The 1135045-nt window shown below is 41.0% G+C and overlaps 9 protein-coding genes and 5 long non-coding RNA genes across 32 annotated transcripts; 6 read left to right on the top strand and 8 right to left on the bottom strand.

Moving 5' to 3' along the window:
• Nucleotides 1–2457: 2457 nt before the first annotated feature.
• On the bottom strand, nt 2458–28301 carry ENO4 (enolase 4). 7 transcript variants are annotated; one of them, XM_081005253.1, is made up of 14 exons: nt 27701–28295; nt 26026–26154; nt 22280–22470; nt 21205–21347; nt 17349–17518; nt 16585–16716; nt 13686–13751; nt 12832–12888; nt 10023–10190; nt 9620–9745; nt 6636–6825; nt 5794–5861; nt 4662–4779; nt 2460–3001 (listed from the first exon to the last, which is right to left on the bottom strand). In XM_081005253.1, exons 1-14 carry the CDS (start codon nt 27881–27883, stop codon nt 2889–2891), a joined length of 1854 nt encoding a protein of 617 aa, XP_080861379.1. In that variant the 5' UTR covers nt 27884–28295; the 3' UTR covers nt 2460–2888. The 7 variants fall into 7 exon arrangements, 6 of the variants coding, with proteins under 6 accessions (XP_080861380.1, XP_080861379.1, XP_080861381.1 ...); XM_081005257.1 differs by lacking the exon at nt 27701–28295 and adding an exon at nt 27376–27588 and having other exon boundaries at nt 2461–3001; XM_081005256.1 differs by lacking the exon at nt 27701–28295 and adding an exon at nt 27437–27588 and having other exon boundaries at nt 2461–3001.
• Nucleotides 28302–70756: 42455 nt separating this feature from the next.
• On the top strand, nt 70757–119528 carry HSPA12A (heat shock protein family A (Hsp70) member 12A). Of its 2 annotated transcripts, none has more exons than XM_081005248.1 (12): nt 70757–71197; nt 81064–81149; nt 82573–82697; nt 89423–89609; nt 92684–92788; nt 97038–97151; nt 107622–107793; nt 109403–109489; nt 109623–109727; nt 111074–111332; nt 111897–112000; nt 112329–119528. In XM_081005248.1, the coding sequence occupies exons 1-12, from the start codon at nt 71170–71172 to the stop codon at nt 112961–112963; spliced, it is 2007 nt and encodes a 668-aa protein (XP_080861374.1). In that variant the 5' UTR covers nt 70757–71169; the 3' UTR covers nt 112964–119528. The 2 variants fall into 2 exon arrangements, with proteins under 2 accessions (XP_080861374.1, XP_080861373.1); XM_081005247.1 differs by having other exon boundaries at nt 70758–71197; nt 82570–82697.
• LOC308477094 lies at nt 101076–105008 on the bottom strand. Its single transcript, XR_013986365.1, has 2 exons — nt 104937–105008; nt 101076–101225 (listed from the first exon to the last, which is right to left on the bottom strand). It is a non-coding gene; the product is annotated as an uncharacterized lncRNA (long non-coding RNA).
• Nucleotides 109422–119569, bottom strand: LOC308477093. The gene is made up of 2 exons (XR_013986364.1): nt 119430–119569; nt 109422–109555 (listed from the first exon to the last, which is right to left on the bottom strand). It is a non-coding gene; the product is annotated as an uncharacterized lncRNA (long non-coding RNA).
• A 155-nt stretch (nt 119570–119724) lies between these two features.
• On the top strand, nt 119725–129227 carry SPMIP5 (sperm microtubule inner protein 5). The gene is made up of 6 exons (XM_081005333.1): nt 119725–119876; nt 120837–120907; nt 122704–122925; nt 126145–126331; nt 128164–128261; nt 129038–129227. Exons 2-6 carry the CDS (start codon nt 120850–120852, stop codon nt 129205–129207), a joined length of 735 nt encoding a protein of 244 aa, XP_080861459.1. The 5' UTR covers nt 119725–119876; nt 120837–120849; the 3' UTR covers nt 129208–129227.
• Nucleotides 129228–136347: 7120 nt separating this feature from the next.
• LOC308477639 (inactive pancreatic lipase-related protein 1-like) lies at nt 136348–155563 on the bottom strand (the record flags this gene model as incomplete). Its single annotated transcript, XM_081006369.1, has 12 exons — nt 136348–136503; nt 138104–138271; nt 143165–143276; nt 144009–144138; nt 145748–145866; nt 148924–149043; nt 149132–149251; nt 149728–149836; nt 150901–151035; nt 151935–152060; nt 152584–152738; nt 155476–155563. 12 exons carry the CDS (start codon nt 155561–155563, stop codon nt 136440–136442), a joined length of 1446 nt encoding a protein of 481 aa, XP_080862495.1. The 3' UTR covers nt 136348–136439.
• A 4835-nt stretch (nt 155564–160398) lies between these two features.
• Nucleotides 160399–194002, bottom strand: LOC308477444 (pancreatic lipase-related protein 2-like). 2 transcript variants are annotated; one of them, XM_081006019.1, is made up of 14 exons: nt 193408–194002; nt 176455–176541; nt 173978–174026; nt 172353–172507; nt 170869–170994; nt 170328–170462; nt 169092–169221; nt 166648–166764; nt 166452–166565; nt 165493–165611; nt 164126–164255; nt 162800–162911; nt 161546–161713; nt 160399–161080 (listed from the first exon to the last, which is right to left on the bottom strand). In XM_081006019.1, exons 2-14 carry the CDS (start codon nt 176455–176457, stop codon nt 161017–161019), a joined length of 1422 nt encoding a protein of 473 aa, XP_080862145.1. In that variant the 5' UTR covers nt 176458–176541; nt 193408–194002; the 3' UTR covers nt 160399–161016. The 2 variants fall into 2 exon arrangements, with proteins under 2 accessions (XP_080862145.1, XP_080862146.1); XM_081006020.1 differs by lacking the exon at nt 193408–194002 and adding an exon at nt 182325–182461.
• LOC308477456 lies at nt 161729–164118 on the top strand. Its single transcript, XR_013986577.1, has 3 exons — nt 161729–162065; nt 162134–162208; nt 163785–164118. It is a non-coding gene; the product is annotated as an uncharacterized lncRNA (long non-coding RNA).
• A 13309-nt stretch (nt 194003–207311) lies between the features above and the next one.
• On the bottom strand, nt 207312–236205 carry CCDC172 (coiled-coil domain containing 172). 3 transcript variants are annotated; one of them, XM_081006038.1, is made up of 8 exons: nt 235928–236205; nt 234822–234907; nt 231123–231239; nt 229233–229398; nt 225296–225397; nt 224321–224423; nt 209694–209781; nt 207312–208054 (listed from the first exon to the last, which is right to left on the bottom strand). In XM_081006038.1, the coding sequence occupies exons 1-8, from the start codon at nt 236004–236006 to the stop codon at nt 208019–208021; spliced, it is 777 nt and encodes a 258-aa protein (XP_080862164.1). In that variant the 5' UTR covers nt 236007–236205; the 3' UTR covers nt 207312–208018. The 3 variants fall into 3 exon arrangements, with proteins under 3 accessions (XP_080862164.1, XP_080862165.1, XP_080862166.1); XM_081006039.1 differs by having other exon boundaries at nt 207312–207777; XM_081006040.1 differs by lacking the exon at nt 235928–236205 and adding an exon at nt 235534–235904.
• On the top strand, nt 215853–251656 carry LOC308477455. The gene is made up of 4 exons (XR_013986576.1): nt 215853–219756; nt 235260–235368; nt 238817–238878; nt 251529–251656. It is a non-coding gene; the product is annotated as an uncharacterized lncRNA (long non-coding RNA).
• Nucleotides 251657–277771: 26115 nt separating this feature from the next.
• Nucleotides 277772–474975, top strand: GFRA1 (GDNF family receptor alpha 1). Its single transcript, XM_081006021.1, has 9 exons — nt 277772–279377; nt 280598–280900; nt 282483–282566; nt 395341–395680; nt 420672–420781; nt 429470–429604; nt 432812–432990; nt 472272–472325; nt 474758–474975. Exons 1-9 carry the CDS (start codon nt 279338–279340, stop codon nt 474926–474928), a joined length of 1416 nt encoding a protein of 471 aa, XP_080862147.1. The 5' UTR covers nt 277772–279337; the 3' UTR covers nt 474929–474975.
• A 994-nt stretch (nt 474976–475969) lies between these two features.
• Nucleotides 475970–500413, bottom strand: LOC308477454. Its single transcript, XR_013986575.1, has 3 exons — nt 500304–500413; nt 498113–498194; nt 475970–476611 (listed from the first exon to the last, which is right to left on the bottom strand). It is a non-coding gene; the product is annotated as an uncharacterized lncRNA (long non-coding RNA).
• LOC308477450 (uncharacterized protein) lies at nt 499467–619389 on the top strand. Of its 7 annotated transcripts, none has more exons than XR_013986566.1 (9): nt 499467–500731; nt 507528–507686; nt 527641–527764; nt 540402–540552; nt 597255–597500; nt 602068–602158; nt 613499–613721; nt 617535–617640; nt 619168–619389. XR_013986566.1 is itself a non-coding variant. In XM_081006041.1 (9 exons), the coding sequence occupies exons 1-4, from the start codon at nt 527522–527524 to the stop codon at nt 597488–597490; spliced, it is 438 nt and encodes a 145-aa protein (XP_080862167.1). In that variant the 5' UTR covers nt 527495–527521; the 3' UTR covers nt 597491–597500; nt 602068–602158; nt 605907–611129; nt 613585–613721; nt 617535–617640; nt 619168–619389. The 7 variants fall into 7 exon arrangements, 1 of the variants encoding a protein (XP_080862167.1); XM_081006041.1 differs by lacking the exons at nt 499467–500731; nt 507528–507686; nt 540402–540552 and adding exons at nt 527495–527529; nt 551927–551996; nt 605907–611129 and having other exon boundaries at nt 613585–613721; XR_013986567.1 differs by lacking the exon at nt 507528–507686 and having other exon boundaries at nt 499477–500731.
• ATRNL1 (attractin like 1) lies at nt 580966–1101976 on the bottom strand. 3 transcript variants are annotated; one of them, XM_081005955.1, is made up of 31 exons: nt 1100198–1101976; nt 1042959–1043042; nt 1040578–1040691; nt 1039675–1039803; nt 1037985–1038193; nt 1020225–1020399; nt 1019461–1019548; nt 1013431–1013686; nt 1001563–1001746; nt 1000795–1000949; nt 989939–990023; nt 988091–988299; nt 984176–984294; nt 974668–974800; nt 973445–973626; nt 969340–969553; nt 966545–966733; nt 952868–953086; nt 949023–949160; nt 932387–932480; nt 890464–890516; nt 869585–869679; nt 867050–867128; nt 864113–864270; nt 828838–828899; nt 813205–813283; nt 717322–717429; nt 647086–647200; nt 587671–587721; nt 582381–584224; nt 580966–582033 (listed from the first exon to the last, which is right to left on the bottom strand). In XM_081005955.1, exons 1-30 carry the CDS (start codon nt 1100500–1100502, stop codon nt 584100–584102), a joined length of 4206 nt encoding a protein of 1401 aa, XP_080862081.1. In that variant the 5' UTR covers nt 1100503–1101976; the 3' UTR covers nt 580966–582033; nt 582381–584099. The 3 variants fall into 3 exon arrangements, with proteins under 3 accessions (XP_080862081.1, XP_080862082.1, XP_080862083.1); XM_081005956.1 differs by lacking the exon at nt 587671–587721 and having other exon boundaries at nt 1100198–1101974; XM_081005957.1 differs by lacking the exons at nt 580966–582033; nt 582381–584224 and adding an exon at nt 586538–586587.
• Between the last annotated feature and the right edge of the window lie 33069 nt (nt 1101977–1135045).

The following is a 1135045-nucleotide window of genomic DNA, read 5'->3' as shown; positions in this document are numbered from 1 at the left end:
ATCAAGTATAGGTAGCAGCTTCTGTCTGTTTTAAAAGGCTTAAGAGCAGAGTAATAGAATCTCATATGGAGACCACCAAAATTCCTTTCTCCATTAATTCCATTAATTCTCCATTAAGAAACATTGGCATGTGCTGTTCTGCTTAAAGAATATTTACTTGTAAACCAACATGTACATGGCCACAAAGCACCAGCCTATATATCAGGCATGTCCAACCAGTAGATCATGATCTACCGGTAGATCCCTGGCTGATCCTGGTAGATTGCGAGATCATCCCCAAAAGCTCAACAGCTCTGCAATCCTACCCCCCAAAAAGCTCAACAACTTTGGGCAACCCACCCACCCCCTCCCACCCACCCACCCCACGCACACTCCTCCTCCCTCCAATGACAATGGGTAGATCACTGCCAGTTTTTTTTTTTATACTAGGAGTATATCACAGTCTCTTGGGAGTTGGACATGCCTGCTATATATGTTGCAGTTCTTCAGTGAATCAGCATCAGGCTTCTTTTATTCTACTGTAAAATGACACCTGAAAACAATAACCTGTCAAAACATCATGGGGTTGTTGTTGTTGGGTTTTTTTTAACTAGGTGAAATAGCTTACATAGCACAATTATGACATCACTCATTTCCCAGTGAAGACAGTGACAAATGCGTTTTTTACACAGTTTTCACGTTTCCAAAATCAACATACTTTTTACACTACAGTGAACAGGTGCAGTCAGGACTTTCTCCTTTAAAAAACAAAAAACACTTGAGCAATTTAATGTTAGTTTGAAATTGGGTAGTAATGTTCTTGAATGCACTGTGAGATTTTAACGATAGGAGACAATGATCAGTAATTAGGATTAAATGATGAATGTGTTTGGTTTGTTAGCTTGGCTTTATAGTAGTTGTTCAATGCTTATCTCCTGAAAAGCAAAATCATTAAAAGCTATAATCCTTACACACTTCCCTGGGAGAAAGCCCCACTGTCCGAGTCAGGGCCAGCCCTGCCATTAGGCACAGTGAAGCAGCAGTCTCTGGCAGATTTTGGATGCCATGAGAGGACAGCAAATAATTATTTAATTTATTATTGTGTTTTTACTCCCAGGAAGAGGTGGTTGAGGGATTTTCTGCCTCAGATGTCAAAGTAACTTGACCAGCCTAAGGTACATATGCACCATGACCAAAGGTGCACAATTTGCTTGCACTGCCTCAGGCAGCAAAATGTATTGGTCGAGACCTGCCCTAAGTAGATACATTTAGGACTGCATTGTTAGTGTGGTAACGGTGTGCGTAATTTTTATTTTTATTTTGCATGTTTGTTAAGCAAATAATGGGATCGATCTAATCAGTTAACTGTTTCATAAATATGGGGAAACATGTCCATTTGCTTTCCATGAACTTGCCCTTCAGTAGGTTTTGTTTCCTACTAATTGCTTTTGCACTTAGATATCAGTTTGATTACAATGAATTTCATATGACAATTTCTAAATGTATTTTTCCTTGAATTCTTACAGGAGAATATGCAAAAAAATTGAAAAATGTATTTCTTTCTAGTTAAATTATTTGTTATACTATGATATAAATTATTTATCTTTTTAATGCTGCTTATTAAAAAAGGTTTTTGACTTTTTTCCCAGATATTGTGGCATTTTGTTGTTCTTTCCAGCTTTAAGACAGGGGTGGCCTGTTACATCAGTTTTTAGTCTGTCATGTAGCAAAACTGGTGACTGGCCGTAAGATACAGGAACCAAAGACGGGTCATTATGACAAACAGAGCCCCAGAAAAAGCACGGGGCTCGCAGACAGTAATGAAAGCCAGCCCAGTCAAGGTCATATGTATGTATGAATGAAACTCTTTTGTATACAGGTTATATCATACCAATTAATATCCATGGAAGGAGTCAAATCAAAATATGCATTCTTTGTGTGCAAAGATAGAGGTCTTCTGTTGAATGGGAAGCATTTGCTGAGAAGGTTACTCATTGCATTTGGTTGCACAGCTGCATTTGAAAATGACCACTGTAGACTCCAGGGCTGGGACATGTTTTTCAGACAATGGGCAGTGGTGGTGGGTGGGGTTAGAGCCAAAAATGAGCAGAGCAATGGATGTGACTTTCGCCTTGTACAACAGGGTATATTCCTGCCACATCAGGCATGCAAAAGGCAGTATAGTTCAAGCATATTTAGTCAAGCCAGGCAAAAGCACTTGAGGGAGAGTACAGAGCAGGACTGGTGAGGAATGTGGCCTGGAAAGAGTCTCAAAGGCCAAATAAAGAGGCTTGGGTGGCCACATTCAGCTCTGAGTTAATTTCCTCACCCCTGATCTATTCAAACTTTCAGAGAATTTTACTTCAGAGATATATAAACCTGAATTGTACTTTGACTGCTGACACTGTTAATGGAAAGGAAAATCAGCTTGGCAAAGTGATTTTTAAAATTGTGTGTGAAAATTAATGTCCTAAAACAAAATTATGGCAAACATTTTAAATTTTATTATTATTATTATTATTATTATTATTATGCTTTGGAAAAAAGGACTCAAAAGTGAACACTGCATTAAAAAAACACATTCATAAATGGAGTAACAGACTAGTAAAGCATGCATTACTCATGGATTCTGTGGTCCTTCTGTCCTACACTGTTTCCCCGATTCAGAGTGCTGTCATATCTTTATAGAACAACTGTTATTCCATATGGTAAATTCCCATTAAGCTGTGTTAAAGGATGCATAGCAGAAATATAAACATTTTAAAGGAAAATAAAACCAAAGGACTGACTGTGTCATGCCAACTGTTGCCCCATTGTGGTAGTCCTGTAGGAACATGTTGTTGGCCTCAAAATGAAGAATTTAGGGGTCAGTTCTGGGCCAAAAAACGCCAAGTCTGAAACATCACTTTCTATGTAGCAGAGCGCTCTGTCCTTGCAGTAATATCAGTAGACTCAAGTTCTTCCTCCTCCTCTTCTTCTTCCTCTTCAGTATAATCAACAAATTCATGATCCTCTCTGTCACCTGAAATGGAATATTTGTATCCTGAGTATTTTTTTTTTAAAAAGCATATATTTACAAAAGTCTTTCAGCAAAAGCAATGTGATTTAAAAGTGTTTAACTTTAGCAGGCATGTACCTATGGAGATTAAACTGGTATGGCTGGGATCCTGGACATACTTAACTAGGAGTACAGATGTAGAATTGCGCTGTTAAGTCACGTGCAGTGTAATGCCAGGCCTTCTTGCCTCACAGCTCACACTCGTAGCAAATACACTACACCGACTCTGTAGAAGCATGGACTGTTATTCCATTCGTAAACAATTCTATTCTACTACATCTGTGAATCTGTGAATACAGCATAGTTCTTTGCATACGTGCATTTAAACAGGCGACATCCAAGTTGTTTCAGGTCAATCTAGGAGATGGGAAGCATATATACTCCTTGTTTATTCATCCAGCCCTCCTCACTCTGCTGAAGGAATGTGAACTTCAAACTCATGTTCCTTAGCTTATAAGAGAGGCTATGGAGTTATGCGCACATACACTCATTCCCTGTAATGGCTTGGCACAGTGCCTGTATCTGTGTGTATGCACGAAGAAAGAAAGCGGGGAAACCAGGCCTTGGCTATGCCATTTGGGGATTCCTGCATAGGGATTGTGCCCATAGATTTTGCACAGCCTAGGGAACAGCTGACAAGTATAAAATTTCAATGACATGCCATGGGAAATATACAAGGAAATACTGTTTTCATTTGGGTTGATGCCACTGGCAGAATGAACTGGAACATAGGAAGCTGTCGTACACCGTGCCCGATCATTTGTCCATGCAACTGCTCTTTCCAGGGTCTCCGGAAAAGACCTTTCCCATTACAGTGGTACCTCGGGATGCGAATGGGATCTGTTCTGGAGCCCCGTTCGCATCCTGAATGGAACGTAAGACACGATAGCGCATCTGCGAGTCGCGTTTTGCCGCTTCTGCGCATGTGCATGACGTCATTTTGAGCGTCTGCACATGCACAAGAGGCAAAACCTGGAAGTAACGTGCTCCGTTACTTCCGGGTTGTCGTGGAGTGCAACCCGAAAGCGCTCAACCTGAAGTACATTCAACCCGAGGTATGACTGTACGTGCTATCTCCTTTTAGTCAGACATGCCACAGATTGAACCTGGAACCTCTGGGTGCAAAGCCTTTGACCAATCTCCAAGCAGGTCCCTTACCAGGACTGCTACCACATCTGATATTCAATATGAAGTTGCCATGTAGCTTTTTCACACAGCTATATTTCTGCATCTTTATATGGAATGCTACAGAACAATTTTCAAAGCATCATCTGCAACATGCCTGCCTCCAGCTAAAATTCTGTGTGAACAAAAAAAATCCCAATAACATTAAAATGTTCTCCATTGGCCTTGAAGATTCCAACCAATTAATTCTGATCATGAAAAGCTTGTTGTAGGCTGTGCCTAAAGGATGTCTTATTTTAACATTCAGGTAAACAGACAACTCATTATAAGGACAATGTACTTTGTGGCAAATGTCATCCTGTTTTTTGCAAGTGCTTATTTATAGTCTTTTGATTCTCCTTCCCTCCTGCAGAGTGTTTTCAATCACTCCTTTTCCAATCTTTGTATTCTTATTCATTAAACACCGAAAACAATGTAAGAAAGGGGTGTGTTTTTTTACCAAGTCTTCCATTCTTGCCGAGTTCTTCCTCTATTGCAAGAAGACGGTTGTATTTGGCGACCCTCTCGCCACGTGAAAGACCTCCCAACTTGATGAACCTAGTTCTCAGTCCAACAGCCTTAAACAAAAAAAATTACCATTTTAAACCTCCAGTGTTGAGGGGGAAAATGAATCCCCTTTCCCGCTATTTACATAACTTAGGTGCCTTAGAAGCAGACTTTGATTATGTAACATTCATATTTCCCATCTCTATGTGGAGGCCTACAATTCAGCATTTATGCTTGTGTTTGCAACACTGCCATATGCATGGCCGGAGCATTTATTCCACAGGACAGTGAGTGTGTACTGAAAATGTCCTTTGCTTTGTAATGCTGTGCTAAAATTTGGCTTCTGGTTAATTTTTTGCTTCCTACATGTAAACCCCATGACCTTCATGTAAACAGGTCATTGACTGGACTGCTGTAAGGTCATAGAGTAAGAGTCAGGCGTGGCATTTTAACAAATACCTTGGCTATGATGAGTCAAAGGAAAAACTCTGCTAGGAGGGAATTTCATGCAAGCTCTAGCATTGGTGGGATAGGTAGGGAGAAAGAGCTATCCAAGCCAGAGAAGAGGAAAGGGAAACCACATTGAGCTGAGAGTCAAGAAAACAGTATAGTGCTGAAAGGAAGGGAATTGGAAGCTCAGGAGACAGCAGGAGGCAGGGTAGGGTGACTGGGAGGGGGGTGGACTAAAATTCACACATTAATTTTAAATAAGTGGCCAATTTTTAGTGACATCCTCTATGCAATTATGCTTTAACACAAAGAGACTAGCCTGAGTCCATTAAGACCTGTTATTCAAGAAATACTGTCAGTGCTCTATGTTTTGAATAATTTGCTTAACTTTTCCTTAAAATGTCAGCAAGAGACAATACATATTTTCACTGTGCTACCATTGCCTACTGTTGTGCATCTCTCCCCCCCCCCCCATAGTTCAAAGATTAACTCTCTTTAAAAGGCGACTCTCTCAAAAAAGCCAATTTTCTAAAAGGTTACCTGTGTTTCAACTACAGACAACATTTCTAGTGTGGGCCACGTCAAGATAAAAAGCAGTATTTGAGCAATTGAACAGCTTTCGCTACTTTACTTGCCAGGTCTACAAGACTGTCATCCGAAGTCTCTCCATCTGGACTGCCTAAAATGGAAATGCGCTTTCGACCTGTATAGGATGGAAATGAAAAGTGCTTTTTGTTTCTTCATTTCTCTATCCGGCCAAAAGACTATCTGTTTTCCATTGTTTGCCTTTGGCTATTACAATAGTTTTTTTTTTCTTTTTTCTATGTCTTCTCTTGTTCTGTTAAATCCATGGTTCATAATCCATTTGAGTTTTGATAATTTAAGCTCACTTATTTAAAAGGACTTGAACTCATTTAACTCAGTGTTGGATTGTGGGCATTCTGTATAACAGCTGAAATACTTGCTCTGTCACTTTCTACAACTACTAATGACTGAACATATCATTTTGGTAGCATATTCAAGACAAAAGTGAGGCACTGAGGCATTTAATTTAATCTAAACTTATACAAAATATAGCTGCAGATTAAAGAAGAAAGGGGGAAAACCACTTCTCTAGCTAGTATAAATTATATTCTGAAGCTTAGAGTTCATTTATTTCAGCAGCTTTGTTACATTTTGAAAACTTGTAAAATGTCCATAGAAATATACAACAGAAACGATTCATATGAGAGATACGCCCTGTTACCCTGGCTCTATACAGCACTTTGAGCGGAACTGTATTCCAAGAATTCATTTAATATATTTTGAACATGAGCCCACAACTCTATTGTTGTGCCATGATGAGAGCCAATTATATCTAATAAGCATTTCTAACACTGTCAATTACTGTATTTAAGTATAACATGTTACATCCTTTTACAGATCGTATAGGCAAACCTATAGTGTATACTTCATTTTAATTCTGTTCTTTTCTCACCATCTAAAAGCTGAGTTATTTTACAGAGGTCAGAAATTTTAGCTTCATTGGTATATTTTAGGACAAGACCACTGCATTTTGGTGTGTTGTGGTTCTCCATAAGTTTAGATACACTCTTGCACAATTCTTCTGCAAAAATATAGCATTTAGATCCCAACGTGTTGCGTAATGTGATCCACTGCTGGCAGTCCTATACAAATAGCAAAATAACGAATTAAGAATTTCAGAAGTTAATGCCAGAAACCAGATGGATACTCTGTATTTTCAGTATAAACTTCAGTATGTGCTGTTTTAGAGAAGACAAATGGGCCCCCACAACTAATACCTGCAGCCCTACAGAAGTGCTTCTGTCCAAGGCTCTAACCTGCTTGGAATAGGAACCCAAAATACGCATTTTTGGGTTCCCATTCTTCCCTCGCTACTTCATATAGCTGGGACAGCCAACAAGGGACCCTCCAGATGTTGCTGGAGTTCAATTCCCATCAGCACCAGCCAATTGGTGAACGGTCAACCCTTCTAATCAGATATTTATCCCAGTTGGTAGTGGGTTTGAATTGAGTATGTGCTGTTTTTGTTTTAAACTATAAATATATATACTCGGTGTGTGTGTATCTTAAACATGATTTTACACATGTAACTGTTTTCTCTCTGTTTTTATTATATTGCAAATCACTTCATGAATGAAATAATTATAACAACCGCCATATATTTGATTGCTATACAGGAAGGTGGGATGTGAGGGTTCTCCAAAAGTCACACACCCTCTTTACAGGCCAGACCCTGCCCCCCACTGGCCCTGCTCTGTGCCCTTGAGGGATCTTGTTTTGCTGAAATGTATTCTTTAACTCTGATGTTTCTTGCAGGTCTGAGGATGGAAAGTGTGTATATGTGTGCTGTGCATATAAACCGCTGAATTTTGTCAGACTGATACGGACCCAACCATACAAATGTTAAGTCATTGCTTCCCCCACTTTTGGCCCTGTTCACTCTTGGCACACAGTCCCTGGAAGGTTGCCCACGGGGATATGCAGCTCTTGGGCTGAAAAGCGGTCCCCATTTCTGCGTTGGACCTTTTCTTTTCCTTTTCCCACTTGGCTGGAAGGTGTATGGGAAGCTGCCTACAGACTTTAGCATAGCTATTACTGAGCAACAGCGTGTTCCCATCCAACAAAGGTAGCAGCAAAGGCAGTCTCTGGCATTCAATGTAAACTCTGAATTCCCTCTTCAGACAATAAGAAAGGTAGTTTATCTCTAAGCCATCAACATTCTTTGTGGTACTGGAAGCTCACAGGACTATATTGTGCTATTTATTTAGCCATTTATTTTCCTTTCCTTTTCAATACCCAGAGAGGCATCAAGTAAACAGATGAATGTGGTAAAGCCATAGTCATCTTTGTTCCTAATAGGAAAAAAAAAACCTGCCATCTTCCCTATATTTAAATTTGTTCTTGTTACATTTTTTTATACACAAAAGAGAACAATTTATTTTAAAACAATGCATTTTTATATGACAGTAAAGCAGAATTAATAGTTATATATTTAACCATATGTAATGTTTCCTGTTTCACATTTCCCCCCAATGTACTTCACAACACTTTATCCTTTTTTTAAAAAAAAGTAAATGTGTTTATATTTATGTGTAACAGTTTGCAACAGAAGGCTGATTTTTTAAAAAAAATCAATAGAGTGAATTTTCCCGTCTCATTTAGGTCTAAAGGAAATCAATGTTATCCATTATGCTTTGTCTGCCAACATTTCCTTATCCATACCTCTACAACGGAAACTAGTATATTTTACCAATATTTTGCTAGTAATTCTAAAGCAGCAAGATATGTATTTCCATCCTCTCTCGTATGTCTCCACTATGATTTCTGAGAAAGACTGACAAAACATTTTCTCAGTATACAATCTGTATGCCATGGGCATGTACCGCTTCTTAATGGCTGCTCCACAATTACAGAATTCTCTCCTTTTGGAGACTTGCCAAAATCACAGCCTGATTGTCTTCCCAGAACTATTGTAAGACCTCTTAGTTTTGTCTGGATTTTAATGGCCTGCATTAAGAGGGGACTGGAGGCAGTTATATTGGGGAGTTCAGTCTTGCTCAGATATGAAAGCATTTATCCTATTTTATAGCAGTTAGCTGGCAACTAGACTGTCTGACAGTCCAATCGAGGATCAGTATCACAAATTTAAAACTTTGAGGCTCTAAACTACTTGCCTATTCTTTGGCCATTTGGGCTCTGATGGCAATCTATGTTGTCATGTGACCTGGGATAGCTCAGCTGGTAGAGAACGAGACTTGTATCTATAAGCATATATCTATTAAATGTCTTAAGTCTACTGAGGTAGACTTAATTCAAGGTAATGGCATTGCCACTGATTTTTACTTTAATGTATTTATTTATTATAGTCACTTATAGCCCTCTTTTCAGGATACAAATCCTTCTAAGGTAGTTTACAACAAAACACAAGTCAACAATATATAGAGTTAAAATATCAAATAGTTGAACACAGAAATGTGGCAAATATTCTCGTCCTAGTTAATTGTGCCGCTGTATTTTGCAATCCTTCTCTGAAAATGAGACTAATATGATGCATGCTTCTCATACATTTCATACAAACAGGCCCTCAGCCATCTAAAGTTTGATATCAATGGGAATTAAGCATTATAATGGAGCTTAAGTTACAACAAAATCCTATTCTTGTCTACTCAGACATATCCCGATACAGGATTGTCATCTTAGTCAAAATTCTGTCAGATTGATTTCAGTAGGACTGAAGTGTGTCTAACTTTAATTGGATTGGGGCCACAATGCTGAGGAATGAAGCTCAGTGAAATTTTCTTTCCTCTATGACTTCCTCTTTTCTATAAAACGTACCCCTCCCAAAGTTTAAGCACGTTTTATGTGTTTCTTTTATTGTTGGGTTCTCCTCAGGGACAGTGATAAAAATACCAAAACAAAGAGAGAAAAAGCTCCTACCTCTTTCCTCAGTGGATCTATTAATGTCATAATAGATGGGAATTTACGAATTAGGTCCACATACACATCCACCATTTCATCAGGGCTCTTGAATGTTCCAAGTATCACTTCATATTTTCCCTTAGACTAAAATTAAAAATACTGAAAGGTAAAAATCACTATCAGAGTTGAAGGTGCTCACTTTTCTTTTTAATAGATAATGATAGGAATAAAGTACGATAATTAGAAACATTGAGGTGCTGCAAAGGAGCCACTGGTCTTTTGCATGAATGAAATCTGTTGATAGACTTCTTTCCCTTTACAGAGCCCACCCCCTTGATAGATCCCTTTTGGGGAGAGAGGGAGAGGTACTGAAAAAGACAAAAGAATGTTGAAAATAAAGATACAAAAAATTAATGCTTACACAGTCGATTAGTTCATGAGCAGCACAATTTATTCCCAAGTATACATCTATTCCTAGTTCCAAGGAAAGGTGTGTACAAGCAGACTGGATCAAAGCCAGAGGTTGTTCAAGACTTTCAAACCCTGTTACCAGGCAGCCTAAGTGAGACATCTTTTTAAGAACAGGAGACTGTAAATGAATTTAAAAACACTGGTATTAATTTCATATAGCCATGTACAAGAAGTGTTCTGCCAATCTCCAAATAAGACCCCCAAGCCCATCCCCTGCTGCATTATATAGGTACCATACTGTCCTACAACCTAACCAGATAGGATATTCTCTCCCTGTATAGCTATTTTATAATTCAGTTTATGACTGGATTATTATTTTGTATGTGCATCAACTGTATATAAATTATCAGCATCTACATGAAGGCAACCAGTTTCTTGCAGATGGCCTGGCTAATGTTCCCAGTTTCTATGAACAGAGGACACACAGAGATAACAATACTATTTCCAAGCATGCTGTTTCATACATTCAGATTTGACATACTTCCACAAAGTTGAAAAGGGAGAAAATAGAAATATATTGTAGTCCTTAGGCAATTAAACAAAAGAAACAGGATGAAACAACTCTGTTGCTTCCAAATGATGCAATATTCCTATGAAGTTTAATAAAATATGAAACAAAAGTAATGGACATGATTCACTTAAAATGAAGCATAGTTAATCTGATTCAGTTGGAGAGATTTAACCATGTGCCGAACTCTTCCACTGAAGTCAATTTAAAAGTGGGCAATTTGTGCCAATAACAATAGAAACAGAAGCCATCTTGGCCCTAGAATGCAAACAATGTAACACTGAAGGCGTTGGCAGAATCCTACCAACACCAGGTGTTGTAAAATCCTACGCGTATCAACCCAAAAGGCTGCAATTATATGCATGCTTATTTGTCTCATCCCCCAATCCTACTAAATCAGTTCTACGCGGGGCTGCCCTTGAAGCTGACCCAGAAACTCCAGCAGGTGCAGAATGCCGCGGCAAGGCTCCTTACGGGGTCCTTGCCACAGGATCACATTCATCCAGTGGTTTACCAGCTGCATTGGCTCCCGGTGGAGTACAGGGTCAGGTTTAAGGTGCTGGTTTTTACCTTTAAAGCCCTATGCGGCCTAGGACCCTCGTACCCACGGGACCACCTCTCCTGGTATGCCCCGCGGAGAACCTTAAGGTCCACAAATAACAACACTCTGGAGGTTCCGAGCCGCAAGGTGGTTAGATTGGTCTCAACTAGGGCCAGGGCCTTTTCAGTACTGGCCCCGACTTGATGGAATGCTCTGTCACAAGAGACCAGGGCCCTGCGGGACTTGACACCTTTCCTCAGGGCCTGAAAGGCAGAGCTGTTCCACCTGGCCTTTGGTTTGGACTCAGTCTGACCCTTATGTTTCCCTCCCCTTATGGTTTTGATTTATGGGCTACTATTAAAATGAGGCTGCATTTTAAATTGTATTTTAACCCGTATTTTAATTATTTTTGTTGTTGTTGTTTTCTTTCCTATTACGTTTTATTGTAATTTTATTGGTGTTAGCTGCCCTGAGCCCGGTTCTGGGTGGGGTATAAATTAAAATTTTGTTGTTGTTGTTGTTGTTGTTGTTGTTGTTGTTGTAAGAAAAGTCTATGTAATTATCAGTTATGTGCAAGTAAGTGCTACTTAGAGTAGACCCACTGGAATTAATAGTGCTAAGTTAGTCATGTTCATTCATTTCAGTGGGTCTAACTCAGAGCAGAACCAATGTTAAATATGATCCTGTATATTTTTATTTTTCACACTACACTTTTCACACAATATTTATTTAGTTTCCTCTCTTACCTTATAAAAATGGTTTTTAGCAACGGTTTAAATAAAAATACATCCATTTAATGTAATCATTTATTAAACATTAAATCTAAGAGTATTACAGAGAAAACATTTTTAAAATGCAATTGTACATGTAAAAATTTCCACTTAAATTTACCTGCTCTTCTCTCCCTATCCTGGAGAGCATCCGCTACTCACCATCCAACCTACATAACCCATATTTGTTCATACATACATCCTCACAGGGGCATTGCTAACTCCCAGTCTAATTAATAAAATACAATAAACATGTTCTACATTTTATGCTTTTTATAATTTTATGATGTTTTAATTATTGTAGTGTGCATCACTATGATATTTTTATTGAATTGGTTGTTTTAGGAATGCTCTTATGAGAAATAATTTTTAAAAAATCATTCCTATCCAAATTGGCTATCAATAATAAGTAACTCTTACCGGTACTGGATGGTTTCATATTCTGCTTTTGAACACATGACTGAACCTAGCTCATAGGCAGTGGATGCACCACATTTTGAGTCACTAGAATACCTAGGAAATCGCAACCTGTGGACTGATACAGATCCAAGTAACAGGATCTAGAGACAAAACCAGCATGACTTATTTGAGCACTATGCTGCCATCATCACAGGAGTAACATTGGTTCCAGGTTTAAGAGACAGTGTGTGCCTCCATTTCCTTCTTCAATCAGTGTGAAGTGCAGTAGGAATTTCTACAAACCTGAGCTTCTAATGGTTGATATAATTATGTCAGAAAGGGTGATTGATGGAAAGCAATCTTCTGTTCTATTCACAATATAGTATAATATAAATCCCTCCCAACAAATAATGGTACACAAGTCTCAATACATCAAGGGCCATCACACTTGCTAATAAACCTATCACCTTATGATTCTAACAACTGTTTTCTGCAATAATCCACTCCTCAAGTTGAAAACTGTATTGTTATTTTTTCTTACCGGAGCTTTTTTTGCAGCATCCCGTGAAGTCTTTTTACCTTCTCCCACAGAACTAGGCTGTTACAAAGGTTTTAAAAAATTGTTTAGAAACACCAACATTATATATTCAGGAAAAATAGTAACCAAAAAATTAGCCATCTTTTAAATACCGTAATAGCTTCAAAGATACTATCCAAGATAAAGGTTGGGTATAGTACAGAACACAGAGTTTGAAACAGAATGTATTTATTGCAAACTGACAACAGATATCCAAAACATCACTATGAATAAACCTCCCTGATTTTGAACAGATTATTTGCAGCAAACAAAATGAAGCACACTAATGACTTTTTTCAGAATTTAGGCACATGAAATATAAATGACATATATAATAGTACACCACATCCTAAGGGCATCTGGAGAGGTTGTATTTGTCAAAGCAAGTAACAGATATGTGTCAATAAATAAACGTGAACCGTAAGCCAATGCAAAAGCAGCTAATCATTCATTCTATTGAAAAAAATTTAATAGACAACCTGGCACCTGCATAGAAATGTGAAAAACAGACACAATAGTAACTTGAGTCCCTAATTAAATGGGTCTCTCCATGAGTTTGAGGTGGCTTTCTTGTTTGGTCTTCCTGGTGCATAAATGAAATAAATGATTGCCATACTGTATAAAAAGATAATGGGTTTGATTTACTTCTGGTGGCTTTTACTTGAAAGGTTAACTTGTCAACCAGGGCAACAGACTGGACTTATGTATACCTTCTGTAAAGCAAGGTATATATGCACACAAACATACACATAAACATATACATAAACACACACACACTCCTGAAAATACAAAAATGATTAATTTATAACTTATCTTACCATGTTAGTAGTTTGACTCAGCAACTTCATTACTTCTCTCTGAATATCCACACATCTTTCTACACCCTGCAAAATAAAAATAAAAAAATCCCACAGAACCACAATTTTTTTCCCTATTAAAAGTAATTGCCCTGGCTCCCATCCCAAACACAGTGACAGTATGTGTGTAAGTAAGCTTTATTCAAGGCTTACAGCAATTTAGGCCACACTACAGCTGCAGATCACCAAAGGCAGTCCTAAAAGTTCATGAGTGAATGAAAGCTAAGAAGTCTTTAAAGGGGGGGGGGGGGGCACAGCCCTCTACCAGTTTCTAAAAGTGAGACATGGTCACTTGCGACACAAGCCTCTCTCCCAATGAGACTGGTGGCACACACTTCTCCAAATGGGGCATGGGCCTGTTCCCAGTGGTGCAGGCAGCACTGAGTTCTCTGTGAGAGGTCAGAGGTCAGACCCTCTGACTCCTCCAGCTGTCCAACCGCCCCTCCTGACTGGTTGATGCCTTCCCCCATTGCTAGGGAATTCCTTCCCTGTTTGTACGGGCTTGACAGGGAGCCAGGGGCAATGGAGCTCGCGGCATCACGCCCCTTGGTCCACTCCATGCTGTTGACATGCTTGCACTCTCCTCTTCCTCTGACAGCAACTGCCATCCGTCCCAAAGTAGCCAGGCTCACAACAATTACATTCTGAAAACAAGTGACCTTTTCCAAAAGTTACTAGGTAAAGGTAAAGGGACCCCTGACTGTTAGGTCCAGTCGTGACCAACCCTGGGGTTGCGGCGCTCATCTCGCTTTAATGGCCAAGGGAGCCGGCGTACAGCTTCCGGGTCACATGGCCAGCATGACTAAGCCGCTTCTGGTGAACCAGAGCAGTGCATGGAAACGCCATTTACCTTCCCACCAGAGTGGTACCTAGTTATCTACTTGCACTTTGACGTGCTTTCGAACTGCTAGGTTGGCAGGAACAGGGACCGAGCAACGGGAGCTCACTCCATCGCAGGGATTCGAACCGCCGCCCTTCTGATCAGTTACTAGTATGCTCATTAAACTGCAGATATTCACTTTAATAGACATGTTCCAAGTTGAATGAGAAGTTTTGGAGAAACCGCAGCACCAGTGGCAATGTTCTGAGTGGATTAAGAGTATCTTAAATCCTGCCAAGTAGGTAAATCCAGGTATTAGCAGGAGGGAAAGCAAGTATGAGCATAAAGAACACCTTGCATGGTAGGCAGGGTATCAGGACTACAACCAGCGAAAAGTACTAGCCAGGCACCTACTAACTTCTGAAATAATACTGCTTTATTCAGGTATTATCATTCAAGCTCCATGTCCTTGAAAAAATGGTCTTGTCTTTCACATTATTATTATTATTATTATTATTGATTAGATTTATATACCACCCTTCATCAAAAGATCTCAGTGTGGTTCACAAGACCTTGAGTTGTGCCTTGATTTTGAAGAGGATACAAGATTATCATCAGCTGTGCCAACATGCAATTATACCTGAGTTAATTTTGTTTACACACATGATGTGAAATGGAATGAAACATTTGCTTTAACCATTTTTTCCCCATTTAGGAACTGGTAATTGGGGATCTCTGCCAATTCCCACCTGATTCAAAAGAAGATTACCATATCTAGTTAAATCTCTTTCCCATCTCACCCACTTCATTGCTCTCAGTTGTTCTATCCATGAGTGTACCATTATACATCCTTAATCTGAGAGGAGTGAGGTGGGATTGAACAAAAGGTGCCTGGGAAGGTGATTTGACAAAAACATTAATCTATGAAAGTGAAATTTTAAAACTTATCTTCAAGGTATTTGGAGTCATCATAATAATGACCTTTCAGGAGAATAACTCATTCGTTCTATATGAATGTGATGTCTCATTTTGTGAAAATGAAATGCCTACTATAACAGAACGCTGCTATATCTTTCCATTGTCAATATTACTCACAAGAGACACATCCACGGGCAACTTCTCAGATGTAAATGAATGGGTCTTGTGCATTAAAAGCACAGCCATTTATTACACACTTCCATATGCATGTTTCCTCCATATACTTATAACCAACTCAGAAATGTTTTAGATTCAGTGAGGTAACCATGTTGGTCTGATGCAGTCGAAATAAATAAAAAAGTATTTGTCCAGTAGCACCTTAGAGACCAACTACCGTATTTTTCGCCCTATAGGACGCACTTTTTCCCCTCCAAAAATGAAGGGAAAATGTGTGTGCGTCCTATGGGGCGAATGCAGGCTTTCGCTGAAGCCTGGAGAGTGAGAGGCGTCAGTGCGCACCGACCCCTCTCGCTCTCCAGGCTTCAGGAAGCTATCCGCAAGCCTTGCAAGCCTGGCGGGAGTTCCCGTGGGCTCGCAAAGCTTGCGGGCGGCAGCCTGCAGCCCGAAGCACGGGGTGCCCTCCAGAGGGCGCCCCATGCTTCGCACAGGTGTCCGCAAGCCTTGCGAGCCCAGCGGGAGTTGCCGCCGGGCTCGCAAGGCTTGCGGATAGCAGCCTGTTCTGGGGGCTGGGGTCGGGGGAAGCTCGGGGAGTGGATGATTTTCACCTTTATCACAACTGGAGAGAGTAGACTGAAACCACATACTTTATTCCTGAGGACAATGCCCTCTTCCCACCTAATGCCTGGTATTTAATATGTGTAACCCCACATCATCAGAAATTATGCCACGATTGTAACAAGTAGTGAGGCAGTAAGGCTTCAATCCTACACCCTGTTCACTCTTACTCCAACTGAAGACAGCAGGTATAAGCGTAGAGAACGAGAAGTTGGATTATGCCATAAAAAAGCAATTAACTTCTTACAGGTTGATTAAAATATGGCCAAGTGCTTTTTAATATTGTGTTTTATTATAAACAAAAGGGAAAACAGTTGCACATGGTACCTGTTTAACTGGTAACCAGTGTGGAGGTATAACCATCACTTCTTTCAATAGATTCAGTTTTCCAGGTGATGATTTTCCACAACTCAAAACTGTTGCCATTGGAAGTGGCAAAGCCAGTTCTTTAGGCGATTCCTAAAGTGGAAAAAGTCATGTGGGAACTATTTTAGGCTTCACTTTGAAAATTATCCGGAACAGAAAAATGATTACATATGCCCCCAAATACTATGGACTGCTGGAACTGTAGATGCAGCTTGATTGCTCCATATTATTTATTTACTTAATTTCGACATTTACATACCATCCCATCCCATGCAGTTCCCTGGGGGGCTTACCTGCTGGTCAACAGCACCCCCCCCCCATTAAATTAAGTAAGAGCACACTAAGCATGGGGCAGCATCGACTACCTGGACGCCTTTAGAATTAAAACAAAAGGAATTAACTGCTATGTCACAAAACATGACACTTGCATGTTAGTGACCAAGGGCACAAATTTGCACAGCAATACACCAGGTGATGACTAAGCCCTGGCTCTAGCACAGAGATATCTGCCAGATTCATTATGGCCATTACTATGGATTCTGGTGGAAGAAAGAGCACAGAGCTAAGCCATACTTGTATAATAAATGTACTAGAATATGGTTGCGATACAAACCACATCAACATTGAGCAAAAGGTTCCGCAGAACTTAGGCTGCACGTATGTCTGGATTACTTCTTATTCCTATCTTGAGTGAGAATTCTGGATGCTAAAATCCAGACAAGTACCTGATCGTGTTTCAGCAAAGCGATATGTAAGTACAAAGGCATGTCACGAAGAGTCGCAGCAGTCTTTGCAAAAGCAAGAGATGTACACCCAATAGCCATGCTACCCATAACTACAGGTTCCGTGGGTTCTGCAGGAGGGATTGGCTTCTCCAGCACAGACATCTTCTTTGCTGAGAAAACAAAAACATGTTTATAGTTTTCTATTGACAATATCAACATCATAGGGTTAAGTAAAATATGGCTATGAAGTCAATTAAAACAAAGAATCTGGACTTCTTATTCTAGATCAATTCTATTGGCGTCAAAGGCACTGCTCCAGAGATAGGTGTTTTGAGGACTGCCATCTTAACCCCTTATAGTAAGACACTTCTTCTAACGAACTTTCTAACACTAATCTCCTGTTGTGATGGAACAGGACTTTGAAGCATTTTGTTTGTAACTAGGCTGTAAAATGGTTGCCCTTTATGTTGAAAACTCGTGTATATAGGGTTCAAAAAATTGCAGGAAGGTGAAACATGCAAGGGATACTAGTTCGGGAAGTTTTGCACGGGAACCTGGTAATTAAGGAGAAACAGAAACCTAACCAAGACTCTTGTCCTCAATGGGAGGGGGTAGTTAAAATATTCCATATAAAAGTTGAAGAGTTGCAAGAAAGAAAAGGGGCTTGAATTAAACTGTAAAATTAACTTTTTTTCTAAAATAATTTCCCCCAAAAGTGTTTAACTTGATACATTTAATAAAAGCATAGCTTATTCGGGACCAGGGAATTTGGTCTGAGACCTTGTTATTCAACTCACCCCTGCCAATTTGCTACCAAGCTAGATTCACGACCTTGCTACTGGTATAAGAATCCCTATACAGGTGGCGACCATTTACGCATGTCCAATTAGCACTCAACTGCCGACGCACAGGTCTTTTGCACCCAGAAGAGGGAGGAATGGGGGCAGAACAGGGCAGGCTTATGTGTGCTCCGCAGACACGTGCTTTGACCCAGAATACAACAGCTGTGGAAACGGTAATTGCCAGTGCAGTTCTGCATCTAAGAAACCACCTCTCCCCCCTACATACCATGCTGGTCACTTAGATCTAGGAATAGAGATCTGTTGGTATTTATAGCAAAGCATGTAAACCATGCTGTGACTTAGGCACATGCTCTGAGAACTGTGGCACCAGTTGTCTGGAATTCATCTTCCACAGATGGGAAACAAGCCTCCATGTTGTCATGTCAAAAACTTTTCGCCCAGCCCGTCCCAAATTAGTATATGTCTGCAGTTTTCAATAAATAAAATTTATGTTTTTTTATCTGCTTTATATTTATTTCTCTACACCATTTCCACACTACTGAATATAGGAGCAGTTTATAAACCAATTAATTAAATACCACTCCTCCCAATATAGACAGGAGCTGGACCGCTTAAAGTGGTCCAACAGAAAGTTGAAGCTGTTGTTTAGTCAGGGAGTCAGAGGAGTCAGAGAAGAATAAACGTCATCCACAGTGGCAATGGTGAGAGGAAGGTGGGGTTGGTTTGGCTGGTTGGCTTGCCTTCTTTCCCTCTCATGATGCACGCTATAACTCATGCTGTCACACCTAACCTTTAGGCTTAAATCACATCTGTTCTTAGACATAATAATCTGATATTTTGACCTCTGCAATGAAGGCTTGTTTCAGTCTTGGATAGAACCCTTCTCTTTTATTTCCTTTTCTCTTCCATTGCTTATTATTATGCCCTTCATCTACCAGCACCCTTAGATCCAGACTTTCCAAAGAGCGTTTTATATGCACAAAACTTAAGAATCCAGAGAAGATTTTGAAAATTACTTGGCTCTCACTTGGACACCTTAATAATGGCTGGATTTCTGAAGCACAGAGCTTAGCAACCATGAACTCCCACTGTGACATTTATGTCCTCAAGTCCTCAAATTCTTATCATCCAATGGCTTGCTTTGACTCTAAAATAGGAGCTGGCATCTTTTGAAAATCCAGCACTAGTTGTGGGTGCTGAATGCCTTTGAAAACCTGACCTTTTAATCCAAGCACTTAACAGAACTTTCGAACAGCAGAACATGAAAGCTGTCAAGTGCAGCTATGGAACTCTATGCAGACACCCAACTTAAGTGTTTGAAGAACATCATATATTTGATCTTCCTTAGGTCAGGAATGCACAGCAATGAGTGCATTATGAATGAGGTGTCAGGCATGAAGCAACAGGCTGTTCTCCAAAGTTTCTCAAAAATCACCTTTATTCTCCATAAAATGACAAATTCTACTCTTCAGAAGTTCAACTTCTCTATAACGGCTTCTATTGAGACTACTGAAATTCCAGTAATTAAATATTTTCTCCCAGAAAAGTAAAAATGATTTTGTTATATTTGCTAAGAAATCAAGAATGGCAATTAAAATTATCAGTGAGGCAAATGCAGCAATACAAACTTCTGCTACAGTACTACTTTTAAGCAAATTTAACTCTGAGCAGTATTTTTAGTACAAAATGGGGTGCCAGTACTCATAATCTTCATAAAAATGCCACGGACGCTGGCATAAAATGGCTGTCATGAGCTGCTACAAAAGGGGGGATGGTACTCCATACTGGTGAGTACTGTCAGACAAAAAAGCACTGCGAGAATCATGAAAGATACGAAATGTTAAAGAGTATACGAATAAGAACACTTTCTTCTTATCATGAACAGGTCACTGCAATTACGCAAAAAGCCAATAAGAGGAGAAACATTCGACACATTTCCCTCGAGTTAAACAGTCAATGGGTGTTGCATCCTTAAGACTCTTGCTCTCAAGGGTCAGTATGATCTGGATGTTGTTTCCATTAGAGGAACGTTACTGAACGTTACAGATAACAAGTGGCATGGCCCTGGCTGGCAACTAGATCAGCTAGCAGTTCAATTTAAAGCCAAAGGGTGTGGCTAGGAGACACCCTAGCCCCCTTCCACTGTGCTGTTTTCCTGCCCTGCCAGATCCCATTAAACAAACATAAACTTCACAGCAGGTGTGCTGTTCCATGTCCCTCTATTAAACTGATTCCTAATAAAATGAACAAATCAACATGAGACAATGGAGTGCATATTCACATGTCAAGACAAATAATGCAGTCTGATACTCAGATAAGGCATTGCCCAAGAAAAGAGAGCTAGGTATCCAGATCAAGTGTTTCCCAATCTTTTTCTTTTGTTTTGCCTGTGTGATTCCCATTTTGAAGCATCACATAGCAACAAAGGCAAGCAAGCCACCCACCCACACCTCAATCTACAACTGCCATGACTTTACTTGGGATCATTAAGTCCAGTATGCAGAGTGATATGGGAATATGTTGAAGGGTGGAAAATCCAGGAAAGCATAATGGGTTATGTGCAAAAGTTTCGTTTATTTATTTATTTATTTATTTATGTATAACATTTTATACCCCTTCCTATAATAATAAGTGGCTTACTCAAAAACAATAAAAATGCAACATTGATAACATTTCTATAACATTTCATAAAAATGTGATAGCAGAAGCATGCTTTGAACTACCCTTCCCTTCCACAAGCTTAGGTAAGAAAGTAAATGTGGGTCCTTATCCCAGAAAGGACTCCTACTTGCAGAATAGAACTTCACCATGCTCTCCTCCCCAGGTGGCCTCCCAAATCTGTTCTGGGAGTTCCGCCAACCCTCCAGAGAAAGATTTGGGTGGGTGTGCAAGGGGCATGTAGGAAGAGAAGACGGAGGGGAAGTTCCATTACACAACCAGAAGTTGTAAGAACGGGACAACTTCATTGGATACAAGCCTGAGAGCCATGATACCCATTTGCTAAATGGAACGGGATGCTATCTACTTTATAGATACAAGGTCTATTCTATAACCTGCTTTGTTTGGCTTTTTTTTTCCAGAAGGAGCTGGAGCAGCTGAAGCACCAGAAGCCTCTGCTTCCTGGATTTCTTTCTCTTTCTCCTTTTCAGCTTCCCTTCTTTCTTCATCTGCTTCTGCTTTCTTTGCAAAATATTCACTGTAATAAAAGGAAGAGCAGTAACCGCTGGTTGCTTTAATACTTCAAAAAACTTCTTGACACACGCAAGTCAGGGTACACTGAAATTTGTTACCTTCACTTCTATAAATAGTAATACATTTCTGATAAAACACATAACACAAAATTAGAGAGGTATTTTGTATTTGCCGGGGGGGGGGGTCTTTAACCTCCCCACTCGCACTTACTGTGTAGTTATATTTGCAGAAAATAACTTCTAGGGAGTACATGAACTCAGAGAAACCCACCACGGGAAAGATGTTTCCTGGTTGCTAGGTAAAAAGGAAGGGCAAACTATGGAGATTCTAAGGACTACTAGAAAATAAGGCAGAAGCGGATAAAGTACATGAAAGGGAAACAGCAACTCTTTCGGACCCAAGGTATTCCCATTGCCTGGTGTCCAAGCAACTCATCTATCACAGCTCTAATTTTACTCCTACCTATCAGTGGTTTTAGCCCATGGGTGATCATTTCACTAAAATTGCTTAGAAGGGTACCTGCACATTTTGCTTAACTTTCTAGGAGGGCTTAGAGACTTACTTTTTTATTTAAAATAAAATGGCAGCAGGCTCTGACACAGTAAAGTTTTTCATGGGTTCCAGGCTGGTATCCTCCAAGGTAGATGATAATTATATTTACAGACTAAGCTTAAACTCAATCATAATCTGCCTCCAGACCACCAGACTGTTATGGTTGAACCACAGCCATTTCAAATCCTCAAGTATGCCACATGCTGGTAAGCACAAGTACAATCCAATACAAGTCTGCTCAAAAGTAAGTCCCACTGAGTCCAAAAGGGCTTACTCTCAAGTATAGAATTGCAGCCTGAATTACAGTCTTGTAAGTGCAACATAATGGATTTTCAAAAGAAATGAATTGCTATATAACATGCAGAATAAATATGTGAAACTTACCCTAGAAGTTCATCAGCTTTATGCTGGTCAGTAGGTTGAAGGCCTATGAACATTTCATTCAGTGATTCATTTATCCATTCAATTGCTATCTTTATAGATTCCTCTCTTTCCCTTTCATCAGCATCAATTGCTTCTGGTGAAGCATTTTCAAGAATTTCAGCATGAGAAGAGATCATGCTGGAACAAATCCTCTGCAGAACAGTATTTAAAAATAGATTCATCATTGAAATTTCACATAATAAACACTACATTGAAATCATTTTGTGCTAAAGGTTTATTTAAGCTTTATTTTTGATGTATGGAGAGGGTTATCACTTTCACTGTCGAATGTTATAAACTCCACATGTCAAATCTTTTGACAAGGTATTTAAAAGAATTTTATTGCTAGAGTAGAATTCTTCACAGCTCCTTTCATTTCAATTTTGTTTAGTCCATATGCTTCTTTGACCATGTAAACTACACTGTTTATATGAACTTCTGAATAATGCAAATGCCTCTAGGTTATATTATTAGAAAATCGTAAAGTTGGAAGGGACCCCAATGGTCATCTAGTCTAACCCCCTGCAATACAGGAATCTCAACTAAAGCATCCATAGACATCCAACCTCTGCTTAGAAACCTCCAATGAAGGAGAGTTCACAACCTCCCAAGGGAGACCGCTCCACTGTCAAACAGCTCCTACTGTCAAACAGCTCTTCCTGATGTTAAGTTGGAATCTCCTTTATTGTACAGTGGTGCCCCGCAAGACGAATGCCTCGCAAGACGGAAAACCCGCTAGACGAAAGGGTTTTCCGTTTTGGAGGTGCTTCGCAAAACAAATTTCCTATGTGCTTGCTTCGCAAGACGAAAATGTCTTGCGAGTTCCTGCAGGGGTTTTTTTCCTCCCCCCCCCCTTTTTCCCAAGCCGCTAAACCGCTTATCAGCTGATGGCTAAGCCGCTTAACAGCTGATGCTAAGCCGCTTATCAGCTGATCGTTAAGCCGCTTATCAGCTTATCCTTAAGCCGCTTATCAGCTGATCGTTAAGCCGCTTATCAGCTTATCGTTAAGCCGCTTATCAGATGATCCACTAAGCCCGCTAAGCCGCTAATACTGTAGCACTAATCCGCTAAACCGCTAATGGGCTTGCTTCGCAAGACGAAAAAACCCGCAAGACGAAGAGACTCGCGGAACGGATTCTTTTCGTCTTGCGAGGCACCACTGTAATTTGAAGCCATTGGTTCGAGTCCTACAATCCAGAGCATGAGAAAACAAGCTTGCTCTATCTTCCATGTGACAGCTCTTTAGATATTTGAAGATGGCTATCATATCTTCTCTCACTCTCCTCTTTTCCAGCTAAACATACCCAGCTCCTTCAACCATTCCTCACAAGGCTTGGTTTCCAGGCACTTGATCATATTAGTTACCTTCCTCTGCACATGTTCCAGCTTGTCAATACCCCTTGTGGTGCCCAGAATTCTAGGTGTGGTGTGACCAAGGCAGAAGAGAACAGTACTATTACTTCCCTTGATCTGGATACTATACTTCTATTGCTGCATCACACTATTGGTGGTCCACTAAGACCCCAAGATCCTTTTCACATGTACTACTAGTAAGCCAAGTGTCCCCCATCTTATATTTGTGCATTGATTCTTTCTGGCTAAGTGCAGAACCTTACATTTGTCCCTACTAAAATTCATTTTGTTAGTTTAGACCCAGTTCTCCAATCTGTTAAAGTCATTTTGAATCCTGATTCTGTCTTCTGTGGCATTAGCTACCCCTCCCGGTTTGGTGTCATCTGCAGACTTGATTAGCATCCCCCTCATGGGCGTAGCCACGTTTTTTGTTATGGGGGTCCCAAAAAGTTGTTGAGCTTTTTTGGTGAGATCACGGCTAAAATTCCCCCTAAAAGAGGGCATTACAGGGGCCAAGCTTTTGTTAGGGGGCAGTTAATTAAGTATTTTTTTATGCTTTTCAATAATTTTTGAGGATTATAGGGGGCAGCTGCCCCCCCCCTTGGCTATGCCTATGATTCTTCCCCCCACCCAATTTCTTCATCAGTTGTTTATAAGGACGCTGAACAACAACGGGCCCAAGACAGAACCCTGCGGCACCCCACTTGTCACTTTTTTCCAGGGTGACGAGGAACCATTAATGAGTACTCTTTGGGTTCGGTCAATCAACCAGCTACAAATCCATCTAACAGTTATTTATCCTTTGATTCTCTATTGAATATACCTTAATATTGAATACACCTTAATATACATTTTTGAAGAGCAAATACACAGAAACACTGGGTGTCTTCTGCCCTTCCACTCATGCCATTTCTGTTACCCAAGTGAGGGATATGTACTCATGGAAGTGTAAACTTGGGGCTACCCCTCCCATGATCTCAAGTGGCACTCTGTGAGGGGTGGCAAATTTGCATCTAGGTACAGGCCACACCTCCCTGCTTCCTCCATGGAGCAATTTCTTCAGGAATGCAGAAAAGTCCCCCACCCTACCCCCGCACTTTCATTCTCCAGATCATACTTGTTTTCTGGCTTCTTTACTTTCCCTCTCCTTCCCTGCTCTTTCCTTCTCTAGTTCACCCTCCCTTGTTTCCGACATTCCTGTTTCTCTCTCCTCCCACCCCTGTTATCCATCTGCATTTAGTCCCCCTTGCTTCACCACAGCACTTCTCCTCCCCATTTCACAACATCGTCTTTTCCGTAAATCTATCAAGCCACTAACCCCCAGAGTCCTGCTCAAGTGGCACGCTGCATGCGCAGCTGCCTCCTGATGGACAAGCTCCCAGCTTTGCAGGAGAGAAGCCACGGTTTCCAGTAAGCCATGGTTCAAAGGCAAGACAGAGGTCAGCCAGCAGAATGGAAAGAGGCAGTGGGTTTTGAGGGGGGTGAGATGAGCCCTACCCCACAACCACAGTACCTTCTCTCCATCCAGAAAGACATTTCAGTTAACAAAAAAAACAAAGAAAAAAACCTCAAAGAGGATGCAAAGCAGGACTGAAGAGGACTGGCCTGGACCTCAACAGAAAGGCCTAGAGGGCTGCATTTGGTCTCTGAGCCTAATATTCCCTGCCCATGCCCTAACCCAGCACTCTTAACAAACCACAGTTCCCAGGGGGGTGCCATTTTCTGGTTCACCTCAGGCAGCAAAATGCCTTGGGCCAGCCCTGTGTAGACTTCACTGTTGGGTGTCTCATCCTTATCCTTATCCCTCAACCCTAGTGAAGACATTTTATAAAAAGTCACAGCAGACAAGACCCTTCCAAATTTCAAAAGGGTATGATGTCTAATTTGCCCCTAAACTTTTTTTACACTCAGGATCATGGTGCACAGGCAAAGGAAACATTACCACTTTCTACCATGCAGTAGTCCTGAAGAAACGCTCCACCAAAATTGCTACCAGCCCTAGGACACATTCATTAGATTCTGTTCACATTAATAGCATGAGGGGGGATTTTCATCAAGGAAAAAAAGAAGTATTGGAAACCCTTCTCCAAGCACCATGGTCCCAATCCTGACACACACATAACACACAGCAGCTAGTTAAGGGGGAAAACACCTAGATATGTTAAATGCCTTGACACATTTTAACATCAAACCTACTTTGGGCCTTTTGGTTTCATCATATTGAGACAAAAATTGGCAGGGGTTGACCAGTGTCCATATAAGCTCACGGACAATGTTATTTGCAGACAGCCCTCAGTCTGGCAGTCAGATATCTCTGGATCAAATAGAGAATTAAGCACATAACAGTTCATACCTTGACACAGTTCCTAACTCGGCATGACACTTCCACTTCTAACGTTGGCCGACCAATCCCATCAAGCACCTTTTTCCCAACTAATTTGGTTATCACTGGAGGCTTTGATAATTCAGAGAAGTAGTTTGCCTGGAAGATAACAATTATAGCAATTATTTCCCATATATTTAAAATGAGATTTCTATTCTCCTAGTACACAGTCGTCTGCAGTGAAACTTTTCCCTGACATTTATCAGACTGCTCATTTAGTAGTTCCTGCACCCATGGCTTGGGATCATACCTATTACCAACAATATTATCTCCTTTCTTTTTAAAATCCTAATGGTACCCTCTTGGCTTTCACTAAAACTTCTGGAGTATGGTAAACTGTAATGATACCAGTTCATCTGTGATGAAGTCAAGGATGGATCACAATAAATTCTTGGATTGTGCCACTGACATTGATTCTGCAGGATCCTAGCCTGCCCTTTGGACTAGCAGGAATTAATACAGGGACCAGCATTTTCCCTGACACACGCTAGTATAGGGCATGCTGCCTGGCAATCAGGAGAAATGATCGATCAGGAAGCACTCCAAAAGGCACTATGATGTTTTGTACTGATGGCTGAATTTCAGAGGTAGAGGTCCACAAATTTTGGCAGGTCTTGGTAGCCTGCCCAAATGTGAGCTTGCTATGACATATAATACTATTTCTGCTTCCGATGACATATGGTATCATAAAAAGTATGTTCACATTTTCTAATTCCCTCTTTTATTACCAATCATTTAAATCACATTTTCTAGTGGGCTTCGTGCATTATAACCCTTGTTTTATTACTATCCGAATTAACACTGAGATTATGTCATAAGATTACCATTTTACCAATGGGAAACAAAGGCAGATCATGACATTTACTGTATATGCTACAGTATATTGTTCAGAGGAAATTCATAAGATTATACAGCATGTAAGTATACTCTGCCAACCTACCAGTATACAGTCATGTGGCATGAATCTCATGAAAGTCCTCTTTACAATAGACTTGCAAATTGTACAGGATGAGAACCCTTCTACCTCCTAAGTGTGCCTTGCTCATCATAATGCAGGTGACAGTACAAATTATACTGATATGTAGCAATGTTAGCATATGCTAACCATTCCCTGCCCAATTTACTTCTATGTTGACCTGCACAGGATTGCTCTGCAAACAAATTTATTATGGCACGGGTTTTCATGTACCAGAGTGCACTCTTCACATATGATGATGCAGATTTCAACCCATAAAATAAATATTTTGGTGTTTAAGGTGCTGTCAAGGCTCTCGGTTGTTGTTTACTTAAGCAGTAAATTTGCAGCCACTATATACCCACTTAGCTAGGAGTAACTCTCGTTGGATTGAATGGGGACACACAGGAGCTCAGTGGGACTTGCCTCGGAAATATCATGGAGAAGCTCGCCCTGTAAAGGGCCAAAATACTACCATGCAGATGCACACACCAGGAACACACGACCTGCATTAAGGTCACTGGGAGTTCTGCACTCCCACAAAGCCGGTCCCACACCTAAGGCGTCTCCCGCCGCCCCCCCCCCTACTCCCGGTGCGCGTGCGCACCAGGCACACATCGCACCATCCTCCGGTTTGGGCCAAAGGCGCATGCGCAAGCGGGGGTGCCGTTACACAGGGGTCCGGCTTACCAGGTGCCCGTAGAAGTCCTCTGGGCGCTGGTAGAACATGGCGTTGAGCACCTCCTCCAGGCGCTGCGGCACTTCGTTGCTGCGGTAATACTCCGCAGCCTGGTGTTTGAGATCAGTAATGGTGAACCGCCGCTGCGGCTGCTGCTGCTGCTCGCCCGCAGCCCGGTTCCCGCAATACTCCATGTCTCCTCGGAGAAGCGCCGGTGCTCCGTTGCTAGGAGACGGAGCACGCGCGCCTCCCGCCCCGAGATTACCGTGTTCTCGCGGGATCGCGTTCCTCCCGTTTCTCCTCCTCTCCTCAAGTTCTTTCCTTCGGGCTTCGGTCGAATAGTTGTGCCGAATAGTTTAGCAGAGCCCATTCGGAATCCGTCAGCCCCGACTTCTGAGGGAGGACCACGACGAGGAGGTTCCTGCTGAGCCCTGTTAACGTCTCCGGCGCGGCGCCGGCTGATTAGGTTCCTCCGGAGATTGAATAAACTTGGGACACGGCGGGTTGTAGCGCCACCTGGTGCCCAAAGGCGGGAAGCGCAGTCGAGTCTTTGTCAGCTCAGCCGGTTTCCTGTCTTCACCTGGGACAGACGCCTCTGTGCGCATGTGTGTGTGAGAGAAAGAACGTGTATGTGAGAGAGAGAGAGAGAGAGAGAGAGAGAGAGACACCCTCCTGTCATTCCGCTCAGGCTTGTGATTGCATTTTGGTCCGTCCCCGCAACCAATTCTGTGACCTTTTGACCAATTTTTCAACTGCTGTTTTTTGCCTCCGATTCTGTTTTCGTATGTGCGTCGCTTTTCCATTTGCTTGCTCCCTGTGTTGTTTTTCCTAACTTTAAAAAACAAAAAACACTTATTTCCCTTATTCAGCCCTGTTTTCTCTCCCTTGTCTCGGTACTTATTTGTCTGGGACTCATGCCTTCTTTCATCAGTGCTTGCAGCCCAAGCCTTCCCCCTTTCATGTCAGGCAGGGAGCAGCCAGAGTTTTTTTTTCTTTCAACTCCACACTACAGGGAAATCATCAGGAAGTGCCCCCAAACCGCACTGCCAGGCATTGCTGTACCAATGGAGCCCCACTTGGACTTGGGGGCGATGGGGGAGCGGCAGACAAAATGGCAGTTAAGAGCTCTGCACCCAGCTCTGGACATTCTTTGGCTGTTTCTGCTACCACAGCGCACAAGTGTGTCCTTGCCTGTTGAAATCTTTTCCAGCATTGCAGAGGGCACATTATATGGGAGAGCTTCCTGATGTCCTTTCAAGGGGCCTCCTACATGGACAAGTAGGACTCCTTTCAGAGGAGGATACTGCATCCCAAGTGCAAGGGGCCTTGTAGACATGACATCATCTTCCACCCATGAATTTTCTGGTTTTACAGCATCCCCTCTAGCTATTACTTTGCTTGCTTCTGCTGCTGGCCAGCCTAACATACCTGGTATTGGGCAGCCTCGTTTATTACCAGCAGCTCAGACACTGCAGTTTTCAACCTGAATAAGGGAATCCTTAATGGGAATTTCCCAGTACCTGCATGTGCTACCCATGCCGGCTGCTCAGCCAGTGATACAGCCACCTGCAGCTGCTGTCACACAAGCTGTTCTATCATTCCTCACCATTAGCCATGCAGCCTGAGGCTCATGGGAATTGGACTCCCCACTGATATCTGCAACACCACAGGCTCCCTGTCACTCATTTAGAGACACTGAGCAAGCCAGACAGGTGCCAGCTGGTCCTGCAAGGCTTCTTACCTGCTCTCTTCCTTTGAGTGACACAGCCACCCAGAGGAGGCTCAGTGAGCCCCATGGTCCTTGCTGCAGTTTCCACAAGGAAAGGTGGTCCAAGACAGGAGCAGCCTCAGCATGACCTCTCTTTGTCTCCTGTGCTTTCCCTTTGGGTGGTGAAACAGCCTTGATTAGGCCCAGTGGGCTTAATTCTCCATGCTGCTGAGACTAAAGTAAAAACCAGCATAGGCAGTGGCTTTTACTGTCATTAACTCAGCAGTGCCATTGTATCCAGCCTTGTAGCTAGCAGAGGCCTCGCTCTTGTTTGTTCCTCTTGTCTTTGCACAGCACCACAAGCCACATGTTTCCCCACTAGGCCATCCAGAGGGTGAGAGAGAAGCAGAAGCAAACCCCTCCTGTTCCGGTTGAGTCACTCACATGTGCTAAGCAGCAGCCAACCATATCTGCCTTCATGAAACTCCATTCCATTTCACTTCTGCTGGTTTTCCATTCCCCTGCCCTCCGGTCAGCATCCCATAGCCACTGAATGTGTTCTGGTTTTTTTGGTATTTTGGAGGTTTCTCACCTTTGGCTTTTTCCTAAATATTTGTTGTCCTTCTGCAAAACCTTTGGGTTTCCTCAGACCTCCTAATATGCCCTTTTATGCAGGGATGGTGTTTTGTCTAAAAAAAAAGTTTGAAAACAGAGGAAGTGGTTCACCTGTATCATGAAAGCCCTCCTGCAGCTCAGCTTCCAAAAATGATAAGCGGCCCACTCCAATTTTCCAAAGAAAGGATCAGATTAATAATAATAACAGCAACAATTTTTTATTTATATCCCATCCTCCCCGGCTCAGGGCGGCTAACACCAAATATAAATCACAATAAAACGTAATAGAAAAAAAACAATTAAAATACGGCTTAAAATGCAGCCTCATTTTAATAGTAGCCCCTAAATCAAGACCATAAAGGGAGGAAACACCAGGTATTCACCCGAGACAGCTATCCGTGCTGGTCCTACATGGGCCACCAAAAAAGCCAAAGGAAAATTTATATACCAAATCCCATATAAGGTGTCAGAGTGAGTCTAAGCCGAAGGCCAGGTGGAACAGCTCCATCTTGCAGGCCCTGCGGAAAGATGTCAAATCCCACAGGGCCCTGGTCTCTTGTGACAGTGTTCCACCAAGTTGGAGCCAGTGCTGAAAAGGCCCTGGCGCTAGTTGAGACCAATGTAACCTCCTTGAGGCTCGGGACCTCCAAAGTGTTTTTTATGGACCTTAAGGTCCTCTACGGGACATACCAGGAGAGGTATGATGGTCCTAGGCTGCATAGGGCTTTAAAGATCAAAACCAGTCCCCTAAACCTGATCCTGTACTCCACCGGGAGCCAGTGCAGCTGGTAAAGTACTGGATGAATGTGATCCCATGGCAAGGACCCCATAAGGAGCCACGCCGCAGCATTCTGCACCCGCTGGAGTTTCTGGGTCAGCTTCAAGGGCAGCCCCACGTAGAGTGAGTTACAATAATCAAGCCTGGAGGTGACTGTCGCATGGATCACTGTGGCCAGATCAGGGTGAGAGAAATAAGGGACCAACTGCTTAATACGGCAGAGATGGGAAAATGCCATCTTTGCCGTGGCTGCAACCTGTGCCTCCATAGAAAGGGTGGCGTCAAAGGTTACACCCAAACTCTTGACAGAAGGTGCTGGCACTAATTGAGCCCCTGCAAGAGATGGGAGTTGGATTAGTTGGACAGATTAAGAAAGAAAGTTTCCCACATTGCTATAGGATCTGGCTTTATTCACACATCATGACAAACCATGGTTTATTATACAAACTGCTGTGAGTCTTGGACTCATTTGCTCTTCACTCTCCTCTAGCAGAGTAACAAAAAGATCAGAAGCTTTCACTTCCAGTTTTGATTGACAAGCTCACTTCATAATTCATGGTTTGAATTTGGCCTGTTTTAAACAAACCATAGTTAATAAGGGAGTTTGGGGGAGGTGGGAGACACACTGTGCTCCTTCTGGAGTAGTTTGTCTACCTTTGATCTCCACCCTGCACTCAGCTCTCACCTGTGACTCCTAGAAGCTGTCAGCCTGCGACAGTGGCCACATCAGAAATAGCTTTGTCTGGCTGGCTAACCAAGGTGAGAGTAGCCAATGGGTCTCAAACCTTCAATGAGCTAGGGACTTCCCTTGAATGTGAAGACCAGCTCTGGCAGATTGAGTAAATGAGACCAATAGTGGGTCCAACAGTCAAGAAGGCAGTTTCTGCAAGTGCTGTAAGGGCTCGTCAACCTGAGAAAGCAGCACATCTAGGAGAAGGAAAACTGTGATCCTAAACCTCCACTACCTTGCAGTCTCTTTGGGAGAAGAAAAGGCCAAGAAGTAAACCCTAAACAAATCTGAAGTGAAGTCCCTCAGAGGGTTGGGTGGTGCCTTGTACGTTTCCTTCTGGCAATTCCTGCAGCCAGTTTGGTCCAAAGACACTGCACTGCTTTCCTTTGAGCCACATCAATGAGGCCGAGAGGGGGTTCTTGTCATCTGGGCAGCCCAGGACCTCCATCACACTGCCCAGGCTTGTACCCCGGGGAGGTCACTTCAGTGCTGCAAGTTAAGAATAAACAGATTTATTTATTTGTCAGGTTGAGATTAAATGATGAACTGCAGTTAATCAAAACCAGAACTATTTGCAGATACCCACAGAGGGATAAGGAAGGGAATGCACTTAAACCCAAGGCTCTCTGTGGTTCATTCTCATCATGATAAGCCATGGTTTACTACAATGTTCAAACACAGCCATAACATGTCATTTGTTTTACTCTGTCCCTTTCTACATTTGCTCTTTCATTCAACTGTGCAAAGAGGTATGCTATAACTGCATTTCAACATTTGAAGCTGTTTATACACATCACAATAAATTAGGCACTGTAATGTTTTCATATGAAAATGGTTAGTTCTTTCTTCTGTGTTGTCATTGAACCTTGATGCATTGCCTTCCGTAGACCATTTACTTGAACTTCTGCTATCTTAAACATTTCCATCTATAAAATGGGAATAACTTCGTAAGGACTATTTATTGTTGCATACAGAAGGGCTACAGAAAAATCCAGGGTTATACTTAGTTATTTATGAAGTTTGACAATATTCATAAGCAAGCTTTAAACTGCTATTTTTTGTATAAACTGCTTATTGCAGAAAGCTTTAGGCATAGTTTGGTTAGAGATGTGTTCGGCCTTTTTTATTTTTGAACACAAAGTGTACTGTTTCTCAAGACTTCTCAAAGGTTGGTTATGATCTTTATTGCTATAAATTTTCTAGCAAGTACCTCTTAGGATCAAAAAAAGACTCTTTGAGCAACAAAATTGCTGAAGATTACCATCCTGAAAGGGACACAGATTACAGCTTGCAAAATGTCTAGGAAGGATAAAGCAAGCAAAAGCCCCACCTGACTTTACTTCTGTATTTAAAAACCCTTTACTTTTCATGAAAAGAAACATTTCACAATCTAAATGATCACTTTTAGCCTGCAATTTCCCATAAAACTTTCACTTTGTTTCTTTTTTCATTCGTAATGTTGTTGAACTAACTGAAAATTGATACACTTAAAATGCTGTTAGCTGTATACTTCCTCAGATCTAAAATCAATGTTTGTGAACCTCCCTCATTGTGTGCTCACTTTGGTGGGCTGGGAAGTAATGAAGAAAAATCTTCACTGAATCATTTTCTTTTCCTTTCACATCCTTTCTGAAATATCACAGTATCTCTCCAGGGAGTTAATCCCTCCTCGTGTCTCTGTATTCACCAAAGAAGTTTCTAAATTGAAAAGACATTCCTTAAAGGAGGTGTGATTGTGATTGCAGTGTATTTCTACATCCCATGAGATCTGGCTAAATTGTGGAAAAGTCTCCTGCGACATCACTTTCAGTTCCATATGTCTCCAGATAAAGTGACTGTCTCAAACTTTGGTTAGTTTCATTTCCTCTAAATTGGGTTATCCTTAAATTCCTGCTAGATCCCCAATTCCAATTATGTGGAATTCACATTGAATTGCAGTTTGGAAGGAACTGTTATGCTTCCCATTGGAAATTTCATTTCAAAGTTACATTTTTGATAATGGGGCAGCCAAGCAATCTGAGACTGCACATGTGTGACAATAATTTCTCCTCTGCCCTCTTCATGCCTTTCCTGGTTCTGGGAGACCAGGGTAGCTTGTCACTGCAGGAGAGGAAAACATCTGTGCCTCTTTACTCATCTCTGCCTCTTGACTTCCCCCACCCCACCCCACTCTCCTCCTCCTCCTCCTCCTCCTCCTCCTCCTTCTTCTTCTTCTTCTTCTTCTTCTTCACTTCTCTCTGCCACAGACTCTCCCTGCTCACTAATCCCCGTTACCTCTTCAGCTTCCAACACCTTCTATTTCCAGTCTTCTCCCTCGGACCACTCATTGTCATCCCACCACCATTCCCCAGGCTCTGAGCCTTCTTCCCTTTAGTATTCCCCAGCTGGTCCCATCCCCCCCACCATCATTCCTCTGTGTCCAACCAGTCCCTGACACCATTTGATGTTCTCTAGTCAGTTCCATTTCTTCCCTTCCAGCCAAACTGGTCTGCAAACTCCAATAATTTGCAGGCTGGGGGACTGCACTACTGCTGTCTTCCCCTTTGATGCCTGCATGTGTTTGAGGAAAAGGTGTAACTTCTTACTGTATGACTAGTACCTAGACAGCAGCATTTTGATTCGTTTTCTCAAGAAAATGAAGTTGCACTTAAACTGCACAGAAACAGCTCAAGGCTCACCAGCTACAGAGTAGTCATACCTGTGCTGTTGCATTTAGTGTTCTTTTTAAAAATGATGACTACATAAAATTTATAACATGGGGGTTTTAATTTTGCATCAACATAGCATTTCTCCATAAAATGTTATCAGGAGTAAGGGGTATTTAAAGAATATTTTTTCCTGCCAGTTAGTATGAGATGGCCTTCCAGCTTGATTAATGCTCTGGGATACAAAAAAACAACTCAGACATAATTGCTTAGTGTTCAGTACAACTCCCATCACAAACTTCTTAGCTTATGGGAAACCAGCAGCAATTTCCCCCTAATCCATTTGGAGACTGTAGTGTGTACATTTGTATGTGCTGTACAATATAGGTTATTTACATAGTAAGAGAATGATCTCAAGTCTCACTAGGATTCTATTGTACTGACATTATGAAGGAGCTGTTGTAAGCTATCATGTCAAGGCTTACTTAAAGACTTATTAGTTCAAGGATCATTGACACAATAGACTATAATGACTCTCTTGGCAATGTTGTCATTTGTTGCGTTAATGGGCTTGCAGACTATAAGCACAAAATTTACATTTTGTGCATGTGTGTATGTTTCTATATCAACTATTGCTATGCCTATGCAAAACTCATAATTTAATCACAATTTCAAAATGGAAGATCAAATTTAGCTTAATAGAATGACAAAACTTTTTGACAATGCTATGATGAAATATTAAGATACAAGCAGTAACAAATTTGGATGTTTGGCAAAATCCACGCTGTTTTTTTCAGGTGAACTCATGCTACGTTAAGGTAAAGACAATAAAATATTTTGCATCCTGAATTATTCGTACTGTGGTTTTTGAACCAGATGATGTTAATATATATTCTAAAGGTTTGAATAGCCATTTAAAATAATTGTAGGCTGCAATCAGTCATTCACTTACCTGGGACCAAGCCCCCATAAAACTCAGCAGAGCTTGCTTCTGAGAAGACACACCTAGGATTACAGTTGTGCTTATTGTAACCTAACTATGATAATATTGAAATTGGTGACTGGAATGAGACTTGATACAAGTCTTAAGATCTCCAATAGACTATTACCTCTGCTGGGAGATGTGGGTTTTCGGGAACATTTTGAATCTAAAGATATTCTGATATCCTAACTCAGTTGAGATATGATTTAGCATATTTGACTCAGTGAACAAAACTTTTAAAAGAAGCATATAATGTTAATTTTGCATGGTGTTAATGTCTCAGTGTTTTCCTTATTCCCCAAATAACTGAAGTTTTTAATAATAATAATAATAAATAATAAATTTTATTTATATCCCGCCCTCCCCAGCCGAAGCCGGGCTCAGGGCGGCTAACAACAATCAAAATAAATGTTTCATTTAAACAAATTGAGAAGTTTACTGGGAAGTTATCTGTACTGGCATCCTTATAGTAAGTATTTTAAAATATGACAGTTAAATAATAATAATATTAATAATAATACGGTAATAATAATAATTTATTTATACCCCGCCCATCTGGAGTATAACATTCTCTTATTTTCTTTAACTTTTAAGGAAAATAAAGACTGTATTTTTTTATATAAAAAAGCTGAGATAGATATTGTGTTCTTCGATTACTACAACTATGACATGTGTTGTTTAATTCAATATTTATAGCTGAGGTACCAAAGGTATATTTAGCTTAAGTGACTATAACAATTGTATTAGTAACTTGCCTCGCTCTCTATAGCTGCAATCAAAACATGGCAGAACCAATTTGTTTTGAATTTGTTGTCCATTAGTAGTTTTGGTGTTGCAACTATCACTAACCAGTGGCGTAGCGTGGGGGGTGCAGGGGGGGCCGGCCGCACCGGGCGCAACATCTGGGGGGGGCGCGCTCACACTCGCAGCTCTCTGCCCCTACCTGGCTCACTCACTCTCTCTCACTGCAGTGCTGGCTGTGCGAATCCGATCCAAGCCGCTGGGTTGCCGCCCACTGTGGAGGGGGTGAGTGCCAGGCGTGCGGTGCGGAGAGAGAGCGAGGGACTATCTGGGGGAGGGACAGTGCAGCGGCCGCCCAGTGCAGCGCTGAGCGTGGGAGAGAACCACACCAGACCAGACCAGGCAGCAGCAAGAAGAAGCTGGCAGCGGCGGCAGGTTAGGGGTTAGGGGGCGCAAATTACTTGCCTTGCCCCGGGTTAGGGGGCGCAAATTACTTGCCTTGCCCCGGGTGCTGACAACCCACGCTACGCCGCTGTCACTAACTGAAGAGGTAATCCACTTAAAACTGCACCTTGACTCTTCTGTAGTTGAAAATTCCAGAGAGGAAAGAAAACAGATGCACTGCTGATTTATTATATTGTATAATAATTGTATACTTTATATAGAGGAAATTTGGCAAAGGAACAATAACTTCACTATCGTAGGTCATTAGGTAACATGGGACAAAAAAATAGGTATCTACTTCAATTTTAGCAGTGTGATAGGAGTGAAAACGACTAGGGCTCTGGAGAGACATTTTACATGAAAGGTAAAAAGAACAAAAACAACCCCCAAACCTAACACATCTGAAGAGAAGGAGCTGGTGTCAATAAGCTGCCACTGCTGTCTATTTTTGGAACAAACTGGCCTTTGCTTGAACTCCCAATACACAGAGAGTTCATGTGAAAAGTTTAAGCAACATTTTATGCAATTCTAGGAAATGGTTACAGACAAGAAGGAGAGAAAAGAACATGACAAGTGAATATATTGCTATAGTAAAAAAAAAACTAAAAAACAAACAAAAAACTCCCAACACTAAATATCAAAGGAATTTAACTTGTCTTTGCCCTTTATTCCCCCTCTTGGCATATGCCAAAATTGACACACAACAAAGGATGATGGAAAATGAGCAACTAGCAGGAGATGCTATGCATTGTTAGTCATCCTCAGAGTAGACCCACTTAAGTCCTTAAACTAACAGGGCAACTTCATTGGATATAACCTTTAGTATAGTTCTTTCCTCATGTCAGATTCTTACCTGATTTGGTTTGAAATTACCAGTGTCTGCTGAGATAGTGGTCCCATTAAGATGGTCCATTCCAGAAGATTGATGAATCCAGATGGTTTCATGATGAATCTTGGGATTTTTTTCTGTCACTCAATTTACAACCTTGTTGAAGCCCTGGTTGACCTCTGGAATAAGGAAACAACTCAGGCAGTTGATAGAATCGCTCCTGAACATCCTTTCCCTGCTCATGCTATGCTAGCTCCTTGGTGGTCCAAGGGTGTGGCAGCAACAATATGGCAAGGATGACAACTAGACTGTGGCAGAAAGTCTAGTGACAAATTCAATCAAACACAGGCTGCTGAACATCTTAAAACATTATTCTGTGGTAACAGTGATGATGTTTTATTTTCTGCCACCATTGTACCTGCTCTGAGTTGTCCAACAGAGTTGCTCCAAGTGGTCAGAGAGGTTTTGTATCTTAATCCTTAGGTTCAAGAGGAGAACAGCAGTGAAGTGTCTTTATTGCGGTATCTTTTTGCATTCTGCTGCTTTTTAGTGCTTTTGTTTTTGTTTTAACGTATTGTTAGCCACTTTGAGCTTTTTAAAGGAAAGGATCAAGGAGACACAAATTCAAAATTCTCAGTCAACCAAAATGCTTACCTTAGGCCACTTTCTCTCTGCCTAACCTACATCACAGATAACATGAAGTGGGGACAAGCATGTACACTGCCGTACATGAAATAATTTGCTTAGCCAATTCCATGGAGCCAACACGAACATTGCAATGAGGATGTTTATGCGACCTTTCTTTTCTAGAGCAGGTTACGCATCTCTGAGGTGAAGACTTCAAGAGCAGGAAGGCTTATTATTAATTATACATTGATTTAAAAAAAATAAAAAATCCCAAGATACCAAAAGTAAAAACCATAAAACCAAAATCCACATGCACAAACGAGTTCATAATGCAAACTGGGGTGAAGGAGACTCCTTGCCCCCAGTTGCAATCTACATTCCCTCAGGAGGAATTGTTTGGGGTTGTATCTCTGTGGTGGGCAGAGTAAAAAGACACAGACAGAGCCAAAGATGAGTATAATTTTCAGCATTATGCGATTTCATAGTGCTGGCATCTCTCTCTCTCCCTCCCCCTTTCTCTTCCCGACTCCACACCTCTTTAAACATTTTAGCTCTCCCCTTTTTTGCCCCCTTCATTAACACAGATTGGAACTGATCGCTTGCAGTGAGTTCCCCTCCCCCTGCCACAATTTTCCTTATGTTTTGGTTCTGCCCGTTTCTGATTTTCCCCCTCCCACCACTCTATTTCTTCCTTGAACCCCTTCTCCTTTTTGGGGGACATTGGCAGCTGCATCTCTAACCATCTTTGAAACACAGTGCAGAAAAGGAAGCTATTCTCAGGGGGAAAGAGTGGGTGTCTGGACGTCTGGATGGAGTTAGTCTGCATAGGACTTCTGGGCCGCTGATTCTCCACTCGTGATCTAAACCCATTAGCAAGCCAGCTGCACACACAAAAATCAAGCTAATCCCAATGCCATTCATGTTTCCTCTGTTGCAAAGCTCTTGTGCCCTCCGAACCCAGCTGTCAAAAGTAAGAAGTCAGAGCTAAATATATGAAATATTAAAAATCCCAGCAGGGAATCAACCAATATTCTGAATGCTCAGACATTTCTGCAGATATTCTAGCATTTCCCCTCTGTTAAAAGAACAACCCCTCTTTGTTAGGTAAATGTTACTGCTATTGTATAATGTTTTTCATTTTTAAATAAACAAATATTGAGCTGGGAATCCTGTTTAAAATTGCAACAGCTAAGTTGGTGTTTTGTTTCAGTTTTTGGGTTGTTGTTTTTTTGCAAAATCTCTTCAGTCTGAAGAAAGGTTAGGCATGAAATGGTAGCTCTCGCCAATTCTGTTCTTTTTCACACCTGTGGTGTAATAATTAGCTATTAACAAGATGAAATTTGATTTGAATAACTTGTTGGCTCACATAATATTCCTCAGGAAATGGTGGTTGCCTATAGCTACTGAGCAAATCTCTGTAAAACTGGGATTTTGGCGTCTTGTGTGTCAGTGCTGCCACCAAGTGACGGGCAGGGAGGACTTCATAGGATCTTGATAGTGCAGAGCAGCAAGCAGTATCTGAAATTTCTGTTTGCTCTTTTCCAAGTTTTTCTCTGTTGTATCCCAGGGCTTGCTCAAGCTTTAAGGTGACCCTGAGCAAAGTGCCCTCTTATGCCTCTGCTCACACTAATGAGCACTATGTGGATAATGCCATCATACAGCTTAGTCACTAGGTGGTGCTGTGCGTAGGTGTATCTGAGTGAGATCAAGAGTTTCCTATTGCTGTTCTGTCTTGCTTAAGAGAGTGAAGTCCTTGTCCAGATTACCCACTGGCGTGGCCTCTTAACCTACCATTAAAGGTCACTTCATTTTTACCTGACACTGGCAGAAGGGCGCCCAGGATGGCTGGGAGCGGCTATTTTCATTTCCCACAATGCTGCAGAGTGCTCAGTGTAACATAACTCCTGGGCACTGGAAAAATGAAAGTAGAACCTTGCAGACCCAAATGTTTGATATGGAGGCAGGGGATGGTGTTGACAGACTCTGGTTGTCTTTGGATGTCAGGTACAGGCACCAGGCAGGATACTTCCTATATATGTGTGATATTTCATATATGTTATATATATATATATATATATATATATATATATATATATATGTTTTGCATACTGTTTTTCCGAGGGGCATGCATTTTTGTATGCTACGTTCAGCATGTACGTGCACATTTTACCCTGGTATATGCATTTTTGTGCACCTTGCTTGGCTGGAGAACCGCACTGCACTTTTCAGAGAAGTGCTCATTTTGAAGGACAGCTGTGTTTCAGTTCGCTTAATGTTTTGGAATGTGCAAATCAGGGAGCTTTGCCTTTAAATGTGAACTGAACCTGTGTATTCCCCATCCCTAGGACAGAGTTCCATAAGCGAGGCCCCAATACCAAAACTCTCCTTGACTGTGTATGCATGTTAAATCTTGAAATTGAAGGGAATAGCTAATTCAGTGGCTAGGATTGCAGCCTAAATCACACAATCCTGGTTAGGATGCTTTGTTTATTTTTATATATATATTGCATTTGTATCCCTCTTTTTCTCCAAGGAGCTCAAGGCAACACACATACTTCTTCTCCCCCTCCTCATTTAATCCCCACAACAACCTTGTAAGGTAGGTTAGGCTGAGAGTGAATGACTGGCCCAAGGCAACCCAACAAGCTTCATATATGAATGGGGACTTGAACCCTGGTCTCCTGGTTCCTAGTCCAACACTTTAACTTTTCCACTACACTGGTTGCTTCCATTCCTGAATCTGGCAATGTAACTTCAATCCTACGTGTGTATACTCCAAAGTCCCACTGAGTGCAATGAGACTTACGCCCCAGTAAATATGCACAAGATTGCAGCCATGGTCTTCTTCCAGGATTCATGTACCCTGAATTAAGCGGCATTAATGTACATTAACAGTTTGATTCTACACATTTTCTCATAAGCAAGTCCCACTGTGTTTAGTAGGACTTATTTCCAGGTAGCAGAATAATGATGATGATGATGATGATTTCCCCTTCCTTAAATTCTTTCCTTAAAATTCTTGTCTTTATATCCTATGGAAATTCCTGATTTGCAGAGGGAATGCTCAGGGAAAGCTGAAAACAACTTCACTGTTATTCCCGGCACATGCACGAAGGAGACATATCATCCATATGCAGAAACATCTTTTTTTTAGCAACCTTGCTCTTGAACTGCCCTAAGAGCTTCCCAATCACTGCGACATTTCCAGGAACAGTTGTTGCAAAGCAATGTTTCCCAGGGAATTGCTTTATCTGGTCATTGGAGCAGCCCTGTCTCCCTTCCCCTTTATCTGCAGCAGTGAAAGGAAGGAAAGCCGATCAGGCTAAACCATTACACAAAGACAAGATATGCCCACCGTGTGGGGAAGATGAGGGAGCTTCATCTTGTTAGCAGGTGCCTGAGCCACAGTGCTTAGGGTTGCGTTTAACAAGGCTGGCCCTTTAAGACAATGCTGCAGGCTTACCTCCTGCAGCTGTTGACAGGTTTGATTCATCTCTCCCAGAGCCCATTGTGGCCACAGTGGGAGGCTCTTGCGCAAATGTGCTAAAGCAAGGCAGGGAGCCAGAGCTTTTCAATGAGCTTCCCAGCTGGAGGGCTGCCCCCTAAATGGCTGGGTTGGGACGGGTCTGTGATGGGAAAGGGGTTAGGCACCTGAGCACCATTGACTTCCCAAGTACTCTGTGCTTAAGGTTACTGGCTTCCCTTCACTGTTTTTTCTTCTTTGCTTTAAATGCTTGAGGTATTTAGCTTTAAAGCACTAAATGCTCCTTTATGATGGGCTTCTTATATTCTCCATGGTTACCCCACCCCCCAATCATCACCCCTAAGTGTATCTTGCAGAATTTCTGTTGACAATTCCGCCCTGGGAAGGCCAATGGGAATGTTATCTCTGTCAGCCTGTCATTTGCATGCAGAGTCAAAATAAGGCATCCCTTTTATTTACCCAGTTTGCAAAGCACAGACACAACAAGCGTCCTTTGGATTATCTTGAAAGCAGGGATTTGCAGGCATTATCTATTTAAGACCCATCTATATATGCACGTGCTACTGAATACTTTGGTTAATGGCTGGAAAAATGAAGATTCTGGTGTGAGTGACATGCCAAGACATTTTTAAAAGTATTTTCCTTAGGACTGAAATATTTAGCAAGTTCATCAATTATATCAAAAAACATCCAATTTCTGTAAAAGAATGGCAGATGAAGATGATGGACTTTTTGGAGCTAGCCGCCCTGACCGGAAGAGTCCGCGATCAAAATGAGGAGGAGTATCAGGAAGAATGGAAGAAATTTAATGACTATTTAGCTAAATACATAAAGTTAAAATAATTGGAAAAAGCTTGCAATTACTAACTAGGCCTAGGATTTAAATAAGCAATGTGAGGAATTATTATGTTTAATGCTGAAATGGGAAGATTGACTGATGTTAAGGGATTAAGTTAAGATTTTAAGAACTTTGATTTGGAAAACCATTAAAATGATTTGCATTGAAACGAAACTAGGGGGACACGAGGAAGTCAGTTAACAATGTTAAGAAGATTAGTTTTAATAAGGATATGATTTATGTTTGTTTGTTTATTTGTTTGTGTGTTTCTTAATTTTGTGAAAACCCAATAAAAAATTTTGAAAAACAAAAAACACCCAATTTCCTAAGTGGTGGATATTATTATTTTTAGGACAAGTACTTACCAACTGTATTAAAAGCAGCTCCTCCCCTGAGCTGATGAAGACATGGCTCTTATATGACAAAGTTTGCTGTAACACAACATCATTTGAAAACAAAGAAACCACATTTTTCTTTAGAAGTGTTGAATTTATAGTCTTATTATGCAAACTTATGCAGATTTGATCAATTGGCTAATGAATTAATCAACTAATAGGCTGTGGACTCTCCTCCTTTGGGGGGTTTTAAGCAGAGGCTGGACGGCCATCTGTCATGGATGCTTTAGCTGAAAACTTCTGCATTGCAGGGGGTTGGACTAGATGACCCTTAGGGTCCCTTCAAACTCTACAATTCTATGATTAATCAACTAAAATTTCTTCAATCAGCCAGTAACCCTAATTTTAGATCACTGCCCCATTAGGTTACAATTTTGTGTGGAGCATTACTGATAATCCCATGGGATGGGGACACAATCAACACTACATTCTGAATTTGCATGAGGACTTAGCTCAGTTGGTTAGAGCATGGTGCTGATAATGCCAAGGTTGCAGGTTTGATCCCCGTCTGGGACAGCTGCATATTCCTGCATTGCAGGGGGTTGGACTAGATGATCCTCAGGGTCCCTTCCAAGTCTACTGTTCTATGATTCTATGAGGAGAGGACACAGTTCCCCCTTAGGCTAGTCGGGGGCTCTCTCACCCTCCATTACCTCAGCTCTACTCCCAAGGCACAGCGAGGAAGACACTTCAGTTGTCTTTTGGTTCCTAGAAAACAAGTTGTACCTCTTCCCCTTCTTTACAAATTAGCATTGCCTGCAATGACAGTCTTTTTTGCCAGATCATCCCCAGGAATGTTCAGTGTCACACCTCCAATCACACAGAGGATTCTAGCCCCCCACAGCCCCACTTCTTCCATCCTGGAAGGCTGTAGCCCATTGTCATGGAGGGACCTTCTCATAAGTGGTCCAAAGGCTGTGGGAGATGTTCTGGTCCATCTCTGTTGGACACTTATGGAACTGCGGTTGTTTCCCAAAACACTTTCTGAGACACTTCAATTTCTGGGTGATAGACCAGGTTTGTTAGGTTTCGTTGTTCAGTTAGTTATGATGGTGATGTTTTGTTTGAGAGGATTGTTTGGAAATTTATTTTTAATACAACTGTTTCCCATATGTTAGTTGTTAGTTGCACTGGGGTTTTTTTGTAGTTGCACCGGGGATTTTTAATTGAAGATTAAATGCCTGTTTGAATGAATGAATGGCACTCTTAATGTTCCCTTGAAAATCTGTCCAAACAACCCAAGGGACCTGGAGAGAAAATGAATATACTGAGTGCTCACTTTTTCGAAGGGAAGTGAATAGGGATGATCAAGAGAGCCCTCTTGGATCAGGCCAAAGGCCTATCCAGTCTATCATCCTGTTCTCACAGTGACCAACTAGATGCCCATGGAAAACCTGCAAGTGGGACCAGAGTACATGTGGTAATCTCCCTGCATGTGCTTCCCAGCAGCTGATATTCAGAGGTTACTACCTCCAAAAATGAAGACAGAATATAGCCATCATGACTAGCAGAATGCAGACTGCGCCAGCTGTTACTGGGATATATCATAGGCATAGCAAGCATGAGCGTAGTTGTTAGATGTGTAAGGACTAGAATGGTGCAGGGTAATTTTCTGGTTGTACCTTGCAGGCTCATTTCTACACATTTCCACACTGCAAATATGTACACATCCTGACATGTCTTCTGCATGACTCATCAAAATACCTGCAGGGGAAAAGTAGAATTATAAGATTCTCCCCTTTGGACCCAAATGAGACAAGTTAAGAAACAGATACCGACATGAACCTGTGCATGAACTACATAAACAGTAGTTCAAGTGCAGCCTTGGCCATCTATTTTGGAGGCACATGTGCAGTGCTTTTTTCTGGGGGTACGCAGGGGTACACATACCCCTAAAAAATTTGTGAATCTTTGTACTTTTGTCCATTTCCTGTATTTATTTTCCCTGATTTGAACTATAAAATGGTGATTTTCTTGAGTTAAAATGAGAGTAGCACAAAACATTTTTTTTAGGGAAAAAAAAAACACTGCATATGTATAACATGTTTACACAGCTGCAGAGTTCAATATGTTTACTTCATGGTCATCCTTCAAGTATTTACACATGCTACAGCAGATACTGATGTAAAAACTGCACTAACTCCTATTCTCCCTCCCTGTCCCTCCACATGTAATTCCGTGTGTGATGAATAGACTTAACTCTTGGGAAAACACTGATTTTGACTTCGCAGAAGGAGTGGTGCTATCTTTTAAGTTACTGTTGATTCCCACCCCTCTCCTTTCATCTCCAAAGGGCAGGAAGGTTATCATGTCTGGCCTTGCTTTTGCTCTGCATGTGTCTGGATCGGCTGGTGGATCCCTCTCTGCTGCACACACATCCCGCTGTCCCTGCTCCTCCAACTTTTGTGAGTACAAGCAAACTATTCATGAAAAAAATATGCCTGTGTGAGGTGGTGTGGGGGACGATGCCACTGACATTCCCTATTGAAATACTCTGGCTGTTCATTTACATTCACACTTTTAAAAAAAGAAAAAAGAAAAAGAAAAAAATGTTAACTAATGATGTTAAATGCTTTGCCAAAGGTCTTAGCAGGTCAGTTGCAGAAGGACTATTTCGGCCTAATTAGAGCTCTTGGGGTAGCCTGGGGGCCTCCAGATACAGCGGGTGACAAGCTGGGAGATGACAGCTTCAATTGGCTGCAAGGGGAAGGTTGGACCGGTCATGTTTTCTAACTGAGCCAGGTGTTAGCTGAATGGGGGGTGAGGGGATGTGGCCAGCCTCAAGCTCTTGTTTGATCTCCCTTTCTTTTATTTGCTCTATTTTGAGTCCTTCCCCTTGCCTGTCCCATCTTGTGTCAAGGTCAAGAATGGCCTTCGCTAAATCAGGAGTTTCCCTCCCCCCACCCCCGGGAGGTCATTAGCAGCAATCCTCCTCCTTTGCCAATAAACCCAGAGGCGTTGGGGCAGAAACAATGCAGAGGCTCCAGAAAGCCACCCACTTCACATTGTGAATCTGAAGCCAGATGAGATGAATGAACATGGAAGGTGGCAGAGCCCAGCCACCCCATGAGCTGTGTTTAAGCCACATTAGAAACCAAAGCTAATATTGTTAGTCATGCCTGCACTTATCAAATACCCTCTACCAGACCAGCCCTCCATCGTTCAAAAGGAAACTGCATCCAAAAATAAAGGCCCGGCTTGTCCTATAACTTTGCATTTCACAAGCACCTGGACAGAGTGACAATACTGATTGCCACACCGACTTTTAGGCCCCCATCCAGCAATGCCATCTGAGCAGCAAAAGTCTGTGGAGTGTTCAGAGTTTCCTTGGCTGCAAAGCCTGCCCCAGCCATGCTCACTAGTTGGCATATTCGGTGTGGAAGATTCTCACTGAGGCTCAGAGCAGCTATGCTGAAGAATAGCAGAGTCTAATCAAGTGTAACAGATGGCTCGATATAACTATAATGTTCAAATGGTTAATTTTGTCATGAGCCAGGTTCCGACACTGGAGGGGGAGGGAGAATTATGGGAAGGAACAGGGATCACCATTTTCCAACCTGACATCAGCAGCTTTGGAAGGGGGAGCAGGGGTGCTGCCCCCCTCCCTCCTTTCTTGCAGAGCAGAGAGCCTCAGTGGAGGGCCATGGAGGTGGGAGCAGGAGGCAGTAGTGACTGAACAGGAGCCTGAACAGGAGGGTGCAATCTTGTTGCCTTGAATCAAGCAATGCCTTCACAGGTGAGCAATGACCCACCCATCCTGACTGAGCATGCATCAGCAATCCTGACATTCCCACAAACCTCATGAGTCAGCAGGTCACTTCTCGCCTTTAACAGCTTGGTGAGTGGGGCATGGAAACCTGTTGGGATATCTTCATTGCTTCCATCTGGTTCTGAACTTCTTGCCCTGCTCTTGAACTCCTGAACTAAGGCTCCTGAGCCCTGTGTTTTCTGCTGGGCCCATACTGTTACCTGTCTGAAGAAGGATCTCTTTCTTACTTACAAGTAAGAGCCTCTGCTAGCTCATTTTGGGGCGGGGGCCAGGACAGATTTCAATGAAACATTTTTTACCTGACATGTACATTTTGCAAGATGATCCTATGAGAATGCAGCATACCTGTATTTGTTGTATACACACGGTGTTCACTTACAAAAACATACGAACAAGTGTAAGAAGAGTGGAAATACGTTGGGTCACAGCACAGCATTAACTAGACCATGTTCACCTCCCCCATCTCCATAGATTTTTATCCTCAGAAAGATTTACAGCATTCTGCAGGAATGCATTTCTTTTCTATTCTATTATTCCCAGCTAAAGATGCACAATATTTCCAAACAGTTTCGAAAGATTGCAGAGAAAATAAAATGATTCAGCGCAAGGGGGAAAATCACTGAATGCTTTTAAAAAAACAACCTCACAACCACCACATACTGTATGTCTGTGAGAACTAAAGCTGCCTTTAAATTCCCTGCTGGTTTAATGAGAGCACCCATTAAATGTTCCGGGTTTAGAAGGATAATTTGCCAAGCAGAATCCTCACTGCAATGCATTGGCTGCTTTGTAGGGTCTCCCCCTCCCCTCTTTCTACAAAATCCAGCTTCAGTTTAAATGAACAATTGATCTGTATGGTCACGGGAAGGTAGGAAATTGTCTTATCTGTCACTTGTTCAACATTGGCTTCTTTAAAGGGAAAACAACAATCACAGTCAAAGATGCTTCACTGCCAGGAAGAAAATAGAGGCTGTAAGTGGGCAGATGAATTATGCTTTTCCAGTGGGTTTTTTTCTCTCTCCAAAAGGAAGCATTTACTGAGGGTGAAAATTGTGGTGGTTTTTTTTTTTATCTTATAACAACTGAAGAGTAGAGCTTGTAAAAACATGGAACACCTACACAGACACTTAATTTTTGTTGCATAGGAACACACATCAAATAGCTTTCAGCAAAACTAGGTGGGCAATGGGCTTTTCTCATTGTTTACCTCTTACGTCAAGATCCTTAACAAATCCCTGTCAATCATCTGCGAGACCTAAATGCACCAGAGTTTAAGCCATTACAGTCATAAGAAAAGAAAAGAAAAGAAAAGAAAAAAGCACAGTACTTGTAGAATACCCCGTAAAATAGGAATAACAAATCTAAACGGCAGGTGGATGGAGTTTAAATTTTGCTTCGCTGCTCTTGAAAATGGTAGCCTAAAATCAGATTTCCGAGGCAACTGCCATTTACAATTCAATCAGGAGTGCTTTAGCTTTGTATACACAGCAGACTTCCCTTTGGGGGGCCAGTGATAGCTAGGAAACATAACCACGTTTGTTGCCACTTATAGCTTCTGGCTGAAACCACTCCAATGTATTTTCTATGATCTACCACCCATGGGCGTAGCCAGGGGGGCAGCTGCCCCCCCCAGATCAAGTAAACCAATAGAAATACTTAACTAACTGACCAATCATGTTGCTTCTGCTCCCCCAACCAAGTCCTCCCCCCCACTAACAAAAATACTGGCTACACACATGCTACCACCCATCTTGGTCATGGACAATGCGCCCTTCCCTCTCACAGGCCTTGGATGGTAGGCCCGTACTGGATGAAAGCATCTGTGGTGGTGGTGCCTCTTCAATTAGATGCCACAAAAGCATTAAAAAAAAATCATCCCACACTTTAAAATATAGATATACTGTATACCACATGTGCCACATTCAAGGCCCTTGAGCAGAGGCAGAGAGCCTTCCAGAAGTTGCTGCACTACAGTTCCCATCATCTCTTACCATTGTCCAAGCTGACTGGAACTCATGGGAGCTGGAGTCAAATAATGGCTGGGGGGCCACAGGCTCAAATCACTGCTCTAGAGGATTGTATTTGTGGCATATCCGCCCCGTCCCTTCATCCTCAGTGTGGCACACTTTCTCACACTATTGCTCCCTCCCTCCCTCTTAAATAGTTATGCAGTTTTAAATGGCTAAGAACAATTCAGTTCCCTCCTCCATCAATATGTGATAGGCTCATAAGGCTGACCCACCTAGGTGCAAAAGAAAACGCAGAAGTGGAGAAACGAACACGCAGTTTCACCGAGGAAACACAATGAAAGAAAGATCAGCAGGCTAACAGAGGGAAAGTATGAAGTGATTAACAATGTTGTACTATGTGAAATGTGTCCCTTTCATCATAAAGCCATTTTTTTTATTTTATTTTATTTTATTTTATTTTCTCTTCTCTTTTTCCTGTTTTCTAAACTGCAATCCTTTATTAGTTAAATTTTTCAGTACTTGGTGCAGATATAATATGGAATAAAAGCCATTTTCTAAATAAATTTAGATCTACAAAGATTGAGCTAAAAGGGCAATCACAAGTAGGGAAAAAACACACTGGTATCACAATATTCAGGACATTAAAGTCTAGGCTGAGCTACAGCTTGCAGATGAGTCAGAATCCAGACCTTTGAATGCTATGCCTTGAGTGGAATGCCCCACAACTATCTAAATCCCACTGAAAAATGATGTTCTTGCACATAACATAATGCACATATCTCTGGCCATTTACTTTGGATTAGTGCAAGGCACAAAGAACAACATATGCAAATTCAGTTACTACATCAGCCTAGGTAGGAAACAGCCTACAACTCATTTATTCTGCTTGAAGGAGGGTTGTTAAGTGCTCCGAGTTTGAGTCAATATAGAATATTCTCAAAAGCTTCATGTTTTGACAGCCCATCACCTCTGTGTGTGTATATAGAAATGTTCTTCATGTGCCTGTAAAGCAGAGGTGCAAATTACACAGAGAAAATTATGGATCAGGAAGTGCTCTTCTTAAACGATACGACTGTGCACAGTCCACTGCAGGACGGCCTGAGCTGACACATGCACATTTCCATACAAATTACAGTATACTGCTGCCAAAAGATCAATTAGAATGTCTGAGACCACAGCCTGCCACTCAAGCAAAGGGTGGTGGGATGCATGCATTGGGGATAAAGAACCAGAATTTTCCCAGGCTCAGGGTAGAAACAGATGGGTGGTAGTGTTCCCTGCAGGGTGAGGCTTGCAGAATCACTGAGAGCAGCAGAGCAGAGGGCTTTTTTTGGAGGGTGGGGTCCAAGCAGTTAACACTTGGTTTCCAGCTGAGAGAAGAAATTACATCCTTTTAGCGGGGTCTTGTGCTGAGAGCCCAATTCCACCCCCACTCTGAGTCCAGGCACCAACCTTGATGAACACAAAGCTGCCTTCTGCTTCAGAATACACAGTAGCTTGGGCTGCAAGATCATTTTGTTTTATCTCACCTTTCCTTTTTTATATAGCATTGGCTTTTATAGCAGTGGCTTAGGAGAAATGGCCATGTTAAAACAATGTTACTGTGAGTACGTGTAAAAAATATTTCTCTACGCCTCCCATTAGTTAGCATAAAAGAAAGGCTGTAGGAGCCAGATATTTCGTTTTGGTTTGATAAAACCAATCCTTGTAATGAAGAGCCTGTACCGTATTTTTCCGTGTATAAGACCAAAAATAATGTCCAAAATTTGGGGGCGTCTTACACATGGGGGCCATATCCCCCCATTTTCTTAAATCAGAGTCCCCAAAAATAGGGGGCGTCTTATACATGGGGGCGTCTTATAGACGAAAAAAATACGGTAATTAAAAACACAGCACTGATGTAAAGAGAAGATTCCTTTTTCCTAATTAATTATTCATAAAAAGATCCAACTGAAGGTCAGCTTAGAAAAATCTGTTTCATAATTTCTTCTTGAAACTTTTGGGAGGATGTGAACATTGAAGCGTTGGAGTTCTAAATGTTTCACCCTTTCCTGGATGCTAGCTGAAGAACTGATCTTAATTAAAGTATTGAGGCTGGAAGATATCTCTTCACCTGTTCTGGTGAAGACAAGCTAATGGTTTTATCATTTCATCTGTCCCTTAAGCGCGCTTTTTTCCCCAGCCAGAACTTGCCAGAAGTCAATTCCAGTATCTTTCAAGTGGGTACCATTGCCATTATAAGAGAGCAAGGAAGGCGTTCATGGTGAGTTCCAGCACCTCTGTTTCAAGAAAAATAGCACTGCCCTTAAGGAGGAGTCATTGCTCATGAACTGTGCTAAAATGTTCATAACTCAGTCGTGATATGAAGTACAGTCCTAACAGTGCAATCCTGTACACTTTTACACAGAAGTTAGTTCTAGTGAGTTCAATAAAGTTAACACTTATGTTAGGTGGGTATTGGATTGCAGCCTATAACAACTGAAGGATATCTGTGGATTTATTTGAATTGGAGATGCAATTCATCTAAAAAGGTAAAGGACCCCTGGACGGTTAAGTCCAGTCAAACTTGACTATGGGGTGTGGCGCTCATCTCACTTTTCAAGCCGAGGGAGCTGGTGTTTGTCCACAGACAGCTTTCTGGCTCATGTGGCCAGCATGACTAAACCACTTCTGGAGCATGGAACACTGTGACGAGTGCCAGAGCGCACGGAAACACTTTTTACCTTCCTGCCACAGCAGTACCTATTTATCTACTTGCACTGCTATGCTTTCAAACTGCTAGGTTGGCAGGAGCTGAGACAAAGCAACTGGAGCTCACCCCATTTTGGGTATTCAAACCACCGACCTTCTGATTGGCAAGCCCAAGAGGCTCAGTAGAGCCCAAGAGGCTCAGACAACAGCGCCACCTGCTCCCTAATTCATCTACGTGTATATGAGGGTGCTATGCACATAGTTCCTTTCTAAATTCAGATGCTAGGGATGTGCCTCCCCCCCCCCCAAAAAAAACAGATTAGCTGTTCAGGATGCAAAAGATGTGCAGGAATGTAGTGGGATGGCCCCTATTGTGCTCTGTGAGTGCAGTCATTCCTAAATTCAACCGCAAGATGGCAGTGCATTGTAGAATATATAACAGCTGGCTGCTTTCATTATGTGTAAGAGGTTGAGACATCTCCATGTCTAATTTTAGGAAAGGGTGACTTTAATAATTACTGGGATGAATGGAAGCCTGGGTTTTTGGATTTTGGCATTTGTGTAAGGTTAAACAAACTACAGACAAGAACAGAGAAAGAAAATTAATAGGCTAGCCAAGTAAGTCAGCACATAAAACCTCTTCAGAGGGATGTTTAGCTACTGGATGTTCAAGACTCCATTAGAAATATTTCTCAGGGGAGTTTTAGAAGATCTCTGACATAAAACTGAATGTCTGATTCTGTGCTTCCTGTTTCCTAGCCAATTCTCACCCTACACTTCGTTTTTGGATACCCAAATACAAACTCTATGAACCTCTCAAGTGTGAAGACCACACACATCAAATCCCTTTAACATACTTGGAACAGATGCTTGATCATTCCGTTACGTTGCCTTTCAAGAAGAGTTGGGAATACACGACAAATTTCTCTCGTATGGACAACTGGCCTATTTTGCTTTGTTTTCCTTGGGTAACTATAGTTGCATACAACAAGCAGAGTGAGCATTATGTCCTCTAGCATTTATGTACTTTTGATACATTGATTTATTAGGCTCTAATAAATTCACTTATTTGCGGGAAGTGTCCCTGAGATAATAAAGTAGCCTCTGTTTCTGAAAAAGAGGGAAATTGTGCAGTGCAAACCCATGTATGTTTATTCAAAAGTATATTAAAAAAAACCCCACTGTCTTCAACAGAGCTTACTCCTATGTAAGCCTTAGGATTGTAGCTGTACAAAGATGAGAATCCTTTCAAAGAAGTCTTTGGGTACCATTGATCATTAGATGTGCTTTAACCTGTCTGGAGATGGGATTTCCAAATACAAATATTATGCCATATTTGGCATCCATTTGATGGAGTGCTATAGCAAGAAGAAAGCTCAGCTGTGAAAAATAAGTGTCACTTGTTACATGGTGCTATTACGAACTGGAAATTAAGTGATAGCTGCCTCCAAGATAAGGGGCATCTGGCAGGCAGTGGGGCATAAAGCTTTGCAAAAAGAGCTTAGCACTCAAGAAAAGATAAATTGCTGTTAGAAGCAGAAGAGGGTTAGAAAAGGAACCTATGAGCGCTCAGAACCTTAAAAGCATCAAGTAATAATATAACCATGGGGGAGATCATTTCCTGACAGTTAATGTCTAAACGATGACCTTTTGTCCTCTGCACCAGCTGCCAGGAAGTGCATTCCCTTCTGGTTACTAAACTTGGAAATGCAATGTAAATATTTTAAGGGGAAAAGTGAAGTAGACTAGTAAACATGAAAATAGGATGTCTTGCAAAGAGATGCTGATTTACACCTCTTTACTAATCCATTCCTTCCCATCCCAGATTTGAGTAAATGTTTATTGTATCGATCATTAAGCCTTCCCCTGAGCTTAGCTTATTGCTTCATTATGGAACAAGGTTCATCTTTCCTTTCAAGGGATTTTGCTGGGTGTTGTGGCTTCTCTCCAAAGGCCTGCGTTTTTCTCCATAGAACTTGATAATAGTGCTAAAAGCCACGGGAACTTAACTTCTCATTTTCCATTGCAAAAGGATGAAACTGCTTTGGGTATCAATATGAGGGGAAACAACAACATCTGAAATTGTGCAGTATGAATGGCCACACATTTTTAGATTAACCTCTTTGGAGAGCAACAAATTCATGCAACCTAAATGAGAGCTACATGTCTAAATGTCAGTTTCCTGACAAACAGAACCCAAGGAAGGACAGTGTAGATAGGCAGTGACTGGTTTCTTGATAAAAGGTAAAGGTAAAGGGACCAGTGACTGTTAGGTCCAGTCGTGGATGACTCTGGGGTTGTGGCGCTCATCTCACTTTACTGGCCGAGGGAGCCTGCGTACAGCTTCCAGGTCATGTGGCCAGCATGACTAAGGTGCTTCTGGCGAACCAGAGCAGCGCACGGAAATGCCGTTTACCTTCCCACCAGAGCGGTACCTATTTATCTTCTTGCACTTTGACGTGCTTTTGAACTGCTAGGTTGGCAGGAGCAGGAGCAGGAGCTGAGCAACGGGAGCTCACCCCATCACGGGGATTCGAACTGCCGACCTTCCAATCAGCAAGCCCTAGGCTCTGTGGTTTAACCAACAGCGCCACCCGTGTCCTGATACAGTATCTTGATATCTCCTGTCAGATGTCATGGGACAATATAGTGCTTTACCCAAGGTACTGGCCTTATTGTTGGAACAAGGGCACTGGAATTTGACACACCATAAAATCATAGGATTGTAGAGTCTGAAGGGACCCTGAGGTTCATCTAGTCCAACCCCCTGCAATGCAGGAATCTCTACTAAAGCATCCCTGACAAATGGCCACCCAACCTCTGCTTGATAGACTTTCTCCCTCCCATAAAACATGATGGCATTCTAACTGGTACAAACATCATTCCAGACCTATTTGGGAAAGACTGGCAACTCACAAAAGGGACCAAGACAGGAAATCACCACCACCACCATCAACATGCTGACTCAGGTCCTGAGATATTTTATCTCTCATTCCTACCACTTCTAGATCAGTGTATTGGCTTCCGCTGGATGGTTCCTCACAACTAAGCAGCTCACATTGACAGCAGTATCCTCTGCTTCCTTACCAGTAATTGCAGCTAGTTAAGCAAAAACTACCTCTAGACAGAAACAGTTCAGCTTACTCTTTCCTAAGTGCCTTGCATTGTACTTGTTTGCGCAAAGTATTGATCAGGCATCTTATTGCAGTTTGTGCTAGGCTGGTGTAAAGCCATCCCTCAGACAGCAGCAGTGCCTGCTACTTACGGTATGGTATATTTTAAGGAAATGCCAAGTAGAAGACAAAGAGGCTGACATGAACGGTTTCTCCTACATGTCCTCTGCAAAGTTGTATGTACTTGTTGGCTTTCTGTCTTTCGTTGACAATTGTGATACAGCAACACCAAATGTTTAAACTAGTTTTAGTGGGAGGTAACTTTGATTTCAGTATTTTATATATACATTTGATAAGGTACACTTGTGGTTGAATTTCTTAAACAGGTGATCACTACGAAACTCAGGAAGGGGTAGAATGAAGATACACACAGACACAAGCCATCTTGTCTGTACTGCTAGATATTTCAGAATTTCTGTGTAAAATCATGGGTACATCTGCCAAGTATTCTCGTTCAGCCTTGGAGTAATCATACATTGTAAATTTGTCAGCTTATCTTTGCTTATATTTCCTGTGTCATTAATCACATCTGGTCACATTTATGTAGAACCATACAGGTGGAGGGGACCCCAAATGTCACCTAGTCCAACTTCCTGGAATATAGGAATCACGATTAAATAATCCCTGACAGATGGCTCTCCAACCTCTAGTTAAAAACCTCCAATGAAGGTGCAGACCTCCATGGCAGCTATACCCTGGAATAAAGAAGAGAGACTCAGTTAACTGGGTGTTAAAAAGCAACCCATTTAAGGGCACCACCCTCAGATTTACTCATGATGACTCCGGGCAAGAGAGGAGGTGCTGCTTAAAGCTGGCACATTGCATAAAAGAAGCATCCACATCCTAATTAAGAAATAGGAAGACAGCTGGCAGCACCTTAAACAGAGGCAAGTGTTTGGAGAGGGACTAGAGAGGGATATTCCTGTCCTTCCCCATTAAGTATTTTCTGCTTCTACCTAGTCTCTTTATTATTATTACCTTGCCTTTTCCCCTGATGAGACTCAAGGTGGCTTAGAGATAAATGTTGAGAATATAACTTGCTGCCCCCTCTGCACATGATGCTTCGCTCCTCAGTTGGCCATTTGCCTCTTCTCTTTCAGCACTGGCTGCAAAAGCACCACCTCAGGAAAAGGGAATCTGCTCTTTTCCATCCTTCCTTTCCTGTTGTTTGTTTTTCCCTTCTGCCTTGAGTCTTGATTGAAGCTTTCACACTGTTTTCTTCTCTCTCATCAAAAGCCATTCATCTCGATGCCGCTATAACCATATTTGACGGTGGTTTGTTTGAGATGATGAAAGCAGGCAAATTGGAAACAGACATTGTGGTGCTCTAAGCATTGGGATCCACGTGAAAACACTCAACACTAGGTGTATTAGAAACTGAAGAAACACCCAAACCACACAGCCAGAATGGAAACCCACGGTACATTTCATCCATGCTGAAGTGTCTTACTTGACATCTGTCCCCAGATCCATCCCATAAATGTGTGGGGAGTCAGAGTATACTTTCCATTCTCACTGATCTGCTGTACATGCCCCACCTCCAGGGATCACATCCACACCATATATTTAAATTAGATTGCTTCCCTCAAATAACCCTGAGAACTGTTGTTTGTTATGGGTGCTGGGAATTGTAGTTCTGTGTGAGGTGAACTATAATTCCCACAATTCTTTGGGGGAAGTCATGTGGTTTAATTGTGCCTTGAATGTATAGTGTGGATGTTCATGTAGGGGGTATAGCATTAAATAAGCCCCATTTTTTTCCCATCCAGGACCATTTTATCAAATGGACAAATGGGACAGTTGCTGAGCTTCCCACGTCTATCAGGGCTGACCCAGGCTAAGAGTCAAAGCTTGTGTGTGTATGCGTGCGTGTGTGTGTACATACAGAGTATATATATAACAAGTCTCTAGTCCTTGTAAATTCAGAGATATCGATCAAAATACGCACGCATTATCATCTAATTGTTTAGCAAGAAGAAACTAGCCGTTGATGTAGTTGATTTGCTGTAGTCAGTGAGAGAAGTCACAGCTAGGATTTGCATGTAAGAAGAACAGTGGTGTTCATAGTGACAGGAAAGTCTAGAGTCACAATTCAATTCTCTGGAAATAAAATTGCTTGTTCATTTCTCTACTATTTGAGTTACCCCTCCCCAAGCAACAATAAGAGCTGTCCATTTTAAAAAAAACCCATGGATTACCAAGCAGCAACATGTCAACCCAGAAATAAAAGATAGGGAAAACAGTTATTCATGCTCTGAGTCAGGTTTTATTTTGTGCAGGGAAAAGTTTTGAAGGTCATTTATGGGTGGGTGGGTGGGTGTTTTTAAAAAGTTTTTAAGCATTTAAGAACTTGGGAAGGGCCCTGCTGGGTCAGACCACAGACACATCTAGTCCAGCACAAGACCCACAGGCGGGTGACACAAAGGAGGTGGAGAAAGTAGCAGCAGCAGCAGCAATGTCCTCTTGCACAAAAAGACTCACTCTAACTTTTCTGGATCTACAGTAAGTCTGTGTCTTTTTCCCTAGTAGTAGTTATCATCTGAAAATCTCAGAAAACTCCATTTATGGTTGCTGATTTTCATCTCTCACACAAGCTAAGCCCCAAAGGTAATAATATTTCCCTTGATTTTCAGTCAGCTGAATGGACTCCATTAAATGCTTGAGCAAATTGCTCATTTTTATTTTTCTGTTTTAAACATTTGTCCCTCGTATTATCTTTACGAACCGTTCAAGGCCGCTATGAAAAAACACTTGCATGCCTGCTGTGAAATAACAATAAAACCACAGCATAAGCAAACGAACCAAATTACACAGCAGCAAAAGTGTACGCAAGGCAAACCATATAAAGAACCATCCAATAGCCACAGTGTAGGACTTTGATGCTACAGTATGCATTTGATGTGAACATGGCCATTAGCTGCTGGTGCTGCAGGTGTGGGGTACAGAAAAGCCACAACAATGTGATGTTAGGATGTCAGCTGCACTTGATACAAAGAGAGGACAGACTAAGCAAGCAAACTGCTGTTTACAGTAGCCATTGGTTACAGGGCCGTCTTTAGCATATGCACCGCCGGGGTGCAAAGATCCGTCCAGCGCCCCAAAATTTAGTTTAGCTGCCCCCAAATTAGCTTTTATTGAGCTTTTTTGGGGAGGGGGGAAGCCAAAGTTGTTGAACATTTTTAGGGGGGAAACAGCTCACCTGTAATGATGCATCGGAAAAAACTGCTTTTGTTTCCTGACTCGTCGGGAATATTTGACACTATAGAGTAACAGAGCAATGGAGGGGGGGGGGATTTTCGCTCCATTGCTTTTCACTGCCGCCAGTTGAGAGGAACCAATATACAGTAGGTATACATTTGGTGCCCCCCAAAATTCAGCGCTCAGGTGCCCCACACCCCTTGCATCCCTGGGTAAAGACGGCCCTGATTGGTTATCTAGGATCCTTGAGACTGGATCACCAACCTAGACAAGAAAGACACACAGTTTCCTGAACAAACTGGGCTCTGACAGCTATCTAGAAGGAAAATGCTGTATTGGGATTCAGGGAGAAAACAAAACATAACTAGGCCTTCAACATACTTTATTCCAAATATTTTCCTATTGTTAGGAGACCACTGTTCCCTTCACAGAGCTACAATTCCCTGGGAAGAGAGATTGACTGATAAACCACACTGGAAATTGTAGCTCTGTGAGGGGAATAGAGGTCTTTGAGCAACTCTTAACAACTTTTCCCAAGGTTCTTTTTGAGAAAGCCAGGACTGTAAAAGTGGTATAATAAATAGTGCTTTAAAAATCAATGGTGTGTGTTTCTCTAACTTCCATTGAACTCAATGGGGACTATTTCTGGGCAGACATACTCTGTACATTTTCCTCAGCAAATGTCTACTCAGAACTTGGTTAGCATTTTGAAAAGTCAAAGCAAGCACCCACCACCTTTCCCTCTGGTCCCATGTCTTTGTTTTTCCATCTATGATGAATCTGATAAGCTTTGAGAGCAAAGCACCTTGGTGAGGCAGAAACTGACAGAGAAATTCTACTTTTGCCAGCTCAGTCCTTTTGGCTCCATTGGATATGAAAGGATACAAACCTAGCCTGGAATCTGAAACCTTGCCTGCAGTGACCTTGTTTTAGCAAATTCTATTCTTATCTTCTAGTACTCCTTCTTGTCTGTGCTGCCAGTCTTCGCTGTTTCTCAGCATGTATGATTTCTACTTTTAGAAAGGCCTTTTCTACGTCTCTTCACTAGATGTTTGCATTTGATTTCTAAGGAATGGGATATGGCCATTGTTCACTCGTCTTCCCCATTAGCATGTATCATTACTACTCTTTTTATCCTACCTTCCTCAAAGGAATTCTGGGTATTCCTGTCTTTTATCCTGATAGCAATTACAGTGGTACCTCAGGTTACATACACTTCAGGTTACAGACTCTGCTAACCCAGAAATATGGTAGTACCTTGGGTGAAGAACTTTGCTTCAGGATGAGAACAGAAATCGCGCAGCAGCGACGGGGCAGTGGCAGGAGGCCCCATTAGCTAAAGTGGTGCTTCAGGTTAAGAACAGTTTCAGGTTAAGAACAGACCTCTGGAACGAATTAAGTACGTAACCAGAGGTACCACTGTACAGGATGTAGGAAAGACTGAGAGAGACAGCGTACCTAGAGTGCAAGGTCACCCCAGTGCCGGATTTATGTATAGGCTAAGTAGGCTGAAGCCTTGGGCCTCTAAATCTAGGGGGCCTCACCAGCCTGCCCTCTCCCCAGGGCTGCAGTCTCCCCTCTCCCAAAATTGTAAACCCAAGACTTCATGCAAGGGCAGGGCAACTCAGGCACAGCAACTATTAGACTCAGGGCTAGCCAGTGGGGCCCAATTTGAAGCAGTGGGGCACAACTTGATTTTTTTTTTTTTTTTTTTTTTTTTGGTAGGGCTGCAGTTCACAGCCAAAGTCTGCAAAATCTTATAGATATACCGTATTTTTCGCTCCATTGGACGCACCGGACCATAGGACGCACCGGATCATAGGAGCGGGAGAACAGGGAAAAAATTTTTTTTCTTGTACTCCCCCTCTAAAACAAGGTGCGTTCAAGGTACATTCACCAGAGCTTGTGGGGCTGGCGGTGGGGGGAAGCGCTGCTTTCCCCCACCGCCAGCCTCAAAGATCCCTGAAGCCTTTGGAGCGCAGCGCCCCGCTGCCCTGCACAGGTTTGCGCGCAGCCGTCCCCAAGCTAGAGCAGCGAGACGGAGCCCTCCGTCTCGCTGTTCTGGCTTGGGAACAGCCTTGCTAGCTTCTGCAGGACAGCGGGGTGAAGGGACCCCGCTGCCCTGGAGAGGTTTGCGCGCAGCCGTCCCCAAGCTAGAGCAGCGAGACGGAGTGCTCCGCAGTGCTCCGTCTTCCTGTTCTGGCTTTGGGCTTAGCGGCGCAGCCTGCATTCGCTCTATAGGACGCACACACAGTTCCCCTTAATTTTTGGAGGGGGAAATGTGCGTTCTATAGAATGAAAAATACGGTAAATAAAATCCATCTAGCTTGTCCTGGTGCAGGGGCCCCCTTAGGAGCAGCACGTGCGGCCCAATTTGGCCAAATTGCTCCAATTGCCTTAAGGTCAGCCCTGATGAGACTGTGCAGGGGTTGGACTGACAAGCCCTACAGCTTCTAGGTCCCTGGTGTCACCATTCAGAGTACAGACTCAAGGACTTGTTATGGAAATAAAGGGGAGGGCACTTATTGGAAATCAGTTTTGTCATCTCTTCCCCCCAAACCCCGAGACAATGAGCCCAGCCAGCTTTTATTCACAATCGCATAAGCACTACACTACAGCATGGCCATAAACTTGTATTTTCAACCTCTGAAATATACACCCAATATATAGCAATGGAGATTTATGTTACTGCTTTATGAATGAACACTGTGTTTTATGAATGGACTCTGTATTTTGTGAATTACATAACAGCCACCAATAGGGAGCTCTAGAATCTGACAGCTAACCAATTGGGTACTACGAAAACAGTGACCCCTGTTGTTGAAAGCAGGTAACCAGCAGGGAATTCTTCAGCTCAGCCTTTGCATTGTTGACTGAACACCCCCTGCTGTGCAGATAATGGAGAAAGCTCATAAATTGTATCCCTTCTGGCATCCTGTTTAGGGAAGCTTTTAATGTTTGATGTATCATTGTATTTTAATATTCTTTTGGAAGCCGCCCAGAGTGGCTGGGGAAACCCAGCCAGATGGGCGGGGTATAAATAATAAATTATTATTATTATTATCCTGGCTGACTCTACTACGCTGGTGTAAACCCTGGTGCACCAGAAGCCCAGAATAGCAGCAAATAAAATCTGCAAAATCCACAAAAATAAAATCCACTCATACATCAGCGACTGATAAGACTTGTCAACCAGTTCTTCCAAAATCTTCCAAAATTATAAAGCTCCAAAATACAGGCCAAAAGAGAGCACATCTAGGAACAGCGAGGCATACAATGGGCACCACCAGTGAAAAGGCCCTGCTCCATGTAACTCCTGCCCTGCCATTTGATAGAGTGCCCACTTGCCCTCCTTCTTGACATGGGATGCTCTCTATTAGAGTCTCCAGGTCCAGTACAAAGACCATAAGAAGGGAGAGCAGGGATCTTGAAGTTCCCAACAACTGTTAAGCAAGCAAGCAAGCAAGCAAGCACACGGGTCACCTTTGTCACAGTCAGGATGCCTATGTCCTGGCCAGACCTGCACCCAAACTTGTTTTTGTACAATCTTGTTTGTCCTCTGTAACAAAAATTATATTAGCAACATATACAAGCAGAAAAGTTGTTTTCCTTCATTTGCAAGGAATCATATAAAACCAAGTTTGCTGACCGAACCCAAAGGGTGCTCATCAATGGTTCCTCTTCATCCTGGAGAAGAGTGACTAGTGGGGTGCCACAGGGTTCTGTCTTGGGCCCGGTCTTATTCAACATCTTTATCAACGACTTGGATGATGGACTCAAGGGCATCCTGATCAAATTTGCAGATGACACCAAACTGGGAGGGGTGGCTAACACCCCAGAGGACAGGATCACACTTCAAAACGACCTTGACAGATTAGAGAACTGGGCAAAAACAAACAAGATGAATTTTAACAGGGAGAAATGTAAAGTATTGCACTTGGGCAAAAAAAATGAGAGGCACAAATACAAGATGGGTGACACCTGGCTTGAGAGCAGTACATGTGAAAAGGATCTAGGAGTCTTGGTTGACCACAAACTTGACATGAGCCAACAGTGTGACGTGGCAGCTAAAAAAGCCAATGCAATTCTGGGCTGCATCAATAGGAGTATAGCATCTAGATCAAGGGAAGTAATAGTGCCACTGTATTCTGCTCTGGTCAGACCTCACCTGGAGTACTGTGTCCAGTTCTGGGCACCACAGTTCAAGAAGGACACTGACAAACTGGAAGGTGTCCAGAGGAGGGCAACCAAAATGGTCAAAGGCCTGGAAACGATGCCTTATGAGGAACGGCTAAGGGAGCTGGGCATGTTTAGCCTGGAGAAGAGGAGGTTAAGGGGTGATATGATAGCCATGTTCAAATATATAAAAGGATGTCACATAGAGGAGGGAGAAAGGTTGTTTTCTGCTGCTCCAGAGAAGCGGACACGGAGCAATGGATCCAAACTACAAGAAAGAAGATTCCACCTAAACATTAGGAAGAACTTCCTGACAGTAAGAGCTGTTCAACAGTGGAATTTGCTGCCAAGGAGTGTGGTGGAGTCTCCTTCTTTGGAGGTCTTTAAGCAGAGGCTTGACAACCATATGTCAGGAGTGCTCTGATGGTGTTTCCTGCTTGGCAGGGGGTTGGACTCGATGGCCCTTGTGGTCTCTTCCAACTCTATGATTCTATGATTCTATGATTCAAGTGGCACTAATAAATAAATGTTCCAGGGTGGCAACAGAAAGCAAACTAAAAATGCTTTTGTACTTCATCAAAACTATTCAGCAATATCAAGTTACAGTATAGGAAAACTTGTGCTATAAACAGTAATCCTTCTAGTTGGTTTAATTGGTTCGGCAACTTCCATGCACATGACGTGTGATGCTAATTATTTTCCCCGAGAGTTAAATGATAACTATCAGAGGCAGCTACAGGAGAGCTATGAGATTCAGGTGAGGGTCAGATGCCTTGTCAATCCCACCAGGTATATAAGAGGCCTGCGGCCTGCCCAGGGACTTCTCTGTGGCAGCCCCCAAGTTGTTGGATTCCCTCCCCACAGAAGTGTGCCCGGGTTATTCATTATGCAGCAAATGCTGAAGGTGCACCTCTTTTCCCAGACCTTTGACACATGGGATGTAAGTTTCCAGGACCCACCCTGTTCCTATGATCTTGAATTTTAAATTGTTGCATGCTTGGGATCGCTTGGAATCATCCTCCAGAACATCTGTGGGCTGCCCCCTCACTCCGTATGTTCAAATCTCTCTGTGAAAATGTTCTTCTGAGGCCTTTGGGTCTGTTTAGCTACTCTTATTATACCCAATGCAATGGTTTGTGAATTTTAATTCTTTTAAAATAGCATTTTAAACTATTGGTTTTTATTGCATTGTTTATATTTGTTGTTTTAGACTGCATGGCTCTTTGGGGTAGAATTTCTTATTTTAAGTGTGTACAGAACCATGTACATTGATGATACTATATAAACAAACAAACAACAAACATAATAATTGTAACCCACTCTGGGACCTGTTGGTGATGGGCAGGTCATACATTTAACTACAACACTGACAGCAGACTCCAAGCTTCGCAAAGAAAGCAGGCAGACAGCACATTGTGGTAGTCACCAATGTAGATACCGCTGAGGGGTGTAAAGGCAGCTGTGCCATGTGTGGGGGTGTGGGTGGGGGTGTGTGAGAGAGAGAGAGTCCCCTGCCCACAACAGCAGAGGTGACATCAACCACTGGAAAAAGCAAAATGTGTGCAGACTTCCTACTTCCAGCTGGCTTAGTAGTTCCTGAGGCTTAAACTCACAGCTTCCAGAGGCTGCTTTTAGGTTTAGCATTGGAGAAAAGTTACAAGAGGCTGTGGGCAACTTTGAATTGGTCTCCCAGTTTTCCAAACCAACTGCAATGGGTCTAAATGGTGGGCCATTAACATCAATAAATATAGCAGTAATATAAAATTGGCTCTTCCTTCTTTTTAAAATGTTTCTCACCCGCTGCTCTCCCCTCACTTTAAAACTGTGAAATATTATTACCAGTAGCAATCTATGTGGTAGCCAGAAACAAGTGACATCCCTACTGAGATAAGGAGCAAACTGAAATAATGCCTTATAATCAGTATGGTCAAGGGTAGTGCATGGTATATAAATACTGGTTGCTAATAACTCTTTATTTCAGTTTACTTATGCTGTAGAAACAGGGATTTTTCTTGCCGGGAAGTAATCTGTTTTCTGTACATTCACCCTATCCAAATATTGATTCTCTCCCTCTCCTCTTGCATTCTGCAGACAATTTCAGGAAGCAAAGATTTATGCTCACATCAGAAAACATCTATTTTGAAAACTATGGGAACCTTGGATCAGCAACAGTAGTTTGAGAAGCTCTGAGATGAGGCGCTGTGCTTTCAGGTTGTTTGGGTTTCCAAGTGTCCTTGCTGAGATCAGCAGCCACTGCAGGGTTATGAAGTCAATCTTGTCTTCTTTTTCAGCTCACTTCCTCCCTTAAAAACAAAACTAAACTCTCTGAATGGAGTCCCATTTCACATCAAAGCTAAAGGAAAGCATGTGAGTTGGTGAGCACGCTTCCAATGACTGAAAGCAATCTCATTGTCTACACTAAGTGAAATGCCGTGACTTAATGCATGGTGATAAAGGTTGTGGTAAAGTAACATCTAGGGTGAAACAAGTGAAAGTAAATAGATAACAGATGAACTAGTTTGTAACTGTTACAACTAAATAATAACAATAATAATTTTATTATTTATACCCCACCCATCTGGCTGAGTTCCCCCAAAGACGTTGAGATCAACAGGAGTCTCAATGGCCAATCCCAACTTCATCTGTAGTAAGCGTATAGTGGAAAGTTGAGGGAAATCCACTCTTCTACGCTTGCTTAAGCAATGCGCTTAATCCACATTAAATGAACCTGAGGATGCATGCGGAAAGTACTTGTTACCTTGTATGATACAGTTTGCCTACCCCTATAGCTGAAATCCACCACATTACATTTATACCCTTTCTCTGCTCTATGAGCTTCTTGTCTGACTGGTGATTTGAGCCTTATTGGCTGTGAGTCCTGGAAGACCTACCTGCCTTGCAGACCTTTTCCACCTTGACTGAGTCTGGGGCTGCTGAGCAGAATTTTGGGCTGGGGTATTGTTCAGGGGCTCTTGTTTAGGGGGGTGTTGTTGCTGCTGCTGTTGTTGCTGTTATTTTTTTGTATCTTTATCCTGAAGCTGAGGCTCCAATACTTTGGCCACCTCATGAGAAGAGAAGACTCCCTGGAAAAGACCCTGATGTTGGGAAAGATTGAGAGCACAAGGAGAAGGGGACGACAGAGGACGAGATGGTTGGACAGTGTTCTCGAAGCTACCAGCATGAGTTTGACCAAACTGCGGGAGACAGTGGAAGACAGGGGTGCCTGGCGTGCTCTGGTCCATGGGGTCACGAAGAGTCGGACACGACTAAACTACTAAACAACAACATAGCTGAGTAAGATTGTCTTCCATAAACACGGTTTTAACAATGAGTCCGTAAGTGACTGTGGAGGCCAATTCTGGGTCCACACGTCCTTCCACAGTGGGGACATTGGTTTCCGGGCGGGAGTTGATCACGGTGTGGATTTGCCAAGCGTGCCTTCCTCTTAGCATGTTTCTCCCTTGCATCTTGAGTTCGAGTTCTTCAAAACCCATGACACCTTTGGTAAAGGCCATTCTCCAACTGGAGCGCTCACAGGCCAGTGTTTCCCAGTTGTCAGTGGTTATACTACATTTTTTTAGATTTGCCTTGAGACAGTCTTTAAACCTCTTTTGTTGACTACCAGCATTACGCTTTCCATTTTTAAGTTCGGAATAGAGTAGTTGCTTTGGAAGATGATCATCAGGCATCCGCACAATACAACCAGTCCAACGAAGTTGATGTTGAAGAATCATTGCTTCAACAGTGGAGATCTTTACTTTTTCCAGTACACTGATATTAGTTCGCCTGTCTTCCCAAGTGATGTGTAAAAATTTTTGGAGACACTGTTGATGGAATCTTTCGAGGAGCTGAAGATTGCATTTATAAGTCGTCCATGTTTCACAAGCATACAGTAAGGTTGGTAGTACAATAGCTTTGTAAACAAGCATTTTATACCCCAATCTGGATCAGGACCAGAGTGAGAGCAAAGCTTAAAGCGCCGCTACCACCCACACTATGGTCCCAGTGCAGATCAGGCTTCCAGAAACTGCCATTTGCATTGCCAAATAAAGCTCCATTAAAGGAAGAAATCTTTTTTTTTTTTTTTTTTTGGCAGCACGTAATATATTATGTCAAAAGCTCATCTAGATAGGAGGAGGGTGTGTGTCGAGTGTGTGTTTGTGTGTTAAGGGTGTATGATTTTGTGCATGTCCAGCTCTGTCCACTTTTGGGTCTAGCCCCACCCACTGCTGAAATATGCAGCAGAAAACTTCCCACTGAGGTAATGCAGCCAAAAAGGCTTTCAGAGCAGCTTACAAGAATCATTACTAAGGCTCATAATCTTTTAAATTCACCTCTCCTTAAGCCCTACTGAGTCCCACTGATAGCTCCTCCTTGTGCATGTCTGGTGCCATGTAGTCTACAGAAGAAGCCAGACTTGGAAAATTAGTATGCTGCTCATATAGTCTGGCGTGACCTGCAACAAAATGTTGCAGTCTGCATTGTTCCAATTCAGGGTTCCAGCCAGCCATGCTCTTTTCCAGAATATTCCATTCAGTTTCATCCCCCCCCCCTTTTCAGTTTTCTGTACCCCCTTCCCAATAGTCAGCCAGCACTTCGTTGACATTAAGTATGCTTGATTCTTTTAAGACTTTTTTTTGGGGGGGGAGTTTCCACCCCTAGGGTTCTCTCCCCGCCCCCACTTTTACCATCCTTGGGATTTCCTCAAGACTGTGAAGATCTCCCTTTTGTGTGTTGTTGGTGCCATTTTGATTACATAAGGATGCACACTCTGAAAATGAGTTCACTTTTGTCATACAAGATGATGATGACATCCACACAAATCAGAAGACTTGAAATATGAGCTCTAACATTTCAACAAATCAGAAAGTGATAATAAGAAACTCTTTGATATGACGTACCCCTTGTTGAAACAGAAACAAATCGAGTAGACATCTACTATCGATAATTTCTGCTACATGCAGGCACACATGTCTGTACAAAGCCTTTTTTTAAAAAGCCATTCTTATTTTTTATTTTATTTTTTTTAAAAATTAAACTTGTTTGTCAGGCTTTCCTGGTGTGATACACCTTGCTTGTTCCTTTCTCCCCTTGCACACACAATAATTTTAACAAGGGCTTTTGATGCTTCACTTCTATTTAGAAGCGCCTATATATTTAGAGAAGGAATATCTCTCTACTTCATTTTAAATTGGACCCTGATGGCCAGTGTACATTAGCCCTCACTCCATCATGTGGAGGCTGCTTTAAACGGCTGTGTGTGGCAGCTGTCTCCCCCTAATATATTGCTTCTGTGCCTGTCTTGACAAGCAGTTTGGTTGATTTTCCCCACTGAGCTGCATGATGAGCCAATGCACACCAGCAGTCAGCACATGGGGGGAAATGACACAGGGAGCAATTTAATGCAGCCTGCATGTGGTGGTCACATCATCATCCCTTGCATCCTTTTAATTTGCACGCTGCCCTGAGTACTGCTGTGGAAGGGTGGCATTAAATGCTAGAAATCTGTGTAGTTTAAGAATGCTGAACTGAGGTGGTTTAGTTACTATGTGCCCTGTTCTGACCACAAGCTATGGGGCCTGATGGATACCTGAGGGAGGCTTATCAGCCAGATAGCATCAGGCTAGAATTGCAGGACCTTGGATAGCTCCAGGCAGAGCACCTGTTCAGATAATGTTTAGAGCTCAACTAAGCTCTAAATGCAGGTGGGGCTGTGGTCTAAACCATAGAGCCTAGGGCTTGCTGATCAGAAGGTTGGCGGTTCGAATCCCCGTGATGGGGTGCGCTCCTGTTCGGTCCCAGCTCCTGCCAACCTAGCAGTTCGAAAGCACGTCAAAGTGCAAGTAGATAAATAGGTACCGCTCCGGCGGGAAGGTAAACGGTGTTTCCGTGCGCTGCTCTGGTTTGCCAGAAGCAGCTTAGTCATGCTGGCCACATGACCCGGAAGCTGTACGCCGGCTCCCTCGGCCAGTAAAGCGAGATGAGCGCCGCAAACCCGGAGTCGTTTGCCGGGTTTGCGATTGGACCTAACAGTCAGGGGTCCCTTTACCTTTACCTAAGCTCTTCTGGGCTTCTCATGGAGCTGACTACCTCTCCTAGGCTCAACTCCATCCCCAAGGCGTGGAGGACCTTAAAGTGGTAGGTCTCTGGCTTGGAGTCTATAATTCACACACTACTCCATTCATTCCCACATAGAGCTCTGGCTCTCAGATACTGCGACCAGCGATCCCAGGTCAGGGGTCTATGACTTGGGAGGCTCATCACTGGCAGACTCGGTCTCAGTGTCCTGGCCTATGATTGGTGTCTCTGTACCTTCCAGAGCAGCAAAGCTCCTCTTCCTCTCTGTCCCCTGAGTCCTGGCTGTCTCTTAAGGTGAGGGTCACGCCTCTACAAATATCATAACTACCTGACAGGTTAAAACATGATGGCACAGGTGAAGCTGATAGATTTCTGGGGCTCTATCTTCTTGTTTCTGGACACACCAGGACAAAACTGGTAGTACTCCAAGAAAGATTGCTTACAGGGACTGTGCTCAAAACACAGAGGTAGGTACAATATTGCTATACTACAATATATCTATCAAGTCAGCATAATGTCTTGTCTGAGAGCTTCTCTCAGTCCCTGAAAGGCTATGTCATTAAGCGCTGATGCCAGAGGAGAAAATTTCTGGAGCCAACGACTTGTCTGTATTTTCTCCAAAATTTTCAACTTAACTTCCTGAGTTTTATTTGATTGCCCTTTCCCCATATTTGCTAACTCAACCAAATCCAATCACTGTTAGTTTCATAAATACCTTCTTAAAAAAAGTAAGTTGCTAAGCTTCCAAGAAAAACGTTTTATTTCTGTACCCACTCACAACACACGCAACCATACTCTTTTTGCCTTATTCACAACACCTACAATCAGGCTTGTAACTTAGGAAACCTGACTTGAAACAGATTAATGCTTTTGTGTGCTTGACATTCAGAAAGATGGCTCTATCCAACAAATTCCATTTTAATGTGGCTCTTTGGGTTGTTTCAAGTGGGGGGAGGGGGGAAGGATGCCTGTCTCTGTGTTGTACTTCCTATTACATTTATTGTTGGTGTTCTCAAATATCTAATTTTAAAGCCAACAACGTAATACGTATCCAGGGGTCTGTTAATTTTTTATTTTTGCTGTTAGGAAACTCTAACATGAAATGAAAGTTGTCCTGGTTTCCTGTTTCCTATGAGTTTGCCATCAGATTCTAAATATATAACTGTGGCAGGCTAAAGGCCAGATGTTATTCTCTGCTGTGTGGTATCGAAGGGGAGGAGAAGGGAACCCAGAGCTCCACAGCCTGCTGTCCTTATCTCCCTGGGAATTTCTCTCATAATGATGAATTGCAGGGTCTCCATTGCCAGAGCAGCTGATGCCTAATTTAAATGCTGAGGCTGAAATCCTTTATGACCACTGATGTTCAACACATAAATATTTCCAAAGCTTTTTTTATCTATATAAACAATCTGTGCAGACATTTCACAATTCTGCCTCCTGTCCTATAAATTTGTCTCTTCAGCCTTTTGTGCTATGGTTGTTCCCAGGGCTTAACTTGACCCAAGGCCATGTTTTCAGCGGCAGGGTTCACTGAAGGAGAGGGGGAGGTAGATCTTTTCTGGACTCAAACTCCCATCAGCCTCTGCCAGCATAACCAATTGTGAGGGGTGATGGGAGCTGTAGTCTGAAGACACAACACTGGCTTCAATGTGCTATGCAACTTTCAGTTTACACCTAGGGATGCTGTGATAATCTTCAGTTTTTGGAAATATAAAACCTAGCAGTTATATCTGAGGTTAACTCAGAGAGAATCTCTTTCTGAGCATTTGCAGATACCCCTCGCCAACAGTCGGCCCCCTTTTAAAATGCTGTTTTTTGTGGAGTTTTTGTGTGTGTTTTTTAAGGACAGAGCTTTCAGTTTTCCAACAATTTTGTCTGCTCCAAGCAAGCACTGTGAGCTTCTGGCCCACTGGTTGTCCCCTGATGCCGATTATGAAAAGGACAAGCAGATAAAACAAATGTATCTTTCTTTTGCTATGTAAAGATCATATGCTAGGTTCTAGTAAAGCATTTTATGGCCCTCTGAGAGATTTTTCATTGTCTAAAATAAAAATAAAAATGCCAGTTTGGCACAGTTGGGACTCATTTTCCCGAATGCTGTTTTCAGCAAACATACAGATTCCCCCCCCCCCAAAGAGATGTAACCTCCTATCCATGAAACCATCTTTTCTGAATGCAAACATTTATGACAAATAAACAGCTTTGCTCACCAAGCATGTACTAGATCCTAATATCTTTCCCCTCAGTGATTCCTTGTCTACTGTATTTGATCATACAGTATACCTCTGTGAAAAGCAGTATTCTTTATATAAAAACAACAACATGATCACAAGACATTGTAAGATGCATGAACCCTGTCATTTGCCCCTTAACTGTGGGGAGTTCTCCTTCTAAGGGTTGTGTTAAGCGGTTAGCAAGACACCTTTGCACAATAAAGATGCATTTTTCCATTGCAAGGATGTGCTGTATTGGCTTTTAACACGAAGTATTTTTTTAGCCTAGGAAATGATGCATGAGGAAATGAACAGCGGTGGAACATCCACCGCTGTTCCACTATGCGGAATGCAAAGTCTTCAGGACATAACTCATAACCAGCAACGCTACACCTGAAACCAAGACGGTCACCACTCTGTATCCATTTATGTTTTATTTGTTCTTAATTCTCTCAACCCTGCACACCCCTTCAGTGCGTATAACTGCATAGGAGTGCACATCCAACCAGTTTCCATTTAATGAATGGCAGCAAGCAGATTTTTTGCTGCTTCTCCATCCACATGACAAGCCTATATCTCATCCCTAGTGGGCCGATGGGACATCTCGCCATGGACACTGCGTCCCCTCTTATGTTAATTTTCCGCAGTGGCTCCAAGACACTTTCTGATGCACCTTCCATGATCATGTGAGGAAGCCCGCAGACTGGAACCGGTTCATGTCTGGCAGACGCATGGAGATACCAATGTGTCTGAAAGATGCCTTAAGTGGTCAGATGCATTAGGTACAGGGATCCTAATTGTAGCTGCGATTTAAGTAAATAAAAGCCCAAGGGACAACCTTTGGAATTAAGAATTGTTACTTATTTTTTATTCTTTTAAGGCAACGACAGCATTCTGGTTTGGGCTCGTCCAAGCCTATTCCTTGGAGATCTCTATTGTCACTTGCTGCCACGATTCCCTCCCGCGCCGGTGCGTGAGGTGGGGTGGCAAAGGGGAGGGGGGACAGGCCGCTCACTTCCAAGGGGAGGGGCTCTGCAGAAATCCGAGCAGCCAGAGCCTTGCAGCAGGGAAGAAAAGGCTGGTGAACACACTCGCAGAGAAAGAGACATAGACACAGGGGTCAAACGCTAAGCCCGTCCCTTTGGCTGTCTGCACAGCCAGCCGTGGGTGGGGAAGGAGGAGGAGGAGGAAGGCGAAGACGCGAGCAGACAGAAGCCTTGGCGTCGCCGCTCGCCTGCAGAACTGGGAAGGGAGCGACTGCAGCGCAGCCACCTCGCCCGCGCTCCCAATGGCTCCGGCTGCCGAGTGAAGCGAGCGACGAGCTCGGTCCCTGGCGGCTGAACACGCCTGGCGAGGCTGAAGGACGGAGCCGAGGGCGCAGTGAACGCCTCCAGCCATGGCGGGGACGGAAGGCGTCACGGCAGGTAATGGGGCTTGCGGGGAGGGTGGGCAGCGCGCCTCGCGTGGAGGGGGCTTGCCTTCGGGAAAAGCGCACCTCTCCAAAATGCGCGTCGTAGGCGATGCGGGAGGGGGGGGAGCCCCAGATGGGAAGGCGCTGAGGGTCTGGGCTCGTGGGGTACGAGGGAGCGGGGCCGGAGGCAGGAGGGGGGCTGAGGGCCGCGATCGACCCCCGGCTACATCGTGGGAGCCGGATGCCGGCGTCGCGGTTTCTCTCCGCCCCATCAAGGAAACTATCAATAGCGCTGGATCTTGGGTGGTTCTTGCAGGAGACCGTCTAGATTCAGAAATGAAGCCGAGTCTCTGGGTAATGGATGCGCAGTCCCTCCCAGAGGCAGGTATTGCTTGGACGCCGCTGTGTCAGCAGCCTGAGCTGCATATCTGGAGGGTATGTGCAGAAAACGCAATGCACCCACATGCATGCATGCACGAGTTTATGCACACGTGGGATGTGGCAACGTTTTGTGTACGAGTCATATGGCGGCAGGAAGGTGCATACTACAGGAGTCGACGTGTAAATGTTGCTTTAGGATTTGCTTTTGCGCAAAAGGCATCCTTAAGGCAGGACTTCCCTTCATTCGTGAACAGACCTTGCACAGTAATCAACACCTACCTATGAATTTGCAACGCGGCACACGTAGGGCAGAGGATGGTCGCAGGCAGCCTTTTATATTTGCGCGGCTGCTGCGCGTACGTCTGGAGACGCCTCGGTGTGCAAGTCCAGTTAACAGCCCATGACTTGACTCCACTATCCTGAGCCTCCGGGACCGTCTAAGCAGTAGGAAGTGGGCGGGGGCAAGATCCTTGAGGAGGTGATCTTGGGCGGGGGGGGGGATGCCTGAGGCTAATAATGATTTTTTTGGAGAGGTGCTTTTTCTCCCTACTCCCACGCTTAGTTCCCCCACCCAGCCCCACTTCTCTTCCTTGCAAGTTGCGCTCACAGAAGAGAGCAGGAGTTACTATACTTGCAAAGTGCCTCCGCCCCGTTTCTGCAAAAGCCGGCCTGCCGTCACGTGGGGCTTCGGGGGGAACCGATTGCGCCAGATGGGGAGGCGAAGCGGCCGGCTATAAGATCCAGGTGAAAAAACAATGCGGAGGAATCCGAGGCGGGCACGTCCCCCGCCTCCGCGGCGTTTCTCTTTCTCTCTCTCTCCGGCCAGGCTGCAAGGAGGGGGTGCGCCCCACCTCTCCGCATGTGCTCTGCGGCTGGGCGGGGCACTGAGCCAGAGATCGCCCAGGCTGGCAGTGCAGCGAAAATTTCCCAGAAGCTGCGATGGCCAGCTCCCTTCCTTGCTCCTCTGCCTCTTGCGGATCTTTTCCAGGAAAAAAAAAAAAAAGCGGGAGGGGCTTCTAATTCTCAGGATTCAGGAAGGATATGTGAGGGAGCAGACAGAAGCGACTGAGATCATGGCGAACAGGGATTGGAAGCGGATGGGTGGGAAACCTCATTCTTCCAGCGGTTCCTTTTGCAGGCTTTTTTTTCTCTTTGGGAATCGGACACTAGAGTCGCACCACCCAAATCGCCGACAGCCTCGCTTAGCTGCAGTGGCCGGTTCTTTCTCCTTCACTGCCGGGCCCTGCTTTCCCCCTATTCCTCACTTATTCCTTACTTATAAGCAGTGGCATAGCGTGGGTTGTCAGCACCCGGGGCAAGGCAAGTAATTTGCGCCCCCTAACCCGTGGATTTGCGCCCCCTAACCCTAACCCCCAGATGTTGCGCCCGGTGCGGCCTGCACCCCCCACCCTACGCCACTGCTTATAAGAGGGCATGCCATTCAGCACAGTGACACTGCACTTTGCGCAGCCTCTGTGAGGTTACAAAGAGCTGGTCCGCAAGGGGACTCTTAGGATGGCTTCATTGGGTGCTCTGCCTTGCATTTCCACGGTATGGGTGGCCGGAAGCTGTGACCCACCTGATGTTGTAGATAGCTCAGTGGGTAGAGCGTGAGACTCTTAATCTCAGGGTCATGTTGGGCAATAGTTTCCTGCTAGATGACCACTGGGGTCCCTTCCAACTGTACAATTCCAAGATTGCAGCTCCCTTCAGCCCCAGCCTGCATGGCCAACGGCCTGCATCCCGAGGGCTACAGGTTTTCCCGATGTAAACCTAAACCAAGTAGAAAGTAGAGCATACACCCCCACTTAGTATTATTTCAGCTCCATTTTTTTTCAACACTGGTCCAAACGGCAATTCGGCTAGTATAATTTCTGGGTGAAAATGTCACTGCCCCCATTTTGCAACTTGCATATGGTTGGTGGTGTGCATTCCTTTCTAAGGGGTTATCCGTATTGCGCCCCCTTTCCCTTGCTCTACCTGCCAACCTGGCCCCTCATGTCCCTGCCCCATCACTGAAGGAGGCTCTGTTAATGGTCCCCCATGGCTCAGATGCACAGCTTGTAACTGCTTGGACTCCCCAGTTTGTGGAGCTCCCTTCAAACTGAGATTAGACAGACCTCTTCGTTGTCAAATTTCAGGTGCATGACTAAGACTTTCTTGTTCCAGCAGGCATTTTACAATAAAGGTTTATTGTTTTAATTGTCCCATTTCCCATGGGCTGTACACCACTGAGAAGTGCAAATAATTAAGTAGTATATGCATGTATATTATTTAATAGATCAAGGAGAAGAGACTAAAATGGGGGTGGGCATAATGGGCAATTGGACAACCCTAGGCCTGGCCCTGTTTTCTCAAGATTCTGTGGTGTAGGTGTGGCTGGTGAAGAATTGTGGGCTGCTTGAGGGTTTCTCAGAAGAAACCAGTGCTTCTTGATTTCTGATGTATCTGATGGGCTGGCTGGACTGATAAAACACAAGCAGGTAATAGTGACGCTTTAACCTGTGTAATTTGCTTCGTGGTTGTGAGTTTCATAGAAAATGGGAAATCCTTTGTCTTTGAGTCCTTAAATTTGTACCCGTTTACATTGTGGTGACAGTGTAAAGAGAGACTTAAATCTCAAAGCCGCTTCATCTGTATGCAGCCTGCAAGGAAGTGGTGCATAATCAAGTTATTTAAATGCAGGGCACTTGAAGCAGGGAGGAAAGGACATCATTTACGGAAAGTGGAATTGTGAAAAGTGGGGGGGGGGGGGACAATCTTTAAGATAGTTGGTTTTTATTTGCTGATAGTGAAGAGTGCTGGAAGCTAATAATATCTATTTACTTCCCGCAAATTTAAAAGAGTGTTGCTCTTTTAAATCTGTCTCCCAAATATCAATTTGGAAATTGCTCTTTTTTGGCTGAACATGTTCAAAGCATTAGAGAGAAATGGCACTGGAGAAATGAGAAAAGTGGAAAAGCTGGTTTACTCAGCTGTCATATGATGGATGTCACATATTTCCCCCCACATGATTGTTGAATCTGGTATAAACTGATGCTAAAAGAAAGCCAAGTAGGAAGGCTTCTATGGTATTCAAGAACTTGATTCAAGTAGAGTACCCATTTGTCATATATGCAATGCTGACGTCTGGTTTATTCACTGATATACATAGTGAACAACAGTGTTGTTGTTTAAAAAAAATGTAAATAATGATGTTGCATTCTGAAACTGTTACATGGCAGAACTAATGGTGATGAAATTTGATTGTAGTAAAAACTTTGCTACGAAGACAAAACTGCCTAAATCAAACTCAAGCAGTAAAAGATTGCAGCAGGCATCTGCTATTAATTATTTTTATGGTTCCAGGTCCTACAGCACTGCGGTCTTTTGAGCATAAGCCTCAGACAGACAGCAGAGTTGATCCCCTGAAGCTTTAGATACCACCAACCCAAAGAAGTGCAATGCATTTGGCTTGAATGGTGTCTGTTTAGCAGATCTTTTAGCTGAAACATAGCGCTTACAAATATAGAGGTCCAGACTGTAAAAAAGAAAAAGACAAACAAACCAAAGAAACCTAGGGAAAACCTGTTTGGTCTGCCCTCTCCAGAAACACTGGAAAGTGTTGTGCGATGCTTATTGGGTGGTCTTCTGTGGGAGTGAGATTCAAGGACATCAGCTGCAGTGGATCTCTGAAGTCGCAGCACAGAAAAGGAGTTTGCCTTGTACAAGTGAAAAAAAGCAATTAGTAGCTTGCAGAAACTTTGAATTGTTTTTTTTGTAAAGGCAGAGTTGGGGAACTTGTTGCCCAGCAGCTGTTGTTAGATTCAAGTGCCCATCTTCCCTGATCGTTGTGTCTACTGGCAGGGGCTGATGGGAGTTGGAGCCTAACAACATTTGGAGGGCCACAGTTTCCCCTTTCCTGCTTCCAAGCACAGGAGCCCTGCTGGGTGATGGGAGAAGATGCTCTCCTGCTGGAACAAAGTGGCAGAACTTCCTGTGAGAAGTAGCACCTCTGTTCCAATATACTGTCAGTTCCATTGATATTAACTGTGGTGTCAAAGACTGAGGGGCAGGATCTCATCCACAGATAAAGCTCCCTTCCCATTATTTCCCCAGAGTCTAAATAGAAGCTTGAATTACTGCTTGTGGGCCACTCTGGGGGCACCCCTTTCCACTGGGAACTAGGATAGAAGGCTCTGGTGAGATCCTATCAGAACTCACAGTAGGCCAGCAGGACTAAGAGCAACCTTTGGCCCTCCTGATGTTGCTGAACTACAACTCCCATCAGCCCCAGCAAGTATTGCCAATGGGCAGGGGTAATAGGAGCTGGAGTTCAGCAACAGATTAAGAGGTGGAAGTGGCATGATGAATTGGTATTATGAAACAGTAGTGGGTGGGTGGGTTGGTTGGTAGGATGCTGCTGTCACCTGACACCTGGTGGCATTGCTGTTGCTTACTGCCTGGAAGAGGGGAAAGGTTGGTGTCCAAACGCACCTGTGGATCCAATCTGGAGCTCCTGCCAGTGAATTTGCACTGTGTTCACCTTGCCCCCCCCCCCATGGTAAACAGCAGCTGTGACGGACCAGATGACGGTGATGGCCCAGTACAATGTCCACCACTGGAAGCAAGTGAGGCACCGCTGGAAGAGATGCTGTTCTAGCATTTGCCCTGGATATGTCAACAAAACATCCCTGAGCTAGAAAGTAGCATAGAGTTCCTCTATCCTAAGGTTGCAACAGAAGTATTCCAGTATTCAAGCACAGATCTTGTATTTGCGCATCAAGTCTCATAATGCATATCTGTATGTTCCAAATATGAAATTGACACTGTAGGAAGTGAATCATTGTTTATTACATTTAATTAAATGCTTTTACAAAGAAAGGTTTTAAAGGAACCGAAACCTTTTCATTTAAGACCCAGTAGAACTACAGTGCTTTATTAACAAAGCTTTATTTCTTATTTGGTCTGTGTACATCTAATCAATCCTATTCAAATCTCCAGGAGTTAAGTACTACATAATTTGGTGGGTCTTACTTTCAAGAGCAGGGACGCGGGTGGCGCTGTGGGTAAAACCTCAGTGCTAGGACTTGCCGATCGCATGGTCAGCGGTTCGAATCCCCGCGGCGGGGTGAGCTCCCGTCTTTCGGTCCCAGCTCCTGCCCACCTAGCAGTTCGAAAGCACCCTTAAGTGCAAGTAGATAAATAGCTACCGCGTTATAGCGGGAAGGTAAACGGCGTTTCCGTGTGCTGCGCTGGTGCTGGCTCGCCAGAGCAGCTTCGTCACGCTGGCCACGTGACCCGGAAGTGTCTCCGGACAGCGCTGGCCCCCGGCCTCTTAAGTGAGATGGGCGCACAACCCTAGAGTCAGACACGACTGGCCCGTACGGGCAGGGGTACCTTTACCTTTACCTTACTTTCAAGAGCATGCTAGATAATTATCCATAACTGGTAATAACAATTGATAATAACTGGTGCAATGGGCAGAAAGGAAATATGGGGCTACCACTGCTTAGGAGCATCTAAAGGGAGAAATGCCCATGTTCTTGCTGTGAGAGTGTTGCAAGGGAGGCAGAGGCAGCTGTGGCAGCATAGGTTGATGGCATCAATGCACCCCTTGCCTGCGATGGGTGCTTCTAGTGCAAGGGTGAGGAACTGGATCTGACTGGTGGGTTGGATCCAGACCCCTCCCAAGCCCAGCAGACCACTTTGACAGGTGGTTGAGGTCGCCCACTTCTCAATTACTGAAGGGGAAAGACTCCCCGGACTAGGAACCTGATCCACCCACAGTACCTCCATCTTTTCAGGACATTATATGGCACTTGTAAAAGTGCAGGTCCTGCAGATTGAAGCGGTCAGGTTCTGAACTGGGGTAATCCAATTAAGAGAGTAGAGATGCCCATTCTTTATGCAAGGAATCTCCCGAATCACTATGAAGACAGTCCAAAAAAGGCTGATTCAAGTTGCATTGGTATGGAAAGCACATTTCACCCCAGGGGCATCTAAATCTAGGGCGGCGGTTACAGCAATTACCATTAGGAAACATTGTAACACTTTTGCAGGCTGAGCCTTTGCATAATTACTCAGAAGGAACTCTCAATGTGTTCCGTGGGGCTTATTCCCAGGGAAGTATGCATAGAATTGCATCTTTAAAGCCGCCATCTCTTCTCTGAAGTTGTAATCCTGTATTGTATACACTTACTGGGAGAAAGCCTGATTGAACTCAGTGGGTCATATTTCTCAGTAGACATATGTATACAGTGGTACCTCAGGTTACAAACACCTCAGGTTACAATCAGTTCGGATTACAGACTCCACTAACCCGGAAATAGTACCTCGGGTTAAGAACTTTACCTCAGGATGAGAACAGAAATTGTGGCGGCAGCAGCAGGAGGCCCCATTAGCTAAAGTGGTACCTCAGGTTAAGAACGGTTTCAGGTTAAGAACGGACCTCCAGAACGAATTAAGTTCATAACCAGAGGTACCACTGTATAGGATTGTGCTGTAAAGTGTCTTTATTGACCTCTGTTTTCAAGTGTGACTATTTTTCCGAAGCTTTCATCAAATTGGAGTTTGTGGTTTTGAGCTATTTCTCTGGGTAAGATCTGTTCATGCGGTTTTCCTGACAAAGATGGTCTGCTCATAACATTTACTATTCCCAATAGTATGTAGAAGCATTTCCTCCTCTCATTTTGGAATGACACAAGCCAATGGTTCTGCCATTGTTCATGATGCAGCAGTTCTGATGATACAGGTAGTGCTATAAAAATTAGGAGGAAAGAGGGATTAAAGACCGAGAACAAACCCAATGCAAGTTGCTTTAGCAGCAATTTGTGACTTTTAAATCCCTAAAATGAAAGAGCACTGCCGGTGCCAGCAGCTGCAGAGGATCTCCAGCTTCTGAGCTTGCATCTGTAAGAAAGTAGGATGGATCATTCATGTCCTGGAGGGCAACATCGGTCTTCACTTCTTGCAGGATGATGGAATAGCCACAAAGAGTGGGTAGTTCTTATAGCAGGGATGGGGTGCCAGTGGTCTTTCAGATGTTTCTGGATTATAGCTCCCATCATCCCAGAGCAGTGGCCCATGGTGGCTGGGGCTAATGTGAGTTGGAGTTCAGCAACACCAACCTTCCCTGTTCTTGTCTTAGAAGATGGTGGAATATCTGAGGAGGCTTTCAGCCATGGGCTGAAGCGGTCCTTTCTGCTTTGTGTTCACATTACTGTGCGCCATCATCTTTGCACAGAAGGAGCAGGAGATTTAACCATGTGAACCTATACAGGGTGATTCTAACCCCCACGTTTATTCAGTGGGACTTGCTTTTTTCCAACTGTACATTGGATCTCCAACCTGGATGACAACAATCCTGAGATTGCTTCTAGGAAGCAAGTTTCAAAGCTCTGCAAATGAAGAATGCCATAAAAATAAGATGAAGAAATACGGTTTTGTTAAGATCAGCCTGACTGCATTGATGCACTGGAAGAAACTAAATGCTTTTTGACCACATATGAAAACTCCCAAATAAATAATGACCTTTAGATTTCACTGTCTAGGCTACTGAGGACTTGATGAGGCAAAAGCAGGGAAAGGGGAAATGCTGTCCTGGCTGCTTGTTTCTTGGATGCAAAAGCCTCTTACGGCAGTGCAAGCTTTAAGCAGTACCCCCCACTGTTTTGATTACAGGATGTGTGCTCCACTGTGGTGTCCATGGAAACCCCAGAGAAGAAAGGTGCAATATTAGCTAAATTAAGCTACACTGGAATACAAATCAACCTCTTCCTTCTTGAGAGGTGTTAAAAATAAAGTAGTAACAGGCACATGGCAAACATCATGTTTTTCACACAGGTTTCAATATTTGTGAAATTGTCATAGTCGGAGCATCAGTGCATCATAGTCCATGAACTGAGTCATGTTCAATCGCGTGTGGCTTTGCAATGTGTGATATGCGCCAAAAGAAATACAGAATTGCCACGTTGTTGCCTATCTGGGCAGTTTTTTTCTTTTAGAAATAGCAGCTGTGTCACTTCTCACAATCCATGTCATGCAGGGAGAGGGGACTGATGCTTTCCTCTCAAGCCATTCCCCCCTGCCCCATTCCCTCCCAGAATTACTGTTTCCCTGGAGATGCCATTGCAGGAAACAACATCATTTCAGGGCTATTAGCAGCATGGTCAGCAGGTAAATGGACGCTCCCTATGCACTGCTATTTCAGCCTGATTCTGATGCCTGCTGCCCCAGCTTGTATTTCTGAAAGTAAAAGAAACCTGGGATCTATAACCATGTGGCAAACATATCCATCTAATCCAGTTATACGTTCCATGTTTAGATCCAAATATTAGGAGAGAAGTCTTGTAAGAAACCAATGCAGTTCTTTTCAAAGAGGTAATAATGCCTTAGACCCATCTTTCTACATGTCAAAGCAGAGTTAATTCCCTTCATCATGTCCAGATCAAGTTTTCTGCCTTTAGGGTTCTTTGGTACCGTGTTAAGCATGGATGTGTCAGTTTCCCCGTTACCTGTCAAGATGGGATTCCAAGCTTCAAAATGGTTCCTCAGATTTCTTCCTTGCAAGTTGGGATCCCCGAGTCATATCCAATATACTTCATTTAAAGTCAGGACTTTTTTTCAAGGTGAAACAATGTTGATTTTTGCCATTTGTTTGTCAGGGTTTGGGGAGAGAAAAAATTAAACAACCATCTTGGTTGCATGACATCACCACTCTCCAACTAGTGCAGTTCTTAAATTACCTACAAAAATATTATTATACAGTGGTACCTCGGGTTAAGAACTTAACCCGAGGTCTGTTCTTAACCTGAAACTGTTCTTAACCTGAAGCACCACTTTAGTTAATGGGGCCTCCTGCTGCTGCCGCACCGCCAGAGCACGATTTCTGTTCTGTTCTGAAGCAAAGTTCTTAACCTGAGGTACTATTTCTGGCAGATCTGTAACCTGAAGCGTAAGTAACCCGAGGTACCACTGTATCCTGAAGATGGTTCTTCACAGTTATAAAAGATCAGTCAGATAACCTGTGATCCAACTCCAGTTTCTCTACTTAACTCCCTCTGAGCTGGAAAAGAGGGATGAGGCATGCAAGACATTCCAAAATAGACAAGTGTCAGGTCAAGGTAAAGTCCAAGTCCAGGACTCTAACCACTACACCACACTGGTGCAGCATGCAACTGCATGCAAGAAGTTTCCAGAAAGAGCTTCCATCTCTGCTGCCATTTGCATTTCACTCTCTGAATCATTGGCCATATGCTTAGCTGCCTTTGAAGACCAGTCAAAATGAATTAGTTTCAGTTCATTTGTTATTAGAAGAATGTAATTTAATTGTCAAATTTAAATAATTATGTCATTAATAACAGAGACAAGTAACATAGCACTGATGTCTTTATTTCTGTGACTGTTTTTGTCACATTTGACAAAGTTCGTGTCATGAACTAACATGCGTCTTTTTCACTTGTTTATCTGCTCTGAAGAACATTCAGCTGACTAAAAGGCTCCTCATATTTTTTTCAGATATCACTTCAACAGCTGCCTATGCATCTCCAGCTAGAAGTCTGGGAGACCCAGGGATAACACCTCTGTCCCCATCCCACATTGCGGTGAGAAATGTAGCCTATATATTACTGGTATTATTTTCTCCCCATCCATGGCTAAGAGTTTATTTTATTTCTTTTAAAAAAAATATATCTATAAACCACACTTTCATATAAAAAAATCACAAGGTGGGTTACAGACTAAAATGATAGCATTATAGTAACTGGGTTACCTTGGGCCAGTCAGTCTCTCAGTCTAGCCTCCCTTGCAAGGTTGCTGTAAGGTGAAAAATTGGGAGGGAAAGAATAGTGTAAATGTACGAAATGTATAAATAAACAAAGGTTGAATTTGCTGCAGGCAGGGGAGAACTTTTGGGATAGATCCTTTTTGCTACTGTCCTGAAGCCGAGGATGAAAATAGTTTGTGTCAGCAGCACTGACCTTCAGTCTATCAAGGCCTGGAATAGCAGACCAATGTGGTAATGTTCTAGACTGAGTGATAGCGTTGCATGACAAGGCCAAGAATGTTCTGAGCTTGCAAAATTTCACAAAGTCAGGCTTAATCTTCCACAGAGAGCCCTATTTTGACATTTCGTGTGGCTTAGTTAACGATCATTTACAGTTTTTATTGTGATGGTGAGTGAGAATTATGCTTCATGCTTTGTATTATAACTTCACAGTTATTTCAACGCCCTTTTTTCTCTATGAAAGTTCATTTCTCAAATGAAATTTCATTCAAGCTAGAGACTCCATAAGAACAGATGTTTCTTCAGCAGCAGCCAACCCCAGACTGAGCTTTTAGTAGAAGTCTTGCCTGGGAGGAGCCCTTTTTATTTAAATGGACCCAGCCTGCTTTAGTAGTTGGTGGCTCTGACAGAACAGGGGCACCTGAGGTGGAGACAGAGAAAGGCAGCACAGTCTCTGTAGGCCAGAGAAGTAAGGGCACATCTGGGACTGATCCTGAAGGCAATTCCTATTCCCATTCAGAATCCAGATCACATCCCCTAAAGACTGATCCCAAGGTCCTTCTCTCTGAGTAATGTCTACAGGCTCTTAGGAGGAGGTAAAGAAGATAAACATTTCCCCCACTCATGGCAGGTTCTGATTTGAAGTGAGTTACCTTATACGTTAAAAGTACATTGATTTAATAACTACACGCCATTGTGAAGCTGGAGCTTGCTGTTGTGTTTTTCTCACTCTTTCCTGAAATCAGTGGCTGACCCATTTAGCTTGCAGAACGTACAAAGAATTTTGAGTGCAGCCATCATTCTTCTGAGGCAGCATCACAGTCACAAAAATTAAGTATTGGCTTAGTGATGTGCTAAATTCCCATTCCAGCTAGCATCTGGGGCCTGATGGTATTTGGGGATTGCCAATTTCTGTCACTCCAGAGGAGATTATTAGTGTCGTGCTTGGCATTTAAATAGAGCTTGCAGCCCTTTCTTGAAATCACATAACAGCAAATATATTTCTGTTCTTTTGACAGAAGGACTCTGATGCAAATGACGCAGAGGAGCAGTCCTATCCTGTTGTTGTGGCTATAGATTTTGGCACGACATCCAGCGGCTACGCCTACAGCTTCACCAAGGAACCAGAATGCATTCATGTAATGAGGTAAATGTCACCAGTGCAGCCTTATGTGCATAGTGAGTGCAGGGCCTGTGCGTATACACCAAGGGTGAGGAGCTCTTTTCTGTGCAAGGGCTGCGTTCCTCCCAGGGACCTCTTTCCAGTGTGGGGCAGGGCCAGAAGGAACGGTGTGCAGGGCAAGAGAGGCTACTCTTACCTTTTATGCAGGAGGCAGCATTCTAGCCAAAAGCAGAGGATTCTACACTGACACACACCTCTCCATCCTCCATTCAGATAAGCAAGAGCAGTTACCTTAGTTTAAGGACACATTCTAGCCAGAAAACCAAATTTGCCCAGGGCATAGGTGTGTGGTTTAGAAGGGTCCATGGCGTGTGGACCAGATAGAGAATCCTGTAGGGCAGCATTTGACCCTAGGGTCTGAGGTGCCTCGCCTGAGCAGCATTTTCGCCACTTCAAAACATTAGCTTAAGAAAACCCTGTGGGAAGGTCATCAAATGGTTGGCAGTGGAACTGCTGGGAGGTTGGGGTGGTGAATGTAATATCCAGGCTAACTCAAGGATTGTGATGTGAGTGCCAGGCAAAGAAAGAATTCCATTACTGGGCCTTGGAAATATGAAATGTATTTCACTGAAAAAAGAGTTCAGAATAGCTGGGTAGTTTGGGGCAATGGGCATTTTATTGTCTTGCACTACCTGTACTGCTGTACTGCAAACTGATAGTTGCAGGCTCAGGAAGTTAGTAAAATGAAATCAGTCCGATCCAGTCAGCAGATCCAGCGGCTTCTTCTCTTTCGGCTTTGTAACAAGAACATTTGGGGGAGACAATCTCATGAGCGTGTTAAACCTTCACATCTTTATCAAATGTGAAGCTTCACATTTAAACTGTAACATACAAGCTGCGTGATGACTGGTAGTGTAGAGGGTATTTTAAAGACAATATTGACATTATTAGAATCATTAGCAATATAATATTTATGTACAGGAAATGACATTTCTATCTGCAGTGCTCTTGAGAAATCTCAAAGTTATAGCCCTGCTCTTTTCAGTTTAAAAATGGGCTGCTTTTCCTCCTGGTGTATATCAATCCTTTTTCTGATATTTCCTTTCCAGATCTTTTTTTAAAAAATTTAAAAATGCTTCCTTGTCTTTAGTTGTTAATACAGCAACAGCATAAATCAATGAAGTGAGTCACGCAGACAGATAATCGAGTGTGAAGCTTACTGTGCACTGACAGTAGGCAAATGAGAAATCGCGAAGCCAACCAAAATCATGGAATCATTAAGCTGGAGGGAAATTCAAGGGTCAGTAATCCATTCCACTGCACTAGCCCGATTCGTTAGACCTAAATAATTCCTGACAGATGCACATTCACTCTCCCGTTCCAAAAAAAAAAAAAAAAAAAAAAAAAGAAGGGGGGGGGAATACACCTTCAGGGAAGATTTTATGACTTTCCCAGACAACTTGTTTCATTCTGCCATAGCATCCATTGGCAATGCAAGGGCGAAGATTGGACAGCAGTGTCGCACTCTGTTTCCACCAGTGTCAAAAAGTTTTCTCCTGTCCTCTGGATTCACCAGCTGCTGCTGGTCCTGCTGGGAGGGGTGGGGGTGGGGTAGGAGTGTTCTGCATTGTCGTACCAGATGTGCTGCCGTTCATGCAACCAGCAATTGTGGGAATGACTTTTTAAAAGTAAATTGCAGGCATGGGACCTTGAGTCCAAATTAAGGCCCTGGCATGGGGAATATTAACCCTTTGCCCTCCACCCCCGACTGCGACCACATTCTGGATTGGCGGGTCCACACCTGATATTTTGTGTGAGGGAAAGCCTCCCTTTAAGAAAGCTATGCACACAGTCCTCTCATCCAGTTGAGCCTGACCTTGCAAAGAACCAGAAGAGAAAGCGGAATCCTTCTTCTGTTGCTTAACATTTCTTTATTACTAGCAGAATAGTCTGCAGAGAACAGAAGAAGTCCCTATCCAGAGTTCTCCTAGTCTACATTAAGGATGAGGCGGTGATGCTCAGGGTTGGTAAATGTGCAGTGGGGAAGAGAATCAGGAAAGTACAGAGGTCCAGAGATGGTGAGGGATAGCTGTAGCTCAGTAGTAGAGCACATGGTTTGCATGGAAAAGATTGCAGGTTCAATACCTGGTCTCTCTAGGTAGGGCTGGAAATGACTCCTGACTGAAACTGCAGAGAGTCACTGCCCATCAGCGTAGACCAGGGGGTTGTCAACCTGGTCCCTACTGCCCACTAGTGGGCTTGTCAGGATTCTAGGTGGGCGGTAGGGGGTTCTACAGCACAAGCTGAATCCTCCTGCCATCGAGCACTGGTGGGTGGTAAGGAAATTTTACCATCAAGAAAGATGCATTAGTGGGCGGTAGGTGTAAAAAGGTTGACTACTCTTGGTGTAGATCAGGCATAGGCAAACTTGGCCCTCCAGATGTTTTGGGACTACAACTCCCATTATCCCTAGCTGACAGGACCGGTGGTCAGGGATGATGGGAGTTGTAGTCCCAAAACATCTGGAGGGCTGAGTTTGCCTATGCCTGGTGTAAACAGCCCTGAGCTAGATGGACCAAGTGGTCTGTCTTGGCATAAGGTCCCAGAAAGGTTTTACTGAAAAGGTGGGTACAGTGGTACCTCGTGTTACAAACACCTCAGGTTACAAACACTTTGGGTTACAGACTCCGCTAACCTGGAAGTAGTACCTTGGGTTAAGAACTTTGCCCCAGGATGAGAACAGAAATCGTGAGCTGGCGACGCGGTGGCAGCAGGAGGCCCCATTCGCTAAAGTGGTACCTCAGGTTAAGAATGGTTTCAGGTTACGAATGGACCTCCGGAACGAATTAAGTTCGTAACCAGAGGTACCACTGTATGTGACAAGCTAGCTTGATAAAGAGAGGAACAACTCTACCGTCGGAAGCACCGTGGCCTAAAACATGCCCTTTAGGTTCTCCTTCCTTGCTATAATTAAGTCCAAAAGTTCTGCTAACTAACGTAAACAGGCATTGCTATGCTATTAATTTTCACCAGTGGAATCCTTTCTGGAAGAATTTTCTTCGCTTTTAACCTTTGCACGTCATCATATAATGAGATCTATATGGATGGCTCACTGCAGCTTTTGGTGAGCTCACAGATATGTATTCACTGGGGATCACAGACATTTAAAGCCCTATTTCCCAGTAGGGTTATCTTCGTCTACATAAACATCACTATGAGTTAGAGGCTAGGTCTACAAGAACATGGCTTGGAAGGAAATATTCCTGTAATAACAAAACAGTAGCATTAGATACATATTTTAAAAAATGAAACATGGCCCTAAAGGCACAAGACTCCTTCAGTTGATAATCCTAGCCCAGGGCTTCCGTTCCATGCCAACAATAATATTCTGTAAGAAATGGGCATATTAAGAATATTTATGCACAATTTGTTCTTCTTTTCCTTATCATACTGTGGTGTAAAGGACTGAAGTCTAAACCCTGGTCTACCCCCCAAATCCTCCTCAGCCCCTTCCCTTTCCTCTTTAAGATGTCATGGTAAAGGTAAAGGTACCCCTGCCCGTACAGGCCAGTCTTGGCAGACTCTAGGGTTGTGCACTCATCTCACTCTAGAGGCCGGGAGCCAGCGCTGTCCGCAGACACTTCCGGGTCACGTGGCCAGCGTGACAAGCTGCATCTGCCGAGCCAGCGCAGCACACGGAACGCCGTTTACCTTCCCGCTAGTAAGCGGTCCCTATTTATCTACTTGCACCCAAAGGTGCTTTCGAACTGCTAGGTTGGCAGGCGCTGGGACCGAGCGACGGGAGCACACCCCGCCGCGGGGGTTCGAACCGCCGACCTTTCGATCGGCAAGTCCTAGGCGCTGAGGCTTTAACCCACAGCGCCACCCGCGTCCCTTAAGATGTCATGAGGCATTGCATATTTCCACCCTCATCTATGTATCCTGCTATATTGTATAAAGGGGTGGGGGAGAGATTATCTGGCAGCTGAATTGTATGTCTGTGTACTGGTTTGTATTAGTGTCCAGTGCAATCACTGAATGCACACAGCCTTGCTGTAGCATCAGATTTTGGGCATCCAGTGTATACTACAAATTAAAGGAATTGTGTTTTCCAAAGACTAAATCTTTGCAAATATTAGCCATGATACCAGTGAGATTACTGATGCTGATGGAACTAAAGTTCAAAGATGTTCATCCCAGAAAGGGGTCTAATGCAGTTTCTATTTAGGAAGGAATAGATGGCTGTCACAGTTATTCAACTCGTAAGTGCACTTTCTATTAACATAACACTCCATGAATGAGTCAAAATTACAGTCATTAAGGACTCTCAATCAAAACAGTATATTTCTTCTTGCGTTGAATGTGCAGCTGGTGCGTAGGATTTTACAGGCAGCAGTTTTGGTTCTGTCTCTGAACAATCAAGTTTAGAATAGATGCCCTCTTACCTGGGTTCTTCCCTTCTCTCTCCCCCCCCCCCCCGAATATCAGAAGCTCATTAAAATCTAATTAAAGTTTGAAATTGTCCATCTTAAGGTAATGTCATTTACCTTTTGAGCAATAGGATTTTTGTACATTCTGGTGACTACAAACAAACTCACTCAATATACTTGTATCCCTAAAAAAGGAATTAAACATGGAATTGTCTCTAACATGGAATCAGCAGTTTATAGAAATGTCTATAACAATAACTTTATAGCATCAAAAAGAAGAAGAATGTAAGAGTTTTGAAAATCAGGAATTTTTGAAAATCAGATGGTACAAAATGAATTCCTCATGTGAGTGGGATCTACAACAGTTAAATTTTATGTATTTATATTATTTTTGTTAGCTGCCTTCACTATTTTTCAGAAAGATGAAATACAGATTGAATAAATGTCTAAATCACTGCAAGGCAGGTTTTTACATACATATAGCAAACAAGGGAGAAGTGAATAAGTTTTAGTAAAAAACACCACAGAAATAAATAAATAATAATGAAATAAATAAAAATAGAGATGACTTGGGCCACATTCTGTACTCATAGCATTCGATTTGTATAAGCAGATTGCCCAGACGCTGTAGCTTATGACTCCCAGTTAGAGCCATTTTGAGATGCTCCAAAATATAGCCAGTGGACCTGGTCTGAGATCTGTAGCCCCAAATAACAGGAAGAGAAATCAGGAGCTTGCCTTCATAGAGATAGTTCTCAAGAATTGGATGTAATCATTCAGCAAAGCTGATCTTTGCAAGCATGGAGACTTCATTCCTTTGCAAGACTGAATGCACATTTGTAAAAGGGGAATTCAGAGGCTGGGGACGGATGATACTGTATATACCCGGGGAACTTCTTGTGCTTTTTGTGGTGCTGAGAGTGATGAAGCTCTGGTGTGTTAGAGTGCTTTTCCTATTAATGATTTCACTAACTAAACCAAATTTAAAGGCTGTGATATCTAGCTCTCTGGTGCTAGTGCATTAATGATGAGTGAAAAGTGACAGTGAAAGCAGCTGGAAGACAATCTGTGCTGGATGTTGCAGAAGTGGCTCTGTGCACACTGCCAGGATTTTCTTCAGGCCCCTTAACATCTACCCATCTAAATCTCATTCACTTTCTCTCTGAAGCTCATTAACAGTGTCACTGCTTGGTGTATTCATATGCTTCCAGCCAGATTCATGAGTGCTGAGGAAAAGTCAGGCTTCTGCAGCCTGCTTCATCCCTTACATGCTTCTCCAGCAAACCTGAATAGAAAAGCCCTGTCAATCATGCCAAAGGTCTTCTGGTCCAGCATCCCTTTTCTCCCACTGTGTCTAGAAAAACCAGATGACGCTCCATTAAAAAGGGAGATGGAAAGCGCAAAGAGTGCACAAAAATAAAGACTTCAGTGTCCCAGTACATTGTAAAATGCATTTCTTCTTCCATGGCACCTCAAATAATAATAATTGTACACAAATACAAATTATATAATACAATACTATTAAAACAAAGAATCACTAGCTATATTATCTGTTGTATAATTGTTTTAATAGTAATATATTGCATATATATTGCATCATATATTGATGATGATTCTCCAAATTAGAAATAAGCAACAATTTAACAGTGTTATAACGTTGATTTGTACTGAGTACAACATTCATTGTTCTTATTTGTCGTGCCCTTGAAGATTAATATTTTGAAATATGTTGGGCCAGTAACATATAGATTTTTGTGTACCCTTGAGATTTCCTCCCCCGCCCCCATTTTCTCTTCTCCAGGCTTGTTTGCATGGAATGCTAACCATGGTTTATGAACCACGGTTTAGTTAACCATACTAAACCATGGTTTAATTGGTCATCTGAGCAGTTTAACCATGGTTAAACCACACATGTCCATGAAGGTTTGTTAGTTTATAAATCTTGGCTATCATTAAATATTGCATGCAAACCTGAATCATATCCTTAGCCATGGTTACGGAGCTGTCACCACCCTAAAGCTATGCTTTGAGTGATCATCTGCAACATGCTTTTCATAATTTTTCTGAATTCCCCCTTTTTACCTGTACATACCTGATTTTATAAAGCTGTTTTACTAATTTGATGAGCCTGTTTTATTGTTTTTTGTGATTTTTGTATACAACTTAGGGATGTATCACTTAGGGATTTTTATAAAAACTATTAAGTGATTTAGAAATGCTTTTAAATAAATGTATACACTCCAAACAGCTGTTGTACTCTCTGGGCTGCATGTTAAAATATCATAAAATTTCATTGATTTTAAGTCTTTTGTATTTTAGGCGATGGGAAGGAGGAGATCCTGGTGTGTCGAATCAGAAAACACCAACCACTATCCTTTTAACTCCAGAAAGAAAATTCCACAGTTTTGGTTACGCAGCCAGGGATTTCTATCATGACCTAGATCCTAATGAATCAAAGCACTGGTTGTATTTTGAGAAATTTAAGATGAAGCTTCACACAACTGGTGTAAGTAGCAAATGAATTCTATACTTTTCCCTAGGGATAGGGGAGATGTTTGATTCAGCTCACATTTAAAGGCAAACCTACGTAATTTGCACCTTCCAAAACAATATGGCTGTTCTTCAAAGCTTTCATAAACATGGCTTATTGGGAGAATGTCACAATAAAATGCCAAGGAATTTTCAGGAGGACTGCTTTGTGGGATCGGAATGCAAACTGGTATGGAAGTGTGGGAAGTGAACATAAGAGTAGGAAATTGAGAGAAACTGAAGCTGACAGATTTGCTCATTTCTGCTTCTGCATAAATATTTCTTTTTCCTGGTGCTAGGCAGATGTTATCATAATGCACGCAACATTCTAGCTAAGCTTTGTTTAATATGTGAAACTGGTAACTTAATACTTTTCTGCAGTATTTTTCTTTTCCCTCTATCTGAAAGGTTATTTAGCCTTTTAAAATTAATACCATTCATGTCACCACCAGTTAAATTCTGTTTCGCTTCACAAGCCATCAACACATCATGTCATGCCTGGAGGTGGAATTTCCTTTAATACAGGCAGGTTGCAGGAATTCTCACTGATATATGTAGGGCTGGTTCAGACTTTCTGTGGCAGATGTGTCTCCCAGTGAACATCATCAAGTATGAAGGAGACATAATGTCTTGGCAGAAAAACAGGGGCAGGTAGGGGCCATGGATGGCAGTCAGCTAGGTTTTACTCAGAGTAGACCATTGAAATTAATGGACCTAACTTCATCATGTTCATTAATTTCTGTGGGTCTACTGTTACTAAAGTTTAGTTGAATTCCACTCCATATCCTCATCTACTACCACATTTAGGCACATCTTATATCTTACAGCATTCACTATGTCAAACACTGGCATATGCAGAGCTAGTGTATCTGCTGTATGAATAATAATTTTGCATTTAGTGGGCATTTATATAGGACATTTCAATCATGTTTATCTTGTGAGAATGTTAAGGATAATAGGGAAGGATATATTGAATAACTATTATCCTTCCCTCACTCACGCTAGTGAGTGATGTAGCAGAGCAAATTCCCCTCAATATAGCTGGAAGCTATTTTGCAGATTTGTTTGAATCTCTTAGTTATTTCCTGGTGTCCCCTTTAATCCCTCTTAAAAGAATAAAGACACAAGAGTCTTTTTTGGTAAAGTAACAAAAAGTTTACTCACATTTCAGCTCACGATATGATCCCTGAAAGGAAGGCTTTACTTAGTGGTTACACAACAAAGTGTGAGTTCATTTCCTATGGAGACTGAACTCATGTGCTGCTGGCTGAGAGCCTGCAGACAGCAAACTTAAATTAATATAACAAAATGGCTGCAGGAGAACAGCATGGCAGCAAAAGATAAGCAAGCAAGACAAGACATAAGAAGACTGAGAAAAATGGTTGCGTGACTTGGCTCTTTTGCCCATCTCCCTGGTCACATCCAGGGGGAGGAAGCCCCAGACCAGTGGAACAGGAAGTTACACTGACTGGATGTCCCCCTGCCTGTGCCAACTCTAGGAAAAGAAGGAATGTTGCATTTGACTGCACTAATGGATTATATCCCACAGATCCCAGTAATCACTGTGTGGCTGCATGTATAGGGATCATCCTAGAGTTATTTAAAAATACAGATGTAATTTCACCCATAAGCAGAGTGAGAGTTAAGTTCACAAGTAGAAACTGACCATTCAGACACATAACATCTTTTAGCTTGGTTCACTGAGTTCCAGACACCAATTCCCTAATCTTTGGGGAGAAAGTGACAACTGTTTAGAGCAGAGTAATGCAGAGATGGCTGGAAAAATGGTAAAAGTAGACAAGGGGGGAGGGGTGTTACAGGCAGACTTCACAGTAAGCTTTGAACAAATGAGTCTTGCCTTTCAAACCAAAGGAAGAAACATTGGGAGATTTCGGCAACTTCCTTTCCTGACAGTCATATTATTAGCTCTGAAGTTCTAATGTATAACAGAGCCTCTTTGACATGTTAATTCTACCCTCATCCAAAAGAACTCACACTGTGCTTTAAACAGATCCAGGCAGAGGAAAGCATTTTGATAAGGAAAGTAGCCAGAGTTGAGCCCTATGGCTTTTCTGACACTTCTCTTTCCAATACACTTTCCTGTGTTTTATAACTAAGGAAAGCCAAAAGATCTGTAGGTTCTGGTTTCATAATATTGTGCATTCTGATCCTAAGCCTTTGGCATAGTTGTTGGTTCTTGTGCTCACATTTTCGCCAGTTGCATGTCATCTCAGACACTTACAAGAGCACCTCACCCTACATGTGCCCACTTGACCTCTTTGATCGGCGGAATTGGCACCACCACAGGTGCCATGTAACACCTGTTCTGCCTTTGTAAGAACTTGATCATTTGGTGTGGCAGCGCCTTAACTTTGGAACTCTCTGCCTATTGAGATCAAGCAGGTGCCTTCCCTGAGCTCATTTTGGTGCCTGCTAAAAACATGCCTACCTAGATGCTTAGAAAGTTGAAGTAATTCTACGCTGTTTTAGTACATTTGTATGTTTTAAAGTAGGGTTGTATTCCCCCCCCCTTTAATTTTACTGGGTTATCTTTTGTAAAGTGCTTTGAGGGTGTGTGTGTGTTTTTGGGGGGGGGGGTGTTACAATCAACCAGTGTATACATTTTAGGAATTAAAATAATATTTAATAGCTGCTGGGCACACAGAAAGCAGCATAGGGGGTTAAATCTGCCCTACTTTGAAACCAAAACCAACAAGCAAAAAGCTTGATCCTTTATGAAAATGAAAAATGTCACAGCTAGACACCGCCAACCTTCGGATGTTTTTTGATGAGAACTCCCATGATCCCTGGCCATTGACCATTGGGGCTGAATAGGGTTGTAGTTGAAAACATCTGGAGGGCACCAGGTTGGGAAAGGCTGAATGGTGAACTTCACTGTCAAAAGGAAAAGGTGCAATGCTTGGAGTAACATTTTTACCTAAGTGATGGAGCTCAGCAATAGCAAATTCCATTGTCTCCACTTCAGAGGAATGGATTTTGACACTTACCACTTCCTTTTAAACATGTTCTAAACATTTCCTTCCCCCCTAGAATCTCAATCTGGAAACAGACCTGACAGCTGCAAATGGCAAGAAAGTCAAGGCACTTGAACTATTTTCTTACGCTCTGCAGTACTTCAAGGAACAAGCATTAAAGGTAAAGGAACACTTCCTGTCCCCAGCTCTTTGTATTTATAACTGCGACAAATGCTGGCCCAACAAATTTAACCTTGCCATACTTCAGCCTGCAGCAGTTCTTGATGTAAACAAAGTGGAGCAGCTGCAGGAGATGCAGAAACGGTGATGGTGATGAGGTGTCCTAGATACTTAGATACAACCTTCTTCCTCACCAGCAAGACATTTCTGCAGAACTCCATAATTCATATGCTGTTGGTTGTACTCTAGCTCTGTAGGAATTAATGAAAGTCGTTTCCAATATAATTTTAAAGTAACCAGAATATTTTGGCTACCCCTCCAAGGTCCTCCTACCTGCTCCACTCTGGCTTTATCCTAGGAGCTCCTTCTAATAGTCACGGTTACTAAGTGTTCGGAGCCAGTATACCACTGCGTACCAGCTGCCAGAGGTAAACTGTTGGTCTTGCTTGCAAGCTTTCTAGACGTATTTGACTGACTACTGCTGGAAAAACTTGAGTCCAGGACAGAGATGAGCTCAGTGCTCAAAACCGGGGGGGGGGGGGGGGCAACAACCTCCCAAATTAAATCCCAACTTTTGTTGCTATGCTGTGGTATACTTTGTGCTATATTGTTCCTCTCTTCCTGCCCCCCAGACTTTCCAGTCTTTGCAGAAATGAGCAGACAAACAAATTCAGGCAGCCTCACAATGCAATACATTTGTTCTTCCAAACATACATATAATTAAGCTATGGAACTCCCTGCCACAAGAAGTGGCAATGGGGTTGATAAAGATGATGATGATAAGAATAATAATAATGATGATGATAATAATAATAATAATAATAATAATAATAATTTATTATTTATACCCCACCCATCTGGCTGGGCTTCCCCATCCACTCTGGGCGGCTTCCAAGAAATATCAAATACTGTAATAACCTCAAACATTAAAAGCCTCCCTAAACAGGGCTGCCTTCAGATGTCTTCTAAAAGTCTGGTAGTTGTTGTTCTCTTTGACATCTGGTGGGAGGGCGTTCCACAGGGAGGGCGCCACTACCGAGAAGGCCCTCTGCCTGGTTCCCTGTAACTTGGCTTCTCGCAGTGAGGGAACCGCAAGAAGGCCCTCGGTGCTGGACCTCAGTGTCCGGGTAGAATGATGGGGGTGGAGACGCTCCTTCAGATATACTGGACCGAGGCCGTTTAGGGCTTTAAAGGCCAGCACCAACACTTTGAATTGTGCTCGGAAACGTACTGGGAGCCAATGTAGGTCTTTCAAGACTGGTGTTATATGGTCTCGGCGGCCACTCCCAGTCACCAGTCTAGCTACCGCATTCTGGATTAGTTGTAGTTTCCAGGTCACCTTCAAAGGTAGCCCCACGTAGAGCTCATTGCAGTAGTCCAAGCAGGAGATAACCAGAGCATGCACCACTCTTGCGAGGCAGTCCGCAGGCAGATAGGGTCTCAGCCTACGTATCAGGTGGAGCTGGTAAACAACTGCCCTGGACACAGATTTGACCTGTGCCTCCATGGACAGCTGTGAGTCCAAAATGACTCCCAGGCTGCGCACCTGGTCCTTCAGGGGCACAGTTACCCCATTCAGGACCAGGTAATCCTCCACACCTGCCCGCCTCCTGTCCCCCAAAAACAATACTTCTGTCTTGTCAGGATTCAACCTCAATCTGTTAGCCGCCATCCATCCTCCAACCGCCTCCAGACACTCACACAGGACCTTCACCGCCTTCACTGGTTCTGATTTAAAAGAGGGGTAGAGCTGGGTATCATCCGCATACTGATGAACACCCAGCCCAAACCCCCTGATGATCTCTCCCAGCGGCTGCCTTAATAGCCTTAATAGTTCTGAATTTAGATACCTCTGTGTTTTCGATTATTCTGGGGATAAAACAGGGTAAGGCCATCACCTTCATGTCCTGTTTGTGAGCTTGCTGAAGGTGTATGAATGCCCCAAGTTTCCCTTGTTCCTTCCTAGATTCTCTTCAGTTAGCTGTTTCCTCTGCTGCTGCCCCACCCACCACCCATTTTCCTCGTTCACCAGGCAGGTCTGGCCTCCCCATTGGGCAGCACAGGCTGGCTACCTCAGGTGGCGGATGGTTCAGGGAGAGGGTGCAGCGAGGTGTTGTCAGACAGAGCTGTCTGTGCCCTGTGGCATCTGCCTCCCAAGTTAGCCTGCTGTCCTCAGCTGGAGGATGCTGTCCCCTCCACAGTGCTGAAGTTAGGTTCTGCCGCCAGCTTGGCTGTCTTCTATTTGTGTTAGGAGGGCATCATCTTGTCTTTCACACTAGGCAGCACAGTGTCTTTGGCTGGCCCATGTCTGCCCAGAGTATGATTACTTCGCCCACAAAGCCCAAACACCATTTTCCCCATTAGTTAGAGAATCAGGTGCCAGGAGGAGCGCTCCCCTTCAGCCTTTTCCTGCATAGGTAGTGAAATACCTGCTAGCTCTGTTCTCTCTACTCTTTCTCCAGATGGGAGAGCTAAGGTGTGCAGTTTTAAATGGGCCAGCCATGGTTCCAATTCTTTGTCACAGAGCAGGCGCTCATGTGGTGTTCAAGGCTAGTCTGCAGCAGAGCCAGCTCTACATTATAGAATCGTAGAGTTGGAAGGGATCCTGAGGGTCATCTAGTCCAACCCCCTGCAATGCAGCAATCCTTTGCCCATTTTGGGGCTCCAACCCACAACCCTGATATTAAGAGTCTCATGTTTGCCAAGCTTAAATAAGCAGATTGCTAGAAAATTAACCTACTCTGCTTTTGTGTGTGCTTTGAGTAGGCTTAATTTATTCTGTTACATCTTTCCCCCACCCACAACTACAGCAAGAAAGATAGGAAAAAATATGCTACCCGATGTCAGGAATACCAAACTCGGGATATGATTTGCTTGTACAACATCCCTGGTACTTTCTTTTCAAATAAAATAATTTTCTTGTTTACACCAAAACAGCCAGCACACCATACAATTACAAATACATATACAAATAGTGACAAGTATCCCGAATAGCACATAACCCAAATGAAAGTCATGATGCAAGGATTTCTACAAAGGATTGCCATAGCAACGTATCACATTCATTTTGACAGCATTATGATTCATTGGAATGGTTGCCAGCATAAAGTGAGCCCACCCATGTTAGTTATTGGCTTGTGTTTCAGCAGAAACTGTGTTTTATAACAAGATAGCTCTATTGGCAAGTACTATCAGGATGAGTGAGAAACACAAGGGAGCTTGTATAAAACCAAGAGCAAAATAATATGTAACTGAGGAGGTTCACCACTGCAACAGTTCCACAAATGCAGGGTCTTCCTAAGCATCATTGATACATGCAGGGTCTCTATAAACGCCATAGACATACCAAACTTCAATATGTATGACAACACATTTTATTATATAGCCGCAGACAAATAACCAAAACCGAGAACAAATAACCAAAACCATACAATTTCTAACATACATAGAATTAAAATGTATGGCACTTGCTTAAATGAAGGGCAGAAACAAACCAAGATACAGTAAAATTGATGAAATCTCTTGACAGGTCTTGGCAGCAGATTGAAGAATCCGTTAACTGTTTCTGTTATTATTGGGACCATGGGGAGAGGGGAGGACTTTTCTCCCTGTACCCTTTCCTCACTTAAAAACACCATTTGGTGCCGCCTTTTGCTCTAGAAACATTTTTAAACATGCTGGACCTAAGGCCATTTTTAGTAGATTGGTTTGAAATGTGGCACATTCATAGACCTCATCAAGTAGATCATGGGTACCAAGTACTAAGTTACAAAAGCTAAGCAGATGCCATTTTTAATAAACTATAGAGGCTTATAGTGGCAGAGCCTTTTTCGCGTGCATGTCTAAACTAAGGGAACACTCCCATGCCTCTTCAACACAGCAAATATTTCTCAGCCTGATTAATGCTTAGGAGCATCAATTTAGAGGAACCTACCGCTTTCACTACAAAGGCATAAGGTACACTCTTGTATTTGCCTGATTTTGTTTGTGTAAGATGAAGAACTTGCCCTTCATCATGGTATGTTTTCCTATGGACCTCCTTGAAGGTGTAACTGAAACCCAGGTTTCGACATTCTATGCATTTTTGGCATGTCAGCCAGTTATTTAAACAGCCTGACATAGACATAGCAACAGAAACCCTGAAAAGTGCCAAATTATTTTCACAGGAGCCACTGGGAAACAACATCACTTCTAGAAACAGCTGGTGTCAATTTTGCCTCTCACCACAAGTTTGCTTTCTTTTATTCCAGGAGCTGAGCGATCAGGACTCTGGGTTTGAAAACTCAGAAGTGCGCTGGGTCATCACAGTGCCAGCTATCTGGAAGCAGCCGGCAAAGCAGTTTATGAGGCAAGCTGCGTACAAGGTAAGTATTGAAGGTGACCATCAGCCAAAATGGCAGGCAGAGGGAAGCTTTTATAGCCTCTGAACTGTGCATCCTCAGTCAGTTCCCTTGTTAAATGTTTCTTTCAAAAGTCATGAAAAGTAGGTTTATTGTTAGGGAGTTGTTTCATTTGGAATCGAAAATGCAGAAGGAAACAAGATGTTTCTAAACAGCTCCCTACTCTGATGGGCACAAACTTGCTTAAGTTGCAGACTTTTGGGAATTAAAATCATGTTTTCAAGCCACACCCACAGACTTGGAAGCAGAAAACTTTAAAAGCAGTTGTTCTCTAGAATAAAACCAACAGGAACATTTACAGCAGTCTGGACCCAGAAAAAAAAGGCCATCTGAATTTCATGACCATCAAAGTGCTGCCTGTATTCTACCTACCTCATTGGAACATGAACCAGTCACTGAAATATATGATTACAAGAGGTAGGGCTTATGAAAAGCCAATTGGGAGCTGGCTTAGAAAAATGACATCATGCATCATTGGCAGGACAACCTCTGCCTTTAAGCAAGGCGGATTAGCATTTAAATTGAGATTTAATGGTTCATGCAGACAAATGATACACAAAACACTTCCGGGAAGGACCTGATTAGGGTGAAAGGTGTGTGACAGGCAGGAGAACACAAAGGGAATTAAACAACCATGCATTCTAGTTAGGACTGGTTAGTTTGCATTCTTTTCTGACTCCCCAAATTGGAGTGTTGTCCCTTTTAAAATGAAAGTTAGTCAAAGCAGGCTGATAAAAGCCTAGGTCATTATGAGTGTGATGGAGAAGGAAGAATACTTGGTCTTGTGTAGATTCCATTCATGTTAGTAGAGGGGAGTGTTCGAATGGTAGGAGCATTCATTTAAACCCCATAGAAAGTCTCAGATTCTTCATGATGCTTTTGATCAAGTAATCAAAGAAGAAATGACATAGCTCAGTGGCAAAGTGTTTGCAAGCATGAGGTCTCAGGTTTAATCCATGGCATCTCCAGGTAGGTCTGGGAATATTCCCTGATTGAAACCCCAACTTATTGTCAATGTAGGGAATAGAAGGGGCAATACTTGGGTGCAAAGCCTGTGTTCCTAATCAGTGTCTAGTGAGCAGAAAAGGTCTAAATTTCTACTCCACCCAGAATTTCTAGCTGCCCAGAGTGGTTGGGGAAACCCAGCCAGATGGGCGGGGTATAAATAATAAACTATTATTACTCAGAAATGCCAAATTCTCAAACCAGAAAGAATAATTTTGTAGTCAAACCAAATTAGTCATGATTGCCTACATTGACTTTCCTCTTTATTCCAGCGGGGAGGGAGGGTTGTGCAAAATTTGGTGTTATTGATGGGGATTCAGATAATAGACATTATTGGGTGGGGGACATTGAAGGTAACACAGTGGCTGAAAGAAATTGTGGTGTCTGAGGGAGCTGTTTAATTTGCAAAATTCCTGCTCACTGACAGTTGGGAATGCAACACCACAGGGATTATATTTTGGTTTCTGAAACCAAAATACAGAAGAGAATAGGAAGCTGTATCTGCATGCACAAGCACCTGTTTCATGGTCATATTTCATATGGTCTCATTACCCACCTGAATCTATTTCAGGGCCTTAGCTCAGTAGTGTTCTGCTACTTTGCATGTCCAGTCCCTGGCATCCCCAGATAGGAATAGAAGAGATGCCTGTCTGAAACCTTGGACATCTGCTGCCAGCCAGCACTGAAAATAAACTGAGGTGGCTGGAATAATATTTGACTCAGCATAAGGCAGCTTCCTATGCTGATAAGATGGCAGTAAATGGCAAAAGGTGTGATGTAGAATTGAGGGGAAAGAAAGGTGGTGCTCACTTTGTAGCTTAAAGAAGCACATGCCAACCCTCTCACCTTTTGATCACTTCCTTCTTCAATGTTTAGTAAATCCAGAGAGAGGAAATTGATGATCCTTTGTTGAGTCCAATCCTGTTTCAGTTAAGTGATTTTATTCAGACATAAATGTGCCCCTGTCCTTTATTTTAGACGTGTTTGTCTTTGCCATATCTGCCTACCATTTTCCCACTTGGATTTCGCGTATTTGATTGTGTGCAGCTAGGAAGAATTACACAATCCACTGGCAGTAGGGTGGTCAGGTGTAAAAGAGGGCAGGATCCATGCATCCTTTGTGAAGGCAAAATTCCCTCCTCAGCACATGTATTGAAGAGGAAATTCCCTATTACATGGGGCAGAATCCGTGTCCTCTTTTTGCACTTGGCCACCCTAAGGGGCAGTACAACTATGCAATGCATGTTTTCTAAATGTTTGTTTGGGTATTTTGAGTAACCTCCTAAAATGCTGTTTAGACCCCCACAATCACTTTGAATATCTTGTACTTGTCTCTAATGTTGAGCAACATTTTTCTCAACAGTCTGTAGTGTGGGATTGCTAATGCTAGTGCCAGAAGCAAATCACTTAAAGGTTCTCATGGAAGGACACGGTTGTAGGTAAAGCTGAAACATTAGAGACTCGTGTATTATCTTTGTCTGTTGTCGCTTGCCTGTTGTTTGTGTGCATGTGTACCTGTGGAATGGTATCTCATAGCCGCAGGGAGAAAAATAGACTAATGTTCTTGCAGCATTTCCCATCTGTGGCGCAATGGAATGTTGTTGACTAATGTCCGCATCTGTGGTAATTTTTTTTTGTCTGTGACTGTGTGTTTACCAAACAGATCAATAAATAGTGATGAAAGAGAGCTTAGGAAGAAATCACAGGGAGGTGACTCCACAAAAGCCGTATCAGTTCATATCTACAATTGTGTTGTGTATTGTTGTAAGCTACTTTCTGTAACTTTTGAGGATGAAAAGTAGAATAGAAATGGATGGGAAGGAGGAACTAAAATAAGAAATTCTGATACTGGGCAGATAGGACTAAAAGAAGGAAGGAGATGCTGTGGACTAGCAGTCGGCAGTACAGTGATTTATGATCCCAAAGGACAGATATAGGTCACACTGAGCACTCTGAAACGTAAACTACTCCAGACTAATAGTATTCTACATTCAAATAAGTACATTTAAGAAAAACAAGTCATCTTATGTCTGAAAAATATATTTGGCAGAAGGTGCAGCTGGAAGAGAAGGGAGTATATTTTGCATGACGTCCATAGCAATGTATTAGTTATAGTGAGCCATAATGGCACTTGTCGGTTTGTGGAAGTTGTCCATGCACATACCCCACACTAAACAAAAAAGCCATCCTGTTTACTACTAATAAAATGGTGTTTTGCTACCCAGGATGTGTTTGCCTCTAGGCAAATAGTCTACAATATGACAAAGTCCTATAGAAGTGGGCTACACAAGCAATTACATCCCCCATGTCCTTAAAGATAATGGCATCTTCCACAGATACTTTCCAGAGCAGTAATGCTGTGTAGCATCATGTTGTCTTTCATACTTGTGACTGCTGGCATACAAAGATATATCTTAGTGCATCTTTAAGAAAGGATGGGCAATAAGAAGATTATTCATGTGAAAAGGCTAATGAAAGGGATCATAATGGACACACATGCAAATTACATCTGCATATATTTGCTTGAGAAATTTTGGCAAGTTTACATTTTTTCATTAGGAGCTAGCCAGAATATTCTTGTATCCTGTTGTGATTGCTTGCTTCATCTTTTTCCCCTGAAGAAGGGATGCAAAAATGTAGTTCACCAGATATTGTTGGCCTATAACTCCCAGGAAGCATGGCCAACGGTCAGAGGTGATGGGAGTTTGATGGGATATTGTTGGCCTATAACTCCCATCATCCCTGACTGTTGGCCATGCTTCCTGGGGCTGATGGGAGCTGGAGTCTAGCAACAGCTGGAGGAGCACAGGTTCCCCTTTCCTACCCTACATTCAAAACCCTTCAGGAAAAATTGTAATAAAAAACATTCAGCACCCCTAAGAATTGGTTGGCTTTTTGTTTATTTTGATCTCTTGCTCTGAAAGTTTTTTAAAAGGCTCCAGACTTCTTGTCAAATATCCACTATAAAATGATGGATGGTCTTTGAATTCTCTGGTGTTGCCTCTTCCTTGAACTGAGCTTCAGGTGCTTAACCTTGATTGTAGAAAAAGGGAATGAATGCTCTTGGTCAGAAGGGTTTTCCTTCAGCTTGACAATTTTATTTTTTTATTTTTGGAAGGGAGACATTCTTTCAGCTCCCATTTCACTACAAATACTTCAACCACAGCATGTGCACTGCCTGGAATTTCTGTCACATGCCAGTAGAAATCACAATATTGCGGAAGCGGCTGTAATGTTTTTTTGAAGGGACGAAGTTCAACCCTGTTAATCAAGAAACAGCTAGAGGAGTTAAGAAATCTGATGAAAATTATCCTGTCCAGTAATTTCTGCAAGTCTCCTTTTGAGGAAATGCTCTTGACAGGTATTGAGGGCTTACATATTTATCTGTTTTCCTGCCTTAACTGTATTATCTAGCTTTTACCATTCAGTCTATACAGTATGGGGGGGGGGGGCAATGAAGAAAGCTTGAAGAATGCTGTTTACTACACACTTAAGTTATAATTAGTAGGAACCCCTCAGAACAAAACAAACACAGATGATCCGACCAAAAAGGTCTATGTATAGGTCATTAGCAAGTTAAAGACCAAATTGGATTTCAGTTTTTGAATTTACCCAGCAGTCTTGTTTGTGCAAGACTACAATCCCTTCAGCCCAATCCTGTAATCCCATTCTCCTCAGATTACAAACCCAATCCTAAAAAGTAGTGCACTGTCCCTTGTTTTCAACATGTCCGGTGTACCTGACCATATAGTTTCGACTAAGCAGCAACATTTTTCCTTTGCCTCATGACAGTTTCCTCTCTTACATCACAAATAAGAAGTTTTATATGCATGAGCAGAATGGCATCCTCAACTTGAGACGAAGGAAGGCATGGCGTTAAAGATAAACTTTTGGTTTGCGTTATTGCTGAAAGCAGATAGCTCAACACTCTGCCCATTAGAAAGTATCTCATTTCTTTTTAAATTTGTGTGTAATTTGAATGTTATTTAAAATTGGTTATATTTAGCAACACACTAGCCACATACAGCATCAAACACCAGTGCTACCTGCACTAGATCTTTAAAGCAGGACAATGCCACTTTAAACAGTTGTGGCTTCCCCCACATAATCCCAGGGACTGTAGTTCCTTAAGGATGTAGAGAGTTGTTAGGAGATCCCTATTCCCTTCAAAAGAGCTGCAGTTTCCAGAGTTCCCTGGCTAGATTGTTAAACCGCTCTGGGATTTGTAACTCTTTGAGGGGAATAGGAGTCTCCTAACAGCTCTCAGCACCCTGAACAAACTACAGACCCCGACTCCCATTGGACCCAGCCAGCAGGGCCAGTGGTTAGGGATGATGGGAGCTGTGGTCGAACAACATCTGGAGGGCCACAGGTTCTGCACCCCTGCCCTGGTACCACTGCTCCAGGAATCCCCACCCCCATTTCATGGCAAGATATGATGGAATTCTGAAGCTGGAACTATGTTTGCATTTCCTTTAGCTTGTATACATAAACATTTTTGTGATTGGTCTTTGCAGATGCAGCTTTCCTTTTTGAAGGAACTGGAATATTTCAGTGCAGGATTCCTAGGGTCCCCCCCCCCCCGAATATCTGATTTAGTGTTTTCTATTAGTAGAAACTAAAGAAGTATTTTGGAGGGTAGCTAATGTATTTGATATTTGCAACAGGCATATTATAGTTGTTATCAGTTCGTTGCTAATTCCTGCATCTGGTGTAGAAAGGCAAAAAGATATTAGGGAACAAAGGCAAGTGATGATTTAAAGCTGCAATCCCTCACTGCTGCCTTCATTTTCTGCCTGCAGAATATCAAAAGCAGTGCAAATTAGACACATTAGCAGTATTAGGGGAAATGGAGAAATCCACTTAATTGTCACTTGTTGGTAGAGACAGATTGTTGTCAGAGAATGGATTGGTGTTATTACTGCAAGTTCCTGTGGATGTGATTCTTCTGGTTGATACTTACAAATTATCTTTTCTGCATAAGCACTAATGTTTGTTATGAAGCTATAATATGCTATAAGATTGCAGCATTTTTGAAGCCATAATTAATTAAGGAAACTTAATTGATCATGGTGTTAAAATGCATAGAGCAAGAAGCACGTGCTAACAAATTTCAATTTACATTTGCTAATTGCTGTGGTTAGGTTTGCACAAATATACGTTCCAGGCTAATGGAATACGCCCCCGGTCCTTCATTTTTACATGTAGCGCAGCAAACTGCTAATAGCTTAGGTACTCAAGCAGCGAAGGACCTGTAAATGACCAGAAACATTTTAGAGCATTCGTGCAAAAATATGACCTCTGAAACTGAAAGGCTTATACAGACTAAATGAGCTATCAAGTGTTAGCGCTATCTATAAAAGCTGTTTGACTGAGCCTCGGCGCTTCATGGAATAAAATAAAATGCATCGCTGATTACGCCCTTAGTACTATGACTTCATCCATTGCACCAATGCATCTTGTCTGCGTTTCTGCAGCAGCTGTGGTTTGCGAGAAGTAAAAGCCACACTGCTGCAGTGGAACAGAGTTCTTGCTGGGTAGAGCAATGGCTCTTTCCAGCTTTGGAGGGGGGTGACCTGACAGGATCAGAATCTACTGATCTGGTCATTAAGAGGTTTTCTTTAAAGGATTTGTATACCTAAGGTCAAAACAAAATAGGACAAAGTGTTGTAAACAGTGATTTCTACATCATCCTGGTACACAGGAAAAGCACAGGCTGCCTCATTTTTGGTCTGGGATGCTTGGTATATCAGCTTGTCACATGCACAGCAACCACCCCCAGAAGCATCATAAATCCCATAGGTGCAGTGGCAAAGCAATCTCAAGGCTTCTGTATTAGTGTAATAAGTGGTTGGCATCCCACATTGGGCTAATAACACAGTGAACATGATTTGTTGATACTCCAGGTCAATTTTCATGCCCGTTTTTTCCATGTACTGATTTCCTCAAAGCCATTTCCTGTGGAAGCTCCCAGCCTGCTCAGATTTCACTACATTCTTCAACAACTCCCAAAACCAAAGCTTTAAAGCAGTTTTCTTTTTTGAGGAGAGTCTTATGTCCTAAGATACACCACGGTTGGGGTTGGGGCAGGTATATGTTTTGATCGTCACTAGCAACATGGCATGGGGAGGAAGAGTTGTACACCTTAATGTAGTTTTTTTCCTATTGGCTTTGTCACTTCACTCTGGTTCAGATATATTGGCTCCAGTCCTTTCCTACTGGGCCCCACCTGGAGCTCCTGGAAGTGGGTCCCCTTGCTGCAGTTTAGGGTTCCAGGTCTAAGCTCAGGACAAGCTGAAGACCACCAATTTAAATGGATCCAGGAGACTAAGTTCAGGCATACTTCCGTCTCCTACACACATGAGCAGAAATAAATGTCAGAGAAAAACTGGTTCAACTGCCTTCACTGGTTGAATTTATTTTCAGCGTAGCCCTGATGAGCTGTCAAATCAATATTCATGTAGACATGAAAATAATTGGTAGCAGAAGGGCTAAATGCCACTGCTGCCATATATTAGGCATAATTCAGTGAGCATTATTTGATTTTCTGTTGAAATAGTTCATTCCAAAAGTATGATTGCTGCAAAATACCACAAATCCTGAAGACTTTGCTTCTTTATATCTCTGATCCTAAAAATATTATTCAACTCAGTGATCATTACAAAAGCACTCAAAAAACTACAATTTTCAACAACAAGGCACCACCTCTCTTACTCTCTTGGATGCAATTTCCGTGAATCTCACCTGATACAGAAGACAAGAGTGAGGACTGCATTTGCTTTTTGGCTTTCCAAAAATAAAAATTCTCCCTCTGAGCTAGAGATGAAACAAATTTAGGAGGGGATGTCACATGCATGTTTGGTATGTTCTGAGTGCATGTGCCACAGAAGCTTCAGTCAAGTGGTTAAGCTCAGCACATGCAGCAGTTGCTTAACAGAGTTAACTTTTACTTTGCATGCAAAAACACATACTACGACATAAACACACTCTGTAAAGTTGTTACAAGTAGGAATCTCTGATCCCAGAGAGGGTACTTTGCGTCAACGTTCTTGCTGTGTCAAAGTCCCCAGCAAGTCTGGAGTTCAGCTGCTTCCAAAGTTCTTCACAAAGAATTCAATTTTCTTCCGCGTTTCCAATCAGTCTCCATTGCTCAGATCTCCCCAACACTTAACACTATAACTTGAGCTGAGCTAATTTGACCATCTTTCCTTTGCTGGTTATTGCTTCCTGTACTTCAGGACAGGAATGGGAAACCTGTGGCCCTTCACTTGTTGTAAGACTCCTCCCATCAGCCTCAGTCAGTATTTCCAGTGGTCAAGGATGATGGGAGTTGTAGTCCAGCAACATCTGCAGGGCTGCAGGTTCCCCATCCCTTCTTTAGGGGTTAGCACTAAAATGCTGAGAGTTCCCATGTTGAATATGCTGGCTTGTCTCTTTGCTGTTGCCATAGATTCTCTCCACACACACCCTTAATACTGTGGTATGTTACGTAACATACATACAGTACATAATACAACCTTCAAGCTGTTCCCCACAAAGACTGTGCGTGCGTGTTTACATGCACTCTGTCGTGATGCTTCTTTTTGTTTCTCTGTGCTTGTGACACATTGTGATGAAGGCTATTAGGTAGAGCCTCTGGTAAGTATTGCAACTGACAGCTATGACATGACAGTGCAATGCCCCCCAGCCTTGTGTGGGACTAGGAAGCAAGTGTAACTATGGCAGCACAAGCAGATTTTTACAACCATACATATCTTTTGATTTAAGCCATATTATGCCTCTCCTGCTGAAAGAGAAATAAGGAATCTTTAGTGCTGCTCTGTTTCAAAATGTTTGCAAATAGTGTTTTATAAGATTCCCAGCACAAATACTATCTTATGTGCCGGGAAATAATGTGTACGGTGCTTACAGAACAACCTTACTGGTAGATCAGAGGAGAACTAATACCCAAAGCACTCCTAGGAACATGGCCAGAGAGTGTCATGGTATTTTCCTATCTAGGGGATTCCTTTTTAGGTTTTATGATCACTCTCCATGGCTTCCAATGGAAATGCATACATCAGCTCCAGGGCTTGTGTATGTTTCTTACTGTTTCGGGGTGGGGGGTGGGGTCCAAGCCTTCTCCAAGCCCACCTTGGCCTCTACCACTGGTGGTATGTCAAGGGCTGCTGAGGGTTTCAGTGGTGGGAAAGGTCTTATGAGGTCAGACCATGGGGATCCATGGAAGGAGCAAGGAGCATTTGGGTCTCCAGCTCCCACTGAACCATGATCTCCATATCCCCAGCTTTCTTTTAAAGTTAAGTGTCAATTATCTGTAGAACCTGAGTCATGAAGCAAAATGTAGAGGCATGATTATTCTCATTTTTCCATGAAGAAATAGCCTGCTACTCCCCTCTCTAGGGTTAACTATTTCTACCTGAATGGAGCATGGCAAGCAATGAGTACTGCAAAGAAGGAAAACCAAATCAGGAAAGCTGTGTGCATTGGTGCCTTACAGCATTACCTGATGCCATGCTATGAATATTTTATGCTCTCTTGAAAAAAAGAATAGTGATAGAAGTTGCAGTATTTCAGATGCCAAGTCTTCCTTCAGTTCCGTCCTGTATATCTGCACAGAAGTGAGCCTCATTGACATCAGTAAGGCTTACTCCTAAGTAAGTGGGTATGTGATTGCAACCCTAGATACATAGAATCTTCAGCATTCAAGGATTAGGTCTGTGAATTCAGTGTGCATAACTCTGGCAGGAAAGTGTCTAGCGTTCACAAGTGCATGGTTATGTTTTTGAAAGTATTATTGGCTAGCACAAAATCTAGAAAATTAAGATATTCAGGAATATAGCAGGTATTTTAGACTACAATCCTGTACCTGCTTATCTGGGAACAAGCCCTAATAAACTATATAATAAGACGCATATAGGATTGTTATGTTAGCAGCCCAGGTATTTCCATTGCACTAGGCAACCTGCAGAACAGATTAGGTTTCCTTTACATGATTTGGCATTTTATATTCCTTACAATTAGGAAGAGTGTGAGAGCAATGTAACTGTGTTTTAATGCTGATGAGGCAGAGAAGCCAAAGCTAGTTGTCTGTTTCTTTTGGGGAAACTTTTTCATAAAATTGAACTAGATGCTTGAAAAGGAGATGGATTTACTCTTTTTAACATACCTTTTGTTTATTTTGCTATATCATATGCAGCTATGTCATTCTATTCAGTAGGGGAAATGCATGCGTCTCTCCTAGCTATGAATCCTTGAAATGAACTAGATGTTCTTCCCCCCAACCATGATATTTAGCATATGAAAATAAGAGAAGCGAAAAGAAAGAAGCATAGGTGAATGAATGAAAACCTCAGGATTCACAAAGCTACTTCACTGTGAAGGCAGCTGATCATTTCCTCTCCCCTCCTTGTTTGATTCCTTTATTCACAGGCAGGAATGGCATCCCCAGAAAACCCTGAGCAGCTCATAATTGCCCTGGAGCCAGAGGCTGCATCCATCTACTGCAGGAAGCTCCGCCTTCATCAGATGATAGACTTAAGCAGCAAAGGGCCTGTCAATGGTTATAACCCAAGTGAGACCATTGCCACTGGCTTTACACCAGGTAGGGCTGATTTAATTGAGCTATGATTAGTGCTCAACCTAATTTTCTACTCACCCTTTCTTGCCAAAATCTTTCGTAGCAAGATGTTTTCCAAATTTCCCTGCCAACTCTTGATTTTCACACTGGGAGAACCTGGATAGGTAATTGCCAGCCCTAATAATAGAAACTACCCGGTCAGGCTCATTAAAGTGTGAACTTTTCAGCTGTTCCACAGTTTTAAGTGTTTCGGAACAGTGTTATCAAATGTGAGCCAGTGCCAAAGGTGGAATAAAAATTCTGAGAACGTTTTCCAGATGGATAGGGGAATTCTATACCCATGCTGATTTTATGAATGGAAGAGAATGGAAACATGCTTAGGTTAATTGATCTGTGTCCGGTTGGGGGGGGGGACGAGCAGCCAACCCAACACCTGTATTGCTGTAGCTTACCTGGACAGGGGTGGGGCAGGTTGGTTGCTAGGTCAAGGCTGCTTGGACATACCAGCAGGAGCACCACACTGGCTCTACCTATGTGCCTGCACAGCCTTCCCCTTGCCATCATCTCACCCCAGCCCTGTTTAGGGTAAGCTGTAGTGACGCCAGTCTTGAGTGGGTGGCTCTGCTCCAGCACACAGGCCACTGCTGCCTAAAAGGGATTCAAAGTGTGACATAACATCTCTGTTGACGAGTGTGAGCATAAAATTAGAATACTATTTCTTCCAGATTACCTGTTCCAGGCACTGGGGAAACAAATGTTTTGAACATCTGTTGAAACATTCTCATGGGAAAGTTCCATCAAAACAACCAGGAATTGTGCAAGACTGCAATTCTGGGGACAGCTGTACATTAAGCAAGGGAATAGAGTGGATGACCTTCCAATTCTGTGGTTATATGCTACTCCTAGCATGATATTAAAAGAGTAACTTCCAACCTGTTGTTTTCCTTGATCTAAAGAAAACTATGATGCCGCATTCATTCATAGTACAAAGAGTGCTTGCAATTAAAACAGTTATTCTTTCTTTTTTAGTGATAGTAACGAACAATGTGCATATCTTGAGTCCCCAGTTCACAGATGGTTTGTTTAACGTATGCAACTCTCTTATGAGCCAGCAAAATAGAAGACGGGAGTTTGCCTTTATGCTACCATGACTCTTGAGTGTCTTAAAATCAGCAAGCAATTTTGCAGAGAACACAGTGTCTATGGCGCTGTGCATATTTGAAAAATTGGTAACACACCTGATCCCCTCTAAATATATATTTTCATATCACAAGTACTATCCCTTAATACAGATTTAATTTAGTCAGACTTCAAATTCTGTGTTGATGCGCCCTCTGCTGGCAGAATTGTGATTTATTCAGAACTAACGAAGATCCTAACAGAGATTGTGATTTGTTCAGTTAAAAGCCTTTAGCTGCTGCCACTGTCCTGTTTAGAACCAATTTGTTGTAAGAATTAAAGGAATGTCTGTGAATTGGGGTCATGGCTTTTATCCCCAAAACATTAGGACAAGTACTGAGCAATATGATGACTAGCCAGCTTTCAGTGTTCTTCCATTTTGCGGTCTGCAGGGTACACATCCAACTTGTTCATGCTTTCTTACAATGAGTCTTTTGTCTCTGTCATCCTCTAGCTAAAGAACACATTCGGCGTAACCGTCAAAGCCGCACCTTTATGGTTGAAAATGTCATAGGAGAGATCTGGTCCGAGTTGGAAGAAGGTAGTATCCTTTCCTGAGTCACCTTGGCCCTTGCTGCCTTTTGGTTAGACCTGTCAGCAGCAGCATCTGTGCAAAAATGTAGTTATATCATTTGACTCTAATACATGGCTTGTGATTCCTCTTATATTAACAGGCGACCGTTACATAGTTGTTGATAGTGGAGGAGGGACAGTTGATGTTACAGTCCACCAGATAAGGTTACCTGAAGGACACTTAAAGGAACTCTACAAGGCAACAGGTGAAGCTGCATTCTTCACTCCTACTCATTGTAGAACATCTGCATTTAACCAGTAGAGGGCAGCACGGCAGGGCAGTGCTGCTCACTTATGCTCTGGTGGGTCACATAGCTGCTGCTTACCAAACATACCAACAGGAGTGCCAGATTGGCTCTGCTGGTGTGTTTGCACCGTGTTGAACTCACCACTGCCTCGCCTCTCTACCTCCTGATAAGCAACCAACCGGAGGTTAGGTGAGTGGTGGTTCTGTATCATGCAGCCCACCACTGAATTTCATTGTTATTAAATGAAGTGATGGCAATGTTCACAGACATCTGTATGCTCTGTACCAAGGGAACTCTGATTCTGTACCAAGAACAAGCAGATTACGTTGTTGTTGTTACCATCACCGCCACCCACCCTTTACCAGCAGATTCTGAAGCACGTTACAGTAATCTAAAAATCAATGTTAAAAATAGTTAAAACAAATCACAGTCACAGGAATAGGGTGGGTCCTGAAAACACACATCTCAGGTGTCCAAAGCTAGCTGACAACTGCATAGGGAAGGTGTCTGAGGGGAGGGATGTTCATAACTTAGGGGCTGCCACAAAGAATGCCCTTTCCCAGACCGTATGCACCAAACTTCTGAAGTTGGAAGAATGACCAAGAGGGCTTCCACTGCTATCAGAGAAGTCTTTTATGGAAGGAGCCAGTCTTTCAGGTGTTAAGTAAATTTACATTGGTTTCTTTTTATTTAACATGCTTCCCCCATCAGTTTTTCAGGAAAGGCAAAGAGCATTGGCAATCAAAGAGAGGAGGGAGGTTTTGAAATTTTAGGAGGAGTTGAAGCCAGAAGACAAGAAATGGGAACTTCAGGAAAGGGGGAAGAGATTATAAATAGTACATTAAACTTGTGTGCCTGGACCAGAATACATAGTACATTAGTTACATATTCGTGTCTTTAAGTGTGTACTCCATAGGAAGCTTCTCCACTTTGGAAGTTCATGGATTCCAAACAAACGAATAGGGTGTTTGAAATGATTGAACATGGCTGAGTTGGGTCTATTAATTTCAGTAGGTCTCCTCTGAGCAACAGTTGAATTCCACCCATGTATCTGAATTCTGCTTATGACATGCTCTTCCTGAGGATGCTTATGCAATAATCACCCCCCTGAATTCAGAACTTAATCCCTACCAAGTGTGTTTAAGATTGCAGCTCCAAGTTTGCCTCAACTGCACACAGTATGTTTTTCTATGGCTTGATTTTCGAGTGCATATCGCAATGCCCATGCAATATTTAAAATATGTTGGTTGCATCATTCCTTAAGTGATATGTTTGATTAATGGCTCTAATTGTCTCTGATGCAGGTGGGCCGCATGGTTCCTTAGGGGTAGACTATGAATTTGAAAGACTCCTGTGTAAAATATTTGGAGAAGATTTTATTGAACAATTTAAGATCAAGCGACCTGCTGCCTGGGTTGATCTGATGATAGCGTTTGAATCACGCAAAAGGGCGGCAGCACCAGATCGGACTAATCCACTCAACATCACCCTGCCTTTCTCGTTCATTGACTACTACAAGAAATTTCGAGGACACAGTGTGGAACACGCCTTAAGGAAAAGCAAGTAAGTACTTTTAAGTTAACAGAATCCAAAGAGATTCTTGTGTTCATTGCCACACACGCAAAAAAGGAATAATCAGTCCAAGTAAGACTGAAGAAAATAAATTCCTGGCAATATGTGAAGGAGATGGCATTTTATTGTATGACATATACAAACTGCTTCATGGCCTGAGGCATCAAAGATAAAAATACAATCAAACAAACCCAACAAATTCTACAATATCTCAGGATTCAACTTTCTTAAAACAAAAGCATCTTTGGTTGGCACCTGAACATCATGGTAGAAATAAAAAACTGACAGAAGGCAAACCAAAGCAGCCTTTTCTTCAGCATGGGTGGTCTCCCACTTACTCTCCCATTACATGAAGGTGTTCTATTTATCATGGCCTTAGCTAATGTAAATAAAAAATCTCATTGGTTACATAGTGAGGATGTGACATTGGAATCCTTTCATTTCCAGCTGTTTGAAACATCTTGACTTAGTAACATTATTTTTGCTAATTGAGCAGCATTTCATTAAAAAGCATTTCTTTTAAAAGCAAACTTTCTTATCATGTTCTGTTTACAGTGTAGATTTTGTGAAGTGGTCATCACAAGGAATGCTGAGGATGAGTCCCGATGCAATGAATGCTCTTTTCAAGCCTACCATTGATGAAATCATACAACATCTCAGTAAGTATCAAGGGTGTGTTTGAATGTCTAAGGACTTTTAAAAGACCCACCAACATGAACAGACCTAACTTAGTCAATGGGGTTACTCTGAGGAGAACTAACATTGGTGGGAAAGAATGCCAAGTGAGTAGAACTTAGTTGGATACAACATTCTAGATCTGTAGAGCACCTAGCCTACTTTGATTCCTTCACAATGTCATTCTGTGAATCATATTGGATTCCTCTCATTCCATTTAGTGAGTTTTCCTGTCATTTGTCATTCTGTTCTCTTAATACCTGCAAAGGTATTACTGTTATTCTGACCATGTGGATTTCCCTCTCCACCAAGGTGATTTGTTTGAAAAGCCAGAAGTAACTAATGTGAAGTTCCTCTTCCTGGTGGGCGGATTTGCTGAAGCTCCGCTACTACAGCAAGCTATCCAGAATGCTTTCGGCTCCAAATGCCGAATCATTATTCCTCAGGATGTGGGGCTCACAATCCTCAAAGGAGCAGTCTTATTTGGTCTGGATCCTGCTGTCATTAAAGTGCGCCGCTCTCCCCTGACCTACGGGGTAGGAGTCCTGAATCGTTACGTGGAGGGCAAGCACCCTGCAGAAAAGCTGCTAGTGAAAGATGGCACCCGCTGGTGCACGGATGTCTTTGACAAATTTATTTCTGCTGACCAGTCGGTGGCTCTTGGGGAGACTGTGTCGCGCAGCTATACACCTGCCAAGCCTTCACAGCTGGTCATCGTGATCAACATCTACAGTTCGGAACATGACCACGTCAGTTTCATTACTGAGCCAGGGGTGAAGAAGTGTGGCACTCTGCGCCTGGATCTCACAGGAACTGATACGTCCGCGCCAAGCAGGAGGGAGATCAAAACACTAATGCAATTTGGGGACACTGAGATCAAAGCCATGGCAATTGACGTTGCCACTTCTAAAAGTGTCAAAGCTGGTATTGATTTCCTAAACTACTAATGCTCCTCCCCTGCCCACCACCCATTAGTTCAACACTCTGTTCTCTCATTTTTCATGCGTCACCAAAATGGACTTGCATTTCAGCCAGACAGAAAAAGGAGAGAACCATTAGAAAGGAAACATCAGGCATTTTTGTTGTCGTTGTTCTCAAAATTATCTGTTCAGGAATCCGAAATTTACATGGTTATCAGGTGCTAAACATGAAACGGAATAATCCAAAATGGCTAAATGCATTGTGAGAATTAGTCGTTGAAATATCACTGCCCTCTTGATGGGGAAAACAAATAGTTTTACTGGAAGTATTCCACATGTGCTGTATTTGGGGCCCCAAATGTCAAAGCTCATATTCATGGTCCTACATTGAAGACCCTAATGCAGCAAATGGCAGGCTGTCTCACTGACACCAACAAGTGCTTCGGACAGCAGGAGGTCATCACTGCAGCCCTAAGTTAAAGTGGTCCTCTCAAGTGCTGCTGTTAATTGTCAGTGGAGATTTATAGGTCTTTAGCAGTTTTAAAACCAGACCTCTCTTATTTATATGCTTTAATACGAGTGCTAGAGGTGAAGTATCTAGCCTTTCTTTGTAAAATATGAAAAAACAGCACTTACCACCCAGGCAAAGTACATTTACTTGTTGGGGATATATGGTGACTGCTTCTGGTGGCTTTTGCTTCTGTTTTAGCAAACTTCCAAGCCACAAAGCAGATTTGTTAAGGCTGCAGCCCATTTAAAGGAATCAATTAAATTTGCAAAACATTCACTAAGTATTGCAAGGAGCATACATTTCAAATTAGCAGTCTCATCTTAGGACAGGCACATCCTTTTTAGGTGAAGGGAAAAAGGATGATGTTTGCCACCTGCAGTTTGTAGAAGTAGTTTGTATAAATACACATTGTATTTAAAACAATGTGTTGGATCCAGACTTTGTGATCTCTAGAGCAGACCCACTGAAATCAATGGCACAGGCTAATTGATCAAGTGCAGTGATTCCAGTGGATCTACCCGAAGTGTTAATCTAACCTGATTAATCCAGGAATAGGGGAACCTGTAGCCCTCCAGTCTCCACCAGTCCCAGTCAGATCACCAATGGTCAGAGATGATGAGAGTTACAGTCCAACAACATCTGAACGCTCTCCCTGGATTAGCCATTAACATTGCAGCCCAAGTATTTGAGTATTTCTTCTTTTTTGTTCATTGGAAAGAGAAGTTTTTTTAAAAGTCTCCCTTCTCAACAGTTTTTACAAATTTAAGAGTTCCCACCTCACATTTTACTTTGGGACTTTATGTGGTAGGTAGGGATTTTTATTTTTTAATTTTTTTAAAAAAAAAACATACTTCCAGCTAGCTGTTGGGCAGACCTAATGCAAAAGAAATGAAGGGGTATGGTGGCAGTAGCTGCCCAGAAAGCACCTCTATTCTCAGGTTGGAGAAAGCAAGGAGCCATTTTCACTATCTCTCTCATACTTGTTAAGAAACAGGAAATATATACTGTGTTGGTCCTAGAAAGTGAGATCCAGTAAAAGAAAAGGGATACCAGTAAAAGAAAAGGGCCAACTTATTTCACCTGTTCATGAAAGAACTATATAAAATGCTTATTGTTATTTAGAATGATTCATCAGGAAAAAAGAAAACAGGTTGTTATATCCACAACTCTACAGAGAATAGTTAGTTACTGTACCTGTCATTCATTTGCGTCCAAAATACCATATTTTTTGCTCTATAAGACTCACTTTTTCCCTCCTAAAAAGTAAGGGGAAATGTGTGTGCATCTTATGGAGCAAATGCAGGCTGCGCAGCTATCCCAGAAGCCAGAGCAGCAAGAGGGATTGCTGCTTTCACTGTGCAGCAATCCCTCTTGCTGTTCTGGCTTCTGAGATTCAGAATATTTTTTTTCTTGTTTTTCTCCTCCAAAAACTAGGTGTGTCTTGTGGTCTGGTGCGTCTTATAGAGCGAAAAATACGGTACTTGCTTTCCCATTCTCTTCCATTGATGTAACTGTATACCCAGCCCTGAAAAACATAAGCAATGAAGTGGGCCATTTCCAGCTTTCCTCCTCACCAGCTTCTGTGATAAAGTACATCCGGAAGAAGCTTAAAATTTATTGGGGGTTGGGGGGAATTGCCAGGAGATACTGTACATATAGGCAGGACAGCTGTATTGCATTTGGCCTGCAGAGGGAGCATGAACACTGGTTTCTCCAAGAAATGAAGACTCTCCTGCCCCTGCTCCCACACAACCTAAGAAAGGAACAAGGCACATATCATGAGCACTGCCAGCTTCAAAACTCTCAAAAGCTTTAGGCAACAAACTAGATCCCTTCCCGGTGTGAATTAGAGCAGCTGAACATAAGAAATCCCCCCAACACAGAAGTTGCTTTAAACTGTGGTGTGATGTGGCAGTTTTGCCATTACTACATACCAAATGTGATTAGAGGTGGCTTGGGGAAAATATGTTTCTCTGTGCTGCAGGTCCTTCAAGACTGGCAATTTGCAGCGTGGAGGCAGCTTCCATGCCATGCAGTCTAAAGCCACAATGCAGGGCTTTTGATATGTAGTCACTTCCAGATAGACTGGATTTGCAGCCAGACACCCTCAACACCGATGGAGAAGGTCAGCCATGTTTCCCCGCCCACAACATTTTGAAAACGCATTGTGATCCACTGAACCCCAGTCATGCATCCAACGCACCAGAACGTTAACCGTAATTGTGTAGTTACACCCTTTTCCAGTTAGCTATGCATGAGTGAAAAGCCATAGACCCTTTTTACTTTTAAAAATGTAAGATTATTGATCAGGCACTTATATTTTAGGGGCCATTGTGCAAATGCTTAAAAATTCAGTGAAGAATTTTAAAGGGGCCCCATTTGCATTATATCCATTATATAATTCCCTGATAGAATGTGAATAAGCTTTGCTGAATTAGCCATCACAGGAATGGACTGGATAATTCTAGTCACAGTATCTAGCTTGCTGTTCCTTAAATAATTATTCTACTGAATAATTAGAAAGTGTGCATGCTGGCTTTCCTTTGTTTTCATCCTGTCTGCTGTGTTTTAAAGGCAAATGTTTTGTTTTTCTGTATGTGTAAGTGTGTGTGGCCTTCCATGGTTTACAAATAAGCAACTCCTTTGGGTGAGCTATGAACAATATTACGTGATGTATATACAATATTTAAATATTGTACAGATGCTTTCTTTCTAAAGTGCTATTTTCTTGTACAGAGTGCTCTTTACCTCTGTTGATTTGCATTCAGTGGTTAATTTTAAATAACATAGTTTCACAGTCTGCTTCAGTAATTATAGGCTTTTAAAGATGGTGAGATATGAAATGCACAACGATGATCTTGTAATAACAGGAGGGGAGTATGAAGAGTGTCAGACAATCCCACACTCTTCTTGCTATGCAAAGAATAGCATACAGAAACACCTTTGGGTTTTGAATTCTTTTTAACAGCCCCAGTTCCATTTGAAGTACCGTAATGCATAGGAATGACAATGGTTAAAGTCCTTTTGTACATCAGGTCTTCTTCTCCTACCTGAAAACTAGGTGATCATTTGGGGCATTTATTACCCCAAATGATCTCCAGTTTCAAACCGTATGCTTTATTTCAATGATATCTCTTTATTCCTAGATTCAGGCTAAACACAGACCACCAGCCACATATGGAGAGTGCAGCTTGCTGCCTGCCAGGTACTCTAAAAAAAATAGAGGGATTCTCAAGTACCAGAATGGCCACAAAACATGGCCGGTTCATTGCATTTGACTTGGTGATTTGCCAGCCGTGCAGGCCCCTACTAGACTAGAACAGAATGCATATGTCGTCATAAGCTAGAACACCAGGGGTGGCAAGCTGGAATGGCAAAAGATTGCTTGATATTAATTGTGTTGGACTCCTTTCGGTCTTCTACATCTTCTGATAGGCAATTGCTGCCTGGAAGATACAACACAAGATCATCTTGCATGACTGCTTCCTTGCTTTGTGACATGGCTCTTCCCAGAATCCCAGTTGTCTTGGAAGAACATTGTTTCAAGTTGTTGCATCTTTGACATGCAGTCAAAGGAGCAGGGGCCTGGTATAACCAAGCACCTGCCAGGGCCAAGGATTCCACCACCAGTCTTTCAAGCCCTGCTACATTGCTTCCTTTTGCAGCTTGTCCCTGTTCACCTGCCTTCTCTGAGTGAGCAATAAGCAAAAGAGCAGTAACCCAACACCTTATTGTCTCCGGCTGGGAGGTGCTGCACTGGGAAGAGATTTCATTCCGCAGGGACTCCTGCAAAATCCTTACCAAACACTATTAAGTCCCCACTGCTGGAAACTGCCAAGGTGGCAAGAAGGATCCAAAAAGGACATAGATAAATGGATCTCTGGTAGTGAGAATCTCCTAAGACACTATCCAGCCATTATTTCTGTAACTGTCAGTCATTTCTGATCCTTTACAGCAGCAGAATGCTATCTTTATATTCTTGCTCATTTTCTCCTTTCCATAACTGAGATAGTCTCATTTGCTTCTTTTCTCCCAGTCACAAAACATGATTAGATGGCCAGTCCTCAGATTACATTATATATTTAAGTTGACAAATCAGCTCTTAAAATGTTAAACTCGCTTTTCATCACACAGACAAATTTTAAATGTGGAATTCTTCAGTTTTCTAGCATACGTTCAAGAAAATGTTCTCACTACATTGTCTTTAGCCATTGCATCTATATATTTTTAAATATGGGATGTTTCCCTAATACATTGTTATTAGAAGCATGATTCCACTTTCTGTATGGAACACTACAAAGTGTACTATAAAACCTCTTACACTTTCTCTTCTGTGAACAAAAGTATGTAAAAAAATTATGTGTATTAGCATATCTGCATCAGTAGCACATTTGAATGTCTTATCAAAATAGCTGTCATTCCAGGTTAAAAGTGCTATAAACCTGCAATCCTGAGATTTCGGTCTATAAATTATCCACAAAATTATCATACCAAACTTTTTAAGTTTTCCATCCTGTTCCCTAAACTTCTACAGGGATATTATTTCACTTGGATAGTAAGATAATTATATTAATCTTGGTGAGCTAAATTTTGCATAGCAATACAGCAGTTTACAAGAAAGAACTTTCGGATGGAGGTATGTGAGTGATCTGATTAATTCCCCTGATGTAATTTCCTCAGTGTGCTTGCAGCCAATGAAGGGAGGTAACTCGTGGATGGCAGCAGCTCCTTAGAAATACATCATGCAGCAAACTAACCTCTTAAGGCTGTATTCTTGCCCATCTGAATCCCTCTGAAGTACATGAAACTAAGGCAACTGCAAATACGTTGGCTGAAGTACTGTATGGGCTACTGAACTGGCTGTTATGTGTACTGAATATTTAAATATAATCAGACTTCAGTAACTAGTTTTTAAAACTCTGCTATAGTACTGTTGCTATTATTGTGAGATTTATAATTTTTAAAAAAGCTTATTTCCCCCACCTCATCTTCATCAGCCCCCCAAAAGTGGTATAATTTTGCTGGGCATGCTCTCTGCCACTTAGAATCCATCCCTATTCTCCCAAATTATAGCAAATTAGGTTTGGTGTCTAAGGGAACCTTTTAGAAATAGAATGTGATGCTATACCTATAGGCTTTTGTATGAGCCCTATGCTAAATTTAAAGGAAGTGGCACATGAATGTTCACTTGTAAGTACCGTAGAAACTGGTAAAGTGATAGATGTTTGCCAGATGAGAGTAAGAAACACAATTTTCCATGTGTTTTCTGCTGCAGGGTTGGTTGATTGTTGTTTACAGATCTTGATCAATAGAAATTTAAGGGAAAGGTTCTGCTCTGTGCCAAATTACAGAGACCCAAACTTTTACCCTGACAGCAAAACTTGCTTTGCTTTCTGTGGAAGTTTCCATCTGAACCCAATCATGGAAAACTAAAGCAACTTACCATAAACCTGGACATTAAAAATGATGGCAGAGTTTATAAAATACTGTGAGTTGGATGCGGATTAAGTTGAATTTAGTTCCCATTGAAATAAGCGACATGATTTAAGTCATGACAAATGTTTCATATTGATTTCAAAAGGAACTAAATTCAACTAAGTGCAGTACTATACATGTTTACTCAGAAGTAGGCCCTGTTGAGTTGCCAGGTAAGTTGGTATAGGATTGTCTTAAACTGGATCCATCCCAGTGCTATTAAAGAAACCTCAACCAATGCTCTAAGCACCTTGCAGTAATCCAAATAAACAAGCATTGAAATATATTATTAAAAGATGTAATTTTCTTGCAGTGATGTAACGGCAGTAGCAAAACTGCATTATTTACACACTTTAAAATCCACAGCACATTGTGTAAAGGTTGTTGGGCATAATGCTACAATATTCATCTCTGCTTTGATAATTCATCAAATATATTGTAAAAAAATAAATAAACATCCGATCATTGTAATCTCATTCAATTTCTTCCCTGTGCAAGACTACAAACCTCACTTAAAGTCCTGGAGCAGATCACAGCTTTTCACTGTTGCATCTTCTGAGTACTGTGCTCTTCAAAATGTGTCAAATAAAACACAGTAAACTGTGAGGGAAGATGTCTTCTGCTGATTATTTATGGCTCCTGTGTTAAAAGTTATTTCTAACATGATGCACCATCCAGCAGAAAGGAAGGCCTCTTGTACAGATGATCCTAGTCCTGTGCATTGCAGCTACGCTCCGGAAGCCTCTCTGTTCCCTGCACGTGTTGTAAAGGTCGTGTGGATGAGGTCACAATGCCATGGGAGGGACGGGGCACTGTAGCTTGAGCTCTCTTGTAAAGGGTCGCAAGGAAGCAGCCAGCTTGGGGGATGGTATTGCTCGCAGAGCTTGTCATGGTAAAAGGCCCAGTCCCGGCTTCCTGAGCGAATTGTTCGTTTGGGGGATCTCTCCTGTACAGGTCAGCCTTTCCAGGGCTGCTGCATTTTCTTCTCTTTCTTGTCAGTAGCTGACCATTGTTTGCTGCCTCTCTCACTACACCCTTTGTCTTTAGCCCTCACGCGTCTGCATTTGTTATTGCCAATCTCAATACTGTTATTCTCACCTCCCCCCCCCTTCCTATCTCCTTTGTGCTCTGAGGACATGAAACATTGCAGCAGCAGAAGCCAATGGCGCTAGTAAGGTAACGCAGGGCTGCTGGATCCTTTCCGCAGGATGTGTGCCTGTGGCAGCCAGGAACATAAATAGCTTTTTAAAGGATTACACAATTTCATTGCTATCGCTATCCACAGCATAGGAACAGCCTATCAAATCCCCAAATGAAACCTTCATGTTCAGAGGCACTGTATCCCTGAGCACCAAATACTGGGGAGAAACCAGAAGGCAAGCTTGGGTCTAACTCGCAGCTTGTGAGCTTCCCAGAGGCTGGCTGCTGTTTGGAACAGAATAATAGGCCCTTGTTCTCATTTGGAGGGGTTTTGTTCCTCCATGAATTTTTCAGGCTTTCCTGACCAAGCAATGCAGCAATCCCAACAAGCCCCATTGAACTCCGTATTCTTACTGATTGGGCAAGTGCAGGATAACTAGAGTTGCACAGGAAATGAAGTCTAAAGAGTTTTGAGTCTGCTTGGATGACTTGCTGGCCATAGTTTGTTCGCATGCAGAGAGGTGATGGTTCTTTCCTAATGTTTTAACACAGAGAAATGGATGACTGCTCATAGCAGGGGTGGCTCCCTTGTGGTCCTCTAGCTGCTGCCAAGTTATAGTTTCCACCAGCCCCAGGCAGCATGGCTGATGGGTAGGTCTGGGAACTGTACTTCTGCAACCTCTGACTTAAAGGTTCTGACAACCTGAAACACCAATATGTTTTGATTGCGATAATTCTTAGATTCAGTTGAAAGTCTTAACTTTCTTTCATCAGAGTTTGAAAAAGCATGGAACCATTTCAGCGACAAGTAGATGAGTGCAACCCTTTGATACCAGGATATACAGGTAAAAAAACAGAGTCTTGGCCTGAGCTTTGTTCCCATTTCTCAGCTGATAACTTGGCAGAGAGCAAAATAACATGCTAAAAGGGGCAGCCAAATAATCATAGCTTTTCACATCGGCTCCCACTTTGTTTTGATGCACTTTGTACTCAATATGGCAGTAATAAACAGGATTATGATTTTAGTAGCCTGTTAAAGCTATCTATTTGCTATTGTATGCTGTGAGGCAGGCACAGGCAACCTTCGGCCCTCCAGATGTTTTGGACTGCAATTCCCATCATCCCTGACCACTGGTCCTGTTAGCTAGGGATCATGGGAGTTGTAGGCCAAAACATCTGTAGGGCCAAATGTTGCCTATGCCTGCTGTGAGGATTGACCCAGCACCCTAGTTTTGCCTGATGAATGAGGGAAAACACCTTTCAATCTCAGGCTCTCTCCCAAGGGGTGGGAAGCTTATGCGCCTCACGTCTACAAGTTGCTGGGCTACAACTCCCATCATCCCTGAGCACTGACTTACATCACTAGCAGAGTGATAGGATGAGCCTCGAATGCAGAACAACAGCATTATTGGTGAAGAGTAATACTGTACAGTACACAATACTATCTAAATCGGTCCCTTCATAAGGCTGCTAAGTCTAGAGTCTACAACTACCTAACCGCACCACAGATTTCACGCTCCGCTCCTTACACTGTACTGAGACACCAAAACACAAGCGCATACCTAGCTCTCTTTCTGAAGATCTGGATAGCAATTTTATACTGGCAAATTAGGCTCTCTTCTGCACTCAGTATTTTTTAGAGTGTGTTACCTGCAGAGTGTGTGTGTGTGTGTGTGTGTGTGAGAGAGAGAGAGAGAGAGAGAGAGAGAGAGAAGTATGTTGCTGCAGAAATGCCTCTGAGTGATAATGAGAACTAGAATGTTGTTATGAATTCTCTGAATTCTCAGGGTACAACTTGGAGGGTGGTGGTAGTACTTTGATTCCATAACTATTTTATTGAAAATTCTTACTATGAATTCTGCTGAGTTACCTTGTATGACTGACATTATACAATACCTTAAATAAAAAAAAAAACAGAAAGCATAACTAAATAAAATAGGCAGCTACAGTGGGCACACCTGCAAAATCTTGCTAACACATGCTCTATTCTAACATACTTTATTGTCTACAAATGACACTGGCTGTTATGGCAAACTAAATGTTGAGACTCAGACACCTGCTAAATTTCTAGTTGCTTGGGTATAAATCTCAGTGGTTGGTAATGTGACAGTAGGCTTTGAAATGCTAGGAAGGTGACGGAAAGCTGATGTTCACTTTCTTGTGAAGAATTCCAACACTCATCCCTACCCTCTGACTAAAAGCCTGGGAATCAAAAGCACCCAGGTTTGCAGGCATCAGACACTAAATCAGTATGCACGGCAGCTGCAAAACTTTGTGTCTGGAAACACCCAAATTTCATGTTGTGCAAATTAATCAAATGGCAACAAATGTCACAGTGACAAGCTGGCGATGGGCAGGTAAGGATGATCACTCTGAAAAGGGCTGGAGCTGAAAGCCCACGTATATGACCCGCCAGATCATCCTTTTGACGCATTTACTATGAATGCAACAGAATGTTAAGTTGGCTCCCACCATGGACTGTACGAAGCCTGTATACACAAATAATGAGTAAACAGTGGGATTATCCTTATGATAGTCCTGGGGCTGCAGACACACACAAGAAGTTTTGTTAAAGGAAAGCCTAGACTAGTCCGCTGATGGCTTCTTCATGATGCTTGTGAACTTCTGTTGCCCTTTCCAGGCTACATCCCTTATAGATTCTACCGAATTGGAACTAGCTTCGGAAACGATTCTGTGTGGTGTGTGAATGCGTTTCGTGAGGCTACTCAGAGAAAATGTGACCAAATGGAAGAACTGAGGCTCACAGCGGCTACAGCACCCCAGCTGCCACCTCTTTGCTCGAATGAAGAAATAATAAACGTACTTGATGACTATAATAGCAAACACCATCCAAATGTGCTGGGTATAGTATACCTCATTTCTAATTAGTTTGGGCTTAGGATTCCTAAAATACCTTCTCTCCCTTCATATCCCCAGCTGATCCGTGTTCTCTGCAGGAGAGGGCATCCTGCAGGTATTGTCTTGCCAGGAGGCCTGTTCCACTATGATACAGTTACTGGAGATGCAGCTCTTGACCCCAAGTTTCTGCAGAGTAGCAGAGTCCATGTTGTTTTCACATCCACCCCATACCTTTAAAGAACATTCTTTTCCCCAAAGAATCCTCAAAACTGTAGTTGACCCGTTACAGCTACAATTCCCAGTGCCCTTAACAAACTACAGTTCCTAGGATTCTTTGAAGGGGAGCCATGCACTTTGAATGTGCTGTAAGCATATGGTGTGGAGAGGAGGTGGGTCAGAGACAAGCTACCACTCTAGAAAACTCATTGCACGTAGCACCCTTAGAGTCACCGTCATATGTGGCAAGCTTGAATATTTAAGGCGAGACTCAGAGGGGTGGGGGGTGGTTGCTGCAAGCTTGGTGACTGGCTTGCTAGACTGAGTTAAAGTGTATGGTTCCCATTCAAGAGGAAGCCTCCTTTTTTCATGATGCTTGCCCTCTGAGGAGATACAGGGTTACAAAGGGAGCAGATGTCATGTTAGCAGTGAGCTAGCTTAGGGCATGCAACTGAACAGGGGGGGGGGGGAGGAAGAAAAAGAAGCTTGGCTTGGCTTGGCATGTTATGTACACATTGCAGATCTACAGATGAAATTTAGTTCCAAATGAAACCTTCCACCCACCCTGATAAGCATATCTATCCACCATGTTTGCCTGCTTCAACATTTACACGAACAGGCTCTGTTCAAGGTGCTGTACAAGGCGCTGTGCAGTTTGGGACCAGGATTCCTAAAATACCTTCTCCCCCTTCATATTCCCAGCTGATCTGTGTTCTCTGCAGGAGAGGGCATCCTGCAGGCATTGTCTTGCCAGGAGGCCTATGCCATACAAAGTTGGTCTGTTCCACACCTACCTTCTGGAAGTCTCACTGGCTACATATGAGACAGGTGCCATCTCTTCCATCTTCTTGTCTGTTGAAAACTTTCACCTTTAACAAGCCTTCTAAGTCAAGAACTTTTTTATCCTAGTCTGCATCTGTATTGGATTTGAAATTGTATTTATATATTTAACTTTAAAAAACCCCACAAATACACACATACACAGGTCTTGTGAAATTGCTTCACAATTCTTCATAAGAAATGCTTCATGACTGAAATTAATTAATTAATAACAACAGACCCAGGGCATCATCTTTAACCCTAACCTGAAGCATGAGCACCACCTTTAATGCTTTAGCGATTCCATCTCTGTCTCTTAAAAGAAACCCGCAAACTGGCGGTTGTGCCACTGATGTAACCTGACCTTAGATCAGGGCATGTTCCACTTGTGGCTATACCACTGTACTGTTTTGTTCCTGGGCCTGACTAGCCCACATCCAGGTCTTGAAACAAACTTTCCTTCTTGACTCTGTTTCCTAACTCCCTCCGGTGTGGTGTAACAGAGATAAGTCTGAGCTTTCAGCTTTCTGCCATAGGACAGATTTCCATCTTCATTCCTGTAACTTGGTAAGCTGATTGAGCAGTGGAGTAAAAGTTCTGTTGGATGTGAGTCATTGCACACACAAAAAGCTGTCTGTGAATGTTTTCTCTTCTTTTCTTTTTAACAGAATGTGGAAACTTTTAGGCAGTTTTTCATTTTCTTTTAAAGCAAAACACTGACCTTTGTTCCTCTGCTGTCGTGCACAGATGACAAATTCTAGTATCAAAAGCATTTTTGCTTTGCCATAGAGGGAGCTCCCGGCAGTGATCCACATGTGGCCTGAACATGGGAAGGCAGAGGAGATCTTAAGTCTGTTTTGATGAATTGTGGTGGTTAAGGGGGTAATGACGGTTCCCTCTTTGAGAAAAGTACCAGTCACTTTCTCCAGGTCTTTTGAGAGAAACTCTATCTTTGCAACTAGCAGCACTAAACCATGACAAAGGGCTCTAATAGCTTTGTTATTACAGATGAAGAGCAACAGAAATTGCTTTCTGTCCTGAGTTTTTTATCTACAGCTACATGGACCTGCTCCATGACCTCTAAAGCTCAGCTGGAGAAATAGAAAGGAAGCAACGTGCATTTTGAGTTATTTCTTCCGAAAGGGAGGCTTCAGACTTGTAGAAACCTAATATGCAAGTACCATAAGACTTGCAAAAAAATATTGCAGTGTGATTTACTCCCATTCAGGATGTTCCATTCCATTCACCTTCTTATCTGCTTTTCTGTCTCCCCACATCAACCACAACAGTTGGTCAGCTATCCATGGCCACTGAGTCTTCATTGGGCTGTTTGGAGTCCCCCCCAAATTATGTTTGTACTTTTGCAAAATTTGGTCCTTCAAAGCCTCCTGATACCTTCCTGTTGTACATGGGTCATGGTATTTTGGCTGTGCTTGAATAATTTAGATTGCTATTAGTATATATGATTATCTAGCAAATTTGCCATAACACAGACTGATACCCATGGTTTTACTTACTACCTAGCACAGTGGAATTTGCTTTAGGCTCTACTCTTGCTGGAGTGCAGCCAGCACTGGGTGCCTCTACATACTGTAAATGGAGAACTAACAGTGCTTGCAACCTCTAGCTTTGAACCTTCCTTAGGACTTCTTCAGTGGTCTTCTCTCAGGATATTCGGATTCTTGATCCAGCCCATGAATTATATAGAACTGTTATTTCTCTTTCTCACTGATGGGAATTGTATACAGCTCTTTCCCACTTAGACCCTTTCTCTTGAAACTGGAATGTTTTAAAGAGCACCTGTCTTTCTTCCTGTAGTAAATTCTTTGCAATGGTTGGCTGAGTATGCAATGGTGGAGTAATACAAGGTTTCACAGATTTCAGGCTTGTCAGATCTACTTCATGTTTTCGTAGAACCCCAAGATCTACCAACCAGATTCAGGTGAAAAAGACTTGGTGCAAGTTAAAGAACATTGCTAATGCAATGGACCTCATTTGTGTCATTCTCCTCACTCTATGTAGGGTTATTTTTAGCCTCCGTAAGCTTTCAATTAATGCCCCATTTCATCACTTTGTATTTGGTCTTTGGTAAGCTCTACATAATTGCATACAGAGTTGTGTGAGCTTGTGTTTCTTTATTTATCTGTATTCCTTTGTGTTGTGTTTTGCCCATTTCATCACTTTGCAGGGCCTGTGGAAACAAAAAGGAGTCTACTTGAGCCACCTATTCCAGGCTGGACTGGCTTTGTGCCCAGGTCTAAGGTTACAGAGTTTGGTCACGGAGCTCGCTACCATGTGATGGCAGAAAATTGCTATCGAGATTTTCAGAACTCCTTGGACAGAGCCAAACAGGATCCTGCTACCAAGGAATCCATGTATGTTGGCATAAAGATCTTTCACTGGGCTGGGCTGCAGCCGAGAAATCATGTGGATATAATGTTACATAATGTTACTCATTCATCTATTCTCATCTATTGTGTTATTTTTATATCTTTTCCTCCTGTGATTTTATATTATTATTAAACACCTTGATCATTTTGCATGAGCAGCTGTTAGCATGATAAGACAAGATCTTTGTCGCTGTGAATCCTACAAGACCTGTCTCTCAGGATGATGAGAAACTATCAGGGTGGAAATAGTTTAGGGGTTTTTGTTGGTTATATTTGTGGTTATATTTTTGTAATTATGAATAACTTTTGATGTGAGTCATGAGTCACCTTGAACATGGCTTAACTAGTATGGAAATAAATGATGATGGGTGAAAACATAGAAAATCTTGGATATAAATTTCAAATGTCAGGATTGGGGACACTTCAAGTATGGTTGGACTCCAACTCCCATCACCCTTAGCCAGCATGGCCAATGGTCAGGGATGATGGGAACTGTAGTCCAACAGTATCTGGAAGACCACAGGTTCCTCATCCTTGTTCCAGTATAACCCACCATAGGTGTATTAAAACAAACAAACAAACAAACATTGTGAATGTAAGGTGGCAAAAGCTTCCCATGTCAAAATGGTGCCAGGCTGACCCTTATGTCATGATGCTTCATTGGTACCAAGGATTGGAGGGAAGAAGTTTGTTTTAGATCCAGACACACACTGCTTGCTGCTGTTGTTCCCCTATAAAACATCAATGTCAGGCAGAAAATCCAAATGGAATGCATTTACTCTGCCTCTATGGAGCAGGAAGCAAGAAATCCAAACTCCATTGGCTACCAAATCCAGCCAATGAATTGCGGACTTGCATACCATCCAATATTTCTCTGATGAAAATAGTGACGTGCCATTCCATAATGATAATTTTACTATTTATACCCCATACATCTTATTGGGTTGTCCCAGCCACTCTGGGCAGCTTCCAACATATATAAAAACATAATAAAACATTAAACATTAAAAAAAAAACTTACCTATACAGGATTGCCTTCAGATTGGTGGGGGTTGGGTAACTCCGTACCTTCCAACATTTCTCCAGTGAAAATAGGGACATCCTAAGGAAAAGTCGTCGTCGTCGTCATCATTTTATTTGTATGCCGCCTTAAAAACAATGCTCAAGGTGGCTTACAACATGACAAGATTTACATAATTACAAAAGTCATAAACAATAAATAAAACACATAAAAAAAAATACACAACCAAATGGAAAACAGTTTCCACATAAATCAAAATCTAAAACTATGAATACAGCATTAATATCACAGTTTAAAATGACATAGGTAAAAAATAACAGCAATTTAAAACAAACAAACAAAACCCCAAAATGGAGCCCTCTCTGCCCAGCAGCAGCGGCAGCAGTACTTTATGGAGCCCGTCAGGCCCCACCCTAGGCCATATGGTGAGTGGCAGGACTGGGGCCCCCAGGCGCTCAGCAGGGGAGTCCTCCTGGGTAGCAGCAGCAGCAGCCGCAGCAGCAGCAGCAGCAGCAGTTCTTATATGGCCAAAAGTGGGACATTCCAGGATCAAATCAGAAACCAGGATGGCTTCTCTAAATCAGGGATGCCCCTGGAAAATAGGAACACTTGGAGGGTCTGGACTTGTCTTAGCCATATGAAAACCAGAGACATTCTGCCTTCCCAGAAGCATTTGATAAGACTATCACATGCACTGTTTCAGTCATATGCAAAGCTGCACATAATATGTTGATACAGTCAAGAAAGTTGGAGAATGGCAAGCACCGAAACATCATTTATTTTATTTATTTTGTAGGAAAGAGATCCCTGCAGCCAAACTCAAAGAATCACGCCCATACCAGAGATTCTACAGGCCGGAAGGGATGATGCCTAAGTATACTGGGCATATTCCACGTAAGGCTTTAGGATTGTATTATTTGAAACTAGCCACTTACTATGGGCCTGTTCACAAGGCCATGTTCACCTGTCTCAACTTTTGGACTGGAGAAGAAGAGAGTCAGCACCAAAAAAAAGCTGGTGCTTAGTGATGAGAGGGGTATTGCTCGATTTGTTTTGGTCCTCAGAGAAAAAGGTTCTTTATGTGCCTTGCTTGGGCATGTGAGTTAAAATAACTCAGTCAAAGGTTATCATGCTTTCTACTATATCTTCATTGAGTTGATTGAATAGGTGTTCTGAAGCAGGGCACACAAGAGCCCCTTTGCCTCCAAGGAAGACTGTTTTAGTCTTGTAGAAGTCAGTTGGCCCATATCCTGTTATACTGGGCCCACCATCTGTCGCTGATACTACACCACACTTTGACCACTATGATCAGCAGAGTATGCACAGCTCCAGCAAAGCCATCTAGCAGAACATCGGTGTCTTCCTGCTTTCCAGCCTTTTCCAGAGTTCCTGGTTAAGAAAACTCCTTTCCTACACAGTTCAGTTCAAAGTATAAAATGTTTATTGCCTCATGATTCCTGTGTGTGTGCACATGGGTTGTGCCCCCTCAAAATTGTGCACCCACGGTTATGGGCCCTGCTGCCTCCCACATTATCTCCCTGCAAGTACTCACCCTACGGATGGGAGCCCACCAATTTGAACCTCTCCATAAACTGCAATGAACATTTAGACCCCTTGACTGTACTTGTCACATGGCTTTAGGCATTGAAATAGGCCTTTTTGTCTTGTAGATGAACGTTCTGGCATCGGAAAGACCTTTGGTAATGTGAGCAGAAGCTGTTCTGTCTGCAATCACCCGGAAGTGAGCTATGGCATTTATCTTGATAAGAAACGGAAGGCTGTAAAGTTTCAAGAACCGATCAAGGAAGAAAAGATCCCCTTAACTGCAGCAAACAATTAAAAATATACAGAAATACCTGAGATTATATGTGAATAATCCTATCATGTTGTTTGTTTAACCACTTGGTATGAAATAACATTATTTACATTTTAAAATATCAAGTTGTTAGACAGATGATTATGGTTTTGAAACTGACCCTTTAAAAATCTACACCAGTATTTCTGCCTAGAGCACACCTGGATCACAGCTGCTGCAGCATCAGTTACTGCTCTAGCTGTTGACTTCACACCCTATATCTTATATATTTGAGCTGGCACAGAGATCTTGAGACTGTGTGGAAGGTCATTCAGATGCTAAGATGCATAGTTTAAAAACTCTTTGAACTAAAACATAGTAAGACTTTCAACTAGTTTCCTATCCTGGTATTGCCATGCATCTGTCAGCTTCCCATAGTATGATAGCCTGTCCAGATGTGGGTGATGACTCAAGCCATGAGCTGCACATCTCCTGGCTCGGTGCCACCATGGAGTTTGCCTGGTTTGACCTTTGCATCTGGAAGTGACATCAGTCACAGCTGTAGGTAGACTGCAGACTGAGCCAAAAAAGGAGTAGACAGTTTGCCTTACTGCTGCCTACAAAAGAGACTGAAAGGATCATAAGGCAGAGGACTGAGTGAGTGACAGGATGCATCCTTCACAGGTTGACAGAAGTGGTGATTCAGGCCAGTTCAGTGGCCCACCACAAATATGTAAAGGGAGGGCTGTAGTTTATTTAGAGCATTTGTACCCCACTCTTCAGCCAAAAAGTCACCTAGAGTGGCTAACATACAATCAGTTAGAACAAAACAATCCCTGCCTGCAGATTTATAATCTTTCTCTGTATAAAGAAAAGTGACACACAAGGAGAAAAGAACAGGGAGGGAAGATGAAAAAATAAAACCCAGGCACCAATTCTTAAGCAGGTGTTCTTTTAATGAGCAGCTGGCACAGTTCAGGTGTAGATGGTGCCTGATACAGCTGGTGTGGTAGAACACTTGTTTTGAATGCAGGGGAGTTTCTGGTTCAATCTCCAGCATCTCCAGCATCTCCAGATAAGGCTGACAAATGCTCCTGCCTGAAATCATGGAGAGCTGCTACCAGTCAGTGCTTGGGAAATGCTGCGTTCTAACAACAGAAGGGGCAGTTAGTGAAATTTAGGTTCCCTGCAACAATGGTACAAAGAAACAGGCATCTGAAAGAGTTGTTCCAGTGGGTTTCTGAGGCACATTTAAGAATATGTAGATTTGCTTTCAGTGCATTTTTCAAAATTACCTTGGGGTAGTTTTTCAGATTTCCTATCGCAACTGAGGTACATTTATTTTCACCTCCTTTTTCACTAGAGTATTCCTTTGCTTGCATTTGTTTAGTTAATGGAGCAGCCCCCCATTTATTTTATCTAAAATCTGAAGGAAACGTTTTGAGTTCAGCTCTCCTTAATCTGTCCTGTAATATCTGAAGGGTTTGTGTGTATCTACAATATTTGATTTTGTGGGAGGTGGGTTTTCTTTTTTTAAAGAAATGTGTTAATTTAATTACACTGATTGTTGGTGTAGCAGTGTGTGTGAGGGTGTTGTATAGTACCTTGCTGAGCATTTAAGTTCTAAATCTTTGACTTAATCTCGTAACCTTTAGACTTTGATTTTCTTCCTCAGCCTATAATTTGTACAGCCTGCCATCAGAAGAGGGAGGTAAATTAGGCGGCATCTGCTATATTACAAATTATAATTATTAACATTACTTCCATTAGAAGCTAGCTCTTAAAATTCCTTCTTGGTGGAATAGTGCTACTCCAGTAAAGCCATATATGGGGAAATGGCATAGGCCACCAAAGCAGCGGAACTAATAGGAAGAGATTATTCAGGTACACAGAAATAGCAACGGAATATCCCATCCTGGACTTTACCTCTTGAGGCTGAAAGCTTGGGGTTTTCAACATACGAACCTGCCCCTTTGGTGGGGGCACTGGAGAGGGCCTCTCCAGTGGCTGCTCCCAAACTTTGGAACTCCCTAGTGTGGCTCGATTGGCTCCCTCTTTGTTTTCCTTCCACTGGGAGGAAGTTTTATTCCGGCAGGCCTTTGGGAACTGACTGCTTTTGAGGAAAGGGCTTTAAATGGTGCTGCTTTTAGTTCTTTTACTATCTGTAGTTTAATAGATTTAGTTGTTGTTGTTGTTGTTGTTGTTGTTGTTGTTTTTACATTGTTTTAATTCCATTATAGCTTAGTTACTTTTAAACTATTATCTTCTGTATTTTTTTTAGCCTTCTATGATTGTTTTAATTTTTGTAAGCTGCCTTGAGTCCTGGTTCTGGAGGAAAAGTGGAGTGTAAATAAATAAAATAATGATAATACTTCTGAATATTTTTTATTTATTTTTTTAAGAGAGAGAGATTGAAAGATTACAGGTTTAGGGCTGCCTAGCTATCATAAGGCAGGAAAATATCAGACATTGGCTTTTGTAGCTTTGGATAGAGAAGGGCTGTACTTCAGTGGTAGAGAAGAAAATAACCTTATACTGCAAACAGCCCATTCAGATTTAAGTCTTCTGTGTGTGCCTTCAGCAAAGTAGCTTCCACATTTTCCCATTCCCCTAGTCCTGATATTCATTGCTATTCCACCGCTTCCCATCCGCACTGGTGGGCAGAGCTTGAGTGCAGGTATCTGAGCTGTGTTTGTTTCCCCAGTCACCCCTTCACTTGGCTCTCCACTATATTTTTTCATGCTGGGCATTTCTATACCCGTGCACCTACACCTTTTGAAAAAAACGAAAACACCACCAGCCACCAAAATGTCTCCACAAATTGCCCACCCTCCCCGAAAAATACCTTACAATACAATGTAAATGAAATAAAGTTTAGTTGCATAGGAATACTTACAACATACCAGATTATCAATCTATACTAGGATGTTATCACACTGTTCCTTCTGTAACCACAGTGGCAATGTTTTCAGATGTTAATAGTGAAAGCTACATTTTGAAGTCTGAACTGTACTAATAAGCCTCACCAGCTTTTCAAATCAAATGCCTCTTAATTGATACAATGCTGATCAAATCTTGGAACATGTTCCCTTTTAACGTTCAAATCAAAAACTTTGCTGTGAATAACACAATATTAAAGTGAAGAAAGACCAATCTGCCTGGTACATATTTTGAACATGTTTTGTTGCAAATAGCATTCTAACAGATAGGGCTGATTATATGGTAAAGAGCATAATTTATATATCACAAGCAGTGGGGGCTTTTGTCACTGACATAGCTAAGGAATTTGACACCTTTACAAGAGAACAATACATGTCAACCAAAATATATACCAATTAGACCTCAATGAGACACTGAAATGAATGATGCAGGAACATGTTGTATTTACAAATAATATATGGTTAACAGCCACTTGCATTTTCAAACAACAAATCTTTTTGTGTTATTTGGGGGGGTGGGAATAAGCATTTGGAAATGGTCACAAAAATATCTCCATTAGCACTGAAAGCTGTGGAAATGGACAGTAATTTGATGTTCATTTAACTTTGCATTTTATGTGATAGCTTTCCAAAGTGTTTGTTTAAACACTACTCAACAAACTGAATGCTGTTGCACTTCATTATTAAAAGAGGACGTTTGGTAACCCATAGTTAACGGTGAATACATTGATGTTAGGAGCAATTGCACCAGAGGACTTAAATATGGGGCGGGAAGAGGAGGTTTTCTATGGAGGATCCGGAAATAGAGAGGAGAAGAGAACACACTTTCGACCCCACTCTGCTCCCAGTGCTACCCATGTCCAAGAAATGTTTGTAAAATTATACACTTTGCAAAAGTGGCTACACCAAAGGTGAGACTGACGCTTGAAATCCACATAATGTCACCAGGTGTGTTTTTCTTTTTCTCCCAGGTGCTCCTGTGTTAACAAGTTACAATATAACCCTATACAATGGTACCTCAGGTTAAGAACTTAATTTGTTCTGGAGGTCCGTTCTTAACCTGAAACTGTTCTTAACCTGAGGTAACACTTTAGCTAATGGGGCCTCTTGCTGCTGCTGCACCCCACCGCGTGATTTCTGTTCTCATCCTGAAGCAAAGTTCTTAACCTGAGGTACTATTTCTGGGTTAGCGGAGTCTGTAACCTGAAGCGTCTGTAACCTGAAGTGTATATAACCCGAGGTACCACTGTACAGTACATGTCTACTCACAAATCTGCAGGACTTATTTCCAGGCAAGTCTGTGGGATTGCAGCCTTAATGAGAAGCACAAATTTAGCTTTTTCCAGGCATGAAAATGTTATGGTGGGGAAAGAAATCACCTATCAAATTTCTTCTTTCTACAAAGGTAAAATAAAGGCATAGGAGCCAAGTTCAGGAAAACTAGCAGCCTGCATAATGCTAGGTGTTTTCTAAATATGAAATCCATTTCACTATTACAGTATAGGCAAATGTAATGCTTGCTTGAGTTTAAACGAATTAGCAAAGGCAAAAGATGTTTCAACTTCCTTAGGAGGAGTAAAAATGTATTCTAAGTGCACATAATCAATCTAATGTTTATGCACTGCAGCAAATATGCATTTGAAATCACAGGGAAAGGAGCACAAAACATGGCTCTTAGGGTTTTCTCTTGCATTATATTTCCTTGGTTACTTCCTGTTGTGATGTGATATATGAGAACTTTGGTTCCCAATCCGTCTTTCTCTAATAGAGTCAGCACTCTTTGTAGACCAGAATGTGATGCAAATTTCCCAGAGATGGAAATGTGGGCTTAAATATTTTCTAAGGCTTGTTCACCCATTTCACTAACTGCCTCTACTACACATGTACATAAATGTTTGTGTGCATATGTGTGTACACTTGATTTGTACAGCTCAACTATTATTCCTACTGTACAGTGTGGTTTTTGTTTTCAAAGTGGATGTGCTCTACAAGAACACCATTTAGCTACTGCCTATGAATCACATTGCACCCACTTTCTTTGTTGTTCTTCGGGAGCATGTACTCTTACGGCATAAAGGAAGTAATCTACGCAAAGTGAGACAGCCTGGAAGTGCCTGGGGAACTCCCATAGGCAAATCTATAATTTGGCAGATCAGGTGGATTAACCTATTAAACCGGATAACCACATGAAGAAGAGCATTTGTCATAGCACTGGTATATTAATTGAACCAGAGTGTACTTGCCTGAAGCATCAAAACTCCTCTCTGATGTAACAGTGGAATCCCATGTATTATTTAGACATTCAGATGTACTGCTGAACTCAGTGGGAGCTATTCCCAGTTAAGTGTGTGTAGAATGGCAGCCTAAAATACATGCATTTGTAGCTTGCCTTGCTCTGCCTTGCTCAGGTGTGAATTAGCTACTTTTGCATTTTTTGACTGGTGTTATATTGTATATCTCAAAACCTTGTCTAAACCTATCATGAGTTCTTTGTTCTCACCAGACCCATTTTATACATCTTTGTTTCTATAAAACAACAATTGTCTGTATCAAACTCTGTGAGGAAGATGATTTTCTAAATTAAGTGGCTTTCTCCTGTGTGAATAATCAACGCTTCTTGGGATATTAAAAGTCCATTTTCAAGGCATACATAGATAATTACATCCCGATCAAAGGACCTCTTGCTAACACTTTATGCTTAGCTGAGATGTGTGTGTGTGAGAGAAAACAATGAACAGTTTAACAGTCTTTCATGGGTTGTTTTTTTGCATATTCATAATTGAACCACTATATTCTGCAACTAAATTGTTAAACACAACGAATAGCTTCCTCACATACTCATGAACAGCTATTCTATAGCTCTACAGGTACATAATGATGACTGGCCTGGAAAGCTAAAAGTGACAAGAGCCTAACATTGGATGAAAACAATCACAAAATTCCCATAAACATTTTTGAGGGGGACAGAAAATTTGTTTTTTTAAAAATAGCCCTGGGGTTCTCTTCTTCTCAATCAGTTTTTGGCTTTGTGACTGAATATCCCTCTTGGCTGTCTTAAAAGCTTTGCAGTCCAATCCAGCCCTTCCCCAATCCTTAGCTTGGGTGGAGGGAGAGTCCTGCATGCGATGGACAGCAAGAGACTGTTTTATGCCATTGATTTGGTGCCACCTGCAGCTTTGATTAACATACTCTTTCATTCAAGCCATTTATAAAAATATTGAGCAATGCGGTACCCAAGACCAAACCCCAAGGCACCCTCCTTGCTACTTCTCTCCAGGTTGACAAGTTGCTGTTGATGAACGCCCTTTAGGTACAGTCCATCAACCTGCTTGTCCATTTCCACTGCATTTCCTTCAATGGGATGTGTATTTGGATGCAAGTAAAAGGTAAAGGTAAAGGGACCCCTGACCATTAGGTGCAGTTGTGGCCGACTCTGGGGTTGCGGCGCTCATCTCACTTTATTGGCTGAGGGAGCCGGCATACAGCTTCCGGGTCATGTGGCCAGCATGACTAAGCCGCTTCTGGCGAAACCAGAGTAGTGCACGGAAACGCCGTTTACCTTCCCGTTGGAGTGGTACCTATTTATCTACTTGCACTTTGAGGTGCTTTCAAACTGCTAGGTTGGCAGTAGCAGGGACCGAGCAACGGGAGCTCACCCCGTCGCGGGGATTCGAACCGCCGACCTTCTGATCAGCAAGTCCTAGGCTCTGTGGTTAGTTAAGCTTAACCGGTGCTTTTCTTCTGGGTGTACTCAAGGGTACGCAGTACTGGCACCTTGATTTTCTAGAAGAAAAGCACTGGTTAAAGTGTGACAATTACTGTAAAAACTTCATGGTGAGTACTGAAACCCTTTTTCCTTGAAGAAAAGCACTGAGCTTAATTATATACTGTAGTATGCTGGATTAAAGGCCTGTAACCAGTGCATATACAGTTCCTCAACCTGCAAAGGATGCTCTATTCATATTGATAGGGATAACACACATATATTTGCATTTTATGCAATGGGATCTGTGCCATCCATTACAATTTATTTGGCACTTCATATATTCAAGAGCGCATGAGGCTGGAATGTGCCTCCTCTAGGCAAACATTCCCCTGCAGTTTTGCTGCTGTGGACTATTGCAGCTTAGTATGCCTATGTTTGGGTCTTTTAAATGGAAAAGGCAACATTTTCTTTTTTATAAATTAGTCATCTCTTTCACATTCTAGTACAGAAAAATTATCACATAAAATAATACAAAAGCAGTTAACAGCCAAATGTCCTAGAAAGTGGACTGCGGAGGATTATGACTTTTTATTAAGATTTGCATAAAAGCTTTTGCTATTTTTTCTTGTTATTCAGCACGGTGTAAGTGTTTGCAGAACATCTTCTCTCACTGTGTCACTACCACAGAAATTGTATCTGAGGATTAAAAAACACATATATATTCATTAGTTTAAAAGTGTTAATGTTTCATTTTTATTGCAAGTCCATTTTAGTAGGATGATTTAATTTTGCATCATACACTCCCAGAAAATGTAATAAATACAGAGTGTGCATTTATTTAATTTTGTATCAGCATTTTTTATAATTGTGTTGATTTTATCTTCATCTATTGAATATCTCTAATGCTAGAAAAATGCTGTTTATTTAAATAACATTCTAAAAGGTTACTTAAAGAATCTTTGGGGGGTGGGGATTTAAGGCCCAGGCTTTTTGCAAAAGGAATATTATACATCACCACATTGTATCCCTGTCCAGGGCCTTCTTATGTCACTGGGACCAATACTAAAGTACTTATTTCCTGCAAAGAACTACCCATGTTCATTCACTCTTATACTTTGATCATATTTGCAACGTCCATGCAAACATCTTACAAAATTCCTAGCAGTGCACTAAGGCAGGTGTTAGGAACCAGTGGCCCTCCAGAGGTTGCTGAACCACGACTCTCATCATTAATAGTCATTAGCTGCTGGGGCTGATGGGAACTGTAGTTCAACAACATCTGGAGAACCAAAAATTTCCCACATCTGCACTAAGGGAAGGTTTTAGGGGCACACACAGCAGAAATAATTGGAAGGTTCCCAAACACAGTAGGGCTGCCTGATTGCGCTTAGTTTAAAGTGAAATTAGACCCCATACAATCTAACCAAGGGAGGCCCATAAGACCACAAAGTCCAGAGGGAAGGGCCATAAGGCAATTCACTTCAGCGGCTAACATTGCCTAGCTGAATGAATAATGATAACTTAAAAACTTACATTTAAATGTCCATTCCTAAAGATACTTATCTGGGAGCAACCTTTGCTAAACTTAATGGAGCTTATTTCTGAGTAGACATGCAAGGGGTGGTCCTAAAGATTCTTACTTGAGAATATATTTATGTGTCACATGGTTGCTGTTCATATAATTTATTGTTATAAAATTAAATTAATTAATTTTAAATGACACATTGGACACACAGGGGTTTCTGTGTAAGATTGTATAAATCTGCCCTGCACAACTATCAGTTTTAAATGCAACACCCTAACAATAGCTAAATCAAAACCACAAGAGTCAAATTATGTACAACATACACACTCTTTCCAATACTATTTTTAAATATGTACCCAACCAATGCCAAGGCTAAGAGAGATGTGAGACTATGACTGGCCCAAGGTCACCCAGTGAGCATGGCCGAGTGGGGATTTGAACCCTGGTTTCTCAGGTAGGTCCTAATCCGATGCTAAGCACTACACCACTGGTTGTGTAGCATGAATGGCTAGCCTGTGGCCTTCCAGACATTGCTGGACTCCAAATCCCATCATCCTTGACCATTTACTACGCAGGTCAGGATTGGTGGGAACTACAGTCCAGCAAAGTATTCAAAATATACTAAAAACAGGCTACTGATTAGCCTCTTTCTCCTCAAAACCCTCCTGCAACAGTGTTGGGCCTCTGGTATGTTTTGAAGATAATTGTATATCTTTAATAAATATTTATGGGTTGGTGCTTTTTTGTATAAAACAGCAAACGGATACATACACTGTCCCATCTTCTCCATCCTGTACTGTAATCTTTGCTGCTCCCAGTTTGGGCAAAGTTGGGTTTATGATATTGTTGTTCCACAGAAATTTAACCTTAGTAACTGATCCAACATTAAGTTGTACATCAATTGGGTGGGTATAAGTTTCATCAGGTTGGAGTTTCCCCCTTGGAGAGAAAAAATATGATACATATACACAAATAGGTTCTTTTTTAAAAACACTTATACATACATATGTCCATCTTCTCCATCTTGCACCTGAATCTTTGAGGCTCCCAATTCGGGAAAGGTTGGGTTTATGATATCATTGTTCCAAAGGAATTTAACTTTAGCTACTGCTCCAATATTGACGTCTATGTCGGTGAAGTTGATATGTATAGTCCCAGGTTTCAACATTCCCCTTGAAAAATAAAAACAGGTAAGTGATTTCCTTCATTATTGACTGATCATGCTGTGTCAGGTTAATTGACACAAGAGGATGTGTTGGCCATTGGTCCAGCCACTGTGGTTTCTAGGATGTTGTGTTCACAAGTGCACCATGTACTATTCAGTACCTAATACTGTAAGAGGTAACACACATAATCAGATTTGAACATCTCATTGGTATTGTCACATCTGAAGATACCAACACATCGACCTAGCTTCTTTTCCATCAGCTCCTGAGAATTTCACTTGCAATGCAGAAAGGGTGAATTCAGACAACCACTAAGTGAGAAGAAGGAATGCAAGAGTTTACTGCAAGAGTGGTCTGCAGCTCTTGCCCACATGGTAACCCTAGGGTTCCCATCCTCCGTCGACTGTTTTGAAAAATTGGGATTACTCAAGTAGGATGATGAAGCTGGATTTAGTGATTATGGACAACCACCTCTTAAGCTAGCACAGTAAGGTGAAAAATAGGGCACAAGGCACACAATCGGGTATGTGCAAAAGATGCAAGGATTACTATTGCAATATGTACATAAGAATAGAATTCAACTTTAAACTTTCAAAAAATATGGAGAAATGTAATAAGATAACAAGTAGCCAGCAGGAATGCTGAGAACCAAAAATCATGTGACCAGCAACTATACCAAGACCCAGATGCATTTCAATACACTAGTGGTCTCGCTCAGCAATTATTGTTGTTGTTGTAATATAAATTTATTTATTTATATGCCACCCTTCACCTGAAGATCACAGAGCAGTTTACCACAAAACACAAAAATTACCACAATAACAAACAAAAACAATACATCACCCACCCCAGTTTAAAAGGCCATAGACTCTGAAATGCCTCATAACTGCTTTATACAAAGTCAGATAGTCCATTTGGGTCAGTATATACAAATCTCAATGTTGAATGTTACTTGAGGTGAATCATTTGACTGGTCTTTATAGATATCGTGAGCTGACCTGTAAGGTAAACAAGTCTGACTAGACCTGACTAAGGCTAAGGTAAAAACCCTAGTCTGATGAAAAATTATTGACAGGAAAGTATCTTATCCATATATTTTTGTGTGCACATATGGTAAGTCTGGAGATCTATAGGTTGATATGTGTTGCTCTGAGGTGCATTCCAATGCCCCACATTGATTCTAGGCAAGTTTATTTCAAGAGAAGGCAACACTACCACATCTCCACATGGTTAGAATCACCACAGCCAACTAGCACCTTTAAAGTGTGTAAATTATACAAGATGGGGAGAGGAGAAGGGAATCAGGGGGCAGCCCCTCCCCTGACCTGCATTTGAAGATTGGAATGGAACAGTAAACACAAAGACTCTTTGAAAAAAACAAAGATCCTAAAAACTATGACAGCTTTATCCATGTAGATCTCAAAAGGTCCCTCAACTCTATGCATCCATGGAAGACATGACATGGGCAGCATATATAGTTGGATAAGCATAGGCTCATTTAAGAAAGCCTACAGTCCTTCATGTGATTTGGATAAGATTATTATACATTATTGCCTGGGGAGTTGCGAAACCTGCCAAAGGAATGCTATTATCCCAGTAGATAATGCATTGTCTAAACCATGATGGAGAAGAATGAGGGCCAAATGCATGAAAGGGATACAAAAAATGTGCTCTATATATATGTGGGTTTGTTTACTACTGTGTGCCAGAGTTTCTTTCCCCTCCACCATCCTTATATTGCATGACAGACAGGTGATATTTGGCTTAGATTAAAATGATTTATTGTAGAAATCATTTAAAATGTCCCTGCTATTAAATCTACTTTTCAGCACTAAAACACGTTGCTGCTGGCTAAACTAAATAAATAGCAGGCTGGAAAGTGACATTTTTGAATAGTTATAATGTACCAGGGCTTTTAGCTCAGACAGTCACAGCAAACAAAAAGCGGAAGCTTAAAATCACATTTCGGAAAATACCAGAGGGGCGTTTTCTCCCTCTTAACGCAGATGACATTTGAAAATAGAGTGACTAATGTGGAAAAGTGTGGGTGGTATGTGTTCTAAATAATTTATGAGACCAGGACAGTATTCAACAAACAAAATTCCACAGCATTGGAAACTTTGGAACTCCTTGCCTATTGACATCAATTAGGCACCGTTGTTTTATTTCTTTCAGCACCTGCTTAAAACATTTTCACTTGGATAAGCCTATCCAGACACATAAATGTTGGTGTGCTCTAATTTCTTTTTTAATTTACTGCTGATTTTAATTGTTTTAAAAATGTTTCTAATTACTTGTCTTTAACTGTTTATATAGATAATTGTAATATTTCTTGTAAATTGCTTAGAATCGACATTCAATCAAGCAGTATATACATTTTGTTAACGAAATTAAAATGCCCAGAAAAATCCATGTCAATAAACTTGATATCACGAAATTAGATATCACTTTAAATTAGAACCCTGACCCATTTCTAGTTTTGTTGCTAGGAATTTCTTTCTGTCTTTTCAACCATTTATATATCACTTAGCACCATCATCTTTAAGAGTTGTGCAGTATGGTTAACATGATGCAATAAAGATAAAATGACTTAAAACTAACCATGGAATGAGAAAGCTGACTTAAAATGCCCGCTGAAATAAATTTTTAAAAGGGCCTCATTAGTTTCTGGAATTTCAACTGGAAGGGGATCCTTCTGATATCAGTTGGGAGGGAGCTCCACAAAACTGAGCCATGGTTCAGTTTTTGCATCCAAAATTGTTGGTGGGTTCTCAGGGCTGGCTCTATCATTAGGAGGAGTGAAGCAATGGCCTCAGGGTGGCAGAATCTGCTCTCCCCCCTTCCCCCTGTGTGTAGGGGGTAATATATTGCCTTCTCCTGGGCACCTTATAAAACGAGCTGTGAGAAAATAAAACAGGAGTCAATTAAGGAAGGGCTTTTGGTTAAGGAGGGGAAACAGAAAAGTTGTGCGAAAGTTGAAGGGAGAGACCTAACAAAGAAGGGAATGAAGCTGGCAGTGAAGAAAACAGAAAGGCAAACTCTGATAAACAAATATCAAAGGGAGAAACTACCACCCACATGGCAATGGTGAACTGACATTATTGATCAGTTTCTGCTAGAAAGAGTGAGGCAAGTGCCTCAGGTGGCAGACACTGGAGGGCTGGCTGTTCCTCCTGAAACCCTGGGTCATTCTTCTCCGTTGGAAGACAGAACTGGGTCTGCCACATGGCCTCTCCCAAATCCATTAAACTAGGCCGCTGCCCTTGGATACTGTGGGAGATGGCTGTCCTATTGCCAGAGCTGAGGTAAATTTCAACTGCCACACCAGTTGGCTTATGGACATGGGGAGGGTTCTTGTCATTTGCATCAGGGGCAAAATGTATTGGGCTGGCCATATCATCGATGATCTTTTTCAAGAAATTTGAGTTGCCAGCTAACCAGCAGTGGTTTGAGGCTAGGCCATGGAGGGCCATTGTCAGGGATGGGTCACTGTTGGCTGTTGCCAAGCAACCAACTGTGGCAGGGAGCTGGGTCATTTATTCCGCCCTTTCCTCAGTCACCTGAAGAACTGTATTTAAGTTTTATAAAGCTATACTTAAGTTTTATACTGATTATAAATAATTCCAAGCCAGGGACTCACAGGGAAATGTGCAACATTGCCCATGACGTTAAACTGGGGGCAGAAAAGTGTAAAAGAGGGCAGGACTCCTGCAACTTTACAGCTGAGCTGAAGTGGGAATTTCAGCAGGTGTACCCTGCATGACTTCTACACAACTATTAAAAAAAGGTGCATAAGCCCTGTGCTCTTTTGGACCCACCCATCTTAAATTATTTCATTTGAGTTGCTAAAACTGCAAATGTACTGTGAAAACCACCACAACAGGGTGACTGGGCAGCAAAATGTCCGAAAAGAGTTACTGTAATTCAAACTGATGTGGATTAGGAAAACAAACACCCTGATTTGATATATATGATCCCTAAAGTGTCAGCAATTAGTAAATTTTGTAACCTTTAGTGTGCAATCCGAATTCCTGGCACAAAGGTTGGGGGGCTGGTTTAGGCTTATCAGCTACTATACCTTGACTGAGTTAGGATCCAGTGGATCCTTGGCTAACCCAGCTCTGTCCCTTTCTGCCCCCACAAATGTCTTCTTTCAGGGGCTTTTGCTTGCATCTGCCAGCCCACATTTTGGCAGGCATAAGAGGGCTTTTCATACTGGAAGGGTGCACCTCACACTGGTAGAGCCTAGAAGAGTAGAGCTGAGCAGAGCACACTTGAGAAGCAAACTGGGTTTTTGCTGCTCTGTTATTTGTGTTTATTTTTTCATTTGTATCTGCATTTTTGTTAACTACCTTAGAGGCTTTATTGCAGAAAGGTGGGTCATAAATTCATTAAACAAGTAGGATAACCAAAGAGAAAAGAGCCCTTGAGGTTAATGTAGAAAACTCCAGTTGCTAGAAAATTGTTAGAAGATGAAATAGAATGTATTGTAATGGAATATAAATCTGTTGTTTAGCTTTATTTGCATTTCTGTTCACCCCATATGAAAAGAAAAATATATCAAATCATCTTGGAGTGCCTTACAAGTAGAAAAAGAGAAACAGAAAAGCAGGTGTCAAGTAGGAACACATATTTTAAAATCTAATTTTCTACCCACTGTACTTACTTGAAAATCTGATATTGCTTTGTGTTCCCTCCACTTCCGTATAGGGCAATATTTATGTATCCACGGACACTGCTTCTTCCAGACAGAGTGACTGATATTTTGTACCTCCAACCTGAACAACACAAATAGCAAGATTTTGATTTTCATCAGGCAAGTTCCTATGATTCTTGACATTTAACTCTTCTTACTTTGTCTTAATTTTGTGTGTTGATATCAGATATTACTTTTATGTGAAGGATTCAGACCAGGGGAACTTTAGACATCATTTGCAAAAACAAATGTATTATGCAATATCCTCTTTCACTTCAAGTTGTGGAATTAATTGAATATTTGTCTAGGCAAAGAGTATGGCTCCAGGCTATAATTCCTGGCTAGGGCAACTGCTTTGCATGCGGAAGGTCCCAGTTTCAATCCCTGGAATCTCAGCTGGGAACAGCTGGAAAAAACTCTTGACTGAATCCCTGGAGAGCTGCTGACTGTGTAGACAATACTGAGCTAGATAGACCACTGTGAATCAGAACACAGGTGCTCTGAATTATGGCACATTTGGTGTACATCTGTTTCTGATCTCTGTGCACAAAAGCTTGCTTTGTGTGTGGCTCTTGCTTGCTGAAACACTACACCTGTCCAGGCACAATTTAGCAGCATCTGAAGTGTTGTCTTGGCTTTTGGGAAAGATGCTGCCTGTTATCTAGGATCTTTTTTGCTCCACATACAAGATGGAAATCCAGACCAATAGAGCAAACTGTAATCTTTGTAACAAACTATTGTTTCATACAGTTCTCTGAGCTGCCAATATAGGATGAAGGTCAGCCTTCAGAGTTTACTCCAAAAGTGAACTTACGGGCAAAATCCTTGGCATCTCCAGTGTTCAGATAAAGCTTTGTAACTGAAGAGGTGAATCTGCCTTTAGATTCAATTGCATAGTGACCCATTTTAGGGCATCCACCATTTGGACATGGGAAGCAGCCATCCTAGTGAAAACAGGAAAACTCATTTTATTCATATTGCAACAATTATTTCTCTCACTTGTTGCACTGTTGGGAAGCCATACCTAATAACTGTTCAACACCTCTTTCATTGTCCTGCCCTGGACAATTGACTTCTTGTTGTGGCTCAAAGATCAACTTGGAGGTCACGTGCCAGGGTACTGCCAGGTACTTTAAGGACCCAAGACACAGACCCATGACACAAATTTGCATATGCTATTTTTTATTTACAGATTCCCTTTGGCAAATTAAGCTCTGCACTATGGAGTGTGCCAAGTTGTCCTGCAGGCAAAGTGGTGCTTTTTAAAAGGTTTTGCAAAGGCAGGACACCCAGGGCTGGTGCAAAAGTCCTCCTGGCCCACTCACTAATGCCACACCTGACCCATGCCATATTCTCAAGACATTTCAGAAGCAAATTAGCACATAGAAGAGAATTAAGGCAGCCTGCTGTCCTTAAACCTATTATAAAAGTCAAAACGCAGTATCATTATAGAGCCTTTGTTAACTAAGCCTTGATTCTACAGTGCACCTAATCTGCAAGCACTAATTGTGTGTGTCCCTTGAAGTTGTTCTCAGTGGTCTACATTATAAGAATGTTTGCATGGTTGATAACCCTTTAAGTTTAAGATGACAGAAGTTACATTGTACATGTCTTTCCCTTTGCATGGGAAAATAGCACCCTAGAGTTTATTTTAGCACTTTTACATTTGAAGAAGTTGACAGTTCCTATTCAGAAAACAATGACAATAGTAATATGAATCTAGATACAGGTAGGTAGCTGTGTTGGTCTGATGCAGTCGAAATAAATAAAAAAGAATTTAAAATTGTCCAGTAGCACCTTGGAGACCAACTAAGTAGTTCTGGGTATAAGCTTTCGTGTGCATGCACACTGAAGAAGTGTGCATGCACACAAAAGCTTATATGCAGAACTACTACTATTTATTTCAATAGTAATATGAAATTAATGTTAATCAGTCTTCAATTCTCACTGTGACTGCCTTGCATCATTCTGCTACTAGTCCAGTAACCTATTCCCAAGATTCCAATTATTCTTTTATGGACCTTGACCTGTTGTACTGGTACAACTGCCTCAGAGTGAGTTGGTTCCCATGGCTTGGCATTACATGGTTAAGTCTCCACTTCATGTGCTTCCTCCTCCTCTCATTCATTGTGCTTAATTGGTTACTTTCTGGTTTGTGACAAACTACAACTTACAGTTGCATCCCAGCTGGCAAACTATGGTTCGCACTTGCCCTCCAAACCAGGAATGGAAGTCATGATTTGCAACTGGTTTGCAGTCCCAGCATGGAGGGTAGTTGAAAACCAGTTTTGTTATTTGGTAATTTCAAACAATGATTTGAAGCAAATTAAATGGCATATGAGAGGGGAGGAGGAGAAGGAGGAAGACCCCGTGAGCACAGGTCTTGTTCCTGTACTCCTGAAACATGGTTTGGCATTACACATGAACAGTCTTTTTCTTCACACTTAACCTAGTGTTAAGGGATCTTAGCAAACTGGAAAACTGCATTCTACTGCATGTGCATGAAGAAGCAATAACATGAGGTGTTGTTCCTGAGATACACAAACAACATACCGTTTCAAATAAGTTGTATGCTGCGCAGGGGTAACCCAAAAATCCATCTGGGAAGACAATGCTATCTGAATAATACTTGTAGCTTCGCAAGTGGTTACAGGCCACAAAGTCACGGGTTCCTGTGTAAAAGAAACTGCTGTTATGTGCTATAGTTTACTTTTTTATTCTTCTTTGTATCACGTGCTTTGACCAAGGCTATGTGCACAGCTTCTACTTTTATCCCCCTTTCTGAATTTAACTACATTCTTTCTAACTGTTCACAACCACATTTCAAGCTATGGTAGATTCCAAAATACTCCCTTGTAAGATTAAGAATACATCAGCATTGGTGGGATAAGGGGAGGCAAAAGATTGGTCACACTGGGTTACTTTAGCTCATGTTTGTTTTGCTGCAAAACAGCAACAGTTAGTTGCCTCTAAGGTTTGTTCTCAGCTTGCTGCTTGTGGTTCGTTTGGGGAAGATAAACAATGAGCCTAAATTCAGACATAATACTAAGCCCAACCATGGCTCAGGTTCCAGTAGCATGAAAACTACTGCAAAGCATCCATAGTTTTCAAAAACTGCACTAGCACACTTCTTCATTCATACTTAGCCATGGTTTGGCTTAGCATTATGTTTAAATCTTAAATCTGAGATTTGACTTCTAGTAGTATCCCAGGTTTCATATCCTGTATGTAAATAGTCAATATCTGCTGCTAATATAATCCTTGATTCTTGATTTTTTTTAACTTTGATAGTCAGTGTTTGTAACAAAATTGGTATTGAACAGTTCTTCAGTCTTTGACACTCATAGGAAAAGCCACTGGAAAGTATTCTAACCCTGCAATTGGTCCCTGTATCTTTCTGAGTGGCCTGTGCTTTATTAATAGTGCACAAACAGCATTGGGTACTATGACCAAAATTAATGTTGAGGGGTGAAATCTCATTCTTAACATTCAAAATTCCCCTTGAGTGATGTGTGAAATCGGAAGCATGGAAAACTGATCTGCTTCATCCCTAGCTCATTGTATCTGTTAGTAAAATCCCTTGTTCCTTTTCAATTCCATTTTGAATAGAAAAAGACGTGATAGAATTTGATTATTTTCACTGCCAAAAGCAATAATCACAAATGCAGCAACATACCCAAATATCAAGGTCATTCCTCATATGCTAACACCATTGTCTAGCACTGCTGCCAAGAAACTAAGTAAGAGAGATTAATTATGTTCTGTCCTCAGTCTTCAAATCATTGGAATAGTTTAAGCGGTATTTACTTCTTTCATAGGCAGCTTTTCTCAACTGAATTAATTCCTGTTTGTTTCTATTCTGTATGCTAATTAGGGAAAATATTGGATGCAACAGAACTATAATTAAGTAGGTATCTTTTTTATATCTGCCATGATATTGACAGTTTTTATGCCTGTTGAATCAGTGTAATGGAACAAGTTTTTCATAAATGAATCAGATAGGAGGTTTGGGGACATATAAGGATGACAAGGTTTGGGATATTTTACTAAGGAAGATTCATTAACACTTGCTATGCTTCTATAATGCAATCTTGATTTGTGGGGTTGACAAGAAAACACACTGTTTTTATTGCTGTATGTCATGATTTCTAGCCCTGGACTATATTTCATTTTCTTAAATTATCAAAGATTGAAAATTAATAGTAAATTCAAAAAATTCAGAAATAATCACACATGTACTTATATACATATTTGCTAATTATCAAAATAGGTACACAAAATATGTACAACAATTATCTTCCTATCTACTATATATTTTTGAAAGTTGCTTATCTCTTCAGTATGGGTTGTATCCAATGCTAGTCAGAATTGATCAACTGAGATTAATAGACATGGCTAACGTAGGTTCATTCATTTTAATAGGTCTGCTCTGAGTAAAAATCAGGCTGTGTATACATTACCATTAATTCTGGCTTCAGTGCACTCCAATACAACATGTTTCCTGCATCAAGAGTACATTGAAAAGTCTCCTTTCCTCTACTTCTGCCCACCCACCAAATCTGCTCCAAAGGGCCCCCTTAATCCTCAGGATCAGATTTCTAGGGGGCACAGTGGGCTGAGGGTTCCACCACACAAGTCAAAGTCTGATGCATGAACAGAACAGGAGTGTTGGAAACAACCCATTCATCTACACAGATTTAAGCATACTAAATTCCTATTAATTTCAGCAGAAGAGATTTGAGTATGTATTTTATTCTCTCATGGAAGTCAGTGGGATTTAAAAGGCTAAATGAATCTACTGTTGTAAGTATTTTGGTGGCATAACATAAAAAACTAAAGAAGGTATTGAACTGTAACCTCGAGACAGTCTTTGGTGCCAAACCTTCTGTAGCACCAGTGCTCTGGAGCTTAGTCAGCCAATCAGATAGAGGGCACCCCTATAGGCTGCAGTGCTGGTCTTAGTGCTGTCAGCTGACCCTACAGCAGTGGTATCCAAACTTTTTTCGAAGAGGGCCAGATTTAATGAAATGAAGGGCGGTGAGGGCCGACCAAAGGGCCAACCAAAGTTGTTGACCTTTTTTAGGATTGAAGCTGTTGAGCACCTTTAAGGGTTGGAGTTGTTGAGTTTCTTTTAGGATTGAAGTTGTTGAGGTTTTTTTTAGGATTTTATGCTAGGAAATAAACTGCCACAGGGGCTAGATTAAACCGGCCAGACTTTGGACATGCCTGCCCTACAACAGCCTAAAGCTGGTCAACTCACCATGCAAAGCAATCATAAGATCATAAGAAGAGCCCTGTAGGATTAGGCCAAAGGCAGCATCCTATTCTCATGGAGGCCAACCAGATGTCAGAGGGAAACCTGCAAGCAGCACCTGGGTGCAATAGTGCTCTCCCCACTTGTAATTCCCAGCCACTGGTATTCCTCTGCCAGTGGATGTATAGCACAGCCACCATGGCTAATAACCATTGATAGCTTTATCTTCCATGAATTCTCTTTTAAAGACATTCATGTAGGTGACCATCACTGAATCTTGCAGTTGCAATCAAGAGGAAACAGACATTATAAAGCTCTTCCTTATAGGCTGGTCTAGCAGTCAGCAACTGATTGAAGTAACTGTGCAATCCCTCCTCCGTCTCTATCTTTAATCCAGCCTTTGGACTCCAGTCTATTCATGACCACACATCCTACCTCTGTCCCTCTGTCCCTGTTTCCCTGATCTGATACATACCTTCCCAGATTCCATCAATGTCAACTATTTGTGAAATAGGATTCTTCTTACATCCCGGCATATATTCTCCTCCATTTGGATAAAAATCAAGGTGTCCTATAGCTTGACTTATACCAAACCCTGGAAAGTTCATAGCAGATAAGCATATGTTAAATTTGAAAGATCGCATGCATATTATTGCACATGTTGTATACTGCAGTCAACTTACCCATGTATGGAATGGTTGGGGCTGAATCAGTATGAATAATGTCAACAAAATCAGCGTGACTTTTATCCAGTCTGACCTCAGTTGGTGTGCCTTGAAAATAGGGTTGAGCAGGATCCAGTCCTATAAATATTTAAATGTTTTGTTTCAAGAGATGAAAATTTACAGAATATGTTGAACCACAGTTAACTGAAGTAACAACTAACAACATATTATTGGAAATGGGAGCGGAGCTGGGAAAATTCTGATTCCCATCAGAACAACTTTGCATTCAATTATTTGCCAGGAAATCCCCTCAGACAAATTATCTGAACCTGGGCAGGATTGTAAAACACCTGTAGCTGCACTGATCCTGAAATATGCCCTATCCTTGCATCTCCAAGGCAGTGTTATATTGCTGGGCTTTCAAATGCCATTCTACAGTAGACTAGGCTACACCCAACAGCAACACATGCCAAAGTATATTCACACTTTCCCATTCATTAAACACTTTCCCCCCAATATAATGAGCTACTATAATTACATAAGTACAACATGGCAGATAAGATTCAAAGTCCATATTGATTGTCTTGATACCAATTTGCATTGCACCAACCTACCAGTTATTCTTCCAATTCCTGGTATTCTTCTTCCCATCTCACCACCTGCATGTGCCCCAAGGCTGTGGCCAATGAAATGAACCATGGATGGAGAGTATCCATACTTTGACTAAAAAAAGAGCAATTGTAAAGAAAACAGCATACACACTGGTAGATGTGTGTTATGGTTCATTCAGTTTGTAACTCAATCTACACAAACCTTTATCCTTACAAGCTGAATTCAGCTTGGAGCCACTCCATGTGTGAGAGAGAAAGGGGGAGGGGGGAGGGGGGAGACTGACTTTATGGGTAGCTTTAAGGTGCTGAAGGACATTGCAAAACTACAGAGTTGAAGAAAGACATAGCATATTTTTGGATTTCATATCTTTTAAATAAGATGCCAGCTAGGTTAGATCAACTTTCCTCCATATGGTGCCCTCCAGCTGTTTTTGATCACAACTCTCATCAATCCTAGCCAGTACATTGACTGGGGATGATAGGAGTTGTAGTCCAAAACAGCAGGACACCACAACATTGGTGAAGGCAGCATCAGCTCTTAACTGGTGCTTGTTACTTAGCACAAATAATATATATTGAGATGGTCTGTAGCTCAGTGGATATAATACCTTTTGGATTTTGACACAGGAGTTCTGAATTTTGTTCTTAGCTGTGGACTTCTGCTTGGTGGCATTGGGAAAGTCACTATGGTTATTTTGTTTCATTTCTAAACCATTTGTATGTTATCTATGTATTTATTTTATATTAAGGGTTCTATTTTTGTCTGACTGCTTCGCATATTGCTGCATTAAATTTGAATCAAGTGCATAATTAATATATGGCTTTGCAAATCTTGCCCTAGTGCTTGCGGTAGTCAAGAATGCATATTTAAAACTGAAAACTAGGATTATACTTCCTTGCTAAAATTTCAATATTGGCTTAGCTACAAGTGACAACCTTTTCCTCTCCCCAACAAAACATCTTCCCGGAATATGGTAACTGAATTTTGACACTAAACTTACTCTGTCCACCAGATGATATAATAAATTGTTTCTTGTATAAAATAATGCTTGGAAAAGTATTTGGGTGGGGTTTTTTGCCCAGGTTTTATCAAATGATTTAATCTTTCTTGTCACGGATGCCTTCCAGTAACTGTAGGATTCATAACTATGGCATAGTGAATGGAACTGCTCTTACCTGAAGGACATTTACAAAGTAGGCCACTTCAGCTCCCACCACACGGATATTGTTCGATGCTTGGGTGTATGGACACCTGGAACCACTACTCCAGTCTATGCAGATGCAGTTCACATCTTCCACTTGAAACATCCTCTGATGCAAACAGAGTAAAAACAAACTTGAGGGACAGCGTTCTGGCTCCACAAATCCTGAATGTTCTCTTTGTGCTAAAGCACCACTTATCCTATTATTCACAGAATTGTGCTACGTAGCCACCTTGGCTGGCAGCTGCCTTAGGCCATTTTACCTTTGTCATGTTTCATCGTTCATTTCCTTGTGTTATCTATTTTCACTATACTAGTAAAGTTTGGAGGCAAGTGCTACTCCTAAGTAGCCACAGTGGCACCACACACATACATACACACACACACACACACACACACACACACACACGGGAGAGGTATTAGCATACTTGTAGAAACCCCAAGGTTTCCAGCAATACAAAAAAGATGCAACATGCAACCCTGATTTTCAAACCCTCCGAGTCCAATGATCACCGAATGATGAGTGTTGAGGAGGTGGAAACTGGAGAAGAGAGGGGAAATGGAACGGAGTATCCTAGAAAATGGCAGGGTTGGCTGGCTGGAACCCTGAACAAGAGCACTCCACACTGCAGCATTTCTAGGCCCCACATGGCCTAACTGTTTTGCAAGTGAGTCAAGTAAGAGGAAAATCACTTCATATTTTAAGTATCAGAGCCTCAGAAGCATTTGAGTACGACAGATCTGGCTTCATTTTAGGGTACTGGATGACATGATCTTTAAATCCCTCCAAGAAAATACTTTAGTTAATCCTGACAAATGAAAATCTGAACTCACAATTAAGTGCAAGTTCATAATTCTTATGGTTGTTGTTGTTGTTGTTGTTGTTGTTGTTGCATGTTTCCTATGGCAAATTGGTAACAGGCAAAGAGCTATGATAATTGTGAGGGCTATATGTCTGGATATGAATGTATTTCAGAGCTATTTCATGAACATTACATTGTACTGTACCTTGCACATGTCTGACAGCCAGTTTTCTTCACCTTGATCTACAAATCCATGGGTAATGAAGCGAGTTATCTTGCTGGCATTAAAGTTTGAAGAATCAATCGTTTCTGGATTAATTGCAGTGATTTCCTGTGAAAGGTATGAAAGAATATAAACTTTAACTGCTTCTCCCAACTCACCTAAAACTGAGTGAAAGTACCAAACACCATCCATAATGATTGAGATGTGTTTTAATTCACCCACACTGTCTGTGAATTTCTATATGTTTCACAGAGGTGTTTCTCTGAGGCCACCTCCAGATGACCTGCTTTTTGAGCACTCATCCTGATTTGTTTGCAGTGAGATTAGATGGTGTTGGCCATTTAATAGGCATTCATTAAGATCTGAATGTAGGGATGTTAGACAACATTGTTCAACACTTTCCAGTTCATTTTTCTGCCACTTTCCTTATTCCAAAAAAATCTGATACTTTGGGAGAAGTGGGTCTGCAGGGCAAGACCTCCCAGTCAACTATAATTGTGCCACCTGAATTTGCCCATATGTGATTGAATCCTACCTGAAAATAGCAAGCCTGGAAGTGCCCTTAGAGTATTATCCCCTTTTATTCTGTGTATGGGGAAATCTTGAAATTTTACATGGTTGTGGGCCTTACTTGGAAGTTATTAGGGTTCTGCTTTGTGTAGAGAAGGAAGCGAGTGTTTATTCTTGTTGGGGACCAAGGTAACTTTGCGATTGGTCGTTGTACAGTTCCAGCCCATGGTATATCATCTGAAAAGCAGCCCAGTCGGTCATAGCAGACTTCTTTTCCTGTTATATGGGGAGCAAATAACCAAAGCGTGAGTGACCAAAGTACTAAAAGAATTCACAGTCTTTCCTTTTTTGATGTTCAGGCAAGCTCATGTGAAATAAGACAGTTATTTAAGACTGCTTCCAGCAATTGTCTCATGTTCAGAATAGTGGCACAATATAATGCAGAAGGACTTGTACGTGTTAACGGAGCAATTGGTTTGTGAATAAAATGTTTAGATAGGTTCATCTTTCCATTTTGGTTTCTTTCTGTTTTCATTTTTTCAATCTTAAATTTCAATCTTTAAAATTAAAATTCATCAGCATTTAGCATAAATTTCTCCAAAAATACACACTTTTATGTAATTTGGCCAATGCAAACATTTGTGTAAAGCCGTTTTCCTTAATATACTGCACTTTGATGTGTTAATTTCAATAACAAATGCCTTTCATACTTTACCCTAGTATATGCATTTTTGTACACATCACTTAGCTGAACAACTGCATTTCAAAATTTGGAGACATGAATTTTGAAGGATGATTGTGTTACAGTTTAATAATAATAATAATAATAATAATAATAATTTTTATTTATACTCCGCCCTCCCCGGCCAAGACCGGACTCAGGGCGGCTAACATCAGGTATAAAAACAATTGATTAAAATGCAACTTAAAAACAGGATTAAAATACAACTTAAAATGCAGCCTCATTTCAATGTTGAAAAGGCCCTGGCCCTGGTTGAGGCTAATCTGAATTCCTTAGGGGCCGGAACCTCTAGAGTGTTGCTATTTATGGACCTTAAGGTCCTCCGCGGGGCATACCAGGAGAGGCGGTCCCATAGGTGTGAGGGTCCTAGGCCACAAAGGGCTTTAAAGGTCAAAACCAGCACCTTAAACCTGACCCTGTCCTCCACCGGGAGCCAGTGCAGCTGGAAAATCACTGGGTGAATGTGGTCCCGCGTTAAGGACCCTGTGAGGAGCCTCACCGCGGCATTCTGCACCTGCTGGAGTTTCTGGGACAACTTCAAGGGCAGCCCCGTGTAGAGCGAGTTACAGTAGTCAAGCCTGGAGGTGACTGTCGCATGGATCACTGTGGCCAGATCAGGGCAGGAAAGGTAAGGGACCAACTGTTTGATATGGCGGAGATGGGGGGCCACTAGGGGGCGCATTGGAAGATGGCCGACAATACCATCTCTCCGACCCACACGGGGTAATTAAGAGGCTGTTATGGAAGTAGGCAGCCTCCCTTGTTGCCCCAAGGAAATGGGGAACAATGCCCTTGCCTGCTGTGCCCATAAATCACCCCCTAATTCGAAAGAAGGGGGTGAGGGCCCTAGGCAGAATGCCCCCGTGTGGACCTCGGCTCTCCTGGACGCTGTCTCTGATCGCACACTAGTTGCAGCAATTTGGAATAATTAATTACAAAAGAAGCAAATGCACATATTTCAAGTGAAGAAGGGGAGTGAAGTCTGCTAATTTAAGTGACCTCTGCGAAAGAAGACGACGGGCTGGAGAAACAGGAATATTTTATGATGAAGATACACCAAAGGCTGGGTATGTTGACAACGGGGCTGAATGGGGGGGACGACCTTTTTTACTTTCCTTCTATGTGATTTACAAGAACCCCTCCTCATTAGAATCGTCGGTTGAACTGACCCAAGCAGGATGATTAAGGTCTGTGTGGAGATAAACTTTAACCAAAAGTATGCTTTATGGAGACCGAGAAGCAATAAGAGCTTTTGGGAATGGCGCAGCAATTAATTCGGAGTCGCCATCTTGCTAAAGGATTTATAGCCGGGAGGAAGAACGGACTTGTTTTCAGACTGCATTCCTAGTGAATCTCCTCAGAGGTTTTGAGAAAGGAGGCAGATTGGTGAAGATTAATGACGCTAAGACTGTTTTGATGTATGGAAGTGATGTTATATGGAAAACGTCTGGATATGGCTACTGGATAAAAAAAAAAATATCCACGCAGGATTACAAACTGTTCTAACCAGCTTGCGGAGACTATCAGAGGTCACAAAGAGAAAGGAAAAATATATGAAAATAACAACAAGAGATGTGGAAAAATAATAAGAAAGGACTGGATAGTACTGTGAACATCATAAGGTTAGATTTGTGGACATTAAAACGGCAGTAAGAAGCAAGAAGTTGATTCGGAACTTGAAATATGGGTACCCCCAACAAAAATTTAAAATTCGGCTGTGTAATTTGGAATTTATGTAATTTGGTTTGATTTGATGTGATTGGTCGGTTAATAAAAAATTATTCTAAAAAAAAAATGATATGGCGGAGATGGAAAAATACTGCCTTTGCAGTAGCTGCAACCTGCGCCTCCATGGAGAGGGAGGCGTTGAAGGTTTCACCCAAACTCTTGACAGAAGGCACTGGCACAAGTTGAGCCCCCGCAAGAGATGGGAGTTGTCCCCCCAACCCCATGCCGTCCCGACACACCAGAGGTCCTCTGTCTTCAAAGGGTTTAACTTCAACCAGCTCCCACACAGCCATCCAGCCACAGCTTCCAGACATCTGGTCAGTGTGTCCGAGGCCGACTCAGGATGGCCATCCATCAACAGATAGAGCTGGGTGTCATCAGCATATTGATGACAACCCAGCCCAAAACTCTGGACAATCTGGGCAAGGGGGCACATAAAGATGTTAAAAAACATCGGGGAAAGGATTGCGCCCTGCAGCACTCCACACACCAAGCGGTGCTGCGACAACATCTCCTTCCCTAGCACCACCCTCTGTCCCTGACCTGAGATAAAGGAACGCAGCCATTGTCGGACTGTGCCCTGAATCCCCACGTCGGCAAGGCAGTGGTCCAAAAGTTCATGATCAACCATGCCGAAGGCCGTCCCGACCCACCTCAGTCCAGTTGTCTACGGAGATCATCTGTTAGGGCGACCAGAGCCATCTCGGTCCCATAACCAGGGCAAAAGCCGGACTAGAATGGATCCAAAGCCAATGTTTCCTCCAGAAACCTACCAAGCTGTTCAGCAACCGCTCTCTCAATTACCTTACCCAGGTATGAAAGATTCAAAACTGGGCAGTAATTGGATAGATCTAAAGGATCTAATGATGTTTTATTTAAGAGCGGACACACCACTGCTTCCTTCAGCTCCCCTGGGAATGTCCTTGTGCCAAGGGACAAGTTGATGATCTCACCCAAGGGGACCCGCACCTCGTCTGGGCACGCTCTAATCAGCTAAGACGGGCACAGGTCGAGGAGGCAAGTGGTGGGCCTTCCAGCTCGGAGGAATCTGTCCACATCAGCAGGGAGTATCCAGTCGAAATGGTCCAATACTGGACCCAAGGACAGTTGAGGGGCCTCCAGTTCTATTGCTGTATCTAAATTGGCAGAGAGGTCATGGCGGAGCAGCAGGACCTTCTCCACAAAAAAGCTCGCGAATGCCTCACAGCTATGGGTCAAATTCGTATTTAAATTTGGCTGTCCCACTGGGGGCGTTAAAGACCTAATTATTCTGAAAAGTTGTGCTGGGCGAGAGCTAGCAGATGAAATGGAAGCTGAGAAATAAGACTTCTTAACAGCATTCACAGCCATCTCATAGGCTCTCAGTTTGCGTATTGTTTCAGATAATCCAGATTAGGGAGGTTCACCTTTAAATGTGAACTAAATCAAATTTCTCTCCCATTCCTAATAATACATAATTAGGATCTAAATCCCAACACTAACTTGCACCTTAATTTCCCTCTCACCATCTCTCCATCTGCAGTAAGGAAGAACTCAGTCTCTCTTACTACAGTATTACTTCACTTTGGCATCCTTCAGCAGACTTACTGGGATGTGTATCACACTGCTCAGCTCCCTTTCCCTGACGCACCGTATCTCAGAGTTTGGGGATCATGCAATGCCACATTCAAAGTAACAATTGGATCTCACCTGCTGTTGCATCGAGCAGTACAAGTGCCAAGCTCCAAAAGGCAAACATCTGAAATGGATTTTTAAAAGAGTAAAAAGATAGGGCCAAAGAAGGCAAGAATCAGTATTAATTTTGTCAGAGTCTCAATGGCATATTGAAGACAAATACATGCACATATATATTGAGAAGACTGATACCAGTGATAATTACATAAAGGAAAAGGGTTACAGTGACAATTAATAATGCATTGCACTTGACAGTTAATAATGGTATTGCACTTAGTCTTTAAGAACAGACCAACAGGCCGTTTGCCTGTTTTTGCTGCAGCAGACTAGCACAGCTACCCCTCTGGAAATTATTGATTTTGTTCTCACTGTTACAATAGCGTTAGTGCACAGTGAAAATGCATCAGTTGCAGCGCTGACTTGATGAGATAAGATGTGACTTACCGCACCGTCTTTGGATGACTCCTTCCAGCAAAGTCTTCACTACCTACACATGGTCTTTTTATAAAGTGTCATATCCTTGGGGGCTATTATTGAAAGCAAAAAAGTGTACGAAGATAGAAACTTACGTGTATTTCTGATTAAGGTTATCATAAATACACAAAGCACAGCAAGCATATCACAGATAAAATGGACTGAGTGACCAGGCAACATTCCTGAATTACATATAAATGTAAGAGCAAATATCCTGGTTTGCTAGGGAAAGTGATATTGTCCACTCACCTGGGGCTCGGGGGGGGTGGGTGTTTGCTGCACGGCGTGGCTGAAGGTGGTCCAGGGAGGCCAACATAATCCTGTGCAACCAGGAAGGGGATGGCCACCCGGTGCTGCCCAACTGGACCTTCCAGGTGGGTTGGCCTGACCCTCTAGGCCAATTGGGGCAGGGGCATGCTGGCTGCAATATGCCCACCCCTGGCATATTTAAGAGAGCAGCTTCTATTTTTGTGTGTGATTTTCTTAAAAGGGAATTAAGTTCCTTTCATTGCACTCCCATGGTCAAAATATCAAGAATGTAAATGTCAATCAGCAGGACTGCCTTTGGGAAGGAGTATTCAAGGCGTCATATATTGTGGAAAAATATCAAGCCTTCACACTCCTGATTAAAGGCCTGATTAAAACTGTATATAAAGACAAGGCAATGGCATTGGAGAAGACCACAATCAGTCATAATCTCTTCTCAACTGATCAATGTGGTGTTCTGATTGTATAGTGAGCTAACAGCATTTTTATTGTGATCACAAATTTATCCCAACCCAGTTAATAAGAAAGCACAAGAAACTAGCTTTACAGGGAAAACATAGGAGAAGCAGCATTACTGAAGTCAAAACTTCCAGCATTCCATACTTCTTCATTCTTTCACGTTCTCTCTCACCTTCATGCCAACTCTATACATTCTGCTTCCACAATGTGTATGGAAGAAAGCAGAAAGTAACCTTTTAAAAACGTGGATTGCATGTTTTGCAGCAACTCCCTTAATAGGTGCTGAAATGTTCTACTGGAAAAAATACTTGACTGTTCTTCACAGCTTTCACTTCTGAAGCTTCTAAAACTTGGAGGGGTCAGTTTTCAGCCTGTGCTTGCAAACCATCAGTCTCACATCCTACCATAGTAATAGGGGACCTGCATTCATCTGAAAAAAACCTAACATGTACAGGATTTCTGAAGTATTTAAAGAGGACTTTCCCAGTTGCTTTATTTTAGAATTAAGGAAGAAGAAAGTTTTTTTTAAAAAAATAACTGAAGCTGCAATTCTCTATACACTTACCTGGGAGTAATAATAGAACTTACATCCTGAGTAGCCATGTGTAGGATTGTGCTGTAAGAATACACTCCTATTGCATGTTTATCTAGACATCAATCCTATTAAGTTCAACTGAGTAAACATGGATAAGATCAGGCTGTACAGATGACAGAATTGTGATTTGATGACAATGAATTAATATCCTGTACAGAGGCACTACGCAGTAAACATGTATTCTCACACCCCACTGATATGCTTGGGATAAGGTGGTACATATACCCTTTCTCTTTTTCAGGCAATTCCATTTCACCTGTGGTCTTATAGCCAGAAGCAGTATTCCTAGAATTGCATTTTATTGCAGGCTTTGGTAGCTCCAGTCACTAGATGTGTGAAGGAATAAAAGGACACCACCTGTGCACACAAATACGAAGCTGCCAAATTATATAAGAAAAGTTCCATTAAAACCAGCCAGCTGTTTTTGATTTGGATTCAGGGACTTATTCCACCTGTTGCTTAGCAAGTATGGAAGGACCTTCACCTTATTTTCTCAAAATATACTTTTGTTGTTGCTAAGATTATTGCAAATATTTAAGGCTGCTTTTCTGGTCAAACGTCCATCAGAAGCAACTTATGGTTCAAAACAATGACACATAAAAAGAACACAAATATGAAAACCACAACTCAGCAACATTTTATTTGTTTGTTTTTGTCTGTGTGTGTATAAAAACATAATTCAACCAGACTGCCACCTAATTAATAAACATAATACCTGGAAAGCCAACTGAAAAACATAAGTCTTCAGCATCTTCCAAAAACACTCCCACCTGCATGGCTTTAAAAGAGGATTGGACAAATTCATGGAGGATAAGGCTATCAATGGCTCTGTCTTCAAGGAGCAGAAAGAACTGTATGTTCATAAATGTTGCTACAGCTTGTTTTGTTTTGTTTTTCCTGATGAGGAGCAAATCAAAATCTGTAAAGGTAATAGGGGACTTTGCATTTTGACAGACGGAGCTCACCCTCTGAAGCCCCCCATGATTTTTAGCATTGATTATTTGTAGCATATGCTCTGCCCACAGTGCTCTGCCCCATTACTTACACAATGATACAATGTGATGGGGGCTAAATGGTTTGGAACAACTGCAAGTCCTTGATCTCTAGGCTTTTGTATGTGCTGAAGAGACAAAACTCACCTGCTGCAAAATATTTGAACTTATGTGCACAGGGTATCATTTAATATATATGAAATATATGTTCATTTGTCAGCTGTTGTCAGATGATGGAAGCAAGTAAACCATTAACGTGTATTGGACTTCTGCTATGTACAGAAGCAGCTTATCTGTTGCTCTCTCTTTTAAAAAACCCTGAAACCCTCACCCACCCGCTTGATTTGTAGGAGTTTTAGTTCAACAGTTCATACTGTAACCTGCAGAGTGAGCAGATAACTCTGAAGATGTGGCATGTTTCCAAGTTGCTAAAGTACTAGAATAAAGAGGGTGAAATCAATGAACATATTTTAAGCTACAGTGCCCTCCAAGTTACTTAATCTTGAGGTCCCACAGGACCTTCAGTTTATGGAACTAGTCTTCAAAGAACCATGTTGGAAGGAAGGTAATGGACTATTGAAACTCAGGAGTTGAAACTCAAATATGGCAGGACTGTAGTTATTGTGTTGTGTTGTGAAGATTTTGTTGTTGGCATCCATCTGTCTCGAGAGATAATGAAGTGCACCTCTGGGGGTGAAGTCAAACGCTGCATCTGCAGCACCAAAGTGTTCTCCCCTGGGCACACGTGTGGGTAGTGTGTATGGAAATAATCAGGCAAAAAATGATAAAAAGAATAACTGTCTCATGCGTTTTAGTCATGTGTAATCAGATATGTACACCAATTTCTTTCTTTATGAGGAATTAGTTTATAAATTTACTGGATAGATAGATAGATAGATAGATAGATAGATAGATAGATAGATGGCATTCTCTCACCATTTATAGACTTTTGTAGAGAGAGTTTGGGATTCTATCACGGGTACTAAAATAAGAAAGCAAGCAACATTTTTACTCAGTTGTTGCAATATCTTTATTGTGGGGGTTGTTTTGCAGCCATTCATTAATTAGTCTGACAAAAAATGCATACATACCCCTGCTCTTCAGCTAAAAGGCACACAGCTATTGTAACAGAAAATAATATACCATCTCTACGAAGCACTAAATACAATATTTTGTATGAGGGTTCAATATAGTCTGGAGCAGCTATTGTTATGTACATATCATGCTTTGCTACTTGATGCTCAAAATGTGAGGTGGGATGTCTCTGTAGAAATGTGAGCAACAGATTCCTATTAAACATACACATATAAATACACACACGCACACACATTTCACCATTTGGACATATCAATTCAATCAATTCAGTTCTGGATCTGGAATGAACTCCCAGCATACATCAAAACATCCATTTTTTATGTCTACAGTACTTTCATGTATTTAGAAGCAGATAGAAATTATAATAATGACTTCTTGTTTTAAAAACAAACCATGATTTTGCACAGAGCAGACTAAGAAAGAAGCACAACTATGTTTCAAACCTTCAAGCTCTTTCAGTGGCCAAGTGAAAAAAGCAGTTCTATGTTCTTGTAGTTTACATATACATAATCTGCTTCCTTTTAATGCTCAACAAGGTGTAAGTATTTGAGGAACTCCATGTGTTGCTGTCCCACTGCCACAAAAGAAGGATCTGGGAGAGAAAAGGCAGAAACCACCATGTCAATAAATCTCTCACTTCCAATAAGTTTTTCTTGCACCTCCTCAATATATTTCGCTGAATGTTGAAAAGAAGCAGAGATAGCCAAGTGTGAGCATAAGACTGGTAAGTTAAGGAATGTACATGATTTTCTCAACTGGAAAGTTGTGGTTTGTTCCAACAGAATTGTTAATTATTCAAGTAGTCTTTAAAGCAGGAATGGGGAGCTCTGGCCTTGACTACTGAAGAATCTCAGTGGATGCTGTGACTGCAGGGACTGGTAACTTGTAATTTCTGCCTCCTGCATTGTTTTTGCTGCATTCACAGCACCAAAGTGACCTCTCTAGGGCACAAGCCAGGGCAGTTTGCATGGAGGTCCTGGGCTGCCCAGATTACGACACCTCCTGCCCCTGATGGTATAAATCATGAAATCAAAACATTCAGAATAGCCATACTTACTCATGCCCATCCTTTCCACGGACTAGGCGCACTCTTTCAGCTCCCAGTTTAGCCCAGAATGAAGTGAAGATCTTCTTATGCCAAATAAATTCAACTCTTGAAGCTTTTACAGGATTAATTTCGACACTGATGAGCTTTGAGTAGGTTTGCCCTTGGTTAAGGCTGCCACTGAAAATGGGCAAGCAATGAAAGTCATTAGAGAGCATCAATATAACAGTTGTGCTTTGCAATTGTCAATTTAATAGTCAGGTAATCTGCGGAATTATTGTTGCTCATTCACATTTCGTGTCACTCACGTACATATATTTCAAGATGGATGAGCAGGTGAGGCTGAAAGCCTGACTTGTTAAAGATCACCCAATAAATCCATGACATTGTTGCACATTATTATTACATAGCAACTTCTAAAAGAGGGCATCAAGGTGTTATAAAATCTGCTCTGAACTTTTACAGTGCTGTCCGTTCTCCATTGTAAGGACTGGTTGATCATTTAATTGTTTTAGTTGTTTGTGTTATTTAGGCATCATATGATAAGTTTAAATTGAAACAGCTTCCTTTCTAATCTGACAACTTTCTGTTTTTGTTTAGGATTTCTTTTAAGAGAAGCAGGGGTGGCAAAAGACACATACAGAGAAAGAGAGAGGCACAGTCAAAAGAGTAAAAGTAGGTTCCATATTTAAGGTTAAAAATTGTTGGTGTCCATAGCAGCCCTATACATTCCTCAGAGCACCAGCAGGCTGTGGACTGTCATACCTGCAATTATTTAACTGTGACAGGCAGGGCCGTCTTACCCATAGGCAGTAGGGGTGTGGGGCACCCGAGCGCTGAGCTCTCAGGGGTGCCAGGCCGAGAGTCTGGGGCCCAAGAGTAGAATCTGGGGAAGAGCCCGCCGGTCGGTCAGAGCACTGCGGCGGACTCTTCTGCTGCGGGCGGCTCTGCACCACGAGTTCAGGGGCAACCGAGCCAGTGAGATGCTGAGGCGGCCAGCCGGCTCTGCCCTCCTGCACGCCTGGGACTGGGCAACCTGGGGAGGGGCACTGGGCGGATCTTTGCACCCCAGCGCCGCATATGCTTAAGACAGCCCTGGTGACAGGCAACCGAAACTATGTGTACATTAACATCACAGCATATAAACAGAACAGCTGACTTGTGAAATATCTGCACACAACTTATAAACATGTTTAATGATGATTAATTGAATCATGTATGAGCAAAACTGCAAAACCTGCTATTTCACTATATCATAAAACATACCTCCCAATTTGGTATTCTTTTGTCTTTCCATCTTTCATTTGGAAAGCTATGTCCATTTCTCCCTTCACACCTGTCATTCCAGATAGCTTGACCGATATATTATATAGCCAGCCTACACAATAAATATATAATGAATCAAGATATGAAAGTAGGAAGAGCAAGAACTGCAAATAGAGAGGAAGAATTCTATGCATTTAGCATTCATGCCTGAGGCAAATGAAAAAGCAACCGTGGTTACTTTAATAGCCTTTAATTTAAGAAATTTGGGAAGAGGTGAGTTGAACAAGACTTTCATTACTTGAAATTTGGATCCAGGCCACTGTTGCTGTGTTGGTTCGAAGCTTAGATTATTAAAATAAATTTAAAGGTGTATGATTTTAAATCCACTGCAGTGTGGGAAGAGCTTAATTTCTTTAATTGTTAAGAAGCTGGTGCTGTATTTGGCCCAGTTATCCCCCCCCCCCTTGAATTATAAAACTAGCAAAAAGAAAGGGAAAAAAGAAAAATGTGCAGTGCCCAAATGTGTGAAGTATTTCATTGCCTTTCCCCATGTATTTTGCCCATGAAAAACAGCATTTATTTGTACCTCGATCATCAACATTGCCCAATTAGACAATCCTAATTAGGAATGGGAATTTTATGTTTAAGAAATGAATCTCAATGAGGTCAGAGAGATATGCTTCCTGGTTATGCATAATTAGGATTGCAGCATGAAGGTGTGTGAATATTATCCATGCATATGTGATTGCTTCCTGTGCTTGTTGATATGTGATCTTTAATCATTTCACACATTGAAATGCTGTAGCTCAGTGACAGAACACGTGCTTTGCATGCAGGAGGTCCCAGGTTCTATCCATGGCATCTCCAGATAGGATTTCTGTCTGAAACCCCGAAGAGCAACAGCTAGTTAGTGAAGACTGTACTGAGTTAGATGGACCAATGGTCTGACTCAGCATAAAGCAGCTTTCTATGTTTCCTATCGAAGGTTTCACACTTGGAGAGAGAGAAAATTGACCAGGAACTTTGTAATCTGTTCCTTGCAACTTCAAACACATTCTTGGGGCTTTGTACAAGGTCACCTGGGATAAGAAAATCCACAGCAATCCTCCCTGCAGTGTGTTGGCACTTGGAAATGATTCCAGTTGAAAACATGTTCATTTCTCTGCATGGAAAACAATGGGGAAGTCACAGCTATGTGTCCTGTTTTGATTCCCAAAACTGTGATCACTGCATGGACTGCTGAAAAGTGTATTGTATATCAACAGATTTCACGGCAATGACACACATGTGTATCTGTACTGAACTGACTTTAATTTGTGCACTTACTGGTAAATGGCTTCTTAGGTGCTGTATCTAAAAAGTACTTTGGGTTGTTATTCCTCAGTTTATTATGGAACCGATCAGCATAGTGGCCCATCATTGGACAGCCTTCTCTGGGGCATGGAAAGCAATTTCCCTAGGAGAAAATAATGAATTGGTCAAGAGAGCATTTGCTTTTTTCCATTCAAACATTTGTTATGGTGTCAGTTCAAGTATCCTTTGTTGCTGTTCCGCCTCATTGTCTCAAACTATGAGGGGTATGAATTATTATTTTTGTTCTGCAATTTTCCCCATACTAACCTGGAGTACTCAATACCTGCAGTCCTAACCCTGAGTATTCAAAAGCAAGTCTGGTTGAAGTCAGTGGAACTTAATCCCTGGTAAACAAGGTTTGGAGTGCAGCTGATTCATGGGATTGTAACCAACATACTTCTAACTTTCTTGTTCCATCAACACAAGGTTTCTGCTTACACAATGGATCATTCTCCCCTCTCCTCCACCTGCACACTCCCTAAATCTGTTCTAGTGGTTCCCCCAACTCTCCAGGAAAGATCTGGTGAGGGCTTGGGGCATGCCTGAGGAAGGGGGAGGGGGAAGTCCTGTTGTGCAAGCAGAAATCCTTGCACTGATGGGATGTGGTAGTTGAATTGCCCTTAATTTCTACAGTGAGAGGTCTTGGTATTCAAGGCTGCCTGACACTCACATTCTGCTCTGAAAGTCTTTGTGCCTAACCCTTGATGTGTACGGAGTCTGTGCAAGTTTATGTTTAATATTACATAAAATGTTGGATATTTTAAATGCATTGTATTCAAGTTACTGTAAAGAATGTTTAAGCACATGGCCAGTATTTTTCCATGGAACTGGTGTTTTTTCCACTCAAGGTGAGGCAGCTTGAGGTTGTGACTGAATCACAAGGTTTGAATACTATTACAAATGTTTATATATGCTAATGAAATTGCTTGCGTGTGCAAAAACTATGTGTAGTCTCTCTCTCTCTCCGGGCATTGGCTCAGCATGTAGCAGGAAGGAGAAAGAGAGACAGAGTGTTTTGTATTCCTAACTACATTTTAGTAAAATCTGTTCTCAAGTCTCACACTGGGCTCAGTCAGACTGTGAGAAAGAAGTTTTGTAAGATTAACATTTGAAACTTGAGTTCTGCTAGTAAAACTTTGAAAATGCAATGCTTCTATGGAATAAAATTTAGATGCAGAATATTTATTGATTTCATAGATCTGTAGTACATGCTAGGCCCTGCCCTAGTTGCAGAGTGGGGGTGGAAGGCCCCTCATTGGCACTGTGCCAAGTCCTGTGTCCCTTGCCAAGTCTGGTATAGGCCCTGCTATGCTGATATAATCTAATCAAACTAGACTTACCTCTTGGAAGGATTCATATGATTCACATGGGTAAGCAACAAATCCTCCAGGAAAGAGAATGCTGTACCTATAGTACTCATGGCTTCTTGAGTGGTGACAGTTTCCAACACCCTCCATTTCTGCCAAAAAGAAAAAAGAAAAGCCTCAGCGAAGAGCTTTACAACCCCACCCAACATCACTTATGGTACAACAAACACCAACTTATGCAATTCAGGACAAATATGGATGCAACATTTAAGTGTGGTGGATGGTCTTTGTGCTCTATCTATCAAATCTTGTCTACTAAATTCAAGGCTCTATGTAAGAATAGCACCTGCATATTTTGCATGCTACAGCACCATCCTAGAGCTCAGGTCCTATAAACCACAGAGTATGGCAGAGATAGCACAAGCAAAGTAAATTACAAATATACATTAGAAGCCACACGTGGAATGGAGCAAGTTGCCCCCTTTCTGGTTTAAGCTTGCTATATAAGCAGACTCTGCATGTATATGCTATAAACTAGGGCTCACCAGGGCACATGGTACCCACAAACACCTTCATTGGTTCCTTTGCCTTTGACTCTGACCTTTCTTTCTTTCTTTCTTTCTTTCTTTCTTTCTTTCAAATCTCTAGCCCTCCTAGAAAAAAGTTATGGTGCAAAATGTGCAAGTACTTTCTAAGCGATTTCTGTGAAATCAGAATGTGTGTGATGTGACCACCTTCCTGGTGTTGTTGTTACCTCTGTGTGTAATCATTATTATGTGATCTCCACAGTTAGAACCAGTAGGACATAGCTGACTTCCCAAGGTAAACATAAAGTTGTCAGGATGGTTGTCTCTCTAATTTTATGATATGGCACTCTCCCCATAGCAGCCATACTTGTGACTGGTGTCCCCAGCACACTTTCAAAACTTGAACTATGCCCACTGGTCCAAAAAGTTTTGCAACCCCTGCCTATACAATGCAGACAGGCTTACCTGTATCAAAGTCAGTTTCAACTAGTGTTGTATTCTCATCATCACATCCTGGCATAACTCTTCCACCATTGGGGTAAAAGTCAAGATCACCAGTGGCATTGAACATACCAAATCCTGAAACAGATTCATAGGGCAATAAATGGTTTGGTCCATGCTTCAACTTTCAGCACAAAATTCATGTGTGTTTGGCAGTTACCTATTGTGGGAAACGTTCCAGCATTGGTATGTATGACATCCACAAATTGAGCATCGGAAGGATCCAGCCTGACCATATCAGGGAAACCTTCAAAACCTATCCCAGCTGGATCCAAGCCTAAAAAAACATAAAATAATCCAGTTAGGAATTAGCAAACCTGTTTTGTTTTTTTCTGGGTCCAAGAATACAACCCATCAAATCCCTGACCATTAGCCTTGCTGCTTGGAGCTGATGGAGGTTGTAGTCCAACAACATTTGAGATCCCAAACTTGGGAGACACTTCTGCATCCTGATTAGGAATGGTAATGAAGGAGATTTTTCTGTCTCCCTTTATCTCTGTGTTAGGACTCTATTTGGTTTGTTAGAGCTCCATATTTGCTGTGTGCCAAGGCTCCGTGACCCACACTTCCCTAGTGGTTAATAAACACATGGACATAAGTATTTCGGTTTATGGGTTCAAATAGGCCACAACTTTATTGGTTACAGATGTGAGTGGTTTGGCTTAGGCATTGGGTATAGCCAGACTATATCTCTACTCCTGCCGGGAGTCCATCTAAGGGTAAACCACCAATAGGGGGAGCCCTATGACTTACATCAAATATGGACACCCTGAGGGGTCCCCATTGGGGTCATGGCATGGCCCTAGCCCACATCCAGGCATCAGAAAGAATCCACACCCCCGGATACCCTTAATGAGGAGGGGCAGGTAGAGGCTACAACCTCCCCTCCATCCAAACAAAGGCTTACCCAATGCCTAAGCTCACAAAGTTGTGACGATTGCTACAAGGTAGGCGAAAACCAAATGGCTGGTGCCAATTTGCCAAGTGGAAAAAATTCCTATCCAATCCCAACAGTATTGCAGACAACATTTGTCCATAGCAGGGTTGTGTCATTGCAAAGCATAAAAAAGAGGGTGGGTAGAGAGATTCGACAAAGGGCGAGAGAGGAGAGGCCCCTGGCTGCACTGTGGTTTATGTTTCCCACGGCCACGCCCCTACCAGTGCTGATTGGACAGCAGGGCCACCCCTGGGTGTGGCCCCACCCAGTGCCCATGACGTGGTTGGGATGGCACGAAGGGGGTGTCAATCTCTGCCCCCCGCCAGATCACTGCGGCAGCCTGGATGCCTGGCTGCAACCCCACCCACTGGAAAAGGTGAGCGGAAATATTAGCAGTGCTCTTCAGCAATCCATATATGAACCCTCACCAACTCCTCCTAGTAGGAAAAAAAACCCAGATTGTTTTAAGTGGAGATTAAGAAAATTCTGTATTCGAATATGAAAGGATAGAAATTGAGAATACATGAAAGGAGACTAGCTAGGTAGAACAGTATAATTTAATTTTAAGTTAACATAGAGAAAGGATATATTAATAATAAATTATTAATAACAGTTGTTTGTAGAAAGGTAAGGAATAGTTTAATTAATCGAAAATTAATTAAATTAGTTCTTGAAGGATGGCAGTGTTTAATGACATATTATTATAATGAGAAAGTTGGGGTAGGTTAGCTAAGGATCTCTGATTGATTTCAAATGATGACTATGGATTGTAATTGCTATGGGAAAGTTGTTCTAATCCTTTGATTGGTTGTTTGTAATCACAGGCTAGCATAGAAGTGTATAAGAGTTCATGCTCCTGTGTGTCACTTCATAGCCTCTTTATTTTTGGGGCTGTCCCTGTGAACATTTTTATTTCAATGAAGGCCTATATTTTTACATGCAGCCTGCACCCTTTTCTTTGGGTTTCTGGAAGTGCTACCTCCGGTCTAGGAACCCCTTTTAAATTTCTTCAACAGTAACATCTACACCAGGCCTTTATGCTGACACAGTAAATAAGGCTCAAAATGATGGTCTGCTATCACATGAAACTATAGAAACCTCCTTGCCCACCCAGTATCTTTTGTCCTAAAAATCAGGATAAAGCACATCTACTCCCTGTTGCTAGCTCCTTTCTTTTCACTCCCACCTTCTTTTGCCAATCTTCTGCATGGCTGGAATGTGGTGAGAAAGATGAAATGCAGAATGTATGACATCTTTTTCAGTCAGCTATACTGATATGATGTAAAGCTTTGCCTTGCAATTGTGTTACTGTGCATTTTTATCAATGGTCCTTATACTTCCAGCATTTCCTAGTGATGTTGCATTTGAATGAGCTTGGCCATAGGTAAGCATCTGGTTTGCCTTTATCAATCAGATGAGATCCTACATTTTCCCACTGACTATCTTTCACCAATCAAGCTTTCTCATGTGGCATTCACACCATCCATTTAAAGCACATCCCTTGTCCCCCAAACAGAATCCTGGGATCTGTACTTTGCTATGGGTGCTTGGAACTGTAGCTCTGTGGGATTAAACTATAGTTCCCAGGATTCTTTGGGGGAAATGTGCTTTAAATGTATGGTGTATACACAACACAGATTAAAATGCAGTTTTATAGGAATTCATACCAGTTATTCTGCCAATGCCTGAAAATTGTCTGCTAATGCCTCGAAGTCGTCTTCCTACTTCTCCAGCAGTGTGAGCACCAAGACTATGACCAATGAGGTGGATCTTGGATGGACAATAGTGATACGCTTTCTAGTGATTCAAGAATGGGGGTGGGGAATATATAAGCTTAAATGATTAGTAAAGGAGACATCATTATTACATTATGCAGCAGAGAGTTTTGCACAAGCACTGTAATGCAATTGACATTACAAGACTCAGGGCTTATATTGACACTGGCTGCATTGAGTGAACTGGATAAGTTAAGGATTCTTCGGCGGGGGCAGCAGAAGCAAGGTGGGGGGCACTTCCTGTTTTGCCTCAAGCAGTGAAATGAGACATACCGCCCTTGCTTCAAAAGATGAATAAAACTGTACAGTATGTGCAACTTGTTGGCAGTGCAATAAAAACAGAATGAAAAAAATGAATGCAAAAATTACATAAAAGGGTATAAAGTGGGAACGGAATGAAATCTAGGACGTTACATACAAAGTTGGTATCCATTTACAACATGCAGTAATACCTCATCTCAAGTACATTTGACTTGCACAATTTCGGCTATACACAGTTGAAGGTAGACTGGTAGGGTTGTTCTCTTGAGACTCCATGGAACAATTCGACTTCCTCCAAGATCTTGCAAGAGTATCCCTAACACTTCTAGAGTAAGCACAGTGAGCAGGCCTTCCCCAAGAGACAAGGCCAAGAGCTTCAAAGCACTTTTCACAGTGGGTAACTCCAAGCGGTCCTTGTGTGAAAAGAGCTCTGAAGCTCTTAGCCTTGCTTGTGGGGCAATGCCCACTTAGCGCACTGGCTGTGGGAATGCTGAGGGTCCTCTCTTTCCCTCCCCCCTTATAGAAGGCAGGCTTTGTGGGGTGGATCCAAGGGTTTGGCAAGATGCAATTTCCACATCTATGCATAATCCCTGGAACTGAACTCTTACGTAAGATGAGGTGCACCTGCATTTGACCTGGCTGAATTCATATGGAGAAGTTGGTGCTACAGTAACAAAACAGATTTGGGATTTTATTTGAATATACTTGGGTCTGCTATCTGCTTAGAATCTTCTTGCATGTATAATATTTCTATTATATGCATTTTTATTTTCTATACCTATGGAGAAAAACATAAAATATATTTTTTAAAAAGAGCTGATTTGGTAGGATATAGTATCTGGCTCTGAAAGGTAACATCATACTTACCGCTAAAGTGTTGATAAGATAAGCTGTTACAGCCCCTAAAACACGAATGTTGCTTGCGGCTGTGAAGTAGGTACATTTGGCACCATCTTCCCAATCTACAGCAATGCAGTTTACGTTCTCCACCTTCACCAGCAGCTATATCACATGTATGTTTCAGAAAAAGTAATATGTTAGAGGTTGCTAATGCAATCAGAAACACTGGAGGTTCTTTCAAATGTACTTGATCACCAGTTTCAAAGGATTCAAAAACTAGGTAGTCCAATCTCATACCCAGAAGCAGGGCTAGCCTTCTGCCCACCTTCCACAATCCAGTCACAGTGCACAACAAGTAGACAGCAACTGTACAGTAAGGTGTGATTTTAGAGCAAGACACCAAAGACTCTTGCAAACCAATGCATCCCCCGAGTTTGAAGAAGGCAAAATGACCTACTGATTCCCATTGTTATTATTGTGAGCCTGTGTGTTTGCATAATGTTCACCTGTTCCCCATGTCCTAGATTCTGTAACTGAAGAAGGAAACTAGTCAAGATAAATCTCATACCAAGCACATCTCCACAACCCAGCCATATTTTCCAGTACTGGTAAATCCATGGATAACAAAGCGAGTTTTCCTCAATGGAGAGAAATAAGAATTTTGAACAGTTGATTTTTCGGTGTATAACAGTTTCTGTTGGGAATTAAAAATATAAAATTAATTTATTTTAAGGATCTTCAAAGCAAAGAATGTTTTCTCACTTATTCTCAGGTACCAACATCCTCATAAAGTTCTACTGGCTAGAATTGTGCTTGATTTTTCAACTGTTGGCACTAATGTCTTGTGAAAAGATCCTAGAATCTGAGGTTTTCCAAATCCTCAAGTGACTCATATGTTCCTTGCCAATACAGATTTCAATGCTAGCTCATCTCTAGCCTGCTTTACAAGCATATATATATCAATTCCTATACAGTGGTACCTCGGGTTATAGACGCTTCAGGTTACATACACTTCAGGTTACAGACTCCACTAACCCAGAAATAGTACCTCGGGTTAAGAACTTTGCTTCAGGATGAGAACAGAAATCGTGCGGCGGTGGTGCAGCAGGAGTGGGAGGCCCCATTAGCTAAAGTGGTACCTCAGGTTAAGAACAGTTTCAGGTTAAAAACAGACCTCCAGAACGAATTAAGTTCTTAACCCAAGCTACCACTGTAATGAATTAGTTATCCATCAGGATGAGTGAATATCTCTGTATCAGTTTCTCTCAGTTTCTCATTTTCCCAATCTTCAGCTCTCCATATTTCCACATTTGCAAGCTATTTTTTTAATATAAAAAAGTTATCATGAAACTTCTTCAGCATTTTACTGCCAATTTCTCCCAATAGGCACATTTTTGTATGCAATTTGCCCAAAGTACACATTTTTCCAAAGCATTTTCTTCTGTTATGATGCATTTTCTATGTTATTTTCAGTAATATATGCAATTATGTGCACACTTTACATGAGTAGATGCACTTCTGTGCACATTCTTGGCTGGAGAACTGCATTGCAAAATTCAGAGGAGTGTGAATTTCAAAGTACGGTTGCATTTCAGTTTGTGATTTGTTTTGGAAAGCGTGACAGGTGAGTTAGCTTTCAAATGAGAACTGAATTGACTTTCTCTCCCATCCCTCATTAGCAATTATATACCACAGGCATAGGCAAACTCAGCCCTCCAGATGTTTTGGGACTACAACTCCCATAATCCCTAGCTAACAGGACCAGTGGTCAGTGATGATGGGAATTGTAGTCCCAAAACATCTGGAGGGTCGAGTTTGCCTATGCCTGAGATACCATTTTCAATGTGGAAAGAGCTTCATAGTTTCTGTCATTCACAGGCATGGCAACCCTGTCAGATGGTTGATGTTATACAAATGGTGAGAAAAGGAGGCTGAGAACCTCTGTCTTAGCAAATGCCATTGTCTGATTAGACAGGATCAAGCCAGCACATACAGGCATACACAGATATTGCCAACAGTTCTTAAATAAACAATTAAAAAAGGTTGTCTCACCTGTGAAAGATTCCCAGTCTCTCTAGTGAAAAGCAAAAAAGATATATTCATGCTTTCAGGAGATGCTGGTAAGCCAAACAACTTTCTCCCAGGTATTCCTGACCAAGGGGGCTTATCAGAAAAGCAACCTAGATCTTTATAGCAGACTTCATTGGCTAGAGAGCATGCAAGGCAAATTGTTAAGTACATGGCATTCACCAGACATAGCATCACCTATAGCATCACCTATTACAAATGTCTCATATTATTATAGTGAGTTTGATCTACACTTACAGGTAAATGTGGTTAGGACTACTGTCTAAATTTTAGTGGTATAAATTAGCCTCATATATCCAACATGCTTAGCTCTAGTTAATGCATGAAGGGGTTAAGACCATAGATCAAGCTATTCTGCTAGACTTCACTAGGTCACGCACGCTTAACTTGGAACGAAGGAAGTCAAGTTTCTCTATTCACTCCCTTTCACCATGTGAATCTGACCAGAGAAGATGTCTGGGCTAATCACTCCAAGCCCAGACCACATGTTTAGAACCATTTTATCACCAATTTTGAAGCTAAGCTTTACTGCCTCTCTTCTCTTGCTGCTGTATGGAAAAGCACATGAATCTGACCTTTGAAAGTGTTTGTAAGTAAAAAACATTTTTAAACTTTCCAATCTGCATGGTCTTTTCTGTGCTAAAGGGGAATACAGGGGGAACCTTGTAAGTAACTTAAAAAGGGATATTTTAAAAGTCTAGTTGCCTACATTCCCATGCTTTACTTTGCTGGAAGTTTTGTGATTTTAAATCTCTGCTGTAGCTCTCTTACCAGACAGGAATTCAGGAAATTTTTCTTTTATTAACCAAAACCAATCATAATCAACAGTTTTATGCACTGAGTTTCTTGTGAGCCACTTAAAGACAATTGTAATTAAGCAATATAGAAACTGTTGAATTGAAATAAATTATAAAGAAGTTAACCATATCTTAATTCCCATTAAAATCAATGGGATAGGCTAGACATTACTTTAGTAGCATAATCTGCATTTGACCCATTGCACTTGTAAGAATGCATATGTTTAAATGTGTGTCCACAGATCATTTTACGGATGTCTCTGGTTGGATGCTGTAAATGTGTACATGCATAGGTTCTATGCAGAAACCTAATAAATGCGTAGAGGTTGACAATAAAAGCCTATTCTTCCTCCATATGTTTACTATCCTGGAATAAAGGTTGTCCACTCAGAACTGTAACAAAAGAGCCTGGTTGTCACTAAATTTCAGTCAAACATCTCGGAAGTATTGCGACTAGTCCATCTAGTTTACTACACTGACTGGCAGTGGCTCTCCAGGTTTTCAGGAATGGAATCTTTTCCAGTCCTGCTTTAGCAACTTTGTGGATTGAATCTGAAAACTTCCACATGAAAAGCAGATGTTCTACCACTGAGCTGCGGCACATCCCCTAAATGTCACATTGTCATGCCACAAATTGCACAGTGAGTTTCTAGAATGTTTCAGTCTTTGGTTCTCTGCCAGTCAAAAGGATGTTGATGCCATTTGGTGGCAAACTGGGAGAGGCTTTAGCTTACTTTGTCTAATCATGAAATTGTTCTCTTGAAATACATAATGTGTAAAGTATTGCCTCACCTTCTGCTGTGCCAAGGAGGAGGAAAGCACCAATCCAAACTATAGGAATCTGCAATAAATTTAAATATACATGTTATACAATGTTAAATATACATGTTATGCAATAGATGTTATACATCTATGCTGTGGCAGTTTTACTATTCCAGAACCACTCATTTGCTGAAACAAGTTACTTAACAGTGCAGCCAATATCAGCACAGTACAAGGTCCCCTTCCCCCATGAGCTTATATCCTTTCCAGCTAGACATGAAATACTGTGGGTGCTGTTTATTCTCTTCTCTGTAGCAAACATAACTGGGATGCTTTGGGGCTTAGATATGTGACACGCAAAAACAAAGCCTGTCTCGATGGGAGACTTGAGCTTTTAAGGCGGAGACTGTAAGCCCCTAAGGTGGCGAGTGAGTTGTTAATAATACCAAGAATACTTAGTACAACAAAAGCACTGTTGGACTGTTTGCATCATGCGGCAATTACTGGACAAGATGGTGAATGAAAATGGACCAGAAAAGATGAGGTTAAAGAAGACACAGATCCTTTGGAGAATAATATTGATAAAGGACTGCCAGAACAGGAGAGTGGAACACTAAAGCTAGAGGCAATAGATGGTGAAATGGAGAAGACCTTCACACAGGTGCCTAGAGGAGTGAAACAATCAAGCAGTGGAGTTAGGATTTTAGAGGAGTGGAATGAAACCATGGATGAAGAGATTAAGAAATATTCTGAGCTGGTAGAGAAAGAGCTGAGAGAGAAAAGATTGTGTGCTCAATTTGGAGTGAATTTAGAGGGAAAAGCTACCAAGCCTCTGGCAACATTCCTGAAAAAAGAATGAAAGAAGCGGAAATGGAAGGAGTTAAAAAAACAAAAACAATCCAGATGAGAGATTACAGCCAACAGGAAATGGGATTGGAAGGTAAGGAACTGAGTGTGAATTAATGAATATACAATAATAAATAGCTATGGATCACTGTTTTAATAAAAGACCACAGCAGAGAGACTTCTATGTGACTAAAGATGGAGGATATATTATTTTTCAACATGGAGGAATGGTTCTTGAAGTTTTTGGAGGTATAGTTGTTATGCTGGACTGGGGAAGACTTTTTGGCACTTAAGAATAATAATTGGAGAAGCCCTTTAAGACTTTTTGTTTGAAAGGGGAAATGAACAAACTTGAGATGTCTGGATCTGGAGACTGGGAAAATATCACCTAGCAGAACGAGGAACAGCTGCATTTCATTCTGCAATAAATACTTTGAATAACCTTTATATGTATATAACTGACAGAGAATTGGAAGCCCTTTTTATTTCTCCCTCTTTCCCTTTTTCTTCTTTAAGAAGAATCATTCTGCCCGGACACAGAGGTCCAGTGCTGAGGGCCTTCTGGCGGTTCCCTTGCTGTGAGAAGCCAAGTTACAGGGAACCAGGCAGAGGGCCTTCTCGGTAGTGGCAGCTGCCCTGTGGAACGTCCTCCCACCAGATGTCAAAGAGAGAAATAACTACCAAACTTTTAGAAGACCTCTGAAGGCAGCCCTAATAAGGGAAGTTTTTAATGTTTAATAGGTTATTGTATTTTAGTGTTTTGTTGGAAGCCACCCAGAGTGGCTGGAGAAGCCCAGCCAGATGGGCGGGGTATAAATTTTTGTTTATTTATTTATTTTATTATTTTTATTTTCCTGCTTCTTTTTCTTCTTTTTTCCTTGTTTTGGTGTATGATGGAGGAACCCTCCTCTTGTGTTGCAAAAGTCTTTGGGCTTGTAAAACCCAGCAAAGCACTTGTAAACCAAGGCAGGCAGTAGTATCAAATACAGTACATGAAATACCTAATTCTCATTCCTGGCCTCCTACACTATGGCAGTGCTTCTTGGAATTGAACCAAGATAGCAATTAAGAAGCATAGTATGGGGTGGGTGTGAGAATCATACTGCAAAATATTTGATATGAATCAGAAGGCACATGAATGTGGAGATGTCATTAGTTAACCACCACATAGCCTTAGTCTTCCACATAGTCTTCCACATAACCTTCAAATGCTAGGAATTCTGGCATTTCCTTTTGGTTCAGTTTACAGCAGTAAACTGCTGTCATACCTCGTGTTGCATTAGGTTCATGTTGCGTCTTTTCCGCTTGTGAACGCAGCAAACCCAGAAGTGTATACTTCCGGGTTTCACCATGTGTGCACATGCAGAAGCGTTCTGCGAGCTTTGCGCATGTGCAGAAGTCTTCTATTGCACCGCGCACTTAGAAACACTGCTCTAGTTACGGACTTTTCAGGCACCCCGTAAATGGCACCCTGGAATAGATTGAGTCCGTAACTAGAGGTACCACTGTATTTTTTAAAATATCATTGGTTGTCTTTCCATATTAAGACTGGATAATAAAACCTAGTTTCCCAGTTGCATTTCCATTCTCTTTACAGAAAATAGTCTTTTCCACATCAAATAAATTACCCTGAACATCAGTATGTATAAACATTCACTTACCATTCTAAAGCCTGAAGTTCAAAAATGCTGTGAAATCCCCTTTCAGATGGTTCTCTCCTGCTGCTATGCTATTCCATCCTCTCCCTCCTGTGCACATAAGAATCGCAGAGAGAGAGAAGTGACAAAGAATATTCTTCCGGAAATGATATGTCTGGAGAAGATCCAAGTTGGTGGGAGTGTATTTTCCCTCTATGGATGCTAATCATGCAGTTTTATATGCATGAAACAGCCAGGCAGCTTGTAATATATGGGCTTCTGCTATTCCTTCCTGCTTGCTTCACCCTCTGTCATCTTTGACTCATTGTTTGTGGACCGACTCCCTCTGAAGTTTCACCATTTACTTCAATAACAGACATAGGAGGAGCTAATATTTTGTATGTTACTTCCTGAAGTCACATGTGTATTTAAATTGATGAAAGAGACTGTGGGGATGAGAAATATGGAGTTACCTAATGCTTCTTCATCTATGAGTAAAGAGTTATCCAGTTAGGACCCAGGGCCTGTGCTACTTTTGAAACTTTAATGGGGAAGGGCTGTAGCTCAGTGGTATGAGCATCTGCTTTGCATGCAGAAGGCAACAGGTTCAATCCCCAGCCTCTCCATGTAAGGCCTGTTTCAAATCCTGGACAGCCACTGCCACGCAGTGTAGACCATCCTGGGTTGGGTGGGCCAACAGTTTGAAGTCTAAGACACTGTCCTGCTAGCACTCCAATTGGAGAACAGGCTTTACCAAATGTGTCAAGGACTTTGAAGATGAACAAGCTCAGGGTGAAAAGGAGAAATGAGCTAATAGGAAGGCACATTTGGCAGACCCTCACAATGATCAACTCTGCCCAGAAACCTATGTCCCCACTGTGGAAGGATGTGTGGATCCAAAACTGGCCTCCACAATCACTTACAGACTCACTGTTAAGACTGTTTTCATGGAAGACAACCTTACTCAGCTACAAGCGATCACCAAAGAAGATAAGACAGCTTTCTATGTTTCTAGATGTGGTTGCATAATTTCCTAGTCCTTTAAAAATAATTTCGGCTGTGAATAGCCCTTGCAGAGAAAATAACTCATGGTGTAGCAATACTGAAGGGGGGAAAAGAAACCAGATGCTTTCTCTGTGAGTTGGTGGCCATTTATTACATACTGTACGTTAATATTTCCAAAATGGAGAATATTGTGCCTGCTGCATCAGTACAGCTCTGGACTTCCTGATTGCTTTCTCTTTCTAAAATTATGTTTGTTTGTTTGTTTGTTTGTGCCTTATCTCCTTTGGGTTATGAAGACTACTATGATATGGTTTGGGACGTGGGTGGCACTGTGGGTTAAACCACAGAGCCTAGGACTTGCTGATCAGAAGGTCGGCAGTTCGAATCCCCACAATGGGGTGAGCTCCCATTGCTTGGTCCCTGCTCCTGCCAACCTAGCAGTTCGAAAGCACATCAAAGTGCAAGTAGATAAATAGGTACCGCTCCGGCGGGAAGGTAAACAGCATTTCCGGGCGCTGCTCTGGTTCTCCAGAAGCCGCTTAGTCATGCTGGCCACATGACCCGGAAGCTGTACGCCGGCTCCCTCAGCCAATAAAGCAAGATGAGCGCCGCAACCCCAGAGTCGGTCACGACTGGACCTAATGGTCAGGGGTCCCTTTACCTTTATGATATTGTTATGGGTTTGCAGGGGGCAAGGATCACCACTAAAATTCCTGGGTGCCAAGTTCACCCCATAATTTCTGAAATTGTAACCTGAGGTACCACTGTACTAGACGCTTCAGGTTACCCATTTTCGCGTTGCGCACCACGCCAAACTTGGAAGTACTGGAATGGGTTACATCCAGGTTTCGACGCTCACGCATGCGCAGAAGCACTAAATTACAGTTTGCGCATGCGCAGAAGCACCAAATCATGACCCGCGCATGTGCAGATGCAGTGCTGTGGGTTGCGAACACTGCGGGTTGCGAACGTGCCTCCTGCACGGATCACGTTCGCAACCCTAGGTTCCACTGTAAATGCGGGGCTTGAAGTCAAGGCAGCTTCCTCAGGAGCTGGTTTAGAGAGGTGCTATCTAAGAAAGCCTCTCCTCCTACCAGAGGGGGAGGAGTTGTGAGCAGGAGCCGGTTCCCGCATTGGCAGGGGGGCGTATTCGGCCCCCTGCATCAATTTCCCGGCTGCTGCACCGCGCCCATCAGCCAGCCAATAGGGCTGGCTTGGGGGCGGATTTTAGCCACATTCAAGCAGCCACAGCAGCACCGTGCCCTCATGCTGCTGCCTGGAGTCGTCGGATCACCCGCCCACCCTCCCTTTAGGTCAGATTTATGCTTTTGACCTTGCTATGGACTTTGGTTGGTTGCCCTGGTTGCCCAGGGGGCCTGGTAGGAATTTTTCTCCATTTGGCAAACTGGCAACAGCCTCTTGGTTTTTCACCTACCTCGTAGCAAATCGTCACAACATTTCAGGTATTGGCGGTTAGGCATTGGAATATGTGTTGTGTGTTGGAGGGCAAGTTGTGGCCATCACCTACCCCTCCCTTTGTTGGGTATTCTGTTAAAGGAATCCGGCAGTCATGGATCCTGTCCAATGCCCTGCTGGTGGCTAAGGCCATGGCATGATCCCCGGTGACATCAGGGGTAGCTTCCAGTTGTATTTGCATCAACAAGCTCCTACCACTGGTTGTTAACCTTCGGATGACTCCCTGCTGAGTGGGGTGGAGTCATATATAGATTGTTTGATCCATTGCCTAAGCCAATACCACTCACATGCTGTAACCAATAAAGTTGTGGCCTTCTTTAGCCCATTAACCTAAAATACATGTGTCCTTGTGTCTTATTTATCCCTATGTGGGTGGTGGGTCCTCGACTCACAACAAAGGCAAGTGATAGCAGAGCCATTACCCTGACGAAAGGTGAGACAAGAAAGGGGAGGCTACCAGGGGACATGATGTCTCCACAGGAAAAAGTGCCTTTTGTAGGAGTCTTTTGAAATGGAGGTCACAGAGAGATGGTGAGATGCTGGAAGTAGAACAGGATGAGTTGTTTTCTGCAAAGACTTCTTAGAATAAGTAGGAGGAAGTAGGCAGAACTCCATGCAGTGCTGGCTAGAGATGGCTGCACTGAGAGACTGGGAGCCATGACTGTTTTGCACTTAAGTTTGCTGAAGCTATGAGAGGACCAATGAGAGACACTCTTGGGGTATAATGTATAATAAGCATCTGGAACCCCTGGAATCTTATATAGTCACTCAGTGGAGATTCAGGTGGTGTGTAACAATATGATACAGAAGATCCCTGGTGAAGGAATGAGAAATTGGCTAAGTGGTCACTGCCCACCCTTACAAGGGGGCCCAACACAGCTGGAGGTTGGCAGTGTCAGCTATCTCCTCCCCTGGCCACGCTGGAAGATGGCAGCCTCCCTGGACCCACTACGGAGGCACCATGCAGCAACAGCCATCCACACTGGAATCCCCAGTTAGCGGATAATAGTGAAGAAAGTTGAGTGAGGATCATACAATATAATATGAATAAGAATACTTATTTGACATCTGGGAAGTGGAAGGGGGAGATGATGTTCATATTTTTCTTTGTATGGAGGTTATTGTGTTTCATTTATGTGTAGTATTGCAGTTTCGAATTACTGGTTTGCTTTGGGCATTATATGACATCCATCCAGTCTAGGAGAGTGTGGGTGGCAGAGGTTACATCTCCTGTCTCACAGTTGATAGATAGTAAACAACTGTATGAATGTCCTAAGTGCCATTTAAAATACCCAGGGCTGGCCTCACCATTAGACAAAGTGGAGTGTCTTCCTCAGGCAGCAGACACTGGGGAGCAGTGAGTGATACTAAGATGTTGTGGTACAGGGCTATGTGTGCTACATGTGGGCTGTCCTAAGTTTACCTCACACTGCCCACAGATATGGTGGAGAATGCTTTCGTCAGTCTTGAAGGAAGATTCAGCTGCCAGTCTGACTGGCTTCTGTATGTGGAATTGGGAGGGGATGCCATCTTGCCTTTCACCTTGGGTCAGCCCTAAAACTTACAAACATCTGATGCATACGGTCTCCTAAGGTTTTGCAACTGTTCCCATGGTTAATGAGGCCTTTGCTTCTTTGCAATACTTTGTAAGCCTCAGGATGTCATTCACGCCCTTCTGATTGTCATGCTGATAGAAGCCTAATAACCTCACCCATGCAACACTGATATGACAACAGTCACGGTATGGGGCTCCTTGTTAAACACATTATCTGCCTTGCTAGGGATACCTGTTTCGACCAACAGATAATTAAGTCTTATCATTTTCATCAAGGGAGAAATGAACCTGGGGAATGAGAAATAGGTACAATGCACAAAATAACTACAAACAAGCACAACTCATCTGCCCCCAAAAGGTAAGGCTCCATCCATCTAGAGAAGGGTCACAGAAGCCTACCATTTCTAAAATGGCGACAAACTCAAGACGAATGCATATTTCTCTCGAGTGTGTGGCTGCTGTTTTAATTCCTGTCCAGCCATTGTGCCTTTGGTAGAATGCTCAAATGAGCATTTCATAGTGTATCTGAATGCCATTTCTACACATAACCCCACCCCTCAGATCACTCAACTTGTCACAGAGAGTTCAGGTAGCCAGGCGTGTACAATGAGCTCAGACACAAAATAAGTCAGTCAGTGCTTATAAAACTTTATTTGCATTTTGAGTGTGGCAGCTCTTTCATAAATGCCTGAGTTACCGCCTTAGGGTTCATTAGCCCCACAATTATCTTTCAGGCAGTTTCACCTGAAGTACTCTCTTCCTCAGTGTATTGTAGATTTTGCCTTGTAAAGAGCTGAGTTCAAAACATGTAGAATGCTTACTGACTAAACAAACGAACACTGTGGCTTTATTCTTCTGTGGCATTCATTGCAATAAAACATGTGCCACACTGAGGGACAGGCAGTTGAATTAACTCCCTGTGATTTGGCTTATATTTAAAGTTTAACAAAAGTGTTGCTAAAGTAAGAGTAGGGCCCAGAACTGAAACAGGGGCATGTTGCAGACCCTGCTTTTGTTCCCTGGTCTCCCTGATTGAATGAACCGTTTCTGATGGCAAGGAGCTGTTTCAGTATGTAAGCAAGTACAGACTTTCCCCTTATGTTTGCTCTGAAGAGCTGTCATTTCTCAGGATTATCTTTAAGGTACTTAGGGCAATGGAGACTTTATGCAGAACCTGAAGCACCACTTTAGCTTATGGGGCCTCCCACTGCCGCGGCACCGCCGGAGCACAATTTCTGTTCTCATCCTGAAGCAAAGTTCTTAACCTGAAGCACTATTTCAGGGTTAGCGGAGTCTGTAACCTGAAGCGTAAGTAACCTGAAGCATATGTAACCTGAGGTATCACTGTATAAGAGAACAGCGGAGGGGTTCATGGTGAGTTCTGGCACCTCTTTTTCTAGAAAAATTGCACTGGGGAGCGGGGAAAACATGACCCACTACAGCTCCATGATATCCTTTCTAGTATTTATAGTTATGCCTTTCCCTGTCAAACATCATGAAGCATTCCTTCATCAGAGATACACAATACAGAGATACACAATGGAGAAGCAGAAAAACAGGTGTCTATTGCATACACATAGTCTAAACCAAGCCTCCGATACCACAAATGCATTAGCTAAAAATGTGGGGTCTTTTGGAGCTGTTCTAATATTAATGGGCATGCAATCCGTATGAGGAGACAGCCTGAAATGATTACTTGTTGAAATGAAAAACTTGCATTTTACAAGTTTATAAATGAAATACTTGGAGAAGGGCCCCTCTAGTGGTGAAAGTGATGCATTTAACTGACAAGGAAGAATATTTTTGTAAAAACCTACAATAGCAAAACAACAAAAATCCCAGCGGTGTAGCTACCCACTTGGGTGTCCAGTGTGGCGCATCTGCTGTGCAAAAGGGTGGAGGTGGGGTGAGACGCCCTTGGTGCGGGGCAAGGCAGGACGCGCTGGAATCTCAGTGCCCCAGCTGCATTCTGCTCTGGCGCCCTGCAGGCCCATGTTGCTTTTTCGAGCAGCGCGGAGACTGCAGGGAGTCCGCCCGCCCCCGCCCTCTGAGCTGTAGAGTGGCTGAGGGGGAGGCAGCAGGCAGACACAAGCCCCACACTGCTCAAAAAAGCAGTGCGCCCCACCCCACCCCAGCTACACCCCATGCTTTTTTCTGGGGGGACACAGGGATGCATACCCCATAACATTTTGTGAATCTAAGTTTGGCCTCATTGAGGGGCAGTATTTGAATATGAGTAGGAAAATTAGAGTACCCTTAAACATTTTTTAAAAAAGAAAAAAAAGCACTGGCTGCTACGCCTCTGAAAAAACCTAAACCAAAAACCCTTTAAAACCCCTGCATGATTAGTAAGAATATTATGGTGGCATAAGGTTTTGTGGTTGTTAAGGCTGGACCTTTCTCGAGCAATGGGCCGTCTAAGGCCCTCTTGTTCTGAAAGTTATAACTCTAGTGATGATGATAACAAAACATTTAAGGGAACCCATTTTTAAAAGAACTGACCAATGACACCTATAAAGGAAAAATAGTTTATTCTGCATTGTCAGTTACAGCTGGCAAAATGTGTGTTTCATGCAAAGTGCTCATGTGTGTTTCAGCAAAGTGCAAGTTTTTGCTAAATTTCAGTGTAGTCAAAATACAAAATTTCAGCCTCATCAAAATACAAAATACAAGATCTAGAAATAAAAACAACAACTATTGAGTTAATATTTTTCAGGATAAATAAATGGTCCCCCCTTTAAAAAAAATATTGAAAGTATACTTCAATAATATGGAAAACTTGTCTTCTCCCTTTCATCAACTCATCTTAGACCTTCAGGTTGCACTGGTAGTGCTATTAGAGAGAATGATAAACGCTGTACCCAAAATGCAAAATCATGCTTTTAGTCCTTGGGCTACAATCACAAAAGGCAATTCAACTTCAATCTTCACACAGATTAGTGGTTTAATGTTCTATTAAACATAAAGAAGCTACACCATATGGAATTAGCTTCATGTATTTAAATATAATTGCCTGTAGGCAGATGATGTTAATCTCATAAGCACAGCACATTCTTTTAAAAGACTCTATGCATTTATGCAAAGACATTTCATCCATTGTGATTCCTGTGCAGTACAAAAAAAACTTCCCCACATCAGAAGTTAGGAAGCCTGTAGAGTCAAGATTTGCTGGGGTGCATTAAGATAATCCTAAATACAATTAATGCCTTAATACAGTATCACAAATCTGGTACCCCAAAGGTATTCCAAAATGTACACAGAGTCCCCAGCAGACTGCATTCATTTGAAGAGCTTTATATGCACAGAGCTGCCCTATCCACTGAAATGTATACAGCAGCTGCCTTGTACAGTGGTACCTTGGGTTAAGTACTTAATTCGTTCTGGAGGTCTGTTCTTAAACTGAAACTGTTCTTAACCTGAAGCACCACTTTAGCTAATGGGGCCTCCCGCTCCCGCTGCTGCACGATTTCTGTTCTCATCCTGAAGCAAAGTTCTTAACCTGAGGTACTAGTCTGTAACCTGAAGCTGTAACCTGAAGCTTATGTAACCTGAAGTGTATGTAACCCGAGGTACCACTGTATAGGGCCTCTTTATGTCTATACACAGTACTGGTAAAACAATGGTTAGATTCAAATGCACAAAGATGAGCCACAGTGAGTCTTGCCTTAAGTTCACAGACCCTACTCTCTCCTCCTACAACAAGGCCATGAAGACCATTACCTTACTTCTTCCATTTTAGATAAACCATAACTTCCTCACTGGGAGGAATTACCTAGGTGAGCTCTAAGAGGCAACGGGGTCAAGAGGTCTACATGACTATCAGACTTTGAAAAGCTGGAATCACTGGATGAAGTTCATCAGTTTTGTTGAGTTAATTAAACTAAATAGTTTTAATAGGATTTTGAAGGAATGTGCAATTAATTGTTACTGTTTTGAATTTGAATTTCTTATCTTCCTTAGTGGGTTGTGCAAACCACTATTCTGAATAATGCTTTTTATAGTGTAGGGGGGACTGGGGGTGAGTGTATGGAACCAAGTAGGCAGTTTGTCAAAAGTTTGTTGCTGAGTTATGTATGTTGATATCCTGCAGAGCTGCTGCCAATCAGTGTAGACAATATTGAGTGAGATGGATCAATGGTCCGACTCAATATAAGGCAGTTGCTATGTTCCTGTCTGTGAGAAGAAAAATCTGCTTGCTTATTAGCACCAAATAAACTCAAGTACTCCTAAATTCCAAAGAAAACTTAACATTCTGGAACACAATTATATTCACACTTGCCACAACAATGGGCAACTGTTTTAATTAATAATTAAGACTGCAACCCAAACACAGATACCCAGGAATAAGTCCTACTGAGCATAAGCCCTTCTGAGTAAAAATGCAGAGGCTAGTGCTACAAACATATTTGTACCCTGCCTAATGAGCAATGCTCCAAAAACAAACAGACCCAGTGCCATATACCTGTCACTGTTATCTATGCATAAGGCCTGCAGAGAGCAATCCCATGAAACAAAGGTTGTGCCAGTACCCACCATTCCCAAGCAGTCCGCCATTTTTAGTCTTGCCTTTAGTTATTAGGTTTGTCTCTGATCTCTCTCTCTCTCTCATGTGAGCACAAGGTTCCACACTTCCATCCAATCTCACTGATCTGTATTAATATATTTTAAAGGATACACTCAACAGGTCCAGACCAGCTTTCACAAGACTCCACCCACATAAATAACTACACTGTTAATCATAATTATGACATTCAAAGCACACAGGTGCGCAGGTTGTTTTCCTTATTAATTATAATGCACTCACTCCTCAAAATATGAATAGAATTTGTTCATCACAGCCCAATGTTTTCCACAGATTTCCCCAGCAATCATTTCTCTGCAGGATGAGGACCTAGTTTCAGACGAGCTGACTTACTCTGCAGAACAGGGATGAGGAACCTATAGCTCTACAACTGCTGTTGGACTCCAGCTACCATCATGCCTGACCATTGGCCATGATAGCTAGGGCTGAGTGGAGTTGTAGTCCAACAACATCTGGGAAACCACACTTCCCAACCTCTGCTCCAAAACAGCCTCCCCCAACCTCCTGCTGCCCAGATGTTTTGTCCAGCTTTTCTCAATCTGCTACAGTTCCTATTGTCTCTTATCAGTCAGTGGCCATGTTAGCTGGGGTTGATGGAAATTGTAGTCCAAAACAGCTGGAAGTCACAAAGCTAGTTTTCAAACAGTTGGGGGGGGGGAGGGCCCTCAGTGTAATCAACAAGATCTATCCCACCCACCTCCTCCCACTTTTACCCTAATCTCTCTCCCTCTCCTCCGTCTTACCCCTTCTTTAAATATTTGTGAAGGGGAGAATTGTCTTAAAAAGTAACGTTTCCATTTCCCCCATTTGCCCTGGCTGCAAATGAAGGTTTCAAGACCCTGCATACCACTCACCCCACTGTAGAGCAAATATTACAACTCTATAAGCATCTCAGTAAGAGAAAGCTCCTTGAACTCCATGAGGCTTATTTCTCCAAGTAGACATGTACGTGGACTGCACTGTAACTCAGGAAACAGCACTACAAGGCACAGAAGGCAACTATACAAAAACAGAGGGAGTACTTGCCTATGGCGAGGGAGAGGCATATTTGACAACCAGCTGCCTGCCTGTAATCAAGTTCTGATTTGTATCTTCAAAGTCTTTGAGAACGTGTTGTGTACACACAGAGCAACAACATGGGCACAGGGAAACTATAGCTAAGCAGCAGGATCTCCTTGCCCACAGTGCACCAAATCATCTGAACAGTAGATGATGAACAGTAGCCCCCCCCCACTATGATTCTGTGAGTAGCCACTCCGAGCACAGGATGCTGGACTCAATGGGCCATTGGCCCATCCAGCAGGATCACCTTATGCTCTTATCTAAAAGAGGAGAGAAACTTACTATAAAAACTCAATATGCATTGGTTTTATTCTATTGCCCTTAAGATGTCAGTTGCCAAAGCCTCTGGACCCATTGTTAGGGGACATTCGGCACAGAAACATGTGTGTATACCTTTAAGAAGTTTCTGGGATTAATTGGCTGCAGCTGGCCGTGACTATAAAAGGAAAAAAGCTGAGTTTTGTAGCCTGCCTGCAGGAATAACACCCCCCAGAGGTTGTGTTTATTATTTAGTAATAAAGTCTTCGTTTCAGTTTTGGGTTTTTACACCTATGTCTCCTGGAGTCACTCTGTCCTCTGCCACCAGCTGGAAATCCCCCTCCAACAGGTTATGGGCCCAGTCCCCAGTCCTGAGTGGGCAGAGACAGAGCGTGAAAAGAACCCAGAGACTGGAAGCAACTCAGTGTTTCTCAAGCAGCTGGCTGTGTGAAGGCACCGGCAGGGAGTGTCTGTTTGAGACCAGGAGCCGAACATTTCTTCAAGCCACGTGTGAGTAAGGACTGAGTGGAAAGCTGAAAGCTGGGTGGAGCCATGGCTGGACTTGGAGCTGGAGCTCAAGGGGGAGCTTCCTATTTTCCAGTAGAGAAACTGGGAGAGTCCAATTATATGTCATGGAGTTTACAGATGCAGGCGTTTTTAAAGAAAAAACAATGTTGGACTGTTATTGTTAACCCTCCTGTAAAAGAGGAGGATGAAGAAGTAGATGAAGCAGACCAAAGGCTGGAGGACAAAGCCTATGCCAATTAAATTTTGAGTTTAGAGAAGTCTCAGTTATCTCATGTGCGAGACCTTGAAACAACAAGTGAGATTTGGCAAACACTGAGAGCGATACACATTAGAGACACTGCTGGCAGCAAAATTACTCTAATGAGAGCTCTGTGCCGAGCCAGACTAAGTGAGAGTGAATGTGTTTTCAACACACCTTCAAAGAATGCGTGATTTCTTTTCACAGTTAAATGAACTTGGGGGACATTTTTCTGAACAGAGAAAGGTTTATATTGGGCTGTCTTCACTTCCTGTGTCATGGGACAATTTAGTGATGACTCTGGAGGCAATTCCAGAAAGCCAATTAACAATGCATTTATTAACTGGGCATTTGCTTGATGAGGAGGAAAGACGCCATGAGAGGAAGGCCACAACCCCTCACCGTAACTCCAGAAATGGGAGGCAGTCCAGTAAAAGATATGCAACTGATGAGGAGCGGCAACCGAAAGAGGTTGTAGATCACAGAGAGGAAGCAGCTTTCACAGTCAGAAGATGCTATCGTTGTGGGTCAACCAAGCATTTAGTACGTCAGTGCACTGTGTCTGTGGGAGAAAACACAAGAAAAGGGCGGCCTGCGTTTGCTGGGAAGCGAGGAGACAGGAAGAGTCGAGTCCAGTATGTTTCTGCAGCAGTTCAAGGCACCAGTCACGACGTTGGACAAGACTGGATTTTAGACTCAGCAGCGACAAACATTTTTGTTAAGTCTGCACAAACCCTTGTAGAAAAGCAGCCTTGTAAATCTGTATATGTAGTACTAGCTGATGGAACAGTGCATGAGTCAGCTGGAAAGGGTAGTGTGAATATCAACTGTTTAAGTACCAAGTTTACCAATGTTTTATGTGTACCAAGTTTAGAAAATAATTTGCTTTCAGTTACAAGTCTTGTTAAGCAGGGATTTAAAGTAACCTTCTCTGGTTCAGGCTGTAAAATAGAGAAAGCTGGAAAAGTGGTTACAGCATCACTACAAAATGGTTTGTTTGTTTTGAAAGACCAGCTAGTAAGTGAGTCTGGGGCATGTGTTAAAGCCTGTAATAGAGCCTTGCATGATGAGTGCCAGCATCTGTGGCATCGTCGTTTGGGGCATGCCAATTTCCGCAGTATTGCAAAAATGCCAGAATTAAGTAAGGGAATTAAAATGAAAAAATGCTCAGTTTTTCTAGACTGCAATACCTGCAAGGAGTCTAAAAGTAAGCAAGGGTCTTATCCTGAAAGTACTAGAATTAGCAAGAGGCCATTTGCTTTAGTACACTCAGACCTTTGTGGGCCATTTGCAGAGTCTGAAGGAGGAGAAAAGTTTTTTTTGGTTCTTGTGGATGATTATAGCCGGTATACTTGGGTATACTTGTTAAAACACAAAAGTGAAACTGGTCAACTGATTAAGAATTGGGTCAACTATATAGAAAGGCAGTTTTCCTACAAAGTTACCCAGTTGCAGAATGACCGTGGAGGCGAGTTCATGTCTGAAGCCCTCCAGGTAAAGAGAAGTTCTCTTTCTGCAGTTCTCTTACTGCACATAACTGTGGCATTAAGTCTTGCTATGAGAACTATTGCTTCTTTTCTCTTGCATTCTGGGAAGTCTCGCTTCTGCTTCTGCACACACTGTACAAACCTGTTCCAAACACACAAAGACATTTCTCATTCTTCAGTTCATTTCAAGTTCATGAACAAACAATATGATCTGTTCTTAATGCTTAGCTGACCACATCTACGGAACATGATTGTTGTATTCCTTCATGTTATGTTCTCTCAATATTAATCTTTAGTTATAATTTAATTAGGAGGTTTCATGCCTGTCTAGTTCCAGCTCCGTTTCTCAGCCTTTGATCTATCAGTGATAAATGGTTATATGTAATTCCCGCCTTGTACCTATGTGAACCAATCAGCAACAAGTTGCTTTGTGTTTGTATCAACCAATCAGCCACAAGCACACCTGTGGCAATGTTTGTAATATTCAATAAAAGAGAGTTCCCGGGGCTCGCCCCGGCAGACGCCTCTCATATGACACCTGCCACTCGTCTGTCGTGGATTCATTCCAACATCCAGGTCTGGTTGAAAAAGCGTGGTATTAGTCACCGTAAATCGTGTCCTTTTTCGCCTGAAGAAAATTCAGTTGCAGAACGCAAGATAAGGTCTTTGCAAACAATGCTAGATTCTATGCTATGTGATTCTGGCTTATCCAGGAAGTTTTGGGGGGAAGGAATTCTGTGTGCTAACTACATACAGAACAGATTGTTTCATTCTACCATAAACAATACCCCTCATTTTTTGCTTTATGGAAAAAAACCCTTTTTAGACCATATTAAAACTTCTGGTTGCTGGGCTTGGGTTCACATCCCAAAAGGACAGAGAAGGAAAGGAGAACCCAAGGCAAAGAGACTTAGGTTTGTTGGCTATCAAACTTGGTCAAAGGGGTATCGCTTTGCACTAGGGCGTGGCAGAGCTGTGATATCAAGACATGCAGAGTTTTGTGAGCAAGATGGTTGGGTTCGTTTACATGGAAATTCAGAAGTTGTGTTATCTTCTGATGATACAGATAATTGTGAAATCTGAGGAAGAAAAGCCACAAATTAAAGAAAGTTCTAAAAGTGATAGTGATGAGGACTCAGGGGGTGAGGGTCCCAGTACACAATCTCCTAAAGCTGAACCAATTTCTCCTGAGCAAGATGAATCAGAAGGGGAAGATAGTTCAGAGGGGGAGAGTGTTCAAGTTAGAAGATCACAAAGAAGCAATAAGGGGGTACCTCCAGAAAGGTTTACTATACAAGAAGTTAAAACTGTTGCTGTGAAGAAAGAACCTTGTGATTATGAGGAGGTTTTAAAGTTACCACACCAGGAAATAGTAATGTGGAAAAATGCAATGAAAGCAGAAATGAAAACTTTAGCAGAACACAATGTGTTTACCATAGAGCCATTGCCAGAAGGAAAAAAGGCAGTGGGCTGTAGATGGGTGTATAAAATAAAACACTTGGCAGATGCTGGTGTTAAGTACAAAGCTAGGCTGGTAACACGAGGCTTTACTCAAAGAAAAGGTGAAAGCTTTGATGAAACCTTTTCTCCTACTGCAAGGAGCGAAAGTGTACGCTTATTGCTAGCTCTTGCAGCACAACGTGGGTTTAAGGTAAACCATTTTGATATTGAGACAGCTTATCTTAACGCAAATCTGCAAGAAGAAATTTTTTGAGGCAGGTGAACAGAATTCTGTATATAGGCTGAACAAAGCAATTTATGGGCTCAAACAGTCAGCTAGAAATTGGAACGAGTGTCTTGATAATGCTTTAAAAAATCTTGGCTTTAAAAGAAGCTTAGCTGATAACTGCTTGTACACTAAAGGAAAGGGTGATAAACAATAATTATGTCTGTCTTATGATGATGATTTGCTTTACTCTACAAAAAATGACAAGCAAGTGGAAAAGTTTGCAGAACAACTAAGAAAGGAATTTAAAGTAAGAGATTTGGGTCCAGTAAAAAATTATCTTGGTCTAGAAATTCAAAGAACAAATGATGTTTTTTGTTGAGTCAAAAAGATAAAATAATGGAGTTACTTGAAAGAAACAATATGCAAAACTGCAAGGGAGTAAAAACCCCAATGGAAATAGGTTTTTTCAAGGATGAAAGAGAATGCACAGAACCTGTAAATCCTGAAATGTACCATTCAATAGTTGGAAGTTTACTATACATTTCATTGTGGAGTAGACCAGATTTGAGTTATGCAGTTGGAATATTGAGCAGACTAGCAAGCTGTCCCACAGAAAATGCCTGGAAAGGTTTAAAACGTATTTTCCGGTATTTAAAACAAACACTTGATTATTGTTTAAGATTACCATCTTCAGGGTCTACAAAATTGCAGCGTTACGTTGACAGTGATTGGGCCAACCTTCCTGATAGAAAATCAATTTCTGGAATGGTATTTCAATTTGGGGATTCCTTGATAGGTTGGAAGTCCAAAAAGCAAGGTATCGTGACCACATCTTCAACAGAGGCTGAATACTGTGCTTTATCAGAGTTGTGTAATGAAATAAAATTTTATGTTCAGATCCTCAAGGATTTAGATATACAATGTGATTATCCAGTTCAAATATGGGAAGACAATCAAGCTGTAATAACTTTGGCTGGGTCTGAGCAGTTTAGAAACAAATCAAAACATTTAGAAATTAAATATCAAAATGTGGCTGAAAATGTGAAGCAAAACCTGATAATGCTGAAGTATTGTGAGAGTATGCAAAATGTGGCTGATATATTTACAAAAGCACTAACTTTTGAGAAACATGCACAACTAGTGACAAAATTAGGAATTGTTGTGCGTGATGTGTAAATAGGTTCTGTATATGTTTAAAGTACTATTGTTTCTGTTTGAATGAGAGGGGGTGTTAGGGGACATTCAGCACAGAAACATGTGTGTATACCTTTAAGAAGTTTCTGGAATTAATTGGCTGCAGCTGGCCGTGACTATAAAAGGAAAAAAGCTGAGTTTTGTAGCCTGCCTGCAGGAATAACACCCCCCAGAGGTTGTGTTTATTATTTAGTAATAAAGTCTTCGTTTCAGTTTTGGGTTTTTACACCTATGTCTCCTGGAGTCACTCTGTCCTCTGCCACCAGCTGGAAATCCCCCTCCAATACCCATTGCCCTACAGATGAGACTTTCATACTGCATGGGCACTTACACAAGAGTTGGGGAGAGATTTGGATCAATTCCTCTTTCAATGGGGACATACCCTAATTTGCACCTCCTGAAAAAAGGGAAAACTTGAACCCAATTATCCTGCATTGCAGGGAGAGGACTAGATGACACTTGGGAATCCCTTCCAGCCCTACAATTCTATGAGCTTCCAAAAATTCATGATTCACATTTCTCTGGATTTTGTAGTGTAATCCACCAGGGAAATATGTGTACAAAAAGGGGGAAGTGTCCATAAAAATAAATGAAAACAACATACAAAAATGCAGGAATAAAGATGAGCTACACAAACTGCAGAATACGGAGTGGAGCTGAATGTTCAGTGAGAACATTTTTGCTACCCCCCCCAAAACCCCCACAAATATTTAGGTAAGATGAGAACCCCTCTCCCTCTCCTCCCGCCTCCAAAAGCCTACTGTTTACATGGTGGTTCTCTGCTGTTGGCTTCTCCAATTGCCTGTAGATGTGGTTGTGCAACATCAGTGAAGGCCAATAAGGTTGTGAAGAGCTTATTCTGGAGATCCATCACTGCCTGAATGCCCTAGATTTGGGAAGTCATAGTGGAGGAGAACTAGGTTGGGCGAGGAGTGGTATCTGAATGTTCTTGATTGATTGAAGCACCCCCACCCTAAGCAACAAAAAGGAAATAATGTTTCGGGGAGTGTTCCCCAACATTTTTGTACCCCTTTGTGCCCATAAAATTTTTGAAATTGGGGGACCATTTTTAGGCAGCTGTACCAAAATCAGAGACACCAGTTCAGAAACATAAGTTTGCTCAAAAGCTTTTCAACCAGATCTATGCCAATGACAGTGTACAAAAAACAAAGACTGTGAACAGTTTATGGACTGTTGAACTTTCTACCTATTAGGTCTTCTCAGAGTTGAGCAATCTTTCCGGTCAGAATTTTGCAAAGCTCTTACATTTTGCTAATGCAGAAAATTCTCTCTAGATACATGTCTGTACTGCCACCTGGTGGGTCTTATGCCACACTGCAGATTATAGTATCTTCAGTAAAGTGCTAACATTAAAAAATATTGGCAAATTATATCTGAAAAGTGGAGAATTATGGGAAGTCCAATTTAGGGACACACATATACACAGGTGTTTCAGACAACATATGATGAGTCTTCAGAACTATTTGTTGTTGTTTAATCGTTTAGTCGTGTCCGACTCTTTGGGACCCCATGGACCAGAGCACGCCAGGCACCCCTGTCTTCCACTGCCTCCCGCAGTTTGGTCAAACTTCAGAACTATACATAGATTCAATTATAACATTAGGTCTTGCTTGTTTTTGTTTTTGAAATGGCATTCAATTATGTTATTGGTTTTAAAATGTCAAAGCTTCTGGGTCATCTTGAGTTATTGTTTGACACTTGATACGTCACTTAAAAACAGGACAAAAGAGGAAACAGATTTGTATAAAATGTACATATGCTAATACATGTGTATAGATACACATTTACTATAATTTAAATATTTACCTATTTATTACTTATAAGATTATTTCTAAACTGCCAACTCTTAAAAAAATCATTTCAGTGTACAATAAAAGCAATAGAAATAGAAATACATCTCACCATCATGGGGGAAACTGTAACTTTGGTGACCTGTGTGCCTGCCTATTCAGTTTGCTTTCCAGGTGCTCACTGATGATGGGCAACTTCAGAGTCTCTCCCACTCTCCCTTTTTAGGGTTCTTCATCATTAAGTTGGACAGGGAATGGACAAATAGAAGACTCTGTAAAGTAGGACATATGGCCACCCCTATCCCATGAGTTTTGAAAAGGTCCTCATTGTGTGAGGAAACCTTGCCTAATACCAAGAAGCATCAGGAGTCTGAGCTTCAGTAGTTGCGTTTATCCATGAGCATCATAAGCAGCTCAGCACAGCAGCGAGGACTTGTTACACAGGCAAGATTCTGGTTCTGACAAGTTCTTTGGAGGGAACCACATGTAGGGAAGGGAGTTTGTATTGAACAGTCTGTAAAATGAGACCGGTCTCACTTGCTACACTGCCCCCCACGACCTTTCACAGATCATAGATACTTTTGCATATATATATTTGAAGGGCATCATGTTGTGGCCTCTTTTCATCAGTGGAATACACATCAACAGAAATACAGTTGCCACCTGCATCAGTGTGCCTTCCTCTCCTCAACAACCATTATCTAGGGGTGGAAGAAGTTTGAGATACTGCAGCATAATTTTAGTCCTACTGGTATAGATATATATAGATTGTAGATAATATAGATATATAGCCTGGAAAGGGCTTGGTCTTCCAGCCACGGTGCTTAGTCCCCTCTAGTTAGCTTCAACCATTTTCAACCATGCATGATCTTCCGGAGAACACGAGGGAAGTTGTGATCAATTGCTGGAAGGAACATGGCAGCAGGGTTGGATGGTACAGCTGGTTTGACAAGGCAAAGACAGCTGAGACTGAGATTTGCACACGCAAATATCCACATAATGCACCTACTGAATTACATTTTGCATCTGACTTTATATTCTACTTTTCCCCACTAGGTGGACTCATGTCAGCTCACAGTATCTTTTGTGTGCAAAGAAATATAAGTACCGTATTTTTCTGTGTGTAACACGCCATATGTATAAGATGACCCCTATTTTTTGGGACCCCAAATTTAGGAAATGGGAGATTGCCCAGAGTTGTTAAGCTTTTTTGGGGAGGGGGAATGCAGCCAACCTTGACGCAGCCACCAATCACCCGCCCAACTGCCGCAGCAGCAGCCAGTCACCAGCAGGCCCTGCCACAGCCACCAATCACCCGCCCAATCACCGCTTACAAACTCATGCTCGCAGCTAACCCCAATTGCCCGCCCCCCCCTCTGTACTATCTGTGTATAAGATGATCCCCAATTGTTAACATTTTTTAATTAAACAAAATCATCTTATACACGGAAAAATACAGTATATTAAAGGAAAAAGGGATTTCAGACAACCAGTATAAGATAATCTATTTTTTCTACCTAATAAAATACTGAAACAATAAAGAAATAACAATAAGGTGGGGAATTCTAATAATAAGTAAGAACTAAGGTAAAGAGGTCCCATTCTAAGTTTCTATGTCTCTCAAGCCCTTTGCAGCTAGGTGTTACTTGGCAAAGAGTTCTAATTTAGGGGATAGAAGATTAAATAAAATAATCCTTCTCATATCCTATTGAAGGGGGGGAGTAATTAATTTACCTAAGGATAAAATTAATAAATCCTAAAAGCTTCTACTTTGTTATCCAAGGGTAAATTGCTGCAGAATAGTAAACAGTCCTATGTATTGAATGCATGTTGTAATTGTATCAGAAAGGATTATCCACACGCCACACCCCTTGCCAGTGAAGCATTTAAAAATGACACTCTTCACTCAACAAGTTTGTATGTCTGCCAGAGATAAGAAAATTGGCAGCCTCCTGTAGGCATGAGTCAGTACTATTATGTTTCCAATTAAATAGTGTCATTTAGACTTTGATTGCTAAATATCACATTTAGTCTAGTGCGTAACTTGCAGCAGGAGTTTGGTTTTCAGTTCTGTTTTCCTGCGGATTTATGTAGAAAGTCCTTTGATAAATTACATTTTTAGCCTGTTCTGGTTGCACTTCCATTCTGTAAAAGCTTTGTCATTCACAAGCCCTGGGATAGTTTAGTGTGCAAAATCTCACTTGTAAGTGTAATGCATGAAGTTTTGTATGAGTCCTGCTCACATATATTTAACTTCAGATCACACTGTCTCCTGGGTTTATAGTCCCTAAGCTGCAAAAACCCTTTCTTGTTCTCTTACATGCATATTTTCCCCAAGGCAATGCAGGTTTTGATGACATTACAGCATATGACTTGGCATTAAAATGGTAATAATATCAGGAGAATTGCATTTGAGACATGTAAAATGTGGTGATATGTAATAGCAGTGAATGTAAATGCCGCATTTACATTAATTCTGGCCCTCTCATCCTTTTCTGTGTTGTTGGACATCAAGGTGTTGTTGGACAGTTACTGGAAGCAGCGGATGGTGGAGGGGGCATTCACCTGACCTCCAGTCACCTGCTTTGCTGCTGCTGCATACCCTGGCAGAGAGGGAGAGGGGCAAGGCAGTGGTGAGGTCAGCATGGCGGAAATGCATTGGCAGGGCCAATTTGGTGCTCCTGCTGGTGCGTTTGCACCATGCTGGCTGTGCTAGTGCTTCACCCCTCCCACTTTCCATCCTTGTACTGGAGGTTTGGTGGTGGCTGCCACCCTACTCTGCCACTCACTTTTGACAATTGTATCAGCTAATGGGTTAGGTTACCTCTAATCATGTAAGTCGGTATTCAGAACCTCAGGCCTAGAGGCCAAATGCAGCTATCCCTCTCTATCTGGCCCCCAAAGCTCTCTTCAGAACATACCCACTTGACAGCTACACACCCTCTCCCCAGGTCACAACCCTCACCGGTTTTGTTCTCCAACCACCTCAAGAGTTTTGCTGGGCTAGGCTATGGCCTTGAACTCTGATAATACTTGCCTGGATGTATTGCAGGCAAGGTATATACCTTGCAGAGAGGTATATGAGTGTGCAGAAACTATCCTACTGTAAAAAGGCGAGTATTCCACCCAGTTTTGTCTCTGGCCCGACCCACTCCTGGCACACAGCCCCCAGAATGTTCCCCAGAATAGAATGCAGCCCTGAGGCTGAAGAAGGTTGCCTACTTCTGATGGTAAGCTTATGGACAAAGGGTTCAGCGATTTATGTTGTCGGTATAACCTCCCTTTTATAAGAGAATTCTAGCCATGGCCCAGAAGGGTGGAAGCATCAGAGCAGTGTTTCCCAAACTTGGGTCTCCAGCTGTTTTTGGACTACAACTCCCATCAACCCTAGGTAGCAGGACTAGTGGTCAGGGATCATGGGAACTGTAGTCCAAAAACAGTTTGGGAAACACTGTATTAGAGTTAGACTTCCCTTAAAGGTAAAGGGACCCCTGACCATTAGGTCCAGTCGTGACCGACTCTGGGGTTGTGATGCTCCTCTTGCTTTATTTGCTGAGGGAGCCGGCGTACAGCTTCTGGGTCATGTGGCCAGCATTACTAAGCCACTTCTGGAGAACCAGAGCAGCGCACGGAAACGCCGTTTACCTTCCCGCCGGAGCAGTACCTATTTATCTACCTGCACTTTGACATGCTTTCGAACTGCTAGGTTGGCAGGAGCAGGAACCGAGCAACACGAGCTCACCTGTTGTGGGGATTCAAACCGCCGACCTTCTGATCGGCAAGTCCTAGGCTCTGTGGTTTAACCCACAGTGCCACCTGTGTCCCTTATATAGTGGCAAACATTCTGAAGCAGAGTGTTGCACATCTCCAAGGAAATGCAAGTGGTTTCCACGTCACCGCTCCTAATATATACTTAAGGTGAAATTGGGTGCCCTAGCCTGACACAGTTGTTGCTCCCTTCATAAAAGTTTGCAATGTATTAGTAGGAACTGACTGACAGCTGCTGAATAGGTTTAGCTAATAACAGGAACAAGCAGGGACAGATGCAACAGTCATGCCTTCTGTCAAAGAGCATTAATTTCAGCCTTAGTAGCAAAGACAAGTTGCTTGTCAATTTCCATCAGAGACCCCAGACAGTACACCTACATATACTTATTCTAAGTGTTCTCTGTCATTAGGGAAAGTGAGGCATTTCATTTGGGATGCAGAGAGTGCTGGAGCTGAGGTTCACTCAATATCTTGAATGCTATGATAAATTTATATCCCTTTAGATGGAGATTACGCTAACAGCATTGTGCTGCTGCTTATCTTGAAGTATATGTCATCCATCTTGACTGATTACACGGACAGTACATTGCTGACACTTTAAGATGGTAACGTTCTGCAAGCTGACAGCAAAACGTTATCTCTCAACTTCTCCACAGTACTCCTACCTCAGTTAGAGAGAGAAAAAAGTCACACTGAATGCACTATGGGCAGAGTGATGCACCCTAAGGTCATTGATCTGGACAAACCTAAAGGGAGGACGGAATGCGACTGCAATAACTAGGGCTTCCCATTTCCTTTCCAAGCAATCTATCAGAAGCAGTGGCTAAGACCTTTTGAATCTATTGGGGTTTACTAGCTGCAGTCCTATGTATACTTAGCTGGGAATAAGCCCCCATTAATTCAGTGTGGTTTACTTTTGAGTGGACATATATAGGATTGCACTGTGAGCTGTGCATTATAACCAGTCTGGTTCAGATCTTGCCTCTGCTATGACTTGCTAGATGGCTTTAGGCCAGGCAGCCTCTCAGCCTCAGATCACAATTTGGGGGTGGTAATACCAATCAGTTTTACCAGGTGTTGTGACGATTACAGGAGCCATGCTGCAGCAGCAAAAACAACAGAGCTCTGGTTTGTGGCAACAAACAGACCCAGCTACGTCTTTATAAGATAATGTGTATGAGCCCTTTGGACATGTCTGGGGAACTTTTTAAGCTGATGAGAATTCCCCTCCCAAAGCAAGTAACCGTTTTGGTGAATCTATTTTGGGTGGCAGTCAGGGGCACAATAGGGAATGAAAGAGTGAAACTCCCCCTCTCCACCAGCTGCAAGCAGGGCCATAGCTAGGGGGTGGTGAGTTGGGCCCCTGCCAGGGGCGCAGGCAGGAGGTTGCAAAACCCGCTAAAAACATGTCCATAAATATGTCTATAAATAAAAATATTGATTATTGCCTCATAAGAAAAGGTTTTAAATAGAGGGTGAATTGAAGGGGGGCGTTGGAAGGAGAGGTGGAAAGAACAGCTAATTTGTCAGTGGCTAGGGGGCTCAATCTGGACAGTTCTGCCATGGCTCTCACTGCAAGTCCAGTAATCATCATTCTTCCTCCAGCGGTTGTTCTTGCATTTTTGCAAGTAAGCATTACAAATGCAAATCTACATTTGCCCTTAGCCAAACTTGCATTGATGCAGGGATTTTGGGTAGTGGCTTGTGAGCTTCCCCGAGGTGATAGGATGATTCTGCTGAGAACTCCTACTTGCTGCTACATTGCCTTTTGAGATTCATCCCCAACTAATGTGTTTTCTTCTTTGTTCTGGAAACCTTCAGCACAATCCTATACATGTCTCCTTAGAAGTAAGTCCAACTGAGTTCAATGTGGTTTACTCCGAGATAAGTGGGTATAGGATTGCAGCCTTAGAAAACATAAAACATATCAACTATTAGACATAAACCACAGAGTCATTTTATTTCATCAGCAAGACCGTCTTCAGTAAATGGTTCAATTATTTTTTACTGAGTAGTGTTGCTCAGTGCAATCTTGAATAAAGCACTTGAATACAATTGCAACTTTTTGTTGTTGTATAGAATATAACTTCTGGTTTCAAATTCATCCTTTGCTTCTGTCAGTTTCCTAGGAGCTTTGGATGCCTGCCTTCTGTTTTATTGTTTCTTTGCCTGTTGCCTTTTACTACAGTAATGAGCTTTCATGGATAAGTGGATTCTTGAAGGGAGGGGGTTAAACAATGAAGCTTTGAATTGCTTCCATCTCTTTCAGGATAGTTTGCACCACAATTTAGTCTCAAAACTGTTGTTGGCCTACTTTTAAGAAAGCTTTTTTATATCTTAAGCCAGAGGAAGCTGCAGCATCCTTTCATGAACTTTATTTATTATCTCTCCTATAGCGCAAGAGATGGGTGACATGCAGCCCATAGCCTCATTTCATCTGGGTGGCAAGAAGGGGTGAAGGGGGGTTGAGAGAAAAGGGGGTGGACCCACCCACTGCTTGTTTTTTGACTCCAACCCTACTCACTGCTGCTCTGCAGCCCTTGGCAGATTAGCCCTAAGGAAATGCAGCCCCAAACATAAAATGTTTGCCAGCTCTGCTGTAGAAGTAAAGACCAAAATGGGGAAGATATGGGGGGGGTGCTGTTTCACTCATGTCCTGGCTACGGGTTTCCCATGGTGCCACTGTGTATAAAGGTTGCAAGATTAGATGGGCCTTTGGCCTGATCCAGCAGGCTCTTAGGTTCTTATGTATAGCTGAATTATAATATTTTTTGTTGTGTTTGTCCTCCTACACAGAATACATGTAGCAGATTTAGGGAAGTGCGACTGGTTTGGTTGCAGTGGGCATGGAGCCTTGAGGGTGCCACAACTATGATTTACAATGGAGTGTGAGAGGCAGAGGGGCATCAAATTTTGGTATTGCCCCACAGGATGCCACTGAAATTTGAGACCGCGAAATCTGCTACTGCAAGATCCACTACAGCCAATGTGGTGCCCTCCTGATGCTGTTGGACCAAATGGCCCAGCATCCCTGGCCATTGGCTGCGCTGGCTGGGGCGGATTGTAGTTGGAGTCCGACAACCTCTGGGGTGCACCATGTTGACTGCCCCTGGAATACTGAGTTCTATGGCTCTCTGCCAAAGACCCATGGTGGTGTGTGTGTATTTAATTTTGCTTGCCATTCTGGCCTTCTTTGAAAGGAAAGGTGGGATAAATATGGGCAAAGAAAGAAATTCAGAGTGTTTGTTGTGGGGGAGGAAGGGAAAGGAGAATGTTAGCCACTTTATCACTACCCAAAGGGGTCTCAAAGCAGGATAACAAATCCAAACTCCTCCTCCTCCTCCTCTTCTTCTTCTTCTTCTTCTTCTTCTTCTTCTTCTTCATAGACTTGTAAGGGACCATGTATCATCAGTAGCCTGAAGCACCTTTTACCAGCAGAGACTAATACATCAGCTACAGCCTTTCCTTAACAGAAATAACTTGGATATAATGATGATGGATATTCTAGTAACATCTAAAATTGACTGGTGTAACATAGTGCTGCCTTTGAAGATGGTTTGGAAATCTCAGTTGGTTCAGAATATGGCTGGTTCAGAGTATGCTGGTCTTGTTTCTCATGTACCAGATGGAGGATACTGTATTTGGGGTTTAGTGTTTACATAGCAGTTCAAGCCACTAGATGGTGTAGAAGGACTCCTTTCTCTTTGACAGAGAACCATGCTTGTTGAAATATTTCTGATTTCAGATGTTGCATTTAGCTAAATAAATGCAGTTGTTATCCCTGTGTTGTGCACTGTCCATATACCAACCCTCAAGGTTGTGCTTCTGTTGTGGGCATACCGTATTTTCTCAGCATTGTTGTTGTTTAGACGTTTAGTCGTGTCCGACTCTTCGTGACCCCATGGACCAGAGCATGCCAGGCACTCCTGTCTTCCATTGCCTCCCACAGTTTGGTCAAACTCATGTTGGTAGCTTTGAGAACACTGTCCAACCATCTCGTCCTCTGTCGTCCCCTTCTCCTTGTGCCCTCCATCTTTCCCAACATCAAGGTCTTTTCCAGGAAGTCTTCTCTTCTCATGAGGTGGCCAAAGTATTGGAGCCTCAGCTTCAGGATCTGTCCTTCCAGTGAGCACTCAGGGCTGATTTCCTTAAGAATGGATAGGTTTGATCTTATTGCAGTCCATGGGACTCTCAAGAGTCTCCTGCAGCACCATAATTCAAAAGCATCAATTCTTCGGTGATCAGCCTTCTTTATGGTCCAGCTCTCACTTCCATACATCACTACTGGGAAAACCATAGCTTTAACTATATGGACCTTTGTCGGCAAGGTGATGTCTCTGCTTTTTAAGATGATGTCTAGGTTTGGCATTGCTTTTCTCCCAAGAAGCAGGCGTCTTTTAATTTCGTGACTGCTGTCACCATCTGCAGTGATCATGGAACCCAAGAAAGTAAAATCTTTCTCAAATAAGGGAGGCTTTTAACTTAGATAAAAAGATTGGTTTCCAGGAGGAAAAATCCAAATTGGAAACTGAATTGCTAGAGCCTAAAACTAAGAATCTGTCAAGAATGTATAATTTGTTGCTGAAATGGAATACACAGGATGAAACGGTTAAATCTGTTATGATTAAATGGGCACAAGATTTTGGACATAATATTATGTTTGCTGACTGGGAACGGTTATGGACCACAGGTATGAAATTCACGGCTTGTAATGCCTTAAGAGAAAATATAATGAAAATGATTTATAGGTGGTACTTAACCCCAGTCAAGCTAGCAAAAATCTATCATTTGCCCGATAATAAATGTTGGAAATGTAAAGAAAACGAAGGTACTTTCTTTCACCTTTGGTGGACGTGCCCAAAGATCAAGGCCTTCTGGGAAATGATATATAATGAATTAAAAAAGGTATTGAAATATACTTTTCTAAAGAAACCAGAGGCCTTCCTCTTGGGCATGGTCGGCCAATTGGTGCGAAGGGAAGATAGAACTTTTTTCATGTATGCGACAGCAGCAGCAAGAATACTCATTGGGAAATACTGGAAGACACAAGAATTGCCTACCCGAGAAGAATGGCAGATGAAAGTGATGGACTATATGGAATTGGCTGAGATGACCGGCAGAATTCGAGACCAGGGAGAAGGGTCGATGGAAGAAGATTGGAAAAAATTTAAAATATATCTTCAAAAATATTGCAACATAAAAGAATGTTAGAAAGAGGTTGGAAAAAGAATATTAGGTCGTTTTGGCAGATATGATATAATGGATTAAGTAAAAATGAAGTATAGAAATTGATGAGATAGAGGAGGATTAATTATATTATTGAACGTTAAAATAAGTAAATGAAAAGAAGGTTAGAAGGATCTGCTGGAAATACGATTTGAACTAGAAAACAAAGCTGGGAGGTGAGAGGAGGTCATGGAAATAAGTAAAAGGAAAAAAGGTTAGGTAAAGGTTTAATCTGTTTTTTGCTTTATCTTAATGTAATGTATTTTTATATTTTTTGTTAAGTTTTTCTTATTGTCTGTTTTTTGTTATATGTTTATTTTATTTTGTATGGCTTTTCTTTTCTTTTCTGTAATTCCAAATTTGGAATAAATATCATTTAAAAAAAAGAAAGAAAGTAAAATCTTTCACTGCCTCCATTTCTCAGCATTAGGTAAGCTATATTTTGTAGTTGTATTTTTAAGTGTGTTCACAGAGTCTGTGGGGTTTTTTTTTAGAAAACACTTACAGGATTGTCATTGGCACCTATTAGATATCACTTGTGATGTCAAGGGTGACAAGTGAAATAATCCAATAATGAAAAAGTGAACTGCCAAAGTAGACAATGTCCCCCAATACATTCCCAGAAGCTTGAACCACCTGTGAGTTTAACTCATCATCACAATCATCATCATTTTTCAAGGCTGCGTACTCCTCCACTGTACCAGTCTTGCTGGGGAATAGTTAGCTTGTTGGGGTTTTTTTAAGTGAATACCAGTAAAGCTACCCCTGCAAACTCTCAGGTGTCCTGACCCTACCAAGAGGGTCCTCTTGGTAGTTCCACCACCCTCAGAAGTTCAGGGTGGTGGTGGACTGAAAGAGGGCATTCTCTGTGGCAGCTACTAGGTTGTGGAATTTCCTCCCCACAGAAGTGCATCTGGCAGCTTCATTATATAGTTTGCATCATATGCTGAAAACATACCTCTTGACCTTGGGCATCTGACATTTAAGTTAGTTTTAAACTGCTTTTAATACTGAATTTCCAAATTGTTCTGACCTGAGCCCTGATGGTGAAAGGCACACAATAAATTGAATAGCAATCATAATAATGCTGCTGCTGCTGCTGCTGTTGTTGTTGTTTTGCTTTTAATTAGTGCTCTGAAAGATGCGCACTTTCTTTTCAGGCACAATAATGAGCATATAACATCAAATGTATGGCTATTCTGCCCCCATGCTTCCATTCTTTGTAATGGGATATTATGCATTTTTAAAATGAGGACTTCTTGTTAAAAGACTGTAACGGAATAGAGGAACACAATCATTGATGGCTTGGCTGATCCCTCACAAGAATCAGCCAAAATATGAAATACTAATCTATGATACTGTAGGTGCATTTTGTTCATTGTCTAAGCCAGTCTTCCCAAACGTGGGGCTCTCCCAGTATTTTGGACTACAACTCCCATAAGCCATGTTGAGTTGCAGCTGGGGGAAGGCTGATCTGAACTGATACTGAACTGAAACAGTATTACTTATCTAAAGATGGATGCACAGTCTGACTTATCTTTGAATCCTGTGTTTATGGAAGGCAATCAAAGCAGCAACATAACATATTTAGGTGGAATATGTTTGCTTCAGCCACGTTTCCCCTCTTTGAAGCTGAAGAATTACACAAAACGAACACAGGGATGACAGATGTGCATGCTTAGGACCTGTGTCACATGTTAGGGCACACAAGTGGGAGGTCAGGTCCCAGTGCCCTACCAGTTGGGATTCATGGTTATGAGTGTCTCTGTACTCCAACTCAGTTTAAGTCAAGGGATATTATTTAGACATTGACACAGAACAGATCTGGAAGCATATGAGGACAATCATAACTTTTTTGCCTTTCTTTGCTAGCCAAAGTAAACTTTTCCGACATTTTCTTTATTTGCAAAGATTTGTTTAGATGATTGATGTTCTTAATCTTTTTTTGAAATCAAATCTACTGAGTTTCATTTATGAGCATTTTTCTTTCCTCAGAATATCCGGTGTATTGCTAATAATCCCATGTATCCTTAGCAATTTGGAAATGTTCTGTTCCCTAGCATTCTAATTAAAAATGACATAAGATCCATCTTTTCTTTCCTCATTATTTCAAGAATTACTCATCTTTGATTTAAGAATCATAGACGTTCATACACACACTTTGTGCAAGAATAGATTAAATGAGCCCCAGACTGTTCTATGCGTAAGACAATGGTGACTAATTTGAACATTTTCATATACAATATGTCACCATAAACTAAACTTACCCTGCATAAATGTTTCTTTTAACCATAACTGTATTTTATTCCAGTGCTGCTGAGTGATTTGTTCAGACCGTACTGATTTATATTGATCACAATTTTATCTGAGAAGGCTTTATTCCACTTTGTCGTTACACTGATTTTAAACCTTCTATTCATTTTTGTTGGTATAATGCCACTTGTTCTTTTAAACTGAAACACATGCAAAATGAACACACCAGAACTATAGGAGTTGTGAAAACCACATTTGGTTGAATAGCGTTTACTAGTAGAAAATGGGTAGTCTACTGCAAAGTCACTATTGGAAGTCCATTGTTGAGAAAATGAACAATGAAATTCCCTAGCACACTTATTGCAGGCCCAGGTCCAGGCCCAGTAAGTACATGGTGAGGTCTGCAGGTGCCAAGTAAATACTGGGACACATGGGTTGGATTCAAATTGGAAACAACTCTGTTGATTACAGACAAAAAGGTTCGGCTTAGACATTGAGCACGTATCCAATGATCAACCAGCCCACCTTCTGGTTGATGAATATAGATATAGGGGTTCCCCTGCAGTGTGAACTGCATCCAGTGAACCCAGTTGGTCAGTGGGGAGGGGGCTATGGCCTACGAGCCCCTGAGTTGGGTGTCTGGACATGAAACACTGCCCTCCAAGATCCCATGTCCCTAAGGTTGTGATGATTGCTATGAGGAAGGCAAAACCTGCAGACCCAGCCTGAACATTTTGCAGGCAAAATTACTCTCTGGCCCTGAAAACAGCAACTGATCAATATCCATAGCAAGGTCTGAAAACCAGGCTGTCACCCTTATGACAGCCATGAAACCATAGCAAAATAGGGAGGGTGGAACAGACAGCCACGTGGGAACTGCAGTGCCAAGTACAACACAGCCCACATTCTGTTCCCTTTGAGTTACCTGGATGGGTGAAGTCTTCCCCCAGGGCTGCTCCAGTGGCCCCGCCCACTAGGAACCCAGGTTGGTGCTGATTGGCCCCCAATGTCTTGCAGGATCTCCCTGACCTCAACATGGCCACACAGGGTGGGAAACCAGTCTGCCAGTCAGGCCAAAGCTAGGAGCTGGCTCACACACACACCCTGTTATAACACTGAGCCTACAATGCTGCTTCTGGTAAGAAGACAGGTGGGCAGGACAAATCAGCCCGAGTCATGTGGCTGTGCTTCACATTGATTGCAAATTGCATGGAGAGGTACCCATCTGCAAAGTATGCTGCTAGGGTATCATCAGAAGTTCTTACATTCTTATCACACTGTATGACACTCATATCTTTCACCCTATAAAGTTACTGCCTTATGAAGCAGGGGTGATTATAGAGCTTAGAAATGAAATGATGAATCTGAGTTAGGAAGTATCTCAGAACTTGAAATTTCTAAATGTTACTGGGACTGGTATAATTTACTGTGGGTAGAATGGTGGACAGTGTTTAGTAGCGCTGGCCTGCTTTTTATACCCAGGGAGTGGACCTGAGTGGAGACTGTAACACTCAGGTCCTCTGCCTAAGCCCAGCCCCCCAGACAGCCATGGATTGGCTGAATTTGAACTGAGGTCCTGGCAGTGCCCAGAATACTCTGCGGTGGCCGCGAAGAAGCGGCAATGATTGTGAAAACATGGCGAGGCTCAGTGGGCATGGGGTGGCACTGTGGCAGGCCACAACCACCACTCACCACTGAATTGGGTAAGCAGCCATTCCCTTTTTTATTTTAAACAGCACATGAAGTTCCATTCCGTGGATCCTGTGGTATCCCACTATCTGTAATCTGTTTATAAATGAATGTCACAGGCTCATTATTCCATATACAGTGGTACCTCGGGTTACATACGCTTCAGGTTACAGACTCCGCTAACCCAGAAATAGTACCTCAGGTTAAGAACTTTGCTTCAGGATGAGAACAGAAATTGTGCGGCAGCGGCATGGCAGCAGTGGGAGGCCCCATTAGCTAAAGTGGTGCTTCAGGTTAAGAACAGTTTCAGGTTAAGAACGGACCTCCAGAACGAATTAAGTACTTAACCCGAGGTACCACTGTATTGTAATATATATCTGGAATACAAAGCTTACTCTAAAATCAAGCATTGTACTTGTATTCTTCCTATAATGAGGTGCTCTGCCAAAGAAGATTCAGACATGCAGCTACAAAGGAAAATGTGTTCTGCATAACATCCCATATTGACCTTTCTGGCTCCTCTCAACATTTTGCAGTAAAAAAACAACCCCATGTTGATACCAGAGTTGGATCACTGGTATGTTTTTATATACAACTTGTTCTTCCCACTCATTTGCTCATAAACAAACTCAGCTCCAGGCCAAGTCTGCATCTGCCAGTCCTATCTGTATGCTACTGTTGTATATTTCCTCATGCTCCCTCAAACACATCACACTAGTGCCTCTTTACACTGCAGAAAAATGAAATAATGTTCTTTAGTTGTCTCTTCTATTCCCAGTGTGATTTGTGGCTGGTGAAGAAGGCAGAGAAGGTCGAATATAGTACAATGAAAACTAAACTGAAACCTAAACTGTTAGATGCCAGACTTCCCATTGTGACCTGAGCACTCCATTACGTAGCCCACAATTACCAGGGCGAATTCCTCCCTCCCCACATTTTGAAAACCATAATCATATGTTAACTCATGAAAATATGTCTAGAGCGTGAAAATCTAAACTGGTGAGAAAAACCAATCACATGCACAGGTGAAGAACTTGTGTGAAATAATTTTTATATCACAGAATAGTAGGCACTTAAGTGAAGCAATCAGTTTAAAAATAATGATTTTTAAGTAAGATTAATAGACAATATTCATATATGACATGTTAGATCTAAATGACCTTTAGAGAAAGTTAGACTAAGTTCTACCTGAACAAGACAATAAGAAATAACAAGCATCCAAACCTCTGCTGAAACTTATTAAAAAGGGATCACAGGCTGAAATAAATCTACATTAAACACTAAAAGACAAGGTGGCTAAATATTCATAGAAAATCTCCTTCTGGTAGCACTGACTCAGAGGGAGCACCATTGTTTCCTTCTCCTGGTTTAAAAGGGGTCGGGGAAGCACACAAGGAACCTAACAGCACTGGGAAATTGCACAGACAAGCACAGAATTGAGATAATAGTGACAAGGTCCACGTTATGTTGAATTGTGTGCTTCTGCCAGAGCTGGTGAAGATAGAATGCAGGCAGGCTTTTAATGTTGAATATGGGAATGGGAACACTGCCAAAAAAAAATCTCTCAGCAAAAAGAAAATGATTTGTTTACAGTTGCTAGACACCCTTGCTAATGAACAGACGAAAGAAAAGATACAATATGTGTTGCGAAAAACAGGTTCCATGTTTTACTAGCAGGAAATGCAGAGGATGATAAATTTAACAACAAAGGCTTACAAAAGCAGCATTTACTCAAATGCTACAAAGACTTGTTTCTCTGACATTTGAATCAATCCACCATATGTTATTTATTTGACTGGAGATTTTTTTTTGTATAACAGTTTCTGCAACAATAAAAAAAGAGACAGTGGTAAATAGCTAATTGTTCCGAGCATTATCTGTTCTTTACTGTAAAAGGTAAAATAACTAAAGATTTTTTAAACATTCTTTGGTATTTGCTCACACAAGTCTATATCCATGCAAAATCTGTGGAGAGGCAAAGTGAATTGTGAGACAGAGGAAGGCCCCCACTCCGCAACTACAGAGTGATTATTTTGGGATGAAGGAGAGAACAAAAGAATAAGTTTTGGTTCTCCGTTTCTAGAAATGGGGAAGGATTAGGTTCACTCCACAATTTAGAAACCTTCTCCCTAGTCTGCATCTGACGATCAGGCTCGGATCAGAACGTAGACATGTGGCTTAGATCACACATCTACAAACCTTTTGAACAGCATGGTTTGATTCAACATATATTTCTTTGTATGAGGTGATCTGAAGGGCTTCCTGGTTCATTCTTTCTTTTAAACGGCTTGCAGCTGCTTGCAGCTGCTAGAAAGCACAAGGATTGCTGCACTTGTTGAAAATGTTTTAAGTAAAAAGCCCCTGGAAGAAGCAGTACATTATGATGTTCCAACTGTTCCTTGGTAATTGTATGGAGAAAAAGATCACTAACCTGAGGCACTTATAGGGACATTCTACATGGGGGCGGCCATCTTTTCCTCCATACAATTACCCAGGAAGCAAGATTTGTACACAGCTACAAACAATTTAAAAGAAAGAACCAGGGGAACCCTTGCCCCACATCATAAGTACTGTACTTACAAAACAATTTCCATCAGTTGAAAGCATGGGATTATTTAAAAGGGTTTTCCCTTAAAACTTGCATGGATTTGGGACAAGTGAACTATTCAAATGTGTAGACTGGATTGTGACTTTTTTGTCTATCTCAATACAGTGGTACCTCGGGTTACAGACACTTCAGGTTACAGACTCCACTAACCCAGAAATAGTACCTCGGCTTAAGAACTTTGCTTCAGGATGAGAACAGAAATTGCATGGCGGCAGTGGAAGGCCCTGTTAGCTAAAGTGGTACCTCAGCTTAAGAACAGTTTCAGGTTAAGAACGGACCTCCAGAACGAATTAAGTTCTTAACCTGAGGTACCACTGTACTGCAAGACCCAGATCCCTCCCATTTTATATAACTATGGCCTCCTATTGTCCCAACAGCAGCTGTTAGGTTTAGGTTCAGCAATAGCACATGAAGGCAAGTTCAGTTCTTTCTCTGTTTCAATTCCAGGGATCACCATGGATGAGAAGGCAGGACTCACCCAGAAGCAACTGTCAGCAAAGAAGGGAATTATGCATGTGACAGCAATGGTTGGAGCTGTTTTGCAGAGGAGGCAGCATTTTATCTCAAATCCCTAATACTTTCCACTAAGGTAGGGAATCATTATCTACCAGTTCTCCCAAGCAGTGCCTCTCTTGAAACAAATAAAGTCATGGAAGTCATGGGAAATAAAGGGAGTGGCATGGTTATAATGGGAACTAAATTTCTTCTTACTAGTAAATCACTATCTGAAAGGCAAAGAACTTCCACCTGTCTGCTAGTATATTGTTTATTCAGAAGTGTTGTATGTGCAGAAAAATAGAATCTCCCCAACTAAAATGATCAAACATGATAAATGTTAAGTTTAAAGGGCATACCATCTGCAGAAATTCAATTTCCGTTTGAAGAGCCTCACAGGCATTTTCCATTTCATCTTCTCTGTAACTCTCCAATTTCTTTTTAAGCCTGTGCCAACATTTAAAAACAAAACACCTGATATGGTGAGGCTGTCAGCTGAATCTTTCTCTTCTTCACAGCAGTCCTAGTTCTTAATTCAACCTTGATCATCCTAGCTGTCTCCCATTAAAAGTCCTGTAAGCTCCCCAACAATGTGTGGATCACATGTCACTATCCAGTTATAAATCAGAGAGACTAAAGTTTGCTAGATTGCTTGATGTGATTTAAACTGCATTACCCAAGACTGTATAAATCACTGCACAGTACTGGCAATTGTTTAGTGATGTGAAGAAATTAGACAATCTCCAGGAAGAATATATATCTCCATAATAAGTGCTGTAAGACAAGCTTAAGTTAAAAGACTGTATTTTTTTTCCTCTGTGGGTAGTGTGCATATTATAACCTATGACGAAATTATATCCTATCATTCAAAAACTTCATGATCCTTGCCTTTTATAAGTTCTTATGAATCTTGTTCCCAGAGTTAGTGATGTTCTCTGCCTATTGCTTACCTTCTCCAAGGGTTTCAACAATCTCTTTCCCACTGCCAAAAGATCAGGTCATTCTTTAACATTTTGTGGAGCATATTTTAAGTCAGGAGTAGCCAATATGATGCCCTCCAGACACTGCTGTGTTACAAGTCCCATCAGCCTCAGCCAGCATGGCCAATAGCCAGGAATGATGGAAGCTGTAGTCCAAAACATCTGAACACCATCCTGTTGGTCACCATGTGTTAAATAATGGATTGCTGGTGGTGCACCTCTCCTCCAATTTACTTTAATGAAATCTACGACATACATTCGAGGTTCTCAACTGCTTAAAAGGGAAAAAGACATCTAGTGTCTAATATTATAGCTACATGGATCTTCTGTACCGTCTGGATCATGGCACTATCAAATCTCATTGCTTCTCATAAATTACTATGCTTTTGTGTTATTTTACAGCATAAAATTTTTAGAATCTCATGAAAAGATACTGTGTAGCAATATGCATTGCCTCATGACACAGTAAATGTATTCCAGATGCTCAAAGATTTCTTGCTGCAAATGTGTCAGCACCACAATGCACAAAGGTTATGTCCCACTGTTGTCCCATTTTCCAGAAAAGGGAGAAAAATGCAGGCAAAATATGAGGAGCTGACCAATATCTTCCATGCCAGGAGGCAGACCAATGCCATTTTAATGTTGATTGCTGGAAGAAAATGCTTTTAAAAACAACAACAACAAAACAAACCCAGAAATATACAGGCATCCCTCCCACTTGCGCATGATCAACTTGCATGTGATCGTGTATACATGCAACACCAGGAAATAATTAGATGATTTAAGTCATACCAGGAAATAGAGGGAAAGAGCTGGAGAGTCCCCGTGGTTTGCAAGAAGACCCTTCCTGGAGCCCAGAGGACTTCAGTGAGGGAGGAAAAGAGACTGGAGCAGCAGCGGGGCTTTGTTTAGGCTGCTCAGCCTCCCCACTGAACAGCTGGTTTGTAGGGTACTGCAACAGCAGCCACTTTCCTGAGCATCCTCCTGCCAGCCCTAGCTTCAATTTCAGTTGTGGATATTTTTGGTACAGTGTTTCTGATTTTTGGACAGTAGTATTTTGGAGAGAAAACGACAGAGAGGGCATTTAAAGAGTGCTCCCTAGTTATGCAATGTTCAGTTATGCATGCAGGGCCCCGAAACATAACCCCCACATATGTGGGAAGTCATCTGTAGTGTGAATGGGAGAAGAGAATATAAGAGACAATCTCCTTTTCCAAAGGTTACCATGTGTTTATCCCAATCCCTCTGCCAATAAATCCCTCTACGTTGTAGAGAATGTTCAGGCATTTTCTAAGGTGCGCACACTCAATTCCTGTGGGACACACAAAATGTTTTACCTAGAACAGTGTTCTCCTACAACTGCATGTTAAAGTCGATTATTAGTAGTGGCAGGCAAGCGGACATTCACCAATCATCACCTTGAGAAGCCTTCCCCAATGTGGTGCCCTCCAGATGTTTGCGACTCCCATCATCGTTGTTTGTTATCAGGAGGGCATGAAGTTAGGGGAAGTTGTTCTTCAGGAATACCTGGTAAACTTCTGAAAACCTTAGGTTCCCTGGAACATAGCTTCCACATAATGTAGGAAATTGTGCTCTTTGAGACTACATTGCATTCTTACAGAAACATTAGTAAGAGCTTTCCTTGAAAAGAGGAATTATAGTTACAGAGAGCAGCAAAAGATTCACTTTCCTGTTGGACACCAAAAATGTTTTGCAGAACAATAATCAATACTGCACGTTAGTCAGTTTTAGACTGAGCCTTCTTTAAAATGGAAATAAGTTTGAATTTGACAGTAAGTGCCACATGGGGAATGTTGTGAGCATGGTATGCAGTATATGAAGTGTTACACCAGCACAGAAACAAGTTCCTACTTTAACACCTGCATAACATTTCATCAATGGCAAAGAAAGAAATTAATACAGAAACGTCCAATAAATAGGCTATATTTTGGTGGCAGAAGACTAAAGAAATCTACTGATGTTTGGGGATTACGGCCTTTTTATTCTGGCTTGTTCTATGCAGCATCTGGATTGAAGAACAGGCAGGCAGCTCACTGAGTGTCAGCAGCAATAACAAAAGCAGAGCAGAAATGGCGACTAATGGAATGGAATGGAAGCTTCTTTATATGGGATGTCTTCTACTTGGGAATGGAAAAGCTCTGAAACTAAGGAGTCCATATACTGAGTACTACCCATTATATTTGCTTAAGTGGATACTTGCTGGACCAAGAAAAAGCTATTTCAGATCTTTTAATGGTCCACAGTATATGCAGCAATAAAGTTATACTGCAGTCCTTGTCATACCTGCCAGAAGATAGTAAAATGGAAGATAAGTATAAAGTTGTGTTAAACCCATTCATGATAATAGAGGAGCAATTTCTGGGGTCACCGTGGTTATTTTGGGATTGCTAAATGAGCCCATATAGGGAAAGGATTATATTCTGGTGGTAGTAAATATATCACAGTGTGGGATCTCGACTGAGATTTTATATATATTGAATGTTAAGAAGATTCAGAAGCTTACCTTGTATATAAACAGCATTTCATTGCTTAAATATTACTTGGTAATATCTCTTCCACACAAAAGGGTTATGCTGAACATAATGGCAACATGTAACCTTGAATTAAAAGGAGTAAAAGGAGTACTAATCCAAAACCCAGCTCCATAGTTCCACTTTTTGTCTGCTTTTATTTGTATATGGTGGTCCCTATCACTTGCAAAATTGTCTTTCTTTCTTTCTTTCTTTCTTTCTTTCTTTCTTTCTTTCTTTCTTTCAATTACATTTCTTTGTTAACTAGGAACAGATGTATTTTCCCAAGTACAGCTGCAGTGTATGTGCCGGTTTAAAGAAGAAGTCCTAAAATGAGCATGTGCAATACCCTCGATCTTCCATCACATCATGCATTTTTGCCTTTAAAAAAAGGCACAGGCACAAAGCCCCTGAGCCTGATCCTATGGTTGTTTTTTGTTGTTTCTGCTATGCACTGCAAACAATAAGATCTGCCAACCAATTCATTTACCTTACGGAAATATAGTTTCAAGGATGGCAATACTGTTTGTGTCCTGATTTAGCTTAAGCATTTGAGATGGCCACAATACAACTAATGTATCATACACGTCTATGATCTGGTGTACTTTTGCACCTGATCTATTGAGTCAGATAGCGCACAGCAGTATAGCATAAGACAGTCAAACAGCTGTGTAAGACTGGTTCTTTGCTATGGCCAGGCCCAAGGGCCCACACACATCCTTACTAAGAACACAGGACCCCTCCTGGGTCAGAACCTAACAGCCATTCCCTCTTGTCTGTCCCTTGCGTCTGGTGCTCAGAGTCCAGGAAGGCCGCAAATTTGCAGAGTCTGTTCCAGCTGTAGTGTAGCTCAGACGCACATGCAGGAACATGATTGATGTTGAAGAGGCCAGGAACCACCTTGGCTGTGAATCCTGGAACACCTGCTCCCTGCCTTGCAGGCCTTTTTCCACCCAAGTGGAGCCCTGACTGGCCCTGACTACAAAAGCTGAGGCTGCTGAACACTCTTCAGTGGTGTTGCTGCGGCTGCTCCTGCTGTTGTTGTAGTAAGGTGTTGCTGCAGTTTTTTTGTATCTTTGTTTTAGATCTTCTTGTGATTTATGTGGAAATTGTTCTGTTAGGTTGTGTATTTTTTTAATGTTTTACTGATTGTTTAGGACTACTTTTGTTATGTTGTAGTTAAGTATTTTTTTAATGTTGCAAGTCACCTTGAGCATGGTTTGAACAGTGGAAAGGCGGCAAACAAATAAAAATATGGATGTATGTATGTTGCTTTTGCTTGAGCTGTTAAGATAAATGTCTAACTGCTACTTGCAAAGTGCTCTGAAGCTGTAAGGCACTAGATAAACAATTACACATTTGGTAGAAACATTTGCTTTTCTCGCTGAGTTTTGCAAAAGGCAGTAAAAGACATTTTTGTTGCTTCATGCTCCCATTCGGCTGCTTGATTTATATGGTTAATTCTTTGTTTTGTTTTGTTTTAAATAAAAAGCTAGGTAATTTCAATATACCCCAGACCTATCCCTTCAAGAAACAGGGAATGTATCTGAAGTTACAGGCTGCACAATCAATGTTGTGGAGACACTTAAGTAATGAATAAATAATGGAAATTTATCATTAAGTCTGGAGTGAATGAAAATATTTAAAGTTATACTTAACCAGAAATTTGTGAAAGTTTAACACTAAAGTAATAACAAGAATATTAACCATATATAAGGTTCACTATTTGATGCACTTTAAATGCAAACTTTAAATGGGATGAAAACATACTATGAATATTTCGCCATTTGTCTGAGCAGGACAAAATGCATCTCTGAGCAAAGTTATTAAATGCCAAAGACCTTACTGAGCTAATGTGTGCATACTGTGTTTCAACAGTTTGGTCAATTAGCAACATTATATTATGTATACTGTATTTGTTTAATAGTTCTGTGGGTTTTAGGTCTGTTTTACCTAAATTTTTATTAAGTACACAACTTAGAGAGCTCTTTGACTCAGTGTTTTATAATTATTTCTAAAAAATTAAGTAAATAAACAAAATCAGCATGAAATAGCTGGATTTGAAACTAAGGATATTCAATCCAAATACCAGTTAAATGAATGTAGCCTGATACAATCTAAAGAGTATTGTATAACAATGTGAGAGAGTGACTTTTAGAGCAGTCCTTAACTCCTTGCAACATGGATGTTTCTGTTTCCTGTTCAATGGGAAGAAGAGCTTCTACTAGTTATCTTAATATAGTAGCACTGTTCTTTCTATCCTTTTAAAGGAAGGAATAAAGATTCATTTTAGATTCTTAAAGGGTATATTTATATTTTAACTGCCTTTCTCCCACCTTGCTTTTCTCTCGGCCTGTTAGTCTCAGCAATCAGCCTAACCATTCAGTAAGACTGGTTTTATTTTTGCTCTGAAAATCTATGCTTCAATAATTACTGTGAGATTTTGGAAGCTTGAAATGAGTTGATCCAATAAAAGATTATTTCCCATACTATATGCATCTCAACCAGCAGAACCATCACTTTTCTGAAAAGTCTCCACAGCAGGAGCGGAAGATATAGGTCTAGAGGAGGACTGTTCTGGCCTAACACATTTAAAAAAGGGTTACAAACTAATTCTCAGAAACCATTTGCCTTTTTAAAAGACCTGAAGCTTGTGCGTGCTGATCAAAGGGCTTGAAGGGCTGCAGGGGAAAACTCATGAGCAATTGGTATTCTACAGTGGTGCCCCGCAAGACGAATGCCTCGTAAGACGAAAAACTCGCTAGACGAAAGGGTTTTGCGTTTTTTGAGTCGTTCCACAAGACGAATTTCCCTATGGGCTTCTTGCGAGTTTGTTTCCTTTTTCATAAAGCCACTAAGCCGTTAATAGCCGCTAAGCCGCTAAGCCGTTAATAGCCGCTAAGCCGCTAATAGCCGTGCTTCGCAAGACGAAAAAACCGCAAGACGAAGAGACTCGCGGAACGGATTAATTTCGTCTTGCGAGGCACCACTGTATCTCCAAAGCCATGGGTAGGCAAACTAAGGCCTGGGGGCCGGATCCGGCCCAATCGCCTTCTAAATCCGGCCTGTGGATGGTCTGGGAATCAGCGTGTTTTTACATGAGTAGAATGTGTGCTTTTATTTAAAATGCATCTCTGGGTTATTTGTGGGGCATAGGAATTCGTTCATTATTATTATTATTTTCAAAATATAGTCCGGCCCCTCACAAGGTCTGAGAGACAGTGGACCGGCCCCCTGCTGAAAAACGTTTGCTGACCCCTGTGGACCAAAGCTAATGAAGTGACTACTCACATTCTGGTAGTTGTAACAAAGGTCACGAATTGGAAGTGCTCTTCCAGGCACCTTCATCACCGTCCAAATACTGCTTATGCAGTAGTATGAGGGAATTGTGCACTAATACATAAATATCAACACAACCCACTATAAATTAATAGTCCTTAATCCAGCATATAGGCAGCAGGAAGAATGTCCAAAATATTATATTTGTGAGACATATAAACTGGAGTAATGTTTATAGATAACATTACCAAACTGGCAATACAAGGGCATTCTCATGAAGTCAGAAGTTTGGGAACCTGAACCCTGTTGGTTCAGCCTCTTGTCAGAAGTACACTTTTTTGTAAGTAAGTAGTACTCTACCTAACAAGCCTGATATCACTCATAGACAGAATGCTTTCTAATTGAATAATTTTTTGTGAGGCAAAAAACATTAACCAAGTGACTAAAGATGCAAGCATCAAACTTCAAAGCTGGAGACAAATATCACTTGTGTTCATACCTACTAAAACTTACGTAAATTGACAGACAAACTGCTCTCCCAAACTACGTTTCCTGTGTATGCATTTGTGTAAGGAAAATTACTCCCGAGCAAATTTCCAATGACAGACTTTACCCTGGAGCACGTTTTTATTGTTGGATTATAAACCTTGAAATTGGGGTTCATAATAGAAACCCTGACACAATTCTAACTATAATAACCCCACTGGGCATTGGTATAAAAAGTTTTAAGAAATCAGTTAGCACATTGTCATTACAGAAACTCATTCAGCACCCCAGAGATTACTCCAGAGATGGGTATTTCTTGCTTATAAAATTTAACATAAAATTAAATTGAACATATTTGTTCAAAACCAGCAGAATCATGGCCCTCGGCAATGCACTGTTAATATGAAGGATTTGTTCAGCTCTAGTGGACATATTTCCTGGATGATTTATGTGAATGCAGTGTCATTTGTTCTTTCATGGTTTCAATAATGAGCTTTCTTAGGCTATAATAAGAAATGTAAGAAGCAATCCTAGTTCTTTCAGATTAGTCAAGTAAACAAACAAACGCCTTAACTATTAAATAACACAAAGCAACTTCAAACTATTTCAATATTTCCAGGCTTCTGAAAAGAGTGCAGAAGTTCACACTCTAAAAAGAAAAAACCCTTCTCTAAAATTTCCCTCTGAAATGGACTAACAGAAGAAGAATGGGGAAAAGCAGAATGCCATTCAAACTTCTAACTGTAAATGAATCCAGTCGCCTCATATTATCTATGAATTAAAATATGGCTTTAACCTGTTCCTATGGGGGGATGGGACATGAAAGGCAAATATAAACCGAGGTTCTGCTTTTTTAGTATTTGTGCTTTCCCACTAATCTACAATAAATTAATTTTGCATATTTTGATTCGTTCCTCTTTTCACTCTGTTTTTTGTGACTTACAGTTAATAATAATTACATTTTGGTTCACCTTAAATGGGTGGTATATACTGATAAGGTAAAATACATTTCCTCTTCTAGGCAATATACTCAAATGCTTTTAAGGATTGTATGTTAGTAGCTGCAGCACTGATATCCCGATGTTGCACACAGTATGATCTACTACACAATAAGCTTTTAAGGAATGGGAAACTCCAGGTGTTGTTGAACCCTAAATCCCATCAACTGTAGCCATGATTAGGGATTATGCAGGGCAGCTGTAGTGAAGCAACATCTGGAGAATCACAGATTCCCCAATACTATGTTAAACATTAACTCTCCTCACATGCAGTTAGCATCAATGTGAGTAGAGGGTTTCCTGCAGCGTGTTTAAATTGGCCCTGATTCCAATATGTAAGAAGTAATCCTAGTTCTTTGAGATTTGTCAAATAAACAAACCCCGCAAGTGACATATAGGTTTATGCATGTGAAGGACCTCCAGTACCAGGGCCATGTGTAGGAAATAATTTATGAACCAGAGAGTCCATGCCAACACCAAGCAAAGCGGGTCCCACAATTACAAATCAGAATTCTCTCCATTCTTTTTCAAGGAGGGAAACTGTGTGAGGTTTGGTTGTCAGTTTGGATGCCTGGCCCATATGTTACTTCTGCATATGGCTGTGAAAATGGGGCTGCTTTGCATGGGATAGTTTTAAACATATTGTGGTGTTGTCTTCACAAATCATATGCCCACTGTAGGACAGACAAAGCAAATCAGATCATATTATAGGTGTCTCAAACTGACACCATACGCCATATTGCTGGAGAGTTAGGCCTGAGTGGTGCATTCTGAAATACCAATTTGCCCCAGAAAATAAATGTATCACAATAGTACTAAAAGCTTTAGGCAGTAGGTAACCATCTTTATGCTAAACCTTTTACAGTCCCACAAATAAGCTTTCTTCTAAAGAATGCACTGCTTTATGACACGTTTTCATTTGGCTTTTACACTTAACATCTTAAAGCTCTGTATGTTGTTAAAGCTGTTTTGAAGTTGGTGGCTAGCATGCTGAGAATAGTGAGATTCTGCAATTGATTTTCATGGAAGGAAATGGCAGTATTTTGTCCTGACACATGATCATATAATCCAGTAGGATAATGGGCCTTCTTCAAAGCATGCTACATTCTAGTTTGATGGCTTGGTGGATCTTTGCTGTCAGTGGAATGCATTTTGTTACTGTAATATTTCTTTCAAACTAGCAGGACACTTCAAAGCATCTGAATCCTCTGCTGTGACACCTAACCTGCCACAACTGGTGTGAAAATGAAAGCATCTTTGTGAAAATGTCTACTAATATTGAAACCCTTTTACTACTGTAGGCACTTTTCTGAACAAGGCTTTTTTTTTAAAGGACCAATTCTTCTTTCATCATTAATAAAAAAAGATGTCCGTCATGAATATAAATGAGGAAAGGGGAAAACAAAACGCAGGTTTGGCTCCAGAAAAATTGTGAAGAGCAAATTCAAGTTGGTGTGAGCTTGCTTCTGGTTATACCCTGGTAACAATGATTTTAATGGAACTGTGGCACAGGATTGTAGCTTAACAGTCCACATGAAATATGCCGAGCATTTTTCAGGGAGTCATTCTGCTTCTAATGACTATGCCTGTCTCAAGGTCTAGCTTGCATCTTAGTTCTATAATACAGGAAAAGTAGCTAGAGTGCGAAGACCTCAGTATGCACAGTCAGATCCTGGAAAGACTCTTGACAGCAAAGATGGCTGAGTCACTGTTAATTCAAAGGCTCCTCAAGCTGCCAGGTCTTCAATAAACATCATTCTCTCTCTTCAAGATGATACAACATTTTTGCTTTCTTTATTTAGTTACAAAATTAGTAAAAGAAGGGGTTTCAGCTCAGACGTAGATCACATGTACTGCATATGTTCAAGTCCTATTATTATCTTTGTCCTAGACCACTCTTACCTCACTTGACAACCTTTTATTGAATGCTTTGCAGACTAGACGGCTAGGAATAAGCATGGTACCTGACCTGCTTGTTTCTTATCTTTGTTACAGCTACCACCTACAGACTATGTATGCTGGTGAGCACTGGCTCTGATGCGCCAGAGAGGTTTGTCAGTAGAGGTGTCACAGCCTTCTCCTACTGGGACAGCTGCAGGAAAGTTTCTTCCCATCACCTAACATCGTATGGTGCCATGCATGAGACAGGTAAACCCACATGTTAAACTGAAAAAGAACAACTGGGAGTACAATCTTAAGTCCAGCTGATGGTAGAATTTGGTGCTTTTTTCTGTTGCCTTCTCCCAGGATGGAGAAGGCTAAAACATCTCTACTGGTGACAAACATCACTGGTCTTGAGGCAACAGAAAAAACTGCCTAATTGAAAAAAAGGGGTGAATTATAGATGAAAAGAATCAAGAGCGTACTTAAGACAGCTATCCCAATTTTTTTGTTGCAGCCACAGCCTGAATTGGTATGATGTCCAAGAAACCTGTGAGAGGTGGGGGACTTCTGAATCTGGCCCACTGGCCAGATCAAGTTCCACAGCCCTTCTTCAGACAAAGCTAAGTTGTGGGCGCTGCTCTAAACAGTGGCTTGGCTGTGTTCAGCAGCCTGGCTGGCCCTCATTTTCCAAGGGCTTAGCAGACTGCCCAATGGAACAACACATAATGGTAACATAATTCCCAGAGGAATTTCTATAGTTAAAAAAAGAAAAAAACTACATCAAATTGGAAGTACTCCCACCTGAAAGGTGTGGTATTTGACCACCCTCAAAGACTGTACAATCCTGTGAAATTACTAAATAATAATAATAATAATAGGGACGCGGGTGGCGCTGTGGGTAAAACCTCAGCGCCTAGGGCTTGCTGATCGCATGGTCGGTGGTTCGAATCCCCGCGGCGGGGTGAGCTCCCGTCTTTTGGTCCCAGCTCCTGCCCACCTAGCAGTTCGAAAGCACCCTTAAGTGCAAGTAGATAAATAGGTACCGCTTTATAGCGGGAAGGTAAACGGCGTTTCCGTGTGCTGCGCTGGTGCTGGCTCGCCAGAGCAGCTTCGTCACGCTGGCCACGTGACCCAGAAGTGTCTCCGGACAGCGCTGGCCCCCGGCCTCTTAAGTGAGATGAGCACACAACCCTAGAGTCGGACACGACTGGCCCGTGCGGGCAGGGGTACCTTTACCTTTACCTAATAATAATAATAATAATAATTCATCTGGTCTTGGCTGCACAGCAGTCATGTTAGTGAGGCAGTTTCATTAGCCATACTTTGAAACTAAACTAAGCTGTTCTATATTTAATTAGTTCTGTCTCCAACAAGATTCCAAAGTGTGTATTGTCCTCAAAAAAGAAACAATTAAAAAAAATCGAACAATTTAATCAGTCAACCAACTCCTATGGAAGTGTGTTATTTTCCTGCTGAATTGTCTTCTTGTCAGGTCTATTGATGTTATGCCTCTTTCATTCAATGTTAAGAGATACATAATGCAAAACAGCTTATCATTTTGAAAGACCAACCGAAATCCTTTTCCTTCTGGAAACTACCTCTATGCATCAAAAAGTAATCAAAGCTAACTAAAGTAATAGCAACTCTTGGTGCATGTTAGGAGGTATTATCTGTAAGATTACTTTCTTAATCTAGAGATGTTGCATGAAACACACCAGGCTCAGTTCTTCAACTAGTTGTTATACTTGCCTCCTGAATTAAAATTCAAGCCACAGAAGAATTACCAGCATAGCCCACTCCACAAGTGCCAGCAGGCCAACATCCATCCAAACTTCATCTTAGGTAAAGGTAAAGGGACCCCTGACCATTAGGTCCAGTCACAGATGACTCTGGGGGTTGCGGCGCTCATCTCGCTTTACTGGCTGCGGGAGCCGGCGTTTATCCGCAGACAGCTTCTCAGTCATGTGGCCAGCATGACTAAGCCGTTTCTGTCGAACCAGAGCAGCACATGGAAACGCCGTTTACCTTCCTGCCAGAGCGGTACCTATTTATCTACTTGCACTTTGATGTGCTTTCGAACTGCTAGGTTGGCAGGAGCAGGGACCAAGCAACGGGAGCTCACCCCGTCGCGGGGATTCGAACTGCTGGCCTTCTGATCGGCAAGCCCTAGGCTCTGTGGTTTAGACCACAGCGCCACCCGCGCTTTTCCTTTAACCTCAATTTATCCAGTCAGGTCACTGGTAGCAAGAGTAGCATACCAGTCCCAGTACTGGAAAAAGAAAGGTTCCACCTCCACCACCACCAACCTTGGCATGCAGTGTACAGGATAAAAGGCCTTCCTAGTATGTTTATTTTAGGAGGGATTTCAAGACAACCCCCTTCCTAATTCAGAAAGGGGTCTGCATTAAACTGTGGCTAAAACAAAGTCATCGTCCCCCCCCCAACCCCGTTTCAGCTGGCAATTGGGGATTAAATCCTGCTGTATGGGCCAGTGCACAAATAAACCCTACCTCCTGTCCATTAATGGATGTCACCAACTGATGTCAGCTGATTTGACAAGTGGGTGTGGTTTTGGGAAAATCATCTTGTGAACCACACTGGAACCTCTGGTGGGTCTACACTGGCTTGTGGGGTGGAGGTAGCCTACCCCTGCACTTGTCTAGGCCCCTTGCAGATGCTTGAATGCTCTTCTTTCTCAAACTGAGTTTACAAGAAACCCGATGCTTTGCACAGCAGCCAGAGGATCAGAGCAGAACACAACACTCACTGGCTGACCCTTATGTCAATCATGCAGTCACACACACATCCTTCTCTAAGTAGATTTTCAAGTGCCAAAAAATGTCTGGGTTTTAAAATGCTTAACAATTCACTTTAAATCCAGGTAAGTATGTAAGGGGCTTTGTAAAAGACCCAAAGTGGACAGTTTTCCTGAAGCTCAGGGGAAGGTGCAAAGAGGAAGAGGTAATCATTATTTGATTTCTAGTCTGTATGTGCAGTTTGAAAAGGCAGGAAGAAGCACAGTTCACTCCTGTATACAGCTCTTGCATGCAGGTCAGGAACACCACCATTGCCCAGAAAATAAGGTTTAATCCCTGAGCCCTTAATGGCGGTGAAAAGCAAATGTCAAAACATTCTTATTGGTAACAGGCTATCCCACAGTTACATGGATATCTTCCCACTGTTCTATGAACTGTTGACTAAGCATCTATTTTTTTTAGTTAAGGGTACTTCCTGTTTGAATACAGCCTTTGCTGAAGAGGTATCAAGATTTGAGTAATACTGCCATAGGGGACCAAGTTCAGTGGGGAATATGGGGAACCCAGAAATAATAAACTGGTATGGTGTTTATCTTTGTTGTGATATGTTATCTACAATTATTAATGCTGTTCCTTTATTCAATCCCTACAAAATAAAATGTGAGCAGTCATAGTCTAACTGAATTTTGTTGAGTTGGACAATCATTGCCTACTTGCCTTTATGCTATTCAGTAGCAGGGCAGGAGCATTTTAATTGAAATCAATAGGGCTTAAATTAAACACCTTCACAGACCTTTGAAGGGCTTGGGTAAGGAGGTGCATACTGATGCTTCAATCTTAGATTAAGGAAATACAATATACATGTGTAAAATCTTGAATAATGGTGCACTCATCCAGTTCTGCCTCTGAAGTAAGCCCAAGGTGTAAAATGGCAGATTTCCCAAAAGTGCAATCTTTGACGTGGTAGTAGCATTTTGTCTTCTGGTGTTCATCATATGATTTGCAAAATAAGTAACTATATTTATCAATAAATCTTGACAATTCTTTATAATTGCTTTGCATCATATTCAGCAAATTGCAGAACTGCATTGCATTACTTTTCATATAAACATCAACACTTTTTTCAATTATTAAAAAACAAACATACCTTGCACTATTTAAATATCTTACTGATTCAAATAAGATTATAACTCTGCACCCACTTACCTTAGGAATACAGGAAGGTGTCTTAAGCTGAGTCAGTCCATTGGTTCATCTAGCTGATTGGCTGAGGCTCTCCAGGATTTCAGTCAAGAGTTTCCCCCAGCTCTACCTGGATATGCTGGAACTGAACATGGGATCTCTTGCATGCAAGGCTCATGCTCTACCATTGAGTTACTGCCCTTCCCTAAAGGGAACTTACTTCGAGTAGACATGCAAAGGATTGTGCTGTAAGTCATTTGCAAGCCCATGGACACTAACTAACTTTGATCTTCAGCACGTTTATATTCATAGTAAACACCCCTTTCCTAATCATGCTGTATTGAATGTTAAATGACACTGCAATAGCAAGATACTCCAGGAGAAGTGTATTATTCAGAACGAAGATGACAACCTCATACATCAGAAAAGCTAATGTACCATAATAGAATAAATAATGCAAAAGCAAGCTGTAGTGTGCTGTACCACATCAGCTTATGGATCTGCAACTAGTATTATCATTTAAAGTCCCCTTTTGATGTATGTTCCATACATACGGTTTTGCTCCTACACACAAATTCTGAAGCAAAACATTTCATTTAGAAGATTTTGTTCATGCTTCAACTCCACTTGAAGAGAAGGAAAGGGGCTTGGCAGATCTCCTTTGCTTTACCCCTTTAAAATTCTTCATTCCCTATGGAAAAGGTGCCAGGTTTAGAGAATGACTGAGCCTCCTTTTGCTCTCCATGATGCTTCCTCCCATACAGTCACTTACATAAACACACATGCCATATCAACCAGATTCATGTTGTTATTTTGCTTAATTATGAACGCATGTTAGCTAAAACAAAATTCATCTCAGATCTATGCATTTTGGCAGGATATACCTTTACCTTGCACATTCTGGATCGGTCTGCGGTTTTTCAGAAATTTTATTTTTTTCTGTTTCTAAACACTTTGTGGTGTTTTTAGCTTCTCTTATTTCTTCTTCAAGATCTGAAAAAGAAACAATACCTTTCTATTATGATTTTATAATACAGTACTTTATTATATAATGGAAACTGTAAGGAAGGGCTGTAGGTGAGTGTGTATGTAGCTGAGCACATACTGAAGGTCCTGCTTTCAGTCCTTGGTATCTCCAGCTAAGGATGGGAGAGAACCCTGTCCGAAACCCTGAGGAGGAACTGCCAGTCAACTCAGTCAGTACTGGATCAGATGGACCAATGGTCTGCCTTAGTCTAAGGCAACTTTCTATGTTTCTCAGTTGTTTTGCTGCACATTAAAAGAACCTATTATTAGAATGAAAAATTTGGATTATAGTTTTATGACATAAAAAACATTCAGCTGTATTTAAGTCATTCCCACTCTTACAAGAATATGTGATCATATATCAAAAGCACGTGAATACTAAAGGCTAGAATACAAAAAATGATATGCAGGTGCATGGGAGAAATGCATGAAAGCCAAAGCTTCAATAGTGGCACTTGGTGTAGCAGGTCCTATTGCACAAGATACAGTATAGGATGTGGAATGATTCCTGCATTACAGGCAGTTGGACTAGATGACCCTTGGGGGTCCTTCCAATGCTACAATTCTATGACTGTATTATTTTTAAACAAAGCCTTGGATCCAATGCAGTCTGAATTGCTAAAGCTGCAAAGAAGGGCAGAAAATGTTTTAAATCCATATTCTTTAAATTATTTGTTCATTAATGCCTTGATTAATATTAACTAAAAAACTATTAAGTCCATGATATAGATATAAACATTCATCTGTTGTTGAATGTTTTTTTGATCAGAATCATTTATCAAATGCACTCACACTATGTCTGAACATCAAATCAGGTGGTGATCAAGTGAACAATATACCTTTGAGTTTTCTCTGAAAAGTACACAAATCCTTCTTCAGTTCATTCTTCTGCAGCTGAAACATTTTTAACTGAGCATTTTCATGTTTCATTGACTCTATTTCTAAGAAAGTGATAATTTTAAAATTAGGTTAAAGATTTAAGTTTCACCACATAACCAAAAAACTCTGTTGCAACTCTTCTCAAGATGTTTTGAAAAAATAATTACATATGTAACCATATATATAGGCTATGCGCATTTAATAATCCCTTATGTAATAATACCTCTTATGTAGTGACTGACATATGTAAGTTTTACCTATTGCACTTTTGGTAATTCTGGATGACATCCAATGTCATGCAAATTTCTGGATGAAATTTTGGTAATTCTGGATGACATCCAATGTCATGCAAATTTCTGGATGAAATTTTGGTAATTCTGGTGTTTTTTTTAAAATAATATTTATTAAAGTTTCACAAGAAAAAAACCACATTAATAAAGAAAGAATTAACAATAAAAAGAAAAAATACAAAGTAAAAAAAGAAAAAACAATTAAAAACAATTTCATCTTTTCCTCACTTCTTTTACATTTCCTTGTTTCCCGGACCTCCTCTTACCTCCCTCTTTTGTATTCTAATTAAATATGTTAATCCAACAATTCCTTTCCCTCCTTTTTAATCCTAATCTTTAATCTTGATATAATATAACTTTAAATTTTAGATTTTACATATTAAAACCAATTTTTCCGTATTCTTTTGGCCTGTACAGCTAGAAACCCCTTAACTTCAATCCAACATCATTCTAACATTCATTAATTTTGCAATATTCTGTAAATAGTCTTTGAATTTCTTCCAATCTTCTTCCACCAACTCTTCTCCCTGGTCACGGATTCTGCCAGTCATTTCCGCCAATTCCATGTAGTCCATCATTTTCATCTGCCATTCCTCCAGTGTGGGTAGATCTTGTGTCTTCCAATACTTTGCAATGAGTATTCTTGCTGCTGTTGTAGCATACATAAAGAAAGTTCTGTCCTTTTTTAACACCGATTGGCCGACTATGCCCAGGAGAAAGGCCTCTGGTTTCTTCAAGAAATTTTGGTAATTCTGGATGACATCCAATGTCATGCAAGTGGAATTCTCCTCCTCCCTACTGTAGCCCTCTGCCCAGCAACAAAAAATTCTTCTCCAGAGAGCCCCCTAACTCTCTGGAGATTTTGGAAATATACTGGGCGGGGGCATGGTAGCTTCAGAGGAAAAAAGGGGAAATCATTCTGCCAATGGTGTTCATTCCAGTGGTGGACAGATACCATTAGACTTCTGTTGGTGTTGGTGTTGGTGTTGGTGTTGCCAGCTGGCTTGGGCTCTATTTGTGTGGAAAGGCAGAATATAATGTATAAATTTAATTTGGTCCTAAGTGTGAACATGTCTTTTTTAGTTTATTAGAAACTTGGGTACTTATTATCAACAACAACAAAATTACTCAACATACTGTTTGTCAAAAGTAAGAGCTGCAAATGCAAGCAAAGCTAACAAAATTTATTTGTATGATGGCAACAGCTGTGCAGTATACAATCACTGTAGTTTATGTGTTTTGTTGGAGAGCTAACAGCTTTCTATTTGTTCAGGAGCTAATAGCACAGTTTGAACTCTGTTCAATGTTGTATTAACTACTGCTGGTTCTCATTCTTTCCTTCTAAAGCTTCTTGAATTCTTGAGTACCTTGTACTAAGAAGGCAAGATAAAATCATCAGGTGAACTGTGCTACCATAATCCAATAAACTGTCCATGAGAGCCTGGCAAATTGTGATACATTGTTCTACATTGGCACAATCCAACAGGGGGGAAGTGTTTTACTGTTGGAGAACAATGGCAAGTGATTCAACATTTTTTTTGTATAATAGCACAATGATCCTGTGAGTGTCTAAGCATCTTAAATAAAGATTATGACTCTGAATGGGTGAGAATTACAGTGTTTGTATTGTACCTAGTACTGTTGGGAAAGGGTAGTTCTTTAGGAGGATCTATGCAAGGCATTAATGGGCTGATCCAAATGCTACTTGCATTTTTTGTTAAATCATTACATTAAAAATACATTTTTTAAAAAGGCAAAGTTGATAGCAGTGTCAAAATAGAAGCATAACAATTATTGTTATGTAGATTCTTTCCAATAATACGTATGGTTGAATATTTTCTTGAGTTCTGTTACACCAATACATAACAACGCTGCTCCAATTCTCAGTAAATAATTTATCAAGTTGTCTGCCTGCCCTCACTCTTACAACATTAGCTAATTTTATCAGATGAGTCAGTTCCCAAACTCTTACTAGCCAGTCTTCTAACACAGAAATAAGTGTCCTCCCACCCATTATAACATATCTATATGAGCAACTGTTAACAAATGTGTTACCAATTCTGTATCCACGGGAAAAATTCATAGCCTTAACATATCCAGACAATACAACCAATGGGTCTACCATCAAACCATACCCTGCTATGAGTTTAATTTCATCTATTATAGTCTTCCTGAATATCACATTTCAGTTCTCGAATATCACTATGAAGCATAACAGTGTTTGATGCTCCACACCTTCAACATATATTAACTGCCCCACTGCATATACTGCTAAGTGCTGCAGGTGTTAAAAACAGGGAAATGCTAATTTATATTTTTTTAACCCATATCTTATAAATTTGTTCACATTTTTGTGAAATGTGTTGCCAAATCCTTTCCCATACTTCTGGAGTGTTTTGTCTTTGCTCTTGGCCTCAGTTAATTTTATATGTGTTTCTAATTATATCCAGTTATGTGTGACGTTGCAGCTTGTTAGTGTAGGGGGCAAACATGTTGTGTTTGTCAGCTGAAATACAACTTTACTTGGTTTACAGCAAGTAAGTGGGACTGGCATAGCAGTAGAATGTGGCGTTTTTTCCATCAGTCTTTGTTGTTGGAATGCTGGTTGCCATCAGTCAGTTGTGAAGCAACTAATACGTGTTGGCCATCATTAGACCTTGATGTGGTGCAAGCCAGGTATCTGGGGGCCCCTGGGCAAATGAGGGACAGGACTGATGCAAGGCATGGCCCCTGCAAGCTAGGGATCTAATTGGGCCATAATGCAGTGTGTGCATGTTCCATATTTCATTGCCTTGAGAAATGTGACATGTAATATAATTTCCAAAGTAGTATCTTACTGGCTGCATATTGTCACATACTATTGCTTAAGGAAGCAATGGTCAGCTACAGGGGGCTAAGCAGTTACAGTGGCTTTTGAATTGCAGGAATAGATTTGGCAGCAGCTCCCAAAGCAACAACAGTGGGAGATTCTACTACTGTATTTTTGTAATTGTTTGCTGCCTTGGACTCGTATGTGAGGACAGGCAGAGTATTATAATGTAGAAGGAGAAGACGTATTCTTGGGGGGGGGGAGTATTTTGTGCATTTGTTAGAAAAGACAAACTATAGAAGTTAGGCTTTTGATTTGCTAGCAACACATGTAATTACAGTTCATGGATGAAAAATGCAAATGCATTTTTAATTCAGTGTTATCTATGCTAGCTAAAGCTCAAACTGGCTTGCAATAAATATTTGCAATGTCTGATGTTTAGTAGTGAAAAACAGAAAACTTTATACAAAAACTATTCTCTTCAATCTTTAGCAGTGACTCATGGATGGGATTGCGACTTGGGCAAGGACAGGTAAGAATCTTATCTCTGACCACCTGTCGTGTTCAGCAATCTTAATATGTTAGAGTACCATGCAGTTAATGTTCCCTGCAACAAGGAACATGCTTGGTGCTCCAGTATAGCATGCTGTTCTTCACTCTAGGAAAATCATTACCTTGAAATTTAATAGGACTTTTCAGCTTGGAAGAAAATTGTGAAATTGTAGTGTCATGGAACTGCAACATAGTCATTTATATTCTCAGATAGTCCAAGATAAAATAATTAAATTCAAGACATACCATTTCTCAAAACATTTTCTTTTTCCTCTAATTCACATATTTCAGCCTTGACTCTTTTTTTAATTAAAAGCTCCCTTTTGGATGTTAACCCATATTCACTGTTGAACTCTGTAATTTCCTTCAAAAATCTCTCATCTTCTATGGCAATTTTTTTTTTGGTACCCATCTAATGGTGACATAAAATAAAGCAACAGAAAGAAAGAAAGAAAGAAAGAAAGAAAGAAAGAAAGAAAGAAGACTTAGTTAAAATACAATAGAAAACTATATATGAATACTAAATATGAAAATTATATATGAATGTATGTTTAGAGACATGTAAAAGACTACCTGTTATTTATTCTAAGTATTTAGAATCAACCCAGGGTGCAAATATGCAAAATGTAAACCACATTAAACAATAAAATCAAAACAATATAAAATAAAGAACAGATTTCAATTACAAACAAAACCACCAACAGCAACAAAAATTCTAATGCCCAATGTATGTTTGATTAAAGACATATGTTTAATGTTTGATTTGACTACAGGAAATACAGGAACTTCTTCATTCACAAAGATTTTTTTGTGAACATAGACGTTGTAAATATTCACTCTGAATGTGCTATGGAAATGAATGAAACATGCATTTTCCTATCATCTACTATAACATGTTCGCTTATGCAGGGCTTGAAGACTCTGAATAATATTTCAGTGTCATGTTCCTGTCTGTGAACTTTTTCTATAATTAAGCATACTTAATGTAAGGTATTTGTCTTGCCTTTCACCAACATGATCTGAAAAGCTCATTCTGTTATTATCTCAGTTCTCCTGCCAATCAGGTGGTGTTATGAGGGGGTCATACCATGTAAGATAACACACGGTGTTCTGTAGACTCTTGCAAGAAGCACATGACTAAACAAAACATGAATTTGTAGATTCCCTTCTTCTTTTTTTTGTAACATATATGGCATGAAGACAGTACATTGATTTCTGTGCATTGCTTGGGTGTTTTTTTTGACACAGCCATACTGGCCCTGAAAGTTGCCAGAGAGCAAAGAGCTGGTAGAAGCTTCATTGCAAATGGAGGTTGCAAATGGAGGTTTGGGCCTCTTATGATGAAGAAGGGCCGAAAAGGTGTAAAGCAAGGTGCTTTCTGATTGAAAAGAAATAGATGCTTAATGTTAAGAAGATATTTGAAATTTAACAGTGGAAACTTATACACTACTCACTGAGTAAGTCTCATTGGGCTGCATTGGGCTTAGTCCTGCTTGGACCAAAACCTTAGTTAGTAAATATTAATAACTCTTGACAAATCTCAAGAAATTGAAAAAGGTGAGTTCTTTGGGGTCATCTGCATTCCTAGTATCACTTTGTGTGCATGGATCTCCTCATTCCGCCCACTGAAAAGGCTGTCAGGCAGGACTCCTACTAACAGTAGCCCTTTGGAAAGCCCCCATTCCAGAGGTATGGTGGAGCTGAGCCAGCCTAGGGTCTGCTAGATCTTGATCCAGCACCAGTGCTGTCAGTTGGCAGCACCAATGTGGGCCCAATCAGTATGCCAGCTGCAGGCTGACTCAGCTCAGAGAGCATTTTTGCCTGCTGTTTGCCTTTTGCCCCAGAGGGCCTAAGGAATGAGGCTGTGAATGTATATGGTTGGGCCACGACAGAAGTTTGTATTGTTCAGCTAGTTATCGCCAAAACCCACTGAAAGCTATGGGAGAACTTTGTTACAATGAACTTGTTCCGCTGCTTTCAACAGGACATATTCAAAACAAACAAACCCTGAGCTGGACTGGGGACAAAGATCCTGGGCCTTTTGTGTTCAGATATTAGCTCATGTACAATTTAGCTAATGCTGGGTGTCAAAAGGTTGAGGATTTCTGGTCTAGAACAGTCTCACTGAGAACATACAAATGTTTCAAGCAGAATACTCTTCTGATTAAGAAGTTCAGCTTTCTGGCTTTCTAAGCCCTCTTCTCTTTTCTTCAAAAGCTCCAAGTCTAATAGCTTTCCAGATAGCAATTGAGCCTGTAAAAAACACACACAAATTTTAAAAAGAGTCATTAAAAACACCCTGAGTGCAGTTGTAGTTATACAAAGTTATTTTACATATGCAGGGCCTTTTGCATCAGAACTCTAGCAATGTGAGGTCTTCAGAAACTGTATTCTTTATACTGTTCTGTGATTTAATTAACCATACATAAGCAGTAGTGGCTGGTTTCAAGGAGCAGCACCATGGAGTCACTCTCACCAAAGACAACATTGGGATAGGGCAGGGTAGCAAAGAGGTTAGGGTTGTGCAGAAACACTTGTAGGCTCACCAGGTTCTGTCTGGACAGCTATGACCTAACCACTACATAGGTTTTGTTTCTAAAATTGTTTCTAAATTTAGAATTTGTTTCTAAATCAGGTTGTGGGTGCTCAGTTTTACCTGACCAAAGGGTTCCCTCACTACTGATACAAACTTGGCATTATTGCTGCCACCATCAGAAGCCAAAGCAATGGGGAACAACAGGGAATCTAAATTAAAAGTTTCCAATATTTTAACCTCTAGAAGAATACAGTGCCCCCAAATGTCCCTTAGGATATCCTCCTCATGTGACTGCAACCAAGGACTAAACTCTCAGAAGCACCTCCATCCTAAAAGAATTGCAACACAGGAGAGTTTTCTTCTCCCTTTCCTTCATTTATTCTTTACAGCAGCATAGTAATTAGGCATGTTCAAATAGTAGAAAACAAAAAAAACAAGCTGGGTCTTTTAAAAAAGGATTAAAGTTTACTGAGTACATATTTATATAACTACAAATTAACAAATGGAAAGTTCACAAGTTAATGGCAAGCTCTCCTCTTTCCTGCATTTGACATTCCCCCTCCCCTTCCCACCAACCCCTCCATTCTTACAAAGAGTCTGCTTATTTACCTTGGTAACTGAGAATTTACTTCTGGGCACCTTAGTTATTCCCAAGGAATATTCCCAAGGACTATCCTCAGGAGGGTAATCCAGATCATCTCCGCCAAGCTAAGCAGTTGGCCCCTTATCTCTCTCGCCCTGACCTAGCCACTGTGATCCATGCGACGGTCACCTCCAGACTGGATTATTGTAACTCGCTCTACGTGGGGCTGCCCTTGAGACTGACCCAGAAACTCCAGCGGGTGCAGAATGCCGCGGCGAGACTCCTTATGGGGTCTTCGCTGCGAGATCACATTCATCCGGTACTATACCAGCTGCACTGGCTCCCGGTGGAGTACAGGATCAGGTTTAAGGTGCTGGTTTTAACCTTTAAAGCCCTATACGGCCTAGGACCCTCGTACCTACGGGACCGCCTCTCCTGGTATGCCCCACAGAGAAACCTACGGTCTGCAAATAATAACATCCTCAAGGTCCCAGGCCTCAGAGAGGTTAGGCTGGCCTCAACTAGAGCCAGGGCCTTCTCGGCTGCGGCTCCAATCTGGTGGAATGCTCTGTCACAAGAGACTAGGGCCCTGCGGGACTTGACATCTTTCCGCAGGGCCTGCAAGACAGAGTTGTTCCGCCAGGCCTTTGATCAGGGCGCAGCCTGACTCCCTCCTCTGGCAACCTGCACAGAACTTTGCTTAATCGGTTGCCATCAATTTGATTTAATTAATTTTTATAATGAAATATTTTTAGATTGTGTGATTATTTGATTTTTTGATTATTTGATTGTTGTTAGCCGCCCTGAGCCCGGCTTCGGCTGGGGAGGGCGGGATATAAATAAAATTTATTATTATTATTATTATTATCAGCGATGTCGTGAGTATGACTAGGCAAACACTCCTGTTTGCATCTTATAGTTGCAAGTACAACCAATGCAGGCATGCACACATGAGCCTTGAATAGGCTTGTCCTTACTTGCACCTCTCTCTTCTTCTACTAAGCACAGAATGTCACTCCTCCATATTGTGCAAAAGATAAAATTAACGCCACTGCCTGGGGAGAATGCTAGTAGTAACCTGGATAATGTAGCTGCTCTTTTGCTGCTTTGCATGGGCATCCTCCACTCTCTGCTGAGCAGCAGAAGTGAGTCCTCTTAAAACAATACAGGAGACCCTCTGCACCCAAGAACAGTCATTGAAGGCACATATCTACACAGCGATCTGTGCCTTCTAAGGCTCCTGCAATCAACTGTTCATTAAGTGGCTGCCCCTTTCTGCAGGAATATTGGAAATAAAAGAGTAAGCTGGTAGAGAAGAGATAGTGATCTCTCCTTCAGCCATCACATCCCACTGCAATACTGGCTGCTGAGAAAGGGGTTTTCTGGCTGGCCAGCCAGACCATTCAGTGGATCTTCAGTATGGGACTGCTCCCTAAACTACCTATTCAATATAGTCTTTAGAACAGCATTTTTGAAAAGGAAGCATTGAACCTTGAAAGGCAAAATGCTATAATTCAAGTTCTAATTACATGCTACCTAGTTTTTCAGAACACACCAAAAATTTATATTTCCTGGGAGCATTTCCTTGACCACAAGCAGTCTCTGTGAAATAGATGTCAAAACATCTTTGAACTCTGAGGTTCAGCTACATGAGCTTTTTTTTTCTGTGCCCCTATATTTACAGATAGGAGACTGTGCAAATTCCTAGACATATAAAAATGTGGAGTAAAACTTATAGGAATTTGGAAAAGGAACTTATGTGAGTAGCATTGCTCAGTGCTTAATATATATTACACTAGAGATCTCCAGAGAGACTGGCATAAGGTTATGTTTCTGTACTCGGGGGGGGGGGGGATAAGTCATGCCAATTTTAATAGCATTCAGTATTTATTTCATCCAGTTAAGGCAACGCATATTGGCTTTTCCTACACTTATAAGGTGTAGTCTTAAAAAGAAACCTGATACTAACTAAACATGCAAGTTAATAGGCATTGACCTTCATGTAATTAATTCTATGGGTTTAAAGCTTTAATTGCTTTAGGAACGCTTTTCCAGTTTTCCTCATTAGTAATTCACAGTAATTGTTCCCTCACTTTCACAACCCTCTGTATCTACCATGGAAACCATAACTGTAAATTAGAATGAGTCAATAGCAAATTAGTGACATGAAAATAGAATTATGATTGTCATAAATTAGTTTTACAAGCAGCAACACAATGACTGTCATTGTGTAATCTGGCAGAAAGGACAATGGGGCTCCTGTTTTGTGACCTGGGTTTACTGCTAAGGCAGAGGTCATGTAAAATACTCTATGTGATGTCAACCTAATACATACTTCTGCACAGCTCTGTAAATTCTGTCTTTCCACATTAGATCTATTTGGCTTTTCCTACAGATTTGTGGTGTTCAGCAAAAAAGGCCTACTGAACAGGGTAGAAACATTGTGGGCTTTTTTCAAGTGGGAACTCCAGACAGTCCTAGAAACCAGGCAGCTGCTAGATTTGGTTTGAATTGCCCTCAAAATGTTCTTCACTAAAATGACATAGTATTATTAAATAAATAAATAAATAAATAAATTTCAATACCACCTTTCATTCGGGGATCATAGGATTGTTTACAATATAAACAAACAAACAAAAACAATACCCTCCAAAGTTTAAAAAACATAGATGACCCATTTTCTTTAATCTATCATTCTAATTACTATCATCTGTACCTCTGATTCCAACTTTCTTTTTTCTCCATCCAGTTGTTCTGTTAGTTGTTTAGCTCTTTCATTAGCTAGGGTTATTTCCTGTTTAACTGCAACACAAAATGAACTTTTAGACACAAAGAAGATATTTGTGCAAGCAGTATTATAAAATTTGCTGCAAAAGTAAAAAAATAGGGCTGCAAAAGTTTCATTAGTGAGGGACATTTTACAGTGGGAAATTCACTATGAAGTTGAAGGTTGCATGTTTCTTTTATGTATTATGTATACCGCCTGAGAGTTAATTTTATTGTGTACTATTGTATATTCTAATTGATTACTAAATATTTGATTATTTGATTCAAGTTGTTTATTTTAAAGTCATATTTTATTATGACTTATTTGTATGGGATCAGACTGTTATAAGGTGAGTGATGTTTGCTGTATATTTTGTTGTTTTTTCAGCTTTTAATTGCCTTGTGCATATACAGAAAGGTGGTATACAAAGTAAAAGTGGAATGAAATAAGTCTGAAGTCAATGCCAAGAAGAATCACACAGCCTCATCTGAACTCAGTAAGCTGTTCTAGTTAGAAGTTATTTGTGGCTAGCCATAAAAAAGCTCATTTCCCAGAGTTTTGCTTCACTCAACTTCACTCAGTAAGAGTCTCACACAACTTCTCTAAAATCAAAAGAAGATAATCAGAGAAGGGGACACAATCCAAAGTTGTTTATACTTACTCAGAAGTGAGCCCCATAGTGTTTTGCATACCATTTAAATTGCCTATTTTGCATTTTTACTGTAACTCATGAATGCCCCAGGACGGGGTGAGAGGACAGCCCCTCCCCCCCAAAAAACCCATAATTCACTGGTTCTCAGTTTTCATTTAAAATGCTCAAGTCTAGGATTCATAGAACTGGAGCTGTGAGAGAAAATGTCCGGGCGCTATTCCCGTTTTCTGGTGCTGTGAACACTTACTACGCAGAGTAACCCAGGATTGAGGTAGGCATTTAAAACAAAACAAAAAAACACAAGCACATTAGGTGGGTCGAGGGGATTAATTTGGTCCATTTAACGTGTGCCCAGATGGCAAGCGCTTGCTTCAAATTCCACAAGGATGGTGTGGCCACCAACCTTGGTGCATGAGACGTTGCATGCCCTCTACTTTTTGCTCCGTCAGGAAGATATACTGGAACAAGGAGCCTAGGCTCATTTTAGCTGTGTCTGCTGGAAAGGGAAAACGAGAGATGCCCTTTTCAGCCAGAGCGCTGAGCTCAAATATGAGGGAGCTTGCTTGAAAGTGGCGCCTTGGCAACTACTATTTTGTTCCTTTGCTCCTCGCCCACACAGAACCACCCAGCTGCCTCCTCTTTCTTCCTGTGAGGCGGCTCTTTCCATAACAAGGGCTAAGCTGGTAGAAGTCTGGACAGATCCACTTCACACTTCTGGCGGGGGTTACCTTTTATATTCCCTTCACCAACCCCCCCCCCAAACAAATGCCCTGCATGAACTGAACTAGCACACGATGGAGAAAGTTTTATCATAGTTCCTCACCTTGGTGTGTTAATTTATTTACATCCAGGAATTATTTTTTATGACGGGGGAGTATTCAGAAACATGGCCTTACATCTGCTGCTTTGAAGTGGTACAGTCAGCAATTCTCCCTGCTCTATTTACATTCTTATTTGCGAGGTTAGGTGTGTAGTGTATTTACAAAGTGTCTTAACCTTTTTTCTTTCTGAGGCTTCCGCTCATCTCAAGGTGGCTTACTTAAATTTAAATCACAATAAAGCCTATCGGTAAGATACAACAAAATACCAGGTTGTAGTTAAAAAAAAGAAGTACTTTTAAAATAATTACTGATAGAAACGGTAGATGGCAAGCACTATCGTGGAATAGGCGTCCTATCTTATGTACAGCATATATTATCTCAAAAAGTACGGTTTTAATTTATTCTTTGCTTCCAATTGTCTGTTTTGCTCATATACAAATTAAACTGAGTAGTCAGCTGATAAGACTGCAGCCCTACATCCACTTACCTGGAAACAGGCGTACTGTATATGGGATTGTAACTAAGGATGGGAGTGGCCCTACGCCCACTTGCTCAGAAGTTAGTGCCATTGAGATCAATGGGATTTGCTTTTCAGTGCACTTGTATAGAGTTGCCCTGTAAGGCAGCAATTCTTTACACATTTAATTCAGAGTGAATGGCATAGAACAAAATGGAACTTATTTGTGAATAGACATAGGTTTGTGCTGCATAAATTATATGATCAATTTTAATTGAGTGAAAACACTAGTTAGAATAGTGCTTCAATTTAAAGAAAAGTGTGAGAAAAGGAATATGAACATGGGATTAATTCATGGTGGAGAGCACTTTTGTCTTTTTTTTTCACCTGCTACCTACCTGCCTATCTTACTTGGAAGCAAAACTTTCTCTTCTTTTTCCTTTTAAAATGTAGTAGAACAAGCAAGGTAAGGGAAGGGTTTTGAAGGTGAACTTGTAGGACTTGTAGGAAACTATATTTAAAAAAAAAAAAAAAAAAACAGCAGTGAAGCTTTTCAACCTTAAAGGTCAAATGAAGAATATAGGCAAAAATGGAGCTTTAGGATGTCTTGATATACTTGAAAAAGATTGGCGTAAAATTAGGAGAGAGCATAATGGTACGCCTGGCTCATGATGGAGGAGACATTTTCCAACATTTTCAAGATGATATTGCTAAGGGATCAACTGGTGCCTTGATCAAGCTGTGAAAAAGTTGCTCCTGCTGGGCTTGGTAGACACAGGAACAGCTTGCCAGTAAAATAAGTAAGTTAAATATCTTTGGACTGCTTTAGGCATTATTTTCACAGCACAATTGCTGTCAGAATGAAGCACCACATGGATCCCTTGTGTGCTGGAAGCAATGGTTTGTATTCAATGTACATCCTACTCAGAGTAGACGCATTCAAGTTAATAGACATAACTAAATGACATTCTTTTCAGTGGGAATAATAATAATAATATGCCGCCCATCTGACTGGGCCACTCTGGGCGACTTCCAACAAATTAAAACATCAAACACAGTAAAACATCAAACATCAGAAACTTCCCTGTACTGTACAGGGCTGCCTTCAGATGTCTAATGAACCAGTCAGCAGAAGTCCTGTACAAGGATTACCTCTTGTACTTTCCCTCTGCTCACCCCAAAAATGGCTCTGGAGAGGGGGTGGTCCAGAGAACCCCTAGAATAGCATGCAGCGGGAGGAGAGGGAGGATTGTTCCATCTGACAAACTGAAATGCTTGTGCTTTGCGTAGTGCATCATTGAATTCCTCCCTCTACTTACACCTTAGCTGAATAGAACCCCATATGTCCCCAGTACTGTGGTTCACACAGTTTCAACTACAGCAGCTAGTCACTCTATTTTCAGAGGAGGTAACTTTCTGGCATGCAAGAAACTGATTAAGCCATGTGGGGAGTCACTTCACACAAATAACTGCCTGTGTTGAGCAGCATCTGTCTCATGGATGGGGACCTATGCGCCTCCAAATATTGTTTGACTCCAATCCTCATCAACCCCAGACAGCATAGTCCAGTGTGATGGGACCTATAGTATAACAACATTTAAAAGTCCTATGTACTTCACTTCTTCAGTGGCTACCAAAACCACAAAATGAACTTTTAGACACAAAGAGGAAATATGTGCAAGCAGTGTTATAAAATGTGCTGCTTGTAGAAAGATAGACTACATTTGAACCAGGGATCTCCTGATTCATGACTCCATATATATCTACAGTTTTATGTTATGTATATCTTTGTTTTTAGTTCAGCAGGAATATTTCTCTCTCTCTCGCTATATATATATATATATATATATAATGAAAAATATACGTAAAGGGTTGCAAATTAGTGGCCAAATAGTTTGGAAAACATCATAGCTCAGGCTGTTAATGACAATTTTATTGTACATCTCAAAAATAAACAGTAAGATTTTTGTAAACATTTGCCTTGCCCAAAGAATGATTATCTTTTATCTTGTAGGTTGCAAAAGTACCTCCATGCTACCATCTACATCTGAATCTGAATCAAAGAGCTGTAATCAGGTCATGTTTTTTCCTAATGTACTTTAGAACTCATAATTTCCTTTTGCAGTCAGCCAATGTAAGCTTATGTTGTGTAACATCCTGTTTTCAGATAAACAATTAAAGCAGATGAATGTGTAGATTATTACTAGGATAGTAATGGATTATTTCAAGGACAATGTTTGATACTCATAGTGCCAGGTTCTAATGCAAACAAGCCCTTAAATGTTAATGTTTCAGAAGATAATGCATATCTCTCAGAAATGCTTAGTAATATTATTACAGTAACCTTTGCTTCCTTTCATATTCTTTCACATCACCTAGTCTTGCCTAGTCTTGCTATATAATTCTTGCAAATGTTATTACTTAAAACTTACGCATTGGGCCTTTTTACCAATCCAGTCTAATAAATAAATGCCATTTCCCCCTTTGTTCACTGGAGCAAATGCCTCTCTTCCCATATTTCTGTTTCGTGGAACTCCTACTCAGATCCAGTGTACCTGCCAAAACAGATTTCTAAACTGAAATGGATTCATAAATATTTGCAGAGTGTGTATATTGCTTTAGGACTAGGCTTATGTACTCAGCACTAGAATTGTATGAGTGATCCCTGTAGAGGATTGAGAATTATTACATGCCCAGTGTCTGATAGTTCCAGCATTTATTATATTTCATCTATGAGTTTGACCTCATCATCAGCCTAACAAAGACCAACATCCTGGGTCAGGATGTTGTTGGCACTCCACACACCAGCATTGGTGACCATGTGCTTGAGTTGGTAGACGATTTTGTCAACCTGGATTCCATCATAATCAGCAACCTCTCCATTGACATTGAGCTGGACAAACGTATTTGCAAGGTAGCTACGAAAATGGCTCACTTCACCAAAATGCCAACGTCTAATATAAAGATGAAGGTTTACCAGGCTTGTGTGTTGAGCATGCTGCTTTATGGAAGTGAGTCATGGGCAACTTACACATGACAGGAGCGATGCATCAATGCCTTCCATATGTGCTGTGTCAGGAAGATTTTGGGCATCACATGGCAGGACAGAGTCTCAAACAAAGATGCGCTCTCCCAAGCCCATATTCCCAGCGTGTTCGCACTTCTATCTTAGAGATGTCCATGCTGGCTTGGAAGATGGCAGGATCCCCAAGGACATGCTTTATGGAGGCCTGGTCTCAGGCGCTAGGTCTGTTGGCAGACCAACTCTGTGTTACAAAGATGTCTGCAAACGTAACATGAAGGCTGGCAACATTAACCCTGCCATATGGGAATCCCTTGCAGACGATTGCAGTACCTGGATACAGACAGTCAGGTTGTGTATGCACAGCAGTGACCAGAGGAGGAATAACTGCTGAGAGGAGCACAGAGAGAAGAGATGCCATGGTGCACTTGTAGTAGTAGCAAAACTGGATGCTGTCATCTGCCCCACCTGCAATAAAGCCTATCTGTCCCATATCAGTCTCTACAGCCACAACAGGTGTTGTAACTTTCCAGTGGTTTGGCTTTACCCCCAAAGGGGCATTGTTCCATTGTCTCCCGAGACAGGCATGTGCCAAGAACAACAACAAGGGGGTCAGAGCTTCCATTCAGACATTATCAGCCATCCTTGAAAACTGCTCAGCCAACTATGGGTAACTGCTCTAGAAATCTGCAGCTTGCCAATACGTAAGAACAGTAGCATCTGAACAACTGCCCACTGCTGCATAGTGTTATCTTTAGAAGAAGGCCCATGTGTGTCAAAGATATCCTAAACACTTGGCACATTTGAAAAGTACACAGCCAAACACAGAAAGGACCAAAATATGGATAAATTTAAAAAAGGAAGGGAGTGGCTTTATCTACACATAATGCTAAATAAATCTATGGCTTTAGCCTTAGAGTGTATGAGAAAGTGAGAAATGAGTGGTGCACACAGAGAAAAATCAAAGGTGCTTTGTTCCTCTCCCATTTTTGTCCTGCTACCGCAGATATGCAGATGACACAACATTGATGGCAGAAAGTGAGGAGGAATTAAAGAATCTTTTAATGAGGGTGAAAGAGGAGAGTGCAAAATATGGTTTGAAGCTCAACATCAAAAAAAGAAAATCATGGCCACTGGTCCCATCGCCTCCTGGCAAATAGAAGGGGAAGAAATGGAGGCAGTGAGAGATTTTACTTTCTTGGGCTCCATGATCACTGCAGATGGTGACAGCAGCCACGAAATTAAAAGACGCCTGCTTCTTGGGAGAAAAGCAATGACAAACCTAGACAACATCTTAAAAAGTAGAGACATCACCTTGCTGACAAAGGTTCGTATAGTTAAAGCTATGGTTTTCCCAGTAGTGATGTATGGAAGTGAGAGCTGGACCATAAAGAAGGCTGATCACCGAAGAATTGATGCTTTTGAATTATGGTGCTGGAGGAGACAAAGAGTCGGACACGACTAAACAACAACAACTGGAACTTAACTGTGGTTAGGCTTCAAGTTACTTTTGAACCTTTGCTTGTGGTTTATCTTCCCCAAAGAACAAAACTTGAATGCCGGTCATGGTTTCTTTGGATTAAGGCAAACAATGAAGCCAGCTTCAGTGTTCATTGTTCAGTGTTCAGGTTAAACACTAAACCAAACCATGACTTAGCTCCTAGTAGCATGGCAGCAGGAATGGGGGAGAAGCAAAGTGGCTGTGCTTTGCTCACTGTGCACTAGCATGCATTCTCATCCACACTAAGCCATAGTTTAGCTTAGCGTTACATGTGAACCAGGTCCCTGTCATCAGTGATGTCTGGATTAGATTGGACAGTTCTAAACGTGGTTTATTGGGAGTTTGTTATGGGCAATTTCAGAAACAGATTAATTCGATGTACTGCAATATCCTACTACTCCCAGAATCAATGGTGCATTGCCAATGAATTTGATTGGCTGAAACCACAACTTAGTCCTTTGTTAGTAAATTTGTTTGTACTACAACATGCCACTGAATCAACTTGTTCCTTTGGACTGGAAATGAATTACTTTAAATTGCATTTTTTAGCTTCCCAGAAACTGCTGAACTCAGACAATTACAGCTGAGCTATATCCACTTTACTATAAGCTAGTGGGTTCCAAGTCCTTTAAATCTAAGGGTGCTTCCCACAAGAAGTAAATCTTTTTTAAAAGTCACTAGTCTCTGTGTTAATAACATCCTCACTGATATTGCAAGTGTCCAAAAATTAAGTCTTTTTTCATTTCTTAGTACAGAAGAGTCTCATTTCTTTATGACATGAACAAGGTAGTGATTGGCAACCAATAATTTTCGTCTTTAATTTAAATTATTGCTTTCTATTACTCTTCATTTCTGGAAAACTATCATTTGGATTTTTAAAAAAGCTTCCTATATTTCATGCTGTATTAACCATTTTTCATAAGTTTTTTAAAAAGGTATTAGCAATAAAAAGGCATGCTTACATCCCTATTTTTACTTTATTTACTTAAAAGTAAAGCAGAATAATTTCAATAGAAGGAAGATCTAGGTCAGGGTTAGCTTACGTGGTGTCCTCCAGATGTTTTGACTACTATCAGGTCCAGCCAGAATGGCCAATGGTAAGAGATTATGGAAGTCCAAATTATTTGGAAGACACCATCTTTGCTACCCCTGGTCTAGGTCAATGTGCTGAGTCTCACAACTTCATGACAGAACAACATGCTCTGTCTCTACCTTATATCTTCTCTTTGCAAATGAGGCCAAGAAGGTGAATTTGTGAGGAAATCTGTGGGTGAGGGGAGAGCTTTTGGTCCTTCCTTTTGGCCATCACTTCCTCCTTCAACTCCCCTGGCAGAAAAGTCCTCCACCCACACATGGAAGGGTTTTAGATCCATGCTTCATTTACTTGTCACAGCACTCTCAGGTGTATTTAGGATCACTGCCTTTTTGGAATTAATCAGCATGGAAATTAATGGTACTTATTTCTAAGCAAATTGAAGGGCTCACAGGTAATATTAAACCGTGCTTAACATTATGAGGATGAGTCACAGTATTTGTGTACTTCCCCATTCCCTTACCTCCTCCGCTGTGGCCATGAAGAGAGATCAGAAACTTGCAATACCATTTTAGATTAACAACAGTTTAGCATTATGGCTGAGCTCTAAACTGTGGTAAAGCTTGTTTCAGCAAACCATAGTTATAAATAAGCACAGTTTGTCCAAATTCAGATGATATATGGAACTGTGTTTGATTTAAACAGAGACGAAAGCTTCTAAACTAGCATCCATGCTTGGACAGCAGGCAGTGGAGTGTGTGATCTTAGGGCCCCTTCGCTTCATTCTTGTAGAATTAAATTATGCTTTGTCTAAACTATGGCTTAGCATTACATCTGAACCAGCCTAGTGTATTTACTATCAGAGCACGAGATTGTTTAAAATAGCACAACCAAACAAGGTACAAAATAATGTATTGTTGCAAGTGAATATTTTATTCAGCTTGGCTAAAATGGAAAATTGTATTTATACTTCTAGAAGCTGTGATATGGCTTTGTAATAATTGTGTCAGATTATATGGAAATTTATGTCTGTTGCAATTCGAGTGATTGATGTGAAATGTCGTGAAGAACTTGTCTCATTGTGCTTTTTCCATATTAAGAGGCTGTTCAGTGTTTCAAGATTAAGGGAAATGGAATGACTTTGTTAAGTAGTAAGCTGATATTTTTTGACATTTAAAAAAATCTATATGGTTTCAAAACATTTAACACTTGAATAACTTGATGAATGTCTCTGAAAATCACTGGGAAGTGCACCTACCATTTTAGTTTTGCTTCAGAATGAATTAGACTCCTTAGCATTTCTGTAGGAGGTAAACAAATTTTCAGCAGATGTTTTTTGTTAAGGGAAGCAGCTCTTTGTATTTTGATATCTCAATTTCTGTCTTGCATCCAGGATTTTATATAATTCCATCTGTGGGAAAATACATTGGCTCTCTTCCTCTGTAGGTTATTATAAAAGTGAGGATTTTTGAAAACCCTTGAGTTTTCTGTCTATTGTGTTTGTTCGTAATCACACTAACACCTGTTTTATTACTGTTTGGCAACTGTGCTAAAAATGAATAGACACCCACGAATATAACTACAGTATGTTCACAATAAGCCCCTTGATATTTGACTCATTTTGCCCTGTTGATGCATTGAATAGCTGGGCTGTGCCATAATTGGCCAGGTTAAAAGGTGGCAACCCTACTGTGTATGCGTGTGTGAGAAATGAGCACTGTGTGTGTCTGAAATATTTTGCAACTTCTTCTTTGTTTAAATTAACAATGTACCTTTCTAATACGTTGCCCTATTTTGTTTACCACCTACTACTTCGGGTATCAGCCCTTTTCACACAGCTTGAAGTGAGTGCATGGAAAGGAGGGTGTTGGGATTGCACCCGCCAGCCCCACCCTTAAGTACCATGTATTTTGTCTGTACAAGGGCTTGTACACCTGAAATCAGTAAGTTTTGTATGTGAGAGATCTCTACTTGTCATTTTTGCAGGGTGCAGTTTTTACCCTGCAGTCTACACTCATTATGATGAATGTGCACAGTAGTGTTGGATCAGCAGGGAAGTGGTTGCAGGGGAGACAAAAGGGGGCACATGCCCTAGGTGGCAGGTTTGGGTGGAGCAGCAAAATCGGAGGCTATTATTTGGATCTGTCCAATAGCCTTCCCTTTTGGGTGTGCCTTTGCGCCAAATTAACAACACTGCTACGGAGTCCCATTAAATGGGGTTTTGACTATGTACAAGACCACTCCAAGGGTGAGGAAAGAAAAGCAAGATGCCCAGTGGGTGACCTGTTCTGAAATATGCTCCCCACTTTAAAACAATAAGGCTGGCCCTTAAAGCCTCCAGGTGGTACATTTGTTGTCCTGCTGTCTGTGAGGTGTGGTGGTTCCCCCAGACTGCCAGATCTGCTGGGGACTTGTGAATAAAGTCTCTGCAATCCCAAGGAGAGATAAGAAACCATTGTAGTCACCAGTGCTGTCTAGATGTCTGATCTCACAGAACCCAACCAAGGGCTATTTGAATTAGCCTTGGCAATATTTAGAACCAGATCCACCAACTGCTCATTTGCTCCTGCCTCTGAAGGCCTGTGTGGGTCCTGGATGGAGACAGAGAGATGATTGCACAGTGTCTGGAATATCACAGTTCTTCCTCCCCTGTCTCTCCCACCCCCTTGTGTCCACCCAAATGAGCAGTGGTGCTGTCAAGGCAGGATTTTGGGGCAGATGTCCAGGGTTCCATTGAACAGGATGAACAGGACGCCCCCCAACACAGCAGGACTGCCTTACCAATGTTTTAAAGTAAACAAAGGAATATACTGTAGTTAAGAGCAGTAGACTCGTAATCTGGTGAACCGGGTTCGCGTCTCCACTCCTCCACATGCAGCTGCTGGGTGACCTTGGGCTAGTCACACTTCTCTGAAGTCTCTCAGCCCCACTCACCCTCAGAGCGTTTGTTGGGGGGGGGGGAGGAAAGGAGAATGTTAGCCACTTTGAGACTCCTTCAGGTAGTGATAAAGCGGGATATCAAATCCAAACTCTTCTTCTTCAAACTCTTCTAAAAGGTGTTAAGGGTGAAGGAGTAGGCAGATGTATAAGATGGCGTGACTGGGGGTCTCCCGAGAGCAGGAGGCCTGCCTTGCCACATTCTGAAGTGAAATAATACACATTACTTTCCAAAGAACTCCCACACACCTCACAAAGCTATGAAGTCCAAGTCACCTAAATGCACATTTTTAGGAACGAGGGGCAAAATTCAAAATCCCCATCTAGCATTAGATTTAAAATGACACACTCCCAGCTGCTGCTACTAAACCAAGGTACTGAGAATGACAACAATAAGCACAAATTCTGTTTGTGACCTATTTTTGGAAGGGCCCCCTTAGAAATTCCTTGGACAGCACACCACTTATCTTTTGGATTGAATGAGAAGGTCACCAGTGGTGAAATCATACAAATTCAAAACCCCACCTGGGTGAGGATGGCCCAGGAGTGTAAGACTGCCAACCAAAAATAGATCTCACACTCTCTTGCCCTTGTATTTTCTTCTTCCTTCATGTGAATCAACCTCATAGAAAGCAGGAACAAGGCCATAACTTTTAAGCAGCTTTAAAAAAACCACATATAATCCTGCTCCAATTTCAGATGAAAATGAGGGCACCACTAGCAGGCAGAGGAATTTTCAGTGAGACCACAGTGCACAGGAGCAGAGGTTTAATTATTCCCTCCCCAGCTACAATTCCAACAAAAATCACAGCTCTTTTCTAGGGCTGATGACAGAGGAAGGGGGATCATCACTGGGAAATGGTTACCGTAAATTTCCCCAGCACACTGCAGACCAGATGAAATCAGCGCATTCTGTACCTGCAATCTAACAAAAGAAAAGAAAACACCTTGCTGTGCTTCCTGGTGATGCTTTCAGCATTTCATCTTGGTGGTTTCTGGACTAGCCATCAAACCGATTCAATTCATGTTTAGAATCTGGGATATAGTTATCATAAGGCTTTGGTATGTACATATGGCGTCAACATGGCTTCGGCATTCTGTTGGTGGGACTGCCCCGAACATAACTCAAGAACAACGTTTTAATGCCTTTTGGTTTCAATACTAATTTCTGTTTTATTTTGAACAAGAAACAAATATTCTGAGATAGCAATGAATGCAATGTGACACTTCTTTGGGTTTTTTTTTTGCTGAATATCCTGAAATATGTGTCTGACTATTGTAATTTCCTTTTGCTGAATTGAACTATTGATACTGGAAGCATGACCTCTTTTGTGACAGTAGATCTTGACTGAAGAATGCTCCATTACCTCATTTGCACAGCATGGAAAGAAGAAAAATTGGACTATTCATTGGCAGTCATGGGGAATGAGAACAGGAACTAAATACATCTGGGCATTGAATGTAGCTGAAATGTATGGTTTATGGGTTCAGACCAGGTCAACTCCCAAAAAGGGCAATATTTTCTCTGGAGAAGACAGGCATTCCAATCCACAAATGGTGTAAGCTTTCAATGCAAGGGGACTGTAGGGCAGGGAGCCAAGAGGAAAGTGAAGCCATTGAAGAGGACTGGGTGAGGAGCCATGGATGACAAAATATGATTTAGTGCTACTGGATTCTGGCCTAACCAGTTTGTGAGCTGCAATCTAATAGAGAGGTTTCCCTGAGCCAGGCTACAAAAAAATAAATATTGGGGGTTCATTAAAACCTGACTCAAAGGAGAGCTGATCTTTATAAGTCCCAGCTGGATCAAAACTTGAGCCGGAGAAGAATGGTTGACTTTCTCAACCCATCAGTTTCCCCCTGTGGTACGTAATGGAGCAGTACTGCTTTCCAGCTTTTTAGCTACATGCAGGTAGAATGAGCCTCTTGCTACCTCTGAGAAGGTCATTTTTTCAAGCCCTCAGTTTGACAAGGAAAAATCACCAAAGCTCTTCCATATCTTTTTCAGAAGAATTTGTGTAAATTCTGAATCAATGTAAGGAGAGCTTTGGAAAGCACACCCATCTTTAAAGTCTTCTTCTTGTGCTTTAATTCAATTTGACATTTGAATCCCTCCTAGAAATGTGTCCAGAAGGCAAGCCTTTCAAAAATCTGTTCAGCACAAGGGTCTTTAAAAAATAATTTGTAAGTTCATACATTAGTATAGCTCTTTTCAAACAGTAAAAAAAAGAAGACCCATCACCATATCACATGTTTAATATCATGTTAGTTAGAATTGTTATAAAATTAGATATTCAATTATAACATAGAGAAAAAAGCATAAGGTTTGATATGACCATGGTATTTTTTTTAATCCAAAAATGAATGAACAGGATTATTTCTTTATGCATTTATCACTTTGTGGGCTTTAATGACCTCCAGGTCCAGCTATTAGTGACTACCAGTGGCGGGGTAGTGGTGCTTTCCTGGCCTCCCATTGTTGACATTACTGCGGCTAATAACAGGACCTCAATCTTTGATTCTTACATACAAGCGTGGGTGACTGTGTTTTCATGTCTGAATTTCAGTAGTTTCTTTCAAATACAGGTCTCTGTTGGCACACATCATCACACTCTATGCATAGGTGAAGCATCAGTTATGAGAAAAACATCACAGATAAAAACAAACAAGTATTATTTATAAGAATAAGCACTCTCACTATGGCCATTTGAGTCCATTTGATTGTCTGTTCTGCTTACTTATGTGAGACACATAGAAATAAATCTTGTTTTATCTCACTGGAAATACTTTATTTTGGTAGGGAGGAGGAATAGGAAAAGGAAACAAAATTGTAATGAACAACAAATGCTGTTTTCTTGTCCAATCATAACACATTCTCATTCAGATTTCTGCACATAAAAATTACCTGTGTGTGACCTTCTCTTTAAATACAGTAATGTAGAAGATGGCACTATGCGATTAAAGTTTAAAATGTATATGTATTTATATTGGCTTTTGCCATACATCTGTATGAATGATTTTTTTTATCTGATAATAGCTACATTACCCATCTAATTACATCTCCCTCTCCCTCTTGTTTTTGATAAAAGAAGGCAGTTCTTAGACATTTCCATAACTGGATATTTAAAACTGAGGTTAGTGTTGTTTTTCATTGATATTGTCAAGTCGTTCAGGGTATTACAAAGAATAAAAGGAATGGTGTCCTTTTATTAAAGAACAAAGGCACCTTCACGTAACACCCACAAACCTGATCTCCACTATTATTCCACAATGGCATACGTGAGCTGGCATTCTGTGGAAATTACTTCACCCTATAAAAGGAAAGCCATCTTGGATTTTGGGATGGTGAAGAGACAGATACAGTGGTACCTTTGGATGCGAACAGGATCCATTCTGGAGCCCCCTTCGCATCCAGAAGCAAACGTAACTAGTGACGGCACGTCTGCGCACGCGCCCGGCGCTTTTCACCGCTTTGCGCATGTGCGTGACGTCATTTTGAGCATCTGCGCATGCGTGAGCGGCGAAACCCAGAAGTAACGCGCTCTGTTACTCCCGGGTTGCTGCGGAGTGCAACTCGAACGCGCTCAACATGAAGCATATTCAACCTGAGGTATGACTGGACTATGTTTCACAGTCAGTTCTTATGTAGTGGGAAATCTTGGTACAGAGGTCCTCCAGGCCACCAGCAGCACCTACGCGTTGGAAGCTGCGTAAGCAATGCCACCCTGCCTGCACTCTTCTGCTGGCTGCTACTAATTTACCGTAATCCATAGGAAGTGCAGTGAGGGAAGAAGGGATTCCCAGGACCACTGCTTGAGTAGCACATTTAATCTCCATGGCTGCAGCTCAATGGAGATAACAAATTGTGTGCACTTGTCCACCATTACAATTTCTTCTTCACAGAACTCCTTAGACTACTTTGCAGAACAGGGGGACTGTGACGAAAATGGACTCTGTTTATTTGGATTCAGCTTTGATAGGAACTGTTGTTTATTATAAGGGAATGCATCTCCTACTTGGCTGTAGGGGAATTATAGATTTAATGTGCTATACCTGACCTACCCTGAGGCTCAGTTCAGAAGGCAGTAGAACTTCATGGTGGATGTGAGAGATGGCACCTCTCTTGTCTGAGGGTGGTAAAATTAAAAGGCTCCTAGGCTTCTCGTCATCTGTAACCGCCAATTCTTTTCCTAGAATACTCTTTGAGAAATGCTGCTTTAGTTACTGATCCATAATGGAACCTTTCCTCTTATCTGATAACTGCAAAGTTTATTCAGGAGTCTGTGGCGAGGGATTTTATTGAAAGCTCTTTGAAAGTCTAAGTACACAATGTAGACTGGATTAGAGCTATCATATGCTTGTTGATGCTCTGCAAAGAATTCTAAAAGGTTAGTGAGGTAGGACTTACCCTTGTAGAAGCCAAGCTGGTTCTGTTTTAGCAAGACTACTTTTTTCAAAAAAAGAAAATACAACAGATATAAAGCTGTAAAGTAAATCAACGAATACTCCTCCTAAACAATTCACAACTGGAAAAGTAAACAAACAGAAACATAGGTAAAGTAGAATCCGAACATGTACTGAACTAACACATGAATGAATAAATGAAAGATCCATCTCATTTAAAGCACTTCCAATGAACATTTAAAGCACATGACATATCCCAAAGAATCCTGGGTATCAGACGTGCTGCCTTGCCCCATGACAGTGAGTGCCCGGGGCTTGCTGACATCACCATGGTGTGTGCACATGCTGACATGACGTTGGCACACCCTGCAGCGTGCTGACATCACGCATGTGGCGGGAATGTGCGCACGCTGCCAAATAGAACCTTTGAGGTCCTGGCCCCTTCATAAAAAAAATTGTGGGTGCCTGGGCACTCAGGGGCCTGCATAGCTGGCGCCTTTGCTGGGAATTGAAGTTTTCTCCTGACAGAGCTGCAGTCTCCAGCATCCTTCACAAACTACAGTCCCCAGGGTTCTTTGGGGGACGTCATGTGCTTTAAATGTGATTTGGACATGGGTTAAATGTGTGGTGCAGACCTGCCGCCAATCACAATTAAGAATTGCATTAACCATAAATCTTACAGTAAAGCAGGCATGGGGAATCCCTGGACCACAGACCCAATTAGGCCTTGTAAGGGCCCAGTTGTGGCCTGCAAGGCCATTTCCCCAAGGCTACACCCACCTTCTCCACACCTCGCAGCATATAGTCTCTTGAATCTTTCATCCTGCCATTTCTTCCTATCTTTCAGAGTAATCAGGGCTTGTTCTTCATTATGCCTGACAATTCCATCTTTAACAATGCTTTCCACAAGTTTCCCAAGAACAGATGTTAACCTAACAGCCATGTAATTTCCCAGATCCTCCCAGGGTCCCTTTTTGAGAAAAATTGTGTTGCATTGGCCACATTCCTGTCCTCAGGAATGGTTGATTGAGTAGTTATTAGTAGCTCCACAGGACTTGAAATACTGGATAATATTGCGTGTGTGATCCCATTTCCTCAAACACATATGCAGCAGAAAGGAAACAGATGTCATCCGTTTACAAATGCCAAATTGTGCAACACCACATGTATCCATAATGCAAGAGGTTTTGAAATAGCATGAATACACTGCTAAAGCAAGCTGATCATATGAAAACTCAAGTTTTAAACTCTATAATGAGATTGGCCAACCTTTTTCCCTGACAGGGGGAATATATATTGGTGCCTATATTGCCCGGAGCCAGAGCTTAAGTCAAAAGTGTTCTGGATTGCTCCTTTTGTGGTGGAATTACACTGAAAGGAGAGAGGGACAAAACTCTTGGACATAAAAAGCCCTGGAAAATGCTATAATACAAGAAAGCTTCCGCCTCCTCGTGGACCATCTAGTCTAATGGATCACTGCAACTCATGAGGCTGTCTCCATGTAAGGCATCTTCACAAAGATTAAAGCAGGTCGCTGAGTCACTTGAGAATGCAAACGTTAAACTTACATTGTCCAGAAATGCTCGTGTAAATTTAAAAATGACCCCCACATTCTGTCAAACGATAACAATCAGATGATAACATAAATAACAAAAGAAAAGCTTCATGTATGAAACCATGTACAGTCCCACATCACCAGTGGCGTCTGTGGGATATTCCATTCTACATAATGAGGACTTCCTCACTCAAGTAGGTAGATAAGTTGAATTTTTGTAGAAATGTAAGACTCTGTCTTTTTAAAAATAGTTTTTGTTTTTTATTCTTTTCAGTCAACCAGATGTCAGTGCAAAAGAGGTTCTCTTCGAATTTAAAGAATCTGAGCCCAGGAATTTCTGTTTTAAGTACCAGAATGGAACATCTGCATAACAATCGACTCCGGGTTGTCATCGTCCCCCCCGGACTACTTTCTTCATTTCAGCAGTATAATTTTGGGGTAGGGTGGGAGTGGGGTAGTTGTTGGGATTGTTTAAAAAAACTGAGAGTCGGAAATCCTTGTTGATCTACTTCAAATCACCCCAAGATCTACCAGTACCTTCTGGCCACCCTTGCATCAAGAGGGCAAAGTATAACAATATTGAACACATTTCATTAGTAATATATCTGACCTCTAGCAGTCTCCGAAGCTGAGCTCCTTCCTGAATTGCAGATTTATTGCTATGCGCTTCTTCAGGGCCTGGCCCAAGGAGTATTTTCCCACACACTTTACATAGCAAAATAAATTATGAAAAACATATACCTTTTATTCAAATTCAAATTCAAATTTTATTAAACGGTCACAGACCAGGTTAACTCGTACAGCTAGTCAGCGAAGCATAACACCGGAAAAAACAAAGGACAATTTCAATACAGATTAGGCCATAACAGCAATTTGAAATTAGACAGCATAAATAAAATTAAGTATTTGCCTTCGCCTGCATATTGACATTGGAAAGCTCTTGTTTCCTGCGCCTAATAGCGGCTACACAGAATTTAGCAACATTTTATCATTTCTTGAAATTTCATTCTGAATATAAGCCACATTCCCCCCCCCCCCCCAAATTTGGGCCGTGAAAAGTTAAAGTGTGGCTTATATTCGCAACCTTACCATGCCCTCCCCCCGAAGGAAGCAGCCCGGGAGCACAGGGCCATGGTGTGCAGCCTGCCCAGCACTCCCAAGCCTCCCCCGGCGCCGGCTTGGTGAGGTAGTGCCAGGAGTGCCATAATGCTGGGAGGTGGGCTGCACCCACAAATAAGCCTTGAATTTTAAAGACGTGGCTTATTTGCAGGTGTGTCTTATATTTGGGGCAATACGGTAGATTCAGAAATTGTGTCAGATCTCATCTGTGGCTGATTTCTTTAGCACTGTCTTTATGCAGCAATATAAAGGTTACATGAAGAGAACACAATCATTCGTACAGGATATGTCATCTGTCTCCAAACTTGGCAACCCTCAAATAAAAAATATGGAGTGTTATGGTGAGATTAACGATGATGATACAAATATTGTTCTTGCCCTATTATATGTCACTAGAGTTGTGCAGTTTTCAAAAGGCAGTTGTTGACAGTTGGTTTGCATATATAAATACAATTGTATGGAAGCCTTGACTCTTATATAAATAGCAGTGGTAATTGCATTGATCGGTGGAGAGACTAAAAGACTAAAACTGGGATACTTTGTTAGCAAACTTGATTATTTACTCTGGTGTTCTATCTACAGTTCACCCTGGAAGGTCCAAAACTTCAACCAGTATAAACATTGTACACAGCACTTGCATGAATTTTAAGAGCTAAGTTTGGTTGCTTTACCCCTCCAGCCTCACTTTGTTCAAACCTCTGTCATTGTTTAATACTGCCACTTTCCTGTGCTCTCCATCCCCTCTCCCACCCTGACTTCATGCAAATCCAGGATTGTGATGCAGCAGCACAAATCCTCCAACAGCAGCTGTGCAAAGACAGCCTTACAAGTTTATGTATATAGGTATGTGTGTGTGTGTGTATCCTAGATCCCTAGGTTACTTAGCACCAAACACAGCAATTATATCAGTAATGAATTTGTCCATCCATGTCAAATAATAAAACGTTTTAGTGATATAGGTATGTATGTATCAGGCTCAGAGTACCTATTTAGCATTCAACAGACTGACTTGCCTTCCAAGGTTTTGGCACGCTTTTCCCTTTCAAATTAATTTGTGTGTTAATCCCTTGCAAGAAATCAATTTGAGTCCAAAAGCTCATTAGTTTGAATATATATTTTTAATTAAAGTATGGTTAGCTTTGCTTTTTTAACTCCACCAATTTTCCCCCCCAAAGTGAGCAAGCATCTGGGCAGTAGAATAACAATGGGTTTGGGTTTGTTGTTCTTTGCTGCCACTCCCTTTTCTTCCAGTTGCCCCTCTTGTTTCTTAGTGGCAGTCTGAGATTGGAAGTGTTATCTCTAAGTGGGTGTGCTTGAATAATCCACATTTGGCTCCAGAATATGGCATGGATCCTAAGATGACTGTATAGAAGGAAATCACAGAAGGAAAGTGTCCCATCCCTCCATCCCACTGCAATCACTGGCACTCCCTGAAAAGCCTCTCCAGAGGGCAATGGGGACCCCCCTGAAAAATATGGAGTGGGAGAAAGGAGCTAATAGGGGAGGGGGAATCAACCAAAATCAAGCAGAGATTCTCCAAATTTTGGCTGATTCTCCTCTCCCACTGTACTCCCGCCCCATTATTATTCAGAAGGGCCACAATCCTCTGGAGAGGCTTTTCGGGGACTCAGGCAGGTGCCTTTTGTTCACTTATCTTAGAATCGGAGCCTGTGAGAGCAATCTTGTGCACACTTACGTGCGAGTAAATTCCACTGGACACAGTGGGACATAAAAAGGTAAAGGACCCCTGACAGTTAAGTCCAGTCGCGAATGACTCTGGGGTTACAGCGCTCATTTTGCTTTACTGCTGAGGTAGCCGACGTTTGGCGGCAGACAGTTTTTCTGGGTAAAGTGGCCAGCATGACTAAGCCGCTTCTGGTGAAACCAGAGCAGCGCACGGGAATGCCGTTTACCTTCCCGCCAGAGCAGTACCTATTTATCTACTTGCACTTTGATGTGCTTTCAAACTGCTAGGTTGGCAGAAGCAGGGACCAAGCAACAGGAGCTCACCCCATCGCGGGGATTCGAACGGCCGACCTTCCGATCGGCAAGCCCAAGGCTCAGTGGTTTACACCACAGTGGCACCCGCGTCCCTATATAGTGGGACATACTTCTGAGTAAATATGCATAGGATCCTGCAGCATAGCAACCAGTTGTGCTTCAATGGAACCTGAACAATTCACATTTTTGGAAGAACCCAGTGAACTGCGGTTGGTGGAAACTTAGTTGATGAAACCTTGCAAGAGGATAGAAGTGGAGTAGGTTTCTTTGAAGATAAGGGACTCAAAGAGCAAATTGATGAGTGAAGCAACCCAGGATGTTTTAGTAAAACTGGGGAGACTTGCTTGCAAGCAGTAGCTTGGGAGGAACAGAAGGGAAGAACTGAACTCCTCCTATTAAGTTATTTCCAGTTATCCTTTCAAGTGTCTCTTGCTGTGAGTCATCCTCAATTTTGCAAAAGTCCTGGTTTCTTTTTATGTGTTGAGAATGAGATTGTCAAGGGGTTAAGAGGAGGACATGAGGCTTTGGAAAGAGGAACAGCTTTTTAAAAAACGAAAACAGTTCGAGATTTCTTGTAAAAGGATATTGAAAATGTGTGTGGCCAGCCCAAATGGTCTTTTTTTGCTACTCTTTCCCACTACATTATAATTCCACATTGCCCAAATAGTTTTTCTTTTAAAACAGAAGCAGATTTGGTAAGTGAAGGAGCATCTGGCAAGTAGCATTTAACTATAAGAAAATAAAAAAGTTCAGCTGGATCCAAAGGCCGCCTGGTCCAACATTCTGTTCTCACAGTAGCCAACCAGATACCTATAGGAAGTCTAACAAAGGACCTTAGTTACCACAGCATTGTTCCCAGTTATGATTCTGAGAAACTGGAATTCAGAGGTATACAGTGGTACCTCTGGTTAAGAACTTAATTCGTTCCGGAGATCCGTTCTTAACCTGAAACTGTTCTTAACCTGAAGCACCACTAATGGGGCCTCCCGCTGCCGCCGCGCGATTTCTGTTCTCATCCTCTTAACCTGAGGTACTGTTTCTGGGTTAGCGGAGTCTGTAATCTGAAGCGTCTGTAACCTGAAGCGTCTGTAACCCTAGGTACCACTGTACTGCCTCCTGCAGTAAAGCATAACGGTTGTAGCTGCTATTCACTGATAGCCTTCTCCTCCATGAATTTGTCTAATCCTTTTTTAAAGCCATCCAAACTGATGGCCCTCACTGCATCTTGTGGGAACAAATTATGTAGTTTAACTATGTGCTCTGTGAAGAAGCACTTTCTTTTCTCTGTCTTGAACCTTCCAAAATTCAGCTTCAGTTGATGGCCCCAGGTTCCAGTATTATGAGAGAGGGAGAAAAAGCTGTTTCTATCCTCTTTCTGCACACATGCATTTGGAACTTTTGCTGGAGAAAAACAGCTAATTTGGAGTAGAAAAAATTACCAGTAGAAAGAGATAAGCGCTGTGGTTTCCCTTGAAAGAGGTTCCTGTTTTTCTGCCTCATTCACCGGGTGTTTCTTTACAATTTTGGTGGGTGCTGGGTTGCGCTTACCATATAATTTCAAAGTAGACAACATGTGTGAGTGTGTCGCTCTCTGTGTCTGTTTCTTTCCATTCAACAGTTCTCCAGTGCTCTGGCTATCTGTGTTTCCTGGGCTTGTTTGTTCATACAACTCCAACTACCTGCATGACACTTCCAAAAGTATTAGAGGAGAAGTCCCTGCACTGAGGAACATCCAATTGATAATTCATCACGGGGGAAACAACAGAGGAATCAGGAAAATGGAAGCAGGTAATCTGGCCTACGTTTTATAGAGTCTGCAGACTTCTGAAAATGGCAAACATATGTTTTTCCTTGTGTCATCTTGAGATTTGGAGTCCATTTATTCCGAGTGCTTCCAAATGGGACCTTAATGTTCAAACAAATCACTGAGGTATCATAAAATAGTCATTGACAATAAGGTTTTGTTTTGTACTGTACTAATAATATTTTAAGATGTATTGGATTGCTCCCCAATAGGGTAAATTCTGATTAAATGCAGGGGAAAGATGCTAGGTGACTTTTAAATGCCAACAATGTTGTTTTGGCCATGCAAGAAACTTGCATGCAGGAGGCACACCGATCCTACATTAAGCACCAGTTTGGAAGCACCTTCAGTCTCTGTTCTGTTTTCTTTCTGTCATATTTTCTAATTCTTTGAGTTTTAGATTATTTTCTGAAAAACGAGAGTTGTTACTTGCTTTGGTCAATAAGAAAAAAGAAATTGAAGGAAGCCTGCATTTGTTGAAGCTGAATTCAAATACTGAGAGTTGTATTTTATAGAAAATAAATGGAAATCTTTTGTGTTCAATTTGAAATTTCCTTTCTCTTTTTTTTAAAAAAAAGTCATTTCTCTAGAATGATATTTTGTCAGTAATCGAGTCAGAATAATATGTCCATTATTTTAATACTTTGATCACAAGCCACAAAGCAGAGATTTGGAGTTATTGACTGTTTTGCTTACTTTGGTGTTTCAAAAACTATCTCTAAAGGAGGAGCAGGATTTAATTCTCTGCCAGTTGGATCATCAGCGTCTGCATTCAGATGGCTAACAGGTTTGTTTGGGGCTTTCATAGAATAAAAATGGATGTGCTGCATGCTGAATTTTGATTATGAAAACATTTTGACAGATGTTTCCAGACAGACATGAAAGAATTAGACCCTTTTATCACCGCAAAAAAATAACAACAAAACCCTGAGGTGGTTTCAGTTTACATGCTCAAGATTCTTTTATCAAATCTATTACCCATTTTCTTGCCTGGGTGTGCAAAATTTGCTTGTGATGATCACCAACTGAAATGAATTCTTAAGTATTAGTGTGTATAGCTGAGAATTTAAGTGCTGTATTGTCCAGTGGTTAGAGTTCTGAGAATAAAATGGGGTGATAGCTTGCTTCTTAAAAGGGCTTTTACAGTGTATTATTACACTGTAAGGAAAGTATGGTATTTTCAGTCACAAACCTACAGTTCCAAGTGCTGCACACACTGTTTAAATCACATGGGAGTCAATGGGATTTAAGCCTCATAACGATGTTCAAGATTACTCCCTAACATAATAAATTAGTCTATCAGTACATACTCTTTCTTGGAAGTAAGTGCCACAGAGCTCAATGGGGCTTGCTCCCAGGTAGATAGCATAGAATTGCTGTCTTAATTAGCTTTCCTTTTTGACCCATAAAAAAATCAGAATAAGGGTGATTTAAAAAGGACATTGACTTGTCAGGAGTCACCACATTTTCAACTTTTATTTAATAGATCTTGTCTACATTGAAGTGAGCTATTACAGCTGCCCGAAAAGAAAGCACTGTTTGATGTCTGTAAGCATAGTCAGCAATCAATAATTTGAAATTTGTGCCATTTGTACCTTTAAAAACTGGCACGTCGTTTTTTATTCCATTTAATCTGCTTACTGTAGATGAAAGTGGGGGTTGAACTGATGCCACAAAGAACATTTACTCATGAAATGGTGCTCGTTTATCCAGCAGTAAGTATATCATTTTGACATTTATTTGCAATATTAATTGTACTTATTGATTAAATTTTTGCACATATTGTAAATTGATTCAAAATACCGCAGAAGGTGACATTATTCTGGTAGCTGTGTGCTGCTATGGTAAATAATCACAATAAAAAGCATATTGTCCGTTAAATAATATTTTTTAAAAGAAACTGTAAAACATAGAGCTAATAAATTAAAATCTTCTACATATTTCATTCCTGGCAAATTGGAAATGGAATGATGAAACATTAAATTAAGACCTCTAGAGGGGATTATATTGACCCCATCTGCACTACACTTTTAAAGCAGTATCATACCATTTTAAGCAGTCAGAGCTTCTCCCCCACCCCCACCCCAATTATGTGGAAGGTAGTTTGTTAAGGGTGCTGAGAGTTGTTAGGAGATCCCTATTCCCCTTCACAGAGCTACAGTTCCTAAAATTCCCCGAGAAGAGGGATTGACTGTTAAACCACTGTGGAAATTGTAGCTCTGTGTGGGGAGTAGGAGGTCTCCTAAAACCTCTCAGCACCTTTAAAGAACTACAATCCCCAGGATTCTTTGGGGGATGTCATGACTGTTAACAGTAGTATGATACTGCTTTAGATACATAGTACAGATCTCTATCTTGCCCCACCACCTTGATTGCTTTGATAACAGACTTTGAGCCCTGAACCCAGAGATCAGCCCATATAGCGGTGGAACACATGCTTGGTGCTCCTTGTGTGACTCTGGTTTCTCACTCCAATCCAGCAGTCAGATGATGGGCTCCGTTGCTGGATCAAGGAGGCTGTCTGAAGACCACAACAAATCTTATGTTAACAGAAGTGGGTGATAGAATCCCATGAGGTATACTCACCATAGCAGTATCAATTCTCAGTAGTTTTATGGCTTATGCATCCAAATATGGCATCACCTGAATAAAATAAGGAGGTATTGGCTGACTCAGAGGAATTTCCAAGTTTGCTTGCAGAAATACTATGTTAAATTTTTTAGTAAAAAACTTAAAGCTGTGAGGGCTCTACCCCATTTCCTTCTCAATGTAAGCCAGTTGAGACTGAGCATTCTTTGTGGCCATGGAATGCTAGCTGACTGTTGGGGAGGCATGGGAAACTCAAAGTCAAGTGGGACAGGGAATATAATGGAATGGAGTATCTAGAATCCTGAATGGGAAGCACTTCATGCTGCAGTATATTGTGGCAGGTCCAACCTTGTTTATTTACCCTAATGAGTCTTAGGACTTTAAACCCTTAAGGATCTAATCCACAAGAATAATTAGTGTAGCTACAGGACAGCATTTAGTAACCATGCTGAGATTTGGGTGATTGCTGCTAATCATTAGCAGGCAGATGTCCCCCAATTCTCCCTTGACCTGCTTTCCTGCTGACTAACTCTCCTGCTCTGTGCCACATTCACGAATGCTCCAGGCCCAGTGGGGCTGGGGAGAGGAGATCTCTGATAATATCTGCCAGTTGTATTTTGTGCTGCTAGCTTCAGCTGGTTGTATTTTTTACTGCTAGCCTTTGTATCCTTATTCTGCCACTAGAGAAGAAGAATCTCCAAAGCAATGGAAAGTATGTGTCATGTGATATGAGTTACAACATCTAACTATTACATTCTGCCACAGTCTGCCTGGAAATAAGAAATGGGCAGTCCACAGGTTAACTTAAACAATAAAACTTCTGGGAGAGGAATGGCATGAACTCGTCTTTGGGGCTACTCAGACATAACACGGAATTAAACCAAGGTTTATCTGCTAAATGTTAGCATTACGACCATAATCAGGCTTGAGCCTTGGGTTCACACATTCCTTCCTAGTTCCCCTTTCTCCTTCCTTGGCACAGAGATTAGAAACTTCCAGTCACAAGCAAGTAGCAAACTACGGTTTGGTATTTGGCCATACCCAATTAACTGTGGTTGACACAAACCATTACTTGCTTGCAAATCAGGATTTCAAACCATAGTTTAATCCTAGTGTTCAGGCAAATAATAGTTTATCAGGTTTGGTTGGAATGACAAATTATGGTTTCCTTTGCTAAACTCGTAATGGAAGGTGAGGAGGAAGGGGAAAGGAAAGAGTGTACAAGCTTTGACTCATTTGTTTGTTCTCATACCATTAAATCATAATTTAGCCTTACGTCTGAATACAATTCTTATGCCCCAGATACAATATATGTATGCACACATAAATACACACATACCTATATATTACCTGACATGTGAAAAGCCCACCTTCTGTAGACTAGTGAGAGCCACTGTGTGCTGCCTGGGAGCAATATGCCTTGGAAATGAAATGTGACATTTTCCACTGAGTTATTATAGCCACTAAAATAAATGACACTAGATAGAGAGAGCCATGTCAAAAATAAAATTAAACATACAGGAAATTAATCCGTGCAGAACCAATAGCAAAAATTATGGTTCTCTTTCAAAGATGGTGTGGTCTGCTACACTCACTCACAATTATGGCTATGATTGGCTTTGCAAAGCTTCCTCTCCCCCCCCCCCCCATGCCAATTCTCTCCCTTCAAGTGCAATTCTGGCTCAACCACTTAAACTGTGAATAAACAGCATTTTCTCCAGACACATCATCTTTCCTGCTGACTCCTCCTTTTCGTTTCGATTTTAATACAATGAAGAGTTGCTGGAACTCTCATCTTATGCCTTATGTAAGATTTTCTTCAGTGTAATTTCACTGAATGTCCAGATGGAGAATAAAAATAGTACTTTATTAGAAGGGCAGGGGGCTTTGATGGCTAGGCATTGCCCCACTCATCAGACTGCTCTGGTAGTTGTGGAAATTAAAAATGGTTCTCCCACTTGTACCCAGACCTGAGCTGAAAATTGTACAGAATATCTACTTGCTAGGCTGTTTTAGTCCATGCCACAAAAACTTCAGATATTGAGAACTTTGGGGATTACATAGGATATGCTTATAAGAGCACGCACAAAATAAAGCTGATCACAGTCATTAGCTTAAAACTACATATTTCGTAGCTAATAATTCCCGCTCCCCAAAAATGTGCATTTGAAACAAAATGCTGATTTTATAAAAAGATACCTGCAGATGACAAGCACCTAAAGAGACACCCTCTCTCCTTTCACACACAGGACTTCTATGATAGACGTGTGCATTGCCTAAAAAGAAATTGCATTGCATAAAAACAAAGAAAATGTGTGTCTTGGTTCAGAACCATTGTTTCCAGCCCTGTGCAAATATTATTCAATAGACTGATATGGATAATTGGTAAACGTGTCTTTAATCAGAGTCCTAACCGTTGTGGATTAGTGGTTTTCAATCTTCTTACACCCAGGGGTCCCCTTGACTTTTGTGTTGAAGATGCTGCTGGAGTCTGCTCTAGAATGCCTGCTCAGTTCATACAGAGTGCTCCCCATGCCACTGAGGCTTCATTGATGCCTCTTTGGTACTGAGAGAGCACCCTAAGCATACTCTGCATGATGCAGGGGAAGGTGGCCAGTGATGGGGGTCTTTCAGGGAAGCTTGTCCACCATGACTGATCTTCTTATTGGGGAATCTTAATATCCCTGTAAGGACCCACAGGATTCCCTGCAACACTGCAGACAGCAAGGATCCTCTCAAAATACCACTTGCATTATCCACTTGCATGTTTCCCCTCTTTATGCAAGCCATAGATTCTTTAAGCCACAGCTAGGGGGCTCTGCTTGTCCATCTTTCAGCTAACAAGGCCCTACTGGGCAAAAGGAATAGGAACAGGTCACCTGAAAAGTAACTTCTTTCTCTAGGTCTTAAAGAAAGTCCTAAAGTCTTAAATAACAACCCAATCTCATTAATTACATCATTTTAATAAATGACTTGGTATTTCTCTATATATTTAATTCATGTGTGTGTTTTTATTTAATGAAAGATTTAGGAGTTCCTTCATTATTAAGGTTATTCTGTATTAGAATCTTTAATGGAATTTAGAAACTAGCACTGTAATTCTATGCATATTTCATCAGAAGTAAGTCCTAGGTGAATTTCCTCCCAAGAATACACTTTAGGTATATATAGAATTGCAGTCTAAACCATATTTAGAAACAAATGTGTCAAGTGTAAGAGAATCTGTTTTTAAAGAACATATTACTGTATTTTTCCGTCTATAAGACGCCCCCTATTTTGGGGGACTTCAAGAATATGGGGAAGATGTATCCATGTATAAGACGCCCCCTAATTTTTGACATTATTTTTTAGGAAAAAACCTACTCTTATACATGGAAAAATACGGTATTTAATTAATTGTGTATAAAGCTTGGACGTTTAGAGAAACAATTATTTTTGCAAGCTATAAAACTGCATAGGTCTAACTACAATCCACTGGTGGAACATTACAAATGCAAACATTTGCTAGATAGTGGGATCAGCACATCACATAGAACAATGTCTGAACCATGCTACCATGCCTGCAAACAAACACACAACTTGTCATCTGTCTCCAGGCTTGCTAAAAAAAACACACCTCTCAAACCTCTTTCCAAAGACATATCAGTTTATTACACTATTTCTATCCTGTCATTTTTGAACCAGTGAGTCTGCAAGGCAGGTAACAGACTTGAATAGAACAAGAACAAAATACCTATTAAAACAATAATTTTAAAAATACAAAAAACCCCCAAGAAAACCAGCCAGCAACTAATTAGGCAGCAGTAAACAAACATCAAAATCCCAGATGAAGAAAACAAAACAAAGCAGCAGAGTATCCAGAGAAAGCAGGATATTTAAAACAATACAGTCTAAACCGCTTGATGCTAAAAAGCTAACAGAAGAGAACAAGCTTCACAAGGAAGAGATCTCCAAATCATCTATTGTACTGCAACAAGCCTGTGTCTTTCTCTAGTTGACCAATGGTAGAGGGATCTAGAGTAAGGCCTCTGTGGAAGAACTTAAAAATGTTAGTGGGTGTGTATGGGAGAAGGTGGTCCTTTAAGTATCCTGGAGCCAGATCATTTAGAATTGTGACGGGATGGTCCTTCAGATGTTGTTGGACTCCAACTTCCACCAGCTCCATTCAACAAGGCAATGGTCAGGGATAATAGGAGTTGCAGTCTAATAAAAGCTGGAAAGTCAGGGGTTCTCCATCCCTAATTTAGAACTTTAAAAGTCAACCCCAACACTTTGAGTTAGGCTTGAAATCTTATCTGGGAGCTAATTAAGCTTTTTCAAGACTGGCCGTCTGTGTTCCCTGTGGCCTGCCCACCTAACCATCTAGGGACTGTATACATCATCTTTTATGGCATGGCTAGGTCACTTTTGCCTAGGAAAGGGTGCTACAATTGTGGTATCAGCCTAACCTGGTAAAAAGCACCCTTGCCGCCACTACCACATGGGCATCCAGGAGCAACGCTGGATCCAACCCCCCCCCCCCCCAAATGCAAACCTGAGTATACATGGAGACCGCAACACCATCTAAAGTGAATTCCATACCTACTCCAGAATCAACAATGTACTCCATACTTTTGTCTTGTCTGGATTAAATGTCAGTTTGTTCACTCTATCCAGTCCATCACTAATCCAGCAAATGTATTACAACCTACACTGCCTCCTCTCTGGGGTCAGCTGGCAAAGAGGAGTAGAGCTGGGTGTCATCTACTTGCTAATGATTAGCAGCAATCACCCAAATCTGGGCATGATGTCACATGGCTTCATGTTGGTGTGAAATAGTATGGGAGACAAGATAAGCCCTCTTGGTGTTTTGCAAGTCAACAGCTATAGGGTAGATTATCAGCCTCCTAGCATCACCACCCACCCTAAAGCAAGGACTTTAAACACAGCAAACCAGTCTTCACCATGCCAGCAAGGAGACCCAAAGTGATGCCATGATCAATGGTGTCAAAATCTGTTAAGAGAGCCATAATAGTCATCAGGCCATGGAAGCATCCAGCCAGTTTATCTTCCAGCAAAGTTCAGTGACTACAGCAACCAAGGCCGTTTCTTCCCCAAAACCAGCTTGAAATGGATCTCAATAATCAGATTATCCAAAACTCCAGACACCAAAGCTGAGGCAATAGCTAATGTCAGGGACTGGTTGAACACAGAGGAATGGTGGGAGGAACCAGCTGAAGAACCCTCAAGGGAAGAAGGATTAGAGCCAGGGGATTGATGGTGGGATAACGATGAGTGGTCAGAGAGAAGTCCAGAATGAGAAGCTGAAGCAGGAGATGAGGGAGACCAAGGGGCAGAGAGGAGTCCGGCTGGTGAAGAGGCACGATGTCTCCCCTTCCTGCTGCGAGGCATGAAGCAGGAGAAGCAAAGACATAGGTGCAGTCTCTGATTGCTTGGGGAAAGCCCAGGGGGGGAGGAGACTTTGACAGCTGTGGGAAGACGAGGATCTTAAGTCACTACAACTGCTTCATAGGGACAAGACCTACCAAAGAGGAGTTGCTTTGTAGCAACTCCATGCAGATCCTGATTCTTCTAATCAAGAGTTAACTCCGCTTACTTTGTGTGATTTACTGCTGGCTTGCCTCTGACAGCTGTTGAGCATCTTATTGGTGAAAGAAGGAGAAAGCTGTCTTCTAACCTACTTCCTCATAGCTGCATTAATATGAAGTGCCTAAAACTTTTAATTGGAATTCTTTTGGGAGGAAGCAAGTGAAATGAGAGATGCTGTCAGCAAATGCAGTTGCATGGGCTGTGATATTTAGAGCAAGCAAAGCAAACAGGCATCAGTCTCTGGTGATTTTGATATCTTGGCTCTCTGTCACTAATGAAAGGAAAGCTTTCAACGGTGTCATTTTACATAGGCCTTGGACTGCCTGATATGATATTACATCAGTAGTTTAGCCTCGGCTTTAATTTGTGCTTAGGCTGAGCCCCAGAACATAAGGGAGTAAGACAACAATAATGCATTTACTGTATTAGTAAACTCAGGCGATGAGCGGTGACAGGATGGTAGCCCAAACAGGGCCACTGAGTTACAAGAGAAAGGTAACAGCATGTTATTGGGATCCTGGGGTTTGCAGAAGTAACAAAAATAACAAAAAATGTAAGCACCTAAGGAAGGCAGCCCCTGCCCAACAACAACAAAGGTCCAATGAAAACTGAGCATGTACCATGGAGTGTAGAGTCCCAATTGGAAAAGAAAAATGAAATGGGGATGGGTAATGGATTGTCCAGCTTGGAGATACTGGCTGACTGCAGCCTGAACAGGAACACTCTTTTTAGGAAGTGGGATACACGGAAACATTTTACTTCAGATCCCACTTGTCTCCTGCTAAAGGACAGTCTTCAAGGCATTGCCATTATCTGTCAAAGGGCAGGCCCTTTCTCCAAGCGACTTCGCAACTTCAAGGCAGTCTTTTGCCCTCAATCTCGCTTCACTCACCTCTCTGCCCTCTCCTCAATATGTTCCTGCAGTTTCTGGCTTCTCTTGCTAAAAGGAAAATATTATCTGTGCCTTTTCGTTTATTTCACTGAGACTGAGTCTATGCAAAGAGTCCCAACGAGGTCTGGCAAATATGTATCATATTCTCTGGATGTGGTCCAGCCACTGTTAATAATTTAGCCTACCTGTCAATTTAACCTTATGTTGACTTTCACGGTGTCCAGCAGGAAAAGACTTAATAAGAAAATAATCTACACATGGAGATGGCTTGCAAAGCAACCCTAACTGTGGATGAATATACTAATTATTGTGCATTGCCATTTTTTGTTTGTTTGTTTGTTTATGTATATATTCCTGGGATTTTTACCCTGCTTCCCCGCTAAATCTCCTATGACAATCTGTTTTATAAGCTTGTTACCTGGAAGTACAGATCCCCAGAAAGAAAGAAAATCCAAATTGTTCCATCTTAACTGTAGCTCCTTTATGAAAAAATGAAATGAGACTTACATAGTTGGACATAGAACAAGCTTCACTTTTCTATTTTAGGGGAAATAGCAAGGGTTCAGATGAAAATTATTGCACATTTTCAGTTTCCATTTCAGTCTCTCCCCTTCCCCTTCCATCATTCCACTCTCAATTGTTGGCAGCCATTAATAAATTCATTTTTCAGGGTAAAAGGTATTGCTTGGCGTTCAAAGCCTTATACAACAGATGTGAGGGAGGGGGACTATTGAATGTTGCTTTATACTACAAGGCATTTCAGATCTGCCAAATGCCCCTTACACTATTGAAGTTAGATATGGTAGAACTGACAGGGTCTCATTTATCCTATATGTTCCCTACTGCCCCTGTTCCATTATCATCATTCTGTTCTGGATTCAACTTTAAGGAACATTCTCTCAGAATGGGAAACAAAAGGCTACTTTAGGAAGCATGATTTATTTATTTTTAAAAGAAATTATAGATCTATTATTCAGAAGCAGCTTCCTCTGCCCATTGGTGACTTGTACATAGGATGGTTGCTTCTCCTTCAGCTAAATAATCTTTGGTCAGATTCACACATCCACACCCAGGACACCAGGCCTCTTAACAAAGTTATAGGCTTGCAGAACTGTATAAAGAACTGGTATCTATTCTATTGGATAATTTGATAGACTAAAGTCTGCATGGAAGGTGACAGTGGGAGTATTCTGGAACCTAAACAGTGGGATAAACTATTGATGGAGAAATCTGTATAATCTATCTCAGCCCATATGAGGGAGACCACATTATATCAGCAAGAATATCTGACTCCAAATTGTTTAACAATAGAAACAACAACATCCTCTAAATTAGACTACTAAAATGAAGAAAGCTTGGGGGTAACCAGGAATGGATTTGTGTGTGTTGAAGAACTATGCTGTATACTTGATGGAGCCTCCAATGGTCTTGAGAATCAGAAAGAATTCTGTGCAGCTCCCAGTTCTTTTGCAAAGTCACAGTTTATTAATATGCTGCATTTTTTTGCTCAAAGCAATTTACAAAAAATAAACATACAATGGTAGCACTACAGCTGTAACCATAATGCATAATAAGAATCACAATGTTGCTACAATGTAACAGTGGCAATTCAACAATTAACAATTCATTTAAAATATATCAAAATTAAGTAATCATACAGATTACAGTATCTCAAAGTAGTTCAAAAGGTAATAGTGTTAGTACCTTGCAACCCCCCCAGTGTTTATAACTAGACTCAAAAGGTCAGAAGAGTTCTTCTGTCAGCAGCTCCTTTATGAAAAGGACTCTCAGGTCAGGAATGAGGCGCATCAGAGGTGGAAGAAACTACCTTGATATCCAGCATAATAGCCCCCACCTCACTCTCTCCTGTGTCCTCTTCTATATGCACAGAGTGCTTCTCCCTTTCTCCTACTCCTATTTCACTCTGTCCATATTCAAGAGAGTCCTTCCCCAGTTCTAAAGCAAATGTGAAATCATTTCCAAATTCTATCAATATTAGCAAGCAGAATGCTAGTTAAGCACACTGACCATTAAGTGAATCTATGTAAGTATGTCCAGTTTACATAATTGATCCCACTTTTAAAATTGGAGTTTTCCTTCCGGTTATCGGCCCTACACCCTTCTACTAGTGTTTATGATTGCACTTGATAATTGCTTACCGGTGATGTGGTCCTCTTAGGAATCAAAGCAAAAAATGTTTGAATGAAACTAGGCAATCTTCTGAGTATAGGGGTGTTTTGAAGGCATCTCTTTGACGGCTATCACTGCAAAAACTTTTCTTTTTCTTTTAACAAACAATTGACCTGCCAATATGCTGAGTTTTAAGCTCGCTGGTATATTATTCTGAACCATGCTCATATGAATTTTTTTTGCATTTTAAAATAATTTTATACGTTTATATGTTTGTTGAATTTGTGACCTTGTCTTTTTATGTTGTAAATTGCCTTGAGCAATTTTAATGGAGACAAGTTAACATTTTTTAAAAAAATAAATGAATACCAAAATGGAACTGGTATAAATTATTTCATTTCATTTTGAAGTCTTAAGAATTGACCAAAATGAAGCTCATGGATTCAGCGGCCTTTCCCAATGTTTGTTCCATAGCTGTGTATTGGCAAATTGTCAGTAGCCAGATATGTGGTACAGACTTTTATTTCCCTCTGCTTATTTTAAACCTGTTCTATATAGTACAAAAAGGGACAATATAAGTTTGTAGGGAGTCTATTTAAGGAATGACGCCACTGTATTAAAGGAAGTCTACATACCTTGAGTGCACTTTGTGGCATGAGTCCAAAGTGAAAAAGGCTGTAAAAAAAATGTAATCATCTTCTATAAATATAGTATTGCACCTGTATTGTATCAAAAAATGTGCATGCTGATCCTATAGTCCTTCTACATCAGCAGCTGCTATGTCAGGGCTAATGATGGTGTAAGTAGTCATTATGCTATATGCACACTCAGCAGCATAGTCAGAAGGAAACTGGAAAGCAGTCATAAACGTTTCCTGGAGAAGGCAGATCTGGCCACATGCCTGGTTGTACACACACATACCTCTGAAAAGACGCAAAACTGCAGTTAATGCAAAATGCTGCAGCCAGAGTGCTGCCAACAGCCATTGTTCAGAAAATGAGGCTTCATTATTGTTTGATCTGCACTGGCTCTTTGTAGTTTCAGAGCACAAATGTTGGTCATTCAATACCTTTAAAGTCCTAAGTGGTTTGGGACCAGGATTTTTAAAGGATTGTCTTCTTTCTTATGAATTTGCCTGCATGTGGAAGGAATCAACACAGGTCCTGCTCTGGTTACCACCACCCACAGAGGTGTGGTGGGTAAAGACATAACAGGGCCTTTTCAGTTGCTGCTCAAATACTCTGGAACTCCCTCCCCTATGAGACCTATCTGGCTCCCTCTTTGTTGGCATTTGCACAATCAAGTCTGTCATACTATGCTTTGGAATAGCTTTGTTTTTCTTTCTTACTTTGATATTTTGTTATTTTGTGCAGCTGGAGGTTTTTATTGCTGCTGAGGTTTTATGGCTTGTTACTATTTCTGTTAATGTTATTAAAAATGGGGGGGGGGCAGAAAAGTGGTGGGTTAATATCAACAAACAGAGAGAGAGCTACAGAAACAAGTGCCAGAATAACAATGCTCACAGGCACTTATAACTTGTAAATTGCATGGTTAATTGGTGAAGGCAACAAGGACACCAGACAAGGCATGGTGGTGGCCAAATGACCCAATGATATCATCTATCCCAGTATGCACACCAATGCACTACCAGGTAATCAGAAAGAAGACACAGCATCTTCTACAGAACATGCCACCATAGGGCAAGAATAAACACATAGTGCTCTAATCTCCAGGACTCTCTACATGCAGGAATATAGTCCCTTGTCAGCACTGATTCAGACAGCCTTCAAACTGCTACACTTTTACCAGAAAAAAGCAACTAGATGCAAACAGGGAAGGGCTGTTCCAGTTGCATGCATAGTAGGTAGTGTTTGGTCCAAGTCTGGTTTGAAGATAAAGAACCATAAGGGAACATAACAGGGGCATTGAAGTTGTCCATCAATAGTTAGCGCATAAACAGCAGACTGAGCAAGAACAAAGGTCGCCTGGTCACTATCTTCCCCTCTGGTGAGATGTACTGTGTGTCTGCTTTAAAATGGCAGTAATTATAGCTAAATTTGCATCTACACACAAATTAGCCTATGCAAATTTTAGGTATATCTGTGTCCTCTTTCTTGCAATAAGTGGCCACCTTAATGCACAGAGAATCCTAGGGTGCAGCGGAAGGAATCAATTCCTGCTGTCAGAATAATGGTCCCACATCGGCAATTATCAGAACACTGCCAACATCACCACCATATATTGTGTTTTTGTGAGGGGGCAAAGCACTTATATGTGAGAGAGGGCCACATGCACAAGGAAGAAGAGCAGAAATAGGAAGCACCAGGAGTTGCCTGCTAGATCAGAGAGAAACAGCAGTATATGGAAAACAGGAGGTGGGGATTTTAGTCATGCCAGGAGGAGATGGTGGAGTGACCACTGCCAGATAAAGTGTACCTCCTGGGTGTCCTGCTGCCAGCAACAAAGATTTTGGGTGTAAGGATGGGTGAACAGTACAACTAACACTCAACAAGCCACACTATAGACAGATTCCCAAGTCACACAGCTACAGGAGCAGATAGAAGGTAGACTCATCACTGGTCTTTCTAGTCTCCAGCTCATGGTATGCCCCTTTCTTTCTCCTCATCCCATTCATGGCACCCAGGGAGAGCGCCCATATAGACGAGAACCAAAGAGGGGCAGTGTGGGTCTGTAGACCAGCGGAAACGGAGCAGACATGTGGTCCCATCTTAATCCTTGATCATGTTCTCACAGAGAAATGGGAAAAGCCATCCAGATACTGTGAAGGGACTGCTGTAATATAGGGGAGAAAAGAGGATGGTACAAGGATCAATTCAGGTACATATTTGGATTCTAGCAATGTCTTTCTTTTTCAGTCACACCTCCCCATGATCTCTTTGTTGATTTCCCGCTATTTATCCCAGCTAACCTTACTGCCAATTCCCACATCACTTGCGTGCAGACCTCTGCACAGCTTAGCACACCAGCAATAGTAATGAAAGTGAGTGCATTGCTCTGGCCAGTATGCAGATCGCGGCTTCTGATGGAGTACCATGGCAGAGAACCCACTGTTAAAAGTTATAATTTCAATATACATAAAATGCTTTGCTTGGATGCATTGTATTTTAAATGCTGTAATGGGAAGTTTACCTTAGGCAAAAAGGTTCCACTTTGGTAGAAGCATCAGAGAAGGTTGGTCTTCTTACATTAGAGTGAGATAAGCTACCTGATGATTCATCTCCGGAAACAAGAGCTGCAGAGCTCTCACAGCAGGAAGCTGAAACTTGAGAAGCTTGTGTGTGTGTTTGTTGGAGATGGCTACAAATGTATAGTGCGGATGTGGCCGAAGTCTTGAACATGGAGGATAAGGCTATCAATGGCTATATTCTGCTTCCACTGTCAGAGGCAATACACCTCTGAATACCAATTACTGGGCACTGGAGGTTGGGAGAGTGGTATTGCAATCAGTTACTGCTTGTGGGCTCCCCTTGGGCATATGGTTGACCACTGTGAGAACAGCATGCTGGACTAGATGAGCCTTTAGCCTGATCCAGGTGGATCTTATGATTCCCTTCCACTGTATCTCAGCTCTGTTTACTTTTTGCCCTTTCTGCTGGATCTGCTCCTCTGATGTATGACTTTGAGCAGTGGTATCCTCTTGCCAGTACAGCAGTATTACTATACACGTGTATATGCTTCCTGCTCAAGTTATTGTGTTCCTCTGGTGTTGAGGTGTTCATGTTAAGAATGATCCTATATAAATTGAGGACTGGATTGTTCTAAAAAGTTGATTGAAACATGAGGTGGGAAATACGTAGACATATACAAAAACATCTTGAGACTTGAGTCAACAGACAAAATTCAAGTTATACACATCAACCAATATACTAAGGATAACGCAAATTTCTTGATCTTTGCAGGAAACTGTTTAGGTTTAATATTATGCTCATCTGTGAGTGTAGATTATATTAATTATATATGTAATGAAGCTTCTAATTCTTAGCCTGTGTCCTGACTTGGTTTTAGTCCAAATAAAAATAAAAAACACTGTTGGCTTGTTAGGTCTGTTTGGATATTAGTTGTTTATTTTGCCATTAATATGGAGCTGAGTATCAGTTTTCAAGCCTCCTTAGCATATGCTTTATATTGTTCTGTTATTTAACATTTCTGTTGATGTTTTTGCAAATGGTAATTCTCATACACAGCTGCCATACCTCAGAGGAGTTATTGCTGATTTATAGTAGTGATAGGAATGGCTATTTATACCGTGTCTATGAAACCTATTATATTATATTTTCAAAAAATAAGATAGCCGGATCACATCATCCAGATTGTACTTGAAGACATCTGCAAGGTCAATTTGTGGCTATATTTAATTAGCATTTCAGAAGACATGATCACACTTATCTGCTTGGAAAACTACTTAAAATAGCTCAAGTTATGCAGCATGTAACACCCTTGTATTGATATTACAAGGAATTAAGTTCTATTTACATAAGATATTTAAAATTGAAGTGCAAGTCCCACTCTAGATTGTGGGCTTAACCACAAATGTTCCAAAGTCATTTAGTTTAATGGCAAAATAATTACTAGATGCCGCCTATGGTCACAATCCAGAGAAATGAAGGAATCCTATACACCCTTACCTGGGATTACATTTCAGTGAACTCAGTGGGTCTTACATCAGAGTAGACATGCATGGGATGACTGTTAAGGTCCCATTGCACCCTAAGGCAGTGTAATATAATAGGCTGAGAGCTGGATTTGGAACAGGGAGTACAGCAATCTCTGATTAGCCATGAATCTCAGAAGCAGCTTTGATCAGATTACAAACCCTCACCTGACGTAAACTATGTCATGGGCTTTGTTGTGAGAACGATGAAATGGGATATCTCTATGATGGAAGAATGGGATGCAGTATGATCAGTAAATTGTTGTGCATACTTCCGGCTTCGCACAACACAGTGCCCTTCAGATGATGTTGGACTCCATCTCCCATCAGCCGTAGCGCGTACAGCCCATGGTCAAGGGTGATGGAAGCTGTAATCTAAAATATCCGAAGGACCCAGGCTTGGGGAGGCTCATCAGTTCTAAGGGCTCTGGAAGTATAATTAACTACTATAACAATTTGGCATTTGTATTAGCTCATCAGCTATTTTGAGCCACCAGCGTATGTACTGTGTAACATCTCCTTGGTTTGCTTCCTTCGTTTATCGGAATGCTTAGCTATCCATAGGTTTCAATGTTCCAAAGTCATTTAGTTGAATAGGATTTTCTATATGGATCCTCATATAAACAGTGCAGTGGTTCATGATCCTTTTTCCTAAGGCAGATTCGTCATGAGCTGACCAGTCATTTAGCATGTGGCAAAGCAGACCAGCAATCATTTCAGTTCACCTTCAGAGCCCTCCATAACACCTAATTACATTCCCTGCAGTGTGTGAATAGCATTGCATGCATTCTTCCTCTGAACATGATGCGTTTCCCACACTTAACATATTAACAACTTGTAAGAATGCTGGGTATGATCCATAAACCTGCTGTGCCGCTAAGGGTAAACATAAGAAAGTGGCTTACAGTTTCAACTGGGTGTTTTTTCAGCCTAACTTGGAGATGCCAGGGATCAAACGTTCTACAATCAAAGCATGTGTTCTAACACTGAACATTGCCCTTCCCCCTGTGCTGTGCTGTGTCCTAAGCTACACTGAACCCCCCCCAGGCCTTCCAGCCCGAGAAACCCCACAGAAATCTGGGGTCTTGATACCACAAGACTTTACCACTTGCGCAATAATCTCTAAGGCTATTAGGAACAGTCATAACAGCTGCTACCCCAAAATTGCCCTGTTCCCAGCAGAGACCTGTTGCACTAGCAAAGACCAGTCACAAGCTGCATCATAAACTGTGTATGGGCCATCTAGTACCCTCGCAGCATATATGGGGTGGGGTGGCATTCAACTATCTGCACTGCTGCTGGAAGAGGTTGCACCAGTATAGGCCAGCAATATTGTGATCCTATCCTTAGGCTGTAGGACAAAGCAAGGTTACTTTTTAAAGTTAAGCGCCACTGAAGTCACCGTTAAGACTTCATTGACAACATGTGGCTAATGATATGGTCATCTTGTTCCATTCAAAAGTCTATTAAGAAATAATTTGTGGCCTGCATTTGTGAGTTTTCAAAAATAATGTCAAAGGTTCTCTCCTTTGCCATTTAGTCATAATTTACCTCTCCCACTGATCAGTTTAGGCTGCAGTCCCAGGCACAGTTTCCTGGGATTAAGCCCCATTGGATTGACTTAACTGATGAGTAAACCTATACAGTGGTACCTCAGGTTACATACGCTTCAGGTTACATACGCTTCAGGTTACAGACTCCGCTAACCCAGAAATAGTACCTCAGGTTAAGAACTTTGCTTCAGGATGAGAACAGAAATTGTGCGGCAGCGGCATGGCAGCAGTGGGAGGCCCCATTAGCTAAAGTGGTGCTTCAGGTTAAGAACAGTTTCAGGTTAAGAATGGACCTCCGGAACGAATTAAGTATGTAACCATAGGTACCACTGTACAGTTAGGATTGTGCTGTTACCTTTATGCATATGAATAGACACTATTCACCATGATATGAACTCCGTTCTTTAAGTAAATGAGAGACAGTTTTTGTTCTACTGCCCAGGATCTTTGTGAAACTTTTGACTCTTCCTTCCTGCTTCTTTGCAAACGCCACAACATCTGTAAATATTAAGCTGACTTGAGTTTTGCTATAAGTGCAAAGGGGACAAAATCTGGAATTTTAGCCTAATTTGCATTTTTGTTAGACTTTTTGGGGATCTCTATATAAGTAGCAATTGTGTGAAAACAACGAACAGCTCTCTGCTTGAACCATCTGTCATGAAGTTGTGACATATGTTAGCTTTGTCTATTCAGCAGCCAAGTGAAAATTGATACACTGAACTAGTATTTGGCTCAAATTATTGCATATCTGAATATATATCATAACTGCATGCTTGCGCATACATCTCTAAGCCTCATGAAATTTGCAAGAGATCTGTCATTCATGGAAAATTCAGCATATTTTATGTGTAGTTCTGCATATAAGCCAAATGCACACAATAGCTTGCAGTACTGTTCTCTGGGCTCCTTGTACTCTTCAGGCCAGGCTGGCTATTGTGGAGCCCTTGATAGGTTGTGGACCACAACTTCTATCAGCCCCAGCCAGCATGACCAGTAGTCTAGGATGATGGGAGCTGTAGTGCAGCAACATTTGGAGTGCACCATGTTGGCTGATTTTGTCTTGATTTGACAGTCAAATATTATGCATGCTCACTCAAAAAGAAGTTTCACTGTATTCAGTGGGGTTCAGTCCCTAGGAATGGTGATTAGCAAGGGTGCCAACTTGAATAAAATATTGAGGGGGGGGGGTAGGAAAGCCCTGCCCCACATAATCACAAGACATGGAGTATGCACACCATTTGAATAGCAGTGCCCATCAACTGGGGTGGGGGGCTCAAATATTTTATGGTGGGGCACCTTACAGTCTAGTAAGAGGTCCCATTGACTTCAGTGGGCCTACTCTCAGATAAGTGGATACAGAATTGCTGCCTTAGTAGGTAATAACAAAGCTCTTCTGAATAGTCACTTTTCCTCTAAAAGGGGTATGTGTGTTCTCTAACACGCCCAGGGCCAGATTTAGATGAAGAGAGGCCCTAGGCTACTCCACTTGTGAGGCCCTTCCCCACCCCCACCCTCACAACTAGAAGAAAATGGAAGAGTGTTATAAACAATATTGAGTGAAGCCAAGGATGATGACGGGTATTTAAAATTCTGCAATTCACAATTTCTCCTCTAAAGGACATAAGATATTATTGTTAAATACCATGGTGATTTTTAAAAATGCATAAAATTAACACTGAAAAACTTTTGCAATAACTGAACTTTGGGCAGGCCGGGTATTCCTATTATATACCTGGTGGGATTGACAAGGCATCTGACCCTCACCTGAATCTCATAGCTCTCCTGACAAGTGCTTTGGTCTGCAGCCACAGTGTGGAAATAAAGGATGAGATTGCCCACCAGATACCAGGCACTCTACTATTCAAATTAGGCCCCAGTGTTTTTGTTACAACCCCCTTCTCAATTAAGTAATCAATTTTAATCTATAATTTAAATTCTCAAAACTTTCTTATTCTTAATTTGAGCAAGTAAACTACTGCTCTTACTTCATTACAAACAGTATTTCTACGTGTAACACACTTGCAATTAACCAACTAGAAGGATTACTGTTAATAGCAACAGTTTTCCTATAACTTGATATTATTGCTGGATAGTTTTGATGAACTGCAAAAGCATTTTTAGTTTGCTTTCTGTTGCCACTCTGGAACTTTTCTTTATTAGTGCCACTTTGTTTCGTACGATTCCTTGCAAATGAAGGAAAACAACTTTTCTGCTTGTATATGTTGATAATATAATTTTGGTTACTGAGGACAAACAAGATTATACAAAAACAAGATTGGGTGCAGTCCTGGCCAAGGACATAGGCATCCTGACTGTGACAAAGGTGACCTGTGTGCTTGCTTGCTTAACAGCTGTTGGGAACTTCAAGGTCCCTGCTCTCCCTTCTTATGGTCTTTGTACTGGACCTGGAGACTCCAATAGAGAGCATTCCATGTCAAAAAGGAGGGCAAGTGGGCACCCTATCAAATGACAGGGCAGGAGCTACATGGAGCAGGGCCTTTTCACTTGTGGTGCCCATTGTATGCCTTGCTCTTCCAATACCTGCTCTCTTTTGGCCTGTATTTTGGAGCTTTATAATTTAGGAAAACTTTGGAAGAACTGGTTGACAAGTCATCAGTCGCTGATGTATGAGCGGATTTTATTTGCTGCTATTCTGGGCTTCCGGTGCACCAGGGTTTACACCAGTGTAATATAGTTGGCCAGGGTGCCAGAAGGGATACAATTTAGAGCTTTCTCCATTATCTGCACAGCATGGGGTGTTCAGTCCACAGTGCAAAGGCTGAGCTAAAGCATTCCCTGCTGGTTACCTGCTTTCAGCAATAGGGGTCGCTGTTTGGTAGTACCTAATTGGTTAGCTGTCAGATTCTAGAGCTCCCTATTGGTGGTTCTTAGGTAATTCACAAAATACAGAGTCCATTCATAAAACACAGTGTTCATTCATAAAGCAGTAACATAAATCTCCATTGCTACATACTGGGTGTTTATTTCAGCGGTTGAACGTACCGGTTTATGGCCATGCTGTAGTGTAGTGCTTATGCGACTGTCAGTAAAAGCTGGCTGGGCTCATTGTCTCAGGGCTTGCGGGGGGGGGGGGGAGGTGACAAAACTGATTTCCAATAAGTGCCCTCCCTTTATTTCCATAACAAGTCTTTGAGTCTGTACCCTAAATAGTAACACCAGGGGCCTAGAAGGTGCAGGGCTTGTCAGTCCAACCCCTGCACAGTTTCATCAGGGCTGACCTTAAGGCAGTTGGAGCAATTTGGCCAAATTGGGCTCTGGGTGCTGCTCCCAAGGGGGCACCTGCACCAGGGCAATCTAGATGGATTTTATTTATATCTATAAGATTTTGCAGACTTTGGCTGTGAAATGGAGCCCTACAAAAAAAAAAATTGAAGTTGCTCCTCACTGCTTCAAATTGGGCCCCACTGGCTAGCCCTGAGTCTCATAGTTGCTGGGCCTGAGTTGCCCTGCCCTTGCATGAAGTTTTGGGTTTACAATTTTGGGAGAGGGAAGACTGTGGCACTGGGGAGAGGGCAGGCTGGTGAGGCCCCCTAGACTTAGAGGCCCAAGTTGCCCTGCCTTTGCATGAAGTCTTGGGTTTGCAATTTTGGGAGAGGGGAGACCCCCTAGATTTAGACGCCCTAGGCTTCAGCCTTCTTAGCCTATGCATAAATCCGGCACTGATCATGCCTTTATAAATGGCATTTGCTTGCTTTCTATAATCGCTTGCACTGGGTGCTATAACTAGATTTTAAAAACCCCTAGTGGTTTTAATATGATAAAATCTTCGATAATAAAAAACGTGTTAGTGCTTTGCTGTTTAACGGGTAGCTTTAACTGTGTGGCATTAACCAAACATTTGGTATCAACAGCCGCAGTAAATTAAAGCTAGTGGGAGTTTTATCCTTGAAAGGAGGGAAAGGTAATGTTGCAAAACCTTCACTAGAGCATTTCTTTTTGGCGAATCCCCTGCGTGATTTCCTCATAGCCCAGGGCTGAGAGGAATTGCCACTTCTTTGAAGTCTTCCTATCAGTAACAATGATCGAGGCTTCTGAGGCGCGCGAGGAGTTGAGAGACGCCCCTCCCTCATGCGGCGTCGATCCAGACTGCTGCTCCTTCCCCGGCGCGAACCGGGAAGGCGGCGTGTTTCCGTGCGCCTGAGCGCGTCCCCCCAAGCACAAGCACGAGGACCCCCGAAAGGCGAGGCGGCCTAAAAGTTTCTATCCGAGGCAAGTTGGGGAAGGGAAGCGAAGAGGCAGGCGCTGCTGCTGGGCAGTACTTTGAAAACTGCAGGCCTCCGGTCGAAACTTAAGTCACCTTTCCAAAATGGACACCCACCACCTTGGTTTGTTACGAAAGATTCCTTCAGGTTTTGCTTGCGGAAGAGTTCAAGCTCATTCCGAGACGACATTGCTAAAGAGCTACCCTAGTTGGGTCGTTTTTTAAAAAAATAAAAAATCCCGCCCACTTCCACGTGCGAAGAAAAGCGTGCATTGTGGCGCTTTCCTTTGGCCATAAAGAGCGCCAAATGCGTCGTTGAACGCAGATTTGGGAGCTTGCTGCGAGGGCGAGAGAGAGGAAAAAAACTTTGGGGAAGGCAGGTTGGGTGAAGTTGCCCGCCGCGTTTGCGTTCAAAAGAGGGCGACCCTATGGACATTTATGTCTCCAGAGAAGCAAGTCCCATTGAGCTCATTGGGTTTACATGCAGGTGAGCGACGCCAGGACTGCAGCGCTGCCTTAAGCTGGGCGAACGGCGACACCCGGGCGCGCGGCTGCACCTGCTGGAAGAGCCTCCTCCGCCGTCCCTTTCCGCGGGATCAATAGCTCCGTCTGCTTGCTGCGTGCGCCTCGTTCTCCAACAGAGGGGGCAACGTGAGCTCAGAAGAAAACCCCGGCAGCGATACAAAAGGCGTCTCGGAGGGTTTACCAAGCGCAGTCTCTCCCGCTCCTCTGTGTCTCCCCCCTCCACGCCGCCGTTCAATGAGGTGATGGGCAAAGCTAACTAGAAACATTTCTAAAAGCGCCTGCGGACTCGAGGAGGTGTAAACTCCGTCAGGAAAGAGACGGGAAGGGGTGGTGGTGGAGGAGGAGGAGAGGAGGAGGCGCAATCGGGCCAGCCCGGAGCCGCACAGACACCATGATGAGTTGGAGTCGCCTGTAAAGGAGAAGGAAAAGCGGATTTGGCGGAGTGATCGTGTGTGGCCGCGGGACTGGGGACAAGCGGCTGGATATTGATTGCTTTCTACCCCCTCTCTTGTGTTTTTTTTTGTGTGTGCCTCTTTCTTGGAGTCGCTCCCCGGGGGCGAAAAAGTGCCTCCCCTCCCTAAGAGGCAGGCGAAAGCTGCTCTTGTGTGTCGCACTCGCGCGCTCCCCCGGCGTGAGTCCCCCTTTCTCCCCCTCCCTCCCTCCCTCCCTCTTGCTCTTTCCCCTCATTGAGAAAAACACACTCCTGTTTTCCAAGATGCTGGGATGTAAGATCTGAGAGGAGAGCCTTCGTCTTTTTCTTCTCCCTTTCCTCTTTTTCTTCTTGCAGAGCAGCCGCTCTTGCTGGTACTGGTGCTGTTGGACGGAGAGGACAGAGGCGGGCGGGGTGGGGGATTTTTCTCGGGAATTCCGTGGATATGAACTTGGGGGCTTTGGAACCGCGCTGGTTTGGAATATCGACGTGCTGATCGCCTCTTGGAGTGGCAGAAACCGAGCGCACTTGGGGACGACGACCGGCAAAAGAGCAAGATGTCTCTGGCCACCTTATACTTCGTTTTGCCCTTAATGGGTAAGTGTCTGGTGTTTTCAGGCTCGGGCGGGTAGCGGGGGAAGGGGGGCTCTGTAAAGTCCAAGGCTTTGCTTTTGTGGGGATCTGAGATGTGTGTGGACCGCCGTCTGCCAGCCTGCTCTTTAAAGAGGGTTCCCTGAAGTTTTCTGTAGTTTTTAAATCACCGCTTTGGCAAACATCCTTTGACAGGGACAGAGTGCTCATCAAAAGATCAGAGGAGATCTCAACTATCTGTTAGCAAGTTGGAAGGGAAACTTTCAAACCATCTCAACCTTGGCAACTTGCTGAGAAGGGAAGTGGGGACGTTTATGCATGAGATGGATGGTTGCATCTTCTGTTGGGGAAAATGCTTTATGCCACAAATCTGCCCTGTTTTGACAATAGGCATGATGTACAAATGTGTGTGTGCATGCCTGTGTTTCCATAAGCGAGAAAAGAAATACGGTAAGGAGAGGAACTGGGGTGGCTAAGATCTGCTTTGACTGCTTCAGTGAAAAGTCCTGGATGGAGAGCAATACAGGAACAAAACCCTTGTCAATTTGTACCTTTCCTGTAGAAAGTATAGTAATCACAGCCTTTTAAAGAGATCTCTCTCTCCTAGCTGTTCACGACTGTCATTAAAATCACAGCAAACCCTTTGTGAAAACTGAGAGCAAGCACTTAACCCACTGTTGCTGCTCTCAGCAGCGCATGAAGGAGAAGAGCATTGAATTGAGAGAGGGAGTAGCTCTTTTACTACACAAGTGAACCCCTGTGGTTTGTCTTGTAAATTGAAGTAATCTGGGAATTCCTGGTCTGGCTGTAGTTAATCCAATAAAATTAAACGAACACTTTTCTGGAAATAACGTAAAGTCCAAGATCCAGGTGTAGCAAAAATTCAGTTACGTTCCCAAACACTTTTGATGCTGGAGAAACTGGCTGGAGGGAGAACCTCTCTGTATGTTCTATTGGGGCATTCATTTTGTAGGGATGCAGTTTTAAGTACTTGATTTGTAGGGTGGGGGGTAGGGAAGGAAGCTGGATTTTCTGTTGGGAAGCTCTGTTTCCCTCCTCCTCTACTATGCTTGACGGGGGAGGAAAGGGAGCTCGAGTAAAGCATTCACTCCCTTGCTTTCCCCAGTACAATTATTTATGTCCTTTCAGAGTCCCTCCTAAGTTGGCATCTCTGTCTACGCACAGCCTCAAATGTGTTTTCTTCTCCTCCTTCTCTTTGAATGTAGAAGTCCTCTTGTCCGCAGAAGTGAGCGGGCTGCTTGGAGGGGAACGCCTGGATTGTGTGAAAGCCAGCGACCAGTGCCTCAGGGAGCAGAGCTGCAGCACGAAATACAGGACACTGAGGCAGTGCGTGGCAGGCAAAGAGAGCAACTTCAGTCGGGCGACAGGCCTGGAGGCAAAGGACGAGTGCAAGAGCGCCATGGAGGCTCTCAAGCAGAAATCTCTCTACAATTGCCGCTGCAAGAGAGGCATGAAGAAGGAGAAAAATTGCCTACGTATTTACTGGAGCATGTACCAAAGCTTACAGGGTACGTTACAAAACACTGAACCATTCCACACTCCCCCCCCACTTTCTGATTAGCATGGGGTTCCCCACCTCTGCCCCTCTGATCTACCATGAGCTGACCTTGTAATTCTTGTTGTGTTCTAAGGACCTTTTCCAGCCACCCAGGCAGAGCAGCTGTTGCTGCTGCAGTCGCCTGTTGTTGGGAAATGCAGGATAAAAGATTTCCTCCAGGGGGACTCAGCTGACCTTTGTAAACTGAAGTCAAAAGATTGGGGCATTAGGTACTTTACTTCTCTACCCCAAAGGTTCCTCAGCACTTGTTAATGAGATCAAACTTCACAGGGTTGAGGGGTCACTCCTCACCCACTGTGTCAAACTGTAATTAATTGTTTCCTAACTGACCCGAAAAGTTACACAGGGTCTTCATTTTAAAAGCGGCCTCCTTTCCGCTTGTGTACTTACATAAGCATATGGCTTGTAGGATTGTAGATACTTTAGGGAAAAGGGTCCAGATGAAGAGAACCTACTAATTGTTCACTGTTTAGAGTATTGAACTTGATAAAATGTTCATTGATTCCTGATGCAGCAAGACAATACAGTATTGGAATCTGACTCTGTTGATTTGGGAATTTAAGACCCAGTTCTGTTGTCCTTGATATGTTTTATAATATCTCTTCTAAAGCTTCCACACCTGTGGCACCTAATTGAAATCAATATTTTAGTCAATGACAACACTGAATAATTTAATGACTTTGGATTTATTGGTTTTAGCTTTCACACTAAATTATACCTATTACTGGCTAGTCTCTACTGGATATTACATCCTCTCACTTTTAAAGGAGAGTGGCTGCTTTTACTGGGCACATCTGTACCGAAGTAAGTCCCAGTGAGTTCAATGGGGCTTACTCCCAGGTAATTATGTGTAAGATTGTAGCATTTGATTCAGTTTCATTGGTTCCCCTTGTTCCAAGTAAGGGAAGATAATATCTAAATGCAAAGTAAGTCACAACTCTGGATATATGGGAATTTACTTAATAGTCTTATAATCACACCACACCACAAAACTTCCCTCCGCTTGTATCACTTGAAATCAGGGTTATTTCAGGTAACCACCTGTTCCATAATCATTCCATGTCATGGTGGAGGAGGAAGAGGAGCTATTGGCAAAATACTTCTCTCCTGAAGCTTCTGTAATGTGAAAGAAACCAGATTTTAACACTAGCTTCTTAAGAATAAGTGATATAGGATGGGAATGAAAAAAGACCTTCCCTCATTATTTTAGACTATATGCTGGGGTGATGCAGCATGATGCTATTTAGCATTTGTCTTCACTACAGCCACAGTAGGGAGGAGATAGTTCTGTGGAAGCTATCTTTCTATGGTAGAATCACTAACCCTACAGCAAAGGGTACAAGAAGATGGGGCAGGCCTAGGTTTTGGAGAAAGGGCCTGGGGAGGAAGTGGTGACCCAGTTGGGGCAAATAAGTAGTGGCTGGTTGGATTTGTATGTTGAGCTTTATAGGCTGGAACTTCTGGTTGTATTGAGGTTTCAGAAGGCAATAAACATGAGAGAAAAACAAAGCATTTTTTTTCATTGTCCTTAGGGAATGACTTGCTTGAAGAGTCGCCTTATGAACCAGTTAACAGCAGATTATCAGACATATTCAGGCTAGCACCAATTGTATCAGGTAAATGGATTTATGTTTCTTTTTCTGAACTGTGAGCTACTAGCTAACTTTCAAAATTGCTTGTGAGGTTGTTTAATAATGTATTTCCTTCCATTTCAAAATGAGCACAACTGGTTCTGTAGTAAATGTAAGTTACAGTCTGGGTACCTATGGAAAAACCATATGGGCCTACTGTACCACGAATTCTACTTTCACACATGGTACAGTCCTACACAGGTTTCATTGGATGTTCAACTCGATTGTGTATAATGGGGGTTGATTGTAAGTGTGTTTAGGATTATAGCCCAAGATTGCAATCCTAAATGCATTTAGTTGTGTGTGAGCCCCACTGAAAGCATTGGGACTTATGTCCAAGTAGAAATGTATAGGATTGCAAATGTATTGATGTGAGCTCAATCACTGTTTGTCCATTATAAATGCCTGACTCTTTAATAGACAGACTGGGCGAGATTGCATTTGCCTATCTCATCTCTGGATGACTGCAGCATCAAGTGATCACATCAGTTTGTGAAACAGTCATCCCAGACCAAATACCACATACAGAGCATTCAGATCATCTGACATCAACTCAAATACAGTCCATACATTAATTTGTGAATCACCAAGTACTAAGACATCCCAGTGATGAATACGTATTGTGTATGAATAAGATATGTGTCACTGGTATTTATTGGAAATTATGTTTTACTTTTTGTTCAGCATAAGTAGCTATTGTTAGACTGCTGCATGCAGTGTATAAATGATCAATACTTCTTGTAACCTTGCATTTTTTACTTCTTATATTGTGTTATTGGGCAAAAGAAGTGGTGGGGGGGGGAGGCTAAGTACACCTGCAGGTGGCAATCTAATTCTCTGCCTCCAGAATTTACAGTGCAACACCTGGTGGTTAACGTGGCCTGTGTAGATTACCTCGTTTGACACTTAAGCACTTAAGGCAAATGAAATAATTCCCTATCACTTCTGGGAGAGGAAGAAATGAGTGTCTCCTTTATAATGATTTTTTAAAACTGCTTGCATAAATGATTCGTTTTCTCGTTGTTCTTTCAGCAGCTTTGCTTTCAAAAGTCTCTCCTTGTATGATAATCATTAACAAGTCTAGTACTTTCTCTTTTATGGAATGGGACTGGATGCATTTGTGCTTCCAAATTTAAATTACATTTCTTGTGGATAAGAAATATTTACTGACACCATATATTTTAGGCATTGCCATAATCTTGCAGTCTGTTACATTCAACTATAGAATTCACTTTATCCACAATATAGGACATTTCTGTTGAAAACTGGTAATACAGTACCTGAGATACCAGCCAATATAACATTTGCATGTTTGCACTTAAACTCACTGCTCAGTTCCTTGGTGAAGACAGGAACTGTGTTGGCTAGACTGTGAAATGGTGGGGAGGGAGGAGAGACCTAAAATATTAGAGTAGCAGAGTGCCAGGATAAATGGTGTAGAGAGGAAATGGTTTCTTGAAGGCTTTCCAAATAAGTAATATATGACAATTTCATCTGAATAGGCCAATGCAAACTTTGCAAAGTGAGCTCTTAATGTTCCTTTAAATCAATTTAAGATCAATGTTTATCTGCCTTTTAAAATTAATTTGATCAGAACATAAGCTTCTTTTCTGCCTCAGTTCTGATTTCTTTTTCTTTTTTAGCAAAATGGGAAGGAGTGGGTTGGAGGTGTTTTATTTAGGTGTTAGATTCCTGGAACTTGGTGCAACAGTGATTATAACTGATAAGTATGATCTACTTAGGCAAATTGGATCTGTTCAGTATTCCTCAGTCTGGTATTTCCACACATTCAGTAGAAGTTAGAGATGTGCAGGATTAGTTTTGGAAAGAATCACGAAGAAGTTTCATTAGCTTAAGCTTTTTGATGAATGTGTGTGTTATGTCTTGTTTGTGTGTGTGTGTGTGTGAGAGAGAGATAGAGAGGTGTGTTCATTTTCTCAAAATCGAAGGCATAAATAATATTGCTTGAAGAATGTGGTTGATTTTTCCAGTAATAAATCTATATTTATCAGTTTGGAATAAAATTATTGTAAATCTGCTTCCTTTCTTGTACACATATATAATTAGTTCATGCAGTGTATTTTCTACTTCACATAATTTAGTTATTGTTGACAACTTCCAGTATCTGGTGCACCATATCTTTGCTCTAGCCATGATATTTCATATTAACTCTTGGTTTGCCAAAGGCACAGTTTTTGTTGAAGGTCAATAAAAGCACCAAAGGAGCTAAATGAAGTTTAATATCTACTATTTTTTCACTTTTTATAACAATAATTTTCCAGAATTTCTGTGCTAATTCACTTGACCGCAGCATATGAAGATAAGTGTCTTTTTATACTTCCAACTATAACCTGGTTATAAAGCTATTCTAACAGATTGGTAGTATTGAACAGCAGTAGATACCTCTTAATTATACTTTACTGTGCAGCTAAGGTTAAATTATCAAACCCTTGCATGTACTGTACTCTTTCCACTTCACTGCCTATTTAACCAGGGTACCAGAATTTTTGTGCTGTATTCTCTGATTTTGATTTTTGCTGATCTGATTAGCAAACTTGCTTAAGGCAGGGCTTATATCTGCTCTTCTGCCAAACCTGGTCAGTGTTTACATATTAAGCATACTTCAGACAATGCTTTCTCTTGTTTGGGTTATATATAAGTATAACTGAGGTCAGATGTTGTCCCTTTTATAAGACAACAATTTTGTGTGCCTTCTGTGTAGCTTTTCCTTACTGTGCTCAGAACAAGCTTCTTAATAATTTATTTGATGCAATTTGGGAACTATCCATAACTGTCTTTTGGAACAATTGTGGAGTGAACAGTAGACTGATGAAAATGAATTGTTCACTCTTCTTACTTAGTGCATGCTTCTTTAATAAATGCAAGTTATGATTTTCCGGTGTCAGATATATGATGAGCTTAGCAGTTCTCATACTTGTGTGCGTGTGTGTGTGTATTGTTTTTTACTGACTGCGTGGTTGCTTTAGCTGTAGTCGTAAGTGTATGCTGCTGCAGTTGAAAGGCACATTGTGCTAAGCAAATAGGGCACAGTTATGCAGCTTTTGATTTTAGAAATTATTTACTTTTCCATGTGGAGGGATATAGTTGGTAAGAGTGAAGGAGGCTGGACTGTGCAGACTGCTTTTATATTAATGTGGAAGGGGACAACAGCATTTACACCAGCCCTCCCCAACCTAGTTCCCTCCAGATGTTTTGAACTACAACTTCCATAATCCCTGACCATGGATCCAAATCATCTAGGCTGTGGAAACATCTAGAATGGGGAAGGTTGTGTAAAGTAGGGGTGTTGAGGTATTTTTGGACTACAGCTTCTGTCATCCTTGACCATTTGTTGTGCTGGCTAGGGCTGATGGGGATTGTAGCAAACAACATCTGGAGGGACTTTGAATTAGTTCTGAGACTTTAGAGTCAAGTCCTACAAATGTGTGGTAAAGTTGTTGTTTTTAAACCTGAACAGTCTTTCAAATATAGAATTCTAGAATTTTGTGTTTGAATGGACATGTTGTGGAAGGAAGTGGGGTATAGCTAGGTGTTGTGGAGAAATGGCCTCCTTTAATATGTCCTCTCATAACTTTTATCCTGCATCTACCTGAAATACCAGGCCAATGCTTGAAACACGACTTGTCTGCCATCCTTTCCATTATCCTGTCTACGGACCACATGACCTCTGAATTAAGGATTTTCAAGCTGTGCAGAACTAGACCCCAACTTACTTAATTCTTGTCTTCAGAATTTGGATATGCAGCAGTAAAGTACCAGGAGTTATCTTCCAAGTATACTTCAAATTAGATAGAATATTTCTCCTTTTTACCAAGAAAACCACACACTGAATGTCCTTTATTATTACTTTATTGAATTTATATACCGCCCTATACCTGGAGGTCTCAGGGCAGTTCTCAGGAGCTGCAGTAGGTCTGTTTCCTTTAGTGTGGTCATGATACTTCTGTGAATGGATAAGGCACATGAGTCTTGCAAATTATTATTATGATTATTTATTAAATTTCTATACCACCCTATACCTGCAGGTCTTATGTGTTGGTCTTTCCCACCTGATCACCACTGGGCCAGAAGGGATAGCTGTGTGGGGAAAAAGCCGTGTGATCTGTCCCATTCATGTAAAGACTTTCTACACATACAATCCCCAGTGGCAAAAAATAGCGCCAAGTGGCTTCATGCTGCTGTGGATGTGAGAGGAGAGGGCTTTTAAATTCACCCCATTTTATTCTGGTACATTAATTTCAATACTTACTGCCAACAATCTGGCAGTCCTGCTGAAGACTTCTATTAATGAAAACAAACCAATAAGTAATGTCAGCAAGGGATATCCAGGTAGACTTCCCCTTAGGCATAGGCTTCTTAGATAGCTCGATCAGCTCAAACTGTACTTGCATGTAAATTTGGCAATGGCTGCTTGGTATCCTGACCAGTTTTGCTTGGACCCAGTTGACAGGCATGGCATAAACATAGGCAGAAATGCACATGACTTGTGCCCGCTGCTCTACCAGAGCTTTTGCCGCATGAATGAACTGTCAGTCTGAACCTTTATAGCAGGACTGCAGCTCCCATCATCTGTTACCATTGGTCAAACTTCATCTCGAAGGCAGCAGATTAGCGCCTGCAAGGCAGCAACCCTGCTTTATTGGCAATAATTGCTTACTGTGGTGGTCCCTGACTATTTAACTGTAGTGAGGAAAATAATGGCAATTAGGTATAAGTTTGGGTTTTTCTGTCCTACTGAATGTTGGATGGCAGCTGCAAGACTCATTTGGGAAGGAATTTTTATGCATAGCGACCAGAGACTTTTGAGTATCGTTTGCAGTGGCTGATGCAGCATGAAATTGAACAGGCCCACTGAGTGGGTGCGCACACACCTGTACACATTTCTAGATCAGAGGCAGCGTCCAGTGGATCAACTTCTGATACAAGTGTGAAATGAAATAATCAGAAATACAGAGGTGGGTTGTAGATGGTGCTGTGAATTAAAAATGAAGATATATTCATCTACTTTCGTATTGCTTTTATACAATTGTGCTGGGATATTGTGTGATAACAGTTGGGGGTGGGTGGTTTAGAATGCAGGAGTCAGAGCTGTATTTTCATTGTCAAAAATTTATTCTGGAAACTTGATATGGTGGGGAGCTTGCTCTTACAATGCTACTGCGTTGGCACACAGGCAAAACATAGTTTTTAATAGTAGCATTATTGTGCCATTATATGCTTTTCTAAAAATAAATACAACTCAAGATGTACAGAACATAAGAATTCTTACCGAAGTCTTTTCAGTAGCAAAGCATATAAAGTTTACATTTTTGATTATGATTACGAATGAGAAAATGGTTACTTGCTGGTGGTAGCAGATCTTGATACCTAACGTACAGTGGTACCTCGGGTTAAGTACTTAATTCGTTCCGGAGGTCTGTACTTAACCTGAAACTGTTCTTAACCTGAAGCACCACTTTAGCTAATGGGGCCTCCCGCTGCTGCCATGCCGCCGGAGCATGATTTCTGTTCTCATCTTGAAGCAAAGTTCTTAACCTGAAGCACTATTTCTGGGTTAGCGGAGTCTGTAAGCTGAAGCGTATGTAACCTGAAGCGTATGTAACCCGAGGTACCACTATATTAGGAAGCAACAGATAATTAAAGATGTGTGAAATTCAAATATGTTAGATATGCGTACTAGAGAGTAAATTGATGTATAAATTTCACTTGCAAGGGTTAAAAGTCGGTAGAGTGGTGGAGCCATGCACACAAGCCCCACCCCAGTGTCCCCTTCACACACTGGCTCCTCTCATAATTTCATGTGTTGAGTGTGAAGGTGCTTAGAAGCCACTGTGCTGTCATGAATCGTGTTGAAGCAGGTTTCCCTATCCCTTGAGGGCTCTGAAACACATTCAGCCAAACAAACATCGAAGCCTCCTGCAGACCTCCACTCCCAGTGCGCAAAAATCTGAAAGAAAGTCCACTTTTTGAGAATGTTAGCATGTGTTCAATATGTTACTACCTTTCTGTAAAGTGTGTCTGTGCTAACCGTTAATTTTTTATGTTTATACCTTTTCAGAAGCATTTTCATATTGTGTTGGTACTTTTCAGCCAAAGCATTTGTATTTTTGACTTACCTTGAAGGATGAGTGGATATGAGCTATGTTGTGGCATTAAGGATGGGCAAACCTAGCAAGGAGAGACTTGGGGCGCTGGCCTCTTTTGGACCATCCTTCAGCCACCAATATTTGGGTTATCATTTCAACCAGCCTTCCATCCTGTCTAGTGTTATCGCTGCCAGATACCAAACAAGCTCATCATAAAATCACATCTGTAATTTGATGCTGAACACCTTACTGTACCTTTCACCTTCATCTGGCTCTTGTCATATTTGTTTACCCTCCAGTTCTCCATCTCCAGTGATAAGTGTTGTGCTATGGCTTTATGGCTGTTGGAGAAATGGGAGATTTGCAGAGGATTGATATTTAAGAAGGGAATTCTCATGGGATGACACGATTAGAACTCCTTATGCCTGATGATTTCTCACAGTTGCTTCAATCTCACTTGTCGCATACTTCAAATCTAAGGTAGGCAGAGTGAGTGGTGGAATCCTTTACCTGCAGAGCTTCCCTGGGAGTTCTTCATGATGGGGAAGTGGAAGGGGCTAATGTAAGTAGAGGACAAAACTAGAAGGTGTCTGTGATGAATCAGCTCAGTGGTGCAATTTTGAGAAAGGAGAAATCTTCGATAATAAATACGTTGTGGGCAATGACTGAGAAGGGGAAACAGCATAGGACATTTTTCTGTCTGGATCAGAAAAGGGGAAGTTTTATACTGCTTTCACTTTTTATATATTTATGAGTTGTTATAAAACTCATAACATTGAAAAAATAACAACTCCAAAGCAGTGCACAAGAATTTAAAAAATACAATGTAAACACCCAACAGGAATAGGATAAAATACAGTTTTACAGTGCCACAATGATAAGTAAAATACAGGGCACATGTCCTTACTCTAGGAAGGCTTTTGTAAACAAAAAGGCATTGGTTCACTATGCGAAAGGTCCTGCTCTACAGAATCGGGATGATGTGGGAAATGATTATTCCCCTCCCCCAGCTTATTGACTTCCGCTTCTTTTTACCGGAATATGGAACAAAATGTAGGGGCATTAAGTAGACTAGGACCTGGAAGATCAGGGTTAAAATCAGCAATGAAACTCACTGTTTGACCTTGGGCAAGTACTGTTTCTCAGCTTAACCTACCTCAAAAGGTTGTTGTGAGGATAACATGGGGGAAAGGAGACCCATGAATGACACTTGGAGCTCCTTAGAGGAAAGGGGTCATGTAATACTGATAAATAAGATATGGAATCCAGAAAAAAGCTCAGCCTAAAAAAGAATCTTGGATACAACTAGGATATTCAGTCTGTCAGGCTGATGGTGAAACAGGCTGCAATGAACATGGTCAGGGACTGGAACAGCCCATTCTGGCTCACTACAAACCCTGCGACTTTCTCTGCTCCCCTTTGTGGGAGGGGGAACCTTCACAATGGGGGCTGAAAAGCGGTAAATCCTAATACTGAAATGTCAATCACATTGTTTTTCTGCTCAGTGACACATGGGAGGAGCATTTTTGCAATAGGTGTGTGTTTGGATTAGGATTGACAGAATGGTGCAGACACCTGATTGACTAGAGAGCAGGCGATTGACAGAAATGTCTCTGCAAGCCTCTGTAAATTCCCTGAGGTAAATAATGTGTGTGGGACAGGCAGGTGTGTGTGGCTTTGAGATTGGGGTGGGGTGTTGTTTTTTATCTTGGCATTCTTATTGGGAGAGCTATGCTCTGGTAACCCTAATACAGAGCTGTCAAAACTGTGTTGCGACATGTTATTGGGTCAGCTGTGGTGTGTAGGTGTGTTGCGTGAACACTCCGAGTGCTCTTCCTGGGGCCGGAAAGGGGCTAGTTTAACCTCTGGTTTGCTAGTAAAACTGAATTACTGTGTCGCAAAATGATGCATGTCTAAAAAGTGTGTCACTAACATGGAAAGTTTGGAAAGGTCTGTCCTAATAGAAGAGTTTCCAATGCTTCCCACACACAGTGTTGATGGTGGGGCTGCTCAGTGTGACTGATCCCTTTTTATGTGTTTATCTTGCTTGTGCGTAGCATGTATGAAAAGGACTCTTGTGTCACTATTAATAGCAGAAGTTCTGCTGGTCTGCATGCAGCTATAATATTGGAAATGGTGTTGGTATCGTAGCTGCATTGTTTAGAACAGTCCTGTCTATCTTGTAGTAACAACAACCAGAATATGCTTTTGACCTTGATGGCACCTTTTCGTCATACAAGTCAGGCGTCCATTTTCAAGTAGTTTTACATAAGAAGCTGATATGAATATGTGGAAGTGTTTGTGCCCACTGACATTTCTGACTGTAGATTCTGGTAGCAGAGGCAGCCAACTTTGCTTCCAGGCAGACAGCAATTATCAGTGTTGTGCATGGATGCTAGTAGCTGATGCCTTTTTGTGTGTGTGTATTTTGTGTGTGTGTGTGTGTGTGTGTGTGTGTGTGATCAGATTGATCCTTGCAGAGAAGGAAATCTTGTAGCTTGACTGCTTCAGCAACTTGCTGTTTGCATACTTTGGGTTTAGATAGCTTTCTTGGTTCTTATCTGAATATCTTATGTAATGTTGTGAGTTTCTTGGCCTTTTTTAAAAAATGCAGTTACTCATGGAACATTTCCAGTGTCCAGTCTTCCTTTTCTGCTAACGCAGTTGCCTCTCCCCATGAGGAAAGGGATGCTGTTGTGTCAATGACATGTCAAGCCTAAATTCCCCAGCTGAATAACCTCCAGATTATGAGTTGTGGAACACTTTTGGATGGGTTACCCCTGGCTGCTTGGTTGTATATGCATTGAATTTTGCAGAACAGAATATTGCTTCGGAAAGAGAGTGGGTGAAGGAAGACAATAAGACAATCCAGAACAAAGGTCACTTCTCTGTTGTTAAAACTTTGTAAATCATGATTGCAGTGTGTTTACACTTTATAGATTTTAGCTTTTCCTGATAGTCAAATATCTGGTTTCCCCTTGTCTTTTTTATTATACTATTTACAATTTACTGCCTGGAATTACTCTGGCATCAGTTGAAGAGTTTGCAGCATACATCAACTGTTGATGGTTTCTTAGGAACACAAACACAAAGTGTGTGTGTTTTAATAAAAAGAAATAAGATTTCTTGTATTTTAAGAGGCAGTGTAAACAGGCTATTCTGGGATTAATCTTGCTTAAGCTTTGGGAAAGAATATTGTTCTAGTATATAAATTTTAGAAGCATGATTTCATGAACAGTTTTTGCTTTGTTGCAGAGCAGTTTTTCCACAGTAAACTTGACAATTGTTTGTGTGTGTGTGTGTGTGTGTGTGTGTTTTCATATTAGCATTTTGCTAACATTGTAAAATGAGCAACATGGCAGTTTTCTGTAGCTAAAACTCATGCAATTACTTGGAATCATTGCTATTGAAATAAGTCATTAACACAATTTCAGTTATTTACTTGCTCAGAAGCACTTAAATGGCAGAGTCGAGTGAATGAAAGGCAATTTCTGCAAATGTCAAGTTATTGTCCTATGTAGACTGCTCTCACGCTACAAATGCAATGTAAGAGATATGCAGCACAGCACAAAAAAAATGTAATGGCAGAAAAATAGCCCATTTTGGCTTTAGAAATGTAGAAGTGACAGGTTTTTCAAAAGAGCTGATGATATCAGACAATTTGAGCAGCAGAGATGCATCCTTGCCCTCAAAATCTACATGAATCCTATTACTCTCTAGTATCCAAAAATTACATTTTTCCATTAAAGTTTTGACACCAGCTACTGAGGTGCAGAAGATGTTTTTGATTACTTTTTTTAAAAAAACCTTGTCTGTAATGCCTAGTGCTCAGGCTTGGGTATGTCAGCATAGAATTCTCCATGCTTTCTTAATCAAGTGTCCATCTTCATTGCCCTAATGGATAATTCCATTGATTTCACTTGACATTATTTTCCCCCTTCTGCTGTTCATTCCTTACTCTTTTAAATCCAGGCTTAGTGAACTCCCATCAGTTCTTTGGGAATTATCTCTATCTAATTACTCCAGATCCATAGTTCCTTGTGCCTTTGGTTATGTATTGTCATTGATTGTAGCTGCCACAGATAGAGCTCTCCGTTTTGGCCCTCTTCCATTTTGAGTTCGTCTGCTATCATCTCTTGGGCTTCCATTTCGCCTGCAGAGGTTAACTGGCAGAGTCTAAGAAATTAGGCTAGAATGCCTTTGCAGTACTGATACTCTCTGTTGCAGCCTTTACCTTCAGAGTTGGACTCTCAGCTCTCCCTCAGTTCCAGCCAGCAGGGCCAGTGGGCAAGGATGATGAGAGATGTAGTCCAAAACATCTAGAAGGTACTAGTTGGGGAAGCTGTTTGACTGAAATGGAAAAGAGAGTGCCCCAGCCTCTTATATACTGGCCTGGGAACTCTTTGAGGATGCATAAGTCAAATCTCCTCCATTTCCTATTCCAGTTAATGCAACACACTGCCACTCATTAATTATATGAGCTATGGAACTCCTGGGCACAAGAGAAATGCTACGGCAAAGAATTTAGGAATTTCCAAATATGGATTAAGATAGTCATAGAAACTGATGTCAGTATTTGCAGCTGATTGTGCCAAGCTCTACCTCCATCTGCCCACCATTTTATGACTAGTTTAGCCTTCACCACAATTTTGTGATTGGTGGGCCTCAGTAAAGAGATTAAACTTGGGTAGTCTCTTGCTTGCTGTCTCTTGTATCAATGCTCAGAGCAAGATAATTTGCAGATCTGCATGGTTTACTTCGTGTTTAGATGTTACTAAATAAACATACAGTGGTGCCTCGCAAGACGAAATTAATCCATTCCGCGAATCTCTTTGTCTTGCGGTTTTTTCGTTTTGCGAAGCACGGCTATTAGCGCTTAGTGGCGCTTAGCGGCTATTAACGGCTTAGCGGCTTTAAGAAAAAGGAAACAAACTCGCAAGAACTCGCAAGACGTTTCGTCTTGCGAAGCAAGCCCATAGGGAAATTCGTCTTGCGGAACGACTCAAAAAACGTAAAACCCTTTCGTCTAGCGCGTTTTTCGTCTTGCAAGGCATTCGTCTTGCGGGGCACCACTGCATTACAACTAAAATTTCTGTTGTGCCCTAACAACATTAAAGCTATTCAGATATCAGTAATTTAAGTATGGATATTTTATGATAAAACACTGACCCTTTTTTTTAGATCAGTAGGGAACTGATCTAATTTTTGGGAGGAGACAAGACATTTGGAGTGTTGTTATGGGAGAAGTAATGCTTTTCAACGACAAAGCCACAAAAAGTGCTACCTGCCCATTGGCTAGCAAAATTAAAAATATTATTGCATAGATATATAAATATGTAGAGTTTAACAGAGATGAACACTTAGCAGATTTACATTAGTGATACCTAAAGTGGCAGATTAAAATAATCTCAAGCTTTCTGCAGAAATGCTGATCAAGCCCATTGATAATTATTAATAATTATGGATGCTGCTTGATTAAGCAGAAGAAAAGCTATTCAATTTTTCACCTTTTAAAGCTTTTGGAATGAAGTTCTGATCAGGAAAGCAATCCTATATGCTTATTTACATTGAACTGGTGTTGTTAACTTTCATGTGCATAACTGGATGTGGACCCATTTGGGTCTGTGGAATCCTTGTTAATTGTCATTGATGGGTACATAAAAGATGGCGCGTTTGCAAACTCTCCATGAATGCACCACAGATGCTGTGCAAGATTGTGTGAAAGGGTGTGTTTGGAGTAAAGAGAGAACCCTTAGAGCGGAATAGTTGTAGCTCAGTGGCAGAGCCCATGCTTTGCATGCAGAAATCAAACAGTTCTATCTTTTAGCAGGGCTGTTACAGACCCTGAAGGGCCACTGCCAGTCAGGGTAAACCTGACTGGGAATATTTTTTTTCCTATAAAGGACTGTATACCCACAGGAAAATGAGCTGCCAGAGCCAAAATTTGGGTGCAGCCAGGACTGGGATCTAAGAAGCAGCTACGTAGAAGACAAATATAAAATGGTCTTCTGTTTTTGTGATTTATAAAAACATTCAGATATGAGTCCTAGATGTGCTCCTGCTTATGACAAGCTTCATTTAGAAAAAAGGATCTTTTTGCCTCGTTTCCTCTTACTGCAGCCTTTCTTTCTTCCCCCCATCTCTCATGTGTGTGTGCGTGCGTGGCACACACACACAATTAGGTATGCAACCAGGGTGCACAGTGCAGAAGGTTTTTTGGGCATGCTGATGGGTGCAGTGCTGCACACAATGGAATCCATCGATCCCCTGGCCCAACCAAGAAGATATTGATACAGATGCTGATGCTATACTTATGCCCATCTCATTCTCCAGCAGGCTAGGCAGGGGGGATAGGCACTTTGAAAAGGCTTCGTTTGGTAGTAACATAAAGTGCCCAAGAACATTGCCAATCTGAGAGCTCTGTTGCATGCACTTCTCCCTGGACTGATCCTTGCCATCTGCTGATTGCTCTCCCTTGTTTCCCCTCAATCAGAAAAATAAGAGAGAGTAGTGCAGATGCAGCCAAGAGGTACAGAAGAATCACTGCAGGAGCTAGATTTTGGAGGGGTGGGGCTGGCCTGTCAAGTCTCTTGTGTAACCTCTTCATGATGGGGATGAGGACAGCAAGCACTGCAGCCACCTCATGGTGGAAGGAGGAAAACCTTCCGTCTTCTCCAGTGGAAGGAGGAGAACCACCAGAACAGGCTGTCTTGGGGTACTAGATGACATTTAGCTGTGGGCCAGATTTGGTGCAGGAGCCGGGTGCTTCCCACCCCAGGCGTAGATACCAACGGATCTGTGGTCTGACTTGGTATAAAGCCGTTTCCTGTATCCCCAGCTTATAATAAACGTTTCAATAAAGACTTACATCCCAACATTGTCATGTAGTCAAAGTGAGGGGGTCAAAGCTGACATCTTTCCCCTTGCAAATTAATAAAAAGATTTTAAGGGACAGCAAAGGTATTTCCTCTTATAGAAAGTCATGAAAATGATGTGTGCTCTTATATTAATTGAAGGAGACAGAGAAAATGTGGCATTATTTTATTTGGCTGACAGCCATCTCACTTAATTTTAGTTTTCTTAAAAGTGAAATGGAGACTGCAAAACATGAAATGTTCAGATAGCTGATGAAGTAAATGGCTTTGATGCTTGGAGAGGTCAAATTGTATGTGTTTCTAAGCAAGCATTCCCCAAGGCAGACGATGTGCAAGATGTCTCTTCCTGTTGTTAATGCCCCACCTTCACAGAAGAAAATTAAAGAGGATACTATGAGGAAGATGACTATGGCTTTAATCTTATCTGTAATTTTGGTGTTGAAATCGTTGGCAGTTTGGAGAAGTGGGGTTTATTTGACAGCTTTGTAGTGCCTACTGTCAGAGGGGCAGGGGGAAGACTTGAGTTGATCTATAGTTGTGCTCTAGGGGAGATGTGGGAAAGAAAGCAATGATTTAATAATGTGACTAAGTGGAAGTTTTATAGTTTTTATTTTAGTTCATGCAGTTTTAGGTTCCTTTTCAAGCAAAAATCATAACGTTTCCATTCCAACGGCTGCAAACCTGAGTAAAATTATTTTTAAAAAGAGAGAAATTAAATAGAATAATTCATTACATTGGTTCTTCATTTAAGAAAAAGCCATTGAGCAACCTGGCTGCTGAATTCCACACCAGCTGAAATTTCTGAACTGTCTTCAGAGGCAGCCCCATGTATAACATGTTGCAGTAATCTAACTTAGATGATACCTTGATTGCAGACTGAGTTCTTCATGGTATATGGCACATCCTTCCAAGAAGAGGAAACTGTCTTATACTGGTGGCACTGGTATTTCATTATGTTTCCCTTCTGTCTTCTTGTGTGGATATAGACCAGACACGGTCCAGTTTAAGATGTTTATTCCAAATGATCTTGACATCCCTTGAGCTTTACTCAAGGGCAATAGTCACTTGGTAAGTTTTGCACAGATTATATATGGTCCATTTTAAAGTGCTGTTTCTCATCCTTTTTATTGATACATTTCATACAATTTATAAATACCCCTTGAATGCAAAAAACCTTGGGCCTACAAGGAAGGTGGAAGACTACCAGGCAGAGGAGATGCAGCTGGGTGGGAATAGATTCAGTCGTCTCAAACAAACTCATTTACTGTGAATTTGTTTTCATTGTGCCTCAATAAACTTATGTTAGTTTTGTATAATTATCAGTGAAATGCACATTTAAAGAGCCTGAACATCTTCTCCAATATGTACAGTACATCCGCACAGTGTTGTTGGCACAATAAGACTGTGACAGAAACATTTACTCTGGAGCACACTGATGAAAATTGGAAGGTACTACATTGACTTTTGGGAGCTTTGGTGTTTCTGGACCGCAGACAAAACCCTGCACAGTAGGGTTTTTTATTTGTTATTAGCCTTTTTAATAACACTATAATTATGCTTTCCATAGTTAACTGGTGCATAATTTAAATATGCTTACATTTCTGCAAAATGTCAGGTTTCTTCTTTCGTTTTTTTAAAAAAATGATCAGTTAAGTTACACTGGTAATTGTGTGTGTTCCCTTTAAAGAGTTTTAATTAGGCATTTCAGAGTTAATTTATAGCAGGCCAGGAATGGTCACAGTTGGCTGGCTAACTTTGGTTTATGTCCTTCAGTGCCTCTGTCACAGCTTCACAGTATGTAGGTAACTTTCATTAATGCTAATGGAGCTTAAGCTTGTAAATTCTTCATGGTATCAATAGGAGAGTAGATTGCTTTTTATTTCATTTATAGAAAACTCTAAAAGTAATGGGCTGTGGAACTACTTTTATAAATCAATCCCTTTTCAAAGCCTACAAAACAGTAATACACTATTGTTCCATTTTGCCTTATTCCAAAATTAAGACTGCAGTCCCAAGCATATTTACTGACTTCCAAGTCCCACTGGCATCAAAGAGCCTTCCAATTAATATGCTTGGGATCAGGGTGCAAATCTGCAGAACCCCAGCACAAACAAGAGATTACTATTCATTGCTTTAAATGAGCAGGAGATTTAAATATGTGCATGTAATCCCATAGATGAAAGAAAACTAAACAAAAGGCATATCAAGAAGCTAATCAATAAGTAACTATACCCAGGACAGTGACTTGAGGCAAAAGAAATTGATTTGGTAAATAGCAATTTTTCCTCTCAAGCTAAACTCAGTGGGATTTTTAGAAAACAATTGCAAAAGACTGTAATGCAGGCTATAATCAGTGTCTTGGCCAAAGTACTGTAAACAGAAGGAAATTAAGATGCTGTCATTTAAAAGAAGGCTTTGATTTACAAGTTGCTGAAATTATTTTCCACAGACCAAAGAGGACAAATGTTTTCCCCCACTCCTTCAAACAGTAAAGTGCACTAATTTAATAGCTTGGGATTTCGTTGTGGGAATTAATACTGAAGTAAAGTGTTTCTGGGCACTTGATTTACTCTGAAATCAGAGTGACAACAGAATCTGGGAGATAACTGCAGGACGGTTTGGTGCTATGTGAATTCATGGTGGCCAGAGAGGCCACAGCCCTGCTCCAGTAAGCCACATTTCCATCTTACTGCAGACCTGGGCACAGTGTTTCTCCCATGGATAAAAGATGGATGTATTGACAGGATAACAAACTGACACTACAACTTTATGGGATTAAAAATTGGCCAAAACTTTATTGATTACAGATGTCAGTAGGCTTTGAGTATGTATCCTGAATTTGCCTTAAGATTGAAAGCAGAGATTTTGGTCAAGGTCATGCCTGGGTTAAGGACCATCTCGAGTTGCAGGTCGACTAAGCTGACACTCCCCAAGCTGCAGTTGGAATTTCTATGATTCATTTGCCCTCTGCTTGGCTTCAGGACAGAAACTTCTGTCCTTTACTATAGACCCTTTTACCGGGCTACACTGTGGTTTAGCACCTGCATAGGGTTGGGGTGATGCACCAAATCAGCCCCACATCCAGTATTAGACTCCATCTAATGCCTTATCCACTGAAAGTTGTGATGATTGCTATGAGGAAGGCAAAACCCTCAAGTGGGCCCAGTTTGAGTGGAGGCAAATTCCTTCCCAGCCCTGAATATGGTGACCATTTAGAACAACAGCTAGGTCTTGGAACCATAGACCCAAAAGAGCAGTATATAGGGTGGGCGGGAGGGTTGCCATTCTGCCAGCTGCACTGGTTCAAATGTTTCCACAGTGGACTGGAGTGAAGACTTCACTCTGATCTGCTGCTCAAGCTCCACCCCCCCACTCAGGCCATGATTGGCCAATTCAAATGAAGATTTTGATGGGCAATCCCACAAGCCCTCACAGCCAGCCAAGGAGAATTCCAATGGCCAGCTGCAAGGGGAGAATGTTTTCTTTGTGCCCTGGGAAAGCTGCACCAGGCCCCAACTGTTGTCCACCCAGAATTGGGGTAAGACTGAGGAAGGAGCAAAAGAGAAACATGCCTGTAGTTCATACTTCACCATAGTTTGGCTTAGTGTTACATGCAAACTGGCCCCTAAAGAACATGAGCCATGCTGGATTAGACCAAAGGCCCATGTAGTTCAGCATTTTGCTCTCCAAATAGCCATGGGATACCTATGGGAAGTCCACAACCAGGATATGTTTGAAATAACTCCTTCCTGCTCACAATCCCCAGAGACTGGTATTCAGTGACATCCTGCCTCTGATACTGGAGGTAATATATCACCATCATGAGTAGGAGCCATTGATTAGTCCATGATGACCGTCCATGAATTTTACAGCTGCCGAAGTTGGCTATTATCGTCTTGTGACAGTGAATTCCAAGTTAAACTATGTGTTGCTTTTATCTCTTAAATCTCCCACTTGGTTGATCTCAGGTTTTAGTATTATAAGAGTGGGGGCAGGGGGAGGGAAGGACACCCTCTCCTTATCCACTTTCTGCACACCATGCATAATTTTATATACCTTTATCCTCTCCTCTCCCCAGCTCACTTTTTTTCTTTTCTAAACTAAAAATCCCCAAATCTTTTAATCTTTTCTCATTGGGGAGTTCTTCCAAATCGTTGGTCACCTGGTTGCCCTTTTTCCAGTTCTATAATACCCTTTTTGATAGGAGGTGACCAGAACTGCACATGTATTCCAGTTATGATTGCACCATAAATTTGTATGAAGGCATTATGACATTGGCAGTATTATTTTCAATACCTTGCCTAATTACCCTTAGCATAAAAATCATTTCCCCCCACAGCTGCCACACACTGATATTTTTATCAAGTTTTTGATCATGACTCCAATATCATTTTTTCTGGCCAATCACCAGTTCAGACCCCATTACTAGATTTAGGGTTTGTTTGTTTGTTTTTGTTCCAGTGTGTATCACTTTATGCTTGCTTACATTGAATTGCATTTGATATTTTAATGCCTGTTCACATAATTTGGAGGGACCCTTTTGAAGCTGCTTACAGTCCCTGTTTGTTTTACCACCATGAACAAACTTTGCTGCTCATTCCTAACTATTTATGAACAAGTTAGAAAAAGTCTTGGAGAGCCCAACTTCTTATATATCTATATTTTGAGAACTATGTTTATTCCTATTTTCTGCTCCCTAATCTGTAACCAATAACTGATTCATAAGAGGACATGTTCTGACTCAAGAGTCTCTGGTAAGGAAGCTTTTTGAAAGCTCACCATGAAATGGCTACTGGAGTGTCTATTCACCTGCTTGGGTTCAGACAATACTGTCTGTGGTTAGGATGCAAGCTTTTCAGGGCAATGCAAGCCTGAGTACAACCGATGAAGCATGCCTACTTCTAGAATATTTAAGACAGAAAGGCCAGGGGCTTATTTTCAAAATGTAAATTTTGTAAACATATGCAGAGATGCAGAACAGGTGGTAAGCAAATCATTTTTTTGCACGCAGTTGTGCCATCTGCCTACAACCTGATCGTAATCACTTTTTTTTTAAATGGGTATGTGACAAAATTGGGCATGGGCCCATGTTTGATTTTTAAAATGCAATTGTTAAATCCTATTTAAGTTGTTCTAGGAACAAAGACCAAATAGAAACTTAGAACAAATAAAGATTTGAGCTGTCAGCTTTGTATTGACCAATTATTGCTTGACCACATGGGGATGTAAGAGGCTTGACTGCAATTGGGATGCACATAGCCTTTACAAAAACAGTATAGTATCATTTATAGTGCAGTCCCATGCATGTCTCCTCAGAAGTCAGTCTCATTGAACTTAATGAGATTTACTCTCAGACAAGTGCGTAAAGGACTACAGCCTTAATTTGAAAATTTGGAGGGTTTAGACATTTGACTGTAACAAAGTTGTCTGCATATACAGGATAATAAAATAGTATATGGAAATAGTAGTGTACGTGTTGACAAACAAGACTTCTGTGCACTGCTCCTGCATGAACTCGTTCCACCCCACTCATTCCCATGGAAAAGGAAGCCGCACCCCAACATCATTTAGGAAGAAAAAGTCATGCTCGTAGTTTCTACCCAGAAACATTCAGCCATTCTTCATTTTTTGATTGTGTGCAACCTCTGCTTCCTAGCAGAAGCCTTGCTTGTCAAGTAGCAAGGGGCTGAAAAATTCAAGTGGAACAAGTTACTAGACAAGCTGTCAGGTAACAACTGTTGCGTGTTGAAGTCAAGTCAAAAGAGGTAGCTTCTAGTTCACCAGCATTCAGTGAAAGCTGCCAAGGTAGCTCTGTCAATTGCATTTTTGACTTTATTGTTTGGAGCTATGATATTAGTGCTTTTAGATGTAATACTGTTGGCTGATGGTCAAGGCAAGCAAGATGGGACCATTTCACGGGCGGGGAGAAGGTTGTAAATTCATTTGTAACCTGACTTTTTCTTAAGGGCAAAGATTTCTCCTTATTTCAGAAAACACTTCTAGCAGTTTTTACCCAAATTTCTAATAGTGGAAGAAAAGTTGTTCCTTCTGACCTATTCTGTTCTTTTCTACTGCTCGGTGTCTTTTGTCATCGTGGAGAAACTCATTGGGGCTAAATGTTTTATCTCCTCATTTCCAAAATAAATGTTGAAAGGGTAGAGGAAGGCCACCTCTATAAATAAAATATCCCGTCTATCAACAACATATAGAAGGATTTGATTTGGAGGTGGTGGTGGTAAGGGTTTTGCTTTTCAAAAAAAGTGCCTGTGATTTAAGCATTCAGTGGGCTGCCTTCTAGCTGTGACTCCCAGGTGCGTGCTTATAAAACCGTAGCAGCATGTTAGAGGTATCACTTTTTGTGCTTTTATGTTAGGCATGTTTTAGTTATAAAGCAATATTAGCTTGCGTTCAGCAAAGAGAGTATTCGGATATGAGAATGTTCACACTGGTGGACTGCACATACTCTCTTGCTTTCACTTTGAAACCATTCTCCAAACAGGAAAGATGTGTGCCTTGGGGAAACCTTGCACTGACAGTATTCATGCACTGATGAGAACTCTGCTCCCTGCCCTGATACAATCATGTATAATTTTTATTTAATGCATTTTTATCAAGAGACGTAATGTAGTGCCACTGCTAAGACAATAAGGACCCAACTGCACTCAACATTAAAAGCAGTACCAAAGGGGGGGGGGAGCAGTACCGAATCAATTTAAATAGTTATGACTTCCCCTAAAGAACCCTGGGAACCATAGCTAGTTAGAGGTGCTAAGCCTTGTTATGAGACTTCCAGGCCAGGCATGGGTGGGGTGTCATTGCTCACTTGGCTTCCTAAAGCTGTACATCGCCATCAGTTACAAAGTGGAGGAGGGGCAAGGTGGCAGGGAGCTGCATGGGGGGGGGAGCACACAGCTGGTTGGCTTTGCTGTTGCATTCACACTCCCCCTTTTGGTAACTTGAAATGACTCACTGTATTGAAAAGCCAGGTGATCAAGACCATTCTACCCTCGCTGTCCTAAGTGCTACTGATCCAGGCACAGAAATGTGAGGACTCTATGAAGCTAGCTCAGTTAACTATTTTGTGTTACATATTTCTGGATGACTGCTTGCAGTTTGGGAAAAGTTAAATGCTTTTGAACTTGAATGTTGGTAGTCAACACTTGGCTCCTCCATCAGAAGGTTAAGAAATTTCCCATGTAAGAGGAGCCCTGTTCGCCAGAGGTCCATCTGGGCAAGGATTCTTTTCTCACAGTGGCCAACCAGATGCCTATGGAAAGGCCGCAAGCAGAATATGTGTGCAGCAGCATTCTCCCCACTTGTTATTGCCAGCGACTGATATATGGAGGCATATTGCCTCCAACAGCAACGGTAGAATATAGCCATAGTCATCTTTTTGCTGTTTCATTGTACATTATATCTCAAAAAGATACGTGAGCCTGCTGGTGCTTTGTTCCATTGTCCTTTGGTGATGTCATATGCGTTCCTGGCTTTTGAAATGCTTATGGGAAGTAGATAGGATTCCTAGGCCAGGAGTGCTCTGTTTCATTCTTTTGGTGGCTGTTGATCAGGAAGCCCCAAGTATTCTAGAAAGTGTTACAAAGTCAGTTCAAGTCATCACTGAAATACTGGCATCATCATCACAGTCCACAGCAAACCACTCCTAATTATCAATTGCTCCAAAGAACATGGCTCAGCAGAATTCTGCCATTCAATGAACCAAAGTTATCTCCGTCAGCAACCTTTACTTAAACCTTCCAAGAGACATTTTATTCAAAGAGTACTATCTCTCATTGCAGTTCTGAAATGTATCCTAGGATGTCTGTCATGCTTCATTACATTTTATACTATAGTTAAAATTTAAACAAGCATATTTTCAGCATTTTTTCCTTGACTAGAGATTAGAAAATGTGGAGATCAATCCAAGTAAATATGAAAGGTGTCATTTTTCTGTTTTGGATGGGTGGGTGACGGAATAGAAGAAGGTGACATTTTATAGTTTACATAAATAACTTTTTTTGATGCTGGGAAAGAAAAAGCTTTGCCCCGGTTGTTATTCCCTGCATCATATATTAAAAAAAACCCCCACAGCATTTAATACTGTGCTATAAGTTTGGCAAGATTTCTTTTCTATGAGAAGAAGGTGCAGCATTTGAGTCTTACTCTAAAGCAAGTGGGACATAGCTTTTCTCATAAATGTATTTTATTGTGGCTAAACTATTAATCAGTGATATATAACTGTTAAGTTTGTATAACTTCGCATTGAACTATTAATTATGTTTTCCAAATGATGAAAAAACAGAATTGATTCAGAGCTAAGTAAATGATTTAAATCTATTGATACATAGAGAATATGGAAGCTATTTCAGAGACAACGTACATGGGATTTGTGTGTTTCTTTTATATCTTGTATGTACAGTATTGCCGGAACTTAAGAATGTTGTAAACCAAAATCCCCTTTGTGCAAGTAAAATTAACAACCGGCATTTTTTTTAAATGTGTCCTGCTCATCCATGTATGTTCATTACCTAAGCACTGCAGTATCCAGTGATATCTTGCATATGTTTCATGGGCAAACACCACAGGTAGAATTTTATTATTTCATCAAGCACAATGCTTTTTAGTGCAGGCAGTTCACACGTTTAGTCACAAGCTATAGATTCTTTGTTCCCTTCGTGAGGTTGAGATTGCTACTCTCTCTGGCTTGCTCTGCACATCATGTTATCCAAACCAAAGCTTAGCGCAGAAACACAGACTCCGGGACAGGAGATTGCCGCCACTTATTTTATTTTGCCATGTTCATTTTGCTGCTGCGTGGCACTGAGTGAAGTGATAGTTTGCCTTAGATTGTGGCAGTACCTGAACCTGTGCTTTAAGTCTCCCAGACAGACAGCAAATAGGCACCCCTTAGAGCTGGTGCCTATGCTATCTCTCCTCTGAGGCTGAGCCTGCAGACTGACCAGTAAGAGAGCATAGACTCAAAACAGATGTCTCCCAAACCACACCCATCAACCTCGATCCTCTTGACACAGAAACAGACAGTGCTTGTACACCTGCTACACAATGAAAATACTGAGGATCTGTTTTGAATATTTCACAAAAGTCAGGTTTTCCCCCCTCCAGTACAAGAATAACAAGGATGGTGTGTTGGCAGCATGCCCAAAAAAGGGGAAAAAACAACAACTCTACTACTATAAATAGTAAGCACAGAAAGGCCCAAGGTAGCATTACTTTGCTAGCAGACATATCTCTTAGGTTTAAACAATGCCCTAAACTATTAAAGGTTTGAATAGGACAATTTAGTGTTCTAGATTTTATACGTTTAATCATTGTTTAAATATAATTGTAGTAAAAATTGTTCATTTTCCAAATATTTGTTTTAAATTATGTAGTTCAGTATGCTTTCTGAACCAAGCTGATCTGGAAAAATGTGTGCCTTCTAAATACCCCGTGCAAGGCCATGTGTCATTTGGGAAAATTTGTGCAGAGAATTGGCATCCCTAACCACAGGAATTAATAAACGTAATACTGGAAACAAGGGACCTTTTGAACCTCTTTATTCAGAGCAGCATGAATTTTATAACTGCTGAGTGTACTTCTAAGATAATTAACATTTTAAGTCTATACAAGATAATTCTCCCTAGTAAAGAGGGAAATGAAAGAGATTCTAGTGGTTGACAGCCTTCTCTTTTGTTGTTTATCAACATAGAACTGAAATAAGACTAGGTAGCCATCTTTGACTCATAGGTAGAAAAGTTTATTCCAAATGATGTAGAATAATCATTGCACGACAGCGAGGGTAACTTGCCTGTGCCACATCTTTAAGACATTTTGCCCATCATAGAGACATTAGAATTGATGCCATCTTTTCCACCTTGCAATTTAGTTAAGATTGCAATTCACAGGAATCAGAGAGTAGATATCTTAGGGAATGGCACTTAGGCAATGGCTTCGTAGCTCTGCTGTCAACCATCCTTTGTGCTATCGTAGTTACACATAGCTTCAGGATTGTGGTGATATTTCCCCCCCTGAGAATGATGATTATGATTTATTGAGGCTGATAGCAGCTAAGTTATCTAACGGAAAATTGCCTCAATTCAGACATCATAATAAACCATGGTTTGTACAAAAACATCATAGCAAATTACGGTTTAGAACTGCTTTCTTCTTCTTATTTACATCTACTCAGCTCTCACTCAAAAGTTCGTTTATACCTATGGAGCTGCAGCACCTGGAGGCATTGTGATGGCCGTAACTATGGTGTGTTAGTTCAGCCCTCGTGCCAAGCTAAATACTTAGCACAAATCATGGTTTGCAAAGCCACTTCCTACTATGTTTTCTGATTTTGGCCTGTCAGTTGATCATGAACCTTGATTTGTCAATTTGGGCATCACAACAAAGCCTAAGGCAGGCTGGTGGTTAAGTTGAGACTGTGTGGATGTACCAGCGGGAGTGCCAGATTGGCTCCAGCAATGCACCTGTCCAGGCTTCACCTTACCACTGCTCTGCACCAGCACCATCCAGGTAAGCTGCTGTGCCACAGTGTTGGGATCGTAGCTCCATCATACCAGCTGCTATTTTGCATATGGAGCTGCCCCTCCATTGAAGTCAGTAGGAAATACTTTGTGGGAGTGCTTTGTTCACATCAGAATGCATACAAAGAATTGCTGGTTTGGTGCAAATGTCTTGGTCTAGCTCTATAGAAGATTATACACCCCCATATTCAGAGATTGTAGTGTACAATACCTTCAGCACCTTTGCTGACAAAACACTGCGCTTGGTTAGCTTTTGATATGTTGTTGCATTTTATTGTATTTTATTGACTTGTATGTTTGTATACTACTCAGAGGATTTGGTTGATGTGCAGTATAGAAATGCCACTGACAAACAGTCATTGGACTAACAAAGGATGGCTGTGTTTCTATTACTGTAGGATAAAACCCAAATTCCTGGAGGATGCTCTGTGTCTTATTTTGTATTCATGTACATGGAGTGCCTTCTGATTTGAGTCAGATTTTCAGTTTTCTCATTTAGTTCCCCCTTTTCTTTTATGTTCCCAAATATATGTTAGAGAAATGAAAATATTGACCCAGTTAGGAAATGATGAGCTGCTTTCTGTCTTTTTTCCTGTTTTTTGTGTGTGTGAGTATGAACTTCAAAAGTATTTTGTTTCTTTCATGGGAGCGGGGTTGTTCTTACAGCTTTTACTTGGGAAAGACCACACTTCCTCACCCCATTTTCAAATGGTTGACTTAATTTTTAGGTCAACCAATACATCATGTTTCTTACCCTTTTGAAGTCATTAAATTAGACTAAAGGTAGTGTACAGAGCATTTTTAAAACCGTAGCTCCTTAACAGGTGACAATTGACTATATAACGTTCTCAAGAAAAATGAATATTCAGTTGTGTAAATTGCAATGCCTTGCATCAGGGAATTTTTTCTTCTGTATGGAGATAGGTATCAGTTTCCTAAAATTAATTATAGAGGTGTGTATAATTGTGTGTATGTTAACTGTGTATATGTTGAGCTTAAATATCATTTGACAGAAGGAAATTCCCCTTGCAGAGTTCCTTGGGTAGAGTGATTGTCTGTTAAGCATGTCTGCGAGGGGAATAGCATTCTCCTAACAACTCTCAGAACCCATAACAAACTACGGTTTCCAGAATCCTTTTGGGGGAGCCAGAACTGTTTAAGTGGTGTGATACTGCTTTAAGTCAGGCATAGGCAATCCGGGCCCTCCAGATGTTTTGGGACTACAACGCCCATCATCCCTAGCTAACAGGACCAGTGGTCAGGGATGATGGGAGTTGTAGTCCCAAAACATCTGGAGGGTCCAGTTTGCCTCTGCCTGCTTTAAGTGCATAGTGCAGGTGGGGTGCCAGGCTGTAAAAGCCCTGTTTTGAATGCTCCCCTACATAACAAATGCTCTAAAAGTAAAGCATGGGAACAGCTAGCAAAGGGCTTGGATATAATATTGCTCCCTCATGGGCTCAGTTGCCATTTGTAAGGATTTATTTATTTATTTATTTTTAATGAGGAAAGCCGTCAAAACTGGAAAACCCACCCATAACCCATAGCCAATCCTTGCATCCCTTTTAGCATGCTACCAATTCCTTTCCACCGCTTCTCTCATATGTGTAGAACTGTATTTTATGTATCTAATGCTGCACGAGAAGTGTTCCACACACACAACGGGACTTCCCTTCCTTTTTTTGTGTGCCCCAAAAGTCTGCTCCAGAGGGAAGATCCACTGCACAAGTGAATTGGTAGCATCAGATACAGTCTGACGTGGTTCAGTCTACTCTTCCACCTCAGCATTTCACCACCTCATTCTATTGCATGTGTACACCCAGACTGAAGTGCAATGTGTTCATATGGATACACATTGGAAGGCTGTCAATTTGCTGCCCTTCTTTTGAGAATCTGAGGTATCTAGCTGGCTCCCATTGGAAATACAATTGGGTTCACCCTTGGCCATATCAAGTCAATTCTTAAATTATTTTGCTCTTTTCTCTTCTTGCATACTTCTTTGGACCGTAACAGTTCACTCTGTGCCTCTTTATACTTGACATTGAGGTATATTTTTAAGGACCTACTATAGTCGTGACTGTAATTTGTTTTAAAGAGCTTTTAATGTTGTATTTTATATTATTCTGACCTGTGATGAAGGGTGGGTAATAATAATAATAATAATAATAATAATAATAATAATAATTTAGCAGGTAGTTTTGTTATTTTGTAGCTTAAAGTAATGCCACTTGACTTGCAGGACAACTGGAAAATGACTAATCTATTTGCCTACTTCTAATGGTTTTGAACGCCTGTTGACTTGGAGATTCTTCTTTCTCACTTGAACTGCAGTTTGAATAAGGAAAAAAACAAAAAGCATTTCTTATCCTGATCTTAACTATTTTTCTGTGCAAGTCAGATCAGACTCTGCCACTTTCTAAAGCCCTCTCTGCTTTCTGACAGGCTTGAACGAGAAGCAGAGTTGTGTCATAAGTTACACAGTTGAAGTTTTTTTTTTATAAAAAAACAACAACAGCAGAGAATAAATTGCTGCTTTTTCTTAGCTTCTCTGTACTACAACACAAATTAGAGAATTGGCTGTTCCAGAAGCCTTCTGCACATCCCAGAGGTGGGGATGGATTTGGTAGTGAGGATGGATAGAGTCTAGTCTTGTAAGCCAAACAGATAACTGTAGATTTACGGATGTTAATAGTTGTTACACATTAGGAGAGATGAGTCCTCTCACAATGTCTTCATGCAGCTCATCCTTAATTTTTCTGATTGTGACACGAGGTTGGCAGTTTTCCTATGAACCTGCCCACTTGCTGCATTCTCCATCAGAAGCCTTCATCCAAGTGTTGCTACTGGAAAAACTGCATTTGACTGGGTGGCACAACAGGGCCTTTTTTGTTATGGTACCCTGTCTCAGGAATTCTCTCCCTAGAGAAGTCTGATTGGCTCACTCAGTGATTATTTTTGGGGGGAGGGCTCTCAAAACTTTTTTTAAAAAATAAAATAAATAAATTAGTCTTTTAACCTGCTAAATGGATATTTACCGGTATTTCTTTTCTCTGTTTAAATGTTATCTGTTCTGAGTAGCATGATTTTAATGTTGCAGGCTGTCTCAGGGCCCTTTTGAGGTCTGAGAGGCAGGATACATATAATTTTTATACATAAATAAGTAAGTGCTTGCATTGATTCAGAGTTCCCTTTAAAAAAAGAAACAAAGGGGGAAAGTGGCAACAGAAAGAAACAGCAGACGTTTCTCTCACTTTCTATGTCCTTCCTGCCAGTCAGGCAAGGCATTCACTAACATTATTACAGCATCTTTCTCCAGGCAGCTAATCTTGATGCTCTGGCAAAAATCCAATTTTGTTTATTTACTCCTGTGCTTCAAAGGTTTTCTTTTTAATTTTAATAGCTTTGGGTATCCTTCGCTTCCTTTCCTAAACTTGTAATGTAACATCACTGCTTCATTCCTCCCACCTGAGTTGCTGTGGTTCACATCATCAGGACTTGCACTTGAGTGAAGTGTAATTGTAAAATGGCAATAATAGATTGTTTTTGCTAAAGGATTTTGGGTGGAAGAAGTCACCTTGTATAAAGTGTATGTGTGTATACTTGAAACCATAAATTGCGGTTCATCTTTTTTTTTTTTAATACAAGTTTTTAAGACACTTAGGAATGCTCAAAAGAATTTGTTAGGAATCAGTCCAGTCAGCAATATGGACCCAAAAAACCCTGTCTCAGAGCATAAGCTTTAATTACTGCAGACACGCAGAGGCTCTCTGGCTAGACAATGCTTTGGAACCAAGCTCTCTGTGTAATGGCTATTGACATCCCTTTATATATTATTTTAAAATTTGCAAGTTGAAATAAAAGCCTTACCAGAGAGTTATGTCTTATACAGTCAGGTGCAGCAGATGTTTGCATTTGAGTTTACTAGCTGTTAGCATTCAATAAGACCTGTCATATACCCTATGAGCTCTCCATGGGGAGTATGTATGTTTATGATTAAATTAGCCAGTGGACTCATAAATACAACTCAAAAAGCATTTATCTAGAGAAGTCTGAAAATATTGATTTGCAAAGTAGGAGACATGACTTTAAAAGCAGTTTGAGACACATCTGCTTATACGAAGGAGAGGAGGGAATGCTTCTATAAACTCAGGATAAAAATATATAGACTCGTTAATTATAACCTTAAAAAATGATAAAAAGAAAAGAAATTAACTGAGTGTGGCTTTGCTCCCATAACGTTGAAATAGGTCTTTGTTTTGATAGCAGTGCTCATGTACTTAAGGGATGCCCAGCATCCCAGTCCTGTGATCTCCCTAATGACTCAGTAGCTCGCTAGAACTTGCTGTCTTGTGCCAAGGACCATGTGTGTTAATAATAATATGAATAAATAAATAAATAACTTGTATTTATATCCCGCCCTCCCCGGCCAAAGTTGGGCTCAGGGCGGCTAACATCAAATATGTAACATTAGTATAAAATCAAAGAATAATTAAATTACCTCCTAAAAACTCTTTCTGGTACTCGTGGATGGTCTGGTACTGTGACTGGGATGGGGAAAGGAATAGGACAACCTCTTATGGGCCCATAGAATATGCAGAGCCAAGCACAGAGCTGGGTTAACTATAACTTGAGCCCAGTACTGGCTTGTGTTTTGGGGAAGAGCTGTGGCATTGCCTTCGCATTGCAGGCGGTACTGCAGCTTTCCATGATGTAGCTGGGGCAGAGCAGCAATGAGGTTGGGGCTGAAGGCTGCAACAGCAAGAACCCTGGATTGGCTCTGCCATCCTGCTTCAGCCCCACCTAGGTAAGTTGTAGCAACGATGCTTCTGCTTGAGCCCAGTTCAGGTTAACTTTTGTGATGTGGTTTCTGGCTGTGTTAGGCTCCTACATTGCAGACCTGAAGTTTCACGTGATTTGTTTGATTTGAATTCCTCCGCACTCCTCCCCATCTAACATAAAAGGTATCTATCTATGCCAGGATACCATGATGATGGGCACTTTGGGGCGTTACCCATCATATGGGGGAGCCAGCTATGCGGGAGTAGAAGCCTGGATGCATAGCTAGTGTTGGAGTAAGGCAGTTGGGGGGCTTGGGGAAGTTAGAGGTATTCTAGGAAGATGAGTGTTGTTGTTGTTTAGTCGTTTAGTCGTGTCCGACTCTTCGTGACCCCATGGACCAGAGCATGCCAGGCACTTCTGTCTTCCACTGTCTCCCACAGTTTGGTCAGACTCATGTTTGTAGCTTCGAAGACACTGTCCAACCATCTTGTCCTCTGTCGTCCCCTTCTCCTTGTGCCCTCCATCTTTCCCAACATCAGGGTCTTTTCCAGGGAGTCTTCTCTTCTCATGAGGTGGCCAAAGTATTGGAGCCTCAGCTTCACGATCTGTCCTTCCAGTGAGCACTCAGGGCTGATTTCCTTAAGAATGGATGCGTTTGATCTTCTTGTAGTCCATGGGACTCTCAAGAGTCTCCTCCAGCACCATAATTCAAAAGCATCAATTCTTCGGCGATCAGCCTTCTTTATGGTCTAGCTCTCACTTCCATACATCACTACTGGGAAAACCATGGGTTTAACTATACGGACCTTTGTTGGCAAGGTGATGTCTCTGCTTTTTAAGATACTGTCTAGGTTTGCCATCGCCTTTCTCCCAAGGAGCAGGCGTCTTTTAATTTCGTGACTGCTGTCACCATCTGCAGTGATCATGGAGCCCAAAAAAGTAAAATCTCTCACTGCCTCCATTTCTTCCCCTTCTATTTGCCAGGAGGTGATGGGCCCAGTGGCCATGATCTTTGTTTTTTTTATTTTGAGCTTCAGACCATATTTTGCGCTCTCCTTTCTCACCCTCATTAAAAGGTTCTTTAATTCCTCCTCACTTTCTGCCATCAAGGTTGTGTCATCTGCATATCTGAGGTTGTTGATATTTCTTCCGGCAATCTTAATTCCGGTTTGGGATTCATCCAGCCCAGCCTTTCGCATGATGAATTCTGCATATAAGTTAAATAAGCAGGGAGACAATATACAGCCTTGCCGTACTCCTTTCCCAATTTTGAACCAATCAGTTGTTCCATATCCAGTTCTAACTGTAGCTTCTTGTCCCACATAGAGATTTCTCAGGAGACAGATAAGGTGATCAGGCATTCCCATTTCTTTAAGAACTTGCCATAGTTTGCTGTGGTCGACACAGTCAAAGGCTTTTGCATAGTCAATGAAGCAAAAGTAGATGTCTTTCTGGAACTCTCTAGCTTTCTCCATAATCCAGCGCATGTTTGCAATTTGGTCTCTGGTTCCTCTGCCTCTTTGAAATCCAGCTTGCACTTCTGGGAGTTCTCGGTCCACATACTGCTTGAGCCTTCCTTGTAGAATTTTAAGCATAACCTTGCTAGCGTGTGTAATGAGCGCAATTGTGCGGTAGTTGGAGTAGAGCCCGATAAAGAATTGTGGTGTTCTTGCAGCAGTTCCACTAATACTATAGGTGCAGGTGATCACAGGATTAGAGTGCTGGGCTACAATTTAGAACTGATCTCTTCCAGGTAACTGTGATAAGTGGCATTATTTAAGGATGTGCACTTTAAATACACATGGATGTAGTGGAGTGCACTGTCTGCCTGATCAGCATACCACTGAGCTAGAGTACTTGGGTTTAAGCCAGTTGAGTCCTATAAATCCAAGTTTATAGATTGGACTCTTTAATAGTTAATAACTAATTGGTCAAGTTGCATAAGTCTCTCCTAATCTGACCTGGTGAAGGCCGGGGGGGGACGGGGGACGGGACCATCTAGACTTATCCCTTCCATACAGATTTGCATCATTCATTTTGCATTTTTCTGTTGTGTTCAATTGTTGTTTTTCCAACATTTCTTTAAACTCAGCTGTTATGGGAACATTGCACTTCAGAAAGCACTTGAAGGAGAAAATCACTGATATTTAGTAGACTGGCTGTCCATTTTGCATCATTCCAAAAATGATGATTAAGGCTGACTATTTGAAATGGATAGATATGATGTGAAAAGAGCTGTAAAATCACTCGGAACAATAGTATCAGATTTGGGTGCAGGAAACATCTGCAATTTCATATCCTTCTCAAAGGCAGAAATAAATACTGGGGGAGAATGGCAAGTCAAGACTTGCCTAATACTAATAAGGGAAAGGAGGCCAACAACTAAAGAAATAGCAAAACAGTTCAAAACACGTTTCACAAAGGGATTTTGAGCAGCAAAAGTGGAACAATACTGTCATAATTGATCTATAAGACTTGCAAAGAATAGACATGAGGGTCTAAAAAAGCTGTTCTTTTCTGTCCACAGTCTTCAGTGTCACCAAGTTTCGGAAGGTTGTCTTCAGGAAAAAAATTACCTTGAAAAACATGGAACATTGGCATTGAGAAAAATGCTATAAAACAATTTGACTGGTTCACACATTTAGAAGTCAATTCTCATTCTTCTCTGTGTCTCTTTGTCCTTGTAGTTTCTTTCTCTCCTAGTGCAAGCCTGTATCTTCACTTCCTTAGCTCTTGTCTCTGTTCTTCCCCAGCACCTGACTGAAAGCTGAGGCAAAAGTTTCCAAATTTTGTTTTAAAAAGTTGTCAATTCTGCAACAAACCAAGGTTGTAAGTGAATTAAAATGTATAGCACTTACACAATTTATAGCACTTACACAATTTATTCTAGGCAGTTTTAGAAAAAATATTACAGGATTCTAACAGTTTCTTTTCTTACGTCTGTACCAATTGAGTTTGGATAGCATGCATGCATGACAATTAATTGTCCATTGTTCTTATTCAAAGTCATTTCCCTCCCAATTAGCTTCAGGAACTCTCATTTAAGCAGGCTAGCTCCCATTTATGTTTGCAACAGAAATTAGTTTTCTTTGTTTCATATGTTTTCAGGTTTTTATTTATGTATTCTTTATTAAATGTATTTCCCAGTTTTCAGTAGTTTTGGAAGTTACTGTCTACTGCAGTCTAGACCAGTTTTGTTAAAATGTAGCTCCTAGTAGCCGTTGGCAGGGCAGGACCACTCTGTTTACCTGAATCCCATCACTGCTAATGCTGTGGTGTAACTGGAAGGGTGAGAAGGAGGCTTGAGGTGGCAGCAAGGTCAGTGCAGTGCAAACACACTTGCGGGAGGGCTAGCTAGGCTTTCCCAGTGCATAGTTATTTGGAAAAAGTCAGTTTTAATTTATGGCTGCTCCTGTCAGACATAGTGAAAAGTGACCATTAATAAAACAGTAAATGTTTCAGAGAACGTTCAGAACAATCAGATTCTGTAAACTTGCTGTTTGCAAGAATTCCATCGATTGATAGCTTTTTCCTTCTTGTAGTGCCAGAACTCTTAAAACTTTTTAAGAATATGCACAGGTTGGTGGTATACAAGACCTGCCAACAAGTAAAAAGCCACCATGAATCCACAGGTCCAAAGTGTAAACATTAGAGGATTCACCTGTGTTTCAAAGGCTATAGAAATCACTTTATCACTTGGGGACTGAGATTGACAATATTGTGACCAAGGTGGTGGTACCAGGAAAACCGGCAGTCTTAATTGGGCCAAAGCTACGTGAATCATATATGTATATAAAAAAGTCTTCAAAGTACGTCAGTCAGTCCTCAATGAAAAAGTCCCTTTGAAACAATTTAAAGGATCCTCCGACTGCCACAGAACCAATGTCAGCTTTAAGGAGAGAGTAATTGTCTGGTGGATTCATCACTGTAATGAGAAGTTTGTCATACATTGACCTCAGACACATGTGTAAAGTGCAAGTCTAAAGCTATGCATCCCCTAGCCTAGAAGTAGCTTGTGAAATCTACACATCAGAAGTTCAACATCTGACCACCTACCTCACAACTATATTAGTGGGTAAAAAAAAAAACCTTAAAAAATTGCCAAACCTATTTATTCTCTGCAAAATAACCTACCATTCAACAAGAAATCAATAGTTTAATTTTAGCACCTCATGTTCGCCGGATTGCCTCTCAGCAACCACACAGGTTAACAAATGATTACTTCATTTGATTACTAGGTCAGAATGGGGGAAAATAGAAATCAACCCCATACACTTTCCTCTAAAGATTTAATGCAGCACATTCCTGCAATAAAGGCAATTTCAGCATTCTGTGCACATGGGGCCAACGAATATGGACGAAACAGCCCCCACTACTGCAGTTATTCAGTAATCTAAAGTTTGCATACAGGCGAGTAACATCCAAGAATTTTCTGCTGACAGTTTGTTTTATAATCCATGTGTGATTTAAAAAGAGCACTGCATAAGATGTAGGGTTGATTGCTAAACTAAAATAACTCATCTGGATCAATTATTTCAAAATTAACTGAATGAATTAAGCATAGCAGAATTATGTTTTCTGTTGTGGATTATAAAGTAAATTTTAAATATGAATTGAACAATATTAATAAAGTGCTTATTTCATTTATTTAGCTTTTGGACGAGTTAGTAATTTCATTCCACATTTCCCACATCTTAATTTTGCATTGACACTTATCTTCAGAATCATTTAGAAAAAGGGTGTAGAAAGGTGAGCAATGTCGTGAAGTAATCAACATTTAAATATTTTTGGATCAAATTTGGAGTGAGATATAGTACCAAAGAGAAGATCATTGGCAGTAACAGTGAAGTGAGCATTATTTGATCAAACTGCTCCAGAAGTGGATATGATTTTGCAACTGCCTGTGCTTGTCCTAGAAATCACTCTTGAGATGGCAAGAAGTTGACAGGGGAAAAATATACTAGCAGTTGTTGCTCAAATCTAAAAAACAGCATCTCCCCTTTTCCTTATTTCCTCTGAGAGCTTCCAGATACATAGGTGGAAATTGGTGGCTTTCTTACTAGCAAGTGTTTCGAAGATTTGGAGTAGATGCCTAGCACATGGTTTTCTATTAGTTTTGAATGCTGGGTGGCAAGACGAGTAAGCAGAAGGGGCTACATTGTTGACATTGTAGTTGAGACCATACATAGTACTGCAGTGGTACCTCAGGTTACATACGCTTCAGGTTACACACTCTGCTAACCCAGAAATAGTGCTTCAGGTTAAGAACTTTGCTTCAGGATGAGAACAGAAATCGGGCTCTGGTGGCGCGGCAGCAGCAGGAGGCCCCATTAGCTAAAGTGGTGCTTCAGGTTAAGAACAGTTTCAGGTTAAGTACGGACCTCCGGAACGAATTAACCTGAGGTACCACTGTATTTGTGAGAGTATCAGACAAAAAGAATGTCTCTGTATTGGTGTATTACTCAGAAGGCCTATATCTACCTTTCATTCTGCTTAATATTCTCTTTGAGGTTGCAAGTCTGTCGTGGGCACTGACCTTTTGAACTTTCTTTCCTCAAATATGATGGCTAAACCTGTGAGCTCACAGGAGAAAGAAAAGAATAGAAATTCTAAGGTCACAGGAAGGAGAACAAAAGGAAAGACCCGTCCACAGAGGAGGGTATAGTACTTGCATCAGTGAACTGTTGGTCTTCATATGCCCTGAGATACCTTTATTTTTATTTTGTTTTATTACATAAACTTTATATACTGCTTGGTTGTAAAACAAAACAAAAACCCTCAAAGCATTGTACAAAAGTGGTGCTGACTAGGGGTGAGTCAATATTTCAGTTGAGATTTCTCTCATTTTCTCATTTTTCCAATTTTCAGTTCTTCACATTTCCACATTAGTTTGCAATTCTTAAATTCTCTTGAACATTTGTCAGTATTTTAGTGTGAATTTCTTCTAATATACGCATTCTGCAGAGCATTTTTGTATGTTATTGCATCTATACACATCCTTTACCCTAATGTATGGATTTTGGTGCACATTACCTCGCTGGAGAAGTGTGAATTTGCAAGGATGGCTGTTTTGGTTTCTGGGACGCCCCGCCCATCAAAAAGAAAAAGAAAAAGTGAATTAAGTAGGTTTGCCTTTAAATGCAAAGAATCACATTTCTTTCCCATCCATAGTACTGCCTGTTAGAAAGCTGTCAGATTAAAAGCAGCAACAACCTTGACTGGTGAGTGCGTTTGATTGCATTATCATTCCAAAGATTGTCTGCATTTAAAAAAAAAAAAAGTACAGCACATGTGATAAATGGGAACGTATCTTATTCTGCCATTTTTAGACAGTATCTCAGCCCTTCACCACATGGTAACTTTATTTTCCGAGATGCTGTGGAAGAGTCAAAAGTAGTTTAGACCTGTCATCAACCTCAACACCACTTTCTCTAATGGTGCTGAATCTCTGCAAGTTATTTCCAAGAAGAGTTGACGGTGCCTAAGGGGCGCCTCAGTGATTGACAGCCATTGTCAGCAAAATGTCATTTGCCCGTGTCAATAGGATTGGGTTCCTGTTCTTTCTCATGGGGAACCAGTTAGAAATACCCCCCACTACACAGTGCTTGCTGAAATTATATAAAACACAGAATCCTGATTAATTTCTACCCCACTTGAGCAAAAGTGGAAACTCATTTTGATCTCAAAAACAAAATTGTGCCAGTTGTAATAATCCTGGCCAGTGCTGATGTAAGTAATCTTAATTTACTACTTAAAAAGTCTTTATATGTTTTTGTGCTATTCAGCAGACAGTTCATTTTACAGCTGTGACTTCATAGTGACATGTAAAGTGTGTGTGTGTGTGTGTGTGTGTGAACATCGTGGCTTAACCTTTGCTAAATGACAAATGTTCACCCCACTGTCCCCATATCCAGTAAATATTTCTGGCAGCCTGTGGATGAACATGAAATCTAATCATACGCCTAGTAAAACTGACAAAATGTTAATATGGTAAATGAAAATGTGCCTCTTATGTGTGCAAAACTCTCTTTTTCATGTAGCATCATCTGCATCTTGTGTATTACATGGGTTCTGTTTGCATCCTAACTGGAGACAAGATGTCACTTGAAAAAATTGCTTACTACTTCATGGGAGACCAGTATGAATACAAGAAATGTTATGCTGAACTCGAGTAATTTCCCTAAAATGTTCCTTAAACTGAAAATACAGGGCACAAGCCAGTTAACAACCTTTAGTGGGAGTTTTAAGTATGTCTTTATGTTGCTCCCTTAAAATTCATAGGACTTTCAAGTGCTTAGCTTTGGCTGGATGATGTCCATAAGTTCTGTTCCCCTTTAAAACGTTAAGCTAGACAGGCATGTGTTATTCTTTGATTGTTGTAATTTCTCTCTCTTCCCCTTTCCTCCCTTCCAATGCAAGAGGGAAAATGTTGATGTTCTATAACCATCAGCAGAAAATGGCACTTGCCAAGGTTTAAATCACCTGGTGAGGCTCCGCTCTCAACTGACAGACTTACACAAAGACTTTCTGTCTTGTTTGTGTGTGATCCATCAATGAGAAGATAATATGGCCAGCCAGCAGAGAAGACATCAGAGCTTGAAGAAACTTTAAATGCAGAAAGAAAAGTTAACCAATATTTTTTAAAGCCTTCCTCTGCATACTTCCATCATAGCGCCACATCTTTTTGTTCAGCCTCAGTCTGTTCTTCCAGTGACCATTTTGGATTTGGCATGGTGTTCAGTGCAGAAAATGCACTGTGTACATCATTACTGTGTAATGAAGAACACCCGCTCTAGCACACTCCCCGGTATCTGACATTGACATGCTCTCTGGTGCTTAAATTGGCTTTGACTATTTCAGCCACAGTATTGCAATGTGTTACTCTCTATTCCATCACAGAATTACCCCCTACCACTGTATAGGACTTCACCTGTATCTACCCTTTCACTTCCAAGCCTCTAGTTGCTGCTTTATATTGCTGAAGGAATCAGCAATACTGAGAGCCAAATATGACCACCTACTCTAGATAAACCTACTGTTGACCCCAATAAGCTTCTGCTTATAAGGGAAAGCTGTGTCATAGCAACTGGAATTGCATTCACAAGATCAGGAGGAATGCCGTGTTTTATCACAAATAGATAACTCGTGTGTATGTGTGGAATGAGTTAACTTGGAACACAAAAGAAGACCAAGACAGAACAGAGATGATTGATTCAACCTCAGTACTGTGATTCAAAGAGCAATATGCTTTGAAAACACTTGCCTCCAGATATATGTGATTATGAAGCATGCATCTCATGTGTGCAAATTTTGCACATCATGTGTGGAAACATCCCATGGAGACCGGTATGAATACAATAAATTTTGGAGGGGTGGTCCTGTTACTCTCTTGCAGGAAAAATGGCCAAGAGTCATGTCGCAACTTGAAGGCAAACAGATTTAATTAGTTCTTTAAATCATTTTTATACAAGAAATGCCATTCCAATTCAGAATTTGCCTAATATATGATGAATAATGTTTGAACCCATGTCTCCAATAAGCCACACAATAAAATTAGAAAATACAGTAAAGGGGCAAAGCAAAAAAAATGTTGAGATGCATTGCATAGGAAACTGCTTCATGGTCACTAAGAAATGACTGCAAGGGATTTGAAGGGGAAAATTAAATATATTGTATGTGCCAAGTTTATGCCGGGTGAAGAACATGTCATTGAGAAGGCTGCTTGGAACCAACATGGCCACTAATATTTCAAAATGGTGCATAAATTATGGCCTTGTGACTGCATGCCTCAACATTTTCTAATTGCCCTTGTCTCTGCGAGTCTAAATAACTATTTTGTGTGTTGGTGTTTTGTCACTGGTGGTTAAATACTTTTTCCATACTAGCTTTGCTGTAGCTAGATTATTGGCTTCTGAGAACAAGATGCAATACTCCAGGAAACATTCAGTGCTGTTTTTGATGGATTATTCTGCAGTGATTATTCTTGACGTTATGTAAGTGTGAGTGTGTTTATCTGTTTTGGCTGGGGAAAGCCTTCCTATGTGCTTTTTATTTCCTACACACCACCCCTTTCCCAGCTGCTGCTGCCAGCACAGTTTTCACCTCCTGGCCAGTGTGCGTAATGTTCAGCTTCTGTAGCTGCTAGCAGTATCTGTCAGTTACTCAGCCAAGAGATAGGGCACACATACAGAGATGTTTGGCATATTCACTTCTGTTCCCTGGTTACCAGGCACATGCCACCTGCTACCCATTGGCCCAAATTCTTCTATCTGATCTTTGGTGTGTGGCAGTGGGCTCAAGAAATTCCACTGGGCTGGATTTTATGGTGGCACATCGGTATTGGCTTGAGTACTATTGGGTATCAGTTCGTTTAGAAAAGCACAACACCGCGCAATATTGTTTTGCCACTTCATGTGAAACTCCAAGTAGATTTTTGTGCTTATGTGCAAAGCCTGTGGTTTGATGGATTTTAAGCCTCCCCCCACCACCCCAATGACAGGAGCAGCATTCATGCAGGGAGGTAGCACCACAGATTTCTTTGCTCTACCTCCTTTCCAGAGAGTTGCACATGTCCTCTAGAATGTATGGGCTGTATTCCCAGCTCAAAAAAGGAAGCAGATGTATATCAAAGAGCCACAAACTTCTTGGAGCTTCTTTTGTAATTAAGAGGCTGCCCAATTCGGTACAGGGGTTGAGGGAGCATGTGCTTCTGAAGTGTAGTCATGCTTTTAAAAGAAGAGTGGATTTTGCATGGGACATCCTTTTCCATCAGATAGTTCCAGTCACATCGTTTAATATCTCCACCTCTCTAACCACTCAGATACAGTTAGTTAATAATGGAAATTTGATGTGAATTATTACTTTCTAAATTAGGGCCATAGAGTTTGAAGAAAACCTTTATGTCATGCGGTCCAGAACTAGGTGCCCTTCTATAAGACATGGTACCCTCAATCTGGATGCATCCCTAACAGTTGGCCTTTCAGACTTCCTTTGAATAATAATAGTAATAATAATTTATTATTTATACCCCGCCCATCTGGCTGGGTTTCCCCAGCCACTCTAGGCAGCTTCCAACAAAATATTAAAATACAATAGTCTGTCAGACATTAAAAGCTTCCCTAAACAGGGCTGCTTTCAGATGTCTTCTAAAAGTCTGGTAGTTGTTTTTCTCTTTGACATCTGGTGGGAGGGTGTTCCACAGGGCGGGTGCCAGTACCGAGAAGGCCCTCTGCCTGGTTCCCTGTAAGTTGGCTTCTCTCAGCAAGGGAACCACCAGAAGGCCCTCGGCACTGGACCTCAGTGTCTGGGCAGAATGATGGGGGTGGAGACGCTCCTACAGGTATACTGGACCGAGGCCGTTTAGGGCTTTAAAGGTCAGCACCAACACTTTGGATTGTGCTCGGAATCGTACTGGGAGCCAATGTAGGTCTTTCAAGACGGGTGTTATGTGGTCTCTGCAGCCGCTCCCAGTCACCAGTCTATCTGCCGCATTCTGGATTAGTTGTAGTTTCCGGGTCACCTCCAAAGGTAGCCCCACATAGAGCACATTGCAGTAGTCCAAGCGAGAGATAACTTTGAAAACTCTCAAGAAAGGAAATGCTGCCATCTCTATAGGATGACTGTTCCAGTACTGAATAGTCAGTGAGTCCTTCCTAATATTTAATTTCAGCCCTTAAAAAACAAAACAAAAAAAAACCTCCAGTGTTTACAGTTAAACATGGGTTTCCCTCTTCATTTTCTTCTATTATGCTATTACAGTGGGAGCTCACAATCAGCATTTCCAGATATAAATACTTCAATCTGAGTTCTAAAAGAGCACACATTTGCTCTATGATATACGTAAACTTAAATCCTTTAATTGTACAAGCCGCAACAGTCAACAACATATAAAATGTATGTCATTCAAGAGATTGATTTTTCTGAGTCTGTTTAATGTTCCCTCCAAACCAATAAAAGGGGGGATGCATCTAGAGGTTTTATTGACAAGTATACTTTGTTTGACAGGGAATGTAAGCACTATTTCAGCTTTTGTACCATCACTGCCGCATCTCGCATGCTGCCTTCCGCAGGGCTATGAATGCTTCTTTATCATGTGAGGGAATTACTATGTGGTTCATAGGACCTCCCAGGAACTTTTATGTGCAATTACAATGCTTCTTGTCATCATGGCCTGTGATCCCACCCCTCCTGCAGCCACTAGTGCCACCACAGTCTGCTCTGGAGGGCTCTCCTAAGTGTGTGAGGTGACATAGGAGGCAAAGTGGGATGGAGGAATGCCTCCCCAGGACCATAGCTCCTTCAGTCAGTGGAGGGTTTCCCACAGCCATCTGGTTGGCTATTGTGAGAACAGGAGGCTGGACTAGATGGATCATTGGCCTGATCCAGCAGGATCTTCTTATCTTCTCAAGGACCCCTCTGGATCTAGCCCTGAGCATTTAGAGCAGGGGTTGGCAACCTAAGGCCCATGGGCCACAAGCAGCCCATGGGGGGGGTCGTTTAACCGCCCATGGACCCTCCCACCCGCTCGATCGGCTCCCGTGCGCTGCGGAGCAGAGCGGGGACTGCCTTCCACGATGCTGGCTGGCTTCCCAGTGGCTTCAGGAGCTTCCTGCAGCCAATGGGACACTGCACACACCTCCTCCGTGCCAGAAGGAGCACCGGAAATGGCGTTTGTGCGTGCTCTTGCGCAATGCGCACTCCAGCCCACCGCAGCGTCTGTGGGACCGTGAACCGGCCCAAGCCACCAAAACTTTGCCAGCCCCTGATTTAGAGCAAAGCAAAAAGGTAGCTAAGTGGGTGATGGATAATTTCACCATTTGAACAGTTTAGGGAACAATGCTCCTTTCATTTGAGTTTTTAGATGGGCCTCCATCCCATTGTGGAAAGAAAAAATAAAATTGCTAGACTTTATTACCGCACTATTATTACCACAGTTCCATTATTGACTTCATATAGAATTCAACCATGACCCGGTTTATCCTGCCATTCTTTGAAAACTAGGAAGACCCTGGGGGAGGGTGGTGAATATGAATAGACAGAAAGGTTAATTTTGCAAGAATTAAAATCTGGAAGTGCTGCTAAAACGAAAATAAATCCTGTTTCCTTTATATTTTGTATTACTTCATAGAATTCACCTGGATGGACCCTCTTAAATGGGCATTTGAGTTTTTAAAGACTTTTAAGATCAGATGATAAATAGGAGGATCACAAGGAGAGTGCAGAGTAGCACCATAGTGCTGTGTAATAAAGACAGTAGTATAACTTTCCCTGTATCAGGTCATGATCCTTACGTTTTGTGGACATATTCACATGTAGCAATAATGAAAAATATGTCAAGGTGTTTGGAATAATGAGACATCCATTGGGCCTGCTTATTATAATAGAGTGAATCTATTGGAGTATAGCATCTAGATCAAGGGAAGTAATAGTACCACTGTATTCTGCTCTGGTCAGACCTCACCTGGAGTACTGTGTCCAGTTCTGGGCACCACAGTTCAAGAAGGACACTGACAAACTGGAACGTGTCCAGAGGAGGGCAACCAAAATGGTCAAAGGCCTGGAAACGATGCCTTATGAGGAACGGCTAAGGGAGCTGGGCATGTTTAGCCTGGAGAAGAGGAGGTTAAGGGGTGATATGATAGCCATGTTCAAATATAGAAAAGGATGTCACATAGAGGAGGGAGAAAGGTTGTTTTCTGCTGCTCCAGAGAAGCGGACACGGAGCAATGGATCCAAACTCCAAGAAAGAAGATTCCACCTAAACATTAGGAAGAACTTCCTGACAGTAAGAGCTGTTCGACAGTGGAATTTGCTGCCAAGGAGTGTGGTGGAGTCTCCTTCTTTGGAGGTCTTTAAGCAGAGGCTTGACAACCATATGTCAGGAGTGCTCTGATGGTGTTTCCTGCTTGGCAGGGGGTTGGACTCGATGGCCCTTGTGGTCTCTTCCAACTCTATGATTCTATGATTCTATGAATCAATTGGTGTTGTTACACATCCCAAAGCCAGTTACCAGGTATTGAACAAGTGACCTTCAGGACTTTGAATGGATGTCACAAGGAAACATCCACAAAGGCTGGATCTAGACACATCAAAGAAGCGTTTCAGTTTAAAGCGTTGTAAATTTAAACAGGGAAAACAGGTAGAGAAAAACGGGACTCCACATCGCCATCTGGTAGCACAATGTTATATTGCATATACAACACACATAAATCGCTTTTTCTTTACCAGTCTAGCTGAGTCCGAAGACAGCATTGAAAAATGAATGGTGGGTCCTTACCAACTGCTTCAAAATGTTTCCATTAATTTAAGAGACAGGTGTATGTATAATGCAGTTAAAATGCTGCAATTTAGCACATGTAATGCATGTTGCCATTTCCTACAGAGTTAAAGGGCATAGTTAGAACTGTGCCAGTTTAGTTGATGCTGCTGGATATATGAGGCCTCTCCTCATTCACATTGTAATGGCTGAAAACTTTATTACCTGTTGTCAACAAATGTCATTTAAATTTAATTTTTGAAACCAGAATTTAAATCTTAGGCGTGTACTTCCGTTATAATTATATGTACTCATTTGAGCAACATATGGTGAAAATGTATAAAGCTTATCAGAGTTAAGAATAAGAACAAGAAAATGAGGCTTTTATGATGATTGCACCTGTATGGGGGCTTTAGAAGCTTGTGATCTGAATCATTTATAGATGCACACTCAACACGGCTCGAACATAACTAGTACTGTGTGCTTTTATGCTGACTAAATGATAGGCAAAGCAGTTTTCAACAAATGTCTCCCAGTAGGCTGTCATCACAGAAGCCTTGTAATATTGCTTTTTAACCTTCGCGCTGGCAGCTATCCAGAAATTATTACATTGATACCAAAGCGCTTTGCACAAGCCTTGTGCCCTTTGGGCTGTATGGGAACAAATGAATTTTTAAGTTTATCTCTCCCTGCACCTCTTGTGTTTTATGTGATAAGAACATCTTTCAACCTCTTTTTTTGCTCCATGCTTGCTAGAACGTAGGGAGCCAACATAATGCTCGTTCTAAGGGTGGCTCATATGAATTTAATTTCTTTGATAGAGTTAGGGTTTTGCTAACAAAGGATAAGCTCTGCTTGATAATATTCAGCTTGAATGTTGTTCGTTGTAATTGATTTAATTGGTTTAAAAGCCTTGGCTTAAATTGTAGTGTGGGTAATTCAAATAGCACTGCAGTGACTTCTGTACTTGTAAACCTTTTTATTTGTTACTATATGTTTATGAATATATTCAGTTAATATTCATTAAAGCATTATATCACTGGAGGGTATGGAACTTCTGAAGCTATTTAGTTGAAATGATACAAGGAGACAAGCTTTGGATCCGGTTTATGTATCTAAGCTATGTTTTAGGGTCAAGCTATCAGGAAGTGTGTACAGTCTATTTCTTAGGAAGCAGAAGTGTCCACTAGACAGCTTTCTAAATTGGGATTAAGACATTTTTAGGTTCTGTTCCAGCTCTGACACTCTCCTGTGTAGTGACCTTGGGTAAAACAGTAGTGGACTTTCAAAGCCCATTTCGCCCCCAGCACCCTTTGCATTTTCTGGATGATTGATTCTAAAACAGCCTCTTTGAAAATCTAGTCTTCAAAGATTTGTTGGCTGTTTTCTCATTGTATAAGAGAGCAGTGGAAGCGACCAGTGTGCCAAGTGGTCAGAATTTATGTCACAAATTTGCTTGGTCACATGCATGATTGCAAATGGGGTGAGATTTTTGTTTCCTTGCAATGCATTCCAGCACAGCAGTCGCTAATATGGTGCCCTCAATATTTTTTGTTGAACTCCACTTTCCCTAACCAGGGACATTGTTGCTAGTAGCTAGGGATGATAGGAGTTGGAGTCCAAGAGTTGTCCTAATCTGGTTCTAAACAGTGGTAAAAGTTGGGGACCTTATCAGGTGATAAACTTCCTTATATATTAACTACTTGGCAATCTGTAGTCTGTATATTTAATCTGTGGCAGAGGCTATTGAGTGGGGAAGGTATACCCCAAAAGAACTGCTGCTCTCCAGACTCCAAACTTCCATCATCCTGTGCCAGCATGACCAGTGATCAGGGTTGATGGGAGTTATAGTTCAATTTCTCTGGAGAGCACCATTTTGGGGAAGGTTGCAAGCTATAATGGCTAAAGTTGTATTTTAAAGAACAGCATGCCTTCCCTGTTTTTTCTCTGTAGTTTTCATATCTTAAGATTGCTTTTCCAGCTGTCGTTTATGTACGTTGAAAGACTGAAAGATTTGCAGTATTTGCGAGGAATTGGAAATACTAACTTCTCATGTGTTTTGACAGAAACACCTTTTAATATATAAATAAAATACATTCTTGCAGCCTAAGAAAATTGTTTATTGTTGGAATACACGAGGCAGAAACTGAAAGAAACTTCACTTTCTTTCTGAAAGAAGCTTGAGTGCTACAGGTGGGATCTTGCTCTAGCCCAGAAAAGTAGAAGATCCTAAATGTAAATTTAAATTGTCAAATTACTGTAATGTGTTTAAGGGGGTGTCTTTATTTTAAAAAAAACTGTCTGAAATGTGCTTCCCTGAGTGCTGTGCGATGAATGTTGGGGTGTGTATGTGTGATTAATGTTATTTTGGTGTTTTCACAGTTTTAATAGAAGCACAATATTCAATTAGAAAGCCGGAGGGGGGGGGTCCTAAGAGAAAATTGTTGAAAGGGAGAGGAACATGTTTTATTGATTTCTGTTGTGGGAGGTGGTTTGCACCAGTTTGACTAAGCTTAGCCTGAACAATAAGCGTATAAGAGTAACCAGCATAAGGGAAAGAACAACATAAAAGCTACTGCAGCAATGCATGGAGGGATAGGTCTTCATTCCATAGCACAGTGATGGGAAACCAGGAATCTTCCAGATACATTTTTGGACGACAGATCCCATCACCAAAAAATGTTTGGCAGAGAGGACACTGGCATCGCTGCAGCATTCTGGGGCAGAGCAGGGTAGCTATGAGGACGGGGCGCAGGAGTCCTGCCCCAGCACAGTCGCAGGAAGTAGCAGTGATGTTGGTGCTGGGAGGCCAGGTCTGTAATTATGAACCCTCCCCGCTGCCTACTCATGTCCATCATCCTTGGTTATTTGCCATTCCTGCTGTGGTTGATGTAATGTCTGGAGCAGAGTTTCCCAAACTTGGGTCTCCAGCTATTTTTGGACTACAATTCACATCACCCCTGAACACCGGTTCTGCTAGCTAGGGGTGATGGGAGTTGTAGTCCAAAAACAGCTGTAGGCCCATATCTGGGAAACCCTGGTCTGTAGGATAACAGGCTCTCCATCCCTGCCGTAGCAACAGAAGAAGTCAGCAATGTAGGGTGGAGCAGTAACAGCTGCAGAATGCTACAAAGCCAGCCGTGGTACTCTGCATTGCTGTACTTTGCCATTCTTTTGCCAGCTTTGGGCTTTTTGTTTTTCCCAGGAAAACCTCAGTGCCTTCAACTTTCACTCTATGATGTTTATCTCAGGAAACACATAACCTTCTCCCGATTGGTCCCAGTTGGTATTGTATTTCCTCCTGTAAACAGGCTGCATAGGCTTGGATGTTCTCCTTGGAAATATCCTCTCTTTCTCTCTATGGCTCAGCAGACAGTCATCTCTTCTCTTCACTGCCTCCTCTCAGTGCAGCTGTTCCCAGCTGGCTTCTCTCCTGAACTCCCTGGGAGCTTGGCTTGCAGAGTTCTTCAATAAGGTTTCCTCACATGATAGTACTGACGTGCTTTCAGGCAAATTTGAGAAGCATTGCCTAAGAGTGTAGCACTTATCTACTGCAATAAGTGATAGTGAGTGCTTCCCCACCCACCAGCCCTGACTGTTACTGTGATGGGGAGGGGCAGTCCTATGGTCACACTGAGTCCTCTATGGAGTCATCTAAGTCTGAAGATGACAGTGTCATGTCCTCTGGCTGGGGTGGAGGGTGTGCCCGCTGGCCCTCCAGGATCATCAGGCGTCAATGCTTTTGGATGCCTTTCCTCTTCTGTTTTGGAGTCCTCTGCTAATAATAATAATAATAATAATAATAATAATAATAATAATAATTTATTATTTATTATTTATACCCCACCCATCTGGCTGAGTTTCCCCAGCCACTATGGGCGGCTCCCAGTCCATATTAAAAATATTAAAAACTTCCCTTCAGATGTCTTTTAAAGATAGAATAGCTACTTATTTCCTTCACATCTGAAGGGAGGGTGTTCCACAGGGTGGGTGCCACTACCGAGAAGGCCCTCTGTCTGGTTCCCTGTAACCTTACTTCTCGCAATGAGGGAACCGCCAGAAGGCCCTCAGCATTGGATCTCAGTGTCCGGGGTGAACAATGGGGGTGGAGACGCTCCTTCAGGTATACTGGACCGAGGCCGTTTAGGGCTTTAAAGGTCAGCACCAACACTTTGAATTGCTCTCAGAAACGTACTGGGAGCCAATGTAGGTCTTTCAAGACCGGTGTTATGTGGTCTTGGCGGCCGCTCCCAGTCACCAGCCTAGCTGCCGCATTCTGGATTAATTACAGTTTCTGGGTCACCTTTAAAGGTAGCCCCACGTAGAGCCCCACGTATCTCCCGCAGTAGTCCAAGCGGGAGATAACTAGAGCATGCACCACTCTGGCGAGACAGTCCGCGGGCAGGTAGGGTCTTAGCCTGCGTACCAGGTGGAGCTGGTAGACAGCTGCCCTGGATACAGAATTAACCTGCGCCTCCATGGACAGCTGTGAGTCCAAAATAACTCCCAGGTTGCGCACCTGGTCCTTCAGGGGCACAGTTACCCCATTCAGGACCAGGGAATCCCCTTCATCTTCTTAAGAGGACTGTTGGTCCCTGACATTAGCTACCCAGTGAAGCTCTTGTTATTGATATGTAAAGCCCCAAACGATTGTGTACTCATGAGGGTGGTAGATAGTTGGTGGAGGACCCTGAGTGGGAGATGGGGTAATGTCTGTTTTCCAGGGTGAGAGGCTGGGAGGAAAAAGGAAGGATCCCAGGTGAGAGATGGGAGGGGCTGCTACTTTCTGTGTGTGGTGCGGAATGAGAATTCCAGTTAGGAGAGGGCTGCACATTTTACTGTTTCTGTTGTTTTTTTGTAGCTGTTATCCTATTGTATTGTGAAAAACTTTAATAAAAAAATCTTACTAATAATAATAATAATAATAATAATAATAATAAATAAAGCCCCAAACAACTTTGGGACCAGGATAGCTAGTGGACTGCTTCCCTTGACCAAGCCAATCTTTAAGATCTCCCAAGGAGACTCTGTTGGTCATTCTGTGACTGGTGAATTGCCATTTGGCGACAACACAGAAGTGGGCCTTCTCAGTGATTGTCCTCCACCCTCGGAAATGGCTTGTGAGGTGGAGACAACAGTGGCCTTTATATGCCTTTGATATGTTTGCCCAAGTTTTCCTTGTATCTGACTCGATGATAGCACCAGCCCTTTGGTAATTTGTGAGGCAAAGGCACTAATGACCTTCAAGTACTGTTTAAGATCTAAATGCTTACTGAAGTTTTGACTATTAATTTATTTTTGTTTTTGTACATGGCTCAGTTTTGATTGTGATACACAGCTGTGTTTTGTTTTTATCTTGTTGATTTTTGTTGTGTTTGTTTTCATGTAAACAGCTTAGCTTTCTTATTTATTAAGCAGTATAAAATGTTTATAATAAATAAATAAATATTGGTAATAATGGTACTTGCAAGATTCTAACCTATGAACGTGGGTGTGGGTGTCCCTGCTTTTCTTTCATGCTGTGGGATTCTTGTCCACCAGCCAGACATAATCCACAGTATAAAGATGTCAGCCAGATTCCATTAATATATTTATTGGAGTCTCACGAAGCCAAATGCTCCCAACCTTCTTTCACTTGCGGGAAGAACAATTGAGCTCATGAATAAGTAGACTGTCAGACCTGGAGGTTTATAGCCAATCTCCATTAAAAAAAAAAAAAAGAAGCTACTTGAGCTGTTGCTGGGCTTTTACAGGTCATGAATACCTGTGCCATTTCAAGTCACTGAAGACGGGCCAAAACGCACCCTTTAATATAACAGATTTCAATCTTTCTGTCAGGTGCTGTGTCTCTGGGCCTTGACAGGAGCAGACTTCAGCAATTATAGAGGACTGAGGTAGATGGGGGCAAGCTGTTATGAAGGCTATGGTCAGGGGAGATATCAAAATGGTCTTATTAGAATGCAAGGCAAGGTAGGTCAAGGCAGAATAAGCCAAGCAGGTACACAGGCATAGATGCCAGCCAAGTGAGGGTGGGTGAAGATTGTCTGACAGGTGTAGAGGAGCTATGAAGTGCTTCCTGGGGATGTGCAAACTCTATTCATTTAGTTCCATGCAGTTTTCTGCGTTGTCTCCCCATGCTCCCTGAGACTTCCAGAAAATTAACAGAACATTTCAGATATGCTTGTTTTTCCTGTAGACCTCTGTATTATGAAGGAGGTTCCCCCTGAAAATAGCACTTACACAAGTGGTTAGGTACATGTTTAGATTTAGCATTCACAAAAGCATGCAAAATCTTGCTGACTGTGCCACAGTTTCCATTACACCTTGCTACTTTGCGCATGTGCACGTGCACCAAGACAATCTGAGAAGAGCAAAGGAGTATATGCAGGCATTCAGACCATACTAGAAAGTGCCACCTGCAGGGTCAAAAATGTTTTCTCCTGTTTATGTCGTGCATTGGGTTTTGCCCATATTTCTCTAGCTGTCATCACATATGCTGAACTTAGATATGGAAATGCACATTTGGATGCACATCCCAATGCATATTGAAATGTGTGCTCAGCTTCTCTCACTTGATATCCTGCCTCCCAGCCTTCCATGGCAGAAAGTAAATTGGATAGATTTGGCCATCAAGAAACTTCAAGATATTTGTCCATGCTGATGGAGGGGGGGGGGAATCTATGTCAGATTTTGAACCGGCAGGTTGCCATGACATTCTTGTGCTTTCCCTTGAACCCAGGTTGCTCAGGTAAGCATAACAGACAGTCCTGGAGGTTATATACAGTCATACCTTGGTTCTCGTACATTTTGGCTCCCGAACACCACAAACCCGGAAGTAAGTGTTTTGGTTTGTGAACGTTTTTTGGAAGCTGAACATCCAACGTGGCTTCCGATTGAGTGCAGGAAGCTCTTGCAGCCAATCAGAAGCCGTGCCTTAGTTTTCGAACATTTTTGGACTCCCCACCCCAAAAAACTTGCTTGAGAGGCCTTTCTATTTGCACCATCTTTCAGTCAGATAGAAGAGCAGTGGGCCATTGCAGGCAATAGGAGTCATCTGCATACCATCCATATTCCCATGCAGGTGTCCTCTCAAGCAGATTTGTCAAACTCAAAAAACTTGGCCAGTTAGAAGGGGGAAGACATAATGGGGATTTCTTGTTCTCCATAATGGGTCTATTATGCTGCCTGTTCTTTTGCAAAGAGAGTTCAGGCATAATGCTCACACATGGTTTGTTTTAATGTCTGAACAAGAGTATGAAACTGGTTTGTAGATCAGAGTTATTGCTAACTCTGCCTCAAGAAGGTTGTTGAACCATAGGAATTGATGTGCCTCAACAGCCTGCTTGCTGTATCATGGGGATGGGAGTAAACCTATGAAGCTGAGCTCTGAGCAGATGGGAAACAAAAGAAGACAAGTAGCACAATACCGGAATTTCATTTTTTTACACCTGGACGTCTAAACCATGGTGTGGGTCAGCCCAGACTATGGCTTTATGCCACATGTGAACGCAGCTTTTGTGTGTGTGTGTGGGAGGGTTATGTTGTTTTTATATGGTTTTTATGAGTATGTTATTTCATTCTCTTGTATTTAAACTTTATTGTTACTTGTGTTTTAATGCTGTACTGTGTTCTGAATCCTTTAGTTAATAAGTGTATTTAATAAGTGCTAATAATAAATAAAGGCACGGCTTGAGGAACATCAGCTTAGAACTCAGTAATATAAGCAGAACCAAATTGTCTGAAGCTATGTTGCTGCTGGTTGCAGGTGCTTATAGTACTGTGCTTATTTGATTTAGTTTGCAAGAAAACGTGTTTCTTATAGTGCTCTTCCTTTGTTAAAAACATGTTACTTCCTGTATGGTTTGTGTGGCACTGAAGTGCTACGGGAGCTGTGCTTACAATTAATGATGATCATGATAGATAGCACCTTAATATGAGCATTCAGCATCTTTTCATTTGCATGGAGAATTCAAAAGATAATTGGAAGGGAAACAGTATGGCTTTTAATGCCACTATTTTTTTTCTAAAGTGGCACATTCCCCCTCCCAGAGATAAAGAGACATCAGTCTCCTAGAATTATATAATATCATAACATACAAGTAAAGCTAATCAGATATGCCACATGCCCTCATTTTGTAAGTGCAATAACTCATTTGGCTGTTAGCAAAGCTTTGCTTAGTGATGCATCAATAATTAGAAACTGTCACAGTCTATATATGAAATAACACTTTTTCTCCCTTTGCTGTTTTGTCCCTTATTAATAAAACGTGTATATCACATTTTATCTATACAAACATATTTTCACATATTAATATAACTCTGGACTACTTTTAATTCTGTGGCATTTTTAGAAATGTAATTAAAAAAGTCAAGCTAATAAAATTTGTTATGAAGCAGGCAAAGAGGACAGGTTGTTTTCCTAATTTCCTGTGTGCATGCATGTGAGTATGTGTGTAGCTTAATAGTTTGCAGTTTGTGGTGTGTAAGTAAAGCAGATATAAATGGACATTTAAGAAGCCTCTTAAATACAGTATATTATAAGCAGCTATATGCCTATACAGTCGTACCTCCGTTTACGTAACCCTCTGGTTACATAAATTTTGGGATGCGCGTGTGGCAAATCTGGAAGTATTTTACCAGGTTTTGCCGTGTGCGCATGCACAGAAGCGGTCCTCAGGTTGTGGAAACCTTGGGATCCAACCGGACCTCTGGAACGGATCCCGTCCGCAACCGGAGGTACCACTGTACTGTTTGCCATTGTTTTTAGCAAGCTTTGCCTGATGGACAGACTTTTTCTACTGTTGATCTAGCAAAAAAAGACCCAGATAACTGTGATTGTGGTGCAGGTCTCTATGCCAGTACCCTTTAGTGAGGATCTAGAAAGCCTTAATGTGATCAAGTGATGGCACACCTGTGATGAGTATAACATGCAAATCAATCCCCACATCTGGTTCATATGCACATGCTTGTCACATGAGCACTGCAGCATTAATTGGCGAATTACATATGCAAATAAGCCATGACAGATTTAACTTTCACAGTGGCTCACATTGTTCTGTATTTCAAGGTTAGATTAATTGTTTGGCAGAACAAACTGTTTGGCAGCAGTCAAACTGCTGAAAAAATGGCATGGCAAGGGTGCAGTTTGGTGTATGGAAGCAACAGAAAGGGGGCAAGTTGCTTCACCTTCATGCTGCCCCTCCACAGTGGCAGTCTGGACAATGACTGAGCACCTTCTCCTCTGCTACAGTCACTATTCTCCTAACCATACTGTCTTTTGGTATTTTTCAACTATTTAATGATGGTTCATTTTGAACTCTAGTGTGCCATTAAACATCTGGTTTGGTTCTCAACAGAAAAAGTTCACACTGATCCAGCTGAACCAAAATGAAAAACAAAAAACATGCATAAGTGGCCTGTGGTGAGCCTTGATCTCATGTGCCCCCTCCCCTCACTTTTGTTTTTTAAACAAACATAGTGTACCCTGTGACACCTGAACTCATGGAACTATGGTTTGTTTAAATTACAGCTAGTAAGAACAAGGAGTGCATGCCCAGGAGGCACAACCTAGCTCAGTTGCATACTGGAAAAACATTGTTTCCTCTTACATCTGTGTCATCACATGATGAGACAAAATCATGTGAAGCTCTAATTCTGTGTAGTGCAGGGTGTTTGACCATATATTGTTTTATTGGTATTATTTAGATGGCTGTATAATAGATTTAAGAAATAAGCCCTATTCATCCACTTATTGGCATCTGCCTGTCTTGGGAGAGAATGGAAGAGTGTACCTTTGGGGTAAAGTCTAACTGTTGGAGAGTTACAGTGCCTGCTGTGACTGTAGACACTGATATGGGAAAGACAATGATATATTGCAGGTGAGGCAGATGAAGACGTCTGGTTGTGCAGCTACAGGTGCACCATGGCGTTTCTTCTCTTTGTGTTCTTCCCAGACACTATCTGGGTTAAAATCAACTCATGTAGAGGACACAAGGACACACACATTGTCCCCACTCCAATGTCCCTGTCTGTTCCATTTCCAATCTTATGAAAGCCCAAAGGGGGCTTTCGAAACCTTCCCCACAATTGGGGACCCAGTTAATCCAAAGGTGGGAAGTGAAGGTGAGTGGCAGGGATGTTTGGGGACAGGTGACATGTGTACTGCCACATCACCCCTACTAAGGTTTACAGATAACTCCAGGCCTGAATAGGTGTATATGATATCCCAAAATACAACTATACAAAGTACCGTATTTTTCGCTCTATAAGACGCACCAGACCACAAGACACACCTAGTTTTTGGAGGAGGAAAACAAGAAAAAAAAATTATGAATCTCAGAAGCCAGAACAGCAAGAGGGATCGCTGCGCAGTGAAAGCAGCAATCCCTCTTGCTGTTCAGGCTTCTGGGATAGCTGCACAGCTTGCATTCACTCCATAAGACGCACACACATTTCCCCTCACTTTTTAGGAGGGAAAAAGTGAGTCTTATAGAGCAAAAAAAACGGTATTTATTTATTTTTGCTGTTTCATATCATTGAAAAGTCTGCTTTTTACAAAAAAATTGTAGAGATTCTGTTCTATCAGCTATGCTACCGGTATCAATTAACCTGCATTTCACTACAATGATCTGAATAATCTGTGGAATTCAGAAACAAAACACTGGGCTCAAGCCCAGTGCATCACTGATTACACTGGTCAACAACAAATTTGTTGTCTGTGTTTTTTCAGTTGATTTAGGACGAATCTGATGCGCTGAATCCAAAAATCACATTGGTTTTGCTCAATCAGGTCAAGTTTTTGAGCTATGGCCACATGTCTTTTTTATGTTTTTGTTCACATGTACGCTTGTTTGGAGCACTTTAGAAGAAGTTGGTGGGGGTAAAATGCCATGTCGAATAATTGTTTTGACTGGAAATGATTATTTTAATGACAAGAAGTATTCAGGTTCGATAGTTCTGGATGATTATGTCGAAAAGAGATCAGTTTGAAGTCATAAAACCTCGAAATCTTCCATAAATCGGTGCGGCAAAGCATAAAGTTGGGGGATCAAAACTAAGTTAATGCGGCAGCCGCCCCACGAAGAATTGTCAAAGGACTCTGCCGAACTGTTGGCATCCAGATTGAAGGGAAAAAACCTCCTCTCTGACAGTGCTCGCATCAGCTTCTTCCGCAACAGGCATCAAGAGTACCTCCGTTTTTTCTCGGAAGAGAAGGACTTGGTGTACTGTGCAGATATTGCGCAGCTTCTGCTCAAGCTTGGAGTGCCACAGTACGAACCCAAAGATTGGAGACTGTTCATTGACAGCAGCAAGCGATCACTGAAATGTGTTCTGCTACACAACGGCAACCAGTTTGCCTCTATACCCTTGGCTCACTCGACTACACTGAAGGAGAACTATGAAGCGGTGAAGTATGTAGAAGAAGAAGAGTTTGGATTTGATATCCCGCCTTTCATTCCCTTTAAGGAGTCTCAAAGCGGCTAACATTCTCCTTTTCCTTCCTCCCTCACAACAAACACTCTGTGAGGTGAGTGGGGCTGAGAGACTTCAAAGAAGTGTGACTGGCCCAAGGTCACCCAGCAGCTGCATGTGGAGGAGCGGAGACGCGAACCTGGTTCCCCAGATTACGAGACTACCGCTCTTAACCACTGCACCATGCTGGCTCTGTGCTGGAGAAAATTGGTTATGATCAGCATAAGTGGTTTATTTGTGTTGACCTGAAGATGGTGAACTTTTTGTTGGGACAACAGTCTGGCTTCACCAAGTACCCATGTTTTCTGTGCATGTGGGATAGTAGGGACCGTGCTCAGCATTACACGAAGAAGGACTGCCCTGTGCGGGAGGAATTGGTGCCTTGCAAAGAAAGGAACGTCATCAACGACCCTCTGGTGGACAGAGACAGAATACTCTTCCCACCGCTGCACATCAAGCTCGGCTTAATCAAGCAGTTCACCAAGGCTCTGGACAAGGATGGTGACTGCTTCATTTACTTGTGCCAGGCTTTTCCAGGATTGACCATGGAGAAGTTGAAAGCTGGCATCTTTGACGGTCCTCAGATACGTCAGCTCATCAGAGATCCAGAGTTCGCAAACTCAATGAACGAAGTGGAACTGGAAGTGTGGAAGGCATTTGTTCTGGTAGTGAAGAACTTTCTTGGCAACAATAAGGCCAGAAACTACGCAGAACTTGTCAACAACACGCTGACTCCTTTCAGAAACCTGGGCTGCAACATGAGCGTCAAGATGCACTACCTATTTTCACATATGGACCGGTTTCCTGAGAACCTGGGTTCAATGAGTGACGACCAGGGGGAGAGATTCCATCAGGACATGAAAGAGATGGAGACCAGGTATCAGGGTCGCTGGGACGCAGTCATGATGGCTGACTACTGTTGGACTGTGAAGAGAGACCTTCCTGCCGCTGAGCATTCCAGGAGTTCCAAGAAATGGAAGTTCAAGCCCTGAAGTTTGAAAAATGGTGAAGCAACATGCAATTTACGTGTACTTACCTTTATCAATGCCCACCATTCAGTTTACAGTAATCAATGTTTCTATCAGGTAATCAATATATGTTGTTGGAAAAACATTTTTTTCTCTTAAAAACATATTTAGGATGATATGTGTTGACAAAAATCAGCTGATAATGCCACAAAAATGTAATCGATTTTGTCACAAGATCTGATTTTTTTCAAATCAACATAGCACAAAAACCTGACCTGATGGAGAGAAACGGATGCCATTTCCTGATTCAGCAGTGCAAATATACCCTAAATCAGTTGTAGAAATCTAGACAACATTCAAAAAGTAAAAAATTGTTGCCCAGTGTTATAGAAGTGATAAAGGCCACATTTATTAGTTTAATACCATGTTGAGACTACAAATTTATTCCATTGTTATTTTTTTAACAACAACAAAAAAATCAAAGCATCAGGTGATGTTCTCATTGTAACCTTAAAAAATATTGTACCAACCATTCTTTGCTGTTGTTTGGAGGTGCTGTTCCTGAAATAACCCGTTTTGTCGGAACCAAAAGTGAGCAGCTTTAAGTGACACCATCAACGGGGGGGGGGGGGGGGAGAGAGATCACACTTCTGCCTGAAAATGTGTTACTAATGCTACTTCTAACACCTAAGATAACTATAATTGAAAGTGATCTAAGGCAAAACAATTTCTCTGCTTTATCCAGTTGTCTGCTTTGTATGTGTTGAAGGCACTCAGTACACAGCCATTTCCACCATTTCCTGAGCCATTCAACCTTCACCAGGCAATAAGTGGAAAACACGTATTCTTGCGGGAAAGGTAACATGATCATAAAACAACAACCAAATTTTATCCAGGGACAAGAGTAATACCTGTAAGTGTTGGTAGCCATATAAACTATCTTACAAGTGACTGGCTTTTTGACCAGGTTTTGGTCAGATAAGACTTTAGACTGCCATCTAATCGTAACACTCTCAATTATACAAGCTTGGCATGTGGGAAAGCAAAATGGGAGAGTTTTACACACTGCCTTGGGTGGCTTTCTATGGCTGGGTGCAGATCTAAAGTTTTTTGATCTCTTAAACCCCACACGTGTCTCTCTCGCTCCTTGGCAGTAAAAATGCAAGAATAATAAATGGTGTTACTATTCTTTCATGATACCCAAACCAGCTCCCTGAGGCACATGCTGCATTCTGACTAATGGTAGAGCCAACATTATTTTTTTTTGCACTGATGCCAGTTCTAACTGTGGTTAACTTTAAACCAGAGTCTGAAATCAGGGTTTCAATCTGGTTGCAAACTTAAGATGAAAGGGGAAGTGAAAGGGGAAGGGTAGGGGAAATTTACACGAGGAGGAGGAAACAGCTAAGAGATCAGGAAGATTCAAGAAGCTTGCACTGGGCCTCTGTGCATAGAAACAAAGAAGGAACTAAGGGCACTCTTTGAGGATGTATGCCCTCCAGATGAGACATTCTTCTCCCTCCCTCCCTCTTCCTCCTCCTCCTCATGAAAATAATCATTTTATTACCATCTCATGTGTATTGGGTATTAAGGGAGGGGTAGTACCTCTGGTGGGAGACACGTCATTCTCTTTCTGGGGTAGTTTGTCCACTTTGGTCCCCACCCTGTATTCATCAGCTGTGGCTCCTAGAAGCTGTTAGCATGCAACAGTGGCCACAGCATGGAAAATGACTTTGGCTGGCTGGCTAAGCCAGGTGAGGGGAGCCAATGAGACTCAAACCCTCAGTGAGTTAGGAACTTCCCCTGCATGCAAAGGCAGGCTCCGGTGAATTGAGCTGACCAGACCAAAAGTGGTTCCAACAGTCAAGAAGACTGTTTCTGCACATGCTGTAGAGAGAATGCTGGGAATGCAGCCCATCTAGAAGAGGGAAAGCTCTGATCTTAAACCTCCACAGCCTTGCAGGACATCTTTGGGAGAAGAAAAGGCTAAGGAGTAAACTCTACACAAATCCGGAGTAGAGTCCCTAAGGCAGTTGGATGGCACCTTGTACTCCTCCTTTTGGCACTCCTGCAGCCAAGCTGGTGCCAAACGTATTGCTTCACTTTCCTTTGGACCACATCAGCGAGGTCTGTGCAGCCCAGGACCTTCATATACACTGCCCAGCCTTGCGCCTCAGGAAGGTCACTTAGGTGCTGCTAACACAGCAGTTTGACTTCACCCTTGGAGGCGCACTCCATTGTCTCTCGAGACAGACGGATGCCAATAGCCATTTCATGTGACATGTGACATTTGGTTAATTTTTTATTTTCAGGTAACATAGTGCTCTAGTATACATCATCAAAATCAAATATTATGTTCTCTTGCTTGTCTGGACAACATCAGAGCATGAATACTAAATATGTTATTGGTATAGTTGGCAGAGGGGATTGCTGCTTACTGGAGAGATGTTACAGAGTCTATATAAATGCATCAAAATTCTTCATGGTGATTGAAAGACATGCAGGTAATTGAAAGAAGATTTTAAGAATCATGATTGTGTGCGGTCTTAAAAGGCAACAGTTGTCCAAAGCTTCCATTTGTTTCCTTTCCTGTAACATTGTGGCTGGAACTCTTTTGATGTGAATTGTTCTTACCAGTGTGACTGTATTTTTGGCAGTCCATTTTTTACATAGGGTGATCCTTAAATGGCACTTTGAAGCTACATGTAGAAGGAAAAGGTAGTGTAGCTGCCAACTTGTTCAGGAAGTATATTATACCAATTCTCCAAGGAATTCATGGTTTGTCTGGCTCATTTCTTGTGCTGTTCAAGATGTTGCCATCATCCCACTATGGAAGTTTGCTTTCCACCTGGAGCATTACTGCTTGTCACATCTAGAATGGAATGCCTGGAGACTGTACAATTTGCAGACAGTTAGACATGAACACTAAAATATTTATTATATGTGTGCTTTATGTAAATTAACTTGCATACGAACTACTCACAATGAAAAGAGCATGCTGCTGCAGTAATATGGTGTCACAGACTAGGACAACCAGTTCAGCACAGTGGGAAACGTTGAAATGTTTAAAGCATGAATGGCTAGCCCCCAAGGGCCTGATCTGACCCTCAAGGGGGGAAAAGGCAGGCAGGCAGCTGGGTTCCAAAAGCCAGCAGTAAAGGAAAACATAACCATAGAAACCCATAGATGGGCAGGGTACAAATAATAAATTAAAATTACATAGATTCCTCATGGGTGGCACCTTCTCCAGTGGAATGAATAGTTCAGACTAAGGAGTAAGTTCTGAGGCTGGGACTTTAATAGAAGTTAGTGGACAGGGGTTGGCAATTGCAGGTAAGCTCGTTGAGTTCTGAACCAGGTGACAGGGTTGGTACTGCAGTTTGAAGCACCGAGCTCGGTCTACCAGCATTGTGAATGATGCAGAGCACCAGGTTGGTTCATGCAGGCCCTATGTTGAACCCCCACAGCATCTTATTCACGGTCAATCCGAAACATACTTTGTTGGGTCAGACAGGCAAGTGGTCTGACTCAGTTTAAAGCAATTCCGGCGGAGGTTTTTTAAAATAAAAATCCACCTTAGTGCAGGAATTGACTTTCCTATGAAATACAGCATCACAAAGAGCCTTCTATCTAGCCATTTCTCATCAGCTGCTTCTAACAGTATAAATCCTTTTCACTACTGCAAACCCTACATATAAAAATCTAAAACTCTGGATTCTGGCCATTATGTGTTTCTAAATATGCATTGATGTGGCCTAATAATTCAGAATGCACAGAGAGAATCTGCTGGCTCCATGGAACTAAGGGAACAATGATACTAAAGGTCATGGTGCATAACTAGCACAATCTATTCGTTGTGCGGTTTCCTTTTTCTTTTTTTAAAGGCTATTATTCTACTTCAGTGCTTAAAAGGAAGGGCTGTTGACTTGTTACAAAGTCTTTGGACCAAAACACTTAATACTGGAACTTCTGAGGTTGTACCTAGGAATACATGAATATCTTTTGGAGGTGGGGAGTGAATGCATACTATAGAAGGTCAGTAGAAATGAATGAGCGGTATTTATTTCCTTGCCTTTTGTTTCACAAATTGCTTTCTTGTCATATGCACCAAATTTATGGTGAAATGTGTCTGATTACAAAAGAAGTAACATGAATGGTAAGCCTTTCCTTTAGTAAATGCTGTGGCCTTTCCTGAATTCTCACACCCTTCTCTCAGCTGGAAAGGCTTTGGGTCAGGATGCTGTTGTCTGACTAGATTGGATGTTTGATTAGAAAGAATTACCGAGTAGACAAAATGGATTACAATAAATGAGCATGCATTGCCTCCCATCCAACAGAAGGAAAGCTCTGAATTCACCATCATAACAACTAATAGTTTATAAGAGATTAAGTGGTCACCTTCTGCCCCATTTTCCCCTTAGGCATTTGGTGTCAGCAGTTGTGGAAATGCAATGGGGGAGAAAAAGTAAATTGTGGCTGGAGGATAACATTGGGACTAAATTTCTTCGTATTCAGTCATGGATGTGACATGTCCATCAGGAACACGAACTGGAAAACCTGCTATCATTAGCAGGAATCCAGAAACCCACTTGCTGAGCACAACTGTCCCTGAAAGGCACCCAGTAGCTCCCCACAGGCTCTCATTTGTGCTTTGGTCCGAAGAAAATGAGAAGCAGCAATTGTGTCTCCTCCTCTTCCTTATTGTATCAGACTTCAGTGCAGGTGAAATTAAATCCTGTCTTTCTCCTGGTCTTGTTGTCTGGCAGAGGGATATTTTCAGTTATGTTGAAAATTGGAGTAGTGTAAAAAATAAAGAAGACAGGAGCTGATGATTGATTCTAAGATTTTCAAAATTGAAGCAAAAACAAGAGAAATGCTGCTACTTGTTTAAACCTTTAGCACATCCTAAAGGACTTTGTCAGTGGAAGCAGTTGGTGGCAAGGAGTTGGAAAACAGGAGTTTCCTCTCAGTTGTGCTGAGGTGTGGGGGAGATAGAAAACAACAGGAGTCTTTCCCACTCTTTCCTTCTTTCTCCATACTCCAGTGCTAAAATGAGAAATTCCTGCATTTTCCCAGACCAACTGCATGTGTTAAGAAGGCTGGCTGGGGCAGTGAGAGTTAGTGGCCAAGCCATGGTTTGTGGATCCTCGATCCTCGGTCTTAGTTTAGAAATAGAAGCAGAATGAGAGAAAAGGATACACCCATATAGGGAGATGTCTTATTAGTCGATCACACATTGAATTAAATTAATAGCAGCCATCAAATGCATTAAAATAATAAGTTTAGTGATATACATCAAAGTAGTTGACTGAGTGAACTACATCCTACACTGGTTGTGTGTGACCTTCTGAATTACAAAGGGGGAAATATATAGGCTGTCCAATAAATTTTACGTATTCATTGAGTATGCAAGAATGATGGCTGATATTACATCTATAGTAATGATGCCGATACATTCATATATGCATTATTTTTGTTTGATTGACAGAATAATTAAATTTTAAGTCAATATGCCAATGATTAGTTTTTTCCTGAATTCTAAAATCAACCTGCCTGGAGATTTTCAAAAAGTGAGATAAACTCACAACTCTTCCAATTCTTAACATTATTTTTAGTTTTAAATATTTGCAGATAAATCATTTTTTAAAGCTTATTAAAATGTAACATGAATATTTTTCAACTATAATTTATGTTATCACTGGTGCATAACCTTTCAAATGAATAATTTACAGCTCTGAGTAGTCAGTTTTGATAATCTATCATAGTATATTATGTTGGCATTCTACTGAGAGATCATTGGTCAAGTAATAGAAGCTGGGGTGGGGAACTGAATCCATTTGTTTGCCTATCCTCAGCCACAGACATTCCTTTCAATTAAAACCTATTAGTTTGATTTCTGAACTAAAACTAAATCTGTTTTGACTCATTTTGGAGTCTTTTAAAAGAAGAAAATGGAGCATAATATATTGCAGACCCAAGAGTAAGACACTGAAAAATGTTTCTCAAAAAATTAAAATGCATAGTATATTAAGCTGAAGAATGTTTTGAAAAGGTTGGTTGGATGATGCAAGGAATTAATTTGCTCTTGCCTTTTAGTAAATTGGATATTGCATTTAGAAAAGCTGTGGAATTAACAGTGGTTCTGTTGAAAGGAACTGGGTTTAGCTTATCAGATGTGGGGGGAATCAAGAGTGTCCTATTTATTTGTTTTTATTTATTTTAAAATATTATGTGTCTGTTTTTTGGGGGGAGGGTGAAGTCCATTCAAAGCTGCTTACAACAATAAAAAAGAGAAGTTATTACCAAAACCAAGAATAAAACAGATTCAAAATAATAAAACACACTCAGAAGTACAGCAGCATAATAATACTCCAGCCTCCATCTAGCAATTTAGACACAAAAATTGGCCTTCTAAAAAACCTGAATGGTACTCACACACTGCAGTTCTGCTGGGAGGGAGGTCTAAAAGTGTGGAGCCACCATAGAAAAAGCCCTCTGTTGTGGTCGCCTACATCCATAGAAGCCAAGGTCCCCTCCAATAAAATATTTGAGGGGACTGCCGCCCCCCAGTTGATGGGCATTGCCATTGAAGTGGTGTGTTTGTGTGCCATGTCTTGTGATTGTTTGTGCAGGGCGGGGCTTACCAGGACCCCCAAATATTTTATTCAAGTTGGCACCCCTGCCTACATCACAGACCCAGGAGGTGGAGACACCAGAGGACCTCCAATTGAGTGCTCTGTGTGCAGGCAGGATGGTATGAGAGTAGCTCTAGCCAAAACTGTTCAAGGCTTTAATGGATAAAACAGGCACTTTAAATTGGGGCTGGAAATGTTCTGGCAACTGGTATAATACAGATATTGTTGAAGCTGACTGCTGCACACCACATGGAGTGCTTTACAATAGTCTAGTTTTGTAAAGATCACTGTGGCTGGGTCTACCCCTCTCGAGAGGGGTGTGGTTGGTGTAGCAGCCAAAATGGATAAAACCCTTGACTACCAATGTTATGTAGGCTTCTTAGTCACTTCCAAACTTCAGGTTAGGTATTTTAGGGGAGGTACTGCCCTATCTTATGCCAGTTGTAGTCCTCATTCCAGAACTGGCACTCTCCCTACCCACAGCACCTCTATCTCCCCTTGATGTAACCTCGTTGTTTGTTCTTGTCTAATTCAGTGCCTCCAGCACTGCTTCCCAGATTCCGTAGCCCATTTGATATCTGAAGATGGAAAAGAAAGGTAGAGCTGCATGTTATCAACTTGCTGCTGGTGTTTTGCCCAAGCATCCACATGGCTCCATACAGAGGTTTCCAGTAGCATGGGGGCAGAAGTGACAGTCATAGCTGTCAACGTTTCCCTTTTTTAAAAGGGAAATTCCCTTATTCCAAATAGGATTCCTCGCAAGAAAAGGGAAAAGTTGACAGCTATGGTGACAGTACAACAAACTCCCCACCAGTAATTAATCAATGCCAGCGCCCCCTTAAAGTTCTCAGGAACCACTCTTTTGTCCAGGAGACATAATACATCAAAATTTAGAGTCCAGCTAGACTTACCAGTTATTCATTTCTGGCAATAATCTTTTTTATGTCAATTTATGTGTCAATTGCATGTTAGGTCGAATTTTGATATTATTCCCTTATTATTATTGTCCACTTTACATTTGGACTATGATGACAGTAATAATCTTTCCTAAACTCTGTAATCCAAATTGATAGAGCAAAACTTTATTATAAATCTTTATTATAAATCTTTCCTCAAAAATCATTTACTCCTCTCATTTCATTGATGTAAGCTGCTTTAGGATCCTATCCAATCTTTGTAAACTATTAAAAACCGGTGGTTTGATGTTGAAGCACTATACTTCTATTCATTTCCTCCAGTATGCAGTACCCTTGATGTACAAGACTCTTTATAGAGCGAAGAGCCAGTCTTGCTCTAAAAGAGCGTACAGTCTAAATATCTGGTTTTATGGTTTGTTGAGCAAGCACACAGGTGGTTGTTGCTGGAAAATTACTTCCATACCATTGTAACATTGCAGCCTATGGTACTGTCCTGATGAAACAAGCAGATTCAGAAAATTGTATCGGCACTTCCAATTACATTGCTGGAAGCAGTACTGTAGCCATGTTCAAAGCTGTTGCACAGCGCAAAGATAGGGTAGAGCAGGAGCACAGCTATACACATGGTGCATAATAGGGCTAACCTATCCTCCTTTTCTCACACAGAACTAACAGCTTTAGGTCCTCATCTCTTTTGGATTTATATTTAACAAAATTTATATACCACTTCATTGTAGTAAAATGGCTAAGCCATTTACAAGAAATATTAAAATTATCAATACAAAACAGTTAATCTTAATTGTTTTTAAATTGTTTTAAACAGTAGGATAGGTTAAAACGCATCAACATCCATGTGTCTGGATGGGCTTGCCTAAACAAAAACATTTTAAGCAGGTGCTGAGAAGGGTATGGAGAAGACACGCGCTTGATGCCAGTAGGCAGGGAGTTTCAAAATGCAGGTCTAACCACTCTAAAATATTGATTTCTTAAAACTGTGAAATGGGTATTTTGTGGCACTTGTATCAGTGGCTGAGTGTGCATATATGACAATCCTGCAAGTAAGCTGGTCCCAAACAATTAAATGCTTCATAAACCAATAGTAACGTCTTGAACTTGGTCTAGTAACGAATGGGCAACTAGTACAGCTCTCTGGGACATTGGTGCTATATGCTGTTGCAACTGTGCTACAACTTTCTGTGCTAACAGCAGTTTCCGGGTCAAGTGCAAGGGGTCTGAGCCTTTTTGTATTTAAAATTCAACCTTACTTGTGAGCTTAATTGCTTGTCCATGTAAGTGCAGAAATGAACATAATAGTATGTAAATATGTACCGTATTTTTTGCTCTATAAGACTCACTTTTTCCCTCCTAAAAAGTAAGGAGAACTGTGTGTGCGACTTATGGAGCGAATGCAGGCTGTGCAGCTATCACAGAAGCCAGAACAGCAAGAGGGATTGCTGCTTTCACTGCGCAGCGATCCTTCTTGCTGTTCTGGCTTCTGAGATTCAGAATATTTTTTTTCTTGTTTTCCTCCTCCAAAAACTAGGTGCGTCTTGTGGTCTGGTGCGTCTTATAGAGCAAAAAATATGGTACTTCATAGATATACGTTATGTTCACAGAATGCCTTTCCACTAAAGTCAGGACACCCACCCTCTGTTCTTTGGTACAGAGTGGTAGCCTCAATTAGGTTCTGCCCCAGTTGCCAGGATAAGATGCTGCGTTTGTTGCCTTGCTTTGGCAGTAGAAATGGTTTAGGGTCAGGCTGTTAGACTATGCTGAATGCTTCACTTTGCAATAAATGTTCAATAATGGTTTTTGCAAAACAAAACAGCAATGCAAAACAATTCATGATACTCAATAAAATTACAACCATTTGTCATCTGCTAATTTTTGCAAATCATTCAAAGCGTGAGCTGTGCGCCATTTCCCTTTAAGACAGCTAGATCTTTTAATTTAATTTCTGTAACATATTTAAGAAGAGAACAATGTTTTATTGTGCAAGTTATTACTTTAATAATAAGGAACCAAAGAAAAGCCAATATCTTGGATCAGGCTTGGCAGCTGCACAAATATTGAAACTATTGTTTGAGAAAGTGGAAGAAAAATAGTTACTTCAAGGTTTACAGCAAAAAGAGAAAAGGCAAGGGGGGAGGGAGAAGAAGCAAAAGATGTTTAAATTGTACCGTAAGTTAAGTTAAATTAAGATAATCATTGTTACTTCTCATTATGCTGTCTCTTTCCCCCAAGAGCTGTTATTTCTTAGTAAATATTGTTTGATCGAATGCTTAAGGTGCAACCTTTAACATATTCTTTGAAGAAATAAATTCAGCTGGGTGTTCCCCCCACAAAAAAGTAGGCTAATATGGCTGAATCAGAAATAAATGTATAATTAACCCCTTTTCATGAGAAATTAACATTCATTTTCTTGGGATTAGCAGGAAAGAGCATAATACAGGGCAGGTTTAGCATTCTCAGTAACCGTCTCAGGGGACCTTTAACACTCTTACAGGATTAGTGCCGCCAGTGATTCATCTGGTTACCATGCATACAGAAATAGTGCACAGCTTCTGACCATCAAAGAGGCTTTCCTAATTATCAGCTTTTACAAGTGAACATAGAAAGATTAGAATATAAATATTGTAGAAAGATGGCTTTAGGGTTCTTGAGGGAACAAGATAAAATGTGCTCTTCCCTCCAGGGAATAGTAAGATTGTTGAATGAAACTTTGCTGTATTGTTTGTGACATACCAGCATTTGGAAGATAAATCAGAAAGTGTGTGTCCCTTTCTACAAGGGCATTGCATACACATCTCCTCTAACTTGGATTCATATTTCCTCTAAGGAGGTGGTGCAGAAGAGGGCATTCTCTGGGGCAGCCCCAAAGCTGTGAATTTCGCTACTCGCAGAGGTGTGTATTTTATATACAGCTTTCAGCAAATGCTGAAGATGTACAGTGGTACCTTAGGTTAAGTACTTAATTCATTCTGGAGGTCCGTTCTTAACCTGAAACTGTTCTTAACCTGAAGCACCACTTTAGCTAATGGGGCCTCCTGCTGGTGCCGCGCCGCCAGAACACGATTTCTGTTCTTATCCTGAAGCAAAGTTCTTAACCTGAAGCACTATTTCTGGGTTAGCAGAGTCTGTAACCTGAAGTGTATGTAACCTGAAGCGTATGTAACCCGAGGTATCACTGTACTTCTTAACCCTGGCCTCTGACACCTAAAATGTGTCTTTTCAGGGCCCACCCTATTCTTGCACCTGCACTCTGTTTTAACTGTTTTTCATTCTGAATTCGAAATAGTTTTAACCCTGGTGAAAGGCGGATAGTTTAATGATGATGGCGGCGGCAGCAGCAGCAGCGATGGCTGTATAACACAATGATGAGTTAATGGACACTCTAGGACTTCTAACTTTGGAAATTAAACATGGCAGGTGACTGACCTGGATTTTAACTCAGCAGGCATTTACATACTGAAAAGTGAGCCAGTCATTATCAAATTTCTTCAAACATTGTGGTGTCAGTTGCAACCCATTTGATCATTACAAGGAATTTGAGAGAATATGAGTGATGCATGAACATGGTGATAAATTGGTTAATGGCTTAAAATTGCCCCCCTCCTACCTCTTACTGAAATCATTTAATGCAGTGCTGCGGCCTGCTGTTTTTCATTTCTCTGCTCATGTTTCATCAATTAACTTCAGTGACTATATTTTGGTACAGTTAGTCTAAAAGCTGCCTCATATGCTACCTCTCCCTGCTCGTATTTCAAAATCAATGAACTGGACTGGCAAAATGGATCAAGATGCACATCCTTGAAATGTGGGTCTAGTAAGAAAACAAAGTTTGCTAAATACTTCTTACAGAGAAGGTGCACTAAAGTCCCACTGGGCAAAGTGAGTGAAATGGGGATTCCGTGCTAGGTTACATTTTAAGAATGAAGAGTAGGAACAAGTATGAATGGAAGCAGCTACAAATAGCCAAAGCACAACTGTGTCCCCAACACAGATATTTAGAGGAATGTAATGTTCTTTTTGGCAAAAAGATGTTCAGACTGAAGCTTTCTCCATCATTGCACCTGCGGTCTCTCAAGTTGCTAGTTGCATCCTGGAGATGCTGTGTTTATCCTGGCAGTTCTTCTTCACGAGTTCTGTGCAGTCCCACATATGGGGTCCTGTGTAAAATAAGTAAAATCAAGGGGTACAGATTCATCACTGAAGACTGTAGTAGGCTTAAGATCATGCAAATGCATCTTCCTAGTAAATTCAATATTAGCCTTATGTTGTGAAAGGTTGGGTAATGGTGACCTAAAAAGATTGTAGACTAGTGAAGTGGGACGCTCCAAATCCTGCTGTTAAAGAGACTCATCAGCTGTATGCTGTGAGAGGACAGTATCTGCAAAGTAGCATCATGCTTCAACTTTGGTCAGTTAGTCAATGGGGCCATGGAACTCAGGCAACCAGGGAAGGGTTGGAATTCTGGGATTTAGAAGATTCCAACACCATCAAGTCACAAGCCAAGGACTTGTATATAGCAGGCAGGGATCTGGATTTTGAGGAATTTGAATTGGCTGATTTAGACATCACAAGTAACTAACACAATCTCCTCATATTATTCCAGGAAGAACGAATCAAGTTGGTTCACTTAAAAATACAGGTGGGACAAAGTTCTTGAGCATTGCTAGACAAGACTCATGGATTTATGACTTGGGGCTCTTATTTTCACAGTCACAACATTTTTTAGGAAGGGCTTTTTGCTGTAATGTGAACAAGAATGGAGGTAGCAAATACGAAGGATCTTTAAAAGAAGGGAAAATACTGAGAGAAAATAAAGTGAGACAACACAAGACTCTCTAGGGGAAAAGGTCTGTTCGCCTGGTGCTTTCTGTGTGGTCAGAAAGGAACTCTTTGGGAAGGCATTGGCTATCATGCCATGCGTGGAATGTTGCTGAACATGAGTGAGCATGAATAAACTTACACAGCTTTCTAGAGGGTCCCATTTGTGGTCCGCATATGTGCTTTCCTACAACAGTTATAGGAAAGGAGCTCTGTTTTCAGCTGTAATGAAAAAGGATGCACCATGACTTTTCCTTCCTGTAACCCGTCAGCCACCATCTGCTCTCACCTCTGAAGAAAGAAGGACTTCTATTTGATCCGCAGAACTGGGGGAAGAAGAGAGGGTGGGAGGTGAGGGAATAATGGATTTCCTTTGGTACCATTTAACGGTTTAGGAGTCTTTCAAGAAAAAGTTGGTAGCTGTACATCACAGCTCTGTGCATGTTTACTCAGAAGCATGGATGGAGGAGAATTTTGATTCAGTTATGGGTGAACTGACCAAATTTGTTCTTTCTGGAATGATACATGAGTTGAAACACAACCTTCTTTTGAAATTCACACATCTCCAAATTTTGCAGTGCAGTTATTCGGTCAAGTAATGCACACAAAAATGCATGTACTAGGTAAAGCAGGCATGAAAATGACTATATTAGTTAAATAATACACAAAATGCATTATATTAGGGAGTATTGCTTTGCAAAAATATGTACAAGGCAAAACTGCATACAAAAATGTGTGTATTTGGAAGAATTCATAATAAAATCCTGAACATTTTCATGAGAACTTTTTAACAACAGTTCACAAAGTGATGTGAAAATGTGGAGAATTGAACTTAAGAATGAAAAAAATGAGAAGCTGATGGTGACTAAAATGGACATATTCAGGGCCCCATCTCTACTCAGGAGTAAATCCTACTGTGTTCAATGGCTCTTACTTCTTATGTTTAGGTTTCAGTCATACTGTTTTTATGAATATCAAGCTTCCATTTGTAAATACCGTAATTTTCCGGAATGCATTTTAGTGATATATATGACATATCCTTAACCTTCCTTTTCTCACTATTGCAAAATGCAATATACACAACAGTGTAGGAAGCAGAGTAGCTCCAGTGAACAGTTTGTGAGCGAAAGACAAAGATGCATAGAGTACTGTGATTCTAAAGATACTCAGTGGCTCTACATTTATCTTCAGTGAGTCTCTTTCCATTAATCTTTAAGATTGCAGCCCTGCAATGGAATGGGTCATTCAAATAGCTCTATAAACATAAGTATCCCCCCATGGATTTTTTTATATATTTCTAATTATTAAGTAATAACAATTTTATGTTGCATGGGAAAATATTAATTTCTGATAAGTAATAGTAGTCCACCACTCTAATGTGGCTTTGCATATGGGATGTGACCGTGGTTCCCCAGCAGAACAAAATGCAAAGGAACAAAATGCTTGATGCACACAAAACAGGATTTGGGGAATTGAAGTGAGAGATTAAGTAGCTCAATTTAATCACTGAGCGTGGAGAAATTAAATATTAAGCAATATGATGATTAGAAAAAGTTAAATTAGCTAATCTTACTATTTTCCTGAAGTGGTTCAGCTTTTGCTTTCCTGTGCTTTTAATACATTATGGCATATGCTCCCTCAGTGCCATTCTTCTATGTTAATATCCTCCAGTAGTGATTACATATTCTGATGCACTGGAGACAAGCATACATTTACCCAGCTGTGGCCCAAATGAGTCCTACAGAACCTATAAAATGTTTTAGTAGGCTGGTTATAACTTACTGCATTATTATTATTATTATTATTATTATTATTATTAATTTTAGTAACCGTATGTGGAGCTGTACAGATCATCCAAGTGGGGAGTCAAATGGATGCCCCTGGTATCTCAACCTTACGACATCCCTGGAGCCACTAGGAGCACATCAAAATAAATATAATTCAATAATAATTGACTTCACCATTTATCTGTGCTCTTTTACATTAAAACAAAAAGAAACTCAGCCCTATATTCACTAGGTTTTATAGATGTTCATGACTGAGTTTTATGAGATTATATAAATGCATTTTATCATGTTTGTATGGCATTCAGAATTCTTTTAAAAACCAGATTATGCTTTAAAAAGAGATACTGGACCTGGCTGTAGATTTAGTAATGCTTAGAGTAGATCAATTGAAATTAATGTGAATTAAGTTAGTTATTAGTATTGTAACACTATTAATAGGTCTTACTCTAAACATGACTAAGCCTGGATCTTTGTATAATTAATATTTTTAAATGGATATATATTATTTTATCCATCTTTTTAGTGATGCTCATCTGGTGTCTACAGCCATGTTTGGTAGACACTTGATTCTTCACAGTTCTTGGCTCTTTTTGGTTTTGGGTCAAAGGGTCTATGTGGCAATATGAGGAAATCAATCTTAGTGACATATGAGAGAAATCTTCTGCTTTAGAAGGTCTCCTTTGTGCTTATTTCTGTTATATATGACATAACTAGCCAAGAAACAACTTCTTTTGCCTTTCATGTCTGTTTTTCACTTCCTCTTATATCCCTCTCCTTTTTCTTAACACCTGAACTTCTGTAATTACCCAGATCAAACTCTAACATAAAGAAATATGTTGTTACTTGGAAGTAACAGCCAAAGCATAAGTCCATCTGTTCTGTAGTGTTATAGCACAGGGACCATGTTCAGATATTAGCCTATGCATGGAATCTGTTGAAACATGCTGTGATAAGCCGTAGCACAAATGATTTTAAAGGTTGTGACAGGAACCATACCACCTGTGGCCTAAGTTACTCAGTTGGAAATAAACCTACAGGAACTTTAAGCCCTTGCATGCCCACCCAAGGGAGAAGCATGTGAGTAACACTGCTGCCACCTCCCTAGGCCTCTTGGGTTTCCATCTGAGAGGAAAATGGAATCTTGGAAGCAGTCTCATAAACATCTCCAAGATTGGAGAGGATAAATAAATACCAATGACGAAATAAATCCCCTCTGCAGCATTGCACTCCTGGGAAAGATTGCTTGAGAGTTTGTGCCAGACAGTCTTTGCTCTAGAGACAGCGTGCCACAACTGAAAAGGCCCTGTCTCCAGTCAGAACACTCCTTCCTTCAGATGGCAGCTTGAATTGTGCCTGGAAATGGACCATCCAGAAATAGACAATCCGTCCTATGTAGAGTAACCCTTGAATATACAGTTTGGAAACTAGCTAGTGCAGAATGCTGTGGCTAGGTAGTACTTCTCTGTGCAGTTATACAGGCGGAGACCGTTTTGCGTGCGTCCAGCTGACCCGTGACCTCTGACGCACGCATTGTTTTGGACCTGGAAGAGGGCAGAAGGGGAGGTTGAAGGGGAACAGGGTGGAATAGGAATATGCACACTCTGCTGGCATTTGCAGGGACCAGGAACAGAACCCCTCCACAAAATGGTTGCTGCCTGTAAGAACACCTACCTGATGAGCTCTGCACTTGCTGCCTGTATGTTACAGGGCCCAATTTAAGGTGTTGCTGTTTAATATACAGAGCCCAGAATGACTGTGGACCTAGGTATTCCACCTGTCTCCACTCACACTAGCCAGCCCAGGTGCCAAGATCCGTGGAGGGGGCCTTTCTCATGGTTCCACTGGTGAGTGTTGCTTGCTGCTTAGGGATGCAAGACGTTCTTGTTTATAAGTGCACCCTGACAATGGAGCTCCCTTTCCCTAGAAACATGGATGGTTAGTTCTTGGATGAGTTTTTGTCGTCTTCTTAAAACAAATTTGTTCCTCCAGGCTTATGGTGGATCTGGTTAAGCTTGCTCTGGATCACAGGATTTTTGCTATTGTCAAATCTTTGATATTTTACTTACGTTGCATTGTTTTAAATTTGTTACTTTATTAATTGTGTTGGAAATGGATTTGTCACCACACAGTCTGCCAATACTGGAAATTAATAAATAGATGTTGAGGTGTGCCATGGTTGAGCTTTAGTAACGAAAACTTATCCATCGACCACCTGTTTGCTTCATGGATATGTTCCAGTTTTACAAGTCCATATAAAATGTTTTTCCACTCTCCCCAGTCACTCAGAAGTTCTATATATGAAATTAACTAGGGAAAAAGATAGATACCAGTAAGCTGAAATCTGCAGTAAATGCACATATTTTTCTGATTGCAGAAACTGGGGTTTTGGAGTACAAACTTTACAATATTTGACATAACTGTAAGCCAGGTGTTCAGAAAACTAGAATGATGCATTACTACTGGACAGATATAAACTAACATCAATAGCACTGAATATGATCAGAGAAGCGTGGGTCTGTTTGCGCATGAAAATTCAGTCTTGTGAAATTGTATTTTCCCTTTGAGTAGAAACTGTTCATGTTTACCACACGGATGGATCATTAGTGTTGTGCTAGATTGGCATCCCATTTTGGACATGATGTACCTGATTGTTTGAGCAAACCGCAGCAACGTGTATCAATGACTGTAATTATCGTATTTGTCACTGTTTTCTGCAACAAGTAAAGATACATAATTCAAGCTGACAAGTACAAAGATTTTATTGGAATGACCCTCGAAACCCTAACTCCTCATTAATATACAGACGAATGCACAATATCAATTAAGTGTAAGATATAGCCTCAGGGCTTCTTGCCATTAGAAGCAGTTAACAATTAATAGTGTGACTGCAAGTTGTTTTTGTTGCATGTTTCCCGTCACGACATTGATTAAAAAAAAGAAAAACTTTTACATTTTAAAACTCCGTTTAAAAATTAGCATGTGTGTGTGTTCCATGTTTTGAATTATTATTTCCTTTTGTGGTTTTTTGACTCTACCTCGGAATGGAGTAAAAGTGAATAGCCTTTAAAATGAAGCTATTGTTTATTCACAAATCAAATAAGCTAGCGACAGCTGCCCTAGTGGCTTCCTCATTCAGTTAAATTAATGCCTTAGGCCTCAGGGTGAATAGTCTTCTGGGGAGAATGTGGGCATTTATTTTCGATTCCCATTCAGTGTAGGGTCTTTTAATGCCAAATCCTATTTAATGTGCTCATGTTGTGTTGAACTGTGTGCAAATGTATACTGTGGGCCACTTGATAGAATTCATACTGTTAAAGTCACATACAATTTATGCTTGAAAAGTAAGGCCTTCTGTGTGGAACAAGCAGCACATGCTTTTGTTTTTACTTTAATTTAAGGCTCCAGAGAAGCTGGCGAACATTTTATGTGACAGATTACTATGCTCTTTTTAAAAAAAGTTTATAAAACTTAGCTAATTAACCAGGACTTCATGAGCAATTTACATATTTAGTTGTTATATTTCTGCCTCCAAGGAGCTCAGGCAGCATACATTGTTCCCCTCTTCCCCTCAGTCTTATCTTGACCGCAGCCCAGTGAGGTAGGCTAGGCTAGGAGAGAGCAACTGCCGATAAATTTGCATTAAAATGCTGGCAAATATTCATGAGGATTCTTTTTTAAAATTGCTGCAGAAATATGGAGAGCTCAAGTTTTAAGACTGGAAAAACGAGAAACTTAGGAGACTTGAAGTGGACAGATTTGGCCATCCCTAGTGTGAAAGGTGCAAGTATGGCGGGGGGAGGCAGCAGCAGGGCTGTGTATTTAGCCCAACCCTCAGAGTTGTATGGCTCGTCCCGCTTCCTAATAAGTTGGAACGATAATGTCTGAAGAAGAGAGACTGCTCTGCACAGTGTCTCTCTGTCTGATTTAGAACAGGGTTCAAAATTGCATGGAGAAGCTCCATGCAGCCAATGGCAGGAGCTGCACAACTTTGGGGGATGCATGGGCTTTCCGCCACAATTGCCCTCTTCCACGTGGTAATTTGCATTGGTTGTCAGATTCTCAAAACAAATAAAATGGGATAGACTGCAGAAGCATTGTCCCGGCCCATATAAATCAAGCTACTCCCCTGTTACAGTGAAGGAGCGCGCATGCCCTCTTCCCCAGCATATGATGTACTTTTTGGTGCTCCATACCAATGCCTGATCGCTTGGAGGATCTTCTTCCTGTTTTGTTTTGTTTCTTGAGTGACAGAAATAATACTAGCATCAACTGAGCTCAGTATACCTTGCCAGGATCTATTCATGCTAAGCTGTCATGCTCTGACCAAAATATGCACTGTGAAGTTAATTCCCCCCTTCCCACCAGGCCTGTGTCCTCCATTGTAGCCCCATTGATTTCCTGGAGGTCGCTGCACTTTTTGCAGATAGCAGAAACCGTGCAAAAGCCCCATGTGAAATGGAATGAGACCCAGACTGTTCTCCTCTGGCACGTGCCAAGGACTTAGGGAGAGGGAAGGCTTGGTGGCGACCACAAATGCTAGTGAGAACTCCTTTTATCCTATGTGTAGAGAATCATTCGCCCATTTTGGCAAAACCTGCTTAAATATACAAAAGCATGAGTATGATGCCTGCTATCTTTTTCTTTTTACATTGCTATTTACTTACCTATTTCTTTGCTTTGTCTTTCTTACCCACCTGTTCAAATATGACACTAGGAATTGCTTTCCTTTCACACACAAGTAAAAAACCCCAAAACCCTTTCATATTTTTAATTAACCCCCTCTAGCAGGCTAGAACAGAACTCTTCTTGCATATATTTTCACTAACTAGCTTTTTTGTCATTGTCAAAGATCTAAGCAATGCTATGCTTGGGCATAAATTCAATTAGCATTTCAATCTTTGCTTCACTTGAATAGTTCAGCCGTGTGCTTAAAGAAGGACAATTCTGCGACTATAGATAAATAGAGAATTTAATTTTTCTTTCTTTAAAAGAAATATGGCCTAACCATGTCAAGTGAAATTGAAATGGGAAGAGATTAGCCATAGCAGTTACATTTACATTTGTTTTTCCAGCAAGCCTTCGAGATCTCCTTCCGCTTCTTACAGGCTGGAAATTAGTAGCTTATATAAACTTGCTGTATACGCTGCCTAGGAATGGGCTAAATCCCATTTGCGTGTATTGTATTAAAAACATGCCATTCTGCATGCACATACAGAAGTATAATTTTTGCTGCCAGTTGAGGCAAATCATCTAAATGCTTGGATAGTTTCAGTCTTTCTGGGGGCGTGGGGGGGGGGAGCTCTAAGTCTTGGAGTTCTATGTTACAGTAAATAATTTACACATAAAGGCAGCCTTTTGCTGGCTAAATGTTTTTCACTCATCATATTATTTCTTTCTATTCACTCCCCTTTGGAGATGCATTCCAGGGGCAAGATTCACCACTCGCCACTACAGTAGGGCATGGTTAGCGAGAGAAGGAGACTGTGAAAGGAATACTTTGAAATGTTAACAAGCAACTCTTTGGCAATTGTTTTACTGACAGCTCTGGAACTGGGTACTGAATCTTTCATGTGCACTGCCTGATGTAAGGCGGCTTTGTTCTTGTGAACATCCCTTCTGTCTGAGGCAAGGGATCCTCCAAGCCATCCAATATGTAGTTTATCTGCATACCAGATTTTCTTTCAAAGAAAAAAAAAACCCCCACTCTTCTACCTCTCTACTGTGTAAACAATCTTCTTGTGATTTCAGAGTACTTCAGTTTATATCCTCTCTTTGAAAACAAACCCCCTTAATGATATTTGAACATGAGTTCCAGATGTGACAGTTTCCAAGACTCTTCCCATGGGACTTTGCTAGTAGTTTCATTTGCTCAGGACGCTTTATTAGAACAGCCTTTTGCCTTCCCCATTAATTTATTTCTCTTTCCCCCTCTGTACATTGCTCATTCCTAGCAACCATTACCAGATCATATTCATAGCCTAATGAAGTAATGGGAAGAGCAACATTATACAGGCGACAAGCCCTTAAAGTGCCCTCTTTCTCTCTCTGGATATGTGTGTGTGTGTGTGTGTGTGTGTGTGTGCGCGCGCACACACACACACACACACACATATATATGTCACAGTTTTGCCTTTCTGTAGAAATATATTTTTAAAGGATCTGAGGATATTCACTGGCCCAAAACATAAAACTTTTCTCAAGTGAGAGAAATCAGGTTGGCATTGTGTACCAGCCAATATGATGTCTCCAAAAGTTAAATACAACACAGTACAAAAAGATAGAATTGTTACAAAGTACATCACTCCAAAGAACCCTGGGAACTTTAGTTTGTTAGGGGTTCTGAGAGTTATTAGGAGATCCCATTCTCCTCACAAAGCTACGATTGCCAGAGGGATTGGTTGTATAACAACTCTTAGTGCCCTTAACAAACTACAGTTCCCAGGATTCTTTGGAGGGAAACCATGACTGTCTAAAGTGCTATGATACTGCTTTAAAAGTGCAGTGCAGATGGGACCAAAGAATTTGAGTGTGCTTAATAAAATGACACACACATATCACTGATCAGGAAACGATACTCAACTATAGCATCCTGCACAGTGTTCGCTTTGTGGCAAACCTTGATTTTCTGTTGTGCAATGTGCAAAACAACCTTAGCAAACAAGTTTGAACACACACAAGGAAATGTTCTATAAGTGAAGTAATGGGCAACAAATAACTTGGTTAAAAAAGAATCCACTGAATGTTCTTGGAAGAAAAGGCTCTTCCATTAATTAAAATGGTCAGAGCTGTGTACCCTTTCTGACAGTTTGTTCAATATGAAATTGCTGATAGCCATTGATAGAATGAGATTTAGTGCTCTGGGCATTTGCATACATGCACTACTACTTAGCATTTATAGATCACTTTCCTAAGTATTCACAGCACTTCACATATATAATCTAAATAATCTTTTAAAAATATGCCTGAATAGGCTAGTATTAGTATTCCTATATTGCAGCTGGGGAGCTGAAGCTGAGAAAATACATCTGGATATCTTTGAGGTAAGATTTGAACCAACTGTCAGCTCACCAGAGGTGGATAACTCCAGAAATTCAGGCCCCTAAGCACTTTTTCTGTCCTGCAAGACACCACCACTGCTTTTAAACCTCTCTGCCAAACCCTGGGCCCTGATAGCAATGCCAATCACCCACTTCCTGGTCATCGGATTTGATGAGTGAGGAGAAGTGATAACTGAGTCAGCTGAGGGGGCCGTGAGCCATGTGCCTATGTGTGTGCGTGTATGCAGGAGTATGCGTTTGAGTGTAGGTGTCATACATCCTGGAGGTTGTGCAAAGGTGAATGTGGTCCTTGGATCAGAAAAGCTTAGCCACACCTGCCTTAGACCCTATCTGCATTATACGTTAAAAGCAGTGTCATACTATTTTAATCTGTGGCTTCCCCCAAAGACTCTTGGGAGCTGTTGTTTGTTAAGGGTGCTGATAATTGTTAGGAAGCCCCTAGTCCCCTCACTGAACTACTATTCCAAGAGTTCCATGGAAAGAGGCTGATACAGGAGAGGCCTGTTTTGTTGCAGCTGGGCCAGACGAAGGGGTCCGGTTGTGCTGATGCAGGTGTACCATGGCATTTCTTCTCTCTATGCTCCTCCTAGCTCCTCCTCTGGTCACCGCTCTGGATACACAATCTGACTGTCGTCAGGCATTGCATTGGTCTGTAAGGGATTCCCAAACGGGGTTGGTGTTGCCAGCCTTCATATCACATTTGCAGACATCTTTGTAATGCAGAGTTGGTCGGTCAATGGGCCTTGTGCCTGAAGCCAGCTCTCCATAGAGCACAGTTTGATTAATATACCAATCAATCTGGGTTTGAAGATAATAGTGTTCCACCTTATAGGTCTGTTTCACAGAGAATGTATGTAATGTGGTTGAATTCACTGAAGTGCCGTTTGGCCAGTATTATTGTAGGAAAGCAGCTACAAGAAGGGCTGCATTTATCTCCTGTTCCAAGTGCAGGTGTCAATTGGAAACAGCTTTCACAGGTGACACCAAAAATGATTTTGTTTTCAAGTTGTGTTTGTGGTTGATAGGCTTCATAACATAGTCAGTTTAAAACTGGAACAAAAATCCACCCCAGTGTGGCTGTTTAGTATGAATGATCTAACCAACCTGGTGCTCTCCAGATGCTACAACTCCTACCAGCCCCAGACAGTATAACCAATGGTAAGGGATGGTGGGGTTCCACAGTTTTGGTGAGTACCAGATTGGAGAATGCTTCAGTAGGCCATACGTGTGGTAATAGTGACTGATAATAGTTGTGTGGAGCAGCTGCAATCCTGTAGATGCTCAGCTTAACGTTTGGACTCTCTTCTTATGGATGTGCTTCTTCTAATGCTAGGGGCCAGTATTTCTTACAAGTTTGGTATATTGGCATTTGAACATACAGACCTGTGTGAAAGAAAAACATTTTTAAGTTTCTGTATTAAGAGTGGCTTTTGACATGCACCTGGCAAATCTTAGAAAGGCTTAATTGCTACTCACACCAGTGAAACTTGCACTTGACCTTTGACATATGGGCCCCGTATAAAAAGGGAATTGCCCATATTTTAGAATATCTAGCTGAAACATCCAGTGCATTGACTGGTCAGATTCTTTGGTGTCAGCTTTTGAGGCTTGACAGTGTGGACAAGATGCTTGGAATGGTGAGGCCAACTGCATGCCTTCTTGATCCCTGTTTGTCATGGCACAAAAATCTAGCCAGATGGGACAGACTGGGTGGGTCCAAGGACTAGTCAGTTCACCGGTGCATGAGGGGTGGCTTCCCACTCCCTTGAAGGAGACAGTGGTGTGCCTGCCTCTAAAAGGCCCTCCCTGGACCTGGACGATCTTAATCGCCCAGCTGCGAATGTCCCGTTTTGGGATGGGGATTGAGCCCCATGTAGATTGGATTGCAGTAATCCAATCTGAAAGTTACCAGAGCATGGAGTATAGTGGCCAAGTCATCTCTGTCCAAAGGGGTCATAACTGGTGAACCAGATCCTAGTCACTGAGGCTACCTGAGCCTCCAGTGACAGTGTTGAACCCAGGAGCACCCCCAAACTGTGAACATGTTCCTTCCAGGGGAGTGCAGCCTCCTTGGTTAGCATAGTGAATGTGATAGTAATTTCATGGCTAGATCATTGCAATTCATTCTATGTAGGGTTGCCCTTGAACCTGTTTGGAAATACAAAGTTAGCGCAAACTGCTGTAGCAAGACTGCATCCAGCATCACCTTACCATCATTATATATCATTGGTGTTGAAATCTCTGCATTGGCTACCAATACGTTACTAAGCCAGATTTAAAGTGTTTGTTTAGAGCCCTAGACTGCTCAGGACTTAGATAGCAGAAAGACTTCCTGCTCCCTTATATACCTGCCTGGACTTTGAGGGCATCAGAGGATGCCCTTCTCATACCACCACAGTGCTTTGAGATATGCTATGTGATGGCTCTTCAGAAGGTTTTCTCATTGGTGCCACTCTGACTCTGGAATGTCTTCCCCTCTCAGGTGTGAGCAGCAGCAATGCTAATGAATTCTTTAACACAAGGTAAAGAATGTGACTCTACATGTAAGCATTTTACTGAAGTGGTGGCTTTCATTGTTAGTACAGGGGTATCCAATGTGGTAACTTCTGGTATTGTCAGACTACAACTCCATTGTTCATGCTGGCTTGGGCTGATGAGAGCTAGAGTCCAGCAACATCCAAAGGGCACTATGTGTGGCATTCAGTGTCAGTTCTGCTCAGAATAGACCCACTGAAATAAATGGACATGGCTAACTCAGGATTTCTGAGTAGGACTTGTACAATCCCATGTCAGACATCACTACCACTCCATACTGCCATATTGTATGTTTTAAGTTGTTGCATTTAAATGAAATATTGTTTTATTGTCATTCATTTATTTCAAGTATTTATATACCTTTTTTTTTTAAAAAAAGCACAAAGTGGTTCACAAAGCACTTTACAAAACTTAATGTTTCTCCCTCTCAAATTGTGTGAACAGTGAAGAGCAGGTTATAAATGGTTTAAACAAACAAACAAACAAACAAGGATGCCCTTATCTGTCTCCTTCCATCCTTTCCTTTTCAAAACATGTGGAGAAAAGAATGCAGTGAAAATGGTCCTCATTCACATTCATTCTGCAGCACCTTCCATAAATGTGCCCAACTATTTATCTGTGCCATTTTGTGTTTTCTTTGTTCTCCCCAACCATTTTGTTCTGTTGCTTATTTTGTTTCATTCTGCTAGTCTTCCTGTTTGTCTTTTTCTGTGTCTGGAATATCTGCCTTGGCTTCAGCCAGATGTCCTCTTTTCTTCCGGCTTTTCCTGAAAACCCAATTCCCCTACCCCACCCCCCCAGCAAACCTTCCTTCCTTTGTCTTTGAATAATCCGTTCGGCTTTTCTAGTCTGAATTTGTAGTGACATGCCATGCATTTGTTTTTGTGTAACAATTTATTTGATGCATGGATTGTGTATTCCTAATGTTGAGAAAACTTGAAGAGCTAAACAATTCCTTCTGAATGATAATTATTGTTGTTATTATTATTATTATTATTATTAAAATGATGAAAGCAATAGCAATTACAGTTGCCTTTATACAAGTTCACATTTTCTTTCTTATCAGAGGTTTAAAGACTGACGGAACATGCTTTGTTTATGTCAGCTAAAACATTATTCAACTCTGAAGCAAGAAGAATGCTTTGAATTGTAAAGTGAAAGATTAGGAAAAAAATATGAAACAAAATAACTAATCCTTTAGAAAAGGAAGGAAATCATTCAAATCCATAACACAATTTGAATTTACTGTAAATGACTTGTAATTTACTTTTTCTCTCTCCCTGAAATGTGCTTCTGTTGCATTAATCAATTTGGCATAGTTGTGATATATTACATTTATGTTACATTTAGCATTTTCATATCCAGACAATCCTTACCAGTGATGATGCCTTATAGCTAACACAGTTTAGTTAGAATAAGGCTTTAAATAGAATTTGCATCAACAACCAAACAGAATGTACACAAGAAAAAGACAAGCTGTAACCTAATATGTCTTGTTTTATTGAACAGGAACTAGTTGAATCCATTTGCTTTCTTTTCTCATGATGGTTTTACAGCTGTAAAACTGGAAGGAGATGTGGGTGGAAATGGTGGATTTGTTTGTGTGGGCCAAATCATAACCGAAAGCCAATCTTTATGACCAGTTGTTTTTACCAAGTCGATAAAGCTCGATAGATCTGGCCCAGAACACAACTGAACTGTGTTTCCAGATGATGATTATGTTGTTTCATGTTAGCAGTGCCGTTTTATCAGGCAGCTAAGCTTTAAATATTTTACAAGGCATTAAAAGGAGTGCTGTTGTATCCAAAGATTTAAATCACATATAGTCTGTGGATTTTGTTGTCTAAAAATGGTCCTGCATTTTTCATTTATGACCAAAGCAACATTCTTGTAGAAATCGTTAGGGCACTATATCTGGGAGACTAACCAAAGATTAGTCAGTTTCCTTGGGGTCGGGCTTAATGTTCATACAGTTTTTCGTTTTGATTCATGAAACGTGAATCCTATAGCTCACTGGATTACTATTGTTAAATTATGCAAGTTCCTTTAACCTATTACAATGCTTCCATAGTATTTGTTTCAGCATTGTTACCACACTTGCTCTGGACAGTGGATGACTGGGGAATTTCGTCTGGTGCTAGGGGAACATCTTGCCTCCGCAGTGCCTGGCTCTATGCTATCACATCAGTAGAACTGGCCCACTCACTGGCACAATTTGCAAAATTAATATGAGCACAGTGTGGTTCTCATCAGTGGTTCTCCTGCTTTCTCAACTCAAAAAACATTGACTTCCACTGAGAAAGGAAAGCAAAGGCTATCTATCTTGGATCTTCTTGTGCTCAAGGTTTAGGGGGGGATATTGGTGCTTCTCTCATTCCTGCTAATATTTCCTCCAGTTGCAGCCATTCTCCTTTGATCATATGGTTCCTTTTTGCTCCTTTTCTTTCCACCTCTCTCTTCCACATCTGCATCTGTGCCTTGGTGACCATTTTGGAACATCTGTGATCTTTCTGTAACTTTTGCTTACTTGGTCCCAATCATTCTTGTCATGAACAACTTAGTGAAACATCTTTCATGTGCTGATGTTTCAAGAGACTTTTAGTCAAGCTTTGCGACCAGTGCAGATGAGCTGTGTTTGCATGTGACAGAAAAAAATTCTAGCAAAAATTCTAAGGAAAAGCAGTTTAAAGAGAGGGGAAATGGTGTGGGGAGGCGATATTAGATCCTTTCCTATCATTTCTATCATTCAGGAGTAAGCAACCTGTGACCCTTCAGATGCTGCTGGACTACAACTCCCATCATCCCTGGTCATTGGCCATGCTGGCTGGGTCTGACAGGATCTGGAATCCAGCAACATTGGGAAGGGCACAGGTTCCGCATCCCTGCACTCATTCAAGACAACCCAACCCCCTCCAGCTGCTTTCCCTATATATGGATTCAGCTGTGCATTTTTTCAACCAAATAAGTATTTTGAAACTCATGGGCGGTGGTGGGGGGTGGGAGCCATTTGGAAGGATCAGTTTGGAAAGAAATAACAGGTGGGGAAACAAGCACCCCTTTTCCTTGTCATTTCTTCCCTCAAAATCAACTTTTCCAAAACCGATTTCCTTTAGGAAAACTGAACTTTAGGTTAAAAAGGTAAAGGGACCCCTGACCATTAGGTCCAGTCGTGACTGACTCTGGGGTTGCGGCGCTCATCTTCCTTTATTGGCCAAGGGAGCCAGCGTACAGCTTCCGGGTCATGTGGCCAGCATGACTAAGCCGCTTCTGGTGAACCAGAGCAGCGCGTTATAAACAACATATAGTACTGTCAGCCGAGTAGATCTGTACTATGTTGTACAGTACATCATAGAACAGTAGCACACTGGAATAGGCAGCTGGCTGGAGGCGAATCAGTTTGGAAGAGAGAATATCTGTGGCGAAAGAGAAGTCCAGTAAGGCTCTTTTCCTTCAGTCAAGTGACTCTGACATTGCCTTGTGCCTCCAGGAACCAAGGGATGGAAGTACAAACTCCATGATCCCTGGTGGTAAAAGATCACTTACCTGAAGGAGATTCCTCATCTTTAGAACTCTTTGCCTACTGCTATCCTGGTTTCCTTCCCTGTGGTGAATTTGTTTCCTTTTGGACAGGGGGACAGGACTGTGGCCAGTGGAGATTTTGGTGGGTGTTATTAAAATGGAGGGTGGGAGGCTACTTGAGGTGGGCTAAGCTCAGCTGAATTATGCTTGCAGTAATTTGAGCTAAACTGATGAAAGTTGCTGTATCTCAAATTACACCACTGGGCCATCTAACTAACTACAGTGGATGCTTGGGTTGTGAACATGATCCATGCAGGATGCACGTTCGCAACCTGCAGTAGCGCATCTGTGGACATGCGGGTTGCGATTCGGCGCTTCTGCACATGCACGACCGCCGAAACCCGGAAGTAACCCGCTCTGGTACTTCCGGGTTTCGGCAGGTCTGTAACCTGAAGCGTCTGTAACCCGAGGTATGACTGTATTGGCTACACTGACTGGCAGCAGCTCTTAAGGATTTCGGTGAGGAATCTTTCCCATCCCTATATGAAGGTGTTGAGCCTGGGGCCCCTGACGTACAAGGTGTGTACTGCAGCACTGAGCTATGGCCCCTCTCCCAAAGTGAAGCCTCCTTTTTCTCACCCTATAGAATGTGCTTTCTAGGTTCTGTGTTCAGTTTTTGGCATCCCATGTTAAAGGATCTCTGGTTGCACGAAGTTGAGATTCAGTCCATGTTGCTTTCATATGTTCAGTTCAAAGTCTGTGCCTTCCAGATGTTTATGAACTCTAGCTCTCATCAACATCGTCCAGTCTAGTTGATGGCCAGGGATGATGGGAGTTGTATCCAGCAGCATCTGGAGGGTTCTGGATTGGGAAAGACTAGGCTAGCTGCTTCAAGTGGCTATTATCCGTTCATGAAAACTTTTTTTTAAGGCAGCCATCAGACCAATTCATGGAACTATACTCCAGGCAGTCTACACATTGGTCCGGGAGGTGCAGATCAGGTGAGCCTGCTTGAAACCATCAAATTAATCAGGCACCTCTAAAAGCCTAGGAAAGAGTTCATAGTAAAACTCAGGAGAGCTGCTGTTAGTAAGAGACTTCGGCACTAAGTATTTGGAATGCCTGTACAAGTATTGAGAACATATTTCCATCATTAATGTTGTTATATACAGTGGCATTTCTAATAATACTAAATTAAACATTATTTTCTACTTCTGTTCTACTGAGAGAGAAGAGATTGAAATAGTTCTCACGTTACTGGAAAGTTTACTGTAGTTGTTAAATAGAAAAGCAAATATGTTTAATCAAGAAAAATGTGTGTGGGATGAGAAGACGAGCATAGCTGATGTTGATAGATATCTTATTTGGGAAAATCATTCTTGAACAGCTCATCCGTGTGAAAATAAGATCCTTGTAAGACTGCCAAGGTCAGTGAGGCCTGCAGTGATCTGATGAGTAAGTGCTGGTTATGCCTGGAGGTAGAATTAGCTTCTGAACCCAATTCCTCACGATATTTTTAAAATATTTGTACAGAGAGAAATACTTGTCATTCTTACTCATTTGACTGCCTCCGCCTGCTCTCGTTTTCAGACTGTGAGGTGCTCCTACAATATATAAGACTTATTACTGCTATTTTTGTTGTTGTTGTTTAGTCGTTTAGTCGTGTCCAACTCTTCGTGACCCCATGGACCAGAGCACGCCAGGCACCCCTGTCTTCCACTGCCTCCCGCAGCTTGGTCAGACTCATGTTTGTCGCTTCAAACATTTTACCATTGCTATTTTACCTGGTATTTAATGCCAACAATGTGGTGGTTGATGGAGAAAGTGCAGAAGTGACATGGTGCCTGCCCAAGGAAATGGTAATCTAATTTAGATGGGAGGAATGAGGTGTGTGATGATGAAACATAGCTAGTGTAACTTCTAACAGAAAGTGTAGTGGCCTTCCATAAAGAAAAAAACAAACAAGAGGAGACCTTGTAGGACTTTGCAGGATTTCTCTCTTTGTGAATTGCCCGGGATGTATCTGTATGAAGTGTGGTATACAAATACCTTAAAATATCTTCTTCTTCTTTTTGAAAATAAAAATTGTCAGATGTGATGATGTGCAGTCACCCAAGGTTAACGTCTGTTACTTCCTTGCCGGGAACAAGCAGAGGCACTCAAGAGTAGCTCCACAACACTTGCCATGTCCCAGTGTGAAGCCATCAACAAACACCTCATGGGCACTATTACAGAAGTTTATTAAAAGGTGCAGTATGACCTATAGGACATAATTCGCTTGTCAATCCACAGGCATAGTCCATCAAACATAGCCAGAACTGCAGTTTTAATAACATATGTAGGCGAGACTTTAAGCTGACAACTGTCCAGGGTAAAAGCTGTAAAGGCTAGGCAACTACTGTATTCAACAGCCTTCACTGTAAAGTGAAGGTTGGGTAGAGGACAGTAGCAGGCAAATTGAAAACATTGGCTTCTGAAGCAGAAGATGGGCAACCACAGAATTAAGGACGCTTTGTTTTATTTTACTTATTGTTACATTTCCCCACTACCTTTCCTCTAAGAAGCTCAAGGTGGCATGTTTTCTCCCCATCCCATCTCATATGGTGCAATGTATAGGTTCTGATCGTATAAACACGAAACTGGAAACTTACCCTTGTCTTGTGGTTTTAGTGTATTTATCTTCCCTCTTGGTTTTAATGCATCTCTGTGGGGATTATTGTATGTGTGTGTTGTGATTCTTGAAAGTTGCTTTGAGTTGCCCTGGCCAAGATAAAACAACTGACAAATTTAATTAATTAATAAAAATAATATTAATGTACCAATTTTCCAGGCCAACAAATGGTACTAACACCACGCAGGAAAGGAGTACAGTGGTACCTCGGGTTACATACGCTTCAGGTTACAGACTCCGCTAACCCAGAAATAGTACCTCAGGTTAAGAACTTTGCTTCAGGATGAGAACAGAAATTGTGCTCCGGCGGTGCAGCAGCAGCGGGAGGCCTCATTAGCTAAAGTGGTGCTTCAGGTTAAGAATAGTTTCAGGTTAAGAACGGACCTCCAGAACGAATTAAGTACTTAACCTGAGGTACCACCTTACATTGGAGTCTGTAATATTTTGCAGCCTGTGTTCCATAGGGTGGGTGGAACTACCAAAAAGGCCTTCTGCCTGGTTCCCTGTAATTTCACTTCTTGCAGTGAGGGAACCACCAGAAGGCCCTCAGAGCCAGACTCAGTGTCCTGGCTGAATAATGGGATTGGAGACGCTCCTTCAGGTATACTGGGCCAAAGCTGTTTAGGGCTTTAAAGGTCAACACCAACACTTTGAATTGTGCTCAGAAAAGTATTGGGAGCCAATGTAGTTATTCTAGGACCGGTGTGATGTGGTCCCAGCAGCTGCTCCCAGTCCCCAGTCTACCAGCTGCATTCTGGATGAATTTTAGTTTCCAAGTCACCTTCAAAGATAGCACCACGTAGTGCCATTGCAGTAGTCCTATCAGAAGATAACCAGAGCATGTATCACTCTGGCAAGATGTGACTAGGAAGGTAGGATCTCAACTGGTGTACCAGATGGAGTAGGGAAACAGTTGCCCTGGGAACAAAGTTGACCTGTGTCTCCATGGACAACTGTGAGTCCAAAATCATCCCCAGACTGCACATCTGGTCATTTAGGGACAGAGTTATCCCATTCAAGACCAGGGAATCCTCCATACCCACCTGCCTCCTGTACCCCAGAAATGGTACTTCTGTCTTGTTGGGGTTCACTTTCAATCCATCAACCAACATGCACCCTCCAACCGCCTCCGGACACTTACACAGGACATGCACCACCATCACTGGTTCTGATTTAAACGAGAGAGAGAGAGAGAGAGAGCGAGAGCTGAGTACATGCTTATGAACACTCGGCCCAGACCCCCTGATGATCTCTCCCAACATTTTCATATAGATGTTAAAAAGCATCACCTCTTCCACCCAAGTCAGTGTGAAAGTTTAGTTTGCAGCAAGCGTGGACAGCAGTTACTATACTAGCAGTTCCAAATTAATCTTCAAAAGAAGATTAATATGTGTAACCCTTGAGCTGCTTCCCAGCCATTCTCCACATCTTTTGAGAGAACATGGGTGAAACTGTAAGTGCATATAAATTATGTCAATTCCTGTGCCAAATATACTGTTTGGAATAATTCAGTGTGTTATTGTCTTGCTTGTCTGCACAAATTACAGATGCAAACTAAAAGGGGTCAGGACAGCAGGGCTATTGCTGCTACATATATTTAATGTCAGGAATACATGTTGAATAGTACTGAGCATGAAAGTGGTATAGCTCCTGTCCAGAGAGTTTACACTCCATGGTGGATGTACAAGTCAGAGATGGAGAAAGATGTTTGGGACTGGTAATGAAAATCCCTTACTAAACTAACCTCTGTCTCTTCCTAAACCAACAGCTGCTCCTTACTAAACAAACTAATACACACACACACACACACACACACACACACACAAGGTACATGTTTAACACATGTTATCTTCAGGGAGAATTCAGCATTCTTTTAACCCTCCCGCAAGTGACCATTCTTACCAACAAATCTGATGCAACAGAGAGACTGGCTTTCCTGTTTCCTTGAGCTACACTTCCCTTACCCCATGGCAGACAGGTTGAAACAGCTACCACCAGCAGGAGAACTGTGAGTTAAAGCTCTGATTGACCCCACTTTCCTGTTCTAAACTTAGGCTAGCTAAGTTTGGCACTAGCCCAGGCTATGCACACAAGGTCAGGACCATGGTCAGCTCACCATGAAGTTGGCAGGAAAGGACATCCAAGACCAAGACCAAGACCAACAAGAATAGGAATGCATCTCCAGACAGCTTGGAGTCAACTGGGAGTTTTTGTGGAACGCCCTCCCATCAGATGTCAAGGAAATAAACATTTATCGGACTTTTAGAAGACATCTGAAGGCAGCCTTGTATAGGGAAGTTTTTAATCTTCGTTGTTTTACTGTGCTTTTATAAATTGTTGGAAGCCTCTCAGAGTGGTTGGGGCGGCATATAAATTATTATGATGATTACTAGTTATTTATTTATTTATTATACCCCGCCCATCTGGCTGGGTTTCCCCAGCCACTCTGGGTGAATTACAGCAAATATAAAAAATATAGTATTGGTGTCTGTAGATCCCTCCATTCTTAGAAAGGCTTTTGGGACTTGAAGGGGTGGTGTCCTCTTCCTTGACTGTTGGCTTCAGCATTCCTGGGGAGCAGTTTTCAGCAAGGCATTCCCCACTGTACTTCCAAGAGTTCTGATGAGGAATCCTCAGAATTAGAGAAGGGGTTCAGAATGACGTCCCCATGCATAACAGATGAATGCAGCCCTGATTCTTGAGATTCTCCTACCATGGGAATCTCTGGCAAACATTTGAGGCACTCTCAGGGGGCTGTTCCTGCCCCCTTGTCTTTCTTATTCTCTGTGTCATCCAACTCCTCTAATAGCAGGGAGCCCGTGTCCTGGGCCAGGACTCCAATTGAGGGAGATGGTGGGAGGAAAAGAGGGGGGTGGAGGTTGCTGAACTGTCTCCCTCCTTGCACCTCATCTCCTTGCCCACTATCTCCTGATCTTGTGATCCCCTCAGTTGGATTCTTAAACTGGAATTGAGCATGACTGAGAAAAAAGTGCCTGGGGGGGAAAGGCTGGCGGGAGGTTCAGGGCGGTGCGGGGAGAGAGGTCCACGCTTCTCAACCACATACATACATACTTTCTGTGTGATTGGAGTGTGCTAATTTGAGCCTCGGTATCAACATATAAATAGCAAGCTCTCCAATAATGCCAGTCTTGTTTTAGTACAATTGCATGTCTCGATTCCTTACTATGCCATGAAGTCTGAATTTGCAGCGCAGTGTTGCACCCCTTCAGCGTTCCAGTTCTTTGATCCCCTTGCTTATTAAAAAATGCAAATCTAAATTGTATCTTATTAATGTGTTTCTTTGTGTTAAAGCTATGGGGGGTTAAAATCCCAGCTCTCCCAGTGCATTTGGATTTTTAATGTGCAAAGTGCAACGAGAGCTAGACTTTCTGCAGGCTGTATTTACTAATCAAGTGTTATGAAAAGTTTTTATTATGCTTCTACTTCTTGTTTTCACAGAACACATGGATATTAAAAGAGAAATGAACCTCATTGTTATACAAAAGCTGCATCTTGCCATAAGTAAGATGGAGTAGTTTTCTGAAATGTGATTAATAAATTGATAATGGGACAAGTAGAACACACACCTCTCTCTACCATGTTAATATGATTTTTTTTTAAAGGTGATGGTTGTGTGTGTGCTTTCCCATAAACTTAAGCTATGAGGAATATAAGTGCTGTGCAACAGCTTCGTCTTTGTCCAGCTCATATATAGCAGCTTTTAGTTGGAGTCGACTCCCTTTCTCTGTCTGGGGGAATCAGTGGGAGATTGAGCTTTTTAAATATACTGATGCAGTTAAGGCCATTAAGCTGCTCTTGACATTCTTGTATTACTCACCATGACTGCTGTAACTCTACCTACCTTTCTGGTCAGTAAAAGCTTTCTCTGCATGCTTAATGTTTCTTCCCTTATCTTTACAGATTATTTTCCAATCTTTTTTGTTTTTTATAAAAACTGTGCATTCACTTAAGCCATTGAGACTTGATGTGGATCATCCTGACTTAGGGTTTTATGGAAAAGAATCACAGAGCTTGTAGAACAGTGTGGTAAGCCTAAGGTCTCTTGCCTTTAGTATTGATGCTTTTTTAAGGTGTACTCTGCACACACACGTTTATTGCACCCCAAAGTGAGGTTTGTCTTCGAAGGAAACCTCCTTTCGACCTTTAATGAGTGCTAGGGTGTTGACAATTCTTTACACAAGAACTATACCTTGAATGATTAATTGTCAGGGTTTTTCTGCAAAAATCGGGAAGGATATATTCACATATGGTATCATTGCTGCCTTGATCCCAGAGAATAAGAAAAAAGTAAGGTAACAGGAAGCCTTCTGAACAGGGTGTAATCCAATAACACACATCCTTATGCTTGCTTCATCTCTCATGGAATGACTAAAACCAAAATCGGTATTGCATTGGTATTTATATTTGGACTATTACAATGGGTCTTGATTGGCTTCAGTTCTTGGATGTACAGGCTTCTGCTTCTGTAGTGAACAGCAGCTTACTTTCCAGAGCAAACATACATAAAGTAAATCTTGGTCCAATCCACTTTGAAGACCCTTTGATTTGTGAAAACATTGCTGTACTTGTTGTTGTTGTTGTTTGGCAAACATACCTCTCGTGATTATAATGTGTGAGATACAATGCTGTATCTCCCTTGTTTATAACGCCATGTTACATTCTCCCACAAAGTGCACTTAAAAGTGGGGAGGTCTTAAGTTGCATGTACTATATCATCTTCCTTTGTCAGTAAACCCTGCAGCTAACATCTCTGAAATCAACTTTACTTGAATGAGCAATGAGTGGTGCTTAGAGGGGGCCCTGGTAGAGGATGGGCTTCCCCTCCCCACATCCGACAATGGCCACTTTCAACAATCCATCCTTGGTTGCTTAATGAGGACCAGGGTTCCCAGGAACAGGAAATGTGGCACGGGGAGGAGGATGTGCAGTTTTGATTAGAATTGCATTAGGGGTGCACTGCCTGACCCTGTCCCCTCTGTTGCATAACTAGGTCTGTTCCTACCACCCTCCTCATATGGTAACTTCTTAATTGGGGAGCTTGTGATTCAGAACCCAGCTCAGTCAGGGCTCTAAATTGTGCGAGGAGTCAATGTGACTTCTGCATATGGAGGGCAGTGGGGATGGGCACAACAATGTGATGGAGGGGCTGAGACCAACCAGCATGTTTCCACTCGTCGTAATAATATAGGAATATAGGAAACTGCCTTATCCTGAATCAGACCATTGATCCGCCTAGCTGAATATTGTCTACACTGACTGGCTGTGGCTTTCCAGAGTCTGGGGCAAGAGTCTCTCCCATTCCAACCTGGACATGCCAGTGATTGAACTTGGGTCCTTCTGCATGCAAGGCAGATGCTCTAACACTGAGCTATAGCCCTTGAGGAAAACCTAATGTGTGGATATTACTCTTGTTCCATTCATTTATTTTGCTCTTTCTCCTACTCACCCTCCCTCTGATATCAGTTGTTAGCCATCTCTTCCTCTTGACATTTTTTTCTGCTGCTTCTACGTTTATACTCAAATGTCTTGTTACCCTTCAGCTCAGATTTTCTTCTCATTTCATTTTCTTCTGTTGATAAATCTCTTTTTAACTCTCCATTTCTTCCATTCTCTCTCTTTACCTATCTTGCATTTTTGTATTTTAGGAGCAAGCCACAGTTTTGTTTTCCTCATCAATTGTAATGTGCCTTGGTTTGGATGTCATATATGTACATGGCCTTAGGATGAAGCGTGGGGTGTAAACATTAAACAAACATACACACAGTTACCGTACTTAAACATCTCTGCTCCATTGATGGAAGGAAGCTCTCTCAGCTATTGTGGTTGGTCTCTATCCAGTTTACCACCTTTGTCCAGAGATGCATGGTGGACCACAGGCTACAGCCTTTCCTGACATCCCTTAGGTCATTAGATCAAGACCATCTGCTGATAACCTTTCGTGAGCTTTGTAAGTAATCATCTTCATTTGCACAACACTTAAATGAAAATGGCTGAAATCCTGTCTTTGCATCTGCTGGAATGAGAACTGCTGCACTGTGATCCTTATATGTTCCAATTCAGTATTCTGCTTAATAAAACCAGGAGCTGCATAGTCAGCCTGAGATGTGGAAATGTATTGCACTTCAATTTTAACTGTTTCTTCCAAGCTGACTGCTCCCATGCTTTGAAGGTTATCTTCGCACCTACAAAGTCTTGAAACGTCTTTCTCACACTTTTCCTTCTTACTAAAGGGAGATACTTTCAGAATCATGACAGGAAACAAAAAATGCCTCCAGGCCCATGTGCAGCCTTTGGGCTGCATGTGGCTTGTTCCAGAGGCATTCGAGTGGGAGAAGTGTGGCAACGCAGAGTGTCAGTACCATGACAATTCCCTGAATACTTCAGGAGAAATAGAGAAGGCTGCTTATTTACAGGCAGACCTTACTGTGTGGCAACAATAGTATTATTGTACTTCTGTACAGCATAGCAGTTTTGTCAAAGGTGATGATTCGTGACCACTAAAAATGTCCATGTTTTAAAAGGCCACTCCATTACCTTGATCTGAGTTCACGTCAAGGACATGAGGGTGCAATAGGTCACCGGAGATAAGAATAAGACTTAGAAACCTGTGGTCCCCATTATAGACCGATCTAGATTAATCACATGGCTCCAGCTGCCACACACATTAACATTACAAAATAAAACCCAGTTTAACAGCCTAATTAATCTGGTCATTTTGGTAGCTATTCTTCACCAGGAAATCACTGAATGGCCATTCCCTCCAAACAAATAGTTCTCTCTGTGCCCTTTTGTAATGCCCTTTTATTTGACAGCACCCAAAGGTTTGAGTATGGGCCTCCTAATATGGAAAAAATATTCTTTGCCACCACCTTCCCTGAGAGAAAAAAAGAAAATGGTCATTGTTCATTTGTATGTGCCGTGTGTGTATACAGATTTAAAATTGCCCTGGTCAATGGGCAATTTCCAATGAACTACTTCTGCTAGTACAAAGATTTGTGATGTAGCATGTGAAGTAAACCCTCTGAGGATCCAGCTACAGCCCCCCAGCAGTGATTTCTCTCATCTCCTAAAAATATACTGCCACAATTTAAGGAGCTACCACTGAGAAAGTTACTTGTATAGTTTTGGCGGGCTTAGCCCACATGTTGCCCTTTTCCATGTGAATGTGTCATTAGGGACAGCCAGGGTGCATCATATGGAACATTTTCCCAAATGTCTATAGAAAAATTCAGCTATTCAGTGTTTTAGTGCACTTTTTTCACCTATGTAATAGATAGGAGACATAAAATCATTATATGTCACCTATTAAAGACAGAATGTCTGGAAGGTCAAAGTGACCCAGTCATAGCATTTCTGCGAGCCCTGTGTGATGTTTCATGAGTTCGCGGGGCAGAGAAATGTGACATGGAATTGCCCTTGGTTCCCCAGGTGACCTCCAGAGTTCACGGACCTCACTACAGTCTATACATTCTTCCTCAGTAGGCAGTTATGTACAAACTGGCTCCCAGTGTGAAGCTTGCAGAGAGATACAGTGGGGAGAATGGAGGATTGTGTCAGGCCAGATCTGTCCATATTTCAGCATAATTCAACCCTGGTGCTCCCATACAGTGGTACCTCGCAAGACGAATGCCTCGCAAGATGGAAAACTCGCAAAACGAAAGGGTTTTTGGTTTTTTGAGTTGCTTCGCAAGACGATTTTCCCTATGGGCTTGCTTCGCAAGACGGAAACGTCTTGCAAGTTTGTTTCCTTTTTCTTAAAACCATTAATACAGTTGCGACTTGACTTCGAGGAGCAACTCATAGCACGCGGTGTGGTAGCCCTTTTTTGAGGTTTTTGAAGACTTTGGTGATTTTTGAAGCTTTTCCAAAACTTTTCTGACACCGTGCTTCGCAAGACGAAAAAAACCGCAAGACGAAAAAAACTCGTGGAACAAATTAATTTCGTCTTGCGAGGCACCACTGTATTTAGGTCAGACATGGACCTGTTCTGAACTTTTATTTGGTTTGCCTTCAGATCTGGTATGAAGGAAAGAGCAAATTGTTTGCATTGGCAGTGCTAGGGTCTAAAATTACTAAATCATTTCTTTTCTTTGGATAGAGAACTTTCCATTTTTTTTTTAATAATAATACCATTCTCTAAAGCAAAGTGGAATGGTTCAGGTTTTGTTCCCTATCCAGATGGTGGTGCACTAGGGTATAGGAATGGGGAACATGTGGTCCTCCACATGCTCTTGGACTACAACTCCTGACTGGGGTAATAGGAGTTAGAATCTCACAGCATCTGAAGGTCTACAGGTTTCCCATTCCTGATACAGATAATTCACTATTCTTATTGTGAAATATGTTTCAGAAATTCCCAGCAAGAGATCTTCTACCTTGTTTTTGCAAGCTACTTTGTGCCTTGGACTCTCTACTGCAGTTGTGCAGGAAAGGCTTGCACAATCAGACCTTTAATGTTCATTTCATTACAACTTAGCTGTGAAAATGGGTGTTTATCATGGAGTAGATTGGTGGCAATGATCTGGCTTCCAGTATTCATTAATACTTGCACATCCAACACTTCTTTCCCATATTTAAGAGCAATTTTATTTCATTTTCATCAGCTTCTGCAGCCACTATGGCTCTAAAAAGATATGAAATGCTGTCATCAGGTAAAGCATTACAGTTATTAACATGTCAAAAGTATAAGCAAGTCGGAGTGTATGTTTTATGTCATTTGTTCTTCGGCTCCACTAGGCAAGAAGACATGAATTGCAGCCAGTCGTTTTATGCAATTGACAAATAAGTCCAAGTTTTGCTTTCATCTGCTTTACTATTAGTTGTCGTTCTCTTGTAAAGGGATGAATGGATGCACCCCATTTGGCTTAAAGCAGCAGATCTATATACAGTTAATTTGTGGATAAATATGGGTTTCTACTATTGATGTTTCTCAGTTCCCCACAAAGTGGTTATATTAATACGGAAACGTTATTAATCAATAAGTAGCTCTTTAAAAATACATCAGTAAGACTAGCCAATTGCCTTTAAGTACATATCAAAGGCCACAGAGCAATTTGATGTACACTCATGGTCCATTAGAGAATATCAGGCATTTTAATTATAATTTTTTTAAAAGCTGCAATGAGCCTAACAAAGCAATTTAAAATTCCTTCTTTGGGCATGAAGAATTTGCAAGCCTGGTTGCCTCTCAAACCAAGACCCGGTTCTGAAAACCATTTAGCCACATGATCACCCCTGTCTCATTTTCCTGAATAAAGGATATACACATTTAGATTATCGAGATAAAGGGCCAGACCCAAGCAATAAAGCTAGAATAGCTCCGCTGAAGCTTACAGAGATGCTTTGCTTTCATGGCCCTATAATTGACTCCCAATAGTTTCAGAAGAGTTATTCTATATTCACACCACTATAGCAAGACAGAATGTGGTCTATCTTGTATGTACAAAGGCTGCCTTAATTTTGACAGGTATTTGGCTGCAATCAACAAACCACTTATTTTGAAGCAATCTCGGTTACTTTAATAGCTTACTCTGGAGTAAGTGGTGTGTGGATTGCAGCTTTTAAGTTACAGAAGTTAAGAGTACATTTGGTTGTTATTTGGCAGGCCTCTATTCATATATGGTATTGATGGAAATGATATTGTGATTGTCCAGAAAGAGCAAGCGTTAGGAAGAAGCAGTGATTACTGGGCACAAAAGGGGAGAGTAATAGGTGGGCTTCTATATATAGAATGTTGTACGAGCAGAGCAGGTGACAAAACTACGGTTACTAGACATGTACTTTACAACCCAATCTTATAGCCTATATCCCGGTTTTGTCTTTATACACCATTTATCCAGCCTTCCCCAAAATAGCAATACACACGCACAGCCCAGTAGAAATGCAATGCACAGGGTTGGCACAATACATTTTGCTGCCCGAGGGAAAAGACAAGATGCCATTTCCTCCTATTTCATATTCAGATGCTGACTGGACGGGTAGTTGAATATTTTTTCAACAATTGGCAGTGGGGTAGCATTCCCCACTTCAACGGAGGACAACAGGCTAAGTGGTTACACCTACAGCTCTGATCCCCAACTTAGAGGATTGGCTAGGAGGAATAACTGAGGGTGCTGCCAGTGCTGCCATCCTCCCCCCGGCCTGTATATGAGATAATTCGGCATACTCTGCCTAATAATATGGTTGACCCTGGTAATGCATTTAAATGGCAATGGCTTCTTTCCTGTTTGTGAAGCCTAAAATGGCAGGTCTTGCGAGAAGGGCAGAAGAGCAACACACATCAGATTTTAAACCTTGGTCAAATTCATCCCTTAGAGGTCGCCGGCAGACAATTGTCCCTTTCTGTTTTGAACACTTAAGGTATGCTAGCTTAAGACAAGATCCTCTTTTGAGAGCGAATAAAGTTAAAATACCACCAGCAGTGCAGTCCAGCATTTGGACATGTGTGGGAAAGCCAGTACCAAACAGCTGGAGAGAGACCAGGTCTCAGAGTAAGCTGAAACATCATCTTCAGGAGCAGAAAAGGCTCCAGAGTTGCTCCAACAATTGCCAAAGTCAAAGTGAGCTTTTCTATCCTAGTACAAATCCGGCTGTCTTCATAGGTTCATCTGATTTATAATCTGGGTTTGGCTTCCCAGATACTGAATGTTAATTTTATTAGAGCCTCAGGAAGGATCCACAAATGCAGTCACCATCCTGCTATGGGGTACACAATTCTCTTTGATGAAATTTCACTGTAATGTTTGAGAGACAGGCTCTCTGCCATTTTCTTGAGCTTGGAGAAGGGCAGGGGCTCCCCTGATGCCATGCTTTGCTTTGGGGGGTTACTTGGAGAGCAGGAATAAGTCCTGGAAAGCAGCAAGAGGTCTTGCAGTCTTTGAAGTCCCAAAACTAAGCATGATACCAAGGGAGAACATCTACTCTGAGAACCGCTACCCTTATCCAGACTAAAGTGAAGTGTGAGTTCAGGGCGGCCTCTGGGCGCACATTAGCATGCTGCTGACAACATTCGCCAGCAATATGAGGACAGTGCCTCCATAAGATTTGGAGGGGTGGTCTCATACTCTTGCCCTGGCCACTGTTTGAATCTTTCACACCAGGGACGGGAAAGCTTTCTGCAGCCCAAAGGTTGCATTCCATTATGGACAATCATCCGGGGTTTGTGTGTCACATGCCAGTGAAGGGCATGGCCAAGAGGCAAAAGAAGGCAAAGAAAAGAATTAAACTTTTGCCCTTGCAAGAGTAGGCTATATTTACACACATTCACATATCCTTCTCTCCCTTGCATCAAGGCAAGCAAGAAGCAAGATCAGAATTCAAGGTACAAACACGCAAGGGTGTGAAGCAAGTTTGATGAGGGGCGTGTCCTGGGAAGAAGGGTATGACTGGGGACGGCATATGGCTGGGGCAAATCCTCAGGGTCAGACGGTGAGGCCTGGAGGGCCATATTTGGCCCCCAAGCAAGACATTTCCCATTCCTGCTGTAAAGTCTCTAATGGAGCCGTGGTAATTGTGTATATACATGTACATATGTATGAACACTGCCCTGGCTTGCACCCTGCAGAGGTCACTTTGGTGCTGCTAATGCAGCAGTTTGACTTCACTCTTGGAGAAGCTTCCCATTGTCTCTCGAGACAGGCAGATGCCAATCACACAAATACACCACAGCCACACCCCACACACTGCTTCCCCATCCTCTTTATCAGTGCTTTTCAACCTGTCAGCCTCATTGTTATTGGTAGGCATTTATTCTTACAAAGGCTGATGTTTAGGTTTGGTCCTGCACGTCTTATTTTCACTACTCATGTTGTTAATAAAATGTGGCCCTAGTAAAACCCATTTCATTTCATGTGTCTTGTGCCTTTATTTCTGTGTCCAGTCAGAAAAATAAATTTGGGCTGTTCTCTCTTTTGACTGTGCTCTTAAGCTTCTTACAAAGCTCTTAAAGTTTGATGTAATCATACTTAGGATATCCATTGTGTGATACCTCATTTTTTTGTTATAATTTACAGTCAGGCTACACGCTTTCTCTTTCTCTCCCCCTCTCCCACCCCCCATCCAATACATTCTCGAGTTCTATACTGTGCTCCGCTTGAGCTTCCGTGTTTAAATAGATTTTCCGCCCTCTGTCTTCTGTCCACACAGTCCATTATCATATACAAGCAATCTGCTGAGAATAGTGCGAGGTGTAACTGATTGTTGTCCACTGCAAGTGAAATATTTAGGTGAACATTAGTCACTGTTTTAGACATGCTAGCTTGAAGTGGAAGCAGTCAATTATAGACTAGAGGCTTTATGGCTACATTATTACTATCATACTATTAGGTTTCAGTAGCAGTATTCTGTTTGATCGATCAGTTCCTGGGACATTGATGGATCACTTTGTTCTCCAAATGTCAAATATGTGGGACTTCTATGCTCTATATATTTACTGACCCACTAATCTACTCTGGATACCTTTTCTCTTCACTGTGTTTTGCTTTAGTAGGTGATCATTATTCATATTGTTTAAAGTCTCTGCTGCATTTAATAGTATTCTTAATCATGCCATGTCTTTTGAGGGCCTTTGTACAAATGGACTACAGGCAACTGCATCTTTGATACTGTATTTCTTTTGCACAAGATGGGTTTGCACAGAGGTTTGCATAGGCTTCAGATGCACATCCAACCCCAACTAGTCTTGGCCAATGGGTCTTCAGCATGCAGTTGAGAGCCTCACCAGCGTACAATACAGGCAGGAGTAACTCGGCAGGGGTGGTGGTGGTGGTCCTATGCAGGTGGTGTGGTGTGTGACAACCTTGAGCATTTCTGGCTATTTCAGGGACATTGCGCATACATCTGGTTTAGCACTGCAGTGTCAAAGTGGGAAGAGGGGAATATTTTTTGAGCAACGTAGATTGCAGTATAATTGGAGTCCCCCTGTGGAAAAGTGGTTTTTGTACTCTTTCCTTCCCAGCTGCAAATGTGAACAGAACATATGTTGCCAAAACCCTGTCCACTGTTGCATTCTGAGCAAACAAATACAAAGGCAGCCGAGTTTCAAAAGGCAATGTGTAGAGACTCTGACATGATGCATTTGAAAAACATCATTTTAACGATGGCCCTTTACTGTCAAAAGCATTCTGTTAATAGGAAAACGTACATCTCATGTGCTATTAATCTTACTGCTAAAAAAAACCAGGAAGAAATCTTTGAAGGGGAGAAATAACTGCTCACTTCTCTTTTCCTCATATCCTGCTGGCCCTAGGTCAATGACATGTCAGTCTTCTATAGTATTAATATTGCTTATTAAAATGCTTCTGATATATTGTGTGAATGGAGAGGAGGAAAGGCAAATGCAGGCCTGTTGTTCTAGCAGACAAGGTAGTTTCTGGTTATCTTTTCAAATCTGAGGGATTGAATCCAGGCTCAGGGTGCAGTCCAAACCCCTGATCTGCTGTACTGTGAGGTGAGGGTGGATGGGGTGGAGGTCTCTCTCTGCCCAGAACAACTCCACCAGCTTCCTACTCTGGCCATTAGTGGGCTTCCTGCCAGTGGGAACCCATGGAAGACTCCCAGACTAGACGTTGCAGGGACAGGGAACTGTTCAGTTAGCCTGAGATCGACTGGATCCTAAGACAGCCCCATTGTTGTCACTTGACAGTATCAGGCCTGATCTGGGCCCGATCACTTGGGTATATCCTGGACAAAATTTTGCCTGTCCCCTGCCCCAGCTGGCATGAGCAAGGGGCTGCAGAAGTAGCAGTGGCTATACTGCACAGGAACATAGGAAGCTGCCATTTTCCCAAGTCAGACCATTGTTCCATCTAGCTCAGTCTTGTCTACACTGATTGACAGCAGCTCACCAGAGTGTTGGCAGGGAGTCTCACCCAGCCCTAGCAGGAGATGCCAGGGATTTAACATAGTGCCTTCTGCATGCAAAGCAGATGTTCTCCCTTAGAGCTACACCCCTCACACTTCACTATTGCTCAGCCTGTCATGCTTAGAATAGACAGATTTCACCATCTCTGGTCTAAGCACAAACACTCCTGTCTTCTCAATCTATGACATGTTGTGCTGCAGTTTTATTGGTTCCCACAAAATGAGCACCTGTTGATAATTTAAGTGGCCTATCAAAAAAGCTTGTACATTTAAGGAAAGAACAATGGGAACGCTCATCATGTGCCAACTGTGCTTCTTGAATCAGTAAAGAAAAAATGTCACAATGTGAAAGGAGCACACACTTGTTTTGGCTATATAGTTTAGACAAGAATGCAACAAAAGAAAATGACTTCTGGCACTTCAATAATATATATTCTACCTGAATGAAATATTACTACGGGGCAGAGTCTTAAGTTGAAAAATTGCTCCATGGTAACAATGATGGCTTGGGTTATAAGAGCTTTACTACACAGAAGAAAAACATTATCATTTCTTCATCTTTCCTGCCGCTCTTGGGATGGTTGTGGCCCCTCAGCAATGTGGAATGGGGATTGGAAGGTTACCAGCAAAGGGCACCCAAAATCTTGAATCTTATGACAAGGATGTTCACAGAAGGAAGCTTCTCATCTCTACGGCCCCCAGCAGTCCCATGTGACACATCCTATGTTTATTTACAGAACAATAGAACATAAAACCATAAAATAAGAACCATATACAAATTTGATACCAGACATTAAGTGGAAAGATGTGTTCTTAATTGAAATGTTGGTCAGGAGCAGACTTGAAAAAGCTTTCTGAGGCTGCAGGAGAGAGAGTGGGTGAGAAACTTTACTTGCATGAACTTACCTTAGGATTCAAACTGCTGCTTTTTTAAAAGAATGTCTCCAGTGGTATTGTTTCTGAACTTGCCAGATATTAAGGATGCTGTTTTTTGTTTCTGTTTTTCATTATTTTTAAGATTGTGTTTCATTGGTACATGACTCAAGTGACTCATTTACAGAGCTGTGGCTACCTTCTTTTTAAATGATAATAGGTTTGCACCTATCCATGCCTCACTATTACTACTTTTTTTTAAAGGGGAGAAGTAATTAATTTATGGAGTTAATGATTTTGATGGGGGAGAAAGTTGGTGTTGGATTGATTTTAGTTTATTTATATGCTGACTTCCCAAAATGAGCTGTGCCCAAAGCAGCTTATAGCAAAAGTCCACCTTTTAACAAAATACAAAGCATTGGGTGGGGAACAGCGAGCTGAAGAGAAACCAATTTACAAAACACATTAATACATTCAAATAGGGCAAAAATAAGCATCTGCTGAGGAAGAGAAATGGATGGGAGGGCAATTCCAGCTGCTGATGCTGGTCTGAGTGGAGTGATCACACTACTTTACCTACTTATTTTCCCAGGCACTGAGTGCAGGGCTGGCAATGCTGCTTTCTGCAGGGATCAGCTGTGCAATTGAGATCTCCACAGGGAACATGGCTGTGCAGCTGATCCAGGAAGCATGACTTCCTACTTCTGCAAGTATTGCCTGCACAACTAAGTTTCCCCTGGGGAACTCAGTCCCACAGTCACAGCTCTACCTGCCTCACACCTGACGTCACGCATGACTTCAAGTGTGGGGCATGTGGGTGTGGTTTGGGGGAAATGGTCTCACAGGCCAGATTGGAGCCCATGCTGGGCCAGATTTTGGGCACAGGCTAGAGGTTTTCCACCCCTGATTTATACTTTCTTTCCAGTGGAAATGCTTGAAGTGGCTAAAGACATGCCACAAGCAACATCAAAAGTAAATTCCATTGTTAACACAATCAGATAAAATGGAATGTATCACTATGATTCTTACAACAAAAAGATATATAACACACATATTTGCATATGTTGCTTTAATAAGATGTAGTAGATTTGCAGTAGCGCACACCAGCTTGAGTACAGAACAGCCAGTTGCTGTTTGCAACTTATACTGCAGGAAATAAACTTCTCTCTGCCTACTCCCACCCCCAAAAACAGTTTCTTTCAGTTATCAGGAGGGAAATGAAGGATCTGGTTCCTTCAGCAGCTGCTGTAGTACCTGCTGCTATTTCTGTCCCGTGCTTGTTTCACTTTGACAGCTCTAGTCATGTCAGACATCACCCTACCTCTCTGCCTGTTGCAGCATCTGCCCCATCTATCTTGATGATGCTTGGGACAGATCATTTTTAAATCTTATACAGACTTTGTGTCACTGTGTTGACTAGGGGTGGCTCAATCTCCTTGTGCAGACACAGCAAGCAGGTAATTATTTGCTCAGGGCTTGACCCTCCTATGTAATATGCAGGAGTTGCTAGTCGCACTGTAGACACCTTGGGGGATATGCTCAGGGGCTGCCAATGTGCTTCTTGGGGTCACTGTCAGGGATCAGCATTGCTGGGCATCTGCCAAGTCCCACATCCCACATCCCACTACATTGGAAAGGCCCACTGCCAATTCCCCAGACCCCTTGAGTCTGCTTCTGCTTCTCCTTACTCTTGATGCCAGCTCACTTTGCCAAGCCAAGGAACAAGCAGGGTGAATTTTCATGAGATTCTCCCATCCCTGTGTCCAGGGTAGAAAAATAAAAACAACACTGCCCTTGAGGCAAAAATGAAGACGTTTCCCTAGTGCCAGTGCTAATGGTGAGGCCCACCTCTGAGGAACTGTTTGAAGAATTTCTCCTCCCTCTTGAGAATTTGCTGAAATGGTCCCCTCAGCTTCTCTCCCATGTTTTAGGCTGAAGAATTCCAAGAGGCCATTTGTACACAGCTCTCTTGTCAACCTTTTCCTGTAGTTTTCTCTGTTTTTAGATTATCTTTGAAATGAATGCTTTTCTGAATATGTCAAAGATTGCAGGAAAATCTATATCAAATACCTAGATGCTGGTTCGTTTCTTCATACAACCCCTTTTCGGAATAACCCAAGTCAACTTTTTCTTGTAGTACTGCAGAGTATTACTGAATAATCACAGGTCGTGAAAGCAGAATCAAAATGCTTTACCTACTAAGCACATTATGTGAATGATGAAATGTTGTGGACCGTGTTCAGTTTTTATGGAGTCATTTCAGTTTTTCCTGTCCTTACTCAGGTCAAGCTTGGCCCTAAATATTTTCATCCTTGGCACTACTACCGTGTCCATGAAGCACTTGCAAGCTGAGAAGCTTTGGAATTTCCTGTCCTGCTGGGTACATTCAAATGCTAGGTTAAATAATGCATGAACCTCAGATTTGTATAATTGATCATTGTATGATTTATATGGTGTAATTATAATTAGGTTGAGAGAGAAATTTTTGAAAAGCCAGCTTACTGGTAGCCAGAGCCATTAACTAGCAGTAAGCTGCCAAAACAAAAATTAGGTGGGAACAAAGCCACAGAGTTCAAAATATGTGTCCTAGATCTGATTTATAACAGTACTTTCTTCAGAAACATGTACAATACCTTCTAATTTGTAAGTAGCAAGGGTTATTTTACAAATTGGAGGGATAATTTTTCATTTGATTGTTTTAACCTAATCAAATGCAAACAACTGCAAAACTGCAAAGAGCTAATGTATAACTAAAGTAGAAGGTGAAGGAGGTTGAAGAGGTTAATTAAAAATGTAATGATTGCATTTGCTGAGACAGCACTATTAATCACTTAACATATGACTTGCAAACCATTGATTATGTTCAAGCATTTCGTTTCTAATGGTGGAACATTTTGTATACTCAGGAACACTTGTTCACTTCAAGTATTAAAGGAAACAACCTGGACACATGTCCCATCTGAGGTTTGCAACAAAGAAGTCCAGTTTCTGCCAGTTTGGCATAGGAAGAATAAATTGCAACAGTCCCACAAATCATGCCACAGATGTTGCTGATGAACGAGCCATTGATCTACTGATCACTTGCAGCCTTTTGCACCATCAGATAGATCAGGCTTCCTCAACCTCGGCCCTCCAGATGTTTTGAGACTACAAGTCCCATCATCCCTGACCACTGGTCCTGCTAGCTAGGGATCATGGGAGTTGTAGTCCCAAAACAGCTGGAGGGCCGAGGCTGAGGAAGCCTAAGATAGATTTTGTTGGAATGTTGCATCCCTTTCCCTTCTGCCTTTCAGGACCTTAAGCTAAAGTGAACTATAAAAACCCAGGAGCTGAATACACAACAGAGATTGTTTCTTACTGCTCTGGCTTTGCCAGTTTCTTTGGAGTATATTTTAAAACTCCCGGTGAATTCTGTGTGGGGTGTGGGCATTGCTGCAAGAACAGTTGTTGTGTTAGATACAGCTCCACTATCCTCCTGCAGGGATGGCCTAGCTGCAGAGGCAAACTGGATGTGGCTGGCAGAGGGAAGGGTCCTGATAGGGGCTATCCGCTTTAAAACTCTGAGGGCACACCAAGCGCAGAGTCTTGGCAGCCACCCAGAATGCGTTCGCTGAATGTGCACTCTGAGAAAGCGCAAAGAGAAAGTGCTTGTGAAGAGCTGGTCGTGAATAACTTAGTGAGGACGAATGTGAAATTAGAGGGCAGAGAAGTGGTGATATGTTCATCAGATTCATCAATTTCTACCGCAGACTCATTCAGTTGTAGAACAGTGTATTGTTGAGGATTGATGCATGCTCCAAAAGCAGGACGTGCAAAAGAAAACAACAAGATCTGGTATTTTCTAAACTTCTACTGGTTTTACTATCATAAGCTTAAGCAACTAACCTTTTTCACTTTACAAACTCACTCTGTCTTACTTCAGCTTACTAAGAATAACTATCGACTTCATCTAATTAACTGACCCAAGAATTAGTCTTGAAAATAACATATCCAAGATCACAGGAAAAAGAGTCTTAGAAGACTCATCGTAGTAAAGGTGTGGTGACTAACACCTCCATTACTAACCTACTCAATCAGATGGGGGGGTGGAGGAAAATTTGAAGATGAAACACCTTCTCCTTTATTTTTATTTTTTTTCACGGGGCTAAAAAGGAAAACTAACATTCGCTAACGCTAACTGTTTTGGTTTATATCACCCAGGGACTAATTGGGAAGTAACTAAGTAACTGGCTCCCAAGTTATTCTGTAGTGACCAACATAGCATTTGTAAACTTCTTTACATAATATTTTGTGTTTTAGCTAATATTTTATTAGCTTGTGTGGTAACTGGCTTGATCTTCCCTACAAAAGTAGCCATGCCACATGTATTTTAAATGCATTCTCTTTATTGTTCTTGAAAAGATATGGAAAAAGTAACTGCTTTGCAACCTGAAAATTTACCTGTAACTTGGATTATTGCTTTCTCTAAAAGTATGAATTTTAAAACTCATCTGTGACAATATACATAACTAATTATTTTTATGGTAATGTTTATTGGATACTGAGGGTGTTCTGGCAAATGACCTGTGATCAATGTAACATGAACAATGCAGTATGTGACAATTAATTGATATAAACCCACAATCACATGCCCCCAAAGCAAACCCTTTTGCACTTGACACTTTGCTATGCATTCACAGCCTTGTAATAAACTCTGAGGCAGCTGAACATACACAAAAAGTAACTTGAGTTATTAAACACATACAAAAACATACCAAACAGAGTTCTTTGTTTTTGAAACAGAGAACATTTGAATGAGGGAATAAAGCAAGGAAACTATTGGTGTACTAAATAAGGCAGAATCAGCAAAACAGTCACGTCTTCCCAATAAAAAGAAACGTTGACAGGCCATGACAAATGGGAAAATTGTAGTGGAATTCTTAGAAAATTATTCCAACTTAAACAAACAAGACCCAGGAAAAGGGGACATAGAACAGTATTTAGCAGATAAAATAGTGCCATGTTTAACAAAGGGGGAGAGCAATAGAACCTAGATAAACCAGTAACAGAAAGAGAGATATTGGAAGTGATTGAAGAATTGGATTTACAGCATTGTATTATAAAATATTTGCACCACAAATAGAAATGTTCCCATAGGAGATAATGGAAATCATCAGCTTGTTATGCAAACATTCGCCTAACAAATGATTTCCTGAGAACACATTGTGTTGGTAAGTGGGACCTGCACATACTACAGTATTTACTTCCTTCTGAAGGTCTGGTATAGGTTTTTAGCCAATGAAGTCATCCTGTGAGTTCAAGGACTTCCACTTGTGCAATGGATCTCTCTTCCTTCTCCTCCCCCCACATGCCCCCTCCCCATCCTGCCATGGTTTCTTCCTAAAATGGCTGCAGCCCACCAGCTAAAAAGAGGCAAAGGGAAAACTGTTTTGTCCAGTCTCTCCTGCCCTCATATTTGTCCAGTCTCTCTCCCTTCTCACATTTTCAATGGTTTGTGCCTGAAAATGGCTGCTGTCCACCAGCAAAGCACAAACAAGTAAGGAAGTAGAAAAACTCCAGTTGTTAGGGTATCTCAATAAGCCGCGTATATAGCGAGGTTTGGGTATAATTCTTTGTGTTTGGATAAATGAATTTTCACAAAGGAAGCAGTTGGATAGTGTGACCTGCATGTAATCCCAAAAGAAAGACAAGTTGTGTCAAACGTATCTTCTTATCTTTCCTAAATATAGGGAGGAATTCAATGTCTGCTTGGCCTCCCCTCTCCTTCCTTCACTTTGCTGTTTTGGGGTTTCCTTACATTCACCCTAGCAGATTAACTCTAGCAATCTAGGCAATGTTGTGTCAGAATCACATACTAGAAAGTCAGACAGCCCTAATGGGGGAAGAAAAAGAAGGCGGGGAGAAGAAATGTCTCAGAGCTACTCATAAATATGACATGAGGGGAAAACTCTTGGCCGGTCCCAAACAGACAGTTCCTTATTCCTAAGCATAAAGTGGAAACTTCTGCCTCTATTCTCTTCAAAATAGAATGCTAATGTATTGTAAATGTTACACTGGCTTCTGATCTGTTATTGAGCACAATTCCAAGTGGCACTGACCTAGAAAGTCCTAAATAGCTTGAGACTAGTGAGATTACATTTTCTACCATGAATCTGCCAGGCATTTAGATCATTTGCTGTGGCCCTTCTTCCTTCTGAAGCAAGTTTGATAGTGACACTACAAAGGGTTTTTTCAGTCATCGTCCCCTGCCTCTTGGTTTCAACTTTGTTTTATTTTCAGAAGCAGGTGAAACCCTTCTTATTTGTCCAGACCTTTCAGATGCTTTGTTGGTGTTCGTTGTATGTTGTTGTATTAATTAATTAATTTTCTATGCTCCAAAGATCACAGGGCAGTTTACAAATAAAAACACAAAATACACAACATTAATAATAATAATAATAATAATAATAATAATAATAATACACCACCCCAGCACATTTAAAAGGCCATAGATTGTCTAACAGCCAAAGGACTAGTTGAAGGGGAATATTTTTGCCTGGCGCCTAAAACTATATAACAAAGGCACCAGTTGAGTTTCTCTGGAAAGGGACACACAAAGAAGGTCCTCAGATGGTGATTGCAGGGTTTGGGTCGGTCCATATGAGAAGCGGTGGTCCTTGAGGTATTGAGGTCCTGAGCCATTTAAAGCTTTATGGGTCAAAATCAGCACTTTGAATTGGAGCCCAAAACTAATTGGCAGCCAGCACAGTCAGGCCAGGATTAGCATTATGTGCTCAAACTGCCTTGTCCTGGTTAGTTAGCCAGGCCACTGGTGCTTTGATTGTAGGTGTTGTTTAATACTGGTATTTTATTCTGCTCTGCTATGATACCCTTCTTTCTATGATTCTTTAAATTATACATTGTTGATTTGATTTTGTAAGCTGCTCTGAGAGCTTTTGCTGAAGAGTGGCTAAAAACAGCTTTAACTAAATCCACTCCACCCACCATTCTGATTCTCTAAAGTGAAGCAATGTTTCTCACCCACAGTAGGCTTCAGCAGAAGTAGCAGAATAAACCTGGAAAAGAGCCTTCCTAAACTCCACTTACATGGGAGTAAGCCTCCTTGAGTTCAATGGGGCTTATGTCTGAGCAGACATGGTTAAGATTGCAGCTGAAACATATCATTCCCACCCTGCCTTGAAAAGGACTTCTTGTAAATGCTGTGCAGAAGGTCATTCCTGAATTTTGACCCTCTGATAGTCAAAGACTTACTTTGGATTTCCACCCTAAATTTATTCATGGCCAATTCATAGCTAAATCATCCTTGCGCTCACAAAGTCACAGTCCAGGGGTCATGCCTCTGTGCTTAAGCACATCTTCTGCATGCAAAATATCTCAAGTTCAGTCCTGGCATCTCCAGTTAAAAGTTCTCAATAGGCTGAGCCGGAAAGAAACCTCAGCCTGAGATGTAAATTACATATTGCTTTGATCATATTGTGTGCCCTTGAGCGTAACAGTCTTCTTTCACAAAGAGCCACACAGGGAACCTATTGAGAGCCCCTCACTCCCTGCTCCAATGCAGGCAGCAGTTGCAAGGGCCCAGTCTGGATTAGGACCACAGCAATGGGCAAAAATATATATTGCAGTCAAGGGTAAATTGACTAGAGCTTATCATGGGAGGAAGTCAATGTAGTGCTATGACAGTGGTTCTTCCAACACAAGCTTGCCAGAAGGAACAAACCTCTTCCACCCTCTGCATGGTGTTTCAGGGATTTTCCCAATGCCCAAGGGCCAGTTTCAGAGTTAATGGGTGAAAATGGAGGAAAGTCCCATTGCAACAGCAGAAGTCCATGTTCTGGCCTCTGCTAGAGGAATGAGTTAGCTGAATCCTGCCTCGTGCAATTGACTAATGTGCAGACTGGTTCTGAGACCACAGCTTGTTGTTGTAGAACAGCCTTCTCCAACTGGGTGCCATCCAGATTATTTGAACTACAACTCCCATAATTTCTGACCATTTGCACTGCTGTTTGTACTGTTTGTCCATACAGGATTCTTTCCCCTGTGTCTATATCGCACTTTCTAAAGTACATACCATAATTGAGTGAGCATTTATAAAGCTTATTTATCCTATTTATTTTGCTTTAACAATTTATTTATTGTGTGCATTAAAAAAAGAAGTAAGCAAGAATTTAGCCTAGGATCCAGAAGTGCCCACTTTGCCTTCAGCTGAAGTCTCCATGAAATGAATGGCAGCTTTGAGTATAGGAGAATGGTTTTCACCGCTTAGTTATTATAAACTTAAAATGTTGCTCAAGGGGAGGCTTCCTTTCAGATTAATGCTTAATGTGGTTTTGGACACGGGGTGGGGGAACATCCAGGGAGTAGAAATTAATCAGTAAGTAATGCAATCTCTTTGAAACAGTCTACATGACACTTGAGAACTCAATTTGTTGATCAACAAGTGCATTTAAATGTAACATTTGCCAAGTGGCAGAGGGAGAGCAGCAACAGCAGGACCTCGAAGGATCAGTTACAACAAGCACCCCCTTTATATTATCTGATTTTCTATAATATTCATGCAAGTTTTATTGGAAAAGAACATAAATTTGAAAAATAAGGATAATTAAGTGAGGCTGCAGTACTAAAGCAAGGAACTAGAAGCTTTTTCCTGCTTTATTTTGCAGTAGCAGCACTTTAGAGAGAGGCCATTTATAAGAAAGAGAACAGTAGTTATGTTAACATGGTAATTAATCAAGTTGGAAGGAAAGAGGAAACAAGTTGCGAATTGACTTCTGCAATAATAAAAAGGAATACTGAATGATACTCTGTAAATTGGCAAGGGGCTGGTAAACAGTCCCTCACTGTGTTTTGGGGATTTTGCATGCACTAAATCAGCTCTCACTTTGACACCCTAATCCAGCAAGAGAGTTCTGCAGGCAAAAGCCTGCTCTTGCATATGGATTCCCTTACCGCACCGGGGACCACACAAACAGGTCGGATACACAGATGTGTGTTTGCATCTCTTGGTATACATCCTCATGTACATCGTCAACTGAAATCACCAGCATCATGGGGGTGCTTGTTGCCATCTGTCTTGCTATACCGATAGGAACTTGCTTCCTCAACTGCTGTGTTAGGCCATGGAACAGCCTGTTCACCAAAATCTGTGTATTAGGATCTGAATGTGTAGAAATCTCTCTCTCTCTGTCTCTCTCTCTCTCTCTCTCTCTCTCTGCGTGTGTGTGTGTATCTCGACATGCCTTTGTCCTATCTTAACTCTATTCACATCAGCCCTCATCCCACCCATGTTTTACTTGGAAGTAGGGATGTCAGGGAACTCTGACAAAAATGAAAATGGGAGTGGAAATTGCTGATGCTTGCTTATTTGTCTCATATCAAGAACGAATATAAATCCAGTGAGTATGATTGGTATTTGCTGTTGTGGCTGCTTTCAGTCTGGAAACAATGTGTAGTTGTGCCCCTCCCACACCATTTGCATGGTGCTTCCTTTACATGGAAGTGAATTGGAAGGAATAACGTAATGACAATGTACCGTAATTTATGTAATTATGTAGTTTACGTAAGTTACACAATTGCGCCACAGTGGGCAGCAAGAGGAATAACATAGGTTTGGATGGAAGAAAACCTTCAGTGGAATAGAAACAGTGCTGGATGTGACTAATACACAGTGGTACAGAAGGCAATGTCTTTTTGGAACCCTGCTTTGAAGCAAGATGTGACTTAAGCAGGACACAGCTAAAGCGCTTACTGTTCTGTGCTTTCCCCTTCGTGTTTAAATGCACTTATATCTATGGTCCCATTTGAGTGTTTTAGTCACCCATGGGATTATCACTGTGTGAGGGACAGTAGGGACAATGGCATTATCTCCATCCCCGCCATTGCCCTCCCAATTGCTTTCCATATGTTATAAGCAAATGTCTGCAGTCTGGGACCTTGCTCTACTTGGCTAGGTTCCCTGTATGATGTAGAACCTTGGAGAGCCCCCTCCTCACTTCAGAAATTAATCTTTCAGGTAGCTGAAGGTGACAGTGATAAAGGAGAGAGCTGCCATGATCATACCTGCTCTCCCTTATAGCCTGGGGGAATGGATTGCCTAAATTGTGCTCATGTAATATTAACATGCCCACAATCAATAGCCTTGAGTACTTGAGTACTCTGCACATGTGCTAATGCAACCTTTGCCAACCAGGTGCCCTCCAGATGTTTTGGACACATCAGCCTTTAGCAAGCATGTGTTGGTTGTAGCTGATGGGAGTTGCAGTCCAAAATGGCTGGGGGGCACTTGGTTGGTGAGGGCTGCACTAATGAACATTGCATGCTGATGATCCAGTGGCTGTAGTAAATGTAGTTATAAATGATGGGATGTGCATCATGTATGTAAAACAGAAACAGCCACAAGTTGCTCCCCTGCTTACCCCTCCCCTCCCACTGTCATTTCCTCTGTGTGTCAGATTTTAGATAGTAAGCTAATTCAGGTCAAGGACCTGTCATTTTAGTACCCTGTAAAGCACCATGTACTCTGGGTGTGATATATAAATAAATAATAATGTTTTGAACACAGATGAGGTGTTTGCTTATACACTGCATCCTCTGCAAATCAGGCCCCAAAGTCCCTGTGGTGACAGTGGTAATTATTCCTTCATAAATGTGCTTGGGAGAGAGACTTTAAGCATAGTAGTTGGCTTGGTTATGTGCTAAGTCAGTGGCAGAACTGGGAGACGTTTGCCAGAACAAGTGGCCACACTGTATTTTCTAAATTAAATTAATTAATGTGGTTTAGTCAAAGTCTTGTTTTTCTTGCTAAATCACCCATAAATCCTCACCACTGCCTGGTTCCACATAGCTTCCATTTGTGGATTGAGAGTGGATTTCTCTGCCGGATGCATAAAGAAAGTTATTCTGATACATAATTCCCTCTGGTTTAGTGTTGAAATCATATAGTGTAGTAACATAAGAGATAGCTGCCCAAGCCTGTATCAGTTGTCTTTGTGTGGTTTTGCTAAGCAGTTTTGCTATTACAGCTTTGCAACACTGCCTCTCCAGTGAGTTTCTTACACTTCCTTTCTGAGAAATGGAAAGGGAGTTCTCTAGTACATTTCCACAAGCGGAAGCATCACACCCTGTGGCTACATAGCAGGGAAAACAACAACTCATCAGCTCCTTCGTACTAGCTTGGACACTGGAGATAACTCCTCCCAGTGGGGCTGGAAAGGTGGACTTGTGTGCTCATCTTTCCTTCCGTGTGATCAGGATGTAGAATATGAGACATGGGGGAGAAAGGAGTTTCATTTTTTAAAATGAAACTTGGATACAAGCCATAGTTGCAATCTCTGAAATATTCATAATGGTTTATTTTGGAGATATAATCTGAAAGGCTGTTTCAGGCTGCTTCACTTATTGGGATACCAGTATTCTTAGGATACCATATGATCTAGAAGGGCCTTCCCCAACAAGGTGCCCTCTACAAGTTTCAACTGCATCTCCCATCAACCTCAGCCAGCATGGCCAGTGGTTACGTATGATGGGAGTTGTAGTGGTAGCCTTTGGGAAAGGCTGATCTACAACAACAAGCAGTGATCTCTAGGGTGTCAAACTACACATTATGTCATTTACATGGTTTGCCCCTATGTGCAAATAGCCAAATAGCAGCAGCATTTCAAATGCAAGAAATACTAAGCCTAGCTATAAAAGAAATCTAAACATATAAATAGCTGGATATCCATAATTAGGCTTTGTACTCCATCTTAATTCTGTGTTAAACATATCATTGTGATTTATAAAACAAGCCTATACATATTTCTGGGAAACTACTCCCACTGTGTTCAGAGGGATGATCCCATTCCCTAGTAAGTGTGTTTAGGATTTCAGACTTAACATTTATGACCCAAAATTACACAAACCACAATCCAGCAAGGGCGAAGTACTTTGAAGTCCCATTGATTCTTAGGGGAAGGTGAAATAAATTTCTTCACATTCCCTTTGAAATTGATGAGATTTCAAAGTGCTTGACTTTGCCTGGATTGTACCCACTTAATTAGATATAAGATGTTCTTGTCCTACCAATATTAAGATCAGCCAGATTCGAAGGAAATAGTTTTGTGCTGATCATAAATGTGCTAACTCTTTAACAAATTAACAGCCCTCTCTGTGAATCCTCATAAGGTTGTATCTGAAGTCAGAATAACAGGTGTAACTGGGGAAGATGCATAGATTTTCATAAACATTGAGCCTGAACATCTGCTTCTGTGAAAAATTCATCTCATTTATGAAGAAAATAGGATATAAATCACCTAATAACCATCAAGAATGTCCTCAAAGTATTCTGCAGGCATGTTCCAAGTTGAAGTTAATGTGACTTGCATCTGCAAACTGCTCTGAAAATTAAGGGGTGTGACTGTTCTGAACGTTAAATACTTTCATATTTTATATAATTCCAGTTGCTGCTAATCATAAATTTGCATGTCGCAAAACATAGGCACTCTAAAGGGATCTCAATACGTGCAGTAATGCTTTTCTAATCTGTGGTTTGTGGGTAGAATAAGGAGATATATTGTGGGTTGTATCCAGTATCCCATTCACACAAGGAACTTCCCATTCCTCTGCTTGTGTGCTCCATGTCTCCCCTTAAATCTGCTCTGGAGGGTTGGGGAAACCCCAGAACTGTTTTGGCAGCATATTGGGGCGGGGGGAGATGTAATCGTTGGGTGCAACTCATGTTTTTCAAAATGCAATGTTATTTTTGCCTTGACAGAGGTTCTGAAGTTATGATCTATTGCCCAGCAAGAGCTGGAGGGTCACAGGTTGGCTTCCCTGCTTTAGGATTTTTTTAAAAGCCCATGAAAAGTGTGAGATATTATTTGCACCTATCTCATTTTGCTTGTTGTTGTTATTTTTGAACTTTGCAGCTTTACGTAAATATATATTAAAAAGAAAGGGCAACATAAAACTTGACTCTGGGTTACACTAACCAGGCTGTCTTTGTGGGACACGAGAGACTGGTGTGATGGGTAACAACAATGTGTATGTCTTTGTCTCCTCTAATCCTTTGGAGACTCTCAGGTCTCAGTGCCGCTGAGGAAGACTAGCAAGGTGATGAGTAACTGAGACCCAGTCTAGGCGTCACCTCCCCTCTCTATTTCATTCTTTTCTGCAGTCTACTATGGTGGGCCCTGAGCTGATGGTAGTTTAAGAATGTAATCTCTGTTTTGATATGTGACAACTCAGAACCCATTATCCAGTAGATTCTTGGTAACTGCTTATTGAAGGCAGCCTAGTTTAAGGCATCCTGCATAGCATTTGCCTTCCAGAAACAAATAGGCATGTAATTACTCTGTAATCACATAGTAATTAGTGTCTACTATGCCTATATTGCATAATTATATGCCCTGCAAATTACATGGAAATTATACTTGGATTTAGTATGCATTTCTGCATACTGTGTTGTAGACAAAATAAACTTGAGGTTTAATATATAATTATAACTGCAGTAATGTTGAAATTCTGTAGAATGTTGTAGCGATATTTTGCCAGTTACAGGTTTTTACTATGGCATGGGGACTGCCATCCTCAAAGTCCCGTGGTCACACTGCCAGCGACTAGAAGTAGCAGTACATGGCCTAGTGGTGGAGGTGATCATGCATCTAGAACCTCAAATGTGAACCAGGACATATATGAGTAACCCACCCACATGGTCCATGTTCACAAAATCATCCCACTCTCTCTCTTTGGGGGGGGGGTGGAGCTGGAAGCATCGTTCAAGGGGATACACCTAAGTAGGGATTTATGTAGATCCTAGTTTTCATTGAAGTACATTGGGCTGCACACTGCTGCATATATAACCTACCCTCATCTCCAGCTGTTTGCTCACCTTGGTGGCTTGAGGATCACAGCTATGAACTTACATGTAACTCTGAAATCCTACTGCCTATCTTTTAGTTGTTTATGATCAGCTCTGGTGCCAGAAGTTTCTTGAGCTGACAAATGTCCTTGATATCTTAATAATACAAATGTTGAAGCAACTCTATAATCCTATTTCTCTCCTCCCTCCCTTCTTTTTATATATGTATAGTGGAGCCTGCCATATCAAAGGGGAACAACTGTTTGGATGCAGCAAAAGCTTGTAACCTCAACGATACCTGCAAGAAATACCGATCAGCTTATATAACCCCCTGTACCAGCAGTGTGTCTAATGAAATCTGCAATAAGCGGAAGTGTCATAAGGCCCTGAGGCAATTTTTCGACAAAGTTCCCCCGAAGCACAGTTATGGGATGCTCTTCTGCTCCTGCCGAGACGTTGCATGTACAGAGAGGAGACGGCAGACTATTGTCCCTGCGTGTTCATATGAGGACAGGGAGAAACCAAACTGCCTGAATTTACAAGATACTTGCAAGACGAATTACATCTGCAGGTAAGATAGCACATGGCAGTGGAGTGATTAATGAGGTAGCAGAAGGAACCTTTGGTGATGCTGAAATTGCGAAGGCTGGCAAGTAGTATTTTCGCCAGGGAACAGGACAATCAGGAAGGAAAACCTGACATCTTTAACAGAATAATAACATCTCGTTAAGTCTACACATTTTAAAAATACCTGGTTTCCCTTGGAGAAACCTAGGAAATGTACGAACTTTTTCCAGACAGAGTTCTGCTGGTAATATTTTCTTGGCAAATAATCATGAGTGAGCACTTAATTAAAACATATTTGAAAGGATGAAAGAATAATTTGGTAGAATTGTGGATAGTTTCTGGAACAATTTGCAGTTTCTTGTGGATTAACCCCTCAGTTTGGACTCTGACTTGTTACAGCCCTGATAACAGGGCCAAGGAGGAAAGGTATTTAGCAGGCTGAACGGGGAAAGAGATTCCTTTCAATGACATAATGGAAATGACTTACTAAGCATCAGTTTGAGCTATTTTACAACAGAAGTGGGAAATCTGTGTTGCTGAACTAAACCTCCCATCATCTGTGATGGGAGGCCATGCAGGCTGGGGCAAATGGGAGATGAAATCTGTCTAGGACATTGGTTTTCTACCAGTGTGTTGTGGCACCCTAAGGTGCCTTGAATGATGGTCAGGGGTGTGGGCAACACTGACCTCTGTCACTCTTCCCTCCCTCCTCTGATATACTCTCGTGTGTCTGCCTCCCAAAGGCTTGCACAGCTGTTTATTGCAGCAGTGCTGGCTATAAGCTCCATAGGTGAATGGTGCCTTTGGGAGACACCTCTCTTTAGGGCGGCGGCGGGGGGCAGCTCAGAGACCAGGGACAGCAGCTGCCTGGAGAGAGGAGTCTGAGGGAACACTCCACAAGGGAGGGTGTTCGAAAAAGGGTAAGAGGCTGCCAGCTCTGCAGGCAAATAGAAACATAACTGGGCTCCTGAGCCCCACAGGGCTGCCGCACAAAAAATGTAGTTGGTTAAGGGAGCTGTGGACTCAAAAAAGTTGAAAACTTCTGGTCTAGGAAATCGTGTTGTTGCAGTAGATGAGCTCATGAGAAACCCCTAAGCTCCAAGATTCCGATTTCTATTACTACCAGCCTTTTCTTTCTGCAGTCTCTGTGCTATGCAACACCTCTCCACCCCTATGTTAAAGTATCTATACTCAAGTTGCAGTAGAGCCCTCATCTGTCTCATGCATTTATTACTAGCTCTGCTGGCAGGACTCATTAGTTGAATCTGCCCGGAGAGAACAGGCTAGTTTATGCTTGAAGTACAATGTTTTGCGAATTGCCTCCTGTGACCTTCCCAACAACTTTTTCCATAATCCGTCCTTAGCACTAGATAGCATTCCCTTGATATGTAGATCACATGAAAGGCTTGCACTTCCCTATGTATATTTCTGCTAAATTGCACAGTCCTGGAATAAAATACAACTTCAACTTATAGGCCTTCCGTTCCTTCTCTTTTGCTCCTTTTTCCTATCTGAATGGTAGCATTTTCACTCAGATATCTGTTTCATTGTTCCATGCTTGTGGAAAATTGGAAAGGGAATGGTTAACGAAAATTGTCCTCATGTTTGAATGTGCAGCATGAATATTTCCTTTAAGTGCCATCATTACTTCTTGCGCTGTCTTCATTCATTTCAGCGTCCAAGTTGCTTAATGCTATTTCATTTTCTCACTTTTCACTCATCTTTCCTGACTTTACGCCTTTCGTTCTCTATCATTGCACAACCCAGCTTCCTGGTCAGAAAAATGTTATTACTATTTTTGAAAGCGACAGGAGTATGAAAATGGATTTCTTCACAGATTACCGAATGCAGTTCTCTTTCCATTCAAAAATGCTGTTCAGTGGGTTTTGCCTCTGAGAGCCTATCTATTTGGGGTAATTGTCTGAGAGCTAGTTCACACTGGCAAGTCACCCACTTGATTGCTGTAGTGCTAAGTGATGACTTGCATGTGTGAATGAGCCATCTCAGGTTTAATACCACCAATGTAATTTTAGTATTGTCCAATAGCGCCACATTTTTCCTATGAGGCTAATTTAAGAATGGGCAGGTAGACTCACTCATAATGGTTTGGGGGTTTCTGAACTGAGAGAGCTTGTCTTCCATTTCCAATGTTCTCCATCCCTAGTGCTAATTTTGACATTCTGCCTATCTTTTTAAAACAGAGGTGAGGCCCTTGGCATAATTTAAAGTTACCCTTAATATCATTTCATGGAGAGGAGGGAGAAAATTAAGCAGGGGGCAGCAGAGAGAAGAAGCTACATCCACACCATACCTTTAAAACACTATTATACCACTGACATTTATGGCTTCCACCAAAGAATCCTGGAAACTGTGGTTTGTTAAGAGTGCAGAGAGTTCTTAGGGAACCTCTCACAGAGCTACAATTTCCGGAGTGGCTTAATGATCAATCCCTTCCCCCCGGGGAATTCTGGGAATTGTAGCTCTGTGAGGTGAAGAAGGGTTTCCTAATGGCCCTCAGCACTCTTAACTATAGTTCCCAGAATTCCTTTGGGGGAAGCCATGACTGTTAAAGTGGTATAATATGAATGGTGCTGATATGATCAGATAGAGAAAAGGTGACTAAACCCACTTTTGACTCTAGCCCTATACATTTCTGGCTCTGATCTGCCCACTGCTAGTACGTGGCTCCTGCCAGTATATGGACCTCTGAGAGACAAAAGGATGCACAGCCCACCTTTAGGGGCTTGACACATGCTCCCACTGTTCCAACAGAACTGTTTCTCATCTTTCTTTTCTGTTTTCTGCAACAGCCTAGAAATACTTGCAACTTACAGCACATGGGTAAATGTGCCACAGGGGAACCTGGGAGTCAAAAGTGCATAACTGTATACTCTATTGCTTTTTCTGGCCCTGTCAGGGGAAGTTTCTTTTGGACAGCTGGAAAATCCTAGTTGCATAGCATGGAAAAGGAGAAGATCCGCAGCGCTGGAGGCCTTTTATGTAATGGCCTAGAACTTAGCCTGCCAACCTAGCAGTTCGAAAACATGCCGAAGTGCAAGTAGATAAACAGGTACTGCTCCGGCAGGAAGGTAAATTGTGTTTCCATGCGCTGCTCTGGTTCGCCAGAAGCGGCTTAGTCATGCTGGCCACATGACCCGGAAGCTGTACGCCGGCTCCCTCGGCCAATAAAGTGAGATGAGCGCCACAACCCCAGAGTCGTTCGCGACTGGACCTAACAGTCAGGGGTCCCTTTACCGTTACCTTTTTACCACTAGTGCTCTTTCAGAGAAGTTGGGATCCAACAGGGCCCAGTCCTGTGAATGGCTTGTGGGATCCAGACTATTATTGGATTGAAAATCAAATTAAGGTACATAATCCAGCAAGTGTAGCTTCATGGATGCTCTTCATATCAATGCAACTTGCATGGAAGTGCATTTGATTCATTGACGCCAAAGAAGGCAGCAAATCCACTGGAGGGCACCAAGTTGGTAAAAACTGCTCATAACTCCTAACTTACAACTTTCTTTTAACCAACCCCTAATAATGTGCAATGAGGACAGAGAAATGCCCAGTAAGTTTGCCTTAATGTTACAAGAAGATTGGAGTGGCCATGAACAAAAGGCTGGTGTTTTTGGAACATCAGTCCCACCCTCATCAGTAGGAATGTGTTTTGATGAAAGAAGCCATTGGTCCTCTTAACATTCTTCTTTATCCCTTTTCATTGTGGTTCTCATAGCCATATCAGGTTTCATCAGATACATTTGCTGAGGTTTCCCACTCTCTGCAAGAAAGCTGAAGTGAACCTTTCCATGTCCCCATGTCCCAGTATTGTCATACTGTTTGCTTAGCAGTTGCAGGCTAAACAAGCACAATTATATGCAGTGCCCTCTAGACACTTCTTTTGAACAGTGAGAGTTTTGTTTAATTTTGTTTTCAAATTGGAAGGAATAAATCAACTGAACAACACTTAAAAACATGTCTGGTAGCTACCATGATTCCTGGTCTTTTGGGAAGATCATTATCCATTTACATCACACATATTAAAACAATAAACAGAGCAGTTTGCACCTGGGATATATAGAAGTCCATTTCTAAGGTCTTGGAGTACTTACTGAGGCTTTCTATGTACTCTCAGTGTCCATTAAGGCAAAATGGACTTGCAAATGCTGACATGCAGACTGTCTACTATCTTTCTCTTCTTTAGCTGTTGACTGACACTCCTTCCTTAGGTGTGTTTGTGTATAGATAGATAGACGTTCCTAATGTATTTTACAAAGAGTGGTTATAAAGTGTAGTATTACTCAGAGTAGACTCATTTAAATTAATGAACATGACTAAGTTAGGTCCATTGAATTCAGTAGGTTTAACAATGAGTAACACATAGTTAAATACCACCCAGTGGAAGTACTTTCAGTACTACAAGTACTATGGAATCACAACTGGCTGTGTAGGGCATCTCACTTTCATTCATAAGTGTACTTTTATTATCTAAAAAAATAGAGATGTGGCTGAATCAGCTGCAATCCCGAGTTCCCTATGGGGAACCCAATCTTGCAGCTCATCTCTACAGAAAGCAGGCTTGAACTCACCACCCATCACCAGTTGTTGGATTGAAAGTGTTATGCAAGAGACTCCGACATGTAGACAACACAGTTCACCTGTCAAGCATCTGACTGTCATAATGATGCCAGGTGATTGACAGGTGGGTTGTCCCACCCACCTGTCAAAGTTGGCCTGTTGAGGTGGGGAAAGATAGTGATCTGGCCGGCTGGGCCAAAAGGGGTTTCTACCCCTGTTTTACTTGGTGCACAATGTCTGCAGTCTCTAAGCCAGGCAAGTACTCATGATGTCTGACCCAAACCCATCTCTCAATAACCATAATGACCAACTCTCTCACTACCAAAACCCTTTCAAACATATCTTGGATGCAAGAGTATATGGATTTCTTCTAATAAACCGTTGGCTCTTCATCAACACACAAAAATCTTCCTTCTCCAGGACAGCATGGAGAGCTGACAGCATAGGAGTGGAACTCCTCTACGATGTTCCTGAACATTTTGTGTACATACCTCTCTTAGCTTTTCAGGTTACCTACCTTGGACTCAAGGAGAAATACATGTTCCCTAAGAGCCAGGAATTCATTATACTGCTAACACACAAACACACACAGCTGCCTAGAACAGGCACATAGTGATACGTTCCTCTTCCTTCCACATTCCTGTTTCCTTTCATATCCTGTAGGTTGTGAGTCTTCGGACAGGTACAGTCTTATATTTTAATCTCTATGCAGTGCTTAGGAAATGTTAGGTATTTTATAAGTGTTTAATAACAATAGTAATAATAATTCAAAGTGCCTATTCATTGCCAAACACTGAATAACCCCCTTGGCCCTGGTGGTTTCCTAGCCTCTTTACCACTTTGCCTTTATTCCAAAAACTGCATTCATTCTTTAAAAAAGTTATGAGATCAAGTGTAGGTTTTTTTTTAAAAAAAGTTTACTGTATTGGGAGACAGGAGGAATGGTCTCCTTGCCTGCCCTCTTGCTGTTGCTTAATCTGCACTGCTGGGTCTCCTTTGTTCTCACATATCTCTGGCACCCTAGCAAAGTACCCTTAAACCTAGCCTTAGGGTTTCTAGGAATGAGTTATTGCACAGAATTCCAGCCAGCAAGCCTAGCACGAATTGGTTTTATCATATATCTTTATATTTTGATGAAGATGGAAATAAATGTGCCAAATTTATCTTCCAGTTGCAGCCCTTGGTGTCTTGAGGCTTGATTTTGGATTCAGTGGAAAAAAAGTTTTGCTACTTGCTTGCTTAGTTTCTATATATTAGTCTTACCTTATACACCCTCCTAAATTATTGATGTGTTTAAATAAAATTACAAATGGAATGTATACCTAATTGTTTTTAAAGAAGCCAGGCAAGGCTGGGGGGTTCAGTATTAATCCATTCATACAATATAATAAAGATTTGGGGAGAATAGGGAATACAGCAGAGCAGAACAACTCAATATCTCTTAAAATAAAAATGTAATTAAAGCATATTCACATCTTGTCCTTTGCAGCTGCTGTATAGATAATGGTCAAAGGAAACAGCTTGGCTGCTGTTGGGGTAGAAGTAGCCAAAAAAAGATATTTCTTTCTTGGCTTGCTTCAGAATCCAGATGTGTTTTTGTACTTAAATAAATAAAACATAGTTCTTAAATAGGAGTCTCTGCAGCTAGCACCATTAAGGACGTTTTATGTCACATATGCCAGCTCCACGCACCCCTACTGAATACCCACCAAAATTTAATACAACGAAGCAACTTTCAGAGCACAGAATTTAAATAGCATTTATATATATATATATATATATATATATATATATATATATATATATACACGCACTGTGTTTTGTGGAGCTATTTCAAGGATCTTATGCAAATTCTCTTTGTATATTCATTGGCGTGGGTCTCCTTTAGACACAAAGAGCAAACAGGTGCACAATCTGCATGTGAAAATCTTCTCTGAAAAGCACAAAGGAGAGCTATATCCGAAGTGAACAGGAGACAGTTTGCTCCCATATGTATGCGATATGAAATAGTAAACATTGATTTTAATACCAGTTCCTTCATGTTTTGAAAATGCACAAGCATTTCCAGTAGACAGCGGTCTGCAAAATATATCACGTAGCATCCTCTGTAACTATAGGATTGGCTAGCTATGCAAAGCGTATTATGTGTCCCAGTCAGGAGCCCTATGGATGTGATCTGTTCCCAGAGCTTCCATGCAAGGGAGTTTTTGCAGTGCTGTAGAGAACTCTGTACACAAAGAGATTCCTATCCATTATGCAAATGCATAAGCTTGTTTGTGCACCGTGGTTCATATGCTTACAAGGCATTATCTAGCAAACCGCACAGTATTGTCTCATAGTTGAAGGAAGACGAAACAAAAAACACCCCCCTCCCCCATGACTGAGATTCATTTCACGGCCAGTAACATTTAAAGTTCTGGTGTACTTGCAGCGGTCACCACACATTTGTGGGGCTACCCCCTAATATTGTTCCAGAAGCAGCAATTAGTGTGGAATATAGCAGCTAGGTTTTTGAGATAGACCTATAACACTGTCATTAAAGGCATTGCACTAACTGCTGATATGACACCTGAGCAAGTTGAAGGGTTTAGTATAAGTCTCTCAACAACTTTGAACCAGGCTACCTTCTCCCTGCCTGGTCACCAAGATCACCAAGAAAGGCCCTCCTGGTTGTTCCACAGCCTTCATTCATCCATATGGAGATATCTAGGGAAAGGGCCTTCTCTGGGGCGCACACTCTTAGCTGAAATAAGGTAATACACCAATATTGGTGAAGCTTCAGTGCATACTGAAAACATTTTTGTTCTTTCCATGCATAAAAGCATAACCTGCACTGTGCTTCTACAAGCAAAGGAACCTATTGGGAATCGCATAGGAATCACATATTGAGTCAGTCTGGCTGGTAGATCGAATGCTGGTTTGAAGTTGGGTTCACATCCAAGCTCAAAAAGTCTCTCATTGATCTGATTTTAAGCTCCGTTCCTGATAACCAAAATGGGAATTATAGTGACCTACCACATAACATGCAAGGACAAGCAGTATAAAGACTTTAAAGCACTTTGAACATTAGAACTGCTATATAAATGATTAATAGTATATATCAAAGAAGAGATTATTGAAGCATGATATGACTTACGCCAACTATAATGTTCATGTATATTTTGAAACATTTTAAAAACATACATTATTTATTCAGTACAGAGCCTATTACATTTTATGCCACAATTTATGAATAAATCTACAAATGTGTACTGCAGGTTCCTTATTGAAAGTGTGAGCTTTCATGTGTGAAACTCTTTCATTACCTATATTTCAGTTCCTCACATTTTCAAGTTATTGGAGCATTTACAGTGTGCAAAGAATGCAAGGCCAGGCCAAGAGGTTTTCCTGTAGAACATTCTCTTTTATGTTACCTGCATTTGATCTTAGTGATTTGTTATGTACACTGGTTTTTAATGCATCGGGTATATGGGCAGACATTTAGTGACTGCTTATTTTATTCAACTGCTGAACAAACAGTAGAACTAAGAAGTTAGGCTTGCAAGAGGAAATAGTCCTAGAGGAGGTTTTTAGTGAGCATTGGTTATATGGACAATGACAAGTTTTGGGAGGTGCCAAAAGAAAGTGATTTGACTGAAGCCACAAGGTTGTTCATGTGAGTTGTCAATCAAGGCTGCTCTCACACAGCCATTCAATGAGATTTGCACAGAAGTATCTCGTGGGTACAGTTCTAATTTAGGGGATAAAGTTAAAACAGTTTCCACAGCCAGAGGTCATTGGGTTATTGGTACAATTCATTTAAGCCTTGTTGCTATATTTCCAGAAAAGCAGCCTCCTTATTTTAGCTGCAGCATTTCAGTGACATGATATTATAGCAAAATATGAAAATGAACAAACAAAAAGTCTGCCAACCTTGATAAATAACAAGCAAAGAATAAATACTTTGTGTACAGTAAGTGCAATTTCACAACTTTAGTGTCTGAACTACCAGCTCTGAGCCTAGCCTACTTCACAGGGGAGTTGTGAAAAATGGGGGAAGGGAAAGACAGTGTACACAGTCTTGAGCTCCTGGAGGAAAGAAAGAAAGAAAAATATATAACAATCAACAAATATGTGCAGTTTCACAACTCCCAGTAAAATACATACAGAAAACATTTTGGCAACCTTGATTAAAAAATGTCCTTGTGTTTAAACTACAGTCTATAGGAATTTTAATATGTTGTAGCTTTAAGGCAAATAATTATCTTATGGTTGTATTTGCTTTGGTGTGTACACACACACACACACACACACACACACACACACACTACTCCTCCTCCTACTTTTATTGCCTAGCCTTCACCAGCAGAAGTTGCAACAATTCAAAATTTGGTGTTAAAAACAGGTAAAACAAATCACAGTTACAGGAGCAGGATGTCAAAGTGTAGGGTAAAGATGGTTACTGCACATTAATAAATAACAGGCCAGTGATGACAAATAGACTGGTAGTGGTCACATGGGAGACTACTACTACTACTACTACTACTACTAATAATAATAATAATAATTTATTATTTATACCTTGCCCATCTGACTGAGTTTCCCCAGCCACTCTGGGCAGCTCCCAATCAAGTGTTAAAAACAATACAGCATTAAATATTAAAAACTTCCCTGAACAGGGCTGCCTTCAGATGTCTTTTAAAAATAGGATAGCTGCTTATTTCCTTGACATCTGATGGGAGGGCGTTCCACAGGGCAGGCACCACTACCGAGAAGGTCCTCTTTCTGGTTCCATGTAACCTCACTTCTCGCAATGAGGGAACCTCCAGAAGGCCCTCGGCGCTGGACCTCAGTGTCTGGCGTGAACTATGGGAGTGGAGATGCTCCTGCAGGTATACAGGACCATGGCCATTTAGGGCTTTAAAGGTCAGCACCAACACCTTGAATTATGCTCAGAAACATACTGGGAGCCAATGTAGGTCTTTCAAGAGTGGTGTTATGTGGTCTCGGCGGCCACTCCCAGTCACCAGTCTAGCTGCCGCATTCTGAATTAGTTGTAGTTTCCAGGTCACCTTCAAAGGTAGAGCACATTGCAGTAGTCCAAGCGAGAGATAACCGGAGCATGCACCACTCTGGCGAGACAGTCCACGGGCAGATAGGGTCTCAGCCTGCATACCAGATGGAGCTGGTAGACAGCCGCCCTGGACACAGAATTAACCTGCACCTCCATGGACTGCTGTGAGTCCAAAATGACTCCCAGGCTGCGCACCTGATCCTTCAGGGGCACAGTTACCCCATTCAGGACCAGGGAATCCCCTACACTCGCCCACCCCCTGTCCCCCAAAAACAGTACTTCTGTCTTGTCAGGATTCAACCTCAATCTGTTAAGCCACCATCCATCCTCCAACCGCCTCCAGGCACTCACACAGGACATTCACTGCCTTCACTGGTTCTGATTAAAAGAGAGGTAGAGCTGGGTGTCATCTGCATACTGATGGACACCCAGCCCAAACCCCCTGGTGATCTCTCCCAGCGGCTTCGTATACATATTAAAAAGTATGGGGGAAAGGACAAAACCCTGAAGCACCCCACAAGTGAGAGCCCTGGGGTCTGAACACTCATCCCCCAACACCACTTTCTGGACACGGCCCAGGAGAAAGGAGTGGCACCACTGTATAACAGTGCCCCCCGCTCCCAGCCCCTCTAGACAGTCAGTGGTGTCAAAGGCCGCTGAGAGATTGAAGATTAGAGGGTGGGACTGCAATATCATATATATTTTCTCAGTAGGAAGGAAATCTCATTTATTTCAAGGGCATTACTTCTGAGTAAAATATATCAAAACCACCCATTTGTGTTTCATCCTGTAATGGCAGAACACTTGGGGAGTTTTCTTCTTTTGATTGCTTAGCAACAGTGATCAAGTGTCCTTAGCAATGGCGCTGCCTGTTGACTGCCAAAGCATTAGAGCTGCCTCTGTGTTTTGTGTTCTAACTTTGTTCAGAAATATCTGATTGAATTCCTTTAAAAAAAAAAGAAAAGAAAGCTAAGATTCTGGGACCCTAGAATCATAGAATTGTAGAGTTGGAAGGAACCCTGAAGGTCATCTAGTCCAACCCCCTGCAATGTAGGAATCTCAGCTAAAGCATCCAGGACAGATGACCATCCAACCTCTGCTTAAAAATCTGCAAGGAAGGAGAGTCCATACTACTGTCAAACAGCTCTTACTATCAGAAAGTTCTTCCTGGTGTTTAGTCAGAATCATCTTTCTTGTAACTTGAAGCCTTTGGTTCAAGTCCTACCCTGCAGAGCAGAAGAAAACAAGCTTGCTCCATGTGACAGCCCTTGAGATATTTGAAGATGGCTGTCATATCTCCTCTCAGTCTCCTCTTATCCAAGCTAAACATATCCAGCTCCTTCAAGCACTCCTCACCCAACTCCCTCAACTAACTGTTCCTCAAAACGCTTGGTTTCCAGACCCTTGGCCATCTTGGTCACCCTCCTCTGCAGTGCGGGTAGGTATTTTAAAGTGTGGCCAATCCAAACTAACAATAATAATGCAGAGTTATCTTCACTTTGCATTGTTTTTAAAGGATGACCATTTATTAACAGACTCCACAGCTTTCATGAAAATTGGTTATAAGAGAAAGCTTGCTGCTTTCATTCCCAGCGCCCACCCTTTAAAATGAACCAAGTTCCCAGAAGTTCCTTACTTTTTGTTTATAATGACCCAAGCAGCAAGGATTCATATGAGAGCTGGGTCTAAGAAGGAAAAGAGAGATGCTTTGGAGTTTAAATGGAAAACAACATTTCACACTTCCTCCTTCACAGTTTGTGCAGTTGCTTAACTTTGCTAACGTTCTGCTGGGGGAGGTCATGAAGATGAAAAGCCTGGCAAGATGGGGGTGATGGAGCCTTTTCAAAAGAAAGGGAAATGGCAAGCAAGGGGGCCAAAAAATGTAATCACCAATAGTTGCACATTGCTCTTTTCCTTTTAATAGTTCTTCACACAGCTCAGCTTCAAGCTTTAGGAATCAGACAATAGGTCTTTTGTGAAGCTGTTCTGAAAATTGCACAGCAGTATTTTGCTCAGAAATATAGAAGCTTCTCAAAACCAAAATTATCCAAAATGAATGAATGCTGCTTTGTAAGCAAATGACTAAAAATGCAGTGTTCACATTAATATTTGGCCTTGTTAAGTTAGGTTCTGACTTTTATTATATAACTCCTTGATTTGCTATCCTGAACCAGTCAAGTCATCTTTGACACCATCTGCACTATAAATTTAAAAGACTATGATACCAGTTGAAACATTTGTGGCGTCCCCCCCCCCAAAAAAAAATCCATATAAGTGTAGTTTGCTAAGGGTGCTGAGATTTATTAGGAGATCCCTGTTCTCTTCATAGAGCTACAATTTGCAGAGTGCCCTAGGAAAATGAATTGATATTCAAATCACTCTGGAAATTTTAGCTCTGTGGGAGGAATATGGGTCTTCCAATGACAGCCTTAACAAATTACACTTCCCAGAATTCTTTGGGGGAAGCCAAACAGTATAAAATAATAATAATAATAATAATAATAATAATAATAATAATAATAATAATAATTTATTTATTTATACCCCGCCCATCTGGCTGAGCTTCCCCAGCCACTCTGGGCGGCTCCCAATCAAGTATTAAAAACAATACAGCATTAAATGTTAAAAACTTCCCTGAACAGGGCTGCCTTCAGATGTCTTTTAAAGATAGGATAGCTACTTATTTCCTTCACATCTGAAGGGAGGGTGTTCCACAGGGTGGGCGCCACTACTGAGAAGGCCCTCTGTCTAGTTCCCTCTAACCTTACTTCTCGCAATGAGGGAATCACCAGAAGGCCCTCGGCGCTGGATCTCAGTGTCTGGGCTGAATGATGGGGGTGGAGACGTATTTTAAGTTTATGGTGCAGGTGAGTGAGGCCCATTAAGCCCTGTTGAAACCACTATGTGGACAATGGCAATTTTGAGCCCTGTTTTGGTTAAGTCAAATGGCTACTGAAATATTTTGCAGGAGAAACATTTGTACAAAAGCATTTGTTTAGTGGCATTCTTGGCTCACTGCCGTTTCCCCTTTTCTGAGAATTGTGAGGATCTAGAGAGCAATATCCTTCATGCCAGCGGTCACCATCAGGGGTTTTATCTTGAGATCAACAGTTTAGCTAATTTCAGACTCTAATTTGTTTACATGATCAAGTGATTAAACCAAGGCCACAGAAGCAAGCTGAAAGCAAGATAAAGAGACCCTGGTTAATTAGATGCTTCTCTTCCATTGTAGAGTAAGTATCCATATGAATAGTACTTTGATCATTATCACTAACAGAGCTGAGTGGAGTTCAGAATTTACTGCCAGCACAAAGTGACCTAGAGTTTTCTGAGATAGTAACTCAAGAGCAGCCTATGATATCGAGAGTAAAGGTGTCTGGCTTTATCTTACTGGGATTTCCATACCCATGTAAAGGAGGATAAAACTGGATGAACTCGTCCCTGCCCCCTTCCAGCACTGAAATTACTCTTGAAAGAAGCATCACCTGCAGCCAGTTGAATAGTGACATGGTGCACTGTGCCCACAACAATTTCTCCAGTTTGCAAATGTGCCCATGACCCCCCAAAACATTTTGCTATCCCTGCTCTAGCATCTTAGGCAGAGGTTTTGCACATTATCTCCTTTCTTAAACAAGAGATACCATTAATTGAACCTGGAACTCTCTGCAGGCAAACTTACTCTTCCACAGAACTACGTATGATCTCTTCCACTATTCAACTGCCTCTTAATGCCAAATGACTTTTTAAAAAACAGTGATTGCACAGTGATTATCTAATCCTGTCTTTGTTGTAGTTGGATAGGATAGCGACTCTGAATCATCTTCAGAAAGCAACTGCATAAATCCGTATTCAGGCAAACATGTTGTTGTTTACCACAGGAGGTGACCTGGAAAATAGTTATTGACTTGGAAGGCTGGTGCTCATTTCCATGCCCTTTCTATGCATAATCTGCGAGCAATTTGCATGAAATTAGATACAAAACTCTGTCTGGTAGACATGTTGCACACAAGATCTGTGGATCTTTAACTCTTTGATGTGTGTTGCTTTTCAACGTTTACAAAACGGTTAATTAAATATTGCAAAGCACATCAGGCCCAATCTTAGCAGTTCCTCCTTGTCATTAGATAAGGTGACTCAATAGCTCTTCTGATTGTTAAACTCAGAAGGACAAAACCTTGAAATTGCTCCCCTAAAGTATGGAATAAATGTTGGAGCACTAAGATGTAAACCTATAATGCATCCCAAGACAGTTTAGCTTTAATTTCTTAGCTATTCAGACTTTGCTTCTGCAAGTTTTTCTGTGTGCTCAAGTGCATGGTGGGCTACTGTTGTTGTTTCTTTAAGATGGCAATTAAGATTCATTGGCTTTGATTTCTTGGTATTTTAATTGGCAGCTCCTCAACTAAAATAATAAATATTGGATGCTTCCTTAAATGTTGGGTAAGTCATGTGTTGATCACTCTGTTTTGCCTGACCTAACATTCATTTTAATAGAACATCTACTGCTACAACTGATAGTACTATTGCTACTGCTGCTTGCTGCTTCAAGTATAGGTGGCTGTGAAAGAGTAAGCTGGTAAATTATTTGAATGGGGCATGGTGATGAGCAAATAATCCGGCACCATGTAAGGAGATCAGGAGCAAGTCAGCTACTGAGCAGAAACTAACAGATGAGGAACCTCTGGGCCTCCAGATGTTATTGAACTTCAGTCATTCTTGACTGCTGGCCATAAAGGCTGGCACTCGTGAGTCCAAGTGCAACAACATCTGGAGAGTGCCCCATTGCTGAAACAGGATCCAAAATAACATGTGAACTAGCCATTAGGAAATTTCTACCCTTATGAAGAATTGCATACCCATTTGGTTGACTAAAGTGTTCCAAACGCTCAATGCCACTATACAGTAGGGTTAAAATTTTCAAGGAGTTAACTGCAGAAGGTTTATACAACTCTAGGAAGACCTTGTTCCCCATTTCTGTAAGTTAACAGGGATACAAGTGTGCTATCAAATGAGCCTCTGGTGGAACTCACCCTGCGAACTTCCATAAATTGACATCAGGATAGATTTGGCTTCTTGTGTATTGTATTGCCCATCTGCAGGCAGTGTTAAGGAAAAAAAATGTCAGCTGATTCCACCATTACACTATGCTGGGTTTTCTAAAGGTTATGTATATCAGTGTGCATTAGAACATAGAATGAGAATATTTCTTTTGGCAGTTTATATATCATAACAGCTCAGTGAAAATCTTAAGTGAAACTAAAAATAGAGTATGATGTTATGCTTCTCAGCAGTTTATGTGCTTGCATAAACAGGAATGTTAAATATCTTAATATTCATTTTGCATTCAGTTTTAAATGCTGCCATATTTCTGTGCCAACTAAAAAAGGCAAGTTCACTCTCCCAGATTTGAAACAGAAGGTCAGTAATATGCATTGTAAAGCTAAGCTTTGAGTTCCCAAGACTTGGAAGTGAGTGACATAAAAAAGTTTCATGGTGCATATTTAGTCTAGATTTCCTAAATTGGCTGGCTCAGACCATTAAGAGATGATCTTATGTTCAAATATATCTGTGTAGGCTATATTTATTCAAGTACAGACTGTAAACCCTTCAGATTCACACATTCTTATAAATCACAAGAATTGCACCTCTACTCAGTGATATCAGCCAGACATTATTCAATGTTTCTTCATGTTCAAGAGCTGTCTAGGATTCAACCTATCCCATTCATCATCCTACCATTTTTAATCACTCATAATGAAATGCCAGCCTCCATTTCAAAGTACAGATGACTAGAAACACTATGGCTATGACAGCTACAGTTCTGTGGTTGCCAGGCCCATTCACTGTATTGCCAAGTTGCCCTAAAAAGTCTGAAACTGGCACAGATTTCTTCAGAGTTGGTCATTTGAAAATGTAGACAACTCAAAAGTATATATATTTATAATAGACTAGAAAACAGATGGTCTTCCATATTATGAGAATTTGTCAAGCCTTCCATAGCTATACATCAACACTCCCCCTTAAAAGTCGTCCTAAAATATTTCAAGGGTCTGGTGACACTGATGATGTTATGCATTAATGCAGTAAAAGCCACCTTTGAGCTCTACGCTGGAATCTTATCCTGATGACTAAAGTAAAATAGAATTTTTTCATTTATTTTAATGGAGCTAGGATTTCATACACAGACTAAAGCTAAGGCTGGATTTACCAGTGAATGAGCTGAGATTCATGAATAGATTCATAGGGTTCCGACTGTGCGTTCTAGAAACCCTGTACACAGTATGGCAAAAGGCTAACATCAAGTTTCAGATATCAAAGCACCTGCATCCAGCTTGCATACGCAGGTGCCCCAACTCTTCTCGTTGATGCACTGCTGCTGTAAAGTGCAAACAGGAATTTGCACAGGAAAGCTTTTCAAGCTCTGGATTCACATTCAAGTTCACCTTGGGACAGGAGCAGCAGGACCACACTTATTTTCAAAGGAAGCTTAAGATACAAATGGCAGTGGATGCTGCGATGTCTGACGCCACTGGCTGAACAGGAAGGGGATGGACCCAAATAAGAATCCTAAAATATTCTGTGGTTGGTCCCCTGAGCACACTATTGTAGTGCTGTTATTGTTGTGGAGATAGGCTAGGAATGTTAAAGCCACAACCATTACATGGAATTAGAATGTAGGAGAACTTAATGAGGCCAGGTAAAACCAAAGCTTAGTTTGAGCAGAATCTCCAGAGAATAGCCTAGAGGGGTTTTTTTGTTGGGAGAAAAAGGCGAGATTGGGGGCGGGGACATGATAGAAGCATTTAAAATTATGCATTGTTTGGAGAAAGGGGAAAGAGGGAAGTTTTTCTCCCTCTAATAGAACCCTGGCTTGTCCAGTGAACTTGAGCATTGGGTGATTCAGGACAGACAAAAGGATGTACTTATTGAGACAGCACATGAACTGTGGAATTCACTGCCACAGGATATAGTGATGGAGATTAACTTGGGTTTAGACAAATGCATGGAGGATGAGTTGGCTGATGGCTACTCCTCACAATGGCATGATACCTTCAGTATCAAGTGGCATGCCTCCCAACACCATGTGGAAACAAACACAAGTGTGAAGAGTGTTTGGTGTCCTTGTCCTTCATTTGGATTTCCCATAGGCATTTGGTTGACCACTGAGAACAAGATGCTGGGCCAGATGGGACCTTAGTTTGATTCAGCAGGGCTCTTACAATGAATATTCTTATGTTAACTTGTTTTTAAACACCAAAGCTCAACCTGAGGACCATATGCAAAATAATAATAAAGTGTCCTTTTGATTCTGACCAACAAGCATGACATAAAAAAACCTTCAGTTTAAGGTGTGGGATTATGACACAGAGACCATGACTTCTAGGCATCCTTAACTGTGGCTCCTTTTGATTTTAAATAAGTGTTCCAAGCAGAGAGAGGGGGGAAATCAATGTGGCACTAAATGGGGTGTGCACACAGGGAACAACAGGACTCACTCCCCCACCATATTTTTCTTCAACACGCACCCAAAACTATTTCAGGAAGTTCCCACAACCCTCCAGAACAAATTTAGGGGGCATGTGGGGAGGGGAGAGTGGTGGAAAGTCCTGTTCCATGAGTGGACCTTGTTCTGCACATGTAACAACTTAGTTGAATCCCACCCAGGAACTATGTCTCAGAGGTTAAATGCATGTTTGGAACTTACAAGGCTCCATGTTCAATCCCTGGCCTCTTCATTTAAATGGCTCAGGTAGCAGGTGATAGGAAAGACCTCAGCTGGAGACCCTAGAGAGTTCCCTCTAGAAAGCTAGCCTGGCACAGTATGACAGCTTCCTATCTTTAAGAGAAGTTGTGTAAATATTCACAACCCTAGCAGTGTATTTTTATTCAGATAGATACCCCAAAGACCATCTCATCTCTTAAATACCCAATCAATCACTACACTCTGCAGGTGAGGGCCTCCTGCAGATACTATCAGGAGGTCTGTTCCTTTCCATACAATGTAGGAATCACAACTTCAGTGATGTCACCTATTTCCTTCAGTTGAACGTTAGTAGGAGCTTTCTCTCAAATTAGGGTATTTTGGCTATGCGTCTCTCTGTCTCTCTCCTACTGAAAACTTCCATTTTTCAACAAGTCTTTTAAATTAACATCTTTTCCAGTCTGCATCTGTATTGGAATTGTTTTTAGGATGTTTTATCACCTGTTGTTTGCTGTCCATGGCTCCTTTAGGAGAAAAGGTGGGATAATTTAATAATAAATAATAACATAGAAAGCTGAGAAAGAGAGAGATATTTTGTTAAATATATGGCTACTCTATAGCTGTGCTTTCAGAGTAGAGCACATTACAAGATTAAAAATAAGACACCAATAAGAACAGAGGCTTCTTAGCCCATTGTTTTCATCTGGGAAGGCAGAATCACATTATAAATGTTTAAAGTCAATGAAAGGAAGCAAAACCTCACAAAACATGTTTAATATAGGATTATTTCCTGTGGAATGCCTTCCAGATGTTTTCTCACACCACCTTCTAGAAAATATAGTCTGAGGTCATTTTTTTTAAGGCGATAAATAAAGTCCTGTTTTTTGTCACAGTGTCAGAAAATTGTCATTCTTGCGCTTTATTAAATTACCCTGGGTTCATGATTTGCACCATATTTTTCAAAATTGTTTGTTTCACATAAAGGCCAATGTTATAAGAATATTTTTCTGTTGACTATAAATAATTTTCATTTGGACTTACTTCCGAGGCCGACAATTTCCCCTTTGATCTCGTTGCAGATCTCATTGCAGACTTGATCTTGTAGTACTAAGGATTTTAATGCTCAACCGTCATTGGATTACATCTTTGGCAGATTCTTTTGTCTAAATATGTCAGACAAATAACCATGTTATATGCAGAAAGTGGTGAAGAGAAAATATTCTTTGGCTGTTTTAACTTCTACATAACACTTTCTATTCGAGGGCAGCATCAACACAGCAGCAGAGAAATGGGAGGGTACAGTTATTTACTTAGCATTTCTATCATGCCTTTCAATTCACAGTGGATTACATAACAAGATAAACAAGATAAAACACAATCAACTATATATTGCATCTGAATTGCACGCAAGCTCTGGAATATATATATATATATGCCACGTTAGATCGGAACACATCGCTTCCTTCACCTGAAAGGTGGCCCTTTATACAATTTATGCTCACTTGTCATTTGAGCATCTCTTTTTCCTTTGAGCATACAACCATGTGGTTGATATGGTTGTTTCTAGTAAGCATATTAAGGTAGGGGGAACCCTCTCTTCGTACTGTTAGTTTAAAGTAGATTGGCCTTCGCCAACTTGGTCTTGTCTCATTGTTTTGGAACACAGCTTCCATGAGACCCAGCCAGGATGGCTGATGGGAGTTGTAGTCCGAAACATCTGAGGGACAGCAAGTTGGAGAAGGCGGTTTAACTAAAGGATGCCTCTTGTTTCTACACTGGATAGTCCTTTGGTCTGATCTAGTAAGGCTTTTCTTGAAAGCTTCTGTGCCTTGGTTCTGTGCTACCTCATATTTTCATGCTTCTTTTCAGATTGATTTTTCTGATTAAATGGCTTTTATGGATGCTCCTGTCTGAAATTGTCCTTCCTGAAAACTTCAGCTGTGCTTTATTGTAAATTTTGATGTAACATTCCCCTTACGTAAAGGGGGTATGCCTGCCAAATGGTGTCTAGACACTTGAGCAGAGTTGGCTAATTATTAGTCACCCCATGCCTTTGTCCTCAGGAATGGGAGAGAATAGCAAGTGCATCTCATAAATCCAAAATGGAAGCTTTAAGATCTTTTGTTTTGCTTTTTCTTACTTAGCTATCACAATCTGCCTTTTCCACTGGAAGATGTGTTCACAGTGGAAGTTAATCCAGCCCCAACCTACGTGCCTTCTAAGCAGTGCAGGGGTAGCACTGCCTGTCAGTTTCATCATTCTTAGTCCGTGTGTTGTCCTTGTAGAATTCAACAGGTAGGAGGATGGGGACAAAACTAGAATTAGCTAACTCTACCTTTCATTGCTTCTAGCTCAATCTACTGTTTGGGCTCCTTGTCTTCTGCCCTTTCAGTCCCAACAGGCACCAGGCGCTACTGTGTGCTAGACAAACAGGATCCATAGTCACCACTCTTTCTGAAATCAACCTTGGATCCAATCCTGGCTTAGTGGGTAGGATCTGCAGATCCTGTCTTCTGCCATCTTCAAAAGAGTACCAGATTCTGACTGGATTCCAAGAGCCTTTTTTTCTTCCTCATTGTACCATGTGCAAGCCATACACAGAGTCAGATCCATCCACTCACTCAGACTGCAGTTTTGGTTAATGAGGTTCTTGATGTTGTTAAGTGAATTTTACCTCACTACACAAACTGTGTTGCAAGTGAGTTCAAAATCACTTCTGTTACTAATCACCAGTAGATCAGCCAAGGTCTAGGTCAATAAATAAGTATCGAAAGGAAAATACATTTGTAGAAATTTGGCACAGTTTTCCGAACACAGAGGCCTCAGTTCTTTTCAAATGGATAATACACACTTTACAAATACATACACAGGGTTTGCCACAGTTCACTTGAGCAACCATAAAAGGCCAAAGTGATAATTGCTTCAGATAATTTCCAAACATCAATGAGCTTTTCAAGAATTTGGAATAAAGAAAGGTTTAAGGGTCTCAACTATGTTGATTACAATGTCATCACATTTCAATACATACCGAAATGTGTACGGAAATGTAATAAGTATAATTTTCTTTTGTAAATTCGTGGATTTCCCCTGGCCTTTCCGTTGTTATTCTGTGTTTTTGCTCTGCTCCACATACTGCTTTGCATTCCTTCCAGTCTAACATGGAGAAGTACTAAAATTAATCCCAGTATTGTTAGTAGTGGATGCTGTGGTTGGGCTCTATGACTCACCTGACCTCCCTCTGCCTGGGTCACTGCTGCATGCAGGGACAGAGAAGAAAAGGGGCAAGGTTGTCACAGGGCAAACACGCCAGCAGAACCAATCTGGTGGCCCTGCTGGTGCATTTACATTGGGCCAACCTTGCCACCACCTCACCCTCTCCATCCCACTATGCAGCAACAACTCAGTCAGATGGAGGACTTGTGAGCAGCACAGTCCCACCATGGTGTCCCCTACAGATAGGTGCATGTGCAATTTGACACAGTTTTCCATTTCTTCTACTTAACTGCATATTTTTTTCTTTTTCCATTCAAGTTACTGATATGCACAAATGCGTCTGCACATTTATTCAGCACAGCACAAAACAGAAATATTGATGCAGTCACGGGCACCATCACATTAAGATTTGTTTTTGCACTGTGCACTGGTGCACGTTACAGATATGGTTGAGGAAGAATATGAACAAAAGGGAGTGGCAGCTTCAGCTTACTGCACCTAAATAATATCCAAAGCAGAGGAGTTATAGAACCCTCACACTCAGTGATAATCTGCAAACAAGGCCAGGGAATTTGACTTCTGGGGGTTATTTGCATGGGGACAATATTGTATGCATCCCTTCCTGACTCCAGTGATTCACATAAAAGCCATCAGAATAAAGTTCAAAAGTTATCCAAACAGTTTTATTATTCATCTCTGAATTAATCCTAGCCTGCTTCCTTCCTTGATGTTTTGCATCCTACAGTCCCAAGGTCAACACTAAATTATAAAAATTAATCAAGTATATATTGTTCTGTCTAGTTGGCCTGCTCTGCCCTGATATGAACTGTGAACACTGGAAATTTCTGGTTGAATAGGTTCCTACTCCTAGAAGAGTAGTATAACTCTATGTGCATTTAAGATTAGAAAAGTCTTTGAACTTTTGCAAGCTTACCCATCCATCTCTACTTTCAATCCACTCAATAAAGCACATTAGCTCTCTTTACAAGAATAGATCAAATGATAATAGCAAGCAAAATTAATTAGTCTCCAGGGACTTTTCCTTTTAAAAAGTTGCAAGAATTTACAGATTTGTTGTTGGTTTTTTGCTTTCCAATGGTAAAATGTATACAAAGGATAACTGCATAAAGTGACAGCTGACAACTGAAATATTCAGGTTCTCAGGAACCTTTACTTCTTTACAATCACTTGTGCAGGTTTTTAAAATTTATTTTTTGTGGACAAGAAGTAGCAATAACCACAGGCTTGCCCTTGAGTAGGAAATCTAAATAGTTAAGATAATAACAACAATAAAGGGCCAAGGTGGAAACAGAATGGTTCACAGTAGAGTAGCAAGTTCATGGTTTTCCTACATCTTCAGAGAGTGTCAATATGAAAGAGATCATACTGTGTTTGAGGCTGATGTGGAGTTATTGATCAAATGGGCGTGGGGGAGCATGCTATGTCTGTCTATAGTCCCTATAATCTCCTGTTAAAAACTTTCTCCACTGAGAAAGTTCTCTCTGTGTGTCTGCCTGAGACGCAGGAGAGCTGATGCCAGTCAAGGGAGTATTCAGGCATCTCTTGCTCAGAGACTGTGTAATAAGAAAACAGAATCACATCCACTGGCCCCATCCCTTTCATGCTTCCTCTGGCCACAACCCTTTGGGGTTGTATCGGTTCTGGGCGGTGCTTTTTTCCTAGAAAAATAGGTGCCGGTACTAACCATAAAGTTGTTACAGTAAGTGTCGCACTTTTTATCAACAACAAAAAGAGGTGTCAGTACTACGTACCCTTGAGTACCCCTTGAAAAGAAAAGCACTGGTTCTACGTAACAAAATAATGAGTTTATGCTATCACTTCATGGTGTTGGGTGATGGCTGGATGGCCATCTGTCATGGATGCTTTACTTGACATTCCTGCATTGCAGGGGGTTGGAATAGATGATCCTTGGTTCCCTTCCAATTCTACGATTCTGAAATTATTCTTTGCTAAGTCCTCTAAGCACACACAGCAATTGTTTGGTTTTTGTTTTACTTACTCGTCTTAAAATACTATGCAAAGTTCAGCAGGAATGGGTTTCTTATAAGGTGCAACTATAATCATTAAGCAGTGATGACAGTCATGTGCCTTCATTGAGAGAGCTGCTTGTAGGATTTTGGTTTCTTAGTTTTACACATAGATAGGCTATCTCTGAGATGTACCTGTAGCTGGACTGGGGGTGGGGAAGCTCCTCTTTTCCTGCAAAACATTAAGCTTCTACAGTTCTGCCTAGCACAGCATTCATCTTCAGTTTATTACACTGTCAGCCATTTATTTCATTAATGGGCCTAATCATGTGAGTGCAGCATGTCATAGGATTGCGGATAAGCACAGCTGTATTTGCTCTGCCAACAACAAAACTAAATTCTGTGCTGAGGGGAACTGAATTCTCTGCCAAGAAAGTTTTGTTCTTTAATCTGCATGCTTTGTGCCAATCAAACATCTTTGCCCCATCTTCTTTCTTTTAATTCTGTTTGCGCTAACCACAGGGAGGGAAGGAGAGAGTGATAAAAGGTTCAGAAGCTTAGACCACCCATCACTGGAACTCTTAGGTCACATCCGCACCATACATTAAAAGCACTCGTGTACTACTTTAATGGTTGCGGCCTAGTCCAAAGAATCATAAGGACTGTAGTTTGTCACAGAGCTATACTTCCCAGCACCCTTAATAAACTACAGTTCACAGGATTCTTGGAAGGAAGCAACAACTGTTTCATGTGATATTAGAGTGCTTTAAATGTATAGTGCGGACATGACCTTAGTCAGCAAACCTCTTGATATTTCACTAGGTACTACTCACACACCTTTAAACTTATATTTGTGACCATAGAAAGGGTGGAACTATATTTATAAATTAAAATTAAATGTCATATCCCTGCAGCCTAGTTCTGCCTGCAGTGTGTCCCCCACCAGCTGGAGTGTGGTGAATGTCCAGAATGGGCAGGGCCTTTTCATTAATGGCACCAACTTCATTGAACTCCTTCTGCAGGGATTCCCTCCTGGCTCCAGCATTGTGTCATTGTATGCCTGATTAAAAAAAATGGCTTTAAAAAAGGAAAGGCCTTTGGAACTGGCTGGTTTTCTTAGTCCCTGTTTTCTTGCTACTGTGTTGGGGATTGTTTTCCATTTAAATTGATTAATCCTACTGTGTTAATTTGCTGGGGGTTATGCCTCTGATTATTTCTGTTACCAGGTATTGTTGTTCTTTTTGTTAATTGCTTTTTGTCTATTGTTTTAACTTTTTTGCTGTTAGCTGCTCGGAGGTCATTTGAAAGACAGAGTGGGCTATTCATTTTAAAAATAAATAAACTGATACTAACCAATCCAATAATGTGAATGTCAATTTTTCAGCAGTCCCATAGTCACTTTCATGTACTACACCCACAATTGCTGGATTAGAACCCTAAATTCAGAACCCACTGTGCATGGACACAACAAGCACGTCATCACAGTTTATACATTGCACAGTTTTAAGGATCCCTTCCTCTGCCTCAGGCAGTGGTAGTTGTTAGTGCTGAAGCTTTTCTCATGCACTTAAATTATGAGCTGAGGGAGGTCTAAGGGGGGCTTGGGAGTGCAACAGCCATTTTATGTGGCATTGAGCAAGCCATTAAAACTATTCTGCACCTTTCTTCTTTTTGTAAGTGAAAGTACTTTGGGTTTCAAATGACAAGCAAAGAAGTGATGTGTGGCAATTTGAAGGATGCCACTGTAGGTATTTTTCCAGTGTAAACCACTTGACGATGAGGCTCCCAGGCATTTGCTACATGATCAATTAGCCCACCTGCCTGGATAGATCTATAGGTGGAAGAATTCAACATAATATTCCTCCAGTCATTCCATCAATCCAAGCATTTCAGCTTGCCAGGCATAACATTCTTCCCTCCTGCCTCCCAAAAAACACGTGCTTTTGGAATTTTTCCAACACCCCCCCCCCGACCACTTGCAGGGGGCACGCAGGGAGAGTAGTGGGGAAAGCCCCACTGCACAAGCGGAAATCCTTGCACAGGGCTTCTGCTGAAGGGGCTTGTTAGGTGAATCCCTGCCATGGTCTCCTTACATATTTCAAATGCTGATGAAAGAATCTCACCAAGCGAACACTTCATTGATGGATTTAGCTGTTGTCTCTACTTAGCAGGAGCGTTCTGAGTGCTCTGTCATGTATAAAATGTGCATTTTCCAGAGCACTGGCTGTAGGATTTTATCTTATTTTTGCCCGTTTATACCTTAACACTTCTTTGCTATGCACCATTGAGATAAATGCTGTGTTTAAAGATGGTACTCTTAACAGTTTGAATGTGTACAGTGTATGTGTGTAAAGGAGAATTAAATATTGACAAAAAGAGAGAAGAGTGCAAAAGGTAAGACAGCCTGGAGGTTTGGTTTTTAAAGATATGTATTTTTTTTCTTCTTCTTACCACATTGCAGATCTCGCCTTGCAGATTTTTTCACAAACTGCCAGCCTGAGTCACGATCTATTAGTAGCTGTCTGAAGGAAAACTATGCTGACTGCCTCCTTGCTTACTCCGGGCTTATTGGTAAGGCTTTCCCCCCTCCCTTGGGTTTGCTTTTTTAGGGGGTGGGGGTGGATAGGTGGGTGAGAAGTGAGGCTTTTTTTTGGTGTGTGGTATGAAAATGAAACAAAAGGCAAGGGGAACTCCAAGAAGTTGTTGTTGTCGGCATCCATCTCTCTTGGGAGAACATGGAAGAGTGTGCCTTTGGGGGTGAAGATAAACTGTTGGAAACTGCTGTAGCGCTAGAGACATGTTTTGTTGCAACTGGGGCAGATGAGCGCATCTGGTTTCGCTGGTGCAGATGCACCATGGCATTTCTTTTCCCTGCGTTCCTCCCAGTCGTCATTTCTGCTCTGGTCACTGCTATCGATACACAATCTGACTGTCTGTTTCCAGACTGTAGTCATCTGCAAGGGATTCCCACATGGCAGGGTTGCTGTTGCCAGCCTTCATGTCATGGTTGCAGAAACTTTTGTAACACAGAGTTGGGCTGCCAACAGTCCTTGTGCCTGAAGCCAGCTCCCCATAGAGCATGTTCTTGGGGATCCTGCCCTCTTCCATTCTGTGGACATGACCAAATCAGCGTAGATGGTGCTGAGACAGGAGTGCAAGCATTCTGGGGGTGTGGGCTTGGGAGAGCACATCTTTCTTTGAAACTCTGTCGTGCCAAACCCCAACAACATCTCAGGCATCTTGAAGATTTTGTTGAAAAGCAGAGATAAAAGAAATGCTCATGGCCCAAATGCCATCAGCCATGTATAAGCACAATACGAGGACACAATCCATGCATAGCTCAGCTCTTAAAGTTCTTTTCTATTTACCTTTGAGTTAAAATTAATGAAATTTCCAAGGCAGTAAGCCTAAGCCTAAAGTTCATAGAAATGAAAGCAAATGGGCAAAAGGTTTGTGTACCAGGGAAGGAAGAATATTTTGAATGAAAGAGCCTACATGTGAAGTACTCTCAAAGAATTGATTCTTTGAGTCCCTCTAGTTGGGGACTACTACTCACATACTAGTAACTGGTAGCTTTGTTAGGGAATGTCCCTCAAACATCATATCCAGCCATACCAGGTATATGCATGGAAAACTGCTCCCACAAATGGATCTCCTTTGCTGTATTAGATCACCTGACTGGTAAGATTTAGGACCCCCAGAATAATCAAGTATGCAGCTAATCACTATATTATTCATCAGTCTCTGTGCCCCCACTCTGCATTCCTGGTATCTACTCGTGGGTGTGGAATAATGTAATAAGATAATTACTGTGGTGTGGACATGCAGGTGTTACTACTGAGACAGAGACTGTTTACCATAGGGAAGCTATAACATGTTCTGACTTTCTGTTGGCAGTTCACTTTCTTTTTCCCCATATAGATTGGGGGGGGGGGTCATTGCATGCACAGTTAGTCTTTATGTTTATCTGAACTATTGTTTAGAGCAAGCTTTTGAATATCCCACAAGTAACTTGGGTGAAATTTACTTTGCTATGAAAACGACTTCTCCTTTCTAGGGAAAGGATAGTTTCCTTGATGAATGAAACCAATTATCTTCTAATTTGTTTCCAAGAAGTCTGTTTGTGAATGACCCCCTGTGTCCTTATTAAATGGTTTCTGAGGTACCTGTCATTCCCAGTGAAGGCAAAACTATCCCTTCAGATCGTTATCGTAATTAACATTTGGATTTATCATTGCTACTTCTGCTTGAGTGACTGTCAAATACCACTGGCTTCACTTCAGAGCAAGACATTTGCCCACAGTGGACATCCCTGCATTATAAGAATGAACCGCAATGAGCTTTTGGCTCACATTATCCCACAGCAGCCTCAAGGAGGAGTTTGGAAGTTTTCACTTCTGGTTTAGATTAACAAGAGCTAGTGGTGTCAGCTGAACCCAACGAAGTGTTGACTGTTTGAAAGACAGTAAGTAAGCATTAAATGATGGATCAGAAAGCTAGCTTAACAGACTGATGACAGAGATATCTCTTGATTTGGAAAGATGGGTATTACTCAGATGTAGTATTTGGGGTGGAATAATACACATAAGATGAATATCTTGCCATGGATAATTTTTGATGCGTTGTGGTATTCCTTTGTTTTTCCTAAAGTCATTTTCAAAAACATAATATGGCAATTCAGAAGTTTCTTTGTGGGACTTTGCCTCCCTTTTTACTTTAAAAACTGCAGTTGTCAATATTGGAAGAAAGATTTAATTTTCCAGATCTTAGACTGTACCATAAGGCATATATATCTTTTAGCTCAAACAAATGATTGGCAAGCTCCCCCCCCCCCCTTGCAAACAGCTCTGGACAGGTAATCATAAAGATGATATAGTTGGCACCTCTTTATGGATGGATGGCAATAGGGTCTATGTGTATAAAAAGGAAAGGACTATTTCCACCTGCAATTTCAGCAGCTAGAGTGGTGTGGCATATAATGTATCATCAATTACATTTTGACCCATATGCTCATGCTAAATTAACTCTGTGGGGAAGGATTTGGACATAATGCTTAAGTATGCTTAAGTGAAATGAGAAGCAATTGTTCCATTCTCAACCTCACCCCAGAGGGACACCCTGGATGGACTGTTGGGCCCATGACTTGCTGTGATTTGTACTCACCATGTTAAACTGTTCTTTAGGAACATAAGAAAAGCCTACTGGATTAGGCCAGTGGCCCATCTAGTCTAGCATTCGGTTCATACAGTGGCTAATCCAATGCCGGCCTGTGGGTAACCAAGGCATTTGCTGCCAAGGAGTGTGGTGGAGTCTCCTTCTTTGGAGGTCTTTAAGCAGAGGCTTGACAACCATATGTCAGGAGTGCTCTGATGGTGTTTCCTGCTTGGCAGGGGGTTGGACTCGATGGCCCTTGTGGTCTCTTCCAACTCTATGATTTTATGATTCTAACCCGCAAGCAGACCTGTCTACAAGAACACGCCCCACTCCTGCACGCTCCAGCATCTGGGATTCTCGAACATAATGACTCTGACAGTGGAGGCACACTCCATTTTGGTATTATGCTGGTTTCTTAGTGAAAGCACTCATCTTAAGGCAGTGAACGTCCAGAATGTAATAGTCAGATGGCAGACTAGATAAGGCTATGTACACCTTAGCAGCTTAAAATGCAGTCAGGGAATTTCCCCACCGCAGTGCATTTCAAGTTGTATTTGCATGTTGCTGTACACACCACAGAGGGGTGTGGATATGTACACCTGATGAGCATTACATATTTGATTTCCCTGCACGTGCAACACCCCCCCGCAAACTCCTATTCATGTAGCTGCCATCTGTGTGTGTTTTGAGACACACCTCGGCTTAACTGTAAAGTGAATGTGACATACCTTTTGAAATCAAATGGAAATTGGTTTGAGGGGAAAGACATCAAACAGCAATATTTCTCAAGAAACTGCAGGATAGGTATGGATTGTGCCTAACATCATGTGTCTACGAGTTGAAACAACAACAGTGGGAATATGCTTGAGCTAGAGTGAATCGTAATATGTACACCGCCTAAGTATTTATATGTGAGTGAAACATGAGGAGGAAATGGCATGAAGACTTACATATTAGATTTGTTTCAAGCTCAGAGTCTACAGCTGTCATGAAACTTTTCTAGCTGTTTATGGTAGGTGTGAAAACCACAGCTCAACTCCTATAGCTGTTAAAAACATCTTTTCTGATGAGATACCACCTGGGGGAAGCATGAGCAAAACAGAATGCTCTCGCTCAGAAAGACTATGTGTTAAGATATATTACTAGGTTAGCTTTTGTGTGTGTGTGTGTGTGTGCGCGCGTGCGTGCGTGCGCGTGTGTGAAATACTCAGTGCTCCAAATAGCTGTACACCATGAAATTTCAGGGATCTCTCTCTTTGTATGTAGATATGTACAAGTTAATTAGTAGCTTTCTGTTTTTCTGACGAACAGTTCTATGTTATTCAAATAACTGCATACATTTTCACTGACAAATAGTGATCAAGGAAATACAACTACCCAGTTTTATTTTCTTGGGCCAAAATGGCAACACTTCTCGATACTTTTTGGCCAAGTTTGCTAATCATAAATAAGTATGATGACTGGGGAAGTATGGTAGCTTTCAAAAATCTTGGGAATTCCTTTTTTATTGAAGCAAAGGCAAAAGGATGGCTTAACTAGCTGCAGACAAAAGAAGCTGACTCCTGGACAAAGAACTCGTGTATCTTAGACATCAGATCCAATCAAGTGATGTATGGATGCTAGCTGCTGGCAAGAAATAACTTTGGTACTAATAGATAACTCAGAATAACAGCTGCTGGCAAGTAGTTCCCAGACACAGGGACTTTTGCTGAGGATTTTATTGGAGCCATTATGCAATTTAACCTTAAGGATAACCCAGTTCCAGCAGAGAGGTACTTTTCTGTTTCCATGGGCAAAGATACTGCACAAATGCTTGAAGAAAGACTGCAAAAACACTCTCTGGCATCATGATCAAGGGAATGGGTCTCTAAGGAAGCGAAATCAAGTGGAGATCTGACTTTGGAGGGGAAATGCACATTCTTCTTCCTTGCTAGCAGCCCCAAGACACAGTCAAGAGGATGGAAACTGACTAGTGTAACAAGAGTTCATGCCTTGCTTACTGCTGTTACTCTGAAAAACTCACAGGCTTCCAAAACCAGCCTTTCATTTTCTTTGGGATACCAAGAGCTCTTGTCAGCCTAGTATTAATCTAGACTCCAAGGGCATATATGTGCATTCTGTGGTTGTATGGCTACCTGTCCAGGATTCCTTTCTCAACTCTTTTACCATGTTTTTTCCTACCCATATTGAGAGCTAATTATATCCAATATGCGGAGGCTGTCCACATTACAAGTATAACCTTTCAAAACCACTTGCTATGTTCCCTAGCCCAGCTGCATGGAGATTCTGCATGCTGGCAGCATCTACCTCCACAAATTAGCACTGCTTTTATGGATACTCTTCATGTAAATGTGCTAGTGTGCATAGCAAGTGGCTTTCAGATGTTCTGGTCAAGATACAGTATGTGGGGTCCTGCCAGTTATCTCCATGTGGGAGCCATAATATTAAAGTCAAGTTTGAGAATATAGACTGCAAGTGTATAGTGAGCCTGAGAAGTGGTTTTTAAGTGATAGAAAACATTTACCTCTCACTTTTTAGATGATAAGGTGATTGCCGCAGAATGGTGACTTTTTAAGGGATTGTAAAAGTAACTTGAGGTATCTATCAAATAGGAGTCCACTGCAAAAATGCCTTATGACATGGAAATGATGGATAGCAATCACTCCAGCACACATTTGCCACATTAAAGTGGTCATGGAAATTAATATGATACTCTCTGATGCACAGGGAACAAATGCTATGTCCTAATTGGATGTGTTAATGGTGACCAGATAGATCAGTCATAATATATTACTTTTTTCTGTTGAAGAAAAATAGTGGTTTGGTTTTGTATTATGCTTTTAGGAACACTCTAATTTGCATTAATACAAATTATAAACACTTAGTGGTATGTGATTGAAAACGCCAGAGGGACAGAATGCTGCGTGGAGTGCTCCTGTTCAGGGAGCCAGCCAACCATGCCATCTTACAGAATACACCATTTCATTCCCCCTCATCAATAGATAACAGATAGGTAGGTAGGTAGGTAGGTAGGTAGAGATATGAACGAACCTTGGGGTTTCTGTAAGCATGCCAGTTCCTCCCTGTTGCTCCTCAGTAGTTCCATTTTGGCTATATAGCCATCATCACTGTGTTATCTGAGATTAGCATTAGTACACATGACCAGAGAGCATCTTCAAATAGGTTCACGTTGTCTACCACTTCTGAAAATCATGTAATTATCCATGCGAGAGAAACCAAAAGACAATGGGGGAGGGGGCAGGGACTCAAGTCCAAGGTGTTGGCTAGAAGAACAAGTCAAAGGCAGGAGAAATAATCTATGTGCTTGATTTCACATCTGTCCTCAGGTTCATATTCCATATTTATGTTATTTTTTCCAATGTCTTTCTAATAGGGAGCACTAAATAAACATATACTTGCCTTTCCCATCCCTGGTGATACTAGCCATGCCTTGGCAGCATTTCCATAATTGCATTTTATAATTTCATTTTTTTAAATGATATTTATTAAAATTTCAAAGAATACAAGAATTACACAAAAACAAAAAATAAAAATACAAAAAAAAATACAAAATGCAGCAAGAAAAATAAAAAAAACCCTTATTAAGGTATAACAAAGAAATGAAAAACAAAAAGAAACATACAAAATAAAAACAGTTAAAAACACATTAATTTTCCATAGCATATCTTCCTTACACTTATTTCCTCGGACCTCCTCATACCTCCCTTTTTTGTATTCCAGTTCAGTTTGTTAGTTCAGCAAATCCTTACCATTAAGCTTTTACCCATTTGTAAACCTTTTTTCATATCTCTTAAAGCATTACAGCTGGAAACCACTTAGTTTCTATCCAACATCCTTCTAAGATTCATTAATTTTACAATATTTCTGTAAATAGTCTTTAAATTTCCTCCAGTCTTTTCACTGACTCTTCTCCCTGGTCTCGGATTCTGCCAGTCATTTCTGCCAATTCCATGTAGTCAATCACCTTCATCTGCCATTCTTCCAGAGTGGGTAAATCTTGTGTCTTCCAATACTTTGCAATGAGTATTCTTGCTGCTGTTGTAGCATACATAAAAAAAGTTCTGTCCTTCTTTGACACCAATTGGCCGACAATGCCCAAAAGAAAGGCCTCTGGTTTCTTCAGGAAGGTATATTTAAATACCTTTTTCAATTCATTATATATCATTTCCCAGAAAGCCTTAATCTTTGGGCACATCCACCAAAGGTGAAAGAATGTACCTTCAGTTTCTTTACATTTCCAACATTTATTATCGGGCAAATGATAGATTTTTGCAAGCTTGACTGGGGTCATGTACCACCTGTATATCATTTTCATAATATTCTCTCTTAAGGCATTACATGCCGTAAACTTCATACCTGTGGTCCATAACTGTTCCCAGTCAGCCATCATTATGTTATGTCCAACATCTTGTGCCCATTTAATCATAGCAGATTTCACCGTTTCGTCCTGAGTATTCCATTTCAACAGCAAGTTATACATTCTTGACAGATTCTTAGTTTGGGTTCTAGCAGTTCTGTTTCTAATTTTGACTTTTCCACCTGGAAGCCAATTTTCTTATCCAAATTATATGCCTCCATTATCTGATAGTAATGAAGCCAATCTCTCACTTTGTTTTTTAGTTTTTCGAAACTCTGCAATCTCAATTTATCTCCTTCTTGTTCCAAAATTTCCCAATATGTCGGCCATTGCATTTTATAATTTCAGAACCTAAATGGTTTGATGCATTTATTTCCTGTTCTGTTCTGGCCATCTTCGGTGCCATTCAGAAAGTACCCAGAGCTCTTAACCTGTTTTCACGTAGTTAGTTTCCCATTGCTACACTGAGGAGGATCTTTCTTGTTTGCCCTCTGCACCCCCCAAAGCACATCATCATCATTATCATCATATACATTCTACCACTCCACTTTAAATACTCAACCTTACAGTTATTAAACACGTATGGTGGAGTATCTGTGGCAACACTCCCATAGATTTTAATGAGACAAAATTTCACCAACAATGTTTAACACTAGTATGTGCAAACAACTTTAATTTGAATTGTGTCTGATATTCATGGATTTATTATTGCAGACATAAATTCAGAGACAAATACTATTTAGGAGATCAGAATACAAATACAATCCATTTGTAAGCAACCACAGAAACCCATTAAAAAGGGGGAAAAAACCCCACAAGGATCCCTGGAACAGCAAAATCAGACCCTAATATTTAATGAGAAGCAAATAATGAAAAACAAATTTTAACTTTGAATAGTGCCGGAGATCTACCATGCTTCATTCCTGTTGTGTTCTAATAAAATAGGTGTGAAGAACCTCTGGCCTGCTGGCCTTATTAGGCCCAGCACGGGCCACAGTTTTGCCCTCAAGGCTGTTTCCCCCAAGTCACACCCACCAGCCCCACACCTGACAGATACAAATCAGAGCTGGCTGATGATTATTTTCTAAAAATGTTAATACCTTCTCTGTATATTACCTTGTACAAAATACCCCCCGTTCTAAATCAATAAATAGATTTATTGTATTGGATCAGCTGTGGGCATATTTAAGGATTTCAGGCATGTAAAAATAGTCATAATCCTCCAAATTCATTTGGTGCTTTCTATAGCATTGTCATTGTCATTCCTACTTGGATAACCTACATTCCTAGGTTATCCAAACATAATGGTTGTTCCTCGGTATCACAAAATAAGTGTAGTTGCAATGTTATTCAAAATAAGTGATGATCATTTTAAGTTAAATTGTTATCATTAAAATGTTAATCTAACCTTTGGTTAATATTTGAGGAACCACCTGTTTGCAGGCTCAGGACAACATCATTACATCAGTGACAGTTTATGTGTTCTGCCTTCAAACTCTTCCTCAGAATTCATCAGGCCATATTTACACACTCCCACCCCCCCCAAAAAAATCTTCTCATCTCATATCTACTCCAAGCTTACTTGTGTATTTTAGCATTTCAATCCTGTTCTCCTTCCCTCATCTACAAGATGATATTCATTTCTTGATTGGGTTTCTGGGAGGCTGGTGGGTTATTGAAAAATAAATAATCACATGTTTTGTTTTGTTGTTTCTTTTTGTTAATAGGCACAGTTATGACTCCAAATTATTTAAATTACAACAGTCTCAGCGTCGCTCCGTGGTGTGATTGCAGCAATAGCGGAAATGACCTAGAAGAATGTCTGAAATTTCTGAATTTCTTCCAGGATAACACTTGTCTTAGTGAGTACCATATTTATATTCTATAAAATATCTTAAGTGATGTGTTTATAGAACAATATATGCAGCAACCTACAATGTAGGGGCTCATTTACATAATCAAGAATTAACTGGGGGGGGTCCTGTATAAATGAGCACAAATTCTGGGGTGTTTCTTCCACAACATGCCCTTACTATCTATGCTGAGTGATTCATCAATTGCTGTATTTCTCGATGGATGCTCTCAACTCCACCCATCAGCATGAACTACCCTGGTACAGCTTAGATCTTTGTTTATGCTACCTCTGTACAGAAGGCTGCATTCTGGCCATGCAAAATCCAGAGGCTTTTACAACCATACTCACACGTACATTTCTCCATCCTCCATCCAGGCAAGCAACAGGCATTATCACAGCTTGAGGACACATTCCAGACAGGCAAAAACATAGAGCAGGCCTAGTGAGGGGTGTGGCCTAGGGAGGAGGCCTGGTCTGGTGAAAGGCCAGATAGAGAGGCCTGGGAGGCCATATAGGGTGCCTGTGCCTGAGTTTTCCCATCTCGGGTTTAGGGAACAAGTAACTTAAAACCATGGTTTTGATCCTGGCTGTTTCCCTAAACCGTAGTTAAGACTAACCCCAGTACCAGGTTTGCACATAATGGCAAACTACAGAGAGCTGAAAACAGAAGGGAAAAACGTCCAATCTCCTTGCAGTCATGCTAGAGGAGGAATTGGGAGGGGAGAGTGCTGAGCCTGAGGCTCGTACCTGTAGTGCTAAACCATAATTTAGTGTTCCATCTGAACCTAGCCATTATCTCCACATAGGAAAAATGTTGTATGGGAACTGGGAAATGGCCTTGTGTTGTGCAGCTTTAGATCTTGGTTAAATGTGAAGTGCTAACTAGGCTGTCAGACCTGTTTTCCAAATTAGAAACGTGCTTCAGGAACAGTCCACATAAATTGAGTTTAAACTCAAGTTTCTTAAAAAGAAGTAACAATGTAGACGTCTGGATGCCTAGCTAGTTAAGCATCAACAGGTCGCACTCAGTACTTATGTATAAACATACTTAATTGTTTGAATAATTTGCCAATTTAGAAATGGAAGCATTGCTGCACCAATACATGCTCTGTTTTAAAAGAAACACCCCAGTTCCATTGTCCTCTCTCTTGCTGTCGGAATAAAAATGTTAATGAAGATAAAGCAATGACATTAGAGGACACTGTGAGGAAAAATTATACTCACCCTGGCAGAGAGACCTTTTCTTCATGAAGAAATTAAAGGTGTCCCTGTTTTAATAGCATTTCACAGAAGGGGGATAAATGTTCCATTATCCTTTTTTTTGTTTTTTGTTAATGGGCTGACTTTTGTAAACCTTTATTTTAAATAAAAAAATACTAACGATGCACAGTGTATTATTAAGTGTCGGGCTGTTAATCTGCATGTGTTTTAAATATCTGTATAACAGACTGTCACATTCTGTTGGGGCAGTAGCCCTTGCCTCTAATTTTTCACCCTTCTTGGCTACCACAGTGGCTCAAAGGATAGGGCTGTGTGTCATTGTTTTATCGCAATCATTAAAGGTTTCTCAGCCGGCTTAAATGCAAATTACTGGTGCAGGAAAATCATGTGGTACAATTTTCCCATGAATATAGCACTTCAAAATGTAGGTGAAGGGACATCATGATTGAATGAAGAAAATACCCTGCCTATCAAAAGCTACTGCCAAGAATGATTGTAGGTTAACGCTCTCATGCACGCTAGCCTTCTATGTGCACATATACATGCTACTTTTCTGTGTGCAGGTAGTCTCATTTTATTCAGGGGTTCATTAAAACCTGCATTTCCCCGTCTTTATTCAGAAGAGTTACAGCTCCAAGAGGACTGTACCACTGGATCTTCTAAATGTGCACTAAATGGTTTGCACATAATAGTCTTTAGCTCCATGAATGTGGGTGATGGTGTTTTTAACAATGATATGTCGGTTTATTTCATTCAGGGTAACTATCTGTCAGTTCTCTGGGATCATTTTTTAGTTTTCTATAATGTGCTGCAAGGCATGAAAATCCATACAGATTTTCCTCACTTCTCGTCACATCAGCCTGCGCATTTCTGAAGTCTATAAATCATTTCCCACATTTATTAGAAGTTTTTTTTTAAAGTTAGAATTAAATGCATCTTTCTAAGATAAGAAGTAAAAGTGAAATAATTTATAGTAAGTTGTGGATGCTATTGAAGGAATGTATTAATAACTCCTTGCTCACGTCCCCAGTGAAATGGTTTATTTCTTATACAATGTGTTTGAAATAAGAAATCCCTAAATCCATGCTGAGTCCCCAAAGACCTGATTAAAAACTGTTTTTCTATTCATTTGTATGTTTGTTTGTTTTTTAAAAAACCCAGCCAATTTACTCTTACCATAAACAGAGTATTTAATCCCATGAAAACCTACAATAAGCCTTTCAGCTTTTCCATTTTCAACTTCTAGTGTGAGTGTGCTTCTCCCACCTATTTATGTATATTTTGTTTGAAGACTAGAAAGGGGGAAAGAAAAGAAAAATCTTTAAAATACCTCGTATTTTTTGTTGTATAAAAAAGCCATTATTATAAATAAACCAGTCAGTTCCTTGCTATTACCATTTGGCTTATCAAACATATTACATTGATAGTATATCCTGGAATGGTGAGCTCAATTATTTATAGACTACCTAAATGTGGGTTCTCTAGATTTGCCTTAGGCCTCATTTACCCTATATATTTAAAGCAGCATCTTGCCACTTTAAGCAGTCATGGCTTCCACCACAGAATTCTGGGAGCTGTATTTTGTTAAGCGCTGAGCCTTATATTTCCCTCACAGAACTACAATTCCTATAGTGGTTTAACAACCAGTCTTCCCTGGGAACTCTGAGGATTGTAGCATAAATTGGGTTTTCAACTGCCTACAGATGTACAAATATTTTGTGTAAATTCCACACTCGGTGCCTTTGTACCCTGAGCAATCCCACTGCTGATGTGGCTCTATGCTGGCATGTTAAAAAGGCAGCCTATAAGTCTGAGTTTAAACCATTCTATTATTATTGAAAGCATTGCATTCCTTTGTCAGATGAAAATAAATCTGTGACACACAAACTTAACGTTGTAGGGGTATTTCCCTTCAGGATGTCGTTGAGGTAGTGTTGTCCATTTTAAACTATTTGTTCATAAACAGAATTGGCTCTGTAATTTTTTTCTGCAGAAAATGCAATTCAGGCCTTTGGCAACGGTACAGACGTGAATGTGTGGCAGCCCTTACTACCTGTCCAGACAACCACAGCTTTAACTACAACATCTTACAGATCTAAGATAATGGGACCCGAGAACACCAACAATGAAATACCCACCAACAATGACTTACCAGCATGTGCCAATCTTAAGGTAAGGAACTCCTCAGGCAAAGAAGTCTTTGGGTGAAGTGCAAAGAAGGAATAAAGAATTGTGTGTCAAAGGAAGGATGCTTTTATGCACATGCAGAGTAATCAGACAGTCTTATCTGTCCCCTGCTACCTCCAAAATATTGTTGGTGTGATATAGGCACATATTGTATTAAACCAGTCACTCACAATTTCAAAAACCCTTGAATCAATCATAGGCTGAACTGATATAAAAACGGAGGATCAGAATGTGGTACTCTTCCTTGAACTGCAACAGGTTTGCATGGGTTTTTTTTATTTTATCTGCCTGTATAAAAACCAGGTATGGGAAGAATGTAGGTTGTCTTAATGGGTCATTGGTAAATGGCTGGTGACTTCTGGTTGACCAGATTCTTGCTAAGAGAGGTGGGCCTTGACCTGGTCCAACTAGACATTTTGTGTTTTTAAGCAAGTATGTATGCTCAAGATTACTTGAAACAGATGAATTATTGGGGAGGGCCATAGCTCAAGTGGAAGTGCCACAGCTCGGTGGATGGGCATTTTCTTGACATACAGAAAGTCCATGGTTCGATCACCAGGTAGAGCTGGGAATGTTCCCTGCCTGAAACCTTGGAGAGCTGCTGCCAGTCAGTGTGGATACCACAGCTAGATGGACCGAGGGTTTAACTGGGTATATGGCAACTTCTTCAGTGAACCATGACAAGTCTAGTAAAAAATAATAATAGGGAGAGTAGATTGTGCAGTACTGAAGTCAGGCCGCCCCTGAATAAAATGTTTAAAATTCTGTGGGCCTAACTACACACTATATGCAAACATTTAACATAAAAACCACTCCAGACTCATTACAAACCGAGCTCAAGCACTGAAGTTTTGCCTACTCTCATAATCTCACCAGCACAGTTGAAATACTCCACCACCACAGCTGCCCCTTCTTTCTAAACGTGAAATTCTCTTAAACTCCTGTACTGAGTTCCTGCTACTCCGGGATACAGCATCAGCTTTTTGTGCTTCAGCGCCCTAAGTCTGCCTTGGCCTGGCCTCTCTTATCTCTCTGCTCTTATATCTCTCTGCATCCCTGTCCATGACCTTCAGCTCCTCCGCCACCTCTGGTGAATGGTCTCCTGCTCTCTCAAACAACTCTGCCTTTTCTCTGTATCGTTGGAACTGCACTCAATAACACCTACGTGATGTTACATATCTTACCTTGCAGCTTACCTTAAAACCTACTTGTGCCATATTTTAGATTGTAAGCTCCTTGGGGGCAAAGACCTATCCTCTTGCACCCTATATGCCATCTGCACTATAATGTACAAATATATACCGTATTTTTCCATGTATAAGACGACCCCTATTTTTTTTAACCTAAAATTAAGAAAATGAAACCCTAAAATAAAAGTGAAAATCTGGATGATTGTTGGCGGCAAATTGTTGATCTTTTGGGGGGCGATCACCCTCAAAGTTTCCAGCATGGAGGTGCATGCAGGCAGCAACTGGGGTACCACATGCTCCTCCTTGGTGGCAGCTGCTGCTGTGGGGAAGCAGGCTCCCAAGCAGGATGCCAAGGAAGAACTGGGGGAAGGCAGCAGCCGTTCTGCATTGGGCCATGCAATTGAGCAAACTGAGCTGAGGAAGGTGGTGAGCAGGCTGGGGGCAGGGTGGAAGTTTGAGAGGGGAAGAGAAAAAAAAGGAAAGAAGGGCAAGGAGAGGCTGCTGAGGCAGCTCTCAGCAGCTCCGATGGCAGCTGCCCTCGATCCGGTGGTTGAGCCAGCGGGGGTTTCAGGAGGTGAGCCAGTCACCAGCATACAGCCCGGGGGCGGGGGGAGAAAGGGGGGACGGCAGCAGCCTGACCAAGCCAAAATCTTGGACATATGCTTAAATATTTTAAAAATTCCCCCAGATGCCCATGTTCCGTGTACAAGACGACCCCCAATTTTTTACTATTTTTTAAAAGCAAAAAACCTCGTCTTATACACTGAAAAATACAGTAAATAAAGATTTCCTCTGCCATGGATATATCTGGTCAGGCTGCCCTTGGAAGCACCAGTGCCATCAAGTCTACCCTAGACCACAAACGATGACAATGTAAAAGATGGTTAATTTTTTATTACAATGAGGATTCATCCTGAATATGGAATGTTTGTGAGGAGGAGACTTCTGTAGGTGAAATGGGCCTGCTGCCATGTTAAAAAAAAATGCCTTGCATTTTTAAGGGGAAAGCAGCAACAAGATTTCTGTAATGAGCAAGTGTCAGCCTGTTGACCGCATTATGTCAGATAATGCTGAAAATTCAGGGGATAAGTGTAAATCTTCTCTAGTAATAAGCATTTAGCCAATTTTCTAAATGTTTTAAATATAATTTAGTATAAAATGGCAATCTCCGTTTTGCATTCATGCTGCATCTTTTCCTGCAAAGAGACAAATCCTTTCAGAATGGTAGCAACATCAGGAGGAGCAGCAGCTTGCCTGCTCCGGCAGAGCCACAACAATAGCCTCCCACCAGCAGCATCGCTAAGAAGTTGTGGGAGGAGCAACTTTGGGGCTGTGCAGATGCACTGGCAGTCAATCTGCAGACCCACAGATATGTCTGTGCAATCCCAATGTCACCACCTTGCCCTTCCCCCTTTAGGGAAGGGCCAAAGCTCAGTTGGTAGAGCATCTTTGCGTTCAGAATGTCCTGAGTTCAATCCCTGCCATATTCAGGTAGGGATGGAAATGTGCCCTGTCTGAAAACCCTGGAGAGCTGAGCTGGATGGACCAATTGTCTGGCCCAGTATAAGGCTGTGTCCCTTGCTCCCTCATAGTATATGGTAGGGACACTGTTTCCAGAGCCACTCTTGGTCAGGAATAAGCCATGAAAACAAAGGATTTTCCTGAGGAACTGGAAAACTTTGTTCCTCTTACAGGGCAGGAGTACAGGGTACCAAAGTCCCCTTTAAACACCACCCTAGCTGTTCCAAAGCTACTTACTTGTGAGCATCTAGAGAACAAAAGCTCAAAAATAAATTATCAGTGATGTGGGTAGGGGCCTGAGGTTGCTCCTTTCCACAGAACCATCCTTTCCCTTTATGGCTGGATCATTTAAACATTACCCCAGCTTATCAGGAGGTGCCAATGAAGAAACAGCTTCCATGCAGGTAGGGTATTGTTTAAAAAGGCCTCAAAGTTAGAAGGCTAAATTAAAAGAATACTGGAACACCATGAAGCAAGGGGAAACAGGGAAATAACCTTGATAGGGCCAATCAATGATATTTGCCTGCCCTCAGAGGCCAAGACAGTACAATGGTACCTCAGGTTAAGTACTTAATTCATTCCAGAGATCCGTTCTTAACCTGAAGCACCACTTTAGCTAATGGGGCCTCCTGCTGCTGCCGCGCCGCCAGAGCACGATTTCTGTTCTCATCCTGAAGCAAAGTTCTTAACCCGAGGTAATATTTCTGGGTTAGCAGATTCTGTAACCTGAAGCGTCTGTAACCTGAAGCGTATGTAACCTGAGGTACCACTGTATAGACATGGGGAGCCTGTGACTTGCACTCCAACTCCCCTCAGCCCCAGCCAGAATGGTTAGGAATGATGGGAGTCCACAGGTTATTCACCTGTGCTCTAGGGGCTTTTAAGTGATTGTATTCCCTTACCTCTCCTCCCTATTTCCGGCCCACACACTATCAGCATTGAAGCCCACACAGACAGTGACAGGGACCAGTTACAGGCAACTCTTTTGAGCTACTCTGTTCTCCCTTGATCTTAGCAAGTACAGCACCGCCAATGGATACAAATCACGCTGCTTTTTCTTGCAGCCTTTAGAAGATTTGTCCCCGTGTTCCCTCTTCAACAAAACACCTACGTCCCTTGCTGCGTTTCCTATTTATGTTCACCCACTAACCAATTACAAATCCATGAAGCTTCCACACCTGCTGTGGCCTGAACCTCTGAGTGCCGCATTGAAGCTTTTAAGCCCAACTTCTGACTAAATCCTTCATGCCGCTTGCTAATAACAATACTAATAAACACTCAGCTTTAATATAGCTGCTTATGATCTCCAAACACTAGGCATGGTGCTGAACACCTGCAATTTTCACTGAGGCTCATGAAGGGAACCCAGAGCTAAGTGCTTCCCTGCGTGCTGTGAATGGTGCTTAAGCCCTTGTCTTGAAGACTAATCCTTCCCCTGCACTCCCCTTTTAGAGCCTGTTCTTCTAAGGAAGTAAAAGATGATCCACACTTATTTGCACTCTGCACTGAACAGCCATGCCAGGCCTGAGAGCACATAGGTATTATGCACACATTTGTTAATTGCAATATACAATTAATGCATTGTATGTTTCCCAGTAGCGTTCTGCAGTATCATAGAACTGCAGTTAGAATACTCTCAGGCAAAGGTTTTATCCATTCAGATATGTACCATGTGTGCTGTGGTAGAGAAAAAAGAACTATAGGAAGGATTCAGCTGCTGCATCACACATGGATTGTGACTGCAAAAACCCATGAATGCAACCTTAGCTCAAATTTTCCCTGCATTTCTCCTGCATGTTGTGGCTGCCAGAACACTTTCCAGGCAGACAAGGCCACTGAGCCTGAGGGCTCATTTAGACTTCTGCTTGTCCTACTGCATTCCCTCAGGAAAACTCGTTCTTTAGCGCTGGATCAGAGCAAACGTCAATTGGGTTTCCTACAGATGGATGTTTGCTTCAATTCGGTGCTAAACAGCAGCTTTTCCTGGGGAAAGATGTGGAGCAAACAGAAAACACCCTGAATCCATTCCTAGAAAGCATGAGACAAGCAGAAAACTGCTTGGTCCCAGGACTGTGGATGCTCGTGCGGCTGATGTCAGCATGCCCCAGGCGTGCGGACATCACACGCGCACACGCCCACAGCATGCATGGCCCCAGCACAAAAAAATGTGGGTGCCTGGCCCCTTCATGGGGAATGTTGTGTTTACACCCTCAAATCTATGGATGCAAGTCTGCTGGTTCCCTCAACCTTGGCGGCAGCAAGGTCTTATAATGGGAACTCTTGCAAGAGGCTTCCCGTTGATCCTGCAGCAGCATCTTAGGCATATGGATCAATGTGAAATGGATAACAGAATCCATGAGAACTACATTTCCCATGGATTGTTGCAGCTTGGACAGTGCCAATGCAGCACTGAGGCGTTAATAAAGGCCCTACTGGAAGGTCTCTCTGTTGCTGACAGAGTCACAGCCTAAATAAGTTTATAAAGCTTCCAGTTCAATTCAACATTTCATTATTTCAAATTGCAAAGAGATTTTAAAAACATTACGAGAAGAGTAGAGTATTCCACTATGTAACAGAATACTACTATTAAATGAAACCTCATTTGGAAATGATATTAGTGAAGCAACGATTGATTCCAAGGCCTAACATTTCTAACAAGCATCTGAATAATGACTTCAAAGATACTGAATGTGCCATGTAAGCCCTATGAAGACCATGAGTTGTATCTAGAGAGTTAGTTGAATTGAGTTCCCATTGAAATCAATGGTATTTAAATTAAGTAATGACTACCTTGTCCCATTGATTTCAGTGGCACCTAAGTGCAACTAACTCAACCTGGATCCAGCCCCCAACACTTAACAATGGTTTCTTAAGTGTTACGTCCAAACACCTTGGTTTGGCTACAAACCAAAGTATGATTCCATGTTTTGATTCCAGGGTTTGAAGCAAATTTTCAAGTTTTGGTTAGTTAAGTATTCAATCTGCCCTGATAAAACCATAATGGGTGCAAGGTGATAAGCATTCCTTCTGATGTCTCCTAGGTTAAACCATGGTTTTACTGTAGACTTGCTTAGGAGAGGGGGGTAGTTCTTAACCAGGGTTAAGTAACAAACCTGTTAATCACTAACCATGGTTAAACATCCTGTCTGCACAAGGCCACATTATGTTTAACTATCTGTAGCTTTTCCACATACAAGAGCAGGGATCATGGAAATTAGTGAAATCTTTTATTGCTCTGGGGCATTTTTAAGACCACTTACAATAAGCCTGAAAAAAGAATGCATCAACAGTGGCTTAGCCTGTATCATTCTTGCTGATAATATGATGTGCAATTAATTCTGACATGGCAGTTTGGCAGGCTACCTAATGCTCTGTACTTTACTACCTCAGGAGGTTAGTACTTGGCAATTTCTATGACATTTTATACAAATCAATCAAATACTTACCATCATTTTATTATAGAAGAATAATATATCTTCCAAGCACTTTTCAAAGGAATGATTTGTATGTGAAATGCATGCACACCAGAACACCTGCACACACATTGGATGGGTGCTGTGTTGTCCGGTCTTGTAATCCACTACAGTCATACCTCGGGTTGAATGCGTTTCGGGTTGAGTGCGTTTGAGCTGCGCTCCACGGCAACCCGGAAGTAACGGAGCACGTTACTTCCGGGTTTTGCCGCTTGCGCAGACGCTCAAAATGACGTCACGCAGAAGCGGCGAAAGTGACGCGTGCGTGCGCAGACGTGCCGTCGCTAGTTACGTTTGCTTCTGGATGCGAACGGGACTCTGGAACGGATCCCGTTCGTATCCAAAGGTACCACTGTACTCTGCTCTAGAGCATTTTAGAAAGGAGCTTAAAGGCACACTACTCTGGCACTGCTGTTCTGACACAATTCTGACTGGCAGCAGGACACCAGAGAAGAGAATAGTGTCATTGTCTTGGTGAGAGATAATCAGGGTGTATTCAGAGATTTTGCCAGGGAGTCACAAAGAATGGTCAATATTTTCTACTATCCTGCAATCTCACTTTCAGACACGAATGGAAGTATTGCCAGTACCACCCCACCCTGGTTTATTGTGGCACTATTTCTGGGAGTAGAAAATGGGTCTCATGATATATTGTAAATATGCATTTTTTATATTTCTGTTATATGCAGATATTTGGCAAAAAGTTCTGTATGAATTTACTCTCTGTAAGCAGGTTACATTCTACAGTTTTCTGGATCCTAGCAGTGGTCTGTCTATTGATGAATGGGGCAAGTATCAAATGCAGGGGGAAAGAGTATATATATAGACACAGAGCAACAACAGAGGTTTCCATTCCCTGCTAAATAAATGGCTATGTGCTGTACACAGTTAAGTTTTTTGCCTGAGTCCATGTGCCTAAACTATCTTGCTTAACAGTTTCCACCGGCTGGAGCTGTCTGCTCCCCTTTTTCTGATTTTGGTTCCTCCTTCCCCCTCTTTTCCCCAGTAGGCTTCCAAGGGGCAGAAAGCTCATTTATAATGAGCAACACTTATTGCACACTCTCGGGTACCTCCATTTTCTCCTTCTGTACAGCAGGCTCCCAGGAAGTGGGGGAACCAAACTGAAGCAGCTTTGCCAGCCAGCCCTTCTCCTCCTACACCTTCCTTCCCATGACAGGTTCCCCGGGAGTAGAAAAATCAATCAGCAGCCCCTCAGCTCTTTGACTGCTCTCCCCATCTGGATGCCTGGCAGCTGGGCTTCTAGGTTACTTCCACATGGACTCTCACTTTGTTCTCTAAAGAGGCTTCTTACTGCTCACCCGCTCTGTTTTGGTTGGTTTGTGTATTGAACAGCTGTCTCTGCGATTGGTGTGATCGCAGAAGCTGCTCCAGTCTTTGGTTGCTTCTCTGCCTGCTCCATTTGCTGCTTGTGGTGCTCCTCCATCAACTCTGCAGCATCTCTTGGAGTACATGGTGGGTTGTCACCCAGTGATTAAATGGAAGCAGTTCAGGTTCATTAAATTCATAACCTAAACCTCTTTGTTTCAAACTATCCAGGAGATCCCAATTTCAGTCCCTGGAATCTCCATTTAAAGGGACCAGGGGGAGGGTGGTGAAATGACCTCTGCCTAAGGAAGCCAATGCCAGTCAAAGTAGGCAGTAATGAATTAGATTGACAAATAGTCTGGACTGGTAAAAGGCATTGACCTATGTTCCATATGTCAGTGATAGGGACTGAAATCATTGGTCTAGCCTGGAGGTTTTCAAATACACAACTGGAGGAAACAGTTTTGAGTGTGTACTGGTTGGGGAAATGAGAACGGAACTGATATACTGGGACTAGAATTTCTGTGTGCATGCATTATACTTTGTCAACCTATCCTATCCTATTCCAGAGAAGCCAAAAGTCCCTATAGTTCTCTTCTCTTTCACCCTGCAAAACATCCCTTAACTTCACCCTATTCAGCCAAAACTATATAGCCATTCCTTATTCCTTAGTCTAGTGCTTTTGAAACCTAGTTATATTAATTGTTACAGCAGCTTTTTTTGTGACACAGAGATCCCCAAACAATATGCCAGAGGGCAATTCTGTGAAAATCTAAACACATGGAATTTAATGGAACTTTCATCCCAAAGCGTAAATTGTCTTTGGGTCATTCTTTTGAGCTACTTTTAGAAAAACCCATGATCATATGGACATCAGGGACAAATCTGGCTTTGTGAGGCCAACAAATTCATTACTAGTTTTTTAAAATATATACCTTATTTTATATATTGCTATTACTTCATTGGGTCTAAACCAAATGCACAATGGTAGCACACTCTTATCAGCAGTTTAGAATGCCTTATGGAGACATTTTCTATATTTTACTTTTACTATAAACCCAAGGAAACAATTATAATCTCAATGAATTGTAACTTAGCACTTCAGTCATAACATAAATCTAGTTCCCCTCTTTTGCATATATCAAGTATATATCTACATTTTGGATCTTTTGAGTGTCCTGTTCATTTGTCCAAATACAGTGTGTATATGTGTATTATTGGATTACAAAACAGTAGAATTATTTCATCAATAATAAAGATTTTACCATTCTTTAAAAAAGAAAGATTCTAGTAGCCTGAGCATCTTTCTTGTATTATAATACACCATTTTATAGTTAACTGTAAAACCTGAGATTACGCCTTTAAGAATCATGCCGTTTTGTTTTATAGTTTAATAATTGTTCATTTGAAAACGAATGTGAACTTCCTAGAAACTAATGTAATGACTTATAAAAATAGCATTTTGCCAAAAGCTACTGAGCACTTCTAAAGAGCATGGATATTTTACTGTTATAGTTGCTATTCTCAGGGAGTACTTTGCATATCATTCCTACACAAAGGAGAAGCAGGATTTGCCATTAAACCTCAGTTTGCCTTCACTATTTTACTACAAGATCTCCTCCTGTGGGAATAATGAAGAATAGCTAAGCATGGGAATAATATTATATGGCAACATTAGGTCATATTAGTTCATACCAGGTTCTACACAGAGACAAGTGCTACAGCTTTATAAGGCCTTTTGTCAAGTTAAGAGTACTCTTAATGGCACCCTCCTTTACTCCTTGCTTCTGGGTCCTACTACTACACATAAAACAGCTACCACATGGGAAGAGGAATGAATTTGTAGCTATGTGGCTGTTCCTTTCTGCAGAGCGGCAGCTATGCACATTATGTCACTATGCAGATTGGCTGCTGGCACACCTCTCCCCCCCCCCCCAGACACAAACCAGTGACAGGAATGTCATTCTGCCAGCACTGGAATGCATATCTGTCTCCCCTGGTAGCGGAGAAGCCTCTGCTCAGGTGCAGTTTTCAACACAGTGAGACACTGCATGTGAGAAAGGCTTGACCTGGATACCATTACCACAATAAACTAAAGGTAAAGGTACCCCTGCCTGTACGGGCCAGTCTTGACAGACTCTAGGGTTGTGCGCTCATCTCACTCTAGAGGCCGGGAGTCAGCGCTGTCCGCAGACACTTCCGGGTCATGTGGCCAGCTTGACGAAGCTGCTCCAGCGAACCGGCACCAGAGCAGCACACAGAAATGCCGTTTACCTTCCCGCTATAAAGCGGTACCTATTTATCTACTTGCACTTAAGAGTGCTTTCGAACTGCTAGGTGGGCAGGAGCTGGGACCGAACGACGGGAGCTCACCCCACCGCGGGGATTCGAACTGCCGACCATATGATTGGCAAGTCCTAGGCGCTGAGGTTTTACTCACAGCGCCACCCGCGTCCCTACAATAAACTTAGGCCATTCTTAAAACTAAGCATGCAGTAAGCTTACGAAAAGCAGCCTCAAGGTGGGCATACAGTGGGTCTGGAAGAAGGGAACCATAGGATTACCATTCAGTCCAATGTCAGAATTTAATTTTACGATATAACTGGGAGAAATAAAATCACTGCTCCTTATCATCTAAGATACTGTTAAGTCTTTCAAAAGACATGCAGTGAAGTTTCAAAAGTTATCTCCTCCCCCTCTTTAATCTTCCATTAGCGTACATCAGGAGCGAGTCCATTGGAATAAGGAAATATGACACATTAATTCAGATGGGAACATGCTTGTCTATATTTTAATGGGGACAAAACTGGATTCTTTCCTCTCTCTTCTTAATTGCAAGCCCTCTAGCATACTTTGAGCAATGTAAATAATGAGTATAATTTGCTACAGGAAACTGAGTTCATAAGAGTTCCTCACAAACATAAAGTACTTTTTTTAAAAGAAAAAAAGCCCAAGCGAAGGAAATGGCTCCAGGGAAATAAGTGCATGAAAAACATTCACATTTATAACAGTCCTGTTCAGACCAAATTTAATTTTACTAGAACCTTTTGGATTTTTGCAAATGAGATTTCTAGAGGATTTTAATAACCCATTTTCAAAGTCAAAAAAAGAAAAATATCCCGATATCTGTTGAAACTTAAATTCTGCCAAGTATGTAGGGTCTAAGAAATTCCTCAACTGCCTCGCCAACAATTTCATTTCCCAGAAGGTAGAAGAAGTAACAAGGGGGTCATCTTTCTTGGACCTGGACCTCATCAACAGGGAGGAACTGATAGTGGAATAACCTCTTGGGTTTCCTTATACACAGGCAAGGGAAAGCTTAATGTAGTCGGACATCAGCTCCGGTCTTTAAAAAGACTAATTTTGAAAAGCTGAAGGAATTAACTGAGTGAAATCCCATACTCAGAGAGAAGGGAGTCCAAGATGGATGGGAGTTTCTTAAAGGTGAAATATGCAGACAATTCCAACAAGAAAGAAAAGTGGGAGGCATCTAAAGACACCAGTGTGGCTGCATAAAGAGCTTACAGACGAATAAATAAATGCCTCTGCTGTAACATCATGTTTTGTGACATTGTGCTGATGCAAGGGTCACTACTCTGCAGTCCGGCATTTCTTAGTTTGTCACCACATCAGGTCTGATAATCATAGAATGGTTGAACTTGTCCAGATGAAAAAGACAAAGACTGAACTGGCCAGGCTAACGTGCAAGGACATTGTTGACCATACTTCCCAAAGAGGCTTGATATGGCCTCTTGCTTACACAGACCTAAATGTACAGCTTCTCTGACATATAACTCACAGTACCTCTACTTTTCCTAACTCTTTAATTCTATTCAATATATTTCCCCCTTCATTTCAATTAGGGCTGTTTCCAAAATTCTCTTCAGTCAAATTTCTCCATGGAGTTTGAAGTTCTGAAATACATGGCTTTGTTTCTAGGTAGTGAACCTTAAAAAAAAAAAAAAAGATTTACAAGACAGAGTGAGCCCAGGGAACACTGAAAGGAAAAGAATAGGTGAAATCCACTCATCCTTAATTTCAGTAGCACTGACCTTCATATAATGTATTCAATATAGAGGTACAAGACATGGGCTATATGTAGCCAACTGATGAGATATTTGCATTGTTTTCTTCTCTGGATGAAACAGACCTAATGATTCTTTAAAACTGGTATTGAGAATATTATCAGGTTGAAATGTCTATCTTTGAGATATATGATGATAATTACTCCAGAACTGACAGAAGTGTCTTTCATAGAAAAATAAAATGTGAAACTTTTCTTGGGAATGATGTATTCCTTTAATATAAAGAATCAAACACTCATCCTCTGGTTTTCCTCTGTCATCCCATTTCAATTAGGTCTTAAGTATCCAAGTCTCATGCAACATTGGATATATGCCTTTACCTACCTTGGTTCACTAAAATTGGCTTCCAGGAACTGGAGGTCATGCAGATTGCATAGAGCTGAGTTTGCAATAATACAAGGAAGGCCATAGTATGATGTACACAAAGGCACAGAGTTAGAAAGTCCACAGTATGTTCACTTCCAATACCACTATTCCACTTTCAAAGTGCCTGTTATCCAATTAGCTAAATTTATTGGCAGTACAGCCACACTGTATTGCCATACTTGATGCAATTTCCCTGCAATGGCTTCTAACTCTTTTTGTTTAAATAATCATTACCTCATTGCTGCATTCTTTTCAATGAGGGGTAAATTTGGAGGAATGTATCATGCCAGTACACATGGAGGTCATTCACAAATAACTTGCTACACTTCATTATTATTATAATTTTTATTATTTATTAAATTTGTTTACCACTCTTTATCCATAGATCTCAGGGTTGTTCTTTAATCCAGTCCTTGCAGTTGTTTCATTCTTTTCCTGTCTCTTAATTTTCTCTGTCCTCTTCCTTAGTGCTTACAAGCACCCTTAGATTTCACCATTCTTAAAAGAAAATATTTCCCTCATCTTTTTTACAGCTACGGTCCCATCTTCTTAGATTTCATTCATTCTGTGGACTTCTGTGAGAATGCCTTCTTCGATTTCTCATTTGCCACCCCAATAAAACACAATTCACACAGAATTTTTGTTTAAGGTTTTTGGCATAATTTTGGACACAACTTTATTTAAATACAAAAAATGTGAGTGGTTGCTTAGGCATTGGTTGCGACTGTCTGACCCCGCACAGGAACAGACTGACATTCACACGCCCCTGAAAGTCAGAAAGGGAAAACATTTCAGGGAGAGAGATGGAGCTGGGTACCATGCCCTCACCTCTCCCCAAATGCTCCCAGGGGCTCTTGCTTGGCCCTAGCCCCTTGACACGGGTTCGGACAAAAGCATGGCGAGCCCCTGGATTCCTTTAACAGAATACCCTTGCAGCAGCAGCATAGGAGGGGCAGACACAGCCAATTCATGCCCTTCCACCAAGCAATTCATAAAACCAATGCCTAACCGCAACCTTACAAGGTGTGACAATTTACTATGCAGTAGGCAAAAACCAAGTGGCACCAGCCAATCAGCCAAATGGACAAAATTCCTACCAGGCCCCTGCCCCAAAAGCAGACGACCCCATGACAGGCATAGCAAGATCAAGCAAACAACCCTAAATATAGGGAAGGTGGGCGGGTGATCTGATGCACGCAGCGAAAAGAGGAAGCTCAACACTGTACGCAGAGAATATATACCTTATGGCTGTCAATCACAAAATGGCAACATCAAATTCTCCCCAATGACAAGAGGAGCCCAATTGCAATGGTGGCCAACTATCTTTACCCGCCCAGCAACAGTGGGATATCTTGTTAGACCCCACCGCAACACGTGCTCTCCATGAAGGAGAACACGCTTTGCCCCAACTTACTGAGGCTGAAATCCATAAGATATTTGTTATGCCAGAATGGAGATTTGGAATCCCACTGGTGCCCTTGTGCTCACAGAAGGACTTTTGATCCTGAGACCGCCTCTGCCAATGGAAGAAGATGGGAGGGGATTTTTACCAGTTCCTTCTCCTGCCTGCTGTAGCTGTTCCCCCCAGGCCACATCCCCACCCCACTGTTTCTGGACTGCAGGGGAAGAGCAAGTTTACAAAAATGTCCTGTCTTCCTCTTCCATTAGAGGAAGTGTCTGCTTCCTGGATTAAAAGCTCTTCCGTGAGCACAAGCATGCCAGTAGGATTCCACCCCCAGTCTCAAATGTGTGAAGTAAAATGTCACTGCCCTGGAACCCTTACATAATGTTTTCCCCTAATACCAAACCACTCACATTGGATGACACAGCTTGTAAGACTGGTGCCATTTGCATATTTGCATTCAATGCAGCATCTGACTCATTACTGCTGCTAAGTAAACATCCGGCCATTGTGGTTGTCTACAGATGCTCCACCCTCATGGAGTGATTTGTTGCCAGGTAAAGTGTGGCAGCATGGGATACTTAACTGGTTTAAGTTTGCCATGTTCAAATATTTCCTGAGAGCAGGAATGAGTGATACAAGACATCATCACATCAGTGTTGCGGTAAAAATGTAGTAAACAGATCAGAAATACTTCTGGGTTTCAGTATGTATAGACAGAACTACTGAGAGATTTGAGAGACGCTTTGGATGTTTCAAGGAACTAGCAGTAAAGAATGCACAAGTATCCCCTTTCTAGGTGCAGGTGTTCCCCCTTTTGTGTAATACCCAGCAGTGCTGTTTCCTCATATCACGTGAAATGGCCCTGATTTCCGCATGACACTTGGGAGCGTTATGTAAAAGACAGGAATGTCTCCTGTTAACTGCAGAGTCCCTATCCCTGAGAATGCACAATTCAGTCCAGAGAGAACATGCTCCACTAGCAAGACATCTGGTTCTCCAGCTCTTAAAACTTTCTTACATTCTGGGAAAAGGCTTCCTTACTGAAGATTTTGCCTGCTTTCATTTTCTTCAACACTTGTCATGGGGAAAATTATACACAATAACTTGTGTGAATTTTGCTCTCCTCTCTACGAGAGATCATTTCTTAGCCCATTAATCTCTCCTTCTAGGGATACCTAAATCATGCCTCATTCAGACAGGCTGCACTTCTGCTTAACCACCAGTCGCTGTTCTAATCTCTTCACCATTTTCCATATACATTTTTCTATTCCCTCCCCCCCCTTATTTTTAACACTTCCCTTGGGAGCTTGGTGCTGTTTTAATAAAAGGTGTGGTGCTTTACCTGCATGCAGCAATGAACAAAGTATACAGCGGTACCTCGGGTTACATACGCTTCAGGTTACATACGCTTCAGGTTACACACTCCACTAACCCAGAAATAGTGCTTCAGGTTAAGAACTTTGCTTCAGGATAAGAACAGAAATCGGGCTCCGGCGGCGCGGCGGCAGCAGGAGGCCCCATTAGCTAAAGTGGTGCTTCAGGTTAAGAACAGGTTAAAGTTAAGTATGGACCTCCAGAACAAATTAAGTACTTAACCCGAGGTACCACTGTATTTGTTTTTCTGTGTTTTTAACATAGGGGTTGTGTGTTCATCAGCCTTCTTAAATGCTGGGAACAAAGGCTCCACTGCAATCCTGTGTACACTTCCTTGGGAGTAAGCACTTTTGAACTCAGTGGGACTTGCTTCCAAGTCTGCCTAGGATTTAGCTGCATGATCTGAACAGATTTCTCCCCAAAAGTAAGATCAGGGGCTTGGTTAATGAGGCAGAGCCAGGTAATAATCACATAAGCGCACCAGCAGCCACCCTGTCAGGCCTATTGGAGGCGGTGGCCAGCTGGGCCTTGGAGTTCCCTAACCTCCAGAGAGCCAGCGTGGTGTAGTGGTTAAGAGCGGTAGTCTTGTAATCTGGGAAACCGGGTTCGCGTCTCCGCTCCTCCACATGCAGCTGCTGGGTGACCTTGGGCCAGTCACACTTCTCTGAAGTCTCTCAGCCCCACTCACCTCACAGAGTGTTTGTTGTGGGGGAGGAAGGGAAAGGAGAATGTTAGCCGCTTTGAGACTCCTGAAAGGGAGTGAAAGGCGGGATATCAAATCCAAACTCTTCTTCTTCTTCTATTGGTATTGGGGGACTTTAACATCCATGCTGATGCCACTCCCTCCTCACAGGCTCTGGACCTGGTGTCTTCCATGGCGACACTAGGGCTCTCCCAGTTTGTTTCGGGCCCCACACATCAAGCAGGCCACACGCTAGATTTGATCTTTGGCGTAGGTATAGATGTGATCATGTCTCCTTCAATGAAGGTGCCATGGTCTGATCACTACGCTCTGAAAGCCAGGATTGACTTTCCACCCCCACCCTGCTTAAGTGGCGAGCCGATTTGGGCTCGCCCGCAGAGGCTGATGGACCCTGATAGATTCCGCCAAGCCTTGCGGGACCTTGCTCCCCCTGGCGACTCATTGACTGAGCTTGTTGAGGGCTGGAATACCCAGCTCCTGGCAGCCATTGATGAGATCGCACCTAAGCGCCCTCTGCGACCCCGCAGAAACCGGGCTCCCTGGTTTACCGAGGAGCTCCGGAAAATGAAGCGGGACCTCAGATGGCTAGAGCGAGTATGGCGGGGTGCCCGTGACGGAGCCTCAAGAACATCTTATAGGGCTTTTATGAAAACCTACGAGATGGCGTGAAGGCTGCTAAGAAGTCATACTTCTCGGCCTCCATTGCATCCGCTAGCTCTCGCCCAGCGCAATTATTTAGTATAATCAGGTCTTTAACGTCCCTTGAGGGACAGCCAAATTTAAATAACAATTTGACACACAGCTGTGAGGCATTTGCGAGCTTTTTTGCGGAGAAGGTCTTGTTGCTCCGCCATGACCTCCCTGCCAATTTGGATACAATAAAGGAACTGGAGGCCCCTCGACTGTCCTCGGGTCCAGTATTGGACCACTTCGACCGGATATCCCCAGCCGATGTGGACAGACTGCTCCGAGCTGGAAAGCCCGCCACCTGTCCTCTCGACCCGTGCCCGTCTTGGCTGATTAGAGCGTGTCCAGACGAGGTGCGGGCCCTCCTGGGGGATATCATCAATTTGTCCCTTGGCACGGGGACATTCCCAGGGGAACTGAAGGAGGCAGTGGTGCGCCCGCTCTTAAAGAAAACATCATTAGATCCTTTAGATCTATCCAATTACCGCCCAGTTTCGAATCTTCCGTTCCTGGGTAAGGTGATTGAGAGAGCGGTTGCTGAACAGCTTGGTGGTTTTCTGGATGAAACATCGGCTCTGGATCCATTCCAGTCCGGCTTCCGCGCTGGTCATGGGACTGAGACGGCTCTGGTTGCCCTAACAGATGATCTTCGTAGACAGCTGGATCGAGGCGGGTCGGGGCTGCTGATTCTTCTAGATCTGTCAGCAGCTTTCGACATGGCCGATCACAAACTTCTGGACCACCGCCTTGCCGACGTGGGGATCCAGGGCACAGTCCTTCAATGGCTGCGCTCGTTTCTCTCTGGTCGGGGACAGAGGGTGGCGCTTGGGGGGGGAAGTGTCATCGTGCCACTCCTTGGTGTGTGGAGTACCTCAGGGTGCGATACTCTCCCCGATGCTTTTCAACATCTTTATGCGCCCCCTTGCCCAGCTTGTTCGGAGTTTTGGGCTGGGTTGCCATCAGTATGCCGATGACACCCAACTCTATCTGTTGATGGATGGCCATCCTGACTCGGCCCCAGACCCACTGACCAGATGTTTGGAAGCTGTGGCTGGATGGTTACGTGGGAGCCGGTTGAAGCTAAATCCTTCGAAGACAGAGGTCCTGTGGCTGGGACGGGGCGATATGGGATTGGGGGGGCAACTCCCATCTCTTGCGGGGGCGCAATTAGTGCCAGCACCGTCCGTTAAGAGTTTGGGTGTAATCTTCAACACCTCCCTTTCCATGGAGGCGCAGATTGCAGCTATAACAAAGGCGGCATTTTTCCATCTCCGCCAAGCTAAGCAATTGGCTCCTTACCTCTCTCGCCCTGACCTAGCCACTGTGATCCACGCGACGGTCACCTCCAGACTGGATTATTGTAACTCGCTCTACGTGGGGCTGCCCTTGAGACTGACCCAGAAACTCCAGCGGGTGCAGAATGCTGCAGCGAGACTCCTTACAAGGTCTTCGCTGCGAGATCACATTCACCCGGTGCTATACCAGCTGCACTGGCTCCTGGTGGAGTACAGGATCAGGTTTAAGGTGCTGGTTTTAACCTTTAAAGCCCTATACGGCCTAGGACCCTCGTACCTACGGGACCGCCTCTCCTGGTATGCCCCACAGAGAAACTTACGGTCTTCAAATAAAAACATCTTGAAGGTCCCAGGCCACAGAGAAGTTAGGCTGGCCTCAACTAGAGCCAGGGCTTTTTCGGCTGTGGCTCCGATCTGGTGGAACACTCTGTCACAAGAGACCAGGGCCCTGTGGGACTTGACATCTTTCCGCAGGGCCTGCAAGACAGAGCTGCTCCACCAGGCCTTTGGCCAGGGCACAGCCTGACTCCCTCCCTCGGCAATCTTCGCAGAGCTCTGGCCCAATGGTTGCCAGTGGCTTGAATTAATTAATTTTATAATGAATGATTTTAGAATGTTGTTTATGCTGTAATTTTGTACTGTTTTATTGTTGTTAGCCGCCCTGAGCCCGGCTTCGGCTGGGGAGGGCGGGATATAAATAAAATTTATTATTATTATTATTATTATTATTATTAGCTAATAGTGAACTCAGGTTATCCATGTAGCAGTCTTTATGTAGCCAGAATGATATCATATATGCCCAAAAGGAAGATAGGAGACTTGAGGAAGTAAAAAAGAAGGCTTAAGGGTGGGGCAACTTCAAAGCAGCCCAATGAGGCCTGAGCATTGGCCACAGAACACTGGCTGACTGTTAGAGGAGAATGGAATAGAAAGGCTAGAATCCTGAATGGCAGCACATCACACTGCAACGTTTTGCTGCTGGCCCCACTTGTGTATACCAATTAATGGGAAACTCTGTTCTCCAAAGGCCATTACTAATGCAGCCAAAATGACACCACCTACAAACAAGCATGCTTGGGATAAGCCCAAGATTTACAAAATTCCAAAAAAGCCTTGTGGGGGGGAACCTAAATGGGCAAAACCTCCAAAGCAAGACAATAAGAACTGAGCATGTTCAGTGGGCTTGGACTGCTGACTGTTGGGAATGAGAGGTGAAATGGAAGAAGGCCTGGCTGATGGGATGGAATACTCAAGAAAGACTCCAGACTGCCAACATTTTTGGTGCAGGTCCCACTAGTTATGGACTACTTGCCAGACATGGAAAGCGTCTGTAATTCACAAAACTATCATGCAAAGTCCTCAGATCATCCTGGACTACAGAAGAGAGCCTCAAGAATAGTGATGATTGTATGGACAAAGTGCATTTATGGTAGCTTATGGGTTATCAATGCTGCCCCAGTATTACGTCTAATCCTCACACAATGTAACATCTAAAATAGAACACATGCACCTCCCTCTGTACCTCTGAGTCCCTTTGCAAGCAAGTAGAAATGAAGGAGACACTTTCCCAGCAAATATGAGAGTCTGAAGCCATACTCAGCCTGACACTGCCAGTAGAGAACTATACATGCAGAACTTCATCACCTTGGATGAAGGACTGCTTTCCGTTATACCAGGGCAGGGATAAGGAACAACTGGTGAGAATTGCTTGCATTTGTCTGCGCAATAAAGAAGCTTCTGTGAGGAAATTAAAAATTAAAAACCCACCCATATTCTTCCTGAATTTTTCTCCTTCGTTCTCTGGGAGTAGCACAATAGTGTTCCATACAACTGCTTTAAAATGAATGGTTTCTTCTTGCCTAGTTATCTCATGCTCCAGGCTATGTGCATAAAAATAAAATTTTCCTTAGAATAATACATTTGATATGTTTTGGGTTTTTTTAAAAAATGTCAAAAGCCTTAAGTACTAGGTATGAAATTAAACGTCTTTCATTAAAAAAAGAAAAGAGGGGGAAGAAGAGTAACATGGGCATAGTTTTATTTCCACAATAATAAATGATAAAGATGTGGAGGAGCCTGTGAGTGTTTCAAACATAATAATGAAAAACTCAGAAGCATTCATTTCACACCATATGTTGGAATTACTTCATCACAACCTGCAAGGACAGCACATATAGGGGAGCTGTATCTTGCCACTTCCTCAACAATATGCCTGAACCTTTACAGCAGTCAAATCTTGTTCGTAAGAAAATAAGTCAAACACAGCCATTTAACTGAAGTGTTTAACATATGCTCTTAATAAAAGGCATTAGCAGTGCTAAAGTTCTGAACATAAATATATTTTTATTCTGCTTTTAACCTGTCTTCTCACTTTGCCTATAATATTCAGCGTGCATTTATAATCAAAGACTAGAAATAAATCACATTTATTTCATTCCCCACTGACTTTTTATTCCTAGGTGTTCTAATCAGTTGCCTCACCTGAATAATAGATCTCTGCATTACCTTTAGACTGTTCTCCACACATTCCCTCCCCTCCCCTGCTTACCAATCTATTATTTGGTTTCTGGAACACAATGAACTGTCACCCATTTTAGTATCTTGATTTTAAAATCAATGAGAACTTGGAATGCTGTTTATTCCTTCTTTACACAATGAGATTCTGTATATTTCAGCTGGTGCAGTAATAGCTGAATTGGCTCAAACCATCCCAGCCTCCTGGGGCTTTAGTGAGGACTGCAAATAGATTGGCCTTCACTCCTATCTTCACCAGTGCCTATTATTACACCATTTTGTACCAGGTTCTTAAATTGGGGTGTCTGAACGCAGTGTTGTGTTTCGGAGGACGTCGTAATGTATAAATGATTAATACGATATTCCTATTGTAGTTTTATTCCTTGCAGGTAATTTTCTTAGAGTGGTTGTGTGATATCTAAAAGTGAGAGTTGAGTGGTAGAGTACATGCTTTGATCTTCCTTGGAGACCTGGCACTGGGTCTCCTTGTTATTTAAATTACAGTGGTGGGGGATGTTACCTGCATAAAGGCCATCCTTCAATGGCAGTGAAGCTCTGGGACTTCCTCGTGGGGAGATACATTCCAACCCTTTATAGTTGCCTTCAGCATTGTGCAAAGGCTGTGTTCCTCAACATGGCATTTGGGGTCATCTGTGTTTGAGGCAACTTCTCCCCAAACTAATTTGTTGGGCTGTAATTGCCATACTAGGTATCAGGCTTGGAATGAAATTCTGAACATGCACAACCTTCATTCAGTTTAACCCTTCCCTCTTTGTCCATGATCCTGGCAAGAGAATCCTCCCATGATGCAGTTAGCCTTAGGAAAATAGAGCCACTGACACCAATGGGACACAAAGGGTAACTGTAGTATGACAACATCATAAGATCCCTGGTAGATTAAGCCAGTTGGTCATTTAATACAACACTCTGTTCTCACAGTGAAGCCCACAAACAGATGAGTCCAACAGTGCTCTCCACACATGTGATTCTCAAGAACAGGTATTCAGTGGTATACTGCCTCTGATTGCAGTCATGGCTAGTAGCCATTGATATCCCTATCATTCATGAATTGGTCTAATCCTTTCAAAAGCCATCCAAGTTGGTGGCCAGCACTACATATTGTGGGAACATATCCCATAGTATAACAGGGATGTTTGTTGGCATAGTGGCTGGCAAGCAAAGGCATAAATATTCCCTCCCTGCACTGTGCAGTCTCAGTGAAGATCACCTCCCCCAACATCTAGGATTATTATTTCTTAAAAGTTATTCTGGTTGCTGCAAGATATGCAAGTAATGTAATGTATAGTTAGTCCCTTAGTATAAGAGTATTTGTATATAGTGATCTTTGTTGAATGTTACTCAGTTCTCTGGAGTTTTGATTGGGACTGATGGGAGCTGGTGAAAACTGTACTAGAAATACACTGAGGGTTTCTTTCAAATACACACATAAGATTGCATTGTTAATGCTGTTCCACAAAAACACAGCAAATGAAGCACAATATAGTTTTTTTCCTACACATTTTAGCAGTTAAATCTTGTCTCATGAAATTATGACTGGACATACATGGTTTATGCTGAATATTCTCTTCTTGGCAGCTTTCTATAATTTCACTCATTTATGTAGCCAAAACATAACACATTTATTTCCTGTGAACATAATTTTGCATAATCTGATAATTAGAATATAATCTGATAACTGGGGCTTCATACTTTTGTGAAATGTACTGCATAATTATCAGAGAGATGTTATAATTGGTTTTTTGTTAAGTGAGATTTCAATTGTGGGGGGAAATACATTGCATTATAGTTTTTAATTCACCGGAAGATATTAGGAAGTTATACAAGGGAAATGGCAATACTTAGAGCCTAGTAATCAGATCTTCAGACCCACTGACATTACTGGTGCTAATTTCTGAATAATTATGATCTCTTCGTAGAATTGCTTTTACACCCTGTTCTGCAACAATTCTCTCAATGTCCCAGCCACCTTGTCTATAGAAGGAGAATTAAGTAAATTCAGCATTGCATACAGTGCTATCTCACATTAGCGCGGTACTGGCTCAGTTATAAAAACTACTCTGTTCAGATGTGCTCACCCTGTTACAACCATTCTGCAGAATAATGGACTGAGAGTAACCTGTTTCTCAAACTGTAGCTAGATTGGGATCAACACACCCCTGGATTGGAGACCTCCCTGCACTGTTTAAATCAATGCAGGACAGCAGCAAAGCCAAGGTTTGGATGAGCGTGTAATCTGAACACAGGATCATGGTTAAGGTCTCTCCACCTTAACCATATAAGAAAAACCTTGGCTACAGGTTGCAGTTAAGAAGGACAGACCTGCTCCTTAACCACAGATGATACTGTAAGTAGCTTAGATGTTGTGCTGACCTAAAAAGCATATGGAAGAGCAAAGCAGCTGCAATCTCTTCCTTAGGAGCCAGGATGTTTGCACAAAACCATGTCTGGCTTAGCATTGTGTGTGAACGCAACCATAGTAAGAAGTCAGTGGTAGGAGCTCTCTTAGGAAGCTACCTTATACCATGTTAGAGCATTGGTCCATATAGCTCAGTATTGTCTTCACTGACTGGCAGTGGGTCTCTAGGGGTCTCTTCCAGTCCTACCTGAATATGCCAAGGATTCAGCCCGAGACCTTCTGCATGCAAAAGTTCTACCGCAGAGCTATGGCTATTCCCTTCACCTTCATCTTTGACTTCTCTGTAGTTCCTTCACTGCCCTGTAAATTCCTTGAAATAACTGAGACTTGAAACCAGAAGTGAAGCAAACATAAGAGCTAGTGACTGACACTCCTAGTTGTATGTCTTAATGTGAGAATAGGCTTAACACAATTTAAGCATGTTGCTTAGAAGTATGGCTCTCAGCATCAACATATGTTCTGTGAAACCACCAGCTTTCTTCCAGACTAATGTCTTGGCTGTGAAACAGAACACATCTAATTATTCTCCAGTTGACATGCAAGAAATTGGATAAACGCCAACAGCAATGGACCCATCAAGTTGTATTGTACCATGCTGTTGTACCAAAAGGACAATTACTTCAGTGCTTTGATTTACAGAACACTTTTCTTTCTTTTTTTTTAAAAAAAGGTTTGGATATATATCATTGATACCATTTCAATGGTTGATATTCAGATTCATTAAATTACAATTATAGAGCTCACTAAACATTACTTTATAGCTGTCCAAATTATGACACTGGGGGTGATAGCTTGACTGAATACTGGTAAGTTTTAATAATGTTATTATGGGTAGATTATAATTAGGGCTGTGTATAGTCAGTGCCAAAAAAGAATTCATGCTCGTCAGTAGGAAACCCACATTCTATATGCACATTGCAAGGAAAATTAAGTAAATTTATTCCAAGTACAAACTTGGGCGTTTATGATTATAGAGCAGACCTTGACTTTTTGACAAGAACTGATGTGATAAGATTGAAAAGAGGCATAAGAAAATGGAGATTAGTGGACGACAATAACTAATGAAAAACAAGTGAAAATGGGAACGTGCTGTGAAGTTGGGGAGAAGCAGGAAAGTTGTGAGGGAATATAATTTTTAGAACTTTGAGGGCCAGGCTTGGAGCGACATGAAAAGTGTATTTGCATTTAATGTACTCTTTTTAAAAAAGCAACTGATGGGGGCTGATAAGACTGGTCAACAACAAATTTGTTGTCTGCGTTTTTTCAGTTGATTTAGAATGAATCTGATGCACTGAATCCAAAAATCACATTGGTTTTGCTCAATCAGGTCAAGTTTTTGAGCTATGGCCACATGTCGTTTTTTTACGTTTTTGTTCACATGTACGCTTATGTGGAGCATTTTACAAGAGGTTGGTGGGGGTAAAATGCCATGTCGAATAATTTTTTTGATTGGAAATGATTATTTTAATGACAAGAAGTATTCAGGTCCGATAGTTCTGGGTGATTATGTCGAAAAGGGATCAGTTTGAAGTCATAAAACCTCGAAATCTTCCATAAATTGGTGTGGCAAAGCATAAAGTTATTTTGGTATTAAACATGGTGACCAGGATAAAGCTTGGGCGCCACACAAGGTGTGCAAGGCATGCACCAAGACTCTACGTGGGTGGACCAATGGCAAGAGGAGTCTGAACTTTGGAATTCCCATGGTTTGGAGGGAGCCGACAAACCATGCCACTGACTGCTACTTCTGCGCTGTTGATGTGACTGGGATCAACAGAAAGAACCAGAGCAGCCTCAAGTATCCTGATTTTCAATCAGCACGTCGTCCTGTAGCTCATTGTGATGAAATTCCAGTGCCTATCTTCGGAGAACTTCCTGACATTAGTGACGAAGATGCCTCCAGTGTTGAAGGACATGAAGAAGAAGAAGTGGTTCTTGAAGATGATGCTCCACATCCATTTTCCAAAAGGAGTTGAATGATCTAGTTCACGACCTCAGCTTGTCAAAGGACTCTGCCAAACTGTTGGCATCCAGATTGAAGTTAAAAAACCTCCTCTCTGACAGTGCTCTCATCAGCTTCTTCCGCAACAAGCATCAAGAGTATCTCCGTTTTTTCTTGGAAGAGAAGGACTTGGTGTACTGTGCAGATATTGCGCAGCTTCTGCTCAAGCTTGGAGTGCCACAGTACGAACCCAAAGATTGGAGACTGTTCATTGACAGCAGCAAGCGATCACTGAAATGTGTTCAGCTACACAACGGCAACCGGTTTGCCTCTATACCCCTGGCTCACTCGGGTACACTGAAGGAGATCTATGAAACGGTGAAGTATGTGCTGGATAAAATTGGTTATGATCAGCATAAGTGGTTTATTTGTGTTGACCTGAAGATGGTGAACTTTTTGTTGGGACAACAGTCTGGCTTCACCAAGTACCCATGTTTTCTGTGCATGTGGGATAGTAGGGACCGTGCTCAGCATTACACGAAGGAGGACTGGCTTATGTGGGAGGAATTGGTGCCTTGCAAAGAAAGGAACGTCATCAACGACCCTCTGGTGGACAGAGACAGAATACTCTTCCCACCGCTGCACATCAAGCTCGGCTTAATCAGTTCACCAAGGCTCTGGACAAGGATGGTGACTGCTTCACTTACTTGTGCCAGGCTTTTCCAGGATTGACCATGGAGAAGTTGAAAGCTGGCATCTTTGACGGTCCTCAGATCCGTCAGCTCATCAGAGATCCAGAGTTCGGAAACTCAATGAACAAAGTGGAACTGGAAGCATGGAAGGCATTTGTTCTGGTAGTGAAGAACTTTCTTGGCAACAATAAGGCCAGAAACTACGCAGAACTTGTCAACAACATGCTGACTGCTTTCAGAAACCTGGGCTGCAACATGAGCGTCAAGATGCACTACCTATTTTCACATATGGACCGGTTTCCTGAGAACCTGGGTTCAATGAGTGACGAGCAGGGGGAGAGATTCCATCAGGATATGAAAGAGATGGAGACCAGGTATCAGGGTCGCTGGGACGCAGTCATGATGGCTGACTACTGTTGGACTCTGAAGAGAGACCTCCCTGCGGCTGAGCATTCCAGGAGTTCAAAGAAACGGAAGTTCAAGCCCTGAAGTTTGAAAAATGGTGAAGCAACATGCAATTTACGTGAACTTACCTTTATCAATGCCCACCATTCAGTTTACAGTAATCAATGTTTCTATCAGGTAATCAATATATGTTGTTGGAAAAACATTTTTTTTCTCTTAAAAACATATTTAGGATGATATGTGTTGACAAAAATCAGCTGATAATGCCACAAAAATGTAATCAATTTTGTCACAAGATCTGATTTTTTTTCAAATCAACATAACACAAAAACCTGACCTGATGGAGAGAAACGGATGCCATTTCCTGATTCAGCAGTGCAAAAATACCCTAAATCAGTTGTAGAAATCTAGACAACATTCAAAAAGTAAAAAATTGTTGCTCAGTGTAATTAGCAAGATTGCAGCAGGGAGGGAGTGGGAATTTGATAGGGTTTTAAGTGTGATTTTCAGCAGGACCCCGTACAGAGGAGAATTTGTATAATTATCATCCCACCGCCACCAGTGGTTGCTATCTGCAAATTTGAAAATGTATCTGTGTTGCATTTAACATCACATGCAGTTTGGCCTTAAGAACAGAGGTGGCAGGGGAATTACCTTAGATGGGAAGTACTACAAATTCTAGAAGTTATGCAGGAAGAATCTACTTTGGGGCATTGGTGGTAGTGCAGAGGACTGTACTCATGCCTAGTTTGCACCTACATATCCAAAACTTTTGGTCCACAGACAAATATAGCTCTGCAGAAATGCCCTACTCACAAACAACTCCAAGCCTGAAGGTGTTTCTAGTCATCGTCACGCCTTGATGGTGGAAGGAGCCACAATACTAAAATCCACAACAACTGGAATTATTGCAAAGTGACTGTTCAGTTTTATATATGAAATAATAAAAAAAAACCAGTCAGCCTAAGCTGCTGAGTTATTAAGCTAGCAAAAAGGGATTCCACAAATGCTTTTACTGTTCTGTTTTCTTCTTTGCCCTTCTTTATGCAGAAAAAAAGGGTTAGCTGGAGGCAAATCAATTTTTTTAAGGTCATATTATGAGAATGGCAAAATATCCACTAAAAATAGGAGGCATAAAGCTCTAAGAGTTTATTTGAATCAAACAAATGAGTAACTGGAAAAGGAAGCTCATCCTTAGCTGGTGAGTACATCACACTGAAAGGCTGTTACCAGGACACATAGTTTACATTGATAAATCATTATCTGATGAGTTCTGCTTTCTAATGTTAAGCTGCTGCCAGAGAGAGGAGAGCAGGTGGCATCTTAGCACTGGCCACAAGATGTTGTAGATAGAACCATGAATGACATGGAATTCACACTTTGAATCAGTCTGCTGTCTTTGGACACATTCACAGCTACGCAAAGAGAAGAGAGGAATCAGCTTTGGCTGATTTGACACACATACCCTATCCAAGGCTCCCTGACCCAAATATCTGCACCTTAGCAAAGGTTTAAGCATTGGAATTGATCAAAAGAATGGGTTTGTGTGTCTAGCTTGTCAGTTTTGAACTATGCCCTACTTTTGAAGGTGCTTTTAGAAAAGCAGAACTTGCCAGAACAGAAGTCTGCAAAAGACAGCGGAAAAGATTAATTACAATATGAAAGTCCATCAAATGAAAAAAGGACAACAGTAGAGTTGCAGTGAGAAGCAAATGGCAACCAAGACTAGAAGATTACAGAGCAGGAATTTGTTAGCCAGAGAAGTAGCACAGAAAATTTATGTGACATGGGGGGAAAGATGGTAGTTGTGGGAAAAGGCATACCATGGTTAGAAAGTTATTTGCTGACCCTGCACAGAGGGAGAGAGAGTCAAGGTTGATTAGCAGGAATAGTATAAAAACCCCTATCTGCCTCACAGAGCTACAATTCCCAGAGTGGTCCCTCTTTCCAAGGGACTCTGGGAATTGTCATTCAGTGAAAGGAATAAGGGTGTCCTGACAACTCTCTTTTTCTTTTTTATAAGATATTTATTAAGATTTTCAAAATATTACAAAATAAAAAAAAGAAGAAAATACAAAATAAAATTGGTTAAAAACAACTCAATCTTTCCATTACTTATTTTTCATTAGCTTGTTTCCCGGACCTCCTCATGCCTCCCTTTTTTGTATTCCAGTTCGGTTTGTTGGTTCAGCAAATCCTTACAATATTTTAAGATTAAAGACTAGGATAAACAAAGAGGGTAACTAATTTTTTACCTATTAATAATCCATTTTTCATATTCCCTTATAGTATTACAGCTGAAAACCACTTAATTTCTATCCAACATCATTCTAACATTCATTAATTTTACAATATTTCTGTAGATAGTCTTTAAATTTCTTCCAATCTTCTTCCACCGACTCTTCTCCCTGGTCTCGGATTCTGCCAGTCATTTCCACCAGTTCCATATAGTCCATCACCTTCATCTGCCATTCTTCCAGAGTGGGTAGATCTTGTGTCTTCCAATACTTTGCAATGAGTATTCTTGCTGCTGTTGTGGCATACATAAAAAAAGTTCTATCCTTCTTTAGCACCAATTGGCTGACTATGCCCAGGAGAAAGGCCTCTGGTTTCTTCAAGAAGGTATATTTAAATACCTTTTTCAATTCATTATAGATCATCTCCCAGAAAGCCTTAATCCTTGGGCACGTCCACCAAAGGTGAAAGAATGTACCTTCAGTTTCTTTACATTTCCAACATTTATTATCGGGCAAATGATAGATTTTTGCAAGCTTGACTGGGGTCATGTACCACCTGTATATCATTTTCATAATATTCTCTCTTAAGGCATTGCATGCCGTAAACTTCATACCTGTGGTCCATAACTGTTCCCAGTCAGCCATCATTATGTTATGTCCAACATCTTGTGCCCATTTAATCATAGCAGATTTCACCATTTCATCCTGGGTATTCCATTTCAACAGCAAGTTATACATTCTTGACAAATTCTTAGTTTTGGATTCTAACAGTTCTGTTTCCAATTTTGATTTTTCCACCTGGAAGCCAATTTTCTTGTCCAAATTATATGCCTCCATTATCTGATAATAATGAAGCCAGTCTCGCACTTTGTTTTTTAATTTCTCAAAACTCTGCAATTTCAATCTATCTCCATCTTGTTCCAAAATTTCCCAATATTTCGGCCATTTGGCCTCCATATTGAGCCTTTTCGGAGCTTTCGCTTCCATCGGTGACAGCCACCTTGGGGTTTTATTTTCCAATAAATCCTTGTATCTTATCCAAACATTAACATCCAAACAGTTTAAAGTCTGGCAGGGCAAATCCACCCCTTTCCTTTACATCAGTTAATATCTTAAATTTTATTCTGGGCTTATTGCCCTGCCAGACAAATCTAGAAATGTCTCTCTGCCACTTCTTGAAGCAATCCATTTTGTCCACAATTTGCAATGTTTGAAACAAAAACAACATTCTAGGCAATACATTCATTTTTATCGCAGCAATACGACCCAACAGTGAAAGCTCCAAGTTTGACCAAATTTCTAAATCTTTTTTCACTTCGGCCCAGCATTTTTCATAGTTGTCTTTAAATAAGTTCCCATTTTTTGCTGTCATATTAATCCCCAGGTATTTCACTTTCTTAACCACTGTCAAACCTGTCTCATTCTGAAACCTCTCTCTCTCAATCGGTGTTAAATTTTTCTCTAAAACCTTGGTTTTTAACTTATTCAGTTTAAATCCTGCAACCTGACCAAATTCTTGAATCAGTTCTAAAACCCTTTTGGTACTAGATTCTGGCTCCTGTAATATCAATACTAAGTCATCTGCAAATGCTCTCAATTTGTACTGTTTAGCTCCGACTTGTATACCTTTAACCAACTGGTCCCTTCTAATCATATTCAGCAAAACCTCCAGGACCGATATAAAAAGCAATGGGGAAATTGGGCAACCTTGTCGTGTCCCTTTTTCTATCTTAAATTCTTCCGTCACTACATTATTTACAATTAGTTTAGGCTTTTGTTCTGAATAAATTGCACTTATACCGTTTTCAAAGCCTTGGCCTACCCCCATCCCCTGTAGGTTCTTCTTCATAAAACTCCAAGAGATATTATCAAAAGCTTTCTCCGCGTCCACAAATATCAAAACTGCTTTAGTGTTTATGTTCACTTCTAGTTTTTCCAAGATATCAATTATATTCCTCAAATTGTCAGACAAGTGTCTTCCCGGGAGAAAGCCCGCTTGGTCTTTATGAATCTCTTCCATCAACACTTTTTTCAATCTCTTGGCCAAAATGTCTGCAAAATTTTTGTAATCCACGTTAAGTAATGATATTGGGCGGTAGTTCTTCAGCTGAGTCTTTTCAGTCTCTATTTTCGGTATAAGTGTAATATACGCTTCTTTCCACGACTCTGGTGCCCTTTTCCCTTCCAATATTTCATTGCAGACTTCCTTTAAAGGCTGTACTAACCACTCTTTCAAGGATCTATAATATCTAGAAGTCAGCCCATCCGGTCCTGGAGATTTGCCTAATTGCATATTTTGAATGGCACCTTCTACTTCCTGTTCAGATATTTTATAATTCAACATTAATTTACTTTCCTGAGAGATTTTTTGTAGTCCATTTATCTTCAGGAATCTGTCTATGTCCATTTCTTTCTGTGGCCCTTGTGTATATAATTGTTTAAAATACCTCTGGAAACAGTTTCTAATCTCAGTTGGGTTATGTATGTTTTTTCCTTCCACTTCTAAATTTGTAATAGTATTTAATTTTTGCCTTTTTTTCATTTGCCAAGCCAGCAATTTCCCACATTTATTAGCTGATTCAAATGTTTTTTGTCTCATTTGTTTAATTTTCCATTCTATTTCCTGATTCATCATTTCCATATATTGTACTTGATATAGCTTTATTTCTCTCAAAATCTCCTGCGACTTTGGTTTTGCTCTCAATTTCTTCTCACTTTCTTTTATTTTCTCCAAAATTTTATCTTTCTTCTCATTTTGGCTTCTCTTCTTTATTGCATTCTGTTGTATCAGGAACCCTCTTATAACCGCTTTGCTTGTGTCCCAGATTACTCTTTTTTCAACCTTAGTGTTCATGGTTATCTCAAAATAGTCTCTCAAAGTTTTTTGGGCCTTTTTATACACTTGTTCATCTCTGAATAAGGTGTCATTCATCCTCCATCTGAAGGAGCCAGTTGATATTAGTTTCATCTCCATCCTTACAGCATTGTGGTCGGAGCAGGTTTTTGGACAAATTTCCACTTTCTTTATCTTTGGTGCCATTCCTCTAGTTACCCATATTTGGTCAATTCTAGTCCATGTCATCTTGGCTTCAGAGAAGAAAGTTCCCTCTCTTCCCAAGGGATTCTTTGTTCTCCAAGTATCAACTAAATCCAGGTTGTCTGTCATCTCAAAAAATGTTTTCGGTAGTCTACCATCCTTTGTGACTACCTGTCTTTGTGCCTTATCCATATTTGTAGATACTACTCCATTCATATCTCCCATCAAGATCAGATTGTAATCCAAATAGTCCATTAAGGTCTCATGCAACTTTTTGAAGAATTCAGATTTCCCCTCATTCGGTGCATAAATTCCTACTATCAAAAATTTCTCTCCTTGAACTTGAATTTCAATTGCCACAAATCTTCCTTGATCATCTTTAAAAATGAATTTCGGTGATAGTCTCTCCTTTGCATAAATCACTACTCCTCTTTTTTTAACTTTGTCAGATGAAATAAACTCCTGTCCCAATTTCTTGTTAATCAATACTTTCCTATGTAGCCTTATCACGTGTGTTTCCTGTAAGCAAATCAAGTCCAATTGTTCCTTTTTTAACAAATGAAAAACACTTTTCCTTTTCCGAGGAGAGTTGAGGCCATTACAATTCCAACTTAATAGTTGCAGAGCCATGAGGTGATTACTTTACTTTACCTCCAACTGCACCAAGTGTTTGTTCTTGTTCTGTTGGTGATGTCACTTTCTCTGAACCATGCAATCCAAAAGATAAATTTGCTATATCTAATATTCCTCTTTCCAGTGCTCTTGGCTCTTCTCCAGATTCCACTTCTTTCTGTAAGTCTTCTCCGTGGTCTTTCAAAACTCGATCCTTGTCATCGACTGATCTTATTTTTATCTTTCTTCCTTTATATTTAAAGGACAGGCCTTGGGGAAATTCCCACCTAAAGATGATTCTGTTGCTTCTCAACAGGGCGACCAAATCTCCGTAGTTAGATCTTAAATCCAAGAGATGTTTTGGAATGTCCTTAATTATCTCCACACTTGACTCATGTATTTCCAAAGTCTTTCGGAAGTGCAGATTCAAGATTTTGTCTCTCTCCTCTTTTGTTCGAAGGGTAATCAAACAGTCTCTCACCTTGTTCTTCCTTCCTCCTCTTCCAAGTCTAAATGCGCTCACTATCTTAAATTCTTCCTTCCCCAAATCCTGTTGCCAGAAGTCGGCAAACTCCTGCGTAAGAAAGTCAGTCAAGTTATCTTTCTCAAGTTCTGGTACAGCCCTGATTCTCAAATTTCTTTGTTTCTCCTTCAATTCAATCATAGACAACGTCAAACCGTGGTCCTCGAGTTGCCTATATATCGGTGGTATCTTCTCGAGTAGCAGTTGCTATGTCTTTTGCTTCTTCAGCTGTCTTTCGAGTCAAAGCAGATTCCTGTAACAATTTCTCAATAGTCTCTGTATTGGTGTTCACCTTCTGTCCCAAATTATTGATACTTGTAGTATTTTGGTCAATTTTAACTGATGCTTCAGCTACTTTTTTATTTGTTTCAGCTACTTGTTTATTTGTTTCAGCTACTTGTTTAGTTAAATTTTCCAAAGATTCATTAATTTTTCCTAGTGCTAAAGCCAAAACGTCTTCAGACGACATTACTTTTGGTTTAACTTGTGGGGGTGGAGCCCCTGATAATCCAGATGGTTCAGAAGGACCAGATGTTGAAGCTCGACGCAGTATCTGTCCGATAGGGTCTGCCAGACCTAGTAGTTTTTTCCTGAGTCAACTCTAACTTTCCTCTTCCATCTGCCATAACACTCTCATAGAAATCCAATGTCAATCCCACGGCTAGAGTTTGTTTTGAAATGGAAAATTCCCCTAGCCCAGTTGTTATTGTAGCAATATCAAACCTCCTCTAGGGGGACACAGTAACAGTCAAAGCTTGCAACTTTAAAAAGAAGTAGTCCTTATAAATCCCCCAGTTCACAAAAAAAACCAACAGTTTCAATTGCACTTAATCTGTTACTTTAAAGCCAGGAGAAGTCCAGAAACACTGTATCTCTCTTGCAGTTAGCTGTCAAAAGTACTCTATTTACCGATAGTGCTTTTCACAGAGCGGCATTCCTTATCTCAGGGCAGTCCGTTCCCAGGTTCTAAGCAGTGGGTTTTAGCTTCCCTTCCCTCTTTTTTTTTTGCAGATAAATACAGTTCAAACCTTCCCCCCCTCCTCTTCTGCAATCCGGAGGGGAGATCGCTTTTCTGATGTTAGGATTTAAGTCTTTTTTCAAACGTCTTTCAAAGTTTCCGCTTACAGTCTCTTTGCTTTGATCTGTTTACAAGAACGGAAGGCGGACTTCCTGTTTATGCCTTCCCACTTCGGTGCCGAATTAAGTTATTTTTCCCTTTAAATCCAATTTTATCCTACTGACGGGCAGTTACTTTCGAAGTCAAATTGTCCCAGGAAAAAGTCAGCGCTCTCCAATAACGGCTGTGCGGCTTCACTCTGCGGAAGAAGCAGTCGACTCTCAGCACCGCGCCGCTCACCCCGTCTCGCTCCGGAGCCCGTAAAAGGGTCCCTTCGCAGTTTGGGGGGGGCGCAAAAGGTGCCCGCCGAGTCCCCACGTTCACAGGCTTCACCCGCCTGTGATTTTTGAAGGGTCCCCGCTTCGCCGCAGCGGTCAGACCCGATCCCGCGGAGCTGGTCCCTCAGAAACTCAGAGGGAAACCGCCATTACCGATGGCGCCAACCCGGAAGTCCTCCGGGTGTCCTGACAACTCTCAGTTCCCAGGATTCTTTAGGGGAATCCATGACTGTTGAAAGTGGTATGGTGCTGCTTTGAATGTATAGTGCAGATGGGGCCCAAGTCTCTCTTGACGGCTGCTTCCACCTCATTTACCTCCTTGTACCAAACCAGGCCCTCTCATGTCATTCTCCATTTCTGTTTCCCCGACCTCCCCCAAGCATCTAATAGAGAGCTTTGGCCAGCACACAATGTAAGGGTGGGAGCAGGCTGTGTCTGGATGCTGTTGAAAGGCGGAATAGAAGATGACACTTCTGACATCACTGAGCTTCCACCATGGGCTCTTTTGTACTCTGTTCTTCCTTTGCCTCCGCTTCAACAGTAACTTCTACACAAGGAAAGGAAGGGTGAAGTAGGTTTGTATTCAGTAGAGTCAAGCATGTGTGTGCCAAAGCAGAGGGGGTGAGGCCTCCCCAGGAGTGCCCTTGCACAACAACTAGCAATGTTAGGGAAGGGGGTACCATTTTGGAGTGGTAGCCAGAAGGATGGGTGTGATCACTGGGGCCAGCCCCTGCCTGGATGGTGTCCCCTTTTACTACGCTGAGAGGGGGCCCTTGCTTTGATCTCACCTTGATCCTGAAGCCACCAACACTGCCCACCCCAGCCCCCAGCTTCTTCCCTGGCAGTTGCAGATCTCACCAGCTGCCCTACAAAGCACTTCCAGCCAGTAGGAAAGATTGGCAGGGAAAGGCAGCAACTTGCTCTTTTATCTGGCAGTTTCCAGGTCTGATCCGAGTGGATTCCCCACCCCCACCACTGTTTCCCTTTGAACCCTAGAAACAGACCTCTCAGACCTTTTCCTTCCTGCCCAATCCAGGGTCATGCCTGCTCATCCCAGCCCATATGTCACAGGTGGTGTACGATGTATATGGCTGATGGTGATACAAATGCCACCTCCCCAAATTTGCCACACACACCCCAGCAACTGCCTGGTTTGCCATTTAACAAATATATCACAGGGTGGCAGAAAAGGGGAGGGAGACGTGGGGGATTTTCCTACCATTGGCTCCATCTCCAGTTGAATTTTCCTGTGAGTTAGCCCTTCATAGAAAAAAGATTCACCATTCCTGCTGTCAAACCAGAAATTTAAGAACTGTTATTTTAAGAAATAAATTTTTAAAGGAAGTGTATTGCCTAATAATGTTGGTTTGAAACATTTCCCCTTCATATTGCAGTTTTTTATTTACTTTCCTGCCCATGAGTCATAGGGCACTTCTTTTACAGCCTCACTCTCAGGCTTATCACTGCAACCATAAGGACCCCAAATCCTCCCTCTCTTAAATAGAAATCTGAAGGTCTTACTATTTCAACATGAGTTAATGGATAAAAAAATAGTCATATGGGCCATATGTTCTGTATCTCTTGGTTGGATACTCAGGGATTCTTAAAAATGTAGCTTTGAATGTATATCAGAAACTGCACTCATATTTTAATGGACTGGGGGGAAAAGTTAGAGGATTTCTTTATACATCTGTACTAAGGTGCACGTCTAGCTAAAAGCAACAGCTCTACAATATCCAGGGTTTGTATGGGGAAGATTTTGTTATTTGTTTTATCTGTTTGTAGCAGCTTTTCCTTTTTCCAGCTACTTTTAATACAGAGAGAATATTCAGGGCATTTTGTGTTTAAAAGGACACTCTTAGAGGTAAAAATGTAAAGGTAAAACAGTCATTTTATTTTTCACTTTATTGTTAACAAGCAAACAAAAAACAGTTCCGTTTTCCAGTATTTTGTCATACATCCGTTAAAAATGTAGTCTGCTTTTCTTTAATGTCCTGGAAACGAAAAGGAGGTGCATCAAAGCCCCAACAGGTTGACTGTTAAGCAATTCTGGTGCCATGATGCTGCCAATTGAAATAATTTCATTAAGATAACTGAGAAAATATGATCTGAATTGGGCAGAATATTTTTCAGACTAGTATGTAATTATGAAGCAATCGTATTGCCCAATCCTTTCTTGAAAGCAAGTGCCACCTACCTAGTGCAAACAGGACTTACTCCCAAGTAAACCTGTAGATTATTACATTCTTAAGCAATTTGACCACAGATAATATTCATGCTCTAACAGTGGATTTTCCTTACAGCTGATTCAGCACCCAAGTAAAGGTCAGGCTTCTTTGTAGTGCAAGAGTGCAAGGCTGATTGCCTCCACAGCTTAAATAGCACAGCACCTCAGCTTTGTGGACTAGAATTGTTTTATGCTGAATTGAATCCTTATTTTAGCAGGCTCTGCTTCTGATATGCACTTTGCTTGTTTTCCCAGTTGAAAGTAATTTATATTGCAGCGTATTGTTGGATCGCTGGGCTAATAAGAAAACACTATTGACAAGTCTGATAGATGCAGCTTGTGTTTAGGAAGAGCAAAAGAGTTAAACTGATTGCATTTTTACAGTCAAGTGCATTTTGCACTTTATAGTTTGTGTCCTACTGTTAAGAAAACAGGTTGGGTGAATAGTAAATCTCTGTAATCAAGAGAACAAAGGATTATGCAGTGGTGTTTGCTATGAATATTTCAAGGAGATGGTTGGCTGGAGAATAGTTGGGGAAAGGAAGATACTTTCCTCCAGCCTTTTGTTGCAAGGCTTCCTAACAGGGTTGTCAACTTACTACTCAGCCACTGTAGCTGTGACTTTGAAGCACAGCTTGAGGTTTTTATCCCCATACTGCAAACATCTGCTGATTTCTGCTCAGGAGGACACAGTTAAAGGCACAAAAGCCTACCATACGGGACACACACACCCCGCCCGAGTCAACTGGAAGTCCTACTATCTAGGGACACTACCAAGAAGAATTTACCCCCTCCAAATAAAAATGGGAGCGTACAGATTGATGACCATTGGCTAAAACAGGATTGGACATCCTTCTGGAGGATGTCCAGTGGTGGACCAGGTAAAGAGGTAAAGTTGGTGGAGCAAGGGATGTAATTCTAACCCTTGCATGGGAGGCTGCATTTCATCCACACAGAAGTCAGAGGATTCTATGCACACCCATTTCTCTCCACCCACCATAAGACAAGCAAGAGGCATTGTCACAGTTCTTAAGGTACTCAAGGAGAGTGTGTCCTGGGGAAAGGAAGCATGACTTGGGGAGCAGGGACTGTGGATTCTGCTCACAACGTTACTATTTTGTTTCTAATGTATAAGAAGTAGGGTTTTAATCAAATTTAGTTTCAGTTGTTTGATGTTGTTTGATTATACTTGACAAATTATCAAAAAATTCAAGTCAGGTTTTGCTTTTTAATGTAACCACCCCCACAAAAAGACTTGGGGGGGGGGGTTGTAACTGAATTCCACACTAGGAGATTCAATCAAAGCAATGGAGTCATTAGTTTTGTTGGAATCTGCATGCCACATTGTTAAGGGTTGTGGTGAAAAGTTCAGAAAGACAACTAGATATATATAAAAAGTAATTACACATTCTCTCTCTGAATTCTGCAGTAATGTATGGCTTCAAGGCAAAGTAGTGGCGCACTGGAAATCCCTATCAGTTTCACCAGTGCTTATTCAATAATTACATTTCTGAATCTTTCATATTAACCATATTAATGTTATCATTGACATCTGTATTCCAATTGGAAGATACTTTGCAAAACGTTGCCCAAAATACATTCAATTTTGCTAAATTTCAAACTTGAACATCAAAATTAGAAATCAAAATATAAATGAAGAAGTTAAAAGTTCTGTTTTTAACTGGGAAGATATAGTAATTCAGCCTATATACAGTTCCTTGCTCTTGAAATCCTGCTTTGAATTAATGCAACATTATCTCTTGATTTTCTCATCAGCACAGTACACTAGCTTAGTGTGCAAGCCATTATTAGAGACATTAATTTTTCTTGCACTAGAATTACACCAGTTTCTCTTTGTCCTGTAAGATTGGGGCAAAAAAAAGAAAGGATTTGTCCCTCAGGATATAATTACTGGGTATCATGCTCTCTGCACAGAATTTTATATATATTCTTTCCATTGCCTGTGATTTAGTGATACATTGCTACTTTATAGTACAACAGTCTATGCCAGCTTTTCCATTATAACCCCTTTTTACAGGTTTATAACTCAGCAGTAAAATGTACTCTTCCAATTTGAAACTTGGCATGTTACATCTCAGTCTGGAAGCTAACTCCCCACCCCCCACCCCACCCTGAATCTTTTTGCTTTACAGAAATAAAACAAGTGGGCATGTATCTTTATTTCCTCTAACTACAGAAGCTATACTTTACAGGAAGAAAACAGTTTACTGTTTTTTGCTGGTGTTGTTATTATGATCCATTTTATCTCCTAAGTTGAAAAGTAACTGAAGACGGTTTTGCTGTGTAGCTTTGTTCCTGATGAAATTATCTGTTGTGCTGTATACAGGTTGCACCTAATGTGCTTAGTTAAACGAAGGATGGCTAGTTTAATGACACCTTGATAGCTTTGCTAGAGTCTTTCCCCTTTTCATGGAGACCTAGGAAGGTAGCAGGGAGATGGTCCCATGTGCCAGGGTTGCAACATACCTGATAGAAAGTTTGTTTGTGATTTGAAATAGTGTTGTAATTAGCAGTGTTCTTTGGAGCAAACTGGGACGTGGGTGACGCTGTGGGTTAAACCACAGAGCCTAGGGCTTGCCGATCAGAAGGTCGGCGGTTCGTCTCCTGCCAACCTAGCAGTTCGAAAGCACGAAGTGCAAGTAGATAAATAGGTACCGCTCTGGCGGGAAGGTAAACTGCGTTTCCGTGCGCTGCTCTGGTTCACCAGAAGCGGCTTAGTCATGCTGGCCACATGACCTGGAAGTTGGTCACGACTGGACCTAATGGTCAGGGGTCCCTTTACCTTTGGAGCAAATTACTATGCATTGCCGTTTGAACATACACAGCATGTACAGTCTTAAGAATCCTATGGTGCTACTAATGGTAGGTTACTGATGTCAAAAGGTATTTATTGTAATGCCTTTAAATTGTAATGCATTTGCGTTTATTTGGTTGGACCAGGGAAGATCTTGTTCTTAGACCAAAACTTGCACAAAATTGCTTGTAAGCTATAGGATTGGAATAGATTGAAAAGGCTGAAAACATCATAAGTACCATCTTCCTTTCCCAATGAAGCATCTAGCACGCCCTTAGACCTCTAATTGCATACCAGCATGACCCACTACAAGCATCAAACAATATAAAATATTACTTGGAATAGTTAGGTGGGGCGTGTCCAATACCTTTGTGCTTAGTGGTTCAGGTATGTTTTAGTACCTGCTTTGAAATCTATGGCAAAAAAATATCTTAAAGTTGTATTCAGACATAAGTTACATTGTTCCCCCATATAGTAAGCCTGCAATTTATGCACATTTTATTTATGCACTTTGAGCTTTATGTGCTGGGAAAAAATGGAAAAAATAAAAATGGAAATAGAGTGGGTGTCCAAGAAAAAAACTTTGGCAACCCCACCCACCATTGAACTCAATGTGTTTTGACTCTACACAATTTTTGGTTTTAGGCACACTTTCCAGAATGTAACCCCAGTGTAAACTGCAGACTTAAAATTACAAGCAAATGCCAGTCATAGTATGAGAACTAATTAGAGCTGCAGCCTCAGTCAACTTTGGTCAACAACAAAACTACCCACCATTTGATTTGATACATTTATACCCAATAGACAACTGGGTGACCATTTGGGCTATGTGAATAGACCATTTGCTCTTGAGTAATCCAGTTTTTATTATGAGAATAACTATTCCATTCAGGTTAGTGATTTGGGGGTACACTGCTTTTTCATTCTCTTAGAATAATCAGCAATGCCACCTCCAATATTATTGACCAAGTATACTTATATAGTCACCTCTTTGTCTTTCTACAGGTACCAAAGCAGAGTTTCAATGAATCTGTAGCTACGGAACTGTGTGTGACTGGGGTAAGATTTTTCACCTTGTTGTGGCAATTGCTACTAGCAAAAATACTCCTTTGAATAAAGTTTTTGAAGCCTTTCTTCTAAGAACGCTAGAGGTTACACCCTACAGAGATTGAGGAGGCAAATCCTGCCCCATCCCATATTGTTGTAGTTAGTTCTGATAGCAATGACAGCCTTGAGTTCAGTCCCTCTTACTGATTAATCTGCAAGTCCTGCCAAAATAGACAATGCTGGGAAGCAGATGCAGCAGCAAAGTATAGCTTATAAGACCCCCAAGTCCTCCTGACCTTAGTCGTCCAAAACAATTATTGCCTTTAATGAATTCATCAGAATTTTCAGTAATTGTATATTATTATACAATAGCATAGTATGCCCAGTTGGTGTTAACCCATGACATGGCCTGCTCAGTGGTGGTTCTCCCTTTGACAAATACCCTTCTTGGTGAGGTGTGTCTGTCTCCCTCATTACTGACATTTCAGAGGAATGTTTAAACATTCCTGTTTACCTAGGCATTTGATAGCTGAAAGCTACTAATCCTGGCAACACTGAAATCACTGGCTGTGAGAATGTGATTTTTTTTAGAATGTTTTGATGATGTTGATGTGTTTGCCTCCCTGGGCTCCTTTTGGAGGAAGGGTGGAATGTAGATGGAAATAGCAACAACAAACAACAACATTATTATCTTCAACAACAACAACATTAAAGGTGCTACTGGAAGGTGCTACTGGAAGGATTTTTTTATTTTGACTATGGCAGACCAACACGGCTACCTATCTGTAACAACAACAACATTAGTAGTAGTAGTAGTAGTAGTAGTAGTAGTAGTATTGGTTAGGAGGCTCAGATCCATGTCCAGAATTACCATTCACCTTCAGCCATGTAGCAGAAAGGTAATTGCATTTTTAATTCTTAGGAAGTATGTAATTTTCAGGTCACATGATAATTACCCTTTATCTATGAAACGTAATGAACTGATAATCTGCAGGAACATGGCTCTTAGCAAGACCCTTAAGCATAGTCGATCAGATTTTATGGCTGACAGAATACTGATCTTGAATAAATGAAATGACAGTTGCTTAAACCATGCCAGGAACAGGATTGGCCATTGCCTACCACTGATGCTCTCTCCTGTAACTTTTGGCCTTCACCCTTAGGTTATTCTACCACCTGACACTAGCTGAATGTACATACCCGTCAAAACATGTGTCCCCATTTGGTGGGGGGAATTGATCTTTTAAGAGTTAGATGAATTCACTAATTCTTTGGAAACCACAATATAGCTATGAATGGGTCAGAGCTTTGCAGTATTAAAAGATATAGATATAACCCTAGGTGGTGAAGCACTCCTGTCAAGGCCACTTCAGTTTTGACAGGAGCTAGTTTACTTGAAAGTGCCGGCTCACATACAGAAAACCAACAAACAACTGGGCTTTCCTTTATTGAAGCATAGGCTTTCCTGAATAAAAGCAGGAATGGGTAAGAGTCTGGCACCTCTATTTTATGGTCATTAATACTGTGGGCATCACTGGGACATAAATTCCAGTCTCTGACTCTCTTACGACTATGCGCTAAATCAGGGGTGGTGAAACGCAGGCCCAGCCAGCTGTGCCTTTCGATATGCCCCACAGGAGTTTCCCCAGGCTACAATTGTCACTGGCTCCGCTTTGCAAGCTCTGTGAGCCTTTTTGCCTGGCTGAACTGTTTACTTAAGAACTGATAATACCTCTTGCTTGTCTGGATGGTGACTATAGAGAGGTGTGTGAGTGTGTGTAGACAATTAGCCTACTGTACAAAGGTAAAGCTTACATTAGCTGCCCCACTCCTCACTGACATGAGCCCCCAAGGTTGTCCAGAAGGGGATCAGCCCCTGGGCTGAAAAAGGTTCCTCTCCTCTATCCTGTATGGGTTATGTCATTCTCCTGCAAGGCGAGGTCTACCTTGACATTGAGTCTTTCTCGGTGGCCTTACCAATGTGGCCTCAGTATCCTACATCAGTACCTGCACAGCAAACTAATGAGTCTCTTTAAAATACAATCTTTTAAAAAAAAGTTTTTATGAAAAAGCTCTGCTTATCATCTCAAATCACACTTGGAAGTCTCAACCTCCTTTGGATAGAATAAGGGTTAAGATACAACCTTGATAGAAGGCTTTGTATTATTATTATTATTTTCTTCCTCCTCCTCTCCCTCTCCCCTTTGTTCTCTTTTTTAATCTTTTCTCCTTTATTTTTATTTAGATTAGTTTAGCTTTTATTGTATTCTGTGTTGAAAACTTGCAATAAAAAAGTTGATTATCGGATCACGCTGAAGGTAACAAGAGTATTGCCTAAGTAGCTTGCAGGCGCAGCAAAGTAGGGATCATTGAAGAGCATTGAAAAGATGCAAAGATATGCAGGTGAAAATTTGGTGACCAAAGGAAATGATTCTGTTTTGCAGAATGCTCTTGGGAAAGGAAGCGTGGCAGGCGGCTCCACTAGTCACATGTCCTCTGACAATTCATCTCCTCTTCGTATAAGCATCCAGCCAAGCACACTTCTCATGCTGGTGGCAATTGCACTCTCATCTTGCTTGTGCCCACGTTCATCAGAAACCTCATATCTGCTTTAACAAAAGGACTTGTACAAAGAAAAGGAAATAAAATGAAGTTGATTTGTTCCCTGTCCTCCTCTGTTAATTGTTCTGATATAAAAGTTCTAGGAGCTAAGTTGAAGCACTTTGCTAAAAAAAAAAAAAAAAAAAAAAGTTCTGGATTGTCATCCCCGTCTTCATTATATTATATCATATTATATTATAATTTCCTAATTTTTAAAGGACGCTTCTTGTGTTACTTAGGAGCCTTGTGAAATACTTGATGCAGTATTACATTCCAAACCCAGAAGGCTTTGGGACATGCAATGTTTTAAAAGAGATGGAATGTCAATTTGCATGTAAATCATCCAGATTTCATCCTTTCCTTTCTTTCTTGTTTTCCTTGTCCTCGCCTTTAAAAAAAATTAAAAATCTGCCCAATAAAAAAGAGGCCATGTAGCTTAGAATCCTGCTTTTCTCATTTGCAGCACAATTAGCCAGGAAGTTCTCCTGTGCAAGACCCATTGTAATAAAGGGGATCTCAGCCAGAGCATTTGAGTGCTTTTGTGCAGTTTCCAATTATTTCAGTGTAAGATGAGAGCAAAGACACACCTTAGCTGAAATCGGTTCCAAAGCCAAAGTCATGGCTTCCAATTGGAGTGGAGCTACTTTCAAAGGGGATCCAGGATACCCTTGATTTTTCTGACAGGTTTTGGGCCCTTTCCATAAATATTTGCTATGTGGAACTCACAAAGACGTGGCTGCCTGGGAAGTGTCCTGCATACTGAGGAGGCAGCAGTCTTGTCACCTGCTCCCTTGGCAGACCAGAGACCTCTAAGAAGACAAGGGAGGCCTTGCATAAAGAATTTCCTGGTGGATTTTGGCCTTGACTGTTTTTAATTGTTATTATTATTGTCAAATTAAACATATTTTGAAGTATATATATTAAAAAGGGATCAGGCTGTTGACATATGATGAATGTCTTCCTGGAGTGTGAATTTTATGAAACTTCTTCGTGTTTATAGATGGCTACCAATGTTTTAATGTTTTAGCATTCTCTTCCATGTTTATATATGTAAGTGGTTTTGCAGTCCTCGCTGTGAAACCATTGTAAGTCATATACCAATGTAATACACGTTTTCTTCAAAATTTCTGAAGAAATAGAGAGCGATATTAAACTTTCTAACACTGCTTTTATTTTTCTGATTATGATCATTTAGCCATGACAAAAAGTAAAAAAGAAAAACATATCCTATATTAACAAGAAACAACCATTGTGAATATTTCAGTAACCTAAAATTCTTTTATCTTTCTGAGGATATATTTTAAAAAAGACAGAAAAGTTCAGCTATACAACTGTTGGTCTTCTTTATTGTAATTATACAGTTTAGTTATTTTACTGTTGATTGAATAAAAATGACATGAATCTTAATTATTCTAAAGAAACACCATTATCTGCCTATATTTGCTTCTGGGGAAAGAGGTACAATATAACACTTTGGCCATTTTCAGTTCCTTGCCCAAGTACAGGAAACAACAAGCACAGCAGATGGCTAGAAGGTATTGCTCCATTTTCTTCCACACAAACAGAGGTGTGGGTGTTGCTTGACCTTCTACGTGCCGCGCTGGATTGCAGAATATGGAGCTTCCAAATAGCTGATTATTTCACATGCTCAGTATATCTGATGTAGTAACTAGTACAATCTTTGAGCTGAGGTATTCCTGCAGACATAATGGAGTTTCCAACCAGCTGATTGGATATACTAAGTGTGTTAATTTGGCACCCAGTGGTAATGTTCCATATGGACTGTGTTAGGACATCTGAACTAGATCTAGTGTAGCTATGGGGAACCTGTGTCTCACCTGATATTGCTGGACTACAATTCCCCTCAACCCTGATCATTGACCATGATGGCTGGGACTGATGGGAGGGAGTGCAACATCTGAGGAGCAATCCATCTCTGTTCTACTGCAACGAGGGTAAATTGGTGTTAGTGGGGAGGCAGCATCCATTTTCTTCAAATGTGTAGTGGAAAAACTATAACATGATCCAGAAATCAGTAGAAAGGGGCCACAGTGAGTATGAATTAGTGACAGAACTGAGATGACTCATCTTACTACCATGTAGAGGACTCCCTGATCCTGAATGGGGTAACTGTGCCCCTGAAGGACCAGGTGTGCAGCCTGGGAGTCATTCTGGACTCACAGCTGTCCATGGAGGCAGTCAATTCTGTGTCCAGGGCAGCTGTTTACCAGCTCCATCTAGTACGCAGGCTGAGACCCTACCTGCCCGCGGACTGTCTCGCCAGAGTAGTGCATGCTCTAGTTATTTCTCACTTGGACTACTGCAATGCGCTCTATGTTGGGCTACCTTTGAAGGTGACCCAGAAACTACAACCAATCCGGAATGCGGCAGCTAGACTGGTGACTGGCAGCGGCCGCTGAGACCATATAACACTGGTCTTGAAAGACCTACACTGGCTCCCAGTACGTTTCCGAGCACAATTCAAAGTGTTGGTGCTGACCTTTAAAGCCCTAAACCACCTCGGTTCAGTATACCTGAAGGAGCATCTCCACCTCCATTGTTCTGCCGGGACACTGAGCTCCAGTGCCGAGGGCCTTCTGGCAGTTCCCTCACTGCGAGAAGCCAAGTTACAGGGAACCAGGCAGAGGGCCTTCTTGGTAGTGGCACCCGCCCTGTGGAACGCCCTCCCATCAGATGTCAAAGAGAAAAATAACTACCAAACTTTTAGAAGACATCTGAAGGCTGTCGTCTAAGCTTTTAATGTTTAATAGGTTATTGCATTTTAGTGTTATGTTGGAAGCCGCCCAGGGTGGCTGGGGAAACCCAGCCAGATGAGCGGGGTATAAATAAATTTATTATTATTATTATTATTATTCTAAGTGGGATTCTGCTATGACAGAGACAGCTATTTTAGTGCAACCCAGTGAGGCAGATAAATGTTAGCTATTTACAATGACCAATAATTGTCATGTGTAACTGATTGGAGGAGAGTTCTGCTTCTATTTGCCTTGCACAAAGTGACTAAGGCAGCAATCCTATATCTACTTACATAGGATTAATCCCCACTGAACACAATGGGATTTACTTCTGCATAGATATGTATAGGATTACACTGTTAATCTGTGACAACAGAAGCCAATATGTGACATTGTCACATTAACACGTTTAGGATTAAGATGATTTCAGTAGACCCAAGAGAGTTTACTGCAGAATGATACCATAGTTTGAATTGTAAAGCACTAAGAGTTGCAGGCAAAGTATCAAGTTTCTTTTCAAAAACAAAAACAAAAACCCAACAGTAGTCATTTGCTTCCAGCTCATGGGACTGCTGCCATGAAAGGTTTGAAAGATCAGAGCCTTGCATGGTTTAAAGGATTTTATTTGCTATATTGCCCTTGTGCATGATTCAAGTCATTTTGATTTTCATTCATTGAGACTGACTCTCTATGAAAGATCAGGAGGATGTTGTTTAGTGTCTAAAAGGGATTCCTGAAGCCTTCAGATATCATCAGATAGGCAGCATTTGTCCTAAGGACTGTCTTTATTCTGAATCTGGTGGCTTGGTGGCACTTAAAGTAAAGGAGTAGTGGCTACATTATCAACAATGATTAGCTTTTGATGTTATTAAAAGTGGGAGACAGCTACACAAGACAAATGAATTGATTATTTTCCATTTAGTTTGTCATGTTTCCAAGAACTGCATGGCATATCAAGCTGTGCTTGAATTTCCAGATGTATTACATATTTTTACAAGACAATTCTATATCAGATGGGTGGGGAATAATAATAATAATCCTGTAAGTATTCTGGAATAATTTCAGGCCCACTAAACATCATAGAATAAACAACCTTACTTCTTTTAAAGTGATGAGATACTACAAATGGCTTTTTAATAATGTTTAAAACTTATTTTTGCAAAAAAAAATTAGGGCTGTTGTACACATTGACATTACTTGTTTTCAGGGGCAGAAAATGTTAGTTCCAAGTGCATCAACAACAGTTTGAAGATAAATGTATCACATGGGTACAATTGTTTGAAAGCCAGGCTTGGCTGTGGCACCCTGTCAAGAGTATATTTGAAAAACCTGGCTTTGTGCTGTTACTATTACCAGTCAACTTTAGTGTATTTTTCCATGTAGAAACTAATAAAAAAATTGCCTGGGGAGGAGGTAGTGACAACATCAGATTGTTTAATATCCACAACTGTAATTCCTTGTAATGGTTTTAATGAGTTATTTATACACGCGACTTTTTTTACTTTAAGTAGCAGAAACTTGGCATTTCCCCTCCATGCATGCAGCGATACTGATCTACATGTGGAACAAGACTTGAACACAGAGAAGATTCAGGAGAATAGTCTACAGACACACAAGACTGCTGTGTCGGAAGCAACCACCACAAGTGGATAGGGGTATATGCTGACGGATGCTATTGTGTTCAGCAAAGTCTACCATTTGTGTGTGAATTCAGGCAGCCACTAGCCCCTCTTTCCACGAGACATGTTGTTGGTTTTATCAAAGATGACAGTGCTGATCATACTTTTGGCAAGGAAGATCCTTGACTAAAGGTAGGATATGTGTATCCTGTCCCTAAACTCTCCTGAATTCTGGATCAGGGCCAATATCCACACCAATTATTGTTAACTCCAATATAGTGAATTACTTATTCTAAATAAATGGCTTGGACATTGACTGAAATTTATTTCCCCACATCTCTGGATAAATGCAGAGATTTTTTATTTTTATTATTATTATTATTAGTTGACTACAGCATGGACAATGTCAATATAGCAAGGTGACCTTGTCAACATAGTCATTATCTACAGCACTGAAGTAAGCAAATTGGTCCTTTTTTTCTTTTTTGCCTGCTTCCATCTACTCTAATTGCACGTACTGAGTGCCCAGCAAACAAAATAACATTTGATTTTGTGTTCTCACTGTGCATGTCTGTTAGCTACAGAAAATGCATGCTGCACAAATAAGTTAAGAATGCAAGCACCTTTGCATGGTGATGACGACCTGTATTGGTCTAAGCTGATATTAAGGACAGGGAAGCCAAAACCATTTTTAATGCTTTCTTTTAACTTTCATTGTAAGAAAGTACTGTCATTTCAAACTGCATACACACTATACATTTAAAGCACATTTCCTCTTCTCCCAATGAATGATAGGAAGTGTAGTTTGTTAAGGGTCCTGGGAATTGTAGCTCTGTGAGGGGTAAATTACAGTTCCCGGGACTGGGGCTTTAAATGTATGGTATGTATGCAGCCTCAGTATCCCCATCAGCATTTCTGCATGATAGTTTCTCAGATTTGCAAATGCACCGCTTGCTCCAATAAAGCTAGGGACCCCTACCCACATCATTGAACTCAACGGGACTTACTTCTGAGTAGACAAAAGCAGGCAGGATTGCACCATAATTCTTATATTTAGCTGCAAGAGGTGCTTCAGACATTCTATACAAGTAAGGGAAATAAGAAGTACAGATGCATAATTGGATAAAAACCATGCACATTGTGATGCTTTCTGGGGGCTGCAGCTCCAAGCAGATATTTATAATTGCATAAGTTCTGTAAAACATTAAGGTTTATGAGGGCCATCGTTTTGGGAAACAAATTAACAATTTAAGGCATGCTCCATGAACCTGCTCCAAGATCATGAAGTACAGTGGAACCTTGGGTTACAGACGCTTCAGGTTACGCGATTTCGGGTTGCGCACCTCACCGAACCCAGAAGTACCAGAACGGGTTACTTCCAGGTTTCGGTGCATGCGCAGAAGCGCTAAATCGCACTTTGCACATGCGCTGAATCGCAACCCGCGCGTGCGCAGACCCGGTGCTGCGAGTTGCAAACGTGCCTCCCGCACGGATCACGTTTGCAACCCAAGGTTCCACTGTATTAGAGAAATGTATAGAAAACTACTCAAGCTGTGGAAAGAAAAGGAGAACCAGCATCCTTTTTACAAATGCATTCCATCTTGTGCCTTGCAAATTGTGATTTTCTTTCCCCTAATTAATGTTTCTCAAATGAGGCCAGGAGGATGCTTGGGAACAATTTGAATCCTGTGAGAAGCTATTTCCCCAAACTGTTGAATATTGAATTCAACAACAACAATTCAGGGTAAGGATTTGAGAAAGGAAAGATGAATGGAACATAATAAAGAAAATTGATTTTGTAAGAAGATTTGTTGGTGGGTGAGCGAAAAGTCAGAATAGCATCAGTGTCCATCCTCAACTAGTGTGTGGTGAGAGGTTTTGTGAGGGAAATAAGAGTCATAATGGAGGAGTATGAATAGCTTGCTTGGTTAGCTAGTTAGAAGATGAGCAGGTGGGTCTGTACCCACCCCCACCCTGCACCCCAAAAAACATTGCTAACAAACCTGATACTCTGGGATACATTTCCTCTTAATATTAATAGTCAAGAGTGAGTCAGTAAAACTGTCCCTCTCTGCACCAGTTTAGAGTACCAGGCATGCTTGCACATACGTAGAGGGAGATCACCAGTTATGTCAAAGGAGGCAATTGATCCATCTGTGCAAAGCGGTGCACATAGGGATTGGCTCCCTCTGCTATAATGGATGTTGGAGCTCCAGCATCAGATACCTGGATCAGAGCACCTTACTAATTCCTACTTAAATGGCTCCAATATTATGGCTTGGCATTTCCCTCTAATTGCTGACTGAATGAAACAGTTCAGGTTTGCTGGAAAATTCAACATGCTCATTTTTCTCCTGAAAATTGCTCTGTCTTTCCAGCTCTTACTTATTTACTTCTAAATGCTCTGAATAAAATATTATGGCAAACAACCTTTAACTAGCCAGCTCTTCATATACCTGGGGGCCAAGAGATCCCAGCAGTCATTATCTGCCCTCCTGCATTATGCATTCCTCAGATTCCAGACAATGTATGCTAACCCACCACTTTCCACAACATCACCTCAAATAGATTTGCTTGTGATGAACTTGGCAGAAAATTAATCCAGTTGACTGTGAAGGATTTCTCATCTTTTAAATATTTGCTTTTGCTTACCAGCTCACTTCCTCCTATGACATTTCAATTAGCGGCCATTCAGAGTCTCTCTGACTTTGGAAGGTCATTTTACTTTTGTTCCTTCTTGTTGCATTTTCCCTCTCAAAAGTTAGCTTGGCATTTCCTCCCCCTTTCTCCACATTTTATTCTTTTTATGGAATGGAAATTTGAGCAAGTCCATCAACATCTTAATTTAAAGGCTCTCTGATCAAAAGCCTGTGAAAACATGGCTGCAAAGAGGGGGAGGCAGCTGGGGACACTTGCCACGGGCCTTGGATGGCTAAGCTGGCCAGGGGGCCCTGCTAAGGGCCTACCAAACTTAAGGTGTCATGCCAAGAGTGCCCTGTGTCTCCCAGCCGACCGGGAGCTTAATGGGCAAAACAGCCATGGGCAAGATTATCATGCCTGTCTGTATGCACTGCAAGGCTTCAACATTAAATCTGGACCTGAATTACTGTGTACTAGCATGTAGCATCAGATCAGATTAGGTGCCACATGATGGCGCATCTTATGGACAAGACTCCTGCCCTAGGCCTCAGACAAGCTCTGTATGGGCTTGTGTGGTGATTTGCTTTGTTTTCCTCAAAATAAGACAGCTAGGCATTTTCAGCTTTCCTTTATCACTTACAATAGACTTTCATTCATATTTTATAGTAATGGGCTTCAAAACAATCTGAACTGGAATCTGCCCTTTCTGCCACTTTAGTAATTAGTAATGAGGGGTGGCCAACGTAGTGCCCTTCTGGCATTTTGGACTACAACTGCCATCATCCCCAGCTAGCCTGGCCAGTGGTAAGGGATGGTGGTAATTGTCCACAACATCTGGAGGGCACCACATTGACTATCTGTGAATTATATTCACCTCTGTTCATTAAACATTTAACCTGTACTTCTGAAGTTGTTTGTATAGTATACTCCATTCCTTTCCATTTTCCTCTCCACCACCAACACCAAAACCCTGTACTCATAGGTCTCCTATATATTTTCATTCATTGACCTATAATAGTATTTGGGTGTGGGTGTGGGTGTGTGGGTGTGTGTTGGCTTTTGATAGGAATCACACAAGGCTTACCTTGTCCTACACTTTGCTTCTAAGTAATTTAGATATGGGATGAGTAGCATGTGCATTGTTAACATATAAAAATAAGATAATGGGGTAAAGGCAGTAAATGTGGTAGGTCAAATGAGATCAAAATGGATGCTGGGTGGAGAGAGTGATCTTATAGCTTTCAAATATATTTTCTAAATCATATTAAGTCACATTAAGACATCATCTGCACAATCCACTCTCAGATATTTTCAGTGGTTGTCACAATTGGTTGAACAGAAGAGTCATCCGTTTGTGGGTCTTCACTGTGAATGAGTAATTTTAGGTAGAAAGGGACCTGATGCAGTAACTTAGAATTTTATGAGTTGTATCAAATGCTACACCTATTCAGTGTAAACCTACCGAAGCTAATGGACATGATTAACTTAAGCCTATTATATTCAATGGGTCTACTCTAAGCAGGACTCAGATACAATCCTATACTTTTACAACTCACTTTTTTACTCTTTGGCTAGTTCATACTTTGGGACTTACAAGCAAAGGTGGCTATTAGGCAATCAGATATTTAATTCATGCCCCTGCTTTATTAGTTAGGAATCTTGAGGCTTAGCAATAAATTCAATCCGCATTTCTCCACTTTGTTTCATTTGTTTCTCTTGGGATAGGCCTTGAGCATCTGGACTTTATTAAAAGCCGCCTTTTTTATCCTTCTTATTCAGTTCTGCCTGTTCTAAGCACTGCTCCTGTTCCACCAAGGTTTTCCTCCCTAAAGGTTTCTCTGACCATTTGACTACAGCAGCTGCAACTTCTGTCTCTTTTCCTCCATCAGGTGCCAACAGCAGAATTTTGTCATGCAGCCACTAGGAGTTAATTACTGACTGGATATAGCAGCCAAGTTTGAGGCCAGTCAGAATGAGATTTTATTTTTTTTACCCCGTCTTGCCTTTCTTTAATACTTTCACATTCCTGCATATTCGCTCCCTCTGTTGATGTGTCCTAATCTCATAGTTGGGATTTTCTATGACTTGGTGAGAATTGGTATTGTGTATTTAAGTATGATTGGATTTCTTATAATCACCAGAGTACCAGTCTAATCAACCTTCTTTATGATGGGCAAGATCTCCCTTATAATCATAATATCCTGAGTGTCTTCAGCACCTACAAATACAGGTAGAAAAGCAGAGGAAACAAAACAGCCCGCATAGCCACACTTTTATTTCGCCTTGAGGGGGGATGGAGTTCCAGAACAGATAGCAGAGCTGATCTGGTAGATTCTGTTTGTTAGAGAAGCCATTTCCCTTCTAAGGTTGCATTTCCTTCCAAGTGTGAGAGCTACAATTTCCAGAGTGGTTTAACCACCAATCCTCTCAGGGAATTCTGGGAATTGTAGCTCTGTGAAGCGAATAGTGGTCTCCTAACAACTCTCAGTACCCTCAACAAACTACAGTTCCCAGGATTCTTTTGGCAAAGCCATGGCTGTTTAAAGCATTATGATAGTCCAGTTTACTCCAGATCACCCCATTCTGTGGTCATGAAGCTGCAGGTTGTTACACCAATGGATTGTTTGAAATAGTGTTTTTCCCTACACCGCATCCCTAATTCATCCATGTGAACTACTGCAATATTTAAAAGCAGATTTATTCCCACCAATGAAGTAAAACTTCCAGGTATGAAAATAAAAGAAAAATCATTGAGTTTCTATGGTTTTAATATTACCCTCATATCAAAGCTAATTGCAAAAATGTTGTACTTCTTCTAGAGTCATATACAGGCTAATAAAAGATAATGATGCCCCATTTCTCAGTCAACTAACTTTGTTGCTTTCCATTGAAGTTACTATTTTTTTGGTGTTTGAGGGCTGGACAGAAGCTAGTAAGCTACTTATTGTGATAAGAATTTATAGGAATGTTACCATTTTTCTAAATGGCATGAAGCTCTAATCTGTCCCCTAAATTCCCTAAATCATTTCACACTGATGGGCAGAATTTCTGTGAAGCAAGGAACTTGAATGGGTTTCGGGAACTGGTGCTGGTACTTTAGTGACCTTTGTCCTATAAGGTCTTCTCTTTACCACACATACTGCATTGCTTTTAGGTAAGAAGAAAGCCTGTAAATCCAGTCACAAGGCCTACAGAGATTCACTTGAAGACTTGAGGGTGCCCTGGTTTTGCTTAAAGTGATTTCTATGAAGCTGTATCTCTCATTGTGCAGTATTGAAAATGATTAACTGTGATTAATCCTGCTCATGCTGAGAAAAGCTGTCTGAATGCCCCTGTCACCCATGAATTCGTTGGAGTTTGTGTTATTTTTGTATAATGTAAGTAGTTAAGAACTGCAGCAGACAGGAAATAGAATGCAAAGTTTGGATTAAATAATTTTATAGTCTATTAGAATATTACAGGGATTATATGGGGGTAGGGAGAGATCAAATAAATTATAGCATTTGATAGCCAGAATATTAATATACACTGTGAGTGGGCTCTATAAAAAAAGATCTTCCACTCAACTCTGATTTGAATGACAAATTGCCCACCTTAGTTTCTATTTGAAGGCTATCCTCGTAGCAAATATTCATTTTGCTAGCTTTTATAAATGATAAGTACATTGTCCTAGAGATTTCTGTATCCTCCTCCTCTACCCTTCCTGAAGTGTACAGTGGGTCAGGCCTCCTCAATCATTCTGTCACGTACATTGCTGTTAAGGAACAAACACTACTATCCACTGTTTCCCCTTGACGCTGATTTAGACTTGGAGTCCATTCTTTGAACTCGTGACTTTGGAAGCAATTTTGTTTTTCTTTATCTGTTGGTATAATGCTCTCACACTATGCGCAAAAATATACATAGCTGAAAAGGAGAGTGGGGTGGAATACCAAATAAACTTTAGTTCTTTTTAAATTAAAAAGAAATAAGTAAATGTCATCTTTTTGTGGGGGGGGGGGGTCAACAATTCCATTACAGGATAATTACAAATGCTTTGACTGTCTGGAAAGAGGCTGGGAAGAGGCAGTTAAGGAACATTGCATCCAATTTCTGATTGTGGCCTGGCAGACCAAGCAATAGACGGGTGGCCCTTTAAAGCAGCACACACGGCAACTGGCACTGCGCAACTGGATAGGGCGTCCCTCATATAGAGAATGAGCAATGGCTGTCAGATGGAAATGGTTATGTGAACAGAATGGCACACTAGCCATCTGCTCATAGTTTCTTTCTTGCTATCAAAATCCACAGGACAGAAACAAGAGGTGATGCAATTTTTCAACACAAAGCTACGGAAACAGTGGGATATAGAGGGAGATGGCCCTTCAAGACTCAAAACTTTTAAAAAGTTCCAGCCTTTTATGCTGAAATAAACAATGGGCACTCTAACACTGCTTTAAGGAGCTATCCAATGAAAGTTGGGACTAGCACAGCAATCCTATACACACTTTTACCTGGGAGTGAATCTCAATGGGATGCACTTTTGAGTAGACACAAGTAGGATTTTGCTGTATGCTTACTGGGGAGTAAGCCCCACTGAATGCAGTAAAATGCATTAGAATTTTGCTAAACATCTCACTGGTTTCATTGGAGTTGCTTCACAACAATAAGGATTTTGCTTAATTTTTAATGAAGCTGCCTGCCCGTACCATTAAATTATAGCATCCTGCAGTGAACTGCATGACCCAGGAGCTCAGCAAAAACAGGAGCCACAATTTCTGTGAAATTGAAACTTGAATCAGCCTGATACTATGCACACTTACTTCAGAGCAAGCCCCGTGGAACTCAGTGAACTGAACATTTGCTATGTATGGCAAAAGCCAAAGTTCTGTGAAATTTGCTCAATGAATTATTTACAACTGGATTCTTGGCCCTGATTGAGGAATAGGTAAATAAAACAATAGTGTGCACGCTTTTGTTGGAAAGCGGATCATAATCATCAATGGTGCTTTTGAAGAGCACCTTTCTGAGAAAACATGGAGAAGGAGTAGGATGGTTCCAAGCTCACTATTAAGATGTAAGTTACTCTGCCCTTGACAGCACATGAGACATTGGTTCAGAGAGTACAGGACATTTGTTTGGTTATCATATCAAAGTCATGTGATAGCCTACTTAATACCTCCATCAGTACTACTAAGGGTCTTTAAAGTGTCTGGGAGAAAGATATGGGTGTAGAGAATGACAATGCAGTGTAGAATAGAATCTACAATTGGAAACCTTTCAGGTCTGCCTCTGCACAAGTCAGAGAAAATTTCCTTAAATTATTGCAACAGTGCACCTGGTGGGCAAGGGTCTCATTGATGCTGAAGAGGGTGTCCAGCTAGAGGTACTACGTACATCTTTGGTGGGAATGTGTGAAAGTGTTGGGAAGAGAGTACTTTGAGAAATGGAGATCATCAGAGAGAGACAGAGGCCATGGGCTGTGCCTGTTATCTATAGTCATGGATGAGAATGAGAGAACTTTATGTAAGATACAGGTTTTGCTCATGATTGTGGCAACTAGGCCTGTTGCAACACAGTGCTGGAAATATGAATGCTGCATGTCCATTGACAAATGGCATGACAAACTGCTCTGCCTCCGATGGAAAAGCCTTACACAGCGTCAGCATGTTATTTGAGGTCAATCACTTTGAAACAAGGCAAAGCTCTATTTACTTCATGAACAGGACTGATACAAGAAGACATATCCCATCACAGTATGACCATATCTTAAAAGCTTGAACTAAACATTTGGACTCCTCTGACATGGAGCATAACCCATAAAAACAGAGAGCAGAAGCTGTCTGGTACTGGTTGACAGGCAATGTTTAAGTTTTCAAAATAATAATTAACTGATAAAAGTTTAAATAAAAGAACAGATACTGTAACAATGCTGTGAGATTCTTTGCTGTTTTCCTACAATAGTCTAACAAAGCACGACCACTTGAATTTGAACATTAAAATGAACTTTTTATAGATTCAAATTTTACTTGATTTATTTATTTATTTAGTGAGATTAGACATTATTACACTTTTGACTTAAAAAGGAGGGAAAGCATATCCTATTCACAGTCTAGACTCTTAATATGATACTTTAATAGTTTGTATAGAATAAAGCTAGCAACGGAATAAGTGGAATGTTGAAGCTGACACGAGCTAGCAATAAAGCCTAAATTCCTTATATCCTCCTTTACCAATTATGGTAACTCTTATGCTGCAGGATTCTTACATTCAGGGTCGGGGAAAGCACATACTACAGGTGAAGATTCCAACGCTGAATGCTTATTTCAAAAGGGAGGGAGGGGTAGCAACAACAGCTCTGTGACAGAACACCTGCTTTGCCTCCAGAAGATCCTATGTTCAAGCCCTGGTGTCTCTAGTTTAAAACGATTAGAGATAAGGTCACAGGAAAGATCTCTGCTTGAGACCCTGGACAGTGGCTGCTAGTTAGAGTAAACCTAAGGTGGGGAACATTTTCCAGGCAAGGGCCACATTCCATTCTAGGCAACTTTTCTAGGGCCACATGCCCGGGGGGGGGGGGGCAGAAGCAAAAGTGGGCAGAGCAACAAATGCAAATACTACCTTTATACAGCAGGGTATAACCCCTCTATCTTCCACAGTTCAGTCAGGCAAAATAACCTCATGTTGTAAAGCAGAACTGATGAAATAGAGAAGCCTGGGCTATATTTGAACCCTGGCCCTGAGGTTCCTCCTCTCTGAAGCAAATAATATGGAGCAGGATGACCTTGTAGTATGGCCTGAAATAAGACCGTTTCCTGTATTTACAAAAAGTTCTTGTCCAAACAATGGAAAAAGAGTTCTGGCCCAGTGCCACATGATATACCAGGTTTTATGTGTAAGCTCTTTTCTTTAAATGCAGGGTTAAATCTTCTGCCTTTATCTTTGTCCTGAGTTTTAAATACCACCAGTTGGTACAGCCCCAACGCATTAGCCATATCCAGATGTTAAACTGAAAGTGATGCCCTTTGAGGTATGCACACAGCATCTGAAACAGTTGTCCTGTCAGTTCATGAAGCTGCTACTGTATGTGATATGGGAGCAGGCTATGGAAAGGTTGCTTGCTCACTTGAATGCTAGGACTATCCTCTATCAAAGGCAACTATCTCATCCCATAATGATCCACACACAGTGTTCCTCTCTAACAGTGCAGGGTGCACCAAGGTAGGAGAGTCAACAGTGGATGTCATGCAAGGCCTGTGTTCCACACTTGACCTCTATCCAGTTGCTTGCTGCAGCATATTAGGATGAAGAAGGGGAGGGGGCACAGCAGCAGTGATATCAGTATGGTACAAACACGCCGGTAGAGGCAGCCAGCACATTAACATTGCACTGACTTTGGCATGCCCCTCCCTCCTTCTGTCCCAGTATGCTGCAGTGACTCAGCCAGACTCAGCCCCACTGTCCCATCCGCTGCTGGGCAGAGCACACGCTTTATGTGCAGAAGGTCCCAGGTTCAATCCCTGGCATCTCCAAGCAAGGCGGAGAAAGGCTTCTTCCTGGAACCCTGGAGAGCTGCTGCCCGTCAGTGTAGGTAATATTGAGCTGGATGGCTCAGTAGTCTGATTTAGTAGAAGACAGCTTCTTTATGTCCCTAATAAGCCTCGCTCTGAAAATATTTCAAGAGTTTGAAGGTTTGCATACTGATACTGTAGCATTTTAATTATGTATGTCCCTGCCCCTCCCCTCTGATTAGCTATTGTGCTTGCACAAAACCGTCCAACTTGGTTTAGAAAAATGCTGGTAGTAAAAGATGCTGCCTAGTACACATGAAAAAAATCTGTCTGTGCAACCCAGTCCTTGTCTGTGTTTCTCAGTTGCCTCCACTCAGAGGCATTCTGCATGAGACATTAACCTTACATTCACTATCCAGAGCTATTAATTTCACTTGACTTCGTGTCTTAAGGTTAAAATCATTAATCAGAGTTTCTATCATTAGCTCACTTTCCTCTTCTATTAAGTGATTGTGATCACTTACTATTAATGAGTCATGAAGTTTTAATAAATTTTTCTTAGTGCGAGATTGCTAAACAGTAATTATGACACACAAGGTATGGATGGTTTCCTCCTCAATGTAAATTTTTGCCTTATGTTGATTAAAGAAAACCAGAAAACAACTTGTGGTTTGAGGTGCCCATCTCTACCATTTTTATAGGCAATTTAAAAAAAATCTAACACATATCTATTCTTTCATTATTGGTAGATCTGTTGTATATATGAATCTTTATGAATAAATGTTCTGGTTGTGTGTGGTTTACATAAAATGTAAAGAGGCTGATTACAAAGCCCACAATTAAAATATGTAATAGCAAAATCCCATGCATACGTACTTAGAAGTATGTCCCATTGTTTTCACTGGGGTTTATTCCCAGATGTGTATAGAATCAGGTGTTTTATACATTTAGGACATTTATATACTGCTTAATCATTAGCATTTCTAAATAATGGACATAATAATAAACCATACAGAGAAAAAAACACTAAAAAGTCATCATAAAGCCAAACACTACCTTAAAATGCCTGCTGGAATAAGAAAATCTTTGACCTATTCCCAAAGTTTTGCAAGAAGGCTGCCTGCCTAATTACAGCCCAACTCTTCTTGGACTTTTATTTCTTTTGCAGCTGTAGGTGGGCAACAAGATTAATCTTCACCTTTCCGTTCTAATACCAAAACAGCATAGCAGTAGTCATGCCATAAAAGTCATGTTTGCATATATGGCTTAGATTCCACCCCCACCCCCCGCCCAAAAGAAAAATATCATGAGGCAACCAACGCCACATGCATTGCTCTGTCTTGGCTGGTTCTTCTGTGTTTAATTGACTGTTTAACACACAACTGCCACCCTTGCACCCATTTAACCATAGGATACATAAATGTGATATAAAAAGAAGCTAACCTGGACCATGAAACAATGTGAAAGGTGCATTAGGAAAACCTAATTTGTACTGTTTGTAGCTTTACTCCAGCTTATATTTATACCAATATTGGTACTGTGTCTCATTAGCAGTCCACATTTTATTAGGACCATTACACAGGCATTTATTGATGCATAGGAGCCAAATGATCTGGACGGAACAAATGGTAGAAAGGGCTATAATTGTGTCCAGATGGATTCACTAGTATCTTTGAAGACATTATGAGTGCTGTGACTGCTGGAGAATTTGCATTTTGACAGTCTGCTAGAACAGTCTGATAGAAGCTGGATTTCTAATGTCTGACCTCAAATTGTGTCTTTTGATTAACCCAAACTTAGCTTTTCTTATCTCTGGAAAGGTCTCACCATCCACAGAATCACTACTTTGAAAACTTCTCTTTCAGAGTCAAATGTATAACTTGTCTCATATGATATTGGCCATCGGCAACAATTATTTATACTATCATTTGTCATAATCCCTTCAGAGGACCAGTGAATATGTGGAGGGATTGAGGTCCTTGGGATCATGATCCACTCCTGGCTTTCATGCATTCATCTGCTCTTTCAGATGTGGAACACGTATGCATGAAGGCTCTTCTCCCCATGCAACTTGGTGCCCTGAAAATGCAGAATATACACAGAGAAAGAGAGAGAGAGAGAGAGAGAGAGAGAGAGAGAGAGAGAGAGAGAGAGAATATGAACCTACATGTGCACAAGTTGTATATACATGGGCTCTGTTCAGAGAACCAGGTGGGAAGCAGGAACCACTGACGTGAACCTGACCGCTGCCCTACACATTCACTGGTCCTCTGAAAAGCACCTATGCTGTCTGGAATCTCAACTCAGCTTGTTTTCAAAGGTCTGAGAAACTGCTGGCTGTGATCTAAGCAAAGTAAAGCAAGTCACACTGAAGAAGGGGTTGCTGGTGATGCCTAATTAGTTGTAGAAGGGAAAATCATCTTTTGACCCAATTCATGTGACCACAACCATGGGTTACAATGCAATGTGGATGGAGCCCACTCCATATTTCATCAGGCAAAATGGGTTCGGTAATTTGGCCCTGGAAGTCAGATGGTATTCACCTACTACACCATTGGCAGGTCCTTAAAACTTATTCCTATATATAGTTCTGATACAGAGAGATGCTGCATAGAACTGAGAATCTGTATGCTGCCTGCATTCCTTCCTTTAAAGGATGCCAAGTGTCATAGTTCAGAGATTTTGGATGCGTTTCCTTTGTGCCTGGGATAGCAAAAGCCAAATACTGCTAGTCTCATTATCCCAGCTATATAGGCGATTCAGAAGCTCTTGGAAGAAGTAGGAAAAATCTATAAAGTTTATTATCATTCTACAGACTGTCTCATGTTGGCAGAGTTCAGTATGAAACAATATTAACACTTTCAGTCAAAAACTTCTTTGGCAACTAAGGAAGGGCATACATTTAGCACATCCAATGCACATTTAAAGCAGATGACATCCCCCAAAGAATCCTGGGAATTTTAGTTTCCCCCTCAAAGAGCTCCAATTTCCCAGCATCCTTAACAAAACTTAGTTCCCAGGATTCTTTGAGCAAGGTTCTTTGCTCTAAGTATGTTTTGCGGATTTTCTCAAAGATTCAACATAACTGATTTCTGAGAGGGGATCAAAGGAGGTGAGGGGTCTGGAGGCCAATTCAGAAGAGGAAAGAATTAAGGAGTTTGGGTATGTTTAGCCAGGAGGCGAGAAGAGATGATACTGTCACATAGTTGATGGAGCAAATTTGTTCCCTGTGCTTCCAGAGGTTAAGATCTGAACTAACAAGTGCAAATGGAGGATTTATAAGGAAGAACTTCCTGATGACACAAGCTGCTCAATAGTAGATCGGACTGCTTTAAGAGATGATGGATGCTTCTTAACTTTCCACCTGATTGCCACCTATCTGGGATGCTATAGCAGTAGATTGCCTGCATCAACAGGGGTTGCTGACCTTTGGGATCCTTTCCATCTCTGTAATTAGAATACAGGCAGCATGCTTGCACACTGTCCCATGTCAAACTCCCTACCAATAGAAAAGAAGAAAGGTTCTAATGTAGCATTTTCTCTATGCTAGTTTAGTTTTCTGTATGCACCAAGCAAAATGGCACCAGGGCACAAGTAAGATAGGATTGGATCCAAGAACACCTGGCAGAAGGCAGGCAAATAGGCAAGCTATATTACAGTATAGTACATCCCTCCTGTGCTGGTCCAGGGGGGAGGTTACCGTGGGGCGAGGTCCAGGACCTGAGTCGAGGGTCGGCAGACAGTCCTCCACGGGCAAAGCAGGGTCCACAGCAAGGAGCCGGGCAAGGACAGGAACTCGGGGAACCGGACTGGGTGCTGGCCGAAACAGCTCTTCAACGACGTTGCTCCCGCAACCTGGGACCGGGCTGACTGGCCTTTATCTTCTCTGAGGCCAGGGGCGGTCCCGGCCCCCAGGAGACCTGCCTCTTCTGGCCTTAAAGCGAGCACTCCACCTGGGAGAAACCAGTTCCCTCTGCCTCTCTGCCCTGCGCCTCTGCAGTTCAGGAGAGGCTGAAGGGTTACTGGACCCAGGGGGAGACTCACTTGTAGGCACTGAGTCCTCAACCACCTCCGAAGCTAGAGTGGATTCACCTGGTGCCTGCTCCTGAGGATCCGGCACAGGTGCAGGCGCTTCAGAATCAAGGCCCTGCCCCAGTTCAGCCAGCCCTGGAGGCGGGGACTCCTGTGCAGGCTGGGATCCCTCCGGTTCAGCCTCTGAATCTGATTCCCAGGCCATCACACCTCCACTTGGATGCACCAGTTATCATAAATGTCACTTCCATCCGAGTGTTGCCCACTGACATCCCCACATCTTCCAAAGTGATTACATGGGGATTTCCAAAAGTATGAACCCAACTACATTTAAGCCTTTCAGTTTAATAGTACACCGTTATTTAAGCAATAGCTGAACATTAACAGTGGATAAGCAGGATGCCATTCTATCCAAAGTAATCTTTATGCCAAAAAAAGCATTAATAACGGTCATTTTATCACTTTGGGTAGGGATGATTAACTGATTAGGCCAATATTGTCCTGTGACTATTGATTGTTTCTGATTATCCTTTCTAGAAAAGCCTAGGTCCCAGCTTCCACTACTTTGCTGTAAGCAATATTGTGAAACCATAAATTCATAATTCTTATCTTTACTGTGCTGAACAAGTGTCTTTGTGTGCTTTTTACAAGGCCCTGCAAGGCTGTGCGTTTTGTGTTTCATCACTCTCTAGGTACACCTTGCCTTTTTAAAAAATAATGTGAGGTTTTAAGCAAAGAGAAACACCATTTTAATTTGAAACAATAATGCAATACCAAGGGAGTTATGGCTGAAAGTTCATAACCATGTGTCTATCAGAGGTAATTTCAGTTTAATTGCATCTAAAATTGATGACCAGCTAACAAATAGAGAATACTCATAATGGCTTTATTTAAATATCCAAGGTCAGTTTATGTTTATGAGCAGCTTTCAAAAAGTGAGAAATGTGGGCTGGTGGATTCACCCCAGCTTGAATACTAGCGCACTGCAGCAGCTTTCCATTCCAGGGATCCCCATCTACCTCCACCAGTGAATGCCAAATTACAATGCGCTTTTCCAGACAAGATAGCACCCTCTATAAAATCCTTCACAAGAAAAATCTCTTCTAGTTTGTTTTCTGGGCCAGTTTCAGTTGCATCTATGCTTGCAAGCTATTCAGTGCTTAAGTGGTCCTCAAAGGTTACAATGTCCATATAAGTTATAAGACATGATATGGTAACCTAGGACACAACAGGGCTTCCTGAATTAACCCCGTGTTAATGAGTGAAATGGCTGGCCAAGCAAGAAAAGTGACTCCACAACACCATTGCAATGGCTACAACAGCTTCCCTTTTTATTTTATGAAGTGTTTTTCCTATCTTAGTGCCATCCACCAGTGGGAAAGGGCATGTGAAGATTCCAACATCTTCATAAACCACTTGGATTAAGGAATTGAGGGGATGCCAATCAAATTTGCAGATTACACCAAACTGGGAGGGCTAGCTAATGCTGTAGAAGACAGAATTAGGATTCTTGAACTTTGATCCTTAGATACCAAATGGATTTCAGTTTTGGTAAGCTTCTGTCCTGTTCATCATTGAACCACCAGATTTTCAACACTATCCTAGTAAAGCCTGCTCCTGATGTTTTCCATTTCCACCACATTCACTAAAGTTGGCTTTTTGACTTCCCCATAATGGAGAAGGGCTGTTGTTACCCTGACTACTAGTGACAATCTAAGCTTGACAACCAGCTGATATGGAGCGTTGATGGGCCATGCCTGAGTGACCAGCTGTAATTATGTACATGTTGAAAACACCATCTGACAACATGCTGAAGTACACTAATGCATTGAAAACAATTGCCCTTAAGCAGAGCACTCTTCAAAATGAGGGACAAAATGAGGTATATAAAATCCTCTGGGAGGACCTTAGCTGTGAATATGAATTTAAGTGAACCTGAAGAGAAAAAACAGAAACAGGCTTGAGAATGAAAAGTGACATGAGTCTCTCCTTGTGTTTATTTAAATCTCCCACTTATAAAACTAGTGACATTTTACAATCTGCAAAGCCTCTTCACAAAATACCTCAGCCACCTTCTGTCAAACCTCTAGCAGAGGACAGAAACCTTTTGCACAAAGCCCCGTCCCTACAGAACGCCAGGCATTGCTGGGGTTTTTATAAGTGACAGAGGGTGTTTATTACATGGGAAATCACCATCTTTTCATAGGAAATTGGTCCCCTCGTGATTTATGTGTGGATTATCTCCATGCCAAAGTAACAGAAGGCTGAATGCTCTGATGATTTAAACTGTGTATATGTTGAACATTTGTAAGCTCAATGTTTGTGGTCAAAATGCCCTAGAATGGTGATGTTACAAGAAACCAGAGGAACAGAGCCATTTAAAAATATTTATTATGAGGCAAATATCACCTTTTTGCAGGAAACTAAGGAGGAAAACATTTAAGGAAACCTTTTGATGTTCATTCCAACTATAGCAATCAAAGCTTCATTTGAACAGGCACAGTGAAATATGTCATAAATCAATAATCTGCATCATATGCTGACCGGAGGAGGGGATGCTATGTAAATATGGCCTGGACACTGGCCATTTGGCAGAAGCAAGGAATTTGTTTGGGTGAAGGGGGTCCATCAAATTAGCAGATTAGAGAGTATAATTTATGGAGAGAGACTGAGGTAAAATACAGTTCTGCCTTTGTTATCAATCCCCTATTCACTAGTCTTGTAAAATACAGTTCTTCACAGAATCACATTCTCCAGGATGATAATGTAGCCATGAATTGATAATAAATAATCAAGTGGGAAAGGGGAAAAAACATAAGGTTTTTTTCAGGGGGATCAAACTTGTAGAAGATGTACAGTATAATATCTGAGGAGCTAATACAGGCTAAGTTCATACCATACATTTAAAGCATATTTAAACGACAGTTCCCAAGAGTATTGGGGGGGGGGTTCAATGTGTGGTGTAGATGCAGCCCTAGGTCCTGCTCCTCAATATCTTTAGCAGCAAGGAGTCTAAATCTAAATCTTCTTAAAGGTAAAAAATTAAATTCCAGTGCTTGTGTGGGGATTAGGGAGGGTAGAAGGGGGGAAAAACCCATAGGATTTCATTTACGGTAGTTTAAGTATGAACAATTAGAGAGGATAAATTCTTGTTATTTCATTCCAAAATGCTCTATTTTCTGTTGATACTTCCCTAAATGAAAGAATGATCACACCAAACTATAAGCATACAAATGTAAAAGGGTGTTGGAAAGGAATAAAGGAGCAAAAAAACAAAACAAAACAAAACAGGCATCAGAGCGAAAGTCAAACAATGCTTCCTTGCAAAAGAAAAGTTATCCAATTGTCCATGTAGAGCAGTTCATGTAGGGCAGTTCAAAGGTGTGCTTATTCATCTCCCTCTGTGATAAATATCTAAAATTTCTATTAAAATGTAATGTAGCCATGAACTGATAATAAATAATCAAGTGAGAGAGGGCAACATACATCACAGTGCTGTGTTTGAATGGGATAATTCTAGAAGATCTGTATGTGTGTTCTCCTTGCCTTACCCCATTTCACAAAGGATTGAGGCCTAGGGTTGCGAGGTCAGGAGATCAAAGACCCTGAAATTTCAAGGCCCAAATCTGATATTTAGGAGTAATCCTACTGATGTCACAAGGAGGGCCCCTGGTGGTATCATTAAGCATGAAATATTAACCCTGAAACTTAAGTTTGTGAATGGCTCTTATGAACAGCAGATGTTAATAATGCAATTGCCAGTTAGTACTTTAAGCATTTAATTTCCTTCTCACCTCACTATTTACCCACACACACCCTTCACCAATACTTATATCATTATACAATTGACTACTCTTTAAGGTGCCCCACTACATTCTTGCTTGTTCAGAATAAAATAAAGAATATACATTGGAACATGTAACTTTAATAACAGCGCATGAGATCACCTGCAGTGCAGGTCTACCTTTCTGGCATATAAATCAATCTAGAAGAAGAGAGGAGCGATTAGGGGGGCGTGGTGTCACTATCACAAAGGAAATTAACATTCTGAACCTCTTTCTGAAATCACAATTTATTTCCCAAGCCCTGTGTTTAAGGCACAGTATGTGATGGGTGTTCCAGTCCACTTAAGTAAAGATGTCAAAGATACTCTTCACCTTTCAAAACTTCTATTTAATAATAATAAAATAATAATAATAATAATAATAATATCTTTATTATCATTGCCCCCTTCGGGGACAACGAAATTACTTGACTGCTCTATAAAAACACTAATTAAACAATACAGTATAATACAGCAAGGGAGATTAGATGACTTTCAAAGTCCGGGCTTCCCATTCAGGGCCGAGATCACTCTGGAGAAGAAGCTGTTCTTATTTCATGCACAGACGCAATTTATTCCCCAAGTTCTGTGTTTAAGACACAGTTGGAGGGGCCAAAAATACCACTGGGCTAGCAGAAGGCCCCTTTCAATCTAGATTTTATTTGAAACAGTCCTGGTGCTGGAAGGGAAAAAACCTTGCTGGACTGGGATTGGGAACTTCCCAATTCAGCCTTTTATTTTCTTCTGCCTCAAAGGCAACTCCCACATCAGTCATTTACCCCTGAAATGATTTTCTAGTCTCCACTTCACTCTAAATGAAGATAAATAAATAAAATACCTTTTCCAGGCTCTCCAGTCTCCACTCAGTCTCCCAGCACTCCTGTCTCCTTGGGTCAATGTTTATCCTTGCCTCCTCAGAGCTGGATCCAGAAGAAGTAGTCATCCAGTAATTGTGGAAGGGAGAAGAGGCAACAGGTTTGGTTCCTGCTGCTGCTCTTCTTCATATGCTTTGTTACCTTTTGTGCCCCCCCCCCATGCCAGGCTCATATGTGCACTCATAACTGATTGAACTCCCCTAAATCTGCCTCTGCTCATAACCTTCTCCTATTTAGCCCAGTCCATTTTTTCTCTCTTCTTGTACCATCCCTCTCACCTCTGAACCCTGGAGGCAAGAGGTTAAATGGGAGGAGGAGGGCACCTGCCCTGAGAGGTTATGCAATTATTTGCAACCAGCTCCTGCTGTGCTGAAGCCTGCAAACTGCATGCACAGTCTTGATCTTAATAGTAATTAAAACTTAAAGGTGCTCTTCCCCACCTGAAGATCCAAGCCCCTACTACTTGGGGGGCTGTGGTCACAGGCAAACTTGAAGAATTCAGATTTTCCCTGGGGGTCTGGCAACCCTAAGAAAGAGACCAGGGGCTGCTTCCTCAAGTGTAGACTTTGAATCCTGAAATGCAGTGTGGAGGGGAGCTGGGGAGCTTGTCTCTTTGGCAGGAAATGGTGGGCACCATAGCACCTGCAGGCACCATGTTGGTAAGGCCAGATGTAGGTAATATTAAACTAGGTAGCCTAAGGCCGCAGGTTTAATCCTCGGCATAGTACTGGCAACTGAAAAGATTTGTAAATACGTGGGGCAGGGAGAAAGGAGGGATACTGAAGACATAACATCTCCCCCTCCTCCAAAGCATTATCTTGAGTTTGGGGGCAGAAGTGAAATTCAAACCCAGGTCTTTGTGGCTTATCATGGCTCACAAGTTGAGTGCCAGCATTGCACCAGGAGTCTTCTTGTAAAGACTTCTTGCCCAGGCTCTCCCTGATCCATAAGATAGAACTGTTGTTTATGGCGAACACTTTTCTATTTTCTAAATTTCTATTTTAAATCTTTCTTTCTTCTTTCTTCTTTTACTCCTTTTTTCTTTCTTCATTTATTCTTTTCCCCCTCTTTCTTTCTGAATATTGCTTTATAGATGTATAAATTATGTTTATGTGTCTATATTAAATTTGTTCTGTATTTTTCTTATTTGATATTCTTTTTTGTATTCAATAAAAATTATTAAAAATAAAGTAAAAAAGAAAGATAGGACCTTGTTTTTATTTGTCTGAATTCCCTGAAATTCTGTTTTCAACATGCATTTATACTATTGTTTTACCAATTTTGTGCTGGATTCTTGTTTAAGATGTATTGCTTTTACAATGTGTGCTGTGTGTGTTTTGGGTTTTTTTTTAAATTAAGCAGTTTATAAATGATTTTAAATAAAATACATGTTCACATTGATTGATCCTGAGGCAAACACCTTACTAGGCCCAGCAGACATATTTTAACTAAAAGAACTACTGAAACCGTAGGGAATCCTAAGTTTATTTGGGATGGAGACCACACAGTGACAAAAGCAGTGTGTTCATTTGTTTTACAGGTATGACGGGTTCAAGAGCCCTCAGAGCACAAAAAGTTGGCAACTCAAGCTGAAAGGAAGGAGCCAAGCCTCCGCTGCCACAGCTTCCCTTCAGCCTGCTTCTCCTGGTGCTGGTCCCTCCCTCCTCCCCTCCTCCCACTAGTAACTGCCATTTTCCCCTCAGCCGTCATGTCCTTTTTGTGACATCATAGGCCACCTGTAGCTAATGGCAACAGCTGAGGAGGCATCAGCACAACCTCCCTAGCTAGCTAGTCCTGACAACTGTGGTGGCACCTCAGCAAAGATTTGATCATTATTAAAAATATTTATAGCCCATACTAAACTCAGGCTTTTGACCATAGGTTATCTGTCTTTGAAGAAAAAGATGGAATGGACATTTGTGAGGGACAGGGATATTTATTTAGAAAGATAAGGTGGCTTGCACTTAGGCCCTGCAGCACTCTTCATTGCTTTCACAGGAGAATGGGGGGGGGGGGGCGTCTTAACAAAGCCTCACCAGCTTATGGCCCTGTGGTCCTCTGCATTGCTTTCATGTGTGGTTTTAAGAAAGCTTCTCACGGGACTGGCTTCACACATCCACAGGAGAAAAGAGCACAGAGAAAATAAGCTCTTACCCAGATTGCTCCACCACCTTCTGCTTGGCAACTTCGTCCGCTATCTTCACCCTGCCACCTTGCATAGGTTCATCTATTCATGAATATCCACCAGTTTCCTTTCACAGATCATCTTCACGTACATACATACGCACATTCAAAACCTCCCATCGGCCAGCTTTCAACTGCCTTCAAGTCATAATCCCTTTCAGGAAGTGAACTTGCCTTATTATCCTGCCACAGTATCCCACAGCCAGATGATCACCTCCAGCAAACTACCAATTTGCCTCCAAACAACTGAGGGAAAAGAGTGCTGAATGTCTCAGCTGTGTTCTGCTGGGGAAGAGGAAATGGCTCACCTTTATATTCACTCAGCTGCCATGTACTTTGTTGTCCATAGTCAACGGCAACAGCTGGAGATGCATCAGCATAGTCTCCTCAAGCTTCAGGTGAGTGCACCTCGGCAGCAATTCATTTGTATGTTTGTTTGTTTGTTATTGTTGTTTAGTCGTTTAGTCGTGTCCGACTCTTCATGACCCCATGGACCAACCTTAATCTGTACTGATACCAGGGAGGGGCATGCCATAAAAAAGTTGTAGGGGACCTTTTTCTGCACAAGGGCTGCATTCCTCTGTAGGGAGCCCCACCACCCCGGGGTTGCATGCTAGTGGTGAATGGGGGTCAGAGGCAGAGGGGAGTGCCCCAGCCAATGTAACTCTTACAGTTGCACGGTAGGCTATATCCCAGCTATGAAAAACCCAGAGGTTTCTGTGCCCCCTGCCCCCACCTTTCAATCCACTTAAAGCAAGAAGCATTAACTAAGTTCAAGGAAACATTTCAACCAGGCAAAATCACTTCACGGTGTGGCATACAGTTGGTGAGGAGTATGGGCTGCATTTGAATGGTGGGCAAGACCTTCCCCACCCCTATCATAAAGCCCAAGGGTTATATCTAACATGAGCTGCATTCAAAGTAGACCTGTTGAATCAATAGACTTAGTAACATAAATCCATTGATTTTGATGGGTCTCCTCTGAGTATTTGGATATCACTTCAATTATTGAAAACACCAGCCCACAAAGACACTTAAAAAAGCTAAACAGAGCAAAAGGCTAAAACACTAGTTTATCATTAAAAAAAACCCCATAAAAACTTGAGAGCACTTAGCCTAGTGACCAAAATTGTTTGTAATTGATTCCTTATTGTGAGAGTTAAGTCTACAAAGATGCTTGAATTTTCAGCTCCGCCAATGATTGCCAGAAAATGTATTAGGCTCTTCCTGTGCCTGTACATTAGGCTCTGGCCTTTTTCCCCCTCCCCCATTTGGCAACACTTCTATTGCATGAGACATCTAAGGATCCAAGCCATTCTAGAGGCGGAAATATTTTGGGCCAAGAAGAATTCAAAGTAAATATACTCCAGAGTTCCATATCTTAAAACCGTGAAAATAGCAGGTCAAATTATCTATTTTCAGTGGTACAAGGTATCAAGTTTTATTTATTGTCCTTCACCACAAAAGGCTGCAGGGTGGTGGACAAAAATAAGAGACTATAAAAGCATACTATGGAATTAACAGAAACAATAAAATAATCAACCTATAAAATAAGGATCCTTGGGGTGAGCTGCTGTTTCGTAGGGAGGTCATTCCGCAGACATGGAGCTACCAACAAAAAGCTCTTCAAAGGAGTGGGGAAGAAGACATTGCTATGTACACTAGCAACCAGAAGAGGGAAAGTGTTGGGATGTTTTCACTGTCCCCACCAATCACCTTGCACCTTGCACAAATGTAAAATCAGGACACTAGGTCTGAACACAAGTCCTCATCATGGAGGTTTTATTCCACCCCCCACCCCCAAAAGATGGCTCCATATGATTCTGAGCAGCTAGGAGCTTGTCAGCAACCATTGGCGCCTGCCCCAGATGACCATATGAATCCACCATATGAGCTAGAACTGAACCAAATCCTATGCAGTAGTCTGGTTTTTATGAACATTGCTTCAATGTGATTCCAACCAGACCACGAGCTTGCTGGCTGCAGAGGTGCTTTTATAAGCGATCTGGTAGACTCGCCAAACATGTGAAGCAGGTCAGTTATGGCATTCACATAATGCATAAGCACTTCCATCACTATTACAACTCAGACTGCTTTATAACATATATCAACAAGATCCAAACAAGTAATTTTTGAATAGCTACATCAAAATCAGTGGGACCACTTCAAAACCCTGGAGTAACTTACTTGAAGACAGCCATGGTGTCAATGTGGAGTGATGGAGCATATGGAGTGATGACCAACTGCACTGACATAGTCATAGTCTAGCTATTTATTTACTTTTTCATACACTTTCACATCGCTAAGTAGCCCCAAAGCCGATCGTGTTGATACCTAGCAACATCCCCATCTCTGCTTTTATACCAAGACTCAGAGGTTCAGTACCTCCCTCAGAATTCTTCTGTCGGTAGGCCCCTTAGAAGGCCCCTAAGGCAAGAGGATGGGGCATTACGGGTGGAAGAAGCCATTACTCAATAGCAAATGCAGTGTCCCCATACAATCCATATATCAAAAATTGTATAGTAAATACAACATAGAAGTTGATTGTCCTCAGTAATGAAGCTGTATGATGAAGCAGCATTCATATTACCAAAGAGCTTTTCTGCAAAAAACAGAGGTGGGGTGGGGGTGGGAGAGAGATTAGGTTACCAAAACCTATTACTGGTCATTCTGGCCTGACTCAACCACACATTGAGATAGCTTGTATTAAGATTTCTTCCTAGCTTTTATCTTTCAGGATCTTAAACAGTCATTTTTCTCTAAGCATAACAGTTTTGTCTATTGACTGGTCACCTGAAACTTCTCCATGCAGCTTCTATGAGATCATGGCTTGGATGCCTTGAAGGATGATTCCCTGGAATATTTTCTTGAATTTTATAAATGCTTGGTAGCAGATTATTTTTTCCAATACAGTCATACCTCATGTTATGGACTCTTCAGGTTACATGTTTTCAGGTTGCAGACTGTGGAAAACCCGAAAGTACCGGAACGGGTTACTTCTGGGTTTCGCTGCTCGCGCATGCGCAGAAGTGCCAGGTCGTGCCTGTGCAGACGCGGCTCTTCAGGATGCAAACGCTGCGGGTTGTAGACGTGCCTCCATCACGGATTACGTCCGCAACCCGAGGTTCCACTGTATACATAAAAATTTGATGGTGTTGCCACACTGCAGTTCACATGGCTTCAGCATGTAAATTTACACTAAGATTGCTTTCTTAGGCAGAGAACTAGTAGGTAGCATAGCATCAATAAAAGTTGTATATACTACTACTACTTATTATTATATAGCTGGCCATAAATATTATCTGAACAGTTTACAACAAAAAAATGTTAAAAATACAATCTATAATTTTAATAAACAAATAAACAAAAGAACTAAAGGCAGTCAAACCTCCCCCAACCCACCCCCAAATCTCTAAACCTTCTTTACATAAAACAATTTATCGCCAAGATTTAGAGAACAGTTAATAACAGGTCCATTAATAAGATGAATCATCAAAGGCTGTTTAAAGCACTACACTAAGCATGGAACTATACCTGAAAAGCATAGTTCCCTAACCCTGCAACTGATCAAAAGATAGGCGATAGGAAGCAGTCATAATGGTCAATTTTTAAACGAAGAGAAATGAGAAGTGGGATGGGGTGGTAGTGGCACTTTTCAGTATCCCTTAATGGCCTTTTATGTGGACAGCAACCTGATGCCTAATATCCCAGTTATCAGTTAGTGCCTGCTGCTGGAGGTCATGTGGTTAATGATAAGTGTTCCCATGCTAGGACACTGCAGTACCAGGGCTTGTGCTGCTGCTGTGAAATGAAAACTCCAATGCTGGTGTTGCTGAAATAGCAACTTCCCTTCCGTTGAACCAATATAATGAGGGCCCATTCTAACTATTCCCTCAGTGTGTGTTGGCTGTGGAAATAAGTAAGCCTATGTTATGTGTCAAGCAAGTAAACCCAGGGTGAGCGAGCAGTGCTGGTGTTGTACACTGAATGCAGGCTTGATCAACTTTAGACATTTCACCTCAAAATGTAGACACTAGGTAGGCACTCGCTGCAACTTAGGCTGAATGTAGCATGTAAATTTTGCAGGTCAACCACCTTGCCACAGGCTGATGCAATTAGAACTCCACACTGCTTGTTCCTGAGGTGGAAATGATACCTCAGAATATCTGCAAATATATTAACGGGCATCAAGTGTTACAAACATTTTGTCTTATCCTTTTCACTGGTACCCAGTCCTTCTCCAGACCTAATTCGAAGTGCTAGTTTTGACCTTTAAAGCCCTTTGCAGTTTGTGACTTCAGTTATGGTGGGAGGGTTGCAGAGGAATATAGCTCCAAGACCTTTTTTCAGAGCAGTAGCAATGACAAGTGATTTGCCTGAGAACCATGGTAACTGACAGGCCCTCTTTGCTCCAGCAAGTGAATGAGTGAATTCAAATTTGGATGTGACCGATTAACATAGAAGAAGTCAGAGGCTGGATGCTTCTTTCCTTTTCTTTTATTGGGTTCCTACTTCAGGCTTGCATTTTAACTGCAACACCTATTTGCGTGTTTTGCATTTCTGACTGAAAGCTTAAGGTTGCATTTCAGCTGGTTGAAGATCTTTTGTTGAAGCTCAGTGGGTTTCTCAAGCTGAACCTATGCAATCAGTAGAAAGGATATTGATTTCAATGATGTTTACTTCAAGCTGGGAAACAATTTTTAGGACTGCAGTCATGCATATTCTAATAAATTGGATCTTGTATTATGTAATGCTACTCTTTGATGTGTATGTGTTTGAGTATAATAATGAATCAACATATTTGCCTTTAGTTTTGGACTCTTGTTAGGGTATAGCTATGGAGGCTGTCATGATGAGTTCCTATACTTCAAAGTTTACCACAACACCATTGTACTTCACTATCAGAAGAATTCCCTGTTCTCACATTGCCTACTGTTCCTTGATATCTTTGTCTGACACTTCCTTCCAAGTACCCAAATGAAATATGGTGAATGATAGAGAAAGGTCCTTTTCAAGAGTGGTCTCTGAGGTGTGGAATGCTGCCCCCAAAAGGACCCACTTGTTGCTTACTTTAAAACTTATATATCAGGCCAATATATGGTCTCAGGCCTTTTTAATCTTTATTATGCTGCGCCTTGCATTGTTTTAGCTTTGTGAAAATTTTCAGCTTTGCACCAGTTTTAAATATTTAGTACTGCCATGTTTTATTCTCCTGTTCTCTGCTAAGTGGGTTGTCTTGATTTTAAACATGTAGTTCTGCTGTTTTAATTAATTATAATTAATTATAAGGTGAATGTAGTGCAACAGAATATTCTATCCCCTCCTCTCTCTGCGCACCCGCTAAATCTGATTCTTCATAGGAACATTTTTACTGCACTGCTGATGTTGATGGGAGGGCCCAGAGTCAGGGCTATGAACAGTCCTCCTCACATGGCTTACTTTTAACTCCTCAGTGTTGCAGCTGTCCATGCAACTCTGCATGCAGTAGTCCAAGTCCTCTGGTGGCTTTAAGGTTATGAAAAGGAGTGGGGTTTTTGTTTCTTTCTTTCTCCAAGGAATTGATGCAAAGCTAATATTAGAGTGATCAGAAAAGATTGCAGCCAGATGAACTAAAACCATATGCTAAATGAACTGAATCAGATGAGCAGGGTGACTTTAACTGATCAGTAGATCAGGGTCATTCAAAGCTTGTAAGTCGAAAGCAGGCTGCAAAGTGCTATATAAAGATAATTGAAATGAAGGGAGCAACTTAACAAAACCACGAATGAAATTCAATGTGGATAAGTGCAAAGTGAGACACATTGGAGAACTAATCCCATGTAACGATAATGTTGGTTCCAAAAAGACAGTTGCCAAAGCCAACCTGGTGCCGTTGTTGTCTTTTCTATATTTAACAGCCCTGGAATGCCAACTTTTGAGGCTGTGCTTTTTCAGACACAGCAAATTAGGCTTTAATTCCAATAGAGAAATGCATGCCATTATCTGAACATTAGAGATCATTGTCAATGTGTGCTAAGCACCAAAAATTAAGAGATAGGGAGCCATCCATTATCCCCATGTTGTGTCTCCCTTATCTGTTCCAAATGCCCCCTTTCCTTTGTCACTCTAAAGTGACATATGTCATCAAGGAAAATATGATTTATTGGAGGATGCACATCATTTTTCAGAATGTATGATGACTGCTCCCATAAAAAAATAGTGAGCAAGATGATAGTTCTTCCATGAGTTGTATAGAACACTATCTGTGAAGGTTAGGTCAGGTTTTATGTCAGCAAAGTACATTGCCAGCCCATGATAATAAACAGTTTTTAAACACCAAGACAATCTAATACCCTAATTATAGGTCTTGTCCAGTAAAACAGTTCCTGTCAATTCCGTTATCAGTTTCACACCACAAATGGTGCTTGCTAATGAAGTTCCCTGCTCGTGAATATGAACGGTTAGTGTTTTTCCTCAATATGCTATCTCATAGCTGCCATCTGGAGACACATTTTTCTTGTGATAGTGGTTTGATACAGAATGTCTAATATTTGAGAGCAGTTTGCCGCAGAGATCATACCAGCTCTGAGGAGAGTCTCCACACTAGCACTAGCACTAGCACTGAAGTACTAGGAATCTGTGGCAATATTTCCATAAAGCAGATGTGAGGAACTTTTGCTCTCGCCCCCGATATTGTTGGACTACGTCTCCCATCAATACTGACCCATTGGCAATTGGCAATTCTGGCTGGTCCTGCTGGGATCTGGAGTCAAACAACATTTGGAGGGCAACATCCCTGCCTAGAGCTTTCAGTTATTATGCCTCCTCTATGGAGCCACTGCCATTCAGGAATACTTCTAGAGACTTTCACATGGTGATCTAAATTTGAGGGTTCCTGTTCCTTAGATGAAACAACTGAAACTTTTTTGGGGGGTGGCTAAAAGGAGTTCTCTATGATTAGCAAAACATTCTCATATTTATTTATTTAACATTTTTAATTACACCTTTCAGAAAACATTTCTCATCATATGGCAAATATATGAGTTAAGCCTGCAACAGTGTTTAAACACCACATAATTTAAAACCTGGAAAACTGCCAAAGACATTATAAAATAGTCCTCACCCTTAAAACAATGCAGCCCTGAACACAGTGCAATAAAAATAAAATAACTTTACAGGAGTAGCCCTTTTAAAACCTTTTTTTTTTTTTTAAAGCTGCAGAGAATAAATATTGCAGGGATGGGACGTGCCTAATCTTCCTTGGAATATCAAAATCTGGAGAGAGGATGCTGCAATAAGAGGGGAAGAGTTCCTCCTCCTGCCCATTTGTATGAGTTCTGCACTATGCCAAGCTGTAACAAGAGGGTGCTGAAGGTAAAGGAAATAGATTCTTTATGGAAGTAACTATGGCAGGTGGCAGGGGTTGACTGAATATCCTACAGCTGTAAAGAACAAGCTCTGTTAAAAAGGAAATGAGGGGAAAGACATGACACCATACAGTTCCTGCCACCCAGGGACTCATTCATGTATGCTTCCTGAAAGGGAACATGATAGCTTGAGTGGAAAGGTTCCATTTATTCAAAGGCCAAAGTGGAAAGATTGTTTAAAAAAATCAAAAAACTTTTAATGGATTTTGTGACAAAGGACACCAGTGAAACAAAGTGACACCTGTTCTCTTGACCCAATCATTGGGGGAAATGCTCCTCTAATCAGGAATGTTTTCCAGACAGAAATCATAATGCCAATTGAAAAAAATGGAAGCATCCAAACAGTGTTGATGCTACCAATGGGGGGTAAGTTGGGCTGGTAGGGATGTGGGGGAAATTTGATTAAGTTCAAATTTAAATGCAAACCTACCTAAGGCTTCCCACAGGCATCTGGTTGACCACTGTGAGAACAGGATGATGGAAAAGATGAGCCTCATCCAACAGGCTCTTCTTATGTCCCTGTGTTCACATCTTATGTTCTAATTCACACTTTCTGAAACAATGTGTTAATGGAAACCCAGCTATAGTTCGTACTCTTCTGAAGTGTGCAATGCAGTCCTCCAGCCAAGTAATATGTATAACAATGCCTATACTGGGCCAAATTGTGCATAAAAATGCATATACTCATGAAAATAACATAAAAATGCATTATATTATAGGAAATCGCTTTGCAAACATTTGTATATTAAGAGAAATTCACATTAAGATGCTGATGAATTTTCATTAGGACCTTTTTTTAAAGTGGAAACTGATGTGAAAATGTTATAAATTGGCTGGAGAAATGAGAAATAGAGAGGAGCCAAAATGGACAGATTTAACCATCCATGGGGACTGGTAAAAGGGAGTAAATAGTAGGAGCTGGTGATCAGGGATGAAAGAGAGGAAAGACAGTAATGCCAAATAATGAGGAGTTTGGAATTGCAATGGTGCTGTCATCTACATAAGAACTTTTTCTGTTAGAAGATTGGATATGCATAACACAGGAGTATTCACACTGAGAGACTCTACAAACACAAGGCATTTAGGAAACATGACCACACAGGATAGCTACTCCATGAAAGCCATGACAAGGAGGTATTCAGGTGATCATTACATTCCCCTGTGAAGATCTTTCCAGCTGAAAGTGGCCATCTGTGACCACCAGCAGTGACTATTCAAATGCTGAATCCCACAAGGATATAATGCGCAAATCACAGGAGCCCTGTGTCCCTTGCCATAGACAGAGGGAAACAGTAGGGTGACAGGCTCAAGTGGAAACACAAGCACTCTGGTTTATCCAGACATTCTCTGTCCCCCTCCTGCCTTTTTTCCACCTCCCCTTGTGCCCTCTCAAACCCAGGATAGAAAAATCATCCCACTTTTTGGGAAGGAAAGTGCCAACCTGTCACTGAAAAAGATGTAAGCGGAAGAAACATTTAATACCAAGAAAATATCTCTGGGTGCTCTCACAAAAAGAAAAAGCAATGGGAAGGTGAGGCTGTATATGTGTATGCGAGAGAGAAGACAGTACTCACTGTACTGATAAACTTTAAAATGTGATTTACTCTGTGAAGGCAGCAGCCTCAGACATCAAAGCTTCAGATTCAATGCAGTGTCAAAAAACCATGAAGCTTTAAGACTCAACCAAGCATCGACACCAAGCTGAAGAAGAAGCTTTTACTCTCAACACCGCTGACTGAACGGATTAGGCTTTAAAACACACACACACAGAGAGAGAGAACCCTTCATAACCTTCTTTCTCTAAAAGCTGCTAGTGGGGAAAATAAATGACTGAATTTTGAGTGTTTGCCCAAGTGCCTCCTTATTTATCCACTGACTTCCTCCTAGTTCTCTGCAGATTTGTTAGGAGGCCAGTGCGAATGCACTAATGAATTAATTATAACCAAGATATCCAGTGCCCCTTACAAGGAGCAAAGCAAATGGTTTGGAAAGGATGCCCTTCGTTCTGTCCTGAACTTTTAAATAGAGCAGTTATGCTGGAAGGGTGAGGCTTCAGGTTGCAGCCCCATTTATTTATGAGCTGAGTTCCTTTGCAAACAATAGCAGGCAATATTTAGCTTGGGGTTTGAAAGTGTATCTAATATTCAAAACCCACCTTGGAATTCCCTACCCTCTCTCCCCAGCAAGATTTCCCAGTGACTTCGTACAGCATATGACCTTCACATTTCAGCACTAAAGCCATTAGTCAAATGGCAGGTGCTTTCTGAGCGGTCAACCAAAAAGACTGGCATTGACTTTAATGAGCACTTTTTAAAAAACCACCTATTACTTTCAACCAAGATTGTGGTTCTACACAGGGAGTAAAAATGCTAATGCACAAATTAGTAAAATAAGATTAAAACTACCAATTTCTGACCACCTTTACTTTAGAAATCTACAATTTCTTCCGTGGGCAATTTCTGCTGCAATATACAGCAGCGTAAATCAGAAATAATAACATTGATTCTTCTTTTTCTTCTTCATCATCATGCATTGATCTCTCTTCTCAAGCCTGATGCAGAAAGGACAATTTAGCAGAGAAGAAAAACAATGGCATGAAACATCCCTAGTAAAAAAAACCCTGGTTACCTCTAAAAGGCATCCCTCCTGGCTCTTATTAATGCTGAGATCATTTATGAAGCACTGCATTTTTATTTCTGGAGTCAGGGCAGCCAACCAAGTTTAGTGACATGGAACAAGTTGTCAATAGCTTTACAGACCTGCAGAGGATTTTAATTGGATAGGAGCATTTGGAACTCTGTGTGTGTGTGTGTACGCTTAGAGAGAGGGAGAGGGCATTAGCTCTTCTTAGGAGCAAAGGATGTGTCCATGCACTTCAATGCAAAAGGAAACTAATTCATTTTGTATCTTTCATGGCAAAAATTCACCAAATCACAAATACTTTGCCTCTAGCACAACAAAGGAAGAAGAGATCTAAAAGTATTCTATGGCAGGCAGTTTCATACTCTGGTATTGCCTTTTTGAAAGATAGATCATTTCAGACATTATCATTAGCTTGGAAACATTTTTTGAAATAAATTTGTCTTTGTTGCTATCCTTTCTTCCTTTATCCCCCTAACGTGCCAAACCTATTTTAACCATCCTAGCTGTTCAAACACAGTCCAGATTGGAATGTTAATTCCATAGTAGATCCAAGCCACAGTGATATGAACTTCGCATATCCAGACGCCTCTGTTCCAGTGGTTTTCAATCATTGGCCTGTGTGGATAAGTGCCAAACCACAGACTTTCCCCTGCCAGTCCACAGCAAGGAAGTCTACTGCTATGGGTTGAGACCCCTTCATTTGCTTCTTTATTTGTCAGCAAACCACCATCTATCTCCATTCGCAAATGCTTAGTTGCTTACTTGATATCCCGCAGGAAGCTGCCTTTGCACAATCAGGCCGTTTGTCTATCTAGCCCACTACTGTCCACACTGGCTAGCAGCAGCTCTCCAGGTGTAAGACAAGAGATACTCTCTGTCCTTTCTGGAGATGCTGGGAGTTGAACCTGGGACCTTCTACATGCAAGACAGATGCTCTTCCACTGTGTTTCTTGTATAAGGCAGAAAGTTGAGCTCAGCTTTCTACAGCTATGTGCATGAAATCATTCACCATAGACTCCTGCCGACGATTTGTTGGCAGGCTAAGAGCAGGATAAGCAAACTCTCCACAGAAGCCCTCTCAGCTCATTAGACTAGATTACACTACAGCACCACCCGCAGTGTGAATAAAACCTCAGTATACAGCATGCATAAGTATATAGTAGCAATATCCTTGGTCAATTTCATATGTGAAGAATAATGGGAAGGGGAAACAAACACTAATTTTTAACAAAACAAACAAGAAGATTCAAAATGGAAACATTAACCCCATTAAAAGGTTTAACATGAATGCCCAGGGGAATCACTGACACTCACATCATTCACCATGTACTCAGAAAGGAGCCTTTTAAATTGTTCTGATACACGTGTTTATGTGTTGCTCATTACCAGTAATGTCACAGGAACAATCTACTAGGTGCCTGTGACATGTAATGGAGACACATATATTGCTTACAGCAGTGCTGGTGGTACTGCAACGAGCTGCTTTTGGCTCTTTCCCTGGAGTGCATGAAGTATGATGAAAATATCCAAACAGGTTACATCAGAGATTCCATGGTAGGTCAGAGGGGGGAAACTGTTTATGCTAGGAGTAGTTTAAGTTGAGTGCATAACAAGCAGCCATTGTGCACATTCACCATGCCTGATGGAGTATGTACATAATGGCTGGTTGTTATGCACCCAGTTCAAACTACTCCTAGCATAAATGCAGGGAACAGTTGAGTAGTGAGCGGGAGGAGCCTGCGGCCACTAGAGTGAAAGGAGAATTTTAATCACTATTGCAGGGAGAGGGATGGGTTGCCCACCTCTGAGCTAGTGATATTAACAAAGGGTATGCTACTTGGAAAGTGGGCATATTGTCCAGAGAATGTGTAAAATTCAGCTGAGACAGGCTTATTCCCTCAAACTTGTTGGAAATTATGCATGATGTCTGGAGAGCGTACAAAATGTCAAGTTATGTGCATTCTTCATGGCCTGTGGGAGAGTCTGTTTATTGAGAGTCTGTTTATTGACTGGGAAATGTACACAATTTCCTCATGGACAATGCATGTGTATGTTCTTCATTAGGATGAATGTGCACAGGGTGCAGTTGCTCTGCACATTAGTCCCTCAGTTCACATTATCCATATTTTATATCTATATGTATACCTATATGTGTATGCACATGCCATAGGAAATATCAGCTCTACAATACTGCCATCAATTATCTAGCTGTGTTTCCTTTGACTTCACAAAATGCCAAATCATCTCCTACATATTGGGTAATACGTTATCGTCTATGTTTTAAATAAAGTGTCCTGGACATGCAACAGCGGAGTTAAAATTGCATGCAACTGATCAGTGTTCATGGTTAAATGTAATCCAATGAGACATTTCTCCTCTGATTAATTTCAAGTGCATTGTCAAAGATGGTGCAGACAACATCAAATTTGCAGCATGAAGCGGCCCTGATGTCTCTCAACTTCCCTACGATCTGTTATGATTAGTGGGTAACAATCATCGCCCCCCCCCCCCAGTTTTCAAGAGGGAGACGGATCAAATACCAAAATACAGAGGGATTCTTCATGCTTCGCCAACAGAGGACGGTCTTTTGTGTATTTGTCAGATTAACATATTCTCGGATGGCATTTCCCAGAGGGAAATATCTGTCTCAAGCTGTTTCTTTCAGGCTCTTGCACACTGTCTGAATGGATCGTTATGAAATTGCATCACTAATGCTTACAGCAGAGAAGCTGCTTGGTGCACAACCACAGCGAAATCATTCACATCCTAGCCACCGATGTGTACTTAACTAGTGTTCACACAGCCACACAACTTCCTCCTCAGTCACGAAGGGAGACCCACCACAGCCCACTAATAAAAGCAGCAGAGAGCTTTTAAATTTTTTGTAAGTCAAAGTCAATGAGAAAACACCAGAGGCATTAACGTTACCAGCCATATGTGACAAAAAGCTCCCTATCCACAGCAGCTATTTATCTTGTCCAAGCATTTTACAAACTCCTATACCTCAATATTTTTGTTCTCAGACAGGACCAGAACGTTGAACCAAATGGTGAGAAGAGTATAGCCCTGCTTGAGTATTCCTCCCCTGAACTGTATGAGCGGCAGGGCAGAGGTGCACCCAGTGACCCCAACCCAGCTCTTGCTGCCATGCTGCCCCAAGCCCTACCATCTATGCATAGGGCAGAGTACCTTTCCCAGCCACAGGGCTGCATTCACTTATTGGTAATCTCCTGGGAACTGTGTGTCAGTGGTGGGCAGGATCAGAGGGGAAAGTGGGTAAGACCAGAGGCAAAAAGTAAGTGAAGCAATGGATTTGTCTCTTACCCTTGAACAATAGGCCACATTTCAGTCAGGCTTTGGCCGGGGAGGGCGGGATATAAATAACTTTCTTTCTTTCTTTCTTTCTTTCTTTCTTTCTTTCTTTCTTTCTTTCTAAATGTCAAAGGCATCTACACTCCACCATCCACCATCTACGCAAGTAGGAAACATCACAGTTCAAGGACACATTCCAGACAGAAGCACTCAAGGAGTGCACAGAGAAAGTGCTATTTTTGTTCTACGGCAGTTTGGTTTCTGACAAATACTGCATTATTCCTCTTGCTGTCTGCTCTTTAACATAATTTACGTAATTTACACAAGTTATATAACTAGTTTATTAACCTGCGTACCTTACACACATTTCAATATAACGGAAATGTCAAAACAATGTTTAACATACAGGTCCTGCTTTCTGCCCGCTCATTAAATGAAAACTCGCTTATCCAAATGTAAAGAATTATGTCCAAACCTCACTATGCACTCTGCAGATTCAGATTCAGATATTCAAAGAGCTGGAATTTACCCACTGTCTTTTTTCCCTTGTCTCTCTTTTGTTGGTTGGCTACAGCCATTTCAGGAAGCAATAATAATAATAATACTTAAACCCCATCCATCTAACTAACTGGGTTGCCCCAGTCATTGAAAAAGGGGGTGTGAAAAATCATAAAAATCCCAGATTAGAAATGTTCCCACAGGAATCAGTGGAACTTGTGGACTTGTTATGAAGTTGACATAATTAATAATGGAATTTCTGTTGCTCCTCACCTTTGCCTTAGATTTCTACACCATTCATCATCAACTTCATTCTTCCAAAACACTTGACCAAGACCACAAAGTAGTAAGCTAAATTATGTAATCAGAGCAAACGTGAGTGGTATCTAAAGCGTTGGCAAGCCTTGATTGCGGCCTCTAGATCCCGCAGACCACAGGAATTTTGGGCTTTGATAAACAAAAGAGGAAGGAAGTACCCACTGACGATTATCCCTGCGCCCACATGGGAACAATTCTTGAGTAAATATTTCTCCTTGGCAGAGGAATCCAACTCATCCACTGAATTCTGAGCCGACCATCTACCTTTGTGGCCCTCTACCGACCCAGACCTGATAATGGACTTGATATTAGATCTGAAAACGGGCAAAGCCCCCGGGCTGGATCTAGTCCCTGCTGAGGCTATTGTTGCGCAACCGAGGTGGTGGGCTGAAATCCTGGCCAAAGTCTTTGATGCAATTAATTCTACGGGACTTATCCCTAGGTCATGGAAGGAGGCCGTGATCGTGCCAGTCCATAAAAAGGGTCCCCCTGCTGACCCGGAGAATTATCGGAACATCAGCCTTTTGTCTATCATCGGGAAAATCTATGCAAAATTTTTGCTGTCTAAGCTGTCCCATTGGGCAAACGACTCAAATTTGATTGGCCACGAGCAAGCGGGCTTTAGGAACAATTATTCGACCACTGACCATATGGTAATTATGTATCATCTTGCCAGAAAATATTCTGCCCCGAGTCGGGGGCGCCTATGTGTCGCTTTCATAGACCTAAAGGCCGCCTTCGACAGTATCCCAAGAAACTGTCTATGGAAGAAATTAGAGAGATGGGGCATAGATAGAAGGCTGTTATGGCTTATAACCCAATTACACCATGGGTCGTCGGCTAGAGTGAGACTCACACCGGCGGGAAACCTATCCAACGAGGTCCCAATAAACAGAGGTGTGCGCCAAGGCTGCATTTTGGCCCCACTCCTCTTCAACTTGTTTATTAGCGATATGAAGCTCTTTCTGAATGAGTCTCAAGCCAACATTCATGCCCCCCGCCTAGCTGATTTTCGCTGCCCTCTGCTCCTATATGCCGACGATGCAGCGATCCTTTCCTACTCTAGAGTCGGTTTACGCAGAGCTTTAAAGATTTTTGCGGCTTATTGCAAACTCAACCATCTGACAATTAATCATGGGAAATCTAAAGTCCTGGTCTTTACCAGGTCTCGGAAAACTTACAGCTGGAAGTTAGATGGAGTCCAATTAGAACAGGTTTTCAAATTTAAATACCTGGGAGTCTTTTTTCACTACAACCTAAGCTGGAAGCCACAGATACAGTATTTACTAAACAAAGGGAAAACAATACTTTATACTCTACTCCAATTTTTTTGCGGCCGACGGAGCCTCCCACATCCCTTCTGCATTGAAGGTGTACCATGCAAAAGTGGTTTCCACCCTCTGTTATGCTGCCCCGCTCTGGGCCCCAGGGTCCAATTTAACATCGTTGGGGACATTGCAGAATCAGTTTCTCCGTCGCCTCCTGAAACTCCCCATGTGTGTGAGCAACGCTGCCATACGTCTGGAGTTAAGGATTGCATCATTGGAGACTGTCATCTGGAAGCGAGTCTTTGGTTATTGGCTGTCCAGCTGGCATAGGCTTCCCGACCATTACCTTTTTCAGTGCCTCTGGCGGGACGACTTTGTCAATCCGTGGGTAGGAAAAATCCATACCAAACTTCTGAGCATCGGAATTTCCCCAGCAGACTCCTTAAAGATGAACTTACGCTCAGCCAAAAGCCTTATTGAGCAAAGATTAGCAGACATTGAAAATCAACACAACCTCGCCGGGGGTGGGGGTGTCTGCTCCCCCAGGTATCACGGAATAACCCCACCACTTGGCCTTCCATCATACATGTCATCTCTTTCATCTGTACCACACCGACTTGCATTTATTTGTGCAAGGTTCAATGTCCTTCCATCGAACCTGCTGAGCCACAGATTTTCCAAGGGTTTGGTGTCTCCGCTATGCGTGTGTGACGGGAAAACTGTTGATTCTCTCCTACATATAATGTTCAACTGTCCCCTACATAGCATAGCCAGGACTAAATTCCTGGGTCCTGCTTTACTGCGCTTGGTTGGCAGGCCTGTTGAGTCACATGCCGCACTACTTTTGCAGGATACAGATCCTTCTGTAACTCTGCAGGTGGCGAGATTCCTGAATGTGGTTATCTCACACACAAAAACCACCAAAAACAACAACAACATCAAAAACTAATCGGACAGTTTTGAAGAGAGTGCATGTCGGATCTTGTCTTCAGTTTTCCTTTTTCTGGGATCCGTCCCTTGGAGCTCTCCGGGCCCCAAGCTATTATCTGGCTCTGCTCAATGACCCACCCCTGCATCATGGTGTTCACCTTCTGGTGCCGAATATATCGGTCTTTATGCCTCTGTGCTTTTATGTTTGTACATCCTTTATGGGCTAATAGCCGTAAATAAATAAATAATAAATAATAAAAAAATAACTACAGTGGTACCTCGGGTTAGGAACTTAATTTGTTCTGGAGGTCTGTTCTTAACCTAAAACTGTTCTTAACTTGAAGCACCACTTTAGCTAATGGGGCCGCCTCCTGCCACTGCACCGCCACCACACAATTTCTGTTCTCATCCTGAAGCAAAGTTCTTAACCCGAGGTACTATTTCTGGGTTAGCGGAGTCTGTAACCTGAAGCGCATGTAACCTGAAGCGTATGTAACCCGAGGTTCCACTGTAATTGACATGATTTTCTTCATTTATGCACAGAGCTGTAGAGTTCACATGGAAAGCTGAGCAAAGTAAAAGGAAGATATTTTTCTCACACTCCCCAAAAATGTGTTGGGAGATGAACATGTGACATCTCCTGAATGCATCTCTAAGCTGACATTATCATCTGTGCTGTTATTGGGCCAGATGGAAATAACTGAGCGCCATTTACAAACTCAAAAGCCAGAAAGGTCCTAATTTATATTGTTTACCAGGTCCAGCTGCTCAAAGCAAATGCTTCTCTTCTACTCCCACTCCCCCTTCTTTCTCCCCTAAGGTAAGTTTGGGCTTAACATCCCCATCAATCAGAGACAATTCTTTTGTGCCAAGATGTTGACGTACAAAGTTACACTTCCCTTTGGAAAGCAACATGGCTCTTTTATTAAACTCATCAGTTTCAGTTGCCAAGGCTGAGAGTTCCTAAGTTGTCAGAAGTTGCTTCAATGCCTGATGGGAATGTGAAGGGGGTGGTAGTTGTGCCTACGATTTCTGGGAAGACATGTGTCCAGGAAGAACACTTGTCATGACTGATGTGCCAGCCTTCTGAGAGCAGTGATTAAAAATGAATATTATGAGATCTTAGGTCAAACTAATTTGCACTTTCTCCATCCTGCAGACATCAGCCAGGGTGAGTTTATAATGCAGATACACTACCCAACAGCAGTACAGGCAAGGGCAAGATTCTGATGAGCACACCCATGTGTTGAAGTTGTCACTTGTACAGACAATTAGATTTACTAACCAGCTGTACGAGTGAAAGTACTCAAACACATAACTATCTGGCTTTTTCTGAGAGAAATGCTTAAAACATGTATATGGACAGGTTTATTTGATTGGTTGGATGAACTATAAGTTACTCTTAGGTTCTGTAGAGTAGAGCATTCAAAATAGTAGCATGCACTACTGTTCACTTTGTTTACAGTTTTAAGAAATGAAAAAGAACAGAGCAAGAGTGACAGAGATGCACACAGAAGGCCCCATATTCAGTTCTGTGCACCTTTGTCTGAATGTGGAGCCCTCCAAACATTTTGGACTCCAACGCCCATCATTCCTAGCCAGCATTGGTCAGGGATGATGGGAGCTGATGTCTGCAACATCTGAGGGTGCCATGATGGCTATCCCTGGTTTAAGGCAGTACAGTGGTACCTCGGGTTAAGTACTTAATTCGTTCTGGAGGTCCGTTCTTAACCTGAAACTGTTCTTAACCTGAAGCACCACTTTAGCTAATGGGGCCTCCTGCTGCTGCTGTGCCGCCAGAGCACAATTTCTGTTCTCATCTTGAAGCAAAGTTCTTAACCCGAGGTACTATTTCTGGGTTAGCGGAGTCTGTAACCTGAAGCGTATGTAATCCGAGGTACCACTGTATTGAGTCTGATGGACCAGTGGCCTGACCTTGGTATACTGCAGTTCTGACAATCATTGGAATAAATAAACATAAAAGTGAAAGTGGTGTATTTTAAATAGTATAAATGGACTGTATTTTGGGTAGGTCTCGAAGTCCACCTTTTACATCAGCTTCATTTGATAATAATAGTTCTGACACTGGTCATTCTTTTTCTCTTTTAGTACAACTTTTATAAGATGAGAGCCTTGTTCCAGACTAGAGGCTTATGACCATGACCCAGGAAAGACAAAACTTTGGTTGTATCCAACCAGAGCTGAAGCATGTAACACCAAAGCAGTTTTGTCAACGGGGTGGGGTGGGGGAGAGCCTTGGCTATAGCTACTGTTCATCTGATGGTGTTTTACACACACTCTCTCACTCACTCACTCACTCACACACACACACCTTGCCTACATTTATTCATTATTGTGTACAGCTCCTTCACAATTTGCATTACATTTTGCCTAATTATGCTATGGTTGAAACCCTGCCACTGGTTTTAGTTAACTAATTAAGGATTTACAGTTATATGAACTCAGTATGCATGCTAGCCAAGCTGCTGCCTATTTATTGCAGCACATACAGAGATACGTTTTAGATGAATTCCTTTTCAAGTTCCTTTACACATCTGTGATAAAAGGCTTTGGATGTGAGCCTAATCCATTCAGTCACTGGAAGTTTTGCCTTTGATTTCAATGGGATATAGACTGAATATTCCATTGCACAGAACATCCCATCATGTTGTCCCAAGGGAATGTACAAGTCGAGCAAAGGTGCAGAGATGCCATATGTTAGATGTCTTTCTATTGCCATTTGCATTTCCTTTGGCACACTAGATTGAGAACTAGTTTTAGCACAGGTTAAATACAGAGACATACACATAACTAATTCTTTTTCTGTACCTCTCTGCCTTTGTGATCCAACCCTTTTCACACTTTCAGGTTGTTAGTAATGGAGTCTCATCCCTTCCATATGCTATATGGATTCTATCACTTTTCCCATTTCTGTAAAGGACAGGTGTCTACCCTGCCTGACAGGTCTGAAAAATGAATGATTTTCATTGCGCCATGATAGATACACTCCCTAGACAAATCTGATCATGATCTACAGACAACTTCTTTAGAAGATTGACTCAAAGCTTGAAAAATGGTGTGCATATCCCCTTGAGAAGTACAGCTTCTCTCTGAAATAGGAAATAAATTATCAGTGCTCCGTGGCTATTCCATCATTTTATCCTCTGATGGAAAAGAAAAGCTATTTGCCTGTTTATCGCAATGATCATCGAAACGAGGAAACCTTCCTGAGTTAGAATTGGAAGCATGAAGATCATCAGTTTTTATTTTTTAAAAAAACCTCTTTCGGGGTATATCTCAAGTACCTTGTTATTAGGACATTTTTTGTAATGTTCCAGAAATCCTCTGATAACATCTTGGTAGGACTTTGATCTTGCCTCCCTAAAATCTATTTAGATCTGCTTGTAAAGTTCATTCTTTATTAAACGCTTGATGGCAGAATCTTGTGGCCATTGTGTAATGCCATGGAGCTGATCTAGGTTGTATTTTTCACTGCATATTGGTAATTGTGAACTAGTGTTATGAACACCTAGATACACGAATAATGAGTCACCTATCTCTTGGAAGAGAAGGATGGCGGAGGAGTGGCTCAAACCAGGAGCTGGTGAGTTGTGTCAAAGTATCTTACCACAGGGCTACTGAGATATTTTTTGGGCTATGGAGATCAGATCTGGAGCTGCGTCCCCAGCCCTTAGCCCTTCCAGCTCACTTATTCATACAGCCACCTGTTTTGTCAAACACATTACTTGTTCCCTCACAAAGTATTTCTTGTGGAATATAGAAAAGTACAAAATATTTAATTCTTCTAAACTACTCTAATGAAAGAATTGTTCTGCTTTTAAACACTCCAGGGGTGGTCTTTAGCAGCATAAGCTGCTTGAAAGCGCAATTGCAAACTGCCCTGTGCTGCGCTGCACTTTGAGGTCCCATTAGTTGGGATTTCAAAGCACAATATCACCTGATCTCACTATGATGTCAGGTGATTGACAGGTGGGCAGTTCATCCATCTGTCTAACTGAGCCTATCAGGGGTGATGAGATAAGGTACTAGCCTCCTGGGTCAGAAAAAGTTTCCAACCCCTTATCTGCAGCCAAGCCCATCTACCCCTCTATAAATTACTTCTTGAGTCTCTCAGGTTAAGGCATCCTGTACACACCTGGGAGTTAGCCTATAGAACTCAGGGGTGAGGCTAATTTTGAGTTGACATGCATAGGATTATATTGAAAGAGTCCAAGCCAATTTTTTAACTACTTGGTCCTGAAAGAAATATACTTTCCTTTATAGAGATGTGAAGTTCTTTCTTCTTACGGTACTGTAATTCCTTCTCAGCTATACCCTGTTATTGTCCATGATAAAAAGGATGCGTTCATCTAGTGGGGGAAATCCCCCCACCATCTTTTAAAAAGTTCAATTAATTTCTTATCTTTATTAAACTGGTCCTAATTTAATTCTTATGGCTTTCTACAAAACGGAGCACAGTTGACGGACTGTATAGCATTTTTAAATACTTTAATTGTTTCTCTGCCACTTGGAACAGAGATAACATATTTCTCTTCAGCTTTAAGATTCTCCTGCAGCCATAAACTTTGAATATAAATATGATACATGGAAACTGGGGCCTGTTCTTGCACCTGCACAAAAGTGGATAAGATGACGCTGTCTTTTTGTGTCCGTCAGATTCTGTATGTATGTTCATTTGAAAAATGACTGGGAAAGAGCATGAAGCAATTACAGTAAGGGATTTAAGCACAAAGCCTGGCATTGCTGATTGCAGGCAGACTTCTAATCCAATTGAATCAGTGGCTGTTGCCCTGAAGTACTTAATATCAGCCTTCATGATGTCTGAAGCCTTCCTTCTTTTCTGTTTTTCTTTTTGCTGTTATTCATCAGCATGTAAGTTAAAAAGGTAAAGGACCCCTGGACTGACCTTGGGGGTTAGGCGCTCATCTCACTTAAGGCTAAGGGAGCTGGTGTTTGTCCTCAGACAACTTTCCGGGTCATGTGGCCAGCATGATTAAACTGCTTCTGGTGCACAGAACACCATAACAAGTGCCAGAGCGTATGGAAATGCCATTTACCTTCCCACCACAGTGGTACCTATTTATCTACTTGCACTGGCATGCTTTCGAACTGCTAGGTTGGCAGAAGCTGGGACAGAGCAACAGAAGCTCATCCTATCACGTAGATTTGAACCACCAACTTTCTTTCTTTCGTGTGTGTGTGTGTGTATTTATTTACATAGTTCTTTTTGTCTGTATAATTCTAAGCACCATATCATGGGTTCCCTGGTGGTCTCCCATCTGGTCACCTCAGCAGACCCGCCAAGTGTCCCAATTTTCAAGGGACAGTCCCAGATTTACAGAAGCCATCCCAGTTTCTGATTTGACCCTGGAATGACCTGCTTTTCTGAAATATACTCAGAGTCGCAAAGTGATTTCATGCTCTTTATTCAGCTCATAGTGGTGAGGAGGAATGAATAATGTCCCCTCACAGTATCTGCTTTATATACATTATTTACACAATGGGCTGCACATGATTGGCTAATTCTGGAATTCTACTGTAAGCCAATCAGGTTGTGGATTCACTTCTATCTGGAGCAGGATTGGGTGGTTCCTGCCAACCAATCATACTGCTGCATTGTTCTAGGACCAATCAGACTGCTGCATTCTGAATCCTATTGTTCTAGGACCAATCAGACTGCTGCCTTTTGGATCCTATTGTTCTAGGACCAATCAGACTGCTACAGTTTGGATCCTATTCAACTCAGTACATAACACCCCTCCCCTCTAAGTTCCAGTCCTGCCCGGGAGGTCGCATTCATAGTCCTCAAGGTATGCCGGCGGCCTACGTGTGCGTTGTGGCCTGGGGTGTTCCCTGGTCCGGGCTCCGGGTTCTGGCTCGTGTTCCAAGGATGCTGGCTGTGATGCGGCTGTTTGGTCTGGTGCAACCGGCTCGCTCAGTCGTGGTTCTGGTTCCGGTGTCCTTTCGGCCTCACGGGTCCTCTCTGTATTTACTGATTCTGCCTCTCCTGCTGGCCCCTCCTGCTCTATGGGCCTCACTGCCCCGCTGTTCCCTTGGGACTCCTCTGACCTGTCCTCCTCCTGGTTTTCTCCCGGGAATCGTCGCCGTATCTGGTCGCAGTGGCGGCGCCAGCATTGCCCCCCATCCGTTAGCACCTCGTACGACACGGGGCCAGTGACCCTGGTGATTGTGGCGGGTACCCATGCTGGGCCTGCCCCAAAATTCTTTGCGTACACTGGGTCCTGGGCCTCGAAGGTCCGGGGGTTCCTGCCTTCCCCCACCACTACCTCATCCTGAGCTCTATCGGGGTGAAGGCGGTCCAATCTGATTGCAAGGCGCCGACCCATTAGTAGTTCAGCGGGGCTCCGGCCAGTCGTTGAGCTGGGGGTGCTGTGCTGTGCTAGAAGGAATGTGGCAAGGCGGTACTCCCAGTCCCCTTGCGTCATGCGGCGAAGGGTGTCCTTGGTGGTCCGCACCATGCGTTCTGCTTGGCCATTGGTGGCAGGGTGGAACGGCGCCGAACGGATGTGGCGGATGGCGTTCTGCGCTGTGAAGGTTTGGAATTCTCCTGACGTAAATGCAGTCCCGTTGTCTGAGACGAGAGTGTCAGGGAGCCCGTGGGTTGCAAACAGCCTGCGTAGTACCCGGATGGCTGCGGACGTGGAAGTGGACGGTACCAGTGCGACTTCCAGCCATTTGGTGTAGGAGTCCACCACTATGAAGAATGTTTTCCCCTGAAAGGGGCCAGCGAAATCCACATGCAGGCGTGACCATGGTGCTCGGGCGGACTCCCAGGACTGGACTGGGGCCCTTGGGGGATCTGGGCGGGATTCTTGGCAGGCCTGGCAGTGTTTGACCCAGGCCTCTATCTCTCCATCGATCCCCGGCCACCACACATAACTCCTGGCAAGGGCCTTCATTCTTACTACCCCTGGATGTGTCTCGTGTAGGGCTGTGAGGACCCTTTTGCAGAGGGGCTGGGGAACAACGACTCTGCTTCCCCATAACAGGCACCCCTTGTGGGCCGACAGTTCATGTTTGCGGGTTGTGTAGCCGGCGAATTCTGGCCCGGGGCTGCTGCTGGGCCATCCCCTCCACACCCAGTCCAGGACCCGGGAGATGACCCTATCTTTCTTGGAATGGTGTGCAACTTCTTGTGCCTGAATGGGGCGGTCGGGAAGCAGCTCCAGGCTCATAACCTCTTGTGCAGGTGCTGGGTCAGGGCCTGTTTCCGGTAGTGGTAGCCTGCTGAGGGCGTCCGCATGGCCCATCGCCTTCCCAGGTCGGTGAATCAGTGCATACTGGTAGCTGGCAAGGAAAATTGACCACCTGAGGACGCGAGGAGACAGCACTTGGGGGGTCTGCTTTTCGGGGGCAAACAAGCCAAGCAACGGCTTGTGGTCAGTCACCACGGTGAAGGGCCGCCCGTACAAGAAATCATGGAATTTTTTACTCCCTTTACGATTGCCAGACCCTCCTTGTCGATTTGCGAGTAGTTCCGCTCGGTTGTGTTGAGTGTCTGGGAAAAGTACGCCACCGGTACCTCTCTTCCATCCGGGAGTTGGTGCCCCAGGACAGCTCCAATGCCATAGGGTGAGGCGTCGCATGCTAGCACCACCGGCAGCCTCTCGTCGAAGTGTGCCAAGACCGAGTTTGAGACAAGCAAGTCCTTGACTGCCTGGAATGCGGCCTCCTGGCGCTGGCCCCACACCCAAGGGGCCCGCTTGTCCAGGAGTCTGTGTAGGGGCTCCGCTACCGCCGCCTTGTGGGGAAGGAAGGCATGGTAAAAGTTCAATAGTCCCAAGAAGGCCTGAAGTTCAGTCTTGCTCTTGGGCGCTGGGGCATCACAAATGGCCCGTACCTTGTCCCCAGTCGGGTGGACCCCTTCTGCGTCCACCATAAATCCCAGAAAGTCCACCTGAGGCACTCCTAGTAGACATTTTTCCCGCTTCACCTTGAGACCCGCCGTCTGGAAACGGTGCAGAACGGTGCGGAGGCGGTCCTCAAACTCCTCTGGTGTGGGGCCGGCAATCAACACATCATCGAAGAAGGGGGTGACGCCAGGAATCCCTTTAAGGAGAGAGTCCATTATATTCTGGAATATGCCTGGTGCCACGCTGACACCGAATTGCAGCCGCTTTACCCTGAACGCTCCTCTGTGCGTCACAATCGTCTGTGCCTCTGCTGTGGCCTCATCTACTGGCAGCTGTTGATATGCTTGGGCCAAGTCCAGCTTGCCAAAAATTTTCGACCCAGCCAGGGTGGCAAGGACATGGCTGACCACTGGCACTGGGTATGCGTGGGCCGTGAGGGCCTTGTTTATGGTACATTTGTAGTCTGCGCAGATGCGGACCGAACCATTAGGCTTGACGGGTGTGACGATTGGGGTTTCCCAGGGAGCATTAGGCACCGGCTCCAGCACTCCTTGCTCTACGAGTCGGTCCAATTCCTCGTCTATACGGGGTTTCAAGGCGAACGGGACCCGGCGGGCCTTGAGCCTGACCGGTCGTACTGCGGGGTCAAGCTGTAGCGCAATGGGGGGGCCCGTATACTGTCCCAATTTCCCATCGAAAACCCCTGGAAATTCCTTGCATATGGCGTCCACGTCCACTTGTAAGCTAGTGTGGTTCACCCCGGTGACAGCTAGCCCCAGTGGTCCAAACCATGCCAATCCCAGTAAGCTAATGTAGGGGCCCTTGACCACAAGCAAGTCCAGTTGCCGCGTCCGCCCTCGGTATTGCACCCTGAAGGTCCCCACCCCCATTGTGGGGACCTTACGTTTCTGGAAGTCCCGGAGGGTGAATGGGGCCGGCCTGAGTTTGGGACCCCCAGTGGGACACAGTTTCCTTAAGGTCCTTGCCGAGATTATGGATAGAGTTGAACCCGTGTCAAGCTCCATGCGGCATGGGGCCCCCTCTATCTGTACCTCTACATAAATTTTCTCTACGTTGGGGTGGGGCAACTGGTATACCTGGAAGTCCGTGAGCTCCGTCGAGTTGCCTTGGTGCGTTGGGCCCCGGGACCTGGGGCTCTTGGATTGGTCATCTGATGCCTGGTGTCGGGTGGGCCGAGCCCGACACACCCGGGCGATGTGTCCCGATTTTCTGCACTGCCTGCACTCTGCGTTGCGGAAACGGCAGGTCCTCCTCTCGTGACTCTCCCCGCAGCTTGCGCAGTTCCCTCCTTCTCGTCGAGGCAGCTGTGGTCTGTGCGCTGCTTGAGTGCGCTGCTGTACTCGGTGCACCTCCTCCCTGTCGGATCCTGAGTCGTCGGTGAGGTCTTCATGGTGGACCCTCGGTTGGGATGGCAGGCTCGGCCGTGCCTCTTGGGTCGACCTCTCGGCAGCTTCTGTTGCCAGGGCCTCCTCCAGAGCGACCTGGAACGTTAGGTCCTTCTTAGCGTAGAGGCGCCGTTGCAGCTTCTCATCCTTCAGGCCACCGACGAGGCGGTCACGAAGCATGTTCTCCAGCTCTGAGAAGTTGCAGAACCGGGCGGCTTGGCGGAGAGAGGTCACAAACCCAGTTATGGTTTCCCCAGGGGCTTGCCGCTTTGCGTAGAAGGCATTTCGACGAGCCACCACTGAGGGCTGCGGCGAAAAGTGCCCCTTCAGCTGTTCCATTATTGTTTTGTATGGAACAGTAGCGACGTCTTCAGGCGCAAGGAGAGCCCGGGCGATTTCAAACGTCTCCTCTCCGCAGACGCTGAAGAATATCGCCCTCTTCTTGGCGTCTTCTTCGTCGGTGACCCCTTTGGCTTCTAGGAGGAAGGTGAAACGGGAGGCGTACGCTTCCCAGTCTCCAGATGCTGGGTTGAATGGCGAGAAGCTGCTGTTGGCTGCCATTCTGAGTTCCTTGTGCCCCGGAGCTGAAGCCTGGATACACGGTGCGAGGCAGCGGTGCGGCAGTTGGCGGTGCTGCGGTGCTGTGTGTGGCAGTCAGCTCAGCGGGATCCCACCTTCGTCGCCAGTGAAATATACTCAGAGTCGCAAAGTGATTTCATGCTCTTTATTCAGCTCATAGTGGTGAGGAGGAATGAATAATGTCCCCTCACAGTATCTGCTTTATATACATTATTTACACAATGGGCTGCACATGATTGGCTAATTCTGGAATTCTACTGTAAGCCAATCAGGTTGTGGATTCACTTCTATCTGGAGCAGGATTGGGTGGTTCCTGCCAACCAATCATACTGCTGCATTGTTCTAGGACCAATCAGACTGCTGCATTCTGAATCCTATTGTTCTAGGACCAATCAGACTGCTGCCTTTTGGATCCTATTGTTCTAGGACCAATCAGACTGCTACAGTTTGGATCCTATTCAACTCAGTACATAACATTTTCCTTAGGACATTCCTTTTTTCATTGGAAAGGGAGGTTTTTTGGTAATGTTTAATGATGTTTTTGTATAAGTTGGAAATGGTCGAAAATCATCATCATAATGGAATAAGAAATTCCTATTTTCATGGGAGAAATGTTGGAGGGTATTAGACAGGTATAGGACATAGCTAGTGCTCAGTAGATGAAGGAACAACTGCAGCTGGAATCCAAAGGAATAGGAAAAATTTCGCATGTTTATAAAAAGTGGAACATGGAAGAAAAGCCGTATGAGAAAACTTAGTAGCATCACTTAAGAGGAGCAGTGCTTGTGGCTTCTCATTTTCTCAGGGCCAAGGGTTGCTGGGTCATCGGGTTCATTGTGACACCTCCCTCTGCTGGCTTATTGGTTACCAGAGTGCTAAAAGGCCTAGTGATCTCCTATGGTGGGATCATTTTGTCTGTGTGAAAGAAAGGAGATGGACATGTAAGTAGGATTTCTCTCAGCATATGAATTCTGCGATGATGGAGAATTCATACTGAGCATAGAGGAGTTAGGGAATACTAACTGTGAGCCCCATTTCTCTTTCTTTTCTAGGCTTTCCAGACTGAGAAAAGTCTTTTCCCGTCTGGGGAGAAAAACTAAGATTTCTCCTCTCCCAGAGACCTCCCCCTCGCCCACAACCTCCCCCTCCACACCCCTCTTTGAGAAGACACAAAAGGTAAGCCCCTTCAGCATATAGATGTTGCTTTCCGGATAATATTAGTCCCTAAGGATTCTTAGGAAAGGTCTCTCTGTAACTGTCTGAGGCCTATTTGAAGGTTCAGAAAATAAACATATCCCATGTGGTTCTTTGTTTCCCTGTAAGCTCTGCAGACCTCCTGCCATCCTGATCTGGAGGAAGATGGCAGGAGGGAGAAACACCAAGGAAAACATGATGGTAATGTCGATTTCCAATGATATGTTCAGGGTAAATAGGAAAGTCCCTATAAAACAGTTATACTTGCTAGCCTTCTCTTCTTTTCCATTCAGATGATATAATAGTTGAAGACCTGGGGGGAGAGCAGGGGCCTTAAAGTTGTCCATCATCTGTGCAGCAGACCGAGAAGACAAACAGGTCACCTAGTCAAAGTCATCCCTGCTAAGATGAGAAGCATCTCTGCTATCTCTTCCAATAAAAAATTCAGAAACAATCAACCAGAGCCAAAAAATGGCAGTAGGGATGATAATTTAGGTAAACCCAAGAAGTTGGGTTTAGACCACAGTGCCACCTGCTCCCTTGCAGCAGCATGCTCATCAGCATGTATTGGTAACATAATGGAACATCTACATTAATTAATTAACTAACTAACTAACTAACTAACTAACTGCCCTATACCCAGGGTTCTCAGGGCGGTTCACACTACAAATATAACCCTCCTTTGAGAGCTGTTTATAGATTCACTGGTGTGACTTCCCCAGTGAATCTATAAAACAGATACTTGGGAAAGATGCTAAGAACTCATTTCATCACTGGCCCATGTGAGTTTTGTTTTGTTTTGCACCAATGATTCCAATATACTTGCCCAGTGAAAACTCTTCTGCTGTGCACCTGCTCGCTGCTCATAGTGCCTTGTCACCTGGATGGCACAGAAAGCTCTGTGGAGGACTGGTGGGTGGGTGCTTCACCGTTATGCATTTCCTCCAGTACTGATTTACAGCTTTTGTGTTAACTGTACAAAGCAAATCCATTCCTAGTAATTCCACCAGTTTGAATAACCAGGCAACCAGGACACACATGCAGGGCATTATGTAAGCCCCAAGACTCCATCTCTGTTTAAGTTCAGTGGGATGCTTTGCTAGCTCAGTGAATGTTGTGTTTTTCTACAAGTGTTACAATTTTATGACGTGACTCTAAGAAATCTGTTTATGCTGATACACTCATAGGGCTTATATAATTGGTTGCGTGCATATCAAATCCTAATGGAAACTATTGCCATCACTTCCCAATTTGGGTAATTAGAAATAATAGAATGGAGGGACTTGTTTTTCTGTGGCCTGTATATGACCTTTGAAAGCCATCTCCACCGTATGATGTGATTACAAACAACACGAATCTCTTTCTGCTTCACCTTATTAGCATTTATTAATACCTGTGGCTTCTTTCCCTTCAGTTTATTATCTTAAAACTGCAGCTATTGATATGGGGTGGAGAACACTGATTTAGCACCTATGGTGTAAAGCTTATCTTGAGCTTAACATTTAATCTCCACTCTTAATTTGCCAAGTTTTCTTTCTCACCATTGCTTTTTAGATCTTGCCTTTCACCATACACAGGCCTGTAACTATAGGGAACCAATTCTTGGAAAAGTTGGCAGCTATTCAAAGTGGAACAGAGTAAAGACACCACATTGGATGATGACATGTTGGATGATGGATTCTGGTGCAATCTAAAGGATGCAACAGCTGTCCAAAACTTCTTCTGTGTGTGCGTGTTCAGCTGAGAAGTGTCACCAGCTGTGGTGTCTTTGGGGGCAGGGGAAAAGATGGTCTACAAGGTGGTGCTATATTAGAGAACTGGCCCAGGATGCATGGCCACATGAAGTATTGATGTCAGAGAATGAAGCTCGCTCTCTCTCTCTCTCTCTCTCTCTCTCTCTCTCTCTCTGTGTGTGTGTCTGTGTGTGTGTGTGTGTAGAAAAGCATCAACTCCCAATCTACTTGGGTAGCTTAAAGCTAAAGCTAGCTCTCTTTCTCAGAATTAGAATGGCTGCTAGTTTCTTACCAGATTTCATTATCTATAACAATAACAATAAATAACAGAAATGAAGCAGAAGAATTGTCATTAAATTTTGCACTAAATCTCATAGTTCAGAAAAACAGATATCCTTGAGGATATAAAAGTATCACGGAGAAAGGAGGCTTCTAATAATGTAATTATGTCCTCGTTGCTATGGTCTTCGGCCTCTGCAGATTTATTAAAAATCCAGTCTTCTGTTTTCAGTTAGATAAGGAGGAGGGTAGCTGAAGAAAAAGGGGAGCAAGTAATGGGAAGAAGTGGAATGGGAGGTAAATTTCTGTGTGTCAACTGAGCAACAGGTCAGAGTAGCACAGCCTTTGCCAAGCTGGTGCTCTCCAGATGTTTTGAACTCCAACTTCCATCAGCCCCAGCCTACATGGCCATTGTGGTCAGGGATGATGGGATTCGTAGTCTAAAAATACCAGCACCAAATTAAGGAGCACCAGATTAAGGAGAGCTGGAGTAGCAAGCAAAAGATAAGGAAGATGACAACAACTGTTTGTACACAGGGAAGGAAAAATGGGGGATAAGTTGTTATTAAGTTCTTCTTTCTGCTGCCAATAAATAATCAAAGGAGAATGATTCACAGCAACTGAGAGGATGCATGTAGAGTTTTTAATTGTCTTCTGCATCATTGCAACAAACCATCTAAGTCCAAAACTTTCTCCAGAATACAGCCATATTCCCCTGTGAACACATAAGCATAACCATCTCTTGTTTTATCTGTTATTCAGAAACTGATATAGACTCATCTTCCTTTATCGTTAATGACATACTAAAATCCATAATAATTATACTTAATCTTTTAATACATAACTAGTTATTTCTCATTTTATAGCCCTTTTGTTATTTTTAGTATGTTTCTAGGTATTACATGTAATTGTGCCTTTTCCACATTATGGGGCATTTTGTTTTGTGCAATTGTTGTGTAAAACAACTGCACTGTTAAACAAATTTAAAGTTAAAATACTGATTCTGAAACAGGGATGTTCCATTCTTAGTTATTGTTACAGAGTTTGGGGGTACAAGGGCACCCATAACTGCTAGAGTCAGTGAATGTTAGAAATTAATAAATGGTAGAATTTATATAATATTTGTAGTGTTGAAGGAAAGATGCCAGACATTAAATTAAAAATGCAGGCTAAACCAGGAAATCGCTTGGGGAGAAGGGCCACAAAGGTGTAATTACAAGACAATGGCTCTTGTAACTCTTGACTCTCTTGTTTGAGCTCTGAGTAATTAACAGAGTTGGGAGGTTACAGGAGGCAGAGGCAGATATAGGATAGCATGACTAGTTCTCCCACACAGGGCACAGGAGCCAAGGGTGTGCTGTCCTGCCTGCTTCCCAAAGCCTAGTAAGTGCTTGCCCAGCTTTGGGAAGGAGTCAGGAGAGCTCTGGGATCCTGCCAGAGCCTCATACCAAAGCCTAGCACCTCCCTTACCCGACTTTGAGCTGGGGGAAGTCATCAAATTTTGGCCTCACACAGGGCGTCATATTGCCAAGATCTGCCACTGCAGGAGGCATGATGTCACACAGGAAAAATGTATTCGTTTGAAAATCAGAGGTCTGGGTTAAGCGGGGAGCAAGCAGACAGATGGGGAGGAGTTGCTGGGAGCAGGGGTTCTTGGGGAAAAGAAAGGAAGTGGGCAGGACTCCATGAGCTGCTGTGACGGCCAAAACCACATTGGCAGGCTGGGGCGCAGAGGCCCAGAGATGACAGTCAGGATGCCTTGGTAATCCAGTGCTGCACTGCTGAGGGAAGAAGCTCCTCTTGGGATATAATGCTGTGAACTCTCTCCAAAGTAGACCCAGATGTAAATATGTGTACAATGGACCATATTTCTTAAAGACAGTAGTCTCCACTGTGCCTTGATTTCCCAATGGAAACATAACCCTTGGTGATCTTCTAGAACCCCCTGGAATCTTGCTATCGCTCAGCAGAGACTGGGGGTAGCGTGCAACCTCTGTAACATTATGATAGCTGAAATCATTGATAGATTTATCCACTACAATTATGTCTAAATCTATTTAAAAACAAACTTACTCTAGTCACTAGTTTAAAGTATGCCTGGCATTTATTCTCTGATTCCTTGCTGAGTACAATGGATTTTCATCTCTAGGGTCCCTGTAATGGGAGTGCTTCTTCTATCATAACTACTAGAATCCACTAAGCTTGGAGCAGTAATGAAAATCATCCTGAAAATTATGTTTCTGGTGGAGATTTGCCTCCATAGGTGTCATCATATGAGGCAAGCACTTTGGAAATCCTGGTTGCAGCTTGCAGTGGCTCATTTGGCCTTGTATAGGAGATTGTAAAAAATGATACAGCGAGGCTTTGGTATAATTAAACAGACTGAACTGAGAGCTAAAAGAGGGCAATATGTTGTCCTTGCTATTGGACCAAGATGGAAAGTCTGTGTATATGTTCTTTCAATATTGCAATAGTGAAAAGTCTGAATTTGAGCTAGGAAGAACACAGGCAAACCTGCCTGGGGAGAAAATTCACCTTTCATTAAAGCTGAGCAAACTTGCCAAGACTGCCAGGCTCAACATAAGCTTGATTAAGGCCAATGGGGAACTTAAAAATCAGAGAAAGAGCATAGCACAGAGAAAATTAAAAAAAATGCTAGATCAGTTATAACTAGCTAAAGGGAAATCTGGCAGATAAGGCAAGGTGGAATTGGGGAGAGCTGAGGCTCGGTAGTATTGATTAAAGGATGGGCAATTGCCAAGAAAGACAATATAGCTTTATTTCAGCATCCTTGCAATGTGTAGGGCATCTGTACTTGTGCAACTGATGCCTTGCACTTGTGTTTCCCACCAAGGATGAACGACCACCTAGCCCAGTGGTGCAAAAACACTAAGATACAAGGCATCTCAGTTTGCAGGGTGAGGTGGAAGCTATTTGATGAGCTTACTGGGTTCAAATGGCAAAGGACTTTCAGGCAGCAGCTATGCACGTATGATGGGTGCAATCCTAAGGGGCAGCATGAGGCATTTTGGCACCTGAGGCGAAATGCCCTGCTGCCACCCCTGTGAGGGCAGCACAAACTCCGTAAGGCCTCTCCCTTGCTGGGTGGGAAGAGCATACTTTCTGAATCTCCCTCACCCACCCACCAGTGGGGTTTTTCATTGGCTCTTTCCTTCTGGAAAAGCCAATTCAAAGCCCTGCTACAGTGCCAGGTGGCAGGGGGAAATGTCCCGTCCCCCCCCCCCCATCCAGCAGCAAAGCTGGGTGGCAAAATGGGTGTGCTGCCCTTTGGGTGTGCTGACTGAGGCAGCCACCTCACCTGGCCTCATGGGCTGGCCAGCTCTGCCCTTACTTTTCAGACTCAAATGCTCCACTTGCTACAGGTAGGGAGGAAAAACTTCTGAAAGAAAAGTTTTAGGTGAGCTTTCTTCTTGCTCTGCTTGTTTTCTACTTGCATGAATTATTTTTAAACAGAGAAGCTGTGATTCCCTCACCTGCTGTTTGAAGTGGTACAGTCCATTCTACCACAAGTTCTGCTGCATGTGGATACCCAGCCTGTTTGACCCTCATATTTTCCACATCCATTAAAGCTGATATTTTGGATAGACTGAACAGATTGCATTGCCAGGCCTGTCATTAAGCTTGTTGTTTCTGTAAATCAGGAGTGGGGAAGCTGTGGCCTTTCAGATGTTGCTGGACTCCAGTGCCCATCAGCTCCAACCAACGGCCAGTGGTCAGGGACAATGGAAGTTGTAATCTAGCAAAATCTGGAGGGCCTTAGGTTCCTCATCCCTGTGTTAGGTCTTCCACAACATAGACTGATGTCTCTACTCTTGCTTATGTATTAAACTTTTTCTCCAGCACCATCTGTATTTCCCACCTCAAGTCCAAAAAAAGTCTTTGGCCACCCCAGACAGGTATCTCAGAACATGGGTCAGCACAACATGGAAAAAATAGAAAAGACTCTGAAGTTTCCTGCCCCTAGAGGTTGACTTTTTTCGCAGATCAAAAGCTTCATGATGGAGCTTCCTTGACTGAGCAAGACAACTTGTGTAGCTGGTGTTTTCCTTTCAAGGTCACAGAAGCTTTCAAGAGGGGAGGTTTAAATATGCAAATCTCAGTGGTCCTGGCATCTACCTCTACACTTACTGCTATGAGACTGAAAAGGCAGCCCAAGTAGTTGAAATGGAGCCTCTTGGAGCCTTCATCCATTTAGGAAATTGGAATCAGCATGATGGCCAAGAGCAAGGTTCACTGGAGCATACTGGATAAATGTGACATGGCTTTGTGCCATTGCAGTACCCCTGGCACTATGGGCTATTGCAGATTGGTGAATACATCTTGTTTGCTTATACTATGAAGAATTCCCTTTGGCAATAATGCTTAATAAGACAACTCCTGCTGGCTTGTCTCTCTTGTCCTTCTGAGGGAGGCACTAAGAACATGGCTATTAAATGAAGAGGTCTCCCTGGTGATTTGGGATATGATCCACTGGGAATTTTTCCTGCACAAATCTCATTGAACTGAATGAGAATGGCATGCAGATGGGACCTGGCACCTTTTGTATTAATTTCAAAGAGAACTGCACAGAATACCTTCTCCAACTGACTCAGTGCTTTATGCAGTATGAACAGGAGTATTGATATGTAGGGTAGTGGTGAGAAAAACTATTCAGCGTTCATGATATATTGCTCTGCAAACTACAGAAGCCTGTAAATGTGCTCTACTATGCAGATCCAGAAAAGAACTGAAGACGTCTACTTACTAAGAAAGATATCAAGGCCTTGGAAAGATGGCATGACCAACACAAATAATAATAATAATAATAATAATAATAATAATAATAATAATTTATTATTTATACCCCGCCCATCTGGCTGGGTTTCCCCAGCCACTCTGGGCGGCTTCCAAAAGAATATTAAAATACAATGATACATCAAACATTAAAAGCTTCCCTAAACAGGGCTGCCTTCAGATGTCTTCTAAAAGTCTGGTAGTTGTTGTTCTCTTTGACATCTGGTGGGAGGGCGTTCCACAGGGAGGGCGCCACTACCGAGAAGGCCCTCTGCCTGGTTCCCTGTAACTTGGCTTCTCGTAGTGAGGGAACCGCCAGAAGGCCCTCGGTGCTGGACCTCAGTGTCCGGGTAGAACGATGGAGGTGGAGACGCTCCTTCAGGTATACTGGACCGAGGCCGTTTAGGGCTTTAAAGGTCAGCACCAACACTTTGAATTGTGCTCGGAAACGTACTGGGAGCCAATGTAGGTCTTTCAAGACCGGTGTTATATGGTCTCGGCGGCCGTTCCCAGTCACCAGTCTGGCTGCTGCATTCTGGATTAGTTGTAGTTTCCGGGTCACCTTCAAAGGTAGCCCCACGTAGAGCGCATTGCAGTAGTCCAAGCGGGAGATAACCAGAGCATGCACCACTCTGGCAAGGCAGTCCGCGGGCAGATAGGGTCTCAGCCTACATACCAGATGGAGCTGGTACACAGCTGCCCTGGACACGGATTTAACCTGTGCCTCCATGGACAGCTGTGAGTCCAAAATGACTCCCAGGCTGCGCACCTGGTCCTTCAGGGGCACGGTTACCCCATTCAGGACCAGGGAATCCCCCACACCTGCCCGCCTCCTGTCCCCCAGAAACAGTACTTCTGTCTTGTCAGGATTCAATCTCAATCTGTTTGCCGCCATCCATCCTCCAACCGCCTCCAGACACTCACACAGGACCGTCACCGCCTTCACTGGTTCTGATTTGAAAGAGAGGTAGAGCTGGGTATCATCCGCATACTGATGAACACCCAGCCCAAAACCCCTGATGATCTCTCCCAGCGGCTGCATGTAGATGTTGAAAAGCATGGGGGAGAGGACAGAACCCTGAGGCACCCCACAAGTGAGAGCCCAGGGGTCTGAACACTCATCCCCCACCACCACTTTCTGAACACGGCCCAGGAGGAAGGAGCGGAACCACTGTATGACAGTGCCCCCAGCTCCCAGCCCCTCAAGACGGTCCAGAAGGATGTTATGGTCGATGGTATCAAACGCCGCTGAGAGATCCAGCAGAACTAGGAAACAGCTCTCACCTTTGTCCCTAGCCCGCCGGAGATCATCAACCAGTGCGACCAAGGCAGTTTCAGTCCCGCGATGAGGCCTGAATCCCGATTGGAAGGGATCCAAATGGTCCGCTTCTTCCAGGCGTGCCTGGAGTTGTTCAGCAACCACTCGCTCAATCACCTTGCCCAAGAATGGAAGATTTGAGACTGGGCGATAGTTGGCCATCGTGGCCGCATCTAAAGATGGTTTTTTAAGAAGCGGTTTAATAACCGCCTCTTTCAGCGGGTCTGGGAAGGCTCCCTCACGGAGGGAAGCATTCACCACCCCACGAAGCCCATCGCCCAGCCCTTCCCGGCTAGCTTTTATAAGCCAGGATGGGCAAGGATCAAGGAGACAGGTGGTTGGTTTCACTCGTCCAAGCAGCCTGTCCACATCCTCGGAGGTAACAGATTGGAATTGATCCCATGCAATTTGACTAGACAGGACTCTAGCACTCTCCCGCCCCGGCCCTGATCCCACGGTGGCGTCTACCTCTTCCCGAATCTGAGCGACTTTATCTGCAAAAAACTTTGCAAAATCATTGCAGGTGATCATGTGGCCCGTACTGGGCCCCGATGTAGCAGGTGGTTCCGCTAAATTGCGGACCACCTGAAAAAGTCTCCTGCTGCTGTTTTCTGCAGATGCAATAGAGGCGGCGAAGAAAGCCTTCTTCGCCGTCGCTACCGCCACTTGGTAGGCTCGACACTGAGCTCTAACCTGTGTCCGGTCAGCTTCAGAATGGGTCATCCGCCACCGGCGCTCTAGCCGTCTCAACGATTGTTTCATTGCCCTCAGATCCGTGGAAAACCACGGGGCTGTCCGGGCTCCATGCAATCGGAGAGGGCGCTTCGGAGCCAAACAGTCAATAGCCCTGGTTAACTCCGCATTCCAGCGGGCCACCAGGGAATCAGCTGAAAGGCCATCAACATGGGATAAAGCATCCCCTACCACTCTCTGGAAACCATTTGGATCCATTAAGTGGCGGGGGCGGACCAAATGATGTGTTAAACTACATCATTTGTGTCACAACTAGCAAAGTTTTTTAGGAGGCCACTGCCTGATACTTACGTCTTGTGGAAGCAAACCTGGAGCACATTGAGGCATTCTGAGGAAAACAAAATGGCAGTTACCAAAATAAGCTCTACAGGCTCTCTCTGTGGTTCAAAATGATGAAACTCTTGGCCCAATATGTTTGACCAGTATCATTATTGTGTGCCGAACAAAGTCCACTCAGTTCTCATGTTGAATTGTACTAAACATCCTTGTACAAGCCTTTTTGCCTTATGCTTTTCTATTTTGGTTTTCTATTCTGTTTTTGCTGAAGCATTTGTCTTATAAGAGGTGTTCCGACACACTTCAATAAGCACACACAAATAGTTGAGCTGTGCACATGTGCAGTTTTTCACATGTAACATTCAATAGGTATACGACTTTTGTACCTGTATTCAATAGCTGGGCTGTACCAATCAGTAAGTGTAAATTCTTTTATACACATTTGTAGATGTGTAGAGTCAGTGTTCAGTGTAACATGTGAGAAGAAATGCTAAATAAATTCATTTGATGTGACCCTCAGAACATTCAGATCACAACATTGTTGGCATCCATCTGTCTTGGGAAACAATGGAGGAGTGAACCTTTGGGGGTGAAATCAAACCATTGGAGAGTTACAGCTTCTGTGGCTGTAGAGAGCAATACAGGAGAGACATATTTTGTTGCATGAGGGGCAGATGAAGGCATCCAGTTGTGCTGATGCAGGTGTTCTATGATGTTTCTTCTTTCTGTGCTCATCCCAGTGATCATTCCTCCTCTGGTCACTGCTGACTGATTTCCTCCAGATGCTGTGGTTGTCTGCAAGGGATTTCCACGTTTCCAGCTTTCATAATCACATTTGCTGACCTCTTTGTAATACAGAGTTGGTTTGCCGAATGGCTTGATGACTGCAGCCAGAGAGCACTTCCTTGGTGATCCTTCTATCTTCCATTCTGTGTACATGACCAAGTCAGTGTAGATGTTGCTGAGAGAGAAGTACAAGCATGCTGGGAATGTGGACTTGCGAGAGCACATCTTTGTTTGAGACTTTGTCCTGCCATGTGATGCCCAAAATCTTCCTGATGCAATACATATGGAAAGCATTGAGATGTTGCTCCTGGCAGGTATTAGTTATCCATGACTCGCTTCCATAAAACAGCGTGCTCAACATGCAAGCCTGGTAGACCTTCATCTTGGTATTGGTCATTAGCACCACATTCTCCTATATCTTTTTGAAGAGGTGAGCTATTGATGTAGCTGCCTTGACAATACACTTGTCCACATTGATGGAAAGGTTGCTGGTTATGGTGCAGCCCAAGCAGAATAAAATTATCTACCACCTCAAGCATGTGATCACTAATGCTGGTGTGTGGAGTGCTGATGACATTCTAACCCCGGATGTTGGTTTTTGTCAAGCTGATGGTAAGGCTGAACTCCCTGCAGGCTTGTGCAAAATGGTTGGTGAGTCTCTGTAGAGCTTCCTCAGACGACAGAGTCAAGGCTGTGTCATCTGCAAACAACGTATCTCAATGTGATGTTTTGCTAACACTGTCTCTGAAAGGTCTGTTTCTGAAAGATACAGGTACAGTGGCACATAGTATTGGGGAAAGGGAGGAATGAAATCATGTCATATCATTATTTGTAGGTTCAGCTAGCACAGTAAAGATAGTTTCAAGCAGACGCAGTTTGTGATGCTATCAGGCTATCCATTTTCCATCTGTCTTTTTCCTATGTCTGGGTTGGTTGACCAATTTTTCTAGACACACTTTGGATTCCAATGGCTCAATTAAATGTGCTAATATGATCAGAAGAAAATGCCAAATGATTCATTTCCTTCCACTTCACCCACAGGGCACCTGTTCATCACTGTGCTTCTTTGCTCACCCACCCACCCATACCCCAGCTTGTTGCAGAGCAAAGGAAATAGCAAAGAATAAACCCGCCAAGCCCTGGTGTTTTGAGAGGCAAAAACAACAGGAGAACAGCTAGTGCTGACCCTTGTTAAGGGGGCTGCTCCTTTTCTTTGGAACTTGCAGGACTGGCAAAGCAGCTTTTTAATTTGCTCATGTTTTCTGCCAGCTGTCATCTTCGGATTTAGCACTTTGTGCTGGCTGCAGTATGTATTGACAGTATGCAGGATGGGTGATCCCTGACCCAGGAACCTTGCAATTAATACTGACAAGCCATACAGAACATCAGACAGAATGCAGCAGGTGACTAGATGGTACATTTAACACAGGCCAGCGTTGGATATATAGGCTTTAATATAATGGCAGTGCTACTGACTTTGGCTGACTGCCACTCATAAGCTTCACAGGGAAAATATGCACTTTCAAAATCTTCCTTCAAACACAGCAAATGCCATCAGCATTGGCTTTTAATCCTTCTCTGGCTTTTAATTCAAAGACATTTTGAGTGTCAGGTCATCTGTGTTTGTAAAGGCACCCCATCATTGCAATTTGACAGCCTAGTCAATGTATGCCGCCCCCAGTGCTTCCAAGACCACAAAACAAGCAAATGTGCATTAGAAGAGTAGATTGAAAGCAATGCTGGGCTATTGTTGCCCTGTCCTGTCCAGATTTACCATGGTGTCTGAAGCAGAATTGTGGATCCTCTGAAAACAGCACGTAGGATACGTACCAGGAAGATGAATGGTAGCTCAGATCTTTCTAGAATGCCACTTTGCACCGCCATCTTTGTAAAATGGAAAGATAAGATTAGGAACACTCCATGTACTTAGGCAGGATGGAGAGAGAGAGAGAGAACTTTGGCTGATTATCATCCCATAGAGGTGAGGAACCTTTTTCAACCTAAGTGCTACATTTTCTTGTAGGCAATATTTGGGGTGGTGGGTGGGGTATGTGCCAGTGGTAGGTGAGCCCAGACGCAAAAGTGAGTGGAGCAATGAATGAGAATTTAAGCCTTTGTACAGCAGACTAGTACACACACACACACACACCCCTACCTCTATGCTGAAAACCAGTTGCTGGAAGTCACAAGTGGGGAGCACTGTTGCACCCATGTCCTTCTCATGGGCTTTCCATAGGCATCTGGTTGGCCATTGGACAACAGGAAGCTGGACTGGATGGGTCTTTGGTGTGAACCAGCTGGGTTCTTCGTATGTTTTTATACCAGACATGATGGGTGTCCAACAACACCTGAAGTGCCACAGGTCCCCCTTCCTTGTATTAGATAACTGTTTTCCCCTTTGCAGTGGTGTTGCTTAATAGTTTCTATCAGTCTCCAAATTATTCCCTTTCCCTTTTTCTTTTTTTTGTTACTGAAAAGAATCCATTTCTGAAGGAGAGATGAAGTCATCCTAAGAAGTTCAACCTGGCCAAGCAACTGGCTCTTCTTGCCAGCACTTAGAGTTACTAGTCTGTCATTTGTCATTTTTATTTCCATTGAAATTTGCAGAGTGCTTTTAATCTTTATGGTTAATCTTCACATCTGGCTCATGAGGAGACTACTTTTATGTTTTTTTACACAGGTGGGGAACTGAACCTAAGGAATAGTGACTTTCCCAAGGCCACAAGGGAAAATGGGGGAGGGCAGAACCTACCCACCACCTTCTCAGATAGGAGGAGCCTTTTCAACAGGTGTAAGGAAACAGTTATTGAAATTAGCCCAGTGCATATCAGGTATAAACCCTCTTTTCTCAGGGACTAGTTTTATCAGGCACCACTTCTGAGAGAGTGGAATTGTGTAAGGCTAACCCTAAGAAATGTGTGATGAGGCAAAACAGCACTTGATACAAAATATTTGCAGAATCACAAAGGCCTAGGGATACTGCTCAAGGCTCACATGCATCTACCTCTTCTCTCCACAACTCTACTCAGGAAATTGCTAGTTTTCTCAAGGTTCATCCACCTGTGGTGCATGGAAGCTAAAATCTATCATAATTGCCTTCAGAACTCTTCTTTTCCCATTAGCAATTCCCTGATGGCAACATAAAGAAAATCGAAAGTCTTCCATTGCATCTTTAGCTATAACCTACTTATACATATTTAATAAGAGAACAAACTTACTGTACTACAAAAATATGGGAAACTGCAGGCCTTAGCATTTTCCACCTCAAAATTAATTTTATTTTTAAATTTAGTTCTCTGTTCTCTTCATTCTCAATCGCGGATTGGTTGCTGCATGTTAAGTTATTTGTCAAAGGCTGGAAGGATCTGCCCTAAATATATACATTCTTGTCTCCCATGATGCCTTTGGGAAATGTAGCAATGCAAATTCCCAATATCTCAGCCAACGTGCATCCCACAGACCCCCCCAAAGTGTCCCTATTTTCCAGGGACATCCCTGATATTAGTGAAGCTGTCCCAGTTTCTGATTTGATTCTGGAATGTCCCACTTTTCCTTAGAATGTCCCTATTTTCCTTGGAGAAATGTTGGAGGGTTTGGAATTAACTGATCCCCAATCCTGTATAGAGATTTTTTAAAAAAATGTTATATTATGATTTTTTATATGTTGGAAGCTGCCCAGAATGGCTGGGGCAACCCAGTAAGATGTGTTGAGTATAAATAGTAAAATTATCATTATGGAATGCGATGTCCCTATTTTCCCTTTGCTGAAGGGTATGATCCCAGGATTATCTCAACTATCACTAGTTTAATGAAAGCATGACAACTTATGGCCATGAGAATATGAGTAATAAACACAAATAGAACCCTGATCCATATATTCAGCAAAGTGTTTGTTGAAGGATCTCAACCATAACCTGTTGAATATTGCAGAGCATACGCAGACTGTCCAGAAGCAGTCAGTTGCAAGTTGGCAGGATGAAGCAGGAACAAGACGCTGCTACTAGTAACTTGGTTACTTATAGGTTTATTATTTACAGCACATTCACAAGTTACTATATACAGGATACAGACATGGATCTTAACTCTCTCTGAACAAACTCCAACTAATTCTCAGAACAACTACTGACCAACCAACCAGCCAACCACAGGAAAGTCATGAGTCATCATGCCTATGTGGGTGACCTCGACCAATAGCAGAGTTGTATCCAAGGTCCCATATCTCTTCGGCTAACTCCTTAATTGCTTCTGTGGGAAGCTGCATCAGATAGCACATAGGCAAAAATCCCAACAGTGTTATATTACAATATCATGGGGGAGGAGTGACACAAGTCGTCTTCCATGCATAACCTCCAGTATGAACTGAATCCTCTAACCCACAAATTAGAAAAGTCCACACAAACCAGGCCTTCATGTGATTCATGCAAAAGGTTCACACAGAAGCAATCCACATGGAGGAGGAGCTTGGGTCCTCAAAATACTTTTTTTTTGGCTATATGGAATCTCTTTGCAATCTATGATAAAAACATGCTCCGGTGATTTAGTCTAATCTGAACCAAAATAGTCTGAATGTAATCACAGCCATGTTTTCCATTTGGAGTTCATTGCAAATTCATTTAATGTGCCAGCTCAGTAAGAATTGTGAGTACTGTCAAAGTTATGCAAAAATGTAAGAAATAAGCAGTGCTTTTTCTGGGGGGATGAAGGGGAATGCATACCCCTAAACATTTTTGTGAATCTTTGTACTTTTGTCCATTTACTGTATTTATTTTTTCCCAATTTGAACTATAAATTTGAACTACAAAATGGTGATTTTCTTGAGTCAAAATGAGAGTACCCCTAAACATTTTTTAAGAAAAAAGCACTGAAAATAAGAAAAATAAGAAAAAATAAACAATGTTGCAAGAAATAAAAAATAAAAAACTTTGGAAAAAATGCATATGAATGCAATTTGCCAAGGAATGCAATGGGTCTTCTCGGCCAAGGCTTGGGTTGATGGGACTATGCCAAAATTGGGAAATGGATATTCTGGTAAACTCTTGAGTTGGGGTATTGCCCTCTCTACTTTGACCCAATATGTTTGCTAATCAAGAATTATATACTGTTCCAACCATTAAAAATGTCAGTTATCCTGCAGTTTAGCTATTTGATGTTTCCATGTGACCATATCTTTGTTACAGTTGAGGGGTTATTTAATTAAAAGTACTATAACTTCTTTTTCTGTCTCAAAGCAGCTGGTGTGAATATTGTGAGAGGTTTTCTTCGGGGATCTCATTAGAGGGTGCTCTTAATTACCATTTAGCAATGCTATCTTGACATATACCAGGTAGTGTTCAGTCTAAAATTCTTAACAGGTGCCTTAAATTTCATTTCTCAAAGCACTTATGCCATAGGTGTCCTACTAATGTCATTACGTTAACTATAGAGCAAGAGGATTATAGTTCAAGGAAATGTCAGCTTTTGCCTGGCATTTTAAAACACAGAAGCAGCAGGAAACATGATCAAAAAGCCATACATACCATGAGCTATTGCATCACTGATGTGGAAGATGCCACCAGTGGTAGAAGAAAATTCAGCAAAACACTGAACAGATGACTCTGCTACTCTAATGGTTATTATACTGCACTGCTGCACAAAAGCATTTTCCCATATCATTGTGATTTTGTGAGAAACATTGGGGCATGAAAGCAGCTCATGTTTTTCCCCTCTTTGTCACACCATAACCCCCGTTTCCAGATCTGACAATGACCTAGGGAGGGACTGCAGTGTGGATCTCTCACACATGCAGAGGTTTAGCAGTCCAGGGTTGCAGGGCAGCAGGGTTGAAGACTTGTTACTATTTTTTGCAGCAGCGTCCAAGTCTCCAGAATCTTAGAACTGCTCAATCAGCCCAAAAGGGGGCTTTTAAGCCAATGAGGAGTTTCCTCACCCTTTGTGCTGATTAGACCCAATTAGAGTGAAAGAAGGTGAGCCTCTGAGGATAGGCTCCTGGGTCAACCTGGAGCACAAGAGGTCAATAGGACTTTCTCCCACACAAGCAGGCAGAGGATTGCAGCCTTTGTTCCTTTTGCTTTCCTCTAGGGTTCTCTGTAAATAAATCATACAGCACAGAGGACCAAAGAAGGCTCTTATCTTCCTTCATTACACCCCAGTTACTAAATTGTAGTGGCACAATAGCAAACAGTATTTTTTAAGAACTTGAGTAGGCCCAGCTCCTGATTTGGCAGGAGGTGGGACAGCTGTCTCATGTGGGTCTCAACACTGACCAGGGTCCCAGGGTCCCTGCAACCATTAGCCTCTTGTGTTGGTCACATTCAGTTGACAACTATGGTTGTATAATGTTCTAGCCTTTCTTCTTGTGTTCAATCATTTACTGGCTCCCCCAGTGGTGGTGACAGAGCTGTTATAGGCCAGGAGCTGAGGAGTTCCTCAGCTCATAGTACATTATAGCACTGCAGCCACCAGCCCACAAAAGGAAGAAGGGGGAGACTGACAGCTCCAGCAGCACTACTGCTCAGCAGCACTGCTGAGGGCCCTAAGGAAAGCATCAGCTCTGACATTAATCCTGGTGGGACTTACCAGTGTAGGCCCCAGGAAATGCCTTGGTATGCTGGGTGCTAACATTCAGCTGGTATTCCAGCACAGGTTTGCCACCTGTCCTAGAAAAATGGGATTGTCCCTTTTTTTGGACAAAAGTGTCCCCTGTCCCATTTGGATTTCAAAAGGGACACCTTTCCCCCCATGTTCAAGCTCATCTTTGTTCTCCTCCTCCTCAAAACTGTGCAGGCAGAGGATAGTGGGGAGGGAGGAGAGAGAGAGAGAGAGAGAGAGAGAGAGAGAGAGAGAGAGTTTGCATGGGCAGGGCAGAGCGTGGGTGCAGTTCATTGGTTGGCATCGCCCCCCCCCACCTCCCTTCCCTTACTCCCTGTCACTGTTGTTGCCACTACTGTATTATACACCCCAACCCCAGGAGCAGCGCCTCCCTTCCTTGACACCGTTGGCTGTGAGAAGGAGGCAGCCAGCCCAAAGGTGGCTGTGTCACTGTTTGTGCAGCTGACAAGGAGCCTGGCCCAGTATGAGTGACAACAGAGAGAAGAGAGAAGGTGTGACCTTCTCTCCCTCCCTTGCACCCTCCTTCCTTTCCTCTTGCTAGCGCTCCTCCTCAGCTGCCGCTGCCAGTCTACCATGGTGCAGGTCTGCCACCACTTGGCCCCCTCTGCCGCCCCAACCTGCCCTCTCCTCCTCCTTCCTCCTCTGCGCTTGAGCCTCTTCTGCCACCAGCATTGGCAAGAAGCTGGAGCTGTGACTATGGGAGCTGGCCATCTACTCCTGGCCCCTGCCCACCTATGTGATTTGAGGGAAAGAGCAGGGCCAGGGTGGTGAGGGAGGCAAGAGGCAGAATGCGATGAACTCCCCTCCACAAAGTGGGCGAGGATTTGTTGTTATGAGAGAGTGTGCGCCCCAACCTCCCCCCCCGACCTGTCCTGTATTTTGCCTGACCAAAGGTAGTAATCCTACTTCAGCATCATAACACCCACACCCCCATCTGTCGGTTCTCTGCATCAGTAATAAGCGACTGGGTTTCTTAGCTGTGCTTTTCTCATAATTGTTACCATTGCAGAGTTGGTAGCTGTAGTTTATTAGCAGCTTCTATGGCAGGCATAGGGGACGTGGGTGGTGCTGAGGGTTAAACCACAGAGCCTAGGACTTGCCGATCAGAAGGTTGGCAGTTCGAATCCCTGCGACGGCGTAAGCTCCCGTTGCTTGGTCCCTGCTCCTGCCAACCTAGCAGTTCGAAAGCACCTCAAAGTGCTAGTAGATAAATAGGTACCGCACCGGCAGGAAGGTAAACGTCGTTTCCATGTGTTGCTCTGATTTGCCAGAAGCAGCTTAGTCATGCTGGCCACATGACCCTGAAGCTGTATGCCGGCTCCCTCAGCCAGTAAAGCGAGATGAGCGCCGCAACCCCAGAGTTGGCCACGACTCGACCTAATGGTCAGGGGTCCCTTTACCTTTACCTTTACCATATTTTGGAGGGAGTACCTTTATGGCAGGCATAGGCAAACTCGGCCCTCCAGATGTTTTGGGACTACAACTCCCATCATCCCTAGCTAACAAGACCATTGGTCAGGGATGATGGGAGTTGTAGTCCCAAAACATCTGGAGGGCCGAGTTTGCCTATGCCTGTTCTACGGGCAAAACCTGATCTATGAACTGAAGCGCTCTCTCTCCCCCCCCTCTTCTAGCTGCTCTGTTCCTCAAGGCTTGGAAATATATTTTTGTGGAGTTTCTCCATTTAACCACACTCTCATCTACACACAGATAAGAGATTTTCCTTCCATCATAAATCCCTCCCCTTTCTCTTTTCCCGTTGTTTGCTTGGAAGCAGGGTTTTCACATGACCACTTGAGGGAAACAGCATCTCTAAACAAACAAACAAACAAACAAACAGCTGTCTCTACCAGACAAAGTATTCTGTCTTTGAACTCGTATCTTTCCTCTCCTATATCTCTGCAAGCTTTTACTGTGGCAGGGAGTAAGGTGTTGCCTTGTAAAAAAGAATAACCACTGCCTACAGACAGAAAATATTTCTTTTCTACTTCTTCCTCTTCTCTGCAGCTCCATTCCCCCTGCTGTCTGTGTGCTTGGACCACTGCCTTCTGTAAAACAGCTACCGCCTAGATCACTAAATCTTATGTGAAGTTACCTTTTGTCTCCTGAACTGCTATTAATGACCATCTCTTATTCACCCACATGACATGTCTGCTCTCATCACTTTTACCCCTTTGACCCACCCCACCCCCTCCTCTTAGCGTCATTACCATTTTACTATCGTCTTTGTGTTCCTTGAACAGGCAAAGCCATTAGTTTGCATGGCTTACTTAAGAGAGCATCTCTGGACAGAATCAAGCATTTTAATGCCTTGCTAATTTCCCCCTTCAATTCTTCAACCTGACAGGCCTCACCCTTACAGAGCAGGTTGCTCTGCTCTTTAGCAAAATGTCACTGTGTGACCACCCCCTTCCTTTTCACCATCTCTTGTTCTGAAGGCTGAACACTTTTCGCAAGCCAGAATTTGAGGAGCAGGAAAGAGTAACCAAGATGCAGAGGGCATGAGGCAAACCATACTGTAAATAAGCATTCTTCTTCCCTGTCTTACCACTTAACTTGCTTATTCTCTCCCACCCCCCTTGATTAAAACAGAAAAAGCAACACTTCCTTCTGTTCATATGTTCTGTTTGACACTTCATGCCAGTACAGCTTGTGAGGGCTTTTAAAAGTTCACTAATCCCACTCTTTCTAATATTCTGCTGCTGGGGGTGATGGGAATTGAGAGGACAGAGAAAGGTGGAATAAGCGGGTGGGGTGGACACTCCCATTGCAGGGGTGCTATCTTGAATAAAATATTGAGGGGCCCAGGTAAGCCCCACCCTGCATAGTCAGTCACATAACACAGTGCGCACAAACACCACTTGAATGGCAATGCCCATCTAGTGGTGGGCGGGGGGGGGGCTCCTCAAATATTTTATTGAGAGGGCAAGACCCCATGGCCTCTAGGAGTTGGCTCCTATGCTCCTTTGGCATCAATGGAAATTCCCATTCCCCAACAAATAGCAGGTTGTCAGGACCACGGTGGAAGCCCAAAGAGGTAACTCAGAACAAAATAAACAACAAAGAAATGGGTCCTTCTATTTGTCAATAGAGAAATAGCACTGAAATGGATGCATTTAGCTTTGCTTCTAGTTTGGTCACAAGCATGCTGGAAACATTCTCTTTGGTATGGGGCCAGATAAGTGCAGAGGAAGATTATAATGCCACCCTCTTGCTCCTTTTGTTTTATACTGTCAGTTGAGACTATACAATAACCGTCAACACAGAAAAGTCACAACATGGAGACTTTCCACAGCATTTACTTTCAATGTTTTAGATGAAAAAATGACTCAAGATTGATATGATTATACAAATATGTTTTCTAAAGCTCACCTTGTGGCAACATTTTTGTCAAAAGTCTGAGCACTGGACCAGGGTAAGCCAACGTGGTGCCCTCCAGATGTGTGGCAATAAAATTCCCATCATTTCTGACTACTGGCACGCTGGCTGAAGTAGATGGGGGTTGGAATCCTCCACCTTCTGGAATGCACCTCATTGGCTACCTGTGCACTAAGTTGATGGTGGGCCAAGGGCTCAGGTCTAAATCAAGAGAGATGCTGGTGGTCTTGTAGCAATGCAGCTCTAGAGAACAGACTAGAGAAATGAAACCTTGTCAGGGGCATAGGCAATACTCTGTAAGGTGCCTTGAAGTACCATCTGCTGGCTTTTACATGCCATCAGGCCTCCCCTTTGGTCTGCTTGCCTTCTGGAGAGACTGAGAAGGTAATTTTGAGCACGGTAGTGGAGTAGTGCCTTCTTCTGCAGAACATTGTCATAACCACTCTCCCCACACACCATCCATTGCATGGATGATTCCTTTATAGCTTCCAATAGTCAGAAGCTGCTCTGCAGTAGCAGTCAGGAGCCGTCTCCTCTGAGGTGAACGTTTGAGTTAGATATTGGCATGATCCTGACAGTTTCCCCGTCCAAAATGGTTAAGTAACTTCACCATAAAACTCCGACATCCATTGCCTATCAGAAATTTGAATGTAGGTCTCCACAAGGAAACTTCATTTTTAATGCTTGCCACATGGTATCAAGTTAGGAAAGCATCTTAAAGGACCACGGATTCTCAAACTATTTTTTTGGCTGAGGGGTAGATAAATCTATATTAACATAGATCCGTACCTGGAGGGTTGATTGATAGTAGCATTGACCTTTCCATCCTATGATCTGTGGGAGGACTTCCCAAGGCCCAAAGGAAGCAACAGATCTCCCCCTCCAAGGGCAGAGAAAGAAGTCCAGCCTCAGAGAGGGATATCCCATGTTGGATTCCACCTCTCCAATGCTGTGGAAAGTTCTGAACCCTTTGTCCTACTGATGATGGGCCTTTGATGTCAGTAGGGATAAAAATGGACTTCGGGGTGAACCAGAGGAAGCCATGGATCTGAAGGACCCAGCACCTTCTCAGCCTTCCACTACCTAGCCCTCCAAAACCAGGGAATAAACAATACCATTTCTAGCCCCAGAACTTATTCTCCCCCCCCCCCCCACTTTAAAAATGAAAGTAATATACACAGTGAAAATGAAGGGGGAGCACAACCATGTTCCTCCAACTTCACTTTGGTCCAAGATGAGGAAGATGAACTGCTGGTTCTCACCTCCTGGCTCACCTTAGAATTGCCTCCTCCAGGAACAAGGAAGGCATGTCAGGATGAGAACTGTCTTGTCAACAACTGAGTATATATAACCCTTTGAAAAACCACCAGCTTTAAAATGTTATTCCAAGAGCCGATTCATCCAAGATGCAGATTGTAATCCTGTACATGTCTAGTCAGTACAGGAGTAAGCCCCACTGTGTATAGGCTTGCAGGCTTAATAGCTTTAAATATCTAAGACAAATAATAAAAGGGAGCCCATCTGTTCATGGACAAGCCATACTTAATAGCTTTCAGCAGAAGTGGCTCTTTTCATATTCTCAGAAGCACCACTTCAAGCAGTAGGAGGTTCTGGTGGCATGAAAGGTGTGCTTGTCTTAGTTCCACATGGTTCTTTTACATGCACATTTATATGGCTGCAGCACAGTAACCCAATTCTGTCTTTTCTTTTTCTTAGTCAGCACAGTATACAATAATCTCTCATGAGCCTGAATCTTGCAAGTTCTGTAGAGGTTTGGCAGACCTGTCACTTTCCTTACAATACAATGCATTCTCAGCTTGCATTCATTATTAGAGAAATATTATTTGTCCGAAGATTAGTCAGTCCCAGTGCTAAGCTTTAAAGTTAATTTGTAGTGATTTATCTAGGACAGATATCAGGAGGTTACAAACAGCAAAAGTATACACCCCCCTGCCTCTTGCAATTTGAGGCTTCCGGGAGAGAGTGGCAACATGCATAAGAAAATGAGCAATGCTTCTTCTCCAAAACCAGCCTTGCTTCTCCTAAGAGCAGTGGCTATCAATGGAAAGAAAACCAGATCCTGTCTCACCATGAAATGACAGGAAGTAATTGTTCTGGGCATTATTATTATTATTATTATTCATTAGATTTGTATACAGCCCTACATCAGAAGATCACAGGGAGGTTCACAACATAAATAGAAAATGAGAATACAAAATACATAATAAAACAAAAACAAACCAATAAAACTTATCACAAGCACATTTCAAAGGCCATAGAATGTTAATCAGCCCAAGCCCTGGTTACAGAAAAATGTTTTCATCTGCTGCCTAAATATACTCAACAGATGTGCCAGGTGAGCCTCTCTTGGGGTAGCATTCCACAAACGGGGAGCTACCACAGAAAAGGCCCATTCTTGTGGAAAAGTCCAGCAAGGCAGGGAGCAGGTCTTCCAGGAATCACAACCAATATGGCCTCCAACTTCTTCAGCAGCCTCAGCTTTTGTAGCTGAAGTCAGTCAGCCCACCTCATCCACCCTGGCCAAGCAGAAAAGGCCTGCACGGCAAGGAGCAGATCTTCCAGGACTCACTGCCAATATGGGCATCCATTTTCTTTTTTTAATATATTTTTAATTAAAAATTTTCGCATTACAATAAATAACAGCTGCAAGGACTACAAACAAAACAAGTAGAATACAGAGTCCTCTCCCAGAGGCAATTCTTAGCCCCCACCACCTATATGGTATCAATCCATCCCCGCTCTCACCTGGGATCCCTCATTTTTCCTCCCAGTCTCTCAACCTGGGAGAACAACATTTCCCTGCCTCCCATCTCTAAGAACTATCTATCACCTCCATTAATACTTAACCTCTGGAGCTTAACAAAGCCCCCAAACATAGGACTCCAAAGAAAAAAGGAACAAGAAGAAAAAAGGAAAGAGAAAGAGAACAAAAAAGAAAAAACAAAAAAGGACAAAGGGGGGGGGAAACATTACGGATAGAGAAAAGGGGCTTCTGATTTTCTGTCTGCCAGTTACATTAAAAAAAGATTATTTAAGACATTCAGTGCATGTTAATATCCATCTTCTCCATTTTCTATTACACAATATTTCTTTTAAGTCAAAGTGTCTCAGAATCATTCATTACTTTTTCCCATGAAAAGTCCAAGAGGGATTCCCAAGTTATTATTATTGGTGCTTAATTTTACCTCCATTAATTCCCACCACCATTCCTCCGTATTGGGTAATAATAAATTCTGTCCATATTATGGGCATCCACTTATAATGTTCCTGCTCCAATGCTATGTCAGAATGAGCGATCATCAGCTGGATTTCTTGCTTGGAAAAAGTCCAAGATCAGCACAGAAGGAAGACAATAACAAAGAGAAGGGGAAATGGAGAAAAATAGGTTCTGAAGGGGCAAGCAGGTACTGTCAATACAGATGCCTTGAGTACATGTTAACACAAGTGTGTGAATTGCTAACTTGTACAGGGGGAGCTGGATCACACCATTCAGCCTCATTCCCGGCATATCACAGCTGCCAGCCCTGCCCTCAATATACATGCATTGAGCATGGACATCTGCAAAGGGGAAATCTGTGCACATAAGGGTGTATGAGCATATATGTCCACTTGATGGGAAAGCCATGCTATCGGAGTTACCAATTGTATAGAGACCTACATTGTAGGTTTGCCCTTTGCAGACACCCAGTCTCAATAAATAGACAGTGGGACTGGCAAGACATGCAGCTTTGGGGGCAAGTTGTGCAAGAGGTTCAATCCCACTCCTTCTTCAGGCATAGGGTTAACACATGCATAGGACAAGTGCCATACATGCACCCTAGCCCCATATGGGCCTGAAAAATGCCATGAAGTGCCAGATGAGAGTGTGGAGGGAGCCCAGTCTTTTGTCCCAATATTTGGTATGATGTCTAATACCAGTGTTCCCAAATTACATGGGATGGAATCCAATGTCGTGCTCAGGTCAACATTCTGTCAATGCAAGGATTTCTCCTTGTAAAATGGAAAGTTCTTCTCTTCTCCTTCTGCCCCCCAAATCTGTTCTAGGGGTTCCCAAACCCCACTAGAGCAGATTTGTGGATGGCACATATAGGAAAGAGGAGGTCAGTCCCGTTGTGTGAGTGTAAATTATTTAAATTTAATACCACCCAAAACAACCAGCTTTCTTGTCCAGAAGAGTTACCATTTCCATTTTTCTAGGTCACACAAAGGCTTATTCTCTGTGAAGTAAACACCATCCACAATCCTGTCCATCTAAGACTTCTCCTTTGTAAGTAAGCAGTTTGGAAGGATTTATAAGTGCACATGTGAACTCCTGAAGATCCTTTTCCATGCTGGAAAAGGGCAGAGGAGCTCATCCTAAAGAGTTGGTGAGGTTTAGATCATTATTTTAATAAGTGACAGCGATGAGAGTATGCTACTGTATTTCTAGCACTAGCTCTATTGTCTGTTGCAAGGAAGTACCAGTCAAGGAGGAAATTTTATTTAGTGCTACATTTGGTAGAACACTAATACCATACGGAAAACAGGTATTAAAATATGCTTATTCAAGAGTCCTTTTTATGCACCTTATAAATATTGCTGACATGAAGATAATTAAATGGAGAACAGAAATTCATGACTGGTTCTAGAAGAAAAAACAATGGATTTAATCGAGACCTTGGCTTCATGAATTAATAGGAACTTGCCACTGGTTGATGTGCAGGTAAGACAGTAGTTGCAAAAAAACCAACAACCCGAAAATATGTAAAGTGGTTATATATTTTATTAGAACAACTTTCACTGGTGAAAGCTTTGCAGTCACCAAGAAGTCTTCCTCGGGCAGAACTGAAAGCTAATTCTCAGCACTATAAAGATTTGTTACTTTTATTTTGAGAGGGCTTTTTAGAGCCAGTGTTGTGCAGTGGTTAGAGTGTTGGGTTGGGATCTGGGAGACAAGGGTCACCCTCACTCAACCTAGGGTTGTTGCGAGGATAAAATGGGGAGGGAAGGGGGAGAACCATGTATGCCACCCTGAGCTCCTTGGAATAAAGGTGAGATATAAATGTAATAAACAAAGGAAAAATAATAATAACATGCTCTTATTATTTAAACCAAACAGTGTGATTGTCTCTGCTATATCATTTTCTGATTCCTGCTTTCCAGGGTTGTTTGTACATGCAGTATGTCTGCAGCTCTTAAATGTGCTATTTGTCAAAGCGGGCTCTCTCCAGATGTTACGTGTTTTGCTGTGCGGGACCCCTTCTTCATCTGATATGTTCTCCTAGGAGAACAGAATAGTGGTGCAGTTGTTTGAAAGCCGGTGCTCATAGATCAGGAAAAGATCTCTTTCTGAAGCACCAGTATGTGTATAGGTGATCACTCTGAACCCTTTTGACTTCATGCCTTTAGCTATAAAACTGATGGTTGAAACATCCAATTTAAAGGATTCTGCAAGAATTGGCACTTTTGTAGTGATTGTCACTACAGCATAGTGCAGTTAGACAGCTCTGAAGAAGGGAGGCAGCATACTGTTCTACTTAAATAAGCAAGCTGCCTACTGGAGTATTGAACTCATGAGAATAAGTTCAATTTTACATTCCCCAGTTTTCGGAGTCAGGTGGCAAAAGAAGCACCTGTCCTATTTTTCAAGTGTTGGATCCTACTTTTACCATTAAGCACAAACTGTTGTTTGGGATTCCATGACTAAAGCTAAATATTAAGATTTCTGTAAAGTTTTGGCAAATCTAAAATGTGCAACAAATGTCCCACTCCTCCATTTGGAGAATTGTCTGTACAAAGCTCCATCTCGTCACAGTTTCATGCAGAATTATAGACAGACCGCAGTTATTTAATTAATTTGCTGCCAACCTATTTTGAAAATTGATGGCACCAGTTCAAATGCTATAATTTAAATCCAGACTTGTTGCTTAACAACATCTACGCATATTTTCCCCCAAGATGTTTTCTCATTTGCTCAACATGTACTTTTCATCTACATGCAAATTTTTAATGACAGTTTTATGACAGTTGTAAATCAAGCCTAGTTTCAGCTTTAAGCTCAGGATCAGTTCTGACCTGAAGAAGAGTTGATGCAAGCTCATATAAGAGAGCTCTGAAAGGCTGGTGTACCTTTAACTGTGATGTGACAAGCAAAATATTTTGCAGGTGACACGTGTCCCCATTGCCTGCATCTCTTTGTCAAACAACAGTTAAAAGCATAAATGCCCTGTAAAAAAAAAAAAGGTGGCAGACTGGAAGCAGAACTCAGATGCCCTGCAGCTGTATATAATACAGCTGTTTTGTATGCATAAATTAATAGGTGAGGTGTTTCACAGCATGAAGCTAAACATGATACTTTGCTAATTAACAGCCCATGGAGAGCCCTGCTGGATCAGAAAAAGGGCCCATCTTGTTTCCAATAGTATCTACCCAGACACCTCTGGAAATCCCATACACAAGAAATGATGACTAACTCTCTCTCTCTCCCCCACACACCTTATATGTCTCCAGGAACTGGTATTCAGAGGTATCTGGCCTATGAAAGTGGAGGGTATCTTTCATAGCTTAATACACTGAAAGACATATCCACCATGAATCTGTCTAATCCCCTTTTAAGTCACCACACATTTTTGTCTATGAAGTTCATAGATTAAATATGCTTTGTGTGAAGACATACTTTTTGATGTGGCATGTGTTGAATCCACTGCTTATTTTATGAGCAACTCAAATTTCCTGTATTATGAGAGAGGATGAAACATTTTTCTCTATCTATTTTCTCCACACTGTGCATACTGTTATAAACCTCAGCCATGTCTTCCTTTAAGTCATCTAAACTAAAAAGCCCCCACTGTAGTCTTTCATTGTATGGAAAGAGACCAAACCTCTTGATCATTCTGGTTCCCCCACCCACCCGCTTTTTTACACCTCTTTTCCAGGTCTTTGATGTCCTTTTTTGAGATATGGAAACCAGAACTGTGCACAAGATTCCAAATTGCTGTAAATCAAGCTGGTGTTAAAGGCACAGCTGCTAAGGGCTGGCTGAAAAGTTGTCAGCTCCTAGTCAAGTCTCCAGATCTGCAGGAACTGACATTTTCCCTGGTGGAAATAGCTGAGGATACATGTCAGCTCATATTGCCCTCTGGAGTTCTAACATGTTAAAATATTGATTAAGGGAATGTGAGAAACTGTTTACAAATATTTACAGGAGGTAAAAGAACATAAACTTCTTTTTTGACAAAAAAAATAAAAATAAAAGAACAACAACTTTGGCTACAGAAGGGTGCAAACAAATGAAATTTATGAAAAGCAACCTACAATGCTGGTACTTATTCTGAGATGGCAGAGCAATAGGTCACACATCTAATTACACTAAGAGGCCAGGAGGTCATGCAACATGATTAATAACTGGCAGGTATTAGCGCCTGTCAGAATTGTAAGATTTGAGGAGATGAGGCAGAACAGGTAAAAAAGTGAAGTACAAAAAGGAAACTGAAACCTTTCATTAGCCTTGCTTCTGTCACAAAGCATTGTCAATGCATTTTGTGCCAGAGTAGCACAATACAGCATTCAGGAAAATGCAACAGCACATCAGAAAAATCACGATTAAAGGAAGTGTCTGGTCCTAATACTAGCTGTGATGTTCTCCTTTCTCTGAGACTGCAGCAAATAAAAACGTGCTGTTTTGTGCAATAACAAGACAGACAAAGAACAGAGTGGTTGGAATGTGTTGTCGTCCCCCCCCTCCCCGATTCTTAAATTGCTCTGAGCTGGATGGATAAGTGCCCTGTAAGATCGGAGCATATATTCCCCAAGGACAGAAAATGATGACCCTTGAATAAATGCCAAGTCATGTACTGGGACAATTTTTCCCAACAAACAAAAAAATATTGCAGCATTTTAAAAATACAGATCTTTATAGAGAAGAGAACCCTATGATGTTCTGGTGTTTGTATATAATATTATATATACACATATACTAAAGTAGTTAAGGTATACTATTATTATGGCAAGTATAATAGCAGAATTATGGTAATGTGAAATGGGGAGAGCATGAGAGGTAGGTGATGAATGGCTGAGAATTTGAAAGGGGGTTTGAAGGTGAATAGTGAGAGAGTTGAGGGTCAGCCTGAGTCAGGAGTTCAGAAGATAGAGTGGAGTGTGGAGAGTGGAGTGTGACAATGGTGGAAGGGAAGCAGGGTTGATTAGTATTATAGGAACAGCCGTATGGTAGCCACTGTTATGACTGCAATAAGGTAATAAATAAGAAACAGGAACCTTTGAAACCATATGCTTATGTATAGAGTTATGTTGAAAACTGTGTTTATTTTTAATAAATCAGTTGTATTACACCACATACCTCATCCTTGGCTACTTTAGGGATGAAGTGTTCCAATAAGGGTTATCTTTGGTGGCAGCGGAGATAAAGGGGGCATTGAGTGAAATTCCCAATAAAGACCCAACACACAGCTTGAATAAAATGGAAAGGTAGTTCAGGGGAGTGTGGGAAGTGCCGGAGTACCTCAGGGTAAAAGGCATATAGAATCATAGAATTGTAGAGTTGGAAGGGATCCCAATGGCCATTTAGTCCAACCCCCTGCAATGCAAGAATCTCAACTAAAGCTTCCATGACAGATGGCCATCCAAACTCTGCTTAAAAGCCTCAAATGACTGAGAGTCCACCACCTTCCAAGCGAGCCCATTCCACTTCAAACAGTTCTTACTGTCAGAAAGTTCTTCCTGATAGTTAGTTGAAATCTCCTTTCTTATAGCTTGGAGCCAGGTGCAGGTCCTACCCTCTGCAGCAGGAGAAAACAATCTTGCTCCAGCTTCCATATGACAGCCCTTGAGAGATTTGAAGATGGCTATCATATCTCCTCTCAGTCTCTTCTTTTTCTGGCTAAACATACCCAACTCCCTCAACCGTTCCACATAAGGCTTGGTTTCCAGACTGACCCTTGACCTTTGGTTACCCTCCTCTGCACACGCTCCAGCTTGTCAATACTCTTTTTAAATTGTGATTCCAAGAACTGGACAGGTGTTGTCTGACCAAGGCAGACTAGAGCAGTACTGTTACTTTCCTTGATCGGAACACTATACTTCTATTGTTGCAGTCTATTATAGCATTCACTTTTTTTGCTGCTACATCACACTGTTGAGTCATGTTAAGCTTGTGGTACACGAAGAAGCCTAGATCCTTTTCATATGTCCTACTAACAAGCCAGGCAGCCTCCATTTATAACTGCGCAGTTGGTTCTTCTTGCCTAAGTGTCGAACCTTACATTTGTCCCTATTGAAATTCATTTGTTAGTTTTGCCCCAGTTCTCCAATCTGTTAAGGTCATCTTGAATCCCAGTTCTGTCTTCTATGGCATTAGCTATCCCTCCCAGTCATCTGCAACGTGACGAGCACGCCTCAATTCCTTCATCCAAGTTGTTGAAAAATATTGAAAAACAACAGGCCCAGGACAGAACCCTTCAGTACCCTATTTATCACTTTTTCCAGGATGATGAAGTGTACAATAACCCCTGTACCCATTGTACATAATAGGTTTTAAGCCAATCATATGTAAAAAACCCAAACAAACAAACAAACAAACCCTGCTTGAGTAAGTGAGAATGTATTAAAAAATTCACAGGCAGAAAGGGGTTAAGATTGATTCATATTATTTCCCACTTTGCACTCCTAGATTACCTTTAAGCAAAAAATTATCTTGTTTCCCTTCATGAGTTACAGTTGCTCTAAAAACTTCATGGACCTCTTCTATCCAATTGTGTCCTTCTAGGGCTTGCCATTTGTGTGGCAAAGTCACACAATTTTAATTTAAAGCGGTTCAACCTTTTTTACTTTCAGCAAGTAATTTCCACATCAATTTGTCTGCCATGGAAGCCTAGAGGTGATGTTCTAGGGCTTGTTTTAGAGCACAGGTGGGGAAACGTTGGCTCTCCAGATCATAGCTGTCAAGTGTCCCTTATTTGAAGGGACAGTCTCTTATTCCAGCACCATGTCCCGCTGCTGTCCCTTATTGATGGATGTCCCTTAAATGTCCCTTAAATGATGTCCCTTAAATTTCAAAGGAAGCAGCTCTTCTCCCTCCCTCCCTGCTGGCCAGGGAGGAGGGAGGCTGTGTTGCTTGGCTGTGTTGCTCACCCAATAAGAAGTCTAAGAACGACTGGGGGGTGGAGCTTGCATGCCTTGTGTGTGGCTAGTTAATGCAAGCTGAGGGGGTTTTTGAATGCTGGACGCCATTTTGTTGCACATGCTGCTGCAAACTTTGCAGTGCAAAGCCAGGCCGGGGAGCCATCTTAAGTTGAGGCTGCATAGGCCTTGTGGTGCATGTGATTCAGATTCTATTCAGTTGAACCTCTGGTTACAAAGTTGGTTGGACAGTGTTCCCGAAGCTACCAGCATGAGTTTTACCAGATTGCAGGAGGACAGGAAGACTGGAGTGCCTGGAACAGGTGAGGCTGCAGGTCCCTTATTTTGGCTGCTGGTCCCTTATTTTGGCTGTTGGTCCCTTATTTTCAAGGCTGCTGGTCCCTTATTTTCAAATCTGTAAGTTGACAGCTATGCTCCAGATATTACAGAACTACAACTCCCATCAACCTTAGCCAGCATGTCCAATTATTAAAGATGGGAATTGTAGTTGAACAGTATCTGGAAGGCCAAAGACTCCCCTGACCTTGCTCTATAGCTAACATAACACTAAAAAGATAATAATGGTGGTGTCATGCAACTGCTACTGAGGAGTGTGTTCTGTAAATTGGGCACCATGACAGAAAAGGCTCAGTTTCTGGTCTGCACTTGCCAAACACATGTAGTGTGTTGAACCTTAACAGTAACTCACCTTTCTCTTATTTACATCCTACAGTGGAACAAAAGGATGAAACTGCTAAGAAATCAAACATGTAAACTTTAAGGATTGGGTTCTCCATTCTCTACACAGAATAGCATTCAGAGATGGCTCATAGGACTGAACTGGGATACACTGAAAAAGGAGGTTTCAAGAATATGTATCATTTATTGAACTCCACTTCTGGTTTTTTATCATTCACACCTTCCACAAACTTTACCTCCAGTTGATAAAATGGCCTTTGAAGATTATTATCATGCTGTTTTATGGGATCTGAATAAAGAAACAAACAGGAAGCTTAATTTATGATGGATGTGTCCCTCAAACCTTTTAGAGCTTTTCTGCTTGATTAAAAATTCCTTGTTCCTCTTCACTGAATTGTTTAGAGGATTCCACCCCCCGTTTCACAGTCTCTACCCTGATTAAAACAAATTATTATCAAAGATCCCCCCACTGAATGAGGAATCATTAATTGAGGAACATGCAATGCTCCTTAATTACCTTTTGAACAGTTGGAGAACAAATAATCTTGGGTTTCTAAGGGACAGGCGTGCATCATGCATTGTGGCCTCATTCTCAGTGTTTGCTGGAAGGAAACTCTATTTTCAAATACTTTGGGGAAATATCTCTACAAGCCTCAGTAAACACATTGTAAATTGTTGTTTTTTCTAAAGTGTGTGTGTATAGGGGGGATAGCATGCTATTAGGTGAGTAGCTGTAATAGATGTCTCAGATAATTAATAGGGTTGCCATATGTCCTCTTTTTCCAGGACACGTCCTCTTTTTCATAATGAGAGTCATCATAGAGATCCATAGTTAAAAGCAGAAGTCAGCAAATGTGTCCTCTTTTTTTGCTCTTCAAAATATAGCAACCCTAAATTAGATGTTCATTTGTTTTACAAGGACCAACATTAGTTAAGAAATCAAGTGTGTATTAGTGATCTTATTCTGGAAATAATATAGAAATGTCAGACATATGGCAAATGTTAGCATTTACTGGTGAGATGTTAAGAGATACTAAGTCAGGACAGTATGACTAATCAGAAGGCAGAACTGAACAACAACCAAGAATACAGAACCTTGCCAGAGCTTGGGAAGACCTTGTTGCTAGAGCAAGCCTCAGCTGGAACATACATCTTCCTGCCTAGAAGGACCTAATAGTCAGCCTGGGTGAGCAGAGTCAATCCAAAAGGTTCATATGTGAAAAGGCTGTTGGCTGAAGTACTGTGAATCACCCCAAGGGACAGTCACATACAAATCCAGCAGTTTCTTATAGGCCCTTATGGAAATGTACACACCCCACTTCCTGACTGCACCCAACTTTATGGCCCACTTCAGTCTTCTAGAAACAGCAGGGCGTGGCAAACAATAGAATAGGATGCACCATTCTCTGTAATTTGAGCACTACACCAGTCTCTCTTTCTACATGACCAGCATGTTGTGATCCACATGTGCCAAGCTGGGTGAGGACAGAGAAAGCTAGCTGATTTAACTTTTAGAAGAGAGAAAGCTCACTGAACTCTTTCCTTAGATATAGGAGTGCCCATGAAAGAATGGGTCACAACCCAGTTTTCTGATATTTGTCATACTATATTGGCAAGATACATGCTACTATTGTAATTTTAAAACTTTAATAAAATCTAATATAATGTTCTATTTACATTAAGTTTAGCTATAGAAGGAAGAAGATGACAAAATGTTAGGGAGAGATCTGTGGAGAATAGGGTGATCAGATGCAAAATATAAGTCTTCTTAAATATGAATGCAACCATCTGAATTTGTGTTTGTCCACTTGGTACAAGAAGGTAACTGCGCTTAACCCTCTATCATTTCACATTTCAGTAATTGCAGCTTCCAGATTCTGGTTAGCTTTGCAGAATGTGGCAGATCTTGCTCTTCCTGGTATGAAAACTTCACATTATCACAGCACAATATGTTACAATCTTTACATTATGTGTCCTCCTTGAATGAAAAATATAAATGACACTCTTCTCATAAAAGCAAAATTTCTAGGTATGGGATGGCAAAGCAATTTCCTTCTGTTCATTTTGGAGTTGTAAGTTTAATACCTTGATGTGCTCACATTGCCTTTACAGTAAAGCTGTTTGTTTCTGCTGAAATATAAATATTTTAAAGATAATGGGTGCCCAACTTCAACTTAAATAGCTGTTGATGGTAAATCGCTCAAGCAGGTCTCCCTAGAGGGTGAGAATTGCTGATGTTTGCCTATACTGTATACTCATGCAAACACATGCAAAATAAACATAATGAATGGGTGGAATTCAATGCCACTCTATTATGAACTTGTTGTCTGTGCAAGCATTTCAGCTTGCCAGAAGGAACAATCCCCCCTCTTTCCCCACCATGTGCTGTTTTGGGAGTTCTTCAGACCTGCCCAGAGCCAAATTCAGGGGTTGCAGAGGTGGGGGTGGGGAAAGCAAAAGCAGAAGTCCTTGTTCAAGGCTTCCACTGAAGGGGATCCTTGGTGACTCCTGTCCAATATTCTCCCCACAGCTCTAGTGGTGCTAACCAATCTTGAGCAAAATGCTTTGCCTGCATAAACCAGTAAGACCTCTGTATAACATGTTCACATTTCAAACAAACCCAAGATTACCTAAGATGAAAGAATGTTCAGTTGCCTTTTTTATTAGATGCAGAAAACACTGTTATGAAAATGGATTTGTACTTGTGTTGTTGATTCCTGTTCATTTACAGTATTGTGATTCATGTGATAATTGCCAAATGGAAAAGTAACCATAAGGTAATTTTGCAGTAACTTTGAGCCACAATTTTTGGACAACAGCAGCTTTTGAGTGAGCTACACACTTGATGAGACAAGCACTCAACCATGCCCAGGAAAATGATTTCCACTGTGTGTGAAAGTGCTCTTACCATGTGCGTATAAATTGTGCTTTGCGTCTTTTAGATTTCACAAACAAGGTGACCCAAAACTGCAGTGCCAAAAATGAGAGGCCCTTCTAAAAACACTCTGCTGAGTGACTAAAAAAAGAGTTTAAAAGTAACATTCAATTGCCTAATAAAATAGCGACATTATCAGAAGAGTATTTCCAGGGGATTTGCACAAAGAATTAATTTTGCCCATTTTCCTGAATGTGTGTGCTCCTTTGATAGGTCTGGCTAAGCTATAGTGAAAGGTCAATGGGTAGTCTAATAAATGAGGTCAAGACGGCTGCATGGCAGTCAGAATGCAGTAGTTTATTATTTCCCAGGGGGGGGGGGAACCCTCATCTTCAATACAGTTGTCAGAATGGAGTATTTATTAGCCATTGTAGCTGAGGGAGACATGAACATTTATGTAAGTAGATTGATTGCTGGTCCTGTAGCCAAGGCTCAGTGTAGATGACAATTATTTTCTTCTCACTTATTCTACAACAGCCCAGCAAGGTAGATTGCTAACATTTCACTGTTGCACACAGAGAGCTCATGGACAAGGATATCAATAAGCATCAACTAAGACAGAATGGCAAATCTTGACCTCAGACTTCCAGCTCCCTCCCATCCCTTGAATTCTCACACACAACACATACCCTTTCTCAAGAGAAGTTTGATAAGATGGAGGCAGGTGGGAGGTATGGCCAATTCCATTTGGATTCCTCCTGCCATGCCTGAGGAGCAGCTGGATGGTACGTGTGCAGTCAGATGTGAAGAACAATCAAACAAGTGTCTCTTTTTTTGGAGAAAGAAATAGGGAGGGAGACAGAATGCAGCTGCTCTGTATTGACTAACTGGGCACAACAAAAAGAGCCAGACAAAAATGCAACAATCCAAGGATATTGCTGATTATAATTTCTTCTTTTTTCAAAGTATTCATAGCTACAGTTCCCCAACAAAATTTGGGTAACAACTCTTCCTCAAATAGCTTATATACCTCATTTGTGTGCCCACAGACACTCACACCTAGAAAAGTGGGTATATTTCCTGTATTTCTCACTATTTTGGACATAGCCCCTTGTGTGGCCACAGAACATGGAGAGCAGCAGTAAAGTGCCAGTGCCGTGTGGTGGTTGGTGGCCATGGGAACTAGTGAGGCAGAAGATCAGTGAGCCCAAACAGTAGGTGAAGCCAGAGTCAATAAAGGCAGAGCCAACACATTCTAGTTTTGCCTCCATCCTCTTCCCTGCTAAGTTCTACAAGGGCAACACTCGGACTAAGGATGAAGCTGACAGCCAGTGCCACCCTCGGGAATGCTTGTAAGCAGGAAGGTAGGCAGGTGGCGGCTGACTGAAGGCAGATTGAGGTTGGGGGGTAACACCCCATTTGCCCTAATGGACCAGCCTGAACAGGATTACACAAACTGTAAAGTATGCAACACCCTGACTGTCAGGAGCTCTACACACACACACACACACACACACACACACACACACACACACCAGTATCCCTGATTTTTTTGGCTCTGGACCTGTTTCTAAGTGAATCTTCCAGGTTTGTATGCCATTTTTAGGGTGTTCAATCACAAATAGGAGGAAGGAATGAGCAGGCCTATAGACTACAATAACAGAAAATGCTTAGAACACTACCTGCACAAATGCTGCCTATTGTAACGCAACGTGTTTCATTAAATGAAACAACAAACACATTCTTAGTTGCAAATGGAAAATCCATCAGACAATAACTTGAATTCTGGCCAGTAACTTACAGGCATAATACTTCCTCTTGTTCTGTTTGCAGCTGAATGGACAATAGCAATTGCCTGGCAATTTCAATTAGCTGAGCTGCTCAGCAGTTTTTATTAAAGATCACCTGAATGCCTCAGTGTACTCCGCTGTGCCATGGCCTTGCATGATATAACGTATGTGGTGGGTCTGCAGGCTGATGGATGCTCTGGATAAAACCAGAAGGAGAATGACATAAATCCCAGGCCCACCGGAGTCTAGCTTAATTGGACAGACTCAAGAATACTGAATAAAATATATCTGGTAATTTGAGAGTTGCTGGATTTAAAACACAACATTGCCATATTATGGGATAGAGAAGAGACCAATGCAACCTACACATCATCATATCATTTTACTTCACTGTAATGAATCTGGATAAAATTCCTACATCCTCATTAGTTACAATTACTAGAATGAATTAGAATCCCAAGAGCATGCACTGGAAGGATAGGAATCAATCCTCCCTTTTACCTTGTTCAACCACCCCAATCTTGTAAAACAGGATGGTGAAATTGTTAACTAATCCACATTAAAAGATCCTGAATGTATGTCCCTATCCTGTGTAATTGGAGGGTTTTGCATACTTTTTTGTAGAGCAGTGTACAGCTTGCTGCTTGTATTCTCTCAAAGGAGAATTCAGGGATGCTGCATTTTCCTGGCATTCAAATCACAGTATATCACACTGATAAAATAAGCCTCAGTTGTGTTTGTTGTTAAGTGTTGGAAGCTATAGGCTTTTGTTTGCGATTGTGGTTGTGCCTTTGACATTACAGTTAATAAGCCACAGATAGTGCAACTCAGCAGTAAATGCCACTGAGTCCAATGGGACATATGCTCAGGTATCTGTGCGTAGGATTGCAGAACTTGCCCCATGCTCTTGCAATTTTGTGCACTTTTATAAAGTTTTTAGTTAATTTTGCATTATTTAATTTATATTATGTCTACTGGACAGAAGAACTCTAATGCCTCTTCATTCATAGGAACACGGGAAGCTGCCTTATATCAAGTCAGACCATTGGTCCATTTAGCTCAGTATTGTCTCTACACCAGGAATGAGGGACCTGTGACCCTCTGGATATTGTTGGTTTTCAACTCCCATTAGCCTGATGAGAGTTCTAGTCCAACAACATCTGGAAGGTCACAGATCACACTCTTTAGCTGCACTGACTGGCAGTGGTGTAGCGTGGGGGGTGCAGGGGGTGCTGGCCGCACCGGGCGCAACATCTGGGGGGGGGTGCGCTCACACTCGCAGCTCTCTGCCCCTACCTGGCTCACTCACTCACTCTCACTGCAGTGCTGGCTGTGCGAATCCGATCCGAGCTGCTGGGTCGCCGCCCACTGTGGAGGGGGTGGGTGCCAGGCGTGCGGTGCGGAGAGAGAGCGAGGGACTATCTGGGGGAGGGGCAGTGCAGCGGCCGCCCAGCGCAGCGCTGAGCGCGGGAGAGAACCACACCAGACCAGCCCAGGCAGCAGCAAGAAGAAGCTGGCAGCGGCGGCAGGTTAGGGGTTAGGGGGTGCAAATTACTTGCCTTGCCCCGGGTGCTGACAACCCATGCTACGCCGCTGCTGACTGGCAGAGATTTTCCACTCCCCCTGCCTGAGTCTTCCCCCGTATCTCCCTGGAAATGGTAGAGACTGTGCCCCTTTCTGTAGATGATGTATTCATTCATTCACTCATTCACTTATTTTATAAAATTTGTACACTACAGTACTCTACGCAGCAGTACCTTACACAGTCCTTCCCCACTGCTGTCTTTCGAAGTAGAAAAGTGGCAAACACCAGCTCATCTCTTTCTACAACAATTGAATTTAGTCCTCCCAAAAATCCTGGCACTCCAAAATCTTAAAAGCCAGAAGAACGGGCCTTTTCTGCGGTGGCTCCCCATTTGTGGAATGCCCTTCTCAGGGAGGCTCACCTGGTGCTTTCATTACAACGAAGCTGCCTTACCTGCCAGCTCCCAGCCAATATATGCTATCTCTGTCCCCCTTCATCAAATCACTCAGTGTCTCTTGGGAATCATAGAATTGTAGTGTTGGAAGGGACCCCAAGGGTCATCTAGTCTAACCCCCTGCAATGCAGGAATCTCAGCTAAAGCATCCATGACAGATGGCCATCCAATCTCTGCTTAATAACCTCCAGTGATGGAGAGTCCACGACCACTGTTCCACTGTTGAACTGCTCTTACTATCAGAAAGTTCTTTCTGATGTTTAGTTGGAATCTCCTTTCTTGTAGCCTGAAGCCATTGGTTTGAGTCCTGCCCTTCATAGCAGGAGACAACCAGTCCATTTTCAGTCTCTTGGATGGCTTAGCTGGAAGTGGGCACCCTCATATGCATCCAATGAACAATCACTGTCTTGCTAGGTCCTGCCCCTGTGTCAGGAGGAGAATAATCACAGCCACATTTCAACAATTCCTTACCTCCCTAGTTTAAAAACGTTTTTGCAGTAGCAGAACCCTACACTTTAAACAAAGCTTTGCTGGAATCCTTGCAGCAAATTATTTTTAAACATTTTTTTTTAAAGGGAGAGAGATTGATTATTGGTAGAGGAAGCTAGGGAGAGCCAGTCAGAGCAGCAACTTTTAAAAGCAGCAACTTTGAGACTTTGAAAAACTTTGCTGCTGATCTCCTGATCTCCTCTGACGGGAGAAGCCTTTGTTTGTCATCCTTAAGGCTTTGGCTCTTATCAGAGAGAGTTCTTATCTCTCCATCAGCATTAAAGGAGCAGCATATTTAACTCTTGCTGACAGGCTGCAGCTCAAAGGAAGGTGCTAAGGGGCAGAAGAGGGATTCCCATGACAAGTACTTAGCCCACTAGCAGTGCCGCGCGGGCAGGGTGCCGCTGCTTATCTAGCTTCACACGACTCACATCTCTACTAGTGAACGAGAAGGGGGATGGGCGAGGCAGCGAGGAGCTGCTGTGCCTGCATTGCACTAAGCTGCCCACTCCTGTGCCCTTTCCCGTCTTGGTAACCTGTAGCAACACGCGGTGTTTGGAAGCTAGGAAAGCAAAGTAGCGGGAGGGAGGCCCAGGACCGCTGCTTGAATACTGCGTTTAATTCCCATGGGCGCAGCTCAATGGAAATCATACATTGTGCATGCTTGCCTACCATATACCATTACATTTCTTTCTTTCTTTGGGGAATGTCCCTTAGCAGAACTTAGCAGAACTCTGAACAAAATTTGAGAAAAGCTACGTTTCTTCATAGAGAAATTCTACCTACTGTACTGTTTGGAATGAACATGTATCTAGATAGTATAACTGCACCCCCTTAGCGTGTCAGGAGGTCGTCAGAACACAGCTGTGTAGCACACAGATCATCAGTGCCTCCAGCCAATTGAATTGCAGTAGTTTCTAACAGGGCAGTCCTAGTTAACTCCCCCAACCAACCCAGCTGCAGTACTTTTCTTCGACTTTGTTAAGGGTTAGAGCGGCCATTTTCTAGAGAGGGGGTTGCGTGTCTCTGGGTAAGTAGCTGACTGCAAATATATGTATGTTGTGGCCTTGCTGGCAGAATATTTGTTTGCATATGTGTGAGGAAAATAGAAGGGACCTGGAGAAGCTGGAGTGAAGTGGAGCCCAGCATCAGGGGAGAAAATCATCTCAGTGGGTGAGTTTTTTATTTAAATTTTTTTTCCTCAAACAAAGCTACAAAAGGGGAAAGGGAGCTAACTATGGGGTGTGTGTGCTTAGCATGGCTAATATGTCCAGGCATTTATTTATTTTTTTAAACTTGCTTTCCCCTTGATAAGGCTTTATTGGCTGGTTACACAACAGCACCAAGAGGCATTATTTGAGTCCAAGGACACAATTCAGCCAGGCAGAAACACTCAGGGGGCAAAGGAGGGCCAGTAGGAAGAGTGGCCTGAGGAGAGCAGGTGGCCTGGGGAAAGTTCTGAGGGCCAGATTAGAGAGGCCTTGGGGGCCACATCCCCCCCCCAACTGAGGCTCCCACCCCTGCACTTGACCAGCTGCCCCTCAGCATAATATTCTGAGCATACCCTTTGTCACTATTCACTAGTAACTTCTAGGAAGGCAGTTGAGCTCTGTGCTGGTCTCAGTACGCTGATCAGAACATTGTAAAAGGAATCCCATAGAACTAGCTGCAGAATTTCCTAAATTTCTCTACAACTTTCCAGGGAGGAAATAAAGTAGAACCTTTTTCATTTCCAGCGTGCTTCTGTTTGTAGACAAACTAACAGGAATCTCAGGATCACTTCTCAAGAGCTAATTTTGTACTTGGGTATAAAACATTTGTGTATAGGATTGGTAAGTTACAGTTAGGCAGCTGTATTGGTCTGCTGTAGTTGAAACAAAATAAAAAAAATCCTTCTAGTAGTAGCACCTTAGAGACCAACTGAGTTTGTTATTGGAATGAGCTTTCATGTGCATGCACACTTCTTCAGATACACTGAAACAGAAGTCACCGGACCCTTATATATAGTGAGAGGGTGGGGAGGGGTATTACTCAGAAGGGTGGTGGGAATAGGTGATTGGCTGATAGGTGTGGTAAACCTGTTGATGACTCTTAGACTGCAATTGGTCTTACAGGAAAAAGCAAGGGGCGAGATGGCTAAAAATAGCTTTATCATGTATAATGAGATAATAATCCAATGTCTCTATTCAGACCAGGTCTCTCCATGGTTTTAAGTTTGGTAATAAGTTGCAATTCAGCAACTTCTCTTTCCAGTCTATTTCTGAAATTCTTTTGAAATTCAGCTACTTTGAGATCTTGTATAGAATGTCCTGGGAGACTGAAGTGTTCTCCTACTGGTTTCTCTGTCTTGTGATTCCTGATGTCAGATTTATGCCCATTTATCCTTTGGCGTAGGGTTTGGCCTGTTTGTCCAGTATAGAGAGCTGAAGGGCACTGCTGGCACTTGTTGGCATGCACAATGTTACAAGATGAGCAAAATAAAAAAAATCCTTCCAGTAGCACCTTTAAGACCAACTAAGTTAGTTCTTGGTATGAGCTAACATCAAGAATCACAAAACAGAGAAACCAGTAGGAGAACACTTTAATCTCCCAGGACATTCTATACAAGATCTCAAAGTAGCTGTTTTACTACAAAGGAATTTCAGAAATAGACTGGAAAGAGAAGCTGCTGAATTGCAACTCATTACCAAACTTAAAACCATGGAGAAACCTGGTTTGAACAAAGACATTGGATTCTTATCCCATTATACATGACTAAGCCATTTCTCACCTTCTCACCCCTTGCCTTTTCCTGTAAGACCCATTACAGTCGTTAAGAGTCGTCAGCAGGCTCATCCCAGCTATCTGCCAATCTCCCATTCCCACCACCCTTCTGAGTAATACCCCTCCCCACCTTCTCACTATATAGAAGGATCTGGCAACTTCTGTTTCAGTGTATCTGAAGAAGTGTGCTTGCACACGATAGCTCATACCAAGAACTAACTTAGTTGGTCTTAAAGGTGCTACTGGAAGGATTTTTTTTATTTTGACTATGGCAGACCAACACGGCTACCTATCTGTAACAAGATGAGCAGTTAAATAGTCCTGAGATGGTATGTTTGATGTTGTTGGGGCCAGTAATGGTGGTGTCCGGATGTATGTGGCAGCAAAGTTGGCATCTGGGTTTATTGCAGGCTCTGGTACCAGTGTCTATGTTAAGTCTGGTTGTTGTATTATTGTGGGTGAGGAGTTGTTTAAGATTGGGTGGCTGTCTGTAGGCAATGAAAGGTCTTCCTCCCAGAGCTTGAGAAAGAGAACTGTCATTGTGTAGGAGGTTGTAGATCTCTGATGATGCGTTGAACTGCTTTAACTTGGGAGCTGTATGTTACTACTAGTGGTGTTCTGGTTTTTTTCTTTTTTGGGTCTGTCTTGCAGCAAGTTCTCTCGGGGTATCAGTCTGGCTCTGTTGATCTGTTGTTTAACTTCATCAGGCGGATATTTTAGTTCTAAAAAGGTTTGCTGTAGATCTCTTAGGTGAAAGTCTCTGTAGAATTGGAACAGATGCGGCTGTAACATAGGGCCTGGCTATATACAATGGATTGTTTGGTATGTTTGGGATGGTAGCTAGAAGCATGTAGATATGTTTGTCGGTCAGTTGGTTTACGGTATAAGGTGGTGTCTATACGCCCAATCTGTATTTTTATAGTAGTGTCCATGGATGCTATGGGCCTGATATGCAAAAAAGAGAGCTGATGAGCGCTGCAGTGTTACGCTATAAGGAATAAAGCCCCTTTATCACAATCTCTCTCCCCCCCCCCCCCGCCTTGATATAGTTACGCCATGAATAGTTTTGCAGGCATAATTTCTGCATTTCAGACTGCTGTTAAAGGCACGGGGTGGGATCAGTAGAAAAAAGTGGCTCCACCTACTTTCACACTGCCCTTCCTGCTGTCCCACTATGCCCAGGAGGGGTGGCGGCAGACCAGCTGCTATTGAGTAATTCCCTGCTGTTTTGTGAACTTCCAGATTTTAAAGTTTTATATGTCCACCCTTCTATGAAAACAAAAACAAAAACAGCAGTGATATGTAGCAAATCAACAAAGCCATTCTCCATCATCCCTTTTGTGGGACATCCTACTGCTGTTGCTGGGGTTTAGCACTAATGGGAGAAATAATGGTGGTTTAAGGTGCCATTTATAGTAATAATATTGTAGATCGCACAAAAATGTTAAAGAAAAATATTGAATAAAGATAAAATCAGGGCTAAAGTAAAGAATAAATATTCACCTTATGAGGCACTAAATAACAATGGGGTAAATGGAAATGCTGCTTTGCAGGTTATCTGGAAATCTGTAAATATTTAACTATAAATGTTTTTTATAACAACATAAATATCACAATCATTTAAGGTTGCAAATGCTTTCCCCTTTAAAGAAGCTTTGTTGAGGCAAGTGCAACAACATGTGCTCATGACTCACACATAAATCCCACAATAGCTGCATAAAAATAAATTATACAATCAATAATAAATTATACAGTGGTACCTCTACTTATGTTCACCTCTGGTTACATATCCTTCGGGATATATATGCGGCAAACCCGGAAGTATTTTTCCGGGTTTCGCCGCGTGCACATGCGCAGAAGTGCTCTACTTCCATGCACTCATGTGCAGAAGCAGTCCCTCCAGTTGCGGAAACCTCAGGATCTGACCGGAGCTCCGGAACAGATCCAGTCCACAACCGGAGGTACCACTGTATAATTCTTAGTATTTGTAAATGTGAAAGAAATATATCCAGAGTAAATACCATATTTACTCCCCTGAAAAATGTCAAAAAAATTCCCCCTGAAAAATAATGTCAAAAATTAGGGGCGTCTTATACACGGATACATCTCCCCCCATTTTCTTAAATCTGAGTCCCCAAAAATAGAGGGTGCCTTATACATGGGGTTGTCTTATAGACAGACAAATATGGTATATTCACTCTGCAGCGGAGAGAGGGAAAGTGAAAGTGCTTCTGCCTTCGCCGCATTAATCTGGCAACAGTGATCCATGTGACGGTCACCTCCAGGCTTGACTACTCTACGCGGGGCTGCCCTTGAAACTGTCCCAGAAACTCCAGCGGGTGCAGAATGCTGCAGTGAAGCTCCTCAAGGGGTCCCTGCCATGGGTGCATATTCACACAGTGCTTTACCAGTTGCACTGGTTCCCAGTGGAGTGTAGGGTCAGGTTTAAGGTGCTGGTTTTGACTTTTAAAGCCATTTGTGGCTTAGGGCCCTCGTATTTATGGGACCGCCTCTCCTGGTATGCCCCACAGAGGACCTTAAAATCCATGAATAATCATAGTTTAGAGGTCCCAGGCCCTAAGGATGTCAGATTATCCTCCACCAGGGCGAGGGCCTTCTCAGTGATGGCTCCGACCTGGTGGAATGCTCTGTCCCATGAGACTAGGGCCCTGCAGGATTTAACCTCCTTCTGCAGGGCCTGTAAGACAGAGCTATTCCGCCTGGCTTTCAATTTGAATTTAGCCTGATCTTTTATTCCCCTTCCTTCCCTCCCCCTCCCCTTTTTATGAAGATTACCCGCTCTGGGATCCCACAGCTAATTCTCCCCTGGCCTCCTTGCTGGCCCTGGTGATCATCTAATGTTTATTGGATGGATTTCCCCCTAAATTGATTTTTGAATTTTGAATTTATTGTTATTCATGCTTTTATACTGTATTTTATGCTGTTTTTTGTTGTATCACAATTAAGTGTGTTAAATTTGTTGTTAGCCACCCTGAGCCCGGTTTTCTGAACCAGAAAGGGTGGGGTATAATTTTTTTAAAAAAATATTTATTTATTCCTTTGGCCTGCATTGATGCTTTGGAACCTTACATTTAAAAAAAAGCCATTTCATATGTGATTTTCTGGTGAAAACAAAAGGTAGAATATAAATGCAAGTCAAATACTATGAGAATTCTTTTTTAAAAATCTGTTATATGTTTCATGCTAATGTAATTTCATGAAAGTATAAATTTCAATATAGGAGGAGCTAGTGTATAGGAGTATTCATGTATCTTATCATTTTATTTCAGATTTAAAAATAGATTGACAGTTGTTTCCTTAGTTTTTTTACTAATGATGAAATTCTCTTCATCAAGTTTTTACCCTGTTCAGGCAAGTACATGACACTAATTCAGTATGTCCTGATAATAAATTATTGTACTGATCTGCCTGTAAAGGCAGCTGGTGAGGTGGTTCTCTCATAGGGTTCACCCTGTATGTCAGTGGTCATGTGTGTATGATCTTAACAGTGCTTAGTTTATATTTCCGTTGCTATTTTCTTAACGTTGTTCATATGCTTTTATAGAATAAATGCTGTATTGATTTGTTAATCATATAATATGACTTGTTTTAAATTTGTTCTTTGGTTTATTTTTTTAGTTGTTGCTTTGTTAACAGTGTTTTATAGATTGTAACTCACTGATGATTTGTTATTCTGTATGATTTTTCTTTGTGATGTTCTGTTATGTTCTATCATATTGTTATTTATTGTTTGTAAGCTTCTTTGGGATTCATTTGAATAACAAGTGGCATAGAAATATAATAAATCAAATTACTCATAAGGATACTATAATTGAGTTAGGGTTAAACAAAATTGGCAGCACTGTTGGTCCTTCCTCCCCTGGCTCTAGGGCTCTTGCAGGGACCCGACCCAGCTGTGGCCACCCAGTCTGTGTTCCCTTGGGACACCTCTGTTCTAGGTAAAGTTGGGTGGGGGCTTTTAAAGCTGGCAATTATTAAGAGTGCCATGGAGATACAAAACACAGAAGGAGTGTGAGGAAGAGCATTGAAGAGTATCAACATGTGGAGACGGCAGGGTTTCAAGACATGTGAAGGGATCGTGTCAAGCCTTGCCTTGGTGTGTGTGTGTGTGTGTGTGTGTGTGTGTGTGTGAGCATGGTGGGGATACAGGTGAAGTAACTCCCTGGAAGGGATATATTGACATTTCAGGAGTCAGGGTTTAAGGGTGGGTTGGGGAGGATAAGGGGACCTGTGTATGGGTGGGCCTGATGGATGTTGGGAGTGCTACTGGGGTGGTAAGCAGGTAAGAGTTTACCTTAAAGCAAAAGTTAGGAATGGACTTGGGGGTTAGGTGGCCTGCGATCTGTGCATGCCTCTACAAGGAGAGGCAGACTGTATTTGGCAGTAACATCCCAGAGTTAGGATGACTGATGAGTAGAGAAGTTGAAGCAATATCAGATAGTGCCTCCTGAGAAGGAAAGCTACTTGGGGATTGTGGGAGGGAAGCAACTGTGCAACTTGCTTCTATGAGGAGTGGCCAAAATCTGGACTTACGCATTCCAGAACCCCATCCCCTTCTAAACCCAACATGTTTTGGTTAAAATCTTTAAGTGGTGCTTAAAATCTAAACAAATTTTGGAGTGGGGTCATTGAGGGACACTGAAGTCTTGGGCTGTGACTCTTAAAGTGGTTTTCTCTGAATGGAGGTGGGAAGAGTTTGTGGTGCAAACTGAGGGTTTCTCAGTGAAATCCTATGTATATCTTTGTTGGGTGAGATTTAGAATTTCAGCCTGTGAAAGTCTTGTATTGTTCTGTGCTGCTGGGGGCTTGGATTGTGGAGATGTGGAAAGCCTACAATCCACATTCTGTGCTAAAGCACAGAATGAACTCAGGCTTGCTAGAGAGGTTAAAAGCAACAAAAAAGGCTTTTATGGGTATGTTCGTAGCAAAAGGAAGAACAAAGAAACAGTGGGGTCACTCAGAGGAGAAGATGGTGAAATGCAAACAGGGGACACAGAAAGGGCTGAACTCCTCAATGCCTTCTTTGCCTCAGTCTTCTCCGATAAAGAAAACAATGCCCGACCTGAAGAATTTGGAGCAAATGATTCAGCAAAGGAAACACAGCCCAGAATAACTAAGGAGATAGTACAAGAATACTTGGCTAGTTTAGATGTATTCAAGTCTCCAAGGCCAGATGAACTGCATCCAAGAGTATTAAAAGAACTGGCAGATGTGATCTCAGAACCACTGGCAGTCATCTTTGAGAATTCCTGGAGAACAGGCGAAGTCCCGGCAGACTGGAGGAGGGCAAATGTTGTCCCTATTTTCAAAAAGGGGGAAAGAGAGGACCCAAATAATTACCGCCCAGTCAGTCTGACATCAATACCAGGGAAGATTCTGGAGCAGATCATTAAGCAAACAGTCTGTGAGCACCTAGAAAGGAATGCTGTGATCACCAATAGTCAGCATGGATTTCTGAAAAATAAGTCATGTCAGACTAACCTGATCTCATTTTTTGACAGAATTACAAGCCTGGTAGATGAAGGGAACGCAGTGGATGTAGCCTACCTTGATTTCAGCAAGGCATTTGACAAGGTGCCTCATGATATTCTTGTAAAGAAGCTGGTAAAATGTGGTCTTGACTATGCTACCACTCAGTGGATTTGTAACTGGCTGACTGACCGAACCCAAAGGGTGCTCATCAATGGTTCCTCTTCATCCTGGAGAAGAGTGGCTAGTGGGGTGCCACAGGGTTCTGTCTTGGGCCCGGTCTTATTCAACATCTTTATCAACGACTTGGATGATGGACTCAAGGGCATCCTGATCAAATTTGCAGATGACACCAAATTGGGAGGGGTGGCTAACACCCCAGAGGACAGGATCACACTTCAAAACGACCTTGACAGATTAGAGAACTGGGCCAAAACAAACAAGATGAATTTTAACAGGGAGAAATGTAAAGTATTGCACTTGGGCAAAAAAAATGAGAGGCACAGAGACAAGATGGGTGACACCTGGCTTGAGAGCAGTACATGTGAAAAGGATCTAGGAGTCTTGGTTGACCACAAACTTGACATGAGCCAACAGTGTGACGCGGCAGCTAAAAAAGCCAATGCAATTCTGGGCTGCATCAATAGGAGTATAGCATCTAGATCAAGGGAAGTAATAGTGCCACTGTATTCTGCTCTGGTCAGACCTCACCTGGAGTACTGTGTCCAGTTCTGGGCACCACAGTTCAAGAAGGACACTGACAAACTGGAACGTGTCCAGAGGAGGGCAACCAAAATGGTCAAAGGCCTGGAAACGATGCCTTATGAGGAACGGCTAAGGGAGCTGGGCATGTTTAGCCTGGAGAAGAGGAGGTTAAGGGGTGATATGATAGCCATGTTCAAATATATAAAAGGATGTCACATAGAGGAGGGAGAAAGGTTGTTTTCTGCTGCTCCAGAGAAGCGGACACGGAGCAATGGATCCAAACTACAAGAAAGAAGATTCCACCTAAACATTAGGAAGAACTTCCTGACAGTAAGAGCTGTTCGACAGTGGAATTTGCTGCCAAGGAGTGTGGTGGAGTCTCCTTCTTTGGAGGTCTTTAAGCAGAGGCTTGACAACCATATGTCAGGAGTGCTCTGATGGTGTTTCCTGCTTGGCAGGGGGTTGGACTCGATGGCCCTTGTGGTCTCTTCCAACTCTATGATTCTATGATTCTATTCTATGATTCTATGATTCAAATGCTGGTTTTTGTTCTCTAAGCACCAGATAACACAAGTAGCTATGAAGGCAGTGCTTGCATCTGTTGATTAAGTCTATCAGAACTTTATGTAAAGAGCCACATGGGCTAAATAAGTGCCCCTCCAGCTTTTTTAAGCAGCAAAGCAGAAGAGCCTATTTATTGCATTTATATTCACCTTTTTCTCCAAGGAGTAGCTGGTTCACCCCTTCCTCAATTAATCCTATAATGACTCTGTGAGGTAAGTTAAGAGGCTTTGATTGGCCCAAAGTCACACAGTGAAATTCATGACTGAGTGGCAATTTGAACCCTGATCTCATAGGTCCTAGTCAAACGCTCTAACCACTATACCACACTGGTTTCCTAGAGTACTTCTGCTATGGGGAAGCTATATAAATTAAGTAGGTAAATAAATATGGGGAAACATGTTATAATAATAATAATTTTTAATAATAATAATTTTAATAATAATTTTAATATTTATACCCCACTCATCTGGCTGGGTTTCCCCAGCTACTCTGAGCAGCTCCCAACAGAATATTAAAAACACGATAAAACGTCAAACATTAAAAACTTCCCTAAACAGGACTGCCTTCAGGTGTCTTCTAAAAGTCAGATTGTTTTTAATTTCCTTGACATCTGATGGGAGGGCGTTCCACAGCGTGGGTGCCACTACCAAGAAGGCCCTCTGCCTGGTTCCCTATAGCCTCACTTCTTGTAGTAAGGGAACTACCAAAAAGCCCTTGGAGCCTTTACCTCGGTGTCTGGGCTGAACGATGGAGGTGGAGACGCTTTTTCCGGTATACTGTCACTTAAAGAAGGATCTGAAATACATTCCTTGAAGCTTGAATTTGCTTTATTCTGGATTGTTTTATTTGATGTTTTAATGTGTTGTAAACTGCTTTGAGATTTTTTATTTAAAATATAAAGCAGTATAGAAATGAAATGATAATAATAATAATAGTAATTAAAAACAACAACTCGGGGGGGGGGTGCCTAGACATTCTGTTGTGATGACCGCAACCTAGGTTTAAGGTACCATTGGTGATTAGCTTATATATCTGAGTTTCTAACACTGCACCCCAATCTCTGTCCAGTGATGTGAGATTCCAGGGGTATCAGACAAGCTTACAAGGTTCTGTGTTCCCTTTTGGGACAGTGAGGCACAGCAGAGACTGTGGTGTTTTTGTGATATATGGTTTATTTACACATATATACAACCTGAACCTAGATGAAGGGATTTCAGAGTATTCACAGCCCGAACGGTTCTGGCCTTCTCCTTAGGCGCAGCATTGGATTCAAAGAACAGCAAAAAGCTGTGTTTCCTTTTTTCCAGCCTGCCACAGCCAGCCCACTTTGTATTCTGCCCCCACTTACTCTACCACCTTTGGTCTCTGCCCACCAACACACAGCTGGAGGAGGGCCCCCCCTCCTGATCTTCGCTCTCTTGCTGGTTTCCTTGATGAGCCATTATTCTGCTTTGTTCCTAAATGACTTACTCTCAGCTAGCCCTGTCAGATATGTCTGGCTTGTTAGCATAAGCTAAACCCGACAATTTCTGTGTTTGACACAGTTTAATCAAATCAAACCTTGATTAATTCTAACTTTTACTAATTCTAGGATTTATGGATGCCTTGCACCCACAAAGCTCTGGCACCCCAGCACATAGCATTATGTTCAGCCTGTGTAAATAAACCTTATGTCATAGAAGCTTCATCATTCTCTGGTGACCGTAATTTCAAGGAAGTCAATTCCAAGGGATAGACAGGGACCCACTCCAAGATTGAGTTTGTGCATAACAATATGCTTTTCCTTCCCCAGCACTGTGGTAGTTGAACAGTGGTGGGTGGCAAATGCCTTACTGGCCTTCACTGCATATCTGGCTGTTCAGTATTGCCAGGACAGTGTTAATATGTTGCAAAGATGTACTGGAATGTCTGCTGATAAATCACAACACAAGCTGGTATCAACCAGTACAAGAAGTCTTAAGATGGGGCTGTAACTCAAACTCAAATGAGTGGCACTAATGTTTCAAATATATGTTTAACGGGTTTGAGTCCTTTGTAGGAATAAAGTGTAGTATGTATTTTGAGATCAAACTAATGTCAAGGGCAGTGGTCAGTACATTGATGCTGCTATAGAAAAGTCGGAGCCATTCCTCTCTCTGTCATAAATCCTAGCCAAAACCTTCATCAGATCTGATGCTGCGGCATATTTCTTGTTGACTTCAGTGGGTGAGATATGCATCATATAAACACAAAGGGATGGTTCATTTGATACAGAAAGCTAGCAAAGTTAGAACAGACTAAAATAGTCTCTCCCCCCCCCCCGCCCCCAATTCAAAGAGCAGCTACTGTAAATAGGTGCTAGCATTTTACAGAAGGATAGTGTAGAATATAGGCCAGAAACTGACTGACTGATTAGCTGAGATGGATTAGAAGGCCATTCAGCATACTAATGAAAATAAACTAAATTTGGAGATTGCTGTAACACATTTGGATGGTGTCCTAAAACAAAGCAGTTTCTGTCAGCTATTAGAGAAGATGGGCTGATGCAGCAAGAAAGCCATTATATCAAAACTTTGATTTGCCATCAGCTATTTTTAATTAGCTGTGTAAAGTGGAGACTGTCTGTCAATGAGAAACAAGTAAAGTTTGAAGTCCAACCCACATTTACTCATGCTTTGTAGCAAACACTTCACTGTCAGCATAAGAACATAAGAAAACCTGAGGTATCAGGCCAGTGGCTCATCTAGGAAGGCATTTTGTTCTCATAATGGCCAAACAGATGCCTAAAGTATCCATGACAGGGGCCTATTCAACCTCTGCTTAAAAACCTTAAATGATGGAGAGACCACCACCTCCTGAGGCAGTCTGTTCCGCTATCGAACAGCTCTTGCTGTCAGAAAGTTCTTCCTGATATTTAGTCAGACTCTCTTTTCTTATAACCTGAATTGATAGTTTCAAGTCCTACCCTCCAGAGCAGGAGAAAACAACCTTTAATAATAATAATAATAATAAATTTTATTTATATCCCGCCCTCCCCAGCCGAAGCCGGGCTCAGGGCGGCTAACAACAATAAAAGAGTACAAAAGTACAGCACAAACAACACTCTAAAATCATTCATTATAAAATTAATTAATTCAAGCCACTGGCAACCATTGGTCCAGAGCTCCGCGAAGATTGCCGAGGGAGGGAGTCAGGCTGTGCCCTGGCCAAAGGCCTGGTGGAACAGCTCTGTCTTGCAGGCCCTGCGGAAAGATGTCAAGTCCCGCAGGGCCCTGGTCTCTTGTGACAGAGTGTTCCACCAGATCGGAGCCACGGCCGAAAAAGCCCTGGCTCTAGTTGAGGCCAGCCTAACTTCTCTGTGGCCTGGGACCTTCAAGATGTTTTTATTTGAAGACCGTAAGTTTCTCTGTGGGGCATACCAGGAGAGGCGGTCCCGCAGGTACGAGGGTCCTAGGCCGTATAGGGCTTTAAAGGTTAAAACCAGCACCTTAAACCTGATCCTGTACTCCACCGGGAGCCAGTGCAGCTGGTATAGCACCGGGTGAATGTGATCTCGCAGCGAAGACCCCGTAAGGAGTCTCGCTGCAGCATTCTGCACCCGCTGGAGTTTCTGGGTCAGTCTCAAGGGCAGCCCCACGTAGAGCGAGTTACAATAATCCAGTCTGGAGGTGACCGTCGCGTGGATCTCCATCTTCCATGTGACAGCCCTACAGATATTTGAAGATGACTATCATATCTCCTCTCAGTCTCCTATTTTCCAGACTAAATATGCCCAACCCCCTCAACTGTTCCTAATAAGGCTTGGTTTCCAGACTCTTGATCACCTTGGTTGTCCTCCTGGGCATATGTTCCAGCTTGTCAATATCCTTCTTAGACTGTGGCACCCAGAACTGGACACAGTACTCCAGGTGGGATCTGACTAAGGCAGAATAGAGCAGTACAATGTCTTCCCTTGATCTGGACACTATACTTCTGTTGATGCAGCCTAGAATGGCATTAGCTTTTTTTGCTGCTGCATCACACTGTTGACTCAAGTTAAACTTGTGGTATGCTAAGACCCCTAGATTCTTTTCACATGTACTACTGGCAATCCAGGTGTCTCCCCATCTTAATATTTGTGCATTTGGTTCTTCCTGCCTAAGTGTAGAACCTTACATTTGTCCCTATTCATTCATTCATTAATTTTGTCTCAGTTGTCCGATCTGCTAAGGTCATCTTGAATTCTGATTCTGTCTTCTTCAGCACTAGCTACCCCACTAAGTTTGCTGTCATCTGCAAATTTTATGAGCAATCCCCTCAATTCTTTCGTCCACATCATTTATAAAGACATTGAACAACAAAGGACCCAGGACACAACCCTGTGGCTGCTCACTTGTCACTTTTCCCCAGGATGACGAGGACCATTAATGAGTACTCTTTGGGTTGGGTCAGTCGACCAACACCAAATCCACCTAACGGTTACCCAATCCAGACTACAATTTACCAGCTCCTCCACAAGAATATCATGGGGGACTTTATAAAAAGCCTTACTGAATGAGTGAAGATCATACAATATAATGTGAATAAGAATACTGATGTGAAAATGTGGAGAGCTTAAGGGTGGGAAAATGAGAAACTACAAGAAACCAAAGTTGACAGATATGCCCATCCTTAAACCAAGGGTGGAGTACTTCTGGCCCTTGAGCTGGAAATAGTTTACAGCTGAATTTCACCTGGGCTTTTCAGTTCCCTTCCTGCTCAGCAGGCAGCAGCTGAGAGGAGAAAGTTATTTGGTGTTATGCAGTCTGTGTAGCTGCAATTCTTTTCTTTGCAAGATAATCCGCTTCAGGAAGATCGAAGTAGAGGGGGAAATAGCCTGGATGAAATCCTTGCAAACATGGTTAGTGTGTTGGACTGGAGAAAACAGGTTAAAATCCTCACGTAACCCAAACCCCATTGGCTTAACCTAGTTTACAGGTTGTTAGTCCTCCTTGAGAACCTTTGGGTATGCTTTTGGGTTCCTTTGAGGGAAGGTAGGATATAAATGTAGGAAAATGAATAAATAAAATATCATTATCTGGAAATCAATCTAGTGTATTGGTAGAAGAGAGCCTTTCATGAGTAATTCTGTCCACAATTAAAGAAAAAAAGATTCAGATGTAAATGCATGTCAAACCAATTATGAGACCAACACAGGAAGTCCCACCATTTATTGCTGATTTTAATTGTCAACTATATAAAAATTGCTCACTTTCTTGAAGTGTCGCTATCAACACTATCATTCTTTTAAAATTAAACATGAGGCCCTGCTATCGTCTTTTATATTCTGCATTCATTGATGGGGCATTATACCTGATCCCACTTCCAATAGTGTTTCCACCTGCAACAGTTTTGGCATACATACTGTTTTATTTTGTTTTTTGGACAGAGTGTGTCCAATAGCTGCTTGCTATCCAAACCTTTTCATTCCACAAATATTTTGGGTATGTTTTTTGTTCTGCTTTTTTGGTACTGTAGTACAGTAGTGCCCCTATTATTGCCCTAGATAGCAATACTGTGGTATTGTTTGGGAAGCACTGCAGAACTAATAAAGCTGAATGATGTGTGGATGGTCCAGTATAAATCCAGTGTGTCATGCACAATTACTGCTTCACTGCTATGTTGCAGAATATACTTTCAAAAAACCCTAGTTTGGCAGGGTTCATTCTTCGCCAGGGTAACTTTCATAGAATACCTGTCCAATAAATGTAGGTAGACTCACAAAATACACAAACTTTTGGTAACTAAATCATGTTTGGGAAAATTAGGAAATTTATAGCCAAGTCTTTTATTTCTCTTTTGTCTTTCTTCAAATAATCATCTTACTCATCATACATGCCAATTCTAATGATTTGTTTTCTTTAAGCAAATCAACATTACAATGACAGAAGGGTTTTCTTTTTTAAGAAAAAAACAGACTCTTATTGGAGTTACAATATTTCTTTTTTTGATAATTTCTGACAGAAGTCAATTTTGCCCTAATTCTGGAAAAAATTATATGTAAATAGGATCATATGAATAGAACATATTGGCATATAAGTGCTTGCAGAACTGGGTCCTTTGTTTAGAATAACAACAAAGTGAGGTAAGAACAGTCAACAAAAATCATCACACTGTGACAACATAACTTCAGCATAAGAATCAGGTCTCCTTTTGAAATGTGAAACTATTTCAACAATCATGCCAGCATAATTTATCAATGTGCAACTAATTAAAACAGCATAGCAGTCATGATAAAATGTAACCTAATGACCTCGGATGAGAGGGAACTACATACTGTACAACAGTTCCTTTTGATGTATTTAAATTCTTTTCTTTATTTATACATTCAGTCCTCATCCAAATTAAGTAGTCAAATGATAAAACAAAAGAAAAACACCTACCAACTCACAAACAGGGCGTTATTACTGCTACTGCACCATCTTGGCATGCAAGTAACTATGTAGTCAAAGTGTAAACAGTGAAATGTCTCCCCCTTCCGGAAATAAAATGATTTTTTAATTGAAAAATGCAGGTATAATTATAAACATCAGTTATATTTGTATAGCTTTCATAATTAGCACAACTCCACTTTAAGTAAGAGTTTATACCTCTGCTGATAGATAACTCCCATACAGGCAGCTGTCAAACTAAGGACTGCTACTTTGCCCTTATGAGGAAGTTCTTGCAAGACGACTGGGTGGGGAACCTGCCGTGACCAGTTCAGAGTGCAGCTCAGCTCCAAAGAAAATTGTAGATTTAGTCTTCTTCATTTCAGTGATGCTTAAGTTGAAGAATTAAATACGTAAATTTAATTGATCTTGAATGCATTTAACATTCCCTGAATTTGAGACATTAAGCCTAAATACAGTGGTGCCCCGCAAGACGAATGCCTCAAGATGGAAAACCCGCTAGAGGAAAGGGTTTTCCGTTTTTCAATGCGCTTCGCAGGACGAATTTCCCTATGGGCTTGCTTCGCAAGACGAAAATGTCTTGCGAGTCTTGAGATTTTTTTTCGCTCCCCCCCCCTTTTTCTAAGCTGCTAAGCCTTTAATAGCCTTTTAGCAGCTAAGCCGCTAAGCCGCTAAGCCTTTAATAGCAGCTAAACCGCTAATAGCGCTAATTCGCTAATAGGGTTGCTTCGCAAGACGAAAAAACCGCTAGACGAAGATACTCGCGGAACGGATTAATTTCGTCTTGCGAGGCACCACTGTATAAACGTGCTTCATCTGCCGCCACCTTCCGCAAACAACTTTTACATTAAATATTATGGTTGGACTCCAACATTAGTTATAACTAGAATAGACCTACTGAAACAAATGGATTTGATAATAATAATAATTTGTAACAATAATTTATTATTTATACCCCGCCCATTGATTTTCAGTGGGTCTACTCTGAGTATGACTTAGTTGGGTACCACCTTAATCATTCACCTATTGAGTGACATTCCACTTATGATCAGAGAGTTGGGGGAAATTCCAAAACAACAAGGGAGGTGGTGTGGCAGCTGAAGGGAAAATGGCCAAAAATTGGTCCCCCTCCTCTGTGAGTAGTTACCTCTGCTGGATCATTGTTCCTTTTGTGAATGGAAGGGCTGAACTGCATAATGAAAATAAAACAAAGACGCTGCTTGATATTTTCTTTAAAATAGCCAAAAAATTCCCTTTAGCTTTTGTTGATAAGGTGATCTCACATACAGAAAAGTCATTCCAAGAGTTCCAAGTGACAAAACTTCCTACAAGCCACTGGGGACTTTATTTTAGGGTACAGTGGAATTACTTAAATGCAATGAATACGAAGAGCTTGGATCTGTTGCTCTGAGAGGGAGGACTGTGATAAAGGGGTAAGTGTGGCCAGGGGAACATTATTCTGCAAATAAGCGGATATGGCATTAATTTTAACACTGGACATTGAGGCTACCATTTGCCACAAACTTGAGTATGCTTGAGACTATTGTAACCAATAGACGTCAGCATGCTTAAAGCTACATTTGACTTCAGCCTTCACAATTATGTTAGTTAAAAAAGCATCAGATATTCTTCTGCAGAGAGTCTTGCAATTTTTGATCTCCTGGGGTCTTGCAATTTTGGAGATGGCTATTGGGGGAAAAGGGATCTTGGCTGCTGGACACACTTTCCCAAACTCAGTCAGATCTGATAATGAGTTAGTTGGTTGGCATGGAAGACAAGCATGTACTCTTTGCTGTATTCACCATTCTGAATTCTTACATAGTAGAAAAGTCCAGTCTTTATCCTGCTTCAGACCTTAGACTGTGGCAGGGTCCTTTGGAAGGCAGAAATCTTTGATATGCATAAATCCTTTCAGAGGTTTTTTTTGTTACATCTGGCTCATTGAAATACATGGTTTTTGCTATATCTGCCTATCACAAAGTTCAAATTATGCCTTCATTTCAGGGTAATGATAATATTATTTATATCCCTAATAATGTCAGTTTCTGCTTTCTTAGATGTGTGTATCTCAGCACTAATCAAGCTGAGAAACTGAATAACTCAACACTTCTAGCTATATAACAAGTCCTTTAGACTTACTTTAATTTTCCATGATATATTTCCTTCCACATTATAAAACAATGTACTATCTTTTCCCATACATTTTTCTTTATTTCCTGATATGAATAACAAGAAGTGTGGAGAAGTATTTTCATATCATTACTGATGTCAGAATCTTTTCATAAGGTCCTCCAGTATATTCACCGTTGTCATTCCAGATGCCCTGCTTTGGGGCACAGCGGAAAGAAGGTGCTAATCTATCTGAGCCTGGAGGTTCTTACCACCATTCTTACCACCATCCAGAGGTTGCCTCCATAAAACCTGAGGCTGTATTTTAGCTTACAATGGAAGCTCTTTAAAAAAGAGAAAAAGAAAGAAAAACATTACAGAATATACAAATGTGTTATTTTAATCTCAGACACAAGTTCCTTGACGTGTTGAAAGGTGGTGTTTTCGATTTCTGACTGCCGAACTCTTATCTTTACACTCTGAGGGCTTCTGTTGTGAAATGTCTATCAGTGCACTTGCAATTGCCAGTCCTGGAAGGAAAAGGAAAAGAGGAATTAACATTCTGCTATGAGAATACATTTTTCCTGCTTTCTCTTTCTACTTTCACTGAGAGGAGCTTCTAATTCCACCAGAAACTAGCTCACAAGCAATGGAATCAGACTTGCCATATGACTGCTTGAGCAATTCCTCCTGGTCTAGTACAAAAGTTATGAGAGAAAACATACAAAACTGCAGTATTTTAAGCACAGAAATCATTGTGTTTATGTATTGCCTTTAGGAAAGCATGATGGAAAAAGAAAATCCCAAACTAATAATACCACTAACTAGCAGCGATACTGATATAGTAGAATACCCCTATTTTCATCTAAGGAATGTTGGAGGGTATGACAAAAGTAAATAAGACACTTGTCACACACTGTAGCTGGGTTTTCATATAAACAACAACAACAAAGCAATACCAGAAGCCAGTGAAAGCAAAGAGTTATAGTCCTCTGTCCCTGTGCCACAGTACCAATCCCACTCCTTCCCTGCTGGCTCTTTATTTTTAAAAACAGATAGACATCCAACTTGTTGCCTAGGGTGTATTAATTAAGGCTTGGGAGACACAGATTTGAGCTATTTTATCTAAATACTGCTTCCCATCAAGTGAATTGCAGTGGGTGGGTTAGGATTAGGATTTAGTTAGGATTTATGAGACAAGCAGCACAAAAACCCAAACAACAAAACCAGTACTATAAAATACTATCTACAAAAAGCACTGGGTTTTTTGGGTAAAAAAAAAAAGAAGAGAGGTGCCAGATCATATCTTGATAAAAGTGCTGTGGGTACCAGCACAAAATGGCTGCCGTGGGCTGCAAAAAAAAGACGTTATAGTTCTTTGTACCATTGAGCAGAATCACCAAAAGCACTTTAAAATCCCCAACCATGTTACATACTTAAAACCAGATCTTAAAAGGCCTGGAAGAACATAAAAGACTTAAGCTGGCACTGAGGAAATCAGCATGTGCGCAAGGCCAGGGCGTCAGGGGAAAGGAGGCATCTGTGAATTGCCTTACTAACTACAACTCTGCATGTTTTGTCAGTTAAGAACAGCCATGAGAATACAATATTTGAAGATTCTTGACTTTGATTTCTAATTGTGCCACCATACACTGTTCTTCAGTTCATTGAGTGGATGTCAGTATGCAAAAATTAGGTGTATCTGTAAAATATTCCCTCTCATACTTTTTACTGAATCAAAATCATTTCCATGTTGCAAAAGCACAGATACAGAGAGCAAAATCCAACATGTGCAAAGAATGTTTCATGGCTTGTCAGAAGACCCAACGGGGTTCAAAAGGGACAGTTATTTCTCAGGGGGCAAAGTTAAAATGTAGAAGTTTGGATTCACTATATGCTTTTCCAGGTTCCACAAGAGTAGATCAACTTGTTGAAAAACTCTTCCCTGCTGTTCACAGAGAAGGCGGCTAGTTGATCTCTCCCCACATCATTCTGGATGCTGTCAGATGCTTCCCCATGATACTAATTATGGCAGCATCTCAGGGCAGGGCCATCTTTCTCCTCATGAGTCAGAGTATTTTTTCCACTGGCTTTGTTGTCCCACAGCCTGACTCTTGTTAAGCGCAGCTGTGAAACTCCTACATAGATGCTTCTTTTAATCTTCCTCCCTGCTCAGGATCACTTCTTCACGTTGCACTAAACACGTAGTTTGGTGATGCTTGTTTATTATGCTTCAGGTAGCATGGAGGGGGGATCAGAACTGTGGTGCATGTGATAAATACCTTTTGTAGTGGTCCCAAAGAAAACCCTCCTTGCCTGGAATGTCTGTTTACCACAGAAAGGAAGCTGGCACTACCACCATTGGGAACTTCTTTCCTATGACAAATAGCAGTGTGTGTGTGTGTGTGTGTGTGTGTGTGTGTGTGTCTGTGTCATCTGTATGTATGTGTATATGTATAGATGTTTATTGGAACTGCAGCATGAGAAACTGCACCACACTCCTTATTCCTTTTGCACATGTGAATGCTATTTAAATTACATAATCAAGCATGCCTTGCCACATTGTGTGATGTAGTTTGGCCCTAATTCATATCCTTTAATGGATCCATACAAATTAACATACACAAGCATGGGCCATGAAATCATTTCCCACATCATATTTGCCATTCTCTGATTCTGCATCATTCAGTAGCACTATGGCATTGGTGGCTAGAATAGCAGTGTTCAGCATGAAATTGTCCTTCGTAAGAAGAAGTGCTAGGGGTTGTAGCCAACGGTAGTTGGAGTAGACCCATTGAAGTTAATAGAAATGACTACCTTACGTTCATTAATTTCAGTAGGCCCTTTCTGAAGAAAGCTTAGTTGGACAGAAAACCAGGACTTGCTTTCAGCCCTCGGGATGAAAGAAAGATCCAAATTAATTGGTGCCCACCAGTCTTAAAAATATAACCTAGGTTGTAGTCCAAACACATTTACCTGAGAGTATGGTTAGAAAGAAACATGCACAGGATTGCATCATTAATGTGGTTTCAAGGTGCAAAAGACACCAGACATCCACAGGACTCTAAACCCAATGTTCAGGCTACTGAAGAACTCTTGAATTTGTGAGTAAGTCAGGAAGAAATGTGTATCCTGGAGGTTGGTAGAGAGCCCAAGTCAGCTTACCATAGCTGTCCAAGGACCTTTTACATCTTTATTTCTTTTAGGTCATGCTCTGATAAATACCAAATACGGTATGTTTTCATATGTTGTGTGTGTGTTTCTGTACTGCCCACTCCTGCTTGTAGTTGAGAAACCTCTTGTTTCTGTCTTTCTCTTTGCTCTGAGAACAATTAAAATATTTCCATATGCATGGCTCTTGTCTTAGACTGGTTCCAGTTGATATTAGCCTCAAGTTTTCACTTTCATTGATGCCTTTCTAGCCCTTGCACCAGACTATGACCTGTCCTCATTTCCAGTGCCAGTGCATCCACTTCTCTGGCACACTGAGGCATTGTTGTGCAGCATTTTTAAGTGTCATTCAGTCTCCACAGACCAGGTCATACTAGTGAATTGATTTAGTAGTAAGCAAACAAGCAAGCAAGCACCAGATTGATACTTGCTTGTCAGCAACTGTCTTTAGTTAAATCTTCAAATGTTACTGCTTTTTACTGTTACAGTTAGTGAACTGATCTAGGATCAGGCTAGGGATAGAATGTGCTCCCCAAAAAAACACATCAAGGCACTTTTTACCGGACACCCTGAACTCACAAAAGAGCTGAACCTAACCTGCTTTTCCCAAGTTTTCATTTTCTTGAAATATGCTTTATTGGATGCTGTTCCTCTTACTCCACTATTCAGAAGGAACTGCTTCTTTTCAATCTAAAACTGCATACTGGGACATGCTTGCATGCTGTTAGAGTTCCATTAATATCAAGTCACTCCAGAAGATCATTTTTCAAAACGTCACACAAATCATCCAATGGAATTCACTTACCGTGTTCTCTAGGCCCAACACAGTTCCTTGTTATCAAAGCAGTACAATTAACTAGGGGAACAATTCATTACTTCAGATTGGCGGTCTAAAAGAATTTCATTACCAAGTCAAAATGATGCACAGACGCTGCTGGCAAGTAGAATTTACATCAAAATGCAACCAAAGAGTCAGTAAAAATGCTGGGGCTTAAATATTTATTATATGCTTTACCTTTATTTAATAGGGTTGTGTTTCTAAACAGTTAGAGTTAATATTATTGGCTGGAAATGTAAATCCTATGATAACTCCCATTTGTCACCCCTAGTTTCATGGCTTGTTATAATTTACTTCATGCATTCCCCCTTTAAAAATACTCCCTCCTGAGCTGAGAGCCTCTGTTTCTTCAGTTCTGTAGCAGTAGTACTGTAGAATCAGCATGGTTCAGTATCAAATCACAGAAGCAGAATTAATGGGTCACATGTACAGGCCAGAAGCTTCTCTGTGATCTTGAGGTCAGGAAATTCCAAGTCCATCTTGGAATAGGATTTATCAAATCAGTTTTAGCTTTACAGAAATGGGGATGACCAGTTTCATAACCTTTGGTTAGGAAACAATCGATAGTTTCCTTTAGTGAATGCTAGAGACACCATTAAAAGGAGCGGCCAATCCAATATGCCAGAGAAAATGACATTATTATTTTTAAAAGACAACACCAGAAACAAGAAAAAACAATATTATCTTGGTTGTACATAGAACAACTATAGTCTTCCCTAATGGCAATTTAGTGGTAATAGTTGATCCTCAAGCACTAAATGCCTAACTATAAAATTACTGGTGTGCGGGTTTTTTATTTTTAACAATTATGCAGAACAATTAATAAGTACAGAAATAAAATGTACCACAATAAAGCAGATTGCCTTGCAAACTGTGGTGTGCAATTTAAGATGTAAGTGCAATACTTGAATTTTACATTTGAACAATAGGCTTTGAAAATGGATTCATTCTGAGATAGCTTTCCCCGCTCCCCACAACTTTTGCAAGAGCAGGCAGTACTATACATTTTAATTTTCCAGCAAAACAGCTTCATTAGGCGTGAAAGGTTAATTGCAGGCTTAAGTGCAATTCAGGGAACCACACGTGAGGCTTTGGTGAATAGAGCCGCCTGCTACAGAAGGCAGTGAGCTATAAACTGTTTGCCCTGCTGAAATGTTTTACTACCTCATTTACTAACTGTCTTCTTTTACTGCTTGTATTTGTAGTTCTTTTAAACCTTTAATAGCTACAGTTTTATTTCACTGTAATCAGATTTAAATAGAAATACCCAGGCTGGGATGTTTGAATCTCTCTCTCTCCCCCCCCCCCCATTTTGTTGTATACAGTACATACTAACTGATGGAAGACCATATTACCTTCCAGAATAAGAAACCAACATTTTATACTTTAGTTTTATTTGCTGGCTGAGAAATGTAAGTTTCCCCATTCCTCTATTGTTCATTTTAATTAAAAATTTATCATGCTAACGCTTTCTCCTTTGTTAAAGTGAAGGGTGTTAAAGATGACCTGCTAGTTTTGGTTAGGCAGATAATTGGAATACATCCCCCTTTTAAATACATATTATTGTAAGATACCATTCTGGATAGATAACTTTATTAGATTAAATTACTGGCATTTCCACATTGTTATGCAGAATCTGAACATTCACAATACGGAACACACTATGATAATTACAGTAAAGACCCATCAGTGTAGAATCTTTAATACTCTAAATGAAAATTAAAGAAGTTAACCATAATGTCACAAAGAAATTTAGAACAACAACCAGATTAGGCAAGAGTTGTCATGCAGGCAAGTTAATAACAGAAAAGATGGTGCTCTAATGCCGTTTGAAACCAAAAGCTTCACATTTCAGCATTGCTGCAATTTCCTTGGTTAGTTTCCCCCCCCCCAAAAAAGCTCCTGTAAAAGCCCAGTAACTGAGGACTAAATGCAGCTGCATTAGTGCAATGAACTCATTACTTAGTATATTAATAATATCAGAGATCCCTGTACCTATGAAAGTTAATGCAAATGGCTCTAGTGAAATTTCAACCCTACTGAGAAAATAATGGGAATTAGAATGGCTAATCAGTGGTTACATAGATCACCATGGAGCTCAACAAGTACATCTTCATTTTTATTTCATCAATACTATTTATAATTACACACTGGGCATTTTTACTAGGTTCTGTCATTTATTATGATCGTTTCAGTGCACTAAAGCACTCTGCAAGCACATATGAAAATATCCTGGTTCATCAACTCTCATTTATAATGGTGTGAGCACTATCTTAATGTTATGCCAGGGTTTCTCCTCTTGCTAGCCTTATTTATAAACATTAACTTCACTTGCACCCATTATTCAGAGAGAGTACATTTACTGAATGCATCGTAAACCGAAGAAGAACTGAAAGGTACAAATCAGGTGCCCTTAGCCATCCTTTCCTCATCTCCCACCTCTGTGTTCAAAGATGCTGTGTTGGACTCAGCTCACAAAGCAAGGCTGCATTTCAGCCCCCATTCATTTCAACTGGGTTTATCTGTAGCCAAACCCTATTAAAATGAATCAAGGTGCTCTCATTTCTTCTTTTGTTTTGTTCCATCATGGAACGAAAGATGGCATACATGTAGTTCTCAGGCAGTCACCTTTCTTCCCCTATTCCTCTTTCTTCAGTCCCCAGTTTACCGTCTCTGTTCCCTTCCTCCAGGCTCCCCCTCTCTAAGACCCTGGTGTCCTTCATGTCACCTTTAGACTTCTGCTTCCCCTCTCCCTCATTTTTGGCTCACTTCTACCTCCTTACCTAAAGTACCCTCTTGTTTTTCACTGTCAGTTTTTGGTTAGGATGTGGAAAAGTATGTCCATTTAAGTAATGATATGAATTACAACTCCATTAAATCAAATATTTGTATTGTAGGCAGATCAGTGCTATTTTCTTTTATGGAACAAAATCCCATTCAGTAGTACTTTGTCTTGGACTCACCACATGGAAGCAACTGTCACCACAACTGTCATCCCTAAATATGTAGCAAAATAAACATTCTCTGAGAGGCAATTATGTTGGCAGATTTATAAACTAAAGTGCCTTGAAATAACCTTTGGAAGCAAATTTTGGAAGCTAAAAAGATGTGTTCAGCAGCTCCCTAACACTGCACCTAACTTCTTAAAAATCCAATTACACAGACTTCTTACTTAGCATAGATATTTGATGCATGATAGATCCTTTCCACCCAAATAATCAGTTTCTACTTTTAAAGTGTGTCTGCTCATTAATAGTGAATCAGTTAATCATAAGAAGACGCACCTCTGCTCTCACAATGCTGTTTGTTCTTCTAATTTGATTTCAAGGAAATCCTTATTCACTGATTTGTGACTTCACAAGAATATAGTGTAGTATGTTAACCACACCTGAATCGTGTGTGATCTCCAAGGTAGAAGAGAAAACTCCACCTTACCTTATTGTAAACAGTGAAGACTCTGCAACATTAGTGACTTACAGTTTGTAGTTTGCATTTTTCAGCTGATTCTGTTTTCTGCTATTAAATCAGTGTCAAAGCAGATCAGCAAGAGCTAGGTGATTGGAACTTAAAGGATGGAAAGCTGTAACTAGGAATTTAAAAATTTTCCCCACTCCAATTCTACAGTCAGTAACCTCAAATCTTATGACTGGAATAAATTATGCAAAATGATCAGTGCACATATATATGCATATGCATGTTCTAATTCATAATTCAAGCAGAACTGCTTGTTTCCATGTTTTGCTTCATTTTAGGGAAGTAAACTTTTTTAAAAGGGGGTAAATGCAAATAGGAGACCCTGTAGTGTGATAAGGACCATCTAGTTTTATACATCCCTTATGACCATGCTTTGGAACAGACTTTTTTCCTCCCAGAAATACAGAAAACTAAAGCATTTATCATCCATTTACAGTTACTAGTATAATCTCCTTTAATCCATGTATTTACCCTGGAAATCTCATTCTGCTGTTATCCCACATGCCAATCAGAATGAGCTGTTGACAGAGAAATGTCACACATATCAAAGAAATGATAGTCCTTGAAACACAAAATGTATGTCTTCATTTTACCCAGACTTTTTCGCTTATGTTTTCTATTTTACCTGTTCCAGTGAAAGCCCAAAGCCTTGCTAAAAATATAATCTGTTGAATAAGAGTATTGGGTTTTGGAAATCCTGGTTTAAAATCTGTGGGGGAGAAATCTTTCTTAGCCTCAGTTCACCATCTGAAAAGTGGGTGTTGTGAGGATCTGTGAGATAAGGAAAAGCACACTATAAAGCACACTGCATACTTAAAGTAATATGGAAATGATCAATAATACTAAATTGGGAAAGCAACAGAATCTTCAGTTTTATCGGAAATGTCAGTGGCTTGTAACAATTTCTTTCTTTTCATTCTTTTCTTCTTTTGTACTGAAATTAATGATAATATTCTACAAAACTGATATGTGATGCTATCCCTTACAAAATCCTGCCATTTCCAAAGAGATTCATGGTGCTTCATTTTCACTTCAAATAGATGCCATATAATAGGGAAAACCTGCTCGATCTGAGTAATGATCAAAGCATCACTATCTTTGCTGTTGATATTGTGGTTAGGTTTGACAGTCTCCTGATAGGAGCTTAGCAAAGGAGAAAGAAAAACATTAGAAGCATAAAGTGTCCCATTTGCTTTTGTCTCAGATACTCATTTCTTCTTCGTTCCTTGTTAAAATCTATCCTTGTCAGACTACTTCAAAGCTTCCCCATACTCCACATTTTGCCACCTCCTCCATGGCAAATCCAACTCCTTAGTGGACATTAGCTGTGGCCCATGTGGAAAGCATGCCATTCTTCCAAGTCCCTATCACCAAGCAGTAGCCGAAGGAGAGAAAGCTATGTGCTTTAAAGTTTAATCAGTTTCGGATTTGTTTTATCTTCCCTATAAAACAAATGTACTGGTTGCCACTATCCAGTGATAAAGAAGGGTGAACAGGAAGAGGTGATTTTCATAGTGCAAGCCATAGTTGTCATTTCAGATGTTTACTGCAACAATAGTTTTCCACTCCAAGACAACAAAATTTGGGTACCTAGTCGGGCAAGGTCTGGGCTGGAGCCCAGTGCAAAAGGAACAGAGTCCATAGGAAACTACCAGAGACATAAGTCTGTTATTACATTACATGTACATAGGAAGCTTCCATGCCGCAAGTCAAATCCATCTAGCTTAGTATTGTGAGCACTGACTAGGAGCAACTCTCCAGGGTTTCATACAGGGAGTCTCTCCCAGTGTTGCCTGGAGACGCTGGGGATTGAATTTGGGACTATCTACATGCAAAACTGATGCTCTGCCACTGAGCTATAGCCCTCTTCCAAGTCTTCTACTGCCAAGCAACCCTTCTATAAATAATGCAGGCCAACACAGTTGATATGACATAGGCTACAAATGTATCACATAGGAAGAACTAAAAGTGCAAAACTAATTTAAGACCATGTCTGTCACTCACATAAATAGTATTAAGAAATTAAACACCTGGAAAATATTCTAAAAATGTGTATCCATTTTACAGATGGGAAACACTAAGAGTATCTAGTTTGTAGACAGCTTATTCTATGAATCCATAGCAGAGAACCCAAAGTGTATAGCTCAAACAAGTGGACCAAACTACAAGCTTCAAATCAAGCAAGCCCATAGAAAGAACTCAATCCGCACAAAGCAGATTACCCAGTCTTAGGGCTTTTTGAGGGTTCCAGTCAATCAGTCTTAAGAGGCTCCTCAGTGTCCCCTTCTGATGCCTTCTCCATACTTCTAGGCAAGAAACTCTTACCTAGGGGAAAGAGAAGGGGGAGGCAGTGATAGGCCCTCTCAAAGATGGGTGGCTAATCTTTCCCAATGGAGATTAGAATTCAGCTAAAACTCTTAGGTTTCCTGCTGGCAAAAAGATGCTCAGTGTTTCATTTCCCACTCACGGTATGGTTCCCGAATGAAGTCCTCAATCTCAATTCTGAGTAGAAATAGAGAGTCTACATCTGTGGGACTCACCTGCCCCAGTATGCATACTTGCACAAAGCATATATGTGCAAAATAAAAATAAAAATACACAACTTTAAAATAATAATGGGAAATCAACATTTGCATCCTTTGACTGGCAATACGGGGCCCAGAAAGCCCCTAATTGGCCGAGTTGGTACCTTTCTATCAGTTTTGCAGCCCTAACATCAGCCCACTCTCATAGACAGACTTGGGAAATAGGATGTAATATACAGAAAGACGCCTGAAGGATAAATAAAGGTAAAATGCAGGAACAGAAAGACAGTGTGAGGCTGAGGGAAATGAATTTGGAGGGAGAATGGTCAGGGTTACAGTTATGAATCATTTATATTTGCCTTGCTTGTTTTCTGCCGTACAAGGAGAAATCCCTTGGCCTTTTGAAGAATGACTCTTTTGCATCTAAAAAGCCTGTGTTATCCAAGACCTCTGAGCAGGGGTAATTGTAATCTAATTGGGACAGTCAGTTCCAGCTTTTATGCAAAAGAGCAGCAGACAGAGCCTAGTTACCAATTGCCTGGGCATGTAACAGCATCTATTTTAGTTTTAGGTTTGTCCTCAACAGCAATGTCTGAAGAACAAGTTGCTTTTCTAAAATTTCCTTTCAAAACTGGAACAACTAGTTGACCCACTTCTATCTCGCTACACATACTCTCAATATATTCATTTCTGGGGTGCCTTTAAACTCTGAATTAGATTTGTGTACCTAGATATCTTCAGATGGACTGAACTTAGTGCTGCAGTTGGCAAAGATGTTACACGACAACAGAGGTTGAAGGTCTTGTACTGTATTTTGTATTGTAGAACTATATTTTCCTTCACAACTCACAAACTTTACTTGGTGATGAGTATCTTCTTAGACAAATTATTATGGTGACCAAAAATTCTGGTACACCACTTTAATCAAAAGTAGATACTATCTTCACCTATAATGTCTTCTATTCTATCTGCACCCATAATGTGTTCTCTCTTATAAATTACATTCGGTAAGGCTGAGTAACTACCAGGATCAGAAGCGTTTTGGGGGGAGGCAGTTGCTAACATTCTGCTTTAATATATTGTCGACTTTTTCCTTTAAGCTTGGGGGGTTTTTTATGAAAAAAATGTTTGTTAAGCAAAATTAAAATTTTCCAGTTATTCAGTATCCAGCTGAATTCTGCCATTAAATATTCAGTGCATCTCAGATTCCATTGCTAGCAGTCATAATGACAAATAAATAATCTTTGGTATTTAATTCAGGATTAAGTCAACCAGTTCTTAGAATTTGGAAAGCAGATTACTGTGTGAGACCTCCAGGCCTTCAAACATTTGTGATGCATGGCTAGTCAGATTATCTGCAGTACACCCATAAACATCAGATACATCAGGAAAAAAAAGAAAGCGAGAAAAGCAAAATAGTAAATATCCTCCTCTCAATTTTGGCTAGCTCCATTACCAAAGCTGGCCCAATCTCATTCAGCATATTGATTTAACTAAGTCCAGCAGAAATGACTAGGACTTTGCTCATAGGTTTGAGTCACAGGAATGTTTTCCATTGAGCAAGCTAATGTGGTGAAGGAACTGTTACAAAAAATGTTGCAGACTCATAAATAATGGAAAAAGTTGGAGCCATACATCAACAAATTATGAAGGCTGCTTTCCTTTTGACAAATGATGTGCATTTTTTTCAAAACTGAATTTTTCTTCTATATATATATAACTGGTGTCTAGTTTTATTTGTAACTTCAAGTTATAAAATACCACTGGCCCATTTACATCAACCATACCTTCATGTCCAATTCCCCCCCTAAAGTTCTCTCCCTGCCCCCCATTAGTTGCATTACTATCTTGTTTGTATAAAGTTGTAAGTCTGAGCACAGATTAGTGCTTCTATAGCACAGGAGAACTTTCCCCTCTTATTTACCACTATGACATCTGCTTTGATCCAGCACAGATAATGCTATAACCCTTGTCAGGAAGCAAAAGGAATATTTTGTTGATTGGTGGAAATACCTGTTTGCTCCATTTCCCTTTTTACAGTAACTTCCCATAGCCCGACCACACATAGTGTTGACTACACTAGATCACTAGCAGGAAGGTGAAGGAGGGAGAGAATGACCTGATTCTGATCTGCGTACTGAGCTCAAGGCAAAAAGGGGATGGGGCAGTCATTTGTGCTGGCTTGCACATAATACAAAAGTACAGTTTAGCAGAACATCAGGGGTGGCTATTTTTTAATTACTGTTTTTGCTGTTGGCTAACCCTCTGAAGACCACATGCCAGCAGTGGGCATCAGCAAATCAAGAGTGGGTATGGTCAGTGCATGCATACATATAGAGGCAGGTATGCACATACAGTGACTACATGGACAAACTTCAGTGAGCCTGAGGAAACCTGGCTTGTGCATCTCCTTCCTCTCTTCCTCCTGCAAGGCTAAGAGGAGGAGGACTGCTGATGAGTTAGTTGAATTTCAAGGGTTTGCAACTTAACACCATGTGAGAACCAGGAATCCTGGTTTAGAACAACAATTAAACAATCTGGTTTCAGTATCCATAGTTTGAAGATGCCCTGTTTAGCGACTAACCACTATTTGTTGTAAACAAGGATCCCTGATTCGTACCTAGCCCTAAGCTAAGGTATCTTCGAAAATTAAAGTAATCATGGTAGAAGTCTTCCTCCCAGCAACGTGGTAAGGGGCAGGTGCAGTCCTGATGCTCTGCTCAGGCTTACTGAGGCTTATGTGTGAACCAGCCCACTGTGTGTGTAGCCACTTGCCTGTGGAGCATTCTTCATCATTGCTCAGAGCTTTTTGTGTCCCTTGGTGAATGCATGTGCACCACATTTCAAAGGCTGGGATAGGTTTATTGTTTTCTTAGTAAGAACAGCCCAAGTTTTAATTCTATCTCATTCCAGTTTGATTTTTAAAAAGATGAAACCAGCAAAATAAAAATAAAAAAATGGATGCATTTGTCTGAGTAAATTGATCCTCTTCTCTTTCCCCTCCCCTTCGTTCTTTCAGCTTGCCTTTCCCCTATGCTTTATTTCAGCACAAAGATCTCAAGGCCACTTGTCTACAGAGATGCTAACACAGAGAGTTTTATTACTATAGCCATGCTTCTAGTCCAAAGGGAGACCATGACAACTGCTTGCTAATACTTCTCATTCCTGGCCTCATTCTTTATTTTGAAATTCAGTATTATTACAAGCAGATTTTAGGGCAACCTTGAATACCTGAAAAGGTTTAAATATTTATGTTATTTGTCAATTTTTCAATTTAATCACTGAGTAAGCTTTCCCCTTTCAGAAAAGAAAAGAAAAAACAAAACCGCTTTCCTTGCTTGCAATGAAAGGTATGTAAACAACTTCTCACATTTGGGAGGGTTTCTCTGTTTTCTCCTTCATTTTCCTTCTTTCATTAATCTTAATCCAAACAAGCTTTTATTTAACACCTGGAGATGAACAACATTTCAAATTTGCAATCTGAAAAGTTTGCAGCTAATGATTGCATACTGTAGCTTCCCTGTCACCCTTTTCCTTGACTTCACCATTCAGATTTCCTGCCACTGGCTGTGTCAGAGGGAGAAGAGGAAGCAGACTGGGAGGAGCAGGTGTTGGAAGCTGAAGAGGTAACAGGATTTAGCGAGAAAGAAGAGGCTGTGGCAGAGAGCAGTCCAAAATCAGAGGAGGAAGCAGAGGCTGACGAGAGGGGCCAAGAGGCACAGATGAGGCAGGCTGCTGAAGAAGCCAGCGCTAGGAAATCTGTAGCCCTCCAAATGTTGCCCTACTAACAGATCTATGGTGAGTGAAATGTTGAATCATTTGCAGGCGACAGATTCAGGGAGATGATTCATATAACAGGTTGGATGTGGACTAAGTTTAATTGAAGTAACCTTCCTCTGAAATCAATGGGACAACTTAAATTATGTCATGACTAAGTCCCACCAATTTCTGTTGCTACTAAGTTCAACTCTGGATCCAACTCAGTGATTGTTAAAATAGCTAATGAAAGCTCTAACCTGCAAAGACCATTTCATTAATAAGGGACTTCCTGTTGCACAGCCTGGTTTTTTGTTACCATTACTTGGTAGTCCGATATCTAATGGATGATCTGTAGTACCTTTATATTGACCAGGAAGACACTTATATAATCACTAGCAATGTGATTTAAGATAATATTTTTGGTCTTTCTAGCTCATGGGTTGGCAAACTAATGTCCGGAGGCCGAATCCGGCCCAATTGCCTTCTAAATCTGGCCCGCGGATGGTCCGGGAATCAGCATGTTTTTACATGAGTAGAATGTGTCCTTTTATTTAAAATGCATCTCTGGGTTATTTGTGGGGCATAGGAATTCGTTCATTTTTTACTTCAAAATATAGTCCGTCCCCCCCACGTCTGAGGGACAGTGGACTGGCCCCCAGCTGAAAAAGTTTGCTGACCCCTGTTCTAGCTGCTTTCCTCACATGTAAGAGTGACTTGCAAACGTGATGAACTAACAACTTCTGAGCCAATAGTTCATGGCTCCTCTATGCTACAGCAATTTTCACAATCTTAAAGATTCATTTGCTAGGAGTATTTGATCTTAGCTAATGACTTGACCGCTGGCAGTAGTGAGGAAAAAGATAGAAAGCATTTTATGAGCTGGTCCATTGCTTGAGATTGCAACACATTTTTTTTCAAATGGTCCTCTATTCATACCCCTCACATTGTCCATTCTAGTCCATATGCTTTTCTAGGCAGCAATAAAGCATACAAATCTGAAAATAATTGGGTGTGAACAATTCAGTGTTTAAGAGCAGTTTGCATTGGTGATGGAATGTTTGCTTTAAGAATTATTTTCAGGAGATATTGATTTGACAATATATTACACAACCACATCTCTGTGCTCTTGGGAAGGCGAAAAATCATGCTCTGCTTAGCATTTCAAATAGTGTCCTAATTTAAATGAGATTTCAACTTTAATGCTTCTTTTTTTAGACTTCTCATTTGCACTACTGCAGTCTTTCAATCCCTTATTAGTCCAAGTATAAAAAGGAGAGAAGATGTGCTTGATGGTGATGATAATAAATATAGTAGGTTAGCATATAACCTCACATATTCAAATGTTGAATGAAAATAAAACTGATTTATTTTCTCTTGTCCCAGCTCAAATATAATGGTACTTGCTGGTCATTATGGTTAAAAAAAAATGCTTAATTCACATGTTGTACCTGCATAAAATTTTATGAATCCTCAAGTGTAATCAAGTGATGCTCATCCATTATGTGTATAATTAGTAAATAATACTTATTTCCCAATAATTTTAGGCTGAAGCCCTCTGCAAACATATAATGCTATGCATAGATGAATGTATGGTGGTGGCCAGGAGTATGTTTGCTGGCCTAGCCCTGATGTCTGCATGTTCAATGGCCCATCACCACAGACATCTATACTTATACATCCAAACGTACATATGCTTTGAATATGCAAACTGTATCTTGACAAAATGGGGCTGTATGCATTGAATTCAGAGAGTTTACATGAGTTGACAGTTTAGGGGAAGAGACCAGCAGGCACAAACATAATCCCTTCCACACGTTTATCTGAACACAGATTGAAAATCAGGACAAATGTATTCATTTTAAATGTATGTAACTTTCACGTAGTACTTGTCATGAAGAGTTTGTGTCCAAATACAAAATCTTAAGTGAAGATCAGCCCTTAAACAATTAGGTAAATAGGCCTAAAAACCACTCAGAGGCTATGTACATATGACATTTTTTTCTAGAATCAATGGAGACTACAAGTAGTCTCTACATGTTGCCAAGGGCTGCCAAAAAAGGCCTCGAGGGCCACATACACTCCCTTGGGCCAGGTGTTTGACCACCCTGTCCTAGGAGCTGCCCATGTGACCTAGGTCACATGACCTAAGTGCCCCACTAGGTCTAAGTTTTCCCAGCCTCCATTGGAATGTATCCACTCCTGCCCAATGATATTGTGGGTGGGTGTATGCTAAGATTGCAGTCAGCACTTCCTTCCTTCACCTGAGGCATATGCAGGAAGGAAAAGGCATGGATAACCTAATGAAGGGGAGGGTTTTCAAATTTATATCAAGTAACCATACCCACTCTTGTGGATGGTAGGATCTAGAATCAATCTAGATTGAAAGTAGCATGTTGAATATGAGCATGAATGATTCCATAATGAGAAAAACTACATGTTTGGGCTACAGATGGGCTATTGTGTGCGCAGGCTGAGTATAATGAATGAGCTTTTTATTCTAACTATGAAAGTGTCTTGGAACTTGACATGAAAAGCTGAAATATTTATCATACTTGAATCACAGGGGACAAACCAAGGAAACTAAAGCAAGAAGTTTTTATTAGTGAATTGGTATTATGTTCTTGTCCCAGAATGATAAATGTATTTCTTTATTAGGGAGAGAAATGCTTTCAAGCTAACAGTTCCTTCTGTATATTCATGGCATGTTCTCTTACCAGTGATGTTTCTTTAAATCTATGTCATACACTGGGTCCATATATCAAATGCTTTTTATTCAAATTCTTTAAAAATGTAATTGTTCGAGTATCTTAGTTCTAATTCTTAGTGGTTCTGGGGTTGAGAGGGTTGGGTATGCAAGAATGTCGCCGAGGAGCCTGTTTTAGTGCTGCAGAAGTTGCTGGGATCAAAGCCTCTGGATCCTGTATCATTACTATTATAACATTTCTTGTACTGCAACCTCTCTCACCATCAGAACCCATGGCAGCTAGCAACATCCATAAAATACAACATTAAAAACAAAGTTAAAACCAGAATCTACAGCAGTGGTTCCCAAACATCCCCCATCCCAACTGGCCCACTTGAAAATTGCTGAGGGTCTTGGCAGACCACATAATAATTTTTTTGCCTATTACGTAGCAATTGTAATACAGCTGTATGGTTTTTAATGGTATTTTACAGACATGCTGCAGACTGCCTGAATGAAGCATGCAGAACACCGTTTGTGAACCTCAGCAGTACAGTAATCAATAGCATACAGCAATCAGTGGTGCTGATTTGTGGGGTCACTCCAGCTACGATTCAAAGGCCTGCATAACAAATAGATCTGAAGCTATCACCTGAGTGTGTAAAACTGCAAAATCTGTACAGGGATGTCACTGCTGGGAGAGCCAAGGGTGCTATAATAGCAAGGCCTCCTCTACAGATCTCTGAACCCAGGTTGCCTGGTTATGAGAAATGCTCTTTTTCAAATACACACATCTTCTGTGACGATAATCTTCAGTTATCGAACTGCACATGGATTTGCTGGCGTACCAACTATATTGGTGCTTCAAGCAACTGTGTGAGTTGCCTGTACACTTGAGTGAGCCCTTACAAGAGTGGTTTCATTGAGGAATTTGGTGCAAAAAAATGTAGGTAAATGGTACCAGTCCCAGTACTGAAATAAGTCAGTACACATGTGAAATCAGTCAGTTTTATATGGATTTTAGTAGAGATGCCCACAATATTTTAAAAATAACATGCTCTTGTGACAAAATCCATTTGTTCCCTTTCACTATGTGTTAATTCTCCATTTCTTATCACCCTCTTAATTTCTGCTGAATGAATTCACAATTCCCAGCACCAATGGTTGATACTTAAGTTGCCTGTTTTCACAAGTTAACAAGAAGCTTTCTGGTGTAAACATAACAGTTAACATATTCTCTATTGTGACTATTATATAAGGAACAGAAGAGCTTTTGATTCATCGCAACTCAGAATTATAACTAACCCTTCAAATATATCATCAGAGCAGCTTTATAAGGAAATCTGAAAAACACCACAAAATAGCTAGTGCATTAATAATCTTAAAAGTAAGAACAATTATAAATGCAGCATCAAAATATAAACTTGGGAAGAGTGGATTCCAAGTAAGCTCCTTCTGAAGCCAGGGCACCCCACTAAAAGCTGTCTCTCCAGTAATCACCTGCTGCACCTTGGATGCTGTGGAGGCAGATAGAGAAAGGCTCTGTTGAGAAAGGATGGATGGAACAGCACGTGTCGAGGCACAATTGTGCAGAACGGGATTCAGTTCTGACAGCTTTATTAAGCTAATATGCAGAATTGCATGGTTGTTTTTAGCAACTGTTCTCTGCTGCTTTATCTATTTGTTGGTAATATGTTTCTTGCTTTTATTACATTGTTATCAGCCACTTTAGAAGTTTTAAAATAAATGTGTTGCTGGAAGATTCCAGGTGAGGAAATAGTGTCATCTAGCTGGGATGGTTGGGTATTATCCTGGTAAGCTGCACTAAAAAGCCAGCTGTTGAGAAAAGCCATTCCTGTTGGATGCTAACCATCTGGCACTGTTGCCAAGCAATCGGCTAATGCCTCTGATTTTATCCTAAAGCTCCCACACTAAACCCCAACTGCTGGCCTGCAATCCATTTGGAGGGATACCCCAATGCTGAAGACGACGAGGGTTACAATAACAAGAAGTAGTAAGTACTTTCACTAAGTATACAAAGTGTTCTTTAAGGTAATTAGAAAATACTGTGAAATACCAGGAAGAGGTTTTTTTATTTGGTTAGACTTCGGCCTACAGGTGTCTTAAGTTTACCCTGACACTGACAGTCAGCCTCCTTGAGAATGTAGATCCTATATCCAGAGATCTTTGGGTAAACCAATTTCTTCTTTCACCTCTGCCTCCAAAGGCTGGTCTCATAGGACTCCGTTTCAAGAACAGACCTGTCAAATCTCCCAATTGCCTTTCATTACTGAATAACTCCTGTATGTCCCAGAGGACAGCTGTGTTAAAATAACAACTTCTCATCTGATCATTTCTAAAAGCAAGAAAGCTACTTCAAGTTATTTCCCTTTTTAATCTATAACTCTTTATCAAATGGGGAAGAATTTCATTTCTGGCTCAGGTTCTGATCCTCTGCTATTTTTCAAAAGAGTGATAATGTGTTCTTAGGATGTGTAATATTGAAGAGTTTTCAAAAATGGGATCGGATCTGCTGAACATACACTTCCGCAGTTAGTATTGATGGGCATTACTCAATGCACATCAAGAGAACAGTGAATGGCTCAAAGTTTTTAATTAGTGCTCAAAATCAGTAAGAATATGTTTTACGCTGTGAGGCACTAAGAAGGCCAGAAAGTAGCTGAAATTTCTCCTTTCTTTTAGATGTGAATCTGTGTAGATTCCTGGCTCAGCCCCAGGTATTAAGGAGTGGGAAAACATAAAAGAATGTCATTGGATTTAGGATAGAATAATTTTTAGGTTGATAGTAAATATATATATGTATGTATGTATATCATGAGATATACATTCTCTGAACTGGAACAGGGGGGATGAGAATCCTTTGCTTGGATAAGGCAAACAATATATTGGAGGACAAGAAAGCAATTAACAATGAAATTCACTGATGCAAAGAAGAATAAGAAAGGAAGTTCTAGAGATTAAAAGCTTCCTGAAAAAGTCTCTGCCTTCTATTGTAGTTGTCACAGTTGAAAACTCTGCACAATCCATATAACTATGTGTGTAATAAAAAAAGAAGCCATTTACTTTTTAAGTTATAGCACATTGCTTTGACTTTAAAACCTCACTATAGAGCGGTTGCACTGTTGCGAATTTGAAGGTTTCATTTGAAAACTTAACTCATTTCAGAGAAGACATGCATAAGGTTATGCTGTAAATGAAATATAAGTGGAATTAAAATACTGGAACTTATTTTTAATACAATAATGGCAATCGCCACACCACCACCAACCAACTTTCTACACCTACATGAGACGGAGAACAAAGAAGCAAACAAGACAGAATAAATAATATGGCCAGAGGAAGCAGGAGGAGTGACATTAACTCTTGAAGAGTGCACTGTGAGAACAAGTTCTTGGAAGAGAGGAAAAGGGACCAAAAATAAAATAAGAATGGCCAGAAAAATGAGCCATAGATACTTTTTCAGAGAATATTGCATTTTCTAGTCAGCCCTGAAAAGGTAGGATAAAGTTCTCCTGTGAAGGTCCAAAGCATCAACTGATGTGAGACGTTGATGGAAGAGGGGATAAACTTTAATTAACTGCATGGCTGAAGCAGACTGAAAAAAGGGAAGTTGAAATGAGCCAAAGCATGAGCTGACCAATCTGGAGGTAAATGAAGGTTGGAGCACTGAGATTCAGAGAAGCAAAACTTAGGGCTCTTCAGACCTCAGTGGCAGCATTGGAAACGGGCTGTCCCATTCCATCCTATAGTAATAGCCATATATTTCTCAAGTTTCAGGCTTCAGTCCTGCTTTCCTGCACTAAAATGGTGGCATCAGGGGAAAAAATGGGCACAGAAGTCTATTTCTAGGTGGAGTTATGTCCCACATGCTAAGATCTCATAAAGAAAATACCAGTACATTTTAATGACAGGTATCCAGCAATGGGGGTGTGCATGTGTGCAAGTGAGGGACAAGCTCCTTGATTAGGAGGAGGCATCTGCCCCCCTCCAGCACTGCTCCCCCTCTAATGCTGCCCATGCTGCACTGTGTTAGTGTTTGGGACATACCTGTCTTGATGGGGGGTGGAGGGAGAAGTTAAGAGGGGCTGAATGTGAAAATGAAAGGAAGGTTTTCCATCATTCTCTGTGCTGGTTGGAGCAGTTCAAAGGCTTGAGGATGTGAACAAGGTGCTTGGGATTGGTCAGGGCGACCACTCTGCACCCTTGCTCTTCTTTGCTGATTAAATCTAGCAGGGAGAGGATAGCTGGCAGGGCCCAGGTGGTGATTAATGGTGGTCCCTCATAGAATTGTAGAGTAGGAAAGGGACCCATGGGTCATCTAGTCAAACCTCCTGTAATGCAGGAATCACAGCTAAAGAATCCCTGACAGGTGGCCGGCCAACCAACCTCTGTTGAAAAGCCTCCAGGGATGGAAAGCCCACTACCTTCCGAGAGAGTCCATTCCCGTCAAACCTCAAATAAAGCAAATTGGTTTATCGCTCTTAGTTTTGCTCTGTTGTATCTTCAGCCCAAGGCACTTTGATTGTCTAAACCAGAAAGTGCCATATAAATCAGCCTAGTGATGTCCGAGGATACATGAGATCTTACAACATGTGTGCAAAGTCCTCCAGTGATCTTTAGATAAAAAAGCATCTGTGCAGGAAGAAAGTGGAATGCTAAACAGAGAGAGAGAGAGAGAGAGAGAGAGAGAGAGAGAGAGAGAGAGAGAGAGAACACTGTAGACACCACACAACTGCATCACATAAATATCAATATGTACTAATCTGAGCACACAATTCCAAATACCCTGATCCCAAAAATATTTCCTCAGAACTGATCCACTTCCAGGTAAAGCTGAATAAATCTAAAAAAAACCCTTATTTGTCTTAATTAAAACTAAAGCCAAATATAATTAAAGGCTTCTGTCTACCCTAGATGAGTACACTGTGCCCTCCCCAAGCATTCATTCATAATTAATGCTACTTTAAAGGTACATTGAATTGAGGATAAATTGTTACGCAGTTGTCTGACTATTCCAATTCTGTATTCAGTCGCTTGGGGTCTGAATGCAAAATAAGACATTTCAGCTAATGCATACTGTAGTTATAAATGTATTGGTTGGACATCTGTATAAATTCCCACCGTACAGTCAGATAAAATAATATTTTTGTACTATCTATTACTCTTTCAGTAACTGAATCTTTGAAACATCAATTGTATGTGTACTCTTGGCAAAGTGAAAGCTTCATATTCTTCAGTGTTTGAAATTTATGGCTGTGGAGGATTCCAAATATAATTGGTTTATTAGAATTAGGATTTTAGCACTCTTATATGGGGATCTCTTTACTGCATTTCAGTTTACGATATTTTCCATGTTCATACATTTGCTTTTGTATTTTATGCAGCTTTTCACTTGTGTGAAGTGAATGGATGATTTCTGTCTTGGGAGTAATGAACTTGAAGGCCATACCTAATCTGCATATGCCAATTTGATATATTTAGCATCATTTTAATTAATAGATTGGACACTAGACAACAACTGGAAGTGTTAACCCCAAGTGCATGAAATCCATGTATCTGACTATGAAAAATACACGGAAATGAACTTTCATCGTTCTTCTAACGGATGAAAAGAATCAGTTGAGAAATCTAACATTTTCTTAGTTAATATCATTTCGGTATGGAAAGCCAGTTTATTTTTAAGTTACTGATTAAGAAATGATATATAAATATTGTTACTGGGCCCTCTTTTTTTTCTACAGGAGGACTAGAGAGATACTACAGTCAGTTGACTAGATGATACTCTTTCCTGGATTGCTCCCTCACGTGTGCAAGAGCACACCTTTCTCCTACCCACTTGACACACCTGTCACAACTCTCATACTGCTGGGAGGGCACCGCTACCGAGAAGGCCCTCTGCATTCTTTGGCTGGGAAGTGCTCTTGACACCATGTGCATTTACCTTTTTCACACGATGAGTGGCATTCAGCTAAGTTTTACTCCTAGTAGACCCATTGAAATTAATGGACCTCATTGTGTTCATTAATTTTATGTTCTACTTTAAAACTTAGTTGAATCCCATTCTGTCTCCATATGTGGATATTGAATGAGGGCAAGGAGAAAAGGTTTCATCTCGCTCCCCAGAACACACACCTGGATCAAAGCATCAGGCAGTCTAGCCTGTAAAACATTTTGGCATCCATTTTAAAGTCCTGCGAGAAGCATAGTGCTGTTTGCTCAAAATTATTTTGTAATTTCTCTGGAGATATTTGATTGTATAACAGTATTGAAGCTGGGAGGGGGGTGGATTATCTGTTTACCTAGTTCATTCCCCTGCCACTTCAGAACTGCTTATTCCTGTATATTCTCTAGTGCTTTGCTTACAGTCTGCTATTGTTTACTAAGGACATTTAATCCTATCATGCAAAGCTCTAATTGTTTAAAGCATAATTATAGATGTTAAATTGTTTTGCTTTTTATGATAAAATGTCCTTTGGAGAGAATCAAAACAGAAATTAAATGAATGTAAAATGGAATTATTTAAAAAGTCACTAATTGAATACTAGGCAATTAAAATTAGAAGCTTTTTGATGAAATAATTATTTTAATTATACAGCGCACTTAGGTTCACCATTTGTAAACACTTCAGCGTTTATCATTAAGATGGATTTTCATGTACACTTGTTCTGCTTGTTTTATTTTAGAAAAACAGGCACTCCAGAATGCCCACAAGGACCATCCACAAACTGGTTCAATCAAAATATGTTGACTCAAACTGATTTAAGTTCAATTGAAGCAAATAGAATTTAAGCTCAATTTACATGGTGCACTACACCAGCAACATGGCTGTTCCCACGACACCAAATTTCATGGATACCTATATATTTGTACAGCTGCCTGCTTTATGACCAGTTGCGTCATTTTCAGGGGGGTTGCATGTGTCAGGTCAGGAACTTTTCTAAATGTTAAGTTGAAAGAGCAGTATTTACATAACACTATTTAATCAGAAAAAGTCTACAAGAGCTATTGTAGGGAATAGTCTGTAAGAATGCCAGTAAGGTTCACTTCCTATATTACAGCCTTGTGTTACAGAACTAGATGAATTAGCAAAGGTACTTCCTCTTGATTGCCACAAACTCCTGTGGGTCCTTGTAATGTTCCTAAGCATATTCATCCAGCCCAGGTTACCTTTTCAAATACAAGATTAACTTGCAGGGATACTCCTATGCAGTTAAAATATAATGGCCACAATCCAAAACCCCACAAGGTTTTCCGTGTACAGAGAGAGTTGCACATCAACAGGGGCCGCCCAATGTTCACAGTGTATTTCCCATCATAGAAGATGGTAAGGCAAATCCAGCAGACATATATCTGTCTGCATCAGTGCCACTGCACCGGGGTCAATGTAAAGGACAGTTTTGCATGATAAGCAAACTACCACAATAATCCTCTAGTATGTGGCCTTGAAATTAATTAACATTTTATAATTGTATCATTTATAATATATATCTTCCTTTTAATATGCTGCAGTTCTTATTTCACTGACCATCTCAAATTCACAAAGCAGGTCCTTAATATTCCTACTTGACTGATGAATAAATGTTTATGAGTAAATGTTGAATGTTTATATATTGCATGATTTATTTGTATTGACTATATCCTAGGACATCACAGTGAATGGCAGGCTATAAATAAATAAATTTGGACCTGATCAGATTATATTTCCCCCTGGCCCAGCCCATCACATAGAAGGGAGCATAAGTGTTCTTGTCTTCCCTGCCTACCAAGTGCTTGCAATCCCTGTTTTTGAAGCTTTTGAAAATGGCCTATGCACAGAAAACACAATGTGCGTTGGCCAACACTATGCAGCCATCCTCTGGGGAAAAAAATATAAAAATCAACCAAACTATTTCAGCCTGTGTATAATAGATTTTCTGATTGTATTTGCTGCTAGGGAAATGCCCCATAGTCTACAGAGATACTTTATGTAGACCTATGGGAAGCTTAACAGAGGAATCCTATACATATCTACTGAAAAGCAATTCTCACTGAATTTAATGAGACTTGCCCCCAGGTAAGTGTATATAGATAGGATTGCAACCTAGAAGTGCTTCATTCTGTCCTTATGGGTGGCCTTCAACTAAGTTTTACAGTAGACCCAATGAAATTCGTGAACGTGAATAAATTAGGTTTATTCATTTAAATAGGCTTACTTTAAGTGTAACTGTGACTATAACTTAGTTGAATTCCACCCAATATCTATAAAAGTGTATGAATGCCATTAGAATCAAAGCAAGGATATTGTTGGCAAATAAAAAGCTTTTTGAGTGAGAGGTCGAGAGAACTTCAACCATAACAGATTACCTTAAAAAGAACAGGGAGTAAAGTCCCATTCCATTCCTGTTTCAGATTAGTAGAAAGCGTGTTTTGGTCAGCTCATTATTTGGTTAAGGATAAGGATCATGAAAATTGACTATTTTTGTATACGCCTGGTTATCATTACAGCATAAATTTGGTATTTTGTGTCTCATATTTTAAGCTTGTATTTTTAAAGTTTAGCTGTTAATTAAAAAATAAGTTTAGTTAAGTTTTATTCCTTTAGTTATTTGTGAATAAAAATAATGTCCTTTATGAGTATGTGTATGTATTCAAGTGTTAACCTTTAAAAAATATTCCCTGGGTGCACATCTTGATGAAATGTGCTGTGCATGCCTTTGGAGATAAAGCCAGGGTGCTAAGAAGGCTGGGTATGCTTGCCCTCATCACCTCATAATGGTCCAGATCTACAGGTATTGTCTGATCTAGCCCAGCAAAGCTAACGTGGTGCAAAATGAACTTTTCCTCCCAGGAATTAACATCATGGTTCCCAAGGCCAAGACTAACTGGTTATTTGTCTAATATATGTTTTACATCAATGACAGCAACTAACTTTGACTGGAGACCAAAAGGACAAATAATGAACAAAACAGTGAAGCAAGCCAAAGCTCACTGCTAGCCCCAAGTGATTCTTAAAGACAAAACAATACTTTGTTACAACACTGTTCCACACAGCACATTTAGCAGAGATATCCAGGGGCCACCACAGCCGAGGAGGGTGTGCTAGACAACCTTCCCTCATTCTTGTATAACTAATGCAATGAAAAATGTTTTAAACCTCAACCTCTCAGGATTGTAAAACACAGCAGTATAAAGAGATTGGTATAATTGTGCTATACAGGCTGTGCTAGCCCTGCTTCTCATTTAAAAAATCCTAAAAACGATCTAGTAAGGGGTGAGGTTCTTTCTAACCTACCCCTTGCTCAATCCAAGAGTCTTCGGTTGCTCTGTATTCCAGGAGTTTCTAATCCAGCAAGCATGTTAATAAATAACCCCCTGCAAATAGTTGTTTTCTTTTCTATAAAGAGTTATGATTGATTACTTTGTCTATTATGTTTTTCTATTAACTATTATATATTAAGATTTTTACTAATCTCAGTTGATTACTGGTGTGCAATATCTCGCATTGCTACTAATTCCGGAAGACTCAGCACTTTTTTTATCTACCATGTTGTCCTCCACATAGATTGGTTACATGGACACCTGGTCCAATAGTACAGCTATTATGTATTTAATTTTTCTCAAGACAGCAGTGACTTATCTCTGATTTGCTTATCTGTTTGCTTCAAAATCCCCTGAACATGTGCAAGTGAAACTTTAAATAAGATGCCCTTGCATGGATTTAAATGTCTAGCTTTAGGCATCCAAAATTGAAAATTCTGACCTCATTCACCCAATTTCCCACACTATAAAATGGGACAAAGACTACTTAACTCAGCTCACCGGGTTGCTGAAAGGCCTAATTTAGGAATATGTTAGTGTAGTATGCAATTCTAGCGCTATAGAAATTTAAAGCATTTCATAACCGTCCATTCTTTATCTACAGTTCCTACCCCCCCTTTTAAATAGTTATCAAATCTTTTGACTAGATAAGTGAAGCTGGTTCTTTCACATGCCACTCAGTAAAAAAGAAAAGGGGGAAAGCGTTAACTCAGTTGAGCACAAGATACCACAAAATAGTCCCCAGTGGAGCCAGCTGATGAGAGGGTCCACTGTCCCTTGTGCCACTGCCAGTTCAAGCCTTCCTTGAGGGAGGGGGAAAGAGAGCTATATCCATAATGGCTGTAACTCGGTGTTACAGCACATACTTTGCACAGAAAAGCACCTAGGTTCAATCCCTGACATCTCCAGGTTGTGCTGAGCAAGATGTCTTGACTGAAATCCCGGAGGGTTGCTGCCAGTCTCTGTAAACCATACTGAACCAAATCGAACTAGACCGACCAATGGTCAGACTCTGTATAAGGCACCTTCCTACATTCACAACTGCCTTCCTTAGTTGTGATTCTATGATGGCATATCAAGTATGGAGAAAGCCCTATCAACAACACTCTGCAACCTAATTCCTGAAGTACAAGCCTGTGTTAGGAGGGTCACTCAAACAAAGGGCTAGTTTACATGCTATCACAAGTGGTAAGTTTTTTGCTGTCACCATGGCAGTCTACCATTTTGTGGGCAGATGATGTATACACATTCTAAGGAGCAATATGGAAGCAGCCAAAGAAGCCATTTGCTACCACATTGCTAAGCATAATTTAACTATGTGATTAGATGGTTGTAATCCTTCCACATACAGCCAAACATATCATTACATAACAATTCCCCCTCCAACTGAAGTTTTATGGGCTACATTTCAGAAACTGACAGTATCATTTGGGGAGGGGCCGATGCATTATTGAGCAAACTATCAAAAATGAATAAAATATAAAGAGCTTACCTCTTAGACAGATCATTTCCAAGCATATAAACTTTTATCATACTTTTGAAAAAGTGTCAAACCACTCGAAGGAGCACTTAAAAAATATGACTTATGAAAAACTGCTTTTACAGGTAATAGCTCTGTAAAAGTCCTTCAGAAAATGGAGTTGCCTCCACTTTCAACAAAGAAAAAGGTATAAAATTTGTGACAAATGGGAGTAGCTAGGACAGAATCATGGCCTTGACATTCAATCAAAGGCTTCTGAGATTGGTAAATAGTTCTGACAACAGATCGCATGTTTATGTGATAATAATTGTTCCTATGTTCACCTGCTATGAATGATATAGTGCCTAGCAGAGTGATATGGGTGTGATAATAAATGAATAAAAATTCTGAGGCAAAATAAAAACAGACAAGACAGTTTCTATATAGTGTTGTTTTCCAACCAAGATTGCCCTTAATGTTTTTTTGAAACTGTTCCATTGTGAGACAAATCTTGGATTGTTTTGCTGTTTGAATACACAATTCTGTTATTGTTCACTCTGTGCCTCCTCTAAGGCTCCCTCTGTACACAGTGAGCCACATGGGAATTGCTTCCTATGAGATTATCCCAGGCATAGACAACATGCTGCCTCCAAATATTATTGGACTGCTTTTCCTATGGCCAATGGTCCAACCACACCTGGAGGGCACTATATTGGCTACCCTGTCTATCACATGTGTCTGAGGTATGTGTATTGGTGGGCAGGGCCAGCCACAATTGTAGAATGCTGGTCTCATAAGACCAACCGAGGTTTGCGGACTACCCGAATGCAAGGGCCAGAGCTCAGTGGTAAAGTATCTGCCTTGCATGCAGAAGGTCCCAAGTTCAATCCCTGGCATCTCCAGGTAGGGCACAGAATGCCCCCTGCCTGAAACCCTGGAAAGCTGCTGCCAGTCAGTGTAGACAAAACTCAGGTGGATGGACCAATAGTTTGTCTCCATATAAGGTAGCTTCATACGTTTCTATCTTGTAGCAAAAGCAGCAGAGTCATGTGCAACCATATAGAATTATTAAGTTGTAAGCTTTTGCTAGCTAGAATCCACTTCATTGGTGGCTCTCTAAGCCTATGCCACATTAAATGTATTATTCTTGGTTAGATTTGTTGCAGCAGACCAACACATCTACCCTTCTGGAAGTTAGTACACGGTCTAGTACAGGCTTCCTTAACCTCTGCCCTGCAGATGTTTTTGGCCTACAACTCCCATGATCTCTAGCTAGCAGGACCAGTGGTCAGGGATGATGGGAACTGTAGTTTCAAAGCATCTGGAGGGTTGAGGTTGAGGAAGCCTGGTCTAGTATCTGCAGAGTTACATAAGAACCTATCTAATCTATCATCATGTTCTTGCAATGGCTACCAGATGCCTGTAGGAAGCTCATTTGCAGGACCTGAGTAAAACAGCTTGTGTTTCCTAGTAACTGGTATTCAGAGGCATACTGCCTTTGACAATGGAGGTTAACATAGCCATCATGGCTCGTGGTCATGTGATAACTCTGTGAGCAAGTGGCTCCCACCGTGCTTAGTATTTGTGTGAAAGAGGATTAAAATTCCACTCTACGACTGCCATATATTAAAGTGCACCTGCTTGTAGCAATGTGGGCACATTCCCAGCAACAATTGTGTTACAGTTTGCTGGCAACACCAAAACAAGCAGCCAACACCACCAAACTCCCAATTAGCCAGGAGTAAGTCCCATGAATTGGATTGGATTATCATCTGTGTATACAATATATATAATATTTCAGTCCAGTAGGACAGCATCTCATGCAGTTTTACATATTTAATATTCACAGCTTTGACAGCCATTTGAGCAACATTTAAGGTGATATTATATTAACATAATCAGAAAAAAATTTCCTGTGTGAATGACAAGAGGAGATGCCTCTCCCCTTCAGGGGCTACTTGAGGACCTTATATGTGTGTCCACAGTACTACAAAACTTGTACAAGTTCTTGCATTATCAAACAGGTTTGATAGCAGTTACTGTGTTTCTGGTTCCTCAAGAAGTTGCACAAGCGGAAGAACATCTTCAGACTTAGATTCACTTTTCTCATGCTACTACGTGTGTCTATTGGAAGGTTTTAAACAGAATTTCCATGAGTTGCAAGACAGGTTATGCATGCAGAAGGGGACCTTTAGATTCCACCCAATTCAGATAGCTTCACTGTTCCAGATAATTTTGCTTCTCTATACAGTATTGTGCATGGGTGTCAAATAAATTGTATTCACTGTGTCACATTGGAAACCTTGGAAACTGCTACAGGATGAGTGGAGTGTACTCAACTCCTTTATCTCAGGAAAGTTTAAGACTGCAATAATTCCATGGAATTTTAATGTGAATAAATAAACAAAAGTATTAATAGGGTAAATACCTAGTAATTTCGCCTTTCTAAATCTTTAAGCCTCTTAAATGTAATTATCAAGTAATCTACAGAAGCATGTAATTAATGTGTGGATGCATGTTACTGTACTGTGTAAGAAAATCCTATGTATTTACTATATGATTGTATTCAAATTTCAGCACGTACCAGGAAAACAAAAGTTTCTTCAAAGAAAAAAAGAGTATCAGCCTACACTAAGAATATATTCTGTTACTTTGCTTTTAAGGAAATATCTCTGAAGAATGTCAAGCACAATAAAGACATATTCCCCTAACATGAAAGCTCACAGAATGCTTACAGTACAATCCTATATATGTCAACTAAAAATTAAGTCCACTGAGTTCACTGGAACTTAAGTCTCAGGTAAGTATGTACAGGAATAGACCCTTACAAGACCAAATGATGGCATTGTGGCCTCTTAGGAATGTTCATGTAACATGCAGTTATGCCCTTACAAGCAGAGCTGACAACCCTTTGTGGATTGCACACACAGAGGAAACTGCAAGTCAGCATGGTCTTGCTGCTCTAGGTTGACATTTAACAGAAAATACCAATAAACATACACACACACTAAAATCAGAAATACTATGCTTTGGGTTTGGAATATTTAAGAGCCCAAATTAATCCCAACACACAAAATTCAAGAGAAAGTTCTCATTTGAATGAAAGAAGGGGCATTTCCTCCTCTTGCAACGTTTCCCCTCTGGATTGCACACAGTCCATCTGGAGTTTTAAGACAGTTTTAAGGAACCTATTTATTAAGTGTTAAGCCAATTTTCTCCATGCAGTCATTGCCTGTCCCTCCAAGTTTGAGAAATCTGATATTTCAGACAACACAAGAATCAAAAACTTGGTAATGGCAGTAGGGTGAGGGAGGCAGATCAGAAATAGAATATAGATTAAGAAGCAACATCAGGGAATTTCCCCCCATGGTGCATATTTCTCATGCAGCTGAATGTATATGATATCTGAGGAACAATTTCCTTAATATTTTTACTGCTTCGCTCTACTATTTTTGCTCTTGCTGCTGTAGTACCTGTCATCAAAAACATATCTCCAACTTCACAACTTTTTGTCTCATAGATTTTTTTTACTCTGTCACTCACCAACTACCTGCATAAAAACACACCTCAAGCTCCTGAAAATGCATTACTCTCACCAGCTTATTTCCATAGATTTAAGCTAAGGAGGATGCTTGATTAGCAAACATCTTTCACCAAAAGAATAATCATTGCTATGACATTGCCGCTCTGCTTTCACCAAGTGCCTCAGATTATACATCTGCCTTCCTAGGAAGTATCATTTGTCCCTGTAGCATGACTCTGAGGCTCTTGACAAGTGACTGTTCACCAAAAACAAAAATCTTTTGTGAAATATTTATATGCACATTCGCTTTTATCCACCTATCCCTAGTGCACATTCCAGAATAAGAAAAACCTTCTGTTTAACAGGATTATTGTGGCTGCAAATTCACTTACGAACATATATTCACCTATAACTTAGCTTCCACGTACACACACAGTTTTCCATGGTTACTCAGTTGTGGCTTACTTCATCTACAGATTGTAAGCCATAGTGAAGCTCAGGACATTGTGGTGACACTGCCCATCTACTGCAAACACACTGCCTGCTTTACATATATGCTTTAATTTAATAGAGTGGCACATATTAAAAGTGATAAGACTGTACTGGTGTGGGGAGGATGGCTGGAGAGGGGCATGTATAAGGAAGACATCCATTTTGGGCATGTGTCTATATCATTCTGAGACAACATGTAACAGCTCAATCCTAACCATGCCTACTAAGAAATAAATCCTGTGGAATTCAATAGATATGTGGAGCTAGGACTGCAGTCTAATGACAAACTTAGAAGAAAGTCTCACATTTATATGTAAACATGCCTAGGGGTTGGAGCCTTTGTTAAAATAAATTTAATCATTAGATTTTACAGCCAGAGCAACACTAACACATCAGTGTCACTCCAGAAACCAGATGAGATCATTTGGAATCCCAGAATCATGGGGGAACTTTGGGTAGGGATAATTTCATTAGTATTGCTTTAGAAGCATGTGAATGACATCCAGTTATACAGTGTGAGTCTTTTAAAAGAGGCCCCGTGGAACATGTGCACTCTGTATCCATGGGGCCTCTTTTAAAGGACTCACTCTATATATTCCCTCCTCCCAAGGGCTTTAAATAATTTCATAAAGTTCCCAATAGATGAGCCAGAATCCCCCCATTTTGTAGGCTGTGTAACTGGGGCAGCCTTTGGTACTTTTGAGAGATAAGGATATGCAAATTTTAGGGAGTGTATTACTGGACCACTGAAGTTTGATTATCTAGATGAACTGTTTCCCAAACTTGGGTCTCCAAATGTTTTTAGGGACATCATCCCTAACCACTGGTCCTGCTAGTTAGGGATGATGGGACTTGTAGTCTAACAACAGCTAGAGACCCAAGTTTGGGAAACCCTGGTCTATAAGCTGCTATGTTCCTCCCCAGAATGTTCCATTCTGAAGGGATGGGGGGCAGAAGTGAACAGGAGCTGCCATTTTGTTCTCAGAATACCCTTTGGAATGAAGCATTTGGAGAAAGCATAGTGGCCTTCAGCAAATTGGAGCTTAGCTCCAGTAAGTCTCACCCTTCCAGATTCCTCCTGAAAATAAAAAAGAAGGGAATCAGTTTTGCCCCTTCTTTCACCCTCACCCACCAAATTCAGGCTGAAGTTTGGAACTGCCAAAAGTTTGGCCCAATAGTATAGCAAAGATACTTCGCTGTAACTGAATTGTCTAAAAAATTCCACCAGCTACTGGGAGACATGAGGCGTTCCAATATACATTCAGCATGGATGCAAAATAATTATACTTCATGCAAACACAATCTATTTTTAATGATAATATTATGTTATACAAAAAAATGGCTTGAGACATATGCTACTAGCAGTTGTGAAAGCATTATTTGCCTAATTCATTTTTTATTTGGAACATAAACCTCCCAATAAATCTACACTATATAGCCCTATACATAAGCAAGAAAATATATGCATTAAGAAAAAAATGCATATGGTAGTTTTACTCAAAGTATATTATCCTTAACAGTGAATTACATCTGCAGATTCCAGTACTTTCCTCTGAAAAGGGATAAAAAGTACATAAAGCTTTATAAAATATTAATTTTCTTATAGTAATGGAAATTTCTTGAGGCTTGGCTATTCCCAGAAAAACTAGCAATTTTCTGTTATTTCCCCCAGGAAATAGGCCATAATTTGCTGCATTTCTTGAATACAATTATTTAATATGTTGGAAGATAGAATTTGTTAATGATGTGAGTACTTTGCATTCCGGCACCGAATAATTATAGAAATTGTGTCACATGACTGCTATTGTGAAGTCTGAATTTCTTAAATGCTCTTTTTCTTCAAAGATAAATATTATTTGAGTCCTTTTCACAAGTTCTAAGTCTTAGCTAAGCATTTCAGCTGATACAATAAGATACTGAGGTGGCATTGTAAAGAATCCCACATACTTTTCTCAGAGACACATGCAGGAAAATAATGTTTGCAGTATTTTTCTTCATGGAGGCTACTTTAAGAATAAATGACCTTTCTGTTCAAAACTAATAGCAAACAAAATTGGTCCCAATTGTGTGCCGAACAAAAGAAACGAGAAGTAGTACAGTAGCTTCAATCAGATGCATTTTTCTCCATTTCAGCCTCACTGGTCTGTGAGCAGCAGGGAAGCATTAAAACATAATCAGGGTTTATAACAAAGGCACACAACTGTGGAGAAAATCACAAACCCACTCTTTAATTTGTAACAGGTCAGGTCAAGAATAAAGTGTGGCGTTCATATTTTGGATCACCAAAGCTAATGTGCTTTAAACTGGGATCCAGATACATGATCGGATGCTTTCTTTCTTTCGTTTTTAACAGTACAGAGATTCTGCCAGTATACCTAACAGGAAAATTTCTCTCTCCCCCCTTCCCCCTCTCAACATCTGACAGATCAGCTCTACAGTTAAAGCACAACAGGTGTATGCATTTGAAGTACCATCCAGATAGATTAGGATGCACTGTTAGCAAAGTCTATTGTAAAAGAAAATCTTCTAAGACTTTTTTTATTGGGGGTCTGATTACTTGATGATTCATTCGGCAACCCATGATTTTCTGGTTCTCAGGAATGGTTAGAAAAACCAGGTGGAATCGATGAGTCCCCTTTTCATTCCTGATCTTCAGAATGGGAAGTTTGATTGCAACTTGAAAATGGTACCTTCTTCAGGTATGGTAGGTAAAAGCAAAGTAAATGTCTTTCTCATCATAGCTCCCCAGCTATAAAATGCTTTTCCAGTGGAGATTTGCCCAGCAAAATGTTTTTGCTCACCTAGGCATTTTAACTTGTGCACATTTTTATTACCGTATTTTTCGCTCTATAAGACGCACTTTCCCCCTCCTAAAAAGTAAGGGGAAATGTGTGTGCGTCTTATGGAGCGAATGCAGGCTCCATGGCTTCAGCGAAAGCAACACAAAGCCTCCGGAGCGCAGCGAGAGCGCTCCCGCTGCGCTCTGGAGGTTTTGGGCGGCTATCCCTGAAGCCAGGAGAGCAAGAGGGGTCGGTGTGCACCGACCCCTCTTGCTCTCCTGGCTTTGCTTCGCTGGAGAGGCACTGCGCAGTTTTCCCTCTCTGTGCAGCACCCCTTCAGCGAAGCGGGAGGAGAAATGGAAGGGGCTCCGTTTCTCCTGGCACTTCGCTGAAGGGCGCTGCGCAGAGAGGGAGAGAATATTTCTTTTCTTGTTCTCTTCCTCTAAAACTAGGTGTGTCTTATGGTCGGGTGCGTCTTCTAGAGCAAAAAATATGGTACTAATGTTTTATCTGTAGTTTGTGTTTATGTTGTGATGTAATGAACTGTGCAGTGACCTGAAATTCTAAACAGAATAAAGGATGGTATAAAAAGCTTATGAATGAACAAATAATACCCCAACCCTATAAGAGAAAGTAAATTGAATAAAATGGGACTATAATAATTGTATCATCCGTGAAAGTACAATACAGTGGACATTACTATGGCATCTCTAGAAGATTTGGGTTTCCAAATCTTCCTTTGATTTTCTATAATTGGTTGAAAGCAGATGTTAAAATAGGGGTGCCAGATGATATCTAATATAGTGCTATATTATCCAGCAATGCCTGTCCCATGGCCAAGATAGTTCTATATTTACTCAGAAGTCCAAATGATCAAATAACCCCTACAGTTTTAATTATATTATTTCTTATTGTTCCTTGGTTAGTACAGCAGTGCATCACTGATGAACTGTGGTTTAATTTTGCTTAACTAGTCATTTCCTGATCTTTAATTAGATTTCTATCATGATTTATTAATCTTTTTAATACAGAGTACAACTGTTTCACACTAAAAGAATGAAAGGAAGCCATTAATTAAATTAATTCTTGAGGGAGCAGGAATTTATCTATTATGGGGCAATTAATGGACAGTTCATTAGTTGTGCTGGATAGAAAACCAGGGTCAGAAGATACAAGTAAGAAACTTCTAATTAAAGGCACTGTAGCCCAGAAAAGACTTAACAACACTTTGCCATTTTAACAAACACATTGTGTGATAAAAGAGAATTGGACAGCAGAGGAAAAACTGGTATGCAATAGGTCAGAAATTGGTAAATTTTCTCTAAAAATAAATAGATGGACAACAGATGGAATTACCAAACAAAACTCAGTACAAAAGCAACCCTGATCTCTTTCTATTGTTGTATATGATCCACTTCAAAATGGAACTCCTGCCTGGCTCTAACTATCAGTATGAGAAGGAGCGGCTGTAGGGTGGTTATCCCACACCCTGCTGGAAAGACCACTCAGATCCAACAGCATTGGCTAAAGGGAACTGCACGCTGCCTCCATCCATCAACCGGAGGAGTAAGAGCTGTTTAATTGTCATGTGTGTTGTTTTCTATTATTGCAATGTGTTAGAACAATGACTTCAAAATGTGAAACAGCAAATAAAATGGCTGCTTTGTTATGCATGCAAACTTTCTCTGATATAATTATGGAGTTTTGGAATATCTGTATTTTGAAAATCATCCACTACACAGTCTTGCAGTTGCCACAAGTACATGTAGAAGCTGATGAGCCAGGATGTCCAAGTCAATGACTAATCTTATGAAAGCCCTGCCCCCACCATTTTTCTCCCTCAAAAAGTACAACTGAGATTGGGATGTTGCAGGCCATACATTACTTCCTTTATGACGGAGATGATCCACTGGCGGAGATTTAAATATATGAAGCAGAGCTAATATTCAGTAAATTTCTAGTAGAATATCCAGTAGGAATTTCTAATAGAGCACCAGTATGATCAAAATTCCACCCTGCACAGAACCTAAAGTGCTAAAAGTACTGAACCATCTAAATATCCAGATCTGTTAATCCAAATACAAAAATGCAAGGCCTAACAATGTGCATGCTTATGCTTGACAAGGTTTGCAGATTGTTCACTTGAACTGACAGAGCAGGGAGGATTTATGATTTAATGCAAGCTTTTATATAAAATTTGAAAATGGGAAAACTTAATGAGAATTTTCATTATTAGGAAACCATCCACCATCATGAAAAAATAATTATTTATGGTAAGAAGATGCATGATACTGTGTCTTTTATTGCAATTTCTTCACATATCACTAGGCCTTTCTCTCTTTTTCTTTTTTCTTGATCAGTGGAAAAATCAGAGATAACCAAATACTTCACTGAAGCATAACGTCAAGGAGATAGTATTTGAATAAAACTCCAGATTTTTAATAAATGCAGGGGGTGGGAAATTACAGAATTTCTTAGCTCAGTATTGATGGACCTAAGTTATCTGATTACATAGCTGTATCCTAGTTTTAAAGAACAGCATTTATCCCACAGGTACAGATTATCTGAATAATTTACAAACTCCCTTTAGCGAATGCATTCTACCATTTAATCCTCAAAAGCAAAATACCTGCTGTATATCCCAGGGTGTTATGCACTGCTTACTCTCTTTGCTAACTTATAATGGTAAAAGTTCTTTCCTCTGTATGACATTTTTTGAACAATTGATTTATTTTGCAATTTGATAGTGCCCTTGCATAGAACCAACTTATTAAAGAGGATCAGAGACACTGATGGACCATGTCCAACTCAATGCAATAGGCTAGAATCTGTTGACCCCATCCTGCTCATCAGCAGCTTTCATGATCAATGGGACTAAATACAAAGACCTGTGTAGAAAGTCTTTTGCCTTTGCCTTACATATAATTGCTACAAAAAGAAGCGTTTACATCTCTGTTCTCATCAAAAAGTTTCTCTGGGGATGGCCCTGCCCTAATTGTTTTAAATTCTTTAAATTGCTTTTTAACGTGTGTTTTATAGTTTGGGTTTTTGTTTTAATTATTAGAGGTAAGATATGCCTGGGAAGAGAGGAGCAGGGGGGACCCCAATCACGGTGGTTCTGGATAAAGCTGGGTATGGTGTGGGGGTGAGGCAGGCTGGGAAAGGGGCACATAGCACAGTTAGTGCACCAGCTCCTGCTCCAACTTTGGGTATTGTGGTTATCCTGTCAGCCAGCCCTTGGGTCTGTTGAATGCCAGATTGGCTTTGAATACCACCTCCCACAACCATGGTCTGACTGTGAATGAGGAGATCCCTCTGGTCTGTATTTCTCTGAAATGTGGATGAAGTGAGCAAGGCAGAGTTGGTCTCACCCAGCTATGTCCACTGGGGACTCGGTCAGTACAGCATTAGAGCAGACGAGGCTGTAGAGATTCCATCTTTTTGGGCTCTCTGTCGAGTTGAATGGGGGTCAGGAATGTTTGCTTCTGGCACTGGGTAATCAGGACAGATTATGGATTCTGCTGGTTTACTGCCCACCTCACTGCCTAGCAGTCTTCCTGCTTTGATAAAGGGCAGTGATTCTCTTGGATTCTGAGTAGCATTCACAACCATTGGCAATTGTATCCTATGAGGGCTGATTATTGGAAGCAATGCGCCATAAGAGTTCAGCTCGTTTTTAAAATATGTAAAAGCATTCAATCACTGAGTTCGAGCAGGTTTTAAAAGACTGTGGTCGATTTGTTTTTGAGTGGTTTTTAAAATGTTTTATGACTACTGATTTCCCACCTCCACCCCTCTAAATGATTACCTTTTAATTTTCTTCTTCCATTCATAAGCTGCTGCTAAAACCTAGGCTGACATAGTATTGGGCATCAGTAATAAATGAATAAAAGTTTGAAAATAGATTTTAGTAACCTTTATTGTGGGCAAAAACTTGAGGATATTTGTCTAAATGTAGGATAAAGGATATGGCAAAAACAACCAACCTCTAAGAAGGAAGCAAATCCTGACAGGGTTTTGCCAAAGGCATATTTCAAATGGCTTCCATAAAAATATATATGTATATATGAAAAAGAGCTCAATAACTAAACTTTATGCTGCTATTTCAAGGTGGCTTTAGCAATAGCACTTCAGTCACTGCCCCTCCATTAACATATCTAGGTGTCTCAAACTATATGCACCAGCTGTGCTTCGAATTATACATGCCACAAACAGCTAGCACTCTTTGCATCCCCATCTCAAGGTTGCTTCCTCAGAACAGCCCTTTTTGTGTTGCTCTTTTGCAATCAGCTGGAAGTGGAATTAAATTCAAGGCTGAAATGAAGCACTCCCTCCAAAATATGGTAAAGGTAAAGGTAAAGGGACCCCTGACCATTAAGTCCAGTCGTGGCCGACTCTGGGGTTGCGGCGCTCATCTCGCTTTATTGGCCGAGGGAGCCAGCATACAGCTTCTGGGTCATGTGGCCAGCCTGACTAAGCTGTTTCTGGCAAACCAGAGGAGAGCATGGAAACGCCGTTTACCTTCCCGCCGGAGCAGTACCTATTTATCTACGTGCACTTTGACGTGCTTTCAAACTGCTAGGTTGGCAGGAGCAGGGACCGAGCAATGGGAGCTCACCCCGTCGCGGGGATTCGAACTGCCGACCTTCTGATTGGTAAGTCCTAGGCTCTGTGGTTAAACCCACAGCGCCACCCGCGTCCCATCCAAAATATGTTACCCTACCTGCAAACTCCCTCTTTGTACTTCCTGCTGCTTCCAGCTTCTACTTTCCCTGTAGGAAACTAAGTAACTTGAAGCATAGTAAGCAAAATACCCTGCAACAGGGCACTTAGAAAAAGAACCTAGCAGCATGAAGGCTAATTTCTGCCAGCGAGAGGAGGTGGCAATGTGAACCTCATATAGACAATGGTTAGTGCAGAAGTAAAGGGTGTTCACAGCATGTAAAGAGCAGAGCAAACTTTGTTTCCTTTGTTAGTCTTCTACCTTGGACTTGGAAGATCAGAAGGTTTGTCAACACACAGAATATTACTATGTGAACTGGCATTTCATAACAAGATGTATCATCAGCTGAAGTGCCCATTAACGCCTTGTAGAGAGAAAGGTGTAGGAGAACATATGGGCAAAAACTGAGCATTGCAAATAGGAATGTATAAAAACCGGCGAGAGAGCATTTTTACCTCAGTTCATACTAGTCTAGCTTTCCAACTTAACAGAAAAATGTCAAAGGGCAATTGGGAGTGAGACGATGTACAGCCAGAATTTATTTAAAAATCTGATTGTATTCATGTGAGGTCACTATCCTAACAAAAATGATAAATTGTGAGGCATGTATATTGCATCCATGATATGCCTGAGCTCTGGCAATCCTGGTGTGCTTTGTTTTTCCATTACCTTTAAAGTATGTCTGCATTAGTTCCCATTCAGGTTGGTTTCTTTGGCTTTCATTTCAATTTGTCTCTCATTGTCTCCGATTAGCCCTCCTTTGTTTCTGTGCTGAGCTTTAGGCACTTCCAGTACTGTATGTGTGTACCTCAAGCTCAGCAGAGGAACTCAAAGGACAAGATGCACCATGTAGAAGAAACAAATCATCTTGCTGATGTAGGAAGCTGGGACCTCCTGAAAGGCAGGAGACATGAATCTCCTGCCAATCAGTTTCATAGGATGGAGCCTGAGGTCAAAATTTTTTATGAGGGAGAAAACTTTCCCCCTCTGGTTTCTCCACATCAGGCATTATATATATATATCAGTTATCTCTCTCCCCCCAAACAGCTCTGTAATATCCTTTGCAAGGCGTGGCATTTCTTGCAGCACCTGCCCCATCACCATGAGAAACACCGAATGCATCAATTACAACATGCCTCTCCAAGGGCCACTCAGATGAAAATCACGCAGCCGCTACCGAGTCATCCCCAGGCATTCAATAACTGTGATCTTTCTTCTCACATGACACATTTACTTGCCTGAGTGCACACCTGGGAACAGCTGGGAACACTCACACAAATATAAAACTATTGTCTCAGCCAGCCTCCTTTTGTCTTCTTTTGGATATTGCAGTTCTAACAAACTGCATTAGGATTCTCTTCAAAGTCCCAGACACAATCTGTTATTCACACTTCTTTTTCATCATTTTCTCATATGACGACTAATCTGCACTTTCTTCATTGTAGGCAAAAAGATGAGGATATTTGATGGGAATCATTTGTCTAGAGAAAGGATAATGGATTTGCTTGCAGTTCTTTTAACAAAAACCAATCAGAGTATCTTGGACTTTGTGATATTGATCCAAAAATTCATCAACAATAAACAATAAAAAAGAATTATTTTCTTTCCCCCTCAACTCACACCTTTGTACCTAGGCTAGGCAGGCACCTGTATATGTAACAAATAACATGGTGCACAAAGCTGTGTTACAGATGATTTTATCCTCTTTTTTATTCCCACACAGCTTTAATATAATATTCCTAAATTATAAATGACTTGAGGTTTGCTTCACAGCCATTCCTATATGGATACTTTATTTCCATGTCCTCAATATCTGAATGAAGCACAAAGAAATTTAAGTGAAAATTACACAAAATATGTGGCAGAATCGTAATGAGAGCCAAAATAAATGTTCTCAGGTGGACATTATTGGTGCAAGAAAGGGGTTTGTGGGGTGGGGTGGGGACATCTCAAAAACATTCCTTTTCCATCCCCGAACGTCTGCTACTCTGCTGTTAACTTGCTGCTCCAGGCAGCTCCATTAATGCCTTCTCCACCACCACCAGGGGGGCTTCTCCCATGCAGACTTATTACAGCCAGTTGTGTGAGATCTGGCATTGTGAATGTGATGATTTCACAATGTCAAATAGCAATTCAGAAGTGGCACTGTGACAATGTCACTGAGGGCAAATGTTGCCATGTTAGAGGGAGAACAATATTTTCACATCACCTTACCATCACTCTGCAAGTAAGGATGGTGGGGAGAAAGAATGAGACCATGCGTGCCCTGGATGCATATCAAGTGTGCAAGAAAGGAGAATATGACTGCTGTAGTGGCAGCCACTCCCTGGAAAAGACCCTGATGTTGGGAAAGATGGAGAGCACAAGGAGAAGGGGACGACAGAGGACGAGATGGTTGGATGGTGTTCTCGAAGCTACTAGCATGGGCTTGACCAAACTGCAGGAGGCAGTGGAGGACAGAAGTGCCTGGCGTGCTCTGGTCCATGGGGTCACGAAGAGTCGGACACGACTAAACGACTAAACAACAACAACAGTGGGAGCCACTGTCACCAGGGTGGTTACCCACCTCCCCAGACAAAGCTGTAGGAAGACAAATGTAGCTGCTATTGTGACTACTTTGCTACATCCTCCTAGGCGGCTGCCAACACACACACACACACACACACACACACACACACACACCGCAAACAATGGAGACACTCCCCCAGCATCCTGCACTTGAATTACTATGGGTAAGATGGGAAATACTTCTCTGTTCACAGCCCTCCCCAAACATTGAAAGCAAGCCCTCTTTTTTTTATTGACTGCCAAGAGACCTACAAAGTTAATCTGTTTCAGCTCAGCTCTGCTTAAAACACTGAAGAAGATCAATTATAGTACATTGCACAAGGAGATGGCTCTTCCTCTAACTGTAAGGCGAGCATGCTGGAACAGAGACTGCGCTTTAGTCCTGAGTGAGAGCTAAGTCATTTAGCATCCCATAAAAGTGCTCAAGAGGTTTTAGAAGCAAATATATGCACTTCATGGCTTCAGTCTTGAAACTGCTCTCCCAGTACAAGTCTTGTTTACTTCAGTTAGAGAGCTGTAAGAATCCATTTGTCTTGAGTGAATTACTACAGTCAAGGCATAAATAACATTCTAGATTCTCTGTAATTATGACAGTGTGTGTCTGTGTGCATGTGGGACTTTAACCATAGCATTCCCCAGCTTAGTTTCCTACAAATACATCATATCTCCATGAATCATTTTCAGTATTTCAGACAAATTTATTATAAATGACAGATTTAGGGTGATGACAAGATTGCTAGCTTATTTCTCACCATTTTGATTTAGGAGGCAAAAATAGTCAAGTTTCACTTTAAATTCATCCAAGTTTGGATAATCAAGGTCTTTATCGCTTTGTGAATGAACTGAGAGCATTATGGAGGAAAAATATGATTTGTTACTGAAATGCTTCAGAATTGGCTATGGCTTTCAACTGCATTTCTTATAATCAAGGTCTATTTAGGGTGAAGTCTTCTGTCTCCTCCATGTCTTATCTTCTCACCACTTCAAATTCTCTGGGCTTATCATCTGCTTTTGTTAAAAAAAACAACACAATGTCTTCATTCTCCTATAACCTAAATATCAGCCAATCTAGCCAGTGTTGCAGAAACTGTGGCTGTTATTAGCTTGTTTTTCAGACAGTGATTTTCACAATTACATCCTTAAAACTAGCTCTGGCATTTTGTTTTTATTTTCCTGTAATAGCTTGCATTCTCTTTGGAGGCTTGCTGGCTTCATGTATTCAGCAATTAACTCCTGGCTTCTTGCTGTTATGACAGTACTTTGTCTTTAACATCTTTTGCGAATACATCCTTAGGAAAACTATCTTAATTGGATGCTATTAAACTCATTTTGTCTGGAATACAGAGGGCTTCTATTAAGCTATCTTTGTGCAATCATTGATTTGGTTTTAATAACTATAGTGTGAAGGTTGAGGGAGGTTAAATAAAAATGCCTTCCATGTCCCAGAAAAGTCCTAAAATTGCCATTTGTCTTGACCTTTCTCTCTCCCCTACCTCAATACACCACACATATTAAGACTCCCATCATTTATGAGATTATGAAAATTTATAACTTATTTCTCAGAATGCATTGTGGGTCCAATACCATTAGTATGTTATTGGTAGAAGGTATTCTTAACTTGCTCATCAAACACTCACCTACTACTGATTTGGTGAGTATCCAGATTGCCAATTCAATGAATACATATGCCCCTGTAGTATGTCAATTTAGTTCCTGTATGCATTTGAACGGCACTGAATTCCAGCAAGGAATGGTGCCCAAGTACTAAATCATTTAATAGCAGAGATAACAAACTGTATATGCTAAGAGTTTTTCCATGATTACCAGTGATAAGGGAATACCAAAACCAACAGGACTTAATTAACAGTAATAATAGTAGAGCTAATGGTGATATTAGCTCCATAAGAAAGCTGCTGGATTCAAAGACATCAAGCTGTTTTCAAAACTCTGTCAACTCTGTAGTTTTTCTGAAGCAACTACTGAGGTGCAAGTATTGCCTAAGAATTTTTCCATCCTACAGAAATAGTTTGCATATAAATATCAAAATAGCTTGTTTGCTTTTAAATATCAGAATGGTTTGCTTACAAATATCAAAATGCTAATTAAAGCACAAGACGGTGCTGGGGAATAATTGCCTACATGAAAGTCAACAGCAAAGAATGTCAAAATACAACATTTTAGCTATTTGGAACTAATGTGTGTGGAATTTCTAGAATGGGAATGGTAGATGGGACCCTCCTTGTGTGCAGTGACCTTCAGGCCTGTTCTAAAGCTATACTTTGCTCAACTATTCTGTTGTTATGAATGGCGTTATTTATCTGGTTAGGTCTATTCTTTCACATTTTCATTTTTAGCTCAACTACATTGTCTTATTATTTTAATATTAGTATTTCAGGAATTTATAAGACTTTCCTTGATAAATTGCAATCAGAATTTATGCAATAAAACAGAAAGCCAAACATTCATAGCACATTGCTCCCAAAATTAGTATAATGGCTATTTATGGGTTTCTGGGTGCCAAAATTGGCCTAGGGAGGGTTGAGCCAATGTGCTGCCCTCCAGATGTTGTTGGACTACAATTCCCATCAAATCCAGTCAGGACATCAATGGCTGGAGTGGTGGGATCTGTAGTTCAGTAGCTTGAAGGCACCATGTTGACTACTCCTAATTTAGAGAAATAACAGGGTGGGGACGAAAGACCCCTTGAAACATACAACAAAGAAAGGAAAAGTTGTTAGGATACACACACATACACCATTGGAGGATTTGGAATGCAAGCAATTGCAACTTAGGGGTTTACGCTGGAAAAGTGACAGTTGCTTTGACAAGTGTATAAATTTGAAAAACTGCAGCTAATCATTCATAACTTTGTGAGAGAAAGGACAGCTACAGATTGAACCACAGCAATTTTTGAGACGGGTGGAGGCAGATTGATATAAGATAGACAAATAGTCCTTGAGACAGGATGAAAGACCATGCAAGCCAAGAAAGGGTATAGAAGGAAAATAAGAAAAGGGATAAAGAGGGGGAAATGTGTATCTCAGCAAAATAAAAAGGAAGAAAATAAGGCAATGGAAGTTATCATGAGCAATTTAGCATAGCCCATTAGTAACAGTTTGAAATAGGAAGAACTTAAGCAAGGAGAAGTGAAAGATAAGAATGTAAATGATAAAGAAGAAATCCCTGTGAGAGAGAAAATATCTCTTGACAGCAGTGCTTAAGTTGAAGAAATGGAACTGGAAGGAATTTATAAAGTTAATAGAATTCACTATTTACTCTCAAAAAATGTAAGAGCATGCTCACATTACCTTTAACTAAAAGGCAGGAATATATAACGCAAAAGTAGTGAAAAGGGAGGGAAAAATTTCAATTTCATTTAACTCAAAAGACAAGAATAATAGTCCAAAACAGGTTCACATAACGTTATGTGGAAAAAGAAATAATGAATGTTTCTAAACAAGACAACTGTAATATTGAAAACTATATTGTCAAACAAAGAAAAAATATCAATAAAATTACAGAAGAGTCGTAAAATGCAGTGAAAGAAACATAAGGAAACAATGTATAAATGTAACACACATACCCAAAAAGAGGGGAAATCTATATCCAGTCATCAAAGCTTGTTATTAACATACCTGTCCAAAAGGAGAAAGCATAGAGCAAGGCATGGTTTTTGAATCACATAATAGTACACCAATGCTACTGGACCCAGACAATTTAACGCTGGAATTCTGAATGGATCATTTGGTTGTTTGAAAAATTATAAAGAGCTATTTTAAAAAATGCAAAGAGAAAGGTAAGTCTTTTGGCATAATATATTGAATGGAAAAACTATGGAAACAGCAGTATATTGATGCCTTTCCAATCTAGGCAGATGTTTGCATACATCTGTGCATTTGAGTATTGTTTGTGTGTTGGGGGTGGGAACAAAAAATGATATATATGAAGCTTTCATCCACGCACCCAAAAGTGTCTTGCATGACAGTTAAGATTCCAGATTTTTAAAAAAGCGACACCTTGGAAAATCATGGTTTAGCAAATGAGCCTGCAGCCAGCCCACAAAATCCGATTCAACTACCAGAAGCACAAATAGCACAAGAGGTGGAAATATACTTTTGGCTTTCTGTGCAAAGGCAGACTGTTTGAAATGGCTGAAGAAATCCTTTATACAGTTGACTGCAAGAATGGTAGTGCATAAACACATTTCTTGGATGCTCTAGGAAGTTGTGAGGAAACTATCAAACTTTGTTGCACGTAATGCATGACGAAGGATGAACTGCATTTCTGTGAGTTTGACTGGGATAGCTGAACTGGTTTTAGTGGGACTGAGTTAACAGCTACTTAAAAGGGAAGTGAGGGGCCAAGGCATGTGAAAGTTGCTGCCCTTTGCAGTCCTACCCCCAGCTGAGATTACCTGAGTTGCCCTATCAACTTGCCATGAAACCTTGTGGTTCTGCTGTTAATGCCAGGTTGATCCATAATGAAACACCTACGTATCCAGGACTCAATCCTGGATAAGGAGGTTTACCTGTCCTGAATCACCAAGTGCTGGCTGAGTAAATTGGAGAAGCAGATTTCACTCAGCTTTGTCCACCCAGTTTCTTGGGGCATCATCAGTGTGTGTTCCAATGCTAGGCAGAGGTAGGATCATTGTGATCTGTAGAGATTTAATTCATCCAGCATTGCTCGGTCAACCACATGATCTGCACATGCAACCAGGAAGTCTTGGGCAGATTGGGCGACTGGTCTTGTTAATGCACTCCAGCTCCCACAGGGTGTGTTCATGTGATTGACATGTTCTATAGCCTTTTTCACTAATAGCAACTTGTTTATCTGTCAAGCTTTTACTATAAATGTTATCCTTTCCAGCATGTCTGTGAACCATTTTCTGGAGTTTGGATATGCCAAAGTGGTGTCTGAACTGGACAAGGAAAGTATAAAACTTGCAAAGCCAACCTGCTTACTTGAATCACAACAAATCTATTGTTTAGGCACTGCAGTTGTGCTTGAATCTGACATATTTATATTGTTCTTAGTACAAGGCTTCTGGGGCTTTGAGAAGTGGTTAGCTTGGCAAGATAACTGGATTCCCATCAATCAAGCTTGATATATTCCATTAGAGATACAAAATCTCAGTGGTCAATTTTATAGCCCTGATAATTATATTCTATGCAAAACTGAGTTACCAAGGATGCATTTATCAATCATAAAAATTAATTATTTCGTGATATATATCAGTTAGATATGTGAAGGATATATGTTGATGTGGACAAGCCAAAAGCACAATCTATGTTTAACTAACAGAGATGTTTTGAACTTTCTCATACTTGCCTCCAAATTAATTGCTGCTTTATATATGTAGCATAATAAATAATGGCAATGCTTAGAACTTGCACAATGACTGGTCATATTTCTGAAAATCCCACAAAGTACATACGGGAGGTGGGAAACAGGGGAACAAAAGTTGCTGGCATAACTCCAATGAAGTTACTAGAGTTATTATTAATCAGCACTTTCATTTCATGAAACACCGATCACTCACTATGCCCACATTAAGATTTTTGGTGTTTGAGGGAAAGGGAATGAACTGAGTGAAAAGATGTTGGTAGGAACTGGGTGGAAACAGTGGAGACTTTGGGCTCTCAGATTTCAGTGGTGCCCTGTGTGATGCTAAAATTCACGTGCACACGTGCCTCTCACACTCTGTTCTACAGCATTGTTGTGGCACTCCCTGCAGCATGGCACACTGGCCATTCCACCCTAAAACTGCCTCTGGTGAGACATATGCTAAGATTTAAGGAAGGGTGTGCCTCTGAGCGCATGTGCAGCCAAGGAATTTGTGAGCAGTACCAGAACCAAGTTCACAAGTCCTTTCACTCCTTTCACCCCACTCCTGTTTTTTCTCCTGATTCCTCCCCCCCCCCCGGTGGTGGTGGTGGTAGTGGAAGGATCTATCAGAAAATTTCTGTCCATCTTCTTCCCACCCCTGCTATAAATCAACAGTACATAATTTGATGGAGCCCTATAGCAGAGTCCCACTAACTGTTCCTGCTAGACCCTGACATGTTCCTGCTTTCTTAGTTCTAGTCTAGCCCCCTCTCTCTGTGCCTGCTACATTGATGCATTATTCTATCCACCCCATCTGGCCTATTTGCATTGTTTCTTCTCCACATATTTGCAACAAACTTGTCCATCCCTCCATGGCACTGGCGAGCCTTGTGTCATTGCTCTGCCTGTTGCTTAATGGGCTGGGATGGCAAGCTATACTTCACACTTCCTAGTTAGAGACAAAGGGAAACAACAGAACCAGGGAATACTGAGCCCCTCCTCTCTTTGTAGTAGAGAACCTCCTTTGTCCAATTATTATATTACAACCTAGCCAATTAATCCAAGTATACTGGGGTGGGGGGTGGGATAATTTTAAATAGACTGTTTGAACCTTGGGCTGTAAATAGATGGTGTTAAACACAAAGGCATTCATCAGCACTGAGCACCCTTTTATAAAGGATTTCACTGCTTATAAGGTGATTTTTAAAATCCACATATTCATTCACTAATGATGAACTAATTAATACTTTCCAGTCTGGTAATTAATTATCTTAAGTTAGTGCATTTCAACAATCTTCAGCAGGAAGTCCCAGAGAAGTTATCATTCTTATAGTATCATGAAGACACTTCTATATTAAAGTGATACCTCAATTGTATTGAATACCAGACACAATGATGCAATGAAACATCCTGACTAGCCATTTTTCTAGCTCCCCCCAACTATCTGGCCAGATAAATGAAATGTTCAACATCCCTGAGAACTGTGATTTTTTGTTTGAATATATGAACTCTAGATTTACATATCATTTATGAGGTGCCTAAGTTTGAAACATCTGGTCTCTATAGCTGATGTCTTTATAACATACAACGATGAGGGAGGTTAGCTTCCTGTTCTGTTTCCATTTTAATTTCTGACTTGACAACTACAGCACATATTATAGTAATAATATCTCTGCAGTCACATATGAAACCATTTCTTCTTCCAGCACTGAAAGGTGTGAGATGAAAAGATTCTTGAAATTGGACAGCTGCAAAGTTTTAAGTGCTACTTTTAAGCCAGAACTGTCCCCATCATGCTTTCAGAAACACTAATAATATATAAAGCCTTGACATCCTTCCGACAACATTTTCCTGAATCTCAAATTGCTCATGCATTAGAAATTTTCTTAAAAGGCTCTGAAGTATATGGGGAGGGCCATTTCTCAATAGTAGATTACAATCTTTGAGCTGCACACAGTAGTTCCTGGTTCAGCACCAATTCTCCAGTTTAAAAGGAACTCAGGCTGGGGAAGATTTCTCCCTGGAACCTTAGAAACCTGCTAGCACCCCTTTGAGGACCAGGGACACATTTTGAATTTTGAGAGAGTGCTGTGGGTGAAAGTCACAAAAATGGCTTGTGGTGGGCATGGCATAACACAATTGGGAGTGCAGTCATTTCTGCTCCCCCCACACAACCTAATGTTTACCATGGAAAGTCAGCTATATTCTGCTGGTCCTGATTGTAGAGCTATAGCTGTTTGCTCCAATTCCAATCTTAAATCAAAGCCTAAATTGCCATTAGGTACTCGCTTACTGGGAGTAAGCCCCGTCAAACACAAATACTTAATTCTGAATCAGATATGTACCGTATTTTTCGCACCATAGGGCGCACCTGACCATAGGGCGCACCTAGTTTTTAGAGGAGGAAAACACAAAAAAAAATATTCTGAATCAAATGTTGCACTAAACTATTTAAAGCAGCAAAGCGGGCGGCTCCTGTCCATTTGCTGCTTTAAATCGAGCCTCAGAGGAGGGTAGGAAGGGGAACCATGGCTTATCTAAGTCCAGTCAATAATGCTGAGCCTGACTTATGGCCATCGAGATTAGCCTGGCCGTCTCAGTGGAAATCTGGGGAGGCTGGGGTGGACATTCCAGTGGTCAAAGTGTGGTTGTGTCTTCCTGCCCCGCATCTATTTCCTGCCCTCTTTCTCCCCTGCACCCCCGCACCCTGCTTCCAGGGAAGGAAGCGGAGCCATGGATCCTCTGCTCGCAACTGCAGTGGATTCCATCCACTTTGAAGCAGGAAAGTGGGAGAGGAGCTGCTTACACGAGTGTAAGCTGCTCCCCTCCCACTTTGCTGCTTCAAAGGGAGCCCAAGAGGAGGGAATCCGCTGCATGGATCCCCTTCCTTCCCTCGTCCTGGTTGCTTCGAAGCAGGAAAGTGGGAGAGGAGCAGCTTACACGAGTGTAAGCTGCTCCCCTCCCACTTTGCTGCTTCAAAGGGAGCTGGGAAGGAGGGAATCCGCTGCAGCTTCCCCCACCTCCCGAAGAGCCTGCAGAAGCCGTCTGCTCTTTAAAGGGGCTGCGCGGCTTCTCCTGGCTTTTCTGGGAGGTGGGGGGGATTCCCCCACCTCCCGCAAAACCGGCAGAAGCCGCCAGCTCTTTAAAGGGGCTGGGCGGTTTCTCCTGGCTTTTCTGGGAGGTAGGAGAAGGGACTAATGCAGCCAGTCAGTCCCTTCTCCCTCCTGGGGGAAAAGCCCGCAAGAGCGCACAAAGCTTGTGTGCGGCTCTTGGGGGCTTTTCCCGCCTGCCTCCCCCGTGCATTCGCTCCATAGGACGCACACACATTTTCCCTTGCTTTTTAGGAGGGAAAAAGTGCGTCCTATAGAGCGAAAAATACGGTATACCATTGTACTGTAAGTGATATTACATCAATCCATCTGTTCTACAGAACAGAATAGTTGTACAGCTAGGTCAAGAGAGTCCTTTTAATCATAATGTGTACTTTCTGCATATAACAACTCATATAGCGTTGTTACAGAACAAGACAAAACAAGTAGCTGATGTTAAGAGATGTAAATAAGTTTTTCTATTATACAAGGGATTTCAAAACAGCGACCCTCAACAACAGTAGTTGTTGGACTACAAATCACCTCTGACCATAGGCTCCACTGGCTTAGGAAGATGGAAATTGGTGTCTAACAACACTTGGAGAGCCCCAGGTTGCATATCCATGCATTATACAACAGGTAAAAGTATTTAAAAAATCAAGAGCTGAGGTCAAATTCTTTTCTTGGGGCAAGAAAAAGGTTTTGTTTGCTACTCTGCTCTCGTCTCTCTCAAGAAACAGATGTGGTTAATAATAACCACAGTTGGTTTAACCAGCCAGCTTCAGAAACTATTGTTTGAAGGTGACTTGTTTTGAATACACCATATTTAATGTAGTACCTCTGGGGGAGAGCACTCAGCACTCAGCTTTCACCTATGACTCCTAGAAGCTGTCAGTATGCGATAGGGCACACCCCAGGGACAGCTTCAACTAGCTGACTAAATCAGGTGACAGTAGCAGATGGGTCTCAAACCCTCGGTGAGTTAGGGATTTACCTTACATTTGAAGACAAGCTCTGGTGGATTGAGTGGATGAGATTAATAGTGGGTCCAATGGTCAATGTGGTGGTTACTGCATGTTCTGTAGAGGGAAGTGGGGCAGATGGAGCTCATCAACCTGGGAAGGTAGCTCATCTAGCAGAAGGAAACTTTGATTCTATACCTCTGCTGCCTTGTGGAATACCTTTGGGAGAAGAAAAGGCTAAGGAGTAAACTACACAAATCTGGAGTGAAGCCCCTAAGAAGGCTGGATGGTGCCTTGTACTCCTCCTTTTGGCAACTCCTGCAGCCAAGCTGGTGCCAGAACTATTGCTCTGCTTTCCTTTGGATCACATCAGTAAGGTCAAGAGGCACATCTTGTTGTCTTGGCAGTTCACAACTTCCAAACTCACTTCCCAGACTTGTGCCCTGGGAGATTACTTCAGTGCTCCCAATGCAGTAATTTGACTTCACCCCCTGGAGTGCACTCCATTGTCTCTTGAGACTGACAGATGCCGCAGCCACCAACATTTTATCAGTCTAGATTTCATTTGAAGCTTTAATAATGGAAATAAAAGTTTCTAAACTCCTTCTCCCAACTATGCAGAAGAAAGGAAGGGGAGAGCTCAGGGGTTGTTCATATCTCGCTAAACCATATGTGACATCTGAATGTGGCCATTTTTTAGGTTATATGACATGAAAAACATCAGAACATGTCAACAATTAATAGTCTTCACTGGCTGCAGTTTTAGCATCTGTTTGGTAGCTGCATAAAATACTTTCTGGGTCTTTCAGTTAACAATCAAGCACACAGTATCTGTAAAATATAGGGGACTCCTGTGTATCATCACTATTCTGCATAGCCTGAAGCTGCACATCCTGGAAGCATACAATATATCAGCATTTTGACTTATGTGATGTAAATTGCTCATTACCAAAATCAGAAGCCACCTTTTCACCCTGCACCGCAAACAGTTTACTTCAAAAGTTTGCACAAAAATGACATGGTTCTGGAGTTCAGCCAGTTTTTCAAAGAAGTCCCTAAATGGTAACTTCATGTGTTTGTTATCTATCTTGAAAACTTTTTGCTTTTCCTTTGATGGCACTGGGATGTTCATATCAAAAGAAGGAAAAGCAAACCAAGAATTCATGGAACTAAAGAAAGCTTATCCCTGTAAATTGCTTAAGGGCCTGCCTGAGGAAACTGGTTCTACTTGAAACAACATTTTCCCCCATTCATGAATTGGTTTTCTTTACAATTTTGTATCAGTTTTGTTTAAGATAGTGTTCTACCTCAGACCGGTGTAGACTAGACAAATATGTCACCTTGGTAGTTCGGGAAAAGTGTAGAGATATATAAATATTTTAAAGTACCCCCAAAAAAGTTTGGTGTGTTTTGTATAATGCAAAAATCTTTTCTGAGGAACAGCAAGGTCCCAGTAAAAAAACCAAAAACACCCACATTTGAATGCATAAATAAATCTATACGTGCATCAAAATGGTCTCAAGTTTGTTTTTAAAAAGGGGGGAATATATCAGACTTTGACTCATTTACTTATGGGTACAGTGATATGAGGTTATATAGACAAACACACACACATCTTATACAGATGATGTAGCATGTGATCACATGGAGGCTGGTATGGGGACTGCATCTGAAGACCCAAACCCTGAGCGCCACACATTCATTGGAACTTATGAATGGTGCCCTTGGGCATAAAGGTTGTATGGTCATGGGCTCCATTTCATAAAACTCATGGCTTGCATTTTTGCACAGTATTAATTATGTAGACAGAGTTTGAGGGGGCCCCTACATAAAGCGTGCTGCAGTGCGTCCTCTATTGCTGAGCCTAAGTCAGCTGTCAGCTGTTGCTTGAATTAGTACTGCCCACCATTGTTCCAACAAATTGGAGGAGAACACCCCTGAAGACTAGGCTCCCCCTCCACCTGTCATGTAGTCTGCACAGGGAGACAGTGACTAGTAAGTTTTGACAAAAAAACCCACAGTGCTATCATACTTCACACTCTATTTCAGTAGCTGAATGGCACAAAGAGAATGCACAGCTCCTTCCTGCCCAGGTAGAAGCACACATAGTATGTTGTCTTCATATGCTTTAGCTTTTTGCTAATCCACACATGCAGAAAGGTTGGCTGTTTGAAATACTGTTTGAAATACTGCCAAGTGGGGTCTGCTTCACATAGTTTGGGTAATGCCTCTTATTATAGTAGCATTTACAACTACTGTTTTTTAAGTGATATCTTAGACTCTTTTTGGCACTATTCTTAAGACTATTCTTAAAGAATAAAACCACATGGATAAAAAGGCACATGCCAAAAGATTGGCACTTTAATGGATGCTGCAAAAACGCATCTAATCTTAGAAAAATCTATGAAATGTTTCTTCTATTTATCTAACATGTTTGAAAAGACAAGAAAAGGGAAACAGTTCAGATGATAATGTGCCTCACTGTCTCTCCTATACATACAAAGTGGGGAGGGGAAGCAATAGCTCACCTTCCAGGTCTTACAGACCTGTCCCACTAGACACTTACTAGTGAGCATAATGTTTGACTAGGCCTTATGCACATTGCATTATAGCTGAGCTGAAAACACCAAGAGATGTTTTTCAGCTCAAAACAGCTGAAAAATAGGCAGGGGTCAAGGAGTAAATTGGGAGAGATTAAAATAAATTTAGGGGGACCTATCGTTGGTGGGTGGCAGTAGGTGATTTTAAATTAATTATTTTTCTTCTGCCAAGGTTGTGAGAAGCAAAACTGCAGTTGGAGGCTGTTATTTTCTTTCCCCTATAGTCTTGTTCCTGGGCATTCTGGTGGGGGGGGGGGGGGAAATGGCTATTGCCAAAATAATTATGGTGGTTCCCCACTAGAGACCTCCAATAGCCAATTGCTAGACTGTTTTGTAATGATACTAAATACATATGTATTTAAACGGTGCTATTGCATGCCAAAGGTAACATTCTTCCCAAATATCTAAATAAATGTTGCCCTCTAGTAGCCCCCAAACTTCAGCACTCACAAATTTAGGTGCAAGCCTTTCATAACTGCCATATGCAGAGTAGCTTCTATGTGGGTAGGCCTGAACAGAGTGATGAATATACCAGGCAAAATTCAGGCACATAAATGGGCAATATTGCCTTACACACCATCGATTGTACATATATGCACCCTAGTCAATCATTTTGTCCTAGCATAAATTACTGATTGCCCCGGAGGAGGCACTGGTGCACCAGAAGTGCAGGGACAGAAGCCACAGTTTTAGCTCTGCTAAATGTTTCCTAAATCTGTATGATATAGACCATTGCACTTGGATATGATCACCAAGGGTTATATCCAATGTGCAATAGACTTCTGCTTGTGCAATGGAGCTGACCCCCATGATTTGTGGGGCTAGTAGTGGGGAAAGAAGAAGTACCATTGTCTAAGTACAGGTCCACTTGTGTACACACACACACACACACACACACACACAGACTCATTGGTCACTATTTACTACAATGCAGGCATTAGGAAGTTAAATACCCAATAAATAAGGTGCAAAACACACTACAGAAGTATAGAAACTGAATTTTGTAATTAATTGTGAGATTCTCTCCTTGCTCCCCTTTTTGGATTTAGTCTCAAACACATTTAACTTAATCCAACTCTAACTAAAGTTAAGGAAGGGGGAGAATCAGCCTTCATTATTTATTTGAAAGATCAGTAGACCATACCTCTAGTATTATTAAAACCGTAATAACAACAGTCAGTCAATTGTGCTTTAACTATTAACATACAGTAACAGCTGCCCTTTGCCAGTTTTTGTTACCTCTACATAGCTTTGCAGGAAGCTAATCTACATTTCCTAGTTAAGTTCCTCCCTTCACATGAAAGTGCTTACACTTTGAGGCAAATGTATCAGGGGGAAAAAGAATGTAAAAGGAGAGAAGACATTTTGAAAAGGACTTATGTGATTGCCCCAAATCCATCTCAATAATAGGAAACAAAATCAATATATTTAAAGCTATTTTAACAATTATAGGGTGTGCAATCTATTCAAAGATTTTATAACAGGTCGTGACATATTGGCATATCTTATAAAGCAACCGTCTCCTACATCTGCCATTTACATAAGGTAAATGTGTCTTTTTTCAATATTGATTCCATAAACAAAGCCTCTTCTTCCTTTGTAGCTGAAAGGGAAAGCAAAATGATGCAGGCATAACAGGAATGGGAACAAACAGTGACATCCGGACCCAATGTTGCTTTTTATTTATTTTTGACTGATTGATTTTCTTAATTAATCCAAAGTAGTTTGCATTACAACATCAAGGAGTGGGAAAACAAAAAATATCACTAGGGTCTTTTGTCAGACATAACATTTATGTGCAGTGTTAAATCTCTACGGCAGCTTTCATTTTATATGCAGGTCAAAAGCAAGCAATAATTCCTGGTGCTTGCAGCCGTGTTGATTCATCCATTGGGTTCCATTGCTCTAATCTTCCTTTCATAACTGTACTGAATGGTGATTTTTGTTGACTGCTTTCATTGTGTGTGGCTATGCCTTGCATAAGCAAAAACTGCTGCAGGTCCTTCTTGGCATACCTGCACTCCTGCTAATTCACTTATTTCCTGTCTCACAGCACTGCCTGCTGTTTCATCCCTAGGCTTCCTGTGGCCAGACTCCCAACTACTGTGCCAACTTCTCTGAAATTATGCAGGATCTTTGTGCTGCCAATATACATATACTATGTGACAATCTCCCTTTCTTACCTGTCTTAGGCTAAAATACCAAGTCTTTGCTTGCAAGATCCTGTATTCAGAACAACTGCAATAAATAATAAAAAGTACTGTTTGGGAGTTTAAGGGAGTATTTTTCATGAAGAAAACAGTGGCATAATTTTGGTTCTTGCTGCACCAATATGCATGGTATTAAGTCAGCCAACCCCCTAAGCGTGATTTCAGATGCATTTAGATTGGCAGTATCCCACTTAAGGCATTGTGTCTGAAGAGGGAACTGCATGGGAAGGGGGTGCAGGAGTGCCCTCCTAGTGTCCCTCTTATTGCCCACTCCATCCCTGACCATAGTGTGTTAAGCACAAAGGGCTGAAGTATATTCAGTTGACGGGCAGGGGGAAGATGACAGGAGCTGAGCAGTGTCTGGTTTGGAACAAGTCATCTCTCAAAGATGAAGTGGTACCTCAGGAACTGAGGTACCTCAAACTGGTACCTCAGTTCCTGAACGCCTCAGTTGTCGAATGTTTCGGTTCTCAAACGCTGAAAACCCAGAAGTAAATGCTTCCATTTCTGAACGTTTTTCAGAACTCGAACATGTGACACGGCTTCTGCTGAGCGCAATAAGCTCTTGCAACCAATGGGAATCTGCGCCTCGGTTTTTGAATGTTTTGGAAGCCGAATGGTCTTCCAGAACAGATTACGTTCGACAACCAAGGTACCACTATATGGCCATTCAAGAGAGGGAGGGGTAGAGCTAGGCATTGAGAATGTAGGGGCACATGCCAGCAATTCAGAGAGGCTAAAGTACCGTTGGCTAAAATGCAAGTGTCAAAGACATCTGAAAAGAAGTGTTTATATGCTTAACCTTCAAGCCAAGATGGGTAAGCTAGAGTCTTAGATGGCAGCACAGACATAGTGGGCATAACAGAAACCTGGTGTAATGGCCCCATTTTTACTGCACTGATTCACCTCACCCAGGGAGAAAAGTAGTGGTAGTAAAAAAAAAAAAAAAAAAGGTTGCCATAGGGATGATAGGAGGTAGGAGAGAGTGAAGGAGAAGAGGAAACTCAAGCGCATGAGTTGTTGTTGGCATCTGTCTGATGTGGGAGAAAAAGGGTGTGTATGCCAGCAGAGCAAATAGAGGTGGAAGAGAAGAGGATGGGAGCCGAGATAGTTGTAGGTGTGTGATATCAGCCAAATTTGGGAGGCAAAAGGGGCAATGAATGAGGACAAATGGGAGGAAGGCCTAGAAGTGTCCTATACTAATAGCATGACACCTGTGAAATTTTGTGGGCAGTTCCCTAGTAATTTCTAGAAACAAGCTGATAGCTTCCAAGGTATCCAATCTAGTTAATGGATTGTTCCATATGCTAGCCTGCAAAATATGGGCAAGTAAAAGTAGCATTTAATCTTCATTAAGCTTTCCTTTAGAAACTTCAGATTTTTCTGTAAAATAACTATTGCTAGACTTTTCCACTGTGTCCTAAATGTGCCAAAATGTAATGATGTGGTAAGAAATGCCATATGTATGTGTTGCAGTGACCAGCATCACAGAGATATGAAATTCTTATAGCAGAACAGTCCTCTGCCTTGAAAGCACTGACTCTGCATTTTTAGTAGCTTAAGCTCCTCATTGTACAACAAGTTTGCTGGGAGATTGAGTGGTAGACCAGCTTCTGTCTAAGAGCAGCTGTATCCAAGGTTCTAGGAAGGACTAAATTATAGCTCTCCAAGACTTTGGGCAGTAAACAAAATAAACCAGACAACAGGAATATAAGAGGCAATAAGGTAATGAATAAATTATCTGGAAAGAGCCAAGTGCCAATGGTGCGGCAGCAAGTGAAGGAAATAACGAACTCAAGGTCTGGCTATGTAGTTTGGATGAAATATTGAACCACATGGAGAGAACAATCTAGGAGCAAAATAAATTCTCAAGAATGAAGAGCTGAGAACGTGTCATTGCAAACAATAAAAAAAAACCTGGAAACCAAACTTTAGGGATAGGGGTAGATGCAAAGATTATAAATCTTGGTTTCAAATCTTTGTGGGCTAGTTCAGAGTAAGGAAAAATATGAAGGAAAATAAGAATCTTACAAAATATTTCACCCAAACATATAATTTAATGTATACTAAACAAAGATAGCAGTGAAGTAGACAAATTTATATCTGCTTCAGCCAAGTAAGCAATAACTAAATTTACACTTACTTGGAAATAAATCACACTGATATCAGTGAGGCTCACTTTGAGTAAACATGCTTAGGATAGATTTGTAGAACTGTAGGGTTCAATGGAATTAAAAGGTCAGTTAGTCCAAGTTGGTACAGAGACTTCACATTCAGGCATCAGTCCCTGTTATATTAATTATGGTTTATCACAAATAGTGATCCTGAGGAGCAAAACATATCATGCTAGGGGTGTTTAGTAGGTCATGAAAGAGGTTTACTAAAGCAAATCCAAAAAGGCAAAAGGTAACAAGACATGGAACATTCCACAGGACAAGGTGAAAACCTGATTCTGATCAGTCATTGCTTTCAAAGTGTATTCTTCTTGTTCAATTTTCTTGTTGCATTTGCCTCAGAAAATAAATCAATCTATCTACCTATTTATTTATTTATTTATTTATTTATTGTATTTATATCCCACCTGTCCCCCAAGTTGGGATTCAAGGCAGCTTACAACATTTTAAAAATGTTATTATAAAATCTAAAGTAATGAACACAAATTACAAGTACAATAAAGAACATTGAGAACCAGCATCAAAATATCAATTGCCCTGACAGCAGCCCAATATCGTCTGCATCTAGTTTTCAAAGGCATCTCTGAATAGGAAAGATAACAAGAAGGGAGCCAATCTAACCTCTCTTGGGGGGGGGGGGATTCCGCAATATAGAGCAGCCACAATAAAGGCTCTCTCGTTTGCCAACACAAGAGCAGTAGCAGACTATGAACAGCGTGCGTTAAGCTAAGACCTGGTCCACAAAACCCAGAAGATTGTGTGATAAAAATATTCCTGGACTTCACTACTTCACTCATTTATTTATTTTTAGGGGGGTAGAATTGCAAGATTCAATGCCCAACTGAGTACAACAACAATCCCCTCCACATTAAACACACACACACACACACCAGAGAGAAGAATGAGTATGAGATTTTGTGTAAGAAGGTTTTTCTTTGAGAGGGAGAGGTTCATAGGCAAAAAATATCAGTCATGAGATCCATGTGTGAAATATGGAATGGTATGGTACAGCAATAGTTTTACTGCTTGATCTAGTAAGTTGTGGAGTTCAAGGCAAAGGAAATACCCAGAGCTGCAAACCAATCTCAGTATTAAAAGCCCCATAGCAATATTGTAGAAGATCCAACAATATCAGATTGAGTAGTAGAAGAAGAAGACAACACATTTTGAGGTGCTGTTTGCAAGGTAAGAGAAGAGAAACCAGCCACATCCTCTAGGCTTGTGCCAGTCCTGTGAGAGAACAAATGCCAGACCTTATGACTGATTCAGCAAAGATCAGCACGAATGGTGCTATAGAGAGGCAGGCTTGAGATGGTTTACTATTTACAGTAAAGCACTGTAGGTTAGTTTCTATATTTTCAGCTTGCATATGGGAAATCTATTGACTTGTCCTGCTATTTGCAATTAAGCCCTAGCTATTAGCACTAAGGAACAGATAACTCATTGCTACTTTTAGTTAAGGCCTGAACGCAAGATATGTTAGTGAATTCACTTAAGAAATTTCAGATCTAATTAGAAATTGATTTTTCTCTCTTTTTATTGTATTGTTTAAAGAGGGAAACAATACATTTGCATTAAAACTTTCAAACCCAAGCCATAAAAAAGGTATTGAGAAAAAAGTTGTAACAATTTAAGTGGGTACACATGATTGTGTATCTTGTCATCTCAAAGCATTAGGAATATTACTCTTTTTCTAACAAAAAAATACTGTCCATCTACCTACCTTCTCTGACCCTGTCCTAATGCCTTGTGTAGGGTTTCCAAACTCTCGCCAGCCAGCTGTCAAGTGGGTGCTTGGGAACTGCAGCGCAAAGGGCGCTGCCAGTCCTATGCTCAGCACTTGGGGAAGGATTCATCAGAGGGCTGGCAAAGCACGTATTTCTCCTCCTTCCTTTCTCCCCCTCCTACATTTCACAGGCTTTCTTTGGCTGTGTACACACGTTCCCTAGATGGGGTAATTGATTTTATTTTTTAAAAGCTTTGTACACAAAGTTAATTTTTATCCAAGGTACCATCACAAGGTCCAAGTCTCATTCAACATAATAGTACCTAAGTTCCTTTCCCAATCCCCTTAGCAGAGAGTAGGTCTTATTTCTAAGTTTATCATCATTTTATACAAGACCTTTTGAATTACTACTACAGATTAATACTTCAAATCTGTCTTATTCCTCAATAGACATTACCAGTATACATAAAAAAAGGTAAAGGACCCCTGACAGTTAAGTCCAGTTGCAAATGACTCTGGGGTTGCTGCGCTCATCTGGCTTTACTGGCCGAGGGAGCCAGCGTTTATCCAGAGACAGCTTTCCCGGGTCATGTGGCCAGCATGGCTAAGCCGCTTCTGGCGAAACCAGAGTAGCGCACGGAAATGCCGTTTACCTTCCCGCCAGAGCAGTACCTATTTATCTACTTGCACTTTGATGTGCTTTCAAACTGCTAGGTAGGCAGGAGCTGGGACCGAGCAATGGGAGCTCACCCCATCGCAGGGATTCGAACCACCGACCTTCCGATCGGCAAGCCCTAGGCTCAGTGGTTTAGACCACAGCGCCACCCGTGTCCCAACCGGTATACATATTTTATGACAAATCTGGAAATACTGATACAAAAGTACTCTCCAACTTCCCATAAATTCCATATGTATAATGTTTAAAACTATTGTTCTGTACTAGGTTTCCTATCCAGACATATATTCCTCTCAAGCCTCAATATTTCCTAAGGTATCATTACCCTTGATTTCTTTATTTTCTTATACTGCTGTTAAATAAAATAAACTGAGGAAATTTACAGATTTTAAAAACTTGGCCCATACAGAGGACACTACCTTGCAGGACAACCTGAAGTGACAATAGGGGTGTGTATGAAGTGTGTGTGTGTGGGGGGGGTGTCCATGTGCACTGAAAAGTCCTACTGGCTTGTGCTGGCCAGGGAGGAAAAGGGAGGGCAGATGTTCTGAATTTTTCCCACATGGATCTTTGCTTTTTTTAGTATTTCCTTATTGGCTCCAATGGAGGGAAATTAGTTACATCATATTGAGACTGGCAAAGGAAGGCTGATTCTGGGGCTTCTTCCATGAACGAAGGGCCCTTGGACCCACCAGATCCTAGGCCATCTCCATACTATCCCTGTTCCATGCAGAGCTTTCAGTGGGTATAATTGGGGCCTTTGGGGCATATGCATCTTCACCTCAGATGACTCCATTAGTTGATATTACAAATATAAATACATATAATTCAGTACTGGGTATATCAGGACTATAGGCATAGACACACCTCCATTAATGGGTAAATAGTAATGGATGAGGATTTGATCCCCCCCACTTTGAGGGAGATGAACCAACACTCCATTTTCTATCCATATAAATAGAAAAGTCTTAGTTTGAGATCTTAGGGGTTAGAAGGCAGGACATAACTACTTGGTACCCAAAGTTTGCTGTACTTTGTACTGTGCTTTCACTTTGGTTTTAATGGTGTACTTCTCATGAGAAGAAGCAGATGATGAAATAACAGCAACAATCTCTAGCCTATGTCTTATATTAAATTGGGAATATTTATTCTAGTTTCAGAGTTTCCTTTCTGGCTATTTGAATTGCAGAATTTCCAGAGCATCTATATTTATATTGTGTGGCTACATAGTATTCCCCAGGCTGTTTATTGAAATGTTCCAAACTGCATTTCCATCACATATAATTATCCACTATAATTAGCCCCACTGTGGCATACTAGTCAATAATATAGGGGCTGGGAAGTGGCAGCTCTCGAACAAATCTGACCCTCTGAAGGGCAAGGCTTCAGCTGCCAACAGCAAATTTAGGTTTGCTTCCCTTGCCTTCTTACCTGACACAAACATTTTAGGCACTGGGGAGAGGAAGAGCAAAAGTTGAGGGCAAAATAGGGAAGAAATAACAGCTATACATTCGGTGATGAAACAGAGCAAACACCCTCAGGAAACTCTCCAAGAAACATAGTAGTCAACAAGGAACATAGGAAGTTGCCTTTGTCCATGTAGTTCAGTATTGTCTACACTGGCTGACAGCAGCTCTTCAGGGTTTCAAATTACAGACATTCCCAAACTTGCCTAGAGGTGCTGAGGATTGAACCCAGGACCATCTACATGCAAAGTTGTTGCCTAATAATTTTTCTATGGACCTTTCCTTCTGCTAGAGTAAATATGATGTACTAAATCTTTTCAACTAAATCGCTAATGCCAAGCCAAAAGATCTCCTTCCAATTTTGCTACCCCTTTGTGGGTTGCAAATCAGAGAGGGGAGATTTTAGCAATAGGGAGGAGGTAAGCCTTTGCTGAATAGTCAGTGCCAGCACTTCTTTGGGTGGCCGTCCTGAAGTCCCTTCAGGATGATGCTATGTAACATCATTTAGAGAAATGGTTTAGAAGCAAAATGGGGTTATTTCCCCACGTCCCACTTTGAGTAGAACGTTCACTGTAGCAGACTTCCATCTCAGAGAGACTCTAACAATTACAGTTGGCGTGCTGGTTTAAAACACATACTGCTATGTTTTAATCCTAATGCCCATCCTTTTTCTAAGCCCATCCTAGCAAACCTAAAAGAATCCCTTTTTTATATTTTACTGGAGGCAGTCTTGAGTTCCCATATTAGGTGGAAAGGCAGGCAAAAACAAACTAGACAGGATCATCTGGGCACATAACTTTGCAAACAGTTTCAAATGTGGCATCTTTATAATGAATAGTATACACAGGTGTGGTACTAGTCTTTATTTGACTGGTCTGAGAAGTGTGAAGAAGCTGGAAAGGGGTTAACAGTTTGAACGGTAAACATAAAGGAAGCGCAACAAACCATGCCTTGTCAGCTTTGTTCTAATTTTCCTGGCACAAAGCAACAACTCAAAGGAAGCCAGCATTTTCAGTGGCGGAGCAAAAAATGCTTATTAGCTCACTAGGCAAGGCAGAAAGGAAGGAAGGAAAGAAAGAAAGAAAGAAAGAAAGAAAGAAAGAAAGAAAGAAAGAAAGAACTAGACTTCAAAAGAAAACAGAAGTGATTGAATAATATACCATGTTGTTTTGTTTATTTATTAAATGTATATACTGCCAACAAATCATAGCTCTCTGGATAGTTCACAAACCCATTAAAAGTACAACAAACTAAATTCAAGCCATAAAAACAGCAAAACCATGTATAAATAATGTAAACATAGGGGGGGCCCAACACATCTAAAACCCAACAAAGGCATAGCATCTAGGAACAATTTTATATCAGAAAAAAACAACAACAACCAGAAGCAGAATAACATGGTACAGCTATCTAAAAGCACCAGATAACTATACCCATTAAAAGGCCTTGCAGAACAAAATAAAGGTTTTAATTTCTCTATAAAAGACCATAGCGTGGGTGCCAGGCTATCCTCTTTGGGGAAAGCATTCCCATGAGCATGGCGCCACCACCAAAAAAGCCCTCTCCCTAGTAACAACCCAATTCACTAGGTAGGGGGACCTGGTGAAGGGCCTCCAATGAGGAGCTCAATGAATGAATGGGCAGGTATATATGGGAGAAGGTAAGTTATAACAAGTTGACAAATTGCAACTGGTCCTTATTCTGAAAAGCAACTTGTATGGTTGGACAACTATAATGGAGGCTGATTCTTCTATAATTCTTTTTTTAATGTAAATATCTAATCAGTATACACTTAGGATAACAACAAATGAATCAGAGCCATAGCTGCTATTTAGGAGAATTCTTACCTGACTGACCAGGTGGTGGGACTCCTGATGAACCTCTTGGCAGGCATAAAAACACCGTAAGTACTGCTGCTTTGTTTCCTGAGCAAGGCTCAATGGCAATTGGCTTTGGAGAACCCTGAAAATGGAGAAGAAATTGTATTATGTGATCTAGGTTATTTTATACTGCTACATATTGGATTCTTCACACAAAACATTTACAACTATCCACAATAAAATAGGAGCCTCAATGTTTCCCTGTGAATAATCCTCGTTGATTGTTGTTTTAAATGAACCTTTCATTTCATTGACTTAAATACAGGTTTTCATGAATAACTTGCATTATTCAATTAAAGTGGCAAAAGAAAGAAAGAAATGACCTAAAAGATAATGTTTTTCATTTCAGCAAATTTAGTAACATATGTTAATTACTGAAACATTCAGATCAGCAATATGTTTTAGCACTACAGTTTCTCATAGGATTAGTACCACTCAACAACTTATACAGAAAGCACAGTGGGAAGAATACTGTGTTACATTTTCAAAAATACTGTGTTACGTTTTCAAAAACAGCTGTGCTTGCAGTAGTTCCCCCACTCCCACCACACACACAGAAAGAGAAGGAAAAAGGAAATATATTGCTAAAGATAAAAGGTGAAGATTTCTCCCCTCGCATTTTAAATTAAATCAAATATACATATTTCTGTTAAAATCAAAATGATAACAAATTGGACTGATCTAATGTGGTATATGGGACACGGGTGGCGCTGTGGGTTAAACCACAGAACCTAGGACTTGCCGATCAGAAGGTCGGCGGTTCAAATCCCCGCGACGGGGTGAGCTCCCATTGTTCAGTCCCTGCTCCTACCAACCTAGCAGTTCGAAAGCACGTCAAAGTGCAAGTAGATAGGTACCGCTCCGGCGGGAAGGTAAACGGCGTTTCCGTGCGCTCCTCTGGTTCGCCAGAAGCGGCTTAGTCATGCTGGCCACTGTATGCCGGCTCCCTTGGCCAATAAAGTGAGATGAGCGCCGCAACCCCAGAGTTGGCTATGACTGGACCTAATGGTCAGAGGTCCCTTTACCTTTAATGTGGTATACAATATATATTATCCTCCAGTAGGTAACCAGAAACATGCAGCTGCATTGTCAAAGAACACAGAAAGGGAGGGTGTTCTGAACCCAGATGGCCTGTGCGAGTGGTTTGATGCAGGGATACCAAAGAAACACCGGAATGGCCAGTTCTAGTGCTTTCTTACAGGGAGATGTAAACTTGCAACACAGCCTCTGAAGGTCCACTGCCATTGCAGATATGGTTCAGACATTGCGGCAGTGAGAGGCCATGATGACTTGTCCGCAAAACACTAATATGTTAAGCATAACTTATACAAAAGACAGCATACATCCATAGGGCTAGAATCTCTCATCAACCCACCTGACCTATGAGGGCATAGGTGGCAACTATCAATTCCAAGACTCCCTTTCTAGGCCAAGAGGCCACCATCCCAGGGCCCACAAGTAAACACAGCATCAAAGCAAGGCAGTTAGCATATATCAAAGCAAGGGCATTTATAAGCATCCATGAGCTCATCCTTGCAACAACTGCCAACTAGTCCCAAGGTTATCTTGACTACCAATATAGTGTTTGCAGGCCTTCTGGAACAGTCTCGCCTTTGGTTCAACACAGAGAGGGAAAGCAAAGCTTTGCAACAGGGGACAGGTAGCAACCTGTCTTTGAAGCAAAGCTAAAAGAGGCAATGCAGAACATAGGGAAGAATAAGATCTAATAATTAAGAACAAAGGAAGCTGTCTTATTCTCAGCCAGACCATAGGTCTATCTATAGCTGTGTCCACTCTAGAGGTGTAATATGTGCTTGGGTCACTGTTTGTGTGGGGTTTGTGCTGCTTTATCCCTATTTCTCCCTCAGCAACCTGTACAACTGTCTACCCCATTCAGAAGCATTCCCCAAACTTCAAAAAAGGGTTTTTAAGGAGATTTGAAAGCAGATTGGGGCAGGAAAGTCACTGTTAGTCAGACCTCTTTAATTGTTTGTCTGGACTGGGGAAAAGTGGAAAGCAAGGAAAAGTAGAAGTGTTCTCTGCTCTTTACCACCTGGTAAGCATACAGAGACCAACCTGCACATTGGCAATGTTCAGAAACAGCATCTCGAACTCAGATCCAAGCTATCACCCCAATAGTTCTTCCCTGGCTGGAGATCACAGGAGGTTGGGTAAAGGGATTCCAATTCTGTTCCATTTCTAATGTCATCAAAAGTATGATTAGGTCCAAACTAGGCCCAGAATTAACCAAGCTATTCTGCAATTTTATTTTGAAGAGACTTCAATTCTGAACTGAACATGTCCAAGTGTGTCTCCCCCTGCCCTCCACTCTGAACTGCAGTTGCTACTCTGGCAGACAGAACTCACCTTGGAATAGTTTAGTGCCTTTTTATCTTAAAATAATATCTGCATGTGGAATTTCAGTTCTGGCTACACTTGTGTGACCATTCTTTGGGGTGAAATCCAGTTCTGTTCGCATCAGAGGAAAGGGGCACAAAGAGCTATTCTCCACAAAAGACTTATTCCTATTCATTTTATTGAAGCAAATATACATGCACATTTCCTTGTGCACACAGATCTATTCCCTTTCTTGGACTTTATGGGGCATCTCATGGATCTTTCACTTGGACTGAATACAGATGGATAACTATTTTCTTTTTAAGAGGACTCCCTGGCATTCATATATGAGCACGTCAATATAAGTCACAGCAACACAAAATTTCTTGAGTGTCTAAGAATCAAGAAGTAGCAAATACACACAGTACAGAATGCAAATCCACAAAATTCTTAGCACTTGAAAATGATTTATAATTAGTCATGTTTCCATATTTTGCATTTGATAAATCATATGAATTTCTCATTTCAGAGCTTACATGTTTAATTATGTATTGAAGATATTTCTAAAACCTTTGCGGTCAAAAACAGTCATTTTACCCTCTTATGTGTAAATATTTAGAAAGCAATGCTGTCATGTTCTTAAGACAAAAAAGAAAAATATCCGAGGGGAAGCTCTGTCAATGGGTTTTGATTTGCAGTTCAAAGCCATTAAACTTTTCCATTTACATGCAAAATACAAAACTACATGTAAATGTCAACTGATTTAAGGATATAAAAACATGTGACAGTTTAGCAATGTTAAATATGCTGACATGCAATTCTGCAGTAAGAGAAGAAAATAGTATTATTTTCCACTGCATAAACAATTAACAATTTCTATTTAATTAACAGAAAGTAACCTTTATTACTCTAGAACCGGGATACATTTAGTGAGCAAACATGCAGAAAAACTGAGATGAGATATATTATACTTATCAACATTTCCCAGCACAAGTCTGCTTGTGAGTAAACTCCCCAGAATTTATTTTAATGTAGAGGTCAGAACTTAAAGGTGTTTATAGCAATTTGTGCTAGAATTTCTTGTGATAAAGTTAAGGAGCAGAAAAAGGAGCAGCAAACGAGAAATTGTGGCAAACATATATACTGGCCATCAGAAATCATACTGTTGCTAAAACTGCATGCATTGGAACTTCCAGCCCGGCCAACCTACCTGGTCAGCTGATTTAAAGATTCTATAGCCAGTGGTACAGCTGATTACATACCTAGTCATATAGAACCCTCACAACATGAAAGTAAATTTGGGCACTGCAGACATTTGTATGAATCAGTCATGCCTTGTTTAGGAATCAAATTTTACCATTCAGCTATCCTAATATTTTCCCTACCTCAGCTTGGAGCAGCTTTGGGGAGGGGTATTATTTAAATCAGCGCTGCGTGGTTGAGATGTTGCCTTAATCCATTTAGTCTCTGTTGATTCCTGGATACAATTTACCCACTACCACCTGCTTACTGGCTGCGGAGGAAACTTACAAGTCCCTGTTTTGTAAAATACCAAAATTAAAAGACTTTATGAGATCTGATTATAGCTCTCATATGCCTGGGTAGTTTGGCCCTTATGATTATGGATCAGGAGCCACTAGTTTCCATTTTTGGCATATCCCCCGCCCGTAAGACAAAAGTGGATTGGTGTGATGCTTTTGTGTCAGTGTTCCGTTGCGCCAGAAGCAGCTTAGTCATGCTGGCCACATGACCTGGAAAAACTGCCTGCAGAGCAGACAAACGCCGGCTCCCTCGGCCTGTAAAGCAAGATGAGCGCCGCAACCCCAGAGTTGTTCGCGACTGGACTTAACTGTCAGGGGTCATTTATTTTTTTTTAATTTTTTTAATATTTATTGGGGTTTACAATAGAAATAAACATAATAAACAGTATAACATATATCTTAACATAATTTCACATTTTCTTTGGACTTCCTCACATCTCCCGCTCCCACTTTCATCGTTATAACATTTTGTCAGCAATTTATTATCTTATGTCAGGGGTCATTTAAAAATGGCTATATAGATATGTGAGAGACAGCTCTTGATTTTTGAAATTCACATCAATAAAATATTTTCAACTGCTAAAACTTACAGAATCTTAAGAGACTTTTGCTATTTTAATTTTGTGTCAATAAAATTCAGATAACATATCCTGAATCAAATGGTATTACCATTAACAATTTTCAACTGAACTTCATCAGAATCAAGTACATCTAGCATTTTCTGGTTTTGCCTGAGAAAATGTTTTATAGCACGTTAAGGCTGGGAAAGCGCAATCTTAGTGTATATCATTTCAAGTTTGTAGGAAGAGACCCAGGCAGCATAGAGCAAATGATAATAATTCAGATACCCTTAGGTTTGTCAGTTGTTTAAAGATAAATACATAACCATAAATCAAAGTTATTTCAGTGGGACAAGACACATTCTTTGAAATGTACAGTTTATCATACACTTTCCACAGCTTTTGGGGGGAGAGATAAGGCACATGCTTGTTTACCCAAAGCACTTAAGAACTGTGATTTATTTGCTGGAATTGTCACATTTTGGATAGTAAGAAGAAGTAGCTGTTAATGGTGTGCCAAAAAAGAAAGGGGGGGGGGGAGCCGAAGACAGTGAGACAGTTAATAAACCATTTGGAGTGGATAATATATGGAGGAAACAGATGTCTTCTTAAAAATAAACTGGGTGTGGGTCCTCCCTGTTTTCCTTTGTTGGCCTGAATGAATAAAGCTTATAAAAAGTTGGGGGTGGGGGGAGATAAATACATAAGATACAGTCCAGTAAAGGTTAAGCACACCTGAGTGCCACTGATTTCAGTAAGTGACAGTTAAGCATATATCTAATTTTCTTGCACTGTCAATTATTTCTTAAATCATGGTGTCTGTGACATTATGAAGATGAAAACATTTTCCATCCTTTAAAACTCATATAAGCCACAGCAAACAATTTATGAACCCAACAGTTATCCTAATTTGTATTTGATTTGAGTTTTCGTTGTTGGTTTTAATATTGTATTTAATGTTATTTAATTTTTGTGTATTAGGGGTATCTGCAGTTTGCCAAATATTTATATGCTGTATTTAAATCAAAATAACAACAGTCCCTAACCACTGGCCATGCCAGCTGGGGCTGGAATGAGTTTTAGCCCAGAAACATCTGGAGGATCACAGTTTCCCCACTTTTGCCCTGGGGTTTGCAACCAGTCAGATTCCTAGGCGGGGGAAAGTGATACATGTTTTCCGCATGGTAACGCCTGGCAGAGACTTACTCTGCTTGCAATCACCTTCTTGGAACTTAGTCCACGAGCAAAACCTTCTGGCTACAACATCAAACCAATTTTTTTTCTACTTTTGTTTGTTTGTGTCCCCCCACAATTCACCCCACACCCCCGATGATGAGTGCGGGAAAACTCAAAAGCTTGTCACATTTTTCTTGACTTTTTCATTGGTCCTAAGATATTACTAGAATGTGGACTTTAATAATATAAGATCATTTTTATTGAGCTCAAAAAAATTGTCCTGATCCAGCTAGGGGCAACGTGCATGGCTCTCTAGGAGGAAAAGGAAACATATGCTGAGATGGATGCTGTACTCTTCCTAGCAGTGTAGAAACATAGGTTGTGCTTGCATAGCTCTGCTCAAAAAATCAGTGCTAGTGATCAGTTCTTTTGGGTAAGGCTAGGTTTCATTTAGACAAATGAATTTCTGTTCCTTTTTTTGCAGCAGTATGCAACTAGATTCCGGTAAAGATGAAAAAGGATTAATAAAATCCTTTAAAAATATTCACTATCATCACAAAGTGAAATGAGCTAAATGTGTGAAATGTTCTCTACTCATTTATATTCCAAGAAAAAGAACACCCATTTTATTTAAGTACTTGGTCATCTATTTTCTGGGCAGTCATTTGAAAGCTAGGTGCATCTAATTTTTAAAAGTGCATTATTATGCCATAAAGACAAATAGATCACGAAAGACTAAATGGCTGCCATCTCTTGCCAAAAAAGCAATTAGAAAATTGGATAAAGGAATTAATGTGGGTATGTTACACCTGTCAGCAGTAATAAGTATTTTGACATGAGCAGAATAAAATTTGACACAGTGCACAAATACTGATCTGATCCACAAAGTACTTAGAATGCAAACAACTACGCATTAATCACTTCCGTGTCGCCAGACAAAAACATCAGAAAGCTATTCTTATCACAATTTGTCTATAAATAAAAGTGAGTCCCTGAGCAGCCTGAATAAATTACCGCTTTGCAGATAATGATAATTTACACTAATGTAAAAATTAATTCTTAATCACATTATTAACACTGTATTTATCTGGTGAACACCAACTAGAGTAAACATGATTGCTTTGTACGTAAGCAATCAAGTGAGTTGATTTGATGCAATTAACATGGGCAAACTCAAATCCTCACAGCTACGTTCTATGGTTTGTGGCAACTCTAAGAGGTCTGTTCCCCACCCCCCGCCACCGCTGCCAAAAGAATCAAACTTCACAGGAAAAGAGTGAACAGGAAAATAAGTGGTCCTAATACCTGCAATGCAAGAAATATTAACTGTGCAATTCTATTTTTCTTCTGCTGGTTTACCTGGCTTTTGCTCCCACTATAACATGGGTGCAATGATGACATTGCACTGGATTGCTGTTGGAATGTTTCATTGAATAAATTTAAAGCTCTTTTGGGAAGTTCAGCATCCTTCCAAGGGTTCGCCAAACTTGGGCTTGGAATCCTACCATACTCTGCTGTGTTTTCAAATTTCCAAGCAAGGATAAACAAAAGACTATTGATTTCTCATTGTTACTGTCTGTTAAGCAGTTTGGGGGAGCCACAAGATAGCTAGACAACTGCAGCCCCCCCCCCCCCGTGTCCACCTTTCAGGGCTCTTTACAATTGGAATTCCTGCCCAAAATTATTAGCTTTACACTAATTGTTAACTATTCAATACCATTTTTGTTGGCTCGATTATTTTACTGAAAGAAAAAAATACTCAATGAATAATTTAAGCATTAATGAAATTATTACACAAATGCTTTGACTGGAGGAAAATCTATGGTTCAGGGGGAATATTCTTCAGAAACTATTGCAATTGCACATTTGTTCATAAACTGGATAAGGGATCTCTGTTGGCTATCAGATTTATTTATTATCACTTTGCTTTCTCACTAAATGTTCTTGCCTTTAAAGCCTTTCCTAGTACAATAGAACATTTTATTTTCAGCTTACTCTCAAGAATGAACTTGAACATTGTCGATGTTTTTGCATTTCTTTACTGCAATGTTTACCAGCTGAGACTCTCTCAGTGATTTACAACTTTAATTAATTAAACTCCAACCCCCCTATGTGGTAGGTTAGCATTATTATCTATTCAGAAACAGTGATCTACTGAGAGGCCTCTCTCCCTTGGCTTCTTAAAATTCTGCCACCAAAGTGAAGGGAGAATTGAGCTAATTTCCCTTTCTCTGGCCAATTTCCCTTTTGCCACAGCTAACTCACTCTTGTCAAAGGCATATTTATCCTCAGGGTTCATACAATTATATCAAATAAGTACATTATGTTCTATTTCCAAAATTCACTGAAACATTAGGGAAAAGAACAACACAGAACAGTGATAAAGGTAGTCTGGACATTTCCCTCTACAAACTACACTGCAGATACTAACCATAGAATGATGACTTCTAATTGCTTACACAGGTCTCACTCCAGCAAGGTTATAAAAGTCATACTCTAGCACAAATAGATGGAATTTCCAGCTATCCAATTTATGACAAAGAAAATGAATATGATCGTTCAGCAGGCAACACAGATCTTGATCCCAAAGCTGTTGATCAAGAACAGCAGCTTTTTAAATCACTTTACTGTGAGGCCATAGTTCCAGATATTAATTTGTTCCCAGTGCATTAGGAGATCTGGTCCTAAGAAATAGGAAAGAGGAGACTGCCGGAAGGGAGAGCTGGGGATTTAGGGAGGACATTGGTTGTGGAAAGAAAGAGTGGAAATGGAGACTACATGAATAATGGGAATGGGCAAAGGAGAGAGGAGTCTGAATGGATGATTGCAATCAAATGTACCTGATGCTGAGGTGCATGCCTGGCAAGTACTAAGATCAACAAATACACACATATACCTATTAAAAAATGGAGAACAAAGTGAATCACTCTCCTTAAAAAAAATCAGTAAAGGACTATAAAATGCAAACTTGGCAATATGTTTTGGCAAGAGAAAAATTCAGCAGTGTAACAAATTACTCTGTGCTATAAATACTATACTCTTTGCAGGCAACTGAATGTTGGAAAAACATGTGCAAAAGTGATGAAGGCATAAATGAGATTTCATTTCTCCTGCTCTTCAACCATCCACAGGCAGACCCAAGGTTGATGTCTTATCCTTTATAACATTTTGTTCCTAAGAGTATCATTAGTATTGAGAGACTTTACTCTATCCATAGTGGCTTATAAGAAAAATACATTTGGGTATTATAGAAAAGCTATTACGATTCAACCGTAGTTGAGAGAAAGGAAATCAATGAGACATTTCTCTCATACTGAGGAGCAAAAGGTTGCCAATGTTATAGTAAAATTCCCATTATCTCTGAAGCCTAACTGCACAATGGTACCAGTTACAGATAGGTAGCCGTGTTGGTCTGCCATAGTCAAAATAAAAAAAAATCCTTCCAGTAGCACAATGGTACCTCCTTGAAGAGAACCATGCAACTTCATCCTATCACATTACGTATGGGTAGAGCTCATCTTATGCTGACTTTACATACACAATCACAGCTTTATGAAGATTGCAGATTTGTTTGTTTTTTAAGGGGCAGGATTGCAGGAACTGCCCCCCTCCCGAAGTGCTTTCTGAGATCTCATGGAAGCTCTTGCATGACCTACCGAGAGTCCAGTAAGCAAGGTGGGGTACTTAAAAAGCTCTCTGCATTGGATTGGGCAGGAGAAAGGCCCTCTCAGCACCAGCTTTGGACAGGTAGGGATGGTCACATGGGAACTTCAGAGAAACCATGCCCATACAAAATGACCTGCATTTCAGTCTCTGCCTATGGCTTTATGCCTGCCACACTGACAAATGTGGCAACAGGAAATACTGTACTAATTTGTTAAATAATGTGGCTTTATTTCCTATCTGATCCCTGTTCTCTTTTCACTTCACTTTTTGAGACCTGTGCTGCACATTGTATGCTGTTGTTACGTAAATCAGCCGAGTCCTATGCTCAAGCTAAGATGGCTGCCATTAGACCAAGAAGATGGTTGGTATCAGGGTTATCAAATAAATCAGTGTAATAACTACAAATATTCTGCTTTCTGACACAATCTAAGCTTGGACAATTACCCAATTATATCTTCCCCCATCCTCCAAACCACCCAACCACTTACCTAACCACTGTTCATTGCAAGTAGAGGATAAATAGCAAGATCATGGCAGGCAAAGTTATTCTTTCATAGGAGTTCCACCTTACTTCAGTAGCAACCTACCTTCTAATTCTCTCTCTCTCTCTATCTCTGGACTTTGGATAAAGTCTGTGTTCCCTCATTGTTTGATGGAACATACAGGACAGAATCTGCTTGGCTATAGCATTGTATCCCGAATTCACACATCCAGGAAGCCTCTTTGGTCTTGTCGCAATCTGAATACTTTCTTGTTCCAGAAGACATTTTGGTTGGGTGTTCTCAGAACTAACCTGAAACTTGATGCTATCATTTGACCCTTTTTAACTCTTTCAACTGAGTGTCTAGCTGAAATTCTGTCACTATTTTAGTTATTTCTTGAACTTGTTTCTAATGTGGTAAAAGTGCTGTAGTGTGGAACAGGGGTGCCATCTCGCCCTCAGGATTGTGGGTGCCCGCTGCCGCAACATGGACGTGCGATGTCACACACAATGCCTACACGTAGTGTGTGTGAGGTCACATGTACTACGTGTAGGCGTGTGTGTGTGATGTTGCATGTCCTCGTTGCGACTGCCACCACCAGGCTCCTCTTCCTCCTCTCTGCAGGCAGCGAGGCGCCCTTTTCCACGGGGAGGTGTTCAGACTCAGAGGCAGAGAGATGACTGCGGAGGGCAGAGATGAACTGTTTCTCTTTCAGAGGCAGCACTGCTGCTGCCTGCCAGCTTTTCTCATTGACTTTGTGGGTGCCCATGCACCCATGGCCCCCTGGAATTGGCTCCTATGGTCTGGAATGCTCCTGTTTGGGCTTCCAGCAAACCAGGTATGACCCTTTTCCAGATATATTCAATTAGCCTTCCCTGCTGTTTTTCCATTCCTTACTGTTCCACAGACATTCAGCATTTTTGGACCACTGAACACAGTCCATATTTTGCGCCTTTTTTGTGACAAGGTGTGGGGTGAAGTGCCCCATTAGATTTCCTCACCTAAATATCCTGCAAACCTTGGGGTTCTGTAGAGCATGCTGATACCCCCTCTTGTTTCTCAGTGACTGTTTTGCTTACATTCTCACCAGCTGAGTTTGCTTTTAAAGGGGGTGATTTTTTAAAATCTGTATTTTACTTTTACCTTTGCTACCTGCCTTAATTTCCTGGCAAATCAGAAAAGCTTTTAAACAAATAAATAAAGATAAGGACAAGATAAGAAATGGCTTTTGGTATAAGAATAATGTTTACATTCTTTTTTATAAATTCAATCCTTTGAGGGTTCCTTAATCTGCTGTACCTCGTCCAATGAAGTGCTGAACAAGCATGAGATGTTAATAGTTATATATCACATTACGAAATTGTTTTGCAATTCATCTTATTAATGAATACTCCTGTAGATACTATAGGTGATAGCCAATTTGCACCTATCTTTTTCCCTTTAAAAATAAGATTCAGCTAGTTCTCTAATTAAGCAGCTGTAAACAGAATGGTTGCATAATATGGTTTCACCAGTGGCTTACTAATGGCAATATGTTGTTGTACTGTACTTCTGGGGATATACCACTTTCACTGCAATGCAGAAATTAATCTGAGAATGAAAGAATCCCACAGTCAAAATAGGAATTAATATCCTTTTTAATTAATTCAAAGGCATTTTTGTTAAGGGAGAACATCATGGTTCTAAAACATTTTGGCACTTCCTGATTCTAAGCACTTAACACAGACTGTGATGCATTCCATAACTATTATAAGTGATGATAGTAATGCATTTCAATAATGGAAAGTAATAAAATATGCTAGAAATGTTCCCTTTTCAAGGGAAACATACCTTAATTTTATTATGGTTTGTTGTAGGCAGTCATTTTAGAACTTGGTCAAAGGAGTCTCAGATAAAAGAATGCCTTTTTATTAGATAAAAGAGCCCTGTTGTATGTTGTATTTCTTCAAGAACAGTGGAACAATACGGGTACAGTCCACGGCTTTCTATAAGTACTGCCCATATTCCATGGATGATCTAAAATTGTAGAATGTATATAAGAGACTTGTACCACTACTCCAGATGTATGGCCAGAAAATGGGGTCTGCCCTCTAAGAAATCTCGTTCTCCCCTCCCTTTTTAAACTTTGGCCAAGTTCTTCCACTCTCTACCTTACCCCTGACTTCAATCTCTCTACCAGTCTTGTACCCAGCAACTCTCTCAGCCAAATCCTGAAAGTGAAGCAGCACTACTGAAGGGAACTCTTACCCGTGGTTCCCAATTAGGGGTCTGCAGAACACACCCAAGGGGCCTGCAGCTCCATCCCTTGCCTCCCCCCAACTAAACTTCTGTCGTTTTTGCAAGGCAATACTGTATCACAATTTTTACGGCCTGTTTTAGTGCTGTGCGATTTTTCAATATATTGGTCAAAATCGATTTTGAAACCACACCACAATAACGATTTTGACCTGGCAATACCCAGCGATTTATCACTCCTCGTGCAAGGGTGAGCAGGGCAGCCAATTTCAAGACACTGCCGATACCACATGATTATCTCAGCCGATAACGCTGCTGATCTGAGCTGTGCTCACGCTGAGGGAAAACAGCACAGCCAGCTGCGAGGTGCTGCTTTCCCCTCATGCTGACATAGAACAGGACAGCTGATTGCCCTCACTTCAAGGCACCATCGCACTACCTTCCTCTGGCACTAAGGCGGAGCAGATTTTCTCAGTCAGCAGGAAAGCTGCAGCAGCCACAGTAGTTGTGCATCTTTACTGGCTGCCACCACTGGCTGCCCCACTGATGGAAGCATGATGCACCCCATCCCCTCCCATTCAAACCATGCAGTGGAGGTGAATCCACTTCCTCCTCCCCCCATCCTATCTCTGCAGCTGCTCCTTCCCTCATCCCCACGCCTGATCTGCACGCCCCCCACCCGCGTGATCTCTGTGACTGCTTTTATTTTCAAAAATTAAGAGTTGCTCTAACTCCAAAATGGAGTCCTTGAGGATGACTTGCTTTTACTATGATTAGTACAACCATTCATACTTTTAAATTTCTTTTCTGGGGGGTTGAAATGGGTTACTTATTGTGCTAATATAAAGAAATTAATGGTGACTGTTAGCAACTTGCAACAAATACAAGATATATATTATAGGGTCGCAATGTTGATAAGAATACCAACTTTGGTAAGCCTTCATACAAGCTAGTAAAACCCCTCCACCCCACTCAGTCTTGTTATACATCTGCCTATATAGGCATTTTTGTATGCAGCTACTCCCTTCAGATGTACCCAGTTTCAAAACAAGGACTATTTCTCAATAGTAGGTTCCCTTTGCCAGTAGTGACATCAGCTATTAAAATGTTACAGGATACTAAAGCCCAGCTGCCCTTTGTGAAAGAAGGGTGAGAGTATGCAAGTATCTCATATTTGTGGAATATGTTTTGTGTCCATGAAGAAAGAAGACCTGTGTAAACTTGGCAGGTATCACTGTATGTAAAGATATTAAAAGCTTAAATGGATGCACTACAGTGATTATAATGATGTAATTGCTACGCCAATTCCTGGCTAGCACCGTATTACACCTAATTAGTCCCACATCATACCATAATTAAGGAGTAAGGTGCAAAGAATGCAGTCTTAGTCAACAAAGTCAGAAAGACAGCTATGAAAGGAAAACAAAGAACATTCTAAACCAAGCTAAAAGAGGAACAAATAAAATGCCTGCCACAATCTTGACAGATGTCTGTCTATTCAGCACAACCTGCTCATGATCATAGATTGAACAGTACAAGTCTGTTTTTGTTTCCTGACTTCTGCTAAAAAAACACAACACAATTGTAACCCAGCTGAAATTACTATAAAAATACCTGTATTTCTCATTTATCTAAGTAATAGAAGATTCACAGGTGTGAAATATTATATTTAGACAGAGACTGCAACGGCCCACTTCTTGTTCCTGATGGAAAGACATCTCTTTCTGCTTTCTACCAAGACACAACAGACAGGTTGTAGACATTCCCTGTTAATTAAATCTAATTGTCTTCTCTATGCCTTTCTCTGTCTATGTGATTTGAAGACCACTTTACTGAGATCTAAACTTGTAATGTGTATGGATCCTTTACCCAGAAGTCAATAGGTAATCTTGGGAAAATTCCTAGGGTTCCTTCCTTCGAGTAGACAGCCAAAAGCCTCTAAGGAAAGAGGAGTCAGGTACACAAGGTAGGCTCAATAGAGATTTATTAATCATTAAGGCACCTCTGAATGATCACCCACGAGGCTATTGCCACAAGCATGGTCTGAGAACAGTACATGCCCTCAGGCTCTTCTTATACACTCTTCTTCTATCAGGTAAATACATGCAATCCTTGTGCCCATATCATTTATGCAATATTATTAGCTAAAGCTATGCGTGAACAGCTTGTGGACACTCTACCTGGCCTTCCAATTGGACACACCATATTTAGAGTTGTTTTCCACTTAGAAATTCCCATTATCTTATTAAGGTGTTATCCTCAAGCATTCCTTTTCAGCAGGTTTTGGCTTGCATATTTTGTTACCTTTCCCTCCCAAAATTGTCCTTGGCAATTCTCCTTGTTTGTGCTAACTCCTTATCATTACATTGCGATATGTTTTCCTCCTCTTATCTGACCAGCTATTAACCTCCTATTAAAAGAACATAGTTGCTGAGGTGTATAACACACACACACACACACACACACACACACACACACACACACTTCTAACAGCAAGAATGTTACAACATCTCTTCCCATAAGATGCTGTGTTATGCCTTGATACATTAAAGCTTAGAATCTAGACTGAGCAACAATTTGCTGGTTAACCTTCATATACTCTCCCATTTAAGGATGGCTAATGGCTATTTCAATATTTACTATCTGGAATCTTTCTTCTAGGTCAGGGATGGGGAACCTGTGGCTCTTCAGATATAGCTAGGCTCCAGCTTCCCTCATTTATGAGCATTTGGAGTTGGAGTCTAACAGCACTAGGAGAGCAGCACTGATTAGGAAGTCCAAATCAGAGTTAATGGTGCTTATCAACTTGTAAAAGGATGTTTTACACAATGCCTGGCTTTATTTACTATGATTCCAATGTGGACATTTGGGAAGATGCTTTACCTGAGATATCCTGTTACCTACAAGACATTGGAAACAAGTTTGTGCCTGTCACAGGACATAGGCCACATGAAAAACTTCATGCAGAACCAGAAGGCCAAATGGATGGCCACATTAAATCCAGAAATGCTCCCAAAAAGGTACCCTTTAAGTTCACCCTTATTTTTTGGCTATCGCTTGAGCAACCCTGTCTGATTGAGCCATATGACCAGCATATGCTTTCCTGTAATACCACAACCTTTATTGTTTATATCTCTGATGGTCAATATAAGCTAAGATAAAAGAAGAAGAAACAATAGGTACGGACCACGAAAGGTTTGAGGCGGTGTTACTATATCAAATTTAATAATGTAGTTACTGATCTGTTGTGAAACAATTTCTATCACTGCAAAGCTGATTTTACATTTCATTTATTTATTCACTTGTCATCTGAAGCTCTCCAAACAACTTACATTTAAGAAAAACATGCACATATGTTATATAAAATGGGTGATATTCAACTAAGCTTTTCTCAGAATAATCCACGGAAATTAAAGAACAACTTAGCTATGTTAATTAATTTCAATGGGTTTACCCGTACTTAAATACCACCCAATATTTTTATATGAAGAAATCAATCCAGTTCATTATCTCTGTTTAGACTTGCACGCAAAGTACGTAACACTTTTTAATCTGGGCGGAAAACTAATAATGGTGACAGTGACTAATGGGCATAAATGCTAGGGACAAGATACACAGAAGACAAGGGTCAGTTTGCACACTGGTTCAGAAAACAAGTTGATTGACTTGGACAACATTCAGGCATGGCACACTTCATATCAGTTGTGAAGAAAATCTGAGACTTCATATGTCTCCCCATTGACTTACATGAGGAAATTAATAAATGGCTATAACATTTTTACTTTTTTGACAGAATTGGATAAAATTTGCAGGCATAGTGAATGAAGTTTGTGAAATTTCACAGAGATAGGTACAGGAGGTTTTGCACAAGGTGAGTATTTAAAGTTTGGGGGAAATTATTTATTATTTCTTTCTTTCTTTCTTTCTTTTGAAGGGGGCATTATCTGAAAATGACATACATCATAGACATGCCCCTAGGTTTAACCTGAAAAAAATCTGAAAGATGGCTGCGCGGAGCAGAGGGGTTGAGAAAGAAAGTTGTTACGGTAAGTAACAGGGAAATTTATATTTGAAGGAAATTTTTATGAAAATAGTGTGCATAAAATTTCAGGAGCTAAGGACCTTGTTGAATGAAAGACAGTTTGGGGGGTTTTCAGGGGGGGGGGTTCTGTTCCTTCTATTATCTCTCCTGAGAGCACTATGATTGGAAAGAAAAAGTCCTGGGAAGGAAAAATTCTAGTTGGAAGCTAGAGCTCTCAAGTCAGAAAACTACACCCCTCCTTGTCCATCTGCCCTCCAGTTAGTTTCCTTATATGGAGAGCTTACAGGGGAAATGTAATCTTTTTAAATAGTCTGACATTGCCTGGGTCTTCCAAATGAGACTTCAGGAGCAGCACTTTAAGCTACTTTCTTGAAACCCTGCTTCACCTCCAACAAAGCCTGAATCACTCTGAAGCAGCCTGCTGTGGTTCGGGATTCAGGTTTCATCCAAAGTGGGTACACACTCCTACCTATCAAAGTAGTACAACTTACAAATAAGCATAGGATTGCTTTGCATAAACAGGTTGCTATAATAAAACAGCCAACCCAGTCTGAGGCAGGCACCCGATGCAAGCAACAGTTTGCAACCAAGTGCCACTCAAATATTGCCAGAACTGGCTCTAAGGCTATTGCTCCTCTTGCTAACCAACCCATGCAATCTAGGATCAGAACTCTTAGGGAGCGTCTTCAGATTTTTCTGTATGCCTTTTTTCTGTGAAAGATATCCAACGTATAAAATTGATTTATTCATTCAGACAGGTTATTTGTCACATTACTCAACTCTGCTAATATATTGTCTGTTATTATAAAATCCTATAAGCTGCCTCTAGCAAAGGTTTCTTCAAACGATTTGCATTGAACAGCTTTTATGGGATTATTTCTAAAGATTTAAAAGCAATCTTAAAATCAAAAGGCTTGTGAGAAATTCAGCTGGTTCACATCTGACCAAATAATCAGATACCAAAGCCTGAGAAAAGAAAAATGGCTGATTTTAACTTTAAAAGATGCTTACTGTGTCTACTACAATGAACTTGAGATCACTCAGCTATTTCATATTGCTCTGTGATATCCTAGCACATTATGAATTGACTTCATCTTTTCACCAACTTGTTATTTTGCTCCCCCCCCCCCCTTATGAAGTAAAGAATTTCTTAACTTTCTGTTCTTGATTATACCATAATCAGGTCCCTATTTTCTGCTTTTTTTAAAGTTTGCTAAAAGAAAAAGAGAATGAACATGAATGGGAATAACAAAATAAATGGAAGGGAAATAAATAAGGAAACAAGTAGAATTTTTATGAATAGCAACAAATTAGTATGGAAATCAATGGTGGGTGAACAAGGTGAGGAAACTGTAGCCATCCAGAAGTTGTCAGACTCCAACTCCCGTTAGCTCAAGCCAGCATGGCCAATGGTTAGGGGTGGTGTAAGTTGCAGTTCAGCAACATCTGGAGGGACACAGCTTGCCTTAGAATGACTTTTAAAAATGTCTAAGTTGCAAAACTTATTTAAAATATGAACTAAAGATAAGCATTTTATCCCATTTACAAATGCAATTTGTCACTATAACACTGCATGTTTCACTTATACATCACTACAACCCAAATTCAAAGCAAATAGTTCAACACGTCTATTGACAGCTGTGATAAATTACAAGAAACTGAATGAATAAAAAGGTACAATGTCTACCATCACAGAAACTAGGAGATTGTAAAACAACAAAAACCTTTAATTAACTCAGGAAATTAAAACGTGACTTTAATAAAGCAACCTTAATAACCAGACACACTCAGATGAACTCACTACCACATATTAATCAAGAACAAGAAGTAATTTCAGGTACATAAACAATTAGGTGCTTACATACTGCTAAAATTAAGCAAAATACAAATACATTTTACATGGCTGCTCAGATAAATGATAAAACCCTGATATTAAGGTGCACATACACACAACCATAAATTACAAGATTCTAATTATCTTTTTTAAGGCGGTGTTGATTTAATCATGACCATTTATTATATAACAAGCAAGCTTAACTGAGACCCATGCAATTTTGGGGATGTGGGTTTAGTAAGCTTAGCTGAAAAGTTTCCTGTTTCCAAGTCCTGCTGATTTTTATTGCTTCCTGTTATGATGCCTTTATCATTAATTATGAGAAGCCTCTGAATTGCCCCTTGAATTACCCCGATATCTGTTTCTATGCAGTGCAGCTTTAATTATCACTTTCCTTGCATATTTTCCCTTTTCATCTGAATTAGCGAAGTAACTATATTTTGATATGAAAGACAAAAAATAAATAGCAATGAGAATAAATCAGAATGATTCATTCCCACTTATGAAAACAAAGACAGGCAGACATTAGGTAAATTAACAGAGCTATTCAATACTACAGTGGTACCTCGGGTTAAGAACTTAATTCGTCCCAGAGGTCCATTCTTAACCTGAAACTGTTCTTAACCTGAAGACCACTTTAGCTAATGGGACCTCCCACTGCCGCCGCACAATTTCTGTTTACATCCTGAAGCAAAGTTCTTAACCCGAGGTACTATTTCTGGGTTAGCGGAGTCTGTAACCTGAAGCGTCTGTAACCTGAGGTACCACTGTATTCATAAGTTGTGATTAACAGAAGCAATGGACAGACCCCAGGCTTTTTTAAAAAGGCCCAGAATCTCTGAAAAGCCACAGTAGTGGAGATCTGGCTGACACAAAAATGTTTTTCCTTCAGTCTTTCAGACTTTTCTTCTTTTTTTAACCTAGTAGTTTGGCCTATAAAATGGGGTAGAACAGAGTAGTTTTTGGTTTTAAATCTTTTCACTTTTTAAAATGTACTTTATTGTTGTGACCTGCCCTGAGATTGTTGAATTATGAAGAGCAAATATAAGTTTCACATACAGTTTTCACTAGAAAAATGTGTGTGTGTGTGTGTGTGTGTTGGCATGTTATGTCCCCAACCTTCCATAGTTACTAACACAGTATTAATATAGTTTGGCACAACAACTGGCTGACACAAAACAACAACTTACACAGATACACCTTTAATACAGCAAGTCACTACAACGTTATCACACATTTAAATATAGTTTGGAATTTACACCACTGTTTGTCTTTGGTCTCTTATTCCCTGAACTTTCATATTTGGATTTGGTGTGTGTGTGTGTGTGTGTGTGTGTGAGAGAGAGAGAGAGAGAGAGAGAGAGAGAGAGAGAGAGAGAGAGAGAGAGATGCTATGAAGTCCTGTAACCACTGTAACATCATAATGTGTGGTGTTGGGCTGGAACTGGTGTTTGTGTTGCTTATCTTTAGCACTTACATTTTGGAGCAACAAGAATCAGAGCAGCTAAACAATAAATTCTTCATACTCTCCCACTCCTCTACCATCATTTTAAAGAACATCTTAGACAAGTGAGGATATCAGAGCTTAGACTCTATTTAGCCATGTTTCTCAGTTTATTTAAATGCATTTTGGCAATTTACAGTTGTACTGCATTTATTTGCAGCAACCATTCCTCTCAGTTTACTCATTTCCTAAAGGAAATTGCAAGTTAATAGAAAAAGCAGCACTGGAACTGCCTCACATCCTATAGTTATTAATTAAGCAAAGTCTGGTTCAGTAACTCTGGATACTAAAAAAAAATAGAGTTAAACAAAGTGCAGTGCTTCTTGAAATGAAGTTTCAACTTCAATAGACATTTTATTTTTTGTAAAAAAATATGTATTAGAATGTATATCTTTTTTTTTAAAAAAAGGAAAGGAGCTTTTTAAAGATGCAAAATGTCCATTTCTAGATAAAGCGGGCACAATATACCAGAAACCTACAGGCATCAACTTGATGTTAAAAAAAATATCTCTAGAAATATATTATTCTGTTCAGCAAGGAATGTTGTTTTGTAATCAACAAAGCAAGAAATGAACTGTTCCTTTAATCACATATAATAAGCTTAGAAAACTAATGGACAAAACTTTTGAATGTATCTGATAGCCATAAACTGTATGGGCTAATTGCACTTGTAGCTGGCATAAAATGTTAAGGAAGTGGACAACATGCTGAGGAATTGTATATAATCCCAGGTTCTGGCAGTTCTGTTCCTTTCTGCCTCACTCCCTCTCCCCTTCCCCCACCCTAAACCATTTCCCTGAAATGTAACAGGTTATCATTACACAGACTATTTGAATCAGCTTCAACAAAAGATACAGACAAATCGGTCAAATGTATCTGTACATTCTGAAGAACAGTGAAAAATGCAATTGTTAAAGCTTTGGGTCCTGAGAAGACAGAAGATGTTAGGCATGTTAAGGAAATATCAACAGAGGTTGGCATCTTTAGATGCTGCTGATACAAGCTGCAGACAAATAGAACAACAAAAGCATTTGTCAGATGAGTACTCTGGAACAACACACATCTAGTTTAGATAAATTAAGAGATAGGAACAGCTGCCTGAAATGTGCTTCACTTTAAAAGCAAAACAGATGGGCTCTACATTTCACTAGGTTTCAAGAAAGGCAGAGAGAAAGCCACTTTTCACTAGCTGATCACCATTCATTCAGGTTTGCTTTAAGTAAGCCATTATTTCTATTAAGCTTTCTTTTGCAGTTCCAAACAGAATACATCTGTCACAGTAGGAACAGGGGGAGATAGATGCTGAAGGTCAGCTGGTTGGTAAATGAAACTTGCTAGGGTGTGCTATCACAGGCTGACTTCATCTGACTATGTGGCTTCCGCTTCAAGCAGTGTGGCCAATTAAACACTTACACACACGCGCAGCAAAAGAAATGCATCTCCAAAAAAGACGACAAAAGAAGTTTGTATCAAATTTGCAAATGTTCATTCATATATAGAGATGCAAATTTAATAAATAATTGATATTATTTAAATAGAAATATAATGTGTCTCATCTCATGGTTGTGGGCAAAACTGACCAGGGTACCTGTGTGCCTGCTCAGTATGCAACTCAGGAGCCAACTGTTGAGAGGCAACTTCAGGACCTCTCCTGCTTTCCCTTCTTAGGCTTCTTTATCTTTAAACTGGAGATGGGCCAGGCGGCACTGTAATGTAAGACTCATGGCCACCAGGGAGCTTGCAAGAGGAGGAGGGGTGAATTAATGCAATGCTACCTAGAGCTGAGTTAACACTATTTACTTTTGAGTTAGCTTTCATTGAAAATCGCCACCCATATTTTGGGTATTACTTTGAATCAAGCCTATTCAGTTCATCATAAACACTGGAACGAACAGCTCAAAAGTTGCCAGAAGCTTTCTTGAAACTGTGAACCCCCTAAGCTAGCCCATTTCAGGAAAGAGAACACTTCTTGGGCTCACAGAAGCACAGTTAGTTTATCTGAATCATCTCAGGGAACATGCCATCCCTCACAACACACCTTGTGTGTTGGCAAACTTTAACAGTCAAAACAGACTTCTCCACTTCCCCTGGTGCATATGAAGGCACATCTTATACTCTCCCCAAACAGAAAAAAAATCACACTTTAATGTCAAATGTATGTCCAAGAATGACTATAACTGAAATCCTACACTCACTTTCAAGCAAACACACATAGGATTGTATTGCTAAATTCTTAAAGAAGTTTTATGTAATAGGGGCCACATATAACCCCTTCTTTTATAATGAAATAGTTGTGTTTCTAAGCTGCAAAGGTTTACACAACTGCTACTTCGACCTGCTAAAATGAAACCCTCTCCTATTAAAGCTATGGTTGCCATATCTTGAACAAAAAGGGGGAGGAAGGGAGGGGAGAGGACAGCCCAAGCCACTGCCATCCCGAGTCAGGGAAAGAGGGGCATGGGTGCACAGGGTATAGAGCAGCCCAAGCCTCTGCCAGCCTCCTCCAAACCCGGACATTTCCTTTATAATGTAAAAGTCTGCCTGGATGGGCATGTTGGCCCACGCAAAAAAGGGCATGTCTGCCCCCCCCGCCCGGATGTATGGCAACCCTAATTAAAACTGATAAATTAGAGTAAATTAATACAGTTCATGTATCATCATGACAGAAAGTATCTTTGCTGACCCTATTTTTAGTTTTGAAAAAGGAACAGACAATTGTTGTATTCTTGTACTTGTGAAAGTGAAAATGATAGCTGATAGGTTATCAGCAGGTTATAGCTCAGAACTATAGGTGATTCTATCCTATAAATATCCTATATTTTACTTAGTTATTGGGCTACACTGGAGAGACTGGGATACAGTAGACATTTCCTCCTACTTAGCTGGGCTCTGTCAGCAGGGAGTGTTCTCACTGCATCCACCAAAGTACAATCAGGCCACAATATACCAGCAGATGCATTTGTACTACCAACTAGGACATTTTGAGGGCAGAGCTGAGCCAACCAAGGATCTGTTGGATCCCAAGTCAGTCCTACTACTGGCGATGCGCACATCAGTCCCTAACAAGCATGGTCAATGGCCAGGGATGGCAGAAGTTGTAGTTCAGCAATGCCTAGAGAGCCAAAGGCTCTCCCCCCCCCCCCCCTGCCCTAATGCCAACCCTAAAATAAAGCCTAGGCTGCAATTCTTACCTGGGAGTTAGCCCCATTAAACACAAAGAGGCTTGCTTCTGAGCAGATATGTATATCATATTTAAGTTAACTATATGGAGAATTCTTAATGAGTGCCTGGACTTTAGCTCTTGCACAGCAGGAAACATGCATACGCCTCTTTGCAAAGGTTTTACGCTTTGCGTGTGTGTGTGTGTGTGTGTGTGTGTGTGTTTAGAAAATAACTTGTTTGGACTTAATCTCAGATGACCCCACCACAGGGAAGAGGCATCTTAGTTGCTTGGAAAAAAGGAAGAGCAAACTGTGTAGATTCGAAGGACTAGAAAATTAGACAAAAGCAGGGAAAGTGCATGAAGGGGAGTGGAAAACAAATGCTCTTTAGGACCCATGGGATTTCTAGAGCCTGGTGTCCAAACAACTTACTCATCAATCACAGCTCTGACTTCACACAGCTAAAACAATGAAAGGTGGGAGGAGCCAGTCTCATTTTGCAGACTTTGCTTAGAAAATACCTGCATATTTTGCCTCATAAATTTCTTTCTAGGGGGCTATTTTCATTTTAAACAATACTTAATTGTTTTAAGCAAAAGGTCAGAGTCTGGAGGCCCTGCTGGCTGTGGGCCCAGTCCATCAGTATCCTCTGTACCCACTTCTCAGCAGCCTTGAGCATAAACTGTGGGCTATGCTACTGTGGGTTATGCTAGATGACTACAGTCCTTTAATGTTTTAATACTTTGATTATTTTGTTCATTTATACTACAGGCTTCAAAGTAATGACTCTGCAATCTTTCCAAATAAAATCATACAAATTTAAAATTATTAACAGTCATTTCATAGTAAGAGGATTAAAACCAAAGCAGTACTATCTACATTTATTTAACTAAGCATACTAGATAAATCAATATTTTACTTCTGGAAAGCAATTCAAATAATTTCAAGGAGTTCCAAAGCATTCATTTTGCAATACAATGATTTACCATGTATACTGGAATATAAACCGACTTTTCCAGCATATTTTTTATGCTGAAAAAGCCTTCCTCGGCTTATACTCGAGTGAGGTGGGTGGCGGCGGAGGAACGAGCTATGAGAAAGGAGCCCTTTCTCGCTGCTCTTCCCTCCACCACTGCCCGCCTCTCGCAAGGGAGAGGTGCTGCGCTGCACTGTGCCTCTCCCAACCAGGCTCCTATGCCTGCTCTTGCGAGCGGCAGAGGTGGCAGCGGAGGGACGAGCGGCCCGAAAGGAGCCCTTTCGGGCTGCTCCTTCCTCCTCCTCCGCCTTTGCCACTGTCCGTGGCGGCAGAGGAGGAGCTACCACCACCAGGTTTGTGGTGTGGTGAACTGGCTTATACTCGAGTCAATAAATTTTCCCAGGTTTTTGTCCTAAAATTAGGAGCCTCGGCTTATATTTGGGTAGGCTTATACTTGAGTATATACGGTAATACCAAGACAACTAAATATAGAAGTGTTTGTTGTTGGCCACATGAACAATGAGTGCGATCAGACCTCTTTCCCAGTGGAGCTCTGCTCTGACCCTCTTTGGTCAGCCTCTAGATTTCTTTGGTTTATCTGCTCTGATGTCACAGGACCTGTGCTAGTGGGGGAATCAAACCCCCTCAGCCTGGCATTGGACAGGTGTTCTGATATAAACTGTCTTGCATCTGCTTATATTGCAGATATTAATATTACACAGTTAGAAGTGACTGAAGTTAGAAATGGAGTGAAAACTGACTCCATTTGAAATGAAACATTGGCAAGGCCCAGTAATTTAAAACTTTACTTGCAGAACTTTCTTCAAAACAAAACAAAAACATCCAAATAGTTCCATAAGACATATGCCAGTCCAAGGCACAGCACCTTACAAAATATGAAATAATTCAGCAGACCTAGAAGCAGATGTCTATGTCTTCCCACAACCTGCATTCCAGCCTGCATTCTGCCTGAGCCTGTTTACACCAAGAGCTTCATTTACATCCTTAGTCTCACAAAGCCTGGGAACAAAGAGCTCCAGCCACCACCCTTCCAAGATTTAAAATTCAATACCTCTCATGTGATCTAAGGTTAAGCACATTAGCTAGCAGAAAACAACAATAGTTGATTATCAACTCAGTTAAAGCTCAGGCTCCCTTAGAATATTGCTGTGGAATTTTCCAGTTTTAAACTATTTCACCATTACTTATAGCCAGCGTGAATTAAACCAATTATACTTAACAGCTTAGGGAGCTGGATTGTTTGACATAATTTTAGAACGACATTTTTGCTGATTTTGTCTCTGTTTTTGCTAGACTTATGTGGACTATAAATGATTTATTTTGTTTTGCCAGATTTTAGACTATCCTTACATAAAATTAATATAGGCAAATGGGGGAATTCATCTAACCATACAAATCATTTTAAGTTTTCCCCTAGATCTTTGTCTCTCTCTGTGTTAATAAGGTTCCAAAAAAGTTATGTTGGTTGGTACAGAGCTGTCGGTTAAATATGCTGGATGTTAGACCAGTAGGACACTATGAAATCCACAGAGTTCTTTGTGGGATTTCAAGACAGCTGTAAGATGCTTTGCAGAACCTGCAGTGCAAATTTCTCTCCCACATGTTTCTCTTTTCTTTTCCAGCTGACAGTCCTGACCATGAATTAATCAGTCAGCTTCCAGAAACATAGTTCATAACAATAAGAAGGAAACCAGGGAAGGAGAGAATGGGTTTACACCAGTAAGTCCACAGAACTGCTGTCCAAGCCTGTTGTGAATAATGATACAGCATTTGTCCTCTGTTTGCTTGATCTGAACTTTAACAATAGGAGCTCTTTAGCCAGATTTGAAAGTCAAATAAAACAATAACAAATGATTAAATCATTATACCTTCATTTAACAGGGATAGGATGGAATAAGTCTTATTTGCACACATCTATCCCTTTCCTATGATAGGTGTGGAAAGCAGATACTTCTCCAGTCTAAAAAGAATCAATGAGTATGCTTTCCTTCTAATACTTAGAACAAATATTAAATACCACCAGATCTTTGGTGTTGAGGATTGGTCTAATGCCTGACAAGGATCCTGAGGGGAAAAGAACACTGAAACTGTCTTTTACTGTTTTAGGCCTTAACACACTCAAAATCCTTATTTTCTACTGCCACTACATCTAGAACAAGGGGGAGAATTCAACATAGTGCCAATTTAAAGTTGCTTAACTAGTGGATTGACTTGTGCAAGAGAACGTGCAGGAAGGCAGCAACAGATCAAGAAGCCTGGTGGGCTGCTTTTGGCCCCTGGGCCTGAGCTTTCCCACTCATGACATATATATGAATAAACAAAGCTTCCCCCCAAAATAATTGGAATCCTCATAATTTTCCTGTTCTCAGAATTGCCAGTCAGATGCTGCTGGGAAACCTGCAAGTGGACCTGAGCACAAAAGCACCGCCTCCGCACTGCGGTTTCTAGCAACTGGTATTCAGAAGAATGCTGCCACCATCCATGGAGGCCAAGCACAGTCATCATGGTTAGTAGCCATTGATACCGTTTCTTCCCATGAAATTGTCTAAACCTCTTTTAAAGCTATCCAAGTTGGTGGCCATCACTGTGTCCTGTCAGAGCAAGTTCCATAGTTTAACTGTGCACTGCTGAGTGAAGAACAACCAATAATAGTGTTTCATCCCAACTGTAACATTTAAGTGACACACTTCGGCAGTTGTGTCACATTGATACAAGTGGAAGGCTATTAACAGTTCTGCAACATCCTAGTAGCCCTCTGTTCTTTTTGACTAAGAAGAGTTGGCAAAATCCTATGCCTAGTCAGACCTAAGGCACAGGCAGCTGAATCAGAAGCCAGGAACTAGAAGTCATGCAAGGAGTCAGTAGTAAGGGTCATTAGGAGTCACAACTGACCAGATCAAGACATTTGCCACCCAAAGCCTTATCCTAAACAGGAAGTCATGTATAGCCCTTGTTAAAGAGCATCAGTACCTGGGAATCCTTTAATGTCAAGAAGATATTCTGAACTGTAGTCCTGTTGGCTGACCACGTGAAGAGCAGCTGAACCAAAATAGAGGCCTCCTGGTGTTGGGGCGTGTGCAGAGTGCCCATTCAGCACACCATCAGAATGTGCCAATGGAACATATTAATACCAGGCAGTTTGGGTAGGGTCAGTACAATGCAGTTCCCCAGCTCAGCATAAAGTTGTAGCAGAGTCTTTCCCACAGCATACAGTCTCCTTATAGTATTCCAACACAGACTAGGCACTGGGCTAAGGCAGGGGGCCAAGAGCAAACTTGCTTCAAACACAAGTGTATTTATACTTTAGATTGTGCTGAGTCACTATCACATGCTTGCTCACTCATGCTTAACTAGTTGCAGGTGCAGGACAAGCACACCCAAAATTAACCAGCACACCTAACTTAACCCTTTCTTATCCTTTTTCTCTGCATGAATAAACCCTTATACATTAACACCTGGTTCTAGCCCTGGTGGATCCCAATATGACATGCACGGCTTCTCTTAAGAGGAACCTAGCCATCTAGCTCTGTTTGCCAATGCTAAGAAAAATGCTATAGTAACTAAGGATGTGCACCCAATGCTTTGCCATTCCAACCAGATTAGGTCACTTGTCTCCTGGATCACTTCTATGAACGTTCTTGTTGATATATCCACTAAATAGACCATTTACACAATATTTAGGAAACTGCCTTAAATTTGATGGATAGAGAACAGTAATTAGGGATGGCATAACTGAGAAAATGTCAGTGGAAAAGGACAATTTTAGAAAAACACATGTTTCCACCTCTAGGGTTTTTTATTTTCTTTCTTTGCAGAGCCATGGGAAAGCAGATTAGTTTTCAATGATGAAAGATTTGGCGCTGTCAGTTAACAAACTAATGTGCCAAGTGCTGTGCTTTTTTGGCTGGTATTGGCTGACTTTTAAAGAGTTTTTATGTGAGAAGCCCTCTCCAGTTTTTGATGTAGCTCCATTACAAATGAATATAAACCCTTTTAGACACAAGACTTATTTTTCAACCCACTTCTAGTTAACCTGGCTATTATTTAGACATGTGCAATCTACTAAAGCGTGATGAAGAGAAATTTTCTGAAGTCCTCCTGAGGGCTCTCCAGGGCACAAAGCCAAGACACAATGTCCTGCCTGGATACCAAAGATGTCAAAGCCAAAGCAACAGCAGAAGCCCAGTATCACATTTTAAGCTCTTTCCAATCTATTTCATTCAGCTAATGAGGTGAGTTAATGAGGCTTTCACCTGAACACACAAGGACTTAAAATGGAGAAGGCACGTATGCAAACCTCATTCCCGACATCTCCACAATACGCAGGCACTTCTTCATGTGTTCAGCACAAAGGTCTGACAGGGCCTTATAGATGCATTCAGTTAAAAACACACAGAAGCCCTCCTACTATCAAGAACCCAAACACAGGGAAGCTTCTAAGTGAATCCAACTAAATGTGCTTAGAAACTGTATTCAGATATTCATTCTGAAGTTTGTGTGAAGGACTGAAGAGGAGCCTCTCCATGGGAATGTTAGGGGCAAGATTTGCAAGCTACACTTGCAGTTTCTGGTATTAATCACCATTGAAAATTTTAGCTGCTAAACATTTATACGTGTTACATATATTTACAGGACATCAATTAAAAAAACAACCAGCCTTTTGTGCTGACTATACCTAAGCCGCTTGCCGTTAAGAGGTTTCTGATATTTCTCCACACAGCCACCTTACAGGTTTTCATTGAATGCTCATATATTACTACGCCACTGAAAACGTTTCTGATAGCTGCTTGGGGTATTGTGGGCATAGGCTGAAATAATTGCATCTGAGTGTACTGAATAACAAGCAAACAACCATTGACTTTTGTGTGCAAATCAGCTAGAATACAAATTCTGCATGTTGGCAAAAGCCCAGAGTTGTTTGAATTGGTCTTTTGAGGATTTTTTTTTTGCAGAGACTTTTATTGTGTAGAAATATCCAAAATTATTTTCATTATAAGTTTTCATTTGACAGCCTTATGATTTCTTGTCTAATTAGTGAAGGCATTTTGTTTTAAATAAGTTGCTCATTGCCAGCATCCTTCCCAATTTTCATCAGAAATGCTAAGTTTGTGACAGCATAATTTTCATTTAGTTATTATAATTGCAACATTAAAATGAAATACAGGAATTAAAACTTGAGGGGGTGCAACTGAAATAAAATATAACAAAGAACTTTTACTCATACACATTTTGATGGCATTTACTCATTTATAGAGTTCTGCAACCTCTGGTGGGTGTTTGAGAATTTAAGAAGCCATCTAGGCGAGGCTACCAGAACTGTGAAGGCATCATCAGTTGATGGATGAGCAGCAGCAGGAGGACAATGGGAGAAAAATGGTAGTGAGCACATTCTTGATTTGATTCTGAAGAATGGGCTGGATCCAGACTTGTCTTCAGCAGAACTCCACTAACAGGTTGCTCCCACATACAGCATGAGGAAGAAGTGACATAGATGAAAGTTTAAGATATGTACACACCATGAATAGCTAGTGTGTGTGTGTTTTCACTTACTATAGTAGAGACTGTAGTATGTGTTCTGATTCTAAAGCCAATGACGGCAGCATCTTAATTGGAGAGGCAAAGGCAAAGGCGCAAACAATTTGTATGAAGAGTGCGGGAAGATGACATCCAAAGTGATGCTAGTCTTGGCACCACAACTCCTGATAGTCTAATTTTGACTTTCTGCTTTAGGGGCTTCCTCAGCTAGTGACAATAGTTTGAAATCAGCTAGTGATGATTATTGCCAGACAACTAATTTGGTCCTATGTTTGAGTCTAGAATTATTCTTCAACACATCAAACATGGTGCCTACTACACTTCCTGAAAGCTGGTTACACTACTTGGCCCTAGTATAAGACTGATATCTGACCACAGCATGAAGGGGGGGGGGGACACTGGGCAAAAAGTATCATGGATTTAAAAAGGCAACAACTCCTAGGTTGCAGTCATCAGACTAGACAAGGGATGGGAACCTCCAGATGTTGTTGGACTCCAATTTCCATCAGTCCCAGCCAGCCTACCAATGGTTATGGATGATGGAAACTGTAGTTCAACAACTACTGGAAGGTTACAGGTTTCCCATTCATGAACAAAACTTGTCCCATTAAATGCTGCCATCTCACATCCAATTACACATGCTTAAGCCTGTTAACATCTATTGTGCTATATGAACATAATGAATCAAAGGATTCAGCTCAACAAAAGCAATACCTTGTAATATGTAGTAATATATAGAATTTGCTTTTGATTTTCAAAGTATATTTTGAAGTGAAAAAATTACAGGTTTTTCATCTTCCTAGTCTAAGTAAAGAACTGCCTTCTATTGTACATGTATGAATATTCTGTATTGTCCTCATTTCAAACGGCTAGAATTTTCTTAGGAGTAAATTGCATAGCCTGTCAGACTTTGCCCTGATAATTAGCATCTGGTTTTCCTTTGTTTAATTGTATTATGCTTAGGGTCAGACTTCTTAGTATTGGCAAAGAGAAGAAGTAATGACTCCAGTTTTTTGGCACTACCATAGCTTTTTAATGACTTCTCAAAAATAAGTGCCCGTGGTAAATGAAGTTTGCTAACATCAAGTGTGTTCTCTGCTCTGTAACAAAGTCTCCTTAAATTGCCTTTTAAAAAAAATCAGAAGCTATTTATTTACAAGTTGTAAAACATATAAATCTGCAAATATAAAGGTGATAGCTAACTATAGATCCCATTAACATGTAAAATATGAAAAAACAATGTAAAAATTATTATTATTATTATTATTAATGTTGTTGTTTAATCGTTTAGTCATGTCCGACTCTTCGTGACCCCATGGACCAGAGCATGCAAGGCACTCCTGTCTTCCACTGCCTCCTGCAGTTTGGTCAATATATATATATATATATATATATATATATATATATATATCACACAAGCATAATGCACACTTCTATGAAATCTTGAAATTACTTCATGTGACGTGATCCACCAATGTGAGTTGTCCAAAATTGATTTTAAACTAAAATCTTATACATAATGGAGCAGTCATAAGCCTGCACTGTCTTCCATTTTCCTTTTAATTTCTATTCTGCAAAAGGAGTCACTACATCCCAGACATCAAGTCTGAATATTAATTAAATTGCAGCCTCTTTTCCGCCTGGTATCACCCCTCTTCCTTTGTTCGAGTTCTACAGACACAAACTATTTAGAAAGCATCCACACACAAATATGGTGAGCTGGAGATCACAATGACTAGTACAAATGCTGTTAGAATTATTTTGCAGCTAGAGAAGAACAAAAGAAATCCAAGATCTCATTATATAAATCAGCTACACAATCCTACTACTTCATTTAACTTTCCCCACACAATGTTAATGGGTGTAATGTTTCTAAGAGTCTAAACAGTGTCTTTTCATGATGCAGGAAGCAGATGCTACACAGCTAATATGTATTGATGCTTTCCTGATTACTGGAACTCGGTTATCATTCAGAGACTGAAAAGTGATTATTGTAGACTTCTGAGTAAAAGATAACTTCACATAATTAACATCCTCAAAAGCTATGCATAACTTAATCTTTATTAATTCCTAAAACACCTAGGTTGGGTAAAAAAAAGCACAGCTTGAAGACAGATGCCTTCAGAAAATGGAATCATTTATTATGCAACAGCCCTTCCAAATATAATTACATACTACTCTACTATTTAGCTTAAGACCCGTCAAATAACCCAGACGTTTTTATTGGTTTTTAAGAAATATTTCCCAAATAAAATAGAAGTTATGCTACAATCAAATAAGTTATGCTACAATCTCTATGGTTTCTGGAAAATACAACTTTGTGGCTCCCTTTCACATTCTAATCTAGAGCAATTTTGGGGAGGGTTGTTTGTTTTGTGGGGGACTGTCAGCCTTCCCCCCCCCCTTTATGATTTGTTTAGGAGGGCTCTGAGTGTTTTGGCTGGGTTTTTTTGTGGGGGAGGGATTTCTAAGCACCACCACTTTTTCTTCTGTGAAATGTGTGTTTTGTGGTGCCCATGACAATTTCTTACATTTCTACTTGTGCCCCCAGGCCCAAAACGTTTAGGGACCCCTGCTATTCAGCATGATAGATTACACACACATACAAAGGGTTACTTTTTAAAAAAAATAATCATAAATGTAGCTTTCTTTCTTTGACTAAATCTTTCATTATCCTTTGTTATACCTATTTTTATTTTATTTTATTTTATTAACAGACATGATCTTATAGAACTTTTAGGTTCTATAGGTTACATTTGTATCCTATAAAGACAAAACAACTGAACCCCTTTAGTTGTAACTCTGGATGCTGAGAGAGGAACTCTCCAGTGCTATTATCTCTGGAGCAATCAAATACACTATAATTTGTGCTGTGTGTGGCGGTTTTGAAATATGTCAAGATATGAAGTGATTCATGCTTTTTACTTTTATCGACAATGGATTTTAATACTTTCTGGTATTTATAGTGTCAACTTTTTGACAGTGTACATTGCATTTTATTTTCTCGTTATACGAAAGCAAAATTATTTGACTTAGAACAAAATTAAGCCTCTCACTATGACTATGACTTCTGCGCCTTCTTTTCTTCTCATGGATGCTTCTGCAGAGACAATACTACTTGTGATAAGGGAAAGAAAGAAAATGAAAGAGAAGAGTGAGAAGAACAGCTTGCAAAGGAGAAGATGCAAATAGGTCTTCTCAAAGGAGTATCCTCAACATACAAGATAGTGAAAACATATCCCCTCTGTAAAGCACTTGTATTTGTCCTTAGTAGTAGTGCCAAACCTAGAAAGCCCAACAGTCCGGTTTCGTGGAAAGCCCTTCTTGCTTGTATTTGTCCTTAGTAGTAGTGCCAAACCTAGAAAGCCCAACAGTCCGGTTTCGTGGAAAGCCCTTCTTGCTTGTGTGAGTGCACCCTTCATTATTCAATCAAGTGCAAATCTCCCCTGAGCTTTCCTGCGCTCACAGAGTTCCCAGAAAAGCAAGGGGTTCCTTATCTATTTCAGTAAGACCTGGGAGAGTCTTTCTCAAGTCAAGGAAGTGTAATACAGTGGTACCTCAGGTTACATACGCTTCAGGTTACAGACTCCGCTAACCCAGAAATTGTGCTTCAGGTTAAGAACTTTGCTTCAGGATGAGAACATAAATCGTGCTCCGGCGGCGCGGCAGCAGCAGGAGGCCCCATTAGCTAAAGTGGTGCTTCAGGTTAGGAACAGTTTCAGGTTAAGAACGGACCTCCGGAACGAATTAAGTACTTAACCCGAGGTACCACTGTATTTTTATTCTACTCTACACTCGGTTTATGGGTGATACCCAACTAAGTTATATGGCGTGCAGACCCACTGGAAAAAAGCAGTGTTTAATGTTTTATTGTGTCTTTATATATGTTGGCAGCTGCCCAGAGTGGCTGGGGTATAGTCAGATGGGTGGGGTATAAATAGCAAAATTATTTTTATTATTGAATAGGGTGTCCCTATTTTCATCAAGGAAATGTTGGAGGGTGTGAAAAAGGAGGGGGTGGAGGAAAATGGCCTGTGTGATCCCCTTACAGAAGGATCAGGAACTGCAGGTCCACAACCAGGAATGACTCAACAGGCAGCTTTGCTCTTCGACCCACGCAGCTATTAAACTTGGTGCAGGGGGAACCTCTTATTGATGCCAATGAGAGCTTTTTTCTAAATGCTGCATGGGAGTGTTTTTCTTGGGGAGGGGTGGAGAGTGACAGCCGAGGAAGAAAGAGAGAGACTAATGAAGTGGTGGAAAGAGGAGTGGACTGCCAGAAATAGAGAAAATGGAGGTGGACCCACCCCACTGCTGGCTCTAACCCTACTCAGTTTTGACTTGAGCCCAGCCTGCTGCCAACCGTGGCCCAGCACACCCCTGAGGGACTGTCTGCAGCCCTTGACATAACAAAGGTTTTCCCCTCCCCAACACTATTATTTTACAATAACTTGGAAGAAAGGATTAGGATTAGGAGGATTAGTTCCATGCGCTTAAAAATCTTTCTCCTCCATGCTCTATAGGAAGGTTTCAAGAAGAAGGAAACGAAACAGGACATATTCAGTTGAGTCCCAACCCAAGCTTTTTCATGATATATAGCACAAAGGGAGAAAGCTTTAGGAGGGATGGGAAAGAGAAGAATGGTGTTCTTTTTCCCCTACTCCCACTCCTGAAATCCCTTCCTGCTGCCGCACAGTTAGCCTACAAATCTCCTGAAAACGTGGTTTTATATTTTTCAGGTGAGCAAGTTTTAACAATTGAAGTTGAGATATAAATAATGCTAGAGTTTAAGAATGGCAGTGCAATTAAATATATCTTAAGAAGTGGGATATAATTTTATACACAAGAACCAAGCACGTTAAATGAGAAACACGGTTATAGAAAATTGGTTAGAGGGTTAATATTGACTGAGCAGTCATTCAGTATATTAAAGCAACAAATCTATGTGAACACCCAAATATTCATATTGGCTGACCATAACTTTAATATCAATTCACTGAGTCTGTTAATGAATTCTTGGCATTTTAAAGTTGGCTAAGTCATTAAATATGACCCAAAAAGCCCAGCTTGGAACTACTTGTTCTGCTAAAGGAAATGGTATGGCATTAAGCCAGTGAACCAGAAGCAATGCAGATTGTTTTGCATTTACCTGAGCAAAATTCTTATCTTTATCTAAAATACACAAAAGTAAATCCTAGATGTGGGAATGTCAATGCATAACCTTTCCACCGCTCCAAATTGAAAATATTTTTTAATACTGCCATTTCAAATTTTTACAATAGTGAAGGAAGAAATTCAAGATAATAAAAAGTCAGTATGACTTGGGCTGAAAGGAAAGATGAAGAAAAAGAGCCCTGAACAGTGAAAAAGTATTCAGGCTGAGTTTTAGACATTCTGGTTCTGCACCCTTTAAAAGTTTGGCTGTGAACCTCCAGGTTTTTTTAATCCGTTTCAGATTTGCAATTCAGAGGATGGGTAAAAGGGTTTTTTTATGTGCATTATTCATTGTTCAAGGATAAACGACTGCCAATTTCTAAAAAGGCCTCAGGAGGTCTATTGCTTGGTTGTCATAGGCTAAATTTATTCTTTCTGGAGCGCTGTTCCATCTTTTCTGCTGGACATTAAAGAGGAAGGCTGCCTTTACTGTAAGAAATGAACATCTGAACAGCTCAATTCTAGAAACAACGTACTGTATTTGAAAACTGTAGTGTATCAAAGGTAAGAAACCATTCAAAAAGGTTTCCCCCACTCTATGAACATACCTTGTTCTCAGGTGCCGACATAGGTTCTACTTTAAATAATAACCAAATGCTGGCCTGGCATGAATCATAGTTACTTGTTGTCACTGAAGAAATCTTGCAAGTGAGTTAGCAGACTAATACAACCCTAAAAACCCCTTTTCAAAAGTAAAGTTCAGAGTTCAATGCAGCTTGCTTCCAAGTAAGTGGGTACAAGATTGCAGCCAAAGGTGCTCTGTGAAAATTGCTTACCTGAAACTTTCCCATAGTACTACAGGTTGTAGGGCCAGCCCAAAACAGTGGGTGATATTCAACTGAGGTTTACTCAGAGTAGAGGCATTAATGGACTTAGGTTAGTCATGTTCATTAATTTCAATGGGTCTACTTTAAGTAAAACTTAATTGAACACAATTCACTGTGCTGCCTGAGGCAGAGAAGCAAATGGCTCCCACTCAAGTGAAGGTGGACATACAAACAACTGGACTTTAAAGGATTTATTATTATCATTTCACATCAGTAAGTAAAGGTGAATATGGACCTGCAAACCCTGAAGAACTGAGGTGGGGCCCAATATAAATATTTGTTATAAGGTAGCAGTGGCGTAGCGTGGGGGTGCAGGGGGGCCGGCCGCACCGGGCGCAACATCGGGGGGGGGCGCTCGCACTCGCAGCTCTCTGCCCCTACCTGGCTCACTCACTCTCTCTCACTGCAGTGCTGGCTGTGCGAATCCGATCCGAGCCGCTGGGTCGCCGCCCACTGTGGAGGGGGTGGGTGCCAGGCATGTGGTGCGGAGAGAGAGCGAGGGACTATCTGGGGGAGGGACAGTGCAGCGGCCGCCCAGCGCAGAGCTGAGCACGGGAGAGAACCACACCAGACCAGCCCAGGCAGCAGCAAGAAGAAGCTGGCAGCGGCGGCAGGTTAGGGGTTAGGGGGCGCAAATTACTTGCCTTGCCCCGGGTTAGGGGGCGCAAATTACTTGCCTTGTCCCAGGTTAAGGGGCGCAAATTACTTGTCTTGCCCCGGGTGCTGACAACCCACGCTATGCCGCTGTAAGGTAGAGTATATCTTAGTGGTTTGTGAACAGGCTGGTGTGCGTGCACCACATCATGTGATCAATTATGCAGGGTGGGGCTTACCTACCCCCCTAATATTTTATTCAAGTTGGTACCCCTGGCTGCAGCCACCACTAACACTTCTCAGCATCAACTGCCTGAGGCAGCATCTTCATTTTGCCTAATAGTAGGACCAGCCCTGGAGGGTTATAGCTTGAGCTAAGCTGCAAACAGTGTATGAGAAAATCACATAAGAATCCACTACAATTTGAACCATATCCCTATCAGCCATGTGTAAGGTGAAAAAAGACATATTATATTAGATAGGTATTCTGGTAATCTGTTTCTCTGCGTGGACATCACAGAAACTTTATGTTTTTCCTTTTACTATTCTGTTCATCTGACTTATAGCCCTTCTTTTTTTGGAAAAGAAAGAAAGGAACTTATATTTCAGAATCTATTGAAATAATAACACCTAATTTAAATTTAATGTTTAATTCTCTTCCCTCCCTTATACATTTAATAAAAGAGACTAACCATTTAGCACTATACAGGATTGCTGAAAAACCACACAAGAGCAAAGCAAAGTTCAATTGTACTAGAACCATTTGAGCAAAATTCCAGCTATTTTCACAACCAACACTTGAAATAGTTCTCATTTTTCCTGCTCTTGTAAATTAGAAGGTAATACCAAATGACCCAGAATAAACATTTGATTTATCAAGTGTTCTATTTTGCATTCTATCACATACTAACAATACTCACAAATAGCATATTTGAGAGAAGACATATTTAGCTTCTTTGGCAAAATTTACAAAATGGAAAAATGGATGTGAAGTGGTAGTTTTGTATTTGGGCACAATGCCTCCAGGATAAAACATAATCTCCAGATGCTGAGATTTTTTTAAAAAAAGTTTCTACCATTTTTAGAACCTGAGATATGAGGGAACATGTACAGGCACAATTCTTCTCCAAGTATTTCCCATACCCCCATTATTTCACCCTGGTTTTAGTCACAGTATATTAGGATCCTGTACATATATAATGCATGGTTTAAATCTATGCCCCCATCTTTGCCACCCCTTTGCTCTCTCAAACTCATTTTTCTGGAACTGTCCATACTTACTAGCTCCTGACACATGTCTTCCACTTCCACTAGCTTTGAGAGAAAAAAGGATTAATAAAGCTATTAAGGTGTTTATGTGAGAGAAAGAGAAAAATTTCCTTAAATATCTTATGACACTGCTATACAAATTTCAGCCAGATTTTGTGGAGTATCTGAACATTTAAATTGTAGGTTTTGGCTTTAATATTTTTAATGGTGTTATTTGTACTGTATTTATGAACTTCAATAAAAATAAAGAAGAATATGAATATGAACAAATACTACAGTTTAGCTACAAGATATGTACACGGACAGCATTATGTGAGTACAAGGTACTGCAAGTAGTTGCAACCTGCAAGGAAGCAAACTAACGGCAGGGTTCTGTAGTTCCTGTTTATCTGCAATACTTTTGAGTCCCGATGTGCCCTTTGCACATTCTTCTCTGTAACTGTCTGTACTTTCTTAGTAATCAGTCCTTGTCTAAACAAAGATCACAAACTCCACCTCCAAGCAACAGTAATATGCACTACAGTTACTGTGAGATTCAGGAAGCTGCTCCCTATGTAGTAGTTGAGAATGCACTGTGAAATGCCACAGTTCAAATGACTTGAAATACTACCAAAAGCTGTTCTCCTGCTACGCTGTTCTCATTGCTAAAAGGTGACTGTGGGTCAAAATCAGTGCTTGGATAAACCAAAGCATTACAGCTGTTGAAATACTTAAGCCCTGTGAGATTTTAAAATGATGTCATAGCGATGCAGTTATTACACGTCTGCCATCAGATCCGCTGATGGCAGTTGTGGTTTGTATTCAAGGGGCCCGAATAATTGAAACAATCCATCTGCTCTATGTTCTTCTCTGCCTCTCGTTCTCTCACTCTCTCCAGCTCGAGTGTGATTACTTGCTGCCTTGTGATATTTGCCAGTGATGCCATACTTAATCAAACAGCCGCTTACCCTCTGGATCTCTGGAGAGATGTGTTGTAGTTTTAACAACGAACTGTAGATAACTGAAGCTATCCACCTGTTCTGGGCATTTTTATTACCGCCAATATCTGATGAGACCCGATATTTGTCAGGGATTATCAGTCCTGCACAAGCAATTGACAGCCTTGTGCATATTTCATGAAAGCTGATGGTGTTCTAATTCACCATGGACCCCAAATCATTGAAGTAATTGACCCATTCCAGGGCTACTGCTTTAGTTTCTGTTAGAAAAGGACATTTGCCTATTGTCATGTTCACTTTAAAGGCTGCAGTGGGTATAAGCCTTAATTACTTTTTTCCACAAGACAGAGTAGACCGTAGAGGGAAAATCATATTATTTGCATAGCTCATTTTAGTGAACTCCCAGGCACTAATCTGCTCTCCCTGTTCATGCCTTTCGGTTTGGTTGCCATCTCAGCATAAATACTAGTAAATGAATACAAAGAAAAGAAAAATGAAAAAGAAATATGGTTTCCAATATCAAGCTACTTTCAGGAGCACTGCTAGGGGAGAAAAAGCCACGAAGATTACAGAGCCAAGCAATTTAACAGTGTCAGAGCTTGATTTTTCAAGTGCAGCTAAAGAATGGTGGTTCCTTCAAAGGAGCTGTCAAATATTTTACAGTTGGACCCTTACATTAAAATTACATGCACTATCTTGCCAAGGGCAAGAATGTTGACCAATATAAAGATTGTACATTAATCAAAACAGCAGGCTACCCATTAACAATTTTTATTATTTTCATTGCTATTGTGGCAATAGCGGCACAGTTTATTATTTATTCATTTATACTGTGCCTTTCAAGATAAAGCGTTTCCAAGATTGCTTTTTAAAACATTATTCACCATACTGAAAACTAAGACAATTAAACAAAATCAAACCATAAATACAAACATTTTAAACCAGAATCTAAAAGTCAGGTGAGAAAAAAATAAAATGTGCTCAATAAGTCTTGTGAAATAAAAAGGTATTGTCGAATTTGCCTGGTGAGGGATTTCCACAGTTGTGGTGCTACCAATGAAAAGGTCCTGTCTCAAGAATCCATCAAGCTGACCGTAAGCCAGAGAGCAGGGCAACTGAAGCTCATCTTGGGGTTTGGTTGAGTTATATGGGCATAAAGGCACCTTCAAATAACTTGGTGCTAGACTGCTTAGGCTTCAAAAGTCAATACAAGATGTTTATACAGAGTTCAGAAACAGACCGGTAACCTGTTTAACTGATGTAAAGCTCTTGTAACATGAGACATACGCCTACGGTAGTTCCTCTCAATATCCTGGCAGATGAATTCTATATCTATTGTAGATTCCGCACCGTAGGGACATAGGAAGCTGCCTTATACTGAGTAAGGCCATTGGTCCATCTAGTTTGGCATTACCGTATTTTTCGTCCCATAGGACACACTGGCCCATAGGACGCACCTAGTTTTTTGGGGGGGAAATAAAGGAAATTTTTTTCCCTTTATTTCCCCCCCAAAACCAGGTCGGGGAACAGCGGGATGGCGGCGCTGCGCCTCCCCGCTGTCGCCCTAGCTTGTGGGGCTTCCCGATGTCTTCCCGAAGCGCGGGGCGCTCTGCTTTCAGCGCGCCCCGCGCTCCGGGAAGTAGACTGCTATCCGCAGCCTAGAGAGCCCTGCAGGACCTCCCGCGGGGCTCCCTCGGCTGCGGATATCTGCCCGGCAGCGAGGCGCTCTGCTTCAGGGCACCCCGCGCGCCGGGCAGCAGGCTGCTATCCGCAGCTGAGGGAGCCCTGCGGGACCTCCCGCGGGCTCCCCAAGCTTGCTGATAGCTTGCTGAAGCCTGGAGAGCGAGAGGGGTCAGTGCGCACCGACCCCTCTCGCTCTCCAAGCTTCAGCGAAAGCCTGCATTCGCCCCATAGGACGCACCCAGATTTCCCCTTCATTTTTGGAGGGGGAAAAGTGCGTCCTATAGGGAGAAAAATACGGTATATACAATGTTTAGCAGCAGCTCTAAAGGGTTTCAGACACGCTTTTTCCTAGTCCTACCTAGAGATGCTGGGGATTGAGCATGAAACCTACCACTGTACTATGTCCCATTTTAAAAGTAGTTCTGTGTAGCCGGACCTGGATTTAACCTGTGCACGAGTAACCGAAGCTAGGTTCACCTTTACCAACTAAGGTCATTGTTGGCAAGCCACTTGAAATTGGAAAAGGCACTCCTGACCAATAATGGCAACCTGTGGATCCAAATATAGCAATGGGTGCAGGAAAGTTCCTGAACTGAGAACTTGGGTCCTTGGGGTGGGAAGGGGACTGAAACATCATTCAAAACACACAAACTACCTCTCAGTTATAAGCATTCCCATCTTGTCTGAACTCAGTTTAAGCTTGTTCACCCTCACCCAGTAAAAAAGCCTCTTGACAGCAGTTCTTGATGCAGTCAAATTTCATTGCTTTGTTTGATTTGAAATACATATAAATCCTGTATTCACTAGATTATGTCATCCAATTCCAGAACTGACTGTCTTCATCTTTAAGGTAGGAACTTGGTTGTGTTCACAACTTATATCCTGGTAGATTTCCAAGAAACCTGTAATGTGTAGATGATTGAAATTTAGCATACCTGCAATACTTACACCATGTAATATTTGCACCAATACCATCTAATGTTTCTGCAGTAGAGTTTTCACTACTGTACTATCTATGGAGGAGTTCAAACAGCTTTGAACAAATAACAAAATGTACTACTGCACATCTTCCCCTGCTTTGAAGGACTTTTTGTAACATCTGCTGTGTTTCTTAAGCTTCTTCCACTAAACTTGTCTCACCTTTCTTTCCAGCTCTGTAACTTTGCACACATGAACAATTTGAGAGAGAAATGATGTCAAAAGCGTAAAGGAGACATTTAACAAAACTGCTCATCTAGGGAGGCTAATCTAACAACACCAAATGGGGCAGTTAGGCATTCCTTGTACTCAAGCTTTCTTTACAGATATAGGGCATACTGTTTCAAAAAGTCAAGACAATCTTGTTGAAAAGGACACATTTTGCAACTAAATTATACCATGAAAATGAACACAATTTTGGTCAGATATTGTCTTCTGTTAAAATTACTTTGGAAAAAAGTACCGAGTTTTCTTTTTTAAAAAAAGGTCCACAAACTGCCTTCTAGACATAGGATTGTTCAAAATCAACTTGCAAAACTATTTCAGTTTTTACTAGTGCACTATATACATTTTCTAATTTTAAAAGTGATCCCAATATACAGACCTGGTAGAAAAACGATTTGCAAAATAAAATTTGACATAGTAAAACAATAAAAAAGAACTCATTTTCTTGTATCTGGCATTCAATGGAATGATTTATGGTCTTCTCTGATGACTGACCAATATACAACGAGGGGTGGGGTAAAGAAATTACTGTTGCATCTTTGCAGGCTGCGATGTGTAGCAATGAGAGAAGGGCATCAGACAGACAAAACAATGACTTTATTTATGTGTTGTACTGTGTACATGAAAATGAGTCGAAGAATTATAAAGTCAGAAGAGTGACTTTATTTTAGGATAATTGGTGCTGAATAATAACAGAACAATACACTGTCACATTTTGTCAGCAGTGGGATTTAATTACCCTCCATTAATTATATCTATGTGTCAACAAAAGGGCAGAAAACAGACCTTTAAAAGAAGACAAAGAAAGTCATTCTACAGACTGATGGGATTACGATGAATAAGAAAGGGAAGGGAATAATACAGTTTTGTGGCTCAGAGAAAGGTATTTTTATATCCTATACAAAGTAGGTGAAAATGTGAGACTGAGTCATAAGTGAAAGGAAAGGGTGGACCTATGATGCAACACCCACCAACAATTATTCCAAAGCACAGACTCATGGGCTGTTTTATTTGGTATAACAAAGAAAGATTAGAGTTTTAGGATCTCTTCAAAATGTTAGGTCAGGACTCACCAAATAGACTGAAGGATGCTTGTTAATCAGTAACAAAGACACCAACCAAAGTGGGTGTTGAGGCATGATGGCAAAACAAGTGCCCTCTGGGAGGATTTTAAAAGATAAGTCCAAAGGAGAATAATGTTGATAATCAGATGCGTTTGTGTACCACACGAAGAGAAACACTTTCCTGTTTCCCCTCTGCCCAAGCCTAGGTTTTATTTAAATATTAGCAAAATGCCCATCATGAATTGTCTAAGGATTGGGGGAATGCTTATGTATTTCACAAATAGTAGATCCAGATTCATGAAGTACGGTACATGAAAGAAGGCTTTCTAAAATGTACTGAGACTGCCAGTAGTGTGTGATGAGAACAACTTTTCACTGAGGTGGTAAACCTGTGCCTCAGCTTTCCCAGCTGCAACCCTATCCAGAGAAAGCAGAGTTGGCCTTAATTATACAAGCACTTGTTGTATTCAGACTAGATTTAAGACCAGGACACACCATCTCGGCTCTGAGTCCTAGAAAACCTGCTCCCTGCCTTGCAGGCCTTTTCCCACCTGGCCTGGGAGAGTAGGGCCCTGACTGACCAGCTACAAAAGTTGAAGCTGCTGAACAGATTCTTGGGCTGGGGTTGGTTTGGATTGGGGGGGGGGCAGGGTTGTTGCTGTTGGCTCTTTATTTTAGATTTTGTTGTGATTTATGTAGAAATTGTTAAGTTTGGTTTTGTATCTTTGTTTCAAATGTAGACACCTCCTCTTAAATGCACAGTGACTGCAGCTTATGTTTTCAAATCAGATGGAAACTTGAGGGAAAATGCATCAAGCAGCAGTATTTCTCAAGAAAGTACACTATGGATATGGATTGTGGCTAACATCTTGTGTACATGGCTTCAGACACAAGCTGTGGAAACACACTGGAGCCAGACAGGTTACTTACCTGTCACTGATTGCTGAGTAGAATATTGGCTTTGTTTGTGTTGAAGGGATTCACAAGAAAACAAAGCACACTAAGCTGAGTAGTGTTCCACAAGAGTCATTTTATACATATTACAAGCTGCAACAGAAGCACAAACTGTACCTAATGACTAAAATAGCTTCCCATGTGTAAAATTGACACTTAAGACACGTTCAGTTGCTCATTGTGTAAGCCTAAACCAGACTTCTGCTTAGTCATCTAGGACTACTCTTTCAGACAATGGCTAGCTAGCTTGTGCCATGGGTGGAGGATTATTAAGCTGCCCAAATCACTGTATTTATAAAAAAATTGCACTTGTTATGAACAATCTTGCAAAGGAGAAAAAGACTGAGGGTGAATAGACATTTCAGATAAAGCTTTTAGGTCACACTATTATAGTAAAATTGAGCATTCCAATAAAATATTGCAATGCGCTGATTTGTAGCATTCATGGTTTTGTGGGGAGGTTTCATATTCAGGAGAAGTTGGGAGAACTGTGCAGCAAAGCGTGTTCTCCTTCATGGAGAGCACGTGTTGCGGTGGGGGCCGCCAGGACACTCCAAAGTTGGGGGGCGGGCTAATTGATCGTTGGCCACTGATGCGATTGGGGCTTCCCTTGTTGTTGGGAAGAAGTTAATGTTGCCATTTATTGACTGACAGCCAGAAATAGTAAAACTCCTTGCACGAGGCTAGGGCTTCCTCTTTTCGCCCGTGCATCGGATTGCCCGTCCATCCCTCCCGAGAATAGGGTTGTTTGCTTTGACCTTGCTATGCCTGTCATGGGGTCGTCTGCTTTGGAGCGAGGGCCTGGTAGGAATTTTGTCCATCTGGCTGATTGGCTGGGGCCATTTGGTTTTTGCCTACTGCGTAGCAAATCGTCACAACTTGTAAGGTTCGCGGTTAGGCATTGGTTTATGGTTTGGTTGGTTGAGGGGCATGGATTGGCTGTGCCTGCCCCTCTAATGCTGCTGCTGCAAGGGATTCCGTTAAAGGAATTGGGAGCTAACTCTTGCTTGTCCACTCTGTCAATGGGGCTCGGGCCATAGCAATGAGCTCCTGGTTGCATTTGGGGTGAGGGCAGGTTCCCTGCTCCACGTAACCCCCAAGTGTATTCCCCCATTCTGACTTTCGCATCGTGCGGAATGTCAGTCTGTCCCCCATGGTGGGGGCAGATAGTCGCAACCAATGCCTACGCAACCACTCACAAATTTGTATTTTAATAAAGTTGTGGCCAAAATTATGCCAAAAATCTTAAACAAAAACTTCTGTGTGATGTGTGAGTTATTGGGGTGGACCTGGGGACCTCGACACACAAGTGCTATTTTTATTATCATCTTGTTGCAGGCTCACTCCTTCTGATAGGCTGAGAAAGATTTGAAGGAAATGCTGAAGGCAGGGCCCGCTATGAAGTCCTACAGTCCTGGAGCAGAATTTCTTTGTGTCACCTGAATTCTTTATCCTTAGCTGCTAGCACAGAGGTATTAAAATAAAGTAGGTGCCTGAGCATTTTGACACGTACAGATTATGCCACTATAACACATAGGGTTGGTAGAGCCAACAATAAACCCTTTCACAGTACCATTTTCACAGCAGAGGCAGCTCCTGAAAAAATAACAGTATTAACAGTAACAGATGGGTAGCCGTGTTGGTCTGCCATAGTCGAAATAAAAAAATTCCTTCCTGTAGCACCTTAAAGACCAACTAAGTTAGTTCTTGGTATAAGCTTTCGTGTGCATGCACACTTCTTCAGATACACTGAAACAGAAGTTACCAGATCCTTCTATATATTGAGAAGGTGGGGAGGGGTATTACTTAGAAGGGTGGTGGGAATCGGAGATTGGCAGATAGCTGAGATGAGCCTGTTGACGACTCTTAACGACTGTAATAGGTCTTACAGGAAAAGGCAAGGGGTGAGAAGGTGAGAAATGGCTTAGTCATGTATAATGAGATAAGAATCCGATGTCTCTGTTCAGACCAGGTTTCTCCATTGTTTTAAGTTTGGTAATGAGTTGTAATTCAGCAGCTTCTCTTTCCAGTCTATTTCTGAAATTCCTTTGTAGTAAAACAGCTACTTTGAGATCTTGTATAGCATGTCCTGGGAGATTGAAGTGTTCTCCTACTGGTTTCTCTGTTTTGTTCAAAACAGAGAAACCAGTAGGAGAACACTTCAATCTCCCAGGACATGCTATACAAGATCTCAAAGTAGCTGTTTTACTACAAAGGAATTTCAGAAATAGACTGGAAAGAGAAGCTGCTGAATTACAACTCATTACCAAACTTAAAACAATGGAGAAACCTGGTCTGAACAGAGACATCGGATTCTTATCTCATTATACATGACTAAGCCATTTCTCACCTTCTCACCCCTTGCCTTTTCCTGTAAGACCTATTACAGTCGTTAAGAGTCGTCAACAGGCTCATCTCAGCTATCTGCCAATCTCCGATTCCCACCACCCTTCTAAGTAATACCCCTCCCCACCTTCTCAATATATAGAAGGATCTGGTAACTTCTGTTTCAGTGTATCTGAAGAAGTGTGCATGCACACGAAAGCTTATACCAAGAACTAACTTAGTTGGTCTTTAAGGTGCTACAGGAAGGAAGTATTAACAGTAGTAACAAGACAAAGAAGGGGCAAGGTAGATCATGGCAGGAGAAGCTCTGTCTCCTATACTGAAATATTTTTAAACACAAAGAACTATTTAATTCTAATTATGAGCAGATGAGGAGGCATTTGCTTTGCTTTGTGCTCTCCCAGAGCCATCTATGTCTAAAGGGCATTAGGCAGCAGTCCACACCAAGATTCATTATGCAAGCCTGTGTTTTGTATGTGACTAATAAGGGATTTGCCAAGCAAACAAAAGTAGAGCATGCACCATTTTCCATGCTTATGACACTGAATTGCGCTTTAGTTGCAAAAGCACAAGTCACGGTTTGCATTGTTGCAGCTAAACAGAATCTATATGAATGAGCAGCTGGCCTAAAAAAAACAGCACATCTCTGCTGTTTGCAGATCTCTAATGATGAAAATGAAACTTTAATAAAAAAAATATTTTAAAATAGCTTATTCATTATCATGCTTTCCATTTCGCAGAGGCAACAAGCAGCAATATCCCAAGCATTCTAAATAATTCAGGACACAGATAAGGCCAGCAGCAATGATGAGTGCATAATAGTGATAATAGGGCCTACCTTCCTTTAAAAAATGCATTATACACCCATTATCATTTCAGGATACTCTCATTCAGCTCTAGGCTGGTTTGAGAGTGAAGGTTTGGGAGAGGTTGTTTGGTTCTCCTCTACTGTTAGCAAACTTGGGGGAGTTATTATTGATACTCAGATGAATACATGAGCAAGAAATTCTAGGTAATGTAGTTTTCCCAATGCCACTTACTGATGTCTGTAGTGCTTGGAAAACTACATAACACAATGTAATATTTGCATCTGGCACACAGCCACAGTCATGTGCCAGCTTTCAGACTAGCAAAGATTGGAGGGAGGTCCTTGCTTTGCCATTGCTGTCAGTGTTTGAAGCAAAAACAAATATTAAGTGAAGGGGACAAATGGGAGATGGGTAAGGGGCTGCCAGTTACTGGTGAAGGATGAAGAGAATCAGATCCAGTCACACTCCCAATGACAAGGTCCAAATCAGGCTTCAGATTGGACTCAAAATATCTCAGCATTGTAACACTTTTAAGACATGAAGCCAAGTTAAGATTGATATGATGTTTGATTAGTTGGCATATACCTAGAGTTTCATCCATGTAGTCCCAACTTTATTCAACACAGATCTTTGTGATGGTTGTGGTAATACAGCACAAGAGTGCAGATTGGAAGGGAAGTGGAATCAAGAAGGCCAAAAGAAAACTATTTTGGTGCATTTCTACCTGTCAGCATGCACCCAAAAGAGATGTAAACTTGTTAATTCCAGGAACTATAGTTTAAAACAAGTTTATGCTCTCCATAAATCCTCCTCAAAATTATCTGCTGCAAATTCTGAGAATGAATATCCATTAAATACTTAATTTCTACATCTGTTTCAAAACAGACGTTTCATAGATTACGAACATCTTACAACTGTCACTGCTGGATATTTGACTTCTAATTATTGACAGACATTGACATTTTAATAATAATTAAATAATTGACATTATTTTATTTATTTATCTGACAGCAATTATATTTAGCATGCAGTATTCAACAGGTTGCATTTGATAATGAGTGATATTGCTTAATTTTCTCTGTGACTCTACCACTGTCAGAAATTCTGTTAATATTTTATCATAGATTGCCTTTCCTATCACCACAGTCAGTGGGTGGAACAGGTATATTTCTAAGTAAGCATTCTGACCTACTGTTTGACCCTTATTATGCATTTTATCCTTTAAGTGTTCACATCTTTTCTGCATGTATGCTGCTGCTCATAATATTTTTTGCAACAGAGGGACAAAAGAAAGACCATGGCAGACGATAAAAAATAATGATAGGGCCAATAGTTCATACATTCTTTAGCACGGTGTTGAGACATAGTGATTAAATATATCCACACTCACTCTAAAGCTGCACTGTTGACATTGCCTACTGCAACTATTGTGTGCTGGCCTCTTTTAGATATCAGATGAAACAGAGGAGGCAGTACCCTAGCACTCATTCACAGTAAGCTATAGTTAAGCAGTTTCGATGCAATTGTCTTGGTTCTTAAGCTGTCATTTTTCTGAAGTATTCCACACATCCCACCTTTTCTACTATGTTTTAAGTAGTTTTATACCGCCTGTGGCAATCCATCTCAAGATGATGGTCAAGTTAAAATGATGAATATTAAAATGCAAATGATAACCCATACATGTAAAATTGGGGTGTGTGTCCTCTGGGACGCATTCCTGTGTGAGTCACGATCCCATGCAATATCACACCCTGTATCTTTCGGGGGGGGGGGGTGCCTGCCAAAAAACCTGTGCCGCCATGCACTTGATAGCACACCCCCCCACAATGGGATGTCCTGATTTAATCGGGGCAGTTGAGGGGTATGCTGATAACCCAAGGGCACCATTAATTATTCCTGACATGATGGATACCACCACCAACAAACACCAGAAAATACTTGAGTGCACAGGTATAGTGTGCAGGTTTAACAAGAGCTAAAATACCACCAATGTTGGCTGATGATAAAGAGTTGTATCCAAAGGCGTCCTTCTGTGAGTGGACGGCATATCCTAGTCACTGAAGAGTTATTTCATACCTCACACTAGAGTGTTGTTAAACTAAATTCCAAAAATATGTTCTGCATACACAAAAGCTCACACAACCCCAAAGAGAATTGCTATAGAACCTACTTATTAAAGCACTGTATGAACTCTTGTGGGTGCTTGTGTGCAAGCATTTATGGAAAAGCACTAGTGGTTAGTTTCTTCTCATTCAGTTATTTGGATCCAACGCATAATCCATTAGGGAAAATGGCATTTTTACATGAGCCAAGTTTGAAAGATATACAAAGCTATTTCAGGAAGGGAACACACAGTGTTTCCTTTTTCTGAGCCACAGTAAGATGGGAAAAGCAAACCCATCCATTACCAGACAGGCAGGTTATAAAAGTAAGACTGAAAAACAACAATAGCTTAAAAAAAGTAATCATGCCTTATTGCTATTACTGAAGGTACTGAATAACAAGCTGGTTTGTTTAAATATAATCAGCTACAAACTGCTAGTTGTCCCTGATATTTTGCAAAGTTTGGATTTCTCCAGGGTTTGTGGAATTTGTTAGCCGTAGGACTGCATCAAACCCATCAACTGATCTAAAGAGAAGTTGAGTTAATTACTAAGAGCTCCTCAAAATAGTTAAAAGTTTAATTACTTGGAATAAACTTGGTTTAACAAACAGCAGCCTGCATCACAGTAATATGTATTGGATCACTACACACTCTGTGATCCAGTTTCAACTTTCCATTGTTATAATAAATTTACCGTATTTTTTGCTCTATAAGACTCACTTTTTCCCTGCTAAAAAGTAAGGGGAAATGTGTGTGCGTCTTATGGAGCGAATGCAGGCTGCGCAGCTATCCCAGAAGCCAGAACAGCAAGAGGGATTACTGCTTTCACTGCGCAGTGATCCTTCTTGCTGTTCTGGCTTCTGAGATTCAGAATTTTTTTTTTCTTGTTTTCCTCCTCCAAAAACTAGGTGCGTCTTGTGGTCTGGTGCGTCTTACAGAGTGAAAAATACGGGTATTTACTTATACACAGTCTTTCCCCCTGACAGGAACTCAAGGTGGCTTACGGATAAAAATAAAAACAGCTAAAATCATAGGGGGAAATAATTAAAAAATGACTAAAGACACACAGAGAGAGAATTACAATAAAAGAGCATGGCACCAGCCCTTTCATTAAAAGCAATATTGTCTACACTGACTGGCAGCAACTCTACAGTTTCGCAGGGGTCTTTCCCAGCCATACCTGGAGATGCTGGGGGCCAACCTGGGACTCTGCATGCGAAGCAGATGCTCTACCACTTATCTGCAGCTCCTACCTGAACTCATTTACCCAAGTTCTGCTTCCCCCTTTGGTTGCAAATCTGCTCTGCTGAATGGGAAAAGGGGAAACATGAGGCAACAGAGAATCATGGATATGATAGTAACAGTAAATGTTTAAGAAAGAATAACAAGAATGGAGAGTTCCCCTCATAATCTTAATTTGCGCCTTTAGGCAACCACTGCTTGCCCCCACCTCAGACGAATATGGATCTGTGAGTATTTTAAACATGTAGCCCAGCTATATCCATGCTCATGTTGTGGGTGAAGTAGTTTTTATATTTTTGCATAAGCAAATATATATTTCCATTCGAGCTGCCCTTTTCTCATGAATGAAAGCATGGGATTTGTTGTAAATTCCATAATTTAGTACAATTTAACATTCAGTTTTGCATATAATTCAGAAACTCTTAGAATTTATTTAATTAGATCATACACAATAATTCAGTAATTCATCAAATGAAAACAAAAGTGGTAACAATATTAATAGTTAATTTTCTGCACAATATTGGAATGCAAAAATAAAAGTATAATTATATTGTGATTACAGATTACCTGGTCTTTATTGAGTAATTATGTGCAATGAAGGCATGTCAACAGAAATTGTTATCAAACAGCCACCTTAAAAGGCATCAAATATAGAGGTTTCGGGTGCACGAGAAACTAAGTCATGAATACTGATTTTCAGGGAAGAACTAATGTAAATGGGCTTTTAGCTAAATTGGAGCTGCTTCACACTATAGCAGGATAATCCCTTTGTTTCAGCAGATGCGGATATAGCCAGCCAAGTGGCAGAATAAGTTAGGGTTGCCATATTTCAAGAGGTAAAAATCCGGACACAAAAGGTTGTTGAGCTTTTCTGGGGAATCGCCCGATAGCCCCTCCACCGTTGCCAAGCCCAAGCTGTTCACCCCAGAGTCTGAACCAGAGCTGCCTGCACACACAATTATTATTGTTATTACTTTTTTTATTTAAAAATAGCTTTAAAATGAAAAATTCCCCTCGTATGGGCATGTAGGACCCCCAAAAGAGGACATGTCTGGGAATTCCTGGACTTATGACAACCCTAGAATGTGCTAAGTCAACATCTAGGCTCAGTTCATGTGTTTCCCCGAACATCATTATTGACATATTACAGTAAAGTTTGAAATAACTGTGTGTGTGTGTGTGAGAGAGAGAGAGAGAGAGAGAGAGAGAGAGAGAGACAGACAGACAGACAGACAGAGAGAGAATGGCAGGTGTAATTATTGGAATGTCATTACATGAGGGCTTCTGAGACCAAAGGAGGTAAAGGACTAGCATGTTGACATTTCACATGGCCTGACCCTTTCATTTCTCTACTTCATATTTTACTAGACATCCCAAGCCATATGTGGTTATCCTTGTCAATACAAAACAAACAAAATAACATATCCTTTGTACAGTACAGGTTTTCCTTGACCCATAAGATTACTAAATTTCTGTTTTTATAATATTCTGTTATTGGTCTTTATGTTTCATCTCTGAACAATGTTTTTATAATACTATTTATCATTTTTAAGTTGTATTTCTGTACACTACTTTGAGATTTTAAAATATTAAGTGGTTTAGAAATTCCTATGATTAAATAAATAAAGTGTCTTGCATAAGTGGTAGGACTCTCTTTAGCTTCCAAGAGCAAAGACCTGTAAACTCCCAAGCTCAAAAAAATCAGCATACTAAGTCCCATCCTGACAGATATCCCTCCACTTATTAATTTGAAACCCCCTGACTTCTGAGCACACATTTTTTGAGGGTCATACTCTTGATTCCCTACTTTGTTTCTTTGATCTACGTTGTTAGCCTCTTTCATGAATTGGAGTCAATTTCATCACATGCCATGCTGTACACAGATACATTTACCAAAATTATCAACATGACATTTCATTTCTGAAAACTTGGCCCTAAGATACAAGTAAAATCTACTCCAGTTCATCATGGAACCATGGTTAAATTCCTTACAGAGACATCGTGTCTACTAGTATTGGTGTTTAAGGAACGGCTTTGCAGGGTTTGAAATAGATTGATTTTTAGAAAGCTTGAACTGCAAAGTCTTTGAAATACCACCTCTAAAATAGGTCAGTCTCTAACTGCTTAGGTACTGCTACAGAGCATGAAAGTCTAGATGTGTTTTCTCATGCCTTCTCTTCTTTTGGGAGTTCCCATGGATCATTTCTCTTTGCAAAAAAAGAAAGAAAGCATTGACTAAAAGTCTCCTCATCCACACAAACCGAGCTATCAGTGGGGAAGCATCAGCAAAGTTAGTTCAGATATTGAACAACAGTCCTAACAAACAGCAATGTAAAATTATGCTGGTGGAATGTCATGGCTATTATTTAATTGTTGTATTCTTTTTATGAAAATTTCACTTACAATACAATCCTATACTATGTCTGCAAAAAAGTCCCATTCAGTTGAATATTCAGTAAGTGGGTATAGGGTTCCAGTCTCAATCTACTTTTAAAATAGACAATTTTATTGTAGACCTCCAAAGGATTTTATTTCATTCCTTTCCTTTCAACTTCCTGGAGTATAACCTGTCTGCTTTATGCATATTTTGATCCCATTTAAAATAATTACTACTCAATATCTTCTTGATCCTTATACTTACATTTAACAATCAAGCTAAACTGAGTACAAATTGCTAATCTTCATTTACTTGTTAATAGAATTCCACAGGATGTGTTGCTTAGATTTGTTGCAAAGCAATACAAGATCCACATTAATTGGAAAGCATGCAACAGCATTGTTTATCCACACAGTCTGACAAAGAAATGGATAATTAGAATTCAGAGCTCTGTTTTCTGAGAAACAGCATATATGAATCAAACATATATTAGGAAAATAATTATCACTAACTATATATTAATAGACCTTTAGTATAATGTCAATAAATAATGCAAGATAAACGCAGACTTAGTTATAAATTATTGTAAGTTGTGAGTCAAATGAACTGTAACTTGGATAATTTACCGCAACTGCTGAAGCTACATGAAGAGTACAGTGGTACCTTGGGTTACATACGCTTCAGGTTACATACGCTCCAGGTTACAGACTCTGCTAACCCAGAAATAGTACCTCGGGTTAAGAACTTTGCTTCAGGCTGAGAACAGAAATCGTGCTCCGGCGGCACAGCAGCAGTGGGAGGCCCCATTAGCTAAAGTGGTGCTTCAGGTTAAGAACAGTTTCAGGTTAAGAACGGACCTCCGGAACGAATTAAGTTCTTAACCCCAGGTACCACTGTATACTGTATTAAGATAGTGCAATTTATAGTGCAAAGCAATGAAAGGTTATTCACAGCAAAGAACAAAATGCTTTAATGGTGCCTGTTTTGGATGAGGCTCCCTCCCTCCGAAAGAACAGGTTTGTAGCTTTGGGATATAGGAACTTTGGGATACTTGAAAATGGAGGCTTAAGTGCCTTCAGTGTCTGTTCCTGGACAGGGATAGCTTGACGACCGTGGTCCACCCCTTGGTAATCTTTAGACTTGATTACTGATATGCACCTTAGGTGGGGCTCTCCCTGAATTTGGTCCAGAAGTTGCAGCTAGCACAAAACGCTGCTGTACTGCAGTTGCTGGGAAAACCTATAGGCAACATGTGTGGCACATGGGTTGAAAGTGTTGCATTGGCTGTCAATATGCAAGCAAGCTTGACGCAATGTTTTACCACAGGTGAAGAAGCCCTATACAGTTCTTGGCCAGGGTATCTAAGAAGCTGCCTATCCCTCATACATCCCAAACAATCACTTAGATCTAAGGATGAATGCAACTTTCTCGCTCTCTCCTCATCCTGCACAACCCCTAAATCTGTTTCTGGGTTCCCTCAATTCTCTGGAGTGAGTTTACAGGGCATGTGGGAAGAGGATAGGGTGGGGAAATTGCATTGCATGGCTTAAAGTCCTTGCATCAGTGGAACTCTTTAGTTGAAAACAGCCCCATGTTTTAATACCCTTTTGTGATATGAATTACATTTTATATTCTGTTGCTGTAAACTGCTCAGGTATTCTCTGAATGCATTCAGAAATAAATTATTATTTATTCAGAAATAAATAACTATCATTAGAACCATTAAATGGATTCTGTTCACATCTGTGTTTTAATCAGTGACCTAACATTTTATTTGGATTTTCTTTTTGTACTGCTATCAAATACCATTCTGCAGTGCATTCCAGTACCTAGAGACTGTGCTTCAACCAACCTGTATCTTTCCTTCAGATACTTTTAACAGCATTGCACCAGTATACTAAATCAAAAGCACAATAAGAATTTCACATGCTGCTTTGTACAAGGTTGGACTAATTCGGGGGGGGGGGGAGTGTATATACTATCTTTATGTAAATACAGATTGGGGGGGAATCAATTTCCCCCTTGCATAGTTACTCTATTACTTGTTTTTGTATCATTAACAAAGTCATATCTTCAATGTGAGCTGACGAATCTCAGGAGGGGAAAAAAAACCCAAATGATTTTATTATTTCTTTGCTTATTTAGGAAGCTTTAGTTTTATCACTGAATTTTAAAGTTTAAAATTATTTCTGAAGACAGCGTAGAATAAAGATAATAGTGTAGAAATTGCTTTCTGTACACATGAAAGATACTTAATATCAGATTACGCCTGTAGGGCAAATGTGACTTTGTCATGTCAACCATAGAGGCCCAGCTGTATTCTATAGACTATAGAGGAAGAAAATGTAAATAGTTGCTCTTTTAAATAAAATAAATTGTTCTCTTGAGCTATCGAGGAGCTGTGTATTATGCAACAGATATAGAAAGTAATCTCAATTTCTGTACTCTCAATATCATGAAGACAGCATCTTAATTTAGCAAATATAATTACAGGAAAGATCAGACCCCTAAATCATTACTACTTTTTTCCTTGCCTCAGGGCAATTTGTAGCCTGAAAGACAGAAAATAATGCACACAGGGAGCATATTTTTCACCCTCAAATTCTGCTGTATTTTATCTTGACTTCAGATACCGTTTAAATCTTTTAGTGCAACATTAGCAAGACATATTTTGCTTTTTTTTAAACTCTAATTCATGCTTATTTCTTTCTTTCGTTGACATTTTCCAGAATACCATTGCTCACACATCTTCACGTCAAGAGGTCAATTGATTTCATTTGTTCTATCTACATGGAATATATTTTAAGGCTACAATTCTACATGCAGTTCTACTTACTGGGAGTAAGCCCCAGTGACTTCAGTATTACTTCTTCTAAGCAGATATCTGTAGAATTGACTGTAGACAGCTTAAACTAATGTAGGCTTTTGAAATAATCAAGGATTTAGTTGAGATGCCTGCATTACAGGGGGGTTGGACTAAATAATCATTGTGTTCCCTTCCATCTCTACAATACTATTATTCTATGTAACACAACGCACCATAGGCATCATGAATGTTCCAAAAAAGAAATCCAGCACATTATAGTTACAGCAATGTAACTATAAGTAATTCTGGATATTAAGTGGCATATAAATGCCAGAAATAAATAAATAATAGGTGGAATTTGAAATGATGACTAGTCTGAGGAAATAAATTTGAAAGTTTATTCCTTCTGCTGTTGCCAACATGGCACAATGGGAAATCAGCTCATATTACTCTTTTTGGTGTGTCTTCGTATCCATGTTAAATCTGATCTTTATCAAAGTACATGCTAACTCCTGCTGCTCATTAAAGCTGTCAATTTTCCCCCCTCAGCTTCATCTGGCTCATAATTGAAATTCTTATTTTAAAAGTGTCATTTTAACGTTATTGCTAGCTATGGAATGTCTTGTGAAGATTGCAACATTAGAGTTAATTTGGCTCCACATCTCTGTTAATGGATACTGTCTGAAATATAATAAACTGTGGGTACTCAGACCTCAGCCAAAATATGTCAAGGTTACTTTCCCAATTACTGCAGTTTGTTAGACAGCAGCGAACAATTGGGTATCATTCTTCATGTCTCTCAGGTTTCAAATTGCTTATAAGGTCTTTGTTATGTTAGCAAAAGTGAGTTTTCTAACAGCATATGTCATGATATCTCCTTGTGACTATTAATTAACAATGTTTATGTACTTCACTGGTATGTATTTACTCTTGAGAAAAGTTGCATTAAACCTGCACTTCTAACAATACACTAAATGACTCTATTTTTAAAATGTGCATTAGATATGATTTCACCAATATTAACATTTTTTTTTCTATTTGCAAAAAAAAATAATTTTTTTTCTTTTTTTCTTTTACTGTTTGTGCAGTGTAGCTTATTTCAGAAAGTTGCATCTTCATGCTTCCAGTCGTAAACCAGACCAATCTTGATTTGGATAGGAATATGATGATTAATTAAATTAAACATGTTTATTTGGATGTAGTTTCAATGCATTTTTTTCTTACTTTACTAAGCAGCCTCTAAGGAGTGTTATGCACATAGCAGATACTCCAACAGAAAAGATATGTACAGTTGCAATAGCACAGAGGATGTCTTACATGGTCATACCTGCAGCAGCAATGCTCTACCCTAATGGATCAACTATCCTGTTGTGCGGAATTACAGCACTGAATTTTCTATCAGTTTGTAGTGGTGGGGGAAATGGCTTTTGAACTGTTACTGGTACTCACTCCATTCATATGCCACACATTTTTCTGTTATGCTAGTATGCTACATTGGACAATGGTGGCTGCAGTTGGCACAGTTGCATTAACTCACACTCTTCCGTTGGAACAGCACTGGGTTAGTGTTGGATAGCATACCAATACTATAGCCACTTTTCTCCATCCTGCAAACTTTTTTGCAAGCGTTGGCATTTATAGAATGAGGATATCAGTGTGTGTGCGCACTGTGCACTGTAGGTACCATGTGTGCATGGTGATGCCATTTTCGTAGTTATTTGGTGTGATTCTAAATGCTTTCCCTTTCCCCTCTTGTATGGAAAGAAGAGTGAGAAGGAGCTTTCTGTGTCTAATTCATAGCAGAATAAATTATAGTAAAAGAATATGCATATAAGTAGCTGAAGATCCAAAATTATACTCTCACTGTCAAGCATGTTTTATGCCAGAAATACATCAACACATTGTGACATTATTTTTCTGTTAAAGGCATTCCTTTTTCTGTTGTAGCAATTCACAGGAGAATTGTAATTCCTGATCTGATGGTCCTGTCTTCCTAGCTTAAGGAAAGCCACAAGGGAAAAAGAGGATTCAAGTTGCTTGTCTCTGGTATAAACAGTCTCTGCAGCAAGTGTGGAATAAATCACGGAAGATAAACATTGCTCTGGGGCAGAACAATTTCTTTCACACATCAGAGACACTGTAGATTTTCTGTAAATCAGTACCTTACACATTAACATTCAAAAATGCTATTTGTGAAGACTCTTGAAGTAAGATAATTTTGATGGTTGACACAGAAAACACAACAAAGGTAGTACAGGTACAGGAAAATGAAAGATACACTTGCCTTTATAAGGGGCATAAGAGAAAAATAAGCCACGCAACAATATTATGTCTTATTATCTAGGCTGCTTTCATGTATTCATGTTTAACAAAAACTGGCATTGAGCTATAATTATCTCAGCAATGGATGTATGCCTGTACCTGTACCTTAGTTGAAATATGTCAAGGTTATTCACCTAATTACCCCCATAATTTTTAGTTATTCAAAGATTCTGTAGACTAATTTTTTTTTTTAATTGCTTAAATGTTGTTCTTTGGGAACTAATATTTAAAATGAAGTTACACTTCTGTTTGACCTTATTTTAACCTCACTTGGCATGTGAGCAAGTGCATAGTATTAAAGCAAGTTAAGAGGTTATTGGCCCTAGTCACTAGATCTAGGGAATGCAAACCAATAATGTAAAGAGAAAATCCTAAAAATTAGATTTGAGCCTTGACAGAAGCACAGATATATCAAGACAAGGGGCTTTCTGCTAGATTTCTGAGGTTCATTTCTCAGTTTTAGCAACACAATAGAGCTAGGGTTTTGCATATGGCTTCTAATTAAAGGTAAGGAAAGTTATGAGGGATGGGGGTGGGGAAGATCACATTTTTTTACTATCAATTTTTCTAAACCAACCCCAAATATTATGAAACTCAACACAATTCATAAAATACAATTAAGCCAAGGATGAAGAACTTATGGTGCTACGGGTGTTGCTGGACAAAAACGTCCATCATCCTTGACCGTTGACTATGCTGATCAGGAATGATGGTGGTTGGGAGTCCAACAATATTTGCAGGGTCACAAATTACCCATCCCTTGACTACTCTGTGTCTTGATCTGTCTTGCAGCTGGATGTGACTCTCCTTGGTTTGGTGCTTAAGCCATTCCATTAATCCCTGGAGTGCTGGCATGCAACGGATTCAAGAAGGCTGTCTGACATATGAACAAAGGCCTTGCATCCCATGATGGAAGAAAGTAGGGATATAAATGCAAGAAGAGTTTTAAAAATAACAGTATAGGTTGAGGCAAAATCTTCCCATCAAAATGCTACAGTATGGTTAAACGTGCCCCCAGCTTCTCTCAGAATGCAGCTGGTAAGTCTCCAAATATTAGAGAATGCTCAGAAAATACTCTCCCCACCCCCAATGCCAAGAGAGATCTAAATTGGCTCCTAATTGCCAACTTGGGGTTTGATTTCTGTGCATTCTGATGGAAACTTGACATACTGATGTTTGAATTATGGAACATAAATAAGGCCATATTAGGTGGATGCACCTTCCCTAATATCTCAATAGAGGTTTACAGGCATGGTTCCACAGGAACCAAAAAACATTTAAGATGCCATGCAGATACTCCCCTTCCCCAACCTATTTCCTGTCCAAGGTGGCAGCTCCCGGGACATCATTGTCAACCCATACTACTTCAGTATCACAATTGCCTAAGCCAACTGTGTTAAGCCCTGCCTTGGGTAATAATGATATGTTGATCTTTCCATTTGTGGAGTCCCTAAAATGGCTGGATGGCATCTTGTGCACCTCCTTAATTTGCTAAATTTTAAAAGATTCTCAGCAAGTCTTCCAATAAACATGGTTTACAGTACCATTTTTGAAGCAATGGCCCTGAGAAAAAGGTAAAATATTTTGGTTTGCACTGACTAAAAATTTAGAACACAATAAAGTAGGGAATAAGCAACAATCCGTGTGTTCATTCCAGTGAATCGGGTCATCTACAGTGTCATTTTCTTGTAAACTTTGCATACACAGTACAGAAATTGTATTATGCTTGAAAACATCACACTTCTGTATTTTGATATTGTTAATCTCAGAAACGGCACACTTAAATATATTAATTAATAAATTATGCTATTACTATGTCAACATATGACAAAACACCTACACTTAATCAGTTAAACTTTATATTTTGTTCATGCTACTGGAGCATGAAATATTGTGCAGCTAGAAATCTTGTATTTCCATTCCAGTAACTTTTATAGCAATTGGATTAAGCAGAGTGTGCTTAAGGCATCATTTCTTAAATATAAAAAATATTAAATCAGATTTTTTAATACCTTAAACTGAAAACATGGGCTGATATCTTGCTTTTTTGTTTTTTAAAGTGCTACCTCTACTGGTTTACTGACTTAACGGTTTCCCCCATTAAATTTTCCCATTCAGATTCCCCACAGGGAGAAATGATGTGCATATTCACTGTGCGCCTCATCACGCAGAGTGCAACCTCCTAGGTTCAGGTCCTGTGTTTATTCAGAGGGGCTTCCTACCTTTACCTTCAAGGATAACATGGAAGGGCACAAATAAATCAGGATAAGCTCAAGGCCAACTCTCAGTCTCTTCCTAGAGAGAATCTGGGGTGGGAATGTGTGAGGGATTAAAGTGTGAACATGCTCTCAGCAAACTCTTTAAAATTGCTTCTAAGTAAATGGTTTCCAAAATGCTGGACAAGCCATGTTTAAAAGATAAATATAGTTCTTAAGGCTTTTTTTATTTACTCTGGATTTGGCTTTAAACCCCAATTATTTTGTCTTTGCTCTACAGTGGTACCTTGGGTTACAAACGCTTCAGGTTACATACGCTTCAGGTTACAGACTCCGCTAACCCAGAAATATTACCTTGGATTAAGAACTTTGCTTCAGGATAAGAACAGAAATCATGCTCCGGCAGCGCGGCAGCAGCAGGAGGCCCCATTAGCTAAAGTGGTGCTTCAGGTTAAGAACAGTTTCAGGTTAAGAACGGACCTCTGGAACGAATTAAGTACTTAACCCGAGGTACCACTGTATTTTATTTCATTCTTAGGGTGATACACAGTACAATGTTAATAGGATTTAAATAGACTTGAGTCAATGGGTCTACTCTGAGTATGATTAGTGTTGTATACTTAGTTAATACTGTGGAAAGAAAAATATCGATTTGAGCATTTCGAAAGTAAAACCATAGGCTTAGCATAATAGAAAAAAATGAAAAGCTAAGAGACATATATGCCCAAGCCACAAGAATACATGAAAAACTACTCAACCTGGGTGAAAACAAAACAAAACAGCACTATCCTACATGAGAAAGAGTTGTGGGTAGTCAAAGGTACTGTATTTTTTGCTCTGTAAGACGCACCCAACCATAAGATGCACCTAGTTTTAGAGGAGGAGAACAAGGAAAAAAAATATTCTCTCCCTCTGCGCAGTGGCTCTTCAGCAAAGCGGAAGGAGAAACGGAAGGGGCTCCGTTTCTCCTCCCACTTTGCTGAAGGGGCGGTGTGCAGCTTTCCCTCTCAAGAGGCTTTGCGTGGCTATCCCTGAAGCCAGGAGAGAAAGAGGGATCGGTGCACACTGATCCCTCTTGCTCTCCTGGCTTCAGCGATAGCTGCGCAGCCTGCATTCGCTCCATAAGATGCACACACATTTCCCCTTACTTTTTAGGAGGGGAAAAGTGAGTACGTCTTATAGAGCGAAAAATACGGTATGTATAAAGTCAACTCTTCCTAGACATGACAATTATTATTGTTGTTGTTGTTGTTGAATTTGTTGCTCAAGCAAAGGCAAGTTATAACCAATAAACCAACCAACCCATTACATTAAAACCAATGCAAAAAATATATACAATAAAAACATTCCACCCACTTTTATAAGGCCACAGACAATTAGGGGCTAAAGGCCTAGTTATAAAAGAAAGCATTTGCCTGGTGCATAAAAATATACAATGCTGGCATCAGGCGAGCTTCCCTGGGCAAAGATATGCTGTATGCTGAAGAAGCAAAAGCATGGTTGAGCTGAAATATTTCTGCCTTAACTCAATGCTAAGTCTTTTTTTCTATTTACCTATTGGATAAAGAACAGAAAAGCTTTTAAAATATATATATACATATAAGACAAATGTGTACTGTATCCAGACCATGTCCAAGTTCAGCCTGTATGTGTGTATGTTTAGTTATATAATTGGGGGATTCGAGTCAAAATATAGATTTGTGTTTAATAGTTGCAGAATTAGAAATATTACAAGACCAATGAATCTGAAAATAAACATGCAGCAAGATTTATAGGATTTTCTTTCCTACAGAAGGAAGCACTATTGAGAGTAAACCAAAATTCTGTTTTCCTTTGAGGCAGGTATTGTGCCTTGATATAAAAACGACAGAATATCTTTTTCTGAAAATAACATCCTTCATCGAGGTATCACAAAATGTTTTTTCAGAAAGAACCTGCCATTAGCTAAGGAAAAAAGAAAGGTCTTGAGGCAATATCTCAAATGAAGAGATTCAATAGCCTGAGAGACAAAACGTTTTCCAGATAAATGAGGCAGCCTGAGTGGAAGGGCAATTTCTAGCTACACAGAGTTCTGACAAGTTAGAGAAAAACATACTGGATGAAGAGATGGGGTGGGGTGGGGTGAGTAAGAGGTTGATATTGTATGTTTTGAGGTCAAAGTGTGGAGCAAATCAGTGGAGATGCAGAAAGGTAGAAAAGCAATTTGGAATTGGATTTGGAGAAAGAAGAAAGCTAGAAAAATGAAAGAAAATGGGCTGATACAATCTTCCATTTCCTGGGGCAAGAATGGCATGAGGCTACACATTTATGGTCACTCTAGTATAGACTGAGGAAGGAATAAATAGAACTCCAAGAAATAATCCAAGAATAGAAAGAATAGCATTCACTGGATAGACAATGAAGAGTAGATATAATGCTAGTATGGACGTTAGAAACTATGGTAGAGACAATGAAAGGAAGAGAGGATAAGGACAGGGAAAACTTAGTTGTGGGATGGAATCACCAAAATATTAGTTTCACCACAAAATTGGTGTCACACCTATTGATGTCACACCACAGTGGAGAGACTAATGGAAGGTGGTAGCATGAATGATCAAAGGATGGGCTTTGTTGGGGAAGCATTGTAAATCAGCAACAAAACTGACACTTCACTAGAAGGTGACATTTTAAAAGCTGATCACACAAGTGGAGCCATGAGAATTCTGGGGGGAAAACCACCCTGTAAGGGGGCAGTGTGGAAAAAGAGAGAGAGAGAAAGAATCAGAAATGGAGTAATCAGAGCTCTTAGTCTTCCTGTCCCCCCAAAATGAGAGTGAAGATCAGTTGCTAGCAAAAGCTCCCAGTTTTTAGAACAATATAAGAACTGCTACGTGAAGTACCTCCCTTTGTTTGTCCAGAGTCTCCCAGCTTTTAGCTTCTCTGATGACACTTAGTTCTAGTGTTAGAAATCCTTTCTATCAGCTTTCTCCACACCACTTATAATTTTCTGCAGTTCTGTCACGACCACTTTACTCACTCCAAATTAAAAAGCCCTAAATGGTGTAAATTGTCATTGTAGGGGAGTTGCTCCAACTATTAATTTGGTCCCTTTTTTCTGTACCTTTGTCAGCTCTACAATACCCTTTTGAGGTACAGTGACCAGAAATGTGCATGCTTCCAAGTTTATGTGGCATTATAATATTAAGATATGCTATGCTTTTCTGTGAAGTCAATTTGGCAACAAATGTAGCCTTCTACACAGGAGAGAAATGGAAGTAAAAAGGGTCTGTGAAACAGATCAATGAGATGACCTGTGAGGAAGAGGTTGAAATAATGCACTTCCAGTTTCTGCAGAACTTTTGCTATCAGAGAGGGGTAAAAGAAGTGTACTGCTGATGAAGCACACATACCAGTTTCATTTTGTATAAAATAATCAAGTATGCTTGGGTTGCAGATTTTAAAATTGCTCATTAAATTATTTAAATTAAGCAGGAATATGAGCCCAGCAAAAAAATGATGTTGGTTTGCAAAGCAAGTTAAAAAGTCCTCCCACTTTATTGGCAAGGGAAAACAGAAAACTCGCTTGTTAGTATAAACTTCAATTACCTGAACGCACAAAGCTCGAGCACTGGATTGTATTGTACTTTAAATAAATCACCCTGAATTCTTAGCAGCCACCAATGGCACAATGGCAGCCAACAGAACTGAAGCTTGGGCTCAAGCTTCCTGACAATACAGACTTCTAAAAATTGTTATAACTGCTTTTATTAACGGGGGTGGGGGTGGGGGTGGTGGATTTATTTATACAGCTTTGCAGAATAACCTCAAATCTCACTGGGACCAAGATCATTCAGATAAGTGTATTTTAAATATATACAAGGAAATATACCACACAAGTAAGGTCTTGGAATGTGCTGAGTAGGAATGCACAGCTATTGAAAGTGGGAAAAACATAAATACTTCTATAGCACAACAAAAGCAGGCAAATATAATAGTACCAGCACCAGTTGGAGACATATCCTCGAATTGAGGGGCACACTGCCATTTTAACCCCCAAGCTGTCTGCACTGGCAGAGGAAGAGGAGTGCAGGGGGAGTGCACCGCCCCCGGCAGCGTGATCCCGGTGTGGTGCCATCGCGGCTGCCCCCCCGCCCACGCTGGGCACCCCACCCCCACAGGCGGCGCACCCCACCCCAGGACGTGCACCCCGCCCCTGTGGGTGGCGCACCCTGCCCCGGGATGCATGCCAGCCCCGCCCCGCCTGTTCTCCGCCCCCCGGTGCTGGAGCATGAAGCGCTGCCACTGGCTGTCTGAGGTCTGAGTTTCTGAAGGCTATTTAAGCCCACAGATTTCCGAACCGATCACAACTACATATATGCAAGGCTTCCCTGAAGAAAAAAACCATATAGAATTGTAGAGTTGGAAGGGACCACAAGTGTCATCAAGCCCAATACCCTGCAATGCAGGAATCTTTAGCCCAATGTAGGGCTCCCAGAAGTGCAAGCTGGATTTAGAAGAGGCAGAGAAACCAGAGACCAAATTGCAAACATGCGCTGGATTATGGAGAAAGCTAGAGAGTTCCAGAAAGACATCTACTTCTGCTTCATTGACTATGCAAAAGCCTTTGACTGTGTCGACCACAGCAAACTATGGCAAGTTCTTAAAGAAATGGGAGTGCCTGATCACCTCATCTGTCTCCTGAGAAATCTCTATGTGGGACAAGAAGCTACAGTTAGAACTGGATATGGAACAACTGATTGGTTCAAAATTGGGAAAGGAGTACGGCAAGGCTGTATATTGTCTCCCTGCTTATTTAACTTATATGCAGAATTCATCATGCGAAAGGCTGGGCTGGATGAATCCCAAGCCGGAATTAAGATTGCTGGAAGAAATATCAACAACCTCAGATATGCAGATGACACAACCTTGATGGCAGAAAGTGAAGAGGAATTAAAGAAACTTTTAATGAGGGTGAAAGAGCAGAGCGCAAAATATGGTCTGAAGCTCAACATCAAAAAAACGAAGATCATGGCCACTGGGCCCATCACCTCCTGGCAAATAGAAGGGGAAGAAATGGAGGCAGTGAGAGATTTTACTTTCTTGGGCTCCTTGATCACTGCAGATGGTGACAGCAGTCACGAAATTAAAAGACGCCTGCTCCTTGGGAGAAAGGCGATGGCAAACCTAGACAACATCTTAAAAAGCAGAGACATCACCTTGCCAACAAAGGTCCGTATAGTAAAAGCCATGGTTTTCCCAGTAGTGATGTATGGAAGTGAGAGCTGGACCATAAAGAAGGCTGATCGCCGAAGAATTGATGCTTTTGAATTATGGTGCTGGAGGAGACTCTTGAGAGTCCCATGGACTGCAAGAAGATCAAACCTCTCCATTCTTAAGGAAATCAGCCCTGAGTGCTCACTGGAAGGACAGATCCTGAAGCTGAGGCTCCAATACTTTGGCCACCTCATGAGAAGAGAAGACTCCCTGGAAAAGACCCTGATGTTGGGAAAGATGGAGGGCACAAGGAGAAGGGGACGACAGAGAATGAGATGGTTGGATGGTGTTCTTGAAGCTACCAGCATGAGTTTGATCAAACTGCGGGAGGCAGTGGAGGACAGAAGTGCCTGGCGTGCTCTGGTCCTTGGGGTCACGAAGAGTCGGACACGACTAAACGACTAAACAACAACAACAACAGGGCTCGAACCCATGACTAAGAATCTCATACTCAACCGACTGAGCTTTGACCTCATAATTAGCAAATGAAACGAGAGGCAGGAGAGGCCAGTGATCATGTGTCCTGCTTTACAGAAGATGCTTCTCTGTTTGAAGCACTGTCCAGTGAAACCATCCTGTATTAGAAGGGCTGTCTGGACCAATTCTAGTTTAAATATAAAGAATCATGTGACTATGGCAGTGCTGTCACTTGCTGGGACCAGGATGGTGCCAGTTGCAGACCTGCATCTCCCGCCCCTGACAGCTTGATGATGCCACTGCCCCGTCCTGGACCCAGCAAGCATCCGTTCCTCAACTCCATCTTATACACGGTGGCTGATTGTTGATAAATATGCACCTATACATGTGTATTAGCAGGCATAGTACAAATGTTAAGCAAATATTTGACCTCTTTTTCAATGATGCATTTCTTCTTTTCGTTGGTGGGTTAAGTGGTCATAGTAAAATATACTGTTCTAAAATCAATCATTCAGTCAATCAGCCAATCATCTGGTTGCCTCCCCAACCATGGTTCAGCCAGAGATATGCAAGTGGAAGTCCTTTATTCCACCTGAAGCTGGTTCAGCTGAGGCAGCATAAGTCATGTTGAAAATGCTAAATCTTCACTCTGCAAAATCTTATGCAAAATCCTCACTCTGTTCAGCTCGGTCATGAGTCCATGCAAACCAACAAGAACTTAAACTGGCAAAAAGAGTGGTGCAAGTCTAACTCTATTTAAAGGCTTCTTTTCTCACTGCCAGACTTGGGCAGAATCAGTTGGCAGTGGCCTTGCTCCTGAACACGGTTTGTGTCTTGCGTACTTTATGCTGGTTTAACGTCAGGCAGCGTAAATTATGCTGGCTTCCTATCCTAAGGTAATATCCAAAAAGTGAACACTGAATGTATATCATCACACCAGAAATAAAGGAACAGTACCTGACAATCAGCATTAAATGCAAATAAAACATCCATCAGTGTGGAAACTCACAGCATTATGTATGTCAGGAGAAATATTAATGTGCAACATTTTCACCAACAAACCAAGTAGAAGACCTATAGTACTGTGGGTAATGGCTACTCTGACATTATGTTTTGTCTAAACAACCCACAGTCAATATAACATCACTGGAAGTGACAGAGTTATTACAATGTCAATAAAAAAGTGGCACGACTTGATACCTGATCCAAATTATCCTTGAATCAAATTTGACAAAATAAGGTCGGAGAAAGAGGTTGAAGTGAACTTAACTTGCAACTGTACTAATGTTGTAAGTGGGAGGTTTTATTTCAACAATGCAAGTCCTACATGCAAATACTTCTACATTCTCTTGGGAAAGATAATCATATGAAAGTTCCACGTTGATTCAAAATATAGTCAACATTCGGAATGCTATGTCAACTGATGCCACCTAACAAATACAAAACACATGCAATATTGCAGTGGTTGTTAAAACAAACACAATTAGGATAATGCTATGACCTCCTCTTCCTTGCAAATCTCATTAAAGGGATGGAGTTAGATAGTTTCCAATAAATCATACTGTAACTGTAGTAAATCTAAAAATGGGATAGCATGGAAATAGCCTACTTTCATCGTACCCTCTTCAGTAAAATAACTAGAATACAACTATAGGGCTAAGGAAAACTGTGACTATTTAATGTAATTTTTATTACAGTGGTACCTTGGGTTACTTACACTTCAGGTTACATACGCTTCAGGTTACAGACTCCGCTAACCCAGAAATAGTACCTCAGGTTAAGAACTTTGCTTCAGGATGAGAACAGAAATTGTGCTCTGGTGGCGTGGCGGCAGCGGGAGGCCCCATTAGCTAATGTGGTGCTTCAGGTTAAGAACAGTTTCAGGTTAAGAACGGACCTCTGGAACGAATTAATTACTTAACCCGCGGTACCACTGTATTTTCCTTTTGTAAGTTCAAAACAGACCTGTAATTTAATTTTATAAGACAAGGCTCATCCTTTGTATTGAACTCTATGCAGTAGATACCACACGCCAAACAATACATTGCACCATATTACTTTAATATTCAGGGCAATGCACCTTTTTGCTGCAGATTGCAATCCTCTAGTGGGGAAAAACTGAATAGTATCCAGACTGTGTATATGTTAATAAGCCTAGGCTGAACATATCCAAGGAGTGAGTACTAACATCAGAGTACAATTATAGTAGAAATAAAGGAGGAAGAAACCCTAATAAGAACTCAAAAATACAATTAAAATATTTCAGCTTCCACAGTTGTTTCTAAATAAAAACATGTCATAGAAAATGGCAGCAATTAACTTTTGATGTTTACTTCTAAAGTTTAATTATATAAGCTGTAAGTAAACAATCCACAAGCCTGTGCTCCCACCACCCACCCTGTCCCTTCCCACCCAAACAGAGCATAACAATATTGCTTTCCAGATTAATTACATAAACTTTAGTTTTGTATGCAGCTGTTGAGTCATCATCCTGAATAGCTCGGAGCCTCCCTTTGTTTCTCTCCAAAAGGGAAATTCACCAGACAGCTGAAGATGGGGGTGTTGATGTTGACAGCTGCATTCCCTGGTCACAATCTAGCACAGCTTATTTGGCAAGACTGATTGTTTTAATGTACTCTGCTTTGAAAATACTCAAATTATGGCAGCAATAAATATTGTCATCAGTTTCTGTTTATTAGAAGGACTAAAAACTCAGCAAGAGCTAGTCTTTGGGATTACAATGAGCCTGGTATACAGTAGCAGCATCTCAGCTAAGTACTTATAAAGACATTTCTATGAAATCCTGTTATATTGCAATGAATATGCTGTTGGAAATAACTGGTTGCAGGAAATCTAAGTTTCTTTACAGAGGTATCACTCTATGTTGGACTGCACAGTTCTTCAGTACTGAAACAAAAAAACATTTGCAACCCCACTCCATTGCTAACGCATCAGTTGCAACTGTATGGTTGTTATGGGTAATAATAATCCTATATTAGGGTCAAATGGTACATTCAATGCAGGGTTAAATGGTACATTCAATGCATAAAAGGTAAAGGGACCCCTGACCTTAGGTCCAGTCACGGACGACTCTGGGGTTACGGCGCTCATCTCACTTTATTGGCCGAGGGAGCCGGCGTACAGCTTCTGGGTCATGTGGCCAGCATGGCTAAGCCACTTCTGGTGAACCAGAGCAGTGCACAGAAACACTGTTTATTGGCCGAGGGAGCCGGCGTACAGCTTCCGGGTCATGTGACTAGCATGACCAAGCCACTTCTGGTGAACCAGAGCAGCGCACAGAATTGCAGTTTATCTTCCTGCCGGAGCGGTACCTATTTATCTACTTGCACTTTGACGTGCTTTTGAACTGCTAGGTGGGCAGGAACTGGGACCAAACAATGGGAGCTCACCCCGTACCAGGGATTCAAACTGCTGACCTTCTATCAGCAAGCCCTAGGCTCAGTGGTTTAGACCACAGAGCCACCCGCGTCCCTACATTCAATGCATAGTATGCAGTTAAATCTCTGTTTTTTTCCTAATTGCAGTCACAACATGCAACTGTTATTGGCAACACAGCACGTGGAAGGGGATAGATATATTGCTTCCTTCTCCAGCTGAGATCCCCTCCCCAAAGAAAAACAAATCCCCCAAACAGCTATTATTAAGCATTGTAATTGTGCAGAGACCAATTCTGAGGACTTCAAGGAAGGGAAGGATAAACCTCCTCTCCCCATGAACTGCAGTCCTGATAACAAACACCTCCACAACCCATGCCGGCATCACTTTGTGACATTTATTTGTTTATTTAAAATAGAGACTGAACTAAACTATTTTTAATGAAAAAGAAAAGGGATATGAACAAATTTATCACCACTCCGTTATAGCTTATTGAGCTCAATGGCCATTTACAGTGGTGCCCCGCAAGACGAATGCCTCGCAAGACGAAAAACTCGCTAGACGAAAGGGTTTTGCGTTTTTTGAGCTGCTTCGCAAGACGAATTTCCCTATGGGCTTGCTTTGCAAGACGAAAACGTCTTGCAAGTTTGTTTCCTTTTTCTTAACACCGTTAATACAGTTGCGACTTGACTTCGAGGAGCAACTCATAGAACGCGGTGTGGTAGCCTTTTTTGAGGTTTTTAAAGACTTTGGTGATTTTTGAAGCTTTTCCAAAACTTCTTTTGCAGCCATTTGGTAAGTTAAACTTTTAAAACTTTTTGGGGGGTTTTTGGATTTTGGGTTGGGGTGTTTGGAATTCAAGGACTTGGTGTTGGGGAGGGGTTTGCAAGAATCTGGAAGCTTGTGTGGTTTTTTTCTGCATTTTTATGATTTTCTGTGACCATTGGGCCACTCTGCTGTTTTTTAAAAAAAATTCTGGATTTGAATTTCTGTGTGGTGGGTGTGACTTTAAAGAGCACTTAATAAACTCTTGTTGTACCAAATTTGGCTTTGTTTGGACTTTTTTTGACCATAGGAAAGCATTAATTGAATTTCAATGCATTCCTATGGGATTTCGTGCTACGCAAGACGAAAAATTCGCTAGACGAAAAAACTCGCGGAACGAATTAATTTCGTCTTGCGAGGCACCACTGTATCTGAGCATGGGATGGTACCCTGAGGTTTTTATAATTAACTGGAAGTGGGGACTTAGGTTCCTTTTTTCCCTCCTGGAAAGAGGTTACTAAGACAATCAAGACAAAACTTAGATTTAAGAAAAACTGGAAATAGTGAAAGCTAATTGATAATTTGGGAGAATTCTAGAGCTGTTTTTGTTCTAGAAAAGATACAGTTCATAAACAAAATACTGTAAATAAAGGTAAAGAAATATATGAATATGACTGAATAAAAAGAGAGTCCTAATTAGATTAGTCATTATCATCCTCTATTTGTAGTTCTTTTTTATTTTTAGGTGACTCTTCCAGAATCTATTTCATGCATTATTACACTATTTCAATACAGCATCCCACTGCTTAGCATATTATAATTTCTCTTTCAGAAGTACTGCCTTTACAATAAAAATGCCGTAATGTAGCCATTAGTCACAAACGACAACATACTCTGTAGACAGTACTCTCCAAGCCTCTCAAATAAAAGTAGAATAATGAAATGTAACACAAAGCTCATTTTAAAGAGCAATCTCAGTTAATTAAGATAGATGTGAACCATTAACTAGGGGGCACTATGTACTCAGAGGACTACATTTGAGGCTTGTTTAATATGTGCATCTTAAACTCTTTCAGCTCTTATCCACCAAGAAAGGGCTGCCAGGTGAGCAGATTGTCACTCCAACCTCAGCTAATAGATTCTCCAGTGGCTTTTGTTACTGCTCATGTCATGCTACTGAAACGATGAGCCTCAAAAACGGCACAACATATGTAGCTACGACTTGTCAGCTCCGGGTAATCACACTCTTCTTGGTTTCAGAAGCAGATGCAGATGAGACTAGCATTATCAGTATGCAAATTGAAATGGTCCCCCATCCGCACCACAGTTCTTACCTCTAATGGCCCTCGTAGAAAGTCTGTTTGCTCAGCTCCTACTTCAAGTGCTACGTCCACAGAAGCAAAGGGACGGCTGGCCATCTGCTGCCGCTCCCGCATAAGTTGCTGATGGAAGGAAAAAGAGGTTTCAATGAAATAACTTCAAAATATGATGCTCAGTAGCTGAATTCACTTAACATTTATCCAGTAATGACAACTGACATTTCCGAACAATATATACCAGGGTTCTCTTAAGTGGAGTTTCGTGATCTCCAGACATGCGAAAAGATCCCAGAGGCCCAGGGAAGTATGTTCTTACATGGTCACATGACTGGACATGCAACATACCACAGCTTTTCCAGGGTCTAACTGGATTATGGTGCAAACAATACCATTCCCACTAATTCCTTTACTTTGCAAAACTAATTCCTTTACTTTGCAAAACTAAGGAATTTCCATGGCAATCCAAACCAGGTTTTAGTGAGTATTGTGAATGGTTGCTTGAATTCAGTTCATCCTCAGCCTTGATAAAGGATGCCACTTTCTTTCACCCTTCCAGCTCTCTTTTGCTAAAACTGTATTATCAGCGTCTGCCTGTACTGCAAATCTTGAATGCTGGTACAAGAAGGTCGGCTGACTTCAAAATTACTACCTCCTTGTTAATGTTTCAGAGTGAACCCCTATACCACACATGTACCTTGTGATGACTATTTGTATATTTTCACAAGGGTACATAAATTATGCTTTCCCTTAGTACTCCAAGTAACTGTCAAGCCCAGCCCCTCTTTATTACACACATAGAGGATTTCTTTAAGGAACATGAAGAAATGGTGGCAAGAAATTTTCATCTGAAGTCTGATCAAGAGACAAACTCAATGAACCTGTGCCAAGAACAAACACTGTCAGCCTTTAGATTCCCCATGCACTTGTACTGAAACCAGATGGAGTTATTAGTGACAGTGTCTGCAGTTTATATGCTGTCCCTTCCCTTATTACTTAAACATGAAGAATAATGTCTGAGCATTAGAGACCTGGTGCCAATGTAACTGAGGAACCTGAAGACCTAGATTATGCTCAGGTTGCTTAGAAAGCCCACTGATGTCATGCCAATGTTCAGTGAGCCACAGTCACATTCTCATAAGCTAATTTATATTTTCCTCCTCAGTCTCTAACAATAATGCTAATTAAACCTGAACAAATACAAATGCTGAGCAGCACTAAATAATACAAATCTTTCTTCCCTGGATGTATGAAATGAATAAAAGCAACATTAAATATTTAAATCAAATTAATTATCAAGTAAGTTTCATTGCTTGCTTGCTTGCTTCTTTACATGAAAAAAAATCTCATGGTACCTAGAAGGAACAGAAGTCAAGAGCTGTCAGGACTAGAACCAGGAACCTCTGGGTAACCCAGTGTATTGAGCCACTGAGGCATAAACTTATATAGCTGCATGGATAGCAACAGGTTCCAAGCCCTGGAATGACTGTTCACTGGCTCTCCTCAACAAGAAGAGCTATAAAGATTTGCTGGTTAGGCTGTTTCTGGGCAACAGTAGCCCTTCCCAGCTCTGACTCTTGCCTTGACCTCTCATTCCTGGTTCCCTGCTCCAACACAATAGCTACTTACAACTCAGCTCTTAACACAAAATCATGTAATACAATTTCTTTTAATATTGTTTTCACAGTAAGTTCCTTAGAATTTTTCATCAATGCTTCAGAAGGCCCCTTCAATGTAAATTCAGCTAGTACTCTAACATTCTCTACATAAAATTCCCTTTGAGATAATAAAGGGTATGCAAGCAAATTCCTCATGACACCTTATTACTTAAGGCTTTTGATTTAAGGGCTACAACAATGCAGCAAGTACATCTGGTAACGTTTTTCAATCATCTTACTTTCACATTTGTATTTCAAATGTGGGATTTCCTTTATGAATAAAAGAGCACGGCTCCAAAATGAAAATATAAAAAACCATGCAATCATGATATAAGGGGAATGATACTCAAAACAAAACCCGATTTCTATAATCATAGATCACATCGGCTAGTGCAATGTTTATTCACAGGCTTTGCCCATACATACAAGATATGCAGAGGTAGAATACCATTTGCTAGTTGCACTGGCAAAACAATGCTTTTATCCAAAAGTAAATCAGAAATTGGGCACATTAGACACTTAGATGCTGTGTGAGAAGCATATGCACTATACTCTGTTCAATACTCTGGTAGCTTCTTAGGAGTAATTTAAGGGCTGAAAGCAGGGTAGCAAAACTCTGCCTGCCCCTTCAGAGAAAATGCTACTACATGAAAATAACAATACAATACAAAAAATAATAATAAATCAGGAGTATGCTGGTGAAGAAGATATTATTTGACTGTTCTTTCCAGCATGTATCCAACAACACATGCTTTGAATATAAGAGGAAGTAGGAGACTTGGCATTAAGGAAGGCACTGTTGGGAAGTTGTTGATTGCATGACATCTCAGAAGGGTCCACTGTCTACCCTGCTGCTGACCCCAAATACCAGCTACTGCCACCCAGGCCTGGCCCTCCTTTCCCTGCTGAAATTCAGGTAGCTGTGGCTGGCACCTGCCCTTTGAATTCCCTCACAATCCCTCCAGAGCCCTGATATAGCATTGACTCTACAGAAGTTCCTCAAAGGATTTTGCCGGGATTGTAAAGCTTTTGTACTGACCTCAACACCTTTGTTAGGAAAAAAAAATCAGAACTGCCCAGAACAACCAGCTGCTCAGATTGTATGGGATCAGTTTCAATTGTTTGGGCCTGATGATTTGGACAAGATGCTTGAGGGTATCTGGGCAACCAAGTGTCTTCTTGATCCTTGCCCATCATGGCTGATAAAATCTGACCAGACAGGACTGATTGAGTGGGTTCACTGCAGGAGAGAGTTGTTCTGGCTGCCCTGAAGAAGGTGAGGGTGCACCCCCTGCTTAAAAGGCTCTTCCTGGATCCTGGGATCCCTGAGAACAATTCAATTGTGAGTATCTCGTTTCTGGGCAAGATGCTCAAGAGCATTGTGTGGTTATGCACCTGCCTGCCATGATTCAGAGCAGGCCCCTTTCTTCCCCATGGGTGATTCCCACTTCAACCTTGGGGTAAGGTTCATTTGATTCACACACCCTACTGTTCCCAACATATTTATTCCCTCCTTGTTCCTGTAGTAAATCTTCAGTCACCCTTCTTCCCTGACATGGGGAGAAACACGCTTCATTTTGTTGGGCTAGCCCTGAGACAACCATACCCTTCCCTTTGTTCTCTGTTTAAAACATGGGTAAGCAAACTAAGGCCCGGGGGCTGGATCCGGCTCAATCATCTGCTAAATCCAGCCCATGGACGGCCCAGGAATCAATGTGTTTTTACATTAGGATGTGTCCTTTTATTTAAAATGCATCTCTGGATTATTTGTGGCACCTGCCTGGTGTTTTTACATGAGTAGAATGTGTGCTTCTATTTAAAATGCATCTATGGGTTATATAGTCTGCCCCCCCCCCCCAAGGTCTGAGGGACAGTGGACCAGCCCCCTGCTGAAAAAGTTTGCTGACCCCTGGTTTAAACCAATAAAGAATGCTAGATGTGCCACTCAAACGTAACTGCCATCTGGTTACAAGAGCTAGATATATGTGGGCCACAATTCTACAAAAGCAACAGAGACTCCATGGTAAACTCTAAAAGCAAATTAGATTAGACAGCCTTTGTTAACCCAAGAAGAGGCTGACACTACCATTAAGCAGTGAGACAATTGCATCAGATGGTAGGTGCTGGGAGCAGCAGCCCTCACCCCCAGCCATTCCTTCTGAGACCACCCTGACCATTACCTTCTGTTGGATATTAGAAATGTGTGCACCACTGGTATCTCACGTACTCCCTAAACTAGCCCACTTCCTTCAAATGCACTGAATGATGTTATCCATCCTCAGTGTAGAAACAAGATTCAGTGGCCAGTCCTATACATGGAATGAGGAAGGACAGAAGCATTGTGTCTTTTTCCACAGGTGACATGATATATTGGGCCAGCCCTGGCCTGAGACTTTAAACTGATGTTACTTTGGACAGGTTGCAGGAGCCCTGTGAGAGCAATAATTGCACAGGATCAGTTGTATGCAATATTTTACACCTAAAGAAGCTTTAAAGTACATTTCCTCTAGAACAAGTAGCCAGCAAATGGTAGCTAGATAATCTGGATGGAAAGCTTTGATGGTTCAAGTTTGGCCCCTAGAATTTTGTTACTTAGCTCTAGACCAGCTAAAAAAATCCTAAGGTATTTTTTTCTGTGCTTCATAGCCCCATCATATATAGCTCATTGGTTTTGAATGTTCAGCTTCACTAATTTCACACACACACAACTTAAGTATGCTAGGAGATGAGTTCCAGGACTCTTCTGAATGTTTCTTTGGATTAAGAGTATAAATGATCAAGAAGGATACTGCCAAGATTTTTTTTTAAAGCCCACCCATTTCCAGGAAATTCTTAGGCCCTGTACCAAGAATTTTATTTTATTTTTAACTTAGGTTAGGTAGAAAGCACAACATTATTGTTTTCAAGGTTAGTGAATCAGGTACATAGTTCAATTTTTATTTCTTATCCTCAGTGGCCCACATTTACTTTCAGAGAAGTGAAGAATAAGAAAGCAAGTTATGAATTTACCATAATAAAGTAAGTTCTTGTCATACAACAATGACCCATTGCATTGCCAGAGGCACTCAAAGCAGTTGCATGAGCTCATTCAAAATGGGACAGAGGCACTCACAATGATTCAAATTAAATGGCATGATTTCCTGCAAAACAGTCAGACTCTGCCTTCTCTGAATTATTAGCTCAAATAACCCACATTTAGAGATGGGTGCACAATTATACAGCTACATTTGATTATGTAATTCTTGCATACTTATACCCTGCCCAAGTATTCCTAGTGATTTTAGTAATTTGAAGACCGTGGCCTGTCACCCCAGAATTCAAAGCAATTATTCAATAAAATATTATTATTAGATGATTGAAACTTATTTTACTTCTTTCTTTAGCCTTACCTGAGTGTGTTTCCCCCCATGGAGTGGGGTAAGCTCTGAGCACTCTCAGATGACTTTGATTATCTAGATTCATTTCTGCAGTTTTTTTACTTAGAACAGAGAACGTCTTGGACAACCTTGGTCAGGTGAAGGATAGGGAAAGTAAAAGTGCTGTAGTTTACTGGGGAACTTGCTTTTCATGAGAAAAGTAACAGGTCAAATCCCATGCATCTCCAGCTAGAGCTGGGGAAGACTCCTGTCTGAAAGATGAAATTCCTCCTGGAGAGGCATTACCAGTCAGTGTAGAGTGTAGACAGTACTGAGATAGATGGACCAATGGTTTGACGTATAACAAGGCAGCTTCCAGGACCAGTAACTGTAGAATCATATCTTTCAGGAATTGTTCTTGCTCTCCTCTTTGAGGAGTTGCTTTTGATGATGACTACTTAAAAATTTAAATTTGTGAAAAACACGGCATCTAGACTATTGACCGGCACTAGCTGTGTGGAAAATTTTGGGCTCCTATAAAAACATATTCACTGGCTTTCTGTGTGATTCTGGCCATAATTCAAGGTGCTCCTTTCTGAACATATCTATTTATGGCTTGGGATTTCGGAATTTGAAGAACTACCTACTCCTTGAACCAGCTCAGTCATAAAGTTCCTCTGCAGATACTCTTCACTGGGTACATCTGCCTTCAAGGGTTAGTTTGATTGAAATCAGGGGTGTGGGTGTGTTGCCTAGTTATAGAACTACTCCTCAGAGATATTGACCAGGCCCTACATTTTAGGTGCCAAATAGAAGCACATATCTTTGTTCATGGTTTCATTGAATTACAATATTTGTTCTTTTTGCTTTTCTGGAAGCTTACTGCTCTGTTGTGTACTGCTACTGTTTACTGGTATTTCAGTCCAGTTGCAGACTGTTTATTCTGTTGTTCTATAAATTTGCTTTCTTTTTAACACATCCGATTTTTAAAATTTCAATTTATGTGTTTTGTTTTAACCTGAAACCGGTTTTGGGAATCTTCTTTTAAGATAGAAAGGTTGAATAGTATTATCTTAAATAAATAATAAATAGTTTCTGAACCCTTGCTTGGAAACTTTTCAAAAGTGTTTGCATACTAGTTACATGTCTCAAGGAGACGGTTTTAATTTCTGTACAATAGAACTCTTAACAATGATGGTGATAGTTATTGGAAATGTCTCCTTATTCTAAATGTATAGAGATCTTGAATCTCTCAAAGTAGATGGCTATGTGTTTTCCAATGTTTTCCATTCTGTTTTTATACCAAACCCACTTCAGCTTCAAGTTAATTATATGAGGAAGCACAGGAGCTGATTTTCCTTAAATATGAAGCAGTAAAATATGTGGCAAGTTGGAAACTAGGTAATTTAAGAATGTGAATGATCACTCCAGATTTTTGAACATTACAGAAGAAAGATACCATGATATTCAATGTGTATAGCAAATAACCGCTAAGCTAAAATCTGTTAGCTTACAGTTACTTACTTATTATTATTATTGCTTATTATTTATAAACATATTTACATACTGCTATATCATAAAAGCATCACAGCAGTTAACAATAATACAGCTATATAATAAAATGCATAAAAAATTAAATAAGAGAATATCAACTATCAGAACTTTCAAATTAGTATATGACTATTACTGTTTGGATTACATGTGAAATATAGTAGAAACAATGATTGGTCTCTCTCTCAAGTGGTTTTGTGTGTGCAAGCTTAAGGTATTTTAGCTACTTCTGTGTGGCCACTTTTAAATTCTAACAAGGTTTCCAAAGGGCTCATTATTATAAATTCCAATGGATGACATGCATTAAGTCTTACTTAAGAAGAAGTATTGCACACACTGAAATTCTGATCAGCTGTTCAGAAAATTCTATCACATTAAGTCTCTCATTTACACAGTTCTTTTGTACCTTGGATTCTCCGTTACATTTAATAACTTTGTGCACTGACACAATGCACTACTTATGGCAGGTTTACAAAACTGAAACTCGATAAAAAAAAAAGATTCAACCACCAGCAAACTCTCCACTGACCACACACTCAGAAGAAAAGCACTTGGTTCGTTTTGTCTGTTATTCAGAATTGTGCCTGGGGAGAAAGGAGGGGGATTTAGAGCATAGAAAGAGAAAAAGAGACTTCAGTGTTTTGTAATAAGCTTTGTATGAGAGGAAATGCTTACTAATTGAATGTAACGGTTTGTGGGATAAGGTATTTCAAAAGAAAACTCCAGTTGCACAGGGTGTTTTAATGAATGGGCTTACAGTAAAGTAATAAACAAAATAATAATTCAGGAATTTAGGAAAGGGCAAAGTTGAAAGTGAAAAACCAAGTTCAAACATTTTCTCATGGCACCCTATATATGTGTCTATAAATCAATGAACCATAGAATGAGTGGGAGAACAAGCAGGAGAGACAAAATATTGAAGACACAAAATCAGCCCAAAATTAAAACTCACGGATTCAACTGAAATGCAGCGAGAGCAGGTACTCCTGGAAAATATGGGGCTATTGTGTGGATGGGGTGTAGTTTATTACTTGAGAAAAGTTTGGAGGAAACACTTTCACAATCTGTCCCACTTTTCCATGATAGAAACAGTACCACTTGTCACAAAACCATCTCTAGGAACCCCGAAATAAATGTGAAAAGAGAGTGAAAGATGACCATCCAGAAATGCACACATCTTATCAGAATGTGGAATACCACCATAAAAACAGCTGAAAACAGTTGCATTTCCTTCCCGTCTCTTAGCTTCATTCTCCTATGCCAGTCCTGAATCTTTTCTTTAAAAGAAAGGGAAAGTACAGAAATGCACTCCTTTTTGTGTGTACACACACAACAAGAATATACAATACATCTTACTACAGGGGGTAAGACTCTCACCAGGTGACCTAGGTGCTAACTGTTGACAATTTCAAGGCAGCTACTCTCCCTTCCTCTGGTTCTTTAACTTTAAATAGTACTTAGATCAGACAGCCCTTCCCACAGGAGACTGTAACACAAAGTGCATGGCTATCCCAGCTGAAAGTTCTGCCTCAACCAACTATGATGATCCGTTAAGCTGGGATCTTTGGTCAATTCTTTCAGACTATGTGATACAAGCTGCTTGGGTAGCAAAATGTATTGGGCCAACCCTGACTGTGCTTGTGAAAAATTATTCATACAACTAATTTGTCACAGCACAGGATTGCCTAAATCCATGCATGGGGGAAATCATCCAACCACAAGTGGAAGTTATTTAGTTCAGTTCATATACCCAGAAACTTAATGTAGTCTTAAATGCTACCTTAAAAATACAGATGAGCTCTGATCTGGGTAAATAATGATGGGCTGTTATTTGCCTTTATAACAACTAATGACTAACACTGACACCAAACCTTCACAGTAAATCCCAGTAAATCCCAGTGTAGTGGTAAGAATACTTAATTACAGATTTTCATTGTTTTGCAGAAACTACACCCTGTCTCTGCTGGATAGTAATTAACACACATAACTACAGTTATAGCACATCTCTGAAATTGTATAATTAAATATTGTCTGCTGTAAGGCATTTATGACAGCATCAGAAAAGTACTGTCAAGTTCTTATTAGTTCAGAAATTATGATATGTGATTTTTAGAACACTTTCAAAAAACCATTTCTGAAATGATGAACACCTTATTCAATTACACACCAGTTTTATTTCCTATTTTACAGGTAGAAAGAGGTTATCTTAAACAATTGGTCTCCATTTTATGACTAAAAAACACAAAATAACAGTTTCACAAACATCTTTGAAATAGGTTCCAACCTCTTATCACTGAAAAAGGCAACTTGGAGAGCTTCTTATCTTAAGCTCTAGTGGGGTACTGTTTATAATTCAGCCTGATAACTTGCCTTGGTTGAACATCAACTGGTATTATACAGAGATGACAACATTATGGGCTGCTGTGAAATATTTAGTAGTATCTGAAGAGACTAAGTGGACCTCTGAGCAACTTAGTAAGGGTTATAGTCAAAACCATCCTATTATTTATTTTGTTCAACATGGAATTTTGGAAATATTATTTCCATTAAATAACTATAATTTCAAAGTTTTTAATGTCATAATTCAAATTTATTTTAGTTAATGAAACTCCATGACTCATTAATGAATTCAAATGGAGGTTACGCCCAAACCTTAGGTAAATGTCATTCTACTTTGTCCCACAGGACACTTAAATCAAGTTTTTATTCCCTCCACCCCAAAATAATGTTGCCTCCTTGAGAAAGGAATATCAGAGAAGAAGGTATTCGGAATGGGAAGTTGGAGCTATTTCCAAAGTTGGCTTATTTCAACTAGTTCAAGAGTGAAAATGGTTTGTTTGGGTTTGGACGACACAGAAAGCTGCAGTTAATCCAAACTGAAGTGAAAGTTCCTGAACTCCTCCTCACGTCTGCACCAATGGATGAGGAAGTATATTAGCTGAGGGCTTGCTGCAGTTTATTCTCATTACCACTATAGCCAAATGAAGTCTGAAGGTGAAGCTTCCAGAAGAATGACTTGAAAAAAATCCCAGCACAAACACAAAAATGATTTATCTCTGGTGAAAGTTTTAAAGCAAGGTAATTCTTTTACCAGTTTACTTGGAAAAGTACCATATAGTTGTTCAAAGTTTATATGAGACTATACCGACTGCAGAATGACCATTTCTCTATGCCTTTAAAAAATATCTGAGCAAGGAGGTGGAGTGAAGCAAGCATTATCTGAGGAGTCTGCTACTGTTTGCCACAGGGGAGACACGTGAAGAGCTTCATGTACTTTGTGTCCTGACTTTAGACAAAAAGATATAAAGGATTATTTAAACAAGGCATAATCCAACAGGCAGCAGCTAAGATACACTTAAAATAAAGAGTAAACTTGTCCTTCACCCCCTTTTGTATTTCCACCCCAACCCACTCCAAATGGTACCAAAAGGTCAATTCGACGTGTATCCTTTTTGGAAGCCAAATACCAGGTGCTTGTAATTTCCCCAGAACAAATCAAAAAGAGAAAAAGGATGATCACTGAAAAGGTCAATTTGTAGCTGGATCCAAGGAACATTTAGCGTACTGTATGTTGTTGCTCAAAGAACAAAATGTGAATCCGCCACTTGCTTAGTGCTAACAGAAGGCTCCAGAATAAAATTGTGATTCTCCCTCCATTGCAAAAAGCCATAATTCCATTCATGGTGGAAACTATAGCTATATAGTTTCTTTCCCCAAATACAGAAGTGTGTTCTATGTGATTATAATGCAAAGCAAAAGTTTGCTGAAGACACATACACGAGTGATCCAGAATTATAAAGTAAAACTAGAGATTATAGTATCTGAATGTACAAATTTGAAATTCTGCATCAGATATCATACATCTGGTCTTCTTTTGTCTCTCTCTTAGCCTACATCATGTACTCTCAAAACAGAGGGAGGAAAGCATGAGCACTACCATCTTACATACCCTCCAACCTTTTTCTGATGAAAATAGAACGTCCCATTCCATAATGATAATTTTACAATTTATACCCCACACATCTTACTGGGTTACCCCAGCCACTCTGGGCAGCTTCCAACATATATAAAAACATAATAAAACATTAAACATTTAAAAAACTGCCCTATAAAGGATTGCTTTCAGAGGGCTCAGGGGGTCCATACCCTCAAACATTTCTCCAATGAAAATAGAGGCTCCCTAAGGAAAAGTGGGACATTCCGGGATCAAATCAGAAACCGGGACAGCTTCTCTAAATCAGGGACATCCCCGGAAAATAGGGACACTTGGAGGGTCTGCATCTTGGAATTCAGTATTATCATGGAGGCCACCATCTGGCATATATTGCCATATCTAAAATAGGCAGGCCAGTTTTGTATTAACGGACACCACATGCATATCAACATTCCATGTAACACTCATGCTTCAGTCAGGACCAGGCTCAATCAGAAACGCACATATGCCATAGCTGCCAACAAGAAAACCAAGAGCACATTAGTCAGAGGACATTAGGAACCTCCTAAAAGTTTGCCAAATATTTTCAGATTGATCCTGAAAATGAAAGCAATCTACACATGACAGAAGCCCTATTCGCGTGTTCTGAACACTATGCATGGGGAGGGGAAAACAGGAACAAGCACTAGCCCTGCCCCCACTTCCCTTTCCCCATTGCCTTCTGCATGTTGAATGGCAGCTCTCTGCAGCAAGGAAGCCTTCATGAAGGCTTTATTTTGGAGTCCTTATTTTCCACGGTTCTAAAATTCATGGGAGTCACAACGAGTGGAGGTGGCTCCCTTGTTGCAGAGAGTCATTCTTCAATATGTTGTGGGCAATGGGGGGCAGGGGCAGGGGTAGAATGCTATCCCTTCCAATATGTTGGTTAAGCCCTATTCAGAATCCAATTCAGAAATTGGATTTCCTGGTATTAAACCCCAAACAAAACTCGGTACCTTAAAAACAGCTGCAAGGGCCCTGAAGTGGATCGCAGAAGCAGAGCAGGGAAAGTGGATTAACGTTTCTTTGCAGTATTTTCTTATCTATAATCTAGACCACCACACCACACACTGCTGCTAGTCCTGTTGGATGAATGGGGTAGTACCTATATCAGGTATAGGCAAACTCGGCCCTCCAGCTGTTTTGGGACTACAACTCCCATCATCCCTAGCTAACAGGACCAGTGGTCAGGGATGATGGGAACTGTAGTCTCAAAACAGCTGGAGGGCCGAGTTTGCCTATGCCTGACCTATACTGTGTGTGTATTTTAAACCTACAAGGTTAGCAGAAGCTTTGGACAGCAGGTGGGAGGAGAAAGAAATTTCTGATGGAGAAATGGTGCTGCCCTGATCCAGGGTCTCCCACTCCCAAAGCAGCTGTATATGACGAGACTGATCGTGGCTGTCCTGAGGGACATGGTTAGCTTTTAAATGTGAAAGGTTATTCAGAAAGAAATGGCAGATATTTAGAACAAAAATAACATATCAACTCCTACTTGTGATATTATTTTACCTTAAGAATTCATCTCCTAAAGAAAGAAACAGGGATCAATATAAAGCTCGGGATTCAGTATGGTGCCATAGTGTTCTGGCTTCTTCTCACTTAAGTGTAGTGCTAAATGAGACCTAATCTGGTTATCTTTTTCACTTTAGCAGACTAGGAGTTCATGTTGAGCATTTATGTAGCCTTATGATAATCATGTTACAGGTTTCTCAAGAGGTACTTAAATCTTCCAGTAGCCCCACCTGACTCCTGCACTTATCTTTTCTTCTTAATCAAGGGCATTTTAAAAAAAAAATCTATTCAGCAAAATTTGATTATTTTGCTATTAGCTAGTGAAGCTATTTTCTGTATGGGATAGTAGGGCCGTAAAAAACACTTACACTGCAAAATTCTTATATATGTAGCGAAAAAGTGAGGCAGGGGGAAGGGAACACAACTCTAAATTATCCAGCCTAAACATATTGGCTGCACTGCATGTTCTAGTATTATACCCAGGTTCAATAATATACACAGGAAAATATTTAAATATTTGTTTGTATAATTTCAGAATGCAGCAGACTAATCTGAACTACTAACATCATATACAGAAATGCTTTTTAATAGTCCAAGTCTGGTGTCATGCTCACCAGCAGACCCTCTTAGGAGCTGCCCATGCCCTGCACACAACAGACCAGTCTGTACAGGATGAATGCATGCTGGGGGGGGGGGTCAGGATAATGTGTGCAAGGTCCAACCTCAATGGTGCATAGCCTCTGACCATGTGAACCATACTCCACCAAAAAATTACATGGCACGTATAAGCTATGTCATAGAGCTCAGGGACAGGATCACCAGGCACAATCCTATTCCCACCACCATAATCATGCCATGTGCTTCCAAAGGTGTCCTGCAGTATGAAATTCAATCCAGGGAAGTAGGGCTGGGTATGGAAAGGAACCCTCTATCACTTCAGTGGCTAAGGTTTAAAAATTGCCCTTGCTTGTTCAAATATTGCCTCAATTGAGTTTAATGAGTTGGAAACAAAGAGCTATTCTTCTGGCTGCCACAGTATTTAATCTGCAAACACAGGCCACAGATGATAAAACACTTTTTTTAAAAAATACAAATGCCTGTCTTCTCTTGGATGGCCACTATCATTGCGGCAGTGTAAATCAAACTGGCTTTTTGAGCTTCAGTCAGACTGTTTTAAGAGGGGAAAGTGGAACAATTTAGAGTTCATCAATTATATCACATCAAATTAGCCTCCATCATAGACTCAGCTCGACGGCTTTCATCTATTCTAATTTACAACAGAAAGGACAGCCAAGTACAAAATAGTAGCAATGACAGAGTCAAAGGGAAGCTCTTTGGCTTTACTTAGCAAGAGTGATGGTCCTTTTCAAGAGCAGCTTCCTTTTGGATCAAAATCTCCAGCCATAATTAGTTCCTTAAGTCCAGCTTCATCAGATAGCTTCTATCCTCATTTAAGGTACTGGAACGATAAACATCTTTTTATCAATCCTGTAGTTTCTGTCCTCCTACAAGTCATGTTTTATATGTAGTTTATATCAGACAGGGAACCTGTTGTTGCAGCTGAAGACCTTAAAGTGAAGCCCTTATCAGGCACAGCAGTTGTATGCCACAAGTGATCTATTCTGCTAGAAACCATCTCTTACGTTTACTTATCAATATATAATGAAATGCTATCAGTGTAACTCAATTGACTTTTATAATTTGGTATTCACTGTGAGCATTTCAATACACTGCAACAGCAACTATTTAAATCATTGTGAAAGGGTACATCACATATTGAACCATGTGCAGATTTCATCATTATTCAATTGTCTAAATTGGCAAAATCCACTCCCTTGTGAAAGGTTATTTCAACAACCTCTACACAAAGTCCTGTAACTGAAACACAGCAAAAACCAAATTAATACCGAGTCTTTGTACAAATGGGGTGCTTAAAAAAACACCCTAAAATTTCTTTGTTATGCTTGGTGGATTTAGAGGCTTTCACCATACTACCTTGTATTTAAAACTAAGGCCCCATCTGCACTATACATTTAAAGCAATACTGTACCACTTAAAACCATCATGGGTTTTGCCCAAAAAATCCTAGAAACTGTGATGTATTAAGGGTGCCAAGAGCTGTTAGGAGAACTCTATTCCTCTTAAAGAGCTACAATTCCCAGAATTCACTGGGAAGAGGGATTCACTGTTAAACCACTCTGGAACTGTAGCTCTGTGAGGGGAATGGGGATCTCCTAACAACTCTCAGCATCCTAAACGAACTACAGCTCCCAGGAAAACTGCTTAAAGTGGTATGATACTGCTTTAAATGTATACACAGATGGGGCCAAAGCAAGTTAGCAGATCTATTGACTTGACAAAGCATTTATGTTTGTTTGTTTGTTTGTTTTTTAAGTATTTTTATTGACTTTTGTCAGTGCAACAAAATGGCACTTCATGAGACAAAAGCAAAAACTAAACCAAACCAAACTAAACCAAGGCTGGCATAGGATGTTACATGTTTTTGATTACATAATTTCAAAATTATTTCCATCAAGTCAAGAACGTTAAATGACTGGCTCCATGGTTTGCCTAGGAGTGTCAGCGACCTTTTTTCTTGTTGCTAAATAGTTGGTTTTTTTCTGTGCAACTTTATGAACTACCTTGGATAACGTTAAAGGTAAAGGGTAAAGGGACCCCTGACCGTTCGGTCCAGTCGTGGACGATTCTGGGGTTGCAGCGCTCATCTCACTTTATTGGCCGAGGGAGCCAGCGTACAGCTTCCGGGTCATGTGGCCAGCATGACTAAGCCGCTTCTGGTGAACCAGAGCAGTGCATGGAAACACCGTTTACCTTCCCGTCGGAGCAGTACCTATTTATCTACTTGTACTTTGACATGCTTTCGAACTGCTAGGTTGGCAGGAGCAGGGACCGAGCAACGGGAGCTCACCCCGTCACGGGGATTCAAACAGTCGACCTTCTGATCGGCAAGCCCTAGGCTCTGTGGTTTACACCACAGCGAAACACAATTAGATTAAACAAAGAGTTCCCACGATTCCCAGTAATCCAGGAAACATATCACGAATGTCCAGGAGATGAATTATAGTTTTCATTCTTCTACCATGTAGAAAATTGCTGCCTCTTTAGACTCAGAGGGAGAAAAGAATTTAATTTGTTTCCTTGTAATGGCACAGAATCTGCTATGTGTTGGTTTTATATGACTCTGTAAAACACTTTCACAGCTGGTAACTATTTTATTAATTAACATGTATTTATCAAGAAAAAAGACAGTGTTCTGTAAGGAAGTGGAGAAGGAAAATAGTGATATATGATCCAGGATACAGAGGAGCTATATGCTCAAATAGATTTCTTCCAGGAAAATTGCATTTATGAAAACAGTGGGAGACCCAAGGATAAATCTGTGATGCCCAATTGTTTGGTTAATGATTGCTTCCTACCTCTGAGGTTTCAAGTATCTTCAATGTCTCATATTAAGGGATGAGCACATATTGAACATGGCACACATGTAGGGCTCAGTGTGAGTAACAGCAATAGTCTCTGTCACTCTTACCCACAAGGGCTCAATCTTATCATGCAGAATACGCCACTCAAGCAATTTACAGCTTAGGTAGATGAAATGGCAGTAGTGCGTTGTTATGGGGTGAGGGGGAGAGAGAGAGAGAGAGAGAAGAAAGAGAGGGGGTGGGGGGAGAGATTCCAGCTCAAGGAAAATATCCAGGCAGCATTAATTAAGGAGAGACCTGAATGAAGAAAATGAGAGTATTGAAAAAAATCATTCTGTGGAATCAAGGTCAATAGATACAATCCAGGGGGAAAAGAGCTTGCTAGAAACCAGGCACTTCTCCAATAGCTGAGTATGCCAATATTCTGATAAAATACAGTGAGCACAATGCTATTTGATGAAACGTACGGGTGACAGCTCCAACATTTAGCATATTTATATTCAAACTTCTTTTGAGTAAATTGTTCTTGGTAACAGCTAATTTGGAACTGGGCTGTAAATTAGTTGGAAGAAGAGGCACCAAACATATATCAGCTAGAAAGATACCAGACAAAGGGCTTGGATTGTCCTAAGGTAAAGGTAAAAGGACCCCTGACCATTAGGTCCAGTCGCGGACGACTCTGGGGTTGCAGCATTCATCTCGCTTTATTGGCTGAGGGAGCTTCCAGGTCATGTGGCCAGCATGACTAAGCCGCTTCTGGTGAACCAGAGCAGTGCATGGAAACACCGTTTACCTTCCCGCCAGAGTGGTACCTATTTATCTACTTGCACTTTGATGTACTTTCAAATTTCAAATGCCCGTCGTGGGGATTCAAACCGCCGACCTTCTGATCGGCAAGCCCATGTGAGTGTAGTATAATAGCAGAAGGAGAAGTTGGCCCAACTCTGTTATCCCTTACGTGAGAAGTGATTGGATTTGTCCCATGGCAAGTCATTGCCCTCTGAAGTGTCAGAACAGAAAGTTGACCTTTAGACTTTCAGGGACTGATCCATGTCACTACAAAACCTTGTTAAAGAAAACTGATCATGGTAGATTACCTCTTTTAGAAACACCTTAGTACATAATTTCATTCTATATCAGTAACTTCTTATAGAAATGTTTAGAATTTAAATTTTCACTCCAAAGTCAAGAATGCAGGTTTATTCCTACTGAGAGGTGGTCATGCTAGTCTGTTGCAGGTAAACCAATGAAGTGCATTGTGACATATTCAGGGGTGCCAACTTGGACAAAATATTGGGGAGGCAGGTAAGCCCCATCCCACCCCACCTAATTGATCACATGATGCAGTGCATGCACAACATTTGAATGGCAATGCCCATCTACTTGGTGAAGCTCAGCCCCCTCAAATATTTTATTGTGAGGCTGAAGCCCCCATGGCCCCTAGAGGTTAGCTCCTATGGGCAGATTAATGATTATTTTTTTTAACTTATTATGGCATAAAGTCTCTTAAGACTAGATTCCACTTCCTCTGATACATAAGGTTGTGTGTATATATAAACACATGGGTCTGGTGTAAACAATGCAGCCAGAAGGAAATTAAATGCAGAAAGGACTGGCCTAACTATAATAATTTAACTACCACCATCTGAACTCTATATATTTTATTTCTCTCTGATCACACAGTGTCCTGACCTGAATTATACCTGTAACTCAGAATAATATGGCTAATTATGTAGATTCCAGTCCATGAGGGTGATGCTCTAATGACTATATTATTCGTCTTTAAGACAGCAGTGGGTAACCTTTGGCCATCCAGATGTTTGGCCATGCTCAATTCTTCAAGTATTATCTGTGCAGATTACAAAAACTCATTCCTGGGTTACCGCATTTCTGAATTTATGATTATAAATTCAAAATGTATCACCACAAATATTCTGAAATGCTGTTTGGGCAAATGCTCCTGTGGGGAAATTCATATTGCTGGAAATATGAAAGCTGCAGACACAGCTGCTTGGAATTTGTGCAAAGACTCACACGTGCATCAGCATACAATCAGCCACATGGTTGGTACCTGGTATTAAAACAATGCAATAAAACCAAGGGAAAAAAGAAGCAATTATCCCATAAACCGTGTTCTTCAAGCCACACAATTTATTATAATTTTGAGTCATTCCCATTTCAGTTCTTGTGATTTAGTCAGCACAACTGTAATAGTTAGTTGCTGTTACAAAGCATTTTTAAGTGATTTGTAAAAAAAAAAAAAACATGCAATCATCCTTATGTTGTGGACAACAACAATTTCTGATATTTTCCTTGGTTTAAAGGAACACCAGTTACATCTCAAAGTAACTTTTAAGAAACTGACATATGAGGGGAGTTTATCCCAGCAAAAAGAACCAGTTCTGAGTTATGGTACCCGCCCTCCATTGCAACATTCTATAGTTCCCCTACCCAGTGCCAGGTTAAAATATAATATTCTGTCATAATTGTTCCTCTCAGGACTTGAGAGTACAAAACTGAATAATATATTCTAAACATTCTGGAAGATGTATACATACATTTGCACACAGCAGAGCTTTATTTATCAGGGTACAATACATGGTTACAAAAGATGGGAAAATAATAGGGAATCTCTGTACATACTTTCCCTTTGCTCTGCCGTGTTTCCAGACCTTGTGTCCCAACAGGCCAAAGCAGATTGAAGGAAGAGTATTTTGTTGTGTTGTTTTTTTCTACTCCTATAGACATGCTTAGTTGTAATGGCACATGGAAAAACTTGAACTAAAGTAGCTGCAACAGGCTTGTGTGCAAAACAAATGTTTTGTCTTGTGTGCAAGACAACAAGTGTCTGTTGTTTTCAATTGCTGTGCTAACTTTTTGGATGCTGTTGGTGGCCCGGAGTGATGTAGTTTTGACTGATCCTTCAATTTTATTTCCCCCTCAAAAAATGTTTACATTCCTTGCATGTCACCTTGAAAAGGTATTCATATTTTTAAAAGTGGCATAGAAATCAATTGAATAAAAACCTCTATAGCTCAGACAGTAGAGCATGAGACTCTTGATGTCAGGCTTGCGGCTTCAAGCCCCATGTTTGGCAAAAGATTCCTGCTTTGGCCTAGATGATCCTCGTGGTATCTTCCAACTCTATAATTCTATGATTCCCTTTTTTTCCCCACCAGCTGCATCTGCCACTCATATCCAGATATATGGTTCTGCTGCTGCAGGTAACAGACCTGCCAGACAGTGCATATATAACCCCCAATACCCCATTGTATGTCATGTGAAACACTGGGAACACGGAAAGGTGTTTAATACTGAATCAGTCTACTTTTCCATCCAACTGGTATCATACCAGCAGAATCTTAGGCAGAAGACTTTCACATCACTGCCTCTACCACTGGGCTATGGACCCTTCCTAATGCCACCAGTGTTGCCCCCTCCATCTATTTCTGTGGCACATTATGGCTTTTGTGTCACATAAAGACTGGTACCCAGTAGAAGGAATCCAATAACTGCTGTAAGGGCAAGACAAATGCATGATGGATAGGTCTATCAACCACTAAGAACTCATATGCAACCCTCATGATCCGAGCCATGTAAATCATATGCAGCCCTCATGATCCGAGCCAGCACAGGTCAGAGTACCAGAATGCTGGACTGCTATATTCTCAAGTTCCAAATTATTTCTTCACACATTCATTGCTGCCAGTGTTGATAGATTAGTTGCTAATTGAAAACCAGGAACTTTACCGTGTGCATGTTAAGTTGGATGGGAGATAATTTATTGCGAAAAGACCTTAGATTAAAAAATAAGTTCAGTTCTTCACTTTTTTCATTCCTCTGTAGCTTCAAATTTGCCTCTCGATGATGTAAGTATATCCAAGACTGGAATTAAAGTGTTATCTCAGGATAAGTGATTGTATAATTCCAGAGCATGACGTGCATAACTTGCACTCCACTGTGTTCCAAAATCTGAATGAATGGTACAGAGAAGGAGTGGGTACTGTGGAAGTAGCAGCAAGTAAGCATGCTCATTGATCTACCTTGTAGAATCTATGTAGCTTTATCATTCTGATATAATATTTTTCATGCAAATTTCTCCTTATGTCAGAAAAGAACCATGGTTTCTGCAAACAGGGAAGCAAGCAGGGAGAAAAAGTCCTGAATATCTCTCAAAGCTTATCTGTGAAGGATACAGCATAAATTACATAAAGCTTCATTTACTTATTTGAATTATTTCAATAATTAAGGTCCAGCAACAGATATAATTAAAGATAATGATTTAAAAAACTTTTTTAAAAAGGAAAAAATCACTCCCGTGTATTAAATCTTAACACAACTTGTGAGGTTACAGATATGATTTTATAATATGAGACAGCTTCTCCTGCAGCACAATGTAGTAAATATTCATGCAGTCCAGGGTTCCCCTGAAAAAATAATATTTATATTCAAGGGGAAAGGGAGGAGGGCAAGGGCCGAAAACAAGGCCAGGGCATTGCTTGCACATATTTGCTTCTGTTTAAATCTTTTTTAAAAAATGCACCTTTTGCTACTTCTCATGACTACCATGTGGGCTAAGGCATTTTTAAAGTACAACTCAGGACCTGGAAGACTCCACAAAACTCTCAATGTAACCTAAATTGTCTCAGCTCATGGATATCTCACCTGAGCCCCTGATAACCCATCAAACCACAGTCTGATCCCAGATTCCACCCCTCCCCATTACCACCTAGGCCTCAAGAGCAAAGGCAGCAGCAGACCAGTGGGCATAGGAAGTTGGCATAGAAATGCTTTTTTGACTGTCAGAAGACTCTATTGCCCCGGGGTCTCCTTGGGAGCAAGGGTCCAATGAGGAGGAGGAGGAGGAGGAGGAGGAGGAGGGAGAAGACTCAGCTGTGACCAATGATTCAGAAGACAACCCAAAATAGGAAGAGTTGGCAGTGTCAATATAAGTCTCTCAGTCTCTTTTGGACCCTTTCTCAGTTAGCACCTCCCTACTGAGCTCATTGTCCAGCAAATAGAGCCTCAGAACTCTCTGGCTCAGCTCCTGCTCTGACTCCAACTTCCACTCTAGGTGCTTGTCAAAGACATGCATATTCTGCCATCTCTTATCATCTTGGGAGTGGCTTACATTTCCTGAACTAGAGTGTATAATTAAGGGGATAGAGGTGGCCTGAAAAATGATGAGCATGTATTTCAAAACTGGAACTTGGGTGCAGATAGAAGTGCACACACTTATCCCATATACCGGAATGGAAAACTTTTTTCAACTGGAGGGCCACATTCCCCATAGGTAACTTTCAAGTGCCTCTGAAGCTTCTCCTGAGGGCTTGAGATGCTTGAAAGTGCAGTACCACATATAGAGCTGTGCAAATCACACAGGGCAATGCAGACCCATGTCAATCACCACGGGGGGGGGGGGGTTGGCAAAGCAGGAAGATGTGGGGCAGGACTTCTGGATTCTGGTGGCTGAACAAAGAGGCTACAGGGGCCAGATTAGGCCCACAGACTGACAGTTCTGTTTTATCCTGCCTCAAAAGACAAGATGAACCCTCCTGGATAAGCCCCAAAAGTCCATATAGCACCATTTCTAACCCTGGCCATATTGATGTCTCTGTGAAGCCCTGCAGCCATGATTGAAAGGAACAATCTGCTGATATTTGTTCTTTTTTTAAAAAAATATTAAATATTTTCTTGGGCTACAGAAGTACATACATTGCCTCTATTTTCAGATCATAAAGTTCTTTTTATAGATCAGTTATATTCGATGTGAGACTTCAGTGTTGTATACAGTATAAGATTGGGGGAGAAGAGAGGTGGGGAGAGAGTGGGAAGGGGAGAGAAGCGGGGGTATACTGCCTTTGAACCTCAGGTTCCATTTAACCATTGTAAATAATAGTCAGTTCTTGTTCTATTCTCTCTGAAATGGTTTAGTCCCTTTTAAAAGCAAGTGCTGTTGACAGACCTATCCCCTTGGCCTTTGTGTCTATTAATCTAATCCCCTTCTGAGACTATCTAAGCCAGTGGCCATTGTATCACACATTTCCTAGAAGTGAATCTCATGAAACATGCATTTTTGGTGAAGATGTATTATGTTGAAGACCTGTGCTGAATTACTATTAACCAGTTTCACCAGAAGAGCCTGTGAGAATAAAGGAATATATATAAATTTCCTCAGATGATACACAATTTTATAAACCTTTCTTGATTCTCTTTTTCCCCAAATTAAAATGTCTCAAACACTGCTTTCTTTCTTCAAAGGGAAGATGCTACATCCCCTTGAAAGTTTTGGCTGCCCATCTCTATATCTTTTTCTAGTTTTACAATATCCTTTTTGACAGGTACCAAACAACACTGATGTATAATTTGCCTTTTTCTTTGTCACCGTATACTGAGCTAAGATTTCAACTGAGCTTTTTACCATGACCTCAGTGTATTTTTTTCTGATTAGGCACTATGACTTTAGTGTATGCATAAATGCAGGATATTTTGCCCCAATATACATGACTAGCACTTATTTACTGACGCTGAGCTTCATTTGTCATTCTGTACCTCACTTACCCAGGTTTAAGAAATTCCCATAGAACTCTTTTTCTGTGAATATTGCAGTCTTGGGAACCTTGTACATGCATATGTGCACATCTGTATGACACTGTACACATACTGCAGAATGGAAGCATGGAACATGGTGTGATCCCATCAATTTATGGGTCTTTCCCACAGAATCAGGAATCTGGCCCCTAATATTTTGAATTTGGCACAATTTTGCCAGCGATTCTAGGTCATAGGCCAAAGAAACATCTTGAAGCCTTTCCATAAATTAAACGCAATGATTGATAGATATCTTAATTTTAATGAATAAAATAAATATATGCAAACACTGTATTTACTCTGTTACTCACATCACTTACACTCACAATTCACCTTCTCTTTGTTTGATGAAAGCTACAATAGCTATATGAATGTTCAAGGAGATGCATTAAAATATATCTGAAAATTCACAAAAGCCTCCATTGAATGCAAAGTGCTCTCAACCATTTATCAATGCTCATCTTTTAATGTTACAAGCAGACAATTCAAGCAACTGGAAATGATGACACCTGCAGCACCTAGCAATGGAAACTAAACATACTGGGACCATATCCCTTACAGCCTACACAAGCCAAATTTTAGTATTTAACCAGTCAAAGAAAGGTAAAGATACCCTTTTGTTGTAGGGGAAATGAAAGCAAACAGTGTAATTGATATAATTTGTCACCTGCTGTTTAGAAATGTGCTTTTGTCATTGACAGTATTGACATGATGGCTTGGATTTTATAGTTACCATACTTTCCTAACACAAACATATGCATTCATTCATACAGAGAAAACAAAAACTTGAGATATGTTTGTCCTGTGCTTACTTAGATGAAGCTAAAAGTGTGAGGTTTAGTAAAAAAATATTGAGGAAGAGTTGTTAAACATCCTCTCTCTAAACAGAAAGGTTGGATAAACTGAAAGGCTGGATACAATCACATCAGCTCATTCAAGGTAAAACCAAAGGTGACAGAGGAAAGAGAAACTGGGGCCAAGTTTGAAGCATTGAGTCATCAAGAGATGCAATTCTACAGTTAATGACATGAAACATATGGCTGCTTCCTACAAAATATATACCAATCAAGCAGAATGTATTTTCCCTGGGGTTTCCCAGTAACAGACACAAGTATAATGGCAATGCATTACAAAAAAAAATCTGCCAGATATATCTATATTGACACATCATAAACAAAGTCATGCAACATGTTTATAATCTAGTTTTGATAGTACAATGGAACTTATTGGGGAAAATATTTGAAACATTAAAACACTTCGATTTTTGACTCCAATAGAAGCTTGTTAAAATTTTACTCTATTTTTTTAGGTTCATGGCACCTGAGGCAAGTCAGCACCACACAGATGGAACTGGCTCAATTTTGTCAGAAAGTGACTATTCCATTGCTTGATTATTTCTATGTTCCTCGTTGATAATTCTGTATTCTCTTATCCCATGAGATCCTTAATAGGAAGAAATCCCATTGGATGAATCTACCTTTCCATAATAACCCACATTATTAACAAGGCTATGACTCCCACAAAAGTGGAAATCATCTTCTGAGGATTGTAAAAAGATAAAAAAAGAAAAGAAAACCAAAGTACAAAGAAGAAACTGCTTCCTCCCCCACCAAAAATTATATGGTCACAGTAATAGTTAATACCATGACACACATGCCTCAAAACCATTCTTACTAGGAGCTCCCTCAAACAAAATGGATGCAGCTTCATTCAGTATTTTAGAGGATTGATACACTGATAATTTCCAGAAAGATTCCTATTGTCCTAATATTTGTTAAGCAGTGCTTTTATGGGAACTGAGGAAGGATCTGGATGTAGGTTATGGCTAAGCTAGAAAACAACAGTAAGGGGAGGAACCATTCAATGCAGTATTTCTCAACTTGTTGGGCTTCAACACCCATCATCCTTGACCACTACTCCTGTTAGCTAGGGATAATGGGAGTTGTAGTCCAATAACCGCTGGAGATCCAAGTTTGAGAAACACCGATGTGAGAATATGTTGTATTAGAAGTGTTGTAATCAGTGCTTTCTTCCTTAAAAAAAATGTTTAGGGGTACTCTCATTTTCCTACTCATATTGAAATACTGTCTCTCAATGAGGCCAAACTTAGATTCACAAAATCTTTAGGGGTATGCATCCCCCCAGAAAAAACCACTGGTTGTAATAGAAATACACAATGTGTTGTAACAGAAACACATGGAAGAGATGGCTGTGAACCTAGAGCCTCCTTGCCATGATCTTGACAACTGCTCATCCACCTGTCTGGGCAGATGGGTTAGAAAGTTAGAAAGTGGTGTGTAAAGGCAAGGAGATACCAGTAGCCATGTTACTGACTGCCTTCAGGGGGAACAGCTGCCAGTGAAAAGAGCAGCAGATCCTGGGATTGGACTCAGCAAGCCCAATCCCTATTGGCACCCAAAGAGAGAAGACAGGCAGACAAGAAGATGACAACTGCTATTCCTTGCTGCTGCTGCTGCTGTTGCTGCTGCTGCTGCCCACCAACTCAGCAGAACAGTGACAGTAAGGACCAGTGACTGTCATTAGGTGACTGTGAGAATGCTCTTTTTTGCTACTTACTGCTGCTTCTGCTTCGGTGGGTGACAAAACTGAGATAAACAGCAGCAGCAGCCACCACCTGTCCTCTCCCTCTGGGACATTGCATGGCACTTGTAGAAGTGCAAGTTCTGAAGACTGAAGTGACTGAACTGGCTTACGTGGGGTAAGGTGATCCCTTAATGTGCTATGCTTACAGAATCTCACTCATCAAGTTGCCACATTTTTCATTAACTGTAGTTTCCGAACCATGCACACGTAGAGTCCATTGCAGTAGTCTAGACTTGGTTACTAATGACTGAACCACTATGGCCAAGCTGTCTGGTACAAAAACAGTTGCCTTACTGAAGTCTGTGTAAGGTGCCCCTAGCCAATGAGGCTGCTTAGACAAAGTGACAAAGGTGAATCCAGGAGAACCACAAGGCTGCATACCTGTTCCTTCATAGGAAGTGCAACTCATCCAGAGCAAAGAATTGAAAAATATATCAGACATGAGAACCACTCACCCATACAGCCTCTGTTCTGCTAGGATCCAAGCTCAGCTTGTTTACCCTCATCCAGTCTACTACTGCATCCAGGCACTGGTCCTGAACCTGCACCACCTTACCCAATTAAGATGTTATGAAGAAATAGAGCAGAGTGTCATCAGCATATTGATGGCACCTTGCTCCAAATCCCCCAAGACCACTCTAAACAGTTTCATGCAGGTGTTAAACAGCATTGAGCACAGAATACAGCCCTGTGGCACCCCACAGCACAATTGTCAGGGGTCAGAAAAGTAATCTACCAACATATTTCTCCGGACTCTGCCACTTAGGTGGGATCAAAATCATTGTAACACAGTGCTCCCATGGAGCCAATCTTGGAGGATGCCATGATCAATGGTATCAAAAGTCACAAAAAGTTCGAGAAGAAAGAGCAGTTGCACTCCCTTTGTCCTGCACTCAATACAGTGGTACCTCAGGTTAAGAACTTAATTCGTTCTGGAGGTCCGTTCTTAACCTGAAACTGTTCTTAACCTGAGGTACCACTTTAGCTAATGGGGCCTCCCGCTGCCACTGCACCACCACCGCATGATTTCTGTTCTCATCCTGAAGCAAAGTTCTTAACCTGAGGTACTATTTCTGGGTTAGCGGAGTCTGTAACCTGAAGCGTTTGTAACCTGAAGCGTCTGTAACCCAAGGTACCACTGTAAAGGTAATATTTCAAGACAATTAAAATCAACACACCTCATGTAGGCAGTGCTGGTTTTGGCATAGACGCAATGAAACAATCAATTAAAGGATTTCATTAAAATTTAGTAATTATAATCATTATTTCTTCTCATTAGCAACGGAACCACAGAACTTCTTAGGTGACATCAACAAGTCAATATCGGAAATCATACCATGACCTTTAGAAACATTTATTCACCATTACATTATTATCTGTTTTCTGTAAATTGCATCTCCATATTAAAGACATTTAGAATACAACAGCATATCAATAATTTCCTGATTTCCTGGGAACATACTCTGCTAAAGTCATGAAGCTCTATGTCATGACATTTCAACACTATTTTATCATCCAGAAATGTTGACAACATAAGAGAGGCATTTGTTAAGTTTAAAACTTTAGGAACCAATATTGGTCACAGATCAATTATGTTTATTGCAATGGAATGTCTAAGTTATGTGCTTGGGGGTGGGGACAAAAACAAGAGTGTGCTTGAATTGTATTATATGACATTCACAAACACAGACTGAAAGCATTGAGAAGTAGTACTACAAGGTATTTAATAACAGCAGTTCGTCATTGCTGATAAAGAAAGTTACATCTTGTTAAAAGGTGTGGGGAACCTTTTTCGGCATGAGGGCTGCATTTCCTTATAGGCAGTGCTTTTTTTCTGGGGGGAGGCAGGGGTACGCATGCCCTAAACATTTTGTGAATCTAAGTTGGGCCTCACTGAGGAGCAGTATTTCAATGTGAGTAGGAAAATGAGAGTACCCCTAAACATCTTTTTAAGAAAAAAAGCACCACATAGGCAACCTTCCAGGTGCCACATACTGGTAATGAATGGGGCAAAAGACAACTAGATAGGGCATAAACATGTGACTGTTGCATTGTAAGAAAAGGTATACAAAAAATAAGAGGTTTCTGTATGTGCACACAGATGCACACAGCATCTATGCATGCCTCATCCTGGCATTATCAAAGTTCAAGGGCAAATTCTAATCAGGCAAAAATCCTTGAGGAGGCTGGAGAGGGGCAAGTCCTGGGGACTCCCAAAGGCCAGATTAAGAAATTTGGAGGGCCATTTGGTCCTCGGCCTTGAGGTTCCGCACCCCCGCTCTACCCATTTCCTTCCCTTCAACACAAGGAATTGGAACATGTGACCCTCCAAATGTTGTTGGATTCCAGCACCCATCAACTCCAATGACCAATGGAGCTTTAATCTATCAACATGTGATGGGCCCTTCCTAGGTTATGGCAAAAAAAACCGCACAGTACAATAGTATATTTGTATACTATTTGTATATATTTGGGATGCAGCCACAGTAAAGTGCCTAATCAGGATGCAGACATAGTAAAGTGCCTTTTTTGCACTAAATACAGCTCACTAAATGAAGAGAGCATGCATTTTTTTGGCAAAATTTATCCATTTGTGAAACCACGCAAACTTTTTGGAATATCTTATACTTAAATTAGGTTACTAGTGTGGTGCCCTCTAAATGTTGGACGATGGCTCCCATAAGGCAGGATGGGAGCTGAAGTGTGACAATATCTGGAGGGTATCCCATTGACAACCCTCTGTGTAAATGAAGCAAAGCATTAAAAAAATACATATGAAGTTGTTTCCTTTAGAAGAATGAAGGAGAAGGTACATTCTGCCAGCACTAATGATTTACATTGGCAGGAAAATGTGACAAAACAATTGGAGATGGCATCAAATTAGCATTTGGTGTTAACCACTGGGGGGGAAAGAGCAGTGCTTATTAGTCTCCAATTGAAAAACTGATCTTGGGGCCTGGATTGCATGATTTATTTGCTTAAGCCAAACAGGCCCTTCATCAGCTTCTGTCTTTCCTTATGTTCTCATTTCCCTGCAAATATATGGTAATCAAGGTCCTTTTAACAGATGTTCCTCCAGACTCATTAACTTCTGAGCTTCATTGTTTATGTTATCCAGCAAAAGCTAGTTTATAATAGAAGACAAGGAAAAAAATAATTAAAAGCACAAAGGGCTACTACTAACACAGAATTCTGCTGATATAAATTACACGGTGATGCAGGCAATCAGATTTCAATATGTTTGCATGCTCTCTTAGGTGAAAGGAGAAATTTCTAATATCTCCAACAAGAAAGATGGTTTGTACCTATGTGAGACTACAGGCAAAAGAGTGTGAATTAGAGCACTGCAAGTGATCTAAATATTAAGTCCTCTGATTATTTGCAATGACTCAAAAATGCGCAAAGCACATTTGAATCACGGCTGCCAGGGGAAGAGCTCCTCAAATTAGGTAGGGTTTTTTTTTGGGGGGGGGGAATACTGTACATGCAGCCATCTTTGGAAACAAACTCCTCAGAAAGACAAAGGAGACAGCAATTTCACAAATAGTTCCCAGCAACCGAAAACATTTTTTCTTTCCTAATTCTAAAGATTATAAAAATACCAAGAATCCATCTAACTCAGTGATTAGCCAGACTCCACAAACCACCCCCTTGTTTATCCCCCAGCAACTGGCAGTCAGAAATTCAGTGATTCTGTATATGGATGTGAGCTAACAATGCCTAGCCCTGACTCCTGGTACTATATATGAGAGAAAGTTATCTTTTCAAGTTCTCCATGCCATACATCATTTTATAAATTTCCATTACGTCCTTCTCCACTTACTCCTTAATCTCTTTATTTCTAAGCTAAAAAACACAAAATGCTTTAGCCTCTCCTTATAGATGTAATTCACCCACTTGGTCATTTTGTGCACGTTTTTCTGTACCTTTTAGCAAGAACATAAATCAAAAGTAAGGCACATGTTTGGCATGTAGAAGGGCCCAGGTTCAGGTAGCATAGTATATGGTGTGACATAGGGATATGAGAATATGTCAATTTCAGTTTCTCTGTATTTCTCATTTCCCCCAATATTAAATTTAGTTTGCAGCTTAAAAAAGTCCTCATGAAAATGCATCACTGTTTCAGTGCAAATTTGTCCTTATACCATTTTTTGTATACAAATTTGCCTAATACACATATTTGCAAAGCAAATTCTCCTATTATAATGCATTTTTTCTCTGTTGTTTTCAAGAAATATAAGCCTTTATTTGTTCACTTTACACTAGTATATACATCTTTGTAAACATTAGGTGATTGGAGAACAGCGTTGCAACATTCAAATAATTACAAAGAAATTATCTGTTTCAATTTATGTATTGCTCCAGAATTACGTAGATCCACCTGTAAATGTGACCTGAATCAAATTTCTCCCCCATCCCTAAGTAGAGTGGAGCCGAGTATCTGCACTGACCCTAGCACTCAGTGCTTTTTTTCTAGAAAAATATGTGCTGGTACTCACCATGAGGTTGTTACAGTACGTCTCTCTCTCTCTCTCTCTCTCTCTCTCTCTCTCTCTCACACACACACACACACACACACACAAACACACCTGGTACTGCATACCTTTGAGGACCTCCTAATAATAAAAAAACACTGCTAACACCACAGGTGATGCAAATCTTAAATAAATATATTGGACACAGTTTAGTCACTTGGGCTGGGATGAGTTTCATTTACTACAGTCTTCTCTTGAGACTTCCCCATCTTAGCTTATAAAAGCAGGTCTGAAAGGACAGACTGAGTGAATTGAGGGGGTTGTGAAGACTTCATTGAGGGGGGTGCAATGCCCACTGCCTTGAAAAAAATGGAGGTCCATCTATTCCTTAAGAAGATATGGATAGTAAGGATGCTTACAAAATTCTCTCCATACTCATTTCTCCCTAGATTCTAGAGCTCAAAATTACCTGATCTTGTTTGGCAACATACTGATCTCATAACCAAATCACTCATTCTTCCATTTCTGATTTCCAGTCTTTGTTTGAGCATAGGAAACTGCCTTATACGGAATCAAACCATTGGTCCCTTTAGCTCATAATTGTCTACACTGATTGGCAGTGGCTTTCAAGGGTTTCAGACAGGATTCTCTCCCAGCCCTACCTGCGAGATGTTGGGGAATGAATATGGGACCTTCTGCAAATAATAATAATAATAATAATAATAATAATAATAATAATGTTTCTTCCCCGCCCACCTGGCTGGGTTTCCCCAGCCACTCTGGGCGGCTTCCAACAAAAGATTAAAAATACATTAAAACATCAGTCATTAAAAACTTCCCTAAACAGGGCTGCCTTCAGATGTCTTCTAAACGTACTCTACCACTGTGCTACGGCCCTTCCTGTTACATACACAGTTACACATGTTCCAATTGATAACAAACTGGCAAACAGCATATGTACCTCTCATTCTGAATTCAACTCTATAGGTTTTCCAAGTGAAACAAAAAGGTGAAGCAGAAAGCGGGTTAGAGGAAGACCGTGTAATGATAATAATAATGGAGGGGCGTGTGCGTAGAATCCACTTATCCCTATATACCATACACACACACACACAACAAGAAATAACTGTGAACAAAAAGAGTTCTCCATTCATCAATTAATCTGTACTTAAATGCAAATACATGTTACTCCAAGGAATACAAATGAGTTTATTAGAACTAAAATACTATTTTTAGTAGCTGTATCAGAGTAAAGGTTACTAAGAGCTATTATGTGAGCATCCCTATCCTTCACATTCCCAAATTAAATCATCATGTCTTGATATATATCCTGCTGACTAATAAATATCACCCACTATGGATTAAGAAATAAAGATATCATATTTTCATAAAAATTGATTATGAAGTAAAGGCTACAGCTTTTGTGAGTTCCAAGAGACTATTCCATTCATCATTCTTAAACTGAGATAAGCACTCAAATAAAAGAAATAATTCCGCATGGAGTTTGATTTTATTGTTTTTTCTGTTAAGAATCAAATTCAGCAGCAGGAAGTTGTCTGACTTTGATGATAAAAGAAAGAAACGTATGATCAAATGATGTCTGTAGCATGCGTCCAACCCCTTTAGGGAAAAGTGTCTTGCAACATAAGAAGACGTAGGATGGTAAGGTTCAGTTTTTAGGGGTATTCTCTTGCCCCCAGTACCATACCAGTTCTTATCATGGATACAATAACACCTACCTGTTAGATGGTTTGGCAGTAATGCTTCTGATCTTGTAAGAGATCAGATGTAGGCCATGGAATTAGGTGGCCCCTTCCCCAATACAGTGGTACCTTGGGTCAAGAACTTAATTAGTTCTGGAGGTCCGTTCTTAACCTGAAACTGTTCTTAACATGAGGTACCACTTTAGCAAATGGGGCCTTCTGCTGCCACTGCGCGATTTCTGTTCTCACCCTGAAGCAAAGTTCTTAACCCGAGGTACTATTTCTGGGTTAGTGGAGTCTGTAACCTGAAACATCTGTAACCTGAAGCGTCTGTAACCCGAGGTACCACTGTACAATTCTTTCCCAGACACTGTGTCAGCAACTGGTCAGATTGGGCACAGGTTGAGGGCCACAGCTACTGAGAAGGAACCTCAACCAATCCAATCCAGCTGTGCTGCCACTCACAGACCCCACCTATATTTCATAGATCTGTAATATATCAATATACATTGCATTTTGGGTAAATTAAGATGACAAGCAATCACTGAAGATGGGGGTCAAGCTGGGCTCCCATTCAAAAGTGGCACTGCCATCACCCACTACCAAAATGCCCCCCAGAGATCTGGTGGGGGGTGACAGTGAGTTGTAATGTGAAGGGAGGAACTGCTGGACACTTTGAGGGACTGGAGTATGTGAGTTTGGGAACTCAGACTTACAAGGAAAGTTAAAAATAATAAGAATGTTTCTTTGGCTACATCTGAAGCAAGAGGAAGAACAAGCAACCAGTGGATCCCTTGCATGGAGAAGATAGAGAAATGCTATTGGGTGACAGAGAGGGTGGAACTGCTCAACACCTACTTTGCCTCTGTGTTCATCCAGAATGAAAGCAGTGCCTAACCTGGGGATAACAGAAGAAACAATGCAAGGAGGGAGCTACAGCCCAAGATAGGAAAAGAGGTGGTAAGGGAACACCTAGCTACTTTAAATGAATTCAAATATCCAGGGCCTGATGAGAAGCTGGTATATGTGGACTGGATGAGGTAACTGTGGGGTGGATTTGTAGTTGGTTTACTGACAGAACCCAAACAGTTTTCACTAAATGTTCCTTGTCATCCTGGAAAAAAAGTGGCAAGTGGGGTGCACCAGGGGTCTGTCCCGGGCCTGTTGTTGCTTAACATCTTTATAAATGACTTGGATGAAGGTATTGAGGGGATGCTCATCAAGCCAAATGTATTGTTTCACTTTCCTTTGGACCACATCAGCGAGGCCAAGAGGGAGGTTTTATCGTCTGGGTAGCCCAGAACCTCCCTATACACTGCCCAGGCTTGCGTCATGGAGAGGTCACTTTGGTGCTGCAAATGCAGCAAAAATAACACGTGGGTGGGGACACTGGGGATAATGCACTTACAGTGGAGCAACTAGTTAATAAAGATGCTTGCAAAAGTCCTCCTTGATTAATTTCTTCCTTGAGTTGAGGTTGTGAAATTATCAGAAAATTTTACCAGACTAGTACTGATAATGTTGAATTCTGTAGTTCTTCCAAAATTGTATTTCAAAAACCATACTTCTACAATTTGTGCTGTACATAATGATGAATGGACTCTGGGAGGAAGGAAGACATTCTATTAAACTAAGTTAAGGGGTCATGCAGAAATGAAAAAGGGAAAAAGAAGTTTTAAAATCCTTATTTTAGAAATGCCACAGTCTCTCCCCCCTCCACATACTTTACACTCTACAGGAATGCTACTGCAAAATAAAATACAAATACAGGAAGCACATTTATTGTCTTCACTAGAAGCAGTAGCTTAATTTTTAATTTTTAACTGGTGTACTCTTGAAGAAAATAGGAGTAAATTTTGTGTGTGTGTGTGTGTGTGTGTGTGTGTGTGTGTTCATGTGTTTCTTGGGAAGACAGTAAATATTTTTAAAAAAAGAAAAAATGTGTGACATGCAAAACATCCCCAAATGACTTTTTCATACCATGAAAACAACTGGCACAAAACTAAAGATTTAAGAATAAATGAGAAAATAATGAATGGTATGAATCTTCTCATCCCTTTTATTTAGCTTTTCTGTGACTTTCCCAATTCATTTGCTGGAAGTACCTGGATGTTTTTAAAATCCTAAACCTATTATTTCCATAATAGGTGCTTTCTTCTGAAAAAAGCACCTTCTTCAAAGCCTGCATTTTATTTCATGGGCTATGTATTAAAGATCAGCTTCTGACATCTTGTTATATCCAATATGTCCTCTAAAAAGCAGAAGCATTTTCAGATACTGGTTGATTACAAATGTCAATTGGAAAAGTTTGTTTAGTAAAGAAATAGAGGTGAAAGAATGCATACCCATAAGTCCTATTCTGCTTGTTGTTACTGCAGATAATCAACATTTCTCTTGTGTACCTTCTGTAATTCACCTCTTTATGAACCCTTTCAAAGAACAAAATGTGATTGGCATACAAAAGAGCCCAAAGTGGGTGGTTGCTGGTTTTTTTGTAAAGTCAATTCATTAAGCCAAAGCACCAGAACATTATTTTTCTTTCCCAGCAGGTATGTTTTAAAATGTACTGATCTGAATGCTAGGAATTGCTTTGCTTAATAAAGTAACTTGGATTTTGAGTTATTCTTGCTGTTTGCATAACTACCAAGAAGCCTGTAATCAGGTTTGCTACAGCAAGAGATAAATGATTTTGGGCTACAGCTATTTTATATATGCTAATATATTTATCTGTATCTCTTGAAGATCAAAAATCTTCCATCATGCCTTTATTTGTTGCTTTGTAGCATTCCAGACTCCTTTGGTCAATTGATAATTTAAACATCTGTTGCTACTGAAAGTTCCTTCAGGCTGTTTATGGGGCTTAAATTGAGCCACACCAAGGGCAAAGAGCAGTGCGTTTATGAGTGGGGAGACCAGTGCATTTTTACATCATAGAGTGGGAAGCAACCACAACAATGATCTAATCCAGCCCGTTACTAATGCAAGAAATCCACAGCATCAATGGTTGGTGGTAATCCAACCTCTGCTTTAAAGGTACCTCCCGCTGCCTTCCAAGCTGATCCATTCTAGAACCGTTCAAACCATCAGGTTCTTCCTAATGTTCAGTCTAAATCTTCTTTTTCAAAATTTATTTTTATTAGTTTTCAAATTATTACAGAAACATAAAGACAAATGAACAATAGGAAAAATTCATAATATATCCAATGAAGGGCAGGGCATACAAAACCTAAACAAATTAAATAACACTCTATTTTTAAAAAGCATGACATCCATGTTCCTCTAGATAGCATTGGGGAGAGTTACCTGTAAATCTGAAACTAAACTACAGTGTATAAAATAGAAGCCCACCATACTGAGCAGAAATGACCATAATCTTCCTGTCCCTTAGAAATCCGTAACTTATGTCTTATTTTTCTTCTGCAATAACTGACCTCCAGAGATTTTTGATATCAAAGGATATAGCCATTTTTTTAAAAAAACACAACAATTTACATTTGTTGTGCTACAGAAATCCTGGCTGCTACCAGCACCCATGTCTTCATAGTACCTGTCTGCATATTCAGTAGGGTTAACTGAGGAGAAATTTGAATGATTTTTAATAGTTTGGATATCTCATAATAAATTTCTTTCCAGAATAAGGCAATCTTCTTTTCTTGTAATTTAAACCCACCAGTTTGGGTCCTATACTATGGAGCAACAGAAAACAAATTTGCTAAACCATATATGAAGCACGATGATGATGGCTATCATGAAAGCCTCTTAATCATCTTACCTCTGGTCTAAACATACCCAACTCTTTGCCCTTTCCTTAATTAACTTACTGTCCAGTCCCCTGCCTCTGTTGCTCTTTTACAGTTGTTTGTTAGGAACACAAGAAGCTGCTTTATACAGAGTCAGACCACTGGGCCATCTAGCTCAGCATTGCCTACACTGATTGGCAGTCACTCTCCAGGGTTCCAGACAGGAGTCTTTCCAAACCCTATGTGGAGATGCAAAGGACTGAAGCTGGAACTTTCAGCATACAGAGCATGTGCTCCAGCACCAAGTTCCCAGCCTTTCCCAACGCTCTCCTCTTCCACTGTTGCCAACTGAGTTTGCCAACAAATCCTTGAAGCATGTCGCCAGAGCGGGCTGGTGGGAGGCAGGAGACAGGAAGTCACAACACAAACAGCTTCATTTTCCCCCTCCACCACAGCTATGTCTTGTGCAGGGTGGTAGGGTAAATTTGCCATTAGACTATATTATCCAATGTTGTAAAATCTTCACCAGTCTGTTTCCATGTGCAATTCAAAGTGCTAACTAATTCACTCACATAACTCACACTTTAAAAAGCTCCAAATGTGGGCAGTCAGGGTCACTGAAGGACTGTCTTCCCCTTTGTGAACCTACTCATATAATAAGATATTCAGTGGAGACCCATCAAAGGTGTTCCTACCTTCAGAGACAGGACCAGGAAGACCTGGGTTAGGGCTTTTTCTGTGGTGGTTATGCAATACCATTACTGGATATGTCTAGCTTGCACCATCTCCTCTCTCCCTAGTACAGCTGAGTACTTTTTTATTCCCTTGAGATTTTGATGATGTATTAGAAAATTGTTTGGCTGCTCTTTTAAAATTTCCTATAGTTTGGTTTATTGTTCTTTTATTAGTAGTATTTGTTTGTTTGTTTTTATCTTGTAAAGCCGTCTTAGGGCATTTGAAATTGAAAAGTGGGGTATACCTTTTTCAAAAAATAAACAAGAAGCATGGCATTAATCTCCAGTTAACCCTAAACTCTGTTAGATTTGGAAACAAGGACTACAGCTCAGTGGCAGAGCACATTCTTAATATGCTGAGGGGCCCAGTTTGAATTTGAATATCTACAGGCAGGATTGTAAAAGACTCCTGTCTGAAACCCTAGAAAGCCACCAGGAGTCAATGTAGATGAAACTGAGTTAGGTGAATCAGTGGTCTGACTTGATAATAGATGGGTTCCTACATTCCCATGTAATATTGTCCGTAGTATTTTATGCATTCTAAAACTTTGTTTGCATTTTGAGAAGTTATACACTTCTCAAGATGTTGCATGTAAAAGATGTTTTCACTGCACTTTCAGAAACAAATGAAATGGCCATCAAATCATTCTATCTAAAACATTTAATAGGATCTGTCCTGTTCCAAACTCCATCTAAATGAAGTGGAGTTTGTGTATTATAATAGAAAGAGTAGCTCATATTTCAAGATTTAGATCTTGAAGGAACTTTAGACACCAGGGAACAGACTCACACCAGAAGAGCCATATGTAAAAACCTCCCTATTTTCTCTGCTTGCTGACAGGATGTGAAGACCAAAGAGGAAAAGTTTAAATCTCTCTACACTCAAAGCATATGGAACTTGTCAAGCCAGGGGCAATCAAGCCTAGCTACTTTATGCAGGAGAAAGGAAGAGGAAATCTGGGATTATAAAATCCAATGCACAGAGTGAGAAATCAGTCTGTCCGTGAACCATGGAAAGCAACTCTTTAATTCTTTTCATTCAGTAAGAAAGCTGTGGCATGCTGAACTTCTGCATTCAGTTCATGCATGAATGCATGTCTTAAAATGTAACATAAAAGTAATATTTAAAATTTAATGCAACTGCAGTATAGCATTGGCTCAATCTAAGGCGTAGGACAGATCTATAGCACAAAAAAACAAACTGAATAGCTTTCTGGTTCAGCACAGCAGGCGAGAACAGTGATGGCCCTTTAATAAAATGGAGTTGCTGCTTTTAAAAAAATGCTGAAATATTATGGGCTTTTAAATAAACAATGCTTGGTGTGTTTATATTGCTTTGTGTCTCCCTGATTGTATCCCATTCTGCTAACCACCTGTCCAACTTAAGTTTGATTGGCTATGTATTGTCTGCAAATAATTCAATAGGAAACAAACAGGTTACTGTTGTATTAAAAACAGAAGCGTTGTGGGACCTAATATTATTGGTCAGTGTAGGAATTTTCCAGGCATCTGGTTTTCAGTCCACATTGAATGCAGTGGATTATATCTCTGTAATTGAAGATGATGAATGATCTGACCCTTTGAAAATGCATAATGAGACCCAGCACAGAAAAAACACACACCCTAAAATTAGGATAAATATAATTTGTGTGTGTGCACGCACGCACATGTGCATGAAAGAAGGAAAGAAGGAAAGAAGGAAAGAAGGAAAGAAGGAAGGAAAGAAAGAAAGAAAGAAAGAAAGAAAGAAAGAAAGACAACTTGACAGCATTTAAAATCCCAGTAGATGCTACTGGTTGGCCAGTAAGATGCAGAATGTGAGTAATATATCTTCCAATGTGAGCATTAACAACCTACCAACACTGATTTTGTAAGCCATGGAAGAGACGTATAATGTCAAAATAAGTTACAGGATTTGAAGAGTATGATTTTAAAAGTGACAACACTTAACCTTTTGTTTGGAGATTCCCTGACTTCTATGACCAAAATTTCTAGAATTACTATAAAATGTTAGACTGGCTTTGTAGTTGAATCACGGAAGGAAACTAAATTACTCTGACATATATTAATGTCACCTTAGCAAGGGTAATATCCATGTTTGTACACAGCGACTCATTACCACAGTGACTTTACCAATATATCAGCTTGGAGGGCACGCTTATGCCTAACTTAATCAGCCTGATAAATTAGCACTTCCACACTGGCATTTCACACTTGGATGCCATGCTGTGGCAAGAGCCTGTCTCCAGACCAATCTGCCACTCTTATAGGATATTCAAGTCAGAGGTCAGTTAATTTTCCTTATTGCCTTTCTCCTGTTTGCAGCTGGTCATCTGCTCTCTGCAATACATTGAAAGGGAGCAAATGCCAGATGGAGATTCTCTTGACAGATACTGCAAAAGGAATGAGGCTGTGATGGGCATGACAGTAAGGGAGGGGTGAAAAGGAACAAGAGGGATTCTATGAGTCAGCAACAGACATAGATGAGAGATTGAACAAAAGAGAATAATTGGTTGCCATGTTATTCTCTCTTTGCATCAGAAAAGCATGCTCACAATGAAGTAGGGGAGGGGAAGCAGGGATCCTTCAAAAGTATGCAGCCCCTGCTCCTAGCAATGTGCTTTAAAAAATTTAACACAATAAGGAAAGGGGAATGGGATCATGCAGCGAGATGCATAACAAGTGAAAAGGCATCAAATTTGAAGCCTATCTCTTTTTGTTCAGTGCCCCTAGCTGCTCTCATTCCCCATATAGCATTCAAGTCAGTGGCTCAATGATGCAAACAAGATGGAAATTTGGGATCAACATGGCCTATTGCCTGAATTGTTCTTTCACCATAAGGATTTAAATATGAATGGAGAAATCTAGCAGCTGGTGTGAAGAACCAATTGTATAGGACCCCACTTCTATTGTGTGCCCATTTTGCCAAAAGAAATTTAGATAATGGCTCTTGATTGTATTTTAATACAGAGTGATATAAAGACACACACACACTGAATCACAACAGATTGAATTAATCAAGATCAAGTATTAAGTGAAAAGTTCTCACTTGGCTCTAACTATAAAGATTATCACACAAGAGACACCATGAAATGTGATATATGCACCATTTTATGGCATCATGCACATTTGTGGGGAAAATCTCCTATTAATGGCAAGTTCAAGTGGCAAAACATACACAAATCCTTGTTGCAATTGTGCACTGCACACTGTGTGGAAAGAAGTGTCATCCCTGGAGGACATTTTCTGCACTGTAAAGTAAACAAACCTGGATAGAATCTCTTCTGACAGTTTGCTTTAGAGGGAATATTTTTTAGCATCCTTCTTTTTTCACACACACACACACACACACACACACACACGTATGCATATATTTCTTGATGGAAACCAAACTCATCTAAGTAAAACAAATTTAAATTTGACAATCAAACCAGATTTAGTAAGAGAGTACATCAGCTAGAGTTTCACAATTTAAAAACAAAACAAAAACAAAATTGCTGAAGAGAAATTGCATGTTGCCAACATCTTAGGATCCCACTATCAGATCCGTGATGGTCATGGGAAAGTCTATGCTGTAAAGCTGGTTTTCCAAAAACTGTACAACTACCAAGGGAAAACATTTTCAGAACGTAGCAAAGGTTGCTATTATAGACTCTCCAAGTGTCCCTATTTTCCAGGGATGTCCCTGATTTAGAGAAGCCGTCCTGGTTTCTGATTTGATCCCAGAATGTCCCACTTTTCCTTAGGGAGCCTCTATTTTCATTGGAGAAATGGGTATGATATTAGAGCAATATATACTATTGGACAATGATGTTCATTTACTTAATGGCTCAATAAGTAAGACTGTTGAATTTGCTAAAACACTGGAGGCATGTTATTAACAGATGCCAGCAGGTCCTGTGAAAATATATCTAGGGGCCTTAGTAGACCACAAGCTTAACATGAGCAAATAAAGCTGATGCTATTCTAGGCTGCATCTACAGAAGTACAGTGTCCCGTAATATTCTGCCTGATTGAGTGCTGGGTCTAGTTCTGTGCTTCACAATTTAAGGGTATTGACAAACTGGAACATTTGGAGAGGAGGGCAACTGGGATATGATAGCCGTAAACTATTAACCCTTTCAGATGACATAATTGGGTAGAACAAACATGTAGGATGGCAGACCCTCCCCCAAACTAGAAACATTCAGGAATCTTTCTGAACATATTTATGTACAGAGTTGCTGTGCAGTGCTGTATGCACCCATTATTAAGTATACCTGGTTAGTCTGTGTCGGACCTTCTGCTTTCATTATCCAATTGTGTATTTTCTAAGAGTGACAAATAATATAATTTTTATGCTAAATGGGGCAAATTAAATCATATAAAGAAGTGTTGTGGAGTTTATTTTGTTTTATTTTTTACTGTCCCACTATAAAGAAATTCCTTCTCTCTTGCGATTTGCCACACTTTGGTGCAAAGCATCCTTCAGTAAATAAAAGGATAAAGGCAGGCAGAGGTAATCTGGATTCAGGTCCCCCACCCCAACACTATTTGTGTATACTAACAACACTGAGCATGCTGACCATTTCTTAGGATAGGCACACACCAACCTCATCCAGTAAGAATTATGGTTTTAAAATTTTGTGTACTTGTGTAAACTCTGATCGTGGAGTAAGAAGAAGAAGAAGAAGAGTTTGGACTTGATATCCCGCCTTTCACTCCCCTTCAGGAGTCTCAAAGCGGCTAACATTCTCCTTTCCCTTCCTCCCCCACAACAAACACTCTGTGAGGTGAGTGGGGCTGAGAGACTTCAAAGAAGTGTGACTGGCCCAAGGTCACCCAGCAGCTGCATGTGGAGGAGCGGAGACGCGAACCCGGTTCCCCAGATTAAGAGACTACCGCTCTTAACCACTACACCACAGCCAATGGACTATGGCTTATGGGTATCTTTTCTTAGTGAGCCTGACAAGTGATATACCTTTATTTGTCTAGGGTAGCTATTACTAATATGTTTCTGAAAATCATGATCTGATTGGTGATTGTTGTTATAGTTAATTTGGTAAAGAAATGGGGGGGGGGGGACCTCAATAACATTTTCAGGCATTTAGTTTCAATTAAGTTTTAGGCGTCATGGCGTCTTTTGGTAGCAGGGGGTAACATTTACACACAGAATGTGAAGTTCAGTTAAATCTGTTTCCACATTATGATTAAGTACTAAAAATATATATGTAATAGTTTTCTTTTTTCTTTTTTTAAAAAAGGTTTTACTTATTACGCTTCTCAGATTTTTGTTTCTTGAAGACATGATAAGCATCTAGGTTATCTGCTTTCTTACTGTGAATTTCTCCTGCATGTTTCTGTGTATCACTGCAAATGTTGGATGAGGTGCCAAAGCACTTTGTTAACAAACTTATTTCCCAGATGTGGCTAAAGCAGGGACAGAAGGCTCAAATGTTCTAACATACCTAACAATTCAATTACAGTTATCTTATGGTGCCATCATGTATTTTTCTTCAACAATCAAACAGCCTCGGCTGGAAACTCTAAGCAATAACATAAATAAAGCACCATCTGGCAAGAATAATTAAGGAAGGCTGGAAATAAAACATTAATTAGCACAGTATTTCAAACGACCTTCAAAGCCCTGATTATGAAATTATCTCCAAAACAGGTAATCACTTATTTCATGTTGCAGTTAAATTTAACTAAGCATGAATAAATAATTTCACACTCTGAACCTACTACTGCATGTTATTGACACAAACCAATGATCAAATTGTTTTATTTTGGTATAACAACAGCCGTGAAATAGACAACAAATAAATTATATGTCAGAACCAGCTGCACTGTAGTGTTGTCTCAGGTAGTAGAGACAGCAAGTACATGATAGTTGTTGACCTTACAAGCTTCTATTTACAAAGGACTTCTAACATTTCATGTTGATTTCACTGTACTCCTTACTGAAGTAAAATATTAACTTTTCCTTTTAAAAGGTGTCTCATTATTAATGATACTATTTCTTAACCTCCCCTCTCCACACAAGATGCAGAAGCATGTGAGCCTTTGGTTTTCACACTCATTCAAGTTGCATTCAGACAGTGCTTTATTCCTTTTTTCTCAGTGTTTCCTTAACTTGATTTTTTTGTGTTTCATGTGATCTTTCACACAACATAAAAGCCACTTCTAGAAACTTAGAAGCATTTAGTGGAGGTTCAGTGCTAATTTCTGTGTTCATTGCTTCCAGAAAAAAATCCGATTTCAGCCCTGCTAACCTGGAAAACCCAGAAAATAAAGGGATCAATTTTGGGGTGGTATCCCAGCATACAGTTGTTTCCCACAATTTTCATGGGGAAACAGAAGTGCTCACAATCGTAAAGGGTGTGCTGTGCTGACATGTCTGATGATTTCTGTTGTGTCACACCACATCCACTAGTGTGAATGAAATTTAGTGCAACATGGTGGCATATCAATCAAAACGCCACAGTTCCACAATGCAACAGGTAAAGCATTGTAAAAGGAACATTAGAAACTGGGACAGATGTGATAGCACTATAACCAGAATAGCTAGTACAATAATGGCCACATCTGAATGTCCCCTTACTATTCCAAGATTATGCAAGTAAAACATCCTTTGTCCTGTAGGTGGAGGCCTCATCCAACTGTCCTTAGGAAAAGGGGGTCATTTCCCAGGTCTGAGTCTACTCAGCTTTTAAGATGCATGTTTTTCTAGATTCCAGGAAGCCAGCACTGATTGACTCCTGTACTTTTCAGGTCCTAAGCCTTTAGAAAACCTATACTGACTTTTTTTTTAAGCCACCACTAGATGTAGATTCTCAGGACGCGGGTGGCGCTGTGGGTAAAACCTCAGCGCCTAGGACTTGCCGATCGCATGGTCAGCGGTTTGAATCCCCGCGGCGGGGTGTGCTCCCGTCGTTCGGTCCCAGCGCCTGCCAACCTAGCAGTTCGAAAGCACCCCCGGGTGCAAGTAGATAAATAGGGACCGCTTACCAGCGGGAAGGTAAACGGCGTTCCGTGTGCTGCGCTGGCTCGCCAGATGCAGCTTGTCACGCTGGCCACGTGAGCCAGAAGTGTCTGCGGACAGCGCTGGCTCCCGGCCTATAGAGTGAGATGAGCGCACAACCCTAGAGTTTGGCAAGACTGGCCCGTACGGGCAGGGGTACCTTTACCTTTTTAGCTGTAGATTGCTGAGCTGAATCAATACCATAACAATTCCTGACATTCTTACCATTCCAGTTGAGGTAAAACAGAATTGAGGTGATTCTACTGTCACTAGGCAGTTGGAAGTTCAGGAAAGCCTCACTAGATTTTAAAGGCCCTGGACTAGAGCCCGGAACAATGGATTAGGAATTCAGTTGTCACAGATTACTCATCTTGAATTTGTGAATGAAATGGGGTAGGAAACAATGAGGGCAGACTCATTGTGTGCCTCAAGCAAGTCAGCAGCCATCAACTCCAATTCAGTATCTGGAAAATGGGAATGCTCATGGCCTCCTTTGAAGGGTTGTTAAGGGGAGGGGGAGGAAGCTATAAATAATGTATTTGTTAGATTAAAGGTGCCATGTAGATTATTAAGAGTAGCAGGCAGAGGAATAACCAGTGGATGCAGTCCTGCTTCCCTTAGGCTTTGGGGGCTTGAGATCAATACCACTAGTCTTCAATTATTCAATATCTTAAAGAACGAGAAACAGACATGTAATTTGAAATACCTGACTCATTAACAAGTGCCTCCCACTTTAAAAGGCAAACAAATCCACTGGCACTTTGTTTAATTAGTGCAGATTTTAATGTCAGTGTCACCAAGGAATGCTGTAAATGTAAAGCCAACAGAGAAATTTGGATAATCAGTTTTACAGCCTTAACGTAACATGAGGTATGAAGAAAAATGGAGCAGACTAAACTATTAGATGGGATATCTGGCTAACATCCACTTATGTTACACTTAAGTACATGTGGGCATGTCCCCGTAAGCTCCCAGAAATACAGATATGCACAGGTAGACATGTCTAAGGATTGTATGTTGAAACCACTGCAGATACTTTTATACCCCTTGTTTACACTTTACACCACAAATTTTATACATTAGTCAGTCTAACATAGGTCCAATTAAAACTTATATTGTAGTATAGGAGCTACTGTGTGACATGATCCAGTCTTACACTGTCTTGCTAATGTTTGTAGAGTACCACTAGAGGGGCAAGAGGGATGGCTCCTTCCCAGACTAGTGCCACTACTTTACTTTTGTTGGGGTAATAGCATGGAAAGCAACCACACAGCTTCTGCACTGCAGAATTGTGTTTCAAAGATTACATTTCCTAGGTACTTAGTGCACAGTCAAAAGACACAGATGTATACAGAGTCATGTTTGTTATTTTTGACAATACAACTGCCCCAACAATCAATGAGACAATCAACTTAAAAATGAGCACTGCTGTGTCTGCTTGGTAAGAGGAACTACTGCAGCACAAAAATTCAGCTGACTACAACATTCTCCAGTCCAAATGCTCTGGCTGTGCATAGCCCATCTCTGGAAAAGGCCTTAGGTTGTAATTGTACACCTACTAATCTAGGATTAAATCCCATTCAACTCAGTGGGACTTACTTCTGCTAAGATGTGCTTATGCTTGTGCTGTTGAATTTAGGTTGAGGAATGCTTAACTAAGCGGAGAACTGAAGTAAAGTTTGTTACTGTTCTGGTCAATGACTAAGATGAAACAAGCATGCAGGGGTGGGTGGAAGAGATGAAGTACTCTTAATACCTATGCCTGTTATATAACTTTCAATGGATATTTCCCAACCCCACAACAAAAATTGTTGTGCAAAGTATATTCTAGGATCCATAGAAGTATTTCCTACATGTTGCATTTTAAATTACCTAAAATAAAATATATGTTATATTAATACATCATCAGTGGTTCTTGGCCACTTTCTGTTCTAGAAAGGTACGTATTTCACAAACTGGAGGAGCCTTCAATTCTCCTCTTCTGACAAATTTTCTATCCTTTTCATATTCACACTATTGTGTTTTTATAAAGGAGGACAATCTTCCACTAGAAAATAAAGTGGGCTAGGGAAGAAGATCATAAGAATTACCCCATAACTAATTATCTTCCCCATGTTTTTATTTTGTGTAAACTGTGTGTTTTATTACACACACACACACACACACAGAATTCCTTTTACAGCACTAAGAATATAATATTTCAAGGTGGAACTTCCATCCAAGGGCTAATTAACAAACTTTAATTACTGTATCTTGTTATAATATTTAATACCATGCAGACAATGAGCCATGGGTCTTCATTAAGTGACTGTCACCTTCTCCTTATCCCTAGGCTGTGGGATTTCAAATGACCTGGGCAAACTTCTTTTGGAATGAAGCCAAGAAAACATCCTTTATTCAATATCCAGACCATGATCAAACTCCTGAACATCCCAGACACCATCTGGAAAACCAGACACATGGGTCAAAAAGCTTCCTTGGGGAATCTGAAAGCCAGCCGCTCTGTATACAGATTCCCCTCTATCTGTAGAGATCTTCCAATTAGGGATAAAGGAGATTGTTGTGTTGAAGGCAGAAGGAAATTCAGAAGCTTTGGAGAATTTGGGCTGATGCAGCTGTGTCTCAACCCAGCAAGGTTTTTACAGGTATTACATGAAGAATCCTAAACGTGTCTTCTTCAAAGTACATCTCCCTGAGTTCAATGGGACTTGCTCCAAAGCAAATATGCACAGGATTGCAGTTATAATTGCAAACTTAGAACCTGGGAGCACAGAGATTTTTGCATTTACACCAGTTACTAACAACTTTCAAAATCCACCTACACGTGACAGGTGATATGCATGAACAGTCCCACTAAATACTGCATGCTTCCTGCCAGGTTTGGCTTTGTAATTATGGCTGTTGTTGTTATTTCTTTTTGTGGTTGAAGGCAATCTAGTACTAAAGCTCTCAAAAAATGGGTGAAGAAGAGTTTTGTCTTTGTAACAATCAGAGGTAACCCTGACATAAGAGGGTGAAGGAAACTTTCCTCTAATCTGTGGCCCTCCATATGTTGTCAGACACCAACTGCAGTCAGCCCCAGCCAGCATGGCCAACATTCAGGGAAAGTGGGAGTTGCAGTGCAGCAACATCTGGAGGGCAACAGGTTAGCCTCCCATGCTCTACATGCTCAAAAGCATTTAATCTACAATATTGCAACAATCTTTATGAAAACCCTGTACAGAAGACCTCTCTTAAAGATGCTGCTGGAAAATTTTGTTACTATTTATTGAATTCATGATTAGCCTGCACAAAAGGCTCTAGATAACATACAAGTTAAAACAAATAAACACACATACACAAACACAACTAGCATCTATTACTATTATTTTTGCAATAGCAAAAGAAATTCATTTTAGCAAAGTGATAGCATAAGCATTTTATATTAGATATTCACTCTAATCTGAATATGAGGTGAATATGAGTTACTAAAGCACTGGATGATAGCTAGATTTAAAATATGTTATGGCTAACGATTCCTGAGTATGTGGAAAGTGGCTCCATTAGGCTTAATAGACTCCTAAGTATATGGATTTTCTGCATATTATTTGCTTACTAACCAGTGCTCAATTAAACTCATTGTTCCAGTTTAATTTTAGCTGCCATAAAACTGAGTGTAGATTTCAGAATGGCACAAGTCCATCTCAGCCCAAACATAGGTATCGCAAATCTTCTGAACCATACTGTAAATAGGTCACTACTTAATATGGTTGATCAAATTCAAGTGTCATTAGAAGCACTAATGAATTGCTTTTTTGTGTAGCATGAAATGGAAAATCTGTCTAGCTGAAGTCAGTCAGAGAACAGCAAGCATAAATTGGCAAAGATAATAAAAGTGCATGATAATTATGATATACTGCATACCAGAAATATGGATTTATTTGATACGGCTTAATACATTAAATAATACAGAAGAAAAGAAGGTTGAGGTTTTATCAAAATATTTTTCTTCATGCCTCCCCTCTTACATTTTTTTTAAAGGGGCATGCTTCAATGACATTATTATAGTTTCATTTATTTCAATAGAACTGCCATAGTGTAATGTCTCTTAATGACACCCACTCCACCATTCCTTTGATAGTGCCCTACTGATCAAAGGTTATCATGCACAGATGGCATTAAGACAGGCAGAGATTAGAGGAAGTAATCAATTTGCAGGAGAAAAATTTGGAATTGAGTAAATTCCAAATTTATCTATTGGTGCGCAGATTTACCAAGTGATCTTGGTAAATCACTTCATGTGCCTGTGGCTGCCAAAGTGTGGTCTATGGGCTAGGAACATGCTACCTACCAGGACCAATGCAACTGTATAAACAGAAATGTTAACACCTTTGTCTTTAATTTAAATACAGGCAGAGTTTGGCTGGGAGAGAGTTGCTACAATTCTTTGCCTCAATTGCAGCTGGTGAGGAATTTGGGCTGCTTTCTCTCTCCACATGTCATGGAAGACAACGGACTTAAAAAACAGAAGCCCACACTGAAACTTCATTGTGCTATGGCTGGGTGGGGACTCAGTGACTCTCTCCCAGGTAGAACTGCCTCAGATGCAGACCATGGAAGCTTAGGAAGAAAAAAGAGCCACCCAAATAGCAATTAGAAAGAACAGTCTAGCTCTAATGGTGGCTATCCTTCCTGGCCCAGCTCCCACCTTCTAGGAGAAATAGGAAGGGCGCAAGGGGAAAAAACTATGGAGGGGGACCAGTAACCAACCTCAAACATCAACCTCTTATCTCAGCACCTTCCTCCATCTTCTGGGGGAAAGTGGGAGAAAGTGGGAAGAATATAAGGAGGGGAAGAAGACTGAGGAAATTCAGGTGGAGCTAGGTAGATTTTTAAAAAATTAGACATGTATTTGATTTATTGAGAGAGGAGGAAGCAGACTTCTGACAATTTTCCTGAAAATGTAACCCTAAACTCAGCAAAGTTAGCCAGCGAAGAGCAAGTGCTGCTATAAACGCTTTACACAAGTGAGTTGAATTTGCCAATATCAGGGTTGGCCCGCCCAAGATGTGGCACTGTTATGGGTGACCTGCCTGCTCCATCACAAGCAGAGAAGCAGCACTGGCAGCAGCTGGCACCAGTGGGGCGGGATGTCAGGATCCATTTTGCCAGACACAACCCCCCTGGACAATATCAATAACCTGATATTATTGTGCTACATTATTGATATTTCCTTAGATTCCTCCATTGTTTCCTCAGTTCTGGAAAGGTTTGCAGGTACATTGGTGGCTGGCCATAGGAGCCATAAGGCAGATGCTGCTACAGCATTTGTTTGGCTCAGACTGAGATATTATATAGGAGCAAGAGACTCTGTCCCTTCTTGGCTCTCATATCTAGGCAGATGTTTGTACATGCTTTCCTCTCCTGCTGGGTAGTCTTCCATGATGCAACTAGCCAGGCATCTTTCCCATGAGGCCCAGAAGTTCCTACCTGTTGCACTTTCTCCTCTGCTTCCACTGCCCTGTGTGTGTGACAAGGGGAAGGCTGGGCAACACTGAACACTGACATCATGATGGAATATTCTCCTGCTGAATTTGGCAAACAATATCAATGAAAGAAACAGAAGTTGCTCACTGCAATGTGATTATGACAGAAAAATGCCCTTGTACTTTTAACAATAGAAGAGATCAATTTAAAATCTTCCATCATTATATAACAACTCTTAGGATCATTGACTGTAATTAAAAGGGTGCTGTTTCCAATATTATTATTAAGGATGTGTGGACAAAAAAAATCAACAGACACAAGAGATTCTTAATGCTTCATGGGATTCAGAAACAAAATGAGTTAATGGCAAACTGTAAAATCCTCTTGAACAGAAAATATATGTATACAGTTTCAACCCTGGTGCAAAAATATAATAAAAAATAAATCTAATTTTTGAGTCAAAGGTAAAAAATATTATAGCATAGCACTGATTTTTATTTCTAAGTGGACTGGAAACAAAATATGCCAAACACAAGACAGAACATATTGTACAACTAAGGGATTTAATTCAAGGACAGATGCCTAAATCATATACGGTCCAAACACAAAACTGTTTAGTCCAGAACCCTGTTAGCTGTAAGCATCCTAATTACTCAGACAGCTGATGTTTCAAATGAACTTAAGCCATCTTGGCTGGAGTACAAGTTAGACATGCTGCATTGTGCTGTTTTGTCCTTAGACTTCAAAATCATACCATGATGAAAAGGGATATATCAATTATCTACAAAGAAATGTTTCTGTAGAACAGCCTGCTGTATTCTGATGCTGAGTGCCTATTTTGCACGTGACTGGTGAAAGACGCAATAGAAAAGATTTAAATGCTACCTGTTCCATGAAATGTCACATAGGAAAGGCTTTTGTAGCAACAGAAACATCCAAATCAGCCCTGAAATGTTAATCAATACCTACTAGGATACAAATTAAATTGACACTTGAAACCTCTCCTTTTCTTCTTCAAAAAATGAAAGGCCAAGCAGATACAAAATGGAAAACTTCAACTAGATATAAAAATTGCAAAATTTAAAGAAGGAAAAGAAAAGCGGCAAGCAAGCAAGAATTAAAGAAAGAAATATGTAGTGTTAAAAACATATGCATTGACTTCTGCATAATAAACAAATTAATGTATAACCTTGCTAACATGGCATGAGGAAAATGCCTCTTCCAATATTTAGATCATGGGATGGCTTGAGAAGAGGGTTCACCAGGTTCACTGGTTGAATGAACAATTCTAGTCTGATTAATTGGAGCAGGACTTGTGCCCATCTTCTCTCTCTTCTTATTCCTTCACCTGGCACACCTGGCATTTTAAATCATAGCTGCCCATTATGTCCAAAACAGGAAAGTGATTTCAGAACTTCTTACTATCCAAGATATCAAAACAGTGTCCGATAAATTTGGTTGAATAGCAGGAACAAAACTTTAGCCTCTGGCTCCACAAAGCAACATACTTGGAGAAAGAAACCTTGTTGGCTGTGCTTTTCTGATACTCTTATGGGATATGCAAAAGGACCAAGTTTCAGGTCCCAGGATATTTAGTAATAAGAGATTTCACACTTGGATGCAGAGGCGTACTTAGGGGTTAGAGTGTATGATGTATATGTGTGTGGTGATGCGCCACTGCTCTTGTGGTGACATCAAACACAGTTTCCCTTCCTTCTTGCATCATGGCACAAAGGTGTGCTGTAAAGTGATGTTTTCAAGGGGAAGGGTGGAAGCTGGATGGACCAATGGTCTGAGCATATATAAGGCAGATGCAAATATTCACCTTCCTAAACATCACAGGGCCAGAGAGTGCAGGCCCCCAGCTATAATATGTCCCCCTTTTCTTCAGAGATTCCAACCATATAGCCTTGTATGGAATGGGCCCTGCACGGAGCAGTAGCACAGTGGAAAACCACGAATCTACTATATAAGTGGTATAAGGTTCAGGAAAAAGAGTAGAAACATACACAGTTTAATATTAAATCACAGTGATTCATGCATGGACCACGGGTCTCTCTCAGGTAAATATGCAGCTTATCCATGTCATGAGATGCCTCATCATTTGTCCAGACACCTTCAACCTATCAATTCTATCTCCCCCATTTTCATCCAGTTGACTGTCAGTATTGGCTAGTTATTTATCCAGCAGAGCTCATTATCTACCACTTGATGGTAGCAACAATGCTGAGTTTTTGGCACTTCCTGAAAGAGCCCAGCTGATGCCCCAGTAGCAGAAATCCAGCTGTCACTGACACTGGTTGTTTTCCAGTGCCAGCTAAAAACCTGTCCCTTTCGCCAGGCCTTTTGATGATCGGAGGTTTTTATGTATTAGGCCACTGAGGTTTGTAGAAAGTTGTTGTTATACTGATTGATTTTATATTGTTTTAATGTTTCATTGAAATTATATCTATGTGCATGTGTATATATTTAGCTTATGAAAGGAATATTATCTTGTATATTTTACTTAGCAGTTGTTCGTTCTTGATATCTGCTAGCTGCCAGGTATTCGGTTCCTAATTCACCAGGATTGTTGCCATCCTTTATGTGACAGACAACATAACCCATGAAATGTCAGGTGTCAAACTTCCATTATTACTTTAAATGTATGTCTTACATATTTGCCACAAAACAGTTTAGCATCAAAAATCTAATCAACACAGTTATGTAGGAACTTGTAGTCTTTTAAATTTATTTGACAGAGACCCTGGGGGCATGCCTTTTATTCTCATGCTTTACCTCGTCACAAGATAATTATTTTTTATGCCAGCCTCAATTCACAATTCAGTGAAGGACTAAAAATGATATAAATATTTTATACAGCATTTCTGTGTCAGTTATTGCCTGCCCTCCCCCTGCAACAATATGACCGTGAGCTCCTACTGCAGTTCAAATGAGATGAAGCTAATCACAATTTAAATTATATCATACGGTTACTGTTCACGAAAGCGTTTGCATAAAGAGGGGGTGAGTTGAGGGAGGAAGTGTACTAAATTTAATGAAATTGGCTTTGGTATCTGTTGCCTCAAAAACTAATGGCAATTTTCTCTCAGGAATTTCACACTTTTAAAATATGTACTAATTTAGGGATCAGCAAAAGAGACCTGCAGGATAAATATGATCCCCCTGACTTGATACCATTTCTCACTCCCCTTAGTAGGAAAGATGCAGAACTGAGCATATGAAAGAAAGAAGGAGACTCTCTTCTCATATTAACTACCGTAATTCATTTTCCTTCCTGCATTCTCTACCAAGAAGTAAGACCAAGTCCCAGGGTGTGTGTGTGTGTGTGTGTGTGTGTTTTAGGAAGTGCACCAAGTGGTACAGTTTTGTTAATTGGTGAGAAGGGGGCATTCTTATAATTACTTCCATTCTAAAGATTTTTGGGGGGGAGGGAATGTAAAAATAAGAATATGCAAGGTGATTGAGCCCTGGGCTTAAGCCTGCTAAGGTGTCATGCTCTCTCTGTCCATTAGAAGTCTATAGGGACTAGCTGTGAGGTGGTTACTAATTAGTGAGGGAAAAGCTTTTCTGCACATGTCTAAGACAGTAGTTTTCAACAGTGTGCCATGACACCCTGGGGTGCCTTGAATGATGGTCAGGGGTGTTGCGAGCAACACTGGCCTCTGTCTCTCTTTCCTTCTCTCCCTCCTCTGATGCCCTCTTGTGTCTCTGTCTCCCAAAGGCTTGCACAGCTGTTTGTTGCAGCAGCCCTGGCTACAAGCTCCCCAGGCAAATGGTGCCTCTGGGGCTGGCCAGAGGGTGCTTCCCAGGCCCTGTGGGGCAGTGGGAGGATGCACCTCTCTTTGGGGTGGGGTGGGGTGGGGACAGCTCAAAGACCAGTGGCTGCCCAGAGGACTCCCAAGGAGAAGGCGGAGGAAAGGAGGCTGAAGGAACACTCCACAAGGGAGCATGTTCAAAAAAGGGGACCAAAGGTTGAAGAACACTGGGCTACAACACTTCAAGACTGCAGGTGAAAGACAGTATAGCTTATCATGTTCAGTAACTTATTGCCCTTGTAAAATGATAATGTCAAGGAGAAGGATATAGCCTTGTCTTCTTCTTGACGTTAGTGCTTCTTTTTTAACTGGATGAAGCATTCAAACATCTTACAGCCTGAAGTGGTACAGTCTCGCAACAGATGCATAACATGGGGCTGCTGAGTGTGTGCTTGTAAGAAACAGTAGGCACAATCTGCATGGGCTGTAATACAGAAATACCTCCGTGAACGTCCATTTCGGCGAAGTTCTGCGGCAAATCCTGAAGTACCGGAACAGGTTACTTCTGGGTTTGCCACTCGCCCATGCGCAGAAGCACTAAATCATGCTTCACTCATGCACAGAAGCGCAAACCTCTCTGCGCACAGAGCGGCACTTTGTCGAGCGGCACTTTCGTTGAGTGTCCTGGGCTCAAGAACTGATCCCGGACTCAAAACAAGGTACTACTGTATATAGTAGCTATGTATTTGTTCCTAGAGGTCTGTTCCATCTCACTTAAAAAAGCAAGGAAATACCATAGATTTTTCATGTCATTTCAAGCATCCTGATAAATTTCTCTCTTGTTTACTGTCTCAGTGATGATAATTGTTATCTACTGACAAACCAAATTCAACTGACTCAACAGCCTGGTTGTACAGGAGTTGCAGTGCAAGGCATTCACTCACTTGTGAATCAGTCAAGAAAGATTAAAGCTGAAAAGGCTGCAAGTAAAAAGGGTAAGGTAAAGGTTCATCAGGCCGAACAGATCATAAGAGCATAAGAGACAAAGGCAGAGAAATTTCAGAAGAAAAGCCATGTCAGTAGGCCATATCATAGAGAGTTCTGTGGCAAGAGAGTTAAGAGGACAGATAGAACATGGGTCTGCTGAACTGGAGAGAACTGACTTGTAGCTCTCAGTCTGAACATTGGCTCAGACATTATGAATATTTGTTTTAATTGTTTACAAACCGTAGCTGTGTGATTTTAAGATCTCTCTGAGAGGCCCTTTTTTGGTTCCCTCCACTCACTGAAGCAATGTGGGCAGCATCCTCTGACAGGGACTTTTCAGTCATGGTGCCACAACTTTCACTAGGGAAACTCACCTGGTGCTGAGCATGCTGAATTTTTGGTGCAAGGTGAAAGCCATTTTTTAAAAAATTTCCTGGTTTTAAAGAGGGAAGAGGGAGGTATATGTGGTTTTATCTGGCCCTGGTTGTGTGCTGCTTCTGTTTTGTTATGTCTTATGTTGTTTTAGGCAATTCTTACGTTTGAGTGTATTGTTCCTATTGTAACTGTGCTCTACTCCAGACTGCACATGTGCTGAATGTATGAGATATTAAATGATGTAGTAGAATAAACAAACAAACACTATACAAGTCAATTACCAGTTGGCTTGATTGGATAATTTTATCAACATCATGGGCTTATGAGCTCCAAGTGATGGAATTTTATTGACTTTAGTCTGTTTTTTCATGTATGATATTATTTATACTACTTCTTGATTATCTGATATTTGTTGGCATCTGTCTGTCTCGGGAGACAATGGAGGAGTACGCCTTTGGCGGTGAAGTCAAACTTTTAGAGAGTTAGAGTGCCTGCTGTAGAGACCGATACAGGAGAGATGTGTTTTGTTGCTGTTGGGGCAGAAGAATTATCTTCTTCTAAAACATTCCCTTCCTCTAGAGTGTTCCTTGTGTGTTTATCTATCCAAGGCTGATTCTTATATGAATCTTATGAACAGACCTGCTTCCTGTCAAACTTAATGTACAATAATACATTAGCCTTTAAGGTATTCACTGGTTTCATCATTGTTCTAGTCAAAGATCACACCAGAAGATTTTCATTTTTCTGATTGGATTCAAACAGCTCCAGCAAAGAAGCTCAGTGGGGCTTGAAGACACCACAGATCATCCGATAAATAATGATTTCAAGTTCTGCTGGATTGGTATGAATCAGATGCACTCTGGCACCAAATTTAAAATGTGGCAATGAAAGCCCTGCTTCCAAAGAAAAATCAGGAATGCGCTTTGATGATCCTGATCGCTCCTTTACAACCATGTGTTCATCTGGCCCATACCTGATGTCAGGTGTGGGGCAGGTGGGCACGGCTTACGGAAAATGGGTTTGCAGGCTATGTTAGGACCCCTACCAAGCTTAATTAGGTTTGTGGGTATCATAAAGTAAGTCATCACTATAATCGCCCACAGTGCAGATTAGGGTGAGAGAGATTGAGGGAGAGATAGTGTCTGAAGCTGAGGCTGAAGGAGTGAGTTGGTGGGTGGGAGGGGCTGAGGCTGAGAGAGTGTGGCTAGCCTACTTCATGAATTTATGGCAGAAGCAAGATTTGACCTGGGAACTCTCAGAGTCATAGCTCAGTCTCCTAGTCACATTGCTAGTTCATAATGAAAACACAATGAATTTCTAGCAACGCAAGCCAGTGATTCTGAGTATCTTCGCTAAGCAATATACACCAATTCCACAGTGACCTTATTGCTGGAAGAATTGGATGCAGCATTCCTGGATGAGAAAGCCAAGAGAAATCTAATTAGACAAATTCATGATGGTTCCAGGGTGGTGTGTGGGGAGTGCATGAAAACTTAACTGTATGAAAATAAGACATGCAAATTGTGCCTGAGAATCGCTAAAGATTAAATGAAGGAAGCCAGCTTTCAAGATTTGCTGCACATTCACAGCCACAAAGATTTTCAGACTCACAGCTTATTATTAGCAGGCAGTTATAAAATGAAACACAAAGTATCCATTGATAAAAGGATCTAACCATGCTATACTGACTTAACCCCCAGAGCCGTGTTAAATCTACACACCAGTAGAAATCTATTCCAGGCTTTACATAAGTTGCTTAACCACCACCAAAGGGATCTAGTCTTCTAGTCCTGCATGTTGTGAGATGACTGTTACCTCTTCAATAGCATTTAATGAGAAGAATTTTCTTTAATCACAAAGTGGATATAGTATTGTATATCTATTCTCTTCAACATCATAATCTAAGTGTTCTATTAAGGTAAGACTATGAGGGGACAAGAGGAGTGTGTGGTCACAGACATGGCCAGTGCTACTCCAACAAGGTAAAATAGTCTCCAAGTCATGATAGGCAATGGCTCTAAATATTGGTCACATATTTATTTGATTGTCTGCTTTTGTTTAATTTGTTGTTGCTTTGTTCTTTTGTGTAAATCATTTGGGCACCTCCCTGGTCAAGGCAGAAAAGCAAGATATATACATTTTTTGTATGAACAAACTTGTTTGCAGGGCACATACATAATTTAAAAATCCTGTCTGGCCAAATACCCTGACTAATTGAGTGTTTTATTTAGATATTGCACAATTTATACATTTTATTCTTTTGAAACTGACTATGAATTAAATGTACCAGGGAAAACCCTGAAATGCTGGTGTTGGTAAACAAGACTTACTGGGCTTTCTGCAAAATATAAATGAAACGGAAGCTTCCAAGCACATGGTAATTAAGAGCCAAACACTGGAAACCATTCTTTTCTCTCTTTTTTGCAGTCTCTTAGTACTTGCTTTTTATGTTGCTCAGTTCATATCAGTCTGCTTTTTTAACAACTCAATCTCATGGACAATTAAACAATACCCACAGAGGTATACAAATGTCCGACCCAATCAGTTCCACTTTATTAAACCTCTTTCATTGTTTTGTTGCATCCGGTACAATATAATAGTAAAACAGTCCTGTGGTTTGTAGCTGCCTTTCTGAATATATCTGATGAAGTGAAACTACCAGAGTAGTAGGTTCCATTAAAAGCTGCAGTAAATAAATATGCAAGGTTATGACACTTATTTATTTATATTTAAATTCCAGCTCCATTATAGCTCAGGGCTAAAAAGAACTTACAAGCATGACAGAGTAGTTGTTTGTGCTGGTACTGTGAATGGTTTCAGGATTTATGAAGATATCAGAAAGGAAAATTGAAGCCACTTCCACAGGCATTTACAGTGGGAGGAAATTACTGTTCTTTAGTGAAGTTTCTAACTGGAGGTTTTGTCCCTCTCTCTGAATGCAGGCTAACATGATTGTTGGGCATGAGTTTTGTCTTAAAATGTCACTGGAGTTTCTGTTGTAAACAAACAGCAGGTTTTGTCACGCACGAAGTAAAGTCAGTTTTACAACTGACTAGGATGAAACATCTTTAATCCCAAAGATGGCTACAACTAGAGTATACCTTATCTTTTGTTTTTGTCTACATACATTTTTAATGTTATGTATTTTGCCCACATAGAATAAAATAAATTACTTAGTGCATATCTATACTTTAGGCTCACAGTGTTTTCATAAAAAATCATGCATTTCCTGGTAATAACTATCACAAGAGCTCCCATCTTTACCATTTATTGTGACCCTGAGCTATTACATTTCTTAAATCTCAACTGCCATCAACTTTCTGTAAGTCCTGAATTTCTCCTTCAGACCATTTTGAGACTTTATAGTTTTTAGTATATATTTACAAATGTAATAACTTCTGCATACCCAAGGTATATCCCAAGCATGCCGGAATCACTACTTCATTTTTGTGTAGAGATATTTCACTTCCAAACTAATAGGCAGTCACCCATCTGAGTATGCTATTAGAGGGAATGATAAACAAATACGTTAGGTATGGTTATGAAAACTAGCCAAGAAATAGAATTAAATCATTTGATGCTAGGAAAAACAGTCGAGTATAAAAACAGTACCAAAATAAGTAGTAATAGAAGCTCCTTCTCTGGATTTATTTAAAAGAAAATAGATGAGTTTCTATCACATATTATTTAATTTCAGAAAATCCAGCTGCTGTTGCAGAAAGTTGACTCTGGTGAGCCAAACAGTCCTTTCCATCTCTCTTCTCCCCTTAATGATAGCAATTGTTAACTTGAATGTCACCTTCAGTGTTCACTATAACCTCAAAACATACTTTCACGTTTGATCAAATTTCAAATCAATCAATCAAATCCGTTTATTGTGAGGACCATGCCTGTACACAAACATCAACACAACAATAGTTAAAAAATATTAAAATTCATTACATACTACGCCAACAAAACCTTCATCCCACAAAATAGAAAGAGAGGGAAAACAAGCAACGAGTTAAACAGACGATGAAGGGGTCTTTACATTGTCATCCATAAATCTTTCCCTGGCTTTCATGGCCTTCATCACAAAAACCGCTACCACATGGGTAATACGTGGGTTTGCATCAACTAACAAAAATTTTACTCTATCTTCAGGATTGGTTATAGAGTTGGGTATAATTTGCAGCAATGCGTCTCTAAAGCCCGAGGAGATGGGGCAATAGAGGAGGTAATGTGTAAGATCCTCTTTAATTTTCATAAGGCAAGGGCATAAACGATGTTCTACTGGGGTTTTTGTGAATCTACCGGTCAGATATGCAGTTGGCAGTGTTTGAAACCGTGCCATAGTGAAAGCTCTCCGAAGGGTGGGATCAGTGATCTCCACCAAGTAGTTGGCACAGATTTTGACTGCTTTTACTAGGGGAAACCAGTAGGAAAACCCAGAGTTTTTTATCTTTGTGGAGTCCAAAAAGGCGTCTTTTTCAAAGATCCATTCCCGAACTTTATCAGGGCTCCACAATTTGAGGGTATTAAACTCAGGTAGATTGTATCTGGATAGGATATCTAGTAGGTTTTTATGCCAAGTAGTATTATTTTGTAATGATACAAAGGCTTGTTTAGCCAATAAGGTGTTCGGGGCATCCGTGAGGTTGGTGAAAAAACGCAGGAATCTTAAGTGGGCCCTGGCAGACACAGAAGGTAATCCTACTTCCACTCTTAGGAGAGCTGCCGGAGTACTCTGAGGGAGGCCTAGAATTCTTCTGAGGTAAAAATTTTGGAAGATTTCAAGCCGTTCTAACAGCTTCTGATTCCATCCCCAGAGTTCTACTCCATATAGCATCTGGGGAATCACTTTTCCAACAAAAGCTTTTAGTGCCGGGATCACCAGTTGCCCTCCCCTCGAATAAAAAAAGCTGAGCAGAGCACCGATTGTCCTACGTGTTAGAAGGGCTACAGTCTTGAAGTGGGCAAGCCAGCTAGATGTAGCTTGGAAAGTGATACCAAGATATTTAAAAAAAAGACACTGTTCAATTTTGTGTTCATCTAAAGACTTTGATCAAATTTATTATGATGCAAATACCAGGAGCACTAAGGATTGTGCAGTAACTGCTAGGAAAGAAGATGGATGGGATCCTTTAGTAGCAATATTTCCCTCCCTCCAGCCTTACAACATTGCACCCAGAAGCACCAATTTGCACTGAAGACTGAGGGGGCCGCTGTCACACATGTGACACCACACAATAAAACCCTGTGTGTGTGTGTGTGTAACCAGCACTCACATACTGTGTTGAAGTATCTGTGGAAGAGAAAAGCTTATTAAGGGCTTGGAGAGAAGAAAGGGTGCACATTCACAGAGCATTACAAGAGCTGTGACTGCAAGTGAGAGTCAGCTGGCGCACACAGCTCCCTTCCCTCCTTGGCTCACTCCCAGTCTCCGCTCCCAAGCCTCAACAAAGCACTGATGGGTCACAGAGGGAGGGGACCTGAATAGCGAGAGCCAGTGCCAGGTAGCAACCATGTTCCTGGGGCTTTCTCACAGGGGCAATGCCCATCAACTGCACCTCCCCCCAAATGTTTCTTTTGGGGGGGGCAAAGACATCTCAGTCCCTATGAGCTGGTGCCCATGACTGCATCTGGGAGCATCCTGAGGGCACCCCATGACCTTTATCGACCTTGGCTGTCCTCCATATCCCTCTTTGTCCTGCTTTTTGTGCTCACCCAGTCTATTTTCTGTTACAGTACAGGAATTAGTTGGTTGGGGCTGAATAGGATTTTTATGCCTACCTGCAAATTAGCTGGCCTGGGCAAGTATTTTTGGCTACTCTGACTGGATGCTGGGGTGTGGCGGGAATATGCGGATGGTTGCAATTATATAGGTTAGTTTGATTGCATGATGAAGTTGGTCACATGGTTTGGCAGGAAGCTGCAGGAAAGGTTACTGTTCAATAAGGTAATAGGTGAGCACTCTAGGTATCTTTGAAGATGAAGGGCATTTACGGAGGCCAGCTTGTATGGCTTGTAGGGTCCTGGAAGTGGGTGGGGCAGGAAAGCCTCTTTACACACCATGAATTGGGGCTCAGGCTTTGAGGCTATGCCTTGTTGAAATTAAGGCTACCTTCCTGCACTTCTCATTTCCCCAAAGATGTTATTAATAAAACGTGACTGTAGTTCAACCCATCACTTTTATCTCTCCTCTCGATACCTGGGTCTGGTCACAATTGGCACATAAAGGTTTTGCACAAAAGGTTGGTGACCTCCAAAAGTCTCCAGGATAATTCCACTGTTTTCAAATAGAATACTTTGACAGTGCAGTACAGACCTTTAAGTAATAGTAAATGAAACTATTATATACAAATCATTTCTTAAAGTGACTGCCAACATTAATGCATTGCTTCAGTAATAATCATGAATCACCTATGACATATTGGGGCTATCTAAATGTACAGAAATAATAAACTTTTGTTCAATAACATTATAGTTTTTACAGTCTTTGTTCTCTGACCAAGAGGGCCATGACTAGCAAAATTTTGACTTGGGAGTTCAGTCTCTTCTTAAACTTTCCCTAGAGACTGCAGTGTCAGTATATGTACTGGCTTCAAGCTTTATCTGACAGTAACATTTAGATCTCCTGACTATTAATCTTTTCAGCAGGGAGGGCAGCTTTAAGGAAGGTCATTTTAATTGATGTCTATGAAACAATAATGCTTTAAAGGATTAGCAAGTGTTGATTATCTTTAAGAGATCTATTACAATTTGAGCTGCAATCTGAAAGTACTCAAAGGTCTAAGCTGCTACTAATGCTAAAAATAGGAAGCATATTTTAGTGAAACTTATCTCCCTTTAATTTTCACTGCATGGCAGGCTTTTATGGCAGACCACCAGCGAAACTGAAATAGTTAGACTCATATCCTAACAGCCACTGGTACAGTAAATGTATACAACCTGTCACTAATTTTTATATAACTTCTTCATTATCTGCAGATTATACAAATTTTCTACATCTAAAATCTGAGTAGTTTTCAAAGGACGTAATAAGGGAGACTAAAGTGAATTAATGGCTACAATTGTGTCAAAAGTCATTAAAGCAAAAGCTCCTTTCATTAAAAGGCAGCATGAAAAATAAATTGTTCCTGAGTAGTTGAAGTTGCAAGTTATTTCTAGATTATTAAGAAAAATCTATGATATAGTTTTACTTACTCAATGGGGGAAAGGGGGAAATTTCTCAAAGTCAACTTCAGTTTGGAGAAATTAATGCCAGCTTCAAGAAATAGTAGAGAGCTAGTAAAACATGTGGATCATGACATTCCTTTATCTGCAAAGCTCAAGGACAACATACCAATGTACAGTACAGCACAATACAAGACAGGGATGATACACCTGTTTCTGAACTTTACCATTCAGATGGGAGCTCAGATGATATAATAATCTCTCTCTCTCTCTCTCTCTTTCTCTCTCTCTCTCTCTCTCTCTCTCTCAGACACACACACACACACACACACACACACAGAGAGAGAGAGAGAGAGAGAGAGACTCTTGTACTCTTGTACATGGAGAACTAGTGTTTAGACAGGGAAGACTACAATCCTTCTTCCCAATGTTTGGTTTTCCATATAGGGTAACATTCAATCATGTGAGCTCCCCATCCAGTCTGTCAAAATACATAGGGTTCTATCCAGTGCTGCAACAGACTTCATCTGTATAACAGAACTTCTCCCTTCTCCCCTGCAGTCCCCTGTGTACTCTCAAAACCTGTTCCAGAGGATTGGATGAGTGTCTGTAGCAGATTTGTGAGATACTTGGAGAGGAAGGGGAAGTTCTACTGTGTGAGCGGAGTGCTGGATATACCGTATTGTCCCAAATATAAGCTGCACTTTCCCCCCAAATTCTGACTGTGAAAAGTTAAAGTGTGGCTTATATTTGCAATCTTAAGGTACCGGTATGCAGCCAGGAGCGTGGTTCCCAGTCCTCTCCCCCAAGGCTGAGAAGGCAGAGAACGAGGAAGGGGAAAGGCTGCCGGCAACGCAGCGCCCCCCCCCCCAGTATGGAGCCAGGAGCAGCGAGGAAGGGAGCGGCTTATATTTGGGTATTTTTTCTTCCCCCCCCCCTCCAATTTTAAAGGCGCTGCTTATATTTGGGCTAATACGGTAACCTATAGAAAACTACTGAAGTTGGACTTTTAAGGAGCATTTTATTTGTGTATTTCTGAGGAAACCAGTATACAGACTGACACAATATCCGTAAGCTTTGTTATGACATTTTCATGACATGTGAATTTCATTGCAAAGTCCAATTTTAACATGTCCACAATGATTTCGGCGTGTTAGCAGTTTCAAAAGAACAAGCTATAATGAACACCCAGAAGCATTATATGCCAATACCTGCATTTCAGCTCTTACTGGTATTGCCCTAAAAACAAACAATATCCCTGGGCGCTAAGATATCATTCGCTCTCCAGAAATTTGCTGGTGGTATGTGCCATTTGACAAACTCTAAGCATTGAAGAACATTCACCCAATTGTTATGTGGGTCAATGGAGCTGAGAAGTGTGAGGTGGATGTTTGACAACTAAAATGTAGCTATTGCTAATGTCATTCACTAAAACAGACCCAGTTATAGCTATTGGAATAAGAAACCTTACAGAACAAAAACAAAGCAAAACAAAACAATATAGCCAGGAATGAGTTACAGTGCCAAAGTACACCTGCCAGATCCAAATTCAAGATAGAAAGGTACCAGTTTGTACCTTCAGCTTCCAGCACATTTCCTTTGGCCTCTAAGTTTGTTACTGCAATGGAAGAAGAAATTTGTCATAAATAATTTCCAACTCTCCCCGCTACATAATTTGTTTGTTTGCTTGCAATGTGCGGCTAGACCTGAGGTATCCTAAGCAGTTTGCTGTGTTAGGACCTTCATGAAGGGCTGCTGCTCTCAGACTTTTCCACTGCAGTCTGGACTGAACCAGGTGATCTCAAGTGGGTTTGCTATTGTGTATTTTAATTCTGCACTGCTTTTATAGTTTCAGGTCATGTAGAAGCCATTTTGGCATATTGTTGTTGTTGTTTAGTTGTTTAATCATGTCTGACTCTTCGTGACCCCATGGACAAGAGCACGCCAGGCACTCCTGTCTTCCACTGCCTCCCGCAGTTTGGTCAGACTCATGCTGGTAGCTTCGATAACGCTATCCAACCATTAGCAGTATATAAATTTAATAATAATAATAATAATAATAATAATAATAATATTACTCTCTTCCCTGCCACTGGTTTCAAAGCAAGGTGCTATACTAATTGACCCTTTGGTTCCTGCAGATGTATGATGTCTGAATATTCATTCATTCATTCATTCACCCACCCAATACCTGGCGGTCTCAGGACAGTACACAGAATAAAATCAAAATATAAAACCACAAAGTACATTATAACAACAACCCAATAACCACCCCAATAAAAACCCCAGGCCTAAACCCCAATTGAAACAGATCCAGAAAATCAGTTTATTTCAAAAGTGCATGGATCTGGTCTGCAAGTACTCACTCCAAAAGCTTGCTCAGCAAAGGGAGATGAGCAACTGGCTAGCAGTTAGTTAGGTTTTCCAAATCCAGAGGAGGTCTCTTATGGAGTTGTTTTACCACTGCCTCCTTCAAACAGGCACTGATCACCTCCCTGGCCCAGCCAGCTGTTCCCTCCCTGCTGGATTTTATCAGCCAATAGGGACAAGGGTCCAGATCGCAAGTGGTCGCCCTGACTGATCCAAGCACCTTGTCCACATCTTTGAGCATTACCAACTGAAACTCATCCAACACAACAGGACTAGACTGTGCTCTGGACACCCCATGGAATTCATCTGCTATAACAGCAGAGTCAAGGTCTTGGTGGATGCAAGCAATTTTATCCTCAAAATGCTTTGCAAACAAGTCAAAGTGAGCTACCATTGATTCTACCACCTCCTTTGGATCAGCCTATAAAAGGCCCCGTAAAAGCTCTGCTGGACAACATAATGAGGGTGCAATGGAGGCAGCAAAGTATGCCTTCTTTACTGCCTTCAATGCCACTAGGCACTCCAATTGCATTCAAGCCGTCTCCCACCTTGTTTTAAATTTCAATTGTTAAAAAACTAAAGCATGTATTGGTCTTACCAGTTTAGATTGGAGCTTATTTGTTTCAAGTAAACACCAAAGACATGGTGTTATGGTAAATCACAGCATACATCCCTCCTTACCCCTATTTTAGAAGTTTAAATCAAAGTTTGGGAATGTCAATTAGCCAGTGAACTGGTAAGTACCACAGACTAAGTCTTTTATGCTGACCTTGAACAAGAAGCAATTGTGGAGTATCATTACTGCATTTATACTGTTAGTTGTATAAGAAGTCTGCGTGTCCCTCACACATCACCGTGCATCAGTGAACTGTAACAGATTCTGACAGGTATACTGTACATCTCCACACATTGTGACACTTTTCTTCTGACAGCTGGAAAGGAAAAGCTAGACACTATCACAATTCTCACATTTACTTGGAGAGGATGTTTTGCCCATGCCCCACATGTTGCTGAGAAAAGTGTAGTAGGAGAATGGCATATATTTAAAACAACCAGTTAAACATCTCAGTTCTTCATAATGTCACATCAAAAGAAACAGGTATTTGCTGCTCTTCAGAACTTGGACAATTTATCTGAAAGCTCTGTGTGTAACACTGCCATAGAAACCTGTGTATTTCTATATAGTGTTGCCCTCCTATATCTAGTAGCCTTGTTCTATTCAAAAAAAAAATCACGACAAAGGCTATTTGCTGTAGCAATAATATTTGCATAGTAATTGCATGTGAGGACTGAAGCTTGGAACATCACAACAGCTCTCCAAGAGATTCCCACAAATCACATTTTCCCTCACTAAATGTCCATAAAAAATCTGAACATTATTATTTAAAAGAACTACCGTAATTTTCGCTCCATAACACGCAGTTTTTTTCTCCTAGAAAGTAAGGGGAAATGTCTGTGCGTGTTATGGAGCGAATGCCTACGGATGGCAAGGGAATCCGCTGCAGTTGTGAGCAGTCCGTGGCTCTCTCTGAAACTGCAAAGCAGGTGTAAGCGGCTCCTGTCAGCGAGCCGAGCTGGGGAGGAGGGAAAGAAGCAGAGCGGGGTTGGCTGCTTTAAAACAACCCTATGCTCTCTGTCCCTGCCTGCAGTTTTTTGCTGTCCTATTTTGGATTAGCCACTGTAGGGGCTGTGTGTGTCTGTGTGCTTGAGCTATCGTTCTCCTCCTCCTGCTTCCTGTTCACTCTCACAGCGCCCCAGCGCTCTCCTGCGACTTTAGGATTGATACTCTGTGTGTCTCTGTGTGTGAGAGGCATCGTTCTCCTTCTCTTGCTTCCCGTTCACTCTCCCAGCGCCCCTGCCTCTCCTGCGACTTTAGGATTGATACTCTGTGTGTGTGCTTGAGCTATCGTTCTCCTCCTCCTGCTTCCTGTTCACTCTCCCAGCGCCCCTGCGCTCTCCTGCGACTTTAGGATTGATACTCTGTGTGTGTGTGTGTGGGATCGTTCTCCTTCTCTTGCTTCCCACTCCCAGCCCCTGCGCTCTCCTGCGACTATAGGATTGATACTGTGTGTGTGTGAGAGAGAGGGGGAGGGATCGTTCTCCTTCTCTTGCTTCCCACTCCCAGCGCCCCTGCCTCTCCTGCGACTTTAGGATTGATACTCTGTGTGTCTGTGTGTGTGTGTGTGAGGGATTGTTCTCCTTCTCTTGCTTCCCGTTCACTCCCCCAGCGCCCCTGCGACTTTAGGATTGATACTCTGTGTGTCTCTGTGTGTGTGTGAGGCATCGTTCTCCTTCTCTTGCTTCCCGTTCACTCCCCCAGCGCCCCTGCGACTTTAGGGCGACTTTAGCATGGATCCACATGGATCCTCAGGATTTTTGCATTGGGCTACCCCAAACTCACCATCAGATCACATGTCTGTGGCCACAGCATGAACCACAAAAATCATACATCCACTGTTTTGTTTAGAATATTTTTTTCTTGTTTTCCTCCTCTAAAAACTATGTGCGTGTTATGGTCTGGTGCGTGTTATAGAGTGAAAAATACGGTAAATGCTCTTTTAGAACATTTTAGAACTGTGCCATGGAAATGAGAAAGGGATAAGAGAATTAGTTAATGAACACTTTTGACAAAAGATTCAGGATATGGGTAAATTTTCTGAGACATGCTAATTAAAGTCACCGCCTCCTATTACTAGTTTTGGCAGCTATGCAATTAATTTAATGGAAATGGCAGCGCCTACTTACCCATTTGATTCTAATATGCAAATTCTGTTTCACACACTTGATCTGCATTTTTTTCCTTAAAAAACATCTTAAACTGGCACAGCATCAGTCTACTACTGCCGGAACACTGTATAATAGTGTGTGTGTGTTTCACCACGATTTCCAACAGCAAATCACAATACTTATAGAAAGACTAATGAGAGACACTACCACGCTGACAGGGGTTGGAAAGAAAAGAACAAAGAGATAAACCAGGTGTAAGGACAAGAAAAAGAGAACCACAATATGGGCATTTCCTGGGCAAGCTGCTCAAATCACTAGCCAACTGATGCTTAGTGACGCCTCTGGGGGAGACCTGAGGCCTTGGGCTTTTAGATTTCCATAGTGAGCTCTCCCCGCCCCCCTGGGAGGCTGACATTCAAGGTGATTGTTTTTCTTGGGGGATTGCAAAAAGGAGAGCCCCTTTGCAGATTGGATCACTTTGTCTACCATCTCAAGGCCTGGTGGAGGTGGTGGTGGAATTTGACACGCATGTGTCTGCTTGACATGATGTTTTTCTGGTACAGCAGTAGAGTCTATTGGAGAGGGTGGGTCCCTTGGCCTGAAAGTGAGATGAGCACCACAACCCCATAGTTGCCTTTGACTGGACTTAACCATCCAGGGGTCCTTTACCTTTATTTTACTGGGCCTAGAAAATTCTGTCAGCACCCCTGCTATTCAGGAATATGTTGCTTGTACTTTGCGTTCTATCTTTGCTGATTTTGAACAGAGCATTGGGAGAAGTAAAGAATGAGTGATTAGTAGTTTAGTCAATAAGGTTGGTAGGATGACAAGAGAAGCTGCTTTCTAAGCTAAAACGGGGGAGGGGGTTTCAACTGGTCATCAGAAGCTTCTAATAAAAAGCCACTATAAAAACTATTAAAGCAACATTATACACATTGAGGTTAATAAGCAAATAATAATAACCAGATCTGAATACATGTATTTATTATTGGATAAATGTTTTACAATCATTGACCTGAACTGAGCGGTAAGTGAACTGAAGCAGACACAGGCTACAGAATGTATAGATTTGGTGAATACTGCAAAAGGGCTTTAAGTATATGCTTTGATATTTTCTGAGCTTTTCACATGACAGAAACAAAACTCAAGGACCAATATCAATGAAGTGCAGCAGCAACAACTGTGCCCCTGGGGATTGTGTTGAAGAATGTTATTATGATAGCCCAGTCAGTTTTTCTTTCACTGAATAAGCTTATTAATTCTATACACTTCACGGGTCTTATTGTGAATCAAGAACTCGTCCAGGGCAGACAAGTGTCACACTCTCCAATCTACAAAGAGGGTAATTTAAGTTCAACAGGGACACTTATAGAGTGCTGGAAATAGTAGCCAGGTGTGCTTTTATCAAAGAAAAAATGTGTGTAGCTGTGCTACTAGAAACATCTAATAAGCACTACCGCTTATTTTTGTATTCCTGCAACTAAAGGGCTATGGATTTGTATTGTTCCTTTGTAATGCTGCAAACATTTGTATCAATTGTAAGGAAACCACTACTTTTCTGTGTAGAAAGTATAAGAATGTGTGCCATCAGAAGTGGATTTAAGCAAACGCAACCGGTTTGGTCGCACTGGGCATGGCACCTCAGGGGTATCACAGGGAATGTCACAACTATGATTCAGAATGGAGCGCAAGAGGTGGAGGGGTGCTGCATTTTGGCATTGCATAGGGCACCACTGAAATCTGAGACCCCAAGATCTGCCACTGGTGCCAGAGCAGATAACATTAGGAATTCTATCCATTTTGGTCAGATCCAAGCAGGTTTCCGATAAAAGGCATCAAATAGTTGCATTAGTGTGTAGCTAAACATTATTCAGTCATCAAATTACTTGTATATCACCCTTCTGAGAAGAACCCATAATCTAAATTCTATTCATTTTTATGAGATTTAGACCCCATGTTTCTCTAGATTATGACCCAGGATCTAAATTAAGAAGGCCCAGTTTCACCTCCTAAAATAAACGCCCTACTGTATTGTGCTACTTTCACTAAAGTCTTTACTGAGCTTTCAATTTCTGTGTTTAGTATCGAAGGCAATTCTTCGTTTATTCAGACAGCTCTAAGCAAACCAATGAGCTTTCTTATCTATGTTCAACACACATTATATCAATTAGAAGATTACCACTAGATTGTTTGATTAATATTTCTAAAAATGAGTAAGTGCATTAAATAGGTAAATCATAAACAATACATTTCTGGGGGGGGGGCACTGAATCATGTTTTGATGGTTGTCTGGAAAGTTCCTGCTTAGCATTGGAATTTCATGACTCATTTTGCAGAAAGGAAAAAGATAACTTTGTTCTTTCAAGAACCTGACATATTTGGAAAAATCTTAAATGCATCACTAAGTTGCTTTACAGCACAAAGAAATAAATATACATTCCAAAGTCACAAAGCTAGAAGTCATGATAAGTCATTGTCTCATTTTTCAATGAGCCTGTCCTTGCAATAGCAAGAGAACAAAATAGACACCAAAAGCTTAATAAGGCATAACAGGGCATAATAGCCTCAAACAAAGGGGAAAAAAAGATTGTTGTCCTGAGCCATTAGTCATATTACTACTCATAGGAGAAGAGTAAATCAGGGATGGGGAGCCATCTATCTGTCCTCAGAAAGTTCCCATCTGGAACCAGGGGAATCTTCTGTTTTGCCCTATTCCTCCTCCTTTGAGTTCCATGTTGACTGCATGAGGAATGGGGAGGGCAGCAAAATGCAGGCACTGGACACTACAGTGGGTGGGGGATAGTTCCTCTACCTCTCATCCAATGCTAGGATCCAAATGCAGATTGTGGCCCCAGTGTCCACAACAGAAAAAACTATTTAAACAAATTGATTCTTGTTTGGTAATGCATATCAAATGGTAATCTGGTTTTATGCATGTATGTGCATATGTGTTTAGGATATGTCAAGGGTGTGTGAGTATGGGTGGGTGTTAAGGCTGTGATATGGGTTTATTAAGGGTGCCTACGGCAAGAGCATGTCTTGTATATGCATGCGTGTGTGTGTTAAGAGTGTAGGTGAATGAGTTTGTGCTTCAAGGGTCTGTAATTGTGTTCATGTCTGGCCCTACCCACTGCTGGAATGGGTTTACACCAAGGTAATTCAGCCCTTGGGATGATTTTTTCCCCTCAAACTTGGTGCAAAGGAGCCAAAAATTTTTATCTGAATTATTCAATCTGATGCAACTCCAACTCTATGCAAGTAGTACTTTTTATATATGATGATCATCGAACATCTCCTTTCCCTATCATTTCAATACCTGAGTACAAAGTGTCATCCTTAAAGAGACACAGAACTTAGAAGTGCCCCAGGAGAAACCCCAATAAAATATATAAAAGTTATATCATCATAATGCTTGGGAAACTGCACCTCACAATCAAGAAACATTTTTTTGTACATGGAGGAGTTTCATAAATATCTTCAATGCAGCAATGTAGAAAGAGACAAGGAAAAACAGAATATACTAATGAGATCATTCCTGGTGTGATGGGGAGAACAATGGGGAAGGGAAAGGTGCTCTTCACATGTTTAGAGGAGTCTTTTTTGCATGCAGAGAGCTTGCAAGGTGTCTTGGGTGGGGTGGGAGTTGGTGAACTACATGAGCTAATCCCACCTGGGTCCAGGATGAGGGCTTGGAATAGACTATTGTTTCATAGTCAGTCTCTCATTTATTTATGTAAGGGGTAGCCCATGTGCTCACTCCAGGATATTGTTGGACAACAACTCCCAACACTGGTCATGATGGCTGGGGCTGATGGAGTCCAACAGCATCTGGAGGGCAACTATCGTGGTTACCTCTGCCTTATATACTGTTGCGGTATTAACATTTGACTACTGCCTAACGGACAAGGTAGCTGTCAGGCGCTACATTTGAAATACTGAGAACCAAATCCCTACACAGTCAGAAATCTCTCTGCCTAACCTACCTCACAGAGTAGTTAAGAGTTTAAAATGGTGGTAGTAGTAGATGATTTATAGATGCCTCTCGGACCTCAGTGTAAGAAGGGTATGATATAAATAAATAAATTTCCAGATACTGTGCTACTCAGAAAAAGGAAACCACTGAAGTAATTTCTGGAATTTATGTTGGATCCTATTATTATTATTATTATTATTATTAGTGACTGGGGAAACCCAGCCAGATGGGCGGGGTATAAATATTATTATTAGATCCAACATAAATTCCAGAAATAAATAACAGAAATAAATTCCAGAAATAAATAACAACAACAACAATTAAAAGGATGGTCTTGTATTCCCAAATCCCTGCTACCTAGGGAAAAATAAAATCTGATAAACACAATACTAATTTACCTAAAATGCTGGCATGTTTTCTTTCCCCATTTCCACCCCTGAACAATGCCTTTGTCCAGCTTCTGGATGAAATGCTACAGTATATTAAAATGAGTCCCCATCACCCAGACAATTTAATGGCTTCACATTATGTAGGACACTTTATAACATAAATAACAGACAAGAACATTTTAAAAATAAACCTTCGAACTCTGTTAGTAATAACATCATAATTATAATTTATGCACACCCTGGGCTTTTCCACTTCTTTCCACAACTCCTTTGTCATTTTTGTAGTTACTTATTGTGTCATGACATTATTCAGACTGAAAAAAATCTTCCGGCTAAGCATCATGCTGCAGAAAAGACTTTGTACATTGACACTACAAAAGTAGCACAACTAAAATCACTGTTTTTCATTAAAACCCCTCCACTGTCCCTACATGATGGTACGGTGTGAAGCCTGGAGAATATGTGTGTGCAGTTAGGAGTTTTATGACATCCGAATCTCAAAAGGGAAACAGGAATGCAGCAGATAATGTCCCTTGGTTGCTTCTGACTTCTAGACTCAGCAACCTGATGTCTCCTTCAGTCCCTAGGGCTTTGTGTCTGACAGCCATTGGGGATAAGCAGTATGATGCCAAAAACACAGTAAAAACAGAATGTGCCACAATAAATAGTGTCAGCTATGCATTTGACTATAAACAATATTTGTATTTTTAGTTCCCCATTTGACTTTTTCCCCTTATGTTGCACAATTCTCTCTCTGCTATTTTCAAACTACTTTGCTCTCACCCATGAGCGAAAAGATCAGAGGACATTCAGGTTAGCCATCTTTGCTTTCATCTCACCCTTATTATTATTGCTCATCTGAGTAAGGGGGGGGGGGGGACCCTGAACTTAATACAAAGAAGGAATAATGTAAGGAGACATGATAACAAATGATTTAAATATTGGAGAAGGTGAGTTTCATCTATAATATATAGCATTTCTGAAAAATACAACCAGTTGTAATCAGGTAAGATTACCGGTAAGTAACTCCACATTATAATTAAGCTGTTGTGTGTGTGATATGGTGTTACTCTTCAAATGAAATAACGTGCTTTGGACAGCTTTTCAATAAAGTTCTTGGAAGTTTTGGAAAATATTTCCTCCACTTTTGTGACATTCATTATCTTTTTACTTCATAGCCATTGTCTTCTACTGAATGTGAGATGGGAATGCTGGGATTCAAATTAGTGAACAGCCATATGCTGGGCATATTAGCACAGCCACCAGACTTGTTCAGATGAACCCTCAAAGTGTGGATCTAAGTCCTGCCCCTAATATCTTCTTGAGCATTATGTTCCTCCCATCCCTTGACCTTCCTTGACCTCCCAGCCCTTCCCTGTGTTGTGCAGTCTAAATGGGGTTTCTGTTCACTAGGGCACCCTTGAACACTAGTGGAATGCGGTGCTCAACTGATGACCCTGTTTTAACAGGATTCCCAACCGGCAAAGGGTTCTATTCACACTTTTGTTGTGATGGTACTCACTTGTACAAATTGCCAGCACCTCTGTTTTACTGTCCATGGCAGCCATTTTGTGCTGGCAGTCACATCATTTAGGGCCTACATCTTGGTGACTACAGTATGCAGGATTGCAATAAACACATATTATGCACCCCAAAATCCTTATCCCCATCTTTGAAATGGAATTTAAGATGAAAATACCAAGTACATCTAAATTTAATGGCCCTTGCTTCATTATTTTAAAAAGAAAAATCAACTAATAAGCTCCCATTCCACCAGCTCTAGCATTTAACCTGTAACAAGTGAGACCCATCAAAAAGTTGCAGTGTGGAATGCAAGTCGGCAAAACTTCAGTGTGGAATAAAGGGGCTAGATTTATTGCCCCACTCCTCACTCTCCTTCCTGGTGAATAGCTGATTGAGTGGGATCATCCAGTGTCTTGGAGTACATTGTCAGCTCTACTTCTTTTAATGCAGGTATGGCAGTGGATGTGCGGGACCAATGTCTTGCCTTAGTAATGGACTGGATGAGGACTGATAATCTGATGCTCAATCCAGACAAGACTGAGACAATAGTAGGTGGTTTCCTAGACCAGATGGGTGGGGGGTGGCTTGTTTTTGATGTGGTTATACTCCCTCTGAAGGAGCAGGTATGTAGCTCAGGGATCTTCTGGATTGATCACTGTCACTTGAGGCTCAATTGGCTCAGTGGTGCAGAGTACCTATCATTAGCTTTGGCTTGTGACCCAGCCCCAGCCCCTCCAATAATCTGGACAGGGATAGCCTAATTTATTCTGTCTATGTTCTGGTAACCTCTAGGTTTGGCGTTTGTCTTGGGATAAAATTATTGCAATGCATTATATATGGGGATGCCTCTGAAGCCGATTCATGGAAACTGCAGCTCATTCTGAATTCAGTAGCCAGGCACCTCACCAGGGCAAAACGGTCTGAGCACATAAGACCTATCCTGGCCCAATTTGCTTACCAATTAGTTTCCAGGCCCAATTCAAAGTGCTGGTTTTGACTTATAAAACATTATGGCTCACAAACCCATTACCTTAAGGATTGTATCTCCCCATATGAACCAACCTAGACCCTGCAATTATCATCTGCGGTCCTTCTGCATGGGAGTTCTGGAAAGTGGCAACATGAAAATGGGCCTTTTCTGTCCTGATTCCTTGCTTGTAGAATGCTCTCCACAGGGATGCTCGTCTGGTGACATCATTGCATAGCTTTAGGCACTAGGCAAAAATATTTCTCTTTTGCCGGACCTTTCACTTTTAATTATCAGTGTGTGCCTTTTAATCCTGCCTTTTAAGAATAAGAATCTGTTCTTCTGTTTTGTTTTATATGGGTTTTAATATATGTGTTATTTATTCACTGTTGCAAGTTGTTTTGAGTAACCTTTGTAAAAAGTAATGATAATGATGATGGTTATTATGAAGACTGCATATTTTCTGACAGGGCTATCTGCGTGCACAGTTGGATCAGGGGCAGTAACTGCAACTAAGAAATGGCTCTTAAACCACAAACAGGGTGTCTCTGCTGCAGGCTATATAAACAGAGATAATCAATGGGCAGTGTGTGCCATAGCCAAAGAGAGCTTTACATTCACACATTCATTTGGATCATAGCCACTGCCTAGATTTATGAACATTTCTGAAGACTCTGCTAATCCTTCCAAAGCTTCTCTTGGTGCAACATCTATTAAAGTATTTGCCACTATCTAGTATGACAAAGGCCTTAGTTCTTATAATTCCTTTGCCACATTTGTTTATCAAAACAAACAAAAATACTATGATCTCAGAACAAAAGAAACTGCCAGAATGATTTATTATTGTACCTATGGAACAATCTAGTCATTTTCTGGTGTTCACTGTCAATAGAGTAGCTATTATAGGAGCCTTGATCTTTAATTTCAAGATTGATAAAGAATTCTTTGTTGAAAATTCTGAAGAGAAATTCTTCTAAAGATTACACTAAATTGGTTGATATGCAGCATATAGTGGTCAAATAGGAATGTAGTGTAAAAAGGTCTCATTGAAATGTTGTAATATCAAAACATCCATTTTTTGTGAAATGAAAGGTAACTGTTGTGACGGTGGTATTAGCTGAAAAATAAAATGCTACATAAAATGACTTTGAACTTGACTTTAGTGGCTTACACATATATGGTGAGGGGGTAAGACCAAACAGGGAAAAACCTAGATAGGAAGTATACAACACCAGAAAACCAAAAACATAACCAATGGACAAAGTTAAGAGGTTTCTTTCTTTCTTTTTTTGAAGTGACCCAGAAAGAGAACAAACTGTATCCATGAGAACCAGATTGAGATCATGATAATCATACAGTGATTCTGAGGATACAAGCTTGTTCAACAGGAAGAACAAAAGTGCAATTCACATGCCTGAATAAGCCAGCTAATCTTGTTAGGATATGCATTTATGTAAAATTAGTCTGTACATCTCTGTCAGAAAGCAGCACTTAGACCCTTTTAATTTTTATGGCCTATGGCAATAAACGATTGTAATCATTTAACAATCAGACGCTTTACCATTCAGATTGGTTTTCTAAGAGCTGCCACAGCCAATAGCTCTCCAATTTAACAATGGTGAAACTGAACTCATTTCTTTTGACTCGCCACATTCTGCATTGTGCATTTTGCATTATTGAAATAAGTTTCTGGGCTAAAGCTTCCTGACCGAGTGCTAATACACCCACTGTGTCATCTAGAATTCCATCCATCTCATACCACCGGCTGATGAACAATGGCAACAGAGAGGGCAGACTGCCTCGAGTCTCAGCATGAATGTGCTGTTATTGACCACGTTTCCCTGACCTTTCTTATTGGTGGTTCAAGGCCCTGTCTTTCATCAGGGATCATTTCAAATGAATCTGTTACAAGAGGCTTCCGTACAAATTACACATGTTAAATAAACACACTTTTTCAAAAGCAGGGCATGTCAAAAGAGCTTAAAATACAACCATCTGTGGATTGTATATGTTAGCTATAGCAGCTCAGCTGCTGTGCTTTTGTAAATGCTTTGGCCCAAGAGATTCAAGGGAGGAAACTGTAAAAAAGAAGGAGAGGGAGAAGAAGCTGAGTAAGCAAACATCATTTGAAGAATTCAGGAAAGCTTAAAATAGCCACTGAGGAGCATAAGTATATTAATCTAGGTCACATTTGTAATCACTGCTAAGCAGCTAGAATTATTACATGACTATTCATTAAAACAGAAAACTTATTGAAGACAAATACTAAATTTGGATTTCTGTTAAAAGCCTATGTGCCTCAAGTAACACCAATGAAAACAATTCCACCAGCCCATCAGTGCTGGCCTCAAGTATTTTCACACCTGAAATGAAAACACTAAATGACACCTCTAAGCCATTCATTTTTCAAATGAGAACATCATAAATCAAAAGTTTATGCAAAGTTAATTACTATTGCCTTTAGCTATCCTTGGGGAGGGGGACTGTTAGCCTCACCCAAATTACAAGAATGTTTGGGTACCCAATTCCTCCAAAACCACTTAAAGAATTCCTCTCGGAAATGTATAGGTGACCTAACCTCCCTTGTGCCTTTATGCTCAATCTAAAGTCACAGGTACCAGAAAGTTCAGGAAACTTGCTTAGTTTAATGCTACTGGAATGTCCGTATCTTCAGCAGACCCACCCCCATGATTTCCTGCCATTTCTCTCTTAATATAACTGAGATTTCCAAATGTAGTTTGTGGATGATTACTTAGTAGCTCATTAACACCTTGCCTATTGTAGCCATGAAGGCCTTGATCATCTTGTTCACTGTACTATTTCTGGTGCATTTTCCCAAGCGCAACTTTCAAGAAACTCAAGATCAATTGGTCCTATATTCATAAATGCTCCGGCGGGAAGGTAAACGACATTTCCGTGTGCTGCTCTGGTTCGCCAGAAGCGGCTTAGTCATGCTGGCCACATGACCCGGAAGCTGCACGCCGGCTCCCTTGGCCAATAAAGCGAGATGAGCGCCGCAACCCCAGAGTCGGTCTTGACTGGACCTAATGGTCAGGGGTCCCTTTACCTTTTTATGGTGCAACCACATTTAGAATACTGATGGCATAAACTCAATTTATATAAGCAGGACGGGGGGTGACTTCAGGTTCAACAACAAAAGCAGTGCAATACTCTGAGACTTTTTTTTTTAACTTATTCACAGTTGAAACTAATCGTACCATTACATACTGCCTGCCTAGAAACAAGAGGGAAATCTTGCAGTTACAAAATATAATATTGTAGGTATTTTAAAAATAAACAAGCCCCTGCCCCATTTTAATGGAAACCAGAGGAGCTTAGTAAGCTGCTTGGTTTAAGCACCAGTGTTCCAAGGTGGAAACTATTCTGCAATAACCAAAATGAATTATAATTTTCTCTGGTTTGCAGTTGATTCAACTTCAGTCCAGTGAAACCTCCATTCATCTTGCTGATTTTCAGTTACTAGCATTCCAGGTTGTTGTCAGTTTCTGTAATTTTACAGTCAGTCATCTGTAGAATGTGAATACTAATGTTGCCTAAAATATATGAGCATGAGCTTGTAGTTTACATTATGCATAGGACTGGTTCACACATGTATGGACATCACTATATTGGTCACCACCGGAACCCTCTTGAGAAGTACATTCTGGTACATTGAACATATATGGATGGGAAGTGGACTTGTGCCATCAGCCACCCATCACAACCTATAGAAGTTCATTATAATGGGTGATAGCTAACAAAGTAATACTCAAAACAGACCCATGGAAACAAATGGACTGAAGTCCATTATGTGGATATCACCAAATATGTATACATACATAGTCAGTGACCGATAAACATACAGGTATGAACTGGCCTTAATTTGAAAGAGGACAAATGTGATATCGCTGGTCTACTGCTGAACAGCATGTACTTGCATACATTTAATCTTTGCCAAAATTTTGTACTTGGATGACATACACACCCCAACCACCTCTAACGGTTTAACGAAAAGCATTAAGACACAAGTGTCTGCAAGATCAGCCCTAGGCATATAACAGAGGAATAATAATTAGCAAAGCAGAGGGAGCTGGATAAGAGCCAGCAGACAAAAGGAGATTGGCAGAGTTACTCAAAAGCAAATGCAATTTTAAAATACTTCAGAAAGCTTGGATGAAACCAGGATCTAGCATCATATGAAGAGGATATCTTAATTGCTCCCTTGTCTTTAATATCCCCAACAACTTGTTTCTGGTCATATCTGGCCAATTACAAAAAATAAAAATAAAAAATCTCAGAGTAAAACTGCAGCCTATACCACCCCTTTCACTGAATCATTAAATCAAGTGTTTCTGCTGCAGAATTTTATCCTGTACTGTGCAGTAAATAGTTGTTGCTGAATGGGGATAATTTTCAAATTTGCTTGCAATCAATTATGCCCCTCCCTTAGATGTCCTGTGAAGCTGAAGATTTCAGACTGTACAATCAGAACCCTATTTATTACCCAGGTGTCGACAAGAGGTATCAAATACATCTGCCTATTTGACCCAACCATCTCTGAATTGCTCAAAACCTGTCCCCTTCCTTACCCCCAGCACAAAGATGCGCCCCCTCCAGAAGACAGAGAACAGAGATTTTAAATGGAAGTATTTAAACAAAAGTGCTATTTTCATTATTCTGTAAAAATTACAATCCACTTTATAACAACTAGCTATATTGGCTGTAGTAGTGCACATTTTCGTTTTAATTGTCCAAATACTGACTGATTTCAGATAATGTATGAATACTGGCAAGCAGTTTATCACGTAGGAAATGTGGGGAAGTTTGTTCATTTCTTATACATATAATAAAGCAGTGCAATACAGATGTGTCAGTAGTTTTGAAGTACAGTGGTGCCCCGCAAGACGAATGCCTCGCAAGACGAAAAACTCACTAGACGAAAGAGTTTTCCGTTTTTTGAGTCGTTCCGCAAGACGAATTTCCCTATGGGCTTGCTTCGCAAGACGAAACGTCTTGCGAGTTCTTGCGAGTTTGTTTCCTTTTTCTTAAAGCCGCTAAGCCGTTAATAGCCGCTAAGCCGCTAATAGCCGTGCTTCGCAAGACGAAGAAACCGCAAGACGAAGAGACTCGCGGAACGGATTAATTTCGTCTTGCGAGGCACCACTGTGCTACATGGTTCCCAGCCTCCAGATACTGGCTTGTATGTTTTCTGTTGAATGAAATTATTTCTACCTATCTTTCCATATGTTAGTACAGTGGTACCTCGGGTTACATACGCTTCAGGTTACATATGCTTCAGGTTACACACTCCGCTAACCCAGAAATAGTGCTTCAGGTTAAGAACTTTGCTTCAGGCTAAGAACAGAAATTGGGCTCTGGCGGCATGGCGGCAGCAGGAGGCCCCATTAGCTAAAGTGGTGCTTCAGTTTAAGAACAGTTTCAGGTTAAGAATGGACCTCCGGAACGAATTAAGTATTTAACCCGAGGTACCACTGTACAGCCTTTTGTCAACATTTCCTGTTTCTTTGTTTATTGAAATACTGTTTTGTGCTCACAGAATAGTTAATATGCACTGAGATATGTATGCAATATGATAAGCTGGTCATCTGTATTAGGTCCACCTCCTTATACAAGACTCAATTTTGCTTCTGTATTAAAAACAGCAATACTGTATTACTAGTAACTTTAGAATCTTTAGAACTCTGGGGTAACCAACAGTGTTTGATGCTCCCTTTGTTCTATGCGCACTTTGTGATAGGGAATTTCATTAGCGCGAGCAGTTTCTGAGTTCTGGGCGCAGTACTGCATCTAAGATTTTAGATTAGATCTGCAGAGTGGAAGGAAAGGACAACCTCTTTCTGCCTCCCCACTTCCAGCTATTCTCTGAAGACTGGAGAAGTGACCCTCTTAAGAATATTAGGGGGGTGGACAGGGGAAGGGCTGGACCATGTGAAAAATGAACATAATGTTTAGCTGCAGTTATTTCATTTTCACCTTTGTATTCTTGTTATAAAAAAGTATGCCTAGACATTCCGCTGTTGCGCCCATAACCTAGGTTTAAGGTGTCATTTAGCTCCTAGCTTTCATATCTCAGTTTTTTGCACTGGCAATCAAGATGATACAAGGGTCTGGAAACCCAAGCTTTATGAGGAACAGCTGAAGGATATGGGTATGTTTACACTGAATAAGAGGCGACTGAGAGGAAATATGATAGCCATCTTCACATATCTAAAGGGCTGTCACATTGAAGATAGAGCAAGCTTGTTCTTTCCTGCTCCAGAGAGTAGGACCTGAACCAATGGCTTCAAGTTAGAATGATGGAGATTCCAACTAAACATCAGGAATAGCTTTCTGATGGCAAGAGCTGTTTGACCATTCAAAGTGTTGGTGCTGCCCTATACGACCTCGGCCCAGTATACCTGAAGGAGCATCTCCATCGCCATCGTTCAGCCCCGACACTGAGGTCTAGTGCCAAGGGCCTTCTGCCGGTTCCCTCACTGTGAGAAGTGAGGTTAGGGGACCAGGCAGAGGGCCTTCTTGATAGTGGCACCCACCCTGTGGAATGCCGTCCCATCAGATGTCAAGGAAATAAATAACTATCTGACTTTTAGAAGACATCTGAAGGCAGCCCTGTTTAGGGAAGTTTTTAATGTTTGAAGTTTTATTCTCTTTTTAATGTTCTCTTGAAAGCCGCCCATAGTGGCTGGTGAAACCTAGCCAGATGGGTGGGGTAGAAATAAATTATCATTATTATTATTATTATTATTATTAACAGTGGAACGGACTCCCTCGAAAGGTGGTGGTGAACTGTCCATTGGAGTTTTTAAAGCAGAGATTGGATGGCCATCTGTCATGGAGGCTTTAGTTGAGATCCCTGCATTACAGGGGGTTGGACTAGATGATCCTCGTGATGATTCTATGACAAATTTGATTTGTATGCATGTGTCAAATAGAAGAAAGAAAGAAAGAAAGAAAGAAAGAAAGAAAGAAAGAAAGAAAGTGTGCTTGAATTGCACCAGTATCTTAAGTCATTGGAATTTACACTGTGAACTCATTTTGGTTCATCTTTTGAGGCAGTTTCATTTTGGCATGCAAGACTTTTTTTTGCTGCTCAAAAATACTGTGACAATATGCCATGCTAAGTCTGTCTGTCTCATAAACATCCACTTGAAGTGCACAACAAACAAATAAAACACTTTATTTTTATTGCAGCATTAATTAAAACATTTAAATGAGAACAGTGTTTATGCTCTTATGAAATCAAGGTTATATAGTGATGAAGTTTATGGGATTACATGCAACAACCATGAAAGATTCAATGCTGGCCAAACAATCAGACAACACTTTGCCAATGTGGTGAAAAGAAGGAGTGTTAATATCCGTAAGAGATCTTCACTGCCAGTTTCTACAATCTGGTTAATGGAAAAATAAAACCACTTAAAACTTGGCTCATACAGTATTGGCATGGGGGGGGGGTAGGTTTAATGGGCAAAGGCTCTTAACCATGCAAAAATTTGCATTGCAAATAGTTGCTTCCATGCTCAAGCTCTCTATTTTTCCACTGTTTGTGAGGAATTGAACAAAAGCACATTTAGTGAGGTAAAAACACGCTTGAGCAGAAAATCCAGCTCAACTAGCGCCAAGCAAGGTGTTTTTGTATAATGGAATAAACATGCATATCAAGTCTAAAAAGAGTCAAAGCAACATCCTTCCCAGATAATAACAGCCATTTTAGCCGAACAGATGGCCAGGTGGTGATATAATGCTTTGTTAACTTTGTAGCAAGGGCATAAAATGGACCCCCCCCCCCACTTTATCATCATCGAAAATAAAAGGGGAAGTTGAAGAGAAAAGCATACCCTTAGAGCTGTTTATAATTCATCTGCTGGGTAAGATTGTTCCTTTTGCACAAATCTCTCATAAACTTTAAAAACTTTATGAGAATCTACTTATAAGACTTCTTTTTCCATTAACCTCTTGTTGGAGGCATTAACAATTCTATATAACAGAAAATGGCAAGGCTGAAGTACAAATAAACATTTAGATAATATTTCTAGTGTCATTCCCCCAAAATGGCATACAACACATTGTTTTATTGCAGTGCTTTCTTGCTGAGTTAAGGGTTTTTGTGTCAATATAATGGAGAGAACGGTGTTGGTCCAATTAGAGAGTCTGAGTAACCTCTTCCTTTCAGGCGTTACAGGAGTTTTCAATAGAGTTTGGATGAGAAACTATTTTTTTCTGAGGGAAAGGGCCTCTTCAATGGTGGTCCCCTTTTCCTCTACAGTACGTGTCTAGTGCCAACACTGTTTACCTTTTCATTTCAATTAAAAACACATTTCTTTGTCCAGGTTTATGGAGGGAATGAGGCCACTCCACTAACTAAAAATTCCTCATGGTGACTCAGCAAGCTTTTAAATAAAATTAAGCTTATTAATTTTGGGAAACCACTGAGAGCACCTCTCTATATCATGTGAATGTTGCATAGATGAAAGAACTACTTGGCTGCACTTGGTCCATCACAGGTATTGTGATGAGATATGGAGTTCCCCTAGGTATGCAAGTTTAAAGTAATTTAGTGCTTTATAGGTCAAATGCAGTACCTTGTATCATTCCCAGAAGCCTTGGCATTATGTGTGCATTGGCATTTAAGCACTGGCATAATGTGGTCTGACAAGCTGCCACTAACAAAACTCTCCAAAGAATCTTCAGATGCATCTATACTCTGATAGACCAACCTGGAGGGCCTATCATCAGATATGTTCCAGTGTTTTCTCTTGAGAAGTTCTCTACTCTACAAATAAACAAAAAATTATACTATCTACCAAGTAGCTTTCAAGTTTAAAATGAGATAAGCCCCAAATTGCTTTCTGGCACGGGCTAATCCTGTGTTTCTTGTCATCAAATGAAAAGGGAAATGTCATTAACAACTGAAGGTACAGTGTTTTGTGTCACAAAATGTTTCAAACTAGTATATACATAAATGTCAAATGCACATAAATCCTAGTTTATAAAAATCACCCTAAATCACTGTGAAATCCCTACAACATAAGATATAGGACATAACATACAAATGGAGGATTGGGAAAGACTCTGGAAAGATGGTTTAAGATTCACTGCATGTACTGCTTTAAAAGAAAATGTTATGAAAATGATGTATCAATGGTATATAACCCCCGTAAAGTTAGCAAAAATGTACAAGACAAGTAACAAATGTTGGAAATGTAAAGAAAAGGAAGGTACTTTCTTTCATATGTGGTGGGAGTGTAAGAAGGTAAAATGCTTCTGGGAAATGATTTATAATGAATTGAAGAAAATGTTGAAATATACATTTACTAAGAAACCAGAAGCATTTTTACTAGGCATTACAGGGAATGAGATAAATAAGAAAGAGAAGAAGTTGTTTTTATATGCAGTGACAGCAACAAGAATATTGATGGCTCAGAAATGGAAGCAAGAGGAGCTGCCTACGATAGAAGAATGGAGACCTAAAATGATGGACTATGCGGAATTGGACAGAATGACAGGAAGGATCCGGAATCGACGAGATCAAAGATTTACAGAAGATTGGGAGAAGTTTATTCAATATTTGCAAAAACTAAGTGATAACCAGATTACGTTTGTAAGTTTTAAAGAAGCTCTGTGATGTGAAAATGTAACAATAAGTAAAAATAATGAATTGAATCTAATAGTTTTAATAACAAGGGGTAGGAATGTGTTAAAAGTGATAAAATGAAGGAAGCTCAGACAAATTGAGGGAAGTCAAAAATGGAATTAAGATGTAATTAAGAAGCTGAAATGTACAATTTTGTTTTTTGTATTTGTAAACCAATAAAAATATAATTTAAAAAAAATAAATCCCTACAACATAGGTAACTTTTAATTTGTCCTCTTTCAAATTGCTGTGTAATGAGTTAAGATACAAAAGGTCTCTAGGGTTCACTAGACAACATATTTTAGAATATTTGCATCATACTGCATACTGTCAATCAGAAATAACATGGCACTAAATTAAGGAAGAGTACTGGGAATTCTTTGCCTTTTTAAAAAAGGCGGTTTTGCATGCTTTTTAAAAACTTAACAAAAAAACTCTATGCTCCGCAGAACAGAATTTGATATGAGCAGTATGCTGCTTCAATTCATTACAATAAAAAAATGACAACAGACCTATGGTATTAACTATGCAATGGGTCTTGCAGATATTGCTTGTGATTTTGAGTTTATATTGTAAGCAACAGTATTATAGTTTTTAAAATGATTGCATTACCATGTTTTACACTGTATTTAGGAAACTACATACGGGAGATCTAAGAATATGCTACAGGACTGCATAATAAATGCTCACAATTCCATCTTATTTCTCCAGCTTCCACCACAATGCATTTCTATCCTTATTTCCCTCACCACTGTGTTTGCCAGAAAGAAAGAAAGAAAGAAAGAAAGAAAGAAAGAAAGAAAGAATCTACAAGAAGTAGCAGCAGAAAGCAATGCAAATGTAGAATTGAACAGAGCTTGAAACAAGAACTCTGTGAGTTATCAAAAGTCTTGTCCCTTGAATTACTGTATTCAATTAAACATGATCTAGGCAATCCAATACAAAAGAGCTCACATTTTGTTAACATTTTAAGCATTTTAAAATAGTGGCCATTGAGAGAATAATTTGAATTGAGACCAGGAAGCTAGGGTAGGGGCAGGATCAACGTTTTCCTCTCAAACCTTTTGAAAGAGTCAATGTTTAGAGGAAAGAATTTAGACAAACTGTAATATGTTCCACATGAGCAACATGACCAGATAAGGGCAAATAGCACTTGGGAGTCAATTTTAATTGGAATAGCTGTGCATTAAAAGACCACCCCACTCCCCGTGTAGTCATAAAGTCATAGCCAAACTAAGTCCCCCAACCTCTTGCCAGCTGCTTTTAACATTTCTGTTTGCATGCAAGATATGCTGTCATGTCCACTTTGGTCCTTGTATCATCCACATTTGTTCAGCCCACATCAAAAATAATGCAATAAAGCTGGAAAAGGTACAGAAAAGGCCTCAAATGGTCAAGCAGTTTGAACAGCTTTTCCCTGTGAGATGCTAAAGAAAAAAGATGATTGAGGAGAGGTGTGATAAAGGTTTATAAGTTGAGCATTGTGTGGAGAATCTGAAGAGAGAACTTTTCTCTTCCATAATTCTCAAACTTCTGGCTGTCCAATAAAATTGCCGGGATATGGGTTCAGGATAGCCAAACCAAAAGGAAGTGTGTTTTTTTCACTCAACACATAATTCATTTATAAAATTCCCTGCCACAAGATGTGATGATGACTTTAAAGAGGGAATTGAACAAATCTGACCAGGGTAGGTCCACACCCTCCAACATTTCTCCAATGAAAATAGGGACATCCTAAGGAAAAGTGGGACATTCCAGGATCAAACCCGAAACCGGTACGGCTCCTCTAAATCAGGGACATCCCTGGAAAACAGGGACACTTTGAGGTCTGTAGGTCAATCAGTGGCTATTGTCTAGGAAAGCTAAATAAATAAATTTCAGGTTCAAAGTCTGTAAGGTTGGAATTGATAAATATGGGGCTTGAAAGGGAAAATGTGGGTGCTGGGCTGGGCAGAAGGGATAACATTTGCTTACCTCATTCACCATTTAGTCTGACCTGATTCCAATCTTCCACTTTCAAAACAGGCTTGTTTTATATAAAGTCACTGGCTATACCCTTTAATAAATCAACAATTTCCCCCTTTTGGTTGTGAAAGTAATATCTGATTCACATTCACAACAATACTGTGAGGTTTCCCCCCCAAAGGATGGCTCAATGAATATAGTAGTAATCTTCACAGCTTAGATTTTTGAAGTCAAAGTCCAGCACTTGCTGATTTGATACATATGATGACTTACTTCACATCATCAAGGGACAATTTTTCTGTTGTTTCTCATCTGTTATTTAGTCCTTTATTCCACCTAGGGAAATCTGGAAGTAGTAAAAACTAATGCACTGCATCCAGACTCAAACATGCTTAGAATGGACCCATTGAAATTAATAGGACTTGCATTAGTGACTAACTTAAATCCGATTCATTCCAATGAGTCTACTTTAAGCATGACTATGTCTGGAAATAATACAGTATTTTTAATATCCAAAGTGTTTATATTTCAGGTATAAGAAACGGTTGAAAAAAATGATGAGTTTACATCATCTGAGGCCCTTCTTCGTGTGCCTCCTCCTCGAGATTTCCGGAGGATGGCAACATGAGAACGGGCCTTCTCTGCAGTGGCACCCCTTCTGTGGAATGCTCTCCCCAGGGAAGTTTGCCTGGCACCTTCATTATACACCTTTAGGCACCAGGAAAAAGTGTTCCTTTTTAACCAGGCCTTTGGTTGACCTGGTTTGCATCCTATGTCCGTTTAAAATGTGGGGTTTTTTGGGGGGGGGTATTGGCTTGCTGTTTTTATTTTGATTATGTACTTTGTAGTTTGATTTTATTCTGTGAACCGCCCTGAAACCTCTGGGTACCGGGCGGTATATAAATTCAATAATGATAATAATTTGTATTTAGTCCTAAGGCTGAGTTAGCTAGTTTATTTCTTACTCCCCACAAAATGTCTCAGCTTGAAGGAAGAATACTTCAGCTTGCTGGCTTTACTTGAAATTCTTATTAATCCATTACATTTGTTTTCTTTATTTAAGTCATATATTACAGAATGTCTTTTCTATTTCTGCAGTGCTTCACCATTATGGCAACTATACCAATAATGACAGAAACAGCTTCTTAAATTAAAAACATTAATAAAAGCATGGCTTGTAGAAATTGTAAAATTAATGCTGTACATAAATAACAAACCCAAGATCTGATTAGCTATGCTTTTTTTTTGCTGTCCCTTAGTTCAGAATACTACTGCAGCAAACTAAATTGTCACAGAGAATTAAAAAAAAGTGTGAGTGTGCAGACAAATGATAATGTTTCATGGTACTATCTGTCCTTCAGTTATGGATTTCTAGGTATAAATTGTAAAATGAAAGCATGAGTCTATGAATATGTCAGATTTCTCACTAACCACATTCTGTGGAATTGCCATGCTTTGTTCACTCTCACACATATTGTCAGGGAACTGCCATCAGTGCCGGAGGGAGAGAGCAAAAGCCAGAGGGATTCCAGAGAGCGTCCAGGGATCGGGAGAAGCAGCCCATCTTCTGGGGAAGAGAATCAGCGTAGCACCAGTGGAGAAGGGGGGCAGATGGGGGAAGCGGTGAGGCGGTCCCATGACTCCTTGCCTGGGACCAGCGGGGAGAGTAGGGGTCCTCCGTTGCCCACGCCCTCCTTGCGCAGAAGGCTTTCGCGCAGAGAGAGTAGGAGGAGACTAGGCGTCAAAGAGCTTCTTTGCTGGAAGAAGTTTAAGAAACGCCCACTGACGGATTCTGCCAGCGATTGAGTCAGCCACGGGTGAGTGGCTGTCCGGACAGAAAAGGTTCACTTTGGCAACCCAGCCAGGTGTTTGCACCCAGCCGGGGAGATAGGCACCGGCTTACGCACGAGCAACCCCTAGAACCATTACACATATGATGCTGTTAGTCCACTGCATTCCAATAAGCCTATGTTTTTTCAAGCCTGATTTCTAGGAATTTGGTTTACGTGTGATAAAACACAATTGCAACATCATGCTGTTTAGTGAGGACAGGCAAAGCACTCTTAAGGCTCCCTACTGTTGTCATCAGAGGAGCTTTGCATTGTGCCTACCATGAGAGTTGCAGTTGGCAGCGACATGGGACAGAACCCTTTCAGTAACAATCACCAGCTATTTTTAAGACTAGTTTCTTTTTTCCAGGCTTTTTGTTTTGATTACAGTATTGTAGCTGCATTGGATTTTTAGCTTTTACCTGTCGCTTTTAATTGCTTTTCTCGATTTTATTTGTTTTTATTCTGGGGCATAAGCCTCAGCAGTGTAATATGGAGGTCCCGGGCTGCCCAAAAAATGTCTTTCAAGGCAACAGATAGATTATTCATAGAGTTTACTCGCAAAGCCTTTCTCATGAATGAGTGTAACCGCAAGGCAGTGGAGGTTTCAGATCAGAGTTTTCTTTCTCCTAGATGGGCTACCTTCCCCTGCCCCTCATTTCAGCATATGCAGAAACCACCTTCTTGACCATTGGATCCACTATTGGTCTTGTCCTCTCAATCCACTGGAGCCTGCCTTCCCTTGTAGGGGACAGACAAGTCCCTAACTCTCTGATCATTTAAGACCCATAATTTTGGTCCTCTTCTAATGGTCTCTTCCAGAAAGAATAGGCACCCTGAAACACAGCTAACCTTTGAAATTCACACTTCTTTGAATTCTGCAATGCTGTTCTATAGCCATATAAATGTGTACAAAAATGCTTATAATGAGTGTGTGAAGTTAACGTACAAAAATACATATGGGGGAAATTGCTTGCAAAAAATGTGATTATAATAAATGTGAAATGATGACAAATGTTTGTGAGCACTCTTTACAGTGTGGGGTGTTAAGGGAGGAGAAGTGCTCTTTCTGGGGTACTTTGTGTATTCCAAAGAGCTTACTATGTACTATTTAATATTAAATCTTTATAGGAAATAGAAAGACAAAGTCAGTGACACTCCTAACAGCATATTTACAGCCTTCTTTCACAGAAGAACTAAGCATTAACCTTGCCAAAGAAATCCTGAAGCATTTTTCTCATTTAAATTGTGATTTTCCCTAGCTTGCAATTGAGTATTACTGCAAATCTCTAAGTTGTATGAAAAACAACCAATTTCCTTATCTTACCATTAGTCCCACATAACTACAATCATATTATCTTCTCAGAAACTTGTATTAAATATGCAGGACACACACTACATATAACAATAAATTGCTGCCAGCCATGATTATGTGTACCCGCATTTATACAAGTTATTTTATTGTTATCATAAATGCCAGCCATTCAACATCAAAGGCACCTTCAGTTGAGATTTAACAAACATCTATCTTAGAAAAGAAAACTGCAATTGCAATAATGGAGCATATTAAATATGTTCAGCAGAGCAAATGGAAATGAGACTAAATGGAAAACCTTGGGCAGTGATCAGTGGTATCAAAAGAACAAATGGAAATGAGACTAAATGGAAAACCTTGGGCAGTGACCAGTGGTATCAAAAGAGCAAAAGGATGCATGGGAACTGCAATCTAAAATATCATAATTTCACACTCCCCCACCCACTTGCATGTGGAGAAAACTGCTTTGCTACCCTTTGCCAGCTGGCTGAAGATATTGGGAGAATGCAGCTTCCAACCATGCAAATTGTATTGGCAATTACCTTGTTTAATAAATAAACACAATATATAATATGATTTATGAGCGAGTGGTTCATTGTTTTGTTGATAAACTATTGAATACCTCTGTTCCAGCAAGTTAAGTTATTTATTAAATTCATGAGCCACCTATGCCAAAGCCTCTAGGTAACTTACAATAAAATAATTAAAGATATTCAATATAAACAAATACAACCTTTCAAATTAATACGGCATAACCAGCCTTAACAAACGAACAAAAAAATTGCCTCCTCAAGGACAGACCAAAGAAACTCCATAAATGACGTTAAAGAATACTAATAAAAATGTAAAAATTGTTTAAGAATCTGAAAGAAAGAGGTGTTCCTTCAGGTACTGGTATCCCAAGCCATGCAAGGGTTAATTCAGCAACCTGAATTGTTACCTTCCCAGGCACCAACAGGGTTCAAGCAGAAGACACTAAGAAATACATCAGCAAATGCCCCATACCATTTTCTCATAAATGGCACAATGTGAGTGAGAGAAACAGACTGAAGTTGGATGTGTTTAAGACAACAAGGTAACAGAATATGGAACTGAGATTCCATGAGCACTGTCCTCAAGATTCCCTTCTCTAGCTTCAACTTACTGTCTGGTTTACAATGTGTTAAAACAAACTCTTCAGGAGAATTCAGGGTTTCCAAAGATCTGAACTAGGAATGTAGCTGAGCAGTTCCAATTTGGAACTGTTTGGAATTAAGCACTGAACCCAAACCATAACACGGTTTGTATTACTCACAATTGTAGCTTCCCAGAGAACATAGGCCCTCCTTAGTAGCTACCTCCTTGTGAAAATCAAATCCCCATGAATTCTCCTGCCTGAAAAGCTGTTCCTCCATCAAGGGCACAATCAAGGCCACAGCAAGCATCTTTCTCCCTATTGTTGCTGTCTTAAAGACTGAGCCAATTATGAAGCTGGAAAGCCAGAAGGGTTTGAAAACTATGCAGTGCATCAATCAGAGTGTCACATGTAAAAGTATCAGCCTGTAGGGCAGACTTCGTTGGCCTGTGCTTTCTACAAGTCTGTTCTTTTTTGGCTCACACAGCTGAACTGGAGAAGCTATGTAGATGAGACCTTCAGGGACATGGTGCCCTGACCCCAGCCGTACAGATACTCCACTACTAGAAACAGGGATTCATCACTCCAAGAAAGTGTAAAGTGATTTTTTAGAAGGATCCCATTCCCTTCTAAAATGGATATTCATTTATATTCTGAGTACACTCTTCTAGGGGTTAGGAATAGAGATAGAGAAGGGATTGTGAGGGTGTCATGTCCCCAGGGAAACAGACTCAAAACTTTCCTTGAGTCCAAGTCCAAGTTACAGCATTGTAGGGTCTCCTAACAGTACTCGGGCTAGGCTTAGGGCCAGGAGAAATTCTAGGGAAGACTGATCTTGAGGGCTCTTTGGTAGGAAGGAGCCTGCAGATCCTGGAAGGGTCTTGCAGAACTTATTGGTAGCTGTCACTCTTAGAGCACTTTTAGATGGCCTGGTTCATTCTAATTTGTTTCCCCGTAACTTTCCTTATCACAAGAAGCCTGATCTTTTAGGGAAGTGGGTTTGTCACACAAGAGATCAAAATCAGCTTTAATAGTACAACCTGAATTTGCTGGTATGTGAATGAATCCCACTTGAAAACCAGGAACATCTGGAAGTGTCCTTACTCTTTTGAGAGAGATTCACCAGCCTTCTGGGAATGAGTTCTGTGGCTGGGATTTATGGGACTTCTATCTACTTCCTGCGCACCCCTGACAGTTTAGTATATTCAAATATAGTTCCTTTATGAGCTTCTGCTTTGCATTTCTTCACTAGCTGGCTGTACCCAAACCAATCTCAACTCTTTCCTTCCTTACCTGTGTCCTCACAGAACTGCTGCAGCTGTAAGTCATGGTACTGAGTTAAGTCTGCTGGCAGCAACTTGCATACATCCTACAGAGAGCTAGAGCAGTGCCCTCCTTGTACTTCCTTAGTTATTCTCCACTTATGAGAGGAATCAGCAGTTCCCTTCTCTCCTCTAGGTGCTGTGGGAATCCATCAGCCTTGCTATCCACAGCTGCCACCAATCAAGCTTTGAAGGCCTCTTTGACCATAGTAGGAAGAAAATTTGTGCTAGCCATAACCCACTGGGAAAGGGAGTAGAGCCTGCCAGCTCTATCTTATGTATAGGATGGAATTCATCACCAGCAACTGCAAATGAAGCATCTATATGACTTCCCATGTAATGTCAGATCAAATTAACAATTTATTCTAAGTATAAATCCCCAAATAAAAGTATAGAAATGGTTTCATTGTGTTGATTACTTGTGTTTCAGCTGACTTACCTCTCTTGTTCACTATACTCAAACCAAAAGAACCAGCTCATTTTTCACAATTGACTGGTGCATAAATTGAATAGCACAGATAAAAAAATAATGGTCTGTTCAAATATTCATGATATTCCCTATAGTATCGTTCAACAGTCCTAAAATAACACTGCATCCATTTTAATTAGATTTTGCATTTCAAAGCATTCTTTCCACACACGGGCTGATTTTATATGTCTTATATCAATACTTGAAGATAAAAGAAAAGCCAAAGGTTATATGTAAATTATTAATTATAAATAGGAAAAAAGTATGGTTAATTTATCTTGGCATCCATGTTAAGCAAATAAGTAGCTGCTCAGAATAATGACATTATAATAAATTATGGTCTACAGTGAAGATTTTAGTTCATGACAAAGATAAATAACATTCTATAGGATGCTGTGGGCTCATCAACATTTGAGCATCATTTAGCTGTTAATACAGTCCCCCCCATTCAAAATGTCCCCCCTTTCCCCCCTTTTAAAAAAATCCCTGCCCAAGTATTGTGCAAAAGCACACAGGCAAATCTGAGTGATCAAAAGAAAAATGTATATAAAAAGCTAAGCTCCTGACATGCCCCTACTATCCCACTGCAAAAGAAATTAAAGCAACTGTAAATCCTCAGCACACACTTTTCAGATTGCTGTCCAATATATCTGGTGTAGATTTTTTTTATGTAGTTTGGTTGTACAGTTTTCTGGTTTTGTGCAAATCTGAGAGAATCAAAAGAAAAATGTATTCCTCTGTTCAGGAGCACACCAGAAATCATTACAGTGGTACCTCGGGTTACAGACGCTTCAGGTTACAGACTCCGCTAATCCAGAAATAGTACCTTGGATTAAGAACTTTGCTTCAGGATGAGTACAGAAATCGTGCAGCGGTGGTGCAGCGGCAGCAGGAGGCCTCATTAGCTAAAGTGGTACCTCAGGTTAAGAACAGTTTCAGGTTAAGAACGGACCTCCAAAACGAATTACGTTCTTAACCCGAGGTACCACTGTATAAGTACAGCTGAAAATGAAATGAAAGCAGTGAGGAAGTAGGGCGAATGGAAAGGAAAGTAGTAGAAAATGACAACTGATCCACCTACTGAAAAAAACTGAAACAAATTGTATGTGAAGACCAATTTGAGTGGTTTGGAAATTTCCTCTAATTTACAGGATTATCCCTGTATCAGGTGAACCCAAATTTACACGTGAAAAGCATTGAGATTGGATTGTCTTGTGTACTACACAAATTAAATGGGGCAGCTGCAAGCACACAGTTAAACATGGTGTTGGCAAACCCTATGTTTGTAATATTTACCAGACTTATAAGTCATTTTCTATACACTCAAATGTGATTATTTCACAGATGGCTTGCATCAGCATTTCATGAGATCAGTGGGCTCAGTTCGCATCTCTTGCTGGATCACAGCACAGCTTGCCAGGCAAGAATCATTATACAGTAGGGGCAGCTCAGTGCTGAGTCCCTAGAGTCAATTGGCAGGGTAGCCAGGCCAGGACTTGGGGTCTCAGGGACAGCTCTGGCTGATTGCATATAGGCTGGGGGGGGGGGGGCAGCTTGCTGTTGTGATGCTGCTTCCTACCAATGTATGTTCAGTATGTTAGCTATGATTATTTAATTAGACCTAATAAAATTACTCACAATTTGAATTCAAATAATGATTTTCAATTATTTGGAAACAACTTTGTGCTGCTCAAAGAATTAAAATACAAAAGAGTGGTTTTTGTATACAAAGAAGAGTGGTTATTTAAACAAAAAAAAAGTGGTTATTTAAAAGGACAAAGAAGGTATTGACAGGGATCCAAAGAGTTAGTCTAGATAGGACTTGGGTGAACCCAGTGTTTGCTTTCCCCTCTGCCTGTCTTTGATAAGTAAATGCTCACTAAGCCACCTCATAAAAAGGTCTCGGTGTAAAAATCAGTTCCTATGGAGCCACAAGCCCAAAGCCATCCTGGGTATAGAGAAGAGTTAGCAGTTATTTCGATCCCAGCTCCTGTCAGTGAAAATGTAACAAGCTACTGAATGTGAAACCTGAATCTCCATTTTGACCTGTATTTGCTTCTTACTAATAACCACATGACTAAAAAAAAAGCTCCAACTATAATATTCAACGTCAATAACATCAAAGCCTACACTTATGCATAAGAGACCTATAAAGAGGAAAGCATTCACTTATAATACCACCACTTAAAAGTCTCTTCACTAAAAAGCTGCTGAACCTCTGGCTAATTACTTGCCTCAACTTTTGCAATGGATGTATAAATGCCCAATTCCAACAGAATGTAAAATTGTCATTAATGAGGAAGCACAGGGCCATTGCATTTCAAAGCAGTTCTGTTTCAAGTACTGATGAGGGGGATTAGTTAATGCAGACCCTTAACAAAAATAATTCATAAACTAGAGATTATTCACCTTTGAAGGCAGACATAATTTTGGTGACCAACTTCCAATGTTACCTCAAATGGAGAGCAGAACACCAGGAACAATGCTAGTATTAATTCCACAGACACTTCCCACATACAAAATATTTTGTTCATAAAAATGGAAATAACATTTACTCAAGAAAAATAGTTATTTAATTATGTGAACAGGGGTGAGGAACTTTAGGCTCACTATACAGCCCTCAAGACTCTTTCAAGGCCACAGCTCTCACCAGTTGTGCTCCATTCCCTCCTCAAGTGATTTACAATGCCTTCTACACCATTCAGCCTAAGAGCCTGCCCAGCACTGTGGAAAGGCATGAAGGAAATGGGCTTGGAGCATATAGGATGCAGCAGCAATTACAGTGCTTTTGGGGCATTGTGCCTTAACATGAAATGCAAATGAGGGCCCCTGATTGTGAGAAGGCTTTCAAGCATGTCCATCTGTGAACATCCTGCTATTGACAGGCATCAATGATAAGCTTAATATATCTTCTAGTTTGGCTCATGAGACCTTACATCTGCACACAGTGCCTGAGACAGGCACAGCCCATCCTTCAAATGAAGTTGCAAGAAAATAGACTGCCCTCTGGTCCACTCCTTGGGCATTAAAGGTGGGTCTTGCATGCCCACCCTACCTCAGTATTGGCATACTTTCCCTCCCACTCACCCTCTATTGTAAACCTCTGACTCTGGAGAAATGAGTCTGTTGACCAATGACATTGCTATGGACTACTGCTCATTTTAGGGCTGGGAGGAATTTTGCCTACATGCAAACTGTCTTTAATTATGGGGGGTTTCCACCTACCTCATAACAATCATCACAACTTATGAAGATGGGAGAGGCACTGGCTGGATCCTTAGGAGGAAGAGGTACTCTACCCATCTCATATGTATGGGAATTCCCTTAAGTGACCCTGGAGGGTAGCATTCTCTGTCCAGAAGCCCAGCTTGGGGGCTGAAGGGCCAGGGCATCCCCTACCAGTGGCTGAATGGGCCTACCAGAAATGGTTCGTGCCATGAGGAACCCCAACATCAGCCAACCCCCATCTTTTAGTGAACAGTGTATCAGTAAGTGGGCTGGTTGATTAATGGATATATGACCAATGCCTACGCCAAATCTATTCTGCTGTAATCAATAAAGTTGTGGCCTAATTTCAATCCAACACCTGGCTATATGTTGTTATTTGTCGCATGCTCCCCCACCTACAGCTCCACTGGACTTGGCCTACAAAGAAGTAAGCACCTCTGAACATAATGGAACTAACTTCCATGAACACATGCATAGAAAAACATGATGTAAATTTGCTGAACTGAAGTCCATTTTAAAATCAGTGAAACTTGGATCCCTTTGAATAGAATAGGAACTGAATCCAACCATTCAAGATTAGTAAACACTTGGACACAATCATTATTCAAATCTCTGAAATGTATTTAACCATAAATAGCAAGACAACATGATATTAACAATGTTTACAGGTACTTTAAAAAAAATATCCAATCTCTCTATTGGCAGAAAAACTGTTTAGATTGGAATAATTGACAGAGGTTGTGTTTTAGCTCTCTGTCATATTAATTCTAACCAAATATATTAAGTCATGCTTCATAAGTGATTTGTGTATAAGCATGGATAAAAATAATGGTTTGTTCAAATAATCAGAATATTCGCTCTGGTATTTTTTGCTGTGCCTTAATTTAAGATTAGATTAGTTTTAATTAGCTTTTGCATTTCAAACCATTCTCACACATAGTATAGTATTATGTGACTTATGTTGTATGCAGTTACATGCAAAGTCCAGAGCAGGAGCACTTTATTATGAAGAGCCTCTACTCATGAGTAGGAGCTCCCATGTTGGACTTTCTCTGCATACAACTGTGTGCAATGCATAGATGTTGAAAGAAGGCAATGTGATGTCACGGGAGGAGCAAAAGACACGGTCCAGCTCTACACTCTTTCATGTGTTCCTCATGTGTAGAGCATATAGGCTACAATCTTCAGTTTGTAGATATAAAAGGATGCCCTTTTTACGCAAAAGGTTGACACATGCAAGTCTGTATCATTCTGCTCTGCATTTAAGCACAAAAGGAATGTGTACATGAAAGAGTTTTCAAAACATGTTTCATACCTAATCTTTTCAGAGTGCATGTGTGCTATGTTTTGTGGAAAGTGTAACAAACAACAGTACAATGGAAGTCTCAACAGCTACATCATAGTTAAAACAATTTCTTTGCTATTAAGTATTTTTCCTATGACTCTGGAATAGTATACATTTTCCCACCTCCCAATTAAAATAACGTTATAAATTGATGTAATTAAAGTAATTAAGATAATGGTCAGATGACATCATTATCATTCTACAGTCAATAATGAGCTATTGGAGGTTTTCAGGAAGGTTACAAAATATATCAGGCTATTTTAAGAAGCTAGCTAGCTAAGCAATAAATTGGGGTACCTTGAAGTAACCATTTAGACTCTGATAAGTAACTATTTGCACAATTTTATCCTAATGTTATATAATATTCAAAAGATATATCAATATTTAATTTCCATTGACCCCCCCCTGCTTATGAATATTTATATATGAATTACTTTGTATATTGGTGTGACACTATGCACCAGTGGAAAAGCACTTCTGTTCACACAAGGAATCCTCCTGAACCCCACCCTCATGAAGCTCCCCGTGCCCCACCCCATGCCATTCCTCTGGAGAGGGCCTCTGGAATGGCTTTTGGAAGGCCAAAGTGGCTGCAGTGGATGAGATGAGTCAAGAAAGCATAATTTCATGAGTGGAGTTGTGCTCACAATTCCAACCCGATATCTCTTACTAATAAATGGATACATTTGCACAAGTATTTCTTTGTGTCCAAGTCATTATGTCTGAAAGTTTGACATGGAAGCTTTGACAGCTGCAGGGGTGATGTATTTCTAAGATCAGCTTAGCCGGTAAAACATTTATTCTTACCACAGTGATTTTGAAGTTTCTCAGAGCAACAGTTTTAAATCACCATCTAATTTATTCAGTACTATTATACCGTCATGCAAATGCTCATTGAGTCTTAAAAGATCCAACCCAATTTAAGCTGTGGATGCAAATGATGATTTTTTTATTTTTTATTTTAATCAAGCTGTGACCACAAAGTGTCCTCTTTTGCAGCAGCAGCTTGAACTGAAGCTATGGCTGTAAGTGCAAAGAAAGAATCAAGAGTGCCATCTAAATGTACTTCAGATTCTTATTTTCAAGCTTAATACAGCAGGCACCATAACAGAACTGAGCATCACTTCATGTATACAAAACCAGGAAGAAGGAGAGGTGGGGCAAATCCAAAGCTATGTTTGCTTTTTAAAGTTAGGTGCTCCTACCTGCCCTCCAAACAAGCCAAGAAAAAGGGGCAAAATATCCAGGTGCACATGTAGAAAAAGCAGTTGTGGACAGAGTACACCAAATATATGAAAACAGGGCAAATATCGAACTAATCTGACCTTGGCCAACTTTGAAAAATTGCAGCTAACCCTTAACAGATATTTTTGATTTATTGCTTACAAAGGGGATGTAAAAAAGTAGCAGCACAGTTTTTTCACAGGTCAAACTTGTAGTAAACTAACCACGTTTATCCAAGCAAAGAAAGTAGATTATCTTGTACTGCCTGAATATGGCAAGAACAAAATGTTATGTGTGAAAAGATTTCGCTTAATTTCCCAAGTGTGACAAGCAGGTTACATGTTCACCTGCAGCTCTGAGACAAAGAACCATCATAGTAATTCTAGTGTTACTGATACCTCTCTTCGTCGAGAAGCCCAGCAGGTTTGTTTGATTTTCCAGACCACGGCAGCGACCAACAACAACGACAAGAAACAGCTGCAAAAGTAAAACATGAAAAATGAATGAGAGACTAGAGTGTTTTTGCACAACCCTTTCTGAAAAACATTGACATTTGATGGCATGAAGGCAATAAGACTGGAGAGCATATTCTAACAAAGGCGAACTAGCAACGAAACAAAAACATAGTCCACCAATCCCTAGTTCTCTTGGTGCCTGATAACAATTGCCACTTATCCAATATGCATATCCAGAAGCTGTAATTTGGTCAAATATTACGGTGGTCAACAGCACAGCAAAAACTTGCATTTATTTACTGGCAGATTTTCTGCATTGCTTTCCAACACTACAAATGACCAAGGAAGTTTACAACAATAATAAATCACAATCATTTTGTACTGAAACCAAAGTTGTGGGAGGTGCTTTCTTACCATGCACTCCTGACAACTAATTTTTATCCCCACTGAAACTTTTGGGGAAATATTCAAGGACATTTTGTATTTATTTATGGCATTTCATATGCCACCACCCTTTATAACTAAAAATCCTAAGGCAGTTTGCAACGTAAATAAAACAAAACCAGTTTTTCAGAGAAAGCTAAATAAAGGGAAACTGCAATGGGGCAAATCAAGGGGAGGGACCTTTCCCACCAGCAGCAATTCAAGCCTGATTCTTAGAAAACTGCTGTTACAGAGAATCACAAAGTTCTCACAGAGAGAAAAGAGTCAGATGTCATATGCCATAGACTTTTAGCCTATTACTGTCTCACTTGGGGTTGATTATTGGATTCCCCAACAGCAAAATACTTTTAAAAGTACAGTAGATAAATATCAACAGTGAAATTAAGTTTGCATTAATATAAAAAGTGGGTTTTGTTCTTCTCCCAATGCTTTCATGCTTTTGAGTTCCTGTAGTTTCACAGTATTCAGGGGTTTTAGATGGTCAAGATATTAATTTCTTAGATTGCTTGGGTTGGTAAATCAAGCAATACTAGTTTTTTCAGTGCACTGTGTGAAATGCTGTGAACAGCATTTAAAATAAAATTGTTCTGTTACACTTCTGTAGAGAACAGCACTTCAGCAAAACCAGTTTTCATAGAACTGCAATTACTGATAGGAGGAAAGAAAGTGTACAAGTTGAGATGCCTCCAAATTATTGGGGAGTTTCCCCCTTTTTTCAGTTATCTGTAATTTATATCCTGGGAAATGGGAGCAATTGGAGAAAGGTTTATGTTCATGGTACTTAGTGTCTTTCCTCTGATGTCTTCCCTTGTGGACTCCAGTTTGTGATAATAAGCATTCTCTGATGAAAACAGGGATGTCCTAATGAAAAGTGGGACATTCTGGGATCAAATCAGAAACTGGGGCAGCATCTGTAAATCTGGGACTGTCCCTGGAAAATAGGGACACTTGGAGGGGCTCTGAATTACATTCACAAGTAATGTAATTTTCTTAAAATATGGATGGCAAAATTCTGCTAGAAAATATAAATCCCATGGCTCACATTTTGGAATTGCACACCAACTTGCAATTAAAGCAGTTTCCCTAATACTATTGTATGTGACTTCTGGTCATGCATAGCGGTTCCAACACACCACAGGAATTTATTACTTAACTATAGGGTGTTTGAGGTGGGACTGGAAAAAAAAACCTTTTCTTATTGTTGTTAAAATCATTCATTATAAAGCCAGCCTATAGGTGGTAGTCCACTAGGCTTTACTCAGAGTAGACCCATTGAATTAAAAACTGTTTTGAGTTAATGAATGCTTTTGTTTGTTACTATGTTATGCATTTTTGCATTTTTATATTGCAAACCACCCTGTGATCCTTGGATGAAGGGCAGAATAGAAATTTAATAAATAAAAGTAATAAATATGTCCATGATCCATTAATTTCAACAGGCAAACTCAGAGTACAACTTATTTGAATGAACCTTTTATCTGTATCTGCATGCTGTGCTTTATTGTTAAAACCACACTTACAATAAATACTTTCTTTTTCTATAATCTATGTCTTACATACTTCTAGCCTGGGAGGATTCAGCTATGCACACTGGACAGTGCTTGGCTTGACTCGACCTATGGATCATTTGGGGAGAGTGTGTTTTGGCAACCACGTGGGTGATGGTTTCACAGAGGGATTCCCAAATTCAAAATGCCTATCATTCACCGTCTTAATATTAATGCCATAGACTGTTGTGTTTCCCTTGCACCTTCTGAGATTGACAGACTCTCTCCCTGCTGAAGTTCCAGCACTAGACGAAGACTTTCCTATTTCAGCAAAAATTTTGAAGCCATCTTCTGTTTTATGATAAATTTTAACTGTTCATATTATCTGTATTTTTAAAATATTTTATGTACACAGCTTAGAAATCTTGGACATTAAGCAGTATACAAATGCCTTAAACAAATAAAATAAAGAAGTGATAGGATGCTTTATTTGCAAGCAATAGAAGTGATGAAGATAGTTTCAACCTATCATCCATTGAAACAAATGCTGAAACTCGCATTGATTATATTTTATGTTTCTCATTAGAATACATTCAGAATAGCACATGTATCATTCAATGCACAAAACTGCAGCCAAACCATCAGAATACTTAATAATAAGCACATTAGTTAAAAATTTGGTGCTGCCATTTCCTGATCAAAAGCAAAAGTGTTCAATCATTGGTTTCCCTTTTTAGTTTACTATATGTGCTTTCAAAGCATTTCATAACTATCATGACAGCATATTCTGCTCTGGTATGCTAATGAGGGGTAAAAAAACAAGATATATGGTAGAACTCTATTCATTATCACTATATTTCCTCAGCAGACAACATACAGTATTGTTACTCAAGGCTGTAATGAATTCCAGCTGTTATAGATCATTTGCCCATTGTAACTGAATTAGTATTCATGTTTAATTATGCCAATTTAAAATATTTATGTGCCTGTACAGACACAGACACACTTCACAACAATTATTTGTATAAGTATACTTGAGTAATGAACATTACAAATTCAAGAAAGGTCAGATAAAATACTAACAGAAAAGCAAATACTAACATTAACCTATAAGCCTTTTTATTTGGAAAATATTTTTTATTCATAAATGGCTCCATATCTTTCCATGCATAAAATATTTCACATGCTTCCAAGGCTTTTTGTATTAGTTTGATCAATGTATAATTTTATTTTCAAAGAAATTTTTTATACATTCCATTCTATTTGATTTATATAGAAATATCAAAACAACTGCAACTTAGAAGACATTATGTTGAAGGCTTGGTGCTAGTATAAACTTCAGTAAAACTGAGTGACAGAGATACTACTTTCTCAATATATCTGTATACAAGCATTGCTATAAAATGTATTAGAGATAATAAAGTTGTTAGATGATCTTGGATTTGTTACTCGTTCAGCCTCATTCTGACTTTGTTGTGAATGCTAACCTGGATCAGTATTATAAAAATACTTAATATATGAAAAGCGCTTTAACATGATTAAATAATTATCATAAACTAGCTTATCCTTGCTGTGAAAACAACAGCAGCAGCTGCAATCTGAACTTCCTAAACTGTTTGTAACTTGCATGCATGCAAAGGGATTCTATGTGAAAGGATAAGAAAGGATATTTCACCTCACAAACAATCCTAATTGATTCTCATTTATTTTATGCTTGAATTTTCCGGAGCTGGGAATGTGAAGAATCTTGGAGGGACTGGTTGATGACAGAAGCAGGGTGAGTGAATCACAGCTACTGGTAGTAGTTTGGAAGCAGATTATATCATGACTGATGTGTAAAGTACTGGAAGTCAAAATCCCAGGAACGTAACATCGTTATCTCACTGCTGGCTGAGAAAAGATGCTTCTGCTACAATAGCCAAGGGAATGAACTAATTCTTAAACAATTTTCAGCTGCTTAAAAGGTCTCCTCCTCTTATTGGTGGATCAGATTCCATGCACCTGCTTTCCAAAACTCAACATCTCATTCAAGTCTTAATGTTGAACCAGCATACAAACAGCTGGTCAATACCTCTCCTTTCAACATAGCTGAGCTGTTAAGGTACAGAAACACCTACTTCATAAAAATGAAATGCTGTGTGGGCCATGCAGCTTAATTAAATTATATGACCAACTCAAATCAGAATTATCAGCAACAATATCTAATAGAATCTGCAACCACAGTATAGATTACCTGAGCATGATATCACATTTCACAACTGAATGAGTAGGACTGTCATGAATTGGCAGGGCAACAGGGAGAAGAAAGAGAAGGAAGATGATCCTGGCGAAGGGTGTAGCTGGGACTGGGACTGGGAAGGAGAGGTTGGTATAGGAAGTACTCACGAGGTGATGGAGGATGGCAAGGGGATGGGGGCTAGTGCACAGGAAACAGAACAGCAGGACCCATGGTGGGCTCTGAGGCATAGAGAGGAGCTGGAGGGATGTTCTAGGAGGCAGAGGCTGAGGCAGGCAGGAGCCCACAGCCCAGCTCACTAGCTGACCGGGGGGGTGGGGATATTGCTAGCTATGGAAGGTGGTGTGTGATTTATCAGGTGGAGTAGGCTCAGAAGAGGTGTGGGTTGCATGCTTCAGCTAGCCCAGATGTTGCAGTCAGCATGCAAAGTATAAAGTGGAAGCAGAACTAATGTCTGCTCAACTTCCCAGGTTGGTTGGACAATGGCTTGGATGTTCTAGGGAGCTCTTTGAGACTATGCATGTGTGGGACTGACCTCCAGGTGCCCTGACCCCTGGATTAGCTGCAGAGACGGGAACCAGGCTTGATTGGACCATGGACTTTGCCCTGCCGGACTGTGCACTAGTATCTACTGTGGGATTGTGCACTCCAGAGGGACTTGCCACCAGGTGGCTCAGGACAAGGACAAACAGAATGGTGATGTGTAGCACATATGTAGTTACTGTGACTTTGTTACTGTGTTAATCATGGAGACTACACCATCTCCCTTCCTTGAAGTCAGCAGGAGGAGGCCTTGCAATTTCTGAGACTGTCTCTTTTGACATCCAAATAAATCTGGCCATATGTGTAGATTCAACTCAGACCTAGGTCTACCAGGATTACGTCATTGTGGTTGTTCAGTTTCCAAACAATAGAGGCTTTTAAATCTGGCAAAGCCAACATATTGGCAGCGGTGTCACACACAAAAATCACTGCTTGTCATTTAATCATATATATGAAAGTGTAGTTGAGACCATGATTTGCCAAAAATAACATAAAGGTACAGCTCAGCAAGATTGAAATGGAGGAATCTGACATCGTGGATATGTTGCTCTTCCTCAATGCATGTTGGAATTTCTCAAATTTAATTCTGATTGAGGAATTGAATCATTTTTTAACATCTCATTCAATCTTGTGAATAAATTCTACAGAGATTTCAACAGTATGCATCTTGCACAGCACAAGAACAGGAAACAGGCCTGTCAATATTTTCAACTAGAAAATATGTAAGCTCTGTGCAAATCAACAAATCAACCTGCAAAGATTTTTTTCTGTGATGGAATGAAAAAGGTAAACTGACAAACATTAACTGTTGGGTTGAAATCACGACAGACGAGTGGTGAGTGTCAAAGGAGAGGCGTCTGCCGGGGCAAGCCCCGGGAACTCTCTTTTATTGAATATTACAAACACTGCCACAGGTGTGCTTGTGGCTGATTGGTTGATACAAACACAAAGCAAACTGTTGCTGATTGGTTAACATAGGTACAAGGCGGGCATTACATATTACATTAATCACTGATAGTTCAAAGACTGGGAAACGGAGCTGGAACTAGACAGGCATGAAACCTCCTAATTAAATTTTAACTAAGGATTGATATTGAGAGAACATAGCATGAAGGAATACAACAATCACGTTCTGTAGATGTGGTCAGCAATGCATTAAGAACAGGTCAGGATACACTGTTTCATGAACTCAATGGGAACTGTTCAGAACATTTTCAGACTCTTGTGCAGAAGCAGAGAGAAGATTATGAGCGAGACTTCCCAGAATGCAAGAGTTATGTGCAGTAAGAGAACTGCAGAAAGAGAACTTCGCAGTGAGAGAACTGCAGAAAGAGAACTTCCCTTCAATTAACTATATCTTACAGTAGCAAATTCCAAAGTTTATGTATTGTGTGAAGAACTACTTCTTATAGTCTGTCCTGAATTTTCCAACAGACAATGGCATTGGGAATAGTGAAAGGCAAATTCTCCGTTCTTCAATTTAGAATTGGCTTTTTATATATGAAAATTTCAGATGACTCTTGGGGTGAAAAATTAATGTTTGCTGAGAGTTCTCTCTAGCTTATGATGTTTGCACATGCATGTTGAGAGACATTATTATTTTGCCTCTCAGGAATAGTAGTTTGATTTCATCTCCCTGGCACCCATTTTACAGCACAAGCCATGATGGAAAGTTACTTAGAAAGAGATGAATTAAAGACAACAGCCCACTTTTACAAAGTTTACAAGAAATAATCAAAATAATTGATCAACCTAAATAAAGAAGATACTTGCCAAACAAAATACTGCTTAACTAGTTTCTATGGTCACATATACTTCAAAACAGTAAACAAAGTTTAGATTAAGAGGTTAATATTTTAAGTTTTTTTCATGCACCTACCAAGCAGTTTGTTCAGCTTTAATGTTAATTATACATGTGCAGAATTTCATTTATTATTCCAGGTTGGAGATTATCTCCTTGAGGAAATGGCACTCAACTCATAATATATGTGAGCATTGTAGGCAGGCAAATTCATATTCAAATCAAGTAATTACAGACTTCAGCAACATATTTAATTGGGGAAGCAAATCAGATATACATGTGAACAGGATTCCTGCACTTTGTGGAGCCAACTAGAATAATAAGGTGTGATTGATATTTTGCTCATCAAGAATTATTTTAGTGGTTGATTTCCTATGAACTATGCCACATTCTTTCACTTATTTTGAAAATATGATTTGCAAGGCATGAGTATCACAGAACAGGATGTCAGTTGAAGCTGAGCAATCACCTCTTCACAACTTGTACGATTCAACAGTGTGAAGAAAAGAAGGTACAGTGACATGGCATCTGAAGTTGTTCATCTAAGCAGAGCTCAAGAGATGTCAGTAGATATCTATCTATAAACCTTCATGCCAAAGCAAGAAATCAAGAACTAACTGAAAAAAATGAATATGGCTAGACAATTTGGCTGTTTTGGGCCAAGACAGCACAATGTTATGTGGCTCCAGTTCTTCCTGGAGGACTGATTTCAGAAGGGGATATAGGAGGAGTGGTTTGTAAGGCAGCTCAGTGCTCTATGCTATTTAGTATCTTCAAGAAACTGCTACTATCTCAGCATATTATTACCATGCAAATATAACCATACTCAGGTGGACTATCTATAAAGAATTAGCTCACTTGCAACTCCTTCCTCTTTACTGGCATCAAAACACCACTTTTTAGCCAGAAATGTAAGCAAAGTTCAAACATGGGTTATATAAAATAAAATAAACTATTAAAATGCAAGTGCAATCAAAAGCCATTTAAATGATAATGTGTGGTTTTGCTTCTGAAGTGGAATTCTCAAATTAAGTAGCAGAACCCAAATTCATTTCAAACACACCATACAGAGAACAGTGCTGTTTTGCATAGAAGATATAAGTCTATTTATATCCATTGCTTATACTTCTGTGAACAGTGCCACTCACTTAGCCACTTTACTCCCTATAAATTGTGCCTAGCAATTATACTTGTTTGTATTCATTCCACCGTAACACAGTAAGAGCTGACAATGGACGGATGTCCACAGTTGACAAGATTAGTAATATCATTCAAAACAGTTATTACAGGTAACTTGTAATAACTTGTTTCAACCCAACTAAATGTCACCCAAAACTCGGCAAGGTGGACAAATCTACCATTCTACCATAGAAAGGCCACTGGTCCTTAGTTTGAGGGCACAGATTGTGCTCCATATATTCAAACCTGGAGCCATTTTGGTACTTGGATGACCCATGAGACTACCTAAAGCACATTCCCTCTACAGAGAATAACTGGTAGCCATGACCTTCTTGGTGAGTAGTTGTACATAGAGAAAGATGACTGGAAGGACTAATCAGTGGATTTTACTCTTTAGAAATTCAACTGGATTTGACATATTTATGTTACCAAATTCTCTATCATGTCAAACACATGAAAATCATGCATAATCTGAATAGATTTTGGTACTTAATCCCATGTGAGATAAAGGATGCATCATATGCGAGAAAAAGCTTAATTGACAGCATGTGCTTAACATACAGTGACAAAGCTCTCACAATTTAACAACATGCTGTCAAATGAAAGCAAATACTCTGTAAACATCTTATAGTATATGGCCTAATAAAGTTCTAGATTTGAACTCTAGTAACTCTGCAGTACCTCCTTTCATCTATTTCAAAGAAGAAATAAAGAAGATTTATAGTCAGGGTGGTTTAATTTTTTAAAAAACGGAAATAGATATTTATAGGATAAATAAAACTTCTGACCCGTTAAGTGTGATTCTGTTTCTGTTACTCCTGGAAAAGACTTTCATATTTTACATTCTGCGCCTATGCTGAAGGATAAAATATTTTATATTTCTTCAAAGAAATGAAGTTGATTTAAAACATAATGTGTGACTGGATGCATGAATGTCTATTTTATTCCACATAAATGCTTCAGGAAGCTAGTGCATGCAATGTGTTCCTTCCCCAAAGGACAAGATGTTAAACAGAAATGCACCCCTGTCCTTCACATGATACATTTAGTATGCCTTCCACAATACATATGGCTATTAATTTCCATATCAGAAGTACATGCAATAATTTACGCTTGGATAACCTACAAGAAGCTTAAAAGGGAGAGAAAGCTGTTCATCTTCTATTTTGACACCTGGCTATGCTAGTGCCCAAGCCTATGCCCCATACCCTGCTCATGGAGTCCACAGAATTGAGCTCCCAGGTTTCAATCATTCCACAGCTGGTTTCACTACCTTGGCTCTGGTGAGTATTTAAGGGTATCACCTCTAGATATCTCTGCTTCCAGGAACAGGATGCAATAGTAGGCGCAACTGTCCAGTGTTATTCTGTATCAGCTATCATATTTTATATCAGCTACCAATTAAATCAGACTATTTGGTCACAGCTCACAGCCTACTTTATGCAGCAAATTTCCACTGTATTTCCACTGAAATCTATGAGGCTACATTATGACTGCACATGAGTAGACAGTATGTGGACTGCAGCCTTAGATTTCTTTCTGCATTTTGTTACCTGTTGTTCTTTCCAAACTGTCCTTTAGAGTCTGATTGTAGGTTGTTTTCACTTAAATTGATTTATGAATATAAAATGTAATCAGAAAGCTATGCAGTCGTGCCATTGTAAACTAGCCCTCTATATGGACATTAAAGTCATGCCTGAGCTGCAGTATGAACATTAGAAGGCTGATCCTAAATTCAATCAAGAAACTCAAAAGCTACATACTAGCTCATGAAAAAAGACGAAGAAATTCCAAGATCCTGTAGCCTTTTCATTTCAGAAAATGCCCTGACACATTTTGAGCTTTACTGCTTTTCCTCTGTATGCTACTACAATTCATACATATTAACCAGCTCGTATTGCCATTTTATGCAAACCCTTTTATTATAAAATCAACATGTTCACACTGTGTAATGTATTTTTATTGGATGACATGAACAAATTGATTTTATAATAAAAGCACTTCAAAATAAAGGTATTCTTCAAACTTCCCCCATTGTCTATTTTATAGTGAATGTACAAGCCCAGTTCCCATGATACTCATGGCTCAAATCTGCCACTTGCAGGCCTGCCTGTTCACAGCTTCTCTGCCTGTGATCCAAGCCATCTGATTTCCAGTAACTGCAGAGGAGTTGGAATTCAGGCTCCTCCCATCACCAGTCAAACACCTAACCTGCTACTACCTAAGGAGGAAAATCATAATAGGTTGGGCAGTAATGGCAACAGGCAGAAACTCAGCAGGTCTTCATGGTCCTATGGCCCTTTGTCAACTATCTTACTCTTCTCCTTTCTATGTAACTTCTCCTTTTTCCTTTTTCCCCTGTCTCCAGCATGTACACTTTCTCTGTGCATGTCTGAAGTAACCTCCTTCTCTCTTAACACCATCCCTCTATCTGCACCAAAAGCTGTGTGTGTGTGTGTGTGTGTGAGAGAGAGAGAGAGAGAGAGAGAGAGAGAGAGAGAGATTGTTCCTTGCTGCCATGTCTGGCGCTTTAAAGTGGACAATCATATGGATCATTATTCAAAGGATTAGTGCCAGATGTTATTCTTAATCCAGGATATGGAAACTGGTTGTAACTTGTCAGTGGTGAAAGCTACACTACACATGGTAAAAGGTTATTATTTCATATTTCCAGGACTAAGCCACAGTACGGAAATATGCTCTGATGGCCTGCTGTCAAATCATTCTTTTAGTTTTACAGAAATAATACTTTCGTTATTGGAAGTCTGAACTGTTAAAAAACAAACTGCATGCAACCGTGAGTAACTGTTCCTCAACACATTAAATGCTTTAATGTATTTGTTTATTTGGTTGGTGCTGGTGATCACTGTGTTTGTTTCTTCAAAAACAGCATTTGAATTCAATAATTTATGTCATATGCTTCATTTTTGACTCAGAGGTGCTGGGGTGTGGCTTTGCCCAAAAGTCATGCTCATGATCTCCAACATACATTTTAGTAGCCTGTCAGGATCCTGCTGAGGGTCGTCTAGAAGTCATCTAGCCATAGGAGAGTTGAGAGGGCAAAGGTTGATGAAGGACATGATGTTTTAAGGAACAAGCCTGTTGTTTAATGTAACCTTCTCAACTCCACACCCAGCTTACACTCTGTTGCACATCCAAGTCTTTGAGATTCATTGTCTTAGGCAGAAGAGCCACAATGGGGCCATCTATAACTTGGAACTTTAGCTTGTCCATTATCGCTTGGTTCAGGATGTAGTAATTGTTTGTGCATGTCACAGCTTTGCAATTTTATAGCCATTTGGCCTTGAACCTTTTCCTAAAGATGGGGTGGGCTGATATGGATTCTCACTTCATGTGTACTTCTCACGCCACCAAAGCACTCCTTGAGCTAGGTAGTACAGAAATGTCTGCTCGGTGATTTATTCTAGCACCGACATGACCTTGCACAGCAATGTCATGTCGTGCTGCTGTTGGAATAGCCAGTGCAATGAGCAATTCTCTGCATCAGACTCTTCGCTCCATTCATCCTCGTTATCACTCATAGTCTGGGTGTGGTCTGTTGCCCCAGAAGAGGTATTGTCTGTCTCCTATAAGATTTGTACCATTGTTAGGTTGATGCACCTTCTGGTCTCTGCCCTAGAAACCATTTGCGCTTCAGCAGATGGATGGTTCTATTGCAGCTGTGGCTGTTGAGGAGGTGCAGACTGCAGGGCTGGAACTACAGATGAAATCAAAGCTTGAATCTCCTTGGAGCATAGCTGTCAACTTTTCCCTTTTTTAAAGAGAAATTCCCTTATTCCGAATAGGATTCCTCGCAAGAAAAGGAAAAAGTTGACAGCGATGCCTTGGAGGTGTCCACCTGCAAAGCTTCTTTAAGGGTTAACAGTAGTTCTCTGGGCAGCTGCAATCACCATGGCAAAGTTTGTGTCAGGGGCTGAACTCTCTGCTATGATTAAATGTTATGATTATGTTTTGTTTTTTTTAATGATATTTATTGAAATTTCAAAAAAAATACAAAGAATACAAAACAAAAAATAGAAAATACAAAAGCTTACACAAAAAAAGAAATACAAAAATAAAAATAAAAATATGAGAAAGTGGAAGATACAAAAGAAAAATAATAATAAAGAAGAAAAAACAGAACAATTTCATTATTTTCAGATCCTTAACTGTCATTACCTTCTTTCTTAGACCTTCTCCTCCTCCCTTCCTTTGTATTCTAGTTGTTAATTATCCCTGCAAATCCTTTCTAATCCTATCTTTCTATAATAAAATAAACCTTAAAATTTAAAATTTAAGTCTTAACTTTACCAGCTTCTTATGTTCATAATGTTCTTTCATAATTCTTTATACATCTTTACTAAAGCCAGGTAATTTCTCCAACATTTTTCTATCATTCATTTTTCTATCATTCTATCATTCATCAACTTTATAAAACATTCTATTAGTTAAAAAAAGAGAAAAGAGAAAAAGCATATAAACAAGTCCAATCTTTATCCAACGTCCCTTCCTCCTGGTTCCGGGATATGTCAGTCCTTATTCCTCAATCTAACCCGGTGACCTTATGTCCGAGGCCCTCAGGTCACTTCCATGGCCCTTCCGCGGCTTTTCTTCATATTTGTGGCTGTAGTCACTTGCTCGTAGTAACTCCAACTTAATAGTGTTTTTAGCCTTTCTCATCAAATCAGACCCTTTAAATGTTATGATTATGGGTTCTGCAACAATATTATTTTATTTGTTCTAATTTATTTATTTTGTTTCATTTTAATTTTTTTGAATAAAATTCAATTTATTTAATTAATCCTCTCTTTTAGAAATGGCAACTAGAAGTAAACAATACACTCAAAATGACAACTAGGTGTTGTATGTTTTAGGCTGCCACACTCAAATGGCTACCAGATGTTGTCCCCTGTGTCTAATAATAGAGTCTGGAGTGGCATGATTCACGGGAACCTAATTTGGCAGTTGGAGAATTGGCAGGGGGAAAGGAGCCATTAAAATATCTTGCCACTGCTTCTACTCTGATCTGGACTATAGCCTGTGGTTGCAGTTTCTTAGGGGCTAACCACTGACATTAATGGAGGCAAGGAAAGGTCATTTAAATGCTGCATCTGATTGTGGAGATAAGAAATAAAGGCTGGGGTCAAAGGGGGAGTTAATCTATTAGCAAACCCAGGTTAATCAGGTAGGCAATCTAGGATTAAGTATTTATCATTCCACAATTAATTTTGTAATTCATCTACAATTAATTAATTAGAAATCTACAATTAATTATTTAGCTAATTAGAAAATGCACACACCATGAAATGAAATAAAATGACAAAAGTAATAACACAGGAAGGGAAAAAGTGGTAAATTTAGCCATGTGGCAAATTCAGCCAGTGTTTTAAAGCATCTGGCTCAGACCAGGACCCCTAGATGTTTCCACCTCCATGGGGAAAGGGAACAGTAGTGAAGCCACTATAAGGCTACAGGCAGCACACAAGTCAAGCAAGCACTTGGACCAATATAATTCAAAGCATTTCTATAAAGAAAGTAAAGTTCCTGTCTTGGATCCCTAGACAGTGCTAATGCCACCCAGGTCCAAGAAGATCAGTATGGGAGATAGGTGCATTACATTAAAAGCAACAAATAACTACACTGAAGAGTCTGTACAGGGCTGGCCCAACCATTAGGCAGAGTGAGGTGGCTGCCTCAGGCAATAGTTGCTGGGATGTGAGGAGCAGGAGACGTGTTGAAAGACAGAGCTGTGTGCGCACACCATAGCCTGCCCCGTGTCCCCTAAGCAGTGTATTAGCAGAGTTGAAGTAACATTTAACTGCTAGTCTAGTTTGATTCTGTACATGGAATAAAGCGGGGTGGGCACAATCTCATAATTCACACTGGGCAGCCTTGGGCCTGTCCTAAGCAAAAGGAAGAAGCAGCTTCAAATTCTATAACTTATTTAAACATTATTTCCTCAAAGCTGTAAGGAAGAACAAAGAAAATATACACAAGCCAATATAAGATCCCTGTTGCAAGTCAAAAAAGAACACAGTATACAAAAGATGCTGGTAGGGAACCATTCCTACACAGCTGCAGAGAAAATGCACCTCTAAAGGAGCTCCAGGGGATACCTGAGGGAGGCAAGCTATCTTGGCATTCCAAGCAAAGAAATGTTAATTGCTCATTCCCAAGTAAGACTGCTATGAGAAAATGGACGGCAATAAACAGGATTTCAGGCTCTGTGTATCAAGCCTCCACTCTCACAAAAAATGTATGAGAAAGCTAATATATACAAGTGTTTCTGTTTTGTTTTAAGGAAACAGCTTTATTAGTTACATTAAGCCAACTTATTAACTGTCAAAACACTTATTTCCATCAGACTCACAGATGCATTAATAATAAATATCTGTCCCAGAGACTCACAAATGGTAGAATGTAAATCTGTTAAGCCATTGCCAAGAATCAAGCTAAAAAGAATTACAGAACCCCCTTTTTTGCTCCACCATTTCACTGATTGGGATAGGAGAGCAGTGAGTCAAAGGGGGATGGAGTGTTTAATGAAAGGGCTTTCCATGTGGAATAAAATGTCAAGGACATTTGCACAACTGAGGCTATAAATTCCACTTACTCTGGACAAGTGACATGTGTAATTGTTCGTAATGTAAAATCTAAAACATAAATGAACCTTTAAACCAAGTTGAAATGCATTTTGGAGTTATTGTAGTATTTTCACTCTATTTGAAAATACATGATATGCAAAATAAAAAGTTATTAGTGAAAACTTAATAGCCAAGGGTTTATACTTGTCATGCAGTCTTTGAAGCTAAATGGTGACATCCAATATTGCACATACTCAGAATGGACCCATTTAAATCAATAAAGTAATTTAAGTGTGTCTTAGTTGATTATTATCCATTATCTGAAATCCCTTCTTTGTTCCCAAAATGAACTGTGAAATAAGATTTACTCACACATATTTTGGTGTGTGTGTGTGTGTGTGTGTGTGTGTATAAATAACAGAACCAAAGCAGATTAAAAGGGCTCATTGGACTGGTGCAGATAACAATCTATGGTTAAGAGGTCTAGAGTAAGCTGCTGCACTAGATGCTTTCCTGCTCTCTCATACTAATTCCCCCCACATGACTTCATCATGGTTAAAATATGTTAGCACCAATCATAGTAATGGTTTATAACTACTCATTGGTTCATCAAAACAGAAAAAAGGGAGAAATGATTGGGGGGAATGGAAGGAGGTTACAATTGCAGAGGGGGCAGAGGAAGAAAGGGAGTAACAGCCATTCAAGTCCTCTTGCTACTCTGCTGCAAAAGCTGCCAGCAAAGTCAGCTATTAAGCTATTAATAGCTATTAAGAGAAGAAGAGAAAGACAAACCAAGCAGCTCTCAGCCACAACTGTAAGCTCCCTCCCTCAAGTGGTTTGGCTCCCCAAAATGAAACTGGAAACAGCCACAATTTACTATCTGCAAATAGGGTGGGAGATTGGAAGTGGCCGTTTTGGTTCACCCCTAGTTTTAGCTCCTTTCCTGAAAGTAGGCTCACCATTCAGGGAAAAAAAAGCTTGCAATCAAACCCAAATAAGAGCACAAGCAAAGAAAACTCTGAGATAATCAAGAAGCGAGCCATGTAATACATACTTGTTATGATTCCATTTTCACATGTTAGAAAAAATACTTAACCTTAAATATGGGAAGACAGCCGTCAGAATGCGAGTGTGACAAGTCAAATCACCAAAAGGGGGGGGAAGCTGTGGTACTTCAGTACCTGCATAATGCAGACTGTGTGGTCTATGATGTTTTTAAGAATTATACAAAAGGGGTAAAATATCCAAGTTTGAACATCACATAACTTCGCATATATCAATTGTTGAGAGTGGAAAATTTACCTGAAGAAGGTAACAAAAAACTGTACCAGGTCCATGATGGTATTGTGTTGTGAAAATGCGATCTGAAAAGAGAAAGAAAGTGGGGGGGGAAACATGGTCATTTTTTACTGAGGCTGCTTTAGACAAAGGTGTTCTGTCTAGTTGGTTAAATGAAAACAGAATAGCTGAAGTCAACCTGTTATTGATAATATACATCATTTTCTAAGGCCTACATTATGTAAGCAAATTATGTTACCAATCCATCAAGTCTAACCATTTTGAGAGGGGTTTTTTTTACAATCAAGTGGTGTATACATTTTATCAAACAAATAAACTTGTCCTGCCTAATATCTTAACTCCAGATTAAGAGCTGGATAGACTGGAAACATGAATGTATTATATACGAACCTAAGCCCAATTCAATATACAGTATTTGACTTGGGTAAGAAAATAATTTTAATAGCTATATGCTATAATATTAAGGCTACAATCCTTTGCACACTTACCTAGGAATAATATGAGGGCTAGTCTTTTGTTTTTGCCTGAATTTGGAGGGATATTTGGGGAAATAATTCAGGGGTAGGGTCTTATAATTATGGCAGGGAAAGAGGGAATATTGGTGACAAAACACAAAACGTATTTTATGCTGGTTAATTAAGATTGTTAAAGCAAATAAAATAATTCAGAAAAAACAAATATATTGTTACACGCCACCCTAATTCTGCCAAGCAATAGCAAAATGCCAGGGGTCTTGGCACTTAACCAGGGTTTTTGTTCCTTTGGAATGAGACATACTGGAGACTAGTGTCTTTAAGAAATATGATTTATTTTACACATATTTACAACCTGGGTTTTGAGTTCAGAACATTACATTCCAAGAGTGTTTCTTGTTGCTCATCTCATAACTTCAGCAAGCTTGGTTACCAAGCAGCAGCCAGTCATGTTCCTCTGTTTCTCAGTGCAGTCTCTCCCAGCCAACACCGCATGAAGCCCCCACTTTCTCAAAACCTCTGATTATGATTTTTCTGTGATATCACACACCCCATTACCCTGGCCATCTCCTCCCGTCCCAGCTTACATCATTGAACAATGAAATCTTGAACCTGACATTTGTCTTTGATCACTACATTTTAAAAAAATGGGATACAAGAAGCTTGTAAGATATTTCAATCCAACACATGAAAAGAGGCTTCTACATATAGCTTTCTTGCTAGATGAGGAACAAAAGGCATGGATGCAAATGGCAATACAGGCAAGTTCTGCTCCCAGGTTCATCTGCATGCACAGAGCCATTTTCAAAAAATAGTGCTCTACTCTTCTTGCTGCAGACTGGATTTAACAGACAGTTGGCAATCACAGATTTCCAAACCATGGTTGAATATAGGTCTCTTGGAAGGTTCAAAATAGCTTACACTAGTCTTCTCTTTGCAACACATCCTTAGTTGTTGGGTTTTTTATATAAAAAAAAACTACTTTCAATACATATTTAACATTTAAAAAAACAAAAATAAAACTGCACCAGCTAATGATATCCCTAGAGTCAACCTGGTTCAGTGTTTTGTAGTATATATGCAGAACTTTCAGTAATTCTGTTTTCAATTACTTTGCAAAAAAGTACTGCACAAGTTGCTTACATGAGCATATTTCCACTTAAAGGTGATAGTCATGGAATAATTTACTTCCTTGGTTGCACCACAACCAAATATTCTAATCCTAATCTGTTCCTTTTCCTGCATTGCCACCATATTTCCTTGTGTACCTTCTTAGCATCAAATTTTGTGCACAGCAATTTTGGGGGGATTATTAAATACTGCATCGGCTTCTGCACCTCAACTTTTTCCTAATGAAAGTGGCTTGATTATTTACTTAATTGAAGCATTATTTCCCACTCTTCAGTAAAAAAAAGACTCCCAGTTTATTTTTTACACAGAGTGACAATAAAATAATACCTGTTCTCAGTTTTGCAGTCTGAATGACAAAACAGAAAAGAAGAATGGATGGGGGCAGGAGGGAGAGGGAAAGCGAGTGGATGGGGCTTTAAGTCTTTTCTCCTGTCTCCCAACTCATGTGCCCTATAGAAAAAACCTCTGGAAATTATTGTTAATTCAAGTACGGAATACATATAATTCTTCATAATTTCACTTTCCACAGATAATAGTATCACAGGACGTTAGATGTTGCAACACAGTGTCAGGCAGAGACTTAATTTATCATGGATGAAATCATTAAGCCCAGGGGCTTACCTGGGACCAAGGGCACCAGCTCCTGGGGGCTGAGTCCTTTTGCCCTCCCCCATGCCCAAAAAACATGGAGGCAAAGCATGGAGCTGAGTGCGGCTCAGCTCCAGTGGCGGCTCTTTCTCTTCCTTCTCTTCCTCTTGCCGTGAATGAAAAGCTATGGTAAGCTATGGTTTATGGCTTACAGCAGAGCTTTCCAAACTTTTAATATCGGTGACACACTTTTTAGACATGCATCATTTCGTGACACAGTAATTTAGTTTTACTAGCAAACTAGAGATTAAGCTAACTCCTTGGGAGGAGTGTGGGGAACATTCCCGCAACACACCTACACACTGCAGCTGACACACTAACGAGTCACGACACACAGTTTGGAAAGCTCTGGCTTACAGCTTCATGAAAACAGCCAAAGAAACGCACGTGAATTGCAGAAATAATTTCCCCCAGTTAAAAACCAGTATCAGGCAGCAGAACTAGAAAAGACCTCTGCCTAAGGCTTTGAAGATCTGTCACTAGACAGGAGGGACCATTTGGGACTACATAAACCAATGATGTAAAACATATATTTCAGTCTGTAGGGTTTCTTCAGAGTACTAGTTTTAAATGGGAAGATAAAATACAGATAAAATATAAACAATTTCCAACAGAGTTCTATCATAGTTACATTATTAAAAAGCCATTTGTTGAAGGAGGTTTTACATTCTGCATGATGACAATAATTTTCACTTATGGTATCAGCATTCATTTGAACTGTTCATTACACACATACACAAATATATTATCAAGGAAAACTACTGCAATCAATAATCACAGTCCTGTTGATTATACCACAGTAGTAATATGAAAATATTTTAACCTCAGTTATTTCATAAGCAGGTAAGTATGTGAATTTTCATCATATCAAAAGGCAACCAAATACACTATTAATGAATAAATGCTGTATAGATTACTGAAGGAGCTTGTGGATGTAATCTCAGAGCCTCGGTCAATACCAAATCCCTCTTTTTTAATGTTTCGTAATCTCCTCTAAGAAGGCATCACCCAAGTTTTCAGTCTGGCTTGGAAGTCTATAGCAGAAACACACAGTAAGGTCACTGTTGTTTCCCTCCCCTACAATTTTTACTCATATACTCTGAATCAGCCTTCCATGCCGCAGGCCATGGATCTCTTCACAACTATAAATTTCCTTTACATATAGTGCTATAGATAGTCTCCTCAGTGTGGATGTTAAACTCAAATCAGAACCATTTCCCCCTCAGTCAAATCCTATCCTAATCCCTACCTTACATTTCAAACCAAGTCCTATCTCTGTCCCTGTCAAACTCCAGCTCTTTCCTTCTCTATCCCTAACTTAAGAAACTCCCTCAGAAACTGCTCGTTTTATTCTCTACCCTGCCCCCCGCTCTGGCTGTCTTGGTAGCTTAATCAGAGAGAGGCTCTAGCACTCTGGTGGAATTTCTGAGGGACTGCATCACTGGATACTGGTCTGGCTCTGCTGTCTGCCACACCATCTCTTACCAGACATCCTTCCTCAAGGAAGTGGAAACCTTATGAGTAAGGCATGAGACACTTAATCTCAAGGTCAAGGGTTCAAGACCCACATTGAACAAAAGGGTGCCTGCATTTCAGGGGGTGGACTAAATGACCCTCGTGGTCCCTTTCAACTCTACAACTCTATGAAGCCAAACCTTTCATGACAACAACACCTGTGCGGCCAGTGATTTACTTCCAGTATTCTCCTCTCTCTTCCTGGTTCACAACCTTCAGCAGGAAGGAGTGATGAAGAAACCCACTTGTGCCCCAAAACCCTTCAGCTTCCTGCCCACAATCTCATAGTCCTATACTATGGTAGTTCAGGCCATCATACATGTGAAGGACATGCTCACAGGCATGCTCACAAATCAAACTTCAGATTTATAATAAATGACTCCAATCCACAAAAGGTCTAAACCAGGCTTCCTCAACCTCGGCCCTCCAGATGTTTTGAGACTACAATTCCCAGCAACCCTGTCCACTGATCCTGCTTGCTAAGGATCACGGGAGTTGTAGACCAAAAACATCTGGAGGGCCGAGGTTGAGGAAGCCTCCTCTAAACCTTCCAATACTTTTCGATGACTAGGTTTTTATTTTATTTGCTCCACACTAAAATACATGTTTCTGCCAGCACCAGTTATGACAGCAAAAAAAAAAAAAAAAAAAAATCACATTCATTAATTACATTCTTTCATTTTTCATTGTTAATAAATTAAGAAATTATAAATAGGAAAAACAAAAAAAGACAGTAAAACTTTAGCAGAGGGGTTACTAATCACTGAGCCCTGATGACATATTTAATATGATACGGTCAGGCACAATGCAAAGTAAACTGCCTGGAGAGTGCTGATATGGATACTTAAACTCTATAAAATTATTACTTCTTACAGTATCATCAAAAATTGTAATTGAATTTCTTCCTGGATAAAATTATTATGCACTCCCACAGAGCCAAAATGCATGTTCTGTCGTAGAAGGAGTTGGTATTGACAAAGTCTTAAGATTAACGCATTTTAGTGTCAATTGTCTGCTATATTTTCCCAAGGAAAACAAGTAACACCCCTTCTGACTAAGACAAACTTTCAACTTTAGAAGTACAAGAGACAACAATTAGATACAAGAGGCAAATGAAAAAATGTTATGTGGCATTTTCATTTGGAGGAACAGGAAAAGAACAAATTACAATTTCCTGCCTCGTTTTACCTAAAATAAAATGCACTATATGTGAAATATCCAATTAATAAGAACTCATTTAAGAACACATGACACTAACATGACACTGGAGGCCCCTCGACTGACTTCAGGTGCAGTGTTGGACCATTTCGATCGGATACTCCCTGCTGATGTGGATAGATTCCTCCAAGTTGGTTGGCCTACCACCTGCCTCCTTGATCCGTGCCCATCTTGGCTGATTAGGGAGTGTCCAGATGTTGCGCGGACCCCCCTGGTTGAAATTATCAATTTGTCCCTTGACACGGGGACATTCCCAGGGGAACTGAAGGAAGCAGTAGTGTATCCACTCTTAAAGAAAACTTCATTAGATCCCTTAGACCTATCCAATTACCACCCAGTTTCAAATCTTCCATATCTGGGTAAGGTAATTGAGAGAGCGGTTGCTGAACCGCATGGTAGGTTTCTGGAGGAAACATCGGCTTTAAATCCATTTCAGTCCAGTTTCCATCCTGGTTTTGGGACCGAGACGGCTCTGGTTGCCCTAACAGATGATCTCCGTAGACAACTGGATCGAGGCGGGTTAGGACTGCTGATCCTTTTAGATTTGTCAGCAGCCTTTGACATGGTCGATCATGATCTTCTGGACCACCGCCTCACAGACGTGGGGATACAGGGCATAGCCTGTAACTGGCTGTGCTCTTTTATCTCTGGTCGGGGACAGAGGGTGGCACTAGGGAGGGAAATGTCGTCGCGCCATTCCTTGGTGTGTGGACTGCCGCAGGGCGCAATTCTCTCCCCAATGCTTTTTAACATCTTTATGCGCCCCCTTGCCCAAATTTTCCGGAGCTTTGGGCTGGGCTGTTACCAATATGCTGATGACACTCAGCTCTATCTGCTGATGGATGGCCACACCGACTCGGCCCCGAACACACTGACCAGATGCTTGGAAGCTGTGGCTGGATGGTTTCATGGGAGCTGATTGAAACTAAATCCTTCGAAGGTCCTATGGCTGGGTCGGGATGGCATGAGGATGAGGGACCAACTCCCTTCTCTTGCGGGGGCCCAATTAGTGCCATTGCCTTCCGTTAAGAGTTTGGGTGTGATCCTTGACGCCTCCCTTTCCATGGAGGCGCAAGTTACAGCAACAGCCAAGGTGACATTTTTCCACCTTCGGCGCATCAAGCAGTTAGTCCCTTACCTTTCCCGTCCTGACCTGGCCACAGTGATCCATGCGACGGTCATCTCCAGGCTTGACTACTGTAATTTGCTCTACGCGGGGCTGCCCTTGAAGCTGACCCTTGAAACTCCAGAGGGTGCAGAATGCTGCAGCGAGGCTCCTCACGGGGTCTCTGCCATGGGAGCATATTCACCCAGTGCTTTTCAAACTGCACTGGCTACTGGTAGGGTCAGATTTAAGGTGCTGCTTTTGACCTTTAAAGCCCTTCACGGCCTAGGACCCTCGTACCTACGGGACCACCTCTCCCGGTATGCCCCACAGAGAGCCTCAAGGTCCATAAATTTATGGACCTCAAGGTCCATAAATAGCAACACCCTAGTGGTCCCGGGCCCAAAGGAAGTTAGATTGGCTTCAACCAGAGCCAGGGCCTTTTCAACTCTGGCTCCGGCCTGGTGGAACGCTCTGCCTCATGAGACCACGGCCCTGCAGGATCTGATTTCTTTCCGCAGGGCCTGTAAGACAGAGTTCTTCCACCTGGCCTTTGGCTTGGAGCCAATTTGATTCCCTCCCTCTCTTTCTTTTTTCCTTTCCTTCTCCTCCTGCGATGAGGCTACATTTTAATATTTTAATGTTGTATTTTAATTTTGTTTTTAAGTTGTAATCATTCAACTTGTTTTTATTATTGCTTGTAAGCCGCTCTGAGCCCGGCCTTAGCTGGGGAGGGCGGGGTATAAATAAAAATTATTATTATTATTATTAATAATAATATAGGCTAGTATTAAAATGTCTTGCCATGTTGCAGGTTGTGGAGCTTCTTCTTCCTCGGTGTTTGATTTCCAGCTGAAATATGTGTACGTATATAGACACATCCACCAGCTCTGTATTAAATCTGAGACACGTGGTAAATGGGAGGGTGATCTCTGTGGTATCTGTTCTCAACAGAGTAGAGCAGAGTTCCCACCAGGTGCAACAGGGTGGATGGGGGACCACACAAAATACCTTGTGGTGCTCCATGAACCAGTCATTAAAAACAACGTACTGCTTTAAGCTGTGCTACTGCCCTTGCGTCCCATTTTTTGAGGTTGAAATAAGCCCTTTTTAGGCAAATGCCTTGCACAGGTACAGAGAATATGTGGGAAGGGAAGTGAAACAGCATCTAATGACCCACCTCAACATGTTTGGAGCAACATCTGAAAAAGGGACAAATGCTCTCTACATTATCACAAATGCTGACTATTCAAAGATTCCCATCTGGGTGAAGAACCTAGGGCAGGTTCTGTTTTCACATATCACATCCATCAGATAGATATTGGGGAACTCATGGATGACAGTCAATGTGGGATTAAAGGTAGAGGTAAAGGTAAATCGACCTTGCCGATCAGAAGATCGGCAGTTCGAATCTGCGTGATGGAGTGAGTTCCAGTTGCTCTGTCCCATCTTCTGCCAACCTAGCAGTTTGAAAGCATACCAGTGCAAGTAGATAAATAGGTACTGCTGTGGCAGGAAGGTAAACAACGTTTTCGTGCCCTCTGGCACTTGTTATGGTGTTCCATGTGCCAGAAGCAGTTTAAGTCATGCTGGCCACATGACCAGGAAAGCTGTCTGTGGACAAACGCTGGCTCCCTCAGCCTGAAGCGAGATGAGCGCTGCACCCCATAGTCGCCTTTGACTGCACTTAACCATCCAGGGGTCCTTTACCTTTAAAGGTAAAGGTCCCCTTCAATGTGCTTGCTGCACAAGAGGAGAACATTAATTTGAAAAGGGCTCTAGTGACCAACTGAGTGATGCCCTAGTGAGCATAACTATTATGCAAGGGTTTGAACCCTGGTTTTCCCCATCTTAGTAGGACACTCTACATACCACATCAGATTTCTCAGTAGGACCAAAAGTAAGGTGCAAAGTGCCCCCCCCTCCAAGGCCTCTCTTTCATGATGCCAGAAGTGCTTAGGCCCTGGTGCTCTGAAGCTGGCAGGAACATTAGCACACCAGGGCCTGATAGCAATCCCAGACTGGTGTCTCAATGCTTACAAACTGAAATCATTCTTCTTCATAGAAACAATTTAGTTATGAAACAGAACTCACAGACACAGTCCTCCATTATTATAGCCTACTACTGCATTTAAAGTTTAAAGTAACTGATGAGTTTTATATTTGTTTAAAAATATTCCATAACATACAGTGCTGGAAGACCCATACAAAGTTCAAAATGTTTACCCTTGCAGGCACTATATAAAAATATGTGTGTTTGTGTGCATATGTATATATAATTTCTAGCTATCCTAGAGCAGCACGCTTATTAAACAAATGGTTTGCTGAAGTGACCTAATAAAAGTGGTAACAATCACATGTGGATTTTTTAATACACATATAACTCTCTCTTTTAAAAATCAAATTGTCAAAGCTTTCTTGCAATTTGGAAAAGGTTGGTTGGGAAATGTAGAAAGTTAAAATGAGTTTTTTACCTGAATATTGAATCATTCATAATTCTACACTAAGCCTGCAAATTACGGAGGTTACATTCCACAGATCACATCTAAAGTCAAAATTGTGTATAGTCAAAACCTACTGGATTAAATGGGAGGTGGGATTGCCAGAGTCTTTCATCCCAGAACCCTGCCTGTTTTATTTTATTTTTTAAAAATGCTATGCACATAAGACTGAATGCACACAAGTTAAATATTCGTAAGTTGCAGGCTTAATGTATTTGGAAAATCTGTAAGACATTGGTGAGATGCCAAGGAAAGGGTAAAGCAGTTTCCAAAATATAAAGACAGCAATTTTTCAAATGTTATTTTTATGAATGAAGCTAGTGCTATAAAACTATGGAAGCAATGGAATAATAAAAACTGTGTTTTTGCAATAGTGCTTGTACTTGATTTCACCAGATTAGCATATTTATGAGGTTACTTGCAGAGCCTCAAGGTTTAACCCACAAATCAAAAGGTTTTTATCAGCGGGAGTAATAGATTACATGGAAGTCTGTGGCCTATCATATCCCAAAGGTATCTGCCTTTCATAACATTTATGTTTCTAGTGCTACTCTGTAGAAATCCCATTTTGTGATCTTTGCGTGGCACCAATTTCATCTGTACTTCGTTGAACATCCAAACCAAGTTTCCCTCAGCAGATCATACAGGCTCATTCTTGTAGCAGCTGCCTTTGTCTTGATCAGCCATTGATAATACCATCAAAAACAGAGATGCTCACAGTCTCTCTCGTTGGCATAGTCAGGATATTTCAATCAGATGAGAACCAAAAGTCTATTTTTATATAAACATTATGACCACTATACTCATCTTGTAAATCCAGTGAAACTATTTTGATAAGGAAACCTTCATGCTGGACAGACAAGTTTCCATTAGTACAGCTCAGTGCTGGCCTTACTATTAAGAAGAGTGAGGCTACTGCGCCAGGCAGTTAATTTAAGGTGCCATGAAAGAGTAGCTTCTTCTTCTTATTATTATTATTAAAAATAATATTTGCAAATGAAACAACAAAGTAAAATACATCATAAAAATAGTCATAAAGGCAAGGAGAATAAAAATACATATTTTTTTAAAGTTAAAAAATGAATAACATAAAATATATTCTATAGTGGGATACAAGTTTCACATTTAAACAAAATTTATCAAGTATTCATAAACCTCACCAGATAAAATAATATTTAGTAGCAATGTGACAACCATGAAATTGCTTGGTCATATAAATCACAAACAGCCCCCAAACAGATCCAATGTCTGAGGGGTCCATGCTGCCCCTAGCGACATGTATCTCATGGGTCAGTTATTCAGAGATAGCAATAAACATGACTTTTTAAAGCCCTAAGTCCCAAGAGTAACAAGTTGCATCCTTCAATCCTTGAGAAATCACTAAATGAGTGGCGACCAGAAGATATAAAATTCCTGACAAATAAGATTGACATCAGCACCATTAAAAATGAATAAAAGACGTAATTTTGGATCCAAAGTGACCTGTTTGCCAATAACAATACTAATTTCTGTTACAACATGGCAGGAGTTAAGAGTTCAACAACATCTGGAGGGCCATAGCTTCCCCATACCTGTCATACAGGATCTTGCACAGACCATTGCACCCAGCTGTCATCAACAGCACCATACATTTGATATACAGTGAGTGTGGGGAAGCAGGTTATATTATCATGTCACCTGGAATTTTGTAAAGCAAGTCTTAATCTATGTGAGAGATTGGGTCTTATTTAACAGAAGAAGGTGTGGCATACAGCTAGAGAACACGAGAGAAGACTCAAGAGAACAAAGGTAACCTTCTATTCCTCTGGCTGAAGTGAGGAATAGTAAAAAAAGCAACGTCCACAGGGGCATTTCCTTATGAGATGGGAAACGATAGGTCACTCAAAAGTTTGGGGTGGTTACATGGGTTGCTAGCATCCTAGAGGAAAAGCCTAGGAGATGGTGAACAGCAATGGTTGCTGACTGTTCCTAAAATACTATCTTCTTTTACTCCTTTCTCTCACTACTTTGAAATAGGCTTATGAGAAAAAACAGCCTGATAGCAGGATAGCGATCTGGCTGTGTCCTCCAAACTACCGTAGTCCTTCCTTTAAAGGATCGCTGTGTGGATAGTTGAGAGCATTCTCCTCAGCTTGTTATCATACTCAAGAAAAGTCATTCACAATTTAATTCTAGTTTACTTGCCTGCATCTTTTCTTGCAAAGCATGGTAAACTGCTCCCTCTGCTAGTCTTATAATCCCATGGTAAACAAACACTGTACTTAAATAAGGGTGAACGCTAGAACAAGTACTTTAAATTTATTTACATGTATGCCTGAAAGTTACTGCCTTTTATTTGAGAACCCTGGCATTTTCTTATGTTCCTTAATTCATAAAGAGGTGGGAATATTTTATGTAGCCCCTTAGGGGAAATGTCAAATACATTAACTTGAGAGTCTGGTAACCTGAGATGCTCTTCTTAACATAACCTCTGATTGAAAGATGCCAGAACATCACCACAGCAATTCAAGGAATTGTAATATAGCACTTCATCACGCTTCACACATATTCATAACAGTCCCATTGAAATTCCAGAAGTGTATTTTCAGTACTTCTACAAGATATGGAGTTCTCTCTTTGTAACTAAGGGGGATTTATATTCATGCTTAATAGTCCCTTCATGATATGATTTTTTCCCCACACATGGATTTATTCTGTTTGCAAGCTGCTGTTTTAATTAAGGAAACCATTTGCTATTTTCACAGCAAAATCCATGGCCTGAATGATGGGATCTTGTTGAGGGAAAAGGATGTACTTCCAGTGTCCAAGAACTGCAGGCTTTCAAGTTGCAAAACCTCTCAGTCAGGAAGGGGGAAACACGCTTTATTGATCTGTGACTGCAGACACTTGCTCCCAAGTATACCTGTGGTTTATTTAGGGTCAACTGCCTGTACTATAGGAATATGGGGTGGAACAGTGAAACACAAAATGGGAGGGGTCATGACTTCCATTCCAAGAGCTATGAGGTCTGCTTCACAGCTGTAAGGAAGGATGCAGCACAGATCATGATGTTTCATTATAGCACAAAGCCAAATGACTACCCATGCATTCAAGCCCAATTTGTGACATACATAATCAGAAAATATAGGGACAGGGTGTTTTCAATTTTTGCATTTTCTCATAAACGTAATAAAATGCATTTTTCTTTCAATTCAAAAGTTTAACAGTTGTATGCAGTGAAGTCATCCCATTAGCACAAGGTCTTCTGCCTGCACAATGCGGCTTCCTTTTCCTCTCTTCTTCCTGTGCACCCTTTCAAACAAACACTCAAATCTGTTTTGTGGGCACCCTCAACCTTCTGGAGTAGTTTGAGGGGGCATGTAAGAACAGCAGAGGAAGAGGAAGTCCCATTGCAAAGACAGAAGTCCTTGTGGTAACAGGAAAATTTGTTGGCTACAATTCTACATTTTAAATACAGGCAACCCCCCATTTACATGGGGGTTATGTTCTGAGGCAACGTGAGCATCAGTGAAATCACATATATTTGAAACACCATTGAAAAAGACTGCAGACACGCTCCTCCACCCCCACCATTTTGTGATGTTTTGTGACATTTTTGGGTCACTTGCTGGTTTGGAGTGATGTGTGTATGTGTGGCCACACACATACTGAACGCATATAAATGGGGGGGTTAGCCTTATATTCTTTATTGGTTGTACAGTCTGTTGAAAACCATTAGCATTAGCTTTTCAGTTCTTAGTGTTTGTACTCTCAGAATAAAGACCTACATTTTGCCAAAGCATCTTGTTCATTACAAGTATTCTCCCTGTGAGACATATGTAATTTGAACCTTCCAGAACCCTATTATATATAAACAGTAGTAACTTTCCTTCCTTGCCATATTAAAATCCCACAAACCAAAACACTTCTCTACAAGCCATGCACTTCCTTGAAAATCAATTATTTCTACCTACAGCCTTAATGGAAAATGCATCCTATGAAAAGCAAACTATTTACATATCACAGTGCTACAAATCAACACACCAATTATTTCTGCACATTTGTTTACATTTCCCAAAGCATCAGAATCTTCTAAAGGAAAAACTATTTATTTTCACTTTTGCTTATGTTCAATAATTATTGATCATTTTTCTCATTTCTCATTTTGTGTTTTGGGGGGCAGGGGAGCAAATACGCAAATGTCAAAAAAGAAAATGGAACGTCGGCTATGAATCATATTCATATATATTCAATTAAAAAAAACCTTAGATGCCCTTTCTTTTTATGACCTAAAAGACCCAGAGAAAGACTTCAGTGTTTTTCCCCCTACAGTGTATTTCATATTCTTGCATCACTCCTCCCCTATACATGGTTAGACAACCCTGAAAAGACTTTGAGCATTTTTTACTTTGAGCATTTTTTACACCCCAACATGAATCAAAGACATCAGAACTCAGGTACATTTGCAGGGCAATCATTTGATTAAAATATTATCAAATGCAGATTTTGCAAAATGAATGACTATTATATAGTGGACTTAGAGAAGATATTGCATATCTAGTAAGATTAGAATACAGTGGTACCTCGGTTTATGAACTTAATCCATTCCGGAAGTCTGTTTTTACACCGAAACTGTTCTTAAACTGAGGCATGCTTTCCCTAATGAGGCCTCCCACCGCCGGTGCTCTTCCACCATTTGGATTCCGTTCTTAGACCAAGGTAAAGTCAGCAAACCAGGACATTACTTCTGGTTTTGTGGAGTTTGTAAACCGAATCCTTCGTAAACAGGCTGTTCTTAAACTGAGGTACCACTGTATGTTGATGCATGTACTAGTTATCATATGAAATACATTAGCAATACTTTCTTTCCAAAACAAGGTATGTACTAAAAACAAAAGAATTAATTCTAGTTGTAACATACTGTATTATGGATAAAGAAAGAGTTGACACCAAAATAATGTGCTCTGGACCCTTATATTGCACATCCTTACTTACACTCAAACATCTGGTAAAATGATTAGGTATTGTTTGGGAAGAGGGAGGGGAGTGAATTCACTTCACCTCTCTCCCTTCTGAATAGCCAAACTGTGGAAGTGAAGCATTGTTTAAGGGCTAGATGTATGTAGCCCTAATGGTGCATTTGATTCTCACAGTGAGAAAAATGCCCACAAAGTTTATTGATATATGCATACAGTCTCTATCAGGATTGGGGCAAAGCTATTTAAAGGACCAAGACATTGATTTTTTTATGTAGTGACATTTGACGTAATAGGAAAAGTTCTATACCTTAGCCCTAAAAATGAGTTCCTAGTGATATGGACTATATTTTACAGGTGAACCTATAGTACTAATATTATTCAGACCAATTAAGATTTGAGAGCCCAAATTTCATTGGGTTGCATCAGGAGTGTGCTCAGCAGACTTCTATTCATACTTGAAGAAGGGGGCAGGGAAACAATCCTCACCTGAGCAGTACAAGAGGTGTGGTGAGGACTGCAAGTGGACGGAGAAATCCGAAAATAGAGCCCGGCTCCTTCCTTCAGAGGGGAGCGAGCCTTCAGATGATCTCAGTGCTTTTGATGAGCAAATTGATCCTTTCTGATCATGGAATAGTCAAATTGGCTCCAACCATTGTTTCCTACATTCTGATGCCATAAAACAACACCTTGCATGAAAAGATTCACAAATAATTCTCACAGAAAAGTGCTGCTGTCATCTGAATTAACTTCTGCTGGCACATTGGTGTAGTTCACACATCATGCTAATCCATATAGGGGAGGGGGTTAAAAGTCATGGCTTGTTTAACTGGGTCTGGTCTGATCAAACGAACCATGGTGAAGGAAGCATGCTGGGTTCACATACAACATCAGTCACAATTAAAAACAAATCAAGGTTCATAAGCAAACAACTAACCATAGCTTCAAATCATGGTTTAAGGACAGTAAGCAAACCACAGTTGAGTGGCTGAGCAGGGTTCATATGTTCACACAGACTGCTAAGCTATATTTTAATAAACTAGTTTAATGATCCATGGTTGAGTATTATGACTGAACCAGGCCATCAGCTGCTTACCCGGTCACTCTTACTCAATATTTTTAATTAATATTTTTAATTAATGTCTTACCAATTCAAGACCTGCCAAGTAATACACACATTCACACTTATTAATTTTTAGAGTATCGGGGGGGGGGGGTGATTAGCTTTAAGCCTGATCATCTTACTAAACACATCTCTCCTTTTCTAAGCCCAGAAATTGAATTTGTAAAGTGAATGATTCTGAGTATGATTCACATATATAAAGTAAATTTAAATTATGACATCAGTTGCCAATCAACTTAACAGTGAATTACCAAATCCAATTTACTTAGAACCATGTAATTTAGATTAAATTAAACTTAATTCAATTTAAACTGTGATGTATAAATGTTGATGAGTTCTGCTGCTGAAGAATGCAAAGCACTGTACCTCGACGTGGTCTTTCAATTGTTGAAGTTAATAGTGCTTCAACTACTTAGAGTTAATGTGCTTTCTTTTGACATGCCACAATACGTACTAGTGTTTCATATTACAACAAAGGGTATATGAACACCAGTAGAAAGATCACGCTGCAGTTCAATTCCTAGATGGCATCAGGCTGGGGAATCTATAGATCTGATCTGTATTTCATGTATTGCACACTGCTTCCCATATCTAAGGAGGGGGCATATTTGCCTTCACCTCCCTTCTAAATAAAATGATAGAGGAAGAGTTAGTTGCTCCCGAAGAGAGGGGAGGAGGGTAGTCATGTGAGGCCCTTCAGCAGATAGGGAGGAGCTTGGTTTTATAAGCCTGCTCGTCCCCCAACTGTTCTTCTTTGAAAATTTGAAGTGTCTTCCCTCCCATATAACAACAACAACAACTTAATATTTATACCCCGCCCATCTGGCTGGGTTTCCCCAGCCACTCTGGGTGGCTTCCAGCAGAATATTAAAATACAATGATTCATCAAATATTAAAAGCTTCCCTAAACAGGGCTGCCTTCAGATGTCTTCTAAAAGTCCAATAGTTGTTTATTTCTTTGACATCTGACATATGTCGGGCTTGGCCAGCTGTCTGTTGAAAGGGCTGAGCAGGAATTTTTGAGGGAGGGATTCCTTGATTGGTCTTAGGGTCTCCCTGCTTTTTGCCTACTCAACACTGCTAGGACTAATTTGATTGGCACTCTGGGAGTGGTGTGGTTTGGAAGCCCTTGGTAGGCATTGAGTATGGCAAGAAGGAAGTGTGTGAGGAAACAGTTGGGAAACTGAAGCATAGTTGGGTAAAGCATATCCTTCAGTGATCTGCCAGTGCTGATTGCCTAGGGGGACTTGGAGGGGGTGCCTGGCATCCACATTTTAGGTGAACACTCAACAGTGGGGCCTAGGTGAGCATGCTGACTACATACTCAAGGTTTTCCTAGCAAGGTGGAAGTTATTTCCTCCCCATCCTTAGCTGGGGAGCCACAGCCTGTGGCTGCCTCACATATCCAGAGTCCTGAGTGGATGCATCCCTACCAGAATAAATTCAATCCTCACTTCTTTTAATTTGCTTAATGGGGTCAATGTTGGTTTGCAGCTCCTCCATCTTGTCATATTTTAATAAATAAAACATTATTCCAATGCTGCCTCGGGAGTTTTGTTTTGGGCATTTTGGGCTCTGCTGACAGAGCTACGAAAAAAGCTTCCAAAGGCTGTTTCTAAAAGTCTCCTGGGCTATATGTAGTTTCTAAGCTACTAGTATCAAGCACAGTTAAAAGAAGCTCCTGAGCTTTGGTTGCAAAGGAGAAGTGCAATACAGTGGTACCTCAGTTTTCGAGCATCTCAGAAGACGAACATTTCGGTTTTCAAATGCTGAAAACCTGGAAGGAAATGCTTCTATTTTCAAACACGCCTCGGAAGTCGAACGGCTTCTGCTGAGTCCCCCCCCCCCCCCAATTTTCTCAATTGAAATTGCAGACTGCCCTTTGTGCCTTAGTTTTCGAACATTTCAGAAGCCAAACAGTCTTCTGAAATGGATTACGTTAGAAAACCGTGGTACCATTGTATTTGACCTTATCTGACTATGCTTGGCAAAGCTCCCTGACCTTAAAGCTTAGGTGTTATAGCCACACCTTACTACAATCACACTGGCTAAAAGAAGGGCCTGTGGAGGAAATAGATTAGCTGAACTAGTAGCTTCATACTCAGTAATAACTAGAAATCTCAAAAACTTCCATCCTATATACCACACAACTCTCCTCAATCCTTTTACACCAATAACTCCAAGAATGGCTGGTTAGGACCTTATTTGTCCTGCCCAGAAATGGAGTTCTCTACGCAAAGGGATCCAAGTGAGTGGAGTGGTAGTGATGGAAGTACCTAATATTAGAATATATCTGTCTGGCTGAGGCAGAACTCTCACAGGAAGCTAACAATTTATCAAAGATACGCTGAACTTAGAAACATCTATTAAATTATGTATCTAACAGTACAAATATGCATTCATAGGATGCAAAGAAATACAAGAGCTTCAAAAAGTCTTAAGTGGGAATATAGTAACTCCAGAAGCTTCAAAATTAGCTTCTATGATGAATGATCCTTGCACCTAACGTAAAACATTTGTATCTAATTTCATCTGACAAATGTTGCAGAGCATGCACAAGGAGCCAGAGCTGAGGCAGGGAGTTAAGACACCTATACCAATTAAATGTATGAGCACTTGACAAGAAGGCTGCTTCCATTCTCTCAGGAAGCAATTTTTATCACTTCTTTGAACAACCAATCAGTCAACAGCCCTGGCCTGAAAACCCAGCACTAAAACTCCCACCAGCTGAACTCAAACAAAGCAAGATCCAAGTTTAAGATAAGCTGAATTACCTATTCAGGCATGCTGAAGTTCAAGGCTGTGTTTACTTAGAACAGCATTTCCCAACTTGGTGCCTTCCAGGTGTTTTGGACTACAACTCCCCTTGGGCTCAACCAGCATGGCTAATGGTTAGGGATGTTGGGCTTTGTCATCCAAAACATCTGGAGTGCACCAGATTGGAGAAGACTGCAGCGGAAACTGCACCGGTAAGGAACATTGTTTTCCCCTTCCTCTGTGGCATCAGTCACCACTCCAACCACCCCTCCCAAATTCAAATTTATTTGTATGCCTAGCAACTACCACAGCTAAGGAAAGCGACAGGCAAAGATTCCTAAGCTTGGGTAAACCAGTGTTATGAGAGTGGAATGGACAAGAGAGCGGTTCCATCCATTATTAAGCTCCAGTGGGACCGTCTGAGATAGTAAATGCCCAACCTTCCTGCAGTTTTCATCTAATCAAAGTCTTACTGTCCCTTAGAAGTACTGTAACTCTCACTGTAACATAGACAGCTTCTCCACCGCTCCCCCCGTTAAACAGCAGCTCCTTGGGAGGACATACCTGGACTTACCTGGGGGGGGGGGGACAGAGGTGGGGCTACACTGGTGAGTGCTTCCCCAGCACAGGCATGGGAATCTGTAGCTTTTCAGATGTTGCTGGACTACAACTCCCATAATCCCTATTCATTAGTGATGCTGATTTAGGTTGATGGCTGTTAGGAGTCCAACAACATCTGGAGGATTGCAGGTCATCCACCCCTACCCTAGCACATTTGGGCTAAATCTACCCCTTCCCACGCCCTCCACACACCAAAAATAAAAAGAAAGAATAACTCATATTATAGAAAAGTTTGTACCCTGGACATGGAGAAGTGGTTTGCAAATGTGTTCAGAGAAGTGTGACCTTAGCAAGCATGGGAAGACTGTTGCCCTGACGCTCAGTATGGACAGGCCCTTTGGGGACCCTTCACAGTTTGTTCTGGCTTTACTCATTCTGACAAATTTGCTGTCTTCAGCAAGCCCTGTCTGCTTTACTGTACATGACTTTAGTTAATTTAGAAATAAGTTGAACAGCATTGCTTCTAAAACAAAATTATTCTTAAATATATATTTGATTTTCATCCGGTACAGTAGAAACATTCAAATCATATAAAAAATGATACAATATATATTTTAAAATTAATTCTTTCATAGGTGAAACAAAGGAACAGTGTTTCCCTACTTAATGTTTTCTGTAGGTGGTATAGAAGTGCACTTAAAGCAATTTCTCCCAGGAGATTGGCAGTAACAAGACATTCTGGAGTCAAGAACAGTATTAGTAAACAAACACGGAAATATTTTTATGCTAGCAGGCTACCCACTGCTTTCATTCCAATACTGTTGAAATTAAAACTAAATACTAAGCTATGAATTTAACATATGCCACTGTGTTTTCCATACAGAAAATTATGGAAGCAATGTCTATATGCACGATGCTGATGCACAGTGCATGTTAAAGCTTTCCATGAGTGATTTTAAAAGGATTTTTAAATTTTTTTTACAGTATTCATTAAATGTGAACAATTGCCTCAGAAAGCCTTAGATTACATTATGGGAAATGCTGCCTTTAGGTAACTCAAAGAACGTATAATACCTATAACCACAGAGTTTTATAATTTGCTATTTTTCTCAAATTTTACATTGTTTCTAAATATAAGTACAAATGTTTCTTGCTTAAGGGATTCAATTTATTTAGATATTTTGCTCACTTTCTGGCAAAATGTTCTGCTTTGGGGTAATAAGACATTTGCTTTTGCTGTATTTGTTGCACTTTGCAATAATTACATATTTGTTTTAAAAGGGGGTTGAGGGAAAGAGCTGCAGAACAGGCATAACTACAAAACAATTTTTCTCCCTAGAATGAGGAACCTTTTCAGTGTGCATCCAAAATACGTTAACAAATATAAGGGAAAGGCAGCAGAATTTGGTTCCTATTCATTAATCCATGGTTCAACAATAATTCCTTGTCTCTGTACCAAGCAAGCAAGGAGCTCAGACCTTGGTAATGGGCACCTAGGCACTATAAATAGGATTTATGCAAAGATGCACCTAGGTTTAGAAGATTTTGTGCCATAGGATAAGATAAGAACATTATAAAAGGGAAAATGAAGCATATGTGGAAGGAATCCATTTGAAACACAAGTGTTTCATCCACCATAAATGTGGCAAAGTACATTCCATTTAAGATAACTGCACTTGCTTGCAATAGCAATTAATTTTGCCCTCTGGTATTTGAGTTGTGATTTTATTTTATTGACAGGAAACTATATAATGGTAAAGCTTATCAGATTAATAACTGTATTTACCAAACACTATCCCAGGTTCTTGAAACCTTTGTTGAAGAGACATAAAAGAGATGGATGGAAAAAGTTGATTTGCCCCACTTATCTGTGGTCAGGGGTTAATAAAATATTATCTCTAGTAGCAGGGAAAGTTTTGCAGTTAACCCTCCAAAATAGCCTACAATCTGATAAAAATGGAAGCAAGGTCAGTCCAGCAATTCTAAAAGGCTAAAAATAAAAATAAAAATGAGAATGCTCTAGCTAATATATAATGTATAGTGAATCTTGCTAAAAGGTCACAAAAGTACTATACCACATTCCAATAAAAACTCACAAAATATCATAATTATATGCACTTTTGAGGTCCACTATGAAATAGTAACGTATGAATTATGTACGATTTAAATTGTTGCCATTTATGCCCACACATTTCATGAGCATGACTTTGACATGCTTTTGATTGTCAATATGATTGAATACTTAATAATAACTTGGGCTCAAGCATTAAAAGCATCTCTCTTTTAAACAAATGTATATTTCATTTTAGCATTTATATAAAGCATGTTTTAATTAAAAAGAACACTGTTTCTTTTCCTAGCGTTCATATAAAATAGTAAGAGGTAGAGCCAGAGAGAAATTACGAGAAACCAATTGTCTTCAGCGGGCCAAGAAAACAAGCATTTAAGACAAAGGATAATTAATACAAAACAAAATTAATAGTTAGCCAGTTATTCTGGAATTCAAATCAGTGGAAGACAAGTGCAAGGTATTATTTAATACAATTGTTGTGTGAATTTCTGATGTTTCAGTGCTAAAATTCCAGATTCCACATTAACTGAATGTGGTTGAGGTCATGGCCTAATGCACAATTTCATGCAGTTATTTATTCTCATTATTTATTAAATTTATATACCTCCTTCATATAAAGATCACAAGGTGGTTTACAGTATAAAAACACAAAATACAAAATACCCTCCCCCAACACATTTAAAAGACCATAGATTGTTTAAGAAGCCAAATGCCTGGGTAAAATGGAATGTTTGTTACCTGACACCTAAAGATATGTAGTGAAGGCACCAGGAGAGCCTCTCTGGGGAAGCTACTGCAGTAAAGGTCCATTCTTGTGTTGCCACCCTCCAGACTTCTCATGGAAGGACCCTGATCGCAGGGTCTGGATCAGTTCATATGGGGAGCGGTGGTCCTTGTGGTATTATGGTTGCATAGTGCATCACATGGGACGCGGGTGGCGCTGTGGGTAAAACCTCAGCGCCTAGGACTTGCCGATCGCATGGTCGCGGTTCGAATCCCCGCGGCGGGGTGCGCTCCCGTCGTTCGTTCTCAGTGCCTGCCAACCTAGCAGTTCGAAAGCAGCCCCGGGTGCAAGTAGATAAATAGGGACCGCTTACCAGCGGGAAGGTAAACGGCGTTCCGTGTGCTGCGCTGGCTCTCCAGATGCAGCTTGTCACGCTGGCCACGTGACCCGGAAGTGTCTGCGGACAGCGCTGGCTCCCGGCCTATAGAGTGAGATGAGCGCACAACCCTAGAGTCTGGCAAGACTGGCCCATATGGGCAGGGGTACCTTTACCTTTACCTTAGTGCATCACATAGGCCCCTTATATTTATAAGTTTGGTTCATTTACAGCTATCAAGGCAGAAGGCAACTTGAGGCTTTTACCTAGCCTGTGTGTGTATTCCAGACTTAGCCATACTTGGTAGCTATGACTAACTTAAGTCCCATTAATTTCAATGAGCCTACTGTAAGCATGAGAAAGTCTATATGCAATCTATCCATCTATCTATCTTGATATAGATATATTTGTGGAACTGCTTACTACCAATTTGTATGTTGGGAGGTGAATGAATGCATATGATTCTGTTTCCAAGTAGAAGATTGATATCTTTTGATACTTGCTTTAAGAGCCCAACAGGTTGCCAGCACCGGAGCATGCCGTTTTACAAATCACAACAATTTCTCCAAACTAACACAACTCTTTCACATCCCTTTTACGTTATATGTATGTGGTATGTGGCAAATCAGCCACAAGACTTTAAACTTTCCCTTCATCTGCAGATGGTCATTCAATCACTTTCTTTAGTCAGCCTCCCTTTTTGGAAGAGCTAGGAGCTGCCAGAGGTCCTATGTTCTGTTTACTATGGCCACAATTATTATTTCTTTTTTAAAAAAAATAATTTACTACTCTCTTGGCTATGCAGACAGACTTCCATCATTTCAAAACAAAAACCTCTGTTCACTCTGAACACATTATGATCATATTAAATAGGGCTGAGATTTCCAATGTCACCTAAGGAAATTTGAAGCACTGTTCCTATTAAAGTTAATGGACAGAGAATATCCAAATCCCTTTGAAAACTGCAGCCAATAGATATGTTACCAACTGCAAAACTTGACAGCTGATTAAGAGAAATCTATCTTTCATAATGATGCAGAGGATATAGTACAAGTGGAGCCTTATTAGAAACTTAACCAAATTATTCCAGAAATTCACGTTCTTCTCTGATATAATAGGAGGGGAAACAAGCAAGAGCTATTTGATTTACTTCATGATATACTGATTTTGAAGCTTTAGCTCACTTCAGTGTGATAATAAATTGCATTAAGCCCCTGTGTGCTGTTCAATAGCTTGCTACAACAGTATTAATATGTACATAATGAAATTAGAAGGTCGTTCAATCTAATTATGTCTGTTTTCAGTTCAAATTAGAAAGATGTCCGTTAAATATTCAATTTACACAATATCTGTGCAATTTTATATCATTATGATTAAATCAGAATGAGAAAGTGAGACTCAAAATTGGTTTAACCACTGAAACATTTTACAGGCAATCAACATACACAATAGGAGAGGTACATAAGAGCTTAAGGAAATGGGGAATGCATACAAAATCCCCCACTCACATAAACTTGCCCATTCACTTAGCATACAGAACTTATTTTTGCACTGGAGTAGAGAGGGAAAGTCAAGAACTTTTGGTGCACAACATAAGGACACACAGGGCTTTAAGATAATGCATTTACCTAGCGCTGCACTGTATCTTCACCCATAATGGATGCTCTGTTCAGGGTGTCAACTATGCCCCCTTCATTAAACTATAAATTAAAATGTAAATGGGGCTCAAACAGGCAAATAATTTTGCTCCTTCCTCTCCTTTTATTTTCCAACTGATACTTAGCATATACAGTTCCCTTTAGAATGTTTTTGGAAGGGATTCTGAGCTTTTAAAACATTTTGTAATTTTATATAGCTGGAGATTAATCCAAGCATGTAGATAGCTCCCTCCTAATTCTCAATGGCCCTGTTTTGACTCCAATCCTGTTGACACTCAGCACTTGCCATTGTTATTAGATGGCGATGATAATCATAACAATTGCAGCAGCCATAGGAAGATTGTTTCAGATCACATTTAGATTTAACTGATTAAAGGGGGTTTGAAATAAAGCCAGAAAAAGGCCAGACAGTATTAAAAAATAAATTCCCTAACCTGACAATTCCACTCCTGCTAATCATGCTCAGTCCTCTTTGGGATAGTCCCCCCAGTTTTAGAACAAAATATTTGTGCTTGTGCAAACTTTGGAGTTCCCCACACTTTGTGGATGCCCCTCATGTTTTTAAACAGCTCTGTTCCAGCTCCAATTCTATTGGCACCTGTCATCTAAATTCCCTGTGTCAGGCACATCAAGAATAGAATAATAGAATAAAGGACCGATGCACAAGTAAACTCTGTGTTCATTCCCTTTGAATCACATATGAAATGCAGCTTGCCAGCTTTACTGTAGATTCAAACTACCTTGTAGACACTTCCTGCCACTTATTTAGAGATGTTTCAGACTTTACTTTTTATCCCTATTCAAATCTATCCCTGCTCTTTCTTCCTGAACAAATAGTGTTTGCTTCTAGTCCTCGTCCTTTTTCTTCGTCTGTTACTCATTTCTCTGTTCTACCTTTTGGGGTAATTTAGCTCATTGGCTTCCTCAACACTTGCTTACCAACCTGAATGAGAAGTGTTCTAGCATTATTTCCCTAGGATCAATACCAACTTAAAACAGTAAAAATTGGAGTAGTTTCTTAAATAGTGCAATTCTATAGATGCCTGCTTCTAAGGTCGTCCCACTGAGACCATTAGCTAGGCTGGGACTGACAGTAGTTGCTGGCTGTGTACACTCATCAGTTTAAGGTGGATTCAATGAATTTCATCTGTACTTGTTTTTCACACTGTATACATAACACTGTCCTCATCCAAGTGGCAGCCCACACTCCCCATCCCCCACATTTTATTTGGATTTTTCTGCTTTGCTAATAAGGTAGTAAGGAAATATATCCAACATAAAATTATATGTTACTTAACTGTGGATGTACTGAAGCACATTGTAATGGGTGGCAGGGTGAGTTTACATGTGGGCTGATGTTTTGCTAGGTGCCATTAATCACCACACTCCCTACTTCCATTGGTGAGGTTCTTCATGCTGATTGGTTTGGTGCAACACACAAACATGATATTTTAAAGCTGTTTTGTGGAAGCCTCATATGTCAGAAAACTTGTATCTCATGAAATTTTGCATGTATCTCATGCAAGAGTGCATGCCCAAAATGGACCTCAGGTTTTCAAACCTAAGTGTGTCACACATTTTAAATTTATTTTATTATTTTATTTAACCCACTGTTTTGTGTACGTATTGTTTGAACTACATCGGAAAAATTGTTATCTTAAAAAAAAGAGCATCTGGTAAACAGATATATACACTCATTCCCGGAATGGCCCTCAATTTCTGAAACCCAGGAAGGGTGGGAAAGTACTAACTGAGGGGAGGGGACAACACACAGTGTGAATACATCCCATCAAGCACTGCCCACTAGTGTAGATGGAAACATGACAGCTGAAAGTGCTTGTGTGTGGATGAAGAAAAAGCACACAAAATTTCACATGAAAAATTCTATCTGTGTTACCCATGTGCACATTAATACTTTGGTGTGTGCATAGCCATAGTCAAGCACCATCCTTTGCTATTCCTGGTGAACAGTATTGCAGCCTTAGTTACTATTTTTAAACTCCTTAGTTTCTTACTGCCTGATTTGTATTTAGCAACATATGTATTATACAGGAGTATAATACAGGAGTGACAAATGCCCTTTAAACACTGTTCTCTGATTGTGGTCTCTAGTGTCAGTTCTTCTATGCACTCTGGTGATCAAAGACCCAATCAATTTGCCAACATGTGTTCTGAGCCTTTTAACACGGCAGCAGCACAGCCTCTCATTGTCCCTGATTATTATGGTTTTCCCCTCCTGCTTCCAGTCCAGGGACATACCCTTCTATTTGTATAAACAAGGACTAAGATTCTGTGATTTATCCTTGAGAGATAATATCATGGAGGAACACATCTCTCTGTCTCTTTCAAAGAATGGGCCCCAGAGCTGTTAAACCTCTTTCTCTTTCTTACATAACTTCAGAAATTTATGATTTCATCTATTTCATGGATGACATCTGAACTTCAGACTTGATTGGACTCAGTCTAGTCGAAGTATCTTCAAACTTTTCACACCCAGGGCCCTCTTTTAACCCAAACATGTATTTGGGGACCCATTTCTTAATATTTTACTATATATTTGCATGGTGGCGGTGCTCTTGCTGCGACCCACTAGCAGGCCCTGACCCACCAGTTGTTACAGCAGTTGTATATAGAAGGATCACCATAAGGTTTAATAAACCTCTGCTTTCTCTTTCCTGTGCATGGTCTGTGCATGCATGCGTGCCCCAAATCGTATCATTATGGGGAATGGGAAGCCTGTGCAACCATCTTCCATATTTCCATATAGTTGTTCACCTCCACAATTCTCTCAAGTAATGTGGGTTTGTAGCTAAGTGCAAATGCTCTCTACTATGTCCTGCAACCACACATGGTGGGAGGACTCTTAGTGGACTGGATTACGCCCAGTCTAATTTAATACTATATGGTACCATCCATATAATGTGATTCTTACCCTTTGGAAATATATAGCAAAGTTAAATGAAAGTCACTTGAAGACTCAATGGAATTAACATTTGTGAAGCATTGCTTACAACCTTTTTATACTGCACTAGTTTCTAATTGCCTGATTTCTTCCCTTGTCTTGTAATCAATGTTAACTAGAAAAGTTAATACGTTTTGCAAAAGAAAATTCATTAGCATTTAATTTAGATCTCTTCTTCTGTCCCCTATATAGCAATCTTTACAAAGCTTTAAAAGTCTACAAGGTTAAAACAACAAAAAGTTTTGCAAAAGGTTAGACAGTGTTATAAAACATCCTCTCACAAACTCTTTCACCAACATTCTATAGTTCAATGCCCCCACCCCTGGACCAAGAGCTTTCTAGACTAGCATAAAAAAAACCAAAGTGGCTATGCATTTAAAAATATATATAAGAGCAAGGATATATAGCTATATTTTATACTTTCATTTACAGATTTCTCCAAATAGTGTGGCCTTTACTTAGAAAATTAGTTGTTCATATGTTCCACTGAAATAAACAGGATACTTTTCAATGAGACTTCAGTAAAACTAACTTTCTCTGGGTTTGAGCATCTGTTTTATGTTACATAGTAAGCATTCATAATCTAGGCATTCTCATATCTATAAAGCTGCTCAACAGACAATATTATATATAGACAGTTACCTGAATTTATCAGGGTTATCACTTTAGTTCTCCAACATACCTCTCCTTAAAAAATTAAGACCAATTGCAGTAACAGAGAGTGCTCACTCCCGACCTCAGCTTATGTATCTCGCCCACCTGAGCTGCGCACAAGCAGGTGGAGACTATGCTTGTGTGTAACCTGTTTCTGCTCCTCCTGCTTCAATCCACTGCTGCTTCTGGGAGACAGTGGAGCAGGAGAGGTAGGGGCAGGAGGTGGTGGTGTGTAAGCTCTTGACTCTACACCAGCCTGACCTATCTCTCCCTCCTCCTGCACCTGTTCTTCACTTGCCATTCCTGCAGCTTTTCCTGCCTCTGACTCTTGTCTCCTGGCTGTTACAGGCTCTCCCAGATCACCGATCCTTTCTTCCAAGTCAGATGCCAACCCCCTTCTCCCGGTGCCCATTCATCCGTATCTAGTCACCACTCCTCAGCATCCAGTCAGTCACTGACACTACAGAATGCCTTTTATCTGCCTTGGCTGGTGTCACAGCTGCACCCCTATCTGGACAGGGATAACCTAACTTCTAACATCTATTTTCTGGTAACCTCTAGGTTAGATTACAGTGGTGCCCCGCAAGACGAAAAACTCACAAGACGAAAAACTCGCTAGACGAAATTCGTCGTTCCGCAAGACGAATTTCCCTATGGGCTTGCTTCGCAAGACAAAACGTCTTGCGAGTTCTTGCGAGTTTGTTTCCTTTTTCTTAAAGCCGCTAAGCCGTTAATAGCCGCTAATAGCCGTGCTTCGCAAGATGAAAAAACCGCAAGACGAAGAGACTCGCGGAACGGATTAATTTCGTCTTGCGAGGCACCACTGTACTGCAAAATGTTATATGTGGGGCTGCCTCTGAAGACGGTTCAGAAACTGGCAATTAGTTTCCAGGTCCAATTCAAAGTGCTGGTTTTAACCTACAGAGCCTTCAACGGCTCAGGGCTGCAATACCTCAAGGATCACCCTCCCCATATGAATTGACCTGGACTCTATGATCACCATCTGATACTCTTCTTTGTGTGCTCCCTCCATAAGATGTCCTGAATGTGGAAACACAAGTGTACCTTTTCTGTGGTGGCTCCCCACTTGTGGAATGCTCTTCCCAGGGAGGCTCACCTGGCACTTTCATTACATATCTTTAGGCACCAGGCAAAAACATTCCTCTTCTCCATGTTCTTCCTCTATGAGCCTTTGGCTTATTAAAAAATCTATGGCTTTAAAAAATGTGTGGGAGGGAGTTACTGTTTGTGTTCATTATTATGGTATGTATTTTTGTGTTTTTATATTACAAACCACCCTGTGATCTTTGGATGAAGTGTGACATAGAACTTAAATTAATTGGTTGATTAATAATTGTTGGGGGAAAGATGGGTGGCCCACTAACAAGTGAATTATAGTGAATAAAGTATTATAATGAGGCATTGTGGAAAACATGATGTTATGCTGATAGCAAGGCTACTGTTGCTTGCAGCATTAACCAAACAACTTCATAAAAGGGAGGAGGCACTGTGTGACGCAGTAACTCCCCACTTGTAAATTTTCTCCCATCATCTCCTCTGGGGGAAAAAAATCAATGAAATCTTTCCTTCCACATGCACTACATAGCTTATGTATGGAGTTGCACTACAATTTGAATTTACTTGAACAGAATTGTTGGTGCAACCCAAGAAACAGTAGATAGAAAAGCCACTATATATGCACTTAAGGTCTACCTGTGAAACCCAAGTGAGCTTAGTTTTGAAAATAAAACGTTGCTATCAGTTCTTAGAACCAGTGGCACAACAGGAAACAATGTCTTTTCAACTTATTCTCTGCAAAATTTCTGAACATTAAAGCTGACAATGAAAGCAGCGAGTCTTCCCATGGCATCATACACTTATACTGCAATCCTACACATTTCTACTCAAAGTAAGCCACATCGGGCTCAACAGAGCAGACTCCCTGGCTAATGGGTTTATGTCTGCACCCCTGGTGAAAATACTAAGCTGGCAGCTGAACTGTTTACTGAGAGACTTGTCAGAGGAGCAGTTCAAAACAGAGGATAAGCCAAATTTATACAAACATTTAAATACTGTTCTTGTAAACTTTATATACCCTGAACAAGAATCAGAAGAAGAAAATGTGGCTCATTCACTTAAAGAAAGAAAAGAGCAGTAATCATGGATCCCTCTTTCAACCCTTCAGGATATGCCTTCCACTTACAATAGAAGCAAATTGATTGCTTTGCAAGTAATACCACTGCAATTGATTCCCCCCCCCCCCATACCACCTCACTGGCACAGACAAACACAATTTTTAAGAAGTATTTTCTAAACAAATGCAGGGTTTTTTATAGTGAATATACATGAATTTAAATTAACTTTATTAGGTTAGAAAAATCAGTGTAATCATTTTACAAAAAGTGCTTAATCAGCTTAGGGAGGTTATTACAGGCACAGTATGCATTAAGAAGCATTTCCCCCTTTTGTAATAGCTATGGGAAAAGTAAGAGCTGAGGGGGGGAAATCTATTTCCATTGATGCACAAGAGATTAACCACTTGAATACTTCCTAATATATGGGTTGTATAAGGTCAGGCGGAAAAACAACCATCTAGAGCTATTCATGACTATTTTCACTCAAGAACCACAGCTAACCATTCTTAAGGTGTTATTGAACATCACTAGCTTTGCAGAATGACTGCTGTGTTTTGAATAGCAGTCAAAAATAATAATGTCACATTAACATCAATAGAAACTTTAGAGGAACCACTGGGAGAACAAACCCAAAATTTCATTCAAATCACTAGTACACTATAACAAATTCTCCCATTTCTTATATGTCATCAATATGCACAATTTTGCTACTGTGGATCCTCTAGTAATATCCTAGAGGAATATACTTTATCCTTATTCCTTCCTCTCTATCACTTTGAAATGAATGCTTATAAATATTTAGGATTGTGATATGAAAACAAACATTTCCTCGAGGAAATGCTTAATATCCTGTCTTATTCTCTTAACCAATGTAAGTATTGTTTTAAAACAGCCAGGAGGATTTTAATGAACTGACACTGCCTTGAAGCAGATCCCTGGTGTCCTCTTCTGATAGCTAGAGTGACCATCCCCTGAAGTACTTGACAAGGCCAAGGGCTGAGAAGGGCTGATCACTGGACAGCCCAAACCATATATATATATTTGCAAAAAGAAGTCTGAGCAAAAATTATCAACCATGACTTTCCTAGCTTTCCATGGCCCAGTACATCATGAGTATGAATTATTAATGCTTTAAGGTACAGCCAAGATCTCACAGCACACCCCTATGGCCTGAGTTACCAGCCACATCCTTTGTTTTGGAATGAAAGTAAAATCTATAATTGATTAGATTTGCTATTAAACATTAAATGTGATAGCTACATTTTACTTAATTGCATAAATGAAATAAACATTGCAGAAGCAAATCTCAGTATACGCTTGTAAAATATCACAGCTATATCTTTCATATGAAATACAGTATGTATGTGTGTATATATATATATATATATATATATATATATATATATATATATACATATATCCATTATGTTCAGCAGTGGATCATGTCTTGGTCTGGGTGAGGGAGAACCCAAAGCAATCAGTACATTAGTTTGTAGAGATCTTATCTCAGGCATTCAAATGATATACAAATTAAAACAGTGTGTGATTGGAGACTAATTATTTCCCAATTAGGTGTTTTATTTTTAAAACATCAACTGAACTATGAACAGTATTCCCACTCCCTGACAAACTGTTGTTTTAAATGTTCATTTTTGTACAGTCACCCAAGAGATAGAGAATGATGCAGCTAGAAGCAGTGTTGAATGCCACCTAGTTAAACGCTTGGACTGTGAAAGAAAACTATAATGTCCCCCAAGCAAATTTATTCAGATGTATCAAACCTTTTAAGACCTCACAGTTTCCCAACCAAATTGCTCTATTTCCAAACAACCACCACCAGAATTTTCTCTTTATATCCAACTGCACTTATTTCCTGTTTTCCAACTAACATTAGTTACAATTTATGTTGTAGCAACATTTTGTACTATGTAATGGTGAATAATATCTTGAAAATATTTTAAGTTAAATTTTACTTTAAACTTTTTCTGTTTAGAACTATCCAAAGCTAAAATGAAAGCAAAGTTAAATGCAGTGAAATATCCAGAATTTAAATTTTAAAAAACCCCAAAGTTCTCAATTTGATGCTTAAAGAATATAAAATTTTGGTACTTTACAAAGTTATCTAAAAATAATATTTCATAAAATAATGTAAATGTATCCTAAATCCATTTGAGTTTATTTAAAATGACAGGATTTGAAGACTTCTGAACAGAGTTAACAACTATTGGCTTCAAGGTTGTCCCATACATCAAAGGAATATTCAAGTCTTATGTGAAGTATCAAGCCCAAAGAACCATTCTAATGGCTCTATGACCTGTCTTTATTAGAATTCATTTTCTACCCTTATTTCACAACAGATTTTACGTTTACTAAAATGATATATTCAGAATAGTTTTTTAAAAAATTAATGTGCCATGCCACAATGTCGTCAATTCCCAATCAATATTTTAAGATTTATAATATTCGCATACAGCCATATTACTAACTGTCACCCTGGAAGCCATTAAGGTGTTTAGAAAATTGAACCTTGAACAGTAAATCACTGTTATTACATTACTTACATTGCTGTGAATGGCTCTATTTGCAGCCTCTTGAGCATGTATGTGTGTATGCATGTATTCCTACTATGTGAAAATAAGAAACAGCCTTAAGCCTTAGCATATGAAATGGCTCATGTTCTTCTTCAGCAATTGACCTAATATCTGCTTGTGTTACATGAATGAATGAAAAAAGTTCAGTTCTTCAGAAGTTTTTTGGTTAGGGGTTTCCAAATCTACTGAAAATCTGCCTTAATGGACAGTGAAATCAGTGTTGTAAGTATATTTGTTGTTAACCATTTAAAATATATGTTTGCAGAAATCAAGCCAATAGATCTGTAAGACAGTTTATCACAGAGTCATAGGGCTGGCGCAGACCACAGGTGATCAAGTTCAAGTTTCCATTCAGAGAGGGGATTTTTGAAGAAAATACAAGTTGCAAAAAGGTTTATAAGTTAAACTGTCTGCTACAGGTTTGGAAATAAAAGCTTAGCAAAAGCAGGTGGGTGGGCATTGGGTCTCACCCAAAGCAAGTATTCCAAAGTCATCAGCATCAGCCTTCCACCACAAGGTTAGACCCTTCCATATACTAAGCCCCTTCCTTCAGCTCCTCAGATTAACATTCATAATCCAGTTTTAGGTATATCATAAGTAGTTAGCCAATAAATACACTTTCATTCACAGCTGTGCAAATAGATATTGATGAATCAAGCAACTGAACAAAGCCACATTGACAGAGGTCTCAAAACATCACAAAAGAACAGTTACCGAGCAAATCATGAAGGCCCAATTTAAACAATACTTATTCCACACACACACACACACACACACACACACACACACTTCTATATGTGCCAAGCCTGGTAGCAGGTTTTGGCCTCACATACCATTGTTGTGCCTCCCTCTCTCCCGGCAAGTTATAAATGGTAACACCCAAATAAATGTGGCATATCAACTTTGCTTGTTTCATATCCTACATCAGTTCCTGGATAGTGATAGTGACCACAGTAGTTCAAGCTCTCATAAGCTCCTAATTCAATTACTATGAAATGCTTTGTGTGGAGGTGCCCTTAAACATGCCTTGGAAACTGCAACTGGTATGAAACATGGCTGTTAGACTGTTATATGGTGCACTGAGTTAGAGTCATACAACAATGTTTCTGTTCTGAAGGTGCTATGAAGTCCTTAACAACTTGGAAAATTGATAACTGAAGAAACACCTCTCTCAATACTGTCCTACCCAAGCAATGGTCTTTTCGGGGGCAACCCATATTTGGATGTTACATATGATATGGTTACAGAGGAAAGGGCTTTTTCTGTACTGGCACCCCACTTGTAGAATTTCCTCCCCACTGAGAGCCACCTGGCAGCAATCTTGCCTTCATTTTGCACCATGTTAAAGCTCCCAATTTTACTTCTTAGATGTGTGGTTTGCATGGTCTACTTTGAAGACAGCAGATGAAAAACCTTTCACTGTAAAAGTTCTAAATGAAAATCCATTGCTATCTGGGCTTTGTATTTTAAACCTGTTACTTAATCATACTGTTTAAAGGTGGAGAAAAATAATGTTGTCCTATTGTACTATTTTCGACAAAAAAGTCACATATCATTATGACATAATTTCTGCATGATTTCTGCAGATGTTACACACTGTAAAATATTATATTGAAACCTCAGGGTAAGCAAGAGAGGACACTACTAAACTGAAGAAGAAAAAACTTCATTGGAAAGTTCTTTTTGCTGAAGAAAGCATTCTGAAATAGCTCTGAACCACTAATGTTCGAAACAATCATTTTTATGTTGTGTGTTCAACAGTGCAGAAAGAATTAAGACCAATACATGTTGAATTTTATTGCAGTGTTGTATATTGTTACACATCTGAAGTACATTGCCTTTGAAACTGTGGGGGAGAAAACATATTTAACTTTTCTCTCCCATTTTAGTACATTTTTATTTTTAAAGTTTATACCAATGTCAAATTTTAACCTCAGTATTCATATAAACAGCTTTTGAGGAAGGCAGTATGTTTTCTGCATGTATTCATTCACCTAGATACATGTAATTATATAGAACATATTCTAAATATATATAATATATAAGCAAGAAATACCTTCCATGCATGATTCTGCCATTTAATGAACACAAATTCCAGCTGTTAACTGATTAAATGATTCATTGTTTGAGTAGATGACCTAACAAAAATCAGTTACTCTTTAGTGATCTTTTACCATCCTTGCACACATATATTTCCTGCAATCAAGTTCTTAGCCTTTGGATTGTTTGTTTTGAATTAACATAGCAATCACTCTCTGTCGCTGTCTTTCAGTCCATAGCAAGCTAATGGTATATGAAGACAGGTGATACAAAGATGATTCAAAAATAGCCTAACCTAGTAGCAATATTTATAAACCAGCTCATTATCTTATTCCTTGTGAATAGCTTATTTTTCCCACTGGAATGCCCCACTGCAGACATATCCCATATGACTGAAGGTGTTAAAAGTATCAAAAAGGCCAGTATAAGGGTATTTTATTCCAGTACTGTTTTTCATGTTCATAACATTCACATATCCATGGATACTCAAGAATGAGAGCAGAGATCTCATGGAGATAAAGTTAAACAAATATTTTCAACAGTAGTTACGAAGAAGGAGAAAGTAGCAAGATTATTAGGTCAAAACAGAAAAGGGAGTGAAAGGTTTAATTACCTGGATAAAATGCTACCTTTCTAAATGGGACAATATTTATACCATGCAGATAAGATATTAAGGTAACATAAGCAGATCAGAAAGAATTAAAAGTACAGCTGACTTCATTTGGATTTTGGAAGTTAGACCATAGGAGACAGTGTGGTGCTAATGATGATGGCATTTGTAGTAATAAAATACCATATCTTTCATTAGTTTTGCATACTTTTTGAATGCCCCATGTACACTGGAGGTCCAAATGTCCCAAGAGTTGGCAAAGCTACGCTATCAAATGGCCTACATTGGATGTAACACTGAAATATGCTTTATGTGAACATGCAGAAGCAAGCCTTTGGGTTGGCCATTTCCCCTTTGCATTGATTTGAAGGATGCTGGAAACATCCACTTCCCAATTTAAACTATTGTTGTGCTCAAACCTGCAGGAAAATGTAATTAGTTTAAGACACCCTTCCCTAAGCTGGTGCCCCAGGTAGCATGTCAAATGCTCAGAGATTATGGGAGCTGTAGTCCAAAACATATCAAGGGCACCAGGTTGGGGAGGTCAAACAAGTCAAAATTAAACTGTGGTTTATGGTCATGGCTTGTTAACAAGATATGATTTTGCATTATATCTGAAACAGGGTTAATACCTGATGTCTCTGCCCATGGTATCCACATACGAATTAGCTGTGCACACACAATGGGAACAGTGTTTTTTAAAGAAAATAAAATTAAGAATTTTAATTTTGGATCCAGTCATAAATGCATGACACATCAGTCTCATGGAGTCTGTTGTACATTTCTAAGTATCCCTGAGCCCAAGAACAAAGCAATATTGACTTAAATACATATTTTAAGGATTGAACTTTTGGGCTTCAATCCTATACCACCTTACGTAGAAGTGGTAAGCCCCATCACACTTACCTCTGCGTAGGCATGTATATGTTTACACTGTCAGATGGCAAAAGAAGTATTAGAGAAGAGACACTGAAGCTAAATTTAAACATTGTGTTCATCTTAAATCAAATACTTCCAACTTTGTTTTATTGTTATGGAATATTTGGGTCCATGTACTAAATAATTATATATTTTCATAATCTTTGTATATATCCCAACATGTATAAATAGGTAGGTGAAAGGTAAGGAGTTTTGTATCACAGCAGCAGCCAGGAACAACATGACTAAGCAGTTGAGTTTAAGTTTCCATTCTGTAGAAGTATAAACTTTTTTCTTTCAGCAATCGGGTCTCATTAATTCACAAGGTTTTCAGAGAACTACTTGTTTTTTAAAATGATCAAAAAAATAAACCATGCATTAAAAAAATATGAACCACACAAATTTAACACTAAAGGAAACACCACAAGGCATTCACAGTGACAGGGCCTTCCTCCATAGACAATACAGTCAGTTTTGCATTTCTGGTGGTCAGATCAGAGGAAAATGTTAATTTAATATAACAGAAGTATCATAGTTGTTATTTATACTAACCTGTATTTTGATTGGCCATGAAAAGTTGCTGACATATACATAGAAAGTGATGTTTGGGTTGCTCCGAAAGTTGAATTTTTCACAGGAAAAACTATCTCTGTATTCCTTTATATTAGCCCTTGAAACTACAGGAATCTCTTCTCCTGATATCGTTCCAGCTATGAGAGTACATAAAAATAATGAAAAGCAAGCCCATTAAAAAAAATAATTAGCTTGTAGTCCATTCCATCTCAAGGACACACATGGTGGGGCACAACAATAAAACTAACAGGTATCTAGATATCCATTACTATAACAAAACTGTAGATGGAAACAAATTTAAATTCCTCAAAGCTGCTTAATTCCACCCAATCCAAGGAAGGAGAGACAGTTTCAGAAAATGCACATTCAGCCTTGGATGAATATTCAGGAGAAAAGAACACTGAATTGTGCTGGACAGAGTTCCTTTCTGCATACTTTGCTGCTTGAATCAAGCACACAGTTCATATGTTCAAGACAGCACACTGGATTCATCTTTAAAATTATGATGGAATATTATGGGGAAAAATCTCTAAAGTATAACATCTCTATAAGTGACTTCTATACATTTTCAAAAATGGCATGAGGAATATATAACAAACATTTATACATATATCCTTTATATACTAGCAAAGATTATGAATAGTTGTTCAGATATTATGAATGATTAATGAAACATATAATGGATTTGAAAGTTATATCAACTTTATCCCATTTCACCACACAACTAATACAGTTTCCTCAAGTAAGTTACACTAAAATTGAATAAGTTATTCAAGTGTGTAAAAAATGTATTTGTCTTGATTGTGAAATATTGCTTTAGTATCTCAACTATTCTTAGGACATCTCATATTCAACTAGATAAACCTATTCCATTTGTAAGACATGAGACTCTTCAGCAATTCTGTTTGATCTGTAAATTGCTGAGGTGGCAAAAAGAAACAAAAGACCCCCCCCCCCCAAGTAGGGGATTTCAAGCAACAATGAAGTAAAAGAAACTACACCTCAGAGAAAGTATTATTAATTGGGAAACACACATTTGATAGCAAACAAGAGACTGCCTCTGATATGCAGAGTACAGTGTGGGGTGGAGGCTGCAGGAAGAACAGCAGGGGGGCCATTTGTCATTTTGCTTCTGTAAGTATTCTCCAGACTCGTGGAGGGGAAAGTACTGGGGAGAAAGCAGCTGGAACAAAGGATTTCAGTGGGAAATGGGTGAATGAATGTATTAAGCTCTCCTTCCCATGCTGCCTATCCCTTCAAGTGACCACCCGCATACACTTTCATTGCTGGAAGTAATCATGAGAATGAAAATTCCATATTTACCATGCATCTAGTTCCACACTAAACAGAACTAAGATTCAACAATGTACACTTTTAAAATCTGGACAGGGAGTCCCACATTCTGCTTCACCAGTAAATGTTTGCATAGTAAATCATCCCTCAATTTACTTAACAAGTGTGTAGAGGGATGGGAATATGTGCTGCAGCACAACTCCCAATGTCTCTGTGTGCACTGCAACCCCAAAACTGCACTTATTTAGTGCAAATGTCTGAAAGGGTCTTGTAAGCATATTTGCAAGCCTCCTTACAGTTAGGAACAATGCCTGATTATGAGGAGACTTCTTAAGTACATAAGGTAAAAGTAATTGAAAGCTGCTCTCGGACCTTCATGCTAAACATGCAAAAGTCAGGCTTGAGGGGGTATAACTAGTAACAGAGGTGGGACCAACAGCTGTGCCACAGCCTGCTGCAAATTTTCACCCTTGCATTTGCAGGATGAATACCTGAAGAGGATCTGTGTCACTGTATTTATTTTTTACATGTTTAAACACAGACACACACAAACGGACTAACTGAAGGACAAGGATGCATAGCACAGGTCTCTTAGTGCTAGTTTTATGCAGTAATGAAACTTTGTCTCATTTTACTGAAAATCATAAAAATTTCTTTAGGGAACAGGTACAGTTTAACTGCCCATGGCACCATCCCTTGCCTCCCTATTAGCCCCCTGAACTATTAACATCAAGCTCTTCCTATTCAGCATTTTGTGGTAGTACACCTAGGTATGACACACAATCTGTAATGCTAGCACAGATCTCAGAAGAATAGGGAGTGCAGGTCTGCAAAATACAGAGATATACAGTGGATACACAATGTGGAGCTACACCTGGCTGCAATTCATCAGTGTGTGTACCCCATATGTTCACAAATGCACATCTCCCTTTCAAATGTTGCAGTGTTCCACAGGTAAAACCATAATTGACACCTGGAGAAACAGATCTGTCACATAAAGTGTGAAGTGCCTCCTGTTCTTAACCATTCTGCATAATTAATTAAAAATGCAATCAATGGTGCTCTCCTTGGATATATTTTCAGAAAGTCAACAGAACCAATTCAAAGAAACTTTCTAAACAAAGCTTTTTATTAAAGCCAATGGAGAAATTGGGTTCAAAAGTTTGAAAAAAAAAGATAAGCAGGTTCTTTTATCAGCACACACAGAAGGATTTTATTGTTTGATATCAACGTTAAGGTTAATAATTAAATTCCAGGCTTGAACACTGAAACAAAGAAATTAAAATCTGTCTCTGCAGTAGTTAAGAAAGTAATTTATCTTAATTAAAATCACTGCGTTCATAACGCTGCCATTCTAAAAATTTAAAGAGCATACAAGGTTTTGCTACCCAAGTAATTTTAATTGAATAGGGAAGAAAGTTAACATGTTAATGAACCTTTATTCAGATTGCAAATTATCTGAATTTTAAGTAATATCATTAATAATGGCATAATGAGAATGGAAAAAGAATACATTTTATTAAGCTTTACTAATAAGAAACAAAAAGGCAATCATGTAAATATAGTTAGATGATAAGTACTTGAGGGAATATGGAAGTAGAAATACATTATGGGCTTTCTTACCTGTAGAGCCAATTGACCAAGTGATATTCAGGTTGAAGTTGTTTGATGCATTAATTGATATGTCCAAATTTTTGTTTGACTAAAAAAATTAAAAAGAAAATATGAAAATTACGTAAGACTATTGCTTAAACAAACAATGACCTTATTTCAACTACAGGTGTTCAAACATATGCCCTGATCTTAAACACACTGGGCATGGTCCACTGACATAGTTTTTCACATGCTACAAGACCTTCATCCTCTACAGCTGATGACAGTGAAGGCCTCCATGAACTTCCAAAACTGACATAGCTAATAACGGAAGCTCTTTGTGCATGTTACCGTATTTACTAGAGTCTAATGCACCATCGAATCTAATGCACACCTCAATTTTCGGAACCTTGAAACCAAAAAAAAGTATTTGCCGGTGAATGTAAATGTTCTATCAAATCTAATGCGCAAAAAAATTATTTGGCAAAAAAAATAGAGCATTAGATTTGAGTAAATACGGTAGTTTCTGGAGTGCAATCACTACTGATTTCAAGGGGCTTCCCATTGATTTGCTAATGGACAACTCCCCACAGCCACCAAAAAAGCTGTTCTTCTAGAGCAGGCTTCCTCAAACTCGGCCTTCCAGATGTTTTGAGACTACAATTCCCAGCATCCCTGACCACTGGTCCTGCTAGCTAGGGATCATGGGAGTTGTAGGCCAAAAACATATGGAGGGCCGAGTTTGAGGAAGCCTGTTCTAGAGCAAGTAGGCTGCTTATCATCAATAACAGAAGAAAGGAGTAGTAGTACCTTCCCTGCCCTTACTAGTGAAGCTGTAGGGTTCTAGGAAATGGCTGATTACATCAGGATATTAGCTAATAAACTCAGGAATGTTTAACTGAAAAGGAATATATCCAAGAGAATATAAGACTAACAATCTATCCATTTCACAGGAAATATAAAATCCAACTTGAAATTTTTATTTATAAGAAAGATTCAATGAAATTAACATAGACCCAAATATTTTCCTATATTTTTTAGCTATAGTAAAGTCCAAATTAGTTGTTTTCTCAAGCAAGATTTCAGATTCACACTGTAGAAGAAGGTTGCAATCCTATACACACTTACCTGGGAGTAAGTCCAACTGAAGTCAATGAGCTTACTTCTAAGCAGATATGCATAGGATTGCACGGTAATTTGGTTAATTCAGAATTAAGGTGTGGAGCACCTCTTCAAATTGCATGCTCCTGAGAAATAAAAGCTCAGCCATCAATGTCAATAGCTCTACAAAAAGGCATCTAAATTGCTACTATATTTGTAAAGTATGTGATATTATTAGAAAAAATACTACGAACTGCAGTGTTCCCATCTCACAGCCACACAAGATATGTTTCAAGTTAATGTGTTGCTGATGAGTGTTTTCAGAGCAGAATTATTGCACTTCTCAGATCTGCTAAAGCATGAGGAATAATTTTACATTAACTCTGCATAGAGTTAGTGTCATTGCATAGTTAAAGGTTTTTAAATTTATCATGTAGTTATTAACAATGTTTTTATACTGCCCATTAACAAACATTTATCTGCAGTATACAGAAAATGGTCAAAATAAGAATACAGCCTGAACATAAAAATGAGTATTAGAATATAAGCAGGATAAAACCAACAACAGTGAAAACAGTAGTTTCCAAGGTCTAAAAAGCACAAAAACTTGTTTCTAAAACTGAAAAATCTGGGACATATAGTCTACACCAGCTCCCAAAAAGTCTACAGTGTAAGCACCAGGTTACCATGTCCATCAGTGAGAAGCCCTCTCCCTAATGGCTACCACCTCACTTCACTGGTACAGATACCTTGAGAAGGACCTCTGAAAATGAACTTCAGGTCTTGAGATATATGGGTATATGGGTATCCTGGCTTTTAAAACAGCAACACTTTAGATACTGAATGAAAACACACACACACACACACACACACACACACACACACACCCCTTATTTAACTTCTATAAACATCTCCACTATCCACTGCCTTGTCCAAGGAAAAATAAATATATTTTACACCTTACAGTACTATCCTAACCACGTCTACTAAGACATTAGTCCTACTGAATTCAATAGGGCTTACTCCCAAGAAGGTGGGGCAAGGACTGCAGCCTTAACAAGGGATTAATTGCAGTGACAAGCAGCTATTCATCCGCATACAAGTGAGGAGGCACTGTGACATGCTCCACTGCAGAAAGACTGAAGCTAGCCAGCAACCAGTATGAGAGCATTAAGAAACATTTGGGCATCTGCAGGAGTGAGACAACTTAATTTACATATGTGTGGAATGGAAATTGATTTGAGTCCTAATGGATGAAGATATATATCTCACTTCAAAATCTGAGTTCAGTTATTATTCAAAACCTGAAGAAACCATTTGTTTTCCCTGAAAGTTGTTTCTATCATCCCTTCTTACTCCTTTTTAGTTCCTACAAACAGATTTAGAAAAACACCAGATATAATGGATACCTAGTCTATGATCACTAAATAATCATATTAGAGGCAGTTACTTATATTAGCTCACCTGTTCAGGATTTGCAATGAAGTTTATGGCAGTGTGATGGCGATCATCTTCTTGTAATAAGCTGAAGGTAAACTGATAGTCAATCAGTAAGCTGTCTGTGGACAAAACATTTAGAAATTAGCAGATGAGATTGTCTTATATTCAGATATATCTGAAGAAGTGTGAATGCACACAAAAGCTTATACCCAGAACAAACTTAGTTGTTTTCCAATGTGCTACTGGACAATTTGTTTGTTTGTTTGTTTGTTTAGTCATGAATATTGTACATGGTTCTTCACTTGATTTGTGTGTGCTTTTATAATGGAAATAATCCATTTTGACCAGAGACAGATGTTCCAACAGACTAACAAGTCCTTGACTACAGCCCATGATTTTCATAATATGGCACTGAACCAGTCTGCTAATTTCCCCCTAAAAGTTTATCCGTTAAAAGAGTCCTTTCCAGTGGTATTTGTAATGTTGCTGGAGGTTTTTTTATGATGATGAGAGTGCTGGGGGGGGGGGGTTGTTAAATGGTCCACTGAGACCTGTCCCCCTGCAATTTTTAAGTGGTTCAAGAAACCACAAAATTTGAGCAGCACTTCTCAATTAATACTGTATGATTGGGAGATCATGGAATTGACCTACAAATCTTTTCACCTTTCTGTGGTATTGCATTGGTCTGCTCAGTCCATCTATCTCAAGCCACAGCCTGGAAAGAAGGAGGTGGAGTGCAACAGTACTATGAGTCAGAGTAAAATATTGCCAGACTCTTACCATGAATTCTATTTTAAAAATTTAAATATTCCTGTAAAGCTGTACTATGCAATATATCTGAGTCACACAGCACAAAAATCCATGAATTCTAATCATGGTCATATCTTTTCAAATATAGTTTTGCATTTCAACTGTTATCATTCTTGGATAACAGTCCTGGCAGGAGTCCTAATTTGCCTTTGACGTCATTATCCCCAAAACATGTTCTTGAACTTCTAGGACAGTGACAATTAGCAGGAGAAAAAGACTTGCCACAAACCAGTTGAGTAGCTATCATCCCATGTTGACAAAATGTTCTTTAGAGCAAACTACTATAACTGTGAGAGGAAAGCAGTCATTCCCCCATTACCCATGCATAGGAAGTACCAATCCAAAGCAGCAGCAGAAATATCAAGATGATAACACAGAACCTATCCCACATAAAATGCTAGAGCACATGTTGTTTGTTGTTTAGTCGTTTAGTCGTGTCCGACTCTTTGTGACCCCATGGACCAGAGCACGCCAGGCACTCCTGCCTTCCACTGCCTCCCGCAGTTTGGTCAGACTCATGTTTGTAGCTTTGAGAACACTGTCCAACCATCTCATCCTCTGTCGTCCCCTTCTCCTTGTGCCCTCCATCTTTCCCAACATCAGGGTCTTTTCCAGGGAGTCTTCTCTTCTCATGAGGTGGCCAAAGTATTGGAGCCTCAGCTTCACGATCTGTCCTTCCAGTGAGCACTCAGGGCTAATTTCCTTAAGAATGGATGCATCTGATCTTCTTGCAGTCCATGGGACTCTCAAGAGTCTCCCTCCAGCACCATTATTCAAAAGCATCAATTCTTCGGCAATCAGCCTTCTTTACAGTCCAGCTCTCACTTCCATACATCACTACCGGGAAAACCATGGCTTTAACTATACGGACCTTTGTTGGCAAGGTGATGTCTCTCTGCTTTTTAAGACGCTGTCTAGGTTTGCCATCGCCTTTCTCCCAAGGAGAAGGCATCTTTTAATTTCGTGTCTCCCCAACCACAATTCCACAGCTCACTAGTCAGGAGGCATACATGTAGAAACCCTTGGTAGTTTTCTCAACAGAAAGATTAAAGTACCATCTGAATGCCAATGATTTTACAGAGAACACCCACAAATCACATTTCTATTGGTGCTTTAAACACACACCACTCTTCACCCCCCTCATGACTAATATTATGATGATTTTGAGCATGGAATTGAGCCCTCAGTGAGCATATACTTCTGACTAAACTGCACTCCTGTCATGCCCCAATTCCACTTAACACTGGCTTAACATTATGCCATCAATGTCATTGCTACACCATTATACCATCAAAATACCTTTACTTCAATGGTGTAATTTGGAGATCCACCGGTATAAGAAATTTAGTAGCAATCCTAACTTCTTTCACCAGCATCAGTCAGGGTATGTGTCACCAATATTAGCAAAATTGATGCCTTAATTTAAGAAGAATGGGTGCCATTTTCTTTGTTAGATTTCCTTCAGCTATATCCAATTACTAATGTCAGCCACAGGAGTGCTACATTAATTTAACATAAATACCAAAGGAAAAGAGAGCAGCTCAGCTGGGAGTGAAATTTTAGATTTCCATACCCAGCCACAACATTTATGAGGTTATCTGCAGTTTTATTATTTTTGCTCCTAAGTTTCAGTATGGGATAGCTTCCCCAAGAGGTTATGTTTCAATGATATTCCATATTACAGGTGTCTGTGATGTTTTTAAAAATTAAGATGTGGTAAAATATTGAACCTAAACAAGCAGCATATCACATTGCTATTTTTTAATGCAAAAGAAGCAAGATCCATGTAACAACACATGTTTACCTTGGTATATTAACAGAAGGTTCAGTTTATTACCAAAATTCTTCTGTTAGCAAACATGCCTGCACAAAGACTTGTAATTCTATCACAAACATTTAATCAAAGGTACAGATTATATAACCATAACCTTTGCATTCAAAACACAGACTATTCAAGAGCCTGTTTGAGTTTACATAAGACGGATTCACAAAAACAAATTACTTTAATTAGGAAAGAAGTCTGTATTGATTGTGACCAAATTAAAGTGAGATGCTTAGCATTAGGAGAGCAGAAAGGCTGATGACTTTAAAGCAGCCAGACATTATGTTCCTATCATCTCAGTGGCATCCATGTTAAAACAGCTTAAGCAACAATATCAAGGGTGCATCACTGGAGTAGGTAAAAGGGCCACAACACAGGGCAACTAATATAGGATTTGTTATCAGGAACCACTCAGTCTTTGTTAGTACAGTGGTACCTCTGGTTACGTACTTAATTCGTTCTGGAGGTCCGTTCTTAACCTGAAACCGTTCTTAACCTGAAACTGTTCTTAACCTGAGGTACCACTTTAGCTAATGGGGCCTCCCGCTGCGCCACCACATGATTTCTGTTCTCATCCTGAAGCAAAGTTCTTAACCCAAGGTACTATTTCTGGGTTAGCGGAGTCTGTAACCTGAAGCGTATGTAACCTGAAGCATATGTAACCAGAGGTACTACTGTATGCACAAGTGGAATTGTGGATGAGCCCTGAGCCACATTACCTGTGGTCATGACAACAGAATTCCAGCAAAGAACAACATACAGCTAATTTTCTAGCATGCTTTGTGCCTTAATTTATTTGTTCCCCAAGTGGTCAACCTAATTACATAAAGGGAATAAAAAAGAAAGCACAACCATGGCAACAGATAAAATACATCAGCACTTTATTCCAATAAATATAAAAGGGGTTCTTGTGAATAGAACAGCACATTACTGGTGGAATGACATCTTGACTCAGGGAGGGAGGGGAGATAGGGAGGGTAAGTACCAATGGTTTTATTGACAGGCAGATCTTGGGGTATTCAAGTGCTTGAAATGCAAACATTTCAGAGGTCCTCCCATATTTGAACAGCATATGGTTTATACAATGTAATCATATGTAAACAATTCCATCCTAGAACACAAAAAAATTCACAATGCCAATGTGCCAATGTGCATGGTGAAGAAACTGTAGATAGACAGTTCTGTTTTGGCTACAGCTCTGTAAGTATTATATTGTTCTGCAGGTTGAAATATATACTTAATGTAGTAAGGACCCCTGACCATTAGGTCCAGTCGTGACCAACTCTGGGGTTGCAGCGCTCATCTCGCTTTATTGGCCGAGGGAGCTGGCATACAGCTTCCGGGTCATGTGGCCAGCATGACTAAGCCGCTTCTGGTGAACCAGAGCAGCGCACGGAAACGCCGTTTACCTTCCCGCCGGTTGGCAGGAGCAGGGACCAAGCAACGGGAGCTCACCCTGTTGCGGGGATTCAAACCACCAACCTTCTGATTAGCAAGTCCTAGGCTCTGTGGTTTAACCCACAGCGCCACCTGCGTCCCTGACTTAATGTAGTACTTGAGTCAAATTATCCAGATTCATCTTTACTTTCAAATCTTTTCGTTCTTATACATGTGTAATTCACAGTATGTTTTTCAATAGTAGTAATTAAAAAAAAAAAAAAAACCCCACAGTGTTAATTATAATGGATTTTCTTAAAGAGCTAGCTGTTAAATGTCTCACATTCAATACAGATTTCCTTCTTAAGTATGAGACAAAGTTTAATGAGGAGCAGAAGTTGAAGTATACATTGACTTTTATTGTATTAAAATATTTTAATTTCTAGTGAAATTTTAAATAATTGCTAATTTATGAATTTTAAAATACTGTATAAAAAGTGAATATTTTTTTCTAATTATTATGTTTATGTGTGCCCCTTATTCTTCCTCTGACAACTCATTGTCATCCCACCATCAATCCCCTGACTCTGAGCCTTCTTCCCATGGGAGCTCCCCAGTTAGTGCCTCCCACTACCCCACTGCATCCAGCCAGTCTACAACACCATTTGCTAAGCATGTGTGTGTATGCATATTTTCTTTTCTATCACACCTTGTATAGTCAATGACATGACTTCAAACTCAGTATAAATACTGCACTAAGTCAGAGCAGAATTTTTTTTTACACCCACTATGGACTCATTAAGGTCTACAAAAGGTCAGGACCATTCTCAAGTGGTTATTTCTCTGAAGAAAAGTTAACACAGACATAGAAGTACTTCAAAACTGGAGCATTCATCTAGATAAGCAAGAGTTATCCAAATCAGCTCCACATGTCTGCAATGAGCACTGTAAAACTGTATCTCAAGAACTAAAGGAAAACCACTATTTAAGTAAGGAAATAAAAGTCTAAGAAAAACATGTAAGCAACCATTTAATTTCAGTAAAGCTGCTCAATTAAGGAGCAATTCACTTTCTAGTGAGCGTAAATGACTCTAGAGCAGGTTAACGGGTATTTTGTTTTCGTATCCTGTAGGGAATACGGACATTGTTCTAGTCAAATCCATATAAGATATGCCTTAACATTTGGCCTTTTAAAATGTTTGGCTGTAGCCCATAAATGCTCAGGAAAACAACATACTGAGGGAAAACCTAAACCTCCAGAGAGGCAATGTTAATGCAGTAAACTATTAATCCAACTACTGCCAACACACGAAAGTCACTTTTTCCATTCAGCAAGTGGAATTTGGTATATATGGTTCTTCTAATCAACTGCAATAGCCTGATTGGAGCAGTATACTTGATGTGGGAGGCATTCAACTAGCGCATTTTTTTAACCTCTTCAATGTCCTGCCTCTCAGTCTGGATGAAGGACTCGGACTATATTTTCTGCCAAGAACTTTAATGCTCAAATCTGTATAGTACGGAAGCGAGGCAAGGATCAGTGACACAGCAAGTGCAAGGCATGACTACGCATGCTATGGTACTGATCCCACAAGTGACATGTCTCCTGGGCAACTATTCTAAAGAAGAGAGAAAGGAATGACTTCAGCATGGCAAGTAAGATGTTTCTTTAGAATGGGCAAGCAAATGGGAACTCCTTTGGGTGAGCTGGGCTGAGCCAGAGCTGTCCATTTGCACCAGAGCTAGTATCTCCAACTCCTAGGAGTATGTTAGTTTATGCTTGCTTGCAAAGAAAAAGCAGGTCATGGCCAGCTCCTTTTTTCTAGAAAAAAAAAAGTTGCCAGTACTCATTGGCGGCTTCTATGCCTGCTCTACCCCAGCCATCACGAGCGCTGTCAGCGTGGTGACCAGGGTGCCCTGAGCCAGCAGCAGAGCACAGTGCATGGTGAGGTAAGCGTGTCACAAACTGCGCTTCCCACTCTCATGCTCCTCGGGGAGCAGGACTCGTGTGCTTCAGCCAGTCCCAGTAGGTGGTGGCCAGACTCTGGTGGGACTTTGTTCATGCAGCGGCTCCCCATGCAGATGAGCATCTCCGGGCAGGGAGATGCCAGTACTGTGAACCAGTGAGTATCGCATGCACTGTTCATGACTAATTAAGGGTTATTGTCTGCGCCTAGATGAGCTCATGTGAGGTATCAGTCAGAAGGAGCTGCCAGTGACTAAGCACAAATTAGAGTATAAGTAGCCCTGTATTTGTAACACAGTTGGGGTGGTGTGGCTGGCAGGCAGGCACTGATCTATGCTGAATTTCTGCAGGGAGACTATTTGCTGAGAAGACCTATTTCTATGCTGTCTGCCTAGAACTAAAGGCAGTCCGAGGTAGGAACTGCATTGTACTTTTTACTGAACTACCTGTCAGCGCTAAGGAGACTCAGCTTCCATAAAGCATGATTAGTCTGCATACTATCAGTGGTTGGTGAGTGGGTGGGGGGGTGGCGGCATTTTGCTGGTGTCAGCAGCACTGCATTTAACTGAGACTGGGCGGGACAAGGCAAAGCAAGGGCAAGGCAGTGGAACTCTTTGTTGGTAGCAGCTCTCCAGGTGCCACTCGCTCACTATTACCAAGCCAGAGCTCCTCTGATATTGCTGCCACCTCATCCCATCCCTGTTCCAAGAAGCAGCAGATCACCAGTGAGAGGACACCACTGCCTCCAGCCTCCACCTGCTTAGTGAGCCACTACAGCAGTTGCTTAAATTGCAAGTGACTGTTTTTCAAAAGTGTGGTTAGCAGTACTCAACTTTGCAAAGAACCGAGTACCCCACTGAATGAGCAATTTCAGCATAAGGGTGCAGGTTGTTTAAATGGCACGTAAAGTCTTGATGCACAATATGGAGAGAAGGTCAACACATCCATACATTTAATAACTGTTTCGTTCCTTAACAAATTGCATTGTCATTAAAAATATTTATGCACAGTAACATACAGAATTAAGACTCAGAGCAGGGATAGGGAACCTGCGGCCCTCTCACATGCTCCTGGACGTCAACCTCCATCAGCCCCAAGGTCACAGAAGACAGGAGTGGCAATACAATTTTGAATTGTATAGATTGCATTCATCATCCAAAAGAAAGCTTCTAAAGGACCAGTATTACAAAATATATTTGTACTATTTTTGCTCACTTGTTTAATAAGAACAACATTGTAACATGTGTTTCATCCATTTTTAAAATTCTTTTTAGGAGACTTTCTAGTTTTAAACAATGCACATCATTATCAAACTATTGTATATATATATATTTCTTTTGCAAGCTGTACACTGTACAGATGTTGTCTTTTATTTTTGCTAAGAGTTATTTGAATACAAACTAGTCAGATCCATTTATGTTTCCAGAAGTGTAACTTTCATGATAGTGCTGTTAGCAACCATACAGAATATATCTGCCGACAAAACATGCCAGAATTGTTTCTTATAATACCGCTGCCAAAGCTATTTCAAATTGGCATAACTTATTTTTCTTAAGTGCTTAAGTCTATAACAGGCTAGGCTAAAAGTGAAGTTGTTTTGAACAACTGGTATAAACTATTTTAATGTCATCCATGGTGTATGGGATTCTCATAGTTAGCCTGCTTGATTTTGTATCCAGATGTTATTGGACTCCAACTCCCATCATCCCTGCCCACTGACTACGCTATATAGGACTAAGAAGCTGCAGTCCCAGAGTCCACACCTGTTCCATTGGAGAAATAATCCCCATTCATCACACACAAACATTCCACACCCAATGATATGAGTAGGTTCCAAATGCTTCACCTCTGATTTAGTTGGGATCATCTTCAGTCCAATGATCTCATCTATCTGACCCCCACTTTCAGACACTGATTTACAGCAGACACTGAAATATATAAAGCTGGTTATCAGAATACTGATAGTAACTCACTCGAAAAGCTATGGTGTTAACCAGCCATTTCATATAGATATTCATCAGAGGAATTCATTCACATGAATTCTATTTAAAACTATAATCTAAACTCTAAGAAGCCATAGTGTCATCTCCAATGATACCCTATTAAAATAAATTGAGAGCCAGCAAACCTAAACTTCAACTGGTAAATGGAGATAACAATACCAAGAGAGGGTCATATACTCTCTGAATAACAAGATAAATTGGGGTGATGAAGATCATGATCTCACATTCCTCAACCGGATCAAGTCTCAAGGTAGATCAGGGATCCCCCTTAGCTTCCAAGTTGTTTGTAGTCTTGGGTGTTTTTTGGTTTTTTTAAAGAAACATAAAATTCATGACACACCCCTCTTTTCTTTCCTATGAAACAAAACCAATTCAACTGTGGATATGCCCAGAGATTGAGACAGAAGAGGAAGGAGAGGTGGGAGGACCTTGTGTTTTGACTGAAAGGTTTAGCTTTTAATCACTCTGAATTATATTCCAAAACCACCCCAATCATCAAATTTTGGGGGAGGCATATTAAAGTAAATGTACTGAGTTGTTCTTCATGTGGAGTCTTCTCCTCCAAGCTTTGGCTGTGAGAGTAATGTGTAAAGGGTAAAATTATACTACAGTGGTACCTCAGGTTAAGAACTTAATTTGTTCTGGAGGTCCGTTCTTAACCTGAAACTGTTCTTAACCTGACGTACCACTTTAGCTAATGGGGCCTCCCGCTGCCGCCGTGCCACCGCTGTGCAAATGATTTCTGTTCTCATCCTGAAGCAAAGTTCTTAACCCAAGGTACTATTTCTGGGTTAGCGGAGTCTGTAACCTGAAGCGTCTGTAACCCGAGGTACCACTGTATTAGGGTGACCTGCTTCCTGGTTTAATTCTAGCTTTAGAGTTGCCTGAAAATGAAACCACTGGTATGACTAAGAGGATTTCACTTGTTTTTGCAGTCCTCTCCCTTTCTGCTATTCTGCCTGGCAACAATCCACATTTCCCACCCAACTACCCACTGACAAACTCACTCTCTCAAACTCAGTTCCTTGTATGGGTAAGAGGGATTCTTTTATCCTTATACAAAAGGCTTGTATTTTAAAAGCATGTTTGCCCTTAGCAAGTTATACCAACAGTTCAACAGATGCAATTACACAGTTTAACCCCAAATACTCCAGTAGTTGCCACTACTCCCTCACTTCCCATTAATCTTTGCTTCTGCAACAATTTATCGACTTCTTTTTATAACCTAAGTTAATACTAACACCTGTTCTTTGCTTGCTCAAGTCTTAGCACTGAAAAAAATGTCTTTATTGAAAGAACAGCCACAGTAGGAAGGGATTGAAACAGATGCATTAACGGAGAGGTCTAGGAAGCCTTCTTGGGGTCAGTCTAGGAAGGGAGATATGCTTTAGGGTTGTTTGAATCTTCAAGGAGGAGAGCATTTGTGTTTCTTGCCCCATTACTGCAGCTACCTAATAGTAAGAGAACTGTTGATTCATTGATGCCTTGTCACATCTTGGGCAATGCAAAGAGATACAGTTTGTTTGAACGTCAGTGAGCCAAATCTTGGCTTATTTAACAAGTCATAGTCAAAAACAACCATGGCTTATTGTTATGTTCAAACCAGGACGATATCCGATATAATGCTTGCCGGATCAGTTAAGGATAGCACACCAGCAAGATTCCCAATCTGTACCTAGAACCATACACAATGTTCACAAAATCAGGGTCAAATACTTTTTACAACGGATATCTGCAACAGGAAAATATCTGGGGTAAAATAAAAGCTACTCTACCCACTGACTTCCATGCTGGGCTTGATGCTGGACAGAACTTGATACCTGTTTTTAACCTTTTTTACCTGTTACGAGTATTTGTACAATGTAGATGCAGTACATCACAGAGCATTGCCAAAGTTCATTGCCATATCTTTGGTGCACTTGTCCTTTCAACTATTACATTTTTCATATGGATTTCCTACTGAAGGGCCCTCTTATTGCTATTGCCCCACATCAGGCTCATAACTATTTCATCTTAACAAAGCATATTTTTTCTTCTTCCCCACAGTTATTTGCATTAACAAAATACCTTGTTTTATTTTACAATGGGGCAGTTGTACAAAAAATACTGCTGGACAAGCTTCCAGCAATTAATTTATTACAATACATCTGTCCTCTGTTCACAACAGACTAAAGTCTGTTTCTACCTTGCAGAAAAAAAGGGAAGTAATTTTGAATTTTATGTTTTTAATATACACCACTCTGGGATCTATCTGCAGATGAAGGGCGATATATAAAACAAATTAATAATGACGACATCATCAACAACAACAACAGAGCCATGAGGAATAGCCTCGGTAGAAAATGATTTGTAGCTTCCCGTGATTGCTGAAGGTACACCTCTTTGCCCTGGATTTTGACACAGATGTATATTCTTAGGATCCTCCTTATTTCTGTAATCGTAAGTTGTTTTAAATATTGTGTTTTAATGTTGTCAACCACCTGGGACCTTAGGATGAAGGACAGGTAATAAATTTAACAACAACAACAACCCTAATTTAGCTCTACTATTTGAAATTCCTTAAACAGTAATAGGTCTTGAATTATATTCATGTATGCAAAAGTGTGAAACAAAGCAACATGAACAGAGCATGAAAACTGGGTTTGAAAGAAATATGGTAGAAATGAATATTTATGGGGAAATTGCTTTGGTTTGTGGTGGGGAATGGAAGGACAAATTGATATTCAGAATGTGGGAAATTACACTGGGAAGATCTTGGAAATACATTAATATAAATTCTGAAGGGTACTTTGGAGGGAAATAAATCAGTAGTAGTCTTAGTAGTAGTAGTAGTAGTTGTTGTTGTTGTTGTTATTGTTTGTTAGAGTCAGTACAACAGGGATGTAGAAATGATAAATGGGTTTGGCTGTTGCTGAAGAATTTAAGAAGCATTCTTTGGGGTCAGATCAAAGTGCTTCTCGTAAAGCCTTTGTGAGAGTTCAAACCGAATATTCACAAAATACCTGTCTCTGTTATGATCTCCCTTGCCTCAAGGCCCAAAAGCTGCAGCAGAGCCCCGGAGAAGTATCTTTTCTCAGCAGGGAATGGGACTATGTATCAGAATCTCCAGTGAGAAACTGATACCAAACACATTGTTCCTGGCAAGATGACAGCCTAAGGACACCCCGAAGTAAAAAACTGCAAACTAGAAAAAACTGCAGAACAAAAATTTCTAAATAAGGCTATGCTTATTTTTGTCTAACACCATCATTATGTTATATCACATTTTGTGGATAAACCATCTGCTAAATCTATTATTTCCTACATATTATATTGCTACTCTAATTCAAGATGCAATTTGTTCCACTAGCCATCCTTAAATACTATGGAGATTTTTAGACAGCTTTTATTCCTAGATTACCAAATATTGAAAGTACAATGACAGTTTGTGGTGATCATCACTACTACATTTAACAGTAATAAAAATAGCCTCAATCTGCAAAGTCAATTAGTGTCAGATATAATTGCTGAAACTCATTACTCCAAGTCAAGCATGACAGCTTTACAATTACAGTAGGTATTTAGTTTAAACAAATGGTGTCCCAAAAGAAAACTAGCAATAAAAAGCCAGTAGCAGAAAATCAAATTGCTAGGCCGTATCTTACACTTCACCGGAATTATTTGTGGTAGGGTTTTTTTGCCTTTGAAACCTGCCATTTTTTTAGATCTTGATTGGAAATTTCAACTTCATTGATTATAATCAATTCCTGCTAATGCATACTCACATTATTTTAGAATATAAACTAATGTCCACAAAACATTCTGAATATAACAAGCTATTGAAGTATAGTAAGGCTGCCACCTAGTGCTGGATAACACTTTCTACTATTCTTTACTAACTAATGTTTAAAGTAAAAAATTAAATACTTTTTTACATTCAAAAATGTGGCATTAAATACACATGATTACTTAGAAATTATATGTGTGAAAATGTATATTTGAAAGGAGCAGAATGCATTCTCTTAAGTATAAGAAGTATCTTTGTACAACAAGGTTTACTCATTTTAATACCTTTCACAGTGGAGGAAAACGAATTTAATTACTATATAGATATATACATACAAATAATCTAGTAACATAATTAGGCGTGTTGTTCTCCACAGCTTGGTTTGGGGGTGCCCATGAATATTTCCACACTTGAATCAGAGTTCTCATTTGTTAATCCCAATCACTCTCCTCCACTGCCCTTTCATATAGGCAGTTACTGAAGTCACTATGTGATACCTGGCACATACAGCACACCCAGCTAGTCAAGCTGAGCAGTTACTGAGTGCAAGAATTCAGGCATAAAGACAAGCCTTTTATAAACATTTTTATCCATCCCAGATGGGCAGAGTCAGGAGCAGTTCGTCAGTCCAGACCACATCAGGATATTGAGGGTTATCTGGGCTATATGATCACAGCTATTCCTGAGAAATATTTAAATTTGTTCAGGGCCTATAAAAATATATGAAAGAATAGGAGGGGGTTTAATGGTATATATAAAGGGGGTCACAATCTGAACTGAATGCAGGTCGGCGTTTGAACGAGGACTATATCTTCAAATCTAAAATGTCAGTTCCTGTGATAAAGCATTGTTATTTGTAGCTCAACAGCTCTCACATTCAGGGAAGGCAAGAAATATATCTGAAGAGAATGTTATCGACGCTGCTTGGAAATTGTCATCTGTTCATTTGGTTATATGTTCCATAGTTATAGAGAAAGTGTTCAGCCTCTACACGAGTCAAGTTCACAAAATATTACCCCATCTTTTCTGTTTCCCAAACACTAGTGGTCCAGTTTTTACTTGGCTCACTAAACAGTTGTTAATTCAAACATCTTTTTTTCTGAGAAATATAATTATCAGTGATGTTGTGCTCTCACCATTTAGCTTAAATATGATTTGTTAAAACCACAATGGTGGCACCAGAGCCAACCAATTTTGCCTATCAGTTAAAAACCATCTGTTTCTACAACTTATTCACTCATACCCAGGAGCACAGATTCTGAAACCACATGCACTGCAGATGCTGATATATGAAGTACTAATCCAAAAATTTGGATGCTTCTTTTATGATCTAGGATCCATCAACATCTATAATTTTGGCAGTTACTAAAACAAAAGAGGAATAAATACACTGTGACAAAATACTGCATTTGCAGCCTGTCTTGGCTCATAAAACTATCATTTGCATCCAGTCAGAATTCACACATATGTGCCAAATCAATTTGTTCACTAGTCACTAAATATAATGTTGGCCTAAATCAAAATGGCTTGGGATATGTAATATGAATGTATAAAACATTTTATGTATACAAATACCAGATATTTAGTGTGCACATATAGAGATCAAAGAGTAAACCAAAACATCCATTTGTACCATCTGTATTTTCTTACTACATGTTTATTTCGACCTTGCTTTATATAAAGTTGTTTAGCCCAATGAGTGCCTAGAATACAATCCTAACTCCCATTAGTTTAATTTAAACATCAATGGTGGAAAAAAAAGTATTCCAAATCATTATCACATCACTTATTTTTGTATTTTGTTTTTAATATTGGCAAACAATTAATTTCAGTAGACTAGAGTATATAAAAACCAGCGGAAAACAAATGTCTACTTACTGTGATAAAAAGGGTCAATTAAATTTTCAGTTAAACACTATCAGAGTCATGATATGAATGATTTAAGCAAGCAAGATGCATTGAAACCAACTGCTCAACTGCTTTTTATATGCCGGCCACTGCTTTACATTTCAGGTGCCCAGTTGAGGAATGAGAAATCATAATATTCTTAATAGTATTCTTGGTATCATGAAACGTGACACACTTGGTGGGGTAGATGGACTATTATGAGAGCTACACAAGTTTATCCTTCAAACATCTTCCAAAACTGATTTTTAAACAGTAGCTTAAGTTTTCATAGCTTGTCATTTTCCTTTATTAATTGTGAAATCATGGCATGACAATGACATCATTTGGTAAAAGATCCCATAATTCTATATACTAATTGCAGATTCTTTCTGGAAGTTTCAGTTCTTATGCAACCAAAACAGCACCATCCATGCACATGAGTGTGGGATCAGTAGGCTTGGGGGAATCTCAAGATATGCAGAAGTAAACACTTTATGAAAACCACTCTAGAAGAGGATCCAGAAAACAGCCTAATGAGGAGTAATTGTGCTCAGTAGTCATAGAAGGGTCTGAGGTGGGAGGAAAACCAGAAAACTGGCAGCAATGAAACAAAATCTTCTGGCTGATTAGATTGAATTCTGAATAGAAGTACTTCACACTGTAACATTTTGTTGCAGTAATATATTAGTGATGATTACCATCGCAGTAAGTGCCACATTTTTAACATGTGGGGGGAAATGTGCCGGTACTGCATACCCTTGATTACTCCCAGAAGAAAAGTATTGATTACATCAATATCTGCTACTTATACACGGCAGGCTAATTGAAAATCTCTGTATCGATATCAGAACAGGCATTACAGTGTTTGTCAAAGTCATTTAAAGTTGTGAACTATACATTCCAATGAAATATCAAAGTCTTTGATCTCAGAGGTGCTCCTTGAAGGAATTTGATTTAGCAAAGGATATTTTCAGAATCAAGTAGTAGTACCAAGGTAATGTTTCACTAATGACACCTCCAAAATTTATTAAAATGCTACTTAAGCTATCTCTTTAAAATAAATAATGTATTCAATAACTATTTCAAATTTAGATTTAGAGGCAAAGATGTGTGTGTGTGTGTGTGTGAAATACACATTGGTTGCTGACCTTGAGCCAGACATCCTGGAGAGTGAAGTCAAATGGGCCATAGAGAGCACTGCTAATAGCAAGGCCAGTGGAAGTGATGGTAATCCAGCTGAACTATTTAAAATTTTAAAAGATGATGCTGTTAAGGTGCTACACTCAATATGCCAGCAAATTTGGAAAACTCAGCAGTGGCCAGAGGATTGGAGAAGTTCAGTCTACATCCCAATCCCAAAGAAAGGCAATGCCAAAGAATGCTCCAACTACCACACAACTGCGCTCATTTCACATGCTAGGAAGGTTATACTTAAAATCCTACAAGGCAGGCTTAAGCAGTATGTGGATCGAGAACTCCCAGAAGTGCAAGCTGGATTTCGAAGGGGCAGAGGAACCAGAGACCAAATTGCAAACATGCGCTGGATTATGGAGAATGCTAGAGAGTTCCAGAAAAAATCTACTTCTGCTTCATTGACTATGCACACATTTGACTGTGTCGACCACAGCAAACTATGGCAAGTTCTTAAAGAAATGGGAGTGCCTGGTCACCTCATCTGTCTACTGAGAAATCTCTATGTGGGATAAGAAGCTACAGTTAGAACTGGATATGGAATAACTGATTGGTTCAAAATTGGGAAAGGAGTATGACAAGGCTGCATATTGTTTCCCTGCTTATTTAACTTATATGCAGAATTCATCATGTGAAAGGCTGTACTAGATGAATCCCAAGCCAGAATTAAGATTGCCGGAAGAAATATCAACAACCTCAGATATGCTGATGATACAACCTTGATGGCAGAAAGTGAGGAGGAATTAAAGAACCTTTTAATGAGGGTTAAAGAGGAGAGCGCAAAATATGGTCTGAAGCTCAACATCAAAAAAACGAAGATCATGGCCACTGGTCCCATCACCTCCTGGCAAATAGAAGGGGAAGAAATGGAGGCAGTGAGAGATTTTACTTTCTTGGGTTCCATGATCACTGCAGATGGTGACAGCAGTCACAAAATTAAAAGACGCCTGCTTCTTGGGAGAAAAGCAATGACAAACCTAGACAGCATCTTAAAAAGCAGAGACACCACCTTGCCAACAAAGGTCCGTATAGTTAAAGCCATGGTTTTCCCAGTAGTGATGTATGGAAGTGAGAGCTGGACCATAAAGAAGGCTGGATCGCCGAAGAATTGATGCTTTTGAATTCTGGTGCTGGAAGAAACTATTGAGAGTCCCATGGACTGCAAGAAGATCAAACCTATCCATTCTTAAGGAAATCAACCCTGAGTGCTCACTGGAAGGACAGATCCTGAAGCTGAGGCTCCAAAATTGGCCACCTCATGAGAAGAGAAGACTCCCTGGAAAAGACCCTGGTGTTGGGAAAAATTGAGGGCACAAGGAGAAGGGGACGACAGAGGACGAAATGGTTGGACTGTGTCCTTGAAGCTAGCAACATGAGTTTGACGAAACTGCAGGAGGCAGTGGAAGACAGGAGTGTCTGGCGTGCTCTGGTCCATGGGGTCACGAAGAATCAGACACGACTAAACGACTAAACAACAACAACAATTACTTACAATTTTCTTCAATGCTGAATAATTTACTGCTTCTAATGTCTGCTGTATCTAACGTTTTCACATAATAATTACTTATCCACCTATTCTATCTACACATTTGTGCATGTACAGATTTCTCTCTCTCCCTTTCATGTGTCATTAGGAGCAATCTGATCTCTTTACTTAGAAAAAAAGACACTCAAGTGTCTTGTGAGATCAGTACAATAGAAAACTCCCCCAGTTGTATAGCTTTGCTATGGTATCAGTATTTACTAAATCCAAACAAACAAAAAATATTCCACAAACCATGAGTATTATGTGAAGTTGTTAGAACAGTTGAGAATCAACTCTCAATAAATGCATTCCTATCCTTTCTTCCTTTAAATTATATAAGCACCTCAAACTGCATCCATTCCCATGAGGATTTGTAACCTGAATAATCTGGTACCTGTGCAAAACACCACAAAATAAACTCCTACTTTATTTTATCATTGATCTGCTTTATTTTCTATAAAATTTATAACCCACATTTTGAAGAAGTTCCTCCAAAAGAAAAGCTTCTGCATGTTCACACATATAGAAGATCATGAAACTGTTGTCCTAGAAGCTACTGAGGTATTTGGCAAAAGTTAAGCAAAATTGCTGCACATGATGTATACCACAAATCTCCATTGCTTTCTAAAACTGCTTTATGCATTCAAGCAGGATGTACCTAAGATTTCACTTGAGTGTTCACGCCTAAACACCTGATTGGTATTTGTAATTTAAATTAGAAGATTATTTAAGGGATGAGGATGTTTTTGTTTTTTCAAGGACCAACAGTTACTCATCAGTAAATCAAAATTCTGTTTTCATGAGTTTAAGACAGAACTGTAGCATGTGATCAGCATAAATCTTTGTGACATAGCAAAATATAATTTAAAGGAAACATTGAGTGACTTTTTTGAGAAAGGGTTGTTTCAATGTCTGGACAGTTCAGCTGAAGGAAACAGATGGAGGGGGACACAGTGTCTCCAACAGCATGCTATTATTGCTTTGTGCAGTTATAAATTTTTGCAAATATCTGGATCCAGTCATGGCTAGTCAGTGATGCTGGCAAGGATGGATCATTGGTTCGACTTGTTCTGATTGCTTTTCCAGAAAGTACAGAACATTTGGCTGTACAAAGAAGCAATCCACGTGAACGTGAACAGGCAGAGACCATCCAATGAAATGCAATTGACCTCCATTAAATTCATTGTAAAACTGCAGTTTTAAAACCTTTCACCGAAGCTCTGTTTCTTTCAACTTTTTAAAATCAATGTGAAAGTGAAAGGTGATTAAATTTAGGAATTTTACTAATCACATTTTAAAGCTGTCTGCATTTGCAGTCATCACCATTACTTGTGGCTGCAAAGAAATACTTCCTTTTGCTTCTCTAGAATATCTCATAAGAAGTTTTAGAAATGTATGGAATGCTTGATTAAATTAAAATGGGTACAGACAGGGGGTAAAACTTTCTCCCTTAACTCAAACCCTCATACGAATGCTTTTAGGGTTTCATTCGGTTTCAGGGGGTTTATAATACATGTTACTATTTCCCATTTTGTGTTAAATTGCAACATGAGTTACATGGGTGTGGGTGTCTTACTTCCAGCATGATGCTACTATAATTTCAATGAGCAGGCTAACATCATGTTCACTTTGCATTAAAGTGGATGTTAATAGCACACTTTTCTTGATGCTAAGGAACTTTTATTGATTGCCATGCACCATGGAACTTACACCAGTATCTACATGGATTAGGTACCAATTTTCAATTCCCTGCACCACCCATCAGAGCCACTGATCAGTAAAAGAGTTGAAGGCAATTCAAGATGAGTTAATAACACCAGAGACTAAAATCCCCCTGGTCCTAGAAACCAGCTGATTCTAGAGAGTCATTTCTGAATCACGGCATATTATATAGAAAGGTATCCTGCATTTCCTCACTCTGGGCAACTGGTGGTTGACAAACTAGATTCCTCGGTGGCTTCAGTTGGTCAGCGTGCTCAACCCCTGCTCTAGGTACTTGGTCTGTCTCCAGCAATTGCCGCCTGAACTGTGGGTTTCTGTGCTCATTGAATGTACTGCAAAGACACATTAATGACCTCAGTACTAATTCCATTAAGATCAAAAGGAGCATGTCCTTTTATTTCTATAGGACGGGGACTGCATCTCTACAAATGTGAACAGCTTCCCACAAAGTCTAGCATTAGGGAGCAACATGGAACAATTGGATAGAATATGTTTCCTCATGTAATAAAAATTGTGTGCACACGCATATATGACCATATGCACTTGATAAACTTCATTATAATTATATATAAATTCATGGTTCCTCTTTTTTAAATGTTCCACTGCAGAAACTCTGGACCATTGTGAAAATTCTGGACCATTAAATTATCTGTGAATTGAAAAGTCACTCTTGATATAGAAACAAACAAACCAATTAGCCTGTCATCCTTAGGCACTTTAAAGAAGAGCGAAGAGCCCCCATTAAATCAATGAGGTCCATCCTAAGGGTTCCACCATTAAGGTATCCCCCGCCCCCCAGTGAAACTCAACATGCCTTTTCTTGCTGCCAGAGTACTAACACCAAGAGAACAAAGATCTGATTAATGAAGCATCAAGAGGGCATATAAACGAATGCAAGAATTCGGAATTTATTCACACTATTGGGTTAAGGTTAACAACTGGCATACGGTATCATTGCAACAATAGCAAATCTTTACATTATTTAAAAACCTGATAGAAGACAAATAGCTCTGGTTATTTAGAGGTGAAAGGCTATCTGGATATGGCACAATTTTTCTCAGGCAAAGAAGATTTATGAAACAGAGCTACTAGAAAATAATAATGAATAAGACCTTCCTTGTAGGTGTCCAGAACCCACAGTTCTGTTGGTGTCACATCTTGTTCATCACTTAAATTTGTCTACATTTATTTTTAGAGGGCAAAATAAATCTGCAGAAAACCAGAATATCTACAGAAAGAAAACAGATTCTGTGGCTATCACTGTTTAGACCTTATTGACATTCTCTAAACTATTTAACGCTGCTTAATTTGCATACTTTACACAATATCTGACTGATGCCTTGGTTTTCTTTTTAAAACTTTGTGCAAGTTTTGAATTTTATCTAACAAGCTTAAATAAAATTAACAAAAGCTACATACATCTAGTACTACTGTCATTTAATATAGCAAGATACAGAACATCTAGAAATTTAAAGCTATCTCTTACTACAGTGGTGCCTCGCAAGACGAAAAGAATCCGTTCCGCGAGTCTCTTCGTCTTGCGGGTTTTTTCGTCTTGCGAAGCAAGCCCATTAGAGGTTTAGCAGCTTAGCGCTACAGTATTAGCGGCTTAGCCGGCTTAAAGATCAGCTGATAAGCGGCTTAGCATCAGCTGTTAAGCGGCTTAAAGATCAGCTGATAAGCGGCTTAGCCATCAGCTGATAAGCGGCTTAGCATCAGCTGTTAAGCGGCTTAAAGATCAGCTGATAAGCGGCTTAGCATCAGCTGTTAAGCGGCTTAAAGATCAGTTGATAAGCGGCTTAGCATCAGCTGTTAAGCAGCTTAAAGATCAGCTGATAAGCGGCTTAGCCATCAGCTGATAAGCGGTTTAGCGGCTTGGGAAAAAGGGGGGGGAAAGGAAAAAAACCCTGCAGGAACTCGCAAGACATTTTCGTCTTGCGAAGCAAGCACATAGGAAATTCGTTTTGCGAAGCACCTCCAAAACGGAAAACCCTTTCGTCTAGCGGGTTTTCCGTCTTGCGAGGCATTCGTCTTGCGGGGCACCACTGTACCTTTATAAACTCCAGGTCAGCATTAACCTCATTGGTAGAGGTGAGCCAGGTATTATTTCCCACTTTTATTCTATTTACACTGAGAACTATACTAATTTCACACACAGGGCAATCGCAATAACAAATAAGGGCTTATCCATACTTACCTTTTGCCTTGCTCTTTCCAGGCACAGGTCCGCACTTAAAAGCTCCACATTTGAGTGTGTGTGGTTTTGTTTTGTTTTTGCCCCAGAGCTTTCCCTGTGAAAACCTACTCTTTCGTGCTCAATCAGAGCAATCATCAATTTGGGTTTTCTACAGATTGCCATTTGCTCCGTTTGAACTTTAAAGAGTGTGTTTTCATGGGGAAAGCTCCAGAGCCCCCCCCCCAAAAAAAAACGTGTTCAGACATGGAGCTTTAAAGCACAGACAGTGCCTGGAAAGAGTGGAGTAAGAGTAAGTATGGAAAAGCCCTAAGATAAAGATTTTGCTTTTCACAAGTGTCTCTTGCCCTTCCCTAGGAATTCAGAATAGTGTACATGGGATTATCCCTCAAAATCATCTTGCAGTATGATTAGGCTGAGGGAAACTCACTTGTCTAAGGTTCAGCTATACCCGAGACAGAATTAAACCCAGGTCTACTAAATTTCCAGATCCATTACTCCACGATGCAGTTGACTAATATATTACTAGATGAAATACACATCACAAATGAAATGATAACTAATGGACCTCAGTCAGGAGTTAACATGCATATTATTTAATGTGCAACATCAAAGGGCAATGAATTATACTAATACTTACAGTAGCATGTTCCCCTGAGTGGATTACCAAGGTATCTGTTTTCAGAGTCACAACTGCAGAAGAGAAAAGAAATAATCTGAGCATTATCAAATAACATAGCTAATTAAACATTTTTTTGTATGAATGCAATATTTTGGCATAAATAATTTATTATTACATAATAATTTATTTAATTCCCCCAGAAAATAAAGTGTGTTTTTTGTTATTATTTATTCCATCTATAGCGGCAGATGGGGCTCATCAACCTGGCATGGTAGTCCATCTAGCAGAAGAAAAACTCTGATCCTAAACCTCTGCTGCCTTGTGAGATACGTTCAGAAGAAGAAAAGGCCATATAGAGTACACCCTATACAAATCTGGAGTGGAATCCTTAAGATGGTTGGATGGTGCCTTGTCTGCCTCCTTCCAGCAACTCCTGCAGACAAGGTGATGCCAAAAGTAGTGCTCTGCTTTCCTTTGGACCACATCAATAAGGCTGAGAGGGGGTCTTGTTTTGTCATCTGGGCAGCTCCAGGACCTCCATACACACTGCCCAGGCTTGTGCTTTGGGCACTTTGGTGCTGCTAATGCAGTAGTTTGACTTCACCCCTGTAGGTGCACTCCATTGTCTCTCGAGACAGATGGATGTTAACAATTCATTTATATTCTGTCTTTCCTCCAAGGAGTGGAGCTTAAGTCGACATCCTTGCTTCTCACCCCCCTCCCCTTGAGGACTCACTCACGGCAACCCCTCCCCAGTGAACAGGGCCCAAACAGAAACACTGGCCAGTGGGAAAGTCTGCCCACCAAAGTGGCCGGCTTGGGGAATCCCCCAACTGTTGGCCAACTGCCCAATGTTGCTCCCTGTGCCACGCTGCAACCACTCCCCACCTCGTTACTGTATGGGGATTTGAACATGAGGACTCCTACCACTAACTATTGCAGCACACTGGCTCTCGCAACATTCATCTAATAATGATGATTTAAAAGCTATATAAGCAAATACAATAAAGAACTACAATAGTCATCCAGGCAGTATATAACAAAACCAGAGGCTAAAAGATCCCTCTCATGTAAAAAAGAATCTAATATCTTGTACAGTGGTACCTCAGGTTACATACGCTTCAGGTTACAGACTCCGCTAACCCAGAAATATTACCTCGGGTTAATAACTTTGCTTCAAGATGAGAACAGAAATTGTGCAGCAGCGGCGCAGCGACAGCAGAAGGCCCCATTAGCTAAAATGGTGCTTCAGGTTAAGAACAGTTTCAGGTTAAGAACAGACCTCCATAACAAATTAAGTTCTTAACCCGAGGTACCACTGTATTTCCTAATACAAAGCTGACTTTCCAGTTTAATTCACCTTCAGTACTCAAATACTGTCTTTTGACAAGAGGAGGTAAAAATGAAGAAAACATTTCATCTTAGCATCTGTCCTCGGAAAACTGATGGAAAGTATTGTTAAAGATAAAATAACTAAGCATACAGAAGAACAAGCCATGCTGAAGCAGAGTCACTGTAGATTTTGCAAGAGCCAGTCCTGTCTCACTATCCTATTAGAGTTCTTTGAAGCATATAGATACAGGTGATCCAGCTGACATAGCATACATGGACTTTAAAAAAGGCACCTCACTAAAGACTCCTGAGTCAGCTTAGCAGTCATGGAATGAGAGGAAAGGTCCTCTTGTGGATCAGGAATTGACAGCACAAAACAGAGAGTAAGAATATGGAAAGCAGCTGAAAAAGTGTGGACGAGCCTTTAGGTACCACTGAAGCTGAAGCCCATCTGTTTGTGTCTTTGGGCAGGAAAGAGCTAAGCAAAAACATGCTTGCCTTGCATATGCACAACCTCATGGCCGATGCAGGTATGGGTGCCTTGGCTTATCCCAAAGCTTTAGAAGCACCCCACACTTAGGTCTCCAAGAATATGGAAATGCATAGAGGTGGGAAGGTGAATTTATCTCTATTTTCATTATGTACCTCTGTGTTGTTCATCTTAATACTGTACATCCCCATCAAATAAAAAGGTAAAGGTACCCCTGCCCGTACGGGCCAGTCGTGTCCGACTCTAGGGTTGTGTGCTCATCTCACTTAAGAGGCCGGGAGCCAGCGCTGTCTGCAGACACTTCCGGGTCACGTGGCCAGCGTGACGAAGCTGCTCTGGCGAGCCGGCACCAGCGCAGCACACGGAAACGCCATTTACCTTCCCGCTATAAAGCGGTACCTATTTATCTACTTGCACTTAGGGGTGCTTTCGAACTGCTAGGTGGGCAGGAGCTGGGACTGAAAGACAGGAGCTCACCCTGCCGCGGGGATTCGAACCGCCGACCATACGATCGGCAAGTCCTAGGCACTGAGATTTTACCCACAGCGCCACCCGCGTCCCTTTTCCCCCATCAAATACATAGTAGTTATTACACTCATTTTATTCTAAAAGTATGTGAAAGATTAGAATAGAATGATTTTATGTAATAGCACAAAATATATCATCAGCGACATTTTTAAAATACAATCTGAATCTTTATTCAGGGTTTTTGTTATATGTTTAACTATTTTGTCTTCTATATGTCTCAAACAGCTCATTTGTTTATCTTCAAGGTTTGAAAAGGCAGCATAATAGTAAGTGAAGACTTCTATAGAATCAAGAAACCCCTAAATGAGCCCATTAGTGGGGCTATACTAGACTAAGAACTTTAAAGCCATTATACATCCTCCTTTACATTTCTTTACTTTGTAATGCCATCACTTATGATTAGAGTATACATATTTTATACAGCAAACTCAATTTGCTGGTAATAGCTCACTTTTCACTGCAGCAATAAACTTCAGTTGCACCAATTTTTTATTTTGCTATCTTTAGCTGCAATACTTTAGTAATTGCAAATAATACATGATGTATTCCTTACATTTTGTTTGCAAAAATGAATGACAGATATTTGTTTTCATAGTTGTTTTGATAGTAGAATCTACCACCATCTTTCAAACCTTTTTTTTGGCAGAGATAACCCTCCCTCACCTCTGTTAAAAGATGAATACAAGCACAAACTAGTAGTCTCTCTACTTTTGCTTGCTTATATTGTAGAACTTCCATGATAGACAAGAATTGGTTTTGAAAATTTGTAGCTAGCAACAATATAGTGCACAGAATATATTCTCAATATCACATTCATTCATTCATTCATTCATTCCCAAGTGAGCAGGAATACAACTCTTTCATTGTGTACATATGCTAGACATATTCACCTGGTATCATCATCATTATCCTTTAAATGTCAAGTTGGTCCTGTTTTTTTGAGTTTTCAAAAGCAATTAACTTATCTATTTGTTTATTTCTGCTCTTTTACACGTTGTCTAGTTTATTTAGGAAATTTGTAAAAGTCCTCAAAGAGGCTAACAAAATGCATATAAAATACAGTAAAATACTCTTGTCAAAATACCGTCAATAAAAAGCTGCAAATACAAGACAAAACCTTGGAACTAAAGGTGTAGTTGCATGAACAGAAGTCATTTCCATTTGTGCAAAGAGGGTTCCCAATTTTCAGCAATTCCCCCTTTCTGTTGCAAAACTCTTGCCACATGCTATGCTGTTCTAGAGGGTCCACCAGCCTCAAAGAGCAGATTTTCAGGTTGCGCAGGTGACAGAAGAAAGTTGTGTGTGTGTGTGTGTAGCTAGCTCTTGAACAACACTTCATAGAACTCTACCACTGCCAGAATTTCTCCCAAAGTCACATTTCTGGAGCCAATTCAACATAAATTTGTAGCAGTAGCAGAATTAAAACTAATCAAATACCTCTGAAGATAGGAAGGCCCCCTTTCTGCTGAAGACCTCTTCTGTTCAAATGGGTAGGAAATTGGCTCCAGAGCAAAATAATTAAACTCTGCCAGACTTGCTGTATTGTTGAGGTTGGGGACTGGCTATGCAGCTTTACTCACCTCCTAGACCTTGGCCACTAACTTACATTGCTACAGCACTTAGATTTTGATCTCACTGTCCAGACCACAGAGCACCTAGCACTGACACTCTGTTACAGAGTTAGAAGAAAAGCTCTAAAAAATCCCAGCTGTGAAAGTGTACAGGTTCAGGGCTGCAGATAAGCATGTGGATAGGAAATTTAAAGACCAATTTCCCACACTATGCTGTTGACCTGCAGCACTTCCTCTCCATCACCACTTCCCTGTCCAGTTAGCACTTTAAGGCATTATGGGGGCTGCCAGTTTTCTCGAGCTCACAACTTGAATGTGACTAGTTATAGGTAGAAAATTAAACATATAGATCAGTGATCATTTGTCCTAAATGGCACTAATGAAATACTACTACTGCTTTGGCATTATACCAAAAAGTACATTTCCAAGGACAAATGCAACAGCATTTTTAAAATATTAACAAAATCTCTAGTTTGTTCCAATAATACCCAGTCTGTCAAACTCATTACCCTTCTGTTGACTGGCTATTAATAGTTATTTCTTAATATCTCTCTGAGTCCTTCTTGGGAGGTCAATATATAGGCCAGAAGAAAACAAATCGATGTATGTTTCATGCATACAAGGTGGTCACTATACCAACACCCTGTTTTATTTTCAACATATTTTCCATTTGGTTGGTTAAAGGACTGAGGCTTTTAACTACTCACTTGCATTTAGCATTGTAACATTATTTACTTGTAGTAACTTGTAGTAACTAAGGTAAAACAAGTAGTGAGATACTGTGAATTTAAACAGCGTAAATTGATGGGATTTGTCAAATAACAATGTTGTCATTTGACAAATAGGCAGAATGTATGTCTTCTGTTGATGGGTGTCAACAGAATTTAGAATGGAAATCTTTATATCTATGTTGCAGAGATTATTTTTATTATTTTAAACATTCACACCCCACCTTTACAGAATGAATCCAAAAAGGTTAACATCATAACTTACGAATTTTAAAAACAATTTGATAACAGTCTCAAGAAATGTAACATGTAACCATGAAAATAAGCTGGCTTTCAGAGGGACAATGTCAGTTTAAATGTTATGCTGGAAAGTCTTATTTAAACATCCAGTATATATATAGTATTGAATATTTTATGAGTTCCTGAGAAAAAGGTATTGCTTTGTCCCTTAAGTGATTATTGAGAACCCCATGATTCCATATGCTCCCAACATACAGGGGATCCAAATCAGGATGCTTGTTTTTTTGGTCCCGAGCTCTCACGACAGCCAGCTGACTCACACCAGAGCATAGGACCAAAAACCAGGAGATTCCTGGGTCCAACCATAAGCCAAGAATGGCTTCTGTAATTCCAGTATGTCCTGCTTAAATCGGGTCAGTTGAGCAGTATATGATCAGTTCAGGGGTTATTCAAACCAACTGCCATAAACTCCAGCTGAATGAAACAGGCAAAGAATCAACCACAGCATCTGTATTTCTCAGGCACAAGTTGCAGGAATTTTAATATTATGCTCACTTATTTGTGATCCTGTAGTATCTATTCTCTTATCTATAACAGTTCATAGATCTATATAAAAAGAAATGTGCCCTAATGTGAAACCTGGATAGATTCCAAGCTACTTTGTCACACTAATATCATCTACTCTAAATAATCAAGGTGCCCCTTGGCCTTTCAATTCCCTTAAGCATACAGTACTTAAAAAGTGTAAGGTATAAAGTTTAACAGTTTTAGCTGGGAATTTCTAATAAAGGAAGAAGGAAGGGCTATGAATTTTTTTCATATGGTATATGCAGCAGACAACAGCATCACACATCATTTTAATCAACAGTATGCAGATGTAATTTCAGAGCCTTTGTCTATAATCTTGGAGAACAGGTGAGGTCCCTGCAAACTGGAGGTGGGCAAATGTTGTCCCCATCTTCTAAAAGGTGAAAAAAGTGAGCTTGATATGATACCAGGAAAGATCCTTAAACAGATAATTCAGCAGTCGGTCTCTGAGCACTTAGAAAAGGATGCTGCAATTACTAAGACATACCATAGGTTTCTCAATAACAAGTTATGCAAGATGATTCTCATTTCTTTTTTTGATGGAGTTACAAGCTTGGTGGATCAGGGGAATGCTGTGGACATGGTGTAAGGCTTTTGACAAAAGTCCCCCATACTATTCTTGCAAGGAATATCTTGTGAGGAATTTACCACTGGTAAAATGTGGACTGAACGAGGTAACTGTTATGTGGCTTTGTAGTTGATTGACTGACCGAACCCAAAGAATACTCATTAATGGTTCCTTGTCATCCTAGAAAAAATGGGACAAGTGGGGTGGCACAGGGTTCTGTCCTGGACCCATTGTTGTTCAACATCTTTACAAATTATTTGGATGAAGGAATTGAGGGGATGTTCATCAAATTTGTAGATGACACTAAACTGGGAGGGGTAGCTAATGCTGCAGACAGAATCGGGATTCAAAATGACCGTAACAGATTGGAGAGCAGAGCCCAAACTAACAAAATAAATGTCAATAGGGGCAAGTGTAAGGTTCTGCACTTAGACAGGAAGAACCAGCTGCACCAGTATAAGATGGGGTACACCTGGCTTACTAGCAGTACATGTGAAAAGAATCTAGGGGTCTTGGTGGACCACAAGCTTAACGTGAGTCAACAGTGTGACGCACACAGCAAAAAAAGCTAATGCTATTATAGGCTGCATCAACAGAAGTACAGTGTCCAAAATGTTGGAAATGTAAAGAAACTGAAGGTACATTCTTTCACCTTTGGTGGACGTGCCCAAGGATTAAGGCTTTCTGGAAGATGATCTATAATGAATTGAAAAAGGTATTTAAATATACCTTCCTGAAGAAACCAGAGGCCTTTCTCCTGGGCATAGTCGGCCAATTGGTGTCAAAGAAGGATAGAACTTTCTTTATGTATGCCACAACAGCAGCAAGAATACTTATTGCAAAGTACTGGAAGACACAAGATCTATCCACCCTGGAAGAATGGCAGATGAAGGTGATGGACTATATGGAATTGGCGGAAATGACTGGCAGAATCCGAGACCAGGGAGAAGAGTCGGTGGAAGAAGATTGGAAAAAGTTTAAAGACTATCTACAGAAATATTGCAAAATTAATGAATGTTAGAATGATGTTGGATAGAAATTAAGTGGTTTTTAGCTGTAATATTATAAGGGAATATGAAAAATGGATTATTAATAGGTTAAAATTCAATGTCACAATATTTTAAGATTAAAGACTAGGATAAACAAAGAGGGGAAGTATTTGCTGAACTAACAAACTGAATTGGAATACAAAAAAGGGAGCGAGGAGGTCCGGGAAACAAGCCAATGAAAGATAAGTAACGGAAAGATTGAGTTGTTTTTAACTACTTTTATTTTGTATTTTAATTTTTTATTTTTTCATTTTGTAATATTCTGAAAATTTTAATAAATATCTTTTTTAAAAAAAAGAAGTACAGTGTCCAGATCAAGGAAAGTAATAGTATCATTCTTTTCTGCCTTGCTCATAACACACCTGGAATCCTGTGTCCAATTCTGGGCACCACAATTTGTTAATGGTTTCAGAACTCACAGAGCTAAAGAGTTCTGGTGACGTCTCTTTCCTGAGGCGTGGTTAGAAACACTTAAGGGAGTGGTTTGACGCTAAGTGTTTCAGTCTGCCTCTGGGACGCTATGCGAGAGGGAGAATGTGTCAGTTCTCGCCAGGTCTGAATTTATGCTGTTAAACTTCATGATTAAAGGCAAGAGAAGATAAGGAATGCCTTGTGTCTGCTCTGAATTATTACCCACACTGTTGCAATTGCTTCTCACCGCTGTGTTCGCTCTGCTACCGGCAAGAGAGAGAGGCAGGAAGGAGGGTTGGATCGGCACGGACAACAGCGATTCTGCGCAAGGAGGAAGCATGCCAGGCTCCATGTTTCGCCTCGGTTTACACTCTTGTCCGGCATAATCCAACAGGTTATGGATGCTTGCCAACGCTTTGAAGCATTGCAGGAACGTCCCACGTGTGGGGGAAGCCAGCAAGCTAGCTGAAAAGTTGCTGGGGCCAGCTGGAGCTCTGGAGCTGTGTCTCTGAAGCTGGAAGGAGCTCGCTGGGAAGAGGAGCCGATCTGCCGGAGGCCGGAGGAAGCTGATGCCAGTTGTGAGTAAGCTTACCCCGGGGAGGAGGAGATGGCTCAGTCCCAGGAACATGGCTTTAAGCTTAAGCTGCCATGTGCGAAATTAACCATTCAAACGTGGTTGGAGTGGAGTTATTTAGCAGAGTTGTCCCTAGTCGGAGCTAAGCTCTGGGAAACAGTCACGCCGATGTCTACGTCAGCTGGGGCGGTTGCAAGCCAACGTGAAGCTGAGGAGCGTGTTCTGGCGTTTTTGGCTGAGAACGTGAGTGCTGATTTGAGGCCTATTGTTCTGGATGCAAGGAAGCCTGAGGTCGCTTGGGTAGCTCTCCAGGAAGCGTGTAAAGCTGGGGGCGGAAGCAAGGGCCGGGAGATGGCTGCATCAGAACAGGAAAGGCAAGAGAGCACGGAAAGCCGGTGCACAGCTGGGAAAGGCTGTGGGACCCCTGAGGGGGGCGAAGGGACTATTGCCACTGCTGCTGTTGCTGCTGGTTTAGCAGAGTCTAAAAGCTGCGTGGGTGATGCAACATGTCTGCGTGAGGAGCTTGGAGAGAGGCAAGCGGCTGGGGGCCCTTTACCCATCACTGGGGGTGCAGGAAAGTGTCCTGGGAGCCCTGGGAGCAGTGGGGGGGGCGGTGAGCAGTAAAAGCTCAGAGAAGCCTCTTTTTCCAAAGGCTGCCAAGAGTTGTTTGCGTCGTGAGTCGAAGCCTGGGAAACAGGACAGAGCTAAAGGCTTCAAGGCCAGCCATCTGCTGCAGAGGGAGATACGTGCTGCAGAATTGTCTGGGAACTCTGAGATAAGTCCAGTCTTCAGAGCAACGCAGGATGTTGCCGTTACGGACGCTGCCAAGGACAGGTGCAGCCAGACGTTTGTTGGCATGGCAACGCTACAGAGCAATGCCAGCAGGGACACAGCTGTGAAGTGGGTGTTGGATTCAGGAGCGAGTCATCACCTGATAACGCCATCTGCTGGGGAGCTGCGGAATTGCAGGGCTGTTTCAGCTGGAATGACTGTTACATTAGCTGACGGGACAAAAAGGAATGTTTCTAATGCTGCAAATGTATATGTTTCTGTTTTGCAGGCGGAGCTGGAGTGCTTCATTGTACCAGGGATGAAGTGTTGTCTGTTATCGATACCTGCTCTTGCGAAGCAGGGGTACAAAATTTGTTTTGAAAATGATACCTGTTCCATTTTCAGAGGGGGGAGACAACTTGTCAACGTGGAATGCAAGGACAATCTCTTTGTTCTGGAAACACCTCTGGAGGGTGGGGGGAATGCAGGGAGAGCACAGGCGCAGTGTGCTAGTGTTCCCAGCCATGATTCATGTGTTCATGTATGGCACAAGAGAATGTCTCATGCTTGTTTGGAAGATGTTAAGAGGTTGCCAGGCTGCACCAAAGGTTGTAAAATCACGCCATGTGAGGGATCCCTAGTGTGCAGGGCATGCAGCAAGGTTCAAAGGTGCAGGTTTCCCGGGGTAAAGAGGGTAACCACAAAACCTTTTGAGCTGGTTCACACAGACCTTACAGGGCCAATGAAGTGTGAGAGTCTGGGTGGGGCCAGGTATCTGCTGACAGTGGCAGATGATTTTTCTCAGAATTCATGGTCTTTCTCTCTCAGGTCGCAGAGGGAGGCGGCGCAACTCATCCAGGATTGGGTTGCGGAGGTGGAACTAAGGTTCTCCACCAATGTGCAAGAGTTCAGGAGTGACCGTGGGTCACAGTTCACTGGGTCTGCTCTGAAGGAGTTCTTCAAGGAAAAGGGAATTCGTCACCAGGTGACGGGTGCAAAGTCTCCTCAAGAGAGAGGCATGGCAGAGCACAGGAGTGAAGCACTGGCTGAAGCTGTCAGAGTTTTACTGTGTGACTCTGGGCTGCCTCAGAGCTTTTGGAGTGAAGCTTGGAAGTTTGCCAGCTTTGTTTTTAACAGGTCCTACAATCATGATGTAGGTGACACACCGTATTTTTTGTTGCACAAGAGAAAGCCACAGGTGCATTTCTTCCGTTCGTTTGGTTCCAAGGCTTCAGTGCCAATACCAACAGCGCAACGGAAGGAGGGTGGTCCTAGGTACCAGGACATGATCTTCTGTGGGTATGATCCTGCAACAAATGGGTGGAAGTTTGCATACCCAGAGGGTGATCAGACCAAGCTGCTGGTCAGCAAGCATGCTGAGTTCTTTGAGCAGGGTGGTTGGTCACAGCCTAGGGTTGGTTCTGATTTTCTCTCAGAATGTCTGTCCGATTCTGAGGGGGAGGAAAGGGAGGAAGAAATGGAGGAAGGAGAGGCAGAGGCGGAGCCTGTTGCTGAAGACCAGGTTGCTGATGATGGTCAAGCACAGGGGTGGGTTTCTCCACAGGTTAAGAGGGAACCCAAGAGCGAGCCTTCATCTCCTGTTAGCCAAGTGCAGGAGGCCCGAAGACGCAGCAAGTCAGAGGGGGAGTCTTCTGAGCTTGCTGGAGACACACTTGCTGACCCCAGTGGGTCAGGAGAAGCACCCGAGGTTGTGCTCCGGCGGTCAACTCGGACCACAAAGGGGATTCCACCTGAGAGGTTTCAGGTCACCAGTGCGTGGGTTGGTTTCGCACAGTGTGATTCTGGGAGTGTGGAAGGGATTCAACAATTGCCTGGGATAGATGCCAGTGGGAGGCAAAAGGCAATGGGAGGTGAGTTGAACTCAAAGAGGTCTGTAAATAGGGGTTCACAGTTTCCCTCAGGATTCGTGACGAGAGGGGGTGTTAATGGTTTCAGAACTCACAGAGCTAAAGAGTTCTGGTGACGTCTCTTTCCTGAGGCGTGGTTAGAAGCACTTAAGGGAGTGGTTTGACGCTAAGTGTTTCAGTCTGCCTCTGGGACGCTATGCGAGAGGGAGAATGTGTCAGTTCTCGCCAGGTCTGAATTTATGCTGTTAAACTTCATGATTAAAGGCATGAGAAGATAAGGAATGCCTTGTGTCTGCTCTGAATTATTACCCACACTGTTGCAATTGCTTCTCACCGCTGTGTTCGCTCTGCTACCGGCAAGAGAGAGAGGCAGGAAGGAGGGTTGGATCGGCACGGACAACAGCGATTCTGCGCAAGGAGGAAGCGTGCCAGGCTCCATGTTTCGCCTCGGTTTACACTCTTGTCCGGCATAATCCAACACAATTTAAGAAAGATGTTGACAAGCTAGAACATGCACAGAGGAGGGCAACCAAGATGAACAAGGGTCTGGAAACCAAGCCTTGTGAGGAACGGTTGAAGGGGCTGAGTATGTTTAGCCAGGAAAAGAGGAGACTGAGAGGTGATATGATAATCCTCTTCAAATATCTGAAGGGCTGTCACATGGAAGAGGGAACAAACTTGTTTTCTCTTGCTCTGGAGGGTAGGACCTGAACCAATGGCTTCAAGTTACAAGAAAGCAGATTCCGATTCAACATCAGGAATAACTTTCTGACAGTAAGAGCTGTTCAACAGTGGAATGGTTTCCCTCAGGAGGTTTGTACTCTCCTTCATTGGAGGTTTTTAGCCAGAGGTTGGATGGCCATCTGTCATGGCTGCTTTAGCTGACATTTCTGCATGGCAGAGGCTCACTAGATTATCCTTTGGGTCCCTTCCAACTCTACAATTCTTTGATTCTATGAATGAATGCATCAGATGTGAGGAACATGCTATCCTACAGATGTTACTGGACCACAACTCTCATCATGCATGATCAGTGGCCAAGCTGGTTAGGGCTGACAGGAAACAGAGATCATCCGGAGGACCACAGGTTTTCCATCCCTTGCATAAACCACCAGCAAAACTTTCCTTGGTTTTCCACACATGTAGACATGTAAGAAAAGGTGATCTCTAGATAAGAGAGTATAGAATTCAACACTTCACTTAGCACAGTCATTAGCTTTTCCCCAAGTCTATGTCTATCCTCACTGCTTCCTTCCTTCCTTTACCTTCCCCTTCTGTTTCTTACCCCAAGGAAGTGAATAAAAGATACGAATCAATGTCAAAAATCAAATTCAACCATTATGTTAAAGTATACAGCTGTCCAGTAGCAAAATCTGTATTTCTGGCTGAACAATCCATGTTCTCTAGTAAATAATTCAGTATTACAAAAGTCCTGGATTTTCACATCCCTCTGTTGTAGTAGTTCATACAAGATACCACAAGTCCAACAAATATTTGCTAATTTTGCCCCACAGATACACACAGAGATTGTTAAAATAAGAATTATTGTATGTTAATGTATTTCTAGAGGACAAAGGATCAATCATTGGACAAATCATTATGAAGAAAATGTTTTCAACCAAGTTTCTAAATGATATGATTAAAAATGTAACACAAAATGAGTCAGAGTATCTTTTTCCAGACACACTAAACCAAACAGCAAGCAAGACACAAAACACAGATTTGGAATGAAATATTTATAAGTGGTTTCAAAGAAGTAAACATAATAAATACGTTTAAAATGACATCCAACTATTATCCCAATTTATGTAAATTCTGACAATGCATTTTAAATAAGCATTTCAAAAACAAATCACCAGGAAACTTTCAAGTATTGCTCTAGAGCTAGTATCTTTTAGCGTATTATTGTTCAAGATGGTCTTTCATTTGATTCTGTGCATCTTCCTCTCTGCCTACTTCGTAATAGCTATGGCTCATGATGAGGCACTTTGGCATCACTATTATATAATGTTTCTCCTTGATGTTGAAATTTCCTCTTCACAGCAAATGAAAATTAGAGTATCTAAGTGCTGCAATATAAAGATTCCTAAACTGGCTGCTGGAGAAGCTAATTTGCAAGTGCTAAATATCAATCTTTCAGATATTGATACATAAAGTAAGCAGTAGCCTACAGAAAACAGTAGGCTCCATTTTGTGTTGTCTCACTGGCTTACCTCATTAGCAAGAAATATGAACATGGCTTATATTTAACAAGGATTCCCCAGAATTCCTCTAAGCTCAGTTTTGATAGTTCCCATTTTCACTGATACAGTATAGTCCTAGAAGATGCACAAGTTGCAGTGGATATTGTGGGGAGAGGGCCTTCTCAGCATTGGTGCCCATGAGTAGAACCTCATTTGTGGAGTGGCTAGGAAGACTCTCCTTGGTGCCTACCTTAATAGCATTTCAATACAGGCCAAAGATCATTTCATTTTCCTAAGCCTTTTAAATGTGAAAAATTAATTCTGTTTTTAAGATGCTTTTTAAAAATCTGCTACTTTTAGATTTTATTGCAATACTACATTCTTTTTACTTTTATTTACGTATGGGTTATGCAGAAATAAACTAACTAGGTCTCCAGGTTAGCAGGTACACCTCTCAATAGGTACGAATCTTGTCATCCATTGTTTTCATCCTCTGTTATTGTTGTTATAATCCTCTATGTCATATTATATTTACTTTCAACTAGACGGAAGAATAAAGAAGATGTGATGCCACAGGATATTGCTTGGATGTCCCAACTTTTGGATGGAGAAGCACAGGGAAGGTCCAATTTTGATTGGGAGAAGTGGAGTTTGATCTGTTCCTCCTTGAAAGTGGAATATATCTACACATACTATAAAGGGCAGCATTCTTCTTTTTTGGCAAGTGATAGATTAGGGAAACGGTGTGAGGAGGAAGAGCTTAATTACCCATCTCCCACACTGCCAACGTTCTAATAAAGAGTGGAGCTTATTGCAGTTGTTATAAACTAAAAAGAAGGCAATTGTGGTTCTCCAGCATCACAACTGTTTGATCCCAGACAATCAATGGCAACACCGAGCTAAATCTTATCCATCAACAAAGACAATATTTCCAATGGATCATACAGCTGCAAGTATCTGGTGTAGGACAACTCACTCACAGGCTTGTCACTGTGGGCAAAGTTTGTCTAAGGAAAAGGCGCTAGTAATACAGAAACATTTTGCAGACTTTGTTGCATTGGGCAGTAAACTTCACACAAATCCAGAGTGGAGTCCTTAAGGCAGGTGGATAGTGTCTTGTATTGCCTCCTTCTGGCAACTCCTGCAGGGGGAGTGTCGTCTGGGTGGCCCAGGACCTCCATACATACTGCCCTGGTGAGGTCACTTTGGTGCTGCAAACATAGCAAAATCAATGCAGGAGGCAGCAGTTATGAGTTATAAGCTCAACTTGAATGGAATACGGTACAAGTGCTATGTTGTCTTTGTTGGTGGGAGAAATCATTGTGTCTCACTGGTCAGGTTAATAAAAATAACAATAATAATAGTAATTTATTTATACCCTGCCCATCTGGCTGGGTTTCCCCAGCCACTCTGGGTGGCTTCCAAAAGAATATTAAAATACAATGATTCATCCAGTATTAAAAGCTTCCTTAAACAGGGCTGCCTTCAGGTGTCTTTTAAAAGTCTGATAGTTGTTTATTTCTGTGACATCTGATGGGATGGCGTTCCACAGGGCAGGCGCGACTACTGAGAAGGCCCTCTGCCTGGTTTCCTGCAACTTCTCTTCTCGCAGTGAGGAAACCACCAGAAGGCCCTCGGCGCTGGACCTCAGTGCCTGGGCAGAACGATGGGGGTGGAGACGCTCCTTCAGGTATACTGGCAGAGGCCTTTTAGGGCTTTAAAGGTCAGCACCAACACTTTGAATTGTGCCCAGAAACGTACTGGGCACAATACGTACTGGGCACGATCCGCCTTAAGCCTGGCAGCCGCCAGTCAATAAAGTGTTGACCCACCACTGTCCACCTGCTTCAGCGGGTGCTTGGAGCTCAGATTATCACTTGACAAGAGGACTGAACTACTGCACCAGCAAAACAGAAAAGAAACCAATTCTCTTCCACCTAGCAAGCTGGAACGTCAGGACCATGTGTCCTGGCTTGTCCACTAATCTGTGGCAGGTCAACAACTTTTCTGAACCATAGGCCCAACAGAGGGCTTGTGGGAGTGGTTAGGTGCAGGTATACTGAAGAATGATGCCTTAAACACCAGAGTGATCAATTCTATTGCTTTATTAAAGAAGGGTATAGACTTACAGCCTGCCAGGTCTCCTAGGCATTACATGTGTAGAAGATGGCCATCACTGGCCATGAGCTGAAAACGCTTAACATTGACATTGCCACTGTACAGAGGACCAGAGTCACTTTGACTGGCAGCCTCTGAGAGAAGAACTACACCTTTTTCTGGCACAGAGGACATCCAGAAGAACCATGTATCCATGGCGTGGATTTCACAGCGAAGAACTCTCTTCTGTCTGCAATAGAAGCAACTGAGGGCTCCAAACATTTGCTTTTCCTCTGCCTCTCAACCACTTCCAGTCCAGTTAACATCTCGAGCTTCTACACACAACTCTGAACTGAGCTTGTGTCTGCCTCAATCAGTCTACCTAGTCCCTTTCTTTTTGCCTTCACTGTATGATTGTTGAAACACCTGAAACTTCTAAACACATCATAAATAACAGGCTCTAAGGACACTTAAAGACTTTTATCTTTATTTGAATTAAATTAGTTCTGCATGCCAAAATCAAAACCAGTGCCATGTCATAATAATACAAGCTCTTCCTAAGCCAAACATATTAACATCGATTTTTAGTAGTTGTATTTAGACAATTTACTTTTTCTTTCCCCCTTTTTAAATAAAAAAAAGTATAAAACTGTTAGCTCTGAAGTCACACAAGTACAGCAATGCTGTAAAACAGCTTTACTTGTTTTCAGCTCAGTTGCATTGCACTGGCCTTTTAAAAAGGACTTGCTTTATTCACAAGCACTTTTCTTTGCAAATGCAGCCCTTCACGTTCCACTCAATCCTGCTGTAGAAGCCCCCCCCCCCCAACTTTCAGGAGCAGATAAATGGGCAGTGAAAAGAACTGTAGTGGAACCCCCTACCCCCACTTCACCCCCATAAAAGCCTTCTTGCATCTAAAAGCTTCCCGGTCCAGGATTTTAGCTTCAAAAACCATCTTCAAAACAAATATATGCAATAATAATAATAATATTTGGAATGTAACAAAGTGCACTCTGAGTTAATGCTACCTCAAGCACTGTCTCCAGTGATGGATGAGGACTACTATATAGGAAAACAAATATTTTGTATAAAATCAGTAGTGAAATAGCTGAAGGGGAAATTGCTTCTGGGAAAGGAAAAGCTCTCTTGGCAAGTTCTGCATGAAAACATTCCAGAGAATCCACTCTATCATTATTTAATGTTTGCAGAATATTCTACAACCACACAACAAACTCTTCTTTGGTTTGGTTTACATAGCAAGTGTTTGAGCTTTTGTTTTAAGAGCTGTCAGATTAATGTGTTCATGTATATATTCTCAATATCATTCAGGGGCAAAATCATTTTCTTTCATCCTGCTAAAGGATGTAGCAGCTTTGAACACAAGTTAATTTTTAATGTAAGGACATGTTCTTCATGCTTACAATTTAATATTACTTGTTTCCAGGGGCAGTATGTTCCATTTTGCTGCCTGAGGCAAAATGTGAAGGTGTCACAATTCTGCCACCCCCACGAAGCCTCCTTTATCTAGGTTACGCAGCGGAAACCAGAAATCTCACAGGAAACTTCCACCACTGCTGATGCCACTTCTCCACAACTGCAGAGGCGGCGGGTTGGGTGGGACACCTACAAGCGGCACTAACTTGTAGGCTTCTGCCACTTGAGGCGGTTGCCTCAGTCTACCTCATGGGCTAACAGGCTCTGCTAGATAGCATGCCAGAATATGCACAGTTCTCCATGTTAAACAGTTTAAAGAAGAATATAAATACAAAACTATGCTACAAAAAAAAAGGTTTATGCACAGTTCCCTTCTCCAGCTTTTTTTCTCACTCCCAAAAAAAACAAAAAGAAAAGACAACAGGGGAAGACAACGGGAGTTGGGGGGACGGGGACTAATCTAATGGCTACACCAAAGAATGTACATAGGAACCTAGGTACCATTAGTCCATCTACTTCAGTATTGTCTGCACTGACTGATAGTGACTCCCCAGAGTTTCAAGTGAGGGTCCCTCTCAGTTCTACCTGAAGATGCCAGGATAAGAAAAGAGGATGAAAACAGAGTCCTTGGTTGAATTTTACTCTAATTTGCATTCTCACAGTAAGCTCAACCCCTGCTTGAAGTGACAGAACAGACAAAATCATAAACTGAAGGCATAATGGAATATTTTGTGTTTGATCTACACATCATCCATTTTTAACATTTGTACTGCAGAGACTCTTTGAAAAAGGCATTTTAAAATGCATCAAAATTGGTGATGGGAAAACTTTCCTCTGGTCAGCTTGAAACTGGCTCTTTAAATTACAGTGTTATTCAGAGACCTCAGCGTGGGTGGTACGCATATTTTTCCCCCAAGAGTTCTCTCCAGGCTCAAATGGTTGCCATTAGATATTACTGCTTGCCCAAATAAAGGGAATTAAGCCCTTTAAGAGCTCCACTTGAATGCTCTAAGATCTCAGTTCCCATGACTGTCTGCTATTGCATCCTATCCCAGGGAGTGGGAAGTTGACCTTCCTGTTCAGTACAAGGTAGCAAGTGATGGCCCCTTGCAGCTCTAATTCTTTCCCTGCAGTTCTTAAGAATTTGAATAGGCTGTCAGCTCCCCTGCCTGAACTTTTATGAAATCCTAGCTCCTACATCTTATAATACTGCCTTACTGGTTACAATTATCCCTCAAAACGCCATCTGCTTTTGCCAAAATCCCTGCATAATTATCACAGATTTGGTAGCCATCACAGAGTGGGCTTTAAAATCTCTAGTGAGCAAAGCCAGTGAAATTGCTGGGCCCTGGAAATGTGCATTATCTCGTGTTGTCTGACCAAGCAAGATGAAGCTTAGCCATTTGACTATGCTGAATCTTAGGCAGAACATCTTTTCCTGCTCTCTTTTCCTGCCCATCCCAAATCCCTAATTCCTTGACTTTTTTAGATTATGGTGGTGAGGTCAAACACGTTGTTCCACAAAGGCTGTGTAAATTAAATTATTTAACTAAGATGAGTCAAGAGTCTTCCCTGTGGTTGGTTCCAGATAAGCTCTAGGGATTGCAGAACTCTCATGTTGCAAGCGTTAGAAGCTTTCTTATGCTTGCCTATAGATCCCTGGAATCTTAAAAATAAACGTTTAGAAGCATGTATGATCAGCTCTGTACTAGCAATGATTAGTGTCCTTGACTTGGACAATAATTAAATTAAAATCATGTTCTGAGCATGTGCAAAAGCTCATTCTACATCCCAACCCATTGAAGTATTTATGAGGATAACAATGCACAAATGGGATGCTTCTGATTATTACAAGATGGCTAACTTGCAATTAGAAACTTAGGGGGGGTGTTCATTTACATCAGTGGCACACACACCATAAAAATAATAATAATTTATTATTTGTACCCCGCCCATCTGGCTGGGTTTCCCCAGCCACTCTGGGCGGCTTCCATAGAAACCAAAAATACACTAAAATATCACAGATTAAAAACTTCCCTGAACAGGGCTGCCTTAAGATGTCTTCTGAATGTCAGGTAGTTATTTATCGCTTTGACATCTGGTGGGAGGGCGTTCCACAGGGCGCGCGCCACTACCGAGAAGGCCCTCTGCCTGGTTCCCTGTAGCTTTGCTTCTCGCAATGAGGGAACCGCCAGAAGGCCCTCGGCGCTGGACCTCAGCGTCCGGGCAGAACGATGGGGGTGGAGACGCTCCTTCAGGTATACTGGGCCGAGGCCCTTTAGGGCTTTAAAGGTCAACACCAGCACTTTGAATTGTGCTCGGAAACGTAGTGGGAGCCAATGTAGGTCTTTCAAGACCGGTGTTATGTGGTCTCGGCGGCCGCCCCCAGTCACCAGTCTAGCTGCCGCGTTCTGGATTAGTTGTAGTTTCCGAGTCACCTTCAAAGGTAGCCCCACGTAGAGCGCATTGCAGTAGTCCAAGCGGGAGATAACTAGAGCATGCACCACTCTGGCAAGACAGTCCGTGGGCAGGTAGGGTCTCAGCCTGCGTACCAGGTGGAGTTGGTAGACAGCTGCCCTGGATACAGAATTGACCTGCGCCTCCATGGACAGCTGTGAGTCCAAAATGACTCCCAGGCTGCGCACCTGGTCCTTCAGGGGCACAGTTACCCTATTCAGGACCAGGGAGTCCTCCACACCAGCCCGCCCCCTGTCCCCCAAAAACAGTACTTCTGTCTTGTCAGGATTCAACTTCAATCCATTAGCCGCCATCCATCCTCCAACCGCCTGCAGGCACTCACACAGGACCTTCACCGCCTTCACTGGTTCTGATTTGAAAGAGAGGCAGAGCTGGGTATCATCTGCATATTGATGGACACCCAGTCCAAACCCCCTGATGATCTCTCCCAGCGGCTTCATATAGATGTTAAAAAGCATGGGGGAGAGGACGGAACCCTGAGGCACCCCACAAGTGAGGGCCCAGGGGTCTGAACACTCATCCCCCCCACCACTTTCTGAACACGGCCCAGGAGGAAGGAGCGAAACCACTGCATAACAGTGTCTCCAGCTCCCAGCCCCTCTAGACGGTCCAGAAGGATGTTATGGTCGATTGTATCAAAGGCCGCTGAGAGATCCAGCAGAACCAGGAAACAACTCTCATCTTTGTCCCTAGCTCGCCGGAGATCATCAACCAGCGCGACCAAGGCAGTTTCAGTCCCATGATGAGGCCTAAATCCCGATTGGAAGGGATCCAAATTTTCCGCATCCTCCAGGCGTGCCTGGAGTTGTTCAGCAACCACGCACTCAGTCACCTTGCCCAAGTATGGAAGATTTGAGACTGGGTGATAGTTGGCCATACTGGCTGGGTCTAAAGATGGTTTTTTAAGAAGCGGTTTAATGACCGCCTCTTTCAGCGGATCTGGGAATGTTCCCTCACAGAGGGAAGCATTCACCACCCCGCAGAGCCCATCGCCCAGCCCTTCCCGGCTTGCTTTTATTAGCCAGGATGGGCAAGGATCAAGGAGACAGGTGGTTGGTTTCACGCGTCCAAGCAGCCTGTCCACATCCTCGGGGGTAACGGATTGAAATTGATTCCATGCAACTTGACCAGACAGAGCTCTAGCACTCTCCCGCCCCAGCCCTGCTCCCATGGTGGTGTCTAGCTCCTTCCGAATATGAGTGATTTTATCTGCAAAAAACTTTGCAAAATCGTTGCAGGAGATCTTGGGGTCTTTACAAGGCCCCGGTGGTAAAGGTGGTTCCGTTAAATTGCGAACCACCTGAAAGAGTCTCCTGCTACTATTTTCTGCAGATGCAATAGAGGCGGTGAAGAAAGTCTTCTTCGCCGTTGCTATCGCCACTTGGTAGGCTCGACGTTGAGCTCTAACCTGTGTCCGGTCAGATTCGGAGTGAGTTTTCTGCCACCGACGCTCTAGCCGTCTCAGCGATTGTTTCATCGCCCTCAGCTCCGAAGAAAACCACGGGGCTGTCCGGGCTCCATGCAATCGGAGAGGGTGCTTCGGAGCCAGACAGTCGATAGCCCTGGTTAACTCCGCATTCCAGCGGGCCACCAGGGAATCAGCTAAAAGGCCATCAACATGGGATAAAGCATCCCCTACCACTCTCTGGAAACCATTTGGATCCATTAAGTGGCAGGGGCGGACCATCCGAATTGGTCCCACCTCCCTGCAGAGGGGAAGGGTCGCGGAGAAGTCCAGTTGCACCAGGAAGTGATCTGACCATGGCACTTCTTTTGTTTCACTTTTACTTAGTGTCAGATCACCCACATCACTAGAGGTGAACACCAGGTCCAAGGCATGTCCATGACTACGAGTTGGGCCAAACTTATTCAGGGACAGCCCCATGGAGGCCATGCTTTCCACAGAGTCCCGAGCAGCCCCTTGTAAGGTCGTGTCGGCATGGATGTTAAAATCCCCTAGGACAACCAAACTAGGTGTCTCCAGGAGAAAATCTGCCACGACCTGAAGCAGCTCGGACAGGGAATCCTTGGTGCAGCGGGGAGGTCGGTACACCAAAAGGAATCCTGTACTGCCCCTATTGCCCAACTTCCAGAACATGCACTCAGAAAACTGGATCTTCCCAGTAGGACGCCCGGTGCAAGCTAGTGACTTCCTAAAAATCACTGCAACCCCCCCTCCCCGCCCACATGACCTGGGTTGTTGTGCGTAAGAGAAACCTGGTGGGCAAGCAGCGGCAAGGACAGGCCCATCTGCTTCCTCCAACCAGGTCTCTGTCACACATGCCAGGTCAAATCCTCCATCCACAATTAGGTCGTGGATGGCAGTGGTTTTATTCATCATTGACCTGGCATTACACAGTAACACCTTCAGGTCATGTGGGTTTCCCCTGTTGATTCCAGTATCCATCCGGTCAAGGCCAGACCCAGAGGCAGGGACAGTCTTCAAACAATGACTAAACCTGCCTCCTCGGTAATGACATGGTCTGGTCTTAGCGTAACTCCGCCTCCTGCCCATGATCACTGAGATCGGATGTCCCAGTACTTCCCCCCCTGTGGAACTTGTCCCAGCCATCGTGTTGGCTGGGGCCCCACTCCCAGGCAGCCCTGATCCCGCCCCTTAAAAACAAAACACAAACTATACAGAACCAATAAAACAACAACAACAAAAAAGGAACAGAACAATTATACTAAAATTAATCCCCAACCAAATATCCATCCCACCCACCCACCCCAAACAAAGGAAAAAAGGAAAAAAAGAAATAAAAATTTAAATTGCCACCGACTGCTTGAGGACATTTTAAAGCACATTAACCACCTGGAACAGGGAAGCAATGGCAGAACACTTCCCACACTTCCCCAAAAGTTTGTTCCAAATAAGGGCCTGGGCCACACCCCCTGGGCCAGTTGGAAAAGGCCTTGGAAGGGAGCAGGCCCTGCAGTCCTCCCCACAGCCGATGGTCCGAGCATATATAAAATGAACTTAATCTGATTTATGCAAAAGTTTTAACACCTATTTCCATTCTATAAATACTGGTAATCAATTAGTTTCACTGAACACACATTGGAAAGGTTGAAGGGATCGTCTTATTATATCTACACAGGGGACTACAGATAGTCTTCTAAGCAGAAAATAGTCCCTTCATTGTTGTTCATATGACACAGGTGTAAGAGCTAAAGCTCTGAAGGCAGCATTCTGTTAATAGGGTCTTTCATCAGTAGGTTCACATACCCCTGAGATCTTTCCAAAGTGTCTCCTTGAAGACATGATGGTTTCTAAGAAAATATTCCCCACTGCATGCATGGAAATACTTTCAACATATGTACTGGGGAAAATCTTGGCCAAAAAAAGTCAGAATTTGTTCCAATATTTAGTCCTACTTTCTCTAAAAATGCAAATCTAAGGGCCAAGCTAGATGTGACATCAGGAAACTTGTGATAAGATTTCCTGTGTTTCCCCCACCCACAAAGGTCAGCGTAACCACAAGCTGCTCAAATTGTTTCCCTGATTCCTTAATTGCTGCTCAATCTGTTATTTTCCCCAAGGAAAAAAAATGTAGGTATAAAGCAGAATGAATAGCTATAAGGGCAGGTAATCCAGATCAGGAAGCTGGGGAAAGGGCTAACTACTCGTTCCTGAACATTCCAACCCCAGTCTGATTTGTGGTGCTGGGCAGCTGCTTTCACCTTGTAGTAAATCTCCTAACCATAATAGCGCTATTAGCTATTTCCCCCTTTTAAAACATATGAAATAATATATATTAAAGAGGAAAGTTCTACTGTGATTAAACCAATTTCTTATTTGAAGGACTAATTACCATGTGCTATAGGGGGGCGATGGCGAAGTTCAAATGATTGAATCCCTGTGGATAAAGATTTCACTCAGACTGTTATGATTGTGATTAGACTTAAGTCTTGGAGAAGCATTAGTCATGGGCTATATCAACAAGGTCATTAGGTCCCTAGGGTATCATCTACATAATTCTGACAAGAAAATTAGTTTTATTAAGCATTCAGATTGCCTTATGGATCAATTTTCAAACTACATAAGCATGGAAATATAAATAAAACCAGAACCTGACCATTAAAGTATCCAAACTTTCAGTTTCCAGGTATTTTCTAGGTTATCTAGTTAAATAAAGTTATAGTTAGACATTTTAGACATATACAGATTTTTTAAAAAAAATAAAAATACACACACCCCACAACCTTTCCTTTTTCAGACACTCGCATAAATCATTCAACCTTCAATAAGGAAGATACAATCACCACAAAATCTACCTCTGCATAAAAACAAATAGCTAACACCCAAGATAATGTGGGCAATGAGTGTAGCCAAGAACACCATTTCATCGATAAAGCAAAACAAAACATACTGACAGCAGTACAATCAACCTCATCTCCTGCACACCCACACCAAACAGGATACTGCTGTTTATGTTTTCCCATTCTGAGAGCTGAAGAGCTTGGGAGAGTTTCTATCACATTCCCTGAGTTCTGGGGGGGGACGGACCCAAATACACCATACTTTATACTGTGTATTTTATTGAATGTAGTCTCAGACACTGCTTCCTAGAAACAGAGGAACTAACACCAATTAATCTGTTTATTTCTACAGAATTGCTTTTGACATTGACATATTATTATTATTATTATTATTATTATTATTATTATTAATATTATTATTAATATTATTATTATTAAACTTGTGGAAAACATCCTACTCGCATGGTATTAATAGGAAGCTACCTTATACTTGAGTCATACTACCAACTCTAGCTAGCTCAGTATTGTCTTCAGTAACTGGAAGTGGGTATCCATGATTTTATACAGCAATCTTTCCCTGCCCCATCTAGACATAACAAGGATTGAACATAGAACAGCATGAAGACAAAGCATATGTGCTATCATTGCCTGAGTCCACCCTCTCAATGAACAGCTACAAGCATTTGTAGCTGTTTTTCCCACATGTAAATGGTGTCATGATCTTGTCTGAGTTGGTAACACTTATGCTATGCTGCTCACACAAGTAGACCAGTCACACAATGTTCCTAATGATAATTCCCTCTTTCTACTTCAAGTCTTTGCTTGCTCTTAAACATGTAGCCAAAACCACACAGCCCTTACACATAAGGGAGTTATCGGCACACTTGGGGTAGCTCTGAGGTTTGCAGGGGTTGAACACCCGCCCTCCAAGGTAATTCATTTCAGGCTAAGAGGCTACTGCAACACAAAAAGTTGAATGCTAAGCAACTGGTGATAGGACGATAAATATTTCCCACAAGAAGTGCCAATCAGGGCAACACGTCTGGAGTCCATTCCACACCTGAGTATCCCACATGCAGTACAGAAGTGGAACAACTTAATGTTAAAAGATGCATATGAATGTTGATAAGGTTACAGGTAGGACAATGCCAGGCAGAAGAAAGTTTTTGATTGTGGTTAGATGCTTGCGTTGGCAAAAAAGAAAATCAATCAGATTCATGCACCCAGAGTTCTTGTACCTCTCAGTCGCAGGATATATTTTCTCTTTTCAGTGAGAAAACCCAGTGGAAATCCAAGTTTTTGTGCTTGCAAGTGACAATTCCTCCTCCCACCTATATGCAAAGGAAATGGTGTCTGGGACAATGCCTGAACATGGAGGCTTGTAACTGAGAAGAGTTTCATTCCAATGGTATTTTATATATTTTTATATCAAACCTTGAGAATAACAACCATCAGAGCATAGTACTTAAAATGAAGTCATTTTATACCATTATTTCTTATTGTGTAGAGTTAAATTCTATTCTCATATCTCTATAACCTTGCTTAATGATCCTAGGGTTAAAGTTCTGTCTTTTCTTTTTCTCTCATCTGAATAGTGGAAGTCCAATTTACACTATGCTAAGTTTATTAATGTCAGCCTAATCATTTTGAGATATATGGAAGGAGTAGGCTGCAACTGGCATCTTTGTAGGCAATTACAAAAGGCAGTAAGGTCAAAACAAATACTATCTATGCCAGAATGAATGGATTTTAGTACCAATTAAGAATTTCTCAAATAAATATCAGCACACAAGTGCAAAACTAAAGGAAATCAGAAAAACATAACAAAGAAAGGTTTGCTTTTGCCCATTTTGTATTTGTCAAAAAGTGAAACCCGTTCCTTATCACTGCCTAATTACTACAGGCCCGTTATGTAATGGCTTTCTTATACATTTGAAGAGCACCAGAGCAAGTGGCATTAATGATAGCTGGCAACAAGATGGAAATGTAACATGAAAGGCTACTCTCTGTCTTCAAGCAGAGAGATGAACACTATAGCTAAAACATTCTTTATTCACACTTCACACTACTGCCTAAAAGAGAGAAAAAAAGGGTAATGAAAATAGCAGTAGGTTGATGCACACTGCATCCATTAGAGGCCATAAAAAGAAAGCATTTCTTTGCTACTCCAAGAGCTTGCTAATAAACACATCCTTTCACCAATACCAATCCAACTTAGTGTTTCATTAGCTCCTTTTGTTCCACTTTCCGAATACGAATTTCAGGGACTGGAAGGACTCTGACCAGTGTCTAACAGAGGCAAGAGGACAGGGGATTGACCTAGGAGAGAAGGCCAATGATTTATATGCTTTGGTGCCACCCATAAGGCAGAAGCGGGTGTGTGTGTGTAATGGTCAGAGCCATCTGAGTCAGAGGTGAGTCAGGAAGTGTCAGAGATGTCAGTGTCAGGAAGTGTCATCTGAGTCAGAGATGAGTCAGGAAGTGTCATCTGAGTCAGAGATGAGTGCAGGAAGTGTCAAGAGGAAAAGGCTGTACAGGTGAGGGACACACCAGTTGACTCCCTTCCCTTCCCTACCCCACTGAATCCTAGAACCAGGAGGGGCGATGGCTTCCATGTAGGAGAAGCCTCAGGCTGCACACGCGCACCCTGTCAAATGACGGTACATAAGCTGGTTAGGAGGCAACTGCTCCTCAGGGCACAGACCTGAGGACAGCTGCCTAGAGGCTAGAAGTGTGTGTACATGTGTATCTGGGGCACCATGGGAGTTTACGTGTTTGTCAATACAGAATTAACCCCTTGGCTAGGGGTGCCTAGGAAAAATGATAGAACAGACTTGAGAGAAGGAATGCTTTCTCGCCCCTTCCCAGCTGTCCTTCTGTTTGTGTGTGTGCATGTGTCAGAACATACAAGCAATTATTAAAATCACAGTTTTCCAAGCAATTTTAAAATTACAAGCAGGACAAGTTACCTGCTTCTCAATAATTACAGAGCAACATAAAAGACATTCATCTAGTCTTGTATTTTTTAAATATCTGACTTAATAAAGCTGCATTTTAAAATAAAAAGGATGGTATTCAACTAAACTTTACTCAGAGTAAACCCACAGAAATTAATGGACCAAACTTAGTTATGTTCCAAAGAAAGGAAGGAAGGAAGGAAGGAAGGAAGGAAGGAAGGAAGGAAGGAAGAAAGCTCAGAGTCTAGGGCATCTGCCCAGGGCACCACTCCAGACTTCCTTGTTCATACATATGGGTTCAAGGCCCTGTACTCTTGACCTGCTATTCCTGCCTTATACCAAGTTAGACCACTGGGTCCATCTTGCCTGATACTGTCTCTCCACAGCTTCAGGTACAGATTTACATCAGACCCTTTACATTGCCTAAAGGTAAATATAAAGGACCCCTGACAGTTAAGTCCAGCACTCATCTCTCTTTACTGGTCAAGGGAGCCAACGTTTTTCTGGGTCATGTGGCCAGCATGACTAAGCCGCTTCTGGTGAAACCTGAGCAGTGCACGGAAACGCTGTTTAACTTCCTGCCAGAGCGATACCTATTTATCTACTTGCACTTTGATGTGCTTTCAAACTGCTAGGTTGGCAGGAGCTGGGATCGAGCCATGGGAGCTCACTCTGTCACAGGGATTCGAATTGCTGACCTTCCGATCGGCAAGCCCTAGGCTCAGTGGTTTAGACCACAGTGCTACCCGCATCCCCCTGTACATTCCCTATTCATACCCAAACAAGCGGAAGCTTTGCTCTAGAATTTTATAATTTCCTTCTGGGACTATTAACCTAGGAGGTATATTTGCAGTTTATATAGGCCCTTGGCAGAGGTCTAACTTTTCATATCACAACTATAGATTACTTCAATCAAATTATGCTTTCAGTAATATTCCATTTTTTCTAACTACTTCCAATTGTTAGAAAAATAGTTTTCTAATAAGACTTTCCTCCCTTAATTTAGAACAATCTGCCAGCTCAACAAATGGCTTTACTGAAAACCAATTTATACAACATATTGATTAACTATGAAATAACAGAGTAACTATAATGTCAGAAAAGTTTTAAATACAGTCCACAGTTCACTGAATCACATTTTTACACAGGAACAGATAAAAACAACAAAACCAAGCCAAATGGCAGACTCTTTTTTTAAAAATAAGAGAGTATGTTTTCTGTATTTGTTGTTGAGCCAGTATTTCATTGGGAATCAAAAAAATAATAAATAAATTACATACCACTATGCACTGGAGCACACAAGCAGTGAAAACTTTATAACAGGCTTCATTTACCTCTGATCCCATCGATCTACATCATCCACATTCAGCATAAATGCCCATAGAAAAAGAAACCTAGAGTTTTCCATGACTAAGCCATGTCAGCACTTATACAAAATAGTCTGTGTTTTAAAGTATTTCTGATTGTTTATGGATTTTACAATACAATTTGCATGGAAGTCCCAATACTGTTGTTTTTGATGTTAGTTGAAAACTTTCCCTTTTTTCTAATTCATGAATTAGTTCATTTTATTTTGTAGTTTTTAATTCTTGTTGGTTTCATGTTTTAGCATTGTTTTCTTATTTTTATTGCATTTTATGTCCTATTTTTGCACACCATTTTGGTATTGTTTTAATGTAGAACAGTTTATAAATTCTGAAATAAATAAAGTGCATATTGTTTTCTTCTTTTTTTGTTGTAGTTATATTGTATTTGATGCATAGACCAGTACAAACAAAACATAAACCTTCAACTGGCGTTCAGTCTGAAAATGGGGGAGGGAGGCAGTGGGGAGAAGAATTCCAAAGTTAAGAATTACGTTATTCATACTGAAGCATATTCAATCAAGTGCTTAACTGTTTCCTAATTTTCCTGGTTGTGATTTTAACAAAACTTTGCTAATCTTATGTTCTTATTCAAAGCTTATTGAAAGTTGGAGCAGGAAAATACTGTGGCTCTTCCCCAGCAATGACTCCCAGTATGAGCTTACAAGCCGTAGCACTACAATAACTGAAAACATTGTAATGGAAACTGTTAATACATTCAGAATGAACAAGAGCTGAAAGTCAAGTGAAGTACATGGACATATGAATCATCCCTTAATGACTGACCTAAACAATAATCTGACAACTCTCTTGTGGAAAGACACAAACACCATGCTGCCCTAGCACTTCATGAATAGCACTCAAAAGAATTACTGCCCATTTAAGCAGCGAACAGCAAGGGTAGTCCACATGTTGCCCTCCAGATGTTGCTTGATGCCAACATCTATCAGCACCCACCAGCATGGCCAATCATCAGGGATGATTAGATCTGTAGTCCCAGAAACTTCTGGAGATTACGACTCCAGCTACCCACAGGGCCATAACTGTTACTGTTTTTCTGTTGCATTTTCCACTGACTAGGAAAGCACCATATCCCCCAACAATTACAAACTGGTTATGACACTAAACAAGCTTGATACAGATTGTTAGAATGCCAGTTAAATAACACAAATACCACGATTTCTAGCCATTCCTTCAGAAAGTTATTTCTCCACATTCTGAAGTTGCCACATGAGCTTTTTGCAAGAGATGAATGTTTACAATACAGTGGTACCTCGCAAGACGAATGCCTCGCAAGACAAAAAACTCGCTAGACGAAAGGGTTTTTTGTTTTTTGAGCTGCTTCGCAAGACGATTTTTCCTATGGGCTTGCTTCGCAAGACGGAAACATCTTGCAAGTTTGTTTCCTTTTTCTTAACACCGTTAATACACTTGCGACTTGACTTCGAGGAGCAACTCATAGAATGCAGTGTGGTAGCCTTTTTTGAGGTTTTTAAAGACTTTGGTGATTTTTGAAGCTCTTCCAAAACTTTCCCGACACCGTGCTTCGCAAGACGAAAAAAATCTCAAGACAACAAAACTCCCGGAACAAATTAATTTCGTCTTGCAAGGCACCACTGTAAGTGGCATGGGGGACCCATGTTCATCAAGCAAAAGGGGCACTTTAAAGAAGCATGGGACCTTTGCTCAGCTGAAAACATCTTAGAATTTGGAATTGTTAACAACATTTTTATAGGCTTGGTGACCTGTAATGACCCCTGTTTCTCTTCCAGTTTCATTCACTGTTCAGCAGCTTGGCTGGATGAATTCATTCATTCATTCATTTATACTTTTATACATTTGTATCATGCACTTTCAACTCCCATGTGTCCTTATGGCACAACTTTTAGTGTCCTACATTTATGACAAATACCCAGGGAGCAGAGATTATATACAGAATGCAGATAAGAAAAATGCAAACAATCACATTGATTATTCAAAATTCCTTTGAAATAAACCTGAAAGTATTTCTTGCTTGATAAATTGCCACGTAAAGGGGATATGACAGGGCCTTGGCTGTTCATTTTAATTGTTTGAGATTTAACAGTGCCATTAACAAGAAAGACACACATTTTTCAAGAAAGAAAAACTACTCCAGTTGAATTAAGTATCTCCTTATTGCCGCTGGACTTGACATGGCTTGGCTTAATTTCTAGAAGAACTTCCATGGCATTAAATGGGTGTGCAAAGGGAGGGATGGGCAGTGTATAAACTAATTTGGTATTTCTGTATAATGAGAAACAGATTTATTTATTTTTGCAATTGATATGCAGATATGCAGATGACACAACCTTGATGGCAGAGGGTGAGGAGGAATTAAAGAACTTTTTAATGAGGGTGAAAGAGGAGAACGCAAAATATGGTTTGAAGCTCAACATAAAAAATAAAAAAAATCATGGCCACTGGGCCCATCACCTCCTGGCAAATAGAAGAGGAAGAAATGGAGGCAGTGAGAGATTTTACTTTCTTGGGCTCCATGATCACTGCAGATGGTGACAGCAGCCACGAAATTAAAAGACGCCTGCTTCTTGGGAGAAAAGCAATGACAAACCTAGACAGCATCTTAAAAAGTAGAGACATCACCTTGCCAACAAAGGTCTGTATAGTAAAAGCTATGGTTTTCCCAGTAGTGATGTATGGAAGTGAAAGCTGGACCATAAAGAAGGATGATCGCCGAAGAATTGATGCTTTTGAATTATGGTGCTAGAGGAGACTCTCAAGAGTCCCATGGACTGCAAGAAGATCAAATGTGGGAGCCAGGAAGTCATGGAAAAGGCTTGTAGTGCCACCTGGTGCCTTGCTGACCTCGGCTGACCAGCACTCTGAGCTTTACAATGTATTGGAATGCATGACCTCATATGGAGTTATGTTCCCCCCCCTCTGGGCAGTGTAACCCTATATCGTTTGTGGGTGGGTTAAAGCTTGACCGGATGAGGTAACGTGAGACATTGGAATGCAGCCATGCGGCTGGAGAGAACAAAGGATAATAAAATCGGAGGAGAGAGAGGAAGGAGCTTTTTACCCTCCGTCCATGGAAATATTTGCCTTTGTGTGTGTTTTTCTTTGCCTTGCACCCCAAAATGACGGCTGGTTTCCGTCAATTGGTTACCACAAGTGGTGCCTTCTCTGAGGCAGAATAAAAGGATACGGCTGAGGTTTTTAAAAGAGAAAAAAGAAGCAACTTGAAGCAAACAGTCTGAGGCAGACTAAGAGGATTTTAAAAGAAACTGTGAGAGGATTTTCGATCCAAGCAGTGCTTATCATCGGCTCACTACGTCCGGCAAGGATTGCAAGCGCTAATCATCTTAAAAAGATCCCGGTGAGTTCGATCCCTTCTATTATATTGATTTTTGAAAAATGGGCAGCTCTTTGACTACTCCCCAACAGAAATTTTTAAAAGACTTAAAATTTCTCCTCTCCTCCAACAAATTGGAAGTTCCTGAGGGTGATTTGATACAGCTCATTCTGTGCATTGATGAACATTATCCCTGGTTCCCTTTGAATGGAACATGCGAATTAAAACATTGGGACAAGATTGGTGAACATTTTCATGAGCTCCCCAACATAAGTGTTCGGATTTTAAGTGCATGGTGCAAGGTTCATTATGCCATGGGCTCTTTATCACCAAAAAATATCTCCCTGGCTGCATTGCCAACACAACCTCCAGCTTCCTTAATCCAGCCTGCTGTGTTAGAGTTTGTTCCAATCCTTGCCCTGCCAGCAGCTCCAGAACCCAAACCTCCAGATTACAGTTCCTCACCAGAGGACCCAATCCTGCAAAAATACCGTGGTCTGGCTGGCAATAATCCAAATCTTTCAGAGGCAGGACCAGCTACCACTTTTCAATGTGCAGTCCTTGCCTGTTCCTTAATTCAGGATACTGTGGCATTCCCTGTCATTGTGCCCCCTGCTGGTGCTCCAGCAGGAACTCAAGCCCAGCACCAACCTTTTGACTTTAAAATCTTGAAAGAGCTCCAATTGTCAGTCAGGACAAATGGACTTCAAGCACCATTCACACAGGCGCTTTTGGAAGCCACATTAGCCCAGCTGTTGGTGCCAGATGACATCAAGCTTTTGGCACGTACAGTTTTACCCCCATCAGCTGGTGTATTATTTGCTCATGAATGGGAAATCGCCTGTCGTGGTTATGCTCCTGCCTTACTGCAACAAGCAAGAGGGAATAATCCTAATCTTACCCTCGCAGATGTGATGGATGCTATGATGGGGCGTGGGCCCTTCGCTCAGGCTTCAGTACAAGCCACACTGCTGCAGATCTTATTGAGGGATACTGCTCTTGCTGCTAAACAAGCAATGAGAAAAATCCCAGAACCCAGTATTCAGTCAAGGTGGAGTTCAGTCAGGCAAGAGGCAAGAGAATCATATTCTTCCTTTATGGACAGGCTGATTACAGCAGTGAGTAGCCAAATGGAAAATCCTGAAGCCAAACAAATAATTATCAAACAATTGGCCTTTGGAAATGCCAATGAGGATTGTAAGGTTGCGTTACAACCGATAATACACAATCCTGCCACAGACACAGCAGCCATGCTTCGCATTTGTCAGTCTGTAGGTACAGCAGCTCATCTGCTGGTGGCAGCGCAAAATAAAAACCAGCCTGTAGCCACCGATACAACGTTTCCAGCGTAGCAAACCAGGATCACCGATACCTCAGTGTGGGTAGAACGGTGGCCTCCACCAAAAGGAAAATCCACAGCAATGACACCATCTTGTTTCTGAACAGCTTATTTCTGAACAATTGACTTTCGGCCACATTGAACCATCTTCATCCCACTGGCTCCAGCAGACAAGGAACAGTTTGCTTTTACATTGCCAGTATATCACAATTCGCAGCCCAACCAGCGATATCAGTGGATTGTCCTGCCTCAAGGCATGCGGAACTCCCCTACACTTTGTCAACATTTTGTGAGTGAAGCATTGAAACCTTTCCGCATGCGCCACCTAGAGGTGCTGCACACAAGCTGCATCTGGCAGTGTTTGCTACACCATTGTTGCCAACAGGAATTTTATATGCTCAGGCGGAACAAGAAGAAGACTATCTGCATTATAGAATGGTTACATTTACCGCACATCCCATCGAAGAACATTTATTCAGTAATTGAATCCACATCAGACACTGTTATCAAAGGACATTCACAAGCGATAACTTTAAGCGGTTATGATGTTACCTCAATTTATTTACTTTTCTCACAGACTGAACAGCAGCATTTATTGATAACAAATGCTGCCATGCAAATTGCTTTAGATGATTTTATAGGTGTCATCATTTTTAATCCTCCAAAGGATGACCGTTTGACATTTCTGGCACAGGTCACCTATGTTTTGGCTACCCCCTTGTCTCTCACACCTCTCCCCTCTGCACTAACCCTCTTCACGGATGGAACGAAAAGTAGGGGGGTGGTGACATGGGAGGAGGGAGGAAAATGGAAATGGTTATTTACCCCTTCAGTCTTCTGCCCAGCGAGCAGAGCTAGCGGCTGTGATTCTTGCCTTTCAATCCTTTTCTACTCAACCTTTCAATCTTATTGTGGATACTCAGTATGTATATCGCCTTTTTGCTATTTTACCAATATCTTATATAACTCCTTCCTTGGATTCTGACTTGTTTTCCTTGTTTCTTGCCCTGCAGGCCTTACTTCAGCACAGAGAGTTCCCTTATTATGTTGCACATCTTCGCTCCCACACATCGCACCCAGGGTATTTAGCAGAGGGCAATGCAAGAGCAGATGCAGCACTGAAGAACATTTCTGCCTTTTCTCTCTTTTCTGATCCTATACTAGGTCATAACACCTTTCACCTTCCTGCGAAAGCATTGGCAAAGCAGTTTTCTATTCCTTTGGCCCAAGCAAGGGATATAGTTTCCCAATGTGCTTCTTGTTCTAAATCTCAGCTGGCCATTCCTTTTGATGCTGTCAATCCTAGGGGCACGTCTGCATTGGCGTGTTGGCAGATGGATGTCACACACACACCTGTGTTGGCTCCACTCTCCAAGGTTCACCTCACGGTGAACACCCACTCTGGATTCATATGGGCTACGCCCATGAGGGGGGAAACAGCTCGGCATGTCATTCAACACACTATCCGCTGTTTCTCAGTCATGGGTAAACCTGCGCGTATCAAAACTGATAATGGTCCAGCATATATTTCTAAAACATTTTCAGAATTTTGTATGTTGTGGAATGTGAAATTAACTCATGGCATACCCTTTAACTCCACAGGTCAAGCTATAGTGGAAAGAGCACACCTGACGTTCAAAACACTATTGCTTAAACAGCTTGGCGGCCGAAGCATACCAACAGCGGATATCCCTTCGGCTGTTCACCAAGTTCTTTTTGTACTTAACCATATTTTTATGTCCACATCTTAGGACCCATACCCCCGCTTAATTGCATTTTAGGAAGGAGGAGGCACTCCCCTGCCCCTTGGTGGTGTACCGACGCTTGCCTGATCCCACATGGCATGGACCTGTCCCGCTGATCACGTGGGGACGAGGGTAAGCGGCAGTGGACGTCGAGGACAAGCCTTTGTGGGTTCCAGCTCTATGCGTGCGGCCATGGCGAGTCTTAACCGCGGATGCGCCTTCCTAACCATTTGCCTTGCCATCCTTTGCTGCTCCATTATACAAGGAAGAGAAGCAGATGACCCAGTCCAGTTGAAACCACCATATTTCACCTTATCGGCTGGCAAGCAGCTGTAGCCTGAATCCTACTCTGGCTGGCAGCATCCACGGCTCAGCCACTCTCGAACTATAAGAACAGCATTGTTGAATAAGACTTTTAGGGTAGAAAATTATCATAAGATATGGAGGAATAATATTTTTGTACAAGATATGATTATGTTTACCAGTTTATTGCATGCTTCTAAATGTTGGTTATGTATGCACATGCCACCCTTTTGCGAGTCATTTAGGCATAATGTTTCATGATGTGCCTGTCAATGGATCTTTTCGATTTACTAATATTATATCCCCTAAGCAATCTTTTTGGCCCCCAGTACACTTGACCCTCCATGAGCCTGCACCCATTTATTTTCAAATTAAGGAGGGGAAAGAATCATGGGGCATATATCCAAACTGTCAATATACATTGAATTTCACTTTTAATAGCTCTTGTTCTCTTACAGGAACATACAGTGACCAATTTCAGTGCTATAGAAGTGACACCAGTGCATGGCTAATAAACTAGAAAGGAAGCTACCATGCAGCTTGGAATCAGAATTCTTATATTCTTGGCTTCCGGATGGAAGTTGGCTTCGACATTTATTGATTTTAGTGATCATTATAGTAGTTATTTGCATTATTTTGTGTTGCTGTATACAATGTATTCTTTCTATAATCTCTATATGTACTGCATGGTTCTCCAGTCCGCGGCCCGCTTCCGGTCTCACAAGAGTCGCCTATCGCGCTCGATATAACCGTATTGGTACTGACATATATGACTCTGATTAAATAAATAAAGAAAGAGGGCATGTGGGAGCCAGGAAGTCATGGAAAAGGCTTGTAGTGCCACCTGGTGCCTTGCTGACCTCGGCTGACCAGCACTCTGAGCTTTACAATGTATTGGAATGCATGACCTCATATGGAGTTATGTTCCCCCCCCTCTGGGCAGTGTAACCCTATATCGTTTGTGGGTGGGTTAAAGCTTGACCGGATGAGGTAACGTGAGACATTGGAATGCAGCCATGCGGCTGGAGAGAACAAAGGATAATAAAATCGGAGGAGAGAGAGGAAGGAGCTTTTTACCCTCCGTCCATGGAAATATTTGCCTTTGTGTGTGTTTTTCTTTGCCTTGCACCCCAAAATGACGGCTGGTTTCCGTCAATTGGTTACCACAATCAAACCTATCCATTCTTAAGGAAATCAGCCCTGAGTGCTCACTGGAAGGACAGATCGTGAAGCTGAGACTCCAATACTTTGGCCACCTCATGAGAAGAGAAGACTCCCTGGAAAAGACCCTGATGTTGGGAAAGATGGAGGGCACAAGGAGAAGGGGACGACAGAGGACGAGATGGTTGGATAGTGTTCTCGAAGCTACCAGCATGAGTTTGACCAAACTGCGGGAGGCAGTGGAAGACAGGAGTGCCTGGCGCGTTCTGGTCCATAGGGTCACGAAGAGTCGGACACGACTAAACGACTAAACAGAAACAACAGGAATGTTAGAATCATTGTGCATTATCCTTCCTGCCAGTTAAGCAATAGCTGGCTTAACACTGGCTATCCTTTGCTCTGTCATGCCAAATCTGGTTAATCAATGATAAACATTGGTTTTTCCCAGTCATCATCACAAAATGCACACATGCTCTTTCTAATATGAAAATCAACTGAATGAGAAGTAAATCAGATTTTGTTATTGCTAAATATAGCATTTTGTTATCCACTGTTCAAACTCTACAACAGAGACTGAAGGGAGCATCAATTAGGTGCTGTTTAGCCACATATTCTGGGACAAGAAGGTGTGCACCCAAATATACAGTGCAGGCTTGGAGAGAAGAGAAACTTTCTCTTTTTTTCTTTTATAAGAAATTAATTAGAATTCATGTTTCATTAGAAAATCCATCTATTCTATTTTTTCTATTATATTAATTCATGTTGAGACTCTGCACTTATGTTAATTGATACAAAAGATAAAGGAAACTAATTACAAAATGTATTTTTTGTTTAAAAAACACCTCTTCTGTTTTAGATTAACTGCTGTTTATTGCTTGTCTCAATCTGACAAAATGTGTTAAGTTTAGCTATGGCTCTTTTGAAACAAGCAAACGTGATGGCCTTCCTTTGCTGGGGCATCACTTCAACTGATATTTTAAAAAGGGCCAGGTTCCTTTATTATGCATTTAGATATGATGTTTGCAGTCTGTGTAGAATCTGAAGATCATCCAAAGCAGCACACAAGAGGATTCAGGGGGATGGATGGATGTGCAAGCCCAAGCCTCACTGTATCTTGCTCCTGTCATGATAAACCATAGTTTATCATGATGTCCTGACCAGCTCATTATAACAAGCTGATGAGCATTTCCTAGTATTGTTGACATTAAGAAAAAAGAAATTTTAAGGACAAATGTTTGTCTATGAAATAATAAAGGTAATTGAAATGCACAAAATAGCTGAAAGGAAAATATGCACAAACATCAGCTATGTTAATGTAACTTGCACTGGGGGAGAGAGGGAAAGATTGACTTAAGGTCACTGACTAGATGAGGAGAAAAGGCAGAACATGAAATGCAGTTTTACAATGTCAAACACAAAGGCAAGTCTAATCACAGATTTCAGAAGGAAAATTCAGAGAATTGTTTTACCATGTTTGGCAAAGCAGTTTACAAAAGAAAAAATAAGCCCCACAAATGGAGAGCAATCCTGTGTTATTAAACAGAGACTTTGTAAAACCCCTATAAAGCACAGAAACCAAAGTTATTTTTGGCTAGTCCTATTAGTGGCAAAGGGAGAAAAAGAAAAACAGATTTCTTGAAATGATCTTTAATGTCTATTAACACAATGGAGATAGAAAAAAAGCATGTCTTTGTTCTCAAAACTGTTGTTGTGCACAATGGTAAACAAATTATTATCCATGGTTTACTATATTATTTATCCAGTTTCTGCATCACTTCACTCCTTAAAGAATGGATTCACAACATGGCCTCTTTACTTTTGCCTGAATGACAGTAGAAAGCAGTAAATTCAAAGAGGTGAGGCTGCACGTCTCTACATCATGCATTGCTCTCTCTTTTCCTCATCTAACTGGAGTAAAAAATTTCCTAGCTGTGCATATAGACCACATTTTTTGTCAGTTTCGGTTTTATCTTAGCCCATCTCTACAATGAAGCAATAGGAGAAGAACAAGAAGTAAATTGTTAAGTAAATTGAGAACAGGAAATGGTTTTGTTCATTAACTCTGAGTCTTTAATAAAGCACCAACCCTCAAATAGCAGCTCACATTGTTTTGTGAGTGTCTTTTCAAAATGTCTGACAGTATTGTCAGTATTGCATTTGGATAGGGCAGGCTTCCTCAACCTTGGCCCGCCAGATGTTCTGAGACTATAATTCCTATCATCCCTGACCACTGGTCCTGCTAGCTAGGCATTATGGGAGTTGTGGGCCAAAAACATCTGGAGGGCCAAGGTTGAGGAAGCCTGGGATAGGATGAACGTTTTGATGTGATGAAGCAATGTATTATAGACACCCAGAAGCTTAAATCACAGAGCTTGCAATAACTATATGGCAGGCCAACCTATAGGATTCATGGGGTCAGACTGGGGGAGGAGTGTGCAGTCCATGCAATGGATGGACTCAGGAAATACTATACAGTACAGTCTAACCTCTTTTTGCCACTTCCTGTACTTTTGAGATTTGTGCTGAGCCATATAACTGTGAAGATGTACCATGAGAATGCATAAAAAACAATTTGATAAGGAAGTCACAGGACAATGTAGAATCAACATAAGAAATTCAACATAGCACTTTCTGGCACCTTAAGCTCTGAGTGCTCTGTTGAGAAATGTGGAATATAGATAAATATAAATAAATAAATATCCAATCTCTTCCTTCTGTATAAAATACACTTCACATCTTCCCAGTTTCCTACTTTCTAACTCATCCAAATCCCCCTCTTTCCCACTGAACCTGCCATCTCTTGCACACCCATTGGGACTCAGCCAAAACATGGGACCACTCTGACTGAGCATGGTTTGCAAACACTCCCAAACCAAACCATTTTCAGAAATTTATTTGCAAAAATGTTTGTGCTTTCTGCAGAGTGTGTGCACAGGAACATTCCCCCTTTCTTAAAGCAGCTGGGGATACCGTACTATAGTAAGCCACAATGAAACTGTAACAATCCTGGCTGACAGATGCTCTATAGCAAACGGCAATAACAAATGGGGCATAGGAGCAGAGAAAGACACTCAGAACCACCTTAAACAAAAATGATGTAAGCTTCTGGAGACATTTTGTGCCCTCAGATGTGCTACTTTTTGCACTAAATATCCACAGTAAAACATTTAGCATGGTCCTACACCTCACTTGCTCTAATTGGCCTGCCTTTACCATTCTTCAATCCCTCTATATGCCACTTGCTTTTATTTCAAATCACTTTCCCATTTGTATCTCCCTTGCCTTTTTTTGCAGAATAACACTTACCCTACTATTAGGTCAAGTGAGGTGATAACAGGCAGCAAATGCATAAGAGCTGTGCTGGCAGCTCCTTTGCTGCTCCTTCTAGGTCTCCAGTATTCCGACATGTTTTGTTCATGTGTAGGCTGTACAAATGAGCAGCATGCTTGAATAGGGCTAGGGACTTCACATGATCAACCCGAATCGTGTTAAAATGTTCAGAAATGTTTTAACTCCCACATGGAGGCTGCGTTTTGCTTAAACATGATTTGTTTTAATGTCTAGACCTGAGCCTGTCCAAAGAAGATAATTTTTTCCGACAATGAGAACCAGGATCTGAAACCACAGTTCGACAGATCATTGACAGCCCACACACTGAGTGCTGTGGGGATAGGCATGAACTCATGAATGCTGAGCAGATGGGAAACAAAAGTAGACAAGACCTATAAATCAAGGTTTTCTTGTTGTATATCTCAGAGCTCAAACCACAGCACGGCTTCTTAGCTACGGTTAGCATAAGACACAGTTGGAGTGTCACAAGGCAGAAGCAGTGTTCAGTATCATTCATAGGGTGTTTGTCATGTTCAGGCAATTGTGTCATTGGTGTCAAAGGATACTGTGCACTAGCAGTTGAGCTCAGAAATCCAATAGGATTAAGCAATATGCCTTGTTAATTTAGAAAGCCCTTATATGACAAATCACAGTACAGTAATTAAAAACATTATTTAACATTATTACTCTTAATTTTATTTCTTTTTTTAAAACTAGAAATGAAAAACCAGTCACTTCTGAAAGGAATGCATTCATGTCTTGAAAGGGATAAGCATATTTTTCTCCCTCTAGACTTCTGCAGCCGCTTCCAGTTTAAAATAATTTGTTTTATACAGCCTCTCTGATTTTTAAAAAGTCTCTCTTCATAGGGCACAGTATTCACTGCACACTGTGAACAGTTATAGAGGGAGGGGTGGGAGGAGCAATGTTCTGCCCTGCAGCTATGACTTTGTAATCAATACAATTCTTGACAGGAATATAAATCTAACTTACACAGTGAACAGCTAAAGTTTGAAATTTTCATGGAAATCCTTACTTTAGTAATCACAGATTTATAGGCTTGCTGCTGAGATTGCACAATGTCCTGCCCAACAACTGGGAAACAATTTATATTCTTAGCTACAGTTTACCAGTATTTGAGCATGTATTGTATATAGTTCATGGTCCAAACAGCAGTAGTGCAGAACATAACAAATATAACATTAACTAATATTGAAAATGACTGTTAGTGCCTTCATAATTTTGAACATCATTTTGTATGTGATGTGCCTTTAGAAACACACACACACACACACACACACACACACACATTAATATTCTCATTTGAATTATCAACACATTACATACTTAGTTTAATCTATTGATTACCCTGCTTTAAACAAATTAAAGTTGCAATCATATGTGCACTTGCTTGTGTGCACAGCATTCTTGACTGTGATAGAACAGATGGATATTGGGGCAGTATGGGGGGAAGAGAGAGGAAGAGAGGAACAGCACAAAGAAAGGATCAAGCTCTGTAACAAACACTAAACCTTACCACCGTATTTCCTAAGTACTGTTAATTAAAATTCTAATTTTAAAAAATTGTTTTTTTAATAGCAGCTGGCGACTACAACTAAGTCAATTTTTCTGAACAGAGAACAATAATGCAGTTCTCCTGATTCATTTTATACAAGTGTGTCTTGCACAGATGAAAAGTTTGCTTCTAACAGCTGTATGGGACACGATACAGCTGTAGCTGCAGAACAGGACGGTTGGGACTTTAGCACTCAAGTTCAGAAGGGCTAAGCCCATTACAAGGTGAGCCAAACTCCCCTCTCTATTGGGCTTGACATGCAACCAGCTGTCATCTGCCAAGCACCTTCTTACTGATATGTCCACATTAGATATTTGGCACTTCCCTTGTAACATTCCTGGCACAAAAGCCTACAGGAGATGTGTTTTGCATCAATCCTGATGACGTTACTAAAATGTTAGGATTCACAAAACTACTTTGTCTCTTGATGCTGCTGTACATCTAAGGAACACCTTGAGCCAAGAGTAATTTAGTACTGGAAGTGTTCTATTATCCAGCTGCATTCATGTGTAACCCCAAAAATTTTGATCCCCTCCAAAATGATGCCAAAGTTTGGTGCTCATTTTGTGCTGTGAACCCTGCATTTTGTACCACCACCCCAAACTGAGTAATTAACACAGCAAGCCAGGGTTACAACTACCCTCATGTAGACTGGCTACATATGCATTCCGGTCATGACAAAGAGGTAACAATTCTAGATACCCCCAAAACATTTAATATTCTAATGAAGCCATTGCATTATGAGACATCACCACCACCAGACAATGAGCAGCAGGGGAGTTCAGCTGGGTTGCTCTGTGCACATTTCCCCCTACACATCATGTCCTAGCTGTTGCAAGCAGTCTTAAGCATGTATAGGCTGCAAAACAATATTGATGAAGAAAAGGGGCTGAGAAAACCATAGGGTTCCCAGTTACAAATCCCAATTGTAGCAATAGTTAGCTTCTCATAAATTGCTAATAAATAGCAGATAGAACTTTTTTCTATTGATAAGGAACACAGGAATTATGATAAGGAACACAGGAATTATGATAAGGAACACAGGAAGTCTTTGAAGAAGTCCCAATGTAATATGGAAGTTTCAAAGATCATTAGTTACATCTCTCTTGCTTAATGAAGTAACAAAATTATGAGATGCAGTGCAAAGTGTTGTGCATTATTGGATTTATTTGAGCTTTTACAGTATGGCATTAAGAATTAAAGCACTTCAGATATAAGCACCTGGTAACAATGATTTCATTTACTGATTTCATTTACTGGCAAAAGACCAGCAAACTCATTTCAGTATCTTATTATGGGCGGGAGGGGTCCTGAAGAATTACCAACCTGTTCCCAAAATAAAATATCTGAATGTTTTATAGAGAATAATTTATACAATGGAACAATTGATTTGGATTCCACATACAAATAAAATGCAGTCTACAGCCAACTTTTCCTAGTGGATTATTTTACATATATCTAATACTTGAAATAGCTCATTACTATTTGCAATGTTCTTTTTAAAAAGGGAACATTATTTCTCTAAAAGAAAAACAGTTATCGGAAGGGCTGGAAAAATAATGAAATCTGTTTATGGATCAACATCCCACCCAAAAATTGATGACAAGTGGAGTTTAAATATACATTTAAATGGCTAAGAGCTTGATTACTTGTACTCACAGTTGACATTGATCTCCTTTGATCCCTTTAGTTGTGCAGAAACATTTTCCTGTTTGCATGTGACAAATATTTGCATGTCCACTGCATGTGCAAGCTATAAGAAACAAAGAGGAAACTGCTAAAGTCTCTCATTCCAGTGTAGCTTTGTATACAAATTAACATACTTTGATAATTATTTATTAGCTAGAGGTAATGGTAAGACTAATTTTCTGACTGGTAATACATTTGATAAAATTAGAATAAATTCAGTAGCGGAAACTTAGCAAGGAATTCAGAGGGATTTGGAACTGCTGTATTTGTCATCTTGCACTGTGCTTTGTGTCATGCTGTTTTAATATTTTCTTGTTGTCGGTGCTTATTGACCAATGGAATGAACTGTACGCAGAATTATAGGCATTTAAAAAAACAAAAATTGATATTGGCTATTGTGGATTGTATCTGAGCCCCAGATATGGAAATATCCCCACAGTGTGGCACTCTGAGTAACCCTCTAGCATTCTCCCCAAACATATAACATTATAAATCTTGTTAACAATCACCAAATTGAAAGAGGGAGCCAATGAAAACAGGTGTACTGTAGGCAGATAGTACTCATACATTTCCCTCTTAAGATGCTCCAGAATACAGCTCCATTCTTTCTTTTTGTATGTGTACATAGTGGAGAGAGAATCTGTGCGATTTGGTAATTTCATAAAAAGTAAGCCACCAAATACTATCCTAGAACACATGTGGAATTTGAAGAAAACAATACATATCAAAGGTTCCCAAACAAATAATTTCTTTTCAACACTTGCATCATTCCAAATATATATCACTAGAAACAAAGCCAAATCACGAAGAACCAATGGAGTCAAAGCACTAACCAAAGGATTGGTGTGGCACATATGCCAATGAGGAGGAAGGAAATGTCCTCAATTGATGTTGAGGACTAGTTTTTATCACTGTGAGCAATTATGGTTTCAGAACTTATCTAAATTTTGACTTCAATTAACTGTGTAACACCAATTATGAGGTACTTTCCACCGTGCAAATTTATTAAGGAACTTAGGGCAATGATATTTGTGACCTATGTCAATGTTGAGTATGTTGCTAAATCACTGGCAGAGCCTGCTTGTATGGAAGTGTGCAAGATTTGACAAGAACAGGTAATGACAGAGAATATATCAGATGAAAAGAACCATCTTGTAATGCAATATTAGTATTATTACTAGATACTAGTGCATTATGCATGATCTGAAAATCCATCAGCAGCATGAGCTTCTCTCTAATAAGGTATGCTTCCTCATATCTGTATATTGAGTTCAAATATCAATCATAAACTAAAAAGAGATTTTTGATGAATGATGATGAGGCCATCTTTCAAAGCATGCACCGAATTTCTATATTTGAGCAGAAACACATACTAAGCAAGACTGACCAAATAGAATTTTTTTTTCATTAGCCATGCATACCCTTTCAGAGTAGTATATCATATTACTCCTCGTACATTTATGACTGCTGAGGCAGACCCTGCACCTTTCCCCCTGATTTGAGGTCAATACTGGGAAACCAAGCCTAAGAACTACGCACGCTTGTGGTAGCATGTGTAGTTCTTAGGCTTGGCTTAAAATATTGCCCCACCTTCAACTTAATTCGTTCTGGAGGTCCGTTCTTAACCCGAAACTGTTCTTAACCTGAAGTCCCACTTTAGCTAATGGGGCCTCCTGCTGCTGCCGCACCGCCAGAGCACAATTTCTGTTCTCATCCTGAGGTAAAGTTCTTAACCCGAGGTACTATTTCTGGGTTAGCGGAGTCTGTAACCTGAAGCGTATGTAACCCAAGGTACCACTATACAGCCAACCCCCTTTTTAAAAAAACTGGCACCTTGAAATAAATAAAATAAATAAAAACATCTTGAAGGTCCCAGGCCACAGAGAGGTTAGGCTGGCCTCAACTAGAGCCAGGGCTTTTTCGGCTGAGGCTCCGATCTAGTGGAACACTCTGTCACAAGAGACCAGGGCCCTGCGGGACTTGACATCTTTCCACAGGGCCTGCAAGACAGAGTTGTTCCACCAGGCCTTTGGCCAGGGCGCAGCCTGACTCCCTCCTTCGGCAATCTTTGCAGAGCTCTGGCCCAAAGGTTGCCATTGGTTTGATTTGAATTAATTTTATAATGAATGATTTTAGAGTGTTGTGTTGTGTTGTACTGTTGTACTGTTTTATTGTTGTTAGCCGCCCTGAGCCCGGCTTCGGCTGGGGAGGGCGGGATATAAATAAAATTTATTATTATTATTATTATTATTATTATTATTATTTCACAACTAGAATTGTAAAAAGTGGTCTGTCAGGAGTTGAGTCTTTAAAGAATCAGTAAACGATATATACAATATATATTGAGGCTGGATAGCTCAGTCGGTAGAGCATGAGACTCTTAATCTCAGGGCCATAGGTTCGAGCCCCATGTTGGGTGAAAGGTTCCTGCATTGCAGGGGGTGGACTAGATTACCCTTGTGGTCCCCTCCAACTCTACCATTCTATGATTCTATTTTTCTATGGATTCAGTAAAAGTCACAGGCTTTTCAGTAAGATGGTAAAATGGTAAGTGTACAGCTTAGATTTACTTCAGCCATTTAAGAAGAGGAAGAAGAGTTTGGATTTGATATCCCGCTTTATCACTACCCGAAGGAGTCTCAAAGCGGCTAACAATCTCCTTTCCCTTCCTCCCCCACAACAAACACTCTGTGAGGTGAGTGGGGCTGAGAGACTTCAAAGAAGTGTGACTAACCCAAGGTCACCCAGCAGCTGCATGTGGAGGAGCGGAGACGCAAACCCGGTTCACCAGATTACAAGACTACCGCTCCTAACCACTACACCACACTGGCTTATCAGAGGTGTCACAATTTAGGTTTCAACAACTTGCGGGTTCTGAAACAGGCCAGTACTTTCTGCCAGGCCACACTAGTACTAAACTGCCTACTGTTCTTGAGATTCCCAACCTTGAGGCTCCTCTATTAGACTTACTTAGTAAACCAGACCAGGGGACAAGCGCACACTCCCTTTCTAACTGGTTTGGGATTATTCTCTCACTAGAAGATATTTTCCCTTCCTTCTGAATTGAGATTTAAATAGAGTGTTCCCTCACAACTCCACTTCTCCTCTCCCAAAATTCAGCTTCCCAGTTATTGCATGTCTGTATACTCTTTAAAGACAATAACCCTGTCCTTTAAGCTAACCCTCCGCTCAGAGACTGCCTTCTCTGGCTAAAATTTTTCCCTAAGGGCAGATTTTACACAGCTCAGAGGTTATGCTGTTATTGAGCTGAATTCCAGGAACTGATTTTTTCCTTTCCCTCTCAAAGCGCTGTCTCCACCCACTTCTGGCTACCTGTACCTACAGCCAATCAGAGTGAAGCTCTAACTCAGCATACTGAGAGCTATATCTCTCTGGTTGTCAGGCAGCAGAGGAACCATCCCCCATGGCTGGCAAGTTGCCAGGAATGGATAAGACAAGGAAAAGTCCTTACCATCTGCTTTTTATTCAATATTTGCAGACAGAGGCTTGGGAATGCAGCCTCTTGGAATAATGGTGCTGTCCTGAGTAAATCTCCACCCCCCCCTTCTCTCCCACTTCCTCATTCGTCAACAGAACCACCCCCTCTATGGTTGCCACTTAGGGCCATCTGCCTTCAAGCTCTTTGCTCTCCTACTTTTAAAGCTCACCTGGTTCTTGGAGATGGTGGGTCTGGAATGCTTTCTAGTGATAACGTGTCAGCCAGCGGCTCCAACTCTGCCTCCTCCTCCTCCTCTCCCATTATTTCCCAACTATTCCCCTCATCTTCCTCTGAGCTGTGACCTCCTTCAAACCCCTGTTGTAATTCCAAACTACTTCTCTGGAATTGTCAGGCTGGGGAGGCGGTCACCACCATTCCTCCTCTGCCCAGTCCCTGACACTGGTGAAATGTTGCCTATATTGCACCATCAAACTCTGCTTCCGTCACAACTGTGCACACAATATTTGCTACTTAAATGTACTAGCCATGGGCATACAAAATTCTTACAAGGTCCAGGAAGTTAACTTATTAAAAAACCAAAAACCAAATAACTGTTGTCTCTTTATTCAGGGTAACTTTTAAGCTATTTATTTATTTATTTATTTATTTATTTACGGCTATTAGCCCATAAAGGATGTACAAACATAAAAGCACAGAGGCATAAAGACCGATATATTCGGCACCAGAAGGTGAACACCATGATGCAGGGGTGGGTCATTGAGCAGAGCCAGATAATAGCTTGGGGCCCAGAGAGCTCCAAGGGACGGATCCCAGAAAAAGGAAAACTGAAGACAAGATCCGACATGCACTCTCTTCAAAACTGTCCGATTAGTTTTTGATGTTGTTGTTGTTTTTGGTGGTTTTTGTGTGTGAGATAACCGCATTCAGGAATCTCGCCACCTGCAGAGTTACAGAAGGATCTGTATCCTGCAAAAGTAGTGCGGCATGTGACTCAACAGGCCTGCCAACCAAGCGCAGTAAAGCAGGACCCAGGAATTTAGTCCTGGCTATGCTATGTAGGGGACAGTTGAACATTATATGTGGGAGAGAATCAACAGTTTTCCCGTCACACACGCATAGCGGAGACACCAAACCCTTGGAAAATCTGTGGCTCAGCAGGTTCGATGGAAGGACATTGAACCTTGCACAAATAAATGCAAGTCGGTGTGGTACAGATGAAAGAGATGACATGTATGATGGAAGGCCAAGTGGTGGGGTTATTCCGTGATACCTGGGGGAGCAGACACCCCCACCCCCGGCGAGGTTGTGTTGATTTTCAATGTCTGCTAATCTTTGCTCAATAAGGCTTTTGGCTGAGCGTAAGTTCATCTTTAAGGAGTCTGCTGGGGAAATTCCGATGCTCAGAAGTTTGGTATGGATTTTTCCTACCCACGGATTGACAAAGTCGTCCCGCCAGAGGCACTGAAAAATGTAATGGTCGGGAAGCCTATGCCAGCTGGACAGCCAATAACCAAAGACTCGCTTCCAGATAACAGTCTCCAATGATGCAATCCTTAACTCCAGACGTATGGCTGCATTGCTCACACACATGGGGAGTTTCAGGAGGCGACGGAGAAACTGATTCTGCAATGTCCCCAACGATGTTAAATTGGACCCTGGGGCCCAGAGCGGGGCAGCATAACAGAGGGTGGAAACCACTTTTGCATGGTACACCTTCAATGCAGAAGGGATGTGGGAGGCTCCGTCGGCCGCAAAAAATTGGAGTAGAGTATAAAGTATTGTTTTCCCTTTGTTTAGTAAATACTGTATCTGTGGCTTCCAGCTTAGGTTGTAGTGAAAAAAGACTCCCAGGTATTTAAATTTGAAAACCTGTTCTAATTGGACTCCATCTAACTTCCAGCTGTAAGTTTTCCGAGACCTGGTAAAGACCAGGACTTTCAATTTCCCATGATTAATTGTCAGATGGTTGAGTTTGCAATAAGCCGCAAAAATCTTTAGAGCTCTGCATAAACCGACTCTAGAGTAGGAAAGGATCGCTGCATCGTCGGCATATAGGAGCAGAGGGCAGCAAAAATCAGCTAGGCGGGGGGCATGAATGTTGGCTTGAGACTCATTCAGAAAGAGCTTCATATCGCTAATAAACAAGTTGAAGAGGAGTGGGGCCAAAATGCAGCCTTGGCGCACACCTCTGTTTATTGGGACCTCGTTGGATAGGTTTCCCGCCGGTGTGAGTCTCACTCTAGCCGACGACCCATGGTGTAATTGGGTTATAAGCCATAACAGCCTTCTATCTATGCCCCATCTCTCTAATTTCTTCCATAGACAGTTTCTTGGGATACTGTCGAAGGCGGCCTTTAGGTCTATGAAAGCGACACATAGGCGCCCCCGACTCGGGGCAGAATATTTTCTGGCAAGATGATACATAATTACCATATGGTCAGTGGTCGAATAATTGTTCCTAAAGCCCGCTTGCTCGTGGCCAATCAAATTTGAGTCGTTTGCCCAATGGGACAGCTTAGACAGCAAAAATTTTGCATAGATTTTCCCGATGATAGACAAAAGGCTGATGTTCCGATAATTCTCCGGGTCAGCAGGGGGACCCTTTTTATGGACTGGCACGATCACGGCCTCCTTCCATGACCTAGGGATAAGCCCCGTAGAATTAATTGCATCAAAGACTTTGGCCAGGATTTCAGCCCACCACCTCGGTTGCGCAACAATAGCCTCAGCAGGGACTAGATCCGGCCCGGGGGCTTTGCCCGTTTTCAGATCTAATATCAAGTCCATTATCAGGTCTGGGTCGGTAGAGGGCCACAAAGGTAGATGGTCGGCTCGGAATTCAGTGGATGAGTTGGATTCCTCTGTCAAGGAGAAATATTTACTCAAGAATTGTTCCCATGTGGGCGCAGGGATAATCGTCAGTGGGTACTTCCTTCCTCTTTTGTTTATCAAAGCCCAAAATTCCTGTGGTCTGCGGGATCTAGAGGCCGCAATCAAGGCTTGCCAACGCTTTAGATACCACTCACGTTTGGCCAGTTTTAAAGTCTGTTTGTATGCTCTTTTGGCTTGTAAATAGGAGGATGGTAGAGCCTGGGCATTAAAATTTTTGTATTCATTATAGATGAAACGAAGAAGGGATCTTGCTTGTTTGCAAGAGGTGTTAAACCAAGGGGCCCCAGCACTGCAATGCGCCACTTTCGCCTTTTGAGGAGGTAATGTAAAAAAAGTGGTAAGGTTTGTTGTAAGAAGGTTAAAAAGTTTCAAAACCGAATTGGAATCTTGTAAATCAGTAGTTATTTGAGATAGATAGGCAGTGATTTCCCTATGGAAAAAATCCTGGTATTTTTGGGCCACAGCCTCCGACCATTTGATCCCTCTTATTTTGGTCGCTGATGAGGTTTCCAGAGGGACTGAGTGTTTATAGTCCTTCTGGTACCGGAACAATGACAAAGTGGTCACTATTGGGAGGTGATCACTGAAATGTTGGTTTTCAACTTGGAAGGAAAGTACATTGACGGCCAAATTTGCAGAGATCAAGAAGTAATCGATAACACTGTTAGATGCTGGTCCCAGGTGAGTGAACTCCCCCGGTATATCGGGGGGGAAGGTGCCGTTCAAGAATACTAGATTCAGGCGAATGGCCATTTGGTAAAGGGTCACTCCAGCTTTGTTTACTCTGTTGTCCTTTGAAGTTCTAATTATAGCATGTTCCAAGTCAAAGTTGTCCAAACATGGGGGAGTCCACCATTTGGACTTGGTTAGTAGGTCCCAATTTGTGGCAATTCGAGCATTAAAGTCTCCCCCAATTAAGGAGTACGAGTTAGGGCATTTGGTATGACATGACAATAGGTGATTTTCAAATGATTCCCATCTCCAATCAAGATCAGGTGCTGAGCCTTCGGGGGGGAGATAAACATTAGTAATTAGTAATGAGGACTTCCCTTCTGCGATCAGTCCAGAAAGAGCAAAAGGCGGGGAAGCCCGTACCAGAGTGAATTTGGCGCGAAGTTGGAGTGAGATCCCAATCAAAAGACCCCCTTTGGGGCGACCACCTTTCAAGGAAGGGGAGGCCGGAAGTGTTAGAAGATCAAAGCCGTCTATGGTAATCTCTTCCTCATCCCATGTTTCTTGGAATAGGATGATGTTAAATGAATTTATGTATTTCCTGAATTCGGGGTCTGATTTTTTGGTTCTCCAACCAGCAATGTTCCAGCTAAGTATTGATAATGTCGGGTCCTTGTGCTGTCCCGGTAATTGTCACTTTGAGTTGTTTAATGGGTTCTTGGAGGTAGAACGAGGACCCATAAGGAAATCAGTAATTTTAGTTTGTGCGGATAAAGTCTTCTTCTGTGTTGATTGAATCCGTGATTTGGTAACATTAACAGGCAGGAAGGGCTTTGCCGGGGAGGAAGAATTAGGCAAAGTTGGTGAGGTCCTTTAATCAGATAACTTAGAAATAAAATGATGCCTGCTGGATCAGACCAAAGGTCTATCTAGACAAGTATCCTGTTTCTTGCAGTAGCCAACCAAATGCCTTCTAGTAGCCCACATACAAGACATGATGGCAATAGCCCTCTAGTCCTGTCATTCCATTGTGACTGGTATTTACAGGTATAGTGCCTCAGAATCAGCTCTATCATGACACAAAATTAGGAATGGCAGCAGGAGGCAGAAAATTTGCACCCCTGGACTCTATCTCTCTTCCCTCCTCTCAGCTCTCCAGAACCAACCCCTACCCTCCTCTCCTGATGGTCATTAATTTATCTAATGATTTGTACTACCAGCTAAATGAATCTAAAAAGGCCAATGAACAAAATGTTTCTTCAGCTGCAGCACACAAGCTGGCACTAAGGAGGGAGAGGCAGATGGTGAGGGAGGAGGAAAAGGGACATTTGCAGGGCTTGTGAAAACTGAGGAAATAATGACTGAAGTGAAAGAAGAGATACAGGCTTAATTCCAATGATCACAAATGAGTTGTAGCAAGCCTGAGGCTTGCAGGGTCCCTCCTCCTCCTCCTCCAAGAGATAAGAAGCAGTTGGTTTTCAATTTGTGACAAAACCATAATTTGCAGTTTTGTCCCATAATTTGCAACTGAAACAGCACCTAGCTGTGATCCTGGTTGACACAATTTATACCTAGTTGCATTAGGATGAAGCTGCTAACTATGACTTGTCACAACTTAGAAGTTCAGTATTGACTATACTGACTAGCAACAACTCTCTAGGGTTTCAAATGGGGTACCATCCTAGTCCTACCTGGAGATGCCAAGGATTGAATCTGGGATCTTCTGCATACAAAGCAGATGTTCTACCAATGGGCTATGGTCTTTTTCAAGGAGAGGGGTGAAAGTCCCATTGCGCAAATGGAAATCCTTGCACTGATGGGACACGGTAGTTAAATGCCGCCCTCTACATTGCAAAATAAATATTTGTTACAGCTGCAGCTGGCAGCTATATTGCTTCCAGTTATATAAACAAACAGATTCCAGAATAGTTTAAATTGCTAATAAAATGACACATATTTACAGGGTAAGTCTAACACTAAATAGTGTAAAATCCTCTTCAGACGCCATCAATATAAATATTCCTGTTAACGTAAAAATGCAGGAGCAGCAATGGCATGTTTTTATAGCACTTTTAGTAAGAAACATACACTACACTTCATTATGTTTGCAAGTATGTGTTCTTTTTTTCCACTTGTCTGCCCTTGACAAATGCAGAAGAAATTACAAGCTTTTAATATAAGCAATGTGTACTGTTTAATTTACCACAACCTAAAGCTTAAATGCTTGATTTTATAGTAAATGATTAAAAGACAGTCAGACAGTTAAAGAACTTCAAATTGTAGAATAGCTATTTGCAATTACACTGAACTAGTAAACATACTGAATGATTTTCATTGTAAGGGTAGTGATTATTGTCTTCTATTCCTGCACTGAAAGCTGGGCAAAATGGACTACCTACTTACATACAATTAAGTTTTGGGGGCACTATCATGGATTATAGCCGTCAGTCAGGCACCACAAAGCTTCAGTACTCATCTTCTAACCTGGACTTTGCCGAGTCACATAACATTTGGCCAAGAATTTGGGAAGAAAGACCACCCAGCTTTAAGATTACAATAACCAATAACTGATGTGACCGATATGGCAGGTGGATCTTAGGTCTGCCATTACCAATTTCATAAAGCATACCAAGATGACCGTTTCAAAATTATAATATTCCATGTAAGGCTCAAAACAGAGTGTCGTGTTAGATGAAAGGTTTCCATCAAAATTGCTCTTGAAAGTAAATCAGAGGAAGAAGATGTACTTGAAAACCTTTATGAAATCTATGAAACACTGAAATAATTTATATATATGTTCAATCAACTATGTGTTATTAAGATGACAGTTATATCTGAACTGGCTCTGCATCACATTTGACCACTCTATTCCTCCTTCTGAACATGCATCTGCTTAATATGTTATTACTAGCCCACTGTAAAAGTAACATTTGTGTATACACACAAATTTTCATCACAACAATAAAAAAATTCAGACAAATATTGGTCACTGCACAAAATAATCCTTTAAAAGCAGCAACTTAGGTACCAGCACATTCATTCATTCATTCATTCATGAAAACAGTACAGAAACGTCTTTGAGGAAGCAAGAAATTTTAATGCTATTTAGGGCAAATAAATATGTGCATACTGTTGTATGCAATATGGAGATTGTAAGAAGAAAATAAAGGTTCTTTGAAGACAATATAATTTACTAAAGAAAATCCATGCAGTAAAATTACCACCCATATAAAACTTATTTAATAATAAGCCTGTGGTGTGATTGTTTCTTGCTTGCTGGCTCAGCATAAAAAAATGTAGTTACTTATGCTGACAACAGAATAACCACAAACATTTTCATGAAGTACACATTTTAAGCAATTTAATTTAAAATGCAGTGGTTGCTTTCGCCATTATTTCAAGTACTGCTGAAAAGGAATTTCCGATTCAAAATGAGTTCACTACACAGGTTATTTGTTTACCTTGGATTATTACACAAAAAAGGGTGTACATGCATAATTTTTAAATGCATAGTTTCAATGTGTCTCTCTCAAGAAACATTAATAAAATGTATGCTATTTATATTAACTCAGCATATTACACTGATTTATTAACATTCAGGGCAATACTGAACCAAACTAATTCTAATGTTCATGGGCACTACTGAAATATGATAAAAGGATGTCTGGAAAGATTAAAGTTATAACAAGCTATTGCACATTGTAGATAGTCTTGTAATAAAGTGCAGCCATTTACCTCCAAAGTCAACAAATAGCACTTTATACGTAAAGTATATTGCAATCCTGATAATCACCCACTGCCTGAAACATCTATAGGAATTCTAATGAAAGTGTTAAAAATGCAGAGATCGCTTACATTACTCACAAGATCTTGCACATTACTCTGTTGATGTTCAATTTTGACTGAAGTGAAATTGGAGATGGATTTATAGGGTTTTGCCCAGGCAAACGTTTCTGTAACATTTATGAAAAAAGTTAGAAGCGTTTATGCTAGAATTAGTACAATTTTTGAGGTGTTACACCTCTAATAAAACACTCACGAGGGAGTTCACGAATACTTCCATTTTTTTTACAAATGGAAAATACTGAGTATTATGATGCCTGGGAAGTTTATTGGTCCCCAGGAAGTTTATTGTTATTTGTGCATACTCTCGCAGACAGCCCTAGGGCCATGCTAATGTTGCATGCGCATTTGTCAGCTTTCAAGATCAGAAAATGGTATTAAAAACAGAGAAATAGAGAAGATTATTATCTTAAACAAACAGGGAATGTAACATTGAAAATTAATCTAAAAGCATATCAAAAGATAAATTTTTCTTAGGGTAAACTGAACTAAATGTCATTCAATGAAGAGATATACTGCTATGCATGACTGATCATACCATCTGAAAATTAATGAACTCTTGACACTATAAGTTCACAATTTTCATGGCTTATGCTTCATGCGTCAAAAATTACTGTACTCTCCCAGTACCATATGGTGAATATTAACACAGAGAAAATCAAATTAAACTTTTGGAAGAAGCTTAGTTCTTTCTGAAATCACATTCTTTGTTCAATCTATATTATTCAGTATGAAAAATGTGTTGTACACATAGAAAAATGGAATTTGAGGCTGAGGGGTGAGAAAACATTGTTCCAGGACATTTAATGCACAATTAATATGGGACACAGTCTTGGCTTATGAAAACCCCTAGTCAATACAATTTAATGAGTCTCCTTCACAGCATTCTATGAAAAGGAGTTTGATCTTGCACACTGCTAAACCCAATGAAAACTGGCAGTACAGAGCATATATTTGGCAGAAACTCCTTTGCTCAAATACTCATGCATTCCTTCTCCCTCTGTGAGCAAGTGTTCTGAATATTGATTGTGCCTAGTGAAGAGTTATTTTAATTCAAAAGCTAGCAGCCTCTTTAAGACCACTGGTTAGTCTAATAAGAGATCTATTTCTAAGTTACCAATAAAGCTACCAGCACGTAGATACCCTTTCCTTCGAGTTTTCTTAGAATACTGATTCCTCCAAACATCCCTAGAGCATTAGCTAAAGCAGGGCTCTGAGATGGGAGAATATGGGGGGGGGGGTATTGCTGCACTCTGAACCATCATTTAAAAATAAAAATAAAACTTCCTACTATTGTAAAGGATTGGTTGTAGAAATAAGGTGAATAACATCTATTTTGCTTCTTGTCCTCTCTCTTACGTGTCAATGAGACCTTGTGCTTACCTATGGATTCAGCCAGAATGTCCTTAAGGAACTTCCTCCTGAAGAGCTTACCACTTGTAAAGAGCAATGGAGAGGTTGGCATGAGATCGGGAGTCTGCATACCAGTGTCTAAGTCATTGTGTGTGTCTAGCTACTACATTAGCCACAAGGGCACAAGATGCAGATTGAGTCATATCCATTATAGATCTGCAATGTAGGCAGCTGGGTGATGTAACTTAAGTAGTGTCTGACAGGTATGCTTGATCAAGTTTTCATAGTGTAATATATAATTTTTCTGTGCATTCTCAAAGGAATGGTAGGATCCTTGCTAAATGCCATGCCTTTGGCATCCCCATCAGAATTATTTGTGGGAGCATTTTAAAGCCATGTAATCAGAAGGTGAAATTGCATCATTATAATCATTATAATTCCTTCAAACCTAAGTTAGCTGAGTGCTCATGCAAATAGAATTCCCACTCACTCCCCTACTGCAGTCAGCTATATCCACCCCACCCTCCAGAAACCCTTCCCTTGAGTAACAGTTACCTTGAATATGGGACAGAGGGCTGAAGTGGGAGAGAATTGGGGGAAATTGGTTAGAGGGAGTTTGCAGGAGTGAAATGTTTACTTGAAAAGCTGGATACAAAATGCTAAACAATCAATAACGAAAATTTACAATGTAAATATAAATAATATGGAACATAAAGTCTAGGTGGATCTAGAGATACATGAGTGAAATAAATTCTGCAGTGTTGCTGTTCCATTAATTAACCACTAGTGGAAACCACTGTGCATGACCTTGGCAAGAGACTGTGTATATCTCTGAATTTTGTTTCTCTTTGGTCATGCAATAATTTTGTGCTGTCATCAAAATCCCTGCATGCAAAAAAGACTTCCACTCATGGAAGCATGCCTCTGACTGAAAAAGAACAAGTCAAGAAAGCAACTCTAAAAAAAAGTCTGCTATGCCAAGAAATTTTGTACCAGAGAGAAAAATAGATAAAGATAAACAGAAAATTCCAAGCAAACATAATATTTCATTGCCACAACCAAGAATACCCAGTTGTTTGTAGGAAGGCTTGATCACTAACATCAAATGCAACCTGTTATAAGGTTACCATTAATCCTTTGGAAACTATCAAATGAGCATGAAAAAGATAAAAGGATGATACATAAATCAAGCTGCTGGATCTCTTCTGTACCAATCGAAGTAATAAGTAGTCATCAATTACAGGGCCTCTGAGTTCACCGTGTTCTTGGGATAAGTTGCTTAGTTAGCACAAAATGCACACCACTTAAAGGAAGTTGAGCCAGAACTGTTTCAGATAGTGCAATATAAGTGTTAACAAGTCTTATTTTTCCCACGGAAGGAAGTCTTTGTTACAGAGAACCTCAAATAAACTTATTTTCAGAAATTGTTAACAAGGCATGCATCCACATTAGATGCTACAATTCTCTTAAAAATCAAAGTTATTAGCAAGACGCTTTAGTTACAAGTTGCTAGTCAGAATTGTAATTAAGAAACAAAAGGGTTTAATTTGTTTTGGTCCTACATCACTGCAAGTGGGAACACCAGAATTAAAGAAAATGAAACTGATGGTGAATAAAATATTGGTGAAAACAGAAACCTTTCATTCTTGAGATTCTCTCATTTTGAAATTATTTCATTTAGATGGGTGGGCAAAATACAGTATTCCCTAAAGAAGACGTTAAGAGAATAATGTTAAGTAAACCAATCAAACTCTCCCACATGTTGCTTTTCTTTCCATCCCACATCTCTTACTACGCTTTACTAGCTATGCATTGTCATGCTACTCTTTCATCTCCCTGTGCATGAAAATTCACACATTTAGCTCAAAAATAGTGTACATTCACATACATCTTAACCAAAATAAGAGCAGGAGCTTCCTTGAAAATGGGGAAATATGAGAGAAGAATAAATAAAATGTCTTTTGAATGTGTTACCTGAGTGTTTAAAACTTTTATTTGGAAGGTGGGTTAAAGGCAAGGAATAGTCTTATTATAACAGCAACTAATTTTCTTCTCAGTCTTGCCATAAATAAATTTCTGCATAATATCCAAACATACTGAGTCTCTTTTTAGACTGGGTACAATGAGCAAGTAAGGTAAGGTAAAAAGGTAAAGTACCCCTGGTCCAGTCAAAGGCAACTATAGGGTGCGGCACTCATCTTACTTCAGGCCGAGGGAGCCGGCATTTGTCCACAGACAGCTTTCCGGGTCATGTGGCCAACATGACTAAGCCGCTTCTTGCACAATGGGACACCATGAAGCCAGAGCACACAGAAATGTTGTTTACCAATGAACAAGTAGAGTGGGTGTGGCACCATGAAAGCAGGCTCTATTTCAACCTACACATTATTTTTAAACTCATATTGATTCATTTACTTACTATGAGAGGGATACCAATATTCAAACCTATATGCAGACATTATATTGAAACCCTGAAATTACTGTACAGGTGATAGATTAAGCTGTTATGAGAAAATTGATGGGCAATATTAATAAATTATTCTTTTCCCATTTTAATTTTGTACTCTGGCCTATGTGTTTTAAATGGTTTTATGAATTTGGATTTTAAAATATTTTAAACTGCTTTGTGAAAGATTAATAAATCCCTGAAATAATATTGTATTTATTCTAGAAATATAAAATATGCAAGTGTCCAAAGCTATGTAATTTTTTAAATAATGTAACTATCATTTCTATTTCCAACCGTAATTTCTAACTATATTAAGTAGCCAGCTCAGAATTCATGTGTCCTGGGAACTCTCAGCATGTAGCTAGAACTCCAGAAAGTAGTAGTAAAATTTATAATTTCATAGGGCTCATAAATTGATTTTAGTCATTTTTACATTAATCATTCACTAAAGGTGACAGTATGCTTATTTAGTTAGATAGCTAATGCTTCCCTGAAGAATAAAAGCTGCTTTAATATATCACTTTACCATTCAGCAACTAGTGAGAGCAAAAGAACATATTGTCAACTTCAGGAAATAAGAAAACTATTAAGAATTATTTAAAGCTTCATAAAACACCAAGAAAATGTGCAACTGTCAATAAGGGTAGCCATAAATCTTTCACTTGAATATTCTCACAATGTATTTAGCTTTAGCTTATCAAATGTGCACGTCCACATAACCAGTGTTACATTTTAAATTGCCAAAAGGCCAGGAAAGCCCATTAACAAATTAACACCTTCAGTGATTAAAGGGTCCTGTAAATTAACAGATCGACTTAACTGTCACATACGAAATATGTCAGTTAAAATTCTGTGCCTTTTCAATGGATTCAAGATCTATCCTTGCATGAGTATTTTGAACTTTCCATTATAAATGCAGAAGTGGGTGCGATTCCGCACATCCTCTTACAATGGTCAGATGAGAAGACTGCATTCGTTTTCAAGGTTACACAAGAATGTTTCACTGTAATCTGAAACTGAGCAAGTGAAGAAGGAACACCCCTTGATAAGATCTAGTAATTGGCTCATCCCACTGAAAAGGACATCAGCATGGTACCTGGAATATACCTGAAGCTTGTGTATATCTTTACACCGTAATTCACAGTTGACCATTAAACAAGCCAGTTTCATAACCCATGACTTGAAGTTGGTTTGTTTAGAAACTAACCTAGCTGCTAGGTCCTAGCCGCTAGGATTCCTGGTTCAAGCATAACATTAAGCTAAAATTCTTTGCAACTGAAAGTAAAATTAACAGAAGTCCTGCTCTCAGCCACAAAAGAAGAGAAGGGGAGCAAGTAGCATGGGAGTTGAGCACTTTCCTCTGGCTTATAGAGGCTCATCCACACTGTGCTAAACATGTGCCCCCTGCCTCTGGAGCTTGTGATTCTATTTATCATCAAATCTAAATATGCCTAAGAAATGTTCTCCATATTTTCATGCTAACTCACTCAGCCAACCTGTCGACACAATAGTGCAATAGCTCCATCCCAAATAGTTCAGCAAACTGTAGCTCAGAGAGGGGAGGGAACTGGGGACATCTTTGCAATTCAAAAAAAGCTTACACAGCAACAATCCAAAGGTTCTTTGTGAGAGAACACGACAGCTGATCAGAAGTAGAACCTCTGTCCCATCAAATGTCCTAGCCAATTAGCAGAGTTTGTTTTCACTTTGTACTAACTTCTGCAGTGCAGCAAAATGAAAAATTCAGTACGAAAGTGGAGATATTTTATAATCTGGTATAAATGGAATTCATTAGTATAGCAGCTAAAGTAACACATTTATGGATTACTCCCTAAATGTCAGATTTAATGTTTAGTATTTTTTTAAAAAAGTAATCCATCAAACTATGAAATATTTTTCCTGATATTCAATTATGAAACAGTTTTAAAGGCACTTACCTGTACACTGCCCACCATTTGTTGGATCTCCATAATATCCTGGCATACATGTTTCGCACTGTTTTCCTGTAGTTAGGTTTTTGCACTGATCACAAACATTACCATTAACACAGGTGCTATGTCCATTGCACTGGCAAGCTGCAATTAAAAAAAGACAGAACTAGTTTTTAGCAGAGAATAAAAAAGAAGAGCAAAATACTAATCCTATCAGGAGAGGGAATAAATGTGTCTCTGTTAATTCTCCTTGACCTCTCAGTGGCTTTCGCTACCATCAACTATGGTATCCTTCTGGAGCGGCTGTCCGAGTTAGGGGTGGGTGGCACTGCTCTGTGGTAGTTCCGGTCCTACTTGGATGAATGTTTCCAGACAGTGTTGCTTGGGGAGTGTTCTTCAGCCCCATGCAGCCTTCAATATTGAGTTTCTCAGGGTTTGATTTTATATCCCATATTGTTTAGCATCTACATGAAACTGCTAAGTGCTGTTATCCAGCGGTTTGCAGTATGTTGTTGGCAATATGCTGATGACGCACAGATCTACTCCTTTACATCTACAGGTGAGGCAGTGGATGTGCTGGGCCATTGTCTTGCCTAGGTAATGGACTAGATGAGAGCCAACAAACTGAAGCTCAATCTAGATAAGACTGAGGCACTGTTAGTGGATGGCTCCCTGGATGGATGGGAAGTTGCTTGCTCTTGATAGAGTTACACTTCCTCCGAAAAAGTGGGTACACAGATTGGGGGTACTTCTGGATCCCTTGCTGTCACTTGAGGCTCAGGTGGTCTCACTAGTGTGGAGTACCTTCCATCTGCTTTAGCCGGTGGCCCAGCTACATGGCTATCTGGACAGGGACAGAAAACTACTATGCTCTGGTAACCTCTAGGTTAGATCATTGCAATGTGTTATACATAGGGATGCCTCTGAAGACAGTTCAGAAACTTCAACTAGTGCAGAATTCATTGGCCAAGTTGCTCACCAGGGCAAGACGGTTTGAGCCCGACTGCACTGGCTGCCAATTGGTTTATGGGGCCATTACAAAGTGCTGGTTTTGACCTATAAAGCTTTAAATGGCTCAGGACCGCAATACCTTAAGGACTGTCTCTCTCCATTTGAACTTACCCAGACCCTGAGATCATTGTCTGAGGCCCTTCTTCATGTGCCTCCTCCACCAGAGATCTGGAAGGTAGCAACATGAGAACGGGCCTTTTCTGCAGTGGCTTCCCATTTGTGGAATGCTCTCCCCAGGGATGCTTGGCTGGCACCTGCATTATACACCTTTAGTCACCAGGTGAAAACATTCCTCTTCAACAAGGCCTTTGGCCAATGCCCTTTTAAATGTGTTGGGGGGATTATTGATTTTTGTTCTTGCTTTTATTTTGTATTTTTTGTTTTTAATATTGAAATTTTATGTTGCAAACTGCTCTGAGATCTACAGATCAAGGACAGTATACAAATTAAACAAAATAATAATAATTCCTCACAAAAATGATAACAGAATATTGTGCTTAGTACTTTAGAAGTAATGGAAGGTTTTAGTGAAATTAACAATTTGAAACTAGCTAACAGAGGACTATAAAGAAAATGATGTCATAAAGCAAGTGATGTCATTGCTTGCAGTTCATTTATTGAATAAATAAAGTTAATGAATAAAAGAAGAAAGCAGTTTTTCCTGCACCCCTCTGAAGAATGAAGCACAAGACTCCAGGAGTTGGTCCAGTCTGATGTCAGAAAGCAAGGATAGAGTGTAGGCTTGGCTATTTATAATGTTATTAACACACTCTGCTGTATAGTTTTCAGTGCTACTGCTACCACCCCAAGTGACCACTGCTTCAGTTTTAGTCTTAGTTTAACCCCTTTATCATGTCTAGGATCTTTATTCCATTTTACCATATACTGTAAAGCATTCTCTACTGCACCATTAATCAAGTGTCCAACTTCATACTGCTTAATCCAAGAGTGTCATGCTAGGAGAGAAAGCACGGCTCTGATCCTAGAACCTTCAATAATACACTTGAATATTATATACTTCATTTTTCCATTCAGTTACAGAAACCATATACTGAAGTACTAATGTACTCAGCTGCACAACTGTGATGAAAACAGTTTCTCCCTGCTGTTTTTACATTGGCCACACTAGACAGCAGCTATGTGTTAAATGAGTGAACAGAAAAAGTTTTCTTCCCACAATCCAATGCCTTAAGTGCCTTTTTCACTACACTGCATGTTTCACCTATTAAACAGATTATGCTTCAGTGCTTGTACAATAATCAGAGGTTAATAAGGGATTAGTCTCATTCGTTTTTTATGAGCAGATGTTACATTCTTTTCTTCACGGAGCACTGCTAAATTGTTTTGATTCGGCATCCATTGTTTCTCTGTTATTGAATTATTTCTTGTAACACTGATTAACTAAAGATTGCTGTGTAATTTAATAAACCTGATGATGGTCTCAAATTTAGGAATAGTTAACGTCACTTATTAGCTTTGATATTTATCTGGTCTGTTACAAATGTCACAGTGCTAAATTAAACCAACTGATCAGCAATCAATTCATTATTTGGAATAGTATTACTAGGACTGTGCTGAATGTTCATGAGAGTGTACCTGGGCTAAAGAGAAAAAAGAAAAAGAGTCTTCACCAGGATGCCCAAGATCCTCCCTAGACACCAACCACACAAGCATGCCTTTGTGTCTCTTTGCTGCTCCACTTGGCATTGGTGCTTTAGTGTCTTTCTTCCTATTCTTTTTTAAAAAAAACCCTACTTGCTGCCTATATCACTCCCAATAGCCAAGATTATATGATGACCATGCAACACCATTGAGTCTATTAGGTCTGGATAATTGAATTGTCTTGTGATGTCAACATGATAGCAAGAAACATTGCATTGCCACTGTGTTCTGAATGGGTGTCAGGGAAGAGCATGGCTGTTACTCTATGAGCACTATGGTTTGCAGATGGTTCCCTTAAAGTTACCTAACACTGGGGACATTTTTCACAAAAGACAAAAATGTTCATGAAAAGTGCCTCCCCCATCTTAGCTCTGCCCTAATTGTCCCAACAGTTACTAATATAGTCTTTGTGCTTTGATAACTTAGTAAGAGAGCATGCAGAGAAGGGCAAACATGCAGCTTGAGATTCAGACAGTTGTGACCTGTAACTGTGTTCAAGGGAAATTCTTAAACCCAACTTGTTCATATAAGCCTTTGAAAATTGATTATAAAAGTATAGTGGTTTTGATTTATTTTTATTGTGAGTTTTTGTGTTCTGCATATCTCACTGGATGCTTGAATAAGGAGTTAGATTTATAAAATTCTAAAAAAAAAAAAATACAATTAAAGATAGGGATAAAAGCCTATATTGAGTCCTCATTTCTTCCTTGCTGCAGAACAGCAAATCTCTTCAGGATTTTAACTGCACTGAAATTTGGTTTTTAAAACTTACTGGTGAAATGAGAAGAAATTGCAAACCCATGATGCTTAATCACTTGAGTCAGGAGTGGTGTTGACTGTAAATGCATCAAGATGTGAAGTTCCAGAACCTCTATTTATTCTGTAATGAAAAACTGCCTTTGTATCTAGCTGAGGTATCTGTGATCTATTAATCATGGATTAGAACCAAATTAGAATAGCTGAATAAGTTCAAGGGTTCCACATAAATCTGCTCTAGAGTTCAACTACTTTTCCCTTCTGCCCTTGACTTTACTTCTTCCACCTACTTGCTTCTTTCCTCTGCTTCCATTTATTTTAATATTCAGAAACTGGCAGAAGGAGTGTGCATATATATCTCCTACCCAGCACAACAGTTCTTTAATTGCATCTAGGTAACAATAATAATTAGGAGATCCTACCTGGGCACTGGATAAAAGACCAATCATAATTTTTCTCTTTGGGACAAAGATTGTTGTCAAGAACCATCTCAGTAGAATGTATCCCATTCAACTTCATTGGCCCCCTTGAAGACCCTTCCACACAATGGCCTTTGCCTGTGTTGCTGGGATCGTTGCACCATCCACATCCTGGGTGTTCCAAACATTGTCCACACGTTCTCAATCCAGAGCAGTTTTGAGCTATAATACACAGATTATAATCAACAGTCTTTAAAAGCAGAGTATCTGTGAGAGGTCTCTAGTACAGTTAATGTTCTGAAAACGGCTGAAAGTAATTCAACTTTTCTGCCAGCCTTTTATACTGCTTTCATGCCAATTATTCTGAAGAAAAGCATACATTACTATTGCTATAAAGGTGATAAAATACTGAAGATATAATATCACAAGCAAAAGTTGTTTCATCCCTCTGAAGCAGATGTCCGCAACAAGGTACGCAATGTCCTGTTTAAGAGGTATATACCCCCACCTTTCTGCACATATATAATTAAGGCATTTAACAAACTAACGCCACATCTAAATTTACCTAAACTTCAAGTGCAGATCAACAGTTTTATAAGCAATAAAAACCAGCACATCCAAATTCAATAGTATTAAAAACATGGAAATATATAGTGGTTCCTAAGGATACAATCCTACAACCCATGGGGGTGATTTGGAAGACATAAGATAGTGTGAACTTGACTTTCTATAGCCTGTAGAGAGGAACTCTTCTACCAAAGGTCCTCCTTGGACAGTGGTGCAGCTCTCCATTACCATGACTGTCCTACATGACCCAAAATGGAGTTGTTTGGGAACATACCAGAGTATGACAGGGTGTCCAAGAATCTTCAGGAACCTGGGCTCCCACACTCCTTTCTCCAACATATTTCCTGTCCCACAAGCAGAGCCAAAAGCTACTCAAATCAGTAGCTGTTGTGGTTCATCCCTTCCCCTTAAGAGTTTCGAAGAGTTTTGTTTCTTCTAAAGAATTTGTTTGGCTGATTATATATTTTCCCTAGTAGTTTGAGAGTGATTCCCAATTTAGTTCCAAATGGTGAGATATATCAGAGATAATACAATGTCTTTTTACTAGACCAAGTCCTCTCTCTCAAAGCACTTATGTGTGCCCTTTGGGATCTTGTTAGAATCTTGAGCTCTCATTTTACAAAACAATACCAGAAACAACTGTGTGCTCAAAAGTTTCTACTTTCCAGAGTTCAAGTAATAAAAATAAGGTTGGTAATCTGTCAAGTCCCTTGTTTTTCAAACACACTTCACCATTTCAGGCTGCAACTCTAAACTCAACAGGATTTAATTCTGAGCAAACTTGCATAGGCTTGTTCTGTAAAGGAGTGACATCATTTTAAAGCTTGTACAGCAGAATCATAAACAAGTTTACTCCAAGTTCAGTCTTGCTGTGTTCATAGAATTACAGTCTTCAAGAGATGAATTTTGAGAGAATATCCTGGATTGCACATATTGTTCAGTAAAATCTTTTTGCTATTGGTCTTTATGGGTTAAATGTACAGTGGTACCTCGGTTTTCAACCATCTTGGAAGTCGAATGTTTTGGTTTTCGAACACCAAAAACCCGGAAGTAAATGCTTCCGTTTTTGAACGTGCCTCGGACGTCAAATGGCTTCCACTGAGGTTTTTTTCAATTTTCTCTATTGAATTTGCAGACCACCCTTTGCGCCTCAGTTTTGGAATGTTTCAGAAGTTGAACAGTCTTCCAGAACGGACTTCCGGAACAGATTACTTTCAAAAACTAAGGTACCACTGTAATGTGTTCACAATCCTTTTCATTGTGGGAAGCTTCACACATATGTGAGTATCTTTGTTTCATATATTGTTTCAAACTATGCCCAACATTTTAAGTCATGCATTTATCATTTAAATAACCACAGACAATCTTCTGTTATAAACTTACGGATGACAACTCCTTTCTCCCTACTATACATAGGAAAAGGCTCAAGCAAGCTTTAGTGTCTCCAGCTAGAATTCCTGACAAACAGAAAGCCAGCAATAACAGACCACACACAAATCTAATGAGCCATATCTGGAAACAGAGGATGTTCTTGATAAGCAGGGAATCACCTAAAATGGTGTGCCATGACATAACCAGGGGCTAGGGCAACAGTTTAGTCAGTGTATATGGGCTATTTGGCTTTGCAAGGCTTCTCTGACCTGCACAATGGGCAGCAGACCTGATACTTAGTTGATAACATACAGTAATTTACGTCCCATACCTTCAGCATAAATTCATGTGCCCAGGGCAGCTAATAAAGTAATAAGATATAAAAAGTACAACACAAACACATTTTTTTAAACAAAATAAAACAGAAATATGTTTTGCCTAGTGCCTAAATGAAATGGAGAAGAAAGTCCAAGCAGGCTTCCTTGAGGATAGCATTCCAAACAGGCAGGGAGCGAGCACTCCACTAGTCACCAACAAGATGTTAAACTTAAACTGATTTTTTAAAAACAAAAAAATTGAGTAAGTTTGAATAGTAGCTGTTTTTGTGCACAGGGGACACTTTCTAGATCAATGTGCATGTTTCAGAGCCCCTCGGCGTCTGCCACAGAACACCAGTATGCTGCAAAGGATTCAGAAACTTATTTTAGGACCCCTGGGGACTGGCCAAGCCTGTTGGCACTAGCCATCGTACCACATTAGGACCCAATCACTTTTGGTACACTCATCAGGGGAAAAAACCAGTATACAATTTTTGCCAAAAAGCATTCTATCAATGGGAAGGAAATAAATTACATCCTAAAGAGGGGAAATGTTCTCAGAACAAATTGGCATGTAAAAAATCAATCATCACTGCAACATGGAGCATGAATTAACAGCAGCTGACAATACAGTGAAACAACACCCCCCCAAAAAAGAATCAAAGTACAATTAAAGCTTCTATGTTGTGGGTAATGTGCACCACACTAAAGGCTGATTAGGATGTTTATTTTCAGTACCAATTCTAAAAGATGCAAAGAAGGAAGAAAGAGAAGGAACCTGACCTATGCTTTTAGCATCATTTGAAGGGTCACATAGATTTCAGCAAAAATATCCCACTGACCACTAGAAGATACTCAGCAGGATACCTGTGTGTCTGTGGACACTCCCCACACTTCAACTTTAACTGAACTAGGAGAAATATACCCATTAAGTTACACATATTTGTCTGTTGCAACATGATGATTTTCTTCTTTATTAATGTAAATCATTTTAATCAATGGAAGCCTATCCTTCCATGTCTAGCATGGGTTCCGTTAGTTGACACATGTATGAACTTCAGTATTGTGCTTCACACTTGCCAAGAACATTTAGGTTCTCTGACGATCACCGTTAATGTTCTAAGTCAGTGGTGTCCAAACTTTTCAATGGGCCAGATTTGATGAAGTGAACATGTTGAGCTTTTTTAAGGATTTTACCCCAAATTTGTTGAGCTTTCTTAAGGATTGAAGTCATCGTTGACAAACTTATTCCTTTTGGGGGGGGGATGTCCCCCTGAAAGTTGTTGCTCACTGAGCAGGCAAGAAACCCGCAGGCAGGAGGGTGGGAGAGCGAGCCGCACGGGAGAGCGAGCTGCACACCGGGCACCCAGCAGCCACGATAGAGAGCCACACGCAGGGCGCCTACACGAGTCGGCCAGTGGCCAGAAAATAGAACAGGGCGCATGTGTGAGCCAGCTGGTGGGAGGTTCCAAGGGTCGATGCTGGTGAGCTGCAGCTCTCCGGTGATGCATTGGCTCCTGGGCAGAACAAGCCGAGCAGCAGGCGCTCGGGGGCGGCAACAGATTCATTTCTCAGAATTGCTTCGGGGTCCGGATTAAATCAACCAGGGGGCCGGATTTGGCCCCCAGGCCAGACTTTGGACAAGCCTGCTCTAAATCAATACTAGTAAGAAAGCAGGCTCAGACAGAATTTGCCTACAAAACAATCACCTGTGGAACATTAATTTCCAATTTATTAAAAGGCCGTATGAGCTTCCACATATCAGACTTTAGTTATAACTTTGATGAAGGGGGATACATAGAATTAAAACAAAAGCGAGTTAAAGAATCTTCTACTAATGGCAATGTAAAGGAGAAGAGCAACTGGAAGGCCTTGGTCACGAAGAACCTTTTGGAACTTAATGCAGACTGTTACCATTAATAATCCTGGCTGGTGCAGTTTATGCCAAAGCATAACCTGTTCAGAAATATGATAGCATTATGTATTTTATCTCTAACACCATCATAAACCTCACGGTCTTGGAACTTTAGAGGATCATACACCCTTCAGAGCAGATAAGAGGATGTGGGGGTCTGAAAAAGGAAGAAAGGGAAGATGGGAGTCCCATTTGTGCAAATGGACATCCACTGTGCAGGCGGAATGCCCCAACTAGATAAGACCGTTTTATACTTTTCATAAAATTGGCCTGTTTGAAATAAATCTGGGCTATAGCCATCATGCCCTGTTGAGCTTCCCATGGGCATTTTACAAGAAGAGTTTCAAGACTAAATAGGTCTTCTGTCTCATCCAGCGGAGCTCCTTTAACGATCTTATGAATTCTTAATGAACTCAGTATTTTATATATTACCATTTTTAGATTATGTAAATGGTTTTTCAATGCATATTTTATACTATGAATAACATATGTAATTTTATATTAGGTAACATGGCTAGTATAACTGATATTATGGTTAATACAATTTGTATTACATATAATACATGCTACTCTTGTATTTAGACTGTTGTACCATAGTTTTGATGCACTATGGGCACAATGGTTTTATGGAAAATGCAATACAATGTATATAAACAAACCAACTATTCTACATGTGGGCCAAAATGGTGGCATTTATATAAACCTCTGCTTCTACTTAAGTTTCTTACATTTATGATTAAAGGTTCTCTCTGGACTGCCTTCTATCAGTCTGTTATTTTTCAGATCAGAAATGATTTCATAATAATAGTACTAGCATACGAGCCATTTGCAGATACAGATTTAAGAAAGTTTCTTTGTTCTTATTATAGCACATTTTTAATAGAAAATATTTCTATTAAAACACATCACTCTTGTTGACCCTGGATTTATATTACCATTATTGACATTAAGAGAACACAATGCCCTCCAGAACAGCAGGGATGCTAAACCATAGTGCAGAAACAATAAACAGTAGAATGGTAACATCCTGTCCTGCTATTAAAGGAAAGCATTAACAAAAATTACTGATGCTGTAGCAGCATTCACTCCTTTAGAAGGAAAACCTAAGGAGCTAACTACATATTTCTTGGCAGTCATCCACTGTTTTCCCCATAATACCACAGTGCTCTTTGGAATGCTAATATATCTGATGAAGTAGAAAATTCTTGTATTGAAGTCCTTGCATAATAAACTAGTGAGTCTAGTCTGTGGCAAAGCTTTTTTTTTGTTCTTAGACAAAATTATACATTTGTGGGGAAAAGCCTATAACTACCCCACTTTTTTAAACATGAGATCAAAATGCAGAATGCGACAGATACACAGCCCCTTTGGGATTTGAAGAATGAGCAATTGAGGGCAGGGATCTGCATGTGAAAAATATAAAGGAGAAATGGGATTGAAAGCTGGCTCTTTAAAATCCTCTTCTCTCTTCTCCCAATCCAAAGAACAGCAGAGGGTGACTTTAGCTTGCTGAACATACTACTTAATCACCACTCTAGTAAATGGTGCCATGCTACTATTGCACTTCTATACAGAACAAAGGGAGCAAACACAAGCCTTTCATACTTTGTATGTCAATGCTTTCCCACAGCATTCATGTGATACTGTAGAAATAGGATGAAATAATAAGCAGATATAATATAAACTACATAGGCACCAAGCGAAAACATTTCTCTTTAACCAGGCCTTTGGCTGATTATCATTCCATGTCCTTTCGAAGGGAGGTTATTGATTTGTTTTTGTTCTTACTTTTATTATGTATCTTGTGTTCTCATTTTGTATTTTGATGCTGTGAACTGTCCTGTGAAAATAAACAATAATAATACAAATCACAAAGAAAAGGTATGTGTTAAATTGCTCAACTTTGGCTTACCATTACATGCATGAACCTCAGGCTCCTATATTCCCTCTACACACACCTTCCTCTGGCACAGCTGTGTGGAGATTGAAAGCCTTGCTTCTTTCTTCAGTTCTAAACCAAAGTTTAGGGTTATACCCCAAACCTAAATTAATCTTCACTATGTTGCTGTTTAGTCGTTTAGTCATGTCCGACTCCTCGTGACCCCATGGACCAGAGCACGCCAGGCATTTCTGTCTTCCACTGCCTCCCGCAGTTTGGTCAAACTCATGCTGGTAGCTTCGAGAACACTAACCAACCATCTCATCCTCTGTCGTCCCCTTCTCCTTGTTCCCTCCATCTTTCCCAACATCAGGGTCTTTTCCAGGGAGTCTTCTCTTCTCATGAGGTGGCCAAAGTATTGGAGCCTCAGCTTCACGATCTGTCCTTCCAGTGAGAACTCAGGGCTGATTTTCTTAAGAATGGATGCGTTTGATCTTCTTGCAGTCCATGGGACTCTTGAGAGTCTCCTCCAGCACCATAATTCAAAAGCATCAATTCTTCGGCGATCATCCTTCTTTATGGTCCAGCTTTCACTTCCATACATCACTACTGGGAAAACCATAGCTTTTACTATACGGACCTTTGTTGGCAAGGTGATGTCTCTACTTTTTAAGATGCTGTCTAGGTTTGTCATTGCTTTTCTCCCAAGAAGCAGGCGTCTTTTAATTTCATGGCTGCTGTCACCATCTGCAGTGATCATGGAGCCCAAGAAAGTAAAATCTCTCACTGCCTCCATTTCTTCCCCTTCTATTTGCCAGGAGGTGATGGGACAAGTGGCCATGATCTTTGTTTTTTTGATGTTGAGCTTCAAACCATATTTTGCGCTCTCCTCTTTCGCCCTCAATAAAAGGTTCTTTAATTCCTCCTCACTTTCTGCCATCAAGGTTGTGTCATCTGCATATCTGAGGTTGTTGATATTTCTTCCGGCAATCTTAATTCCGGCTAGGGATTCATCTAGCCCAGCCTTTTGCATGATGAATTCTGCATATAAGTTAAATAAGCAGGGAGACAATATACAGCCTTGCCGTACTCCTTTCCCAATTTTGAACCAATCAGTTGTTCCATATCCAGTTCTAACTGTAGCTTCTTGTCCCACATAGAGATTTCTCAGGAGACAGATGAGGTGATCAGGCACTCCCATTTCTTTAAGAACTTGCCATAGTTTGCTATGGTTGACACAGTCAAAGGCTTTTGCATAGTCAATGAAGCAAAAGTAGATGTCTTTCTGGAACTCTCTAGCTTTCTCCATAATCCAGCGCATGTTTGCAATTTGGTCTCAGGTTCCTCTGCCTCTTCGAAATCCAGCTTGCACTTCTGGGAGTTCTCGATCCACATACTGCTTGAGCCTTCCTTGTAGAATTTTAAGCATAACCTTGCTAGTGTGTGAAATGAGTGCAATTGTGCGGTAGTTGGAGCATTCTGTGGCACTGCCCTTCTTTGGGATTGGGATGTAGACTGATCTCCAATCCTCTGGCCACTGCTGAGTTTTCCAAACTTGCTGGCATATTGATTGTAGCATCTTAACAGCATCATCTTTTAAAATTTTAAATAGTTCAGCTGGAATACCATCACTTCCACTGGCCTTGTTATTTGCAGTGCTTCCTAAGGCCCATTTGACTTCACTCTCCAGGATGTCTGGCTCAAGGTCAGCAACCACACTACCTGGGGTGTACGAGACATCCATATCTTTCTGGTATAATTCCTCTGTGTATTCTTGCCACCTCTTCTTGATGTCTTCTGCTTCTATTAGGTCCTTACCACTTTTGTCCTTTATTATGGTAATCTTTGTACGAAATGTTCCTTTCATATCTCCAATTTTCTTGAACAGATCTCTGGTTCTTCCCATTCTGTTGTTTTCCTCTATTTCTTTGCATTGCTCGTTTAAGAAGGCCTTCTTGTCTCTCCTTGCTATTTTTTGGAAATCTGCATTCAATTTCCTGTATCTTTCATTATCTCCCTCGCATTTTGCTTGCCTTCTCTCTCCCGCTATTTGTAAGGCCTCGTTACATAGCTACTTTGCTTTCTTGCATTTCCTTTTCATTGGGATAGTTTTAGTTGCTGCCTCCTGTATAATGTTGCAAGCCTCCATCCATAGTTCTTCAGGCACTCTGTCCAGCAAATCTAAATCCTTAAACCTGTTCCTCACTTCCACCGTGTATTCATAAGGGATTTGATTTAGATTGTATCTTACCGGCCCAGTGGTTTTTCCTACTTTCTTCAGTTTAAGCTTGAATTTTGCTATAAGAAGCTGATGATCTGAGCCACAGTCAGCTCCAGGTCTTGTTTTTGTTGACTGTTTAGAGCTTCTCCATCTTTGGCTGCAGAGAATATAATCAATCTGATTTCGATGCTGCCCATCTGGTGATGTCCATGTGTAGGGTCGTCTCTTGTGTTGTTGGAAAAGCGTGTTTGTGATGACCAGCTTGTTCTCTTGACAGAACTCTATTAGCCTTTGCTCTGCTTCGTTTTGATCTCCTAGGCCAAACTTGCCAGTTGTTCCTTTTATCTCTTGATTCCCTACTTTAGCATTCCAATCCCCTATAATGAGACCTTCTTTGGTGTCACTTCTATAAGGTGTTGTAAGTCTTCATAGAATTGGTCAATTTCAGTTTCTTCAGCACCAGTAGTTGGTGCATAAACTTGGATTACTGTGATGTTAAAAGGTCTGCCTTGGATTCGTGTCGAGATCATTCTATCATTTTTGAGATTGTATCCCAGTACAGCTTTCGCCACTCTTTTGTTGACTATGAGGGCCACTCCATTTCTTTTGTGGGTTTCTTGTCCACAGTAGTAGATATGATGGTCATCCGAACTGAATTCGCCCATTCCCGTCCATTTTAGTTCACTGATGCCCAGGATGTCAATATTTATTCTTGCCATCTCATTTTTGACCACATCCAACTTACCCAGGTTCATGGTTCTTACATTCCAGGTTCCTATGCAATATTTTTCTTTACAGCATTGGACTTTCCTTTCGCTTCCAGGCATATCCGCAACTGAGCGCCCTTTCGGCTTTGGCCCAGCCGCTTCATCAGCTCTGGATCTACTTGTGAAGATTCTTCTCCCCTTCATGGATCACTGCCTTGCCGTGGCGAAGGGGCTCGAATAACTCAGAGAAGCTATGAACTATGCCGAGCAGGGCACCCAAAATGAACAGGTCATAGTGGAGAGTTTTGACCAAACGTGATCCACCTGGAGGAGGAACCGGCAAGCCACTCCAGTATCCCTGCCAAGAAAACTCCATGGACAAAGACAACAGGCATATAAAAGTTATGACGCTGGAAGATGAGCCCCTCAGGTCAGAAGGCGTCCAACATGCTACTGAGGAAGAGCGGAGGACAAGTACAAGAATCTTCACTATAGTTTACTGAAATAAACCATGACTTGGAGACAGTTTGTTCCAGTAAACTACAATTAAGAATAAACAGTTATATGTGATGCAATATTTGTTAAGAAGCTACATTATACTAACTCAGACCATTGGTCCATCTAGCTCAGTATTGACAAAACTGACCAGCAGTGGCTCTCCAGGATTTCAGGTTGAAACCTCTCTGAGTCCTACCTGTAGGTGTCAGATATTGAACCTGGGAGCTTCTACATGCAAAGCAGGTACTCCACCAGCTATGGCCCTTCCCTAGTACGTATGTGCTTATAAATTTGTGGAATAACAATACTGGAAGCAATGAAATTAACCGTCTTCCATGATGCATTTTGTTTTGGTTGTGCTTTTATATTAATCTATTTTATTTTCTTCTTAAAACAAAAGCAAAAGGAAACAACTGAACTACAGCAAGCATTCCAAAAGTAAAAACAAAAAACACCACGCATGGCAAAGTGTATCATGCACATGTCAGGTAGTCTGCTGTGTGGTCTAATAAAACTGTTTAACTGAAAGGAATATCACTAAAATTTTACCTGTGAAGCAGTCAGAATGAATGGACTGCTGCACCCTGTGGCAGATGCAACAAACATGCATCAAGTTTCCACTAATAAATCCTGCTTGATTAAATCTTTGTGTAGCATGTTTTGATTTGTGATTTTCTGCCAGGGCTATATTCCAGATTCTATTAAGCCCAGTTGATATGAAAACACCTGAAGCTCACTTCCAGTTTTTAGCATGTTCCTGTTCTGCAAGTGCTAATTAAAACACAATTAGTTGTGGTTTTTTTTAATTCTCTGTGTTTTATAAAACAGTTAAGGCCAGGCAAGGCTATGCAACTTTTTTTGGCAATGTTAGATAATATAATAACTTAAGGCGGCTAATACAGGACAATGCCACCACATGTGGAAAAAGTGTGCCTCTCATTGCACCTCCTCCATCATAGGGACTTCATAATACTATTTATATAATGTATCCTAACTGCCATCATATGTAATCAATATATTACACACTGTGCCCCAAGATACCATTAACAATAGCATAATTTTTAGCTATGGTTATAGCCACATATCTAGCTTTGAAAGAGCCCACCGCCAGTATTTGAGTTCCAAAACAAAAATGGTTAAGGACTTTAGTGATGGAATTAGTAGTATTATCATTATTTTATTTGTGTACCACCCTTCATCTGAAGATCCCAGGGTAGTTCACAACTGAAAAATGCAAAATGAGAAAACAAAACACATAATGAAGCAGAAACAAACCAATAACCCCTACATACACACACACACACACACACACACAAAAGCCATAGAATGTTTATCAGCCAAACGCCTGGTTGAAGAAAAAACATTTTCACGCGGTGCCTAAAGAAATGTAATGAAGGACCCCGGCAAGCCTCCCTTGGGAGAGAGTTCCACAAACAGCAGAAACACTTGTTCTTGTGTTGCCACCCTCCAGACCGCTCATGGAAGAGGCACATGAAGAAGGGCCTCAGATGATGATTGCTGGATCTGAGTCAATTCATATGGAAGACTTGTGGTGATTTTCTTGCAGTAGTATACCAACGGGGATTTCCTGCTTTATTAGTCTCCACCCTTGCATGTTTCATAATACTGAGGAACCCTTTCCTGCATTTATAAGGCGGCCATGAGTATATTCCCCAGGAATAGATGTTCTCAAAGCTTCACATTTTTATTGTGACTTAATTGCCTTCAATAAGTAAATGTTTTATTTTCCTTCTTAGCTGTGAAAATGAATATGAAAATGTATTCACAGCTATGAAAATATATAAATAGTCTCACTCACACAGTTTATGTGGAAAATTTGCTCTTACACACTGACATTTATGGTGTTATCAAATACCTACTGCAGTCTTTAATCAAATATACTGCTATGAAAAATGACACAAAGTTCTCCCCACTCTTACTAGATAGACAGACATTTTCTGTGCAAATGAGCAAGACTTTAAAAAAATCATTTATGAAATGTTTGTTTCAGATGCAAGTCATAGGAAAAATGTGTTTTACAGTTTTGTTTTTGTTTTCTTTGCTCTCAAACTTTAAATAGCTAGGTTCTGATAAAATGTCTTATGGAAATTTAATTTTTTGTATTGGCTGGATAGAAAATACAATTTCAGAGAGAGCTTCTTACATATGATATTGAACTGACATGCAAGAAATCCCATTAGGTTTATTTAATATAAAATTTTATAGACCTGCCTCAAATGACAACTAAATTAAACATAGTTTTTTGCTGTTCTTCTTGCATGCAAGAAAGCTGGATGGCCTTCAACTAAATACACAGAAAGGTCTTTTAAATATAGAGCTTAACACAGCATACACACATCCCAGAAAACTCCAAGACACAAAAACAAGGCTTATATGCCATGTGCAACTTGATTTCTACAAAGATATAAGTTTGTCAGGTAGCTCTGCAGAGTTTTGACAAACGTAGAAGCTGCAGTGGGATCTTCCTTACTCAGCTCGATAAGAGTGAACTTGTGTAAGGTACAAGTCAGGCACGTGACCAAGCATACCAGAAAACAGACCAAGAGAGAAGGGGCTTAGGACTCCTAACTTTAATGGTTGAAGCTGAAAATTGGGTTGGTAAAGGAAGCAAAAGGTACCTTGTGAACCACGTAAGATAGGTCCAATGGCATCTAGGCCATATGACATTATTCATGTTACAAGCAGATGCCTCTGTATTTCCATTTAGGTCAAGCAAAACCAACCCACTTCTCCCACTCAGAAACTAGATGTATCATTAGTTAAGGGTTGACCAGGCAAGGACAAAACTCCAGTTTCTTTGTAATTATATTAAGCCTATCCAATCCATGAGCTCTGTACAGTCTGCCCATTGCCAAAGGCCAATGTTTTGCAGCTCTGTTTCCTTCCTCAGCTGATGTGAGGTATGACGCCTGAACACTTATACAGTCCACAGTAGCTCCCTAGCTTATACCATAGCTTATACCGTAGTCTCAGAACACAGTTCAGGCCACAGAATCGCCAACACATTTACTGAAGAATGTCAGATTGACGTGATTGGCCCCAGGAGTGGTCTAACTTTGCTCTGCTACAAAAGCTATCCCTGATTTACAGGTAGTTGGGATGGAGAAAAAGGGACAAGATTACTGGAGCATAGACAGAGTACAACTATGCATTTGCTTTACTAGAACACTAAAAATGATTGATGAAACATTCCAGAGTGGCTAGTGGTTAGAAAATAAAGTTCCTATTGACCATTGGTCTGCCTAGACCAGACTTTCTCAACCTTAGGTCCTCAGATGTTCTTGAACAACAGCTCCCATAATCCCTGACAACTGGCCATGCTGGCTAGGAATGATGGGAGTTGTAGTCCAACAACATCTAGGGACCCAAGGTTGAGAAAGGTTGACCTAGACAGTATCGCCATCCTGACTGCTAGTGGTTCCCCAAGATCTCAAGCAGAGGTCATTCTAAGCCTGTTACCCTACTAAACAGAAATGTGGGAAATGAATTTTGGAGCTCCCACATACAAACTTATAAGTTTTCACCTAGGAGTATGGCTAAAAGAATGATCAGTTCAAATTTCAGCATAGTTACAGACTCAGAGCCGGTGTGGTGTAGTAGTTAAGAGCGGTGGACTCGTAATTTGGTGAACCGGGTTCGATTCCCTGCTCCTCCACATGCAGCTGCTGGGTGACCTTGGGCCAGTCACACTTCTCTGAAGTCTCTCAGCCCCACTCACCTCACAGAGTATTTGTTGTGGGGGAGGAAGGGAAAGGAGAATGTTAGCCGCTTTGAGACTCCTTCGGGTAATGATAAAGCGGGATATCAGATCCAAACTCTTCTTCTCAGTAAGTAGCCAAAGGAAACTACAAACTCCATTGTTTTATGGGCAAAAGGGCATCACCCACAAACAAGAGGGAGGTATCAGCAGACATGGAAGAATTCCAAAGTTTGCAACTTTAGAGTGCGCACACAGTCTCATGCAGATTGAACATGCTTAGTCGGAACAGAATGCTTGCTAACCTGGGGGCAGGGGGGCGGGGCGCAACATGAACATTGGTAAAGAGAATGAAAAGACTTAGCTAGAACCTGGAACAGGAGCAATCCACAATGCAACGTTTTCTAGCAGGTCCCGCTTGTTATGTAAGTTTTGTACTTCAACTCATTACCATAATTAGCAATCTTCATTTCACAAAAATACTTACGAGAACAGGTGGTAGTCTGCCACTCTAGACACTGCCCATATGGAAAGGAGATTATGTAGGCATTTGAATCAACACATCGCTTTGTGCTGCTACACCACATGCACTCCATGCCACTACTTGTGCAGTTTGAACACGTCGTCCTTAAGGAACACGGCTTTTTGCAGGGCCTTGCATTTTGATTTGGACTAACTGAAGGAGAAAGAAAGTGAAAGTAGAATTTCAGTATTTTTCCCAAACTCATGTTATATGAGTATATATGATACTACACAAATATTTTTCCTTTGTTTTATTCAGGAATGCTTTCACTCTGCTACATGTAGGGTCTTGCTCTTTGTGTTTTGTTTAGGGTTTTTTGGCTGCATTTATAATAATTCACACTGTTCCTTCTACAATCTGGGCTGCATTTTTTTCAAGGAAAAATATAATATACAAGCCATTATCCTTTTCTTCAGTTATTAGTATATGTGACATAGTAAGCCATACACATATTGTAAACCTTGACTGTGTATACTTGAATATGTACAGTGAGGCATGACCTTTTGGTTCTACTGCATTTGTTAAATAGTGCATAAGCAATAGCTATTTACTTCACTGGTGATACATTCTCCCTTAAACAGTGTGCATTTTGTCTAAAAGTATGATTTGTCAAGTGAACATCTGCCCCCTGCTGTATATATTTGCAGTCGCTAAAAATTCAAAAACAAGAGAAACATTTTTTTAAACATAAAAGAGAGTATTTTTCAGCACAGGATGCATTCTGTCTCGCTTGGAATCATGCATTGCTCAGGAAACTGAATCAACTAGTTATATAAAACAGAGAGGTAGAAATGTACTATATATATATATGTTTTGCTGTCAAACAACTGAAGTATGAGAACAGAGTAATTCCCAATTACATACTGCCCACAGAAGCATACCTTTTATTATTAATGCACAGCAGTCTATATCCTTAACCACCTGATGAATTACCTAATGTTTTATACATGACAAACATTATTCCAGTTTTCTGGAAGGCAACATTCCAAAATAAAAAGAGAAAGGATCTTGCAAATTGTTCCACTGTTTTGAAATCTGAGTTTATTAGCAATTGCTTTATAATAAAACTAAGAAAGGCAGCAAAGATTCTCAAAAGAGCATAAAATTTGAAACAGAAGAAAAATTGGCAACTGCAAAGAGTTCTATGCTTCAAAAAGCATCTAACATCCACACTTAAATTGTAGTTCCTGTCTTTTTATAGGGAAAAAAACAAGATCACAGCATCTATGCATCTATTGTTCCAAAATGCAGACAGTTATATCCAGAGAATCAATATCATGAAACAAAAAATGCAGTAACTTTGATAGCTTCATCATTTTCGGTAGTACAAATGTGTGCATAAGTAAGCAAACAATTTGTAGAATTCATGTTTTATTTATGATATTTAGTAGTTTCCATGACAAGCTCCTTCTTTATATGTGAGAGCATAGGAAAGAAAATTATGTAAATCATCCAGTTGTGTTGCTTTAAACTTCAATTTTTTTATAGTACTAATTTAACAACAAACTATTCCTAATGGACTCACACAATCACCTGTAACCATGCTGAATTTAGGGTTTGATAGCATAAAATACATATGGCTGTTTACCATCATGGTTTTACATGTCAATCACATTCAAATCTAGTGTATAGAGAACATGTTCCTATGATGTTTCCCTTTATAGGATATATTTATGCCAAACAACTGTGGCTCCTCATTCCCAAAACAGAAGAGTTGATCTATTTCTGTTTGATCATACCTCCATCTAATGACAGTAGAGAGGCTCAGTCCTTTCTACCAAGCTTCAAAAAAAATCTTTACAATAGATTTATCCAAAAGCCACTTTTCAATATTGCAAAAGAAATCTAAATATAGCAACCCTAGTTATATGAAACTCTGTTCATATACTCATGGAGCTGGTGTAACAGCTGCAGTAAAATTATCTGTTCTAAAAGTGTTCAAGAGATGAATTTTATCCCTCAAGAGAAAGAATGTTCAATGTTTGCAGGTAGTGTAAGTGAAGTGATATGGAAAACTGCCTTATTTCTGCAATATCTATCCATTAAAAACATTTTTAGAGTTAACTAACAACTTACACTGCCAAGGTATCTCACTATAAGACTTCCACTGCATTTTTTAAAATTTTTATTTATTTATTTTTTGGTTAAAAGATGAAACATAATTCACTTAAACTTATTTGTGGTAAGGTTAATAAACTTAAAATGAATATTCTGCTATGGATAATATATGTGTTACAAGACATATTTTATGTATTCCCCAACTATTTTCAAAAGATTAGTAGGTATTTTGGAAATTATTTGGGATAATCCTCCTCCTTAACTTCTCACTTAATAAAATTCAGCTGCCAGTATTGGAAGGAGGATTAAATTTTCCAGACATTAATTTATTCCATAAAGCATACATTTTAGCGTGCACTAAAACTAAACTCATGACTGCTGTTTTTAAATGCTTATTGGAACTTTGAAAAGCACATGTTCAGAAACTCAGAAAGTATGGATTAGGGAATTAGAATGTGCTATGCAAACTGAACAATGGAAAAGTGCTTTCAAATCTATATGAAACGTTTCTCTGGATTGAGAGACTCCCCATTCTCAGAGGAAGAAGCTATGGATTCAAAGACTATCTCAGACTAGGAGGAGACTGTTCTCTCTGAACCAACCTTTCTTCCAACATTCATTATGCACATACTGTACTAAAGAAAACATGCTGGAGCATATTGTTCGAAAAAGAATATTTGCAATATGGTAAGCTCTCTTACCAACAGGTTTCTCACATACGAGGCCATCGGCCATAGCCGTACATGGATTTGCTTTCAGACCAGCAACCTCTGCCCTTTCAAGATAGGCACAGAATCCCGAGTCATTTGGTTCTCCAGGAAGCCACTGCAATGTTGTGTTCGTAAAGGGAGACATATCATCCCATCCCCAATAGGAGATGTTGATCTTCCGTAGCCCAACCCAGGGTGATATTTTCTGTGAAGGATGAAAAGGGAAATCACATGAATCAGTAGCATTGCTTTCTCTCCTCAGCCCTCTCATCAATTCTTTTGTATTGTTTCAAATACATTCGTGGTGGTTTCTTCAACATTTGTGCATATGTGGAACATATTTTATCCTGTGTATTAGGTCTTCCTAAAAAATGCTGCAGTGTATAAAGCTTCTATTCTCTTAAAGTGAACTCTAAACCCAAGATTAAACTCTTCATTCCACTTTCACAAAGTCTCAGATATACAGTATATGTGCCTTCCATTTGTAAGATTACATAGAACGAGTACAAGGACAAAGCATTCCACTTAGAGAAGCAAGGGAGGTTCCAATAGGCAAGATGGAAGGCCAATGCCTAAACCTCACAGTCCCATGACTTCTAGTTGCTAAAACAAATATGGCTACACAGAACACCAGGACATTAGTGGTCCAGATTGTACACACAAGAACATGGGGAACAAGTACTGCCTCCACATTGGTAAGAATGTTCCGAAGAGAAAGGAGAGCACAGGCCACCAGGCCCTGGATGTTGAACCATTTGTTCATTGGTGTTGTGTTGGCTAAATTATCTGCTCTGCTGTATCCTTCTTTGAAGGGGCATAATTGGAGGATAAGAATAAGATTAAAGAAGCTGAACAAATATTGCAATGCAACACGATCCACTGTAAATAAGTGTCTCTTGATAAAATCCTATCTTCCAGTATACACTCTCTAGTAAAGAATGTAGGGTGACATGAATCACATAACCATATATTCAGAATGTGTACGAGAGGAGCTAGGTTGAGCCTTGTGAACTGTTCAGTCATGATCCTTGTCTTTAGGCTGAACTAGGTGTAGGAAACCCTTCGCCCTCCAGATGTTGCGGAACTAGAACTCATTATCATTCCTGGCCACTGGCCATGCCTGATAGCACTCACATAAGTTGTAGTTCAGCAACATCAGGAGGGCTGAAAGGTTCTCCACTTCTTGTTTAGGCAGCCCCTGAAAGTCTTTTCATTCCACAAGGCTTTTCATATATAACTTTTACATTGGCTTTTAATTCAACACTTTGTTGTAAAGGTAAAGGTAAAAGGACCCCTGACCATTAGGTCCAGTCGTGACCGACTCTAGGGTTGCGGTGCTCATCTCGCTTTATTGGCTGAGGGAGCTGGTGTACAGCTTCCGGGTCATGTGGCCAGCATGACTAAGCCGCTTCTGGCGAACCAGAGCAGCGCACAGAAACACCGTTTACTTTCCCGACGAAGCGGTACCTTTTTATCTACTTGCACTTTGACGTGCTTTCGAACTGCTAGGTTGGCAGGAGCAGGGACCAAGCAACGGGAGCTCACCCCGTCGCGGGGATTCAAACCGCTGACCTTCTGATTGGCAAGTCCTAGGCTCTGTGGTTTAACCCACAGTGCTACCCGCGTCCCAACACTTTGTTGTATATACTATCTATTTAGCTGAAACTCATTCTGGAGATGAGATAATTACCTTGCTTCTCTACAGGTAGACATGCAGAACTCACAAAGGCAAGGCCAGTCCCTCAACTGGTATTTGCCATACAAACACTAGCACTCAATGGATAAGCAGCTGTAATGCACTGATGTTGCTTCAACCTACTCTGCCCCTAACAGTCTTCAGTCAAATCCTGGCATGGATCAGTTTGTCGGTCTTTATTGTTGTTTTGAATCTAGGGAGTCCCTCTCCTTTAAATACGAAAACAAAATTCATCCTTAAGGTAAAGGGACCCCTGACCATTAGGTCCCGTCGTGGCCGACCCGGGTTGCGGCGCTCATCTTGCTTTATTGGCCAAGGGAGCTGGTGTACAGCTTCCGGGTCATGTGGCCACCATGACTAAGCCGCTTCTGGCGAATCAGAGCAGTGAACCTAGGCTCTGTGGTTTAACCCACAGCGCCACCTGCGCCACAGCGTCCCTAGATCACAGCTTTGGAAGGATGGAGAAAATGAGGGGTAGTCTGGAGTATGAGCATGATAACCCAAGTATGGTAACCTCCAAGGTTATCACATGCAGAAGAGGGAGGAAATGAAGTAAGTGGTGTCAGCCCTGTAGATCTGACATTACTACTTTGCTGAGAGGTGGTTTCCAATTCTATGGATGAGAGGCTGCTTGAGTGAATGACATTAGGGGTATGCAGAAGACACAGTGCAGTTACATAAATTTTATAAATAATAATAATCCAAGCATTTATTCTTTGCTAAATAAAAACATCATTCAGTCAGACATACATTTATATTCTTATTTTCAAATAGTTTATATTAATCAAAAAAACTTTTATTTTACAAAAATCATTGCTTTAAATATGAAAAGGTTTTAAGACTCAAACAAGCACAAATATTTCAGATTAGCAGACATTTCTCAGCTGTTCTGCCTACATTTGTGAACCTTACTAAACTATCTGTAACAAAGAAGTCATCTGAAATGAAATCGTATGTCCTAAATCATTATGATTCGAGCCTGAAAGAGCAGGCATATGAAGGGAAATCAAGGGAAATCTCAGCAAGCTTCTCTGGCAACTGATAGCACATTCAAAATGACTTACACACAATAAATGGAATGGGACGGATAGAGAGATAGGAATGAAAGAGAAATTACTTTTTTGGAGGGGGGGAACAGAAGCGAGATAAAGCATAAATCACTGTAACATTTCATTAGAAGTTTTTGATAAGTAAATAATCATTTGACCCAAAATACCTCCTTAAAGTGCATGGATTTGTCTACCTGTAGTGTATACTGCAAGTGACTTATCTCAAATTTATATAGCTTAGGTGTCTCAACACATAATTCATTTGAATAAAGGTATGTTTGGTACGGTGTCACCTTCAGAAATTTCAGAAAATGAAAACAACCATTTCTCCAGTTACCAAACTTGTCAAAATGACAGGCTGTCATCAGCGGTATTCTCAGATTCATGAGGCTTCTTTTACCATTTCATCTAGAGATGTGTGTCTGTATATATGTGTGTGAGCATATGTGGGTGCAAACCTACATTAAGGCAGGTCAAAACAAAACTGTCCACAAATCTTGCCACTGCATTCTTAGGTGTTGAACTTCGGGAACTAGTCTGCTTGTTTTCAGAAGAAGATACAATGGATCAGAAGGAGAGTGCTAGGAGCTGCCAGATCTGTGTGAACCTCCCCCATGTGTTAAAACACTGGATCCTTCTGAGAAAAGGAAAGTTGCTTGTTTCCAATTCTAGCTAAGCCTTGCTCAAGCAACACGATCTGAGCTCTGGTGTTTTCCTAAATCATTGGTTATTCTATGGTTCTCACTTCTGAACTGCTTTGCAAATCTGTGTGCAGGTTAGCCCTTTGATCTAGTGTTTTCTTTGTTCCAGCTTGTTAACTGGTCCCATCAACAGGTTTTTCCTTAGAGTGGGCACTTGTGCATTGCCAATAAAGAGGGAATGTGTAACACAAAAAGCTCAAAACGAAAGGAAAATATTTGCATAAAATTTGGATATGCTCATTTATATGAAGAGATATACATTTAGAAATAATTACTATCCCAAGAGATCCTGTAGGCAGAATTACCACTGTGTGCACTACAGCAAATGCTTCTAAAATGCACTGTATTTTTCCGTGTATAAGGCGAGGTTTTATTTACTTTAAAATTATGTAAAAAAAACTGGGGCCGTCTTATACATGGATAGTGCATAGGGTGGACTTGGGGGCGTGTTATACACGGAAAAATACAGTATATGGATTTCATCAATTTAATTAATAAAACCAATCATTAACCTACTTTTATTTATTTATGCATTCATTCATTCATTCATTTCATTTATAGCCGCTTGATTGTAAAAAATAAATAAATTTTTAGAGCAGTTTACAAAAACATTTGCATATATGCACTTATGAATTAGACACTCAGGTTACCTGGAGCGTATATTTCTGTATTTCATCCAAAACGAACTCAACTTCTTTTGAGGTTGTTAATGAAGCAAGGATGCCGTGTAAGCCATAGCAGTAAAGTCTCGCATTGTCATAGTTTTCACGACTAGAGTTTATACGAAGGCAGGCATCTCCAACATGATTCCATCCTTCTCCACACAGATGAGCTAGTAAAGAGTTACACAAGCTTAAAGTAGTTGTGAAAGAAAAAAACATCACATTTAGAACTAGGCTTTAGAATTATCTTTTCAGAACACAGTTCACCTAAAAGGCACATCACCTACATATTCAGCTAGAACCGTGGTTCCCAACGTGGGGCACAAGCCCCACAGGGGAGGCAATTTGATTTTTAAGGGGGGCAATTCGAGAATGAGTTATTAACAGTTAATGGCCTTTTAGGCTTCCTCCATGTGAACAGGAGTTCACTTTTTTAATAATAATAATAATAATAATAATAATAATAACAATATGTCACAGGGGGGGGGAATCAGGATTTTAGAGATGCTTGGTGGGGCATGAACAAAAAAAAAGGTTGGGAACCACTGAGCTAGAACCAGGGTATGACTTCCATGGATGGAAGGGCTCCTTCTGTTCACAGAAGCAACCAAGATCCAGCAGAGGCTCCCTGCTCAAGGAGGAAGGTAGGGGATTTTTTACCATTCTCCCTTCCTGCATCACTCCTCACGCTCCCCCAGATGATCCCCCAAAAAAACTTTCTTGAGCAAAGGGATCTGCGGGAGGAAGATTCAACAAAAAGCACCTCCTCCCCTATACACTTCCTCCAGAGTAAAACAGGAGGTCATGGCAACAAATGCTTTACATTAGAATAGCCTACAGAACTAGCATTTTCAATTGGTGAAGTAAAAGTACAATAATAGGAGCACAGTGTGATATACAATGGGTTACTGCCAAATCTCAGGAAAATAAGGTTTGTGATTTGTGCAAGATTATTTGCAATACTACGCTTTGCATCAACATGAAGGTGGCATGTGGATACCATAGAAAACTATACAGAAATAACATATTATCTAGAAGAACACAGCTAAACTTGTGCCTATTCCTTGTCATTTTGGATGGATTACACCCAGTAGTCAAGGCTATAGTTCTCTGTGTTGAATTTTGAAAAGTCTGCACGGATCTGAAATTTCTTCCCCTTTTACCCAATAATGCTTTAAAAATTATTTTCAAACACATTATTTCCCCTTTACCTGGTAATGCTTGGCATTCTTGCTGTCGTTGGTCCCACTGGCAGTTGAGGTTTAGTGAACAACTTTTACAGCTTGTCAGCTTATTACAGATCTGTTCATTTCTTACATGACATTTGGTGTAGTTTTTCACAGACTAGAATATAAGCACACATACATACCATGTCAATTCTCAGAATGGAGAAAGCTTAAAAATTCTGAAGGAACTGACTGACCCAGTGGCATAGCATGGGGGGTGCAGGGGGGGCCGGCCGCACCGGGCGCAACATCTGGGGGTTAGGGTTAGGGGGCGCAAATCCACGGGTTAGGGGGCGCAAATCCATGGGTTAGGGGGCGCAAATTACTGACAACCCACGCTACACCACTGGACTGACCTAAATATACGAGTAATAGGAAGGTAAATGTTAATAGAGTTAAAGTCATAGCACTTACCCATTTTTTTTAAAGAAAAGAAGGTAAATAATACATTGCAACCATTTTCTAAATTTTAAAATTCATCATTTAAAAATAATCCTGAAAAAATAATTAAACAATAAAGTCTAATATTAATGAAAACAAGCTTTTAAAAGACTGCTTTTAAGAATCTGGCAACTGTCATTCAGTTGTTTAGAAACAGCACAGACTAATAATTACTTCATAAATAAATGTTAGATGCCTGTTTCTTGGGCTAGTGAACTTGTTTTTTTCCGACAGTTAGGGTCATGTGGACAGAGTGCTCAATTAGCATTGGGAATGCCTGAGTTGAAGGACGTACATAGTCACAATTCATTTGGTGGTCTAAAGTATTACCATCAAACCAGCATAACTATGAACCATCCACTTCTGTTTTGGCTAATTAATGATCTGATTTCTACTGAAACTGCTTGGAAACACTTCAGAGGCATTGTCACCTGATGTCATTATGACATCAGGTGACTGACAGGTGGACAGCCCCAAAGTTGGCTCATGCAGCTTGTGGAGATAAAGATAATGATATTGGTCCTGCTTTAGCACATAACACAACTGCTATTTTCTTTCAATTTCTGTATAAAAAATGTCAAGATCTACATGTGCATTTTCAGAAGAAGTAAACCCTATACAAAACTGGAGTGGAGTCACTAAGGCGGTCAGATGATGTCTTGTACGTCTCCTTCCAGGAACTCCTGCAGCCCAGCTGGTTCCAAATGTATTGCTTTCCTTTCCTTTGGACCATCTCAGCAAGGGTGGAGGTGGGGCTTGCCATCTGGGCAGGCCCAGATGTAGGTGGCCGCAGTTACAAGTTAGAAGATCAGTCTGATTGATGTAAGGTCCAAGTGCTACAGGTTGCCTTTGGCAGTGGGAGAGATCATCGTGTCTCACTGGTCAGCTACTGACCATCTTAAGCCGGGCTGCATCCATGGCAGTGACCAGAGGAGGAATGACCATTGGGAAGGATGCAGAGAGACGAAATGGCATAGTGTATCTGCACAACCAGACAACTTCATCTACCCAGCTGCAACAAAACATACCTCTCCCATATCAGTCTCTACTGCCACAGCAGGCATTGTAACCTTCCAACTATTTGACTTCACCCTGAAAGGCACATTCCTCCATTTTTCCTGAGACAGATGGATGACAACAACAACAACAATGGAGGCATATGGGGATTGTTGCTACATGTATTTTCAGAAAATGAAAAATAAAGTTATGGAATAGAAGAACAAAAGAAAGCATAGGCCTCCAGTTCCAAGTAATGTAATGGACACACATCAAATTTTACCTGGGTGCTCCCTTCACACTTAATTAGAGCTTAGTTTATTCTGTGCTCAGGCATCCATGCTAGAACATAAAATGTAAAGTGAGAGTTAGCCTTAAGAAGAAAGCAACAAAAAATGAGGAGAGTTTAGAATGTATGACATCTGGGGGAAAGCTGAAAGGAATGAAGCATGCTGTGTACAGAGAAAAACAGATTAAGGGGGGAACATGATAGGGGTTTTTGAAGGAAAAAACCCAGCTGCCGTAACATATGTACAACGGAAACAGTGATGTTTCCTTCTGTGGGGGAGAACAGATAAGTGTTTGTGGAGGAAGGAATGAAGTGTAGGAAATCTTGTCGTTGCAGTATTTTGAATTAAGTGACCTGTGCCATCTTTTTCTTTGGCCAATTAAAAGCACATAGATTATTAAATAAAATTATTTAATGGACAAAGCAATTGCCTGTATAGCAGTAGTACAGTGTTGGTACTAATATTGAGAATTAGGAACGCTGTCCTTTTTAAATACTACATTCATTTTTAAAAATACCAGTTGTAGACAAGATCATATTGAACCATGTGGAATACACCATGAAACACAAATTATTTTTAAGGTATTGAAGAAAGGTATTACAAGGTGTTTAGATATAAACACAGAAACACAACCATGTTCTGTTATAAGAACTCTACAGAGCTATGTGCATAACCAATTAGCTAGAGTAAAATATGCAAAGCGACAGAAGGTAAGCCTGTAAAAAATGCACAGATGAATTTCAGAAGACCTTTTTATACCTATTTGCATTTAGTTTGGCTCAGCCATTATACATTATTGACAATGCTGCCTGTGAGGTACATTACAATGAATTTTAAATTGCAAGTAAGCACCATCTGCTCACTTAACACTGTCCTCACCTAATATTCCTTGTTAACATGTCATTATCGCAATGTCAAAATCCTGAAAAGTTCAGGCTGCTTTCGAAAATGAACCCATATGGTAGTAAGTAGCATTGAGGGTAAAAAAAAAAAGCTGGGGGGGGGGGAAGTATTCTTACTGGTTTCACAGTATGGTTTCCTGACTATAGATAACCAAAGGCTATTTAACAATGTTTGACTTTAAAAAGAACTACTAATAACTACTGTCTGTATTCTCCATAGTCACCTGCTTCCAAGCTTTATTTCCTTTAAATCCAATTTACACATTCCTTTCTGGACAAATCTCAGTAACCTAGTGTAAATGCAAATCCAATAGGTGGTTCTTGTTAACACTAAGGTCTTAGTCGGAGCTAACATCTGTTGCACAAGTTTTATTATAGGTGTAAGTGTAAAAATACATAAATAGAAGGGTATGAATAAACAGACTAATTTCCAACTGTCATATTTTCTTACACAGTGGGAGGATATATTCCAGGAAGTCCCACTATCTTCCTGAGTGGAATGTTGTTTCATGAATGGTAAATTTGCATGTGCACAAAGCAGAATCTACATAAGCATCTATGATACAGACCCACTACACCAGAGCTTTCCAAACTTTTCATGTTGGTGACACACTTTTTAGACATGAATCATTTTGCAACACAGTAATTCAATTTTCCTAGCAAACCAGAGGTTAAACTAACCCCTTTCTAGCCCTGAGAGGTGTGCTGGGAGCATTTGTGCAACAAACCTACAAACTGCAGCTGACACACTAACGTGTCGTGACACACAGTTTGGAAAGTTCTGCACTATACTTTTTGGCATCTATTCCCAGGACTTTCTCTCCACACCTGAATAATTGGGGGTTAGCGCCACAGTTCAAATCAGTCGTAAAGAAAGCTGCTGCCTGGACCCAATGTCACTTCAAAACCCATTTAGACTCACATGACAGTAGTTGCTCTTATATTTTCATCCTGATAAAACTGAAACTGTTTGTTCCACCTCCTCCCACAAAAAAATCTTCGGATGCCTTCAATGTTTTACATGACTTATCAAAAATAATTGCTAGCAGCTCAGTATGTTCATTAGTTTATCCCCTTAAGATCTGAAGAAGCATCTACAGTTGCCCAACTTATTGAAATAGTTCAAGGTTTGGTTTGTTTATGCCAGTTTCTGGCTATTTTAAATACTCCCTTGTTCCTTATCAACACTACAAATGACAGTTCATTTTCGGCCTAAGTTTTTGTGAATGCTTGTGTTTTCTTATTAAAAGTTGCACAATGATTCTAAGATATCTAAACAGCAACATTTATCTACAGAAGGTCTAGAAAGACTTTCCCCTCATATTTGTTTTTCCATTCCATCCTTGAGTCCTGATTTGCTAGATCTCAAAACAAGAGTTATCTTTTATACAGCTATAGACTTTTTGTTTGGCTGATCATAAGATATATTGTCGTTGTCCCCACACACGCATACACAGCCCGTTGCTTCCTTCCTTTTCAGAGTGACATAATTATTAATGTTGATGTTTATATTTATTTAAAGACATTTATAACCTACCCTTTAGCCAAAAAGTTTGGAAGAACCTTAGACCAACTTCAAAACCACTGTTTAAGGTACTGGCTTGTTCTAACCCAGGTAATCATAGTTTCCCAATCTGAATGAAATAGAAACTGGAATATATGTTTAATTGAATATATGTTTAATCACAGTGGGCTGAGAGAAGGGGTTGTTTGGATGGACACAAGGCTTATTTGTGTCTCAGCTTTCAAAGCTAAGAAATGATTATCTAAACAAGTATGTGAATAAAGTTTAGTTCTGAGAGGAATTAAGCAAGCGTAGAGTACAACACCCAAAGTACCGTATTTTTCGGACCATAGGACGCACTTTTTCCCCTCCAAAAATGAAGGGGAAATGTGTGTGCGTCCTATGGAGCGAATGCAGACTCCTCGGCTTCAGCGATAGCAATGCGAAGCCTCCGAAGCCTGCGCTCCGGAGGCTTCGCGTTGCTTCCGCTGAAGCCAGGAGAGTCTGCTCTTTGAGGCTGGCGGTGGGGGAAAGCAGCGCTTCCCCCATCGCCAGCCCCAGAGGATGGGGGGCAGCGGGAAGGCGCGCGACGCCTTGCCGCTACCCTCCAACCCGGCTTCGAGGCTGGCGGTGGGGAAAGCAGCGCTTCCCCCATCGCCAGCCCCAGAGGATGGGGGGCAGCGGGAAGGCGCGCGACGCCTTGCCGCTACCCTCCAACCCGGCTTCGAGGCTGGCGGTGGGGAAAGCAGCGCTTCCCCCATCGCCAGCCCCAGAGGATGGGGGGCAGCGGGAAGGCGCGCGACGCCTTGCCGCTACCCTCCAACCCGGCTTCGAGGCTGGCGGTGGGGAAAGCAGCGCTTCCCCCATCGCCAGCCCCAGAGGATGGGGGGCAGCGGGAAGGCGCGCGACGCCTTGCCGCTACCCTCCAACCCGGCTTCGAGGCTGGCGGTGGGGAAAGCAGCGCTTCCCCCATCGCCAGCCCCAGAGGATGGGGGGCAGCGGGAAGGCGCGCGACGCCTTGCCGCTACCCTCCAACCCGGCTTCGAGGCTGGCGGTGGGGAAAGCAGCGCTTCCCCCATCGCCAGCCCCAGAGGATGGGGGGCAGCGGGAAGGCGCGCGACGCCTTGCCGCTACCCTCCAACCCGGCTTCGAGGCTGGCGGTGGGGAAAGCAGCGCTTCCCCCATCGCCAGCCCCAGAGGATGGGGGGCAGCGGGAAGGCGCGCGACGCCCTCCCGCTACTCTCCAACCCTCCTGCGGGCTTTTGCGGGAGATGGGGGAATTCCCCCACCTCCCGCAAAAGCAGGCAAAAGCCGCGCGCTCTTTAAAGGGGCTCCGCGGCTTTTCTAGGAGGTGGGGGAATTCCCCCACCTCCTAGAAAAGCCCGCAGGAGCCACGCACCCTTTAAAGAGCGAGCGGCTCTTGGGGGCTTTTCCCCAAGGAGGGAGAAGGGACTGACTGGCCGAGTCAGTCCCTTCTCCCTCCTGCGGGCTTTTGGGGGAGATGGGGGAATTCCCCCACCTCCCGCAAAAGCCCGCAAAAGCCTCGTGCTCTTTAAAGGGGCTCCGCGGCTTCTGCTGGCTTTTCTAGGAGGTGGGGGAATTCCCCCACCTCCTAGAAAAGCCTGCAGGAGCCGCGCACCCTTTAAAGAGCGCGCCGCTCTTGGGGGCTTTTCCCCGAGGAGGGAGAAGGGACTGACTGGCCGTTTCAGTCCCTTCTCCCTCCTGGTCGAAAAGCCCGCAGGAGTCGCGCGGGGCTCCTGTGGGCTTTTGCGGGAGGTTGGGGAATTCCGCCACCTCCCGCAAAAGCAGGGAGAAGGTCTTGGAGTAGCGGACAGGCTGCGTGCAGCCTGTCCGCTGCTCCCAAAGCTGCGGGGGGGAAATCATATTTTTTTCCTTGATTTCCCCCCCTGAAAACTAGGTGCGTCCTATGGGCCGGTGCGTCCTATAGTCCGAAAAATACGGTATGTACTTTTGTGTTAAGGTAGAAGGGTGTGCTGGGAGTCATGGAATGGAATTCACCTAACTAGTCACATCAGTGGAAGCCCTGCACAATGACTTCTGCTAATGCAATAGCACTTTCCCCCCTTCTCTCCTACCCCACATGCCCGCCCCCAAAAAAATTGGCTTGGGGGCTGGGATAACTTAAACAGAATGCGGGTGAGGATAGGGGGAATCATTACATATGGGAAGCTGAAATGCTTGCACAGACAGAATCATTCGAAGAACACAACGCTGAATTTCACTCATGGAGCCAGACTTCTCATATTACAGGTGAAGAAAGGAATAGCATCTCAACTAAAGGTCCTTTTTTCATTAAGAAATTATGTGGCACTCAGGTAAATATTTCTGAGTCATCCCTATAAGCTTGCCTATGTTCATGTGAACACAAAAGGAAGTGTCATTGTTCAATGCAGGGAAAATCAAACCACGCCATTAGTTTGCCCAATTTATATGAACTGATTTGTATTTGGCCTCTCATTCATACCAAGTTACAATGTTACAGTCTTTGCCTAGAAAGGCTTTTCCATAGAGTGAACATGTATAATAAGCCTACTCAGCTAAAGTTCCTGAAACATTGCACTCAAAATTTGCAATTAAAAACTGGGTGTAGGGAGTAAGTTGCAGGAGACGTATTAAATGTCTGTATCTTAAAATTTAGTATAGATTTAGCAATATGTGCCTAGTATATTAATATAATGTTGCCTTTTTATGTCTGAATAAATCCAAATAGTTTAGATTGCTCTGGCCTGCTAGAAACTATTTCCTAAATAGCAACAATTTCAATCACAATGTCAAGAATTATACTGAAGATATATGAGCTTTGTATATCTCAGAAGCAACCAGAATTTCCCTTTTTGGATACAAAGATATGGTTTAACGTTACCCAAAAAAAACCCTAGCAAATTATCTGACGTTACAATAGCCAAGAAATCATTCACATTATTCACAAGCTTGGGAGGTAATCTAGTTTTATACCACATTTCTGTATATTGAACACAGCTACAAGCGGAAAGGAATCCCCTGTCACACACCCAGATTGGGAACACATATACCCCCCATCGTGTGCACACAGAGAGCTACACTGGCACTGTGTACCTACTGCCATGTGTAGGGTATAAAATGGACCAGGTCTGTTTTTTGAAGGTAAAACAGTGGGCTGCAGGCAACAGCAAATGATTAAGCAAGATGAGCTTTAACACACTTTACATTTCAACTATGTTTTCTGCGGTTTAGCATTCCTGACCTGTTTGGAATTTCAGCTTCATTGCTTTCTCAATAAAGATAATATATGATGTGGGGAAAGTCTAAAGTATAATTTCTGTTCATTATCCAGCTGTCCTTGCCTAACAGGCCTTAAATGATATATACTTGTAATGTAATATTCTTGCTTTAGTCCTTCTCTTTTTTTCATTTCCTATCTAGATTTTTTTACCTTTGCATTTCTAAGCACCATGTATGAAATATCACATAACCAGAGATTTGGAACTTTCTTTTCAAAAATCATTACATGCAGTTTTTTCTAATATTTGTTTGCTTTTAAAAGAGAAATATTTATCATTGCTATAAATGTTTTTATCAACTCATGAAAAATACCCACAGCATTTTGATGTGCTTCAGAGGGTTTGCCTTATCGCAAGTAATTTTACTCTGCTGTCAAAAGCACTACTGTATGCCACCGATAACACATAAGTAAAGTCAATCACTTTTGATAATAATCTGCATGTTTCTTCTCAAGGGAACATGTATCAGGGTGGTTAGGGGCAGGTGCAAAGGTGGAATCTTTTTTTAAAATGCAAAAAAGTAAAGTAGTGGTAGATGTTTCCCCCTTCATTTTCTTACTAACAGTTTTATATACTATAGAAAACACGTGAAGCCATGAAAACATTTTTTAAAAACACAACTTAATAGTAATAAGAGGAAATATTAATGTATTCACATTGTTATGTTAAAGTTAACTGTGGGGATGGATATATATATATATATATCTCCGTTTATAAACGTGGAGAATTGCAAATCCCTAAATGTGTCACTATTGCTGTATCTCACAAATTAAATGATTAAATTAATATTCTCATTTACCATATATTGCCACGTGCATTCAAGGTAGCAGAACAAAAACAAAAACACAGGACAATGTCCCTAAATTCACTAGGTGATCTGTGCTTAAATCCTAAACACATTTACCGGGAGTTAAGCTCCCATTGAACTCAATGGGAATTACAGCTGAGTAAGCAAGTATAGCATTAAACTGGAGGCCATGTATCTGTTTTAATCCCAGCTCAGGGTGGGCAACACTGAACTATCCCAGAGAGCTATTTTAACAGCAAGGACAGTGAAGATTGGCACACTTTAAAAACTGATATTAGTTCTTATTTAAGAACAATATTTTAGTTCAAGATACATAAACTTAATATAATATGTATATCTTCAGTGGCTCTATCTTAAACTCATCCTGTAAATGTTATTTATTTATTCTGATCTCTTTATACCCTGGACTTCCTCCAGTCCAGAGCACAGCACAGCTTCATATAAGAAATCATTAAACTACCGTCTAAAATTTAAAAAGCCATAAAATCATTACATTACATGAAAGTACAACAGAACATCAGTGTAAAACCTAAAGGGACCACACACACACACCAACAGAAAACCAATTATGAACCAAAAGCCTGGAAAAGCAAAAATATTTTCAACTGATGTATAAATATAACCACCAGTTCAATAAATGGGAGACCACCACCAAGAACTTGCATCACAACCCTCTACCTTTCATTAAGGAGGCATCCAAGAGCAGTCATGCTGGAAGTGCACTTGCACTTTAGGCCATACTTGTTTAACTTTTTGGATATATCCATAGTGAACAAAGTTTTAAGATTAGCTACAATAGTTAAGGATTTTTATTATATTCTTCTTTTGAGAAAGACTGAACAACTACTTAATATTCATAAACTTTGCTATGTCTGGAAATCCAGTAGTTTAGACAAGGCTTTTAAGATGAAGATGATGATGAATAAGAGGTAGCTCAGGTGTACTTTTTCCTAGATGATAACCCCGCAATTCCCAAATGGCCATGTAATAATATTTCAGAGAATTCTAGATGATGTGGATTGTCAGCTAAGGCTTAAACTATGTGCTTGATTGGCCAAAGCAATTTGTAAAGCAGGTGGTTCTATTACTTTCATTATTTCTCTTTCCAATTATATTATACGTCTTCGCAATTAATTTATGATGAAGTTTATTTCGTATGTATTTCAAGCATCTGATTATAATGTGACATTTACATTTTGAAGGCACCAAAAGAGCAAATAAATGGTTACAAAGCAGTGTCATTAATGAAACTGCCACATATAAATACTCACCACACTGCAGTTACTGTTTGCAGAAATGCACTTCTTGTCATCACACCATTGACAGCCATTTGTATTGGCAGTACAGCTGGCACAGTCTGCATATCTATAACATCTGTCATCTGTCGCAGCTATAATACAAACAAAAGACATGGTGAAGCATCAAGATGAGAGACAAAAGATGTTGCACTTTTTAATTCACGCATTTTTTAACAGCTGCTGGAAACAATATCCAGCATTTATTCATTGTAAGTATGACCTTCAGTCTGAGAATAAAGTTTCTTAACATGAAGCTAAACATGTTAACTATATGTTATTTATACCCCATTATCTGTCTGAAACACTTTTCTTGAAGGATTTCTGCCAATGAAAAAAAAAATCCTTCTTGAAACAAAATCCAAAGCATGAGATGTGCCCAAATACTGTATACAAATGTGCTAGAAACTATTTTTTGTGCTGTCTTCTTCATTTATTTAGCAAAATGGGGATGGCTATTTAATTTTACTTTATTGCACAATTCAAAACAAGCATTTACCTGGACTGAGAAACTAAGCAAAATGGATGCTTTCTGTGGCTGACTTGTGTATCACCAGAACCGAGCCAGCCCCTGAGATAGTGGTCGGCCACATCTTCTACCTATTTTGTAACCCTATGGTGAGCCAAAGACATATATCCAAATATGAAAAAAAGGTCAGAGTTGTGAACTTTGTGCCCCTTTGCCTCATTTTACACTCACAGCAACGCTATGAAAATGTTAAGCTGTGAAATCACAGCTGGGCCAAGACACCAACTGTGCTTCATGGCCAAAAGGGGATTTGAACCCAGATCTCCCCAGGCAAAGCTAAATGTTTATTTATTTACAATATATATCACGTTTCAGGTGGACATCATGAAGCATATAACTGGCATGCAGACTATAGCCATTTAATTTGTAACACCTATGCTGGGCTTCAGTTATAGCTGCCATTGACACACATTTTATTTATCTATTATGATTTATTAAATTTGTATACTGCCCTATACTCACAGGTCTCAGGGTGGTTCACAAAATAAAAAAAAATTACTACTACTACTACTGATGATGATGATGACGGTGATGTATAATGCTAAAATAGTGAGAAAGGGAGAGGTAAAGAGATAAAAAGTTTGCTGACAAACAATATATTTGGAGGGTGGGTTTTCTTCAGGAAATAAAGTCCTAGATAAACACAGAAGTCTTGGAAGCAATGGAGTAGCTACAAGTTAAGTGACTCCAAATGTAAGGTGGGTGAGGTCTGGGAATGTTGTGAATACTGGGAATGCAACTTGAATGCTGAACTGCAGTTTAGTGTGCTCTCAGAAGGTCGTATTCTACCAGTACCTTGGCAGGTGAAATGCTATTAAGTAAACTTGTGGATCAGAAATAACTGTGTCTCACTGGTTTTCAGCTACACTACAGGAATGGGCTTAACCATACAAAAGGCTAATAAAAAGAGGTTCTGTTAGAAAAGGACCTATTGAGAGATCAACGTGTAGGATTTAAATCAGTGTTCAAAAAGAGGCCTGCTTGACTCAAAATAAAATGAAATCTGTCTTAAAGTATTCATAGAAAAGTTTAATTTATCACAAGCGTTGTACAAGCTCAAAGAGGAGCAATCATTTTAATCATTTCACCAAGGAAAACCATGAGAAGCAGACCATGAAATACTATCAAGAGGTTACTTCAGGAAAAAAGCCACCTGCCTGAACCAAATTTACGTCAAAATTCAGCTGCAGCCTCCTGCTTCAATCATGTCATCACACTCTCTCCTATATTTGAAATCCTTTATTACATTCTGATCCTTGACACATTCATTTCTAACTCTTCTCCTTATCACAAAGCCCATGATGGCCTTTCTTTATGCTTTTGAAGCATCTCATCCTTACTCTTACACTTTTCAAAGACCTTTCATTTTACCTCACCTTTCAGTCCAGTATTCACATCTCATCTCTTTACCTTTTATTTATGAGGTTCTCAATAACTAAAGAACTGTTTTGTCCTTATTCAAGAAGTATCTTCTTGTGCCCTGAAAAAGCCCTTACAATATATCATCCCCAATTCATACTACTTCTCAAATATTTTCCGGTTTTACATGCTTTGAGCTGTTTCCCTTGCAATATTTTTTTTTTACCTTTTCTAACTGTTTTTTAAAAGAAATGAACTGTATCTTTATAATATTAATGCGCTACAGTAGAATTAATCCTTATTGATTCTAAACCCCCCTCTCCCCAACTTTTACTAATTACTCCTTCCTGCTGCATCTCCACTACCCCCTCTCTCCTAGAGCAGCTCCCTCAAGAACAGTTGGTGGGGCAAGGCTACAGGAGCTATACAGTGGCAGAATGGGCCAGAAAGTCCTGCGCACAGGCCTTCACTTGCATATTTATGGATAAAAGACTGTGAGGTTGTTATTTTTTCTTTCAATACTGGTATATTTCCTAATGAACTACTAAAATAATACTGAAGGAAATTGATGGTAATCTACAAACTTCAAGTACAGTAGTACCTCGGATTACGAACTTAATCCGTTCCAGAAGTCCGTTTTTAAACCGAAACCGTTCTTAAACCGAGGTGCGCTTTCCCTAATGAGGCCTCCCGCCGCCAGTGCCCTTCCACTGTTCGACTTTCATTCTTAGAGCGAGGTAAAGTTCACAAACCGGGACACTACTTCCGGTTTTATGGAGTTTGTAAACCGAATAGTTCGTAAACAGGGCTGTTCTTAAACTGAGGTACCACTGTACTAATTTAATATGGACATTATTCAATTTGGTTGTGTATTTTTTGATGTGTTTTATTTATTGTTTGACTATTTCTTTTTGTTATGTACTGAAGTTCTCACCCTGGGCCAGCAGGGGGATACTGTAGATAGTTTTCACTCAGGTCCACATATGCAAATAGGGGATTAAAAGTGACGTTCAGTGATTGGATAGTTACAGAAAATGGTTATAGTTGCGTTGTAGTGGAGCTCTATATAAGCAGGCTGGCTGAACCCTTCAGTTCAGTTCTGTTCTGGCCTGTGAATAAACAAGAGCTGTTTGAAGAATCTCTGTGTCGTCTGATATGCTCACCCACAACTTAACACTTTTTATAGTTGTAATTATGCAATTTCTTTCCTGTTGTAAGTCTCCTTGAGCATGGTTTTAACAATATAAAGGTGGCATACAAATAAAAGGATGTATGTATGTATGTATATCTTTATATGGCACTCAGCAGAGGTAAATCATATTCAGTTTATGAAAGGAATTATATATTTAGCTGTGCTTATTTTCATCTGTAAGATGCCTTGAATCCCTGTCAGAGAAAAAGGCAGGGTATAAATAAATATATTATTAAAATAATATATCTACATTGATTCTTTTTTTATCTGGGACTAAACACCTTTATAGATGCTAATAAACATTTCTAGGAATACCTTTCAAATTTATACAGAACCTGCATAGAAAGGGGGAAGTGGGATTATGGCTGCTGGCCCTGTCCCATACGTGCATTCATCAGAAATGCAAGAGAGCCTATGCATACCAATGCTACATGTACAGATTCTGCCTGCGCAATCATGGATCTTACCTATACAGTTGGTACACATGTACACATGTAGGAACTTTGACACCTCCTGATGAATATATTTACAGAGTTATGCAACAACAAAAATCCCCTGTGTTGCAAAACAGAACAATCTGATAAACATAAAGCAACACATAGGCTAATAATATACTAAGAATATTTATATAACACTATCAAACTGTTTCTAAATTCACAATCGGAATATATTTACAGAGCAGCACCAGCACATGCAGTCCCAATCCGTCTATACTTGCATTTTGTTAAACTTGTAGAAAGTGCTATGATATCATAGCACTGCTATCATTGCTATGATTAAAATAATAATTACCAAGGGACAATTCACTTACCTGTTTTTCTGGGACACTTTGCCCTAAGAATGTTGTTAGCATGACCAGATTCCCACGACACACAGCGGTTTTTGTTCCATAAGCATCTTAACCCTGGCCCAGCAGTTTTACAAAGCTCTTCATCTCTGAATGCTTCACAGTTGGGAGGTTTGTACACAAGGATGTCATTTAACAGAACGCTTGAAAAACCTCCAAATATATACATGGACCTATAAAGTAATAGAAAGTAATATTGTGATTTTAGGACATGAATCATCCAAGGCCACGACTCTTGCCTCATTTGCCATCTCCATTTTATGTGAGAGAGTATTCACACTTACTAGTCCTAAGAAGTGTGTAGCTAACCTTCTTTCAGAAGATCCCACTGTTTTGGTTAGCATCAAAAAGAAATAAAATAAAATATATAGGGTGATGGAGGGGGCAGAGAAGCCTAGCCTGACACTCTGTAGCTCACATTCTCTGGTGAACCTAAAACAATCTCACACTTTTTCAATGAATGTAATCCCAGAATGCTATACAGAATAGGCTTACACAAAAATTTCAAAAAAATCATTTGATCCAGGTGAGGCAGGCACTTTCAAAAGCAGCTCTCTGAGTCTTGAAGAAAGTTGAAGCTGTCTGTTTGAGTGCCTGTCTGCCTCTGCCGTGCATCAAGTTACAAAGAATATTTGAAAACTCTTTTGAAAGTATGTTCACATTTATTAGGAGTTTTGACATCATTTATAGCAGGCTGTATCCACTTGTGGGAGTGGTAGGCAGCCTGCACAACCAATCTTTTTCTTTCCCTCCTCCCCCAAAAGTCCCCTGTAGCACCCAATAAACTCTTCCAGAGCTTTGATAGCACTCTTGAACAGTAAGATCTGTATCATGTGGAACTGTAGGGTAGAACTGTCTAAAAATTGGCCAGCAGGATCATGGTAGTGATAAACAACTACAATTATTTTATTGTATGTATACCAATCCATGCTTGTTATCCAATAGATTATACAGTTCTTATAAAGGTGCTAAATGACGCATAGAACAAATTGTACTCTGGCATACTTTGAAATGAAACTCTTCCACTTCCTCTCACCTCTCCTGCCCCTCAAGCACTGATGAATATAGTATATCAATGGTATCGATTTCAAACAGCTTCCAATATTCTTGTGTATGCTAACTATATACCGGTACATTATCACTGCTTTAATCCCACCCCAGTGTAATAACAAGGTCAGGAAGCTAATTATAATTGAACATACTTTTGTTCCAAGGTATACCAAGAAATATCAAACTCCAAATTTAATCATTATACTTTTAAACTTGATGTAGCATAAAGTTATTTTTGAAATTATTTTTTATTTATATTTTGTATTACTGTTATATTTTGGAAATTTGTATCATGTAAATCACAATGAGAGAGCTTTACATAGAAAGACTTTCCGTAACTATTTAAATGAAATAAATAACATAGCATAAGATTTGTAGATCCTATCCAAACAATTTCAGCTCTTTTTTCTCTATCTTCTCAATCAGGTGAACAAAATTGGCAGCCCACCCCCTCAAACCAAGGGAGTCAGTTCAATGAAACAGAGGTTCCCATGACCCTTTTGTCTTCACAGTGGTGTTGAGAGGCCATATTAGGCCAAAATAAAAGTAAATGGCTGAAAATACCCAGCAAACTTCATAGCTAAATGAGGATTTTATTTCAGGTCTTCCCAGTTCAAGTAGAGTACAAAACTCTGGCTTTCATAAGCTCATCATTAATAAGATAACAAAGAACATCAGTTGTTCATTAAAAATGTATATTTAAGATAATGTGTTAGAATATGTTTATTTTCTTTTGACTCATTTTTAGAAAAGTATATTTACCCATTGCTGACAACTGCAGAGTGACCAAATCTGTTCACATCACGATGAAGATTAGGTTTTGGAAGAATTTTCCATTCATCACAAGCTAGTAAGACAAGGTAAGATAATATGATTTCCTCTTACTAAGGTTCAAGAAGATATAGCTCAGTATTAGAAATAACTGACATTTTGAAATCAACAACCACTAGCATTTACTTTCACTTGTCCCAAGTACTTCATATGCACCCTCCCCAAAATAAGGACATAAGGCACATACATGTATGATAGGTTAAAGGAAGCTTCCCATAGAAGCTTCTGTGTAACCAGAAAGACCTCCAACATTTTCTCACTTTTAGTACTGAAAGGATACCCAGCCAAGATGTGGGGATTCAGCAGTGACATAATGGCCAGGGCTGTCCAGCCCCCAGCTACTTGGTTGGGGAGGATCCAGCTGAAGAAGGTGCTCATTCCTGTTCTAAATAAATTCATAAATAAAACCAAACTGGAAGTGTGAAGGAATAGCACTGTTCAATCATCCGATGTTGTGTGTCATATTCCTTGTTGTAAAAGGATTGGACTTGCTCTAAGGGATCTGAGTATAGTGGCATGTTTGAAGATGCCATCGATTTTTCAAATAGACACAAAGTGATGCCTTATTAAATACTGATAATCAAATAATCATACTGATGTGCTGCTAAGATGAAGGAGGCTTTCATTTTGAAGGGGTTTTTTTAGTTCACACACCACTATAACAGCAGCGTATTTTGCAATGTGATAAAATCCTCATTAAATGTGGTTTTGTTTTTTTAAATCCTTAACATGAAATAGCATTAAAATCTCAGAAGTATACTACCAGAGGTCCTAAACCAAAACTGGAGGACCATCATACTTAATCATTGGTCAGGTTGTCTGGGGCTGAGAGGAGCTGGAGTACCAACAACATATGAAGGACCACAAGTTCCCCATCCCCATCCTAAACCAAAGTCTGGTTGCTGTTGTGCTATCTCAGATGCATTGGTTCAATTCTCACTTCCTGAGAACACTTATCCTAAGCAAACCAGATCAATATTTACACTACAACATAACTCTGCAACCAATCTACATTATCTCCATTTTTGTCCAAGATTCTCACTTTCGTGGTCTCATGCCCTTGCTAGTCCTTTCATTCAATGATTCCATATTAAATCAGGCAGTTATGGCCTCTGACCAGAAGCTATGCTATCCTTCAACATCAACACACACCCTTTCAGGCCCTTTCTTGCTCGCAGAAAGCAAGTTATCGGTCTGCCTTATGGCTCAACACCTGTGCAAATAAAAAACTAGAATGTGTCAATTAAAAACCTTCACCTAGACTCCTCAGTAGACTATGAACCTGCCAAGATTACTGTGGTTCATAATGTCACTATCTTCCTATTAGTGGGACATGCAGTAATAAGTAGCAGCAGGAATGTCTGAGCATTAAAAGAATGTCACCACCAATAATAGCGCAACAATGAATGGGTGCAGGACAAGGCTTGGGTGGTATTAAGAACGGGTTGTGTATTTCCCATATTCCAATGCATGAAACCCCTAGATGCACTTATACTATTTAGATTGCATGAGCCTTAGATAGTTATATTATTTATAGGAAAATAAAAGTGATGAACAATTATGAATTCTATTTCAGGAACATTTTTTCATGAGAACTATACAAGGCAGACATATTTTATCACAACAGCTTCCCAGCAAGATCCTTCAATTATGCTATAAATTCAAGTGTCTTCCAGTTCCTATATTTCAGTGGATGTTTCAGACAGCTTACTGGAGCACATAAGAAGATCTATGTGTATAGTGACCGGGGAGGGGGGGAAGCCTGCAAATAAAAGCCACACACACAATACATTTTCATTTGATCAGGCGGCAGGCCAGCTCAAGGGCTTTCTTTGCATTCTTTTTCTTAGGGGGTAAAAAGGTGGGATTTAGCATTGACCAAAAAAACCACACAAATATAATTATTAAAAGCCAAGTTTAAGATAAGGAAACCTTGCAGCCTCCAGATATAATAATTCCTTGCTTGCTCATGTTATTTGTCAAACTGGCAGGTCTTTTCAATAGAGTATAGAAAGAAAAAGAAACATGATATAAATAGCCTTTCTTCTTATCTTCCCTAGCCTTCTCAATAACTGCTGAACATTGAACAGAGCTCTATGCTAGAAAAATAGTTTTGCTTAGCTTTAAAAATCCCGAGTATAGCTTTTCTATGAAGCACATATTCATTCACATCAAGTGCATTCATTTCAAAGCAGATATACACTTAACACAGGCTACAATATTATTTGTCTTCTGTGCAACCAGTTTCAACCAGTCCTTGCCTAAGGCAAATCATGTGAACGTTTAGACAGTGTAAAATGTATACAAGTCTGTTCGCTTTAGACATATATTCCAAATACATATATTTCCAAGGTAAATTTATTAGTATGTGTACACCTTCTCTGATCAAAGTGACCTCAGAGACCTCAGAAATTCAACTAATTATAAATGGTATTTTATAAAGCATTGCACTAGAGTGAAATTATAGGAGGTGCACACATTACATTCAGATAATTGAGTTTCACTGAAAATAAAAAATTACTTCCAGCTTGTCTGTGCCGGGGACTACCAGGTAACATCAGTCATTGTGGACTTAAAATATCTGTTTGTTTGGCTTAGTGCTTCAGGACTCTGGATGGCAAGACAACAAATAAAATATCGTTGAAGTTTGGCACAAGTATAGGAAACTTCTTTTCCAGTTTACTTCATGTCAAATAAATCCCTGTCTTTATTCGTGTCATAAAAAAGGGCCCTTTCTCAGCAAAACACAAAGCCAGGCCTGTTTGAAATAGCATACAATAAATTTTAACTACAGGTATAACAGTCTACACTACAGCCTACATATAACAAAAGATTCTCCCCCAAACACCCTTAAAAAACAAAGAAGCTTGGTTTTCTCAACTAAATGAAGCAATTAGTGTCCTATATGGGTATGATGTTGCTTTTCTAATGCTGGAGCACTAAAGCCAATTTGCTGCTGCAGATTGCACCAGAGCTAAATTTATGACTTCTAAGTACTCACAAATACATAAAATGTAATTAATTGCAACTGCTACTTTACATTTTGGGAGAAAACAGGTCAACAATTCACTCAATTACAATCTTTTTGTACAAAGGTAGGTCGCCCCCCACTCCATTTTTTCTTATCAACATGAGTAAGGGTTTGTGGCAATATTGATATTAATTGTTGCTTTAAAAAGATATGGAGCACCTCTATTTCAGCTGTGAAAAATCTATTTTAATACCAAGAAAGGAAACAGTTAAACACAAACAAAAATAAAGTAATTGACAAAACACCAGTTACAGTACAGAAACTTCCTTCCATATAAGAAAAACTATATTAGATTCATTTCAGTAAACCTAATGTAAGTTTATAAACCCATGGTTTATACATACACAAAAACCCCAACACCTTGCCACTTTATCATGCTCTTATGAACTAGCATCAAATTCTTTGGCATCTACCGGGATATAGTCTACCTGGAAACCCTTATGTATGCCACCCTGAGTTCCATCATGAGAGTGTAATAGAGAAATATTTTGGAGGGGGTCCAGGTTTCTGAGAAAAGCTTTTAGAATTTAGAAGGGCAGGCACAGTAGCTGCGGTTGGGAGAGGCACTGCGCTGCGCTGTGCCTCTCCCAACTGTGGCTCCTATGCCTGCTCTTGCGAGCGGCAGAGGCTGCGGCAGAGGAACGAGCAGCCCAAAAGGAGCCCTTTCGGGCTGCTCCTGCCTCCTCCTTTGCCACTGTCGGTGGCAGTTGCGGAAGAACGAGCAGCCCAAAACCAGCCCTTTCGGGCTGCTTGTTCTTCCTCTACTGCCACCACCACCAGGTTTGTGGTGTGGTGAACCGGCTTATACTCGAGTCAATAAGTTTTCCCAGTTTTTTGTGCTAAAATTAGGAGCCTCGGCTTATATTTGGGTCTGCTTATACTCCAGTATATACGGTACTTAATAAAGCAAAATATGAAATTCTAAAAGCTTTTCTCAGAAACCTGGACCCCCTCCAAAATATTTCTCCATTACACTCTCATGATGGAACTCAGGGTGGCATACATAAGGGTTTTCAGGTAGACTACCGTATTTTTCGCTCCATAGGGCGCACCGAACCATAGGGCGCACCTAGTTTTGGGAGGAGGAAAACAAGAAAAAAGAAAAAAAGCCAGAACAGAAAGAGGGATCTGGCTTCTGGGATACCGTGTGGCTGTTCTGGCTTCTGGGATAACCGCGCCAAGCCTCTTCAGGGCAGTGGGATGAAGGCTCCCCCTGCCCGAAGAGGCTGCGCAGGGCTAAGGCAGAAGGCAGGACAGGCGCGTCGCTCAAGGGGCGCTGCGCCTTCTCTCTCTCTGCGCAACACCTCTCCTTCACAAGAGAGGCGCTGCGCAGAGAGGGAGAAGGCGCAGCGCCCTTCATCGAAGCTGGAGAAGGAACAGAAGGAGACCCATCTGTTCCTCCTCGGGCTTCCAGGACAGACGCGTCGCTCAAGGGGCGCTACGCAGTTCTCTCTCTCTGTGCAGCGCCTCTCCTTCACAGGAGAGGCACTGCGCAGAGAGGGAGAAGGCGCAGCGCCCCTTCAGCAAAGCTGGATAAGGAACAGAAGGAGACCCTTCTTTTCCTCCTCTGGCTTCCAGGACGCTGCGAAGCCGGAGGAGGAGTCCCTTCTGTTTCTCCTCGGGCTTCCAGGACAGGCGCGTTGCTCAAGGGGTCCTGCACAGTTCTCTCTCTCTGCGCAGCGCCTCTCCTTCACAGGAGAGGTGTTGCGCAGAGAGGGAGAAGGTGCAGCGCCCCTTCAGTGAAGCTGGAGAAGGAACAGAAGGAGACCCTTCTGTTCCTCCTCCGGCTTTCAGGTCAGGCACATCGTGGCGAAGCCAAGGAGCCTGAATTCGCTCCATAGGACGCACACACATTTCCCCTTCATTTTTGGAGGGGAAAAAGTGCGTCCTATAGAGCGAAAAATATGGTATATCCCGGTAGATGCCTGCCTTTGCGAGAGGCGGGCGGCGGTGGCGGGACCAGCGGCAAGAAAGGGCTCCCTTTTGGGCCACTCGTCCCTTCGCCGCTTCCACCCACCTCACTCAAGTATAAGCCATGGGGGGCTTTTTCAGCATAAAAAATGTGCTGAAAAAGTCTGCTTATACTCGAGTATGTACGGTAAGTTTCTAGTATTTAGAGTCATAAAGCAACATGTTGGCAGCTTGGGTTTATTTAAAAACATTCTTACCATATCTCTCCAAATGTCAAAGCAACTTTCAGAAAATAAGCATTGCAAAAAAAAAAAAAAAATCATCCATAGAAGCAACACTGTTTACTCACCAGCCAAAGGCTTACTAGAGGAGAAAGTCATAGAAGCAGAATAGCTCTGAACCTCATTGGGCAGGTCATTTCACAAATGCAACCAAATGTGGTAAAGGCCATGTTCTGTGTCACAGATTTCCTTAAGTCATACACTGTGAACACATGGAAAAGGACAGTTCCTTCGGTGTGTGGGCCCCAGGCTGAGTCAAGGTCACTCTGATGTTGAGCAACTTTGTCATCAAAATGTGAGGCCAGTCAGTCACAGCATGTCCTTCAAAGGTTCCAGGGGTCCTTTCCCTGTCATTGCAAGGATGCAATGTAGGCTGTGGAGTAAGCCCTCTTTGTTGCCCACACTGCCAGGTAGGCAGGATTATGAGCACTGACCTATGATTGATAGATTTTGTAGTGAGACTTGCACCATTTGTCTAGTCTTCATGCAGCTTGCTCCCAAGGAAACATTCAACTTTCGCAACCCAAACTTCACCAAACAATGGTCCAGTCATAACAAGGGAGAGCAATGCATGCTATACTTTCAGTCCATCTTTCTTATTATTTGGGGGAAAGACTACATCAAGGGCATGCCCTGCTTGATATGTTGGAGAGAAGACTCTTTGAGGAAGCCTCATGGTTGCCACTGAAGCCATTAAGTCTCAAGCTAGCCCAATAGAAGTCTATGTGTGGATTATCACCCTTGAGTCATCCAACACCACACTGAAAACTGTTTCAACCAGCTCAATCAGGGAAGCCACCCCCTCAACCTTTCAGTCTGATCTCACACTATACCAAGTACCCAGGTGGCACAGCTGAGTTAGATCAGGGCCACCCAGCTCATCCATCCAAGTCCAAGTCAGCCCTTTCATCCACAATCAAATCATGGATGAGCATAGTCTTGATCTGGGCCAACCTGGCATTAAGTAATAGCACCACCTGACTCAGTGTAAGGATACCATGAACTGCTGAATGAGTGTAGGGGCTGAGAAGGGGAACAAAGACAAAACATCTAGGCCTCCACCCAAAATGGTAATCAGCCCTCCACCCAAACTATATCTCTCCCTGCCCACAACCACTGAAACTGAGGTATCACTGTAACTCTCTGACACATACAGACCCAGACACATCTTAGCACCACCATCCAATAACACTTTGTACAGGACAGGTGTTAGGGCCAAAGATGATAAGCTAAGGACTAATAATAACAAGCACATCCTACAGTACCAGGCAGAAGACTGTAATTAGATTAACTAAACTTGTTTGCCTGCCTCCTGCTCAAGGAAACTGCACCAGAATCAGACACCTGCTGCCTCTGGCTATGTAGCCTCTCACGCAGGGTCAGGGATAACAGCCCTGCTTGTCCTCCAGGACCTGGCCTTGAATCCCTGTGAGGATGCTCCTGTGAATCCCTGAAGTGAGGACCCAAAGAAGAAAATCCCTTTGGCATTGCCTCTTTGGCATTGACCTCACTGTACACAGCTTGGTCTGCTTTATAGTTCAGTAAAGGTTTTGGCCCACACACATATTAGCTGCACTTAGTAATCAGATAACAATCCTCAGCAATCAGCAAACACCTCACTCTAACCTTCAAGCACACAAAGCAAACAGGCAAACAGGCAAAAAATTACACTGATGTGGTCAAAAAACATCCAGACCAGGCAGGGGCAGGATGGTGCCAAGCAGCCCCTCTGTAACAGTGAGTATCTCTGAAGAATAAAGCAGTAGCTACATTAAATTAGTGTATTTAAACTACAATTGTCATGAATTTGAAGTAGAAACTAACATTTAAGCAGAGAAGTATGTGATCAATAGTTTCCAACCACCGTTGAGTCTTATATTCATGTACTGGTGCTGAATTCTACACTAGGTTGGTCTAGACTCCATTTAGGATTCTAGAGTGACTTCCCACCCCCAGAAGACTCAGTTGACTGTCCCAGGTACAACCTCTGGCTTCTCCAGGCAGGCCTGGGAAAGGCTTATTTCCCAGAGAGCTGCTGCCAGTCAGTGTAGACAATGCTAAGCTAAGTGGACCAATGGCTGGGCTTACTATAAAGGCAACTTCCTATGTTTAAAATCTATACTAACCTGTGAGGCCCTGGGCAAAGGAAAGGGACTACAGGGCTATTATCAGCTTTAAAAATGCAATTTGGGTATCATCTGAATTAATACGGTTGTTTTTAATCAAACACATAATGGACTTGGGTGAAACTGCTTATCTCTGATGTACACATATTGCTATTTTTAGAAGTGAGAATTTTCACTCACAAACATAGGAGTATGTTTTTAATCTGGCCAAGGGAATGGCGTGGAAGATTAAACTTGCATCTAATTAATCTTTACATAAATTTTAAAATAAGAAAGAAATTATATCTGTTCCATTTGTATTCTATCAGATTAATAATGCATGGAAAATGAGACTGGTAAAAATTATATATAATATATGTTAAGTGCTTTAATTATCTAGGAGCAGAAATAATGTAACATTACAGTCTTCAAAATAAAGCAGATTGTTAATTTTTATGTAAAAAAAATAAAGATAAATTATGCAAAGTGTCTAGCATTACATTCATGACTGTCCCAGTACACACGTAGTTGATTTCCATTTCTATATTATGTGACAAGAAAATATAACCATTAGAGGTAATCAATTGAAGTGACTCATGGGGCCTACACATTTTAATTCAGTGTTACAAAGAAGAAACACAGCCTTTACACAATTCAATACTTCTTCCCATAATAAATTAATACAGAACTCTCTGTATTAAAGTTGTAATCAAATTCAAAGATATTTGAAATATCGATAATGCAGGCAGTTGAAAGAAACAAAATAGGATGTCATGAGTAAAGATGTGTGCTTAAGCAAAATTGGCTCAGGGGAACTGGTCTACATTGGTGTTCTTTTCACTTCAGAAACCAAGCCCTAGGCCAACCCCAGCCTCTCTCACCACCAAAGGAACACAAGTGAACAGCAAAGAACCCGCACAAGCAACGCTGACACCAAACTCTACATATAGTAAGTAAAATAGAAACACCCACCTTTCCCCCCCCACTCCAGCTCTTTCCCCCTTTTCTTCCTAATGTCTCAACAAATGAAACGGATTTGTAAAAATGTTACATGGGGGGGGGGAAATACGAGAGAGAGACATTGCACACACTTTTGTAAATCAACAAAATCAGAAAGAAAGAAAGAAAGAAAGAAAGAAAGAAAGAAAGAAAGAAACTAAGTCTACAAACCAACACTGAAGTACATAGCAGGAAACTTTTAAGCAAACAGCAATTTAAGGAAAGGCTTTCTTCCTGTCATATTTCTTCAGCTCAGTCTAATAAAGTCCTGCTAACGAGGCTGTGACAAATGTAATAAACCTATTATATATATTTTTGTAAGTCACTGTGAGTTGCCTGTGGCAAAAAAGTACTAATAAGTTTAATAATATAATCTGAAACTTCATATCAGGACCCACTTTATGTGTTTTCAAAAACATCTGGGTATATGCTGATTTCAAATATCAAAGAACTATTAGAAAAGACTGGGTCACTAACAGTAGGCACATTTTCCTACTCCCCAATATAAACAATAACTTTTGCTAAGAAAATTCAATAGGATTGTGAGAATGCCAAACGTGGAGATTTTCCAGATCCTGCAGTGCTCTTTGTAAGAACATACAAAGAGCACTGCAGGATTAGGCCATAGGTCCGTCTAGTCCAGATGCCTATGGGAAGCTTGCAAACAGAACCTGAGGCTAACAGTGCTCTCCCAAAAGTGGAGGTAGCATATAAATATTGTGGCTACTAACATCATAAATTTAAAGCCATCCAAGTTGGTAGCCATCACTACATCTTGTGGGAGTAAATTCTACACTTTAACTATGTGCTCTGTGTGATGAATTACATTATTTAGTCTACTGTGAATCTTCCAGCATTCACGTTATTGGAAGACCCCAACTTCCAGTATTATTGGGGGGGGGGGATTTCTCTCTATCCACTTCTTTGACCCTTTGACTCTATCCACCCTTTCCACTCTACAACATGCATTCTGGAGACAACCAGAACTGCTTGTGGAGACTAGTGATCTGATATAGGTCTAGCAGCACTTAATGTGTTTAGGCACAATAATTTTTCCCAGAATATTGATAGCAATGTATATCTCACTGAAAGCAATGCATATCTGATAAGATGGCATTCACACTCAGATGCTCATTCCAGCATGAATTTTGAGGTGCATATCCAATTTGCACCTGTTGCCCCTGATCCAGCTGTTAACAGAAACACAGAAGCTTGCTTATATAGATGGATCTCTTTAGATTGGAGCACACATTTGCTATATTGTTCCTATTCCTTTCAACTTCTCAGCTGGTATTTTCTATAGCCTATATCGTTTCAGAAACCTCCCTTTCCTCCCATTTGTTACTAATCTCATCCATGTGGTTACATTCCCATATTCCTGAAATCCACCTCAATGGGGGGGGGGGGCTCAAAAATCTACTTTTAGCTATTTGTCTTTAAGATTACCACATATTATGATATCTTTCTTTGTGTCCAAGAAAAAACTACATAGCATGTAAAGTACTATATTACTGAGAATTACTATATTACTGAGAAAACTCTAATGCTTTCATATAATTAAACTGTATATTTTCAACCTCATTATGATATTAAATGTTTATTTATTTATTTTCATACATTTATATTCCACATGTCTTCTGTCATAGAACCTCAAGTGGCATTCATGTGGTTTCTAGGCAGTCACCAGAACTAGACCTGCTTAGCTTCAGCAAGGTGGTATGAGATATAAGTCAGACCATACCTGGGACATGCATTCTAACATGCAGGTCAGTTACATCTGGGTATAACAGTAGTTAACGAGTATTTCATTCAGACTTCAGGAACTATTTCTGGGAGAACCAATTACACAGAAAACTCTTTGCCTAATCAACTTCAGACACATTAGAATGATGCAGCATGCAAGAAAGACACACCACTGGTCAATGCTGACAGAAATACCTTTATTTATGGAACTGGTAAGTGATAAAGAAGGGATATATTTAAGGAAAAGACCTGCCAGGACTGGAACCCAAAGTGGAAATAACAGAATTTGGAGAAGGTGTGGACTTTATAATGTATTGAATTTTTGGTGTTATCCACAGGTTTTTGTGGATGGTGTTATTTCCACTTTAACAGCACAATAGCAATAGTTCAAGTAGCAGACATTACTAAACAGTTGTAAACAGTTGCATCCTATTTATATAACTGAATAAAGGAGAGACTTGAATTCCTGTTGTTATAAGCCTGAAGCAACAACAAATTGGTTTTGCTTCCACAAACATTCCATATTTGTATCTATCTCAATGCTGTTGTGATAAAAATGTGGCCTGTCCTATTGTAGCAAAAATGTCTTAAAACTAATTTTAACATAGCATAACACATTTTTAAAATGAGAGAATGTAAAATAATATTAACAATGCTTTACACATTAAGCCTAGAATTCTTACATTTCAAACACTCACTCTTACATATACTACTTACCTATATCATAGGCGAGGAAATCAGCAGAAAAGCACTTTGCTCCATTACTTAATGAAGTATCATTATGGGTGTTTCCACCAAAAATTAACATAGCTCCACTGATCAAGACAGCTGAATGGAGATATCTTGCAAAACCACTCTCTTTCAGAATTGTCCTATTGTGCGGGTGGAGGAGAGAACATATATGTAAGGACGTATATATGGATTTAAGAAAAAAATTACAATGGTTTCATTTAGTCCATTTCCAGAGAAGGAACATGGCAGACTGAACCTCTTTTGTTGGCAGGCTGCCAACAGAGATAATTATGTGGTTATTAATGATAGCCAGGCATAAATCTTGGCTAGCAAATTCACTCTGGAGATAAGAGTGAACAGAGGATTAACCTCTAATGCTCTGAAAAAGCTGTTTTCTACGTTGGGAGACTGAGAAGCTCTCAATTCCTAGGGGGTGAGCACAGGGCTTTTTTTTCTAGGAAAATAGGTGCCAGTAAGGGAAATTCTTACAATAAGTGCCACAATTTTAAACAATAACAATAAAGAGGTAGTGGTACTGCATACCCTTGAGTACCTCCTGAAGAAGAAAAAGCCCTGGGTGAGCAACCTATGAGCAGAGGAATCAACACCTTGCCCAAAAGCCATGTAAGAGCCCTGAGGGGCATGGTGTCCCTTTCTCAATTTGGTTATAACAGGAATTATCCTTTGCTATTTCCTAACATGAAAAATCAAATAATGTTACATTCATTTTCAACTTGAAAAAAAGAATCATACCACGTCCTGCTGTTTACTTCGTATCTGTAAAGATCGTCAACCAATCCATATTTATTACCAGGCAAAGCTTTGTATCCACCATGAACATAAACTGACTTTGTTGTCTCATCATAGACACTGGTATGGCCATATCCACCTTGTACAATTGCACCTTTTGTTTCAGGAACAAGCCAAGAATTTGACCCTTGGAAAGAAAAATAATATAGCAAAAGAAAAAGGGAAAGAAATCAAATACAATGTTACTCTCACACCATAGAGTTCTTTCATCAAGTAATTAATTTAGAATAATTATGAAACTTGATGCCAAACCCTGTCTACATTACTTTATCCAAGTACTTCAGATATATAAAAATTCATCTTAATGCATTTAAAACATTAATTCATATTAACTATCAAATTTATTTAGCAATTAAAGCAGCATGTGCCCTCCTCAACATCTACCTTTACCAGGTACTGTCTTCACCAGGTACTATGTGTAAGAAGAGAGTTCTCTACATATGAAAGATGGACAAAACATATTAGGTCCTGTTTAGAATAAATAGCTAGAATGCAGAGGATTCTCCGTTAGGCTGCAATAACAGAAGAGGAATCACAAGTTGAATTGAATTGTCCTTTGTAATTGTCCTTTGTAAACATGCATTGGCTTATATGGGCTTTGTACAGGTGAGTACTTACAGTGATATACAGTGGTACCTCAGGTTAATACGCTTCAGGTTACCAGACTCCACTAACCCAGAAATAGTACCTCAGGTTAAGAACTTTGCTTCAGGATAAGAACAGAAATCGTGCTCTGGCGGCGCAGTGGCAGCAGGAGGCCCCATTAGCTAATGTGGTGCTTCAGGTTAAGAACAGTTTCAGGTTAAGAACAGACCTCCAGAACGAATTAAGTTCTTAACCCGAGGTACCATTGTATCTTAGATTCTTTTTCTATATGATATATTATATTAACTTAAACATTGACCAAATTGTCCTGTTATATAAAAGTAAAGAATTGGTCATTCTCTGCACTATTTTAAAGCAAATGTAAGTATATTCACAATTTTGTACTGATTTCCAGAAGCAGTGTTTTTGGTGGCCCCATTATTTCCTTGGCCTTCCCAGCTTTACTGGAACAAGAGTTGCATTTAAAGAAAACAATGGTTCCATTTCAGTGTTAATATTTGCATCCCTACATTTTCCTCCAAAAGAAAGCTTGAAGTCATCTAGCAAAAACATACAAAACCTATACAGTAATATAAAAAGAGCAATTCAACACATTTCACAATCCAACTAATACTGTGTCGCGAGAGCTGCAAAATTGATTATATGCCCTCACCTCGGACACCGATTCTGGGCAAGTGGAACAAGGACAGCAGTTGCAGATCTCAGAATACACTGAGGTGGCTGTTGAAGGTACAGTGTACAGAACAATTACTGCCACTCCCCAGAAGAGGAAGAGAAGTGTGGTGGCAGCAGGTGACTCTCTACTGAGGGGGCAGAGGCAATAGTATACAGAGGTAACAGATTGTCCTGGGAGGTGTGCTACCTTCCAGGTGCAACGAGGCTGGTTATGTTTTCCTTTTCTTTGATAGGGTTCCTTCTTCACACTAGCATTAGCATATCTTTGCATATTGTTTGCGTTTCTAATCAAAAGCTAAAATGTGCATATCAGTGGGCTGATAATCTTTTACTAGGGAGTTTTATAAGCTGCAGCGATGCTGTCAGAAGTAAACACTACTTATTCCAAGGTAACTATCAATACAGTTACAGTCATGAGATCCTAATAAAGTGAGCGTGATGGTGGGTGGGTGGGTGGGTGTAATAATAGATCAATACAGCTGCCTACATAGTTGGACTCTCCTTGCAACATGGATAAGGATTTTCCTTGGGAGATGGCTATTGCGGCTGTCATCATGAGCTTCTGCACTTCAATTTTTATCAATACACCAGTGGGAACACAGTATCATGAGTACGCATACAGCAACAATGCAAGTTGGAAGATAACACTCAGGAAAGAGAGCATTTGTTTTCTGAACACATGCCAAAAAAGCTCATAATTACCAAGCTGAGTCTGAATCAAGCCAAACGGAGTTTGCCTAGTTTGGATCTCTAGAGTAGAGACAAATATTTTCATATGACCAAGATGAATAAGCCTATATGCATATGAAGCATTGTACTGTTTTCCATTTTGCATTCTTTCACTTCGGCAACATGTAATATAGCTAGATTTATAAGGTTTATGTGTCTTTTTGCTAGTGAATTCTTCTTAAGTATAGCAGCAGGAGAAAAGATTATGGGTAAAATGAACTACATAGAGAAAAGAGCTATAAAAGAAACTTCTTAAGAAGTCTCTGTGTTTGTTGCCATTCCCATCAATATTGTTGAGCTATGTGAACTCTGGCACTGGAAATCATAGCTAAAAGCTAGCCTGGAAATGTGTTGTTGAGTTGTCTCTCATACTGTGAAGTAGCACCTTGAATATTAATTTACTCAGCAAAATTGTAAGATGAAAGCTGATTTAGCAACTTTACAGAATGACTTAAAAAAAGTATTCATAGATTATTTACATTTTATGCTGCAAGGCTTCAAAGTCTGTAGATTCTCAGTCTACTAGAAACAGGTGGATAGCTTGAGAGGCAGTGACTGTCTCAACAACTTCCAAATTTGTCTCCTTCACCATCTATAAAGCAGCCTCATGTAATTAATTAATTGAATTTATAGCTAAACCTCTAGTCAAAAAAAGGCTAGCAGTACACAAAAACTAGACAGTTCCTGCTGTCAGGTTCATAGTCTAAAGCAGTGATGGCCAAACTTGTCCCTCCAGCTGTTTTGGGACTATAGTTCCCATCATCCCTGACCACTGGTCCTGTTAGCTAGGAATGATGGGAGTTGTAGTCCCAAAACAGCTGGAGGGCCAAGTTTGGCCATCACTGGTCTAAAGAGACATAAGTGGTATTAGAAACACTTACATTAACTACTTCTTAGGAAGAGGCCTAGAAATAATTCCCGATTGTTATTCTATGAACATGATTGTTTTCTCTTTCAAAAAGGTACTTATAAGTGTTAAATACAGCTCGGATAAGAATGCACAAGAATCTAGTCTACACACTTCAGATTTCTTAACTACGGACTTGACATCGCCTCATATCCTAAGTGCTTTCCTCTTCTTTTAGACAAAACTCATATCCCTGCTATTTATACCACAGTGAGATAGCTTATCTCTCTCAGTAATTTTCATTTTGAGACATCACATAGTATTTTACTTGATCACATTAGTCACTGATGTCTCCACAGATAAACAAGCCAGAACACCTAACCAGCCCAAGAACCAGCTCAGCATAGCTCTAACTCGGTCTCCTGTCTAAACCCGGAATACACACAATGAGATACATAGAAACAGACCAGTATTTTTAAAATGTTTTAAATTGTGTAGCCTTCAATGTGGGGTTTCTCAGGGCTTAATTTTATCCCCTGTGCTGTTTAACATCATGAAACCACTAAGTAGCGTCATCCAGAGTTTTGGAGTACGTTGTCAGCAATATGCTGATGACATGCAGCTCTACTCCTCCTTTACATCTACAGGTTTGGCAGTGGATGAGCCAGACTATGATCTTGCCTCAGTAATGGACTGGATGAGAGCCAATAAACTGAGGCTCATTCCCGATAAGACTGAGGCATTGTTAGTGGGCAGTTCCCTAGACTGGATGGATGGGAGGTTGCCTCCTCTTGATGTGGTTACACTTCCTCTGAAGGAGCAGGTACACAGCTTAGAGGTACTTCTCGATCCCTTGATGTCACTTTTAGCTCAGGTGGCATCGCTGGTGTGGAGTGCCTTCCATGAGCTTCAACTGGTGACCCAGCTACATCCCTATCTGGACCAGGAAAGCTTTACTTCTGTTGTCTATTGCATGACTATAATGTTCTTTGGAGAAGAAATCTAATGATGTAGTGGTTTATGTTTCTTATATCGGGGGGTGGGGGATAACCACTTGAATTTTATCTATACCATGATATGGTGCCTTTCAGTATGTACTTCATTTCTTAAAATATTTTTAAAAAAATTATACTGCACATTTAAAGGTTTGGACAGTTTTCCAAAAGTTATACAAAGCTGCAGGACTTTGTCGGGAAGTGCTTAACTAAAGCATTATTGTTAAGATAATTGGGTTTGTCAAGTGCAAAAGAAAAGGTCATGTGCTGCCCCATTCCTAATCATCTCTGTCAAACAACATCAGGCATTACATATCCAGCATTTCCCCTGCCATTTCCATGAGACTAAAACTGGTCTCAACTGTGGTTAAATGTTTACATTTATTAAAACTAACTCATAACCATTGTTTGGCTCATTTTGAGTTTTAGTCTAGTGTGACAAGAAAAGGAGCAAATGTTTCAGAAGTATAGTTCAGCAACATCAAAACTCTTGATAGAAAGTTTAGCCTGCTTAGAAAGTAGACCAGTTTAGGTCAAAGCCAAGTAATACCAATGTCATATGCACATATAACCTATGGATAGCCAAGAAGAACTCCCAAAAGCCACCATAAGAACAGAAGCAACTAAACAGGCATGATCAGTAGACAAACACCAATGTAAGCATTAGTACTTATCAATCTGGATTCAGTCACCTGTTTATTTTTCCTTCCTGTCAGTTTCTCCCCCTTCCCAAGTCCTTATTTAAAAATATAATTTAAAAAGAGAATCATCAGAGTAAGGTTTCAGCTTTGTACCTAAATATTAGCAACAATGTGGCCTGACAGGTCTCACAAGTGAAGTGTTCCCAAAGTTGCAACACAACCACAGAGAAGCCCCTGATCTGGGAATGCCCTTCGTAACAGGAAAGAACTGATGCTAAGGCATTCCGAGTAGATCAATAAGCAGGGATAGGGAACTTGTGACCCTTCAGATGCCACTCATCTGCTCTATCCAGCATGGTTAGTGCTTCCCCATGAACGAGAACTTCTTAGAGGGACAAGCGGCGTTCAGCCACCCGAGATTGAGCAATAACAGGTCTGTGATGCCCTTAGATGTCCGGGGCTGCACGCGCGCTACACTGACTGGCTCAGCGTGTGTCTACCCTACGCCGACAGGTGCGGGTAACCCGTTGAACCCCATTCGTGATGGGGATCGGGGATTGCAATTCTTCCCCATGAACGAGAACTTCTTAGAGGGACAAGTGGCGTTCAGCCACCCGAGATTGAGCAATAACAGGTCTGTGATGCCCTTAGATGTCCGGGGCTGCACGCGCGCTACACTGACTGGCTCAGCGTGTGTCTACCCTACGCCGACAGGTGCGGGTAACCCGTTGAACCCCATTCGTGATGGGGATCGGGGATTGCAATTCTTCCCCATGAACGAGAACTTCTTAGAGGGACAAGTGGCGTTCAGCCACCCGAGATTGAGCAACAGCATGGTTAGTGGTTAGAGATAATGTGGCTTTCGATTCACCATCCCCATCATAAAGGAGTATCATTCACAACTATATGTGTGCTTTAAACATTGTCTCAGAGTTCATGTAAATGATATTGGTGTCTATATGAACACTTATTTCTTCCTTATTGTGTGGATCCTCTTCTCTATTGATATACTTAGACTAACAAATAGCTATTGGAAGCATGTCAATTTCCTCCAAGTTGCATCTGCCCTCACCAGGTAAAAGCTAAAAAGCTATTATATTTGAAACAGAAATTAAAAATTGAGAAGAGGTTGATAAACGTTTCAGCAGGAGTTTCTGCTACTTGGAAGTCTAGAATTGTGTTTATGTTTTTGAGGTGTTATCATCACCTCTGGGTCTGATACTAGAGCAAAGGAGCTTCCATTTGCCCTTTCATTCTGTTATGAGAATTATGGCTTTGGTGGGGAATCTATAAATCTCAGGAGGGGAATTGTGTGGATGGTTTTACTAACCTGAACCATAAAGCTTTTCTGGGCTAGTCCACAGGGAAATTTATTTTGCTTTAGGTTAGCAATACCTCATAAACTCTCTAAGAATCTCAATGTGAGTCTCAAGGAGAATATAATATTATTGCTTTGCTTTAGCTAAAGCAAGACAGTGCTTTTGTATCTTGGAAAAATTCTGAATAAAGCCTCTACTGGACTGACTTGTTTGAATTTGTAGCAGACTGGCGTCTGCATTCAGAGCCAATTGAAGCGTCTTTTAAAAAAACTATCCAAAAAAACCTAAGAGCATTTTTGGCTCTAAGCAGATACTCCTCACCACCCACCTCTTGCAGGAGAGTAATGTATGCTGCTTCTGCCCTCCCACTGAGATTTTGCCAAAATGCTCTAGGGGAAAATATCTAAGGGAAATGTAATGATAATTAGACTTTGAAGTTCATTTTGGCAACATTCTCCTTCCGAACACTCTCCCCCAATGTATTTTACACAGTAGTGGAAAGAACAAGTCAAGGTGAAAATTCTATTATAAAACCCTCTTTTTGGATAGGCAATTTCAAAATGAAGGATCACCAGTATGTTTTTTAAGCTGTGAAGAACCATTGTGCAATCCTCACTACTGGAATCTATTTTCACTTATGTGAGGTATGAGTAGATAGTAGCTACACACAGAATCAAGTATAGCAATTATCAACAAATGGAGGTATAGTTTAAGAAGTGTAAAATATCTCAGGTAACAGTTCATGTAAGAACTCTCTCAAGTGAACAAGATATAGTATGTATATGGACCAGGAAATGTGCACAATTCCCTCTTAATGGAAGAATTATGTGCATGTTCTCCAGGAGTCTGCGAATATGCACAGTAGCTGGTTGTTAGGCACATTAACTGCTTTGTGATGATACTCATTGGCACAGAGTGGCACCCACTTTTTCTTGCTGCCTTTGGGAGCCACTTTGTGCTGGCATCATGGCATCAATGGCACTTTTATCAAGCTATAAGTATCAGAACTTTTTTTTTTAACCCACTTCCTATGGACCTCAGCAGACATGTTCAGTGAACCTTTGCATTCTGCCTCCGTAGGATTTCTATCTGTGGGGAAGAACGGGTTTTGACCTCACCACATGTGCGCGCTGCGTCTATCTTTGCCATAGGAACACAAGAAACCACCTTATTCAGAGTCAGACCAATGGTTCACCTAGCTCACTATAGTCTACACTGACTGGTAGGAGTTCTTTAGCATTTCAGGCTGAAAGGCTTTCCCAGGTCTGCCTGAAGATGCCAGGGACTGAACTTGCTCTACAACTGAGCAACCATTCACTCCTACAGAAGAAGTAAAGAGGTACACCCAGTAATACCAAGGGATATGGGGCAGGATTGTCCCTGTCAGCTGTGCCCCAGATTCAATTTTCTGGACATAGGAATGTAACACAAATAAAGTAGGAACAGAGATAAAAATGAACATATTTCCTTTCAAGGATTTATTTTTCTAAACAGGACCAAACTGTGCTTTTACAGTAACTATATCTATCAGAATTCAGATTTTCCTGATCTGTTTTCTGTGTTGCCGAGTTCCATAAAAAGCAGGTTGTATTGAGTTAAGAGTCACCATCTGGAATTTTATAGTTTAAAAATGATCCTACAGCTGCAGCCCTGTAGATAAATGCTGCCTGGGAATTCACAAAAGTTTACTACAAAATGTATTCAGCTTTAGTGGAAATAAGGTTTGGAGGTGAAATGAAACAGGAGGATTATCAACTTCAGAAAATGAACTACATAGTATAGACCAGATCCTACAAACTAAAGCTTTATAAAATGAATCCATGCTTACATAAATACCCAGTGGCATTTGTAATAAAATAATTCCTGGCTACAGTGCTTGTAACAGCAAAATGTGCCCTCCATTATAAATTTCTCATTAATATTTGATGTAGACAATCTATTATCATTATATAGAAACACAGAATGTTGAGATTAATCCTGAATCATAACAATAGCTAACAGTACAAAATGCATTTTGCCACCACACAAAGCTTAAAGCCATGAACTAAAGTTTATTAAAATCTGCTCTGGAGTAGAATCTGTTTTACTAATCCTCTACTAATATATTTTTAACATTTTAAAGGAAGTCATAAAATGGAAACAAGTCCTAAACACCTTCCCCAGCAATAAAATATTCAATGAACAGTGAAATTTTCATTTTAGTTTCTAAGTGAAGCAGAAGCCCTCTCTGTAATCTAGCTAACCATATATCTTACATACATTGGAGTCTGGAATTCCTCCAAGTACTTAGTACTCAGAAATATAAATTTCCACAATGCTGACTATTAATGAGCAATGCAGTGTCACAATAAGAAGATATTATGACATGTTTCTCATTTTGCTTCATCATGTGTATTACAATGTCTACATAGTAAACTATACAAAGTATATTTTTGTTTCTGACTTTGTATAAGAGCTCAACTCCTGTCTGACTTGTAGAGACCGTAGGGAATTGATGGCTCCAGTATTAGTTGTCAAGTCTTTCTTCAGGTGCAGAATTTCAGTAGAGATTAAAAGAAGCTAATGTTAGCTCTATGCTCATGAAAACAATATTTGATGTTAACAGCATGAGAAACTCTACAGCTATGTTCCAGCTCCATTTTAAACAAAGCCAGTGCAGCAGAGCTAGGAGGCTAGTATAAATCCATATACTATTGGAGTGGTATTCAACTAACTTAATCAGAGTAGAACTATTGAAATTAATAGACCTAACTTAGTCATGTTCAGTAATTTCAATGGGTCTACTCTGAGAATATGAATATGAGTGTGTGTGTGACTTCTATATCTATATCACTTCTGAACCCTTCCATCTACTCTGTCTCTTTGGACTCCCTAGTCCTAGCTTAGGTAGACATAAATTTATTCTCCCTCCCCCCCATAACTCTGTAGCAGAAAGTCACCCAATGACATTAATGGTAAAATAGATTCAGGACAGAGAAAATAAAGCCCTTCTTCACAAAATGAATAACTAAATATTGTAATTCACTGCTGCAATGGCTGCATCCACACAATCAAATCCTAGCTGAATAAGCCAGGATATGCAAAAGTTGCATATACCTGTAGAAAATATTTGCTGCCACTTTATTTTTAACCTTTTACGTGAGTAGAAAAACAGGCCAGGAAGCCATGGCTTACTACGGCTTCCTCTTATATGTGTACCAGAAACTACAGTTTGTGGCTTCCACACAAGTCAGGATTTTGAAATCAATTTCTGAACTCTGGATTGTTTGGAAATCATTAACCATGGTACCCAAGTCACATAAAATGGGAAGCTATAGTTAACTGCACATTTCTAGTTTATCATACCACTTCACAGAAGCAAAGCAGCAGCTAAGGGGTTGCATGCACATGCGCTATAATATCTGCTTCTGAGGACCTACTTGCTGGTGAAAGCTATTAGCTAGCTGGCGGGCACAAGGGAGAGAGGGCTTTTTTGGCAGTTGGGATCTGACAACCTCCTGCAAGCTTTTAACTGGACATTAAAAGCCTACTATTTACTGATGCCTTCCCATCATGTTAATCAAACTGCTGTTATTGCATTATTCTATTTTGTTATTTTATGGGATGGGCTGTGTTGTTTTAATACTTATTGCTGGCAGTTTTTATTTAGTTACCATATTATGGTTGTGGTTTTAACTTTTTTGTTTTATATATTGTTATAAATTTGTTTTTCAAGCACCTTATAAGTTATCCTTAAAAGGAAGGGTACACATTCATTAAATAAATAAAACACCGTATTTTTCGCTCCATAAGACACACCTGACCATAAGACACACCTAGTTTTTAGAGGAGGAAAGCAAGAAAAAAAAATTCTGCGCAGAGCATGTAAGCGGCTCTCGCTTTTCTTCCTTTAAACCCTTCCATCCCTCCTCCCGCTTCGATGAGAAGCCAGCAGAGCAAGCTGCGTAGCTCTCACTGAAGCCAGCAGAGCAAGCTGCGTAGCTCTCACCGAAGCCAGCAGAGCAAGCTGCGTAGCTCTCGCTGAAGCCAGCAGAGCAAGAGCGATAGCTGTGCAGCGCCTCTTCTTCTGCTGGCTTCCTAGCAAAGCGCGATGAGGGACGAAAGGGAGCCCTTACAAGGGAGCACCGAGCAGAGCCTGGCAGCGGCTCTTGCTGGCTTTTCTGGGAGGTGGGGGAAGGGACAGAGAGCAGCCCGTCAGTCCCTTCTCCCTCCTCGGGGAAAAGCCAGCAAGAGCAGCAGAGCCTCCCGCCTGCATTCGCATCTGGGTTGCATACAGGCTCTGCTCAGCCCTCCCTTTAAAGAGCCATGCAGAGTGTGTGTGCGGCTCTTGCTGGCTTTTCCCCAGGAGGGAGAAGAGCAGCCTGTCAGTCCCTTCTCCCTCCTCGGGGAAAAGCCAGCAAGAGCCACACACACGCTCCGCGCAGCTCTTTAAATTGAGCGCTGAGCAGAGCCTCCCGCCTGCATTCGTTCCATAAGACGCACACACATTTCCCCTTACTTTTTAGGAGGGAAAAAGTGTGTCTTATGGAGCAAAAAATGCGGTAAATGTCCTGGTTTATTAAGCCAGAATTTGATTATGTGATCTGGGCCACTATGTCATGATGGACCCAGTTTAGGCAGCTTTAAAGTAGGATTGGGCAAATTAATTGAGCCAATATTACTTTGAAATATCACTTAAATCAAATTACAATTGAAAATTTGATACTTCACAGTAATCTTGTATACTTAATGGACTAAAAAGTTTGTGATTGCCTGTTTCTGAGCCCAATTCCTTCTCCCTACCCATAGTCAAATGCCTGAGATGCTACAATGTTTATGAATGTTAGAAATACTATATAGTTACTTTTAAATATTACTACAGTCCTGACTTAGTTTAATGAACCACTTATGGCTCACTAGTATAAAGAATGCAACCAGCAATTAAAGATCATTAAAGAGCATAGTGGGTTTTTTTTAAAAAAAGATTAATATATCTGAACGTTAAAAAGTATACTTCTTCACATCCTAGTTACTGTTTAGTGAATGTGACATCATTAATTCATTGCTATTTTTTCATGTTGCAACTACAAAACAATGCCCTTTAACACATTCAAAGTAGGAGAAAAAATGTGCAAAAGGATACTTTCAGCTGTTGAACATTATTTTTCTTTATACGGTGCTCAATAGTGAAAAGGGTGGTGCAGGAGTGCATCCTGCTGGACTTTAGTAAAACTGCAGTTAAAAATTACGGATAAATTTTTATTTCTTTAAAGTAGTGCAGATAATAACCCCAAAGTCTAATATGCAAGAGCATTAAAATCAAACATGGTAAATACTGAACTAAATTGTTTTCAGAAGACAAGTGAGGCAGGAACCAAGTCTTACCCTCTTATCAAACCTGATGTTTTCTGCAATGGATCTGGAAACTTCAATAACAGCACCTGACCCTTTAGTGAGCTGCCAAAATCCAATTTTAAGGTCTTTTAATGTTTGAGAGCAGGTTTTGCTTCAGGAGAAGTAAATGTCAGATGTGCTGGGCACATGACTCAGAGAGAAGGTGTAAATTTGGGGTTATTAATGGTTGCTTTAATGGAATGAACTTTTAAGATAGGTGAGCTAATATTAGAAACTAGATCCCATTGGCCAGATACAATGGAGGGTAGTGTTCAAGCGGGGCTATTTCCTTCTAATGCTCCTTCTTTGGACATTTCCCAAGAAATGTAACTTTTTCCAGCTTTCACTATCTTTCCCCATTTCTTGGTGATCCACAAAACCTCTGTATGAGAATCTTCCTCACTTCAAATAAAAAATGACATCCTCTTCACAGTTTTTTTTTTTTTAAAGATTTGTATCTCTATCAGCACATCAGATAAAACATACTTCTGATAAAGGGTCAGCTCATGCATATCTCAATAAGGATTCATTTAATTTTAATATCTATCTCTCTCTGTTGTCCCCTATTTGCATCACAATGCCTTGGATCTATTAATATGAACACACTGAAAACGAAAAAAACTTACTGATATAGTACTCTTGCACGCTGCTCGTGTAACCATATATGACAGAGTAACCAAAAATCACGACCATGACAACATCCCTGCTATCCAGCTCCACTATGTGTGCAGAATGACCCTCGACTGCATATTGCTGGCCATGAACAAGTACTGCTGGAATTCTGGTACTCCACGTCTGACTGGGTATGTTGAAAATCCATAATTCATCAGTGACATTACCAGTATTTGTTTCAATTTTGCCTCCATACATGTAAATGTCATCCTGTTTGGAAGGGGGGGGGGGAGAGAGAAAACAAAATGAAATTAATACAAATGTCAAAAAGTACAAAGCAAAAACCAGCAAAACACTAAAATTGTGATAATGTTATGCTATGGAAATGACACTGGCTTCTAAATTACACTTGATTTATAATACATGTAATAATTTAATTTATAATACATGTAAATCAGCTCTTATATGCAATGGACATAGTCCAGAGTTTACCCTTCAGAACCCCTGGGTATCTACTGGTTTCTAGTTTCATTATTCATTTTATTATTATTCCAAGTTTAGAATAAACTGCACTCATCTTATCCCTCCCTATTCTCTCTCAGTACATCAACAGATACACAGTGAGAAAACAGCCCCCCTAAAATAACATGATGCCTCAGAATAAAGCTTCAGCTGCAAACCCCACCACGTAGTAGGCCTTCATCTCTATCCACATTGGCATTCCTCTGTTACCTTCTTGCCCTTTGAACTATTGTCTTTTCCCATACATTTTGTTGCTTGTTGGGAACAGTTCACAATACCCATGCCACAATCTATTCCCTATTCCCATATGCTTCCATCCTTTATGAAATATTGTTCCTAAACAATTCCCTTGAAATATATCTAAGTTAAAATGCTTCAAAGCTGAGATTAATCTTGTGGTTAAGTAATCTCCCAGTTAATAGCAACTGAATGTTGGAATCAGTTTTACTTGCAGCAGTAGGTGAATCTGAGAAGCAGATTGTCCCCAACCAGTGTTGCCTGCATCAGCTGCTAGGGGAACTTGATTACATATCTCCTCATTAAGAGAAAAACATGTAGAATTCATTTATACTGCATTCCAATATAACACACATTTAAGTTGCAATCGTATAGCCATTTACTTGGGAATATGTCACACTGAACTCACTTCTTCCAAATTAAAAGTATTTACTATCTAATGGTATAATAATGTAATAATGTACACTTATGATATAACAGTTTAGGTAGAAAAGCAGTCTTCAAAACAAAGGAATATAGCTCTGCTACAATCCTATGCCTGCTTACCTGTGAGTACACTCCACTGAACTCAGTGAAACTATTTCTGAGTAGACGTTTGAAAAAATATATAAAGGAATGTGAGGACACCTTGCTCTTTTACCTTAACTTCATAGAACTGTAGAGTTGGAAGGGACCCCAAGTGCCACCTAATCAAAACCCAACTTGCCCTACATCTTTGACAATACTGTTTGTTTATTTAGACCATTCTATACTGCTTAAAGGTGAGGCTCCAATACTTTGGCCACCTCATGAGAAGAGAAGACTCCTTGGAAAAGACCCTGATGCTGGGAAAGATTGAGGGCACAAGGAGAAAGGAACGACAGAGGACGAGATGGTTGGACAGTGTTCTCGAAGCTACCAGCATGAGTTTGTCAAAACTGTGGGAGGCAGTGGAAGACAGAAGTGCCTAGCGTGCTCTTGTCCATGGGGTCATGAAGAGTCAGACACAACTAAACGACTAAACAACAACATACAGTGGTACCTCGGGTTACATACGCTTCAGGTTACATACGCTTCAGGTTACAGACTCCGCTAACGCAGAAATGGTACCTCGGGTTAAGAACTTTTTTTCAGGATGAGAGCAGAAATCGTGCTCCAGAGGTGTGGCGGCAGCTGGAGGCCCCATGAGCTAAAGTAGTGCTTCAGGTTAAGAATAGTTTCAGGTTAAGAACGGACCTCCGGAACGAATTAAGTACTTAACCCGAGGTACCACTGTACTGCTTAAAACATGAAAGTATCTCTAGGGGGTGTACAGAAAACTAAAACAATAATAAGTAACTTAAACAACAAATTATTAAAAATGTACATTGTTACATATATGAGACCTGTGGGTATATGGCTGTATATAAATTCAATAAAAATTTAAAAAAGAATATTACATTGATACAAATTGCTAACAAATATAGACCAAGATCAATTCCTACTTATTCTGACACAGCTCCCCCTCTCAGCCTCCCAGTTCTCCCAGAGCCCAAACAAACTCATAATTCCCCCACAATATCTCACAACCAGGTTCCTAGAAGCTCCTGACAGCATCCTAGTCTCTCACTGTAGGCTTGTTTATATGAGCAGGCAGCAAGGTGGATGGAGTTTCCTTAGGCTACTGCAAACTATGTCTCATTCGACAGTTAGCTATGCTACACACCCCAGTTCTAGACTACAGCAAGTTTGGTTTGGCAAGTTTCCTGGAGGGTCCTAAGGATGGCAGATAGGGCATCCTTCCACTCACAGATCTTCATCTGGCCTCTGCATATCACTCCTCCTCCAGCTGCTTACTAAGGAAAGATGAGTGAGTGTTACATTATTATCTGATTGGGGGGGTGGGAGAAGTTGCTCAATATACTGAGAAGCCTTTTTACATGGCAAGCTAATGACTATGCTTGAAACAAAATGTATACAGCTGTACTGTCTCTGAAAGACTTGATTCATTCTCCTATCTTCATTGCTCTTTGATTCTTGTCAATCAGCAGGTGGACAGGAGAGACTGAGCAGTGGGTAAGATGGGAAAGGACCTGGAGAAAGGCCAGTGTGCTTGGATGAGGAGGCCCTGTGGGCTGTATCTAACCTGTAACTGGAGATTTCCCACCCCACCTCTTCCCTAGAAGTTTGCAGCTGGTGTGTAAATGCAAAACTATCAAAGTTTGCCTAGAAAAGCACTGTGGGGAGGAGATCCAATCTTGTATGGTGCTTGTGGCAGTGAAGCTTTGCCACAAACAGTTCGTGCAGGGAACATACGCTCAAGCAGGAAGAGAAAGTAGAAAGGAAAAAGACTGAGAGGATGGATAAGAAAGCCAGAGAGTAAGTTTGTGTTAATGGTTAATAGAGATTGTGTTAATGGTGATTGGGGAGGGGATGAACATGGGGGAAGGGGATTTTCACACAGTCCATTGGAGGGGAGAGTTACTGTGCATGTAGGTGAGCTACTTATCAGTCCAAAACCATTTTTATTTGTAAGTCTCCAGAAAAAATGCAGTGCCTTTTAAATGCTTGAAGTTGGCCTAATTTTGTTCAGTGTTTAATCAAAAATGTCCCAAACTTTCCATAGCACAGATGTAGGTATCTAATTAAATTGAAAGTTAACCAAGCCCAATCAGATGAATTGGTACAAAGTTGAGAAACAGGACTCTCCTGATTTTCATTGTGTAATACAAATGGTCACTTTTGAATTTGTTTGAGTCACTGTCTTATAAAATTCAATTCCATTTAATGTAACTGAATTACATTTTTTTTTAATTGGAGGTGACATTGGCTAAATCCAAGTCTTCACTTCCTCACAGTTCTCATCCTTACGACCTCTAGAAAAAGGCTTGGAAACACTCCATGTTTCTGAGTGCTACAGGAAACCCATTGTGCAAACTCAAAAAAGACAAGCCAATTTCAAGGTGAACTTGCCCATTATTGATGGGCAGTGATGAATTAACCACATCACCTTGGGCCATTTCAGCAATTGTTATTAACTTTTAATTACTGCTATTCATATATCCAAATCTCAGCATGACTTCATTGTTCCTTTATTTACCAAGAGAGGTCATAAGTGATTATCAATTGCTCTTTTACATTTCCTCCCAAAGCTGCAAACTGTAGAATGGTACTGTACTACAGAACAACAATGTCACATTTATGAGCTACGGATCTGAAAGAGCGAGGAAGAGACCTGCATGAAGTGACTCAGCCTAGGCTCTTCCTGTCAGTGTCTGAAATTAAACTTTTCTATCTCCACACAGTCATTCATGTCTACCAACCTTGAATGTATTTCCAGGGCCAGATCCATCAAAAATCTGTCTCTTCCTAATAGATGGATAGAAATGATAATTTAACCAGCTATGTTTCCCTTGTCGGAATGCTGGATTACAGTAAAAAGGCATGCCTTGAAGAATTTGCCTTTCACTGCAAATCAAAGATGTAGGCAATTCCAGTGATGAAGACTGTACAAACCTACAAGCTTCCTGACTTACTGCCTACAGTATTTCATCATTCCTTGCCTGACCACTTCCTTCCTATAATCCATGTATATAGCCTCTACTGGCCACAGGCCCATATTCTGCTTTGCCACTCTCTTCTTTTAATTCATGGTGCCTGCACCACCTGCTGTTTTCTCAGCTACCCTGTTTCTCAGCCTTCCTATTACTCTTGTCACATTGTTTAGCAATTCTGACTCTAAGCAGGCCTGAGTCTACTCCTGCCTCTCACTGAAGCCAAGCCCATTCAGCTTCTTCTGTCCTGTAAAGTTTTCCATGACCATCCTGGCACCGTTTCATTAACCACTTCTTTTCTCACCTACGTTTCCATCAGGAGCCTGGCTTTTAAGTATGCTGCCTGCTTTGAGTGAAGGGCAGAACTCAGAGCAGAACATTTCCACTTCATTTATAGACACAATAATCAGGTACAGATTTAAATAGTTTCCTTTTATTATAGACACAACTGCCACATGAATATCATGTCTGGATTACAAGCACTTCAGAATACACACACACAGAGAGAGAGAGAGAGAGAGAGAGAGAGAGAGAGAGAGAGAAGTGACTGGCCTAAAACTCCAAAAATGATATTAAACCAGGAGCCATCTAATAAATATTCCTACCTCTGCATCTCTTGCTTTCCTTAAACAAAATGAAAGACAGGGAGTGGGGATGGGGATGGGGAGATGAGTTTCGCAGAATGTCAGTGACTCTCAGAATCATTGTGTGGAAACTGCACAGGGACACCAAATTAATACAGGGAGACAAACTTATCAATTAGATAATTTTCTCTTCCTTCCACTGTGCTCAGTAGACCTTGTACTGATGAATAGCAAAGGAATGAAATTAATACCCTGAGTCTCAAAGCACCATACAGGCAAGTTTTATTGAAATAAATGTTGTTTTTGCTGTGACAGTAGTTTTAGGATCACAGTCTAAAACGTTTTTAAACGAACTGTCACTTAGGATGATCAGTTATTCCTGCATAACATTACAACCTAAACTACAGCAATGAAATTAAATATCTGCAGGATGGAACAATAATTTGAAAAGTGCTTTATAAATAATCATCTAATTTATCCTTCCACAGCCTTGCGATCATTCTTCCTATTTTCTGGAAGCTTTTGTTTGATATTCAAAAACAGGATCAAGTTCAGATCTGTACCTACCAAATAGATGCCCACTTTACAACCTTAACTACTACACAGCCAAGAAGAAAGCAGAAATGTTAGAAACTAGCTCTTCGGCTCAACCAGTGTAAATCACAAATGCAAAACATACAACTTTGAAGTCATAGTCCAAGTGGAGCTTCAAAACCAAATTGTTCTGTATTTCCATGCATGGCTAGTCACTGTTGGGAATGATCCCCTTACCCCAACTGATGTGCTGGAAACAGTACAATTGCAGCTATGTGAAATACAGTTTTATGTTCTCAATTAAAGGTCAGCAGACTGGGTTTGGGCTCAACTCACAAGCTGAAGGCAGGCAGCAACAGTTTGGGACATAAAAGCTTAATTCATAACCTAAGGTTTGGTTTCGTCTGGTTTTTACAATATGGTGATTTACTGCAAAGTAGGATAAAATAATTCTTTACTCAGAATTCTGAAGTGTGTAGGAAACTACCAAAATGAATAGGACATTCAAAGAATGAACTGACAAGACCACATAGACCAAAAAGATTAATTGTCCGTAAAGAATGGAGTTTAAAGCATGGTTATGAAATAACTTCAATACAGGTGTTCAAAAGCTCAGAAATTTATAAAGTTAAATATTACCCTAGATGAGCCAAACCTGATATAAAGCAATAGTGTGTCCATATCTCTGAAGAGGTCCTTTCGATACCGGTACTACATTCCAGATGCTGCTTTCCAAATTATAACTAAAAAGGGTAAAAATAAATATAAATAAATAAATGTGTCAACCAAGGGAATTCTAAGTATATAAATTTTGGAAACAAAATTATTATTTTCAGTTTAGTCATCATAACTATATAATTTGGGAATTAATTGTTATAGTTGGGCTATTATTGGGGTTATAGTTGAAAACTAATTTTAAAATATTAAAAATACAGATGTATTCTAATCATAAGATGGTATTTTGAATTCTATGAGCCACTTGATCGGCTATATTTCACTTCATTTAACTCTAAGAATATTACTAAGGTGAAATAATGAACTATAATTCAAGAGGGCACTAACCAGAGGCTGGGGTTAATGGAACTTAATTCCCTTTGTATAAAACAGATAATACAAGTAGCGAAAATGTTCTCACAGCAGTTTTCTTTTCAACAGACAATGTCTTCATCTCGATTCCTAGTCTATTTGAAAGTTATCAGTGTGAAAACCATAATATGTATGCTAGAACATACTCCCTCATTTTCCTGAGCAGCAAAATGTCCAGGAGTAATGCTACAAAGTTTAGAATCCTTCGGACAAGACAACCCTAAAGTTTAGGATGATTTACGCTGGTGTGGGTGGTGTATAGGGTAAATGCTATTTATTAAGTAACAATAAATTCACACAAAACAGTAATGAAAGGCCAAGGAAATTACTTACTTTAATATCATTTGGAATGTGCTGTAGTTAAATGCATATCCCCCAATCACCCACATAAACTTTCCATGTAGAACTGCTTTATGCGAAGCCCGGCTTACAGATGGACTAAATGGCTTCACATTAGGTAGAATCCAATATGACTCCGTTGAAGGAACATTCAAAGAACAATCAGGACCTGTGTATTTAAAAAAATAATAATGGGGAGAAATAGTTACACCTGAGCTGTACAGCCACCTAGGCAAAAATGTTAAAATTATGTGAAGGTTAGATGGAAAAACTATGCTGACTGTTGGAATTCTGCCTGGGTCAGAGGAATGTGCCACAAGCAGGCACCGGCAGATATTCCTGTCGACCTCCCCGCGTCTCCCAACCTCTGCTGATAAGCAGGCGAGGTCCGGCGATTCTTCTCAGATGTATGAGAGGAACACACCGTTCTTCCTCTCTCCCCTTTGGTGTCCCCAGGGAGGGGAAAGAAGCAGACAGAAAACTATTTACATCATTTATTTCTGCCTCTTACATCAGTACAGAGAATCATGTCTGCACTCAACAACAGCAAGAGAAAACTCCTCCCAAGTACATCCAGTACTGGTCATATGACACACACACACACTGAGCTAACATCCGGTGCTCAGTACAGAATGGACTGCCCCTTTGTTCCCATGGCAACAGTCACAAACATCCTGTCTGGCTTTCCAGCCACAAGCAGCTGGCTGAGCTGCTAAAGCCTTTGCTTGCTGCAGCATTGGTGCTTTATGGTAACATACTCCCCCTAAAGTATCAATGTGTGCTGCGAGCAAAGCGTCATCCAGAGAAGAAAACAAACAGTTGTTATATTTATAACATTCCCCTGTTGTTTCAGTTCCACCCTTGGAACTACCCGCCACTGGTTTAACCAATGTACCTCTCTGGTTGTCTGGCTTCCAAGGAATGAGTGCTTCTGCATTACCTTGGCTAGCTACCCTCTGTTGTGTCTTTGTCTCTGACTTAGACACAGCTTCAATCTGTCTTTGGTCGTTTACAATAGCAACATATGCAAGGTTAGCAAACTCCTTTGAATACCTCTTGGGTGGTACACCCTTCGTTGCTCTCTCAGACCTACGTAAGAGGTTCTGATCCTCTGTGCTCACTGGTTCAACCTTTGGACTCTGTTGAGAACCAGTAGCAATCAGTGGTTCTTCCTTCACCTGTGAAGGTCTATCCATTGTGTGAGATTTCCTCTCAATGACTGTGACAACTGAGCTGTCTGAGCTATCGCTGTCATCATCAGTACTACTGAACTCAATAAGATCAAACTCATCATCATCATCATCATCGTTTCCTGTGGGAAATGTCTGTTCTACAACCCGCTCTTGCTTTGGAGCACTCTCTAGGAACTTTGTGAGAATCACCTGACCAGATTCAGACAAAATTACTCTGTAGAGACCCTTTTCATAACCCACAAAAATGCCTCTGGCATTCTTTACACCACCTGGAGCTTCTGTTCTCACATGAGACCCGAAAACCTTAAAATAGGCAACAGAAGGTTTTCTATTGAACAGCTTCTCAAAAGGAGAACATCCCAACTCTGTTGAGACTTTTCTCAGCCACACATGAAGATAGGACGCTAGCGATTCGGCCCAATATTCATGTGGCAAATGTGAACTCAGCAATTGCGCATTCATCCCCTTTTGCAATTCTTTGTTCACTTTTACACAGACCCCCCTGTTCCACGCTTCTTGCGAAACTGCCACTTTGTGGTCTATCCCTTTTCCATCCAGGAACTTCTGAAACTTCTGTAACAGAAAAACTTGCTTGTCATCTGTGAAAAGACAATCAATGTTAGCATCATGCATATTTTTAACCTTGTCACAAAACTCCTGAAACTTTTCTAAAGTTTCTTGCGGTTTCTCCATCATATAAACCCAAGAATAATTAGTGAAACAATCCACACACACAAGGTAAAATCGTGCACCGCCTCTAGATGGTTCTAGAGGACCAATCACATCAGCATACACCCGCTGAAATGGTCTGTCGACCTTCTTCGTCACCTTCCTGGTGCTCAGACTGGTCATACCTGCAAGAGAGATTTCGTTAGAATCAGAAGAATTACATTTCATGTAATCACTTTGATCAAAAGTCAACAAATACAGTCCATCTTTCTCTTTGGCAGTAAGAAACAGTTCTCCATCTTTGTAGATCTTGCAGCTTTTAGCATCATAGGACAGTTTCAGTCCTTTCTTTGCAATCTGCGACACGCTCAGCAGATTAAATCTCAGTTCTGGAACCAGGTAAACATCGTTTATAGTCAAGTTCAGACTCTCAAGATACACAGTCCCAATTCCAGTCGCTTCCAGCTCTTGACCGTTGGCCTGTTTCACAGTGAAGCTTTGCTTCTTCAACGTCGAAAACAGTCCTCTGTGCGGGCACAAATGTTTTGTACAGCCCGTGTCGATTATGAACGAGTTCCCAACATCTGGCGTGGTTCCTTTCGCCATTATAGCCTTTGCAGGTTTCACCTGGCACTTGGTACGGCTTTTGCCTGACGCCTGAGGCTTCGTAGAGCTGCTCTTTGCTCCTCTTGACTGGCGCGGCTTCTTACAGTTTCGCTGTAGATGCCCAGTCTGTCCACAATTGTAGCATCGGACAGCACTCAATGCTACACCATGCTCTCCAGTAGCATCAGCAGTGGGGGAATTAGAACTCTGTTCTTCCCTCCCCCTGTCCTTTTCTTCCAGTGCAGCAAGTCTGTCGTGTTCATTCAGGACCACAGCACAAACTCTCTCCGTGGTCAGCTGCGCGGCCGGTAGGGAACCAAGCTGACTGGCAACAACCTTGTAGGTGCGGCTAAGGCTGTTTATCATCATGAAGCAAAACACTTCCTCCTGAAGACGGAAATTGCGTTCCACCATCTGTTGACGCAGAAACTTCATTTCTGTCAGGTGCGCTTGAACATCTCCATCAGGCGCAAGTCTCAGATTGGTCAATTTCTCAAAATACAGCAACGCTGAAGAACCAGCATCTCTCTGATGCGTTGTACGCAGCGTGTCCCATACCTCTTTCGCATTTTCTAAATGCTGAACATGCACCAACTGATCATCTGAGACACACAGAATTATAGCAGTCCTGGCCCTTACATTCCGTGATTCCCAACCTCCGGTTGGTGCTGCAGGGATGGGGTTTTCAATTACATCAAAAAGCCTCTGATTCTGCAGCAGGGCCTTCATCTTTACAGACCAAGATGAATAATTGTCATTGGTCAAGGGAGGTGGGCAAGGCAAAACTCCTTTCTTGGCATCCATCTTGAAGCCAAGCCTCTTCAGCTTTCCAGCCCACACTCTCAAACAAACTGTAAAATCCAACAGCTGTTTTTTTCTTTCTCACGCAGCAAACTGCAAATTGTTTACGCTCTTTGCACCTGGCAGCTAAACTCAGGCTGCTATTGAAAAGTCCCTTCCAAGAGCTCGTAAACCTTGTAGCCGAAACATTCTCTGATTTTGTTTCGCTTTCCCAGGCTCACACTCAGAGTCCAGCCCCTCTGCCAGTAACTTTCCGTTACCTAGCAACAATGCATTTCAATGGGACATCTTATCTACCACAAAAATTTGTGGAATGCAGGCCTCTTCCTCCGGAGCTTTTGTTTTCTTTGAAACGCAGCTCCGTGAACCAGGGAATTAATCTTCCTGCGTTCACACTTTTAGCCCGAAATGCAGCATACCTTGAACTTTGTTGCTCTGGAAAACACCTCTTCTTTCCATCAGCTGTCTGTGGAGCCTCTGGCATTTCTCAGACGCTTCTCTTCCTCCTTGGAGCAGAGGAGGACAATCCACCAGCCTCTCATGCAGATGTCCGATGAATCGCAACCATCCGAAGGCTGCCACTGTTGGAATTCTGCCTGGGTCAGAGGAATGTGCCACAAGCAGGCACCGGCAGATATTCCTGTCGACCTCCCCGCGTCTCCCAACCTCTGCTGATAAGCAGGCGAGGTCCGGCGATTCTTCTCAGATGTATGAGAGGAACACACCGTTCTTCCTCTCTCCCCTTTGGTGTCCCCAGGGAGGGGAAAGAAGCAGACAGAAAACTATTTACATCATTTATTTCTGCCTCTTACATCAGTACAGAGAATCATGTCTGCACTCAACAACAGCAAGAGAAAACTCCTCCCAAGTACATCCAGTACTGGTCATATGACACACACACACACTGAGCTAACATCCGGTGCTCAGTACAGAATGGACTGCCCCTTTGTTCCCATGGCAACAGTCACAAACATCCTGTCTGGCTTTCCAGCCACAAGCAGCTGGCTGAGCTGCTAAAGCCTTTGCTTGCTGCAGCATTGGTGCTTTATGGTAACACTGACAAAACCAATGTTCATTGTAGAAACTACTCTAGATTCACTGAAGAACCATCCATACAAAAGTAAAATATTGTAAAATAGTTTTAGTAGTTGGGTAGAGAGGGAAGAGAGATAAATAATGTAAGGAGATAAAGATAAGTGGACAGTCATTGCAGAAAGCCGTATGATTTTTAAACAAAGCTTTACATAGGACCAGACTTTTAGGAATATGGTAGTGTGAAGTTTATATGCTTTCTTTAAAAAAAGGTTAGGTATGATGGCAAGCAAAAATGAAACAGTCCCATTTATTTAGGGGGGGGGGTTTCCCAGCAAAATTCTTCTTTTTCAATGTCTTTGGGCATATTAGTCTTTGTTCTAAAAGAAAACCTGAACAAACTTTAAAAGATTTGGCTATAAACTAAAATTCATTAGCTTGCTGAGAATTGAACAGAAACTTCGGTATAACTTGTGGCGACACATTTGAAATTACTTCAAATACACTTGCTACTCATTTAGGTTAATAATAATAGATAATAATAATAATATTTATAGATGAATTCTGACATCACACTATTAAAACGGTTCTGCCACCCAAACACTATCCTAAGACCATTACAAGTTAATGGATCTGCCTTTGACATAGGTATGAAATCAATTCAGTTCATAATCTTAGACCATACCTATATTTCTACTTTAATAAAGGATAGTGAATAGATCAAATCTTCATCTCATCAGAACCCTAAACACAATCTAAGTTCTTCAATCAGATTTAAGACTACTATGAGTTATAGCTGTCACATTTCAGCAACAACAAGCATTTTATTTATTTAAAGAAGTTCTTGAGCTATACACACAACCAACAGTTACATGAATCAACATGTAAGCAATTATTCTTAACAGACCGATTACATTCTTTTGTTTACAAATTATATCCTGGTTTTTAAAATTGCAAGTTGTCCCCTTACTTTTTTTAAATATGTTTAAAACCAAATGTGTATTAGTTCTAACTTATGGAAGGGGTATTTTTGGAAAAACAGTGACACCAAGTGGTAAAATATATACAAAGCACTGAAACATACCAATTTTAAATAAACACGTTTTTACTTTTTTGTGTAACAAATTTTTAATAAGCAAGTCATAAAAATATTCAAGACACACATAATGCCAGTATCTGATACTTTGACATGGCATACAACATTTAGAATAATTGCGAAAAATATTGAACTTTACCATTTATCTGAAAAAAACAAAATCATGTTTTGTTTGGGGAAAATTCACTGAAATATATGTGAATTAAAATATATCAAGTAGAGTAAAAGGTTGTGTACACAACAGGGTGTTAATATGTGCATGGGTTACATAGATCCAGTTTTTCCATGTGTGTTTTTGTTCACTTTTATTCACACATGAGCTCTTTCAATTAAAATCTATCTCAGTATTTCCCATCCACAGATCCAAGCAGGCAGTGCTTAATGAGATGCATTTACACTGTGTGATGTAGTCCCATCTCTCAATTACTATTTCCATGACCTCTGGAAGTTCAGGAAACCTGAAGTCTGTTGTGGGTATGCAAACAGGATTTTGATTACCTATGCATGCAAACATTTTTCTTTCTTTTTTTAAGGCCCATGGAATAGCACAATTATGAACAATAACCACAGTTAAATTTTCAATTATGTTTCATAGTAGACAAAAGGGCCGATTTAAAAATAAAAACAAAAATTCAAATACATGAAATTTACACACAGAGAGAAACATACACACACCATGCCTGACCACACCAGGTAGAGAGCCAGCAGCTCATCGAGAAATGCCTTGCTGAGGACAAAGAATGGTGAGGGAGGTAGAGGAACAACAGATCTCCTGACTCTTCCCCCGCCCAACGTAAAAAGTCATTGTGTTGGTTGGAGAATACCCATACATGGGGAAGAGCAACTGCAAGTGGGATTATAGAAAGTGTTTTTTTCTTTTTCTTGCCCCTTTTCCTTTCCTGCCTACTATTAGCTGTGAGGACTAATCCTATTTTTATTTTAATGCAGCCATTTTCGACAAGAGCAGGTCTGCACAGCTGTTTTAAGAATGTGAAATTGTTTTTAAAAATTTAAAAACAATGGTGAAAAATTGCCTCCAGCAAAAACCAGTGGCACTGGACACACTATGTTCTTTCATTTGAGCGGAAGAAAACAGAATAGCTAGGCTGTGCTCAGGCACTGAGCAAGCAGAACTGGGAGTTGTGGTGACAGCACCCATCAAAACATTGCCATATATGTAACAAAACAAAACACAGTGTGATTTAATGCATCCACACTCCACCAATCAAGAAAAACAAATTTAAAGGGGGGAAAGTGTAGGCTACTAGAGGGCCTTCTAGGTGGTGGTGCCTGCCCTGTGGAACGCCCTCCCATCAGATGTCAAGGAAATAGGCAGCTCTGTTTAGGGAAGTTTTTAATGTTTGATGTTTTATTAAGTTTTTAATCTGTTGGGAGCCGCCCAGATGCTCAGGGTATAAATAATAAATTATTATAATATTATTATTATTACTTGAATGGAGATGACACAAAAAAGGAAAGTCCATGAACCCATGGGGTGCAATGAATCCACTTTAAACTGCTCCTGTGTGTGCATCCCAAGACTTAAATGGAAATAGATAATGTAATTGGTTAGGATGAGAGGCATTTTCTGTAAAAGAGTTGTTCATAGTGCACTAGGAATCTATTCACCACCAGTGCTGCAATATCTCTAATCCCTGTAATGTCTGCAGCCTCACATAGTGGACAGCATAAAGGCGAAATGAGCAGAGTTAAGTTGTGCAGACTGCCCAGATGCAAACTGTGCATCTGGTTGGCTCCACCATGTTTTTTACTAACACCAATGCATAGTTTGGCCCCAGATAATCAACTAACTCTTTAGCAATTGTTGTCCATTTTTAAAAATCATTTATGTGTTGTATTTTTAAGAACAATATATTTGGTCCTGCCAGAAAACCCACTGGCTGTACAAGAGTAACAGTATTATTAAATAACTTATGTGCCAGGCATTTATGAACAGCTTGGCTTTTCATTTCCTGGAGCCTGTACATCTGTGTGATGCAGCTGATTGCACCTTTACCTGCAATAGTTTTAATCTACATGTGCTTGCTGCTCTCTCTTGAGTTTTAGGGCATGCCCTCTACGTCCCGGAGGGTGATTAAGCAGCAGGTATTTCTTGGTGGCTGACATCATTAGGATAAAACACCAGAGATTTCTGCTGTGTGTCATGTGTTAGAAGGATAAACTCCTTAAAGGCTCTACCTTGCTGTTGATTGTTCTCATGCTGGAAAACACCTAGCTGGGATCAAAACAATCATACAGCTAGTTCTGTGTGCCCAAGAAAGTGCCTGGGTGCACCTAAATAATTTGCTTGGATCCTTGGTTTCTCTACATGTGTAGCTGGTGGTCCAAACTACAGAAATGAGCAGGCTTTTGTATTAAGTGAATTGTTACATTAGTTGGACACCTCATGGGAAATGCCTAGAAGCCATTCAAAAACCTACATCAACAAAAATGCCTAAAAGAGGCTACTAAAATTTATTTCAGGATTATTTTACCTGATGTTTTCCTAGCACATGTATATCTTCTGTTCTTGATGAAGCAATTTTGAGTGCTGCAAGCATAACTCTTGTTCAAATACAGGACAACAAATATAGTTTAGAGAGAACAATAGGGCAAATAAGAACTAAAGGATGAAAGGGAAAAGAGAAAAGATGATTTCCTTCCATTCTCCCACTAAATGTCACTTACCTTCAGAATGTGAGCACTTTGAACTGAATATGTCACCATGCCCACTTATAGCTGAAGGTGAAACAAACAACAGATCTGCTTTCTTTGAAATTCACCTACAGGTAAAGACTGACAAGTGGGAGCTGTAGGCAATCTGACTTTTACAAGCTGGCTTTTTGTTACTTCACACTTTCCTGTAGATGCTAGAAATGTGGTGTCTTATGAAGTTTTCCAGAAACGGATTTAGCCATTTGACCCCTAGTTCTACACTTCTTTGGGAGGAAAGTCTATGTGTTTGAGAAATCTTTCATTTGATATCTCAGCTATGCCTCTGCAGAAACAGAAAGCTATCCACATAAAATCTAAGCTCACTACTTTTATATATACTTTTGTAGCATATTTCAACGAACGGTGTATCATTAAACTGCTATAGTTTTTACAGTTTTTTCTTCCATAGCAGGGAAAAAACCAGAGGAGTCGGTACTGATGTAGTGTGTTACAGCAGTGGTTCCCAATTAGCTAAGTAATATAAACCCCCTGTTTTTCAAACGCCACGCCATGGACCCTCCAATTTTGAAAATTTTAATATCTCTTATGATAGATTTAGTTATGTGAATGGTGCCATGGACCTCCTGGGTGCATTATGTGGACTCCTCAGGTCCCCGGGTCCCCGGTTGGGAACCACTGTGTTATCAAGCGTCAGACTAGGACATGTCATACCAGGGTTTAAATCCCCACACAGCCCCACAAATCCACACACAGCCATGAAACTCACTGTGTGACATTTGGCCAGTCACCATCTCTTAGCCTAACATACTACTTAACAGGGTTGTTGTGAGGCTAAAATGAGAATGAGAACCATGTATACCATCTTGGCTCCTTGAAATAAAGGTGAGTAGTAAGGAAAAGGATGTCAACGTCGTGATACTGGCAAAAATATATTTGAGATTTATACTACAGAATTGCTTTACACCAGAGATAACTATATAAGCAATGCATACATCTTGTAATAGATTTTCAAACACAAACTGAAACCATAGTAGTATTTTGCTAATACGAAGTTTGTAAATTAACTTCATTATACCAAATAAGAAAATATCAAAAACAGGAATAAATAATACTTTATTTTTATTGTAAACCTTGTCAACTACCAAAATAAGCACTGATCTATTTAGTTCCAATGGCAAAATTATGAGAGAGCATGTTCACTACATGCTCTAATCCAGTCATGTCAACAGGCGGGGGGGTGAGGCTCTTGAGAATAACACTGCAGTAGGGCAAAACAGCCCCTTCATGAATCACTGCCTTGCCGTGGCGAAGGGGCTTGAAGAACTCAGAGAAGCTATGAACTATGCCGAGCAGGGCACCCAAGATGAACAGGTCATAGTGGAGAGTTTTGACCAAACGTGATCCACCTGGAGGAGGAACCGGCAAGCCACTCCAGTATCCCTGCCAAGAAAACTCCATGGACAAAGACAACAGGCATATAAAAGTTATGACGCTGGAAGATGAGCCCCTCAGGTCGGAAGGTGTCCAACATGCTACTGGGGAAGAGCGGAGGACAAGTACAAGTAGATCCAGAGCTGATGAACGGCTGGGCCAAAGCCGAAAGGACGCTCAGTTGCGGATATGCATGGAAGCAAAAGGAAAGTCCAATGCTGTAAAGAAAAATATTGCATAGGAACCTGGAATGTAAGAACCATGAACCTGGGTAAGTTGGATGTGGTCAAAAATGAGATGGCAAGAATAAATATTGACATCCTGGGCATCAGTGAACTAAAATGGACGGGAATGGGCGAATTCAGTTCAGATAACCATCATATCTACTACTGTGGGCAAGAAACCCGCAAAAGAAATGGAATGGCCCTCATAGTCAACAAAACAGTGGCGAAAGCAGTACTGGGATGCAATCTCAAAAATGATAGAATGATCTCGATACGAATCCAAGGCAGACCTTTTAACATCACAGTAATCCAAGTTTATGCACCAACTACTGGTGCTGAAGAAACGGAAATTGACCAATTCTATGAAGACTTACAACACCTTATAGAAGTGACACCAAAGAAGGATGTTCTTCTCATTATAGGGGATTGGAATGCTAAAGCAGGGACTCAAGAGATAAAAGGAACAACTGACAAGTTTGGCCTTGGAGAGCAAAATGAAGCAGGGCAAAGGCTAATAAGAGTTCTGTCAAGAGAACAAGCTGGTCATAACAAACACGCTTTTCCAACAACACAAGAGACGACTCTACACGTGGACATCACCAGATGGGCAGCATCGAAATCAGATTGATTATATTCTCTGCAGCCAAAGATGGAGAAGCTCAATACAGTCAGCAAAAACAAGACCTGGAGCTGACTGTGGATCATCAGCTTCTTATAGCAAAATTCAAGCTTAAACTGAAGAAAGTAGGAAAAACCACTGGGCCGGTAAGATACAATCTAAATCAAATCCCTTATGAATACACGGTGGAAGTGAGGAACAGGTTTAAGGATTTAGATTTGCTGGACAGAGTGCCTGAAGAACTATGGATGGAGGCTTGCAACATTATACAGGAGGCAGCAACTAAAACCATCCCAATGAAAAGGAAATGCAAGAAAGCAAAGTAGCTATGTAACGAGGCCTTACAAATAGCGGGAGAGAGAAGGCAAGCAAAATGCGAGGGAGATAGTGAAAGATACAGGAAATTGAATGCAGATTTCCAAAAAATAGCAAGGAGAGACAAGAAGGCCTTCTTAAACGAGCAATGCAAAGAAATAGAGGAAAACAACAGAATGGGAAGAACCAGAGATCTGTTCAAGAAAATTGGAGATATGAAAGGAACATTTCGTACAAAGATTACCATAATAAAGGACAAAAGTGGTAAGGACCTAATAGACGCAGAAGACATCAAGAAGAGGTGGCAAGAATACACAGAGGAATTATACGAGAAAGATATGGATGTCTCGTACACCCCAGGTAGTGTGGTTGCTGACCTTGAGCCAGACATCCTGGAGAGTGAAGTCAAATGGGCCTTAGGAAGCACTGCAAATAACAAGGCCAGTGGAAGTGATGGTATTCCAGCTGAACTATTTAAAATTGTAAAAGATGATGCTGTTAAGGTGCTACACTCAATATGCCAGCAAATTTGGAAAACTCAGCAGTGGCCAGAGGATTGGAGAAGATCAGTCTACATCCCAATCCCAAAGAAGGGCAGTGCTAAAGAATGTTCCAACTACCACACAATTGCACTCATTTCACACGCTAGCAAGGTTATGCTTAAAATTCTACAAGGAAGGCTCAAGCAGTATGTGGACCGAGAACTCCCAGAAGTGCAAGCTGGATTTAGAAGAGGCAGAGGAACCAGAGACCAAATTGCAAACATGCGCGGGATTATGGAGAAAGCTAGAGAGTTCCAGAAAGACATCTACTTCTGCTTCATTGACTATGCAAAAGCCTTTGACTGTGTCGACCACAGCAAACTATGGCAAGTTCTTAAAGAAATGGGAGTGCCTGATCACCTCATCTGTCTCCTGAGAAATCTCTATGTGGGATAAGAAGCTACAGTTAGAACTGGATATGGAACAACTGATTGGTTCTAAATTGGGAAAGGAGTACGGCAAGGCTGTATATTGTCTCCCTGGTTATTTAACTTATATGCAGAATTCATAATGCAAAAGGCTGGGCTGGATGAATCCCTAGCCGGAATTAAGATTGCTGGAATAAATATCAACAACCTCAGATATGCAGATGACACAACCTTGATGGCAGAAAGTGAGGAGGAATTAAAGAACCTTTTATTGAGGGTGACAGAGGAGAGCGCAAAATATGGTCTGAAGCTCAACATCAAAAAAACGAAGATCATGGCCACTGGTCCCATCACCTCCTGGCAAATAGAAGGGGAAGAAATGGAGGCAGTGAGAGATTTTACTTTCTTGGGCTCCATGATCACTGCAGATGGTGACAGCAGCCACGAAATTAAGAGACGCCTGCTTCTTGGGAGGAAAGCAATGACCAACCTAGACAGCATCTTAAAAAGTAGAGACATCACCTTGCCAACAAAGGTCCGTATAGTAAAAGCTATGGTTTTCCCAGTAGTGATGTATGGAAGTGAGAGCTGGACCATAAAGAAGGCTGATCGCCGAAGAATTGATGCTTTTGAATTATGGTGCTGGAGGAGACTCTTGAGAGTCCCATGGACTGCAAGAAGATCAAACCTATCCATTCTGAAGGAAATCAGCCCTGAGTGCTCGCTGGAAGGACAGATCGTGAAGCTGAGGCTCCAATACTTTGGCCACCTCATGAGAAGAGAAGACTCCCTGGAAAAGACCCTGATGTTGGGAAAGATGGAGGGCACAAGGAGAAGGGGACGACAGAGGACGAGATGGTTGGGTAGTGTCTTTGAAGCTACAAACATGAGTCTGACCAAACTGCAGGAGGCAGTGGAAGACAGAAGTGCCTGGCGTGCTCTGGTCCATGGGGTCACGAAGAGTCGGACACGACTTAACGACTAAACAACAACAACAAGGGCAAAACAGCCATAATGAACCTGACCCATATGCTAAGCTGAACCTATCATCTTTGACAATTTTTACTGTCTTGACTTTGTGGGGTTTTTTTCTGCTGTTCTGGTGTTGTTTAATAATTTTATTTTATTGATTCCATTGTTTTGTTTTGTTTTCTGTAAACTGCTGTGATAAATTATATCCTGCTTGTCCTTCTGATGTGTCATCTAAAATAAATAATTCCTAGAGACTTCAGCCTGACTCCTAAGTTACTCTTTCTATTCACATAGTAGGAAGTGTTTTCTGCCAACTTCCTTCTCCTTTGGGGACATAAGAAGCTGCCTTATACCAAACTAAAACACTGGTTCAACTACAGCATCAACTTTACTAACTCTTCCCATACAAGTCATAGTTCCTGCCTCCCCCTCCCTCTCTACTTTCTAAAATTACTTTTTGAATCTGAGCACAGAGTACTACATTTAAAACAACCAGTGTCTGAAGTTAAAAATTAGTTACCCTGGTGTCATACTTAACTTCAGAGACCATTAGAGCTAAGAATGCATATACAGTGGTGCCTCGCAAGACGAAATTAATTCGTTCCGCAAGTTTTTTCTTCTTGCGAGTTTTTCGTCTTGCGATGCACGGTTTCCCATAGGAATGCATTGAAAATCAATTAATGCGTTCCTAGGGAAACCGACTTCAGACCAGGTCCGGGGACAGTCTGTCCCCCGACCTCTTCTGAAGGCTGGGGGGGGGACAAGGGCTTTTCTTCCCACCCACCCCAGCATTTTAAAAAACCCCGGGACAGCGGAGGGCTTCTCCGCTGTCCGGGGCGATTTAAAAGCCCCTGGGAAGGCAGGCAGGGGGGACAAAGACTTTTGGCGGGGGGCGAAAGTCTTTGTCCCCCCCGCCTGCCTTCAAAAGCTGTCCGGCCAAGGCTTCGCGGACCTCTCCGCAAGCAGCGGCAGCACTGCCGCTGCTTGCGGAGAGTTGCCGGCATGCCGAAGCCTGCGCGCGCTGAGATCAGCGCGCCCAGGCTTCGCGGACCTCTCCGCGAGCAACGGCAGCGCTGCCGCTGTTTGCGGAGAGTTGCCGGCATGCCGAAGCCTGCGCGCGCTGAGATCAGCGCGCCCAGGCTTCGCGGACCTCTCCGCGAGCAGCGGCAGCGCTGCCGCTGTTTGCGGAGAGTTGCCGGCATGCCGAAGCCTGCGCGCGCTGAGATCAGCGCGCCCAGGCTTCGCGGACCTCTCCGCGAGCAGCGGCAGCGCTGCCGCTGTTTGCGGAGAGTTGCCGGCATGCCGAAGCCTGCGCGCGCTGAGATCAGCGCGCCCAGGCTTCGCAGACCTCTCCGCGAGCAGCGGCAGCGCTGCCGCTGTTTGCGGAGAGTTGCCGGCATGCTGAAGCCTGCGCGCGCTGAGATCAGCGCGCCCAGGCTTCGCGGACCTCTCCGCGAGCAGCGGCAGCGCTGCCGCTGCTTGCGGAGAGTTGCCGGCATGCCGAAGCCTGCGCGCGCTGAGATCAGCGCGCCCAGGCTTCGCGGACCTCTCCGCGAGCAGCGGCAGCGCTGCCGCTGTTTGCGGAGAGTTGCCGGCATGCTGAAGCCTGCGCGCGCTGAGATCAGCGCGCCCAGGCTTCGCGGACCTCTCCGCGAGCAGCGGCAGCGCTGCCGCTGCTTGCGGAGAGTTGCCGGCATGCCGAAGCCTGCGCGCGCTGAGATCAGCGCGCCCAGGCTTCGCGGACCTCTCCTGCCTTCAAAAGCCGTCCGGGATAGCGGGAAGCGCTTCCCTGCTATCCCGGACTGCTTTTAAAATGCTGGCGGTGGGGAGCAAAGCCTTTCGGCCCCCACCAGCCTTCCTGGACCTCTTCTGAAGGCCGGAGGGGGGGGGAAAGGCTTTGCTCCCCACTGCTAGCATTTAAAAGAGGTCCCCGGAGATTTCCCTATGGGCTTTCGTCTTGCGAAGCAAGCCCATAGGGAAATTCGTTTTGCGAAGCGCCTCCAAAATGGAAAACCCTTTCGTCTAGCGGGTTTTCCGTCTTGCGAGGCGTTCGTCTTGCGGGGTACCACTGTAGCTATATAGGTGTGTGTCTGTGTTAAAAGTAATTTTCACGTTCCAGTACTTCGGACAGCTCCTTATCTTCACAGGCCAACTAAAGAATGGTGAGATGAATGTAAAAGGAGATCCCCTCAGCTGTGTCACGATTTCATGCCAGGGATGGGAAATATTTTTCCTTCCAAGAACCAGAAAGAATGGCTCCATGGGCCACTTCAAAGCAGCACACTGTCAGCACAAATTAGTTGATAAATACAGATAGCAAACCTGGCTTTTGCTATTTGTAGGTGAGATTTGAATTCAAACTACACCTGCAAATGGACATTTTTCCTCTGCTGAATAGCAAAACTGTTTGCAAAGGAAAAGTGTCCAATTGCAGAAGCAGTCAGAATCCCAACTATGCCTGAAAACGGACTGATTTAATGGAGGTAGTTAGTGCTGTGAGCAAGTCCTGCTTACCAAGGAAAAACCAGAAGAGTACTTTAAGGACCCCTGTGTTTACCAGCCCTAAAACTGAAATTATGTATGATATCAGCTGTAAGGCAGGTAGTTGTGCTTTGGTGAAAATGGCCTACTTTGGTCTGTGAGGCCAGAGGTTTCTGACCACTATTTTATTTTATGATAACACAGGGCCTGAAAAAGCAGAATTCTTAATACATGCAGATTTCTAGTCAATCACAACATCATTTCCTATACAATCACAATCCAATAAAATTTGAATATTCCAATGAAACATTAGCACTTGACCCTACAGCAGTTCTTGAACCTAGAGCCTAGGGAATAGCAGATGGAGTCTGTACACCCATCACAAAACTCAGTACAAAAGAAGGGAACTACAGATGACACACCTAATAGCTTGTAGTCTTTGTAAATTGCCTAGCTCCAAAGTTGACATTATGGTTACTATGGGTGTAGTGGTGCTCTTAAGGACATTCCTGCTCAGACTTCCCATAGGCATCCAGTTGACCACAGAAAGAAAAGGATTCTAGACTAGAATGGCCTAGACCAGCAAGCTTTTATAATGTCGCTCTGGTATCTGCAAAGCCTCTGAGCTCCACTTCCCACCCCCACCATCCACTACTCCCTTTGTCTTGAGGATGGTTACTTTTTTCCCCCTTGGAAAATATATAGATCTGAAGGGAGGAGTTGGAAGAATACCACTCTTGCCCACATCCTTTTTCAGCTCCGTGTGCTTTTCAAGGTTTAGATCAGCAGTTCAGATCTGAAATGTACATAAAAATTGACATGGGAGAAGCTGGAAGGAAGGGGGAGAAATCTGAGAGAGGGAGGGAGTATAGATAGTATTGTCCCATTGTATACTCCCAGAATACCAAATGTACCCAAGGGTCAAAAAAAGAAAAGGAAAGGAAAGGAAAGGAAAGGAAAGGAGAAAAGATTGATAATATGTGGTATTAATTATGGTCAATCTACTATATGAAGTGGATATAATTTTATGTCTGAGTTGCTCCTATGGAATTCAGAGACAGTAGTAGGGAAAGCACTACAAATACTTGAGTGCAAGTATTTGGATTTCTTATCCGCAAGCTTTTTGCTGTTTTTTTGAGTACAGATAGGGGAAGACATGCAGAGGATGGCTGCAAAGCAAAAAGCTACATTTCTTTCTATTCTTTCTGTATATCCCATCTTTAGTATTGCTATTCTAATACATGTTAGATATAGTAAGCTAGGGATTACTAAATACCTATACAAAAACCTTGAATGGACAATATTACAGTGAATACTGAGCTACCATATCAGAAATATTTTTTGCTTTTAAACAAACTTTTTAGAAGGTGCCTGAATACTAATTTTATTTTCTTTCATAATTCTGTTTCCTATACTAGATGCTCATTCCAAAGTATCCACCAGATGGCACAATTGCTCAGAAAAACACAGTATAGTACTGAATATTCTCTTTATACCCTGTACTAAAAGGTTTATTACCAAGCCCAGATAGCAGTTCATCACCTTCACAGCTTCACCTGATACAGCTGACAAGGAGACTAATGACACCCATCTCCAAATGCCCCAATAACCTCACCCAGCAACTTCATATTGATGTTAAAGAACCTGAAGGATAAGATGGAACTCTGCAGGAACTCAAAAACTCAGTCTACTGGCTGAAGCAGAAATCCCCCAACACTGCTTTTTGAAACCATCCCTACAGGTAACAAGTGCAACCACTGTATCACCATTGCTTCCAACCCAGACCTGCAAGGCAGGCCTAACAAGGTATCATGCTTGAGAACATCCAAAGTTATACATCAAGGTTTCCAAACACCAACCTAAACCCAGAATGAATTCAGTCTAGATAATCTATTTCATCCAAGCACACCTAGCTAGATAGCTGCCACTCTCTTGAGCACCGCACACAGAAGGAAATATTTGTGATTGTAACAACTAACATTCAATCTTCGAGATCAAGTGAAAGTGTCTTAAGAGATGGTTTCCACTACCTTCATATCACTACCTTCATATCATTTCAACATCAAAATATTAGCTCCTAACATTGGAGTTAAGTAGGTTCACCTGTCAAATGCAGCTACTGCTCCACAGCCTGGGAGCTTCTGCTTACCATGACATTTCCTGACTGTTCATAGTTACACATAAACTCAGGCTTCAAACAGTATCAAAGAGTCCAAGAGATAATGGCTAAGGCATTATCCCTGTAAATAAAATATGGCTGAAGGACACCTGTCAATTAAGTGATACTCTATGGTAGGGAATTTGCATAAACATGCTCAATGAGTAAATGACCCTAATTATGTGGGGGGAGAGTGCATGTTAAAAGACACTGGTGTGTTTATTAGTTTGAAGAAAAAACAGAAAACTGGTGTACTTAATATATTCCAAAGGTGCCATTAAAATAGTTGCATATAAAATAGGAGGTGTCCCAGGTTAAAGTAAGTTGGATTGCTCAAGCAACAAGCTGTAGGAAATCTATTTAAATGTTTAACCTGATCCATCTTGAGGCTAAGGGACAAGTCCTTAATCCAGAGGCTCTTGCTTTATTTGAATGACAGAGGATGAGTAAGATGTCATTCTGAGTTCTCGCCTAAGTGCAGGTAGCAATAATTTGAAAAAGAAATAAATAATAGACGCTCTGGACATTTCAAGTAGGGCAGCAGCTTTCAGGAAAGATTTTTCCAACTTACCTTGCCAGCTGTCATTGCACACACAGAGTTTCTCTCCAGTCAAATCACAGTAGCCATGATCCGGACTTCCACAATTAGCTTTACAGTAAGGAATATCACAGGATTCTCCCTTCCAGTATTTGTCACATTCACAATACACCTGGCTTGGAATGGAGCTACTAGTTGTACACTTTCCATGCCCTGAGCAATTATTAGGACATGAATTTATTCTGTAATAAAGAAGATCAGAAAAAAGGAAGGAAATGGAGAAATGACACGCTGATTTTCAGGCCTTTATTTATACTTTAATATAATTGGGGAGGAAATCATTTCATGAAAGAGATAAGAAAATGGTTTCTAGCTGTAACCTTCAAACTTCTTACATCAGTGTTATCTCACGGAAGTCAAATGGAGCTATCTGATAAGCCATTCAAACAGCAAAATCAGAATTAGAAACAAATTATACTATGATAAGCAAAATATCAAGAGGTCATTCAAGAGGTTATGTTTTTATATTTTCAGTCTAGTATCTTATTATACTGTTATAAAGTTAGACCTAGAGGGGCAAATCTGAATAAGCAAGTGTCAAGCCAAGAAAACAATGGACGCAAAATACACTTTTCTTTCAGCTGAAAACGAACATGACATGGATTTGCTTCTGACCCTTCAGAACTTTGTTTGCCTTCTCTGAAATCCAATTTCTGGTTGTTTGGGATCATGCTTTTGTCTCTGGACCACTTGGGATGACAGCCAACTCCCCTGGGTCCTAAAACTCCACTTATTAGAGCCTGGCCTCACCGATGTATTTTTACCAGGTGGTAACACTTGCTGACTGCAGGATACTACCAAGCACTTAATATTTTTACCACAGATGGATAAAATTATCCTAAGAACCTGACAGGATGGTGCAGATAACTGGTTTACCAAGAATTTACCCACACACTATAGTATAGTATAGTATAGTAGAATTTACCCCAGGCATAGGCAAACTCGGCCCTCCAGCTGTTTTGGGACTACAACTCGCATCATCCCTAGCTAACAAGACTATTGGTCAGGGATGATGGGAATTGTAGTCTCAAAACATCTGGAGGGCCGAGTTTGCCTATGCCTGATTTACCCCCTTGGTAAATAGCATCATCTAAGGTCAGTGTAGTAGTTCTAACCTGTGTTCCTATGAGATGCTTAGGGAGACTGGCATGGATAGGATGATACACCTGGCAATGTATTTCCCTTGCAGACAGATGTAAAGAGGTCACTCACATTAACCTCCTAGCACTGGGTGTAGCATACCTTCACAACCCTAGGCCAAGGGACCCACTCCAAGAGCCATTCCAGCCAAGCTGTCTTATCTACTCAAGGTCTACAAACATTACTAATATACAATGTCTTGACCTGATTCGTTCATATCATATTAAAATCCTTTTGTTCTACCTGATTTAATTTGTTCCACAATAAATTATCACACAGCCTCATAAATCAACAACTCAGTCATGGAAGAACACAATATTTATACTAATTGTTGTCCCTGAGAGAACCTTTCTGATTGCATTTCTTCTCATGAGCATCTTTATATGAATTTGTATGAATTCTAACCCATTCTTTGCCAAACTCCCAATTTGCATAAGACGTCTTCAAATATCGTAAGCCCCAAAACTTATCTACTAAGAGAAATATATCTCTGCTGATTAATAAACAACAAAATGATACTTACGAGTAAAAAATATTAAATCCTGTTAGATTATAAGCAGCATCACTAAAAAAGTGTAGCAATGCATATCCTGATGTAGTAACAACTTCAGGTACAGTTTCATTTCCACGTACTTCAGGAACTATAAGACCACTGCAAAAAATTAAACATGAAAAGGTTAACGTAACAAGTAACATCGCAAATAAAAAAATAAGAATTTGAATAATTCAGTGGGTGCTCAGTACAATTTGGAAACATTCCAGAATTTCATTCCATTGCCCTGATTGAAGCAGAGTGTAAAAAATACAGAAATTCATGCATTCTTAATGGGACTGTGTCTTTTTTCTTAATTAAAAGAGCCTGTCTCAGATTTCTATGCATTGCAATTTAAATACTATATTAGGAAAATTCATATGAAAATAGCTATTGGTGTGAAAAGATTGCATGATAAATTAAAGTATGTAGAAAGCAATATTTACTCTTTCCTACATTAAGTGTGAAATGCTTGGAACCAAGTTCATGTTGAAAGAATAGAAAAACAGTGAAGGAACTTTTAGTTTCAATCTGTTTGTTTCAAAATGTACTGAGCTGACTTGAAACCAATAAAAATAACCATGTTCATAATTATATTTAGGGTTGGAAGAACTGTGCAGGATGGGATGCATAGAAAAGTCAAATGTGGTAAACTTTTAAGAACATGGGTTCACTCAAGGACTGATTAAAAACTGAACATGCCAATCCGTGGTGGAGAACCACTAGCCCCTGGGCTAATTGGGCCTAGCGGTGTTCCTCATTTGGCCTGCAAGGCCATTTTGGCCAAGCCACACCCACCTGTCCTACAGCAAATTTAAACTGTAATGCTAAATTTCCATTCACAAAAAGATTTTCATAAAATTGTAATAGAAGCTATTAAGCTAAAGTACTTACCTAAATACTGCTATTAAAGGTGCATATATTGAATCTCCATCGTAAACATACATATGGTCCCAACTACATTCTGTGGCAAAATGATTAAATCTTAGTCTTAAAACTGAATTAGGACTAGAAGAGAAGGAAAAAACAGCAAGAACGTTAGCAATAGCCTGTTCAGAAATAGCGTAGCTTATAATACAATGTAAATAAATATAAGGATGCAATAAAGTAGTATGAAAAAGGCAAGTATAATTTTCAAATGCAACTGTAAGCCTTCTTACTTATAATTGTGCGTGAAAGCAACAGTTTTGTATGTACAGTGTTACTGTTATTATTATTATTTTATTAAATTTGTATACTGTCCGTCATCCGTAAATCTTAGGGTGACTCAGAACATAAAAATAAAAAATACATAAAAACAAAAACAAATCAATAAACCTCAAATTATTATATTTACATACTGATTAACAGTAAACACCTATCTTACTTGTAAGTATATAGGAAAATGTTGTTAGTTTAAGTAAATCAGAGTTTATCAACCTGAGAACAAGCTATGCAGCTGTATGTCGTCCTCCCACAGGGGCACCATTGGGGGGGCCAGGGGACCAGCCCCCATATTATCAAGGAGAAGCCCGCCCACCGCCCAATTCCACGGCACTACTCAAAAGAATGTGCCAGGGCAAAGCATCTTTGCACTGGCGCATCCCTTTGACAAGCCAGGGTGCCTCCCAGGAAAGTGCTCTGTCAATATCCGCCAGGGACATACCAGCGTAAAATGTCTTCGCGCTGGCGTGTCCCTTTCAGGATTTCCAGGGCGCCTACCAGGAAAGTGTTCTGGTGATCTCCACCAGGGATGCACCAGTGCAAAGTGTCTTTGTACTAGCACGTCCCTTTCACGACTGCCTGGGGGAAGGTGCTTGGTGATCTTGACGGGCCTCAAGGAGGAGGAGGAGGGCTTGCTGAGGTGGCCTTGACCTTGCGGCAGCGAACAAAAAAAAAAGGTGGCTGGTGATGGAGGGGGTGGAGAACTGTCCGGCCAAGCTGGCCTGGCCAGGTTGGGGGCAGCATGTATGTGACATCATGCATGTGTAACAGCCCAGCCCCATGTTGGGGGCAACTCAGTATGTCCGTCTTCCCATTTCTCTTTTTCTCAACTTTCTGCACCTAGCTTCAGAAAAGTTATTTTAGTTTTTTAAACCACAGTTTTCCATGAACTGGTTAGCTGTGGTTCAAAGACCCCCTCCAAATGTGGATATGAATCCATAGCTGAGGGAGAAACCTAAAACCATAGCTTCCCAGTTCAGACATTATGGGAAACTATTATTTAAGAAACTAATAATAAAATTGTATACATGACGATTCAAATGTCAGTCACACAGATATCAGTGGGGCTTACTCTCAGGTAACCAGATTCAAATTTCAAGCAGAGAATGTATGGTGAGAGAAGAGGAAGTGTAGGGGTAAAAGGCTTGTTCCCATAAAACCATGGCATACTAAACCAGGTTTAGGATTGCTGGAACAAGCTAGAGAAATGCACGTGCAAAACAGAAATCAAAAGTATTAGAAATGAGTAATCAGTTATTGCAATTTTCATCTTTAAGTATATTAATTTCAGTGCATGGTATATTTCAAGTGCAACACATCCATTAACTGTGGTTCGGAAGCAGCTAAATCAATAAAAGCCATTTGCAGATTAAGGATATGCATGGAGCTGGCACCAGTACCTGGCATCCTTGGCCTGGCACACTGGTACTGACACCTGTTTTGCTCTGTCAACCACCTGTTCTCTAGCTGCAGGATTGCATGCTGGCAACAGCCTGGTCTAGGAAACTGTCCACTATGTTAAAATTGCCCACAACACCCAACACAGCATCTATTTCAGAAACTGTGGGGAACTGAAATAAATTTAACATGACAGGTGACTACCCAGCCTCTGCTGCAAGGTAAGCCTAAGGCGGGCATGGCATCCATACTTCAAGCTGGACCCAGACATGCAACAAACATTAGTGTTAAAGTCCTCCTGGTCCATGATGCATTTCTGATTCAATGTTCAATGCAAAGCTTCCCTATTCCCGTTTCCAAAATTAAGCTGTGTCCTGATTTGGAAATTCACCAGGAGATAGTGAAACCTTAGAGCAAACATTAGTAACTGTTTATCAAGGGGAAATGTTACACAGAACAATACTCTTTGCATAACACTATGCTCTGAAGTTAAAAGCCTAGTTTATTACAGTGTTGGAGAACCACTCCTCCAGATGTTGTTCAATTACAAATCCCATCATCCTTTACAACTGGCCAGGCAGGCTGGTACTTATGGGAGTCCAACAACATTTGGAGGGCCACCAAATCCCCAGCCTTGGTTTGCAAGAAGACATTAATGCAAAATATATACTTACTATCCTTCAATTAACCATGTACATTTAGTTTTGTATTTATAATTAATTGGTCCATCTGTTAAATATCCAGAAGGTTCAGTTAACCTACAAAAGAATAAACCAGGAATAATTAGCCTTATAAGCCCATGTATTTTCCTCTCCTTAAGAACATACCTATATATAAATATATATTTAACTTGAGTAAAAATGTGTTTCAAAAACACAAACTTAATTGACATAAAAATATTTCCTACATTCCTCTTGTTAATATTTCTCAGCTGCTTGCCCTAAAGTGACTTGTAATGCAACAATAAAAATATAATAAAATAATATTAAAATAAAAGGTGAAAAATATCTGAACAGGTCTACTATGCATCGAGTCCCCTTAAAAAGTGTGTATTGTGGAATAAACTAAGGTGGGTGGTCTTAGTATTGACCTATATTCAATGGCCATTATCATGTGTCCTGCTAAAATATGGTTTAGTGTGATGTGCATGAACAGAAACAACCACGGTATGCCTTAGGCTCTGTTACAGAAACCCTTCTATATGGCTGGGAGACATTCAAAATCTCTCACTTCTGCTTTTGGTTAACCCCTACTTGCCATGTTGTCCAGCCTCAGAATTATGGTTTAGACTCAGAATTAATATTATCAATGGTTAGTTAAACAAGCCATTAGAAACCAAAGTTTGAAGACAGCTTGGTTTAAACTAACCACAGTTAATTATAACTGTTGGTCCATGCAACAACAAAAACCATGAGTAACCACACACAGAGACTTCCAAACCCTTGTCTCAGTCACATGCAAGGAGAAAGAGAAAGGGAAGCATGCCACTTATTCCTGCTTGTGCAAGCCATGTTAAAACCATGTTTAGTGTGGCATATAAATACAACCAATGGTCATTTAGTGCACATCCCTTTCAAACAAATTGGTCCATAATTATATGGCCAAAGTGCATTTGGAATTCCATTAGGAACACTATGAGGAAGATGAGCATGGATAAGAAGAGACGGAAGGAAGACAGATGTAGTGGCAGCAGTGGCTGACAACTGATGAAGAATGAAGGGGTCAACCTATAAGTAAACACATTATATTATAAATCATATTTAATACATTATTTGTCTTGAACTTTTAAGTATGAATCCTTAATCTCTTTGTTCCATGCCAATACCTAGATATGCTATGTGTAAAATGAATAAAGGTGTGAAATAAATGGTAGCAGAGGAACAATAAAGCTGTAAAGAATGATGGTGTTAAGATTCAAGATTTAGTCTGGTGGCAGCTGGTATAATTAAAAAAACCCAACATTTTCTGATTAAGTGGAGGAGCTGAAGTGATAGGAAGCCCAAATATGCATTGGACCTAAACAATTTATAAATCAAAATCAACACTTTGCATAATATCTGAAATATGACAAGATACCATTGTACAGCATTAAAGAAAGCTGAAGTTCCATTTCCTCTCCTGAGGCAGGTAGCAGTATTTTGAGGCATATGAAGCTTCTATATAATTTTCAAGAGCAACAGAGCATGTGGAAGTAATCAATCCAAAATAATTACCAATGCAAAAATTAAAATACACCGCCAGTGTATCATTTGTGACCGTATTTGAAACCTTAGTTATAGTGAATAAACTCATATATTGTCTGCATGCTGTCTCATTTCCCCACCACTCCCATATAAAAGTAATTGCTCCTATGGGTGAAATCAACAAGGCAGCACCCTTAGAAGAGACTCACCATGTATAGCATTAGCATAGAATACTTTGAGAAGTGCATAGTATTGAATTTTTTACTATACTATACTGACAAAGGCCTGCAAATGGTAAATATTTGTTTTTGTGTGAGAAAAAAAATTCTTCAAAATATTTACTTTACAAGCTGGAAAAAATGGTCTGGTTGGTCAAGCATAAATATTTCCATAGAATAATATTTTACTTTATATTTGCCTGAGGATACTTTACTAACCAAGGTAAATTTAAACAATTACATATAGGCACTAGAAAGATACTGTTCTCATGAAGCTGGTGCAAAGAAAAAAGATAAGTTGACTGTCAAATCAGTGCTGCATTGAGACAGCTGCAGTCGCAAAGGATGAATAAAGACAGATAAGCAATTATTTTTGACAGAAGTTTAGTACTGCCGGTGAACGACTAATGAAATAAAAAAAGTCACTTAAACAGAAGACTATTGCAAAGTATCAAAACAGAATTACTCCTTTAAGAAAACTTGTAATGAATTTCCAACCTGCCTCTGAGGGCTCATTGTGGGTACCAACACACCAAAGCAGCTCAGCAAGCAAAAATATAAAAATGGTTCTGGAAAATATGGAATACTATAGAAATTCATTACAGTGTCCATGGTTCAATAGACAGGAATATATTAAAAGCCAGCTAGATCATTGGACGGGACAGGTGGGCAGGACCTTTCTTTTTAGCAAGCCCTTCATTTGTTTGAAAGCACATCACTTAATCAAGATTTCAGTGCAAACCTCATCATGAAAAAGGAATGAGTTTGCATCAGAATTCCCTGCTAAAAGAAACAAATATTTGTTTTAGCAGGCATCTGCATAGAATTCTGCCAAACTGAGCAGAGTTTAACCCCTGCTTATCGGCTGATGCCAGGTGTGGGTGGGTGGGTGGGTGTGGGTGTGTGAAAACCTGTTGCCTTGGCTGTACAATCAATGCAGGATTTAGCACTGTCCTACCACCCACCAGCTGGGGGAAATGGCCTTGGTTGTCAAACTGGGAAGCTTGGCAGGGTTAACCTGCTTTAAAGAGTTAGAAGTTGTAACTCCACTGGACACTACTAAAGTTGTGGCATTCAGTCAGTTTTGACCATGGCAAAGGTTGGAACTCAGCAATATCTGGAGGGATACAGGTTCCCCATCCCTGATTTAATAGGTAAGGTTAATTATGGCTGCCATACGTCTGGACTTTCCCAGACATTACTGGTATTTCAAAGGCGAAAAGTAGATCTTAAGCAAGTCAATCGAAAAATCGCTCAACAACTATAGCAACCCTTTAACTTAAAACATATTTTCTTTTTACTTCTCTTAAATAAAACAGCACTGTGTTTTTTTATATTTAAACTTCTGGACAGTACAATTTTACAGGTGGTGGGAACAGTTATTAATATAGTAGTGCTAGTTCTCTATTGGGACAAATGCAATAGAAAGTTCTAATCAACAGCTATTGCCCTCAAGATTTTGGACCCCAACACACACACACACACAGAGAGAGAGAGATGGGTAGCCGTGTTGGTCTGCCATAGTCGAAATAAAAAAATTCCTTCCTGTAGCACCTTAAAGACCAACTAAGTTAGTTCTTGGTATAAGCTTTCGTGTGCATGCACACTTCTGTGTATCTGAAGAAGTGTGCATGCACACGAAAGCTTATACCAAGAACTAACTTAGTTGGTCTTTAAGGTGCTACAGGAAGGAATTTTTTTATTTCGACAGAGAGAGAGAGAGAGAGAGAGAGAGAGAACGAGAACACAATCATGTTTTTCTTTACTTGCTACTCTGCCTCACTGGTTTAAAGCGCTTGGCTTAGTTCTTTCTGGAATATGCATGCCAATCTTCAAAGCCATCCCTATACAAGCTGCAAATAATTACTATTGATAAAATTACACATACTCTATTGGATGTGATAAAAAGGCTAGTTATTTGAAATAAACAAATACTTTTTCTATTTTTTTTATCTCGCCATTATGTACAAGGTTACTTTAAATTTTATGCAACAATAATTCTATCATCATGTGTAAATCAAATATTCTGCTTACAAGGCCATTATTATAATGGGAGGCCTGTAAGAGATTGACAAAAACATTTAACCCATTCCTGTATTATGTTAATATACAGAATGTGCATTTCCTTACATAAAATAGAAACATGGCTACAAGTTTATATAATCAATGAAACTTAGAACCACTTCACACAATAAGTATCTTCTGCATGCAAGCATTCCAGGCTCCTCCTTGGTCACACACGTGCCTTTGTGGAATACAAACTGGGCTGTAGGTTTTTCAGTGAATATGGCAGCTGAAAACACTGTAGTCACAATAACAAGCTTCAGCAAATGCTCTAGCCACCACCAAAGGTGAAATGCGCAGCTGTATGACTAAGGTGACCAATGAGCCTTGAGCAAAGAAGGCCAAACTAGCAAGCCCATTCCTGGCTTCTAGGCATTTTCTGCTCCTAAGGAGGGGTGAATATAGGACACAGCTGCCTGAACAAACTCACAGCACTTCCAGGCAGTGGCACTCAATCCTTCAGGAAAGGTCAGGCAGGGATCGCTTCCGCATCACTGTCTCAAGGTGCATAGAGCACTTTCTAGCAGCAGCACCCAACCGTGCATGTTTCCCCCTTTTCCTCGAGAAATATTGATAGGGTGCTGACAACTACAACTGATTGCATAAACAATATCTCTAGGCAAAACCTATGCACACTTGATTATAATGGAATGGCTACCAGTGGTTTCCATGCCTGATTCACATTAATACTCCCCATCTACCACAGGGGTACTCAAATACAGTGGTACCTCTAGTTACGAACTTAATTCTTAACTAGAGGCATGCTTTCGCTAATGGGGTCTCTTGCTGCTGCTGTGCCACCAGGACACGATTTCCGTTCTCATCCTGGGGCAAAGTTCTCAACTCGAGGTAACCCTTCCAGGTTAGCAGAGTTTGTAACCTGAAGCATTTGTAACCTGAGGGGTTTGTAGCTCGAGATACCACCGTATAGGAGAATTTGACTGTATGAACTGATCTATATGGTTTTAGCTGAGGTTAGATATAGGTATAAATATATATAGGTATAGATAGACATACACACATATAAAACAATTAATTTCATTTTTTTTTTTTAATAATATTTTTATTGCTTATTTTCCAAAGTCAAAATCCATCATCAATTTACACAACAAAAGCAGTTTTACAAATAAGGAAAAAGTTAGAAAGAAGAAAGTTTACTTTTCCACATCTTTTTTCATATTCAACTGGACTTCCCCAGATCTTCCATCCCTGCATTCTTTACAATAAAAGAGTATTATACAGCAAATTAATGTCTTGTTTCATATGTTTTTGTACTTTCATCTGTTTATATATTCTAAATTTAAACTTTTCACCGTCATGACTTAATTTCAATCATTTTCAAATCTCAATACTGAAGCATGTTTTCCCCGAAACTTAGCAAATTCTCAACTTTCATATAGCTTATAATGTTTTTGTAGATAGTCCTTAAATTTTTTCCAGTCCTCTTCCACTGCCTCTTCTCCCAGGTCTCGGATTCTGCCCGTCATTTCGGCTAATTCCATGTAGTCCATCAGTTGCGTGTGCCACTCTTCCAGTGTGGGTAACTCCTGTGCCTTCCAATATTTAGCTATAAGAATTCTTGCTGCTGTAGTTGCATATAAAAAGAAAGTTCTATCTTTCTTTAACACTCTCTGGCCCACAATGCCCAAGAGGAAGGCTTTTGGTTTCTTATTAAAGGTATACCTAAATACCTTTTTCAACTCGTTATAAATCATTTCCCAAAAGGCCTTCACCCTCGGGCATGTCCACCAGAGGTGAAAGAATGTTCCTTCAGCCTCCTTACATTTCCAACATTTATTGTCTGACAAATGGTATATCTTTGCGAGTTTGACTGGGGTCATGTACCACCTGTACATCATTTTCATAATGTTTTCTTTTAAGGCACTACATGCCGTAAATTTCATACCGGTGGTCCATAACCTTTCCCAGTCTTCAAACATTATGTTGTATCCAATGTCTTGTGCCCATTTAATCATGGCTGATTTAACCATCTCATCTTGAGTATTCCATTTAAGCAACAAGTTATACATTCTTGAAAGCACTTTCGTCTTAGGTTCAAGTAATTCCAACTCTAATTCTGATTTTTCCACCTGGAAACCAATTTTTTTGTCCTTTTTGAAGATCTCTAATATTTGGGCATAATGAAACCAGTCTCGCACCTTTCCTTTCAATTTTTCAAAACTCTGCAACCTCCAAGTGTCACCTTCTCTTTCTATTATTTCACAATATTTTGCCCAGCCACCCCCCATATTAAGTATTTTTGTGGCCTTAGCCTCCATCGGTGATAACCACCTCGGAGTCTTATTTTCAATTAAGTCCTTGTATTTAGTCCAGACAGTGAACAAAGATTTCCTGACAATATGGTTTTTAAACATCTTATGAGACTTCACCTTGTCGTACCACAAATATGCATGCCATCCAAAAGCATTGTTAAACCCTTCCAGATCTAGGACATCAGTGTTTTCTAACAAAAACCAATCTTTCATCCAGCAGAAGGATGCAGCTTCATAATACAACCTTAAGTCCGGCAGGGCAAATCCCCCTCTTTCCTTTGCATCTGTTAAAATTTTAAATTTTATTCTGGGCTTTTTGCCCTGCCAGACAAACTTCATAATATCCCTCTGCCACTTTCCAAAACACTCCACTCTGTCCACGATCTGCAGGGCCTGAAACAGAAACAGCATTCTTGGCAATACATTCATCTTAACTGCAATTAATTTCAAAAAGCATAATGTGTATTATTAGATTCATATACAAATTACTTGCAGTAGAAACATCTCCTCGAAGCAGTAGCAAGGTAGCAGGTGCACTACAACATGAGCTTTCAAAAACATGGAAAGGACAAAAATTCCAGTGTTCTCAGACTATAACCACTATAAACATTACCAAAAAAAGCCCAGCACTGCACAAGTGAAGGTTCATATAACAAAATAGGTCAAGTTTCAGCACCTGATATATGGACTAAATGAAGTGCTGACAGTATCCAAGCACACTTCTCCATTCCTTAAATAATTTATCTCCAACAGAAATCAATGAAAATCTAATAGTATTCTGCTGTATCTCAAACAAGCCAGTAGAAACTCAGCTCAAACTACAGTACTCCCAGCTTTGTATGTGTTGTAAGCGAACAATGTCCTATAAATGACAAATGTGAAGGTATCTGATAGGATTCTCTCCTAAGACAACTTAAATTGATAAGCATGTTTCAAATATTCTTGGAACCAAGGAAACAATGGTCATAAAAAACTCTATTAGACAGCTATAGAAACATTACAATTAGGGGGAATTAGATAAGCAACTATCTCAGCCATCACTCTCAATTAAATAGAATTATAGCCTTGCATAAAGTCTATGGAAATTGAGGACATACCAGCACATGAGCAAGTTTGCAAAAAAACAACAACACCACAAAAAAATCCTTAACATTTGGTAAGACAATGATCCTATATAGCTTGTGGAAAGGCCATATGGGTGGTAACATACATGTGGAGGAAGTAACATTTGAACCATCCTTCGGCATATGTATGGGACGCGGGTGGCACTGTGATCTAAACTACTGAGCCTTGGGCTTGCCAATCAAAAGGTCAGTGGTTTGAATCCCTGCGATGGGGTGAGCTCCCGTTGCTCGGTCCCAGCTCCTGCCAACCTAGCAGTTCGAAAGCACCGCAAAAGTAGATTAATAGGTACCGCTCCGTCGGGAAGGTAAACAGCGTTTCCATGCGCTGCTCTGGTGTCGGTGTTCCGTTGTGCCAGAAGTGGCTTAGTTATGCTGGCCACATGACCCAGAAAAACTGTCTGCAGAGCGGACAAACGCCAGCTCTCTTGGCCTGTAAAGCAAGATGAGCGCAGCAACACCAGAGTCGTTTGCAACTGGACTTAACTCTCAGGGGTCCCTTTACCTTTACCTTTGGCATATATAAAAAGCTCCCCAAGTGCTGATGATGCAGAGGCCACAACAGTCTTCTAAATCACTCAAGGTGTGTGTTCTGTCACTAAAATGCCCATGCATGCCACGCACCTTGAGTACACTGAAACATATTGTCCCTTTATATACTGGCATTCACCCAATGATCTGCAAGGTATCGTCCTTTTAACTCCCAAATTCTTCTCTACCGGCTTGAATCTCAAGATCTGAGCCTCAAAAGAATAGGTGATGCTGGGCACATAAAAGCTGCAGAGTACTTGCTATGAGGTCAACCTCTCTTTGTGAAGCAGCAGTTGCTGTAACACACACTCTCACCTAAATAGGCCTAATCAGGCTCAGTGAGCGTATCATGAAGTTCAAGGCCTGACTGACTTGTACTAACAGCAAACGCAAAAGCACATAATTTTCATTTTCAGCTATTTATTTTCATAATGAAAGTCTATCTATCTGAACAGAGTGAAATTAGAGTGAGGTGATGTCATATTGTATTGCGAAGGATGCATGAACAGAGATGAGCAGAATCCCTGACTGCTGCAGATTCAGTTACTTCTGATTATCGTGATCTTTCCCTGCATCAAGGGGATGCCAAGGAGACGCTGTGATTCTGGGGATGAAGGTACTAAAAGTGGAGGAAGCAGCTTTCCTGGGGGGCGGGGTATAGAAGCAGCGGACAGTACAGTGAGAACAAGAACTGGAAGAAATGCCCTAACAGGTCTCTAGCCTGGGGATGGGTGGATGGATGGATGGAAGAACAGAAATCTAATAGTGCAGAAAGATTTGATGATTTGATAAAACTTGAGAAATGGCAATCTAGCTCAAAATATATGAAGCATAACAAGGCACTTATTGTATTATCAAAGTAGCGGTTTTATTAATAATAGTGTGATTCTATTTAATAATTACATTTTTAAAAACTCAGAAGCTACTATGAAAAAAGGGAAATATCAATCTTCTAAATAAAGTAATAACTGCAGCCCCATTATGAAGCCATATTGATTCTCTTTCTGGGAGATGGGAATTGAGAAGAAACAGCGAAAGCTAACATAAGCTGGTTGTCTTTCTAGGAATTTGGAAAATGCATCTTCCTACATTGATCAAGTAATCATTGTTACTGCTCTTTCAAGCAACTGCACTTTTCTAGCTAAAAGCAAGCAAAAAAGATTTGGCTGACATGAGGTTCAAAGGCAAATACAAACATCCTGATTTCATAACTGAAAATAAGCCTGCACAGAGAAAATTTTGCATATTTTATGTCACCCATACTACTTGGAAAGTGAGGCAGCATTCTTACACATCCAACTGGTGCTCTGAAGCAAGGCAAACTTATATTCAGGCTAATCAACAATCACAGTAAGAAAAGACACAATAAAAATAGGACTTATGCCACAAATACAGATGCTCAAAAGAAAGTCTTTATCTGGGCACTTTATCTGTACACTGTACAGTACTGTACGAAGCACCATGTAAGCCTTATTCATTTAATAGACTCTGTCTATTAAACAGCCACATGTTCATTTGAAACTCTATATGAAGCCTACACAGACAGGCTGCTTCTGTGTGTTCAGGACCCTGAGTTCGGCAGAAGTACCTGATCACATATAAACAGAGCCTGTCCATGCAGGGTGCTTGGTTAACAATTTCAAATAAACATGGCAAACGGGGCTTCTTCCTCCCATATTCATGAATATGTTGAACAAACAGAGCTAGCCTATCATAATCTGTAAACAGAATAAAGAAGAGAAACTCACTGGCAATTTATGGTCAGGTAGAACCACTTTAATATAGTGCATCAGTCTTTAAAGTCATTGTTACCTACAACCTACTTCAGAGTTTTAACTTAAGCCTTCTGAGGTAGCCAGCTAAAGCTTTCTAATGCTGCATGTGTCTTCTAACTTCTCACTTTCTCATATATATATTTATGACAAGCTTCTAATCAACAAATACCCCCAAGAGGACAAAGGATTTCTACCTAAATTCTGAGCCACAAGATAGCTGATTATCATGCAATGTGCTTTCTGGGGCACTGGTCTGCTTAGCAAAAATAATTGCATCCTGCTAAAAATAATTTAAGCTGCAACCTCTGACAGAAGAAGCAGAGGCAGTTTACTTGGCATTCTCACCCTTTTAGCAAACATTATATCAGGGCAAGTCATTAGCTGCATACTACTTTAAAGATTCTTTGGGGAAAGGAAAGCATACTGCTGAAAGTTTAAAAGTCATCCTCATGACAACTATGGAGGTAGTCATCTGCACACCAGGGCTTCGTTTGAGCCTGGTCGCACCAAGTCTCAGTATCAGAATTTGTTAAGAAATGCCAAGGCTCAATCTTTAAACACAACCATGTATTATTTATATGCTTTACGGTAATTATTTATTTTGAAAATACAGTGGTACCTCGGGTTACATACGCTTCAGGTTACATACTCCACTAACCCAGAAATATTACCTCGGGTTAAGAACTTTGCTTCAGGATGAGAACAGAAATCGTGCTCCAGCGGCGCGGCAGCAGCAGGAGGCCCCATTAGCTAAAGTGGTGCTTCAGGTTAAGAACGGACCTCCGGAACGAATTAAGTACTTAACCCGAGGTACCACTGTAGTTATCATCCTTTCTTGGAAGTCTGTAAAGGGGATTTAAATATATTGCATTTGTACAAGTTTTATAGCTAGTCCAGCTATGAAGTCTATGGATTACAAATGTTTGGCAACTGAAGACGACAGACAGGGTTTGGCCAATTCATCTAAGGAGCACTTGCTTTTAATTGGCATTTGGCCTATAAGTACCATATTTTTCGCCCTATAGGACGCACCGTCCTATAAGGCACACCTAGTTTTTTGGGGGGGAAATAAAGGGAAAAAAATTATTTTCCCCCCAGGCGCAGGGCTGGGGCGGGGGAAGCCCAAGCTTCCCCCTACCCCAGCCCCCAAACAGGCAGCTCTCTGCAAGCCGTGGGAGCCCAGCGCTGGCTCCCGCTGCTTGCGGAGAGGTCCGCGAAGCCTGGACGCGCTGAGCTCAGCGTGGGCAGGCTTCAGCGTGCAGGCAACTCTCCGCAAGCAGCGGGAGCGCTCCCGCTGCTTGCGGAGACGTCCACGAAGCCTGGAGAGCGAGAGGGGTTGGTGCGCACCGACCCCTCTCGCTCTCCAGGCTTCAGCGAAAGCCTGCATTCGCACCATAGGACGCACACACATTTCCCCTTCATTTTTGGAGGGGGAAAAGTGCGTCCTATAGGGCGAAAAATACGGTAAATATAGGAGTGCATTCCTAATATTTGTCTGTAGTGTACATTTTATCTTATGGGATATATAAATACTTTCATGTTTGTGAACTCATAATTTAATATTTCACCTTAACTCTTGCTCTTTAGCAGGGTATGGAACTTTTTTCTACTTCTATTTTAGCAAACAACATTAAGCATTTCACCAACAGGGTCCATCAGTGGAAGAAGGCCCCCACCCTAGCTTGATTAGAAATCTGGCTCAATCAAAAGAGCTAAGAAGACAGAAAAGACTTTTTTTGCAACACAAAAAGTTTACAAGCAATTTTTTTTACTCCCATTGTACTTTTAATAATCACAGAACAAAAACACAGAACTGTAGCGTTCAAAGGGAACCAAAGGGTCATACAGTCCAACCTCCAACAATATAAGAATCACAGTTAAAGAATCCATGACCCATGTCCATCCAACTTCTGTTTAGAAACATCCATAGAAAAAGAATCCTCAAAACACAGTATTGTCTGAATACCAACTGCTTCATGAGCCCCCACTACTCCACGATCTGGCCTAGATTCTGAGGTAGCCCCACTACCATCACAGAGGTGGGTAAAGAGTGATGCCATAAAGTTTGGCACTATTTTCCCCATGTTTTAATACCAAGCTGACTGTTTAAAAATGAATGATCATATCCTCAAGCAGGTCACAGATCAAAGAAATGTAGACTTGAAAGGAACCACAAGGGTCATCTGGTCCATCTCTCTGCAATGAAGGAATCTTTTGTGCAGCGTCCACAACCCTGAGATTATTTTGCCCGACATGGGGCTCAAACCAGAACTGAGATTAAGAGTCTCATGGTCTTCTGACTTAACTGTAAATTCTTCCCCGCTGCCATCCCATTCTCTGGGAATAATCTCCTTCCTTTGAGGGCTCCTCTCATCTCTTCACTTGACCCTGTTTCTGTAACTTAAAATTTCTGGACAATTTCTTTAGTTCGAGCCAAGGTTGTAGTGATTAGAGATGTTATAATTTATACATCCTAGTGTTTTAACTTAAATTATTCATGTGTGCTGTCAGCTTTAATTGCACTTCACCATAGCTTTTGACTTAGTATAGAAAGTGTCTGAACCACTGCTATTTATGGATTTCATAAGATAAAAGGAAACTGTATTTCCCTTTCCCCATGTTTTACCTTGCAAGTGGGAGAGAAGAGAAAAGAGGAACATAAAACATTAAAATTACTGGATATCTGGTCAACAAGCAAGTAGGAACAAACATAAAATGCATTTTTCTGTGGCCAAACTATAGGTTGCAATGCACACAACTATCATCTAACAGCCCATTTTAAATTTGCATTTTAAAACCTGTGGAGGCAATGCTGTTAATATTGAGCATAGGTGAAGTCTTGTGCCCCCTTCTCTAACTGCTCCCACTGGAAGCTATTTTCCCTAATCTAAATGAACCATCACATTACAGGCCTTTGAATTAACAAGTAACTTGTGTCTTGTTCAGCCTTCTTAATTTTGAAAACAAATACGAACAAGAGATGATCAGTCTGCCATTTTCTTCAGCCTGATTTATTCATCATGGTCAATCCTGTTATTATTATTTATTAAATTTATAAAGGTAAAGGTACCCCTGCCCGTACGGGCCAGTCGTGTCCGACTCTAGGGTTGTGCGCTCATCTCACTTAAGAGGCCGGGGGCCAGCGCTGTCCAGAGACACGTGGCCAGCGTGACGAAGCTGCTCTGGCGAGCCAGCACCAGCGTAGCACACGGAAACGCCGTTTACCTTCCGCTATAAAGCGGTACCTATTTATCTACTTGCACTTAGGGGTGCTTTCGAACTGCTAGGTGGGCAGGAGCTGGGACCGAAAGATGGGAGCTCACCCCGCTGCGGGGATTTGAACCGCCGACCATGCGATCGGCAAGCCCTAGGCACTGAGGTTTTACCCACAGCGCCACCCATGTCCCTTATTAAATTTATATAACACCCTATACCTACAGGTCTCAGGGCAGTTCACAAGATAAAATCACAATATAAAAACATGAAATACACAATCAAAATAAAAACAAAAGCAACCCAATACGGAGCAATGGATCCAAACTACAAGAAAGAAAATTCCACCTAAACATTAGGAAGAACTTCCTGACAGTAAGAGCTGTTCGACAGTGGAATTTGCTGCCAAGGAGTGTGGTGGAGTCTCCTTCTTTGGAGGTCTTTAAGCAGAGGCTTGACAACCATATGTCAGGAGTGCTCTGATGGTGTTTCTTGCTTGGCAGGGGGTTGGACTCGATGGCCCTTGTGGTCTCTTCCAACTCTATGATTCTATGATTCTATGATTCAATAACCTCCCCTCAAACACATTTCAAAAGGGCATTAGATGTTAATCAGCCAAAGGCCTGGTTAAAGAGGAATGCATTTGCCTGGTGCCTAAAGGTGTATAATGAATGCACCAAGTGAACCTCGCTCGAGAGAGCATTCCACAAACGGGGAGCCACTGCAGAAAAGGTCCGTTTTCATGTTGCCACCCTCCAGACCTCTCATGGAGGGGGCAAACAAAGAAGGGCCTCAGAAGATGATCTCATGGTCTGGGTAGGTTCATATGGAAAGATGTGGTCCTTGAAGCATTGCAGTCCTGAGCCATTTAAGGCTTTATAGGTCTAAACTATGGTTACCACATTTTTTTCAAGGAATCCGGGGACACTTTTTATTTTTATTTTAAATTTCATGCTTTATTATTTTAGGAAAGGGTTGGCCAGAGGTCTTGACCTGTTTTTAAGAGGGGACCCCAACACACCTCGACACAACGCACCTCGACACAAGGTAGGCGGAGAAGCCCATCTACAAACACACAAACGCCCAAAAAAAGAGAGGTTGGGGGGAGGGAGAGATTGAGTAAAGGCGCTCACTGGTCTTGGGAAAACACGCATTAAAACACACACACAAGGTACTGGCTTCCCATAACCGGGAGACTGGAGGGCGAGTGTAGTCTTTATGGAGATTTAACTGGAGGTGGTGGTGTCTTGTTACCAGAGGTGGACAACCAGCGGACTCACACAACCAGCTGGTGCTGGAGGAGGCGAGGAGGGAGGCTCCGTCTCCTGAGAACGTTTCAACCCCCACCCCCACGCCCCACTCCTGGCAGGAAGGCAGCGTGGCACCGCCAGGGACAAGGGGCGTCGCAGCGCCTTCCTTGCTCCCCCTGTTAAACTCACCATCTCTGCAGTGGCCGTTGGAGAGAGAGGAGGGAGAGAAAGCAAAGCAGCCTGCCCGCCCACCCGCCTGCCTTCCTCCCCCCCGTTTCCCCCTCAGCCTTTGCTTTTGCGCCTCTTTGTCCCTGTGAGAAGCCACCACCACGCTCCATCTCTCTCTCGCAACGCTGCACAGCTCTTTTCTATGCTTCACCTCTTCTTCACCACCTCAGTGCCTCACTCACGCCAACTTGGGCTCTTCTGCTGTGGGCGGCTCCGCATGAGTTCAGGGTGAGCACTGATCGAGGACGTGAGCCAGAAGGAAGCTCTCTGGCTCGCGCCTCGGTTTAAATAGCCAACCCCCCCCGCCAGCGGATTGGCTGGCTGTTGCCTTGCCGGAAGTCCCGAGGCATAAATCCGGGGACATTAATTAAAATCTGGGGACATTCCGGGGACAGATTTTGTCCAGGGACAGATTGGTGAATCCGGGGACTGTCCCCGTGAATCCAGGGACTGTCCCCAGGAACCGGGGATGTCTGGTAACCCTAGTCTAAACCAGCACTTTGAATTGAGCCTGGAAACTAATTGGTAGCCAGTGCAGTTGGGCCTAGATAAGTGTAATATGCTCAAACTGTCTTGCCCCGGCGAGCAACCTGGCTGCTGAATTCTGTACTAGATGAAGTTTCCGAACCGTCTTCAGAGGCAGCCCTATGTATAATGCATTGCAGTAATCTGACCTTGAAGTTACCAGAGCATAGGCTAGTTGGGCTATCCTTGTCCAGATAAGGGCACAGCTAGGCCACCAGCTGAAGCTGATGGAATGCACTCTGTGCCACTGAGGCCACTTGAGCCGTGGCAGCAAAGGATCCAGGAGTACCCCCAAGCTATGAACCTGCTCCTTCAGAGGAAATGTAACCCCATCTAGAACAGGCAACCTTCCAGTCATCTGGTCAAAGAAACCACCCGCTAACAGTTTCTCAGTCTTATCTGGATTGAGTTTCAGTTTGTTTGCTCTCATTCAGTCCACTATCGAGACAAGATACCGTTCCTACAACTAGTAAACATGGAAATCCCTTAAAATAAGGGATTGTTATTCAGCCTCCGCAGTGGGCACATGTCTTAGATACATACCTTCTAAGAGTCTCATGTAGGTAGATCTTTAGACACTGGCAATAGTACATCTTGGCAAATTCATCCAGTAACTTCTAGTAATAGATTCACAGAAATGTAGCGTTGGAAGGGACCATGAGGGTCAACTAGTTCAACTCCCTGCAATGCAGGGGGGTTTTTGCCCAATGCGTTAGTGTACTATAATGGTCTATAGGCTTTCTTAATACATCCTGTACTGTAGCTGATGTTGCCTGACTTTTCACTGGTATTCCAATTTAACAATCTATTGCCTTGCCACATATTGATATAGATTTAGTAAACAATTGATAAACTGATAAACAACAATAAGACCATGGGTTACACTTCTAAAACAAACACTATAGCTTGAGCAGCAAGCTCAAATTTATGGACAACAATGGTCTAAAGTGCTTTCACAAGGCTTTTTTTATATATATAAATGCAGAGACACCCTAAGACTGCAAGATAATTTGTGGAAGCACCATAACTTGCAACCGGAGAAGAAGCTGTAGACTACAAAGTACAGGTGATAAAATGAATACTGCATATATAATTAAACACTGTTGTCACAACTAGCAATGAAAAGTTACTCTGAGTAAAGGTTTTCATTAAATTCATTTTATTTTTTAAAATATGGCTATCATCCATATTGGTAATAGTATATCAAAGTTTGGCCTGTGGATCTCTATATTTGAATTCTTGTTTCTAGCTTGTTCAAATTTTACAGTAATATACTTCAGTGCTCCACTCATTTGAAATAATCATATATTTCTTTCTTCCCCAGCCACTAATAGGAACACAGATGGCCAGTGGAGAAATTGGTACATGCTTTTCCATGTGAAAAATTTAATTTCTGCAGAGAATTCAGAATGGGAGGCCCAAGGCAAACAGAAGAGACTGAACATTAAATAGAAGTAACCATTTGGCTGATCTTCTATGTTGCAAAGGAAATATAAAGTGGCAGTCAAATGGGAAAATGAAATAAAAACTGTTATGGCGTTAAAAAGAGCATGAAAGCATTTGTGGGCCATATACATATTCTGGAAACCACAGTGTAAAAAAAAGAGCATAAGCCTATGCATGTTTACTTAGACATAAGCTCCAATGAACTCAATGGGACTTACTTCCAAGGAAACATGTGTAAGATTCCATTGCATATTTATTAATTTTACCTTTTTCTAGCATGTAAGAGCTTAATTTATCAGTTTTTTTGTAGAAAGATAAATGCAGGTGCATCAGTCACAGACCAATTCCTTGAAATAATTTATTCAATCCTGTGAAAACCAGTAAAGGTCTATTAAAGACCAGGGACTTCCCATCAATGCAAGAAGCAGTTTTCCTTTACTCTTGGGACAAACTGATGCTGGACGTTAAACATCTGGTGCACAGAAGCAACCCTCAAAAACTCAAAACTCTTGGAATAATCAGACACGTTTATTGTATGATTTTTTTTTAGTTTTCAAAAAGTTTGCTATATAAATGTTTTTAATCTATTACTAAGGAGAATTTCAAATCTTAAATTTCTCTCTTTCATATGTCCTCAATGACCTCTGTGCTGCATAATTTTATATGTTTTTCCCCCCTTTCAGCCAGACCTGCTACATTACACTAACAAGGCTGTTTTCAAACACAGTCATGTCTCGTCAACAAGAACCTTTCATCTCACTTATGTAGGACAAGCAATATGAACTGACCTACTGCAAAACCTAGTTTACTTGCAAGGCAGTGAGGGAATATAATCCTTGTACCATTTCAGAAACAGACTCAGACTAACTTCCAAGCTCATTTTCTTATACAGCAGTGAACACTATTAGTCCTCTGCTTTCCATTACAGTGGTACCTCGGGTTAAGAACTTAATTCGTTCTGGAGGTCCGTTCTTAACCTGAAACTGTTCTTAAGCTGAGGTCCCACTTTAGCTAATGGGGCCTCCCTCTGCCAATGCGCCGCCGCCCGATTTCTGTTCTCATCCTGAAGCAAAGTTCTTAACCTGAGGTACTTATTCTGGGTTAGTGGAGTCTGTAACCTGAAGCATTTGTAACCTGAGGTACCACTACATAAAGTTCAGAACCAGCTTTGATTCTCCTGGACCTACGTCTAGAAAAAGTTACTTTTTTTGCAGCATAGATTGACTCATACTAATTCATACTAATTTTTTATAATTGCACACTGAGTATGTTTATTGATCCTGGTACTTATTTTTGAATGCATTTTCTCACACTTGCCTCATAATCGGCTTCTGCTCCGTATGATCAATTTGTCTCAAATCAGTCACTGAAAAATATTTGTTATTCATTAACATTATCCTTTTCAAATCACTTCCAACATCATATGAGTTAGATCACAGTACAATCAAATGATTTTAGTAGGTCACTAAAAAAATTGCAGATTCAATAAATATCAATCTAATCCCATCCAGATAATCACTGTATTTTAAATTAAATGGGAACATTATACAAAGAAGCTGTTCTATGATTCCCTGAATTAGTGGTGAGACAAAGTCTCTGGTTTGTATTTTTTCTATCTTTGCTGATGCAAACAGTTATTTTTTTCAGCCTCTGCACCACATCTACAATGTTTTATATTGACATTTTTAAATGTCACCAATCAGCTAAAAAATAATAAAAATCCCAAGGCAGTGCACAACGAGCAACAATAAATACAGGGCTCTTTTTCAGTTGGAACTTACCAGAGTTCCAGCATGTCTCAGGTGGGTAATATTGCCATTATAAGAGAACAAGGGAGGTGTTCATGGTGAGTTCCAGCACCACTTTTTCTAGAAAAATAGCACTGAATAAATATATAAAATAATTCCACCACCCAGTGGCACCAACCTGGCCCCCAGACCGTGGGCGCCCAGTGCATGCGTGTCGCACCGCAACATCATGACACCACATCAATGCGGGGTGCACACACATTCTGGAGACTGGGCCAGCACCTGCGCCTCTGCCATGGGGCCTCTTTTGGGGCCCACTGCAGCTGCGGAAGCACCCTAGACACATGCCCACGACCACAGATGGCCTGAACACAGGCCCTGCAGTGGAGGCGCAGACCCCGGCCCAGTTGTCACCAGAGCACCAGAGGTACGGCAGTGGTGGGCAGAGGGTGCCAGAGGCCAGGCACCTGCAGCAGAACTTTTGTGGGTGCCCAGGGCATAGTCACTCCATCCTCCCACCAATAATGCTACAAGAGGAAACTGGCTCCAGTTAATGTATTCCCACTGAAGCCAAGAGAGAGTCCAAAAGGACCCCCTTACCATCATGTTCACCTCTTTTTTCCCACCACATCAGAGAAGATGACTTATAAGAGCCCTGCAGCCAATCAGAGCACATCACCAGAAGCATACAAGATTTCATAGAACAATAGCGTTGGAAGGGTTCTCAGGGGTCATTGAGTCCAATTTCCCACCTTTTTTCCAACCATGGCCCCCTTCTGACCTTGTTTCCTTCCTGTGGACCCCTCATGGGCGTAGCCGGGGGGGCAGAGAGGCAACTGCCCACCCTAATAAGTAAAAATCAAATATAAATCAATACAAATCTGAGGTTCTGTCCCCCCTAACAAAGACCTACCCCCCAGCAAAAATCCTGGCTATACCCTTAACACCCCCCTCCTTCCAGTAGAAAGATAGCTATTTAAATGTTTTGTTTACAAATTGAATATGTTTTATTTATATCTTTTATAATCTATACAAAATATAATTACACAAAATGATAGGAACATAATGAAATATTGTTGAAGCAGAAAAGCTGAAAAGCATATAATCATGGAGCTGGAAGGGACCCCAAGGGTCATCTTTCTAGCGCAACCGCCTACAACATAGGAAACTCAGCTAAAACATCTATGACAGATGGCCATCCAACCTCTAATTAGAAACCTCCAAGGAAGAAGAGTCCAGAACCTCTCGAAGGAGATCCATCTTCCATGTACAGTGGTACCTCGGGTTACATATGTTTCAGGTTACAAACGCTTCAGGTTACAGACTCCGCTAACCCAGAAATAGTACCTCGGGTTAAGAACTTTGCTTCAGGATGAGAACAGAAATCGTGCTCTGGCAGCACGGCGGCAGCAGGAGGCCCCATTAGCTAAAGTGGTGCTTCAGGTTAAGAACAGTTTCCTGTTAAGAACGGACCTCCAGAACGAATTATCGCTAAGTTCTTAACCCGAGGTACCATTGTATTATAAAAAGTAAACAACACTTATTTGACCCAAGTTATTTGACACAGAGGGGGAAACATACAGATGCAATCCAAAAGGCGCTCAGGGAGTTCTGTATATATGGGTGAATTTTTAAAAGCAAGTGATCCTCACTGACCTGGTGCAAAAAGATTTTGTCATCAGGTGGAGCCCTGGCTGCCCCTAGATAAAACACTATAGCCCTACACACCCTTACCTGGGAGTAAGGCCTACTGAACTCAGTGTGGCTTTCTTCTCAGTAGACACTTAGCTATTTACTAGATGCTAGTCAGCAGCACCAGACGACCCCGCTCGGCTAGGCGCCAGGGTGGATTTCCGCCGTGCCCTGCAGAGCTGGGCCAATGCTGCCGACGGGCCCTGTGCCCTTCGGCTGGGAAACACTGATCTAGTCTAACCCCCTGAAATGCAGCTCATGATAAAATGCATGGCATGGGGCAATATCACTTAGCTCCCAGGTTTAAGGAACTAGTAACACACAAGCCTGGACCTTTAGTAACGGTTAAGATTGGTGAAAGAGTACTTGGCGCATGTATCACACACAGGATTCTTACTGTGCTTTGTGCTTACCTTGACTGTGTGCATCTATTCCTAGCATTGAGAAATGGGATGTTATCAAATGCAGCTAAGCAGAGAAAACTATAGCTGAGATGGCAACTTTAATTTTATTAACCTAGAAATGAACCTTTGAAGCCAGGCTGTGGAACAGTTGTAAAGCCTTTATCCTCTTTGAAAGTGTCAACAATAAGTGATTTTGCTACTTTTCAGCGCAAGACAGCAGATTATAAAAAGCAAAACCAATTACAAGCAAAGATTTGGAAGCAGAATTAATGCAGTAATATGCTGACGGCAGACTCCCTTATTTAAATATGAGGTGGTAGATTCCTCATCATGACAACTCCAGTTGTTGAAGGAATTGGGTAAGGAGACCGAGAGGATATATGATAGCCATATTCAAATATCAAATATCACATGGAGGATGGAGCAAGCTTTCTTTCTTCTGCGCTTGAGATTAGGACCCAAACCAATTGATCAAGTTACAGGAAGTTACAGGAAAGAAGATTCCAACTAAATATCAGCAAGAACATTCTGACAGTAAGTGATGTTCAACAGTGGAACAGACCCCCATGAGAGGTGGTGGACTTTCCTTGGAAGTTTTTAAGCAGAGGATATATGATCTAGACGAGATTCCTGTATTGTAGGGGGCTGGACTATATGACCCTCAGGTTCCCTTCCAACTCTACAAATTATGATTCTATAGTCATTTATCATTTCAAAATTAAAACTATAGTTGTGTATTAGTCATCAGATGAATGTAATCAAGAAAAACAGGGAAATAATTTTAGTAGAGCAGAAAAAATGTTCATGTAGTCCAGCACAGTCTCCAAGGGCAGTCAGCAAATGCCCCCAAATGTTCACAGATGGGGTCTTTGAGATGCCAACTACCCTATACTTTGATCCCAGCATAGAATAAATTGGCTGTATGGACTGTGCAGATTCTATTTTCAGTCATCCTCACTATCAGCCCCCAACATACCCATCCACCATAAAATGTAACCTTATATAAAAATCCATCACCAAATCTTGTGACAATAAATACATTAAAATATGTGCTGTGCAAAAAAATAACAACCATACTTTATACATACTGCCAATACTTTATATATGCTGCCAAACAATTTCACAAGACTAACACACATTCCAGTGTGTGAAAGAATTACTTATTCCTTTAAAATATTTTAAAATCTTGTGCATTTTCCCAATAATTTTCAAGACAAATGAAAAATACTTTCATTTTTCCAATTACACAGACTTGGATCCTAAGTTAAAATAACTTTAGAATGTTCTCCTCTTCTCTCCACTACTACCTGTGACAATCAGAAAGCCTCCCTGGAGAAGTATTTTTTGGGTGGGGGCCTCCTGAACAATGTGGTATGAGGCTGCTAGGAGGAGAAGACATGAAATTCTCTTTCTGTGACCTGAACTGAAAGGTAAAAGGCAAGGTAAAGGACCCCTGAGCAGTTAAGTCCAGTCAAAGGTGACTATGGGGTTGTGATGGTCATCTCGCTTTTCAGGCTGAGGGACCTGGCATTTGTCCACATTCAAAACACTACCAAACCCTTTGTCACATACTGTATTTTTCGTCCCATAGGGTGCACTGGCCCATAGGATGCACCTAGTTTTTTGGGGGGGAAATATCGTTGTTGGGTGCACAGTTCAAAAAGAGTAAATATACACTCTCCTGCAGAAGTCAGTGTACAACAGGTTTTTAAGAAATGCCAGAACCAGAAACCATCAAACGTCATAATATGAACCACAGTAACTGACTGTATACTAAAAGCTATCCAGAAACATCCACCAATACTACCTGCATCCACTTATTTTGTCTGGAAAAGAAATTCTTTGTGCTTTATTTTTGAACTGCATTGGTAAGAATTTGCTTTAGCCTACAAGAATAGTCTAGTTGCAAATTCACATAATTATACAGATTACTAAGTGAAGTATTAAAATGACTACATTTTACAACATTTTTTTCTATAGACATTTTGGTTGAAGGCTGCATGGCACTTAGCTATGACATTAAGTTTATATTGTGCTATAAATGAACCATTAACATTCAAAGATTTAAAAATGGTGAATGTACTAATATACCACAGCTGCTAAAATATTCTGTTACACACACAGCAAGGTATGTTTTGTTTCTATGGTGCTAGAGTTTAGTACAGAAGTGGCAACTCCTGGAAACATTTATTAAATACAGAGGCTGAGAATGAAAGGATTTCTGCTACTGCCCTGAAGTACAAAATTCTACAGTACTGAATAACCTTAATGATATGCCAAACAGCAATTGCAAGTAATTTATTCACAAGGTTTTTATGAAAGTCATTACAGTTGCAGTATCATATCAGGTTATAATATTATTCATGGCTGTTGAGTAATCCATACGCTACTTTGTGACACATTTATTAACATAATTTTTTCTTGCACTGGAACTAACATTTTGTTCTTCTTAAAGCATGAGTGTAAAAGATGGTATTCTCTGTATTTAAAGCAATATATTCAGGAACACCTTCATAAGCAGAATGAAGAGCATCATTGTTCCTTGCCACCACATGGGCCTAGCAATGATTCAGGGATGTATCCAACTAAGTCATACTCATACTCACTAAAATCAGTGGGCTTAAGTTATTCATGACTAACTTGTCCATCAATTTCAATGGGTCTGCTTCAAGTATAACTCTGGCCAGATGCAATGCATGAATATTAAGGCTGTAATTTACAAAGACAATAGCACTAAAAACCTGAGTGTTAAGTGTTCATTTTGCTATAACAATCATCTCCATACATAAATGATAGTTATCTTCAAAGCCCCCAAAAGAGCAATAGCATTTGCATTCAGCAAAGATCCTATCAGGGTAAGTGTTTGGGAGATAAAGTTATAATGTTGTTCATATGGAGTCCATTAAGATCTTAGGATAAATGATAGGCACAACTCAGGTTTTTTTTCTGGAGTGTCATACTAGGATCCAAAGAATCATACAAATATTTTGCATACTTAAATAAATTTGGGCATAGGTTGCTCAAAATAACCTCCCCAGCCTGCACTGCATGGCAAACGTCTTTTGAAATAGGAAGTTTAAAAGCAATTTGTGATATGGCATGAAGTCTGGTGTTTGAACAAGTCCCATGGGGCACATACAACACTTGGGGCCTATTTAAAGTAGCTCTTTCAGTCATGTGTGTAGGGAACAGGAAAGGAAGAGGAACCTTTATTGCACACATGGAAGTCCGTCCCTTGCACCAGTGGAACTGCAGTGCTGGATATGACTCAGTGTATTAAAAAAGGTAATACAGACCTTTAAGACTATGCTGTCTGACCAAGGTAACATGCAGCACAGTTAAAACAGATTCATTCATGTCTGTTACACAAAGCTGAACACATTTTGTTCCCACCCTTTTGCTCAAAGGGCAAAAATTAGTTTTGATGTAGTTTAGAACTGAAAATTTTCAGCAGTCAAAATGCTATCATGTATTCTTACTGTTCTCCTGTTTACAATTATTACTTTGATTGTCCTCCTTCTCACCCATTTGTCCCAAACTAACTTCCTTCTGTCTGTAATAAAATAGCAGCACAAAAAAAGCCTTAGGGAAATTCTAAGTCAGATAACTTTCTGTCATTCACAGGAATGACCGGAGACAGCATCAGGGCAATCTTAAATTGTAATGGAAAGACAGGTGCTTCTGCACCCATAGTTGTTGGGCGAGGGACATTTTTTCTGTAAAGGTATGAGGAACAGCATGCCAAAGCAATACAAAATAAGATGCACAACTCTTCATGTCTCCTTCAGGATACACTGATATGTGGCCAAGGAAACCTCTCTCGCAACTTACTAGAATAGGCTGAGGTTACATAAGACATGGAAGATACCAAGAACATCAGTAATCACTTGAAGGCAACCAAGATGTGATTATGTCAAACAAAAGCAGAGAGTAAAAAAATTAATCTTTCCCAAGAAATATTGTGACTTTGAAAAACTGGGCTGTGCCCTTTCCTCTAGCAAACAGAGAGCGTACTTCCTAATTAGATCAAAATGTTCCAAACTAGCCATGGGCCCCTGAGATTTCAAACGTGAAGTTCTTTAGTGAGATATTTAAGATGACCAAACAAACCACAAAACCTTGACTGCCATGGTTGTTAAAGCAAACTCTCTTCCAGCAACTACATTGTTTCAGGAACAATGGGTTGTAGTCAACTAATTTTTACTCAGAGTAGACCCACTGAAACTGATGGACCAAAGTTAGTCATGACCATTGAAGTAAATTATAGTTGAATACAACCCAGTGTTAGCAGAATTTATGTGTTTTGCTGATTTTTAGAATACTTTGTATCAAACATCTCTGTTCTGCTTCATCACAGATAATGCTTTGAATGGTGCTGCTCTAACTAACAACAGAAGGTAACAAAAATTGAGAACCATCAAATGAAAAAATAAAATATTGGGCTTATTATAAAAGACAACTGAGAGCTATGCTGTCTGACTCAAAATACACTCACCATGTTCTAGGGCGGGTATAGGCAAACCTGGCCCTCCAGATGTTTTCGGACTACAACTCTCATCATCCCTGACCACTGGTCCTGTTAGCTAGGGATGATGGGAGTTGTAGTCCCAAAACATCTGGAGGGCAGAGTTTGCCTATCCCAGCCTTCCTCAACCTGGTATTATCTTAATATTGTTGGACTGTAACTCCTTTTACCATTGGCTAGGTTGCCTGGGGCTGATGGAAGTTGCAACATCTGGACAGAGCCATGTTGAGAAAGGCTTTCATAGAACCATTATAATGTAAAGGACAACACCATCTTTAAGACAATACAAAGCAATTAATGCCAAACGTGCTAGAATCTAGTCTAGTGAAGTACTTTTTGATGAGAATTTGCCTCTTCCCCATAACCGTCAGTCACTCTTAACACAATTCAGGTGACTGAGTGTTAAAAAGAGATCAAATAGGATCAAACAAGGAGTCAACACAAAGAAGGCCACTGCACCAGCTATTCACATTGGGAGGACAGTTCCTCAGTAGAATGCAGGAGGCGGTGGATGTAGGGGAAGTTCAGTTCAGAAATGTGGTGGGGCAAAGGATTAAAGCACTCTCCTCCCACAACACTTCTAACTCCCCCGCTAACAGCTAACAGCAGCAGCATACAAGGATACATTATGTAAGCAACATTTTATTTAGTTTGGCCCTGACAAAAATGCCTGACAGCATTTGGCATACATGATATAAAGGTGTCATTAAAAAGGGGGGGGGATATTGGAGTAGGCTCGGAAATCCCCTAACAGTATATATAGGAAGCATTTTGAAACTGGAAACAAAATAGGTTGGGCAATATGCATCGAGTGATTTTTTAAAAACACACACAAACCTCTTCTCCCTGCACTTTAAGAGAAATATAAGACACAATAAGAAAAGAGACCTCTTCCCTTTCTCACTCTTCAGATCCACCAGTCCCCCCTGGGTAGCAATAAAATTATACAGTATAGAGCTCACAAGCAGCCACAAACCCAAATCTTCTAGCACTATATGGTACAGCATGGGAAGGCTAGGGAGCGAGGAAAGACGTTCCTTTCTCTTCCCTCCTCCTTAACTCCCCTCCTCCCAAGGTCTGAACTCCCCAGGCTGCTGTTGCAGGCTGAATGGAGACCAGAATAGGAGCACTCATCTTAGAGAATGATGATAATTTGCTGCTGATGCCACTTGTAAACTTTCTAGAAGCAAACAATGATTTCTGTGCAAGGATTAAAAACTCAAATTCTCTCAAAGATTCTATCCGCATAATATAACAATATATAACTCTGAGCTATAAGTTTAAAATAAAGAAGTGTGGCACGGCTGCTTCAGCATCTCTTGCAGAATGATATCACAGATTATAAAGGCTTATTGTTAATTCTGCTTCAGTGTTATAGAGAATGGTATGAAGCAACTATTTACAGAGGAATCTGAGGTGAATGCCAATGGCTTCTAGCTGTAAGCAAACTTTATGTTTTAGGAATTTATATACAGCATAATCTACTCAATTGATCCCAGGGCAGTTTGCAAGATGTTAAAACACTAAGAAACAATAACATAAAAACAAAAAAAGCAATAATATGAACTCTAGGAAATGCAACTGCTACCTCATAGTAGAACTCACAGTACTTCCAATAATTGACTTTTAAATATCAATTTTAAAATGTGCATCAGAAATTACTCAACTCAGTACTATCAGGATGCTCCTTAACTTGAAATTTATTACAAAAGGAAAATGTCAAAGATTTAAAAAGATTACTGGTTCTGTGGCATCTCTCAAAAACTACAGACTTCTTAAGAATACTATACTAATATAATCATAATGCAACAGAACACTAGGCACATTTTCAGGTGTAATGAGGTTTGTTCCTGAATGGTGATGGGCTATTAGGACAAGCTGCTGCAGTAGATATGGTAGGTTACATTGTGATACACCTGCTGAAGCATCACTTCAAGCTACCTGTTCAATGATATAATGAATATGTACATCACCTCCTAGATAAAAGTGTTAGAAATCGCTTTGCTTGCAGATTTTTCTTTAAAAGAAACATCTTTGTAACCACAGTTTTTACCTCTCTTTATTCCACCTTGCACAGTGCAGTACCACTACAGCTCATTGCCAGATTATAATGGCTCAATTGGAGGGACTGAACCAGTGCCATACCTGCAAAGGGCCCTTTTGCCCTGCTGGCAGAAGCAACACATGACTAGGTTGGTTGGGAACCAGCACTGACAACATCATCAATGACAACAATGAGGTCAGTGCGCGCGCACCCCCCCCCCCACAGCTGCTTCTCATAATCATTAAGGACAAGGCAGCAGGCATGGGGCACACACACATGCACACCACACAGTCAGAAAGATGTTGCAGAATGGGCAGAAGCAAATACAGGAGGAAGTGGTTGCAGGCAGCAGCCATGCTCAAAAAGCATAGCGCACCAATGCTATGCTTTCGCTCTCACTGCTGCCTCAGTCTTGTGTGTTGTTGTAGCTGCCTGTCATTGTGGACTTCACTGCCATGCTGGTAACCAGCTGGCCACCTCCACCTGGCATGTGAAAGTGGACCTCCCAGAGCAGCAGCAAAAAGAGGAGCAACCTGCTGCTGCTAGCATAGAGCTGCCACTGAAGGCAGAGGAAAGGGTGTGGAAGACTCTGGTCCATGCACTGTATGTACAGTAGGATACGTTTGCTTAAATACTGCTAAGTGTGTGCATCTTTCCTCTGTGTCCACATTATTTCATTCACTCTGCAAGACTACTGCCTCTAAAGTGCGCTGCTTTTGGTATGTTTTACTTGGAGTTAAACGTTATTCATGAAATAAATTAGGCTTCCTGCTGGTGCTCACAAGGATATTATTTATTATTTCATGGTAAACCATAAAACAAAACTATAGAATTCAAAATACAAAACCAACCAGCAAATACAAGCTATAAAATCATCAAACATCATACAGCAGCAGCATTAAAATTCCCACTGCTTGTACTTTAACTTGTTTTCTGCTGAGCTTGTTTGTGGAGCTGCACACGCTCTGAGTATTTCTTTGTAATCCACAAAAGCTTATTCCATAATAAATTTAATTCATTTCTAAGATACCACAATACTTATTTTGTGGTCTTATTTCATGCCTTTCTTGGGGGCATGGAGTCGCTTTTGGGGAACTACACTAGGGCTCCCAGCTGACTTAATACCCTAAACCTAAACAACTATACTACAGAACACTTTTGCTGAAGAAATGGCATGAACACCCTATCCACAGTAAGTGCAAATGATCTTTCTCCCAATGTGTAAACAAGCATAAAATCCCCACAATTATAAAGTTCAATTGTAAATACCAGTAGACATTTATCAGTTAAAATCCAAGTGTTAGAAGCATAAGACTAGGGCCACATTATGGAATACATCTTGAAGTGCCAACCTTTGTACAATATATGCTAGTCTGAATGAATATATGCTAGGCTACCACTCTGCTGAAGCTAAGCAGATCTGGGCCTGGTCAGTGCCAGGATGGGTGACCACCATGTATGCTGCCTTGGCTTTCATGATGGAAGGAAGAGGGGATAGAAATGTAAGAAAATAAAGAATGTGGGAAAACTCATCAAAGCATAGCTTAATTGGCATGGTTCCCATTGCCATTTTAATACCTTGTGTGGGTAATGTAACATTATTCTCCATTGAGGTGTGCTGTCTTGAATGATATAAGATAAATTAGTCACAATTTATGATTTCTCTTTTCTACATCCAATATTGGGCTTGTCAATAATTTGGTTCCTATGTAAAGAATATATGGTATTTACTTCTTGAGTAGCACTGGTAGCTTATCAACAAGATGGAAGATAAAACATAAGCCTGCAAGTTGCTCCTTGTTCCTATAAATGCCGGTACAGTCTGTATAAGAATAATCTATTTCTTTAACAAAAATACAAAAGAAACCTGAGAAAGTATCTGGACTTAATTTTCAAATACTTTGGAATTATCAGAGATTGGAATGCAACAAACTAATGGCCTCCAGATTCTTTTTTGGTAGTTCATAGACAAAAGATTGAGGGTGGAGATATGGAATGCTGTTAGGAGAAGGATAGGAAGGAACTAAGGGAGGGAAATGTGTGAGAGAGATAATTTTAAATTTTTACATTTATGAAGAATTTCTGTAAACCATAACATTGCTTCAGTTTCTCTCTCTCTCTCTCTCTCTCTCTCTCTCTCTCTCTCTCTCTCTCATACACACACACACACACACACACACACACACACACACTGCTAGCACCAGCACAGGCAGCCACACTCCTGCAGATATACCCAACAAGTTGCTTACTGCATACCCAAATAATATATCTTACATGACCAGGCAAATGTTGTACAGTAGTTCCAGTCTCCAGGGGACCACAATACTGCAAAGCTTAGGAGTGCTGCCCAGAAGTATTTGATAGTGCATGATTCACAAGAATACTATGTGTTAGGATGCCTAATTCTCACCAATTCCCATCCTTGAATGCAGCTCCATGTGACACATGCCATGATATTCTGGAGGGTCCCTCAGCATTCTTGAGAGGATTTACAGGGAACTACAGTGTGGAAGGGGTGCTAAGAAAGCCCCACTGCTTTAGAAAAATTACATTCACAGAACTCTGTATCCAAACTTATATTTGAATGCAAATTCAACTGACAGTTTAAAATAAATTAGCCCTGCACATGCATACACTCACCAAATAAGTTAAGTGGTGCAATAACCTTTGAAAACACTACTTACCTAGGTGAGCAGAGCTGTCAAAACTGAAAAAGTCAGTATCTTTAATTTATTATTATTTTTATTATTATTATTATTATTATTATTATTATTATTATTATTAGAATTTATATACCACCCTATACCCACAGGTCTCAGGGCGGTTTACAGAATAATCAGGGCAATTTACAGAATAGCCCCTTCTTAAGCCATATTTGTGTGTGTTGATCCAATCCAACATAGATCACAGCCTAGGAACTGAATGAAGGCGTAGGGGCTGTTTTTGTTTTATTGAGTTCTTGGATTCGAATAATATAGTTCACCCTGAAAGTCAAAAACTATTCATTTTAACTAACTGCAAATTTAATCTTGCTATTTTAGCAAGAGGTACTTGCTCCATAAAAGTCAGGTTTTGATTTATTTTGCTTAAGTAGGAAGTCAAGAATCTTGCAGAATCAAACGCTTTCATTGAGATACCACAAAATTATAGATCTATGTAAATTACAGCTATAAATTACCATACAAATAGGAGAGCAGCGTTTAGACTTATTTCATGCAGATTCAATGTTAAATCGCTATTTGTAACTATTATGCTAAATCTCATAATGGGGTAGCAAAACATCACATGATTCAATGCAAAAACGAATACATTTTCTTACTCGTTCTTTATAGAAATGGAAGCAGACCCATACAATTTCTAGGTGACATGTTAGAAACCAGAAATAGATAACACTGGCATTAGCCATGAACTCACTTTAGTTAGAATGGGCACAGTTTCAAAGTAATTTGTCAAATTATTGCAGATTGCAACAGAAAGTACCATTTTGTCAATAAAAGAAAGTTGGAAGCGAACAACTGGAGTTCAGATTACAAGATGGAGACCAGAGGAGCCCCAGGCCCCTTACTTTTTGTGATGGCCCCCTTAGCAGTTGTTGTTGTTTTTTTACAGAAGGTACCAGGGGTGGGGCATGATTCAATTAAAGGCAGAAGTCATAGGGCAAGATTCACAAATGACTCCCTACCTTTCTCCCCATAATTTGAATATTTCAGACCACTGAACAAAGACTTGGAAGCATATCTGATCAACAACATGCACCTTCATCACTAAGCCACACATCATTCCAGCAATAGTGACAGCTACCCAAATAGGCTGTTACATGCCAAGGCATACATATGTAATATGTGTATACGCAAAAGAGCAAATATCAAAAGGATTCCACACCCTAGGCTGCAAAGCCCACAGTCCAACCTAAAACACAGTGTGGGGCCTAACCAGCATTTTTTCTACATGAGCGGTGAAAACTGTGGAAAATAGGTAACATGAAAATGCTAAAACCAATAAATTATCTGATCAATAAATTATCTGATCTGTATAGAAGGAGAGAGAGAGATTATATATTGATTGAACAACGGATCAGCTGTTAAAAGCTGAAAGTGAACAGAATTCTTTTTTTCTATTGTTCTTTTCATTTTGGGTATTAGCTAGCCAGAAAAGCTATTTAATTTTTGCTACTTCAGAATGTAATAGGAAGAGGAGCTAGATTTGTGAGAATCAGTGTTCTACTTGTAAAATAATGATTGGTTTCATAGCAACCGACACATGCAAAACCTAGGTTCATAACTTCATTATATATTCAAGCAACAAAGCTCTGTCAGAAAAAAAAACCCTATTGTAGCATCATAAAAAAGCTGAAACAGCAATTCTTTATTTCCAAGATCTCAGATATTTTAAGGAAGCTTTCTAAAATAAAGTGTCTATGGGATGAAACAGATGTGTCAACTAGTGAACGGTGACTACATTAAACTTCACTGAGAGGTGGCTCCCAGCTGCAGGGCAAATCCATTCATGTGGTATGGCTAGCTCAGGCAAAATTATACTCACTTTGCATGGTATTTTGATTCTAGTTTTAGATGTATCCAATCTCAATAACCCACTTAGGGGCATAAAGAGAACTGTGCATGTCTTAAGGCACATCAGATTATCCTGCCATAACATCAAATGGAAGGAAGGAAGGAAGGAAGGAAGGAAGGAAGGAAGGAAGGAAGGAAGGAAGGAAGGGCTAGCCACAGAACTCTAATGCATGGGTAGGCAAACTAAGGCCCGGGGGCTGGATCTGGCCCAATCGCCTTCTAAGTCCGGCCTGCGGACAGTCCAGGAATCAGCGTGTTTTTACATGAGTAGAATGTGTCCTTTCATTTAAAATGCATCTCTGGATTATCTGTGGGGCCTGCGTGCCTGGTGTTTTTACATGAGTAGAATGTGTGCTTCTATTTAAAATGCATCTCTGGGTTATTTGTGGGGCATAGAAATTCGTTCTTTTTTTTCTCCAAAATATAGTCCGGCCCCCCACAAGGTCTGAGGGACAGTGAACTGGTCCCCTGCTGAAAAGGTTTGCTGACCCCTGCTCTAATGGCTTTCGAGAACACAGATTAGTCTCTCTTTTCTATTTGACCCGCATTCTTCATATGTTGCAAAAATATCAGTTGGAAATTAAGAACACCTGGGGCAAAGGCAATAAAAAATCTATTTTCAAATAAACTCTTGAATACATATTACAGTTTTGCATGTGAACATATGCTTATATCAACAGCACACAGAAGCGAGCCTTTCAGGAAAGCTTCATTTATTTATAAAAATATCTGTATACTGCAATTCATTTAAAAAAATCAAAGCGGATTGCAACCATTATAATGCAATAAAAGCCGCACAAAAATTAAAACAGATTACAAGATGACTATTATGGAAAATGTTTTTCTTAATAACAAAAACCTTGTGCTTACAATGTTCAAGCTACTGTAAAAGGTGCTAGCTTGCAGCATTCCAAATAAATCATATTTGAGATATGTTTTGTTACGGAAAAACCCTTAGCTAGATCTTTTGGACATGGTCTGCTAATTGGGATAAGCAATGCTGCACAGATTTGCCCTAGTAAGAGGTTTAGGAACTGGTAAACATCTGCTTGTTTTCTTAACATTAGCATCTGCATGAACTGTACACAAGTATTTCTTACTCCCTGTGAGACATTCATAATGCTACTCCTATCATGGTCCTCCAGCATACAACTTATTTTGGGAGACACACACACAGTATCTCAAACAGTAGAAAAGGAAATTGCAAATATGTTTAAAAACAATACAAAACACACACCTAAGGTAGAGACCTTTTCAACCGGCTGGAAACGTTTGTCACTTATGTTAATACATATCATTTTATCTTGCCTCTGGTTGTGCTGTAAATGCAAGTCAGGAAGACAGAAACGGAAGGAGCTGAAAAGAGGATCTAATGTACCTAAGGTAAATTCATCTTTTTTAAAAAACACACACACAGGGACCTTCATGGGGAGGGGAGAGGGGCACTATTACAAATTTATTATACTGGACTCTGATAAAGCCTGTCCTCAAGCCTTATTGGCTCCTGTATTTGCTCTCTTCTCTGTGGCTAGTCACTGTATTACCTTTTCCTGGTTACATTTCTATTTCCTGCCAGCATACTTTGGGCTAATCTATACATGTACCTGGATAAGGAGGTACAATGTACTGTGCCATTTTAAAGGAGGTACAGTGTACTGTGCCTTTTTGCTCTTGCTGGCACTTTAAAAAACACCTCACTGCAAACAGGAATCTAGCAGAGCAGGCTGGTTTGGAACTCTCCTATCTGGTCCAACCCCCTGCAATGCAGGAATCTTTTGCCCAATATGGGGCTTAACCCATGATCTTGAGATGAAGAGTCTCATGTGGGATATTATGCATGGGATATGCTATGACTATAATGCTTATGCTACAAATGTAGCATAAGTAGACACACACACACATATATATATATATAGTACACAACCAAACTGAACAATTTCCATGTAAACCACAGTAACTAAAAATAAAGATATAATAATAATAATATTAACAACAACCCAACCCAACAATAACAGCCCAAGAGTCTGTTGACCAGCCTCAGCCCTGTCCCTTGGTCAGATGCCTCTATACCATCAGCCTATTGGATAAAACACACAATCATATAGGTACACATAAAGCCTCCTCAAAGATGGAGACCTTAAAGTGATACAAAGCAGAACACTCTCAGTGTCTGACAGCTACCTTTCTCATACACAAGTGATGGTTTTCCTGTAGCAATTTCTATTTTACTACATATATCCAGCAAGTTCCAAGAGTTTATTTTTATTTGACATGTTACCCTACTGCCTATCACAGAAGATTTATTCGGTTTTTACAGAAGTTGTCTAGTACAGTGAATATAAACCTATCACAAAAAATATAAATTATGAAGAAATACTGGAATAAAATGTATATTTGAATTAAGGTTAAGAACTGTCTAAACAGCAACATTAGGAGCATTCATGTAGGTAAGTTATGACTTACCTCCCTTTCAAAGAAGAATCAAGGGGAAATAGGCAGACAAATATGGAATCGGGATTATAAGCAGAAGCACATGAACTCTTAGAGGTTTCCCACGCGTGCTGTGGTGGAACTTGACACACCAGTACATACAGTTTGTTCATACAGCCCAGAGATCAGAGAGGTTCCCCCACCTCCCTTGAGATTCTAGCCTTCAATATTTCTGTTCCTAGGACAGTGATTCCTGCCATCATCTATCTACCGTATGTATGCATCCCAGGCTCTGCTCAGCGCTCCCTTTCACGAGCTGCGAGGAGCGCATGTGCGGCGCTTGCAGGCTTCTCCTTCCTCAGGGAAAAGCCCCCAAGAGCCGCACACACGCTCCGCGCAGCTCTTTAAAGGGAGTGCAGCTCTTGCGGGCTTTTCCAGGAGGTGGGGGAAGGAACAGAGGGCAGCCCCTGTCCCTTCCCCCACCTCCCACAAAAGCCAGGGATAGCCACGCGAAGCCTCCTCAGGGCAATGGGATGAAGGCTCCCCGTGCCCTGAAGAGGCTTCGCACGGCGAAGCTAGAACAGCAGGAGGGAGTGCTGCGCAGCGATCCCTCTTGCTGTCCTGGCTTCTGGCTTAGCCGCACAGCCTGCATTCACTCCATAAGACGCACACACATTTCCCCTTACTTTTTAGGAGGGAAAAAGTGCGTCTTATATAGCGAAAAATACATTTAAAGCACATTACTTTATGTGAAGAATCCTGGAAACTGTACTTAATGGATTGTTTAATTTTAATTGTAAAGTGTGCTGGGAATATAATAATTGCAGCTTGGGAGTACAGTTCCCAGGATTCTTTCTGGAAGCAATGTTCTTTGATTGTATAGTGTATAAATACCAACAACCTGATATTTCAACAGGATCAGTTCTCAGTCTGAATTGTCATTCTTAGGACTAGCCAATTGGATAGTTATCCTTCTCCTTAGCTGTACACTACTATTCTCCTACAGCAGCGCATAGCTACATCTTACAGTCTTCTTTTTAAAAACCACATAGGAGGAGCATGGGCGTCTCTCTGCAGTACATCTCCTGTCTTTATTTCAACAATTTTTCCACATTTCATCTATGTGAGCAAGATAACAAACAAAGTAGATAGTAGGCAACTGCAGACTTGAAACAATACTATGAATAAAATCTGGTGGCAGTGTGCATTGGTCTCCACCCCCATCGTTCTACCCAGACACTGAGGTCCAGCACTGAGGGCCTTCTGGTGGTTCCCGCACTGCGAGAAGCCAAGTTACAGGGAACCAGGCAGAGGGCCTTCTCACCCTCCCACCAGATGTCAAAGAGAACAACTACCATCTGAAGGCAGCTTTTGATGTTTGATGTATTACAGTATTTTAAGATTTTTTTGGAAGCCGCTCAGAGTGGCTGGGGAAGCCCAGCCAGATGGGTGGGGTATAAATAATAAATTATTATTATTATTATTATTATTATTATTATTATTATTATTATATTATTATTATTATTATTATTAAACTAGAAAGCTTCATCCCACCACCACGCACAAATATTTGCTGTTTCAGACTAGCTTGCAAAAGTACCTTCCAAAAAAAAAAAAAAAAAGGAATTTCTTCTGAATCAGATGTGTATACTACTTTGAATGCCCCTATGGAGAGAGAGTAGAACCATCCAGAAGAATGAAACACAATATTATTTGCTAATCACTTCTAACACACACACACACACACACACACACACACACACACACTATATTTCACAACTGCTGTTTCTTACCTCACAAACTATACATTTGCAACAAAATTTGTCCAAGACAGATGTTTGCTTCCCAAATGGCCAATTCAGAGTGAGGGTCCATGATCAGCAACCAATTCTGACATTTGTTCATGTGAAAGCTGTTTTCCAGATCTAAACACATGTCACGACCACTCCCTTTGGCAACTAACTAACTCTGTAATCACTTTGGAGGCTTCCATTGCAGCACACAAATATTTTCAAGTATTATATCCCAGCGACTTGAAGAAGAGTGTGTGTGCGTGTGTGTATCATGCTTTCAATGGACACAAAAGTTGCAGCAAACAGCCTGGCAACTGATGGTAAACAAAAAAAAAAATTTCTCGCTGCCTTCTATCCATACTATAATTGCAGTTAAATTATGAACAATCATTGTAAGAACTGTATACAATTGTCCATAAGAATACTTAGAAGCAGCCTTAGAAGCAGATAGTAATGTTACCCTTAAGGAATTGGTTTGTGTGTGTGTTTTAAGATTCAGGGTGGGGGAATTATAAAAGTTACTTTTTAGTATTGACACATATTAACTGAAACAGCATCATTAAATGCATTCTCCAGATGCTGAGACAAATATATACCATATTTTTCTGTGTATAAGACGCCCCCTATTTTGGGGGACTCAAAATTAAGAAAATGCACTATGCACTATCTGCATATAAGACGACCCCTTATTTTAAACTTCAAAAATTTAGGGGAAAATAGTCTTATACACAGAAAAATACAGTAATTTCTTGCAGCATTTTGGGGGCTAAATGTTAAGCAGTCCCAGATTCTGTACATAGTTATAACAATATTTTAAATTAGAAATTAAGGCATTGATAAGATTAAAATACTATGCATATCAATTTTATATACTCATTCTTAAAGTGATCAGACTAGTAAATTAAAGGATACTAAGATTAACTACTATGCATGTAATATTTCAAGACAGAATGAGATTAGGAAGTCTTATGTCTGTCGGCTTTGGTCTGCATAAACAAGCCTAACAAATGTGTTTTATAAAACATAGTGAGATTGGTCAATACACACACACACACACACACACACACTTTAACAAGTAAAGTACTATAATAATAAACAAGTCTTTACTTTTTAATGAAAGCAGCCAATATTGCCAAATTGGCTTTGACCAATTTGATAATATTGATAATATTTGATAAGTTGCTAAAAACAGACAACTTATCCCAAATAAAAAACACTGTCATTCAAACTGTTCTCCAGACTGTGTTTCAGGATAAAATGACATGAAATAAAATTTTCAATCCTTTTTTTTTTTAGTTATGCACCCTTTGGCTGTGTCTGTAGCCTGTAACCTAAGGTTTAGTAGTGTTTCGCAGAAGCTGTCAGTCAGAAGCAGCAAGCAGAAAGTAAGAATGCTCAGGAGCAGCACTCCGGACTGCAACATTTTGTTGCAGCTCCTTGTTATATATGTATGTCTTCTTTGTTTTATATAAAACTCCAGAGATACAAACCAACCAGTAAAAGCAGGTTCAGCATAAGGCTGTCCAAGAGCTTAATCCTTTTATTTATTTATGGGCAGCCATAAAAATCAAACAACAACAAACTTGTACAGCTGTCCTCCATTTAGACCTTGAAACTCCTGGAACAGGAGGAAGTAAAATTGAGATGTAGTCCCAATGCTCCTGGCTTGTAGGAAGAAGTACCTCATTGACCAGCATTAAATTCTGCTCTTATATATTACATCTCACCACATCACTACACAGCTGTGTATTAGTTCCTGATGAATCATCCATGAAAATTGAACCATACACCCCTCAAGATCTTAAGGGAGAGGTGGACTAGCTTCAGACAGCAAAGTTCCATCCTCAGTGGGCTTATCATTGTAGAAAAATAGGCTAGGCTACGGTCTAAAGATTGGTTATATAAGGAAAATAATATGCTAAATGTGTAATGTGTCTGTAAACTTTGTTTCTGCCCTCTGTAAATCCTGCACTTGAAGCAATATGCTTATAGTCATACAAGCCACACAGGAGGAGACACAAAATAAGTGAAAACGAGAACCACAAAGTTGGGAAGGGCCAGAAGGGAATATCCCATCCAGTCCCACACCTTGAACCACTCAGTTTGCCTCTCCATCATCACAGATCCACCACATACCCAGAATGAAATAAAGGGCTCCTGCAAGCCAATTACTGCTTAATACTGCATGCCTTCAAGTCATTGATTTTTCATCCGTCATTGGTATTTAGGACAAAAAAAGAAATTACCGTATTTTTCGCACCATTGGACGCACCGGACCATAGGACGCACCAGATCATAGGAGGGGGAGAACAGGGAAAAAATTTTTTTTCTTGTTCTCTCCCTCTAAAACAAGGTGCGTTCAAGGTACCTACTTTTTTTTGGGGGGGGGGAAATAAAGAAAAAGAAATTCCCTCCCCAGGCACGGGGCAGGCGCGGGGGAAGCCCGAGCTTCCCCCGACCCTAGCCCCCAGAACAGCCTGCTATCCGCAAGCCTAGGGACCCGAGCCGGTCTCCCCAGGCTTGTGGAGAGGTGCGCGAAGCCCGGGCGCGCTCTTCAGTGTGCACCAGGCTTCGGAATGCAGGCAGCTCCGTGCCACCCTCCCGAGCCCCGCGCGGCTTCGCGCCGGGACCGGGAGGGTGGCGCGGAGCTGCAGGAAGCCCTGGAGCGCAGGCAGCTCCGCGCCACCCTCCGGAGCCCCGCGCGGCTTCGCGCCGGGGCCGGGAGGGTGGCGCGGAGCTGCAAGAAGCCCTGGGGCGCAGGCAGCTCCGCGCCACCCTGCGGAGCCCCGCGCGGCTTCGCGCCGGGACCGGGAGGGTGGCGCGGAGCTGCAGGAAGCCCTGGGGCTCAGGCAGCTCCGCGCCACCCTCCGGAGCCCCGCGCGGCTTCGCACCGGGACCGGGAGGGTGGCGCGGAGCTGCAGGAAGCCCTGGGGCGCAGGCAGCCCCGCGCGGCTTCGCGCCGGGACCGGGAGGGTGGCGCGGAGCTGCAAGAAGCCCTGGGGCGCAGCAGTTCCGCGCCACCCTCCGGAGCCCCACGCGGGGGTCTGGAGGGTGGCGCGGAGCTGCAAGAAGCCCTGGAGCTCAGGCAGCTCCGCGCTACCCTCCGGAGCCCCGCGCGGCTTCGCGCCGGGATCCGGAGGGTGGCGCGGAGCTGCAGGAAGCCCGGGAAAGCCTGCATTCGCTCCATAGGACGCACACACATTTCCCCTTCATTTTTGGAGGGGAAAAAGTGCGTCCTATAGAGCGAAAAATACGGTATACTACCGTGAATGAAATATCACCTGATTTCTCCATTGGAAGAAACATGGCTAGAAACAAAGCATGACTGGAAATGTTACTTGAGGAATGTTAACTGACCTATTTTCCTCCCCTCAACTATTTCAGTTTGGAATAATAGGCTAGGAATGCTGTATGCAGTTTTAGTTGAGTGTAAATAAGACACAAAGGAGCTCCAGAAGCTCCGGGCAAGCATCCAGTATGTATTTTCTTATCTCTGCTGAGGGCATAAGTCTCAACAAGAAAAGTGATGTTTGGGCTAATGACACCATAATGTTCAGTTCAGGATACAGTTCAATCTGTGAGCCTCAAATGATCCTTCATATTCTGCCTTTCTGGAACATATACATTCTGCAAAGGATGAGACAAAAGCTTAGAATTTGAGTGCTCAGTAAATCATTCACTCTACCCATACACACAGATCCAAAAAAACAGGTGTGTGTGTGTGTGTCCCCACCGCAACAGGTGGAGGTTCTTCGTATACTTCCAATATGCTGGGTGAATGCCAAGCGGTGTCTTTTCTTTTTATGCAAACTAAGGTTTTTTGGTTCTGTTTCTTTCAATATTCCATTGAACTAAGTAATCCAGGTCCTGTTTCTTGCCATTAGGAACAAGTGAGTCTTTCAATTTCAGGTGTCCCATTTTCTTATTTTTCCATTCTAAAATTCAGTTCTCCACACTTCTGTAGCAATTTGCCATGGGGAAAAAAATCTTTAAAATTTGTCAGCATTTCAGTGCTAATTTCTAATAAGCACATGTTTCTATGCAATTCTGACTAATGAACACATTTCTACAAGCCATTTCCTCTAAGGTAATGATTTTTTGTATGTTATTTAAATGAATACATTTATTTTTATGCACATTCCTCTCTCTCTCTCTCTCTCTCACACACACACACACACACACACACATTGGTTAGAAAACTGCATCACAAAATTTGGGTATGTATTTCAAAGTATAACTGAGTTTTGGCTCTCAAATTGTTTCAGAAAGTGTGAATTAGTTAAGTTCATCCTGAAATGAGTACTGAATTTAATTATGCCCCCCCCAACTACTTGCCATAGAATTGTAGAGTTGGAAGGGACCATGAGGGTCATCTAGTCCAATGCCCTGCAATGCAGGAATCTTTTATCCAATGTGTTGATGGTGTATTATAATTGTTTATAGGCTTTATTAATACATTGTGAACTATAACTGCTGTGACCTGACTCTCACTGGTATTCTAATTTAATAATCCATTGCATTGCCACAGATTGATATAGATTTAATTAAAAATTGATGAATTGATAAACAGCAATAAGGCCATGGGCTACACTGCTAAAACAAACTAAAAGCTTCAGGAAAGCAATGGTCTAAAATGCTTCCATTATTTATAAATTTATAAATGCAGGAGCATCCTATTAAGGCTGGGCAATATATCAATATATAATCCAAATCCAGTTTGAAGACCATATCATGATACTGGGTTTATAATTTGTGTTTTCTGTTATGAAGTCTATATGTTCCTGACCCATGGAGAATTTATTTTAAAAATAGTATAATTTTTAAAATGTTAATGTTTCCTAAATTGCTTTTAGGTTTGTTTATCATGTCACAAAGAATCAGCATATTGCAGAAGTACACTAGATATATTCTTTACTGGTGTTTTCAGTAAGAGAAGAAGTAGGCCAGTGCATGCTCCCTCAGAATTAGGTCAAAATTTAAACAAGTCATTCACAAGCGATGCATGTTTTAACATTTTCCCTGGTCTCCTCAGTATTCTATATTTCACTTGTAAAATTAGAATTTATTGTATAACTCCCAAATAAATCTGCATTTAGAAATTTAACAGGCTATTAGCAAGTTAAAATGAAAGCTAAATAAATACTGCACACTGAGATAAAATTATTGAATAACTTAGCAAATAGTAAATAATATCATCCTTCATAAGCAGTACCAATCTTATTAAACCATTAAAATATACATATCTCTACAGTCCTTTCTGCAGGCAGGCAGGGATTTGGAGGAGAATGCAGAAATATTAATTTTCCACACTTTCCAGAAGAAAAAAACACTAACCAGATAGCAGTATAAAGTGCAGTTAGTCTCATCTGCAAGGTGGGCTATTTCCTTTGCAGATATTTAACATAGTATGCATTTCTATTAAAACCACTTGCAACCAGAGCACACTGTAGATAGAAGGCATTGGATTGGTCAACTAAAATACTTGTACCATACATGTATGAGCAATTGTGGTCTAACCAGGAGTGAGCCTGGTCAGCATAAGAAACCTGTGCTCAGAGATCTAAGAGATCGCCTTACCCCACATGTGCCCACTCAACCACTTTGATCCAGCAGAATTGGCACTCCTACAGCTCCCGCACAATACCCATTCTGCATTTTAAGGGCCCAATTGTTTAGTGTAGTAGCACCTACAGTTTGGAACTCCCTGCCTATTGATATCAAGCAGACATCTTCACTGTTCTCTTTTTGGCACCTGCTAAGAACATTTTTGTTTAGACAAGCCTACCCAGATGCTTAGAAAGTTGAGGTAATTTTAATTTGCTTTAATATTGATTTTATTGTTTTACCTTTTTCAAAATTGCTTTGAGATTGATTTGTTTTTTACAAGAAATGAATAAGTGAATGAATGAATCTTCATTGTGCATCGTATTAAGGACCAAGAAACTACAGAGCAGCACCTGAGGACAGCAAAAAGAGAAAATGGAAACTGTAGCTTCCAGTGGGTTGGGAAGGGTAATCACTATGTGAGGACAACTTGCAATGTTGTTGTTTAGTCGTGTCCGACTCTTCGTGACCCCATGGACCAGAGCACGCCAGGCACTTCTGTCCTCCACTGCCTCCCGCAGCTTGATCAAAATCATGCTGGTAGCTTCAAGAACACCATCCAACCATCTCATCCTCTGCCGTCCCCTTCTCCTTGTGCCCTCCATCTTTCCCAACATCAGGGTCTTTTCCAGGGAGTCTTCTCTTCTCATGAGGTGGCCAAAGTACTGGAGCCTCAGCTTCACGATCTGTCCTTCCAGTGAGCACTCAGGGCTGATTTCCTTAAGAATGGATACGTTTGATCTTCTTGCAGTCCATGGGACTCTCAAGAGTCTCCTCCAGCACCATAATTCAAAAGCATCAATTCTTCTGCGATCAGCCTTCTTTATGGTCCAGCTCTCACTTCCATACATCACTACTGGGAAAACCATAGCTTTTACTATACGGACCTTTGTTGGCAAGGTGATGTCTCTACTTTTTAAGATGCTGTCTAGGTTTGTCATTGCTTTTCTCCCAAGAAGCAGGCGTCTTTTAATTTCGTGACTGCTGTCACCATCTGCAGTGATCATGGAGCCCAAGAAAGTAAAATCTCTCACTGCCTCCATTTCTTCCTCTTCTATTTGCCAGGAGGTGATGGGCCCAGTGGCCATGATCTTCGTTTTTTTGATGTTGAGCTTCAGACCATTTTGTGCTCTCCTCTTTCACCCTCAATAAAAGGTTCTTTAATTCCTCCTCACTTTCTGCCATCAAGGTTGTGTCATCTGCATATCTGAGGTTGTTGATATTTCTTCCGGAAAACTTAATTCCCGCTTCAGAGTCATCCATCCCAGCCTTTCGCATGATGAATTCTGCATATGAGTTAAATAAGCAGGGAGACAATATACAGCCTTGTCGTACTCCTTTCCCAATTTAGAACCAATCAGTTGTTCCATATCCAGTTCTAACTGTAGCTTCTTGTCCCACATAGAGATTTCTCAGGAGACAGATGAGGTGATCAGGCACTCCCATTTCTTTAAGAACTTGCCATAGTTTGCTGTGGTCGACACAGTCAAAGGCTTTTGCATAGTCAATGAAGCAGAAGTAGATGTCTTTCTGGAACTCTCTAGCTTTCTCCATAATCCAGCGCATGTTTGCAATTTGGTCTCTGGTTCCTCTGCCTCTTCGAAATCCAGCTTGCACTTCTGGGAGTTCTCGATCCACATACTGCTTGAGCCTTCCTTGTAGAATTTTAAGCATAACCTTGCTAGCGTGTGAAATGAGTGCAATTGTGCAGTCGTTGGAGCATTCTTTGGTACTGCCCTTCTTTGGGATTGGGATGTAGACTGATCTTCTCCAATCCTCTGGCCACTGCTGAGTTTTCCAAACTTGCTGGCATATTGAGTGTAGCACCTTAACAGCATCATCTTTTACAATTTTAAATAGTTCAGCTGGAATACCTTCACTTCCACTGGCCTTGTTATTTGCAGTGCTTTCTAAGGCCCATTTGACTTCACTCTCCAGGATGTCTGGCTTAAGGTCAGCAACCACACTACCTGGGGTGTACGAGACATCCATATCTTTCTGGTATAATTCCTCTGTGTATTCTTGCCCCCTCTTCTTGATGTCTTCTGCTTCTGTTAGGTCCTTACCACTTTTGTCCTTTATTATGGTAATCTTTGTACGAAATGTTCCTTTCATATCTCCAATTTTCTTTTCTTTTTTTTAAATCATATTTATTAAAGTTTCCAAAGATATAGAAATACAAAGAAAAAAGAAAAGGAAAAAAAAGATATTTAAAACCTTACTTTCATTGCCTACTTTCTTGGACTCCCCCCCTCCCCCCCAACTGTATTCCCCTTTCCTTAATTTGGTTCTACAAGCTCTCACTCCCAATTTGAAGCTTAATTTGTTTAACCCACTATCCAAATTGAATTGTACAAATCTTACACCGTCCCACATCATTAACAAGAAAAGAAAAAAGATTTTCCCCAAGATCCACCCCAGTTCCTTCCACGAATTCCCTTTTTTTTAAACACGTCCAATCAAAATAAAGTGACATGCGTAAGTTATATAAAAAAATAGAAAATAAGAGATATAAAAAAAATTCAAAAGATTGTTACACAGCCTTTGGATTCCAAATCTCCCCCCCCCCCTTCCCCAGTTTGAATTCCCCATGTCCATCAGTCTATACATTATCAGCCTGGAAGTCTCAATTCATGGCCAAATTTCTCCCCAATTCCATCTTGCCGGTTTTCTTTTAATTTATTAATTTTAATGATATTTAACTTCAAGTGTCCAATCTAACAAAGGCCTTTGATTTCCTTGATCTTTACCACTCCTCCCATTGTTCTTTCCATGTCGTAATCAGTCCTTTGTTCTTCTTATTCCTCACTTTCTCAGGTTTCTTGTCCTGTTCAGCTGCTAAAACTTTCTTATTCAGAAATCTGGTATCTCTACAGAGGTTTGTTATTCAGGAACAAAAACTTACGTCCAGTCCCTTCCTTTCTTCAATAGAAAATTCTATTGTCTCCTTTAATGTAAATACCTCTGTAGACAAAATACTATTTCAGTTTTGCAGCTTTCCCAGAAGATAACAAGTCCTGTGCAAATCCCGGAGTATTTTTCCACTTACGACCGTTCTTGTAATGTCCCAATACCCCTCTAGGGGGATTATAATAACTTTGTATCCTCTGATCCAAAAGTCAAATTGTTGTTCCTTATTTTCCAACAGTTTGTATCCATATTATAGCAAAATGTAACAAAATTAACCAGCAAAGTCCTCGTAACAAAGTCCTCTTTATATTCTCCAGCTTTGACAGCTACTTTGACAGCTGTCAAAGTCTCCGTCTCTCTTCACCAGGCTCCGCGGATCGCCCCGGTTCCCAGGGGGGGGGTTGCATTTTCCTTCTCCCCCTCCACTCTTCTCCTCCAGCACAGTTCTTATAATTTCCCATCGTGGAATTAATGATTTTTATCAGAAATATACTTCCCTTTGGACCTTGGTTGCTCAGTCCTTGTTTGGAATGCTTACAGTAGGGGGGGGGATTGACTTCCTTTTTAAATCGCCCCCACTCGTGCCAAATCCGAAATTTTGAACCCGGTTTCCCAATTACTCACGGGTTGTTGTTAATAGTCCAAATTTTCAATGGAAGAAGTCAGCGCTCTCCGTCGAATGGCATGCGGCTGCGCTCGGCAGGGAAAGCAGAAGACTCAAAGCACCACGCCGCTCCCCGGCACCCGATCCGAAGCCTTTAAAAAGGCTCCTTCACGAGTCGGGAGGGCGCTAATGGTGCAAGCCGAGTCACCCATGTCCACGGACTCCGTGCCCGTGGTTTTTAAGGGTCCCCGCGTCGCCGGCGCGGTAGGACCCAGCCCCTGCCGAGCAGACTCCCTCCGGAGCTCGGAGGAAGTCCGCCATTCGGCGATGGCGCCAACCCGGAAGTCCTCATATCTCCAATTTTCTTGAACAGATCTCTGGTTCTTCCCATTCTGTTGTTTTCCTCTATTTCTTTGCATTGCTCGTTTAAGAAGGCCTTCTTGTCTCTCCTTGCTATTCTTTGGAAATCTGCATTCAATTTCCTGTATCTTTCACTATCTCCCTCGCATTTTGCTTGCCTTCTCTCCCCCGCTATTTGTAAGGCCTCATTGGACACCCACTTTGCTTTCATACATTTCTTTTTCATTGGGATGGTTTTAGTTGCTGCCTCCTGTATAATGTTGCGAGCCTCCACCCATAGTTCTTCAGGCACTCTGTCCAGCAAATCTAAATCCTTAAACCTGTTCCTCACTTCCAGTGTGTATTCATAAGGGATTTGGTTTAGATTGTATCTTACCGGCCCAGTGGTTTTTCCTACTTTCTTCAGTTTAAGCTTGAATTTTGCTATAAGAAGCTGATGATCTGAGCCACAGTCAGCTCCAGGTCTTGTTTTTGCTGACTGTATAGAGCTTCTCCATCTTTGGCTGCAGAGAATATAATCAATCTGATTTCGATGTTGCCCATCTGGTGATGTCCATGTGTAGGGTCGTCTCTTGTGTTGTTGGAAAAGCGTGTTTGTGATGACCAGCTTGTTCTCTTGACAGAACTCTATTAGCCTTTGCCCTGCTTTGTTTTGATCTCCAAGGCCAAACTTGCCAGTTGTTCCTTTTATCTCTTGATTCCCTACTTTAGCATTCCAATCCCCTATAATAAGAAGAACATCCTTCTTTGGTGTCACTTCTATAAGGTCTTGTAAGTCTTCATAGAATTGGTCAATTTCAGTTTCTTCAGCACCAGTAGTTGGTGCATAAACTTGGATTACTGTGATGTTAAAAGGTCTGCCTTGGATTCGTATCGAGATCATTCTATCATTTTTGAGATTGCATCCCAGTACAGCTTTCGCCACTGTTTTGTTGACTATGAGGGCCACTCCATTTCTTTTACGGGTTTCTTGCCCACAGTAGTAGATATGATAGTCATCCGAACTGAATTCGCCCATTCCCGTCCATTTTAGTTCACTGATGCCCAGGATGTCAAAATTTATTCTTGCCATCTCATTTTTGACCACATCCAACTTACCCAGGTTCATGGTTCTTACATTCCAGGTTCCTATGCAATATTTTACTTTACAGCATTGGACTTTCCTTTTGGTTCCATGCATATCCGCAACTGAGCGTCCTTTCGGCTTTGGCCCAGCCGTTCATCAGCTCTGAATCTACTTGTACTTGTCCTCCGCTCTTCCCCAGTAGCATGTTGGACACCTTCCGACCTGAGGGGCTCATCTTCCAGCATCATAACTTTTATATGCCTGTTGTCTTTCTCGATGGAGTTTTCTTGGCAGGGATACTGGAGTGGCTTGCCGGTTCCTCCTCCAGGTGGATCACGTTTGGTCAAAACTCTCCACTATGACCTGTTCATCTTGGGTGCCCTGCTCGGCATAGTTCATAGCTTCTCTGAGTTATTCAAGCCCCTTCGCCACGGCAAGGCAGTGATCCATGAAGGGGCAACTTGCAATATATCTGCACGAATACTAGGAAGCAACAGGAGTTAGGGAAACTTCAATAGATGTATTTATTTGTAAACAGCAGATCAACAACTCAACATGGCAGTTAGAACTTGCTATCTGGGTAAAACTAAAGTTTCAACTAGTCCCCACTAAACTTTGGATGGAATCACACCCAGAGAGACGTGGGGAGTTTCTATCACAGACACATATCGTAAAGAGACATGACAGACACACACACACACACACACTATAGAAAGTTTCTAATAGTCCTCAAACTATTTGAGAGAATTACTTTAGCAAAACCACTCCACTTCCCAGGGCGGCAAAGTTGCAGGCTGGCCACGAGCTCTCCCCGTGTACAGCAGGGGGGCATGGCGATGCCTCCCACATCATTGGGAGCCCCGGCCTCGTCACGCCCCACAGCCAACCAATCAGGTGACTTGGGGCGTGGCTTACCTGATGTAAACCCTGTGCAGCCAGGGCTCTGTCTCCTTTCTCCTCCTGCATTGGATCTCCCACCCTCCCGCTCTATTTTCATGTGCTCGCCATCTTGGCCTTGCTATGGACTATGGTTGGTCTCCTGTTGAGGGGGCCAGGTAGGAATTTTCCCACTTGGCAAACTGGCACCAGTCATGTGGTTTTCGCCTGCCTTGTAGCAATCGTCACAACTTTGTAAGGTTTGGCGGTTAGGCATTGGTAAACCTGTTTTATGGGAGGGGAGGTTGTGGCCTTCCGTTAAGGGTATTCCGTTAAAGGGATCCTGGGGTGTGGATCCTGTCCAAAGCCAGGATATGGGCTAGGGCCATGCCATGACCTCATTGGGGACCCTGGGGGAGCTCACAGTTGATGTACATCAACAGGGCTCCCCCTACTGGTGGCTGACCCTTGTGAGACTACCTGCATGACGGGCAGGAGTCAGATATAGTTGGTTCACTTCCGATGCCTAAGCCAGGGGTGGCCAACTCCAGAGGAACTGAGATTTACTTTCAGAATTAAAATCTGGCAGTGATCTACTCCCTTTTGGGGGGGTTCAGGTCAAAGTTGTTGAGCTTTTTAAGGGGTGGGAACTACCCCATTTTATGTCCATTTTGTGGGGGTACTTTTAAGGGGGAGGGGGTTAGTTGCAAAAAAAAAAAAAAAAGACAACCAGTGCTGTGGGAGCATTTTGCCACACAGCAAAAACTCTGTCTTCCATTACAGAGATCAGGAGAAAACCCAGGCAGGAGAGAGGGGGCCGGGCCAGGTGCTCTTAGGCAAAAGCAAAGGAAAATGAGTCCGCGATCAACAGCGATCGACTGCAACCTCCCAGGGATCGACCAGTCGATCCCGATCGACCTGTTGAACATCCCTGGCCTAAGCCAATACCACTCACATCTGTAACCAATAAAGTTGTGGCCTTATTTATCCCATTAACCCAAAATATTGATGTCCATGTGTTTCATTATCTAAGAAAGGTGGTGTGGCTCAGGACCTTGCCATGAAATTCAAATTTGAGAGCCAATTTGTCAATTCAGGAGATAATGGATCTTACTCAGAACTGCAACCATGGCTCTGTCAAATGCTAATAAATATTTGAAAATACTAATCACCACCTCTGTTTCATATTATACATCCAATTCAGCTGAATTCAGTCCTAATAGCCACATGTGGAAATGGGCTTCTGCTTACTTGTTGAAGCTGGAAGTGAAGGTGTAAATCAAGATGCCTATACACATGCAGCTGATGGTTGCCCATGCATGCTGCATTACATTCAATCACATGTGCATTGAGATGCACATCTGAATGTGCATTCCCATCATTGTGCAACTAGTCATGCATAATCACATGTGACTAGAACTGTACCTGGGCATTAATATTTTATCAATGTTAAGCTCACTTGAGCGTTAGAGCCGTTATAACACATGACAAGAATCTTCATATAAGCATGACAGATCAGTTGACTACTGTATTAGCTTCAGGGGGAAGGGCAGTCATTTTAAAGTAAAAGCACACTAAGATCTGGAAGATAATAGTATCTTCCTTAAAACCAACAGTAAAGCTTCTTCTACAAATATGTGGACATAGCTAAAAGAATATTTCTACATGGTTTCAGTGAGGCATATGCCAGTTTCTAGTTTCAACTTCTTAAAAAGGTTTTTAAAGGCCAATAATTTTCAGTGTTCTAATATGACCCCATAAATTATAGAGGAAATCACCATGTAATCAAATAAAAGTCAAGGATAGATAACTATATAGGTTTTCAACTTCCTATGGCTCTGTGCTGGAGATGTACATTTGACATCAAGCTGATTTCAGATGTGTCTGGTGAAACTCAAGAGATACTGGCAATACTGGGGAAATGTAGTAAACAGAATAAATCAAATTACTGGGTTAAAGTACCAACAGAGTCTTCTGTTCTTAGGTAAGCTTGACAGTGTGCACTCAGTTTAATGTTGCTAAACAGTATTATAACACATTTGCTGGCAGCTCAAAACTGGAGGAAGAGGGAAATAGAAATGGAAAAGTAATAAAGCTGGTGATGCCTTTTGATACAGGAGTTTGCTATCTGCCTGCTGAATTGGGAGTGCCAATGGCAGAAGAAAAGACAGAGGTCCCTGCTGGGTGATTACCTTACTAGGTATTGAATTGGATTCCCTTCACCAGTACTGCCACCTGTCTTCCTGCTGGCAAAGCTTAGGCTTGGGGCCATTTCTGTGGGAAGGATACATCAGTTAGTGCTTAAGAACCTGCAGAAATCAGTGGCTACCTTAACTCTGCCTGTCAAGCGATAGCTCTTGGTCAAGCCCTCTTGCATAGATTTTGTGATGCAATGGAGGACCTCAGTTAACCTCACAAGATAATCCACGGTTCCAGGGACATGAGGCTGGAATTGGCTGTCTGATAAAATAAAATAAAAAGGTATGAGCACAATAGCATTTCCTTTTGGGGACCAGATTTGTTGCTGGAAAAGGAACTCGGTTGCAGTTGGGTCAGCTGGCTTTGAGGTTATTTCCCAGGACAAATGGTGTTCTGCTATATTGTCCTAGAACTGGGTTGATAAAGGCTCAAGCAGGGGTTTAACTTTTTGGAGTTTTCCCTTTTGTAGTGGCAATTTGGCAGTGGCCTCCTGATTTGGTTAACTCAGTTGCCCACTTTTGATGTGACAACCAGGCCACAATCCATCAATAAGTCTCTTACATCTAAGCACTCTAGAGTCATGTCCATGGTTGGGACCTTTGTGCTCTGTTGTCTCCTTTTCAGTTTGATCTTTCTTGCTCACCATGTTTTAGAACTCAGCATGGCACTGCCAATGTGTTGTCACAGAACCAGATGACACATTTTCAGGAGTGTACCCTAATGGCCTGGAAAGAACTGGAGTTTATGCCAGTAGAGCTATGAAATCTTGGAAGACTGAGGCAGACAGGGTCATAAAGTTGCCACTTGAACAAACTATTGCAGAACAGGCATGGAGTTCAGTGTTTTTTCAGATCCTCAAAGGGTTCTTGCAGGAGTGGCCAGTTCCAGTGGAGCAGCTAATGGAGTTCTCTGTGGCTCTCACACCATGAAAGGTAAGTTGGGCACCTTAGAGTTTGGTGCCAAGGTGCAAGGCACAGACATGGACGTAGCCAAAGGGGGGCGGGGGGCAGCTGCCCCCATGAATCAATAAAAATATTTCACTAACTAAGGTTCTCCCTCCCCCTACAAAAGCCTGCCCCTCCCCCAACAAAAATCTTGGCTATGCCCATGGGCGTAGGCATGCTTTTTAACTCTAAGGAGGTGTTGCATCCTTCACAGTTATCCAACTTGGGTGATAAAAATTGTGCTTGATTAATGACAAGGCACTTATTTACAGGCCTGTATTGACTCTGGTATCATGGGGCGACAGTGGCCAGGGGTTCTCACTGAGTCTAATAGCTTGCTTTAGTTTCAATTATACCTATGTGCATCCATGTTTCTATCACCTTCTCACTTGATGCTTTTAATACCGGTAAGTAGGCTGTTATCATTTTATTGCATTGGTTTTCATGTTGCTATAATGAGTATTCTTCAAGAATTTGTAATTTTAACTTGTCTCCCATTATTCTTGTATATTTCCTAGTACTTGGAACTGCAGTGGCCTCAGGGCCAGCTGATAATAGCAGGCAGAATGAGGTCCTTAGGCATGTTAGAGAAAACATGAACTAAAAATTGCTGCTGCCTGACACCAGATTTCAACATACCAGAAAGAAAAGAGCTTATACTAAACCGATGGGAAAGGGATCCTTTTGCTTTCCATTTCTAAGCAAGTTTCACATGGAGAGATCATGGAGGAGATTCCACCCACCCTAAACACAGCTTATATTGTTCTGCTTTTCCTTGCTTCACACACGGAGAACCACTGATCTAAGCAACAGCAGCAAAAGTACGGAACAACAATATTATTTAGTTAATATCAGAAAATCTTGATAGTTCACCAGACGCAGTAAAGACACCTGCATATAATATATATAGTATGTTTGCTATGTCTATGTTCTTCAAAATCCCTTTAAAGCCTTTCTTTTATCATGCAAACACACACACACATGTAGCTGTGTTAGTCCATAAGAGTAAACTTCATAATCCACGGATGGGCAATATCTTTATTGTAACCAGTCAAAATGCCACAAACTCCTTTTTTATGTCACACTTTGCCTAAGAAAGAGTTCTTGGGGACTTCCGGGGTGGCGCCATCGGCAATGGCAGACTCCCTCTGAACCGGAGGGACTAGCTCCGCGGGAAACGGGTCTTCTCCGCTACGGCGAAGCGGGGACCCTTTTAAAAATCACAGGCGGATGAAGCCTGTGACCATGGGACTCGGCGGGCACCTTTAGCGCCCCCCCAACTCGCTAAGGAACCCACTAACGGGCTCCGAAGTGAAGAGGGGGAAGTGGCGCGGTGCTGTGAGTCAACTGCTATTTCCGTGGAGCGAAGCCGCATAGCCATTGCCGGAGAGCGCTGCCTTTTTCCTGGGACAATTTGGACTCTAAAATAAGCACCCGTGAGTACTTAGACTTTGAACAACTGGGCATTAAATGGGGACTTTTGAGCAGAAAGGAATTGGATCTTAAAAATCTATTTCAATTTGGTACGGAATGGGAAGGTCTAAACAGGAAGTCAGCCTTCCGTTCTTTTGTAGACAGAATAAAGCAAAGACAACGTAAACTAGAGCTCAGAAAATCGCCTTTAAAGGATTGGATTTCATCATTTAAAATTGTGGAACCCCCCTTCGACAGCAGGAGAAGAAGGGGGATCTTTTTCGGACTGTTTAAAGTGAGTTTAAAGTAAAGCAACTTTCCTCCGTCCTGATCCTGGAGCGGGGTGTCAGGACTGACGTTTGAAGTTCATTGACCAGAGACAAACGTTTTTGACAGATAGCTAAAAGAAGAGAAACATAGTGATTCCACTGTTCCCCTTCGCATTTTAAAGGAATAAATATTGACAAAGTATCTCAAAAAGGGAAACTTTGTTGCAAGAACAAATAGAAGTTTTCCCCTTAGAGGGAGACTGTGAAACTGTAACCAACTCCAGGGAGCCGGCAGCTGTTACAGATTACAATCGTGGGAATAGGCATTTGACCTTGCAGGACAATGTATTCAGAAGCTTTGTTGTGTGCTTTCTATAAAACAAATGCCCTACTGGAACAGTTACATGAGAAGGTGAATTTGATTGCGACTTCGACTAGAAATTTTGAACAGGCAGTGGGAAATTTTGAACAGACAGTGGGAAAATATGTGGAGCCCACCCAGGAATTAAACCAGGAGTGTGTCCTGACAGAACAGGCCCAACAGGAATATGAGTTTTCGGATTTGACAAATGAACTTGGAAAAAGCCAGATTTGGAAAGAAAAAGTTTGGTTTGGCTTGGAAATGGGGGGCTGGATTGACCCCCCCCCCCCTATGCTGGGATGTTTGGTCTTTTCAAATCTGGCAATGGGCCGTGAGATGTTTGGGATTGTGGGGGCTCTTAATTTTGGAGGGTCTTTGAAACATGCTTTTAAATACCACATGGAATTCAGTGCTGAATATGGAAAAGGGGCTGATCTGTCGAGAAGGGTTAAAAATATTGCCAAGCTGGAGTTACCACGAGCAGGAGACAAGGGAACATAGAGTTACAAATATGAAGAAGAGCTGCGGAAGGGACATGGAAGAGACTTGAGGGCCTCGGATATAAGGTTGCCAGGTTAATGGGCTAGATCGATGGGATAATAAGGACTGACAAAACCTGGAACCAGGAGGAAGGGACGTTGGATGGAGATTGGATTTGTTTGTATTTCTTTTTTCTACCATTAGAACTGTTTTATAAAATTGATGAATGTTAGAAAAATGTTGGAATGAAATTACTCGGCTTTAGTAAAGATGTTTAAAGAATTATGAAAGAATATTATGGTTATGAGAAGTTGGTAAGGATAAGATTTAAGTCTTAAGCTTTAAGGTTTATTTTTTATAGAAAGATAAGATTAAAACAGTTTAGGGTAATGTAATGACAGAATATTATGAAATATGGAAAGGATTTGCTGGGATAATTAATAACTAGGATACAAAGAAAGGGAGGAGGAGGAGGTCAAAGAAAGAAGGTAATGACAGTTGAGGATTCGAGAATAATGAATTTGTTTTTAAATGTTTTTAATTGTCTGTGGTGTATTTTTGTATTTTTTTTCTGTCTCTTTTTCTTATTTTTGAATCTGTATGCGTATGGTTGGAAGGGGTTTGTTTTTTTCATTTCCTATTTGTTAACTATTTTTATTTTGTATTTTCTTTTGCTTTTATTTTACTTTGTAACACTTTGAAAATTTCAATAAATATCTTATAAAAAAAGAAAGAAAGAAAGAAAGAGTTCTTGGGAATTCAAAAACTTGTACATAATACTTTTGTGACATCTTGGTTTGTGCCAATAAAGGTACTGCCCAATGGAGGGTTCTCCCCTGCAATTTGTGTGCCATGCTAATGCTAATTCTGTTTTGGAAAGGTTAATTTCGTTTGACCTTTGGCTGTGAAAAAACAAGAGGCTGGAAGCCTAATAGTTTAATAGAGATATGCTTATTTTTATGGTAAAAAATCAAGTTGACCCCTAGTTGTTTCTTCCTCATCCTTTATCCATCCCTGAACAGCATTTAAAGAATAATCTTACAATCTTAACGAATTCCCTATAGAGGAAATGCTATGTTACCATGGAATCAGTCAATTAACTTTGACACATGCTTACCAAGATTGATCAATCATTTCTGATGTCTGCCTGCGAAGTTATTGTTTTTCAGGAATGGAGAGGAAATCTCACATGAGATTAACACCCAAATTGCCTAAACTGATACTGCCCTGGTGTCAATACCAGCAGCATTTGCTAATGCCAATCACTCATTACACAATGAGTTAAGCTTGCTGCATATCCTCTTGGTTCACGTCATATAAGATAGGAATCAAGAAAGAACAAGAGTCTTATTTTACTGAATTCTTTTACAGATCATACAAGAAACACAAACCTTTACAAATTAAATTTATAAATTTTTAACATCATTGAAAATTAACACATTAACACTTCAAAACAATGTATTTAAGTTAGGGCTCTTTTATATAAATTATACAATTAAGCCTTTTAAACACACACAAACAAAGGATGTTTTAGAAAGAAAACTGAATGCAATGCTAATATATTAAAAGCAAAAGCCTTAATTTATAACAACTTATATCAAGCCATATGATGCAATCTGGGAAATACCTGAAGTACAAAAATTAAACCATGTTTCAAATTTGGCTTTTTCTCTGTCATATTTTAAATTAACAGCAGAGGGCCAGTCCACTGTCCCTCAGACCTTGTGGGGAGCCAGACTATATTTGGGGGTGGGGGGAAATGATACAAGAGCACCACGAGCCCTGGTGGCTGCTTACCTGTGTCTTGCAAGTGGCAGGGGCTGGTGGCGGCGGTGGTGGTGGAGGGATGATGAGCAGTGCGTGAAAGGGATCCGGAGAGGGGCTGCTTAAAATGGCAGCCGCTCGAGCGCTGCTGCTGCTGGCGCCAACAAAGCCCAGCCCCCTTACTCCTCTAGGCAGGGCAGGGAGAAGCCACGAGGGAGGAGGCGCCGCCGCCACTGTGTGAGGGAGGGAGGGAAAGAACGCATGCACTGGCGATCCACATGGCAATTCCCGGACCGTCCACAGGCCGGATCCAGAACGCAATTGGGCCTGACCTGGCCCACGGGCCTTAGTTTGCCTACCCATGGTTTAGAGTGTAAGAACTGTGCCTTATATAGTTTATAATATATCTGTTTGGGATTCTTGTGTGCTACTGCGCCTGGTTTATACAGCCCTCAGTGGATCAGGACCCAAATATACAGTATGTAAGAGTGCCTTCTCCATTACCAGCCAACTAAGTTTAAGATTGGCAAGGGAGAGCTCTATCCACAGTCCCAGTAGTGGACCTACATTTTTGGGAGCCTGAAGCTTGAACTGTCATGGAGGCCTCTTCACAACCAGCAACGAGGTCTGTTATCTTCTTCACCGGGGTTGTTCCATGACAGATCACACACTTTTACAAACTACTGAGCTACTGACTCACAAACCTGGAATTGTTGAAATATATACATTTTAAAAAATCAGTCATGTGATTTAAACTGGGTCTAACAGACACAACATTTTTAAGCAATGCAGACTAAAGTCGCTTCTGGGATTAGGGGCCCTGAAGCTTAAGATTCATTAGTTTCATAGTAGATTCCCCCCCCCCCCGCCCGCCCCTACACGGTCCCAATCAGATTTTGAGGAGACAATTTGCATTGAAGGGCCTTCTCTGTGGTGGAACTCTAACTCTGGAATTGTCACTCTCACTCTGCAGACATCAACTGAAACATTTTTATTTTTGTAGAATAACTATGGAGTATTTAATCCTCAGCAACTACATTTGAAACAGTGCTTTAAGGTGTTGTAAATATCTATTTTTAAGATTATGGTTTTACTGTTTATGCAGTTATGCTTATATGTTTGTTGTACATTGCCCTGAGCCCCTTTAGAGGAAAGTCAATTGATAAATATTTTAAATAAATGGAACTTCAAATCTTGTGAGATACTTTATCGGGTATGTGGTTTGTTCTGCTATGCTTCAGATACAGAAACAGATGTATCTTATATCAAAGTACTTCAATACTACAATAAAGGTGCATTATAACCCTTCTTTTTCAGATTAACTTTACAGCATTTACAGAATCCCAAACCCAGTTTTCATTTATAGAACAATAATGACATCAATAACACTTTCAAAGTCATTCAACACAGAGATAAAACAAAAACTTGCAAGTTTATTTTTATACTTTACCAGAAGTCCTCAAGTTTTCCTCATTAAAACACTCTTCTGCTAATGGAGAATTATACCTTGAACATTCAGCTAAATATTCCCAACGCTAACTTGGAAAAAGCATTACAATATTCTACAAGCAAGCTTTAGGTAATGTTCCCTCTGTCAGTTTCACTTTCCTCATGCAAATATTGTGTGTGACAAAGAATAAATCCTTTAATACTAAACAACCAAGGAAATCCCCCTATTATAGTATCATTACTGGAGGTACTGGTTATTGTAGACATTAGCTAAGGGATACATTATCATCTGGAAATTTTACTTGTCTTAAATTATCAGAGACTTAGACTAAGGTATAAAATAGAATGCAGTTGACACTCAGATAAAATTAACTGTTTTGAAGGAATCACATTCTAATCCCTAAATGCAGACTTTCTGAGTGGAACTACATAGTAAGAAAAACTTATTTTGTGTATTGTTACAAGACAAACAGGAACTTGGTCATCAAAATATGAACTTGCTTAAGTAACCACTTTCACTCTTACAAATACTCCATTAAAGTTGATGCCCCCCCCCATTTTCTGCAGAATGTTTCTTTCTCAAGCAAGCAAGTAGCTCACCACGTACATCAATAAAAATGAGAATGAGCAAAAAACTGTACTCCTGTAAAATATGGATTCTAGCCAGCTCTCTTATCAGATGAGCTGTTTTAATGTCTGGTTTTCCCAGCTGCCCAGAAATTGTGTGCGTAAATACACACATGTTGCCTTATTTTAACACCTAGCTGTTAAAATTATCTTAGATTATAAATCTCAATTAAGTGCACAAAGGTAAATATTGATTCCCACTTTTACACACTGCACAAAAAGAAAGCATGCAGAAGCAAATGAACCTGCACAAGGTAACTGCTCAGATCAGTAACTGCTCAGATCAGTAGCAGAAGTGGGATGAAATCCTTGCATTACTAACCTTTACTCCATAACTCTAGCCACAAAACTGCACAGGTTCCTCTTTTTAAGCATGTTTCATATAAATGAACAAGCTACTACAACTTATATCCACAGCACACAGTCCTTAGTGTGCACCACACATCCAAACCACTATTTTCAATCCTCTTTTGCTGTCTATGACTCACTCATTCTGCTTTAACAGACGAGGTTTCTTAAATTACTGGAGATTACTACAACCTTCAGAGAAAGCTGGCTAGTTTGATAATGAGTGAAACGCATTTAAACAGGATTAGGTGTAGATTAATATATTACACCTTTGTGAGAGAACTTGGATGAACAGTATTGGGGGAGAGGAACATTAAATGGAATAAAAACCTTTGCTTTGAAGGAAAAACCTTAAGAATTAACTTTTTCTCTCTTTTTTCAGGGAGATAGAATTATCGCTCTCATGATCATATCAAAGGGAAAGTCCCTATCAGATTCCTCCTTGTCTTCTCATTAAAAGCAAGCACACGATGATCTAGGGATTCTTGGCAGACGGCTTTAGTTTTTGTACTTCTGCAAAGACACTTTGGGTATAAAACATAAAGGCAGGAAAAGGAAAAAGGGGGTGGGGGGAAAGAGTATGATCAGATGATGGTGACACTTACTTGAACCTGCCTTGGCAGTGCTGGCACTGGTCTCCTACCCAGCCTTGGTCACAGATGCAGGTAGAATTCAGACATCGGCCCGAGAAGCAGGAGGTCCTCTCGCAAGGCTTCGACTGGGAGACTTGGGCATACAGCACCAGGTACAGTAATCCATAGAAAAGCAGCCAATTGTGCATATCCAGAAGGGTGGCGAAGCAGTAGGAGGAGCAAGAAAAAGGTCTCCAGGCTCCAGAGATCACAGGAGGGCCTCCTATCCTGCGCAGGACTTTCCCCAAAGGATCCAGCATCTTTGCCACAGAGCACATCCGCAAGAGCCGGGACCCGGTGCGCGGAGGGGGGCGGGCGGGCCGGGAAGCGAGATTAACCCAGTTCCTTGTGCAGGTCTGACGAGGAGGAAAACAAGCCCCGCCGCTCCAGGAACATCACCCAGGTCAGGGAGAGAGCGAGTTGAACGCAGAGATGAGAAGGAGCAGAGACTGCGCGCCCCCTCCTCAAAAAAAAGAGAAGCAGCACAAAACAAGAGACCGATGGGGAAAATGTGTCCTGAAGAGAACTGGTTAATTCGGTCTATAGTGCGAAATAAGGGAGACCGCCAAGCCCTGCTTCCCCCTCCGTCTGTCCACAGGCTCCTCACAACACTTCCCGTTTATCCCTCAGGTGAAACGACGCCACCAGCAGCAGCAGCAGTCTTCCCGCCTCTTCTTCCTCGTCGTCCTCAGGGCTCATTGCCTCCGTCTTCCATGGACTCCTTCCTGACCTTGTCGCTTCCCCTCACGACATGCCCCCGTTCAACCCACCCAGGGTAACGCTGCTGCTGCTCCTCAACCGCCCCCCCAATATATATATATATCTCCCTCTCTCCGCACCCCCCTTTCTCAGTCTCCTTTGTAGCTCGCCCTCTTTAAGCAGCAACAGCCGGGCAAGGACGGCGGTGGAAGGGATGCTTCTTCCTCCCACAGGCGGGCGGGCGGCTGAGAGAGGCGCCCTCAGGATCCCCTCAGAACCTCCCGCCCCAAGTGGGCCCCGAGTTCCTCGCCCGCCCGTCCGTCCCCGCCGAGATGGGGCGAGGGGCGCGCGCTTGCTTACTTAAAAGCCCTCTCCTCCTGTCCCAGCTGACAGTTTGGAAGCAGCCATTTTTAAAAGGCTAATTGGTAATCTGCTTTTTTCCGAGGCGGGCGGCTCGCTGGGGCTGAATCCCTCCTCTTCCTCCCCCCCCCCCTTCCCGCTCCGCCGGGTCTGTGCAGAGCCGTCCCTCTCTCTCTGGACTGCCAGGCCCCTCCTCAGCCAGCGCGGGAGAAAGCAGGAATTCCCCGCGGCTCCGTCCCCGCCGCTTCAGGCCACTCGTTGCTGAAGCAACTGCGCCGAGAAAGGGTTTGGGGGGCTCCGAGCCCCGCTCCCAGCTGGAAGTGAAGGGGAAGAGGAGGCGCAGAGGCTTCTGCTGGCGGCGGATTCCCTCCCTCTCTCCCCCTCCCCGCCCTTTCCGAAAGTTCCTGTCCCAGCCGCCCCAGAAGGAAGCCTCAGGAAGGGCAGGAGCGTCGCCCCGCCGCCTTTTTGGAGGCAGCAGAAAGGATTGCAACGCCGTGTGTATCTGTTTCCCCTCCTCCTGCTGCTGCTGCTGCTGCTTCAGCCTCCCCTACAGCTTTGCAGGGGAGTCGTGCCGAGAAACTACCACACAAAGAAGAGCTGAGCATGTGCAGCAGCGAAGCCCCCTTAAAGGCGCAGCGCATTGCTCCATTGCATCACTTTGGAGCGTGACACGAGAGAGAGGGAGAGAAACCGCTACTTGGTCGGGAGGGGGGCGGGAGCCGCCGCCGTCGCTTTTCCACATGGAAGATCGGAAGAGCGTGTCATCTTTTCCAACAAGGGAGAAAACAAGTTCCTGAACTTCTCACACGCAGGCACACAAAGCGGGTGGGGGTGGGGAGAGGCAAGCCTGGGAGCTTTCTCAGAAATATTTTGCCGGCGCAGTGACTCAGGGTAATAAAATTAAAACAAAAACAGGATGAGAAACAGCAGCACAAGAATGATTATTATTAGTCTGGTTGACTTGAGTGTACTTTGCATTTACTCCCCCCCCCCGTACTGCTCCCAATGGGAGCCTTCAACAGCTGCATTCAGTGGGTGGAGTTTGCACACGTCATTGCTATATCTTCATGTCAGGGTAGGCTTCAACTTTTGAATGTCTACCTGCTGTGAAGATGCTACGTGAAGGCACAGTAGCCGCTCCACAAAAGGACAGTTCTAGGATCTCTTGCAATTCTTTTTCTGAAGAAACCACCAGAGTACGGTACTTTCAAGAGCTACACACACTTTTAAAACTACACTCTCAGAAGTTACAAACATTTACAGTACTCTAAACAAAGGATGTAAGCATTTATATATACAGTTCAAGCATTTTGATATTTGTTGACTGAGCACTTTTTAAATACTGTTCTAAAATGTGTTACTTTCTACTGACTTCTTTTAACACTTCAACAATCGGCATATCAGCAGGCAGATGTTTGTAGGGATTTCCTGGTCAAATGTAATCCATATTAAATCTTGCGTACGCTTACCTGAGAATGGGACCTCAATCAGATAATGAATTAATTATTTGTTGTTGTTTAGTCGTTTAGTCGTGTCCAACTCTTCGTGACCCCATGGACCAGAGCGCGCCAGGCACCCCTGTCTTCCACTGTCTCCCGCAGTTTGGTCAAACTCATGCTGGTAGCTTCGAGAACACTGTCCAACCATCTCGTCCTCTGTCGTCCCCTTGTCCTTGTGCCCTCCATCTTTCCCAGCATCAGGGTCTTTTCCAGGGAGTCTTCTCTTCTCATGAGGTGGCCAAAGTATTGGAGCCTCAGCTTCACGATCTGTCCTTCCAGTGAGCACTCTGGGCTGATTTCCTTAAGAATGGATACCTTTGATCTTCTTGCAGACCATGGGACTCTCAAGAGTCTCCTCCAGCACCATAATTCAAAAGCATCAATTCTTCGGCGACCAGCCTTCTTTATGGTCCAGCTCTCACTTCCATACATCACTACTGGGAAAACCAGGGCTTTAACTATACAGACCTTTGTTGGCAAGGTGATGTCTCTGCTTTTTAAGATGCTGTCTAGGTTTGCCATCACCTTTCTCCCAAGGAGCAGGCGTCTTTTAATTTCGTGACTGCTGTCACCATCTGCAGTGATCATGGAGCCCAAGAAAGTAAAATCTCTCACTGCCTCCATTTCTTCCCCTTCTATTTGCCAGGAGGTGATGGGACCAGTGGCCATGATCTTCGTTTTTTTGATGTTGAGCTTCAGAATTAATTATAGGTGATTTTAAATTGCTAAAGAGTGACAAGTTTATAAGTTAATACTGGCTTGCGTTTCCCTGGACCGTGATCATCTTTCATGAAATAACTGACAACTGTCCTCTTGGATTAAAAAAATCCCCAAGAATGCACCTTCTTAGCGCTGTACACATGCTAGGGTGCCTGCCCACCCTACACTGAGTAAGGAGAAGACCTTTCTGCAAACTCTGCTTCTCTTTCCAAGAGTGAACTGTCTTGATGTGAGAAGGGCAAATATCAATTTTAAAAGTGGTTTTCTGGTCAGGAGTAATCAGCCACTTGCACCAGAATAGCCTTGCATTCAGATTGTTGGTTTGAGGAAAAAATGGTTCAGATGGATGGGAGGGAGTGTGTATCTTTCTCATGCTATTAATCAGGAATCGTAATGGCTGCAGAATGCCACTTCATTTCGAGTCAAAATGGGGCCACCAACAAACAAGAAGTTTGGGCAAACTGGGGAAACCCCAAGGTATGCAGAAGTATGTTACCTCAAAAATGACCTCAGAAAGAGACAAGCCCCTGCCCATCAAACCCAGTTAGACTTACCTCTGAGTGAACTTGTATAGGACTGGAAATGTTAATCCGAGGTAGCCATGGTGAAAATGAAGCAGAACTGTATTCTATATTAGTTAATTGAGAACACTTGCGTCTGGATCCACCAGCAACTTCTGGCCCTCAGCAGAATTCTCTCTGAAAGAATGCAGCCCTCAAAAGAAAAAAAATTGTCCTGTATGCTATACACCCTTACCTGGGGGTAGATCTCATTGATCTCAGATTTACGTTTGAGTTGACGTGCATAAGACTGCACTGCAAGATTGCAATCCTAAACACATTTACTAGAGTCAACCCAAGCTAATGCATACAGACTTACTTCTTGGTTAACTAGTGCAAGATTGAGCTTTAAACCTTGGGTCTAATAGATTGACAGTGCAATCCTAAGCACCAGTGAGACTTAACTTCCACGTAATTGTGCCTCAGGCTGCAATGGAATCTCCACTTACATGGGAGTAAGTTCCATTAACTCAGTGGGACGTCTCAGAAGATATGCTTTGGGTTGCACTGTAAATATTCCATTTTCATACAGTATACCTAAAAATGTCTCAGCACATAGCCATGGAGATTCAGTTGACCTAGTAATAATTTTACACCTTTGAAAAATACTGTTATCATTTGACTTATGCTTTGGGGGCTGAGGAAAATTATTCAGTCCTGTACTGCTGTGCAGTTTGTTAATTGTTCTAAATAAAACTTGATTGAGTCCACTGAATAACTATCTGCTGTTAAAAAGTGATGTGAAACATGTGACATTGTTAATTTAAGATTATATATTGAACTACAAATGAGCTCGACAAATGAGCTTTTCATTTCATACCACATTATGGTATGTGCTCACGCCTACAAGCAAGTTTCAAACCACTTCTTAAAAATCTATTTTATGGAGAGGGTTAAAATCCATCTTTTTGTGGCTTTTTCTTCTTTTTTCTAGTTAGAAAAAGGCAGCCAAACTTTTTAAACTACCAATCAAAGTAAAGGTAATCTGGAAAGATAAGTCCTCTATCAGTGGAGAGCTCTATTTAACATTGCAAAGGGCCAGTGCTGCAATGCTGTAGCAATCAATGTGTCTGTGCATCAGGTTCTTTGATGAAGGACCAAATTATAGGACGGGGAAGGGGAGCCAGTGAAATGAGAAAAACAGACGATTCCGAAGTGCTAAATAAGTGGGTGAGGACAAAGGATCACACCCTCTTACTTTTCAGAATCCTTATATACATATAAAAATCAAGCAAATGTATCCACCCCTTTTAATAAACTTCAGGGTCAATAAAGTTTTATTATTACATTTGTATCCCACCTTTCTTCCAAAGAGCTCAAGATGGCATACATGGTTCTTTGTTTATTCAGTCCAACAGTAACAGCTATCATAATAAATTTTAATAATTTTTACATTAATGTAGCAATGCAAAAGTATGTATAGAACTAAGAAATAGTAATGAAAGAACCAAAATATCCAAGGAAGGAAAAGTGAAGGAAGAAAATGGTATTTTAAATCTATTCTGAAACAGATTATATGCCGTCCTGTGCATTTTCCCTTCAGTATTGAAAGGCTCTCAATAAATACACTGTTTTGCTGTTTCCCTTCTCTAATTCTCATATTAGGGTGCAATCCACCCCATTGATGGAACTTTATGGACCAGTGGAGCAACCACGGCATTCACAGCTGCTCACAAGTAGAAGATGGGGGGCCAGTAAGACGCTGCAGCAGCCTGAAGCCAATGTAGTTTTCAGACATGGATCTTGTCAGTGCACAACAGCACTGAAACCAGCTTGGGATCCAGTGGCTATCAACTGGCTCAGCCCAAGCCCCTCCACAATGCCCTGCTTTAAGGCTTTCTGCTGGCTGCCTCTGAGGAGGATCCTGATAGTGACCTGGCTGCCTGTACATTTAACTCCTGGCAGGAAGCTAGCTTAGTCAGGACAGCTGAGCATCTCCACTCCACTCTTACCCAAATTTTAAGACACCAGTCATTTATGGAGAGCAGCATTACCGTTTTCTAGTTCTGAGTGATAGTCAGTTGGGCTGCTATTAAGAAATAAGTTACCATTTCCACATCTTCAGCTAGCACTGAGCCCAGGTCATTACCTAGATATTTTTTGTTTTTAATTTCCATCATAACAGATACCCAAAGCTGTTTAAGTTAGGGAAGTCCAAAAATACTGTATAAATTTGCTCTGGCACAACAACCATTTTGTGTTATGTCACGCACATATAGCAGCCAATTTTTAAAAATTCAAAATGTGCCTCCTAGCTCAAAAAAATTGGTGGCAACTAACCCAAGCAATCAGCCAGCTAAATTTCTACTCTAGTACACAATGCAGTGGTACCTCAGGTTAAGTAGTTAATTCATTCCGGAGGTCTGTTCTTAACCTGAAACTGTTCTTAACCTGAAGCACCACTTTAGCTAATGGGGCCTCCCGCTGCTGCCACGCCGCTGCTGCACGATTTCTGTTCTCATCCTGAGGCAAAGTTCTTAACCTGAGGTACTATTTCTGGGTTAGCGGAGTCTGTAACCTGAAGCGTATGTAACCTGAAGCATATGTAACCTGAGGTACCACTGTACTTCTTTACAGGTAACTCTAGGAATTGTAGCTCTGTGAGGGGACTAGGGGTGTCCTAACAACTCTCAGAACACTTAAACTATAGTTCTTTGCAGGAAGCCACATAATTTTTGGTAGTGCTTTAAATGTATAACTTAGATGTGGCCTTAGTCTGTGGGAATTTCACCCTAGCATCAAACTGGGGAAGAGGATTTGTAGTGACACCTATTTAGAGAGAGATCAAATGCAGTAGAAGCATAAGCAGTAGGAGAACAAGAATATAAATCCTTCTAAATTTTTATTTTATCTTCCATATATTTTTCTTTCAGATCTCCTGCTTCTATATGAGCAACTGTACCAGTTTAAGTAGGTTTTTAATCATGATAAGGAGTTTCAATGAAAGCCGAATGAACTTCTATATAAACAGAGGATTTGTTGTTGTACAATCATGGAATGCTAATGCAAATGAAGGAACAGTAACTTCTGCTATTTATTCAATTTGCATCTTTGCATATATATTGTATAACCACCATGCAATAAATGAAAAGAGCTGTAATTGTAATTATATTGAAATAACTAGTCTATTTTATTGAAATTCTTATTATCCTTATTAAATTTTATTTTTCATGCATATTGTTATGAGTTGGGGTGTTAAACTGTATGTCACACCCTTCTAATCCCTGGACCCAGCAAGTGTTAAAATCTAATCAAGGTTTCTAATTTTTGAAACAGCCAGACTAGCCTCCTGGTGAGGTTGAAGGAAAACAAAGAAAGGGGCCCTGTGGGAGATGGCAAATAGGTGGGGCCCCTCCCTTAACTCAGTGAGAAAGACAAAAGCCAGAGTTTAGAGTTGAAAGGAGCAAGGGATCTGACCTAGGAAGGAAAGCAGCAAACTAAAGAGAGAGCAGTGTTTGATTTCTGCTTCACTCCAGTTCTGCAACTATGTGGGAAGTAGGTCGGCGGTTCGAATCCCCACGACGGGGCGAGCTTCCGTTGCTCGGTCCCTGCTCCTGCCAACCTAGCAGTTTGAAAGCACATCAAAGTGCAAGTAGATAAATAGGTACCGCTCCAACGGGAAGGTAAACGGCGTTTCCGTGCGCTGCTCTGGTTCGCCAGAAGCTGCTTAGTCATGCTGGCCACATGACCTGGAAGCTGTATGCCGGCTCCCTCGGCCAATGAAGTGAGATGAGTGCCGCAACCCCAGAGTTGGTCACGACTGGACCTAATGGTCAGGGGTCCCTTTACCTTTACCTTAAGGCTCTTTTGGGGGCGCCGTGAACCCCTCCTCTGTGCCTCATTCCTACAAGGAAACATGAACTCTGAGTAAAGTGCCTGGAAACCCTGGAATCTCACATCACGTGAAGATTGGGGTCGTGTGCAACAATATGTGCACAGCAAGACTGAAATCCATGCAGTGCACACTGATGAATGTAAATGAAGCAACATGAAACTTTTTACTATTCTGTGTCACATAAAATCATTAGGGATGTCAGAATCCTAGGTTGTGTGGGATTTGTAAATGCCAATGTGGTTCAAGTATGCTAATTTAATGATGAACTTTACTGTCAGCTGAAGTTGTATGCCATGTCTGAATGAAGGCAAATCTGTCAGTCTGTTATCTTCACTTGTCGAACTCTTAAGTGATCCCCCTTCTCCTTGAATGTGGTATTTCACATCCTGAATGCTTTCTTTCTCAAGATATGAACACAACAACCATTTGCCTTTCTCAAAATGGCTTACATCGCTAATAGAATTCTCTACAGAAGCCAAACTAAGCATGAATGGCTTTATTCAGAGAGAAATGTTTTTAGGGATCCAGGACTGAGGAGAGAGATGTTTTTCAAATTATATAACATTAATATGTATTTTGGGGGGGGGTATTAGAAAACAAAATTATAAAAACCCTTTCAAGGCTGTGCTTCCAGTATAAGACGATATAGCTGCAGATCAGCTTTCAGAAGCACAAAGGTATAAAATATTCACTCAAGAAGAGCACATGCATTCCTTATTTGAAGATGAAAAAAGGTACGGATAGTCCCAATTTAGGCTGCAAACATATAGACAAATAGGCTGCTATCCCAACCCTTATTACCTGGGGGTAAGCACAAGAGAATCCAACAGGACTTCAATATGGTTAGGATTGTGTTGTGACTTGGGAGTAAAACACATTGAACTCAATGGAACCTCACTATTGAGTAGATGTGACTAGGATTAAGCTGTTGTATAGCAATCCTAACTCCCCCCGGGGCGGTGTTAATGGCTGGGGGTGGCAGTTTAGGTTTCTCCCCCAAATCCTCCATCAGTGGGCAGGATCACTGCTTCTGGAGTAGGGCATCCTGTTGCTTTGGGAAGCAAGCTAGGTAAAGTTGTCCAGGTCTTCCCTCGTCTTGCTCAGAAGGTTGTAGAGCAGCAGTTCCCAATCGTTTCGGTGGACCACTTAATGATCTTTCTGCCTGTTGTAGCAATTGTAGTGCACTGTGCTGGGTGATTTTTAATTGTATTTTTATTGCTTCTTATATTTCTTATGTTTTACTTTAATGTATTGCAATTTGCAGTTCACTGAATTTCAGATTTTAATACAACATAGAACTAACAGAAGCAATAAAAATACAATTAAAAACCAATATGAATATTTAATGTGGGGATGCTGCAGACCCCCTGAATGAAGCTTGCAGACCGCTGGTGGTCCATGGATCACTGTTCGGGAATGCCTGTTGTGGTGTAAGCCGCTGCACAACAGCTGGAAGCAGCCAAATAATTAGGCTGCTAGCAGTAAAGAATGGACTGTCACCAAAGTTATCCAGAAAAATGAATATAAGATTTCCATGCAATCCATGTCATGGGTGGGCTTTGTTGCTTGTGGGTCTGAAGAACAGCAACATGAAAGTCAACTCTTGCTACTGTTGTTATTATATTCTTATTATGTGGTGTAAGCAGGAAAGCAAAGGTGATAAAATGGGTCTGAAGCAAGATTGGCAGTACTGTGTCTAGCCACCTGGAAAGGTAGGTTAAAATCGAGAAATATCCTGTCTCAGCAGAGAAATGCCATGACATTAATTTTACCACATATTCACAGAAAACTCTGACATGCTTGAAGGTTTGCCTCAGAAATTGGAATGTTTCCAAGTGCAGGGTTTTGACTTGAGAGGAAAAGGGACATTTATAAAGTTCCCTCATCAATTTCCCCACACAAAATTGCAATGTGTTTGCTTTCACATAGAACTCTAAAGTATTGTGTTCTATTTATGTATATATTTCAACCCTCATCACAAGGGATCCCCAAGGCAAATCAAAACAATATTTTAAAAACCAATAAAATGCAAGTGAAACATATCAACAACACCTCCGTCTATCATATCCATTCCCAAATATTCAAAAAGCCTGTAAAAAAAAAAGTGGAGGAAAAGGGGTCCGACTTCAGCTGGCTGACACTGGAAAACAGACCGGAGGCGCCAGCTGGGGAGAATGCCATTGTAGAGAAGGTCCTCTGATGGGTCCCAAATCACTTGATCTCAGCTCCTGTTGGAGAAGGGCTTCCCAAATGACCTCCAAATCCAGGTAGGGCAATATGAGGAGAAGTGCTCTTTCAGAGTTCTATGCTATTGAGGGCTTTTATGTCAAAACTAACACCTCAGTTTGGACCTGGCAGCCACCGCAGATCTTTCAACACTGGTGTTATATGGTCCCATGCAGACATGTCAGTTAGCACTTTGGCTGCTGCTTTTTGCACCAGCTGCAGTCCCCAGATCAATGGCTTCAAGTTACAAGAAAGGAGATTCCAATTAAACATCAGGAAGAACTTTCTGACAGTTCAACAGTGGAACAGAGTCCCTTGGAAGGTGGTGAGCCTTCTTGGCTGGGGAGGGCGGGGTATAAATAAAATATTATTATTATTATTATTATTATTATTATTATTATTTCTTGGATGTTTTTAAGCAGAGGTTGGATGTCCATCTATAATGAATATTATTCTTGCTGCAGGTATGTATTAGTTCGACTTTGAAAACGTCGATTCTAATATGCCAGCATAAGGATGCACAACATGTAAAGTTGTAATGTTTAAAATGGATGGGTGGTATTTACCTGAGTATTTATAGCTAGCTGATTGCATTAATCAGATTTGTATCATGCTCTTCTTCCCTGCATTGCAGAATGGCATATATAGGGCTTGGATAATCCTCACAACAGCCATGTGAGGTAGATTAAGCTAAGAGATTGACTGGCCCAAGATCACCCAGTAACTTTATTGCTGAATGGGGATTCAGAGACAGATCTTCATGATCACCGAATATCAACTATGAGTTTAGAGACAGGTTGTCTACCTGTAGTCATTTTCCTAACAAAAAGATGTAAATGTGGTAATCTTCTGCCTATCGCTATTATGTGTGTTCTTGCATGTATTTGTGAGCTTTAGGAACTCTTATCTACCAAGCTAAAGATGGGTATTTAAAATACATTAACACTTGATTGAGCATTGGATGGGAGCCAAACAAATCCTGGATTTGAAAGAATGTGCTGTCTCAGCTTCTTGAAGAGCATAATGGATAGGCAAGCTCTCCAAGCACTCATTAAGAGGGCTTCTGGTAAGTGATGTCTAGGAAAATTAGATGAGAAATAAATCACTAAATATGAGGCATATATTTGATAACATGGAATACTCTACTTTGTAGATCCCAGAGTTGAAGTGAAATGTATACATACCTCAAGGGTGTTGGGATGTTAGCTGCAGTAATTAGAGTGTCAATTTAGAATTGCATGTGTATATCCCTGAGTGATATGTATATTATTGGGGGGATGTTCTAAAGCTACTAAGTGAAAATGCTTATGGAATAAATACACAGTAATGACTCTGGTGGGTCTTGGGCAGATTGAATAATGTTATGGCATTTTACAAAGTTAATGAGTATTATCATTTTTTGATTAATTTTATCACATATATAATTTTTCTTCCTATCAGATTTCCAGTAAATCCTAAATGGAATCTGCCAAAGGTAAACAAAAATCCACATGGAAGGTACCCCGAAGGGTTATCTAGTCCAACCCCCTGCAATGCAGGAATTTCAACTAAAACATCAATTACAGATGGCCATCCAACCTCTGCTTAAAAACATCTAAGAAAGGAGAGTCCACCACCTTCCAAGGGACTCTGTTCCACTGTTGAACAGTTCTTACTGTCAGAAAGTTCTTCCCGATGTTTAGTTGGAATCTCCTTTCTTGTAGCTATTATTTTTACACAGTGACTGCAAGTGAAATTCATTGCAAAGTTTCTGGAGAGCATACAAAAGAAAAATACCCAGTTGATCATTGTTTTCTAACATCAAACCCAAGTCTTTAATAAGAGAAATTGGCTACATTTGGCCATGGTGATAAACTATGGATTACCATAGGGGAGCCTCAGACAGGATAGTATTCTATCTGAAGGACTGTCTCGTTCAAATTCAACATAAAAATAAAGACCCATAAGAAGGAAAATTATCCATCAATAGCACCTGGCCAGCCAACTAAACAGACACTTAAGCCACTTGGTCATAGTATGCTGAAATGTATTGTATTTCTATTAAGATTATTATAATTATTTCAAAATGTGCATTTGTATATATAAGTCAGCATGCATATATCAAAGACACGTCCTTGTTTGACCTTCTTTTTGGTTGTGACTGTTTTCCTCTTTGTGGACAATGCCTAGGATGTTTTGAACACAGAACATAAGAATTATCACACCAAATAGATGAGTATTAATATATCTCCAAATATGTGAAATGTAAAAAATCTGTACTCTTTCAAAACGTTGCAACAACTTAAAAATGCATTAGAAGTTCTTGTTCAGTATGACCAGATTGCTTCTGTGCATAGATTGCTTAAAGGCATGTGGTACAAATCATTTTGTTCTGTGTCTCTGATTCAGTCAATTCATTGTGCAATTGTCTGGTGCCAACAAATACTGGCAAAGTCTATGTGATCAGACATTTCATAAGAATATTCATAGAACTGTTCTAATTTAGCTAATTTCTTGACTGGCAATATCCCCTCTGCTGTTTTATTCCTGGTCTACTTTCTGAATAGAATCTCAGCATTGTGCCAAACAAGTGCAAGAGGCCTTTCTTTTCTTTAAAGGTAAATTTGCTTCCTTTGAAGAATAATTCATTTGAAAGGAAAACAAGTGGAGGGGGAGGTATTTTAAAGCCTTCATGCAGTATCCAATTCAGACGGAAATAAAAGACTCACTTTTCCAGTAATCGTCTTTTTTTGTTTGTTTGATAAAGCCAGCAGGCTTCTTGCAGACTCGCCTACTAATACTAATAATACTAATACTAATACTAATACCAATACCATATCATACAGTTCTGAAGCAGTAAATGCCTTGAATAACAGAAAGGAATGGGGAAGTGGGTGTCCTCTTTCATTTTATTTGAGAATGTAAGAATTGCCTTGAAGGCTTACAATGCTCTCCTGATACAGTTCATTTTTTACATACAGGCTGACACTTGTGTACAAGGTGTTTACCTTTCAATAAGTGAGAAGTATGCCCATGCAGTATTTTTGTCTTAATACTCACACTGGTATGTTGATCTATATGCTCTATAAACACAGATGTATCGGGCTGAAAACAAACACTGCAGCTGGCATGGCAAACCCAACGTTTAAAAAGCGCGTGTTCATCCTTACGCACACACATGGACCTGCCAGTTCGAGTCTAAACCCTGACCCAGAAAGAACTCTCCCCAACAGTCACACAACCGTACTTTCCCCAATACCCAGCACAAATATCCTAGCAATCAATTTTTAATATTGTTTACAGTCATTAATGAGTATTTCAGGCAGATTTCAAAGTTCACAACGTGGGATTTATAAAACTGGTTTGAAACACCTCAATAATCCTTTGCCCGAATGGTGCTCTCCAAATGTTTGGGAATGAAATTCCCATCAGCCCCAGCCAGCATGATTTGTGACTGTGGATGATAAGAGCTTTAGTCTAAATCATCTTAATGGCATCAGGTTAATGAAGGTTGTATTATTGCAATAAAACAATAAGAACTTTGAAATGAAAACATTGTGCCCCCATCATTCGGATTATGGTGTCATTCGGGTGGTTCTGAGTGTGATACAACAAGGAAGGGTTAAGTTTTAGGTGTATCATTTAAAATTTCTCACTTGTATAGTTTCCCACACATTCACATATCAGCAAGTGGCAGCATCCCTGATTCATAGGTACATCAGTACACAAATGTACTATAGATATACTGCCAGATCCCCAAGCAGTTTCTGAGTTCACTAATTCAACAGCATATCCGCCAACACAGAGAGCAGCATCACTTTACAGTGCTGTCAGAACTACCCATCCTTATGCATTTCAATGATACCATTGTGGCCAAGCATTATCTGAACTGCTTGCAAAATAAAACTACCACCCTGAACTTCCATTGCCAACACTTTGACTAAGCCATTCAGCTACTGTTAACCTTACTTCACCCTCATTAATTTCAAATTCAAAGTAATGGGCTTTGCACTGACCTAGAAATACATGCTTCAGTAACTGGGGGTGTAAAAACCAAAACAACCCACACCATTACATTACCTTCTCAAGACAGAAGAACTCTGCCTGTTGGTCTACTAAGATTGGGCCACCATTCTAATTCCTGAGCTCTCTGGGAAAGTTCCCACTGGCCTTGATGGACGCTGCAGCCATTTCCCCATTACCCGCTATGTGTAGCAGGGAATGAAATTGTAACAGCAGCAAGCAGCAGCCCCCTGTGATATGCCTGCTCATTTGCCTGTCTGGAATGTGGCTACACACATACAATCATAGATTTATACACAAGGTCAAGGACTGGGCAAAAGGCACAGTACAAAAAGGCCTATGAACACATCAATGCCAGGGGACAGGATATATTACCCAGTCCCCTCCTATACATGCAGGAATGTGAAAAGAGGGTTGATATGCTAACAACTTGTGGGCTGTTCACTCTGCCTTGAGGGGGAAGATCTGCTTGTGACTGATGGAACAGCAATTCATTCACTAGAACAGAGTCTAGATTTTGATCCAGCCCAGCTTTTTAATAAGCATGCATGGTGGTAGCTAAGAACCACATTCTTCACTGCAGAACAAATCAGGATTTTCTTTGTCCAGATATGAGGCTTTCTTCTGCCTACTGTGATGACTTTTCTGTAGTTTTGGGACAAAGTTACAGCTTCCTACATTAGAAGAAGAGGCATGGTTTGATCTATCAGGTGTTCTGTTCTTCTCCCATTTTAACACTCTGGCTTCAATCTATCTCACTTGTTGATGGAGAGGCTGTGCTTGGCGGGCAACCACTTGTGAGCTGGACCTATGCCCATCCTGGCTAGTGAAAGGCAGCTGAGAAAATCCGAGCCTTTTGCTGGCTGAGGTTATTAATGCATCGTTAAGGAAGGCAGGAGGCCAGATGGCCCAAAAGATACAATTGTTTGGACTTTGTTCAAAGAAACAAACCTGGATACAGATTCCTCAGCCAGACATACCGCTTTCAACGTTTCATTTAGTGAGCAGCCAATATCCAGCTTCAGAGGCGCATGGATACTATCAGCTTTCTAAACTTGACTTTGGCATTTAGTGTACTGAGACTGCATTCGTAGCTTTGGCCAACAATCTTCATCTCAGTATTGATGGGACAGAGGTACCGTCTACCGATCATGTGAGAGCAGGGCAAGGGAAGTTGTGGTCCTCCAGACATTATTTATTTAACTAAAATGCAATATAAAAACCCATTGAAATACCAATTTCATAATGATGCTTAAAAACCAGCACAGAGACAGACAACAAAACTCAACCAGATCCAAGCACAGCAGCCACAATTTATATTAGCAATTAAAACCCACAAAGAGAAATGGGCACTAAAGGCTCATTTAAGGGACATAAGGGATGGAGTCTGCCTTATTTGAGAAGGTACTGAGTTCCATAATTCCAGCACCACCACTGAGAAAACCCTGTTATAAGTGTTTGTCAGCCTGATTGTCTTTCCTGCTGAGCGTTCAAGCAGGCTCTCTGACATGTATCTCAAGGTATAGTCAGGGTGGTATGTGTACTTAAGCTATTGCCAACTTCCCAGTCAACTCTCAAACATTATTATAATACATGGTGTCATTTTCCCTCAATGTAAGGCAGCTGTCCGCAACCTAGTACTATCCAAATGGCTTGTACCACAACTCTCATCAGCCCAGATCATTTGCCATTCTAGCCAGGGTGGTGGAATCTGTAGCCCAGAATATCCGAAGAACACCAGGTTGGAGAAGCCTGATGTAAGGTATTGCTATGAGGCTAAATGCCACCCACAATCTTTGCTGAGCAGTAGCAAGATTCCCTGGGCCCTCTGGACTCTTGCACCACCAGCAAAAATATACCACCGGTTTACATGATGCTGACACAAAAGCTTTGCTCATATACTATGTAAAAGAATAACATTTTACGATCTCCCACTTTCCACCCTTCTCTCTTCCCACTCCTTTTACCTCAACCCCCTATTGCCTATAACAGTCATGTCTCACTCGGACTATGATTGATTTGAATGATTCTATAACTTGAAAATGGGAACACTGTATGTTCTATTTTTACCCAAGAAAATCTTTAATATAAAACATAAAAATCCTAGCCCAGGCAGGCTAGTTTGTGTAGGCTAAACCCAGGAATCTTTGTGTTTGACACAGTTCAGGAGAACTTCTGCAGCCTGTATTTTCCCTTCAATATCCCAAATGTTATCTAAATTCTACCATTTTACTAATTTTTTAACATTCTACCATTTCACCAATTTCTAACATTCATTATTCTAGCAGTAACTCTTGCACCCTGAAACTCTGTTACTCCAAATCTGTAACCGTATACTGGCAGGACATCAATATGGAAAGGGGGTGGCGAAATCTGTTGTCATCCAGATGTTGCTGGACTACAATTTCAATCATCCCTGACAGGGGCTGTTGCCCAGGGCAGCTGGGAGTTGAAGTCAAACCAGACCAAAAGAACAACAACTAAGGAGAGCTTCCTGTTCTCATAGTGGCTAGCCGGATGCCTATGGGAGGCTCACAAGCAGGACCTGAGTGCTAGAAGTTCATGAATTATCCACCACTGTTTTAGATTAATCCTAAACTTGGAAAACCAAGAAGATTTATAGGGAAAAGAGAAGTGTGTGTGAGAGAGAGAGAACACACACATACGTATGTGTACGTGTACGTCTGTGTGTTTGATATTGTCAGACCAGAGAATACACAGGTTCAAATCTCCACTCAGCCATGAAGCTCTGAATGATTTTGGACTAATCATTCTCTCTCAACCCTAACCCCTCCTTCAGGATTTTTGTGAGAATAGGATGGGTGGAGGAAGAACCATGCACTCTACTAGCTTCTTCAAAGAAGGACAAAAATAAAAATACAAGGAACAAATAAAATACAAGGAACAAACATTAAATATGACATAGTGATTTAATTAAATTCTGGCTTAGAAGTTCATAGGCAGATAATGACTTTTATTTCCATCGGTCCAAGGGAAGATCTTACTACAGTTAGAACAAAAAAAAATATCTCTCCAGTCAATGTTTTGTTTTGTTCCTGTAATGGCTGCAGGCGTTAAGATGGCTTGAATCATAATAAATGTTACTCATTATAAGAGACTAAACAACAGTCCCATTTTCCCTAGGTGAACGTAGTCTCATATTAAGTATCTATGTATGCCGTTACACAACTGACCTTTGATGAGCTAATTTATTCATCCGGATCTCATCAGATATGTAGCCATGGTAATGGGAAGATGTGTGGTGGCTCCATGAACCTTTCAAAATGTCTTCAAGCTGCGGCACAGATTTAATATGCAAAATCAAGGATGCAAGGAGATTTATGTAAATGTACAACTGGTTTATATTTCTCCATGATTCTTAATTTAAATAGTTTCCACGTATGCTATAATCTTGACTACTGCCGCTTCTCATGTTTTCCCAGGGGCATCAGTGACAGCGATTCCACATAAAAGGACCTGAGAGGTATGAAAAAAGGGTTCATTCCTCAGTCTTAGTTAAACATCTGTCCTGCTTGGTCTCCATCCAACTCCTAATAGGAAAGCGCATGTCATACTGTCATGCCATCTATGAAGCAAAGATTTAGCTAGTTCATTGTCTCTTCAGGCTTTGTGTAACACTCGTTTCATATTCTCTTGTACTATTTTTGTTTCTTCCTAACACTTCTTTTATCAAGGGTTGAAAAGGTCAAGGCATTTTGAAACTACAGGTAAGAGACAGGCTTTTCCATTAGATAGTACACCAAGAATAAGGTGGTCCAAAGGCCACCTTCACTGATGGCCAACACTTCAAGGGCCCATGCCAAAGGGAAAGCAGGTATCACCCAGGCTGCCCCTGTCTCTCACACCTGCCCACAGGTGCAGGCATGCCTCATACATGCATCTACGCAGTGAAACCACACATGCAGAAAGGAAAAAGGTAACGTCCTAGATGAAGACTCTCCGTTAAGAAATAGCTAGAAATAACTTTCTCGTGTCAATAGGATTGTATCTGGACAAGGAAAAAAGGGGCTCATTTGAGGGAAATGAAGTTTTTGGCTCCTGAGCTTTGTAGCTCCTTTGCAGAGAAGATAATTTTGCTGTTATTTGAGGGCTCCAGTGGGTGTTGTTGTTTTTTTTACATCATGGTATTGTTTGCATATCATAGGATGTGCTCCCACAATGCAGCTATGCTGATAAAAGAAATATCAAATTCCTTAAGCATCCCTAGCCCAGAGAGAGGGAGGGGAAGTGTGCCTCAGTGAGTTGGAATGTATAGTGAGAAATTGTTTTAATGGTGAACGGATCTTGTCTACACAGTATCAAACACATCACTAGAAATTCAGGATCTTTGTTTCCAAAATTCACAGAGAACTCACCAATGGGCCACCCATTGTTTCATCTGTTGTATCAGATACATAAGAACATAAGAAGAGCTACTGGATGGCCCTTTGAGTTCAGCATCCTGTTCTCACAGTGGCCACCCAGATGCCTGTGGGACACCCGCAAACAGAACCTGAGCACAAGAGCCCTCTTCCTTTCGATGGCTTCCAGCAACTGATGAGCAGAAACATGGAGGCAGAGCACAGCCATCATGGCTAGGAGCATAGCCATAATACATCATTTCACATTTTGATGGTTGACTTAATAGAAAACTTAGCAACAGCTAATTAATTTGTATTTTATATTTATAATTAGTTACTAGTTATTTATAATTCAATATTGTTTATACCGTATTTTTCGCTCTATAACACGCACCCGACCATAACACGCACATAGTTTTTAAAGGAGGAAAATCCGTAGGCATGCCACCCGTAGGCATTCCCTCCATAACACGCACAGACATTTCCCCTTACTTTCTAGGAGGAAAAAAGTGAGTGTTATGGTGCAAAAAATACGGTAATTATATACTTATTTATAATTCATTGTTACAGATAATTAATAGTCTGCTATTTATAAAACATGCCACTGCAATTTACAAGAGAACAGAGAAGGAGAAGATGCCTTGACTGCTGACCTTCTAACATTTTACAGTATTAAATTAATTCAAAACGCTAGCCGTTATGGCAAAACAGGCAAAATTCACCTTCATTTCTGCATTTAGGTGAGCTGTGCAGGTTTCTAAGAATACACAGACAACCCCCCCCCCAACTAACAATTTCTTTGAGCAGACAGATACATTACTAAAGCTGACAAATCCATTTCATCAGCTGAGAAGGCTGCAAATAATGTACAACCAATTATTAGGTTATAAAAGCATGATCCAGGCTTTTTTTGGGGGGGGAATAACTCTGTGCATCAGGCATTCACAGGATTATACTATCATTAAATATGAATATAGTCAATGTGTATGAAGTGGTGGGCAAGATCATACCCCTGGTCTCATCCCTTGGCTTTCAGAATATGTTGAGAACAAGGCTACTAGGGAAGACTCTGTACAAATGATCAGTTACTCAGCTTGTTGTTGTTGTGTGACCATAACCAACAAAGGTAAAGCTTTGTTTTCACGCAGGCTCTTTCTTAACTATGCTGAATTTACACAGGTATTGGAAAGGGGCAAATAGAGGTGATCTCACCTTCCCCAAAACATGCATTGATACATGTAACACGGGTAAAGTCCTACAATGTTGTGCTGCCAAATTGATGACCAGCAGTCCAGCATTGTCAGTTCTGGCAGGCCTAACAATCTATTTAGAGGTAAGAACCAGCCTCATTTTACTTGGGTTATATTCGTCCCAGCCTTTCCCAATCCTGGCCTTTTAGATGTTGTTGGATTACAACTCCCATCATCCCTGATGGCAGTTGTAGTCTGGAAACACCTGAGGAACCAAGGTAGGCAAAGGCTTGTTCATATTGTTTGCAGCCTGGGTTGTTATAAGATGTCCTCAGCAATGCTTGTTTGGAAAGGCAGTGTGAATGCATTGAAAAATAACAGTGGTTATATCTTTGTGGCTCTTTGTGGCTTGCTTGACGACCATATCAGCAGCACCAAGCCTTCCTTTTCCACTAAATATAAGAATTAGTTAATATATGTGTATGTTTTAACAGTTAAAAGGCCTGGTGAAGGTGAAGTAGCACTGCTATTTAAGAGCTGAGCCATTAAAGGAAAAGAAGAAAAGCATAGTTTTCTCTTGCTGTCGCCTGAATGTAGGATGCAAACTTCACTTGTACCCAGGTGATTTCCATTTCTCAGTAGGCTTGGCCAGGCCCCCTTTAGACAGGAAGGTGGTTGATCCCCTTTTTTCCAGCAGGTCTGTCACTATTAAAAGAGAAGTGTTTACTGTACAGCCAGCACTTCCTTAAAATAATTGGATATGTGCTCCTTCTAGAGGCACTAGAGACAGATTATCATCTGCAACACTTTCCACCTGTGACAGCCTGGGTCCCACTTTCAAAGAAAAGCTCCAGGCAATGCCTGCTTCACTGTATAGGTGGAAATCACCTTGAATTTTCTCCACCAGAAATATAAAGCCATGGAACAGCACTCATTATAGAAAACAATGAATGTTGTATAACAATGCAGCTTAATTGTTACACTGCTCAATGAAAAGCTTTTATTTTACTTTAGCTTCTCCTGCAATTCTGCCCCCCCCCCACGCTCGCTTTGACTGGATGTGGGCTTACATTTAGCTTCTCAAAGAAGTGCCTTACATTTAACTCTGAAAATTAATTGCTCTATGAACAGATTATGCACATTAACGTTTTCAGCAAAATGATTTTTGCAGCTTTAGTGAAATGAATTGTCTTTAACATAAAGCATATTACACATAGTCTTAGGATCTTCATCCTAAAGTATCTGAAAAGATTCTAAAGAATATTTCTTGGAAACAAGTGCCGTTTTCAATAAGTATTGGGTGAAAATCACATCCCTTAATGTCAGTGGCAACCCTCTTAACTTTAGTGTATCAGAATCATGTTCCTAAATGGTGAAATCACCATTATGTATACAATTACATAACTACGCTGTGTGGGGTCCCCCCCCCCCTTTATTCCAAAAACTATTCTTTTTTTTCTTTCTTTTTTTTAGATTAAATCACAATATGGAGGCCTCTGACCTTTTGTCCACATGAGTCAGTTTGCTTCTGTGGGGCCAAGCGTGTTTTCCTGTGTTCATTAGCTTTCTGTAGGATACAGAAAATGCTTCACAGTCTAGGCCAGGAATCTTACAGCTGAGGTGGAAATATTGCAGACTGTCTATTGTACTTGTAGGAGACAAGTAAAAGCCTCTTCGTTACGAACACATGTCAGAAAGATGACATGTTTTCATCACTCCCGGAATTAGTTATAGGTCTCTGAATGCATTAGCTGACTGAAGGAAAGCTATCAAGCAGGCTTTGAATCACAGTGGCAATCATCGAGTGCAAGTGGCAATGTAATTTTAACAAGCACTCAACATAGAGCTCAACGTTTCATCATTAAAAACGCATATGACACTTTCTATGCCAGGAAGGAAAACCACCTAAAGAGCAGGGTCTATAAATAGGCTGACTGTGGCACTGAATAGCATATATAGGCTAGAATATATAGTACTATAGATCTCCATCAATGTCATGGGATCTCATCTTGCAAAATGTCATAGGTGCCATTTAGGAGGGCTGTGGGAAAGAAGCGAGCAAAGGTGTAAAAGTGGGGTTCTTATCCATTATGATATGGATACCAGTGAGTTGGTAAGGAATCCCTAGAGCCCAAGCCCATAACAATACACTGTGTGTAGCATCAAATTTAATTGTTACATCCACTGATTTGAAACTCTAGTGCCTCACCACCACTACCTGTTCCCAGCATCCCCTGTTTAAGGCAGCAGTTCACATACAGTGAATGAGACTTCTATCCATTGCAGTGTTGCAAAACAATGTGTTTGATAACCAACAAGGCACAGCTAATTCATGTTGTTGTTGTTCTGGAATAAGGTTCATTGTGATTAGGAAGTATCTTGGCAATACCATGAGTTATGATTGCTTTATTGAATTGTATTAATTGTTTTGATAATTTTGTTGGTTTTTTGCCTCATTTATATGCTATTGAATTTAATATTATAATATTGCAATGTATGTTTGTTTTAATGCTGTTGTGATTATTGTGAGTCACTTTGAGCTCAACATCTGTTGAAAAATCAGTATACAAATATTATATCAGATAAAATATCAAAATCAAGCCACACTTTTCCTACCAATAGGTCTGATCCTAAATGGCTGGATTCCCAATGGAAAGGTTGCTCCTGGGTTACTGGGTTGTGCTCTTAAACTTTAGCCGTAAATTTGCTCCATATCATATTAATTCAGTGCTGTATACATTTGGCAAACACATGGTAACCATGACTGGGTATCACCTGGATGGTTAAACACATTCAAAAACAAGGTGCTCTCACATTTTCTGCATTTCCCTATTAGACATGTTTTGTCCCAGACAGTTATGGTAGGGTTGGCATTAGCCATGAGGCAGTATACAAACAATCAAAGCATATTTTGCAAACTTGCATCTGTGAATAATCAAGCCTTTCAGACGCAGAACTCTGGAGAATTCCTCTCAGTTTCTTCTTTTGAATCCATGCTCAACCCACGTTCTGTTTTAGTTTTTCATAGGCCACCCCTCTAAGCCCAGGGCTCTTTAATCCTCCAATAGCAAGCATAAGTATGTTTGTGTTCCTAGAATTGACAATGCTGACTAGGTTATGAACATATGAATAAGGGAATGTAGGACAGCACTGGGTTAGCTTCAGACAGATGAAGGGCAAAGAGTGAAGAGCAAGGCTCCACCCACTAACACAGAGCCAAATGGACTGTTGTTCAGACAAAATGCCTGAGACCTGACCTAGAAACTTTATGTTGAGAAAGGGTCACCAGCAATCAATCTGTCAGCAGGAAACTCAGGGATGGCCAACCCAAGACTTTTTGCTCCTTGAGGTGAAAAGCAAGGCAGAGGCAGCCTCATCCTGCTGTAAATTCCACATGTAGAAGCCAACTGGTCAGGCAGCTAAATCTTGATTCAACCTACTTCAAAACACAGGTTCCTTGATAGCAATTGAGACCAACAGACTAGTGTGTCCTAGTATTAGTATGTTCAGGGCAGGCTGTGTGGTACAAACACTTCTTTCCTCCAGCATCCAACCACCTCTCTCCAGTCCTTTACTAACTGCCAGTCGAGATGGCCTGCTTATTATGCCTTATGGCAGGTCTGGCCCTGAGGAAACTGATCACATAACCTTCCACCACTCATAAAAAGGGAAGTAGAAAACAATCCCCCTACCCCTGTTTTATTTCCTTTGCTAAACAGCATTTACAGGAACAAATCAGGTCAGACTGCTTGTCCATCTGACACGGCATTTCCTACTCTGATTGACAGCATCTCTCTCTTCCTTGAGGTCTCAGAGAGAGGTCTTTCACATCACCTGATAACTGGAGTTGCCAGAGATGGAATATGGTATCTTTTGCAAACAAAACATGTGCTTTACTTCTAAGTTATGGTCCTTCTCTTCAGCATCCATATACTGGGTGTCCCACCCACTTCTTTTTCCTGTTGCTGAAAATTTATGAAGACTTGTGGAAAATATTACTTTATCCAGTATTTTCTAAATATTTATTTCATCATTTTCTTATTTTTGTTTGGAAGTGATTCCATAGATTCCTTTTTCGGGCTTGTTCCTTAAAATGGATCCAGTGGTAAAAAACGGGACCAAAATGGTTGAAAATAGGTAAGGCTGCTGCTCCAAGGATGCTCAATTGTTATGCTTTAGGATAGCATTCGTTATAGTGCCAGACATTGAGCTGCAGTCTTTTTTCAATGCAGACTAGATTCTGGGCTCTTGACCAAGAAGATTTTGAAAGTCACTGGAGAAATCTGGTGATTATTACTGCAGCGCCATCAGTGTCTACTGCAGTTAACAACCAAAGAGACATGAAGGCCAAAGAGCACTTACGGCCTCTTAACCCTTTCCTGTCTAACTCTAAATCCTGCAATGGTTAAGACGTTGCCATCCATGGAAGCTAGATTGTAGATCTGTGTGGTTCTACCACCATAAAGGCTGAGAATCTCTCTGCGGTAGTACAGTAGGTGTCAGATGGATGGGCATGGGCTGAGAATGAAAGTATGTATCTCAAGAATCCAGGGCTGAACTCTGGCTTTGAAAATAATTTCTGGGGCTTAGTTGAAGATGTGCGTAACCTACAGATGGATTTGATCAGTTTAAGTGATAGTGAGAAGGCAAATGCTCAGTTACAGTGGTGTCAGAGTCACTTCCCTTTGTGTGATCACATGCTATCCCATTCAACTAAATTGAAATTCTTAAGGCATGCATGCAATCACAGACTATGGCAACCGATTATCCCACTTTATAGGCCACTTTTCAACTTTGTACTTTGTAAAGCAGTGTTCGATCCAAACTGTAATTAAAGAATACTGCCAACTGAAAATATATCAACATCAGAGAGCATAAAATAAGTACAATTAAAAAAACAACCCACCAGCAACACAATGGTGTTAAAGCTCAGGTGGAATAAAAAATGTTTTAGTGCTCGTCTGTGTGCATCTGGCGTATTTTTGTTGAAAGTTCCATGAAATAGAAGCCACACCAAGAACGCACTGTTCCCAAGTGGAACAGTGCCTCCAGAATGAAAAGAAACAAGAAAATCCACTTAATCCAGTACAGCCTGAAGCTGCCTTGCTTCTCCAGAAAAGGGAGGTTTGATACTGGCCTATAATTTTTTAAAATCTAAAGAGCCAAGAGATTTTTAAAAAAACAACACCTCCACCCTCTTTCAATGTCAACAGGCACTTTCTCCTTCCTGGTCACCACTCTAACATGCAAAGTTGTCAAAAGCCAGGATGAATAACCAGCTAGGCAAGAAGGCACAGCACACAGCATTTGACTGAATCTGATCAAATCCAACACAAGAAACAATCACAGGTTATAGAATGTCACTAGCCAGAACAGGGCACAAATCAAGGCCCTACAAAACAACAACAACACCAACTGGAGCTGAATTTCCATTTGCAGACCTCATTTGCTAGATTGGGCTTGCTCATAAAAAGGACAGGGAAAATGTACAGTGGTACCTCAGGTTACATACGCTTCAGGTTACAGCCTCCGCTAACCCAGAAATAGTACCTTGGGTTAAGAACTTTGCTTCAGGATGAGAACAGAAATTGTATGGCAGCGGCACGGCAGCAGCGAGAGGCCCCATTAGCTAAAGTGGTGCTTCAGGTTAAGAACAGGTTAAGGTTAAGAACAGACCTCCAGAACGAATTAAGTTCTTAACCCGAGGTACCACTGTGTCTGGATTTTGCACATTCCCAACAGCCCTCACCTGTAATACTTTTGATTTTCATAGCAAACACACACATGTATATGTAATTCATCCTTTAAATCCAACTGTTATTTCCATCTCTGCCCTTCATTGCCAGTAATGACCCATAGATAACACAATAAACTTTGGGAGATGAATAAATCCAACTGAGAGTTTACTTCTTAATTATGAATTACAACCTTCTCACTTTCATTGTATCTCTCTGCATGTGTTACTGTCAGAAGCAATGCAGTATTTCGACAACCCCCCTGAACACTGCTCTGACTTTATAATAAAATGTGAATGGTGGTGACTCACAATTGCAAACCACTGTAAATTAAAACTAGAGTGAAAATGCACTTGTCATCAAATCTTCAAATATGAATGGAATCTGGGGGGATATTAGCAAGTCATTCCATTTTGTGGACTCACAATTCATTTTTGGGTAAGTACAGCCCTGCAAATGCTCCATTGTCCTTTATATTTATTTAGTAGTGCTTATGAAGAGCCTATCTTGGTGGAAGTAGGAGTGCTGAGTTTTTAGAAATCTTGGTGCTTCTTTTGTTAATTGCAGAGTGGAAATTTCATTTAGCCAAATGGTTTGGGTTATAGGCACCGCATACAGAAACAAAAAACATTTAGACAGCAGTGAGGAAAATCTCTTTCTATAGAGCTAACATGGAGTTCTACACAACACGAAGAGAGGATGTCAAGATAATGAGAATGCACTGCAGAGCATATAGGTTCAGCTGTGCTATTGTATTGCAAAGTCTAAGAAGAAAAATGTGTATGCCAGCAAATGTCCAAGCATCATGATGCATAGAGTGTCTGCAGGGTTATTATTAAGTAATTTCTTGCTCTCAATTTATTCATCTGCATGTATAACCTTGTTAGTGATAATTGCAATCAAAGCAGTCATTGGTGCCATGTTAGCGCACTGGCCTTATTTCAATCCCTCTTTCTAGAGACAAAAGGCTGCCACAACAGTAGTTGACAGCTTGCTGAGATATTCAGATATATGTCTAGTGGATAGATTTTAATCATTTGTTTGCTCTTCCTTTTCTTCCATCTCAGGGGTAAATGCACACACCAATTTTTCTGGGAACTGGACAAAACAAACTGTGCAGTCTATTTTCTCCTACGACTCCAGTCTAAACCATTAGACCAGTGTCTCCATGACTAACGCAGAAGAAGGCAAGACCAGTACAAGCAGGACAGTTTACATGGCAGACTTCATTGCAGTATAGTACTTTTCCCAGACCTTCCTGCACTTAAATGTTTTGTACCTGTTTCTTTGGGAAGCAGAGTGCAAAGCACCTTTTACGCACAGGCAGAGATCTGAAGACCTATTTCAGCTTCAACTTCTGGGGTAGGGAGGGAAAATCTTTTCAGCCCAGATGCTGCATTCCCTTAGGGCAATCTTCTCAGGGGCAGGGAGTACTTACCAATGGTGGGGGTGGCAAAAGTGGGGGTAGCAGCCAGACATCCACAACTCTCCATCTTCCATACAGGCAAACAAGTTCAAGGGCATGTCTCAGACAGGTAAAATCATTGGAGGGGGGACACAATTCAGGACCAGTGAGAAGTATGGCCAGGGGGGAGGGCCACTGGGCAGAGTCCCGGGGGCAGATAGGATTTCAATCCCCCCCTCTCTATTACAAAGTAATTGTGAAAATCCCATGGATTTCTACACCTGACATTCACAATTAATTCAAGAAACATTATGAAAGATTCACTGGGCATGCAGAACTACTTCAGATCCTGGCTGCAGCTATTAGGACAATATACACCCAGCACAGTACTATTATTAATGTCATTTGTCCGTCATGTGCAAATAGCAGGAAGGATAGGGATGCCTGTGTTGCTTTCCTTCAGTTGACTTTGCTTCCCACTCCTGTTTTCTAGTCATCCCCACAGAATTCCGCTTCTTCCTACTACAGCACTGAATAATGGGCTCTTTGTCCTCTGAAGGGTAAGAAAGCTGCATTGTTACAGAATACAGCGTCTGCATTGTGCAACTGCACAAGCAGCAGAAGGACACATGATTATGAAGAAGCAAATACAATAAAATGTACCATGGATAGTGGAAGAAAAATTAGCCGCTGCATGACCTAGAAAGGGAACTGGGTCAAACTGGTTATTTTAGGACATAATGGGCACGTGCACAATGTGGACTGACTCCAGTTTTAATACTTACACAGCATCTACCTAAAATCCTCCTGAAGAGATATGCTGCTTCTATTCTGGGTTCTGGGTTCCTCTGTTAAGTAATGGCTACCATAGCGTTTGTATTTAACTAGAACAGGCACTAGCAAGTGGGGGTAGATTTACTCCCACTTGCACAGCATAGTCCACTAAGACAAGGGTAGCTAACCTATTTGGCCTGAGGGCTGCATTCCCAGATGGCAGGGGTGGGGGGGAATAGCTCTCTCTGCTCTTCAACAAAAAGCCCAGTTTTTCTCCTCGTTACTGCAGTGAGAAGAAAAGCACTCTACAGGAGGTGTGAAACTATATGAGGCGTTAAGGACAATGGTGAGGGAGGCAAATTTTATTCCACCTGCAAGCTATGTTGCACACCCTATGTTTCACCAAGGGGGCTGCTGGTGTTGTCAGCTGTCATTGTAAAGGACCCCTGACAGTTAAGTCCAGTAGCGAACGACTCTGGGGTTGCGGTGCTCATCTCTCTTTACTGGCCAAGGGAGCCAACGTTTGTCCACAGACAGTTTTTCCAGGTCATGTGGCCAGCATGACTAAGCCGCTTCTGGCAAAACCAGAGCTGCACACTGAGATGCCGCTTACCTTCCTGCCGGAGTGGTACCTATTTATCTACTTGCACTTTGACGTGCTTTCGAACTGCTAGGTTGGCAGGAGCAGGGACTGAGCAATGGGAGCTCACCCCGTTGCGGGGATTCGAACCGCCAACCTTCTGATGGCAAGCCCTAGGCTCAGTGGTTTAGACCACAGCGCCACCCGCTGTCATTGTACTATCCACTTATTGGGGGAAAGGTGATGCCCAGATAAGGTGACATCCCACCTTATCTGAGCTAACAGTCCCAATCAATCACAGCATAGTGAGAGATATGCGTGCAAGCACACTACATTTGGTACCACCTTGGCTGTAGGAGTTACTGGAAGGAGGCAGACAAGGCACAATCCCAAAGCTGGGCAAGCATGAGCTAGGCTTTGGGAAGGATGTGGGAAGGCGCCCCCCTGACCCCTGCGCCCTGTTGCAGGGGAAGCAGTTGTGCTGCAATAAATCATCCTCTGTTCCCTGGCATATGTCCCCAAATGTTTTGACACCCTGCATCTACCACTCACATTTTCCATATTTCTGGGGAAAGAATTGTATATTTAATGCTACATATTACTGATTCTGTTTTCTTTCTTCAGTACGACCTTTAAACCCCACTTTCATGGGTCCTTGTTTTTAAAATCCCATTTGGCCCCCTTCCAGAAAATTATTTCAACATCTTTCTGGTTCCATGGCAGAAGCAGCTACAATGAAATGCAAGACAACAAAGGACATTTTCTCTACTGATCCCATTTCCTTCTAGATGTTTTTAAAGAGATTGTTCAAAGAAAACATCTGAGAAAGAAGCACATGTAATTCTATTTTATCTCACTGTCTTCTAATCTTCCTCCATTATTGATGGGTTTTTGTCAGAAGCCTTTTTGTGATGGGAATTTCCTCTTTATTCACTTAAAGGAAATCAATACTGTTTTAGGAAGTCCAATTTTTAATTCTCTATCTATAGTGGGAGGGGAAGTGGGCTTTTTCTCTTCTGTGTCAATGCAGATCACCATGTCATGGGTTTAAAATGTATTCCGTAGACACGATATTGATATTTCATTTGCATGGCTTTGACAGGTTGAAGCCAGAATTTTCACATTCTGTTAAAAAAGTGGATTTCTCAGAATAAAAAAAAGGCAAATTGCAAACTAGAATAATCAAATAGTGCATTAACCTTATTTAACCTTCCTGCTGTTGCACCATTTACATGAGCATAGCTTTTAGATGTTGGTGTCAGAGGTATATTAAATTCTCATCTTTTCAAGGCGCTACTTCTGCAGTAATACCAAATCAAAACACCTATCCAGCCCCAGGAAACAACAACAAATGTCTATATTAAACTCCATCAACATTTTCCTGCTTCAGAGTCATGCCCCAGGATTCTCACAGCAACAGCATCATCATTCATGCTCTTAATGCAAGCTACCACCATCTCCCAGCTCACATATGCACTTTGTCAATATGACCAACATCAGCTGTGCAAATCATCTCTTTTGCATATAATAGGCATCTCACAATGCAGATGTTTAATCCTCACCCCCTGCCCCCCTGACAAAAAGAAATGGATCACAAGTAATTCTGGAGAACAGTGCAATTATAGCTGTGATTGTGTTTAAAGGCAGACCACTGTTTAGCTTGTATGATCTGTCCATGGACCATCTTAGCATTGTTATAAGTTTGGGGTGGGAGGAGACCCCTCCCCTTCGAAACCCAATAAATTAATGACTTTCAGAATCTAGGTAATATTTGGGATAGGAAGCAAAAATGCAAGCTAAACTGGGCCAGACAAGGAATTCCTGGGCTGGTTTATGCAAATCGGCCTGGCCAGGCTGGTTGAATACAAGGCATTAATATGAAACAATAGCTAGGCATTTACACATCAAAGATGGTTCTCAGGTCTGTGCAAAACTGGGATTGCCAAGGTGATGGGAAGTGGTTTGAGGTGACAGGAAAAAGTGTCATTTTGCAGGAGGTACTTTTTTTGGGGTGAGAGGTGTGCTAGGAAGGAGAACAAAAGGCAGTCCTCCATGAGCTGGGAGACATGACTGACTGCTGCTTTGGCCCCAAGCTTGTTGAAGTTATCAGAGGGGCAATGACAGACACTCTTGGGTATAATGTTCTGCACTCTCTCCATTGCAGACTTCCAAGTCTTGTTAATAAACCATATTTCTCAAAGAAACTAGTCTCCGCTGTGCCAACAGAAACACAACCCTGAGTAAGCCCCTGGAATCTTATTCAGCCACTCGGCAGAGATTGGGATGGCATGTAACAGTATATGTATGTGTTCCATGTGCACAAATGACTGGTGCATGGGGAGAAAATTCAGCATCTATTGTTGCCGTCAGGTGGGGCAAGGGATAATCAGTACAAAACATTTTATAAACAATGGATTGAAGTCTTAGCATTGTGCTTCTCTTTAATGGAACTCACAACATCAGCTGCCTGAGTGGGTGTCTCCTTGCCCCACCCAATGATACAGATAAGTGAGTGGATATACGGGGGTGCCAACTCTAAAGAGCACAGTCCAAACAGATGGTTTGCATGGTCAGCAGCAACCATTACCTGCTGAAGGTAGGCAAGAAGTAGATCTAGCCCTGCTTCCTTTATCTGGCCCTATAGACCACCAAGCAGATGGAGATTCCTGCACTGTAGGGTCATATGTGCACCTGGGCATGCTGTTGTGCCCAATGACCCATGGGTTGTTGTTGCAGTCAAAATGTTTACGCCTCCTACACACATAACAATTAATGCCTCCCCCCGCAAATAAAACCTCAACAACAGCAGCTAATTGAAACTTTGTTCAGGATACTGTTTCTTTCTTCTATCATATGGAGCGTTTCTGCTGACTAAGGAAGGAACAAACAGATGGCACATTATGGCTACATTTTACAATGGGGGGGGGGGGAACGCTCGGTCCTACCACTATTGAGCGTGCACGTGCCATTTAAGATTTTCCTGCAGATCCCAGTGAATTATGCTGAGCCTGTTTACAGCCTTGAAGGAAATGAAGCATGTCCAACTCAGGAGTTTGCACCTGTTAAACTAAATAAATCTCAAAAGGGAATATCCTTTTTCTGACCCAAATATTAACATTGATGCCAGGAAAATGTGCAAAACAATGAGAGAATCACACGTGCGCCAGAAACATGCCAGATAGGGGTGTGTTTGCATTTGGAGAGGTTGAATAGTCAGGTGTCTTGGTTGTGCAGACCAAATCCCATTTTTTATAAGTCACTTTTGCTAATGTACTGATCCCGAGAATGCTTCAAAAGGAAAATTGTGCCATTCTTCAGTGTGCAGCTGTCCTGCAAACAATAAAACAAATCCATCCAATTAATTGCAGAAAGTGAATTCTACTGGTTGTCCCTAGCATTTTTTGTTTGTGTTATGTTTCTTTAGCTGCTGGGTGTGGAAATCAGATGTATATGAGCTAATGCATAGCTTAGAAATTAGAATATATATTTGGCCTTCTGAAAATGTCTTAGCTCAAAGGAACATCACTCCAGAGTAATCCAGTCACTCAAAAAGTGAAGTTATAGTAGGACTGCTTCTTATGTTTCAGTGCCAATTTATATTGGACATTATTATTCATGCACAATTGCAAGGACACACTCAATAAGCTGCACATCTGAATGAGAGGTTGCATATGGTTCTCATCTCTTTGTTGCATACACTTGTCTTCTGATATCTCAAAGGACAACTTAACAGGCACTATCCTTAAATACTGGTAAGAAAGGAAATGAGATTTAGATTGTCATCAGGGCTATTAGTGGCTTTTACAAAAATTGGACCTACGGCCCTATGACAGGAGCCTGATGCCTAGTGAAGAGACAGAGCAGCTGACTATATTGCTTAACCCATAGTCCAGAGTAAAGATCACTTAGGAAGGTTTGTCCTGGGGACAAATGCCAATATCATGGAAACTCAGATGTTAACACCATTCAGGCTTGACCTGCAATCAACACTGGATTTTTGAGTAACACCCATCCCTTCCAACTGAAAAGCTAGTATGTAAAATAGCTCTAAGCCTCAACGTATAACACAGGACGGGGTAACCTGTGGCCCTCCAGATGTTGTTGGACTTCAGCTCCCATCAGTGAGTCCCTGCCAGCATGGCCAATGATCAGGGATGATGGGAGTGGTAGTCCAACGACATATGGATCACCACAGGTTCCCCAGCCCTGATTTAACAAGTGGTGGTATGTCTCATGCTGTAGATCTGAAATCTGGAGAGGAGATGGCTAACAGAACTATTAAGGCAGCCTCCAGCTCCTGCATAATTTACAAATAACTCATTTTTGTTAGGTAGATTGGTTGAGGGCTCTTAATGGTTGGGCCTTCTCAGTCACTGAGAAATACCTTAATCGGGGAATATCTCTTGCCTCCCTCCCTGCCCTCAATTCAGGAAGTAACTGAACAGTGAGAATGATAAAAATAAGATTGCTCAGCAGATTGCAGAGTTTGGTCTCTGTACAGTATCTTAGGGTGCTGCCTCCCTCCCCAGAGATCTGATGTGGGAGCAGTAGACTTTGGCTGTCTGTTGCAGTGTTTAAGCCAAGTATTGGGAACTTTTTATTAGGCTCCAGTTGCCACCATCCCCCATCCAGTATGGCCCACGGTTGGGGACAAAGGAAGCATCTGGAGGTCCCCACCCCAGTTATAGGAGTCCTGTGGCCCTCCAGATGCTGAAGAACTACAACTTCCATGATTCCTGGCCACTGGCCATGCTGGTTGAGGCTGATGGGAGTTTAGGTCCAGCAGTAACTGGGGAGCCACAGGTTCCCTTCCCCTGGTTTGAGAAATACTACTACCTGCATATTTGCAAAGGAACACAAATATTACAGAATTCCAATATGCCTCCTGTGGTTTCCTTCCAAAGAAAATCAAACCTGGGTCAATGCTACACCCCCTGGAACTTCTCACTGCTTGGAAAAGTGGTGAGATGGTCACAATGCAAACAAATCTGGGCACAAGGGAGAGAATTTTTTCAAATCACTTAAAAAGGGATACGGGGGGGGAGGGTGAGACACCTAAACATTTTGCTGTTAATTTCAGTCCTTTCCTTGTGCAAGCTTTCAGTGTGATTGTACGAAAGTTAAATATTTTGTAGAGATAAATGTGGCAACGGACACCATTGGAACTCTTCATTCTTCCTGAAAAAAGAAGCCATTATCATATTCATTTCTCCAGGGCTAGGAAGTCATGAATACATCTGCAGCAATTTGACCTTTGAAATTTCTCCTTCAAGTTCCTTTAATGAAGGGGTCGGCCACATCACCAGCAGTCCTTACATTCCCACCTCCCACCTTTGGGACATCTACATGTTAGCCTACAGGCTCTGGTTAGAATCCCCCAAGGCTCTTGAGCTTTAATTATTATTTTTTAGTTTTATGAAAGGAGTACATTTCAACTCTCATTGTGCTGCATATACTACAAACGTAATGGCAGCGGGTTCACCGTTCTAAAAAAACGAGATAGCAGATAAGGAGAACTCTGCAGGGACTATTTCCAGGTTCCACATCTTGTTCACCTCTCATATAGGTTTATGAGGCCAACTCATCATTTTGAATATCTAAGCTCTGTGCCCACTGGTGGGGGGGGGGGAGGCCAATAAAATCAAGCCTGTTGTCTGTCCCTGTCACATATTGCTTAAGGTGCTTTATATACGATATTAAAAATCTGTTTAAAGCATTTTTTTAGTGAGGGAAATGAAAGGAGAAAGGGGGGAAACGTTAAGGCTGGGATAGGGAACATTTTTCACCCAAGGATACTCAGTCTTGGAACATATGTAAGTGTGGCATAGTTTAGTTGGAACTAAACTGCTTTGGCTGCCCTGAAGAGAGGGTGTGTATGACCCTGGTGATTGCCTTGCGGGGAATGTTCTGAGGGCTGCTTGCCAGCGATGGGTGAGGCAAGAGGCAAAAGCAAGTGAGACTCTGGGTGCGATGGGTAGCTTTGAACAATAACCTGCATTCCAACCATGCAAAAACCATGCACACATATACACACCTCTATCATACATCCAGGCAAGCAAGATACATGATTACAGTTCCAGAACACATTCCAGTGAGGAAAAAGGGCTAAGGAAGAGCACAGAGCAGGGTCCATGAGAGCATTGCATGGAGAGCTCTGGAGGAACGCACTTGGTCCCTAGGCCTGAGGGTCCCCACTCCTTCATTTTGATCTCTGTCAGTGAGACTTTTTTTGAAAAGCAGATGGAACAATAAGCACTTCTTATGAGTGAAGAGCTTGCACTGTTTATAAGCTACTGGGGCCAGTTCAAGGCTTTAGTGCTTATGTATGAAGGGCTGAATGACTCAAGACCCAGTCATCTGAAGGAGGGCCTCTCCTGTCTTGCCTGGGCTTTAAGATCTGCCACAAACGAAGAGAGAGAGATGGGCAAAGATAACATGGCACAAAGCTCAGAGAAAGTAATTGGAAGCAAACAAAAGGTAGTTGGTGTCCTGCTTTTAGAAGGAGGCCACAGGTAAGGCTGCTGCAGCACCAAGAAGAACCTTTAGTGGGCTGGAGGTAAGTTAATACATACTGAGCCTCTGCCCCCAGCCTAGCTCTCAAATGCTCCACCGCTTTTGTTAGAAAACACCTCTGGCCTGAAGATGGTTCTCCCCTTCCTTTCTCTAGCATCCTGCCTGGTGTTCTTCCTGCGCCATTGGACTGGTGTGCAGAGTGCACTCAGTTTCTTGGGCCCAGGGGAATGTTCTACAGACCCTGATGCTATGGCATTCATTTCAATAGGCTCCTGCCTACCAGGTTCAGGAAGGAGTCATAACTCAGTGGTAAAGCACTTGCTTTACAAGCAGAAGGTCCTAATTTCAATCTCCATAATCAG

Source organism: Podarcis pityusensis (genome assembly GCF_964106645.2).
Source record: "Podarcis pityusensis genome assembly, chromosome: 5".
Lineage (NCBI taxonomy): Eukaryota > Metazoa > Chordata > Lepidosauria > Squamata > Lacertidae > Podarcis > Podarcis pityusensis.
The sequence above is the reverse complement of the archived record's forward strand: the minus strand, read 5'-3'. Positions and strand labels throughout refer to the sequence as shown.

Excerpts from the sequence above, each read along its gene's own strand:
- SPMIP5 (XM_081005333.1), top strand. The coding sequence starts at position 120,850 with ATGGAACCATTTCAGCGACAAGTAGATGAGTGCAACCCTTTGATACCA. Across the intron at positions 120,908-122,703 it reads TTTGATACCAGGATATACAG|GCTACATCCCTTATAGATTC; the intron begins GTAAAAAAACAG and ends TGCCCTTTCCAG. Across the intron at positions 122,926-126,144 it reads ACACCATCCAAATGTGCTGG|GGCCTGTGGAAACAAAAAGG; the intron begins GTATAGTATACC and ends ATCACTTTGCAG.
- LOC308477450 (XM_081006041.1), top strand. Across the intron at positions 527,765-551,926 it reads TCTTTGAGAAGACACAAAAG|GTCACACAAAGGCTTATTCT; the intron begins GTAAGCCCCTTC and ends CCATTTTTCTAG. Across the intron at positions 551,997-597,254 it reads CCATCTAAGACTTCTCCTTT|ATTTCCTGCCACTGGCTGTG; the intron begins GTAAGTAAGCAG and ends TTCACCATTCAG.
- GFRA1 (XM_081006021.1), top strand. The coding sequence starts at position 279,338 with ATGTCTCTGGCCACCTTATACTTCGTTTTGCCCTTAATGG. Across the intron at positions 395,681-420,671 it reads AAGACGAATTACATCTGCAG|ATCTCGCCTTGCAGATTTTT; the intron begins GTAAGATAGCAC and ends ACCACATTGCAG. Across the intron at positions 420,782-429,469 it reads TGCTTACTCCGGGCTTATTG|GCACAGTTATGACTCCAAAT; the intron begins GTAAGGCTTTCC and ends TTTTGTTAATAG.
- ATRNL1 (XM_081005955.1), bottom strand. The coding sequence starts at position 1,100,502 with ATGTGCTCTGTGGCAAAGATGCTGGATCCTTTGGGGAAAGTCCTGCGC. Across the intron at positions 973,627-974,667 it reads AGAATGCCAAGCATTACCAG|CTCATCTGTGTGGAGAAGGA; the intron begins GTAAAGGGGAAA and ends ACTCTTTACTAG. Across the intron at positions 867,129-869,584 it reads TCATTGCAAATCCTGAACAG|TCAAACAAAAATTTGGACAT; the intron begins GTGAGCTAATAT and ends TAATTTTTTTAG.
- ENO4 (XM_081005253.1), bottom strand. The coding sequence starts at position 27,883 with ATGGAGTATTGCGGGAACCGGGCTGCGGGCGAGCAGCAGCAGCAGCCG. Across the intron at positions 22,471-26,025 it reads GAGTTAGGAACTGTGTCAAG|AGGATTTGTTCCAGCATGAT; the intron begins GTATGAACTGTT and ends ACTGTTCTGCAG. Across the intron at positions 5,862-6,635 it reads AATAACTCAGCTTTTAGATG|GTCGAAAGCGCATTTCCATT; the intron begins GTGAGAAAAGAA and ends CATCCTATACAG.
- LOC308477444 (XM_081006019.1), bottom strand. Across the intron at positions 172,508-173,977 it reads CCTCCTTGGCACAGCAGAAG|CCAATGAAGTCTGCTATAAA; the intron begins GTGAGGCAATAC and ends CATGCTCTCTAG. Across the intron at positions 169,222-170,327 it reads ATCTTATCAACACTTTAGCG|AAAGCGTATCACTATTGTCC; the intron begins GTAAGTATGATG and ends TTGAATCACTAG.
- HSPA12A (XM_081005247.1), top strand. The coding sequence starts at position 71,170 with ATGGCGGGGACGGAAGGCGTCACGGCAG. Across the intron at positions 82,698-89,422 it reads GAATGCATTCATGTAATGAG|GCGATGGGAAGGAGGAGATC; the intron begins GTAAATGTCACC and ends TTTGTATTTTAG. Across the intron at positions 109,490-109,622 it reads CTGGTCCGAGTTGGAAGAAG|GCGACCGTTACATAGTTGTT; the intron begins GTAGTATCCTTT and ends TTATATTAACAG.
- CCDC172 (XM_081006038.1), bottom strand. The coding sequence starts at position 236,006 with ATGAGCCTAGGCTCCTTGTTCCAGTATATCTTCCTGACGGAGCAAAAA. Across the intron at positions 234,908-235,927 it reads GCAACGTCTCATGCACCAAG|TTAAACAGGAAATAACCCTA; the intron begins GTTGGTGGCCAC and ends TTTGTGTTGCAG. Across the intron at positions 229,399-231,122 it reads GTATTCTGCTTGAAACATTT|ATGGGTACCAAAAAAAAAAT; the intron begins GTATGTTCTCAG and ends TGTCACCATTAG.